The sequence below is a fragment of the Schistocerca nitens genome, chromosome 2, assembly GCF_023898315.1.
Source record: "Schistocerca nitens isolate TAMUIC-IGC-003100 chromosome 2, iqSchNite1.1, whole genome shotgun sequence".
In the NCBI taxonomy this organism is placed as follows: Eukaryota; Metazoa; Arthropoda; class Insecta; order Orthoptera; family Acrididae; genus Schistocerca; species Schistocerca nitens.
The window spans coordinates 253,494,036-254,647,468 of record NC_064615.1 but is presented as its reverse complement, the minus strand read 5'-3'; the positions used below and the strand labels follow the sequence as shown (position 1 = coordinate 254,647,468).

The window sequence follows — 1,153,433 nt, the reverse complement described above, 5'->3', positions numbered from 1 at the left end:
AGATGTGCGCATGTTTAGCAAGACATCAGGCGACGAAAAGTTCTGTGCTGAATGGTATTCAAACTCCGCAAACGTGGTCATGAAGACACTTTAACTATAAAATTCTTTTTCAATAATAGCTAGGAGTGGCATGTTTGTACTTTCAATGATGTGATGAAAAATACTCTGCTGGGGATCACAACGAACACAACGATAAACCCAAATCCGTTTTCGACAGTAGGATGCAGAGGAATGTTTGAAGTTGATCTTGTAATGTTGTGATAAAAAGGTCATCATGTGGCTGTGAGTTGAAACGAACACGTTACAGCTGACAGCGCAAGATGAGACGTTGAAAATGCAACTGTTTTTCACTAGTCGTTCGGAGTGCACGTGCTAGGACTTGAAATGAAATAATGAATATTTTGTGCTGATCAGGATTCGAAACCAGATAGGTGCCTTTCGAGGAGGCCTAGAAGAGTTTGCAATCTTGGGGAACACAGTGAAATCGAATTCGAATCCCAGTCCAGCACCACAATTTTCAACGTCTCAGTTTCAAATAAAGTAAGAGCCTTGTGAACTTGCACGGCCATTGGTTCATTAAATTAAATACTTTTTCTAGTTCACGACGGCTTGCTGGTGACAGAGCCTCTGCCTTCTGGGGTTTCGCCATCTGTCACAGCTCAAACGAATGCCGCTCTGCCCCAGTCGGCAGCGAAGGGATATTATCTTTACTGCGGATATTGAACTACGAAGCTTACTGGCGTTCTGCACTTGGCGTTACTAGGGGCGAAGGGGAGTTACTTGTGTGTGTTAAAAATCTACGCCTGACGTGAGATGTGAACCTACACGTTTTACACATCGATACAAGATTAATCCAGCAGACCACAGAACCCCCTGCCAAGCACATAATTATGAATTGCAGAGTATTCATTTAGATGTAGATGCAGATGTCAAGGGACGGGTAACAGGAAGGAGGGCGGGATCTGGGAATGGATAGAAGTGCAGAAGTGCAAAATATAAGCGTGAAATGCTTGCAAAGTATTGCTTACTTAGATGTGTGCCACAGATCGTTTTATCTTAGGACCGAGAGATAAGGAAGGACTGTTTTCAGAACGAAGAATTGGTTAGGGGAGATCAAAGAATATGGTTTCATAGGCGTTGAGAGGAATGATAGAGAGTAAAGACAGCAGTAATTAAAAGAGAAAATGTAGCGTCAATAGAAACCGCTAGATTTGTTTATAAAATTTTGGGGGACTGGAATAGAAGGACACTTGCTGTGATAGTGCCAGAGAGAGAGAGAGAGAGAGAGAGTGAGAGAGAATAGAGGAGATATAACAACGAGTAAACATAATATGAAATCGTCTGCGTATTGTTTGGAGGACGGAGGGTGTATTCATGGATGGAGGGGAAGAGAGAGATGTATTTGAAGTAACAAAAACTACTGTGACAGAGTCCATCTACGCTGATTAGTTTGTAAGTATCTAGACAGGGTATAAATGAAATCAAAATTGAATATTTAACAAACTGTATATTCAAAATAAACCCACTTGAATAAAAAGGCAGCTCAAAGGAAAACTAACCCATATTGTATCTTTTCGGTTGCCACGCGATCTTCCACAAGCTCCCAACGAGGAAAAATGACGAAAAAGAAAACAAATCATTTTAAGGACTCTAATATTTTATCCAGAATCCTTCATTATTTAGTACTTCTACCATGCGTCTTGGCATAGAATGCATAAGCCGTCGGATGTAACAGCCTGAAGAAGCAACTTCCTCCCAGGCTTCCAGGACGCAGTCCCAAAGAGCGTCCGCAGTAGTTGGTTGGTTTCGTGGCCAGTTTCTGTTAATGTTCTGGCGACGTCAGCCCACATGTTTTCCATGGGGTTCATATCAGCCGCCCGTGGCGGCCAGTCCATGACGTTGACGCCAATCGTGGAGAGCCACTGCTGAAGAAATGCAGACTTGTGAATGGGAGAATGGTTCTATTACAATGTGACGTCCCATTCTGCGTACAGCATTCGCACTGATGGAAGCATCACATTTTCCAATATGTGGGCATACTGCACGCTGTCCGCCGCGCGGGATTAGCCGAGCGGTCTGAGACGCTGCAGTCGCGGACTGTGAGGCTGGTCCCGGTGGAGGTTCGAGTCCTACCTCGGGCATGGGTGTGTGTGTGTTTGTCCTTAGGATGATTTAGGTTAAGTAGTGTGTCAGCTTAGGGACTGATGACCTTAGCAGTTAAGACCTATAAGATTTCACACACATTTGATTTTTTTGCACGCTGTCCAGAGTTCCTTCTATCCTGTGAAGAATTCCCACCCCTCTCGCAGAAATCCAACCCCAGCAGGTAACAGATATCCGGCCACTTCTTCTCGTCGTGGTCACATATTCGCGTCGATGGCGAGTCCCTTGCGGCCTGTAAACGATTCGTGGACCGTCCTCATTGGTGGAAAACACTTCTCATCAGTGAAAATGATGTTGTCCGACGACGCCCTCAGATGGAGCTCCGCAAATGCTAGCCGGTATAAAACGTTGTCTTCGCTGAGCAGTTGTTTCACGGCGGATCGTCGTGTATGCAGTCCAGCGTCCCTCAGCCTTCGGCGAATCGTGTCACTGGAGCCGGGGTAGTTGGTCTCCCGCCGCAACTGCTTCGCGTACAGAAAGGGATTTTCGCTGCTCCTAGACATTAGGTCCCTGTCTTTCTGCTGTGAAAAAAATGGTTCAAGTGGCTCTGAGCACTCTGGGACTCAACTTCTGAGGTCATTAGTCCCCTAGAACGTAGAACTAGTTAAACCTAACTAACCTAAGGACATCACACACATCCATGATCGAGGCAGGATTCGAACCTGCGACCGTAGCGGTGTCGCGGTTCCAGACTGCAGCGCCTAGAACCGCACGGCCACTTCGGCTGGCTCCTGCTGTGAGCTCACTCTCTTCCTGTCTGAGCCAGGAACCCTGTTGGTGGTGCCTCTTTCAACGCAGATCCTCCACCACCTCGTTGCAGTGGTATGTGGTACGCCATACCGTCTGCCAGCTTCTCTTATGGAACATCCTCCTTCTTCAATGACAGCGACGACTCTATCTTGAATAGGCCTCTCCCAGTGAGCCATTACGGCAGATAGCCTGATGTGTTTCTGCTTGCCGCTCTTATACTGATGCCAGGAGAGGAGGTAAACGTATTTACGTCAAACGGAGCGACAGAGGCAGAGGCATGCGGTGCAGCCGTGATGGCTCGTCCCGTGCTGTTGGCACACCAACGCCACCGCCAGCCCGCTCACTTCCGTCTCGCCTCGGCCAGCCTGGCTGGACCGTAGCTCGTGATGCGCGGCTAGTACAGACCCGGGCCGCAAGGCCACGATCACCCCTTGAAGGATCAAAAGTTACACCTAACCTACCCAAGTCTGTAGTATAAACTAACGCAGCTACAGCTATTATGCTATAACATGTGCAGGCACACCTACAGTTGGCGATTCATTCAAATATTTGACGAACAATACGTTCAAAAATACATTCATTTTAAACATAGCTACCACAAAATATTTCACCTAGTTAGCAATAGCATGACGCAGCAAACTATTCTTTCTTGTAAGCGCTCTGCATTATACAGGGTGTTTCAAAAATGACCGGTATATTTGAAACGGCAATAAAAACTAAACGAGCAGCGATAGAAATACACCGTTTGTTGCAATATGCTTGGGACAACAGTACATTTTCAGGCGGACAAACTTTCGAAATTACAGTAGTTACAATTTTCAACAACAGATGGCACTGCAAGGGATGTGAAAGATATAGAAGACAACGCAGTCTGTGGGTGCGCCATTCTGTACGTCGTCTTTCTGCTGTAAGCGTGTGCTGTTCACAACGTGCAAGTGTGCTGTAGACAACATTGTTTATTCCTTAGAACAAAGGATTTTTCTGGTGTTGGAATTCCGCCGCCTAGAACACAGTGTTGTTGCAACAAGACGATGTTTTCAACGGAGGTTTAATGTAACCAAAGGACCGAAAAGCGATACAATAAAGGATCTGTTTGAAAAATTTCAACGGACTGGGAACGTGACGGATGAACGTGCTGGAAAGGTAGGGCGACCGCGTACGGCAACCACAGAGGGCAACGCGCAGCTAGTGCAGCAGGTGATCCAACAGCGGCCTCGGGTTTCCGTTCGCCGTGTTGCAGCTGCGGTCCAAATGACGCCAACGTCCACGTATCGTCTCATGCGCCAGAGTTTACACCTCTATCCATACAAAATTCAAACGCGGCAACCCCTCAGCGCCGCTACCATTGCTGCACGAGAGACATTCGCTAACGATATAGTGCACAGCATTGATACGGCGATATGCATGTGGGCAGCATTTGGTTTACTGACGAAGCTTATTTTTACCTGGACGGCTTCGTCAATAAACAGAACTGGCGCATATGGGGAACCGAAAAGCCCCATGTTGCAGTCCCATCGTCCCTGCATCCTCAAAAAGTACTGGTCTGGGCCGCCATTTCTTCCAAAGGAATCATTGGCCCATTTTTCAGATCCGAAACGATTACTGCATCACGCTATCTGGACATTCTTCGTGAATTTGTGGCGGTACAAACTGCCTTAGACGACACTGCGAACACCTCGTGGTTTATGCAAGATGGTGCCCGGCCACATCGCACGGCCGACGTCTTTAATTTCCTGAATGAATATTTCGATGACCGTGTGATTGCTTTGGGCTATCCGAAACATACAGGAGGCGGCGTAGATTGGCTTCCCTATTCGCCAGACATGAACCCCTGTGACTTCTTTCTGTGGGGACACTTGAAAAACCAGGTGTACCGCCAGAATCCAGTAACAATTGAACAGCTGAAGCAGTACATCTCATCTGCATGTGAAGCCATTCCGCCAGACACGTTGTCAAAGGTTTCGGGTAATTTCATTCAGAGACTACGCCATATTATTGCTACGCATGGTGGATATGTGGAAAATATCGTACTATAGAGTTTCCCAGACCGCAGCGCCATCTGTTGTTGAAAATTGTAACTACTGTAATTTCGAAAGTTTGTCTGCCCGAAAATGTACTGTTGTCCCAAGCATATTGCAACAAACGGTGTATTTCTATCGCTGCTCGTTTAGTTTTTATTGCCGTTTCAAATATACCGGTCATTTTTGAAACACCCTGTATATAGCCTAAAGTAAAAGTGTATTCAGCCACGACAACTAAGCGGAATGTAAAAGTAAACAGGTTTGGCGGCAGCTTCTCCAAATAATAGTATATACATAGTATATAATACGCGTTTTGTGCACTTATAACATGTACTCAGTGTCTCTGAAAGAATAGGTGATGCACGACGGAAATTACTTTCTGCTGAGGCACTACTTACATCGCAATGATACACGACTACTAGAGAACATTGCTCTTTACGACAGTCAATCCACTTGTAAATTAACACCATGATAGCCCGCCGCGGTGGCCGAACGGTTCTAGGCGCTTTAGTCCGGAACCGCGCTATTGCTACGGTCGCAGATTCGAATCCTGCCTCGGGCATGGATGTGTGTGATGTCCTTAGGTTAGTTAGGTTTAAGTAGTTCTAAGTTCTGGGGGACTGTTGACCTCAGATGTTAAGTCCCATAGTGCTCAGAGCCATTTGAACCATTTTAACACCATGATATCGCCGATATTAGGCAACACGTTACTAGGGATGAGAAAGGACTTAAGATTTGCAACTAAACATGCTACTCCTAGATACTACTGCCTAAGAATTTGATTATTAACGTGTCTTCATAACCATGTGTGCGGCGTACGACTCTCAGTCAGCATAGACATTTTCGTCGCCTTGTTTCTAGTTAAACGCGCGCACATCTCGCTGATGGTGGACCAACATTGGACATTTCTCGTCTGTTCCTGGTTAGACAACGACGGCGGTAGGCGCCGTGTTCGAATCCCGGTCAGGCAATACAACTTCAGTCGTCATTTAAGGTTCCAACCTCACTACTGGTGACAAACTGTGATATCTACATTGTGATTTTACGTACTTATTCAACAATCCGATTAGGTGTTGGGTTCGCATCCTTGTCACCAGCATTACATGATCGCATTTCAATTCTAAACATGTGCATCTTTTGTTCCTTGACAATGCAACAATATACAGCGTCTTTCGAGGTTAATTATCAAGAAGGTAGTTGTCATGTTAGGGTTCCTGGTTTCGTACAAACATTGTCATTTACGTTCAAGTTGAGAATTGATAACTGATACTGGTGCAAACGTCAATATTTGACGTCTCTTTCTGTCTAGTGATCCAGTGTCGATAAGACACAAAGCTTTGCTTGGTTAACAGTGGCGTTACGTTCTGGGTTTGCATCCGGATCCAGAACGAAGACGTTAGTCATGTCATTTAAAGTACAACTTTGTGTACAAGTAACTGTTGATGAGTAATTTTAACAATGATATTACTTGTGATTCGCTGTTAATGTTGGGATTTCCGTAGAGTGCTTGCCGCCGTTAATCACGTTTTCTTTTAACTGCTTAATATTACATAAAGTTGATGCGAAACCACTCCCCGTTGAACGTTGAACAAGGTTCAGTATGTGTTGGGTAAACCTTTGAGACAGCAAAGAACTTGTTTCCAGTTGCCATACAACTTTATAAATCCATATGCTGTCTCAAAAATTTAATTGTGCCCAAGGATTACTGAACGATTTATGTGACAAAATTAGTTGTCTCACAACGTTTGAAATGTCACTTATTGAAATTAAGTTTAGTTTACAAACTTTAAGGACTGTCTGATCTCTTCTGTACTATCGTGGTGTTACTTTACATCTGGACGGAATATCACAAAGAACAGTGTTCTCTAGTAGTCTCTAGTGGTACCCATTGTGTATTTTACAACGACTGTACTGTGGAGAGTTGCGACGATGTGCAACACAAAAATGTTATCTTGGTTGCATACATTCAGGTGCAGCCTACACGTAGGAATTCAGGCGTCACCCACTTTTTTTGCTGTCGAGTGTACATTCTCATTAATTTCTTCCTCAAGTTAAGGCCGATATTTGATATTAGTAGACTTCTTTCGGCCAGAAATCCGCTTTTCGCCATTGCTAGTCTGCTTTTGATGTCCTCCTTGCTCCGTCCGCCATTTTATTTTATTGGCTCAAATGGCTCTGAGCACTATGGGACTCAACTTCTGAGGTCATTAGTCCCCTAGAACTTAGAACTAGTTAAACCTAACTAACCTAAGGACATCACAAACATCCATGCCCGAGGCAGGATTCGAACCTGCGACCGTAGCGGTCCTGCGGTTCCAGACTGCAGCGCCTTTAACCGCACGGCCACTTCGGCCGGCCTTTTTATTTTATTGCCTAGTTAGCAGAATTCCTTAACTTCATCTACTTCATGACCATCAACCCTGATGTAAAGTTTCTCCCTGTTCTCATTTCTGCTACTTCTCATTACGTTCGTCTTCCTCTTCCTTCGATTTACTCTCAGTCCACATTCTGTATTCATTAGACGGTTCGTTCCGTTCAGCAGATCATGTAATTTTTCTTCACTTTCACTCAGGATAGCAAAGTCATCAGCCAATCGTATCATTCATATCCTTTCACCTTCAATTTTAATTCCACTTTTGAACCTCTCTTTTATTTCCATCATTTCTTCTTAGCTGCACAGATTGAAGAGTAGGGGCGAAAGGCTACATCTTTGTCTTACACCCTTTTTAACACGAGCACTTCGTTCTTGGTCGTCCACTCTTATTATTCCCTCTTGGCTGTTGTACATACAGTATATGGCCCGTTTCTCCCTATAGCTTACCCATACTTTTCTCAAAATTTCGAACATCATGCACCATTTTACATTGTCGAACGCTTTTTTCAGGTCGAAAAATCTATGAACGTGTCTTGATTTTCTGTAGTCTAGCTTCAGTTATTAACCGCAGCGTCAGAATTGTCTCCCTAGTGCCTTTACCTTTCCTAAAGCCAAACTGATCGTCATCTAGCGCATCCTCAATTTTCTTTTCCATTGTGTATATTGTTCTTGAAAGCAACTTGCATTCATCTGATTGTGCGGTAATCCTCGAATTTGTCAACTATTGCCGTCTTCGGAATTGTGTGGATGATGCTTTTCCGAAAGTCAGATAGTATGTCGCCAGAACATACATTCTACACAACAACATGAATAGTCGTTTTATTTCCACTTCCCCCAACGATTTTAGAAATTCTAATGGAATGTTATCTATCCCTTCTGCCTTATTTGATCTTACGTCGTCCAAAGCTCTTTTCAATTGTGATTCTAATACTGGATCCCCTAGCTCTTCTAAATCGCCTCCTGTTTCTTCTTGTATCACATCAGATCCACCTATCCGCTCTCTCCTCTCTATTTAACAGTGGAGTTCTCAATACGCTCTTAATGTTACCACCCTTGCTTTTAATTTCACCGAAGGCTCTTTTGACTTTCCTGAATTCTGAGTCTATCCTTCCGACAATCGTTTGTTTTTCAATGTGTTCATATTTTTCCTGCAGCTATGTCGTCTTAGCTTCCCGGCACTTCCTGTTTATTTCATTCCTCAGCGACTTGTGTTTCTCTATTTCTGAGTTTCCTGAAACACTTTTGTACTTCCTCCTTCCATCGATCAATTGAAGTATTGAGGAAATTGAATCGTCATTTGTGGTTGACTTCAGAATGATTCTACTGCCGCTAACGTACTCATTGCATAAGGGCCATGAAGGTAATATTAGAGATATGATGGCTCGTACCTAGGCATACTGACAGTCATTTTTTCTCGGTCGGTTTGCAAGTGTAACAGAATAAGGAACGCTTAGTACTGTTACAGGTTACCCTCCGCCGTGCACCATACGGCGGTTTGCGGAATATATATGTAGATGAAGAGCTAAACCAGAGATGGAATGGGCGTGTGGGGTAATGACTAGCAAATGGAGATTGCAGCAAAGAGCTACTGAAATTGATAAGACTGTTAACGTTGGCATACTCAAATGTATGTGCTGGTTACACAGCATCGTAACTGACAAGGAGGGGTAACAACCGACACCTCCATTCACTTGCCATCTAGCACAGTAGACAAAATATATCCTTCTGTCGGCGATATCCGCGATATCAGAGCATATGAGATAGATTGATGATGTTCTTTTGGTCACGGGAGTCGCACGAGCGAAAGCGGTCTGAATACTTCAGAGAATACCACTACATAGGGTGAACGTACTGTTAAAGTCGCGGTTTTGACTATAAATTTTTGAACATTTTCTAGCAGTTTTTAATCAACTTTGAGTAATGGAGCGCTTGAAATCGGTCTCTGAAGTACAAAAAGAGCAGAGAATTCAATGGAAAGATATCACAACATTTGTTTTTCCAAAGATCTATTATGTTTCTGTCACCACACCGCACAATGATGACACGACACGCTAGGCAAGACGGGTTGTGGAGTGCTTTAGATTCTTCTTAGTTTGGTTTTTAAATTCGGCTTACAGAAGTTTTATAAACAGTGTTAATGAATGAACACTGTACGTGACGTATCACATATTTCATAAATCTGATCTTACAGTATTATGTATTTTGCTATGTTACGATTAGCGTTTCCACTTTGTTTCCACATTCATGTCCTCTGCAGCTTTCAACCATAGTTTTCTCTGTGAGTCGCAGTGTTTTCTTCATCTTTTGCAAGTGCAGCTGTTGTCTCTCCTTCTGTGTTTGCAGTTAAATTATAGGATATCGGTTCTGCCTTTTTGCAAGCACTGTTTTTTCTTTCTACCCAAACGTGTTTCAGCACCTCTGTACCATCATCAGTGGGTTTTGTTTATTGAAGACTGTAAAAAACATATTTTAGGGTATAACTGTTCTAACAAAGTGAAGCCTAAAGGAAGTTTTTGTTAGTTTTGCTTATTGGCTCTGAGCACCATGGGACATAACTGCTGTGGTCATCAGTCCCCTAGAACTTAGAACTGTTTAAACCCAACTAACCTAAGGACATCACACACATCCATGCCCGAGGCAGGATTCGAACCTGCGACCGTAGCGGTCACGCCATTCCAGACTTTAGTGTTTTGCTTATTATCGTGATTTTACGTTATAAGGTTTTGCACTGTACACACGCATTAAATAACGAAATTACACAAAGTACGTTAATTTGTGTGTACAGAATGCAGAAAAAGAAGGATCAGTCACAGAAAAACGTGAGTAACAACAAATATATATGCAAAACATTTTGACACGCCGAAATCATGTTACTTAAAAATCTAGGGATGTGTTAAGTTGCTGGTGAAATTCACATTTACATCGTTTGGTTAGCAGATGGCAAGTTGTGAGTGCAAGACACCATACCGTTGGTCCTGCAAAACCATATAATGTAATATCTCGGTAAGAAGCAAAACGAACAAAAACATTCTTTAGGCTTCACTTTGTTAGATCAGCTACAACCTAAAATATATTTACTTTTTTAGAGCCTTCAATAAACAAAACCCACTGATGCTGGCACAGAGGTGCTGAAACATCTTTGGGTAAGAAGAAAAAACAGTATGTTTCCAAAAGGCGGAACCTGTATCCTATAAGGACCTGTTCTTATTCGTAGGGCTTGCAAACTTCTCTATGTCCGTAGATGGTAATTAAGTGCGCAACACACCCAGACACAAGAAGCAGAAGGCGATCGATTGCACCTGCTACGTCCAATTCCACTTCGCTGGGATTCGTCCTTCAGCCAGCTGTGTACGGCCGAATTGGTTGTGTGCAGAGGGCGAGTGCCAACGTCACTACGTGTCTTGGGATTAGCCGGCCGGGTGCGGTCGTATGAGGTCGTCCAACTAGTCTGACGAATACGCTTGCTTTGAACGCTCAGCCTAACCCCTTGCCTATATGTCGGTGTTTATGTACCCGTATCGGAGCCGCGCTGGGTTGCATATAAGCTGCAACATTACCCTCAGACTGAAGCTTTCTGATCTCTTATAAGTAGATGAATATCCAAATTCGTCCCACAGCTGAATGCCCCTGCGTGTAGCTGTTCGATTGTAAAAGTACCGTAAAGAAAAGTAAATGAGCAGTAAGGTACTACTATTCTCCGACAATCATGTGAAAAACACATGTTTGTTGCTGTCATCTCAGAGTGCACATGATCTCAGAGTGCAATGGAGGTATACGCAGCCGATGGAAGGGACTTGAAGCCAGTGTGATTCGGACGCTAGCAGGTCTAGGAAGATGGACAGAATTTCGTACGATATCCCTGTAGAGCATAGCCAACAAGTCTATCAGTCGATCCAAGCCGAATAACTGCTTACATAATGGTCAGAGGTGAACCGACACGTTACTGACTTGCGCAATTTGCGAATCTCTTTCTCCTGAGTAAGCCATCAAAATTTCTGAAATTGTAATCATTTCTTTGTCTGCACAGGTACACCACATTTACCGATTTTCGTTCGATTCGCATAATTCCTTCTGGCTGTGTTTCCTTCTTCTTACTACTATTTGCGTGTGTGTGTGTGTGTGTGTGTGTGTGTGTGTGTGTGTGTGTGTGTGTGTGTATTTCCTTTCGCACATTCGCGAGTTCATAGAAAAGTAAATTCCTTGTAAAATTTAGAACTAAAGAGAAAGTAGGCATTTCTTGGGCATAAAAATTAATAGATAGGTCTTATAATACAGAGTAAACATTCAGCAGTGATGCAGTTAAATACATTTATTTCAGACTGAAAGTGCAGGTAGAGGTAGGCAACCATGACAAATATAACAAAAATAGCTCCAAAAATGCTTGCTGGCTGCCGAAAAAATTGATCACTTGTACACGAATTGCAGTAACAGTTTCACGTCACAGAACTGCACTCATAGTATGACCTTGATTGTTGAAGTTTGTCCATTGTGGCTGTTCAGGAAACGACTCATCCCTGAAAATCATCTCTTCGACGTTATGGAAATTCTTCACACGCAATGGAGTAAGAGCTAAGACGAAGTGTCAACTCAGGAGAATACATGGAGGGAGGCAAAATTCTGATAGCTCAAAGAAGAAGCGTATGTGACTGTGTCGTGTGTGGAATGGACTATGACGCTGTTGTGGAGTAAAAACACCGTGTGGACTGCTTCCCGTGATGCTTCGTCTTGATAGCCTCTGATTACCCAGTCAGGAGAAATTTGCTCCTGCGACTGTTTCTCGCTTACTAGCATAACCAGTTAGCACCAGATTGTAGGAGTCAACTACTTCCTTGATGGAAAACCCTATTATATTTTCAGCGTATGTGGCCTGAGGACCATCTGGGCATAGTTTGATGCTGATAAAACGAGCTTAATTATTATTCAATTTATTGTTCAATACACGCCTCTTATCTGTGGGCTCAACGATGGCTAGTTGCAGCGTAGGTTGTAGTGGAATCTTCTGTCCTGTGTGGCAGGCTCAAGGCCGCCGAAGAGTGCTGTATTAGCCAAAGCGTATGCCGGCGACTCTGTACGGCTGGCTGCCCGCACGTCGATCCGTAGGCGCTTACCGTGCGGTAGATGCGCTGAGAAGGAGGCGAGACCATGGTGCGTATGTGATTGATTTACGTGCCTGAGAGTGTTTTTGTGATATGCTGATGCAGGAATGCATACTTTTGGAAATGCCTTTTCAAAGTTCAATTTAAAAAATGTGGAGAATTTAGGGAATTTCATATTCACATTGTTTTCCTTATACACATCATTCCATCTTTATTTTTCTAGTTCTTTTGAAAAATCTTTTGTTTTGATTTCTGATAGATGCCGTTTGTAGGTTTGTAGTTTAGGGAATGATTCGATGCCCGATTTTACTGTTGTTACTTGACAGAGATGGTCTGATAGGCCGAGATCTTTTACAGGTACATCACATTATTCCCTGTCCATATTTGTGGCCACATGGTCAATTACTGATGCAGTCATTCTAGTAAGCCTTGTTGCACTATTGACCAATAGGGACATGCCAAAACTTTGAGGGATGCTTATGAAGGTGCTGCTGGATTCATTTATGAAATTGGTGTTGATGTTATTGTCAAAAATGGTTCAAATGGCTCTGAGCACTATGGGACTTAACATCTGAGGTCATCAGTCCCCTAGAACTTAGAACTACTTAAACCTAACTATTCTAAGGACATCACACACATCCATGCCCGAGGCAGGATTCGAACATGGCTGAAGCGCCTAGAACCGCTCGGCCACTCCGGCCGGCGATGTTAATGTCGCCACACAGAATTATGTTGACCTCTGTACTTGAGACTTTATCTAGAACTTCTGTTAATTTATTGAAAAAGTGTCCACACTACCGCTGGGAGTTCTATACACACACAAAATGATAAATTTCTTGGTGATATCAAGCCTGTTAATTCAATAGCTTTTATTTGAAAGTGTTTGTCTTCACTTACTGTATAGAGGTGATACCTTGATTTGAACTGTTCCTTTTCTGATACAAGTACATGATCCTCGACCACTTGAAGTAGTTCTGCATGAAGAGTTTGCCCTTTCATACAAAGATAATACTACATGTTGGATTTCTATGTCTCTACACAAGTGTTCAGTAATACAAACTACTGTGCAGTTCAAAGACTGGAGCTCAACTTTTAATAGTTTTATTTTATTTTTATTGATTGCATGTCTTGATGGAGATTTGTTAAGTCTGTGAAATGCCCCATGTTACTCTTTCCAATGGTTTGTTTTTCTTTGTGACATCTGGTATGCGTGATATTTGAAGTGTTAAAAACTGTCTTGTGAGTGAAAGTTTCAGTATTTTTTAAACTGCTGAAGATACTCTTTAGGGAGGGGAACCTATTGTCTGGATTTATCCTAAAAAGACCTACTTTTCCTACCTATGACAACAGTTATTTGACCATGTATGGCCCGACATCCACCCCCTATGCTTTAATGATTCAGCTGTACCAATCTTCCTTTCCCAGTCCTGTTTAGGTGTAGGTCCTGCCTAGTGAAACCCCATCTGTTGATAGTCCCGACGGGCACCAGAGAAACATGAGCAAAGTTGGCTGTCCTCAGAGCCATCCCTAACACCACGTTGATTCGCCTTTCAGCTCCATCCAGGTGTGGTCAATCATGACGCCGAAACAGCTCAACAAAGTGTACGTTGGTTCCATGAGTCAGGGAAGCTATTTTGTCTAGGTCACCACCTATGTCATATGCCCCATCCCTGTCCGAACTGTTTCCCGCCGCACCCTCTATCACTACATGGTCCTCTTTTGTAAAGTCCTTACACAAAGAACCTAGGTCCTCTATCACATGACTTAGCCCTGCATTTGGCTTGAAGATACTGGTGGCCTGGTACGCTGCCCCTAAACTTTCCTGTAACTGAAAGCCTACACCTCGCCCATGGCAACTACCTAGCAGAAGCACTTTGTACATTCCTAGGCTTCTTGGCCTCGGTTAAACTGTGCTGCACATTTCCTGCTCCTCGTCCTACCTGAGGCTCTTCTCCACTTAACTCTGGCAGTGGTAGGTATGTGTTTTTGGTGCTGATGATAAAAGTGTCAAATCGCGTTCTCTTTCTTCCTATCCTCCTACCAGCTGCCAGTTCCCAACCACCCTACTCCCCCTATCTCAATTGATCCTTATGAGCTCCTTCCTTCCTTCCTACTACTGTGCCTAAAGGGCATAGATTTTCCTTTCCTGTTCCCCAATCAAAATGTTCCTACTGCATACTGTGCGGTTCTAGGAGAGAGCCTCTTCTGTTCTCCCAACATTCTCCTCACTGCATCCCCCCCAGTGAAAATATTTCATACAAGGTTGGCAACAAATCCTTCTACTCACTACCCTGTAACAGCTCCCACATTTCTCACTCATGGTCAGTTTCGAAAGAATAATTAAGTTTAAAGAATGTTTTAAATTTGTCAAGGACGCGAGATTGGCTCTGTGTGAAAAAAAAAACGACACAAAGGTCTTATGTGCGGCGGTTGTTGTTTTTGTACTGATTTAGAGATACAATGACAGAAGAATGAATATGTAATTACTTTGCTTTTAGAGTATTTACATTATCAGGCGTGTTTGCTCAGCTTATTAAACATTTATAACTCGGACTAGTAAACAATACGAAATGTGTTAGTTAAACACGATTTAGATACGTTTAATTATACTTTTCTTGCGACAGTAGACACTGATGAAACTAGTAGCTGTCTCTTTTAAACGAATTTTGCACTATCAAGAAAACTTGAATAGAATTTTTTGTGTTTATGTCACGTAAAATGTCGTGTTATGTCGCGATTATCGGGCGGGATTCCAGCTAAAGAACAAGATTTTTCAAGAACAAGCTCTGCCAGATCGCTAATATCCAATTGCGTGACAAGAACGGACACTGCAGTAGGTATACAAAGCAAAGAAAATTAAAATTTGACACTATTTCCTCTTAAATAAGTTCTTTTAGCGGACGAAGAAAATACCTACAACTTCTATATTTCCAGAAAGGTTTTGACTCTGTACCACACAAGCGCCTTCTAGTGAAATTGTGTGCTTATGGAATATCGTCTAAGTTGCGTGACTGGATTCGTGCTTTCCTGTCAGGGAGGTCTCAACTCGTAGTAACTGACGGATAGTCATCGAGCAAAACAGAAGTGATTTTTGGTGTTCCACAATGTAGTGTTATAGCCCCCTCCCCCCTCAATGCCGTGCCGTATACATATAAACGATTTAGGAGACAATTTGTGCAACCGTCTTAGGTTGTTTACAAATGATGCTGTCCTGAAAACGTCAAAAGAAATTGCAAAGCGATTTAGAAAAGATATATCTGTTGTTGTTGTTATTGTTGTTGTTGTTGTCTTCAGTCCTGAGACTGGTTTGATGCAGCTCTCCATGCTACTCTATCCTGTGCAAGCTTCTTCATCTCCCAGTACTTATTGCAACCTACATCCTTCTGAATCTGCTTAGTGTATTCATCTCTTGGTCTCCCTCTACGATTTTTACCCTCCACGCTGCCCTCCAATGCTAATTTGTGATCCCTTGATGCCTCAGAGCATGTCCTACCAACCGGTCCCTTCTTCTAGTCAAGTTGTGCCACAAACTCCTCTTCTCCCCAATTCTATTCAATTCTTCCTCATTAGTTATGTGATCTGCCCATCTAATCTTCAGCATTCTTCTGTAGCACCACCTTTCGAAAGCTTCTATTCTCTTCTTGTCCAAACTATTTATTGTCCATGTTTCACTTCCATACATGGTTACACTCCATATAAATACTTTCAGAAACGACTTCCTGAAACTAAAACGTATACTCGATGTTAACAAACTTCTCTTCTTCAGAAATGCTTTCATTGCCATTGCCAGTCTAAATTTTATATCCTCTCTCCTTCGACCATCATCAGTTATTTTGCTCCCCAAATAGCAAAACTCCTTTATTACTTTAAGTGTCTCATTTCCTAATCTAATTCCCTCAGCATCACCCGACTTAATTCGACTACATTCCATTATCATCGTTTTGCTTTTGTTGATGTTCATCTTAATCCTCGTTTCAAGACACTGTCCATTCCGTACAACTGCTCTTTCAAGTCCTTTGCTGTCTCTGACAGAATTACAATGTCATCGGCGAACCTCAACTTTTTTATTTCTTTTCCATGGACTTTAATACCTACTCCGAATTTTTCTTTTGATTCCGTTGCTGCTTGCTCAATATACAAATTGAATAACATCTGGGATAGGCTACAACCCTGTCTCACTCCCTTCCCAGGCGCTGCTTCCCTTTCATTCCCCTCGACTCTTATAACTACCATCTGGTTTCTGTACAAATTGTAAATAGCCTTTCGCTCCCTGTATTTTACCCCTGACACCTTTAGAATTTGAAAGAGAGTATTCCAGTCTACATTGTCAAAAGCTTTCTCTAAGTCTACAAATGCTAGAAACGTAGGTTTGTTTTTCCTTAATCTTTCTTCTAAGATAAGTCGTAGGGTCAGTATTGCCTCACGTGTTCCAACATTTCTGCGGAATCCAAACTGATCTTCATCGAGGTCGGCTTCTACCAGTTTTCCATCCGTCGGTAAAGAATTCGCGTTAGTATTTTGCAACTGTGACTTATTAAACTGATTGTTCGGTAACTTTCACATCTGTTAACACCTCCTTTCTTTGGAATTGGAATTATTATATTCTTCTTGAAGTCTGAGGGTATTTCGCCTGTCTCATATATCTTGCTCACCAGATGGTAGAGTTTTGTCAGGACTGGCTCTCCCAAGGCCGTCAGTAGTTGCAATGGAATGTTGTCTACTCCCGGGGCCTTGTTTCGACTCAGGTCTTTCAGTGCTCTGTCAAACTCTTCACGCAGTATCGTATCTCCCATTTCATCTTCATCTACATCCTCTTCCATTTCCATAATATTGTCCTCAAGTACATCGCCGTTGTATATACCCTCTATACAGGGTGTTACAAAAAGGTACGGCCAAACTTTCAGTAAACATTCGTCACACACAAAGAAAGAAAATATGTTATGTGGACATGTGTCCGTAAACGCTTACTTTCCATGTTAGAGCTCATTTTATTACTTCTCTTCAAATCATATTAATCATCGAATAGAAACACACAGCAACATAACGTACCAGCGTGACTTCAAACACTTTGCTACAGGAAATGTTCAAAATGTCCTCCGTTAGCGAGGATACATGCATCCACCCTCCGTCGCATGCAATCCCTGATGCGCTGATGCAGCCCTTGAGAATGGCGTATTGTATCACAGCCGTCCACAATACGAGCACGAAGAGTCTCTACATTTGGTACCGGGGTTGCGTAGACAAGAGCATTCAAATGCCCCCATAAATTAAAGTCAAGAGGGTTGAGGTCAGGAGAGCGTGGAGGCCATGGAATTGGTCCGCCTCTACCAATCCATCGGTCACCGAATCTGTTGTTGAGAAGCGTACGAACACTTCGACTGAAATGTGCAGGAGCTCCATCGTGCATGAACCACATGTTGTGTCGCACTTGTAAAGGCACATGTTCTAGCAGCACAGGTAGAGTATCCCGTACGAAATCATGATAACGTGCTCCATTGAGCGTAGGTGGAAGAACATGGGGCCCAATCAAGACATCACCAACAATGCCAGCCCAAACGTTCACAGAAAATCTGTGTTGGTGACGTGATTGCACAATTGCGTGCGGATTCTCGTCAGCCCACACATGTTGATTGTGAAAAGTCACAATTTGATCACGTTGGAATGAAGCCTCATCCGTAGAGAGAACATTTGCACTGAAATGAGGATTGACACATTGTTGGATGAACCATTCGCAGAAGTGTACCCGTGGAGGCCAATCAGCTGCTGATAGTGCCTGCACACGCTGTACATGGTACGGAAACAACTGGTTCTCCCGTAGCACTCTCCATACAGTGACGTGGTCAGCGGTACCTTGTACAGCAGCAAGCTCTCTAGCGTTGACATTAGGTTCATCGTCAACTGCACGAACAATTGCCTCGTCCATTGCAGTTGTCCTCGTCGTTCTAGATCTTCCCCAGTCGCGAGTCATAGACTGGAATGTTCCGTGCTCCCTTAGACGCTTCGAACGTCTTCCTGTTGGGACACCTTCGTTCTGGAAGTCTGTCTCGATATAAACGTACCGCGCCACGGCTATTGCCCCGTGCTAATCCATACATCAAATGGGCATCTGCCTTCGTTCTGGAAGTCTGTCTCGATATAAACGTACCGCGCCACGGCTATTGCCCCGTGCTAATCCGTACATCAAATGGGCATCTGCCAACTCCGCATTTGTAAACATTGCACTGACTTGCAAAACCACGTTCGTGATGAACACTAACCTGTTGATGCTACGTACTGATGTGCTTGACGCTAGTACTGTAGAGCAAAGAGTCGCATGTCAACACAAGCACCGAAGTCAACATTACCTTCCTTCAATTGGGCCACCTGGCGGTGAAACGAGGAAGTACAGTACATACTAACGAAACTAAAATGAGCTCTAACTTGGAAATTAAGCATTTCCGGACACATGTCCACATAACATCTTTTCTTTATTTGTGTGTGAGGAATGTTTCCTGAAAGTTTGGCCGTAACTTTTTGTAACACCCTGTATGCTCCTTCCACCTTTCTGCTTTCCCTTCTTTGCTTAGAACTGGGTTTCCACCTGAACTCTTGATATTCATACAAGTGGCTCTCTTTTCTCTAAGGGTCTCTTTAATTTTCCTGTAGTCAGTATCTATCTTACCCCTAGTGAGATAAGCCTCTACATCCTTACATTTGTCCTCTAGCCATCCCTGCCTAGCCATTTTGCACTCCCTGTCGATCTCATTTTTGAGACGTTTGTATTCCCTTTTGCCTTCTTCATTTACTGCGTTTTTATATTTTCTCCTTTCATCAATTCAATTCAATATTTATTCTGTTACCCAAGGATTTCTACTAGCCCTCGTCTTTTTATCTACTTGATCCTCTGCTACCTTCACTACTTCGTCCCTCAGAGCTACCCATTCTTCTTCTACTTCATTTCTTTCCCCCATTCCTGTCAATTGTTCCCTTATGCTCTCCCTGAACCTCTGTACAACCTCTGGTTTAGTCAGTCTATCCAGGTCCCATCTCCTTAAATTCCCACCTTTTTGCAGTTTCTTCAGTTTTAATCTACAGTTCATAACCAATAGATTGTGGTCAGAGTCCACATCTGCCCCTGGAAATGTCTTACAATTTAAAACCTGGTTCCTAAATCTCCGTCTTACCATTACATAATCTGTCTGATACCTTCTAGTATCTCCAGGATTCTTCCATGTGTACAACGTTCTTTTATGATTTTTGAACCAAGTGTTAGCTATGATTAAGTTATGCTCTGTGCAAAATTCTACCAGACTGCTTCCTCTTTCATTTCACTCCCCCAATCCATATTCACCCACGATTTTTCCTTCTCTCCCTTTTCCTACTGTCGAATTCCAGTCACCCATGACTATTAAATTTTCGTCTCCCTTCACTACCTGAATAATTTCTTTTATCTCATCATACATTTCATCAATTTCTTCATCATCTGCAGAGCTAGTTGGCATATAAACCTGTACTACTGTAGTAGGCATGGGCTTCTTGTCTATTTTGGCCACAATAATGCGTTCACCATCCTGTTGGTAGTAGCTTACCCGCACTCCAATTTTTTTATTCATTATTAAACCTACTCCTGCATTACCCCTATTTGATTTTGTATTTATAACCCTGTATTCACCTGACCAAAAGTCTTGTTCCTCCTGCCACCGAACTTCACTAATTCCCACTATATCTAACTTCAACCTATCCATTTCCCTTTTTAAATTTTCTAACCTATCTGCCCGATTAAGGGATCTGACATTCCCTCTCCGATCCATAGAACGCCAGTTTTCTTTCTCCTGATAACGAATTTGGGACTATTTTACCTCCGGAATATTTTACCCAAGAGGATGCCATCATCATTTAACCATACAGTAAAGTTGCATGCCCTCGGGAAAAATTACGGCTGTAATTTCCCCTTGCTTTCAGCCGTTTGCAGTACCAGCACAGCACGGCCGTTTTGGTTAGTGTTGCAAGGCTAGATCAGTCAATCATCCAGACTGTTGCCCCTGCAACTACTGAAAAGACTGCAGCCCCTCTTCAGGAACCACACGTTTGTCTGGCCTCTCAACAGATACCCCTCCGTTGTAGTTGCACCTACGGTACGGTCATCTGTATCAAAAAATGGTTCAAATGGCTCTGAGCACTATGGGACTCAACTGCTGTGGTCATTAGTCCCCTAGAACTTAGAACTACTTAAACCTAACTAACCTAAGGACATCACACACATCCATGCCCGAGGCAGGATTCGAACCTGCGACCGTAGCAGTCGCACGGTTCCGGACTGCGCGCCTAGAACCGCGAGACCACCGCGGCCGGCTCATCTGTATCGCTGAGGCACGCAAGCCTCCCCACCAACGGCAAGGTCCATGGTTCATGGGGGTATCTGTATGATGCGAAAATTGGCAATTGACCCAAATTAACGAAAAGTGTGAGATTATCCACACGAGTGCTAAAAGGAATCCGTTAAACTTCGGTTACAGGATAAATCAGTCAAATCCAACGGCCGTAAATTCAACTAAATACCTAGGAATTACAGTTATTAATAATTTCAATTGGAAAGAACACATAGAAAATGTCGTGTGGAAGGCAAACAGAAGACTGCGTTTTATTGGCAGGACATTTAGAAAATGTAACAGATCTACTAAAGAGACTGCCTATACTGCGCTTGTCCGTCCTCTTTTAGAGTACTGTTGCGCAATGTGGGATCCTTATCAGATAGGGTTGACGGAGTATATCGAGAAAGTTGAAAGAAGAGCAGCACGTTTTGTATTATCGTGAAATAGGAGAGAGAGTGTCACAGACATGTTACAGGACTTGGGGTGGACGTCATTAAAACAACGGCGTTTCTCGTTGCGGCGGAATCTTCTCACGAAATTTCGAAAACTTTCTTCTCCGAATGCGAAATTATTTTGTTGACGCCAGCTATATAGGGAGGAACTATTATTAAAATAAAGATATAGGTGTTCGTTTTTTTTCCGCGCGTTGTTCAAGAGTGGAATAACAAAGAATTATTGTGAAGGTGGTTCGATGAACCCTCTCTCACGCACTTAAATGTGATTTGCAGAGTATCATTGTAGTATCATTCGTAATTTGACCACTTTATGAGATGTGGTCAGCAGTCTCTAGTCCCACTACATTTCGTTAAATAGTTTGTTTCCGTACCTTAACTGCTACGCCAGGTCCTCGACAGGCGTTGTTGAATTCTATCTAGTTCATCTTACTTAATGTCACAAGGGCAATTCGGCGTGTGCTTTTCTTACTCTTCTCTGCTGAGCTCGCTCGCACTCTCACACGGAAGTATCATTATCACACTCTTGGTGACTAACTTTGTCAAAATGTTTACACCTTTCAGTTGGCTTGTGTTGACCCATTCGTGCATTGAAGCAATCCTAGGCTGTGGGAAGCTATAAAATTTTTTACTCCCCCGTTCCTGTACTGTCTCCCTGTGCAACATGACTCTGAAAGTCACAAGAAACACCCATCATCACTGTGATCAATGATGGATGGCTCTTCGCATTCTTGGGCAGTAGTGAACACACTTTCCACTGATCGCTTTGCACCACTGTCTCTGGGTCATAGTGATGCTCGCAACACTCTTCCATGGTGATAAGGTGGCTATGGATGTGAACTGGCGTGACATAGTTATAACATTACCGTTGCTGCCACGGTTGGAATGACGTTTTGAACGGGTGTGAACAATCGTGTGCGAGATGTTGAAACTGACGGATGACAGGTTTTTCACTATCTGCCGGTCCCTCACTTCTTTCCACGCTGTTGGAACTTTTTCGACCACACTGCGTCATGTGATGCTGCGTTGTCGGCGTACGCTTCTGTCTACTCAGCATCGACTGTTGTAGCGTTGAAATGCAGATAACTAATTACTGCAAGACACTCCTCCACCATTTTGTTTGGGCTCCTCGGTTGGCATGCCACTGTACTCTGTCATGGAAGACTGCAGATGTGTACCTAGAAACAAACAAGTAATTAGTAATGTAACGCCGCGAGGGATTAGCCGAGCGGTCTAAGGCGCTGCAGTCATGGACTGTGCGGCTGGTCCCTGCGGAGGTTCGAGTCCTCCCTCGGGCATGGGTGAGTGTGTTTTAGGTTAAGTAGTGTGTAAGCTTAGGGACTGATGACCTTAGCAGTTAAGAACCATAAGATTTCACACACATTTGAACATTTTTGAAGTAATGTGACTTCGTTCTTTCGAGGTAATAACTGAAGCTTTCCGACTGCCCGTCGTGCAAGTATGGGTACCGTCATGTGACTTTTTCGAGACGCCTGTATGACAGGTGTTTGTGCCCGTGTTGTTGCAGATCGGACGGCGGCCTGGTGTTCCTGCCACTCGAGGTGGCCGCCTGCAACCACAGCCTGGTGCTGCTCCCTGCGGGCAGGACGTGCACTCGCCACCACGCACAGGTCAGACAGACTCTCGTTCTGTAGCTCTACAACCACACATGCATAGAGGATTTGACTGACGTTTCTCGTAATGAGAAATTGGAAGGAGCGATCTGTATGTGTTTGATCTGCATTTGTTTCAAATTTTTTTTTTTGTATAGTCACTATCACGTTCAAAACTTTTTTCATTGACCGGTTTCGACAGGTAAGGCTGTAACCTACAGATCATTAAAAACTTATTTGGATGAACGCCATGTTCGATTGTGCATTCTTTACTCATGCCATGTTTATTTTTGACAAACTTGTGTGGAACGTGCAATATACTCTCATTTAAGTGTAGAGTATATTGTACATTCCAAACAAGTTTGTCAAAAAAAATTACAAACAGGTTCGTCGCAAGTAAAAACACACACTGCTAAAATGCGCATTATGTAACTTGGCATGTTTATATACGCAGCATTTTTCTGATGCTTGCCGGCCAGTGTGGCCGTGCGGTTCTAGGCGCTTCAGTCTGGAACCGCGTGACCGCTACGGTCGCAGGTTCGAATCCTGCCTCGGGCATGGATGTGTGTGATGTCCTTAGGTTAGTTAGGTTTAAGCAGTTCTAAGTTCTAGGGGACTGATGACCACAGACGTTAAGTCCCATAGTGCTCAGAGCCATTTTTGAACCTCTGATGCTTGTCAGTTGTTAAAATCCACAACATAGAGTAAAAGTGCACATTTACGCCAATGCTTACGTTTTCAAGACGAGTGTAGCACAGCTTGGAACCTTCTCACTCGAAATACATAGTGCAGTCTTTAAAATTTTAGTTTTAGTTTTTAAAGATCTGAAGATGACAGAGTTACCGGTCGAAAACGGTCAATAAAAATTACTTTTGAACACGATCTTGGGTACAAAAATTTTCTTTAATGTTTAAACAACGGTCGCCCTCAGTCATACGAAGGAAGGGTGATTAGGCATAGCGAAATTGTAGCGAAATGCAGGAAGATCTGCAGCGGATAGGCACTTGGTGCAGGGAGTGGCAACTGTCCCTTAACATAGACAAATGTAATGTATTGCGAATACATAGAAAGAAGGATCCTTTATTGTATGATTATATGATAGCGGAACAAACACTGGTAGCAGTTACTTCTGTAAAATATCTGGGAGTATGCGTGCGGAACGATTTGAAGTGGAATGATCATATAAAATTAATTGTTGGTAAGGCGGGTACCAGGTTGAGATTCATTGGGAGAGTGCTTAGAAAATGTAGTCCAGCAACAAAGGAGGTGGCTTACAAAACACTCGTTCGACCTATACTCGAGTATTGCTCATCAGTGTGGGATCCGTACCAGATCGGGTTGACGGAGGAGATAGAGAAGATCCAAAGAAGTGCGGCGCGTTTCGTCACAGGGTTATTTGGTAAGCGTGATAGCGTTATGGAGATGTTTAATAAACTCAAGTGGCAGACTCTGCAAGAGAGGCGCTCTGCATCGCGGTGTAGCTTGCTCGCCAGGTTTCGAGAGGGTGCGTTTCTGGATGAGGTATCGAGTATATTGCTTCCCCCTACTTATACCTCCCGAGGAGATCACGAATGTAAAATTAGAGAGATTAGAGCGCGCACGGAGGCTTTCAGACAGTCGTTCTTCCCGCGAACCATACGCGACTGGAACAGGAAAGGGAGGTAATGACAGTGGCACGTAAGGTGCCCTCCGCCACACACCGTTGGGTGGCTTGCGGAGTATGAATGTAGATGTAGATGTAGATGTAGGCGTTAATGTCCCGTCGACATCGAGGTCAGTGGAGCGCAAGTTCGAAATGTTTCCAAGGATCTGGAAGCAAACAGACAGTGCCCTGTCGAAGGAACCATCCTGCTACCTACCGGGAGGGATTTAGCGAAATCACGGGAAGCCTAAATCCGGATGGTCAGATGTGGATAAGAACCGACCTCCTCTTGAGTGTGAGCACAGTGTGCTAACCACTGTCCCACATCGCTAGGTCTCAATCATAAGCTAAAGGGAGTCAGTTACCATCTGTCTCTTCAGTTTCTGTTTACATTTTACTTCTTTTTATAACTGCCATTTTGACATAGAGTGACTCATACCGACAATGCCTTAACGGCAACGTCGTACGCATTTTCGGTCAACCAAAATTTGAGCAGGCCCTCGAAATACAGGAAAATCCTGCGCTTTGCCCCACTTTCCGTATCCGTCTACGATCGTCCTCTGGGATCCTGAATGAGATTACTACTTTCTAATTTCTACTTTCCTTTCCCGGATGTTACGCCTTCAAATTTCCAACATTTTATACGAAACTGACTCGAATCTGTCATCCCTGATTATCAACCCTCACAATCTGCTGCCCTCCCCATTTCAGTCTTCCAATACGTAATACGCACATTTTGTCCTAAAGAAACATGGTAAGCTAGCCGTAGTTAATGACTATAGTTAATTCTTCGAGGTTTAATCCCATTTGATACTCATATAAATTCACTTTATGTGAAACGAATACCAGTCTGGCTTGAGCTATCAGAGACAGTGGTTACGTATGTGTGAGATCCGTCTGCGTTTGTGTGTGTGTGTGTGTGTGTGTGTGTGTGTGTGTATGTGTGTGTCTGTGTGTGTTGCCTCTTTTCGACGAAGGCCTTTTTGGCCGAAAGCTCATTTTGTGACAGTCTTTTTGTTATGCCTATCTGCGACTCTGAATCTACGCTATATCGTAGCAACTATCCTTTTCATAATATTGCATATTGACAGCTCTTCTTTAAATGTGTAAAAAATACGGCACGCGCCCGCTCTTCTTCTGTTAATCAACATGCCCGCTCTGGAGTGTTAAATGAAACCGACAACTTACCTAAATTTCATTCACTGCAACGTATGAGCTAAGCTGAACCATGCGCAAAGTATACACAATGTGTTTTTAACTCTGCGAACTATTTAAAAATTTCGCACAATGTTTTACTTAATATGATGAAGCGTGGAAAGTGCTACGGATAACAAAAAGAAATTAAGATCTGTGTGGAGTGAAGATACAGTATCAAACAGTAAGACGTGTGAAAATCCATTTTTTTCAATTAATAATTTTCGGAAAATCGGATAAGTAATCGGATGATAAATAATCAGCTTAACAGCTTGTGGATCCAAGTTGCTGACAAGAATAATATAGAGAAATATGGAAAAGAAATTTGGGGATGTATTAGATGTCGATCAGTTTGGCTTTAGGAAAGGAAAAGGCACCAGAGAGGCAGTACTCACCTTTCGGTTGCTAATAGAAGTAAGATTAACGAAAAATCAAGACACGTTCATAGGATTTGTCGGACTGGAAAAAGCGTTCGACTATGTAAAATGGTGCATGATTTTCGTAATTCCGAGAAAAGCAGGGGTAAGAAACAGGGAGAGACGGATAATATACAATGTGTACAAGAACCAAGAGGGAATAATAAGAGTGGACGACCAAAAACGAAATGCTCAAATTAAAAAGAGTGAAAACAGTGATGTACCCTTTCGCCCCTACCTCTCAAACTGTGCGTCGAGGAAGCAATGATGGAAATAAAAAAAAAGGTTCAGGAGTGGAACTAAAATTCCAGGTGAAAGATACGATTCGTTGGTGACATTGCCATCCTGAGTGAAAGTGAGGAAGAATTACATAGTCTACTGAATGGAATAAACAGTCTGATGACTACAGAATATGGACTGAGAGTAAATTGAATGAAGACGTAAGTAATGTGCAGTAACAGAAATGAAAACAGCGATGAACTTAATAGCAGGATTGATGGTCACGAAGTTAAGGAATTCTGCTACCTAGGTGGCAAAATAACCAATAACGGACGTAGCAAGGAGGACATCAAAAGCATACTAGCACTGGAAAAAGGGCATTCCTGACCAAGGGAAGTCTACTAGCGTCAAACATACGCCTTAATTTTGGGAAGAAATTTGTGAGAATGTATGTCTGGAGCACAGGATTGTATGGTTTTGAAACATGGACTGTGCCGGGAAACCCCGAACAGAAGAGAATCTAAGCATTTGAGATGTCGTGCTGCTACAGACGAATGCTGAAAATTAGGTGGACTGAGAAGATAAGAAATGAGGAGGTTCTGCGCAGAATCGGAGAGGATAGGAATATGTGGAAAATACTGACAAGGAGAAGGGGCAGGATGATAGTACATCTGTTAAGACATCAGGGAATAATTTCCATTGTCCTAGAGGGAACTGTGGCAGATGACAGAGATTGGAGTACACCGAGCAAATAATTGAGGAATGGGTTGTAAGTGCTACTCTGAAATGAAGAGATTGGCACAGGAGAAGAATTCGTGGCGGGTAGCATTAAACCGATCAGAAGACTGATGACTCAAAAAAAAAAGCAAGTATTTTATGTTGTCTCTCAACAACATTTGGCGAGAAGTGCAGCCATAACAAAAGACGCCTCAGTCCGGAATGCAGAGCCCATCTGAAGTTGCGAAAGGGTTAATAAGATTCTAGAAGGAGAACCACGAAGAGTTTGCAAACTAAGTTCTCTGCCGGTGGCGACAGGTTCTGGCCGGCCAGTTGGTGACCCTTCCAGGCCTCATAGTTTCTGGAGGGCGAAGCGCCCGCTTGGCGGGTCGCAGAAGCGGCAAGAAGTCGGACCTGGCCCCTCGGCTTAGCAGGGACAGCGTTCTCAGCAGGGACAGGAGCGGACAGCGCAGCCATTCCTCTGCCGGTGGCTGTAGCGCCTCCCTCTGGCGCTCTGGGTTCTTGCAGAGCGCGGGACCCCCGCGCCTACAAATCCGCTTACCGCCCGCTGCCACGGGAAAGGCGGGCGCAGCGGACGCCCGTTTTTATTGACCTCTCAGCGGCGCCGTCAGCTCCTCCTCAGTGTAAGCTCTGCTTCCAGACGCTGATAATATTTCTGAAGCCTTAATGACTGCTACTCGTCCATGACTGTTTCAAAAATGTGAAAAAGTTTTTTTAGAGACCGCTACCAAATTATCGCTCATTCACTTGCGTCCATGGCACATGTTATAAAAATGTATGTATGTGCGAAGAGTGTTCAGTAAGTAATGCAACACATTTTTCTTTTTGAAAGCAGGTTTGTTTTATTCACGATGACAGTACACCACACTATGTTCCACACTCTTGGCTACAAACCCTATTTTTCAGCATAATCTCTGTTATAATTCGAAATAATCATCAACCAGTTGCATAAAAGAAATTCTATTTCTTTACCGGTTATTCAGAAGCCTGTACAGGAAAATTCACCACAAATAAGTATAGGTTAGATAAAAATATTAAAATTAAGGACGAAACGTTCCAAAAAAGTTTAAAAATTTAAAGATAGAAAATGGTACATACTTACACTGAAGAGCCAAAGAAGCTGGTACGCCTGACTAACATCGTGTAGGGCCGCGCGTGCACGCAGAAGTACAACAATACGCCGTCGCATGGACTCGACTCATGTCTGAAGTAGTGCTGGAGGGAACTGACACCTTGAATTCTGCAGGGCTGTCCCTAAATCCGTAAGAGTACGAGGGGATGGAGATCTCTTCTGAACAACACGTTGCAAAGCTTCCCAGATATGCTCAATAATGTTCATGTCTAGACAGTTTGGTGGCCAGCGGAAGTGTTTAAATTCAGAAGTGTGTTCCTGGAGCAACTCTGCAGCAACTCTGGACGTGTCGGATGTCGCACTGTCCTGCTGGAATTTCCCAAATCCGTCGGAATGCACAATGGAGGTGAACCCATACAAGTGACCAGGCAGCACGCTTACGTACTTGTCGCCTGTCAGAATCGTATCTAGACGTATCAGGAGTCCCATATCGCTCCAGTTGCACACGCCCCACACTATTACACAGCCTCCATCACCTTGAACAGTCCCCTGCTGACATGCAGGGTCCATGGATTCATGAGGTTGTTCCATACCCGTACACGTCCATCCGCTCCTTACGATTTGAAACGAGCCTAGTCCGACCAGGCAACATGTTTCCAGTTATCAACAGTCCGATGTCGGAGTTGAAGGGCCCAGGCGAAGCGTAAAGCCTTGTGTCGTGCAGTCATCAAGGGTACACGAGTGGGCCTTCGGCCTCAAAGCCCATGTCGATGATGTTTCATTGAATGGTTCGCATGCTGACACTTGTTGATGGCCCAGCATAGAAATCTGCAGCAATTTGCGGAAGTGTTTCATTTCTGCCACGTTGAATGATCCTCTACAGCCGTCGTTGGTCACTTTCTTCCATTATCCGGCCGCAGCGATGTCAGCCATTCGATGATCTACCGGATTCCTGAAATTCACGGTACACTCTTTGAACTGTCTTACGGGAAAATCCCCACTTCATCGATGCCTCGGAGATACTGTGTCCCGTCGCTCGTGCGCTGACTATAACACCACGTCCAAACCCACTTATCTCTTGATAAACTGCATTTGTAGCAGCAGTAACCGATCTAACAAGTGCACCTGGCACTTGTCGTCTTATATAGACGTTACCGACCGCAGCTCTGTATTCTGCCTGTTTACATATCTCTGTATCTGGATACGCGTGCCTACACCAGTTGGTTTTTTTTTTTTTTTTTTTTTTTTTTTTTGCGCTTCAGTGTATATCTACCGCTTTCTTTGCAGGTACAAAGAGAAAGATACATACAGCTTACTACCGTTGTCCTGAAAAAATACAAGAACAGTTAATAATACAATAATGAAGCCATTAATACAAGAACAGATCACAAATTCTTACATGTGGTTCGAATTGCCTATACAAAAATAGTGTAAAGCAAACATCATGCCAGAACTGGAGCTAGTCAACTAATGACATGCATATCTTGACCTCGAGTAGGCGGCAAGAAGTTGTAAATCCATATCTCATCGCAGAGCATAGGGATCGGAGGCGCCAGCCTGTGTGGCCGAGCGGTTCTAGGCGCTACAGTCTGGAACCGCGCGGCCGCTACGGTCGCAGGTTCGAATCCTGCCTCGGGCATGGATGTGTGTGATATCATTAGGTTAGTTAGGTTTAAGTAGTTCTAAGTTCTAGGGGACTGATGACCTCAGATATTAAGTCCCATAGTGTTCAGAGCCATGCATATCTTGAAACAGGTCATATGGTATGGGTTAAAGTACGATAAAATAGTAAAACAAAACCGAATACAACGTACTTGTCACAACGCACAATCAAAAATTTTGCTGCATATAAGCAGCGTACTAAGTAATATTTAAAAACCTAATGATAAGTAAGTTAATTTAATATCAACGACAAGTGGCTCTGTGGAGGGGAAATTTGCGAACTAATCTCCAAACAGCTGTGGTGATGTCACTAGCATGCTAATAGGGAACCTGTCAGCAAAAACGAAGCGCAAAACGCATCGTGTGGCTGGCAGCTGTAACTGGAGTAAGTGCAGAGGCAGTTCTCAATTAATGGCTAGTATTAAGTATCTGAAAGTGCGTATAGAGGAAAAGAAGCGTGGGCACAATTATATTATAGTGAAACAACTCTTACAGGAATGTATGTAGGTCGCAAATATTTTTCGTGAAAGAATTGTATCTAGCGACTATTATACCAGTTGCATGGTACTGTAAGTTATAGAACATGTCACTGAACTAGTGTAGAGATATCAATATCGCGGAAGCAGGAAATGCTGCCGTGAAACAGCGCGCGAGATGCACCAAGGGGCGAGAAGCAGTAACTGGAGTCAACGGAGAAACATTTCCTTGTCAGTAGCTAAAAGGAAGAGTCAAAATTAACTATAGGGGAAGGGATATGTGGGCATCGTTTTATACTTTCGAGAAAGTGGCATAACCAGTTCAGAAAATATGTAAAGTCATCAATATGCTTCGTTGAGTAAACGTAATTATCAACATTCACATAAGTTACATGAAGTAAGTTCAATAGATTTCATACCTGACCGTGAATGACTAAAGCGCTTGTCAGGTAAACATTACTTGTAACTATAGAACAAAACATGTGTAACTTTAAGACTCGAATATTTATAGGTCTACATCTACATCTACAACTACATTGATACTTTGCAAATCATATTTAGGTGCCTGGCAGAGGGTTCATCGAACCACTTTCAAAATTCTCTATTATTCCAATGTCGTCTAGCAAGCGGAAAGAACGAACACCTACAGGGTGTTTCAAAAATGACCGGTATATTTGAAACGGCAATAAAAAGTAAACGAGCAGCGATAGAAATACACCGTTTGTTGCAATATGCTTGGGACAACAGTACATTTTCAGGCGGACAAACTTTCGAAATTACAGTAGTTACAATTTTCAACAACAGATGGCGCTGCAAGTGATGTGAAAGATATAGAAGACAACGCAGTCTGTGGGTGCGCCATTCTGTACGTCGTCTTTCTGCTGTAAGCGTGTGCTGTTCACAACGTGCAAGTGTGCTGTGGACAAGATGGTTTATTCCTTAGAACAGAGGATTTTTCTGGTGTTGGAATTCCACCGCCTAGAACACAGTGTTGTTGCAACAAGACGAAGTTTTCAACGGAGGTTTAATGTAACCAAAGGACCGAAAAGCGATACAATAAAGGATCTGTTTGCAAAATTTCAACGGACTGGGAACGTGACGGATGAACGTGCTGGAAAGGTAGGGCGACCGCGTACGGCAACCACAGAGGGCAACGCGCAGCTAGTGCAGCAAGTGATCCAACAGCGGCCTCTGGTTTCCGTTCGCCGTGTTGCAGCTGCGGTCCAAATGACGCCAACGTCCACGTATCGTCTCATGCGCCAGAGTTTACACCTCTATCCATACAAAATTCAAACGCGGCAACCCCTCAGCGCCGCTACCATTGCTGCACGAGAGACATTCGCTAACGATATAGTGCACAGGATTGATGACGGCGATATGCATGTGGGCAGCATTTGGTTTACTGACGAAGCTTATTTTTACCTGGACGGCTTCGTCAATAAACAGAACTGGCGCATATGGGGAACCGAAAAGCCCCATGTTGCAGTCCCATCGTCCCTGCATCCTCAAAAAGTACTGGTCTGGGCCGCCATTTCTTCCAAAGGAATCATTGGGACATTTTTCAGATCCGAAATGATTACTGCATCACGCTATCTGGACATTCTTCGTGAATTTGTGACGGTGCAAACTGCCTTAGACGACACTGCGAACACCTCGTGGTTTATGCAAGACGGTGCCCGGCCACATCGCACGGCCGACGTCTTTAATTTCCTGAATGAATATTTCGATGATCGTGTGATTGCTTTGGGCTATCCGAAACATACAGGAGGCGGCGTGGATTGGCCTCCCTATTCGCCAGACATGAACCCCTGTGACTTCTTTCTGTGGGGACACTTGAAAGACCAGGTGTACCGCCAGAATCCAGAAACAATTGAACAGCTGAAGCAGTACATCTCATCTGCATGTGAAGCCATTCCGCCAGACACGTTGTCAAAGGTTTCGGGTAATTTCATTCAGAGACTACGCCATATTATTGCTACGCATGGTGGATATGTGGAAAATATCGTACTATAGAGTTTCCCAGACCGCAGCGCCATCTGTTGTTGAAAATTGTAACTACTGTAATTTCGAAAGTTTGTCCGCCTGAAAATGTACTGTTGTCCCAAGCATATTGCAACAAACGGTGTATTTCTATCGCTGCTCGTTTGGTTTTTATTGCCGTTTCAAATATACCGGTCATTTTTGAAACACCCTGTATATCTTTCCGTACGAGCTCTGATTTTCCTTATTTTATCTTGGTGATCGATTCTCCCTATGTAAGTCGGTGTCAACAAAATATTTTCGAATTCGGAGGAGAAAGTTGGTCATTGGAATTTCGTGAGAAGATTCCATCCCAACGAAAAACGATTTTGTTTTAATGATGTCCAGCCCAAATACTGTATCATTTCAGTGACACTGTCTCCCACATTTCGCGATAATACAAAACGTGCTGCTCTTCTTTCATCTTTTTCGATGCGCTCCGTCAATCTTGACTGGTAAGGATCCCACTCTGCGCAGCAGTATTCTAAAAGACGACGGACAAAAGTAGTGTAGGCAGTCTCCTTAGTAGAATTGTTACATTTTGCAAGTGTCCCGCCAATAAAACGCAGTCTTTGGTTAGCCTTCCCCACAACATTTGCTATGTTTTCCTTCCAATTTAAGTTGTTCATAATTGTAATTCCTAGGTATTTAGTTGAATTTACAGCCATAACATTTGACTGATTTATCTTGTAACCGAAGTTTAAAGGATTCCTTTTAGCACTCACGTAGACAGCCTCACACATTTCGTTATTTAGGGTCAACTGCCAATTTTTGCACTATTCTGATATCTTTTCTACATCCTTTTGCAACTTGTTTTGGTCGTCTCATTGCTTTATTAGTCGATAAACGACAGCGTCATCTGCAAACAACCTGGGAGGGCTGCTCAGATTGTCTCCCAAATCGTTTACATAGATAAGGAACAGCAAAGAGCCTGTAACACTACCTTGGGCACTTCCGTTTTACTCTGTGACTTCCGTCAATTACTACAAAGTGTGACCTCTATGACAGGAAATCACAAATCCAGTCACATAGCCGGCCGGAATGGCCGAGCGGTTCTAGGCGCCACAATCTGGAACCGCGCGACCGCTACGGTTGCAGGTTCGAAACCTGCCTCAGGCATGGATGTGTGTGATGTCCTTAGGTTAGTTAGGTTTAAGTAGTTCTCAGTTCTAGGGGACTGATGACCTCAGAAGTTACGTGCCATAGTGCTCAGATCCATTTGAACCAGTCACATAACTGAGACGATATTCCATAAGCACGCAATTTCGCTACAAACCGCTTGTGTGGTACAGTGTCAAAAGTCTTTCAGACATCCAGAAATACGGAATCAATCTGAAATCCCTTGTCAATAGCACTCAACACTTCATGCGAATAAAGAGGTAGTAGTGTTTCACAAGAACGATGTTTTCTAAATCCATGTTGACTGTGTATCAATAGCTAGTTTTCTTCGAGGTAATTCATAATGGTCGAACACAATATATGTTCCATAAACCTGCTGCATATCGACGTTAATGATTTTTTTTTTGTTTTGTTTTTGGTCATCAGTCTTCTGACTGGTTTGATGCGGCCCGCCACGAATTCCTCTCCTGTGCCAACCTCGTCATCTCAGAGTAGCACTTGCAACCTACGTCCTCAATTATTTGCCGGAAGTATTCCAATCTCTTTTTCCTCTACAGTTTCTGCCCTCTACACCTCCCTCTAGTACCATGAAAGTCATTCCCTCCTGTCTTACTTTTCTCAGAATTTCGAACATCATGCACCATTTTACACTGGCGAACGCTATTTCCAGGTCGACAAATTCTGTGAACGTGTCTTGGTTTTTCTTTAGTCTTGCTTCCATTATTAAAAGCAACGTCAGAATTGCTTCTCTCGTGCCTTTACCTTTCCTAAAGCCAAACTGATAGTCATCTAGTGCATCCTCAATTTTCTTTTCCATTCTTGTAAACAACTTGGATGCATCGGCTGTTAAGCTGATTGTGCGAAAATTCTCGCACTTGTCAGCTCTTGCCGTCCTCAGAATTGTGTGGATGATATCTTTCCGAAAGTCAGAAGGTATGTCAACACCGTGAATATTCGTTTTGTTGTCATTTACCCAATCATTTTAGAAATTCTGATGGAATGTTATCTATCCCTTCTGCCTTATTTGATCGTAAGTCCTTCAAACCTCTTTTAAATTCAATTATAATCCCCTATGTCTTCTAAATCGACTACTTTTTCTTCTTCTATCACATCAGACAAATCTTCCCCCTCATAGAGGCTTTCAACCTATCCGCTCTCCCCTCTGCATTTAACAGTGTAATTCCCACTGCATTCTTAATGTTAACACCCTTGCTTTTAATGTCACCGTAGATTTTTTTGGCTCTGCTGTATGCTGAATCTGTCCTTCCAACAATAATTTCTTTTTTGATCTCTTCACATTTTTCCTGCAGCATTTCGTCTTAGCTTCCCTGCATTTTCTATTTATTTCATTCCTCAGCGACTTGTATTTCTGTATTCCTGAGTTTCCCGGAACAATTTTGTACTTCCTCCTTTCATCAATAAACTGAAGTATTTCTTCTGTTATCCGTTGTTTCTTCGCAATTACCTTCTTTGTACCTATGTTGTCCTTCCGAACTTCTGCGATGGCCCTTTTTAGAGATGTCCATTCCTCTTCAACTGTACTGCCTTCTGAGCTATTCCTTATTGCTGTCTCTGTAGTCTTAGAGAACTTCAACCGTATCTCGTCATTCCTTAGTACCTCCGTATCCCACGTCCTAGCGTATTGATTCTTCCTGACTAATGACTTAAATTTCAGCCTATTCTTCATCACTACTACGTTGTCATCTGAGTCTATATCTGCTGCTGCAATCCAGTATCTGATATCGGAATCTCTGTCTGACCATGATGTAATCTAAGTGAAATCTTCCCGTTTCACCCGGCCTTTCCCAAGTATACCTCTTCCTCTTGTGATTCTTGAACAGGGTATTCGTTGTTACCAGGTCAAACTTGTTACAGAACTGAATTAGTTTTTCTCCTCTCTTATTCTCCTGTAACCTTTTCTTCTACTCCTACCCCTACAACTGCATTCCAGTCCCCCATGACTATTAGATTTTCATACCCCTTTCCATACTGTATTACCCTTTCAGTATCCTCATACACTTTATCTCTTTACCTTCAGCTTGCGACGTCGGCATGTATACATGAACTACCGTTGTCGGTGTTGGTTTGCTGTTGGTTCTGCTAAGAATAGCCCTGTCACTGAACTGTTCACAGTAACACACTCTCTGCTCTACCTTCCTACTCATAACGCATACTGCTCCCGTTACACCTTTTTCTGCTGCTGTTGACATTACCCTATACTCATCTGGCCAGTATACTCATCTGACCAGAAATCATTGTCTTCTTTCCACTTCACTGACCCCTACTATATCTAGATTGAGTCATTGCATTTCCATTTTCAGATTTTTCTAGTTTCCCTACCACCTCCAAGCTTCTGTCATTCTACGCTCTGACTAGTAGAACGTAATCCTTTCGTTGGTTATTCAGTCTTTTTCTCATGGTAACCTCCCACTTGGCAGTCCCTTCCCAGAGACCCGAATGGGGGACTATTCCCGAATCTTTTGCCAATGGAGAGATCATCATGACACTTCTTCAATTACAGGCCCCATGTCCTCTGGATTCACGTTACGTGTCTTTAACGCAATGGTTTCCATTGCCTTCTGCATACTCATGCCGTTGATCATTGCTGATTCTTCCGCCTGAACCTCTGTCCACTCCTCCGCCCTCTTTCAAAGGCCGTTTGCAGAATGAGGGTGACTTCTTATGACGGAAGTCTTCAGCCGCCAATGCCTGTAATTTAATGGATTACTCCTACTACCTTTCTTGAATATTGGTGAGACCTGTGCAACATTCCAGTCTTCGTCGAGCGAACGATTGTATATGATAAGTATGGAGCTAAAGCATTAGCATACTATGAAAGGAACCCTATTGGTATACAGTGTGGATCAGAAGACTTGCTTTTATTAAGTTATTCAAGTTGCTTCGCTACTCTGTGGATATTTACTTCTACGTTACTCATGTTAGCAGCTGTTCTTGATTGGAATTCTGGAATATTTACTTCGCCTTCTTTGTGATGGCATTTCGTAAGGCTGTGTTTAGTAACTCTGCTTTGGCAGCACTGCCTTCGATAGTATCTCCATTGCTATCACTATTTTCTTAGTGACCTTCTTCAGAAGAAGAAAGAAATTAAATTTCTTTTATGCAACAGGTTACTAATTATTTCGATAAATACAACCGAAGTAGCTGAAGGTGGATAAAATACTAAAATAATCTCCATTCAGTGTGACGGCCGTACGCCACCGTACTGGGAGGGCTTGTTTGCCCGCGTGGTGCCTCTCTACTGGTTGACATTGAAGCCAACGTCTTGCTGCATCAATAAGCTCCCCATTATCCACCTACCGCTTCCCGCTGATCCGTCACTGGGCCAAACAGATGGAAGTCGGAAGATGCGACATCCTAGCGCTAGGGTCAATGAAGAAGAACAGTCCAGTGAAGTTTTGTGATCTGTAGGGTACGCAGACTTGTGTGAAGCCTTGCGTTGTCATGTTTTCATTTTTGTGGCGAAGAACACGCTGAAATTATTTCTTAAATTTTCTAAGGGTATCGCAGTACACTTCAGAGGACATCAAAACAGATTAACACCTTCAGAGTCCCTGAACACCGTTGCCATTGCTTTATCGTCCAAGATGCTACTCCAGGAGGGAGTAAAATGAATGTGCGCAACGGAGAATAATAAACGCTAAAATGAAGATTTGGCCCCCTGAAACAGATCTTAGGATCTCTTAATTCTGTAAATTACAATCTAAAGATAAATGATTGATGAAGGCAACTAATCGTACTAAATGACAAACGTTGTCCCTGCTTATATTTTTATTGTAGATTTGAAAATCCCATATATTACAAAGTTTACATTTCCTAAGGAAAATTACTAATCAAGTGCCCAACTCTGCCCCTTATTATGACTGCCCGATCTAATATCAATAACGTGAAATGACTGTCATCATCTGCGTACCAAACACTAGAGACACTACTTTCGAAGATGACCTACGGTAGTGTGGAACCTCAGTGGAAATAAACTAACGTGGTCACAGCTGTTTAGCTTCATAGCCCTAATAAACCGAAGCAATTTGCGATATCACCATACGCACTGCGTCTGGTGCGTCGGCGTGCTGGTTCTCGTACACGTCTGCGTCGATTGAAGAACTCCAGCCACAAAAATAGAAACTCTTTCAAACACTAGGAAGGCAGAGGATGGTTCTCTAACTAATATACTCTAATATTGTCTTTTCCTCTCTGTGTTCTACAGACGAGAAACGCGAACTCCCAGCCACAACGACGGTGTTCAGATAACGTCTCAACGTAAGTATAGGCAGTAGAAGTGCTCTCAATTACTGAACGCTGAGTACTCAGCGACGACTTCCAGCCCGGAGGTGAAGTCCAGAATCGTGTAGGTTCGCAACAGTACAGTGCCTAACTGTTCTAACTATAAACTCTCCCTGAGAGCAAAGACACCAAGTCCGTCTGTCCCAATAAAGCTTATATCTAGTCACCGTCACACAGGGGCGCTCACAACGGAAGACCACGTCTCTCCAGCGCTGGCTTCCCAGCAAGGCTTGGCTCCCCACCTTCGTAAATCCGAAAACGAATCATATTCCAGAAACCACGGAATATTCTCCCTCCCTACAGATTCTTCCGAACGCCGACCAACCATACTTTAGTCTTTTGTCGTCTAGCGCGGAAAGTTTTCTAGGAGAAACCTATATTCGTACAATGGTACGCTTCTGAGTAAAAATCCTTGGAAATAAACTTGGCTGCGTGGTTTCCGAGGTGCCGCTTCTTCGTTCCTCAAACCTGCGTCCAAGATTTTAGCGTTTCCGAAGTATAATCCTTCCGGTTCGGCTACAACACCGGCCAGTTGCGACTCTATTGTGCTCCAGCCCTTAGGTACTACGACATCCGTCTTGCTATTTCCTGTCTTTAAGCAGGACCAACACACCTGTGTGAGCCTTCCACCCAGGGCTTCAGTTCCGCCAGCTGTTTCATTTCCACTCGCGTTCCAACCTCTACTAGTATAGAAAATCATTCATTATGCCGTTTTTATAATAAAGACACTCCCTCACCTTTCATGCAATAAGCGTTAACAATTATTTTCAAGACGCACGTGACAATGTCAGTCTCCTTTATATATTCATATATACGATGTACAGCCTATCACATGATACCTAATCGTGTTTGTCGATCACGGCAAAGTATGTGGATTAGTGCTTGTAAGGTGCGAAATTATAGCCACCTTACAACCGTATGAGGGTGCGGTTTTGAACTTCTCCTTCGAAGGAGAGTTGGTGCAGCGCCACTCCATAGACTGCCGTTTAGTTTCCGCTTCGAAGTAATGAATCTATCTTTCGTCGCCTGTGATGGTGTCGACAAACAGTTGTCACGATCAGTTCCGTTACGCGGAAGTAATTCCGCACAGATGGTCCTTCGTTGCTCTTTATGGTCTACTGTCAGGTGGCAAGGAACCCAGCAGACACACACGTTCGAGTACCCTAGCTAGCGGATGAGTGTGTCGTCACTACCAACAGAGACGTCCAGCTGAGTAGCAAGGTGTTTGACTGTGAACCATCCATCACTTCGAATAAGATATCCAACACTGCGCAAGTCATAGCCGTGTGCGGCTGGTCGGCACGTGCGTGATCAGACAGGCTTGCGCAACCTTATGGCAATGATTACGTACGCCTCGCCCAACGACTCGTCGTGCTTTTGTTCACTGCCAGTTCTCCGTAGACATTCTGCTAGCGCCTATGAATATCAGCAACGCTCTAGTTTTTCGACGAAAGAAAATGATATCTCTCTGCTTGGATGATGATTATATTTGGTTTCTGGGGCGCTCAATTGCGCGGTATCAGCGCCCGTAGAAATTCCGAATCTGTACACAGTCCAGTCTCGCCACTTTCAAGAAGGTTGATGAAATGATGAGGACAACACGAACACCCAGCCACCGGGCGGAGAAAATCCCTCTCGGCTTGGAACGCATCTCCGCAACAGACGCCATTTTGAAGGCTAGATATAGTGTCACCACCTATCGGAACTTCATGAAACCATAGAGGCTGAAGAGGAAATATTTCACGACTGTCCCGAATTGGAACAGAAAAAATGTTTGCCCATCGCTTATTGAACGCCCTCGTATATTCCACATCTGCTACTAAACTAGTCAACACTTTTCAACAAAACTTGGTATGCATATCAGTCTGGAAATAATCCCATTGGGGCCAAGAACCATTAACCTACCAAAGAGGGTGAAAAAGAAGTGTGCCCCACGACGTACGAATACCCAGACTACTCATCCATTATCGGAGAATGAGAGCGGTTATAAGTTGCAACAACCTTTAAACATAATTTCCGGTTCTAGGCGCTACAGTCTGGAAATGCGCGACCGCTACGGTCGCAGGTTCGAATCCTGCCTCGGGCATGGATGTGCGTGATGTCCTTAAGTTAGTTAGGTTTAAGTAATTCTAAGTACTAGGGGACTGATGACCACAGCAGTTAAGTCCCATAGTGCTCAGAGCCATTTAAACATAATTTCAACCCTTTACGAAACTTTTTCACATTGACAACTCGCACAAAACAATAAGAGGGAAAATGTTTATTGTTTTCTACATTTTCGCTGTCGATGCAGTTAAACTCCCGCATTTGTAACGACATTTTACTCGTAATTTATTACTCCTTTACTGCTAACTCTATTTGCGACAAATTTCGCTGACAGTATATACATACAGTATGCTCGGAATTTCACGTTACAAACTTCTACGACTTGTAGAGGTTGTTGTTGTTGTTGTTGAGGCCTTCAGTCCAGAGACTGGTTTGATGCGGCTCTCGATGCTACTCTACCCTGTGCAAGCTTCTTCATCTCCCAGTTCCTACTGCAACCTACACCCTTCTGAATCTGTTTAGTGTATTCATCTCTTGGTCTCCCTCTACGATTTTTACCCTCCGTGCTGCCCTCCAATACTAAATTGTTGATCCCTTTATGCCTCAGGATATGTCCTACCAACCGATCACTTCTTCTAGTCAAGTAGTGTCACAAAATTCTCTTCTCCCCAATTCTGTTCAATACCTCCTCATTAGTTATGTGATCTACTCATCTAATCCTCAGCATCCTTCTGTAGCACCACATATCGAAAGCTTATATTCTCTTTTTGCCTAAAATATTTATCGTCCACGTTTCACTTTCATATATGGCTACACTCCATACAAATACTTTCCGTAAAGAATTCCTGACACTTAAATCTATTCTCGATGTTAACAAATTTCTCTTGGGGTATCGAGTAGATAATGGTCAACTGGAAGCCATGTCCGTAAACGTGCCGTTTCCGTGCTACAACCATTTCAAAAACATGTTGGTAACACAACCAATGTTACAAGTAATTGGTTATGCATGACCCAGTACATAACTTGTTTTGAAGTTCCACTCATCAATAACCAAAGAAATTACTCACGTACTCGCTGACGGGTTCTCTTCACCGTGATGCAATCTTCCGATTCGGATGTGCGGTGTCTCCTTGGTGAACCAAAATCACGCCTCCTGACGATGACGGTATCCTTTCCCGAAGCTGTTGAATAAATGTGGCGAAAAGGGTATTCGATGGAGCCGGACGCTGTGGAGAATGACCCTGATAAAGGCGACGAGTAGCTCTTCCACCCTGTGAGCTTCGCCATTCAGAAGGATCACGTCGATGTATTATCCTCAACCTCTAACACTCACAACACGTGAATGAGGCTCTAACCAGGTCAGAGAAGTAGAACAGACGTCAAATGACGTCAGTCAATCCGACGTAATCAGCCCTCGCAATGACTACCATGTTGTATAACGTACCTAGCAAGCATGTTTTCAAACGGCTGTAGCATGGAAACGATACGTTTCCGTGTATGGGTTCCTATTAAAATTATTATGCACTCACTCCCCTGTACAAGTGCTGCTAGTTTGTAACCGGAGTTTCCGAACAAACTGTATTCCACTGAATGTACCTGTAAAATTATATCACTGTACGCGATATAGTTCAAGTGATATAACGCCATAAACACTGAAATGCGTAAATAACTGCCGCATCATGCATGAAAATTAAATTCATTAATTCTTTTCTACTAACTCTATTCGCAACATATTTAGAAGACAGTTTTCAGATATACCAAAGGATGCCTTTAAAAAATTACTTCACTGTACGACACGAAGAAATTGAAGAAATGTATGATGAGATAAAAGAAATTATTCAGGTAGTGAAGGGGGACGAAAATTTAATAGTCATGGGTGACTGGAATTCGACAGTAGGAAAAGGGAGAGAAGGAAACATAGTAGGTGAATATGGATTGGGGGAGAGAAATGAAAGAGGAAGCCGCCATGTAGAATTTTGCACAGAGCATAACTTAATCATAGCTAACACTTGGTTCAAGAACCGTAAAAGAAGGTTGTATACCTGGAAGAATCCTGGAGATACTAAAAGGTATCAGATAGATTATATAATGGTAAGACAGAGATTTAGGAACCAGGTTTTAAATTGTAAGACATTTCCAGGAGCAGATGTGGCCTCTGATCACAATCTATTGGTTATGAACTGTAGATTAAAACTGAAGAAACTGCAAAAAGGTGGGAACTTAAGGAGATGGGACCTGGATATACTGAAAGAACCAGAGGTTGTACAGAGTTTCAGGGACAGCGAAAGGGAACAGTTGACAGGAATGGGGGAAAGAAATACAGTAGAAGACGAATGGGTAGCTCTGAGGGATGAAGTAGTGAAGGCAGCAGAGGATCAAGTAGGTAAAAAGACGAGGGCTAGTAGAAATCCTTGGGTAACAGAAGAAATATTGAATTTAATTGATGAAAGGAGAAAATATAAAAATGCAAGAAAATGAAGCAGGCAAAAAGGAATACAAACGTCTCGAAAATGAGATAGACAGGAAGTGCAAAATGGCTAAGCAGGCATGGCTAGAGGACAGATGTAAGGATGTAGAGGCTTATCTCACTAGGGGTAAGATAGATACAGCCTACAGGAAAATTAAAGAGACCTTTGGAGAAAAGAGAGCCACATGTATGAATATCAAGAGCTCAGATGGAAACCCAGTTCTAAGTAAAGAGGGAAAAGCAGAAAGGTGGGAGTATATAGAGGGTCTATACAAGGGCGATGTACTTGAGGACAATATTATGGAAATGGAAGAGGATGTAGATGAAGAGATACGATACTGCGTGAAGAGTTTGACAGAGCACTGAAAGACCTGAGTCGAAACAAGCCCCCGGGAGTAGACAACATTCCATTAGAACTACTGACGGCCTTGGGAGAGCCAGTCCTGACAAAACTCTACCATCTGGTGAGCAAGATGTATGAGACTGGCGAAATACCCTCAGACGTCAAGAAGAATATAATAATTCCAATCCCAAAAAAAGCAGGTGTTGGCAGATGTGAAAATTACCGAACTATCAGTTTAATAAGTCACAGCTGCAAAATACTAACACGGATTCTTTACAGACGAATGGAAAAACTGGTAGAAGCCGACCTCGGGGAAGATCAATTTCGATTCCGTAGAAATGTTGGAACACGTGAGGCAATGCTGACCTTAGGCCTTAGAAGAAAGATTAAGGAAAGGCAAACCTACGTTTCTAGCATTTGTAGACTTAGAGAAAGCTTTTGACAATGTTGACTGGAATACTCTCTTTCAAATTCTAAAGGTGGCAGGGGTAAAATACAGGGAGCGAAAGGCTATTTACAATTTGTGCAGAAACCAGATGGCAGTTATAATAGTCGAGGGACATGAAAGGGAAGCAGCGGTTGGGAAGGGAGTGAGACAGGGTTGTAGCCTCTCCCCGATGTTATTCAATCTGTATATTGAGCAAGCAGTAAAGGAAACAAAAGAAAAATTCGGAGTAGGTATTAAAATCCATGGAGAAGAAATTAACACTTTGAGGTTCGCCGATGACATTGTAATTCTGCCAGAGACAGCAAAGGACTTGGAAGAGCAGTTGAACGGAATGGACAGTGTTTTGAAAGGAGGATATAAGATGAACATCAACAAAAGAAAAACGATGATAATGGTATGTAGTAGAATTAAGTCGGGTGATGCTGAGGGAATTAGATTAGGAAATGAGACACTTAAAGTAGTAAAGGGGTTTTGCTATTTGGGGAGCAAAATAACTGATGATGGTCGAAGGAAAGAGGATATAAAATGTAGACTGGCAATGGCAAGGAAAGCGTTTCTGAAGAAGAGAAATTTGTTAACATCGAGTATAGATTTAAGTGTCAGGAAGTCGTTTCAGAAACTATTTGTATGGATTGTAGCCATGTACGGAAGTGAAACAAGGACATGAATTAATTTGGACAAGAAGAGAATAGAAGCTTTCGAAATGTGTTGCTACAGAAGAATGTAGAAGATTAGGTGGGTAGATCATGTAACTAATGAGGAAGAATTGAATAGGATTGGGGAGAAGAGGAGTTTGTGGCGCAACTTGACTAGAAGAAGGGATCGGTTGGTAGGACATGTCCTGAGGCATCAAGGGATCACAAATTTAGCATTGGAGGGCAGCGTGAAGGGTAAAAATCGTAGAGGGAGACCAAGAGATGAATACACTAAGCAGATTCAGAAGGATGTAGGTTGCAGTAGGTACTGGGAGATGAAGAAGCTTGCACAGGATAGAGTAGCATGGAGAGCTGCATCAAACCAGTCTTAGGACTGAAGACCACAACAACAACGACACATGGTTCAGTAGATATGCCGTCATATACATAACGTATTACTTATTATCTGAATAAAATTACTCTGGGGGCGAGATCCAGCATCCTTCTATGGGATGACGCTGACGTAGAGCAGGTGGAAGTAGGAGATGGACAAAGGTAGGTGAATGAGGACATGGAAAGGGAAACAGAGGTGGAAAAGCACAGAGAAAGGGACGAGAGGGAGATGGACAGAGGGAGGGCAAATGAGGAGATGAAACTAGAGGGGATGAGGACGAGATAGGAGGAGGAGACAGAGGTGGAAGGAGATGGACAGTGGAGAAATGGGGCAGACTGACAGAGGCAGGAGCAGCACATTGAGAGAGGGGCAGGAGGAGATGGACAGAGGGGAGGGGGCAAAGGAGGAGATTGACAGAGAGAGGGGAAAGTAAGAAATGGACTCATGCAGGAGTAGAATAAATACTTGCCCCAGAAATGCAAGGTACTCAGCTAGTGATTTAATAATGGTACATGTTTGCAACCACAAACCACATCTGCAGGCTACAATGTCAGTACGAAAACAAGCAACAAAACTACATATAGATATCTCAATTATTACTTACAGTTCTGGTATGTGCTGCGAAAAAAGGGAAGGATAACCTAATTGGGGGCAATATTTACTTCGTTTCTTAGTCGCTTTTCACCATTTTGTAAATAATCACTCAGTCTGTCCATGCGAAATGGTTGTCGCCTTATATTCAGTTACATCTGTTCCTACAGCGTTTGAATATTTATAACTTATCATCAACTGTACTGTGAATCAGAAAAAAGAGTTTTTACAGAGAGTGCTGATACATTCACATGCTTAAATTTTTGAGACATTTTTTAAAGGTGCCGAGAAAGCTAGACTAACACAACTCATACTCTGTTCTTCAACCAGAAGCTTTTTTTTTAACAGAATATTATTCGCCTTTCCCCACTTGATCAGTTTCTATAGTGGAAAAGACGCTGACTTGCTAGCCGTCGCCCAAGGAATCCAGCAGACTATGGCTGTTGACTGGGGTAGTATGAGGGCTCATCCAGTAGCAGAAACAACCATAAACAAGTTAAAAATTACATATATCTACGTATAAATATAAACTGTCAGAAGAATCTACATTGCTTGGTGCAAGTGAGCAGGAAAGTGTGGACTACAAGAAGTAACAGTGATATGTGAAACTGCTTGCTACAGTGCATAAACTGCTGACATGCTAGCCGTCGCCCAAGAGATCCACCAGACTATGGCTGTGGACCGAGTTAGTATGAGGGCGGATCTAGTAGCAGAAACAACCACGTACAAGTTAAAAAGTACACAAATGTGAGTACATATACATATATCTATACTGTCCCAAAGATCTACATTGCTTAATGCAATTCAACACGGAACTGTAGAATTTAAGTAGTAACAGTGATGGGTGGAACTGCTTGCTATAGTGGAAGAGCCGCTGATGTTCTTGCAATCGACAAATGAATCGAACAGACTCTGGCTGTTGACTGTTATTGTATGAGGGCTGATCCAGTAGCAGAAACAACCATGTACAAGTTAAAAAGTACATCTATATATGTATAAATATATACTTTCCGAAGAATCTACATTGCTTGGTGCAAGTGAGCAGCAAAGTGTGGACTTTAGGAAGCAACAGTGTTCGCTGCAACTGCTTGCTATAGTGGAAAAGCTGCTCACGTGCTACCCGTCGCCCAAGAAATCCACCAGACTGTGGCTGTTGAACGGATATATATATATATATATATATATATATATATATATATATATATATATATATATATATATATATTTTACTTGGTGCAGGTGAGCAGGAAAGTGTGGACTTCAAGAAGTAACAGCGATGGTTGGAACTACTTCCTAGAGTGTAAAAGCTGCTGACATGCTAGCTATCGCCCAAGGAATCCAACAGAATATGGCTGTTGTCAGGGGTGGTATGAGGGAGGATCCAGTAGCATAAACAACCATGTTGGTGCGCTGGCCGCAACTCCCAGACTGCACCTTCCACCTCCTGCCATAGGCGTTCACAAGCGGACGCACACCACTGCCGTTGCCCACTCCACTCCCACGCTATCTGGGCAGGTACCAGCAATCTTGTACTAGACGTAGAGCTAGGACTAACATCTGGACAATGGGGCGCTGTCAGTATGTTTATGCTAACAAATTACTGAAACTGGATCTATTTATAGTACATGTAACCCAGCTTTTTTATCATTCTGTTATTTAATCCATTGTGGTCGTCTCAGACAACACATGAGACCCTGGACCTGAGGCACTCGACAAAGTGACGGGAATAATTTAAGTATAGTAGCTGACAAACCCGGCATTGCCTGGGTATTCATTTTGCAAACTTTCTATTAGAAAGGAAAACAAAAAGAACTGTATTTGCAGTGCAACATCGAAATAATTTCATATCCACGTCTTCGTGATAAGACCTTTGCAATTATGAAACAGTCATACAAATAAATACGATAATGTTCAAATGATTAAGTACAGTATCCAAATTAGGAAACATAGTATGTAATATACAAATTTTCTTTAATGTATATTTAACTCAGAACTTCATTGTCAACTATATCTCTATTTATATGTCGAGGCAACTGAGCGTAGCTCCTCTGCATGTCTACAAAGGGATTTTGTAAACGTTAAAAAATCATCTGTATGGCAACGCCTCTTCATAGCTGTATAGACAGCTATCGTTTTCACCTATAGCCATTTACACTTCGTAGTCTACAGTTGTCAGAAGCGTTGTCAGGTGGTGCGAGTGTGTGGGTGTTACGTTGACGAGTTACGCAACGGACTGATCTGACAAGTACCCTTTGGTTCCTGTAAAAAGCAGTTTCCACCCCACACTACTACAGAAGTCAGACAGACGCTCCTAATGTACCAAAAAGAAATGCCTGAAAAACGTTCAGTAATAAATATCTTCTGGAGTCGGCCGCTGTAAGGAGAAGACACAAAATTATTCTATTTTCTTACGTAGTTAGTGGAATGCTTTGGTATTGGAGTATTGCTGGTTAGTGTAAGAAAAACATTAAACAAACGGAAAATATTATTTATTGCAAAATTTTAAAAAAAATCAAATGAAACTTTTATTTATAAACTGATACACAATTTTCTGGGTACTTTTCGGAATAGGAGGTTACCTCTTGTGGTGGAATCCTGTTAATGACATTTAAAATCAAAGTGTGGGACTTTTTAATCTCGGTGTGCACTTGAGATTTATATAATAGATTTGCATATCGATTGAATGGAAATATGTAAAACTGGCCCTACACTGTCACTTTGGGCTCGAATGAAACGCCTTGATACGCAGAATACGATGGTGAGGTCGGAAGACGTAAGAAATGAAGGTCAGGAGGCCACGCCCCCTTACATATCCCCACCCCCTTGTGACACAACTTTTGTCTGGGGTTTGTCAACGCCGAGAAAAACATTGACAAAGTCAGGCAAAAACTGTTCTTTCGGATTTTCCAGTTAACTTTCTCAGCCATTCTTAACAATTTTTGTAATTATTTCCTTATAGCTATAGTTTCTAGTTTCTAATTATACAATTCGTGTTTTGTTGCTAGGCAGAAATGGACTTAACAAAAATTAGTTTCCTTTGTGTTGCCAATAAGTGTCTCTGTTTTTCTTTTTCATTTTCAAAAGTTGTTTTACAATCCTATCTTTATCTAAACTTGTTAGTGTACAGTCTTGGTATGGTTATCTCTTTTCTTTGTTTAGGCTTTGCGTAAATGTTCGCAAAAGCTCTGTTGTGTTACTTTGTTTTATTTATTTAGGTACTATTTGTCACTGTTCATTTTTTTGTCTAATAATGAAGAAGCGTTTCCTCTTAATTCTATCCTCGGCATTAATATTATTACCCCAAAAAGGTGTTCTTGAATGTTACTATAAGAAGAAAAATTCTGCATAATTCCTTTTCTAATTTTACATATAAAAGAAATAAATAGACTTTCCATGAGTTTGTGAGATTATATAACTCTACTAACTAAGTTTCTTTACAAAAGATTTTAAGGTATCTATAATTTATGGACTTTACATATATAATAAAAATAATTACTTTTAAAAGAAAGAGAAGAAAAATATCATGTTACAAATGTCTATAATTTTCATAAATCTATGCTTGTTTTAGTATAGAGAGAATTTATTTATGTATTTATTTTTCGAAATAGTCTTTTCGTTTTGTGCTGCTCTGTCAATTTCTGTGCTCGACGATCCCCATTGAAGTACTGGAAGGCGTCGACTCATTTATATGGGTGTCACAAATCATGTGAGAATCACTGTAGCATGCAATGCCGGGTCTTATTTGTTGACGTTGTCATCATGAAGTGTACTTCTAACCGATGGTTGTTGATGACTGTGGTTTACTGAATATACAGTGATGTCCTTGTACTCCTTTATTGTCACACCTGGTCTGGTATGGCAATCCGATGATTGTAGTAAGTTGATGATTGCCGACGACTGTCACCCATTATATGTGCAGTGAAGTCTTGGTACTCCGCACCTGGTTCAGTATGGCTGTTCGGTGATGTGGTATGGAGAATGATATTCATTGAGCTTAATCCGTTTCTTTATAATGTTTGTTGGTACAAGATTAATATGCTCTTTGACATTCGTTCGCACTCTTTTGACTATGCAAGATTTATATTTTGAGAGATGGCTGTAGTGGTTACCATGCCTCAAAGTTCATGGAAAGACGTTAGTAATAATTTTTAGGATAGGAGAGAAAGGTATCTTGCTCTCTTCTGCCCTTCTTCGTCTTACGTCTTCTGGTCTTCTCTTCTTTGTTGCATTCTTCTGTTCTTCTTGGGCTAGGAATATGTGAATTTTAATGTAGGAGAGATATAGGATTTGTAGAATCTGACTGCCTTTCCCAAATATTATTTGATGAGTTTGTAGATCTTAGTATTTCTTGTACCTTCATTGTAGTCTCGTCGTATCATGATTCTCCCCACGCTCGTCCGTTGAGTAGCAGTGTCGTGACATATGAAATGTCCGGGCTGCGCATTGTCCTCCTCAAGTTCAATCTGGTTGCCCTGTATTTCCAGTATCGTGTTGGTCTTCACGTTGTTATCATTGCCCTAAGTGCTTTCTCAACATGTCTGTACCCTCTCCGTCGCTATCTCGAAGCATCTGGTGTTGAGAGAACTGGTAATTGATGTTGGTGGCGATGTCCCTCTGCTCTACATAATGCAAAAATTTTTTGACAGTTGCAAAAAGTATATATATATATATATATATATATATATATATATATATATATATATATATATATATATATATCCTTTTTATAGCCTACCTCTCCTTCGTTCTTTTATTAATTGCGTATCATTTATTGTTTGTGTGCACTTTGCAATGTACTCAATGATACAAGAAAATTGTTAGTCTGTTTTGTATCTCTGTTTCTTTGTTTTAGTTAATGTATTAATTTGTTGATTATTTAATTATCTTTTGTTTAGTGATTAGTATAAGGCATGAGATTTCTTTTGCCTTTTGTGTCTTTTCTTTTCTTTTCTTTTCTTTTACTGGTCTTTTTATTCGCATGCATTTAAATGACTCACGTGGTAGATGCCAATACACTTACCAGTTGTTGTGTTCGTTAGCTCTACGGCATCTTCGTGAGCGATTCAGGAAATTATCATCGGCACTTTATAGACTGCAAAAAATTTACGGCATTTATTTTGGCTTTTGTGTGGTAATGAATCCTTACGAATACTTTCTGGCCTAAGGTGAAGCGTTTCTTTGTGGCAGACTTGTCCTGGGTGATCTTACGTCTCATTGCTGCTGAGCGAATGTTCCGTAAGGCAGAAGCGACAATTCGTCTGTGTGGCTTTCTGGGAATCATTGGAAATTTAATGATCTCTTTTATTTTTTTCTGGTGGGAGTGGGTCAGGGTTTTCCTCAACTTATATTTAGGGTGTCTCTCTTCCTCTACTTCATCCCCTTCTTGACTTAAATGCAATCGTGTTATTTTTCCTTGTTCCTTTTCGTCACTCAAAGTTTGAATAAAATATAGTACTACATCATCTAGTGTTACAAAGCCTTGGTATATGCAAATGTGAACCTTACGCTCATTAGTGAAATATACACCGATTATCATATCAGCTGTAATTTTTGGGACGATTACAAAATTGTTTTCGAGCTCGTAACCTTGGCAATTGAATGAAAGACGTGTTTCGTACTTCACCTGAGTTACATTTTTTCCAAGGCTCCAAAAACTCTTATCTTTTTTGTCCTTATAATCGGTAACTATTTCTCTTTATTGCACCTCTCAAATAGGCTTTCTGAAATGGCAGTCACTTGACTACCACTATCTATAATTGCTTGTGTCGTAATTTCGCCAATATGTACCTTTAATATGGGTTGTATAATCGTGAACGTTACGATCTCCTTTTCTTGCATCAAGTCGTCTCCTATAGATTCATAGCTTAACCTGTGAATACTTGTACCTTCGTTCTGTGTTTGTGTTTGATTTTGTGTTAACTCATGAGCAAAACCATTTGTGACCTATGTACCTCCTTACGTCTGTTTTTGAGCTCCTGTCTCTCTTTTTCCTTCATTTCCAAACATTCCCGGATGTATTCTCTCTGTCTCCTCATAGTCACCCGTGTTGTAGACATTACGCGTCTTTTGTGTTCGTGGTGTCTGTGTTTTGTTTTCATTTGGGATACTCTGCTCTGTTTCATCACGTTCTTGTACTTGATTCTCGTCAAATATATCGCTAAGTCCCGTCTACAATTCTTCATCGCGTAATTCTTTAGCACACGGAAGTGGTGGCAGTTCATCCTCACTTTCAGAATTCTCCCATTCTATGCTGTTTTAACAGGCTATGTAGCGTAATTCAAGTGTATCTGGTGCTGACTCTTTATCGGAAATTTTCGTAAGTCCCTGTTTATCTGAATTGTGACTGTTGTCAGTTTTTTCTAATTTTGATTACCTCCTTCGAAGAAACGAATGTTCTGGTTTGATTGTGTTAATGGGTGGACGTTAGTTTGCCTAACCTCTTCCGTATTTTCCAGTCAATCTTTACGTTTTTCAGGATTCGGTGGCCTAACTTCTACTTCTGGTTTCCCTTTGCTGTGTTGTTCTTGTCTCTGTGGACCATGATTTCCTCTGTAATTATTCGCGTCCTGGTCTCGCCAGTTGCTGTTTCTGTCATCGTGACCTCTTTCAAAGTAACCTTGACCGTTGGCATATTGATTCCTAAACCCATATCCACCACTGTATGAGTGTCTATTACCATTCATATTTCGGTACCAATTATTCTGGTTCCCGTTTCTATGCCAATTACCTCCATTATGCCACTGTCCTGAGCTGTTACATTGCCTGAAATTATTATTATTATGATTACGATTATTATTATTAGAATATTCGTTCCTAGTCCTCTCCTTTTGCTGTTCCCTTTCCTTTCTTTTTTCTTTCGCCTCGTTTTCTTTAAACGTGAATTCGAGCTCCCTTAAGACCTCTTTGAATTCCTAGGTTTTTTCATTTTTTCCTACGGTCGCCTGTTGATAATTTACCGGAAACTTCATTTTACATAGACGTTTCAGCTCTCCATTACTGTATGGTTTATCTAAGCATTGATTCTTTTTGTCCATTGTCTCGAAGAATTTTACAACGCTTTTCTCCCCTGAGTTTTCATATGGTGTCATCTGAAGTAACTCGTATTTAATTCTGTTTGGCGCCTCCTTAGCAGCATTTCTCTTTCGAGAAATGCTGTTATGAACTGTAGGTAAGACGTACAGGTAGTAGCGATCTTTTGCATCACCTCCGCTACTGTCCCTGACAAGTGTACACAAATAAAGTTTGTGAGACAAGCTCCAATGATTTGGCAAGCCTACGTGGAACTGATCGATGAATATGCGTGCACGCAAGCTACCGCCTTCTTTCTTGAAATGTTGGAATTTTGTAACTGTCAAAAAGTGACCTGTATCGTTTCTACCCATAAATTCGGGTTGTGGCTGATTCATAGACTCAAATAATCTGCCACTGCTTGTGTTGCCTTGTCTATTCTCTGGCAATCCACTGCCTGTCCGCATATTCTCAATTTTATGACCCATATTCGCATCATATCGTAACATTGGTGAACAAAAGTGTTGTTCGTTTGTCTATACTCTCGTCGTTCGCGGTACTGTACATGTGCTACTGTTATATTGTGTCATCGGGTTTACTGGTTCAGTCGTCTGTCTTTCCATTGGTATCGGCTGATTGTATGTGTCCCGTTTTTCTAGAAACTGTGCCTGGTTCTGTGGCGTGTCATGTGTCACTTTAGTCGGGGCCTTCTGTTTCGACTTCTGCGCGAGTGTTACTTCTGGTCTTTGTTCTACTTGACCTTTCTTAGACGGCGCGTGTTCATATACTGAATTAATGCTTGACGTATCAGTTGTTTCGCTACAGGTGTAATCGGTTTCGATCTTTTCTTCGATAGTGCGTATCAATTCCGTTGGAAGCTTTTCAAACTGATCTTTGTTTTTAAGTTCTATTTTATTTATCCGCTGATCATATTTTTTCAGTGCAACTTTTACGATGTTGCTTTGAATCGCTTGTTCTTCCGAAATTTGTATTTCTGTTCGAGTGGCATTTTTCGTAAAACGTTCCACTTTTTTGTCAACGTTAACGATATCCAATTGGACCTTGTCCACGTCAGTGCGTAATTGCAGCTGATCTTGTGTTAGTACCTGAATTTCTTCCCTAGGTTCTTTCGCGTCTTTATTTATCTGAGTGATCTGACAATCAATTCTGGCAATCCCTTCTTAAATCTGGATTTTAACTTGTTGAATCTGTGTCTTAATCTCTTGTCTCAATTCCTGATTATCCTGTTTCAATTCCTGATGCTGTTTCGTCATCTGTGTATTAATATCTTGATTCTGTTTCGCTATTTGTGGCGTTATGCTATCGTCCTTTTTTGTAACATCTCCATGATCGAGTCTGTCCTGTAACACTACCTTCTATTGAACTGTATGTTTTCGATCTATTGATTTCTACTTGGTCACTTACGTCGTTTACTGTACTGTGCTGTGACGTTTCTAAGTTCGATAACTGCAACAATCCGTGCCGTCTTCCGTTCTCCCTGTGTTGCTCTTTATGTTGAGGACTAGTTGCATTTGTCATTGAACCATTACGTGGCGCAAACAACTCCGCACACTGCCCTCTCTGTTGTGTATGTCTTATGACTGCAGGTACTGTTGCGTCTGTTAAAGTACCTTTTCGTGGCGCTCGTAACTCCACAGAATTCTGTGCCTGTTGCTGAGGCATATTGAGAATGTGTACAAGAGGTTCGTCAAATTCCAAATGTTCCCCCTCTTCCTCACTGTCCACTTCTCTTTGAACGTTAACGAACTGCCGGTTCATTGACTATACTGACGAGTATTCTGTCTCTGAATGTGCGACAAACAAACGAGTTTCCTGAGCTCGTTGCGCTGCTAATTTTCGCCGTTTCCTGCGTGGGCTGCCTATTTCTGGCTCAAAATGTGCCCTACACGGAATTTCGCATTCTGAAAGTTCGGCGTTCTCGTCCCTTCGATTCCCATGTGTCTGATCTGTCTCAATTCTATTTCACTGTAAAAATACAGCAACCAGCCACTTTTTAATGCGTTTTATTTATGCCAATATGCATTTCGGGTTTGCACCCATCTTCAGCTGGCAAATTACATGGATCTTCAGTTACTACAGTAGTACAATCTCGACAGCAGTTTGGATGCTGCAGCAGGCATTCTCCTCTCCTTGTTTTTTCTTGGCTTTTCTTCTTTTTTGCAACAACACAAACACTTTTTATCACGCATTTTACACAGGCGCACTGCGTTATCCGCCATGTTGTTGCAAAAAAGAAGAAAAGCCAAGAAAAAACAAGGAGAGGAGAATGCCTGCTGCAGCATCCAAACTGCTGTCGAGATTGTACTACTGTAGTAACTGAAGATCCATGTAATTTGCCAGCTGAAGATGGGTGCAAACCCGAAATGCATATTGGCATAAATAAAACGCATTAAAAAGTGGCTGGTTGCTGTATTTTTACAGTGAAATATCATTATCCACGGCCACGGAGCTCAACAGTCCAAATAAAATGGACAAATTGTTATTGTCTCAATTCTATCCAAATCTACCTGAGCCTGCTGAATCTGCAACTCACCGACTGTCTTATCCTCTGGTTCACCGTCTGTCCATTTCCAACGAGCTCGTTTACTTGCTGTTTATCTAGTTGATTCCCCCCATCTTGTCTACTTGCTGCATATCACGTAACCTTTTGGCTTGCGCTCTCGTTAACATGGAAGTTCTTTCAACACACCACAACCCTATCTACAAAACAGTACGACCACTTACCAGTTGGTTGAACCAACAACAACAACGTCGTGAACTCTCCGCTACTGTTTTGTCTACCCTGCTACAGTCTCCAATCTCCACCTGTGCACTTGCAAAAGTATTAAAAAATGTTACTGCTTAATTCTAACTTATTTGATACTGCATCACTCTGCGTCTGTGCCTATCACCTGAAAATCCTATGTCCTAACAGCTTCTCAAAAATCGTAAAAATCCAAAAATTTTCCAACACAGTAACACAAGACCTTTATACTACAGTTCTGTTATCCTCTCTATTCTGATCCTAAATCTTTGCGAATAACTCTTTAACACACAAAAAAAATTTTCAAAATGATGATGCACACTAACATAAACTTTTTTCCCCCATCAATTTTTTTTTTTTTTTTTTTTTTGACGAGTTACACAACGGATTGATCTGACAAGTACCCTTTGGTTCCTGCAAGAAGCAATTTCCACCCCACACTACTACAGAAGTCAGACAGACGCTCCTAACGTACCAAAAAGAAATGCCTGAAATACTTTCAGCAATAAATACACTCCTGGAAATGGAAAAAAGAACACATTGACACCGGTGTGTCAGACCCACCATACTTGCTCCGGACACTGCGAGAGGGCTGTACAAGCAATGATCACACGCACGGCACAGCGGACACACCAGGAACCGCGGTGTTGGCCGTCGAATGGCGCTAGCTGCGCAGCATTTGTGCACCGCCGCCGTCAGTGTCAGCCAGTTTGCCGTGGCATACGGAGCTTCATCGCAGTCTTTAACACTGGTAGCATGCCGCGACAGCGTGGACGTGAACCGTATGTGCAGTTGACGGACTTTGAGCGAGGGCGTATAGTGGGCATGCGGGAGGCCGGGTGGACGTACCGCCGAATTGCTCAACACGTGGGGCGTGAGGTCTCCACAGTACATCGATGTTGTCGCCAGTGGTCGGCGGAAGGTGCACGTGCCCGTCGACCTGGGACCGGACCGCAGCGACGCACGGATGCACGCCAAGACCGTAGGATCCTACGCAGTGCCGTAGGGGACCGCACCGCCACTTCCCAGCAAATTCGGGACACTGTTGCTCCTGGGGTATCGGCGAGGACCATTCGCAACCGTCTCCATGAAGCTGGGCTACGGCCGTCTTCCGCTCACGCCCCAACATCGTGCAGCCCGCCTCCAGTGGTGTCGCGACAGGCGTGAATGGAGGGACGAATGGAGACGTGTCGTCTTCAGCGATGAGAGTCGCTTCTGCCTTGGTGCCAATGATGGTCGTATGCGTGTTTGGCGCCGTGCAGGTGAGCGCCACAATCAGGACTGCATACGACCGAGGCACACAGGGCCAACACCCGGCATCATGGTGTGGGGAGCGATCTCCTACACTGGCCGTACACCACTGGTGATCGTCGAGGGGACACTGAATAGTGCACGGTACATCCAAACCGTCATCGAACCCATCGTTGTACCATTCCTAGACCGGCAAGGGAACTTGCTGTTCCAACAGGACAATGCACGTCCGCATGTATCCCGTGCCACCCAACGTGCTCTAGAAGGTGTAAGTCAACTACCCTGGCCAGCAAGATCTCCGGATCTGTCCCCCATTGAGCATGTTTGGGACTGGATGAAGCGTCGTCTCACGCGGTCTGCACGTCCAGCACGAACGCTGGTCCAACTGAGGCGCCAGGTGGAAATGGCATGGCAAGCCGTTCCACAGGACTACATCCAGCATCTCTACGATCGTCTCCATGGGAGAATAGCAGCCTGCATTGCTGCGAAAGGTGGATATACACTGTACTAGTGCCGACATTGTGCATGCTCTGTTGCCTGTGTCTATGTGCCTGTGGTTCTGTCAGTGTGATCATGTGATGTATCTGACCCCAGGAATGTGTCAATAAAGTTTCCCCTTCCTGGGACAATGAATTCACGGTGTTCTTATTTCAATTTCCAGGAGTGTATCTTCTGGAGTCGTCCGCTTTAAGGAAAAGACACACAATTATTCTATTTTCTTACGAAACTACTGGGGTACTTTGGTATTGGAGTATTGCTGGTTAGTGTAAGAAAAACATTAAACGAACGGAAAACATTATTTATTGCAAAATTTAAGAAAAATGAAATGAAACTTTTATTTATAAACTGATACACAAATTTCCACTTTCTTTTCGGAATAGCAGGTTGTCTCTTATGGGTAGGAATCCTGTTAATGACATTTATGTACAAAGTGTGGGTAAGCTCTTTTATCCCTTTTCTTTAAGAATGTTATTTATTCGGCAGAATGGCTGAGACCCGCACCTACTCAACTCATATAATTATATGATTGAATTTTTCTAAGTACAGTCGAGGCTGTCGCGTGAGAAATGTAATAGAGTGACGTGAATGAAGTATGTTATTTCTAATAGAGGCAAGATGGGGCTCGCCTATGCTGTAGCGCACAATGAAGTGAGCTGCAACGACTGCTGCCTGCGTCCTCCGCTGAAAAATAATAAAACTATCTCTTTCTATTTGGATTGACCTTCGTCAATCGAACTCTTACTACGCCTTGATGAAGTCAAGAACTCCTTTCTGCCCCTAGTCTAACTATTGCGTGGAACACTGGTCAGATAACCAGTCCACCGCGATGCCACTCAATGTTCACTCGCAGGTGCTAAATAATACTCTGTCTGTGTTCACACCGCACATTAAGTGTCGCGGCCAACACAGTGAACAAACGCTTAATCGCGAGCGACTCAATACAGAGTATCACTCCGATTGGTTAGCGAGAGAGTTGCTCTCTCAGTGCAGTACTGAGTAGAGACTTTTTTCCTCACTCTCTGCGTACACGCACGAGCGCACTCGCTCCTGCTACGTGTTCCTACTACAAGAGCTTCACCGAAACGACTTCCCTCCACGCAAAAAGTGAAAAGGGTATATCATCCGCTGTCTTTCCCTCACTCCTCTGGCTCATTGCGTCTGAAATAGTCCACCAATCAGCGTTACTCTTACAAACGGGAGAATGGCTAAGCCGACCAGTCCAGAAATATATAGCATCTGCATTAGGAGTTCACTGTCCACTTGTGAGAACTCTGAAACTGCGCACTAGGTCCATCAAAAAAATGCGTATGCTGGGGCTGTTCCAAACAATACAGCGGGTTTGCTTTTACAGTGAACACGCAGGCTGTTATCCCTTTTCTCTGGCAAAAACTGTTTTGGTCCCTGGGCGGTCGGCCGGCCGGTGCAGCTGTGTGCTAACCCACCCTCCTACGGACTTTCCAGCAGGCTGGTTACCACCGCTGAACAAAAACTCCTGTGGCCGTCGTGTCTTGAATGTTTGTGTACACCAGCCTCGACTTATTAATCTTAGTGCGCATTTGCGATTTATTTATTAGATTTGCTTATCAACTGAATGGAAATATGTAAAATTGACTCTACCCTATCGAGTTTGGGCTCAAATGAAACGTCTTGATACGCACAATACGATGGTGAGGTCGGAATGTGTAAGAAATGATGGTCAGGAGACGACGCCCCCTTACAGCGTGAGCATGATTCGGAATTTCTTCATGCATAACATCGTTTATGATGTCCTATCTTCTGAGGTGGATGGTTCTTATCCTCACAACAATTTTTGGACGACAGTAGGGGACTGTTGTGTGACAAGTTTGGTTGAAATTATTGCAGTGGCCTAGGAGGAGACGTGGTGCACACACACACACACACACAGACACACACACACCACATATATGTGCATGCATGCATGCATACATACAACCACTTTTACGCTGAAGAGCCAAGGAAACTGGTACAGGCATGTGTATACAAATACAGAGATATGTAAACAGCCAGAATACGGTGCTGGGGTTGGCTTCGCCCATATAAGACAAGTGTCTGGCGCAGTTGTTAGATCGGTTACTGCTGCTACAATAGGAGCTTATCAAGATTTAAATGAGTCTAAATGTGGTGTTATAGTTGTTTTTTCCCGTACGACCATTTCACGTGTTTTCCGTGAATATCAGGAATCTGGTAAAACGTGAAATCTCCAACATCGCTGCAGCCTGAAAAAGATCCTGCAAGAATGGGACCAATGACGACTGAAGATAATCATTCAACGTGACATAAGTGCAATCCTTTGGCAAACTGCTGCAGCTTTCAATGCTGGGCCATCAAGAAGTGTCAGCGTGCGAGCCATTCAACGAAACATCATCCATATGGGCTTTCAGGGCCGAAGACCCACTCTTCTAATCTTCACGACTCCACGACACAAAGCTTAACACCTTTCGTGGGCCCGTCAACACCGACATTGGACTGTTGATGACTGGAAACATGTTGCCTGGTCGGACGAGTCACCTTTCAAACTGTATCGAGCAGATGGACATGTACAGTTACGGAGACAATCTTATGAATCAATGGACCCTGCATTTCAGCAAGGGACTGTTCAAGTTGGTGGAGACTCTCTAATGTTGGGGGGCGTGTGCCGTTGGAGTGATATGGGACCCCTCATAAGTCTAGATACGTGACAACTGACACATACGTAAGCATCCTGTTTGATCACCTGCATCAATTCATGTCCATTGTGTGTTCCGACGGACTTGGGCAATTCGAGCAGCACAATTCGACACCCCACACGTCCAGAACTGCTACACAGGAACACTCTTCTGAGTTTAAACACTTCCGTTGGCCACCAAACTCCCTTGACATGAACTTTAATGATCATATGTGGGATGCCTTGCAACGTGCTATTCAGGAGATATCTCCACCCACTCGTGCTCTTACGGATTTATGGACAGCCCTGCAGGATTCATGGTGTCTATATCCTCTAGCACTACTTCAGGGATTAGTCAGGCCGCGTCGTGTTGCGGCACTTCTGTGTGCCCGGGGTGGCTGTATACGATATTAGGCAGGTGTACCAGTTTCTTTGGCCCTTCAGTGATGACTAAGCATGCACGACCACGCTTCTATCTATTATCTCGTCATAAAACCAAATTGTATTACTCCTGAGGTACACAGAGCATCGCCTGTAAAAGTAATGAAACACGGAAACACTAAATGGGATGAGAATGACCATCTGTTGCAAATTTATGTAAACACGAGTAAAAGGCAATTTCTTTTGTTGTTTGTCAGCTTACTTCCAGATCACATCGTACATTACTGACCAACAGTGTCACGTTTTCTTATGGTGACAGAATTTTTCGACTCTGCGATACGATTCGAAGGAGTGGTTTAGAAAAGTGACGTACGATTACACTCACAACTGATAGAAAAAATGTTTTGGTGATCCAGATCTTAAGAGGTTGTATCAATACTAGTATTACTACTTGCAAATACGTGTGTTTTGCCGTGGAGATTAATAAACACCTGCGCTGAAATGGTTTTCTAGTGGTGTAAGCACTGTAGACTTGATGCTTTTCTGTGCAATATGAATGCAATATAAAGTGAATGATAAACGATAATACCCACTAGATATAATTAACGTGCAGCTACTTACCGATGTCCAATGTGGGCTGTAATTTTCGTATGGCTGCGAAACCTGATAGATATGCTAATGCATTAATGCGGAATCGACTTACGCTAGAAAAAAATTTAGTTCCAGTTGTGGCCACGAAGAGCAAATTTGGCGCTGTACACTGTTTGTACGACGGTATGACATTCACGCAGACGTCTGACAAGCGAGAACTGCTACAGAGTGGCTCCAGGAACACTCTTCTGAGTATAAACACTTCAGTTGGCCACCAAACTCCCCGGACATGAACTTTAATGAGCGTATGGTATCGAGAAAAGAGAGTGTGTGCTGTTAGTGAAACTGCTTTATGTGAAAGGCAGCAATTTCACTGCTACATTGAGAGAGTATCGCCGACTGAAAAATTTGAGGTGAGGCCCAATGTCATTAAATCGTTGGTAATAATGAAATTCGAAATTACGGGTGAATATTGTGTGGCACGTGGAAGAGGAAGGCGTCCTATCCGATGGAAGTTACTGAAGAGGTTGCTGTTGCTGTAACCGACTAGGCAGCAAGTGGCCCGTTTAGTGCTAGTGCTCATGCTGTGTCAAATGGTTCAAATGGCTCTGAGCACTATGGGACTTAATTGCTGAGGTCATCAGTCCCCTAGAACTTAGAACTACTTAAACCTAACTAACCTAAGGACATCACGCACATTCATACCCGAGACAGGATTCGAACCTGTGACCGTAGCGGTCGCGCGGTTCCAGACTGTAGCGCCTAGAACCGCTCGGCCACCCCGGCCGGCTCATGCTGTGTCATAGGAACTGCCCGTTCCATAGTCAAGAGTACGTTAAGTTTTGCGGTCTACACTGGTGCCCGTACAAGATTCAGACGGTGCGTCAACTGAAACCTCATCATTCGCAACAACGTTCTGAATTTTCTCTTGCGTTTCTGACACGGATAGAAGTTGATGGCATATGGCCAAGTAGTATTCTGTGAGTGACGAGGTACATTTTACACAACAGGGTGCAGTGAATACACAAAACTGCCGATTTTGAGATACTGTTAAACCGCATAGTGTGCACGAAGAGCCATAACACTCGGCGTATGTGACTGTGTGACTTCACAAGCACCTTTATTCTCGATCATCTGTTCTTTGAAGAGAATACACCCAGAGGATCCGTCAGATGTACGGTAATGTCTGCACGGTATCGAGACCTCCTTGTACAGCATGTGATTCCTGATTTAGACGAGCGGAACTGTTTGGAAACCAGTGTTTTCATGCAAGATGGCGCCACAGCTGCAATCGCTTACGCATCTAGTTACTGCAACCTTCCATGAACTTGTTCCCTCCAAAGGTTTTCCAGATGCATAGTCTGCAAGATCACCCGATTTGAGTCCGTGTGACCACTGGCTCTGGGGATATCTGAAAGAAAGCGTAAACCAGGGACACGTTCGGTCTCTACCTGAACTGAAGTCCAGCATACAGGAACACGTTGCTCAGAGACCACGGGAACTGCTGCGAGCAACTGTTGATCACGTCGTTGTACAGATGCGGCATCTCGTCGACTTCTCCGGTGCTCATATCGAACAAATTGTGAAATCGGCGTTTAATAATAAAATCAACATTATGCCACTCTCACTGTTTTGATCTTTTCCGTCCACGTCCTGTTTCGAATCTATTACATATGGTAATATTCCTATATGTCTTTCTTGCGTTTATAGTGCCACACTTGGTGGTCAAAATTGGAACTACAATGAGATGGAGTTTGCAAGGCAGGAGACGAGGTACTGGCAGAACTGAAGCTCTGAGGGCGGGCCGTGAGTCGTGCTTGGGTATCTCAGATGGTAGAGCACTTGCCCGCGAAAGGCAAAGGTCCCGAGTTCGAGTCTCGGTCCGGCACACAGTTTTAATCTGTCAGAAGGTTTCAAAACTGGAACTAATCTTTTTACCAGAGAAAAGGGGTTGTGCATTAACTCATTACAATGTCTACCAAGTTTCGCTGCTTTATGATACACTACTGGCCATTAAAATTGCTACACCAATAAGAAAGGCCGATGATAAACGGGTATTCATTGGACAAATATACTAGAACTGACATGTGATTCCACTTTCACGAAATTTGGGTGCATATATCCCGAGAAATCAGTACCCAGAACAACCACCTCTGGCCGTAATAACAGGCTAGATACGCCTGGGCATTGAGTCAGAGCACGGATGACGCGTACAGGTACAGCTGCCTATGCAGCTTCAACACGATACCACAGTTCATCAAGTGTAGTGACTGGAGTATTGTGACGAGCCAGTTGCTCGGCCACCATGACCAGACGTTTTCAATTGGTGTGAGATCTGGAGAATGTGCTGGCCAGGGCAGCAGTCGAACATTTTCTGTATCCAGAAAAGTCCGTACAGGAACTGCAAAATGCGGTCGTGCATTATCCTGCTGAAATGTAGGGTATCGCAGGGATCGAATGAAGGATAGAGCCGCCGGCCGCGGTGGTCTTGCGGTTCTAGGCACGCAGTCCGGAACCGTGCGACTGCTACGGTCGCAGGTTCGAATCCTGCCTCGGGCATGGCTGTGTGTGATGTCCTTAGGTTAGTTAGGTTTAAGTAGTTCTAAGTTCTAGGGGACTGATAACCACAGCAGTTGAGTCCCATAGCGCTCAGAGCCATTTGAACCATTTGAAGGATAGAGCCACTGGTCGTAACACGTCTGAAATGTAACGTCCACTGTTCAAAGTGCCGTCAATGCGAACAAGAGGTGACCGAGACGTGTAACCAGTGGCACCCCGTACCATCACGCTGGGTGATACGTCAGTATGGCGATGACGAATACACGCTTCCATTGTGCGTTCACCGCGATGTCGCCAAACACGGAAGCGACCATCATGATACTGTGAACAGAACCTGGATTCCTCCATAAAAACGACGTTTTGCCATTCGTGCACCCAGGTTCGTCGTTGAGTATACCATCGCAGGCGCTCCTGTCTGTGATGCAGCGTCAAGGGTAACCGCAGCCATGGTCTCCGAGCTGATAGTCCATGCTGCTGCAAACGGCGTCGAACTGTTCGTGCAGATGGTTTTTGTCTTGCAAACGTCCCCATTTGTTGACTCAGGGATCGAGACGTGGTTGCACGATCCGTTACAGCCATGTGGATAAGAGGCCTGTCATCTCGACTACTAGTGATATGAGGCCGTTGGGATCCAGCACGGCGTTCCGTATTGCCCTCCTGAACCCACCGACTCCATATTCTGCTAAAAGTCATTGGATCTCGACCAACGCCAGCAGCAATGTCGCGATACGATAAACCGCAATCGCGATAGGCTACAATCCGACCTTTATCAAAGTCGGAAACGCGATGGTACGCATTTCTCCTCCTTACACGAGGCATCACAACAACGTGTCACCAGGCAACGCCGGTCAACTGATGTTTGTGTGTGAGAAATCGGTTGGAAACTTTCTTCATGTCAGCACGTTGTAGGTGTCGCCACCGGCGCCAACCTTGCAGAATGCTCTGAAAAGCTAATCATTTGCATATCGCAGCATCTTCTTCGTGTCGGTTAAATTTCGCGTTTGTAGCTCATCCTCTTCATGGTGTAGCAATTTTGATGGCTAGTAGTGTAATTAGAGTCCACACTGGATCTCTGTAAATAACTGCACTTTAATTACGAGGGCTATTCGGAAAGTAAGAGACGGTAGGTGGCCAAATGGAAACGTCAGTGAAAATTCGATGAAATTTCGAACAGATTTGTTGGGCAGAGTCTCCAGTATTCCTGTCGATCGCGTTACATCGCTCTTTTCTGTTCTAAGCACAAGTGATCAGTTAAAGATGAGTATAACAATAGTGGATCCTGCAAGGATATGTGCCGCTGAGAGGATTCGTCTGATTTCATGCAATCCCACGTAACGTACGCGAAGAAAGTGATCGTTCGACACGATAATTAGTCTACTTTGCTTATTTTCATTCGCTTATGTCTTATGGTATTCTCTGGGTAACTTTTCCCATTCTAAAAGGATATTTTTGTCTCAGAAACGGGCAGTTCGGGCAATAAGAGGTGTAAGTTTGCGTACCTCTTTTGGACCCCTGTTCACTAGTCTGGGTATTTTGACATTGCCCTCTCAATATATATATTCTTTACTTTGGTTTGGTTTTAACAGTATCACCTTATTCCCAAGAATTAGCATCTTTCACTTAGTTAACACTCGGCAAAAATCCAATATGCATTTGGATCGCACTTCCCTATCTCTTGAGCAGAAACTGGGTCACTCCTTCTATTCTGTTAAGGAGTTCCTTGTAAAATTAAGATGTTTCTCATGTTATATTTTGATTACGTTTACTTAAATTTATGGCTTGCCTTTTTTTGGGTTCATAAACATTTTATTTGGTCCTACGGAACTAGACGTGTAAATAAATAAATAAAAGTATCTGTCATGCATTTCATTCTTCATGACACTTCTCGGCCGCAAACTGCAGGGACAATGAGAACACCCCTGCAGCATTTCGAATGGGAAGTGTTTGATCATCCACCATACAGACTGGACTTGGCTCCCTCTGTCGCTCATTTCTGCTCACATTAACCGCTGGCACAGACCAGCTAGAGAAACGGCGGAAAGCACAGACGACTGCATTGTATGACTAGGGTATTGGAAAATTGGTACAATGCGACGACATACGACTAAGTCGGAGAGGCGACTATGAAGAGAAGCAGCTGGAAAGTGTGGCAAACTGTTGCAAATAAAACATTTCTGATTTTCTGTGTGGTGTCATTTCGCGACCGATCGGACCTTTTTTCCTCGTATAACCTTCCGGCATTTTTCGAGCGGCTGAATATTCGCTTCTTTATCGTGGCGTGGAGACTACGTTCGACGATTTCGCACGCCATAACCATACGAACAGTGTTACGTAAATATCGTGAACTGTGCCTACCAGGGCGAAATAACCGTATATGTTGCGAAACTGCGTATGCCAAGCAACATGAACAACGGATTCTCCTTAGAGAACGGCTAGAAGTAAAGTTAGCACATGAATCAGTGTAAACAGTGGACAATGCTTCCTACATTTGCCCATGTTGTCTCTGGTGTCAGCACACGAATAGTGTTACCACAGATTCATGATTCATAACAGTGAGTTTTCGTACTACAGGCAGACAGTAATTAATTATGGAGGAGTGCATGAAGTCGGTGAAACAGGAGCACGTAAATGAACGCGTAACGGAAAATCGGATACGTGTGAAATGCAGGCGTCAGGCAACAACATTTATCATAGTGTGAGCGTGCGTATAGCAATGTAAACCGTGTTTTCAGGAGGAATAATAAATGTTGTAGGAAGTAATAGTGAATTCGAATAAATCATTTCATACAACATCGGTCCAGTTTTTATCGGTCACGGTGATGCAGATATAAGTTTTCATTTCGCGTCTTCGGACTCCAGTTACTGTGGGTGTTTTCACCGTCATTTTCGGTTTTTAGTTCAAGCTGAGAAGTAGTGCTAGGGTTTACATAATTGAATTTTTGAATGGTGATTCAGAACATATTAAGGATTAAAACTCTCGAAATCAATTTTATGGTGAATACTAGTTTCAGCTCCATACCACCCATCTTTGGATACAAAATATAAAATTGCACATAAGAATACAACAGTTTCCAACCCCATATAGGAATCAAAAGAACAGATCTAGGAAACAAATCTGCATATGAAATAGTTTATAGGATTTGGTGACCAAGAGAAAGTGATGGACAATGTAAAATGATGCAAAATGTTCGAAATTCTGAGAAAAATAGTTGTAAGCTACAAGGAAAGACAAGTAATGCACAAAATGTAGAAGAAGCAAGAGGGAAGAGAAACAGTGGAAGACCAAGAACGACTTAGTCGGATTAAAAGGCTGAGAGGCCCCTACTGTTCAATTTGTACATCGTAGAAGCAAAAACGCAAAAAAGAAAGGTTCAAGAATGGGATGAAAATCCAAGATGAAAGGATATCAGTGATAAGTTTCGCTGATGACGTTGCTATCCTCAGTGAAAGTGAAGGATTACTGGGTGTGTCGAATGAAATGAACAGTCTAATAACTATAGAATATGAATTGAGAGCAAACGGAAGAAAGACGAAGGTGGGAGAAATAAGAACAACTAGAAACTTAACACCAAAATTAGTGATCACGAAGTAGACGAAGTTAAGGAATTCTGCATCCAAGGCAGGAAAATAATCCATGACGGATGGAGCAAGGACGACATAAAAAGCAGACTGTCTCAGGCACAAAGAACATTCCTGGCCAAGAGAAGTCTACTAGTATTAAATATAAGTCTTAATTTATGGAAGAAATCTCTGAGAATGGACGTTTGGAGCACAGCATTGTACGGTGTTGAGACATAGACTCTAGGAAAGACAGAAGAGAATCCAAGCGTCAGATATACACTCCTGGAAATGGAAAAAACAACACATTGACACCGGTGTGTCAGACCCACCATACTTGCTCCGGACACTGCGAGAGGGCTGTACAAGCAATGATCACACGCACGGCACAGCGGACACACCAGGAACCGCGGTGTTGGCCGTCGAATGGCGCTAGCTGCGCAGCATTTGTGCACCGCCGCCGTCAGTGTCAGCCAGTTTGCCGTGGCATACGGAGCTCCATCGCAGTCTTTAACACTGGTAGCATGCCGCGACAGCGTGGACGTGAACCGTATGTGCAGTTGACGGACTTTGAGCGAGGGCGTATAGTGGGCATGCGGGAGGCCGGGTGGACGTACCGCCGAATTGCTCAACACGTGGGGCGTGAGGTCTCCACAGTACATCGATGTTGTCGCCAGTGGTCGGCGGAAGGTGCACGTGCCCGTCGACCTGGGACCGGACCGCAGCGACGCACGGATGCACGCCAAGACCGTAGGATCCTACGCAGTGCCGCAGGGGACCGCACCGCCAATTCCCAGCAAATTTGGGACACTGTTGCTCCTGGGGTATCGGCGAGGACCATTCGCAACCGTCTCCATGAAGCTGGGCTACGGCCGTCTTCCGCTCACGCCCCAACATCGTGCAGCCCGCCTCCAGTGGTGTCGCGACAGGCGTGAATGGAGGGACGAATGGAGACGTGTCGTCTTCAGCGATGAGAGTCGCTTCTGCCTTGGTGCCAATGATGGTCGTATGCGTGTTTGGCGCCGTGCAGGTGAGCGCCACAATCAGGACTGCATACGACCGAGGCACACAGGGCCAACACCCGGCATCATGGTGTGGGTAGCGATCTCCTACACTGGCCGTACACCACTGGTGATCGTCGAGGGGACACTGAATAGTGCACGGTACATCCAAACCGTCATCGAACCCATCGTTCTACCATTCCTAGACCGGCAAGGGAACTTGCTGTTCCAACAGGACAATGCACGTCCGCATGTATCCCGTGCCACCCAACGTGCTCTAGAAGGTGTAAGTCAACTACCCTGGCCAGCAACATCTCCGGATCTGTCCCCCATTGAGCATGTTTGGGACTGGATGAAGCGTCGTCTCACGCGGTCTGCACGTCCAGCACGAACGCTGGTCCAACTGAGGCGCCAGGTGGAAATGGCATGGCAAGCCGTTCCACAGGACTACATCCAGCATCTCTACGATCGTCTCCATGGGAGAATAGCAGCCTGCATTGCTGCGAAAGGTGGATATACACTGTACTAGTGCCGACATTGTGCATGCTCTGTTGCCTGTGTCTATGTGCCTGTGGTTCTGTCAGTGTGATCATGTGATGTATCTGACCCCAGGAATGTGTCAATAAAGTTTCCCCTTCCTGGGACAATGAATTTACGGTGTTCTTATTTCAATTTCCAGGAGTGTATAATGCTACAGAAGAATGTCGAAAACTGGGTGGGCTGATAAGATAAGGATTGATCAGTTTCCCCGCAGAATCGGCGAGTAGAGGAAGATATGGAAAATACTGACAAGAAGAAGGTACGGGACGAGAGGTAACCTGTTAAAACATCGGGGAATAACGTCCATTGTGCTAGAGGAATCTGTAGATGGTAAAAACTGTAGAGGAAGTCAGAGACTGAAATACACGTCTCCATTCGTCCCTCCATTCACGCCTGTCGCGACACCACTGGAGGCGGGCTGCACGATGTTGGGGCGTGAGCGGAAGACGGCCTAACGGTGTGCGGGACCGTAGCCCAGCTTCATGGAGACGGTTGCGAATGGTCCTCGCCGATACCCCAGGAGCAACAGTGTCCCAAATTTGCTGGGAATTGGCGGTGCGGTCCCCTGCGGCACTGCGTAGGATCCTACGGTCTTGGCGTGCATCCGTGCGTCGCTGCGGTCCGGTCCCAGGTCGACGGGCACGTGCACCTTCCGCCGACAACTGGCGACAACATCGATGTACTGTGGAGACCTCACGCCCCACGTGTTGAGCAATTCGGCGGTACGTCCACCCGGCCTCCCGCATGCCCACTATACGCCCTCGCTCAAAGTCCGTCAACTGCACATACGGTTCACGTCCACGCTGTAGCGGCATGCTACCAGTGTTAAAGACTGCTATGGAGCTCCGTATGCCACGGCAAACTGGCTGACACTGACGGCGGCGGTGCACAAATGCTGCGCAGCTAGCGCCATTCGACGGCCAACACCGCGGTTCCTGGTGTGTCCGCTGAGCCGTGCGTGTGATCATTGCTTGTACAGCCTTCTCGCAGTGTCCAGAGCAAGTATGGTGGGTCTGACACACCGGTGTCAATGTGTTGTTTTTTCCATTTCCAGGAGTGTAGATCTAGCAAATAACTGAGGACGTTGGTTGCAAGTACTAATGTGAGATGAAAGAAAAGAAAAAAGGGAAGAAATACCCAGTCACATACGCTAGCTTTGCAGAAAGTGGGATGTCGTATTTACGTAACATTTTCAGTTTTCCTTTCTAAGTCTCGTAACTCACATTGTTTGACGGGACTGTTATTTCACTGTCTCATTGCTTGTACAGCCCTCTCGCAGTGTCCGGAGCAAGTATGGGGGGTCTGACACACCGGTGTTAATGTGTTGTTTTTTTCCATTTCCAGGAGTGTAGATCTAGCAAATAACTGAGGACGTTGGTTGCAAGTACTAATGTGAGATGAAAGAAAAGAAAAAAGGGAAGAAATACCCAGTCACATACGCTAGCTTTGCAGAAAGTGGGATGTCGTATTTACGTAACATTTTCAGTTTTCCTTTCTAAGTCTCGTAACTCACATTGTTTGACGGGACTGTTATTTCACTGTCTCATAATTTCATGAGCTCTGGAAAGGAATACATCATTTTTTACCCGTTTCCACCTCTAACTAACGAATGGATTTTGTTGAAACATTTAATTTTATGAATTTTACAGTTTTGCCCAAAGTATTAATTTGAATTTAAGTATTAATTTGATGTCCTCATTATACTTACAATGGTCAGTAATACTGTTTTGTGCACACCCTTTTAATTTCAATGATCAAAACAGAAATCTGAAAAGCAGTCAGTTTTTCAAATTACTCAATATTAATCGTCCACATCCTACTTACTGTCCAAAGGTTTTGAAAGAAAAGTATTTCCTCACGTATTGCAGTACGCGAATCCGACCGTTAACTGTATGTTTAGCTGGCGCAGGACTTTTCATAACACATGGCAAGATTAATTAAACAGTAGCAAGTTAGAGTGATTAATTTCAAGCACGCAGTCACAAGGTAAAGCGGTTTATCTGACTGCACGCAGGTAAGCCAAAGTCATTATTAGAGCCACAAGTGATGGTTTTTAATTCAGTGGCTGTTAAATGTTTCTCATTAGAGATCAAAATATTAAGATTATTCACATGTAATAATTCAGATGCGCTGTTTCATAAGCGTTGCATACGGTGTACGTAATAACGCGCATATTTACTCACAACACAGAAAATTCATATGCAGTACAGGCAACGGTTATATACTGCCACTACCGTGCATGAAGTTACATTACGGACACAGTCAGATTTAAGTCCAAAGGTTTCACCGCGATGCAAAAGTAAAAACTCTCCTTCGTCTACATCATACTCTAAAAGCTATCTAACGGTGTGTGGCGGAGTATGCTTCTGGTAACCACTGATTCCCCATTCTCTTTTCCGTTCTCGTCTTAAACATTTTGCGAGGTGTGCATGGGAGGTAGTAACATGTTGTCCTATTCTTCCCGGAGAGTGCTCACTCGAAATTTCAATAGCAAACCCCTATATGATGCACAACCCCTCTTTTGCAACGTCTGCCATTGGAATTTGTTGAGCATCTCTGAATACTCTCGCACCAACTGAACGATCCCGTGACGAAATTCGCGGAAACGGTTGGATGTTCTCTATCTCTTCTATCAGTCCAACCTGGTAAGACCCCAGAATGGTGAGCAATACTCAAGAATCGGTCGAACAAGCGCCTTGTAACCTACTTTCTTAGTTGATGAGTTAAAGTCCCCTAAGATTCTTTCTATGAATCTCAGTCGGGCATCTGCTTTTGCCACTATTTACTTTATGTGTTTATTCCACATAAGGTAGCGCTGGATAGCTACTCGTAGATATTTTCCTGTAGCTACTGTTTCCAGTTATTTATCATCAATAGTGTAGTAGTGCAGTAGAGGATTTCATTTCCTACGTATACGCAATATGTTACACTTATTTGCGTTCAGTATCAACTGCCGGAGCCTGCACCACTCATCAATCCTCTGCAGGTCATTCTGCATATCGATAATGTATTTTCACTTTATTACTTTCTTATAGACAACCGCATCATCTTCGAGGTCTTAAATAGCTTCCGAGTCTTGGTACCATATCATTTATGTACATAGTAAACAGTACGGTAATATCACACATCCATGGGGTACTCTAGAATTACCTTTACATTTGTCGACTTCGTTGCGTTAAGAGTGACGTGTTGAATTCATTCTGCAAGTGTCTTGCGTCCAGTAGCAAATCTGGTCCGATTCTCTGTAAGCTCTTATTTTTGTCAGTAAACAGCAGTGCGGAACGCTGTCAAATACCTTCTTGAAGTCCAGGAACACGATAACAACCTGAGAGCCGTTGTCTACAGCGCTTTGGATCTCGTATAGGGACAAATTGAGCTGAGATTCGCAAGATCTCTGTATGCAAGATCCATATTGATTTCTGTAGAGGAGAATGTCGTTCTCCAAAGAAAGTCACTCTTCTTTTCTAATTGTTGTTGTTGTGGTCTTCAGTCCTGAGACTGGTTTGATGCAGCTCTCCATGCTACTCTATCCTGTGCAAGCTTCTTCATCTCCCAGTACCTACTGCAACCTACATCCTTCTGAATGTGCTTAGTGTATTCATCTCTTGGTCTCCCTCTACGATTTTTACCCTCCACGCTGCCCTCCAATGCTAAATTTGTGATCCCTTGATGCCTCAAAACATGTCCTACCAACCGATCCCTTCTTCTAGTCAAGTTGTGCCACAAACTTCTCTTCTCCCCAATCCTATTCAATACCTCCTCATTAGTTACGTGATCTACCCACCTTATCTTCAGCATTCTTCTGTAGCACCACATTTCGAAAGCTTCTATTCTCTTCTTGTCCATACTAGTTATCGTCCATGTTTCACTTCCATACATGGCTACACTCCATATAAATACTTTCAGAAACGACTTCCTGACACTTAAATCTATACTCGATGTTAACAAATTTCTCTTCTTCAGAAATGATTTCCTTGCCATTGCCAGTCTACATTTTATATCCTCTCTACTTCGACCATCATTAGTTATTTTACTCCCTAAATAGCAAAACTCCTTTACTACTTTAAGTGTCTCATTTCCTAATCTAATTCCCTCAGCATCACCCGATTTAATGTGACTACATTCCATTATCCTCGTTTTCCTTTTGTTGATGTTCATCTTATATCCTCCTTTCAAGACACTGTCCATTCCGTTCAACTGTTCTTCCAAGTCCTTTGCTGTCTCTGACAGAATTACAATGTCATCGGCGAACCTCAAAGTTTTTACTTCTTCTCCGTGAATTTTAATACCTACTCCGAATTCTTCTTTTGTTTCCTTTACTGCTTGCTCAATATACAGATTGAATAACATCGGGGAGAGGCTACAGCCCTGTCTCACTCCTTTCCCAACCACTGCTTCCCTTTCATGCCCCTCGACTCTTATAACTGCCATCTGGTTTCTGTACAAATTGTAAATAGCCTTTCGCTCCCTGTATTTTACCCCTGCCACCTTTAGAATGTGAAAGAGAGTATTCCAGTCAACATTGTCAAAAGCTTTCTCTAAGTCTACAAATGCTAGAAACGTAGCACTATTCTAATGTCACACAGAAATGAACTCAGAAAGTACATGGTGACTATATTTTCATAACTACTGAACGCTTCCGTTAGTGTGTTCAAACTGCACAGTTGGCCGCGGGGCATGATGAGAATTAGTATGCGCATGCATGATTTGGTTCATGACGAAGCCCACTTTCATTTGGACGGGTACCTCAATAATCAAAATTGGCACATTTGGAGAAATGAGAATCCGCATTTCGCGGTCGAGAAGTCTCTTCACCCTCAACGTGTGACTGTGTGGTGCGCAGTGGCCAGTCACGGAATAATCGGTGCGATATTCCTTGATGGCACGGTGATCACCGAACAGTACGCGAAGGTTTTGAAATATTGTTTTATCCCCATTACCCAAAGTGACCCTGATTTCGACAGGATATGGTTCATGCAGGACGGAGCTCGATCCCATTAAGGACAAGGTGTACAGCAATAACCCCAAACCCACTACTAAGCTGAAAACAAATATTCACGAGAGGTCATCGACAGCATCGGTGTTCCGACGCTTCCACACCTTCGCCAATGATGACAGGCGTATCGAACCTGATTCCGAATTTCTGTAGTGACGTTTACATGTTGAATAAAGTGTCTGCGCGCCGTGGTTTGTAACTAATTTATGTTTTTTTTTATATAGTTCAATAATTGTCACCCTGTAAAAAACTCGCACTAAATATTATTCTCAGCGCGAAGCTTTATAAGGCTAAAATATTAAATCTGAGTAAAAGAAAAAAAACTTACGCAAGATAGAAACTGATCATTCAAATTGTGCATAGTCTCTTCTTTACAAAAGAATGCCTAGTCCACTTCTGAAGAGCTATATGTGGTATTGTCAAAAGAATTCGAAAGTGGGACGTCGAATTTATGAAAATCAGCTTTGAACATTACCGTTGCTTAACACTGTGTGTGGGTATTTCTGTGGGGATACATTCTAACAGCTGTACCTCTGTAACCGATAAAAACTGGACACTAGATACATGGAACGTTTTATTCGAATTAGCCTACACTACCACTGACTAAAAGATACGTACTACTAGCGAACCCGGCATGCTTCACATCTTCTAAATATGTATCGGAGTTAATCTGCTTCTCCCTCCTCTTTTTTCCTCTCTTTGTACATCTTCTCTCCCTCCCCTCTCTCTGTCCATCACCTCCCCTCTCTCTGACCATTTCCCCCGCCCCCTTATCTCCACCTCATCCCTCAGCCTCTCTCTCTCTCTCTCTCCATCTCGTCCTTCCCCTTCTCTAAGTACATTCCCTAAGTCCATTGTTTATTGAATATTGCCAATGACTCTTTGATTGTGAATTCAAGCCACTGGGTAAATCTGTTTGGAGCGCTTGTATACGGGGTATGAGAGACCTCTCTCACTGATAGATGTGGGAAGATAGTAGCTTCATTGACAAAATTACGCATAGTTTTACAATGCAAACTGGTAGGATTACAAATTTCGGATGAATCAGAGTTTGAAGTAGTATGTTAACCACAAGCCGAAAAGACTGTCAAAACTGACTGCGAGGGAGAATATATATATATATATATATCCTCCTTATATATCATTTTCAACTAAAACTATGTTTCAAACAAAAACTATACAGGGTGAGTCATCAATTATTGCCAGCTAGAATAATTCCGAAAGTATGATAGGGGCTGAAAAGTTTGTGGGACAAATGTTGCATGGGACAACGGGGGCCATAATATAACGTTGGTTTTTGTTGCTAGGTAGAATCGCGTCAGAGATATGAGGGTCAACTTCTTCTTTTTATTTTTTTTTAAGGGTGCTATACTTTGGTTCTTACTTTCTGATAGCGGCTATCGAGATGAATCGAGATGAATCCAATGATGTGTAACAGTAAGGTCGTTGAAGGTCAACGAAGGTCACAAATGTGGCATGAACGTCTATTTACAGAAGGTGTTCGAAGTGATTACTGTTGGAGTAATGCTGTGCTGCAATCTCCTTATCACGGATTGAGTGGTATTCCTAATAACTTCGGCAGTTATCGAAGCTCGTGCTCTGGCAATTCTCTGTCTAACGTGCCATTGACGTAAACACCATACGACGGTTTCGGAATACAACACTAATAGGAACGGTAAGACTAGTACCGCCGAATCAAGAGAATGTGAATGATCTATTCCTTCTAAGAACAAATCGATATGCTTCTCACTTACGGAGAATGCTAACGAAATTCATTGAGAGCTAGAGTCTTATAATTTAAATACGGGTTTGATAAATTGAGAACAACTGGATCTTTAGCGCATCGGAAACATATCCGGCAAAGGAAAGTTACTAACGAGGAAAAGGGAATTGGTAGTCTTGCCTCCGTCGTTCGAGATCCTCTTCTTAGTTCGCGTCAAATAGCAAGGGAATCTGGCATGAGCCGTAGCGTTGTTCGTGTTGGGCATCGCCATAAATATCATCCTTACTATATCAGTCTCCACCAAGAATTAACAGGTACGGATTGTATACGTCGCATTGAATTCTACCAATGGGCTCAACTTTAGATTCAGAGGGATGACCCATTTATTAATTTGATTTTATTTACTGACGAGGCTAAATTCACGAACCAAGGAAATGTGAATTTGCATACCACACATTATTGGGCAGCTGAAAATCCCTGTTGCCGCAAGTTGCACACCAAAAACAGTGGTCGGTGAATGTATGGTGTGGGATTCTGGAAGACAGAATTATAGGCCACTAGTTCATTGAAGCAAATCTTAATGGTAGGAAGTACATCACATTCCTGCAAGAAACATTAGGTCTGTAATTGGAAGAAATACTTTTAGGAACAAGGAACAGAATGTGGTATCAACAGGATGGGTGTCCGGCACATTTTTCGCTGATGGCTAGAAATGAGTTGCAGAGACAATTGGTAAATCGTTGGATGTGACGCGGAGGAGATGTGTCGTGGCCGGCTCGTTCGCCAGACGTGACGCCTCTGGATTTTTTCTTGTGGGGATTCGTAATTGAAATTGTTTATAAAGCACCTGTTCATCTTCTGTACTTCGGAACACAACTCTTCTAATGAAAAAGCGCTTGTTGATCTTCTCTACTTTAAAACACAATTCATCCTCTCTCCTTTGAAACACAACTCTCCTAATGAACAAGTGCTCATAACTTTTGAGGTATGCATTTTAGAGCATATGTTTACTGGACATTTTTTTCTTTTTTTGGTGCATACCACCACTCCCAAAAATATGGAAAGCAAAGAGCTTGCAGTAGAAGAGATTTGTTACACAGTATCTAAGATCAAGAATTGCTCATAGCTGTTACAGTACGCGTTTTGGAACCCATGTTTACTTGACATTTTTGTTCCGAATCATCATTCCCGTCCTATACCTGATTATTGACCATCATTTCTGAAACAATATGGATACCATTTACGTCCAACCGTTTATTAGATTATCATGTGCAAACTGGATACAAACTCACGAAGAACTTTTTTGGGGTTTTTTGGTAACAACTTTCAACAACAACTTATAAGTATATAGTAGTTGACATATTTCCTGGAACACGGTGTATTTTCTGCTGTGCCGCTTACAAAGTTACCGCTGACAGACAATAGCTGCAGCTGGCGTTCAAGAGTGACAGTGAACAAGGCAAGTTCTCACACTGAAATTATACTTGGGTTGCTCTAAATTAACAAAACCTTTTATTTGTCCGTTCATGTAGGTGACAAAGAACTGTCCTCCAGTGAATCTCAACTACACTTCTGCGATCGCGCGCACATGTGCCACCTAACTAAGCCTATTTCGGCCGAGCAGACAGCATTTCGGAGCCCCTACCACCCACTGGACACTGCGCATGCGCGCCGGCGGCCAGCTGCCGGCTGGTGCAGTTAGCGCCGCTATTGACGCTCCCAAATGGCTCTCCATTTCAGTGCTCCGGTCTCCCGCTGCATCGGAAATTCACACACGGACGCACAGAATTAAGCTGGCACAGTAGTTCGAAAATCCTCTAGAGAGAAACGGGCGCAAATAGATACAGGCCAACGAAAATGTTCTGGCGTTCTGAAGCGACAATGGATGACACCGTGTAGAGCGCAGTCGAAAAGGCATGAATCCCAGGTGTGTAACGACCGGTGGTACACATTATTTGACCTGTTATCAGAAGTTTCTCGTCGGTTTTTATCAATCAAAAAGTATTTTATTACACGAGCTGAAAAAGCACTGCTTCAACAGTTGTTCAGTTCTTATTAATTACATTTTAGTTAATTACATGTTCTGTAGATCATTAGAAATATTTTTCTTTTATCGGAAAGGGGTGGAACGAGTCTGTTTCACGGAATGTATACACTAGCTCACCAAAACTATTGTGACATCTATTAGTGGACATTTATATACACTTCTGGAAATTGAAATAAGAACACCGTGAATTCATTGTCCCAGGAAGGGGAAACTTTATTGACACATTCCTGGGGTCAGATACATCACATGATCACACTGACAGAACCACAGGCACATAGACACAGGCAACAGAGCATGCACAATGTCGGCACTAGTACAGTGTATATCCACCTTTCGCAGCAATGCAGGCTGCTATTCTCCCATGGAGACGATCGTAGAGATGCTGGATGTAGTCCTGTGGAACGGCTTGCCATGCCATTTCCACCTGGCGCCTCAGTTGGACCAGCGTTCGTGCTGGACGTGCAGACCGCGTGAGACGACGCTTCATCCAGTCCCAAACATGCTCAATGGGGGACAGATCCGGAGATCTTGCTGGCCAGGGTAGTTGACTTACACCTTCTAGAGCACGTTGGGTGGCACGGGATACATGCGGACGTGCATTGTGCTGTTGGAACAGCAAGTTCCCTTGCCGGTCTAGGAATGGTAGAACGATGGGTTCGATGACGGTTTGGATGTACCGTGCACTATTCAGTCTCCCCTCGACGATCACCAGTGGTGTACGGCCAGTGTAGGAGATCGCTCCCCACACCATGATGCCGGGTGTTGGCCCTGTGTGCCTCGGTCGTATGCAGTCCTGATTGTGGCGCTCACCTGCACGGCGCCAAACACGCATACGACCATCATTGGCACCAAGGCAGAAGCGACTCTCATCGCTGAAGACGGCACGTCTCCATTCGTCCCTCCATTCACGCCTGTCGCGACACCACTGGAGGCGGGCTGCATGATGTTGGGGCGTGAGCGGAAGACGGCCTAACGGTGTGCGGGACCGTAGCCCAGCTTCATGGAGACGGTTGCGAATGGTCCTCGCCGATACCCCAGGAGCAACAGTGTCCCTAATTTGCTGGGAAGTGGCGGTGCGGTCCCCTACGGCACTGCGTAGGATCCTACGGTCTTGGCGTGCATCCGTGCGTTGCTGCGGTCCGGTCCCAGGTCGACGGGCACGTGCACCTTCCGCCGACCACTGGCGACAACATCGATGTACTGTGGAGACCTCACGCCCCACGTGTTGAGCAATTCGGCGGTACGTCCACCCGGCCTCCCGCATGCCCACTATACGCCCTCGCTCAAAGTCCGTCAACTGCACATACGGTTCACGTCCACGCTGTCGCGGCATGCTACCAGTGTTAAAGACTGCGATGGAGCTTCGTATGCCACGGCAAACTGGCTGACACTGACGGCGGAGGTGCACAAATGCTGCGCAGCTAGCGCCATTCGACGGCCAACACCGCGGTTCCTGGTGTGTCCGCTGTGCCGTGCGTGTGATCATTGCTTGTACAGCCCTCTCGCAGTGTCCGGAGCAAGTATGGTGGGTCTGACACACCGGTGTCAATGTGTTCTTTTTTCCATTTCCAGGAGTGTAGATTGTCTCCCCCTTTCGCCATTATGTCGTCTTGAACTTTGCTGGAGACACTTTCAAAAAAGGTGTTACAATGGCTGTGGAGGAATGGCAACCCAGTCTTCTTGAAGAGCCGAAACGAGAGAAAGTAATGATGTGGGGTCCTAGCGTCTGGCGTGAAGTCGACGTTCTAACTCATCCTGTCCAAAACAAACTGCCGTACAGTCACCACAAAAATTGTGGCTGCTGTATGGCAGTTTGTTTTGGACAATAGCGCTGCTGACATGACGACTCTTGCATATGCTATTATTTATATATATTTGTCGATGCTGGTGCTGATTTTGTGTTTAACATTTGACGATGCCACTATGGCTCCAGTACATTAGGGCATGTTTTCAAAAGTTCAAATGTGTGTGCTAAGGTCATCAGTCCCTAACCTTGCACACTACTTGACCTAAATTATCCTAAGGACAAACACACGCACACATGCCCGAGGGAGGACTCGAACCTCCGGAGGGGCGAGCCGCACAGTCCATGACTGCAGCGCTTTGGACCGCTCGGGGACATGTCTTTATAAGACAGGTATGCCCCGTCGTACTTAAAGCGCATGTATGTCAGTAGTACTTTTCACTATGGACTATTTTATTGTTTTAAGCTGTCGACAATCTGCTAGTGTATTTATGTTCTTGTTATATTCTGGTGTAGATCTAAAGAATGTCATTATAGACCGAAACGGGCGTCATATTGCAAATATTGTGTGACCATAGACGTAAAGTGAAGTCAATTTAATTACAGAGTAAACACGCGAATTGTGCAATGGTGTACATGTGCTGTTTCCTGTGTATTTTTCTACTGTAACAACTGTTGTAAACGAAATAAAAGAGTTATTAACTGATAATGATTGAAAGTTTACAGCCGGGGTGGCCAAGATTTTGGCTCTTGAGCAGTGCCCTGACTCGCCTGCCACTGCGCCCAACCCAGCTGTACACTTTCCCCCCACCACAACGCCACACTGAGTGGGAGGAGGAAGGGGTGGAGGGGAACCCGCAAACACGTCATATTTAGATGGCATTGCAGTTACACTGCATACAACTTGGTTTCACATCATTTCTCAACAACAAAGACCACAAACGAAACAAATTTTCCGTATTATTTATTTTTGGAGCACTTAAGGCATAATGTAATTTTATCTGGTAAAATTTTTCGGCGTATGGACATACACAGACAGTTTCACAGATTTTCGCAATGAGGATGCCACACAATTGTGACTTATTTAGTTTCATAATCAAAAACCCTCTTTCACACTCTTTTGTTGATCAGAAAACTGTAGCACTTTTACATCCTCATTAGGGAGACGTCCAACGTCTATCTGAGAAATACAGTACAGACATCCTCGACGGGTTTAACGTAAAAGTATTTGTCTTTAAAACAGGAATAACACTGCAGATCAGTTAGTTACATCTGCATATGCACAGGGGATTTCAACTGAAATGGCAAACGTTCTCGAAAACAGCTCCAAAATAGATATAAGATTCGCAGTGTCCTCAAAACATTTAGAAACTATTATTGCAATTCTGTCAAGGCAACAGTGAATTCTTCAAATCTCGCGTTTTCTTCAACACCGGTGCACTCAGAGAAATGGGCTGTATTTGGTCATAATTGTTACTTCTACAGTGCAGTTTTCTGTATAAATACATCCCCATCAAATCAGAAATAAGCTGTTTGTCAGATTGCATTATCTTACTATGGGCAGTCTGCAGTCAAATTCAGTTAAAATGCAAGTCTCCAGTCTATTCTGGGTGATCTAATTTTCGTTACTGCAGTCCTCCATAAATTTAACAATAACTGAATTTTTATTTAAAGGTCTTTCCAGGCATGCCCCATGACTTAACCAACGTACTTTGCAGTAATACAGAAAGTCTCCATATTCTCACGCAGTTCCATCAAAAACTATTGCAACTGACAGCGAAATAATGTGTGCGACTTCAGACATTTTGCTATTCGTAGCACCAATTTCTTCACGTGCTCAAGCCCGAAAATTTAGCACAAAGTGCTTCTTGATGTATAGAATAATGAATCCCATTTGTCGATCATTGTCATTTTTCTCTTAAATTGTAAACTAAATCTTTAAATTCCTTCTTTATGGTGCTGTAATGTCATTTCATAGCTAATCTGCATTACTCATTGATTATGCGACTGCAAAACAGAAGTTGAGAATTCTCATCCCTCTCTTTTGCTATTCCCAATTATTTCTAAAAGCATGTGATGACAGATCTCTTGACTGCCTCCCTTTTGTGAGAACAGCCACTGGACCTGTGAATGGCCTTCATACAACAAACAAATAGTGAAGGTTAAACAGCGCTGATATCATGCTTCTGCTAAACTGAAGAGAGCTGTACCGATCGCTAAATGCCACACCGCAGAACTACATGTAACGTGACGCACTACCGAGTACTTCCGAGAATGGGCGAAAAATGGCGAAATAGGCCGAGACTTGAACGGCATACCGCCCGTGCATCTGGCTCCCATGCTGTTTGGCATGCTGTGGCCGGCACTGGCTTACATAAGCCTCTGTACATGGTAGGACAACTATACCAAGAAAACAAAACTGTGCTCACGTAACAGCTGACCTGATCTTATGCTTCAAGTAAAATAAACATTTCTGCTTACTGTCATGACACCATGATTTCCATTCACCTCTGGTGTTCTGGACAATGAGTGTTTGGTAATCAGTCAGTAATTTCGTTTTTTAAAGTGTCACAAACGTAAATATATACCCGGAAGTACACTCTCTGATCGTTACTCACTCACTTTTTAAGTTCCTTGCGGAAATTCGTTTGGATCGAATCGAATTTCTGTCGGTCTCGCAAGGAACTGCCCGTTTATTACAGAGTTCTATCCTTGACAGTACAATAAAGAAGGTGAGTCACTAAATATTGCCACATAGAATAACTCCGAAAGTATGATAGGAGCTGAAAAGCTTGTGGGACAGAAGTTGCATGGGACAACGGGGAGCATAATATGACGTTGGTTTTTGTTGCGAGGTGGGGTCGCTTCAAAGATAAGAAGGTCAACTTTGTTCTTTTTTAAATGGGATGTTATAGTTTGGTACTCATTTTCTGATAACGGCTATCGAGACGAATCCAGTGATGTGTAACAGTAAGGTCTTTGAAGGTCAACGAAGGTCAAAAAGGTAGCATGAACGTCCATTTACAGAAGGTGTTCGAAGTGATAACCATTGGTATCACTGCAGTGCGGCAATCTTCTTATCATGAATTGAGTGGTACTCCTTATCACATCGGCATTTATCGAAGCACATGCTCTGACAATTCTCTCTCATATATCTTGCAAATAGTAAATATTCGCTGAATACGGCATATCTATCTAACGTGCCATTGACATGTAAACACCATTCGACGGTTTAGCAATACAATACCAATAGTAACGGTAAGACTAGTATCGTCGAATCAAGAGAATGTGAATGATGTATTCCTTCGAAGAATAAGTCGATATGCTTCTCATTTATGGAGAATGCCAACGGAATTCAGCGAGAGCTAGAGACTTACATGCTGAAAGATATCCTTAATGTACTCACCCTACACGTCGTACATTTAAATATGTGTATCATAAATTGAAAACAACTAGATCTTTGGCGCACGGGAAACATATCCGGCAAAGGAAAGTTACTAACGAGGAAACGGAAATTGGTACTCTTGCCACTGTGGTTCGAGATCCTTGGGTTAGTTCGCGTCTAATCGCAAAGGAATCTGGCATGAGCCAGAGTAGTGTTGTTCGTGTTCTGCATCGCCATAAATATCATCCTTACCATATCAGTCTCCACCAAGAATTAACTGGTACGGATTGTATGAATCGTATTGAATGCCGATGGGCTCAAATTCAGATTCAGAGGGATGACACGTTTATTAATTTGATTTTATCTACTGATGAGGCTACATTCACGAACCATGGTAATGTTAATTTCCGTAACATACATTATTGGGCAACTGAAAATCCCTGTTGGTTGCGGCAAGTTGCGCACCAAAAACCGTGGTCGGGGAATGTATGGTATGGGATTCTGGAGGACAGAATTATAGGCCCCCATTTCGTCTAAGGAAATCATAATAGTAGAAAGTACACGCGGCTGGATTTTTTCTTATGGGGATTCGTAAATGACATTGTTTATAAAGATGTTCCAACTACACCTGAAAATATACGAGAGAGAATTGTGAGAGCACGTGCTTCGATAAGTTTCGATGTGATAAGGAATACCATTCAATCCATGATAAGAAGATTGAAGCATTGCATTGATACCCGTAGTCATCACTTCGAACACCTTCTGTAAATGGACGTTCATGCCACCTTTTTGACTTTCGTTGCCGTTCAAAGACCTTACTGTTACACATCATTGGATTCGTCTTGATAGCCGCTATCGGAAAATAAGTACCAAATCATAGCATCCCTTACGCGCGACTGCTACGGTCGCAGGTTCGAATCCTGCCTCGGGCATGGATGTGTGTGATGTCCTTAGGTTAGTTAGGTTTACGTAGTTCTAAGTTCTAGGGGACTGATGACCACAGCTGTTAAGTCCCATAGTGCTCAGAGAGCCATTTGAACCATTTGAGCCATAGCATCCCTTTAAAAAAAAAAAAAAAAGTTGACCTTCATATCTCTGAAGCTTCCCATACGTCACAGCGCTTACGTCCCTTAGTGCACGCATTCATTATGTGTATTCCCACACAGGGAGAGAGTATGTCACCATCATCGTTTTCGCTTCTTTTGGCAAGTAATACAAGTTTGTAATGTGGTACTTTTCGGCGTCTGTATAGCACTATGCGGAGTCCTTCTGAAGGAACAGTTACTGCTGATTATCTAAGCCGTTTGAGGTGGAATAAATGCATTCATAAACTGCCAATCCTGTGATTATGATTAGACATCTGCTGTATAGTTTATTAGTGACTCATGAAATCTCTACTGGATCGGGACTTGAACCCAGATTTAGTGCTTAATGCCAACAGTCGCCTTAACCTCTCTAGCTATCCCTGTACACCTCCCCAGGCAATCGAAATCTCCACTTCTCATAGCGTATACGTCCATTAGTGCTCGCACTCGTTGTGTGTATTCCCGCACAGGGAGAGAATATGTTACTGTCATGGTTTTGACCTGTCTTGGCATGCAATACAAATTTGCTGTTTCTTTTTCAGGATCTATATAGTGCTACACACGCATGTCTGAAAGACATTGCATAGTACTATACAAACACTGGAAAATACAGACATTGTAGACTTGTTGTCGTATTTGTAACTGTTGTGCAGATAACACATTCCCACTCATTTACTTAATCTTGAATTAAGATATCACGAACGATATGACTAGAGACGGAGAGCAAGGTGGGTTTCGCTTCCAAATACACCCCCACAGATGCAGCACATGATAGTGATGTATGTTGTTGCAGTGCGAACGCGCGTCGGCGGACAACTACACGTGCTGGTGTGTGGGTGCGGGCGACGCTGTGGCGGCTGGCGCGGGGGCGGCGGTCGCCTCCTGGAACTTCCGGCGCGCGGAGCTGGAGGAGGCGCTGCTGCATGCCGCCAACAACCTCACACTGCTCAGGTCAGTCCCGAGCCGGGCTCAAACATTATCTCGGCTCAAGGAGCGGGCGTCACACGGCTACTCGGATCTGCTCTAGCCAGGGTATCAAAAGCAGTATTACTCAGTACTTTCATGAACATCTGAACTAGACAGGCATATCTGCCTTGTAGCGTGCAATCCCTCCCTTCACCCTGAAGACAATGGCGACACGTCATAGCACTACATGACACGAAAAATAATGTGGGGGTGGAGCATCATGATCCATTAGGACTTAGGAGGCTTGGTGTGAGTTAAACGAAAATTCCACCTAACTTCCACCGTTACCGAGTGAATGCTAGTACTTAAGAAATATGGTACCTGAAGATATTTGTAGAATAAAAATCCGCTTCAACTGCCAGTAATTTACTTAATTTTTTCAACGACCAGTTTTGAAGCTTAATACTTCTTCAGGTTCAACCAACTGAGAAAAAGAGGAGGGACTACTAACATACAAGTACGAGGAGGTTGATATACTAAAATGAAAGCTACAGTTGGGAAAGTGGCGTACTTACATAATTATGCAACGTTAATGTTTGCCACTCAGTCACGGGCCGCGAGCCCAAGAGAGTTCGATACCTGGTCCGTGATCGGTGGTATTTAGTAACGTGTTCTGTAATTAGGATTTTGGGCTATTTTGGCTTTCATGGCGGTGCACACAAACGCGAGAGACCCCAACTGTAGCTGCTATGTCGCTCTTCATTCCATTCCCTTGTGATTACAGTTATTGCTTTATGGGGAGCAAGGTAGGGGTGGGGGGATGGAGGGGGTGGGAGGGGGAGGAGTGCAGTCATGATGTCTACATAAATGGGGAAACCCCATCCCCCGCAGAGTGATTAAATAAGGAGTTGGTATCAATATATTATTGACTTTCATTTGAATTTCGTGTCATGAGATCCTTCAGCTCCAGCACAGAGTGAGCGAGGGGGCGAGGATAGGGAGGGTGGAACGTCCTCTGGTGGTAGCACTATGCGCTAGCTCAGTCGATCCCGCATGTCAAGGTGAGTGCACAAAGGAAAATTTTCCAATAAGACGACACCTCGAATCTGCCGCCATGTAATTACATGATTAGGACACGTAGTTGCCGGATGTGAGGTTTTCCCAACAAGTAAAAGTGAGATCCAGCCCCTTCAAATTGAATTTTATAAGTAAACTACACTCCTGGAAATGGAAAAAAGAACACATTGACACCGGTGTGTCAGACCCACCATACTTGCTCCGGACACTGAGAGAGGGCTGTACAAGCAATGATCACACGCACGGCACAGCGGACACACCAGGACCCGCGGTGTTGGCCGTCGAATGGCGCTAGCTGCGCAGCATTTGTACACCGCCGCCGTCAGTGTCAGCCAGTTTGCCGTGGCATACGGAGCTCCATCGCAGTCTTTAACACTGGTAGCATGCCGCGACAGCGTGGACGTGAACCGTATGTGCAGTTGACGGACTTTGAGCGAGGGCGTATAGTGGGCATGCGGGAGGCCGGGTGGACGTACCGCCGAATTGCTCAACACGTGGGGCGTGAGGTCTCCACAGTACATCGATGTTGTCGCCAGTGGCCGGCGGAAGGTGCACGTGCCCGTCGACCTGGGACCAGACCGCAGCGACGCACGGATGCACGCCAAGACCGTAGGATCCTACGCAGTGCCGTAGGGGACCGCACCGCCACTTCCCAGCAAATTAGGGACACTGTTGCTCCTGGGGTATCGGCGAGGACCATTCGCAACCGTCTCCATGAAGCTGGGCTACGGTCCCGCACACCGTTAGGCCGTCTTCCGCTCACGCCCCAACATCGTGCAGCCCGCCTCCAGTGGTGTCGCGACAGGCGTGAATGGAGGGACGAATGGAGACGTGTCGTCTTCAGCGATGAGAGTCGCTTCTGCCTTGGTGCCAATGATGGTCGTATGCGTGTTTGGCGCCGTGCAGGTGAGCGCCACAATCAGGACTGCATACGACCGAGGCACACAGGGCCAACACCCGGCATCATGGTGTGGGGAGCGATCTCCTACACTGGCCGTACACCACTGGTGATCGTCGAGGGGACACTGAATAGTGCACGGTACATCCAAACCGTCATCGAACCCATCGTTCTACCATTCCTGCCCGCATCTCGTGGTCGTGCGGTAGCGTTCTCGCTTCCCACGCACGGCTTCCCGGGTTCGATTCCCGGCGGGGTCAGGGATTTTCTCTGCCTCGTGATGGCTGGGTGTTGTGTGCTGTCCTTAGGTTAGTTAAGTTTAAGTAGTTCTAAGTTCTAGGGGACTTATGACCACAGCAGTTGAGTCCCATAGTGCTCAGAGCCATTTGAACCATCTACCATTCCTAGACCGGCAAGGGAACTTGCTGTTCCAAAAGGACAATGCACGTCCGCATGTATCCCGTGCCACCCAACGTGCTCTAGAAGGTGTAAGTCAACTACCCTGGCCAGCAACATCTCCGGATCTGTCCCCCATTGAGCATGTTTGGGACTGGATGAAGCGTCGTCTCACGCGGTCTGCACGTCCAGCACGAACGCTGGTCCAACTGAGGCGCCAGGTGGAAATGGCATGGCAAGCCGTTCCACAGGACTACATCCAGCATCTCTACAATCGTCTCCATGGGAGAATAGCAGCCTGCATTGCTGCGAAAGGTGGATATACACTGTACTAGTGCCGACATTGTGCATGCTCTGTTGCCAGTGTCTATGTGCCTGTGGTTCTGTCAGTGTGATCATGTGATGTATCTGACCCCAGGAATGTGTCAATAAAGTTTCCCCTTCCTGGGACAATGAATTCACGGTGTTCTTATTTCCATTTCCAGGAGTGTATATCCTATGCTATATAACTGAATTTATTGTCGTGAGATCCTTTCTCTCCAGAATAGATGGCAGCTTAGAGCCCATGGCGGAATCCATTCTCAGTCAGGAATTTGGCTTGAAAGGAAGGTGTCTCGCGTCCGTCGGAATTCCAAAGGGGTTTACCGGGTAAATGCTGCTTTGTTTGCGGTTCGATCCGATCACGACCGACGGAGCGTCCAGGCCCAGCAATGGCACGTATTTCGACGGGAATTTCTCGGATACTTCGTTTGGGTTTTAGCATGACATACGGTCTGTCAGTCACGGACCCCTAGCGGACAGTTGTGCATGTCGTAGCCGCCTCTCAGGCTTTCGCCCGTGCACCCCGACTCCGGCCAGCCTGCACAGGTGGCAACTTGTGTGGTCCAGTGGACGGCGCATGCTTTTCGATGGAACGATTTTTAACAGCGTAATTACACACGATGGGTGTTGCATGACAGTATTCCTTGCGCGATCGGAATAGGCCGCAGCTCGTGGTCGTGCGGTAGCGTTCTCGCTTCCCACGCCCGGGTTCCCGGGTTCGATTCCCGGCGGGGTCAGGGATTTTCTCTGCCTCGTGATGCCTGGCTGTTGTGTGATGTCCTTAGGTTAGTTAGGTTTAAGTAGTTCTAAGTTCTAGGGGACTGATGACCATAGCTGTTAAGTCCCATAGTGCTCAGAGCCATTTGAACCATTTGATCGGAATAAAAAAAAGCTATCAATTTAGTTACTTCTTTACAAGACCTGCATCTTCCCAAACAACAGAGAGTGATGACGAAGAGAAATCCAACCCCTGAAAACTTAATTTTTTATAAGTAAAGAATATACCCTCTGCATTGTGATTGAATTTTCTGTCTTGAGAGCCTTCTTCTTCACCACAGAGCCTCCAATTTCCAGGCAGGGGAGGGGTAAAGGGGAGGGCAGGGTTGAGGGGCTTACCAGAGGGTGAGGCGTTAATTAATTGATCAGCTTAATTAAGCAGTCAATCAAATTGATAGAGTGAGAGGATTCTACTTGAATAACTCAGGTCTGAAAGTGTAGTTGTTTCAGCGAGGGGGAGGGGGGGGGGGAGTTGGAGGTTTCCTGAGGGGTTGGAAGGGAGGAAGGGGGGGGGGGGGGAAGGGATGAGGGAACAATAGGTTAAGGACCTGTCAATTAAAACGAAGGATTATACCAAGGGGTTCATAACATGTCAATGAAAATAGAACAATAGATTGGCCTCTGAGAACATGCTTGCCCCTGATGTAGGCAACCCACACTACAAATTGTCCTCATGCCGCCCTTGCCCTACTATTATCACGCTACTCATTTGCCCCAGGATAGGTGTTGTGCCAATAGAATTGCCTGCAATCACTGTAAGTAGGTAGCCCTCTATAGACACATAAGAAATAAGTTTTCTTCTTTCATGTTAAATACAAAGTAATGTTAAATCTGATGATATAGATTCATTCCTTACACTTTGGTACCGTATTTAAGATATCATGTAAGCGTCAACATTGGATGCTCCCTGTAACTGCTGCACCAGGTGGAAGCATGCCGTGTAGCTGTAACTCCCAAGTCCTTCAATTGGACCTGTAACATAACAAATTATTATGTTTCATTTTCTATATATTTTCTGTCATATTACTTAAAAAAACTAATCTCCGCCCGAAAAGGCCATGTAGGCCCAATGGTACAAACTGACCGCCGTGTCATCCTCAGCTCATAGGCGTCACTGGATGCAGATATGGAGGGGCATGTGGTGAGCACATCGCTCTCAGTCACTGAAATTGTTCCAGCGACACTTGAGCGGTTTCAGCCACTGAGGTCTACTGACTGTTCTAGACATCATCAACATCAGCTAATGGTGCTTTTCTGCAGATAGCCCAAGACTAGACCGAAACTCGTCATTTTAATAAAATAACCATCGCGATCTAGACTGTTTTTCACTGATTTTACAATGGATCGGCAGTTAAAACTTTGTCACACATCCAGTAGACCTTCAGGTTGACCGAAAACAAAGCAGCTACTCGACTAGAGGACATGAAACTAACGTCGTTCATATGCAAATATAATACTTTTCTCACACAAAAAATGTCACTGCCCGATCAACACGCAACTTACTTGTATCTGCGGAAAAGTAAAACATGCTAATATTCAAGAGTTATATAACAATTTCCACTGTCTCCGAAATGCATTAGAGCCCATGAGAGTGTTAGCTCCGAGGGTAATACTTTCATGTGCATTCGTGGAGCGTCCTTCCGTTATAGTGATGTTGCTGTGAGCGTGACCACGAGTTCAAATGGTTCAAATGGCTCTGAGCACTATGGGACTTAACTTCTGAGGTCATCAGTCCCCTAGAATTTAGAACTACTTAAACCTAACTAACCTAAAGACATCACACACATCCATGCCCGAGGCAGGATTCGAACCTGCGACCGTAGCGGTCGCGCGGTTCCAGACTGTAGCGCCTAGAACCGCTCGGCCACTCCGGCCGGCGACCACGAGTTCAGTATCCTTCTTGCTCTCGGACAATAGAGCGAACGGTAGCATACCCTCTGCAGAAGGCGCAGGATCGCTGTAGCACCTGAGCACGGGCATCATCGCAGAGGGTACATCGTGCAGAAACCTGGGAGAGGGGAGGGGGTTATTTCTGGAGGGCCGCTGCGGCCGCGAGTTCCAGCGGAGGGGAAGGCGGGAGCTGTGACGTGGCACCACGCCGCGCGGCATTGTGGGTCCGGGTCGCGCGCCGCGGTTGTAATCCGGGAGAGTGGCGGCCATTGTCCGCAGAAGCCGTCTGCGGTGTCCACGGCACAGTGGATACATCTCGGCCGGCCGCTGTTCGCTGTTCAGCACTTTTCTGCCTTTGTACCGCGACCCGCATTCTGCTGGGACCCGGCTCCATTTGAAAGGTGCCCGGTGGCGTTCTCAGCGAAAATGGGCCACGCGGTATCGCATCATACTCTGCATTAACGCAGCGTGTAACTGTAAGGTGCAGTTCTCGCTCTGGTACGATTCGTTGTGCACCGACGGCAAAAGAATCACAACAACAAGAAGGAGTTTTACGACGTAAGCGAAAGTTTGTGTATGGGTTTCTACATCTGAAAGGTGCTGTCTACTCATGTATTATACTAGAACTACATTTTCAGACAATTTGGGTGAATAGATCCTGAGAAATCAGAACCCAGAACAACCATCTCGGGCCGTAATAACGGCCTTGATACGCCTGGGTATTGAGTCAAACAGAGCTCGGATGGCGTGTACAGGTGCAGCTGCCCACGCAGCTTCAACACGATTCCACAATTCATCAAGAGTAGTGGCTAGCGTATTGTGACGAGCCAGTTGCTCGGCCACCATTGATCAGACGTTTGGAATTGGTGAGAGACCTGGAGAATGTGCTGGCCAGGGAAGCAGTCGAACATTTTCTGTATCCAGAAAGGCCCTTACAGGACTTGTAACATGCAGTCGTGCATTATCCTACTGAAATGTAGGGTTTCGCAGAGATCGAATGAAGGGTAGAGCCATTGGTCGAAACTCATCTGAAATGTAACGTCCACTGTTCAAAGTGCCGTCAATGCGAACAAGAGGTGACCGAGACGTGTAACCAATGGCACCCCATACCATCACGTCAGGTGATACGCCACTATGGCGATGACGAATACACGCTTCCAATGTGCGTTCACCGCGATGTCGCCAAACACGGATGCGACCTTCATGATGCTGTAAACAGAACCTGGATTCATCCGAAAAAATTACGTTTTGCCATTCGTGCACGCAGGTTCGTTGTTGAGTGCACCACCGCAGGCGCTCCTGTCTGTGATGCAGCGTCAAGGGTAACCACAGCCATGGTCTCCGAGCTGATAGTCCATACTGCTGCAAACGTCGTCGAACTGTTCGTGCAGATGGTTGTTTTCTTGCAAACGTCCACATCTGTTGACTCAGGGATCGAGACGTGGCTGCACGATCCGTTACAGCTATGCGGATAACATGACTGCCATCTCGACTACTAGTGATATGAGGCCGTTGGGATCCAGCACGGCGTTCCGTATTACCCTCCTGAACCCACCGATTCCATATTCTGCTAACAGTCATTGGATCTCGACGAACGCGAACATAATGTCGCGACACGATAAACCGCAATCGCGATACCCTACAATCCGACATTTATCATAGTCGGAAACGTGATGATACGCATTTCTCGTCCTTACATGAGGCATCACAACAACGTTTCACCAGGCAACTCCGGTCAACTGCTGTTTGTGTATGAGAAATAGGTTGGAAACTTTCCTCATGTCAGCACGTTGTAGGTGTCGCCACCAGAGCTAACCTTGTGTGAATGCTCGGAAAAGCTAATTATTTGCATATCACAGAATCTTCTTCCTGACGGTTAAATTTCGCGTCTGTAGCACATCTTCGTGGTGTAGAAATTTTAATGGCCAGTAGTGTATTTCACCCCAGCAGCGTGTGGGTGATGTTGGTATATTTGTTTTAAATACACGCTATAACGATCCTTAGTGTTAGTTACCGCCGGCCGGGGTGGCCGAGCGGTTCTAGGCGCTACAGTCTGGAACCGCGCGACCGCTACTGTCGCAGGTTAGAATCCTGCCTCGGGCATGGATGTGTGTGATGTCCTTAGGTTAGTTAGGTTTAATTAGTTCTAAGTTCTAGGGGACTGATGACCTTAGAAGTTAAGTCCCATAGCGCTCAGAGCCATTAGAACCATTTGTTAGTTACCTTTGAGAATGGACGTGATGAACTGACGTCAGTCAAGATGCCTATAAGGCGACAAAGTCATCATTATCAACACCTCACTGAGTTCGAACGAGGTCGCGTAACAGGGTTACGAGAAGCTGGGTGCTCCGTCTGTGAAACTGTGCAGAAACACTTGACGGGAATGTAGCCACTGTACATGATTGCTGGCAGCGGTGGGCACGGGACTGTACGTTCACAAGAAGACTCGGCTTTGGATGGCCACAAGGTACTGCGAAGAGGGAAGACCATCTTGCTTGGTGTATGGCTATGGCTCACAGCACTGCATCTGCAGCAGCAATCCGAGCAGCATTTGGCATCACAGGGACACAACGAACAGTTAAAAATCTGTTACGTCAAGGACAGCTCCGAGCCAGACGCACTGTGACGTAGTAGATTCCACTGAGACGTGGTACTTAGGGAAAGGCAGTATTCGGTGTGCACAGGGCCGTAATCAGTTACCGTTTGTTGCTCAGTTTTTTCTTTAAATCACGTGCACGTTATTTGGAAGTAATTGCAAATAAAGTTGACAATAAGGAACAATTATGAAATTTGAATGTTAAGACACCATCTCTTATTAAAAAAATACTTAAGCAAGTTGCATTCACTGCTGAAAGCGTTATTGACCAGTAATTCAAATTATTTGCTGGCTGAAGGCCCCAATAGTAATAACAAAAAACAATTTGACGGCTGAAGGCTTGGATAGCAAATTCTTAAGAACCATTTGAACTTCTCCAAGAGATACTAAAATATTTAAAAAAGGACAATCATCAAAATTTCACTATTTAGAGACAATACGTAATTAAAAATTCTGAAGACCAATTGCATTCATGGCTGAAGGCCTCATTGACAAGTAATTCAAGTTATTTGTCGACTGATGGCCCCAACAGTAATAACTCAGAAAACATTTGGATGGCTGAAGACCTAGATAGCAAATTTTTGAGAAGCAATTAAACTTCTTTGAGAGATATTTAAAGAACAATCATCATCATTTCAGTGTTAAGATATTTTGTCTAATTAAAATTTCGTAAGACAGGTTACACTCGCAGCAGAAGGCCTTATTAACAAGAAATTCAAACTCTTTGTCGGCTGAAGGCCCAAACAGTAATAATACAAAATTAAAATATTAAAAAAAAAACAATCATCACAATCTGACCAAATCAAGAGAGAAGAGGGCCTCAGACAGTGCTCCAAGGATCGATCTGGGAAAGTCGCCAGGAGTTGTATTCACTTAACCGGATGGCAACTCAAACTAGTGACAGTTTAAAAGCAGACCAACACTCTTGCAAAATCTACCTAACGTCTGGTAACCAACACAACGATGGAATAACTCAGGCAAGGCGGAACCGGCGGACAGCACTGCGTCTTCTGAATCTGGTGCTTAGAACATCCAGAAGCAGATGGAACCACTACGACCAGAGTAGTCCAAAAGAAACAAATATCCGAATCACATTCAAGGAGGTTGTCGAACTACATGCCTTACCGGACAGCAACGGCAAGGCGACGAAAGGTACACTGCCACGAAAATACGCTAACCTACCCGTTCAGGTAACTGGGGCGTTAGCGGCCACTAGGCAGAAAAATACCGCTGGTTGAACTTCACCAATAATAACACAAGGAATTCAATGATTAATAATAAGAAGCGGAGGCTAATTAATTTCGCCGACTCCAAACACTCCACTCGTTGCTCTTTATCTCAGTGACCCTGCGAGCAGCAACGCGCAAACAAACGGCGTGATCCAGAATGAGATTTTCACTCTGCAGCGGAGTGTGCGCTGATATGAAACTTCCTGGCAGATTAAAACTGTGTGCCCGACCGAGACTCGAACTCGGGACCTTTGCCTTTCGCGGGCAAGTGCTCTACCATCTGAGCTACCGAAGCACGACTCACACCCGGCCCTCACAGCTTTACTTCTGCCAGTATCTCGTCTCCTACCTTCCAAACTTTACAGAAGTTCTCCTGCGAAACTTGCAGAACTAGCACTCCTGAAAGAAAGGATACTGCGGAGACATGGCTTAGCCACAGCTTGGGGGATGTTTCCAGAATGAGATTTTCACTCTGCAGCGGAGTGTGCGCTGATATGAAACTTCCTGGCAGATTAAAACTGTGTGCCCGACCGAGACTCGAACTCGGGACCTTTGCCTTTCGCGGGCAAGTGCTCTACTTGTATCTAGAGTATCCTCTCTTTCAGGAGTGCTAGTTCTGCAAGTTTCGCAGGAGAACTTCTGTAAAGTTTGGAAGGTAGGAGACGAGATACTGGCAGAAGTAAAGCTGTGAGTACCGGGCGTGAGTCGTGCTTCGGTAGCTCAGATGGTAGAGCACTTGCCCACCAAAGGCAAAGAACCCGAGTTCGAGTCTCGGTCGGGCACACAGTTTTAATCTTCCAGGAAGTTTCAAACGGCGTGATCTCAATATAGATGAGGTTTCACTACTGGGTTAATGTTCACTCAACTCAAACGTCCTGGGCCCAGTGGACAAAGAGGTTGTGGCCCTCACAAGTACAGCCCCTCGATCCGGCAATGCCTGCTTGTCGCCAGCGGACCCGCATGTCCTAGCGCTGCTGGACCTCACTCCTGCTCCGTCCCAACTCCTCGACAGACACCGATCCGGAAAACACTTGACGTCCCTCCATAGATAGTACCACCATACTGGATAACCGCTGTTGCTGCCACTCGTGAACAGACCACGCTAGCAAATGTAGTGGAGCCAGTAAACACGAGAAGAAAATTAGACGCCACTATCCCTATTACACAATGCCAACCTACCAACAGCACCAACGCGAGCCGCAACACGGCTTACACTGACCCAAAATCGCCACAATTTGCGACTGCAGTGGTCTCAAGCTAGAGTTCATTGGAGGCCGGGCTGGTGATCTGTTGTGTTTTCTGATGGAAATTCTGGTTCTACCTCGGTGCCAGTGCTGGCCGTGTACCGTTTAGAAGGAGACCAGCTGAAGGCCTGCATCTGACCTGTCTGCGTACTGGACACATTGACGTACACCTGGAGTTATGGTCTGGGGTGCGATTTCGTATGACAGCAGCAACACTCTCGCGGTTATCCTATGCACCCTGACTGTCAATTCGTAAATAAAGCTGGTAATTCGACCTCTTGTGCTCCCATTCATGAACAACACTCCAGAGGGTGTTTTACTACAGGACTACAGGATAAAGCTCGCCCAAATACCGCTGTTGGAACCCAATACGCTCCACAGTGTGTCGACATGTTGCCTTGGCCTGATCAGTCTCCAGATGTGTTCCCGATCGAGCATATGTGGGCATTAGACAAATGTATTCCCTATATTCCATTACTCTACAGTAATTATTTTTTGGCGTTGCGATTTTTTTACGTCAGTCTAAGTTCGCACGACGCGACGCTTATCGGTGCGACACTCTCGTTCCCACTGGGGCGATAGGATACGCGACGCGACCTGTGTTACTACAAACTAGACAGCACAAATCCAGTTTCTGGCTAAGTTGCAATTACGAGCTCTTTTGAAGAGGAAGTTATTGTGACTTTTTTTTTTGTCGTCAGTCTACTGACTGGTTTGATGCGGCCCGCCACGAATTCCTTTCCTGTGCTAACCTCTTCATCTCAGAGTAGCACTTGCAACTTACGTCCTCAATTATTTGCCGGAAGTATTCCAATCTCTTCTTCCTCTACAGTTTTTGCCCTCTTGGTTGTTGTGCATATTGTATATGACCCTTCTTTCCCTATAGCTTACCCCTACTTTTTTCAGAATTTCGAACAGCTTGCACCATTTTATATTGTCGAACGCTTTTTCCCGGTCGACAAATCCTATGAAAGTGTCTTGATTTTTCTATAGCCTTGCTTCCATTATTAGCCGTAACGTCAGAATTGCCTCTCTCGTCCCTTTACTTTTCCTAAAGCCAAACTAATCGTCACCTAGCGCATTCTCAATTTTCTTTTCCATTCTTCTGTATATTATTCTTGTAAGCTGCTTCGATGCATGAGCTGTTAAGCTGATTGTGCCATAATTCTCGCACTTGTCAGCTCTTGCCGTCTTCGGAATTGTGTGGATGATGCTTTTCCGAAAGTCAGATGGATTCAGGATTTCCTAGAAGAAAGAACACAACATGTCATTCTTAACGGTTCAAAATCTGCAGATGTAGAGGTAATTTCGGGAGTACCGCAAGGAAGCGTGATAGGACCTTTATTGTTTACAATATACATAAATGACTTAGTTGACAACATCGGTAGCTCCGTGAGGCTATTTGCAGATGACACGGTTGTCTACAAGAAAGTAGCAACATCAGAAGACTCGTACGTACTCCAGGAAGACCTGCAGAGGATTAATGAATGGTGCGACAGCTGACAGCTTTCCCTAAACGTAGATAAATGTAATATAATGCGCATACATAGGGGCAGAAATCCATTCCAGTACGATTATGCCATAGGTGGTAAATCATTGGAAGCGGTAACGACCGTAAAATACTTAGGAGTTACTATCCGGAGCGATCTGAAGTGGAATGATCACATAAAACAAACAGTGGGAAAAGCAGGCGCCAGGTTGAGATTCATAGGAAGAATTCTAAGAAAATGTGACTCATCGACGAAAGAAGTAGCTTACAAAACGCTTGTTCGTCCGATTCTTGAGTATTGCTCATCAGTATGGGACCCTTACCAGGTTGGATTAATAGAAGAGATAGACATGATCCAGCGAAAAGCAGCGCGATTCGTCATGGGGACATTTAGTCAGCGCGAGAGCGTTACGGAGATGCTGAACAAGCTCCAGTGGCGGACACTTCAAGAAAGGCGTTACGCAATACGGAGAGGTTTATTATCGAAATTACGAGAGAGCACATTCCGGGAAGAGATGGGCAACATATTACTACCGCCCACATATATCTCGCGTAATGATCACAACGAAAAGATCCGAGAAATTAGAGCAAATACGGAGACTTACAAGCAGTCGTTCTTCCCACGCACAATTCGTGAATGGAACAGGGAAGGGGGGATCAGATAGTGGTACAATAAGTACCCTCCGCCACACACCGTAAGGTGGCTCGCGGAGTATAGATGTAGATGTAGATGGTATGTCGCCAGACTCATATATTCTACACAGCAACGTGAACAGTCGTTTTGTTGCCACTTTCCCCAATGATTTTAGAAATTCTGATAGAATGTTATCTATCCCTTTTGCCTTATTTGACCGAAAGTCCTCCAAAGCTCTTTTAAATTCCGATTCTAATACTGGGTCCCCTATCTCTTCTAAATCGACTCCTGTTTCTTCTTCTATCACATCAGACAAATCTTCACCCTCATAGAGGCTTTCAATGTATTCTTTCCGCCTATCTGCTCTCTCCTCTGCATTTAACAGTGGAATTCCCGTTGCACTCTTAATGTTACCACCGTTGCTTTTTTTAATGTCACCAAAGGTTGTTTTGACTTTTCTGTATGTTGAGTCTGTCCTTCCGACAATCATGTCTTTTTCGATGTCTTCACATTATCAGTATTTAAAGCTCAAACAACCGAAAAAGAGAAGGAACTACTAGGTGCACCCATACAATGCTATTAACATCAAACATACACTGACGAGCCAAAGCATACCGTGTTTGTCCGTCTTTAGAACGAAATACATCACTGATTCTGTTGGTAGGTTTGTGGAGGTACGTGGAATTATACGTCTACTCACAGCTCATGTAATTCGCTTAAATAACGGCCGCTGATTTGCGTACGCAGTGATGGCGCCCAATAGCGAGCCAGATGAGCCAATTATGTCGCCGAGACATCACAATCAGTTCCCTATAAGGCTCCTCAAAAGTACTGTAGCACGGTTCTGGCTCCAAGACACGGCATATTATTACGATAATTAAGAAACAGCCTTGATCGCATGTTTCTTTTAATCGGAGTGACCGGTTTCAATCCTTAAGGATCATCTTCAGTCTCCAGAACGGCAGGTGGACTTCCATGGAGCAGGCTGCGCCGATCCACGACGCTGAACTGACTGCGAATGTATTCAAAAATTTTATATTATACTGCTGAAAGATGTCATCTTCGTCGGAGAAGACGTTAAGCATGAAGCGATGGTGGTAGTTCGCATCTGTCAGCCTCTCTTCGATTGCTACATTAGCACGCACAGGAGAATATCTCCCGTAGCGTAATATTGTTTCCACCGGCCTGCGTCCGTGGCGTGCTGCAAGTTTCCAGCCGCTGTTAACCTCGATGACGGCATTTGTGGAGACGACCATCCACCTAGTGTACGAAAAATGTGATTCAGACGAAGAGCCGGCACGCTTCCATTGATCGATGCTTGAATCCCCATGGTCCCGTGTCCACTGCAGTCGTAATTGGCGATGTCGTTGGGTCAACATGTGAACACGTAGGGGTGCTTTGCTGTGGAGCTCAGTGTTCAACAATGACTGGTGAATTGTGTGCTCGAAACACTTGTGCGTGCACCAGCATTGTGCTCTTTCGCCAGAGATGACACAGATCACCATCTATCCTATTTTGCAGAGTAGACAAGCCTCCGTACCCCACATTCTGTGAAGAGTAGTGGACATCCGATCATTTAACGCCTAGTGCTAGTTTCACTGTCCTATCTCTTTCTGTATATGTTCACGACAGAAGCACATGGACATTCGACCAGCTTCGCCATTTTCGAGACACTTGTTATCTCTGAATAATAATAACAGTAATAATATGTCCTTTGTCGAAGCCGCTTATCTCAATGGATTTTCATATCTTCTATAGGATGATTCCTCATCCATGTCTGCTCCCATTACATGCTTTTGTTACCACGTTATGTGCCCACAATGCCTCCAGGCTGCATCCCACGTCGCGGTGGATAGTGTCATGTTTTGGCTCATCAGCGTAATTCGGTTCAGTCTCTCGTGAGCTCTCTCAAACACCGAGTCAAATTCCACGAATATTACAGAAACAGTCCAGACAGTTTCCACTTTTCAGAGCAAGCAGTATCATCTACTTTCATAAACCAAGACAAATTTTCGTCTTGCAATGTCTCCCGCTGATAACCTACTCATTACAACACGGTAAGTTGTTGAATGTGTTTAAATTACATTAAAATAGCTACCATGGAGAGTTTATTTTAATAAGAGCACAGGCCGGCCGCGGTGGTCTCGCTGTTCTAGGCGCGCAGTCCGGAACCGTGCGACTGCTACGGTCGCAGGTTCGAATCCTGCCTCGGGCATGGATGTGTGTGTTGTCCTTAGGTTAGTTAGGTTTAAGTAGTTCTAAGTTCTAGGGGACTGATGACCACAGCAGTTGAGTCCCATAGTGCTCAGAGCCATTTGAACCAATAAGAGCACATAGTGTGGTACTTTATTTAGTGTAGTATATGTATAACGAAGATAGTGAGGTAAAAACGATGGCACAAAGTCCGCAGCACTTTCTTACCTGTTTCTTTGATTTCCGAAGCTTTGTGCCAAGCTCGTCACATCTGCCAAACTTAGTATCCGCGGCGCTGTACTTTATCACAGTAACTAAACGAAAAGAAAATCAGTTCATTTGCGGCTATAAGATGCGGAAAAATAATTTCTTTCTTTTTTACCAAATAGTTTCCTCAAAATCGAATGAGAACAATTGCGTAGTGGAGAACACGAGTGAATCTCAAGAGAGTGTTTTTTAATTGTTTAACGCGAAAGCTAAAAGTTTTTCTCAGGAAATAACTACAGAGACGGATGTAGCTTTTCTCCATCTACATAAAACAAATTTTTTTGAGGCAAATCGCATGACTTGAAATTTAGCTCCCCGCGTATCGTACCACACGAGTTTCTACGAGCGATGGGCACTACCTGTTGCGTCGGGCGATACGACAGAGATTATGTATGGGTGTCCCATCGCTGTCGTCACTGTGTGATGAACCAGTTAAGTCGCTTCCATTATATTTCTAGACGCTCCGCCGATGAGGCTTGCTTCTGCATCATAACGCCAAAGTGTTAACCGCAGCTAAGACAATACATACAGATTGTGGTGTCACCGCAAGGCACCACACTTGCGAGGTTGACGGCCTCCGTCCGTCAGTACACATCGACGCTAGCAGACCGAGCACCGCCACTCGGCTGGTTTTACGAGACAAGCTGCGCAGTTCTACAGCCGACTTTAATAGGAATGGTTCACTTGTTATAGCTTCTGAGAGCTCATTTGCAGAGACGCTAGTTAGCATAGCCTACAGCTAAGTCAGTAGCTACGACCTAGCCAGGCACCACATACAGTTCAGGCAATGACAATTGATGTGTGTGAAGCAATCAGAATTGTAAAGAAGTATTCGCAGTTTAGTCTCTAGCTGCACTTGTAAATATTATTGTACACAGTCAAGATCGACGTTCACCGCTGATGCTGAATTAAAGCTAAGTCATTTATTGTATTATTGTCTACTAACTTTCTAATCACCTAAGATGTTCCAGATACATCCCGTCAACTATAGTTCATTGATCCTCGCGTCAGTCTACGTGATAAACACTTGCAATTAATGGCCACACCTCGCGATCAGACTAAGAGTCAAATTGCGTGACTCAGCCGGGTCACCCTTTTTCCATGAGGCCCGTAGTTCCGCCTCATACATAACACCGATCAAGTTTATCAAATATCACAAATCTTTAACCAACTGTTTAATGTGAGGTTTCTTTTATATAATGATCTCAAACATAACGATGAGTCAAAACTTTATGGCCACTGCCCACAGCGAGACTGAATGCGATGAGAAACAGAGACTAGGGGGACCACCAAAATTTGCTCGTTTGGTCTCTACAGCGCGATTTCTTGCAAAGGCTACTAACTGTTCGTCCAGTGAACATTCTCAACAGAAAACGGGTCGTCAGATAAGACCAGATAGGCAACACTGTTATCACATTTACAACAAACAACTCATTCAAAGCTGTTTTGGTGTACAGTTCAATTAGTACAGTGGGTGGAGTTGTGCATTAGACTACTCGATTTTCACAATTCGATTTCAGGTCTAGATGTAACTTTTACTTTATTTAATAGACTGAGCGATTCGTAACTGTTATGCAGCAGTTACAGCAGGACTTATGCAAAAAAAGTGAAATTATTTAACACTAACACAGAAATAACAGCACAGTCGTTTATTTTATTACTCCGATTTTAAAGACGTATTTTGACTTTAACTACTTACTCCGATATCTTCCAGCAGCACTCTCTCCTATATTTTCCGAGACATTGTTTTATTTTGCTTCCCTTCCGGAAATAATCCGATTGCTCCCCTATTCTTGCTTGTTATAGCCTACGTAGTTCCCATCAGTCATCAAAATCAGGCCTCCATGCCTCCTACGTGTAATGCTGCGCACTATTTCGTCCACGACATTCGAACCCAGGTTCAACTATACCTTCATGTCGTTACTTGAGTCGATTAATACGAATTATCATGCTTACGACTTTACTGTCTGTAACGCCGTCGCCAAGGTAGCCCCTTCGGGCCGGCAACACACTTAACACGACACAGGACCGAGGATCCCATCCTCGTCGCCACTTGTGTTGTAACTGACAATTCGAACGTTTTTACGACACAACTTTTATAGACGTGAGTCTACATTGAAATGACTGAATAATAACGAAAAGTCACAGTCACAAAGCCAGTAATAATTTCCTACTAGAGGCAACAAAAGATAACTTCTAAGTTTCCCTCCTGAGTCCGTTGTAACACACATACACTTAACTCCAAGTCCTATTCCGATGTCGAAGACGTAGTCTTCCGTGGAGACGTCCTTGAGGTCGGTGTTCGGAGTGAACTGACGTCCGGTATTGGCCAGCCAGTCAGATGTTGGTGCAGTAATACTTCCTGCAGGCCATCTCGAACTCCCTCTGCAGGAAGTAGTACACGGAATGTCTGTTTCCAAAACAGCCGATGTTTACATAGCTTACGCCTTAGGGCATAGGCAACCTCGGTCCTATGTCATGTTAGATGTGTTGCCGGCCCGCAGGGGCTACCTTGGCTACTGCATAACACTGTCTATTTCATTTCTTTAGGACATGATATCGCAAAGAGGTCTACCAATCCGCTTCACGGGCAATTACGTAATTCTGTCATCGTGTAACGACTGGTTATGCCTATGTCTTTCAGCTTTTAGGCTAGTGGCCACTCTTACTGAATAAGGTTTGTATCTTCACGTTCATAAGTTTTGTAATTATATCTGCTCTTTGACAAGTAATTAATTTTAACCGGTTATTACTCTTCATGAGTATTTCTGACATACCTGACGAATAATTGTTATACCGCCAGCTAAAAATCTGTGTCTTTAGGATATGCATCGTTTAAGATACAGTGTATTGTAAAGCTTTATTGTGCAGATTACAATCAGAAAATAAGCAAATGAAACCTAGTCCCAGAATATATCTCTCAAACTCGAGTACTGTAACGCAAAACTTTACCCACTGCAGTAAATAGGCACCACCGGTACACCGTACACACAACTCTTTTTAAATATGATTGCATTGTTGCCAGATTGCCTTTTGTGCCATCCATTTTCTACTGAAAACATGCACGGGACGAAAGTTTGTAAGGGACATTTTTGTACTGTTAGTATACAAGGAATCACACTGTGGAGTATGAGAGCGCGAATTTTTGTTCACCCTGTACAAGCGCAGAACTAACGAATGGGGAACCATTATAGCTACTACACGGGCCACAAATGGGAAGAGCCGCTGACCCAATTGACTCTGACAAAGGGAAGATTGTTATGGCCCACTGGCTGGGAACGACCATTTAGGAAACGGCGAACCTGAACGCTACTTTCGTAAGCATCTGTGGAAAGTGACTGAGGGACTGTGAAAAGACGAGATGTTGGATATTTTAGACGAACGTGTCATTTCAAATGAAAGTTTTTGTGCATCTGCTTGTATCTTGATTGGCTCTCGCTCGCAACGGCCAATACGCAGCGAGAGGAAGTTAGTCGAAAATGTGACACATTAAAAATTGCATTATTACAGTGTCGCCAGGAGTGTGAGCACTCCAGTAAAGCATGTGATAGCTTACGTTAAAGTTTACTGCATTCGTGTTACTAATGTCATCATAAATCCATCGGCTTAGCACTATAAATGTTAGCATGTCTAATACGCTTTTGCTTTTAATATGCAGGGTCTACATTCGAAGTTGACAAACCAGAATAACTCGAAAAATAAGCTTCACACGAAAAGATGTGTAGAATCAAAAGTAGATTGTTTTCGAGGGGACAGCCCGCTGGGGGGTGCGACGGGAGACCACTTTCAAATTTCAAATGGGAACCCCCATTTTTTATTGCATAATCAGATTCTACATAAAAGACTACGTACACTTTGTCTTAAACGTTTGTTTTGATTCTTGGTAGTTGCCGCTGTAATTCAAGAAAATTCATTTTCTCATTTTTGCGTGGAAAATGGTTACATATAAATGAAAAATACTTATTTACTTCGTAAATTTTGATTCGCTAAAACTAAAACTCACCCTTTCTCCCCACAGGGTGGGGTTTGAGAGAGAGGAATTACAAGTGATTTTTTCTTAATCGGTTTGATTGATCTTTCAAGCATACGTTGTTCAATAAATACTTTTGTCAAGAATGATGTTAACCCTTTCTTGAATGCGCCTAGTCCTCCGTCTGCTACAGAATCCCACACAGTAATTGTGTATAAGAAATAGCTAGGAAACACTGTGAATGCCAAATAGTACGCCAGAAAATCACAGAACACAGATAATTACAGAAACAAAAGATGACTATAATTAATGTGTAGCTACTCACAGAAATCCAGTGTGGAATGCAATTACCATATGGCAGCGAGACTTGGTAGATATCTGAATGCATTAATGCGGAACCGATTTATGCTGTAAAAAAAATTGTTCCAATTTTGGCCAATAGGTGCAAATCTGATGCTGTACGCATCTGGTCGACGTCTCCGGTGCTCATGTTGAACAAATTACCGAAGTGGCGGTTAAAAACAAAATCAACATTCTGCCTTTCGTACTTTGTTAGACCTTTCCCGTCTACGTCCTGTTCTTAATCCATTAAATATGGAAACATATCCGTCTTTCTTACGTTCACAGCGCCAGATTGGCACCTTGTACCCAAAACTGGAACTAATTTCTTCCCAGCGTAAATCGTGTCTGCATTAACGCATTGTCCTTTCTAACACGTTTCTCTGCCAGGCATTGGAAACAACCCACACAGGACGTCTACGAGCGGCTGCACTTTGATTATAATCACCTTGTACGACAATAATTAAAGCGAACCTGCAGATGAGAAAAATAGTATCTCACGATAAAGTGTGAAGGGGACAAAAACACAAATGTCTAATATTTGCTAATAGTTCCAATTTGTTCAAATGGCTCAAAGCACTATGGGACTTAACATCCGAGGTCATCAGTCCCCTATACTTAGAACTACTTAAACCTAACTAACCTAAGGTCATCACACACATCCATGCCCGAGGCAAGATTCGAACCTGTGACCGTAGCAGCAGTGCGGTTCCGGTGCGGTTCCGGAGTGAAGGGCCTAGAACCGCTCGACTTGCTCATAGCAAAACGTAGTAGCACGAGTACACAGAGGAGATGGGCGGGGGGGGGGGGGGGGGGGGGAGGGGGTCAGGAGGGCCGCACTGTGATTATCTCGAGCTTCTTAAGCAGTGCTCACGTAGCATTCAAAGTTCAACTTGTCGCGCTCACTCGGTGGATTTGATTTCTCATGTAGGCTTCGTGAAGAAAAAAACGGAGAGGTATCGTGTTTTAGTAGTTGGTAGCGGTTTTGTAACTTGTTTCTGCTTGCAAAATTTAAGACATTTATGTTTCTGCTGCAGCTGTGAGAATTTTCTGAATAGAGTGAGTATGAGACATACAGGGTGTAAATTTTAAGTTGACAAACCAGAATAACTCGAAAAATAAGCTTCACACGAAAAAATGTGTAGAATCGAAAGTTGATTATTTTCGAGGGGGACATCTGCTGGTGCTAAAATTAGCCCGCCACCCCAACCCCCTGGGAGTGGGCGGGAGGCAACTTTAAAATTTCAAATGGGAACCCCTGTTCTTTATTGCAGAATCAGATTCTACATAGGAAACTACGTACATTTTGTCTTAAACATTTGTTTTGATTCTCGGTAGTTGGCGCTGTAATTCAAGAAAATCTATATTCTCATTTTTGCGTGGAAAATGGTTAAGGATAAATAAAAAATACTTATTTACTTCGTAAATTTTGATTCGCTAAAACTAAAAGTCCCCCTCTCTCCGCATAGGGTTCTGAGAAAGAGGAATTAGAGTTTTACAAATGTTGACCCAAATACTAATTTTTTCCACAGATTCGGATAAGTTTTGTTTCGTGGTAATGAGGCCACACAACTTTTAATTATCAAAAATATCATCTGACTGGCTAACTAAGTAACCAAACATCCCACTTACTTAATTAAAAATACATTAACAGCAATAATGACATTAAGTGTCAAAGGTGATCAACTTTCATTGATGTGCACATTCCCGAACATGTGCTGTAGTGTTTACCTTGCATTCAAATAAGACTTTAATTCGCTGTCACACTGAACCACGTTAAATTGTTAAAAACATAGGAAACCCAAACTGTTGCATGTGGTTATGAAAATATCTATGTTCAAAGACAACAAATGGGCTTTGCACTTAACTTATGGAAGCAAATACTTTCAAAAACTCACATCGCAGAGGCAAAGAAATTTGCTGCAGTTGCTTGAGAATTAATCGCCTATTACTAAGTTTCAATTCCTATAATAAGGTACGATGTAATTATTAGGGCACAGAAAGTTTTTTAGTACAAGCTTGTGTGACAGGAGAACGATTCAAAAATTTAATACAGTATCTAAAGTTCAAAACGATAGCTACAACAAGAAGAATTTTTGTCACAAACAAGTTGGCAATTCACCTTGTGTTTTCTGATAGTCTGTTTACCGATCTACAAATGCTTGATATCACGGAATGTTCCAGAACACTGCTGCCCTAAGAAATGACACTTGGTGAAACAATGAAAATTTACATTCAACCCCCAAAAGAACACATTTCTAAAAAACGCAATTTTAAAATGAAACAAGACAGGTACAACGTTGCGTCAAGCAGTTTTTTGGCAGCGTGACTATTGTTGATCAAGAGACAGCGCAATCTGTGACCTCAGAATCCAGCCAGCTTTACCCAAGTAATTACTCAGCGTAAATCAGACACCCCCCGATAATCGCGTTAATTCTGCGCATGGTGCTAGTAACTGCAAGCATTATCTGCCAAGAAAAATGATCTTTAAATTCAGTAAACAGTCAAATCATGAATGATCTTTAACCCATCAATCATGGAAATGAATACAATATGACTACGAGCGTAATTACACTCCCACGTACCAATAAAGGGGCAGAAACCAACCCCTTTAGTATTAATAGCAAAAAAATAAAAAAATATGAAAACACCGCTCAGTGGCATAACGGAGCAACCGGCCGCCACGCTGTGTGGAAAATCAACAAGATTTTGATGGATGCATACAGTTGGCAAAGAGCTTCATTTACATTAGCCGTCAGTACCTTGAACATCAAGTAATTGTCATTAATCGTTTCCTCCCAAAATTGACAAGTTAACTAACAATCATTATAACCACTCACGCCAACAAATGAAGTAACTTAAACCAAAGTCCACAAATCTATCATATACAAGAACGTAAAATCACAGTATGTCTTCATTACAGAAAATCACAAACTTACGCTAGTATAATAAGCAGTTGGTACAAACACGTGTAGGGCTGTTGCACTCGCACTCCACGTGCACATGACGGGGCTTGAGCAAGCAGGAAGAGTACTAATAGCCGTGAAGGCAGTTAAGTCGCCAAATTCACGTAAGGTACCTCGCTATAGTTTTAAAGACAGTATGCTTCCACCTTGAGCGAAGCGCCGCAGTAGGAATAGCTCCTGCTGCCTCACATCCTCCGGAGTCGCCATTATGAAAACTTATTCTCGGACACGGAGTCCCGAGAGAAATACCGAAGTCCCGTCGTTCGACAGAGAAACTGCGCTGCACAAACCAGAACGCGCAGTGCTTGAAGAGCCCTTCCTGCTACGCTACCTGCCACTGTCCGACTCACTTTCTTGCTACGCCATAGTCCCGCAGCGACCGCAGGGTCGGCGTTGTTACAACGGATTTGGCAATGTTAGTGTTAGGGATGGCTGGATAACCTTCCTGCCACCACCCCATACCCCCCCCCCCCCCCAGGACGGAATCGGTGTACCCCAATTGTCTGCGTCAAGTGTAAATCGTGAAATAGTGCGGTCGTATTTCAGATGTCTACGACGCGTGTAACTGTGGCGGAACGTGGGGACCAGCCCGGTATTCACCAAGCGGGATGTGGAAAACTGCCTAAAAACCACATCCAGGCTGGCCGGCACACCGTTAATCGGCCGGGTGGATTCGATCCGGGGCCGGCGCGCCTACACGAGTCCAGGAAGCTCGGCTACCCTGGCGGGTGCTATCTGACTCACTCTGCCACGTTAAAAGCGCCACACCCTCCGCTAGAGGCAAAGAAAGATTGCCTATGGAAGACATAACGCGACCTACCGACATTGTACGGCTCAGTCCCTTCGGCGAACTGTCAGGCGTCCTTGCTGCTCTCAGAAAGCCATCTGCGCCAATGTCTTGATCCCGATGGTGGCCATTTTCGAGGATCTGTGGTGTCTTTGTTCTGGCAAAAGCAGCGCCTGCCGATCACGGTACCCGCTCTGTCCAGCACAGAAAACCGGACACATGAAGTCACATGCCTAGATTTTACAATTTATATTGATGTCTGTACGGGAATAGTGTGTACTTACAACAGGGGCGGCTAAGGTTCGTCTCGCAGTCCGTGTCCTAGCCGCCGCACCACGCTATTTGAGCGTGAACGCACGGCATTTAAACAGCAGTGCAGTCTTACTGCATACGACTTCCTTTTATATTTCTTCATAAGACCAGAAATAAGTTGTTCCTCACCTTTCAGCGTCTTTCTGTGGGCAATGTGCTATCAAGCCCAGTTAAAATGCGCGGTCTGCAGTCCAGTCCGGATGTTATAGTTTTCGTTTCTGCCCTCCTTTTTTCCTTCTTAAATTCAGCAGTAGTGAGTTCTAAATCGAAAAAAAGCGTTCCAGATTTTCTCCTTGACTTAACCAACTCCATACTCGTTGTTCATTTCCATCGAAAAGAGTTGCAACTCATAGTGGGATAATGCATGCGACTTCCCAAATTTTACAGTTCATGCCACCAATACAGGGCTATTACAAATGATTGAAGCGATTTCATAAATTCACTGTAGCTCCATTCATTGACATATGGTCACGACACACTACAGATACGTAGAAAAACTCAAAGTTTTGTTCGGCTGAAGCCGCACTTCAGGTTTCTGCCGCCAGAGCGCTCGAGAGCGCAGTGACACAAAATGGCGACAGGAGCCGAGAAAGCGTATGTCGTGCTTGAAATGCACTCACATCAGTCAGCCATTACAGTGCAACGACACTTCAGGACGAAGTTCAACAAAGATCCACCAACTGCTAACTCCATTCGGCGATGGTATGCGCAGTTTAAAGCTTCTGGAAGTCTCTGTAAGGGGAAATCAACGGGTCGGCCTGCAGTGAGCGAAGAAACGGTTGAACGCGTGCGGGCAAGTTTCACGCGTAGCCCGCGGAAGTCGACGAATAAAGCAAGCAGGGAGATAACGTACCACAGCCCTGACACCCGATGACAAAGTCAAACGCTTTGAATTTTCGGCGCGGTTGCAACAGCTCATGGAAGAGGATGCGTTCAGTGCGAAACTTGTTTTCAGTGCTGAAGCAACATTTTTTCTTAACGGTGAAGTGAACAGACACAGTGTGCGAATCTGGGCGGTAGAGAATCCTCACGCATTCGTGCAGCAAATTCGCAATTCACCAAAAGTTAACGTGTTTTGTACAATCTCACGGTTTAAAGTTTACGGCCCCTTTTTCTTCTGCGAAAAAAACGTTACAGGACACGTGTATCTGGACATGCTGGAAAATTGGCTCATGCCACAACTGGAGACCGACAGCGCCGACTTCATCTTTCAACAGGATGGTGCTCCACCGCACTTCCGTCATGATGTTCGGCATTTCTTAAACAGGAGATTGGAAAACCGATGGATCGGTCGTGGTGGAGATCATGATCAGCAATTCATGTCATGGCCTCCACGCTCTCCCGACTTAACCCCATGCGATTTCTTTCTGTGGGGTTATGTGAAAGATTCAGTGTTTAAACCTCCTCTACCAAGAAACGTGCCAGAACTGCGAGCTCGCATCAACGATGCTTTCGAACTAATTGATGGGGACATGCTGCGCCGAGTGTGGGAGGAACTTGACTATCGGCTTGATGTCTGCCGAATCACTAAAGGGGCACATATCGAACATTTGTGAATGCCTAAAAAAACTTTTTGAGTTTTTGTATGTGTGTGCAAAGCATTGTGAAAATATCTCAAATAATAAAGTTATTGTAGAGCTGTGAAATCGCTTCAGTCATTTGTAATAACCCTGTATCTTCACATGCTGTACGGCTGTAAATTTAGCGTTAAGTGCTTCTTGACATACTAAACAATGGGTCCCACGATCTTTAAATTCTTTCTGCATGGTACGGTAATATCGTTTAATAGCAAATTTGCAGCACCATTCGGTTTAGCGACTGCATAATATGTACTGAGAATTCTCATCCCTCTCTTCTGCCATTCCCAGTCATTTTTAAAGGCGTGCAACGATAGATCGCCTCTTTTTGCGCAAACATCCACTTGACCTGCGGACGTTTAAAAAGGTTTCGAGATTGGATTAATGAAAAGTAGAGTAAAGATAGGATGCTCGTTTTAAAGCTTCGATTGTTCTAAATCGTCTCCCCCCTCCTCTCACTCACTTCAGTACATTTAGAACAACGTGCAAAACGTTCGTACAACCGCATGAAACCATTATAAAAGTTCTTCTTTGGGATGTTGTTGGACTCGCGCGTAACGTGGGCTTGAATTTAAGTCGTCAAAGTTCTGGCCCCTCACATGAATGTCTGAACTCTGTCGTTTTGCGGTACCTTCGTATCGATAACACCAATTCTCGTCACCTGTGATGATGTTTTCCAGAAAATAATTGCCCACGTTTCTCATTTCAATCATTTTCAACTGTTTCTACAGCCCACAAGCCACCGTCCGGGGTGTGATTCCTCACAGAACGCTATGACATTCAAAACTGGTGAAATTCCAGACGAAACATGTCAAGGCTAGTACACAAAACTAGTATTGAACGATAATACGATTTTATTTACCCACAAATCCATTACCTGACGAGAAAACAGTGACCATGTAAATATCAACAAATCTGCGTACATATGTTAACAAAACAGTAAAATACGGAAATAGCAGCTGTCAACTTTGAACAGGTCGCTTGCTGCAGCTCTCAGCCAACGAGATGAGTTCATAGATTGTTTGGCCTGCGCACGCACTGTGTAATGGCGGACAGCATGCTCACTCACTTCTGGTACACAAATATTTATTGCGTATAACATTATAACCAGACGATTTAGCAGTCTGCAGTGAATGTTGCTCAGTTTGAGTGTGTGTGTGTGTGTACATTTGTAAAATTTAACAGGAAAAATGTAGAGAAATAACTGAGAGAAAATATTCAGTCCGTGTTAGGTTTTGTTGGTGCATTGCATAAAAAAACAACGTACATTCTCAGAAAATTCTTCCTCTTATTAAGGCCTATGTCTGATACTAGTAGATTTCTCTTAGTCAAGAATGATCGTTTTACCAGTGCTAGACTGCTTTTTAAGGCCTCCTTGCTCCGTCCGTCATGGGATACTTTGCTGCGTAGGTAGCAGAATTCTTTAACTTTATCCATTTCGTGATCACCAGTTATGATCTCATTTCTCCTACTTCTCATTACTTTCATGTTTCTTCGATTTATTCTCAAGCCATATTCTGTACTCTTAAGACTGTTAGTTCCACTCAACAGGTCTTGTAATTCTTCTTCACCTTCACTCAGGACAGCTACGTCATCAGCTTATCTTATCCCTGATATCCTTTCACCCTGAATTTTAATCCCGCTCTTTAATGTCCCTTTTATTCCCATCACTGCTTCTTCGACGTATAGATCGAGCAACAAACTACATCTCTGTCTGATATTCTTTTTAATCCTAGCATTTCGTTATTGATCTTCCACTCTTATTGTTCCCGCTTGGTTCTTGTAATTGTTGTATGTTACCCCTTTTTCCCTAGAGCTTACACTCACATTTTTCAGAATTTCTAACATCTCGCGCCATTTTACGTTGTCGAACGCTTTTTCCAGGTCGACATAGTCTATGAACATGTCTTGATTTTTCTTCAGTCTTGCTTCCAGTATCAACCGCAACGTCAGAACTGCTCCTCTGATGTCTTGACCGTCCCTAAAGCCAAACTTATCGTCATCTAACAAATCCTCAAATTTCTTTTCCATTATTTTGTATATTATTCTTGTCAATAACTTGGATACATGAAATATGGAGCTGATTGTGTGATAATTCTCGCACTTGTCAGTTCTGGAAATCTAGGGAATTGCATTGACGCTGTTTTTCTGAAAGTATGGTGGTATTTTGTCACTCTCATACATTCTACACACCACCGTCAGTAATCTTTTTGCTGTCCCATTGATGAAGTGTTACCTATCCCTCCCGCCTTATTTGCTTTTAAGTCTGCCAAAGCTCTTCTAAATGCTGGTTCTAACATGGATCCCCTGTCTCCTCCCTATTGACTCCTGTTTCTTCTGCGATCGCGTCATAAGTCCTCTCCTTCATAGAGGCCGTCAATGTGCTCTTTACACCTATCCGCTCCCTCCTCTCCATTTAACAGTGGAATTCCCACTGCGCTCTGAATGTTACTGCCCTTGCTTTTAATTTCACCGAAGGTAGTTTTGATTTTCCTATGCGCCGGGACAGTTCTCCCGACAGTCATTTGTTTTTCGACATTTTGACATTCTTGATGCAATCATTTTGCTTTAGATTCCATGCACTTCCAATCCATCTCATTCCTAAGACACCACAGAAGGCAGGTGCTTACAGGAGTGAATATTACTGAATCACATCATTATGCCATGACTGTGAAATACTGACGTGAATTACTTTAAATAAAGAGTGAAAAGACAGGTAGAAGCTGACCTCGGAGGAGATCAGGTTGGGTTCTGGAGATGAAGAAATGGAGAAAGTATATGAGGATATTGAACGAATAACTCAGCACGTAAAGAGAGATGAAAATGGAGTAGTCACTGGGACTGGAATGCTGTTGTAGGGGAAGAAGAAAGGATAACGGCAGGATATGGCCTTGATACAAGGAATGAGAGAGGAGAGGACTAACTGAGTTCTGCAATAAGTTTCAAACGTTAGTAGCGAATATTCTGTTCAAGAATTACAATATTTGAAAAAGATTGGGACATACAGGGAGATTTCAGTCAGATTACGCCATGGTGAAACAGAGACTCCGATAGCAGATAATGGATTGTAAGTTTCAGAGAATAGTCCGAAAGAACAATGGTTATGAAAAGTTTTCAGTTAATGTCACGCGGCTAAGCCTAAGGTTTATGTTATGCGCCTCAGTTCATGTACACTACTGACCGTTAATATTGCTCCTCAACGAAGGTTTCAGGCAACAACTGTTAAACTGACATGAACTGCACATATGCAGCCTCCATCTGAAACGACGTTTGTGGGTTTTATCCATCATGTCAGCTGTGTGCATGGCGTGCGACTCCCTTGCCGTTGGTGATGGCACTGACTCTGTTGTACCGGCGCTTCATCTTTGGAACAGCATTCCTCCTCCTCCTTGACTCTCTATCGCATTCTCTATTGTGAATGTGTAAGTAAGATCTTTGGTGTACCTAGATACATTTCTATGTCGAAAAAAATGTATTGCTGTATTCTTGTGATGAAATAATCTCTTACTGTATAGTATAGAGCATATTGACAAATTACAGCGTATTCTAAACACATTCAAGATGAAAATTACTAAAAACAAACATATACCTGTATTTGACAAAGTTAAACCAACAATGGCCATCGACTCTTGCTGCTTCAGGTCGCCTCCCATTGTCCTGTTTCCCTTAAGAAACATTATTCAGCCAACGGCCTTGTCAAAGAGGATGATGGGGCCCATAGAGGTTCAGGGCACTCTCTTCTCCTTGGGGTAGGAATCAGCAATGATCAACGGCATGAGGATACAGAACGGCCGGCGGGTGTGGCCGAGCGGTTCTAGGCGCTTCAGTCTGGAACCGCGCGACCACTTCGGTCGCAGGTTTGAATCCTGCCTAGAGCGTTGATGTGTGTGATGTCGTTAGGTTTAAGTAGTTATAAGTTCTAGGGGACTGATGACCTCAGATGTTAAGTCCAATAGTGCTCAGAGCCATTTTAACCATTTTTTGATACAGAAGGCAACGTAAGCAACTGCGTTAAAGACACATGTAATTGAAAATGTATCCTGATGATCTCTCCGTTGGCAAAAGATTCCGGAAATCCCCCATACGGATCTCCGGAAGGAGACTGCTAAGAGGGAGGTGACGATGAGAAAAAAATTGCATAACCAAGCAAAGGATAACGTTCTATGAGTCGGGTTCTGGAATGTCAGAAGTTACAACGTGTTGGGGAAGCCAGAAAATCTGGAAAGGGAAATGCTAAGACTCAGTCTAGATATAGTGCGGGTCGGTGAAATGAAATGAGGAGAAGACAAGGCTTAATGATCAGGCCAGTATAGGGTAATATCAATAGCGTCAGAAAATGGTATAGCGAGAGTAGAATTCGTTATGAATAGGAAGGCAGGATAGAGAGTGAGTTACTATGAACAGTTCGGCGATAGAGTTGTTCTCATCAGAATCTGCAGAAAACCAACATCTACAAGGATAGTCCAGATACATATGCCGACGTCTAAAGAGAAGATGAAATAGAAAAAGGATAAGAGGATACTGAACGGGTAATTCATTAACTACAGGGAAATGAAAATCTAACAGTCGCGATGGACTGGAACGCTGTTCTAGGAGAAGAATTAGAAGAAAGTTTTACGTCAGAATATAGGCTTGGTACTAGGGATGAGGGAGGATAAAAATTATTTGAATTCTGCAATAAGTTTCAGCTCGTAATAACGAATACTCTGTTCAAGAATCACAAGGGGAGAATGTATACTTGGAAAGGGCTGGTATATACGGGAAGATTTTTGTCAGATTACATCATGGTCAGGCAGATATTTTGCAACCATATATTAGAGTGTAAGGCATACCCATCAGCATATATAGACTCAGATCACAATTTAGTAGTGATGGAGAGTAGGCTGAAATTTAAAAGAGTGGGGATACGGAAGTAGTAATCAAGTAAGTGGTACACTTGAAGTTCTGTGACGCTTTAGATACTACCATAAGGAATAGCTCTGTAGCCAGTTCAGTTGAAGACGAATGGGCATACCTAAAAAGGGCAATCACAGAAGTTGGAAACAAAACCGTCGGCAGAAAGAAGGTAACTGTGAAGAAATCATGGGGAACAGAAGAAGAAAGCACAAAAATCTTCACGGAAATTCAGGAATACAGAAATACTAGTCGCTGAGGAATGAAATAAATAGGAAGTTAAGGGAAGCTAAGACGAAATGGCTGCAGGAAAAATGTGAAGAAATCAAAATAGAAATTATCGTCGGAAGAACTGACTCAGTATATAGGGAAGTCAAAACAACCTTGGTGAAATTAAAAGCAAGGGTGATAAAGTTAAGAGTGCAAGCAGAATTCCGCCGTTAAATGCAGAGGACAGCGCGAATAGGTGGAAAGAGTACACTGAAGGCTTCTATTAGGGGGAAGATTTGGGTGATATGATAGAAGAAGAAATAACATTTAATCAGAATTTCTAAAATCATTGCGGGAAGTGGCAACATAACGATGGTGTGTAAAATACATGAGTCTGGCGATATACCATCTGAGTTTCAGGAATGTTCAGAAGTGGAATTAAATTGAAGGTGAAGGATATCGAAGGTAAGATTCGCTGATGACACAGCTGCCGTCAGTGAAAAGGAAGAATTAAAGAATCTGATGAAGGGAATGAACAGTCTAATGAGTACAGAATGTGAACTGAGAGTGCTTCGAAGAAAGACGGAAGTAATGTGAAGTAGCAGAAAAGAGGAAAGCGAGAAACTTAACATCAGCATTGCTGGCCACAAAGTAGATGAAGTTAAAGGATTCTGCTACCTAGGCAGCAAAATAGCCCTTGACGAATGGAGCAAATGGAACATAAAAAGAAGACTAGCACTGGCAAAAAGGGCGTTCTCGCCAGGAAAGATCTACTAATATCAATCATAGACCTTAATCTGAGGAATAAATTTCTGAGAATGTGCATTCTGAGCACAGTATTTCGTGATAGTGAAACACGGTCAGTGGTAAAACCGGAAAGGAAGAAAAAAATGGTTCAAATGGCTCTGAGCACTATGGGACTTAACTTCTAAGGTCATCAGTCCCCTAGAACTTAGAACTACTTAAACCTAACTAACCTAAGGACATCACACACATCCATGCCTGAGGCAGAATTAGAACCTGCTACCGTAGCGGTCGCGCGGTTCCCGGCTGTAGCGCCTTTAACCGCTTGGCCACCCCGGCCGGCCCGGAAAGGAAGAGACTCGAAGGATTTGAGAGGTGGTACTACAAAAGAATGTTGAAAATTAGGTGAATGACAACGTAAGGAATGAACAAGTTCTCCACGGAATAGGAGAGCAATGGAAAACACTGACAAGGAAAAGAGGAAAGGATGGTAGATCAGTTAAGACATCAGGGAAATCTATTAAGGGATCAGGGATTAACTGTCATGGTACTAGAGAGAGCTATAGAGGTTAAAAGCTGTAGAGGAAGACACAGATTGGAATACATCCTGCAGATAATTGAGGACGTAGCTTCCAAGTGCTAGTCCGAGATGAATAAGTTGGCATAGTAGATGAATTCGTGACGGGCCGCATCAAACCAGTCAAAAGACTGATGAGTCAAAAAACAGAAAGCCCGCATTCATTCAGTGCTGTTGTCATTTTCCACAAATTTTGATTTGTCACGTGATCAACAATTGAAGTTATATGGGTCCACGGAAATCTGTCATAAATATGCTATCTTCTGATTAGTGGAAAACAGCAGCAGGTGCCGTATTTAAAGCTGACAGCTGATGTAGCCATGTTTGAGGCTGGTTTGTTTGCACTACTACACGTCGCCCGCATTGTGGCGTCAGCGTGTTTCAAGTGACTGAGTGCAATTTTGGGTGCATGCACTCTTAACAGTCAACAACATTGGCCCCTAAGGGAGGGTGTCATATCTGGGTACACTTTTAAAACTTTCTCCCTAGCCAGCTGTGTAAAAAACTTAATTCCTTCCGAACCGGCCATGAAGGCCCAACGGCACCGACCGGCCGCCGCCTCATCCTCAGCCCATGGGCGTCACTGGATTCGTATATGGAGGAGCATGTGGTCAGCACACCGCTCTCCCGGCTGTATGTCAGTTTCCGAGACCGGAGCCGCAACTTCTCAATCAAGTATCTCCTCAGTCGGCCTCACAAGGGCTGAGTGCAACCTGCTTGCCCACAGTGCTCGGCAGACCGGATGGTCAACCATCCAAGTGCTAGCCCAGCCTTTCAGCGCTTGGCTTCGGTGATCTGGCGGGAAGCGGTGTTACCACTGCGGCAAGGCCGTTGGCAGCCAGCTGTGTAGCTGAAGGTTAATATATTATGTAATACAATTTTTACATTATGACATACACTTCGGGTTCTGCAGCCTTTTTCTCAAATTACGAGAATTACTCCGAAATACAAGGTTCCTCCAAATGTGGAAACATCATCACTGTTATCTATCTAGGAACAAATGTCCTCTTGAAATTTAAAGGCGCTGCAGACGAGAAAATTTTGTCAATATTATGTTTAATCGCCTGTCCCTCACATTATTACCCTACTACACATCAATGATCAGTAAGTGAAGTCGGATGAAGCAGTAGTGTTTTAAGCAACCAGTTGCAACTTAAACATATTGTGAGACAGAAGGTATTGGAAACTGAAACAAATTTCCTGTTTAAGACAGTTAAAGTTATTAAGCAGTAAAGAAACTCAATCCGTTAGCAAGTATAACGTGTTCCAAGGTAAAAGACTTTCTTCTGTTTCAAGGCACACGACGACGCTGTACCAATGAAGTACGATTTAACTGTCTACATGTTACATACAGTCCGCAGCTCGTGGTCGTGCGGTAGCGTTCTCGCTTCCCGCGCCCGGGCTCCCGGGTTCGATTCCCGGCGGGTTCAGGGATTTTCTCTGCCTCGTGATGACTGTGTGTCGTGTGACGTGCTTAGGTTAGTTAGGTTTAAGTAGATCCGAGTTCTAGGGGACTGATGACCATAGATGTTAAGTCCCATAGTGCTCAGAGCCATTTGAACCATTTTGTTATATACACTTAAGAGCCAAAGAAACTGGTACACCTGCCTAATACCGTGTAGGACACGCGAGCACTCAGAAGTGCCGAGGGACTCGACACCATGAATCCAGCAGGGCTTTCCATAAAACCGTAAGAGACGAGGGGGTAGAGATCGCTTTTAAAAAGCACGTTGCTAGACATCCCGGATATGCTCAATTATGTTCATGTCTGCTGTGTTTGGTGGCCAGTGGAAGTATTTAAACTCAGAAGAGTGTTCCTGGAGCAACTCTGTAGCAATTATGAACGTGTGGGGTGTCGCATTTTCCTGCTGGAATTGCCCAAGTCCGTCGGAATGCACAATGGACATGAAAGGATGCAGGTGATCATACAGGATGCTTATGTAAGTATCACCTGTCAGAGTCGTATCTAGACATATCAGGGCTCCAATATCACTCCAACTGCACACGCCCCACAACATTACAAGCTTGAACATACCCCTGCTGACATGCAGGGACCATAGATTCATGAGGTAGTCTCAGTACACCCTTATCCGCTCGATACAATCCAAAAGGAGAGCTGGCCGGAGTGGCCGAGCGGTTCGAGGCGCTACAGTCTGGAACCGCGCGACCGCTACGGTCGCAGGTTCGAATCCTGCCTCGGGCATGGATGTGTGTGATGCCCTTAGGTTAGTTAGGTTTAAGGAGTTTAAGTTCTAGGGCACTGATGTCCTCAGATTCATAATCAAAACGTCTTCGATCCCGGGTTCGATCCCCGCCACTGCCTAAATTTTGATAAATAATCAGCATTGGCGGCCGAAGACTTCCGGCATAAGAAGTCAGCCTCATTCTGCCAACGGCCTTGTCAAAGAGGGCACTCTCTTGTCCTAGGGGTGGGAAATTGCCCCTAAAGGCGGAAGAATCAGCAATGATCAACGACATGAGGATGCAGAAGGCAATGGAAACCACTGCATTAAAGACACGTAACGTGTATCCACAGGACATGTGACCTGTAATTGAAGAAGTGTCATGATGATCTCTCCATTGGCAAAAGATTCCGGAATAGTCACCCATTCGGATCTCCGGCAGGGGACTTCCAAGGGGGAGGTTACCATGAGAAAAAGATTGAATAATCAACGAAATGATAACGTTCTACGAGTCGGGGCGTGGAATGTCAGAAGCTTGAACGTGTTAGGGAAACTAGAAAATCTCAAAAGGGAAATGCAAAGGCTCAATCAAGATATAGTAGGGGTCAGTGAAGTGAAGTGGAAGGAAGACAAGGATTTCTGGTCAGATGACTATCGGGTAATATCAACAGCAGCAGAAAATGGTATAACAGGTGTAAGATTCGTTATGAATAGGAAGGTAGGGCAGAGGGTGTGTTACTGTGAACAGTTCAGTGACTGGGTTGTTCTAATCAGAATCGACAGCAGACCAACACCGACAACGATTGTTCAGGTATACATGCCGACGTCGCAAGCTGAAGATGAACAGATAGAGAAAGTGTATGAGGATATGGAAAGGGTAATGCAGTATGTAAAGTGGGACGAAAATCTAATTGTCATGGGTGACTGGAATGCAGTTGTAGGGGAAGGAGTAGAAGAAAAGGTTACAGGAGAATATGGGCTTGGGACAAGGAATGAAAGAGGAGAAAGACTAATTGAGTTCTGTAACAAGTTTCAGCTAGTAATAGCGAATACCCTGTTCTGGAATCACAAGAAACCATGGGTAACAGAAGAAATACTTCAGTTGATTGATGAAAGGAGGAAGTACAAACATGTTCCGGGAAAATCAGGAATACGGAAATACAAGTCGCTGAGGAATGAAATAAATAGGAAGTGCAGGGAAGCTAAGACGAAATGGCTGCAGGAAAAATGTGAAGACGTCGAAAAAGATATGATTGTCGGAAGGACAGACTCAGCATACAGGAAAGTCAAAACAGCCTTTGGTGACATTAAAAGCAACGGTGGTAACATTAAGAGTGCAACGGGAATTCCACTGTTAAATGCAGAGGAGAGAGCAGATAGGTGGAAAGAATACATTGAAAGACTCTATGAGGGTGAAGATTTGTCTGATGTGATAGAAGAAGAAACAGGAGTCGATTTAGAAGAGAGAGGGGATCCAGTATTAGAATCGGAATTTAAAAGAGCTTTGGAGGACTTACGGTCAAATAAGGCAAAAGGGATAGATAACATTCCATCAGAATTTCTAAAATCATTGGGGAAAGTGGCAACAAAACGACTATTCACGTTGCTGTGTAGAATATATGAGACTGGCGACATACCATCTGACTTTCGGAAAAGCATCATCCACACAATTCCGAATACGGCAAGAGCTGACAAGTGCGAGAATTATGGCACAATCAGCTTAACAGCACATGCATCGAAGCTGCTTACAAGAATAATATACAGAAGAATGGAAAAGAAAATTGAGAATGCGCTAGGTGACGATCAGTTTGGCTTTAGGAAAAGTAAAGGGACGAGAGAGGCAATTCTGACGTTACGGCTAATAATGGAAGCAAGGCTATAGAAAAATCAAGACACTTTCATAGGACTTGTCGACCTGGAAAAAGCGTTCGACAAAATAAAATGGTGCAAGCTGTTCGAGATTCTGAAAAAAAGTAGGGGTAAGCTATAGGGAAAGACGAAGTGCTCGTATTAAGAAGGGTGTAAGACAAGGCTGTTGCCTTTCGCCCCTACTCTTCAATCTGTACATCGAGGAAGCAATGATGGAAATAAAAGAAAGGTTCAGGAGTGGAATTAAAATACAAGGTGAAAGGATATCAATGATGACATTGCTATCCTGAGTGAAAGTGAAGAAGAATTAAATGATCTGCTGAACGGAATGAACAGTCTAATGAGTACACAGTATGGTTTGAGAGTAAATCGGAGAAAGACGAAGGTAATGAGAAGTAGTAGAAATGAGAACAGCGAGAAACTTAACATCAGGATTGATGGTCACGAAGTCAATGAAGTTAAGGAATTCTGCTACCTAGGCAGTAAAATAACCAATGACGGACGGAGCAAGGAGGACATCAAAAGCAGACTCGCTATGGCAAAAAAGGCATTTCTGGCCAAGAGAAGTCTACTAATATCAAATACCGGCCATAATTTGAGGAAGAAATTTCTGAGGATGTATGTCTGGAGTACAGCATTGTATGGTAGTGAAACATGGACTGTGGGAAAACCGGAACAGAAGAGAATCGAAGCATTTGAGATGTGGTGCTTTAGACGAATGTTGAAAATTAGGTGGACTGATAAGGTAAGGAATGAGGTGGTTCTACGCAGAATCGGAGAGGAAAGGAATATGTGGAAACACTGATAAGGAGAAGGGACAGGATGATAGGACATCTGCTAAGACATGAGGGAATTACTTCCATGGTACTAGAGGGAGCTGTAGAGGGCTAAAACTGTAGAGGAAGACAGAGATTGGAATACGTCAAGCAAATAATTGAGGACGTAAGTTGCAAGTGCTACATCAAACCAGTCAGTAGACTGATGACCAAAAGAAAAAAAAAAGAAGTCCAGGGGACTGATGATCTCAGAATTTAAGTCCCATAGTGCTCAGAGCCATTTGAACCAAAAGGAGACTCGTTCGATCAGGAAACATGTTTCCAGTTATCAACAGTCCAGTGTTAACAGACCTAGCCGAGGGGTAAAGCTTTGTGTCGTGGAGTCATCAAGGATACACGAGCCCGTACCGATGATGTTTCGTTGAATGGTTCGCACGCTGACACTCGTTGATGGTCCAGCATTCAAATCTGAAACAATTTACGGAAGGGTTGCAGTTCTCTGACGGTGAACGTTTCTCTTCAGTCGTCATTGTTCCTGTCCTTGCAGGATATTTTTCCGGCCGCAACGATGTCGGACATTTGATATGTTCTCGGATTCCTGTTAGTCACAGTACACCCGTGAAAGGGTCATACAGGAAAATTCCCACGTCAGTGCTCTCTCGGAGATGCTGTGTCCCATCGTTCATGCACCGACTATAACACCAGGTTGAAACTCACTTAATAACCTGTCGTTGTAGCAGCTGTAACCGATCTAACAACTGCGCGAGATACTTGTTGTCTTCTACAGGGTGAGTCACTAACTATTGCCACCTAGAATAACTCCGAAAATATGATAGTAGCTGAAACGTTTGTGGGACAAATGTTGCATGGGACCACGGGGGCCATAATATGCCTTTTTTTTTTTTTTGTTGCTAGGTGGGGTCGCATCAGAGATATGTTAGTCAACCTTATTTTCTGATAGCAGCTACTGAGACGAATCCAGTGATGTGTAACATTAAGGTCTTTGAAGGCCAACGAAGGTCACAATGGTGGCACGAATTTCTATTTAGAGAAGGTTTTCTAAGTGACGACCATTGGTATCAATGCAGTGCTGAGTGGTATTCCTTAATACTTCGGCACTTATCTAAGCACATGCTCTGACAATTCTCTCTCGTATATCGTGCAAATAGTAAATATTCGTCGAATATGGCGTATCCATCTAACTTGCCATTGAAATGTAAAAATCATTCGACAGTTTCTCAGTATAACACCAATATGAACGGTAAGACTAGCATTGTCGAATCAATCGAATGTGAATGATGTATTCCTTTGAAGAACAAGTCAATATGTTTCTCACTTAGGGAAAATGTCAACGAAATTCGGTGAGAACTAGAGACTTATACGAAAGATATCCTCAACGTACTCACCCTACACGTCATACATTTAAATATGTATATAATAAATTGAGAAAAACTGAATCTTTAGCGCATCGGAAACATATCCGGCTAAGGAAAGTTACTAACGAGGAAAAGGAAGTTGGTACTCTTGTCACTGTGGTTCGAGATGCTTGTGTTAGTTCGCGCAAATCACAATGGAATCTGACATGAGCCAGAGTAGGGTTGTTCGTGTTGTGCATCGCCATAAGTATCATCCCTACCATATCAGTCTACACAAAGAATTAAATGGTACGGATTGTATGCGGAGCACTGAATTCTGCCGATGGGCTCAGCGTCAGATTCAAAGGGATGACACGTTTATTGGTTTGATTTTATTTACTGGCGAGGGTACATTCACGAACCATGGAAATGTTAATTTGCATAACATGCATTATTGGGCAATTGAAACTCCCTGCTGGCTGCGGCATGTTGCACACCAAAAACCGTAGTCGGTGAATGTATGGTGTGGGATTCTGGAGAACAGAATTATAGGCCCCTTTTTTATCGAAGGAAATCTTAATCGTGGGAAGTACACCACATTCCTGCAAGAAACATTAGGTCTGTTATTGGAAGGAATACCTTTGCGAACAAGGAACAGACCATGGTATCTAAACGATGGGTGTCTGGCACATTTTTCGCTGATGGTTAGAAATGTGCTGCAGAGAGAGTTCCCAAATCGTTGGATTGGATGCGGAGGAGATGCGTCATGGCCGGCTCGTTCGCCAGACTCGACGCTTCTGGTTTTTTTCTTTTGGGATTCGTAAAAGACATTGTTTATAAAGACGTTACAGCTACACCTGAAGATATGCGAGAGAGAATTGTCAGAGCATGTGCTCCGTTAAGTGCCGATGTGATAAGGAGTACCACTCAATCCGTGACAAGAAGATTGCAGCACTGCATTGATACCAAAGGTCATCACTTCGAACACCTTCTGTAAATGGACGTTCATGTCACGTTTGTGACCTTCTTTGGCCTTCTTACTGTTACACATCATTTGATTCGTCTCGATAGCTGTTATCAGAAAATGAGTACCAAACTGTAGCATCCCATTAAAAAAAAAAAAAAAGTTTGCCTTCATATCCCTGAAGCGACCCCATCTAGCAGCAAACAGACAACGTCATATTGTGGCCCCCGTTCTCCCACGCAACTTTTGTCCGACAAACTTTTCAGCTACTATCATACTTTCGGAGTTATTCTTGGTGGCAATAGTTAGTGACTCACTCTGTATAGGCATTGCCGACCGCACCGCCGTATACTGCCTGTTTACATATCTATGTATGTGAATAAACAAGCCTATGGCAGTTTCTTTGGCGCTTCAGTGCAAACTGCTCTAAAATATGTAGGCAACAACTAAAACAGTGGAAGATGGCGGAATCTGCTTATGGCGGTCTCTAGTGAGTATCCCTTCATGTACTTCTCAAACCAGTGATTAGACTGAATACCGACGAAAACTCATCATGTGTTCCTAGGTAATTCTCTAGGTACATCACTTTTCCATACTACACGGTTGTGAGAATTGTATTTAATGTCAGAGAGTGATGTTTATTTAGTTTTCTTCATCCTGCATTTACCACGATTGAGTAAAGGTACAAGGCGAATATATGAGTACAGTTTTATTGAATTTCAGTTGCGGAATAAATGAAATTCCCTCGATACAATCGGTTTGAGGAGGGGCGGCGAGCCAGAAATCTGGTGAGCTGACCAGCATAGATGTGTATTTTAGGCGGTTTCCCAATAGCAAGTAAGAAAATACCTGACTGGTACCCGTGCCCCGCTTCAGATACACACTACACAAACAATTAGAAAACGTTCTTATAATTGACAGTGAGATCAGACAGAAGAGGTACACCGATTCTTCTCAAGGGAGAATGGTAGCTTGAGGAATGGCACCCAGGCGCCAAATGCGAACGAGAAAAGGTAAAGGGAAAGAAGACAAAGAGCATCACACGTCGAATTAATCATACTGACTGACACACTTAAGTTGATTCAGTGTTGTAGCATAACGAGATTAGATCTCCACTTGATTACACGGTTCATTTACACTATTTAAATTTTGATCGACGTTCCCGTTGTGGTATCTACCTAAACTACCAGTACTACATTATTTTATCTCTATCACTGACGGCAAGAAGGTGCAAACGAATGTACGATCAGAAGTCAACACGTCGACCCACGACTACGAGCCGGTCGCAGTAAACGCCGCCCTTTTGCGCGCCTGACTTCACACCAGACGCGACCCTACGCTCCCCTCCAGCCCTCCGTCCCTTCTCACCGCTAATTGGGGCGCCCTCCGCCTCCCACTCGTATTAATTAATCGACGCCGGCGCCGGGGTTAACGGGCCGCAAACGCTGCTGACGAGGTGTCGGAAAAAGGGGCGAAATTAACAATCTCCGCGCCGCAATTATGACGAGGCGTTCTTCCCCCCTGTCTCGTGCGCAGCCCACAAACACTCAGGGGAGTCTCTTGTATTTCGATACCGACTCACGGCCTAACAAACGTCTCGCGTTAATGACAATGAAAGGAGATTGTGTGATTCGCACGGGGAAAGAAATGAAATCCTTGTTTGTGTTATTGAGGGTGTATGTTTATATGTTCGTAGGTGGGGATATTCACCTGCCAAATGACAATTAAAATTCATGGTGAACCTTCAACTGTTCTTTAGTTTGCGCAATGAGTTTCGGTACTCGTTTCAGTTAAATGACCATTATCAACAATAAACTGGCATGAGCAGCTGCGTTCATGTTGAGACGTGACAGGGGCAGTAGGTACGTAGGGTACTGGCGCGCCTCAGCCGGCGCTAGAGTCCGCAGCTCGTGGTCGTGCGGTAGCGTTCTCGCTTCCCACGCCCGGGTTCCCGGGTTCGATTCCCGGCGGGGTCAGGGATTTTCTCTGCCTCGAGATGACTGGGTGTTGTGTGATGTCCTTAGGTTAGTTAGGTTTAAGTAGTTTTAAGTTCTAGGGGACTGATGACCATAGATGTTCAGTCCCATAGTCCTCAGAGCCATTTGAACCATCTTGAACCGGCGCTAGAAGGCAGGAAGACTACGCCGCGTCACAACTGAAAACCTGGTTTTCCATTCGCCGATTTCCAAGAATCAGAATTTCGTGTTTCCACCAATAAAAATAAATAATAAAAATATCAATATCCCTGCCCTTCTTCCTTAATAGACTATCAGGATTAGATAACAGCCACGTCTGCAGGTATGTAAGAAACAAAGTTTTCTCATTCAGCAGTATACAAAAACACCCTGAAGAAGGTCACTTGCATCAGTGACCGAAACGTTTTATGTATTGACAATGCGGTCACAAATCCATAAAAAAATTGTTGACTGTGACAATGGCCGCGAAGCCTACGTTTATATGTGATTTTATATGTGCAAAACACTTTATCAGACAGAAGGCTGGCCTTGAGCAATGAGGAAATATGCTGGGAACTGGCACGATATTCAGGAAACCCCTCAACTGCTCTGAACCCACCTAAAGATACTTATTCCTTTTCTTGTGCCTTTGTCCCCAATCTGCGCAGGGTCGGTTTGGTTACTAAACAGATTTAGCACGATTAATTTAAGGGGTGGCCGGAAGTCCATCCTATCGCCACACTGTTAGTCACTGGGAAGGGATGTATCTCCCAACTGTCTGTATATAGCCTTATTCATATGCAAATGCACGGAAGTTTTCTGAATGTTTGTGAGTCGTGTAACTAAGATGAGATTTGGATACCAGCCCCAGTCGAAAGTGGGAAACCGCCTAAAAACCATATCCAGGATGGCCGACCGACCCTCGTCGTTAATCCGCCAGGCGAATACGATCCAGGACCGGTGCACCTCCCCAACCCGGAAGCACCGCTTTAAGACGCGCAACTACGCGGGCGGGTGAGCCCGTCAAGATTCCCTAAGGGAAATTTCACTTACACCCACCCTCACAAGAAGAGGTTAACAGGCATATCCTCAAACTCAGCAATAATAGAGCTTCGAAAGACGGTGGCATCACTGCCGAAGTGCTGAAAAATATTGGGTATAATTCCCTCAAAGGACTCACACAAAACTTGATAGAGATTTAGAAGACAGGTAGTACGCGCTACCTGGCTCATTGTACAAAAAGCCGTCAAAGGGGATTTAAATATCGAAGAATCTCTCTTATGAAGGGAAAAAGTTAAAATACAAAGTGCTCATAGAAATAGTAATAGACAATATTAAAGAAGTTTGAGAAAAAATAGAGTGAATATCAGAAACGATGAGGAAGAGAAGAATTTCATTCTATGGGCACCTGAAAAGGCTTGGATAACAAAAAGAATTTTTAACTTTGTTGACAGAAACCCCAAAACATTAGAGACATGGATAAAAGAAGTTAAAACTGATCTGAGGGAAATGAAAATAATGCAGGAAGAAATAGGAGTAAAAGAAAGATTCAGAACAAAAGGTTTCAAGGGCCTCCAGGAGAAAACAAAGAAAAAGACAGGTACAATACGGATAGAAGTAAATTAGTGTAAAGAAAGAAAGGAGAAAGGAAAGAATACGTAAGTTATTTCATGTGGTCGTGAGTACGCAAACCAAATTCTTCTTTTTTTTAAAAAAGAAAAGAAAGCATTCAGGAACAGCCCGAGTATCATATGTCCTTTGCGGGGAATGATCCAGTCGGTCAGCAATCCCTTTTCATCAGGACATGACCCAAAAGCCTTAAACCTCATCGTTTATTCAATAGAAAGTACTTCACAGACTGAGCAAGTGGATAAAGCGTTGGTGCACCTCTGGCCATTATGGAAGCAGTTATTCTGTAGGCATTGTTAAACAGAGTTGTTGGCTGTCCCCCTGAGGGATATCGCGCAAACCTCTGCCCAATTGGCGCGTTAGATAGTCAAATTCCGAGCTGGTTGGAGGGCGCTGACCATAATGCTCCAAATGTCAACTGGGGAGAGATCCGGCCAACTTACTGCTCATGGTTCGGTTTGGCAAGCACGAAGACAATCAGTAGAAATTCTCGGAGTGTGTGGGCAGGTATGTTGCTGAAATGTAAGCCTAGGATGGACTGCCATGATCGACAATAAAACAGGGAGTAGAATATTGTCGACGTATCGCTGAGCTGCAAGGATGCCGCGGATGTCAACCAAAGGGGTCCTGCTATGACAACAAATGGCACTCCAGACTATCTTTCCCGGTTGTCGGAGCGTATGGCCGGCGATAATCAGATTGGTATCCCACCTCTGCTCGGAGTATCTACAGATAAGTCTTCACTGGTCACTGGGGCTCATTACGAAAATACACTCATCACTGAAGGCAATTCGATTCCACTCAATGAGATACCATTGCAATGTTCACATAACTCACTCTCTGCCACATCTTGCTATTCGTAACGAGTCCTACTCCCGTTAAACAATTTTCTGCTAGCCGGCCGCGGTGGTCTCGCGGTTCTAGGCGCTCAGTCCGGAACCGCGCGAATGCTACGGTCGCAGGTTCGAGTCCTGCCTCGGGCATGGATGTGTGTGATGTCCTCAGGTTAGTTAGGTTTAATTAGCTCTAAGTTCTAGGCGACTGATGACCTAAGATGTTAAGTTCCATAGTGCTCAGAGCCATTTGAATTTTCTGCTGCTGTTGATACTACCCTATATTCATCTGACCAGAAATCCTTTCCGTTACACTTCATTAATCCACTCAGCCTTTGCATTTATCTTTCCAGATTTTCTAGCTTCCCGACCACGTTCAAACCTCTGACATACCGCGCCTCAATTCGTAGAACGTTATCCTTTCATTGGCTGTTCAATCTTTCTGTCAGGTCGCCTCCACCTTGGCAGTATACTCCGACAGATCCGGGATCTTTTGCCAATGGAGAGATCATCATTACACTTTTTCAATTGCAGGCCACATGTCTTGTGATATACATTATGTGTCTTAATGCAGTGATCTCCATTGCCTTCTGCATCCTCATGCTGTTGGTCATAGCTCATTATTCCTCTTATCAGAGACAGTTCCCACCCCAAGGGCAAGAGAGTGCCCTGAACCCCTGTCCTCTCCTCTGCCCTCTTTGATAAGGCCGTTGGCAAAATGAGGGTGACTTCTAATGTCATAAGTCTTCGGCCACTATTGATGACGATTTATTGAAAATTTAAGCAGCGGTGAGGTTCGGACACGGGACCGAGGACGTCGTCGTCACTAGTCTAAAGCGCTACGAACCCCATTTTTCCCCCTCTCTTATATTTATTCCTTAATATTCTCGTCATTTGGTCTGGGTGGACATCACATGACGCCCCTTCAAGTTCATCGTTGAATGCTTCACTCTTCAATCAGTTTTATTTATTACAGACGACACCCAGCCATCTGACCGAACACGGTGAGCTACCGTGACTGCACCCCTAGACCACGGGTTCGTACACAATAAGCGTTCTAGACACACTGGACGGTCATCGTTGTCCAACCATTGGGCACCTTCATTCATGTTGGTCACGACCAAGTACGATAGCTCTTTCTGACAGTGAGTCGCGTATCCACCGAGACTTGTCTTATTTCGGTGATTCAGCCGAATGGTAAATACACGTGGATCAACTAAAGCGTTCTATGTCGCTTCGCCAGCACACCAATTCACGATAACGTTGGAAGCTGAAGAAGTGAACTAAAATTTGTGCTGTGGCCGGGACTCGAACCCGGGTTTTCTTGCTTGTTAGGCAGACATGCTGACCTTTATATCACCATAGTACGAGGGCGGTTCAGAAAGTAACCTCCAATTGGTCACAGTGCGGGTTGTGGGGGGAGTAGCGACGCCATCTGTGCGTTCACGCACTCAACAGGTCAGTCGGCATCAAGCCGTGGTCGAGTGAACGTCGTACGTGCGCTAGTTTAGTTTTTGTGGCAGTTTGAAATGTGTGCTGCAATAGAAAACCCCACCAAATGTGAAGTGCGTGCTGTCATAAGGTTTTTTACAGCCAAAGGATATTCTGCAGCAGCTATTCATCGTGAGCTTTGTGCCGTGTACGGACCAAGAGTTATGAGTGAAGGAGTTGTCCGTGAATGGGTACGTTTATTTAAAAGTGGACGAGAAAACGTTCATGATGAAGAGAGGAGTGGTAGACCATCATTGGTGACTGACGAACTCGTTCAGACAGTTGATGCAAAAGTTCGTGAAAATCGACGTTTCTCAATGTCGGAGTTGTCTACTGGTTTTCCACAGATTTCTAAGACTCTCTTGTACGAGATAGTGACAGCAAGATTGGGTTACCGTAAGTTCTGTGCACGATGGGTGCCCAAAATTCTTACCGACCACCACAAAACTCAAAGAATGGCCTCTGCATTAGACTTTCTGTCACGTTATGAGGACGAAGGAGAACCATTGTTAAACAGAATCGTGACCGGTGACGAAACCTGGATTAAGTACGTGAACCCTGAGACAAAAGAACAATCAAAGATGTGGGCACATTCAAATTCGCCTACCAAACCAAGAAAAGCCTCGCAAGATTTTTCTGCCAGAAAACTGATGGCAACGGTGTTTTGGGATGCCAAAGGGGTGTTGTTGGTTGAATTCATGGAACGTGGTACGACCATTAATCAAGACGTGTACTGTGAAACAATAAAAAAGTTACGACGGGCTATACAGAACAAACGCCGTGGTATGCTGACTTCCGGTATCGTTTTTTTGCACGATAACGCCCGTCCTCACTCTGCTCGCAGAACAACGGCCCTTCTTGAGTCCTTCAAGTGGGACGTTATCAACCATCCACCTTACAGCCCAGACCTGGCGCCAAGTGATTATCACCTCTTCATGCATTTGAAGAAATGGCTCGGGTCACAGCGGTTTGATGACGACGAAGAGCTCAAAGATGCGGTCACAGGCTGGCTCCAGGCACAAGCGGGTGATTTTTATGCAGAAGGAATTTCAAAGCTTGTGAAGAGATACGATAAGTGCCTCAATCGCTATGAAGACTATGTAGAAAAATAGTGCAAAGATGTAATTGTAAGATGTATATATTAAAATATTTTTATTTAACTTGGTGTATTTTTTTAAATCAACCGGAGGTTACTTTCTGAACGGCCCTCGTATTATGGTCAACATAGCTGCACGAACTACCCAAGTCAAATACCCTCCCCAACAGAAACTCCAATTCAAATCTCCCCTTATATTGTCACTATTACCAGGGCTCTCCGACATTGGAAAAGCAGCCCAGCATTGGACGAAATGGGAAGTGCTGTACTACATGTGTTCGTATAGATCTTGTCGGAGAGCCCTGGTAATAGTGACAATATAAGGGGAGATGTGAATTGGAGTTTGTATTGGGGAGGGTATTTGACTTGAGTAGTTCGTTCAGCTCTGTTGACCATAATGCAGTGGTGGTGGTGTAATGGTCAGCATATGAGACCCGGGTTCGAGTCCTGTCTGCAGCACAAATTTTAACTCACTTCGTCAGCTTCCAACGTTATTGTAGACAGATTAGAGACATAAATTTCTCAGCGTAAATTTAATTTGAGATCTATACGAGCACAAATTCACGTTTCGATCTAATCTAAGCCTTGGGCTATGCTTCAGATCGGAATGTCATCACACATTGGATCTTTGGCATCACCACCTCACAATCCAGCTCACAATCCATCTCTCATGTCACTGTAAAACAGTCTATCACCACAACCTGCATTCCAAAACCTAACACAGACGCAGAAGAAAAAGTGTCAGCGTTCTGTTGTCTATCTGTTTGCGAACTTATTATATCAGCAATGGTGGTTCACGTGAATACCTGATACCAACCAAACTCCACCTACAGTACTCGAAAGCTACCAGTCTTTTCTTTTAACGGGACGATTAGCACTTTGTAGGACTATGTTTCTCTTTTGGTATTTGGTTTTTGTTTACATTGATGAAGCGACAGGTTGGGGTGACGGCGGCAGGCGCTGTGCTGTGCCGGCAGGTGTCCTGGGTGCGCCGAGCCGTGGTGCGGCGCTGCTGGCGAGGACGTGGACGCGCCCTGGGGCGCGGTGCGGCACGCCGTGCTCGCCGTCCAGCTGCTCTGCATGTTCGCCGCCGTCTCGCTCGCCTGGGTCGTCTTCCGGCAGCGCAAGTGCAAGGTGGGTCCGCCAGCAGGCAGCAGCCGCAGCCGCTCTTACACTGTATGGTGGTACACAGCTGTGGGATCATCCTTCTACAATAAATGCAACCGGATGAAGATAAGTTTAATGTCGAGTTCTGTGAGATAGAGGAGGAGGAAAAGTGTGAAGCTGTGTTGGATGCCATTCGTAATTTTTCAGATTGGGAGGTCGTCATATGACACTTCAAAGAGATAGAGAATTAAGCGAGACAAACAATGGTATCTTTCGTTTATGCAAAACTCTAGAGTTACGTCGTTTTTCATTCACAAAGTCATGAATGCCAGTAACGCCACATAAAGCCTCTACGATGCACTCGACGACTTGTCCATCACGTAATAAAGTTGTTGTTTTTCTCTTCACCTATTCCTCACGTACTTTATCCAACACATGTACGAGAATTCGACCATAAATGTAATCATTCCGCTTCCTCAGGTGTGTATGGACTCCCATCTTCAACAGATACAAAATTACGGTCACATGTCTCCAAATAAAGAAATCTAATGGATTTTATTTAAGTCACGGCTGCAAAATATTAACGGGAATTCTTTACAGACGAATGGAAAAACTAGTAGAAGCTGACCTCGGGGGAGATCAGTTTGGATTCCGTAGAATTATTGTAACATGTGAGGCAATACTGACCCTACGACTTATTTTGGAAGCTAGATTAAGAAAGGGCAAACCTACGTTTCTAGAATTTGTAGACTTAGAGAAAGCTTTCGACAATGTTGACTGGAATACTCTCTTTCAAATTCTGAAGGTGGCAGGGGTAAAATACAGGGAGTGAAAGGCTATATACAATTTGTACAGAAACCAGATGGCAGTTGTAAGAGTCGAGGGACATGAAAGGGAAGCAGTGGTTAGAAGGGAGTGAGACAGGGTTGCAGCCTCTCCCCGATGTTATTAAATCTGTATATTGAGCAAGCAGTAAAGCAAACAAAAGAAAAATTCGGAGTAGGTAAAGAAATCCATGGAGAAGAAATAAAAACCTTAAGGTTCGCCGATGACATTGTAATTCTGTCAGAGACAGCAAAGGACTTGGAAGAACAGTTGAACGGAATGGACAGTGTCTTGAAAGGAGGATATAAGATGAACATCAACAAAAACAAAACGAGGATAATGGAATGTAGTCGAATTAAGTCTGGTGATGCTGAGGGAATTAGATTAGGAAATGAGACACTTAAAGTAGTAAAGGAGTTTTGCTATTTGGGGAGCAAAATAACTGATGATGGTCGAAGCAGAGAGGATATAAAATGTAGACTGGCAATGGCAAGGAAAGCGTTTCTGAAGAAGAAAAATTTGTTAACATCGAGTATAGATTTAAATGTCAGGAAGTCGTTTCTGAAAGTATTTGTATGGAGCGTAGCCATTTATGGAAGTGAAACATGGACGATAAATAGTTTGGAAAAGAAGAGAATAGAAGCTTTCGAAATGTGGCGCTACAGAAAAATGCTGAAGGTTAGATGGGTAGATCACATAACTAATGAGGAGGTATTGAACAGAATTGGGGAGAAGAGAGATTTGTGGCACAACTTGACTAGAAGAAGGGATCGTTTGGTATTACATGTTCTATGGCATCAAGGGATTACCAATTTAGTATTGGAGGGGAGTGTGGAGGGTAAAAATCGTAGAGAGAGAACAAGAGATGAATACACTAAGCAGATTCAGGAGGATGTAGGCTGCAGTACGTACTGGGAGACGAAGCAGCTTGCTCAGGATAGAGTAACATGGAGAGCTGCATCAAACCGGTCTCAGGACTGGACCACAACAAAAACAACATTTAATTCCGTAGTACGGGGCAGCCATTCCAATGGACCTCTACGATCCATCCATCTCTGGAGATCCTGGAAGTCCAGATATGATCCACCGGCTTGCCAGTAACGAGGTGGGGCACCATCGTGCTGAAAGAAATTGGAAATGTCCCGTCTCGAGACAACAGCGACGGCGGTACATCTTTGTCCGACAACTGCAGATAACGGGATGAAGTAGCGCCCAACAATACGATAACTCCATATTCCATATGAGACCACCACTTTCGATGCGCCATCTACCTTCGATAGATCCAGCCAGAGAGGGTTGACATCTGATAAATTTCTATGATTGTGTAAGCGTAGGCTTCCGCGGCCATTGTCACAGTCAATAAAATTTTTATGGATTTGTGACCGCATTGTCAATATGTAAAACTACCGACGTTTCGACCACTGTTGCGAGTGACCTTCTTCAGGGTGTTTTCGTTTAATGCAAAAGTGACCGAAACGTCAAGTCGATAGTTTTACATATTGACAGTGCGGTCAAAAGCCCATAAAAAATTTATTCTTCTGTGATTCTGTTAACGTACCACTTCGTCCGACCACAAATCAGCCTCATCTGTAAAAAGTAAATCGTAAGGGCATCAATGGCGTTCGTACAGCTTGCGGGTCAGTCATTCTACAGATTCAAACCGATGATTTAGATCGTCCTCTTTCTTGATGCCCGGACGATCTCAGTGCGTTGTTCTTACGATAACAGCTTTTACATCCTGCAAGGAAGAAACCTGTCATAACTTGGCAATGAGTAAAGTTATGGTAGAATGAAAGCCAGCACTGTCTTTCTCGTATAGTTATAATAAGAATGAATTTTTCGTTCTGCAGAGGAGTGTGCGCTGATATGAAACTTCCTGACAGACCAAAACTTGATATTGATCATGTTATGCACAACAGCTGACACTAACATTAATGCGGCACACACGTTTAACTTTAAATGCGAACATTTTAGGTTTGCTCTACCACGGCTGTTATTGATATCGAATGAAACAGCAAGTCTACTGTTACCAGTCACTGATTTATTTATATCTACAACGCGTTTCGAAGGTTTAAACCTCCATCATCAGGTGGATTTACATGTGTTACTATGACATATGTGTGTGTTGTGTTACGACTTGCGGGTAACATTTGGCACTGTCTCCAGTGGTCACAGGCTTCTTTCTCTATCGTAACACGTCACATGTGAACTATCAAATTTTTCAAACATATATGGTGTCAGGAAACTACAGACTAGTACTTGAGAAAATCTATCACCTGATGTGTTGCATTATCCATTTTCTTCGTGTGTTTGTAAACAGTGATTAATAATCAAAGTTTATAATAAACTACAACATAAAACTCCTGGTGCTTTCTGTAGTTTTAATTGTAGTGGAACGGAACATCACCAACATGTTTCATATTTTATGAAGAAAGAACCACAGCTGCAAAATATCACTCCCACCATTCGATCCTACGCGAAAATTAGGGCCACAGTGCTGATAGTACACAGTTATCACATTCTGAAAGTACAGTTTTTAAACTTTCACATGCACCGTTTGTTTACAACTCGTTCCGCACCTCTGCAACCGCCTAATGCCCGAGCGCGAAGTACAGGGCGGCTATAATAAACAACCGCTGCTTGAGTCAGTATTTTTTATATATGAAAAACTATTTACCGTATGGGTACTTATTTATTTACTTATTTATTTATTGCAAACTTAATATATTTTCGAGTATAAATAAGTCTCTTCCAAGTGTTGAAACTGATGACATGCGGATTTGGAACATTTTATGAAGTGATGAAACACACTTTAGGCTCACTGAGGCAGTCAACAGTCACAGTTGTCGCATTTGGGATCGTCAACGCTAGCGAACGTTCATGAGGTTAGCTTGGCTTCACGGCGCAGTTCATGATTGGTCCACCTCTCTTTGGGGAACTGGGCAGCAAGGACCAAGGACATCCAAAGTGAACTGCATATGTTGCTGTGATCTGTTTTGTCAATTGTGATAGCCACTCTGCGGTAGTGAGATGCTTTGGACTCAACCGTTTTGATGCACGTTTGAGCTCCACCTCAAATTCTCGTGAGGTCACTTGGTTACTCCGTAACATATTTAGAGGAAACCGAATCATCCGCCGATCGTTCAAAACTGCGTGACCACCGAGATCACTAGATCTGAAACCGTGTGATTTCTTTTTGTGGAGTTCCCTGAAGGACGTGGCTTATGATCGGGATACCAACATACGTTGAAGGTTGAAGATGGCATAGCGAAGAAGGTAGCCAGCATCCCACCTGAACCTCAGGTGTTTCAGACAGCGGTAGGACAATATCTAGTGCCGTTGAAGGCGCATGAAGATGCAGATGGTCATCACAGTGAAGATTCGTTTGTAACCTAGATTGTAGACATGGTACACAATTAACCTCTTATGTGCCCTTACAAATGTGTCCACAAAGTTTCATTGTCCTACGATCACTCATTTCTCATGGGGACATTCTCAAGTAGCGAAAGTTTAATTATAACCGCCCTGTATTTTACAGTGGTATGACAACTAGAGCCCTCTAATTCGCGGGATGTTGAAGACGAAGGAAGGGAAAGTGGATGCATCTGTCTAACGTGTTTCGGAATTTTTTTCGAGAATACATGGTATTCCATGCGAAGAATAATAAGTAACATCAGCGCATAGTATGTCGACCTCACAGACATTTACGTTCAATATTATTTTAATCATATGCTGGAACTGATATTCTGCAAACACACCTCAAAATCAAAATGAATAATCAAAAACAACTGCAGAATTATTATAAAATTAATTCAATAAATTTCGATGTACAATTCAACCACGTGAATCTCGTTGAAGAATGGCGCATCTCCTTCACATGTGCTTCGCTTTAGCAGTACAATCTTTAAAATCCGAATAAAATAACTCACAACAGCGATGTTAATAACTAAACAGCGCCACACGCTTAATGATGACACACTCATTCGTATCATTCATTTACGCTCCATTTGTGAATCTCAACATTAAAATATTCAAATCAAAGAAAACTGTGGCGACAGCTACAGCTTATAAACTCCCCAATTTGACAGAATGGAAAAGCTTATTGAAAAAATCGAAATAGTATTTCACAAACGTCTTACTCACACCACTGTAAAGCACTGGTGCTCGAGCATTAAGCAGCTGCAGTGGAGCGAGTGACAACTGGTGTGCGTTCAGGGAGTCATAACAGCCTTCTATCAGAATTGTACCCCCCATTTCCGCTAGAGGTCGATTACTGGGGCTGATACGTTACAAGTCTTCCTTAATATGTGAGGTCAAGTATTCGACGTAAGAGTTTATTTATTGCATAGCAATTGTTTAGGTTCTGTCTCCTCTGTAACTCATATTTTTAGAACTTCAACTGCTCCCAATAGTTTTATGGCAATCTTTCTTCATAACACCAAGGGGAATTAGCAAGATGGCGGTTTGGTTTTATGTAACTGGGAAACACAGCATTCTTCATATGTCAGCGTAGCTCCCCCGTATCACTGGCTACTGTATGTGGTCGAATGGACTTTCTTTGGAGTCCCATTGCTTCGTCCCCATCTATACAGGACTCCCTGAAAATATTTCGCACAGAAGGAAATATTGAGTTTATACAGAATATCTGTTGGACTACGGCATAATAGCTGAGAAAATTTTACTCATAGTAATGACCATGTTTGTAGTTAGCGTTTCCTACATTACAGTACATTATTCGTAACATATTTACATTTGCTGGCGTTGTTTATTTTGTTAAACAATATTTTCAAATGTGACACAGAAACTGCAGGCGTCACAAGTATCAGCACTGTTGGATACATAGCTGCCTAGCTCTCATAGAAGCTGAGATACAGATAAAAAACAGGCATGTTGTCTACAAACAGTATCGGCCTGTCAAATCAACCTAGTTTGCAGTGCAGCCTACATGTCACGGACAAGAAACGGTTTTCTGGGCCCCAACTTGTACACTGCCCTGTTTGACAGGTATGTTGTGTTGTAGTAGCATCGGCCTGCTTTATCGATCCACTTTGCGCAAAAGCCAGCACTTCAGGGGCAAATAAATGATTTTCAAGCCCCTGATACGTAACCTGTCCTTGTGTGACAGGCGTGTTGTGGGAGTAGTATCGGCCTGCTTCATTAAACAGTATTGCAGGGGTTACACATCCCATTGAGCATGGCTTTGAACAGGCAGAGAGAAAACGAGGGGTGGATATACAAACAAGGTGGAGGAGGAAATGGAGAGAGAGAAAGAGAAGGTGGGGAAGATGAATGAGGTAGGTGAAAGTTGCAGACAGGTAGTGGGCAGGTGGAAACAAAAGAGGGGAAGGTGGAGATGGAAAGAGAGAGTATGATGAGGATATGAACAGAGGTAGGAGGAGGAAGACATGGTCAGAGAGAGGAGGTGGAGGAAATGGACAAAGAGAGGGGGAGGAGGAGATAGGGTGGGGAGGAGGAAAGAGAGAGATGTGGAAGAATGAGGTGGACAGAAAGAGGGAGGAAGAGGCGGACAATGAGAAGTAGGGAAGGAGGAGTGTTCAACACATATGTCAAACGCGCACGCAGGTGAAGGTGTGGAGAAAAGGCTAGTAAATTAATAAATGCGCGAATAGAAAAATTGAGAAGCTCTTGACTTGAGTTTGCCAACAGAAACTTCGCCTGTCCTCAGAGGATGAAATACTGTGATAATTAAATGACACAATCTTAATAAAGTCCAAAGTTACACAACAGTATAGTGGTGACTGAAGTTTCTTAGTAATCAAGGTCATCATCAGTCGTGATTCTTTACTGTAATGGAAGTAGATAAAAATTAACGAGCTTTTCAACAGTGTTACTGTCTGATAGTCTGTTTCTTAAGCGTTCCTGCAATGTGAATGCAAGGAATATAAAGTGATTCCGTGATGATGTTACAAACTTTCAGACACGATGAAGAAAGGTAAATGTTTCACTGTGACGCAACGATCATGGTCCAGAAACCACCGAGTCGAAAGATACACCACCAGGGTCTCCTACCTCAAATTGACACATTTACTCTTCTCCAGCATCCCTGAAAAATTGTAGTATAATCACGGAATCACCCTGTAGAAGTGAGTTTTGTAGATCTCGTTGACATCTGCTTTATTGGAGAAACGTACCAGTATTCGTCTGATTTGACTTACCAAAACCACACGACATCTCCTGAATCCTAGGCCAGCATCGTGTTCCTACATCGCCTCAATATACTGCGCAACTGAATTGAACGATCACTTCTTCGAAATCCCGTAATTGCCTCCCGTTTTGACGCATAAGTTTGAAGTTTGGCCTATAGCTGTATACAAACTTCCTCTGTAATGGTACACAACCATGGCGCTCTGCTACGTCACCCTTGGCCTTGGTGACGCTTCAAACAGCAAATTGTCGATAAATGCGAAAAAACGCAAAGCTCGGAGGCACATGTGAGTTGTAAGGTGAGCTGATGATGTTGCATGGGGCAGAGCGTGCACCATTCATCAATCCTCTGCAGATCGTTCTGCAAATTGATACTGTCTTTTGTGTAGCCTTCTATATTGAAGTGGCACACTCTCGCCATCTTCGTGGAGTAATTCCGCTTCTGAATCGTTTGCCTTCTTGTGGGCCGGGAGGCATTTGAGCGTCCGGTCGCCGGAATTGTGTAGACTCAGGACACGAAAAACATGGTATGGCGACGCTTGAGAAAAATGAGCTTCTAGGAAACCTCGAGAACAATGTGGAATCGGTTCCACACGCAATAGGCTTTAAACTGGGAGAGATGACAATTTACAATGTCTACAAACCACCTACGCAGCAATGGCCTATAGGAATCTTACCGCAGGCTAATCATCCAGCAATCTATGCCGGCGACTTTAATTCCCAGCACACCAGATGGGGATATCAGAGATCCACTCCGGAAGGCGTTGGACTAAGTGACTGGGCTGACAACCGGGACCTACACCTCCTGTTTGATCCCAAGGACAGAGCGTCCTTCAATTCAAAAGTATGGGGCACAAAGACGACACCTGACCTGACCTTTGTCACACGCGGCGCAATGGGCGTACCAATGCAAGCTACAAGAAGAGTCCTCGAAGCTTTCCCACGGAACCAACACCTCCCGATTATTATGGAGATCGGCCTTTCCATCCCGATCATAAAGAGCCCCCCGATTCCACGGTGGAATCTGAGAAAAGCAGACTGGGGGAAATATAAATCTTTTATCGACAAGACAATAAATCGAATACCACCAAGTCCAGAGAACTACCAAAGGTTTGTAAACCTGATATATAAAGGGGCCCGGAGGGAATACTTTCCTTGCTGGTCAGAGGAGTGCGAGTCATTGTTAGAGCAGTATGAGAGGAGTGGGGAGGACGAGACTGCAGAACGACTGATCAACAGTATGAACGAGGAACGTAGGAACAGGTGGAAGATGGCAATGGAGAACCTGGACTTTACCCATTCTAGCAGGAAGAACTGGGGTCTACTACGGAAACTGGGTGGTGCCACAACACCACGAAGATCGGCCGCGGGTGTGGGCCCATCCGAAATAGCGACTGCCATGAAACAGACATCCAAAATACGCCTGAAGACTGAGGAGAGGAAAAGGATCTCCAGGAACCTAACCAAGGAATTAGCCAATAATCCAACTAATCTAGATATTGTCAAAGCAGTAGACGTCGAGGAGATTACCCAGGCCCTAACACTAATGTAAACAGGGAAAGCAGCCGGACCCTACGAAATCCTCCCAGAATTTCTGAGGGAGCTGGGACCCATTGGGAGGAAATGGATGGCCAAGCTCTTCACGGAATGCATTAAATCAGGTGCACTCCCGAAGTTATGGAAAGAAGCTAAGGCAATAGCGGTACTGAAACCAGGGAAGGATGGAGATAATCCAAAGAACTATAGACCGATCTCACTGCTTTGTAACTCTTACAAACTATTTGAGAGAATATTACTGGCCAGACCAGCACCATCCATTGAAGCGAACCTCCCGGACTATCAAGCAGGGTCCCGTGTGGGAAGGAACTGCTGTGAACAAGTTTTGTCCCTTACAACATATACAGAGAAAGGCTATCAGAACAAGCTGAAAACGGGCCTGGTATTAATAGATCTTACATCAGCCTATGACACTGTCTGGACCGAAGGACTACTGCTCAAGCTTACTCGAATTATCAAATGCAATCAGACGTACACATTACTAAAAAATATGCTCACAGGCAGGAAGATCAAGGTCTATCTCCATGGAAAGAGCAGCAAAAGCATGGTCATAAAAAATGGCCTGCCGCAGGGGTCAGCCCTGGCGCCGACCCTTTTTAATTTATACATATCTGATATGCCGAGCACCAGGTCGCGTAAATTTGCGTATGCGGATGATCTGGCCATCGCATACCAAAGCAAAAATTTCGAAGATCTGAAAAAACATTGAATGCGGACCTTGAAGCGCTGAACACCTACTACCTTAAGTGGCATTTGCATCCCAACCCCAATAAAACGACCAGTACCATAATGCACCTTAATAACAGAGCTTCAAGCAGGAAACTACAGCTTTCCCTGAATGACCGGCATATCAGACATGAAGATAAGCCCAAATATCTAGGAGTAAAATTAGACCGACACCAAATAGAAATTAAAATCTCGAAATGCCATTATGTCTAAACTGGCCGGAACATCATGGGGGTGCGGAGCTAATACACTAAGGACGTCAGCATTAGCCCTCGTGTACAGCGTGGCTGAATATTGTTCACCAGCCTGGGCGAAAAGTGCGCATGTAAATAAAGTAGACACCCAATTGAAAGAGACGATGAGAATTATCTCAGGCACACTTAGGGCTACCCCATGTGACTGGCTCCCAGTCCTTGCCAACATAGAACCCCCTGATATAAGGCGCTCCATGGCGACCTCAAGAATATACAGGAAGATCGTACACAATCCAGAACTCCCTATACACCAAGACTTATCACGCATCAACAGGCTAAAATCTAGGTCCCCCTTTTGGAAGATTGGCAGGGAATTACAGGACTTCGACCCAAAGCTAGCCTGGGAGGAATCATGGCGCAAAGTGACACTCAAGAACCAAAAGCTTATCGATGACCCCAGCAAGGTGATAAATGGTTTTGATGTCCCTCGGAAGCTCTGGGTTGCCTTAAATCGCCTTAGAACAAGCGTGGGAAGATGCAAACATCTAATGAATAAGTGGGGACTTGCGGAGAATCCCGTGTGTGAATGTGGTGAAATGCAGACAATGGACCACCTACTGGTGTGTGAAGTGGTAGGATATAGTGGCGAACTGAAGGACATACATTACTTGCCTGACGTAGCCATAGATTGGCTCAAAACTAAAAGTAGCATTGTGTAGTGTTGTAATTTCCTGGTGGATTGTAATGACACTGTAATATTTGCCTTGTACATGCCGAACGAATAAATAAAAATAAATAAATACTGTCTTTTGGCGTTGCTGCTTTCTTGTGGACAACTGTATCATCTGTGAACAGTGTTAAGGCATTACCAAGGCTTTCTAGTAGGAATTAAGAGTTTTACTGAGTTAAGCATTTTGACTATAGCTGCAATTCATACTTTCGTTTCATAAACGAAATTTGTTGTAAATACCCCAGTACAGTTCAGAAGGAACAATGATGTACATAATGAGAATCAAAAACAACGTTCATTATTCCACATAACGGTTGTCATTAGCACAAAAAGGGGTGTACGATGCAGGCACCAAAATTTATGATCACTTGCCCAGTGACAGAAAACGTCTGATTGACAACAAAGTTTATTTTGAAAAAAACGTGAAAAAGGTTTCTCTCTATCAATTTCTTCCATCCTTTAGAAGGATTTCCATATGGAAGGTGGAGGGTAGAAATCACTAATTCATACCCCTATTTAAAAAAGGAAATCATATAAGTACATTAAATGTTTAAATGTATTCACAACTACGAATATGGACACCTACCAGCTGTAGAAGGGCATGACGACAATGAAAATTTGTGCGGACCAGGACTCGAACGCGGATCTCTCCCTTATCAGAACTGTCGCTTTATCTTATGGCTATCCGTACACGGTTTGCGGCCAGACCCAAGCTTCCATATGTCGTCAAACATGTGTCGACAACCTGTACTTGTAAATCCATTATGTATATTGTATATTACCGTACAGGCGAGACATTTTACTTGCACGTTGCTTGCCCGGTTTCGGCGCATGAATTCGGTATCACAGTGCCTGCGTCATTCCGAATACGATGCATGCATACCCAAAGAAGCTTTGTCAGGCACGTACTATCGTATATATTGTAACTATACACAGGGTATGTGAAAAAAAACGTAAATTAGTTACAACCTTTATTCAACATGTAAACGTCACTACAGATATTCGAATTTGGATTCTGACATGTTCGATATGCCTGCTACCATTGGCGATGACGTGGCGCAGACGAATGGCGAAATTCTGCATGACCCGCTGAAGTGTCGAACATCGACGCTGTCAGTGACCTCCTGAATAGCTGTTTTCAGCTCAGCAATGGTTTTGGGGTTATTTCTGTACACCTTGTCTTTAATACTGCCCAACAAATATGCTCAGATCCGGACCAATCCAGGCCCATGCCAGTGGCCTCTGGATACCCCAGAGCCAGAATGAGGTCCCCAAAGTGCTCCTCCGTTACATCAAACACTATCCTGTTTCGATGGGTTCTAGCTCCGTATTGCATAAACCACATCTTGTCGAAGTCAGGATCACTTTGGACAATGGGGATGATATCGTCTTCCAAAACCTTCACGTACCGTTCGGTAGTCACTGAGCCATCAACGAATATCGTACCAGTTATTCAGTGACTAGACACTGCACACCACACAATCACCCATTGGGGGCGAAGAGACATCTCGATCGCGAAATGCGGATTCTTAGTACCCAAATGCGCCAATTTTGCTTACTGACGAACCCATCCAAATGAAAGTGGGCTTCATCGCTAAGCGCCCGCATCTCGTGGTCGTGCGGTAGCGTTCTCGCTTCCCACGCCCGGGTTCCCGGGTTCGATTCCCGGCGGGGTCAGGGATTTTCTCTGCCTCGTGATGGCTGGGTGTTGTGTGCTGTCCTTAGGTTAGTTAGGTTTAAGTAGTTCTAAGTTCTAGGGGACTGATGACCATAGATGTTAAGTCCCATAGTGCTCAGAGCCATTTTTCATCGCTAAGCCAAACAACACGTGACCATACTAATTTCTATCATGCCGCGCGGCCAACCGTGTAGTTTGAACGGCCTAGCACAAACCGTTCAGAATCTATAACGATTTTGTTTCATATAGTTCAATAACTGCCACACTCTAACACTCTAAGTGGTCAGTTCGTAGCCATACTTATACAGGTTAGTGGGAAATAGTCTGTAAAGCTTGTAAGGATGTTGGAGGGGAGGTCGTGCTGAGAAATAACTGTTTAGATAAAAAAATAGATATATTGCGATGTCTGCCAGTTATTTAGTACTGGAGTTAGCCTGTCAAGTCGTCGCGCGCGCAAATTCCGGCAGCCTCCCAGAGCCCGTAATGTCAGACAAATTTTTTGTTCCGTTTCCTCAGACGGAACAAAAACAGATTTTACTCACATAGCTTAAATTTATAAATTCCCAAAAGGGCACATTTTACCTGGTAATGAGCATTTGAATAAATGATACTTCTCGGACCCACAGAAGTGTGCGCACTTCCGCATTTTAGCGAGCGCAATTTCTTGACTGATTACTTCAATACTAAATAATTCATAATAAGGCGCAGTGTATCAGTTCTTTTTCTTAACAGTTATTTCCCAGCTCAACGTGCCCTGCAATACTTCTATGAGCTTTTCAGAGTGTTTCTGACTATCCTGTCCGTAGGATTGCTATAACGTTGTCACACAATCGTAGAAAACTCTTCCGATCCCCAACTCGAGTACGACCTTACTGCAAACTTGAAATTAGTGTCAAACGAAAAAACTACAAAGAACGAAACTTGTCGAGCGTGAAGGGGGAAACCATATGGCGCTATGGTTCACCCTCTAGATGGCGCTGTCATAGGTCAAATGGATATCAACTGCGTTTTTTTAAAAATAGGAACCCCCATTTTTATTACATATTCGTGTAGTACGTAAAGAAATATGAATGTTTTAGTTGGACCACTTTTTTCGCTTTGTGATAGATGGCGCTGTAATATTCACAAACATATGGCTCACAATTTTAGACGAACACTTGGTAACAGGTAGGTTTTTTAAATTAAAATACAGAACGTAGGTACATTTGAACATTTCATTTCGGTTGTTCCAATGTGATACATGTACCTTTGTGAACTTCTCATTTTTGAGTACACATGCTGTTAGAGCGTGATTACCTGTAAATACCACATTAATGCAATAAATGCTCAAAATGATGTCCGTCAACTTCAGTGCATTTGGCAATACCTGTAACAACATTCCTCTCAACACCGATTCCCGATTCTCGCGCAATTTGTCTGCTACTGATGTGAGGATTAGCCGCGACAGCAGCTAAAACACCTACTTAGGCATCATCATTTGTTGTAGGTGGTGGTTGACGTTTCGCATGTGTCTGAACACCTCCTGTTTCCATAAATAACGTAACTATCCGGCGAATGGTCCGGACACTTTGATGATGTCGTCCAGGATACCGAGCAGCTTACATAGAACCGGCCCGTTGGGCATTTTGATCACAATAGCCATACATCAACACGATATGGACCTTTTCCGCAATTGGTAAATGGTCCATTTAACACGGGTAATGTATCACGAAGAAAATATCGTGTGCACTGGCGGAATGTTCCGTGATACCACGTACTTATACGTTTGTGACTATTACAGCGCCATCTATCACGAAGCGAAAAAAGTGGTCCAACTAAAACATCCATATTTCTTTACGTACTACACGAATATGTAATAAAAATGGGGATTCCTATTTTAAAAAACGCAGTTGATACCAGTTTGACCTATGGCAGCGCCACCTAGCGGGCCAATCATAGCGCCTTCTGGTTTCCCCCTTCAAGCTAAACGAGTTTCGTTCTTTGTAGTTTTCTCGTTTGACGCTTATTTCGTGAGATATTTAGCCCGGTCACTATCAATGGACCACCCTGTGTGTAAAGCCAGATATTCCATGAGAAAATTATGGTTCACTATAGAGAACTGGGAGTAATTAAGAAAGTAAACATTTAGAGAGAGAAAGAGAGAGAGAGAGAGAGAGGGAGAGGAGAGATATAACAATGTTTTATGTAAACTTGAGGCGTATTGTGTTAATTGGTAGTTTACCTCCCAGTGAAAGAACGTAGAGTTCCATGTAGTGTGTCCACGACAGCTAGGTAATGTGTCCCCCGTCCTCCACCCCAAGCCTAACGTCCATCAGTCCCCAAAGTTCGTGGAAATCTAATTTAAAGTCTCAGCAGACTTATTTCCCCTCGACAATTAATATAAAGCACCCTCCCTAAGAGGCCATTAATTTCTGCTCCGTACTGACTAGAACTTTCAGTAACTTCTTGCCATACACTGACTTAGGTGATTATCCGAATAATTATTCCATGCAGGCGTTCAGCTGTAACGCTACGTTTATGGAACCCTCAGAAATACGTGCTATGTATTCACTTGGTGCTCGTATAAATGGTTCATTACAAACTCCAACGAGACGACTCTTAATACGAAAAGGAGAGAAGCGTAATTGTTACAGTGAGCACTGAATACAAAGTTAGCGTCACCTAGTATTCAAAACATAAGTCTTACAAAGGATATAATTGGTATTTGTGCAGATATTTCTGTTAATGACTGAGGACACTGTACTGAACAACATTACATCAGGCTATCTACGTCATTTTCAGATAATTGTAGCCATTACAAATGGTATGTTTTTATACTGAATATCAAGCCGAAGTACATATGGCAAGAGCACGCCATTAATGTTTATGTTCCCCTGGGCTGCAGGTCAGAAGTGTTGACCTGTGGACGTAAAACTGTCAATCCATATTGATAGGCGTCGTGTAAGGATAGCGGATTTGATTAGTAATCAAAGCATCCTCGGACCCGAGTTCGAATCCCGTCACGGCTTACATTTTAATAAGAATCATCAACAATGGCGGGCGAAGACTTCCGGCGTAAGAAGATATCCTAATACCAACGGCCTTGTCAAAGAGGGCGGAGGAGCGGACTGAGTTTCAGGGCATTCCCTTGCCCTTGCAGTGGGCCTAAAGGCAATTATCAACGATCAACGCCGCGAGAATACAGAAGGAAACGGAAATCACTGCACTGAAGACACATAATGAGTATCCACAGGACATTTTCCCGTAAGTGAAAAAATGTGTTGATGATCTCTCCATTAGCAAAAGATTCCTGACTAGTTCCCATTCGAATCTCCGGGACGAGACTGCCAAGTGGAAGTAAACTATGAAAAAGAGAGTGGATAACAAACGAAAAGTTAACGTTCGACGGTTCGGGGCGTCGAATGTAAGAATCTTGAACGTGGTAGGGAAGATAGAAAATATGTAAATGGAAATGCTGAGGCTCAATCTAAATATAGAGGGGGTTGGTGAAATTAAACGGAGGAAAGACAAGGATTTCTGGTCAGACAAGAATAGGATAATATCAGCTGCAGCAGCAAAAGGTATAACGGTAGAAGAATTCATTATGAATAGGAAAGTAGGGCAGAGAGTGATTTACTGTAAACAGTCCAGTGGCAGGGTTGCTCACATCAGAATCGAGAGCAAACCGACAACGAGAGTTCAGCTATACGTGCCGAAATTGCTACCAGAAGAGGAAGAGACAGAGAAAGTATACGAGTATACTGAACGGATAATTCAGTACGTAAAGGGAGATGGGGGATTGGAATGCGGATGTATGGGAAGGAGTAGAAGAAAGGGTTACGGCAGAATATTGGCTTGGTACTAGGAATGAGCGAGGAGAAACATTAATTGAGTTCTACAATAAATTTCAGCTATCAATAGCGAATACTCTGTTCAAGAATCGCAAAAGGAGGAGGTAAACTTGGAAACTACCGGGAGATACGGAAAGATTTCAGTTAGATTACATCATGATCAGGCAGCTATTCCGTAATCAGACACTTGATCGTAAGGTGTACCCAGGTGTAGATGATCACAATGTAGTAGTGATGAAGAGTAGGCTGTAGTTTAAGAGACTAGTTAGGAAGAATCAATGCGTAAAGAAGTGGGATACAGAAGTAATAAGGAATGTAGAGATACTCTCGGAGTTCTAAGGCTACAAATTCTGCAGTAAGGAACAGCACAGTAGGCAATTCGGCTGAAGTGAAATGGACGTCTCTAAAAAGAACAATCACAAAAGTTGGAAAGAAAACCGTCGTTACAAACAAGGTAACCGCGAAGAAACCATGGTAACAGAAGAAATACTTCAGTTGATCGATGAAAGGAAGAAGTAAAAAAATGTTCAGGAAAATTCAGGAATGCAGAAATACAAGTCTCTTAGGAACCAAACAAATAGGAAGTGCCTGGAAGCTAAGCCAAAATGGCTGCTTGAAAAATACGATGAAAACTAGAAAGAAGTTATTGTCGGAAGGACTGAATCAGCAAATAGAAAAGTCAAGACAACCTTAGGTGTAATTAAAAGCAAGGGCGGTAACATTTAAAGTGCAACGGGAATTCCATTGTTAAATGTAGAGGAGAGAGGGGATACGTGGAGAGTACATTGAAGGCCTCTATGAGGGTAAGATTTGTCTGATGACCTGATAAAAAAAAATTAAAAAAAAAGACTGTTCACGTTGGTGTGTAGAGTGTATGAGACTGGCGATGTACCAACAGACATTCGGAGAAACATCATCCGCACAGTTCCAAAGACTGCAAGAGCTGACACGTGTGAGCACTATCGCATAGTTAGCTTAAGAGTTCATGCATCCAAGTTACTGACAAGAATAATATACAGAAGAATGCAAAACAAAACTGACGATGTAATAGATGACGATAAGTTTGGACTTAGGAAAGGTAATGTCATCAGACAGAGTTCTGATGTTGCGGCTGATAATGGAAGAAAGACTAAAGAAAAATCAAGACGCGTTCATAGGATTTGTCAAACTGAAAAATCCATCTACAATATTAAATGGTGCAAGATTACGAAATTCTGAGAAAAATAGGGGTAAGGTATAGCGAAAGATGGGTAATGCACAATATGTACAAGAGCCGTGAGCGAACAGTAGGAGCGGAAGTCCAAGAAGGAAATGCTCGGATTAAAAAGGGTGTAAGACAGGGATGTAGTCTTTCGACCCTATTGTACTGCACATCGAAGAAGCAATGGCGGATAAAAAAGAAAAGTGCAAGAGTGGAATTAAAATTCAAGGTGAGAGGATATCAATAATAAGATTTGCTGATGACATTGCTGTCCTCAGCGACAAAGAAGAAGAATAACAGGATGTGGTGAATGGCATGAACAGTGTAATGGGTACAGAATATGGATTGAAAGCAAATAGAAGAAAGACGAAAGTAATGAGAAGTATCAGAAATGAAAACAGCCAGAAACCTAACATCATAACTGGGGACCACGAAGTAGATGAAGTTAAGTAATTCTGCTATGTAGGCAGCAAAATAACGCATGACAGATGGAGCAGTGAGGATATAAAAAAGCAGACTAACACTGGCAAAAAGGGCATTCCTGCCGTAGAGAAATCTACTAATATCAAACATATGAGGGTCACTCCAAAAGAAATGCACACTATATTTGTAAAAATACGGTTTTCATTCTGCATGTGTGTAAGTTTTACAGTGCGTAGATACATCCTTCTCGCTTGTTTTCAAACTTAGTTCAACCTGTTCCAGTGAGTGGCGCCGTCACAGCATGTCTTCAAGATGGCCGCAGCACTTGACATTCGTCAGAAGCAACGTGCTGTCATAGAATTTCTGTGTTGTGAAAACGAGACAGTGGAAAACATCCACAAGAGGTTTAAAAAGGTGTATGAAGATGTTGCTGTCGATCGCAGTACAGTTAGTCGGTGGGCAAGCAGGTTACGTGATGAAAGCGGGCACTGCAATATTGAGGATTGTCCTCGCAGCGGCAGGCCTCGTACTGCACACATTCCAGACAATGTGCAGAGAGTTGACGAATGGGTGACTGCTGACAGACGCATCACCGTGAACGAATTGTCACGGCACGTTGGGATAGGGGAAGGAAGTGTGAGCAGAATACTAAAAGTGTTGGAGTTGAAAAAGGTTTGTGCCAGGTGGGTTCCCAGGATGTTGACAGTGGCTCACAAAGAAACAAGAAAAACGGTATGCAGCCAACTCTTGGAACAGTACGAGAATTTCTTGGAAGAATTGTACAGGTGATGAAACATGGCTCCATCACCAGAGACGAAGAGGCAATCAATGGAGTGGCATCATGCAAATTCACCCAAGAAAAAAAATTTAAAACCACACCTTCTGCTGGAAAAGTTATGGCTACGGTGTTTTCCGATTCCGAAGGACTCTTGCTTGTGGACATCATGCCAAGTGGAACCACCATAAATTCTGACGCATATGTGACGACACTGAAGAAACTTCAAGCTGGACTGAGTCGTGTTTGACCACATCAGCAAAAGCAGGATGTTTTACTGTTGCACGACAATGCACGACCACATGTCAGTCAAAAAACCATGGAAGCGATCACAAAACTCGGATGGACAACACTGAAACAACCGCCTTACAGTCCTGACCTGGCTCTATGTGACTATCATCTCTTTGGAAAACTGAAAGACTCTCTTCGTGGAACAAGGTTTGAAGATGACGACTCAATTGTGCACGCTGCCAAACAGTGGCTCCAACAGGTTGGTCCAGAATTTTACCGTGCGGGTATACTGGATCTGGTTCCAAGATGGCGTAAGGCAGTTGAGAAGGATGGAAATTATGTGGAGAAATGAAAAAATTGTTCCTAAAGGATGTATCTGCACCCTGTAAAACTTTCAAACATGTAGAATAAAAGATGGATTTAAAAAAAATAGTGTGCATTTCTTTTGGAGTGACCCTCTTAGGTCCTACTTTGAGGAAGAAATTTCTGAGAATATAGGTTTGGAGAACAGAATTGTGTGCTAATGAAATATCGACTGTGGGAAAACCGGAATAGAAGAGAATTTAAGTCTGTGAGATGTGGTGCTACTGTATAATGTTAAAAATTAAGTTTACTGGTAAGGTAAGCAATGAGGAGGTTCTCCGCAGAATTTACGAGGAAATGAATTTATGGAAAACACTGACGAGAAGAAGGGAGAAGACAATACGATATCTGTTAAGACATCAGGGAAAAACTTCTTGGTACTAGAGAGACCTGTAGAGGATAAACCTGTAGAGAAAGATGAAGAGGTAGGCACAGGAGCGGAATGCGTAGCGGGCCGCATCAAACATGTCAGAATACTGACTGATGACTAAAAAAAAAGAAAAGAATGAAAAAGAGACTTACCGACAATCATTCGCGTGTAGAACAAGGAGAAGGGGGTGTCAGTTAGCAGCATAAGAAGTACCCTCCGCCACGCACACACAGTTACGTGACTTGCGGAGTGTGATGTAGATTTACATAAAAACTGGTGTTTACAAGGTTTTAATGGGTGAGCACCACACGTTATTCTTACAGCACGTATTCCATGAATATGAATATTCTGTCTTGAAGATGAGTTACTGCAGAATACTATTGATTAAGACATTATTGAATGAAAACATGCGAAATATGAAACTTTCTGGCAGATTAAAACTGCGTGCCGGACCGAGACTCGAACTCGGAACCTTTGCCTTTCGCGGACAAGTGCTCTACCGTCTGAGCTACCCAAGCACGACTCACGACCACTCCTCACAGCTTCAATTCTGCCAGTACGTCGTCTCCTACCTTCCAAACTTCACAGAAGCTCTCCTGAGAAATGTGTTACCTTACTGATTTGACTCTCCCCAAAATTCGCAGTGATTCGAAGTGAAAATGAGACTGTACTGAACCATCTAAGGAACTCAAAAAGGTGATTTTCCTACTCAGATTGTTATTAATCTGAACTCCTAAAAATATGGAAGTTTCCAAACTATTTATTATTTGGTCTCCATGCGTTAGATTAATTGTACGTTGGTGTAGTACCTCTAAATATTCCGAACCGAATGTGGAGTGTCTTTTTTTAAACATAGAACCAGACCAGAAAGTCACTCAATAAAACTTTTAGGAACCCTATTTACCATTTCCTCTGTTCCTATGAGTACTAAAATGTTATTAAAAGTACTGAATTAATAAATTAAATTATTAAAAGTATTAAGAGACTAATGTGACCTGCAAAAAGACCTAATTCTGCTTCTATATTAATCGAAAGGCTGTTTACACATGTGAGAAGGAACAGTGGGATTCAGTCTTGTGGAACACCATAAGCAATTTCTATTCAGTCAGAAAAATCTGCCCTGGTTATACTGGTTCAGTTATTAAGTTCAAGTTTCTTATTATTTTTTAGACATGTCAATGTTCATTCTTTAGCAATAAAGACTATTATAATACAGTCAGATCGCAATCCTAAACCAGCGTAGCAGATCGCAATTGAACTAGATCACCACTAGAATGAAGTAAGTTCGCGAAAGCGCCTGCTTTTGTCATAATGTGGGTACAGGTTTCAAAGTGTCGCACTTTAACATACACTCCATTACCAAGGAAATCATATGAAAATCCGTGAACGTCAGCATCTTGTAAACCTATCTTTTCGAACAACCAATCATCGATTTCATAAATTTTCGGCCTGTCATATCCGAACGGGAACGAAAATTTCAACGTAATCTTCCTAATCAGAGCTTCCGTGGCTGGATGGCTGTGTTGTACTCACAAGCTACAGCGACACACGGCGACGACGTGTCCCACTCGTGGCGAGGAGCTCGGCACGCGGTGGTGGCCAGGCCAGCGCTCTCCACCGAGGACACAGAGGACAGTGCGACTGCAGGGACTTATGCCTGGCACGCTCCCCGTGGGACCCACATTCCCAGCTTACTGTCCACACACTACGTTTGTAGTACCCCTGCCACTATACTCATTACTCGCAGCGTGGTGGACCGTTTTGGTAATATGATCCACCCGTGCCTCAACATTCGCACAGTGTTCGAACTGGGCCAACTGGCTATAAAGTGTCCAGTCGGCCCCACTGAGCACCCATCTTGGTGGTCTCCTTTCGGGGCCCACGCCATCTGGAAGGTGAATCCAGATTGGGAAGTGATCACTGCCGTGCAAATCAGCATCCATTCCACAATCCACAGGCCACCGGAAAAGGCAACCCCTGTCCCTTGGTGGAGTGCCGAATGCCGCTCTGCAATCAGGACCAGGCGTGCGGCTCTGCGTCGGTTCCAGTGTCGGCCGACTCCTGAGAATCTTGCAGCCTTTCGGGTGGCGAGGGCAAAATGTGGCCTGTTATTCGAGAGAGCAAGAGGAGGTCGTCGCAACAGTTCCTGAACACCATTAATCGTTCCACCAAAAGTTCCATTGTGTGGGAGACCATCAGGAGAATTTCTGGGAGAGGAGGGAGGTGCCTCAAGACTTCTGTAATGGCTAACGGCACTCTACCCACGGATCCGCGAGACATTGCCCAGACTATGGCAGCTATTTTGCCATGGTTACTGCAACAACCAGTCAGGATCCGGGTTTCCAGCGCCATAGAGCGGTTGTTGAGAGGTGCAGTCTGGACTTCCAATCCCTCGCTAATGAAGTTTACAACTGCCCATATGTGGAAGCTGGATTCTGCATTGTCTGCAGCTCGTGACACGTCCCCTGGTCACGACAGGATCCATTACGGTATGCTACGGCACCTCACAGAGCGCAACAAAGAAATCCTGCTCGCACTTTTTAATGCCTCCTCCGGAGATTTGACTAATTTTAAGAAAGACAGTACACCAGATTTTAATTCCAATCTCAGTTTTTTAACATTTTAGATGCGCATCACGGTTTTACCGTCGTTTACACTGATGGCTCCAAACGGGAGAATTTCCTTGGCTGTTCTGTAGTGTTCCCTGATCATGTTACCCGGATTCGCCTCCCTGAAAAATATACCGTTTTCGCAGCGGAGCTCCAAGCGATCCTGAAGGCACTGGAGCAGATGAATCGTGTTCGGGGCAATCGATTTCTCCTCTGCTCCGATTCTCTTAGCGCCTTACAATCATTGCAGAATCTGTACCCAACTGAGGAGATCGTCCACCTGATATATGACCAACTGTACTTCCTCTAACGGCGGGGTAAGGAGGTGTCCTTCTGCTGGGTGCCTGCTCATGTAGGAATATGGGGCAATGAACAGGCCTAATGGGCTGCCAAGGAGGCCTGCAGAGAGCAGGATGTGGGCCAGTGTACTATTCCCTTGCAGTCTGTCATTTCTGCACTCCACAAGAGGTGCATGGAGTTTTGGGAGGAAGAATGGCTGGCGGTGACGGCCAATAAACTGCGGTTGGTGAAGTCAACAACTCGGCCGTGGCGTACCTCCTGCCGGGTGCTCAGGCGGGAATAAGTGACGCTCACGCGTCTTCGGATTGGGCACTGTTCTCTCACACATAGCTTTCTATTACGGCGGGAGGATTCCCCGTTTTGTGATGCTTGTGGTGTGCACATCTCTGTCCGGCACATTTTAACAGACTGCATTTTATACCGTGATGCAAGGGCAGAAGCACATGTTGATGGGGATCTGCCCTGTGTTTCAGCTAATGACGACACGTGTGTGTCTAAGGTTTTAAAGTTTTGTGATGTGTCTGGACTCTGGCCTAAACTTTTAGGCTGGAGGTTTTAGTGTATTGCAGAGCGGCTGGCTCCTCCCTTTTTCCTTGCGGTCAGACGCCCACTTCCATCTGCTATATTGTTTTACCTCCCTCTACAACTTTCTTCTTGGGTTGTCCATGTTTTACTGCTGGCGGCATGCTTCGTCCCACGCTTCGGTGTGGGTAGGCACAAATTTTTCCAAGCTTGTTTCCTGTGTTTTACGTTCTGTTTTATCTTATTGTTCTGAGTCTTTTCTTGACACCCGTCTCAATCTGTTACTGAGCTGGCGCTGAAGCCCTTGCCGTCGTGCGCCCTTGAAACCCTCTCCATCCATCCTTCCATCCATAATTACTCGCGGCAGTCAATCTACCTATACCCGAAGAGTTTGGGCAATGTGAGTGCTTCGCACTGAAGAAGATCATTGGCCGGAAAGCCTTGTCTATATGAAGTTGGTAACTGTTCTCACAGGCCAATGATCTTCAGTGCGGATGCAATCACATTGCTCGAACTCTTACGGGAATTGGTAGATTGACTGCCGCGAGTAGTTAGTGGGCAGAGACACTACAACTGTATTGTGTGGACAGTCAGTTGGGAATGTGGGTCTCACGGGGAGGTTGCCAGAGACAGGTCCCTGCAGTCGCACTATCCTCTGTGTCCTTGATGACTTAGATGGATAGACCGTCTGCCATGAAAGCAGGAGCCCCCGGATTCGAGACCCGTCGGGGGACATATTTTCAACCGTCCCCTTTGATATTTATCAATACCTGTAAGCAGCTAAAGGTCTGGATTTCATTGTAATTTCATTCTTCGAGAGCTGCAGGATCACCAATGGTATCTATTCTTTCGGACATGTCTGAAAGAACAGATATCATCTTCATATACTTGCATAAGAATTGTCATGAACCTGTGAGATCACCGTTGCTGCATCTCAATCGAGGATGACCTCTGGGATGTGTGATAACACGCTATTAACAGTTAAGGATCTCTTGTCTTAACAATGAGTTTCACGTTGGCCTGTTTAAAAAAAATGGTTAAAATGGCTCTGAGCACTATGAAACTTAACATCTGAGGTCATCAGTCCCCTAGACTTAGAACTACTTAAACCTAACTAACCTAAGGACATCACACACATCCAAGCCCGGGGCAGGATTCGAAACTGCGACAGATTTCACAGTTGTTATCACATCTGAGGATGCGTCCAGCATTGGAAGACGAAACGCTAGGCGGATGATTATGCCCTGGAACCAGGCCCACTGTCAATGAAACAAATTCACCGAAAACCTTTTTTGAATCCTACGATCATATCAATATTAACTTTCCAGCAGGAGTGAGTCAAAACAATAGAACTTTGATGATAACGTTTTTATTCATGAAGCTCAAATCAAGAAAACAACTGCATACCGAATAACTAACATTTTCTTTGTTCAGGATGCACAGTTAGTCAGGATAAGTCAGGATAAATTAAATAGTGCCTCACAGTATAGATTTCCCTCAGAGGAAATCAATAAAAATAATTAACGACTCCAAGACAACTGTTTTAAGAATTGTTTACGAGATATCATCTGACAAAAAATTTAATCTATTAAATGATTCATATCGTTATTTGAAAATAGCATTCCTCGTAAACTCATCACAAAGGACAATACACAGAAATGACTGTATTCCTAAACTAACAAAAAAAATGGTTAAAATGGCGCTGAGCACTATGGGACTACACATTGAGGTCATCAGTCCCCTTGAACTTAGAACTACTTAAGCCTAACTAACCTAAGGACATCACACACATCCATGCCCGAGGCAGGATTCGAACCTGCGACCGTAGCGGTCGCGCGGTTCCAGACTGAAGCGACTAGAACCGCTCGGCCACAGCGGCCGGCCCTAAACTAACAGAAACGACAGTAAACAGCTATGTAAAATACCGTGGATCAATGGAGCGACTAAAATATTTATGACAGGACAAGTGACAAGTAGATGTTGGCAGGAACAAGTACAGATGTAGCAGTTGTTGCACACTTCAAAAACCGCTCAAAATTACTAAGAAAAGTTGTTAAAATTGAGGAACATGCATATAATTTCAGAAATCAATAATTTCGACAACAGACATAAGTCTATATGGAATACAGCGAAATCAGAGACAGAATAAAATGTCACTATTGATTTAAATGGGCTATAAATGATCAGCCACATTTAACAGGTACGTTTAATAATCATTTCTTCAGTGTAATAGGAAATATAGGGACAACCATTTCAACAGAAACATCAGACCAGTGTCCCGAAAAATAACCCAACATAAAATGCAGTCATACGGATGTTCCATCCACTTATAAATTCTCTCAAAAGCAAAAGCTGACCTTGTTTTGACGGTGTATCCAACATGTTGCTGCATATTAACTACTGTCTTTACTGAAATATCTGAAATATGTAATGCGTCTCTAACTCATGGCATTTCTCCATAGTAATTGAAATACCCCGAACCGCGCGACTGCTACGGTCGCAGGTTCGAATCCTGCCTCGGGCATGGATGTGTGTGATGTCCTTAGGTTAGTTAGGTTTAAGTAGTTCTAAGTTCTAGGGGACTGATGACCACAGAAGTTAAGTCCCATAGTGCTCAGAGCCATTTGAACCATTTTCGTACCAAAAGAACCATGGTAAACATCGGCTATTTACATACAAGATAATGGAAACAGACATTCCGCTAACTACTTCGTGCTGTTAAAAACCTCAGCGCGATTGGTGACTACCAAATCATTTCACTATGGACATTTTTCAAAGTCTTTCAGATGCGAATATACTCTGGATTAATATCCCACCTCAGCAACAGTAATAACTTTAGTAAAACATAGTCTGGATTTCAGAACAGTTTACGGTGAAGAGCGATGCGGCAGTGGATTGTGGTCAGCAATAATCAGCAATATGCACCTTCTGAAAGATCGATCTTTATTTCAAGTCACGAGACGCAAATGTTATGGTAACGTCAAAATTGGTTAATATCACGAATACTGAAAGATTAATAAAAATACAATCCTGGAAATTGAAATAAGAACACCGTGAATTCATTGTCCCAGGAAGGGGAAACTTTATTGACACATTCCTGGGGTCAGATACATCACATGATCACACTGACAGAACCACAGGCACATAGACACAGGCAACAGAGCATGCACAATGTCGGCACTAGTACAGTGTATATCCACCTTTCGCAGCAATGCAGGCTGCTATTCTCCCATGGAGACGATCGTAGAGATGCTGGATGTAGTCCTGTGGAACGGCTTGCCATGCTATTTCCACCTGGCGCCTCAGTTGGACCAGCGTTCGTGCTGGACGTGCAGACCGCGTGAGACGACGCTTCATCCAGTCCCAAACATGCTCAATGGGGGACAGATCCGGAGATCTTGCTGGCCAGGGTAGTTGACTTACACCTTCTAGAGCACGTTGGGTGGCACGGGATACATGCGGACGTGCATTGTCCTGTTGGAACAGCAAGTTCCCTTGCCGGTCTAGGAATGGTAGAACGATGGGTTCGATGACGGTTTGGATGTACAGTGCACTATTCAGTGTCCCCTCGACGATCACCAGTGGTGTACGGCCAGTGTAGGAGATCGCTCCCCACACCATGATGCCGGTTGTTGGCCCTGTGTGCCTCGGTCGTATGCAGTCCTGATTGTGGCGCTCACCTGCACGGCGCCAAACACGCATACGACCATCATTGGCACCAAGGCAGAAGCGACTCTCATCGCTGAAGACGACACGTCTCCATTCGTCCCTCCATTCACGCTTGTCGCGACACCACTGGAGGCGGGCTGCACGATGTTGGGGCGTGAGCGGAAGACGGCCTAACGGTGTGCGGGACCGTAGCCCAGCTTCATGGAGACGGTTGCGAATGGTCCTCGCCGATACCCCAGGAGCAACAGTGTCCCTAATTTGCTGGGAAGTGGCGGTGCGGTCCCCTACGGCACTGCGTAGGATCCTACGGTCTTGGCGTGCATCCGTGCGTCGCTGCGGTCCGGTCCCAGGTCGACGGGCACGTGCACCTTCCGCCGACAACATCGATGTACTGTGGAGACCTCACGCCCCACGTGTTGAGCAATTTGGCGGTACGTCCACCAGGCCTCCCGCATGCCCACTATACGCCCTCGCTCAAAGTCCGTCAACTGCACATACGGTTCACGTCCACGCTGTCGCGGCATGCTACCAGTGTTAAAGACTGCGATGGAGCTCCGTATGCCACGGCAAACTGGCTGACACTGACGGCGGCGGTGCACAAATGCTGCGCAGCTAGCGCCATTCGACGGCCAACACCGCGGTTCCTGGTGTGTCCGCTGTGCCGTGCGTGTGATCATTGCTTGTACAGCCCTCTCGCAGTGTCCGGAGCAAGTATGGTGGGTCTGACACACCGGTGTCAATGTGTTCTTTTTTCCATTTCCAGGAGTGTAGTAAATAACATCTTACAGGGATGAGCGAGCACTCATTAAAAACGTTTCGTCATAGCGGATCGAGTGCTGCAATCATATTTTAAGATTCATAAATAATTAAGTCCGTAAAGAGCAATAAACAAACTTTGAGGGATAATTGTTTACAAAATTCAATAGAAAATTCATGACGAAAAGAACGGCACTATATAATATTTGGGTGGCATCACACCTATTTTAAACTAGTTAAGTTATACTATACACTTAACTTGCAATAGTTTTCATTGTTTGCAAATTATTATTAACCTTTATCGCCCATAATTAATTAATTATTATAGATATGAAAACTTTGAGCAGCGCAATGGTAGATCGCTATAGATTACGTGTAAAAACGGTGCTACATGCAGTTCTATATTAAAACTTTGCAGCACAGATGTCAACAAACTTGGTAAATAAGATGTACTTTTTAGCGCCGTTCCGATGGCGTACTTATTTCTGTCGAGGGATGTATGTATCAAAATTTGTAACCTTAACTGGTGAGATTGGTACTTAAATAACCACGGGGTTGGACATCCGAGCCTATATAAGCGAGCGGCCATCTTGGCCAGGGATCAGTCGTTTCGGAGGGTGGGCGGCGAGCGAGCCCCACTTGAGGGTGGCCCATGTGGTCGTTTGAGATTTTCTTCTCGTACCGATGTACTTCGACAAAGAGTATTGTTTAATAGTGCAAGTGTGCAAGCGTATATTTGGTGAACTGAAAGTGCTACGATTATTTGTGTGAGTGCGAATTACGAGGTGTACATTGGCGTAAGTGAACATGTGGCGATCTGTGATTTCGCGCCAAAACTGCCAGAACAAAGAGGACAGTAGGACTTGTGGCTCTGTTCGAATTATTTGAATAAGTTTCGTTTATAGCAGCCTACATTACTGCTATCGAGGGCTCCGAATCAAATTATTATTAAAGTAAAACTGTAAACAGTCTCACCAGTGCTAATTTGATTGTGTGAAAGAAAAGAACAACGCCAATAAATAGTGAATGAACTGTGTCGTGAAAAACTGATTTTAGTATAATAATCGCCTAATTTTTATTCCCCGGCATAAACTGTACTTACGTCTGAGTGAATAATTAATTCAAAAACTATAACAAATGCGCGTGTTTGGAAGTGTACTAATGGACCTAGTGTGGAAATCATCCCCTGAGACTTAGGTGAGAGCCAAAATTTGCAATAACATTTTTTAACCAACATTTGTATATGCACATTCGTGTGAACTCTGCAACCGCACTTCTTCACTTTACCGCCCCGTCGCAAGCTCAAGCGATTTTAGAGACTGGTCGGGGTATAACTTTTCAGCTTCATGACTTCATTTTAACTAACGTATACGCGCCATTTGGGACTAATGAAAGACGACACAGAAGTAACTTTTATCGGAATGGGGTAGTTGAACTGTTAAAGGACGTTGGGACCGCCGCCATGCTTGCGGGAGATTTTAATTGTGTGTTGCGCCGTGATGATAAGACGCCCAATATTTACAGTTGTCAAGAGCAACATACATTGGTGACTGAATTAGAACTGCAAGACACCTGGACTTACTTGAATCCCCAACATACCGGATATACTTACGTCAGTAGCACGTCAGCAAGCAGGTTAGATAGAATCTATGTTACTAAAGAATTCATGTGAAATATTGATGATCGTGAGACATGGCCTATAAACTTCTCAGACCATTGTGCATACCTTATTTCATTCAGGTATATCCGACAAAAAACCTCCGTATGGCACCTTAACCTCTCACTATTGCAGGATGATTAACTTAAGCAACAGATTAAACAGACTTGGCAAAAATGCTTACGCTCCCAAACGAGGTATCGGGAGCGGAACATTTGGTTGGCCGAATACACAAAACCCGTACTTCGGAATTGCATTATTCAATATGCAAAAGGCCAAGCATATTGGTGCAAACAAACGGGGGAATATTACTTCTCCTATTTGCGAGACCCATATGAACAACCAGAGGGCCTTTCGGCTAACATCATCAAATGCTTTAAGTCGAAAATAATGGCCCTAGACCGGCAGCGTCTGGACGGGAGGCGTACACGAGCTCGAGGCAAGGACCATCTTATGCAGGAACGTACGTCGTTATACCACGTAATAAGGGAGACACGTAGAGGAAAACAGATAATAATATCCGCGCTGGCGGACGATGACGGAGGAGAGTATACTACTCAGACCGCCATAAAACAATACGTGGCGAGGTATTATAGGGATCTCTACGCTGGAACGGAAATAGATAGACAGGACGGTGAAGAACTTTTAGCAAATGTTACTACGGGAATACGTGAGGAGGATAATGCCAGTCTAATCGAACATGTAACTCAGGACGAAATAAAAACCAAAATTAACGATGCTCCGAGGAACAAGTCAGCTGGTCCCGATGGGCTCCCGGTCGAATTTTATGTACGCATGTGGGACATAATCGGGAATGAGCTAAGACATATGTACATTTAGTTGTTAACTAACCAGGCGTTCACTCCTATATTTACGAAGGGAATGATTGTACTCATTCCTTAAAAACCAGACAGCAAGATGTTCACGATTTGAGACCATTCACCTCACTCAAAGCTGACTCGTATCCAAGTCACTCCTGCAAAATGTCCTAGGTGCTTACCAAACGACTGCAGTAAAGGGAAGATCAATGCTAGACACCTGATGTGAGTACAGAGACGTCATAAACCTCACTTGGATAAGTGACAATAGTCTTTCCTTATTACTTTTAGATTTTCATAAAGCCTTTCATAGGATCAATCATGGCTTCTTTTTCAGCAACATGCAGAAAATGGGTTTCAATGACCACTTTATAACTGTCATACGTAAATGTATCAGTGGTGTTTTTTCAGGGATTAAAATCAATGAACAGCTGACTGAAACGCATTTCCAGTGCAACAATCAGTACGTCAAGGATGTCCATTGTCTGTGACATTATACGCGATCGGGTTGGAACCTTTGCTTTTGACAGTACACCAGAAATTGAGCGGACTACAGATCTTCAGTATTAAGACAGTTTGGCATGGTTATGCTGACGACATAATCGTTATTGTAAATTGGGACAGTGAGGTCGATCAAGTCCGACGATTGCTACACCAGTACTCACGATCCTCTGGCGCAAAACTTAACCTTCAAAAATCCAAAATAATGCATCTCGGTTCTTACAAAAGCGCAATAGGTGCGTACTGGTTAGATGTAACTGAAGAGCGACTGCAAGTCAGATTGTGGTTAAGGGCGAAACCCCAAGCTCGTGGCTACGAACAACTGGGGTCGGAAACTTAATGTCATCAGAGCCTTGTTGAAGGACCATAACATGCGATCGTTAGACTACTGCAGAAAGTTCAGTTTATAAATACATACATACTTAGCAAAATATATCATGTCGCAGCAGTCTTACCGATACCACAGGTCACCGCACATAAAATACTAGCTGCAGTGTGTTGGTATGTGTGGAAACAAAATAACTTCAATGTATCCTTCCACACGGTGAATTTGCAGAGGCAAAACGGATGACTTGGAATTAAAGACCTTAAATCTAGATGTGACGCACTGTTTCTAACTCACGCCTTTAAACTAATACATGACGCTAAGACAGTCATCACGAAACTTCTGTTCCTCTCGTTAGATCCTGGGGATAGGAACGCTCCTGTTAATGTAGCACATATAGATGCTAGACTGGATCACGTCCGAAAGTACTGTGTCGATTGGAGTTATATAAGACTTCCACGAGCGCAAACCGACACTAGCACCGTCTATGGTTTATATTACCAGACATCGTCTTCACAACCCAATTCAGACAAAATATCTTACTAAAAACTGGATGAACGTTTAAAACAATATCAACAATAAAATAATTCCAACTAGCGTCAGTGCCGTATGGTACGACGTTGTAAACGAAACCATACCCACAACGGAACAACTATGGAGAAATCAAATTGAGACCATTTCCATACTGCAACAAATGTCAGCTTGTAGAAACTGTAGCGCACATGTTCTTATGTGAAAATAGAATCAGAATTTGGAACTGGACTAGGAAGAAACTAGCAATTATCAACAGAACCGCAGAGAGTCGTACAACGATAACTGAAGCTTTGCAAACCCGACTGGAAATGTTACCCGTCCGCACAGTTCGTGTTTTACGTGTTAACAAACAAAACTTCGAACTTAGGAGAGTACATGTTCTATATTGCAGAAGAACATTTTCAGTTGAAGAAGAATAACAAATATAAGGAGTGGTTTCAAAATTTTTTATCCATCGCTTTATGTGAGCTACAAAGAGGAGGACAGTTTTATTGATTAGAAGCAGAATACTTATTCTTTCTCTTTTTTTATTCCTGAAATCTAATTTTATGTTGATTTTAAAATGAGAACTGTTCTAATTTGGCAAAACCCTCCGGCTCCAAAATTTTTCATTTGTTGAAAAATATATGGCTTCCGTACAGACCTCATTTGTATCCAGTACATAATAACTTAAATTATGAATACGTTTCTGAATGAATGTTTGTTCTGTATTTTTCCGTCATTCGTTTGCCTGTTATGAGTTATGTTCTACAAGGAACACACGTCACTGGAAGCGGCAATATGTAATTTATTTTACCTCAAATTACTACTTCCGATTTGTTCTACAATTTAAGGCATGTACGGAAACATTCATGGAATACATGGGAATAATGCAGCAACTCAATGACAGGTGTGGTGAAGGCATTGTGGTCAGGCCTCGGATCTTCGATCCCTGCCCACTTTACGTCGGCCTGGTGTTGAAAGTCTTCTCAAAAATTACAATAAATGTGAGCAGGTATGGGGGTGGCATCGTGGCAAGGCCTCAGAATTCTTCACTCCTGCTCTCTTTGCAGCCACCTGCCTGGCGCTCACACGGAAAAAAAGAAAAATAAACAAAAGTGGCTGAAACGGACACAGCGTCTGCCATATAAGCAGGAGATCCCGGGTTCGAGACCCGTTCGGGGCACACATTTTCCACTGTTTCCGTTGATTATCAACGCCTGTAAGCAGCAGAAGGTCTGGATTTCATTGTAATTTCATTCTTATGCAACTGGTGGTTTTGACCCACCCGTTGTTCCTAAATTCCACCTAGTCATGATGGTGAAAGATCAGAAAAATTGTTAAATAAACGCATGGTAAAGATGTTGAGACGTAAGCCAACTTCCAGTTTGTCAGTGATGTTGTCTGTACATCACATACGCTTTAATCATCGTACCAAACAGGTACAAGGAATATTTAACTTTGCGCGTTAATATTAGAAAAGAAAATTTCTCAGTAGAGTGTTCTGCAGTATCTTCAATAAAAGATTCTCCAGTGGGTTGGCGCTGCTGAAACTGCTGTCTGTTGTATGTAAAAAGAAGGGTCCGAACGTGTGAGTGTAGACCCTCCCGGGGTGTGCTGTTGGTGAAAAGCTCTAGAGTTTACAGCTGAATGGTAGCGTGTTAAAGTAAAGCAACGTTTAGAAGGGTCTCATACTCAACATCTTTTCGTGAAGTGTGACATGATATTTCTCTCGAAGATAATGGCTATGATACTTTTGGAAACATCGAAGTACTTAACCGTTCTCACCCACCTGAAAACTCGAGAACTTTACCGAGCTTATTTAAGCGAGAAGACAACCGAATCACGCCGTTGGCAAACTGAAAATTAAATGTTTTAGTACGGAATTACTTCGGAAGTGTAATTCTATTCCGAAGGGTCACCGTGGAGGCTTCTAATAGTGGTGTTTAATAGAAGAGGGAGGACCACAAATGTAATCGCGAACGTCGGCGTGTTGTCGTGTGTGTGTGTGTGTGTGTGTGAAGGGGCGGTCGCCCTTTGAGTGCTGATTGCTGGCAGACCGAGGTGCGATAATTACGCCTAGGCCGGCGCACCTCACTCCACCCAACCGCATATCCGATTCTCTGTTGAGGTGCGTGAGTGCGTGCGTGCATGCATGCGCGCGTGTGTTTCTACGTTGCGGGAACAGATTCAGCTTATTATTTTCTGCTTTCATGCTGTGTTCGCCCGAAGCCACCTCGGTTAGGTGTGAAAAACTTTAATCACTTTGACCCTACAGCTGGCAGAGACTGGGACCTTGTATCTCCATATATCTAACCACCTACCATGGGCGTTCAACAAGCAATGCAACACACCTTTTTCTGAAAAGAATTTGGTTTTATTCGTGATTCCAACGCACCATATTGTTCCCCTCTCTGTTGGCTATAGAAATGTAATTTTCAACATACTCACCGTTCGCCGGCCGCAGTGGTCTACCGGTTCTAGGCGCTCAGTCAGGAACCGCGCGACCGCTACGGTCGCAGGTTCGAATCCTGCCTCGGGCATGGATGTGTGTGATGTCCTTAGGTTAGTTAGGTTTAAGTAGTTCTAAGTTCTAGGGGACTGATGACCACAGCAGTTGAGTCCCATAGTGCTCGGAGCCATTTGAACCATTTTGAACCATAGTCACCGTCCAAAGGGACAAAAATACGCCACCGTACAGGCCTGGATGTCCACATGGTACCACTGTACTGGACGACGTCGGAACCAACGTCTTGTTGCATCAGTAGCCTCTCCATCATCCGAGTACTGCGTCTCATTGAACTCATCCGTCATTGGGCCAGAGAGATGTAAGTCGGGAGGTGCGAGGTCCGGGATGTAGAGTGGATGAGGAAGAACTGTCCAATTAAGGTTACTGAGCTCCTCTCGGCTGCACAGACTTGTTGAGGCCTTGTGTTGTCGTTCAGAAGGAAATTTTCGTTTGCATTTTTATGGTGACGAACACACTGAAATCTTCTCTCCAATTTCCTGAGGGAAGCACAGTTCACTTCAGAGTTGATCGCTCCACCAGGATGGAGGACATCAAGTAGAGTAATCTCTTAAGAGTCCCAGAAGTCGGTAGCCATGACTTTACCGGATGAGGGCGCGACATCGAACATTTTTTCGGGGGAGAGCTGGTGTGGCGCCGCTCCATGGATTGGCGTTGTGTCTCTTTTTCTACATCTACATCTACATACATGCTCTATACGTGAGCCTATGGTGAATGGTGTAGGGTACCTTGTATCGCTACAAGTAATTTCCTTTTCTGTTCCACTGGCACACCGAGCGACGGAAAATGACTGTCTGTATGGCTCTGTTTTTTCTTTCTTTCTTTTGCTTGTGCCTTTTGTCCTCAACGACGCAGGGTCGGCATGGTTAATCGGATTTGGCAAGGTTAATTGAAGGGGTGGCCGGACGCCCTTCCTGCCGCCACCCCGTACCCCCCGGGAGGGAATTAGTGTACCCCAACTGTCTGCGACTAGTACAATCCATGGAATAGTGCGAAAGTGTTCAGATGTCTGCGAGCCGTGTAACTGAGGCGGGACATGGGGACCAGCCCGGTACACACATAGTGGGATATGGAAAACCGCCTAAAAACCACATCCAGGCTGGCCGGCACACCGGCCTCCGTCGTTAAGCCGCCGGGCGGATTCGATCCGGGGCCGGCGCGCCTACCCGAATCCAGTAAGCAGCGCATTACCGCTCTCAGCTAACCTGGCAGGTCGTCTGTATGGCCCTGTACGAGCCCAAATCTCTCTAATCTTATTTATCTTCATGGTCCTTACGCGAAATGTACGTTGACGGCAGTAGAATTGTTCTGCAGTTAGCCTCAAATGAATGAAATTCAAGTAAACGTGTAAATGTGAGAGTCACATTTAGAAGCGAGGAAGCGATGCATCACATATACATTCCTATTACCATCATATTTGGCATATCCCCAGCGCCGGCCGAAGTGGCCGAGCGGTTCTAGGCGCTACAGTCTGGAACCGCGCGTCGCTACGGTCGCAAGTTCGAATCCTGCCTCGGGCAAGGATGTGTGTGATGGCCTTGGTTAGTTAGGTTTAAGTAGTTCTAAGTTCTAGAGGACTGATGACCACAGCAGTTAAGTCCCATAGTTAAAAAAAAATCCCCAGCCTCGTTCTTTCCTGATAGAGCAGTGTTCAATATTACCCTTCATGCCTTCCTTTCTCTCAGTCCAACAACTAAACGCTAAGCCGGCCGGTGTGGCCGAGCGGTTCTTGGCGCCTCAGTTTGGAACTGCGCGGCCGCTACGGTCGCAGGTCCGAATCCTGCCACGGGCATGGATGTGTGTGATGTCCTTAGGTTAGTTAGTTTTAAGTAGTTCTGATTTCTAGCGGACTGATGACCTCAAATGTTAAGTCCCATAGTCCTCAGAGACAACTAAACGCTAATTTGTCCAAAGTTTACGACATGGATCACCTCATCTAGCCTCCTCAAATAATTAATAAATCATTTATCCCTTTCCCTCTCCATGGCATAACGATTCACTCTTCATAACTTGCACAATAAATAAATTAATAACACTATTTCTCCTTTGAATGTCAGTTATTTTTTTTATTTTTTTACATTTACAAACAATAATCACACTCTACTACAAAAACATGCCTCCTTGAACACATAGTGTTTAAATCTTACCCACCCAAAAAAAAAGGTACTCATTCGATTACTATCTAACGTTGTCACCTATCAACAACAATCTGTAGCCTCCCCATTTCCATGCACATCATTACATCTGATAGCTTTCAAAAACCTAAATCTTACTTAAAATTCCCCTTTTTCATGTTTTCTGGTTTCCTCATTTAAATAAATTTCTTTAGTACTGCATTAATTTCTTTATTTATTCACAATACTTCATTTACAGTGTGCCTTGGCATATACAATTCGCTCTTTGTAAATGTTCAGAATAAATCATTTATTCCTTTCCAACACACAAAAATAATCTACATCTACATAAATCACAAGCCATCACACATTGCGTGGCGGAGGATACCCTGTACCACTCGTAAGTAGAGCGAGGGAAAACCGACTGTTTATATGCCTCCACATAAGCCCTAATTTCTCGTATTTTATCTTCGTAGTCATTATGCGCAATGCATTTTGGCAGCAGTAGAATCGTTCGGCAGTCAGCTTCAAATAGCGGTTCTCTGAATTTAAATAATGAACAAACCAGAACTAAAATTAAGTAAGAATCAAGCCAGTACCAAAACTAAACAATGCATTGTATGATAATAATGTTGACGCAATCTGCATACATATTCTACATTTAAGTTCCTTTTCCACTTTATAGTGGGATGGACTTTATTTTGGCCGAACACCACTCTTTCCTCTTCTTGCTACTTTCTTACCCTTTATTTAGAAATGTATAAGTCTCGTCCATTTCTTTACTAACCAGTCCATTCCTAATATAATTTTCACATGCATGTTACCAACAACTAACACTGATTTCATAAACCATGCATTTTTAATAGTAAATTCCACTAATTTTTCTTTACTTACCTTAACTTTGTTCTGTCCAGTAATAGCCTTAATGCAGATTGCAGCAACTGATAAAATTGACTCTTCTGAATCCGCAGTTCTTTCTCATAGCTCTTCGTAATACGACTAACAATACTTCCTGAATCCAAAATCAAGACAACTTTCACCCAGTAACTTCTCCCATAACAGCTGGTTGATTGGTCTCACCTGTCCATAATTTTCCCTCAGATTTTAACATTTCCCCTTTTATAAATGCTCTCTGTTGCAAAAATTTTTTTCCTTCTTCAGCTGTTCACCGTAAAATATTAATTCTTGTTGCCAGTATAACTTTCCACAAATCTGTATGTTGTGCTCGACTATAATATTTTACACAAGGACACTTGAGTGCTCAGTTCCATGACTAAATAACGCCCATCATACAAATAAGAAACTTATGTAATCATTTGCCAGGTTTGTCACTTTTTCTATGTGATCAAACACAAACTCCAGCCACTACTTTAAAACTCAGTGTATCTGCCACGACAATTTCGCCTAAACTGATAAGATTCTGCTCTGTATTTTCGGTTGTTGTCAACTCTAAAAACAAATTCCTTCAAATACCATGACACAATATATGTCTCTTATGACAGCAGATTCAAAATAACCTTACAAGATCTTGAATATTCGCCCAGATGGATTTCTCTGAGGATGGAATTTTCAAATCAACACCTGCCTCTTTCTCTGTTTTAAGAATTCCTGAAATATTTGAGCTGTAAACTGTGGAGCACTGTCTGACAATAAGTGGTTCCCCCACTTTAGCAAAATATTTGTATCTCAAGATGTGCATTGCTGTTTTCCCAGTATCTCTCTGAAATGGATATGGTTTTGTAGGACTGGACTACTAACTCTAAAAACGCAAACTGTACTCTTCCTTGCCTTCATGGTAACAGTACAGACAATCAGTGTCTACGAAGAGTCGCAACTTCTTTTGTACATTTGAATAATGTGGATAATCAATTTTTTGAGTCTTCCACTTTGGCTTGTGGAGTATCAGGTATGTAGATCCAGGTGGATGATAGTCCTAAAACAATAGAAGCAATTAAGAACAATAGTACGTTCATTCATGCATGCGATGTAACGAAACTTGCCTTATTTCGGTTAGCACGCAGGCTGATCTTAGACAGTGCAGAATGCGTCCTCCGGAGTAGGCCAGTGCACCAACTGGCTATGCCAGGCAGAAGGCAGTGGCAGTGGTTGTGGCAGGCTCAAGCAGGAGGCTGGCATGCAGTGTCAGCAATCTCCATGGCTAGCTGATCATACCACACGGTGCAGATGCATGTCCCAGTGGAAGTAGCACCCAGGTTCGCATAAATGAACTGAGGACGCCAGTGTAACATACAGTGAGAGTGGCCCACAGATCCAAGCCTGTACTTGCAGAGTGTGCATGCACAGGGCATGCAGGAGCTTATCATTGCGTTCAGCTGAGGTACAAACCATGGACCCGTGGGTAGGCATAGTGAAGTCAGTAGAAGTCAATCAGCAGGTGCCCTCAACCCCCTCCACCCTCCTGCACCCCGCAACTGGGGTCATCCGTTCAGATCCCGGAGTCTTCACACCTAGGTACAGCCTGTACAGCCACGCTAGTGGGCGGTGTGTATGGTAGCAGCGTGTTGTGTGACCCACATTAGGACGACGATTGGCGATGAGTGCCTTCAGGAGCTGGATGAAGGCGGTGACACAGGATGATGAGTAGCTCAGTAGGCAGATCGGTTGAAGAGGAATGAAAATCACTAAAATGGGCAATCACAGACGTTGGAAAGAAAAATATAGGCACTAGAAAGGTAAATGTAAGAAACCACGAGTAAGATAAGAAATACTTAAGCTGATTGACGAAACGAGAGAGTACAAAAATGTTCAGGGAAATTCAGTAATTCAAAAATACAAGTCACTTACGAATGAAATAAATAGGAAGTGCAGGGAAGGTAAGGCGAAATAGCTGTATGAAACTCTGAAGAAATCGAAAAGGAAATGAATGTCGGAAGGACTGACTCAGAATACAGGAAGTCAAAAAACCTTCTGTCAAATTAAAAGCAAAGGTGGCAACATTAAGAGTGCAACGGGAATTCCACTGTTAAATGTAGAAGAGAGAGAGAGAATAAGTGGAAGGAGAACATTGAAGGCCTCTATGAGGAATAAAACTTATCTGATTCGTGGTAGAAAAAGAAACAGAAGTCGCCATGGAAGACATAGGGGGTCCAGAATTAGAATCAGAATCTTTAACAGCATTAATTAAAGAGGCAGAAGGTGTAGACCACATTCCATGGGAATTTCTAAAATACTTGGGGGAAGTGGCAGCGAATCAACTATTCATGTTGGTGTTCAGAATGAATGAAACTGGCGATATACCATCAGACTTTTGGGAAAACATCATCGACGCAGTTTCGAAAACTGCAAGTGCAATAATTTTCGCTCTATCACGTTAAAAACTCATGCAACCAAATTGCTAACAAGAAGAATGTAAAGGAAAATTGAGGATCTGTTAGATAAAGATCAGTTTGGCTTGAGGAAAGCCAAAGTCACCTGAGAAGCAATCTGACGTTGCGGTCGATAATGGAAGCAAGACTAAAGAAAAATCAACGCACGTTCATACGATTTGTCGACCTGGAAAAAGCATTCCACAATGTAAATTGCTGCAAGATTTCAAAATACTGAAAACAGGGAAAACGGGTGATATACAATATGTATAACAGCCATGAGGGAACAATAAGAGTGGACGACCAAGAAAGAAGTGCTCGTATTAAAAAGGGTGTGAGACAAGGATGTAGCCTTTCGCCCCTACTGTTCAGTCTGTACATCAAGGAAGCAATGATGGGAATAAAAGGAAGGTTCAGGAGCGGAATTAAAATACAAGGTGAAAGGATATCAGTGATACGATTCGCGGACGACATTGCTACCCTGAGTGAAAGTGAAGAGGAATTACATTATCTGCTCAACAGAATGAACAGTCTAATGACACGAAGATAATGAGAACTAGCAGAAAGAAAACAGCGGGAAACCTAAAATCAGGATTGATAGTGACGAAGTAGATGAAGTAAGGAATTCTTCTACCTAGGCAGGAAAATAACTAATGACAGAGTAAGAAGGACATCAAAAGCAGACTAGCAATGGCAAAAAGGGCATTCCTGGCCAAGGGAAGTCTACTAACGTCACATAGCGGCCTTAATTTGAGGAAAAAATTTCTGAGGACATACGTCTGGAGCACAGCATTGTATGGTAGTGAAACATGGACTGTGGGAAAACCGGAACAGAGGAGAATCGAAGCATTTGGGATGTGGTGCTACAGACGAATGTTGAAAATTAGGTGTACTGGTAAGGTAAGGAATGAGGAGGTTCTGCGCAGAATTGGGAGGAAAAGAACATGTGGAAAACACTGATAGGAAGAAGGGACAAGATGATAGATCTGTTAAGACATGAGGGAATGCCTTCCATGGTACTGGAAGGAGCTGTAAAGGGCAAAACCAAAAACTGTAGAGGAAGACAGAGATTGTAATACATCGAGCAAATAACTATGGACGTAGGTTGAAAGCGCTACTCTGAGATGAACAGATTAGCACAGGAGAGGAATTCGTGGCAGGCCGCATCAAACCAGTCAGAAGACTGATGACCAAAAAAAAATACAATATGTACAATAACCAACAGGGGAAAATAATAGTGGAAGACCGAGAACGAAGTGCTCGGATTCAAATGGTTCAAATGGCTCTGAGCACTATGGGACTCAACTGCTGTGGTCATAAGTCCCCTAGAACTTAGAACTACTTAAACCTAACTAACCTAAGGACATCACACACATCCATGCCCGAGGCAGGATTCGAACCTGCGACCGTAGCAGTCGCACGATTCCGGACTGCGCGCCTAGAACCGCGAGACCACCGCGGCCGGCGAAGTGCTCGGATTAAAAAGGGTGTAAGGCAGGGATATAGTCTTGAGTCCCCACTCTTTCAGTTTATACATCGAAGAAGCAATGGCGGAAATAAAAGGAAGGATCAAGAGTAGGACTAAAATTCAAGGTGAAAGAATGTCAATGATAAATTTCGCTGACGACATTGCTATCCTCAGTAGAAGTGAAGAAGAATTACATGATATGCTGAATGGAATGAACAGTCTATTGAGTGCAGAATATGCATTGAGAGAAAATTGAAGAAAGACATGGCAGTGAGAGGCAGCAGAAATGAAACAGCAAGAAACTTCAAAATTGGTGATCACGAAGTAGATGAAGTTAAGGAATTCTGCTACCTAGAAAGCAAATTAACCCTTGATGGACATAGCAAGGCGGGTATAGAAAGCAGACTAGTACGGGCAAAAAGTACATTCCTGGCCAAGAGAAGTCTGCTAGTGTCAAACATAGGTCTTGCGGAAGAAATTTATGAGAATTTACGTTTGGAGCACAGCATTATATGGTAGTGGAACATGCACTGTGGGAAAATCGGAACAAAAGAGAATCTACGCATTTGAGATCTGGTACTACAGAAGAATGTTGAAAATCAGTTGGACTGATAAAGCAAGGATTGAGAAGGTTCTCCGGAGAACCGGCGAGGAAAGGAATGTATAGAAAACACTGACAATAAGAAGGGACTGGATGATAGGACATCTGTAAAGGCATCAGGGAATAAGTTCCATGATACTAGGGGGAGCTGTAAAAACTGTAGAAGGCAGAGATTGGAATATATCCAGCAAATAATTGAGGACGTGGGTTGCAAATGCTACTCCGAGGTGAAGAGGTTGGCACAGAAAATAAATTGTTGGCGGGCCGTATCAAACAAGTTGGAAGACTGATTACTGAAAAAAACGAACTCTTACGTCTCTGATAGATGTAGTGTAATTATCTAGCTCTATACCGTATTAATTTTAAAAAATAGACAGTTTTGAAACGCTCGATTATAATTACAAAACAAATTTATTCAGAAACTTGTATGTAAGTCAACAACGACGTATCTCTGATGCGAGAAATTTAAATAAGAGAAGCCTGCAAAATTTTTGTTACAAATACGATCACTCCGATTCCGAAAACTTATTCGCGTCAAATATATGAAGGTCAAATGGTTCTAAGTACTATGGGACTTAACATCTGAGGTCATCTTATAACTACTTAAACCTAACTAACCTAAGGACATCACACACATGCATGCCCGAGGCAGGATTCGAACCTGCGACCGTAGCAGCAGCGCGGTTCCGGACTGAAGCGCCTAGAACCGCTCGGCCACACTCGTATATGGTCAACACTTTTTTTTTAATGGGTTATTTTAATTAGATATTTATTTTCTGATAGCGGCTATGAAAGGTTGGCACATTCGTCTGCAGATGCTTCGGTCCTCTTCTGTTCCGGTTTTCCTACAGTCCACGTTTCATTGCCACGCGATGTAAAGTTGCTGAAGTCTTTTTGTAACTGAGACAAAACCCACAAATAAAGTATGTTGTGGCTAAAAGTGCCTCTGACTCTTTTCTGAATGAAAAAGAAGGGGCAGTAAATCTTGTCCATCGACACTGCGTGCAACTCATTCGCCGTTGGCGAATCTTGTTCGTGTTCGATGGAGAAATGGTGTTTTTCTGTTCCCCAAACAAGAGCATAGTGCCAACTTTACGATTAGTGTGAAACGTTCTTCATCACTAAATATTAAACTCTTTACGAGTTATTGTCGTTGTCCTATCTTGCCAACATCTCGGCATAATTACCTGAATCAAGTGCTGCGCCAATTGCAGTCTGTACCATTTCATGTGCAAGCGTTTAAGCGTGATATGGAATCTGCAGCTCAGGACTTGCTCGACGTGTTGATTTCTGTGGGCTTAGCCGTAATGCAGCTCGGACGCGATCAGCATTTTGCACCGACAAAGGAGGCCGAGCAGGTTCAAATGGTTCAGATGGCTCTGAGCACAATGGGACTCAACTGCTGTGGTCATAAGTCCCCTAGAACTTAGAACTACTTAAACCTAGCTAACCTAAGGACAGCACACAACACCCAGCCATCACGAGGCAGAGAAAATAACCCGGGCGTGGGAAGCGAGAACGCTACCGCACGACCACGAGAGGCCGAGCAGGACTTTTTATCATTGCAAACGCAGGCGTTCTCTTCAAACGGAAATTCTGGTGGGTGGCTCGTGGTGAAAGTTACTAACACCTCTTTTAGTAACTGAGGGTCACACTCACTCTCAATTGTGATGTATTTGCCATTTTCTACGCTAGTGCTAACTTTTGATGAGAGCCTGTAACAAACAAATTGCGACCTCACCTAAGAAAATCAACGTCAGATACATCATTAACAGGTTAAGGTTTGAATCAAGTTAGTTGTTTCTATGAATTTTTGAATGTGTAAAATTCTTTTGTGCTCACTCCGTGTACTCCAGCCCTGGCAGTAGTGCTAAAATTGGGCATGTGGTACGTAGCCCTGGTCTGGTGCCAGGATGGAACCTTCCATTACGTCAGCACGGCCCCTCTATAGCCTCTCTCATCAGACCGCAGTAACAGCTTTCCTCCCACGTGGTCGCAAGTTGGAGCTAGTTAAAAGGCTGTGGCGCAACAGCGTCTCCTCGAAGCTCTCGTGGTAGCTAAACAAACCAATGATGAAACACGCTGCTCTTCTTTAATAACCTTCAACGAATTCATCAGTCCTACCTAGTAAGAGTCCCATGCTGTCGAGTAATAGTTATGACATACCTCATGATATCGCGTCGGCCGTTCTTTTGTCCTGCGTAGTGAAGCTACTCGACGTGGCCTGGACTCAACAAGTCGATGGAAGTACCCTGCAGAAATACTGAGCCGCGCTGCCTCTACAGCCGGCCACAGTGTGGAAGCGTTGCCGGTGCAGCGTTTTGTGTGCGGACTTACCTCTCGATTATGTTCCATTAACGTTCGATAGGATTCATGTCTGGCGATTCTGGGTAGCCAAATCATTCGCTCGAATTGTACAGAATGTTCATCAAAGGCATGGCGCATTTATATCGGTCCTGCCTGGAGCCTGTGCATCGGGAGAATGACTCATGCGTGCACAGTGACAGATAATCCGAAGCGAGTTCAGTCGAGTATGCGGTTTTTTCATCCACCATAGTACAGTAGCGGACAGAGACGTTCAACAGTTCAAGAGAATATTTTTGTGAGTTGTTCTGTTTACTTCTTGAAGGTTTTTTTGTTTATTACGTTTGTACAGTTTTGTATATGTTTTTAGTAGTGTAAATGATGTGTCAGTGTGGTCAAAAGTAAATATGTAAATTATTGTTGTATTGACAAACGCTGTACGAAGTAGCGTGAGAAATTTTTATGACAGTGTTAATGTAGACGACGGCGAATTTTGTACCATAATATGTTAAGTAAGTTTATGCTAAAAGGAAGGCTAATTCGAGTGCAAATTAAAATAGTTAATAACGTAAAGTATAAATAAAATATCAGAATGTTAAATATTTATGTCGGGAAAAAGCACAGTTCGAAAGTATGTTGGTTGTTGATTGATTAGTCATGGAAAGCGAGGACTAGCGCGGGAGAATAATGTTTTTCTATTGGCCTTAAAGAAAACTGACCAATCAGAACGGAGTATTCTTGGCGCGTCTTTTGTCTTGGAGATATAGAATGCTTACAGCAGTCTAAAGTAGTCGGAATCCAGCCTTTCAATGGTACGGTCGTGTGTAGTATGAGTTACGAAGGAAGTTATATTTTGCCGGTTTTAGTTGTGCTACACGCCTCAAAAGTGCTTTAAAGTAAAGGCGAATTTATTCCCGGATGTTTTTTTTTAGAAAGTAGGGATTTTTAAGCAATTTTGTGTATGAGAAAAGACAGTAATTTCACGTGGCATATTGAGCAGATCGATGACCAAAAACTTTGGAGCATTAGGCATCGACAAACTTAATAGTGTTGCGAGCATTTTCATTTAAGAACAATCCGTGTTTAGTAGCTGCTCAGATTTCGAGAAATACGTTACCATAAGCTTGCTAACGTGAATGAAACGGTTTGTGCATGACTGTGTTAGGATTAGCACTGGCTTGACAGTGAATTTGTAACTCAAACTTCAGAATATACGGAAGTTTTGCCAGTATTTCCACCTTTCATTCAAAACTAAGACCTTTTCCCGATTCTTGGAATAGTTAATTTGTTTGCAGCCTGGTGATAGTTACAGTACGGTAGGTTTCTGCTCGTCTTCTCTACCGGCGATGTGCTGCGACGAGTTCACAGGTAGGTGCTGGTTTAATCCCACAAAGGAAACGCGCCGCCGCAATCTATAAAAATTCCATCGTTGTTTCGTAATATGAAGTCCATAAATGGCTGCAGATGGTATCCAACTACACGAACATAACCATTTCCAGTCAATGATCGGTTCAGTTGGACCAGAGAACCCAGCCCATTCAATGTAAACACAGCCACCACCATTATGTAGCCAGAACCAGCCTGCACGGTACCTTGTTGACAACTTGGATCCATGGCTTCGTGCAGTCTGCGCCACACTCGAACCTTACCATCAGCTCTTGCTAGTTGAAATCGGGACTCAGCTGACCAGGCCACAGTTTCCCAGGCGTCTAGGATCCAGTAGATATGGTTGGGTTGTTTGGGGGGAGAAGACTAGACAGCGAGGTCAATCTGTCTCATCGAATTAGGGAAGGACGGGGAAGGAAGTCGGCCGTGCCCTTTCAAAGGAATCCCGGCATTTGCCTGAAGTGATTTAGGGAAATCACGGAAAACCTAAATCAGGATGGCTGGGCGCGGGATTGAACCGTCGTCCTCCCGAATGCGAGTCCAGTGTGCTAACACTGGGCCACCTCGCTCTGCTGTTATTTCGCGCAGTGTCTGATAGCGCTGACAGCTTTACGCAGACTTCACTGCTCTCATTCGTTAACTAAAGACGACGGCCACTGCGTTGTCCATGGTGAGAGGTAACGCCGTAACTTTTGTATTCTCGGCACCCTCTTGACACTATGACTGTCATAATATTGAATTCCCTAGCGATTTCCGAAATAAAATGTCCATTGTGTGTTGCTCCAACTTTCATTCCACTTTCAAAGTCTGTTAATTGTCGTCGTGCGTCCACAAACACATTGGAAACTTTTTCACAAGAACCGGCAGAGTACTACTGACAGCTCCGCCAATGCACTGCCCTTTTATACTTTGTACACGGGTTACTACTGCAATCTGTTTATCTTGTCCTGCGACTTTTGTCACCTCTTTATAATGGGTCTAACGAGAATTTGTAAGCTACCTCCTTCAAGGATGAATTACTCGTACAATTCCTTACGATTCTTTCAACTTATCTCCGCCATTCATCTGTATTTCCTACAATTTTATGTAGTCGTTCTACTTTAAATCATTCTAGCCACATGCTCCTTGATATATGTGGTGTAGTAGGAGGAATAGTCAATATTCAGGTGTAGAACAGAAAAACTGATTTGAAGAAAATAACTTCTTGTGGACATATGCCCTATTCCGAATAGTTTCTTAGAAAGAATACGTTTCTTGTACATTAGTTTTCGGGTTAGCGGCGGGCACGTAGACCATCCTATCTCGTTGCGTAAGTCATCGGATTTTTGTTTATGGGGTTAGATGAAGTTCACTTACACTACCGTCTGCATCAAGAAATCCAAACGCCGAAGCTCTGATAGCTTCTGATATTTGTTCTGTTTCGTTATCGTCTCTTCCGTGTACATAGACCAGAGACCACCAAGTGCCATGCAGATTCAGCCAAAAATGCTGTAATCGACGCTTAAAATGAGACATGTGCAGAAGCGAACATTTTTAGAACATCTACAATTCTAAGAGGAAGTACACCTTTGAAATGTTAATTTTTTGTTAATATTTGAACTGATGTAATTTTCAAAGTCCATTCTAAACCTAAATATTAAGTAGGGAAAAAGGCCGTTGTTGCTGATTTCCAAGTACTTTTTAGGCTTCCGATTATCAACAGAAGAAAACGAAACCATTGTGGGGTCACTTTGTTTCAGTCTGTCTGTCCTTCTGTTAAGACCCCGCTTTCTTAGGAACGGATGAGGTATCAGTCAGAAATTTATGTCCAACACTGAGGTGTACGATCACTTCGCCATTTAAAACATTTAAGTTTCTAAGTGGATGCAGTCAAAAGATATGCCATTTGTGTCACATACTTTGATATTCACAAACTCAGTCCTTAAAACTTATATGTGAACTACATACAGAATTAACTTTGAACAGAACACTCAGAGTGGAAGTCCTACTCGCAGTTGTCCAATTCTATTCATTTTAGATGAATTCTGACATTGTGGTTGATAATGGAGGCAAGACTAAAGAAAAATCAAGATATCATCATAGGATTTATCGACCTGAAAAAACTGTTCTGAAGTATAAAATGGTGCAAGATGTTAGAAGTTCTGAGAAAATATGGGTAAGCTATAGGGAGAGACGGGTAATAAACAATATGTAAAAGAACCAAGAGTGAATAATAAGAGTGGACGACCAAGAACGAAGTACGCGGATTAAAAAGAGTGTAAGACAGGGAGGTAGTCTTTCGCTCCTACTGTTTAATCTATATATCTGAGAAGCAATGATGGAAATGAAAGAAAGATTCAGGCAGGAGTGGGATTAAAATTCAAGGTGAAAGGATATTAATGATAAGATTTCCTTATGACAAGGCTATCCTTGTTGATGTGAAGAAGAATTATAGGGTATGTATACAGTTTCATCTAACATTATTACCATCATTTTTCCAGAATTAAATTCTCTACAACTTTTACTGAAAACTTTGTGCAATTGTCTGGAATTTAAGAAACAAATTGGATCAAGTTGTTAACAAATTAAAAAAAATGGCTCAAATGGCTCTAAGCACTATGGGACTTAACATCTGAGGTCATCAGTCCCCTAGACTTGGAACTACTTAAACCCAAGGACATCACACACATCCATGCCCGAGGCAGGATTCGAACCTGCGACCGTAGTAGCAGCGCGGTTCCGGACTGAAGCGCCTAGAACCGCTCTGCCACATCGGCCTGCAACAAATTAAAAATATAACGAAATTACGTCTTTGCTTCTCTGGTTGTTCTGGAGAACTACTGCAGATACATGTCTTCGACATGTTTTATTAGATTCACCAGGTCAATAACAACAAAACAAATGGAAATCGTGCTTTACATTAACCTCATACAGATTTGCATTGGCTTCATATTAGCGAAGTTGCAAAAGTTCAGGCAAAAATCTTTTATTAGCCGTAACTCTGTAACCAAAAGTTTGCGGACCTATGTTTATATGAACTTCTTTCTTTAGTTTTACTTGTAGAATAACATATTAAAATATTTGCATACCTTCGTGAATTAGCCTGTATATACCAGGTGGCCCAGTGAAGGACGTCCCCTGTGGTTTTATATCTCCCGCATACGTTATTGCAAGGACGATTGCCTCCTCACTGCTGTCCAAAGGGGAAGTGCAGATACAAGCTAAACTCCAGCGAGCTTTGTCGCCATCTTCGTGCATTATTCTCCTGGTTTCGCTCTGATAAGGTCGCTTGGCCGTCTGTTTGTAGTTCGAGTCGGGCCTTACAGCCAAACAGGTAACAACAGCGAAATACTCCCGTCAAGACTACACCGATATGATTCTCGTCTATGAGGAGACGCACAGCAATGCAGTTGAGGTCTGAAGGATGTTTTCACTACGTTTCCCAACGCGACATCTGCCTAATGAGTATGTTTTTAGACGTACTGAGATGCGTTTAAGAACCGAGGGAGCTCTCCAGGTACAACGTGTCGTGGAAAGACCCGATGTTGCCCGGAATCTTATCGAATATTTTTAGCATTTTCCACGCACGGCAAGCATGGCTAAGAGGAATATAACACGTATGTACCACTTAGTTACCGTGCTATTGCATTTAGGAAGCAGTATTATTTGTACCTATAATAATAATATTGTTATTATTATTATTATTATTATTATGAAAGTCAATAGATCTCGCCCAGTAATATGTCATCGTAACTGGGACAAAGGAGAGCTCTAGCGGACCTGAGGATATCGAGGTCTTCCGTAGAAAGGATTCTGCAGGAACGAAAATACGAGGGGTATCAACAAAGTACATTACGTTTTGGAATTAAAAATAAATAAAGTATTGGAAATTTTTTTGTTATATACAGATGAAAGCCACACTTAAATACTACTTTTCTACATAGTTGCCATTTAAATTAAGGCACTTATCGTAGCGATGGACGAGCTTGGAAATTCCTTCGTCGTAAAATTCGGCCGCCTGCGCCTTCAACCACGTGGTTACCTCTTCTTGAAGCTTTGCGTCGTCATCAAAACGCTGAATAGCCAACCACTTCTTCATTAACTATATATGACGGTAGTTGTTCCCGAAAGAACAGTTACCGTCGATGACCATGCAGCTTGCTATAAATGAAATGATAATTAAATAGACACCCTAGCTGCAAGCAGGCGTTGATGCACTTCATTGGGGACATGCTGAAAATGTGTGCCCCGACCGGGACTCGAACCCGGGATCTCCTGCTTACATGGCAGACGCTCTATCCATCTGAGCCACCGCGGGCACAGAGGATAGAGCGTCTGCAGGGACTTATCCCTTGCACGCTCCCCGTGAGATCCACATTCCCAACATGTCCACAACACTACATTCGTAGTGCGCCTAATAGATGTTTGCCCATCATACTCATTACTCGTGGCAGATTAATCTACCAAGTCCCGTACGAGTTCGGGCATAGCGTGTGCGTTCGCACAAGAAGGTCAAAGGCCGGGAACCCATATTATTAACTATATATGACGGTAGTTGTTCCCGAAAGAACAGTTACCGTCGATGACCATGCAGCTTGCTATAAATGAAATGATAATTAAATAGACACCCTAGCTGCAAGCAGGCGTTGATGCACTTCATTGGGGACATGCTGAAAATGTGTGCCCCGACCGGGACTCGAACCCGGGATCTCCTGCTTACATGGCAGACGCTCTATCCATCTGAGCCACCGCGGGCACAGAGGATAGAGCGTCTGCAGGGACTTATCCCTTGCACGCTCCCCGTGAGATCCACATTCCCAACATGTCCACAACACTACATTCGTAGTGCGCCTAATAGATGTTTGCCCATCATACTCGTACGGGACTTGGTAGATTAATCTGCCACGAGTAATGAGTATGATGGGCAAACATCTATTAGGCGCACTACGAATGTAGTGTTGTGGACATGTTGGGAATGTGGATCTCACGGGGAGCGTGCAAGGGATAAGTCCCTGCAGATGCTCTATCCTCTGTGCCCGCGGTGGCTCAGATGGATAGAGCGTCTGCCATGTAAGCAGGAGATCCCGGGTTCGAGTCCCGGTCGGGGCACACATTTTCAGCATGTCCCCAATGAAGTGCATCAACGCCTGCTTGCAGCTAGGGTGTCTATTTAATTATCATTTCATTTATAGCAAGCTGCATGGTCATCGACGGTAACTGTTCTTTCGGGAACAACTACCGTCATATATAGTTAATAATATGGGTTCCCGGCCTTTGACCTTCTTGTGCGAACGCACACGCTATGCCCGAACTCGTACGGGACTTGGTAGATTAATCTGCCACGAGTAATGAGTATGATGGGCAAACATCTATTAGGCGCACTACGAATGTAGTGTTGTGGACATGTTGGGAATGTGGATCTCACGGGGAGCGTGCAAGGGATAAGTCCCTGCAGACGCTCTATCCTCTGTGCCCGCGGTGGCTCAGATGGATAGAGCGTCTGCCATGTAAGCAGGAGATCCCGGGTTCGAGTCCCGGTCGGGGCACACATTTTCAGCATGTCCCCAATGAAGTGCATCAACGCCTGCTTGCAGCTAGGGTGTCTATTTAATTATCATTTCATTTATAGCAAGCTGCATGGTCATCGACGGTAACTGTTCTTTCGGGAACAACTACCGTCATATATAGTTAATAATATGGGTTCCCGGCCTTTGACCTTCTTGTGCGAACGCACACGCTATGCCCGAACTCGTACGGGACTTGGTAGATTAATCTGCCACGAGTAATGAGTATGATGGGCAAACATCTATTAGGCGCACTACGAATGTAGTGTTGTGGACATGTTGGGAATGTGGATCTCACGGGGAGCGTGCAAGGGATAAGTCCCTGCAGACGCTCTATCCTCTGTGCCCGCGGTGGCTCAGATGGATAGAGCGTCTGCCATGTAAGCAGGAGATCCCGGGTTCGAGTCCCGGTCGGGGCACACATTTTCAGCATGTCCCCAATGAAGTGCATCAACGCCTGCTTGCAGCTAGGGTGTCTATTTAATTATCATTTCACTTCTTCATTGCTGGAAACAAGTGGAAGTCGCTCGGTGCCAGGTCGGGACTTAAAAGATTCGAGAACTTCACGAGTTGCATTTGCCATGTGGGCCCGGGCGTTGTCGTGAATCAGCAAGATCTTTGAGCCCAACTTTCCCCTGTGCTTGTTTTGTATTGCTCTTCTGAGGTTGTGCAGAGTTTGGCAATACCTTTGAGAGTTTATTGGAGTGCCTCTTTCCAGGAAATCCACAAAAATCGCACCTTTTCTGTCCCAAAAGACAGTCGCCATCACCTTCCTTGCCGACATTGTCTGCATGCATTTCTTGGGTTTTGGGGGGGAATTTGTGTGCCCCCACTGCATTGACTGCAATTTTGTCTCGCAGTTCACATGCTTAACCCATGTTTCGTCACCAGTAACGATGCGATCGAGTAATGAGTCGCCATCTTTCTCGTAAGCGTCCAAAAACGTTATCGCTGCAGCCATTCGCTGATTTTTGTGAATCTCTGTCAAGATTTTTGGTATCCATCTTGCACAAAACTTATGGTAACCAAGCTTTTCGGTAGTGATTTCGTGCAATAAACTTTGTGAAATTTGTGGAAAACTCATAGATTCAAATGGTTCAAATGGCTCTGAGCACTATGGGACTCAACATCTGTGGTCATAAGTCCCCTAGAACTTAGAACTACTTAAACCTAACTAACCTAAGGACATCACACACATCCATGCCCGAGGCAGGATTCGAACCTGCGACCGTAGCAGTCGCGCGGTTCCTGACTGAGCGCCCAGAACCGCTAGACCACCGCGGCCGGCTAACTCATAGAGAGTTCCGTTATTGTGAAATTACGGTTTTCACGGACCGCGGCATCGACTTTTTCGACAAGTTCTTATGGGATTTACGAAACGGAACCGTACGATCCAGATATGTTAAAAGAATGAATAAGTCATTCTTGCGCAGCAGTATCTGCAGAAATGTTAAGAGGTGTCCTTGATAATACCGAGAGGCGCTTACATCAATGACGGACATGCATTTGAATATTTGTATTATGAATAATGAAATTGTAAAGATCTGTCAGTCTATAACATGGGTTTAAAGGAACATCATTTATGATATTCGTTATATTCATTGTTATTTATTGCTGTCAAAGATACAAGAACATTTATGTAATACTGCTAATTGTGAAGCACGAATTGGTGCATCATGTGTTGTTAATAAAATAGTTGTCACATGTTGCTGCGCCTTGAAACAAGTAATTAATATGCTTTGGTCCTTGCGCGTATTATTTTGCGTAGGGACAGACACCTTTCTCGAGTTCAGGAATCGAACCCGGCACCCCTCCTACAACAAGCAAGTTTCCTAGCGATGAGCTATAGGACCAGTTACAGCTGTAAAGTGTTTGTTTTCAAGCGCAGGTCATACGTTTAGCAGGATCTCCTCTCTGTTGGATATATATATATATATATATATATATATAGCTTAGGCCACCCGGCCACACACACACATATATATATATATATAAAATAAGTTCATAAATGTCTAAATATGTATATTGAAGGATTCTTCTGTGGTATGAAGGGACTTGCCATCGGAAAACTTTTTTAATCTATTTTTAGAAAACTTCTGCTCTTTATCACACATTTTATTTCACTCGACAGATTCTCAAAGAGTTTTATATTGCATATTTCGTCCCTTCTTGTGGCAAAGGCAGCTTTATTAAAAGCGTAATGTAATCATTTTTCCTTTCTTGTTTTATACTATTGAATATCTCTGTTGCTGAAATGACTCTGTCTCTGAAATGGATTGTTGATAATCCATCTCTTAAGTTAATAAACGTACAGTGAAACTGTGGTTAATATTTCCAGCTACTTATATCTACTCTGTAATACTCCCTTGGGGCACACCAGAAAACTACTTTCACATTTAAATCTCACTGATTAGTTGGAAGCGTAGAAATCTATTGACTAGGAAGTGTTTAATCTATTCCCGAGAGTGGGAGACATTCCATAAATTGGTATACTTTGCACTCGTAGACCGTAATGCCTCTTCTGCACTTCTCGTATACCCATTGTGACTCCACGCTCTAAGCCACCATGTTTGGCCATGTCTAGCTTTAGGAAGCCAGAAGGCCAGTTATGCAGCAGTAACAGAAATAATCTCGAAATGGAGTCATACGTCGGAATGTGCCGCTAACGGAGACACGTCCAGCGCTGCTAACAGGTGCTCTCATTAGAGATGGGCCACGGCTGGAAGGCAGCGACGTCCCTCGTTTGTAGCCCGAATTACTGTGTCTCGCCGCCGCGCCGGACTGGAGAGTGGGAGGTTAGGAGGGAGTATTCCAGGCAGTGAGGGCTCCCGTGGGACGTCGGCAGACCCGGGACCCGAGCGTCGGCAGCAATTAGCGCTGCCTCCGACGCCCCCAGCCTCTGCACTAGAGGCTGCGCGGGGACTGCAGCAGGTGCTGGCTGCTAATGAAGAGAGTGCAGATCAGTCCTGAAGTTGCGAAAGGTTTACTTGCCACGGTTACAGTTAGGTTCACCATTCCTTCAAGAGTGAATACCTATAGCGAAATACACTGAGGAACCAAAACATTACGACCGCATTTAGAACACAATACAGCAGGGCTTCTTCATGTGCACGGATTCGACGAATCCTTGGTAGCGTTCTGGAAGTATATGGTACCAGATGTCTGCGCTCAGTTCATGCAATTCTCGTAAGTCAAGGGCCGATGGTTCGCTGGAACTCAGAGGGCGTCTGGTAGCGTAGATGACGTGCTCCATCGGGGTTCAGTTCAGGAAATTTGTTGGTCAACGCCATCAGCCTGAGCTCACTATCCTGCTCCTCAAAGCATTGTAGCGCGCTTCTGGCTTTATGAAATGGAATGTTATCCTGGTGGAAGATGCCATCGCCGTCGGGGAAGACATCAAAAATGAATGTATGTGGTGGTCCCCAATAAAGCTCACTTATTCCACAGCATCTACATCTTCATCAACATTTATACTCCGCAAGCCACCCGACGGTGAGTGGCGGAGGGCACTTTACGTGCCACTGGCACTTTACGTGCCACTGTCATGACCTCCTTTTCCTGTTCGAGTCGTGTATGGTTCGCGGGAAGAACGATTGCCGGAAAGCCTCCGTGCGCGCTCAAATCTCTCTAATTTTACATTCGTGATCTCCTCGGGAGCTATAAGTAGTGGGAAGCAATATATTCGATACCACATCCAGAAACGCACCCTCTCGAAACCTGGACAGCAAGCTACACCGCGATGCAGAACGCCTCTTTTACAGAGTCTGCTACTTGAGTTTGCTAAACATCTCCGTAACGCTATCACGCTTACCAAATAACCCTGTGACGAAACGCGCTGCTCTTCTTTGGAACTTCTCTATGTCCTCTGTCAACCCGAACTGGTACGGATCCCACACTGACGAGCAATACTCAAGTATAGGTCGAACGAGTGTTTTGTAAGCCACCTCCTTCGTTAATGGACTACATTTTCTAAGGACTCTCCCAATGAATCTCAACCTGGCACCCGCCTTACCAACAATTAATTTTACATGATCATTCCACTTCAAATAGTTCCGCAGGCATACTCCCAGATATTTTACAGAAGTAACTGCTACCAGTGTTTGTTCCGCTATCATATAATCATACAATAAAGAATCCTTCTTTCTATGTATTTTCAATACATTACATTTGTCTATGTTAAAGGTCAGTTGCCACTCCCTCCAGCAAGTGCCTATCCGCTGCAGATCTTCCTCCATTTCGCTGCAATTTTCTAATGCTGCAACTTCTCTGTATACTACAGCATCATCCGCGAAAAGTCTCATGGAACTTCCGACACTATCTGCTAGGTCATTTATATATATTGTGAAAAGCAATGGTCCCATAACACTCCCCTGTGGCACGCCAGAGGTTACTTTAACGTCTGTAGACGTCTCTCCATTGAGAACAACATGCTGTGTTCTGTTTGCTAAAAACTCTTCAATCCAGTCACACAGCTGGTCTGATATTCAGTAGGCTCTTACTTTGTTTATCGGGCGACAGTGCGGAACTGTATCGAACGCCTTCCGGAAGTCAAGGAAAATGGCATCTACCTGGAAGCCTGTATCTAATATTTTCTGGGTCTCATGAACAAATAAAGCGAGTTGGGTCTCACACGATCGCTGTTTCCGGAATCCATGTTGATTCCTACAGAGAGGCAGAACTGGCGTTGCGGTTGATAACGGAAGCAAGACTAAAGAAAAATCAAGACACCTTCACAGGATTTTTCAACCTTGTAAAACGGTTCGACAACGTCAAAAGGCGCAAGATGTTCGAAATTCTGTGAAAAATAGGAGTAAGCTCTATAAAACGACGAATAATATATGTACAAAAGACAAGAGGGAACAATAAGAGTGAATGACCAAGAACGATTAAAAATGGTTGCAAGACAGGGATGTAAACTTTCGCCTCTATTGTTCAATCTACACGTCGAAGAATCAATGACGGAAATAAAAGAAAGGTTCAATAGCGGGATTAAAATTCAAGGTGAAAAGTTATCAATGGAATAACAGGATCTGATGATTGGAAGAACAGTCTAACGAGTACAGAATATGAACTGAGAGTAAATCGAAGAAATATGAAAGTAATGAGAAGTAGCAGAAATGAGATCAGCGAGAAGTTTAACATCAGGATTGGTGAACACGAAGTAGATTAAATTAAGGAATTTTACCACCTGACATTTTTCAACAACAATCCGCCATGTCATAAGGTCAGGAGTGTGATGGAGTCGTTTGAGGAACACAGCAACGAGTTCCAGTTGATGTGTTCGACCCCAACTTGCCAGATCTGAGCCCGTTCGAACACATCTGGGATGCGTCTGAACATAACGTCAGAGCTCATCGCCTCCGTCACCGGAATTATCGGGAATAAGGTGACTGATGCCGAGCCACGACGCGTCGCCGCTGTTACCTGTGCCACAGGTGCACATACCAGTTATTAGGTAGATGGCCATAATGTTCTCGCCGATCAGTGCAAGTCGTTTCTCTGTAAGCAGAGTAACGATTGAAACTTCCTGGCAGATTAAAACTGTGTACCGGACCGATACTAGAACTCGGGAACATTGCCTTTCGCGGGCAAGTGCTCTACCATCTGAGCTACCCAAGCACGACTCACGACTCGTCCTCACAGCTCTAATTCCGCCAGTACCTCGTCTCCTACCGTCCAAACTTCACAGAAGCTCTCCCACGAAGCTTGCAGGAGTAGCACTCTTGGAAGAAAGGATATTGCGGAGACATGGCTTTGCAGTGGAGTGTGCGCTGATATGAAACTTCCTGGCAGATTACTGGTGGAATTAGAGCTGTGAGGACGGGTCGTTAGTCGTGCTTGGATAGCTCAGATGGTAGAGCACTTGCCCGCGAAGGGCAAGGATCCCGAGTTCGACTCTCGGTTCGCACACAGTTTAATCTGCCAGGAAGTTTCATATCAGCGCACACTCCGATGCAGAGTGAAAATTTCATTCTAGAATAACGATTGTTTGCTTCTCTATGGAGTCTGAGGCATCATGGCTTTTTCACGAATGAATACCTGAGTTGAGTTTCTATTCCTGGCTTACGAGTAAATGAAATCGCTAGTCGCGCTCTGTATCGTACTGAAGTACTGTCAGCTCTAGGATTTTGCGGACGGTCTATTAGGTCCACTGTGTAGACAGAATTTATGGGTACCCAACGTAAATTCTCTGCACGGCGACCAAAGAGCAGGTCGAACTGCAGTACCACGTCTCCCAACACTGTAAGCTGTGATACACGCATCACAGCTCGGCAGATAGGAAAACACTGATAGTATATGTTTTGAGTTCCATTTGCTTGTTTTATGAGCTCTCTACTGTCGGTTCCAGTCAGGGCGCAGCTCTTCTGCATCTTGGGGCTGCTCAGTATCAATCAGCCTAGCGTGTCTAATAAAATGGGGCGCGGTTTTGAGGAAAGTCACACATCTTCTCCGAATCTCAAAAATAGATTTCAAATTGAATCCGTATTTTTAGATTTCCAGAACGCTTTTGACACTGTACCACACAAGCGGCTTGTATTAAAATTGCGTGCTTATGGAATATCGTCTCACTTATGTGACTGGATTCGTGATTTCCTGTCAGAGAGGTCACAGTTCGTAGTAACTGACGGAAAGTCATCGAGTAAAACAGAAGAGATTTCTGGCGTTCCACGGGGTAGTGTTAGAGGCCCTCTGCTGTTCCTTACCTATAGAACCGATTTAGCAGACAATCTGAGCAGCCGTCTTACGTTGTTTGTAGATGATGCTGTTTTTTTATTGTCTAGCAAAGTCATCAGAACACCCACATAAATTGCAAAACGATTTAGAAAAGAAATCTGTATGGTGCGAAAATTGGCAACTGACCCGAAATAACGAAAATTGTGAGGTCATCCAGATGAGTGCTAAAAGGAATCCGTTAAACTTCGGTTGCCCGATAAATCATTTGAGCCGTGGGGGAGTCGCTGGTGCCAGTGATTCTCTTATCTAGCAGGGTCAGTAACCCCTTTCGTTCTGGCATGCGCGTTTTCTCTTTGGCTTTCCTCTTCTGGCCGCTATTTAAGAGCGGCGCTTCCGGGTATGGTTCGCTTTGTTTTCGGCTACGCGGCCCTAGCGGTCGTGCTTGCCCGTGTGCGAGTATGTTGTGTTGGCGAGTCTTGGAGAATTGGGCCGTCAGATATAACAAAGATCGGCGTCCCTTTCAGGGTAGATTAGGGGATTGGTCTTTATTCAAATTTTGCGATTTAATCCGGCCAAGAATGTAGGGGTAAACTGCATCACGCTTTCGAGGCCCCTGTCATATTACAAAAATTCTTAGCGCCGTGAACATTGAGGTTAAATAGTTAGCGTCAGACAAACGTTTTCGGATCCACATGAATCAGGTGAAGGGCAGGGGGCAGGAGCAGCTAGCGGGCTCTTCAGGGAGCTAGCCCACTTCTCAGTTGCGACGTGAAATTTACAATCCTCAAACCAGTCACAAAGGGCGATCACAAGAAAACGCAAACACAGGCTTGTAGTTCACAAAGATTTATTACACGTCTCCCCAAAAACAGCTTTACAAAATCTTTTACAAAACCGGCCTTCCAATAGACACCAATAACAAATATACTTAAAGACCTTATACAGTCTTTACAAGAAACAAGTTAAGTAAAGATCATTCCTTTTAACAAAATAACAAACAGCCCCAGATAAATATAGACGATAAGCACAACTGCCCAAAAATTTAGTAGGAATTTACCGGGACTAAATCCACGTTGGTAAAACAAGCAACAGTACAGAATATTAAGCAACAAATTTTAAATTGTTGTATCCGGATACCGCTCCAGCTACTTTGGCTCCGTCTTCCGACCACTTTCCTTCCTCCACTTGCTGCCAGGTCACACCTTTCCTTTCCACAGATATTCTCACTCCAGTTTTTCACCGCGTTCTTGGCCGCCCTCTAGGTATTTTTCTCTCCATATTTAGTTCTTCCATAGTTTTGGAAAGTCTACCCAAGCTTCCTCTTAATATGCCCGTAACATCTCAATCTCTTTTTTTCGATTTTATCTCTCATACTTTCTTGTTTAAGATCCTTTCTAATATCTACATTCCTTACTCTGCTCATTCTTGTTTTTCCCTTAACTGCTCTGAGAAATTTCATTTCCCCTGTTTGGAGTCTGCTCCAGTCCCTTTCTGTCATTGTCTACGTTTCTCCTTCATAGGAGGCAATAGGAAAGTAATAACTCTTACACAAAAGGAATTTTGCTTCTTCTGAAACTTCCTGATTCCAAATCTGGTGTTTTATTGTTTAGTACAAATTGCTCCCTTCTGTAACATCATATTAATTTCGTTGGTTATTCTTCTATCACTAGATATTTCACTCCCTAAATAAGTGAAACTCTCTACCACTCTGAGGGGTTTCTCCATTCAAAGTACTATTCCCGTTGATTCCTTTGTCTCTTCCAAATACCATTACTTCACTCTTGTATATATTTATTTTTAATCCATACCTTTTCATTATTTTTCTTCCACACAAGCTGTAACTGTACATCTACCTCTTTATCACCCCATATTTCCAAATTTTAAGTAAAAGAGCAAATTCCCTACTGGAACCTTAGACCAATCAACATATCATAGAACAACGGGTTTCCGCCAATTATATAGTGATTTATTCCAAGGAATTCACTCGTGAAATCTCTTTCAAGTATAACAACAATATTTAGGCAGCAAAGACAGTTTCTTAATAGGCAGTTTAAGTTCCGCGCAACAGCGGACACACCCCAACCAATGACCCACCCTAATACAAGAGTGACCAAACTACTAGGAACAGACGACGCACCTTGGTGCACCCCGAACACATTAACGAGAACAATCTCCAAATAATTACAAGAGAGAATACTCAACTTTTGTCAACTACTGGGGCGAGTAGCGACTGACATGATACAGCCAAGTAACGCCGATCGTCACCAGGACGTAGTTGGCCGAACTAACGCCGTCCGAACATATTTCAATCAAGGCGCCGCCCCTTGTATTGGTCAGTCCGGAACTGATTGTGCCCGCCGCTCTTAGTACACTGTGACATTAGAAAAAGGACAGACAACCAAACCAAAGGACATAACACAAACCATCTCATTTCAGAGTGAGGCCCCCTTTAAATGTAATACCCTTAACATATGCAAGACCTCAAACAAACAGCATGGAAAATTATTCACTTCTTACAGGTCATAATTCTTTACTCTTGCAGGCAGACCCCAATAAAAAAGCATAAAATCTGGAGACGTTAACGGACTGCCGAACCAAGAGCATAAAAACCCATAATACAAGACACGAAAGTCACGGCCCCTTCTAACGGAGACCACAGAATAAATCATAAGATACTCAAGTAACATTACAAGCACTCTGTCTTAACATTAAACATGGCCTGCGCACTATCCTCGAATGACTCATGCAGCCTTCACACTACTCACGCTTAGTGCTTCCGCCACTGAGCAGTGTTTTACACTCTTAACATCACTACCCAACATTTACCGGAACCAAGAGTGAATTCCCTATTCCCGCCAAGGCGGGGATAATCACATATGGATCACTGTTTTCGACTGTGAACACAAACTACGATCGGATTGGTCACAAAACACAACTTCAAAGAAATAGCAGATGCCCACCCTTAGTAGCAGCAAAGGACGAGAATCCACATAGCATACATAGGCATCCAGCATCAGGTAGTACAATATTCACCCCATCCCGCCGCCGACACATTCCTCAAATCATAACACAGCGTCGCGAGCAACCAACGATCCTCCGTAACGGTCACTCCAAAACTCGCCAGCACAACATATAGTGAATCAGTTTAATATTCGGACACTTTGATATGTTAACCTTGTAGCATCATGACTTTATTCGCAAGAAAACCAACAAAACATGTAACCAAGTATTATATTCCGTGATGTGTCTTGTAAATAATATCTCAAACTTTATTAAGATAACGTACATATGTTCTTTCATAATACTATTTAAATACAACTCGGTCCTATATTCGCGTTACTTTGATATTCGGACACTTTGCAGAACTAATAATTTCAAGACAAGGTTTTGTGGAACATTAAATGTTTCAGTATCTTGTCGGGTACCCATTCTGTTTTATCACTTCTTTCAAACGCTGCGCCATACTGCAAATGATCTTTTTTAAACAGTCCGCATGTAGAGTGTCCCATTCTTCTTTTGATCAACACTTCAGAGTTTCCTTGGACGATACTGGTGTTTTTCTAATACGTCGCTCCACACATTCTCAATGGGACTGAGATCTGGTGATTGAGATGGTGGTGGTAAGACTTTGGGGCAATTATACAACAAATATTCCTGCACAATGCGAGCCTTATGTTTCGGGTCATTGTCCTGGTAAAACTTGAACGTGTTTGGTTTCAGCACTTTTCCATAAATTGTTCTTTATTGCGTTTAGATAGACATTTTTGTCCATAAATGTCGATGAATATCAATTCGCCCCTACCAAATATCGATATACAGCCCCAGACGAGAATGCTGCCACCTCCATGCTTTACATTCGGTTTAATATTTGTGACGTAAATTCTTCTTCCGCTACACCATGCTTCATCCATCGGACCCAAAAACGTTAAATTTACTTTCGTCGGCAAAAATGATGTCGTTCCTCCATATTTCACCTTTCGTAATAAACTCCCTGACAAAGTACAACCACTTCTTCCGATTCTGTTCATTCACATACGGTTTCTTCCTGGCCACGCTTCCATTATAGCCACTTTCATTCAATGCTCTGCAAATCGTTTGAGGATGTGCCTTCTTGCCAGTCTGTTTTAGCAGCTCACGTGCTAATCTGGGTGCACTGACTGTAGGATCCTTCTTTATTTTCCGTATCAGCTGCCTCTTGTCACGCTCCTCCAGCTTCGGTGGTTAGCCCTTTTGCGGTGTAGAGTCGATACAGTCCTCATTTTTTAATCGTCTGACGATATCTCTCTCAATACTCTTACTTATGTTGAGCGTGGCAGCAATTTTCTTATATGATTTATCTTTCACGTTGTGAAAAATCACAAGCTGTCGTATCTCAAAACTGCTATTAGCTTTCTCGTGGCATCGTACTGTCTGGACAGTCGACCTCGCTTGTAAACACACACTTGCCTTCTGATTCGAAGTATTTACCCCGGTGTGAACGGTGAAGACAAGTGCGGCACTGCCATCTGTCCAGATATTAAAGTAACGCAAACATCGAAGAGTGCTTTATTTCAATCGTAGTATTTAACAAGTGGTAAACATCATTCATACTATTATTTACTAGACATCTAACTTCATATATCACGTGGATATATTATATTTTTCTTTTATTCAGAACACAGCTATGACGCAGCAAAGTAAAAATCTCTTAGTGTCCGAATATTAAAGTTATTCAGTATATTGCCAAGCAATGGGCAAGCGCTACCACTAGGGTCCCAGAGAGGAAAGCCAAGCAAGCCATAGCAGGAAGCGCTGCGCTTAAATAGCGCCCAGAAGAGGAAAACCAAAGAGAAAACGCGCATGCCAGAACGAACCGGATTACTGCCCCTACTAGATTAGAGAATCACTGGCGCCAGCGACTCTCGCCCCCTCCCCCCCCCCCCCCTCGTCAGTCAAACATAAAGGCCGTAGATTAAACTAAATACCTAGGAATTACAATTACGAACAACTTAAATTGTAAATAAAACATGTTGTGGAGAAGGCAAACCATAGATTAAGTTTTATTGGCAGAACATTTGTAAAATGTAACAGATCTACTAAAGAGACTGCCTACATTACGCTTGTCCGTCCTCTTTTGGAAGATTGCTGTGCGGTCTGGGATTCTTACCAGGTAGGATTAACGGAGTTAGAGCAGCACTTTTTGTATTATCGCGAAACAGGGGAGAGGGTGTCACTGACATGATACAGGATTTGGGGTTGACAACATTAAAACAAAGCCGTTTTTTGTTGCGGCGGAATCTTCTCATGAAATTTCAATCACCAACTTTCTCCTCCGAATGCGAAAATATTTTGTTGACATCAACCTTCATGGGGCGAAACGATCATCGTGACAAAATAAGGGAAATCAGAGCTCTCACGGGAAGATATATGTGTTTGTTTTTTCCCGCAAGCTGTCCGAGATTGGAATAGTAGAGAATTATTGTGAAGGTGGATCGATGCACACTCTATCAGGCACTTAAGTGTGGATGCAGAGTATCCATGTAGATTTAAATGTAGGTGTAGATTAAGAGTAGGCTTTAACATTCCATACTGATTTTATAGATTTATTTTTTTTCTTTTTTGTTTGAAAATAAAAATTTTACGGCATGTAGTGGTATTCATTCTTGAAGAACATTATTTATCGATTTTCTGATTAAGCTAGATCAGAATATCATTATGACTAGATATCTTATCTAACATATTCCTTTAGATGTAGGTTGTCAGTAGCAGCGCTGTTTCTAATTCAATTGTAAGCGTGACGTTTATGTTGTGGACACATCATTGGCAACCACTAACGCACACACCGTATATACACCATAATAACGAGGGTTTAAAGCGTACCTGAGAAGAGAATCGCGGATAGAAGCAGGAGTATAGTGCAAAAATGGAAAAGAAGAAAAAAATCCTATACTCTCTCAAGTACTCTGGAACTTCAACACACAGAATATTGATTCCTGGACGACTCTTAATATATTTACATGACAACACTACCTTTACATAATTATTCAAACACTCACTTACACTTCTGTCTACTGCTTACACTCACACTTTTCCAACATTCATCCGCCTTCATACCTGGCATATTACCTACGGTGTATTTCTACAGAGAAAAATAAAAAAAGACAGATTATTAATCAAGAACAAATGACATATGGCCACCACAAGCGTTATAGAGTTCGCACAAGTTTTTAGTTTCTCACGATGACGTTGATGAAGTCGTTAGTACCTCTGCAAAGCTCACCTTTGCCACAAAATAGAATGACGACAACAGCGCTTGGAAGTGTCGATCCCGTGTTACGAGTAGACTCCGTCACGACAGCCAGTACGACACCCTCATCTCATGCATGTCAGTTCTCTAGTAGGAGCAGGCGAAAAATCCAGCCACACTCAGTTTGGAACTAGACTCAGAGGCTATTCGTTGTCATCAGTACCACTGTAACCACCACACCTCAGTGCCCCCGAGAGCACGGGGGCCTTCCGTGGTACACCTTCCCAGCCGTTTGCGGAACTGCGTCAGTTGCTGGTTTTGCAGACCAGAAGTCAGCATGGCGGCGACTGCCGTATCTTGTGCCAGTCAACGCCACTACAGTGGAATTTGAAGGCCGAAATCTTCACAGCGGGAAGAAATATAGTGGCAACGTCCGGAAGAAGACCAGCATCTCTCCAGCACATACAGATTTAGTGCATGGGTACAGCACCTGATCAGCAACCAGTAGTGTTATCGAAATCCAGGCCGCTCCTGTAGCATTGTGACAGAGGAACTACGTGACACCTGGGGCATATGCATGTTTACATGGTTGGCCCTCGCGTGTATAATTATTGGCCACACTGCCATCAAAAGCCGTCCACCAGTGCAGTCATCGTTTAGCATCTGCGCCCAGGAGGACATAGCGCAGTAGGGACAGGCCGCACCATAGCCGTGTCGATATTTAACTGATTCATAGCCATCGTCAGAAAGGAATGTTTACTTCATAAGGTTGCTCTGCTCTAGTGGCTGCTCATACGACTACGCATCACCACCAAGGACCGTGGGCTCACAATTACGTTACGTTTGTTACAGGTGGGTTTTGGCTCTTCACTGAACACTGAAACTGAGAAACACATCAACTTGTTCCAATCCTTGTGTGACTGCATCTGCTGCTGCTCCCGCTAGAGAACCAACATGGTAGGAATGTGGAGGTCGTCCAGGTCGCCCTGACTCTTGACATCGATATTCTCTAATGGAGTTGACGCCGTTGCACTACCAAGGGCTACTCTTTGGCAGCACTGAATTTTGGCTCCACTTGTAGCGCAGTATGTCAGAGGCGAGCTGCAGTGTTGGCGTTATGCTGCGGCTGAAGATCGTTGTATCATCACATGGATCAGCGGTGTCGGGCGCATACAGGGTCGGTCCAAGGACTGAGCCCTGCAGCTTGCCAACACAGATACGACGAACAGTGGATATTCCAGCTTCAGCTTGCATATGGAAGGTCCTGTCGTCGAGATAAAAGCGGAAGATGTGTACATGTAAAACTGGTACCCATTGCTCAAGTAATTTCAGCAAGGGGCCGTCATGGATTGTCGAGGAGCACAGCCCGAAGCGCTCGCAGCACTCCTAGCGTCGAAGACATCCTTCACTAACCGCAGAAGATGATACGGGGTTAATTGATCGACTGCCAACGCTCACACCATAAAAACTATGCACCAGCATTGCTGACCAATTGCTGTCCAGGAAGCCCCACGTTCCATCGGACACACCATCCACTATAACCGCCCAGTGGCGACTGCCAACCTGCCTTTTTACATATCTCACTACCTCTCTTCCACCAGAAAAGAGCGAATCTTACCATTTATATCCTTTTACCCTGAATTTTAGTGCTAGAACCTTTCTTTTAGATTACTCATTGATTCTTCGATGTATACATTGAAAAGTAGGGGCGAAAGACTATTTCCCTGTTTTACACCCTTTTTAATCCGAGCACTTCGGTCTTTAAGTTCCAGTCTTATTGTTACCTCTTGGTTATAGCATACATTATATATTACCCGTCTTCCTGTATACCTTACCCCTACTTTTCTCAGAATTTCGAACATCTTGCACCATTTTACAGTGTATAACGATTTTTCCAGGTCGCCAGATTCTATGAACGCGTGTCGATTTTTCTTCAGCCTTTCTTCTGTTTTCAACCGCGACATCAGAAATGCCTCTCTGGTGCCTTTACCTTTTCTAAAGCCAAACTAATCGTCATCTGACAACTCCTCCGTATGACATAAATTTCAGCTTGATACGTCTACTTATTCCCGGGAAAAATGGTTTTTAACAATTGGACAGACAGACAGAAGGACGGACAAGCTGTACGGCTTCCGCTTTTACAGACTAAGGTCCAGAACCCTAAGTGTTAACTATTTTACAAAAATTACACATTATCACGTTACAATGCAGTTGATCATAAAAACAAGAGGTCTGCCGCTCTTTAATGAAGCTGAATAAAAAACCCTTTTTTAAGCACGCACACGGCTCTCACGTAGTCTACCCGTAATCCACGCACCTTGCTTATGTGTTCTTAAGCTCGTATTAAGCATAGATCATTCTTCTCTCGCTAGCGAAGCTATGTGCTCTGATAACCAAGGTTCTGACAACACCCATCATCTGGGAAAGGTAGTGGCAGCTATTTACTTGTAGATACGCCAGTGTGAATCGACTTCCAATGAAGTTCCGGTCCCAAGGTACCTGTTATACCGGCCGCTACCCGGTCGGCCGCAACTTCAAATGCGCGCGCCGCCAGTTACGCCGCCGCACTTCGTACGAGGGCGCTGTGCACTAATACTCGAATTGTATGATGTTATTGTCAATGTTCCTGTAGCACAAGAAATAATTAAGATGACTTATTCTCAGTATCAATGGTAAGTGCAGTTGTAAATGCAGAATACCCAATTCTACTAACACGTAATGATGTTCTTTGACATGAAAGGTTGCAGATTAGAAAGTGCAACACCATTAAAGCCACCTTAATGGAGATTTGCTATTTTCAATAAAGAGAAATGTACTTTTCTTGGGCGCCTGTTTTCTGAGGGCCTGTCGTTATTAGAATATTATGTTTCACGCAGCTTTCGTCGTTTGCAGACGCGAAGTGCCGCTCTGCAACACGAAGCTGAAACGCTGTGTTAAAGTGCACCAAAATCTTGACGGTTACGTGAAAGGCTTTGATTGTTGTGCGAGTAATGTCAATTTCTTTTCGACTGCGAGTTTATGCAGACTAGCATGTTCGTGTTTCACGTATTAGACATGAAATCTAGCAAAGCTAAATGTCGCGCACATTAAAATCCGACCAGCTGCATTGTTATGTTAATGAGAAGAGACTCTGGGCTTTCTGTGAGGTTCGCACCGAAATCTTGTTATAGAACTGATTAAAGTTCTTTGAAAGCTATTTTCTATTTACATGTGAATTACAATTATTTTTTATGTAGTGAATCGTGTGAGACCTGTTCCGTGCTGACTGGTCAAGGCTAACTCAAAAACAGTTTCTGCAATGAAATATTAATTCGCTTTCAAGTGAAACACTTAAGCAGATAATTCTCAGCGAGTGAGTTCCTATATTTAAACCGTGTGGCGTAATATGAACTTAAAATCATGTTCTCGCCCGTAAAGGCGGCTTTGAAACAAAATCAGCTCAGTATATGAAAACTGCAAATTATTCAGTAATAATTATGGGATGCCTTTCCCTACACTATTTAAAGGAAAACACAAGTTTAGACGTTCATAGAGTTATTATTATCATAAGAACGCTTTTTCTTACAGTACTGGTAACAAACACATACCATTCTCATCACGAATCGTCGATGACGTTCTGTTACAATTAAGAACAAACGAAGATTCGTTAGTATTTTCTCTTTCTTCCCCGTTAGAGGACTGTCTATTCATTTTTATCTTTGTTCACAGATTATCCTTGAAATAAATAGTTTTCGTATTAATAGTAATTTTCATTGCTCTTTTTATATATCATTTTACAATATTTCACTGCAATAATCACAACACATCGGCAAGCCGGCTCATGTGACGTCACGAGTTCGTTGAAGGGTCCGTATATCTCGCCGACCCCGTTGAATTTTGTCATCAACTTTTGGGGTATTTCCCGGCATTTGCTGTCGCTTGTGTCTCATATTAACACACTTGTTACAACGTCATCTACATCTCATCGGGTCTTTTTAACCATTAGCAACAATCACCCTCTATATATATGTGTGAGAATCAATATCTGGGTTAAAACTGGTTAATTTTAGCCTCAAATCACTATCTAAATTCAATCTCCAGCAGTACTCCAGAATGAGATTTTCACTCTGCAGCGGAGTGTGCGCTGATATGAAACTTACTGGCAGATTAAAACTGTGTGCCCGACCGAGACTCGAACTCGGGACCTTTGCCTTTCGCGGGCAAGTGCTCTACCATCTGAGCTACCCAAGCACGACTCACGCCCGGTACTCACAGCTTTACTTCTGCCAGTATCTCGTCTCCTACCTTCCAAACTTTACAGAAGCTCTCCTGCGAACCTAGCAGAACTAGCACTCCTGAAAGAAAGGATACTGCGGAGACATGGCTTAGCCACAGCCTGGGGGATGTTTCCAGAATGAGATTTTCACTCTGCAGCGGAGTGTGCGGTGATATGAAACTTCCTGGCAGATTAAAACTGTGTGCCCGACACTTGAACTCGGGACCTTTGCCTTTCGCGGGCAAGTGCTCTAATTGTATCTTCAGTATCCTCTCTTTCAGGAGTGCTAGTTCTGCAAGTTTCTCAGGAGAACTTCTGTAAAGTTTGGAAGGTAGGAGACGAGATACTGGCAGAAGTAAAGCTGTGAGGGCCGGGCGTGAGTCGTGCTTCGGTAGCTCAGATGGTAGAGCACTTGCCCGCCAAAGGCAAAGCTCCCGAGTTCGAGTCTCGGTCGGGCACACAGTTTTAATCTGCCAGGAAGTTTCATATCAGCGCACACTCCGCTGCAGAGTGAAAATCTCATTCTGGAAACATCCCCCAGGCTGTGGCTAAGCCATGTCTTCGCAGTATCCTTTCTTTCAGGAGTGCTAGTTCTGCTAGGTTCGCAGGAGAGCTTCTGTAAAGTTTGGAAGGTAGGAGACGAGATACTGGCAGAAGTAAAGCTGTGAGTACCGGGCGTGAGTCGTGCTTGGGTAGCTCAGATGGTAGAGCACTTGCCCGCGAAAGGCAAAGGTCCCGAGTTCGAGTTTCGGTCGGGCACACAGTTTTAATCTGCCAGGAAGTTTCATTCCAACAGTACTCATTTTACAAAAAAAAAGAGAGTAAGTACATTTTTCATCGAACAAAGTATTACTTATTACATTTGCTGAGGGTGTAATAAGTTCTTCTAGCACGATGTGAGCTGAACCCTTCTTTGCAATTCACAAAGACAGCACATAAGAAACTCTGGTACATAGTATGTTGTGTTTTGAAGACTTTTCCATGGTGGGTTTACTCATAGGAAAATTTATTTTCTTGATTTGAAAGAAATCGTGAAAATTTCCTGTACATTCCGTTTGTTTGGTTGATAGGTGTCTTTGAAGTTTTGATAGTTGGATAACGGTTCGAAACAAGTGGCGCACGCCCGCGCCCGCACACACACACACACATACACACACACTGAAACATCGGCTCTCTATCAGCACCGGAGTACGTAAACGGGAGCTCGAAAAAATCGGGATTAAATTTACGAATATATGTTTCAATCTTCTTTGCTATTTTGCTATTACTTAGACTCGACATTGATTACTAACGATCTGACGTGGATCACTTGGATGCTTCGCCTTAAGACAGGACCCTGTCCGAAACCAAGCATCCATATTAACGTGAACTAGCAACACCAGCGGACACAAAGCTAAAATATAACAAGCAATTGCGACTGGCTCAAGATTCCACCGACTTGGAAGTATTGTTGTAGGACTTTAAGTGACAGTGTTCTCACTCGCCCGTGCGGTGACCTTGACAGTGCAACCCGTCTCATTCGTCTCGCAGTACCTGCATGTTCCTCATTCTCCTAAGTTCCATACCAACATATCCATTCTTTACCTAGTTTCCTTACATTGTCACTAAACTCTATGTCGTTATTAGAAGTATTTTGACACATTGGGGAACTATAACGTTAAATTCCAATCGATCGACAAGTGTGCCTGAGTTGTTAGAGACTATTTTTCTACTTCCACTGTTAGAGATTTATCCGTCGGAGCTAGGCATTTACAAATCACTACGACCTCAGCAATTGCAGTCATCCTAAAAATTCCATTCAATATATCTCTGTGATTTTCAAATCCCATTAAATCCGTACCGGCGTAAAGAACTTAATACTTTCTCTGTTGGAGTTCTGTGTAAAACTGTTGAAGACGGTGAACGATACACAGAGGTGTCGGATGTAAGCTATAACAGCGCATGACTAATATGCAGACTGACTTTTCGACGTATTCTCAAATTTTATCTGTCAAAGTTACACGCATATTCGATAACAATTTTCTCTCCCCTCTCTCTCTCTCTCTGCCTTTATAGTCCAACGACCGAGTTATAACAATTATTGTACACACCGAAATGCCAGTGTCTCAATATAAAAAAAATGGTTCAAATGGCCCTGAGCACTATGGGACTCAACTGCTGAGGTCATTAGTCCCCTAGAACTTAGAACTAGTTAAACCTAACTAACCTAAGATCACAAACATCCATGCCCGAGGCAGGATTCGAACCTGCGACCGTAGCGGTCTTGCGGTTCCAGACTGCAGCGCCTTTAACCGCACGGCCACTAGGCCGGCTGTCTCAATATCAGTTGTACAAATTAGTAACACTATAAATTCTATTACTAGCCAGTTAGGAAGAAATCTGTGTGAATACTGATGCAGAGTTATTTCCACGAAGACTGAGCGAGATCGAGTAGTGTCTAACGCCGTAAACTCACGTTCTGAGAGATCCAGGTTCAATTCTTGGGTCAACGATACCGCTAAAGAAATCCGAGCAAAGCTCCATCTCAGACTATCTTATCTGTGGACGGGACGTAAGACACCAATCTTCCTTCCTTCCTTGTTGTATCTGGATATTGAACGAGCATATTCAAGCGAGTGGTTCTTGTGAACGATTGTGTCCTAGAAACTGCCTGCTCGGCAAGCTGGAGGTCGCATTATGGCGTGTTACGTGTTTACCCCATGAGCAGCCATCCAAGACCACACACCAGCGCTGTAGTTAAGCCTGCAGGACGTAAATATCCAACAGCCTGGTGGCACACGCTTTCGGTAATTTTCAGTATTTAAAAAATGTACTGGTGGTCCGCCTTAGCAGTTTCTTCTGACATCTTCTATCTGTGTAAAAAAAGAAACAGGGCAGGTTTCGACATAACGGAATGGGCGTGTTACAAGACAGCGGCAAGGCAGTTCAGTTCTTGCTTCATTTAGTACTCACTAAACTCGACGACTGAAACCCCTGAATTTCGTGCTAAGTTTTATCTTGTCCTCGACTCTCGACCAGCGTTCACGGCCCCTCACGTGGGTTATAGTCCATGGGTTGACAACCGCGGCTATAGAGCATCAATGGGATGCTCTGGGCAGACGGGTTTCTTGCAAACACACTCTGCCTGAACCGCGCAAAAAGTGAAAACCGCCTTGAGACAGGATCAGCATGATATCCCGCTAGGACTCCTGAATGGGTGCACAATCATTAGTGCCCGACGAGGGATATTCCTTAGTGATGGTTCGATAATCGATCTTCATAAAAAGGTTTTCAGAAATTACCACAACCAGTCGCCTTTTTAAATAGATGTACACTCCTGGAAATTGAAATAAGAACACCGTGAATTCATTGTCCCAGGAAGGGGAAACTTTATTGACACATTCTTGGGGTCAGATACATCACATGATCACACTGACAGAACCACAGGCACATCGACACAGGCAACAGAGCATGCACAATGTCGGCACTATTACAGTGTATATCCACCTTTCGCAGCAATGCAGGCTGCTATTCTCCCATGGAGACGATCGTAGAGATGCTGGATGTAGTCCTGTGGAACGGCTTGCCATGCCATTTCCACCTGGCGCCTCAGTTGGACCAGCGTTCGTGCTGGACGTGCAGACCGCATGAGACGACGCTTCATCCAGTCCCAAACATGCTCAATGGGGGACAGATCCGGAGATCTTGCTGGCCAGGGTAGTTGACTTACACCTTCTAGAGCACGTTGGGTGGCACGGGATACATGCGGACGTGCATTGTCCTGTTGGAACAGCAAGTTCCCTTGCCGGTCTAGGAATGGTAGAACGATGGGTTCGATGACGGTTTGGATGTACCGTGCACTATTCAGTGTCCCCTCGACGATCACCAGTGGTGTACGGCCAGTGTAGGAGATCGCTCCCCACACCATGATGCCGGGTGTTGGCCCTGTGTGCCTCGGTCGTATGCAGTCCTGATTGTGGCGCTCACCTGCACGGCGCCAAACACGCATACGACCATCATTGGCACCAAGGCAGAAGCGACTCTCATCGCTGAAGACGACACGTCTCCATTCGTCCCTCCATTCACGCCTGTCGCGACACCACTGGAGGCGGGCTGCACGATGTTGGGGCGTGAGCGGAAGACGGCCTAACGGTGTGCGGGACCGTAGCCCAGCTTCATGGAGACGGTTGCGAATGGTCCTCGCCGATACCCCAGGAGCAACAGTGTCCCTAATTTGCTGGGAAGTGGCGGTGCGGTCCCCTACGGCACTGCGTAGGATCCTACGGTCTTGGCGTGCATCCGTGCGTCGCTGCGGTCCGGTCCCAGGTCGACGGGCACGTGCACATTCCGCCGACCACTGGCGACAACAGCGATGTACTGTGGAGACCTCACGCCCCACGTGTTGAGCAATTCGGCGGTACGTCCACCCGGCCTCCCGCATGCCCACTATACGCCCTCGCTCAAAGTCCGTCAACTGCACATACGGTTCACGTCCACGCTGTCGCGGCATGCTACCAGTGTTAAAGACTGCGATGGAGCTCCGTATGCCACGGCAAACTGGCTGCCATTGACGGCGGCGGTGCACAAATGGTGCGCAGCTAGCGCCATTCGACGGCCAACACCGCGGTTCCTGGTGTGTCCGCTGTGCCGTGTGTGTGATCATTGCTTGTACAGCCCTCTCGCAGTGTCCGGAGCAAGTATGGTGGGTCTGACACACCGGTGTCAATGTGTTCTTTTTTCCATTTCCAGGAGTGTATTTCAGGTGAACGGTTGTGGTAATTTCTGAAAACCTTTTTATGAAGATCGATTATCGAACCATCACTAAGGAATATCCCTCGTCCGGCACTAATGATTGTGCACCCATTCAGGAGTCCTTGCGGGACAATGTTCTACACCCACAATGGATAAAAAAGTTTTATCGATCTTTATGATGGAAATCTGACAAGTGCCACACACAAATTTTATTTATATCCGTTATCCTGTTTTCTCATGTGAAATCTGTACCCTTTTTCGTTTTAAATATCTCCATCTGTGTTACGTGTATACTTTGTTTCACGTCGTCCATCATTCTCTGTAATTATTCCGTCCAACAATATCTCTGTCTCGTAGCAATTGTCGAGCAGTGTATTCTCTGATTCTCTAAATCGTACAGATTTAACAATGTGGTAACTAAGGTGTACAGTTAGCTGATATTTACCTCGGCAACTGCGTTATCTTCAACAGATTGGTTTGGCTGTATGTGTCTTATGACGCTTATGATTGGCTTTTGTTCTGTTCCAGACGATAGCTGCCGGCATGTGGACCATCCTGGAAACCATACTACTCGGAGAGTTCCTGTTGTACGCCACGGTGAGTCAAATTTGTTCACCTGGTTATTTTCCGGTCATGTATCCTTCTGTGTACCTGCTGAGTTGAGTAACCTTCCTCGCAAGCAGCCTTCAGAAGCAAGGACGGATGGAAGGGAGAAAGGATGGATTGCACCTACTCAATAACATACAGGCAGAGCACGAATTCAGTTGGAGACACCTGCGGCAGGAAACGTGCCCTGTAATGAACAATGCCTGGACTGAGGTCGGATGGTTTAGGGGAAACTACGAAAAACATAAATGAGAACCTTCGTACATCCATATTTAAACTGGATGATGGGACATCAGCTGGTATAATTTTTATTAAAAATGAAACCCCTCCAGCTGTACTTAAGATTTCATATTTATTTGGCTATTAGTTTCCACGTTGTGCCAACGTCATCTTCAGGCCCGTACACTTTGATGATATCAGTTGTGTGTGGCTGAGTACTAGAAGTCCGCGGTGAGCACGTATTGGTCTCACCGCGGACTTCTAGTACTCAGCGACGCACAACTAATATCATCGAAATGTACGGGCCTGAAGATGACGTTGATGCAACGTGGAAACTAGTAGCCAAATAAATATGAAAGCTTCAGTACAGCTGGAGGAGTTTCATTTTTAATAAAAGTATAAATGAGAAGGTCCGAACGGAGATCTGACTGTCATACCAATTGTGCACGACTCTTTTGACAACACCACTGACAGATCTCCCGGCAAGTAGTAAGAAAAGTTGAAGAACAACGTCCGATAGAAACGGAGTCTGTCACACATTCAGAAAACATGTGGGAAACAGCATTGTTGAGAGGTCGTTCTATGTAGAGTAATTTAATGAAATACGACCGAAGGGCTCTATTCCAAACAACAGTCATTTTCATAACTACCTTCTTCTGTCACATCAGTTGCTTTTCCACTGGAAATTACGTTAGCATTTTTGTGTAACCTAAGCATAAAATTTCTTGAAAATTTTCAGATTGAAAACTATCCTGTCTAGTGGCTTTTTTCATGCATTACAACTGTGTCGGTATTCCTTTCACTTCCTTACTAACGTTCTCACAATACTTCGGTGACAAAAGTGCATTACAACGCACAAACAAAATTTCTTGTAAATACACAACAATGGACATCCGTGAACTTTACGAAGTATGATAGTTCCTGCTAATTAAAATTATGATATTGTATAATAGTAATTAATTTATTACTGGTTGTGAAATATTCTAACTTTTAACCATCCGCTAATTGCCAGAGCTGTAGCAAATCGTATGTACTCGGTGCTTGATGACGAATAATTTGGCTGACTCGAAGTGCCGAATCGTTCCTCATAAATATATTTCGTTATTCGCATCTATCGATACGATCTCTGTAATGCAAACTAGAATGGAACATGCGTATAATGGAATGCGGTACGAATTGTACAGATACGAAATGTATGGCGTTGCAACTCGATTCGGCATCCAGGATGAAACTCAGTAGCGTGCTTTGCGTTCGAAGAACAACATCCCATTTCCTCGCTCGGTTCTACTCGGCCGTGTACGGAACATTAAAGGATGCTCTCACATCGGCGCAGTAGTTGTTATTAGAGAACATGGTTTGTGTTGCACAAGCTTTATGTTAGTGCAAATTTAGTTTTATTTAAAATATTGCTTTTGGAACTGGACTATTCTGCTTTAATATTTACTTTTAGGTGAGCCATTTATATAGACCTTCTTGACCAAACCGAAGCGCGTAGATCTATGATTTAGGTCGTTATTATTTGTTATAAGATATTTCAGGTCTTACTTCTTGGTCCGTGTTTGCAAATTAATCTTCAATGATCGTCAGGCCCGCCTTTAATTCAAATACACGTTATTTTAAAATATTTTTTACCTGCAAATATTAATGGTTATTATTTATTTTTCATCTCGTCTAGTACAAAAAAGTTGTACAGAAAGTATGAAATAGGGCTATGTTCAGATGCGATACTATTTCACTCATGTCGATATTAATTTAATTGTTAATGTAGAAAAACACAGCACAACAAATTCCGCTGCTCGTAAATGTAGTGCTGAAACTAAGGGAGGTCACAGTGGCGTCAATAGGAAACAAGCGACAGTAATCACGAAATATTCCGACTGGTTTTGACATTCCATGAACGACCATCGGGCCAATCACCCAAGATAGACTGCGTGAACAGTACTTAGCATTCTTAACCCTTTCTCCGACCTATGATCCTTCTGTAAATCACGATGGCTTAACAGTTCTGTATTGTTTATTTTCAGCGCAATTTATAATAGACAAATAAAGGAGTAAACTGTGGAACCTTTTTACTGAAGGTACCGATGACATGGCAAGGTGTGGTCTTTTCCATACCTTATATTACATGAAAAGTGGTTTTACATCAAATTTCTAAAAAATCGGTAATCATACAAGATCATAGTTACAATTTCACCAGTTCCGTCTACACCTAGATCTGAAGTTCCTTCATTAAAACGTCAGCCTCAACAACAACAACAAAAAACCATTACCACATTTATCAAAAGACCTCTAAGTGTTGCACGATAAAAAAAATTACTTAGTTTTTGGTAATTTGCAACCGTCTTCTGTGACTGAAGATGTAGGCTTCAAAGCTTTGATTGAGTGTTTGGAACACAACTATAAATTACCATCAAGGTGCATGCTGAGCATAACATTACTGGATGCTCAGAATGTAAGAGTGCAAAATAAATTAAAAGACGAAATGGGAAGTGCATTTCTCTTTTCCATCACTACTGACTGGTGGACGCCTCGGGAAACGACGCTCGGTCAGGCAGTTACAGTACACTTCATCGCAAACTGTGAACTGAAGTCAGCATTATTAAGACGTTACGAGCGGCGTACAGCTGACTACATTGAAATGGAGTAATGTGATTTATTATGTAAGTGGGAAGTACAAGATAAAATATTTGTCTGTGTTACAGATAATGCCCCTAACATGAAAGCAGTAATTCAGTTGGCGGGCTATGACCATCTGTGTCGTGGATACACTTAATATTATACAGAAAACAAAAACAATAGTGCAACACTTCCATAGAAGTCCACTGTCTACAAAAAAATAACTTCAACGCAAGAGCAACTCATGACTGGACAAAAACTTTTAAAACTGAAAATGGACGTTGCCACTAGGTGGAAAAGCACATTGGACTTGCTGGGAAAGGATTTCTATTTTAAAATAACCTCTTGAAGTGCCGTTGGGAGTTCTTTACAATCCTGTGGAAAGACTCCTTAAAACTGAATGGCAATCCGTATCACAAGTTGCTTAAAATTTTAAAGTCTTTTAAACAGCTTACAGAAGAAATGTCCTCACAAATGCAAGGGTCTATTTCAGTGGTGATAGCAGCCACGGATAGTGTAGCGGGGATATGTGACAATTTATATATTAACTTAAGAATGGAAATAGCAAAGAACTTTCTGCTCAAGTTAATCACGGAATTTAATAATCAATTTAAAAACTGTGCTAAACATGCAGTCCTTTCGAAAGCGGCCCTATTCGACCCAAGATTTAAGAGGCTTTCTTTTAAAGACGAATTGCTTCCGAGCGCGGCAGAAGTTCATTAAAAACTGAAACAGAAAAAAAACATTCATTCAAAGACACCACTTGAAATAGAGTTTACTGAGTCCGTATCGCCCATTCCTTTTAGAGAAGAGGAGACAGTTTGGAAAGAATTTGATGCGAAAACGGAATCAAGCTCTACGGCATCACCTGTTAACAGCTTAATTTCAATGAGGCAATGCTTGGAAGAAAAGTTATTACGTAGGCACGAGTGTCCTTTAAAACGGTGGCAAGCCCGAACACTCCTCTATCTTGAGCTGCCATGCTTCGCAAAAATATGCTTGTTTGTCACGGTTACTTCAGCGCCATCAGAAAGGACATTCTCAAAACCAGCAGCTCAAATATCGTCTGGTAGACGAAGTTCCCTGAAACTGAAACGCATAGGAAAAGTTTTATTTTTAAACTTGAACCAAAAATTTCTGTAAGAAACAACTGTGATACAATATACATTCTCTTATTGACTGTTGTTATATAACCTACATATGTCGATTAATGCAAAAAGGCTTGCCAACAGTAGTAAAATCCTAGACACGCAGTTGCCATACTGGGAACAACACGTATCGCTTTCATAGCCTTCTTTAAAGTTAACGAAGTCTCATTCAAAGTATGTTCATATATAAAATTAAAATACATTTATGTAAATCCATAACAGACATCCTACATTGAAGTGAAATACGAATGTTTTATTCAGTTTATTTGGTTGATAAAACAACTGAGAACATTATATTTCGCTTATCAGTTATTTAAAATATACAGTGTGAGTCACTAACTATTGCCACCTAGAATAACTCCGAAAGTATGATAGTAGCGGAAACGTTTGGGGGACTATGTTGCATGGGACCACGGGGCTGTATTATGACATCTACATCTACATTTATACTCCGCAAGCCACCCAACGGTGTGTGGCGGAGGGCACTTTACATGCCACTGTCATTACCTCCCTTTCCTGTTCCAGTCGCATATGGTTCGCGGGAAGAACGACTGTCTGAAAGCCTCCGTGCGCGCTCTAATCTCTCTAATTTTACATTCGTGATCTCCTCGGGAGGTATAAGTAGGGGGAAGCAATATATTCGATACCTCATCCAGAAACGCACCCTCTCGAAACCTGGCGAGCAAGCTACACCGCGATGCAGAGCGCCTCTCTTGCAGAGTCTGCCACTTGAGTTAATTAAACATCTCCGTAACGCTATCACGGTTACCAAATAACCCTGTGACGAAACGCGCCGCTCTTCTTTGGATCTTCTCTATCTCCTCCGTCAACCCGATCTGGTACGGATCCCACACTGATGAGCAATACTCAAGTACAGGTAGAACGAGTGTTTTGTATGCCACCTCCTTTGTTGATGGACTACATTTTCTAAGCACTCACCCAATAAATCGCAACCTGGTACCCGCCTTACCAACAATTAATTTTATATGATCATTCCACTTCAAATCGTTCCGCACGCATACTCCCAGATATTTTACAGAAGTAACTGCTACCAGTGTTTGTTCCGCTCTCATATAATCATACAATAAAGGATCCTTCTTTCTATGTATTCGCAATACATTACATTTGTCTATGTTAAGGGACAGTTGCCACTCCCTGCACCAAGTGCCTATCCGCTGCAGATCTTCCTCCATCTCGCTACAATTTTCTAATGCTGCAACTTCTCTGTATACTACAGCATCATCCGCGAAAAGCCGCATGGAACTTCCGACACTATCTACTAGGTCATTTATATATATTGTGAAAGCAATGGTCCCATAACACTCCCCTGTGGCACGCCAGAGGTTACTTTAACGTCTGTAGACGTCTCTCCATTGAGAACAACATGCTGTGTTCTGTTTGCTAAAAACTCTTCAATCCAGCCACACAGGTGGTCTGATATTCCGTAGGCTCTTACTTTGTTTATCGGGCGACAGTGCGGAACTGTATCGAACGCCTTCCGGAAGTCAAGAAAAGTAGCATCTACCTGGGAGCCTGTATCTAATATTTTCTGGGTCTCATGAACAAATAAAGCGAGTTGGGTCTCACACGATCGCTGTTTCCGGAATCCATGTTGATTCCTACATAGTAGATTCTGGGTTTCCAAAAACGACATGATACTCGAGCAAAAAACATGTTCTAAAATTCTACAACAGATCGACGTCAGAGATATAGGTCTATAGTTTTGCGCATCTGCTCGACGACCCTTCGTGAAGGCTGGGACTACCTGTGCTCTTTTCCAATCATTTGGAACCCTCCGTTCCTGTAGAGACTTGCGGTACACGGCTGTTAGAAGGGGGGCGAGTTCTTTCGCGTACTCTGTGTAGAATCGAATTGGTATCCCGTCAGGTCCAGTGGTCTTTCCTCTGTTGAGTGATTCCAGTTGTTTTTCTATTCCTTCGACACTTATTTCGATGTCAGCCATTTTTTCGTTTGTGCGAGGATTTAGAGAAGGAACTGCAGTGCGGTCTTCCTCTGTGAAACAGCTTTGGAAAAAGGTGTTTAGTATTTCAGCTTTACGTGTGTCATCCTCTGTTTCAATGCCATCGCCATCCCGGAGTGTCTGGATATGCTGTTTCGAGCCACTTACTGATTTAACGTAAGACCAGAACTTCCTAGGATTTTCTGTCAAGTCGGTGCATAGAATTTTACTTTCGAATTCACTGAACGCTTCACGCATAGCCCTCCTTACGCTAACTTTGACATCGTTTAGCTTCTGTTTGAGAGGTTTTGGCTGCGTTTAAACTTGGAGTGAAGCTCTCTTTGTTTTCGCAGTAGTTTCCTAACTTTGTTGTTGTACCACGGTTGGTTTTTCCCGTCCCTCACAGTTTTACTCGGCACGTGCCTGTCTAAAACGCATTTTACGATTGCCTTGAACTTTTTCCATAAACACTCAACATTGTCAGTGTCGGAACAGAAATTTTCGTTTTGATCTGTTAGGTAGTCTGAAATCTGCCTTCTATTACTCTTGCTAAACAGATAAACCTTCCTCCCTTTTTTTATATTCCTATTAACTTCCATATTCAGGGATGCTGCAACGGCCTTATGATCACTGATTCCCTGTTCTGCACATACAGAGTCGAAAAGTTCGGGTCTGTTTGTTATCAGTAGGTCCAAGATGTTATCTCCACGAGTCGATTCTCTGTTTAATTGCTCGAGGTAATTTTCGGATAGTGCACTCAGTATAATGTCACTCGATGCTCTGTCCCTACCACCCGTCCTAAACATCTGAGTGTCCCAGTCTATATCTGGTAAATTGAAATCTCCACCTAAGACTATAACATGCTGAGAAAATTTATGCGAAATGGATTCCAAATTTTCTCTCCGTTGTTCTGCCACTAATGCTGCTGAGTCGGGAGGTCGGTAAAAGGAGCCAATTATTAACCTAGCTCGATTGTTGAGTGTAACCTCCACCCATAATAATTCACAGGAACTATCCACTTCTACTTCACTACAGGATAAACTACTACTAACAGCGACGAACACTCCACCACCGGTTGCATGCAATCTATCCTTCCTAATCACCGTCTGTACCTTTGTAAAAATTTCGGCAGAATTTATCTCTGGCTTCAGCCAGCTTTCTGTACCTATAACGATTTCAGCTTCGGTGCTTTCTATCAGCGCTTGAAGTTCCGGTACTTTACCAACGCAGCTTCGACAGTTGACAATCACAATACCAATTGCTGCTTGGTCCCCGCATGTCCTGACTTTGCCCCGCACCCGTTGAGGCTGTTGCCCTTTCTGTACTTGCCCAAGGCCATCTAACCTAAAAAACCGCCCAGCCCACGCCACACAACCCCAGCTACCCGTGTAGCCGCTTGTTGCGTGTAGTGGACATTGGTTTTTTGCTGATAGGTGGGGTCGCGTCAGACATATGAAGGTCAACTTCGTTTTCTGATAGGTGGGGTCTCGTCAGACATATGAAGGTCAACTTCGTTTTTTTAAATGGGATGCTATAGTTTGGTACTTATTTTCTGATAGCGGCTATCGAGACGAAACCCAATAATGTGTAAAAAAAATGGTTCAAATGGCTCTGAGCACTATGGGACTTAACTTCTGAGGTCATCCGTCCCCTAGAACTTAGAACTACTTAAACCTAACGAACCTATGGACATCACACACATCCATGCCCGAGGCAGGATTCGAACCTGCGACCGTAGCGGTCACGCGGTTCCAGACTGAAGTGCCTAGAACCGCACGGCCACACCGGCCGGCAATAATGTGCAACAGTAAGGTCATTGAAGATCAACGAAGGTCACAAAGGTGGCATGAACGTCCATTTACAGAAGGTTTCCGAAGTGATGACCATTGGTATCACTACAGTGTTGCAATCTGCTTATCATTGATTGAGAGGTATTCCCTATCACTTTGGCAGTTATCGAAGCACATGCTCTGGCAATGCTCTCTGGTATATCGTGAAAATAGTAAATATTCGCCGAATACGGCGTATCCATCTAATGTGCCATCGACATGTAAAGACCATTCGACGGTTTCGCAATACAAAACTAATAGCAACGGTAAGACTAGAGAGTCGAATCAATTGTGAATGATGTATTCCTTCGAAGAACAAGTCGATAAGCTTCTCATTTTCGGAGAATGCCAACGAAATTCGGTATGAGCTAGAGACTTATACTCTGAAAGATATCCTCAACGTACTCACCCTACACGTCATACATTTAAATATGTGTATGATAAATTGACAACAAGTGGATAATTAATGCATCGTAAACATATCCGGGAAAGGAAAGTTACTAACGTGGAAACGGAAATTGGTACTCTTACCAATGTGGTTCGAGATCCTTGTGCTAGTTGGCGTCAAATCGCAAGGGAATCTGACATGAGCCAGAGTAGTGTTGTTCGTGTTCTGCATTGCCATAAATATCAACCTTACCATATCAGTCTCCACCAATAATTAACTGGTACGAATTGTATGTGTCGCGTTGAATTCTGCCGATAGGACCCAACTTCAGATTCAGAGGGTTGACAGATTTATTAATATGATTTTATTTACTGACGAGGCTAACTTCACGAACCATGGAAATGTTAATTTGCATAACATGCATTACTGGGCAACTGAAAATCCATGTCAACCACCATAGATGAACGTCGGAACCTAGTAAATTCAGCAGTAATGCTATACGCCATTCGTGCTTTTTACGCATCGATGCCATCGCACATAGAACAAGCTACCAGGGCCCATGGCGGACCCTGTGCCCACTACATAACAGGACACATGCTGAGCCGAGGTGACTGAAAGGCTAATTATTTCTGCGGAACATACTAATGTATGAGTCCCGTGAATATGAGCGTCCAGTCTCTAATCATTCAAGGCATTCCGTTTTTTCTGAGCATGTGCGAACGTGGACCTACAAACACGTAATCGCTCTTTAATAACGATTACATACAGACGTACTTTGTTACGTCACTTACACTTTCTCCGCTACCGATCATCTTAAAACAACACTAATGTACCTGCAATCCAAATCAACATATCAACTGTCCAGAAAATTTCACCTTCGAGTTTGCTTCTAAATAAATAAAGTGGTGTTTTGCTATACAAGAGACAGTCTTTATCCGTGACACTGATTATTTTTGGTTCGCTTCTATTGGTTATGTTTTTGTGTGATCAAAGATGGATGCAAGTAAGTCGTAGGTATAGTGTCACGAGTCACGTACTAAATGGGCGAATGATGGTGCAATCTTGATGGCAGCGGTGGTCACGAGAGTGTACAGTCGCAAGAAACCGGGCTCCAAACAGCCACGAGGCACTACCGAGAGGTAAGACCATCGTGGTAGGCAAATGGCTCTGGCGCATCCTACTGCATCTACAGCACCAATTTCAGCAGCATTTGGGCCACAGTATCACAAAATACTATTACAAATCGGTTACTTCAAGGACAGCTGCGAAACAGATCATTTACGCCTTCAGTAGAGTCTGGGTGGAAATCTGTTGTGGTTCTGTCATGGTGCCAGTGATGGCCATATATTGGTTATAAGGAGGCCAGTTAATGGCCTGCAGCCTACCTGTCTGCGTGCTGGAGCTACGGTCTGAGGTGGGATTATATACGGCAGCTGGAGCACAATCGTGGTTGTCCCACGCACCCTGACTGCAAATTTGTACGTCAGTTTGGAAGAGTTCCGAAAAATTGTATTGCTTCTGTAAAGGAAATCGCATACAAGACAATAATGAGAGAGTGAGTATGGTATAAGAAATTATCAAGATTTGGAGATGTACTGCTCGGATCGTAACACGTTGTAAGTAGCCTGTTTATACTGTGTGTTTACATGTTGGCAACACGATAGACTGCATTAATAACTCTGACAGCGCTGTGCGCCCTCTGTAAGAGACTCTGTGGCTGGTCGGACTCGTAGTTGGAGGTGAGCAGCCAGCAGTGATGGCAGTTGAGAGTGAATAGCCAATAGTGATGGAGGTTGGAAGTTTATATTTAGCACTGACGGAGGTTAGAGGTCTCAAGTGTTAGCGCGAGCGGACGGTCTGGACGTGTCCCTCATAGAGATTTAAAATTATTGACGATTATATAATATTTTGGAACTGGGATGTCACGGACGATTATATAATTTTTGAACTGGTTGTATGCTCTGCAACAAAATCTTTGCTTTGCTAACCACATGCTTATTAGCAGTTAGAATCTTGTATTTAGCTGGCTATATTGGTGCTTGCTGTATCGCTGTAGTTCGTGTAATGAAGATTTTCTGTGAGATAAGTGTTTTATGAAATGTATAGGTAATTGTTAGGATTTCTTCTAATTCAGGGCCATTCTTTTGTGTTAATTATTTGAGCAGTCAGATTGTGTTTGAGTTGTATTTGTCAGGAATAATTCTGTAGGTCAGATATAAAATGATAAGACAAGCTAAGTGACAGTACATTCAGTTTCACTCAGCAGTTTAAGCAGGTTCACATGCATTCAGTTTCACTCAGAAGTTTCAGCAGATGCAAAAGAAGTGCAAAAGCGATGCTAATTGAACTAAAATAATCTTTTGGAGAAAGGCTTCATTATTCTCTCGAAACACTGGTAGTTAAATTTTCGGAGTCTGTATTTGAGTACGATTCCACCAGAATTTTGCTGTGTCATCACATATCTAGCGTAAAGAGAATAAGATAATAGTGATGCTCGATAAACGAACTGAAGAGGACATAAAATCACCTTTGTTAACACGAAGTACTCTACACCATGGGCTCTATAATGGCTTACAGGGCGTGTTTGTAAATGTAGGTGCAGAGTATAGGGAAATTAAAGAGATCTTCGTAGAAATCAGAAACTTATGTTCGAATGTTAAAGAGTTCAGATGGCAAGTACATACGTACTAAGCTGGCTGAATTGAAGGCGGAAAGATGAAAGGTATACTTAGAGGGTCTATATAAGAGAACTAAACATGAAGACAGTATTGTAGAAAGGCGAGAGGAATGAAATAAGTATATGTAATACTACGAGAAGAGTCTAACACAGCTCTGCAAGATCGAAGTCCCCAACATTGCACTTGAAAGTGACACAGCTACATGGCACTATTTTTCAACATTGGCACCAAATCTGTACAAATGACTTTCGGAAAGTTCCAGGAATCTTTCAATTAACCGACAATAGAAATTCGTTCCTTGATCCTCGAGCCATTCGAAAACCGCCGTGTGATTGCCTGGACGTCTGTGTAGCGTTTTTCAAAATGTTGGAACCATTTCATTCCGGCTGAACACGACGTCTCCGTTAGGACAGTGCGGCGAAATTTGGCGTTAATGGGCTATGGCAGCACAAAATCGCCTGCAGCGCCTCTCCTGGGCTCGTGATCATATCGGTTGGACCCTATACGACCGGAAAACCGTGCTCTGGTGACATGAGTACCGATTTCAGTTAGTAAGAGCCGTTGGTAATGTCCGAGTATGGCGGAGACGCTACGAAGCCATGGGGCCCAGGTTGTCAACAAGGCACTGAGCAAGCTGGTAGTGGGTCCATAACGGTATGGGCTGTGTTTACATGGAACGGCCTGGATCTTCTGGTACTACTGAAACGATCATTGACTGTAAATGGCTATATTCGGCTGCCTGGAGACCATTTATAACGATGTTTGGACTTCACGTTTCCAAACAACGATTAAATTTTTATGGATGACAATGTACTATGTCACCGGGCCACAGCTGTTTGCGATTGGTTTGAAGAATATTATGTATAATTCGAGCGAATGATTTGGCCACCCAGATCGCCCGACATGAATCTCATAGAACATTCATGGGACGTAATGGAGAGTTGAGTTCGTGCACAAAATCCACCACAGGCACCACTTTCGGGATGATAGGCGGCTATACAGGCAGCGTTGCTCAGAATTTTTGCAGAGGACTTCCAACGACTTGTTGAGTCCAATACCACGTCGAGTTGCTACACTTCACCGGGCAAAGGGAGTTCCGACACGATATTAGGAGGTATCCCATGACTTCTCCCAGCTACGTATATGTGGAATTTAACTTTTCGGGTAGTTCATATTTGGAGTATGTTTTCAGTTGCCGTGCCATGGCGTGATGCGCCAGTTACCCGCACCGCAGCAGACTGTGTCTGTATGTAATGCACTTACTCTCTTCTGATGGATCCCTTTCTTGTTGCGTAATAGTCTTAGCGTGGACGACATGTGTAAATTACTTTTCCAAGTCCCCTTGTAGCTTTCGTTTTGTTAGATAAAAGTTTCCGTAAGGATTAAACACGCGACTGAAAAGGTGTGTTACTTTCTTTTTGACAACTCGCACAAATATTTTTTATTGCGTCCACATCCGGGAATCTATCAAACCTTTCTCTGCCGTTAGTGTTTACGCTTTAGTAAAAGAAATTTAATTCCCATTGCGGACCCAGTCTGCCACGTTTTTCTCTAAAGCGAAGGTAGTCACCGTGTAGCCACAATCGAATTTTTCGTCGTAAACAGAAAGGGGAAACTGGAGTTGACGCACAGTGGTACAAGGAATAGTTTTGTAATCATATTTCGCTCTCCATCACAGAGAAGTATTTGGAACTCGTGGAAAGTAAACTTTAGTTAATAACACCTTTTGGCATCGCGGAGCGGACAAGCTTTCCCGTATTGAGGTTTGATAAATCTGTAGACCGTGTCGACGCTTTTACATGACGCTACCGTCATATTTCTCTGTAGCGCTGCCCGATCACCGTAGAAAGATCACAGGGGTAAAACGTTGCTTCGGTTGCAGTTACGCGTCGACAAAAATACGTATACGGTGAGAGTCGTTTACCTAGTCATAAAGAGTAAGAGGTTATCCTTTGTGTCTCGACATTTTGATTTTACCTTGTTATACCATTAGCTTCAAATATCTCCTTCTGTAGTACAACACGCCAAAGCGCCGCTTTAATCGTGAGGTATATTTTTCAGTTGTTGTTACTCTATTTGTCGCGAAATAAATGGCGGGTAAGTTTCTCAAGCGTCATCTTTTTCATAATGAAGAGAAATTAACCATTAGAAAGCGAATGACGCAAGGGGCAATCTAAAAGTTTCCGTTTGAGGGCGTTGCTGCAGCGTATATACAACCCAGTTCCAAGATGCTACTTGAGGTGGGTGTGAAATGAATGTGCGCAACGGAAAATAACAAACGCTAAATGAAGATTTGGCCCTTTCTGACTACCCCCTGAAGCAGACCTTAGCATCTCTTAATTCTATAAATTACAGTCTAAATATAAATGAATAATAAAGGCAACTAATCGTACTAAATGATAAACGTTGTTCCTGCTTATATATTTATTGTAGTAACATTACTAATCAATTGCCCAACTCTGCCCCTTATTATGACTGCGCGGTCCAATATCAGTGACGTGAAATGACTGACATCATCTACGTACCAAACACTAGAAGACACTACTTTCAAAGATGATCTACGGTGGTGTGGAACCTCAGTGGAAATAGGCTAACGTCATCACAACTGTTTAGCTTTTATAGCCCTAATAAGCCGAAGCAATTTGCGATATCACCGTATGTACTGCGTCCGGTGCGTCGAAGTGATGATTCCCGTACTCGTCTGCGACGATGAAAGAACTCTAGCCACAAATAAAAAATCTGTCAAACACTAGGATGGCGGAAGGAGGTCCTCTGACTAATATATTATAATACAGTCTTCTCCTCTCTGTGCTCTACAGACGAGAAACGCGAACTCCCAACCACAAGGACGGAGTCCTGATAATGTCTCAATGTAAGTACAAGCAGAAGAAGTGCTCTCAATCACTGGACGCTGAGAACTCAACGACGACTTCCAACTCAGAGGCGAAGTCCAGAATCGTATACGTTCACAACAGTACAGTGCCTAACCGTTCTAACTATAAAATCTGGTGAGAGCAAAGACAGAAATTCCGTCCATACCAACAAGAAGCTGATACTAAGTGACCGTCACACACGGGAGCTCAAAACGGAAGACCTCTGCCGGCCGCGGTGGTCTCGCGGTTCTAGGCGCGCAGTCCGGAACCGTGGGACTGCTACGGTCGCAGGTTCGAATCCTGCCTCGGGCATGGATGTGTGTGATGTCCTAAGGTTAGTTAGGTTTAAGTAGTTCTAAGTTCTAGGGGACTGATAACCACGGCAGTTGAGTCCCATAGTGCTCAGAGCCATTTGAACCATTTTTGGAAGACCTCTTCTCTCTACCGCTGGCCTCCCAGCAAGGCTCGGCTCCCCACCATCATAATTCCGGAAACGAATCATATTCCCGAAACGACGGAATATCCTCCCTCTCTACAGATTATTCTGAACGCCAACCAACAATATTTTAGTCTTTTGTCGTCCAGCGCGGAAAGTTTGCGAGGAAAAACCTATACTCGTACACTGGTGCGCTTCTGAGTAAAAATCCTTGGAAATAACCCAGCCTGAATGGTTTCCAGGGTGCTGCTTCTTCGTTTCTCTCATCTGCGTCCAAGATTTCCGTAGTTTGCGAAGTATAATCCTTCCAATTCAGCAGAATAACCAGCCGGTCGCGACTCTATTGTGCTCCAGCACTTAGGTGCTACGACGTCTGTCTCCTACTTCCTTTGTTTAAGCAGGACCAACACACCTGTGTGGGCACTCCAGCCAGGACTTGATTTCGGTCTGCCGTTTCATGTATAAGCGTTAACAATTATTTACAAGACGTATGTGACAATGTCAGTATTATATATTCGTATATACGATGTACAACCTATCACATGATACATAATTGTTTGTAGATCATGGCAAAGTGTATCGATGAGTGCTTGTAACGTGTGAAATTATAGCCACCTTACACAGTGTGACACCGATGCAGATATACAGGGTGAGTCACCTAACGTTACCGCTGGATGTATTTCGTAAACCACATCAAATACTGACGAATCGATTCCACAGACCGAACGTGAAGAGAGGGGCTAGTGTAATTGGTTAATACAAACCATAAAAAAATGCACGGAAGTATGTTTTTTAACACAAACCTACGTTTTTTTTAAATGGAACCCCGTTAGTTTTGTTAGCACATCTGAACATATAAACAAATACGTATTCAGTGCCGTTTGTGGCATTGCAAAATGTTAATTACATCCGGAGATATTGGAACCTAAAGTTGACGCTTGAGTACCACTCCTCCACTGTTCGATCGTGTGTGTCGAAGAGCACCGAATTACGTAGGGATCCAAAGGGAACGGTGATGGACCTTAGGTACAGAAGAGACTGGAACAGCACATTACGTCCACATGCTAACACCTTTTTATTGGTCTTTTTCACTGACGCACATGTACATTACCATGAGGGGTGAAGTACACGTACACACGTGGTTTCCGTTTTCAATTACGGAGTGGAATAGAGTGTGTCCCGACATGTCAGGCCAATAGATGTTCAATGTGGTGGCCATCATTTGCTGCACACAATTGCAATCTCTGGCCTAATGATTGTCGTACACGCCGCAGTACATCTGGTGTAATGTCGCCGCAGGCTGCCAAAATACGTTGGTTCATATCCTCTGGGGTTGTAGGCACATCACGGTACACATTCTCCTTTAACGTACCCCACAGAAAGAAATCCAGAGGTGTAAGATCAGGAGAGCGGGCTGGCCAATTTATGCGTCCTCCACGTCCTATGAAACGACCGTCGAACGTGTACCCCTCATGGTAATGTACATGTGCGTCAGTGAAAAAGACCAATAAAAAGGCGTTAGCATGTGGGCGTAATGTGCTGTTCCAGTCTCTTCTGTACCTAAGGTCCATCACCGTTCCCTTTGGATACCTACGTAATTCGGTGCTCTCCGATACACACGATCGAACAGCGGAGGAGTGGTACTCAAGCGTCAACTTTAGGTTACAATATCTACGGATGTAATTAACATTTTACAATGTAACAAACGGCACTGATTACGTATTTGTTTATATGTTCAGATGTGCTAACAAAACTAACGGGGTTCCATTTAAAAAACGTAGGTTTGTGTTAAAAAACATACGTCCGTGCATTTTTTTATGGTTTGTATTAACCAATTAGACTAGCCCCTCTCCTCACGTTCGGTCTGTGGAATCGATTCGTCAGTATTTGGTCTGGTTTACGAAATACATCCAGCGGTAATGTTAGGTGACTCACCCTGTATAAGCAAAGAAATGCAGGCTAGGAGTTTGTCTGGTTTTAGAACGGAAATTTTTTAATCGTCCCTTATATTTGTTAAACAAACGTAGGAATTTACCAGTTTTCCGTTGCAGGTGGAAAACGTACAAGGGGTGCAATGTATTTGGGCTAAGTTGTTCATAGGTACCTGGATACCACTACGTAATGCAGAATTGACCACTAAATGTCACAAGACGTGGACCCGCCAGTATAACAGGAGGTAGGGGTGTTGTGCTGTCGTGGACAAGCAGTAACACCAGAGTGATATAGTCGGGAGAGATCAGTGTCCTCGACCTCGGACTAGTCGTTGAAAGCCGCATTAGGAAATCCATGGGAGACATTTCAACCCTTCCAAAGTTGCCAAAGTTGACTGTTGGTGATGTGATTGAGAAGTGGAGACGCGAAAGGACTACCACAGCTAAAGCAAGACTATGAAGACCTCATGTACTGACGGACAAGAGCGTCGAGCATTGCTGAGAGTGGTTATTAAAAACCACATGAAATCAGAGGAAGTCCAGCTAGCACAGTGTTTGAAAAGAATGTGGTACAGTAGTCTGACAGCTCCTCATTGACCACACATTTGTGTAGTAAATGCTGAGCGACACTTGAGATCGTGTGCAGAGTGACACCAAAGGACAGGGGATGACTGCAATCGAGTGGTTTGGAGTGATGAGTCAGGCTGTAACATGTAGGTCTGGCGGTCTGGAGAACGTTACCTGCCATCATGTGTAGCTCCAGCAATGAAGTATAGAGGAGACAGTACTACGCTATGAGGGTGTTATGCTGGGACCAAGGTAGCCCCTGCAAGACGGCAACCCATATTACACATAGAGGACGGAGTTGTCTACGTCCAAGGCGTACCAAAAGCACCATGGTAAACACCGCCTATTTACATACAAGATAATGGAGTCAGACATTCCAAGCACTACTTCGTGTAGGGGGAGTTCGAGCCACGGCCTGCAGGAAGTATCACTACGCCAAAACCTGATTGGCTGGAGACGGCTATTTAGGGGCTAGAACCAGCCCCGGAGTTCAGTTCTCTCTGGATGCCGACCTCGTGGTCTTCGACCACTGAAGATTACGTCTTCGTCTCTGAATGGGGCTTTTACTAGTGTGTGAGCGTTAGCCTAAACCTTTGTGGAAAACTAGAAATGAACTTTCGTTTGCCTCAATTAGGAGACTTTTACTGGCATCGTTATTGTTACCTTGTAAACTTACAAAAATAGAAGTTGTGTTCTGTGAAAAATTGCGTATTGTCGATCACAACAGAGGGTATATTTCTTGGTTAGGGTGCAGTCCCCTTATTGCGCTTAACAGGAGACGAAGTGTGGAAGGATATGAACACATTTTACAGTACAGTGTACTGCGTATAGTAGAGAAATAGTTTGGAGACATCGATGGTTTGTATCAGCTGACTGTGCATCCTGTCATAAACCAGCTTTGTGATACTACGTTGCTGAAACACGCTGGCCAGCCCAGAGCCCCGACTCGAACCATGTGGAACACTTTTTGGATGAGCTAGAACGTCGGTTTCGCTCCTTACACCAACGTCCAACATTAGTACCTTTTCTGGTGTGGGGACTTGAGGAAGAATGGGCTGCCATTACTCCACTGACATCTCATAGAACATGTCGCCAGCTGTGTTCAAGTCATCGTAAAGACGGTGGTGGACACACCCCGTATTAATGACCATTGACAGCTGTCAAAATGCTTTTGATCAAAGACTGTTTTGTTGAAGCAAATTTTCCTTCTTAACTGAGCAAAACCACTTGCTGAATTTAGTCCTAGACTTACTTTCAGGTGGTCTTGTACTGAATTACCAGTCTAGACGTTCATATTTTGAAATTTTAGAAAGCATTCTGTAATTGGAGAAAAGCAGCGATCTACATCCACGCGATTACTCTGCTATTCACAATAAAGTGCCTGGCAGAGGGTTCAATGAACCACCTTCAAGATGTCTCTCTACCGTTACACTCTCGAACGGGGCGCGGGAAAAGCGAGCACTTAATTTTTTCTGTGCGAGCCCTGATTTCTCTTATTTTATCAGTATTAAAAGCCAAAAACCAAATAAAAACAGTCTCGATCGCGTTTTCATACTTTTATTTGTTAACAACCGGTTTCGGCCCTTTACTCAGAGCACGCCTTTCCCTGCCACTGCGGCTGCTGGTGGCGGCAGGCGGAGCGAGATCCGTAGAAGGAAGGAGCGGTGACGTCCTTACATCTACGGATCTCGCTCCGCCTGCCGCCACCAGCAGCCGCAATGGCAGGGAAAGGCGTGCTCTGAGTAAAGGGCCGAAACCGGTTGTTAACAAATAAAAGTATGAAAACGCGATCGAGACTGTTTTTATTTAATTTTTAGTTCAGATTTTGGTTATCCTTAGACACCAACCAAGCCGGGCTACCATGTGCTGGGACGCGTGTATGAACTCTTGCGCGTGTTAAAATGAAGAAGAAGGATGCCCCAAATACTTGAATTCAGATTTCTATTCCTACACAAGACTGATTGCCTAGTTGCAAATAACACTCTAGCGTATTTTATTTGTAATATTAATTTTATTTCGATGTCTATAATTTTGTTCACAGATTTTCCTCCAAAGAAGTATCGGTGTGTAATGACACAATCACAGCCGGTTTCCTTACACACTGCAGAGCAGTACCACAGATTTTTATCAGCAGTTTCTCCGAAATAGGGACAAACGTTACAGTTCGCTGAAAATTTGGAAGGGCTTCTTCTTCGTCAAAAATGAGCACCTTGATACAGAAAACGTCCTCCTTCACGTTGGATGGCACCGAGGCAGGATGGAAAACCTCTGAGGAACGAAGGATTTATCTCTTTTAAATGTTTTCTATGTGCTAGCAGGTAAAGCTTGACTGCTTTTCTCAGCAGTTTGTGAGGAGATGTTTACTAATTACCGTTCGCTCTGAGATCATAAAACTCGGGGACGCAGGCTGCCTAGAGTCTCATTACAGTTTCTATTGTTCATTTGGGAATTTGGAAATTTGTGGTAAGTACCTATGAGACAAAACTGCTAAGGTAATTGGTCCCTAGGCTTACACACTACTTAATCTAACTTAAACTAACTTACGCTACGGACAACACACACACCCATGCCCGAGGGAGGACTCAAACCTCCGACGAGGGGAGCCGCGCGAACCGTGGTAAAGCCCCTACTAGACCGAGCGGCTATTGTTCATTTCCTTGGACAGGGAAGTGTAATTACACCAGCGGCAAGCCACTTTTGACCTCATCATGTGGTAAGAAGACATCGCAACCGTCGTCTTTGTCACCTTGACCCAACTCTCACATGTGCAGTGATCTCTCTGATACCTCTGTTTATCTAGAAAAGTTTCACCCACCAGTATATGCAATGTAGAGGTTAAATTTCTCTTATGGGATAGCAACACGTTGTCTTCCACTCAGCTGTCAATATCTGTTTGATGATTTATTAACAACTGCTCTTTTACTTTAAGTGTCGATGTGCTACTTATGGTTTTCTGCAATGAATTCTTGGTTGCAACCGTGCTTTTATGAGGGCTGTACCCAGAAATGTGAAATTTTTTAGTTCTTTAAAAGATAATGGAACGTAATCGAGTTAAATCAGGTAACGCTAAGGGAATCAGATTAGGAAAAAAGGCTCTTGAAGTAGTAGATGAGTTTTGGTATTTGGGCAACAAAATAACTGATGATGGAGGAAGTAGAGAGAATACAAAATGTAGACGCAGTCAGAAGAAAACCGTTCCTGAAGAATAGAAATTTGTTGGCATCGAATATAGATTTAAGTGTTAGAAAGTCTTTTCTGAAGGTATTCGTCTGGAGTGTAGCCGTGAATGGGAGTGAAACATGGACGATGAACAGTTTAGACAGAGAATAGAAGCTTTGAAAATGTAATGCTACAGAAGAATGTTGAAGATTCGGTCGTTCATCTAACTAATGTGGAAGTACTGAATAGAATTGGGAAGACAAGAAATTTGTGGTACAACTTGACAAGAAGGGATGGGTTAATAGGACACATTCTGAGAAATCAAGAAATCACCAATTTACTATTGAGGGGAAGTGTGGAGGGGTAAAAGTCGTAGAGACCAAGGGATGAATACAGTAAGCAGATTCAGAAGGATATGAATTGCAATAGTTATTTGGAGGTGAAGAGTCTCGCACAGGATAGAGTAGCATGGAGAGCTGCTTCAAACCAGTCTTCGAACTGAAGATCACAACAAAGAATCGAATTTCCACGCGCGTGAAACACCCATGTTGTTAAAAATTATCCCATTCCATCTTGACGTGGTAGTACAGCAACCTTCTATTACTACTATTTAAAGAACACTTGTAGGTAGCAGAACGTTCTTTATTAGCATAAGAACGACGCGTTTCACCCGGATAGGGCTTCATCATGTTATGTTAAGAAATCAGAAATTCTCTGCCCTTGGGGCCGTCTTACTGTACGGCTGATTGCTGTTTGCACGCCAGATCCTTTTCTGCGTTGCTACGCCTGTCGTCACCTCCAAGAGATTGCTTTTTAATACGTTTCATGCGGTAACATGCCTTCTTCACGAATGCTTTTTGGTGGAAAATTTCTGATTTTTTTTTTGACATAACCTGACGATGCTCTATCCGGAAGAAATGCACCGTTGTTATGTTAACGAACAACATTCTGCAACCCACTTGTTTATTAAATAGTAGACTCACGTTGTTCTAACTCGGTAATCGTAAGCCATATGTGGCGCAGTCATATGAGAATTACCTTTGAATAGTTCTTATAATGCTATAAACATTTGTACAACCAATATAGAGAACTATTTACATTCTCTCGAAAAACCTAGTTTTTCTCCTAAGCAATGATAGAGTTTTTTGAGTATCTTCAGTGGTGAATTTAGATACTATTCGTAAAATAGGTAGCGAATAAATTTAGTAGTAAAGAAATAATTAATTAAACTGTCACGTCTGATGCTGAAGTTTTACTAATGGAACAGCGAAAATGTGGTAAGCGAGCAACCTTTTTCCTTTCATTATTTTATGCTGAGCGTCAGTAAAAAATGGTTTCGGAAAGGTTTGAAATTATGTGCAACGTTTCTTTGGAGTCGCTAAATACTCTCGTTCTGAAACACTGTACAGATTCTGGGTAGTTTGCGCAGCGTGACTTAAGGTTCCTCAAGACACATGCACAGTTTCTAACTTTAACAGTGACTTTTTGTGTTAAACTTTTAACATAAATTATACATTTTAATGAGTAAATTATGACGGCATTTTACATTTTTAAATTCAGACAATGATTATATGACGCCGAAAATCAAATACTTGTTGCCACTGGATGGATGTGATCGGCTGCCCATATAACATATGACATAGGATAGTTAACGTTTGAATGACGTCTACTAGTACAATTCCTGTATTATTGATTTCTCCGTGTTTGGAGAGCGCTGTTATCCCGCAATTGTATATTCAGTAAATGAAGTGCCGCTCCAATTGCCGATATGTACTTTAAGTCAACGATCAGTTTCGGACTTCATATCCACGCCACTTTCAAGTGGATGTGAGACTGTAACTGCGTAATGTGGCAGATATATAGATATTTTATGTATTAAGAGTTGCAAAACGAAGCTTATACATATATAGAATAAGTGCAGAAAGAATACATGCTGGTTACAAACAGTCTGAAAAGCTTGTAATGGTGTTTCAGAGTAAGTTATACTAAGAAATAATTGTTAAAAAAACTAAACGTTGCACTGTTTCTGACTTAATTAGCATTTAATTTAGCCAATCAGGCCCTTTCGCGCTCAAATTCAAGCGGCATGCCAGTGACAACTAGTGTCAGTTGCTGTCATAGTGTAGCCTTAGATGACAGCGTACGCGACTGGTCAGTCTTTGGCTCTGGTCGGATCATTGTCACCGTCCCATTTCCAAATTCTGTATCGCTCTCTCGTTCGATTTTAGGAAACCAAATTAAGAACAAGTTTGGCGAGACCGTCTCTGGCTACGTTTCCCACAGATAATTCATTCCCTAAAATCAGTCCTATGTCGTTGCTCGCTTTTGTAATCACTGAAAAAGACCACGTACGTTCTCACTCTGTGAAGTTTCATTTCGTTTCCTCCACCCTTCTAGGTGTTTCCATTTTTTGTCAGGCAGTGTGAAACCATCTTCAGACAGAAGGATGTGCCACCTGTTAAACTGTGAGAATCTGACTCAAAGCCTTTTACCAAAGAGGAGTGAAATTACATTCAGCTTATGACAATATTTTTAATATTTTTGTGCCACAGTCATGTAATAGTGTTTGAATGAAATTTCCGCCATATGACTATAAGAATTTCCTTATTTTATATTACTGTCATAATTTTGGGCTTAACCCATTATCAAGAACAACAACGTTTGGGCGTAATTATATTGTGTAAAGTAAAGCCATTATCAAAATCTTTTGAACTGCGCCTCCCACTGTGTGGATAAATACAAAATCACCGAACTGCATGGCAGACAGTTAGAAAACCTGTTTTCTAGCCATAGAGCAGCTGTGTCACAGTACCTGATGGTGTCCAACATGAAAACACAGAGTTAGAAAATGTGTTACTTTACTGTAACTTGACTTAACAATGAACTAAAAAACATATTAGTTCAGTGTAAGGTACAATTTTTTCCACCATGTACAAACGCTATGGATCCATCGATGAGTGGATACGGAACAAAGAAGGTCTAATGAACTTATGGTTTCCATGCTAGAGACCATTTATTCAATCATACTTTGTTACAGAGACTGCTGTCTAATACGAGCTGTACCATGCAGTTACAGTATGCATGGTTCCCTCCTAGAGGGTGGTACTATTGCTCATAGACCATACCCTAGTGCCCTATCCTGCCATAGAATTGGTAACGTTGTGTTCGATTCACTTCTCTTGCTGACTCACCTTTTTAGTGGATGTGATGCAGCGTTGTACACAATTGTTCCGCATTCGAATCACGAGCTTCCCGACATGGTGTTTACTTATGGAAAGGCAAACGGCATCGGGCGGCAAGCAGCAAGGTTGTGTATAACTGCCGTCAACAACCGCAGCATTCTACATCTACATCTACATCCATACTCCGCAAGCCACCTGACGGTGTGTGGCGGAGGGTTCCCTCAGTACCTCTATCGGTTCTCCCTTCTATTCCAGTCTCGTATTGTTCGTGGAAAGAAGGATTGTCGGTATGCTTCTGTGTGGGCTCTAATGTCTCTGATTTTATCCTCATGGTCTCTTCGCGAGATATACGTAGGAGGGAGCAATATACTGCTTGACTCTTCTGTGAAGGTATGTTCTCGAAACTTTAACAAAAGCCTGTACCGAGAGCTACTGAGCGTCTCTCCTGCAGAGTCTTCCACTGGAGTTTTGCAACAGTGTTTCGCCGCTTATCTGAGACAGGGCCGTAAATCATGAAGGACGTACCTGAAATGTTTGGCCACCAGACTTGGAGGAAAATGTGATTACCACCGTGTAAGGGGCGACCGCCATGTCAGTACCACGTAGTTGGCGCGCCAGTACAATGTAAGCCAGACGACCGTGTGGAACATTCTCCACGACGGTTGTTGCTACCCTTATCACTTATAGCGTGTGCAGGGCGGAACTGTTGGCGTTTCTTGCGGGTGACTTTGCCTCCCCTGCTGGAAGAAGTGTCACTGATGATGATTCGAAGAGTTTTGTGGCTGCTACATGATGCTTCTACAGCCCACTTCCCTGTTAACGTCCGGACTCGCCTCAATCATGTCTTCACTGGACGATGGACCGAACGAGGGGATCCAGTTGCATGGCCTGCTCGTCCACCGTATGTTAACCCGTGCGACTTCTGGTTATGGGGCCACTCAAAAGTATCCAGATGTGGAGACACTGGAGCAGCGTATTCATGCTGCCTTTGACGCGGTTCGGGTGCAGCCTGGCCGAGACAGAACATGCCACGGCGCGTACACGCTCGCGTTGAGGCACATGGAAACAATATTGAACACATACTGTAGCTGCATGGTACAGCGCGTATTAGACCGCACTCTCTGTAACAATGTATGGTTGAATAAATGTTCTCTAGCATTGAAACCATGCATTTCCGGACGTAAGTTCATTAGACGTTTTTCTTCCGTATCCCCTCATCGATCAATCCGGTAATAAGAAATGTTGGACTTCGCCGTCTTTTTACGAACGCCTGAAAACTATTTTTGTGGTCACCCAGAAAGCGATGGAGAACATATTGACCATAGCTTCCAGTCTGCAAGTCCTTATTCTCCTCGTACTCACTGAAAGAAATGTTTCTACTCTCTACTTACGCAACGGGATCAGGAACTATGATTATAAAGAACAGTTTTGAGTTCTAAGTGATCAATATATCCAATAAATTTTTAACACGCACAAAATGGTAATATTCCTGATATTAATAATAATAATGACGTCTCTATCTTAAACGGCACTATGATCAGTCCAGAGGTGACCTTTACAGTAAGTTCCAACTAAACGGTCTTTTGCCCTGACTTCTAATAATCAAAGTTCATTGCTCGGCAAAAAAGTGGGGAATAATCTCATCACTTGCTACGCAATTTTGTTAACATTACGGGCGGCACCAGAAGAAGTTACTTCCGTGAAATCTAAACGATCTTGGACGGTGGACAGACCTAGCGAGTCCACTTACAATTTGTACCGAAAAAATGAGTTTAGCAACAGACTGGCTGTGGCGTCATCCGAGGCAGCGCGTAAGCTGGCGTTTGACTGTCGCGGACCGACTGATAGCTGGGTGCGAAGTGAAGTTTTCACTGCCTCTCAGGCCGTATTTATATATGGGAGCAACGGGCGGCCGAAGGGAACATCTGCCGTAATCTGCTGTATGCCCAGGTAGTAGCACCTAAATCGCCGCTTTCTCGGACACTTATTGTGAATCAATTTACAAACTTCGTAATTTTTATATGAAGGGAGTAAAGCTGGCTTTAATTACAGAAAAAGTTTCATCTCGACTGCATTTAAACTTTGCCGGCTAGAATTTTTAGAACGGAACCGTCAGTAGAACATGACCTTGAAATATGTCTTTAAGGCTGCGCTGGATTAGCCGAGCGGTCTACGGCGCTGCAGTCATGGACTGTGCGGCTGGTCCCGGCGGATGTTCGAGTCATCCCTCAGGCATGGGTGTGTGTGTTTGTCCTTAGGATAATTTAGGTTTAAGTAGTGTGTAAGCTTAGGGACTGATAACCTTAACAGTTAAGTCCCATAAGATTTCACACACATTTGAACATATGTCTTTAAGAGACCTTGTACTGATTATTATTTACATCAATGTCTTGAAACTTGTTATAGTTTCGTTATTTAATGGGTTTCATCGGGTGTTGGGTTTCATATAAATAATACTTAATCAATCACAAATAAGGAAAATTTTGTTCCAGATTTTGTTTTTAGTTAGTTGCTTGAAAACTGTTGGAGGTAGCTTAATGGGGCCACACAGTTAATGTTTTTTTATCAAACTGACGCATCATACCAATGTGGCGTCGAATGCAATAAGTACTTGCCCTCGGCGGCCCATCTTCCCCCGAATGGGGGACTCCCGGCCCGCAATGCAGTACGCTCATTTCAATTTTTCAGCGCCTTCAACTTTTAAGTAAAACACCGATTTTGACCAAATTATTAATCCAATCAAGTTGAGACTTTTAACAGTTCATTCTGACACACATTTGCACATCCTGAACAATTTTTGGCTTTCTAACTTGTTTCTTTAGCGCCACATATTTTTTTTCTTTAAACGATGTATTTAGGGAAACATATTCATCTGATCACTCCAGATTTAACAATTTAAACATTAATATACTGAAGCATATGTTGACAAAGTTTAGAAAAGCTACTTTAATTTTTAATCTTATTCGCAGAGTATGTCGCAATACTTGTATGCTACGCACAGGCGCGTTGTGATGAAACGACTCTAGGCTACGTGCAAATTGAGACGCGTATAGCACGTGTGACATGACACGACACTATAACGGGCACGTTCCGCACGTGTCGCGCGTTTCAGCGCATATTTAGACGCGTACACATACTTTGCACGCGGCGGTTGGCGACGCTCTGCGCTGACAGAAACAAAACGCGCGCGCACTTAATCTTTCTCAAACGATTTTACAAGAACTATTCAGAAAAAATATTTCATTTTTATCTTGCTTGTAGTGTTATATGTCAAATTAGTGGCGAAGTTGGTAGAGCACTTGCTCGCGAAAGGCAAAAGTCCCGAGTTCGAGTCTCGGTCCTGCACACAGTTTTATTCTGCCAGGGAGTTTCATACCAGCGCACACTCCGCTGCAGGGTGAAAATTTCATACTGGATTACTTGTGACTGCTTTTCGACTGTTTCTAGCTTGTAGTGGAAATGTCCACATGCACATAGTGTAATGTCTCTTATTACAACCATATCCAAGTAACGATAGTGAAACTTGTGTACTTCATTTCTTGGACGCTTTTTACCAGATGCTCAAAGGGGTCATATCGGTGGAAATTACGGCTTTTCGACTTTTTGCAACAGATCGTAGAGATACGTCAGCATAACAGGCAGCAAGTAGATAACCTTGTTTTACTTTCCTGCCTTGTTTCAAAATCACGCGATTTTATAATATCTCTTAGTTCCTTATTCACTATCTTCACGATGAATCGTCTGTCCCTTCTTAGTATCTGAATACATTGTGGAGGGAGAAGATATAATCCCAGTGGCTAATGGCTCACCAGTTATTGAACTGTGCATTGTTCTTGACAAAAGAATAAACAAAAGAAAATAACTGTAAGATATATGTAACTGAAAACTATTATGTACTTACGAAAAGAGATGGGGTGCTTAAACGGCGAAAAACGAAACACTACTCAGTGATGATAAAATTCCGTATACAGCAAGGCCATATTTTTCGGATGGGCAATACTTCCACTGCCCATATGTGCCATGCAGGACTGCCTTCCCGCTCTCCGCCTCATCCTACCCGCGTGGCGCGAGAAACTGTGCCACAACCTGGCGCAGGCGTGCGTCGCGTCCCAGTCGCGTCGCGTCACAATTTGCGCGTCCCATTTGAATCTGTGAAATTACAAAAATGCGCGCTGCGCTGCGTCGCGCCACACGCGATATACGCTCCTCAATTGCGCGTAGCCCGTAGCAGTGAACTGGGATAAGACCCAGCACACTCGCTCGCCTCTGTCTCAAATGATACTGCGTTTTTTCGCCACAGGTGGAAAAAATGGTTACAGTAAAGCTGGCTTTTTTATCTTTTTCTTCTTCGAGCAGCAGTCGTCTGACGATGAAACTGCCGGTTCGAAACCGGTAACGGCTCTATTTTTTATCTACAAATAGCATTATTGGCTGTTCTTTTTTTTTATTACTTCTTTGGTAGAGTTTAACCCGTGATTTCTACTTGTAGTAACACCCTGGGAAACTGCACCTCTGTTTCTTGCTACGATGAGTCTGCAGTCCTGCAAAACAGACAGAAATGCCGTGTGTGCAGTGGTGCGGCTGAACAGGGGCGTGTTGTGTGTTCGGTGTGCAGGTGCCGGTGCAGCTGCTGGCGCCGTCCGTGGTTCGCTGTCTGCTGGAGGCCTGGCTGCGCGAGATCGGCTTCGTCGTCTGCTACGGCGCCATCATCCTCAAGCTCTACAGGTGAGACCCGCAACGAAACCGCCTCCTCATTCACGTTCTGTGCTGCTGACTTTTCTTGACAAGTGTTTGGTGCAGGTGGCTGTGATGCGTACTTTTAAGCCAGTTTTACACGATCTACTTCCTAATGACTACTCGAGACAGGTGAGAGTCTACACCAGCGCCCCTGGCGTTTTATTCCTGTTCTGAATCTCGTCTGTCGTCAGCGACTGTTCGTCAGGATTGGCCCAGGGAAGTGTGACAGGATCGCTGTTCTCTATACGGTGCGTTTCAGAAGTGATGGTCAATAATTCACATAGAAAGTACAGGCCAAAAGTAACTAAAAAGCTCCAATAAACATGGATCATCAAATCAACCGTTGTCTAGATACCTTTTCTGCTGCGGTTAATCAGTATCTAGGAACACTCAGCATCACTAAAAGTTAAAGTTGGTGTTCGAAATTTTGTCCATGCGTCTGAATGCAACATTGAACTCGTCTCTGATATGAGTTGCGAATCCTCTCAGAGAGATCTGGCGAATTCTGTAAAAGCTAGAATCCTGCTTCAATCCGCAAGCTTAGTTCCTCAAGACAGTTGACCAGGCTTTTGACATGATGCCACCCAAAGAAATCTTCAGTCTGGAACCGCGCTGCTGCTACGGTCGTAGGTTTGAATCCTGCTTCGGGCTTGGATGTGTATGGTATCCTTAGATTAGTTAGGTTTAAGTAGTCCTAAGTCTATGAGACTAATGACCTCAGATGTTAAGTCCAATAGTGCTTGGAGCCATTTGAACCATTTGAAAGAAATCCATGGATTGGAAGCCATGTCACAGGCCCTCCTCTAACCATCCAATGTTGACCATACGTCCGAGTTAGAAGCCGATACATTCGTAAATTAAAATGTACTGGAGCACAGTTATGCACGATACATATGTTCAGGTGTTGGTTCTGTGGGAGATCGGCATTTACACCTGGAACTAAGGTCCGCAGAAACCGCATGAACTGCTGTCCGGTTAGTTTCTATGGTACGAATTGTGATCCTGCCCAGACGTTCGAAAAATGACGCTTCTGATGTCGTGATACGTGTATTGCATTAAGACAGATATTGGTCCAAATATGACAGGTTTGACAGTTTAAAATACTGCCACGGGTAAATCCAGCCTCATCCCTGAACACAATACTGCTTACAAACTAGGAATTAAGTGTACAGTGTTATTGCACCCATTGGCAGAAATTCTCTCTAGGACGGATGTCTGGATTGTTGAGGGCTTGCACGCGCTGGAGATGATATGGATATACTTGTCGATGTAAAATCTGCTATGACTCAGGACTCGCCCTTGGGTAGCAAACCTCCTTGTTGAAGTAGTCGGGCGTTCGTGTGAAATGCTTAACACCCTTGCCTCAACATCGGGTTTTATGGGTCTGGGTCGACCTTCTCGTACATGGTGTGCGAAACTCTCGGTTTCTCAAGGCGCTGATGTAACCTGCTAAATGTACGCCTGTAGGGCTGCCTGCAGAGAGGAAAAGCTTTTTCATACAATAGTGAAGCCTCAAGGACACTGCCATTCGCTTTTCCACACGTGAAGTGCATGTCAGCGTAGAGTTTATTGGTGGAACCTCTGTCCATGGAGCCTTCACGTTCGTAAATGGTTGTTAGGCCGGTGCGGCACAGCGCACGGCGGGGGAAACAGGTAGTCGACACCAAGCCTTGAGATATCAACGTAAATACCGAGGTATCCAGGGACGTCTACAGTTGGTTTCCAACTCAAATTAATGCGATACCTCGGCAACGGGTGATTTGCAAATCCATGTTTTTTGGAGCTTTTTAGTTGCTTTTGGCCTGTCCTTTCCATGTGTGAATTATTGACTATCACTACTGGGAAAGCCTGCATACTTAAATGATTTGGCGGACAGCTTGGTCATCAACGTGCGGTTGTCTGCAGATGATGCTGCGGTGAGTGACTGTAGGAAGATACAAGACGACTTAGACAAAATGTCTAGTTGGTTTGATGAAAGGCAAGTAGCTCTAAACGTGGAAACACGTATGTTAATAAGGATGAGTACGACGAACAAACCTATAATGTTCGGATACAGTATTACTATTGTCCTGCTTGACAGTCAAGTCGTTTAAATATCTGGGCGTAATGCTGCAAGGTGAGATGAAATAGAACTAGCATGTGAGAGCTGTGGTAGGGAAGGCGAATGGCCGATTTCGATTTATTGGGACAATTTTAGGAATGAGTGGTTCACCTGTAAGGGAAGCCACACGAAGGACGCTGGTGCGACCTATTCTTGAGTACTGCTGTAGTGCTTGGAATCAGTACCCGGTCGGATTGAAGGAAGACATCGAAAAGAAATTCCGAGGCGGGCTGCTACATTTGTTACCTGTAGGTTCGAACAACAAGTAAGTGTTACCGAGACACTTCGGGAACTCAAATGGGAGTCCCTGGACGGATTTCTCTTCGGGAAACACTATTGAGAAAAAATAGAGAGCCGACTTTTGAAGCTGACTGCCGAAAGATTGTACTGCCGCTAACATACATTGGGCTTAACCATAAGATTCGAGGAACTAAGGATCAAACGGAGGCTTATAGACAGTCGTGTATCGCTCGCTCTGTTTACGACTGGAACAGGAAATGAAACGAATAGCCACACCGCATGGTGGCTTGTGGAGTATCTATGAGGATGTAGATGTAGATATACACTCCTGGAAATTGAAATAAGAACACCGTGAATTCATTGTCCCAGGAAGGGGAAACTTTATTGACACATTCCTGGGGTCAGATACATCACATGATCACACTGACAGAACCACAGGCACATAGACACAGGCAACAGAGCATGCACAATGTCGGCACTAGTACAGTGTATATCCACCTTTCGCAGCAATGCAGGCTGCTATTCTCCCATGGAGACGATCGTAGAGATGCTGGATGTAGTCCTGTGGAACGGCTTGCCATGCCATTTCCACCTGGCGCCTCAGTTGGACCAGAGTTCGTGCTGGACGTGCAGACCGCGTGAGACGACGCTTCATCCAGTCCCAAACATGCTCAATGGGGGACAGATCCGGAGATCTTGCTGGCCAGGGTAGTTGACTTACACCTTCTAGAGCACGTTGGGTGGCACGGGATACATGCGGACGTGCATTGTCCTGTTGGAACAGCAAGTTCCCTTGCCGGTCTAGGAATGGTAGAACGATGGGTTCGATGACGGTTTGGATGTACCGTGCACTATTCAGTGTCCCCTCGACGATCACCAGTGGTGTACGGCCAGTGTAGGAGATCGCTCCCCACACCATGATGCCGGGTGTTGGCCCTGTGTGCCTCGGTCGTATGCAGTCCTGATTGTGGCGCTCACCTGCACGGCGCCAAACACGCATACGACCATCATTGGCACCAAGGCAGAAGCGACTCTCATCGCTGAAGACGACACGTCTCCATTCGTCCCTCCATTCACGCCTGTCGCGACACCACTGGAGGCGGGCTGCACGATGTTGGGGCGTGAGCGGAAGACGGCCTAACGGTATGCTGGACCGTAGCCCAGCTTCATGGAGACGGTTGCGAATGGTCCTCGCCGATACCCCAGGAGCAACAGTGTCCCTAATTTGCTGGGGAGTGGCGGTGCGGTCCCCTACGGCACTGCGTAGGATCCTACGGTCTTGGCGTGCATCCGTGCGTCGCTGCGGTCCGGTCCCAGGTCGACGGGCACGTGCACCTTCCGCCGACCACTGGCGACAACATCGATGTACTGTGGAGACCTCACGCCCCACGTGTTGAGCAATTCGGCGGTACGTCCACCCGGCCTCCCGCATGCCCACTATACGCCCTCGCTCAAAGTCCGTCAACTGCACATATGGTTCACGTCCACGCTGTCGCGGCATGCTACCAGTGTTAAAGACTGCGATGGAGCTCCGTATACCACGGCAAACTGGCTGACACTGACGGCGGCGGTGCACAAATGCTGCGCAGCTAGCGCCATTCGACGGCCAACACCGCGGTTCCTGGTGTGTCCGCTGTGCCGTGCGTGTGATCATTGCTTGTACAGCCCTCTCGCAGTGTCCGGAGCAAGTATGGTGGGTCTGACACACCGGTGTCAATGTGTTCTTTTTTCCATTTCCAGGAGTGTAGATGTCTCGAGTTGTCGTTGTATGTGCGGCAGCACTAAAACTGCCTATGTTGTTAGAGCTGTCTGCTGTGCAGTTTGGCACCTGAACAGAGAAAGTGAGGTTATGAGTGGATACCTTTTTTTAAGATAGAATCGAAATATAGTAACAAAATGTAGAAAGAAGCAAACATACTAGACTTTATTAATGGCTAAAGCAAAATTCATGGTAGATGTTAAAGGTCTTGTGATGAATTCCTTACACTCCTGAGAACTGATAAAATAGGGGAAGCGTCGTTGAAACCTTTTAAAATACATAAATTTATTTTCGTTCGAAAATATATACCCACAAACACATTGAGCAATATCTAAAATGCAGTAAATAGCATCTTTTTCACTTTATCCTCTATACATTGTTTTCTTGCTAAATGCCAAACGTAATCGAAAATTATTTTCCTCATCAAATAATTCTGGTTTTTCCACTGTTGAAATAATTTTCATTAAAACATGGTGATCTACTTACGTTCTTATTTATGCATAGTATAGACTTATTCTTTGTAAAATGTAAATACCTTGTTCATTTTCAGGTATTTCGTCTTTCTTGTAGAAGAACAATAGTAGCAAAAAGACTTGCAACCTTGTCAATGAGCCACTGAAACAAAGCAAACAACACAGTAAAGACTGAAAAGACATGAAAGCAGAAAATTCCTTCCTGTAATAGGCGTGAACTGACAAGTTCTGTTGATTACCCCATAAATACTGAAACCCAGGTAACAGGTTCAGAAAAGGAAAGGATCAAACATCAACACGTGTCAGGGAGACCCAACAGATAGTTCGTCGCTTTCACCAAATTAACATTTATTTTAAAAAAATTCATACTGACAAATTAAATTCGAGATTAATAATATGAAAACCACTACAATTATAGTGACATATATGTGAACTTCTGAGCTCTGGTATTTTTCTATTTGACAGAGTGTGACGTCGCAGGGCGCCATGCTTTCGTAGAACCTCAAAGGAAGGTTGTAGGCACCTTTGAGTCAAATTTCAATCTTATGCGTCGCAACGGCAGTCAGTCAGTGTGTTTCAGAAAAGTGATCCTTTAACTGTGTTGCACAGTGTAAAATAGTCAGATTGTCTGCTAAATGTGAGCAGTACTAATACTTGTTCTTGCTTATTTAATTGGTACCTCAGTTTTACTGTTCTAAAAGTCCCATGTATCTAGGAAACATTAAAAGTAGATGTGACAGCAAGTTATTTCCTGTGGCGGAGGAACGAGCCAGTAACATAAAGTAACAACCACTCTTGCAGAAATTCACCCTGGGTCGAGACTGAAGGTTACCGGAATTTCTCAGGTGGAGATCGGAGTACGCCATCCCCAGAGAACACGCACGTTTAGGTGTTCACAATCTTCCGGACTATGAAAGAGTTCGAGGGACATGGTGGCATCCAGCCGACAGATTTCACAGACAGTCGCCTGTAGTGCGGTGACTGCAGAACGAGCGATGACGAGACGGACTCGGGATAACAGTGTGGCAAAGAAAAAGAACTTGCATGGCCACCCAGAAGGACTACGTGAGAGGACGCGTAGGGCAGGTTCTGATGAGCGGGGGTAGTGTGTCACCAGGAACCGTTTGGTAGAGATCACTGGAAACCAGTTGAGATCTCGAGCTGCCATTACTCGTTTACTGCTGACACCGCACGACACACAATGAGGTCTTACATCGTGTAGAGCAATAGTGAATTTGAATCATTAGTTGGCATTCTGTGGTGTTCAGCGATCAGAATCGTCTGTGTTTGTGGCTCTCTGGTCGACGCCAAAGTGTCCATAGACGATCTGGTGAAAGGTCACACGAAGCAGCAGTTCTCGAGACCCATACTCCTACAACTTCTGAAATTATGGTATGGTGAGGTAGTGGATATGAAGATAGAACTGATTTGGTAATTTCTGAACGGAAGTTGACTGCTGCTAATGTATGACAAGACGCGTTATCATCATATACTCAGGTGAGGAAAGTCGTGGGACACCTCGTGACATCGTGTCGGACCTCTTTCTGCCCAGCGTACTGAAGCAACTCGAAGTGGCATCGGTTCAACAATTCTTTGAAATTTCCCTGCAAAAATATTGAGGCATGATGCCATAATTGGTTGGTTGGTTGGTTTTTGAGGAAGGAGACCAGACAGCGTGGTCATCGGTCTCATCGGATTAGGGAAGGATTGGGAAGGAAGTCGGCCGTGCCCTTTCAGAGGAACCATCCCGGCATTTGCCTGGAGTGATTTAGGGAAATCACATGCCATAATTGCGAAAGTGTTGCCGGCGCAGGTTTTGTGCCCGAACTGACCTCTCGATTATGTCCCATGAATGTTCGATGGGATTCATGTCAGGTGACACGGATGGCCAAGTAAGACGCTCGAAATGTCCAGAATATTCTTCAAACCAGTCGAGAACAACTGTGATCTGGTAACATGGCGCATGATCATCCACGAGAATTCCAACGTTGTTTGGAAACATGACATCCATGAACGGCTGCAAATTTCTCCAAATAGCTCAACTTAATCATTTCCTCCAGTCCATCCTATATAAACACAGATCACAGCTTCATGGAGACAGTACCAGCGTGCACAGTGCTTGCTGACAACTTAGGCCCTTGGCTTCGTGGGGTCTCCGACATACTCGAACACTTAGATGAGGTTTTAGCAACTTAAACCGGGACTCATCGACCAAGGGACAGTTTTCCGTCGTCTTGGATCCACCTGGTGTTGTCACGAGTCCAGAAGAGGCGTGGGTCCGACGTCGTGCTGTTAGCAAAGACTTTCGCGTCAGTCGTTTGCTGCCACAGTCCATTTACGCCAAATTTCGTCATGCTGTCCTAACGGACATGTTCGTCGTACGTCCGACACTGATTTCTGCAGTGATTTCACGCAATGCTACTTGTATGTTAGCATTGACAACTCTACGCAAACGCCCCTTCTCTCGATCTTTAAGTGAAAGCTGTCGGCCCTTGCGTTCTATGTGGTGAGAGGTAATGCTTGAAATCTGGTATCCTCGGCACACTCTTGAGACTGTGGATCTCGGAATACTGAATTGCCTAACGATTTCAGAAATGGAATATCCGATGCGTTTAGCTGAAACAATCATTCTACGTTCAAAGTCTGTCAATTCCTGTCGTTGGGCCGTAATCACTTCGGAAACCTTTTCACATGAAACACGTGAGTGCTAATGGAGTTCCACCAACGCACTGCCCTTTTATACTTTACGTACGCGATACTGTCGCCATCTGTACATGTGCATATCGGTGTCCCATTACTTTTGTCACCTCAGTGTATGACTCGTTGTCAGGGTACAAAATAACAGGATAATGCGAGACCACACACTGCAGTTTACATCGCAGGCAAATCCTTAACTGTGCTGCCCAGTTCCTTGATTTGTCACCCATCAGCATGTCTGCAATGCAGTGAGAAGACATACACTTCCTCAGGAGCCTTCAGCCAGCAGTCACTATGAACTGACGCAATACATGTTTCAGGCGTAGCAAGAAATTTCCTAGTATCTCATTCAGAGGCTGTTTACTCAAGTGCCACAACAAACGAGTGCTCGTACCTATGGCATCGCACCTCAAATTGATAATGGACATGACATGATACGTTCGAGTATAATGACTTTTCTGGAGACTAGAAATCTACTCTGTAGGAATCAGCATGGGTTTCGAAAAAAACGATCGTGTGAAACCCAGCTCGCGCTGTTCGTCCACGAGACTCAGAGGCCCATAGACACGGATTCTCAGGTAGATGCCGTGTTTTTTGACTTCCGCAAGGCATTTGATACAGTGCCCCACAGTCGTTTAATGAATAAAGTAAGAGAGTATGGACTATCAGACCAATTGTGTGATTGGATTGAAGAGTTCCTAGATAACAGAACGCAGCATGTCATTCTCAATGGAGAGAAGTCTTCCGAAGTAAGAGTGATTTCAGGTGTGCCCCAGGGAAGTGTCGTAGGACCGTTGCTATTCACAATATACATAAATGACATTGTGGATAACATCGGAAGTGTACTGAGGCTTTTTGCGGATGATGCTGTAGTATATCGAGAGGTTGTAACAATGGAATATTGTACTGAAATGCAGGAGGATCTGCAACGAATTGACGCACGGTTCAGGGAATGGCAATTGAATCTCAATGTAGACAAGTATAATGTGCTGCGAATACACAGAAAGAAAGATCCTTTATCATTTAGCTACAATATAGCAGATGAGCAACTGGAAGTAGTTAATTCCATAAATTATAGGGGAGTAGGCATTAGGAGTGATTTAAAATGGAATGACCATATAAAATTAATCGTCAGTAAAACAGATGCCAGACTGAGGTTCATTGGAAGAATCCTAAGGAAATGCAATCCGAAAACAAAGGAAGTACGTTACAGTACGCTTGTTCGCCCACTGCTTGAATACTGCTCAGCAGTGTGGGATCCGTACCAGATAGGGTTGATAGAAGAGATAGGGAAGATCCAACGGAGAGCAGCGCGCTTCGTTACAGGATCATTTAGTAATTGCGAAAGCGTTATGGAGATGATAGATAAACTCCAGTGGAAGACTCTGCAAGACAGATGCTCAGTAGCTCGGTACGGGCTTTTGTTGAAGTTTCGAGAACATACCTTCACCGAGGAGTCAAGCAGTATATCGCTCCCTCCTACGTATATCTCGCGAAGAGACCATGAGGATAAAATCAGAGAGATTAGAGCCCACACAGAGGCATACCGACAGTCTTTCTTTCCTCGAACAATACGAGACTGGAATAGAAGGGAGAACCGATAGAGGTACTCAAGGTACCCTGCGTCACACACCGTCAGGTGGCTTGCGGAGTATGGATGTAGATGTAGATTTAATAGGAATACACTTCAGCTCTTCTACATCTGTAGATGAGGCTCTATCGAAGATAAGACACTGCCTCGTTCCTACAAAAGAAATCGTTAACACGGTCACAAATTTCTTTTGGTACCCCATAAAATCGTTGGTGTGGAGTTGAGTGAAATACTATTTGCAAGCCAAGACATACTACATCGAAGTCACTGCTCTGATGCATCGCTTTCAGCATAGCCTGCAGTGTCATTAAGAAATTTGGAGCAAAGTATTCTGAGAAGTCCAAATGAGTATTTTGGCTGTTGTAAGCCGGTTACAGGAGGGAGAGAACACCGGCGCTCTGCTGTGCAGGATCCTGATCGAGTTCCGGACGCGCAAGGCCCACCGCTGGGTGGTGCGCGACAAGGACCTGCTGAAGTACCTGTCCGGCATGGTGGTGGTGGCGCACGGCTACATGGCCGCCTGGACCGCCTCGACGCTCAACTTCCTGGCCGACGGGCACGAGCTGGTGGCCCGGGGACGCACGCCCGACGGCCGACCCTTCCTCACCTGCCGGGCCCTCTGGTGGGACTACGTCACCGAGGCCGGTAAGCCGCGCCGCTCCTGCGAAACACGTCTGTACCCCACTGACCATCTACTAGTGTGCAATTGGTACTTGGGTCTTGGTACTATACTAATTAAACATTCTCTCATCAAATAATATAAGGCTTACATAGTAAAATATCGCTATTTTTACTTGTTTTGATCTTTGCAAGACGTTTAACTGTGTGGATGAAGTTACACTTTTACACTAAGTTTAGTATTATGGAACTGATGGTTACAAAAACAACTACACTACTGGCCATTAAAATTGCTACACCACGAGGATGACGTGCTACAGACGCGAAATTTAACCGACAGGAAGAAGATGTTGTGATATGCAAACGATTAGCTTTTCAGAGCATTAACACAAGGCTGACCCCGGTGGCGACACCTACAACGTGCTGACATGAGGAAAGTTTCCAACCGATTTCTCATATACAAACAGCAGTTGACCGGCGTTGCCTGGTGAAACGGTCTTGTGATGCCTCGTGTAAGGAGGAGAAATGCGTACCATCACGTTTCCCACGTTGATAAAGGTCGGATTGTAGCCTAACTCGATTCCGGTTTATCGTATCGCGACATTTCTGCTCGCGTTGGTCGAGATCCAATGACTGTTAGCAGAATATGGAATCGGTCGGTTCAGGAGGGTAATACGAAACGCTTTGCTGTATCCCAACGGCCTCGTACCACTAGCAGTCGAGATGACAGGCATCTTATCCTAATGGCTGTAACGGATCGTGCAGCCACGACTCGATCCCTGAGTAAACAGATGGGGACGTTTGCAAGACAACGACCATCTGCACGAACAGTTCGACGACGTTTGCAGCAGCATGGACTATAAACTCGGAGACCATGGCTGCTGTCACCCTTGACGCTGCATCACAGACAACAGCACCTGCGATGGTTTACTCAACGACGAACCTGGGTGCACGAATGGCAAAACGTCATTTTTTCGGATGAATCCAGGTTCTGTTTACAGCATCATGATGGTCGCATCCGTGTTTGGCCACATCGCGGTGAACGCACATTGGAAGCGTGTAATCATCATCGCCATAGTGGCATATCACCCGGCGTGATGGTATGGGGTGCCATTGGTTACACGTCTCGGTCACCTCTTGTTCGCATTGACGGCCCTTTGAACAGTGGACGTTACATTTCAGATGTGTTACGACCCGGGGTTCTACCCTTCATTCGATGCCTGCGAAACCCTACATTTCAGCAGGATAATGCACGACCACATGTTGCAGGTCCTGTACGGGCCTTTCTGGATACAGAAAACGTTCGACTGCTGCCCTGGCCAGCACATTCTCCAGATATCTCACCAATTGAAAGCGTTTGGTCAATGGTGGCCGAGCAACTGGCTCGTCACGATATGCCAGTCACTTTCTTGATGAACTGTGGTATCGTGCAGAAGCTGCATGGGCAGCTGTACTTGTACATGCCATCCAAGCTCTGTTTGATTCAATGCCCAGGCGTATCAAGGCCGTTATTACGGCCAGAGGTGGTTGTTCTGGGTATTGATTTCTCAGGATCTCTGCACCTAAATTGTGTAAATGTAATCACATGTCAGTTCTAGTATATTTGTCCAATGAATACCCGTTTATCATCTGCAATTTTAATGGCCAGTAGTGTAGTTTGAATCACATGTAGCAAACAGATTGCAAAACGTTATGCTGATTAATTGAAACACATCTCAAAGGAGAGACAATTTTAATGACTATTGCGAGAACCCCCCACTCCTACTAAACCTCCAGAAATGTCTCACTTTATCCGGTGAGTCCGTAGATGGTGGTATAACTGGTGTACAGTACAATCGGCCACAGTTTCCCACCCGAGTTTCGTGGAAATTAAGCCAGTCCGTCCTTCAACTGACTTAGTGAGCCCCTGCGTAGGAATTCTTCCTACCTGTTACTTGGAGATGCTCTAGTAGTTTTATGTCCCCTTGCCGTAGTAGCGCCGTCGGATTCTGAAAGTGCTGTAGTATCTAACGAGGCCCGAAGAAGCTTTTTTGTGCAAATAATTTTTTGCACGGGATGACATCATGTTGCATTTATTTAAGAAACACCGTAAAATGAACTTGTTCCCAGTGATTATAATCTGACTGTGAACGGTACGAGAGAACAGTTTACCGCATGATCAGATAGGAAGGTATCCTGTCGACGACTGCCGACTATGCCACCCAGTCTGTAACTTCAGCTTACAATCGGTATGGTTCGTAAAAGATCGTACATATTCGGCTACGCCAAAGTTATTCATTTATTTATCAATATCAGCGTTGCCTGGCATTGTCAACTCACTGAGAGGTTGTATTTATGACCTGTAGACTCCTCGTAATGTCTGAGTAGCAAAAGGCAACATTTGTTTCTAAATATTTATTAATAACTGTGACTTGTTTCTAGCCGGAATAAATGTACTTTACCTGCGTATCTCTTTTCTGAGTTCACTAGCGATTTCTGCATCGGTACCTCATCTTACTGGCTCTGAAAACGCCAGATGGCCAACCGCCTCTGCTAGCCAGCGTGGGAAACTACCACTCGCCCCTGACTGTACGTAATGCAATGCTGATTAATTCACTTCACGTATGTGAAATAGCAAAATTGGAAATGAATGAAAATGCGCTCTCATCTGCAAATAATGAGTACCTTACACTGCGGACAAATCACAATTGGATTGCCACAAGGTTCAATTTTGGGTCACTGCTGTACCATATACATGTGTAAAATCTTCCACTTAATATCCAAGCAGAATTGTTACTGATTGCAGACAATACTAGTGTTATAACAAACTTACTTAAAGAAGAAATTGTTAATGATGTTTTCATAGACTTACTAACTTATTCTTTGAAAATGAACTCCACTTTAATTGTCAGAAAACGCGCTGTATTCGGCTTTGTACAACAGACAGATTCATAAAAACAATTGATGTAATACTTTAACTAGAGTCAGTAACAGGGTTGAATGTGTCAAATTTTATGTACACAATAAAAACTTCAGTTGGAAGAAACCTATTACTCAAACAGTTAAGTTCAGATACATCTACATCTACATCTATACTCCGCGAGCCACCTTACGGTGTGTGGCGGAGGGTACTTATTATACCACTATCTGATCCCCCCTTCCCTGTTCCATTCACGAATTGTGCGTGGGAAGAACGACTGCTTGTAAGTCTCCGTATTTGCTCTAATTTCTCGGATCTTTTCGTTGTGATCATTACGCGAGATATATGTGGGCGGTAGTAATATGTTGCCCATCTCTTCCCGGAATGTGCTCTCTCGTAATTTCGATAATAAACCTCTCCGTATTGCGTAACGCCTTTCTTGAAGTGTCCGCCACTGGAGCTTGTTCAGCATCTCCGTAACGCTCTCGCGCTGACTAAATGTCCCCATGACGAATCGCGCTGCTTTTCGCTGGATCATGTCTATCTCTTCTATTAATCCAACCTGGTAAGGGTCCCATACTGATGAGCAATACTCAAGAATCGGACGAACAAGCGTTTTGTAAGCTACTTCTTTCGTCGATGAGTCACATTTTCTTAGAATTCTTCCTATGAATCTCAACCTGGCGCCTGCTTTTCCCACTATTTGTTTTATGTGATCATTCCACTTCAGATCGCTCCGGATAGTAACTCCTAAGTATTTTACGGTCGTTACCGCTTCCAATGATTTACCACCTATGGCATAATCGTACTGGAATGGATTTCTGCCCCTATGTATGCGCATTATATTACATTTATCTACGTTTAGGGAAAGCTGCCAGCTGTCGCACCATTCATTAATCCTCTGCAGGTCTTCCTGGAGTACGTACGAGTCTTCTGATGTTGCTACTTTCTTGTAGACAACCGTGTCATCTGCAAATAGCCTCACGGAGCTACCGATGTTGTCAACTAAGTCATTTATGTATATTGTAAACAATAAAGGTCCTATCACGCTTCCTTGCGGTACTCCCGAAATTACCTCTACATCTGCAGATTTTGAACCGTTAAGAATGACATGTTGTGTTCTTTCTTCTAGGAAATCCTGAATCCAATCACAAACCTGGTCCGATATTCCGTAAGCACGTATTTTTTTCACTAAACGTAAGTGCGGAACCGTATCAAATGCCTTCCTGAAGTCCAGGAATACGGCATCAATCTGCTCGCCAGTGTCTACGGCACTGTGAATTTCTTGGGCAAATAGGGCGAGCTGGGTTTCACATGATCTCTGTTTGCGGAATCCATGTTGGTTATGATGAAGGAGATTTGTATTATCTAAGAACGTCATAATACGAGAACACAAAACATGTTCCATTATTCTACAACAGATTGACGTAAGTGAAATAGGCCTATAATTATTCGCATCTGATTTATGACCCTTCTTGAAAATGGGAACGACCTGTGCTTTCTTCCAGTTGCTAGGTACTTTACGTTCTTCCAGAGATCTACGATAAATTGCTGATAGAAAGGGGGCAAGTTCTTTAGCATAATCACTGTAGAATCTTAAGGGTATCTCGTCTGGTCCGGATGCTTTTCCGCTACTAAGTGATAGCAGTTGTTTTTCAATTCCGATATCGTTTATTTCAATATTTTCCATTTTGGCGTCCGTGCGACGGCTGAAGTCAGGGACCGTGTTACGATTTTCCGCAGTGAAACAGTTTCGGAACACTGAATTCAGTATTTCTGCCTTTCTTCGGTCGTCCTCTGTTTCGGTGCCATCGTGGTCAACGAGTGACTGAATAGGGGATTTAGATCCGCTTACCGATTTTACATATGACCAAAACTTTTTAGGGTTCTTGTTTAGATTGTTTGCCAATGTTTTATGTTCGAATTCGTTGAATGCTTCTCTCATTGCTCTCTTTACGCTCTTTTTCGCTTCGTTCAGCTTTTCCTTATCAGCTATGATTCGACTACTCTTAAACCTATGGTGAAGCTTTCTTTGTTTCCGTAGTACCTTTCGTACATGATTGTTATACCACGGTGGATCTTTCCCCTCGCTTTGGACCTTAGTCGGTACGAACTTATCTAAGGCGTACTGGACGATGTTTCTGAATTTTTTCCATTTTTGTTCCACATCCTCTTCCTCAGAAATGAACGTTTGATGGTGGTCACTCAGATATTCTGCGATTTGTGCCCTATCACTCTTGTTAAGCAAATAGATTTTCCTTCCTTTCTTGGCATTTCTTATTACACTTGTAGTCATTGATGCAACCACTGACTTATGATCACTGATACCCTCTTCTACATTCACGGAGTCGAAAAGTTCCGGTCTATTTGTTGCTATGAGGTCTAAAACGTTAGCTTCACGAGTTGGTTCTCTAACTATCTGCTCGAAGTAATTCTCGGACAAGGCAGTCAGGATAATGTCACAAGAGTCTCTGTCCCTGGCTCCAGTTCTGATTGTGTGACTATCCCATTCTATACCTGGTAGATTGAAGTCTCCCCCTATTACAATAGTATGATCACGAAACTTCTTCACGACGTTCTGCAGGTTCTCTCTGAGGCGCTCAACTACTACGGTTGCTGATGCAGGTGGCCTATAGAAGCATCCGACTATCATATCTGACCCACCTTTGATACTTAACTTAACCCAGATTATTTCACATTCGCATTCGCTAATAACTTCACTGGATATTATTGAATTCTTTACTGCTGTAAATACTCCTCCACCATTGGCGTTTATCCTATCCTTGCGGTATATATTCCATTCTGTGTCTAGGATTTCGTTACTGTTCACTTCCGGTTTTAACCAACTTTCCGTTCCTAATACTATATGCGCACTATTTCCTTCAATAAGAGATACTAATTCAGGAACCTTGCCCTGGATACTCCTGCAGTTTACCAATATTACGTTAACTTTTCCTGTTTTTGGTCTCTGAGGACGGACGTTCTTTATCAACGATGATAATGTTCTCTCTGGTAAGCCGTCAGGTATTTTATCGTTTCGCCCAAGGGGGGTCCCTCTAACCTAAAAAACCCCCGTGTGCACGCCACACGTACTCTGCTACCCTAGTAGCTGCTTCCGGTGTGTAGTGCACGCCTGACCTGTCTAGGGGGGCCCTACAGTTCTCCACCCAATAACGGAGGTCGATGAATTTGCAACCATTATAGTCGCAGAGTCGTCTGAGCCTCTGGTTTAGACCCTCCACACGGCTCCAAACCAGAGGACCGCGATCGACTCTGGGCACTATGCTGCAGATATTAAGCTCAGCTTGCACTCCGCGTGCGATGCTGGTTGTCTTCACCAAATCAGCCAGCCGCCGGAAGGAACCAAGGATGGCCTCAGAACCCAAGCGGCAGGCGTCATTCGTTCCGACATGTGCTACTATCTGCAGCCGGTCACACCCAGTGCGTTCAATAGCTGCCGGAAGGGCCTCCTCCACATTACGGACGAGACCCCCCGGCAAGCACACCGAGTGCACACTGGCATTCTTCCCCGACCTACCCGCTATTTTCCTGAGGGGCTCCATAACCCGCCTAACGTTGGAGCTCCCTATAACTAATAGGCCCGCCCTCTGTGACTGTCGGGACCTTGCTATTCGTATAGTTGCTCGTGCTGACAACAAAGGGATCAGACTCATCACATATTTCGCAATTTCCACTCAATAATGTCTTATGGAACACAGAATTGTTAAGGCTTTCTTGGCCACTTTTTGACAAATTGCCTGATGGCTTCTGTCTCGGGTTCTTCGGCCGACGTACGTCTGATGATTTTTCAGACGTTTCGCCAGCACGAATGGCTGGCAGTGTCAAAGTTTCACCCTCCATTGCTGGCGGTGAACTGGAGCCGAGTTCGCGGCCGCATACTACGAGTATATGTACCTGGCGCGCCAACGTCCGAGGGCTTCAATGCGGTTATTTCCGGTGCCGTTCTCCTCTTGCTACCTGCGACGGTCGTTCTCTGCAGCACGGGAAGCCAGGATCCGTTTACCTTGAGGCTTTTCTCTTTCTTGCTGAAGCTGTTCTCGTGTTTGTGTATTTCTACCGCTTCTCTAAACAAGCAGGTGCAATAGTTCTTCTCTACGGCTAGAACTTCCGTGTCAGCGAATTGTACTTCGTGGTCGGTGACACACAGTGATTCTAAATGGTTCAAATGGCTCTGAGAACTATGGGACTCAACTGCTGTGGCCATAAGTCCCCTAGAACTTAGAACTACTTAAACCTAACTAACCTAAGGACAGCACACAACACCCAGCCATCACGCACAGTGATTCTCTCCGTCACGGCCTTTCTGCCATACATTCCCAGAGTGACGAACAGAATCGGCCGTATATTGCGCAAACACGGCGTAAAAACTATTTACAAACTGACAAAGAAAATCAAAGAGTGTCTCAGATCAGCAAAGGAGAAAAGGGACGCACTTGTAATGCCATGAATATACCGCAACCATGCACATGTGGAAAAGTTTATGTTGGAATGACTGGACGGTCGATCAACACCAGAATTACAGAACATGAATGTCATTGCAGGTTGGGGCAGGTGGAGAAATCGGCTGTGGCATAGCATTCGCTGAGACCGACCACGTAGTAAAGTTCCGCCATACGGAAGTTCTGGCTGTAGAAAAAAACTACCACAACTGCTTGTTCGAGAAGCTGTAGAAATACACAAACACGACAACAGCTTCAACAAGAAAGAGGAAAGCCTCAAGTAAACGGATCCTGACTTTCCGTACTGCAGCGAACGACCGTCGCATATAGCAAGAGGAGAAAAGCACCGGAAATGACCGCGGAGAAGCCCTCGGACGTCGGCGCGCCAGGTACATATAGTCTGCGGCCGCAAGCTCGACTCCGGTTCACCACCAGCAATGGAGGGTGAAACTTTGACAATGCCAGCCACTCGTGCTGGCGAAACGTCAGAAAAATCATCAGACGAACGTCGGCCGAAGAACCCGAGACAGAAGCTAACAGGCAGTTTGTGTTATGGAATAATTTTATGGAGTAATTCATCACTTACAAATAAAGTATGATTTGCACAAAAGCAAACACCCGTAATCATTTTGTAGCTTTCTCTTCAAGGAGTCATGACTTCTAACTGCATTTTCACAATATTTATATATACCCATCTGCTAATGAAATTCGTCATAACCGTGTCACCCTTAACTGGAAAGAAGGCTACAATGAATATTAACCCAAGATGTCACACTTAATTAGAACCGAATTAAGAAGGTTTCAGAGTTTCATATTCCATGTCACAAATGGTCGAGAAATAACCCCATCCAAATGGGACCAAGAATATGTTACAACTTATAGAAGTGAGCTTATTGTGAAAGTACTGTACGTGACAGTGGTGCAGAGAAACAAGCAATAGGACTCATTCTGGACAACTGCCCATGCCATGCTTCTTCTAAAGATGATCTGACAGATGTACCTGAAGTGACACCTAGTGCTGAGATATATCAAATTTATGCAGTTTCCTGTAAACAAGATCACTAAAATGACACTCATTAGAACTCATACCTGGCTATCATGTCACACATTACTCCTGAAGTAAGTCACGGAAGTGAGGTGTTGTGTATGTGCTAGTCATTTATATGAAGTCAGCGCAGTAAGGATAACATAAAGGCTTAGACGTGCCCATGACCACAAGTCAATGATGCTGCCCAAATTATTACTCCATCAGTATAGACTGTCGAGCGTGTCATCACTTGAAGTGATGTAATGTGGTAGAAGAGCAGTGGTCATACAAGTGTCCTAACCTGCAGGGACTGGAGGTAGGTGCCACCAGTTGTCAGTGACACGTTTGCTGCTGTCACTGAGGGGGTTGGGTTGTTTGGGGGAGGAGACCAGACAGCGAGGTCATCGGTCTCATCGGATTAGTGAAGGACGGGGAAGGAAGTCTGCCGTGCCCTTTCGAAGGAACCATCCCGGCTTTTGCCTGGAGCGATTTAGGGCAATCACGGGAAACCTAAATCAGGATTGCCGGACGCAGGATTGAACCGTTGTCCTCCCGAGTCCAGTGTGGTAGCCACTGCGCCACGTCGCTCGGTCAGCTGTCACTGAATACAGGTCCATCTCAACCAGTTTGAGAACTAAAATTACGAAGGGAATTGCAAGCAGTTGACCTTTTTAGTCGAGTGCCGCGGAAAATGTCTTGCGAACAGTGTTTTGTCAAAATGCACGTCGTCGGTGTGCCAGACAACATAGAAACTCGATGTTACCCGACTAGAGGAGCAGAGTGTTGTGAACGAAACGCAGTTTTGCCGTTTTCAGAATAATGCAAGACGCTGAGTTGACCGACGAGTTGGTGGCGCCTCTAAGCCGCTGTATGTGGAGAATGTACACTCCTGGAAATTGAAATAAGAACACCGTGAATTCATTGACCCAGGAAGGGGAAACTTTATTCACACATTCCTGGGGTCAGATACATCACATGATCACACTGACAGAACCACAGGCACATAGACACAGGCAACAGAGCATGCACAATGTCGGCACTAGTACAGTGTATATCCACCTTTCGCAGCAATGCAGGCTGCTATTCTCCCATGGAGACGATCGTAGAGATGCTGGATGTAGTCCTGTGGAACGGCTTGCCATGCCATTTCCACCTGGCGCCTCAGTTGGACCAGCGTTCGTGCTGGACGTGCAGACCGCGTGAGACGACGCTTCATCCAGTCCCAAACATGCTCAATGGGGGACAGATCCGGAGATCTTGCTGGCCAGGGTAGTTGACTTACACCTTCTAGAGCACGTTGGGTGGCACGGGATACATGCGGACGTGCATTGTCCTGTTGGAACAGCAAGTTCCCTTGCCGGTCTAGGAATGGTAGAACGATGGGTTCGATGACGGTTTGGATGTACCGTGCACTATTCAGTGTCCCCTCGACGATCACCAGTGGTGTACGGCCAGTGTAGGAGATCGCTCCCCACACCATGATGCCGGGTGTTGGCCCTGTGTGCCTCGGTCGTATGCAGTCCTGATTGTGGCGCTCACCTGCACGGCGCCAAACACGCATACGACCATCATTGGCACCAAGGCAGAAGCGACTCTCATCGCTGAAGACGACACGTCTCCATTCGTCCCTCCATTCACGCCTGTCGCGACACCACTGGAGGCGGGCTGCACGATGTTGGGGCGTGAGCGGAAGACGGCCTAACGGTGTGCGGGACCGTAGCCCAGCTTCGTGGAGACGGTTGCGAATGGTCCTCGCCGATACCCCAGGAGCAACAGTGTCCCTAATTTGCTGGGAAGTGGCGGTGCGGTCCCCTACGGCACTGCGTAGGATCCTACGGTCTTGGCGTGTATCCGTGCGTCGCTGCGGTCCGGTCCCAGGTCGACGGGCACGTGCACCTTCCGCCGACCACTGGCGACAACATCGATGTACTGTGGAGATCTCACGCCCCACGTGTTGAGCAATTCGGCGGTACGTCCACCCGGCCTCCCGCATGCCCACTATACGCCCTCGCTCAAAGTCCGTCAACTGCACATACGGTTCACGTCCACGCTGTCGCGGCTTGCTACCAGTGTTAAAGACTGCGATGGAGCTCCGTATGCCACGGCAAACTGGCTGACACTGGCGGCGGCGGTGCACAAATGCTGCGCAGCTAGCGCCATTCGACGGCCAACACCTCGGTTCCTGGTGTGTCCGCTGTGCCGTGCGTGTGATCATTGCTTGTACAGCCCTCTCGCAGTGTCAGGAGCAAGTATGGTGGGTCTGACACACCGGTGTCAATGTGTTCTTTTTTCCATTTCCAGGAGTGTATTTCAGGGCAGAGGTGGTTCTGCAATGTTTTGCGAGTGATTGTTGTACCATGACTTGGACCCAGTAGTTAAGGATAAACTGAATGTGAATCAGAACGCTTCTTTACCAATGACTAATTGTTACCCTGTCTTTTACATACCAGTGATGAGTTTCTGTGAAAACTCCGCCACTCAAGATGAGCACAATGCGCAGTGGGATGACGATCACTCAGGCATCATATTGTACCTCGGCTGGCCTAGTAAATCTGCGATACTAATCCTATAGAAAATCTGTGCAAGTGGAACAGCAATCAGTATCCGCACAACTTTGTTGAAATCTGGTTTCGCAGGACAGAGCGGATCAGGTTATGGTTGTGGTAAGTGGCCAAGATCAGTTACTGTTAGTTACACAAAACACAAACTTTATTTTCCTAAAAACACTTAATCATTCAAAACAATACGGCTGAAGGCCCAAATGCAAGTTATTAAAATTCCCTTAAGGAATACACACGGCTGAAGGCCTCAGTTACCAAAAATTTTACATAAAAGCTCGGCTGAAGGCCAAATACTGAACATTGAAGAGCTGAAGGCTTAAAGCCGGAATAAGAAAGATTTGAAATAGAGCAAAATCTCCTTTTTTTAAAACAAGTTTTAAGCAATTCAATTTTGAAACCTTAATTTAGTCGGCTGAAGACCTTATTTTAAAATTAAAACAAACTAAATTTATAGACGGCTGAAGGTCTCGCAAAGTACTTAAGACATAAGAAAATCGGAATCTAAAACAACGGAACAGTGGTGCTCAGAAGTGTTCCAAGGGTCAGCGTGATGAGGTAATCTAACGTAAGTTTAGGTGAAACAAGCAGCCAAAAGTAAGATTAAATAATCGGGTGGCAACCCGACCCAGGGACGCCTGAAGGACCAACCAACAACCTAATCAATTCCCTTCCGGCCGACCAACGGCACGACAACGGAAAATGTCAGCGAGGACGAAGATACCAGCAGCGCTACGTCTTCAAATATTGGCGTCTAAAAACAGCCAAGGTACAATAACCACTCAAAATTATGAACAACACCAAAGGCTGTCGAACTACACGCGGTGCGGACAGCATCAACACGGCGAGCAAAAGCACACTGCGGAACACTACGCTAATGACCTCGCCGCGGGGACTCCCTCGCTGCTCTGTCCCAACAGACCGACTGCCTACTCCAGGACGCAGACAGCGTTATCATAACTGCTCAGTCGAAATTACACAAGCTAGACACAGTTCCACAAAAACACTTCCACAAGAACTCGAACAATCGTAAAAGCAATCACTGTGGAACAACCAGGACGAATGACAAGTTGACACACACAGAGAACACGAACGGTCGGCGACCAAATATACGTCGTCCGATGAGACGACCGACAGAACGACCAATCAACGGTTGTTCCCGCTCCAGTCTCCTTCCGTCGGACAGTGCATGTGTGTCTGGTCCGACTGAACTACTGACACGCAACGATCCGGAAATACTAGCGGTCGCTTCAAAGATAATACGACAGTCCTCTTACCGATACACGCTCCTGCTGCCACTCAGGGCAGGCAAGCCAGCAACTTAGTGACGCCAGCAAATCGAACAAGAAACGAGGCGACAGTTCCGTAAAGACAAGCTGTCAAGCAAGAAACGGCATGAACACGAGCCGCGCACGGCTCATATGTTGTTCTACTGCAGCTTCTTCCTAGGCTGCCTTCTAGGCAGGCGTATTGTACGCACTCAGGGCGTGCTCGAGCCAGTTGCCTGTCTGTGACTGCTGGTGTTCTGCCAGGGCAGTACCATCGCCTATGTTACGCTCCAGTTGCCTGACTGCCTGAAGTTCAGACGTTTGCCAACCTTTGCCCACGACTTCTCTCAACCAAGGTAGAACAGCTATGGTATCTAATCATCAACATAGACCTAATCGCCAATATTCCATACGCGAAGGTACTTGTGGGCACTCCTTCTAGTGGTTTAGAGGCCATTAATAAAATTAGAGGCGGTGTTACACGCTTCAGTGTGATGTCTCATGGGCGCCATTATCTTATTTTTTAATGTGCTTACGTTGTTATGTACAGTGGGTAGACAGAAATATGGAAATGCCAACAACACAGTACATAACCATACGCTGTACGAAACTGGTGGCAATCAAACCACCTTCAAGTTTGAGCGGATACGTACTAGTTCCTGTATGGTTTTCAAGGCAGTTGTATGCCATTCTGTCAGCAAAATACTGGAAAGTTTCGGTAACGAATATGGAGGTCGACAGGGATCACGCACATTTCTCTCCAAAGTAGACCACAAGGCTCAATAATATTGTAATCTTCTTCCTGTGGTGGCCAGGAAAGATGCGACAATTCATGCTTGTGCACAAGAAACAAGACCTGGGCGATGCGAGCTGGGTGCAAAGGGACCCAGTCGTCTTGGAACACTGCATCATCATACGGAAAAAAACATTCTACCATGGGATGGACCTGATCAGCCAGAATAGTTGCATAATGATTGGCTGTAATGCGACCTTGCAGAGTGAAAAAATTGGTTCAAATGGCTCTGAGCACTATGGGACTTAACTGCTAAGGTAATCAGTCCCCTAGACTTGGAACTACTTAAATTTAACTAACCTAAGGACATCACACACATCCATGCCCGAGGCAGGATTCGAACCTGCGACCGTAACAGTCGTACGGTTCCGGACTGAAGCGCCTAGAACCGCTCGGCCACCGCGGCCGGCGCAGAGTGACAATGAGGCCCCTGGAAAACCACGATATGGCAGCCCGATCGTCACCGAACCCCCACCATGTTTCACTATTGCAACGTAATCGACCAGAAGTTCAAAGCAGTGAGCAACATGACTCATCCGACCAAATTACTTTCTTCCATCTCTCAATAGCACAGGTATTATGGATTCGGCACCACTTTTTCCTGTTATGGTCATTTGCTTCATTGATGGGTGGTTTTGGAATTCCAGCTCGCCCTGCAATTCCTTACATGTGGAACTCCCTCCGTGTTGTTTTTGTGCTGACAAGACTTCCGAGTGGAACATTCAGTGGTCTTTGCAGCCGTCGTTTCCTTATTTTTCATCAAAATCCTCTTCAGCTACCTCTGTCACGATCACTCAACACACACACACACACACACACACACACACACACACTTTGGTCCGCGTTGTGACTTAGCGGATAATGTTTTCCCGCTTTCCTGTGCGCGGTGTAGATCTTCCATACGGAGACTCTAGAAACACCGATGACTTCGGCTACCTTGGTTACGGAAGCACCCATCAAAAGACCACCAACAATGTCCACGTTAGAACTGACTTAGCTCCGACAATGCACTCACAACTACACAGAACCCAGTTCTAAGCACGACTGACATTTGCTGCGTATTGAAGACATTGCAGAACCGCCGTTCATGACCAAATACAATAAACCGACGTGCAGGTTTGGCTAGCTTCTGCATTTATGTTCACGCAGATATTTCTCGCGGTGTTTCCTCATTTTCGCCCAACCTCTGCATACATATTTGTCTATATGCTGTAATGCAGCACGAGAATAGCGCAGAGTAGGTCATTTTGATTTGTCTGTTCTTACGTTTAGCACATATTTATACTAATATAACTTGTAGTTAACTAGGCACATTTCTGTAAGTGAAACGCCAAACACAAATTTATTTCTTCAAAAGAGCGTCATACGAATGGCTTTCATCATTGGCGGTGCAATGCTGAAGACGTTCATGGAAACTCCTCATTGTGTTGTAAATCATTTCTTAAGAAACGGCCCCCATCTCTTAGAATGCAGCTTTCATCTCATCAGTACTGTGGAGCTGCTGTGAAAAAACTTTGTCCTTGAGATGATCCCACAGGAAATAGTGAAGCCTGTAAGATGAGGTGATCTCGAAGATCATGAGATATCATAGACTCGTCAGAGTAATCGATGTGGAAAGTGGCGCCTCAGTTTCGTCGTTGAACCTAACCGACGGACTCCGGATGAGTTGTAGCCCCATCTTGCTGAAACCATGTAACGTTTAGATGCAGCTGTAGAATGAAGAAACTAGTAATCTTGAGCTCATATCTCTAGGAACCGGCTTTCACTGGTCGGCCAGTGGTATAGTTTTCTTTTTTTCTTTTTTTTAAAAAAAAGGTCACTCTTCCAATGAGCTGTCCAATATTGCGGTTTCTTGAATCAGACGCGGGCTTTTGTCTGAGTAATACTGGAAGTTTTCTTTATCCTCATATCCATTCTGATGGAAGTTAACCTCACTATACATCACAACATTTGTCATAAATGCGTCATTCTGCTCACTTCCGTCTATTCTGGTCGGTTGTTGTTGTTGTGGTCTTCAGTCCTGAGACTGGTTTGATGCAGCTCTCCATGCTACTCTATCTTGTGCAAGTTTCATCATCTCCCAGTACCTAATGCAACCCACATCCTTCTGAATCTGCTTAGTGTATTCATCTCTTGGTCTCCCTCTACGATTTTTACCCTCCACACTGCCCTCCAATACTAAATTTGTGATCCCTTGATGCCTCAGAATATGCCCCACCAACCAATTCCTTCTCCTAATCAAGTTGTGCCACAAATTTCTCTTCTTTCCAATTGTATTCATTACCTCCTCATTAGTAATGTGATCTACCCATCTAATCTTCAGAATTCTTCTGTAGCACCACATTTCGAAAGCTTCTATTCTCCTCTTGTCTAAACTATTTATCGTCCACGTTTCACTTCCATACATGGCTACACTCCATACAAATACTTTCAGAAACGACTTCCTGACACTTAAATCTATACTCGATGTTAACAAATTTCTCTTTTTCAGAAACGCTTTCCTTTCCAGTGCCAGTCTACATTTTATATCCTCTCTACTTCGACCGTCATCAGTTATTTTGCTCCCCAGATAGCAAAACTCATTTACTACTTTAAGCCTCTCACTTCCTAATCTAATTCCCACAGCATCACCCGATTTAATTCGACTACATTCCATTATCCTCGTTTTGCTTCTGTTGATGTTCATCTTATACCCTCCTTTCAAGACACTGCCCACTCTATTCAGCTGTTCCTACAAGTCCTTTGCTGTCTCTGACAGAATTACAAAGTCATCGTCAAACCTCGAAGTTCTATTTCTTCTCCGTGGACTTCAGTTCCTACTCCAAATTTTTCTTTTGTATCGTTTGCTGCTTGTGGAATGTACATACTGAAAAAGAGCGGGGATACGCTACAAACCCTGTAATATTCCCTTTTTCAAGCACTGCTTCCCTTTTGTGCCCCTCGACTCTTTTACCTGCTGTCCGGTTTCTGTACAAATTGTAAATAACCTTTTGCTCCGTGCATTTTATCCCTGCTACCTTTATAATTTGATAGAGAATATTCCAGTCGGCCGACCGTTGTGGCCGAGCGGTTCTATGCGCTTCAGTCCGGAACCGCGAGACTGCTATGGTCGCAGGTTCGAATCCTGCCTCGGGCATGGATTTGAGTGATATCCTTAGGTTAGTTTGGTTTAAGTAGTTCTAAGTTCTATGGGACTGATGCCCCTCAGATGTTAAGTCCCCTAGTGCTCAGAGCTATTTGAACTATTCCAGTCAACATTGTCAAAAGCTTTCTCTAAGTCTACAAATTGTATAAAAGTAGGTTTGCCTTTCCTTAACCTGTCTTCTGTGGGAAGTCGTAGGGTCAGTATTGCCTCGCGTGTTCCTACATTTCTCCAGAATCCAAACTTGATCTTCCCTGATGTCGACTTCTACCAGCTTTTCCATTCTTCTGTAAAGAATTCGTGTTAGTATTTTGCAATCGTGTCTTATTAATCTGGTAGTTCGGTTATTTTCACATTGTCAGCACGTGACTTCTTTGGAATTGGAATTGTTATATTGTTCTTGAAATCAAATGGCATTTCGTCTGTATCGTGGATGGATTTGTCATGGCTGGCTCTCCCAAGACTATCAATAGTTCTTACTTAATGTTGTCTACTCCCAGGGCCTTGTTTCGACTTACATCTTTAAGAGATTTATCAGATTCTTCTCGCAGTACCATATCTCCCATCTCATCTTGATCTAAGTCCTCTTCCATTTCCATAATATTGCTCTCAAGTACGTCTCCCTTGTATAGACCTCTAAATAATTCTTTCACTTTTCTGCTTTCCCTTATTTGCTTAAAACTGGTTTTCCATCTGAGATCTTGATATTCATTCAGCTAGTTAGATTTTCTCCAAAGGTCTCTTTAATTTTCCTGTAGGTGGCATATGTCTTTACCCTGGTGATATATGCTTCTAAATCCTTGTACTTGTCCTCTAACCATTCCTGCTTGCCATTTTGCACATCCTGTCCATCTAATTTCTTATGTGATTGTATTCCTTTAAGCCTGCTTCATTTACTAAATACTTGAATTTTCTCTTCTCATGGATTAAATTCAATTTCTCTTCTGTTACACAAGGATTTCCACTAGTCCTCGTCTTTTTACCTACTTGGTCCTCTACTGCCTTCATCTCTACTGCACTCCTTTCCCCTCATCTTGCCAATCGTTCCCTAATGCTTCCTCTGAAACTCTCTATAACCTCTTGTTCTTTCGGTTTATCCAGGTCTTATCTCTTTAAATTTCTACCTTTCTGCAGTGTCTTCCGTTTTAATCTGTAGTTTATAACCAATAAATTGAGGTCACAGTCTACATCGGCCACTGGAAATGTGTTACAATTTAAAATCTGGTTCCTAGGTCCCTGTGTTTTCATTATATAATCAGTCTGAAACCTTCCGGTGTCTCCAGGTCTCTTCCACGGATACAACCTTCTTTAATTCACCTACTATTTTTCCTTCACCTCCTTTTCCTACTATCAAATTTCAGTCCTCCATCACAATTAAATTTTCGTCTCCCTTAACCATCTGAAGAGTTTCTTTCATCTCATGATACATTTCTTCAATTCTTCATCACTGCGGATATAACTGGTATATAAACTTGAACTACTGTTGTGGTACGGGCTTCGCTCCTACCTTGGTTACAATAATGTGTTCACTATGCTATTCATAAAGGCTTATCCGCGTTTTTATTCATTATTAAATTACTCCTGCTTTACTTCTGTTTGACTTTGTTTTTATAACCCTGTACTCATCTGACCAGACGCCCTGTTACCCCTGCCAATGAACTTCACTATCTCCTACTACGTATAGCGTTAACATATCCGTTTACCTTCTTAAATTTTATAACTTACCTGCCCGATTAAGGGACCTGACATCCCACCCTCCTATCCGTAGAACGCCAGTTTTGTTTCTCCTGATAACGAAATCATCTTAGATAAATCCCCACCCGGAGATCCGAATGGGGAACTACTTTGCCTCCGGAATATTTTAACCAAGAGGATGCCATCGGAAAAAATTACGGCGATTGTTTCCGGTTGTTTTGAGCCGTTCGCACGACCCCACAACAAGGCCGTTTTGGTTGACGTTACGAGGCCCGATCAGCCAGTCATCCCGACTACTGCACGTACGAGTACCGAAAAGGCTGCTGCCTCTCTTCAGGAGCCACACGTTTGTCTGGCCTCTCAACAGATACTCGTCCGTTGTGGTTGCACCTACGGTATGGCTATCTGTATCGATGGGGCACGCAAGCTGTCCTCACCAACAACAAAGTCCATGGTTCATGAAGGATGGGCGGGTGGGGCGGATTACAGTTTATGAATATGAAACTAAATCTTGTTTCACAGTCTTCTACAAAGACGTGAGAGAGATCTGCAATGCTCTGGAATGGCGACGGACAGATAGCTGTGGGCTTCGTTTCAGAAGTAGTTGGATATTTTGCTGCTTTCTGTCATTTCAGGTCCCACACTGGTTACAGAACCCGTCTCATGCCACAGTTTCATTCTCCCGGATATTGTGCGTCGCTCTGAAAGACGGAAATGGCGGTCTCTTCCACGGCGCTCTGCCCGCTGGACAGCGGCAACGCAGTGCACGCGACAAAACTCCTCAGCTGCGACCGCTACGGTCGCAGGTTCGAATCCTGCCTCGGGCATGGATGTGTGTAATGTCCTTAGGTTAGTTAGGTTTAAGTAGTTCTAAGTTCTAGGGGACTGATGACCTCAGATGTTAAGTCCCATAGTGCTCAGAGCCATTTGAACCATTTTTTCCTCAGCTGCCTCAGTACGCATCTGCACTGGCCAATGTCCCATCAGAACTGATTCGTATACTGTGTGGGACCAATTAGATACAGTGAGCTTGTTTGCATCTTAGCGTGGTGGCCCTGTGATAATAATATTCCATACTACATCTTGCGGTTTAATAACTAAATCTCACGACCGATTTCTATGTAATATAAGAACGAACCCTGAGGAAGAACGAGTTACTTTTGAAAATATCTCGTATATTTAAAATATTTATTGATTTGAATAATACTGCAGGAACTAGTGAACAATAATTACTCTTTCAAAAAGCGATTTACTTTTTGGGGGTTGGGTTGTTTGGGGAAGGAGACCAGACAGCGAGGTCATCGGTCTCATAGGATTAGGGAATGAGGGCGAAGGAAGTCGGCCGTGCCCTTTCAAAGGAACCATCCCGGCATTTGCCTGGAGTGATTTAGGGAAATCACGGAAAACCTAAATCAGGACGGCCGGACGCGGGATTGAACCGTCGTCCTCCCGAATGCGAGTCCAGTGTCTAACCACTACGCCACCTCGCCCGGTGATTTACTTTTCGACTTTTGAACTTATCATATGTGTGAAAGTGCTTTCATTGGTTAATATGTTCTACATGATAAGATCAAACGTAATGAATACATGCTAGCACAGTCCTCAACATGTGTAATCTATAATTCCATGAGAACGCTATAAATGTCAAAATTACGTGAGCGAAGCAGACACGGACGGGGGATCAGCCTAGCAAAGATATGGGTCGCAATTGGGGAAATGCATTGAGATAAGCGACTTTGACGAAGGACAGATTATTATTACGCAAAGGCGTCAACGAGTATCTCGAAAACGGCGAACCTGGTCGAATGTTCACGTGCTGCTGTCGTGAGCATCTAAAGAAAACAGTAGGACAGTGAAACTACGACTAGACGCTAAATGGTTGGACGTCCGCGACATTTCACAGACCGTGGGGTTCTGAGGCTTGTCTGCTCTGTGAAGTAGGACAGATGGTGATTTATATCATCTCTGCCGAAAGAGTACAATTCTGGTGCTCGCACAAGTGTTTCAGACTACACCTTCAATGGAAACGCGTCGGCTCTTCGGGGAAATCACATTTTTGCTACACTAGGTCGATCGTCGTCTCCACAAACGCCTTCATCGAGATGAAAGGCGGCTCTAAACGTTCAGCTCGCCACTGACGCAGGCTGATGGGAGCGTTATTATGCTATGGGAAACATTCTGCTGCGTTTACTTGGAACCTGTGGCACTAATCGAAGACATGTTGACAGCTGCGAACCACCTGCTTCTCTTCATGCTTGACGTCTTCCCCGACGGCGATGTAATCTTTCAGGAATGTAATTAGTCGTGTCTCGGAGGCAGAACCGTGTTACATTGGTTTGAAAAGCATTGTAGTGAACTCACGCTGATATCTCAGAGAGCAATTTCACCTGATGTAAATCCTGCAGAACGCGCACGGGTCGCTAACGGGGTCCATCACCGTGTACGCAAATCAGCGACCCATTATTTACGCGAATTCGATGACCTGTGTGTAGACATCTAATACCACATGCCTGCACAACCTTACCAACAAACGTTTGGGTCCATGATACGCAGAATCAGTGGCGTATTTCGTTCCAAAGCCGGACTAACAGTCTACTAAGCAGGTGGTCATAATGTTTTGGGCACCAGTGTACACGGCGATGCTGCGAGCACCAGTGAACGACAAGTGGCGGCTAGTGTGGCGGCTAGTGCATATAAGGCCGTACCAGCAGCCCACTGGTAGTCATACCATCTGAAAATGGCCAAGGAATGTTTGCCTTAGAACTCGTACAGTTTGAATCATTTGATGCTGCTGGAAACCCGAGAACTCTTATTTTAATTTCGATGAAATCTGGTACGGAAACAGCTTCAACCCTGAGGAAGTGCATAGGCTACTTTAGAAAGTAAAAAGTAACATTGTCCCCCAACAGGGTGGAGTAGAGAACAGAACACCTTTTGTTCACATCAGGTAACATAAATCGTGTTAAGGTACACGTTGTACTATAATATACAACTGCTTCAGTAGCATGAGGTGTACATATGCGAGCTTCTAGTGACGCACCTCCGATGACGCACTGCTCGGTAGCGAAGCTGTGCGTGCTGCACCGTCGTGCGCTGGGGTAGTTGAGAAGACGGAGAGACTGGGGGATGAGGCAGGCACGTATCATGAGCTATGCTTACCCGAACAGGCAGACACCTGAGAGTATCTGACGTTATGGCACGCACAGTAGCTCAGTTAGTGACCATTATTCAGCACAGCAAAGCTACTGATGTGCAAGTGCAGCTACCATACTATAATACACTTCTGACCATTAAAATTGCTACACCAAGAAGAAATGCAGATGATAAACGGGTATTCATTAGACAAATATACTAGAACTGACATGTAATTACATTTTCACGCAATTTGGGTGCATAGATCGTGAGAAATCAGTACCCGGAACAACCACCTCAGGCCGTAATAACGGACTTGATACGCCTGGGCATTGAGTCAGAGCCTGGATGGCGTGTAGAGGTACAGCTGCCCATGCAGCTTCAATACGATACCACAGTTCATCAAGAGTAGTAACTGGCGTATTGTGACAAGCCAGCTGCTCGGCCACCATTGACCAGACGTTATAATTGGTGAGAGATCTGGAGAATGTGTTGGCCAGGGCAGCAGTCGAACATTTTCTGTATCCAGAAAGGCCCGTACAGGAACTGCAACATGCGGTCGTGCATTATCCTGCTGAAATGTGGGGTTTCACAGGAATCGAATGAAGGGTAGAGCCACGGGTTGGAACACATCTGAAATGTAACGTCCATTGTTCAAAGTGCCGTCAATGCGAACAAGAGGTGACCAAGATGTGTAACCAATGGCACCCCATACGACCACGCCGGGTGATACGCCACTATGGCGATGACGAATAAACGCTTCCAATATACGTTCACCGCGATGTGGCCAAACACGGATGCGACCATGATGATGCTGTAAACATCCGAAAAAATGACGTTTTGCCATTCGTGCACCCAGGTTCGTCGTTGAGTACACCATCGCAGGCGCTCGTGTCTGTGATGCAGCGTCAAGGGTAAACGCGGCCATGGTCTCCGAGCTTATAGTTCATGCTGCTGCAAACGTCGTCGAACTGTTCGTGCAGTTGGTTGTTGTCTTTCAAACGTCCCCATCTGTTGACTCAGGGATCGAGACGCGGCTGCACAATCCGTTACAGCTATGCGGATAATATGCGCATCATCTCGACTGCTAGTGATACGTGGCCGTTGGGATCCAGCACGGCGTTCCATATTACCCTCCTGAACCTACCGATTCCATATTCTGCTAACAGTCATTGGATCTCGACCAACGCGAGCAGCAATGTCGCGATACGATAAACCAAAATCGCGATAGGATACAATTCGACCTTTATCAGAGTCGGAAACGTGATGGTACGCATTTCTCCTCCTTACACGAGGCATCACAACAACGTTTCACCAGGCAACGCCGGTCAACTGCTGCTTCTGTATGAGAAATCGGTTGGAAACTTTCCTCATGTCAGCACGTTGTAGGTGTCGCCACTGGCGCCAGCCTTGTGTGAATGCTCTGAAAAGCTAATCTTTTTCATATCACAGCATCTTCTTCCTGTCGGTTAAATTTCGCGTCTGTAGCACGTTATCTTCGAAGTGTAGCAATTTTAATGACCAGTAGTGTAATAACGATAACAATCTGATTGTGGAGCAGAGGTGGCTGTACTGTGCGGTATGGCCGCGGCGCGGCGTGTGTGGACAGGTGAGCTACTGATGGTGGCGTTCGGGCTGCACCTGGGCTTCGCGTCTCGCAACGCGGCGTCGCCGTACGAGGAGCGGCGCTGGCTGTGCGCGGCGCTTTGCATCGAGCTGGTGGGCTCGGCCGCCTACTACGCGGCGCGCGCCGCCCTCTGGAGCCAGCTGGAGCCGCGCGCCTTCCTGCTGCTCAGCCTTGCGCGCTCCCAGCTCACCGGCACCGGCTGTCTGCTCTGCGTCTTCCTGCCCAAGGTCAGCCACCACCTGCTGTCACTGGCCCAGTTGTTACAGCCAAGCACGATGTCGACGGTCACCTGTTCTCTATTTCTCCCTCTGCAGCTGCTTCCAACACGCTTCGTATTCTCCCTATATCTATGGGAGGGGCTGGAGAATATACTTCCAGGGTACAAGGACACACAGTAGAGAAAAGGAAAACAGTACTTACCCGCCAACAGCTGGTGTTGAAAGTGACCACCATTCATCTCTTGGCACTTTTGGGCCCTGGACAGCAAGATGACAAAGGCGGATCGAAGCTGGACTGCTGGAATTGCTGCAGTGTAATACGAAATGCTCTGCTGCAGTTCTTGAGGACTTTGAGGGCTGTTGCGATACACCTTAGGCTTTTGGGCTCCCCAGGAGCGAAGATTGTGTAAATGTGCTCCAAGGTTCGGCCAGCTGTATGGACAGATGCTCTATCCTGTTGGACGTAACTGTAGGTCTTTCTCTCCTTCATTAATGCTGCCACAAATGGTTTCAAAATATTGCCAATATAACACGCCGAAGTCAGCGTCTGATGAAAGATGATGGGACCAATAAAGTGGCCTGCAGACACTGCACACCAAACCCCAGCCTTCTGGTCATGCGATGGTGTTTCGTGGACATTATGCGGATCCTCCACTGCCCAAAACCTGTGATTCTATGAACTGACATAACCACTCGGGTAAAACCTGACTTCATGAGATATAAATAACAGATCCCAGTCAATAGCCACTCATAAAACTGGAAGAGCTTAGGAGTATTTGCTGGTTTTAATGCATGAACAACAGACACTCTGTAAGCATGCATGTGCATGTCCAGATGGAGTACTCGTCCGCATGATCGACGTGATACGCTGGTCTCTTGTGACAGTAGTCTGATTATATGGTAGCACTCCGAACTACTCTGGTGTTGCGGCCAGTTTTTCTAGTGTGTGGCCACGTAAAAATGGCCCTCTTTGCTGGCACTTTGACTTCATTTAACTTCTCAGCAAACAACAGAACACACCGTTTCCATTACTCTGTTGTCACGTAACTGTCCACAACCAACACCCGTTGCTCCACTGTGAGTACCATCGTCACCTTTGCACTGCCCCACTCACACTGACATACCCCGAACTATCCTCTGAACTCGTGTGGATCACGTTGCGGGCGTACACGTGAGCTGCTCGTCACGGGCTCGTGGTTATATGCATACATTCTCATCCAGTCGTATCCACTCGTCCGGACCAATTTTATTGCCCCACCCTGTATAAGGTGTCCCGATAGGAATGGTCAGTGTTCAGCAAGAAGACGGGAATGATCATTTGAAGCAAAAACCGTCATATGGATATTTTCCCTACTCCGAATAGCTTCCAAAGCAGAATGCATTTAACATACATTGTTGTTTAGTTTCTGTATTATACAATAAATTGTTAGGTGTACACACGTACACACGCAGAACAATTACTAAATACTGAAACATGCGTTTCACAAAGTATCAGTTGAAAATTACGTATTTTTGACTCGTTCCCCTCTAAGCATTATCGTATACGTGACATTATAGCTGTTCAGCGGGAACTTCAACGAGAGATGCTTTTAATAGTTTCCACGACGAAACTCTGTCTCGAAATCTGGCAGAAAATCGAAAGAGGTTCTGGTAGTACGTAAAGCATACCAGCGCAAAGACACAGTCATATCTTCACACCAAGCACAATTTTCCGTATTCGAATCTATAGCAGCTGCCAAATGATTAACTTAACAGTAGATATCATCTGTGTAGCGAAGCAGTTTAAACCACTTAATAAAGACAAGACCACCTATCCAGATTGTATGCCAGATTCCTTTCAGAGCGTGTTGATTCTATAGCCCCATGCTTAGCAATCATATATAACCGCTCGCTCGACGAAATATCTGTACCAAAGACGAAAAGTTGCTCAGGTCACACCAATAATCAGGAAAGGCAATAGGAGTAATCCACTAAATTACAGACCCATATCCCTGAAGCCGATTTGCTGTAGGATGTTGGGACATATATAGTGTTCGAACATTATGAACCATCTCGATGAAAACGATTTCTTCGCAAACAGCCAGCTTGGGTTCAGAAAATATCGTTCTTGTGAAACACAACTAGCTCTTTATTCTCACGAAGTAATTAGTGCTTTCGACAGGGGACGTCGGATTGATTTCACATTTTTAGATTCCAGAAGGCTTTTGACATCGTTCCTCACAAGCAATTACTAATCAAATTACGTGCCTATGAACTGTCGTCTCAGTTGTGTAACTGGATTCGTGATTTCCGGTCAGAAAGTGCAGAGTATGTACTAATCGACCGAAAGTCATGGAGTAAGAAAAAAGTGATGTCTGGCGTTCCCCAAGAAAGTGTTAAAGACCTTCTACTACACCAAATCAATATAAATGATTTAGGAGACAATCTGAGCAACCCTTTTACACTGTTTGCAGATTGTGAAGTTATTTGCCGTCTTGTAAAGTCATCGGGGTACCAAAACCAATTGCAAAATAATTTAGACAAGATATTTCTATTGTTCAAAAAGTGCCAATTAACTCTAAATAATGAAGAGTATGAAGTCATCCACATAAGTACTAAATGGAGTCGCTAAATTTCGGTTACGCGATAAATGACAAAAATCTAAAGTCTGTAAACTCAACTAAATTCTTAGGGTTTACAATTACTAATAACTTAAATTGGAACGATCGCATGGATAATGTTGTGTGGGAAGCAAACCAAAGCACTACGTCTCCAGGCCACAAGTGGCCCATCGGGACCATCCGACCGTCGTGTCATCCTCATTTGAGGATGCGGATAGGAGGGGCGTGTGGTCAGCACACCGCTCTCCCGGTCGTTATGATGGTTTTCTTTGACCGGAGCCGCTACTATTCAGTCGAGTAGCTCCCCAATTGGCATCACGAGACTGAGTGCACCCCGAAAAATGGCAACAGCGTATGGCGGCTGGATGGTCACCCGTCCTAGTGCCGGCCACGCCCCACGGCGCTTAACTTCGGTGATCTCACGGAAACCGGTGTATCCACTGTGGCAAGACCGTTGCCCAAGCAAACCAAAGACTGCGATTTATTGGCAGAACACTTAGAAGGTGCAACAGGTCTACTAAAGAGACTGCTTACACCACGCTTGTTCGCTTCTGTAGTATTGCTGTGCACTGTAGGATCCGAATGAGATAGAAGTGAAGGAGGACATCGAATAAATTCAAAAATGGCTGCTCATTTTACATTATCACAAAGTAGGGGAGAGAATGCCACGGACATGAAACGTGAATTGAGGTTGCAATCATTAAAAGAAAGGCGGCAGGATCTTCTCATAAAATTTCAATCACCAGCCTTCTCCTCTGAGCAACAGCGTCCGTGATGTGACCAAGCAGTTTGTCTCGCGTATTCAGATTTCGTTTGTGCAACTTAGACTTCATCTAACCACACAAAAAAAATCTCATGGCTTCATATCTGGCGATCTTGGTGGCCAGTTAACTGTTCTACCACAACCAACCCTGCTGTTAGGTAAGTGCGCCTGAGATGTTCCTTCACACGTCTGCTAAAATGTGGAGAGGGGCTAGGTGATACTGAGAGTACATTGCAGTCGGTCTGGCCAAAGTAACCTTCTCTAGGCGCTCAACAAAATAATTTTCCAAAAAATACAAGTAATTCCGCCCCGTCACTCGCTGTGCTAAGGAGTCTGCAACTATCAATGTGTTACCGATCTTGCCGCACCAAACATTGATCGAAATGCAAGCTAGGACATTAAATTCCGCTTAGCGTATGAATTTTCCTGCAACCATCTATGATTATTTCGTGATCATAAATTCCATCAGTGAATGGTATTAATGGAAGAAAATGACGATTGACAAAATTCAGGTTGTGTGTGAAGACTGAGGGCATGCTGTACGTGAAATGGATACAAGTTTTCCGCATGTAATGTTCGCCAAATACTTGTTTGTGGGACATTGATCTGTGCAGAAAGTCACCGTATGCTGTTGGTAGGACTACGCTGCACTATTTCAGCAATGTGTTGCTGTTCCTGCATTAATCCTTGCACTACACGTTAAGAAGGAAAATGGGGACTTGGAAGAAAAACGCCGGCCGGAGTGGCTGAGCGGTTCTAGGCGCTACAGTCCGGAGCCGCGCAACCGCTACGGTCGCAGGTTCGAATCCTGCCTCGGGCATGGATGTGTGTGATGTCCTTAGGTTAGTTAGGTTTAAGTAGTTCTAAGTTCTAAGGGACTGATGACCTCAGAAGTTAATCCCATAGTGCTCAGAGCCATTTGAACCATTTTTTTGGAAGAAAACCTGTTTAACGTAGTGTTCTGAAAACTCTGGTAAACACTCCACAATCGGGAATTCGACGTGTCGAAAATCGCCGACGGTATCCTTCGACAGCAATAGGAGCACTATCATCCTAGAAACCACAAACATACACCATGTCTGCATATTCTTCATAAATGTGATTGCTTAGTGTTTCAGCCAACGTCTGTACAAGCACAGTTAACTGTTGTTTCTCTCTGGTATACTCTCAGTCCCTCGCAGCAGTTAACTCGCAACAAACCATGGACAACTGCACGTTCAACAGGCAAGTTTAATGGCAAAAAGACATCCCGAGCAAAGAGATTGAAAGCAATTGGTAGACTGGGCTACAATAAAACGTGAAATGGGGTGGTTGCGTATGGCACATATGAGCGCGCCACTAGCCCAAAACAAATGTCCATATACGTATTATATCTCGGGAACCATTCGGATTAGGGCATATGACCGTACGAAGTTTTTGTTTCAAATGAGCGTTCCTGTCATATTCCTGTATAAGTTACTGGTCGTTCCTCTTGAGGCAATTTGAAGGTACAGTCCGTTTGAATACCATGGCTGGTAAATGCGCAGTCGGCAGGGGATGCATGGGGAAAGCGGTAGTGGTGGGGGTTGCGGGGACGCACTGTAGGGTTGCTGCCAAGCGCCGGACTGGGGTGCCGTTCCAAACTGGAGCCTACATTCGCATTTTTTGTGAGTATTGAGGGAGACCCCTCCGAGCCCACACTTACATGGTTACCATTAAAAAAGATCTGTCACCTCTGCTTTGCCTAGTATACAGGGTGTGTCACCTAACGTTACCGCTGGATATATTTCGTAAACCACATCAAATACTGACGAACCGGTTACACAGACCGAACGTGAGGAGAGGGGCTAGTGTAATTCTTTAATACAGACCATACAAAACTGCACGGAAGTGTGTTTTTTAACACAAATCTACGTTTTTTTTAAACGGAACCACGTCAGTTTTGTTAGCACATCTGAACATATAAACAAATACGTAATCAGTGCCGTTTGTTGCATTGTAAAATGTTAATTACATCCGGAGTTATTGTAACCCAAAGTTGACGCTTGAAACCTCCGACGTTCAGTTGCGCGTTGTAACAAACACGGGCCACGGTAGGCGAGCAGCATCTGCAGGGACATGTTTACGATGACGACCGTGTTTACGAGTGCGGCTGTAGTGCACTGTTGTGGTTTGGTCTAGCTGTCGCAGTGTCCGCATGTAGCGCTTGCTGCTATTGTTATTCTGCATTCGTCTCCGCACGCAGACCAACTGTAGTACACCGTGATACCAGACGTCTGTGATAGTGTAGTATTGTAGGAACTGTGACTATGGTGTATTCGAACTCTGAAAAGGCGGAGATGATACTCATCTATGGCGAGTGTCGACGAAATTCAGCTGAAGCCTGCAGGGTGTATGCAGAACGGTACCCGGACAGAGAGCATCCAACGTGCCGCACATTGCAAAACATCTACCGCCAACTGTATGCAACAGGTATGGTCGTAGCACGCAAACGGGTCCGTAACAGGCCCGTCACAGGAGAAGCGGGTGCAGTTGGTGTGTTAGCTGCTGTTGCCATGAACCCACACATGAGTACACGGAACATTGCGAGAGCCGGTGGACTGAGTCAAAGTAGTGTCATGCGCATACTGCATCGTCACCGCTTTCACCCGTTTCATGTGTCGCTACATCAGCAATTACATGGTGATGACTTTAATCATCGAGTGCAATTCTGTCAATGGGCATTAACAGAGAATGCGTTGCAGTTCTACCCGTTTACCGATGAAGCGGGTTTCACAAACCACGGGGCAGTGAATCTACGGGACATGCATTACAGGTCCGTGGACAATCCTCGCTGGCTCAGACAGGTAGAGCGACAGCGACCGTGGACTGTAAATGTATGGTGCGGAATCATTGGTGACCACCTCATTGGTCCTCACTTCATTGCAGGAGCCCAAACAGCTGCAACATACATCGAGTTTCTACAGAATGATCTGCCAACGTTGCTCGAAAATGTCCCACTGGAAACGCGTCGACGTATGTGGTATCAGCATGATGGTGCACCTGCACATTCCGCAATTAACATTAGGCTGACCCTTGACAGGATGTTCGACGGGCGTGGAGGACGTATAAATTGGCCAGCCCGTTCTCCTGATCTTACACCTCTGGACTTCTTTCTGTGGGGAACGTTAAAGGAGAATGTGTACCGTGATGTGCCTACAACCCAGAGGATATGAAACAACGTATTGTGGCAGCCTGCGGCGACATTACACCAGATGTACTGCGGCGTGTACGACATTCATTAGGCCAGAGATTGCAATTGTGTGCAGCAAATGATGGCCACCACATTGAACATCTATTGGCCTGACATGTCGGGACACACTCTATTCCACTCCGTAATTGAAAACGGAAACCACGTGTGTACGTGTACCTCACCCCTCATGGTAATGTACATGTGCGTCAGTGAAAAAGACCAATAAAAAGGTGTTAGCATGTGGACGTAATGTGCTGTTCCAGTCTCTTCTGTACCTAAGGTCCATCACCGTTCCCTTTGGATCCGTACGTAATTCGGTGCTCTCCGACACACACGGTCGAACAGCGGAGGAGTGGTACTCAAGCGTCAACTTTAGGTTACAATATCTCCGGATGTAATTAACATTTTACAATGCCACAAACGGCACTGAATACGTATTTGTTTATATGTTCAGATGTGCTAACGAAACTAACGGGGTTCCATTTAAAAAAACGTAGGTTTGTGTTAAAAAACATACTTCCGAGCATTTCTTTATGGTTTGTATTAACCAATTACACTAGCCCCTCTCCTCACGTTCGGTCTGTGGAATCGATTCGTCAGTATTTGATGTGGTTTACGAAATATATCCAGCGGTAATATTAGGTGACTCACCCTGTACAAAAAGAATTCCGCCGTAAATGCAGCGATTTATTTTCGCCTGGCCTGTTAACCACTTGTACCTTCAGAGAAGCGTCATGAGTGGTGGATTCCAAGTAGAATCTACGCATTTCTCTTGTCGCCATGTTAAAATTTGCCTCTTTTGCTAAAACACTGATCTCACTAACACGTGCAGACGCAACTGCGAGAGAAATCTAAAACTACGGTTTACTAAGCGTTTTAAGTGAGGAACTGAGGGAAAGTGAGATCAGTATCTTATGAAAAAGCACATTCTCGATACAAAATAAACGAGTAATGTATTCACATATGTTGCCCCAGAACCCATAGCGTTTCTCGCTTCACCAGCTATCGATGACCCTTAAAAATTACATTATTTCATCGAAAAAGTAGGTAGGTAGAGTAATAACACGGTAGGTGCCCTATGGTAAAATACTCTCGTCTTTGTGTGCTATCATTTCTCAAATTCCGTTTCGATATTTCAAGTCATTTATGAAATGTGAGTAACATGAATATTTCTCTCTGGCTTTATCGCTGGCGCGCCACGATTGCAAACGAGTGTTAGATCCGTTTTCTTGAGACAGATAGAGACCTCCACCAAAGTCTAAATTTCATACGCAGTGACCTATTTTTCACTGAAAACTTTTTCGAATTTCGCGCAGTGTCTTACTCCCACGTAAATAACACTATAACTATGACCATTAACGAAATGATGGGTGCATCAGTATCACCCTAACACGTAAAACTACAAGCAAAGAAAAAACGAAATTTTTCTACCTGTTAGTTTCTATAAAATCCTTTGAGAAAGATTGCAGCGCGTGCGTCACGATTCCGTCATCTCCGACCGGCCGAGAGTTGGCAGGTAATGTCGGCCTCCAGTTCCAAACAAACGAATGAACTCGCCCAGCACTTTGGACGAAAATTGGTCACTGTGCCACCTTATACTGCATGGACCCTCCGATGGGAACAGTAGAGCACTTGGGATTTTTTCTTCGTGGTAATGTTCGTGACGAGACTGTTGTTATGATCTACTGTACGGGAGAGTGTTGTACCTAGAGGATAGTGCATCTAGGAACACCATGGTATTGTTTTTGTGGCTACTTCGGTCTAGTGACCGACTTAGAATCACACAAAGAACTGCGCACTAGAGACCGCAATAAGCAGTTTCCACCATTTTCTACAGTTTATGTTGTTTGGCGCAAGGTTGTGATTTCCGCAGCATTAGTAAATTTTTTGTGCTCTACAAATTTAAATGCTGTGTAGTATATTATAGCTATTTGGAATATATTGTTAATTCTTCAGGTACAGACGTTGTGGCGAGTAAAATGTAATGTACCTATGGAGCTAGTTATATGACATGCATATAGTTAACCCATACATTGCCGGTCATGCACCAGCTTTTATCTTGAAACAGAAGAAGGTCTTATAAAATGTAACATGTAATACTTGCAAATGAACTGAGTTTTTTTAATGTCTTAAATATTTTACTCATCCTGAAAATGAAAATTTAGTTTCCAGTATCTTCTGTGTTTAATTTGTAACTGGTTTTGATAATACTTCTGCTTAATTTGATTTCACTTACTGATTACTGGCTTGTAGTAGAGTAATAATGTAACAGATATACGATTAAACACAATATTAACAAGATATTTTCAGTTGCTACACTTTTAAATTTCAATAGAATATTTCTTTCTGGGTACATATCATTTTGTACCTTGGGACACGTTTTCACATTTGGAAAAGCTTTAATGTTCCGAAGTAAGTTGTCCATTTTCGGAAAGAGATTGTAGCACATTAAAAAGTCAATACTATCGTTTAAAATCTGAGTAAGAAAATACGTTAAACTTTTATTACAAGTCTGGCTACAAGCGAAGGTCTGCAAAGTGTACCACGGTAAAACACTGACGCCTACTGTGAAATTGTAATGTGAGTGTTTAATGCTGTGCTGTAGGTCTAAACAGGGGCTAAACGAGGACTGCTCTGTTGTTTTCCTTGGCCGTGTCCTCTAGATCGGGTTAACTCAAGAATTCACGGTATTCGATGTAGAAAACGGAACAGACGAGATGTGTTACGACTGCTAAACTCCTCGAGTCCCTGAGAGACGTTTACTGTTCACAACACTTATATCCAGCTGACAGCGTAGTGCAACATCCTGGACACCTTTCCCCACTTACAAAGGCTGAGGAAGGAGATGTCGTCGTGTAGGGCATCGGAGCACATGGATATTAAGGGAAGCTAAGTGGCATATATGCAGCCCAGGAGGCGTGTAGCAACAATCTGATGGTTAAGCTGCACCTGTAATAATCTGATGGTTAAGTTTCACTTGTGATCTAGGGAGCCGACACGGTAGCTCAGCGTGTTCGGTCAAACGGTTAGCTGCCCTCTGTAAAAAAAAAACCTGTGTTAATCGATCAATGACGAACTTAAAAAAACGGGTGTCTTACGACGTTCTGCCTACGACCCTGTCGAAGAATGCGGGGGAGCGGAGAGAGGTAAAGGGATTTCTCTTGTCCTAGGTGTGGGAAACTGCCCCTAAAGGCGGAAGAATCAGCAATGATCAACTGCATGAGAATGCAGAAGGTAATGGAAACCACTGCATTAAATACACGTAACGTGTATCCACAGGACATGTGGCCTGTAATTGAAGAAGTGTCGTAATGCTCTCTCCTTTGGCAAAATAATCTGGAATAGTCCCCCACTCGGATATCCGAGAGGGGACTGCCAAGAGCAGGTTACCATGAGAAAAAGATTGAATAATCAACCAAGGATAGCGTTCTACGAGTCTGAGCGTGGAATGTCAGCATCTTGAACGTGGTAGGGAGACTAGAAAATCTGAAAAAGGAAATGCAAAATATCAATCTAGGTATAGTAGAGGTCAGTGAAGTAATATGGAAAGAATACAAGGATTTCTGGTCAGATGAGTACAGGTAATATTAACAGCAGCAGAAAATGGTGTAACGGGAGATACGGTATGAATAGGAAAGTAGGGAAGAGAGTGTGTTACTGTGAACGGTTCAGTGACAGAGTCGTTCTTATCGGAAACGACAGCAAACGAAAACCGACAACGATAGTTCAGGTACATAAGACGACATCGCAAGTTGGAGATGAAGAGATAGAGAAAGTGTATGAGGATACTGAAACGGTAATACAGTACGTAAAGAGGGATGAAAATCTTATAGTCATGGGAGACTGGAACGCAGGTGTAGGGGAAGGAGTAGAAGAAAAGGTTACAGGAGAATATGGACTTGGGACAAGGAATGAGAGAGGAGAAAGACTAACTGAGTTCTGTAACAAGTTTCAGATAGTAATAGCGAATACTCTATTCAATAATCACAAGAGGAGGATGTATACTTGAAAAAGGCCGGGTCATACGGGAAGATTTCAGCTAGATTACATCAGATACTGGATTTTAAGGCGTACCCAGGAGCAGATATAGACTCAGATCACAATTCAGTAAAGATGAAGAGCAGACTGAAGTTGAATACATTAGTCAGGAAGAATCAGTACGCAAAGAAGTGGGATACGGAAGTACTAAGGAATGACGAGATGTGCTTGAAGTTCTCTAACGCTATAGATACAGCAATAAGGAATAGCTCATTAGGCAGTACAGTTGAAGAGGAATGGAGATCTCTAGAAAGGGCCATTACAGAAGTTGGGAAGGAAAGCATAGGTACAAAGAAGGTAACTGCGAAGAAACCATAATAGAAGATATACTTCAGTTGATTGATGAAGGAAGAAAGCACAAAATGTTCCGGGAAACTCAGTAGTACAGAAATACTAGTCGCTGAGGAATGAAATAAATAGGAAGTGCAGGGAAACTAAGAAGAAATTACTGCAGAAAAGTGTGAAGACATCGTAAAAGGAATGATTGTCGGAAGGATAGGCTCAGCATACAGGAAAGTCAAAACAGCCTTGGGTGACAATACAAGCAAGGGTGATAACATTAAGAGTGCAACGATAATTCTACTCTTAAATGCAGAAGAGAAGCGGATAGTTGGAAAGAATACATCGAAAGCCTCTATGAGGGGGAAGACTTGTCTGGTGAGATAGAAGAAGACACAGGCGTCGTTTTAAAAGAGATAGGGGATACAGTATTAGAAAGAGAATTTAAAAGAGCCTTGGAGGACTTAAGATAAAATAAGGCAGAAGGGGTAGATAACATTCCATCACAATTTCTAAAATCATTGGGGGAAGTGGCAACAAAACGACTATTCACGTTGCTGTGTACAGCGTATGAGTCCGGCGACATACCATCTGACTTTCGGAAAAGCATCATACACACAATTCCGAAGACGGCAAGACCTGACAAGTGCGAGAATCATCGCACAATTAGCTTAATACCTCATGCACCCATGTTGCTTACCAGAAAAATATACAGAAGAATGGAAAAGAAAATTGAGGATGCTCTAGATAACGATCAGTTTGGCTTTAGGAAAGGTAAAGGGACGAGAGAGGCAATTCGGACGTTGCGGTTAATAATGGAAGCAAGACTAAAGAAAAATCAAGACACGTTCATTGGATTTGTCGACCAAGAAAAAGCGTTCGACAATGTAAAATGCTGCAATATCATCGAAATTTTGAAAAAAGTAGGGGTAACCTATAGGGAGAGACGGGTCATATACAATATGTACAACAACCAAGAGGGAATAATAAGAGTGGACGACCTAGAACGAGGTGCTCGTATTGAAAAGGGCATAAGATAGGGATGTAGCCTTTCGCCCCTGCTGTTCAATCTGCACATCGAGGAAGCAATGACGGAAATAAAATAAAGGGTCAGGAGTGGAATTTAAATTTAAGATGAAATGATATCAATGATACGATTCGCTGATCACATTGCTATCTTGAGTGAAAGTGAAGAAGAATTACATGATCTTCTGGACGGAATGAATAGCCTAATGAGTACACAATATGGATAGAGAGTAAATCGAAGAAAGACGAAGGTAATAAGAAGTAGTAGAAATGAGAACAGCAAGAAACTTAACATCAGGACTGATGGTCACGAAGTAGATGAAGTTAAGGAATTCTGCTGCCTAGGTAGTAAAATAACCAATGACGGACGGAGCAAGAAGGACATCTAAAGCAGACTAGCAATGGCAAAAAGGGCATTCGTGGCCAAGAGAAGTCTGCTAATATGAAATATCGGCCTTAATTTGAGGAAAAATTTCTGAGAATGTACGTCCGGAGTACAGCATTGTACGGTAGTCAAACATGGACTGTGGGAAAACCAGAACAGAAGATAATATAAGTATTTGAGATGTGGTGCTACAGACGAATATCGAAAATTAGGTGGACTGATAAGGTAAGGAATGAGGAGATTCTGCGCAGAATCAAGGGGAAACGTACATGTGGAAAACACTGATAAGGGACAGGATGATAGGACATCTGTTAAGACATGATGGAATGACTTCAGTGGTACTAGAAGAGCTGTGGGGGCAAAAACTGTAGAGGAAGACAGACATTGGAACACATGCAGCAAATAATTGAGGACGTAGGTTGCAAGTGCTACTGTGAAATGAAGAGGTTAGCACAGGAGAGGAATTCGTGGCTTGTCGCATGAAACCAGTCAGAGGGGTGATGACAAAAAAAAAAAGAAAAGTGTGCCACATACACACCATCGCCTCACTGTTGAGGAACAGAGTCATGTGTAGATCGGAAGAAGAGTGGCAGGAAGTAACAGACAACAATATGCGTCTAGTGAAGTCAAAAGATCTGCCACACGTCCACACGTGTGTGTGTGTGTGTGGGGGGGGGGGGGGGGGGGGGTTGTATCATCCTTCTCAAATGTCTTAGCTTAGGAAACAGACCTACCACGCATGGCTTCATGCTGCAGCGAGACAACCATCGAACTTGTGGTGCTTGTAGCGAACAGATTACAGAACGCCACATTTTAGTTGACTGTGTTTTATATTCAGACAAGAGGGCGGCAGTTAATTTACTACGAATTTTCCCTCTGCTTTAAACGTCAATGACACGAATATGGTGTTGCTTTTAAGGTTCTGTGAAATGTGATATGCCGTTCGTTAAACTTTTAAGGATCCCTTAAGACATGGAAAGTGTCCAGATGCGGGAGAGGAAGATTAGGTTAGTGTACTTTATTTATTTTGGTCGGCAAAACTGAAGCAAAGATCGACCCTAATTACATAATTAATCACAAAGGTCGGGCCTAATTTCACAACTAAATACATAGCGCTACACAAGGATGGTATAAAAGTGCAATACAATTCAAAAATTGCCGACGCCATACAACTGGTGTGATCCGGTTGGGAAAAAATTTCGCAATACCACTCCAAACCAGTGACAGACACACTCAAACTCTACCCTTCAGCTAAAAGCTGACGGGAATAAGGCAGGGGTGTAAGGAACTACAACTACTCTTTCTGGCGTGAATAATTTTCCAAGTGAGGAGATGCTGGTGTTGGACAGAGAGGAGTTTAAAAAGTGTGTTACCTGTAAGCATACTTTATCTATCACTGTTTGACACCAGAGTTCGCTACAGGTGCCTGCTCAAAAACCATCTACAGCCCAGGAAATCGGAGCCAATACACACTACGACAACTGATGAAAAAATGTGGCACAGTTCTAATTACACCTCGAAATTGTCATGAAAAAACCAGCACTCGTAATGAATGGGTCATAATGCAGCACATGTACTGGGGAAAATCACCACCCTAAAAGACTGCAGATGTGCGTTCTGCCACGACATCTTGGTAGATGATTGTTGCAGTGTCTGTGTGTTTATGGGTTGAATTTTTTCATATGACTTGTCAAGCCAATGACAGCACGGCATCTCTTGCCGAAATTGTCACAAGTGTATCTGGCTGCTGAGGCAGGAGCAGTGTTAGCATTGCGAAGCTTTTTCTGCCTTAATCTGTCTAACAAGCCTTCATCATGCTTCAACATTCCAGATGATATATCATCACGCCACTCTGGTCTCATGCTATCCCGTGCCTCCCATCTGTTTGTGGCGATTCCAAAGCTCTCCATATCTCGTTTACAGGAGTCCTTGAGCCTCAATACAGGACGTCCTACAGGTCTTTTGGCTATAGAGATCTCTCCAAGCATCACCTCACGTGGTAATCTGTCAGGATCCATACGGTGGACGTGTCCCAGCCAGCGGAGTCGTCTCTGCTTCAAGATAGCTGAAATACTGTTGCAGTTAGTTTTAGATAGCACTGCTTCGTTGTTAACTCAGTCCTTCCACGTTACTCCGAGGATGGATCTCAGGCACCGTATGTGGAAAGCATTAAGGCGACGTTCTTGTTTGGGATGTTGTTGTTGTTGTGGTCTTCAGTCCTGAGACTGGTTTCATGCAGCTCTCCATGCTACTCTATCCTGTGCAAGCTTCTTCATCTCCCAGTACCTACTGCAGCCTACATCCTTCTGAATCTGCTTAGTGTATTGGTCTCTTGGTCTCCCTCTACGATTTTTACCCTCCACGCTGTCCTCCAATGCTAAATTTGTGATCCGTTGATGCCTCAGAACATGTCCTACCAACTGGTCCCTTCTTCTTGTCACGTTGTGCCACAAACTCCTCTTTTCCCCAATTCTATTCAATACCCCCTCATTAGTTATGTGATCTACCCATCTAATCTTCAGCATTCTTCTGTAGCACCACATTTCGAAAGCTTCTATTCTCTTCTTGTCCAAACTGGTTATCGTCCATGTTTCACTTCCATACATGGCTACACTCCATACGACTTCCTGACACTTAAATCTATACTCGATGTTAACAAATTTATCTTCTTCAGAAACGATTTCCTTGCCATTGCCAGTCTACATTTTATATCCTCTCTACTTCGACCACCATCAGTTATTTTACTCCCCAAATAGCAAAACTCCTTTACTACTTTCAGTGTCTCATTTCCTAATCTAATCCCCTCAGCATCACCCGATTTAATTTGACTACATTCCATTATCCTCGTTTTGCTTTTGTTGATGTTCATCTTATATCCTCCTTTCAAGACACTGTCCATTCCGTTCAACTGCTCTTCCAAGTCCTTTGCTGTCTCTGACAGAATTACAATGTCATCGGAACCTCAAAGTTTTTACTTCTTCTCCATGAATTTTAATACCTACTCCGAATTTTTCTTTTGTTTCCTTTACTGCTTGCTCAATATACAGATTGAATAACATCGGGGAGAGGCTACAACCTTGTCTCACTCCTTTCCCAACCACTGCGTCCCTTTCATGCCCCTCGACTCTTATAACTGCCATCTGGTTTCTGTACAAATTGTAAATAGCCTTTCGCTCTCTGTATTTTACCCCTGCCACCTTCAGAATTTGAAAGAGAGTATCCCAGTTAACGTTGTCAAAAGCTTTCTCTAAGTATACAAATGCTAGAAACGTAGGTTTGCCTTTTCTTAATCTTTCTTCTAAGATAAGTCGTAAGGTTAGTATTGCCTCACGTGTTCCAACATTTCTACGGAATCCAAACTGATCTTCCCCGAGGTCCGCTTCTACCAGTTTTTCCATTCGTCTGTAAAGAATTCGCGTTAGTATTTTGCAGCTGTGACTTATTAAACTGATAGTTCGATAATTTTCACATCTGTCAACACCTGCTTTCTTTGGGACTGGAATTACTATATTCTTCTTGAAGTCTGTGGGTATTTCGCCTGTCTCATACATCTTGCTCACCAGATGGTAGAGTTTTGTCATGACTGGCTCTCCCAAGGCCATCAGTAGTTCTAATGGAATGTTGTCTACTCCCGGGGCCTTGTTTCGACTCAGGTCTTTCAGTGCTCTGTCAAACTCTTCACGCAGTATCTTATCTTCCATTTCGTCTTCATCTACATCCTCTTCCATGTCCATAATATTGTCCTCAAGCACATCGCCCTTGTATAAACCCTCTATATACTCCTTCCACCTTTCTGCCTTCCCTTCTTTGCTTAGAACTGGGTTGCCATCTGAGCTCTTGATATTCATAGTGGTTCTCTTCTCTCCAAAGGTCTCTTTAATTTTCCTGTAGGCAGTATCTATCTTACCCCTAGTGAGACAAGCCTCTACATCCTTACATTTGTCCTCTAGCCATCCCTGCTTAGCCATTTTGCACTTCCTGTCGATCTCATTTTTGAGACGTTTGTATTCCTTTTTGCCTGCTTCATTTACTGCATTTTTATATTTTCTCCTTTCATCAATTAAATTCAATATTTCTTCTGTTACCCAAGGATTTCTATTAGCCCTCGTCTTTTTACCTGCTTGATCCTCTGCTGCCTCCACTACTTCATCCCTCAAAGCTACCCATTCTTCTTCTACTGTATTTCTTTCCCCCATTCCTGTCAATTGTTCCCTTATGCTCTCCCTGAAACTCTCAACAACCTATGGTTCTTTCAGTTTATCCAGGTCCCATCTCCTTAAATTCCCACCTTTTTGCAGTTTCTTCAGTTTCAATCTGCAGTTCATAACCAATAGATTGTGGTCAGAATCCACATCTCCCCCTGGAAATGTCTTACAATTTAAAACCTGGTTCCTAAATCTCTGTCTTACCATTATATAATCTATCTGATACCTTTTAGTATCTCCAGGATTCTTCCAGGTATACAACCTTCTATTATGATTCTTGAACCAAGTGTTAGCTATGATTAAGTTATGCTCTGTGCAAAATTCTACAAGGCGGCTTCCTCTTTCATTTCTTTCCCCCAATCCATATTCACCTATAAAGCCGCATGTCCTAGGGATAAATTACGGCTGTAGTTTCCCCTTGCTTTCAGCCGTTCGCAGTACCAGCACAGCAAGGCCGTTTTGGTTAATGTTACAAGGCCAGATCAGTCAATCATCCAGACTGTTGCCCCTGCAACTACTGAAAAGGCTGCTGCCCCTCTTCAGGAACCACACGTTTGTCTGGCCTCTCAACAGATACCCCTCCGTTGCGGTTGCACCTACGGTACGGCCATCTGTATCGCTGAGGCACGCAAGCCTCCCCACCAACGGCAAGGTCCATGGTTCATGGGGGAAGTGTTTGGGATAGGTAGTCCATGTTTCCGATGCATACAAAAGGATGCTGAGGACGCAAGTTTGATATACAAGAATTTTGGTGGTCAAAGAGAGTTTGTTGTTTTTCCAAACACGTGTTGAGAGTTTGCCAAAAGTTGTCGCAGCTCTTCCAGTGGGAGCATCAATTTCCTTGTCAACGGACATATTTGATTCTATAGTAGATCCAAGATAGTTCTCCTCGATAGGCGTCCAAAAACTTGAGCCCTCCTTCCTCCCTCCCTCCCTCCCTATATCCGCCTACACGGGGGCACAGGCTTCTTGAAGTGGCCAGCTGCTCCGCTCAGCGTCTCGTACTTTCTCTGTGCCCTCGCTGCCCACCCTTTGCTGCCATCCTATGCGGTCGCTGGCCGCACTCGGCTTTCAACCATGGACTGATGACCATAGATGATAAGTCCCATAGTGCTCAGAGCCATTTGAACCTTTCAACCATCTAGCCACCACCTTATGGCGTCGCTCCTATGGCAACACAATAATGTGCAACTTGTTCACCCAAAATAAAGCGACAGAGCCCTCAGCCACCGCCCCCTAGGCAGAGAGCGGCTGTGCCCAGCGACCGCTCACAGCAGACAAGACCCCGCTGCCGCCCCCTTTGCGACACTCGCGATATGCGACATGCCTACAGGCAGTGGTCCTAGACTACACAAAAGGGAAATGAATTAGCATAACCCTGCCCGTGCGGAGAACGCACCAGATGGTCATTTCAAAAGTCGGCTGCGTGCAAAACAGGAAGCGCCTGCCGCCTAAAGCGAGCGCATCCTCACTCTGGCAGCCCTCAGAAACGTAGTAAATCACTGCTACCTTGACCGAGAGAGAGTCACGGAGAGAGTTCGCCCACAGCAGCCCGTCATTCTGCAATGGCGTACTTAACATCAGCTCGACTCCTATAATAAAGCAACTATTAAAAAAGAAAATCACATTTACGACCGTAATAAATGTTCCCTTTCCACGAAAATAGGCAAAGTCAATTTTCTTTTAGTTTTATGAGCAAAATCGGTATAGCTTTTACGTTTGACTGCAGTCGCATCTCATTATTTTGTGACGCTCAACCAAGTTCACCAACACCAATCACAAATGGTCACTCTGCATAAAATCAGGATTTAAAAAAACTTCGACTATTTGTTGCGAAAACCATAGTCTACTAGTATAGCGGTTGCACGTGAGAAGGAGGGGTGGTGGGGCGTTGTACAATGGAAAGGAGCAGTGTAGCATTTGATGCTCCAACCAGTGACGTCCTTCTGTCGCCTCTGTCTCTAGAGAACACTTGGGCGTGCACGTAGATTATTTAGCGTTGATTTTCATGATAGTTCAGATGCGGTGAAGGTATTTAGCCACTGTACAGCTCATAGTGGGTGACACGGAACTAACAGGACATGTAGTACATTAAGAAAAGACGGAGAGTCTTCTATATCTACAGCTACATACATACACCACAAACCACCGTAAGGTACAGGGCAGAGAGTGCCTTGCGTCACAAAATGTAATTTCCTTTCCTGTTCTACTCGCAGGTAGAGAGAGTGGAAAACGACTGTCTATATCCCTCCGTACGAGCCCTAATTTCTCTTAACTTTGTGGCCAATACCCAAAATGTATGTTGGCGGCAGCGGAGGTACAGGGCAGAGAGTGCCTTGCGTCACAAAATGTAATTTCCTTTCCTGTTCTACTCGCAGGTAGAGAGAGTGGAAAACGACTGTCTATATCCCTCCGTACGAGCCCTAATTTCTCTTAACTTTGTGGCCAATACCCAAAATGTATGTTGGCGGCAGCGGAATCGTTCTGCAGTAAACTTCAAATGTCAATTTTCTCAATAGTATTTCGCGCAAAGAACGTCGTCTTTCATCCCAAGTCTCCCATTCGAGGTCACGAAGCATCTCTGTAACACTCGCGTGTTAATCGAACTTATCGCTAACAGATCTAGCAGCACGCCTCTGAACTGCGTTAGTGTCGTCTTTAATCCGACTTTCTGGTCATCCCAAACTTTCGAGCAGTACTCAAGAATGGACCGTACTGATGTTCTATATACGGCCTCTTTTATAGATTAGCTACACTATCCGTAAATGCTCCAAACAAATCGATAATCAGCCTCCCCTACTACCTCTCTTACATGCTCATTCCCTTATATGTCGCTATGCATCGTTACTCCTAGATATTTAACCGACGTGACGGTGAATGCAGCACAATACTAATGCTGTATTTGTACATTACAGGTTTATTTTTCCAACTCATCTGCACTGACTTGTATTTTCTGCATTTAGAGCATGGTACCATTCATCAAACCAACAAGGATTTTTTTTCTAACTTATCTTCTACCCTACTACTGTCACTTAACTATGATACCTTCACGTACACCAAAGTATCATCAACAAACAGCCGCTAATTGCTGCTCACTCCATCCATCAGATCACCTGTATGTACAGAGAATAAGAATGGTCCTAATACGCTTCCCTGGAGCACACCTGACGGTGCCCTTGTCTCTGATGAACACTCGCCCTCTAAAGAAGGAGGGAAGAATGGGTTAATTTCCCATCGACATTGGGGTCAATGGAGACGGAACACAAGCTCGAATTGTTTCAAGGATGGGGAACGATACCGGCCGTGCCCTTTCAAGGGAACGGTCGCAGCATTTGCCTGGAGTAATTTAGAGTAGTAATGGAAAATCTAAATCTGAATGGCTGGACCCAGGTCTGAACCGTTGTCCTCCCGAATGCGAGCGCAGTGTGCTAAGGACTGCATCATCTCGCTCGGTCTCTCACTCAACGACCACTTCTTTTTTCGTCAGTCTTCTGACTGGTTTGACGCGACACGCCAAGAAATCCTCTCCTCTGCTAAACTCCTCATCTCAGAGTCGCACTTGCAACCTACGTCCTCAATTATTTGCTGGATGTATTCCGATCTCTGTCTTCCTCTACAGGTTTTGCCCCCTCTAGTGCCACGAAAGTCATTCCCTCATGTCTTGCAAGATGTCCTGTCCCTTCTCCTTATCAGTGTTTTCCACATATTCATTTCCTCTCCAATTCTGCGCAGAACCTTCTCATTCCTTACCTTATCAGTCCACCTAATTTTCAACATTCGTCCGTAGCACGACATCTCAAACTCTTATATTATCTTCTGTTCGGGTTTTCCCACAGTCCATGTTTCATTACCATGCAATGCTGTACTTGATGTACTTTCTCAGAAATTTCTTCCTCAAATTAAGGGCGATGTTTGATATTAGTAGACTTCTCTTGGCCAGTAATGCCGAATTGCCATTGCTAGTCTGCCTTTGATGTCCTTGCTCCGTTCGCCATTTTTTATTTTACTGCCTAGGTAGCAGAATTGCTTAACTTCATCTATTTCGTGATCATCAATGCTGATGTTAAGTTTCACGCTGTTCTCACTTCTACTACTTCTCATTACCTTCGACTTTCATCGATTTACACTCAATCCATACTGAGTACTCATTAGACTGTTCAGTCCGTTCACCAGATCATGTAATTCTTCTTCACTTTCACTCAGTATAGCAATGTCATCAGCGAATCGTATCATTGATATCCTTTCACCTTGAATTTAAATTCCACTCATGAACCTTTCTTTTATTTCCATTACTGCTTCCTCGATGTACAGATTGAACAGAAGAGGCGAAAGGCTACATCCCTGTCCTCCACCCTTTCCATACGAGCACTTCGTTCTTGGTTGTCCACTCTTATTATTCTCTCTTGGCTGTTGTACACATTGTATATGACCCATCTCTCCCTACAGCTACCCCTACTTTTTTCAGAATTTCGAACATCTTGCAGCATTTTACATTGTCGAACGCTTATTCCAGGTCGATAAATCCTATGAACGTGTCTTGATATTTCTTTAGTCTTTCTTCCACTATTAACCGCATCGTCAGAATTGCCTCTCTAGTGCCTTTACTTTTCGTGAAGCCAAACTGATCGTCATCTAGAGCATCCTCGGTTTTCTTTTACATTCTTCTTTATATCATTCTTGCAAGGCACTTGAATGCATGAGCTGTTAAGCTGACTGTGCGACAGTTCTCGCATTTGCCAGGTCTTGCCGTCTTCGGAATTATGTGGATGATGCTTTTCCGAATGTAAGATGGTATGACGCCATACTCATGCATTCTATACACCAACGTGAATAGTCATTTTGTTGCCACTTCCCCCAATGTTTTTAGAAATTCTGTTGGAATGTTATCTATCCCTTCTGCATTATTTGCTCTTAATCCTCCAAAGCTCTTTTAAATTCTGATTCTAACACTGGATCCCCTATCACTTCTAAATCGACACCTATTTCTTCTTCCATCACATCAGACAAATCTTCCCCCTCATAGAGGCTTTCAATGTATTCTTTCAACTATCCGCTGTCTGTTCTGCATTTAACAGCAGAATTCGCATTGCACTCTTAATTTTACCACCCTTGCTTTTAACGTCACAGGTTGTTTTGGCTTTCCTGTACGCTGATCCTGTCTTTCCGACAATCATTCCTTTTACGATGTCTTCACATTTTTCTACAGCCATTTCGTCTTAGTTTCCCTGCACTTCCTATTTATTTCATTCCTCAGCAACTAATATCCCTGCATTCCTGAGTTTCCCGGAACATTTTTGTATTTTCTCCGTTCATCAATCAACTGCAGTATTTATTCTTTTACCCATGGTTTCTTCGCAGTTACCTTCTTTCTACCTACGTTTTCCTTCCCAATTTCTGTGATGGCTTTTCTAGAGATGCCCATTCCTCTTCAACTGTACTGCCTACTGAGCTATTCCTTATTGCTGTATCTATAGCCTTAGAGAACTTCAAGCACATCTCGTCATTCTTTCGTACTTCCGTATCCCACTTCTTTGCGTACTGATTCTTCCTGACTAATGTCTTAAACTTCAGCCTACTCTTCATCACTATTACACTCCTGGAAATGGAAAAACGAACACATTGACACCGGTGTGTCAGACCCACCATACTTGCTCCGGACACTGCGAGAGGGCTGTACAAGCAATGATCACACGCACGGCACAGCGGACACACCAGGAACCGCGGTGTTGGCCGTCGAATGGCGCTAGCTGCGCAGCATTTGTGCACCGCCGCCGTCAGTGTCAGCCAGTTTGCCGTGGCATACGGAGCTCCATCGCAGTCTTTAACACTGGTAGCATGCCGCGACAGCGTGGACGTGAACCGTATGTGCAGTTGACGGACTTTGAGCGAGGGCGTATAGTGGGCATGCGGGAGGCCGGGTGGACGTACCGCCGAATTGCTCAACACGTGGCGCGTGAGGTCTCCACAGTACATCGATGTTGTCGCCAGTGGTCGGCGGAAGGTGCACGTGTCCGTCGACCTGGGACCGGACCGCAGCGACGCACGGATGCACGCCAAGACCGTAGGATCCTACGCAGTGCCGTAGGGGACCGCACCGCCACTTCCCAGCAAATTAGGGACACTGTTGCTCCTGGGGTATCGGCGAGGACCATTCGCAACCGTCTCCATGAAGCTGGGCTACGGTCCCGCACACCGTTAGGCCGTCTTCCGCTCACGCCCCAACATCGTGCAGCCCGCCTCCAGTGGTGTCGCGACAGGCGTGAATGGAGGGACGAATGGAGACGTGTCGTCTTCAGCGATGAGAGTCGCTTCTGCCTTGGTGCCAATGATGGTCGTATGCGTGTTTGGCGCCGTGCAGGTGAGCGCCACAATCAGGACTGCATACGACCGAGGCACACAGGGCCAACACCCGGCATCATGGTGTGGGGAGCGATCTCCTACACTGGCCGTACACCACTGGTGATCGTCGAGGGGACACTGAATAGTGCACGGTACATCCAAACCGTCATCGAACCCATCGTTCTACCATTGTGATCTGCGTCTATATCTGCTCCTGGGTGCGCCTTACAACCCAGTATCTGATTTCGGAGTCTCTGTCTGACCATGATGTAATCTAACTGAAATCTTCCCGTATGACCTGCCTTTTCGAAGTATACCTCCTCCTCTTGTGATTCTTAAATAGAGTATTCGCTATTACTAGCTGAAACTTGTTGCAGAACTCAATTAGTCTTTCTCCTCTTTCATTCCTTGTCCCAAGCCCATATTCTCCTGTAACCTTTTCTTCTACTCCTTCCCCTACAGCTGCATTCTAGTCCCCCATGACCATTAGATTTTCATCCCCCTTTACATACTATATTACCCTTTCAATATCCCCATACACGTTCTCTATCTCTTCATCTTCAGCTTGCGACATCTTCATGTATACCTGAACTATCGTTGTCGGTGTTGGTTAGCTGTCGATTCTTATAAGAACGATCCTGTCACTGAACTGCCTTCCTATTCGTAACGAATCCTACTCCTGTTATACCATTTTCTGCTGTTGTTCATATTATCCATACTCATCTGACCATTAATCCTTGTCTTCTTTCCACTTAACTCCGCTGACACCTACTGTATCTAGATTGAGCCTTAGCATTTCCCTTTTCAGGTTTTCTAGTTTCCCTGCCACGTTCAAGCTTCTGACATTCCATGCCTCAACTTATAGAACGTTATCCTTCCGTCGATTATTCAATCTTTTTCTCATCGTAATCTCCCTCTTGGCAGTCCCCTCTCGGATATCCGAGTGGGGGACTATTCCAGATTGTTTTGCCAATGGAGAGATCATTACGACACTTCTTCAATTACAGGCCACATGTCCTGTGGATACATGTTACGTATCTTTAACTCAATGGTTTCCATTGCCTTCTGCATCCTCATGCAGTTGGTCATTGCTGATTCTTCCGCCTTTAGGGGCAGTCTCTCACCCCTAGGACAAGAGAGTGCCCTGAACCTCTGTCCACTCTTCCACCCTCTTTGACAAGGCCGTTGGCAGAATGAAGGTGACTTCTTCGAGGACCATTTACTTCGTCCTATTACTTAAGAAGTCTTCGAGCCACTAAACTATCTGGGAACCATTTCCATAATCCCGTTCCTTCATTAATAGTCAGCAGTGGGGCACTGTATCAATTAGTTTCTAGGAAGTATCTAGGAATAAGGAATCTGCCTGTTGATTGATGAAATGTATGATGAGATAAAAGAAATTATTCAGATAGTGAAGGGAGACGAAAATTTAATAGTCATCGGTGATTGGAATTCGAGAGTAGGAAAGTGAGAGAATGAAACATAGTAGGTGAATATGGATTGGGGGGAAGAAATGAAAGAGGAAGCCGTCTGGTAGAATTTTGCGCAGAGGATAACTTAATTATAGCTAACACTTGGTTCAAGAATCATAGAAGAAGGTTGTATATATGGAAGAATCATGGAGATACTAAAAGGTATCAGATAGATTATATAATAGTAAGACAGAGATTTAGGAACCAGGTTTTAAATTGTAAGACGTTTCCAGGGGCAGATGTGGAATCTGCCCACAATCTATTGGTTATGAACTGTAGATTAAAACTGAAGAAACTGCAAGTAGGTGGGAATTTAAGGAGATGGGACCTGGATAAACTGAAAGAACTAGAGGTTGTAGAGAGTTTCAGGGAGAGCATAAGGGAACAATTGACAGGAATGGGGGAAAGAAATACAGTAGAAGAAGAATGGGTAGCTCTGAGGGATGAAGTACTGAAGGCAGCAGAGGATCAAGTAGGTAAAAAGACGAGAGCTACTAGAAATCCTTGGGTAATAGAAGATATATTGAATTTAATTGTTGAAAGGATAAAATATAAAAATGCAGTAAATGAAGCAGACAAAAAGGAGTACAAACGTCTCAAAAATGAGATCGACAGGAAGTGCAAAATGGATAGAGGACAAATGTAAGGATGTAGAGGCTTATCTCACTAGGGGTAAGACAGATACAGCCTACAGGAAAATTAAAAAGACCTTTGGAGAAAAGAGAGCCACTTTTATGAATATCAAGAGCTCAGATGGAAACCCAGTTCTAAGCATAGAGAGGAAAGCAGAAAGGTGGAAGGAGTATATAGAGGGTCTATACAAGGGCGATGTACTTGAGGACACTATTATGGAAATGGAAGAGAATGTAGATGAAGATGAAATGGGAGATACGATACTGCGTGAAGAGTTTGACACAGCACTGAAAGACCTGAGTCGAAAAAAGGCCCTGGGAGTAGACAACATTCCATTAGAACTACTAACGGCCTTGGGAGAGCCAGTCCTGCCAAAACTCTCCCATTTGGTGAGCAAGATGTATGAGACAGGCGAAATACCCTCAGGCTTCAAGAAGAATATAATAATTCCAATCCCAAGGAAAGCAGGTGTTGACAGATGTGAAAATTACCGAACTATCAGTTTAATAAGTCACGGCTGCAAAATACTAACGCGAATTCTTTACAGACGAATGGAAAAACTGGTAGAAGCGGACCTCGGGGAAGATCAGTTTGGATTCCGTAGAAATTTTGGAACACGTGAGGCAATACTAACCTTACGACTTATCTTAGAAGAAAGATTAAGAAAAGGCAAACCTACGTTTCTAGCATTTGTAGACTTAGAGAAAGCTTTTGACAACGTTAACTGGAATACTCTCTTTCAAATTCAGAAGGTGGCAGGGTAAAATACAAGGAGCGGAAGGCTATTTACAATTTGTACAGAAACCAGATGGCAGTTATAAGAGTCGAGGGGCATGAAAGGGAAGCAGTGGTTGGGAAAGGAGTGAGACTGGGTTGTAGCCTCTCCCCGATGTTATTCAATCTGTATATTGAGCAAGCATTAAAGGAAACAAAAGAAAAATTCGGAGTAGGTATTAAAATTCATGGAGAAGAAGTAAAAACTTTGAGATTCGCCGATGGCATTGTAATTCTGTCGGATACAGCAAAGGACTTGGAAGAGCAGTTGAACGATATGGACAGTGTCTTGAAAGGAGGAGATAAGATGAACATCAATAAAAGCAAAAAGAGGATAATGGAATGTAGTCGAATTAAGTGGGGTGATGCTGAGGCAATGAGATTAGGAAATGAGACAAAATAGTAAAGGAGTTTTACTATTTGGGGAGCAAAATAATTGATGATGGTCGAAGTAGAGAAGATATAAAATGTATACTGTCAATGGCAAGGGAAGCGTTTCTGAAGAAGATAAATTTGTTAACATCGAGTATAGATTTAAGTGTCAGGAAGTCGTTTCTGAAAGTATTTGTATGGAGTGTAGCCATGTATGGAAGTGAAACATGGACGATAACCAGTTTGGACAAGAAGAGAATAGAAGCTTTCGAAATGTGGTGCTACAGAAGAATGCTGAAGATAAGGTGGGTAGATCACGTAACTAATGAGGACGTATTGAATAGAATTGGGGAAAAGAGGAGTTTGTGGCACAACGTGACAAGAAGAAGAGACTAGTTGGTAGGACATGTTCTGAGGCATCAACGGATCACAAATTTAGCATTGGAGGGCAGCGTGGAGGGTGAAAATCGTAGAGGAAGACCAAGAGATGAATACACTAAGCAGATTCAGAAGGATGTAAGTTGCAGTAGGTACTGGGAGATGAAGAAGCTTGCACAGGATAGAGTAGCATGGAGAGCTGCATCAAACCAGTCTCAGGACTGAAGACCACAACAACAACAACAACAGAGTCTACACAAAGTCACACCACTAACATGTTGTGCAGACGCAAATCCGACAAAATTCTGAAACATTAGTTTACGAATTGAGGAAATCGAAACAAGTAAGGTCAATAGCTTATGAAAAACCACGTCCTCGGTACAAAAATAAACGTGTAATTCTACATTCGTGTTCCAAAACACAAAGCATTTCTTTTTTCTCCAGCTGTCGGTGGCCCTTAAAAATTACATTTTTTGTTCGTAAAAATCTGTAGTTTGTGATTAACACAGTTAAAAATGAAGTTTCGCATAGTAACCATACGGAAGAGTACTCTCCCCTTCTCGCGTTACCATTTAGCAAAATCTCGTTTCGATATTTCGAACAGTTTATAGGATGTTGGGTATGTTACAGATGATTCATTCTGGCTTTATCACTGGTGCGCACGACCACAAATGAGTATGCTACGTAAAATCAAATTTCTCGAGATTGGTGAGTGATAGAGACCTTCATCTAAACAAAAATTCAATATGCAACATATGATCCAATATGCACGAAACGCGAAATCATAGTGAATACTATTTTCCATTTCAAACTATTTCGAAATTCTCGCCATGCCTTACTTAAATGATAACATCACACTAACTATGGCCGTTAACGATGTGATGGTCACGTGAAGCTGAAATGTGAAACTGTAAGTAGAGGAAAAGTGAACTTTTGTTGAATAGTTCCTGCAAAACGTTTAAGAAAGATTGCAGGACGTGTGCTTCGATTGTGTCAGCACAGCACGTCACCAACAAGCCTATAGTGGGCAAACAATGTCAGCATCCCTTTCCGAACAAATGAATGAAACAACCCAGTGCTTAAGACGAAAACTGGTCACTGTGCAGCGGCTACCGTATCATGCACAGTCTCTATCTACCAGGATGAAGACGCTGCTTGTGACAAAACGTATTTCCATTTATTTATGGTAATCAACTTTGAGACTGATTTTATGCAGCCAACCATGAATCCCTCTCCTGTGCCGACCTCTTCATCTCACAGTAGCCCTCCCACACAAAGCCTCTCTATTAGAATGCTAGAGCTCATTTTTATTATGAAAATGTGGACAACATTCACTTGCATCTGAAGATTACTTTGTTACTCATGTGCGGCATCTGTCCGATAATCATGTAAAGTTTGTGCTGTATGGTAACATATTTAAACGATTTATATATCGTATTTTCTGAGATTGGGAGTCAGCCCAGTATTTACCTAAATGACAGTGGAAAACCACCTAAAACTACATTTAAGCTGACCAGTTCACCAGAGAAAAAGTTTTTAACCCAAAACGCGAGTCTTTGGAATTACTATGCTTTTTAATATATCATGAATGTGATTCTTGTTTACTCCCACAGGCGAAATACCACAACGACAAAAAAGAAGCGAGAATGCTCGCATCTAAACTTGCTTGCAAGTGAGAAGGTGGCTGAATTATACTTCTTGCGGAGAAGATGGAGCATACTTTCCGGCATCACCATTCCTGGTACCACACTACAGGTTCCAGCTGTCTGGCAACGCTGGAGTGAGCGCTGCATAGCGACACTGTTACTGTTCCTGACTCTCTGCAGAAAATATATGGAACTGCTAAACATGGATCAAGGGCAACAGTTGTTGTTGTAGTCTTCAGTCCTGAGACTGGTTTGATGCAGCTCTCCATGCTACTCTATCCTGTGCAAGCTTCTTCATCTCCCAGTACTTACTGCAACCTACATCCTTCTGAATCTGCTTAGTGTATTCATCTCTCGGTCTTCCTCTACGATTTTTACCCTCCACACTGTCCTCCAATGCTAAATTTGTGATCCGTTGATGCCTCAGAACATGTCCTACCAACTAGTCTCTTCTTCTTGTCACGTTGTGCCACAAACTCCTCTTTTCCCCAATTCTATTCAATACGTCATCATTAGTTACGTGATCTACCCACCTTATCTTCAGCATTCTTCTGTAGCACCACATTTCGAAAGCTTCTAATCTCTTCTTGTCCAAACTGGTTATCGTCCATGTTTCACTTCCATACATGGCTACACTCCATACAAATACTTTCAGAAACGACTTCCTGACACTTAAATCTATACTCGATGTTAACAAATTCCTCTTCTTCAGAAACGCTTCCCTTGCCATTGACAGTATACATTTTATATCTTCTCTACTTCGACCATCATCAATTATTTTGCTCCCCAAATAGTAAAACTCCTTTACTATTTTGTCTCATTTCCTAATCTCATTGCCTCAGCATCACCCCACTTAATTCGACTACATTCCATTATCCTCGTTTTGCTTTTATTGATGTTCATCTTATATCCTCCTTTCAAGACACTGTCCATATCGTTCAACTGCTCTTCCAAGTCCTTTGCTGTATCCGACAGAATTACAATGCCATCGGCGAATCTCAAAGTTTTTATTTCTTCTCCATGGATTGTAATACCTACTCCGAATTTTGCTTTTGCTTCGTTTACTGCTTGCTCAGTATACAGATTGAATAACATCGCGTAGAGGCTACAACCTTGTCTCACTCCCTTCCCAACCACTGCTTCCCTTTCATGCCCCTCGACTCTTATAACTGCCATCTGGTTTCTGTACAAATTGTAAATAGCCTTTCGCTCCCTGTATTTTACCCCTGCCACCTTTAGAATTTGAAAGAGAGTATTCCAGTTAACGTTGTCAAAAGCTTTCTCTAAGTCTACAAATGCTTCCCTTGCCATTGACAGTAGTTCCAATGGAATGGTGTCTACTCCGGGGGCATTGCTTCGACTCAGGTCTTTCAGTGCTCTATCAAACTCTTCACGCAGTATCGTATCTCCCATTTCATCTTCATCTACATCCTCTTCCATTTCCATAATATTGTCCTCAAGTACATCGCCATTGTATAGACCCTCTATATACTCCTCCCACCTTTCTGCTTTCCCTTCTTTGCTTAGAACTGGGTTTCCATCTGAGCTCTTGATATTCATACAAGTGGTTCTCTTATCTCCAAAGGTCTCTTCAATTTTCCTGTAGGCAGTATCTATCTTACCCCTAGTGAGACAAGCCTCTACATCCTTACATTTGTCCTCTAGCCATCACTGCTTAGCCATTTTGCACTTCCTGTCGATCTCATTTTTAAGACGTTTGTATTCCTTTTTGCCTGCTTCATTTACTGCATTTTTATATTTTCTCCTTTCATCAATTAAATTCAATATTTCTTCTGTTACCCAAGGATTTCTATTAGCCCTCGTCTTTTTACCTACTTGATCCTCTGCTGCCTTCAGTACTTCATCCCTCAGAGCTACCCATTCTTCTTCTACTGTATTTCTTTCCCCCATTCCTGTCAATTGTTCCCTTATGCTCTCCCTGAAACTCTCTACAACCTCTGGTTTTTTCAGTTTATTCAGGTCCCATCTCCTTAAATTCCCACCTTTTTGCAGTTTCTTCAGTTTCAATCTGCAGTTCATAACCAATAGATTGTGGTCAGAATCTACATCTGCCCCTGGAAATGTCTTACAATTTAAAACCTGGTTCCTAAATCTCTGTCTTACCATTATATAATCTATCTGATACCTTTTAGTATCTCCAGGATTCTTCCAGGTATACAACTTTCTTTTATGATTCTTGAACCAAGTGTTAGCTATGATTAAGTTATGCTCTGTGCAAAATTCTACAAGGCGGCTTCCTCTTTCACTTCTTCCCCCCAATCCATATTCACCTACTATGTTTCCTTCTCTCCCTTTTCCTACTGACGAATTCCAGTCACCCATGACTATTAAATTTTCGTCTCCCTTCACTACCTGAATAATTTCTTTTATCTCGTCATACATTTCATCAATTTCTTCATCATCTGCAGAGCTAGTTGGCATATAAACTTGTACTACTGTAGTAGGCATGGGCTTTGTGTCTATCTTGGCCACAATAATGCGTTCACTATGCTGTTTGTAGTAGCTAACCCGCACTCCTATTATTTTATTCATTATTAAACCTACTCCTGCATTACCCCTATTTGATTTTGTATTTATAAACCTGTAATCACCTGACCATAAGTCTTGTTCCTCCTGCCACCGAACTTCACTAATTCCCACTATATCTAACTTTAACCTATCCATTTCCCTTTTTAAATTTTCTAACCTACCTGCCCGATTAAGGGATCTGACGTTCCACGCTCCGATCCGTAGAATGCCAGTTTTCTTTCTCCTGATAACGACGTCCTCTTGAGTAGTCCCTGCCCGGAGATCCGAATGGGGGACTATTTTACCTCCGGAATATTTTACCCAAGAGGACACCATCATCATTTAATCATACAGTAAAGCTGCATGTTCTCGGGAAAAATTACGACTGTAGTTTCCCCTTGCTTTCAGCCGTTCGCAGTACCAGCACAGCAAGGCCGTTTTGGTTAATGTTACAAGGCCAGATCAGTCAATCATCCAGACTGTTGCCCCTGCAACTACTGAAAAGGCTGCTGCCCCTCTTCAGGAACCACATGTTTGTCTGGCCTCTCAACAGATACCCCTCGGTTGTGGTTGCACCTACGGTACGGCCATCTGTATCACTGAGGCACGCAAGGCTCCCCACCAACGGCAAGGTCCATGGTTCATGGGTGAAGGTGACTTTGTGTAGACTCTGTTGTGTTTTGGTAGAAGAAGCAGATTTTAATACAGGAACAAGAGAAATGTAGGTTTTACTCAAAATCAGAATTCCCAACTCCTAATGCTTCTCTGGAAGTTACAGAAGGTTAACAAACCTGGCGAAAATAAGTAACTGCTTTTGTTGCATTTTCAGCGTCATTCGTTTTAGATGTTGACCAAAGCAAAACTGAAGCGAATCCTTTTGGATAATCACCGCACAAGCGTCGTTGCGGAGAGGCTCCACTTAATATTTTAAAAAAATGTGATCGTAGACTTCAGTTCAGGACAGCATTTCCCCTCCAGTGTTCAGCATTTTCCCGACAGCTCCTGCCTGCAACCCCCACCACTACCAATCCCCCCATGCTTCCCCAGCCGATTGCGCATCTACCAGCCACATTATTCTGTGCACACTCTAGTTCCTATCTACAAAGCCCTAAACAATCTACCCAGTTAGTTATCGCATGGTACCGTAATGCGCAGCCGAATATGGTGTGATCAGTGTCTTCCTCCGTGCCATTGTCATACAGGGTTATGACAATCCGTCGCCGACAATGGAGGTGCTGTCTGAATATTCCGTGACTAGACCGGACATGAACAACCGTGGAATTTGCCGTGATACATCCCAAAGGAGTATCGCGATCGTACAAGGATGGTCCGCGTTGTATCTTAATGATATCGTCCTTTGTCTTAGTGTGCTGTGTCTTTCTTTGAGAAGAAGATGATAATACAGCATTGTCACATTGTGTGTTCTTACAGAAATAGACGACATTTTCATTTCCTATCTTTTCCTGACTCACCAGTCTTCTGACTGGTTAGATGCGGCCCATCACGAATTCCTCTTTTGTGTCAACCTCTGCATTTCAAAGTGACACTTGCAAGATAAGTCCTCAGCTATTTGTTGGATGTATTCCATTCATTGTTTTCAAATGGTTCAAATGGCTCTGAGCACTATAGGACTTAACATCTGAAGTCATCAGTCCCCTAGAACTTAGAACTACTTAAACCTAACTAACCTAAGGACATCACACACATCCATGCTCGAGGCAGGATTCGAACCTGCAACCGAAGCAGTCCCGCGGTTCCGGACTGAGCGTCTAGAACCGCACGGCCACCGCGGCCGGCCATTGTTTTCCCGTAGAGTTTTGAACCTCTAAGTCCCCTCTACTACCATGGAAGCCATTCCCTAATGTCTTAACATATATCCCACCATCCTGTCCTTGTTAATGTTTCCCATGTGAATCTTTCCTCATTCTGCGAAGAGTCTCCTCTTTTCTTGTCAGTCCACCTATTTTTCGATATACTTCTGTAGCACCACATCTTAAACACTTCGATTCTTTTCTTTTCCACTTTTCCCACAGTACTACCATACAATGCTGTGATCCAAACGTACATTATCGGAAATTTCTTCCTCTAGCGAAGGCATATGTTTGATATTAGTGGACCTATTTTGTGGCCATAAATGCCATCTTTGACAGCGATAGTCTACTTTTTATGTCCTCCCTGCTTCGTGCGCTCTCAGTTCCTTTTTTTTCTTCCAAAGTATCAAAATTACTTATCTTCTTTTACGTCTTGATCCCCAATTTTGAAGTTAAGCTTATAGCTAATCCCATTTTTGCTACTAGTTTCGTCTCTCTTCGGTTTACTTTCAATCCATAGTGTGTGCTCCTTGCAATCTTCATTCATTTCAACAGTTTTTGTAATTTTTCTTCACTTTCACTGAGGACTATTACGTCCTGTGTGAATACTTTCACATTGTATTTCATAATACTCTAGAAGCTTTCTTTTATTTCCGTCAGTGCTTCTTCGATCCACAGATTGGTCACTAGAACGAAAGACTGCATCCCTGTCTTATTCCCTTCCTAATTTGAGCATTTAATTGTTGGTCTTCCATTCTTATTGTTCCCTCTTGGTTCTTGCATACAGTGTAGATTAATCGTCTTTCTCTATAGCTTAATCGTATTTCTCTCAGCATTTCGGACCTCCTGCATCATTTTACGTTGACCACCGCTTTTTTCTAGGTAGACGGTTGTAAAAAGGTTCTTGATTTTTCTTTGTCTTGCTTCCATTACCAATCACAACGTCAGAACTGCTTCTGTGGTGCCCTTACCGTTCAGAAAGCCAAACTGATCCTCATCTAACACATCCTCAATTTTCTTTTCCATTCTCCTGTATACCATTCTTGTCAACAACTTGGATGTATGAGCCATTAAGGTGATTATGCGATTCTACACGCACTTCTCTGCCCTTGCTGTATTCGGGATTGTATGGATGATATTTTTCCGAAAGTCTGCTGGTATGTTTTGAATCTCATAGATTCCATCTTGAACAATCGTTTGCTGCATCTTCTCTCAATGGTTTTATAAATTCCGAAGGAATGTTATTTATCCCTTCTATTTTATTTCCTCGTGAATCTTCCAAACTTTTTTAATTCTGATTTCGTATTTCTTCCATATCGACTCCCATTTCTTCTTGTAGCACGTCGTCAAACAAGTCACCTACCTGGAAGAACCCTTCAGTGTACTCTTTCCACCAATCTTCTCTGCGTTTAATAATGTTATTTCCATTGCATTCTCAATGTTAAAGCCCTTTCTTCTAGTTTTACCAATGTTAGACTTTTCTATACGGTGAATCAGTGCCGTCAGTTTTTACACTTACTTCTTCTCTGTAGTCTGTTCCTCTTTTCCTGCCCTGCACTTTGCATTTATTTCTTTCCTAATTTACTTCTATTGCTGTATTTCTATCTTTTTCTAATTATTTTTGTACTCCCTTCTGTCGTCGATCCATTGAAGTATTTCTTCTGTCACCGAACGTATCTTCACATTTACCTCTCTTATACCTATATTCGTCCAACTTCTGTGAGTGTCCCTTTTAGAACTGTCCAGTCGCTTTCAATTAAAGTGCGCACCGCGGTACTCATTATCACAGTATCTACAGCCATGTAGAATCTCAAATGCATTTCATAATTTCTCAGTACTTCGGTATGCCACTTCTTACCACTTTGATTTTTCCGAACGCTTGTTTGAAACTTCAGTCTACTCTTCATCACTACTAAATTTTATATATATATATATATATATATATATATATATATATATATATATATATATATATATATATACATATATATATATATATCACCGCCAGACACCACACTTGCTAGGTGGAAGCCTTTAAATCGGCCGCAGTCCGTTAGTATACGTCGGACCCGCGTGTCGCCACTATCAGTGATTGCAGACCGAGCGCCGCCACACGGCAGGTCTAGTCTAGAGAGACTCACTAGCACTCGCCCCAGTTGTACAGCCGACTACATACGCTCTCATTTGCAGAGACGACCGTTTAGCATAGCCTTCAGTTACGTCATTTGCTACGACCTAGCAAGGCGCCATATTCAGTTATTATTCTGAAAAGATAATATTGTGAATCATGTACCGTCAAGAGCGACGTTCATCATTAATTGATTAAAGTTAAGTATGAAACTAATTACGTCCGCTTTCTGAATTCTAATTCCTTGCCATGTTCCAGCCCTCACGTCAGTATAGTTCTTCGCTTCTCACACCAGCCTGCGTAAGCTAAAACGCGTGCATTTCGGCCTCCTCTAGTAACACGGTGTTGGCTCTTCAGCCAACATATATACTCCGCAAGCCACCGTACGTTGCTTGGTGGAGGGTGCTCGGTACCACTACATTTCCTTTCCTGTTCTACTCGCAAAAAGAGCGAGCGAAAAACGACAAACCTTATGTCCTCGTACGAGTCCTAAACTCTCTAACCTTATCATGCACGTTGCCGTTGTGCAGTCAGCCTCAAACGCCGGTTCTCTAAATTTCGTCAGTAGTGCTCCTCGAAAAGAACGTCGCTTTGCCCCAAGTGTATCCCATTTGAGTTCCCGGAGCATCAGCGTAACAGTTGCACGTTGTTCGAACCTACAGGTAACCCACCTCTAAATTGGTTCGATGTCTTTCTTTAAGCCGACTTGGTGCGGATGCCAAACACTCGAACAACACTCAACAGTGGGTCACAGTAGTGTCCTATACGCGGTGCGGTTTCCCTTACAGATGAACCACACTTTCATGAAATTCCCCCCCCCCCTTCCAATCAACCAAACTCGATCATTCGCCTTCCCTACTACAGTCCTTACTTGCTCATTCCATTTCATATTGCTTTGTAGCGTTATACCAAGATGTATCAAGCAGCACCCTATCAATGCTGTAATCCAACATTATGGGTTTGTTTTTCCCAATCATCTGCATTAACTTACATTTTTGTACATTTAAATCTAGCTGCCATTCATCAGGCCAACTAGAAATTTTGTCTAAGGCATCTTGTATCCTCCTTTAGTCACTCAGCTTCGAGACCTTATCTACACCACAGCATCACCAGCGAACAGCCGCACACTGCTGCCCACCCTGTCCGCCAAATCCTGTCACACTTCCCTGGGGCACCCCTGTTGTTTCATTCACCTCTGATGAACACTCGTCGTCGAGTAAAACATGTTGGGTTCTTTTACTTAAGAAGTCTTCGAGTCACTTACGTATCTGGGAACTTATTCTGTACCCTTGTATCTTCGTTGACAGTCTGCGACGTGGCACAATGTCAAATGCTTTACGGAAATATAGAAATATGAAATCGGCCTATTTTCCTTGTACTACGGTTCCCAGGATATTATGTGAGAAAAAGGCAAGTTGATTTTGGCACGAACGATGCTTTTTAAAGATAGTGCTCATTCGTAGACAGAAGCTTTCCTCTCTCAAGGAAATGTTCAAGTATTCTGCAGGACATCGAAGTTTAAAATATTGTCTGTAATTTTTCAGGTCCTTTCTTTTACCCTTCTTATATACAGGAGTCACCTGCGCTTTTTTCCCGTTCACTTGGGAGTTTATACTGGGTGATAGATTAGCGATAAATGCAAGCTAAGTAGGGATTCAATGTCTCAAAATACTCTTTGTAAAACCGAACTGGGATTCCATCTGCACCTGCTGACTTATATCCTTTCTACTCCTTCAGTTGTTTCTCTACACCAGGGTGCTTATTACTACGTCATCGATACGGGAGTCTGTGCGATGATTAAACGACGGTATGTTTGTAAGTTTCTCCTGCGTGAACTATTCTTAATTGCGAAATTATGGTCATAGTCTACATCTGCTCCTGGGTACGCCTTACAATATGCTATTTGACTACGGAATTTCTCTGATCTCTGATATCGGCAGGCAAAGAAACTGGTTCTTGACTTTGGGGAGCTCGCAGTCCATCACCTAACACAAACACCTCTTGCTTGACCGATTAACCTTGGAAATTAGAAACGTTCCGTTGCGACGCGTTGCTTTAACAGGCACTTAACTGATTGGATCGCAGAGCGGACCACGCCTTACTCTTATCGATCAGCGTTATGTTAATGGAAGTCGCCTTCATTTCTTGGCTACGCTTGACGCACTCCCTTTACTATCTGAAAGTGGAATTTTTTAGGTCTGCTCTATATCAATCACTTGGAGCGCTTCGGTCAGGGTATCTTTTTCTATCACATTTCTCTCGCGCCATCCGTGAAAGGACAGAAGAATGGATTTAGGAGTAGGCCCCTTTTCAAACTGATATTAATGTTATCTCCATGCCACTTAAGGAAGATAGATGTACGTGTTGAAAGAGTTATTGCATCTGACGTCGAGTGACCTCTGTTCCAGTGATTGAACGACGGCAGAACCACAAGTAGGTGCTATGTGTAGGACCTCCACGGCTCATCACAAAACATAATCACAGCCTTTCCCATTCCCTAAAGCAGAGTAGGCGGAGATATGTGGCAGATATGGCGATAGAGTACTATCCAAGCCCAGGCGCAAGTGTTTCGGAGCAGACAGTACAGAGCACATTTTTGAAAATCAGCCACCCCTAAGTGTTCCCAAGTCGATCTAATCCATCGTCCATTACCACTGCAGTGGGCACTGAATCATCGAGAATGGACCCTGAATCTATGGAATCGTGTCACCTAGTCGAATGAATCATGTTTATTGTTACACCAGTCGAATACCCTGTCGTCCGGGAGAACGAGCACTCAAAACATGCATCGCAGCGCAGGCGTGGGAACGTGAGGGCATGATTATGCTGTCGAGGCATTTCACCTGTGCGTCGATGGGAACTGACGTAGAATTCGAAGGCACCATGTCAGCCTGGCAGCTCTGGACTACGTGAATATTCTTGCTGACTACCTGCAGCCTGTCATCCCACACAGCGATGACACTGAAATACTATATAGCAAGCGAGTGGGAGTGATAATGTGCTAGTTCACAAATATGTAACATCTGAGCCAGAAAAGACAATTTCTTTTTTAAAAGAGTACTCCAAATAGACACATCAAAAAACGTTTTGCATAACCCCGGTTCCCAGAACTCCTGAAGTTAGACGCTGACTGTGGTTATTGAGTCACGGACACAGTCCCTTTGACTGTTCAGAGATGCCACTAAACCCGCCCAGAGATGTAAACAACCATGCATGAGCAGCGCCTATTAGACGGAGGGGGTCCGACATCCGATCATTTCCAGTCATTCCACCAAGTAGAAGGTACACGGCTCGTGCTGTCTGTAGTTCAACCATGCCTAGACGGTCAGTACCGTGGGTCGATCGCGTGCACATTGTTACTTTGTGCCAGGAAGGGTTCTCAACAGGAGATACAGAGAGACAGGAACTGTCGATGAGATGCCTCGCTCAGGCCACCCAAGGACTACTACTGCAGTGGATGACAACTACCTATGGATTATGGCTCGGAGGAACCCTGACAGCAATGCCACCATGTTGAATAATGCTTTTCGTGCAGCCACAGAACGTCGTGTTACGACTCAAACTGTGCGCAATAGTCTGCATGATGCGCAACTTCACTCCCAACGTCTATGGAGTGGTCCATCTTTCCAACCACGACACCATGCAGCGCGGTGCAGATGGGCCCAACAACATGCCAAATGGACCGGTCAGGATTGGCATCACGTTCTCTTCGCCGACGAATGTCGCAAATGTCTTCAACCAGACAATCGTCGGAGACGTGTTTGGAGCCAACCTGGTCAGGCCGAACGCCTGAGATACACAGTCCAGTGAGTGCAGCAAGGTGGAGGTTCACTGCTGTTTTGGGGTGGCATTATGTGGGGCCGTTGGTGGTCATGGGAGGTACCGTAACGGCTGTACGATATGTGAATGCCATCCTCCGACCGATAGTGCCACCATATCGGCAGCATATCGTCGAGGCATTCTTCTTCATGGACGACAATTCGTGTCTTCATCGTGCACATCTTGTGAATGACTTCCTTTAGGATAACGCCATCGCTCGACTAGAGGGGCCAGTATGTTCTCCAGACATGAGCACTATCGAACATGCTTGGGATAGATTGAAAAGGGCTGTTTATGGACAACGTGACCCACCAACCACTCTAAGGGACCTACGCCGAATCGCCTTTGAGGAGTGGGACAATCTGCACCAACAGTGCCTTGATGAATTTGTGGATAGCATTCCACGATGAATACAGGTATGCATCAAAGCAAGAGGACGTGCTACTGGGTATTGGAGGTACCGGTGTGTACTGCATTCTGGACCACCACCTCTGAAGGTTCGCTGTATAGTGGTACAACATGTAATGTGTGGTTTTCATGAGCAATAAAAAGGGCGGAAATGATGTTTATGTTGATCTCTATTCCAATTTTCCGAACAGGTTCCGAAACTCTCGGAACCGAGGTGATGCAAAACTTTCTTTGATGTGTGTGGTTACGTATTTCTTTAACACTTAAAGTCTGAGAAATTCAGCTGTATGCAACCAACTGACAGTGCTATTTTGGTATCAGAAACTGAACAGTTTAATTTGAATATAAAACCGTTGAGTTTCACCGCTCTTCAGAGGCTCTGTTTAAACACAGATTTGAACATAGATTAAATAAAGCACAGTAAGACCTAAAACATGGAGAAAAACAATACAGTTAACAAGTATTCCATAATAATAAACCCTACATGAGTATAAATTTAGTTATCAGATCTTAATAGGTAATGAGCCACTATAAAAAACACTGTGAAACAAGTGGGCAACGAAAAGGATGTAGAAATCAAATTTAAAGAATGACGCCCAGCTGGCGCAACAACAACTGAGCACCAAAGGCAGCACAGATACGCTGATAAATTACAAAGTTGGCTGGAAACCGATAGGCAGGTTTGTCACGTACAGACAGAAACCTTTAGCAATGTACATAGGTTGATTTTAAAGTGACATAACTGAGAAAAATTCCATAAAAGAGAGTACAAATAAAATTTGAGTGAGAAGACCCAAATGACTTCAGCTAAGACAGGAAAATTTAACTTGCATTTATTACAGAAAGTCATGTAATGTCCACAAATTATCATCAGGCTAATAGGCAGAAATAATATTGACATAAAATCCAATGTAAGTTAGCGCGACCAGTGAACGTATTTCAGATAACGTCGGGGTTAACTCAAGTCTAGAGTTTTGAAACTACCGGAGGCTACTGTACGCTGTCGTAAGTAACTGTAGACTGCAGTAGGTTTCCTAGTAGCCTTAGTCACTAACGATGGCAACGCATTACCTGCACGCCAGGTGTGTTACATACCTATTGGGCGTTACTTCACAACAGTCACTTACTTCATGCATGCGATCAATGTGTTAGAAAATTCCCCTAGAAACCAGAGGTAATGAACCATTTAGAAACTGAGTGAGGATATACAAAGCCCCACGTAGTCTAGGGAGCAGTATCCTCAGAAATAGAATTAAAAAAAAAACACAGGAAAAAATAAATCAAATATCGCTTCAATACTTCGTTGGACTTACATAAAACATATTTCTGTTATTTAGAAACAAATTTCGCATTTTATCATGACAGAAAACTCTTGCCTTTCAATATGATGAAGAACATTCTATTGAGTACAAAATAACAAAAATAACTTTATAGATTTTTTGTGTTTGTCCATGTAAACTGTGCTTGCATCAGAAGCAATTCCTTTGGTTACATGGCAGCGCAGAAGTTACGTGATAAAGCAATTTTTCGTCTTGAGTTTTTGTGTCCCTGTATGCTTGCAACTAAATTTGTTTTTGAAGAGGGTCTGCCTTGAGCAAAACACAATTTCTTATTTTTCTTTTTATTCCCCAGACGGGATTAGCTGAAGTTACAGCATCATCAGTGGGTATTACGTTATCTTCAATGACACAGGAAAACTGTGGAAGAAAACAACTGCATTGAATTTCATGTAATTCAGCAAACCCACAGCATGTGGTAACAAGGTATATATACAAAATCGCGTCCGTTTTTCAGTTATGTTAATATTGACTTTATAAACTCAAATTTATATATATATATATATTAGTAGTAAAAAGTAGTTTTCCTGTTTAATAGAAGATAACATAAAACCCATTGATGATGCTGTAACTTCAACGAAGCGCGTCTGGCGAATAAAAAGAAAAATAAGTACTCGTATTTTGCTCCAAAAACAAAGCAATTTTTGTTAGTTGTAAAAAGGAATTTTTATTTTTAAGGGTGTAAAATTGACAGTGGATTAGCACTGAATTCTGTGAGGTTCCAATTATACGCAAAACAAACAACGAAACAAACAAAGAGAAATCGTTCGTTCCCAGGTTCTCTCTTACACACTCCTGTATGTTTCTTGCCCTGCCAATGCTACCAGTGCCATCGGTAATCCTACCCCTTACTTTCTCATGTATGTGATGACAATGTCCATACTCCGAAAAGCGTAGGGGACGATGTGAGAGACCCGCACAGCCGACTAGGCAAGGTACTAGCGGAGGTGGTTTGCCATTACCTTCCTCCAGCCGTAATGGGGATGAATGATGATGATGAAGACAACACTACACCCAGTCATCTCGAAGCTGGAAAAATCCCTGACCTCGTCGGGAATCGAACCCGGGACCCCGTGCACGGCAAGAGAGAACGCTACCGCAAGACCACGAGCTCCACTAAAACTACTGAACCGTAGTTTTGACAGAGTGCAACTATACTTGAGCCTAAAACGTACACTGTAGCTCCATAAAACAGCTCGCACAGTCTTCACATTATGATGCTGATGAAACATGTCCATTCTGTTCAGCTGTTCCATTTTGCCGGTGATTTTGTAGATAAAAAAAGGCAGATGTAAAGCCAACGCTGTCTTTAAACAAACTTGAACGACGTGTTTCTCACGTACGTAATTGGCCAGATAGCAATATACTCTCTCGCTCAAAGTGGCATTCAATCCATCAGTTGTTTATAGTGTCCATGTCCCACATAAGTGCCAACACTTGTCGTTGAAAGACCATCCTCCAGTTATTCGTGATCGATGACTAATAGCGCCCTCATCCGCGCCGTCGCTAAGTCGGCGCGACTGAGAGCTCGCATGACCCTTCGCTACAGGCAACGAGGTTATGCTAGGTTACCTTCTGCTCGTCATTATGCCCGTTAATTTTTTTGAATACGTCTGAGATACAGAAACTTATATTGTGCCTTTAATTGAAATTCTACAGTAGCTTTATTTGGCACTGTTTCAACTTATGACCTTCATATTGCTACACGCTGAGGTTGAGTGTGCAAAACCAGACCACGCAAATCGCTAGCGTACTGCGTTCCAAAGCTGGAGCAAAACACAGTTTCAGCTAGGGGTTCTGTCGTTTTGACTCGTCAGTGTACATTTAGTTTTCTAGAGGCTGAAAAAATTAGCAACGTAGAGGTAAAGACCAGTAATTTTCAGTTTTTCTTGTATTGTGTTAAATGAGAGGTAAATTCTCCCGCTATTTCAAACTGAAGTCAAAGGATGGGTTTTCCCCACATTCCATCCAAAGTCCAGCTCTTCCTGGTTATTAATCAAATAAATAAATTATTAATTACATTTATGAGTTAGCTAAAACAAAAATTGTGAAGTCTTACCGCACAAATGGGGTAAAGTTCCGCAATATGTAACAGCTGCATTTCAGATAAACACGGATAAAAGTAGGTGATTTCATAATAAAAACAATTGTTATGTTGTAGCCAACTTACCCTCCATAATATTGAACAGAAATACCTCGTAAATTTGAACATAAATACTTCTACAAAAATCACACTATCTTCTCCACGAAAGGAGGATTACCGAGGCTAAGCTGTCTAGGCACTCAGTAAATAGTGTACTTTGTTAGGTCCTGTCGTTCTTCCTTGAAGTCCCAAGCTGTTTTATTCTTCTTCGGATGCTTATTCGCCAAACAGTAAGTCCACATCTGTATCTGAGCTGCTGTCTCAATTTGAGAAGTCGGAATCTGACTGTAATAACAACTGGCTGATTCATTTGTTTTCTCTCTTTTTTAGCATGGATGTAATGAAATCCAGCTCACGTCCTTTCGTTTCTATACCACACTCTTTTCTTGGCACGTCTTTCTTCCTCAGTATCAAGATTTTCTTTTCCCATGCATTTTTTCCCATTCGTTCTTCACTTGGTGTCGACGTTAAAAAGCACAATTTTCTATGCTTTGCCAGAACGTTTCCCTCATATCTTTATTTTAGACAGCGAAATTATATCTCCAGGTGAGATAATCTCATGCAGTGTGTGTTGAATGTCGTCTTTTGCGAAGATTATCATTGAAGACTTGTCCTTACGTTGTTGGAGCTGCGGGTATTTATTCCAAAACACCTGCGGGGATTTGCCCCATTTCGTCATTTTTTGACAAATGTAACATTGCTAATTTTGGGGAACAACTGAAATAATTATTTCCAAGCGAAAGTGAAATTTCAATGCAGTAGTGTCAACAAGTAATTCGTTAACACTTATTTTCAGACCGTGCACTATATAAATGTCAAGTATAGCTTCATTCAAGTTATATGTAAATGTTAATCAACAGAAGTACCTTATTTTCTCATCCACAGAGCGACCTGCTTGGACAAAATTTGATGGAACAATAATTTACAATAAGACAAACCTGCCACTTGGCAACCGACTCCCGAATCGAGAGCAGTAAATACAAAAACGTGGTGCAGGTTTTTACCCTACACGGGGATTCATCTCCACCTACCCATCAAATTAATTTCAGTGTACAAGGTGTCTGTCCTAAGAGTCGTCAGGCGCATTTGCTCTGGTGATCCAGTAGATATTTGCAGGTTCGTTTTTACATTCTCTACATGAAGCCAGCCCAAAAACAACACAGCTCTTCAAGTCTTTCATGCTACATCCAGTGTCGACGAAAACTGTTCCGTTTGTTCCCCGCTATGAACAAAATGATTTTTCAAGCGGAATTTTACGTGGCCATTCGACAGCGACAGTAAAACTCGAAGAATAACCAGGCCTACAGCATCGACAGCGCTGCGCTGGCTATTGCTGGCTACTACCGCCAAGCATGCAGCACTGCTTAGTCTCTCCTCGATTGCTGTTTATTCTTCATGTTTTACTCTCCCTGTTAATCATATCGATAAAGTGAATATCGAACTAGACTAATGTGCGAGCACTCTATCAAATAGGCACTTCAAATTACGCTTGAAAAATCATTCTGCTTGTAGCGGGAAACAAACGGATTCTTTTCGACGACAATGGGCGTCGCATAAAAATTGGAAATTTGTGGTAAGGACTACGGGACCAAACTGCTGACGTCATCGGTCCCTGGGCTTACGCACTACTTAATCTAATTCAAACTAAAATAGACTAAGGACAACACGAACACGCCCATGCCCAAAGGAGGCCTCGAACCTCCGACGGGGAGAGCAGCGCAAACCGTGACAAGACGCCCTAGACCGCACGGGTACCCCGCGCGGCGGCGTCACATACAAAAGGTGATGAGCAGTAATTGCTTGAGTCTACTCCTGCTACATAATGCAAAACCGAAATTACAAATGTCTGCCGGAACACCGGAGAAAATGCCTCTTAGCAGAGACATCCGGTATACTAATCTAAGAACTGAATAATACAGGGTGGACCAAATAAAAGTGGCCCTGAGAGCAGAGTTCAAGGGGAAAAAGAACACAGCAGAGGAAAGGAAATACAGTACTAATCTGCCTGTAGCAGATGTTGAAAGTGGTGACCATTTATCTCTTGGCACTTTTGGGCCCTGGTCAGCAAGTTGATGAAGGCGGATCGAAGTTGGACTGCTGCAATCACTGCAGTCTCATCCGAAATGTTCTGCTGCAGCTCTTGAAGACTATGAGGGTTGTTGCGATACACCTTAGATTTGAGGGATTCCTACACAAATTATTCGCGCAGTGACACATCAGGTGACCTGGGTGGCCGGATAGGGCCGTTACCAGACTGGCCTCTGCTAACACTCTGTCACGTATGGTGATTGTGCAAATGTGCTGCAAGGTTAGACCGCCTGTATGGCCAGCTGCTCCATCCTGTAGGAAGTAATTATAGGGCTTTTCCTCCTATGTTAGTTCTGCCTTAAATGGTTACAAAATGTTTGGAATCTAAAGCGCCGAAGTCAGCGCCTGATGAAAGATAATGGGACCAATAGTGCGGTGCGTAGACACTGAACAACAAAACCCTTCCTTCTGATCTTGTGTTGGTGTTTCGTGGAAGTTATGCGGATTCTGCGCTGCCCAGAACCTGTGATCCTGTGAGTTGACATTGAAACATCCCCTTAGAAAAATTAAGAATGACAGTGCTGGTAAACCTCTTACGTTATTTGATTTTCAAACAGCTGAGCAAAATTGAACGTACTCAGACATTTCTCTCTTTACTTATTCTGATCAACACTGAACTGACACACAATATTTCTAGCGCAACGCAATCTGACTTTCAATAATCCCTATAAAAGAATGGCCCTGACTAGCAATAACCTATACCTTTCATGAATCACTTACCTCACAAAAGTTGTCGTTACTCGAACTACTGCAATACAGCGAGCGCCAATATTGCCAGCTAAATAAAAGATTCTAACTACTGAAGGCACTAACTACTGATAGGCATAGTTAGCAAATAATATATTTTGATGGGGAACAAACAATGTATTTATCTTAATAGTGTTCAAAAGTCATATATCAGTTCATGACATGCAGTCTTACAAATTTCCTTTTTCTGACGGACACACGTCCAGATCGTCCGCTCTCAAAACTCTGCCATCTCTCTCCCCACGTCCACCACTGCTGGCGGCTCACCTCCAACTGCGCAACGCTACGTGCTGTTCACATCCAACTGCACAACACTACAATAGCGAATATTCCAACAATGCAAACCATACACAGACTGCACACAGCACAGTCAGTGATTTTCATACAGAGCGCTACGTGGCGTTACCAACATAAAAACCTAAACAGCCCCACTTGCAACATAACGACTCAGACAAAACCAGGCGTCAACAGACATAATGAACAGGTTGCATACCGAAGTCATTCACTGTTATCTCGCTGAAGAGCAACTCATAAAACTGGAAGCGCTGAGGAGCATCTGCTGGTTTTAATGCACTCGATAGGTCTAGATGGCGCAGTCTTCCGCGTGATCGACGCGATATGCCGGTCTCTTGCGACAGACGTCGCGTTGATTTGGTAGGATTCTGAAGCATTTTCTGGTGAACTGCAGCTACATTTTCTGGTGTGTCGGGCACGTTTCACGGTGTGTTTTGACTCGTTCAAAAAAGACCCTGTCTGACGGTATTTTCGGACTAAGCGTTGTATAGAACGTCTTTTCTGCCATTTTGACACCACTAACCGACTCAGAAAACAACTGGCAACAAAGGTTCCACGACTTTTTTGCACGTAACTTTCCACCACGAACAACCGCTGCTCCACTGTGAGTACCATCGTCCCTTGGCGCAGCTGCTCTTACACTGACACAGCCCTCACTACGCTCTGAACCGGTGTGGGTCATGTGGCAGGTGTACACGTGGTGTGCGCGTCAACGAGTGTGGTTATAGGCATACATTCACGTCTAATCTTGTCTGTCATCTGGGGCACTTTCCTTTGTCCCACTCTGTATTATTGGAACGTGTGTGTGTGTGTGTGTGTGTGTGTTTGTGTGTGTTTGTGTGTGTGTGGGTCATTATATATGTCTTTTTTTTTACTAACGTAAGTGAGGGGCATTATAATTTGTAGAATATGATGTGTCAGAGGCAGGATGAATAGACAATGTTCGGAGATCATGATTTTTTTTTTTTTTTCGTCGTCAGTCTACTGACTGGTTTGATGCGGTCCGCCACGAATTCCTTTCCTGTGCTAACCTCTTCATCTCAGAGTAGCACTTGCAACCTACGTTCTTAATTATTTGCTTGACGTATTCCAATCTCTGTCTTCCTCTACAGTTTTTGCCCTTTACAGCGCCCTCTAGTACCATGGAAGTCATTCCCTCATGTCTTAGCAGATGTCCTATCATCCTGTCCCTTCTCCTTATCAGTGTTTTCCACATATTCCTTTCCTCTCCGATTCTGCGTAGAACCTCCTCATTCCTTACCTTATCAGTCCACCTAATTTTCAACATTCGTCTATAGCACCACATCTCAAATGCTTCGATTCTCTTCTGTTCCGGTTTTCCCACAGTCCATGTTTCACTACCATACAATGCTGTACTCCAGACATACATCCTCAGAAATTTCTTCCTCAAATTAAGACCGGTATTTGATATTAGTAGACTTCTCTTGGCCAGAAATGCCTTTATTGCCATAGCGAGTCTGCTTTTGATGTCCTCCTTGCTCCGTCCCTCACTGGTTATTTTACTGCCTAGGTAGCAGAATTCCTTAACATCATTGACATCGTGGCCATCAATCCTGATGTTAAGTTTCTCGCTGTTCTCATTTCTACTACTTCTCATTACCTTCGTCTTTCTCCGATTTACTCTCAAACCATACTCTGTACTCATTAGACTGTTCATTCCGTTCAGCAGATCATTTAATTCTTCTTCACTTTCACTCAGGATAGCAATGTCATCAGCGAATCGTATCATTGATATCCTTTCACCTTGTATTTAAATTCCACTCCTGAACCTTTCTTTTATTTCCATCATTGCTTCCTCGATGTACAGACTGAAGAGTAGGGGCGAAAGGCTACAGCCTTGTCTTACACCCTTCTTAATACGAGCACTTCGTTCTTGATCGTCCACTCTTATTATTCCCTCTTGGTTGTTGTACATATTGTATATGACCCGTCTCTCCCTATAGCTTACCCCTACTTTTTTCAGAATCTCGAACAGCTTGCACCATTTTATATTGTCGAACGCTTTTTCCAGGTCGACAAATCCTATGAAGGTGTCCTGATTTTTCTTTAGTCTTGCTTCCATTATTAGCCGTAACGTCAGAATTGCCTCTCTCGTCCCTTTACTTTTCCTAAAGCCAAACTGATCGTCACCTAGCGCATTCTCAATTTTCTTTTCCATTCTTCTGTATATTATTCTTGTAAGCAGCTTCGATGCATGAGCTGTTAAGCTGATTGTGCAATAATTCTCGCACTTGTCAGCTCTTGCCGTCTTCGGAATTGTGTGGTTGATGCTTTTCCGAAAATCAGATGGTATGTCGCCAGACTCATATATTTTACACACCAACGTGAATAGTCGTTTTGTTGCCACTTCCCCCAATGATTTTAGAAATTCTGATGGAATGTTATCTATCCCTTCTGCCTTATTTGACCGTAAGTCCTCCAAAGCTCTTTTAAATTCCGATTCTAATACTGGATCCCCTATCTCTTCTAAATCGGCTCCTGTTTCTTCTTCTATCACATCAGACCCTCATAGAGGCTTTCAATGTATTATTTCCACCTATCTGCTCTCTCCTCTGCATTTAACAGTGGAATTCCCGTTGCACTCTTAATGTTAGCACCGTTGCTTTTTTTAATGTCACCAAAGGTTGTTTTGACTTTCCTGTATGCTGAGTCTGTCCTTCCGACAATCATATATTTTTCGATGTCTTCACATTTTTCCTGCAGCCATTTCTTCTTAGCTTCCCTGCACTTCCTATTTATTTCATTCCTCAGCGACTTGTATTTCTGTATTCCTGATTTTCCCGGGACATGTTTGTACTCCGTCCTTTCATCAATCAACTGAAGTATTTCTTCTGTTACCCATGGTTTCTTCGCAGCTACCTTCTTTGTACCTATGTTTTCCTTCCCAACTTCTGTGATGGCCATTTTTAGAGACGTCCATTCCTCTTCAACTGTACTGCCTACTGCGCTATTCCTTATTGCTGTATCTTAAAAGAATCTTGTTTGCTTTAGTCTACAGTGGAACTCACGTTCTGTGGAGTGAGTACCTCTTTCGCTGTTGAGTGTGTGAGTATATGCCAATCATACTTGAGTAAGCGAATGGGTGTCCTGATGCTGGTAAATGGTACCGAAACCAGTAGTCATTTAATGCAATATATGTGGACTACCGACTAAAGTCTTTTTTTTATTATATAAGAAACTATCAGCCTCGATTGCGGTAATGAAACCAACCTTTACCTAGGTTTCAGCCTAAATAATTGAGCTCCCGAGGCCCACCGCACGGCGTCCATGCAGACGAGGCGCATGCCAGAGCTTAAGTGTTGGTGTTGACTTAGTAATTATGCACCGCATTTTTAAAATGTGACTATGCGTATTCAGGTTGTTTTAGTTTCATTTCTAGACCATGCCCTGATAGAAAAATTATTGATTCAGATATATCTTCTGAAAAAGGCTCAATTATTTGGCCAAACCGGTTGTTAATTACTGTTTGGTAGATTGACATATATTTCGACACCTACTAAAGGTGTCTTCATGAGAACGAAATTTTGATAAATCGGATAATTACGTTGTGAAAAAGCAATGGACGGATTGTAGAGCAGCTACGCTCAAGTCAGAAACATTTTATTTTATGTTTGACTTGAGAATAGTTGGTCTAAAATCGGACCATAGCTTTTCGCAATGGCAATTTTACGATTTATCAAAATTTCATTCCGATGGAGGCACCTTTAGTAGGTGTCGAAACCTAGGCCAATATACCGAACAGTAATCTGCAACCGGTTGGCTGTGTAATCCCATGTTGAACGAGAGTGAGTCTGCTCTGGGGTCTGTTGGAGCGTCGCGACAAGTGCGGTGTCCTGGTGCTGCAGCTGTGGTACGAGCAGCGGCGGTCGGCGAGCCGCGGGCAGTGCCTGGCTCAGGAGCTGTCGGCGCGCCTGCCGCTCGACGCCTTCCGGCCGGTGGACGGCGTCCCCACCGACGCCGACCTGGCCGAGATCAACCTGGCCGACATGAACCCCGACGACATACGGGTGAGTCTCCGCCACTGTGCACTGTGCAGCTCCGGTCCACTGCCGCGGTCCACTCGGCGCCCATGCGCCAAACAGTGCAATTCCTGAAGTCTGCAGGCTTTCGTGGCCGTTGTCACTGACGTTAAAATGTTCTGGGTTATTAGGCCGCGTCATGTTTCTTCTAAAATGATCGACTTTTCGACCCCTCTCCTGGGATCTTTCTCAGGATCTTCTGGTGTCCACTACTGCTAGAACACCAGCAGAGGGGTCGAAACGTCGATCATTTTAGAAGAAACATGACGCGGCCTAATAACCCAGAAGATTTTAACTTCAGTGCAATTCCTGCCTGACTGATGCTCGCGTCTTATCGCGACGTTTCTGGAGACCGAAAATATCCTATGTAGAAATCGACATGGATTCCAAAAACAAGCGTCGTGTAAAATCCAGGCTGCTCTTCTCCTGCGCGATACCCAGCTGGCAGCGGGCACCCAGGCTGATGCTGGGTTCCTTGTCTTCCGGAGCATCTTCGATATAGTTAAGTGCTAAAGTACTAGAGTAAACAACGTTCCCGCCATCTTGCAGCGACCTTCCTCGCTACATAGTTTTTGCCCTGAGGAAGGCAACTGCTACCCGGCCGAAATCTCGGTTACTCTAGTCTTTTAGCATTTCAAGCCTAAGAAGACACGGCAGTGCAGCTACACGGCTTTTAATGATTTACGGTAATTCTTGTTTATTATTCAGTCTCAGTACCACATTTTTAATTAAATTACATGTTTCGATCACTCAGGATCATCTTCAGATCTAAGAAATTGCGTCAACAACCCATCTTGTCTACCCAGGACCATACGTCAGAGTATTTGTCTTGTCTACTCGGAGTCGGCCGGAGTGGGCGAGCGGTTCTAGGCGCTACAGTCAGGAACCGCGCGACCGCTATGGTCGCAGCTTCGAATCCTGCCTCGGGCATGGATGTGTTTGATGTCTTTAGGTTAGTTAGGTTTAAGTAGTTCTAAGTCCTAGGGGACTGATGACCTCAGCAGTTAAGTCCCATAGTGCTCGGAGCCATTTGAATCATTTGTCTACTTGAAACCACACAACAAAGTACTCTGATATGTGGTTCTGAGTAGAGAAGGCGGCTTGCTGACGCAACTACCACGATCTGAAACTGGTGTTGAGTGATGGACAAACGTAATATAATTAAAAGCGCGCAACTGACACTGAACAATAAATAAGAATTATCTTAAATATCAATACATTTACCGATTCTCACGGCACGAATACGTCACGTTTATGAATTTTAATTAAAGTGACGCCAGCCACGGAAGCGTACGTGCTCTTATTTCTAATCGTAGTTTACTACTTCCTTCAGTCTCCAGCTGGGACATGTGATTGCGGCTTACAGCCCAGCCTCCACCCGAAGATGTCACTTTCTTACTACAAAAAAATAGTGCTTCATCACCTTACGCGTTAGCTTCACATCTAACCAGATTACCAGCCTACATTATACTTTTATGGTGCCAGGAACTAGCTAATGAAACAATGAAAGTGCTCTTCATGTTTTGGCACTACATTTGCTAAAATCGTTCCTCAGTAAACGGCCAACTTCCTTTCGATGTAGGGGATACGCTGATCAGCCAGAATATTATGACCACCGACCTACTATCGATGGAAGCCCGTCCAGGCGACATCAGTGTCACCTGACGAGGGATGACAGCTAGTCTGTCACACGCACGCTGAATGTAGTATAAGTGAGCGTGCTTTCCGTGTGCAGAATGGCGAAGGCGCACGATCTATCTGAGTTTCATCGAGGGCACATTGTGATGGCCCGAAGGCTCGGAACGAGCGTTTCGGAAACTGCACGACTCGTCGAGTGTTCGAGGAGTGCTGTGGTGACTGTCTTCAGCACCAAGGTGAAACCATGTCCAGACGTCGTGGGGTTGGATGGCTTCCCCTCATTGTACATGTCGGACGTCGTAGGCTGGACAGGCTGGACAGGCGGCGAACTGTGGTGGAACTAACATCAAACTAATGCTGGGCAGAGTACAAGTGTGTCTGAATACATGGTGCGCCGAACTCTCCTTACGGGGGACCTCCGCAGCCGACGACCCAGGCATGTGCCAATGTTAACACCACATCAGTAACTACGGCTGAAATGGGCACACGACCACCGGCACTGGACGTTGGCGCAGTGACAGAGCGTTGCATGGTCTGATGAATCCCAATAGCTTCTCCATCATGCCGATGGGAGGGCGCGAATCCGTAGTCTTTAAGGGGAACACCTTTACTGCGGGACGGAGACAAGCTGCCGGGGACTCTGGGAAACATTCACGTGGGCATAGATGGGTCCAGTCGATCACGTGCAAGGGACCATGCTGCCAAGGAGAATCGTACACTGGTTGCAGACCACGTACACTTCTTCATGACGATCATGCTTCCCGACGGCAGTGGCATTTTTCAACAAAATAATGCGTCACGTCACAAAGTAAGGAGTGTGATGCAGGGGTGCGAGTTCCAATTGATGTTGTGACCCCCCAATTCGCCATATCTGAATCCGATTGAATGCATCTTGGATGTGACTGAATGTGAGATCTGAGCTCATCACCACCTCAACGTAATTTACGGGAATTAGGTGACCTATGTGTTGACATGTGGTACCAGCTCCCTCCAGGCCTCTTTGGTTCCACGCCACGACGGGTCGCCGCTGTTACCCGTGCGAAAGGTGGTCATACCGGCTATTAGGTAGATGGTGATGACGTTGTGGCTGATCAGCGTATTATCACCTCAGTATTAATCATTCATAATATCCATTCGCTAATGGCCGCCCGTAGTGGCCGCGCGGTTCTGGCGCTGCAGTCTGGAACCGCGAGACCGCTACGGTCACAGGTTCGAATCCTGCCTCGGGCATGGATGTGTGTGATGTCCTTAGGTTAGTTAGGTGTAACTAGTTCTAAGTTCTAGGGGACTAATGACCTCAGCAGTTGAGTCCCATAGCGCTCAGAGCCATTTGAGCCATTCGCTAATGACGACATTCATTACAACCTGAATCAAAATAGCTACTAAACCTTCCCTCCAGTTCAGAGTTGTACTAAAACCCTACAAGTAACAAAGAGAATCGTTGGATACTTATCTTCTCAATCGGAAGTCACAAATTCTCAAATCCGCTTCCGGCCATCCAGGTTTAAGTCTTCGTGACTTCCCTAAATCGCTCTTGGCAAATGTCGGGATGGTACCTTGGAAAGGGCACGCCGATTTCCTTTCCATACTTGAAACATTCCTTCTCTAATGATCTCGGTGTCAACGGGACGTTAATCCTTAATCTTCCTTCCTTCCTACCTTCAAATTCTCAACACTAAACACGAACTCTCCAGAAAACTCTCAACCCCTCGCAACGGGTCCTGCCCATCCACTCATTGAAGCCAGTGTCACACAAAATGAATAGTGGCTTCATTGTCTCGTTACATTACTGCGCAATAATAATAATTCTCACAGCCGGTAAACGGCTGCAAGTTGTGTAACCTTTGGCCGCAAGCTTAGCTATAAGATTTCACTTCTGCAAAGTGTTGGATTCATCAGAATATTACCGGAGGTTCCATATTTTGTCTCAAACGTCATCAACCTAAAAGCATTATAGCTACAAACCCACTACAAACTATGCATAAAAAATAATGGTAATTCTCAAGTTCTCCTTATCTACGTAAGACAGTCAGAGACAGTCGTGACGTGCCCGTATGTTTTGACGGTAACGTTACTATGCATCACCGAACGAATGTATCATCATCACTTGTCACTAAGTGCACTGAATTTTCACCAGCTGTTAGGAAGGTTGGTTCGCTGTTATACTTAGACATGAGCAGCAGTAGAAATTACTTCTTTCTTTTCTAGGTAGTAAAGGCTAGTGGCAATTCTCTTATAGCTTAATTCTTTGATGCCACATTCCAGAGTTACCAACTGATTTAATCTGTGGGGCAGTGTGCAAAAGAAATTGAAATACTAAGCTAGTAAAAGAGCTACTATTTGTAACTTATTACCCTTTTTCATACACATCTGCCCCATTAAATCTCGTAGAATGTTTGCCTTAAACTCTTTCCAGTGTTTATTGATTATGATTAAGTGTTACTAAAAGATGTACAAAACACTGTAGAATTAAGTTTTCATTTCTCTTCACATTTATTAACACATAGTTTTGTTCGATGATCAGCTTTACAAACTAACTGAGCATCGATATCTTAGCATAGATCAGCAAGCTGAGAATTTTCAAACAGTGCACTAGTGGCAATAATCAACAAATTAGTAGTAATGTTGGAGACTCGTTACGAAATTTACGTGGCAGTTACACTTAGTGCCCAACCACGATTCACTACCGACTACAAGATATTTACTAATGACTGATAACTTGTGACTGACATAGATTTATACATTCTGACTACCAGAAACTCACATAGCGACCTTAGCAACTGAATACCAACTGCGGACTAGTTATTACTTTGTACATTGTGCCTATTAACAGAAGCTCGCATTACAGAACTTACAAACTGATAAAACACTAAGCTATTCCATTTCAGATATGAATAGGACAGGAAAAATAAAGGCAAGAAAGGTATGCATTAAAGTATGTTTGTTTAATCAAAAACTGTGAAATTAGGGAATGACAAATTAAAAGGTACTACCTAATGAGAGTGAAATTTTAAAGAGTATGGGGGTCAACAAAGTTCGCTATGAATTTTCTGGAGAGAGTAATTTTTTAATTTCAATGATTAAGTAAATAGCATCTTATTCTAGTGAAAGTACACGTTTTCAGACACAGAAAACTCAGTGCTATAAAACTACGGCACTGAATTTGGGGAAGTATTACGCCTTAAGACAGGAACATTCTGGAACACGAAAATTTTGAATACGAATAACTTGCGAAATATTAAGCTCTCGCAAAAAGTAAAACGTTTATTGTAACATGGGGAACTGGTGCTTTTAAGTAAGCTATTTCCATCTTGAAATAAACAATTTGTAGTAAAATTATGGTCCGAAGCACTTGCACTAAGTTATGAATATTTCTTTAAATAAAGTTTTTCAATAAAAACAGAATATAGTATGATCACCAGCAATCGGTAAACTACAATGTGAATAGTGAAGTTTAATGAAATTCCGCCCTAATAAGAATTTAGTGTGTTAGAGGCATAGGTCGAGATTTGTGATCATCTGCACGTTAATGTGTGCCAACTTCTGTGTGTACACTGTTTTTTCTCTGCAACTAAAAGACTTCGCGCATAAACATCACTTAATTTACAACCTAATGTTTTCTGCACGGTCATAACTGCACCGTAAAGTGGACTACGCCTTTCAGTATAGACTGTCCGTTTGTCTCCACGCATCGACACTTCAATACCTGATCTGCTGCCCAGGGGAAAACCAACTTTAATGGCTTGCTTGTGCCACCTGTACTAACCAATCCAAGAGCAAACTACTCGTAATAATTTATGTAGTAAATATTGATGTAATGTTGTTCAGTACACTTCCTGAGTCACCAACATAAATATCTGTACTTACACTCCTAACGCCCTATATGGATTAGTAATGTAAAGAGCTCGGAAAAGGAAAAAAAGAAAATTGGCAAATGGAGTGGTATAAAAACAAGCGGGATAATCCCACCTTGCTCTGTTACGTACACAGCCATCCTCCACTTTGACGTAACCTGAGTGTGCGCTGTGTCGGTGACACGTTTACTACTGTGTTTTCCCCAGTTGCAGCTCTGAACGTGCTTCGGCGGCCGCGTGTTGCAGGCGGAGCTGAAGCGGCTGTACACGCAGCTGGAGATCCTGAAGAACAAGACGATCCGCGCCGACAACCCACACATCTCCAAGCGGCGCGGCGGCCGCAAGGTGGCTCACAGGCGCTTCTCCCTGCAGGCGAGTCCGGCACGCCGAGCACGCTACACACTACACACTACACAACTACACAACCACACTACAAGCACCAGCACCATGCATTCATCTCGTCTACTCACACTCCGAACACAACAGCGGTAACAGGAACACTAAATACACACGGCAGTAAAGTTCTGACTACAGCGTCATACAACAGGTGCCACGAACGGCACAAACATCTTCACCGAAGACATAATCACAAACACGCTTCCAGCTTGCCGCTACACCCGCTTATTTGGTGGATTCTACTCAGGTCTTTCACACTGCACTAGCTTTCTTGTATACTACTCGACGAGGTCGGTCTTACTCTTTCACTTCACGAGTACGTTCGTCCTCGTAACAATGCCTTACTAGAATACGTCTTTAAATAACTCGCAGGTATGACTCATTTTGAAGTGAAACATCAAGCTTCAGCGGTCCACAGCCTTACCATTTGTTTCACTACCATCAGCTCTTTAATATGTTGGCTTCTCATTAGACCAACAGTGACATTATATGTGCTTATTTACAACTCTCAGCTCTCTATTTAAAGCCCTCAGATATGTCTTAGTTTTTTCTTCTCGCACTTGAAGAAAATCTGGAGACAATATGAAACCAGACTTCATCAAGGAGAGGTCGAAATCAGCGCAACTGTTTAGAATTATGACTGTACTAGAAGAATATCGAGTTTTTTATATTTACTGTTCTACCTAGAAGTTAAGTTCAATGATGACTCAACTCTGCAAGGGAATAATGATGATTCCAGTTATACTGCTGCGTAAAGCTCGAGACGTACAGGTGACAAGTTCCAAGCACAAAGGTAGCTCTCTTATGTCGTTTACTGTTCACAGTAGGCTCAGTATTGAGTTGTTCCATCCTCATCCATAAAGGTGTGGAAAAAAAGGGAATAACATTGTCACGAGCGGAGCTTGTTTAGTACCCATTTCTACCGCTAGGCGTGTACAGCGTATCTCATTGCCAGTTCAGAGCCTCGTGTGTTGTCGACCTGGCTAGTTCTGTTCATTTGCAGTCGTTGTTTTTGCTACCACTGTTTTGTTACTGTTTCGTTTTTTATAGTGGTAAATTTAACTAAAAATCTTTCAGCTGTAAAATTTTGTTTCCTACTCGGTAAAAATGCTGCTGTAACTTTTTTAATGTTGAAAACAACTTACCAAGATGAATTTATGGGAAAAACTCAAGTGTGCGAGTGGTTTGCTCGATTTAAAAATGGTGACATGTCGATTGATGACGAACCTCGTTCTGGACGTCCATCAGCTGCCAGAATCGACGAAACTATTGAAAAATGGAGAGCTTGTGCTCACAGACCGTTGACAGACAATTGATCGACTGCTAGAGATTAGTGAGTTATCTTGGAGCTCGGTTCAACGAATTTTAACGGAAGATTTGGGAATGAAAAGGGTTGCTACTAACGCACCTGCACACGCACCCATCTCTGTTACACAGTTTTTGGAGAAAGTGGCATGGTTCAGCTGCCCCACGCAACCTATTCGCCTGACCTGGCTCTGTGCGATTTTTTCTTATTTCCACGCATGAAAAGGGGCATGAAACGACACGGATTTGACAATAATGAAGAAGTCAAGGGAAAAAAACGAGGAAGGAGCTGTCAGCCATTTCTAAAGTGACTACAAAAATGTTTCGAATAGTGGACACACCGGTGAGACAAACGTATTTACTGTAATGGCGAGTATTTGGAAAGGGATATGATTGTTTTGTAAACGATTTGAAAATACATAGCTTTTAAAAAATAATTCAGGTTTTTTGTAGCACCCCTTCTATGTAGATGATATCGGTTTTCGCGTCTAAATTCTGACATTTATTAGACCTATCTCGAGATCCAATGTTCTCTATTGTTTGTATATACCTTTCAATATCTCTCTCCAAATACAGTTTATGCTCTCTAGCACCATGGCAGTTATATCGTAAGGCATGTTATACCTTGTCCTTTCGGATGAATATCATCTACCCACACCTGAATAAATCAAAGAAGAAGTATCACACAAGCAGTTTAGCAGACCATGCGGTAAAAGTTGTTGACTAGAATATCATACAGAAGAATGTGAAAGAGAATTGACTTCCAGTTAGATGACGATCACTTTGGATTTAGGAAAGTAAAGACACCTCACGGACACTTCTGACACTGCGCTTGATAAAAATGGCAAGACTTATGAAGCCTTTAACTATTCTGAAAAAGCATTCGACGATGGAAAATGGAGCAAGATGTTTAAAATATTCAGAAAATATATATAAGCTATAGTGAAAGATGGGTAATATAAGACATGTATAAGAGCCAAGAGGGAACAATAAGAATGGAATACCACGACAAAACTCCTCTACTGTTCAACTTACACACTGTAGAAGCAATAACAGAAGTAAAACAACGTTTCAGCAGTGGGATTGAAACTCAGGGCGGAAAGACATAATGGCAAGGTTCGCTGATGACATTGCTATCCTCCGTCAAAGCGAGGAAGTGATGAAGGACAGGCTGAATAGAAAAAATGTCTACCGGACTCACGATGGGAGTATACCGAAGAAGGGCGAATGTACTGGGCACCACGGAAATCAGAATGGTGATAAACTTGACATCGAAATTGGGATCCATACATTAAATGATGTGAAAGAATTCTGCCATACCGGATCCGGAACATTGCAGGACAAGCGAAACCAATAGTATATAAGAAGCGGAATAGCACAGGCAAAGAGAGAATACCTTGCTAAGGCATGCAGACTACTAACAACGCAGGATCTAATTTGGAGAGGAAATTTCTGAGGCTGAGCTTCTGTAACGCAGCTCTGTACGGAAGCGAATCATGTTCATTGGGAAAATGGGAAAACAAGGGACTCGAAGCATTTGAAATCTGATGTTGCAGAAATATTTAAAACACTATGTGGACTCTTATGATAATAACTGAGGAAATTCTCCGCGCAATCGACCAAGAAATATGTGAAAAAAAATGACTAGAGCACATCGACACTTTGAAATCACTGGAAAAGGAAGACTGAGCGGCAGCGAAGACTGAAGAGTAGGTAATACGTGTGACACGAGATTTGATACCCAGCCGCCAGAAATCTTCTGGCTGCTAATTAGCTGTTCCAGTTATGCACGTGTAATCGTAAGGAAATGCTTGCAGTTGGATCCGAATTGTGAAGACTAGTATAAAGCGTAAATACCATGGCTTGCGTATGTTTGTGAATTAAAAAGACTTTCCAAATGTTTTCATCGTCAGTAATGAATCATTTTCATGTATGTGGAGTGTTACTACGCGTATGTGAGAACCACAAAAGACTCTAGGATAGTTCATTAGGATCGAAATTCCCAAGAGTGAAAATTATGCTCATTGTAAACTACGACAGATTGTGGGCCGTCCTTTACTCGAGCAAGACTACTTGTGGAATCTGGCGACCATAGCCCGTTCATAATGATCATTGATAAGGGCCAAAGAAGCCAAAATCAGCTTCTTTCTATGTGTGCCGTGTTGTGTGGTAATTGTATTCAAATAAGGGAAAAATGGCCGTAAGATTGTTTTCTAGATACGTTTCAAAAATTGTTCTTTCCTGGAGTATAAAGTAAACCACAGAACTTCATTTGGTATGTCAATGGTTTTCCTAAATCCTTAAGGCAGATGCCAGGATGATTCAGCAAGGAATGACACGAGAAAATTATTTTTTTACCACTGCTGAATGGTGAAGTTCTCAGTCCTTAATGAACTTGTCATAGACAAAACGTCTAATTAACAGTTCATCTTGTTAATGCTTGAGTTTATCTTCATGCCAGTTTTATAAAACGTTTTCCGTAAGTGTTGAAAAGACAGTTTGTTAATTCAGTATTCCAGGAAAATCTTGATTTCTCTGCGGGTAAAAGTTTTAACATTGCATTGAGGGTAATTTTCATTTTCGGGTATTACTGAAACATATCTTGGCGTAATAAGAGATAGGTGACAGCAGGAATTCATTAGTAGAAGAGTCAATCGTCAAATTGATTAAATTGTACCATGTTGCAGACGTTTCTTTCCGTGTAAATCTGACATTTTTATTAGCTGGCAACAGCAAATTCGTGAAGCAAGCTTCACATGTACAGTAGGCACTATCATTCCAGATGCGGATACCTCCAAACACTTCCAGCCCAGTTCATCGGGAAATTTCCTTTAATTGTAAGGCAAACGCTAGAACTGGAAATTCACCCCGAAATATCCACAACTGGGAATCTCTCTACCCTACATCCGGATCTCTGTGATTCGGCCGAAGGAATTGTTTTATAGTCGACAGGGTTCCGAAGTGCCCACTTTGTAGATTTTCTCTAGCACTGGAAAGTGTGAGAAAAGACAGGTTGCAATAAACGACGGAATGCTAGTTGGGACACGAAGTCACAGTGACAGGAAGTCACAAATGTTACATGCAGTAAAAATTGTACTGGAGTAAATTTTTCTTCAAATCTTAATTCAAAGGATAACAAAAAGGAAATGGTGAATAGGAATGGAAACGAAAGGGATTGGACTGGGACTGTGAATGTCACTGCGAGTGTGAGTGCGAGAGTGCAAGACTGTAAGTGTGTGCACGAGTGTGGATGTGTGTGTGCGCGCGCGCGCGAGTGTGCATGTGTTCATGTGTGCAAGTGATATACGAGGGTATGTGAGTATGTGCAGGAGTGTTCGTGGCCGTGTTGGAGTGGGTGGAAGTGTGTGGCATTGTGTTGGAGTTTGTGGGATTGTATGGAAGTGTGTGGAAATGTGCTGAAGTTTGTGGGAGTGTGAGGAAGTATGTGTGAGTGTGCTGAGTGTCTGAGATATCATGGCAATGTGTGAGAGTGTGAAGAAAAGAGTTAATGGAATTGGTAGCTATTCAGATAGAGTAACTCATGAAATACGCAGAAATACTGAGAGTAAGTAGACAGAAATAAAATATCGGCAGAAGTACAAATATGAAAAAGAAAGTGTGGGCAGAAAATGTGCTCTGGGCGAAGAAAAACTGGCACATCTTGAACGTATCGTTGAATTAAACACAATTTACTATAAATGCAAACAATAGTGGGACATGAAAATGATGGTGATACATAAGTGGGCGTGACTGTAAGGCCATTCTCGTATCATTAGCCTCCCAGACCTCACCAACAGCAATATATGGACTTCTTTATAGCTTTTACAGTAAGAAAAGTAAGAACTTAAAATTACGGCGAAGAATAGAAGAGGCAGTAACCTCTTACACTGTATGATACTCAAACAGCTGATGGAATTCATGAATAGACATGAAACAGCCTTTACTGGATGTTCTTGAAATGATTGACAACCATGTGCACTCAAAATGTCTGAATCGGAAGTCTACCATTAAATAAAATTTGCTTCTCTATCTGCATTACAGATATTATACCTGAAACCTAATGTAGTATTTGATATATTTGTCTGTTAATTCTTTCATTGTGCCGTGATTTTCGCAGGCATGAGATCAAAAGTGAAGGTCTCGTTAGAAAATCAAGCTGAAACTAATTTGAATAGGAAAGAGAGGATGGTAAAGAATTCCATATTCATCCAAACTGTATTTAAAGCAATATGCCAAAAGTTCGAAATGCTACACCAACTTCACATAATTCTCTTAGCACTGCTCAGAGACTGTGCTGCTACTTACATGCCCCATGGTATTTCGTGTCAGATTTTATGGACACTACTTTGTGGTTGAGTTCCTAACTTTACTTACATACACACACCCTTAAATTCATTTTTATCTTAGGGAAAATAAAGTAATAGCACGCAGCTCATTCTGCTGAACGTGTTAAGCGTAGAATAGCTCTTACGACACTTATTCCCGAAACACTTTAGGCAATGTATTCCATTTCAAGAAGCTTGCAGTTGTTCTAATGCTGCCGATAAAGAATTTTCAAAAGCAGGATTTATTTTTGTGAATTCCCACGTGTATCAGAGGAGCAGGACACAGATATTTATTTACACTACTGGCCATTAAAATTGCTACACCAAGAAGAAATGCAGATGATAGACGGGTATTCATTGGACAAATATATAATAATAGAACTGACATGTGATTACATTTTCACGCAATTTGGGTGCATAGATCCTGAGAAATCAGTATCCAGAACAACCACCTCTGGTCGTAATAACGGCCTTGATACGCCTGGGCATTGAGTCAAACAGAGATTGGATGGCGCGTACAGGTACAGCTCCCCATGCAGCTTCAACACGATACCACAGTACATCAAGACTAGTGACTGGCGTATTGTGACGAGCCAGTTGCTCGGCCACCATTGACCAGTCGTTTTCAATTGGTGAGCGATCTGGAGAGTGTGCTGGCCAGGGCAGCAGTCGAACGTTTTCTGTATCCAGAAAGGCCCGTACACGACCTGCAACATGAGGTCGTGCATTATCCTGCTGAAATGTAGGGTTTCGCAGGGATCGAATGATGGGTAGAACCACGGATCGTAACACTTCTGAAATGTAACTTCCACTGTTGAAAGTGCCGTCAATGCGAACAAGAGGTGACAGAGACGTGTAACCAATGGCACCCCATACCATCACCCCGGGTGATACGCCAGTATGGCGATGACGAATACACGCTTCCAATGTGCGTTCACCGCCATCTCACCAAACACGGATGCGACCATCGTGATGCTGTAAACAGAACCTGAATTCATCCGAAAAAATGACGTTTTGCCTTTCGTACACCCAGGTTCGTCCTTGAGTACACCATCGCAGGCGCTCCTGTTGCGATGCAGCGTCAATGGTAACTGCAGCCATGGTCTCTGAGCTGATAGTCCATGCTGCTGCAAACGTCGTCGAACTGTTCGTGCAGAGAGGTTGTTGTCTTGCAAACGTCCCCTTCTGTTGACTCGGGGATCGAGACGTGGCTACACGATCCGTTGCAGCCATGGGGATAAGATGCCTGTCATCTCAACTGCTAGTGATACGAAGCCGTTGGGATCCAGCATGGCGTTCCGTATTACCCTCCTGAACCCACCGATTCCATATTCTGTTAACAGTCATTGGATCTCGACCAACGCGAGCCGCAATGTCGCGATACGATAAACCGCAATCGCGATATTCTACAATCCGACCTTTATCAAAGTCGGAAACGTGATGGTACACATTTCTGCTCCGTACACGAGGCATCACAACAACGTTTACCAGGCAACGCCGGTCAACTGCTGTTTATGTATTTTGCCACCGGCGCCAACCTTGTGTGAATGCTCTGAAAAGCTAATCATTTGCGTATCACAGCATCTTCTTCCTGTCGGTTAAATTTCGCGCCTGTAGCACGTCATCTTCGTGGTGTAGCAATTTTAATGGTTTGTAGTGTATTTAGGGTGTGGTGTAGCAACAGATGTCTACAATAAGGGAAAAAGAAGACATGTGAAACCACCATTTGCACGCTTCGAGCGCAGTCATCTAGTGCCAAAGGGGTGGCGTCTCGTGTGTCTGGATTCATTATAGCATATTCCCGATGAGAGCATTTCTTGACAGCGTATTTCACATTTTGTTCACTAATGCCATTCACAAGCAGGAGAGTTGTAGATTCCCCGTTATTTTGCACATTACAGCACTGCCTCTGCCATGGCCTATACGTAGTCAGTTGATTCTAGTACGCGCAGTGCGTATCGCATTGAACTTCCATAGTTTAACTGCGGGGTTAATGACACTTGATTGATTTATTGTTGTTGAGATCTGGTATAATTTTCTCCTGGCCTTAAAATTATTTTTCATGCCGTGCCTCGCTTAGTTTCTTACCTTAAACGTGTTTTGAAGAATGTCATTTAGGACGCAATACGAGTAGATAATAAGATCCTTTGGACGTGTCGGGTCCACCGTTTTCACTTCCTGTACAGATGCTTCGTGCCATCTAAATTATGGTAGTGCGTCGTTAAGATGTGCAGCCACGGCGTAGAAGCCCACTTCTCAGTTATTCTAATAATAAGAAGTTATGCCGGCGGGCATCTATCTTATTAGTAAGATGCGTTGCCATAATGGGCACGGTATTCGGCATCCTGGAGCACTAAGACTAGAGATACGTTAGGGGATGTTACATCTTCTATGAGCTTGTAGCTAATATTGTTGCTGTATCTTCCGGATCGTACGACCGTGATCTATGAAACCCTTTCGCGCCAGACGTTTCGTCCAGATCTGCGTTGGTCATCTTCAGAGCTATTCCTGGTCCCGCTGAGTCTTGCAGACCGACGGATCGGGCGTCGGAGAACGACATAAACACCGGGAAAAGGGCAGTGGAGTGGTACAGATTTACACTTGAACAGGACATACAATCCTTGTTAAAGATAGAATTTAACTACACTCCTGGAAATTGAAATAAGAACACCATGAATTCATTGTCCCAGGAAGGGGAAACTTTATTGACACATTCCTGGGGTCAGATACATCACATGATCACACTGAAAGAACCACAGGCACATAGACACAGGCAACAGAGCATGCACAATGTCGGCACTAGTACAGTGTATATCCACCTTTCGCAGCAATGCAGGCTGCTATTCTCCCATGGAGACGATCGTAGAGATGCTGGATGTAGTCCTGTGGAACGGCTTGCCATTCCATTTCCACCTGGCGCCTCAGTTGGACCAGCGTTCGTGCTGGACGTGCAGACCGCGTGAGACGACGCTTCATCCAGTCCCAAACATGCTCAGTGGGGGACAGATCCGGAGATCTTGCTGGCCAGGGTAGTTGACTTACACCTTCTAGAGCACGTTGGGTGGCACGGGATACATGCGGACGTGCATTGTCCTGTTGGAACAGCAAGTTCCCTTGCCGGTCTAGGAATGGTAGAACGATGGGTTCGATGACGGTTTGGATGTACCGTGCACTATTCAGTGTCCCCTCGACGATCACCAGTGGTGTACGGCCAGTGTAGGAGATCGCTCCCCACACCATGATGCCGGGTGTTGGCCCTGTGTGCCTCGGTCGTATGCAGTCCTGATTGTGGCGCTCACCTGCACGGCGCCAAACACGCATACGACCATCATTGGCACCAAGGCAGAAGCGACTCTCATCGCTGAAGACGACACGTCTCCATTCGTCCCTCCATTCACGCCTGTCGCGACACCACTGGAGGCGGGCTGCACGATGTTGGGGCGTGAGCGGAAGACGGCCTAACGGTGTGCGGGACCGTAGCCCAGCTTCATGGAGACGGTTGCGAATGGTCCTCGCCGATACCCCAGGAGCAACAGTGTCTCTAATTTGCTGGGAAGTGGCGGTGCGGTCCCCTACGGCACTGCGTAGGATCCTACGGTCTTGGCGTGCATCCGTGCGTCGCTGCGGTCCGGTCCCAGGTCGACGGGCACGTGCACCTTCCGCCGACCACTGGCGACAACATCGATGTACTGTGGAGACCTCACGCCCCACGTGTTGAGCAATTCGGCGGTACGTCCACCCGGCCTCCCGCATGCCCACTATACGCCCTCGCTCAAAGTCCGTCAACTGCACATACGGTTCACGTCCACGCTGTCGCGGCATGCTACCAGTGTTAAAGACTGCGATGGAGCTCCGTATGCCACGGCAAACTGGCTGACACTGACGGCGGCGGTGCACAAATGCTGCGCAGCTAGCGCCATTCGACGGCCAACACCGCGGTTCCTGGTGTGTCCGCTGTGCCGTGCGTGTGATCATTGCTTGTACAGCCCTCTCGCAGTGTCCGGAGCAAGTATGGTGGGTCTGACACACCGGCGTCAATGTGTTCTTTTTTCCATTTCCAGGAGTGTATATCTAGCTGTCGTCTGTGAAAGATAAAACTTATCTGTCGATTCTGTAGATCCACTGTTGCTGTTGGTGTTCCGGTTTGATGCAGCTCTCCATGCTACTCTATCCTGTGCAATCTTCTTCATCTCGCAGTACCTACTACAACCTACATCCTTCTGAATCTGCTTAGTATATTCATCTCTTGGTCTCCCTCTATGATTTTTACCCTCCACGCTGCCCTCCAGTACTAAATTGGCGATCCCTTGATGCCTCAGAACATGTCCTATCAACCGATCCCTTCTTTTACTCAAGTTGGGCCACAAATTTCTCTTCTCTCCTATTCTATTTAGTACCTCCTCATTAGTTATGTGGTCTATCCATCTAATCTTCTGCATTCTTCTGTAGCACCACATTTCGAAAACTTCTCTTCTTGTCTAAACTATTTGTCGTCCATGTTTCACTTCCATACATGGCTACACTCCACACAAATACTTTCAGAAATGACCTCCTGACATTGAAAATGGCTCTGAGCACCATGGGACTTAACATCTATGGTCATCAGTCCCCTAGAACTTAGAATTACTTAAACCTAACTAACCTAAGGACATCACACAACACCCAGCCATCACGAGGCAGAGAAAATCCCTGACCCCGCCGGGAATCGAACATGGAACCCGGGCGTGGGAAGCGAGAACGCTACCGCACGACCACGAGATGCGGGCTCCTGACATTTAAATCTATACTCGATGTCAACAAATTTCTCTTCTTCAGAAACGCTTTTCTCGCCATTGCCAGTCTATATTTTATATCCTCTTTACTTCGACCATCATCAGCTATTTTACTCCCCAAATAGCAAAACTCATTTACTACTTTGTATCCTTTCCTAATGTAATTCCCTCAGCATCACCCGACTTAATTCGACTACATTCCATTATCCTCGTTTTGCTTTTGTTGATGTTCATCTTATATCCTCCTTTCAAGACACTGTCCATTCCGTTCAACTGCTCTTCCAGGACCTTAGCTGTCACTGGCAGAATTACAATGTCACCGGCAAACCTCAAAGATTTTATTTCTTCTCCGTGGGTTTTAATTACTACTGCGAATTTTTCTTTTGTTTCCTTTACTGCTTGCTCAATATACAGGTCCACTGTATGTGTCAATAAGTCTGATGCCTTCTTTTCTATGGAATCAGTGCCCATGTTTATAAACGATGCAGACACATTGCGACCACCACCTATGTTCAGCGTCACCGTGCAGTGACCACTCAGAGACGGCAGGCGGCAGTACCAGCAGTGGAGGGTACATAAAGCGTGTTACGGGGAGTGGGGTAGGGGGCTGACGGGTGCAGAAAAAAACTGTTGTCGTTGTCGTAAAGTGGAAACGGAGCGATTTATCTCACGTCCAAAAGGCTGTGATCATTGGCTTTCGGACCACGGGTGGAAGCATTTCCGAAACGGATAAGTTTGTTAGCTGTTTGCGTGTCTCTGTGGTCAAAGCATATCGTGCACGGCATAATGGCACTGTATAATACCGGTGCCTAGGCAAGTGTGGTACAACACGGGCGTTAGATGACAGAGGTGAACGACGCCTGGCGAGATGTGTCCAGGCGAATGGAAGTGCAACTCTTGAGCAGCTGTCCGCCAGATGAACCATTGAGCTACCAGTAGTTTCTCGTCAACGACAGTTTAGCTAACATTGCTGCTTTTGGGCCTAGATGGCAGGCGCCTAGTTCATGCACACATACTGATATTCATCGGTTACAAAGACTGGAAGTTGCCCGCTAATACTGCAGCTGGATGAGGACTAAGTGACGACAGATGGCCTTCTCAGATGAATCACATTTTACAGTCCTGGAAATTGAAATAAGAACACCGTGAATTCATTGTCCCAGGAAGGGGAAACTTTATTGACACATTCCTGGCGTCAGATACATCACATGATCACACTGACAGAACCGCAGGCACATAGACACAGGCAACAGAGCATGCACAATCTCGGCACTAGTACAGTGTATATCCACCTTCCGCAGCAATGCAGGCTGCTATTCTCCCATGGAGACGATCGTAGAGATGCTGGATGTAGTCCTGTGGAACGGCTTGCCATGCCATTTCCACCTGGCGCCTCAGTTGGACCAGGGTTCGTGCTGGACGTGCAGACCGCGTGAGACGACGCTTCATCCAGTCCCAAACATGCTCAATGGGGGACAGATCCGGAGATCTTGCTGGCCAGGGTAGTTGACTTACACCTTCTAGAGCACGTTGGGTGGCACGGGATACATGCGGACGTGCATTGTCCTGTTGGAACAGCAAGTTCCCTTGCCGGTCTAGGAATGGTAGAACGATGGGTTCGATGACGGTTTGGATATACCGTGCACTATTCAGTGTCCCCTCGACGATCACCAGTGGTGTACGGCCAGTGTAGGAGATCGCTCCCCACACCATGATGCCGGGTGTTGGCCCTGTGTGCCTCGGTCGTATGCAGTCCTGATTGTGGCGCTCACCTGCACGGCGCCAAACACGCATACGACCATCATTGGCACCAAGGCAGAAGCGACTCTCATCGCTGAAGACGACACGTCTCCATTCGTCCCTCCATTCACGCCTGTCGCGACACCACTGGAGGCGGGCTGCACGATGTTGGGGCGTGAGCGGAAGACGGCCTAACGGTGTGCGGGACCGTAGCCCAGCTTCATGGAGACGGTTGCGAATGGTCCTCGCCGATACCCCAGGAGCAACAGTGTCCCTAATTTGCTGGGAAGTGGCGGTGCGGTCCCCTACGGCACTGCTTAGGATCCTACAGTCTTGGCGTGCATCCGTGCGTCGCTGCGGTCCGGTCCCAGGTCGACGGGCACGTGCACCTTCCGCCGACCACTGGCGACAACATCGATGTACTGTGGAGACCTCACGCCCCACGTGTTGAGCAATTCGGCGGTACGTCCACCCGGCCTCCCGCATGCCCACTATACGCCCTCGCTCAGTCCGTCAACTGCACATACGGTTCACGTCCACGCTGTCTCGGCATGCTACCAGTGTTAAAGAATGCGATGGAGCTCCGTATGCCACGGCAAACTGGCTGACACTGACGGCGGCGGTGCACAAATGCTGCGCAGCTAGCGCCATTCGACGGCCAACACCGCGGTTCCTGGTGTGTCCGCTGTGCCGTGCGTGTGATCATTGCTTGTACAGCCCTCTCGCAGTGTCCGGAGCAAGTATGGTGGGTCTGACACACCGGTGTCAATGTGTTCTTTTTTCCATTTCCAGGAGTGTATGATCCGTAGGACAGATGGCCGTTAACGTGTACGGTGTGAAAACGTTTGAATGCAAAAGACCTGGAACAATGGTCGGAGCGTTATGGTCCGGGGAATGTTTTCGTGGCATTCCTTGAGTGATCTCGTCAATCTGGATCAACAGAAGTATGCATCCTTCTTCGAGGACTGTGTCCACCCCTACATGCAGTTTGTTTTTCCTTGGCACAATGACATCTACCAGATAAGTCTACCGTACTCCCCCGACCTCCAAACGAGAATCTGTAGGATCAGCTCGATCCGGCTGTTAGAGCTATGCCTCCTCAAGCGAGAATTCTGGCACAGCTGGCGACGGCGCTGTAGTCGGCATGGCACCACATCCCTGTCAGTACCTTCCAGAACATCACAAACTCTCTTAGTGCACATCTCGCAGAGATCTGCGGTGCGAAAGGTGATTATTCAGGCTGTGCTCACAATCCCGGACTTGCACTAATTGTCAACTTTTTCCACTGACTAAAATCAGTGCCTTCCGGCAGCTAATGTCGTTAATTCCTTTGTGAGTGGCTAGTGTGTATTTCTGTGGCTTCTCTATACAACCGTTCGTACTACAGTAGATAAAATTTTGTTTCTGAAGACTTCATGGTTACCTGATTCAACAACATTCTTTGGTACAATAGATATTCTGGTCTACGAAGGCTTTTGTGATTTTCCGGTGTGTACTTCAATTACTCTTTGTAGCTCTAATGTGAACCTGAGCATATGTACAAACAACCAGCATTTCGAAATAGGAGGGCGTTTGTCCTTTGTAGATCGGAGGACACGTCCGAAAGAGCAGACGCCCGATATATACACTATTGGAGATTAAAATTTCTGCATCACGAAGATGACGTGCTACAGATGCGAAACTTAACAGACAGGAAGAAGATGCTGTGATACGCACGGTTGGCGCCGGTGGCGACACCTACAACGTGCTGACATAAGGAAAGTTTCCAACCGATTTCTTATACAAAAACAGCAGTTGACCGGCGTTGCCTGGTGAAACGTTGTTGTGATGCCTCGTCTAAGCAGGAAAAATGCGTATCATCACGTTTCCGACATTGATAAATTTGCATAGCTTCAGGCGAAATTCCTCACCAGGCCCTCCTTCTTGGCGGGAGATCCTAATGTTTTAGGTATCTTTATGTGCTCCCTGTGTGCTCAGAACTAAAAAGAACGACGTAACGTGATCGACCGGAATACTAGAGACACTGACCAACACACCTGTGCAGAACTTCATCGCATTTTCACTGTGATTTCCATTTCGTGACCGATCGTTCCTTTCTTTTCGAATAACCCTCGTATGAATGATTTGCTTCTGCTGTGGTCAATGTTGTCCCTGAAAAAGCGTTCTGCAAGAATCCATCGAGCGACACGGTGTCATATACAACAGATAGGTCAGCAAAAGGTTAATGATTACTTTAGGCCATTCTGGAATCCTGCCATTGTATCAGAAACCTATCTGGAATGTTTGTGTAGCTTTGTTTCTTCTTCTTATTTCGTATAGTCCAACTAAGGACCACGACATTTAACTATTGCGTTTGGAGTGGGCTTTGACGTTTGCCCAGTAGTTACACATCCTCTGACTGTGTTGTTCCTTCCTCTCCTGTGTCCAGAGGGCACCAGTCTTCTTTCTTGGTAGTCTGTCCTGGAACCTCCTTTGTCTAAGCTTATTCCTGAGTATTCTCCGATCCTTCAGGTTTCCTTCTGTTATTCCCAGTTATTGGAGATCTTTCTCCACTTCCATTAACCATGGTGACTTGGTCTCCCTCTATTGCTAGAAACAGAGACGCTGGTTGGTCAATCTGTCACGATGCATCCTGTAAACGTGTCCATAAAATTCTAGATATCTTTTCCTAGCTACATCCGTGACTCTTTCAAAGTACTCGTAGAGCTCTCGGTTGGGACGCCTTTCGTAATTGTCGCCTTCGTTGACTGGCCCCAGTATCTTCCTCATTATCTCTCTCCTGGATTTCGAGCTTTTCAGTCAGTCCCTTCCTACTGAGTATTTAACATTCTGATGCATATAAGGCTTCACGATGGATGACTGTCTTGTAGTGCTTCAGTTTAGTATTACGGGAGAGTTTGTTTATTAATCATTAAACTCTGTTGCGTATTAAGCATCCCGTGAGTTAGAAACATATGTCGAACAATGATGTGAATACTAGGATCACATCTGCCATAACTTCAACATGATGAACAAATTATGCTGATACCTCATATGTAAATGATTCATTTCGTGCCTGCACCATTACTCTAAACTTAGTGTACGCTTTAGCCGAATATTGTGCAGTGTAGCTTGATACACCAACTATTGGGTTTCCAGTTTCAACGATCGCTGTCGTATGAGCAATACACTTGGAATTCATGGATTTAATCGCGTTCTTCTCACGTTGAGCACTTTTTGGCAGGGCTAAAGCAGCGCCTACCAACTGCGACCGCATAGTTTCAGAGTCACAATCATAAACTCAACTTTTGTCACAAATGAAAAGTTTCGAATGAAAGAGTTTATTAGTAATCTGTTTTGCATTTCCCTGCGGACTGCTTTGGTTATGCTCCAGTCGCCGTAATATCGCCTTAGATGTAATTATCTGCATGTCACTTCATCTGCTAGAATCGTTCATTTCTACTGCATCTCATTGTCCGTGTGTCACGTGAACCTTGGGTAGCACATCCAGCATTTTACTCAGTGCCTTCCCTCACATTCGCAGCATGATCAAGTTCGATGTTATTTAACTGTCGTGCCCAATTTAGATCATTTTATATGTTCTGCCATTTCTAGACCACCGGTCTGTTACTGTTTTCAAAAAAGGGACTGCCACTATAAATTAGCCTTAACCAGCTTAAAATATGATACTATACAATCTTTCCAAAACCAAGAACACATAAAGTCATATTAGTGGAAATAGGTTCGCTAATAAAGGGTTCAACTGGTCATATTAGAGATGACTGCTACAGTGACTGAGCAATAACCTGCCGCTATACCGACGTCCTTATAAGAAAATTTCGAATTCGATAATAGCTGGGGAAAATTTCAAAGAAATTGTCAAAATTTTTTCTGCAGGTTGTACGATCGCTACGTAAGTAAATATTTCCAATATTGTAGATCTGATATAATTAACAGTGACGATCTAAGAAGCGAAAAATAAGCTGAAGTGGATTGAATTTTGTGTTAACGAGGGCATTGGCACAAATGCCTCGTAAACAAGGAGACATGGGTCCAAGCCCCAACCGTGGCAAATATTTTAATTCATTTCTTCAGATTCTACATTGTCGTAGATAAAGGTCAGACTCAAATGTCTCAAGGAAAATTTAATTATATCAGATCTATACATCATCTGCACCTGAGATAGAGGCAGGATTCCCCCATTACGTCCAATGATGGGGTGCTATTACAATACCTCGGCAATGGTGACGATCTGAGAAGTGGAAAGTAAGCTGTAGATGTGAACTGAAGTTTTTATTAGGGAGGGCATTGAACTAGCGTAGTTCATGCAGTTGTGTTATCTCTACTGCTGCGATGATGTAATGGCTACCACACCTGCTTGTTAAGCAAGAAGATCAGAGTTCTAGTCTTGGCCAGGACAGAAGTTTTAATTCACTTCTTCAGATTCTAACATTATCGTAGATCACAAATCTACCATGCCTGTGTCTAGAACTGTCGTTGCAACTTCTCCATTTCATAAGAAGTGCAAATGCCCTAAGTATAATTTTCAATGTAAATACAAGCGATGTGCTGTTTCAGCTGTCAAATTCAATCGGCTTTTTAAGAGATCACTATCGTGTATCATCTTACATGAAAAATCGGATCACAGGTCGCTTAACTGTAACTGTAACAGTACAGCTACGTTACCCACCATGGTGTTCTGAATTAAGTTAGTAATGACCTCAATAAAACAAAACTGGAGGAATAGAGAGCTAGTCGCGACAGTTAAGCTACAATCATTGCATTTCCACATCTTCGACACCATCATGTTACTCCTTGACACTGAAGTAGTGCTAAACCTAACAAAGAAAGCATTTGATGTTACTACATTTATACAGAAATTATCTTTGTATCGCATGTAGTGCAGTTTTATCGATACGTATATGAGGAATACTTTTCACCGCGGCCACCCTTCCGTCTCAAGTTGATAAGTTTTTTATGATGTTTAAGAGAAACAGTAGTTCACCAAAACAATGTACAAATATACAGAACCATTCGCAACGTCTTTTCGATCACATCATTCACATAATACGCAATCTCTGCGCCATATACTCTCATACAAATACAGAAAAATAATTTTCTATTTTTTACAAACATTTTTTTCTCATTTATGTCTCTTGCTATACGTAGATTGAATAAAGGTAGTTTTCATTTCTGCTTGCTGATTTTTGTGTATTCGTGTGCGTGTGTGTGGTTGTTCGACGGGAGTGTGGAACGGTTTCATTAACAGAGAGCAAGGATGAGAGAAACGGGGAAAGAGAGAATCAAGAGGCACGAGAGAGTTAAAACAAAATTAGACGGAAAGAAATGAGAACTGAGTTGATTAGTTGATTTTCCACAGCACAGCGTTTCATCGCAAGTTTGCGACTTCATCAGGGCTCCAAGCGCAACGTACCGGAGTTAAGTGGGGATGCCGGCCCTTCTTACGGCCGCTCTATGACTCCACCTGTTGCTCCTTTCTCGTTTCAATGGCGTAGCTGATTGCGACTGTCAAAGCTTGGTTGTCTTCCATTGCTTCGTGTCCACATAAAAACGACCATGTGGCCTGAACGTAAAAAAGAAGATGCCCTGTCCGTCGCCGTCCTTTATAAAATTCTCACAGAGTCTCTGTGGTTCAGATACGCAAACGTGGTGGAATCTATTTATGTAAGCTATGTAAGAAAGTCTGCGGCTATAGCTTTGACAGCTTGCTCTGGAAGTTTGTTTACATTTAGTAAGATTGTCGACTTTAGCCCGTACGTCTTACGTTTGGTGCTCCATAGTATTTGAGACATCTGCCAGTTCGGCTGTCTCCCCTCTTATGCTTCGACCTGCACAATTCTAAGTTCACGTTACGCTCACAAAGACGATGAATATATCATACGAACAATCCTTCCCTATGGGTGGAGTCATCCACCTTCAATATGTGACAGCACAGCTTGCCGTTGTTGTGCTCCAATACCTAAATATATGCGTATAAATAAATAGCAACACCAAAAATAACTAAGATACAATAATGAAATTTCAGGAATACAAGTAACATACACTACTGGCCATTAAAATTGCTACACCACGAAGATGACGTGCTACAGACGTGAAATATAACCGACAGGAAGAAGATGCTGTGATATGCAAATGATTAGCTTTTCAGAGCATTCACAAAAGGTTGGCGCCGGTGGTGACACCTACAACGTGCTGACATGAGGAAAGTTTCCAACCGATTTCTCATACACAAACAGCAATTGACCGGCGTTGCCTGGTGAAACGTTGTTGTGATGCCTCGTGTAAGGAGGAGAAATGCGTACCATCACGTTTCCGACTTTGATAAAGGTCGGATTGTAGAATATCGCGATTGCGGTTTATCGTATCGCGACATTGCTGCTCGCGTTGGTTGAGATCCAATGACTGTTAGCAGAACATGGAATCGGTGGGTTCAGGAGGGTAACATGGAACGCCGTGCTGGATCCCAACGGCTTCGTATCACTAGCAGTCGAGATGACAGGTATCTTATTCGCATGGCTGTAACGGATCATGCAGCCATGTCTCGATCCCTGAGTCAAAAGCTGGGGGCGTTTGCAAGACAACAACCATATGCACGAACAGTTCGACGACGTTTGCAGCAGCAGGGACTATAAGCTCGGAGACCATGGCTGCGGTTGTCCTTGACGCTGCATCACAGACAGGAGCGCCTGCGATGGTGTACTCAACGACGAACCTGGTTGCACGAATGGCAAAACGTCATTTTTTCGGATGAATTCAGGTTCTGTTTACAGCATCATGATGGTCGCATCCGTGTTTGGTGCCATGGCGGTGAACGCACATTGGAAGCGTGTATTCGTCGTCGCCATACTGGCGTATCACCCGGGGTGATGGTATGGGGTGCCATTGGTTACACGTCTCGGTCACCTCTTGTTCGCATTGACAGCACTTTCAACAGTGGACGTTACATTTCAGAGGTGTTACGACCCGTGGCTCTACCCATCATTCGATCCCTGCGAAACCCTACATTTCAGCAGGATAATGCACGACCGCATGTTGCAGGTCCTGTACGGGCCTTTCTGGATACAGAAAATGTTCGACTGCTGCCCTGGCCAGCACATTCTCCAGATCTCTCACCAACTGCAAACGTCTGGTCAATGGTGCCCGAGCAACTGGCTCGTCACAATACGCCAGTCACTACTCTTGATGAACTGTGGTATCGTGTTGAAGCTGCATGGGTAGCTGTACCTGTACACGCCATCCAAGTTCTGTTTGACTCAATGCCCAGGCGTATCAAGGACGTTATTACGACCAGAGGTGGTTGTTCTGGGTACTAATTTCTCAAGATGTATGCACCCAAATTGCGTGAAAATGTAATCACACGTCGGTTCTAGTACAATTATTTCTCCAATGAATACCCGTTTATCATCTGCATTTCTTCTTGGTGTAGCAATTTTAATGGCCAGTAGTGTATTTACCGCAAGATCATTGGTTTATGTAAGCTCGAGATAAGCCTGCGAGAAACATCCCATAGATGTTCGGACTCACATGCGGTTCCTCTTCGTCGAAATGTCTTGGCTCAAACTCGTCTAGGGGTTGAACTGCACGTGTCGCATTACACGCACTATATTAGACACTTGTGACCCTTTGGTCAAATTGTCTGGCTGATGGCGAGTGTGCGAAATACAACGTTAACATAACATATAATAACAGTAATAATAATATCGGGAACTAAATTAACGATCCATAAATGATGTAGGCCACACTGTTGCTATTTGGTTAGAACAATGTTTATTCAGAAATCAAACTAATAGCGAAAGTGGCCGTATTTAGAATTAACATTACACTGGAGCGCGTATCCATTCGACGCAGTCCGATCATTCACAATCTCACTGCGAAACACAATACTCCACCTCGATATTTACACGAAATTTTAGAATTCAGGCTCGCGGCTGCTCACCGCTCAGAGACTAAGTCCCGCGATCCCACACAACGCGAAATTTTCTAAGTCGTTTCACTTCCTAGCTGCCTAAAGACCGACTGTTCGCTTTCGCGCCTCGATCCGAACTGTACTCTGTGGTGTCTAGAACAGAACTGCCCTCTGCCCGCCCCGACGGCGTTTTCTCGCTCGCCAAATATCCTCACTCAATTCACTAGGGCAGTTCCCTTTCCTGAAGCCGTCCATCTGATTGGCTACAGCTCATTCTAAATTATTTTACATTCTAACACATTTAAATAATCAAAACTCGACCTCTTTCAAGCTCTAAATAAAGTAACAATAATGTCCATTACGTAATAAACGTTAAATTCTTTTGCATAAAACCAATACAGTTTCCTTCTTAACTTTGAATGTCACGGCCAGTAGCCTTGCACCAAAGTGCTTTCTGATAAATGAATAAAGAACAAAAGTAACTATTATGCACTAAACTTTACAACCAATATTCTATCACCTAATGATTCAATAAGGCGTCATGCTGTCATCGTTCAGTGTGTTTTGTGTGAAGGAAATGATGATCTGATGCTTAACTGTAAATACTGATAATTTAAATTTACCATATGTTTTAAACAAATAAAGTTACAGAGCTGATATTTACTACGTTTGTCATTTTAATGAAGCGTTTCTATATGAAATGTCGATCGTTAAGATCGACTAAAGCGTTCAGATTTTAGCATTCAGGTCTTTCAGAATGAGATTTTCACTCTGCAGCGGAGTGTGCGCTGGTATGAAACTTCCTGGCAGATTAAAACTGTGTGCCCGACCGAGACTCGAACTAGGGACCTTTGCCTTTCGCGGGCAAGTGCTCTACCATCTGAGCTACCGAAGCACGACTCACGCCCCGTACTCACAGCTTTACTTCTGCCAGTATCTCGTCTCCTACCTTCCAAACTTTACAGAAGCTCTCCTGCGAACCTCACAGAACAGGTCCCGAGTTCGAGTCTCAGTCGGGCACACAGTTTTAATCTGCCAGGAAGTTTCATTCAGGTCTTTGTTACAAAACTTGTTAATTTCACTTTAACAGTAAATCCTAAACTGTTATAGATATGATCAATATTCAAGTTTTATGGAGAATGCCATGAATTTATGGAGTATGGCAAATTAAAATTACTGTGACTTCATTCCTTGCTCTACTACAGAGTTAAATAGCTTTCATGAATGTTTCCCTTTATATCCTATCTTAGGTCCGCCATATTTAACACTGCTACGCCTCCTCGGCCAGAAACGGCTTCTACTGGGTTTGCCTATGACGTAGGTTCTCATCTGTCTCACTCGTGCACTACAGCGCTTAGGCCTGAATAGACGCCTGTGAGTTTCCCCATCTTGTGGTGAATCTGCGCCCTTTGTGGCACGTAGTCCTGGACGACAGGTTCGCTTCACAATTGCTCGTTAACTCACAAGCCATTGTAAAAGTAAAATTCTGATACACTTAAAAACAGTGTAACCGCCAGAATGTTGAATGCAAGTAGGCAAACGTGCATGCATTGTGTTATACAGGTCAGTACCTACATCGTATAAACTGTTTCTCTTGCTGGTGAGTTTTCCGGTTGCATGGTCGTGGTCCATGAAACATTTTTGTTCCTGACGTTTCATCCAGAGAGGTGCTGAACATCTTCAGAGGTGCTCTTTCTACTGCTCAGTCTTGGATCGGCAAAACTCTATGACGCCAGGAGCATCTCTGAAGATGTCCAGCACAGGTCTAGACGGAACTCCCAGAAGATTCACCAGCAGCTAAGACATCCCGTCGTGAAAGACTTCATTCTACGAGGGTCATTTCAAAAGTACTGCACACTGCGCATGTGCGACCGTTACACTGCGCATGTGCCGCATATCGGTTTGTAGGATGGAGTTCCCTGCGTGTTGCCGCGCGGGATTAGCCGAGCGGTCTTGGGCGCTGCAGTCATGCACTGTGCGGCTGGTCCCGGCGGAGGTTCGAGTCCTCCCTCTGGCATGGGTGTATGTGTTTGTCCTTAGGATACTTTAGGTTAAGTAGTGTGTAAGATTAGGGACTGATGAGCTTAGCAGTTAAGTCCCATAAGATTTCACACACATTTTTTCCCCCTGCGTGTTGAACTTGGTCGGTCAGAATAGAGATGGTTAATGCTGACTGTGGAAGATACTGGAGTTTTCGTCTCCCCATATGTACTCCGTTTGAGACGGAACTGGTTATCGAGCAGGCCGAGGTAATATGTAGACACTCGGTAAAGCACATTGTATTACAACAACAGTATGTGGACAAGCGTCATTCTCTTGGAAAAAAATGGCTCTGAACACTATGGGACTTAACATCTGAGGTCATCAGTCCCCTAGAACTTAGAACTACTTAAGCCTAACTAACCTAAGGACATCACACACATCCATGCCCGAGGCAGGATTCGAACCTGCGACCGTAGCGGACGTCGCGGTTCCAGACTGTAGCGCCTAGAACCGCTCGGCCACCCGGCCGGCTACTGGTGCCAACTGCTGCTCAAATGACTGCAGCAGATGTAGTGACCACCACTGCCAGCAGTCTTGTACAATGACTACATTCCTACCAAGGGCTTCTCAGATATCGTAGAAGGAACCTCCAGCTTCTCGTAGCCATATTACACGACCTCGTTCAAACTAAGTGAAGTGTTGGTAACGATCTGCTTGTCACCTTAAAGGCATTCTTGACTAACATAAATTCTTCCGAGTCCAATCTCAAAGGTAATCTCACGACCGTTGTAGCGTGTATTTAAAGAAAAACGTGATATGCATGCTCATATTGACGCTACTAGCGCCATTTTTACGAAAGTGGTGCAAAATTTTAACAGACATTATTGCTTCCAGGTGTAGAAACATGCCTACCAGCTTTTGTTTATGTCGCAGAGCTCCTTCCGTCAGTGCAAAAATGGCGAGGTGTTAATTTTTTGGCTCGTCAGCGCACCTTTTTTCATTGTGTCCCCCTTCTAATCAATTTTTTATACACTGCTGTTACCGTTCGTTGGAGAAAAATTTTAGTAACTTGGTGTTCAGCAGCTTAACTTCAGTGACGAGTTTTGAGTAAACTCATTTTCAGAATATCGAAGGACGGAGGGGGCTTCATACAAACGTTATGGTGTCCTGTTTTGAACAAGGAACCAACATCAAGGTGCAACTACGGAGCTAAAAGAGGCCAAAACACCCACATTTTTATGTTGTAATAAGTGTAAACAATAAATACCACTTCCTGTTCCTTACAAATACTACATGCACAAAAACCTAATACTACAAGAAAGAAAGATAATGAGTAAAAGTATTACTTCCTACCAATGCAAAAGTGCTATTGAACCCTTAAACTAATACCTCACCAATAGTACATCTATCTGTACTACTGCTTCTATGATTTAAAATCGACTCACATCTGCTTTTGTCCATTCATTGTGTCGTCGTTTCCTTGTGAAAGTAACACATCTAAACTGCTGAAAGTTGTATCCGCTACTGAACAGGCCCTCAAACTATTACAGTTAAAAGCCACTGTCTACTCAACTGGATTTCTTAAGCGTAGTGTAGCAGGTCCGCAGCGTTTCCACTGTAGCGATTTCACTAATAGCTGAAACTTCTTAGAAGCCACTCTTCTATAAGAGCTCTCACTAAAGTCGTCGGCACACGGGACGAGTTAGCTAATGATGACGTCGCATACTACGAGTTTTGTGACGTCACCTCCTGCTGTTTCACCTTGAGGGGCCACTTCGTCGCATGAAATACAGAATAATTTCTGCGATATGTCGGCAGCATGCCACGTAAAGTAGAACCAATAGGAAGCCGGAACACTCCCTACGCCACAAATAGAAAGCAATACACCAATACTATTTTATTTTTATTTTTATTTTTTTTTTAAGAGCCCATATTCGGTGGACTTCATGTTGTATATGATGACTCTAAGCACGAGCACATGGAAGAACGAATCGTTATTGGTACGATTTCTTGTAATAAAATGACGGGAAACATCATATTGGTGGTTAAACAGTGTCCGTATGTAGGATGTCAAATCAAACACCTTTCAGCCATCTAATTTCCTAATTTACATCTTCAGTCCCCCTCACCAATGTGTATGAAAATTCCAACTTCGGTTCCCGTCAAAACAGCGGCCAGCATTCAACTACTGGCATCTGTAGCATGCAGAAATCTACAGATACCAGTATTTAAATGCTGGCCGCTGTTTTGACGGAACCGAAGTTGGAATTTTCCCATACATTGGTAAGGTGGCCTGAAGATGGCATAGTAAATCGCCGAAACTGGTAGCCAAATAAAATGATATTTTGGAAAATGGACGGCTGTATCGAACAGCCGAGTCCCGCAATCATCTATGAAAAGGTGGACATACAGATATTGTATTTAATTCTTCTTGCGTTATAACTCCCGTTTTTTGAGGATAAGCCATTGTAAGGCAACAACCCATTGAAGATTAATGGAAACATGTCGTTTTTATTAGGATTTGTTATAATTATGTCAGTTAATAACATTCTGGCGATTAAGCCTTTAGGAAACTATAAGATAAAATGCGAGGTCGAGGACGACTGTAGCTCAGTTCCGGAGTTCCAATATAATGTAGATGGTAGAAGTGGAACCGACGGTAGATCAGTAGGGGGTTTGCATCCTGCTGAATAAAGGTTTCCTTTTCACCTTCGCCTATTCTAACAGGTTGTGGGACTTCCGTATGAAATTAATAGAATTAATTTATGTAATATTTGATGTTTCGTAAATGTAAGTGCACTATATGCCAGGAGTGAGTTTGTTCGATTTGGTGAACTTCTATAAGCCGGCGTCCTTACTGACTGGACGTTTAGCTTTCATCTTTGTCTTATTATACGACCACGGATATTGAAGTTTTCATTTACATATACCACAGTCAGACAATGACTAACATACGGTCAAAAGAGGAAATGTGCGTTCGAATAGAGTTAACGTATGAATTCAACATGTATCCAGTCTCGTGAACAAAATCTATGGTTTGCGAACCAGATAAAGGCGACAACTGCCGCTGGAGAGTGCAGAGAGTACAAAATCACGTTAGCCACCTCGAGCAGTGTGTTGACGGCGCCGTGTTTTGTGACGTCAAGTTCCCGTGAGCATGCACGGGTCTTCCTCAGCCACCCACTTGCCAACTGCAATCACCCGGGTTATGTACCAATATTCCAATTGATCCAAAACAACGAAAGACTATCCGAGAAACCATCCTAGAGAGGTGTTCCGGCTTAACGCAATGGACTGTCTTGAAGTCTGGTTCCTTTAGTGGTCAGTTAGCTTCTCTCTATCTGTACAGACTGTTGACTTACAGGTATGGCAGCATGCTGACAGCAGTCAAATGGCCCGTGAAGTCCTCTCTGGTATTCGTTGATGGTGAGACTGCAGATTTGTCTAAGATGCGCTTTGTCTACTTGTGCCTCAGTGATGCTTTTGGATCCAGCATCCTTAATGCATTTCCCGCTGCGTCCTTTTGAATCCTAGATATAACTGTATTCAGCCTTGTCACCGAATGTTTCATTTTCTTCAAAATTGTGCTCAGACCACAATTTAAAAAACATAATTCGGAAATTTTACACAATTATTAAAATGATTGACATACTGTGCACGGACTAACAAAGAGACCGGCCGGTCTGGCCGAGCGGTTCTTGGCGCTTCAATCTGCAACCGCGCGACCGCTACGGTCGCAGGCTCGAATCCTGCCTCGGGCATGGATGTGTGTGATGTCCTTAGGTTAGTTAGATTTAATTAGTTCTAAGTTCTAGGGGACTGATGACCTCAGATGTTAAGTCCCATACTGCTCAGAGCCATTTGAACTTAGTGAAATAGGCATGGCCCGCACTTCACTAGGCATGGCCTCCACCTCAATAGGTATGGGAAGGGGAGCCTGGCAAAGCTTATAGGTGACAGTGTAGTGGCTGGTGGGGGGATCATTCGTGGAAATATTCCTGCAGTAGATGGTATTAGAGCCAACCCGCCAGGGTAGCCGACAGCACTAACGCGCTGCTTCCTGGACTCGGGTACGCGCCCCCCCCCCCCCCCCCCCGGATCGAATCCGCCCGGCAGATTAACGACGAAAACCGGTGTGCTGGCCAACCTGGATGTGGTTTTTAGGCGGTTTTCCACATCCCGCTAGGTGAATACCGGGCTGGTCCCCACGTTCCGCCTCAGTTACCCGACTCGCAGGCATCTGAACACGCTCGCACTATTCCATTCATTACACTCGACGCAGACAGTAGGGGTACACTAATCCCATCCCTAGAGGTATGAGGTGGTGGCAGGAAAGGCATCCAGCCACCCCTTTCCACTAACCCTGCCAAATCCGTTCCTAACAATGCCGACCCTGCGTCAGCGCGGGACATGGCACCAGTTAAAGAAAGAAAGAAAGGTGGTGTTAGAGCCTCACTTTTTTTAGATTGAAGTTAGCTAATAGGTATACCCGCTTAAAGAAAGTCCCTGTAACAAAGCAGTCACCTTCAGAGGAGGTCAGGTATTCAGGTAGAGAAGGAATTAACATATGTCATTATAATTTAAGAGGTATTAGAGATAAAATTAGTGAACTGCTTACAGATGTTGACTTTAAAATTATTGGTATATCGGAGCAACACTTACATAATTTGACAGTTCAGAGGCTTCCTTTACCAGGATACAGTTCAGCTGGCTGTTTTTCAAGGAGTTCCTTGCGGGGTGGGAAGTGGCTATGTACATAAATAACAGTATTTCATTTGAGTCCATAGACGTATCACGACACTGCACTGAACAGATATTTGCATGCTATGCAGGGGCGTTTGAATTTAGCGAAACTGAACTTCTAATCGTTGTAGTTTATAAGTCCCTTAACTCTGACTTCAGAGCATTTATGCTCAAGCCAGAGAGCGTTCTTGATTCACTTTGTAGGAAGTACAAGAAATTAGTTATACGTATGTGGCGACTTCAATATAAATTTTGTATATGAGGGTACAAAAAAAAGGATGTTGGCGGATTCATATGATCCGATGCAGACTGTGTTTTTTTCCACCTAGGGTGCAGGGGAACATTAGCACAGCCATAGACAATATCTTTATTCGTTCTTCATTACTAGATGGGCATTCTGTTAGTAAAAGGGTGAATGGCGTTTCAGACCATGATGCACAAATTTTAACACTAAAAGGCTTTTGTACTCAAACAAATGTCACATTTAATTACAAACTATGTACGAAAGTTAATCCAAAAGCAATAGAGTTTTTTAAACCTTGTCACGGTACAGGAGTGGCGGGACGTTTATAGTGCCGATATCATAGATGATAAATATAATGCTTTCCTCAACAAGTTTCTCATGCCCTCTGAGGGTTTCTTTCCATTATAATGTTCTAAATGGGGTATTAGCAGTAATATGCAGCCTTGGTGGCTGACTAGTGCGTAAGGATATGATGTAGAACAAAGCGGGAATTATATCAAAATGCTAGCAGTAGTCACAATCAAACTACGGTAGCCCATTACAAACAGTACTGCAAAGTGTTCAAAAATGTTATTAGGAAGGCAAAGAGTATGTGGTACGCAAATAGAATAGCTAATTCACAGGCTAAAATGAAAACCATATGGACAGTTGTGAAGGAAGTGTGTGGTCAGCAGCACAAGTTTAACGATATGAAGTCAGGTCGTAGTAAAAATACTTCTGTTACCGATAAATCAGAAATATGTACAGTATTTAATAATCATTTTCTGAGCATTGCTGGTGAATTAAATAAAAATTTTGTTTCTACAGGGAATCATATAACTGTCTTGGGAAATGCCTTTCGAGATTGATGTCTGAAATACTCCTCTGTGATGCAGATAAGGGGCAGACTGGGTCAATAATTAAATCACTGAAGACTGAGCACTCTTATGGATATGGTGGAGTGCCTAGCAGTATATTAAAGCACTGTGCTGCACATGTTAGCCCTGTATTTAGCCTTATTTCTAATGTTTCTTTTAGGAATCATCAGTCTGCTGAATGTTTAAAGCACTCAATAGCAAAGCCGCTTTATAAAAAGGGAGAAAGGGATAATGTACACAATTTTAGACCTATTTCTAGGCTATCAGTGTTTGCTAGAGCTATTGAAAAGGCTGTGTATGTAAGGATAATTGATCATTTTATATCACACGATTTGCTATTAAATGTATAGTTCGGCTTTAGAAGTCGTTTAACAACTGAAATGTTATATTCTCTTTTCTCTGTGAGATACTGGATGGGTTAAACAAGAGGTTTCGAACGCTAGGCATATTTTTTATTTAACTAAGGCGTTTGATTGTGTTGATCACAAAATATTGCTCCAGAAGTTGGACCATTACGGAATACGGGGAGTAGCGCACATTTGGCTCACCTCTTACTTTACTAAATCTACTTTAATAAAGGATGGGGATCAAAGTTCAAATGGTTCAAATGGCTCTGAGCACTATGGGACTCAACTGCTGTGGTCATAAGTCCCCTAGAACTTAGAACTACTTAAACCTAACTAACCTAAGGACAGCACACAACACCCAGCCATCACGAGGCAGAGAAAATCCCTGACCACGCCGGGAATCGAACCCGGGAACCCGGGCGTGGGAAGCGAGAACGCTACCGCACGACCACGAGATGCGGGCAGGGGATCAAAGTTCTTCATAAAAAATAGACCATAACTGCATATATTTGTGCAGAAAATTTCAACCCCTTGTTCCTTTCACTTCCTTAGGAAAGTGTACCCAAGTACTGAAAAGAAGAAGGTGACAAAATGACACTTGAAAGTTTTCCTTGTAATTTAGTCACGTTTCCTCACCACTGGTCATTTACAAATATTTCCAGTTGAACGACATGCACGAAATTTTCATATAATACAGTGAAAATCCAGGATATATCTAACCATATTTTTCCGAAAAATCCCCGAATGGGTTACATCCCCTCCCTCTTTCAATTTGCCCTGCTCGAGGTAGCATTTAGGTTTAAATGTACTTCTTACCATGAAACTGAGAGTCGGAAACGACAGGCAACGTATGCCAAAATGTGTGGCTACTCCTGTGAAACATGCTTCATCCCCACACATATTCACATATTCCGTTGCCTATAGCTGACTTCTGTCAGACAAACATATATAAAAGATTTCTACACTGAATTTTCCCTCTGCAGCAGGGAGGGCGCTGATATGGAACTCCCTGCATCGAATCATGGTCCGCAAACTGTTTTAATCTGTGGGGAAGTTCATATACAAAAGGACTGCTCTTGAACCAAAATACAGGCAGCGTGAAGAAAAAATAACTGCCACACTGAAGACTGGCAGAGTTGCATTGTACTGAAAGAAGCAGGAACACGTCCTGCTAGGTGGTTTCTAAGATAGTCATTTACTGCTTTGGATCAGCCATAATATTAGCACATCGATCCGGGTGATTGCAGTTCGTAAGTGGCAGACTGAGGAAGATCAGGCCCTTCATCCGAAACGCAGGAGCAACCAGCTACTTCCTCACCCCTACATTGCTTCACAAAGTTTCGCTAAAGTGAAACATTATGGGCCATAAAGACACAACACCTCCTAACATACTCCATCTAGGGCCCATAAACTGTAAAATGTTAAGTACCAGTAGTTAGAGCTAGAAGCTGAACGAAATGAGTTTGAGTGGATCATCACCGTAATTTGTGAGGCCCGGAGAAAAACACCGAGCGAGGTAGCGCAGTGGTTAGCACACTGGACTCGCATTCGGGAGGACGACGGTTCAAACCCGCGTCCGGCCATCCTGATCTAGGTTCTCCGTGGTTTCCCTAAATCACTTCAGGCAAATGCCGGGATGATTCCTGTGAAAGGGTACGGCGGATTTCCTTCCCCATCCTTCCCTAATCCGAGCTTGTGCTCCGTCTCTAATGACCTCGTCGTCGACGGGACGTTAAACACTAATCTCCTCCTCATCCGGGGGAAATGGAAACCCTTACAGATCTCCTTTTAGGACACTTGTGTTTTAGAGACGTAGATAACTTGAAGAATATTGAAGTAATAGAGGACACAAACTACCAAAAGGCTGTGTCATTTACAACATCCACACCTTAAACAACTTCTTCAAACTGAAACCAAACAGAAAACTAAAAAATATGCAAGGCAATAAAAGAAGTTTAATTATGGTAGTTCATATTTAAATAATCTCAAACAAATTCAGACTTTGTTGTCGTGACAGTGTAGTAACACGTGGAGTAAAATGGCATACGAAACTGAAAACATTTCGTACATGAAGTAATCCAGCTATTAGTACAGGGACAATAGAAAAAGAAGGAAGTGTCAAGGAATTTGAAATATTTTCTTACACTCCGTCTGCATAATGGGTGACGTTCTAGACAATACTGAGATCATACGAAAGATGTTTTAGAATTTTGTGTATTTCATGTAATAAAGCTAAATTTTTGCTATGAGATAGATTCCTGGAAACATGCCAAAATGCATAGTTAGAACGGCACGACTACCTCCTGTATTTGTGTTGGTCTCGTTTCGTTACATAAACTCTTGTGTTGTTCATTATTATTTCGTTTGGTATCGCAGAATCTTTTATTCACAGTTTATACACTTTAGTTCCAACATTTTGGTTCTAGAACTTGGATTCTCTACAAATAATTAATTCGTTTCAATTTTTGATATCATTGTACATAATTTTTCACCTTTTCCATCATTTATCATCTCTCTTTCACTTGGACACCCCTTCACTCTTCCTGTCACAAAATCATTGAAGTTGCACTCATTTCCTTTGATATGAGTTCCCCTTTAAATTTGGGGTAGCAAACAGTGTACCTTTTCATCAAATGCAACTTTAAGGATTTTATAGCTGATTTACAAACATATTTAATGATTGTATCACAGAGAAATGCAGCATTTTAAGTTGCTCAAAATTCCGTTGGCTACAACGTAAATTCCACCGATAAATGCAGAGGAGCGGAGAGGTGGAAAGAGTACAATGAAGGCCTCTATGAGGGGGAAGATTTGTCTGATGATGTGATAGAAGAAGAAACAGGAGTCGACAGGGAAGAGATAGGTTCAAATGGTTCAAATGGCTCTGAGCACTATGGGACTTAACTTCTGAGGTCATCAGTCCCCTAGAACTTAGAACTACTCAAACCTAACTAACCTAAGGACACCACACACATCCATGCCCGAGGCAGGATTCGAACCTGCGACCGTAGCGGTCGCGCGGTTCCAGACTGTAGCGCCTAGAACCGCTCGGCCATTCCGGCCGGCGCGAAGAGATAGGGGATCCAATATTAGAATCAGAATTTAAAGCAGCTTTGCTCCATCGGAATATCTAAAATCATTGGAGGAAGTGGCAACAAAACGACTATTCACTTTGGTACGTACGAGGTGCATTCAAGTTCTAAGGCCTCCGATTTTTTTTCTAATTAACTACTCAACCGAAATCGATGAAACTGGCGTTACTTCTCGACGTAATTGCCCTGCAGACGTACACATTTTTCACAACGCTGACGCCATGACTCCATGGCAGCGGCGAAGTCTTCTTTAGGAGTCTGTTTTGACCACTGGAAAATCGCTGAGGCAATAACAGCACGGCTGGTGAATGTGCGGCCACGGAGAGTTTCTTTCATTGTTGGAAAAAGCCAAAAGTCACTAGGAGCCAGGTCAGGTGAGTAGGGAGCATGAGGAATCACTTCAAAGTTGTTATCACGAAGAAACTGTTGCGTAATGTTAGCTCGATGTGCGGGTGCGTTGTCTTGGTGAAACAGCACACGCGCAGCCCTTCCCGGACGTTTTTGTTGCAGTGCAGGAAGGAATTTGTTCTTCAAAACATTTTCGTAGGATGCACCTGTTACCGTAGTGCCCTTTGAAACGCAATGGGTAAGGATTACGCCCTCGCTGTCCCAGAATATGGACACCATCATTTTTTCAGCACTGGCGGTTACCCGAAATTTTTTTGATGGCGGTGAATCTGTGTGCTTCCATTGACCTGACTGGCGCTTTGTTTCTGGATTGAAAAATGGCATCCACGTCTCATCCATTGTCACAACCGACGAAAAGAAAGTCCCATTCATGCTGTCGTGGCGCGTCAACATTGCTTGGCAACATGCCACACGGGCAGCCGTGTGGTCGTCCGTCAGCATTCGTGGCACCCACCTGGATGACACTTTTCGCATTTTCAGGTCGTCATGCAGGATTGTGTGCACAGAACCCACAGAAATGCCAACTCTGGAGGCGATCTGTTCAACAGTCATTCGGCAATCCCCCAAAACAATTCTCTCCACTTTCTCGATCATGTCGTCAGACCGGCTTGTGCGACCCCAAGGTTGTTTCGGTTTGTTGTCACACGATGTTCTGCCTTCATTAAACTGTTGTAGCCATGAACGCACTTTCGACACATCCATAACTCCATCACCACATGTCTCCTTCAACTGTCGATGAATTTCAATTGGTTTCACACCACGCAAATTCAGAAAACGAATGACTGCACGCTATTCAAGTAAGGAAAACGTCACCATTTTAATATTTAAAACAGTTCTCATTCTCGCCGCTGGCGGTAAAATTCCATCTGCCGTACGGTGCTGCCATCTCTGGGACGTATTGAAAATGAACGCGGCCACATTTTAAAACAATGCGCATGTTTCTATCTCTTTCCAGTCCGAAGAAAAAAAATCGGAGGCCTTAGAACTTGAATGCACCTCGTACAATGTACGACAATGACGATATAGCATCAGGAGTTCTAAAAACGTCATCCACACTACCCTGAAGACAGCAATAACCAACAAGTGTGAGAATTATCGCACATTGAGCTTACATGCATCCAAGTTGCTGACAAGAATAATATACAGAAGAATGGAAAACAAACCAGAGAATCTTTTAGATGAAGATCAATTTGGCTTAGGAAAAATAAAGGTACCAGAGAGGCAGTCCTGACGTTCCACTTGATAATGGAAGCAAGACTGAGTAACAATCAAGACACTTTCGTAGGAATTGTCGACCCGGAAAAAGCGTTCGGTATCGTATGAGTAAAATGGTGCAAGATGTTCGAAATTCTGCAGGTGTAATCTATATAGAGAGACAGCTAATAAACAATATGCACAAGACCCAAGAGGGAACAATAAGAATGGAAGACCGAGAACGAAGCACTCTGTTTAAGAAGGGTGTAAGACAGGGATGTAGCCTTTCTCCCCTATTGTTAAGTATGTACACTGAAGAAGCAACGACGGAAACAAAAGGAAGTTTCCAGAGCAGGAATAAAATTCAAAATGAAAGGATATCAAAGATAAAATTTGCTGATGACATTGCCATCCTCAGTAAAAATGAAGAAGAATTACAGGATGTGTTGAATGCACAGAAAATTTATTGAGAATACGTAACGAGAAGCAGCAGAAACGGGAACAGCTAGAAACTTAACATCAGAATTGGTGATCACGAAGTAGATGAAGTTAAGGAATTCTGATACCTATGCAGCAAAATAACCCTGACGGCCGGAGCAAGAACATAAAAACCAAATACCCCTTGGTACACAAAATGGGTCAGAACGCAGTTGCAGGAACAACGAAAAAAACATGAAAAAATTAAATAGACCCAAAATCTCCAAGATTGGCGATCTTTTACAGATGCCCGAAATTTAGCTCGGACTTCAATGCGAGTTGCTTTTAATAGTTCCCACGACGAAGCTTTGTCTCGAAACCTGGCAGGAAATCCAAAGAGATTCTGGTCGTATGTGAAGTGTGCTAACGGCAAGATACATTCAGTGCCTTCTCTGCGCGATAGCAATGGAGATACTACCGAAGACACTGCTGCTAAAGCAGAGTTACTAGACACAGTCTTCCGAAATGCCTTCACAAAAGAAGACGAAGTAAATATTCCAGAATGTGAATCAACAATAGCTGGCAACATGAGTAACGTAGAAGTAGATATCGTCGGAGTAGTGGAGCAACTTCAATCGCTTAATAAAAGCAAGCCTTCTGGTCCAGACCGTATACCAATTAGGTTCCTTCCAGAGTATTCTGATGCAATAGAGACTCAAATCGGCTCAAATTCAAAGATACAGTATCGATAGCAATAGATAGATTCATATCGCATAAGTTTATAAGAGACGGGACTGATCCACCATGGTACACAAAACACGTCAGAACACTGTTGCAGAAGCAATGAAAAAAGCATGCCAAATTCATAAGAACGCAAAATCCCCAAGACTGGCTAAGTTTCATGGAAGCTCGAAATTTAGTGCGGACTCAATGCGAGATGCTTTCAATAGTTTCCTCAGTGTAACATTGTCTCAAAATATGGTAGAAAACCCAAAGAGATTCTGGTCGTATGTAAAGTACACCAGTGGCAAAAAACAGTCAATACCGTCACTGCGAGATAGCGATGGAAATGTTATCGATGATGCTGCCACTAAGGCGGAGTTACTAAATACAGTTTTCCGTAATTCCTTCAAGAAAGAAGATAAAGTAAATATTCCAGAATTCGAAACCAGAACAGCTGTTAGCATGAGTGACATAAAAGTAGATATCTTAGGTTTGCGAAACAACTCAAATCACTTAAGAAAGGCAAGTCTTCCGGTCCATATGGTATACCAGTAAGTTTCCTTTCAGAGTACGCAGACACAATAGCGCCTTTCTTAGTAATCACATACAACCGCTCACTTGGCGAAAGGTCTGTTGCTAAAGACTGGAAAGTAGCACAGGTCACACCAATATTCAAGAAAGGAAATTGGAGTAACCCATTGAATTACAGACCCATACCACTGACATCAATTTGCAGTAGGATTTCGGAGCATATACTGCACTCGAACATTATGAATTACCTTGAAGAAAATGACTTATTGATACATAACCAACACGGATTCAGAATGTGTCGTTCTTGTGCAACACAGCTAGCTCTTTATTCCGATGAAGTAATGAGTGCCGTCGACAAGGGATCTCAGATCGATTCCATATTCCTAGATTTCAAGAAGGCTATTGATACCGTTCCTCACAAGCGACTATTAATCATATTGCGTGCATATGGAGTATCGTCTCAGTTGTGTGGCTGCATTCGTGATTTCCTCTCAGAGAGGTCACATTTCGTAGTGATAGACGGTAAATCATCGAGTAGAACAGAAGTGATATCTGGCGTTCCGCAAGGTAGTCTCATAGGCCCTCTGCTGTTCCTGATTTACATAAATGATCTAGGTGATAATCTGAACAGCCCCCTTAGATTGTTTGCAGATGATGCTGTAATTTACCGTCTAGCAAAATCATCAGACGATCAATTCCAACTACAAAATGATCTAGAGAGAATTTCTGTATGGTTCGCTCGACGAAAGATCCGTACCCAAAGACTGGAAAGTTGCACAGGGCACACCAATATTCAGTAAAGGTATTGGGATTGATCCACTAACTTACAGGCCCATATCATTAACGTCGATATGCAGCAGAATTTAGGAACGTATATGGTGTTCGAACATTATGAATTATTTCGAAGAACACGGTCTATTGACACACAGTCAACCCAGATTTAGAAAACATTGTGAAACACAACTAGGTCTTTACTCGCATGAAGGTTTGAATGGTATTGACAAGGGATTTGTAATTGATTAAGAAATTTCTGAATTTCGAGAGGGCTTTTGACATTGTACCACACAAGAGGCTTGTAGTGAAATTGCGTACCTATGAAATATCGTCTCAGTTATATGACTGCATTCGTGATTTCCTGTCAGAGAGTTGACAGTCCGTGGTAACTGACGGAAAGTCATCGAGTAAAACAGAAGTGATTTCTGGCATTACCCAAGCTAGTGTTAAAGACCCTTTGCTGTTCCTTATCTATATAAACGATTTTGGAGACAATCTGAGCAGCCGTCTTAGGTTGTTTGCAAATGACGCTGTCGTTAGTCGATTAGTGGTCATCAGAAGATAAAAACAAATTGCAAAACGATTTAGAAAGGCCATCTTTATGGTGCTAAAATTGGCAATTTACACTAAATAACGAAAAGTGTGAGTGCTAAAAGGAATGCGTTAAACGTTGGTTACACGGTAAATCAGTCACATATAAAGGCTCTAAATTCAACAAAATACCTAGGAATTACAATTACGAACAACTTAAATTGGAAAGAACAAGCTGTGGGGAATGGCAACCAAATCCTGCGTTTTACTGGCAGGACACTTAGGAAATGTAACAGATCTACTATGGAGACTGCCTACACTACGCTTGTCCGTCCTCTTTTAGAATACTGCTGCGCGGTTTGGGATTCTTACCAGATAGTACTGCCGGAGTAGATCGAAAAAGTTCAGAGAAGGGCAGCACGTTTTGTATTATCATGAAATATTGGAGAGAGTGTCACTGAAATGTAACAGGATTTGGGCTGGACATCATTTTTCGTTGCGACGGAATCTTCTCACGAAATTCCAATCACCAACTTTCTCCTCCGAATGCGAAAATATTTTGTTGACACCGACCTACATAGGAAGAAACGATCACCACGATAACATAAGGAAAATTACAGCTCGTACGGAAAGATATAAGCGTTTGTTCTTTCCGCGCGCAATACGAGATTGGAATAAGAGAGAATTGGGAAGGTGGAGTATCAATGTATATGTATATGTAGATGTAGCAAAAAGGCATTCCCGACCGACAGAAGTCTTTTAGTATCAAATATAGGCCTTAATTTGAGGAATACATTGCTGAGAAAGAACGTTTGGAGCACAACATTGAGTGGTAATGAGACATGAACTGTGGGAACACCGGAAAAGAAGAGAATCGAAGCATTTGAGATGTAGTGCTACAGAAGAATGTTGTAAATTAGATTATTCGCAGAATCAGCGATAAAGGAACACACGAAAAACACTGAAAAGAAGAATGGACGGAACGACTAGCCATGTGTTCAGGCATCAGCGATTAACCTCCATGCTACTACAGGGAACTGTAGAGGGCAAAAACTGGAGAGGCAAACAGAGATTGGAATACATCCATCATATAATTAATGACGTATTTTGCAAGTGCTCCTCTGAGATGAAGAGGTTGCAGCAGGAGAGCAATTCGCGGCGTGCCGCATCAAACCGACCACAAGACTGATGACTCAAAAAGTATCACACTCGCACAGCTGTTTTCACTAATTAGACGTGTCTCTCCATAGTGGCTGTAGGGCTGTAAACAAACTGTGTGAAGAGAAGGCAGCTATGCTGTATCACAGCTACCTGACTTTGGTTGAAGGCGCTCTATCAAACAACTGAAAGGTCTCCACATGAATTTGGTGATTTACACTCTCTGTATTATATTTCTGAAACTTCCTTAATTATATAAGGAAAATAAAAGTAAACGAAATACTATGACAGTTAAGAATTGAGAAATTATGCGGAAATTAGTACCACTAACGTAATATCACTCGTTTTAGATAAATCTTTATGCATATCTTTACACCCTTTAATGTTAACTTAAAACGCACATAGCTTATCGTCAAATTTATTGCCTTTATGAAAATGTGTTTGCCTGATTTTTCTTTCCTCCTGGAATATTAGAATAACCTAAAACATTACGTAGGATTGTTTGTTTCCCTTCGAAACATGTGGATTTATGATTCTTCTTCTGTTAGATTGCTCCTTAAATACTTCTGATATTTAAAATACAGTGACGTTGTTGAGCCGCTGCCCTTTATTGCATTCAATAAAATGTAATACGACTTGCCCTTATAATTCCCAAGCAAATTTCACTACACAACCGATAATTTGGCTCATTGTCAATTTTCAGCCGTTGTGCCCCACCAATGTCTTCACTAAATAGACTGTTGTTACCCGTGGTGCTAAAAAAAATATGGTTGGAAATCATGCGCTGGTAACCAACTACACTGAACACGAATACTTGTACTTTTGTTCAGTTTTATGAATCTGCACGTCATCTCATGGAACTGTAGTCATTTTTTAATCTTTTACACATCGTTCCCTGAATCACGTAGTTACTGTATGAGATGAAATGCAATGGATTTCAGCACATGACATCAGTCTCCTGTTGTCTCGTAATCTTTAAGAAAGTTCCTAGCACTATGAATTTCTGGGTGGAGAAACTAAATAAACCTTCCCTGCACATATCCAGATTTATCCATTCAAGCACTGGATATAAGACCTTGAGAGCCTTCTATTACCGTCATCTATTCATCTATCCCCTCCATGAACCATGGACCTTGCCGTTGGTGGGGAGGCTTGCGTGCCTCAGCGATACAGATAGCCGTACCGTAGGTGCAACCACAACGGAGGGGTATCTGTTGAGAGGCCAGACAAACGTGTGGTTCCAGAAGAGGGGCAGCAGCCTTTTCAGTAGTTGCAAGGGCAACAGTCTGGATGATTGATTGATCTGGATTTGTAACAATAACCAAAACGGCCTTGCTGTGCTGGTACTGCGAACGGCTGAAAGCAAGGGGAAACTACAGCCGTAATTTTTCCCGAGGACATGCAGCTTTACTGTATGATTAAATGATGATGGGGTCCTCTTGGGTAAAATATTCCGGAGGTAAAATAGTCCCCCATTCGGATCTCCGGGCGGGGACTACTCAAGAGGATGTCGTAATCAGGAGAAAGAAAACTGGCGTTCTACGGATCGGAGCGTGGAATGTCAGATCCCTTAATCGGGCAGGTAGGTTAGAAAATTTAAAAAGGGAAATGGATAGAATAAAGTTAGATATAGTGGGAATTAGTGAAGTTCGGTGGCAGGAGGAACAAGACTTCTGGTCAGGTGACTACAGGGCTATAAACACAAAATCAAATAGGGGGAAAACCGGAGTAGGTTTAATAATGAGTAGGAAAATAGGAAGGCGGGTAAGCTACTACAAACAGCATAGTGAACGCATTATTGTGGCCAAGATAGATACGAAGCCCACACCTACTACAGTAGTACAAGTTTATATGCCAACTAGCTCTGCAGATGACGAAGAAATTGAAGAAATGTATGATGAAATAAAAGAAATTATTCAGATAGTGAAGGGAGACGAAAGTTTAATAGTCATGGGTGACTGGAATTCGAGTGTAGGAAAAGGGAGAAAAGGAAACGTAGTAGGTGAATATGGATTGCGGCTAAGAAATGAAAGAGGAAGCCGCCTGGTAGAATTTTGCACAGAGCACAACATAATCATAGCTAACACTTGGTGTAAGAATCATGAAAGAAGGTTGTATACATGGAAGAACTCTGGAGATACTAAAAGGTATCAGACAGATTATATAATGGTAAGACAGAGATTTAGGAACCAGGTTTTAAATTGTAAGACATTTCCAGGGGCAGATGTGGACTCTGACCACAATCTATTGGTTATGAACTGTAGATTAAAACTGAAGAAACTGCAAGAAGGTGGGAATTTGAGGAGATGGGACCTGGATAAACTGAAAGAACCAGAGGTTGTAGAGAGTTTCAGGGAGAGCATAAGGGAACAATTGACAGGAATGGGGGAAAGAAATACAGTAGAAGAAGAATGGGTAGCTTTGAGGGATGAAGTAGTGAAGGCAGCAGAGGATCAAGTAGGTAAAAAGACGAGGGCTAGTAGAAATCCTTGGGTAACAGAAGAAATAATGAATTTAATTGATGAAAGGAGAAAATATAAAATTGCAGTAAATGAAGCAGGCAAAAAGGAATACAAACGTCTCAAAAATGAGATCGACAGGAAGTGCAAAATGGCTAAGCAGGGATGGCTAGAGGACAAATGTAAGGATGTAGAGGCTTATCTCACTAGGGCTAAGATAGATACTGCCTACAGGAAAATTAAAGAGACCTTTGGAGAAAAGAGAACCACTTGTATGAATATCAAGAGCTCAGATGGAAACCCAGTTTTAAGCAAAGAAGGGAAAGCAGAAAGGTGGAAGGAGTATATAGAGGGTCTATACAAGGGCGATGTACTTGAGGACAATATTATGGAAATGGAAGAGGATGTAGATGAAGATGAAATGGGACATACGATACTGCGTGAAGAGTTTGACAGAGCACTGAAATACCTGAGTCGAAACAAGGCCCCGGGAGTAGACAACATTCCATTAGAACTACTGATGGCCTTGGGAGAGCCAGTCCTGACAAAACTCTACCATCTGGTGAGCAAAATGTACAAGACAGGCGAAATACCCTCGGACTTCAAGAAGAATATAATAATTCCAATCCCAAAGAAAGCAGGTGTTGACAAATGTGAAAATTACCGAACTATCAGTTTAATAAGTCACGGCTGCAAAATACTAACGCGGATTGTTTACAGACGAATGGAAAAACTAGTAGATGCCGACCTCGGGGAAGATCAGTTTGGATTCCATAGAAATGCTGAAGCACGTGAGGCAATACTGACCCTACGACTTATATTAGAAAATAGATTAAGGAAAGGCAAACCTACGTTTCTAGCATTTGTAGACCTGGAGAAAGCTTTTGACAATGTTGACTGGAATCCTCTCTTTCAAATTCTAAAGGTGGCAGGAGTAAAATACAGGGAGCGAAAGGCTATTTACAATTTGTACAGAAACCAGATGACAGTTATAAGAGTCGAGGGAAATGAAAGGGAAGCAGTGGTTGGGAAGGGAGTAAGACAGGGTTGTAGCCTCTCCCCGACGTTGTTCAATCTGTATATTGAGAAAGCAGTAAAGGAAACAGAAGAAAAATTCGGAGTAGGCATTAAAATCCATGGAGAAGAAATAAAAACTTTGAGGTTCGCCGATGACATTGTAATTCTGTCAGAGACAGCAAACGACTTGGAAGAGCAGTTGAATGGATTGGACAGTGTCTTGAAAGGAGGATATAAGATGAACATCAACAAAAGCAAAACGAGGATAATGGAATGTAGTCGAATTAAGTCGGGTGATGCTGAGGGAATTAAGATTAGGAAACGAGACACTTAAAGTAGTAAAGGAGTTTTGCTATTTGGGGAGCAAAATAACTGATGATGGTCAAAGTAGAGAGGATATAAAATGTAGACTGGCAATGGCAAGGAAAGCGTTTCTGAAGAAGAGAAATTTGTTAACATCGAGTATAGATTTAAGTGTCAGGAAGTCATTTCTGAAAGTATTTGTATGGAGTGTAGCCATGTATGGAAGTGAAACATGGACGATAAATAGTTTGGACAAGAAGAGAATAGAAGCTTTCGAAAGGTGGTGCTACAGAAGAATGCTGAAGATTAGATGGGTAGATCACATAACTAATGAGTAGGTATTGAACAGAATTGGGGAGAAGAAAAGTTTGTGGCACAACTTGACCAGAAGAAGGGATCTGTTGGTAGGACATGTTCTGAGGCATCAAGGGATCACCAATTTAGTATTGGAGGGCAGCGTGGAGGGTAAAAATCGTAGAGGGAGACCAAGAGATGAATACACTAAGCAGATTCAGAAGGATGTAGGTTACAGTAGGTACTGGGAGATGAAGAAGCTTGCACAGGATAGAGTAGCATGGAGAGCTGCATCAAACCAGTCTCAGGACTCTAGACAACAACAACAAACATTCATATATTTAAATAAAAATAATGTAATTCGAACATAAAAAGAGTGATAACCATTTTTCACCTTGAAAACCAACCTTGTATCGATGATTTAAAAGACTTGTACCGGTTTTAGAAAATTGACCACAAGTCGTTCCGTAGTATGATGGTTCACACAGCTTCAGAAAATAAATAATATGCCAGGTACTACTCTCGTCTAGTATCGACTTTCTTCGCTTAAGATAATGTAGCCGATGTGAGGAAACTCCATTGACGGGAAAAAAATCACAAAACCAAAAAAATAATTAATACAGAGTAATGAAACCTGAAGAATACATTTGCCTAAGGGAACGTGTTTTAAGAGATTAACATATCAAGTTTACGGGTTAATGTTAGCAACAAGATAAGCCATTGGAAATGTAAATTTCTGGTACATTAATAACCGGTATAGCTGCCAAAATGTTGAATGCAAGTATGCAAACGTTTATGCATTGGGTTTTACTGGTACTGGATGTCAGTTTGTGGGATGGAGTTCCATGCCTCTCGCATTTGATCGGAGAATACAAGCACGGTTAATGCTGTTTGTTGATGACGCTGGAGTTGTCGTCCGATGATGACCCATATGTGCTCGACGGGAGACAGATCTGGTGATTAAGCAGGTCCAGGCAACATTATATAGAATGTTGGATTATAACAGCGGTATGTGTGCGAGCGTTATACTGTTGTGAACCACCCCCTTTAATGCTGTCCGTGCTTAGTAGCACAACAGGTCGAATCACCAGACTGACGAACAAATTTGCAATCAGGGTGTGTGGGTTAACAACGAGAGCGCTCCTGTCGTCACACGATATCACACTCCAGACCATAACTCTAGGTGCATGCTCAGTGTGCCTCTCTGGCAGAGAGGTTGCTTGCATGCCCTCAACTGGTCTGCTTCTATCCAAGACACGGCCATCACTGGTACCGAGGCAAGACCAGCTGTCATCAGAAAACACAACAGATCTCCACCCTGCCCTCCAGTGAGCTCTTGCTTGATACCACTGAGGTCGCAAACGGCGGTGGTTTGGTGTCAGTGGAATGCACGCAACAGGACGTCTGGCTCGGAGCTGTCCTTGAAGTAAACGATGTGTAACAGTTCGCTCACAGTCATACGCCGAACACAATGGTCTTCCTTCTCGATAGTGCCACGCGGCAGTCCAGAACCCAGTCTTCTTGCGACCATACTTTCTCGTGACCACCGCTGACAGCAGTCACGTAAAGTGACTATACTCCTGTCAAGTGTTTTTGAATTATCGCAGAAGGAACATCCTGCTTGTCGTAGCCCTATTACACGACCTCGTAGAGGTGTTGATAATGCCATCCCATCTTTGTCGCCTTAAATGGGTTCTTGACTAACATCGACTCACCACGTCCAATCTCAAAGGTAACTAACACTCACGAACGTTGCAGAAGGTATTTAAAGCAAACCTGATTTACATCCTCATAGTGGCGCTGCTAGCGCCACTCTTACGCGATTGGTGCGAAATTTGAGTAGACATCATCTTTCAGATGTAGAAACACGCCTTCCAACTTTCGTTTACGTCGCACGATTTCTTCTTGGGGTTGTGATTTTTTTTTCCGTCATGTATTTTAGAAGACTAGTATGTGTCATTTTTGAAAATTAGTGAAAGATAGTTGTGGCTCCCTACACCTACTTTTCTCTTCGTCATTCAAAGCCACCATGCACTGAGGTATTTTACAGAGAAGCAAATGACTCACTCTATCTTGTTATGCAAAAAGCAGGGGGCAATAATTTTGGTCAATAATTTTACAAATCACACATCAATAGCATCTTAGAGGCGGATGGAAAGTGGGTAAATAACTACCTATTCGTGGAATAAAATCTAATTTTTGTAGACGATGGTACAATAATAGTGAGCTTTCACGTGTTCAGCCAAGTTGTTGTTTCCATTTTCTGCATTCGTTACATTTCGAGAAACCTAAATTGTCAAGAGTAACTAAAAGTTCATATTATTACTCAAAAATTTTACTGTCTTAAGATGCAGTGATTTCTAGAAATATCTTTCGCAAATCACCGTGATAGTACTTAAACAAACGAGATCAATAGTTTGATGCTGACTGTTTGCATGCAGAAAAGTTGAGAATGTTCGAGCACTTTGGCTTCAGCTTTGATTTTGCCTCATGTAATTTTAGTTGGTTTCCACTTGGCAAGGGTCCTAGTTATGAATAGTTCATTGACGTCGTGGAACCAGGACATTACTTAGCTGCCAGAGGTTTAAAGTAGTTTAGTGGCAACGGAGGATGAAGAGGTGCAGTCAAAACTAACTTTAGTAATAGATGAGATGACTCTGTGACGAAAATGGTCGTAGGACAATTGTGATGTGTTTCTTATGTCAAATTCTTCGTTTCCAAGAGTGTAGCTAACAACCTTTCTCTTCACTGTATTCATCTTTTGTGCAACTAAACAAACTAACATAATGCTGCATCAAATGCCAAAACGAAAACGCTATACTACTTCTAGCATGTTTTGTTCTTCCGGAAAAGCAAAACTGAATTACATCGAGATTCAAATTCCACTTTAAACCATATCATTTTCATGTATGACCTGGTTCTGTGAGTCACGAAAACCACCCATATCAAGTCTTGTGACGTAGTAGTGTCTTCAAATAATACCTGGGAGTTGGCTGAAAATGTTTTGATCATTAGAGCTAAGTTAATAGTACATGAATCACCGGTACTCATATCCAGATACCTTCCATCTGCAGGTTGCACTCTTTTAAATGAGGTAACCGAACCTGCCACGGAACAAAGTTTCAGCTTTGCCATTGGTATCTCACCGTATTAATAATCCTCCCGAAAGTCTATTCTCTGAGAGTGCCTGTGGAATTTTCAATGAATCTGCAGCAAACAGTGGTATCTTCAAATCTGTGGGAAGAAACAGGCTTGGAGTTAGGGCTCAGTTTTAGGGAAAGTGGGAGGGGGGGGGGGGGGTGGGAGAGGCGTAGTTTTCTACTACCCCGCTCCAAAAGTAACTTCCCTAAAACCTTAATTTCAACAAGACAAAGATGCCTAAGATTTTAAAAACAATAAAACTATGTTATTGTTAACATTTTATTAATGTTTTTATATTAGTTGATTACTATAGTGCTTAATACATCACATGGGCGGAACTTCCATGAAGTTTATATCGGGCTGACTATCTGCAGGTGCAAAGTAATTTGATGCGACAATAGCGGACTGGATGATCTGTCTTCATGTTCTGATGCGTCTGCCTACTAGTGGTATACTCTGCAACTACACCATGGTCTTAGACTCCGTCCGAACCGGCCTTGAAAGGCCGCAAGGTACCGACCAGGCGCCGTGTCATCCTCAGGCAACAGGCTCATTGGATGCGGAGATGGAGGGGCATATGGTCAGCACACCACTCTCCCGGCTCTATGTCAGTTTAAGAAACCGGAGCCGCTACTTCTGTCAAGTAGCTTCTCAGTTTGCCTCACAAGGGCCCCAGGGGGAACCCTGTATAAAGGGGGGATGCTGTATCTTTGTGTTGTTTCCACCTGCATTCAGGAAAGATAGTCTTTACTTCATTTTTCATTACTCGAGCAAATTTCTCCTTTTATCTTGCCTTCCCTCAAGTTACTGTGGCTTGTCGGTTCCTCCTGTGGATTTATAAATCGTCTCAGATTTGTTGTCAGTAGCAAGTGTGGTCTGTGAATAGTCGTCTCTTCTGGTTGGAATGTTTTCTATAGCCAGTCAGGCTCAAAATTCAGAATAATGCAACTGAGAAGTATCCTCTGTTAAACTAAAGTTTTAATTTTTTTCAGAATTTCTTTCCATTTTCGAAACTCCTAGTTCTAACGATACTGTATACTCCAAAAGACAGTTGAACAATTTAGAAATTAATATATGTGAAAATTTAAAGGCGATAAATAAATTACTGTTTGCGAGTGAGATGGGTGCTTATAACCCTCATACCCCCCCCCCCCCTCAATGTTTTACATAATAACAGAAGACCGTTGTCGTGCTTGTTATGTAAAGTGCAAAGCTGTTCACTGTAAGGTAAAGGCTGGATCGAGGAAGGAGGCATACCAGGGTAATCCGTGCAGTGCACGGTGGCAAAAAAAAGGTGGCTGACGCACCTGCCTAATAAGCAGGAGACTCCGGTTCGATTCCTGGCCTTGATACAAATTTTCACTCAGCGTCTCTGAAACAGTGTTATTTTAACTACATATCAGATTAAAACTGCTTGCTGGACCACGATGGGAACACCAAACCTAGACTTTCGCGGGCACTGCTCTTATCAGTTCTTTCCTCAAAACAATTATAATTAATTCCTTCATCTGTCAGTTATGGATCAGAAGTCTGTCACAACGCACATCGACTCATCGTTCAATTATGGCAGCATCAAGCACTCATTTTGATCTATACACAAACTTATATTAAGTTCAAAGACTATCAAAATCATCTGTATAGCTGTTATACAAATGTGTAAAACATATCAGACTTAGAAGTTGTAATGGACGCCTAAGAGTACGTACAAAGGCTATTTGTCATGTGAAGTGCTGAAAGCGTAATGTAAAATTTGATGCGATGTGAACAAAATTTTACCAGACCCATGTCTTACAATTTTTCAGACACCATGTTATATCAGCCTATTTATCGGTGAATTTAGCTAATTAATGACTGGACATGTTTCATACATTTGGAGCTGAATTAAAGTGTACAGAGCATCGTTACCACATTTCTCAGCATTTCAGGGTTTTTACACTATACATTAATCAACAGTCAGAACCCAAGGTTAAGTGCAGCGACATGGAACCATTCACACTGGAACCTCTAAAGAGAGATCACCACAAATCACGCCACATTACCCTAAACCAGGGCACAACTTCTGTCCAAAGAGTCACCGCCGACCAGTGCACAAGTGACAGCGACTCTGTCTTTTAGCGAAAGAACAGTCGTACTTCCTATGTGCTATTCCACCCCTGCGGCTGTCAGATTCTCAGTCGGCCAGCAAAATCAGCTTCACCATCGCATAACAATGAAACGAAGGAGTACAAATTAAACTTACAATCATTGGTATTTGTTTCGGTTACTTGCGTAGACCTATCCGTCACTAATAATTTGAATTGATTTGGTAGTGTAATTTGAATAGTGGGCTATTAATCAGGTTACGGAGCAGCTTTGGAACAACTGTCCCGTAACGCAAGCTTCTGCGTTTGCGTCCTGGTCGAACACACAGTTTCAATCTGCCGCGAAGTCCAGAATCGCACACACTCTGCTGCAGACTGAAAGATTCATTCCGGAAGCAAACCTCTAGGCTGTGGCTATGCCAGTTCTCGGCAATATCCTCTTTCCCAGCCGTGCTGATGCCTCAGTCTATGGCAGAGGAACTCCTGTGGAAGTGGGACGGTATGTGATATTTACCGGCGGAAATAGGAGGCTGTGAAGGCGCGCTTCGGTAGCTCAATCCGTAAGAGACAAGATTCCTGGATCGACTGCCGGTACAGCTCTATATTAATTACATTTGGTGCAGTTTTTCATGGCTTGCGTAGCTGGAGAGCCGGCCGAGTGGTGTAGTAGGTAATCTCAGGAAGCACGTGGTGGAATTCGCTTGTGGAGAGAGAGTTTTGGTGTCGTGTCGTTGCGCACCCTGTGTCGTCTACTCGTTGCACCTGCATGCGACACGCGTACGTAGCACCGCACCCACGCTGGGTAGGGTAGCCACTCGCGCCGCGTCGCCAGCCGCCGCTGACTAACGATGCGTCTTCTTGCTGTCTGTTTCTGCTGCCGCCGCTGCCCCCGCCGCCGCCGCTGGACGCCGCAGAAGAAGGGAAGTCGCGAGAAGGTAAGGATGCCCGCACCACTCAGAAAACTCTCTGTCTCTCTGTCTCTCTCTCTCCTTGTGTCTCTTTGTGTCTCTCTATCTCTCTCTCAGCATCTCTCTTTACACGTAATGGGTGTTTGCACTACACGATATACGTTCTATCACTTTCTTGTATGTGGATCTTTTCTTTCGCTATCAAATGGGTTGCAGAAGGTAAAATGCTACCTTTGACAAATGATGTTGTAGAATTTCGAACAAACTTAAGTACACGAAAACTATTACAGATTTTTTCCCCCAACGTAATTACAAAACAGAAAAGAGACGCCACAAGCTTCTGAAACGTGTTGTTACTAATAACAAGCTATTGCCCTTAATATCAGGGCTGTTCGAAAAGTAAGGTCCGATAGGTCGCGAACTGGAAACGATAGTGAAAATCCGATTACGCTTTACACAGATGTGCTGGGCATTTCTATAGCATGTCAATCGACTGCGGCACGTCGCTCGTTTCAGTTCTGAGCGCCCAGTGAGCACGTAAAAATACCGCCAAGTAAGGGAACCCATTGACAGGTTTCGCCTGATTTGATGCAGCCCACATAACGTACCTGTCATGCATTTCCTTCTACATGACAATTCTCGACCGCACACTGTATGGGCAATGAGAACGTCCCTGCAGCGTTTTTGATGGGAAGTATTTGATCACCCACCTTACAGACCGGACGTGGCTCCCTCCAATGTTCATCTCCGCTCAGATGAATCGCTGGCCACGACGACAACATTTTGGCACAGATAACGAACGAACTGCAGACCAGCGTAGATAAGTGGCGGAAAGCGCTGGCGACTGCCTTCCGAGACGAGGATATTGGAAAGTTGGTACCACGCCACGACAAATGTCTAAAGTCGGAGCGGCGACCATGTAGAGAAGTAGCTGGAAGATGTAGCAAACTGCCGCAAATAAATCATTTTTGATTTTCACGGTGGTTTCTATTTCACGCGCAATCGGATCTTACTTTCCGAACGGCCCTCGTATAAGCTAAACCTTTCCCTTCCAACTAAATTTATCTCCCATGCTTGCAACTCAGTGTGGGTTAAAATACGTTTCTAGCCCTTAAAATTTCGTCTTGACGAGGGAGGCTTGCAACAAACACCTAATCGCATAAGGTGTACAACATGCGGATATGCAAATAAGTTTCATTTGAGCATAAGCACACGAAGCAGATTGGAATAACTCCATGTACATTCTCGGCGGACGGAATGACACCGAACGACACTCTACTCCCACCTATCATGACAGGTGAAATATCGAAAGGCAGTAAAGATGTCGCTTTCTATAGGCCAGCCCGGAACTACGGCTTTAGCCGAACTTCGTCTCATCACCTAACGCCTCCAAAGCTGGGAACCCAAAGGACACTGTTGTACCTCGTGGAATCTCTTTTCCCCGTGGGATACGGTAGGTTTTATGTGCAGCAGCGTACCTCTTCATGAAATCTATGAATCCTCACTTTTCTTCACCAACCTGTATTGTTCTTTTTGGAAAAGAACATGCTCATTTATGTCAAGCGATGATCCGCAGATTTTTGGACAACATGGTTATGGAGAGAAGCAGTGATTAGTATGATTAGTCAGTAATTCAAAAACAGTCTTAATCGCATTTATTATTATTATACCGCCAACCGGTTTTAACCCGACGTAGGGGACATCTTCTGGACGTTTACACCATTGGTCGACTGCTGGTGGTATCACTCCTGTCTACATAACGGCAGGAAACCACCAGCAATCGACCAATGGTGTAAACGCCCAGAAGATGACCCCTACGTCGGGTTGAAACCGGTTGGGGGTATAATAATAATAAATGCGATTAAGACTGTTTTTGAATTGGATGATCCGCAGCCCTAAAAGTGTTGGCCACTGCTAGGTTCATAGTTAGGTAACGTTCAACGTATCACATACTAACACCCACGGCAGTGCATCCCGTTGCTCTGTAGGCAATGTGAATGTCAGCTGGCTTGTTGCTCTTGATGGATCAGGTGCAGTGAAGCATACACGGCTGCTACTCCAGTGCAGCGCACCAACCGAAGCGTAACACAGTGGCAGCTTACTGAGCCAGAACTGCACTTCTAGTCACATAAAAATGTACTCCCTTACCGAACAAACTGCCGCGTTTCTGGCTTATCTTTGGATGTCTGCTCCATCTATGTTTATTCTCCACAAGCCACCTTACGCGATGCGGCGAAAGGTAAGGTAAGGGCCCATAATATCGTCCCTGCTGCTAATTTCGTCCCCTAGAAATTTTCAGTTTCCACAGTCGGTAACAAATGTTTAGCTGAGCGTTCATGAGAGACCTCAGTCCATTGTTTTGCTGAGAGAATGTTTTGTATGCAGCACGTGTAGCTTTCGTGTACGAGAGAATTCAATTTTTAATGCTGAAGTGAGGTAGTGTGAGTAAATTAACAGCCCGCAATTCCTAGCGTGAGCTCTTATTTGTGTTCCGTCATCCGTGCAGTTCCTATTTTGGTTCCAGGGTCGAAATTTCGAACTTTCGTTAAGAAACTAATTTCATTTTCTATTTCTAGATTACGTTACTTTTATCGTTTGGGAAAACATATGTGGAGAGAAATGGATTCGTTGCACGAAATGCTTCGGTTTTCATCGTGAAAAATACTCTTCGTCTACACAGACATACAAATTCGTATGTGACACAGCTTTACAGCGATGAAAATAACTTGAAAATTCTTCGTTTATGGCGTTTGAAGTGATTTACAGTTGTGGAAGTGTCTGGCAATGTTACAATGGAAATAAATTGTACTTTTGAGAATTTTTATCGTGGAAGGATTGACGAACATATTTTTTTTTGTGTTAATGTTTATGTCACATAGTGACACCAGTATGCAATATGTTATAGCAATTTAATTGTAACTTGAATACAAGTGAGGATAAATTCAGGAATACATAAACAATCTGTATCGTTTACTATAATCTTTAAGGACTTACACGGGTTCTGACGTTCTAAGGTCCGCCTACCTTGCCATTATATTTTGCCCTCCTCTCTGTTCCTTCGGCGAATGGCGCCATCGTGGTGCAGTCTTCAGACCAAATTCTGATTTGATGCAGCTACCTTAGGCTGTAGAAACCTGTTAATCTCCGAATAACTACTGCAGCCTACATCCATTTGAACCTTCATACTGCACTCTTGTTCACCTCTTGGTCTCCCTCTATTCGCATCGCATGTTGTTTCTCTAATTTTCTCGTTGTGGTCATTCCGCGAGACGTATGTCGGAGGGAGTAATATGTTGTCTGACACTTCCCAGAAAGTTCACTCTCGGAATTTCAACGTTAAACAACACAAAGGCTCTGTTACAGCGTCTACCACTTTAGTTTGTTGAGCATCTCCGTAGTAACACTTTCGCTCCGACTTAACGATCCCGCGACGAAGTGCGCCGCTTTCGTTTGTGTCTTCTACGTCTTTTCTACACTCCTGGAAATGGAAAAAAGAACACATTGACACCGGTGTGTCAGACCCACCATACTTGCTCCGGACACTGCGAGAGGGCTGTGCAAGCAATGATCACACGCACGGCACAGCGGACACACCAGGAACCGCGGTGTTGGCCGTCGAATGGCGCTAGCTGCGCAGCATTTGTGCACCGCCGCCGTCAGTGTCAGCCAGTTTGCCGTGGCATACGGAGCTCCATCGCAGTCTTTAGCACTGGTAGCATGCCGCGACAGCGTGGACGTGAACCGTATGTGCAGTTGACGGACTTTGAGCGAGGGCGTATAGTGGGCATGCGGGAGGCCGGGTGGACGTACCGCCGAATTGCTCAACACGTGGGGCGTGAGGTCTACACAGTACATCGATGTTGTCGCCAGTGGTCGGCGGAAGGTGCACGTGCCCGTCGACCTGGGACCGGACCGCAGCGACGCACGGATGCACGCCAAGACCGTAGGATCCTACGCAGTGCCGTAGGGGACCGCACCGCCACTTCCCAGCAAATTAGGGACACTGTTGCTCCTGGGGTATCGGCGAGGACCATTCGCAACCGTCTCCATGAAGCTGGGCTACGGTCCCGCACACTGTTAGGCCGTCTTCCGCTCACGCCCCAACATCGTGCAGCCCGCCTCCAGTGGTGTCGCGGCAGGCGTGAATGGAGGGACGAATGGAGACGTGTCGTCTTCAGCGATGAGAGTCGCTTCTGCCTTGGTGCCAATGATGGTCGTATGCGTGTTTGGCGCCGTGCAGGTGAGCGCCACAATCAGGACTGCATACGACCGAGGCACACAGGGCCAACACCCGGCATCATGGTGTGGGGAGCGATCTCCTACACTGGCCGTACACCACTGGTGATCGTCGAGGGGACACTGAATAGTGCACGGTACATCCAAACCGTCATCGAACCCATCGTTCTACCATTCCTAGACCGGCAAGGGAACTTGCTGTTCCAACAGGACAATGCACGTCCGCATGTATCCCGTGCCACCCAACGTGCTCTAGAAGGTGTAAGTCAACTACCCTGGCCAGCAAGATCTCCGGATCTGTCCCCCATTGAGCATGTTTGGGACTGGATGAAGCGTCGTCTCACGCGGTCTGCACGTCCAGCACGAACGCTGGTCCAACTGAGGCGCCAGGTGGAAATGTCATGGCAAGCCGTTCCACAGGACTACATCCAGCATCTCTACGCTCGTCTCCATGGGAGAATAGCAGCCTGCATTGCTGCGAAAGGTGGATATACACTGTACTAGTGCCGACATTGTGCATGCTCTGTTGCCTGTGTCTATGTGCCTGTGGTTCTGTCAGTGTGATCATGTGATGTATCTGACCCCAGGTATGTGTCAATAAAGTTTCCGCTTCCTGGGACAATGAATTCACGGTGTTCTTATTTCAATTTCCCGGAGTGTATTAATCCATGCCGGTAAGTGTCACTTACTGACAATCAGTAGGCCTACTCAAGAATGGATCCAACAAATGTTTTTGTGCCACTTCTTTCGTGAATGAACGAGACCATCTAAATATTCTGACAATGAGTCTCAGCCAGGCATGTACTTTTCGAAAAATTTGTTTTATGAGGACGCTCTACGTTGCTACTCCTGGATAATTTACGATAGTTACTGTTTCCAGTGATTGGACATCCCCTACCCTGTTCTGACGCTATTGTCAGGATGTGTTTCTTCCACCTGTATAGTCACTCCCTCTGATGGAATGCGGAGCATATTGGCCATTAAGTGCAAATTCTATCTGTACTCACTAATACATGAAGCACAGTGCACAGGAAACTAGGAGAATGTCTCTCAGACAGCCTGTCCAGCACGCTCCCCAGGAGTATGCTACATAGGGCAACTTTAATTACAATTGTGGTAGTTGATTTCTATAGATGATTATAAGCCTACTTGCAACTCCTTCCTGCAAGTTTACAAACAAATGATGGTCTACCGGCAAAACTTGCCTGTCTCCTTGACCATTCAGAGTAGGAGCTCGCAACCTACAGTCGGTACTTCAGTAGTCGCTAGTTTTTGGGGACAGGAGGAAGGGCTACAGAAGAATAACAGAGGTGCTGTAATTGAATTCAAAATCCGTATGTTGACCGCAGACTCATGGGAAATTCTGAGGAATCATTCACAATATGAATCCACAAATCTGGAGTATTACTGCCACAAACATGCTATCTCCTAGGGAAAAAAATATAACACACACAAGGAAGACAAATTGCTAGTTCATTCCAGTTCTTAGGGAAAATCAGATGCATCGAGGGAGTGAACTAATTAGAAGGAAATAAATAAGGAGATACCGAGAGGTGAGAGTGCTAGAGACGAGAAAAAATATGTGGGTGAATGAACGCGTTGCTTACCACAAAAACATCAGTAAGCCGGCAGTCGGCTGCTTGCAGAATCTGATGCGAGCGCGTGCTGTTACAGCCGTCGCCGCAATAGCAGCCGTTTCCGAGATGTGCTGCGTCACAGTGAGCGGGGCATAGCGTGTCTTGGTTTTATTGCCTCCGTAAGGATCCTGTGGAGTGATTATACAACTAAAAAATAAGTTCCTTGCAGCCAACGTGACTAGAGAGACAGTGCTGACCCTCCTACAGCGTTTCAGGTATAGTGGGTGGAGAGGCTCCTTGGCTTCAAAGTTGGTCATTCTTCGTTGGTTCCAGTGCAAGGCTCCACGGAAAAAGGCTTCATGCAGTAGCGTACTGGTGAAGTAAGTTTGAATTCAAAGGCCACTGATTTCCTTTTCAAAGTAGACGCCATCTTGAGACTATTTTACTGGACTGAAATCCAGAAATATCAAATTGCGCAGAGTTTCTCATCCTGCAGTCGTTCTCTTTAGCAGTGCATTGGTCGGTTCAGAACCGCAAGGCAATTACATTTGTAAGGGAAATTTGCCTATCAAATTTACCAGCTCATTAACTATATAGCTCAACAAAAGTTTGGAGTATCATAGCGTTTACTACAATGACTTCTTGTAGTACACCAATTGAGGTTTGTGTAATACCTTATTAAGAAAATAAACATGATTCCTTATGAAACCAAAAATGATTCTGATTAGCTGCAAAAAATCATTACAAAACAAAGCAGGCTCTCTTCTGAGTGTACATATTTAGCTCATGGTAGTGATTGTCAGTCTTTAGAAGTGAGTATGTCCTCCTCGCACACGGATGAGTTCTTTCACTTTGGGAGGCACATTCTGTAGGAGACCATCATGTTTATCTTGAGGTATGAAGTCCTACAGTCCCACTCCTCAATTGCAGCTCAGTGAGGTCCTGAAGATTGTCAGGTGGATTGGGTCACTGTGCAAAGGCCACATTTAACAGGTCTCATGCACGCTTATTTGCATTAATGTCTGGGGACTGTACTGGCCAATGCATTCTGTTGACGTTGCGTCTTTGAAAATACTGTGACACAGACAGAGTACGGTGCGGTCTTGCATTGTCATTGACTAGGATGAGGCCTTACAATCGTTTGTAGGACCCGTTGGAGGTATCTTGGACTACTCAATTTGCCGTAGATGGGAACTAGAGAGGCCCGCCGTCCCATCAATATTGTCTCCCACAACAGTACACTTCCACCTGCGAACGGATGGACTTCCTGAACGTATCGGCTTCCCTCGTGTCATCTAGCGCTTCTCCAAACCGTAACACGCCTTGTGTCTGGTCGAAAACCAACCCTGGTCTCGTCAGCAAACATGCCATTAATCCATTCTGCAATGGTCTAATGTCGATTGCAAGAGCCCAGGTCCTTCGACTGCATCGGTTCCGTTGTTTCAGTGCAATACTTCTCATTGGTATTCTGGAATAAAAACCACCCTGAAACAATTTTCTACGCACTGTTTGGTCTGAGATAGGAATCCCTGTTTGCGATATTTCTGGAAGTTCATGTTAGGCGCCTGCGAACCGACAGTTGAAGGAAACGATATTGCATTGGTGTTGTCATACGAGGACGACCCACTGCGAGGTCTATCGTTCATATTTCCCATCTCTCTCTGTACTTTCTCCTCACACATCACTTTGGGTGACATGTAACCGATCGCCAACATCTTGCTGTGTATCACCTGCTGAAAGTAAAACCACTATCATGACTATGTCAAAGTGCTGTGTGCCTCTGGGTGGCATTTACCGCAGTGATGAAGACAAAATGAATGAAGCTGTCGTTGATACTGGGCTGCCTGTGGCGTGCCGCTGCGGCAGCAGTATGTTTACGTGACTGGGAAAGGGCAAAACGAATGCCAGTAGTAAACGCCGTCCAGTATATGGACTCTAACTGGATGAATGCATGAAGGCCTAGGTGAATGAGACCTCTAGTATCGTAAACTAAATTTTACGATACTATTCCAAACTTTTGTTTAGCAGTGTATGTATGAAATCAAACCGTGTTTGCGTTCGTGTTTGCGGTCGTTTGGTTCGTGATCTTTTCTACAGTTCGAATCTGCGCTTGGATTCCACACACATCAAGTTTTGCATCACTCTTTTATTTCGAAATTCGTGGCAGATAAAATAAAAACGGAGTCTGAGACGTCTGTATATATTCACTGGTCACCAAACCAAAATAGCAAATATTTGTTTAACGACAAAATCGTCTGTTTCCCCATGGGGCTTTTTCTCAGTACGTGGCAGAACGTTCCTTCACTCGGATGCAAGCTCGAATTCGTCGTAGCGTACCATCCATCAGATAATAGTGTACCAGCCATGAGATCATCAAGCCGTCCTTGCCCCAAACTGCTCACACTTCAATAGCAGTTCTGCCTAAGTCACACAGATTATGCGGTTGTTGTCCACGTCCAAAAGAAAGTTTGCTTCAATCGATTCCACATATGTTAGACTGGGTTCATGTCCGGGTAACCGCAGTCCAGTAAAGTTTGGTAATCCTAGCGTACTGAAGGCACATGTTCGCGAGAACAGCTCCATAAGCACGCAGGTTATCATCCATGAAGGTCAAATTGTCACCAATATTTTGATGATATTGTTCCACTATTGGTTGACTAGTTGCAGTATCTCATCCCTGTGCCATATGACATTGAGATCGCTGTCAACAGCCACGAGAGGTGTTCAATAGCCCTATGTAATGCAATTCGAGAGCATCATTCAAAATCACCTTGTTGCACATGTGGGATCAGTGTCGGAGGCGTTCGATTTTACTTGATGGTCTCCAAACACATCGCCTGCGATAATCAGGGTTCAAACAGATCCGAATTTCTTTCGTAAACAACGCGCCACGACGGTCCTGGAGCGTTCATTTTCCATGATTTCTCATCCATCTGTAACGGAGTCCATGGTGCTGTGATGTACGATGAGGTGCTCACAGAGGTCGTCGGGAATGGAGATTCACGTGGTGCAATCGTCTAACAATTTGATGGGACACGTACCGTCCTGCAGGTTCTTCGAACGACAAATTCACTTCCGGAACATTCAGTCCTGTGTTCCTTTGGAAAATCGTAGATATCGGTCATTCTGTGCACTTGTCGAAAGTGGACGATCAATGATGTGTAAGTCCTCAACACTACCAGTCAACTGCAGCCGATTGTCTGTCACCACCACGTCACTTTGACTTCGGTACTAACATGGAGCAACTTCCTTGGCTGACAAACCTTCTGTGCGCAACGCGATAGACGGACACGATCATTGGTCGCAAATTTCCTTTGCGGCATGGTGGATGTTCGTCTACTGACATTTTAAATGCGTCCCTACTGGTGCTATGCTTTCAACGAAAATGCTGCAATCCATTCGAGTGCGGCGCTCTGTTCGTAGGTGGCGGTTGTAGTAATTGTATATATGTTTACAAACGTCACGGATGACCTTGCGATTGGAACAGCAAGTCACAATACCAAAACGCCTACACGACGTATCGGCGTGAAGCAAAGTTTCTGTCAATGCGTGTGCTTTGCAAAGTAAGCAGAAACACTGAAATCGAAGAAATTCCGAAACAAAAAGTTAGTAATTTAAGTTGTTGTGGTCTTCAGTCCTGAGACTGGTTTGATGCAGCTCTCCATGCTACTCTATCCTGTGCAAGCTTCTTCATCTCCCAGTACCTACTGCAACCGACATCCTTCTGAATTTGCTTAGTGTATTCATCTCTTGGTCTCCCTCTACGATTTTTACCCCCCACACTGCCCTCCAATACTAAATTGGTGATCCCTTGATGCCTCAGAACATGTCCTACCAACCGATCCCTTCTTCTAGTCAAGTTGTGCCACAAACTTCTCTTCTCCCCAATCCTATTCAATACTTCCTCATTAGTTATGTGATCTACCCATCTAATCTTCAGCATTCTTCTGTAGCACCACATTTCAAAAGCTTCTATTCTCTTCTTGTCCAAACTATTTATCGTCCATGTTTCACTTCCATACATGGCTACACTCCATACAAATACTTCCAGAAATGACTTCTTCACACTTAAATCTATACTCGATGTTAACAAATTTCTCTTCTTCAGAAACGCTTTCCTTTCCAGTGCCAGTCTACATTTTATATCCTCTCTACTTCGACCATCATCAGTTGTTTTGCTCCCCAAATAGCAAAATTTCTTTACTACTTTAAGTATCTCATTTCCTAATCTAATTCCCTCAGCATCACCCGACTTAATTCGACTACATTCCATTATCCTCGTTTTGCTTTTGTTGATGTTCATCTTATACCCTCCTTTCAAGACACTATCCATTCCATTCAACTGCTCTTCCAAGTCGTTTGCTGTCTCTGACAGAATTACAATGTCATCGGCGAACCTCAAAGTTTTTATTTCTTCTCCATGGATTTTAATACCTACTCCTAATTTTTCCTTTGTTTCCTTCACTGCTTGCTCAATATACATATTGAATAACATCGGGGAGAGACTACAACCCTGTCTCACTCCCTTCCCAACCACTGCTTCCCTTTCATGTCCCTCGACCTTTATAACTGCCATCTGGTTCCTGTATAAATTGTAAATAGCCTTTCGCTCCCTGTATTTTACCCCTGCCACCTTCAGAATTTGAAAGAGCGTGTTCCAGTCAACATTGTCAAAAGCTTTCTCCAAGTCTGCAAATGCTAGAAACGTAGGTTTGCCTTTCCTTAATCTATTTTTTAATATAAGTCGTAGGGTCAGTATTGCCTCACGTGCTTCAGCATTTCTACGGAATCCAAACTGATCTTCCCCGAGGTCGGCTTCTACTAGTTTTTCCATTCGCCTGTAAAGAATTCGTGTTAGTATTTTGCAGCTGTGACTTATTAAACTGATAGTTCGGTAATTTTCACATCTGTCAACACCTGCTTTCTTTGGGATTGGAATTATTATATTTTCTTGAAGTCTGAGGGTATTTCGCCTGTTTCATACATCTTGCTCACCAGATGGTAGAGTTTTGTCAGGACTAGCTCTCCCAGGGCCGTCAGTAGTTCCAATGGAATTTTGTCTACTCCGGCGGCCTTGCTTCGACTCAGGTCTTTCAGTGCTCTGTCAAACTCTTCACGCAGTATCGTATCTCCCATTTCATCTTCATCTACATCCTCTTCCATTTCCATAATATTGTCCTCAAGTACATCACCCTTGTATAGACCCTTTATTTACTCCTTCCACCTTTCTGCTTTCCCTTCTTTGCTTAGAACTGGGTTTCCATCTGAGCTTTTGATATTCATACAAGTGGTTCTCTTTCCTCCAAAGGTCTCTTTAATTTTCCTGTAGGCTGTATCTATCTTACCCCTAGTGAGATAAGCTTCTACGTCCTTACATTTGTCCTGTAGTAATTTAAGTAAGTCTGTAATTTAAGTAAGTCTGATGACGAGAAGCTGTACATTGCCACTTCACCTAGATAAGAGTGACAAGATAACTTTAAGATTGAGTTTCCTGATGTTTGAAACAGTAAAAATATTCAAAAATTGTTGGTGAGAGATCTGGACAAGACAGTAAAAATATCAGCTGGAAGAATATGAGCGTTCTCTGCTTGAGGAAAGGATATATATCTGTTGTGACCGCTCGGTGTCGATAGAGCACAGAGTGTACGTGCATAGAATAATGGCCGTGGCATTGGCAAAACCAATTTCAGGAACCTGGCTCTGTAGCGTACTAAAAGAGAGCAGAAAGTGTCTGATGTCACGTGTCGTATGTGAGACATTTACCTGTAACGTATCGAAGTCACTTCGTCGTGCTAGTTCGAAACCGTTCATTCGCCGGTAGACAAGATTTGAGACACCAATCCTGATGATAAGCTATAATCTGTAGAATTTGCAGAAATCGTTCTAGTTGGTGCGCTCCAGGGAAGTGTGATGGGACCGCTGTTATTTTCTATATACATAAATGATCTCGTGGCCAAGTTGGCAGCAATCTGCGGTTGTTTGCTGATGATGCTGTGGCCTACAGCAATGTGTTGAAAATTGGTAACTGTAGGATGATACAAGATGACTTAGACAAACTTTCTAGTTGGTGTGATCAATGACAGCTGGCTTTAAACGTAGTTTAACGTAAGTTAATACGGATGAGTAGGAAAAAGAAAACCATGTTGTTCCGATACAGCATTACTAGTGTCCTGCTTGGCATAGTGACGTCGTTTAAATATCTGGGTGTAACGTTGCAAAGTGATATGAAATGGAGCAAGCATTTGAGGATTATGGTAGGAAAGGCGAATGGTCGACTTCGGTTTATTGGGAGAATTCTAGGAAAGTTCCATGTTACGGAGACGGCATATAAGACGCTAGTGCGACCTACTCTTGCTAATGCTCGAGTTTTTGGGATCTGCACCATGTCGGATAGAAGGAAGACATCGAAGCAATTCGGAGGCGAGCTGCTAGATTTGTTATCGGTACTGAGACGCTTCGTGAGCTGAAATGGGAATCCCTGGAGGGAAGGCGACATTCTTTTGAAGGAACACTACTGCAAAAATTTAAAGAACCGGCATTTGCAACTGAATGCAGAACGGGCCTACTGCCGCCAACCTATTAGGTCTACAACTTCGCATCTGCCGTTTTTTCTCGCAGTTCGAGACTTCATTGTGAAAAATTTTCGATTCAAAGTATTGGCCGTCGCTGACCACTGCTTTCTCCTAGTTATAGGGCACCATACGAATCCCGCAGTGCATAAACTGGGTATCTTTTGAGGGGAGCCATGAATCGATCCAATTTTGCACTTGTTCATATGACCGCAAGTGCTAGCCAGCTAGGTCGTGTGCCATAGATCGAGAAAGGTGGCAGTCAGATGGAGGAATACCCGGAGAATACAGAAGGTGGGGTACAACTTCTCATATCAACGTTTCCAAGTATGTTTTGACGGGATTTTCGACTTGGGGTCGTGCACTGTCTTGCTGCAAAATTATCTTTTCATGTCTACCACTGTATTGTGGCCGTTTGTTTTTCAGTGATCGGGCAAAACACATCAATTACTTTCGATAACGATCTCCTGTGATTGGTCCCGGCGGTTGCAGTAGCATCGAAAGCTTTCTCTCTTTCACAACCATGCCGGTCTTCAACGTCAAAATCAGCGTTCTTGAAGCATGTAAACCATTTTCTGCAAAGTTCAGTCATTAACAGGCGTCTTATCATAGGTCTTATCCAGCTTTTTATGAGCCTCAGCCGCAGATTTCTTCGTATCGAAACAGAATATTAAAACCTGCCGCAGATGACGAGAACTGGGCTCGTAAGTTGACATATTCATCCGAGAATAACTTTAAGATGCAATAAAAAATCGACTAATATTTTGATATCCTCATGTTCTCAAAAGCCTAAGCTTACTGTATGATATTTACGACCTACCACTTGCGCCACTGCTTTCCACTAATGGCGTCTACTGCAAAACGGAGGAAGCAAAGTTGTAGACCTAGTACATGTCGCGTAAGGACCATGGAGATAAGGTATGAGAAATTATGGGTCTTATGGAGGCTTATAGACAGCCGTTTTCCCTCGTTCCATCTGCAAGTGGAACAACGGCCCGGTTGGCCGTGCGGTCTAACGCACAGCTTTCCGGGCGTGAAGGAGCGCCTGGTCCCCGGCACGAATCCGCCCAGCGGATTTGTGTCGAGGTCCGGTGAACCGGCCCGTCTGTGGATGGTTTTATGGGGTTTTCCATCTGCCTCGGCGAATGCGGGCTGGTTCCCCTTATTCCGCCTCAGTTACACTATGTCGGCGATTGCTGCGCAAACAAGTTCTCCGCGTACTCGTACACTACCATTCCACCATTACTCTACCACGCAAACATAGGGGTTACACTCGTCTGGTGTGAGACGTTCCCTGGGGGGGGGGGGGGGTCCACCGGGGGCCGAACCGCACAATAACCCTGAGTTCGATGTGGGGCGGCGGACGGGGGAAGAGGACTGCGGTGGTCGTGTGGGGCTGTGGACCACTGCGGATGCGGCTGGGTTCCCGGTTAACATACAATACAATACAGTACCCTCTGCCACATACCGTATGGTGCCTTGCGGGGTATGTACAGTCATACTCAAAAGTATCCGAACGGTCTGAATTGCATTTCGCCTGATTCGCATGCAACCGGCATAACGCAGCTGTCTAGCAGGTACTCTAATCGCTCCTTCGTACAGTCGTTTGACTATTGAAAATGGTTCCAACAAGTCACCACTAGAAAACACTGCTATGTATCGCAGTAACATGATGTAAAGTAATATCACGATGCTACAAATATCAGGGAACACCTTATCACAGATAAGACTGTCCTTAAGGGTTGTAAGCTCACATTTATTACAATAAATGACATACCTGAAATGTTACCACTCTCATTATTAGGTCAGATAGGTAATGCACGTAGTAAGTTCGTCGTATTCACGATTTCCGCTTCAAAGTAACATACAGTACTTATTATTTAACACAAAATGATATTAAAAGTTTAAGTTATCCAGGAGCAGCTAGTTGAGAATATGTATGAACTTCAAATGACACGACGAACCGTCTCGTTCTGCATATGGATTCAAACCTAGGTCATGCAAACTAAGCAAAGATTTCGTGACTAACGCAAACTAACAGTCATTCCTGATTAGGCATACAGAGAGTGATATACCTCGATTTTAGACAGTATCAGTTAGCAAATATCAACTTTAAATTACATAACACAAACATTTTAACGGACGCGAATTCCTCCCCAGCATCTCTTGTCCCTGTTAACGAACTACGAGAGATGTAAAATATTGCTTCTTCACAAGTAACTTACTTGAAATGCCGTGAGGTAAAGCTTTGTGTTGGACAGGGATGCCCAGAACCTAATAGGATTGATATCGAAACACAACCAACTGTGACATACCGGATTTCCTTGCCAGTAGCTAGATGTTTTAACTGAAATGACGAGAAGAAACATAAATTTTTTCCTTCCCAGGACTCCAACCCGCCACCTATCGCTGTTATATTCTACAGAAAACGAACGTTAAATATGGGTTTGTTGCACCAGCTGTGACATGTGAGCATGTTTGAACTAGAAATAATATGACGAAGAGTTCAGTGCTCACTGGGAATAGAGCCCCACACACATCGTTGTTGGCTACACACAAAGAGACGTCAGCTACCGAATTTTTCTCCACTAGCAGCTCGGAATAACATCTTGAACTTACAGTGATCTCGCAAATAGTTCTGTGTCCCACTGGGAGTCAAAAACGTCAGATATCGTTAGTGTTGACAACGAATGAAAAAACATTAAAAATCAAAATTATTATCCACCAGCAGATTGGTGTTCGCATGCTAGAGCTTGATAATATATAATGAAATCTTTGGTGCTGGGCCAGGATTCGAACCCATTCACACGTAATATGTGGAGATGTTGAGGAACCTGCAGTTTTGAGCAAACAACGAAGTGTAGCCGATCTGTATTGCCACGAAGGGATCAAATTCCGCGTTAAGGGCGGTCTGAGTTGCATTCCCAGTTCTGAACCAATTTTATCGACATACAGAAGCTCAGATAAAAGATGGAATAAGTGTCCAGTGACACTACATAGCGTTTGTTTCGTCACTAGAAATAAATAGCTAGTATAAGAAAGGTTACTGGTGATAGAGTTTCTACATGTCGCCACTCCAGACTTTATTGTGGTTCAGCCTAACGTCTACTTGGCAGAGAAGGAAAAACATCTTTAATGTGAATTTCAGACCACACTGCCATTGCATCTTCTTCACTTGGTGTAGTCAGAAGAGAATGGAATCTTTCTCTCCCTATCTAAAATCATTGATAGAAGTGGGAATCGAACCTACCATCAGTCCAACACACCACCAAACCCTCTTCTCTGTGACTCATTTTTCTATTGTAACGCCGTTGCACCACACTGGATGAGAATTCTGACACACAGGCTCCCTGTAGTAAATTGCAGCATGTTCAGTAAATTCATTTACTTGGTTGACCGAATCACCATGAAGTAGCTGCCTCGGCTACCCAGTGCATACATTCGACTCTATTTTGTAATCACCGAAATAAAATCACCATAACTGCCACCTACACAGAACTGCCAACAGTGTAGGATGCAGAAATTTAAATAGGAAGTGCTCCTTTCCACTTGAACTATTCTAATGCGCTATCTGTTTGTGAAAAACGTCGTGCAGCACAAAAGAAAAGCTGTAACTGTTTCTCTCATTGTCAGAAGTCTAGACCCGGCCATTTGCATTATCTCGCAGCGCTGTGGTGTACAGAAGTTCTGGAGGAATTGTTGTTCAGCTCTGGAGCTGTTGGAGCTATGTATATGCTAGTAGCGTAATGGTAAGTGTCGTGCACCGTAGATAAGATGTCGCGAGTTAGAATACATTTACTACTAAATTTTTTTAAAACGCAATTCTGCTGTCTGCTGAAGTTACCAATCTAATGGAACTTTGAACATAATTCCCTTCACTTCTCAACCCAAAATAGTCGCATGTGGAAAAAGTGCTAACTTCTGTGACATTTTGTTCGTTTCAGGTTTAGTAGACAGCCAGGCAGCAGATGCATCTCGAAGCTTTTGTATTATGTATGGGGAGAGCGCATCGTGCCAAAATACATCAGAAAAGTATTTTCTACATTAGCTGTCGTGTGGTAGTGGCATTTTATTCTTCTTCAAACATTGTTTGACAGCTTTAACTCAGAATAAGTTATTTACATGCATGTAATCAATAAACTGCATGTGTATCGTCAGACTGTTATAGATAACATCAGAGAATTCGCATATATCGTTGATGATTAATTTCGCTCTCATGTTTACTATTGTTTCAACAACACTAAAGCAAACCTTACGAAAACTGTGCACTGTACTATAAGAAATGAAATAAAACTACCCACGATAACCTTACGACGAAAGTCTGTAAAGTGAGTATATGTACACAAGCATGCCTCTATCGACACGAATTAGTAAAATACTACTCACTTAGATTTTGATTGGGTCGGAGTTTAATTGGTATGCTGTGTCATACTCAAGAGGTATGCAAATGTGGCATTTCATAAATATAGTTATGTATTTCTAGAAACCCAAAATTTGCTTGTCAGCAGCGGAAAGAGGCTTTACCTGTTTTGCAGCATTGCAAGTTTTTCGCCATTGCACTATGAGCCGAAAGTATTTTCTGGCCATATGCTTATTGATGTTTGGCCTGCTTGTAGCTCTTTCACAGAAGGAGGAAAAATGTTGAAGTCAGTGAGACTGGAACTGCGGACCATGACAGACGCTTTTTCACAGGTTAGCACGTTACCACAGAGCTGGCGAACAGGTATGTGTGTGAGCTTCCTCTTACGAGGCCAATAGTGGCTAGAACTCATAAACCGCTGTTTAAAGGTTTACAATCTTTTGTTACACCTCAAGTGATAATAACTGAGATTATTCAATGGAAATGACAGGTAAAATCAAGCGAACTTTGAGGTTTAATTCCGTGCACACAAGGAAGTAACTCGTCGATCACAGAGTTGCCAAACATACGTTGCCTTTTTGCAGGAAGGTCAATGAGTCGGATACGAGTTTTGCAACTGTGAAATACTTTCCTGCATTATAGAAGCGTATATTAAATTTGAACTAATACTGCGAAAATTTTGTACTTGGATAGCTTAGAATGAAAATCTTTCTGTTTATTTCAAAGGAAAACAATTGATTTTCTAATACATTGTCTGTCATACACAACTTGAAACAGGTCATGTCGACCAAATCATATGGAAGAATTGACAGCGCCGTATATCGGTAGGCAGTAAGATCTCTTGCCTTTTTGTTTGGCAGTACTCCACAGCCATTTCTAGGCGCAAGTAAATGAAGAAATGCAGCGCGTTTTTGTTATCAAGTAACGTCTTAGTTACTTTAGTTTTAATGTAATCTACGAGTAATTGCTGATGTTTGATATTAACATGAAAAGGATTCCGTAGACAGGGAAAGAACCTGTTCGTGGGAAAGTACTTCTATATTGACCAAAAGGCATTAAATGATCTTCAAGCACGTTTGTTCCAGCAGCGGTATGAATAAAATGATAGTAATAATGACGGTAGTAAACGAATTATCCTGTAACTTCACACTTGACGGTGGATTTTCTCGAACTAAGAAATTTGCTCAATTTGTGAAAATTCAAAATGGCTTTTCTTGTAGCCTATGAAGCCTAGAGGAGTCTTTACATCCTGCTGACATGAGAATAGCATAATCTCCATGTCAGAAGCTTACTTCTACTTAACCATTTAATAGACTCGCATTTTTTTCCACCGTGACTAATTATGTAAGCTAAGCACATCATTCGTTTCAGCACACTCTTGAGGCTGGGAAATGTGGCCACAATGGTCTGGTGGAACGAATTATCATAGGTGCACTGCGTGGGTTCAGGATTTTACTTTTAAGAGGCAGAAACTGATTTATTTTACCTCTGGTAACCTCAAGAGAAAGACGTTATAATCCATAATCCGCATTAAACATCACGTTCCTTCATTACTAACTGGGCAGAGCCGGTTTACGTTGGGAAATGACATAGCGGAAGTCATAGCAAACAGAAATACAGTCGCCATTAAACTCACTTACATTAGAAAATTTTATTTTATTTGATGAATCGATAGCCATTTGCTTGATTGAACTAGAGACGTTGAAAAATTTGGTGCTGGAGTTCGTATCTCCTCTTTCGAGGATCTGAATCTCTCGGAACAGTACAGTTCAATCATTTCGTTCCTTTTTTCAAGACTGCAATCTTCTCTAGGTCTCCTCCAAAGGATCCAGTACAAAAATATTCATAATTTCGTTTCAAGCCCTATCAAGTGCACACCCACCTGCTAGTGAAAATTAACGTGCATTTTTAATGTTTGTTCATGTGTTGCCAACAATAGCAATAGGTGTCGTTATTTCTGGTCAAACACGCACACATCTTACTGATGGTGAGTAAGCAACTGATACGTAAGCTATATTCGTGGATGCACCGTAGGTGTGCAGTTCGATTGTCGCTTAGGCACAAAACTTTGTATCCTTATTTTAGATTGAAACACCTAGCAACTCGTAAGAAAAGCCGATACGTAACATTTGATTTTTCTTAGTTAACAATCCGATTACGTATTGGGTTCGTATCTCCGTCACAGAACTTCACATCTTGCACTTCATCTTTAAATGCATGCACACTTTGTTACTTCAGAATGGAGGTACATCAGACATCTTTCGTGGTTAGCTAACAGGGGCGAAAGGGTCTTGATAGGGGTCACCGTTTATTGCAAAAATTGTCGTCTTTTATTTTCGAGTTTAGATTTGGTTACTGGTATTGGCAAAAATTTCGGTAATTCATGACTCTTCATGGCTAGTCATCAATATGATGTGATTAGATTAGATTAGAATAATTCGTTCCATAGATCATGAATACGACATTTCGTAATGATGTGGAACGTGTCATTTTAAATGAAAGATTTCTTTACATATCACGATTCAATTTCTTTACAATAATTTTTTACACTCTCTCTCTCCCTCTCTCCCTCTCTCCCTCTCTCTCTCTCTCTCTCTCTCTCTCTCTCTCTCTCTGTCATACACACACACACACACACACACACACACACACACACACACACACACACATTTTTTTTTATTTGTTTGTTGTACTCGACTATCGGCGAGGTACGAAAACGCCTGTGAATGAGTTTCTTAGTTTTGAGTACACTTGCGAAAGATAAAAACAACTATGAGAGTTACTGATTTATGATGCTTGGTTTGCAGTCAGTTCTGAGTATTATTAGTAACTCCACTCCAGTCCCTAAACCTAGTTACACAAATGCGAATCAGTCGCATTACGTCCCGCTGTAGGATCGCATCGGTTCCTCTTCTTCCTGCTGGTACTGTAACTGACATTTGGCAACAAGGCAACGTATGTTGGCCAACTCTGTGATCGACGAGTTACTTCCTTGTGTGCACGGAATTAAACCTCAAAGTTCACTTGATTTTACCTGTCATTTCCATTGAATAATCTCAGTTACTATCGGTAGAGGTGTAACAAAAGATTGTAAAATTACGGTTTTCAGCAAAGGAAAGTCATTGCAGGTGGAAATCGCAACTAATCTCGTCCTTTAAACAGCGGTTTATGAGTTCTAGCCACTACTGGCCTCGTAAGAGGAAGCTCATCCACATACCTGTTCGCCAGCTCTGTGGTAACGTGCTACCCTGTGAAAAAGCGTCTGTTATGGTCCGCAGTTCCAGTCTCACTGACTTCAACGTTTTTACCCCTTCTGTGAAAGAGCTACAAACAGATCAGACACATATAAGGAAATCGCAAGAAAATACTTTCGGCTCATAGTGCAATGGTGAAAAACTTGCAATGCTGCAAAACAGGTAAAGCCTCTTTCGCCGCTGACAAGCAAATTTTCGGTTTCTAGAAATACATAACTATATTTGTGAGATGCCACGTTTGCATACCTCTTGAGTATGACACAGCATACCAATTAAACTCCGACCCAATCAAAATCTAAGTGAGTTGTATTTTACTAATTCGTGTCGATAGAGGCATGCTTGTGTACAGATACTCAGTTTACAGACTTTCGTCGTAAGGCTATCGTGGGTAGTTTTATTTCATTGCTTATAGTACAGTGCACAGTTTTCGTAAGGTTTGCTTTAGTGTTGTTGAAACAATAGTAAACATGAGAGCGAAATTAATCATCAACGATATATGCGAATTCTCTGATGTTATCTATAACAGTCTGACGATACACATGCAGTTTATTGATTACATGCATGTAAATAACTTATTCTGAGTTAAAGCTGTCAAACAATGTTTGAAGAAGAATAAAATGCCTCTACCACACGACAGCTAATGTAGAAAATACTTTTCTGATGTATTTGGGCACGATGCGCTCTCCCCATACATAATACAAAAGCTTCGAGATGCATCTGCTGCCTGGCTGTCTACTAAGCCTGAAACGAACAAAATGTCACAGAAGTTAGCCCTTTTTCCAAATGCGACTATTTTGGGTTGAGAAGTGAACGGAATTAAGATCAAAGATCCATTAGATTGGTAACTTCAGCAGACAGCAGAATTGCGTTTTAAAAAAATTTAATAGTAAATGTATTCTAACTCGCGACATCTTATCTACGGTGCACGACACTTACCATTACGCTACTAGCATATACATAGCTCCAACAGCTCCAGAGCTGAACAACAATTCCTCCAGAACTTCTGCACACCACAGCGCTGCGAGATAATGCAAATGGCCGGGTCTAGACTTCTGACAATGAGAGAAACAGTTACAGCTTTTCTTTTGCGCTGCACGACGTTTTTCACAAACAGATAGCGCAATAGAATAGCTCAAGTGGAAAGGAGCACTTCCTATTTAAATTTCTGCATCCTACACTGTTGGCAGTTCTGTGTAGGTGGCAGTTATGGTGATTTTATTTCGGTGATTACAAAATAGAGTCGAATGTATGCACTGGGTAGCCGAGGCAGCTACTTCATGGTGATTCGGTCAACCAAGTAAATGAATTTACTGAACATGCTGTAATTTACTACAGGGAGCCTGTGTGTCAGAATTCTCATCCAGCGTGGTGCAACGGCGTTACAATAGAAAAATGAGTCACAGAGAAGAGGGTTTGGTGGTGTGTTGGACTGATGGTAGGTTCGATTCCCACTTCTATCAATGATTTTAGATAGGGAGAGAAAGATTCCATTCTCTTCTGACTACACCAAGTGAAGAAGATGCAATGGCAGTGTGGTCTGAAATTCACATTAAAGATGTTTTTCCTTCTCTGCCAAGTAGACGTTAGGCTGAACCACAATAAAGTCTGGAGTGGCGACATGTAGAAACTCTATCACCAGTAACCTTTCTTATACTAGCTATTTATTTCTAGTGACGAAACAAACGCTATGTAGTGTCACTGGACACTTATTCCATCTTTTATCTGAGCTTCTGTATGTCGATAAAATTGGTTCAGAACTGGGAATGCAACTCAGACCGCCCTTAACGCGGAATTTGATCCCTTCGTGGCAATACAGATCGGCTACACTTCGTTGTTTGCTCAAAACTGCAGGTTCCTCAACATCTCCACATATTACGTGTGAATGGGTTCGAATCCTGGCCCAGCACCAAAGATTTCATTATATATTATCAAGCTCTAGCATGCGAACACCAATCTGCTGGTGGATAATAATTTTGATTTTTAATGTTTTTTCATTCGTTGTCAACACTAACGATATCTGACGTTTTTGACTCCCAGTGGGACACAGAACTATTTGCGAGATCACTGTAAGTTCAAGATGTTATTCCGAGCTGCTAGTGGAGAAAAATTCGGTAGCTGACGTCTCTTTGTGTGTAGCCAACAACGATGTGTGTGGGGCTCTATTCCCAGTGAGCACTGAACTCTTCGTCATATTATTTCTAGTTCAAACATGCTCACATGTCACAGCTGGTGCAACAAACCCATATTTAACGTTCGTTTTCTGTAGAATATAACAGCGATAGGTGGCGGGTTGGAGTCCTGGGAAGGAAAAAATTTATGTTTCTTCTCGTCATTTCAGTTAAAACATCTAGCTACTGGCAAGGAAATCCGGTATGTCACAGTTGGTTGTGTTTCGATATCAATCCTATTAGGTTCTGGGCATCCCTGTCCAACACAAAGCTTTACCTCACGGCATTTCAAGTATGTTACTTGTGAAGAAGCAATATTTTACATCTCTCTTAGTTCGTTAACAGGGACAAGAGATGCTGGGGAGGAATTCGCGTCCGTAACAATGTTTGAGTTATGCAATCTAAAGTTGATATTTGCTAACTGATACTGTCTAAAATCGAGGTATATCACTCTCTGTATGCCTAATCAGGAATGACTGTTAGTTTGCGTCAGTCACGAAATCTTTGCTTAGTTTGCATGACCTAGGTTTGAATCCATATGCAGAACGAGACGGTTCGTCGTGTCATTTGAAGTTCATAGATATCCTCAACTAGCTGCTCGTGGATAACTTAAACTTTTAATATCATTTTGTGTTAAATAATAAGTACTGTATGTTACTTTGAAGCGGAAATCGTGAATACGACGAACTTACTACGTGCGTTACCTACCTGACCTAATAATGAGAGTGGTAACATTTCAGGTATGTCATTTATTGTAATAAATGTGAGATTACAAGCCTTAAGGACAGTCTTATCTGTGATAAGGTGTTCCCTGATATTTGCAGTATCGTGATATTACTTTACATTATGAGTTATTACGAAACAGAGCTGTGTTTTCTAGTGGTGACTTGTTGAAACCATTTTCAATAGTCAAACGACTGTACGAAAGAGCGATTAGAAGACCTGCTAGACAGCCTCGTTATGCCGGTTGCATGCGAATCAGGCGAAATGCAGTTCAGGTCGTTCGGATACTTTTGAGCATGACTGTACGTAGATGTAGAATGAGGATGGGACAACTTTATTTCTGTTCGTTACAGTAAAATGTTCAGTAACCAACTTTGAAAAGGCATAGTAGCGAGTTCAGGGTGTCGAGGACCTTAGTGTGTTTGAGAAAGTGTCAGTAGCTACACAAAACAGTATGTGTTGTAGATGGACCTATTTTATTTCGTAATTGTTCTGAAACCATTGGCCCACACTCCTTCCCCCGCGCTTGCACCCCACCAACCACGACAGCTGGACTTCTTTATAACTTTTACAGTAGGTAATGAAATTAAGACGTTGTTAGAATTACAGCGTAGAAGTGAGGGGGAAACAGTCTCAGTCAGAGCCTGTAAGTTCCCCACTTGACTGTGACACATCATGTCAGAGTTGCATTCGTCCTTAAGTTTTGCATGCCAGTGTACATTAATTAAATGATTGTTAATTCTATATTATTACGGGCTGGATGCAAGGAACTTCTCCTGTTCAATTTCTGGTACTTTTGCATAACCCTGTTTTATAACTGCATTATTAATTTTCACTGTGTGGCCGAGCGGTTCTAGGCGCATCAATCTGAAAACGCGCGACCGCTACGGTCGCAGATGCAACGTAACCTTCCCGTACTGGAAGTGGTAAAAGTCTACCTAAGTAGGAATATTACCGTCGCTTTGACCTATCCTACCGCTCCTGCGAGCTACCGTCTGTAGTAAATGGTTTCTTAAATTCGTGTGGTCCACGAAATTACTGGCCCCTGCGAGTTATTGCTGGGTATTAATAATTTCTAGCGGAAGGTTTTAACAAACCGGTAAAAATTTGAATGCAACGGATAACGCATTTTTTTTTTTTTGAACCACTACAGAAGGCACCTATACAGGGCTTAATAGACAGTATATAACTTTTATTTGCTTTCATGATCCACAATTCGACTGTGGTACTGACTGCCACCTATTCTTTATGATGGACGGAGTAAATAATCAGTCGAGGGTAGAGATTAATTTATATTTATTCAGTACCGATGGTACTTTAACAATTAGTCGTGTTTCTCTTACAATGTACATCATCAAAACCGGTCTCTAGTTAACATGGTTCAGTTTCGCCACGTAAGTATGGAATGGGACAGAGGAGCGCAGACCTGGCTTCAATGTAATTTTATACGACCGCACAATTATACCTAAACCCTCGGTTATTACATTCAGTTGCTATAGATTACTCAGAACAAGTTCCGCAAAGACAATACAAGCACAACTAGGTCAGGGTGAAAGAGTATTTAGCAAATCTTTATCAAATCAGTGGGCATTAAAATCCTATACTTTTCCTAGTGGCACGAGTATTTTACTTAACGCACAACATCGCCAACAAATCAAATCGTTATGGGGGTGCACAAGAAACGTCACTTCAATGCTGTTCAATCCACATGGCCAAGTTTCAGTAGCCGACAGAAACCCAGAAAAATATGGACACACACGATTATTCCTTCCCTATTTTACACTCGCTCACTATCGTATGATTATTCATCGTGTACAATATATTTTCAGACCGAAACTACAATTTATCAATGCGGTGGTTGCTCCAACCGACCACGTGGCGAGAAAGCAAGTTGACAAAGAAAACGTATGGAAAATATATAAAAATCTCCAAAATATTACTGTAAATGGAAGAGCAGATTAAAATACCTTGAATGAGTGAATTTCCGTTGAGCACAGAGCAATAACGTGACCGTGAGCTTAAGGCACATGGTGCGTTGCCTGAACAAGGCACTAACGCAAGGTCTACTGAAATTCAAGTAAATTAAGAAATTATGGGGTTCAGTGGTAATTTCGCACCTGCTTTCAACATATGGACTTCATTACAGAGCAGATTTCAGACAATCTAATACCTAGGTTAACATTACCAAAACGAGAGCTGCGTCTCCACGTCTGGCCAGCACCACGACTCAGGAACAAGTGCTCCTCCAACCGAATTCGACTAACCGTTCCGCTTACAAACGTGGTGGGGGTGGCGCGCCAACCTGACAGAGCCAATTCGCGCGCCTACGTGTCATCTTTGCCCTGACCTGCAAACTTGGTCTCTGCTAATCATGTTCACACTTGGGGGATTGGTACTACCCTACCCCAGAACGACCATTCATGCAGTGTTACAATCTGTGCCTAAAGCTTTCTGCTAGTTCACACACTCACTCATTTATACCGTTCAGGCCGCACAAGGGAAGGGAAAATGGGAAACGTGGTACACAACAACAAAAAATATTCAATAAATAACACTGTTTAGTCCATTCTCTCCTTTTGGACACCAGCTGAGGTATTACCTGCAAGAGAAGAAACTCTTGCTAATAATTTCTGCGTGCTATCAATTTAATAAAACATTGGAACTGTACAACAATTTCCGTTTCACAGGTTCGAATCCTGCCTCGGGCATGGTTGTGTGTGATGTCCTTAGGTTAGTTAGGTTTAAGTAGTTCTAAGTTCTAGGGGACTGATGACCTCAGATGTTAAGTCCCATAGTGCTCAGAGCCATTTTTTGTGTCGCTCCTTGCTTGGGGCCTGGCGCGGCCACACACATACGCGTCCCGACTCACGGCTACCCTGGGCAGAGTCACTGCGTTGCAGACGTGTGACCTTTTCTGACTTGTCACTGGGAGAGCGAACCGGCCTCCGTGTGCGCAGGCCCTGCACCACCGCCAGCAGAGCCAGCAGCAGCAGGCGGCCGCGGCGGGCGACGCCTCCTCGGGGGCGGCGGGCGGCCAGGCGGCGTCGTCTTCGCGGCAGCCGCGCTGGATGCCGGCGCGCCAGGACGCCACCGAGACGGAGGTGTCGCGCACGCCCGAGGACTCGGTCTGCAGCAACGAGGGACCCAGCGCCGTCTACGCAGAGCTCGACCGCGACCTCCGGCCCTGAGGTTTCAGCCCCTCGCCCCGGAGGCCACCGCGCCGCGAGTGGTTCTGACGAGGCGGGGGGAGCACCGGCCCCGCGAGGGGACCCACCTGCGAAGAAGGCCTGCGCGCTGCCGCGAGGCAGAGCTGATCCGACGTCGCCCTCTACCACTGTTCCTGGAGTGCTCCCGGGTGTACTCGGCTGTCACCAGTTTCTCCGTTACGATCTCCCGTGTCGTTTCCAGATTCTTCGTGCCTGTTTGACATAAATACGATTCCAGTCAGCGATCTTCAACAGCGTACCTGTTTATCAGCCCCACCTACAGGTGGCAGCCCTGCTTTGGAACGGGATCACTGCTCAAACCACTTCGGAATATGAACAAGCGAATGACTCCGTGTCACATACGACGACAACTAGGAGCCCTCCAACACTTACATGGTGATTCGCCTTCAGACGTCAAATGGTGGAGAACACGATGTACAACTTCCACTTAGGATGTGCGTAACAGACTCAAACACGTGAACAGCAAATCCTATGAAAGTCTCCAGCACTGTCTCCAGGCAAAGACTAAGTCTGAAACTCCGAGCCCTATTCTACTTGTGAATCACACCATACCTTTCATCGTGTTGATTTTCTAACTTTGGATTGTCAGCAGCATTGTTTCGCTCCAAAGGTATAACGCCGGGTATTTATTACCTGACCACACGTATGCTCTAGTCAACTCGTGGTGTTAAAGTAACGAAGGGCCTACAGAAATAAAATTGTTGCCTGTTGTCCTCGAAGCACCGTTGCCCAACTGGATGAATGCTCGACGTTACCATTCTCAGCAGGTCTACAACAACGCCTTCACTTATTCGACTGTTACTTTCTCTTCAAGAATACTTACGGTGAAGTCTCAGCTGCCATTCATATTTACTTATATCTTTATAAGGGACTATCCTATCATCCACAGAACGACAGCCAGGAAGCATCACTGCAGCACCTGGAACGTTGTTCGCCGCTAGACTCGTCAACCTACAAGCTGAGTCAGCGTTCTCCAGTCTATGTGTTGGTGCTATAGTACCTCCATCGACGTAGCACGCTCTTTCCTGTAGCAGATCAACGTTCCCAGTCTCCCCTACGAATCCTGACAGTAAAAATCTGTTATGAAAAGGATGTATAACTCATCGCAGCAGCATCAAGAATCACACAAATGTCGGATGAAAGAGTCGTGAAATTCTACATTACAACTTTTTTCTTCTGTTCTGTATACGACATCGGTATCTGGAAATGATACGCAGACATGTTTAATCTTACAAGCTATTTTCAGAACATTGGACACCTGTAAAAGCGTACGCTCGGACAGTGACATCTATTACATAGGCAAACATTGCCTGAAACCAGGACTAAATTTGTGGCAGTGTCCTAAACTCTTAGCGAGCATATAAGAATCATGGAATTCCAACACGTCAGCTCACGCTAAAGTCGACTAGAGATTTTATCTCATTTGACGAGTCATAGAGACTAACCGTGTAAAGAAGACAAGGAGAACTGTTTGGCGGACACATTTATAGAATTCACTAGCGCACCGTGACACTGTGAATCACCGTGTTCTAATAGCATTGCAAATAAAGCGATTTTCCAACAGCCTCTAATATCCAAATGTCTAACCTGGCCCCACATTTGTTTGCGAAGGAGTTGTTGGCCCAGAGATCGGCTACAAGCCGATTGGACTTTTGATCAAAAACTACCAGCATCACAAAAGGATATGAGAATTACTGTTACGAAAGGGGTGGTAACGTATCCTCTCAGTCATCGCACCTGCGTTTTGGAAGCCAGTGACATCTGTGACATCATTCGCATCAGCTCTGGAAATGTTGTTCTTTGCAAGAACGGTGCACAAAGTTTTATCCGCCTGCATTCCGGTATCCTGGACGGAAGAGTTTGGAACCCATGCTTCATTCGGAGCTCTTGTTACGACTGCACTGTTCCTGCAAATGCTCCAGGATCTCATCTACTGAGCGGATAGACCATCCACCAGAGAGTTTTGTTCCTGCGGGCACACTCGGGCAAGCCTGCAGCTCTGGGTGTGCTTCCAGTACAAAATTAAAAAAAAAAATGAAACTGACCAATACACCCACTTTTTCCTCCACTGCTACACCTCTGATACCATATCATTAAATTTACCTCACCTGGCACAGTGAGCTTTGGAAATGCTCACACAAGAATACGGACCAGCCAGCCACGTCAATTGTGAAGTTCCGAACTCTGCGTACTAATACTGTTTCCTCGAGAACTTCTTGGTCAATGAACAATTAACAAAAAGAAATTGAAAGTGGTTACAAAGTACGCAAAGTGTTTCTGTACTCCTCACGTGTCTCGAACACTTATTATCGATGTCTTAGATAAGTGTGCGTTTAGAAGTAGACGCTTAGCAAGGGAAGCAAAGAAGAATCAGGTGCTCTACTAGAATCCTGTGCATTTTACGATGACGTAGTTAGTATTACGCTGTGCAGCTTTTATAGTGTAGCCACTCCCTATGAACCAGTACGTCTAAGACGCCTCTTTGTCAGCACTCGCTATACGATTTTGGAACTGTGAAATACAAACACAGAGGGACCACTGTTTTAGACGCAGAGTGAAAGCAGTGTGAGCGAAACTGCCAAGTAAAAGCGCAGCACATTTTGCTCCTCCTTACTGCGTAGGGAACACCGGCATAAACGGATTAGGAAACCTCTGCGATTCACTCTGTCACCACTGCTCATGATATACGTATTTCAGAAACATTTGTCAAGCTATTTCAAAAATACCATATGTGGAACGAGACAAGAGAAGCTTTTGTAGAGTAAAAAGTATATGTATATTAGCTGGCTACTAGATGAAAAATTGTGCCAGATTCGCTTCGAGCTGTTTCTGTTTTGTTACTGAATCTATTTTTGAAACGGGTGTTTATCGGCAACCATTGTTTTGGCCAGCAGTGGGCGGCTTGCATCAGAGCTTCTATAGTGGCATTTTTACGTCAACGATAAGCGGTGCCCCCTCCACAGGAGACACTTTTAGAGAGAGAGAGAGAGAGAGAGAGAGAGAGAGAGGGGGGGGGGGGGTGGCTCCTCCGAGAGCTTGTTGGCTGCCAGCAGTTTGTGATTGTGTAGACGCCAAAGATTACGCTTGAGCGAGAGTTAATCAGCAGACCCTAATTAACGCCATATACTACTCATTACGTATCTCATCCCCAATGTGATAACGCCGAGCTTATACATGTGTAAATGTTTCATGGAAGGCATCAGCTCATACGCATGTACATATCGGACAGGACAGCTTCACTCACTCCCATTCTTCCAAACTACGCCCCCCGTCCAGTACGATACCGCTACTTGTCAGGACAAGCTCAGACACGTCTCACTATTGCTTTACGTCTGTAGAAAAGGTTCTTCTCCTTGAGCTATGTGAAATATCAGATATTCAGACTTCTGTGGTCGACAATAACGGTTATAAGATAAGGACGAAAAATCAGACGCATGAAGATGCCCGAGAAGGTCCATCACGAAATCGCTTGACATATTTGGCTATCGTCAGATTTCTAGCACTGTGCAGTAGAGGTGGAGTGACCAGGGGGAATCAATAAAAGACTTGATTTCTTTCCACGATAGTCAGAAATGCCTGTAGAGCAGTTTCAGTAACCTGTGTCAAGGGGACCTTACTGTCAACCCGGACATCACTTTTCTAAGGCCTCTCAGTTCTGAGATGGACTCGAAACAATCGCGTTTGAATATTTGAAGAGTATGGAACTGTGGAAAATACAAGACGTCGAGCTGACACTGCGAAGTTATGCAGCAAGAAACTCAAGAAGATTCTATGGTATTGATGTACCACAACAACTTTCCTAGACACATGAAGCATTTCATCAGGTTTTCCCATTTTTCCGTTTTTTACTACTAGCTGAAAAGGACCTGCTTCACTTGATTTTTATGGTCATTTGTTTCTCACCTGTTTCATTTCTTCACTGCTCTTTCTGTTTTACTCTTTTCAAATCACCACTTGCAAGATCTCTTCTTTTACGTTTAACACATTGTTCATTATCTAAAACAACTTACTTTCACTTCAGTTTATTTCGCTCTCTACCATTCTCTCTTCTCCTTGGTCGCTAGACACATTTGGTTATGGGCAGAATTTTAGCACTGTACAGCATACTGGTGCATGCGCCTCGCTATCATCTATATAAACTCTTCTGAGACGAAACGTATCCTCACCGTAACAGCATATGGAATACTCAAGGACATTCTCGAACGTCCTCGACTACTCTGAAAGCACTAGACCGTTCTGGAACATTGTAGAACATACTAGAAAATTCTAGAACATTCTAGAGCATTCTAAAAAGTGCTCTAGCGTTCTCCAAGGAACGTTTTGGCCTGTGTTGGTCACTTCAGCACTCGAGTCCTACCTGCTTCACCAGTTTCTGATGATAAATTCATTGTTGCAATGTTGTCTTTTGACACCCGTATCCTCCTACCCAGCCCCTGCAGTTATAAAACGAAACCTTCTTCATGGACTGGGGATGAAGGGCTACCACACCATATAAACCTCTACGGGTGACGGGGTAGCGGCTTGCGTAGATAAACCACACTTGTACTTATTACATATATTGATGACCGACTCAAAAACTAAATCCATAATATCTTCACATTCACTAGAAAAAGAACGCCTGGCGATCCTTTGAATGTATGTGTATCAGTGTGTTTGAGTACATCCAGTAACCTGGTGGCACAGTCATGACACTAAACTTAGGTATTAGGACCATTAGCCACTGTTGGCGTTTTTGCTTGGGAGCAAGGTTGTTTTTTAGGAATAGTTATGGTTCCCACTGTTCTACTTCACCAAGTGCTACAGAACTCGCTAAACCTCTAACGGTAGGACTTGGCTCGGCTGCAATTCACGCATTCAGTCTCTATAGTGACTCTTGATTCCTACAGCCACTTGTAGGACTGGGTTATCACCACCACGTGGACTTGGCAGATGCTGTCCGTGATACTACCCAACATTTGGAACCATCTGTTCGTAGGTAATTGTCACCATATCCTGGAAATCCAATTCTCCAAGATGTTTCATTGGGTCCTCGAGATTGTTTTGACTACCAATCACGAATCTCCGTTCTGCTAGTTAAAGCCCCATCCTCAACCCCCCTCCACTCCAACCACTACCCCCTCCCTCTAACCTCGGCCCGCTCACTTACTGTGAGGAGAGTAGCCTTGACGAACCGTGGTTTAACCTGCACCTTGCTCCTCTTAGCTGGTATTTAGAAAGAAAATCATTATTTGACTCTAGGGACACTGTCCTTGCCTTGCAGACCGCATAACATTATTTCGAGCGCCCGCCATTGGTCTCTTGACATTTTAGGACACAATCACCATCAGCCCTTCGAAGAAAAGTTTCATTGGACGCACAGTGCAGATAACCCTTAGAACTCCCATTAGTACGCAGTAGTACACCATCGTTAACTGTAGAAAATTTGTGACAAAGGTCGAAGACAGCTGAACTCTTATAACTTCGGGTAAGATGTAGAACACGATTGTCGGAGAAATTTATGCCACGTTTTCACAATTGCAATGTAGGATCACAGTCAGTGAGACGAGCGAGTTCATTCTAAGTCTAATTAGCAGCCAAAGGGGCCGACACAGGCAACGAAGAAGGATATTCTCAATTAAAAATAGCGGAGCACTTAAACTGCCTCAACGACGGTCTTGTTCAGGGTAGCTTGTCCCGGCAGTGTGGTATCGCCGTAACCACACAGCACGATCAAACCACAAGTAAAGCCTACCTTGCACCCACACATAAATTTCACAACTCGGTCCCAAAATCTAAACTTCCTTTCTGTGGCCTCCCTCCACTCATCTTCCACCTTTTATCTTTCTCTGTCTATCAGCGCCCACCTACAATTTGAAATACACTCATAGCCTTTTGTATATACTCCTTTCTCATTAAACTTGTCCATTAAAAGATGTTTTGTATGTCAAAGAGAAATTTTAAATAAAATGTTTTATGTTGAAGATATATAAATGTATGTACAAGAAAAAATATATATATATATATACATATATATATTCACAGAAAATATGTATATCACTATTAAATATCGGTAAATTACAATTGAGTTTTTTTCATCCTGCCCAATGAGCTCTCTGTCAATACGTTTCTTAACTTTCTTCCTAGCAACATAACAATATCGTTAAGTAAAAAAAGCCTGAAAAACCAAGAACATCGTAAACACTCATTAAGGAACATGCAATCACGAAGCACACTACGCACTTTGCAACAAGATGTAAGTTGCTTGATGCTCAGCCTGCTGGGGCTGCTACCCATAAAACATGCTGCTTGTAGCAGCCAAAGACAAACGAGTTCCTTACTGAAACCATACGAGCATCTATAACATATCTTGTCAGGTCTACAATATACAACGTACAATATGGACGGAATGCACATGCACTTCAGAAATATTGCTTTACGGATCGAAGAAATGAAATTATCAAATCAGTGAAAAAGAAAGGAAGATTGATGGAGAAAACATCAGCTAATATAGCAGCTGCAGAAGCATTTAAATGAAGTATTAACACAGAGGTAGGTAACAACTAAAACTAGAGGTTCATTAGAAAAAAAAATAATATTTCATGTGCTCCTACTACACTGTCAATAACAATCGTAGATCAGTTGATGTATAACAAAATGTCACCTTTTATTATTTTCTTTGACCTATCTGAGGCACGTGAATGTGTGAATGTGTGAGTGTGTGAATCATAATATCCTGCTAGGTAAACTGAGGTTTTGTGGAGTGAATAGTACAGCCAACCAATGGATAATGTCACATCTAACGAAAAAAAGTAGGAGATTGTACTCAATAACACAGCCAATGTAAGCAGAAGACATTGTTCTGACTGAGGAGATCGCTTAGGGTATTTCACGAACCTCAGTCTTGGATCAACTACAGTTTCTCGAGTTATGTAAATGGCGTTCCGGCTAATAGCAACAGGCAGCATTAGTTCTTTTTCTAGATGACACTAGTGTTATAATCCATACAAACAGTAACTGAACAAATTGTAAACAATGTTCTCAAAAGTATTATTCAACGGTATTCCGCAAATCGCCTCACTCTCAATTTAAAAAAGACGTATTCAGTTCTTCACATCTGCAGGTATAACAGCAACGATAAATGTAATACACGGTGTGGAAACAGTAGAAATGGTAAGTAGAATGAAAACCTGTCTTTACTGATGTGAATTTAAGCAGGAAAAAGTTTTTGAATTATTTACAAATTCAATTCAGCGACTTTTGCATTTCAAATCATTGAAAACCTGTAAGTTAACATATTTTTCGTATTTTCATTCACTAAATTGTATGGAATAATGTTTGGTGTAACTCATCTCCAACAAAGAGAGTTTTCATTCATCACACTGGCTGTAAGAATAATGTGTGGTCCTCACACACGATCATCTTGTAGACATTTGTTTAAGAAGTTAGGTATTTTCACTAACCCATTACATTTCGAATGGAACAGTGTTGTTCGTCATTACAATTGCAGAAGAAAAATTGGAATTCATTATTCCACATTAAGGCTGTATTTAGCAAAAAGAGAGGTGGAAAATGCTGCCACCAAAAATTTTTCTATCTTTTACCCAGTTACGTAAAATATCTGACAGACATAAAAGTTAAATTCGAAAACAAATTGAAAAATTCCCCTTAAGAGGAATCGCGAACTGACATGTGTATTCAATATATATATATATATATATATATATATATATATATATATATATATATATATATATATATATATATATTGCCATCGTGTAGCCATATTCACGTATGAATGTATAATGTGTATGTAAAATCGCTTGTACCATATCATTACAATTAATTGTACAAATAATTCAGGGCACATAAAACTAACTATCCAAATTGAAACATTTAAGTATGTAACATCCCCTCATGGTGATCGGTTAAATAACACTGACCACACTCCGCAGCTCGTGGTCGTGCGGTAGCGATCTCGCTTCCCGCGCCCGGGTTCCCGGGTTCGATTCCCGGCGGGGTCAGGGATTTTCTCTGCCCCGTGATGGCTGGGTGTTGTGTGATGTCCTTAGGTTAGTTAGGTTTAAGTAGTTCTAAGTTCTAGCGGACTGATGACCATAGATGTTAAGTCCCATAGCGCTCAGAGCCATTTGAACCATTTTTGAACACTGACCACATGATGGTAAATTCAAAACTTCGAAAGTAAGACAATGGGTTCCGAAACACAGACGAAACGATATTGGGAAATATACACCTACTGTAAAATGACATCCTCCCCTACTCAACTCTAAGCAAAATAAAATGTGCTGCTTTTGATAAAATGTAATGCAAATCACTATCTGACTAAAACGGCAGAAGTGCTCACTGTTCGTCAAAACTGAAAAATAAATATAATTGGACTACCATAAAAAAAGAAGATCGCCAGTCTAGTATGAAAAATTTCACCACATTGTCTCTAAGTGCTTCTCGTAATTCACAATTATGTGAAGGTGTTTAAAGAACACAGGGAAATTTTCCTGTTCGATTCACAAATTAGTGATTTTGCCTTAAATCACATACTTCCTGCTGTATTTTGAAACAGGCCAGTCCTGTAATTTCTACTGTAATTATTGTGATTCAAATATGATGTACACGACAATGCAAAAGCGTTGCTACACAGTAACCATTACCAGTAAAGATTGGCAATTCGTAATATGACCAAAGCTATTGAAATAACTTTTCTGAATAACACATGAGAATATTTCACTCAGAATTGTCATTCAGCGCCAGAATAGTGTGTGCCAAGCAACATGAAGATCGAGTCATTAAACTCCCAAGGTACATTCAAAAAGGTAAGAACTATGAAGAAATTGATATCAGAATAACTACCAGAAAATAAATCAACTGTACAGTAAGCCTGAAATATGCTTAAATGTAGCCATCAAAAGTAATAACAATAACAGCCAAGCAACCTGCCCAGACAAGCAAGGATTACAGTTATGCCACATCCGTTTTTCTCCGAACGTTTTTTCTGATTTTATTTTTGACTGCGACCGTACCACGGACTTTTATTAACGCTGTGGTGGATGACGAATAAATATTTTGTAAAACTTGCCAAAATTATAATCACTCAGTTCACCTTTCCTCTATAAATCACCTTGGAGCACCCATGTGCTAACGTACGAAAACATCACCCACATACAAAAAAAATGGCTCTGAGCACTATGGGACTCAACTGCTGAGGTCATTAGTCCCCTAGAACTTAGAACTAGTTAAACCTAACTAACCTAAGGACATCACAAACATCCATGCCCGAGGCAGGATTCGAACCTGCGACCGTAGCGGTCTCGCGGTTCAGACTGCAGCGCCTTTAACCGCACGGCCACTTCGGCCGGCACCCACATACAACCCAGCGCTACACAGATCATGGGCCTCTGTAGGAAGTGGTTGGACATAACACTGTAGCCTCGTTTAATGTCTACGGGCGCCAACTCACACCTGTCGCAATTTTCCCAACATACGTTTTTAAATAAATGCAGGCAGTTATTGCTCCATTATAAATCAGGTACGCACTCACAGCTGGTTGAAGTTTTTTGTAGCTGAAGTTTATTGCTTTCCCACAAATAAGAAAAATAAAAAAATAAAATAATAAATATAATTCACAGCTTATCCTTGAAAACGCACAGTCCAATCGAGGGTTTATGTATCAGTGGAGGCTTTTACCTAAGTTACCATAAATCCCATAAATATTCCACAATAATACCATTCCACGGCACGAATTCAAACTGCAAGTCATACACTGGTTTCCCACTAAAATTAATCAAAATCCAAAGGTCGAATAAAAAGTTGCGTTGTGAAGAAAAATACTATCATATAATCTACAGGTTTCCAGAATGAGATTTTCACTCTGCAGCGGAGTGTGCGCTGATATGAAACTTCCTGGCAGATTAAAACTGTGTGCCCGACCGAGACTCGAACTCGGGACCTTTGCCTTTCGCGGGCAAGTGCTCTACCATCTGAGCTACCGAAGCACGACTCACGGCCGATCCTCACAGCTTTACTTCTGCCAGTATCTCGTCTCCTACCTTCCAAACTTTACAGAAGCTCTCCTGCGAACCATGCAGAACTAGCACTCCTGAAAGAAAGTTTTAATCTGCCAGGAAGTTTCATATCAGCGCACACTCCGCTGCAGAGTGAAAATCTCATTCTGGAAACATCCCCCAGGCTGTGGCTAAGCCATGTCTTCGCAGTATCCTTTCTTCTCTGTTAAAGTTTACAAGCAACAGCCAATCACGCAGATCCAGTGTAGCCATCTACGCCGTTTTGTGACCTGTGGTCTGATTGGCTGCAGAATCAGTCGGACTCTGGATTCGCAACCTACAATCAACAGTTCAGTTCTACAGTCGACAGACAGATTTGTGAAGTTAGCTGCAAGTGTGATGGCCTATTGACAGTCACCATACTGGTATACCGCCACATTAGTAAACACACTATTAGTGGAACCGCTACAGCCTTGCCGAGACGTACTCCTTGACGACATTAAAAATAGAAGTGTCATAGAATAAGGTTCCGTCTGTACGGAATACTTGTTTACAAAAGTTATAATAAATAAGATTTATTTTGCTTGAACTAATTAACTTGTAACAGCGATGCAACTCAACGGTAGTGGAGAACACGTCACAACAGCGGTGCTGTCAGTACTGTGACTTGACACCTACACTTCAGTCAATATCGGGGCAAGGAACTTTCGCATTTCTCTAGATATTTGGCACATGTATGGACAGCCATTGAAGCAGTTATACTCCAGTGGATAACTGGATCTTGCCGAGAAGCTATTTTGTGTACCAACTGTGCCACTTAGGCAGCTGGATGACGAAGATTATCGCCACGTAGACGTTCGGCGAAGATCATTGGCTTTCCATCTATTTGACGCAGCACAAGAGCCGGGGGCCAGTGGCGTGTACAGACTACAACAATATTTTACAGAACACGGAACTTTAGACAAGAAGTGCCATTTTTCATGTCTAATACTGGAGCTTACGTACACTAAGGTGACAAAAGTTATGGCATAGGCGGCAGTATCGCGTACACAATATACACTACTGGCCATTAAAATTGGTACACCTAGAAGAAATGCAGATGATAAACGGGTATTCATTACACAAATATATTATACTAGAACTGACATGTGATTACATTTTCACTCAATTTGGTTGCATAGATCCTGAGAAAGCAGTACCCAGAACAACCACCTCTGGCCGTAATAACGGCCTTGATACGCCCGGGCATTGAGTCAAACAGCGCTTGGATGGTGTGTACAGGTACAGCTGCCCACAGAGCTTCAACACGATACCACAGTTCATCAAGAGTAGTGACTGGTGTATTGTCACGAGCCAGTTGCTCGGACACCATTGACCAGACGTTTTCAATTGGTGAGAGATCTGGAGAATCTGCTGACCAGGGCAGCAGTCGAATGTTTTCTGTATCCAGAAAGGCCCGTACAGGACCTGCAACAACCGGTCGTGCATTATCCTGCTTAAATGTAGGGTTTCACAGGGATCGAATGAATGGTGGAGCCAGGAGTCGTAACACATCTGAAATGTAACGTCCACTGTTCAAAGTGCCGTCAGTGCGAACAAGAGGTGACCGAGACCTGTAACCAATGGTACCACATACCATCACGCCGGGTGATACGCCAGTATGGCGATGACGAATACACGCTTCCAATGTGTGTTCACCGCGATGACGCCAAACACGATTGCGACCAACGTGATGCTGTAAACAGAACCTGGATTCATCCGAAAAAATGACGTTTTGCCATTCGTGCCCCCAGGTTCGCCGTTGAGTACACCAACGTAGGCGATCCTGTCTGTGATGCAGCGTCAAGGGTAACCGCAGACATGGTCTCCGAGCTGATAGTCCATGCTGCTGCAAACGTCGTCGAACTGTTCATGTGGATGGTTGTCGTCTTGCAAACGTCCCCATCTGTTGACTCAGGGATCGAGACGTGGCTGCACGATCCGTTACAGCCATGCGAATAAGATGCCTGTCATTTTGACTGTTAGTGATACGAGGCCGTTGGGTATGTTCTGGTCTTACGTTAAATCAGTAAGTGGCTCGAAACAGCATATCCAGACACTCTGGGATGATGATGGCATTGAAACAGAGGATCACACGCGTAAAGCTGAAATACTAAACACCTTTTTCCAAAGCTGTTTCACAGAGGAAGACCGCACTGCAGTTCCTTCTCTAAAACCTCGCACAAACGAAAAAATGGCTGACATCGAAATAAGTGTCCAAGGAATAGAAACGCAACTGAAATCACTCAACAGAGGAAAGTCCACTGGACCTGACGGGATACCAATTCGATTCTACACAGAGTACACGAAAGAACTTGCCCCCTTCTAAGTGCCGTGTACCGCAAGTATCTAGAGGAAGGGAAGGTTCCAAATGATTGGAAAAGAGCACAGGTAGTCATAGTCCTCAAGAAGGGTCGTCGAGCAGATGCGCAAAACTATAGACCTATATCTCTGACATCGATCCGTTGTATAATTTTAGAACATGTTTTTTGCTCGCGTATCATGTCATTTCTGGAAACCCAGAATCTGCTCTGTAGGAATCAACATGGATTCCGGAAACAGCGATCGTGTGAGACCCAACTCGCTTTATTTGTTCATGAGACCCAGAAAATATTAGATACAGGTTCCCAGGTAGATGCTATTTTCCTTGACTTCCGGAAGGCGTTCGATACAGTTCCGTACTGTCGCCTGATAAACAAAGTAAGAGCCTACGGAATATCAGACCAGCTGTGTGGCTGGATTGAAGAGTTTTTAGCAAACAGAACACAGTATGTTGTTCTAAATGGAGAGACGTCTACAGACGTTAAAGTAATCTCTGGCGTGCCACAGGGGAGTGTTATGGGACCATTGCTTTTCACGATATACACAAATGATAGTGTCGGAAGTTCCATGCGGCTTTTCGCGGATGATGCTGTAGTACACAGAGAAGTTGCAGCATTAGAAAATTGCAGCGAAATGCAGGAAGATCTGCAGCGGATAGGCACTTGGTGCAGGGAGTGGCAACTGACCCTGAACATAGACAAATGTAACGTATTGCGAATACATAGAAAGAAGGATCCTTTATTGTATGATTATATGATAGCGGAACAAACACTGGTAGCAGTTACTTCTGTAAAATATCTGGGAGTATGCGTGCGGAACGATTTGAAGTGGAATTATCATATAACATTAATTGTTGGTAAGGCGGGTGCCAGGTTGAGATTCATTGGGAGAGTCCTTAGAAATTGTAGTCCATCAACAAAGGAGGTGGCTTACAAAACATTCGTTTGAACTATACCTGAGTATTGCTCATCAGTGTGGGATCTGTACCAGGTCGGGTTGACAGAGGAGATAGAGAAGATCCAAAGAAGAGCGGCGCGTTTCGTCACAGGGTTATTTGGTAAGCGTGATAGCGTCACGGAGATGTTTAGCAAACTCAAGTGGCAGACTGTGCAAGAGAGGCGCTCTGCATCACGGTGTAGGTTGCTGTCCAGGTTTGGAGAGGGTGCGTTTCTGGATGAGGTATCAAATATATTGCTTCCTCCTACTTATATTTCCCGAGGAGATCACGAATGTAAAATTAGAGAGATTCGAGCGCGCACGGAAGTTTTCCGGCAGTCGTTCCTCCCACGAACCATACGCGACTGGAACAGGAAAGGAAGGTAATGACAGTGGCACGTAAAGTGCCCTCCGCCACACACCATTGGGTGGCTTGCGGAGTATAAGTGTAGATGTAGATTTAGATTACCCTGAAACGTCCCCTTAGAAAAATTAATGAATTACTGTGCTGATAAACTTCTTACATTATTTGATTTTCAAACAGCTGAGCAGAAATGAACATACTCAGACATTTCTCTCTTAATTTACTCTGATCAACACTAAACTAACACACAATATTTTTAGCGCAACGCCATCTGACTTTCAATAACACCTACAAAAGAATGGCCCTGACTGACAATATACCTTTCATTAATCACTTACCTCACAAAAATCTTCGTTACTCGCACTACTGGAATACAGCGGGCGCCACTACTGCCAGCTAAATAAAAGATTCAAACTACTGAAGGCACTAACTTCTGATAGGCATAGTTAGCAAATGAAAGATTTTGATAGAGAACAAACAATGTATTTACCTTAATAGTGTTCAAAAGTCATAATATATATAGCAGTTCATGACATCCTGTGTTTCAAATTTACTGTCTCTGAGGGACACACGTCCAGATCATCCGCTCTCAAAACTCCGCCATCTCTCTCCCCACATCCACCACTGCTGGCGGCTCACCTCCAACTGCGCAACGCTACGCGCTGTTAACAGCCAACTGCCCAACACTACAATAGCAAAATTCCAAAATTGCAAACCAGCCACAGGCTGCACACAGCACAGTCAGTGATTTTCATAGAGAGCGCTACATGGCGTTACCAGCATAAAAACCTAAACAGCTTACTTACAACCCTCCTGAACCCACCGATTCTATATTCTGCTAACAGTCATTGGATCTCGACCAACGCGAACAGCAATGTCGCGATACGATAATCCGCAATCGCGATAGGCTAAAATCCGACCTTTATCAAAGTCTGAAAAGCGATGGTACGCATTTCTCCTCCTTACACGAGGCATCACAACAACGTTTCACCAGGCAACGCTGGTAAACTGCTGTTTGTGTGTGAGAAATCGGTTGGAAACTTTCCTCATGTCAGCACGTTGTAGCTGTCGCCACCAGAGCCAGCCTTGTGCGAATGCTCTGAAAAGCTAATCATTTGCATATCACAGCATCTTCTTCCTGTCGGTTAAATTTTGCGTCTGTTGCACGTCATCTTCGTGGTGTAGCAATTTTAATGGCCAGTAGTGTATAAAAGGGCAGCGCAGTGGCGAAGCTGTCATTTGTAGGCCGTTGACTGATATGAAAACGTTTCCAACGCAATCATGGCACACGATGTGAATTAACAGACTTTGAAAGCAGAATGGTACTTGGAGCTAGGCGCATGGGACATTCCACTTCGGAAATCGTTAGCGAATCCTGTATTCCGAGACCGACAGTGTCAAGAGTGTACCAATAATATCAAATTTCAGGCATTACCTTTCAGCACGGACAACGGCAGTGGTTCAAAATGGCTCTGACAAGGGAAGCTCCCCATCGCACCCGCTTCAGATTTAGTTATAAGTTGGCGCAGTGTATAGGCCTTAAAAAACTGATCACAGATCAATCGAGAAAACAGGAAGAAGTTGTGTGAACTATGAAAAAAACAAGCAAAATATACAAACTGAGTAGTCCATGGGCAAGATAAGTAACAACAAGGAGACGATGAACTCAAGAACGCCGTGGTCCCGTGATTAGCGGAAGCAGCTGCGGAACGAGAGGTCTTGGTTCAAGTCTTCCCTCGGGTGAAAAGTTTAACTTTTTATATCAAACAATTATCAAAGTTCAGGCACTTACGCATAATAAACTTCGCTCTCCAAAATTACAGGACATGTTCAGATTTGCTTGGACATAAGCAGGATTTGACGGTCTACACACGGAAACATTTGAAAACGTTAAAAACATATGTTTTGACAGAGCACAGGGAAAACTGTGCGACTGTGAAACTGTTGCATTCATTTGTTGCAGTTTATGTCACAACCTCTTATGTTTTCATCCCTTTGTGATTATCACATCCACAAGGAAACCTAAATCGGGCAAGGTAGAAGAATCTTTTTACCCATTCGCCAAGTGCACAAGTTAGATGGGACGACAATATATTCCTGTCATGTGACGCACATGCCATCACCAGTGTCGTATAGAATACATCAGATGTGATTTCCTGTGGAGGAATCGGTTGACCCATGACCTTGCGATCAAATGTTTTCGGTTCCCATTGGAGAGGCACGTCCTTTCGTCTACTAATCGCACGGTTATGCGGTGCGGTCGCAAAACACAGACACTAAACTTATTACAGTGAACAGAGACGTCAATGAACGAAAGGACAGATCATAACTTTGCGAAAATAAAAAAAGTAAACTTTTCACTCGAGGGAAGATTTGAACCAAGGACCTCTCGTGCCGCAGCTGCTCACGCTAACCACGGGACCACAGCGCTCCTGAGTTTATGCTATTCTTGATATTGCGTATCTTGCGCATGGACTACTCAGTTTGTATATTTTGCTAATTTTTTTCATAGTTCCACACAACTTCTTCTTGTTTTCTCGATTGATCTGTGTTCAGTTTTTCACGGCCTATCCACTGTGCCAACTTATAACAAAATCTGAGGGGGGTGCGATGGGGAGGTTCCCTTGTGAGCACTATGGGACTTAACATCTGAGGTCATCAGTCGCCTAGAAATTAGAACTACTTAAACCTAACTAAGCTAAGGACATCACACACATCCATTCCCGAGGCAGGACTCCAACCTGCGACCGTAGCGGTCGCGTGGTTCCAGACTGAAGCGCCTAGAACCGCTCGGCCACATCAGCCGGCCAACGGCAGTGGCCGACGATCTTCACTTAACGACCGAAAGCAGTGGCGTCTGAGCAGTGTTGTCAGCTGCGCGAAACAGCCGCATAAATCGATATGCGACTGCGACCAACATATCCGTTAGGGCAGTGCGGCAAAATCTGGCGTTAATGGGCTATTGCAGCAGGCGATCGACTCGAGTGCCTTTGATAACAGCACGACATCGTCTGCAGCGCCTCTCGTCGGCTCCTGAGCATATCGGTTGGGCCCTAACCGGCTGCAAATCCATGGCCTGGTTAACTGAGTCCCGATTTCAGTTGGTAAAAGCTGATGGTAAGGTTCGACTGTCGTGCAGGCCACACGAAGCCATTGACCCAAGTTGTCAACAAGGCACTTTGTACACTGGTGGTCGCTCCATAAGAGTTTGGGCTGTGTTTACACAGAATGGACAGGGTCCTTTAGTAAGAGTGAACCGATCACTGATTGGAAATGGTTATGTTGGGCAACTTGGAGACAATTTGCAGCCATTCACGGACACCATGTTCCCATACAACGATGGAATATTTACAGATGCGAATGCGCCATGTCACCGTTCGTTCGAAGTACTTTCTAGACAATTCGAGCGAATGATTTGCTCACACGTATCTCCCGACATGAGTCCTGTCGAACATTTACGGGACATGATCAAGAGGTTAGTTCGTACACAAAATCCTGCGCTGGTAACACTTTAGCAATTATGGACGACTAGACAGCCAGCACAGCTCATTATTTCTGCAGGAGACTTTCAACGATTTGTTGAGTCATTGCCATGTCCAGTTGCTGCTGTACAGCAGGCAAAAGGAGATCCGATACGATACTAGTGATTTTAGGCTGTATCGTTTGTTACCTGAATGTGTATGGACTGGTTCGGAAGAATTACCCGCATACAGACCGGGTTGACCTGAGCCATACAGATGTCAAAGATACACTCCTGGAAATTGAAATAAGAACACCGTGAATTCATTGTCCCAGGAAGGGGAAACTTTATTGACACATTCCTGGGGTCAGATACATCACATGATCACACTGACAGAACCACAGGCACATAGACACAGGCAACAGAGCATGCACAATGTCGGCTCTAGTACAGTGTATATCCACCTTTCGCAGCAATGCAGGCTGCTATTCTCCCATGGAGACGATCGTAGAGATGCTGGATGTAGTCCTGTGGAACGGCTTGCCATGCCATTTCCACCTGGCGCCTCAGTTGGACCAGCGTTCGTGCTGGACGTGCAGACCGCGTGAGACGACGCTTCATCCAGTCCCAAACATGCTCAATGGGGGACAGATCCGGAGATCTTGCTGGCCAGGGTAGCTGACTTACACCTTCTAGAGCACGTTGGGTGGCACGGGATACATGCGGACGTGCATTGTCCTGTTGGAACAGCAAGTTCCCTTGCCGGTCTAGGAATGGTAGAACGATGGGTTCGATGACGGTTTGGATGTACGGTGCACTATTCAGTGTCCCCTCGACGATCACCAGTGGTGTACGGCCAGTGTAGGAGATCGCTCCCCACACCATGATGCCGGGTGTTGGCCCTGTGTGCCTCGGTCGTATGCAGTCCTGATTGTGGCGCTCACCTGCACGGCGCCAAACACGCATACGACCATCATTGGCACCAAGGCAGAAGCGACTCTCATCGCTGAAGACGACACGTCTCCATTCGTCCCTCCATTCACGCCTGTCGCGACACCACTGGAGGCGGGCTGCACGATGTTGGGGCGTGAGCGGAAGACGGCCTAACGGTGTGCGGGACCGTAGCCCAGCTTCATGGAGACGGTTGCTAATGGTCCTCGCCGATACCCCAGGAGCAACAGTGTCCCTAATTTGCTGGGAAGTGGCGGTGCGGTCCCCTACGGCACTGCGTAGGATCCTACGGTCTTGGCGTGCATCCGTGCGTCGCTGCGGTCCGGTCCCAGGTCGACGGGCACGTGCACCTTCCGCCGACCACTGGCGACAACATCGATGTACTGTGGAGACCTCACGCCCCACGTGTTGAGCAATTCGGCGGTACGTCCACCCGGCCTCCCGCATGCCCACTATACGCCCTCGCTCAAAGTCCGTCAACTGCACATACGGTTCACGTCCGCGCTGTCGCGGCATGCTACCAGTGTTAAAGACTGCGATGGAGCTCCGTATGCCACGGCAAACTGGCTGACACTGACGGCGGCGGTGCACAAATGCTGCGCAGCTAGCGCCATTCGACGGCCAACACCGCGGTTCCTGGTGTGTCCGCTGTGCCGTGCGTGTGATCATTGCTTGTACAGCCCTCTCGCAGTGTCCGGAGCAAGTATGGTGGGTCTGACACACCGGTGTCAATGTGTTCTTTTTTCCATTTCCAGGAGTGTAGTTTAGGTGACTGTTTTCAGAGTAATCTTGTCGTTCCGGCAGTATGCCCTAAATTCTGTCGTACATGTAGGAATTCTCACCAGTCCTTTCAAGAACGGGTTGCTACTTTACGAGGCCTTACTCACGAATGGACTGGAAGGAGTCCAAGGTCATCCGGCCGGAGTGGCCGAGCGGTTCTAGGTGCTACAGTCTGGAACCGCGCGGCCGCTACGATCGCAGGTTCGAATCCTGCCTCGGGCATGGATGTGTGTGATGTCCTTAGGTTAGTTAGGTTTAAGTAGTTCTAAGTTCTAGGGGACTGATGATCTCATAAGGTAAATCCCTTAGTGCTCAGAGCCATTTGAACCATCTGAAGGCCCAGCTCATAGCAGTCTATAAAAAGGGTAGAAAATCGGATGCCCATAATTACGGGTCAATTTCGCTGACATCGATTTGTTGTAGAATCATGGAACATATTTTCTGTTCAGCCATAATTACCTTTCTAGACTCTGAGAATCTCATCTGCAGAAAACAGCACGATTTTAGGAAACAGCGGTCATGCGAGACACAACTGGCCCTCTTTGTGCATGATATACAACAGGCTCTAGATACGGGCTCCCAGGTTGACGCCATATTTCTCGACTTTCGAAAGGCGTTAGACTCAGTTCCGCACTGTCGCTTGCTCCAAAAAGTGCGCGCTTACGGTCTATCCGATGACGTATGTGGTTGGATAGAAAGTTTCCTAACAGGCAGGGAACAGTATATCGTCGTGAACGGGGTGACTTCAACAGAAACAAGCGTGACTTCAGGTGTGCCCCAGGGCAGCGTAATAGGTCCGCCGCTTTTTACGATTTACATAAACGATCTGGTTGATTGTATCGACAGCGGCATTAGACTGTTTGCCGATGATGCTGTAGTCAACAGGAAAGTAGTAGCACACGAAAGTTGTGAACAAATCAATGAGGATTTGCAGAAAATAAATGCGTGGTGTAATGACTGCCTGTTATCTCTCAATATTAGTAAATGTAACCTACTGCGTATAACAAGGTGAAAATCCCCATTAATGTACGAGTACAAAATAAATGCCCAGTCTTTGGAAGCGGTAACATCTGTCAAGTATCTAGGTGTGACTATTCGAAATGATCTCAAATGGAATGATCAGATTACCGAAGTAACGTGCAACTCCAACTCTAGATTGAGGTTTATTGGTAGAATCCTGAAGCGATGCAGTCCTTCAACAAAGGAAGTAGCTTACAATACGTTACTTCGTCCGGTATTGTTCGTCTGTATGGGACCCTTACTAGTTGTGTCTGATTGAGGAGATTTAGAAGGTCCAAAGAAGAGTGCCAAGATTCTTGACTGGTACATTTACCCATCGCGAGAGCGTTACAAATCTCGTAGAAACTTTGAAGTGGGACACAGTTGCAGATAGACGGCGCGCTAAACGGAAGGGGCTGCTCACTAAATTCAGAAATCCGATCTTCACCGACGATGTAGAGCATATATTATTACCTCCAACTTTCAGATCAGGCAATGATCACCATTCAAAGATAAGGGAAATTAGAGCTCGTTCTGACGCGTTCAGACAGTCGTTTCTCCCTTGTGCGATCCGTGAGTGGAACAGAGCGGGGGAAATATGACTGGCGCGAATTGTGCCCTCCGCCACACACCGCTTGGTGGCTAGCGGAGTATATATGTAGATGCAGATGTAGATGTAGACTGTCGTTCCCAGTGTGAAAACTGAGGTTGTGTTCTTGCTTATGGTGATAATGCTGTGAAGTGTGAATTGATGGCCCGGGCTCCAGGCGCAGGGCTACATATTTACCTTATACATTTGAATAATCCAACATTAGATGAGTGCTTCTTCATTTTATCAAGCTTTCGAACTAGTTCAGACGAACTTTAAGTATGTGGATTGCCATCAGCGGAAACAGAACGGCAAGCATCGCTAGGCAGCGAGACTTCCGGCTATGCCCCAGAACACGGATGTGTCATCTTCTGCTCGTACTTCTTCTCAAGTCAAACGTTGCTTCAGTGATTCGTAACCACGATAGTGTTACTGTCACAAACGCATCATTGCTTATTTTGTCAGAATCTGGGTCACAAGGCTCAATTTTGTTTTAAAATATTACATTGCATTCTGAGGTGCTCGCTTGTACTGGTGACACAGACCGTTTAGCACATTCATTTGACTCTAATAGCGACGATTTTAAGAATGTTCTATCACATGATACTTTTGCTAACCAAAATGCCGGCCGGAGTGGCCGAGCGGTTCTAGGCGCTACAGTCTGGAACCGCGCGACCGCTACGGTCGCAGGTTCGAATCCTGCTTCGGTCATGGATGTTTGTGATGTCCTTAGGTTAGTTAGGTTTAAGTAGTTCTAGGGGACTAATGACCTCAGAAGCTAAGTCCCACAGTGCTCAGAGCCATTTGCCATTTTGCTAACCATAATTATTCAGGAAATAATGTATTCATTATCGCCTTGCCTTAATCATGATGAATTTGAAAGAAATGGTGAAAGTCCTTTCACATAAAATTGTGGACTGTATGATCAACAAATATGACGGAATACACTGAAGAATCATATTCTAACGTCATGTTTGTAGGTCTCACAATTTACGGCCAAAGGTTAAATTTCACACAGACACTGGTTTATCTAAATATGTTATCAATAGTGACACTTCTGCTATAGTTGGTTCTACTTCATTGCTCATATTCCACGGAACTTCGCAGTGTTACAGTAAGCACAGAGTTCAGATCAAAGGACGTTGTCAACTGCACGGCAAGTACGAAGCAAGCTCCTCTTTTACTGACGCAATCGTGTGTAGCATTCAACATCATAGGAATAGATCTCTTTCACGGTCTGCGCGTCTCCAGATTCATGATTCGCACAACCACATTCAGGCCACAGATGTAAACCGGGTCAGTGCTCTACTGTCTTCTTCCAGTGGGCTTCACTTCCGATCCGTTGGACCTTTTCTGCAACTTCACTGGCTCATCCAACTCGACATACATGAGGACTACCCCTTTGTGGTACAGAAGGACAACAAAGGTATGTCCCACACAACTGAGGCACTACCGCGGAACTTCACTGTGGAAGGACTTTGGCAAATTATGGCGCCCCCTTTGTGACCTAAAATCTTTTCCTCCTGCACGACCCAAGGCATGCAGCACTTCCATAGTGTTACCCACAGGATAACTGTCTGCTTCATCTGAACGTTGAAGAAACAGAAACTGAAAAGGGCGGCTGATCACTCTTGAAAGGACGCTCCCCTCGCGTTTCTCCCTGCTTACAGAAGCGCCACCCGTAAAGAAGCGTCACTGCTGGAAAGTTTAGATGCGCGGCATTTGCAGAATGTTCTGTCCACCACAGGTATAGCACGGGCGTTACCAGTTTCTGTCATGTAACATTATAACACTTACCTGCCGTGGCTCAAGCTAATGTTAACCTCTGAGAGGATTTGGGGAATTTTGACCGCGTGTTTGCCTATTGAATGAAGGTATCGGACTGTAGTTTTGAATATAGTGCAATTAACCCTTTCTGGGGAAGTGGTTCCGTTTGAAACCACCTACAATTTTCTCATTTTGTGGCAAAAGGGCAGTGGCTACATTTGGGATACCATTCAGCAGCCTAGTTGCTGCTACCCTCTAGCGGCTGTCACTGGAACTGCTTCCAAATCTGAAAATATTAGCAAGTAGTGAGGCGAGTTGGATAGCCATTTTTGTACGCTGTGAGCGAACGTCTTTGTTCTCAAATTGTGACTGTATCTTCAGTATTAGGTAACATTTATGCATGTATTAAATGCAGAATACTGTTCTGTTTACATCAATACTATATGCACTGTAATAATAACGAAAATAATGCATTTATTTCCGTGAATGTTGTGGTGGTTCCATTTGAAACCACCCTGTATGTGTTCAGTTTATGTATATTTCATTTAATTTTTACATTTTTCTGTCTCACTGTATGAAAATTAATACAATAAAAACAAGAAAAAATTAATTTTTTTTTTATTTTGCCCCCGAAAGGGTTAATAGAAAAACTAAACAGACTTTAACTCTGGGGTTTATGAAAGTAGTAAAATTCATATACGAGTGAAAAATCGAACGTTCGCCAGCCCAATTAGGCACATTAATTTGAAAATATATCTTTAAGAAAATTGAATATTAGTTGTTGAAGTGACTTTCATTAAGATTCTCTTTGAATAGCACGAAGGATACAAACGGACACAGGGCAGTCTAAGCTGTGGGTAACAGTAGTTACCGATAATGCACAAACCAGTAATGATAGAAAGCAAAATTGTACCCAACTCATAATAATAACAGCTACAATCACGATCATTACGTGACTCAGTACTGAGATGTTACTGCAGGAAGCACCGAACTAAAGTTGGACATGGAGGGCTTCTAACTTAACTGACATGTAACAACCAGTAAAAAAAAAAAAAAAAAAAAAAAAAAAAAAAAAAAAAAAAAAAAAAAATAATATCACAATTACACTGTTTATACTCCCATTTAAAGAAATATATCAGGTTTCCTTAGTAGCAATAATATTCCAATTATCTTTATAAAATGAGAACAATATAGTCGGGGTCAATAAACTGGAATAGTATCACTATTCAAGCTCTATGATTATTTCAGTAGCAAAATTTAATTCAAGCAAAGTTAATTCTTCGGTTCACTGGGACTAGTTGATGTTTTTACTTTTCGAGGCAAATTGTTCAACACTGAGCACAATTAACTTCAAATAAAATGGTTCAAATGGCTCTGAGCACTATGGGACTTAACTTCTGAGGTCATCAGTCCCCTAGAACTTAGAACTACTTAAACCTAACTAACCTAAGGACATCACAGATCCATGTCCGAGGCAGGATTCGAACCTGCAACCGTAGCGGTCGCGCGGTTCCAGACTGTAGCGCCTAGAACCGCTCTGTCACGCCGGCCGGCAAATTCAAATAAATCGTTCATGAAAGTAATTAAGGCTGTATTATGTTTCAAATAAGTTTCACTTATGTGCCTTTTTCATAACATTTAGACAGTCAGGCACTGCATTCTCGCAAAACGATACTTTGCAATAAATTGATAGTACTTTAGCAAAATTCTAACTAACTTAAACTTTTGCTGATCCTTGCACATTTGACAAACATGAATAAATCACTAGTTCATTTGAAACATGATGGTTTTATAAACACTTAGGAGAGGACCCAGCATAGATTCATGATCAGTATGGAAGAAATAGTTTTAAACACAGGTTTATAGCACTTGAATTATTATTAAAATCACTCACAGAAATGAACTGGTCCATGCTCTGATACATATCTGCATGCATGAAGTTGGTGGCAAGCGACGTAGCGGCTAACTGTACTCACGGCTCTTGATGTTTGAATGCTCTATAAAATTTCTTCTTGTCGACGGATTTTTAACGTGTTAAGGCCATTCCTTGTTGCCGAGAGTACCATGCAACAGCCAAATCCACATCCAAGCCAAAATACCTTGCAAAGCGGCTTCCAATTGCCTCCCTTGGCACCGTCGGTGTGTACGGTGCAACGCCTAGTCACTGACTTTATCGTTCCCACCAAGTAGCCACCCACTACGACCGCCAATACACCTTTTACATCGCGCGAAGCCACTTCCGTTGTGGAGGGGCTTCCCTACATCTTTACATTTTATAATACAAGTACCCTAAGCATGAACCAGTTTCCAATAACATTGTTTTTCTTTTAAATACACACATATTATAAAATATTGTTTTAAATATCATTTAGCTTTTTCCTTATATACATCACAGAACTCTAAATTTCCTGTCACAAATCAGTGACCTTAAGTAATAAAGAACACACACTTCATAATAACAGTTACACAGTTACATAATACGTATTATGTAACTGTGTAACTGTTATTATGAAGTGTGTGTTCTTTGTTACTTAAGGTCATTGATTTGTGACAGGAAATTTAGAGTTCTGTGATGTATATAAGGAAAAAGCTAAATGATATTTAAAACAATATTTTATAATATGTGTGTATTTAAAAGAAAAACAATGTTATTGGAAACTGGTTCATGCTTAGGGTACTTGTATTATAAAATGTAAAGATGTAGGGAAGCCCCTCCACAACGGTAGGTTTATACGAGGCCTGTTCAGAAAGTAAGCCCCGATTGATTGCCAAATTGAAACCACAGTGAACATCAGAAATGTTTTACTTGTAACAATTAGCTACACCTTTCAGCTACTTCTCTACATAGTCGCCGTTCTGACGTAGACGTTTGTCATAGCGTTGTATCAACGTTTCAATAGCCTCATCATAGAAGGCAGCCGCCAGTGCTTTCCGCCAATTCTCCACGCTGGCCTACACCTCGTTGTCTGTGTCAAAATGTTGTCTTCAAAGACAGCGGTTCATGTGACCAGAGATGAAACTCAGGGGGAGACAATTGCGGACTGTATTGTGGGTAATCTAACATTTCCATTTGAAAACGATGCAGGAGCATCTTCATTGCCCCTGCAGAATGCGGCTGAGAATTGTCTTGAAGAAGAAACAGCACGACAGTTATATAATGTTAGCTGCATAGCTTCAGGCGAAATTTCTCACCAGGCCCTCGTACTTGGCGGCAGACACTATTTTTTAGACATCTTTACGCACTCACTGCGAGCTCAGAAATGAGAAGAGCGACGTGATGCTAACTGGGGTTATACTAGAGACACTACCCAACACATCTGTGCAAAGCTTTATCGGATTTTCATAGTCGTTTCCATTTCGCGACCGATCGGAGCTTACTTTCTGAACGCCCCTCGTATTATCTGTTTTATTCCAAATTTGGTACATAACCTTTTGTTATTCAGACGAACTTTGTGTCCAAATTTGATACCGCTACCTTGGTTCAAATGGCTCTGAGCACTATGGGACTTAACTTCTAAGGTCATCAGTCCCCTAGAACTTAGAACTACTTAAACCTAACTAACCTAAGGACATCACACACATCCATGCCCGAGGCAGGATTCGAACCTGCGACCGTAGCTGTCGCGCGGTTCCAGACTGTAGCGCCTAGAACCGCTCGGCCACTCCGGCCGGCGATACCGCTACCTATGATAGTTTCGGAGATATAAAAAAAATCTTTAAAAAATACTTAATCGACACTTTAAGTAAATTCAGTTAAGAACAATAACAGTTTATATTTATTTTGTTATTTGAAAACAGTAATAGCACTCTCAGTGTGCCGATTTATTTTATAAAGATTTTCAATTCTAAACTTTCGATAATTTTTCTTTTTTAATGAAAATAACGGTTTAAAAGTTAATATTTATATTTCGTGTTAGGGTGAGAGTAAATGAGCGTAAAAGTGAGGGTGTATGTGGGACATATATCAGATTTCAATTCTATACTCTATTACACCTTACGCAACTAGCAGGTGTTATGCCACCAGAGTGTCGTGAAACTGTAAATCCCCCTAACTGGCGGATGACGTTTGTCTACAAGTATTTGATTTTGTAATAAAGCAGCCAGAAAGTTAATAAGAGGTTAATCAGTTCTAAAGTATATTTCAAGTTTTCGTTTCTTTTGGTTTGGTGGAACATTTTGTTAATATTTTCAGCATGAAACGACGTAAATGCATCTGTAAATGTTGATTGGAGTAAAACAGTTTGAACGCGAAGATGATCTTGAAAGATTGATCTGATTGGCTGTTCGTTTGGATCAACCAATCAGAGTAAAGTCTTTCCAGCGCATTGGAATGAGTTATATGCCCTGAGAGCAACGGCATTCAGTCAGTCGTGGACTAGCTGCCGGACGAGAAGCTGATGACAGACGTGTCCGAAAAAGTTATTTGTAAAATGAAGAAGTTATTTCCCGTTCGGTTTACATCGCCGAGCAATCAGATGCATTTACGGACAGTTCTGTGAAGTTTGGGAGATTTTGGAGTGTTTTTTTGTAGAGAAAACCGCGTTTGAAAGTATCGGCCTTTGTGAAGAGTTCTGCGTGGCGTGTTCAGTGTGCATTTACAGAACATTATTTGGCGAGCATCTTCCTTTGAAGAATCCACTGTAAAGGCCCGAGTGTGAAACTCATTTTGTAACAGAGTATTGACTCTATTAATCTCGTAATATTTCGAGTTGGACTTAGTACATTTCTGGCTGTCTTGCAAGTGATATAAGCTGCATGAACTAGTAGCAGATGTGCTATAGACGTAAATGTGGGCTTGTTGACACCGTAACTAAAAGACAATAAAAAAACATTAGTACCGGGAAGCGGACATTTTCAATGAAGGAAGGAAGCATCCACTATTGCCCGTTATTACTAGAGATTTACAAGTTTATTTTGTTACCTGAGTTACGCGGACTATGCAGTGGTAAGTAAGGACGATGCTTTTCTTCAACGCTGCTTTTAACATCGTCTACATAGTACCTACGAATGCAGAGCAACGGATGGTGAACGAACGCTGTAATGAGGTAGGTGTACATTAATTTGCAGCTTGCTTCACTCAGTGCTGGCGAAGTTTTTAACACCGCTCCGCCGCAACACCTGTGGTAGTTTCGCCTCTCCTTCACTCGGGAAGGAAGGGGCGTTGGATCCTCTTGCTGCTCCTGCCGGATACATCCCTTCCCACATCGCTGTGTTCCGGGTTGCCTGTTCTGCAGGCAAGCCAGTGACCAACGCAAGTCTCGGCGACCGTCTAACAGAAATCGCGTCCTGTGAAGGAATTACTTTGCTACACTTGCTCCGGAAACTAATCAGGGGCGACGATGACATCACGCATCCGGAAGAACCAGTGCACCATGGTCTCGTTATCTCCGACAGCAGCAGCCAGTTACGGAGGTCCAGTGTAGCCATCCACGTGGTGTTATAACCCGTGGCCAGAGTGAGTCGTACTGTGGTGTCGCCTACTACAATCAACAGTTGTGTTCTCCAGTCGGCAGTCACAGTTATGAAGTTACGTGCAGGTGTGGTGGACTGCAGACAGTCGCCAAAATGGAATACGCCACAATAGTAAATAGACATATTAGTGGCAGCACCACAGCCCTAGTGCTGCCATGCCGATACGGACACTACCACTGGAAGTGATAAGTTGTCACAGACAACGTTTCAGTCTGTACCGAATATTTGTTTAGCACAGATGACTTAAGTGATTTTGTGACTTATAACAAATAAGAATCATTTTCTTTGGACTCATTTATTTGTTCAGTAGTTTCGGAACTCTGTGCTGACACAGACGTTAACACTGACGCGGCTCAACAGTAGTAAAGAGTTCATCACAACCAAAAATAAAGGATAAAACCATTTGTAATACCGAAAGGAACAATAAGCTACAAAATCAGTCATGTTAGGAAACATTTACAGTCCGAACCGGAAGAACTCGGAATATAAATTTTTGTGAACCAACGAATGCTGTTGGTTTAAGAAACTTAAAGAAGTCCTATTCTGTATTACTTACTGCTGAAGATGAACATCATGTGACGGACATTGTATAAGACCTAGAAGAAAAACACCTGGCCAACAAAGGTAAGAGAATGAATCTTCTAGAAGAAAGACAAATTTCCATAAATTAATCGTACAACCCACACAATAGTGTACTACTGGCAAAAAAATAATAATAGTATATAGGGTGTACATTTTAAGTTGACAAACCAGAATTGCTCCAAATTAAGGTTAACACGAAAAAATGTGTAGAATCCAAAGTCGATTATTTTCGAGGGAGACATCTGCTGGTGCTACAATTAACCGGCCACCCCAGCCCCCTGGCGGTGGAGCGGTAGGCAACTTTAAAATTTCAAATGGAAACTCCCAATTTCATTGCAGAATCAGATTCTACATGAAAAAACTACGTACATTGTGTCTGAAAAACTTGTTTTGATCCTTGGTAGTTGGCCCTGTATTTCAAAAAAATCCATGTTCTCGTTTTTGCGTGGAAAATGTTTACGGATAAATAAAAATACTTATTTACTTCGTAAATTTTGATTCGCTAAAACTAAAACTCTCCCTCTCTCCCCATAGGGTGGGGCTTGAGAGAGAAGACTTAGAGTCTTACAAATGTTGACCCAAATATTAATTATTTCCGCAGATTCGGATAAGTTTTGTTTGTTTCATGGTCATGAGGCCACACAACATTTAATAATTAGACAAATCGGTAGGATGTTTGGTTAGTGAGTTAGCTCAAATGGCTCTGAGCACTATGGGACTCAACTGCTGAGGTCATTAGTCCCCTAGAACTTAGAACTAGTTAAACCTAACTAACCTAAGGACAGCACAAACATCCATGCCCGTGGCAGGGTTCGAACCTGCGACCGTAGCGGTCTTGCGGTTCCAGACTGCAGCGCCTTTAACCGCACGGCCACTTCGGCCGGCTAGTGAGTTAGCTAGTCAAATGATTTGTTTTATAATTAAAAGTTGTGTGGCCTCATGACCACGAAACAAACAAAACTTATCCGAATATGCGGAAAAAATTAATATTTGGGTCAACATTTGTAAAACTCTAATTCCTCTCTCCCAACCCCACCCTATGGGGAGAGAGGGAGAGTTTTAGTTTTAGCGAATCAAAGTTTACGAAGTAAATAAGTATTTTTTATTTATCCGTAACCATTTCCCACTCAAAAATGAGAACATGGATTTTCTTGAATTACAGCTCCAACTACCAAGAATCAAAACAAATGTTTAAGACAAAATGTATGTCGTTTTTTTATGAAGAATATGATTCTGCAATAACAAGTGGGGGTTCCCATTTGAAATTTTAAAGTTGCCTCCCACCCCAACCCCAGGCGGCTGGGGTGGTGGGCTAATTTAAGCACCATCAGCTCTCCCCCTCGAAAATAAGCAACTTTGGATTCTACACATTTTTTTCGTGTGAATCTTATTTTTCGAGTTATTCTGGTTCGTCATCTTAAAATTTACACCCTGTATAACAGACCACAACTTTCTTTTCTCCTTCAAAATGTGACGGTTTCGTAACTATATAGAGTATGTCATTTTACTACGAACTGTTTTCAGTCTAAAATGTTATTCCATTATGTCGATTTGTCAACTGTACGTAAAGCATGCGATACTACTTTTTATAAAAATACGAAAACGGTGTCGGAAGTAAGTGATAACCCACAGCAGTGTATTACTGCATGCTATACGTTGACGTACCGCTGTTCTGTAAAGGTGACGTGGGAGACAATCGAAGGGATCGTGCTATGAAAATAAATGACACCCCACACCATCACCGCTTGTTGTCGGAACGTATGCTAGGCGATAGTAGGGCTGGTATTCCACCGCTTTCGGTCCTAGATTCTCATTGAAAGGAGTAGAATTGTCCTCAGTGATGATTCCTGCTTTGAACTGAGCTCCTATGAGCAACGATGACGTGTCTGCAGACATCCCGACTTTCGCCCACTGTGCGACCCGACGACAAAGACTGATTGTCTGCGGTGACATTCCTTTTCATAGCAGGGCCCCTTTGATTGTCATCCGCGGAGCCCTTACAGCACAGGGGCACGTCGACGATATTCTATGCCCCATTTTGTTGTCCTTCGTGGCAAGCAATCCTGGGTATACATTTCAGCAAGATAATGCCCGCCCGCAGACAGCGAGAGCTTCTACCGCTTGTCTTCGAGCTTGCCAGACTCGAAGTTCGCCAGCAAAGTCGCCGCATCTCCCCCCACTAAGACGTTTAGATCATAATGGGCAGGGCCCTCAACCATCTCGGGATTTTGCCGATCTAATGGGCCAACTGAACTAAAATTGGCATGATAAACTTCAGGATAACATCCAATGACTTTTTCAGTCAATGCCAAGTCGAATAACTGCTTGTATAAGAACCAGAGATGGACCAAATCGTTATTGACTTGCTCAGTTTGTGTAGCTGTTTCTCTTGAATAAATCATCCAATTTTTTCAGAAATCGTAATTTTTTTAGTGTATACAGCTTTATCTAAAGGCAAATACATAACTACTTGTTATCAGCACGTTGTACATTCGAAAACACAACGAACAATCTAATTAGAGTAATCCTTACTAAACTGATGGGTAGCAGTCTCTTCCGTCGACCCCTACATACTACCCTACTAGTTAGATGGTCATTACGTTAATTGCAGATATATAATCCTTTTCTGTCGTTAACATTCAAAAATACAGAAATAAAGTAACTTTGCATTAGTCACTACAGTTGTAGTAGTAGTCACGTATCGATAAACGCAATCGGGTTCGTGCGGTCCCACCACCGGCGCAAATCACCGTGAAGGCGCTGCGAGCTAGGTTAGAAACACACTGCCAGGTGCTACGTGGCATCACGTGGCGCCAGTCAGTTTTTTTCCGACTCGGAATAAAGGGACCAAGGCCCTTAGCAGTAGACAACTTGCTTGTTATCCTTACTCGGTACTCAAAGTCTGTGATGCGGTTCTTATAGTTACTACTGCGACGACCTTGGACTTCGCGAGTTTACTGTGCCAACCAGATTCTCACCTACATCTAATACTCGACCACTCAAGGAGATGGTTTCGAGTAATTAAAAATTATTAAATTACTTTTGGAAGTGTTAAATAGTGACGAGGCTTCCAATGATGCCTCATGCAGAGATAGTTACAGAACTGTTATCGTATTTTTATTCGATCGTTTATTCAAATTGGAGCCACTTCTGCCCTGAGCAGTTACTTCATATATGAAAGATTTCTGTGCATTAGCTAATTATTTTCAGGATACTGAAGCTAATTTTGATTCGAGAGTTCAAAAGCAACAGCTGTTTCTTTGGCTCGTTATTATGATTTGTGATGCATTACTAGGTCTCCATAATCAATGGTAGATTTCCGACGGGTTACATATGAATGTCTGTGATAAATTATTCCTGAGGATAGTCATGGTAGCGACAGTAAGAGAATACAAAAGACTTAGACAGAATTTCTAGTTGGTGTGTTGAATGGTAGCTTCCTCTGATTGCAGAAAAATGTAAGTTAATGCACACGAGTAGGAAAAACAATTCTCTAACGTTCGAATACTGCATTAGTGGTGTGCTACTTGACACAGTCACACTGATTAAATATCTAGGTGTAACGTTGGAATGAGCATGGAGGTTGGTAGCAGAGAAGGCGAAAGCTCTACTCCGTTTTATTGACAGAATTTTGGGAAAGCGTAACTCACCTATTAAAAGAGATGGCGTATATGACGCTAGTGCGACCCATTCTTGTGTACTGGTCGAGTCTTTGTGATCTCCAATATATACACTACTGGCCATTAAAACTGCTTCACCAAGAAGAAATGCAGATGATAAACGGTATTCATTGGACAAATATATTACACTAGAACTGACATGTGATTACATTTTCACGCAATTTGGGGGCACAGATGCTGAGAAATCAGTACCCAGAACAACCACCTCTGGCCGTAATAACGGCCTTGATACGCCTGGGCATTGAGTCAGACAGAGCTTGGATGGCGTGTACAGGTACAGCTGCCCATGCAGCTTCAACATGATACCACAGTTCATCAAGAGTAGTGACTGGCCTATTGTGACGAGCCAGTTGCTCGGCCACCATTGGCCAGACGTTTTTAATTGGTGAGAGATCTGGAGAATGTGCTGGCCAGGCAGCAGTCGAACATTTTCTGTATCCAGAAAGGCCCGTACAGGACCTGCAACATGCGTCGGGCATTATCCTGCTAAAATGTAGGGTTTCGCAGGGATCTACTGAAGGTTAGAGCCACGGGTCGTAACACATCTGAAATGTAACGTCCACTGTTCAAAGTGCCGTCAGTGCGAACAAGAGGTGACCGAGACGTGTAACCAATGGCACCCCATACCATCACGCCGGGTGATACGCCAGTATGGCGATGACGAATACACGCTTCCAGTCTGCCTTCACAGCGATGTCGCCAAACACGGATGCGACTATCATGATGCTGTAAACAGAACCTGGATTCATCCGAAAAAATGACGTTTTGCCATTCGTGCACCCAGGTTCGTCGTTGAGTACACCATCGTAGGCGATCCTGTCTGTGATGCAGCGTCAAGGGTAACCGCAGCCATGGTCTCCGACCTGATAGTCCATGCTGCTGCAAACGTCGTCGAACTGATCGTGCAGATGGTTGTTGTCCTGCGAACGTCCCCATCTGTTGACTCAGGGATCGAGACGTGGCTGCACGATCCGTTACAGCCATGGGGATAAGATGCATGTCATCTCGACTGCTAGTGACACGAGGCCATTGGGATCCACACGGCGTTCCGTATTACCCTCCTGAACCCACAGATTCCATATTCTGCTAACAGTCATTGGATCACGACCAACGCGGGCAGCAGTGACGCGATACGATAAACCGCAATCGTGATAGGCTACAATCCGACCTTTAACAAAGTCGGAAACGTGATCGTACGCATTTCCCCTCCTTACACGAGGCATCACAACAACGTTTCACCATGCAACGCCGCTCAACTGCTGTTTGTGTATGAGAAATCGGTTGGAAACTTTCCTCAAGTCAGCAAATTGTAGGTGTCGCCACCGGCGCCAACCTTGTGTGAATGCTCTGAAAAGCTAATCATTTGCATATCACAGGATCTTCTTCCTGTCGGTTAAATTTCGCGTCTGTAGCACGTCATCTTCGTGGTGCAGCAATTTTAATGGCCAGTAGTGTAGGATTAAAGGAAGACGAAGCAATTCAGAGGTGTGCTGCTAGATCTGTTAGCGGTAGGTTCGATCATCAAGCAGCTATTACGGAGATGCTTCGTGATCTCAAATGGAGATCACTGGATGGTAGATGACGTTCTTTCCACGAGGCACTATTGAGGAAATTTAGAGAATCGGCATTTGAGGCCGGTTGCTAAATGATTCTATTGCTGTCAATTTACATTCACTGATCGAGACTGATTGCCACGATCGTCAGATTAGATGAGAGAAACTAGGGTTCACACGGAAGCTTATAGACAATCGTTGTTTTTCCCTCGCTCTGTTCGGGAATGGAACAGGCAAGGAAGTGATTAGTAGGAACGTGGTTCGCGCCCAAAATGCATCGTACAGTGACTTGGAGAGTATGTATGTGGATACAGAATGCGTAATATAATATTAATTTTTGTCTTTTATTTATCTGTAAAGAGGGAATCTTTAACCACGGCGATTTCAAGTCGAGGTTTAACGTCCAATTGGACACCATACATCATAGTCCTCAAAATGATATGCTTAAATGAACGAAATCGTTACATGTAAAATAAACTCAGTGAGAAAGGAGTGTTATGGGCCGTTAGTGTTTGCCATACAGGATCTGCCAGAAAAATTGTGACAAACTTCGAGGGGTTGCAGAAGGTGTCTTGAGGAAACGTTATCCAACGACGCCGCAGAGCGTCAAAGTTATAGGCACCGACGCCTGCAACTAGGCCACCCCTTCGACAGCGACAGTGACTTTGTATGCTGACGGTCGTACATAGAACGTCTCGGAATGTTACTTGTTGTTCAGTGACAGCGACTGATTGCCATGGTCTCCGTGGAGAAGATGGAGCTAGCTACTGGGTAGAAAGGCCTTGTCTCCTGTGAATGCAATTCTTTGCTGCCTCGGTGTGCGACGAAATTGTCTCTTAGTCCACTGTCACTGAAGCAAGCTGCAAATTGATATTCACTTACCTCAGATCGACGTCTGCTCAGTGCCCCTTCACTCTGCGACCTAGATATGGTTCAAATGGCTCTGAGCACTATGGGACTCAACATCTTAGGTCATAAGTCCCCTAGAACTTAGAACTACTTAAACCTAACTAACCTAAGGACATCACACACACCCATGCCCGAGGCAGGATTCGAACCTGCGACCGTAGCAGTCCCGCGGTTCCGGACTGCAGCGCCAAAACCGCTAGACCACCGCGGCCGGACCGACCTAGATACTTACAAGGTGATGAAAAAGCAGCGTTGATGAAAACAGCGCCTAAAAACTACAATTGCTGAGGTCGCGTAAATCTCGTTATGATTGTTCCTGTAAATATTCATAATAAATTTTCGGGTGGAAAAACGGAGTCCTGATGTTCACTGAAAGTTCAGAAATCTGGTAAAAGAAGGTATTATTTTCTTTGCTTAAACGTGTATCATCAGCCCACATTTAATATGCAAAACTGCTATTATAAGTTCCCAGTGTATGTCACATGTAAAGCAGCCAAAATTCTGCTAAGTCCATTCCGAAAATAATCACGCGAATATACAGTCACTTGCTGCACATAACGTTGACTTCTTACATAAGTCATTCAGTGGATTTCTTTTACAAAGGTTGGTCGCCAAATATATTCTGTAGTAGAGCACAGAACATCGCTACGCGGAATTTTCCAAGTCCAACAAGTCACATGCGTATATCTCCCGAACAAAATATCCCACGACTCTCAAACTTTTACAAAATGTTCGTAGCAACAAAAGCTACCACTTCAAATCCATCTGAATCCGAAGGACCGAACATTTCTTCATCTTACACGTTTTACGGACAGACACATTTAACATGACCTTCGCGTCTCAAAAGCTAGTCCACGACTGTCTCCCTCCAGCTAGTGTGCGGGAACCATACTGACTTCCGACTGGCTGTTTGAAAAGGCCAGCCAATCCGATCACACCTTCTAAATCTTATTCGCGCCAAATCTGTTCTGAGCCAATCACTACATCAGATTGATTGGCGTCACTTCGACAAGCAAATTATTACCATAATGTTCATTATATGAACTAAACGAAAATTAATCTTGAGGTAACGAAAATTAATCTTGAGGTAAATTTAGAAAACTGATTATATCGTTAACAACTTTCTGGCTGCTTTATTACATAAGCAAACACTGACAGACATACATCACCCGCCAGTTATGGGAATTCACAATTCTCATGACACCCTGGTGGCGTAACACTTGCTAGTTACGTAAGGTGTATTACCATATCAATTTGAAATTTGACGTAAGTCTCCCATACGCACTCACATTCACTATCATTTACTCTCACCCTAACACAAAATATAAATATTAACTTTTAAACTGCTATTTTCATCACGAAAGAAAAATTATCGAAAGTTTAGAATTGAAAATCTTTATAAAATAAATTGGCACTCTGTGAGTGCTGTTACTGTTTTCAAATAACAAAAGAAATATAAACTGTTATGGTTCCTATCTGCATTTACTTTCTGAAGTTTCGGTCAAGTAGTTTTTTAATGGGTTTTTCATATCTCTGAAACTATTATAGGTAGCAATATCAAATTTTGACTCACTGTCGTCTGAATAACAGAAGGTCCTGTACCACTTTTGGAATAAAACAGATAATATTTAACAAAGTTATTTAGTTTCTTAGGTGAGGTGAATAAATGTACTCTGAACACGGCACACAAAAGCATTCCCACGCTCGGCCAGAAGGGCAGGTGGCTGATGACGCAATCGGCAGGCCACAAGTCGGCCGCCACTGGATGCTACTATACTACAGGCTTCCAATACAGTTTGTCATAACGCAACAAAACTTACTGCAGAAACGGCGATCGTGGATTAACCCGCGACGCTACAGGTGAATTACAGTTTCGGTCAGAGTTTTCCATCCTCAGCGTATTTTTCTCATGGAACGCTCTAAAATCTCCGTTATTTCTCGGTGTACAGGAGAAAAATAAACTGCAAATGGCAAACTGTCTCCAAAACCGTCATCCATCAAGGCAACAAAGCATCAGATACATAGGAGACAAGGCTTGTCAACGCAGCAGCTAGCTTCATCTTCTCCGCTGACGATCGTGGCAATCCGTCGCGATCAATGAGTAACAAACGACATTGCGAGACATTCAGTTTATGCTCCATCAGCGTACGAAATCACGTTTGCTGCCGAAGGGGTGGTCTAGTGGCTAGCACCGGCGCTTGTAACTTCGACGCTCTGGAGGGTCTTTGATTCACATTGCTGGACTATTTCTATCCTCGATTACTTTCTCAAGTCACCCTCTACAACCCCTCGAAACTTGTCGCAATATTTCTGGGACACCCTGTATATGTAAATAATCTAGTGGATATACTCGTGGCCGTGCGGTTAAGGGCGCTGCAGTCTGAAACCGCAAGACCGCTACGGTCGCAGGTTGGAATCCTGCCTCGGGCATGGTTGTTTGTGATGTCCTTAGGTTAGTTAGGTTTAACTAGTTCTAAGTTCTAGGGGACTAATGACCTCAGCAGTTGAGTCCCATAGTGCTCAGAGCCATTTTTTGGATATACTCGGAAGCTCCATGAGGCATTTCACTAACGATGGGGTAGTACGAGCACTAATTCCAGTTTCCATGAAGCGTCGTAAGCAGTGGGGGGAACTGAACTATGGCTACAGTGAATAGTAACATTGGTCATAGATCTTCGATACCGTGGAAGCCACACTGCTTATCATTTACCTGCCGCAGCCGTTCAAAGCGAGCGTAGCCACTGAAACTCGCCAAAGTGAAATCCGTTCTCCTCATCGGTCTTATGTAGCATATATTTTACATCCAACTTTATTTCTTCTCGCTCAGGGGATTAACTAAACTTACTGTATTGTATTATATCCTTTACTTTACACCAAGTATTTTCATTACATCACCTGTTTTCTTTTCTGCAAGCTCCTGGTAGGTGTTATGTGACTATTTTTGTCAAAATAGCCATTTATCGTAATCGAACTCCATTAAACAACTAAACACATAAAATTTCAATTAATTCGCAGCAGGAATTGAGAGTACGAGTGTGGTCAAGGTTAACTTCAGTGACTGGCACATCCAAGCACTAAAATTCTTGTTCTGGAGGATTGTTCAAATAAGTAGTTAGGAATACTACTGAATACCTGTTGAACAGAGACAAGAAAAATGGGGGAGAGCGAGCCAATGTCAGGCCACTAGGGCGGCCGCATGCTCATCAATAGAAAAGCGCCGCCACTTTGAGGGAGGGCGGGGGGGAGGGACGGGGAAGAAGCAGGCAGAAGCTGAACCCAGTATTCTGGGTGAGGCCAAGCTCCGCCGGAGAGACTCTGCATGTAGATTGAGTCCTAAAAGACAGAAAGCTACTGCGTCCACCAGCGTCAACAAGGTGCATGCCAACATTGTCAGCAGCACCTCTGCGCTTAGCTAAAAATTGATCTCTGAAACCAACACACAAAAATGCACCAGTTTTACATAACGCCTTCAACTTGCGTGGGCATTGTATGTTAACAATATTTGTAAAATAAACCGAATGTTAACTAAACGTGTGTCAGCTATGTCTAGTAATCAACTTAGTAATTGCGTTTCTCACTGTGGAAAGTGCTCTGGTTAAGTTAAGAAAGAGTTACATCACTGAAAAACTTTCTCGAAAGTTACGAACTATGGACAGTGACCGAAATATTTTTGTTTCATTGCATTACTTCAAATATGATCTTGATGGTAAATTAAGTTCGCCATATCTCTAAGGGAACATTATTACCCTTCCATTAAAATCTGTGCGACTTAGTGATCAACATTTTAACTAAAGAGGAGTTTGATAGGCAAATTAACACAGGCACATAGACGAATAACAATTATTACAGCTTTTTGTCAGTTAGTGAGCAGTATTTAAGAAGACGTTACGCAGCAGAAATGTTAAAGAATGTCTGTGGTCAAGCAAATTTTATCAAGAAGATGTGTTATTGGTTTAGAGAAGTGAAAGGATATTCTCACACGACGAAGACAGTCTATTTAAAATTGAAAATATGATCCTGATATACACTCCTGGAAATGGAAAAAAGAACACATTGACACCGGTGTGTCAGACCCACCATACTTGCTCCGGACACTGCGAGAGGGCTGTACAAGCAATGATCACACGCACGGCACAGCGGACACACCAGGAACCGCGGTGTTGGCCGTCGAATGGCGCTAGCTGCGCAGCATTTGTGCACCACCGCCGTCAGTGTCAGCCAGTTTGCCGTGGCATACGGAGCTCCATCGCAGTCTTTAACACTGGTAGCATGCCGCGACAGCGTGGACGTGAACCGTATGTGCAGTTGACGGACTTTGAGCGAGGGCGTATAGTGGGCATGCGGGAGGCCGGGTGGACGTACCGCCGAATTGCTCAACACGTGGGGCGTGAGGTCTCCACAGTACATCGATGTTGTCGCCAGTGGTCGGCGGAAGGTGCACGTGCCCGTCGACCTGGGACCGGACCGCAGCGACGCACGGATGCACGCCAAGACCGTAGGATCCTACGCAGTGCCGTAGGGGACCGCACCGCCACTTCCCAGCAAATTAGGGACACTGTTGCTCCTGGGGTATCGGCGAGGACCATTCGCAACCGTCTCCATGAAGCTGGGCTACGGTCCCGCACACCGTTAGGCCGTCTTCCGCTCACGCCCCAACATCGTGCAGCCCGCCTCCAGTGGTGTCGCGACAGGCGTGAATGGAGGGACGAATGGAGACGTGTCGTCTTCAGCGATGAGAGTCGCTTCTGCCTTGGTGCCAATGATGGTCGTATGCGTGTTTGGCGCCGTGCAGGTGAGCGCCACAATCAGGACTGCATACGACCGAGGCACACAGGGCCAACACCCGGCATCATGGTGTGGGGAGCGATCTCCTACACTGGCCGTACACCACTGGTGATCGTCGAGGGGACACTGAATAGTGCACGGTACATCCAAACCGTCATCGAACCCATCGTTCTACCATTCCTAGACCGGCAAGGGAACTTGCTGTTCCAACAGGACAATGCACGTCCGCATGTATCCCGTGCCACCCAACGTGCTCTAGAAGGTGTAAGTCAACTACCCTGGCCAGCAAGATCTCCGGATCTGTCCCCCATTGAGCATGTTTGGGACTGGATGAAGCGTCGTCTCACGCGGTCTGCACGTCCAGCACGAACGCTGGTCCAACTGAGGCGCCAGGTGGAAATGGCATGGCAAGCCGTTCCACAGGACTACATCCAGCATCTCTACGATCGTCTCCATGGGAGAATAGCAGCCTGCATTGCTGCGAAAGGTGGATATACACTGTACTAGTGCCGACATTGTGCATGCTCTGTTGCCTGTGTCTATGTGCCTGTGGTTCTGTCAGTGTGATCATGTGATGTGTCTGACCCCAGGAATGTGTCAATAAAGTTTCCCCTTCCTGGGACAATGAATTCACGGTGTTCTTATTTCAATTTCCAGGAGTGTACATGTATTTAACAGAAAGTGGAATTATGGCAAAGGAAAATTTCTCTTCTTCTCAATTCTGTTCACTACCTCCTCATTAGTTACGCGGTATACCCATGTAATCTTCTGCATTCTTCTGAACCACCGTGTTTCAAGTGCTTCTGTTCTCTTCTTATGTGAACTGCTTTATCATTCACGTTTCACATCCGTAGTAGGCTACATTCCCGATAAATATTTTCAGACTTTCAACACTTAAATTTACGTTCGAAGTTAATAATTTTCGTTTCTACAGAAACACATTTATTGCCATTGCTAGTCTACTTTTTAAGACCTCTGTATTCGGTCACCGTCAATTACCGTACTGCCAAAATAGCTAAAATCATCTACTACTTATACCCTCTCATTTCCTAATCTAATTTCATCAGCATCGCCTGAATTAATTCGACTAAATTTCACTGCCCTTGTTTGCTTTTCTTGATATTCATCTTATATTCTGCTTTCAAGACCCTGCTCATTCCTTCAACTGCTCTTCCAACTTGTTTGCTATCTCTGTCAGAATTACAATGTCATCGTCGCACTTAAAACTCATCTCTTGTCCCTGAACTTATTTCCTTCACCAATTTTTTTTCTTTGGTATCCTTTATTATTTGCGAAATGTACAGCTCGAATAACATCAGGGATGGGCTACAACACTCTCTTACTCTCTTCTCAACCATTGCTTCCCTTTCATGTACTTCGACTCTTATAATTGTGATCTGATTTCTGTGCAAGTTGTAAATGATTTTTAGAGTCCTGTATTCTGCTCCTGCTAACTTCAGAATTTCAAAGAGTGAATCCCATTTAACACAACAACTTTCTCTAAGTCTACGAATGCTATAAACATAGGTTTGGCTTTCCTTAACCCTTAACCCACATTCTAAGCCGCGCGGAGAGGCCGCGCGATTAGAGGCCACTCCCGTCGGTTCGAGTCCCCGCTAAGGCATGCATGTGTGTGTGTCGTTCTTAGCGTTAAGTTAGTTAAAGTAGTGTGTAAATCTAGGGACCGATGACCTCAGCAGTTTGGTCCCTTAGGAATTCACACATATTTGAACATATTATAAGAAAAGCCGTAGGATCAGTATAACCATGTGTATTTCCACATTTCTCCGCAACCCGAACTAACCTTTCCCGAGGCCCATTTAAACAGCCTTTTCTATTCTGCTGTAAATAATTCGTGTCAGGTTTTTGCAACCATGATTTACTAAACTGGTAGTTTGGTAATATTGTGCCCTGTGCGAAATTTTACCGCGCGACTTTTTCTTCCATTTCTTCCCGATATTCTGTTTTTCCTTCTCTTTCTTTTTTTACCACCGAACCGCAGTTCCCCATCACATTTAAATTTTTCTCTCCCTTAATTATCTGGGTAATTTTTTTTAATTTCATCACACGTTCTTTCAATCTCTTAATCATCTGCAGCACTAGTTGGAATATAAACTCATGCTACTGTGGTCGGTGTTTGTGTCTATTTCGACTACGATAATGTGTTCACTATGCTGTTTGTAGTAGTTTACATGCATTCCTATTTTCTTATAATGAGTGAATCGCATAAAAGTCATTTCACATTTAGGTTACTGCATATAAGACTTTCTCATTTGTGTAGTGCATTAAATGTAAAATAAGTATCGTTTTACAGAAAAAATAAAACTCTTATGCAATTCCACAAAGAAATAGCATATCTATGAAAAATTCTCGTGTTGTATTCCCATATTTAATAACAAAAAATAACAAAAACCTATGTATGTATATGTACATACATATTCAGTCCAACTAAAACATTCATATTTCTTTACGTACTACACGAATATATAATAAAAAATGGGGGTTCCTATTTTTAAAAAACGCAGTTGATATCCTTTTGACATACGGCAGCGCCATCTAGCGGGCCAACCATAGCGCCATCTGGTTTCCCCCTTCAAGCTAGACGAGTTTCGTTCTTTGTACTTTTTTCGTTTGACGTTTATTTCGGGAGATACTCGCTCGGTCACGATCAATGGACCACCCTGTATATGGGTGTGTTTGGGTGTGTGGGTGTTTGTTCAGATGTTAGCTTATACATAAAATACAGCAGAGCAATCACTGAAAACATTTTATTACTAGAATGAACAAAAAAAACACGTATTTGAGTACAGATGTAACATATATGCTACTTATCCTAATATTTTTCTGAAGTACAGCATTTTTTTTTTAAATTTAGCATTTTAATCTTATTTTGTCGCTTAACTACGCACTGACCATCAATATAAACTCTTATTTTATGAAATCTTAGCTCAAAACTGTGGAGGCACGGTTTTTACTGCCAAGAAAGTCTCGAAACTGTTAAAAGTCATCGCGGAAATTGTACTACATCCGTATCGACCTTACTAGGTGCAGGTACTGCTCATGAATAGTATCGGTTGTTTACTAGTGAAAGTATTAATGTATCAGCAACTAACTGGTACAGAAAACTGTCGGAAACATTTGTGAAAGCCAGCGTTACACGTTATCTCAACTATCTGACCACTTTTTGCAGATTTCTCTGAGTGTTTTGTATGGAATCGTAGTGAACATTCAGGTTACCATGGGTTCTGTGCTTGTTTGGTCCCAAAACTCCTTAGTGAGAACTACGAAACTTAACGGTTGACTGTTTACGTATACTTTCTTTTCCGTTGCGGTGCACAAGGAGAAGGCCAACTGAATAGGCTCGCGACGTGTGGCGAGACATGAGTTTTAGGTGTTGGATAGGATATTCGTATATCGTCCTACTCATCTGGCTGCAAAAATTTTTGGGTATTGAAGTCAGTATTTGTATTTCCACTTCAGATGCCTCCATTTTATCTGCTGCCTTCTCGGTTTCTGTCAACAAGACATCAGTGGTACAAGTGTAAAGTAACTCGTACTCCGTCTGAGATCCGCTCTTAACAGTTAAAATGGATGGGAGAAGTTACTACCATTCAAATCAGCTTGTGTGTTCTTTTTTTATTATTATATAAGGTGAAGCGCCAATACTCAGTTTGGTCTACACGCTACAATTTTTTGTCAGTCGTTTTTATTATTATTATTATTATATAGCATGTTATTTTGTATAACAGCGAAGCAGGAATTTTGATTTTATAATGCTCTTGTGTGCATACGTGTGCGTGTGCGCGCGCGCGCGCGTGTTTGTGTGTGTGTGTGTGTGTGTGTGTGTGTGGCTGGGGCATGGAGAGTGGAGGGGTAAGGGGTAGAGAGGATTTGTCTTTGCTTTATAGGGTGACAGGAAGATTATTGTGTAACAAGAACCTTGTGGACTGCGGAAAGTTTGGACACTGTGGCTTACACACGCACCCACAGAAAGATTATTAGTAACTGTGCCACCATTTACATACACATCAACAACGTTCTAAGCTTTTACATCACCTTCCTGTTTGTAGTGGTAGTAGTTTGGGCTGCACAAAATATGTTCAGCACGTTCTTCCAATTCACTTAACACTAGTGTCTCATGATTAAAAGAAAACAGCTCTAAATTTTGCAAATCGCACATACATTTACGTTATTCTCTTGGCAGCTTTATAACTACTCCATACGTTTCCATTTTCATTAGTGGTGGCATAATTTAGCATACGATCATCTAGAATAATGGACGAGAAAGGTATTGGCTCTGCTCTAACGAAAGTAATTGATGCGAGAGAAAACTTGGAGATTTATATGCAAATTACTCGATTGTTAGCAATTACGAAGGAAATGTCGCAGATCGTTGAGTTCTGCAGAACTTTCGTGCAACAAATAATTCTTTAATGTGCCTGATTAAAGCAATTTTCGAATTACGAATATCTCTCCGAAAATTCTCCCTGCGGGCGTTTCCGTTTGTGAAGGCAAGCTCCTAAATTTGTCTGAAAATCCTGTTAGGGGCTCTCTTGCCGTCTTCATCAACGTATTCTGGACTTACTGCGATATTCACACAGGCATCAGATGTTCGGAACTTGTAGACTAGAACAGGTGCTGTTGTAGCAACGTGTTATGCCGACTGTCAACGTTGCTTTCACCTCAGAACCAAAACCTTCACAGTGCACATTTCTTAAACTTGTAAGACGTACTGACAAAGACGCGCACAGCTTTCACACCTGCCATTTATATCGTGCATTTTTTCTTTCCTTCATTATAATTATCATACTTAATTACAAACCCAAAGGAGACATCTTACAGGCAGACAATGCGACTTAATTAAAGAAGCTGAACTGGACGGCTTGTTAGTGGCATGAACCTGGCCACTGCCGTGTACGCTGCTCTGCATCTCAAAGCGAGCTTGGTGTCGCAAGGTTCTTGTTGGCGGAACTCCTCAAAAAACGGTCGAGCGCAAAATGTGTTTCTTAAATCCATGGAGAAGAAATAAAAACTTTGAGGTTCGCCGATGACATTATAATTTTGTCAGAGACAACAAAGGACGTGGAAGAGCAGTTGAACGGAATGGACAGTGTCTTGAAAGGAGGATATAAGATGAACATCAACAAAAGCAAAACGAGGATAATGGACTGTAGACGAGTTAACTCAGGTGATGCTGAGGGAATTAGATTAGGAAATGAGACACTTAAAGTAGTAAAGGAGTTTTGCTATTTGGGGATCAGAATAACTGATGATGGTCGAAGTAGACAGGATATAAAATGTAGACTGGCAATGGTAAGGAAAGCGTTTCTGAAGAAGATAAATTAGTTAACATCGAGTATAGATTTAAGTGTCAGGAAGTCATTTCTGAAAGTATTTGTATGGAGTGAAGCCAGGTATGGAAGTGAAACATGGACGACAAAAAGTTAGGACGAGAACCTAATAGATGCTTTCGAAATGTGGTGCTACAGAAGAATACTGAAGATTAGATGGGTAGATCACATAACTAATGAGGAGGTATTGAATAGAATTGGGGAGAAGAGGAGTTTGTGGCACAACTTGACAAGAAGAAGGCATCGGTTGGTAGGACATGTTCTGAGGCATCAATGGATCACCAATTTAGTATTGGAGGGCAGCATGGAGCGTAAAAATCGTAGAGGGAGACCAAGAGATGAATACACTAAGCAGATTCAGAAGGATGTAGGCTGCAGTACGTACTGGGAGATGAAGCAGATTGCACAGGATAGAGTAGCATGGAGAGCTGCATCAAACCAGTCTCAGGACTGAAGACCACAACAACAACAACAATGCTACTAAAGGTGAAAAATCAAAGGCCACAGGGTAGGTGGTTCGATCAGGCGACGGCAATGCCCATCTGTATTCAAACAATGTAGCGGTGCCCGTTCTTGGCACAATTATCGCAACACGTGTTCACACTGGGTAATACAAACATGAAAACACCTCGAGAAATGCATGTTTGATCACAAATGCAGATGCTAGCCAAGTCTTCAGGTTGTGCTGTTGTATTTGACCACGAATGGCCCGTGTGCAGTGCCCTCAAAACGTTGCATGTGTCAGCAGTGGTCTGAATTGTGTCCTGTGTAGTCACGAGTGCATTATGTCGGAGGTAAGTGGGTTAGAATTTGTGGAAATTATACTCGTATGGGTGGTACTTCAGTAAACAAGGTAATCGAAATGTCTGGAGTCTCAAGAGGCACCGTATCAAAGATTTACACCGCATGCAGGGAAGTTGCAAAACACCATGCGCTAAGTCCGAAGGCGGACGAAAGTATGGGTTCAGGGATCGTGACGGACGGTGAATCAAGAGGAATTTGACGAAAAATAAGAGGGCGACAGCTGTAAAAGTCGCTGCAGAATTGGATGTCGCACTCGCGAACACTGTCACCAACAAAACAACATTAAGGGAACTCCGAAAGCTAGGAATTGGAGGGCAAGCTGGAATTCCAAAACCACTCATCAGTGATGCAAACGTGGTGCCGCAGCCACAAAACGTGGACTACGGAAAAATGTCCTTATTCAGTTTCACACTGTTGCCAACTTTCGGCTGACTTTACGTCCCATGAGTAAAACGTGGCGGCGGCAGCCATATCGTGGTATTCCTTGGGTCCCTTGCTCACTCTGCAAGGCTGTGCGACTGCTGAGGATTATGTGACCATTTAGAGTAATCTCTTCCATTCCGTGGTACAATGTCTGTTCCCCAACGATGATGCTACATCTACATGTACTTGAATACTCTGTTATTCACAATAAAGTGCCTGGCAGAGAGTTCAATGAACTATCTTCAAGTGTCTCTCTACCGTTCCACTCTCGAACAGCGCGTGGGAGAAACGAGCACTTAAATTCCTCTTATATTATCGTGATGATCGTTTCTCCCTATGTAGGTTGGTGCTAACAGAATGTATTCGCAATCAGGGGAGAAAACTGGTGATTGAAATTTATGAGAAGATCCCGTCGCAACGAAAAACGCCTTTGTTTTAATGATTGCCACTCCAATTCATGTATCGTGTCTGTGACGCTATCTCCCCTATTTCGCGATAATACAAAACGAGCTGCCCTTTTTTGTACTTTTTCGATGTCATCCGTCAGTCCCACCTGATGCGGATCCCGCACCGCACAGCAATACTCCAGAATAGGGCGGACAAGCGTGGCGTAAGCAGACTCTTTAGTAGACTTGTTGCACCTTCTAAGTGTTCTGCCAATGAACCGCAGTCTTTGGTTTGCTCTACCCACAATATTATCTATGGGATCGTTCCAATTTAGGTTATTTGTAATTGTAATCCCTAAATATTTAGTTGAATTTACAGCCTTCAAATTTCTGTGACTTATCGCGTAACAGAAATTTAGCTGATTTCTTTTAGTACTCATGTGAATAACTTCACACTTTTCCTTATTCAGAATCAATTGTCACTTTTCTCACCATACAGATATCTTACCTAAATCATTTTGCAAGTCGTTTTGGTCATGTGATAACTTTGCAAGACGGTAAATGACAGCATCATCTGCAAACAATCTAAGACGGCTACTCAGATTGTCTCCTATGTCGTTAATATAGATCAGGAACAATACAGGGTCTATAACATTTCCTTGGGGAACGCCGGATATTACTTCTGTTTTACTCGATGACTTTCTGTGTATTACTACGAGCTGTGATCTTTCCGACAGGAAATCACGAATCCAGTCGCACAACTAAGGCGATACTCCATAGGCACGCAGTTTGGTTAGAAGCCGCTTGTGAGGAACAGTGTCGAAAGTCTTCTGGAAATCTAAAAATATCGAATCAATTTGACATCCCCTATCTATATCACTTATTACTTCATGAGTATAAAGAGCTGTTTGTGTTTCACAATAACGATATTTTTTGAAACCGTGCTACGCGTCAATAAATCTTTTTCTTCGAGGTACTTCATAATGTTCGAATACAGTATATGTTCCAAAACCCTACTGCAAATCGACGTTAGTGATATAGGCCTGTAGCTCAGCGGATTACTCCTACTTTCCTTTTTGGGTATTGCTGTGACTAGAGCAATTTTTCAGTCTTTAGGTACGGATCTTTCTGTGAGCGAGCGGTTGTATGTAATTGCTAAATATGGAGCTATTGTATCATCATACTCTGAGAGGAACCTGACTGGTATACAGTCTGGACCGGAGGCCTTGCCTTTATTAAGTGTGTGTGCCAAGACGACAGGACCGGTGTTCACAGAGCTCGCGTCGTGAGGGCTGGTTTTATCAGCACGAGGATGAGTTGTATCTCCACGTCTCCAGATCTCAGTATTACTGAGCCTTTTGTGGTTTGATTTGGAGAGATGAGTGTGTGATCGTTATCCTCTTTGTAATAGGACATGCTGTGGGGACCCTTATATGAAGTATTGGGTACCACGCTGTTACGTATCATACGATACACATTTCGCAGTGTAGCAAACGTTAAGATACAGCTTTTGGTGCTCTGTATTGTATCAAGTAGCACTGTATACGAGATATATAAAATGTAACCTTCCTATTTAGTCAACTATAGCTCATTTAAATAGAGTTACCATGAATCTTTAACTAGTGGAAACGTACCTTATTGTAATCATCAACTTTATGAAATTTACAGAAAAACTAATTATTTCATTTGTGTAACTATCAGACACCAATCATGTAGGAATGTTAGTGTTAAAATCAGTTAAGTCATTAAATTGGAAATGAATTCTCAAAATTCAATTGCTTCATAAAATGTGAAATTTTGTGTTGGCTATCTGATGCACTGAAAGTTACTTTCACTCTCAATAGATTATTTGAAGAAGGTATCTGTTCTTACAGTTAAGGCTAACCGGCCATTGACCTTCTTCTTCTGTGCGAATGCACACGTCTTGCCCGAACTCTTACGGGGCTCGGTAAGATTGTCTGCCGCGTGTAATGAGTGTAATGGGCAGGGGCACTACGAATATAGTGTGTGGACATTAAGTTGGGAATGTGGGTCTCTCTGGGAGAGTGTAAGGGATAAGTCCCTGCAGTCGCACTATCCTCGGTGGCTCAGATGGATAGAGCGTCTGCCACGTAAGCAGGCGATCCCAAGTTCGAGTTTTTAACTGCCCCGTTGGTGTATATCAACGCCTGTCGACAGCGTACAGTCTTGATATCATTATCACTTCACTCAAGAGATTATATTCCTGAGAAACTACAATAAGATTTCTTATAATTAACTCTGTAATTGGAGTTCTAGAACTTTCCGTCATAAACAAACCATTATTTCGATCCAACCAGATTATAACATAAAATTTCAGAGTCAAAATCTATTTCCGAATTATGTAAGGTACCCCAAAATATGTTAGCATCAAAATTCCTGTTGTAACTAACAACACATCAATTACTTTGTATCAAGTATAGCTAGTAGCATTTCCTGAAGCAGAATTTTGATACTACATTTGAAACACAGCTTTAAAAATCACTTTTTTTTACTATCAATCATTTGTTATCTACAAAACTATAGCTGTAATTTCTTATGAAACAACCGATTTTAATTGCAAAATCAATTAATGTGACTTTGTTCAGCAATACTTTCAAAGAACTTGCGTATTGAGAAACTGTACAAGAGCTCGACAGTGGCATTAGAGTGGCAGTAGTGTTGCAGGAGAGAGGCAGGTGTTTCCAGTTAGTTCTATTACATTATCTGTAAAGTAAGTTTCTTTGTACTGTGCATTGTACGAATGCTCTGGAACAATATAAGTCTTAACACAAAATGCAAACTATATGAGGGTATAAATTAGTTAACATCATCGGCTTTTCACATTGACTGTTGGGATTTCTACAGTGAAGCAGTTAATAAAATGGCTCTGAGCACTATGCGACTTAACTTCTGAGGTCATCAGTTGCCTAGAACTTAGAACTAATTAAACCTAACTAACCTAAGGACATCACACACATCCATGCCCGAGGCAGGATTCGAACCTGCGACCGTAGCGGTCACGCGGTTCCAGACTGAAGCGCCTTTAACCGCACGGCCACACCGGCCGGCGAAGCAATTAATATTATGCACCACAATTAACATTTAATTTGTGAAGAAAAAAGTTCCCGAAACCAACATGATAAGTACGCACTCCATGCAGTTCACTGAACTTAACGCAGACTCATAATCTACGAGGATATTAATCGAATATTTTTCGCTAGAACCTGGGAAGAAGAGTGTGTTGCAACTTCCACAGTCGTAACCTGACCTTGCCACTTGCAGGAACACCGAAGCACGATTCCCTTGAAAACAGCGCAGGATCTGTATTTATCCATTCCGAGAGGAGCGGAAACTGTTTTGAATGCCAATGGGTTTTCTACACCGTATTAGGCTTGGTAATCTATTGTGTCTGTCATGTTTCCATATTTTCGCCCAGCCCCTGTGCGTATAATTTCAGATTCTATTGCAGTACCGATAGCAGGGCTTACACTTGAGGGGAACGAAAATGGAGCACCTCTAATACTTAACTCATTACTGAAAACGAAAACAGAACACGTCTAATATCTAACTCACTATTGGGTTGGGACCTTAATACACTGCCGTAGAGGCAAATAAATCTCAATTATAAGAAAAAATAGTGTTGCTTTACTTTATTCCATTTATGACATTTAATTACGAACCAGAAGGAGAGATCTCATGTGCAGATAATGGGACTGAATTAAACAAGTCGAAAAGGGCGGCACGTTGGATGCATCAACGCGGGCGCCGCCGTATAGCTGCTGAGTGTCCCATGAACGAACAGAGCGCTGATGGTGGAGCTCGTTTTCCAAAAATGCCATAATGTGTGAGCACTAAACGGATTTCATAACGCTACAGCGTAGTGACGTCCGCGATGTAGATCTACAATAATGTATTGCGCAGGAGCCGAATGAGTCTGGTCAGGATAGACAAGGTGTGGGCGAATTCAGAGAGTGATAATTACAAGATTACGTTTCTCAAGGACCGTGACTGGTTTATTACTTGTACGTGTTACGGTTGAGCGCCATCAGGATGGTCTGTTAGAAACGAGCCAGTTTTGGCGATGCCGAGATGTGATCACTTTATAAATGTAACTTTGTTATTTAGGACCTGGTCCACGATGAAGTCAGGAATTAAACACGTCCTAGCTATCTGATTGCCGGTGCTGAATTGAACTGGAGACTTGGAGTCGACATTTTTTGGATACATACCTCTGTACAACTGAAAAAAAATGAATAGCCTCATATTACCTGCTTCACATACAATGTACGTACCGAAATGACTAACGTTAGGTTATTTTGCTGGTATATATTTTAGTTAAGTTGTGTAAAAATGATTGTAATAGAAATTAAAATAAATTGTTATCTGTTGTGACGAAACAGTCGCTGTGTGATTGTATGAGGCACAGAGGTGAGCGAGTGTGCCAGGAGCTTACCCCAGTCCACAGCTACCAGCAGCACTTCATCACAACGTACCTGTTCTTAACACTAAGTATTGCACCATAATCGAAGAGTGAAATTAAAAATTAAAATATTTGAATAAATGCTTGACAAACACTGTGCTGTTTTACAATATATTTATTCACAGCCGATCATTGACCATCTTCACAGTGGAAAAGTGTTGTGTCAGCTTCACGTGTCATACATGCATGTGAAGTTGTTACCAAATTTTTGTACTGTGAAGATGGTCAATGATCGGCTGTGAATAAATACATTGTAAAAATGATAGAAACCAGTTGTGAATAAATATACTGTAAGACATCACCGTGTTTACCACGCATTTCTGCGAGTATAACAATGCTGTTGACAGCCGCCTGAAAAAAATTTTGTAAAATTAAAATAACTTTTCCAAACTTCATCAATGTTTGCTTCAGTATATTAAGGTTAACATTGCAAGTTTACAGAATGATCAAATGAATATGTTATTGAAAATATCGACCTTAAGGAAAAAATATGTGGCGCTGAACAATAAAACAGGAAAGTTAAAAATTGGTCAGCATATGCAAATGATTGTCACAATCAAAAGTTACAAGTCTCAACTTGATCAGATCAATATTTTGGTCAAATCGACGTTTTCACGAAAAATTGAAGGCTCTAAATATCAGACTAAGAAAGATGGAATACTTTTATACAAAAAACTAATGTATGTAACACCAGTATACTACCGCTATTAGTTTTCAAGTTATTCACTACAAACCAAATTTGAAACGAAAACGTACTTATTCATAATAGATTAACCATCATTTCTATTTGTAATAGAAAGTTCTACTTACACCGCTCGATTACATTCATACAATAATACAGCTGTACCAAATTTCAAGACTGTATTTTAAATACTACCTTTAATAACAATCACAATGCATCTTAAAGAGGCAGTTCAGAGCTCATGTTCTACTGTCAGTTCCTTTCTAAAAATTCTGCCCCTCAAAGTTTAAATGCAGTCGAGCTAAAAGTTTTTCAATAACTAAAACAAATTTAACTCGGTTTTTGTATAAAAATTAAGAAGATAGTAAATTGTTAAACGACAGAGATATTAAGTAATACGTGTCTGAGAAAGGGGCCGTTTAGATACTTCTACCTGTGCCTACGGTGGTTGATAGCTGATGTTCCGTTTGGCGGTCCGCTGCTCCAATATATAAATACGGATACAGCGGTAGTAAAGAAGGCATTTCGCACCGTGATCTCAAACTGTCCGCGTCAATCAAACGCCCGCCTTCATTGGCTTTCGGATGACGTCAGAGCTGGGCAGACTTGAATGTGTTTCCCATAAAAGTAGGAAATGAACTTGCGAGGACGGTACACCATCACCATCCTGGATTGCTTAGATTTCATGGAAGTAACTGGTTGTGCGCCGCCCGTGGCAACCGCGTGGCAAGTGGCGAGATTATTTTCCACTTTTAAGGCAAGAAATTAACTTTCGGTGACTAGAAGTCGGGACGATAGACCATTTTACTTGGAACATACCGTACAGGTCGCCTCTGAACCGTAAATAGTACTGTTCCGGATAGGTACATTACATACGATACTAAGACATATTTTGTGCATGTGAACTTATACTGAATAGATCGATCAGTTAAATCTCAAAACTTTTATTTAGAGTCATAGTTGCTGATCCCGCTTAGTAAATAGTAAGTAGGAACATTTTCTTTCAGGGAGTATAAAGATGTGGACCCGCATTCTGGAAATTATGGTCAGTATGTTCTCCAACGCTTTCTTGCTGACCGCAAAAATGGCTTTCAGGCTCTTGTAAACGGCGGAGGTAAGCGAAAAGCACGCACAGACAATGTAAGTGCATATTATAGCAAAAGTAACCACAATCTTGATTATTTACTCGCCGCCCCACATTAGGTAGTGAGATATTGAGTAACTAGTATTGACAGATATCACAAAAGTAAACTGCATATTTACAAAGAAAAAAATAAATTAGTGTCCTTTATGCTGTATACAGTTTATAGGTTGACATGCTGGAATAATTTGAAGAAAACAGACACCAACGGCCCTTACTTTATTTGGCCACCAGTTTCGGAGCCTCATTGGCACCACTTTCAGGACCTTACATACGTAGCTTAGGTAAATCATCTAAATGTCTGTGCTGTTATAGGATAACTACATCCAACTACTTTACGTAGACTTCTTCTCGGTAGACGAGGACCCTTCACAACTATAACAAAAAGATCACCATTGTCGTTAGAGGTGTGAAGAATCCTCGTCTACCGCGAAGTACGCGATAAACAATTGGATTTAGTGATCTTACAACAACACAGATCTTAAGATGATTTATCTAGCTACATGTACAGGTGCCAATGAGATGTTGCCAATGAGGCCTCGAAACTGGTGACTAAATAGAATTTGGCTGTTCGTACCAATTTTGTTCAAGTCTTCGTCCAACCGCAGTCCCATTCAGTTTACACAAGATGGAATTACCGGAATATTGAAATAACATTTTAGGATGAAGACAGCAAGAAATAAAATTACCTACTCTATATACTTAATACATTTTCACATTGGAAATGAGAACGGAAAAGTATTCTCTACGTTTTGTTATTGTTGTGTTTCTGCCACGACTGTACATGATGTATAGGTTGTAGCAGTGATTCCTTTCCCCTAATATCAGGAACAGTATGGGATAGTACGAACAGGTGCAAAGCTGCTAGAGTTCTCTAAAAATGGCTCTGAGCACTATGGGACTTAACATCTGTGGTCATCAGTCCCCTAGAACTTAGAACTACTTAAACCTAACTAACCTAAGGACATCACACACATCCATGCCCGAGGCAGGATTCGAACCTGCTACCGTAGCGGTCACACGGTTCCAGACTGAAGCGCCTAGAACCGCACGGCCACATCGGCCGGCTTGCTAAAGTTCTCTGACTCCTCATCCTACAGCGGTTGACGTCGAAAGACGTCGATTCATGTTTGTACTTGGCAGTGGATCATTGTGCGTTTAAACGATCTTCAACAAACCGTGGAGGTCTTCTTGAACAAGGAGAGTCACTAACGTCAAAATGATACTCCTGAAAACTACAAAACCATTTTCTTGCCGTTCTCTGTCCAATGGCACTATCCAGATACACATACATATTACCTCATGCAGAACGCAAATGTTTCCCATTGCCTCCGATGCTGTCACCACACTACTGAACTCAAACAGAAGAATATGTCGAAAGTGTTCCGATTTCTCCACTTAGCAAAATGACAATACGTAAACTGAAACAAGAACAGTGAACTACAAATAAAAAAATGGCAATCGATGAATAAACCCATAGCAACCAGAATAGCAACGTGGAAAACATAAACGCTACCAACTTATGAACCAACCTAATACTACATAACCAAGGACCGGCGTAGAAAGAGAAAAGTGAGTACCTTTTGTTACTTGTGACTAAAGTACTAGCTCTCCTGTTCTTTGAGGAGACTTTGTTATAGAAATTTGAGTTCTCGCGTATGATGCTGTCTAGCTTTGATTAGTAGCCGTCGTATTTGTCTTAGTCCTCAGTGTGGAACAGCATTCAAAGTTTCCAGTGTATCTCCTACTTACTCCTGAGCCCATTTGTAAGAAGCCAAACTAAACTCTTTTACTGTTGCAACTTGATTTTAACTTCTAAGAAAAGTCTTACGGTGAAAGGGTGGCAACATTATATACTAAAATGATCGTTTAAATAAAATCCCATAAAATGCAATCTTATATAAAATTCTACAAGGTAGGCCAAACAAGTTAGGATGCTCTACAGTACACAGATACCGCCTCTCAAGATGATCGGCAAGATAAAAACATATTTCAAGAATTACGCCGTTACACTCCAAGCAAAAAAATTCGTTAACACACCAAATCCGACAAACATGACAGAGGCAGCTCCGAACGACAGACAGACACTAACCCCCGGACGGACGAGCAAGCTGGGGACGAGAGACTGACCAAGAAAACAAGTAGAATTTACCAAGAGTAAATCACACAACATATAAACAATCAGTTAACTTCTAATAAACTGTGATTTCTCGAGACGACCTGGCGCAGCACCTCCAAATCGCTCTCCCGAACCGTCCGCTGCCAGCCGCTTCAACGGACGCAGGAAGGCGCGCCGATCTCCCGTCTTTCTTGGTCCGCATCAACCTACCGACTGCCCGCTGCTCCGTCCGCGACTGCTGCTCCGTCGCGACGGCACTGTGGCGACTGCACTGCTTGTGCGTCTCCCACTCACTTCCAGACACACAACGGCGGAAATACTGGCTCGGACCCAACCGTGCAGAGGAAACACGCCCACTGGCAAAACGACACCCCTGCACCAGGGAAGGACCGAGCCAAGCTCCACAAGATGGTAACTGAAGGGGCCCAGAAGCGCTCGGACAACCAGTTACACCACGGCGTCGCAGCTCGCACCGACCAGACTCATGTCGTCGGTTAACTCCTGTTGCTCTCGTGTCGACCGCGAAGCCACTACCCCTCGCTACACGGCGCGGCCCACTGGACTCAAGTGGTGACCTTACACGCGCCGACGCTCAAGACGGTCAAGTCATCCTGTGTCTCAGTGCGCGACCACCAACCGATCGATCCAACCGCCAATGACCAATGCCTGAGTAAACTCGAGCAGATTGGCGGCCTAACGCGCAGACTCATATGCAGGAACTAAGCCCCGACCGGGCGACCACTCACGGAGTTCTCTTATTGGCGGAGTGGAAAGACTCTCATTTTGCCGGCTTTAAAGGTTGATTCAAACGACCGGCATAATAGCACTCCGGACGACAGACAGACACTAACTGCCGCACAAATGCGGACGAGAGACAGACTAGCAAGCTGGGGACGAGAGACTGGCCGACACTGACTCCAGACTCACCCCAGACTGACCCCTGGCGAGCTCATAGCGCCCCTTAAATGCACGTGAACAGGCAACCTTTCCCCTTTCCCACCAGAGGGAGATTGCCATCTTATTAGAATGAACACAACTTGACACTATCAAATTATTTATTTTAAAACGACATAAAATTCAAAAGTATAGAATCAATACAGAAAGTTAAATCTTACTCTTAATCTAGTTTCGAGAATGGGAGAACATCTGTGACTTTCCTCATCGATATTGTTGTCCAGCAAAAATTTTGACAGGTAGTCACACTTTGCCCTGTTAATGCTTTCGATATTCAGTTGAAGGAGTCTGATAGTTGGTCCAATGTTTCTTGTTAATGAGCTCTGAAAAGAACTGTTTCTGCTATTTAGTTGATATGTCATTGCCAGGAGATCCTATGGATAGTCTGGCTGCCTGTAATCACTGTTGCTCAATTAGCACCACCCAGGAGGCACGTGTAGGGTATTTTAAGGTTAAACCTACGGACGTGAGCAACGCTACCTAAGAAATGGCTGGCAGAATTCTTCACTGGCATCCTGCTGACTGGTCAACTTCCATCTGAGTTTAAAAAGGTGAAGATAATATCTGTTCTGAAACCTGGCAAACCCAGCAACAGGGTAGAAAACTATCGTCCCATTTCCCTACTCAGCTGCTGCTACAAACTTTTTGAAAGGCTAATATATAACAGAATAAGTAGCGCTATCGTAGAGAACGTTCCAGTTGATCAGGCAGGCTTCAGACCAGGGCGTAGCTGCTGCGACCAAATATTGTCTCTCACATCATTCATAGAGTCAGGATACCAAATGAAGCAGAAAACATCTGTGGCATTTGTTGATCTAACTGCCGCCTTCGACACTGTGTGGAGGGAAGGCCTTATCTACAAATTTCTCCGCACCATACCCTGCAGAACAATGGCTCGACTGATTAACAGCATGCTAAGTGATCGGAAGTTCCAGGTAATCACTGGAAGCAACATAAGTAAGGAGAGGAAGCTGAACAACGGATTGCCTCAAGGATCAGTTCTCTCACCCTTACTGTTCAACCTATATCTATCTGATCTACCTGACACTTCGTCCAGAAAATACTGCTATGCCGATGACCTGGCTCTAGCCGTCAAACACCAGGAAATGAAGACAACAGAAGAGATTTTAGCCAATGACCTGTCTGCATTAGACAATTACTTCAAAATCTGGAGTGTGAGTAAAACAGAAGTGTGTTGCTTCCATCTAAATAACCAGTTGGCGAACGTAAAACTGGAGGTAAGTTCCAGAGGCAGAATTCTTCGTCACAAATGGAACCCAAAATACCTTGGTGTCATCCTGGATCGTACACTATGCTTCAAACAACACCTTCTTAACTTAGCTCAAAAGCTGAGGACTCGAAACAACATCCTCCATAAGCTATGCGGAACTACCTGGGGATCTTCAGCAACCACCCTGCGAACTTCAGCTCTGGACTTGGTATACTCAAGTGCTGAGTACTGTGCACCTGTTTGGATGAATAGTCATCATACAAGGCTTGTTGATACCCAGCTGAATACGACAATGCGTATAATATCTGGCGCAATCAGATCTACTCCAGTTTATTGGCTTCCACTGTTAACCGGTATAATGCCTCCTGATCTACGCAGATGTACTGCCCTTATGAGAGAATTCCACAAGATCTCCAGGAATTCTAACCTACCCGTGCATAGCGACCTGCCACTTTTAAATCGCAAGAGACTGAAATCACGTCATCCAACTCTGTGCGATGCTGCTGACATGGTTGCTAAGAATTTCAAACCTCTTGAAGAATGGAAAGGTCGGTGGGAAGCAGTGACAGATGTGCACCTGCATAACACCTTCTCAGGTGCTAAACTTCCAAGTGGATTCGACTTACCACGCAAGACGTGGTCTACTCTCAACAGAATCCGTACCAGCCATGGGCGGTGCAGAGATGCTCTCTTTAAGTGGAAGAAGCTGCCTGATCCAGCTTGTGACTGCGGGGCTCCATACCAGACTGTTCACCACATTGTCAGTGAATGCAGGATTCGAGCCTATCACGGCGCCAAAGAGGACTTCCTGCTAGGAACTCCAGATGCAGTGCGCTGGATTGAAGGACTGGATATTCAGTTGTAAAGACAAACTTAAGTTTCTTGTGTGTCAATATGTACATATGTATATGTAATTTCATGATATGTGTGTATTAGCAATACGCTAAATAATAAATAAAATGCGACTTTCCTCAAAATAGCGCCCCCTTTTATCAGACAGACACACTAGATTGGCTGACACTGAGTAGCCACGAGAAACATAAGACTTCATCCCGACTGTCATTGCCGGTAAAGGGCCCAGAGAACAAGCAATTTACTGTGGTTGCTTCCTTATCTGCCTAGCTGTGGTGCGTATCTCACCGATTACAGTTCTGGGAGACGTTCTATAGCAGCGTTGATCTGCTTTGTGTTGTTGGTTGCCGTGCAGACGATATACGTTGCATACCTATAAATTCTGTCTACACGGTAGATGTAATATACTGTCTGCAAACTCCCAGAGCTGAAACTACTTCAGTGCGACACAGAACATGAATGGAGATTTCTGTCTGCTCATAAGCTAGTGATACGTCGCGGAGCTGGCGCCAGCACCTCTTCCTTGTAGTGTCATCTTTGCCATAGAAATCGCTTTGGCCGGCCGCGAGTCAGTTGCATCGCGGGTTCGGCTATTTAAGTCTGCAGCGTCGAGGCAGCCGGCCTGACGGTGTGGTGTGTTGGTTGCGGTTACAACCAGATCGTGAGGTTGGCCCCTTACTTGGTGCACATGCTCATTGCGCGTGGTATTATTGGAATGCTGCGCCCGGAGACGGCGGAAAGTTTTGGATTCAGGTACGAGGCGTGGTGTTTGGCTTTTCTCGCCTCGCAGTGCATGTTGAGAAGGAAAGCTTGCTGGAACGTCACCTGGCATTAACCGTTCGCCTGGGGGTATGGTTCAAATGGTTCAAATGGCTCTGAGCACTATGGGACTTAACAGCTATGGTCATCAGTCCCCTAGAACTTAGAACTACTTAAACCTAACTAACCTAAGGACAGCACACAACACCCAGCCATCACGAGGTAGAGAAAATCCCTGACCCCGCCGGGAATCGTACCCGGGAACCCGGGCGTGGGAAGCGAGAACGCTACCGCACGACCACGAGATGCGGGCGGGCATATGGTGTGTGTTTGATTTAAACAGGTGCATTTGTGTGCTTATCTATATTTGTTGATGCTTAACTAATGTTTCTTCAGTGTGAATTTGGTGACGAGTCTGATATGTCAATGATATATTACACGTGACATGATAACGGGCCTTGGCCTTTCCGTCTTAGTTTCCTACCACTTGATGAATGATCTGCAGCTACATGTAAGGAAGCCCGGTGAGCTGCTCATTATTGACTTTTTGTATATCTAAGTTATTGTAACCTTGATGATTAAGTACTAAAATTTGCACTTTAGTTTACGAGTAACGAAATACTATGCTGTCTCGTAAAATTACATCAGATTCCACGAAAGGGTAGTTCTGGTGGGCTCTTGCCCGTTTAAATTAGTACTCAGCTGTTACTCCACGCCCGGGTTCCCGGGTTCGATTCCCGGCGGGGTCAGGGATTTTCTCTGCCTCGTGATGGCTGGGTGTTGTGTGCTGTCCTTAGGTTAGTTAGGTTTAAGTAGTTCTAAGTTCTAGGGGACTTATGACCACAGCAGTTGAGTCCCATAGTGCTCAGAGCCATTCAGCTGTTACTATCACGTTTCAAGGAACAATCTTATGTATGCGTCTATCGTAGTGTTTAAAAAAAAAATCTAGCGAGCCTTCCTGTTTTAATGTTCTGTTTTATTCTTTTATATAATACGAATGTGCAATCGCAAGTGTGCTGTTGCTGTTGATTTATGTTGCAGTTGTGCGGAGCCTTCTGTCTCGATCTCGTCCTTATGTTGAGTATTGCTGTTCTCTTTCTTCCTCGTTGTGTCAGGTCGTTAAGCTTTGTAGCTCGTTCTTCCGCCGCTTCGGCAGATGCACCTTTCGCTTTAGATATGAATGTAAACCTTAAAACAGGGTTTTACTGTGTAATTAGTGTCGGATCAGATTGCTGGAGGCTCCGCCTTATTAATTCTGTATTCCCTTATCAGTCATTTGTTTATTACACTGGTGCCTTAGGTGCTGGTTGTAAAGTTTAATTTTTATATAGGAGGGTTTCATGTGCGTATGTTCTCAGGGAATGTTTAGAAGCTGAGGCGCTGTTTTTTTTATTAATTGTTTTTTATTTAATTAGTGCCTCCCTGTACTGCCATCAACTGTATTATTTCTTACTCAGAAGTTAATGTGCCCAGTGTCTTCATTGCCGAGCGTTGAAGGTTTAGAAGTTGCTTTTATTATTACTCGTGTGCCTTATGTTATGCCTTAATGTTATACCTTGGTATGAATTTATATATCAAAAGAGAAATCATTGTACTGGATACACCTGGGGGTTCGGAGTTTACCAAGTTTTGATTTTATTAAGTATCTGCACCAACAGAAATTTTGTTAATGTTTGATGCATTTGTTATGCAGATTTCAACAGGGATTTAAGAAAATATTTTATTGTGCTCCTTAAATTGATCAATTTTATTGTATTTAAATTGTGCAACCTAAGAAACATTGTTTAACACAAGCTGTGTATGTTTGGTAATTATGACCCTGCAGCTTTCTGTCGTATTATTGGACACAAATAGCACGTTCCAGCTAGGAACAGAAACTTAACTCAAGTATTCGTTCGTTCAGTATTTCAACATGCAAAAAGATTTCTTGAAATTACTGCAGCCAGTGGCCTTTTGTATTGTTCTTCAATTTTTATTACCCCACTACCCGTTCAGAACCGGTAACGGGACAGTAAAAAATTGAAGAACAAAACAAAAGGCCACTGGGTGCAGTAATTTCGAGAAACCTTTATTCATCACAGTCGCAGCGATCCTCGTCCATTAAGGATAAAGGTTTCACTTCAACATGCCTCAGACTCCATAGAGAGGCAAAGATTCGTCACTCTGTTTACCGAGATACGACTTAATTCGCTCCTTGTGGCGCAGTCGACACTACGCAAATTTCAGCAGTGAGACTCTCCACTGGTGCTCTTGTCAGCGACGTCTCTAAGCCGCTCCCCGCGTGGTATGCCCACTACTGACACCCGCAAGAGAATCCCCTTCACACGTCATATGCCGGTTTACCGCAAGGCTTTTGGTGTCTGCGTTCGCACTCCGTACAGTGAATCCCTGCGCCCGTTACAAGCGTCATGAAGCAGCCAACATATCCCCCACAGTTCATACTTTGTGTAGAACAATGTCCTAGAAAATACTAAAAACTCATCCTACGATTAAGGACTGCGCCAATCAAATTCATTTCTCTGCTTTTTGGTGGGACACATGGCTCGTTAACTGCTGTGACAAGATCTCCGAAGGGTCAACTCGCGTCCGTCTTTTGTGACCCCTATACTAAAAGAATTCCTGCTTCTGTTGTAAGATGCTGTTGCTCTCCGTCCTTGGTTTCCCACACGTGGCTGTTTTCGCCGATTTTTGTAGCGGCAGGAGCGCGTCTCGTATCCACACTTCCACACTCACCGGTCTCGCCAAGGGGAGCCGAAATCAGGGCTGCCTTCAGTCTGTTCTCTTTAGAGCAGTAGAACATCCCTCCTGATCTAACACGACGCAGAGTCTAAACCTCCGTTTGCTGACCGCCGCCTCCTCAGAAACTCGCAACCGTTAGCGTTCCCTGCTGTCAGCGTCCAGCTCAAATTAATTCCCAGGAATGCGTCACTATAGAAAAATTTATTAAATAAAAATATTTTTAAGATAAAAAATTTTAATGCCTAGACCGCAATTTTCCTGTCATCATTAAAGTTCGATAACTAGTTTTGGTTGCTATCTGCAACCATGTTTCTAAATATGAAAAGCATTTGAAAGTATCGTTAACTCTAGTCGTGCAAACTCATGCATTCGTCGGTACCGAAACAACAACAGTACGTAGCTGAAAACGTCACCATGAGCAAGCCAGGTTGAAGACCATAATTTCGCAGGTTGGCGATCATATAGGAAATAGCCCAGTTGGATGAGGAGAAGTTCCTAAATAGCCGTCAACCTACGAAATTACCGTCCGGAACCTAGCTTGCTCATGGTGACATTTTCATCTACGTGCTCTTATTATTTTGGTACTTATGAATGCAGTTTGTTGCATGAATAGACCTAACGATGTTTTCCAATGCTTATTCACCACCTTTTCATATTTTGAACGATCTGAATATAGCAAACATAACTAGTTATCGAACTTCAGTTGTGATAGGAAAACTGTGATCTAAGCGTTAAAAGTTTTTACTTTTAAAACTTTTGTATTCAATAAACCACATTAAGACTCCCATCTGTCCCACGTAGACCTCCTCAGGCTTCACTGCTACAGAAAAATGTTAGTGTGTGGCGCTAACCAGAATCAAACAAATAAATTATCGTGTGAATTTTAAAACTTTCCCTGCGAATTGACTGTTCAAACAAATTTCGGGCTTGCAGCCGGTCGTCGTTCAATACCTCGCACGTTATTTCAACTAGGCACCTGCCAGTCATCTTCAGGTGAGCTCTTTCCTCAACTTATTTTATGTTTAATCAAGAATATTTTGAACAGACTGACGGTGTCGATATGCATAGCCCCTGTCTCCCTTGGTGGCCAACCATTTTATGGAGGATTTTGAGGAGAGAGCGCTTGAATCAGCTGCCCTGAAACCAACAGTTTTTTCGAAGTATATGGATGATACTTTCATAGTGTGGCCTCATGGAGAAGACAAATTAATGGAGGTTCTAGATCACCTCCACTGCCTTCCTTGGATGTCCTGGTTCGAAGGAACAGTGATGGTTCTCTAGGGCATTCAGTTTATCGGAAGCCCACTCATACTGATTTGTACCTGCACGCATCGATTTGCCATCACCCGTCGCAAACCATGAGTGTGCTTAAAACACTTGTTCATACAGCTCATACTGTCTCAGATCTAGATAGCGTACTTCAAGAACTCGCCCATCTAAAGACATTATTCAGCGAAAATGGGTATTCTATCCTGCAGATTAACAGGGCACTAACAGTTAAAACTAAGAAGCAGGTAGTGAATAAAGAGGAGAACATGCCGGAACAATCTTTAGCTTTTCTCCCTTTCGTTGGCAACATTTCGTTTAAAATAGCAAGAATCCTCCGAAAATTTCAGGTCAAAGTGGTTTTCCGCCAACCATCGAAGATTGCGGACCTTGTGGGATCAAAAAATGGTTCAAATGGCTCTGAGCACTATGGGACTTAACATATGAGGTCATCAGTCCCCTAGAACTTAGAACTATTTAAACCTAACTAACCTAAGGACATCACACATATCCATGCCCGAGGTAGGATTCGAACCTGCGACCGTAGCGGTCGCACGGTTCCAGTCTGTACCTTGTGGGATCAGTAAAGGACAATCTGTTACTACGAAAGGCCGGAATTTACAAGATATCGTGCCAATGTGGTATGGCTTACATAGGTCAAACCACACGCACCGTGAAAGAACGCTGCACTGTGAACATCAACGTTACACCCGCCTTCTGCAGCCAAGCAAGTCCGCTATTGCTGAACATTGTATTTCCACTGGACATTCAATGGAGCATGAGAGAACAATGACTCTGTCCACAGCAACATCTTTCTGGGACTCCATTATTGAAGAATCCGTAGAAATACTCCAGGCGGAAAATCTGTTGAACCGTTACAGCGGCTACCAGCAGGACAGCGCATGGAATCCCATCATCTCCACGATTTACTCAAATCGAAGACGACGGCCGCGGCAAACAGTAACTCAGAGGGCGACTGAGTTCCGCTATTCCACCAGCGAGGGCGCTGCCGGCGGGCAGTGTGGTCCATCTATCAAGTTTTCGACGCACGCGCAGAATAGTTACAGCGCGTTATATACTGCGGAACGGAGGACGTTTTCGGCAGTCTGCGACGGCTCACCTGAAGATGGCTGGCAGGTGCCCAGTTGAAATATCGTGCGAGGTATTGAACGACTCCCGGCTGGAAGCCCGAAATTTGTTTGGACAAATAAATTATCACTTGCCGAATCATCCACCGTAAACCTCGATCTCATATCGAACAAAATATGCAAGTTCACTTCTACAACATTACATTTATAGAGGCGAAATACTGACATGTTACTTTTTTTTTAATTCGAGATTTTTTGTTATCAGTCTACTGACTGGTTTGATGCGGCCCGCCACGAATTCCTTTCCTGTGCTAACCTCTTCATCTCAGAGTAGCACTTGCAACCTATGTCCTCAATTATTTGCTTGACGTATTCCAATCTCTGTCTTCCTCTACAAATTCGAGATTACTGGGCCAAAATATAAAAACTTGGTCGTAACTAAAGCCTGAAAGGGCCTTATGAGAACTTTCGGCGTGCGATCTTATAATTCATTTCTGTTGTAGTCACCATGTGGCTATGTTGTTTTAATTTTCCTACTATGTTTGTGTGCTGCAGGCTGCCTAATCAGTGCTGAGTCAGGGGACCGAGCGATGTCGCGGCTGAGCTCACGCTGGTCACCTTATGCCAACGGGTGAGTGTTAACCAAATGTATTTCTTTTAACGTCTTTGAATTGTGATTTAATACTGTTAATGTTTTTATGGTTTACATATCAATTGGGAATTTCATTAGGTCCTCTAGTCAGTAACGGAAAACCGTTGTGAAAATTGTAAAGTCTGTTAATACAGATTCTCTCACTGATCATGGTATTTAAATCTAATATGACGAAACTTTTAAAATTTTCCTTAAATGTGTAAAAGAATGATTTAAAGTTATTGCCAGTATTGTTCGAATGCTGCTGAGATGAACAAATGTTGCAAAAATTCTTCCTTCTTGCAGTGTATTTTGTGTTCAGTGCCAAGCCTCTCCACTCCCAGCCCAGTGCTACCTGCCATTCCACTAACTTTATGTAGAGGCGCTTTATGTTATGTTCCATTTCACAAGCTTCGCTAACACTCGTTGAACCTAGGAAACAGATTCACCACAAAAATCATTTTTACTGCACCCTTACCCTATTTGGGGCAACGGCCTTGCCGCAGTGCATACACCGGTTCCCGTCAGATCACCGAAGTTAAGCGCTGTCGGGCGTGGCCGGCACGTGGATGGGTGGCCATCCGGGCCGCCATCTGCTGTTGCCATTTTTCGGGCTGCACTCAGCCTCGTGATGCCAACTGAGGAGCTACTCGACCGAATAGTAGCGGCTCCGGTCAAAGAAAACCATCGTAACGACCGGGAGAGCGATGTGCTGACCACACGCCCCTCCTATCCGCATCCTCAGCTGAGGATGACACGGCGGTCGGATGGTCCCGATGGGCCACATGTGGCCTGATGACGGAGTGCTGCTGCTTCTTATCCTATTTGAAGACACGGAACTTTGTCATGTAGGATCTGTCGACAGGGAGGAAAATAGCTGATCACAAACGAAGCCGTCAGCTGAGAATCTATTTGTAACGAAGTTTTGGATGAGATCGACGATTTGATCAGGACTTCCTTGCAGGCAGAACTCAGCACATTGATCTCAATTGAATAAGCTCGTTAGATGTGATGGTAAAAAGCGAACGCGGTGGTGTCTTTGCGGTTGCCTTCGGTACGAATGATGTGCTCTGTTTTGTTGTAGGGCGTGCCGCGAAGAAGACGAATCACATGGACTCATATCGGGTCCATATGGTGGATGTTCCAGTATTTCCCACCCCGGCGTACGCAGATGCTCCTGCACGTGGTTCGGCCTGCGGCATCTTGCATTGTCGCGAAGGAAGATGGCACGCAATGCCAGAAGGAAACATTCTGCCCTCTGACCACGTGCCACGTTTCCTAAACATACTGTTAGAGTGTCTGAAATGGCCTCCCGCACCTTCAAACAGTACTGAGCAACTGACTCAAATAGAGCCATCACCGATCATTGCGTTACTTCACCTCACCTGCCATCTACTACAAAGAACGGGCATACCACATGACGCACATCTTTCATGTTACAGCGGTGTTGCTACTACTTTTCATCCAACCCATGTGTTATTGATGCCAACGGCCGTGCCGCGGTTTCCGTCATGTCATCGAAGTTAAGCGCCGTCGCGCTTAGCTAGGACTTAGATGGGCGACCGGCCGGTCTCCCGAGCTCTGTTGACAAGCGAGTTCTACTTAGCCCTTGTGAGCCAAATTGGGGACCTACTTGGTTGACAAGTTCACGAAAACTGACAGCGACCGGGAGATCGGTGTGCTGTGAACGCACGCCCCTCCATATTCGCATCCGGCGACGTCTATAGCCTGAGGATGACAAGGCGGTCGGTCAGTGCCGTTATGGTCTTCCGCGACCTGTTCGGACGGGGTCTAGTTTATGTACTAATGATATACCGGATAATGTTTGAGGATAACTGAGGTTATTAGTTACTATTTTGTCTATAGGAACATTGCAACGCTTGTAGCGATGTGCTAGGAGACCTGAAGAAAATCGAGGATTGGTACAAGGACTGCAAGTTGGCTTTGAAAGTAAGTAAATGTAGTATTTTGAACATAAATAGGCTTAGAGATTCGCAACAAATCGCTGGAAACAGGACCGTAAAATACCCACGAGGAACCATCCGGAGGTATGTAAGATGGAATGCCCACATAAAACAAATTGTAGGAAAGTCGGATGCCAGTCTGAGATTTATTGTGAGAATCATAATGAAAGGTAGTTCATCCTCGAGAACATTTCCCTTACAGGGCACTTGCAAGTTCTGTTCTCGAGTAAAGTTGGTCAATCTGGGATCCTCAGCAGGTTGTATTAAATAGGAGAGACCGGGAATTTCGCGTGCCATAATTTGCGTGACATTGATCACAGTAAAAAACTTTCTCCCAACCTTATTTACCTACTAGCGTTAAGTGGAAAATGAATGTGTGTGAATTAATGAGGTATATGACTGTATTTTTATTTTTCTCTGTGTGAAAATTGGTGTAAAATATGTTGTGGATAAAAGGAAGGAGAGAAAGATGACTCCAGCTGTAAGCGCCAAGGCCAGGGAGACCATGCTGAAACTCCATAGCAGCACACTACACCGATGACCACTGAATGATGCAATGAAAGCATTGTTTAAAAGTAATGGCAGCGGTATTCATTTGTCGAATTTTAGTGGTTCGTGAGCTACAGTGTGGTTCTTGTGGCAGCGTAGTATTGATCTTGGCATAGTTAAGTGGCCAGGCGGAGGTTGGGTAAGTGAGCTTGACGTCTTCAGATCGGTATGGAAAGATCGTCGGGTCTAGTTAAAACTATCCCTCAATAGCAGGCCTGGCCAAACAGCGCTTCAGCGGCGATCCTGCCTGGTGCTCCTAGCGCAGCGGCCATTGGGGCTGAGGTAGCAGTCGGACACTGCTAGAGCCAAGCAGCAGCCATATCAAACGCCAAGCAGATTACATTAAATGAGATTCACGTGCTGTGTTAGAAATACTCATCTGTCCAAAAATGAAAAAGTGGAGAAGCCACATCGCCCAGTGCCAAATGGGCACTGCTATACTTTTCCTATCGTCTGAAGGCCCTGTGAAGTGATTAATATGCTAGCTCACTGTTATGACCTGGAAAAACACAGCCACAAAGACAGCCTGATGCACTTGTCTTCTCACGACGACAGTGAATGGTGGCTGCACTGAAGGGGCCATTGGGGGAAAAACTGACTTAATGGCAGTGACAAAATCTGTTATGATGGTGATTACCAATTATTTTAATTCATTAATATGTGTCTTAATGGAAGGGAACAATCATTTCGTAACAGATATGACAGACAAGATTGATACTATCAAAGAGAAATTAATCCTATGGAAAAATCTGCTTCATGATCATGATGTGGAACATTTCCTGGGACTCGAAGGCGGTCATTTGTGGACCAGGAATGACTACGATTCAGAAACTGAAACATTTCATGCTGAGTTCTCAAAGAGACCCTGAGACTTTGCGCAGTGAAAACTAATTGCGATTTATTTGTCAGACTATTCTCGCTTTTGGCGGCTGTAGTACCTCGTTACATCCAAACTGAGTCGATAAACATATAGTGTAGCACCCTGCTCAAAGACCTGTTTGCTCAATACAGAAATTTACAGTACTTTAATAAAATGTTATCCCAAGAAAAATATCCTCGGCTGTAAGGACAAGCCGCTACAGTTACTTCAATATTTGGTTTAACACACGTGTGTGAACTTTTACTTTCTGTTCTGAAATTGTCGAAGTCCCACCAACGTTACGGTTTAACAGATTTAAACCTGCGTAAGTCAGTGTGTTTGACTGTATCACGAGCCATCTACATCTTCATCTACATTCACACGAATGCTTTGCTATCACACTGACACCACATCGAACCACCTTCGCAATAATTCTGTATTATTCCACACCCCAACAGCGCGAGCTCTGATTTCCTTTATTTTAGTGTGATGACCGTTTCTCCCTTCTTCAACTAAATATTTTCGCATTCGGAGGAGAAAGTTGGTGATTCGAATTATGGGGGTAAGATTCCGCCGCAACGAAAAAAACCTTTGTTTTAATGGTGTCCATCCCAAATCCAGTATCATGCCGGTGACACTCTCTCCCCTATATCGCGATGGTTCCAGATACATTACGTATTGTAAAATCGAAATGTGTATAAATTTATAAATATCATAACTTAATGTTAATTACCAGTATCTAAAGCTTTTTGTAGCTCTACTCACCGTACTACCACTATCTAATCCACGTGCTTAATTAAGTAATAAAAGTTATTGCTTTCCCATAAAAATAAAAAGTTAAAAATAAACACACGTGATGAAATTCTTCTAATTAAAGTATGCTTAAAATTCCTCTTAGTAGACACACTTTGTTGCAAACTCGTCTACCTAATTTTCTTGCTTTTGCAGCCTTCGGCATGTAGCCGTCTCACTCATATACCTGCTCGGAACAGTGCGTTCCGCCGGTCGCGGTGGTCGAGTGGTCCAACTGTACAACCTGCCCATTCCCCTCTCATCTTTCCCTCACTTTCATTCTCCAACCTGTTTTTCAGAGCGCTTCTAGGCGCTACAGTCCGGAACCGCGCGACTGCTACGGTCGCAGGTTCGAATCCTGCCTCGGGCATGGATGTGTGTGATGTCCTTAGGTTAGTTAGGTTTAAGTAGTTCTACGTTCCAGGGGACTGATGACCTCAGATGTTAAGTCCCATAGTGCTCAGAGCCATTTGAACCATTTTTTGAACAGTGCGTTCCGCAAGGTAGTGTCATAGGCCCTATGATGTTCCTCATTTATATAAATGATCTAGGTGATAATCTGAGCAGCCCCCTTAGATTGTTTGCAGATGACGCTGTTATTTACCGTCTATTAAAATCATCAGACAATCAATTCCAACAACAAAATGATCTAGAGAGAATTTCTGTTTGGTGTGAAAAGTCGCAATTGGCACTAAAAATGGTTCAAATGGATCTGAGCACTATGGGACTCAACTGCTGAGGTCATTAGTCCCCTAGAACTTAGAACTAGTTAATCCTAACTAACCTAAGGACATCACAAACATCCATGCCCGAGGCAAGATTCGAACCTGCGACCGTAGCGGTCTTGCGGTTCCAGACTGCAGCGCCTTTAACTGCACGGCCACTTCGGCCGGCGCAATTAGCACTAAACAAAGAAAACTGCGAGGTCATCCACATGGGTACTAAAAGAAATCCGATAAATTTTGCGTATACGATAAATCGCACAAATCTAAGGGCTGTCAATTCGACTAAATACCTAGTAACTACGATTACGAGCAACTTAAATTGGAAAGACCACATAGACAATTTTGTGGGGAAGGTGAAACAAAGACTGTGCTTTGTTGGTGAACACTTAGAAGATGCGACAAACCCACTGAAGAGACAGCCTACATAACACTTGTCGGTGCCGGCCGCGGTGGCCGAGCGGTTCTAGGCGCTGCAGTCCGGAACCGCGGGACTGCTACGGTCGCAGGTTTGAATCCTACCTCGGGCATGGATATGTGCGATGTCCTTAGGTTAGTTAGGTTTCAGTAGTTCTAAGTTCTAGGGGACTGATGACCGCAGATGTTAAGTCCCATAGTGCTCAGAGCCATTTGAACCATTTGAACACTTGTCCGTCCTCTGCGCGGTATGGGATCCTTACCAGGTAGGACTGACGGGGAAAATCGAAAAAGTGCAAAGAAGGGAAGCTCGTTTCGTGTTATTGCGCAATAGGGGTGAGAGTGTCACTGATATGACACGCGAGTTGGGGTGGCAGTCATTGAAACAAATGCGGTTTTCTTTGTGGCGAGATCTATTTACGAAATTGCAATCATCATCTTCCGAATGCGAAAATATTTTGTTGACACACACCTACGTAGGGAGAAATGATCATCATAATAAAATAAGAGAAATCAGAGCTCTAACGGTAAGATTTAAGTGTTCCTTTTTCCCACGCGCCATTCGAGAGTGGAAGGGTAGAGAAGTAGTATGAAAATGGTTCGATGAACCCTCCGCCAGGCACTTAAGTATGAATTGCAGAGTAACCCTGTAGATGTAGATGTAGAAGCCGGAGCGCTTAGCATACTAGATTAAACTTGGCCAGACCTGATCTACAGTGAGCTCACGTGGTTCCAAACGGTAATAGGTACTTACTGTTCCTTTACCAGTTGGTAAATAAACAACATTCGAACCATTTGGCAATTTGAAGTTACTGTACTATAAAAGATATTAGGTTGGCAAAACCTCAGGGAGTCGCAGAAAAAGACTATTTACCGACAGCAACTCGAATGCAGTTATTTTTGGCGTGTGGTGTACAGTACTGTGATCGGAGCAAGTTCAGGCTCGTTCCGGTGCGAAGCAGGTATCTCGTCCATAACCACTTCTAATGAGATTGACTGTTGTCTTGTTGTATGTGATGTTTGTGGATTTATCTTGAGTGCATGTAATATGCTCCAGAGCATTTCTCGTTGATGTAGTGGGTCCAACATTGGCATAACCGGAGAGCTCACATTGTTAGCGAGCTGCTTGCCCGTTAGCCGAACAAGTTTTGGTTAAACGATTTCTTGTTTCCACTCATGGTGTTCTAAGGAACCATTAAACGGGACAGTGTACGCCGCTGTTGGTCATCTACTCTTCAGCTGAGTCGAGAATCCAATAAATTCTGTATTAAACATGGGAAGTTAGCGTTAGTTAGCAACGACCGCCTAAAGTGGTGGAGATCTGCTTGACCGTTAAATTCTTAGGGATCAAGTGGCGAGGGCTCTAATTAATTTTTATGTCGGTAAGACTACATTAGGACATCACTATATTGGACATCGATTTGAGCACATGTAATTGACCAGTGAATGATAACAAAGTGAAGTTGCCTGGGAGCATTAAAAAGAAATAAAGTCTGACGTAGTTATGAAGTAGCCGTCTGATATTAGTAAACCTGGCGAATGTATTTTAAAGAAAGGTAAAGTTTTAAGTTTAAAGGAAAATAACAACTTTTTTTATTCTTTCAAGATTGAAGCTCAGAAAAGAGAGCAAAGAAAAACACGAAAGAAAAGAGAGTGATGAAAAGTAGTGCCTCCGAATTTTTTATGTGAAAACTCTTAATGCTTTTTAAATGAAAGAAACGTTTTAAACATCTACATATCCATTATTCATGTCCACGTATTTGCAGCCTTCTACCGCTAGAGGGCTACGAAATGTAGCTTGCAACATGGCCGTGTGTAGTGTAACTATGTCAGTGTCTGAGAAACAGCGTGTTGTAACAAAATTTCGAATTCGAAGAGTTCGTCCACGCATGGAACACCCTCTCCTTTACATAACAATGCCAGACCACACACGAACGCTACACTTGTAACAATCCGACGTCTTGGGTTCACTGTCATAGATCATCCTATATACACTCCCAACGTGACCCCGACGGATTTTCATATGTTCCCAAAACTTAAAGAACACCTTCGAAGTCTTCGCTTCGATAGTGATGAAGCGATGCACGGAGAGGTGAGATTGTAGCCCCGTCAACACTGTCAAGCATTCTTCGATTGTAACTACTGTGAGAAATAAATCTGTAGACAGGAAGCAGTTTTACGGAGCAATAAAAAGTAAATCTGGATGTATAGAGAAAAAATGTTTTTATTTTCTACATTAGTACAATATACCATTTTACATTCATTTAGTATTGAAAATAATGTCCTCAATATGGCGGCCGTTAGCATCAATACATTATTGTAGAGGAACCCTGAAGTTTCGACCAGCTCTTGCACACATATTGCTGGGTGTGGCATTCGTTTCGTCAATAATCCGCCATTTTAACTCTGGTGGGGTGTGAGGGCGGCTTTTGAAAACCTTTTCCTTCAGATAGCCCCAAAGAAAGTTGTCACAGATGCTGAAATCTAGTGACCGCACAGGCCACCCGGCATCACCCCTCTAAGAGACGAGGCGTGCTGGAAACATTTCTCTCAAAACATCAAATGAAATTCGAGCTGTGTGAGCAGCAGCTCCATCGTGTTGGAACCACAATTCCCCCGGTCCATGTTCTTCAACAATCTCGTCCATTCTGGGTTGCATAAAATTTTACAACAATGAAACATAACGTGTGGAACTCACTGTCACGGTCAGTCCTTCCTCCTCAAAAAAGTAAGGGCCTACCACGCCAAATTGTGATATGGCACACTACACCGTCACTTTAGGGGAATGTTTCCTCCAACTGCCGAACCCAGGAACGAATTATGTTTGCATTAAGAACGGCATTGTTGCGTACAATATTGAACTGTCGCCGAAAAGCTCGTTGTGTAGCGATCACAGATCTGTTGTTTTCATAATAAGCGCGAACGGCAAAACCGCGATTTGCACCGGTCCAGACCATGTTGGCTACTGAAATGGGGTCAACGGCTGAACGAAGGGAGCCCACGTGCAACTGCCTACCCCCACTAAAGCCCCAGCAGTAATCGATAGAAACTGTTTATTTGAAAAGCTTCAAGAGGTTTCACGTAAAAAATTCGGATGCTTACTTTTCAGTACTCCCTCTTATTTCACATACTTGGTACAAAAGATTCAAAATGAGATGTCTTTTATAACATAATTTTTATACGCAGACATGGCGTGTGTAAATGTTATCCTAAAAAAGATAGAATTTATTTTATTGAGAGAGAAAGACATAATTACAAAGAAAGGTAAATAAGAAAACAAAAACAAATAAATAAGAAACAAATAGCAATTTCACGATATATGAACGATACAACTCTGAAGTTGAACGTTCTCTTGTCCACAGTATCACTGAGAAGCGATACTACATCTATGTACATACCGCGCAAGCCCCCACATGGTGCCCAACTGCGGGTACCTTCCAATACGACTAGTCATTTCTTTTACAGTTCCAGTCGCACACAGAGCGAAGGAAAAAAAGACTGACTATATGGCTCCGTACGAGACCTAATTTTCTTATCTTCGAGGTCCTCACGCGAACAGTACATTGGCCGCTGTACAGTCGTTCTGCAGCGAACTTCGGTTACCGGTTACCTAAATTTTCTCTGTATAGTATCTCAAAAAGAACGTAACCTTCCCTCCAGGAACTCTCAGTCGAGTTCATGGGGCATCTCCGTAATAGTAGCATGTTGCTGGAACCTTCTGGTAACAAATCTAGCAGTCCGTCTTTGAATTGCTTCGATGTCTTCCTTCAATCTGACGTGGTGGGGACCCCAAGCACTCGAGGAGTACCGGTACTAAGGAATGGGTCGCATTAGTGCCCTATATGCAGCCTCCTTTACAGGTGAACCATACCCTCCGAAAATTCTCCTAGTAGACAGAAGTCCATTGTTCGCCTTCCCATCTAGCGTCCTTACGTGCTCCTTTTCATTTCATATCGCTTTGCAGCTTTACGCCTCGATACGTAATCGACGTCTCTGTGAGAAGCAATACACTAGTAATGGTGCATTCGAATATTATGGGATTGCTTATCTTACTCTTCTACGTTAACTCATATTTTTCTACATTTAGTGCAAGGTGCCATTCTTCACACGAGCTAGATACAAGTGATCTTGTATCCTCCTACAATCACTCAACGACAACAACTTCCGTACACCGCTCCTTCATCAGCAAACAGGCGCAGTTTGCTGCTCACCTTGTCTGTCATATCTTTGCTATCTTAATTTTCAGTAACAAGGTATACATGATCAGAATTCACTAACTTTAAACTTTGAGAGGAAGTTAACGCCACAGTATCATCTGGAATAGTATTTTATCGTAAATGGGTAAGATTAGTTTACAATCAGAATATTTGCATTTCTGAATGACTACCGCTGAGATAGTAGTTGTGCAAGTTGCATTAAAAATACGATACGCGATCTTTAAGTGGTACCAGTAAGCTACTTTTGCTTTAGGTAAGTAAATGAATAAAGGACATAGTTGCGTCTAAAGGAGATAGGTCAGTTTCAATTCTTAGCCTTGTACGCATTCTAACATAGCAGCACGAATAATTCACCGCTTAGAATAGACCTATTGTTGCTAAATCTACATTGCTTAAATAGCCAGTTGCAATAATGACTGTGTGGACGATGCGCCCTGTTCTACACATTACTAGATAAGCCTTCTGCTGCAATAAGATGGCTTACCCACTATTGGTTGGGATGTGGATGTCTTTAGTGCGCACGTCATCAAAGTAGATCTGATTCATTTACAACACAAAGCGTTGGCTCTTTAATCACGAGTCCCCGTTGCTGAATTAAATATTCGATAGTATAAAGAAGGTCCTTACAAAAAAGGTACCTCAAGAAACTACCGATCTGAAGGCTGCCACAGTCTCTTTAGGCCTATTTTTACACTGGGGGCTTTGATCCCTTCCCTTTCAAGTTCGCTAAATTTCCTTCTCGAATAATAATTTCCTCCTTACGAAAGCAGGCTGTTGACACGAGAAGACGGGAGTTAAGGCGTGAAGCAGCACTAACGAGGCGTTCGTGGGTGTTAGCAGTCCGGCAGGGGTAGCGTGGGCGGGGCCGGGGGTTGGAGGGTGTCCCAGGCGCCGGACTATAAATAGCTGCGCGGGAGCCAGCCGTCGGGACCTCGTGACGTCACGGGCGTCGCCTGGCAACCAGTGCTGCAGCCGGGAAAAAGTTCCGTGCAATCCCTCACCATTGCTCGCCCATTACGTCACGGTTTGTGCAATGCCTCACCGTTGCTCGCCCATTACGTCACGTTACGGAGTGTAACATACAGTAGCTGACTGCCCATTAAGCGATCACTTCTAACAGCGTTTCTGTAACAGCCGTTCTTGAAGAGTACCAACACTTACCTTAATGCTCCTCAGTTCGTGAGTTCATGAAAGACTTCGTACTCGAGTAAAGACGCCGATGGCAAGAATCTTCAGCATTTATTCTTCAGTTACAACGTGTTAAGTAGTACTGTTTCTGACATCGTAATTAAACTCATGCTTTGTATGTATCTGTTTTCATTCCATGATAACCTCTACAGAAAGTGTTGTTTAAGAAACATCGGGAACTTCGTAGATAAACATGTAAATTAGATAATATAGTTTAGGTTATACTGATTTACAAATTTTCCTGTTGTATGATTCACAAGTGCAACCACTGTGATGATACAGCCATCGTTTACATACTAAAATATGCTCACTGTATCTCTCCCTCGAACACACACACACACACACACACACTCACACACACGTCGTAGCATTCCAGCATCAGAAATTCTTGTATGGAATAGAGGGCTTTCTCAAGTAGATTTTTCCTTGGCGTTAATTTTATGGTCTTAAATCCCCTACGTCAGTGTTTAGATGGTCTAGAATTTTTATAGCTAAATACCTCTTCCAATTCTGTGCCACATTAATGCTTACCATAGAATGGTGTAAATCATTTGTCCTTCTAATAATACATTAATGAATGTTGTCATTGTTTCGAACTGAGACTGTTTATTGACAACAAGCTTCCTAGAGTGGACACCAGATATTTTCTTTATTACAGACATCTTTGTTACAAACTCTTTCATACTCATGACGACTTATGCCAAAAGGCGGTGTCATAAAACTGAAGTGAGTCAGAGTAGGAAAAGCCAGTCACTTATTTTACATTGCCAACTTCAACTCCGTTGTCCACAGCGCTAGGGATCTCACGGAGGTACAGAGAGAGCTGAGTTTCGCAGGATCTCTGTCTGCGAAATCCTTGTTGATTTTCATGCAGAAGATTTTTGTTTTCCAGAAACGACATAATTCATTAACACAAAACATGTTCCATAACTCTACAACAAATTGTAAGGGAAATGTTGCGGAGCTTAGTCATTTGAGAAGATTTGTAGGATGTGACTTCCAGTCCAGGTCCGTATCAACATAAATACATAACAAATAGGGAATATTCGTTTCGTATGTTGATTTACCCCCATTCTTTCTTCTTTCGTTTCACCCTCTTTGGGGAACGCTGGATCGATCATTTCTTTGCTCGTTGTTCTTTTCTTAGGGCCCAGTATTTTTTCATTCTTTCTGATCTTCTTTTCCTCTCTTCTTCCGCGATGAAGGGTTAGGACTTTTGTGTAGATTTGTCTTTGAGCCTTACGTTTTCATCTTTAGTAATTAGCTGTTCGACCAATAAGTGAATTTTCTGAGATCTTTAATTCTACTAGCTCTTTCTCAGTTTCTTTAAACCAGTTGGGTTTCGTTTTGCGGTTAAGGAAAATGTCAAAGATTTGTTTAGTTAACCTGTTGGAATTCATTCTGAGAAGATGACCATAAAAATTGATTCTCCTTTTTCGCATAGTATCTGAAAGTTTTTTTTTAATTTTCTTGTAGAGTGTTTCATTTTTTATGTATATGATATTATTGTCTTGAAATTTTGGCCCTATGATTTTTCTTAAAATTTTTCTTTCCTTTAGCTCAAGTTTCTCCATTTGGCCTTTGAAATTTGTAATTATATTTTCATGGCTCCTGACGTACAGCGTTGCATTTATTTTACCTATGTTCAGTGAGTGTGCATATGCAGTGAACTAGTTGATCTTCAAGGAAACGTTATTTACACTTTCAAATATTCAATGTTTTCTATTAAGCTTGATCATTATACTTGCATTGTCAGTAAACAGAACAATTTTTAGATTTCCAGAAGGCTTTTGACACTTTTTCTCGCAAGCGGCTTCTGATCAAATTGTGTGCCAAGGGACTATCTTTTCAGTTGTGCGACTGGATTCACGATTTCCTGTCAGAAAGATTATAGTTCGAAGTAACTGACGGGAAGCCGTCGCGTAGACCAGAAGTAATGTCTGGCGTCCCGTAAGGAAGTGTTACAGGCCCTGTGTTGTTCCTAATTACATAAACTATTAACAATCTTAGATTATTTGCAGATTATGATGTAATTTACAGTCTACGAAAGTAATCACAAGATCAAAATCGATTAGAAAATTATTTAGACAAAATAGCTGTATAGTTGGAAAAGTGGCAATTGACTCAATATTGAAATAATGTGGGGTCATCCATATGAGTATTAAAAAGAATCCGTTAAATTTCATGTGCACGATAAATCACACAAATCTAAAGGCTGTAGATTTAGCTAAATATCAATCACGACCAAATAAAACTGAAACTATCACATAGAAGCCTCCATATTACTGGCAGAATACTTAGAACACACAATAAGTGAACTAAAGACACTGCCTATTCTAGGCTTGCCGTCCTCTACTAGGGTATTGCTGTGGAAGGACATTCCGTACCAGCTACAGATGACAGACATCGCAAAAGCTCAAAGAATTTGAATTTTGTACTATCGTGAACTAAGAAAGAGTATGATATTATACACGAGCTGATGTGGCAGTCATGAAAACAAAGACGTTTTTTGTTGCGGCGAGAATTTTTCAAGGAATTTCAATCGCCCACTTTCTCCTCCTGTAAAGTGGTGATACAAAGAACACTTAGTGCTCTGACTTAAACGTCTCAATGATGGGTTGTTAAATCACAAACGCCAACGCCAGGAAATATCTTTCACTCGTGTTTTTATTTGCACATAACAGTTACAATATCTTATTCGGACAAGCAGTTAACTCAGATAGCACAACTAGAAAGTGGTAATCAATATCGTAATCATATTAACAAACAGAGCTGCAAAGAACAATGAGCAATGAGCAATAAACTTTTTCAGCTTCTGCAATGTGTTTTATCAATTCATGAAACTATCGAATGGCTAACAATTACAGAAAAACGCTCTGAACCTCTCTGAATATAGCTCGTTTGGAGCTCACCATTGGGTAGTACTCATTTCACAACACTTCCTGCGAACTTGACGACATTTTCACGTCACATTTTCACAATATGTACGACCGCATAATTTGCTATCGACATTTTGACAAACAATAATATGAATGCTACTATTCCTCGATTCTCTCACAGCAATTTAAGTTGTCTTCTTAGGTTCCTGCCTAAGCATACACTCGGAAATCGCTAAATATTTATTTCATCCTTCGCTCTCTAATCAGACGGAAATGTAAATAACATCGAATATTGGAGAACGCACTTTAATTACATTCATAAGAAAGCCCCAGACTGTGTTAATGATGCTAACATAAAAAAACCTGAGTTAATGATGCTAATATAAAAAAACCTGACGTGTCGAGATGTCAACCTGCATCTTTCGACTTCAAAAACCACGACGTAATACATTTCCTCTAGTCATACTTGCCTCCTCTCTTGGTTATCATATTATCTCTTGAAGGCTTATATCGTGACATGTTATTAACTGATATCATTATAATGGTGATGTGTATGGAAGAAATTTTCAATGCTCCCTTACCTTGAAACGGGATACTATAAATTATAATGAGAGCCTGTTTCACGCTTTATTCGTGAGTTATTGACGATAAGAACTCACTCCTGAAACAGCACTCTCATACGAAGGCATTAACAGTCGATAAATCGTTATGTGACATTTAATGATAAAAATAATTATAATAAAACATTCCAAGAGTGACATGTTTTTATAAATCTCCAATACGCTTGCATGAAGCCTTGTGAGAGACCCGTATCGAACGCTGACGAAAGTCGATAGCAGTTCCTGTTGTCGATACTGCGCGTGAGTGAAAATGACGTCACGTTTGCGTGAAGTGTTGCACAATGAATGTTAGCCCAAACGATTACAAAGCAAAATCGTAAAAGATATATTATACTCCGTATGTGTAAATATTTTGTTGACACCATCAGACAAAGGAAGAAACGATCAACGTAATAAAATAAGAGAAATCGAAGCTCGCACGGAAAGATTTAAGTGGTTGTTTCTCTGCGCGCTGTTAAAGAGTAGTGGTTCGATGAACCGTCTTCCAGACACTTAAGTGTGGATATTGCGAAGTCGTCAAGTGGATGCAGATGTAGATGAAGTCTTCACATTTAAGTAAAATGATGTGATGTTGCACTACTGAAGTTGCTACAAAATCAGTTCAGTAAAACATAGTGCGTAGTGGGCGATCACACTGTTGTAGAACTAATTCAAAAGCCAAGATCGCTTAAATGCTGCTTACTGCATATCCGGTTTCAACACACTAAAGGTGCCGTCATCGGATTTGAATGTTAAGCTACATTCAGATCTGATGATGGCACCTTTAGTGTGTTGAAACCGGTTATCCAATAAACAGTATTTAAGCGATCTTGGCTTTTGAAGTAGTTCCGTTCAGAAACGTCCACCTTTACCCATCTTCTCTAAGTGATGATAGTTATTTATTCTTCAGACTTAATAATAATCCTTCAAAGGAAAATTTTTCCAAACTCTGTTTGTCAGTCGTGCTATACACCAAACACGTTTAATAACAATTTACAGGATGCAAATTATCAAACAGTACGTAAGGGAAAAAAACAATATTAAAACATCCAAGTTTAATTACCATAAACACGAAGTTCGCAAGGAGAAACAAACGTCAGGTTGAAAACTGACCTACCTACTTATACCTTAACCTACTTATACCTTAACCTCGGAGTTCTATGACACCGGCTTTTTGCTCTGAAATGTCGCCCTTTTAAATTAAATCCGACCCATACGTGAATAACCGCTATCTCACAGAATTTATCTAGGAGTTTTAGTGGCAAGGATTTTCGCAAAGTGCTACGGAATAATAATAAACACCGTAGTTAACCACGACAAAACTGAAATTAGAGTCATCACTGTAGGTCTCACGCGGTTACGAGTGTAAAGGAATTGGATATAATAGATAAAATGCGTGCCCTACGTCACCTAATAATTTGAAAACTGTGAACTAGTGGGGTAGCAGCAATTTCTCGTTCTCATCGTCTCTGCTGGCTCATGTCTCAAGTTTAACAGCATCACAAAGCACAGCTGAAAATTGTATTTAGTAAAACTGCAATCACTGTGTAAGACAAGCTGTTTCCTAGCAGCTTCAAATACAACTAAAATTAATCTAGAACATGGTCCTTGCGTGAAGTCTTGTAACGGTACGGAACACGTGCAATGTTAACTTGCACAAAGACCAGAGGGAGTGATAATAAAAGTCCCAGTTTTGCTCAATGTAATATAATCTGAGTACAAGATAATGTATTTCATGTGGAAATATAGATCAGCTGACCATGATTCTCTACATTACCACCGGATACAACGCACAAAAGAAAATCACCACACACACTGAGCAGTCAGAACACTACGACCATCTACGTAATGGCCGGTATGTCCACCTTTGGCGCGAATAACATCGGCGACGCTTCGTGACATGGAAGCAATGAGGGCTTGGTAAGTCGCTGGTGGAAGCTGGAATCACATCTGCACACACAGGTTAGCTAATTCCCGCAAATTCCGGGGAACGGATAATGAGTTGTGACACCAAATTCAATCACATCCCAGATGTGTTCGATCGGGTTCGGATCTGGCGTCCTGGGGTATAGTGCATAAATTGGAACTCGCCAATGTGTTCCTCGAACCACTCCATCACGCTCCTGGCCTTGTGACATGGCGCATTATCTTGATGAAAAATGCCACTGCCGTTGAAAAACATGATAGTCATTGAGCCGTGCTCTCTTCCAACTGTGCGTTTTCGTGAACTTCGCTTTATATCTGTGTTTGATTTCCCGCTCTTGTCGCGGTTACGTCGTGGTTCTTCTTCTTTCTACGTGTGACAACAGTGATGTGTATCGATATTTGCGCCGTGTACCATCTCTGGTTTGGTGCATATAATTTCCGGCAAGGGGGTCTGGAGTTAGTCGGTCGGTTGTCGCGGACGAGGGAAGTTATCTCCGCGCGGTGCAGTCGGCTGGGGCCGCTGGCAGCCCCTGCGCAGTGTCCGGAGCGTGAGTGGAGCGGTCAGATCGCCACGAGCTTCGTGGTTCACCGACCCAGAACGTCAAAGTTGAGTAGTGGTTTCAACTACCCAAGCCAAGTCTATTCATGTTGTGGTGGTTCACTTCGGTGGTTTGCTGTCGAGTGGTTTTCCGGTGAGCAACACCGAGTGGTTGTACTGCTGAGATTTAGCCGCCATGCGGTTCAATTACGACTACGTCGACTACGATTCGAGTGCACCAGTGGAGTTCCCTGTCTTGTGGCCGTTAGTGTTCTAGTTATCTGCCCTGGGCACTGACGTAAATTCAGGCAGTGTTCTTTGAGCGAAGTTAACTATTACCGTGTTTCAACTTCAAGAGTACCAGCGGAATTTTCTGCCTAGTGGCCGTTAGTGTTCCAGTTACCTACCCTGGCCACTAACGTAATTTCAGGCAGCGTCCTTTACTCACCTGTTGTCGCTGTCCAACGTGGTGTGTAATTTCGACAGCTAGTACATATTCCATTGTGGATTATCAAGTATGTAACATTGCCGGTTTGAGTTCTCATGCACTGACTGACGGGAAGCAAGTCGTTGTGTCGGTCGGTCCGTGGCTGTCCCCTGGTTGGGTTCCGACGGATCAAGTATAGCTCGGCTCACCACCCGCCTCACCTAAGTGAAAGAGGGCAGGCCGACCTCCCTAGAGGCCTTCTGAGTACCACCGGTGTTTTATTATCTGTTGTCAGCTATTTTAAATTTTAGCCTTATGGTTGTTTCTTAAAATTTTGCTAAACTAATTTTTAAATTTATTTTTCAAGCTTAAACACTGCGGCCTCCTGTCTTTGAAGATTATGGTAATATATTTTTAAATTTTGAAGTTTAATTGTGTCCCTCAGTCATCAATATTGCACCTTGCATATATTGCTTCTTTAAATTATTTTGTTGCTAACTTAATTGGATTTTTATCTTGTTGATTTTTCAGATTTCTTGTTGTCAAACATGCTGCCCTTCTGCCTTCAAAGGTTTATGATATGTTGTTGTTGTGGTCTTAAGTCCTGAGACAGGTTTGCTGCAGCTAAATTTGTGATCCCTTGATGCCTCAGAACATGTCCTACCAACCGGCCCCTTCTTCCTGTCAAGTTGTGCCACAAACCCTTTTCTCCCCCATTCTATTCAATACCTCCTTATTAGTTATGTGGTCTACCCAACTAATCTTCAGCATTCTTCTGTAGCATCACATTTCGAAAGCTTCTATTCTCTTCTTGTCCAAACTATTTATCGTCCATGTTTCACTCCCATACATGGCTACACGCCAAACAAATACTTTCAGAAACGACTTCCTGACACTTAAATCTATACTCGATGTTAACAAATTTCTCTTTTTCAGAAACGCTTTCCTTGCCATTGCCAGTCTCCATTTTATATCCTCTACTTCGACCATCATCAGTTATTTTGCTCCCCAAATAGCAAAACTCCTTTACTACTTTAAGTGTCTCATTTCCTAATCTAATTCCCTCAGCATCGCCCGATTTAATTCGACTACATTCCATTATCCTCGTTCTACTTTTTTTGATGTTCATCTTATATCCTCCTTTCAAGACACTGTCCATTCCGTTCAACTGCTCTTCCAAGTCCTTTGACGTCTCTGACAGAATTACAATGTCATCGGCGAACCTCAAAGTTTTTATTTCTTCTCCATGGATTTTAATACCTACTCCGAATTTTTCTTTTGTTTCCTTTACTGCTTCCTCAATGTACAGATCGAATAACATCGGGTAGAGGCCACAACCATGTTTCACTCCCTTTCCGAACACTGCTTCCCTTTCATGCCCCTCGACTCTTATCACTGCCTTCTGGGTTCTGTAAAAATTGTAAATAGCCTTTCGCTCCCTGTATTTTACCCCTGCCACCTTCAGAATTTGAAAGAGAGTATTCCAGTCAACATTGTCAAAAGCTTTCTGTAAGTCTACAAACGCTAGAAACGTAGGTTTGCCTTTCCTTAATCTATCTTCTAAGATAAGTCGTAAGGTCAGTATTGTCTCACGTGTTCCAATATTTGTACGGAAACCAAACTGATCTTCCCCGAGGTTGGCTTCTACCAGTTTTTCCATTCGTCTGTAAAGAATTCGCGTTAGTATTTTGCAGCTGTGACATATTACACTGATAGTTCGGTAATTTTCACATCTGTCAACACCTTTCTTTGGGATTGGAATTATTATTTTCTTCTTGAAGTCTGAGGGTATTTCGCCTGTCTCATACATCTTGCTCACCAGATGGTAGAGTTTTGTCAGGACTGGCTCTCCCAAGGCCGTCAGTAGTTCTAATGGAATGTTGTATACTCCCGGGGCCTTATTCCGACACAGGTCTTTCAGTGCTCTGTCAAACTCTTCACGCAGTATCGTATCTCTTCATCTACATCCTCTTCCATTTCCATAATATTGTCCTCAAGTACATCGCCCTTGTATAGACCCTCTATATACTCCTTCCACCTTTCTGCTTTCCCCTCTTTACTTAGAACTGGGTTTCCATCTGAGCTCTTGATATTCATACAAGTGGCTCTCTTTTCTCCAAAGGTCTCTTTAATTTTCCTGTAGGCTGTATCTATCTTACCCCTAGTGAGATAAGCCTCTACATCCTTACATCTCTTCTCCAGCCATGCCTGCTTAGCCATTTTGCACTTCCTGTCTATCTCATTTTTGAGACGTTTGTATTCCTTTTTGCCTGCTTCATTTACTGCATTTTTATATTTTCTCCTTTCATCAATTAAATTCAATATTTCTTCTGTTACCCAAGGATTTGTACTTGCCCTCGTCTTTTTACCTACTTGATCCTCAGCTGCCTTCGCTACTTCATCCCTCAGAGCTACCCATTCTTCCTCTACTGTACTTCTTTCACCCAGTCCTCTCAATTGTTCCCTTATGCTCTCCCTGAAACTCTGTACAACCTCTGGTTTAGTCAGTTTATCCAGCTCCCATCTCCTTAAATTCCCACCTTTTTGCAGTTTCTTCAGCTTTAATCTACAGTGCATAACCAATGTATTGTGGGCAGAGTCCCCATCTGCCCCTGGAAATGTCTTACAATTTAAAACCTGGTTCCTAAATCTCTGTCTTACCATTATATAATCTATCTGATACCTTTTAGTATCTCCAGGATTCTTCCAGGTATACAACCTTCGTTTATGATTCTTGAACCAAGTGTTAGTTATGATTAAGTTATGCTCTGTGCAAAATTCTACAAGGCGGCTTCCTCTTTCATTTCTTCCCCCCAATCCATATTCACCTACTATGTTTCTCTCCCTTTTCCTACTACCGAATTCCAGTCACCCATGACTATTAAATTTTTTCGTCTCCCTTCACTAACTGGATAATTTCTTTTATCTCATCATACATTGCATCAATTTCATCATCATCTGCAGAGCTAGTTGGCATATAAACTTGTACTACTGTAGTAGGCGTGGGCTTTGTGTGTATCTTGGCCACAATAATGCGTTCGCTATGCTGTTTGTAGTAGCTTACCCGCACTCCTATCTTTTTATTCGTTATTAAACCTACTCCTTCATTACTCCTATTTGATTTTGTATTTATAATCCTGTACTCACTTGACCAAAAGTCTTGTTCCTCCTGCCACCGAACTTCACTAATTCCCACTATATCTAACTTTAACCTATCCAATTCCCTTTTTAAATTTTCTAACCTACCTGCTATATTACGGGATCTGACATTACACGCTCCGATTCGTAGAACGCCAGTTGCCTTTCTCCTGATAACGACGTCCTCCTGAGTAGTCCCCGCCCAGAGATCCGAATGGGGGACTATTTTGCCTCCGGAATATTTTACCCAAGAGGACGCCATCATCATTCAATCATACAGTAAAGCTGCATGTCCTCGGGAAAAATTACAGCTGTAGTTTCCCCTTGCTTTCAGCCGTTCGCAGTACCAGCACAGCAAGGCCGTTTTGGTTAGTGTTACAAGGCCAGATCAATCAATCATCCAGACTGTTGCCCCTGCAACTACTGAAAAGGCTGCTGCCATTCTTCAGGAACCACACGTTTGTCTGGCCTCTCAACAGATACCTCTCGGTAGTGGTTGCACCTACGGTACGGCCATCTGTATCGCTGAGGCACGCAAGCCTCCCTACCAACCACAAGGTCCATGGTTCATGGGGGGGGGGGGGGGAGGTTTATGGTAATATATTCTAAAATTTTGGAATTTAATTCTGGCCCTCAGCCATTTGTATTGCATTTCGTGTATGTTGTTGTTTGAATTATTTTATTGCTATCTTAATTGGATTTTTTTCTTGTTAAGATTTCTTGTTGCAGGCCTTCAGCTGTGAAAGAGTTGCATTCGGTAAAGTTTCGGCCGCTTTGGTTGTAAAGGTTATGAAATTACAATAAATGACAATTAGAGGCAGAAACTGACCTCAACCCTTGGCCCTTTCCACAATCCTATTAGCTGCTCTGCCCAGCGGGTTTAGCGGTCGTCTCAGTCATGAAGGGGTGTACACAGTCTGCAGCCAATGTACAATACAGCTTGGCCTTCACGCTGTCTTTCACGGGCTCCACTGGACCCAGTGGATTCCGATCCCGAGCACCTGGGCGTCTGTGTCTGCGGTCGTCAGACGGGAAATGTAGGGCAGCAGGTCTTGAGCAGGTCGGTGGTCAGTGGTGCGGGAACCGGAAGACTCCGACCTCCGGAACAGCCTGGAGCGAGAGGCGAGCCGTTCACGGGTCGATAGCGTAGGCGTGGCTGCAGGCGGACGCCGCTGGCTTTCTGGTGGCGGGGTACGGCTAGGCGAGCCGTGTCAGGTCGCCCCCACCCTCCCCTCCCGGCATGCCCATCCCCCTCTCCCAGACAGCACACAACAAAAGTTACAGCCGCTACTTGGCCGACAGCGGCCGCGGTTACGTCCGGCGCGAAGTTACTGCTTCACCGCAGGTTAGCGCTACATCCTGTGTACGCAGGAGGGCGACGATGGCCAAGGCGTATCACACGGGCCGTGGCATTCGACGTACAACGTGCTGGGTTGATCTCCACCGTGCCGTTAAAGGCTAGGAAACTATCCGGCTTTTGCAAACGGTACGTGTAGCTCAACCTGGTGTATACTAAAGGCTCTGTCTCATGGGGAAATTTCTATCGCTGCTACTTGAAGAGCAGCGCGTAATCCATTCATGTGACAAGGTACTTGCTGCTACTGACTCGAATGGCAGCTATTAAATCTAGCGGCGAATGAAATTGAGCATGTTCAGTTGAAGTAGTAGCGTGTGACGGTCACGTGACCCAGTCGCCGCGCCTCAGCGCTGTTGTCGCTTTGTCTGGCAGCTTGAGGCGGCAACGCCATCTTTTACAAGAGCCTGAAAACTACTTTCGTGGTCTTCCAGAAAGCGATGGAGAACCTATTGACCATAATATCCAGTCCGCAAGTCCACATTCTTCTCCAGCCCACTGAAAGAAATATATCTACTCTCTATTTACTCAGCGGAACCATGATCTACAATTGTAAATGAAAATTTTGTATAACTTTCACACACACAACACAGTAATATTCCTTATTATCTGAGGTTATCAGTCCTCTAGAATTTAATACTACGTAAACCTAACTAACCTAGGGACATCACGCACATCCATGCCCGAGGCATGATTCGAAACTGCGACCGTAGCGGCCGCGCGGTCCCAGACTGAAGCGCCTAGAACCGCCCGGCCACTCCCGCCGGCCAACATAGTAATATTCCTGATGATACACCACTGGCCATTAAAATTGCTAAACCAAGAAGAAATGTAGATGATAAACGGGTATTCATTGGACAAATATATTATACTAGAACTCACGCAATTTGCGTGCATAGATCCTGAGAAATCAGTACCCAGAATAACCACCTCTGGCCGTAATAACGGCCTTCATACGCCTGGGCATTGAGTCAAACAGAGCTTGGATGGCGTGTACAGGTACAGCTGCCCATGCAGCTTCAACACAATACCACAGTTCATCAAGAGTAGTGACTGGCGTATTGTGACGAGACAGTTGCTGGGCCACCATTGACCAGACCTTTTCAATTGGTGAGAGGTCTGGAGAATGTGCTGGCCAGGGCAGCAGGCGAACATTTTCTGTATCCAGAAAGGCCTGTACAGGACCTGCAACATGCGGTCGTGCATTATCCTGCTGAAATGTACGGTTTTGCAGGGATCGTACGAAGGGTAGAGCCACGGATCCTAACACATCTGAAACGTAACGTCCACTGTTCAAAGTGCCATCAATGCGAACAAGAGGCGACCGAGACGTGTAACCAATGGCACCCCATACCATCACGCCGGGTGATATGCCAGTATGGCGATGACGAATGCAGGCTTCCAATGTGCTTTACCGCGATGTCGCCAAACACGAACGCGACCATCATGATGCTTTGCCACTCGTGCACCCAGGTTCGTCGTTGAGTACACCATCGAAGGTGCTCTTGTCTGTGATGCAGCGTCAAGGGTAACCGCAGCCATGGTCTCAGAGGTTATTGCCCATGCTGCTGCAAACGTCGTCGAACTGTTCGTGCAGATGGTTGCTGTCTTGCAAACGTCTCCATCTGTTGACTCACGGATCGACATGTGGCTGCACTATCCGTTACAGCCATGCGGATAAGATGCCTGTCATCTCGACTGCTAGTGATGCGACGCCATTGGGATCCAGCACGGCGTTCCGTATTACCCTGCTGAACCCACCGATTCCATATTCTGTCATTGGATCTCGACCAACGCGAGCAGCAATGTCGCGATACTATAAACCGCAATCGCGATAGGCTACAATCCAACCTTTATCAAAGTCGGAAACGTGATTGTACGCATTTCTCCTCCTTACACGAGGCATCACAACAACGTTTCACCAGACAACGCCGGTCAACTGCTGTTTGTGTATGAGAAATCGGTTGGAAACTTTCCTCATGTCAGAACGTTGTAGGTGTCGCCACCGGCGCCAACCATGTGTGAATGCTCTGAAAAGCTAATCATTTGCATATGACAGCATCTTCTTCCTGTCGGTTAAATTTCGCGTCTGCTATTTTATTGGCCAGTAGTGTAATTAGAATAATTCTGCCTCTATCATAAGTAAAACTATGAGCAGTTCTGGGGCGACCTCTAAGGTAAGTTTCCAATACATAGTCTTTCGCCCTGACTTCTAATAATCTAAGTTAATTGTTCGCCACAAAAGTGGAAAATAGTCAGCACTTGCCGCGCGGTTTCGTAAACATTGCTGGCGGCACACAAACAGTAACTTCCGCGAAATCTAAGCGATCCAGTCCTCGGTAGCTCCCTTCCTGTTTGTCCCGAAAACATGAGTTAAGTCGCAGTCTGGGTCTGACGTCACTTGATGCAGAGCGTAACCCGGCCTCTGACAGACGCGGACAGTATGGTGGCATGGTAGCTGGTGCGAAGCGAAGTCTCTTCAAAAATCTAGCCAATCCAGGCCGGTGTACTGTCCTCGAAAGTTCACTTTCTATTATCACTCAAAACAGCATTTAGTAGTGGCCAGGTTGTGACGTCACCCGAGGCAGCGCGTAAGCCGGCATTCGACTAATGCAGACCTAATGGTAGCTGGCTGCGAAGTGAAGTCTCTCGTTGCCTCTCAGGTCGTATTTATACACGGGTGCAGCGGACAGCCAATGAAACACCTACTGTCATCCGCTCTATACTCAGGGATTAGTATAAATAGCAGCTTTCGTGGGCACATTGTATTTTATAATAATGTTCTGTATTGATTTAGGAGCTTCCTAATTTTTATATGAATGGAATTAAGTTGGCTATAACCACAGAAAAAGAATTAGCTCGCCTGCATTTGAACTTCGCAGTCTAAAATTTTTAGAATGGAACTGACCGTAGAACGGCCTCTGAACTACAACTTTAAGAGATCTTGTATTGGTTATTATTTACGAGTATATCAAGGCCTTGAAACTATTTATAGCTCTATTGTTTAATGGGTCTCATCATTTGCTTTAATCAGAACCTTCTAACATTAATGTAACAGATATTTAATCTACTACAAAAAAGGACATTTTTGTTACAAATTTAGTTTTCAGTACATTACTCGAAAACTATTGGAGGTGGCTGAATGGGGTCACGTAGTTACTGTTTCTATGTCGAACTGAAGCTTCATACAAATTTTTGACTTTCCAGCTTTATTATTTAGCGCCACTTATTTTTCGTAAAAACATGGATTCTGACTAAAATTTTGTTCCGATCGAACTTGTAACAGTCGATTTTTATTATACAATTGCAAGTTCTGATCAATTTTTGGCTTTGTAATTTTGTTATTATTATCCAATCACTCTGAGATTCGACAATTTAAACATTAAAATACTGAAGGTAGTGTTTTGCATTTTCATATTGCAAATATGGTCAGTATATTTTATGTGAGCCAGATTACACACGCTCACAGTTTAAAAATTCCATCAATACACAAATTATTTCTATGCTGTTTGTGTTTCTCACAAAAACTCGCCATTTTTTACAAAAGAGGTAATTCACAAGTACACATACCAGATAATCTGACAGGAAGCACTTCATGCAACATTCCCTTAGCTGTTTAATTAATCTAAAAAAACCAAAATACCTGGGAGTAGAGTTGGAAGTCTCATATTCAAAGATCATTGCCACGAAAAAATGCTGAAAGTATTTGCTTCTAACAACATCATACGTAAACTTATTGGCACCACCTGGACATCACAGTCTAACGTGTTCCGTACATTCGCGCTGGTCCTATGCTTCTCTGCAGCAGAATATGCAACACCAGTATGGCGCAACTCGACACATGCTAAAATTAACGAGGCACTGAATGAGACGGGATGCATTGTAACTGGCTGCTTACGACCAATTTCTGTCACCAAAATCTATCAAGTAATGGGTATAGCGTCGCCTGATATCTACGGAACAATAGCTCCAGAAACTGAGAGAAAAAAGCAGAAAATTGGAAAACTGACCCCAGGCATCCCCTGTTTAGACATGAAGTACACATGCGTAAGCTGAGATGAAGAAGGAGCTTCACGCATATAACATCAGCAATTCCGTCAGCACCTGGAACACGCCGAACAGAACTATGGCAAGATTCATTAACTGAAAGGGATAGGAAGAACTTCAAAGAGGGCTCTGCCATTGGTTTTCATCTGCCATATGCGGCATGGGAGGCTCTAAACCGACTGAGAACAGGAGTGTCCACATGCAAGGCGAACCTCAGGAAGTGAAGCTACACCACTGAGGAGGAATTATGTGATGTGGCTACCCACAGGACACACACAACATCTGCTGGTCTGCAGAAACCTGCCAGATCCGTGTACCACAAAAGATCTTTATGCAGCAAGCAACAAGGCCATCAAAACCGCAGAATTCTTGAACTTGCCGTCCATTTAATAGAAAACCATAGTTGTCTTGATGTATTACGTTATTACTTTCATTATCTTGTATTGATGTACTGTACTTTTCTTTATCATATTGTATTTAATTAGTTTGTATGTCCATGTTATGGACACTTAAAATAAATAAATAAATCTGAAACCGCGAGTAGATGTAAGAAAAATTTCTTGCATGTTATATTAACATACGATGTTTAAATGTATTTAACAAATCTATGAGTCATAGCATTCAAACTCTCTGCATCTTACGGTGTCAACTGTAATTCAGCCACAGATGATGGTGACAATATTTAGAAATTTTTGATTTTTTATGTTCTCAGATCATTCTAGAAAACACACTTTTGAATACCAAACATCTATTAGGTATAGGGTATGAATGGACCTTCCAGACACAATATTCATCATGTAATAAATGGGTTGGCGAGTAGTCATGTATGCAGTGTCAGACAGGGTCAGATTTTTTCATCATGTATAATGTAATGTTAACTAGGACCTGTGAGATAAGATTTGTTTCTCATTTGTTGTACTACAACATAAGTCCTTATTTATTCTTAAGATTTCATGATTCCGAAGGACCTGACTACAGTAGCCGTTCAAATGGCTCTGAGCACTATGGGACTTAACATCTGTGGTCATCAGTCCCCTAGAACTTAGAACTACTTAAACCTAACTAACCTAAGGACATCACACACATCCATGCCCGAGGCAGGATTCGAACCTGCGACCGTAGCAGTCGCGCGGTTCCGGACTGAGCGCCTAGAACCGCGAGACCACCGCGGCTGGCCTACAGTAGCCGTCCAGCGATAAATTAAGGCCAGGATTTTCTCCCTGGTTGTGGATCTGATTGCTTTTATGTGTTACCTAATCGTCAAGTTACTCACTAAGGCTGCCAGTGTTACTTGTATCATCGATTATAATCTGAACTCTCACTGAGACGGGCCACACATCGATGTAGAGTATCAGCTGGGTTGCTGATTGCAAAATTATGCTTGTTGTTGCCCCTCTACGTGGCTTAAGAGGATCATCACGGTGCAAATTGCACATAGATAGGTGGCGGGGTGTTATGAAACACAGCATGGTTTTTTCGTTTAATTTGAGATTGGTTGCCTAATGAAAGAACGATAACGGCAGGGATTACACTGAGTTTTTTTTTTTTTTTTTTTGACTGGTAGTACGGTGCTCTACGGAGTTTTACTTCCCTTCCTCAATATGGTGAAGGGCTCACTGGTTTCTGAATCTTTGTTGCGTGTGGGACTTCGCTGGGAGCAGAGACCGAAGCCTCATGAGGACTTCGTTGAACTGTGGCTGCCGGTGCGTCCCAACGGCTGGCAAACCATTGTCCGTTCTACAAACTAGCCCAGTCTAGTGTCTGCCTGCGGGTGGGGAGATGCCACAAGCAGTATGCGGGGGCCGTTTCCTCATGTTTTGCAGACCAAGTTTGTATATAACCAGTGAACACTCTAGAAAACATGGCAGCAGAAAACAATGTGTTAGCCTCGTGACGTCTTCTTCCAAATTTCAGATACTCTCTGATGTGAGGCTTGTGCCATAGGTACGAAAACGCGCGGTTGGTATATTAGAGTGTGACGTCAAGAACACAAAGCCGAAGCAGACTTTCTTTAGTAGTAGGGGAGAGTTTCGCTGTATGATTTGCAGCTGATAGCGATACACGATTTTGGCGGGATTCTGTACCCTGGAGGGCTGCACTGTTTTGGATTTTCGCTATTGTCACTGATAGTGTTTGTCTGAAAAACGAGTGCAGAGCTTAAGAGAGCGTCAAAAATACGGCATTCCGGGCAGAACCGCAATGGAGACAGCATCAACTCCGCTTCGAGACGTTGTGGGAGTGGCAACGAAGTCTGTTGAGACATGGTGGTGACCTCAGTGACTTCCAAGTTAGGAGATGGTGTTGCAGTTGCAGCTACGTTCCCTCTTCTTCTCAAGAGAGCCTGCACGACAGCGGCATTCAACACGCTCACAGCAAATTAGATTACTGTGAGCGTTCGTAGCAGCATTGGCGAGATAGTGTATTCTTATTCCGCCCTTGTGAAATTATGTATGACCGCCTGCCTCAGGTCCAGCGCACATATGTTAAACGTATGAACCTTTCAATCAGTCACCAAGCTTTCAATCACCGTTTTTTGAAATTCAGTTTCTGGCCGTCATTTTTAACAGGGTATAATTTCTCATGCAATTGAGTAAAACTGCTAACCTTATAATTAATAATCAGAATTTCCATACAGACAACAACAGTAAACTGTTTATTTCCTTTACATCAGTTGTGATCCTCTGTATTTTTTATGAATAGATTAGTCTGTTTAAATGCGACATTATTTTTGTCAGACGCCTTCTTGTCAAAGTAAATTATTCTGTGAATCCCCAACTTTACGATCTACGCTTACGACCTATAAAATCGCTTTGACCATTAGAAGCTGTGCACATTAAATGAATAGGGTAAATCTTGGAGGAGTGGCGTGCATAAATTCGTAGCATTTTTCCATAAGTTTAGTAAATCCAACAGATGCACTTAACAGAGACTTTAATCATGGATATTCTCCTTGGCTATTTACGACGGTATGCCAACACTCGGGTCCTTTTCGATTCTGAGACTGTAGAAATCACCTGCTATTGAAGCGAAGAACTCGTCGAGCCAGGGTTGGAGCGCATTTTCTCCAGGAAAGAAAATTCCTTGCAGGTTGTTCGATCAAGAGCGGAAATGGTGAAAATCTGAAGGCTCGAGTTCAGGTGAATAAAGTGGCTTCAGAATGACTTCCCAGCCCAATTCTTGTCTAGTGTTTTTTGTCGGTCTTGCAGAATGCAGGAGTGAGTTATCGTGGAGTAGCATCACTTCACGCAGTCTTCCTGGTCGTTGTTCTTACATTTCGTCTGCAAGACGTCTCAGTTGCTGACAGAAAATGTCAGCAGTGAAGGTTACACCTCGGGGAAGCAATTAATACTACACCACACCGTCGCTGCTCCACCAAATGGATAACATTATCTTTTGTGGACACACTCAAGTCTTTCTACAGGGAGTAGCTACTTCGTTTGGACTCAACCATTCCTTCCTTTTCCTTGTGTTAGCATAAAGACACCATTTCTAGTCACCAGTTACGATAAAGGATGGAAATGGTCGGTGTTGTTCGAAAGCTAGTTGACGACGGGCAAGCAGAGGTGCGCATATGGCCACCTGCTCATTTTTGTGATTTTGGCGTAGAGGACGCGGTACCCATACCCCGGATTTTCGAATTTATCCTCATTGCACGCAAATGTCACACGATGTTGGAATGATCACAGTTCATCACATCTGACAGTACTCGAATACACTGATTTGGATCATTGTAGATTAATGCCGGCCAGTGTGGCCAAGCGGTTAAAGGCGCTACAGTCTGGAACCGCGTGGCCGCTACGGTCGCAGGTTCGAATCCTGCCTCGGGCATGGATGTGTGTGATGTCCTTAGGGTAGTTAGGTTTAAGTAGTTCTAAGTTCTAGGGGACTGATGACCTTAGAAGTTAAGTCCCATAGTGCTCAGAGCCATTTTTTTGATCATTGTAGATTAATGCGTTGAAACGATCTTCATCAAACCCCAAAGGGCTTCCTGAACGTGGAGAGTCAATAATGTCAAAATGATTCTCCTTAAATCGAGGAAACCATTTTCTTGCCATGCTCTGTGCAGTTCCATTACCTCCACACGCGGTGGAAATGCTTCTGTCTCCCTCCGCTGGTGTCACCCTTCTATTCAACTCAAACAGAAGAATATGTCAGAAATGTACCCATCTCTCCACTTAGCAATCGATTTTCTAGCGTCCATAGCTTCACTCACTGTCTCCAAATAATAAAATGAGGGTTAAATTCAAATAGCAACAGTGAACTACAAATAAAAAATAACAATCGATAAATAAACCCGTGACAATCGGAAAACCAACATGCAAAACAAGAATGCTACGAACTTACGCATCAATGTAAACGTTTTCTGGGGTAGGGGAATTTTCCTCTAAGAGTGCATTTCTCTAGTGTTGCAATCATAAGCTCAGAGTGTGTACTCAATGAGGACTAATACATATTAAGACCACATTTGTCCCTGTTACATAGAAATTGTAACGAAACAGGGTTACAATTGCTTTTTCTGAAATGTGTTGTTTGTAATTACGAGTCTTTATAGATCCTACAGATACACCTGTACTGTGTGTGAGAGCAATAACGTTAGGTACTGTGTAATTAAGAGCCTATTGCATTATAACTTTGCTTTATACACACACACACACACACACACACAACACATATACATGCGCCTATACATAACAGCTAGCGACGTATGCATCAGGGCATAGTCGTCGATCACCCGGTGCATGGTATATGCCACAGGAGCTGATCGTGCCATGAGTGGTAACGTGGGATATATTTATGTTTCGAGTTTTCTTTGTGAATGCACCATATAAAAAATACGCTACATTTGAACCGTTGTTATACATGTCCGTCACTTGCCGCGCGGGATTAGCAGAGCAGTCTAAGGGGCTACAGCCATTAACTGTGCGGCTGGTCCCGGTGGAGGTTCGAGTCCTCCCTCGGGCATGGGTGTGTGTGTTTGTCCTTAGGATAATTTAGGTTAAGTAGTGTGTCAGCTTAGGGACTGATGACCTTAGCAGTTAAGTCCCATAAGATTTCACACACATTTGAACATTTTTTGTCCGTCACTTTCTCGCTACTTGCAAGAAAAGGAACAAACGCGTAGGGTCAGTTCGCACGAACATGAAAGGTCCGCCAATAAGTGAACGCAAATTGCAAAAAGGGGCAGATGGAATTTAAGTCAACAGACACTATGATGGCTCTGAAGTGGCATTACGAAGGGAAAGTATGTGTTATTCACACTTGCCATGCAGCTGTGAAAATGGACCACCAAACCAATACCGAAAAATTCAAACCAAAATATGTGTTGTATTAGAACGGGTTTATGGGTGCAGTGGAGAAAAACGTCACGGCCTTAACTCAAATTTATCTTTTGTTTCCTTTTTTGTTCAGTATACAGATTGAATAACATGAGGGTTGGTTCAAATGGCTCTGAGCACTATGGGACTTGACTGCGGAGGTCATCAGTCCCCTAGAACTTAGAACTACTTAAACCTAACTAACCTAAGGACACCACACACATCCATGCCCGAGGCAGGATTCGAACCTGCGACCGTAGCGGTCGCGCGGTTCCAGACTGTAGCGCCTAGAACCGCTCGGCCACCCTGGCCGGCTAACATCAGGGATATGGTACAACCCTGTCTCACGTCCTTCTCAACCACTGCTTCCCTTTCATGCTCCCCGGCTCTTATAACTCCTATGTGGTTTCTGGAAATCTGGAAATTTGTGCTGAGGTCTTATGGGACCAAACTACTGAGTTCATCGGCCCTAAGCTTGTACACTACTTAATCGAACTTAAACTAACTTACTCTAAGGACGACACACACACACACACACACACATGCCAGAAGGAGGATTCGTACCTCCGAAGAGGGGAGCCGTCTGGATTCTGTACAAACTGTAAATAGCCTTTCGCTCCCCGTATTTTACACCTGCCACCTTCAGAATTTGAAACAGAGTATCCCATTCAACATTGTCTACAAATGCTACAAACGAAGGTTTGCCTTTCCTTAACCTATCGTCTAGGGCAAGTCGTAGGGTCAGTATTGCCTCACGTGTTCTCACGTTTCTACGGAATCCAGACTGATCCACCCCGAGGTCAGCTTCTACCAGGTTTTCCATTCGTATTAGAATTTTGCAGCCGTGACTTATTAAACTGATAGTTCTTTAATTTTCACACCTGTCAAGAGCTGCTTTCTTTGGGACTGGAATTATTATAGTCTTCTTGAAGTCTGAGGGTATTTCGCCTGTTTAATACATCTTGCTCACCAGATGGTAGAGTTATGTCATGGCTGGCTCTTCCAAGGCTATCAGTAGTTCTAGTGGGGTGTTATCTACTCCCGGGACCTTGTTTCGACTCAGGTCTTTCAGTGCTCTGTCAGACTCTTCACGCAGTATCATATCTCCCATTTCATCTTCATCTACGTCCTCTTCCGCTTCCATATTTTTGTCCTCAAGTACAACACCCTTGTATAGACCCTCTATATACTCATTCCACCTTTCTGCTTTCCTTTCTTTGCTTAAAACTGGTTTTCCATCTGACCTCTTTATGGCTGTGAGATTAGCACTGTGGGACTTAACTTCTGAGGTCATCAGTCCCCTAGAACTTAGAACTACTTAAACCTAAATAACCTAAGGACACCACACACATCCATGCCCGAGGCAGGATTCGAACCTGGGACGGTAGCGGTCGCGCGGTTCCAGACTGTAGCGCCTAGAACCGCTCGGTCACTCCGGCCGGCTGACCTTTTTATATTCATACAAGCGACGAGTAGTTCCATTTTCTCCAAAAGTGTCGTTAATTTTCCTGTAGGCAGTATCTCTCTTACCCCTAGAGGTAAGTGCCTCTGCATACTTACATTTGTCCTCTAGCCATCCCTATCAGCCATTTTGCTCTTCCTGTCAATCTCACTTTTCAGACGTTTGTATTCCTTTTTGACTGCTTGATTTACTAAATTTTTATATTTTCTCCTTTTATCAATTAAATACAGACAGTAGTTTTTCCCTCGCTCCTTTCCTCTCAGAAAAGGAAATGACTAGCGATCGTACAGGGTACCCTCCGCCACGCACCGTACGGTAGCTTGCGGAGTATCTATGAAGATGTAGATGTATGAAGATACTCTGAAAGCTAATCTGTACTATACTCACAACAACTCTGTTGCTTAAAGCCAAGATTTTGACTTCTGAATTCGTTCTGGAGGGACAGGCATGTTAGTGAGACTGTGGTGATCCGTATTTGGAAAAAAATGCGGCAGTAGTTACAGTAAGTTGTATTACCATTTTCTACAAGTACAATAATCCCCTTTCCCTAAGTACATTTCGGATACAGTCAACTACAAAACATTTGTTAATAGGAATTTTTGTGTGGTAATTTTAATAAGAAAGTCGTTACGGCAACCGTGGGATGTCGCATGCAATATTTATTGGTGAATTTGATAATTCGACTTACCCAGTTTCTCAACTTAAAGCAAATTAGTAATCCAAAATGAGCAATTTCATTTCTATTTAAAAGTTTCATTCAACCTACTGCAAAAGTAATTGAGGCTAAATATTTTGCTATTTTCATTCTCATCCTAACTCTAAAGTTGCATTCTTACAGAGAATGTTTCAAGAAATATTTAAAGTACAATCAAAAGAACTTTTCTCAAAATTTGTCCCTTCAGGACCGGTGGCCGACTTTAATAGGCATTATTATTCATTTGCAGAAGAAAAATACTAAAGATAATTTTTTACTATCTCCTGAACCAGTTTTAAATACTGGCCGTGTTTTTGGAGAAAAAAAATGAGTTATTTAATCAATGGTTGGGTAAGTAACAAAGAGAGGGAAAAAGCAGGAGAATCCACCTCAATTTGCTGTAATTCCAGCTGTTGCCTGTCCCATAATTATCCGTGGCTCTGAAGATGGCTGAGGGTTCTTCTCATCGAGCAGCAGCAGCAGCAGCAGCAACAACAACGGCAACTCAGCACTGTCGTAGCCTACATCCTTCGTCGTCCGCACAGCAACATCATTGTAAGACCGTTTACTGACAAACAGTAATGTAGAGGCATTGCCCAGCAACATTTCTTTCACAAAGTGTGAATAAGTTGAATAATAACTTCCAATAGTCAAAACTTGTAGCGCATCTGTGTTGTCATTGTCCTCAAACATTATCAATCAGCGTCCCTTTCCTTTCCATGCAGCCATCGAGTGTCGTAAGAATATGAAAAGTGATTAACTATTTACTGCCAGTTAATGTGTTTAAAATCCAGTTTCAGTCTAAACTTTCTGCCACAGTAACTGTTCATTCTCGTATTGCATAACAGAGGATACTTAAAGCAAAGTAAAATTTCACTGGCAAAACTAATAACTAAACATACAGCACTAATTAAAAGTGCGCAATTTCGTTTATTCTGTGTTTAGTTTAGCGAGTGACTTCTGCTGACTTGGTGTGTATCTTATTGTTATTATAGTAACAGTAAAATCAGTTGCTCATTTGCTTAAAGTAAACTTAATTCAATATCTCAATAACCAAGGTAAATTACTTGCCTTTCTCTAATTTTTGCATTACGTTACGCTGAGGTGACTGAAAATCTTTTTTCATAACGAAGTTTAAGCTAAGCCAGTCATTTATTTAACCAGTAATTTCATTAGGCGTTACTTTCAAAATTTAGTATTTCCGAATAAGTAAGTGCAAACTCAGTGCCCTTTGATTCATTTATTTTCTCGTGAATTGTTGTGCTGTGCAAATCGTGACAACCATCTGTTGCCACGTCAGTGATTATTTACTTAAATTTCTTTGCCATTACCTTTCTCGAGATTCTGGAGATCCGTTAACACAGCAAGCTGGCGACCGTTCAATTGGCCCTTTTTTAACTAATTAGTGTTTTCTTCGCGTTAGCAGTAATTTTTGTAGAAAACATTACGTGGTACCCTTTTCCCACCAGTGCGGTTCGTGAGTGATTGCACTATATTCCACCCATTTCAAAATCATCATCTATATTTAGCTTAAATTTATAACAGATACTTCCTTCAGGATAGTCTGTTGTACACTTTGCTCCAACTAATCGGTGTTGTTTTCCTTCGGTAACGATAGATTTATTCACTGTAAAATTTCATTAGGTATTTGCGATCATATTCAGGTATATCGCAAACCAGTAGGCCGATTAGGAAGGGGGAGGTTACAAACTGTCAAACATTGTAGTCCTGTGGGAAGTACAACCCATCTACAACAGCGCTATGACAAGGCTTGCATACCTGTCTACCAATGAGTCATGCGCTGCGGTGCTGTCGACGAAGAAATCAATGAAAGAAAACGAAGACTGGTATTCGTAGAGTGTGCCATCTGCAGTTATTCTCATTCGGCCACCCGATGATGACACCACAAGGCAATGAGCGACACTTCCAGCCTACATCGGCACTGTCAAGAGGCATGGATGGCTACCATTGAATTGTACACTGCGGTGCTGTCAAGGATGGAGTCGCTTGAAGAAGACGATGAACGGTGCACCCAGGGGGCGCGGCTGGGCATCCAAGACGATGAAAATCCAGACGAGCCATGTCGAGGTTCTTCAGAGAAACGTCGAAATCAGGGAGGCCACTGGCGTCGCAGATGAACAGTCTTCAGTCATAGGCAACTGCACCATCGAGTCGTCCCATTACCCTCCACGAAGGTCCAACGAAACGTCTCACTACTTGTTTGTGTGACAAGTGAAGTGCAACGGGCAGTGAATGCGAAAGAAAGACTGTATGTGGTTCTCTTACGAAAGGACTGAAAATTCATTACCGTTTTTGTCTATAAGTGAAATTTGCTCCGTCCGATCAACTGAGTTTGTTTCGCTGTATTTACTTTTCACCAATTCTACTGTTTCTCCTGGGTGGACTGGGGTTAAAAAAATGTAAACTGAATATTAAGATAGATTTTATAAATATCGACAATTAGGCCAAAGAAGAGATAGAACTACAATGGACATGTTATTCCATGGACTCTTGCGCTTCTATGCATGAGCTATCTTTCCTTTATCATTCGCTTATCTGCTTGGATTCGGACCTAAGAGGACGTTCTTGTCTAAAGCTCATCTTGCTGTACCAGCTGATAATGTAAGTTGTACTTAAAACCCGAAAAATATAATGGTTATTTTGTCAAAAGAATTTGTGTATGTGGTCAATGTATTGTGAATCTGATACATTTATTGTCTTAAGTAGATATGGGCCTTAACAAAGAATTTCATTGTTAGGCGCCATCTTAGAAAAATCTTTAACATTTTTCTTTTAGCTCATCTACGAGACGTGCCGTCGGTTAGGACAATTAACTTTATTTCAGATCCCACGAGACCGGAGGCAGCTACTAATAATTTAACAATTTTACTTACAGATTTTCTTTATATAACGAGATAACATCCCAGGCAGAAAAGGTCTGGTCACAGGATTCCAGTTCCATTATAGGATTTCATTTGTACGTGCTACTCTTGTTATCTTATATTGGGGAATCGAGACGAAACCATGATGTATCGACGATTACGTAACTACCCTGAGAACTGAGCTAGTTTACTGAGTGCTTACACACGTTGGGCTAAATTAAGCAACATATTACACTGTTAATAGCATTCCTACATTAGTTATTTCCCTTTTATGCTGAGACATTGCATTAATGTGTGTTTCTTTTTTTTATAAGTCACGGCTCATATTTTATTACATTACACTAATAGTCACAAAACAATAAAAAAGTTTATTTTATTACATTACACAATGCTAAATTGCTTTGAGTTCAACTGAGTGCTTCTGGCCGAAGCATTACTTTAAATACCTTTACTAAATAATTTAATGCTGTGAAGTGATGCAAAAGAAAAATACTTTTATTTTGAGAATGAAAACGTGGTCCAAGTAGGTGTATTCTTTCTGGTCAGTTTCAACATTGGGTCGTTTTCAGGCACATATCTAAAGCTTCCAATTTCATTTCACATTTTAATACATATGATGTAAAGAGTGCCCATAATCAATGCTCCTGTTTCAAAACGCTGTAGAAAGATGGTGCTGTAAGCATTTTAAGTATGGGATCGACTGAAAATGACAGATGAATCGGAATTGCACGGATATGGTTTGAGGTGCACATTACACCATCTGTACTGCTCACTGAGCATGACTGCGCAAGTTCGGCAGTCAACAGTTGTGGCACAGTTACGTAAGCCCATCCGTCACGACAAAGTCTGCCACATCGGATGGCAAAAATTGGTTTTTAATAGGCTTAAGGGCAAAAAGTGCGTAATGCAAAATGTCATAGGTTTTTAATTCGACTGGAGCCAAAAAAACGCATAAAAAACAAAATGACATCGGCTTGTAATCACCGTGAGATTGTCGCAAGATGCGTGCAATATGCTGTCCACCGTTTTCTGGCAAGTTGAAATCGAGAAACAGCATGTTCTAAAACAGACTGAAGTGTCTCAGGGTCACACACAGAATGCATTGCGCATTGCTTGCCTTCAACGTTCGTAATTGCAGCACTGAACGTAACATCTTTCAGATAACGCCACATCCACAAGTCACACGGACTGGGATCAGGCGATCTGGACGTTCAGGCTGTAGGGAAATAATTCTAGCATTTACGAAATGCCTCTGCAGCTGCCACTTCATCGGCTTTGCAATATGCGGAGGAGCGCTATCTGGCATACAAATGATCCTATCCACACATTCATACTGCTGAAGTCTTGGATAAACGATAGGGAGCAGAAGATTCTCATAGTGTTTACCAGAGACGGTACCTGCAAGACTCATCTCCTCGAAATAATACGGCCCCACGATGCCGCCAGTCTGCACCACACAGTTAGCTTTGTCGGATGAAGTGGTACCGGTAGATGTGCGTGCGGATTTCCTGTTGCCCATTTCTGCAGTTTTGAGTATTGACATGTCCGTGGCGATAAAATGGGCTTCGTCAATCCAAACACCGTTCCATGGCAACTCATTGTCCACTTCCATACGAGCAAGAAATTCTAGAGCAGGTCAGCAGGAATCAACTCCTGAATGATAATTTTGTATGGTTGGTTATGCAGGAATTCCAATCCCAAAGAAAGCAGGTGTTGACAGATGTGAAAATTACTGAACTATCAGTTTAATAAGTCACGGCTTCAAAATACTAACACGAATTCTTTACAGACGAATGGAAAATCTGGTAGAAGCCGACCTTGGTGAAGATCAGTTTGGATTCCGTAGAAATGTTAGAACACGCGAGGCAATACTGACCCTACGACTTATCTTAGAAGGTAGATTAAGGAAAGGCAAACCTACGTTTTGCGTATTGACATGTCCTTGGAGATGAAATGGGCTTCGTCTATCCAAAGACTGTTCCATAGCAACTCACTGTGCACTTCCATACGAGCAAGAACTTCTAGAGCAGGTCAGCATGGATAGACGATAGTGTGCAGAAGATTCTAATAGCGTTTACCAGAGACGGTACAGGTAAGGACCTGTATACTGCAATACTCTTTCAAATTCTGAAGGTGGCAGGGGTAAAATACAGGAGCGAAAGGCTATTTACAATTTGTACAGAAACCAGATAGCAGTTATAAGAGTCGAGGGACATGAAAGGGAATCAGTGGTTGAGAATGGAGTGAGACAGGGTTGTAGCCTATCCCCGATGTTATTCAATCTGTATATTGAGCAAGCAGTAAAGGAAACAAAAGAAAAATTCGGAGCAGGACATAAAATCCATGGAGAAGAAATAAAAACTTTGAGTTTCGCCGATGAAATTGTAATTCTGTCAGAGACAGCAAAGGATCTGGAAGAGCAGTTGAACGGAGTGGACAGTGTCTTGAAAGGAGGATATAAGAGGACCATCAACAAAAGCCAAACGAGGATAATGAAATGTATTCGAATTAAATCGGGTGATGCTGAGGGAATTAGATTAAGAAATGAGACACTTAAAGTAGTAAAGGAGTTTTGCTATTTGGGGAGCAAAATAACTGATGATGGTCGAAGTAGAGAGGATATAAAATGGAGACTGGCAATGGCAAGGAAAGCGTTTCTGAAGAAGAGAAATTTGTTAACATAGCGTATAGATTTAAATGTCAGGATGTCGTTTCTGAAAGTATTTGTGTTGAGTATAGCCATGTATGGAAGTGAAACATGGACGATAAATAGTTTGGACAAGAAGAGAATAGAAGCTTTCGAAATGTGGTGCTACAGAAAAATGCTGAAGATTAGTTGGGTAGACCACATAACTAATAAGGAGGTATTGAACACAATTGGGGAGAAGAGGAATTTGTGGCACAACTTGACTACAAGAAGAGATAGGTTGGTAGGAAATGTTCTCAGGCATCAAGGGATCACCAGTTTAGTATTGGAGGGCAGCGCGGAGGGTAAAAATCGTAGAGAGAGACCAAGAGATGAATACACTAAGCAGATTCAGAAGGATGTAGGCTGCAGTAGGTACTGGGAGATGAAGAAGCTTGCACAGGATAGAGCAGCATGGAGAGTTGCATCAAACCAGTCCCTCGACTGAAGATCGCAGCAACAACAGTAATGGAGGATATTTCGTAGGATTTTATGCACCGTGCTCGGAGGCATGTCCAACGAGCATACAATATTCTGTGCACAGCACGTTTCCATACTGCCGCTTGACCACTCCTGCAATGCTGTGGCCACATCTTCGACAGACGTCAGATCAACTGTTTCCCTCCTCTGCCACATTTCACTTCAGAAGAACCACTCTTTCTAATTTTGTAATCCTTTTCTTCAGACTCTTTGCAAACGTAGGACCAATGTCTTTTTCATTACCTCTGAATGTCCGGAACTTCTGCAGGGCCGCTGGCGCACCATCACCTTTCTTGTAAACGAGCTTTACCAGCAGCGCGCTATTCTCTGTGGAGACAGCCATGTGGGGCGTCTCGGACGAAAACTGAGGAATAGCCGCGTGCCGTGCGTCTGTATGTGCGAATTCTGACTCTCAGAGCTGTCTATTCGGCCGGTTTCCATTAGATTGATTTTTTTCGTGTCGCTTCCGCCTGCACCAATAATATGGTGTTCAAATTTGACACCATTCTGAGCAGTAGCTCTCTTTTTACAGCGTTTTAAATCTGGAACTTTGATTATGGACTCCCTATATTAGAAGGTGAAATGAGCTGGAAGCTTCAGATACTTGCTTGAAAATGATCCACGGTTGAAACTGGCCAATTGCACGGATAGTAAAAAGAATACAGCCTACTTGGAGCTTGTATCCATTCTCGAAACACTTTGAGGCTGTGGACCGCCGCAAAAATAAAATTCTAAAAAGGTGTTTATGATGCACTTTTCGTGTAATTTATGATCTGGATAATGATTTTTTTGTGAAGTGTCTCGTTTTATTATTAACTGATTGTATATGCTGTGGTATTTTTATCACTATTTTCATATGGTAATTTTTTTTAAATAATTCAGTTGTCTGCGTTTCTCCTTTAACTTTCTAGCGCAGTTTGCTTATTCTGGACCCCATCTTGGTAGCATCCACCAAATTATGGTGTAATTTACTTGTGGTCACTAGTGCGTTTGAAATTACAATATAATTTGTTGGACGTTATCTTGACTGGGCTCATCATACACACCAAAAGTAAACTTCGCTGGTCTTTAAGAGAACTATATTTATCTCATCCAAGACCACAGTTAAACATAGAATATAGATACAACATGTGACTATGGAATGCATAGTACAAGTCTTTACATACTGTTTACATGTTTTTTAAATATTTCTTTGATATTTCCTGGTATATATTAGCCCGCATCTCATGGTCGTGCGGTAGCGTTCTCGCTTCCCACGCCCGGGTTCCCGGGTTCGATTCCCGGCGGGGTCAGGGATTTTCTCTGCCTCGTGATGGCTGGGTGTTGTGTGATGTCCTTAGGTTAGTTAAGTTTAAGTAGTTGTAAGTTCTAGGGGACTGATGACCTAAGATGTTAAGTCCCATAGTGCTCAGAGCCATTTGAACCATTTTGAACTGGTATATATTAGCAAAAAATGATTGGATAACCCTTCCACTGCAAGATCACTTCCTGCTCATCTTTTGTCTGGAGGTGTAAGGTGATAAAACGTCTCAGTCTCAGCCATTCGATTGGCTCTATTGAACTGAGTTTAGTCTTTATATACTTTTCAGCACCTCTATTCGTCGGTTCGTCGATTCATGTGAGCTTTTGAATCTGGGATGAACAGAACATTACTGATACTTCACAACAGGTGTTGGTATAATGTTGAGGAAAAACGCATGGGAGGTGGACCCACATATTTTGTCATTTCATGGAATACAATTTATTGCTTAACAGCAGTTATTATCAACACAAATTAAATCCTTTTCAAAAACGGGTAACAACACTCACAATAATTAAGAGAACTTGAACAAGATCACTTCATTAATAAAAAACTTTAAAAATTTATACCATGAAGAATAGGGCTTAAAGCCAGGAATATACATGCGGCACCAAATACAAATAAGAAGTAACACCAACTAGGTATGACTGCAAGCTGTTTCAATAAACAGTTTTACCAGTAAAATGAATTACAAATGACTGCCGTTAAAAATCCTAACAATTCTGAAGCATGGATAGAACTTCAAACAAATAGACAACACCCACTCAAAATCAGCAGATAACAAGTCACGCCACCGGCAGCGGCTGCTGCAAATGCCTTAACAATTTATAACCTTAATAAAATTCCTTAAGTAATAAAATACACGATTTCCCAAAATACAAGAAAGACTGGGAAGGCATACAATGTAAACCTGACTCCCAGCTGGTACAAACCAACAGAAACATTAATAATGACCCTTAAATACGAGTAAATATACAATCCCTCAAAATCAAGAAACGTGACAACTTACAGCAATAACTGGCAGCAACTGCGCAAGTTTGACAATAAATGGAGTTAGCTAATGATGTGGATAAAAATCACAACAGTTCATAATCATAAGTGTTACGGCGCAAAGTCAAGCACCGGTACACGAGTCTGGAACGATAGAGAAGAGATGGCCGTGAGAAGACGTCAGCCAATCGCAATCTGACTGATCCCTCTCCAGAACGACAACGCCACAGCAGTGGCCCCTATGTGAAGAGGACATAAGCTCCGCACACGACTGGCCGCGGCCCAGTTCAGTAGTATCTTCAATACTAGTGACTAGGATAGAAGAGTCGACGTTCATTACTTCGCTTGTCCACTCGATGTATCACAGACTTGAGCTTTTTTACACTCAAGAGATCGCTTATTTTGTATGCCGCCCTTTGCTTGCGACATATTGCAACGGTTCTTTCGCGTTCTCGTCAATACGGTACCAGAACGTTTAAGTTCTACCTGTAAAGACGGAAGATCCGCGATTCGGGAAGTCAGAACTGTGCAGTAAGTAGCGGCAGGAACACCACCACAAAATCACGCAGCACTAACACTCCAAACCATCGACTCTCGGATAGAGATTTTAACCGTGTTCAACCCAGTGGTAAAGTATCGAACTATTTTTCTCCGAATCATACAGTTTGGGGGAAAAGAAGTGAGAATAATTACTTTTGGAAACCTTTTATCAGACAAAGCCTGTTATAACAATAAACTGTTTCGCTTAATAAAACGGCCGCCAGCCCAAATCGGGCACAGTGTTTACACAAAAGGATGAAGTCAATTTTCGACACTGAATAAATAACTACTTTTACTTACTACGGTCACTTGGCAGTAAGTACTATTAATTCCACTTCCTGTTACTTGTGGAATTTATCACTATACTTCAGTAATTATTTAAAGAAGGCACACACATGTTTCAACAAGGCTACAAAAGAAATATTAAACTTATAGCGATCATTCATATGACCAAAACTATTACAGGGCTATTACAAATGATTGAAGCGATTTCATAAATTCACTGTAGCTCCATTCATTGACATATGGTCACGACACATTACAGATACGTAGAAAAACTCATAAAGTTTTGTTCGGCTGTTGCCGCACTTCAGGTTTCTGCCGCCAGAGCGCTCGAGAGCGCAGTGAGACAAAATAGCGACAGGAGCCGAGAAAACGTATGTCGTGCTTGAAATGCACTCACACCAGTCAGCCATAACAGTGCAACGACACTTCAGGACGAAGTTCAACAAAGATCCACCAACTGCTATCTCCATTCGGCGATGGTATGCGCAGTTTAAAGCTTCTGGATGCCTCTGTAAGGGGAAATCAACGGGTCGGCCTGCAGTGAGCGAAGAAACGGTTGAACGCGTGCGGGCAAGTTTCACGCGTAGCCCACTAAAGTCGACGAATAAAGCAAGCAGGGAGCTAAACGTACCACAGCCGACGGTTTGGAAAATCTTACGGAAAAGGCTAAAGCAGAAGCCTTACGTTTACAATTGCTACAAGCCCTGACACCCGATGACAAAGTCAAACGCTTTGAATTTTCGGCGCGGTTGCAACAGCTCATGGAAGAGGATGCGTTCAGTGCGAAACTTGTTTTCAGTGATGAAGCAACATTTTTTCTTAATGGTGAAGTGAACAGACACAATGTGCGAATCTGGGCGGTAGAGAATCCTCACGCATTCGTGCAGCAAATTCGCAATTCACCAAAAGTTAACGTGTTTTGTGCAATCTCACGGTTTAAAGTTTACGGCCCCTTTTTCTTCTGCGAAAAAAACATTATAGGACACGTGTATCTGGACATGCTGGAAAATTGGCTCATGCCACAACTGGAGACCGACAGCGCCGACTTCATCTTTCAAAAGGATGGTGCTCCACCGCACTTCCATCATGATGTTCGGCATTTCTTAAACAGGAGATTGGAAAACCGATGAATCGGTCGTGGTGGAGATCATGATCAGCAATTCATGTCATGGCCTCCACGCTCTCCCGACTTAACCCCATGCGATTTCTTTCTGTGGGGTTATGTGAAAGATTCAGTGTTTAAACCTCCTCTACTAAGAAACGTGCCAGAACTGCGAGCTTGCATCATTGATGCTTTCGAACTCATTGATGGGGACATGCTGCGCCGAGTGTGGGAGGAACTTGATTATCAGCTTGATGTCTGCCGAATCACTAAAGGGGCACATATCGAACATTTGTGAATGCCTAAAAAAACTTTTTGAGTTTTTGTATGTGTGTGCAAAGCATTGTGAAAATATCTCAAATAATAAAGTTATTGTAGAGCTGTGAAATCGCTTCAATCATTTGTAATAACACTGTATTTAACACGACTAAATTTAATTTCTTTAGAACTGTTGGTTGTTAAAATTTTACTAACATCCATATTTGTCTGGCTTTCTTTGACATGGAGAAGCAACACGAACCGTTACTGTTAAGATTGTTGCAGTTAAACAATTATGCTACTTTACTTTCAGAAGTACTATTGAAAACTTATCCTCATGGTCACGCAAAGCGATGGCCCTCAAATGAACGTGTAAACTTTAGTATTTAATAATGATTTTCAGAATTTACTACCAAAACAGTACTATTGCCAGTAATTTACTATTATTCAGGCTTCAATAAACATCAGGATACTCGGAATAAATTCGTTTAGGTAAGGACCCTACTGAGGTAAATGACATAGGAAAATCGTGGTTAAACACAAAGGTACATGTAACACTTACATTCCACTGATTGAAGATGGACGGTTCATACAGTGATACACTTCTAAATAAAGTACTTTCCCTGTTACTGATGTCGAAGGTGGCGTGAGGCGGTGCTGCGTAGTAACATTGCGCAGGTGTGGCTCTTGATGTACATAGCTCTGTCTTCCTCTTGGTGGCGACGATAAAATTGCAAATTTCTGAGCTATTAATTAATTGCCGTACAGCGCCAATCATGTAAAACAAGTCCGAGGCCAAAACCTAGTCTTGCAGTTAAATTCGGGGCCTCTATCGCTTGACCAACGTAATGCGTGTTCACCACTTGCAGGGCAGCTACCGACTGTCTGAGCCACTTGGGCGCCAATTCTCACTCGCGCGCCCCACCACCTTTTCCATTCCACCACAGAACGGAGTTCCGTTCTACCTATGATCCCTACACCTTTTCAATTTACACTTCTGCTTACAAAAACCCTAAGTATGAACCATCTACAATTGCATGACAGCATATACATACAAAATTGACATAATTACAGTTGTACTTGAAATATTACATAATTATTTACAAAATACGTTTTAATACATTTATTCCACCTACGTCAAAGAGGCTATTTTAAACAGATAAACTACAAATAACAAAAGCTTCGCTCGTTAGAGTATTTGCTTAAATTTTCAAAATTATTACGGAACAAAAACTTTTAAAATATACAGATTAATGGCAGTATTATATTTACAATACCATTACAATATCTGTGTAACTGATAAAGTTAAGTATTGGATCTTTTCTTTTTTGTAATAAAACTCATTAATACGATTTTTTTGAATTGTCTGTCTAGCGAACCGAGTTGCGCAGGTTTCCTAGACGCCACATATTTGACGACGAGCGTGGGTAATTAATTTTGGTGACCAGGCTGGATTTAACATTTGACGACTAGGCTGGAACCAACAATAAGTGAAATCCTTTAAAACTTAATACGATCCAGGACTAGCAAAATAGGGCCTCCAATATTTAAAGAAGTTGTTGAAAGGCAAATATAGTCACAAGAAACTTCGGACTTGCAGAACACAACTTAGGCTTGTGTGCTCGCTCAACTCTCAACATTTGAGTAGATCAAGGTCCCGGAATTAATTGGGCAACCCTCCGCCGTGGCACGTTCCACGATCAAATTTACTTAACTCGAGCTAATACCAGGCAACTGATAGATGCGCCTGACGATGGAAGTGTCGCTACTGCAGGAAGAAAACACGTATCTGCTCGGGACCCAGGAATCAGGAATGCGTCGTCCGCTGCCAGAACTACCCTGCCAATATGCATCAGAAAGGAACCAGTAATCTGCCCAAACAAGGCTACAAACGACAATATCTGACACATAGGAAATATTGACTTATTATGCAAGTGTGTACACATACAAGTCATGAACTTGACGCTCCTTACTATTACATTTCGTGAACTACAGCCACCTGCAAATCCAATATCAGGGAACAGCCGCTTTTAACAGTTCGTTGCTTTCGACACAAACTATATTGCAGTCCCAATTACATCAACTCAGTTCACCACAAAGATATTCATACGCTTGCAGTGAATATGATCTGGAACAAACAGACTAAAATCAGTTATCCTGACTGGTGACCGTCTACACAATCAGTCGGAGGCTTAATCAACGTGACGAGTCTAACATTAATGTATTCAAAATGGTTCAAATGGCTCTGAGCACTATGGGACTTAACATCTATGGTCATCAGTCCCCTACAACTTAGAACTACTTAAACCTAACTAACCTAAGGACATCACACAACACCCAGCCATCACGAGGCAGAGAAAATCCCTGACCCCGCCGGGAATCGAACCCGGGAACCCGGGCGTGGGAAGCGAGAACGCTACCGCACGACCACGAGATGCGGGCTAACATTAATGTAACAGAACTAGTAAGTGGAAAGGCGAGGAGGAAGTGGGTGTTACATTCTATTGAACAGCCTGTATTTATTGCATTTGTAAATAAGGCAAACATTTTAAAATCCGAAGATTATCAGTAAGAAAAATCGTTAATATAATCCTGGACACAATAAATGATACTAACTATGACGCAGAATTTCAAACAGTTGATTCCAATGACTTAGGTCAGTTGAACGTGTAATTGAATGAGTTGAACGCCACAAATAGTACACAGATAAATGATTTAGAGAGTGCGCCACCGTAAATTACGAAAAATTTAACACTCCATTCATGAACAAGACTGCCGCAAAAGTTCTGTACTCAAGGCAGCCCACACTACGTGTCTGTTTACCTAAAAAACAAATTTTCTTGCATTAAATAGCACCGGTACGAGACTCAGACCCAGTTCCCGCTGAAGTAGATCCGCCAAGTCTTTCGGCAGCGCCCAACAGGTTCCACTATCAGCGGGAAGTGTTTCTTAACCACTCGTGTAAACATAAAGTTCAATGGCGGCGGCACTGACGCCAATAGTGACAAAAGGGTTAACGCGGCGTGCTGCAGGAAGGCCACACGACCCATCGACCCTCGCATACCTGACGAAGTTTGCAAAAGTTATTTCAATTTTTAATTTCACTCTTAGATTATGGTGCAATCCTTTGTATGTTAAGCGCAGTCGCGCTATGATGACGTGGCGCTGGTAATAGTGATCTGAGGTGAGCCACAGCACACTCGCACATCTCTGCACCTCTTTCAATGACAGAGCGCTTGTTTCGCCTCACTGTGCATGTAGTTTGAGAATCCTTCCTTTCTTACTTCTCCTATATTGTCCTCACTGTAATGAGTATCAAGTAATCCTTTGCGATTACGATTTCAGTTAGTGCTGTTTTCGTAATTTAAATCTGTTAGTTCATGATAGTTCCTCCGTTGTGATATTAACATTATTTAGTGTCAACGCGTCCAACCTTTCACTCTGGCTTCTTCAAAACCACAATAAAAATGTGACTTTTTAATATCTTATATTTTATGTGTTAGTGTGAGAGTGTTTAATTTGAACTTAATGAAAGCAGGGAGATAAATTCCGAGTGATTCTGTGCAATAGTAATTGATTTAATTACCCATCGACTCATAAGTTTAACTGACTGAGACTTACTCTGTACAAACGGGCACTAAGCTGAATTTTAATGTCACTGTCGTGTAGGACGCAAAAGTTGAAATACGAGGGAATCATTCATAAAGGTGATCCTCTTGCCTGGGATTTCGGCTTCCCTAGGGACTTTCTGTGGAAACAGTAAAATTATTAGAATGTTATAAATTTTATTTCTTACAGATCTCTCACAGTTTATGTTTTGTGCTTGAGCGGAAGCGTTATTTGTGTTGCTAACCTGCGTCGTATTTTTTTTATATTTTTTTATGTGAGGTATATCTATATCTTTAGGGGAATTTTTAGACGGTGTGGTAATCTTTTTAACTATTCCGTGTTAATAAATATTGAGAGTTGGAAAATATGATTATTGTCATTGCCTTAGTTTTGCTTTTGACGAGTACTTCGTTTTAGCATTGCTAAATTAAATAAAGAATTAGTTTATTATTTTGGGGATTCCGCTCTAATTGCAAGTTTATGAGCATACCAAGAGAGAGAATTTCAGACGTAAGACTCGACGTTACAGAAAAAAATCCCGTCGCCTTCAATGACAAAAATGTTGTGGGTGAGGCAACATGTAGAGGAGTATGTGAAGTATGTTAGAAGCAAGAAACAATCAATGCCTTCTCTGCGCGATAGCAATGGAGATACTATCGAAGACAGTGCTGCCAAAGTAGAGTTACTAAACACAGCCTTCCGAAATGCCGTCACAAAAGAAGACGAAGTAAATATTCTAGAATTCGAATCAAGAACAGCTGCCAACATGAGTAACGTAGAAGTGAATCTCCTCGGAGTAGTGAAGCAACTTAAATCACTTAATAAAAGCAAGTCTTCTGGTCCAGACTGTAAACGAATTAGGTTCCTTTCGGAGTGTGCTGATGCATTAGCTCCATACTTAACAATCACATACAACCGTTCGCTCGACGAAAGATCCGTACCCAAAGACTGAAATGTTGCACAGGTCACACCAATATTCAAGAAAGGTAGTAGAAGTAATCCACTAAATTACAGGACCACATCGTTAACGTCGATATGCAGCAGCATTTTGGAACACATATTGTGTTCGAACATTATGAATTACCTCGAAGAATACGGTCTATTGATACACAGTCAAAATGGGTTTAGAAAACATCGTTCCTGTGAAACACAACTAGCTCTTTATTCACGTGAAGTGTTCGGTGCTATTGACAAGGGATTTCAGATGGATTCCGTATTTCTGGATTTCCGGAAGGCTTTTGGCATTGTGCCGCACAAGCGGCTCGTAGTGAAATTGCGTGCTTGTGGAATATCGTCACAGTTATGTGACTGGATTTGTGATTTCCTGTCAGAGAGGTCACAGTTCGTAGTAACTGACGGAAAGTCATCGAGTAAAACAGAAGTGATTTCTGCCTCTCCACAAGGTAGTGTTATAGGCCCTTTGCTGTTCCTTATCTTTATACACGATTTTTTGGGAGACAATCTGAGCAGCCGTCTTCGGTTGTTTGCAAATGACGCTGTCGCTTGTTGTTGATGTTGATGTTGTTGTTGCGGTCTTCAGTCCTGAGACTGGTTTGATGCAGCTCTCCATGCTACTCTATCCTGTGCAAGCTTCTTCATCTCCCAGTACCTACTGCAACCGACATCCTTCTGAATCTGCTTAGTGTATTAATCTCTTGGTCTCCCTCTACGATTTTTACCCTCCACGCTGCCCTCCAATACTAAATTGGTGATCCCGTGATGCCTCAGAACATGTCCTATCAACCGATCCCTTCTTCTAGTCAAGTTGTGCCACAAACTTCTCTTCTCCCCAATCCTATTCAATACTTCCTCATTAGTTATGTGATCTACCAATCTAATCTTCAGCATTCTTCTGTAACACCACATTTCGAAAGCTTCTATTCTCTTCTTGTCCAAACTATTTATCGTCCATGTTTCACTTCCATACATGGCTACACTCCATACAAATACTTTCAGAAATGACTTCCTGACCCTTAATTCTATACTCGATGTTAACAAATTTCTCTTCTTCAGAAACGCTTTCCTTGCCATTGCCAGTCTACATTTTATATTCTACTTCGACCATCATCAGTAATTTTGCTCCCCAAATAGCAAAACTTCTATACTAATTTAAGTGTCTCATTTCCTAATCTAATTCCCTCAGCATCACTCGACTTAATTCGACTGCATTCCATTATCCTCGTTTTGCTTTTGTTGATGTTCATCTTATATCCTCCTTTCAAGACACTATCCATTCCGTTCAACTGCTCTTCCAAGACCTTTTCTGTCTCCGACAGAATTACGATGTCATCGGCGAACCTCAAAGTTTTTATTTCTTCTCCATGGATTTTAATACCTACTCCGAATTTTTCTTTTGTTTCCTTTACTGCTTGCTCAATATACAGATTGAATAACATCGGGGAGAGACTGCAACCCTGTCTCACTCCCTTCCCAACCACTGCTTCCCTTTCATGTCCCTCGACTCTTATAACTGCTATCTGGTTTCTGTACAGATTGTAAATAGCCTTTCTCTCCCTGCATTTTACCCCTGCCACCTTCAGAATTTGAAAGAGAGTATTCCAGTCAACGTTGTCAAAAGCTTTCTGTAAGTCTACAAATGCTAGAAACGTAGGTTTGCCCTTCCTTAATCTAGCTTCTAAGATAAGTCGTAGGGTCAGTACTGCCTCACGTGTTCCAACATTTCTACGGAATCAAAACTGATCATCCCCCAGGTCGGCTTCTACTAGTTTTTCCATTCGTCTTTAAAGAATTCGCGTTAGTATTTTGCAACTGTGACTTATTAAACTGATAGTTCGGTAATTTTCACATCTGTCAACACTTGCTTTCTTTGGGATTGGAATTATTATATTCATCTTGAAGTGTGAGGGTATTTCGCCTGTTTAATACATCTTGCTCACCAGATGGTAGAGTTTTGTCAGGACTGGCTCTCCCAAGGCCGTCAGTAGTTCCAATGGAATGTTGTCTACTCCGGGGGCCTTGTTTCGACTCAGGTCTTTCAGTGCTCTGTCAAACTCTTCACGCAGTATCGTATCTCCCATTTCATCTTCATCTACATCCTCTTCCATTTCCATAATTTTGTCCTCAAGTACATCGCCCTTGTATAAACCCTCTATATACTCCTTCCACCTTTCTGCTTTCCCTTCTTTGCTTAGAACTGGGTTTCCATCAGAGTTTATATTCATACAAGTGGTTCTCTTTTCTCCAAAGGTCTCTTTAATTTTCCTGTAGGCAGTATCTATCTTACCCCTAGTGAGATATGCCTCTGCATCCTTACATTTATCCTCTAGCCATCCCTGCTTAGCCATCTTTCACTTCCTGACGATCTCATTTTTGAGACGTTTGTATTCCTTTTTGCCTGCTTCATTTACTGCATTTTTATATTTTCTGCTTTCATCAATTAAATTCAATATTTCTTCTGTTACCCAAAGGTTTCTACTAGCCCTCGTCTTTTTACCTAATTGATCCTCTGCTGCGTTCACTACTTCATCCCTCAAAGCTACCCATTCTTCTTCTACTGTATTTCTTTCCCCCATTCCTGTCAATTGTTCCCTTATGCTCTCCCTGAAACTCTGTACAACCTCTGGTTCTTTCAGTTTATCCAGGTCCCATCTCCCTAAATTCCCACTTTTTTGCAGTTTCTTCAGTATTCAGCTACAGGTCATAACCAATAGATTGTGGTCAGAGTCCACATCTGCCCCTGGAAATGTCTTACAATTTAAAACCTGGTTCCTAAATCTCTGTCTTACCATTATATAATCTATCTGAAACCTCTCAATATCTCCAGGCTTCTTCCATGTATAGAGCCTTCTTTTATGATTCTTGAACCAAGTGTTAGCTATGATTAAGTTATGCTCTGTGCAAAATTCTTCCAGACGGCTTCCTCTTTCATTCCTTAGCCCCAATCCATATTCACCTACTACGTTTCCTTCTCTCCCTTTTCCTACTACCGAATTCCAGTCACCCATGACTATTAAATTTTCGTCACCCTTCACTATCTGAATAATTTCTTTTATTTCATCATACATTTCACCAATTTCTTCGTCATCTGCAGAGCTAGTTCGCATGTAGACTTGTACTACTGTAGTAGGTGTGGGCTTCGTATCTATCTTGGCCACAATAATGCGTTCACTATGCTGTTTGTAGTAGCTTACCCGCAATCCTATTTTCCTATTCATTATTACACCTACTCCTGCAATACCCCTATTTGATTTTGTGTTTATAACCCTGTACTCACCTGACCAGAAGTCTTGTTCCTCCTGCCACCGAACTTCACTAATTCCCACTATATCTAACTTTAGCCTATCCATTTCCGTTTTTAAATTTTCTAATCTACCTGCCAGATTACGGGATCTGACATTACACGCTCCGATCCGTAGAACGCCAGTTTCCTTCCTCCTGATAACGACATCCTCTTGAGTAGTCCCCGCCCGGAGATCCAAATGGGGGACTATTTTACCTCCGGAATATTTTACCGAAGAGGACGCCATCATCATTTAATCATACATTAAAGCTGCATGCCCTCGGGAAAAATTACGGCCGTAGTTTCCCCTTGCTTTCAGCCGTTCACAGTACCAGCACAGCAAGGCCGTTTTGGTTATTGTTACAAGGCCAGATCAGTCAATCATCCAGACTGTTGCCCTTGCAACTACTGAAAAGGCTGCTTATGCTCTGCTTATCGACTAATAAGGTCATCAGAATATCAAAACAAACTGCAAAACGATTTAGAAAAGATATCTCAATGGTGCGAAAAGTGGCAGTTGACCCTAAATAACGAAAAGTGTGAGGTCATCCACATGAGTGTTAAAAGGAACTCAAACTTCGGTTACACGATAAGTCAGTCTAATCTAAAAGCCATAAATTCAACTAAATACCTAGGTATTACAATTACGAACAACTTAAATTGGAAGTAACACATAGAAAATGTTGTGGGGAAGGGTAACCAAAGACTGCGTTTTATTTGCAGGACACTTAGAAAATGTAACAGATCTATTATGGAGACTGCCTACACTACGATTGTCCCTCCTCTTTTAGAATACCGCTGCGTGGTGTGGTATCCTTAGCAGATAGGACTAACGGCGTACATCGAAAAAGTTCAAAGAAGGACAGCACGTTTTGTATTATCGCGAAATATGGGAGAGAGTGTCACAGAAATGATACGGGATTTGGGCTGGACATCATTAAGAGAAAGGCGTTTTTCGTTGCGACGGAATCTTCTCACGAAATTCCAATCACCAACTTTTTCTTCCGTATGCGAAAATATTTTGTTGACACCGACCTACACAGGGAGGACGATCACCACGATAAAATAAAGGAAATAAGAGCTCGTACGGAAAGATATCGGTGTTCGTTCTTTCCGCGCGCTGTACGAGATTGGAATAATAGAGAATTGTGAAGGTGGTTCGATGAACCCTCTGCCAGGCACTTAAATGCGATTTGCTGAGTATCCATGTTGATGTAGACGTAGATGTAGGAGTGAGTGACTGAGACGGATTTTAGTGGCGATGCCTAAATGTTAAATTTAGCGTGTACAGTGCACACTGCACTCACGTTTGCTGTTAGTTCAGGCAGAGTTCGAGCAGTACTTCACGAAGAGATGTAGATGCTTGCTCAAGACAGACCAGCTTGGAGAGCTGCATCAAACTAGTCTTGAAACTGAAGACCACAACAACTAGGATTCCTTCTACCAGAATTGTGCAGAAATGTTTTCCGGACATGCCTGTTGATCTCTGAGGTCCCTAGGCGGAGTGCAGCGGCAGCGTCGCGTGCCGGAAGGCTCCAGCGGCGGAACTGGAACGGTACTGGAGGCGGCCGGGCGAAAGACGGCAGCGCACGCAGCCGTGGCTTCCCTCCCCTCCAGCTCACCGCCGGCGCTGCCCTGTGTTATGCTGTGGCATCCTCGCCGGCGGCAATCCCAGCTTCCGACACGGCTCGCCACTAAAATCCTTGTTAGCTAGCGGCACCGCGTGGGAGTTCTCCAGCTGCGCTTGTATATCTCTGCTGCTGTATAGAGCCACGTTATTACAGCCAACATAGCAACCGTTGTTTGCAGTACATAGTTGTACCCGGCAAACGAAGTGCAACTGACTGAACAGGAGGCGAGGAGTCTTCTCTGGTATCTATTTACACTACTGGACATTAAAACTGCTACACCAAGAAGAAATGCATATGATAAACGGGTATCCACTGGACAAATATATTATACTAGAACTGACATGTGATTACATTTTCATGCAATTTTCGTGCATAGATCATGAGAAATCAGTACCCAGAACAACCACCTCTCGCCATAATAACGGCCTTGATACGTCGGGGCATTGAGTCAAACAGAGCTTGGGTGGCGTGTACAGGTACAGTTGCCCATGCAACTTCAGCACGATACCACAGTTCATCAAGAGTAGCGACTGGCGTATTGTGACGAGCCAGTTGCTCGGCCACCATTAACCAGACGTTTTCTATTGGCGAGAGATCTGGTGCATGTGCTGGCCAGAGCAGCAGTCGAGCATTATCTGTATCCAGAAAGGTCTGTACAGGACCTGCAACATGCGGTCGTGCATTATCCTGCTGAAATGTAGGGTTTCGCAGGGATCGAATGAAGGGTAGAGCCACGGGTCTTAACACATCTGAAATGTAACGTCCACTGTTCAAAGTGCCGTCAATGCGAACAAGAGGTGACCGAGACGTGTAACCAATCGCAGCCGATACCATCACGCCGCGTGATACGCCAGTAAGGCGAAGACGAATACACGCTTCCAATGTGCGTTCACCGCGATGTCGCCAAACACGGATGCGGCCATCATGATGCTGTAAACATAACCTGGATTCATCCGAAAAAATGACGTTTTGCCATTCCTGCGCCCAGGTTCGTTGTTGAGTACACCATCGCAGGCGCTCCTGTCTGTGATGCAGCGTCAAGGGTAACCGCAGCCGTGGTCTCCGAGCTGGTAGTCCATGCTGCTGCAAACGTCGTCGAACTGATCGCACAGATGGTTGTTGTCTTGCAAACGTCCCCATCTGTTGACTCAGGGGTCGAGACGTGGCTGCACGACCCGTTAAAGCCATGCGGATAAGATGCCTGTCATCTTGACTGCTAGTGATACGAGGCCGTTGGGATCCAGCACGGCGTTCCGTATTACCCCCCTGAACCCACCGATTCCATATTCTGATAACAGTCATTGGATTTCGATCAAAGCGAGCTGCAATGTCGCGATACGATAAATCGCAATCGCGATAGGCTACAATCCGACCTTTATCAAAGTCAGAAACATGATGGTACGCATTTCTCCTCCCTACACGAGGCATCACAACAACGTTTCACCAGGCAACGCCGGTCAACTTCTGTTTGTGTGTGAGGAATCGGTTGGAAACTTTCCTCGTGTCAGCACGTTGTAGGTGTCGCCACCGGCACCAACCTTGTTTGAATGCTCTGGGAAGCTAATCATTTGCATATCACACCATCTTCTTCATGTCTGTATCACGTCATCTTCGTGGTGTAGCAATTTTAATGGCCAGTAGTGTATCTACACTGTCAGACAGAAAGAGTAATGCACCAAAGAGGAGAAGAGAGAACGGAATGGAACTTCATATGTTTAGAGGGTATGTAATGTTATTTCAATAATAACAAAATCGAAGTAAATTGGGAATAGGAGCGAACTTATCAGTGTGACGCTGCACACACACTCTGGCATTGATGCAAGAACTGATTGAGTTGGGTACGGCAATATAAAGCTGTAGCATGTAAGGTACCCCTTGTTTGCAGATAGGAGGACATTTTACTCCATTTCCAGTTTTGGTACTTCACATACGTGTTGTGGATGTAACCGCGTTGCAGTATGTACGGAGTAAGGAGCGAGCGACAGGTTCCCGCATTGGCTAGCAGAGGCGGCTAACCATCTGGAGCTTTCAGAGCCAGTGGGATGAGGTGCCGATGCAGAAATCGCTCATGACAAACAGATATGCAGGGAAAGTACGTCTATTCGGGCGAGAATCATGTATTGTTATTAATAAATATTTGCTAAACGAAGTTGCCTTTTGCCACTCAGACGTTAGAATGAGTCTACGGCTCTATTACGGCTCTGCAAGGGTATCTCCACATAACAGGTAGGAAGAATTCCTACGCGGCGACTCACTAAGTTCAAGGACGGACTGGCATAATTATCGAAAACCTCGGTAAACGTTGATACCAAAAAATTAATGAATAACTTTGGCATAACAGAAGATGTACGACATAATACGAACTATACCGACTGTACGCGCAAGTTACAGATGTGCGCCGCGGTTGGCAGTCGTCGATAGGATGCTTTTCAATCTAGTCATACAGTAGACCATGGTCTCGTACCGTTAACAGTTATAATCAGTGAGAACTAGTTCATTTTAGGATGTTTCTCAAATAGACGCACCATAACGACACCCCCGTGTAAAAATTATTTGCGCAGAAGCGTCTTCCCACTTCGTTACGTAAAACATAGACAGTAATATTGTACTTTCAGAATCCAACGGCGCTGCTACGGCTCTGCAAGGGGACAAAACTACGAGAGCATCTCCACATAACAGGTAGGAAGAATTCCTACGCTCCGGCGCACTACGTCAGTTCATGGACGGACTGCGTTAATTATGGCAGAACTTGGGTGGGAAAGCTCTTATACCACCATCTACGAACCCACCGACTAAAGTCAGACATTTCTGGAGGTTTAGTGCCAGTGGTGGCGGGGGGGAGGGGGGGGAGGTTCTTGCGAACATCCTCTTTTGGCCCTGAGACGGAGTTGGCATCCGAGCTACTCGCACGCAGGGCACATCTGAGTATCTTGCTAGCCACGGGATTACCTGAACATCAACCAGACTCTTCATAGAGACGCGTGCCATGTGTGGACGAGCGTTGTCCGATTGGAAAACGGCACCACCACACTGTCGCATTAAAGGTAGCGCATGAGGACGCAGAATGTCCGTGGATAGCGTTGTGCCGTCACAGTTCCCTCAATCACTAACAGCTGTGACCTGAAGTCATACCCGACGCATAACGCTGTCTCACACGAGCAAGTAGCGTTTTCATGTCCTTCACAGTAATTACTCGAAACCTGACGCTGTTCACGTCTTTTATATAATACAGCAGGCTCGGCAACAAGCCTAAACACGAAAAAACTAATGCACTCTGGTGGCCGCTCTAACAGTCACACAGAATTGCAATTCTAATCATTTATATACTTAGTCAATTTTGAGCACATTTCTCGTCGAGAACAGCGGTTTTCTTGGTTCTTTGAAATGCACATAAACACTCTCGACCGCAAGAAAATCCTTCTGATTGCCAGCTTCTGTCAGTGTTAGATCATCTTCAAACATCATAGCCAACGCCCTTGCCGCAATGGTAACACCGGTTCCAGTCAGATCACCGACGTTAAGTGCTGTCGGCCTTTATTATCACTTGGATGGGTTACTGCCCGGGTCTGCCGAATGCTGTTGGCAAGCTGGGTGCGCTCAGCCCTTCCGAGGCCAAATGAGGGGCTACTTGGTAGTGAACGACACGGGTTACGAAAACTGACGACTGGGAGAGCGGTATGCTGACCACATGCCCATTTATATCAGCATCCTGTGACGCCTAAGGGCTGAGGATGACACGGCGGCCGATCGGTACCGTTGGCCTTCAAGGCCTGTTCTGACGGTGTTTTTTTTTTTTGTTTTTTTTGTTTTTTTTTTCGACATCGTACCAGGATGGTAGGCGGTGGCTCTGAATGGAGCAGGCGTTACGACTCCACGAACGTCAACTGCTCAACATCTACGTACCTGTCGATAGTGTGTACGTGTTCGAAGTTACATCGACATCCGACAACGTCTTCTGAGTGCTTTACTTTTCTCGTCAGTAGTGTATTAGCTGGTAACTCACCTATTATTTCACAGCATCGAAGTACACACTTCTAACATTAACTTCAGAACAGAACACACAGCTGCACTTACACGTAATACGAGGCGACGTTGCCTCCCATCCCCATACTGCCCCACTGACAACTCGCGACTGACAGTCCGTGACGTCTGCCGGGGCTCAACAACCACAAGAAGAAGAGCTCAGCCCAACTTGTTCAAAGACAACTCGTAATTCGTTCTCAATAAGTGCCAGCGCGGTTTCCTCTGGTGACATCACCCTCAATCTGAACAAATCTATAGTCCATTACATTTTATTTAATTATATTTCACAGAGAAAATAAAAGTAATTGAAGGCAGAATTCCTTAGATAATTTGTCCTTTAGGTCCAGATGATTATTTCTTGTCACTGTGAGCCTAAGTCTCACTTCCGTCCGGACCATTTGGTACTTCTGCATGATTTGGAGAGTTATTGGATTACGGAAAAAGCTCAACAGTGGCTCACTTAATGTCAGGAAAGTATGATGCAGATGACGGCTGGCCTCGAGTGTCAACAAACAGGGAAGCGGTATGAATCTAACTGGGGTCAAGTAAACTGGGGGTTGCCATGGACTTCGTTCCGGATCCATAGTTTTTCTTGATATACAATGATATCCCACTAAATAAGACACGATGCAGTTGATAGTGCAGACAGGAACATCAGCCTGTGCCTTTCAGACAACAGATCACCATTTAATTGCACGGAACTTCCGTAAAAGCAGAATTTTACTGTTCCAAGGTGGTCAAACAGTTAAGTCGATCAATTTACTCAGGATAGACCAAGGGCTTTCTGGGAAGTATCACGTTCAAGATATTGCTCAGAAGTTGAATGTTGCTACGTTCACAACAGGCATTACCTCCACTGTCTCTGACACAGAAAGCAGAGGACTGGTTGGGATTTCTGAAATTTTCTCGGCGTATTTCTTCTTCCAGCAATTTTCGGGACTGCAGCTGGATCCCATCAACATTCTGCCACGATATTTCGCAGTACTTCGTCTATTCACCTGAGGATGGCCAGACGTCTCTGGGCCGAAATATCGTGGCAGAATGTTGATGGGATCCGGCTGAAAACCCGAAAATTACTGGAAGAAGAAGACTGGTTTACTATGCATACTTTCTATTATTTCTTACAGTGTTATAGGCAGTGCATCTCTGTGCACTCACCGAAAAAACTTTTATCTTAGTAAAGGACGGCGCCTCTGATCAGCGGTGTCTACCTGTGAAATCCTTTCAGGCCATTATCAGGAATTCTGTCTGTGCCATCTTCCACCATGGCATTCCTCGTTCACACTACTGAACCATTCAGAAGAAACTGTAGCTATCATTCAGTGTATTCCAGGCGAAGAAACGACGTACATCTGGACAACACACCCTTAGGCATTGTACAGGAACGTGTGCACTATTCAGCGGGTTAAAAGTTTTCCTAGTGGCACACTCATTCAATTCTGTGCAGCAGTTCCTCCCGGTAATGGAGAATTTTCTCCGAATTCAGTTATTTTGTCTTACAGTCTTTTATAGTTTTTATAGCGTTTTGTTAATTCTCTCGATTATAAATTTTCTAATCAGCAGTCTGTAAAACTGTGTACTGGCTCGTCCCGTAACCAAGTAGCTTTTGTATGATTATCTTGTGGCGTTGCAGTTCTTCTTAAGGCTTTTGTATGCATGGTCCTACGGAACCTGTACAGTGAGGTGACAGAATACACGAGACAGCGATATGCGCATATACAGACGACGGTATTATCCGTCCACAAGGTATAAAAGGGCTGTGGACTAGCGGAGCTGTCATTTGTAGTTAGACTAGTCGATTCACATGAAAAGACTTTCGACTTTATTATGGCCACACGACGGGAATTAAGAGACTCTGAATGCTGAGTGGTAGTTGGAGCTAGACGACTGGGACATTCCCTTCAGGAAATTACGTCTCACCACGAAGTGGCCGAAGGCCTTAATTTAACGGCCGAGAGCAGAAGCGCTTGTGTAGAGTTGTCATCGCCAACAGACAAGCAACACTGCGCGAAATATCCGCAGAAATAAATGTGGGACGTATCACGAACGTATCCGATTGGACAGTGCGGCGAAATTTGGCGTTAATGGACTATGACAGCAGACGAGCCACGCTAACAGCACAACATCGCCTGCAGAGCCTCTCCTGGACTCGTGACCATATCGGTTGGAGCCCACACGACTAGAAAACTGTGACCTGGTCAGATGACTGCCGATTTCAGTTGGTAAGAGCTGACGGTCCGAGTATGGCGCAGACCCCACGGTGCCATGGCCCAAGTTGTCAACAAGGCACTGTGAAAGCCTTGATCAGCGGTGTGGGCAGTGTTTACACGGGCTACTGACGGGAAATGGTTATGTTCGGCTACTTGGACTTCATGTTCCCAAACAATGATGGAATTTTTATGGATGACAATGTGCCATGCCACCGGGCCACAACTGTTCGCCATTGGTATCAGGGACATTCTGGACAACTGGGGGGTATGAGCTGGCCACCCAGCTGACTCGACACGAATCCCATCTAACATTTATGGTACGTAATCGAGAGTTCACTTTGTGCACAAAATCCTGCATTGGGAGCACTTCCGCAATAATGGACGGCTCAGTGTTTCTGCAGCGGTCTTCCAGCGACTTGTTGAGTCCATGCTACATCGAGCTGTCGCACTATGCCGGGCAAAAGGAGGTCCGACCTGACTTTAGGAGGTACTCCCTTGACTTTTGTCACCCCAATGTGTACGTAATGTGCAGTACTGTGACATCACTCTGCTTTCTGTACAGTGAAGGCCGATACTGAATGGATTTATTAATATAAAAATTTGATTTTTATTTTTTCTCTTTATGTTCGTCAGTGCCTTCTGCCTGGCGGTAAGCTGCAGCGTCTCTGTCACGTTGCCCAGAACCGGATAGAACCACTCTGAAACTCACGTGTTGAACCATCAGCATCTAAACTCACGTGTTGCTGACGAGGTAACGCTACCGAACTACGCGTCTTACGATCTGACCGACCAATAGGGAGGCTTGGAGGTGGTCGAGTGGGGGTGGAACCGCGGCCGGCTGCCGGGAGCGGACACGCCGTTCGCTCCCTTTTGCTGGCAGCTTCCAAACCGATCAGACGCTCTCCTCACCTGCTCTCTTGGGCGGCTGCCCATTCAGTCTCGGCGGCTTCTCCAGGCCTGCCTTTCTTTACGGCATTAAAAATTCACACAGGTTAAACTATGTCTTATTCTCCACCTCAACAGGTGCCTACCGCTTTCCCCTCCTGGCCGATCCTGACGCGTTAACATTTCCTTTTGGTGTTTGCTATGACAGTAGTGCACTCCGAATGGAGGATGTCGACTGTTACATTTTGAATATGGTTAGCTGCCTCAGTTTGACTTGCCACTTACGATTTGAACTTATTTCATCGCCCCTTCGGAATGCACAGTGGGTCGCTACAGTGATTTAGACACCTTGCTTACACTGTGTTATATCTTCGAAGTGATCTGCTAGTATCCCCTCTCAGCTTACTTAACGCTTGCCTCTCTTGATTGTATTGTAACATGAAGGTGTTACTGGTCGGCACTGAATGGATTTGGGTGAGGGATTATTTGGCAAAGAAGACAGTCGATAGGGTACTTTCATCTGAACTACTATACCTTTCATTTAGTAAATTATTAATTTAAATGAATTTTCTTGATAAGTTATTAATGTGTCGCAACAGTGGTGGGCTTCTTGTGATGATTAATGTCATGACTGTCTGATGTTAACACGAGTTATGTTGCTGATTGCATCTAAGGTTAGTTTGGCTTGTTTCGGGCTAAAACCTGCTTTGTCTTGCGAAGGTTTCGAATCTGTTTAAATGGGTTAATGCCTCCTTAAAGTTGTACTGTCGATGCAGGCGAGAGGGTTTGCGTGTTTCAATGGAGCAGAGGGCTATACCGGCGGTAGCGTAGCCGCTGCCAGGGTCTCTCGTGAAGGACAGACCTTTTACAGAGTAGACAGACAAAGAGCGTCTCACGAAGTCCCATCTTTTCCTTCACCCAGCCCTGAGTTTTCCTTTCTTGAAATGGCCCATACGATAGGAGGGGGGGGGGGGGGAGGGGGGTACTCTTAGACATGGAGAGGGCAGCTTTCCCACGGGAGTAAACCCTGAGGTAAAATCCCACTCCCCTTGGTTGAAAGTTTGCGGGTGTCGGCATCCTGACCCGCTAATAATAGGTTTTGTTACATTTCCCAAACAAAATAAAAAAGCCGGGCGGATCAAAAGGCACGACTATGGGTAAGAACAAGGTTCAAAAATGGTTCAAATGGCTCTGAGCACTATGGGACTCAACTGCTGTGGTCATAAGTCCCCTAGAACTTAGAACTACTTAAACCTAACTAACCTAAGGACATCACACACACCCATGCCCGAGGCAGGATTCGAACCTGCGACCGTAGCAGTCCCGCGGTTCCAGACTGTAGCGCCTTTAACCGCTCGGCCACTCTGGCCGGCTAAGAACAAGGACTCTGATTTGTGGAACATAGAATCTACAGGGAAAGCAGGAAAAATTGAGAAGATAATTTTAAAAATGGCGATACTGGAAATAGATATCCTGGTAATAACAGAAACGAAAAAGAAAAGATCTGGATAAGAAGTAATCGGAGAAAAATAGATATTGTGGTAATGACAGAAACGAAAACGAAAGGATCTGGATAAGAAGTAATTGGAGACTATTTTCTATTTTCGTGTGGAATGGAAAAAACAGAAAGATAAAAATCAGGATAGCTTCTTATAAGTGAGTAAGAACTGAATGGATGACCGCAGAGTTGTTGGAGGTGGAAACTATATGAGACGTGATTAAGCTCTGGGAGTGAAGAGGACTGCTATAAGTACAAGGTATATAGAAAGATTACTAAGAAAGTAACCAACAAAGTGTAAGGAGGAGGAATCATAAAGAGTGCATGGGGAAGTAGAGCACTCGTTTGGATATAGGAGATTAGCAAAGGCATGGAAGATGGTAAGGAAAATGAAAATGGCTAACAATTCAGCAGACACAGTGCAGCCGATATCTATTGGACAGTGTAAAAACTCTTTGAAGAACTTCTGGAGGAAAAAACAAGAGACTACGTGAGATAAACCTACAACAAAAGCAGTAAATTAGGCAATATGGAACCCATACTAGAGATAGAGTTAAAATAGATGCTAAGAAGGGCAAGTGGACTGGGAGGAGATGTGATGGAATTGTGGAAATATGGGCGCCTCAGGTGGTGAGACTTAGTATGTAAATTGTTCAGGCACAATGTAGAGAGAGAAGAAACGCCAAGAGAGTGGTGTGTGTTTTACATATCTATTACCAATAAAGGGAAACAAGAAGCACCCAAGTAATTAAAGGGGAATTAGTGTTAAGGCTTCTATCAGCAAACTTCTTAGCAGTTTACTGAAAAACAGGTTCAAAAATGGTTCAAATGGCTCTGAGCACTATGGGACTCAACATCTGAGGTCATCAGTCCCCTAGAACTTAGAACTAATTAAACCTAACTAACCTAAGGACATCACACACATCCATGCCCGAGGCAGGATTCGAACCTGCGACCGTAGCGGTCACGCGGTTCCAGACTGTAGCGCCTTCTGTGGTCTTCAGTCGCCTAGAACTTAGAACTAATTAAACCTAACCAACCTAAGAACATCACACACATCCATGCCCGAGGCAGGATTCGAACCTGCGACCGTAGCGGTTACGCGGTTCCAGCCTGAAGCGCCTAGAACCGCACGGCCACACCGGCCGGCTCTGAAAAACAGGTTGTGAGGGAAAGATGAGAGGGGAATGGGCAGGTTGTACAGTTGGACGATCGTATCTTATAGCCTTAGACAAATATGTGAGAAGGTGTGTAATAAAGGGTCAGGAAGTACATCAGATATTTGTGGATTTAGAAAAAGCCTATGATTTTGTACCTATTAGCACAGTATGGGAAGCGATGGAATATGTAGGTGTAGAAGAATAACAGATATCCCTGATTCATGGAATATGCCCTCAATCATACTCAGCAATTATAGTAGGGAGAATGTTGAGTGAAACATCCCAAATATGGAAAGGACATAGACGGGGCTACAGTATGTCACTGACCCTGTTTAAAATATATATGACGTATATAATGGAACGATGGAATCAGTCATGCGGGGGTATGGAATTTGGTTTCCAGTATGGTACTATCTATCCTTTGTTATTTGCCGTTGATCAGATACTGATAGCACAAAGTAGAGAGGATGTCATGTTAGAAAAAACTTAATGGAAGCTTTTGAACGAGGCAATCTTAGAATAAAGAAGAGAAAAACAGAATATCTAGTAGTGGGAGGGGATGGGAGGGATATAGTAATGCCGTAAGGAACTATTAAAGCTATAAAGCAGTTTAAATACTTACGATAGATATCCACTCTTCGGGAGGCTGTGAAAGATGTGCAGCGTAGGATCCAGCAGACAAAAGGAGCGATTAAAATGCTAAATGGAATTCTGTAGAGCCAGGCAATTTAAAAAGAAACAAAGAAAAGGATTCAGCAAACGGTAGCGGTAAGTATACTAACATAAGGTGCAGGAAAATGGACCCTGGTAGACCGGCAGAGAAGTAGAGTGCACGCAGTAGAGATTGATGGAATAGAGAGGGCAGCCAAGACATCCAGAATAGAATGGAGAAGAAATGAGGAAATTAGGGAGCTAATGGATATGGAACAACAAATCCAGGAAAGAACTGAGAATAGAGTTCTCCAGTGTTGTGGCTATGTATGGCAAATGAAGCAAGGACGATGGCCAAAAGCAATTTTGGAATGTTCGCCGCCAGGAATCAGGAAGCTTGGAGGCCGAGATTAACATAGAGAGGGGGAGTAACTGGAGTGATAAGAAAGAGAAATCTGAAAGAGGAAGACTACGATGATGGTAACAGCTGGTGAATGGCAATACACGGCAATTTCTAAAGAGTGGAGATGTCCTTAGCAGTGAAGTAAAATTTTTCATTGTTCTTTTACAAAAGTATTTTTTGGTAAAATTACTTTGTTACTCGTTTGGTCAAAATATTCTGTTTGTAAGAATATCGTCTTCTCAAGAAATTTTGGCTTTACAAGGTTTTACCCCACAGTAAAGGTGAACATAAATCACTGCACTGTGATGTTCCTTCGTATGTGTAATGTTTGTGCAACCTCCGTGTGAACTAGACCAGTCCATTAAGTGATTTAATACTAAGATGACAATATTCCTCGCAGTTTGTGCATCCTGATCGCCGTTGATTAAAATGGTAACATCGACAGCTCAGGACTTAACGACCGATCTAAGTCACTAAATAGCAAAATCTGAGAGAGTAAGAGGGAGTAAAAGTTGCAAATGCGTATGAAGTCATCGAAAGAATGCACCCTGCTTGAGAGCTCAGCTAACCGAAATAGGGTTCATGAGCATTTCATTGATTTTCATTCCGGTCGTGGTTCCACGAATGCACGGTGTTCGTAAAAGTTGGGTTAAAACTAAAGACTGACAAAGTGTGTGGAAGAATCGTCTTAGGTACTGTCGTCAGCGTTCCTGAAATCTAAAAAAGGTCGTGGCCATTGAAATTTTAGTTGGCTTTGTCATATTTACAAAGTATCTGTGGTGAGCGATAATGTCTGAGATTGAGTGTCTCACAATAGCAATTGTCTGATAGGTGTCAAGAACATGTCCGAAAATGATTTCGATCTGTTATTTACAGCACATGTCAGAATTTTAAAAACTTTCGTTCGATAAAGAAATCGTTCGTAAGTGCTTAGTAAATAAAATTATACTGGCCTAGGGAGTTAATACAGTGTTCCCTTTGGAAATTACTTTGGAAAATGGCACCTACAAGAAGTGTATAAGCGTCAATTGCTACCATAAGGTATGCTAGCATTGGGTGTGAAACTTCGCTGGAAGACCGTCCGTGAGAGGCGCAGCTTGAAGAGTGAGCTTCAGTTCCTCGGCAACAATTAGTCCATTATTTGGAGCTGGAGCTACTACGGCTGCGATGTGTAACGCCGAGTAACACTCGGTGACGTGGTTTCGTATATCTGTATGTTAGGTTTACAGTTCTTCCTGATCATCTCGTATCTGATGAAGACGTTTCGGCGCAGCTCTCTGATCATGTGATGTGCAGATGATGACAAAGGCGGTGTCATTACGTAATCTCAGGCATGAGTTCGGTGTCCAGCAGAAGAATTTGTGTGATATTTGTGATCGCTGCGATGAGATATTTTATTGTCACGATATCCTCTGTTAGGTACGTGAAGCCGTTGTACCCTTATTGTAATGCCATAAAGCAAAATTCCTTAGTACACCTTTCCCACGTAAATCGCTAGTCCTTTTCATTAAGCTAACTCACGGATTTCAAGCTGTCTGAATTTTAATAGCCAGTCCGACTTGATGGTTAAGACAGCATGGTGGGCGAACTTACAGCCAAGGTACACGTGCCAGTTCGAGAAAGTTCGAGACGGTTTGTCTGATGACAAGTGCCCTACCTACAACTCAGATGACTCTGATCATAGTTCACACGAAAGTACCTAGAATAACTTGAAGAGGTTAAATGCAGTCTACAGCTACATCTACGTAGATAATCCGCAAACCACAGTACGGCGCGTAGTGGAGGCTACTTGCAGCACTACAAGTCATTCCATTGCTGTTCCACTCGCAAATAGAGTGAGGGAAGAAAGACGACTGTCTACATGAATCAGTATCAGCCGTAATTTCTCGAATCTTATCTTCGTGGTCCTTACACACCGTGTTTGTTGGCGGCAGTACAATCGTTCAGCAGTCAGCTTCAAGTGCCGGTTCTCTAAGTTTTCTCCATAGTTTTCTCCGTAAAGAACGCCGCCTCCCCTCCAGGGATTCCCATTTGAGTTTCCGAAGCATCTCCGTAACACTTGTGTGTTGTTCGAATCGACCGGCAACAAATCTAGCAGTCAGTCTCTGAATTGCTTCGACATCTTCCTTCAATCCGACCTGGTACGGATTCCAAACACTAGAACAATAATCAAGAATATGCGGTCACCTTTACAGGTGAACCACTCTTTCCTGAAATTCTCTCAATGAACCGTAGTCGACCATTCCCCTTCCCTACCACAGTTATCACATGCTCGTCCATCTTATGTAGCTTTGCAGCGTTACACCCAATTTAAACTACGAGGGCTATCCACAAAGTACATTACGTTTTGGAATTAAAAATAAAGTATTGGAAATTTTTTTATTATATACAGATGAAAGCCACACTTAAATACTACTTTTCTACATAATTGCCATTTAAATTAAGGCACTTATCGTAGCGATGGACGAGCGTGGAAATTGCTTCGTCGTAAAATTCGGCCGCCTGCGCCTTCAACCACGTGGTTACCTCTTCTTGAAGCTGTGCGTCGTCATCAAAACGCTGCATAGCCAACCACTTCTTCATTGCTGGGAACAAGTGGAAGTCGCTCGGTGACAGGTGGGGACTGTACGGCGGATGAGGAAACAACTCCCACTTAAAAGATTCGAGAACTTCACGAGTGGCATTTGCCGTGTGGGCCCGGGCGTTGTCGTGAATCAGCAAGATCTTTGAGCTCAACTTTCCCCTGCACTTGTTTTGTATTGCTCTTCTGAGGTTGTGCAGAGTTTGGCAATACCTTTGAGAGTTTATTGTAGTGCCTCTTTCCAGGAAATCCACAAAAATCACACTTTTCCTGTCCAAAAAGAAGAGGTAACCACGTGGTTGAAGGCGCAGGCGGCCGAATTTTACGACGAAGGAATTTCCAAGCTCGTCCATCGCTACGATAAGTGCCTTAATTTAAATGGCAACTATGTAGAAAAGTAGTATTTAAGTGTGGCTTTCATCTGTATATAATAAAAAAAATTCCAATACTTTATTTATTTTTAATTCCAAAACGTAATGTACTTTGTGGATAGCCCTCGTATTTGACTGTGTTCAGGCAGGACACTAGTACTACTGTAATAGAACATTAAAGGTTTGTTCTTCCTACTCATCCGCATTAACTTACATTTTTCCACATTTAGGGTTAGCTGCCATTCATCACACCAGCTAGAAATTTGTCGTCTTTTATCCTCCTACTGTAACTCAACTTCGACACCTTACCGTACACCGCAGCATCATCAGCAAAGAACTGTAGATTGCTGCTCACCCTGTCCGTCAAATCATTTATGTATATAGAGAACAATAGCGGTCCTATCACAGTTCCCTGGGGCACTCCTGACAATTCCCTTGTCTGTGATGAACACTCGCCGTCGAGGACAACATACTGGGTTCTATTACTTAACAAGTCTTCGAGCCACTCACATATTTGTGAACTTATTCCACGTGCTCGTACCTTCGTTAACAGCCTGCATTGGGGCACCGTGTCAAATGCTTTCCGGAAATCTACAAATATGGAATCTGCCTATTGCCCTTCATCCATAGTTCACAGTACATCATGTGAGAAAAGGGCCAGCTGAAGTATGCACCAGCGATGCTTTCTAAAACCAAGTTTATTCGTGGAGATAAGCTTCTCAGTCTCAAGAAAGTTTATTATATTCGAACTGAGAATGTGTTGATACTGATTTGACAGCACTCGGGTTATTATAATTTAAACAAAAGCAAGATTATCCCTACAAGTCTAAACACACTTGCCCTGCTCCCACATTCATTCACTTAACATTTCAATCAACTTTTTCGTTGCTAGTAAGCTCTTTACGGTCGGGATTCAGAACGATTGCTTGATTTTCTAAGTAACCTCAGTTCTATAAATTAATAACTTTCACACACGACCGCCAACGCAAACGCTCACTGTCCTCCCTTTATGAGGGCTGAGACGAAGCTCCTCTTTATTCCGACATGTCTCAGTTAACACAGATATGGTACCAGGGTAATCCCAAAAGTAAGGTCTCCTATTTTTTATAAGTACACAGACGTGTTTATTTCTACAATGGTCTACAACAGTTTACAGCTGGAACATTTAGCTATTTTCCGACATAATCACCATTTACGTCGATGTATTTTTGTAGACGCTGTGGCAGTTTTTGTATGCCCATGTCATACCAGCTCGCCGCCATGGTGTTCAGAAAGTTATGAACCTCTTCTTCCACCTCGTCGTCGGAGCTGAATCGCAGGAACCACAATTAACGCTGACAGGTACTGTGAGACTGTGAAAAAACTCAAACGGGTAATTCAGAATGGGAGAAGAGGAATGTTGAGCAAGGGCGTACACATTCTCCATGACAACGCTCGCCCACACATCGCTCGGCAAACCGTTGCTCTCCTGCAACAGTTTCAGTCCTGACGGCGCCCAGTGACTATCACCTGTTCCCTAAGTTAAAAGAACATTTGGCTGGAGAGCGATTCAGCTCCAACCACGAGTTGAAAGAAGACGTTCATAACTTTCTGAACAGCATGGCGGCGAGCTGGTATGACACGGGCATACAAAAACTGTCACAGCGTCTACAAAAATGCATCGACATAAATGTCGATTATGTCGAAAAATAGCTAAATGTTCAAGCTGTAAACTGATGTACACCAATGCAGAAATAAACAGGTCTATGTACTTATAAAAAATAGGAGACCTTACTTTTGGGATTACATCACCAATATTAATCTTAAATACAACTATTTCACCCTGTTTTCGTGTGATCGCGCAGAACATGGTCACCCATGACGTGCCTTACAGCTTCCTCAGGCTCCACTGACTGCCTCAATGCGCCAACCCGGACGGCGAGCGCCTAGTCGCACACTTTTTTTGACTTTTTAATATTTATTTTAGTTCCGTAATAGATCACAAATTTTGCATCGATGGTGACAGAAAGTGCAATTATCGTTCCAAAGAAAAAGTTCTTTAGCAATTTCACAAGTCATTGGCTTTTGTATAAAAATGTCTGAAGTATTGTGTTCTGCATAGAGGTACGTAGCAAACAGGACAATATCAGCTTATTTCCTTCTTGCTTTGCCAGCAGATTGTTTCGTCTTCTCTGAATCAATCTTGAAAACCCGTACTGAGTGCTGCTTTTTCATGCAAATACAGACGAGACGATTACAAATAAAACAGAAGTGGTTGTAATTACAGCAGAAGTATTTGTAGCGACAGTATTATCACGACACTTAGCCGAATGTAAATCTTCAAACTGTTCCCATTCAGATGTTCTCACTCTCTGATCCCTCCGGAGCTTGCAAACGTTCTTGCTCACTCAGCAAAAGTGACATTTCTAGGAGATTTACAGAAAATGGCAAAACGAACGACTTGAGCAAGTACACAGTGATTCAGTCAGTCGAGGAAGTAGCTCTTTCATTTGGTTCTTTAGAAGTAATACGAGAAATCGACAATAGAAGGCTACACCTGTCAACGAACAGGTAGCAAGACATCCCTACATAATATGAAACCAGTGTAAGTATCTCATTAATACCGCACGTACTTTCCGCACTTGTATTGTCTCTGCTATGGAAACTAGACATCCAAAGATGATATACTTCATATAAGCACTCGCCGACTTCGCAAGATGATAAAACGAATTAACGAGTAACGAAAAAGTGCAGTCGTGATTGTAGCCTTCTTATTCGAGCATCCGATCACTTGAGGTACACATTTTATTGTTAAGAAACAATAAAATAAAAAAATTCTCGTGCGTCCGAGTACATGTAATACAAATAACCTGATTCCAATATCATTCCGATTAACAAGTATATATTGAGTGTTGCCTTGCTGAAGAACTAAATAGCAGAAGTTAGCCGTGAAGTGTGTTGCGCATTGTCATTCTATCTTGTGATCTTTAACTTTGATGACCAATAATTGTCGTGTTCATCAAGCGACATACTGCACTTTTAATAGGAGTCCGATTTTAGAGATTAGCTTTAAATTTACTTATTATTAAAATCAGACTTCTGAACGAATATTTAGGCCAGGAGGGAAGAACAGCCTACAATACTACATATTCTCTTCAGTTAATGCATACACGTAATATAAAGTCCGGTTTTCGAGCGATAGGTAGCTCTCGCGTTATAAACATCGCTGCTCGAGATATGTTCGGAGGCGAACCTGCGAACACAGTGTTGTGGCATGAGTTGCTCTCCGACTTGTCCGCGTTTGGGTCTTTTAGACTCTGAGATGACTACCTCACCTGGCTGTCGCTAACGTTCCATGAAAAATATTTTCGGATAAGATATGTTTTGTCGGGGTGCTTACTTTGTGGTTGTTTTGCGCAACACTTTGATTCGTTACAAGCGGAACTTTGTCTCGTCTAAGGTGGTGAAGAATTTGGTGTTGCCAAATCAAGCTCTAGTCATTCTGCAAACTGTCCCGTGTGGTTGTCTGAGGGGTGAAGACTACATCAGTGCAACATGATTCAGTTTGTGCGCCCTTACTAGCAGTTTCTGATCCGGACTCCTCTGATACACTCTAACGATCGGAAACTGGACGCGTTCGCTCTTCCTTTTGCAGACCTACGAAGGAGGAAAGTGCATAGGTACAGTCAGGCGACGCACCTTCCGTCGTGCATCTGCCCTCCAACTTCCTCCTCTTTGTTACACCTCCAGGACACTCCTTAATACCGCTTGCTGCACTTAGACGTGATCCACACATTTAATATATTTTTCTTAACCCGTTTCATTTAACAACAAACATTCGTTTTATACCATTAAAACACTATTTTTAATAATTTGCTATTATTCCATCCACTGCAACGCGGAAATTACTAGTCCTAGAGAAAAAATGAATTCAGCCTTTTTTATAGGAAATTTAATGTAGTCTTCATTTTTACCGGGAAACGTTTTTTCCAGAAGTTGTTTTTATACTTATTCAAGAAAAACACGAAAAAGTGACCTTTAAATCTCCCCTCCCACCACGTTCACACCCCTCCGGTCGGGAGTTTTAGTATGTTGCTCATGGAACTCCCTCTTACCATCGTTCAGACATTTGCGACTACAGGAATTGTTATCCCCTGTTCGACCTTTTTCGGTCTTCGTCGACTGGAAAATTTTGGAAATTTGTGGTAAGGATTATGGGACCAAACTACTGAGGTCATCGGTCCATAGGCTTACGCACTACTTAAACTAACTTACGCTAAGGAAAACACACACACACACACACACACACCACACACACACACACACACACACACACACACACACACACACACACACACACACACATGCCCAAGGGAGGACTCGAACCTCCGACGGGGGAGCCGCACGAACCGTGACATGACGCCCTAGACCGAACGGCTACCCCCCGCGGCCTACCAGTATCAGACGCTACAAAAGAGGTGTTGTCCATCGCCAAGATGTTTGCTGTTCACATTTCAATAGCCTACTTTCTCAGAAGAGTCGAGCGAAATATTAATCCCTTCAGGCGTACCTTGCGCGAAATAATCACGAAGAGAAAATCAGAGAAATTAACTGTCATGTGGAGCTTTATCGACAATCATTCTTCACATACGACATCCTTGAATTGAATAATATGGGGAGGTGAAGATAGTGATACCAGAATTATCCTCAGCCACACATAGTAAAGTGGCTTTCGGAGTATAGATACGTTGTGTAGAGGGTAACCCAGAAACACGTTTACAAACTGACGTGGCACATTGAGCATACAACAAGGATCAGTAACCACATAGGAACATGGGGTCGCAACCGCCATCCGGGGCTACAAATTAGCGTTGCAATTGTTTAGTCAGGTGCTGCAAATGGACTCCCACTGATAGAGCTCAGTGTTTGGTCCAGATGCATCGAGACACGCCTGACATTGACGCTGCATTGAACGGCGCACGGCCTGGGTGGCCGAGCGGTTCTAGGTGCTACAGTCTGGAACCGCGCGACCGCTACGGTCGCAGGTTCGAATCCTGCCTCGGGCATGGGTGTGTGATGTCCTTAGGTTTAAGAAGTTTTAAGTTCTAGCGGACTGATGACCTCAGAAGTTAAGTCCCATAGTGCTGAGAGCCATTTGAACCATTTGAACGCCGCACCGTCTTAAAGATACCTGGTGTATCTCGAAGACATCCTGCTGCCGCCACATCCTGCCCAGTAGGCCATTCGACGATGTAACAAGTGTCAAGTGTTTCATACATAACGTCCTTCAGATGCCCCACAGGAAAAAATCAATTAGGGACAGGTCGGGTGATTGTGGTGGTCATACGACTGCCCACTGCGACCAATCCAACGAGCAGGAAACGATGCCTGCAGATGTGACCCCACATGTCTGCTGAAATGCGCGGGGACTCCATCGTGTTCAAATCGAATGCAGCGACGAATAGGTAGGGGAACATCATTCAGCACGTCCGGTGGAACATCTCGCAGGAATAAGACATAGGTTTCACGCCAAGTCTGTCCGGAAGAATGTACGGCCCAATTAAACAGTCTTCGACGATGCCAACATAAAGGTGGCCATAGCGACATCGCGTGGCGTTTGCGACCCCCCCCCCCCCCCCCCCCGATTTGTGTGTGACTGCTGTTCCTTGTTTTATGCCCAATTTGCCATGCCAATTTGTAAACGTGTTTTTTGAATTACCCTTACCCTTTACATGTAGATGATGAACACGCAAGGTGCCTTTTTCAAACAGAGAGTACTGCTGTATGATAACCGAGAAAGGCGGCGCACATAACGGTGACATTCATATGATTTTCACTGGCTTCAGTAAAGGTTATGACAGCATACATATGGACTCAATCACGATTACTTTGAAATAGTTTCAATTCTCACAAAACCTAATACGACAAGTAGAGACCTGTTTACGGAAGACTTACTGCAGAGCAAAGGTCAGTCAGAGAATTTTGAAGTCAGAACAGGTCTTAGACAAGGAGACGCATTATCTTCGATATTTTTTACTTAATTTTAGAAGAGGCAGACAGAGAACACAAAAATTAGGCCGAAATGGACTAATAACACAATAAATGGGCTTACAATGCGGATGATGCTGTTCTAATAAGTGATAAAAAAGATGACTTGCAGTTCATGAGAAAATATTCGAGGACTATTGTGAGGTCCGCAGCTCGTGGTCGTGCGGTAGCGCTCTTGCTCCCCGCGCCCGGGTTCCCGGGTTCGATTCACGGCGGGGTCAGGGATTTTCTCTGCCTCGTGATGACTGGGTGTTGTATGATGTCCTCAGGTTAGTTAGGTTTAAGTAGTTCTAAGTTCTAGGGGACTGATGACCATAGATGTTAAGTCTCATAGTCCTCAGAGCCATTTGAACTATTGTGAGGAACGGAGGCTTACAAATTAACGAGGAGAAATTAGAGAACGTGATAGTGAGCAAGGCATCTACCAGTGGACCAATGGTACATAATTGACAGTTGATGAAATAACTTTTAAAAGAATAGACTATTTAAATATTTTACAATCATCTTTATCAAACAGAAAAGAATGGAAATTGACATTACGGCAAGGATTGTTGAGGCAAATGGAATGCGGGACAGTTTGTACAGCAGAGCTGTTTCGAGAATTAAAATTAGGATATGTAAAAATGTACAGTCTGTTAAGTAAGACCGTGGTTCTGTTAAAAAAATGGTTCAAATGGTTCTGAGCACTATGGGACTCAACTGCTGAGGTCATAAGTCCCCTAGAACTTAGAACTACTTAAACCTAACTAACTTAAGGACATCACACACATCCGTGCCCAAGGCAGGATTCGAATGTGCGTCTGTAGCGGTGGCGCCGTTCAAGATTGAAGCGCCTAGATCCTCTCGGTCACACCGGCCGTCAAACTTGTAACATTTTCTGTGCTTATGAAGTTGCAATAAATACGTGCAAGTCTCAGTCAACAATTCAGATTAAACTAATGCTTTATGGACATTGCATGAAAGCCAAAGTTTCCTTCTAGTGGGTTGTGAAAGAACGGTTACCTGTCTGTAATGCCGGCCACACTATTACTTAACAGACCGCAAATCTCCAGTAGCTTTCTGTGGACATGTTACGTTTTACATCGAGCAGAGCAAATGAACAAAACTGATAGTCTTCGACAGACAGATATTAAGGAAAATATTTGAAACACGAACTGACAAAGGTATACTCACAAGATGATACTGGCCGAAGAATGAAGAAAAGAAGACTGATGAGGCAGGACAGAAAATTAGGGTGGAAGATTGCCGTAAGTAACATTCTCAGGTTCCTTGCTTGGCAGAAGGGGATGTGAAGGCTGCGGACAATATAGATGATATCAACGAGGATACGGAGGTGATGACCCTCGGAAACGGAGAATGGCTACGAAAGCCAGCAACAGAAGTGATTGGTGGAGGATAGAAGAGAGTGGATATGGTCTCCCAGGCCAAAGCGACTGTTAAGAAGAAGAAGATTATGAGAAATTGGAAGCTGTTTCTCCTATGTATCGGCTCGCGCAGGATTGTGGAGGGATTCCATCTTGTCTTTGAGGTGACCTGTTTGCCACTAGACGCAAGACAGCGAGAGGTGTGAGAGGTCTGAAGCCCAGAGCATGGAAGAACTAAACCGCATTCGCCACTAATTCGACCGCAAGCGCCTCATCGTGAATACTTTTTTTTTTCCACAGACGTCCTGCTGCGTTAGGATGCACGGAGCATCAGCATGCCGCTGCGCGCCGCGGCCGCGTGGCGGCGCTGGCGTCGGCCGCCTGTTGCTGGCGCCGCAGCAGCCACTGCCTCACGTGACAGTAGTTTGTCTGCAGCCCGGCCGCTACCGTAGCAACAGTGAGTGCGCGCGCGCTACGGCACCGTCTTCTGTCACCTGTCAGCGGTCAGCTGGACCCGCGCTCGTGCCGAACAGGTGAGCGGCGCACAGCGTAGACGTGATGCTGTGCGGCCAACACGTCAGTCTGTTCCAAGGTGTAATAATGCTCGACTGTTTACAGGAAGCATTCACTTCAATTAATTTTTTAAAATTCATTTAATTTTCAATTGTTTTCCATTTTTTGGTTTGGCGCGGTGCATTACAGAGCCGAACGATAATTAGATGCAACTGAATAAATATAAAAGGCTGTTGTTGCTGTAACAGTTTACCGTTTTGAAGTGTGCAAAAACTCTTGTAAACTGGAAATCCTTAGACAAAGAAAAGGCTTCCCATGGCTCTTGGACACACTAAGCAAACACACGACGATGCAAACACGTGGCATATGATCGGCAACACAGCTTTTAACATGCGTAACATACACGATTTGAAATCGAACTCGACCGACAACATTTCGGTGGTTGTTCAGGGATATTTTCTGAGAATTTTAGTGTTATGTACCCTGGTCGCCGTTGGTTTGTTGCAGAATAGTCGCATTTCATTTTATTTCTTACCGCCATTTATCCAACTATCTGTTTCGTAGCAAAAAGAATCCTGGAAAACAGTACAAAAGTCAGTGGTTCTCGCTGTGTGTCTTGTACGGAAGCTAACTTGTTCCATTCGCTCACGACACTTGTTACTGGAAACGTCAACGTCAACTGTACTTTTGTCCTCACGCTTGCATTCAGCACTACTCAGTTTCGTGTCGGATTTGTTGTCCCGACTGCGTTTGCTGAACGCTGACAGAGGTGTACGGCCTTAGTTTAGACATTAGATGATGTAGACAGCGGATGATATCGTCACAATCAAAGCAACACCTCGATCAGCTCGCTAATGGTGGTATCCATTTGGAGACGACTTCTGGAATATTGTTCAGTTTATTTCATCTTAAATGCAATATTTTCAATGAAGGTTTCTTTATTAAAAATGTGAAATCTCGTGTAGCATTTGGACATACCAAAAGATATTTCATTCTATATGTAAAACTGTTTTAAGAATACAAAAAAAAATGCATACACATCTTTTGAAAAATAAGATGTGTGTCGGCCTTTCGCTTTAAAGTACGATGAATGACAAAGATTTGCCCGCATCTCGTGGTCGTGCGGAAGCGTTCTCGCTTCCCACGCCCGGGTTCCCGGGTTCGATTCCCGGCAGGGTCAGGGATTTTCTCTGCCTCGTGATGGCTGGGTGTTGTGTGCTGTCCTTAGGTTAGTTACGTTTAAGTAGTTCTAAGTTCTAGGGGACTTATGACCACAGCAGTTGAGTCCCATAGTGCTCAGAGCCATTTGAACCATTTTTTGAATGACAAAGATACTGAAATGACAGAATACTAATAAAGAGGTACCAACAACACTTATTTAGTGCAAAAACCAGATATTATGTATAGAAATGTAAGTAAGTTCATACAAAAAAAAACAAAAAATTCCACACGTTTTCAGAAAACTAAATGCTTCATACCGAACTGATATTTTGTCTTCTGCTCCTGTATTCCGCTGTTTTTGAGAGGAAAGCGCTGGTAATACAGCGTTTCAAACTACTTGTAACCATTTCACCTGGTCAAATGTAAAAACCGATTTCGTCCAAATCGAAGCCTCTCTTATACGGTCGTAAGCCTTGATTTTAAACAATATCGTTAATATTTTTTGTAACTTTGGATTGTTCTTTTGAAATGGTTATCATTCGATAAGTAATGAACTGAGATCTTCTAGGCGTAAGAAGTTATAGTTACATCAACTTTTGCATACGTCTGTAAATAGCCGAGACAATAGTGTGTCTCCTCAATTTGTCTCACCTCATCTTGTCTCACGTTGCCTGCATTGTGTTAGCTCGTGTGAGCGGTTATGACTTCATTGTGAAAATATATATGGCGAGAAAGTATTCAAAATTTTAATTTCAGAAGAAACTTCCATCTTTTCTGAAGGTAATCAACTTTGTGAGAGGGAAAAGTTTTATTATTGTAAAGCAATGATAGTTAAAAATTTTAAGTGAATTCAGGGAAGTGAATAGGGAGTTTCAGTGGACAACAGTTAATTCAAAACTTGAACTGTCAGAACTTTAATTATATTTGATCACTGCACTGGGCAGCGCAGCGCAACGATCGTTATTTTTTCGTCAAATCGAACGAAAATTAATACAGGTATAAGATCTTTGACTGCCATAATTAATGAACATTGACTTTACAGTAACTCGCAAAAATAACTTGTGACCTGAATTTAACTTACTTTCAAGAGTATACAATTAATTTGGACAGGACTTTCTTCAAGATTATCGTCATTATTCACTGATTAATCTATCGAAGCTAAAGAGAGAAAGATACTACAAAATATTCAGTTCCACTATGAACCCTGTTTTACGACGAATTTTAAAGACAGTAGATTGTGGTGTCTTCTCACAACGAAAATAACAATTACAGCGTCCTGAGATCAGAAAGAAACGAATGTTAACGACAACTAACCGCTACCAACTAGCCAAGAAGTATCAAGATTACGAAGGCCGCCACAAAATTTATGGTGTATGCACGGCCTGGTCAGAATTGACACTGACAGAAGCGGAAGGTCCAGATAGCCAAGCGCTTAGAAGAAATAACATTTTTGACGCGGGTCGGGAGAGGCATTAGTCATTCACGATAGCGTAGATTCCAGGCAGAGCTTGGCGCAGTGGAAAGAGTACGGAAAGGGATAATGCGAGTGTCGTAGTATCGAAGCAGTGCTCTATGTGGTAATGAATCTGTACATTGACGATGTAATGTGTATTACGATATGATAACAGTTTCTAATTCATGGTTTTATCAGCAGGACGTTAATGATTTTATATTTCGCCTAATATGATGCTGTGAATACTTTTATGGATCTGTCGATGGTCAGCCGACCAAGACTGGCTGTCTAAATAAATAATTTTGTCAGCAACTCAAGGAGCTAACAAGACGTTTCTCAAATTTTTCAAAATTTTGTTATTGTAGTTGTTCATATTTTCATAAATTACATGAAAAGGAAAGGCAGAGCAAAATTTTTAACTGCAAATAAGTTTCGAGGAGTGGATTATAAAGCATACAAGAGAATTTCGTGTACTAAATTAGATAGCCTTATAATTTTACAGTTGATTTACAAATGCTGCGGCGATATTCACCGTAAAAACGTGGGAAGCAGTAACTTTCTCGGCATTTTGACTCATTTTTACAAATACGTGTTGTTTTTTTATATTTCGGTAGGAAAAAAAATATTCTCACTGCATTCTCACAATATTCTAGAAAAATTCACGGCACTTGTAGAGAGGTAAAGTTTGATTAAATTCAGTCGATTGTTGACACTTCACGCTGGCTTCCTCCAATCACAGTGCTCAACGTCACGACCGAGCAGTTTTCCGTTGCCAAACTGCCACAACAATTATTTCACTTCCATTGCCTTGTCCGGCATTCTTTCTTGATGTGTTTCGATCCCGAATCCTAGGTCTGGCCTTTCTACTTCGTAGTTCATCTCACGTGATAGCCACACCAAAAACAAATCACACACACTCAAAACGAAGCCATGCTAACGAAGTAGGCGCGCGCGCGCGCACACACACACACTCACACACACACACACACTCACACACACACACACACACACACACAGAAGCCGACGCGATGCTAACAAAATGTACAGTTTTCATACACAAAATTAACTAAATACTATTGATTCCTTCCGCACAAGACGATATTTAGCTTCCTTTATATGATCGACTTACATCAGATAAGCTTCGCCAGATATTGCGTGAAGCCGAATTTTTTAAGACTGGCAATTAATCGTGGCGCGTGAGCCATCAGAGCTATAATTACAAGAGGTGTTTACAGTGTAATGGTATAGAGTGTTGTGGTTATCGTATAAACATGCTATGTAGAAGTTCGACAGTTCGAATTTTGTCAATTGCAGCGAAATTTTTCAGTTTTCTAAATCGAAACAAAAGATATCGGTTATCATTTTTATTCGATTACCTAGTTTAAATCCATTTAATTTTTATTTTTAATACTTTGCCACCTAATTTTCATCATCGTATTTACTTTTTTATTTGTTCTTATTTTTCATCCTATCTTTTTTTCATTTGTAATCTGCTTGTGTGGCCCATAATCTTCAACCAAGTGTCAACCAGGACTGCTCATCGGTTGATAAGGCGGCATCCCTTGTAGCCAATGTGATGTAGTTTCAGGTAACAAATGAAAGCGAGGGATTAAACTTTGCTTTTATCGTTAAAACTGACATTTTGTTGGGGGCGATGGCAATGCAGACAAATATATTATGAACTTTTCCGTCTTATTTTCTCGTAGGGGTTGGCTTTAAACGCCCTGAACAAAGCGATCGTGATTTTAATTCTGGCGCAGATTGTTGATCCTAGTTTTCTAGGATACGTTGCACATCACGGGGTTGTTGTTAGGTTAGTTAGGACATGAGTTTAAATTGAGAGCTACAGAACCCGTCGTCTACCGCAGTTCAGTCATTGTTCACTTACAGTCAGCTGTCGACAGAGTATCTTGCATTTCCGTCATACCTCGCGGCGACCGCCACCAACATCGCTCCGCGTTAGTCATTAACAGCATTTGTGAAGTGACCCGCCATTTTTCTGTGTGTCGCCTATAACCGAGCAGTAGCCGGCAGCGGATGTTGCAACACTGTAGCAGCAAGTGACAGATGTCAACTGTCAAGAAATATTACTCAGACTATACCAAACGAATGAGTACCGTAGTCATAGATTCCCGACGGCCGATGTGCCGATTTTACCTGCACCGCGAACCTATTGTTCGCGTGCAGCCGTCGACGGCTGGTTGGAGGTCAAAATTAAACTAACGGAATACATATTCCTGTACGATTTAATTTCAATCTCTTCTTGGAAATTTATTTGCAGAGTCCTCGTGAACGCTGTAAGTACAATGTTTTTTGGAGACTTATTTACAATCTCAGAAGTTCTTTTGCCTTTGATTTTCGTGCCTTTTATGATAATGTTAATAAATGCAGTACACAGAGCAATATTTCGGTTTATTTGTAGTGCAGCTAACGTAAAAATTGAAAATGAAAGATTTGGCGCATAATGATTCGTCCCGACGACCCTCGAATTACGGTTCTATACTGTTCCCACTGCGCCAACCCGCTGCCTAGAAACTATGCTACTATAAATGGCTGGTGACTCGACCGCCCTGCTCCAAAAATGCTATTTTTTCTAAACATTTTGCCATCTGCAGCCCCCACTACTGTCACTTCAATCTTTGGCCACACCCTGAAAATAAGTGATAAATCTGCACGAAAGCGGTGATGATGTCCGTGAGAACAGACACCACACAGATATCAAATATACAGGGTGGTCCATTGATAGTGACCGGGACAAATATCTCACGAAATAAGGGTCAAACGAAAAACTACAAAAAACTAAACTTGTCTAGCTTGAAGGGGGAAACCAGATGGCGCTGTGGTATGGTTGGCCCTCTAGATGACGCTGCCATAGGTCAAACGGATATCAGCTGCGATTTTTTAAATAGGAACCCCCATTTTTATTACATATTCGTGTAGTACGTAAAGAAATATGAATGTTTTAGTTGGAACACTTGTTTCGCTTTGTGACAGATGGCGCTGTAATAGTAACAAACATATGGCTCACAATTTTAGACGAACAGTTGGTAACAGGGAGGTTTCTTAAACTAAAATACAGAACGTAGTTACGTTTGAACATTTTATTTCGGTTGTTCCAATGTGATACGTGTACGTTTGTGAGCTTATCATTTCTCAGAACGCATGCTATTACAGCGTGATTACCTCTAAATACCACATTAATGCAATAAATGCTCAAAATGATGTCCGTCAACCTCAGTGCATTTGGCAATACGTGTAACGACATTCCTCTCAACAGCGAGTAGTTCGCCTTCGGTAATGTTCGCACATGCATTGACAATGCTCTGACGCATGTTGCGAGGCGTTGTCGGTGGATCACAATAGCAAATATCCTTCAACTTTCCCCACAGAAAGAAATCCGAGGACGTCAGACCCGGTGAACGTGCGGGCCATGATATGGTGCTTCGACGACCAATCCACCTGTCATGAAATATGACATTCAATACGCTTCAACCGCACGCGAGCTATGTGCCGGACATACACCATGTTGGAAGTACATCGCCATTCTGTCTTGCAGTGAAAATCTTGTAGTAACATCGGTAGAACATTACGTAGGAAATCAGCATACATTGCACCATTTAGATTGCCATCGATAAAATGGGGGCCAATTATCCTTCCCCCCCATAATGCCGTACCATACTTTAACCCGCCAAGGTCACTGATGTTCCACTTGTCGCAGCCATCGTAGATTTTCCGTTGCCTGATAGTGCATATTATGCCGGTTTACGTTACCGCTGTTGGTGAATCACGCTTCGTCGCTAAATAGAACGCGTGCAAGAAATCCGTCATCGTCGCGTAATTTCTCTTCTGCCCATTGGCAGAACTGTACACGACGTTCAAAGTCGTCGCCATGCAATTCCTGGTGCATAGAAATATGGTACGGGTGGAATCGATGTTGATGTAGCATTCTCAACACCGTCGTTTTTGAGATTCCCGATTCTCGCGCAATTTGTTTGCTACTGATGTGTGAATTAGCCGCGACAGCTGCTAAAACACCTGCTTGGGCAGCATCATTTGTTGCAGGTCGTGCTTGACGTTTCACATGTGGCTGAACATTTCCTGTTTTCTTAAATAACGTAACTATCCGGCGAACGGGCCGGACACTTTGATGATGTCGTCCAGGATACCGAGCAGCATACATAGCACACGCCCGTTGGGCATTTTGATCACAGTAGCCATCATCAACACGAAATCGACCATTTCCGCAATTGGTAAACGGTCCATATTAACACGGGTAGTGTGTCACGAAGCAAATACCGTCCGCACTGGCGGAATGTTACATGATACCACGTACTTAGACGTTTATGACTATTACAGCGCCATCTATCACAAACCGAAAAAAGTGGTCCAACTAAAACATTCATATTTCTTTACGTACTACACGGATATGTAATAAAATATGGGGGTTCCTATTTATTAAAAATGCTGTTGATATCCGTTTGACCTATGGCAGCGCCATCTAGCGGGCCAATCATAGCGCCATCTGGTGTCCCCCTTCAAGCTAGACGAGTTTCATTCTTTGTGGTTTTTTCGTTTGATGCTTATTTCGTGAGATATTTGGCCCGTTCACTATCAATGGACCACCCCGTATACGGCCGTTAAGATCATTACAATGCAGATGCACTCTCTTTCTCTCTCTCTCTCGATCTCTTGTGGGAATCCAGCGTGATGAAGCGAGTAGTGAGTACGGTGGACAGAGGGCGCTACATAAGTAGTGTGCGAAAAGATGGGAACTAGGGTCGGACGAAGGTTTGCTCAGTTATCCGAAGCAGTTAATGAGATCGATCGCATAAAGCGGCAATCCGGATTCGAGTCCCGGGTCGGCACAAGTTTTCCCTTTTCGGTGTAGGATACATTTCAGTGTCCAATTGCGACAGATCTCAGAATTTATTTCATTTCATCGTGTATGTGTGATCAATTGTACTAGAGCGTTTTTGGTTGTGTATAGTGTGTTAGAAGAACATATGGTGGACTGACTTCATATCGTTTAGTTCTGATTATTTATTGTTGGTAATTTGCGAAGATTTCCTTGAACTTTTATTCCAAATCAGTCTCTCTCTCTCGAGAGTAGGAAGATCGTTGCAATTTAATTTGATGTAACATGTAAGAGCTAGCCTTTTTTTTTTTCTTTCAAATCTCACCCGCCTTATGTTCATACGGTTCACAGGATGTCTGTCAATTTTGCTGTTTGTTGTGCAGTTTTCCAAAATATTAGCACTGGGAAATTCATAAAGCAGCTTTGCCTTTGAGTTTTAGGAATATAAAAATCTACAGTTCTTATTTTCAGAACATGGGCCTCACAAATTTAGACCCACTTTAGTGCCCGGTTCCACCTATTTCAAGACTCTAAAGGTAGAACTACACACTCCAGGCTTCACTCATTTACTCTTAAATGCTTGCTCGTGTAAGAAATCATTGTTAAACCTCAAAAACAAGAACTTACTTTTATTTGCATACTAAAAATACACTATGAATCTTCAAGTTCCGTAATAACATCAATACTGGGCCCATGGTACATCATAACTCCAAAAACAATCAAATATTTCTTAAGGAAATATATCTAAAGAGGTATTCTCTTATCAAAGAAGTAAAATTTTCAGTGCAAGTAGAAACGTTAATTAATGACTAAAATATCAGTTTTCGTTTTTTGAACATTGCATCAATTTTACTTCGTTTTGTACGCACTCGTATCGAACTGAAAGTCGTTTGAATCTAATATGAGTCAATAATATCACTAAAAGCAATGGTAATTACTCTTCTGGAAACCAATGTTATTGAGAAATAACAGTGGCCCCAGAAGAGACCTCTTTTCTAAATGTCGCAGCTGCATACGCAGTGCTTCACAAAATAGAATCTCTTAATTTTTATAGGCATTTTAAGGAGCTCGGGTCTTTTTTGTATAAAAACTACTCTGAGTAGTTCTGACTATTTATTGTTGGTAATTTGCAAAGATTTCCTTGACCTTTTATTCCAAATCAGTCTCTCTCTCGAGAGTACAAAGGTCGTTGCAATTGAATTTGATGTAAAATTAAGAGCTACCCATTTTTTCGTTTCAAATCGCAGCCGCCGTATGTTCAATACTGTAATGCCAAACAAGACAAGTGGCCCCTTTCGACACGACTGATATAAATGCCTACAGATGTTGCCAATTTGCAGTTGGCAGCCAGAAAACATCAGCTGATAGCTCACGTTACTGTAGCAACAAAAATCTACAGCTACAACACTCTTTAACTCTGCTGTTGCTGCTAGAAATAAGAAAGATGAAGTTGTTGTGAAAACGTATAACTGGCTAATGTCTCTAACAATAGCTACGCTAACAAAGTACTTCACATAACTAAATACATCACTTTGAGTTCATTATTAGCTACAAAGCTGGTGCACAGTGCAAAATGGGTACTGGTGGAAATGAATTTGTGCACCGCATCTTTCTCAAAGGAAATGGTCTTGTTTGAGCTTCCTGCTTCACTAATTCCAGCACTGGTGACAAATCAACGAAATGATAATTCATAAAGGTATGTTCCGTCTTTGCAAATACACTCCTGGAAATGGAAAAAAGAACACATTGACACCGGTGTGTCAGACCCACCATACTTGCTCCGGACACTGCGAGAGGGCTGTACAAGCAATGATCACACGCACGGCACAGCGGACACACCAGGAACCGCGGTGTTGGCCGTCGAATGGCGCTAGCTGCGCAGCATTTGTGCACCGCCGCCGTCAGTGTCAGCCAGTTTGCCGTGGCATACGGAGCTCCATCGCAGTCTTTAACACTGGTAGCATGCCGCGACAGCGTGGACGTGAACCGTATGTGCAGTTGACGGACTTTGAGCGAGGGCGTATAGTGGGCATGCGGGAGGCCGGGTGGACGTACCGCCGAATTGCTCAACACGTGGGGCGTGAGGTCTCCACAGTACATCGATGTTGTCGCCAGTGGTCGGCGGAAGGTGCACGTGCCCGTCGACCTGGGACCGGACCGCAGCGACGCACGGATGCACGCCAAGACCGTAGGATCCTACGCAGTGCCGTAGGGGACCGCACCGCCACTTCCCAGCAAATTAGGGACACTGTTGCTCCTGGGGTATCGGCGAGGACCATTCGCAACCGTCTCCATGAATCCGGGCTACGGTCCCGCACACCGTTAGGCCGTCTTCCGCTCACGCCCCAACATCGTGCAGCCCGCCTCCAGTGGTGTCGCGACAGGCGTGAATGGAGGCACGAATGGAGACGTGTCGTCTTCAGCGATGAGAGTCGCTTCTGCGTTGGTGCCAATGATGGTCGTATGCGTGTTTGGCGCCGTGCAGGTGAGCGCCACAATCAGGACTGCATACGACCGAGGCACACAGGGCCAACACCCGGCATCATGGTGTGGGGAGCGATCTCCTACACTGGCCGTACACCACTGGTGATCGTCGAGGGGACACTGAATAGTGCACGGTACATCCAAACCGTCATCGAACCCATCGTTCTACCATTCCTAGACCGGCAAGGGAACTTGCTGTTCCAACAGGACAATGCACGTCCGCATGTATCCCGTGCCACCCAACGTGCTCTAGAAGGTGTAAGTCAACTACCCTGGCCAGCAAGATCTCCGGATCTGTCCCCCCATTGAGCATGTTTGGGACTGGATGAAGCGTCGTCTCACGCGGTCTGCACGTCCAGCACGAAAGCTGGTCCAACTGAGGCGCCAGGTGGAAATGGCATGGCAAGCCGTTCCACAGGACTACATCCAGCATCTCTACGATCGTCTTAATGGGAGAATAGCAGCCTGCATTGCTGCGAAAGGTGGATATACACTGTACTAGTGCCGACATTGTGCATGCTCTGTTGCCTGTGTCTATGTGCCTGTGGTTCTGTCAGTGTGATCATGTGATGTATCTGACCCCAGGAATGTGTCAATAAAGTTTCCCCTTCCTGGGACAATGAATTCACGGTGTTCTTATTTCAATTTCCAGGAGTGTATATGAAAGGCAGCTTGTTTTTTTTTCCCCACACGCGTTTAGCTTCTTTTATTTATGAAGCATCTTCAGTGGCCTGTAATACATGTAGAACCAAAAAGGAAGAGGCGAAAACGCTGTTTGTCAACGATCTTGAACTCATTCTGACACAAGTATTATAGAAGTAGAAAATCGAATCCTTTGGCCATGAAAAATATCCGATCTCATTAATCTGTTTTTAGGGTTTTATGAATTAAAAATTTTAGGTGATTTTGAGCCCATTAATAACTTCAAATCAAAATTTCGTCCAAAAGATGCCACAAGAATGAATAGAAACACTAATATTTTGTCAAAGAAAGCTATCCAGGGTACGCTATTTTTTCAATTTGTGCTCGGTCTATTTGATGATAAATTTTTGTACATTGTGATGTGCTTTAGGTCTGAAGGGGTTAACCATTTAGTGTGTAATGTTAACTTAAAAATCCTGTACCATTTGACAAAGGACATTTTAAGGATAATGCACAGACATAATTTGTTTCTTAAATATGTCAAATTAAACAATGGTAATAAAGTGAAACCTTAACATGCTTTATCTCCAAATACCTATTTTCTATCACCAATGTTCAGTCTACTATAAATCAGTCAAATGTATAGATATAAATCTGGTTTTTTTTTTCAGAATTTAGTGCTGAACATAAAGAAGCAATATTACAATAGCTAAAAATCTAAAGTTATCGACAAAAGGTTCCTTTTCGCTTTCCGCCTCATACATAGTAGTAGATGATAACTATAATCTCATGATATACGTTTATAGAAGATCGAAACATTTGAAAAAGTCCACAGCTGAGAAACTAGAGCTATTTTCTTCAGTGAGTGCCCCTTTTGTTTCTTCGCAAAATTTCCTTCAAATAGAACTCCATTTTTCTACAACTGATCGACGTCCAATAAAGAGTTCGACTAACCTAGGTTGTGAATATCAATTTGCAAACGTTTCCTTTTGTCTTACGAGAGACTGTAAACAACGCGCTTCTTGTGCATTTGATTTTGAAGCTTATGTTAGGTTGACGCTCGCAAGGACAGATTTTCAGAAATGGAATATTTAGCTGATACTAACACGTCATTTCGAAAAACTTATTTTGAAGGATTATATGCTCTAGGCCAAACACGTTACCTGACGTGCACATCGTACACATTAATTTCGAAAAGGTCAGATTGCGAGGTGCTGGGGTTAGCAGTGTATTCAACACTAAATTCTTCTAGAATCTACATATGTAAATGATGCTCTAAGCCCCCCCCCCCCTATTCTAACTCCGACTTTTGCTGTTGCACATGGATTAAAAACAAACGCGAACTGACTGTAATCGACCCTGCAAGTGCAGTAGAAATGAGTTTGGCACCTGCAATAATTTAATTTGATAAATATGTTAAATAAAGGGAAGTTTCATTAACGTAGTGAGAAATGATAGGGTTGCTCTACCGATTAACAGAATGAAAGTTCTGTCCAAAATAACAATATGATTTATTATGACTAAACTCAAAATAATAAACAAAAACACATAAAACATTTACAATACATCAAACTGGATACTCAAACAAATGCTGTGAAGGTGAAGTTGTCCCTAAACTAGATTGTGACATTTATGACGAAGTGGTATGTGGAGCCAATTCCTTGCAACTCAAATATTAAGAGAGACACACAGCTAACCCAACATTAATTGCTGCTACATTAGTGAGAACTCGGACAATGAACACCCAAGACAGAACAAAGTTAGAAGAGACAAACAGGCGCGCTCTGCTGAGCTCTGATTATCACTTAGCAAAATTGCCTGCTTTGCCGGTGCTGCGGACGTACATTACCAAGCTGTCTTCTTAACTGCACGGACACGATCTCGGGTACCGGAGGTGATGGCTGGTTGCTTCGATGTCCCGTCGTGGTGATGATAATGTCGCAAGTATAGCCCGAAACAAATTATTCTGGTCTGGTTGTTCCAGACTAAAGGCTTCCTAGCAATACAAATGCGCCTCTGAGGGAGACGAAGAAGGTTCGCCACACAATCACTGACGGTACAGTGATTGATTTTAACAAGCGAAGTCACACAGTAACTCCGATACAGTCAACTTTAGCCAAAACTGGTCAAGACAGACAACATAGGCCGCTTGTACACAGAACGCTCAATTGCCAACTGTACTCTGAAAGTTACGTTGAAGTCGAAACTTCAGCAACTTCGTCAAACAGTTACAATTAAATAAAAGTATATTGGACAGCCAACGGAAGGCAGGCTGTCCAGAGCAGCGAGAGCTCAGTCTTGTAACCTACTTCGACCGAATGGCGAGAGCCGACCACCACAAGAGCACCCGTACAAACCGAACACAGAACATTCCCGCCCCCACAACAGTGGCCGTGGTTAAACGTTCCAATCAGCAACTCGAAAACCGGCGGAAAATTCCACTCTATTGCCGAAGCACTACCATTCCATCAATGGAGATTCTTGGCGCAATTTCTGCGCCGATTTTGCTACGTCACGGAGCTATGCCCTGAGTAAGCCAATCACAGTTACGATTTTGCAGAAAACGCGGGAATTTGCCCGCCAAGACTGCCTGGGAACAGAAGTCATTCCCACGCCTCACTGGTAGCCCGCCAGAAAGAGTTTTCGCTAAGTTTCTGCAAAGTAACGGAATCTCTAGCCCAGCCGCTCCTTCAGGCCCCTGCAGACGTGTCTCCGCCGCTATTATGACAATGTTGGCGTCTGAAAAGCATTCACTCGACTCCCTCACACCCGTCGGCTTAACTCTTTCAAGATCAGCAGAGCCCGCCTGTTACCGTACCACCCGGGTGATGAGAGACGCTGCATGGGAAGTCCGCGTGTGAAGGAATAGCAACTTTTCACCGCATGCAATTAGAGAGGAAAATCGAATTACTCAGAGTAACATAGAAATATGAGAGGGGCTTCTGCCAGCTCTCAAGATGTTTTCTTCAGGCAACTGTCAGCAGCGGATGTATATCTCCGGAAATTCGTGACACTTGGCTGCATTAGAACAATTTATTAATTTTTTATTGAGTTCCCTGTTGTGTGTGCATGAGGAAGGTTTTTGATGTATTGTTTTACATTATTATGAAACTGACAGTTAGTACTAGTGTATGGTTCAGTATGACTGATATGTGACTTGCAGTAGCCAATTTCTCGTGCCAGATGATGGTCAGTGACCGAAACCAGTAGCAAATTAACAAATTGTTCTAATGCAGCAAAATGTCATGAATTTCCTGTTAGCCTTTAACAGTTTCGAAGGAGCAGATTATACCGCGGCTAACAAATAATTCTGAAACAAAGAAAACGGATGAGAGTCTCGTGACTACATGTCAGCTTCGACGCTAGTTTAACAATTTTTTTGTCATTTCCCCTGCACGAGTGGCTGTCCTTGCCACCCCTCATTCCTGTTAACGGTTTGGAGTCAAGCCGGCGGCCGGAAGGTACGCACTTGCAGCGCTAACATCTGAAAGCTTTTCCTCTGACCATTACCTTTTGTTTCCTTTAATGGTCGTTAGCTGCAGCACGGGAATCACGGATTATGTCGAAGCCTTCTTTGTTGTTAAAAAGTCAGTTAACTCCCGTCGCACGGCCATAATCACGTCGGAAACCTTTTCACATGGCTCACCTGTCTACAAATGACTGCTCCGCCAAAATATTGCCCTTTTATTCCTTGTGGACGAGATAGTACTGCAGTCTGTATATGTTCGTATCCCTATCCCACGGCCTTTGTCACATCATTGTAGATAAAATTTTGGTTTCGGAAAACCTCACACCTCATGATTTCTCTGAATGAAGAGTGTCGCCTTCTACAGCTGATCTCTCTAATTTCTCCAGTCGGTAAAGACTTCTTATGTTTCTCTAGCCGTGTCCTAGTCCTTCGGGCCTACTGTTATTTGGTCGTAGAACTAATTCTTTTCTGTAATAACAATTTTTCTTTAAAGATAGCTTTACATGTTTCTAACAAGGGAACCTCCCCATCACACCCCTCTCAGATTTAGTTATAAGTTGGCACAGTGGATAGGCCTTGAGAAACTGAACACAGATCAATCGAGAAAACAGGAAGAAGTTGTGTGGAACTATGAAAAAAAATAAGCAAAATATACAAACTGAGTAGTTCATGCTCAAGATGGGCAACATTAAGTACAGTAGCAGCTCCGTAGCACTGTGGTCCTGTGGTTAGCGTGAGCAGCTGTGGAACGAAGGGTCCTTGGTTCAAGTCTTCCGTCGAGCGAAAATTTTAATTTTTTATTTTCAGACAATTATCAAAGTTCAGGCACAGACACACAATCAACTTCGCTCTCCAAAGTTCCAGGATATGTTCAGATTTGCTTAGACGTATGCAGGATTTCATGGTGTACACACGGAAAAATTTGAAAACGTTGAAAACATATGTTTTGACAGAGCACAGGGAAAACTGTGCGACTGTGAAACTGTTGCATTCATTTGTTGCAGTTTATGAGACAAACTCTTGTGATTTCATCACTTTTTTGGGAGTGATTATCACATCCACAAGAAAGCCTAAATCGGGCAAGGTAGAAGAATCTTTTTACCCATTCGCCAAGTGCACAAGTTAGGTGGGTCGACAACATATTCCTGTCATGTGTCGTATAGAATATATCAGACGTGTTTACCTGTGGAGGAATCGGTTGACCTATGACCTTGCGATCAAATGTTTTCGGTTCCCATTGGAGAGGCACGTCCTTTGGTCTACTAATCGCACGGTTTTGCGTTGCGTTCGGAAAACATAGACTCTAAACTTATTACAGTGAACAGAGACGTCAATGAACGAACGGACGGATCATAACTTGGCGAAAATAAAGAAAGTAAAATTTTCACTCGAGAGAAGACATGAACCAAGAACCTCTCATTCCACAGCTGCTCACGCTAACCACGAGACCACGGCGCACCTGAGCTCACACTCTCCTTGATGTTGAATATCTTGGACATGAACTACTCAGTTTGCATATTTTACTTATTTTTTTCATAGTTCCACACAACTTCTTCCTGTTTTCTCGATTGATCTGTGTTCAGTTTTTCAAGGCCTATCCATTGTGCCAACTTATAACTAAATCTGAGGGGAGTGTGATGGGGAGGTTCCCTTGTAAGTCTTCCAGCGTGCAAATTATTTTGGCTCTAATGACAAACTTTTGCCGCCGACGCCCCTTTTTTCACTTTCTGGCGCCCAGTGGCTGGCTGCAGTCAGTGATTCCGCGCCGAAGCGCAAATGGACCGAGCGCAGAGCGACGAGGGAGCGGAACCGCGGATCGCGCCGTGCGTCCTTGCTTCTGGCACGGCGCTTCCGCTGCGTCACTCGCGAACAGCCGCGCAGCAGAGTTGCGATGCGTCAGCACCCTACCTGCTGCAGGAATGCATCTACACAGTCGCCTGTCTCATTACCTACTGAAGTGTAGTTCGGTGGCTCAGTGATAAATGCTATGAAAGTTTCGGATTCGATCCTTTGTGAGTCCTAGGATTTTTTGCTGGTCACATACCACTTGTTTCCCCTCTGCCAGTCTTCGTTAATGTGAAAAATGCCGAGTTGGGTGGGCAAGGCATACCGGATTCAGTAGTGCCTTCCCTGGCGAAGGCTTGTGTGGTGTTGATATAGACAGGGTGGTCCATTGATCGTGACCGGGCCAAATATCTCACGAAATAAGCGTCAAACGAATAAACTATAAAGAACGAAACGTGTCTAGCTTGAAGGAGGAAACCAGATGGCGCTATGGTTGGCCCGCTAGATGGCGCTGCCATAGGTCAAACGGATATCAACTGCGTGGTTTTTTTTTTTTTTTTTTTTTAATTTCGTGACATATTTGGCCCGGCCACTATCAACGGACCACCCTGTATATCAAGCCTTCACCAGGGAAGGCAGATACATATGAACACCACTAGTCTGTACTAGGAAAAGCTCTACTGAAAGTGGTATGCCTTTGCCTAAGCAACTCTGCATTTGTCGCATTAACGAAGACTTGAAATAAAATCCCATGCTACTTGACAGCCATGTACTGCCTCCAAACATAGCAGAAACATCACAAGTGAACTGCATTCGTAATCCACGAAAAACATTCGGACCACCCATAAGCTGTTGCTTATTGAATTGTCCAACCAAGTCGGTATCAATGGCTCTCAATGTCTTATACCCATGGTGCAGGGATTGGCAATTGAATCTCAATGTAGACAAGTGCAGTGTGCTGCGAATACATCGAAAAAGATCCTTTATCATTTAGCTACAATATAGCGGATCAGCAACTGGAAGCAGTTAATTCCATAAATTAACTGGTAGTAGACATTAGGAGTGATTTAAAGTGGAATGACCATATAAAATTAATCGTCGGTAAAGCATATACCAAGATTCATTGGAAGAATCCTAAGGAAATGCAGTCCGAAAACAAAGGAAGTACGTTACAGTCACTTGAATACTGCTCACCGGTGTGGGATAGAGTTGATAAAAGAGAAGATCCAACGAAGAGCAGCGCGCTTCGTTGCAGGATCATTTAGTAATCGAGAAAGCGTTACGGAGATGATAGATAAACTCCAGTAGAAGACTCTGCAAGAGAGACGCTCAGTAGCTCGGTACGGGTTTTTGTTGAAGTTTCGAGAACATACCTTCACCGAGGAGTCAAGCAGTATATTGCTCCCTCCTACGTATATCTCGCGAAGAGACCATGAGGATAAAATCAGACACATTAGAGCCCACACAGAGGCATACCGACAATCTTTCTTTCCACGAACGAGACTCGAACAGAAGGGAGAACCGATAGAGGTACTCAAGGTACCCTCCGCCACACACCGTCAGGTGGATTGCGGAGTATGGATGTAGATGTAGAGAACACTGCGACGCCAAGGGTGACGATATCCACATCGCAAAGGCTTTGCAGAGGCACGATAACACACAGTGAACGTAGCACCGCCGTACTAGGCAAGGTCCTAATGCAGGTGGTTTGCCGTTGCCTTCCTCCGACCGTAATGGAGATGAATGATGATGATGACAGAACAACACCCAGTCTCTCGGTGCAGGTGATAATCCCTGACCCCGCCGGGAAGCGAAACCACGACTCCGTGCTCGGGAAGCGAGAAAGCTACCGCGAGACCACGAGCTGCGGACTAACTAAGACCGCCAGAGGCGAAACAAGTGGTAGGTGACCAGTAGCAAACGCGAAATTATACAAAAAATTTAACTCAAAACTTAGAGAATTGGAATTATATTAGGGTTCCGTACCTCAGTCGGTAAAAACGGAACACTTACATGATCAAAAAAATGGTTCAAATGGCTCTGAGCACTATGGGACTCAACTGCTGAGGTCATTAGTCCCCTAGAACTTAGAACTAGTTAAACCTAACTAACCTAAGGACATCACAAACATCCATGCCCGAGGCAGGATTCGAACCTGCGACCGTAGCGGTCTTGCGGTTCCAGACTGCAGCGCCTTTAACCGCACGGCCACTTCGGCCGGCACTTACATGATCGCTGTGTTTTGCGTCGGTTTATCTGCCTCTTAAGACCCCTTTTTCTCAGAAACCGATGGACTACCTGATCCGTGGTGCTACTCAATTCTTTAGAAAATCATAATTACAATCTCACCACAGTTATTTAAAGGAAGTAGGAAGCCCTGGATCACTGGTGATGGACAAGCTTGTGATTGTTCTACAATTTCAATTTGACTCAAAACAGACTTTATTATAAACTTCAATTCGAACATTTGCCCTCTTACTGATGCAATATACAAAACTTCAGTTTGATTGAATTACATAACCACGAATAAGAACCATTATTTTGCGTCCGCAAGCCAAATCAGTGATAGTAGGCACGGAGCACAATGAATCACAAACAATCGTTCATTAAAGATACACAAATGATTAATATAAGTGTTAAATAAGAATGGGTAGTAATAACCAGTAGAATTACTTACAGAAACGCTAATATTAACAAAGTCGCCTCACTTAACTAACGGACGTAATGACTCAGAATGATTCCCAAATTGCACTTCACTTTAGAGAACAGCGTGAAGGCCCATAGCAGTGTTTGGAAGTAATAACGGTACGGCCGGCAGGCAATACGAGCGTTTACTCCCCATGGCTTGTGCACAGGCTCACTAGCTGGCGGTATATATTTATATATAATCCGACCGGCCCCACAATGAGTGGTCCTGACAAGAATCCATAACCGCGCCAACGCCAGGGAACGGGCAGTCTTAAATGGCCTGCAGCACAAATAGATTGTAATGAAGACAAGGTCAAATCACAGCCACACTATAATAAGGACGCCCCAAATTATTATATAGCAATACTCTGACATTATCCGTCTCCCAGTAAATTAGCAGGAAACTTAGAGATCACTTCCAGTTATCTTAAGACACTTTCAACATTAAATAAAAATACCAAATGTGGCCGTGACAGATGATTAAACCATTAAATCTACGGCTGCCGGGCAGGTACACAACCGCAGCCAGTCCCCAAGCGGACAATATGTCCTAAAACAAGTTAAAATTTTCATGAAAACCACTTAAAGCACACACTCCACGGACAATCAGAAACGGAATAAGGAACATCAGCCTCCTTATAATAGCCACTGTGGAACCAAGTTCAGAACCATCTCCGGCAACTACCCATGCCACAATATGTTTCAAATATCTTCGTAGTTAAACGCAGAATAAAAGTCATACGTAACTTGGAGCTTGCAAATTATGAGCTGGGAAGCTGTTCAGCGTGAGACAACGAACCCACCACAAGTTTGCACGTCAAGGCGCCCAATGATCGGTACCATACATCCGGCGCGCGCCAAAAGACAAGGGCGGCGAGCACGGCGAGGCCCGTGCACCACGGTTAGAGGTGTGGGCTTGTTTTCAACACAAGCTGGCTCGTTGAACGCCGACCGGAGACACACGTCACACGCTCGCCCGGAAAACCGCCGGGGGAGCAGTCAAAGATAGCAGGACAGCCGAATATCGATATCAGCGATGCAAGTGGAGCACCCTGGCGCCAGCTGCCACGGCTGACTATCAAGTGGAAATTTATGTCAAATGCTAAGGTCTGTGGTCCCTTGGCGGTGTAAAAAAAAAAAAGGAATAAAATAAGCTTCTAAGTCAGTCCAGTAAAAAGTTACGGCCATATATGTCACATATTCTGATACTCGCAAACTCATTCATCAAATCCTATAGTGCACTTCCCCACTGCCTTGAGTCATGAAATTTAGCAAGAAGCAAGGTTTCACAGTACAAGTAACGCAAAAAAATCAGAAACTTGTTAATTTATAATAATACTACACAATACTATTTTTGTCATTTGTTATCCGTCTATCTGCCTGTCCGTCTATTAAGATCTCCTTTTCTCAGATATCTCAGTAGCAAACGCGAAATTACACAAAAATTTTAAACTTAAAACTTAGAGAACTGAAACTTATCAAATACTCAGAAGACCCGGGACCGAAACCATGCCAGTATCAATATCGATAATAGGCACAAATCGTGGAAATTCTCGATTCCAAGGACGGATCGCACTTAGCCTGTTTTTTCCCAATAATCTTGAAAAACTATCTTGCACTGTCACAGTTTTTCTTATGTGCATTACTTAACTGTGCTCTTCAGACAGGGAAAAAGGGAAAGGTAGGCCACCCAAAATACGCTGCCCGAGAAAGAAAGGTGAGCACCCAGAAGAAATGGTCGGATCTCAATGTAACTTCGTACACTTACCCACCAGAGTGTACACCAATGACTCAAAAATACATTTTCGTTAAATATGACCCAACCGCATTTAGAAGATACATAACTATCATAACAGCATGTCTGGGCACAGTCCATGTAACCGTGCTATACCTTGTCACAATTACAGTTAATGTTAAGTGTGCAGTTATCACCAAGTGCACATGACTTTAATTGTCCCAAGGTACAGCACGTTTATATGGACGATGTTCAGAAGGAGCAAGGGAGGAAGATTGGGTCTGACGTCTCTTCGACATCGATGTCATTACAGATGGAGCACAAGCTCGAATTTTGTCAAGGATGTAGCAGGAAATCCGCCGTACCTTTTCAAATGAACCATCCCGACTTTTGCTTGAAGTTATTTACGGAAATTACGGAAAACCAAAATCTGGATGGCCTGACGCGGGTTTGAACCGTCATTCTTCCGAAAGCGAGTCCAGTGTGTTAACCCTACGCCATCTCGCTCGGCGCTGCGTTCAGACAGGCTTTTATGACAGTTATGTGTGTTCAGCATGTCCTAGGTCATATTCGACGAAAATGAATTTTTGATCCTTGAGTATGCTGCCATCCGACCGATAGTGCAACCATATCGGCAGCATATTGGCAAGGCATTTGTCTTCAGGGACGACAATTCGCGTCTCCATCGTGCACATCTTGTGAATGACTTCCTTCAGGATAACGACATCGCTCGACTAGAGTAGCCAGAATGTTCTCCAGACATGAACCCTATCGAACATGCCTGTGATAGACTGAAAAGGGCTGTTTATGGACGACGTGACCTACCAACCGCTCTGAGGGATCTATGCCGAATCGCCGTTGAGGAGTGGGACAATCTGGACCAACAGCGCTTTGATGCATGCATCAATGCAAGAGGACATGTTACTGGGTACTAGAGGTAACGATGTGTACAGTCATCTGGACTACCATCTCTGAAGATCTTGCTGTATGGTGATACAACATGTAATGCATTGTTTTCATGAGCAATCAAAAGGGCGGAAATGATGTTTATGTTGATCTCTGTTCCAATTCTCTGTACAGATTCCTGAACTCTCGGAACCGAGATGATGCAAAAAAATTTTTATGTGTGTATATTTCACCTGTATGTCTATCGAATTTTGACTTACAGTTTTATTTCCATGCAGGTCAGTGTTTACGACGACGTATCTTCTGAACTATGCGCTGCTCAATGACATGCTTTCGCAGGTTCATTCAATGATATATGTGCCTACTGTCTGCGAAATGTGTTATGAACAGAATTACTAACAAAAAAGTAGTAAATTAATAGGTCATGCATAATGTAACAGTTTCTCGCGCATCTCAGTGTTTCTGGCGTCATATTTCCTAAACTATGTGTGGAACGATGATATATTTTTGTAGGTACATTCAGACATTCTGTCTGCGAAAAGCGTTGCGAATAGAGATAATAGTAAACAAGTAATAAATTAAAACGTCATGTATGATGCGATAATTTCTCACGCATGTCAGTGTTTATATTTTTCTTGGTACCGTACATTCAGTGGTATATGTGGGTACTGCCTGCGAAATGTGGCGCGAATAGAGTTAGTAGGAAAGAAGTAATAAATGGTTCAAATGGCTCTGAGCACTATGGGACTTAACTTCTGAGATCATCAGGCCCCTAGAACTTAGAACTACTTAAACCTAACTAACCTAAGGACATCACACACATCCATGCCCGAGGTAGGATTCGAACCTGCGACTGTAGCGGTCTCGCGGTTCCAGACTGTAGCGCCTAGAACCGCTCGGCCACATCGGCCGGCCAAGTAATAAATCCAAACGTCTTGTATGATGCAGTAGTTTCTCGTGCATCTTAGTGTTTATGACGTTACATCTTCTATACTAAGTGTCGTAGAATGGTGTAATTGTTCTGGTGCAGTCCTATATGTCAATACTGTCTATGCGTCACGAAGACAGTTAGTAGTAAAGAAGTAATAAATTAAAACATCACGTTTCACGTGGCAGTTTTTCTGCATGAACAGTGATAATGTAGTAAGTGATAACCTTTTCACTTTTCATAATTTTTTGGGATCACCGTCGAGCAAAGGTGCCATAAAGGTTTGAAATTATGTGTAAAGTTTGTTGCAAGTCTCTGAGTGCTCTCATTCTCAAATACTGGATGACTAAAATATAGGATTGTTGCGTCATGAGCTACAGTTCTCTGTCATTCCCATAGCTGTAATAGATGGGTGGATGATTTTTTCCTGACAGTAAATTATATGTTACCACGTTTGGTTGAGATAGGTCCAGTGGTTTAGGATGATATATTTGTATCTGGGGTTGCAGTAGCGTCCTCGCCTCCTGCGGACGGGGTCCTGGGTTCGATTCCCGGTGGAGTCAGGGATTTCCCTGCATCGAGATGACTGGGTGTTGTTATGTCGTCTTCATCATCATATTCATCCCCATTACTCTCTGAGGAAGGCAATAGCAAACCACCTCCGCTAGGACCTTGGCTAGTCGGCGGTTCGGGTCTCCCGCATCATCCCCTGCGTTCCTCGGAGTATGGGACCTCATTATATATATATATATATATATATATATATATATATATATATATATATATATATATATATATATATGATGAGTCACCTAACATTACCGCTGGATGTATTTCGTAAACCACATCAAAAACTGACGAATCGATTCCACAGACCGAACGTGAGGTGAGGGGCTAGTGTAATTGTTTAATACAAACCACAAAAAATGCACGGAAGTATGTTTTTTAACACAAACCTACGTTTTTAAAATGGAACCCCGTTAGTTTTGTTAGCACATCTGAACATATAAATAAATACGTAATCAGTGCCGTTTGTTGCATTGTAAAACGTTAATTACATCCGGAGATATTGTAACCTAAAGTTGACTCTTGAGTACCACTCCTCCGCTGTTCGATCGTATGTATCGGAGAGCACAGAATTACGTATGGATCCAAAGGGAACGGTGATGGACCTTAGGTACAGAAGAGACTGGAACAGCACATTACGTCCACATGCTAACACCTTTTTATTGCTCTTTTTCACTGACGCACATGTACATTACCATGAGGGGTGAGGTACACGTACACACGTGGTTTCCGTTTTCAATTACGGAGTGGAATAGAGTGTGTCCCGACATGTCAGGCCAATAGATGTTCAATGTGGTGGCCATCATTTGCTGCACACAACTGCTATCTCTGGCGTAATGAATGTCGTACACGCCGCAATACATCTGGTGTAATGTCGCCGCAGGCTGCCACAATACGTTGTTTCATATCATCTGGGGTTGTAGGCACATCACGGTACACATTCTCCTTTAACGTATCCCACAGAAAGAAGTCCAGACGTGTAAGATCAGGAGAACGGGCTTTCCAATTTATGCATCCTCCACGTCCTATGAAACGCCCGTCGAACATCCTGTCAAGGGTCAGCCTAGTGTTAATTGCGGAATGTGCAGGTGCACCATCTTGCTGATACCACATACGTCGACGAGTTTCCAGTGGGACATTTTCGAGCAACGTTGGCAGATCATTCTGTAGAAACGCGATGTATGTTGCAGCTGTTTGGGCCCCTGCAATGAAGTGAGGACCAATGAGGTGGTCGCCAATGATCCCGCACCATACATTTACAGTCCACGGTCGCTGTCGCTCTACCTGTCTGAGCCAGCGAGGATTGTCCACGGACCAGTAATGCATGTTTCGTAGATTCACTGCCCCGTGGTTTGTGAAACCCGCTTCATCGGTAAACAGGTAGAACTGCAACGCATTCTCTGTTAAAGCCCATTGACAGAATTGCACTCGATGATTAAAGTCATCACCATGTAATTGCTGATGTAGCGACACATGAAACGGGTGAAAGCGGTGACGATGCAGTTTGCGCATGACACTACTTTGACTCAGTCCACCGGCTCTCGCAATGTCCCGTGTACTCATGTGTGGGTTCATGGCAACAGCATCTAACACACCAACTGCACCCGCTTCTCCTGTGACGGGCCTGTTACGGACCCGTTTGCGTGTTACGACCAAACCTGTTGCATACAGTGGGCGGTAGATGTTTTGCAATGTGCGGCACGTTGGATGCTCTCTGTCCGGGTACCGCTCTGCGTACACCCTGCAGGCTTCAGCTGCATTTCGTCGACACTCGCCATAGATGAGTATCATCTCCGCCTTTTCAGAGTTCGAATACACTATGGTCACAGTTCTACAACACTACACTATCACAGACGTCTGGTACCACGGTGTACTACAGTTGGCCTGCGTGCGGAGACGAATGCAGAATAACAATAGCAGCAAGCGCTACATGCGGACACTGCGACAGCTAGACCAAACCACAACAGTGCAGTACAGCCACACTCGTAAACACGGTCGTCATCGTAAACATGTCCCTGCAGATGCTGCTCGCCGACCGTGGCCCGTGTTTGTTACAACACGCAACTGAACGTCGGAGGTTTCAAGCGTCAACTTTGGGTTACAATAACTCCGGATGTAATTAACATTTTACAATGCAACAAACGGCACTGATTACGTATTTGTTTATGTGTTCAGATGTGCTAACAAAACTAACGTGGTTCCATTTAAAAAAAACGTAGGTATGTGTTAGAAAACATACTTCCGTGCATTTTTGTATGGTTTATATTGCCCGCATCTCGTGGTCGTGCGGTAGCGTTCTCGCTTCCCACGCCCGGGTTCCCGGGTTCGATTCCCGGCGGGGTCAGGGATTTTCTCTGCCTCGTGATGGCTGGGTGTTGTGTGATGTCCTTAGGTTAGTTAGGTCTCAGTAGTTCTAAGTTTTGGGGTCTGATGACCATAGATGTTAAGTCCCATAGTGCCCAGAGCCATTTTTTGGTTTGTATTAAACAATTACCCTAGCCCCTCTCCTCACGTTCGGTCTGTGGAATCGGTTCGTCAGTATTTGATGTGGTTTACGAAATATATCCAGCGGTAACGTTAGGTGACTCACACACACACACACACACACACATATATATATGTGTGTGTGTGTGTGTGTGTGAACATTAATAAAGTAGACCAACTGAGGGAACCGGAATGGCCCGGTATTCATTTTGGGAACATGGTGAGATGGTGTGTCTGTGCTGCCAAACACATGGAAATGGTCAAGAGGCAGAACCTGGTCCTCCAGATGTGGTGTACGCACAGTCCGCCGCTTCCATGCACGTTTGTCTGCATGAAATGACCCACGATCACACAAACGCCCATAAAGGGATGTGAGGGTACTTGTTTTGGTACAGCCATGCTTCCTTTCGACCGTACACAAACACCATCTCGGCTTCTTTCAAACATGAATACCAGACCATTCTGCTGGTTACAGTACACTGCGTCAACCATACAGCCTGCGACACACAAGGAACGTAGGGCACGTGGTCAGATGAACTTTCATTCGTCAGTGCCATCTACCCTGGCAACGATGTATTTCCGGACACATGTTCATAGTGTAATAGGACGACCGGAGCGGGTGATGTGGTCGGAGTTGAAGGGCGTGGCTGGGTAGAAGAAGATGGCTGTTTTTAGCAATCTTCCTCTTTATTGTTGGTTCTTCCAATACATTTTCCAGTAGCACAGCCCCACCGCTCGTGTTGTGATGGAGACGTGCTGATGCAAGCAGACCGGGAAACGCGACGCCGTGCTCGGTCAGCGGCTGCGCAGGCGGTAGGAGGTTAGCAGCACGAGGCCCGGCCCAGCTCGCCCTCTGCAGACGCGGCGGCTCGTGACGACGCCGGGAGTCGCCGGCGCAGCAGCGGGCAACGCCCTCTGCCGGTCAGTCTTCAGGGACAGCATCACTGATGACGACGACGTGACAGTGACCGAACGCCCAATCGGTCGAACCGAATGCCGACGCCCACCTCTGATGCCCTTAAATAGCGTAGACCGCTGCTGAATCCGCCGGTTACGCGGCGCCTGTGTTTATTAGAACGTTCTCGATGAGTTGGCTAACGCAACCGCGCCACACGCGGCCCGCGCCTGCGTAATTCTGCTAATGCTGTGTTCTGGCTTTTGATGGCTGCCGCGCACGTACACACATACCGACGCTCGTTGCAAAACTGTGCCACCTGCATAACGTGCTGGCCAGCCTTCATCCACCGTCTGCCGTGAAGCTGGCGCATCGCACACTGAAACACACTAAATCACAATTTCGCACCATATTTCCTAAACATAACCCCTGCTCCTCTACAAAAGGACCTTTTTTCCTCCATTTCCAGTCATGAACCCGACCCTGCAGTTCTGCTCACACTGTATGTACATACGTTCATTTACCAATTCATGGCGGGATGATACAGCAACCAGTGATAAATGTTTTGAAGAGATAAACAGTCTTGGCTGCAAAACAGGCTTTGTTATATTTTCCTGATAACGCGTTTCGCCTTGTTTGAGGCATCTTGAGATTTGCTGGCCCAACAGGTGTTAATCATATAGGCTGTCATCCATGCAAAATGCAGATGTCTTAGCGGGATGACATCATTTTCAATATTTCCAGAACATTATGTGGTGCCATGATATAAAATGATGTTGAGTACATAGGAAGTCACGCGCTATATATTCTACAAGGGCACTACGTGAAGTCTCTTAAAACCAGACAGGTTAGCTCTTTTATACATTTTAAACTTGACTTCCATTGTTCGTGATGATGGTATTTGCCTGTTAAGACATTTACATGGACGACAGCCTATGTGTTTAACACCTTTTATGCCAGCCAATCTGAAGATGCCTTAAACAAGGCGAAACTCCTTACTGGCAAAATATAAAATAATAAAGCCTATTTCTGCGGCCAAGACTGCTTATCTCTTTAAAAAAATTACACACCTACACAAATTTTTATGATTTGTATGGATTAGAGATTCAGTTGTCTATGACAAGTAGAACAGCCGTCAGAATCTATTAGTGTTGGTCGTGTTTATTATTGTTAGTACAACTGGTAGCCTACGTAAGGGGCGTGAACGGCGCGAGATGTTGAGTGATCACTGTGAAGAACGCAGAGACGCCGCGGATTCTCGAATAGTAGCGTTGTCAGCATCTGACAAAGAGGTTGAAAGGGGCCTCATTGTGGTTATCCATTTAGCCGGCTGGTCCAATCTTTCTACATACAGATTTGCTAGGTATGCGATTGTGACAGTGACCCGATGTCGCTTTACAGCTATACAAACAGGCTCTCCACCTAACCATAAAAGTCCAAAAGCATTACATCTGGCGAGCATGCCAGCCATTTCGTATTTGTCGCAACGCCAAATCTCTATTTATCTTTCGAAGTAATCTTCGGACAACCCTTTCAGAATAATGTCACACGGATAACTGTCTGTGGCATCAGTTTTGATGGAAATCTCTCAATCTATATCAGGTACGACTGTACCTAACCGTTACTGCAGAATGCAGTTGCTCTTCCAAACAGCATCCCATATGAGCAAACTATTGCACCTTTACCTGTAGTTACTCGTACTTTAGGTACTTTGGCTTTGCACGGCTCTGTTTAAAAAGAATAGCTCGATGTAGTCATAGGGTCGAGACACGTACGTCTGCTTTCATGCCCAGCAGCTAATTCCCTGCAGACTCTGCAGTCAAATAGTCTGTGCATTGGTAAGAATTTCGAATTAATAAAACACACAAATATACACAATAAAAGTTAAATGAATAATTTAATAACAAGGGTTCTATTGTAACGTCTGTAATTGATGTAGACGACAGAGAACTATGATGAATAATGTTTGTTCAGGAAACGACATCTCAAATGTATGAGAAGTCGTCCTACGATATTTAATTAAAATGCAGACAGAAAATACCCTTACCAAAAGCTGTAAAGTTAACGTTGAGACCGTTGTGAGACCGGCAGCAAAATCCCCAAACTGAATAGTCGTTCAGGACGAACTAAGTCGATTTCGTAATCACAAGACACGAAATATTCACCAGCTCAAAACAGTTCAGAGCTCAACATGGTGATTTACAAATTATCACACACGATACAAAGTATGGTAATTCATAATATCGCTATCCTCAGTTCCTTAATATAAATGGAAGATAAATTCCTACACTGGAGCACATTCACATCTGTTCTTCAAAAAAATGTTCACATGTGTGTGAATTCCTAAGGGACCAAACTGCTGAGGTCATCGGTCACTAGGCTTACGCACTACTTAAACTAACTTACGCTAAGAACTACACGCACACACTCCGAGGGAGGAGTCCGTTCATGGCGCCTCAAACCGCGTGGCCACTCCGCGCGGCGATTTCTTCTTCAATAGTTATAATACTGTAGCGGCCATTCACCACCCAGAATGAATCACCTATATGACTGAATCACCCACGTTACTATAGGCAGGTCTGCCTTCTCTAAAAAGTGCCCTTCAAGATCCAATCTCAAAGTGTCCTCTCACAGCCACTGTTCACCGCCTAGAATCTATCGCCTATATGTCCAAACCACTTAAGTCACCACAGGCAGGTCTGTCTCCTTCTAGCACAAAATTAAAAGTGCGTGAATCGCTCCCTTTATCTCTTTACTCGAGAAGTCCCAGTCTCCACTTGAGTCCCGAAGTGTTCCGCTACTGACTGCTTTTCCGTCGGCTGAAAGCTGTCCGCACCAAAAATAAGTCATTCTTAAGCTCTGCAAAAATGGTTTCATTCAACTTGACCACTTCTTGGACTACACTAACATATTACAACAATATTTAAATAAAGAAATGTTGTAAATATTCCGTTATACTCGGATCATTTACAATAAATATAAGTAATAGTTAGTTCATAAATAAATAATCCAGCATTCTTGAGCACTTGTGCTCACCATAAATGACAACAGACTGTCGTTAAATGTTCTTTAAAAAATTATTTACGCCTAGTTAACAGAAGCGTCTTTTGCTTCTGTTTTCAGTTGTGGTGTCTGCTAACATATGCGATTGAGCACTTTTAAACTGGCACAGTTTTTAATGGTACTTTCAATCAACATTTAAATTAAGTTACTGGCAGATAGTAAACAGTTCATTAAATAACTACGAAAATGTGACAGTATGTGAGATATTCATGCTGGATTCATTTGGATTGTGTTATTGTGGAGAATACGGTGTTCTGACAAACGATTGCGTAATGAAAAGCTATAATAAATGTCGTAAATCAATAAATAAGATAGATGCTGATACACAGCTTTCAGGGATGATATAGTACAATGCTATCTTCTGAAATATGGTTTGTTGAAATTGCATGAAGCGATTAAAAGTTATTAATTCAGAGGTTCATTGTGTAAATGTTTATTCACTGTGAAATATTAAATTCTGTAGTTTTCAAGAAATTGGCTGCACTTCATTTTTCTGAGATCGCCGATGTATTCAGAATTGCATTAATACTTGACTGTAGACTGTTATAGACTCACAAAGAATTACTCGTAAAAGAAGCTATCATTAAGCTTGTCCGAAACTCCATTTCTTGGAGTGTTGTCTGTCGTCTTCAGCATCAAAATTCCCGGTACCGGCATTTTCCCATTTTCAGCCCAGTGCTCCTTGTTTCTGCACCTGCGCTCGCCTGGATTGGTCACCTAACCGTACCTGCCGCGGTGTTCCCTGAGACCTTGGGTCCGCTGCGTTCAGCCGTACAACAAACTCATCTTTCTTCATACTCATAATGTGCGACCGATTAGCTCGCCTTAATAGGCTACCATTACACTGGCTAGTTGAAGTCCCGACATGATCAGGAAAATTATTAACAATGTTCTGCAAGACACAAAGGAATTCGTACACGTCCGAAAGTACAGACACCACACGTACGAGGTCTGTTCAGAAAATTCCTGACCTTTATCTCCAACATTTTACTACACTTACCTTTTATTTATTGTGCATGGTCTTCTCCACAGTTGATACACCGCTCCCAACGCCATTTCTGCTTCCGGAAGCAGTCTTGGTACGCCTCATGCTGCGCTTTCTGCGAATTTTCTTATATCTCCTCTATCGTTGCAAATCTTCGTCCTTTAAACGGGGTTTTCATCTTTGGAAATGAGGAGTCCCCTGGGGCCAGATCTCGAGAGTACGGAGGATGAGGCGGCTCAGTGAATTCTTCGGGCCATCAAGGAGGCTACCGGTGCGTGGTGGGTCTCTCGCTAGGATTCTGTTGTCCTCTGCCGGCTGCGCATTGGCCACATCTCGATGGCGCACAGCTATTTATTACGCCGCGAAGACCCATCTTTGTGTCGCTGCGGGTCAGCTTTGACGGTGGTCCACATCTTGTTGGACTGCCCGCTTTTAACTCCGCTCAGGCAGACGTTTGCGCTGCCTGATACGCTTCCTGCACGTTTATCAGATGACGCTGCGATAGCAGATTTAGTTTTGAGTTTTATTCGTGCAGGGGTGTTTCATCGCTTGATCTAAGTGTTTGTCCTTTTTTTTGTGTTGAGTCTGGCCTTTGGCCTACGATTTTAGACTGGGGTTTTTACTGCGTTTCTTGGTGATTGGCTTTTCCGGTTTTGTTCCTATGGTCGGCCAACCACTGTCAAACTCGGTGTGATTTTAATTCCTTTTGTCTGGCCTCTGTCTGTGTCTTTCTTGTCCTGTGTCGTTTCTTGTCATCTCCATTGTTTTTATTCCTTTTGGGTGTTTCAAGTTCATGGAAAAAGGAACCGATGGCCCTAGTAGTCTGGTCCCTTGAATCCCACAAACCAACCAACCACAGTGAGTTCGTTTTTTGTGCAATAGTCACGCACTCACAGGGATGAATGTGCGGTTGCGTTACCGTGACGCCATGAATTCTCACACCACATTTCAGGCCGTTTCCTTCTCACATCTTCTCGCAGGCGTCGCAACATGTCCTAGTAGTATAATCGACTATCACTTTGTCCGTGTGCCACAAATTCATAATGAAGTCAAAGAAAATTTTCAGCATGGCTTTGACATTGGACCTAACAAGCTTTTTTTGGTCTTGGAGAACCTTCCCGATTCATTGTGAAGATTGAACCTTGGTCTCAACATCATAACTGTAGACCTACGTCTCATGACCAGTACTGATGCTCTTAAAAACATCTCGTTCTCATTTGCACGATCCAAAAGCTCTGCACAGTTTGCCAGGCGAAGGTCTCTAGGTCGTTCTGGCCTTGACTCACGAGCCATCGGACGAACTTGGTGGCAAAATAATGCCTTCCAAAATGCTGTGTCAGGATTTCATGACATGATCCAACTGAAATGTTACATTCTTCTGCAGTCTCTCGGACAGTCAGCCTTCGTTTGGTACCCACAGTTTCGTTGACTTTCCTGACATGAGCGTCGTCGGTAGACGTCGAAGGGCGTCCAGAACGAGGGTCATCTTTAACTTCAGTCCGGCCAATTTTAAACCGTATGACCCATTCGTTACACCGAGTACGACTTAAGCACTCTTCACCGTAAGCTTCCTGCATCGTCTGGTGTATCTCTGTAAAGATTTTCTTGAATTTCACGCAACATTTAATGCAGACGCGTTGCTCCTCTAACTCGGCCATCCCGAAATTCGCAGACTGTGCGACATTACTTAATACAGCACTGAACAATAACTGAGAGGCATAGAACAATGAAACTTACAGCAGTTATACATTAAACACAGGCGTGTGCAGGGATGTTGTTCTTGTTGTGGTCTAAAGTCCTGAGACTGGTTTGATGCAACTCTCCATGCTACTCTATCCTGTGCAAGCTTCTTGATCTCCCAGTACTTACTGCAACCTACATCCTTCTGAATCTGCTTGGTGTATTCACCTCTTGGTCTCCTCTACGATTTTTACCCTCCACGCTGTCCTCCAATGCTAAATTTGTGATCCCTTGATGCCTCAGAACATGTCCTACCAACCGGTCCCTTCTTCTTGTCAAGTTGTGCCACAAACTCTTCTCCCCAATTCTATTCAATACTTCCCCATTAGTTACGTGACCTACCCATCTGACCTTCAGCATTCTTCTGTAGCACCACATTTCGAAAGCTTCTATTCTCTTCTTGTCCAAACTATTTATCGTCCATGTTTCACTTCCATACATGGCTAGCCGGCCGGGTTGGCCGGGCGGTTCTAGGCGCTACAGTCTGGAACAACGCAACCACTACGGTCGCAGGTTCGAATCCTGCCTCGGGCATGGATGTGTGTGATGTCCTTAGGTTAGTTAGGTTTAAGTAGTTCTAAGTTCTAGGGGACTGATGACCTCAGCAGTTAAGTCCCATAGTGCTCAGAGCCATTTTGCACCATACATGGCTACGCTCCATACAAATACTTTCAGAAACGACTTCCTGACACTTGAATCTATACTCGATGTTAACAAATTTCTCTTCTTCAGAAACGCTTTCCTTGCCATTGCCAGTCTACATTTTATATCCTCTCTACTTCGACCATCATCAGTTATTTTGCTCCCCAAATAGCAAAACATCTTTACTACTTTAGGTGTCTCATTTCCTAATCTAATTCCCTCAGCATCACCCGACTTAATTTGAATACATTCCATTATCCTCGTTTTGCTTTTGTTGATGTTCATCTTATATCCTCCTTTCAAGACACTGTCCATTCCGTTCAGTTGCTCTTCCAAGTCCTTTGCTGTCTCTGACAGAATTACAATGTCATCGGCGAACCTCAAAGTTTTATTTCTTCTCCATGGATTTTAATATCTACTCCGAATTTTTATTTTGTTTCCTTTACTGCTCGCTCAGTATACAGATTGAATAACATCGGGCCGCGAGGGATTAGCCGAGCGGTCTGAGGCGCTGCAGTCATGGACTGTGCGGCTGATCCCGGCGGAGGTTCGAGTCCTCCCTCGGGCATGGGTGTGTGTGTTCGTCCTTAGGATAATTTAGGTTAAGTAGTGTGTATGCTTGGGAACTGATGACCTTAGCAGTTAAGTCCCATAAGATTTCACACACATTTGAACATTTTTTGAATAACATCGGGGAGAGGCTACAACCCTGCCTCGCTCCCTTGCCAACCACTGCTTCCCTTTCATGCCCCTCGACTCTTATAAATGCCATCTGGTTTATGTACAAATTGTAAATAGCCTTTCGTTCCCTGTATTTTACCACTGCCACCTTTAGAATTTGAAAGAGATTATTCCAGTCAACATTGCCAAAAGTTTCTCTAAGTCTAACGCATTTGGCTCCAACAAACCATTGGCGCGAAATTACTAATGTTGCGGAATATTTTCAACATACCTCGTACACGATATTCTGCACGTTTTCTCTGAAGTATCGGGGTGGGATCCCTGAGGTACAATAGTGACAGGTGGCGGGCCGCGCCGCCTCGCCCCACAGAGACGGCGAGTCGCACCGCGGCGGGCTGCCCGGGAGTCCCATTGGCCCACAACGCTGCTGCCTGCTCCTGGGACACGCTCCATTTGTCCGCTGCAAACACTGTCACGGCCCTCTGCGGTCGACCGGCAGGCGTCGCCGCTGACAGCTGACACGGCGGCCCAGTCACCAACAACACCACCCAGCGCTGGTGCCGCTTCACCGTGACGAGGGGTTTGGTCCGTTTCCAGTACAGCTTTCTTTAAGCCGAAGCGAACACGAGCGAACGTGCACCAGCGAAGGACAATTCTCTCCGGTGTAAGCGCAAGGCAAGCGTGAGGAAACGGAATTCTGTCGTGTTCCGTTCGCACTGGACTGTCTTGTACAGATTGTCGGTCTTTTAGCGAACCGCAAAAATACGTTCGCGACCATTCCGCTTCGGCGGTAGCAGTACAGAAGGTTGTCGCCTGATGTCTTATCTACTTTTGACAACAGTTGCGTGAGCGATAGAAGGGTACGAAGAAAATGTTATGTTGCTGTTAAAAGAATGTAGATATTATGCCTACTTTTCGGAGCCAAGAGATGAATATTAAAAATACCGAAGGAAAAGAAATGTTCGTTAAAATTCATGCTGAAATCTTCAGCTGTCATTTATTTTGAACAATTCGCTTCTAGTTTCGGTCAGTGATCATTATCAAGCTTAACCTGAAACGAGTAAATCATCATTAGAGATTACACAGTTTACAGGGAAATATGAGTTAAATAGTATTTTACTTGGCATAAACTGCAGGAAATTTAAAACATAACTTGAACGAAAGTGATTTACTCTTTTAAGGCCATCATAGGACGTAAGAAATTTCTCACGATAACTTCCGTCAAGGCCGGCCGAAGTGGCCGTGCGGTTAAAGGCGCTGCAGTCTGGAACCGCAAGACCGCTACGGTCGCAGGTTCGAATCCTGCCTCGGGCATGGATGTTTGTGATGTCCTTAGGTTAGTTAGGTTTAACTAGTTCTAAGTTCTAGGGGACTAATGACCTCAGCAGTTGAGTCCCATAGTGCTCAGAGCCATTTGAACCATTTGAACTTCCGTCAAGAAGCAAGTCCCCATAGACAGCTAGTAACAGTCTGATAGATGTAACTAGGCCAAACAGTGAAGGACACAGTCAAATACAATGATATATATACCCTCCTGGAAATGGAAAAAAGAACACATTGACACCGGTGTGTCAGACCCACCATACTTGCTCCGGACACTGCGAGAGGGCTGTACAAGCAATGATCACACGCACGGCACAGCGGACACACCAGGAACCGCGGTGTTGGCCGTCGAATGGCGCTAGCTGCGCAGCATTTGTGCACCACCGCCGTCAGTGTCAGCCAGTTTGCCGTGGCATACGGAGCTCCATCGCAGTCTTTAACACTGGTAGCATGCTGCGACAGCGTGGACGTGAACCGTATGTGCAGTTGACGGACTTTGAGCGAGGGCGTATAGTGGGCATGCGGGAGGCCGGGTGGACGTACCGCCGAATTGCTCAACACGTGGGGCGTGAGGTCTCCACAGTACATCGATGTTGTCGCCAGTGGTCGGCGGAAGGTGCACGTGCCCGTCGACCTGGGACCGGACCGCAGCGACGCACAGATGCACGCCAAGACCGTAGGATCCTACGCAGTGCCGTAGGGGACCGCACCGCCACTTCCCAGCAAATTAGGGACACTGTTGCTCCTGGGGTATCGGCGAGGACCATTCGCAACCGTCTCCATGAAGCTGGGCTACGGTCCCGCACACCGTTAGGCCGTCTTCCGCACACACCCCAACATCGTGCAGCCCGCCTCCAGTGGTGTCGCGACAGGCGTGAATGGAGGGACGAATGGAGACGTGTCGTCTTCAGCGATGAGAGTCGCTTCTGCCTTGGTGCCAATGATGGTCGTATGCGTGTTTGGCGCCGTGCAGGTGAGCGCCACAATCAGGACTGCATACGACCGAGGCACACAGGGCATTATGGTGTGGGGAGCGATCTCCTACACTGGCCGTACACCACTGGTGATCGTCGAGGGGACACTGAATAGTGCACGGTACATCCAAACCGTCATCGAACCCATCGTTCTACCATTCCTAGACCGGCAAGGGAACTTGCTGTTCCAACAGGACAATGCACGTCCGCATGTATCCCGTGCCACCCAACGTGCTCTAGAAGGTGTAAGTCAACTACCCTGGCCAGCAAGATCTCCGGATCTGTCCCCCATTGAGCATGTTTGGGACTGGATGAAGCGTCGTCTCACGCGGTCTGCACGTCCAGCACGAACGCTGGTCCAACTGAGGCGCCAGGTGGAAATGGCATGGCAAGCCGTTCCACAGGACTACATCCAGCATCTCTACGATCGTCTCCATGGGAGAACAGCAGCCTGCATTGCTGCGAAAGGTGGATATACACTGTACTAGTGCCGACATTGTGCATGCTCTGTTGCCTGTGTCTATGTGCCTGTGGTTCTGTCAGTGTGATCATGTGATGTATCTGACCCCAGGAATGTGTCAATAAAGTTTCCCCTTCCTGGGACAATGAATTCATGGTGTTCTTATTTCAATTTCCAGGAGTGTATATAGGTTTTCGAATAAATTATAATTGTGCATGATTGTGTTGTTAAAATGTGCTGTGCTTTTTGGTATTCTTTTGCGCATCGGACTTCCTTGCATTTTTGTTGAAGCTGCAGGCGGTGAAGGACTCCGGGGACACCGGCTTTTTGTCGTGATCACGAAAATCCTCTTCAGTTCAATAAATAAAGTGCTTGATATCGTTCTTTAACATTATCTTATTCACTTACAGATATAATACATCGAGATCGCAATACTTCATCTCTATAATCGCACATCCTTCAACATACGAGAGAGTTAGACCGTGTCTGCCTAAAACAGAAAACTCTACAACAAATGGAATGAGAAAATATTTCAGTTTGTCTGCGCCTTAGCACGCATTCATTGTTAACGTCTTTGCCAACCCTCTGGTTACTCGGTGTTTCAGTTTTATATCATATGTACTTATACACCTGTCAGACTTGGAACCAAAGATTATAATGTACTTCTTCGTAAATTGATACTCCAATTTCTAGCACGTACTATATTTTATCTCTGACATGGCGTTGTCCTTGACTGCATCCTTGACTGCTTGGCCTAGTTACATCTGTCAGTGTGTTACTAGCTGTCTATGTGGACTTGCTTCTTCACGAAAATTATCGCACAAAGTTGTCAGAAATTTTTTACATCCTGTGGTAGGCTTAAAAGAGCAAATTACTTTTGTTCTAATTATGGTTTAACTTTCATTCTGTTTATGCCAGTTTAAGTGATATAGTATTTAACCTCATATTTCCCTTTAGACTATGTAGTCTCTAGTTATGTTGATTAAAACTGAAAACATGCGAAAGACCCTGTCAATCTCGTTATTACGATCGTGTTATCTGTCATTAAGTAGCTCATCTATAATACTAACTGGCTAACCCGGTTCACGGTTCACAGTTCAAAGTCCTGATTGCAGGTTACCGATGGAACACCTTCCAGGGCAACAAAAATTTGATTTCAACTATTTCATATAATTAATTGATCGAATTTAGAAAAGTAAAATGCTGTCATATCTACCCACTAACTGGTAAATGTTACGAACTGCGCACATGACTTGATGAGCCGTAGCTCGTAATGCGTAAATTACTCAGACTTTATTCATCCAGTATTTGACAGTGAGAGCATTACGACACCGTTTTTGTCGAAACTGCCACGTTCCATAATCGTCCTCTATGAAGCTGATAAGTTCATCCAATCTAAATGAACTCCCAGTTAGAAATGAAGCAAGACTATGATTAAGTTAGTGCCAGTGGTTGCCGTCTCTAGCTACTAAAATTCCATATCAATTTCTTATTCTGAGCGATTGTTTGAATGTGTATTTCGGAATCCTGCTGAATACACTGATCAGCCAAAACATTATGACCACTGCCCACCGCGATGTTGGATGCTGCATGGTGGCTTTGCTGTCACGTGACGCGGTAACAGAAGTATGTAAGCGCAGCAGACACGGACGGGGGATCACCCTAGCGAAGATACCGGCTGCAAATCGGGAAATCCATTGAGATGAGCGACTTCGACAAAGGATAGTTCATTATTATGTAGGAGCCTGTGAACAAGTTTCTCGAAAACGGCGAAGCTGTTCGGATATTTATATGCTACTGTCGTGGGCATCTACAGAAAGAGGAAGAAGAACAGTGAAGCTACCACTAGGTGCGAAATGGTTTGACGTCCACAACTCTTCACAGAACGTGAGGTTCGGAGGCTTGCCTCCTCTGTAAAGTAGGACAGATGGTGACCTGTAGCAACTCTGCCGAAAGAGCACAATGCAGGTGCACGCACAAGTATTTTGGAGCACACATTCATCGTACGTTGTCGAACATGGAGCTCCGCAGCAGACCACCTCTACGTTTTCATATCAATAGCCAACGACATCATCAATTACGATTGCAGTGGGCACGGGAACATCGGGATTCGACTGTCGATAAAATGAAATGTGTTGGCTCTTCGGGTGAATCAAATTTTTACTACGGTAAGTCGATGTGCGTCTCCACAAACGCCGCCATCGAGATGAACGGCTGTTCCAAACGTGCAGCTCGCCACGGACGCAGGCTGCTGAGCAGTATTAGGGTGCTGTGGTAGACATTCTCCTGCACTTTAATGGGACCTGTGGTAGTAGTGGTGGGCAGGAAATCGCGTATCTGTTAGAAATCACAGTGACTGAGAAGTCACAGATATCACAGTAGCAACTTTACAGAATCTAACTGCGATTTAGTCACAGTTAGCAGTCGCAAGTAGTGTTTCACATTCAAAGGCGTGAGCCATCTATTGGTCGAATTTAGCACTGCTTTCTGCGATTTCAGTGACAAGTCGCAACTAAGAGTCGCAAGTAGCAACTAAAAAGCGCAGTTAGCACTGCCATCTGTTGAGCAAAGTTCATACTACGCTATTCGCTACCGAGTCAAACTGCGATTTCTGTGACAAATCGCAACTAAGAGTCACAAGCAGCAACTAAAAAGCGCAGTTAACATACTTTTCCTAGTGTCATCTGTTGACCGACGTACGTACTTCGTTATGAGAGCCTTGTGCCTCACGAGATCGATGTGCTGCGTGTGCATATGAAGGGCTTATTTCAATAGTGGTAAAAGTCCATTTTTGTTCATTTTGAGATACAGAGTCGTAAAGTTAAATGAGCGCTGAAAAATCTGCAGTTGAGATACCAGAAATATTCAAGCATATGGCCTCTTGCTAGAGATGAACCTTTATTTATGTTTGTTTGGATCACTAATTTCAGAAGCATTATAGACAGAAAAGTGGAGGTAATGGACTTGTACCACTATTGAAATAAGCCCTTCATATTATATGACGACATGCACATTCAGCATCAGTTATGGTTGGTCAAATACTGCTGTGACTCAGAATGTATTATATTAATAAGAAGCAACATTGCCTTTTTCTCCTGAAAATATCAAGTAACGTAACAAATGTGTTTGATTCTGCTTCCAATATGACAGTTTTGGTTAATACTCCACATGCCTACAGGACTTTGCAATGTTAACACAGCAGAACTCAGACATCTGTATAAGTGTAGAGAAATGAAAACAGTCATATGAATGCCTCACTTTTGTTCCGACACAGTTCAAGACTCGGGAGAAACGTTTTACACCTGGTGTTCTACATGGCAACTTCACACACAAGAACTTTTTGCCGACACTACTACCACCTACATAAGTAAGCTTTTCCTGTGTTACTTTCAAGTAATGCACTTAAGCTATTCCTGATTTAACTGGAAGATCTGTACTTCCCACTTTCATATCAACAGCCTCAAAATGCATATTGTAGACTTCGGGATATGTTACAGGTCAGTGTCACACCAAGATTGTGGAGAAAGGGTGGGGGGGGGGGGCGGCATGTCACTCTCCAACAAGTGTTTACCAATAAGTAAGTGGCGGAAAATTATGGGTATAGGACGGCTTAAAAATGTGGAAAATGAGATTTTTATTATTCACTCACTGTATTTGACATTTATTATTCCTTTAAAATCGCACAACAACTTCAATAAAACACAGTTTAATCATTCACACACTTATTTCACAATTATTTCACTTTTAAACTGCAAATCCTCTAAGAGCTGTCTTGAATCTTCACGAGTCTCCCTCAACAGCCTTGATGTGGATAGATACGTACAGCAACCAGTAATCAGAGTCAGAACTGTGTCTGCAAAAACACAAGGATTATTAAACAAATTTTGCTGTCACTAATTACTAGCAATATAATTGACAGAGTAGATTGCTAATATTTGCTATAAGGAATATCACATTTGCAAGAACGATCTCACTGAAGTAATTAAGTCCATCGAAACGCTTAGAAACTAACCTCTCGTCCGACGAAAACGGTCTAAAGACGCAGTGGCAATTTCTTCAGATCTGTTGACAATGATATTTTGAGTTATCACTTTACTGAGTGACTGGAATGTAGTTCAGGTACCTGTGAACATAACAATATGTTAGAATTCATTTTCTAAACACGAACTATTACGGTACTGTACGGCTACTTACATATTAATTACACTATTAATATTTTCACAGTTGTTTCTTTAATACAAAATTAAAGCCAACGGAAGAAAAAACGTAAAACATACTTACCAATGACAGGTTTGTTGAGATGCAATTTTCTGTGTGGACAGATGTAACTTTTTCATACGGTGGTAAGTCGCAGAAATCGCAGGAGTCACAGAAATCGCAGAAATCGCAGGAGTCACAGAAATCGCAGAATAGCAGAAGTCACAGAAATCGTAGAATAGCAGAAGTCACAGAAATCGCAGAAGTAGCAGAAGTCACAGAAATCGCAGAAGTAGCAGAAGTCACAGAAATCGCAGAAGTAGCAGAAGTCACAGAAATCGCAGAAGTAGCAGAAGTCACAGAAATGGCAGAAGTAGCAGAAGTCACAGAAGTCACAGAAATCGCAGAAGTAGCAGAAGTCGCGGAAGTAGCAGAAGTAGCAGAAATCGCGGAAGTAGCAGAAATCGCAGAAATAGCAGTGGCGGAGGGATACACGACCTATGTTCCTTAACTGCGACTCTTAACTGCGACAAATCACAGTTAAGAATAACAGATACTGAAAAGTAGCATTCACAGAAATCACTGATATCGGAAAATAGCAGTTTAGCCCATCACTATGTGGTAGTAACCGAAGACACGCTGACAGCTGCGAATCCTCGGCGTTGCGTCATGCTGGATATCTTTCCCGACGGCGATGCCCTCTTTCGGCAGTATATAACTGTCGGTGCCACGGAGCCAGAACTGTGCCACAGTTGTTTGACGAACATTACAGTGAGCTCACTTTGACGTCGAAGCGACCAAATTCGCCTGCTGTAAATCCTATGGAACCCGTCTGGGTCGCTATCGGGCGCCAACACCCGATTGGCCTGAATGTGACTTACTGCACGATTACTAAACATGATTCACACACTCATTTGTCAATAATCATTAATAAACCTCAATATTTGTACTTCACGTACATGCTGAGTTCACCCACTCTGCAGTGTAGTAAATCAAAATAATAATTTCAAACGACTGAAAACAATTATTACTCTTCTGAGCCACATATATTACTTAGTATATATTTTTATGAACAAATGGCTGTTTACTTAACTCCTCGTACGTAATCATAAAAACACATTAACGTCTCAGAAGGTTGCTTCTAAAGGGAAGTTATAAAACCTAGGTTTCAGGTAAGTTTGAATATTTTCAAGTATGGAACTGAACCTTGTACGGGTTATAAGAAATTTTATGGCGCTTGGTGTACAGGAAATGAATTTACTAACTTACAGACTGGTGTGTGAAATGTATTCACAGTTACGAATATGGACAATCATCAGCTATATAGGCGTAATGCAAAGACGACAATGAAAATTTATGCCGGACCGGAACTCAACCCATATTTCTCGCTTATCAGGAGCGGTCGCCTTTACCATTACGCTATCTAAGGACGACTCGCGGCCAGACACAAACTTACATATGTCATCAACCATGTGTCAACTTGCTGTACTCATACATTCATTGTGTATATTCCCAACAACTTGTACTGATACACTCATTATGTCCACGGTGAAAAGTATTTAAACCGACAAATCTGGAAGGTTGTAGGGGACATCAAAACAAATATTTTCCCCTAATGTCATTTTTTCTTATGAGGAGTATTTAAATCGGTAGAGGAAGATTTCTCTGGCGTCAAATTAATTAAACCAACAAATGCTTTTCCACTTTTTATGACCAAGAGACAACACATTAACACAACCCAATTTCAATTACAGTAGATTTTCAAAAATGCCTCCATTGACACGTAAACAAAAGTTACACCGTAAGATCATGTTCTGTCTGACACGAGCAAGCCCCCAGGAGTATCCTGAATTGTTCCAGCTTCTGCTACTATCCGGGCAACCAGATCCCCTTCTGATGCAACAGGAGTTGCGTAAACAACGTTGCACATCTCTCCCCACACTAAACACACTAAAACGCCCAGAGGGGACATATCTGGGGATCGAACAGGCCATGGTACAGGACCACCTCTGCCAATCCACGTTTCTGGGAACCGTCGGTCCAGGAATCGACGCACAATGTGCCGGCACCCCGTCATCTTGGAACCACATGCGTTGTCTCGTAGGGAGCGGGACGTCTTCCAGCAATTCTGGCAATGCTCTGGCGAGAAAATTGTAATAGTGCCTGCCATTTAATGGCCTAGGCAGCAGATACGGCCCAATTAAACATGCCCCAATAACACCGACCCACACATTAACGAAGAAGCACACTTGATGAGCGCTAGTAACTGTGGAATGTGGGTTATCCTCACTTCAAACATGCGAATTGTGCATGTTGAAGACTCCATCACGCCCGAACGTTGCTTCATCGGTAAGCAACACGGAGGATGGAAATGTAGGATGCATTTCACACTGTTCCAGGTACCACTGCGAAAACTGTGCTCTGGGTGGATAATCAACTGGTTCCAGGTTGTGGACACGCTGTAAGTGAAATGGACGTAACAATTACTCTCGAAGTACTGTTCTTACATTCGTCTGATTCGTCCCCATGTACGTGCAATTGCACGAGTGCTGATTGAAGGAACCCGCTCCACATGATGCAAGACAGCTTCCTCACATTGCAGCGTTCTTACCGTGCGATGGCGTCCCTGTCCAGATAATCTGCTAAGTGACCCGGTCTTACGCAGACGTTGGTACACAGCAGCAAAGGTCGTATGATGCGGTATACGGCGATTAGGATATTGTTGTTGATAAACCCGCTGTGCAGCTCGTCCGTTGTGGTGCGCTACGTAGTACGCACCAACCATATCATTGTACTCACTCCAGGTGTATCGCTCCATTAGTAAACAGAGACAAAGCACTACTACACTGGTGGACAGCAGTTGTCTACAACTGAAGATCGTAATACGGCCTACAACAACTGAAGAGCGTAATACGGCCTCCACCGGTTTAAATAATCCTCATAGGAAAAAATGATATTAGGGAAAAATATTTGTTTTGATGTTCCCTACAACCTCCCAGAGTTTGTCGGTTTAAATACTTTTCACCCTGTATATTTCCACACAGAGGAGACATTTTTATTAGAAGTCACTTGCTTGGTGTCCTACAAGCATGTCCGAAGCAACTTTGCATCGTATTTCTGAACACAGGCACTGCAATATCGTATTTATCCGCTGACACAGGGCAAGCGATTTTCAATTATGTCTCTCCTGCACGGGAATATACATAATGGATGTTGACATTTATGTATTTTATTTATTTATTAACATTACGGAGTGATCCACCGCCTTTGTAACTTTGGTGGGTCGTTTGCTACTAAAAATTAGTAACAAGCTGCAGGAACAGACACTACTTCTTTTTCTGCAGCTTCTCTCAGCGATGTTATTTTTCTTCTTCTACACAATTACATTGTCAGTTAAAAACATGTGATACATAAAGTACATTTTGGGAAAGGAAATATTTTTACTATATTCTTAAAAGAAATAGTACAAGAAAGGAAAGATTGAGATAGTAAAAGAGGTTCCATTACCGGCTTATTTCAAGCAAAATTAAAGAATTACTTCGGTGAACACTTCAAACCTGTCTCACCCGAATTAGCATATTCTCTTCTGCTATGGTTACTACTGTATGTTTGCATGTCGTAATATTAACTCACGTGGTTTGTATGTGAGGTTTAACAGTACTTATTCTTACTACAATTACTTCCTCCATTTGCGCGACGCATAAGTGGGAAAGGAGCCTCTGAGGCGTAGTGCCATATATCGATCCTGCCTTGGAGGCGGTTAAGCGGGAGATGTTTCTCACAAGGGAACCTCCCGATCGCACCCCCCTCAGATTTAGTTATAAGTTGGTACAGTGGATAGGCCTTGAAAAACTGAATACAGATCAATCGAGAAAACAGGAAGAAGTTGTGTGGAACTATGAAAAAATAACCAAAATATACAAAATGAGTAGTCCATAGGCAATATAGGCCACATCAAGGACCATGTACGCTCAGGAGCGCCCTGGTCCCGTGGTTGCGTGCGCAGCTGCGGAACGAGAGGTCCTTGGATCAAGTCTTCCCTCGAGTGAAAAGTTTAAATTTTTATTTTCAGACAATTATCAGAGTTCAGCCACTCACACATAATCAACTTCGCTCTCCAAAATTCCAGGACATGTTCAGATTTGCTTGGACATATGCAGTATTTGACGGTCTACACAAGGAAAAATTTTAAAAACAGAGAAAACTGTGCGACTGTGAAACTGTTGCATTCATTTGTTGCAGTTTATGTGACACACACTTATTTTTTTCATCACTTTTTTGGGAGTGATTATAACATCCACAAGAAAACCTAAGTCGTGCAAGGTAGAAGAATCTTTTTACCCATTCGCCAAGTGTGCAAGTTAGGTGGGTCGACAACATGTTCCTGTCATGTGACGCACATGCCATCACCAGTGTCGTATAGAATATATCACACGTGTTTTCGTGGATCAAATGTTTTCGGTTCCCATTGGAGAGGCACGTCCTTTCGTCTACTAATCGCACGGTTTTGCGGTGCGGTCGCAAAACACAGACACTAAACTTATTACAGTGAACAGAGACGTCAATGAACGAACGGACAGATCATAACTTTGCAAAAATAAAGTAAGTAAACTTTTCGCTCGAGGGAAGATTTGAAGCAAGGACCTCTCGCTCTGCAACTGCTCACTCTAACCACGGGACCACGGCGCTCCTCTGCTCACAGCATCCTTGATGTTGCTTATGTTGCCCATGGACTGCTCAGTTTGTATATTTTGCTTATTTTTTCATAGTTGCACACAACTTCTTCCTGTTTTCTCGACTGATCTGTGTTCAGTTTTCCAAGGGCTATCCACTGTGCCAAATTATAACTAAATCTGAGGGGGGGGGGGGTTGAGGAGGTTCCCTTGTCAGAGCTGGATAGTGGCAAGTGGTGACGCGAGACTGGACGCGCACGTAGTTTATGTATCAGCCGATAGAGGACAGTATTGGATAGGGGACTGTGATTTAGTTTCGATTGTGCCCACTAGAGTGTACTAAAGTAATAGAATGTTTTTCATAAACTGTTCTAGTATTTTCATAAAGTGTTATTATGTCTTTTTGTGTATGTAAAATGTTATAAATGTGTTTTAGCAGTATAAATGATGCGTGAGTGTGGTTTAAGGTTAATATGAATATAATTGTTTAACGAGTTATGTAGTGGGATTTAGTGTGAGAACATTTCGAAGAAGTATGGATGTGGACAAAGGGGATTTTTGTAGAACAGATTTGTAAAGTAAGTTTATGGTAAAGGGAAAGTTAATTCAGGTATAAATAACAATAGTAAATAACTTTATGCATAAACAAAATTTCAACATATTAGACAATTACGTCGGTAAAAAGTGCAGTCGTTAGGTTTACTATTTTGCGATTGGTTATTGATGAAAAGCGCGGACTGACGCGAGAGAATGTTGTTTTGCTATTGGCTGTTGAGTAAATTGACGAATGGTAAAGCAATATTCTTCGCGCGCCTTCCTCTGCTGGTAGAGAAGACTTAAGAGTATTCTAGAGAGGAGTCGGAGCCTAGCCATGAAACAGTTCGGAGGTGTGTACTAGTAGTTCCGATGGAAACGATAAGTTGCCGGACCTAGCAGTGTTTCATATATCAAAAGTGTTGTAAAGCGACGGCATAATTATTCCGATGGGTGTGTAGAAATTTCGGAATTTTTAAGTGAATTTTGTGATGAGAAAAGACATAAATTCCGCGTGGTGTATTGAGCAGGTCGGTGGCTAAAAACTGTGACTGCATTAGGTACCGACAGACTTAATATTTTTCGAGCATTCTCAATCAAAAACAATCCGTATTTTTGTAGCTATTACGTTTTCGGGAAATGCAACACCATAAACTTGCTAACGTGAGTGAAAGGGATTGTGAGTGACTGTTAAGACTAGCACGGGCTTCGCAGTGATACTTGTTCACTTAAGTTTCATAATATATTAAGGACCTTTCACTTCGTGTGAAAACTTTCTCCCGAAACGTAGATTAGTGACTTACAGGTAGGTGCAGGTACGTTGGCCGGCCGAAGTGGCCGTGCGGTTAAAGGCGCTGCAGTCTGGAACCGCGAGACCGCTACGGTCGCAGGTTCGAATCCTGCCTCGGGCATGGATGTTTGTGATGTCCTTAGGTTAGTTAGGTTTAACTAGTTCTAAGTTCTAGGGGACTAATGACCTCAGCAGTTGAGTCCCATAGTGCTCAGAGCCATTTGAACCATTTGCAGGTACGTTACAAAGGGACGGAAGGAACCGCTCCGCCGCACCTCGGAAGGGTGAAGCCTCCCATAAAGGCACTTCTTACATACTTTGTGAGTTCGTGTTTGTGTAGTTAAGTCTTATGATACTGCGTATGTACGTTTATTTACAATATTATACAATTCATTTGTTTTACAGTTTGCATCTTATACAGTTTACACATTATACACAGTCAAATGTTTGAAAATAATGATCTAGAAAAATAAAGAATTACTTGTTTCACTTTGTACAAACAGGAAAATTCGTCGCTTCATTTCGTATTACTAACTTATTGCTGAGTTCCTTGTATACAGGGTGCGTCACTAACTATCCGAAAGTATGGTAGGAGCTGAAAAGTTTGTGGAACAAATATTGCATGGGACTACGGGGGCCATAATATGACGTTGGGTTTTTGTTGCTAGGTGGCGTCGCTTCAGAAATATGAAGATCAACTTCGCTTTTTTAAGTGGGATACTACAGATTGGTACTTATTTTCTGATAACGGTTATCGAGACGAATCCAATGATGCGTGACAGTAAGATCTTTGAAGGTCAGCGAATGTCAGAAAGGTGGCATGAACGTCCATTTACAGGAGGTGTTCAAAGTGATGACCATTGCTGTCAATGCAGTGCTGCAATCTTCTTATCATGGAATGAGTGGTCTCTCGTATATTATGCAAATAGTAAATTTTCGCCGAGTATGGCGTAACCATTTAACGTGCCATTGGCATGTAAACACCATTCCACGGTTTCGCGATACAACAGTAATAGGAATGGTAAGACTCGTATCGTCGAATCAAGCGAATGTGAATGACGTACTCCTTCGAAGAACAAGTCGATATGCTTCTCATGTATCGAGAATGCCAACGACATTCAGTGACTGATAGAGACTTATACGCTGAAAGATATCCTCAACGTACTCACCCTACACGTCGTACATTTCCATATGTGTATGATAAACTGAGAACAAACTGATCTGTAACGCATCGGAGACATATCCGACAAAGGAAAGTTACTAACGAGGAAACTGAAATTGGTACTCTTGCCACTGTGATTCGAGAACCTTGTGTAAGTTCGCGTCAGATCGCATTGGAATCTGGCATGAGCCAGAGTAGTGTTGTTCGTGTTCTGCATCGCCATAAGTATCATCTTTACCATATCAGTCTCCACCAAGAGTTAAGTGGTACGGATTGTAAGCGTCGCATTGAATTCTGCCGATAGGCAGAACTTCAGATTCAGAGGGATGATACATTTATAAATTTGATTTTATTTACTGACGAGTCTACATTCACGAACCACGGAAATGTTAATTTGTATTACATGCATTATTGGGCAACTGAAAATCCATGATGGCTGCGGCAAGTTGGACACCAAAAACCGTGTTCGGTGAATGTATGGTGTGGGATTCTGGAGGACAGAATTATAGGCCCCTATTTCATCGAATGAAATCTTTATGGTAGGAAGTACAGCACATTCCTGCAAGAAACATTAGGTCTGTTATTGGAGGAAATACCTTTAGGAACAAGGAACAGAATGTGGTATCAGCACGATAGGTGTGCGGCAAATTTTTTTCTGATGGCTAGAAATGAGTTGTAGAGACAATTCCAAACCGTTGGATTGGATGCGGAGGAGTTGTGTCGTGGCCTGCTCGTTCGCCAGGCTTGACGCCTCTGGTTTTTTATTGTGGGGATTCGTAAAAGATATTGTTTACAAATACGTTCCAAATTTAAGATATGCAAGGAAGAATTGTCAGAACATGTGCTTCTATAAGTGCCGATGTGATAAGAAATACCACTGAATACATGATAAGAGTGCAGCACTGCATTGATACCAATGGTCATCACTTCGAACACCTTCTGTAAATGGACTTTCATGCCACCTTTCTGACCTTTGTTGACCTTCGAATACCTTACTGTCACACATCACTGCTATGCCGTGTATATGTATGTATCTGGTGATCTTGACGTGGTCATGTCATCACCTGTTTCTACATCAGTGTTCGAAACTCGATTGTCCCATACATCATGCTGTGTTGTAGGATTTGTGTCTAGTCATGATCTTGAATATGGTCGTTGTTACTTATAAGTCTTGTGCAGCGCTCTTTATTTTATAAGTCATCGGCGGTACGGTTAAGTATGCTCCATTTATCTGGCTCTCTTACCCCACATTTACATGTTTCATTCTGGGTAAGGCGAAAGCGGTGCAGGTGTGTAGGGTAAGGGCCATGGCCCGTCAGGAAGTGTACTGTAACGCAACTTGGGTCACCATGTCTGAGCCTCAAAAGTTCACCGACGTTCGGGAATAAGGAGAAAGGCCGACGATTCCTCACAAATATTGTTTAGGCTATGTCTCAGCCTTCGAAAGATGTAATTGGCGTTTTTCTGCAATATGCTCTTTTGCTATCTCATGTACATTTTCCAGTCTTCCCCGTTTGAGCCAGTATGCTGCTGTTCTGTGTATAGCGGTTATGTCAGTGGGGCATGTTGCAAGTACGACACATAGAGCTTCAGCGGACGTGGTGCCAAATGCCTCTGAGCAATACACGTTTTTGTCCACGCCTCAGTGAGGTTATGTGGGTCGTGAGTGACAGTCAAAGTGCGCAGGTACTTGCTGCGAAGCACATAATAGATCAAACACGGCTGTATGATACATACTCGTATGTTGTGTCTGCGATGGTAGTATGTAGTGATTTGAGTGAGCTTGTTACGGCTGCGCCAGTTATTTGTTTTTACAAATCGTTGTGTAGTCTTTCTTTGGAGTTGCGCTCTCGAAGTTTGTGGTTATTACTACTAGCAAGTCGTCAGCTTATGGTAATATACCCTTAACCCAATCATTTGCATCCAGATTGTGAAGCAGTGGTTCTACGGCAATATCTCACAAAATCGGACCGCATATTGAGCGTTGTGGGTATCCTTCAGTTATTTTCTTAAGCTATTGCGTGGAGCTGTCGGTATATGTATCTCTCGTAGCCTTCGTAGCAATGAAGGCCACCAAAGATTGTCGAAGGTGCCGGCTATGTATGCTACTTTTGCTACTGCCTATTTTTCTTGTGTGCCCCGTATTATTTCCAGCCTGGAGTAAACTGCACCGTCTCTTGAGCTTTTGGACCTAAAGCCGTACTGATATGGACTGATATGAGTCTTCTATGTGACTGTAGTCGATAACAGAGGAGCCTCTCTGTACCTTAGCCAAAGTGTTCAGCAGGCAGATCGGTCTGTAAGGCTTTGGGCCTGTTGAGTCCCAATCCTTTGACTTTTTGATGGTGGTTCGGTACGCAGCTTTCCACATGGCGGGGATCCTACCTTGCAGCAATGCTTCGTTCAGATGTTCACACATGGTTGACGACATATGGATGTTTGGTTCTGTCCCCGAGTCGTGCACTGATACTCTAATGGTAAGGCAACCCCCCGTCATAAGCGGGAAATCCGGGTTCGAGTCCCGCTGCGGCAAAAACGTTTGTTCTCGTCGTTCCGTTATACAGCTGACAGTTTCCATATTCGCAACGGCGAACGCATTTCCTGTATTTCATAATGGCTGTAGTTGCCGAAGGAACATCCTATTTCTGAACCACACAGGCACTGCAATAATGTATTCCACCTCCACAAATTGAGATACCCAAACTCTTTTTCGTTCGCCGTTTTGCTTACGTCATCACGAACAGTGCCCTCGCCATGAAAATAATCATCTCTCAATATCAGAGTTTTGCTTCATGGCTCTAACTACACTGGGAAAGAAGCGAGGAGGCTCAGTAGTTAGCACACTGGACTCGCATTCTGGAGGACGACGGGTTCAAACCTGCGTGTGGGCATCCTGATGTAGGTTTTGCATGATTTCTCTAAATCACGTCACGTAAATGCCGGGATGGTTCCTGTGAAAGGGCACGGCCTACATCATTCCCCATCCTTCCCTAATCCGATGTGACCGATGACCTCGCTGTTCGGTCCCTTCCATCCCCTCCCCCTAACCCCCCGCCCCCCCCCCCCCCCCCCCCCCGAATCAACCAACCAACCAAGCTACACCGGTGTAGTGTAGAAGGTAACTGAAAGAAATGCCCAGTCAGTCCAACACAACTGATACTTTTAGTCACAGACAGTACATTGAAATCAACGCAATATATGACGGTCCCCTGGATATTACAACAGGCAATACATGGTTCGTAATAGGATGTGTGATCACTATGGGCGGCAGTTCATGCCCTGCAATGTACTGCCAAGAGGTTAGTGAAAGGAATTCTTGTGGTAGGGCCTTCCATTCCTCCACCAGCGCGGTTGACAATTGCCGCATGGTCGTCAGACGTGCTGAAATACGTCTGTCTAACGCATCCCACACTTGCTCGATGGGATGTGAACCGAGGGGAACGAGCAGGCTAGTCCATTCGCCTAATGTCTTCTCATTCCAAGAGCTCCTTCACCCGTGCTGTTCGATGCGAACGCGCATTGTCATCCATAAAAATTGGCCAAGCGTGAGCAGCACTCGTGCTTAATTATGTATATAGACAGTTCATCCATCCCGAGAAACGAGAATCTCGGCGAGTTTTGCCTGCTGTCGATATCAGTTCCGGGAATTCCGGTTTAAATCAAAATTTCAAGTTTAAATGTTTTGTACAATTTCGCATTTGCTATTGCGATTCCTGAGAAAAAGAGGTCTCAACTGAAGAAGGGACAGACAGACGGGTAACAAATGACAGCAATATTTTTTTCGTGTGATACAATTAGAAATTAACAATTTTCGGATTTTTTCCGTTGCTTGTATTGTAAAACCTTGCTTTTTGCCAAATTTCATGACTAGATCAATGGAAAGCACCCTATATGTTTTGATGAGAGAGTTTGCAAATATCAAAATGTGTGACATAAATGGCCGTATCTTTCGATTGCAATGAGTTAGACGCTTAATTTTTTCTACATCCCTAAGGGACCATAAAACCCAGTATGTGACATGAATTTCAGTATGATACGTCTATCCGTTCCTGTGAAAAAAATGATCATAACAGTTGGACAGGCAGACGGACACCAGAGCGATCTTATAAGGCTTCCGTTTGTACCGACTGCGGCACGGAACGCTAAAAAGAAAAGTCAGAGCCGAATGCAGCCCTCAAAAGATGCACATGGAGAAAGAGTACAGCGTCACAATAAAGTTGACCAGTGAGTGTACCCTGTTCAAAGATTTGGAGGGCTCACTACGCCCATGCAACATGATGTCTCCCCACACAAAAACAAATGGACCAGCAAGAGAACCGTGTTCAACAATGTTCGTAAGTACATCATGTGTTCGCATATCTCGCAGTACGAGAGTACGTAATGCACAAAGGAACACCGTCTAACATAGTCATTTTGGTAGTCCAGATGTTATGGTGTGCGGAGGCATAAAGTCCAGGGGACTATCGTAAATCGCGGTGTCATTAATGTACGAGGTTGAGTCAAATGAAAACCTTAAATTTGTAATAACAAATCGAAATTTTCCGTCGTTATCCTGTAAGTTGGTAAGTGTTTACAAACAGCGTGCAGAATGGCCTGTAGGTGGCAGCATAGTGCAGATGCACACATACGGTCGCAGTATCCGTATAAAGATGGCCGCCCCACTTGCGACTTGCACCAGGGAAGAACGGCGTTCTGTTGTTTGGTTTTTGCGTAGTGAAGGTGTGAAACCTATTGAAATTCATCGACGAATGAAGGTTCAGTACGGTGATGCATGTTTGTCACAGCAGCAAGTCTACGAATGGAGTAGGAAGTTCGCAAATTGTGTGACTTCAGTGGAAGATGCTCCTCGTCCAGGTCAGGCACAACGAGTTGTGACTCCACAGAACATTACAGCAGTTGAAGCCGTAGTGAAGGAAAACCGCCGAGTGACACTGAATGACATTCCAGTATGTTTACAGATTAGTCATGGGTCAGCACACCACATTGCGCATGATGTGCTCCAGTTTCACAAAGTGTCTGCAAGATGGGTGCCACGGCAGCTGACTCCTGGAATGAGAGAACGACGTGTTGATGCTTGTGAAGAACTTCTTCGGTGCTTTGAACGAGGAGGTGATGGCTTCCTGGCAAGAATCGTTACTGGGGACGAAACCTGAATTCACTTCCACCAACCGGAAATGAAGACAGCGAGCAAGGAATGGCACCATTCCTCATCACCAAAACGAAAGAAGTTTCGAACAGAACCATCAGCAGGGAAGGTTATGCTGACTCTCTTTTGGGACGAAAAAGGCGTCATTTTGGAGCATTACATGCCTAGAGGGACCGCTGTCACCAGTGCACCATACACAGATCTCCTAAAAAGTCATCTTCGGCCTGCAATCAAATCAAAGCGACGTGGATTCCTGTCAGCAGGTGTCCTTTTGCAACATGCAAAGCCCCACACTGCCCGTACAACAGTTGCAAGAATCACAGACCTGCATTTTGAGTGTCTTCCTCATCCACCATACTCACCAGACCTTGCCCCAAGTGATTTCCATATGTTAGTACCACTCAAAGACGCAATGGGAGGAAAGAAGTTCCGTTCTGATGAAGAGGTACGCCACGCGGTGTATGAGTGGTTGCGCGAACTACCAAAAGAATTTTTTTTCTAAAGGAATTTATGCACTTTGTAAGCGCTAGAGGACTTGCATTGAGCATGGGGGAGATTATGTTGAAAAGTGATAGTTTTGTACGACTTCTGCACAAAAAAATATTTAAGGTTTTCATTTGACTCACCCTCGTAATTATTGTCTTTGAATAAAAGAGTAATTTCTCTTCATCTCATAGAGTATTTCTTTCAGTTACCTTCTGTACTATGCTTAGCAGATCTTTCTAGCTCTGATACAAGTTTCAACAACCTGTGTTACTCGGCTGTGACACAGCAAGAGTAAGCTACTTTCGTTCTTTAGTTTTTCACACCAGTGTTGCAGCCTGTGTGCCAGTTATTAGCACCAAAGAAAAAAAAAAAAAAAACGCAGCCTCCATAGGCTGCGGTCGTTGTCGCGCGGCCTCTTCCCTTCCCTCTTCTCTAGACGCTTGTTCAAAGGAACAAGTGAATGGTAGTGAACTCTGGTGAACTGTCTGGGAATGGGCTGTCATTTCCTCTAAGGTGTAAAGGGCGTTTAGGAGAAAAGCTTAAATATTGTCAGACGCACAAGAAACGCTCCATAGTTATGGTAAATGGAACGTTTGTAGGCAACGGATTATGGTGTTGCGTGGTCGATCATTCTCCTAGAACCTATTCATTTACCCCAGTAAATTCGTCAGCAGCGTTTCTTAACCTGAAGACACATGTTCAAATGGTTCAAATGGCTCTGAGCACTATGGGACTCAACTGCTAAGGTCATTAGTCCCCTAGAACTTAGAACTAGTTAAACCTAACTAACCTAAGGACATCACAAACATCCACGCCCGAGGCAGGATTCGAACCTGCGACCGTAGTGGAAGACACATGTAACGCAGTTCAACCTGGAAAAGCCGTTTAATAGACAGATTGCGCTATACAGGGTGTTTCCGTAATAGCGTGAAAAAATGTAACAAAGAAAATGGTTCAAATGGCTCTGAGCACTATGGGACTTAACATCTATGGTCATCAGTCCCCTAGAACTTAGAACTACTTAAACCTAACTAACCTAAGGACATCACACAACACCCAGTCATCACGAGGCAGAGAAAATCCCTGACCCCGCCGGGAATCGAACCCGGGCGCGGGAAGCGAGAACGCTACCGCACGACCACGAGCTGCGGAAAAAAATGTAACAGGTCATGGAGAATGCTCCCCTGAAAAATTTGAGGTAGGGAACCTGGGATTGACGAAGCCAGGTTAAGGAGATACGGAAGTAAACTTGTCCACCGCCTTGTCTAGCATTTCTGTTTTCTAGCTTATTTACAACTAACATGCATATAAATTACACGGACTGTATAGTTTATTTACATATACATTCTGTATTTCCTGAAAGGAAACAAGGAGGACTAGCCTGATGACTAGGAAGTTTTCGTGGCTGTCTGAATGGCCACCTGTACTTGATGTTCGTGCAAAGGTTTCTACTTGAGTTGTTGGAGAGCGTACACTCGGCTGTTCGTGAGAGGATGTGGATACAACATGACGGTGCACCGTCTCACTTCAGTGTGGATGTCCGCAACCATCTCAGTGTTGTATGTCCTGGTCGCTGGATTGGAATGGGAGGTCCTACTCCATTGCCTGCGAGGGCGCCTGGCCTGAATCCCCTTGATTATTTCCTATGGGGATATCTAAAGTCACTTGTCTATGAGACCCCAGTGGATACGGAGATGGAGCAAGTTGTCAGAATTGTAGCTGCCTGTGATGTGATTCAAAACACATCATTGATATTTGTCAGGGTGCGTCAAAATCTTGTTCGCCGATGTCAAGCTTGCATTTAGGTTGATGGCCGTGAGGCTCAGCACATTTTGTGAGACATTATACAAATCGTACATTCGTTGTGTCAGTCATGGTATTTGCAGTTAACTCTAACTAATGTAAATAAAAAAGTACACAGTAATTTATTCCTTTTATCTCCTTAGCTGCCTTCTCCGACCCGAGATTCCCTACCTTAAATTTACTTCAAAATTTTTGCACGATCTTACGGAAACACCCTGCATGTGTCAGCAGAGTCCACAAAATTTACTGGTTCTTAACTGAAAATAGGCTTTATTCTATGAGTTACAACTAAAGCTCTTAATTAAAAGAAGTTCTTAGTTACAATGTCTGTGCTGTATTATCACTTTAGCAACACGTACCTTCTTCCCAGACGTAGAAGTACAGGATGTCTATAATTAAATTTACGCTACTTGAGCCAATGTAAACGACAAAGCATTTACCGTATGAGTGCTCAGCTTTATAAGGATGACGTTCAGACTGTGCTCTGCAGGATATGCTTTGTTAATAGTGTCATTCTCATGACTTGCCAATAGCACCGATACTGTTACGGCGACAGAGGGTTGAAACACAAGCACCAGTGTGCGTTACATTTGCAGACAGCCAACATGCGCCTGGACAAGGCGAGCAGGAGTTTACTCGTAAAGCTGTTTTATGAAAACAACAATAGTAATGCAGCTGCTCTTTGCGAGTATCGACGCATGAAAGGAATACGGAGAGCTCCTCTTTCCGCAACGAGGTAGTACAACATGATACGGAAGTTCGAATTAACTCGCGATTTGGGAATCGCTCTTGAGACAGGTCGTCGGACAATTGCGCTACAAATGGCTGAAGTAATTACTGTTGCCAAGGCTGAGAATGCTGGACGCAGTTTGTGATCTCCATGTAGTGCACGAACTGTGTCACGGTAGCTGAATATTCCATGGTGCACCGTTGTTTCGGGCAGCAGTAGGACAATTTCTGTACTATTCTAAGCTCTCGTGGATGAAGATGGACGTCATACTGACGAACATTTGTAACTCGGAACGTAAACACTGTACGCAATTAATAAATGTTACACTCTCGTGTGGAAAATAATGTGTTTCTATCCGCGGTTTATTCGTCATTGCTCTTCCGCATGTCCTTCCAAATGTTTGCGCAAAGTTTCATTGTCCCGTGATCACTCGTTTTTCATGGGAGAACCTTTCAAGTAGCGAAAGTTTAATTATAACCAACGTGTCTGTAGTTCCTCATACAAACAACGTCTGGACAGGCCTCAGAAGGCCCAACGGTACCGACTGGCCGCCGTGTGATCCTCAAGCCTTTAGGCGACACCGGATGCGGGTACGGAGCGGCATGTGGTCCTAAAGACTGGAAAGCAGCACAGGTCACACCAATATTCAAGAAAGGAAATAGGAGTGACCCATTGAATTACAGACCCATATCACTGACCTCAATTTGCAGTAGGATTTTGGGCCATATACTGTACTCGAACATTATGAATCACCTTGAAGAAAATGACTTATTGATACATAACCAACACGGATCCAGAAAATGTCGTTCTTGTGCAACACGGATAGCTCTTTATTCCCATGAAGCAATGAGTGCTGTCGACAAGGGATCTCAGATCGATTTCATATTTCTAGATTTCCAGAAGGCTTTTGATACCGTTCCTCTCAAGCGACCATTAATAAAATTGCATGCATATGGAGTGTCTTCTCAGTTGTGTGACTGGATTCGTGATTTCCTCTCAGAGAGGTCACAGTTCGTAGTGATAGAACAGAAGTGATATCTGGCGTTCAGCAAGGTAGTGTCATAGGCCCTCTGCTGTTCATGATTTACATAAATTATCTAGGTGATAATCTGAGCAGCCCCCTTAGATTGTTTGCAGATGACGCTGTAATTTACCGTCTAGTAAAACCATGAGACGATCAATTCAAATTACAAAATGATCTAGAGAGAATATCTGTATGCTGCGAAAAGTGGCAATTGGCACTAAACAAAGAAAAGTGCGAGGTCATCCACTTAGGTACTAAAAGAAATCCGAAAAATTTTGGGTATACGATAAATCGCACAAATCTAATGGCTGTCAATTCGACTAAATACCTAGAATTACAGTTACGAGCAACTTAAATTGGAAAGACCACATAGATAATATTGTGGGGAAGGCGAAACAAAGACTGCGCTGTGTTGGCAGAACACTTAGAAGATTCGACAAACCCACTAAAGAGACAGCCTACATTACACTTGTCTGTCCTGTGCTGGAATATTTCTGCGCAGTGTGGGGTCCTTACCAGGGAGGTTTGACGGAGGACATCACAAAAGTGCAAAGAAGGGCAGTTCGTTTCATGTTATCGCGCAACAGGTCTGAGAGTGTCACTGATACGACACGTGAGCTGGGGTGGCAGTCACTAAAACAAAGGCGGTTTTCTTTGCGGCGAGATCTATTTACGATATTTCAGTCACCAACTTTCTCTTCCGAATGCGAAAATATTCTGTATACACCCACCTACGTAGAGAGAGAAATGATCATCATAACTGAAATCAGAGCTCAAACGGAAAGATTTAGGTGTTCCTTTTTCCCACGCGCCATTCGAGAGTGGAATGGTAGAGAAGTAGTATGAAATTGGTTCGATGAATCCTCTGCCAGGCACTTAAGTGTGAATTGCAGAGTAACCGTGTAGATATAGAACACACCGCTCTCCTGGCCGTCGTCAGCTTTCGTGACCTGTGCCGCTATATCTCAGCCAAGTAGCTCCTCAATTGGCCTCGCCAGGGTTGAGTGCAATCAGCTTGCCAACAGCACTCGGAAGACCTATCCAAGTGCTAGCCAAGCCCGAGAGCACTTCGGTGATATGATGGGAACTGGTGTTACCACTGCGGCAAGGCCATTGGTATAGTTCCAGACATTTTTAATTTATTTTTTATTGGCTTTCGGGCCTTGCCCTTTCAGCCATCTCAACAGTAATATCAGTTTTTACCATAGGAACGTAAGGAAACACTAGGCCAGTCCCCGATCGGAGAAAATCCTCGACGCGATCGGGAATCGAACCCGTGAACCCCCGCTTAGCAATCCGCCGCACTGAACGCGCAGCTACCGAGACGGACGTTCCACATATTTCGTAATATTCCGTTCATTCATACAGCATATTCTCTCACTAGCAGTGTACGTATAGTACTAGGTGAGCTGTTATTCAAACAACCGGAACTTTAACCAGTCAATGAAGAGCTAGAAAATTCACACAATATTTATTATTTGTGTATACTCGCACCATACTAAACCGTCCGCCATTTTTCAGTTATGTGAAGTTTGTGAAACCGACTGCGTCGTGTGCCACATGGAATTTCTTAACCTTCCTGAAGACGGTCACCGTTTCTTCTAATATTCCGGAACTTCCAGAAGTGTTTTTTACGCGGGATATCATCAGTTTCTGAAACTCTCAGCTTCTCAGCAGAAGGAAATTAGACTAAAACCCCGAAAAATATGTCCTCAGACAAATAAAGCTGAATAACAGCTCCTCAAGACGAGCGAGCGTAAATCAGATGCACTTCCAGAATATGCGATGGCTCTTCTTTCTAATTGACTGGAACGTACTGTAGCCGAGCGTCTTAATAGCTTTTTGCTGACAGCACGGTAATTCCGAATTTATTTTAATCATATTCCAAACTTTTTCAATAAGTTAATTAACGAAAAACTGCTTTTGTTATAGAATGCGTGAAATTTCATATATGTTTGACATTGCGTCAGTTGTTGGAGGCGATCTGATGGGTATGTTATTCTTGAAGAATCAAGTTCGCGAAGATGGCTAGCAGTTCTTTCCATTACTACGACAGGTTTCGGTAGATTTACCCTGTCATCATCGGATCTGAAACTTACAAACACAAACATCTGCAGTGAAGGTAACTCAAACGTATACGATTTCATACAACCACTGATCGCATTACTTCAGTGTTAGAACGCGCCTTGTAACATTATCAAATGTGCAAACTTGTTGTAGTAAGAACGTCACTTACTTGTGTTGCTTCAAATAAAACGTATCAGGGAACATCAGCACGTCACAAATAAAATAAAACACCGTTAAAATTTTTAACATGTTGTGCTGATGTCTCAGGACACAATAATCGCTTGACACCACAATGGCGACATGACTATCAATTGCTGTACAAGGACACTCAGTTCGGAAATGGTGTGATGGCTTCTTCAAAAAGTTTCTCCTTGTAATCTGTCTTCCTGACACCACAAGCATTTTTACAAATCTAATATACAGATAATATTTCCACAGATAAGAAAATGCACAGTTGTTTACATAATGGTGTTTAATAATCGATAAATTTCGAAAACATTTGAAATCGCATCTTTAAAATAACATTGTGTTTGAAATAATAGAGTGCCATTTTTCAAAAAGTAAAATTTACAGTGAAATATACATTGTCATCTATTACATGTAAACTTAATAATAAACTGACATTTTCTAAAAATAAATTTTAATAAACATAGTTCAGATTATTCATCAAAACAAAGTCACATCAAGAGTCCTGACAGAAAAGGTCATCAAGGTAGCTATATGGAAGACAAATATAGGCCTTAGCCATGGATCATACATAATCACTCTATGAAATATTATCACGTTCACATAATTGCGTTCTCCACGCCATATAAATGAACTACATTAATTTTTATGCACCAGTGATGCGGTGCTCGTGGTCTAAGTACAACGCTTTCATCAAAGAATTATGAGTTAACCTATCAGTGTAATCGCATAGCGGATTATTGGAAAATACTGTGGAGCTCGTGGTATATTTCCCTGCACTCCATGAGAGCATATGCACCCACTTACGAAAGAATCTGACATGTACTGTGGAATTCAAACCTTACATATGCTAAAGTGCTCATGGTTTATACCTTCTAGTTTTTGTTTAAGCATGCGAAAAGTTCATCCATAAGTCAGATTTGAAAATGGTACCAAATGTCAACGTCTTTTATAGAAAGACTCGTTAATATATGAATGAAATTTCTATACGTAAGTGATGCAGTGCTCGATGTTTATTTTTATTACAGTACTCTAGATTTTGTTCAAGTAGAGACAACAATAAATACATTATGATAGGCATAAATGTGACCCTGAGAACACAAAATCACATGAAAATTACATAGTACCAATAACAATATTTCACGCGTAAGGTGGTCTTAATCCGTGAATCTACATGTAATTGAAGCAGCGATCGATGTTTATGCTTATTCAAGAACTTGACATATACTTCATGCACACACACCAGAAAGTACATCGTAACAGACTGACGAATTACAGTAGATCATTAATTTTTCTAAATTAATCTCGTTCATGATATGTAGAATGAAACTCATTTCATATATAAAAATAATGTGGTACCTGAGGTATGTGAAAGCTTGTCTATCCAAGAGTAACTTGACAGTCACAGTACATGCTTTCATTCTCTGAAAAGTAAAATGGGTTTCGTAAGGCTCCAGCTTATAACATGAGTCAGTGCTCGAGATTTATACCTTTTCCAATACTCTAGTTTTTAGTTTAAGTAGGCTCAATGTACATCTGGGAATCAGATGTGATATGCCACCAAACGCTGATATCTTTTATATATTTTTCTAATACATGAATGATAAGCCTGTATGTAAATGATGTGATGCTCGATGTTTATGTTTATTAACGTACTAAAGATTTAGTTCAAGCAGACGCAACTGTAATAACAGCGCGGTAGGGAAAAGTGTGACAACAATGAAGTAAAATCGTACGAACCTGAATTGACATAGACATATGTATCGGACGTCACTAAGTGAACAACTGTGTACTTCCTTATCTCTGAAAATATTATAGTAGCTAAGCCGCCATTGTGGTGTCAAGCGATTAGTGTATCCTGGGACAACAGCACAACATGTAGTATTTTAAATTGTGTGTTATTTTATTTGTGACATTCTGAGGTTCCCTGCCACGTGTTATTTGACGCAATATTATTATATAACTTTCATTATTGTAGTAAACATATACATTTAACAATGTTACAAGGTAGGTTCTAACATTGAAGTAGTGTCCACAGTGGATTTATGAAATTGTACATGTTTAAGCCTTACTTGGAATGTTTGCTTTTGTAGCTTTCAGATTCGATTATGACAGCGTAGATCCGTCGAAACCGGCCATAGTAATAAAAAGAATTGCTAGCGATCTTGGCAATCTTGATTCTTCAAGAATAATAATACCTACAACGCTTACGTTACAATAATCATTTCATGCCCTGAATGTGACTTACTGCACAATTACTAAACATGATTCACACGCTCATTTGTCATTAATTATTAACAAATCTCAACATTTATACTTCACGTACATGCTGAATTCACCCACTCTAACAGTATGAAAATAATAACTTCAAACGACTGAAAACAATTATCACTCTTCTAAGCCAAATATATTACGTAGCATATATTTTTATGAACAAATGACTGTTTACTTAACTCCTCGTACGTAATCATAAAAACACATTAACGTCTCAGAAGTTTGCTTGTAATGGGAAATAAAATCTAGGTTTCAGGTAAGTTTGAATATTTCCAAGTATAGAACTGAACCTTTTATTGGTTATAAGGGATTTCATGGCGCTTGGTGTACGGGAAATGACTTTACTAACTTACAGAATGAAATTAGAATTACATTAATACGTCCAGCCGCTAACGGGCGTTGATATATACCAACGAGGACAGGTGAAAATGTGTGCCCCGACCGGGACTCGAACCCGGGATCTCCTGCTCACATGGCAGACGCTCTATGCATCTGTTCGTTTCGTTGGGTCTGGCCGGACGTCACATGACATCTGTTCAAATAGATCGTTTATTCCTTCACTCAGTTCTTTTATTATAGAGAACAATCTGAGCCACCGGGGGCACAGAGGATAGTGCTGACTGTAGGGACTATCTCGCGCACACCTCCCGCAAGACCCACATTCTCACCTTGTATGCCCACACACTACATTTGTAGTGTCCCACCCCAACACACTGTCATTTCGGACATTACATGCCCGAAAGAACTGACACCATATCCATATAGTATATAATTCTGGCAATACCGGCCATGACTTTCTTCTTCTGTGCGGATGCACACATATTCCCCGAACTCTTACGGGACTTGGTAAGAATGTCTTCCACGAGTAATGAGTGTGTTGGGGTGGGACACTACGAATGTAGTGTGTGGACATAGAAGGTGAGAATGTGGGTCTCGCGGGAGGCGTGCGCGAGATAGTCCCTGCAGTCGCACTATCCTCTGTGCCCTCGGTGGCTCAGATGGATAGAGCGTCTGTCATGTAAACAGGAGATCCCGCGTTCGAGTCCCGGTCGGGGCACACATTTTGACCTGTCCCCGTTGGTATATATCAACGCCCGTCAGCGGCTGAAGGTATTAATATAATTCTAATTTCGTTCTAGACGGCTGCGGGTCATGTCCGAAAGAACAGACACCATATCCATTTAGTATAACTTACAGACTGGCGTGTGATTTTTTTTTTTTTTTTTTTCGATCTGGAGAATACGAATGCACGTGACCACTGAGACCCACAAGAAGACTTACGGCTTCCTAGTCACCAATATACATCGCTACACTCTGTGTGGCTCTGGATTCCCTTTGTAACTGTTGCTGTATAGACTGATTAATTAATTGCCACGTAGAGCTAACACTCGCGACGTTGCCGCGAGCTGCACTTACATTTATCATTTCTAAAAGGACTTCGAAATTCCTTATCATTGTAATCCTTAGATATGCTGTAATATTCGGTGTTTGTATAACTAGCAGCATACTCCGCCTACAAGGTAGTTGTGTTCTTTCTACTTATTAGTTTCCGTAGTAAATGTGCTTTTAGATCGAAATGGTGCATTTTATTGACTCTACTTTCAGATTTGGACTTGGTTCTGCTTACGACGTGATAGTATTCTGTGTAGCAATCCTATACAGCACGAAAGCGCTACTTGTGACAAAAACAGCACTTTCCTTCAGGTGACAACAGTTTTTTGGCTATTGGACTTCATGGCCATAGCAAAAGGTGCTGACGATAGAGATGCGCCTTCTACGTAGTCGGCTGGCATTTTCTGTTGACCCTACGTTGGGATCATTAACACTGAACAAAAAATCCGCCACCCCTAGCAACACAACCACTAACGCTTTCGTTCTCTTCATCACTGCCGCTCTCCCTCACAGCTGGTCGTAGCAGATGACATTGGCCCAATCACAAAGCAACACTTGTTTCATCCATACCTAGACTCCACTTTAACGTAAGCTTTGAATACAATGTTTTGGGCAACAATGCCAAAACACAACTATTGACTTCGTGGTAGAAGCGAGTCTACGTACACAGTAATGGCACGAAAAATAAATATTTCTTATTAATTTTACTTCGTCTTACTGTTAATCGCGTCTAGTTGGGGGGACAGGTTGTGCTCAAGATTTGGCAAATTCATTTTACGAGGCCTGTTCAGAAAGTAAGCTCCGATTGATTGCCAAATTGAAACCACAGTGAACATCAGAAATGTTTTACTTGTAACAATTAGCTACACCTTTCAGCTACTTCTCTATGTAGTCGCCGTTCTGACTTAGACTTTTTTCATAGCGTTGTACCAACTTTTCAATAGCCTCATCATAGAAGGCAGCCGCCAGTGCTTTCCGCCAATTCTCCACGCTGGCCTACACCTCGTTGTCTGTGTCAAAATGTTGTCTTCAAAGACAGCGGTTCATGTGACCAGAGATGAAACTCAGGGGGAGACAATTGCGGACTGTATTGTGGGTAATCTCACATTTCCATTTGAAAACGATGCAGGAGCATCTTCATTGCCCCTGCAGAATGCGGCTGAGAATTGTCTTGAAGAAGAAACAGCACGACAGTTATGTAATGTTAGCTGCATAGCTTCAGGCGAAATTTCTCACCAGGCTCTCGTACTTGGCGGCAGACACTATTTTCTAGACATCTTTACGCACTCACTGCGCGCTCAGAAATGAGAAGAGCGACGTGATGCTAACTGGGGTTATACTAGAGACACTACCCAACACATCTGTGCAAAGCTTTATCGGATTTTCATAGTCGTTTCCATTTCGCGACCGATCGGAGCTTACTTTCTGAACGCCCCTCGTATTTAACCCTGTGGGCATACGCCCTTCCTGTCGCTGTAGTCGTCAACTGAAAAGCGGCTAGCCATTTGGTATGTCCCTTTACATTCACCATGAGTATTACACTGTACTAAAAGGCTAATGAGGACGTAGGGTATTAAAATAACGGCTTTTAAAAGTGGACTGGACCGCAATGATTGTACATACTGATCTATAACCATATATACGATGACAATTATTGAACTATATCAAATAAAATCGTCATAATTTCTCGACGGTTTGTGTTACGACGGTCAAACTGCAAACCGGTGGGTAGCGTGATGGTAATTAGTATGCGTATTTGGATGGGTTCTTCAATAAGCAAAATTGGCGCATTTGTGTGACTGAGTATCCATATTTCGCGACCGAGAAGTCTCTTCAACCTCAACAGGTGACTCTGTGGTGCACAATGTCCAGTCACAGAATAATAGGCGCGATATTCGTTAACGGCACGTTGACTACCGAACGGCACGTGAAGGTTTTGGAAGATGATTTCATCCCAATTATTCAAAGTGACGCTGATTTGGAGGAGATGTGGTTCATGCAAGACGGAGCTCGACCCCACCGAAGCAGGAGAGTGTTTGATGTCCTGGAGGAGCGCTTTGTGGACCGCTTTCTGGCTCTGTGTTACCCAGAGGCCACCAGCATCGACCTCGATTGGCCGCCGTATACTCCGGATCTGAACATATGCGACTCCTTTTTCTGGGGCCATAATAAATACAAGGTGTACAGCAATAACCCCAAAACAGTTTTTGAGCTGAAAATAGCCTCCGGCCACTGTGGCCGAGCGGTTCTAGGCGCTTCAGTCTGGAACCACGCGGCTGCTACGGTCACAGGTTCGAATCCTGCCTTAGGCATGGATGTGTGCGATGTCCTTAGGTTAGTTAGGTTTACGTAGTTTTAAGTCCAGGGGACTTATGACCTCAGACGTTAAGTCCCATAGTGCTTAGAGCCATTTGAACCATTTTTGAAAATAGCCATTCAGGAGGTCATCGACTGCATCGATGTTCCGACACTTCGGCGGGTAATGCAGAATTTCGCTATTCGTGTGCGTCACATCATCGCCAAGGATGGCAGGCGTATCGAAGATGTAACCTAAATGCGAATATCTGTAGTGGCGTTTACATGTTGAAAAAAGTGTGTGCACTCCGTTGTTTGTAACTAATTAATTTTTTTTATATAGCTCAATAATTGTCACGGGGTATTTTAGTTACATTTAAGAAGGTGCAGGTCTTTTTTTTTCTTTGATTCCTGGGATTGCGTGGGAACAGGAGGCATGCTCGATTTGGGACAGGGAAGACAATCTTCGGTGTAATGGAAACGTGGGCCTGAGCAACAACCAGGGACTCAGGCATTCGCACAAGGCATGTAGTGCAATGGGTTGTCTCCATGAGAAGTGCATATCGGGCGAGTCCCGGGGAACCAGTGCTATTGTGCTATAGCCAAGAGGCCGAGCAGTACTGACGGAGGAAAATTTTTCAGTGATAGATTGGTGCTCTGCCATATTCTGAAGAGTGGCTAGCACTTTCCCAAAGAAACAATGCTTGCCGAAAAATAAAGAGTCTAGCCTCGAGCGCAGTTTTTTTTTTTTTTTTTTTTACTTTCTGAGAACTTCTGACGCGGGGCTAGCTCCCGGGTATTAAAGCCCGTGATTGGTAAAAAATGCTTATGATGTCGGGGCGACGGATTATAAGGAGAAGTTTTTTTGGAAAAGAGGAGTGGATCTAAAAATAATTGGAGTTTTGATGTGATGCATTCTTCTTGACGAGACTTTTGCAGAAGAAGCCATCAGACCACTGCCGAGCTGAGTGTTCTTATACAGCAATTGCTGGTCATGTCTTGCATGGTGAGAAGGAGAGAGTAGGCTGTACGATTCAGGCGATTTTCGGGGACAGAGACGACAGTGGTTCGCTGTGAGGTGCCATCTCCACTTGCGCGGTAGATTGGAGTCCCGGTGTCTGTACTGGCAGAAGCAAAAGCCTCATCCTGTACTTCAGAGAGACAGTCGTGATGGCAACGCTCTGCATGCCTCATACTGATAATTAACGGTGAGCAGCACCGGCTTCTAACAACAACTCCTGGTCAGAATTCAGATCATTGCCTTTATCTATCTCATGTCCAGCAACGCTCTGGTAAACGCAAGTGTTTCTCAGTCTAACGGTCAGGCCAACAGTCACTCCGTTCGTTTACTTAGAGGCTCGTAAGTCATTTTGAGGACTCCAGTTGCATTTCAAGGACACATTCTCAAGACTTCCAAGTAACACTGAAAACGAGCAGGTTCACTTGTTGTAATCCAAGCAGTACAACTTTCTGATATTAACTCAGGTTGTTACGTGGTCAGATGAGTTTCATGTTTATGTTTTTAACTTAATAAATTAACGTATTCATTTGAAACTTGTTTATTCTAAGACCTTAAGTTAATCTCATTTTAGTATTATGCAATTCTCCACTTTAGGTTCCACAGCTAGAGCCATATATTCTTCGTGTTGGTTAAACCGTTTGTCACAGTAATTCAGCTTGTATCCTGAAGGTGTGTTCGGTTCTTAATTAATTTTCTGGCTCAGGCTAACCATTTGAAATACCTGCGTGGTTTTGAAGAATCACCGGCGAGAGGGAAGTGGTGTGCACCAGCTGTCTGCGACTATTGTAAATGTTGTTCCTTGTATTTTAGGTGCTTATGTATCGTATATTCTGAGGCTAAGGTTGGGAACTAGCCAAGCATTTGCCTAAACGAGCGTGAGAATCCACCTAAAAACCATGCCAAGGCTAGACAATTTATCGCCTGGCTCACCTTCGTGTCTCGCAAGCTAGCACATGAGGCGTTCGCTGTGTTATTCAGTGGTCTGGTATTTAACTAATTTGTAAATGAAAACGATAATCTTATTGAATTACAGTGAGTAATTAGAATAATTTTTCTCCCGGCTAAAGATTTGGTCAAGTTGCTAAAGAATTCCAAGTTAACTTTCTGTTAAAGTGTTGTCTGTATGTTGTGTAAGTGTCACTAAATCACAGTTCATACAACAGATTCTATACAACTATTGGTTATGATGGAAACAGTTATTTTCAGCAAAATTATCATTAAAACCACCGAGTATCAGCCGCACACAAAACTGGCGTATGTTACCTGAAACATTATTCTTCGCAACTCGTGCGTAATTAATTTCGGCTCCACACATCAGCAAGAAAAGTTTGTTATATGGATCGTGCTATGAGCACTGTTTTTAAAGAATCAATCTGATTCGAATTATTTTCATTAAAATGAGTTCGGGACCACCGGTGCACATTTATTTTTACACATTTTTATTACCTTCGGCATTTATGTCTGCAGAGTTGCGTAATTTGAATTTGCCGCTGAGATAATTGCTAAGATGGTGGCAAACAATTGATAGAGACTTTCTATTGTTTGAGCAAATTTCCTTTTAACTGGATAAGTATTTGAAATGCTTATTAAACTTTGCTTTCATATTGTGCACTGTTTAGACTGATTTTCATCAAGCAAACCTTTGATACTTTCGTAAGAAACAAAGATAAAAACGCGATACAAATCGCCATCATCAATGGCTGCGCTCCTTGCAGCGGAAAGAAATAACTAACACAGATAATGCTTATTGAGAGAGGAATTAAAGTTACAAATAATTATTCACTCATATTTATAATAATAATCAACTGTATTCTCAAGTAATAATTAACAAATAATTACGATTTCTTAACAGACCTTAGTTTGATATATGTTTTGCGTCCGCAACTTAGAAAAGTCAACCAACAAAAGGTAAAAACAAAGGAAGACAAACGCAGATCATAAAAGGAATTTGCAATTATCATTGTCTTTGTACGATACACATCGATATGTCCGATTACATCATAAAATATTATATAAATAATTAATATTTATCATCGTTTTATTTCAATGTTTTTTCATATGTTGGATAGATTATGTTAATAACTGTTAGAGGCATAGTTTCCTCTCGTCGCACTGTAGCTAAAATTTATCTCGTGGATGTTACACACACTGCGCTTTATGCTATACGAACAGGTCCATACCAATTTCATTACTGAGATATCAGCGAAAGATAATAACAATTAGCATTCCAGCAACAAGCTACAAGAGTGACAGGGTTAATCAATCAAGTGTAAGGTAACTAGGGAAGTTGTTAGCAATTACACTGGTCGCAGTTCTATGTAGTAGAAAATTCACTTATTAGTTTTGTCTATAGACATTGATACCGTGGGATGACGCCAGACAGCTCCCTACCTGCTCTGATTCTGTTCCGCACTAAATTTTCCCGAAATAGGTTTGCAACGGGGACAATCAGTAATTTACAATGAGGGAGTTAATGAATCACTGGTCCAAATATCTTTTATGAATGATGAATTATCAGGAAAAATGGTAATTTATGTAAATGTAATTCTGAACCATTGCACAGTGGCGAGCTTCCGCTTCTAACGACCTGCTTTTGTCACACTCTCATCTCTCTTCCATTGCTCGGACGGCCCTACCAACAAACGCTCCCTGTGTTCGTCCTTCGCCCTACGTTTAGTCCTTGCGTGTAAAATAAATCAATCTTATCTGGTAATAAACGTAACAGCATAAAAGTTTATTTAATAACAGAAGAGGTTTGTGCTTGGATTTGGCTTCCTGTCTGACCATAGTGATGTTTCTGCTGCGAAAAACACATGAACCCGTCCATATTTGTATCGTTCAACAGCATTGCACCATGTTTGAGACTTCTTTGAGGAAAACATACTATGGCAAAATATAGCAGAACCTTTACAAAAAATGGTTCAAATGGCTCTGAGCACTATGGGACTCAACTGCTGTGGTTATCAGTCCCCTAGAACTTAGAACTACTTAAACCTAACTAACCTAAGGACATCACACACATCCATGCCCGAGGCAGGATTCGAACCTGCGACCGTAGCAGTCCCACGGTTCCGGACTGCGCGCCTAGAACCGCGAGACCACCGCGGCCGGCAGAACCTTTACATATCGACAGTCTACACTGCTTGATAAAGTGCCCGCCGTATTACTGCTTCCTGTCCTTCATTTGTACTAATAATTGTTGTTTTCAGAGTATGCTTTATATTTATCTTAAAAAAATTTAACGTCATATTTTTGCTGTTGTTGTTGTTATTGTTGTTGTGGTGGTGGTGGTGGTGGTGGTGATAGTTGGGGTGGTCTTCAGTCCATAAATTGGTTGATGCAGCTTTCCACGTAGTCTATCCTGAACAAGCCTGTTCATCTCTACACAAGTACTGCTACCTACTTTCAGTTTACATACGTCGTGTAGTCCAGCCTTGATTGCTCTAAAAAGTATTTAGCCCCCAATTTAACACCACTACCAAACTGGTAATTTATTGATGTCTCGTGATACGTCCTACTAACCAGTCCCTTGTTTTAGTCACGACGTGCCATAGTTTTTCCTTAATTTGGTGTAGTACCTCATCATCAGTCAATCGATCCATTAAAATTATTTCGCACCATATCAAACTATCCTGTTCTTTTGTTGACTATATGAATTATCGGCCATATTTCATATCCTTATAATGCTACGCTACAGAGCAATACTTCCAGAAAAAACTTCCCAACGGTTAACATTACGTTGCATGGCCACAAATTCCATTTCTTCAGTAATACTTTTTTATTGTTTTCAATCTGCATTTTGTATAGCCTCCTCTTCGACTGTCGACAGACAAAGAACAAAACACAACTAAAAACTTCAGTGTCTCAGTTCCCAATCGAAATCCATGAGGATCACGTGACTAAATTTTAGAACATTCCGTTAACCACGTTTTACTTTGGTTGATGTTCACCGTAATACTTCTTTTCAAGACACTATCCATTCACACATGTTCTTCCAAGTCCCTTCTCATCGCTGACAATTTGCAGTCTGTATATCAACTGCAGAAGCTTTTATTTCTTCTCATTGGAATTTAATTCATTTCGATATTTCTCACTGCTTTCCTTTACTGCTTGCTCGATATACAGATTGGTTAATATTGCTGTCAGCCTTTTCACCCTGTCTCATTTCTTTCTCAACCACTGATTGCCTGTGATGTCCTTAGATTTTACAACAGCAGCCCGGTTTCTGTCCAGGTTTTCGCACCCTGTATGTTACCTCTGCTATCTTCAGAGAGCGTATTCTCTAAATCTACAAATATTATAAATCCTTCTCCCTTTCTTCATCCTATCTTCTAAGATAAGTCGTAGGGTCAATATTGCCTCACGCGTTCCTGTATTCCTCTGGAACCCAAACTGATATTCCCAGAGATGGATTTCTACCAGCTTCCCCATTCTACTGTACATTATTCATATTTATATTTTGGAGAATGAGATACATAATCTAATTAAAACAGTATTCTGCTCCACAGGAACGACCTTTCACTTAATCGTTTATTTATTTATGCATTTATTTCACTTAGCATGATTACGGCCCTCAGTTCCTCCCTTGCATTCAATCACACATCCGTAGTGCGTCCACAGTGCAATATGGATAATACCTGAGCAGTACGTAAAGATAACAACAACAGTAATAATAACAGTAACAAAAATAACCGTTATGAAGACGGTGATGATACTGATAGTAAATATACTGCTGAATATGTGGCATTTCAGACATGCGGTTTCATTTTCGTTCCCTAACGCAACTATTTTATTTGGTTCTTATATAATGTGCGTACTGATATGAGGCAGAAATGTTTGGAAGTAGTACAGAATAAATTAAGTTTGTAGAAGTTGCCTAGTGAGACGAGATACGGGAAAAAATAAACTATATATTTATCATATGAGAAGCAAATAAGAAAACAGAAATAGACAAGGATTGTAAAAGTTGTGATACCGTTTACAATGTGATAGATATATTGGTTGACTGTTGGACGGGGGGAAACAGGTGGAATATGCCGAGAGGCCATCTACGCCGAAGATTAGGCCTACAGATGAAGTTTTAATCTCCTCTTGAATGCGTAGGGGTTTTGCATAACGCACGGGTTACCGAGTAATGTATTTTAGGGTCCTATTTAAGAAATGGAGATGGAGAAAGAGTTTGCGTTATGCATAGCTATGGCCAAGATGCTGCACATATTCGATTTGGTATTGAAGTTAGGGAATGATGATAGGTGTTTAATACATTGAAACCGGTATACGCATGCGTATATGAATACAGAGATATGTAAACAGGAAAAATACGGCCCTGAGGTCGGCAACGCCTATATAAGACAACAAGTGTCTCGTGCAGTTGTTAGATCGATTACTGCTGCTACAACGGTAGGTTATCCAGATTTAAATCAGTTTGAACGTGGTGTTATAGTCGGCGCACGTGTGATGAACGCAGTATCTCGGAGGTAGCGATGAAGTGCGGATTTTCCCATACGACCATTTAACGAGTGTACCGTGTATTTCAGGAATCCGATAAAACATCAAATCTCCGACATCGCTGCGTCCGGAAAAAGAACCTCCAAGGTCGGGACCAACGACGACTGAAGAGAATCGTTCAACGTGACAGATTGCTGCAGATTTCAGTGCTGGGCCATCAATAAATGTCAGGCTGCTAACCAAACATCATCGATATGGGCTTTCGGAGCCGAAGGCCCACTCGTGTACCCTTGATGACTGGACGATACAAAGCTTTACGCCTCGCCTGGGCTCGTTAATACCAACATTGGACTGCTGACTGCTGATGACTGGAAACAAGTTGCCTGTTCGGACGAGTCTCGTTTCATATTGTATCGAGCGGATGGACATCTACGGGTATTCAGACAACCTCATGAATCCATGGACCCTGCATGTCAGCAGGGGACTGTTCAAGCTGGTGGAGGCTCTGTAATGGTGTTGGGCGTGTGCGATTGGAGTGATATGGGACCACTGATATGTCTAGATATGACTCTGACAGGTGACACGTTCGTAAGCATCCTGCCTGATCACCTGCATGCACTCATGTCCTGCGTGTATTCCGACGGACTTGGGCAACTCCAGCAGGACAATGCGACACCCCAAACGTCCAGAATTGCTTCAGAGTTGCTCCAGGAACACTCTGCTGACTTTGAACACTTCTGCTGGCCACCAAACTCCCTAGACATGAGCGTATTCAGTGTACCTGGGATGCCTTGCAACGTGCTGTTCAGAAGAGATATCCACGCCTCGTACTCCTACGGATTTATGGACAGCTCAGCAGGATTCATGGTGTACATTCCCTCCAGCGCTACTTCAGACATCAGTCGAGTCCATGCCACATCGTGTTGCGGCAGTTCTGCTTGCTCGCGGGTGCTCCCGCGAGCAGGGGCCCTACACGATTTTAGGTAGGTGTAATAGTTTCTTTGGCTCTTCAGTGTATATGAGGAAGGGTATTAACGACATCAGTGACTAAGAAACTGTTGTAAAAAGCAGAGTGTGTGAGCATCATTTCACCTATCCAGTCTCACTCACCTTAACTTTGCATAGGAAGGACTCACTCCATCAAATAACCGAATGTTGCACACCAACCCTATCGCAAAAATACCCATTACCTTACCTTACCCTGCATCAACATCCGTAATGATTTCGTACTGCGCGTGCTTCGTGGACAGAATAAAAAGCACAGGGTTCAGCTAACAGTATGTGGGATAAACACATGCATGGTGTTGCAAAAAGAGCTTCTACAGTAATCAAGATTGTCGGCGCTTACGCAGAGTGAACAACTAATTACGCGCCTGACAACGGAGCGCACTTGAGGTATGGTTTCATCACAGGTAGCACTTACTCCTCGATTGTGTAAGTGCGAAGCGTTACCACGCTGGTCCCTGTTGTTTTGTAACAAGTATCTAATTAGCAGCTAGACCAACATTGAAAAATAAGTGAATACCCACAGGGGCACCTCCAAAGACATGAAACTAAATCCTAACATTGTCTCTCTGCAACGTAGCAATTTCTTTTCTAAACACGTCCTTCCTTGCACAGGGAAGTTTATTCTTTTTTATCGCTACCAATTTGTTTCTTAAAAGTTATGAGGTTCTCGTTAACAACGCATATTTTAAATGACCACAGACTTTACAAGGAATAAACACTAATTTGAAAGGAAAGTAAGACGGGTCTCCTGTACACTGTGAGGTATGGTTTTTGATAGCCAGACAGAAGATGATCGCGAGCTGTTGACCACTAGTAATTTTTTACTTTCAAAATATTGTTTATTCTGGCTGACAGTTTATTGATGTATGGCAGAATACTTCTTTCTGTTGGCTGAAATTTGGAAAGATATTTTATAGCACATTAGTGCCCTTGCTTGCTTCCTTTCCTTCCTCAGAAGTAAGCTATCGGCCAGGGTGGGCTGGTAACTGCTGCTTACAGCTATTGTTTTCGTAGATCTTGGGCGAAGTTAATTGTGGTCAAAGGAACTAATAGCAAACTATGAACCACAAAGTTGAATGCGGCATCTTTATGGAGAACTGGGTGCTCTGAGACAAGTGAATTAAATTTCTTTGTTAATAGGTGCTGCCTGTAAAATTAGACATGATGGCTTACCGTCTGGATTTGTACAGTGATGTCGATGACGTTCATGGTCAAGCCACCCGTTTCCGTATGGAATTGTACGTTTTTATGCTGTTTGTGTAATGTATCTGAGAGACAGTTCATGATCGATTCAGATTTCGGGGATTCCGTCTCAAACGTGTCCATAAAGATCTCTGATAACATTGCAGTATCACTTCTGTTAGTATTACCGTAATGGCTGCTGATCTGTCTCGTCAACGTTTGTCCCCCAAATAACTCTTCAAAGGAACCATCTCGATATCCACCTTATTCGTGGAAATGAAGGAAACCCTAAATCTTCTTGACAAGATTTACTAATCCTATCTTTTACTGTTCTGCGAGCCCATTGTCCTAGTGATTGCTTCATCTATGCTGGAGATGATGCTCCAGCTACGTTTCACGTTGCGACTGGTTCTACTTGGCGTCTTCAGGGTACTGTTACGAGTATGCTTAGTCTGTGGATCAAGTTGATATTATATGCCTTGTATCTTCTGTTATATTCGTAATGGTGTCAGTAGGAAGGTGTGGGAGGGTGGCTTAATGCTGGAAGTGTAGAATATTTAGGGAGACAACTACTTGCTAAAACCCGTTATTAATATTCAATCATAAACAAATGAGGGGTAGTATGTCTGCAGCAGGCAGACAGAAGGCAGCAGGTCATGACACTTAGACCAGGCTGTGCTGGCACTGATACACTGACACAGTCATTCATGTGGAACGTAGTGTACAGCTTTGTTACTAGTGTATCGAAGTGGGTGGTATGTCTGAGTCAGAATGGTAGGACAGACATGCGATGCTGGTAGCCAGAGATAGAGAGGTTCACCCAGAGGGATTGCCCATGGTGTTGAACATGGACCCACAGGCTGGATAGCGGCGGCTGGATCTCACTACATGTCTCGTAACAATGGCAGTGACAAAGTCTGGCTCTCAGGAATCCAGACAGTCAGTCAGTCAGCATTTGGTGGTTCTTAACCTGGAGACAGCGGTAACGGCTGCGTCGTAAGTATGACGTCGACTGGCACAGAGTGAGAGTCATAGTATGGCCCAGCTGTACCGATGATGATGGGATGCACCTGAGGGTTTAAATACTGCAATCCAGCGCTGACAATGCGCTGTTGCCATACGGGCGATGCGCTGTTTCCATGTGGTAGACCGCAGAAACTTCCTGTAGGTTGGTCAGTGCCCCAGGTCGTTGACACTCGGAGGTTGGGCAGCACAGAAACGGGCATATGACGTAGGGCTGCTGCGCCAGCAGGTTGTCGATCGTAGCTGCTGCTGGTGGCTGCAGCCTGGTTATGCAACTGATCTGTGGCTGGTTTCTTTGCTGTTATAAATTTCTTGATGGGTTAGGTGAGCACTCGCACAATTTATTTAGCATATGACATACACAGATGAAGTGAAACATTATGATCACTGCCGACTGTGGGACTGGATGCTGCCTGGTGGTAGCGACAAGCCAAGGAAAGTATAAAAATACAGCAGAGACGAATGAGAAATATTTATAGTGGTGATAAAAGGCCCGAAACGGGGAAATTCCCTGACAAGAACGACTTTAACAAACAGCATGTCTTAAGGCCTAGTACCTGGAAACGAGAATCTCGAATACGGCAAATCTCATCGGCTGTTGGCAGACGGCTGTAGTGACAATCTGTGGAAAGTCGTTGGAGGACGATAAAACCACGAGTAAGCGACAAAACGCCGGACGTCCAGAAGTCATCACAGACTGTCGATATCTTTGGCATTCCCGCTCTGTAAAGCAGGCTAGACACCCATCTGTGCAAATTTGACAACAGAGTACACCGCTGGTGTAGTCACAAGTGTTTTGAAGCACAATACCCCTACGTGTTCCCAAGTTGAACCGTCAGTGGGGCCGCGCTGGATTAGCCGAGCGGTCTGAGGCGCTGCAGTCATGGACTGTGAGCCTGATCCCGGCGGAGATTCGAGTCCTCCCTCGGGCATGGGTGTGTGTGTTTGTCCTTAGGATAATTTAGGTTAAGTAGTGTGTAAGCTTAGGGAATTATGACCTTAGCAGTTAAGTCCCATAAGATTTCACACACATATTGCAGTGGGCACTAGATAATGGAAAGTGGCCCGCGGATCAATGTAAATGTTTCGCCTGGATGGAATGAATCACGTTTCTCCTTACACCACGCTGACGGTCGTGTGCGTATAGGTAGTGCTTTTTTTGTGGCTCATCAGTGTTCGGAATGGTTTGATGCACTCCACCACGAATTCTTCTCCTGTGTCCACCTCTTCATTTCGGAAGAGCACTTGCTACTTACATCCTCAATTACTTGCTGGATATATACCAATCTTTGTCTTCCCATACAGTTTTTACCCTCTACAGTTCCCTCTAGACCCAGGGAAGTTATTCCCTGATGTCTTAATAGACGTCCTATCGGCCTGTCCGTTCTTCTTGTCAGTGTTTTCCATATATTCCTTACCTCACCGATTCTGCAGAGAACCTCCTCATTTTTAACCTTATCAGTCCACCTAATTTTCAGTTTGTTCTGTACCACTACATCTCAAGTGCTTCGGTTCTCTTCTGTCCCGGTTTTTCCACAGTCCATGTTCCACTACTATACAATGCTGTGCTCCAAACGTACAGTCTCAGAAATTTATTCTTCACAGTAAGTCCTATATTTGATACTATTGGATTTCATATTGCCAGGATTGCACTTTCTGCAGTGCTGGTCTGCCTTTTATGTCCTCCTTGCTCAGTCCGGCTTGGCTTATTTTGCTGCCTTGGTAGCAGAATTCCTGAACTTGGCCCACTCCGTGATCACCAATAATGAAGTTAAACTTTTCGCTGTTCGCATTTCTGGTGCTTCTTATTACTTTCCTCTTTCTTCGATTTACACTCAGTGCACCTCCTGTACTAATTAGAGTATTCGTTCCATTCAACTCATCTTGTAATTCGTCTTCACTTTCAGTGAGGATAGCAATGTCATCAGCGAATTTTATCATTGACATCCATTCAACTTGTATTTTAATGCCACTCTTAAACATTTCTTTTATTTCGGTCATTGTTCCTTCGATGTATAGATTGAGCAGTAGGGGGGGAGGGGGGAGGGGGGGGGGGAAGACTACATGCCTATCATACACTCCTCTTAACCCGAGAACTTTCTTCTTGGTCTTCTACTGTTATTGCTTCCTCTTGCCTTTTGTACATATTGTGTATTACCCGTGTTTCCCTGTAGCTTACCCCTATTTTTCTCAGAATTTCCAACATCTTGCAACATATTACATTGTCGAACGCTTTTTCCAGGTCGAAAATGCTACGAATGTGTCTTGATTTTTCTTTAGTCCTGCTTCCATTATTCAGCCGAAATGTCAGAACTGCCTCTCTGCTGCCGTTGCCTTTCCTAAAGCCAAAGTGATCGTCATCTAACAAATCCTCATTTTTTTTTCAATTCTTCTTTACATTATTCTTGCAAGTAACTTGGATGCATGAGCTGTTAAGCTGGTTGTACGATAATTCTCACTCTTGTCGGCTCTTGCAATCTTCGGAATTTGACCTTCATAGACTCCTTCAGTGTAATCTTTCCACCTATCTGCTCTCTCCTTCGCACTTAACAGTGCAATTCCCATTACACTCTTAATGTTATCACCGAAGGTTATTTTGACGTTTCTGTATGCTGTGTCAGTTCTTCTGGTAATCATTTCTTTTACGATTTGTACGCATTTTTCGCTCAACCATTTATCCTCAGCTTCCCTGCACTTCCGATTTATTTCATTGGTAAGTGACCTGTATTTCTGTGTTACTGAATTTCCCTGAACATTATTGTACTTCCTTCTTTCATCGATCAACTGAAGTATATCTCCTGTTACCCATGGTTTCTTCGCAGCCACCTTCAGTGTGTCTATCTTTTTCTTTCCAACTTTTGTGATTGTCGTTTTTAAAATTGTTTACTCCTCTTCAACTGAACTGCCCACTGAGCTATCATTATCGCAGTTATCTATAGCCTTAGAGAACTTCAAGGGCATCTCTTCAGTCCTTAGTACTTTCGTATTCCACTTCTTTGCTCACTGATTCTACCTGACTAGTAACTTAAACTTCAGCCTATTCTTCATCGCTACCAAATTGTGATCTCAGTCCATATTTGCTCCTGGGTACGCTTTACATTCCAGCATCTGCTTTCGGAATCTCTGCCTGTCCATGATGTGATCTAATTGAAATCTTCCCGTGTCTCCGGCCTTTTGCAAGTATACATCATACTCTTGTGATTCTTGAGCAGAGCATTCGCTATTACTAGCTAAAATTTATTGCAGAACTCAATTAGTCTTTCTCCTCCCTCATTTCTACTACGAAGCCCATATTATCTCGAAACCTTTCCTTTTATTCTTTCCGCTACAAGTGCATCCAAAACCCCCAAGACTACTAGATTTTTAACCACATTTTACGTACTGAATTACCCATTCCGTATCCTCATATACTAATCTCTTCATCTTCGCCTTGCGATATCGGCACGTATAGCTGAACTGTCTTTGTCGGCGTTAGTTTGCTATCATTTCGTATGAGAACAACCTTATTACTGAACTGCTCACGGTAACTCACTCCCTGTCCTACATTCCTGTTCATAACGAATCCTACTCCAGTTGTACCATTTTCTGCTGCTGTTGATATTACCCTATACTCATCTGACCTGAAATCCTTGTCGTCTTCACTTAATTGACCCACACTACATCTTGGCTGAGCCTTAGTATTTCGCTTTTTAGCTTTTCTAGCTTCCCTACCACGTTCAAACTTCTGACATTGCACGGCCGGACTCGAAGAATGTTATGCTTTTTCAATCTTTTTCTCATGTTCAGCTGACTGCTGGCAGTCCCCTCCCGGAATAGTGGACTACTCAGGAATCATTTGCCAATGCAGATATCATCATGACACTTTTTCAATTAAAGGCCACCTGTCCCATGGATACACGTTATGTGTCTTTAATGCAGTGGTTTCCATTGCCTTCTGTATCCTCATACCGTTGATCATTGCTGATTGTTCCGCCTTTAAGTGCAGATTCCTACGCCAAGGAAAAGAGAGTGCCTAGAACCTCTGTCCGCTTCTCCGCGCGCTTTGAAAAGGCCGTTGGCTGAATGAGGGTGACTTCTCACGCGGTAAGTCTTGGGCTGCCATTGCTTATGATTATTATTCAAAACTTAAGCGGTGGCAGGGGTTCTAACGTGGGGCCGAGCACGTTTCGATTACTAATCAAAGACGCTACCTCTAGACCACGGATCCATATAGGTCTTGACTATTCGAACAATTATTGCCGGCCATCTGCTTCACTTCATGCTTGATGGCTTCCGCACATGCGATGACATCTTCTGGCAGAATGAGTGTCCTTGTTACATGGCCGGAATCGTGCTGCAGTGGCTTGCTTACATATACTAAACTCACGTCTTGTGCACCGAATTAGGCTAATCTAAACCCGATGGATGACGTCTGTGACGCCATCGGGCGCCGGCTTCGTGCCAAAGCCCACCAACCAGAATTTACGGGTGGCGGGAGGGTAGGGGGGGAAGGCGGTGACTGTGCTTAGACATCTAATGTCACACAGTCTGGACCCATGACTTTTCTGACGTTTGCCACGCAGAATCAGTGATGCGTTGAGCTTGGACCAACAGGGTAATAGGCCGCTGATCACAATGTTTTGGCAGATGGTAGTTGTGTTGGCTAGGATCCCAGAACAGTGGTTATTGTTTACACACGCAGGAGTAACACATTGCTATTCACATGCGTAACATGATGCGCGACCAAGTACATTTAATTGGTTCAAATGGTTCAAATGGCTCTGAGCACTATGGGACTCAACTGCTGAGGTCATTAGTCCCCCAGAACTTAGAACTAGTTAAACCTAACTAACCTAAGGACATCACACACATCCATGCCCGAGGCAGGATTCGAACCTGCGACCGTAGCGGTCTCGCGGTTCCAAACTGCAGCGCCCAGAACCGCACGGCCACTTCGGCCGGCTTACATTTAATTGATCAATACTTGTCTCTACTCCGAAGTTGTGATTTACTGTAGTAACTAAGTACGATTTTTCAGACAGGCGACTCAGGTTGCTAATGAAAAGATGTGGCCGGTGTTTCTGTTGTGACGGAGGTGTATACATCCACGCGTATTACAAAAGTGAATGTCTATGTGTGTGTGTGTGTGTGTGTGTGTGTGTGTGGTGTGTGTGTGTGTGTGTGTGTGTGTGTGTTTTCCATATCTTCTGCTACACCAATGGGCCTATTTCAACACCGAGGGAGGTGGCGCAGTGGTTAGCACACTGGACTCGCATTCGGGAGGACGACGGTTCAATCACGCGTCCGGCCATCCTGATTTAGGTTTTCCGTGATTTCCCTAGATCACTCCAGGAAAATGCCGGGATGGTTCCTTTGAAAGGGCACGGCCGCCTTCCTTTCCCATCCTTCCCTAATCCGAGCTTGTGCTCCGTCTCTAATGACCTCGTTGTCGACGGGACGTTAAACACCAATATCCTCCTCCTCCTCCTATTTCAACAAATGTGATACACATATCCCTTACTGTCAGGCGACAATCGCTGTCGGGATAAGAACCACCTATCATAGTTCAGGATACATGACTTCATAAACAGTGAGATGCGTGAGAAAATGTCGCATCTTGCTTGACGTTTAAATTTGTTACTGCTCTGCTACTAAATATATTGGCAATAAGTTTCGCAGACAGTATCAAAATTACCTCTAAAAGCACGTACTAAATTATAACACGGTACCACACATAGTTCAGGAGAGGTAACGTCGTAAGCACTGAGATGTTTGATAAACTGCCGTATCATGCTTGAAGTTTTAATACATTTATTTTACAGTGCTAAGACACTCCTACAGTCTAGTCAACTGAAGTAAATCTCTTAAACGTAGCAGCGCTTGTGACAGCTTCGAACTGCTAAGCGCAAACGGCTGTAGGCGAAAACGATAGCAGTCTATAGAGCTACGAGGAAGCGTTGCCCTAGAGAAGCGAAGTAGCAATAGGACTGTTTCATAATTTCAAAGGTGTTTTCACAAATACATGGAAATGAAATTTTTTCGATATTACAGTACAAACACAGTTAATTTTTTTCTCCGTTTCTAATAGAAAACTTGTTAAATGTATACCCCGGAGTATTTTGTGTTTGTCAGTTAGTAGGAAATAAAACGCACACACATTCACAGATGACAACATGGGAGGTAAATTTGTGGCTCTAAAACTGAGAACTCTCTCTTGTCCTAAATTAATGGTGTGTGATCAGTAGGGCCAGATTTGATTCCTCATTTTTAGGGTGAATTTTACAGTAGTTTATGCACAAATCCACATATTGCAGAGTAGAAAAATGTATATTATTATGCAAATAAAGTCATATTACACCTGTTTTTAGAAACAGGTCAGATTGCTTTAATAGGTCGTATTTCTGACAACTTTTACCAAAAGTCCATATGATTGTTGTATTTTTAAGGACATAAGCATAAAAATATGAAATGTTTCCCAGATTACAATGTTTCATATGGTACTGTCACAGATATACACAACAATTACTGCAAAGCTTTATTTATCATGACTTAAGTAGACAAGCGGTCTAACCCATTAGTCGGTTCGGTGTCGTAAGACATTTTTGCAAGGGGTCAACAAAACGCTGTTGAAGCCAACCAAAGCGACTTCCGGCGTAATAAACAACGCATACGTCGTCACGCTGCTCGGTTTGAATACGAACACAGTCTGGTTCAACATGCCGAAACTGCAGTGCTAATAGCTTGAAGTTGCGAGGTTTGGTTCATGATTGTGGAAAGATCTTCAGCACTGACGGCGAAATGGTATTTTGTAAGCAATGCGAAGTTACAGTTATCTCAGATAAGTCCTTTAATGTGCAACAACACTGTAATATCGCCAAACGCAGCTGCTGTATGAAGAGAAGTGCTGAAAATGACAGTTGACGAAAGCTGTTATTTGAGCAGATGGGTCAGTCTTCAACCGTACAATCATTCTTCAAGGACTTGTGTAAGATAATGGTGTCTTGCAACGTCCCATTGAAGAAGCTGAAGAATTCTTGGAGAAGTAAGCAAGAAATCAGGTTTCAGATGAATCTACATTGAGCAAGAACTATATATCAGTCTGCTACGGGGAGGTGCTCAACAAAACACGAACTACTGTTGCTGACCAAAAGGTCGAGTATCCGTAGATGAAACCATTCATGTGGGTAGACATTATGTTGAAAATGTTGTTGATGTTCTAAAAGTTAATGGGCGTGGAGAAATGTTCCTCCTAACCTGTGAAGCTTTTGGGAGAGTAAACTCGAGAATTGCCATTTTATTTGGCAACTGTATGAAGCTGTTGCGGCCGGATGATGTGAAAAGAGACAATTTTTTGCCGCTAGCAACAGATAGTGTTTCACACAGGGCTAAAGCATCCAAAGGGGTTCAGATTCTCTACTCCAGTAAAGTGTGCATCCCTGGCCTTGCACACGCCTTACACAGAGTTGCACAAGAGGTGCGATCAGGTTACCCTGATGTGAACAAATTAATTTCCTGTGGCAAGAAAATCCATGTGAAAGCTCCGCTACCTGTGCAGAAGGAACAAGCACGTTCAGTGCTGTTTGTTTCTAACACTGTTCTTATACCATGACTGCTGAGTGCTGAGTATTACTGCACCAACCACACCAAAATAAAGACCATCTTTAGTGAGCTTGATAACGGTGCATCAAGTGCTGTCAACTGTGAAAGAGATCTTTACAGATATCTTCTCTGGAAGCGTGGCATGCATCAGCTGCAACTTTTCAGTGGTATCAAAAGCCATCACACGACTGGTGGCTACTCGTACTCAACTGTGTGACGTCATGGATGTTGTGCAACATGTGCAGAATGAGGTGGGCCGAGATAGTGGTCATGTGGCTGGCAAAGTGTGCAACCAATTGCAAAGTGGGTGTCAAATTAAACACCTTTCAGCTGTCAATTTCCAAACTTATTTTATTTGGCAACCAGTTTCAGCGTTTTAGTAAGCAATTTTCAGGCCCTTGACCGACGTGTAGGAATAATCTACCTCACTTGTGATCAAAACAGGGGCCAGCAATACTGGTAATTAGTAGATATTTGCTACAGTGATCACTTCAACTATCACTTGAATGCCAGTATTTCTGGCCCGTGTTTTTATAACAAACGAGGTAGATTGTTCCTACACGTCGGTCAGGGGCCTGAAAATGGCTTACTAAAACGCTGAAACTGGTTGCTAAATAAAATTAGATTGAAAATTGACAGCTTAAAGGTGTTTACTTTGACATCCTCAATCGAAGAGCCAAGTACCGGCAGCCATCGCTAAAAAGATGGACATACAGAAATTGCAAAGTGTTCTCCAGGATAATCCTAAATATACTACACACATCAAGAAAAGTTTTGCATCACCCCGGTTCCCAGAACTCCTGAAGACAAACGTTGACTATTCAGAGACTTCTAAACCCGTCCAAAAATGTAAACAACCATGCAAGAGCAGTGCCTACTAGACGGAGGGGGTTCGACAGCCGATCACTTTGTTATTCCACCAGGAACGAGGTACACTTCTCGTGTTGTCTGTAGCTGAACCATGCCTAGACGGTCAACACCGCGTTTCGATCGCGTCCGCATTGTAACTTGGTGCCAGGAAGGGCTGTCAACAAGCGAAGTGTCCAGGCGTCTCGGAGTGAACCAAAGAGATGTTATTCGGGCATGGAGGAGATACTGAGATACACGAACTGTTGATGACATGCCTTACTCAGGCCGCCCAAGGGCTACTACTGCAGTGGATGACCCCTACCTACGGATTATGGCTCGGAGGAACCCTGACAGCAACGCCAATGTGTTGAATAATATTTTTCGTGCAGCCACAGGACGTCGTGTTATGACTCAAACTGTGCACAAAAGGCTGCATGATACGCAACTTCACTCCCGACATCCATGGCGAGGTCCATCTTTGCAACCACGACACCATGGAGCGTGGTAGAGATGGGCCCAACAACATGCCGCATGGACCGCTCAGGATTGGTATCAAGTTCTCTTAATCGATGAGTATCGCATATGCCTTCAACCAGACAATCGTCGGAGACGTGTTTGGAGGCAACCTAGTCAGGCTGAATGCCTTAGACACACTGCTCAGCGAGTGCAGCAAGGTGGAGGTTCCCTGCTGTTTTGGGGTGGCATTATGTGGGGCTGACGTACACCGCTGGTGGTCATGGAAGGCGCCGTAACGGCTGTACGATACGTGAATGCCATCCTCCGAACGATAGTGCAATCATATCGGCAGCGGCGAGGCATTCTTCTTCATGGACGAAAATTCGCGCCCCCATCGTGCACATCTTGTGAATGACTTCTTTCAGGATAACGACATCGCTCGACTAGAGTTGCCAGCATGTTCTCCAGACATGAACCCTATCGAACATGCCTGGGATAGATTGAATAGGTCTGTTTATGGACGACGTGACTCACCAACCACTCTGAGGGATCTGTGCTCGATCGCCGTTGAGGAGCGGGACAATCTGGACCAACAGTCCCTTGATGAACTTGTGGATAGTATGCCACTACGAATACAGGCATGCATCAATGCAAGAGGACGTGCTACTGGGTATTATGGGTACCGGTGCGTACAGCAATCTGGACCACCACGTTTGAATGTCTCGCTGTGTGGTGGTACAACATGCAATGTATGGTTTTGACGAGCAATAGAAAAGGCGGAAATGATGTTTATGGTGATGTCTATTCCAATCTTCGGTTCATGTTCCGGAACTCTCGGAAACGAGGTGATGCAAAACTTTTTTTGATGTGTGTATAATGTGCAAAATTAGGAACAGTCTCTCTGGAAATTGACGTTCTGTGATGTGGAGAGGAGCTTTTACAGGCAAGAAACTATCCTCAGCGACAACCGTAGACCTTTGAAAATGGAAAACCCGAAAAAGCACAGTGTGATCCAGTGTACTCAGCAGAAACCGAAGAGTGACAAGACGTGTTAACTAATTTCTAATACCTTAAAGCAGTGATGCGCAGCAGTAAAAACATGATTTCATTGTTTGTATAGGTGTTATTGTTTTCATTGTACTTCGTGTTTTCTTCAGACACATGCAGGCATTTTTAATAGTGAGATAGACCTATGGACGGGCACCGAATGAGTTGCGGAACACTGATCAACTAAAATGTTTTTGAATAAACTTAAAGTTATTTCATTTTTAAGGAAATATTTATAGAAGTCTTAGAATATATATGTTTTTATATTTCGCTCTTTATTTATGTCATTAACATCCAGTCTCAAGTGATCAGCAGCAGCACCATCTCAGCAGTCATCCTTGTATTAATTATTTTCTTGATGACAATGTATTTTCAGAATAGACACATGTTTAATATTTGCGAAGAGAGACTAAAGAGTTCCACATCTAATTCACATCTACACTTCGGAAATCACCTGTGTGTGGGGGAGGGTACTTCTGGTAACGCTAACTAACTCAAGAATGGTATGTGAAAGGGTGGCTGTCGATAAAGCTCCGTATGTGCTCTAATTTCTGTGACTTTCTCACGAGACATACGTGGGAGGGCGTAACGTATTGATCGACTTTTCTTGGAACGTACACACTGAAATTTCACAGTAGCCTTGAAACTTCCCGGCAAATAAAAACTGTTTGCCGGATCGAGACTCGAATTCGGGACCTTAGCCTTCCGCGGACAAGTGCTCTACCATCTGAGCTACCCAAGAACGACTCACGACCAGTCCTCACCGCCTTAATTCCGCCAGCGCCTCGTCTCCTACCTTCCAAACCTCTCAGAAGCTCTCCTGCAGACGTTGCAGAACTAGCATCCGTGGAAAAAAGGGTACTGCGGAGACATGGCTTAGCTACAGCCCGAGGGATGATTCCAGCGCACACTCCGTTGCCGAGTGAAAGTTTATTCACAGTAGCCTTCTCCGTGATGCACAACTCCTCTCTTGTAGCGTATTCCACTGGGGTGAATATTTGACTCGTTTCTGTGTCAAAATTAGTTTTTATTAAAGGGTAGAGCAGATCATTTGTCCTTTAATATCGTCATTGCGGATATCTCTGTTGCTTTGAAACTGAGATGGACTGTTCATAAGTTTCACAATTGAATAAATGTACTGTGAGGCTGTGTTTAATATTCCCAGCTGCTTAGAGAGCTGCCTTGAAGATGTACTTTTGTGACCCCCACACACATAATTCTAATTATTACTCTCCATTATGCAACGAAAGCTTTTTGCCATAGTCATAATATGTCCACTAGGATCTTAGAGCTTTCTATATTTTTTATTATTTTTTGTTACTATACTAGATTACTAGGCGGCGGGATATTTTCGATTGTAGAAGTTTGGGTGCGCTGAGTTTTTTCAAAGTTTGAAGCTAACCTATTTGTGCAAACCCAGTCTCTGTCTTTCGCAAAAATCTTCATTTACTATTTTTTCTGTCGTTGATTTTTGCTCTGCTTTGCAACAATACTTATACTTCTGCAAAGAGGAAGATACAAATGAAAATCGTAATTACAAAAGAAACTGTTAACAACCAGAACGCAGCAACAATGACTCGGTAAAGAATCTAATGTTTGGAACAGCAACACATGATAATTCGTTAATTTATTCCGAAAAATGCTGTATAAAATAATTAAATGCCACTAGTTTTATGACTCCGTTATTATGTTGTACAATTTTCAGTGCGACGTGTTCATTGTTCATTAGCTCAGTATTAATGTAACTGATTTCGTGCGCCTACTTTCAGAATCACAGTAATACGTCTTGTACTCACGTCTTCAGAGCAAACTGTCGTCGACCGTGCAGGTTGTGAAAAGACAAAATTCTGGTCTCCAGCGAGCACTGAACCAAGCCGTAAAAAACTACGGACTCGCCACATACATTACGCGATTGGAAAGCCTGAGTGTGGGAGTTGGCCCTAATGCGTTACTTTATCTCAATTTGTACCACGGCCTAATGGCGTGGGAGGGGAGGCAGTGCTCATGGAGAGAGCCTACACATTCCCAGCTCCGTCTGCCATCAGCTTTCAACGAAGCAGCCATTACGCCATCGTGTTTTGCGTTTGCCTCTCCGTACACAGCTGTGCATAGATATAACAAACGCTAAAGCAATCTCATCACTTACCAAATACAATATATGCATGATGAATAAGGCCCTGCAGCAGTAAGACGCACATTCAGCCATAGAAAAATATTTTTATGTAAAGTCAGAAAATACTAGACGGGAATGACATGCACGAAGCAGAGAAAGAGACGACAGCAAATAGAAATGAAGGAATTAGAAGATGCAGTGTGTTAAATGAAACATAGAAAAAGACCAGGCATGAACATTAAATATGCTTCTCCCACAGTGAAAACCATATGCCTCAACTATTAACAGATGCTGTAAAATTAAGAAAATTCCAGAGGGCATTAAATTAAATACAAAAATAGCTTTTTGCAGGAAACGACACGGAAGTATTTGGGAATACTGAAGGGGTGTCTCCCTGCTAAATAGAAGGTATAAAATGTGTTCTAAATCAGTAGCGCAGAGTGTAGCAGCATTTTTTGAAAATGTCCTGCGAGAGAGAGAGAGAGAGAGAGAGAGAGAGAGAGAGAGAGAGAGAGAGTGAACGGGCTTTAGGAAAGGTAGTTCGTGCACAGACAATGTGTTCCGCCGTTAGACAAATCGTCTAGAAAAACAGAGTTCAACAGAGGGACGCATCAGTAAATAGTATTCTGGGACTATGTGAAAGCTTTCGATAAGGTAAACTGAGAAAAGGTATTGGAGATAATGAACAAAAGAACAGTATCTCTGCAGATAATAACATTAGCAGAGAAAATGTTCCAAGGATCAGTTACTACCATTGTAGGAAAAGAAAAATCTTCAACCAGGACAAATTATTGAGTTATTCAAGGATGCAGTTTATCTCCGACTTTTTTTAAATATTTATGCTGGCACCATTCAGAAGCAGTGAATAAGGAAATAAATTTTTATACTTCTAAGTTCAACGAAAGGAATCTTCTATGACATTACTCTTTCCTGATGACTAAATTGTGATTCCTGACAGCGATATGACACTGCAGATGCTGCTCGCATTTTAGCCGCAACAGCTGATCTTCGAAGAAAATAAAAGTTATCGCATTCAAGGGCTAGGGACCAATTCCCAGTAAAACGATATTAAACGATCAGAAAACGGAAAGAGCAAACTTGGTCAAGTTCTTAGGAAATATCGTCTTGTTCATGACAGAAATGTAGATACAAAAGAAAGTAGATATATTTAATTACATTAACCAAACCAAAATAAGAAAGGAAAATCAAATGATGTTCTATAAAACGGTCTCAGTAGCACCCATGACATACGGAAGTGAGTCGTAGCCAGTAACAAAAAGAAATGAAGAATGAATGCAACCATCGGAGATGCGATTCCTAAGAGGAGTAGCTGGGTACACACTGTACGACATCAGGAGTAATGCTGACATCCGAGAATAACTGGGAGTGAAAAGCTTGAAAGAGCAGAGTACGGAATACAGTAACAACTGGACGGACCATGTCACAAGCATGAAAAAGACAACAGACTGCCAAAATTAATGATGGCGTATCCTGTGAGTACAAAATCGAGAAAAAGGTGGAAGTAATAACTTCAACCAAGAGTGAGTAATAGGCAAAGGGCTAGTACATGAACATGGAAGGAGTAGAAGAAGAAGAAGAAGAAGAAGAAGAAGAAGAAGAAGAAGAAAAATTATTTTGAAAATGACTAACTTGTGAACATCGACGCTTTTTTGTGCTCTTGAAATCACATTCAATCTGAATTTACATGGAACTGCAACATCGGCTCATTCCGTGCTCTAACCTATGTTTCCCTTCATTTGGTCTAACGTTTTAGGATTACCTTGTATGCGTTTCATTTTAAGTATCATTGGTAAAAGTCACAAGTCCGGCGAATTTGTCTGCCACAAACATTTTCTAGCCGTGTGATGTTCTGAGAATGCTTCGTGCATACGGGACAGCGATGGACGAGACGTGAGCCACGAACTTTGATCTTACTGGATAAAGCAGGACTGCCTTTTACGTTTCTTTATCTGGGAGTAGAATTTCTCGAAAATTTGAATATATACGCCTGTATTGGCGATAATTTCAAAGAACATCGGACCGATAATTCGGCTAACTTAATCGTCCACCATTCATTATTTATTTCGTTATTGTGAAGTGAGGAGGAATTTTATGCACAGTATAAGAGTTCTCGGTGAATCAGTAGCGATTCATCGGCTACTGACGTGGCTAAAATGTGAAAGTGAGCTACATAACTCTAAAATGTAGTTTCAGGTTGTAGTACAACAACACAGTGCCCAGACACAAATTTTTTCCTGCTTTATTCACTATGTACATTTAAATGAAGTGTATAAATTTGTCGTGTATGTTATTGTGATGTATATATGTTTTAATAATTTCCTGTGTGCAAAATAACCAATGAAAGAGAATGTAAAGAACTGTAGTAGACACATTGGCCAAGTTACGGAAATCGTTAAGTAAACCAAAGAGGTTATTGTTATTGTCGCAGTGTCGCTGAGCGCGGTGCAGCCAGAGATTGTCAGATGGTAACGAGATACGGTTAGAAGCGAGCGAGCGGGTCGGACGCAAAGTAGGAATTCTGCTGCGAGAGGACGCAATACTTGTTTCAGTGCAAGATCCCACATACGGTATGGCCAGGCATAATGTAGAGAAGTAATTGGGCACAGCGCAAAGTATCTAGGTTAACCAGCGTTTAAGAAGAGCATTGGGAGCACGAAGTTAATTGTGGTGAAGAGCCTGTGGCCGTACATTGTCGTGCTATGATGGACCTCGACTCACCGACCACACCGCTATGAAGTAAGACCCGACCTGTTCATCATTTAGAACTGTAAAACGCTTGCCAGTATTAGTTGCGAATCGTTCAGTGACAAATACTTTAGCAACATTTGTGTGCTGAGGTGTGTAATCCTCAGTAACAACTACCTGACAAGATCCTCTCCGTATCCGTAGTTAACAGAGTGTGTCATTAGTGAACTGATAAGGAGAGTGAAGTTTATCGAATTGATTAATAGTTTAAATGGAAGTGAACAAAAGAGTTAGTTTTTCTAGTCTTGCTAATTAAGTGCTGATTATTGACAAATAATTTGACAAAGCAGTATACTTAACAATATTTAATGTTCAGACAATTTTGTGTGAGAACTAGTTTATGTAACAAAAGTTAGTTTTTGGACTTGCTAATTAAGTGCTGATTATTGACAAGTAGCCGGCCGGAGTGGCCGTGCGTTTCTAGGCGCTACAGTCTGGAACCGAGCGACCGCTACGGTCGCAGGTTCGAATCCTGCCTCGGGCATGGATGTGTGTGATGTCCTTAGGTTGGTTAGGTTTAATTAGTTCTAAGTTCTAGGCGACTGATGACCTCAGAAGTTAAGTCGCATAGTGCTCAGAGCCATTTATTGACAAGTAATTTGATAAAGCAGTATAGTTAACAATACTTCACCTTCAGACAATTTTGTGTGAGAAGTAATTTACGTAATAATAAGTCAAAGTAGGGAATTACGTAATCATTTTAAAAAACAGTTATTACTATAGAACAGCCAATTTAAATACTTAAATTATTCTTTTCCAAAAGCTTACCTATTGCAGAACAGTTTAATAGCAGCTTCCTGGCAGATTAAAACTGTGTGCCAGACTGAGACTCGAACTCAGGTCCTTTGCCTTTCGCGGGCAAGTGCTCTACCATCTTTTCTTTTTTCATTTTGTTCAATATAGTTCGTTGCGTTTGGTGTGGGTGGACATCACAAGACATCCGTTCAAGTTGACCGTTGATTCCTTGACTCAGTTTGTTTTGTTACAGAGAGCACGCCGCTTTTTTTTATTATTTTGTTTGGTATTCTTCGTTGCTTTTGGTCTGGGTGGACGTCACAAGACATCTGTTCAAGTTGATCGCGGATTCCTTTACTCAGTTTTTTTTATTACAGAAGGCGAGCAGCCCTCTGACCGAACACGCTGAGCTACCGTGCCGGCAAGTCATCTGAGCTACCCAAGCATGACACACGACCTCTCGCCACACCTTAAATTCTGCCAGTACCTCGTCTCCTACCTTCCAAACTTCACAGAACCTCTTCTGCGAATCTTGCAGAACTAGAACTACTGGAATAAAGGATACTGCGGAGACATGGCTTAGCCACAGCCTGGGGGATGTTTCCAGAATGATATTTTCACTCTGTAGCGGAGTGTGCGCTGATATGAAACTTCCTGCAGATAAAAACCGTGTTTAATCTTCCAAGAAGTTTCATATCAACGCACACTCCGCTGCAGAGTGAAAATCTCATTGCCGGCCGGAGTGGCCAAGCGGTTCTAGGCGCTTCAGTCTGGAACCGCGCGACCGCTACGGTCGCAGGTTCAAATCCTGCCTCGGGCATGGATGTGTGTGATGTCCTCAGGTTAGTTAGGTTTAAGTAGTTCTAAGTTCTAGGGGACTGATGACCTCAGAAGTTAAGTCCCATAGTGCTCAGAACCATTTGAACCATTTTTTTGAAAATCTCATTCCAGTTTGTAGCAGTTGGCATTACAGTGAGAAACGCAGTTCAGTTGCTACGTAACTGGTTGTGTAAAGAAGTAGTAATTAATTTCATGAAGTAGTTGGAAGTTTGTTTTTGTCCATGACTGAAATTTTTCTGGGTGATCATTGTGTTTTGATAACGAGCGCAAGTCACTAAGTGAGTTGGCGACCGTTCATTTACAGTAATTTCCAAACAGAGTCAAAATTAACTCATAATTTCGGACCAAAACTTGACCAGCTCGTTTTCGTATTATTTTGTACAGTTTTTTATTCCTGCCGATCGTTATTACCCAAAGTAAAACGCACAATAACGGCAAGTTATGACAACACCTGACTTATTCAGGGTAATACTTTCACTTCGGATTCGATGCCTTGTCCCGAAGTAATATCAAACCAATAGCAACACGATAATTCTTTAATTAATCTACCACCCGCAAAGGAAAGGGGGTGTTGTAAGGCCAAGTCCACCACCCGTAATCTTTTTTTAAGCAACCACTAGCAATACTTAACCGTTGTTTCTTTGGAAGCATTGTCTAAACACGTAAAATGTGGTAATAATTCACGAGTCAAGGCTTGAGTACAGAATGACGTATGCTTGAGACGTATCTGGAGTGCCATCACCTACCAGTTGCTCAGACGTTTCCTGGTACTATAGATGAACCATGCTGGATCTACCCTGAGGAGAGGGTGGAAAATCCGGAAAGCTGATTGGATTAAGGAGGTAGACAGTTTAAAACCGAGCCTCCTACAGTTAGAGGTATCCAGAGATCTAGTCTCGGATGTTCCAGATTAACGCAGGTTGCTACTGAAGCGGCTGTTGAGGCAGTTTCTCAACAAAAGCCATTTCGCATTACAAACAGAGCCAGTCCTGTTTGGTGGGATAGCAAATGCCACAGAACCATCAACGAAAGTAAGGAAGCGAGCAGGAAATGTAAGAGACATATTACCCAGCTAATCTACATCACCCTACAAAAAATACGAGCGGAAACCAAGAGGGTTTTGAAAAGAAGCAGAGGTCGAGTTCAGAATCTGATGCAACTCCATAACCGAGTACACTACAACGTCAACTGTGTGGAAGAGGGTGGAAACGTGAAGAAACCCTCAACATCTCGCCACTACAGTTCGCCACCTACGAGTTATGTAACAGATGTTACAAAAGTAGAAACATCCCTTCGTCTAACAGCCGCTACAGAGGATCCAAATCCCCGATGATAGTCACCCTCTTCTGCATCAATTCTCGTAAGTCGAGTTAAGAGAGATTTCTCCTCTGGTAAAAATACTGCCCTCTGCAACACGCCATCATTTCTGCAATATGAAGGACAACAATTCCTATTCCGTATTCAGCATAAAATGTGGACTGAATATTAGATTGCTGCGCCGACAAAGACAGAAGGAAACTCAATGTGCTCATGCAAGGGAAGAGTCCTGATTCGATGCTATCGTACCGATCAAATAAAGTTACAACATTGCCCCTGCATGGAGTTGGAAAGAATGAATAAATTACGATTAGAGTGGTAGCTTAAACACCATGACCTCCTAGCAAATTTTCTCAATGAGAAAGGTATCGAAGATGTTCACATGCACCTTGTCACTGACATGCAGATCTGTTTCAGCAGAAACCATATCTACTATCTTTTTTTTTGTGGACCGAAGCAGCATCCACGAAAACTTAGAACTCCCATTGATACCCACAAAACTAAGGTAACGACGCATAACCTCAAAAATTTGTAGACCTGTTATCATTTCTCTCTGATTGGTTGTTACTTGCCGTAAGTGAAGGACTGCAATCAGTTTACAAGAACTTGTCAAGCTTGGTAATCCATTGCCAAGCTGAGTAACGCCTTTAACAGCACAGACTCTCAGACTTTTTCCAACGCCGTGTAGATATTCAAAGTTACCGCATGCATCTGCACCTGCTGTTGTTGTGGTCTTCAGTCTGACGCAGCTCTCCATGCTGCTCCATGCTGTGGAAACCTCGTCGTCTCAAAAATAATAACTACTGCGACCTACATCCATTTGAACCGTGTCACTGTATTCACCTCTTCGTCTCCCTCTAAAATTCCAATTCCTTCCAGTACTGAACTGATGTTTCCTTGATGTCTCAGAATGTGTTATATCTATCGATACCTTGTTTTAGCCAATTTACACTACAAATTTCTTGTATAACGAATTCTGTTCAGTTACACGATCTACCCATTTAATCTTTAGCATTCTCCTGTAGCATGTCATTTGGAAAAAACTTCTATTCTCTTCTTATCTGAACTGCTTATCGTCGACGTTTCACTCCCGTACAAGAACACTTTAATATGCATTCGATGTTAACAAATTTCAGAAATGCTTTTCTTCCCGTTGTCAGTCTACATTTTCTATCCATTCTACTTCGATCATCATCAGTCTACTACCCAAATAGCAAAGTCCATATGCTACTTTTAATGGCTCGTTTTCTAATCTAACTTCCTCTATTTCACCTTATTAAATTCGAATAGTTCTATTATCCTTGTTTTGCCTTTGTTGATGCTCATCTTACATCCTCCTCTCAAGACACTGTCCAATCCGTTCAACTGCTCTTCCACGTCTTTTACTGACACTGATGGACTTACAATGTCATCGGCAAACCTCAGTTTTTATATCTTCTTACTGAACTTTAATATCTACTCCAAATTTTTCTTCGGCTTCCTTTACTACCTGCTCAAAAAAATGGTTCAAATGGCTCTGAGACCACCGCGGCCGGCTAATAAATATGTGTGGAAACTTCAGAATTCTTAGGTATTCAAAGTTATGAGAACTTAAACTGGAAAAAGCACTCGTAAAACAACTTAGTTCAGGCACATTTGCACTTAGAATCACTGGAAATCTTAGGAAGAGGGAAATCAGTAAGTTGACAAATGGTTCAAATGGCTCTAAGCACTATGGGACTTAACTTCTGAGGTCATCAGTCCCCTAGAAGGTAGTACTACCTAAACCTAACCTACGGACGTCACACACATCCATGCCCGAGGCAGGATTTGAACCTGCGACCGTAGCGGTCGCGCGGTTCCAGACTGAAGCTGCTAGAACCGCTCAGCCACTTCGGCCGGCACTACCTGCTCAAAGCACAGACTGAATAACATCGGGGATATCCTACAATCCTGTCTTACGCTCTTCTCAAACAGTGTTCCTCTCTCCTGCCCTTCGACTGTTTATAACTGCCATCCACTTTCAGTACAAATTGTAAATAGACTTTCGCTCCCTTTATTTTACCCCTGCTACCTTCAGAATTTCAAAGCGAGTATTCTGGTCAATATTGACAAAAGACTTCTCTATATCTAAAAATTTCATAAACGTCAGTTTGCCTTTCTTTATACCTATCTTCTAACATAAGTCGTATGGTCTTTATTGCCTCGAGTGTTAATACGTTTCTCCTGAACCAAAACTGATCTTCTTCAAAGTCGGCTTCTACAAGTTTTTCCATTCTTCTGTAAATAATTCGTATTACTGTTCTGCAACCATGCCTTATTTAAATGAAATTTCGATACTGTTTACAGATTTTAGCACTTTCTTTCTTTGGTATTGGAATTCTTACACTCTTCTTGAAGTCTGAGGGTACTTCGCCTGTCTGACATCTTCTTGCATCACAAAGTGGAACAGTTCTGTCATTAGTTCTGAGGGATTGTCATCTACTCTAGGGCCTTCATTTCGATTTAGATCTTTCAGCATTCTTTAAAATTCTTCTCGTAGCATCTTATCTCCCATCTCACCCACTTCTCCTTCCTCTGCTCTTCCCCTAATACTTACTTCAAGTACATTTTCTTGCACAGTCCCCCTGTATATTCCTCCCACCTTTCCCTTCTTTCGCAATTACTGGTTTTCCATCTGAACTCTTGGTAGTCATGCAGCTACTTCTATATGCTCCAAACGTCTTTTTAATTTTCCTGTAGGGGGTACCAGCGATACATCTTTCTATTAACCTAATTTTTTTTTATGTGTCTGTATTCCATTTCGCCAGCTTCATTTGCTTCATTTTTATATTTTCTCCTGTTATCGATTAAATTCAGTCTCTCCTGTGATACACAAGGATTTCGACTAGGCCGTGTCTAGGTACCTATTTGATCCTCTGCTATCATCACTATTTCATCTCTAAAAGCTACCAATTCATCTTCTGCTGCGTTTCTTTCCCCTGTTTCAGACAACCGTAGCCCAATGCTCTCTCTGAAACTCGTAATAATCTCCGGTTGGCTCAACTTACCAAGGTTCCATCTCCGTAATTTTCTTTCTTAAGTTGTAATCTACGGTTAATAATCAATAAATTGCGCTCAGAGTCCACCTCTTCCGCCACAAATCTATTGCAGTATCAAACCCGGTCTCTGTCTTATCATTATATACAAGGGTTGGAACTTTAATAGTGGCAACTATTTATTTACAGCTCGTACAAAATAGATACGTGTTTCAAAGTTTTATTGTCCTTCAAAGTAGTCACCAGCATTGTGTAAAACCCGTTGCCAGCGATGTGGAAGTCGTAGGATACTCTTAGCAGTACCAGTTGTGTTGACAGCTCGAGCGGCCCTGTCTATTGCCCGACGAACTTGTAGCAGTTCTGAAGCGAAGACCGTGAAGTGTTTCCTTCAGTTTAGAAATCGATTTGAACTCACGAGGGCTTAAGTCAGAGGAGTACAGTAGGTAGTATAGCACCTAGAAGCCCCGTCAAACAAATCAGTAACACTGTACATGCTTGAGCATTGTCCTGCAAAATGATGCTCAGGTCCTGCAGAAAGTGTCATCACTTCTGTCTCTAAGCTGGTCGTAGGTTGTGTTCCAAAAATGAACAGCATAGGGACAGAAGTGATGACACTATCTCCTGGACCTGACCATCATTTTGCAGGACAATGCTCAAGAACATAAAGTGCCAGCTGTTACTGATTTGTTTGACTGATGGGGCTGCTAAGTGCTATACCACCTACTGTACTCCCGTGACATCAGCCCCCGCAAGTCCAACTCGATTTCTAAACTGAAGGAAACTTCACGGCATTCGCTTCAGAACTGCTACAAATTCGTCGGGCAATAGACCGCGCCGCTCGAACTGTCAACACAACTGCCACTGCTAAGAGTACCCTACGACTTCCACATCTCTGGCAACGGGTTATACACAACGCAGGTGACTACTTTGAAGGTCAATAAAACTTTGATACACGTACCTATTTTGTACGAGCTGTAAATAAATAGTTGCCACTATTAAAGTTCCAACCCTCGTAATAAAACTGTCTCGGGTTCTTCGGCCGGCGTTCTTTCGATGATTTTTCTGACGTTTCGCCAGCACGAGTGGCTGGCATTGTTAAATCTTCGTTCCCCATTGCTCGTGCTGGACTGGAGCCGAGCTCACGGCCGCAGATTATATGTATCTGGCGCGCCAACGCCCAAGAGCTTTCCCGCTGTCATTTCCGGTGCGGTTCTCCTCTTGCTACTTGCAATGTTCGTTCGCTGCAGGTCTGGAATCCAGGATTCGTTTACCTTGAGGCTTTCTTCCTTCTTGTTGACGCTATTTGTGTATTTCTATAGCTTCCCTGAACCAGCCTTGTTTGAAATTTACTTATCTCACGTCTTCAATATCTGTAGCACTGTCTGAATTTAAGCAACCATCCATGGCTTCCCATAGAATCACTGTAATCTATGCCGTGCAGTTTGATGTACATAACGTAGTAGGCCACTATCGTGCACATCCTGTAAATTGTATCGAACATCCTTGAAACGCCAGTTTTTGTTCAAAATGGTTGAAATGACTCTGAACACTATGGGACTTAACATCTTAGGTCATCAGTCCCATAGATGTAGAACTACTTAAACCTAACTAACCTAAGGACATCACACACATCCATATCCGAGGCAGGATTCGAACTTGCGACGTAGCAAAAGCGCGGTTCCAGACTGAAGCGCTTAGAACCGCTCGGCCACAGCGGCCGGCGCCAGTTTTTGTAACAAGTGCATTTTGCCCTCCTTTCAATATCCGTAGTTTTTCTTGCGCACTACGTGGTCATATTGTGCGGACTTACTCGAAATGTGTTCAGAGAAGTTTTTTTACTGTGCTGCGAATGATCTTCCATGTACGTAATTATGTTTAACACCCTCACCTTGAACAACGATTGTCCTTTAATATATTTCACTGGAGACGCGATTTATGGTTGCCAGTCCAACAAGGGTGATAGACTACATGGCTCGACACTTGTTTCAGTATCGCTTTCACTTGTTACGCACGCATCGTCATCACTGTACCCCTCATGTACATTGTCGGCACAGTCGATCGTACACGACACCACAAGTACCACTGACACATCTTGCAGAAACGGTAATATTTGATCTGCCGCTTCTTTCGCATTCTGCGAAATTCCTTGGGTTCCTTCCTGAGGAAATGCCAACTTCGGCAACTTTTGTTGTAAATATAACGCAATGTTTGATTTGTTTATCGTTGCCATTGCCCAGCTTTGCATCAACACCACTAACATTGTAGCACTGTTGTAAGTTGCTCTTCGCCCAAGCATTTCCCCAGCCTCATACTGTGTTCACCGTTGGATACCTCCAGTTCCGCCCCCTGTTGCCATTAGCAGCCAATATTGTCGTTTGTCGTTGGATAGTAGATAATATGTGGGGCGTCGAATGCCATGAAAATCATTGGCCTTTTGCGACCCCGCACTCAAGTGGTTTCTTGTTAGTGTTTTGGTTGTTGTCACAGTTCTTGTCTTACTGACATCCAGTCGGCATAATATGATACGCATGCCCTATTGCAAAACATACGCGATGCTGAAGTTTGAAATTTGGCTGAAACATGCCTACACAATGATCTGTAACGGTGCAAAAGCGTGGCACCCTGTGACGTCACCTGAGACTCGGCGACGCCTCAGATTGGGAGGTGTTGACAAATGAGAAAAAAGGGAAGACCTCAGAAGTTCATGTGAGGTTAATGTGGGTTAATGGTGTCATATTGGCACTAAATTTCACCATAATTCTGCCCAACCCCAACGTGGACGTGTCACACAATGGAAGGTCGCCACACTGCCTCTTACCAACATTTCAACCCTTCCTGTGGCACCTCTTTGATGAAATCACTCTTTCCTATGCGGCGTTGATTCTCATACATTTCGAAAACGCCAGTTCGCAGTGGAGTCAACAACAGAGCTGAGACCCCCCACCCCCACCCTCGGCTGATCATTCACCCCTTAACCCTTCTCTATGGACAGTAAGAACCTGCAACCTTACGTGCTCGCACCCTTTTGGAGTGTACCGCCATCGGAATCTTTGCTCTGGTGGACAGGATGGAACAACTACGGACCTTTCAAAAAAATTCGACTAAATTTGAAATTGATGTAAGTGATACAAAGCAGCGTAGGGTATTTATGCTTCTTCAGCGCTCCTGTGGCGTGACCGCAGGGGAGTGCGACATTGACACCCGTTTCCGATTCTGCATGCCCGCTAATAAGCTCTAGCTGAAGGCTTCAATGGGTCGCCTGCAGGCGTTTAGGAATCTGTCATGGCTTGTCTCCGCATTTTTAAAGTGCTCAGCAAAGGTGCGTGGTTGGCACGGAGTGTGTTGCTAAACTGGGAGGGAGGGGTGGAAGTCCTTTGAGGGACCCTGAGAAATTTCATTATTCACGCAGGTGTCAATAGCTCCCCCCCCCCCCTCTATGGCTCTATGGTCACGCCACAAGAGTGTGAGAAACAGACAGGAGGGCTAGTGGTTTCCACCCTTTACGTCAGAGCAAAAGAACTACTAGGGAGCTAAACTCCAAAGGGGTGCGATCACGTTCAATGTGGTTGCGAGCCGACGATGTCCTTAGAGGAGGGTTTAATCGTCTTGGGGAATGGGGGTTGGGGAGGGGGTGTCAGCAGTGTTGAACATTGTCCTGTCGCTCATCGCACTGTGAACTGTCGATTTCGCCCGCGAAATGTGTGCGGAACAGCGCCCCAAAGAGTGGTTTCGTTGACGTCCATTACGCCAGCCCCTGAGGCCTTTTCGTGTAGACACTGAAAGGCGATGTGTCTGAAATGGTTCTCTCGGAAACGCACAAGAAAGCCACGGTATTTCAGCGCAGGGTGTCGCAGTTCTGACTTACCTCGCAGAGGTACGAACAGAAGGGGTGAAATGGGGTCGGTAAGAGGGGTACGACGACCTTCGCATTGTGTGCGACACATCTAGGATGGCGTTGGGCAGGAATTATGGTGAAATTTGGTGCTAACACACATTACACTTCACATAAACTTCTCCGCTCTGGCCGTTTTCCCGCGTGTGTCGACGCTTTGCAGTTTGAAGCGACGTCGAGCTTTTGCATTATTGAAGAGGAAGGATGTAGACAGCTTTGAGCCAAATTTCAAATTTCTGCGTGCCAGATAATTGAGGGATTTCGAAAAGGCGATCCTTTAACTGCCCTGGTTAGTGTAGTATAAAACATAATCTCCGCCAATAGTTAATAACATTTCCTTATGGAATGCAATTAATGAAGAAGTTGTGCTTCTTCAGTCTTGTAAGATAACTCATAGGGTCACTATTGCCTCGCGCGTTTTTACATTTCTCTGGAACCTGGACTAACCTTTCCCAGAGTCGGCTTCTGCCAGTTTTTCCGTTGTTCTGTAAATAATTCGTAGTAATATTTGACAAACATGACATATTAAACAGATGCTTCAGTAATATTCACACCTGCCAGCACCTGCCTTCTTTGGAACAGGAACTGTTACACCTCTGCCGGCCACGGTGGCCGAGCGGTTCTAGGCGCTTCAGTCCGGAACCGTGCGACTGCTAATGTCGCAGGTTCGAATCCTGCCGCGGGCACGGATGTGTGTGATGTCCTTAGGTTAGTTAGGTTTAAGTAGTTGTAAGTTCTAGGGGACTGATGACCTCAGATGTTAAGTCCCATAGTGCTCAGAGCCATTTGAACCATTTTTTTTTTGTTACACCCCTATTGAAGTCTGAGGGTATTTCGCCTTTCTCATTTCAGGTTGAGTAATTTTATCATGATTGCTTCTTCCAAAGAACTCAATAACTCTCAGGGAATGCCTACTCCAGGTGCCTTCTTTCGACTTAGGTCTTTCAGTGTGAAAGTTGCCTCTTCATTTGTAAATTTCATTTTATCCACTATATTTTTTCTTTTCACAAATCGCGACGTCACCTTTGCTATATTTTGCATGTCTCTGCTATACTCAGGTTCGATTGATGGAAGTAAACTCTTTGAGCAACCTCTTTGTATGTCCACTAAGGCATTTTAGCATCTCTGGGAAGTCGGTTTGGTTCTCAATCAGTAGGAAGCTTTCGTCGTTTAGAAGCCACTAGGTGTTTCTTGTTTGAACGTGCATCCGCCATTCTGTGTTCTGTTTAAGCCAGGGTTTTTCTTTATTTCGGAAGGTTGGTTCAAATGGCTCTACGCACTATGGGACTTAACATCTATGGTTATCAGTCCCCTAGAACTTAGAATTACTTAAACCTAACTAACCTTAGGACATCACACAACACCCATTCATCACGAGGCAGAGACAAACCCTGACCCCGCCGGGAATCGAACCCGGCGCGGGAAGCGAGAACGCTACCGCACGACCACGAGCTGCGGACTATTTCGGAAGGGGACTGGCTTTGTCTGGTTGCCGCGAGCTCCACTGGAGGTTGTTCTACAGCGGTTAAGAAATCGGGTGAGAGATAATTCTGATTACTTGCCGTGACAAATATTAAGCAACTGGTTTAGGTTACTGCGGGAGCGCATTATAAATTTTGGGACAGTTTGTTGGCGATTATTCAGCGCTCAGGTTATGGTGGTGTATCCATTCGCAGGGCGAAATAGATGAATGCATTTAGTTAAATGGAATCTGATTATAGGAGGGAATACTATCTTTTTAGTCTGTCGTGCTGCAGATTACGTTTTGTGAGAGTCACTTTTATGCTTACTGATCTGAGGACTAACGTAGGCTTCTAATTTAACTGCATTCTTTCGCTAATAATGTACTGTATCTGTGTATTATCAAGAATCTTTGCCGAATTGTTTGTATTCAAGCCAAGTCATTTCTTTGCTAATTGTACGTGTTGCAACGGTATGCTGCCAAGCCGCCATATTGCTATTACTTATTGATGCCAACTGCAGCAACCGAATATTCCGAGGCATCAGATGTAAATCACTGAATTAAGTCTACAATTTCAAAACATTACCAATCAGTATTTTCTCTTTGAATGAAATTAGGCTGCAGATGCAGGGATGTTAGTCGACGGCTGCCGTTATGGACGGGCTCTACTTTCTCATTATACTACGGAGCTGATTTGTCACTTTCCTGAGATATTAGGTGGAAATGGTAGTCATAACTTTTGTGTTGATCTTAATGACGCTATTAGTCTATGCACCACGATTTTTTATGTTTGCGTTTATTTCGCTGCTCCTGAAGTACTTTGTGCGCTGATTTCAGATGTGCTATTAGTTTTTTTTTCTACAAAGTACATACAGTTTTTCCACAAATGAGATAATTCAGTTTTCATTTAAACGTTAAGTCCCATATAGAGAAATTTTATTTGCAAGTAAGGGAAATTTTGTTTTAGTAAGATGGATTAGTTGACACTTGACACTCCCGTTTGGCTGTTAGGCGGGAAACTGTAGTTCATTTTTGTATGCTATAGTGCTCTGACGTTATAAAGTGTGTTCGGAAATTCCCGTTACAAACTTATAGGGCTTGTAGAGGGAGGTGAGTACATACCATTTTGAATAGGAACCCATGTCCGGAAACGTACCACTTCCGATCTACGACCGTTTCAATTCAGACATTTAACTCATCCAGTTCTGCTCGAGAAACTGAATTAGGCGTCACGCATTACAATTATTAGGTAACAATTCGAAAGAAAACGTAACGAAACATCCATTTATCATGTATGCACATTTGTTTGTATTAACGCTTGACCATTACGTGATTACATTATTCCAAAACAAAAGGGAACCCAGCATACTGTACGTACAGAACATCACTGATGCATTATAACAGTGGCTCGATATGGCGACCACCAACGTTGTTACAGACATTGTACCTATGAAGCACGTTCTGGTACAGTCTCTCCATCCCACCCGGTGTCTCTTCAGTTTCTAATGCAGCGGCCAGAATTCGTACCCGCAGATCTTCCTCTGTCTGCAGACGTTAAAATACATCAGGTAACCGTCTAACGTACCAGGACAAGCAGACCTCGACGCCTTAACCATCTGAACTGAAACCGTCGAAGACATGGGTTGCTGTTCAATATATTAGGTTTCCATTTGTGCTGTTAAATGCAGTTATGCATTTTCTTAGAAACGTATTAACACACGTGTTTGAATCTTATGAGAAACTTAAAAGAAAGAATCCTTGTGAGGCCGCAGATCAGAAATTTACTAGAAGACAATTTGTTTGAAAATACAATAAAACCAGTAGAAAAAAGGCCTTGGGTTTCGTTTAAAGAAGTAGTGTTCGACATTTTGGACAACAACAAACATCCATATTGTAAAATGATAGCTGAAACATTGCTGCAGAGTTTCATGAAATTTGGATGTCAGATGAGTGTGATGCTTCATTTTCCACATTCAGATACTGATTTTTAACCTGAGGATCTTGGCAACATTAGTGAAGAATAAGGAGAACGGTTGTACCAGGATATAAAGGATATGGAAAAGAATGGAAGGGGAGATGGAATGCAAACGTAGTGACTGACTACTGTTTTATGCTAAAAAAGGGGGTACTAGTGAAGGGAGATAACCATGGAAGGGAAGTTTCGCCTAATGTTACAAATAACTTGATGCAGTGACGTAAGTGAAGGTAAATCAAACTGTAATACATGTGATGTGATTTTGTAATAATTATTAGCATTTTTAAATGAATATTGCCCATTGTCTAATGTAATGCAGTGGGTACTGATTCTATACAATGTTACAAAATAATTAATTTATTTTTAATCGTGTTTAAAAATTGCCTGTTAGAAAGAAAATATGATTTGAGCTGCAACTTTAAACATAATTTGTACAAAAATCTGACCTCGCACAGCAAAACCAAAATCAGATTTGAAATCGGAATGAAAGATACTTCAAATTCATCTTACAGCCATAAAATATCGTTCCAAAAGTTGGCAAATGCAGCATAGTGTCACTCCACCAACGATTTCATGTCAGAGAGGACCTCTTCCATCTGCACTGTTGGAAGCTATAAGTCGAAAGCAAACACTTTATACTGTTCTCACTCCAGTAATAAGCTGGTGATGGCTTGATGTCTCAGAATGAGTCTTACGAACCGATTCCATCTCTTGATCAAGTTGTGCCACAAATTTCTTGTCTCCCCAATTCAATTCAGTACCTTCTAATTAGTTACTTGATCTAATCTTCAACATTCTTCTGTAGCACCACATTTCGAAAACTTCTATTCTCTTCTTGTCCAAACCGTGTATCGTTCATGTTTCACTTCCATACATGGCTACACTCCAGGCAAATACTTTCAGGAAAGACCTCCTAACACTTAAATCTATATTCGATGTTAACAAATATCTGTTCTTCAGAAATAGTTCTCTTTCTATTACCAATCTACATTTTATATCCACTCTCTTTCGGTCATCAACAATTACTTTACTACTTTAATTGCCTCGTTTCTTAATCTAATTCTCTTAGCATTGCCGGATTTACTTACATTCCGTTATCCTTGGTTTGCTTTTGTTAGTGTTCAACTTATATCCTCCTTTACAGACACTGTCCATTCCGATAAAATCCTCTTTCAAGCTCTTTGTTGTCTCTGACAGAATTAAAATGTCATCGGCAAATTTCAAGTTTTTTTTTTTTTTCTCTTCGCTGAACCTTAATTCCTATTCCAAATTTTTCTTTGGTTTCCTTTACTATTTGTTCAATGTACAGATTGAATAATATCGGGGACAGGCTACAACCCTGCCCCACTCCCTTCTCAACCACTGCTTCCCTTTCATGCCCCTCGACCTGTATAATCGCCGTCTGGTTTCTGTACAAGTTGTAAATACTTTTTGGCTCCCTGCATTTCACTCCAGCTACCTTCATAACTTCGAAGAGAGTATTCCAGTCACCATTATCAAAACCCTTCTCTATGTCTATAAAAGCTATAAACGTAGGTTTGCCTGTCCTTAACGTATCTTCTAAGATGATTCGTAGGGTCAGCACTGCCTCATGTGCTCCTACATTTCTCTGGAATCCAAACTGATCTTCCCCGAGGTCAGCTTCTACCAGTTCTTCCAGTCTTCTATAGAGAATTCGTAATAGTATTTTGCTACTAAAATTTGTGAAACTAATACTTCCGTAATTTCCAATCCTGTCAGCAACTTTCTGGAACTCGAATAAAAAATGGATAAGCAGGAATGGCTAGAGGACAGATGTAATGGTTTAGAAATGTTCAAATTTGTGTGAATTCCTAAGGGACCAAATTGCTGAGGTCATCGGTCCCTAGACTTACACACTACTTAAACTAACTTATGCTAAGAACAACGAAGACCCTCATGCCCGAGGGAGGACTCGAAACTCCGGCGGGAGGGGCCGCGCAATCCGTGACATGGCGCCTCTAACCACGCGGCCACTCCGCGCGGCAATGGTTTAGAAGCATATTTCACTAGGGGAATGATAGACACCGCCTACAGGAAAATTAAAGAGGCCTTTGGGGAAAATAGAAGCATCTGTATGGATATCAAGAGCTTAGATGGAAACAAATTCCTAAGCAAAGAAGGGAAAGCTGAAAGGTGGGCGGAATATTTGGTCTGTATAAGGAGATTAACTTGAAGGCAATATTACTGGAAGGGAAGTGGACATGGTTGAAGATGCGATGGGAGGTATGATACTGCGGGAAGAATTTCACAAAGTTCTCAAAGATGTAAGTAGAAACAAGGCCCCGGGAGTAGGCGACATTCCGGCAGAACTGCTGATAGCCTCAGGAGAGCCAAACATCACAAAACTCTTCCATCAAGTGTGCAAGATGTGTGAGAGAGAAATACCCTCAGACCTCAAGAACAATGTAATAATTCTAATTCGAAAGATTCATACTTCGTGCAAATTTAAAAGTGCAGGGCTTTACTTTCACCGCTCATGGGAGTACTTCAGTTTTTAGAGCAAACAAACAAACACACACACACACACACACACACACACACACACACACACACACACACCTTACAAGTGCTGTGACAAATTTCTCTCGCATTATCATGTCTCCCATCTATATTCATCTGCTTCCTATACCCTTTCCATATTTCCTAATTATTAATTTTAGGAATTACTGTTTAGTGCACAAAGGGCTGATTTTTCTGAAGCTACAGACTGCAGTCTGCTTACCTACACCTATATTATCGACCATGTACTCACAACGCGAGATGTAGATTACTGTGCGAGAAGCTATCCCCAGACATAGTCTTCATCGGCATCGCCCGCCGTTTGTAGTGCACATAAGAGGTGGATATAATAAATCTGTCCCTCAAATTACTTCAGGTACTTTAAGACAGACACCTGGAATGGGTGATGTAAGTTGTGTTGCTCATCTTTAGTTGCGTGAAATATTACCCGCACCAGCCGTATTCTGCCTCCCTGTATTTATGGTCCATATCGCCGTCGTCCTGAATGCACCAGCACCAATGCAGTATGTGAGCACCTGTTCACCAATTACGCTAAGCGATTGCTTGGCAGCAGCCTCCCTCCATGGTCGTTCGTGTCGGCCTTAATGATACAATATGGGCTGTAGTTCAGCGCCTAACCGACGTAATTCACCACGTGCAGTCACGTTTGTAGGTCTCTGTAAACAGCATAATGCCACCTTTTGGAGCAGACAACAGGTGAGTAACACAGGCCATGGAGACCAAAGAGCGGGAGGTGTGAGCCTACATATCCACTGTTTAGAGCAGATTCTTAATTAAATGAGAAACCGTCGATTGATACGCAGCTTCAGAAACATAACCTGGTACAAAGGTTTACGTTCACCGACAGTGGCTCTTAGCGCACAATATTCGCGGGGCAACCGGAGAATGGGATACAACCCGACGGCTTTGACCAATGACGTCATAATTTATTCACAGATATTAATGTCTTTACTTTTGAGCCACAGATAATAAATCGGTTATCTTCTGTGGCGAGGCGTCATCACTGTAAATTGAAAAAAATGAACGTGTTTTTAAAAGACAGGGCTCCACATTGTGTACGATCTCTGTCGCTCGTATTAATTTAAATCATTTGTTCGTTCCAATTAATTTCGTACTTATTTTCATTCTTAGTGAGTTCGAGATAGTTTGGAAAAATTGGTTTCATTCTAGACAATTTTTACCTTTTGATCTTCGTTTGTAGGTATGGATTTATCTTCTTATGAATATGAAGGACTTCAAGCAGGGTTCGTCAACTGCAGTATGGATTACAAATTTGGCAGTTGTCGCTTTTTTTTGCCTTCACTAGCACTAGTATTACTACGGTATTTTTCACTAGATACTAGAGCTATCGAAGGCGAAAAGACCGACATAAGAAAAATTTTGTATCCCGTACCTACTTAGGTCAACTTGAGAATAGGATACTAGTGCTATCGAAGGCGAAAACGTAGACATACGTTAAATTTGTATTCCGTACTGCAGTTAACCTATAAAGATCAACCGAAGTTCGGAATACCACTCTTATAATTATGTCAACTGAGGTATTCCATGCTAACGTTACTTCTGTCCCTTTCTTCCTTTCTTTTTTCCACTATTATCCCATTCTTCAGTTGAGCTATATAGGTCAACTGAAAAATAGGATACTAGAACCCGAAGAAGCGATGTACTTAACGTTATGTTCGAAAAATGAATTTACGTGGTATGTCTACCATCTGTTTTCCCTGTCCTGCATTCCTTTGTTTCTAAACATTCGTCTTTGCTGTTAAATCAGTGCGACACATCATCTCTGGTAACTTCTGACGTCATTTGTCAAAGCCGACAGATTGTGTCCCATTGTTCAGTGATCCCACTTTCACAAATGGGGCAGGGAGGGGAGGGTGGAAGGGAGTAAATGTGATACAAGAAGTGCCCTCCGCCACACACCGCAAAGTGTAACAGTAAATGTAGATTTGAGACAATTCAGGGTGTAACAAAATGTCCAGAGTTTCAGGAAACATTCCTCACACGTAGCGGAATGAAATGTGTTTTATTGATGTGGGACCGAAAACGTTTATTTCTACTCTAGAACTCATTGTTAACTTTCCTCACAATCACTTTAATCATGGGAAACACACAAAAACAAAACGTGTCAGCATTAGATGGGTAGTTTTCGTACATTAAATGCTCGAAATACCCGCTTGATTAGAATGTACAGTAGGTTGTAATTTTTAGGTTCACCGCCAGTGTTTGTACATCCAACTGAACGAAGGTCATGCTGACATACTCGTATGACTCACTCATTGTCTGTGTTAACATGAGAATAACATCATTGCTCTACCAGCATCAAGTACTTAGCATCAATTGTTTAGTGTTCATCATGGACCCGGTTTCCGGTACACTGCAATGGAAGTGTACTCAGGTGGGGAACTGGGTATATGGATTAGCGTGTGGTAAAATGGCCGCAGCGCTCAACGTTTATATCGTGAGGGATTTCCAAACGACGGTCCCCCTACAGGAGGACGTTTGAGGCAGCAGATGATCGTCGCGAGAGATCTGACAGCGGGCAACGCCGTTGCCAGTATTCGACATGGTATACTCTGCTCATCATAAGAATAAACCTCATGTAAACACTACACTAAAAGTTTGCGATAACCTCATTGGATTTCGTTTCACGTGAAGCATAAGCCAAGCTGTTTCGACTACAGTCAAGTACAATAATGAGGATACGTTTTATCCTGCGCGTTACGCGTACATCGACTAAGCGATGATACGGGGCAACAGCCTAACCGGCGTGCTTAGCTTGGACAGCACTCGCCAGGCAAGTGGTCCACCTAACCTGCAGTGATGTGAGCAACAGCAGTAAGGACATGAAAAGAGACGAACAAAGAACAATATACCTTTTAAAGCCATTTAATTTTTAAATAAAAGGAAATTGTGTATGGCAAAACCCAGGCGATCCGCTTCCTGACCTGTCGGAAAACATTAAAAACTAGAGTGATGAAAATTGCCTACTTTAACAAGGGAAAATTTTCTGTATGAGCTACGCGTGGCATAACAGCGCACTGTTGATTTCCCTTGTAGTTAAATGTTGAAGCCACTATAGGTAACCGAGCGAGGTGGCGCAGTGGTTAGACACTGGACTCGCATTCGGGAGGACGACGGTTCAATCCCGCGTCCGGCCATCCTGATTTAGGTTTTCCGTGATTTCCCTAAATCGCTCCAGGCAAATGCCGGGATGGTTCCTTTCAAAGGGCACGGCAGACTTCCTTCCCCGTTCTTCCCTAATCCGATGAGACCGATGACCTCGCTGTTTGGTCTCCTTCCCCAAAACAACCCAACCCACTATAGGTATTAGAGTCAGTCGTCTGGTAATCTCTGAACTCTACATCGTCTGGTAATCTCTGAACTCTACATCTACGTATATACTCCGCTAGCCAACAAGCGGTGTGTGGCGGAGGACACAATTTGCACCAAAGTCATATCCCCCCCCCCCCCCTGTTCCACGCGCGGGTCACACGAGCGAAAAACGATTGTCTGAATGTCTCAGTACGAGTTCTAACCTCTAATTTGCCTTATCTTTGAATGGTGATCATTGCGCGATATGAAGGTTGGTGGTAATAATAAATGCTCTATATCCTCGGCGAAGATCGGGTTTCGGAATTTAGCGAGCTGCCCCTTTCGTTTAGCGCGTCGTCTATCTGCTAGTGTTTCCCACTTCAAACTATCTATAAGATTTGTAACGCTCTCGTGATGGCTAAATGTGCCAATCACGAATCCTGCCGCTCTTCTTTGGACCTTCTCAATCTCTTGAATCAGACCCAACTGGTAAGGGTCCCATACAGACGAACAATACTGTAATACTGGACGAACTAACGTATTGTAAGCAATTTCCTTTGTTGAAGGACTGCATCGCTTCAGGTTTCTGCCAATAAACTGCAATCTAGAATTCGCGTTGCCCGTTACTTGTGTAATCTGATCATTCTATTTGAGATCATTTCGAAAAGTCACACTCAGATACTTGACGGATGTTACCGCTTCCAAAGACTGGGCATTTATTTTCTACTCGTGCAGTAAGGGGGATTTTCGCTTTGTTATACGCAGTAGGTTACACTTATTAATATTGAGAGCTAACTGCCAGTCATTACAACACGCATTTATTTCATTGATTTGTTCACAACTTTCGTGTGATGCTACTTTCCTGTAGACTATAGCATCATCGGCAAACAGTATAATGCCGCTGTCAATACCATCAACCAGATCGTTTAGGTAAATCGTAAAAAGCAGCGGATCTATTACGCTGCCCTGTGGCACACCTGAAGTTTCGCTTGTTTCTGTTGAAGTCACCCCATTCAGGACGACATACTGCTCTCTGTCAGTTAGAAAACTTTCTATCCAACCGCATATGTCATCGGACAGACCGTAAGCGAGCACTTTTTGGAGCAAGCGACAGTGCGGAACTGAGTCGAACGCCTTCCGAAAGTCGAAAAATATGGCATCAACCTGGGAGCCGGTGTCTAGAGCCTGTGGTATATCATGCACAAAGAGGGCCAGCTGTGTCTCGCATGACCGCTGTTTCCTAAAAATGTGCTGGTTTCTGCAGATGAGCTTCTCAGAGTTTAGAAAGGTCATTATATCTGAACAAAAAATAAATTCCATGATTCTACAACAAATCGGAAATTGGCCGGTAATTATGTGCATCCGATTTTCTACCCGTTTTATAGATTGCTACGATCTGGGCCTTCTTCCATTCCCGTGGAACTTTCCGCTGTTCCAATGATCTCTGATAGATGATGGATAAGAATGGTGCTATATTTGTAGCATAGTCAACATATAATCTTACGGGGATACCGTCTGGGCCAGATGCCTTCCTGGCGTCTAAGGATCTTAACTGTTTTACAGTCCCAGATACACTAAACACTATGTCAGCCATCCTTGCGTTTGTTCGATAATTGAAAGGGGGAATGGTGCTGGAGTCTTCTACCGTAAACTAGTTTTTGAAAGCTAGGTTTAGAATTTCAGCCTTATGTTTATCATCATCCGTTACATTACCCGTACTGTTAGCAAGAGAAAGTACTGAATTATTTGTTGCGTTCATAGATTTTACGTACGACAAAAATTTTTTGGGTTTATTTTTAGAATCTGCAGATAAAATATTGCTTTCAAATTCGTTAAAAGAATCTCTCATTGAACTTCTGACAGCTGCTTTCATGTCGCATGATTTCTGTTTGTCAGTGGGACAGTGACTACGTTTAAAACGACTGTGCAAAATTCTCTGCTTTCTCAGCAACTTCCTAATATGTTTGTTGTACGAAGGTGGATCCTTTCCCTCCCCATATATCTTTGCTAGGCACATACTTCTCTAGCACGTGGTGTACAATACCTTTAAATTCCGACCAAAGATGCTCAATATCTTTGTGTCCCGCGGCGAATGCTTGGAGCTGACTATGAAGATATTCATTAATGACACTTTTATTTGCTTTCCCAAACAAGAAAACTCTAAGCTGTTTCTTTGGTTTTTCAGCAGCGTCCACTGACATAGAAGCCACAATGACGTTATGGTCGCTAATACGTTCTTCTTGATTAAATTCCTCAACAAGATCAGGTCTGTTTGTCGCCAAGATATCTAAAATGTTCCCATCTCGAGTTGGTTTTCTAACCAGTTTCTCAAGTTTGTATGTTGAGAGCGCTCCTAGAATAACTTCAAACGAGTCTTTGCTTCTGCCCTTCTTCCATATCGGACTCCGAGGAATACATTTCAGTTGATAACGAGGCGATTAGCAACAGAATCCCAAGCCACCAAAAAGTCCACATTTCCTCCTCTTGCATTTCGCCATCGTTCGGCAGTGATGTGTCACAAAATTTCGTGCATTTCTTCGAAGTCCTATCATTAGATAAATGTGTTGTTATTTCTCGCGACAAATCGTTTAACTAGGCTGTAGATCGCCCTATTGGGTTCAGACACCAGTGAAACGATGACAACTGTGAAAATGCAGCATTTTTACAGAGTGCTCGACGCCGTGAAAATTACTGTTTTCCATCATTCTACGATGCTTATCACTCTGGCTTGTGTGAGACCATATGTCTTACAAAGCAGTGGGCATATTCAAATATAGTGTGTTTGGTTTTTCATTTTCTCCAAAAAAAATTTATTGTGTAATGTTTTCTTAACTTCACCAATCTTTAACAATCTTTTATAAAATATCGATACTAAAAAAATTACATTTGCAATGAAAACTAGAATTTTGCTTCCGATATGTAATTAGAAACTAGAAGACATCCATTTCTCTTGAAAACTGATGTTTAAGTATGAGTTACTTAACATACACTTGACGCATTTTAGATTTAAATGCTCTAGGTATTCAAATCGAAAAAAAATTGTAGATCATAACAAATTTCAAACTGTCGCTCCAAAACGTACGTTATTATTCTACAGCGCTACCAATTACTCTACGAACATATTTTGTATGTGATCTTCTGTTTACTATATAGTGTTTCTCAGAGCTGATTTGTCTCTGTAAGTTTGTGAAAAACATTAAGAACAACATGTTTTTCGCGCCCATTTTCACCACGAAGCGGGAAGCAGTGACATACATTTTCACAGTACGTACAAAAAGAGAGACAATCAGAGCACAAGTAACGCTTACGGAGTCTGAGACTGTACAACGATTCTTGAAATAAAAGTTACGTAACTAATGTATGGTTAAGAAAAACTTAGATGGGTGTAAATACATCAGATTGTCTTAAAATTTCATTTACAATGACATAAGATATCTAATACATAACCGAGGGAGGTGGCGCAGTGGTTAGCACACTGGACTCGCATTCGGGAGGACGACGGTTCAATCCCTCGTCCGGCCATCCTGATTTAGGTTTCCGTGATTTCCCTAAATCGCTTCAGGCAAATGCCGGGATGGTTCCTTTGAAAGGGTACAGCCGAATTCCTTCCCTATCCTTCCCTAATCCGCTGGGACCGATGATCTCGCTGTTTGGTCCCTTCCCCCCAAATCAACTAACCATCTAATACATAAGTTGTGCCTACATCCAAGAGCGGAACAGCACCAAGTACGAGAGTTAAGGCTGCTGCCTAATTATCGCGCTTGCGTTTGTTTACATCAGGTTTATTCTTATGCTGAACGAACAATAGTTCAGTGGGGCAGCGACTGGCGGGGCGGAAGCGAGGTGACAGAGCTTCCCCTCCCACCCTTCCGCCCCACAGCAGCCAAGGCTACAGACCCAAACAATGCCGCACCATTCATTGCAGACTTCTTGTTGGCAGCTTTATACTCAGCGATGTGTTACTTGATCAAAAAATTCCCGCATACACTAGCAGAGTTTGCCTCCTTACAGAAACATACACAAATGATTTTCAGCCGGTCGCCGTGGCCAAGCGGTTGTAGGCGCTTCAGTCCGGAACCACGCGGCTGCTACGGTCCCAGGTTGGAATCCTGCATCGGGCATGGATGTGTGTGATGTTCTTAGGTTAGTTAGGTTTACGTAGTTCTAAGTGTAGGGGACTGATGACCTCAGATGTTAAGTCCCATAGTGCTTAGAGCCATTTGAACCATTTGAATGATTCTCAATATTAACAAGGTACAGAGAAATGCAAAAATGTTACATGTAAACTATCGAATGGAGATGTTACCTTTCTTTTACGTGTTGGAGAACAGAAACCCCAAGATCAGGCAAAGAAATCACAGTATTTCGTATGGATTCTTCTCTCACAAAATGGTTCAAATGGCTCTGAGCACTATGGGACTTAACATCTTAGGTCATCAGTCCCCTAGAACTTAGAACTACTTAACCCTAACTAACCTAAGGACATCACACACATCCATGCCCGAGGCAGGATTCGAACCTGCGACCGTAGCGGTCGCGCGGTTCCAGACTGTAGCGCCTAGAACCGCTCGGCCACTCCGGCCGGCTCTTCTCTCACACGTTCTCCTATGTTCGACCTTATAAACTCGTTCCATAAATGTTTCATGATGTTCTTACAATTTTCAGGCTTTATTCGTGCGACTGCCTCGTTTACCACTCTCTCGTGTCTCGCAACATAAACGTTTCATTTCGCTCCGCGACATCTGCTTGTACTTGAGTCCAGACCAGTTCGATGGCGGCCTAATGGCAGTAGTACGCTGGAAGACATGTAATCTTGTTGTCGCGGTTCTCTGCTAACGTATCACTTACGTACTAAGTCTGCTCTATCTCTTCCTTGACTTTCCAGCCGCCACAATAAGTTATCAAAGCCCCCCCCCCCCCCCCCATTATCCCTTACCCTTCCAAAGTAAACACACGTTCAGTACACAAATTCGTGCACTTGAGATTTCAGGTAGCTCTTTTTCCGAAAGTCCTGTTCTCTGCACCGTATGAAGCCATTTTCCACACACGTGGTCAGGACCTCACAGAATCAGTGGAATACACTTGTACATATACAAACCTGAACGAAGCACGCAGCGCCATTGACTGAAAGCAGGGGTTGCTTAGCACAACAGTATCACTGGGACGTTGCAACGGTAGCGCAAACAAAATCTCCCCATCTGATTGGCCATTGTGGACGCGCGAACCACATGCGCCAAGGCCACTTAAAGTGTCAGAGCTCTTCTACCGTCATATGGAGTACAGTGCCACCGTAAAACAATCAGTTGCAACGAGTGATGTTGACCTCATGAGCGTGAAATGAGAACTTGCTGTATCCTTACCAGGTAGAGTGTGTTCAGGCACTATCAACAGCTGATTTTCCTGCACGGGTACATTTCTCCAAATACTTCATTTAACAAAGTGCCAAACCTCAGTGTAGTGCAAATGTGCTTTACACGGGTGAGGTTTCATCCCAGAGTAATCCGACTGCACATTTTCATAATCAGTACGTACAGGATGTCGAGAATACTAACGAAATTCTGCAATCAAGTCTTCATCAAAGGTTGTCTTTCAGCGTTTGGGTTGGCATTGTTGGTGACTGTTTGTTACAGTCTCATTTTTTCCAACCAGGCTCCACGTTGAAACTAACCGTGTTGCAGAACCTGAGCTCTAACATTCGAATATATTTTTACCAGGTCCATGTCCATACAATATATTTTCTTCCTCTATGTGTGAAGAAATCAACAGTACATACAAAGACCAAAGTGATGATTGTAGATCGCCCTAGTGAAAATAGATTTGACGTCACAAATACCGCTCGTTACGAGGTCTTCAGTAGTTTCGATTATTCAGGATCTGTTGTCGTTGATAGTGGAGATTGCGAACCCGAGAGGCTTAGGCGCATCTGGACTACGAGAAATGCTACAGCAAAACCTGCATCTGGAAGGACACTTCCATTACTGCCACGACAAATCTCACCCTCGTCCGAACTCTAATCTTCCTATCACGATCTATGCAGCGGAAATTTGGCCGGTGAAGACAGTCGATAGTCGCAGTATTGATGCTCTAGAAATATGGTGCTATAGAAGATTATTTCGAGAACCATGGACAGCACATCGAACTGATGAAACACTGTCGTCCCATGTCGACCAAAGTCCGTTAAAAATACATTTTGGTCACAATACGAGAAGGAAAGATGAAATGGAAAAAACAGTGATTGAAGAAGAGGCGACGGCCGAAGACCTAGAGGACGAGCACCGTTTAGATGGACAGAGCAGATAAAGATCTTGACAACATTGGGCTTGCAGTAAGCAAGTCACTAGGCCCAAGGCAGAACTTTGTGGAGACAGTTCGTCAGGGGACGTACCACGTGATGCCCCTATACCCTAGCGTAGGGTCAGAAGAAAGGGTCTGTGAAGAATGTTTCCTTAGTTTTGGCGATACCTTTTTCTTACATTCTGTACTTCATTTGCAAAAGTAGTATTAGGGCTTCAGTCATGATACGTAATGATTTTGGAAGCGTTGCAGCTAGTTAATTCGTGCTAAAGATGTTAAGTCCCATAGTGCTCAGAGCCATTTGAACCATTTTTTTTTTTTTTTTTAAGTTTGTGAATTAGTTCGAATGGCATATTATTCCGAGTCCAGTAACAGACGTTTGAAGGAAGCAGATGCAATCTCTTTTCGTCAGCTGGGGTGTTCTGGAGTGCTTAGGTCCAGTATCAACTACAGGCAGACATTTCTTGATTAATAACTTTGGCGTAATGTAGTAACAGAGCTTGAGTTCAGATTATTACGAGGAGCGTTCAGTAAGTAATGCAACACTGATTTCTGAAAGAAGGTTGGTTTTATTCAGCATTCGAATACACAATATAATGCCCCACTCTTTGGCTACAGAACTCTATTTTTCAACATAATCACCCTTCAATGTAACGTCCTTCTGCCAACTTTAACTTTCTTGGAGGGCTTTTAACCCCTCATGGTACCACTCTGCTGATTACGTCAGAGCTAACGTCTTGTTGCATCAATAACCTCCACATCATCCACGTACTGCTTCCCGCGGAGTGCATCCTCCACTGGGTCAAGCAGACGGAAGGTGCGAGGTTCTGTCTGTACGGTGGATGAAGAAGAACAGTCCTGTGCAGTTTTTTGAGCGTCTCTCGGGTACGCACACTTGTGTGACGCCTTGCGTTGCCATGGAGAAGGAGAAGTACGTCTGTATCCGTCGATCATCGGCATTTTGGGGCAATGCAGGAGTCACAGCAGTGTGCGGCCGGCCGGCAAGCAGGAGATCGGACAGGTTTGCGAGAACTTGCTGGGATGATGACAGACACATCGCCCAACGACTCTCCGTGCTTTTGTTCACTGACAGGTTGTCATGATATTCTGCAAGCTTCTATCTATATCTGCGATGCTCTGGTTTTCTGGCAAAAGAAATTCAATGGCAGCTCTCTGTTTGGAAAGCACCTCCGTCACTGACGCCATTTTGAAGGTTATATATGTCGCCACCACCGGTCGGTACTTCGTGAAACTGTAGGGGATGAAACGGGAATATTCCACAATGTCTCACTACAAATTCAGCATTTCTTTAACCGAAACTGGCTGAGAAAAAAACATGTTGCATTAGTTATTAAACAGCCCTGGTAGATAATCAAGAAGTTCTGCTGGTGAAGTAGGTTATGGTATTCTACACTGATAAACCGAGGCATTATGGCGACTGCCCATTGCGACCCTGAATGCTGCCTGGTGGCGTTGCGGGCGTGTGACGCAGTTAGAAAAGCATAACGGGCGTTCGAAAGGAAACGAGCCACGGGTCGTAAAATGAAAACCGCTGAAGGGGAAGGTGTGGTTGCTGTCAGAGGGCTGAGGCCCCAAACTCGCCACTAGAGGGACGTGGGCGCACACCCTCGTGACGACAGAGCGAGCACATGCTCTCGCCAACCGTCCACTGCACGCACTCGTGCTGAAAACAGGGAAATGGAGGCTTCAAAAGAAGAGAAAACCAGCGCAATGCGTTTCCTTACAGCGGAAGGAGTGCGAAGAACGGAAATTCACCGAAAAGTGGCACAGGTGTATGGGCAAGGCAAGGGTGGCGTCCATAAATAGAATATGAAACTTCCTGGCAGATTAAAACTGTATGCCGGACCGAGACTCGAACTCGGGACCTTTGCCTTTGGCGGGAAAGTGCTCTACAATCTGTGCTACCCAAGCACTACTCACGACCCATCCTCACAGCTTCAATTCTGCCAGTACCTCGTCTCCTATCTTCCAAAAATCACAGAAGCTCTTCTGCGGTGGAGAACTTACCCGCGAAAGACAAAGGTTCCGAGTTCGAGTCTCGGTCCGACACACAGTTTTAATCTGCCAGGAAGTTTCATATCGGTGCACACTCCGCTGCAGAGTGAAAATCTCATTCTGGAGCCAGCACTAAATTTGCTGAAATTGCCATCTGGTGGTATATACCTCTGGAAAACTATGGAGGACTCGTCGAAACCATGCAAGGCTGAAACTCCACTATGTTGCTATTAAGCAGATGACTGTAAGGTTTTTGGTCCATCATCAGGGTTGTTACTCCCCACACGAAAATACACTGACGAGCCAAAATATGATGACTACCGGCAAGTAACACAATGCTTCTTTGCTCTCAGCGAATTTCGATTGAAAAACTGCGGAAATTGTTGTGGGACATCATGGAATATTCCCGCTTCAGCCTTTATAGTTTCACGACGTTCCGATAGATGGTGGCTCTGTACGAGCCCTCAAAATGGCGTCTGTAACGGAGGTGTGTTACAATCAGAAGGCTGTCATTGAGTTTCTTTTGGCCGAAAACCAGAGTGTTGCAGCTATTCAGAGGCGCTTGCAGAATATCTACGGAGACCTAGCAATGAACAAAAGCACTGCGAGTCGTTGGGCGAGATGTGCGTCATCATCGCAACAAAGTGGCACAAACCTGTCCGATCTCCCGCGCACCGGCCGGCAGCACACAGCTATGACTCCTGCAATGTTCGAAGGTGCGCACACTCTTTGTAAATGACTGATCACAGTCAAATATCTCGCTGCACAATTGGACATCCCAGTTGGTAGTGCCGACGCACTCGTCAAACAGTTTGGGAACTCAAAAGTGTGTGCCTGCTGGGTTCCTCGCCGCCTAACAAAGACTCTAAAAGAGCAACAGAAGAGCATCTGTGCGGAATTGCTTGGGCGTTAGGAGGCTGATCGTGACAATTTTTTGTCGACCATCGTCACAGGCGATGAAACATGGGTTCATCACTTCGAGCCTTTATCGAAACGGCAATCCATGGAGTGGCACCACACTAACTCTGCCCAAGACAAAGTTCAAAGCCGCACCCTCAGCCTGTAAAGCCAGGGCTACGAGAATCTGGGACGCTGAGATGGTCATCTTGTTTGATGTCCTCTCTCATGGTCCTACGATTGTTGTAACTGCGACCAGGACGGTCGCGGGGTAGCAATGACGGAAAGCGCGGCGGAGAGGCCCGCGAACAACAACACAACGGGAGAGAACGGACACGACCAACGAAGGTCAGAACGAATACAACAAGATCGAACAACGGAGTCACAAGGAAACAAACACGTCCACTCGTACACAGAACAAGAAAGGAAGCAGTCTAGTGCGAAGCGAGGTGTAAACCGACGTACGCGAGATTAGACTGACTGGCTGAGCTTTTTTTTTTTTACTTTATTGTTATTTTAACACCTGAACAATCAGGTAGGCTGGCAGCGGCATGCGACGCCGCTCTTCAGCCATAGAGTTGACAATAACAGTACAATAATGGAGAATTAAAAATGAACATAGTGACGGGCAAAAAATAGTGGTCACAGACACACAAAAAAACACGGAGCCGTTCACACTCGACGAGAAAGACACTGAAAACACGTTGACACGGCGCACATAACACTGATGAATCCGATGGCACAAGTGAACGTAGAAGCGTGACGGCGGACACTAAAAACACAAAACGACGTCACACACACGAGACACAGATGGCGATGATCTCCAGCGCGCGAAAGTCCACGTAGCGTGTGCGAGTCCGGGGACCTGCCAAGAGGGGAAGAAGGGTGAGGGCGGGTGGAGAGGGTGGAGAGGGGAGAACAGAGATGCCAATGGCTGAGGAGATGGGAAGAGGAGGAGAAGGACAGGGGAGGGGAGGCCCGGGGGAGGAGTGGGGAGAAGGGGAGGATGGATGGAGGGTGCCCAAAGGAACATATACAGGAAGAGGGAGGGAGGATCAAAGTTGGTAGGAGGGGTAGATGGAGGGGAGGAGGACATCATCAGGGAGGGGGAGCTGGCGGAAGCCACCTTGGGAGAGGGTAAGGAGGGTGGAGAGATGGATACCGGGTGGGACGTGGGAATACAGGAGCGGCAGCGGGCGGGGGTGGGAGAGGATCAGGGAGACGAGCGGGTGAGGAGGATCGAGTTTACGGGAGGTGTACAGGATCCGTATCCTTTCAAAGAAAAGGAGGAGGTGGGGGAAGGGGTTGAGATCGTACAGGATCCGCGTAGGGGAGGGGAGATGGATGCAATAGGCGAGGCGGAGAGCATGACGTTCAAGGATTTGGAGGGATTTATAAAAGGTAGGGGGGGGGGGGCAGAGATCCAAGCCGGATGGGCATAACAAAGGATAGGGCGGATGAGGGATTTATAGGTGTGGTGGATGGTGGAGGGGTCCAGACCCCACGTACGGCCGGAGAGGAGCTTGAGGAGACTGAGTTGGGAGCGTTCCCTGGCTTGGATTGTCCGGAGGTGGGGAGTCCAGGAGAGGCGACGGTCGAGGGTGACGCCAAGGTACTTAAGGGTGGGAGTGAGGGCGATAGGACGGCCATAGATGGTGAGATAGAAATCAAGGAGGCGGAAGGAAGGGGTGGTTTTGCCTACAATGATCGCCTGGTTTTTGGAGGGATTGACCTTGAGCAACCACTGGTTGCACCAAGTGGTGAACCGGTCAAGATGGGATTGGAGAAGGTGTTGGGACCGCTGTAGGGTGGGGGCAAGGGCAAGGAAGGCGGTGTCATCGGCAAACTGGAGAAGGTGGACGGGGGCTGACGGCGGCGGCATGTCCGCCGTGTACAAAAGGTACAGAAAGGGGGAGAGGACGGAGCCTTGGGGCACACCGGCAGAGGGGAAAAAGGTGTAGGAATCTGTGTTATGGATGGTGACATAGGAAGGACGGCGGGAGAGAAAGGAGCCGATCAGACGGACGTAGTTAATGGGAAGGGCGAAGGTTCGGAGCTTGAAGAGGAGACCAGAATGCCATACGCGGTCATAAGCACGTTCGAGGTCCAGGGAGAGGAAGATTGCGGAGCGACGGGAATTAAGCTGTTCGGAAAGGAGATGAGTGAGGTGAAGGAGAAGGTCGTCGGAAGAGAAGGACGGCCGAAAGCCACACTGGGTAACGGGAAGGAGGCGGTGCTGGCGGAGATGCTGGTGGATGCGTCGGGTGAGGATAGATTCCAGGACCTTGCTGAAGACCGAGGTAAGGCTGATGGGACGGTAGGAGGAGACGGCGGACGGCGGTTTGCCAGGTTTAAGGAACATGAGGATACGGCAGATTTTCCACAGGTTGGGGTAGTAACCGGTGGACAGGACTACATTGTAGAGCCTGGCCAGGGTGGAGAGGAAAGAGACAGGAGCTTCATGAAGGTGACGGTAGGTGACACGATCGTGACCAGGAGCAGTGTTGCGTTTTGTGCGGAGTGTATCAATGAGATCCTGTGTAGTGATAGGGGCATTGAGTTCCGTGTGTGCAATGTTGTCCAAGCTGGCTGAGCGCGAGGCAGGCGCTTAAGTACGCTATCGAAAGCTGGCCAGGAGGCGCGCGGCGCCACAGCTTACGGCGCGATGGTGCAGAGACCTCTATGGCTCTTCAACGTCCATGACGTCTGGCGCGGATTCGAATTCCGCGGCGCGCAGCACCAGAACGATCAACCCTGAAATGTATTGTGCTACCGCCAGAAATTGAACGAAAGTTTTCAGCGTGTTCGTCGCCACAAAAATACAAACTAGCTTCTTCTCCATGACAATGCAAGGCGTCACACAAGTCTGCGCGCCGGAAAGGAACTCACGAAACTTCACTGAACTGGTATTCCTGATTGGACAATACGGATCTCGCAACTTTTTTCCTCCATCTGTTTGGCCCAGTGAAGGATGCACTCGGTGGAAAGCAGTACGTGGATGGTGGCTAGGTCACTGGTGCAGCGAGACGTTGGCTGCGACGTCGACCAGTATAACGGGAATAATATATTGTATTTAAATCCTGAATAACACCAAACTACTTTTAGAGAAATTTGTTGCATTACTTACTGAACGCTCCTAAATTATATGATGATGTTTGATTTGTGGGGCGCTCAACTGCGCGGTTATCAGCACCCATACAAATTCCCACCGTTTTCTCAGTCCTATCTCACCACTTTCATGAATGTTGATGAAATGCTGACGGCAACACAAACACCCAGTCATCTTGAGGCAGGTGAAAATCCCTGACCCCGCCGGTAATCGAACCTGGGACCACGTGCTCGGGAAGCGAGAACGCGACGACGAGACCACGAGCTGTGTTGTGCCTTTTCGAAGGTAACATGATTCGTTTTAGTGATATAAGTATTTGGTGGCATATTACAGAAAAAGACACAAAATTACGAGACTCGTGTGCAGTACGGCCAAAGTTGTAGTCTGACGTCTAGCCAGTTGTGGTAACAACGCTACCTAGTCACCATCCTCGTAAAAATTTTTTGCCTCCATTTCTAGAAAACGCCAAAGAAGCTCATTGTATTAGAGCAGCATTTGTTAGGCCTACATGTAAATAAGTATTACAACCGTGCGAAATATTAGCAAAATCGGTGGCTCTTTGGGTGTTGCTACACTTGGTAGAGGTCCTAGTCTACTTGTTTCACCCCATCATTGGAAAACTCAGAATTATAAGGGATGAGAGGGCGAAGCAACTGGGAAAGTTGCCTGGATATCTTATCGTTCATGGCTTGTCAAGACCTTGTCAAAGCTTATCAGAAAAATGACCTTACCATGTACATTCCGTTATACAGTTCAAGTCGTAAGCTCCTCAGAGCGGTAGCAAACTACAAATGGTACTATAAAAATGTTCCAGTTGTAGATGGCATACAGTCCAAGTCATCAACAGGTCAGAAGTATAACTGTGATGGCAAATGCTACCTCGAAAACGTTCTAGATGCAGAAGCTTGTCGCCCCCATGAAACTACACCACCAGCTCATAGGTATCCGAACAACCCTAAGTAATGCGGAATTGATAAGTAGATGTCACGAAAGGTAGACCCGGCACTATAAAAAGTGGGTGAGGGGGGGGGGGGGAATTCAAATGGCTCTAATCACTATGGGGCTTAACATCTGAGGTCATTAGTCCCCTAGACTTAGAACCACTTAAACCTAACTAACCTAAGAACATCACACATATCCATGCCCGAGGCAGGATTCGAACCTGCGACCGTAGCAGCCACGTAGTTTTGGACTGAAGCGCCTAGAACCACTCGGCCATCGCTGCCGGCTGCGGGAGGAAAGGGGTGGGGGGGTGGGTGTATTGTTTTGTCAGCAGAGAAGCAGAACAGCGGACTGAATCGGTCGGAGAACTCAGTGACTTGTAATGCTGACTACTCATTGACTCATTGAAGGTCTCATGAGTAACAAATCCGTTACGGACACTTCAATCCTTCTAAAGTTGGCCACGTTGGCTGTTGATAATGTGACGGTGAAGTCCTTTCTTTGTCTTCGTGTTCTACGGTTCTGATATGGGCGCGTATGACCCTAGTTGTTTTTGCGCCCTAAAAGAAAACCGAACAAACAAACAAATGCGAAGGAACCATACAGCTAAATGAAGGCTAGCCACATCTCATGTACTGAAAGCATTGGGAGGATGGTTGTAAAAGGTCGCATACAATGAGTGGAATCAACCACTCGTGAGTTGCGAAGTTCTACCAGTAGCTTAGATAGCACATTGACTCTGGAAATGGAGTTGAAAAGAATGTGGTATAGTGGCTGAGCAGCTCCTCATAAACCATTCATTTCTGTGGTGGCGTAAAGAGCTACTCCACTGGACAGTGGATGAATGGAAACGAGTGATTTGTATCGACGAATGAAGCTACACCCTGCGGCAATGCAGTGGGATGGTCCTGGTTTGGTAAATGTCTGCAGAGGTTTACCTGCAATTATGGAGGAGGAGGAGGAGATCAGTGTTTAACGTCCCGTCGACAACGAGGTCATTAGTGACGGAGCACAAGCTCGGATTAGGGAAGGACTGGGAAGGAAATCGACCGTGTACTTTCAAAGGAACGATCCTGGCATTTGCCTGAAACGATTCAGGGAAATCACGGAAAACCTAAATGAGGATGGCTGGAGACGGATCTGAATCGTCGTCCTCGCGAATGCTAGTTCTATGTGCTAACCACTGCGCCATCCCGCTCGGTCCTGCAATTATCTGTGGTCCAAGTACGGAAGAGCTAATGTTAGGGTCTGGGGACACGTTTCGTGGGTAGGGTGTGATTCCTTCAATGCGCTTTACAAATCGGCAGATGCGGAAGTATACAAGAACATTTTACAGCATTGTGGACTGCATGCAGTAGAGTAATATTTCGGAGATGATGACTGTTCATATCCACATGACAATACACCGTGTCACAAAGCAAGGCAGTGGGTTGTGAACAATTACATTCCTGAAATGGACTTGCCTGCTTGGAGACATGACCTGAGTCCAATGGAACACCTCTAGGATGAGACAGAATGTCGACTTCTCTCAACACCCCACCCCCGACACCACTACCCTGTCTGGTTTCGGCTCTTGAGCGAGAACGGGTTCCCGTTCGTCCACAGACATTCACAGACCTCACTGGATGTGTACCCAGGATAGTTCAAGCCGTCTTTATGAACACGTAATTAATGCGACTAATGGGTGTCCGGAAACTTTTGATCATATAGTGTGTGAATGAATTGATTAGATAGCGGGTAGACTGCGGCGACGTCCTAAATTATGAGATAAATGTAGTTGGTAATTAAATGGACCTTTCGTAGACGATCGATAGTTTGCATATTTTGTGAGCTTGGTTTGCTCGTATGACTTGGCAGACAATATAACGAGTGATAGCAACCTCAGGCTCTTTCCAGGTAATGCCGTTATCTGTGTTGCAAAGACTGGCAGCTTTCTTCAGACATTTAGACATATGAAATTTTGTACTTGACAAAACACAAAACCGTAGCATCCTACGGCTACCAGTATCACTGAGTCACGACTTGGATCAGTCAACTTACACAAACACCTGTGCTTAACAGTTTGTAAGGATGTGAAATCTAATGATCACATACGTTCCATGTAGATATACCAGGTGGCAGACTTTGATTAATTGGTAGGACACTAGGGAGATGCACTCATTCTACAAAGGACATTGCTTACAAAAGACTTGTTGACCCATCCCAGAATAATGCTCAAGTGTGTAGGACTGATACTAAACAGGACAAACACGAGATGTCAAAAGTACAAACAAGGACAGCACCGATGATCGCAGGTTTGTCTGACCCTTTGGATAACGTCACTGACCTGTTGAGGAACCTGAGTTGGCTTGCGGATGACGATTACCCCACGAAAACGTTCTAACATAGTTTCAAGTATCATAATGAAGTGGGGAATCTAGTAATAGATGACAACCCTCTACAAATCACTCCAACTGTGACCGCGAAAGAAGAATAAACTAGTTGACACAAAAGTTTGCTGAAGATCGGACCTTGTCATATTGTAAAATAATCTACTGGAGCAACCAACGATTCGGCCACGATTACAGTGGTTTTCTTCTGGGCCTAAGTGACTATAAGATTACGCTAATTACAGCGCACACGAGGACATTTAAGCAGACATTTCTCTCGCGTTCCATAAGCGACTGGACGGAAAGGAAGCCTAATACATGTACTTTTAAATACATCATGGGAGCAGACAGTGATCCATGTTATTACTAATAGTTACTATTAAAATCAGTCTTGATCACAAATGTATTTATTCTGATAACCAGTTTCGACCACGCCTGTTGTCATCTTCAGACCTACAAGACAACACAAAGTGTGATTAGAGGGCTGCATTGAAAGGGTCGACAAAATACAATGTAACGACTGTGAGAAGCAGTATATTGGCTAAACTGGCCGTAACTTTCTAACACGTTTTAAGGAACATACTACTGGTACTTCACTACGAAATCAATATTTGGTCAGCATCTTGATGAATACAGTCACTCTGAGGGTTACATTTCAAACAATTTGAAAATATTACATAATGTACCAAAAGGGTTTTTGCTAAATACTTTAGAAGAAATTGAAATCTATTCACTTTATAAAAGTAAACCGTTACCTGTGTTAAATGAGCAGCTTGAATTCAAAGATAAACATTTCTTTGAACTGTTTGACGATTTGCTTTAGAATGCTCACTCTTCTGTCTCTCATTTGTTAAAAATTATTCAGACCTTTATAAAACATTTTATACTTTGTAACCTTTATTATTTTGCAAATGATTATTTTATGACTGACAATCTGTTTTTTAGAATGTTTACTTCTGTCTTACTAATTCAAATCCTTTTAATACTCTGACACTACGACTTGTAGCATGGTATTTTAAATTCCCTCTACTTTCTGACTAATGGTATATACATGATTTATGTTTCTATATTTGTTTCATAAGCATTTTTATATACTTATTTACAAGTGATCTTATTCTATGATAACATAGTCTGTCTCATACGTTTTAGCCACTCTTCAGTTTTTCCTTTTCCTGTACATTTTACAAAGAAACAAAAGTTAATATAAACTGTTATTATATATATAATTTTGTGCACTTATTTTATTATCCAATAAGGCATGTCACCTGCTTCAGTGTTTGTCACAGGTACCTGTTAATTCCGTACCTTACACTGTCAAGGTTTTATTCTTAGTCTTTTAGTACTATATTTTTGTTTATAAGACTGGCATGTAAACTAAAACATAGCAATGCCGTTTAATAGTGTCACATGTAAAATTTGCAATATATATAGGAGCGTCATAAGCGGTAATTTAATAATATCACATGTACTGTGTCCTCTCGATTACTTTCTTTCTCAGTTTTCATCAGCAAGAACTAATTATTATCCATCGAAAATCTATACAAATGTATGTCTCTTGTTACACCTTGAAATTGTATCTGTGCAGCGTTTTACTACAACACGTCAGTCAACGATTTTTGTAGCCTCCTTAATGGAAAGCGCCCTGCTAGAGCGTCTGTCGTTTCCATAACAACATGCTGCTGTTCATGGTACGTCGTCTGACGTGACAGTGTTTGCCTATCGATATTACAACAACCTCGTTACTAGGACAACCAAAAATAACGTTCAAGCTCTTACTGATTAGAAGTGTCTTTTGTTGATTTCCGTTCAAGTAGTTTAAATAGTAGATATAATAACGTATTCACGACACTTCCATTTAGAAAGCCTTTCACAAACCGAATAGAAACTAACGCAGCACTAGCTAAGATTATTAGTACCCCCACCCCTCTCACCACAAGCAAAACTAACCTCGTTGGAGAGTAGCCTGCTGCCACATATTTGGAATGGCGTCTATACTTACCATGGCAACCAGTAGCTTCTAAGTGGTTCTCCAACAGGCCCAGAGAGGGCAACCCATGTACTGTAGAAACGATTTTTATTATCTCATATGTTTAATATTTTTTCATATTTTATCTAACAATAGCTGTTGAACTAGCTAAGTTCCATGTATTTTTATTTTTCATTCTTGTCATTGTTCTTTTAATTACGACATTTTACGTTATAATTTGACTTTTAACCAATTGGGTAGCGATGACATCATTCAGTCAAAAGTGGGCGGAGTCTCCAGTATATAAGTAAGACGCGCACTGCTCTATCTAGCAGTGATTTACCACCAGAAGGAGGCTTCTGCCCGTACAGCGTTTTGGTAATTCATCGTTCTATAACTTTGTAGTGTTACATAATTTTCTTCAGTGTAGCCCTCTAATCAGACTTTGTATTTGACTTGTAGGTCTGAAGGTGAACACAGGCGTGGTCGAAACCGGTTACCAGAATAAACAAATTTGTGATCGAGACTGATTTTAATAGTAACTATTAATACATTTACACGGGAGGCTCCCTCTGCTATGCAGCTTACAGCGATTTGCAGAGTACGTACAGGGCGTGGGAAAAAAATACGGAAACACCGCGAGAAATGCATGCTTGAAGGTAAGAGCAGGTGCCAGCCAAGCTTGCAGGTTGCGCTGTTGTATTTGACAACGAACGGCACCTGTGAGATGCCCTCATTACGTTGCAAGTGTCAATCGAGGTCAGAACAGTGTTCCGTGTAGTCGTGAGTGCATTATGTGGAAGCTAAGTGGATTCGAACGTGGGCAAACTGCTGGTGCTCATATGGTGGGCGTTTCCGTAACCAGGGTAACCGAAGTGTTTAGTGTTTCAAGAGGCACCGTATCGAAGATTTATGAGGCACACTGGGAAAGCGGAAAACCCTCATTCGCTAAGACGCAACGCAGACTGGAGTGCTTACTGACTGATCGTGACAGATGTCATTGAAGAGGATTGCGGCGAATAAAAAATTACGACAGGTGCAAAAGTCACTGCAGAACTGAATATCGCATTTGCGAACCCTGTCAGTATCAGAACAACACGAAGGGAGCTCCATAAGTAGGGAATTGTAGGGCGAGCTAAAATTCCGAAACGACATATCAGTGACGCAAATGCCTGTAGCATGAAAACGTGATGCCGAAGCCATAAAACTTGGACTAAGGACCAGTAGAAAAAAGCCATTTGATTAGACGAGTCTTGTTTCACACCAGTTCCAAATCCTGGACGAGTGTATGTTCCAAGAGTGAAACGTGGCGGACGTTCGCTGAAGGTTTAGGCAGCTGTATAGTGTGGTGTCCCAAGGGCCCCATGGTTACTCATCCAGGTATCATCACTGCCAAGGATTATGAGACCATTTTGGCTGATCAAGTCCATCCTGTGGAAAGATGTTTGTTCTGCAGTGGTCGTGCTGTGTTCCAAGACGACAGGGCCCCTGTTGCCACAGCTCAAATAGTACAGAACTGCTTCTGTGAGAACGAAGATAATTTCCCGTGTCTCCTCTTGCCACCACAGTCACCAGACGTAAATATTGTCTTTGTGGTCCACTTTGTAGAGAAGGCTCCGTGAGAGCTATCCACCTCCATCATCTTTACTTGAAGTTCCCACTATTTTGCAGGACTAAAAGATTCGCTTGAAAACCATAAAGGACCTGTGTCCATGCATTTCAAGACTACTGAAAGCTGTTTTGAATGACAATGATTTTTTTGTCCACACCCTGTAGATGTACACTCCTGGAAATGGAAAAAAGAACACATTGACACCGGTGTGTCAGACCCACCATACTTGCTCCGGACACTGCGAGAGGGCTGTACAAGCAATGATCACACGCACGGCACAGCGGACACACCAGGAACCGCGGTGTTGGCCGTCGAATGGCGCTAGCTGCGCAGCATTTGTGCACCGCCGCCGTCAGTGTCAGCCAGTTTGCCGTGGCATACGGAGCTCCATCGCAGTCTTTAACACTGGTAGCATGCCGCGACAGCGTGGACGTGAACCGTATGTGCAGTTGACGGACTTTGAGCGAGGGCGTATAGTGGGCATGCGGGAGGCCGGGTGGACGTACCGCCGAATTGCTCAAAACGTGGGGCGTGAGGTCTCCACAGTACATCGATGTTGTCGCCAGTGGTCGGCGGAAGGTGCACGTGCCCGTCGACCTGGGACCGGATCGCAGCGACGCACGGATGCACGCCAAGACCGTAGGATCCTACGCAGTGCCGTAGGGGACCGCACCGCCACTTCCCAGCAAATTAGGGACACTGTTGCTCCTGGGGTATCGGCGAGGACCATTCGCAACCGTCTCCATGAAGCTGGGCTACGGTCCCGCACACCGTTAGGCCGTCTTCCGCTCACGCCCCAACATCGTGCAGCCCTCCTCCAGTGGTGTCGCGACAGGCGTGAATGGAGGGACGGATGGAGACGCGTCGTCTTCAGCGATGAGAGTCGCTTCTGCCTTGGTGCCAATGATGGTCGTATGCGTGTTTGGCGCCGTGCAGGTGAGCGCCACAATCAGGACTGCATACGACCGAGGCACACAGGGCCAACACCCGGCATCATGGTGTGGGGAGCGATCTCCTACATTGGCCGTACACCACTGGTGATCGTCGAGGGGACACTGAATAGTGCACGGTACATCCAAACCGTCATCGAACCCATCGTTCGACCATTCCTAGACCGGCAAGGGAACTTGCTGTTCCAACAGGACAATGCACGTCCGCATGTATCCCGTGCCACCCAACGTGCTCTAGAAGGTGTAAGTCAACTACCCTGGCCAGCAAGATCTCCGGATCTGTCCCCCATTGAGCATGTTTGGGACTGGATGAAGCGTCGTCTCACGCGGTCTGCACGTCCGGCACGAACGCTGGTCCAACAGAGGCGCCAGGTGGAAATGGCATGGCAAGCCGTTCCACAGGACTACATCCAGCATCTCTACGATCGTCTCCATGGGAGAATAGCAGCCTGCATTGCTGCGAAAGGTGGATATACACTGTACTAGTGCCGACATTGTGCATGCTCTGTTGCCTGTGTCTATGTGCCTGTGGTTCTGTCAGTGTGATCATGTGATGTATCTGACCCCAGGAATGTGTCAATAAAGTTTCCCCTTCCTGGGACAATGAATTCACGGTGTTCTTATTTCAATTTCCAGGAGTGTACGTAGATGAATCTGTCTTGCTCTTCATTCCACCGAGGCGCCGCCCTTACGCAAGGGTAGATACCAAGTTTTAAGATTATATCCGCCTTTCCTATGATCGATAAACTTTTAATACTACTAACTGCACAGATATTATTCACTCGTTACTTTTTCGCCTGTGGTTGTTGCCACTCTGTCTTCTGAGTGAACTTCGTTTTAGAAACCAAGTCATCAGTATCGGCCTGTGAGCAATAGAAAACTTCCTACAGCTAGTTGGTCAGTCTCACCCACCGACTATATATATCGTGAAGGAGCAGTTAAGATGTCGAACGCTTTGAAGACATATGCATACAAGACGACTACCGGGTGATCATCACATAATATTCTCACTATTGACGTTTGTGCAATCAATACTTTCTTTCTGAGTTATTAGCCGAGACAATTATTCCGGACGACTTTACTGAGTGGAAAAATTCGAAACAAGTTAGGACTTCGATCAATTTCAGAAGTAGCTGAACTTGATTGTTTCAGGAGCTCATACGTTTCATCAATATTTATACCGCAAAATCTGGAACGTTGTACTCAGTTTAGTGACTCGAGTTGACGTGCTACATCAACTCTTGGTATGAATCTATTCGCTGCACAGAACTGAATATAGTATGTTTTCTCAGAACTGACGACGAGTCCATTTTCGAAAAAACACTTAGAAACTCTTAGAAAAAGATTAACAATTTCGTCTTTCTATTTTGTCTCTAATGGGGTATAGCGGTTTGCACTAGTATCGTGTGCAAAGAGTTCCAATCCTGATTGATGGTTCAAATGGTTCAAATGGCTCTGAGCACTATGGGACTCAACATCTTAGGTCATAAGTCCCCTAGAACTTAGAACTACTTAAACCTAACTAACCTAAAGACATCACACACACCCATGCCCGAGGCAGGATTCGAACCTGCGACCGTAGCAGTCCCGCGGTTCCGGACTGCAGCGCCAGAACTCCTGATTGATGGGTATTAAATGGAAGGTCATTCACTTATACCGGTTCCCCTCCGAAGAGTCGTGAGGCGAATATTCTGTGACGTTTCGGAAGATGTTTGCGGTTTCGTTTTTTCAGTGTGTAGTCGATGTCATGTCAAACAAATGCCGCTCCTCTCGTCTCTCATGCAATGCCCAGCGCCGACGAAATGCGTCAGTCTGTGTCCAGTTACAAACAAAACTATTTTAAAAGCGATATTTTACATACGTATTGGACAAGTCGGTCTCACATGGATCCAGTACGATATCTGATTTGTATTAACAGGGACAGTAAAACACGAAGGATACTCAGTAGCCCAGCAGCGACAGCAATGCCTTGGCGCCCGCTGTATGCTACCCATGCAGCACTGCTGCTCATTCGCTTTTGGAGTACTGATCATTCTTCGTGTTTTACTGTCTCTGCTAATACATATCGATCATAGTGGATTAATATTGGAAAGGTTCTACTGAATAGGCACGTAAAATTCGGCTTTGATAATCATTTTGTTTGTAACTGGAAACAAACCGACGCTTTCTGTCGACAGTGGGCACCACATGAGGGACTTGATGAACAGCATCTGCTTGGACTGACTCCAGCTGCACATTGCAAAACTAACTTTCAAATATCCACCGAAACATCAGAGAAAATGTGTCTGACGTTATTTATGAGGGTCACCTTGTATAAGGAATAGGAGTGGACCCAAAATTGAACCCTGCAGTACTCCCTTATAATTTCCGACATTCTCTAAATTTTCTCTCTTTTCAGCATTGTTTGAATTATTCAGCACAACTTTTTTCATTCTATTTGTTAAGAATGATTCAAACTAGTTGCTTGTAAAGCCATGAATTTAGTTTTCTTAAGACAGTAACATGGCCCACACAGTCAAACATCTTGGACGACCACAAAAAATACCAGCTGGCGGCGTCCTGCCACTTCAGAAGTTGTAAACAGGCGAAAGCGAAGCGTGGGCACGCTGGGGCCACCTCCGTGTGATCCGCCTCCGCCCCCACCCGCCCCCGCACTGAGAGCCGGGTCCGTTACGACAGGCGAGGCGAGCCGTGCGGGCAGAGCGGAAGCGGCGTGTTCGCGTTCCGTGACCGCCCGCGGATTGCCGCAGAGTCTGCGTGGGCTGCGCAACGGTGCAGCCGAGGCTGAAAGGCGAGGCACCTTGCACTTCCAAGCTCTTAACGGCGACGCGGCGGAGTCTTTACGCCGCGCGTCAGCAACCTCCAGTCTCTAGATACGAAAGGCAGTGTCCCGACTGACTCACTCACTGACTCATCATCGCCCGCCCCTAACGGCTAAGGACAGAAACTTGAAATTTGTAAGTGTTTGTCAAATACTGTAGGAGTCGTTTAAGAACGGATTTTTTGAAATTCCACCCCTAAGGGAGTGAAATAAGGGATAAAATATTTTTTGAAAATACGTCACCATTAAGACAATTTTTAAGCTAGACTTAGGAAAAATTGGTAATTGGTTTCTCGGTCAGATGTAATGAAATACATCTCCTGTAGGGATGAAATAGTTGGGGAAAGTTTCTTTGAAAATACAGAATTATTAAAGGTACTACTAAAGTATTTTTGAAAGGCACCTGTGAAAGCTGGTGTTTCACTTCTCGCTTAGAAATGTAAAAAAAAAAAAAACCATGTGTTTCAATGATTTTGGAAACTGAACCCCTAATTGGGAGAAACAAAGGAAGAAATGTTTTATGAAAATATTTCATTATGGTAGCATTTTAAAAGCTAAATCTATTAAAATTTGAGTTTGGTTTCTCAATTGGAAATAAAAAAATACTTGTTTCACCGTTTTTGGAAATGCAACCCCTTATGAAATTAAATAAGGGATAAAAGTTCTTATGGAAGTATTTCATAATGCAACTATTTTCGAAGCTAAATATATGAAAATTTGTATTTGGCTTCTCTGAGAGAACTAAAAGATACACATGTGACTGTTTATGGAAATTCAACCCCTAAGAAGGTGAAGTAGGGGGTTAAATGTGTTATGAAGCTTTTTTATTGTAGAACAGTTTTGAAGTTAGATATTTAAAAATTGGTGCTTGGCTTCTCAGTTAGAAATGAAAAAATAAATGCTGCACTCTTTCTGGAAATTCAACCATTAATGGGGTGAAATAAGGGATAAAAGGTTTTTTGAAATTACGTGGCCATTAAGACAATTTAGAAGCTAGACCTACGAAAATTGGTATTTGGTTTCTTAGGCAGTAGTAGAGAAATACATATTTCAGTATTTTTGGAATTTTAACCTGTATGGGGATGAAATAGTGGGTGACAGTTTTCTTTGAAAATAAATAATTATTACAAAACTACTAAACTATTCTTGAACTTAAACCTATGAAAACAGGTATTTCTCCTTGGGTACATATAAAAGAAATGTCTTTCGGTGTTTTTGGAAATTCAGCCCCTAAGAAAGTGAAACACGGGATGAAAATTCTTTTGAAATTATCCATTCCGCATGCCTTTTCAAAGCTAAATCTACGTATTTTTGTGTTTGACATCTCTGTTAGAAATAAAAGTAAAACATTTATTCCACTGTTTTTGGAAATTCAGCACCAAGGGGCTGAAAGATGACATAAAAATATTTTAGAAATTACTTCGTGTCTCTATTAAAAAAGTTAAGTCTATGAAAACTGATATTTCGCTTCTCTGTTGGATATAAGGAAATACGTCTTTAGGATATGAAAGTTTGTTTGGAAATATCACCACAAGAACGCAAAAGGCATGAGTAATAAAAACCTTGGACTCAGATACCAGACTGGACTCCAGTGTCTCCAGTCCAGCCTCCACGAGAGAGCTCGACTCCAACTGTGCTTTTTCAAGAACATTCGGAAAAGACCATTCTTTAGAAGCCTTAATTAGCGTGAAAAGTTAAGAAGGTGTTGCAACTTGTGAACCAAATTAAATGAAGCTATTTAACAGTCACCACAAAAAAATTGACTCGGTCAGAATACCATAGAACAAGATACAGTTCATTACAACATTAATTGTTGATTAGATCTAAAATATGGTTATAAAATTATTTTTAATGTAATTACTAAGTAATCCCGAGCAAAGCAGAGGGCGCTAAACTAGTCTCAGTAATAACAACACTGGCTCAACTTGAGCATTCGATGCCCAAGTGGTGAGAGGGGTGGGGGGTACTAATAGTCTTAGCTAATGCTGCGTTATTTTCTATTGGGTTTGTGAAAGGCTTTCTAAACGGAGGTGTTGTGAATACGTTATTATATCTACGAGGTAAACTACTTGAACGGAAATTAACGAAATGACACTTCTAATCAGTAAGAGCTTGAACCTTATTTTTGGTTGTCCTAGACACAAACTTAAAACTTAAATACTAAATACGATTTATGTGAATATCTTATAAATACACCTTCCTTTTCAGTTTTTTTTTCTCGAATGGAAGCGGGCTTGCAGTACGATGAAATTAATACTATTCACTAAATAACAATACGAGGGGCGCTCAATAAGTAATGCAACGCATTTTTTTCCTGAAATAAGGCTGGTTTTATTCAAGATTCCGGTACATCGTATTATTCCCCATTCCTTTGGCTACAAAACCCAATTTTTCAACATAATCTCTGTTCAATGTAATGGCCTGGCAGGGTCCACATGGTATCACTCTACTGGTCGGCGTGGGAGCTAATCAGTGTCTTGCATCAATAACCTCCCCATTTTCCACGCATTGCTTGTGCGGAGTGGATCCTTCATTAGGCCAAATGGATGGAAGTCGGAAGATGCGAGATCTGGTCTGTAGGTTTGATAAGGAAGGACAGTCCAATGAAGTTTTATGAGCTTTGAGCTTCTCTCGTTTTCACAGACTTGTGTAAGGCCTTGCGTTGTGGTGGAGAAGGAGAAATTCGGTGCCATCTGTCGATCACCCCGAATGAGTGTATCCACACGTTCCAATTCTGTAGGATTCACAGCTGTGTGAGGCTGGCTAGCACACTGGAGACCCTCCGCAAACGCAGACAGTGTTGCATCGTACTGGGGGGAGTGTGCAGCCAGACGAGAGAATTACACACTCGCCAAATTCTTGGCACTCTACATAGCGTGGGCTATTCCACTTATGGTCCATTATAAAGTGAGTGTCTTTTCTGCCAAATATCAAACTAGCTGGTAGTGGAGAATAACGAGTGGGAATATGTGGGAGGCGAATACTTGTTCCAGCTGTTCCATCATGTCTAAAGCAAATGTCTTGACACCACTGACGACCAGTACCGAGTCATGAGAACTATTTTTTAAATGCATTCTGGGACTAAATGGCCACAGACAACCTAATATATATATATATATATATATATATATATATATATATATATATATATATATATATATATATTGTATTCCACCCACGTCTCACTGTATTTCGATGACGTTATCGGTCGAAAATGAAAAGGCAGTGGGATAATACACACGTCAAAAAAATGTTTTGCATCACCTCGCTTCCGGCCGGCCGAGGTGGCCGAGCGGTTCTAGGCGCTACAGTCTGGAACCGCGCGACCCTACGGTCGCAGGTTCGAATCTTGCCTCGGGCATGGATGTGTGTGATGTCCTTAGGTTAGTTAGGTTTAAGTAGTTCTAAGTTCTAGGGGACTGATGACCTCAGATGTTAAGTCCCATAGTGTTTGGTTGGTTGGTTGGTTTGGGGAAGGAGACCAGACAGCGAGGTCATCGGTCTCATCGGATTAGGGAAGGACGGGGAAGGAAGTCGGCCGTGCCCTTTGAAAGGAACCATCCCGGCATTTGCCTGGAGCGATTTAGGGAAATCACGGAAAACCTAAATCAGGATGGCCGGACGCGGGATTGAACCGTCGTCCTCCCGAATGCGAGTCCAGTGTCTAACCACTGCGCCACCTCGCTCGGTGTGTCCCATAGTGCTCAGAGCCATTTGAACCATTTGAACCTCCCTTCCGAGAGTTCCGGAACCGGTAACTGGAATAGAGATCAACATAAACATCATTTCCGCCACTTTTATTGCTCATGAAAACCACACATTGCATGTTGTATCACCATACAGCGAGACCTTCAGAGGTGGTTGTCCAGATTGCTGTACACACCGGTACCTCTAATACCCAATAGCACGTCCTCTTGCATTGATGCGTGCCTGTATTCGTCGTTGCATACTATCCACAAGTTCATCAAGGCAGTGTTGGTCCAGATTGTCCCACTCCTCAATGGCGATGGGGCGTAGATCTCTCAGAGTGGTTGGTGGGACACGTCGTCCATAAACAAACATTTTCAATCTATCCCAGGCGTGTGCGATACGGTTCATGTCTGGAGAACATGCTGGCCACTCTAGTCGAGCGATGTCGTTATCCTGAAGGAAGTCATTCACAAGATGCGCACGATGGGGCGCGAATTATCGTCCATGAAGGTGAATGCGTCGCCAACACGCTGCCGATATGGTTGCACTGTCGGTCGGAGGATGGCATTCACGTATCGTACAGCCGTTTCGGCGCCTTCCATGACCACCAGCAGCGTACCTCGGCCCCACATAATGCCACCCCAAAACAGCAGGGAACCTCCACCTTGCTGCACTCGCTGGACAGCGTGTCTACGGCGTTCAGCCTGACCGGGTTGCCTCCAAACACGTCTCCGACGATAGTCTGGTTGAAGGCGTATGCGACACTCATCGGTGAAGAGAACGTGGTGCCAATCCTGAGTGGTCCATTCGGCATGTTGTTGGGACGATCTGTACCGCGCTGCATGGTGTCGTGGTTTGCAAAGATGGACCTCGCCATGGACGTCGGGAGTGAAGTTGAGCATCATTCAGCCTATTGCGCACAGTTTGAGACCTGTGGCTACACGAAAAGCCTTATGCGAAATTGTGGCGTTTCTGCAGGGTTGCTGTCAGGGCTCCTCAGAGCCATAATGCGTAGACAGCGGTCATCTACTGCAGTAGCCCGTGGGCGGCCTGAGCGAGGCATGTAATCGGCAGTTCCTGTCTTTCTGTATCTCCTCCATGTCCGAAAAACATTCTTTGGTTCACTCCGAGACGCTTGGACACTTCCCTTGTCGATAGTCCTTCCTGGCACAAAGTAACAATGCGGACGCGATCGAATCGCGGTATTAACCGTCTAGGCATGATTGAACTACAGACAAAACGAGCCGTGTACCTCCTTCCTGGTGGAATGACTTGAACTGATAGGCTGTAGGACCCCTCCGTGTAATAGGTGCTGCTGACGCATGGTTGTTCACATTTCTTGGCGGGTTTAGTGACATCTCTGAACACTCAAAGGGACTGTCTGTGATACACTATCCGCAGTCAACGTCTTTCTTCAGGAGTTCTCTTAACCGGGCTGATGCAAAACTTTTTTTGATGTTATAACCGTGCTACCTCTCTGGCTAATTAGACTTCGCTATATGACCGTGTACATAAAGTCCCTATTCCGTGGGGAAAAGACATCTACTCCGAAGAATAATGCAATACCGAGATAAGTAGATGAAGTTATAACCGAATCGCCACTGCTCAGTATTTTAGCAATGACGATTAGAAACACAGTTCGGTTACCTTTATATACACTCCTGGAAATTGAAATAAGAACACCGTGAATTCGTTGTCCCAGGAAGGGGAAACTTTATTGACACATTCCTGGTGTCAGATACATCACATAATCACACTGACAGAACCACAGGCACATAGACACAGACAACAGAGCATGCACAATGTCGGCACTAGTACAGTGTATATCCACCTTTCGCAGCAATGCAGGCTGCTATTCTCCCATGGAGACGATCGTAGAGATGCTGGATGTAGTCCTGTGGAACGGCTTGCCATGCCATTTCCACCTGGCGCCTCAGTTGGACCAGCGTTCGTGCTGGACGTGCAGACCGCGTGAGACGACACTTCATCCAGTCCCAAACATGCTCAATGGGGGACAGATCCGGAGATCTTGCTGGCCAGGGTAGTTGACTTACACCTTCTAGAGCACGTTGGGTGGCACGGGATACATGCGGACGTGCATTGTCCTGTTGGAACAGCAAGTTCCCTTGCCGGTCTAGGAATGGTAGAACGATGGGTTCGATGACGGTTTGGATGTACCGTGCACTATTCAGTGTCCCCTCGACGATCACCAGTGGTGTACGGCCAGTGTAGGAGATCGCTCCCCACACCGTGATGCCGGGTGTTGGCCCTGTGTGCCTCGGTCGTATGCAGTCCTGATTGTGGCGCTCACCTGCACGGCGCCAAACACGCATACGACCATCATTGGCACCAAGGCAGAAGCGACTCTCATCGCTGAAGACGACACGTCTCCATTCGTCCCTCCATTCACGCCTGTCGCGACACCATTGGAGGCGGGCTGCACGATGTTGGGGCGTGAGCGGAAGACGGCCTAACGGTGTGCGGGACCGTAGCCCAGCTTCATGGAGACGGTTGCGAATGGTCCTCGCCGATACCCCAGGAGCAACAGTGTCCCTAATTTGCTGGGAAGTGGCGGTGCGGTCCCCTACGGCACTGCGTAGGATCCTACGGTCTTGGCGTGCATCCGTGCGTCGCTGCGGTCCGGTCCCAGGTCGACGGGCACGTGCACCTTCCGCCGACCACTGGCGACAACATCGATGTACTGTGGAGACCTCATGCCCCACGTGTTGAGCAATTCGGCGGTACGTCCACCCGGCCTCCCGCATGCCCACTATACGCCCTCGCTCAAAGTCCGTCAACTGCACATACGGTTCACGTCCACGCTGTCGCGGCATGCTACCAGTGTTAAAGACTGCGATGGAGCTCCGTATGCCACGGCAAACTGGCTGACACTGACGGCGGCGGTGCACAAATGCTGCGCAGCTAGCGCCATTCGACGGCCAACACCGCGGTTCCTGGTGTGTCCGCTGTGCCGTGCGTGTGATCATTGCTTGTACAGCCCTCTCGCAGTGTCCGGAGCAAGTATGGTGGGTCTGACACACCGGTGTCAATGTGTTCTTTTTTCCATTTCCAGGAGTGTATTTTTAATCACGTAAACTAGTTTTTAATTAATTGTAGTTAGTGGAAAATTTGGAAGAAAAGTTTTCAAAGTATGTCATTAATGAAATAACCAATGGTCGCCAGTTCCTTACCGGAAGAAGAATAATTAAGTTGGAACTCAACTTTGTACTTGTATGCAATCTTACGTGGGAATAGTTTGTTATTGATGTCATGATGTAGGAAGTACTTCACAGCACACATGTCACAGTAGTCAGATAACAATCAGATAGCATACACATACAACGTATCATATTAATTTTCAAAGATCAATTAAAGTAAACTTGTTTACTGGCTGTGAACATAAACTTTTTGTTACGTTACTCACCGTAATACTGACTGTTGTAATTCTAGCAAGCTGAAATATTGTTTGAATTTAGCAGTTACTTTGATATTTATTTGTAATATAAGTTATAAATTATGCCACAAGCTATAAATTAGAAACTGTGCTTTGACAGTGAAATTCAGTGTCCAAGTTACTTAAAGTTTAGCTACCAATTTTTTATTATGAAAGTTACTCTATTTTTAGGAAATGAATTAATACTGGGTTTTGCATCATACTATTTCTGACATCATTCATACTACAACCAAAGATTTCATTACTACCTAATGTACAAAAGATGGAAAATTTATGTCTTGATAATCTAATAAATTGATGTTCACTTCATTTTCAGCTCATTTTCTGATTATCTCGATTTATAGAAAGGGATAGGATGGATACTACTTGGATAATGACTTAGGAAAATTATTTACGTGACAATATGCACGAAAACAATGTTATTTAAGCAGTAAAATTCCAACTACGCTGGTCAGTCTATTACACTTCTAGTTATAAATAGTCTAGATCTTACTTCACTTCATGGTGCCGTTGGTTTGTCGATTGGCTTCATTTAGCGGTAAATAGTGCATAGGTTGATCTTCTTGCCATACCATAGCCAATAACAAGGGCCCACAATACTCTCGATGTTATGTAAATTACTATTGCTGCATATGTACTGTGCCCAATAAATGCCATAGCTTGCCCATATTAAACATCCGCCAACGCAACCAATTCAATTTTCACTGCTCCGCAATTTTGCATAGCCACACCGACGAACACAGACAACCAACGACATCTATCGTCTCCTCGCGACTCCCAGCTGCTAATACTTTTGGCGCGCTCGCACGCCCAACGATAATGCATTTACAATTCATTACAGTCTTTGACAATAGCATTTCCCTGACTAGGCCAGCATGTCTACTTACAAAATGTAACATTCTATGAGTATTCTCTTTCTTAAATAACAAATAGCATTTATAACTTGACAACATATTTGCAGGAATAATGTTCAGCACAACTAATAAAGGAAACTTTGCAAAACACGTAAAAAATGTATCATCATCCACAGAGTTGTTGTGTTGCAATGTGTTCAAAATGGTTCAAATGGCTCTGAGCAGTATGGGACTTAACTTCTGAGGTCATCAGACTCCTAGAACTTAGAACTACTTAAAAATAACTAACCTAAGGATGTCACACAGATCCATGCCCGAGGCAGGATTCGAACCTGCTGCCGTAGCGGTCGCGCGGTTCTAGACTGTAGCGCCTAGAACCGCTCGGCCACTCCGGCCGGCCTACAGTGTGTGTATTTGATTGGAAAGCTGCTGTGGCTACGTGCATAGTGCCCATCACACGCGCCTGTTTCGATTTTAAATGCGGCTTGTTTATATTGTAAGTTTGTAAGTTTTACACCCAGCTAAATCTTATATTCAACTACCAGGTGGTTCTAAGTATCTATGGCCCAAAGACTTGTGCGGCGGAGCAGTAATAATCTATGTACACAACCATCCTCGTGAAGCAGTGTGTCTACTGCCGAAAACTGTATCACAAACACTCCAGTAATTCCTAAGATGAACCTTTCTGTAAAAAATAAATGTCGTGTGACTAGGGTCTCCCGTCGGGTAGACCGTTCGCCAGGTGCAAATCTTTCGAGTTGGCGCCACTTCGGCGACTTGCGCGTCGATGGGGATGAAATTAGGATGATTAGGACAACACAACACCCAGTCCCTGATCGGAGAAAATCTCCGACCCCTCCGGGAATCGAACCCGGTCCCTTAGGATTGACATTCTGTCGCACTGACCACTTTTTTTTTTACTCATTTTGTTCGATATAGTTCTTTGCGTTTGGTCGGGGCGGACGTCACAAGAAATCCGTTCAAATTAATCTTTGGTTCCTTGACTCAGTTTTTTTATTACAGAGAGCACGCAGCCCTCTGACCGAACACGCTGAGCTACCGTGCCGGCTATCCACTCAGCTACCGGGGGGCGGACAACCTTCCTGTATGGAAAGAGAAACGGAGTGAAGGACTTCAAATTACACATTTGTATAGCTAGATTATTCCGATGAACAATATCTGTAGACTTAAGTACGTCGTAGTCACGTTTGACTATAAAAATTATTTATTTTAACTATCGCTATTTCGGCTTTATGGCCATTATCAAGTGTTATAATACCTTACACAGCGCTTTAGCGCATGTCAGATTCAAACAACATTCTGTCGTGTATATATTTTACCTGACTGCTAACCCCAGCCGCGAAGAATTAATCAGTTGAAGTTAAAGTCACAGTTTATCAGACGACAGTTTCCTTCTAACAATATTTCAGTCCGCACTCGCTCTAGCCTTTACGTTAAGAAAACTATATCACTCAACATAGCACCATTTTGAAAACTTGCTCACGGAAATTAGTAATGTTTTTTAAAAGAAAGCTCGTAAAGGAGCATTACTGTTTCCTTTGGAGCACATGGCAATTGTAAATCTTAAGCAACGGACCTACTGAAATCCGAACACAACCCCTCTTGACAACTTCTAATTACTAACTTATTTAATTTATATTCTTCCTGCAATCGTACGTACACGTCTTACCTTCCGTCGAGATTTATCTCATTTTTGACGTTCACTAGTCTGTAAGACATGTATGAGGTCTTCTAAGCCTGTAGAAATTTTTATAATGAATGTCATAATAGGTAGTTCAGTTGAAAAAATGTGTGTCTCTGAAACGGAAAATCACAAAAGTTGGACTGACAAATATAAACACAACTGAGAAAACAACCTTGGATATCAGAAGAATTTCCTCAATTGATCGATGAGTGAAAGACAAACAGAAATGTTCAAAGACAAAAACACAGTAATAAACGTTACTTAGGAATTATATAATTAGGAGGTCCTGGGAAACCAATGCGTAACCGGGTCAGGAAACCTGGGAAGAAATATAAAAGATGGTCATCGGTAGGACTGATTCAGCATACAGAAATATCAAAAACATTCGGTGAAATTAAAAGCAGAGGCGTCAACGTTAAGAGTGTAAGAGAAAGTGGCAACAGACAATCAAGGCCACAACGAATGGGAGGAATTGCGTGGAGACGTTGTAGAAGAAGACGTAGAGAACCTAGAAGTAGTCAGAGTTCAACATATCTTTGAAACACTTGCGATCAAATAAGGGGGAAAACGTAGATAACATAGTGGGAAGTAGGCAAGCAAACGACTACTAAAGTTTGCTTGTAAAATCTGTGTGTCCGGAGATATATCATCAGACTTTCGCAAAAGAAAGTCATCCACACAGTACTGAAGATAGAAGTGGCAGATAAGTACGATAAATATTGAACAAATTGGTGTAATGCCTCATACACTGAAGATTTTGACGAAAGTAATATAGTGTCGAATAGAAAAGAAAGTTTGGCTTTCGCAAAAGGGAAGGTGCCAGAGAGACAACACAGAGGTTGCACTTTATAATGGAAGCAATATCTATGAAATAAAAGACACCTATATGGAGTTTGTCGAGCTATTTGCCATAGAAAGTGTAAAATGGTGCAAGGTGTTAGCAATTATCAGGAAAATAGGTATAAGATGTAGAGAAAGGCGGGCAATACGGAGTGGCCGTGCGGTTCTGGGCGCTACAGTCTGGAACCGGGCGACCGCTACGGTCGCAGGTTCGAATCCTGCCTCGGGCATGGATGTGTGTGATGTCCCTAGGTTAGTTAGGTTTAATTCGTTCTAAATCGAAGTGCTCCGATTGGAAACGATGTAAGCCAAGGATGTAGTCTTTCGCCGAGAAAAGAAAAACTGTTGCATTGTTTGTTGTATGCCGCTCGTTTTAAAAATCACTAGATAAGAAAAGCTGATACTTAGGCTATTCCGAAATACGATAGGTCCGCAGACGTTTATAAGCAATTCAAGACTAGGTTCTTTAAGGCAAAGTGTAAGGATAGTAATATTAATAGTTATCTTCATATAACGAGATGTGCCAGAGGGGGTCGAGAACGGACCAGAGAGAATGAAGTAAATCATCATCGCCAAGTTTGTCTTAGCGTGTACCACCTCACATGTGACGGGTATCCCACACAGTGTAATTATTTTCCGCGATTTTGGTTTTCTACACTCCTGGAAATTAAAATAAGAACACCGTGAATTCATTGTCCCAGGAAGGGGAAACTTTATTGACACATTCCTGGGGTCAGATACATCACATGATCACACTGACAGAACCACAGGCACATAGACACAGGCAACACAGCATGCACAATGTCGGCACTAGTACAGTGTATATCCACCTTTCGCAGCAATGCAGGCTGCTATTCTCCCATGGAGACGATCGTAGAGATGCTGCATGTAGTCCTGTGGAACGGCTTGCCATGCCATTTCCACCTGGCGCCTCAGTTGGACCAGCGTTCGTGCCAGACGTGCAGACCGCGTGAGACGACGCTTCATCCAGTCCCAAACATGCTCAATGGGGGACAGATCCGGAGATCTTGCTGGCCAGGGTAGTTGACTTACACCTTCTAGAGCACGTTGGGTGGCACGGGATACATGCGGACGTGCATTGTCCTGTTGGAACAGCAAGTTCCCTTGCCGGTCTAGGAATGGTAGAACGATGGGTTCGATGACGGTTTGGATGTACCGTGCACTATTCAGTGTCCCCTCGACGATCACCAGTGGTGTACGGCCAGTGTAGGAGATCGCTCCCCACACCATGATGCCGGGTGTTGGCCCTGTGTGCCTCGGTCGTATGCAGTCCTGATTGTGGCGCTCACCTGCACGGCGCCAAACACGCATACGACCATCATTGGCACCAAGGCAGAAGCGACTCTCATCGCTGAAGACGACACGTCTCCATTCGTCCCTCCATTCACGCCTGTCGCGACACCACTGGAGGCGGGCTGCACGATGTTGGGGCGTGAGCGGAAGACGGCCTAACGGTGTGCGGGACCGTAGCCCAGCTTCATGGAGACGGTTGCGAATGGTCCTCGCCGATACCCCAGGAGCAACAGTGTCCCTAATTTGCTGGGAAGTGGCGGTGCGGTCCCCTACGGCACTGCTTAGGATCCTACGGTCTTGGCGTGCATCCGTGCGTCGCTGCGGTCCGGTCCCAGGTCGACGGGCACGTGCACCTTCCGCCGACCACTGGCGACAACATCGATGTACTGTGGAGACCTCACGCCCCACGTGTTGAGCGATTCGGCGGTACGTCCACCCGGACTCCCGCATGCCCACTATACGCCCTCGCTCAAAGTCCGTCAACTGCACATACGGTTCACGTCCACGCTGTCGCGGCATGCTACCAGTGTTAAAGACTGCGATGGAGCTTCGTATGCCACGCAAACTGGCTGACACTGACGGCGGCGGTGCACAAATGCTGCGCAGCTAGCGCCATCCGACGGCCAACACCGCGGTTCCTGGTGTGTCAGCTGTGCCGTGCGTGTGATCATTGCTTGTACAGCCCTCTCGCAGTGTCCGGAGCAAGTATGGTGGGTCTGACACACCGGTGTCAATGTGTTCTTTTTTCCATTTCCAGGAGTGTATATTGGTACTGAAAAGTACATTGGTTAAGTCAAGAGGCATGCCTGTAACGATTTCTCGATTTAAAACCAGCTATTGTTGAATTTATGAAGGAAAAAGAGGAGCAAGAATGAAAAATTTAAGTAATCTTGAGTGCACGCTGCCCGCAATAAGACATTTCAAAGTGAGAAACAACTTATTTCTGATTTGATGGTGATGCATTTAAAAAGAAAATCTCACTGTAGAAGGAACAAATTCTGACAAAAAACTCCGGGGTCTGTTCAGCGTTTCATTTCTTAAAAAGTTCTTCCGAAATCGCCGGCATTTCGCTTCCTGTATCAAGAATGCCGTCTACAAGTGTGCCACCTACCTCTGTCTGAACGATCGGTTGCAACTCATGAGGAGCTTCGGTTTCATTCTCGGGCATCAACGCCTCCTCGATCGAATCATAGGTTAACCTGTCAATCTGTCCGGTTTGGTTTTCCCACCGGTTTGTTACCATTACTTTATTCTCCTCAATCTTTTACCACCCGTCTTCTTCATGTTTTGGTATGACGTTATTTGCCCATAATCTTTGTTAAACGCCTCTATTACTTCTTCATATGTTCGTGTCCTATATGTTTCATCTGCCATAGGTATCACTATTGGTGTTCCCAATGGTACATTATCCTCTTGGTATACTACTTCCCTCTTCGTTTCGTATAAATACGCCACATCTTTTACAAGTTGGTCCTCATCAGTTTTGTATTACTGTCTATGTTCACCGTTAATAACTCCTGTTCCTCATCATCGTCGGTCGATTCCCAGTCAATTGAATCCCAGCATGCTGGTGTATGTATTCAATCTCCCGCTAAACCTACTTCAAAATCTCGCTTATCAAAACGAAGTCCATTTACATGTTTCATTATACAATTAACGTCATTATTCGATCGAATCACTTGTGACTGGTCTTCGTACCGTTCATCTCGTCAATTCTGTCTTATACCTACGTTTGGTGGTCTCATCTCGACTTCACAGTTCTGTGACTGACGCCCGAACAACAGGGAACTGACATGTATCGAGACTAGAAAATAGTGCATTGATAATGGCTAGGCACTAGTCGAAATTTGGATTTGCAAATAAAACCTTACTGCGCTCTATAATTAATAAATAATACCACAATCGCTGAGTGCACCAACTTTCCTAATGGAAGGTAAACTGATGAAGAACAATGTTGCATCATTGGCATTTTTAAGAGCTCACTTCCAAGATCTAACTGTCGCAAATCAACACATAACGTTCGCATCTCTACCACTTAAAGCTGTTGTAGATGTGATCTCCAAGGTGCAGATGTATCTGGAGGAAGTGCCTGGCTCAGTGGGTACAGTACACGTCGTAAATTAATCTCTTCTACAGAATCGCGGACATCAAGATGCGAAGAAAATGTCCGCCACTATTCATGGGGAGATGTTCGAAGGTGGACTATACTGGGGACAAGGAGCAACTGCGCCGATGAAACATGAACCATTGACTTCATTCTATGAAAGTATACAGAAAGGAAGTACAAAAAATTTGACTTCCCAAAACTTGCAAGTGTGGTTAGTTGTGCACTGCAATATCAAAGCGTAATATAACATTTCTTGTTCTTTCTAGCGTTAAGCTACTGATTGTGGTACTGCACTGGTACACATCTAAATGCTTTTTTTAAGTGAGTGATACATGAAAAGAATTTTTTAATAAAAGACTTTGTAAGGTGGCTATAATTTCGCACCTTACAAAAACTCATCCACATACTTTGCAGTGATCTACAAACACAACAACGTATCATGTGATAGGTTGTACATCGTATATATGAATATTTAAAGGAAACTGACATTGTCACGTTTGCCTTGTAAATGACTTTTAACGCTTGTTGCATGAAAGGTGACGGAGTGTCTTGATTATCAGAATGGCGTAATGAATGATTGCCTATACTAGTAGAGGTTGGAACGCCAGTGGAGATGAAACGGCACGCAGAACTCAAGTTCTGGGTGGAAGGCCCGCACAGGTGTTGGTCCTGCTTAAACACAGAAAGTAGCTAGACAGACGTCGTGTCACCTGAGCTCTGGAGCACAATAGGGTGACTACCAGCCGCTATTGTAGTAGGGCCGGAAGGTAACCGGATAATACTTCCAAACTCTGCAAATCTTCAACGCAGGTGAGAGGAACGAAGAAGCAGCACCTCGGAAACCAGGCAGGATGGGTTATTTCCAAGGATTTTTAATCAGAAGCGTATCATTGTACCAATATAGGTTTTTCCTCGCAAACTTTCCGCGCTGGACGAAAAAAGACTAAAATATGGTTGGTCGGCGTTCCGAAGAATCTGTAGAGAGGGAGAATATTCCCTGGTTTCCGGAATATGATTCGTTTTCGGAATTAAGATGGTGGGGAGCTGAGCCTTGCTGGGAAGCCAGCGGTGGAGAGACGAAGTCCTCCGTTGTGAGCGCCCGTGTGTGACGGTCGCTCGATATCAGCTTTGCTGGTACAGACGCACTTGCTGTCTTTGCTCTCAGTAGAGCTTATAGTTCGAACAGTCAGGCACTGTACTGTTACGAACCTATACGATTCTGGACTTCATCTTAGGGTTGGTAGTCGTCGTTGATTACGCAGCGTTCAGTAATTGAGAGCACTTCCTCTGCCTATACTTACGTTGAGACGTTATCTCAACTCCGTACTTGTGGCTGGGAGTTCGCGTTTCTCGTCTCTTGAACACAGAGAGGAGAAAACAGTATTATAGTATATTAGTCAGAGGACCGCTTTGTGAAAGAGCTTTTTATGGCTGGAGTTCTTCCATCGACGCAGACGTGTACGAGAACCAGCACGCCGACACACCAGACGCAGTACATACGGTGATATCGCAAATTGCTTCGACTTATTAGGGCTATAAAGCTAAACAGCTGTGATCACGTTAGTTTATTTCCACTGAGGTTCCACACCACTGTAGATAATCTTTGAAAGTAGTGTCTTCCACTGTTTGGTACGTAGATGATGTCAGCCATTTCGCGTTATTGATATTAGGTCGCGCAGTCATAATAAGGGGCAGAGTTGGGCAATTGATTAATAATTTTAGTTAGGAAATATAGATAATTGTACTTAACGGGTTGCTTTTAATCGATAAGCATATTAAACAACAACATTTATCATTTAGTAGGATTAGTTGCCTTCATCATTCATTCATGTTAAATTGTAATATATAGAATTAAAAGATCCTAAGATCTGCTTCAGCAGGTAGTCAGATAGGGCCAAATCAATATTTTAGAGTTTATTATTTTCCGTTGCGCACATTCATTTTACACCCGCCTGGACTAGCATCTTGGAACCTTTCATTAAATTATTTTAAAAAGAGAAAATAATTGTAGCATATGTAAATGTCTCAATTGTTTATGCATTTTTGCAAGCACTGATAACAGTGAAGAGATAACTGCCTATTTTCTACAAAGAAATAGAATATTTTTGTTTCAAAGTGATAGTAAATTTTTCTGTGTTAACATTATATTTTTCATTAAGACTCCAAAACTGCTAAAATAATATATTCAAACCTAAAACGGGCTATTCCAAGCAAATAAAGAGCTAAAATCCATCATCAGTCATCTGAGTGGTTTGATGCTGTTAACCACAAATTCCTCTCCTGCGCCAACCTCTTCATCCCAGACTCGTACTTGCATCAACGTCCTGAGTTATTTGCTTGAAATATTCTAGTCTCTGTCTTCCCGTACACTTTTTACCATCTATAGCTCCCTCAAGGAGCATGGGAGATACCTCTTGATGTCTTAATACATGGCCTGTAATCACGTCCCTTCCTCTTCTCAATGATTTACACATGTCCCTCTTCTCGCCGATTCTGCAGACACTTCTTTATTTCTAATCAGTCCACCTAAATTTCAACGTCCTCCTCTTGCACCAGAAGTCCAACGCGCCGATCTTCTTCTTTTCCGGTCTTTCTAAAGCTCATGATTCACTTCCAGGCGCACATTCTCAGAAATTTCTTACCGAAATTAAGGCCTGTGTTTGTTACGAGTAGATGTCTCTTGGCCAAGAACGCGCTCTTTGCTTTTGCTAGTCTGCCTTTTACGTCTCCTTACTCGCACCTCGTTCGTCACGTACAATTTGATTCCAAGATAGTAAAACTACACTCCTGGAAATGGAAAAAAGAACACATTGACACCGGTGTGTCAGACCCACCATACTTGCTCCGGACACTGCGAGAGGGCTGTACAAGCAATGATCACACGCACGGCACAGCGGACACACCAGGAACCGCGGTGTTGGCCGTCGAATGGCGCTAGCTGCGCAGCATTTGTGCACCGCCGCCGTCAGTGTCAGCCAGTTTGCCGTGGCATACGGAGCTCCATCGCAGTCTTTAAAACTGGTAGCATGCCGCGACAGCGTGGACGTGAACCGTATGTGCAGTTGACGGACTTTGAGCGAGGGCGTATAGTGGGCATGCGGGAGGCCGGGTGGACGTACCGCCGAATTGCTCAACACGTGGGGCGTGAGGTCTCCACAGTACATCGATGTTGTCGCCAGTGGTCGGCGGAAGGTGCACGTGCCCGTCGACCTGGGACCGGACCGCAGCGACGCACGGATGCACGCCAAGACCGTAGGATCCTACGCAGTGCCGTAGGGGACCGCACCGCCATTTCCCACCAAATTAGGGACACTGTTGCTCCTGGGGTATCGGCGAGGACCATTCGCAACCGTCTCCATGAAGCTGGGCTACGGTCCCGCACACCGTTAGGCCGTCTTCCGCTCACGCCCCAACATCGTGCAGCCCGCCTCCAGTAGTGTCGCGACAGGCGTGAATGGAGGGACGAATGGAGACGTGTCGTCTTCAGCGATGAGAGTCGCTTCTGCCTTGGTGCCAATGATGGTCGTATGCGTGTTTGTCGCCGTGCAGGTGAGCGCCACAATCAGGACTGCATACGACCGAGGCACACAGGACCAACACCCGGCATCATGGTGTGGGGAGCGATCTCCTACACTGGCCGTACACCACTGGTGATCGTCGAGGGGACACTGAATAGTGCACGGTACATCCAAACCGTCATCGAACCCATCGTTCTACCATTCCTAGACCGGCAAGGGAACTTGCTGTTCCAACAGGACAATGCACGTCCGCATGTATCCCGTGCCACCCAACGTGCTCTAGAAGGTGTAAGTCAACTACCCTGGCCAGCAAGATCTCCGAATCTGTCCCCCATTGAGCATGTTTGGGACTGGATGAAGCGTCGTCTCACGCGGTCTGCACGTCCAGCACGAACGCTGGTCCAACTGAGGCGCCAGGTGGAAATGGCATGGCAAGCCGTTCCACAGGACTACATCCAGCATCTCTACGATCGTCTCCATGGGAGAATAGCAGCCTGCATTGCTGCGAAAGGTGGATATACACTGTACTAGTGCCGACATTGTGCATGCTGTGTTGCCTGTGTCTATGTGCCTGTGGTTCTGTCAGTGTGATCATGTGATGTATCTGACCCCAGGAATGTGTCAATAAAGTTTCCCCTTCCTGGGACAATGAATTCACGGTGTTCTTATTTCAATTTCCAGGAGTGTATTTCAAGTCGTCTCCTTCAAATCGTCGAACCACACATTCACTGAGGCTAGCAATGGCATCACCGAATCTTATCGTTAATATCCTTTCACCCTAAATTTTTATCCCATCACGTAAGAATTCTTTTATTTCCGTCACTGCTTCTTCGACGTATCGGCTGAACAGCACGATCGAAAGACTGCATCCATGTCTTGTACTCTCTCTCTTCGTTCCTAGTCGTCGATTCTTATTTTTCCCTTTGGGTTGCCGCATATATTGTATATGACCTGCCTTCTCCTACAGTTTATACCTATTTTCCTGAGAACTGTGCACACCTTGCGCCTTTTCACATTGTCTAACAATCCTCTAGGTCGACAAGTCCTATGAATGGGTCTTGGTTTTTCTTGAGATAAGTTTTCACGATCGTGCGCAACATCAAGATTGCCTCCCCTATGTCTTTAGCTTTCCTAAAGGCAAACTGATCATCATGTACACTACTGGCCATTAAAATTGCTACACCAAGAAGAAATGCAGATGATAAACGGATATTCATTGGACAAATATATTATACTAGGACTGAAATGTGATTACATTTTCACGCAATTTGGGTGCATAGATACTGAGAAATCAGTACCCAGAACAACCACCTCTGGCCGTAATAACGGCCTTGTTACGCCTGGGCATTGAGTCAAACAGATCTTGGATGGCATGTACAGGTACAACTGCCCATGCAGCTTCAACACGATAGCACAGTTCATCAAGAGTAGTGACTGACGTATTGTGACGAGCCAGTTGCTCGGCCACCATTGACCAGACGTTTTCAATTGGTGAGAGATCTGCAGAATGTGCTGGCCAGGGCAGCAGTCGAACATTTTCTGTATCCAGAAAGGCCCGTATAGGACCTGCAACATGCGGTCGTCCATTATCCTGCTAAAATGTAGGGTTTCGCAGGTATCGAATGAAGGGCAGAGCCACGGGTCGTAACACATCTGAGGTGGAACCCCACTGTTCGAAGTGCCGTCAGTGTGAACAAGAAGTGACAGAGACGTGTAACCAATGGCATCCCATACCATCAACCCGGGTGATACACCAGTATGGCGTTGACGAATACACGCTTCCAATGTGCGTTCACTGCGATGTCGCCAAACACGGATGCGATCATCATGATGCTGTAAACAGAACCTGGATTCATCCGAAAAAAAGACGTTTTACCATTCGTGCACTCAGGTTCGTCGTTGAGTACACCACCGTAGGCGCTCCTGTCTGTGATGCAACGTCAGGGGAAACTGCAGCCATGGTCTCCGAGCTGATAGTCCATGCTGCTGCAAACGTCGTCGAACTGTTCGTGCAGATGGTTGTTGTCTTGCAGACGTCCCCATCTGTTGACTCAGGAATCGAGACGTGGCTGCACGATCCGTTACAGCCATGCGGATAAGATGCCTGTCATTTCGACTGCGAGGCCGTTGGGATCCAGCACGGCGTTCCGTATTACTCTCCTGAACACACCGATTCCACATTCTGCTAACAGTCATTGGATCTCGACCAACGCCAGCAGCACTGTCGCGATACGATAAATCGCAATCGCGATAGGCTACAATCCGACCTTTATCAAAGTCGGAAACGTGATGGTACTCATTTCTCCTCCTTACACGAGGCATCACTACAACGTTTCACTAGTACAACGCCGGTCAACTGATGTTTGTGTATGAGAAATCGGTGGGAAACTTTCCTCATGTCAGCACGTTGTAAGTGTCGCCACCGGCGCCAACCTTGTGTGAATGCTCTGAAAAGCTAATCATTTGCATATCACAGCATCTTCTTGCTGTCGGTTAAATTTCTCTTCTGTAGCACGGCATCTTCGTGGTGTAACAATTTTAATGGCCAGTAGTGTAATATATCGTCAGCTGTTTTTCCATTCTTCTGTAAATTATTCTTGTCAACAACTTGGATGAATGACGTGTTAAGTTGACTGTGCAATATTCCTCTCACTCTAATCTGCCCGAGCTTTGCCGGGATTGTGTGAATGACATTTTTCCGAAAGTCTGCTGATAAATGAAATGACACAGTTTCAGAGATTTTACTGGTTTCACAAAGATACGATTTAATGCATATAGACTGAAGCGGCGACTGAACATTTTTACCAAGGCAGGGAATCGAACCCAGGTCTCCTAATTACTAGCCATATGCGTTAGCCACTAAGCCACCTTGGCACAGCGGTTCACACAACTGTGCGCATTACCCGGCACGCCTCACTCCTCAATGCAAATTGCCTCTGCCGCTCCACTGTACTTTCAGTTCCCTCTTACACACGAAAGCAACTTCCGTCGCTCTCCATGTTCTGGAATAGGACCTCACCATCGAACGTAAATGGGGGATCCACCATGAAACCCACTTCCGGGTACTTACGCAAATGAAATGACACAGTTTTAGAGACTTTACTAGTCTCCTGCATGATTTTATGTATGGAGACTGGAGCGGCGACTGAATATTTGCATCAAGGCCGAGAATCGAACCCAGGTCTCGTACTTACTGGCCAGATCACGGGGATAGTTTCAGCATAGGAGAATAAATAAAGTTTTTCGAAAATCAAATAGTCTCGTTTTTTATTGAGATTCATTCTTCTGCCATCTACTGACTTCCAAAAGCGGTTCAGATGCACTTCAACTTCCTTAAGTGTCTGATATTGCGCGGTGTAATTTATAATCTGCTTATTATACACTGAAGCGCCAAAGAAACTGGTATAGGCATGAGTATTCAAGTATAGAGATATGTAAACAGGCAGAATACGGCGCTGCGGTCGACAACGCCTATATAAGACTACAAGTGTCTGGCGCAGTTGCTAGATTGGTTACTGCTGCTACGATGGCAGTTTATCAAGATTTTAGTGAGCCTGAACGTGGTGTTTTAGTCGGCACACGAGCGATGGGACACAGCATCTCCGAGGCAGCGATGAAGTGGGGATTTTCCCGTACGACCATTTCACGAGTCTACCGCGAATCTCCCAGCCGGAAAAAGATCCTGCAAGAACGGGCCAACGACGACTGAAGAGAATCGTTCAACGTGACAGAAGTGCAACCCTTCCACAAATTGCTGCAGATTTCAGTGTTGGGCCATCAACAGGTGTCAGCGTGCGAACCATTCAACAAAACATCATCGATATGAGCTTTCGGAGCCGAAGGCCCACATCTGCACCCTTGAATGACTGCACGACACAAAGGGTTACCCCTCGCCTGAGCCCGTCAACCTCGACATTGCAATGTTGTTGACTGGAAACATGTTGCCTGATCGGACGATTCACGTTTCAAACTATATCGAGCTGATGGACGTGTACGGGTATGGAAGGAACCTCATGAATCCGTAGACCCTGCATGTCAGCAGGGGATTGTTCACGGTGGCGGAGGCTCTGTAATGGTGTGGGGCGTGGTGCAGTTGGAGTGATCTGGGACCCCTGATTCATCTAGATACGACTCTGACAGGTGACACGTACGTAAGCATCGCGTCTGATCAACTGCATCCATTCATGTCCATTGTACATTCCGACGGGCAATTCCAGCAGGACAATGCGACACCCCTCACGTCCAAAATTGCTACTGAGTGGTTACCGGAACATTCTTCTGAGTTTAAATACTTCCGCTGGCCACCAAACTCCCCTTGCAACGTAGTGCTCAGAAGAGACATCTATCCCCTCGTACTCTTACGGATTTATGAACAGCCCTGCAGGATTCAAGGTGTGAGTTCCCTCCAGCACCACTTTAGACATTAGTCGAGTCTATGCCACGTCGTGTTGCGGCACTTCTGCGTTCTGGCGGGGACCGTACACCATATTAGGCAGGTGTACCAGTTTCTTTGGCTCTTCAGTGTATAAGAATACAATAGCAGAAAATGAAAATTAATAATTTCTATAATGGCAGTTACGTAACGAACATAGAAAGAAACACGGAATGTGAGCAATTTCCCTTCTTTTTTGATGTAAAAAAAGGAAGAAACAGAGGTTTATCGGGCTGCAGAAGTATCACCACAGGCTACAAGAGTCAGAAATGGGATAACGTCTTTGCAGACGTTCCGTGTTTGGACCATTCGTTTGGCGAAGTACACAACCCACGGATGTAGTATGAAGGCCATCAACGGCGAGGCACTTGTGGCAGGAAACTGGCATTAGGGGGGAGCTGTCACCGAACGGCTCCCTAAACGGCAGGTTCTACTCAGCCGGGCCCGAAGCGACCGACGGAAGCGGCCATTACAGCCTTTCCAGGTCGCCAGCGAGCGCGGAAGCGAACCGCTCGTGCGCCCGCGACCTTCCACAACACGGACCTCGCTGCTACAACTAGAGACTCAAGAGAGGCAACAGTGGGGCGCCTCGTTTGCCTTTACTCGCTCAGTAGCCTCTGTCTGCTAGCGGTTTCACGTCGCAGTGCCAGCTGTCTTCTCGACTCTCCGATACACTGGCTACGTTTCGAGGCGGATTTGCACTCTACAAGGTTTGTTAACATTATCATATACTCTGTTCATGAACACGAGATCCATTTGAAATAATGTGTCGACATTTATTTTTATTTTGAGTCATCAGTCCTCTGACAGGTTTGATGCAGCCTATCACGAATTCTTCTCCTGTGCCAAATTTTTCATCTCAGAATAGCAATTGCAGCCTACGTCCTCAATTATTTCGCTGATATATTCCAATCTCTGTCTTCCTCTACACTTTTTACCATCTGCAGCTCCCTCTAGCACCACGGAAGTTATTCCCCGATGTCTTAACGGATGTCCTATCACCCTATCCCTTCTTGTCCGTGTTTTCCATGTGCTATTTCCTCTCCGATTCTCCAGAGAACTTCTTCATTCCTTACCTTATCAATCCACATGACGTTCAGCATCCTTCCGTAGCACATCTCAAATGCTTCGACCTCTTCTGTTGCGGTTTTCCCACTGTCTGTGTTTCACTACTATACAACACTGTGTTCCAAACGTACATTCTCGGAAATTTCATCCTCAAATTAAGGACCATGTTTGATACTAGTAGACATCTCTTGACCGGAAATGCCATTTTTGACAGTTCTAGTCCAATTTTTAAGTTTTGATGTCATCCTTGCTCTGTCCGTCATGAGATATTTTGCTGCCTAGCTAGTAGAATTCCTTAACTTCATCTACTTCGTGACCATCAATCCTGATGTTAGGTTTCTCGTTGTTCTCATTCCTGCTGCTTCTCATTACTTTCGTCTTTCTTCGTTTTAATCTCAGTCCATATTCTGTACTCATTAGATTGTTGATACCATTCAGCAGATTGTGTAATTCTTCTTCACTTTCACTCATGATACCTATGTCATGAGCGAATCGTATCATTGATATTCTTTCACCTTAAATTTTAATTCCGCTCTTCAAACTGTCTTTTATTTTCATCATTGCTTCTTCTTCGATGTACAGATTGAACAGTAGGGGCTAAAGACTACATCCCTGTCTCACAACGTTTTTAACCCGAGCACTGCATTCTTTGTCGTCCACTCTTATTATTCCCTCTTGGCTCTTGCACACATTGTATATTACCCATGTCACCCTATAGCTTACCCCTATTTTTCTCAGAATTTCGAAAATTTTGCACCATTTTACATTGTCGAATGTTTTTTCCAGGTCAACAAATCCTACGAACGTGTCTTTATTTTTCTTTAATCTTACTTCTATTACCAACCGCAACCTCAGAATTGCCTCTCTGGGGCCTTTACCTTTCCCAAAGCCAAACTGATCGTCATTTAACACAGCCTCAACTTTCTTTTTAATTCTCCTGTATATTATTCCTTTCAGAAACTTGGATGTATCAGCTGTTAAACTGATTGTGCGATAATTCTCGCACTTGTCGGCTCTTGCAATCTTCGTAACTGTATGGATGATGTTAAGTCAGATGGTGTATCGCCAGACTCATACCGTCTATTCACCAACGTTGAATAATCGCTTTTGTGTCACTTGTCTCAACGATTTTAGAAATTTCGATGAAATGTTATCTATCCCTTCTGCCTTATAGCAGAGGTTGCAAATACCGCTTGAGTTGTATTTTCACACGATCGGTTTCGGACTGTTATAAGCCCATCCTCAGGTGTCGTAGCTATGCTGTGGTCCCCGAGCGCCACGTGTACCAGGCGCGGTGTGTTTTATTTGATCTTAAGTTCTCCAAATCTCTTTTAAATTCTGATTCTAATACTGGATCCCCATCTCTTCTAAATCGACTTCTATTTCCTCTTCTACCACACCATACAAATCTTCCCCCTCATAGAGGCTTTCAGTGTATTCTTTCCACCTATCCGCTCTATCCTTCTGCATTTAACAGTGGAATTCCCGTTGCACTGTTAATGTTACCACCCTTGCTTTTAATGTCACCGAAGGTTGTTTTGACTTTCCTGCATGCTGAGTCTGTCCTCCCGACAATCATTTCTTTTTCTATTTCTTAACATTTTTTTATGTAGCCATTTCGTCTGAGTTTCCCTGCACTTCCTATTTATTTCATTCCTCAGCGACTTTTATTTCTGTATTCATGAGTTTCCCGGAACATTTTTGTACTTCCTTCTCTCATCGATCAAACGAAGTATTTCTTCTGTTACCCATGGTTGCTTTACAGTTACCTTCTTTGTATATGTGTTTTTCTTTCCAACTTCTGTGATGACCCTTTTTGTATATGTCCATTCCTCTTCAACTGTACCTCCTACTGAGCTATTCCTTTTTGCTCTATCTATACCCTCAGAGAACTTCAAGCCTATCTCATCATTCCGTAGTGCTTCTGTATCCCATTTCTTTGCGTATTGATTCATCCTAATTAATGTCAAACTTCAGCTTACTCTTTATCACTACTACATTGTGATCAGAGTCCATATCTGCTCCTGGGTACGCCTTACAGTCCAGTATCCGATTTCGGAATCTCTGTCTGACCATGATGTTATCTAACTGAAATCTTCCCGTATCACCCGGCCTTTTCCAAGTATACCTCGACCTCTTGTGAAGCTTCAAACAGCGTATACGCTATTACTAGCTGAAACTTGTTACAGAACTCAGTCTTTCTCCCCTCTCATTCCTTGTCCCAAGCCCATATTCTCCTGCAACCTTTTCTTCTACTCCTTCCCCTACAACTGCATTTCAGTCTCCCATGAGTATTAAATGTTCGTCTCCCTTTACGTACTATATTACCCTTTCAGTATCTTCATATACTTTCTCTATCTCTTCATGTTCAGCTTGCGACGTCGGCTTGTATACCTGAATTATCGTTGTCAGTTTGCTATCGATTATTATGAGAACAACCCCATCACTGAACTGTTCACAGTAACACACAATCTGCCTTTCCTTCCTATTGATAACGAATCCTATTCCCATTATACCATTTTCTGCTGTCGTTGCATATACTCATCTGACCAGAAATCCTTGCCACCTTTCCATTTCACTTCAATTATCCCTACTATATCTAGATTGAGCATTTGCATTTCCCTTTTCAGATTTACTAGTTTCCCTACCACGTTCAATCTTCTGACATTCCACACCCCGATTCGAAGAACGTAATCCTTGCGTTGATTATTGAATCTTTTTCTCGTGGTCACCTCCCTATTGGCAGTCCTCTCCCGGAGATCCGGAATCTTCTGCGAATGTAGAGATCATCATGAGACTTTTGAATTGCAGGACACATGTCCTGTGGATACACGTTACTTGTCTTTAATGCAGTGGTTTCCATTGCGTTCTGCATCCTCATGCCGTTGATCACTGCTGATTCTTCCGCCTTTAGGGGCAGTTTCCCACCACTAGGTTCAAAATGGCTCAAATGGCTCTGAGCACTATGCGACTTAACATCTGAGGTCATCAGTCGACTAGAACTTCGAACTAATTAAATCTAACTAACCTTAGGACATCACACACATCCATGCCCGAGGCAGGATTCGAACCTGCGACCGTAAAGGTCGCTCGGCTCCAGACTGTAGCGCCTAGAACCGCACGGCCACTCCGGCCGGCCCACCACTAGGATAAGAGATTGCCCTGAACCTTTGTCCGCTCCTCCGCTCTTTTTGACAAGGCCGTTGGCAAAATGAGGGTGACTTCTTATTCCGGAAGTCTTCGGCCGCCAAAGATGATTATTAATCAAAATTTAACCATTGGCGGGATTCGAATCCGAGACCGAGGACGTTTTGATTACTAATCAAAGACGCTACCCCCTTTTTTTAATCTCATTTCGTTCGTTATTGTTCGGTCTATTTGCTCGGGGTGGACGTACCATGACGCTTGTTCAAGTTCATCAGTGATCCATTAACTCAGTGTTTCTCAATTACAGAGGGCAGCTACCTCTCTGACCTAACACGTTGAGCTGCCGTGCCGGCCCTCTAGACCACGGGTGCAGTACGTTACTGATTTGCATCCTTAATTCAAGAGATTATTCCTATTTCCTTTCCTGAGTACTGGTGTGACCTGTGCCACTTCAGACTTTTGGTACGGATCTTTCTAAGAGCGAGCGGTTTTATACGGCTGCTAACTGTGGAGCGGATGTATCAGCAAACTGTGAAAGGAACCTGACTGGTATGCTGCATGGATCGAAAGACTTGTCTTTGTTAAGTGTTTTAAGCTGATCCACTACACCGATGGTATATACTTATGCGTTTCTCATGTGGGCAGCTGTTCTGGAATATTTACTTCGTCTTCTTTGGTGAAGGAGTTTCAGGAAACGGTGTTTAATAGCTTCGATTTAGTGGCGCTGTCACTGGTAATATTACCATTGGTATCGCACAGTGAAGGTATCGATTGTATCTGGGTACTGATGTACTTTACATACGACCAGGATCTCTTTGGATTTTCTGACAGATTTTGAGACAGAGTTTCACCGTGTAACCCATTAAAATCACCTCGCATTAAAGTACGCGATAAGTATCGGTTTTAGTCGACGAGTTAGAAGCTTCTTGTGACGAAGTCTGAGAAAATCGTTGTGGCATTTAGGACTTCCGACTGATGTCAGTAGCATTTAGACTGAAACTTTACGAAGGGATGATAGCGGATCGACGGACGAATTCGGAATCTATTGCTGGACGTCAGCACTGCAGCTGGCTGTTGCTGGCTGTTCATCATGGAGAGGTTGATCCTGAAATGTGCTTTCTTTCCACCAAATAAGACGGATTCAATGGTCAAAAACTTCTGCTGACACCGTCACAAACTCATTGGCAATGTGTTCTTTGCCATTGTCCCGAATAAAACAATGGCAGATCTCTAAACTACGTATTAGCTATCTAGAAGGAAGTTGCAGTACGTTATTCAAATACCCAGTAAAAGGTATGGTTTTGTGGAAAAAGATCGGCGTAGTTATTCATATTTCATTAACTGCGCATCGCACTACTATTTTCAAGTCATACACAGGATGCTGAAGTAACTCCAACTTCGATTATTATTATTATTGGTTTTATTAACATGCTCCGCTATACAGACTACTACTGTTATGCTGGGTTATGCAATTCAAATGGTTCAAATGGCTCTGAGCAATATGGGACTTAACTTCTGAGGTCATCAGTCCCCTAGAACTTAGAAATACTTAAACCTAGCTTACCTAAGGACCTCACACACATCCATGCCCGAGGCAGGATTCGAACCCGCGACCGTAGCGGTCGCGCGGTTCCAGACTGTAGCGCCTAGAACCGCTTGGCCACTCCGGCCGGCGGTTATGTAATTATGACTTTTGCTGTAGAAAGGGTGTTTTAAATATTGCATAATTTCTCATACAATGGTTAATTCCATAAAAGTAGCACAAATTTTAATACTGAATTACGGAATTTGGAGAAGACTAGACCCGGTGCCATTTCGTAGTCTGTTGCCACTCTCTCCCCCATTCTTCCACAGCTGCTTTTCGTGATGTTTTGCCGGCTGCGGTGGCCGAGCGGTTCTAGGCGCTTCAGTCCGGAACCGCGCGACTGCTACGGTCGCAGGTTCGAATACTGCCTCGGGCATGGATGTGTGTGATGTCCTTAGGTTTAAGTAGTTCTAAGTCTAGGGGACTGATGACCTCAGATGTTAAGTCCCATAGTGCTCAGAACCATTTGATCCATTTTTTTTTCGTGATGTTTTTTTCTCGATGTTTTGCGATGTTCGATATAAGTGACTTCCTCTTCCAACCTGGATGGCTCATTTGACAGCTAGTCTCCAAGTTAGTTTCCCTGTATGCTTGTGTGAGCTTTAAACTACGGGGGGGGGTATTCAGCTGCCACTACCAATGGGTTTTATGCAGCCTGCAACACCTTCAAGCTCGCTACATGCAAACTGTTAGCCCTACAGAAAAAAATTAACACAGCTTTTTTGTAGTGAAATTTAATGTGGTTAAAATTTTGGCTGGGATGCGTTTTCGCTGGAGGCCACACTTCTCGAGTTAAGACAAGTAAAACGCGTTCGAAAGTCACTTTTATACGTTTTTCTTGAATAATTCGATAACTATGGCCTCCAGCGGAAACGTATCCCAGTCCAAAATTTTAACCACATTAAATTTCACTACAAAAAAGCTACTACTTTAAATTTCCTAACAGATCCTTTACATTATTGCTGTAGGACTAATTTTTTGTATGTAGCGAGCAAGAGAATGTGAAAATCTGTCGTGTGGTATTTGAAGGCGTTGCAGGTTGCATAAAACCCATGGGTAGGAGCTGCTGAATCACACTGTATGTATAGTTCTTGTTTTGTAACTTGTTTAGGTTTTTTCTTGTTTCTTGAATTACGGTGTTGTGATAATTTGGATTCCGCAAAGAATGTAATGTTATTTTGTTGTCGGCGTGTATCAACTGGTATTATTTGTAAGCGAACTAATGTATTTAGTTTTTTGGCGAAACACTCTACCTGATTGAACATTCGTTTTTAAAGCTTATATTTCACCACGTATGTTGGCTTACTGCTGACGAAAATTTCTTTGTCTAATCCTATCCCTTGTGCAGTTTTACTCCTGTTAGGAAATATATCTATTTCTTTCTCTAAGAACGACAATATCAGTCAGGTGAGACCAGTTTTTACGAGAAACAGCAGTTTCTAAGATTTGTTTACTATGTCCAGCTTCAGTTTCACTGTATTGATTCACCATTTCCTTTATTTAAATAGTTGTTGGTCTTAGGCCCGAGATATCTTAGGTGTTGCGAAACAACTCAAATCACTTAAGAAAGGCAAGTCTTCCGGTCCAGATGGTATACCAATCAGGTTCCTTTCAGAGTATGCAGACACAATAGTGCCTTTCTTAGCAATCATATACAACCGCTCACTTGACGAAAGGTCTGTTCCTAAAGAATGGAAAGTAGCACAGGTCACACCAATATTCAAGAAAGGAAACAGGAGTAACCCACTGAATTACAGACCCATATCACTGACGTGAATTTGCAGTAGGATTCTGGAGCATATACTGTACTCGACCATTATGAATCACCTTGAAGAAAATGACGTATTGATACATAACCAACACGGATCCAGAAAATATCGTTCTTGTGCAACGCAGATTGGTCTTTATTCCCATGAAGTAATCAGTGCTGTCGACAAGGGATCTCAGATCGATTCCATACTCCTAGATTGCCAGAAGGCGTTTGATACCGTTCCTCACAAGCGACTATTAATCAAATTGCATGCATATGGAGTATCGTCTCAGTTGTGTGACTGGATTCGTAATTTCCTCTCAGAGAGGTCACAGTTCGTAGTGATAGAAGGTAAATCATCGAGTAGAACAGAAGCGATATCTGGCGTTCCACAAGGTAGTGTCATAGGCCCTCTGCTGTTCCTGATTTACATAAATGGTCTAGGTGATAATCTGAGCCGCCCCCTTAGATTGTATGCAGATGACGCTGTAATTTACCATCTAATAAAATCATCAGACGATCAATTTCAGTTACAAAATGATCTAGAGAGAATTTCTGTATGGTGCGAAAAGTGGCAATTGGCACTAAACAAAGAAAAGTGCGAGGTTATCCACATGGGTACTAAAAGAAATCCGATAAATTTTGGGTATACGATAAATCGCACAAATCTAAGGGCTGTCAATTAGACTAAATACCTAGAATTACAATTACGAGCAATTTAAATTGGAAAGATCACATAGGTAATATTGTGGAGAAGGCGAAACAAAGATTGCGCTTTGTTGGCAGGACACTTAGAAAATGCGACAAACCCACTAAAGAGACAGCCTACATTACACTTGTCCGTCCTCTGCTGGAATATTGCTGCGCGGTATGGGGTCCTTACCAGGTAGGATTGACGGAGGACATCGAAAAAGTGCAAAGAAGGGCAGCTCGTTTCGTGTTATCGCGGAATAGGGGCGAGAGTGCCACTGATATGATACGCGAGTTGGGGTGGCAGTCACTGAAACAAAGGCGGTTTTCTTTGCGGCGAGATCTACTTACGAAATTTCAATCATCGACTTTCTCTTCCGAATGCGAAAATATTTTGTTGACACCCACCTACGTAGGGAGAAACGATCATCATCATAAAATAAGAGAAATCAGAGCTCGAACGGAAAGTTGTTCCTATTTCCCACGCGCCATTCGAGAGTGGAATGGTAGAGAAGTAGTATGGTTCAAATGGCTCTGAGCACTATGGGATTAACTTCTGAGTTCATCAGTCCCCTAGAACTTAGAACTACTTAAACCCAACTAACCTAATGACATCACACACATCCATGCCCGAGGCAGGATTCGAACCTGCGACCGTAGCGGTCCTGCGGCTCCAGACTGTGACGCCTAGAACCGTTCGGCCACCCCGGCCGGCTGAAGTAGTATGAAGGTGGTTCGATGAACCCTCTGCCAGGCACTTAAGTGTGAATTGCAGAGTAACCATGTAGATGTAGATGCAGATGCATACATCTCACAAAAGGTTGATCTCTGGACCTCCTGCTTTCTGTCGCCTTCCTGATGCACGTGGTGAGTCATTAGCGGCAAATATTTTTCCTGTCATAACTGTAAACACAACACTTTCAAATGAGCCTTACTAAAGATTGAACTTGTGGCCTCACACTCGATGGGTCCCTTGTTACATGCTGAGAGCTTACCTGCAAGTGTGTGTGTGTGTGTGTGTGTGTGTGTGTGTGTGTGTGTGTGTGTGTGTGTGTGTGAAAGCCTGCTTTCTCATCAGCTTCTCCCGACCGGTTGCTTCGTACGAGCTTCACGGAGAGGCGGAACCGACGCCCCCGCCGCCTTTACCAGTGCCGCAAGATGCTCCGCGAGGCGGTGCACAAGTGCGACGCCCTTACGCACCCTGGCGTCAGCCTCGCTAATTACGGCGTGTTGTCGTAACGGCGTGGCAGGCGGTGGGCGCCCAAGAACAGGATCGAGGCTGCAGGGGCATCGGCCGCGCCGGGTGACGTCAGCGCACAGTGCGAGAAAATGCTGCGGCTGCTTTGTCACGGTGGTTACCTCGGCGGCAGACCGTAAGGAGGCGAAACCGCGGGCCCAGTCACTAACAGGCAGAAAAGGTGTCAGAGGCGCAAACGGCAATAAGGTCGCAGAGGTTGAAAATACCGCTTCAGTTGCAAATTACTTTCACACGAGCGTTTTCGGACTGTTATAAGCCCATCCTCAGGTGTCGTAGCTGTACCGTGGTCCCCGAGCGCCGCGTGTACCAGGCGCGTTGTGCTGCCTATGAGCGCAACTCCCTGTTCTGCGCTCGGGGACCACAGCACAGCTACGACATCTGATGATGTGAAAATAAAGTAATTTACGACTGAAGCGGTATTTTCAACCTCTGCTATAATGCTCAGTTGCGGGTGTTCTGCCAACAGGATTGTTGGCAACAAGGTTACTACAGTCGTCGTCGCAAAACGCTGACACAAGTGGAAAACATAGTGGAAGCCGACCTCGGTTTTGTGCCGTCGTTGACACTGTAGAGTCTTGCGCCGTGGGAAGCAAGGAGAGGATAATGTTTGGCGGCCGGTATCCTCTTCCTATAACTGCACACATGTATTAACAGGGTTCTTTATTCATAAGAACGAGAAGCTACTTATCTTAAGCTAGTTGTTGCGGTACAAGTTCTTCCGTAATAATCCTCGTTAGCCTCACTGCTGGTGAAGCACAAGTCCCGCTGTAAAACACTAGGCTGGTCGCAGTGTACCGACAAATGCCAACTAGTGACTGAGACTGATTCTCTGGTTGCGACTGCGACTATCTGCGACTGCAAGTGACTGGGCTGCGACTGGTGGCTCGAATGCTGGCTGAATGGGTCCTCTGGCCCGCGGCGGCGATTAAATACGCTTGCTCCAGCTCCTATTATCGATCTTCTCGCAACCTCTTTGCCGACCGGTGTGCTGGCGACAGCTTACGCCAGCACACTCGGGGAAAATCAGTTTGGTTTCCGGAGATACGTAGCAACACGTGAAGCAATATTGACTCTACAACTTACCTTGTTATATGTTAAAGAAGACGGACCAACAGTTACAGCATACTGGCTGACAAAACCGGCTTTGCCCGAGTGTTTATTCATTCCAATTTTCTATAAGTCCATTACCTATTCCCCCTTCTCCACCTCCTCCCCTTTCCTTTATGTGTCCATATCATCTTTCCTCTCTCTGTACATTTCCTCCTCCCCCCCCCCCCCCCCACCACTCTGTCTGTTCACCCGTCTCCTTGTCTCTTGTCGAGCGGGGTAGCCGCGCGGTCTAGAGGCGTCTTGTCACGGTCCGTGCGGCTCCCCCCGTCGGAGGTTCGAGTCCTCCCTCGGGCATGGGTGGGTGTGTTGTGCATAGCGTAAGTTAGTTTAAGTTAGATTAAGTAGTGTGGAAGCTTAGGGACCGATGACCTCAGCAGTTTGGTCCCATAAGACCTTACCATACATTTCCAGTTTTCCTGTCTCATCCTCGTCTGCTCTGCCCATCTTCTGCTCTTTACGTTCTCTGTCCATCACCTCCTCTCGCCTCTCTTTGTCAATTTGCCCCTCCCGTATCTCTGTCCATCTCCTCCTCCTATTTGTGCCTATCTCCTGTTTCCCCATCTCTGTCTCTCCATCTCCTAGCCCTGCCTTCTGACTCCTTAATATCACATTCATCTCATTAAGAGGCTGGTCGTTCTTACCCCTACAGTATTTCTTTCCAGATTGTGACTAAATTTGTTCGAAATCGTTCCAGGGTATTGAGATGTGCTTTTTACCCGTGATGATGATGATGATGATGATGATGATGATGTTTGGTTTGTGTGGCGCTCAACTGCGTGGTCACCTGCGCCCGTACAAAATCCAAATTTTTACACAGTCCGATCGAACCACTACCACGAATGATGATGATGAAATTATGAGGACAACACAAACACCCAGTCCCCGGCCAGAGAACCAGAGAAAATCCCCAACCGGGCCGGGAATCAAACCCGGGACCCCCTGATCCAGAGGCAGCAACGCTAGCCAGTAGACCACGAGCTGCGGACTTTTTACCCGTCGTTTTGCTCGCATACGTAAATGTAAAATATATTCCACACGTGTTTGACATATTTCACACGTATTTGTACACCTGGTTCAACTGTATTTCTATCGAATCTCGGTTTCGTTTTCACGCAGCTTAATGTTTATGACGCTGTATCTCTTCAACTAAGCGCTGTACAGTGATATAATTTTGCAAGCACGTTCAGTGACATAGGTGCCCACTATTTGTGAAATGTTCTACGAATAAACTAACTACTAAAGAAATAATAAATTAAAATATCATGTATTATGCGACAATTTCTCACACATCTCAGAGTTTGTGATGCCATACCTCCTGAAGTATGTGCCGTACAATGATATACTTTTGTAGGTACATTCAGCGGCATATGTAGATACTGTCTGCGAAACGTTTTGCGAATGCAGTTAGTAGCGACGAAGTAATAAATCTAAACGTCCTGAATGATGATTTAGTTTTTGGCGCATTCAGTGTTCGTGACGTCGTATTTCCTGATCTAAGTGTTGTACAATTTTTCTGATATACTCAGTGATATATGTCAATACTGTCTGCACAATATGATACGAATACAGTTATCATTAAGGAATTAATGAATTAAAACGACACGCTTCATGTGGCAGTTTTACTGTATGAACAGCGAAAATGTATGCGACAAACGTTTTTCCTTTCATCCGTTTGTGGGGGTCATTAGCGACTGTTATAGGTCTGCTCTGCTCTGCTGAACTATGAGTATTCTCGCGCCGAGGGCGACGTTGCTTTTTCACTTCCATCCCCACAACTTTAATAAGCGAGTGGTTCTTACACATACAGTAATTCTTTCCAGACAGTAAATGATGTGTAAGAAGTTTGGTTGAATTCGGTCCAGTGGTTGAGGAGATGTGGAACATACATACATACCCTTGCCCGCCCAGCTAGCCACGCGGTCTAACGCGCTGCTTCCTGGGCGGGAGACCAGCCAGCATGTCGATGGTTTTTAAGGCGATTTTCCAACTACCTCGGCGAATGCGGGCTGGTTCCCCTTATTCCGCCTCAGTTACACTGTGTCGGCAATTGCTACGCTAACACAGTTTCCACGTACGTGTACACCACAATTAGTCTACCATGCAAACATTTGGGGTTACACTCGTCTGGTATTAGACGTTCCCGTGGGTGGGTGGGTGAGGGGTGGGGGGTGGCCCACTGGGGGCCTAACCGCACAATAACCCTGGGTTAGGTGTGGGGCGGCGGTGGGGTGGGTGGACTGCTGTGGCCTGTTGTGGGCTTGTGAACCACTGAGAACTACGGCGGGGACAAAGCCTCTCCGTCGTTTCTAGGTCCCAGGTTTATTACGTACATACTACATACATTCGTACACCCACTTTTGTAATTTGTAAGGATGCAGGTTTAGAGAAATTTTTTTCACAGCATTAACTGGAATCCATTCATTAAATTTCTTGAGGTGCCAGGGCTAAAATACAGAGACCTGAAGGTTATTTACAACTTTTACAGAGACGAGACTGCAGTTATAAAAGTTCAAGCTCTTGAAAGAGAATCAGTGGTTCAGAAGAATGTGAGACATGGTTGCAGCCTTTCCCCAGTGTTATTAAAACTGTACGCCGAGCAAGCTGTGAAGGAAAGGAGAAATATGGAAAAGGAATTGAAGTCTAGGGACGAGACGTAAAGGCTACTCTCGATAAACGACTTGGAAAATCAGTTGTACGGTATGGACATTGCCTCGAAAACAGATTTTCTTTCTTACAAGGGAACCTCCCCATTGCAACCCCCCTCAGATTTAGTTATAAGTTGGCACAGTGGATAGGCCTTGAAAAACTGAACACAGATCAATCGAGAAAACAGGAAGAAGTTGTGTGGAACTATGAAAAAAATAAGCAGAATATACAAACTGAGCAGTCCATGCGAAGATAGGCAACATCAAGGATGATCTGGGCTCAGGAGCGCCGTGGTCCCGTGCTTAGCATTAGCAACTGCGGAACGAGAGTTCCTTGGTTCAAGTCTCCCCTCAGGTGAAAAGTTTTTCTTCATTTTCGCAAAGTTATGATCTGTCCATTCGTTCATTGACGTCTCTGTTCACTCTAATAAGCTTAGTGTCTGTGTTTTGCGACCGCACCGCAAAACCGTGCGATTAGCATACGAAAGGACGTGCCTCTCCAATGGGAACCGAAAACATTTGATCGCAAGGTCATAGGTCAACCGATTCCTCCACAGGAAAACACGTCTGATATATTCTATACGTCACTGGTGAGGGCATGTGCGTCATATGATAGCAATATGTTGTTGACCCACCTAACTTGTACACTTGGCGAATGGGTAAAAAGATTCTTCTACATTGCCCGATTTAGGTTTTCTTGTGGATGTGAGAATTACTCCCAAAAAAGTGATGAAAATATAAGAGTTTGTCACATAAACTGCAAGAAATGTATCCAACAGTTTCACAGTCACACACTTTTCCCTGTGCTCTGTCAAAACATATGTTTTTAACGTTTTCAAATTTTTCCGTGTGTAGACCGTTAAATCCTGCATATGTCCAAGCAAATCTGAACAAGTCCTGGAATTTTGGAGATCGAAGTTGATTATGTGTGAGTGCCTGAACTTTGATAATTGTCTGAAAATAAAAAATAAAATTTGACGCTGTAAGAAAGACTTGAACCAAGGACCTCCCGTTCCACAGCTGCTAACGCTAACCACGGGACCACAGTGCTCCTCAGCTCAGATCATCCTTTATGTCGCTTATCTTCGCTTGGACTACTCAGTTTGTATATTTTGCTTATTTTTTTCATAGTTTCACACAACGTTTTCCTGTTTCCTCGATTGATCTGTGTTCAGTTTTTCAAGGCCTATCCACTGTGCCAACTTATAACTAAATCTGACGGGGTGCGATGGGGAGGTTCCCTTGTTAGTAGACAGAGTATTTCGAGACGGCTATTGTTAATTCTATAAATAGTTCTACTGGTGCAAATGAACTTAGGTAACTTAGACGTAGTTTTTTCAGTTACTGTAAAACATTACCATGACTGGGCTCTGTCGTAGGTTTGTGAGTAGTGGGCTACGGTGTGGAATTTGTGCAAAGTATTTTCAGTGGGGGGAATGCAGTGGAGAAGCCAGTGAGCATTCTAGCGAGATCCTCTCCTGGGAACACAAAATCTGTAGTAGAAATAAGTTGATAGAGGAGCAGGAGCGTAAGATCTGTGCCCTTCAGGTGCAATTACGACGCGCAGAGGAGGAACTAGATAGGCTGAGGGGGCTGAAGGGTGGTGGGGAATGGGAACTGGCAGTTTGCAAGAAGAAGGAGGAGGTATTCAGACAGTTATACTTTGCTTATATGAAACAGATTTGACCAACTGTCAGATTTGAGTGGAGAGGCGCCTCTTACAGCTGTAGATGTAGGGAACATGCAGCAGTCCTCAGCGGTTGGGAGGCCTAGGTCAGTTGTAAAGTCTAACAGAAAGAAGAAGGTTCTGCTGCTAGCTAGTTCGCACGATAGATGTATGGGCCAGCAGTTGCAGGAAGTGTTGGGGACTGAGTACCAGGTCACCAGCATTGTGAAGCCTAGTGCAGGATTGGCTCAGGTGATGGACAGCATAGGGGAGTTATGTAAGAATTTTACGAAGAAGGATCAGGTAGTGATAGTTGGTGGGGCAGGGAACAGTCTTGATAGGGACGTGGAATATGATGTAGGTAGCTACTCAAACTGGTGGTACCAATGTGCATTTCGTGCAACTGTTTGAGCGTCATGATCGGCCTCATCTTAATGCGGCTGTTAGGTGTGTTAACATGGGCTGAAGAAGGCGCTGATGGCAGAGGGCGTGGGTCACATTTCAGTGGTGCCAGTTGGGTCTATCAGTAGATCGGGTTTCACTAGGAATGGCATGCACCTCGATAGGTATGGGAAGGGGAGGCTGGCAAAACTTATAGGTGACAATGTAGTGGGTGGTGGTTGGATCACTCATGGAAAAATTCCTGTGGTATTTACTGTCAGAGCTGCACCTTTTTTAGATTGAAGTCAGCTGATAGGTATACCTGTTCAAAGGAAGTCCCTCTAACTAAGGGCTCACCTTCAGAGGACATCATGTTTACTAGTAGAAAAGGAATTAGCCTATTTCATCAAAATATAAGAGGTATTATAGATGAAGTTAGTGAACTGCTTATAGGTGTTGACTTTGAAATTATTGGGATGTCTGAGCACCACTTAATTAACTTAGCGATTCAGAGGCTTCCTTTACCGGGATACGGATTAGCTGGCAGGTTTTCAAAGAGTTCCTTGTGGGGATGGGGAGTGGCTATGTACGTAAAAAACAGTATTCCATTTGAGTCCATAGACGTATCACGGTACTGCATTGAACAAATATTTGATTGTTGTGCAGGGGCAGTTGGACTTAGTGAAACTAAACTTCTAATTGTTGTTGTTTATAGGTCCCCTAACTCTAACTTCAGAACATTTCTGCTCAAGCTAGAGAAGGTTCTTGATTCACTTTGTAGGAAGTATCAAAAATTATTTATATGTGGTGACTTCAATATAAATTTTGTATACGATGGTCAAGAAAAAGGATGTTGGTAGACCTCCTAAATTCATATGATTTGATGCAGACTGTGTTTCTTTCCAACTGGGGTGCAGGGGAACAGTAGCACAGCCATAGAGAATATCTTTATTCATTCTTCATTACTAGATGGGCATTCTGTTAGTAAAAGAGTGAATAGCCTTTCAGACCATGATGAACACATTTTAACATTAAAGGAGGAGGAGGATATTAGTGTTTAACGTCCCGTCGACAACGAGGTCATTAGAGACGGAGCGCAAGCTCGGGTGAGGCAATGATGGGTAAGGAAATCGGCCGTGCCCTTTCAAAGGAACCATCCCGGCATTTGCCTGAAGCGATTTAGGGAAATCACGGAAAACCTAAATCAGGATGGCCGGAGACGGGATTGAACCGTCGTCCTCCCGAATGCGAGTCCAGTGTGCTAACCACTGCGCCACCTCGCTCGGTAACATTAAAGGCTTTTGTACTGAAACAAATGTCATATATAATTACAAAATATGTAGGAAAGTTAATCCAACAGCAATGGAGTGCTTTTTAAACTTTATCAAGGAACAAGAGTGGCAGGATGTTTATAGTGCAGATAACACAGATGATAAATATACTGCTTTCTTTACCACATTTCTCATGCCCTTTAAGAGTTGCTTTTCATTAGAACGCTCTAAACGGGGGGCTAGCAGTAATAGCGAGCCCGGGTGGCTGACTAGTGGGATAAGAATATCATGTAGAATAAAGCAAGAATTATATCCAAATGTTAGAAGTAGTCACAATCAAGCTGCAGTATCCCATTACAAACAGTATTGCAAAGTACTTAAAAATATTATTAGGAAGGCAAAGAGTATGTGGTATGCATACAGAATAGCTAATTCACAGGATAAAATTGAAACCATATGGTCAGTTGTGAAGGAACTGTCTGATCAGCAGCACAAGGTCGACAATATAAAGTCAGTTCGTAGTAAAAATATTTCTGTTACTTCTAAATCAGATATATGTACAGTACTTAACAATCTTTTTCTGAACATTGCTGATTAATTAAATAAAAATTTAGTTTCTGCAGGGAATCATATAACTTTCTCGGCAAATGCCTTTCCGAGATTGATGTCTGAAATACTCCTCTGTGATACAGACAGGGGAGAGATTAAGTCAATAATTAAATCACTGAAGACTAAGGACTCTCATGTTTATGATGGAGTGCATAACAGAATATTAAAGTACTGTGCTGCACATTTTAGCCCTGTATTTAGCCAAATTTGTAATTTTTCCTTTAGGATTGGTCAGTTTCCTGAACGATTAAAGTATTCAGTAGCAAAGCCGCTTTATAAAAATGGAGAAAGGGATAATGTAGACAATTTTAGACCTATTTCTATGTCATCAGTATTTGCTAAAGTTATTGAAAAGGCTGTGTTTGTACGGATATTTTATCATTTTATACTACACAATTTTCTATGAACTGTACAGTTCGGCTTTAGAAGTCGTTTAACAACTGAAAATGCTATATTCCCTTTTATCTGTGAGGTACTGCATGGGCTAAACAAAAGGTTTCGAACGCAAGGCATATTTTTTGATTTAACTCGGGCATTTGATTGTGTTAATCACAAAATATTGCTTCATAAGTTGGACCACAATGGAATACGGGAAGTAATTAACAATTGGTTTACCTCTCACTTTAGCAGCAGACAGCAAAAGGTCATTATTCACAATGTGATGTGGGGTCTGAGTGGGGTACAGTCAAGTGGGGGGTACCCCCGGGATCAGTGTTGGGACCACTCCTGTTCCTTATTTATTTAAATGATATGCCCTCTAGTATTACGTGTAACTCTAAAATATTTCTGTTTGCTGATGATACTAGCTTGGTAGGAAAGGTAGTAAAAGATTGGCTCGGTTTCAAATAGTGCAGTTCATGTCCTAAGTTCATGGTTTGTAGAAAATAAACTAACGCTAAATCACAGTGAGACTCAGTTTCTACAGTTTCTAACACACAATTCAACAAAACCTGACACTTTAATTTCACAGAATGAGCGTATGATTGGTGAAACTGAACACTTCAACTTTCTAGGTGATCAGATAGATAGTAAACTGTCGTGGAAAGCCCACGTTCAGGATCTTGTTGAAAGACTTAATGCTGCCACTTATACTATTCGAACGGTATCTAAAGTGAGTCATCGTTCGATACGAATATTAGTCTACTTCGCTTATTTTCATTCGCTTATGACATATGGTATTATATTTTGGGTAACTCTTCCCATTCTAAAAGGATTTTGTTGGCTCGGAAACGGGCAGTTCAGGCAATAAGTGGTCTAAGTTCACGAACGTCTTGTCGACCCCCGTTCACGAGTCTGGGTATTTTGACATTGGCCTCTAAATACATATTCCTTATTGTCATTTCTTGTTAACAATATTAGCTTATTCCCAAGAGTAAGCAAGTTTCACTCAGTTAATACTCGGCGGTAATCAAACCCGCATTTTTCTTTAAATAGTGTGTAGAAAGGTGTGCAGTATACTGCTACATCTATTTCCAATAAGCTACCACTCGAATTCAAAAACCTTAGCAGTAATGCACGCGCTTTTAAGTCGAAACTGAAGAGTTTCTATTCTGTCGAGGAGTTCCTTGAAAAATTAAGCTGATTGTTGTTGCATTGTTGATTGCGTTTACTTAAACTTATGAACTGACTTTTTTCGGGTTCATACACATTTTATTTTTATCTGTTATTACTTTTATGTTGTAATTTCATGTACTGACACGTTCCATGACCTTAGAGATTTGCTCCTCAATTTGGTCCTACGGAACTTGACGTGTAAATAAATAAATAAATAAATATAATTGTCTGCACTGAGCCCCGATGACCAGCAAAGACGTGTCCGCAGACGCCCGAACAGTGGTGGGTTATCAATGCGATCTCGTCCACCGTACGGCTCGATAGCCAGGAATGATGGCCTGGGGTGTAATTTTATTTCATAGCAAGATCCCTTTTGTTCTCATCCGGGTCGTTTACAACACAGCGTTGGGTCGACGGTTTTCTGCGCCACGTTTCGTTACTCTTCATGGCAAGCCACTCTGGTCTTGCATTTCAGCAAGCTAATGCCCGCGCGCACACGGCTTGTCTTCGTTCCTGCCAAACCCTACCCTGGCCAACAAATTCGTCAGAGCTCTCCCCAACAGAGAACGTTTGGATCATTATGGGCAGCGTCCTCCAATCAGCTCGGGATTTTGACGATCTAACGTGCCGTTTGGTCAAAATTTGGCTCGATTCCTCTCAGGAGAACATCCAACAACTCATCAACCAGTGCCGCGACATATTACTGCTTACATAAGGGCCCGACGTGGACCAGCGCGTTTTCACTTGCTCAGTTTGTGAAACTCTTTCTCTTGAATAAATCATCTATTTTTGTCGCACAGTGTATTTGGAGAAAAGCAAGAAAATCGGAACGTGACTGGACTTTGTTACGAGACACGATAACGAGAGGACGTGTAGGAAATGTGTACAGTGAAACTGTAGCCGCCATATTATATAACCCGTGTCTTTGAGATTCACAAGCAGTATGTAACGTTAATGTGGAGTTTAGTAACGGCCAGAATACGGTCTGTTGCATTTTAAAGGTAATTGCGCGTATTTAATTTTTATCAAAGGATTCTGTGAGGGACTATCATGCACTACAAGCTTGTATAGGACTTCGAACATTTGGTGGTCGAAGTTTGCGGTAGAACCTACTTCTATCACACGGTCAAAGCATTGATAAAGTTTTCTCTGATAAAAATAACTCATTTCACTCGCAGACAATCATCGAATGACCAAATGCGAATGGCAGCTTTCCAGTTCGAGAAGATCCTACAGAAGATTTCTTTCTCTTACATTTCAAAAATTTTACAGGCGAACGTCGGAGACGGCAGCTGCTTCTCCACCACAAGAGTAACTTCTCTACGTGTACGAAATTACGTACGCTGGCGGGATCGTCGATGCCTACAGAGATGGTGTTCTTCACAGACATACAAACAGAGACACTACACACACTAGTTCAGTAACAACGAGTTCAATATCACCAGCTGGAAAAAAGTTAATTCTTCTTTTGTGCAGTAAAATATACTAAAAGACGTAGTCAGATGAAAATCACTGTGTATTGCATGGCAGGGGGTAGCAGCATTAGACAACTAATTAGTGCTTCTTCCCGGTCCAAACGGCTATGGGGTGCGGGAGCAATGACAGCCTAAATACTCCTGCGAGTCAAATGAAGCTGTGACCAATCGTGGTGCCCTTTTTGTTGCAATATGTCCAATATCCCCTGGTGGTCCCACGCACTTGTTTCGTAAGTAGTCTCCTTCCTATCCTGACTGCATATTCCCGGTATCCTTGCAATGAAGCGATGTCTTCCGCCTTCTTTACCTACGATTGAGGCTATGTGATCATACCATTTCATATCCACATAAATTGCTGTGCCCTGGTATTTTTGGTAGTTTTCTGATTGCAGTTGTGACTCATTTATATTGACATGTGATATAACTTTTCTGAATTCTGTGTGCACAGATTTACACTTCCGAATATTTAAAGAGAGTAGCTAATCTTTGGAAGAAACTGAAATCCTACCAATATCTGAATGGGCATTTTCGAAGTTTTTTCAGACAGTAATTTGTTATACAACTTGAAAAAGAGCTACAAGCTACGATGTTTAGTGGAGATAACCAGAAATATTTTTCTTCTTTGACAAAAAGTGGCATAGGTGCGCCGTTTCCCCACTTGGGGTCTATGAAGATTTTGACGCTGGTGATCCTCAGAAACGGAATTCGGAGTGGTGTGTCATGAAGTTGCTGAGAACGTCGTCCGTTTACCGTTTACATTAACGTGCAACTGCCTTCTGTATGCTACTGACTGTCTAACACCCTCAAAACAAGAAGGTGTTACACGAATACAGGCTACAGCTGCAGCCAAATGGACAGCCAGCTCTTCTGGAGTCTCTCTCGATGTCCCACAAACGAAGCGCTTCGTCTTCCACCCACAAAAATAAGTCCATAGGAGTGAGGGTGCGAGAAGATAGTGGCCACGGTGCTGGACCTCCCTTCCCAACCCAGTAATGGGGAAAAAGTCTACAAGTTCTCTGACATCCGCAACTGTGTTTTCCGGTGTCTCGTCATGCTGGAAGCATAATTGTTGCCTGACTGCTAGCGATACGTTCAATATTTCCGGTTGTAGGGGAGCTTAACCCGTGGTATAGGGGAGCCGACACGGTAGCTCAGCGTGTTCGGTCAGAGAGCTGGTTGGCCTCTGTAATAAAAAACTGAGAGAGAGGATCAACCACGAACTTCAATGGATGTCATGTGACGTCCGCAACGACCAAACACAACGAACAAAATGCAAAAAAAAAGGGGGGGGGGGCAGCATCTTTCATTAGTAGTCAAAAAGTCCTCGGTTCCGGGTTCGAACCCCGCTACTGCTTAAATTTTGAATAAAGATCATCAGCAATGGCGGCCAACGGCTTCCGGCATAAGAAGTCACCCTCAGTCAGCCAACGGCCTCGTCAAAGAGGGCGAAGGAGCAGACAGAGGTGCAGGGCACTCTCTTGCCCTTGGGGTGCGAAACTACCTTTAAAAGCGGAAGAATCAACAACAGCATCAGGATGCAGAAGGCAATGGAAACCACTGCATTAAAGACACATAACGTGCATCCAATTGTAACTGAAAAAGTGTGATAAAGATCTCTCCATTGGCAAAACACTGCGGACTAGTTACCCATTCGAATCTCGGGGATGGAACTGCCTAGGGGGAGGTGACAGAATGTTCAAATGTGTGTGAATTCCTAAGGGACCAAACTGCTAAGGTAATCGGTCCCTATACTTACACACTAATGAAACTATCTTATTCTAACAACAACACGCACACACCCATGCCCGAGGGAGGACTCGAACCTCCGGCGGGAGGGGCCGCGCAGTCCGTGACATGGCGCCTCAAACCGCGCGGCCACTCCGCGTGGCTTCAGTTAGAAGAAGATTGAATAACCGACGGCAGGATAATGTTCTACGAGTCGAGGGTTGGAATGTCAGAAGTTCGAGCATGGTGGGGAAGACAGAAAATTTGAAACAGGAAATGCAAAGCCTCAATCTAGATACTGTTGGGGGTCAGTGAAGTGAAACGGACAGAAGACAAGGATTTCTGGTTATACGAGTATAGGGTAATATCAAAGTAGCAGAAAATTCTGTGAAGAGAATAGGATTCGTTATGCGTAGGAAGTTAGGGCAGAGAGCGACTTACTGTGAACAGTTCAGTGGTTCTCATAAGAATCGATAGCAAACCGACAACGATAGTTCGTGTATACGTGACGACATTGCAAGCGGAATATGAAGTGACAGAGAAAGTATATGAGCATATTGAACGGATAAATTAGTACCTAAAGGGAGATGAAGATCATATAGTCATAGAGGTTGGAATACCATTGTAGGGGCAGGATTAGAAGAAAGGATTACAGCAGAATATGGGCATGGTATTACCAAAGAGAGAGGTGAAAGACTAATTGAGCTCTTTAATTTCAGCTAATAATAGCGAATACTCTGTTCAAGAATCGCAAGACGATGAGGTATACTTGGAAAAGGCCGTGAGATACAGGAAGCTTTCAGTTAGACAGAGAATCCGAAATCAGATACTGGATTATAAGACGTATTCAAGATCAGATAAGACTCAGATCACACTGTAGGCTGAAGTTTAAAAGACTAATCAGAAAGAATCATGCGCAAATAAGTGGGACACGGAAGTACTAAGGAATGAAAAGAGACACGCTTGAAGCTCTTTAAGGTTATAGATATTGTGATAATCAATAGACCTGTAGCCATTAAGTTGAAGAGGAACGGACAGCTTTAAAGTCGACACTCACAGAAATTGGGAAGAAAAACGTATGTACAAAGAAGGTAACTACGAAGAAACCAATTATGAAGATTGCAAGAACTAACACGTACGATGACTATCGGACAATCAGCTTAACAGCTGATACATCCAAGTTGCGAACAGGAACAATATATAGAAATACTTCAGTTGATCGATGAAAGAAGGAACCACAAATATTTTCAGGGAAGTTCAGGAATACATAAGTAAAGTCACTTAGAAATAGTATAAATAGGAAGTGCTGGGAAGCTAAGGCGAAATGGCCAATTGAAAAATGTGAAGAAATCGAAAAAGAAGTGGTTGTCGGAAGGACGGACTCAGCATACAGAAAAGTCAAAACGACCTTCAGTAAAATTAAAAGACAGAGTGGAAACGTTAAGGGTCCTATGGGAATTCCACTGTTAAATAGAGAGGAGAAAGAGGATAGGTGGAAAGAGTATATTGAAGGCTTCGGTATACTCTTTCCACCTGTTCTGATAATGTCATAGAAGAAGAAACAGGAGTCGACAGGGAAGAGATAGAGAATCCAGTATTACAATCAGAATTTAAAAGAGTTGTGGAAGACTGAAGGCCAAATAATGCAGGAGGGGTAGAGAAAATTTCATCAGAGTTTCTAAAATCCTTGGGGGAAGTGGCAACAAAACGATTATTCACGTTCGCGAATAGTATGAGTCTGGCAATACATCAACCACACAATTATGAAGATTGCAAGAACTAACACGTACGATGACTATCGCACAATCAGCTTAACAGCTGATACATCCAAGTTGCGAACATGAACAATATATAGAAAAATGGAAAAGAAAATTGAGGATGTGCTAAATGACGATCCGTTTGGCTTTAGGAATGGTAAAGGCCCCAGGGAGGTAGTTCTGACGTTGCAGGTGATAATGGAAGCAAGACTAAAGAAAAATTATGACACCTTCACAGGATTTCTCCACCTGGAAAAAGCGTTCGACATTGTGAAATATTGCAAGAGAGTTCGAAATTCTTAGAAAAATAGGGGTAAGCTATAGGGAAAGGCGGGTAATATACAATACGTACAAGAGCCAAAACGGAGTAATTACGGTGGAAGACCAAGAACGAGGTGCTTTGATTAAAAAGAGTGTAAGCTAGAGATATAGACTTTCGCCCCTACTCTTCAGTATGTACATCGAAGAAGCAATTACGGAAATAAAAGGAAGATTCAAGAGCGGAATTTAAATTCTAGATGAAAAGATGCCACTGAGAAGATTCACTGATGACACTGCTATCCCCAGTGAAAGTGAAGAAGAATTACAGAGTGTACTGAATGGAATGAACAATCTAACGAGTATAGAATATAGACTGAAAGTTAATCGAACAGAGACAAAAGTAATATAAAGTAGCAGAAATGAGAATGGCGAGAAACTTAACATCAGGATCGGAGATTACCAGTACACGAAGTCAAGGAATTCTGCTATCTAGGCAGCAAAATAACCCATGACAGACGGAGCAAGGAGGACATTAAATGCAGACTAGCACTAGCTAAAGGACATTCCTGGCCAAGAGAAGTCCACTAGTGGCAAACGTAGGTCTTAATCTGAGGAACAAATTCCTGAGAATCTGGAGCACAGCAGTGTATAGTAGTGAAACACGGACTTTGGGGCAACAGGAAAAGAAGAGAATCGAAATATTTGAAATGTTATGCTACAGAAGAATGTTGAAAATTAGATGGACTGATAAGGTAAGGCATGAGGAGGTTCTTCGGAGAATGGGAAGGGAACGGAATATATGGAGAACACTGACAAGAAGAAGGGACAGAAAGGTAGGACATCTGTTACGACATCGCGGAATAACTGCCATGGTAGGAAGGCAAAGATAGGAATACATAAAAAAAATAATTGAGCACGTAGGTCGCAATTGGTACATCGAGATGAAGTTGACACAGGATAGGGATTCGTGGCGGACCGCATCAAACAAGTCAGAGGAGAAAAAATGAGGGGAGGGGAGGGGACCCCAAGCCCTGGGCGCATTTACGCAGATTTCTTTTCGAAACTTTTTAAACTTTTTTAGTTAGATTTATCGTGTCTAAAAAACGGCAAAATACAAAAATTTTACTGGCAGTCAGCAAATTTTTTGTTTATCTTCTTTATGTCAGGATAATATGGCCGACATAGAAGTTTGAATGTTAATTTCATGCCTATCCATTATCACTGTCCGAGTTGCAATTTATGCACACAAAAAATAATGTGTTTTCTGTCGCACGCTCACGTAATTCCACCTATTACACCTAAGGCATTAGATCCATTCTTACTTTTTTATGACTGATTGTAACGTTTCAAGCAGTAAATACAAAAGCAATTTTCATTCTCATCAGACTGCTGGAGCTCATAAAACAAAGGAAGAAGAACCGAATAGGACGTTAGTTGAGAGGGGAGTGCTTGCTAACTGAAGGAAGCACTAGTTGGCAAGAGAAGGATTGAGAGGAAGGAGGAGATACAAGATGACAGACGACATAAAGGGAAGCGGAAATCAGGTGGACCTTAAGAGTACGGCAGAATACATTAGAGCATGGAGAGTTAGCATATGAAACCTGTCTGTGGGCAGAACACTATTAATGAAGTTAGAAGTAGGCCTATCAACATTTTTCCTTATTCTTGCTTTTAGCTATTTCGTGCCTGTATCAATCCTTGCTCTCGTAGAATTAATTCTTACCGCTTGAGATTCATTAGATTTACATAGCCTTCTTAGCAATTTGTGCCTTTTATTCTCCTGTGCCTTCATTTTTTTATTGCGTTTCCAACTGCTGTTTCATAAGGTTTCCTTCACTGGCGTATCGGTTAAGTGGTAATGCAAAATAGTGCATAAAGTGCCCCAATAGAACAGCATGAACGTGCCCCACCGCCATGTTTGAATTAGTTTTTAAACTACAGTAGCAACTTTCAGGCTTTCAGATTATATAAATGTATCTTGTAAAGTAGAATATTCTCCTGTGAACGAACATACTTGTATATTTATCTCTTCTCAGTTCTAAAAAGTTATGCTCCACCTTGCACCAAAAAGCAAATATATTATTCACTTTCCACTATCGGCAGCGCTCTAACAAGAATGGTTCCCGAGAAAAGTGCACTGCGTAAACGTACCCCATGCGTAAACGTGCGACAGTCTGCCCTGCTTCGTGGAGAAAGACGATTTCTTCTAAAGAGCGTGTTAGGCAGCGATACGGCCCAATCAGATGATCGCGATCAATACCAACCCACACGTTTACGGTACATTCTGCAACCATGAGTTGTTACACTGATGTTTCGGTTATAATCAGACGTGTCACGACCTGCCTCCTTTTTTTGCATAGACCCTGCGTGTATTCCTTTCACTTTCTCAGCCGCCGACTGTAAATTATATTCGTTGCATGCTGTTAGTTCTTAACCAGCTAAACGAGGCATTATGGCGCACATAAAAAGTTGAGAGGAGGTGTAACGAAGCAAGTAATAAACTTCGATGGTGCACTGCCCACTTAAATTCTTCAGCGCTCGGATGACGTGAGATTAACAGCAGCTGCGACTACGACACAGCAACAGGTACGTAATACTAATGTTTTATTTGTAAGTTTGGTGCCTCTGAATTAACATTTAGTGAAGACTACGACTAGTTGAACTTCCACAAGAGATATTACCCATAAGATACCGTGTCTAACTGTTGTAGCTAATCTGTATTGTTAAATGGCTGAAACGGTTACACGCATCCTATTGCAGGTAGTCTTTGTAACGGTTTACAGTGGCAATAAAAATTGCATTTTCAGTATTTAATATATAGGGTGTCCCTTTCATTCCTCCCACATTTCATAGACCCAAGGAAAGACTTGCAGTACATATGATAAGGAAACTGCACCATATGCTACAGCATCTCGAAGAATTTATTTAACTTCCAATGTCATCCACAAGGTCATTTATGTATATTGTGAAGAGCAACGGTCTTATGACACTCCCCTGCGGCACACCTGAAATCACTCTTACTTCGGAAGACTTCTCTCCATTGAGAATGACATGCTGCGTTCTGTTATCTAGGAACTCGTCAATCCAATCACACAATTGGTCTGATAGTCCATACTCTCTTACTTTATTCATTAAACGACTGTGGGGCACTGTATCAAATGCCTTGCGGAAGTCAAGAAACACGGCATCTACCTGGAAACCCGTGTCTATGGTCCTCTGAGTCTCGTGGAGGAATAGCTCGAGCTGGGTTTCACACGATCGTCTTTTTCGAAACCCATGATGAATCCTACAGAGTAGATTTCTAGTCTCCAGAAAAGTCATTATACTCGAACATAATAAATGTTCCAAAATTCTACAACTGATCGACGTTAGAGATAAAGGTCTATAGTTCTGCACATCTGTTCGACGTCCCTTCTTGAAAACGGGAATGACCTGTGCCCTTTTCCAATCTTTTGGACCGCTACGCTCTTCTAGAGACCTACGGTTCACCGCTGCAAGAAGGGAGGCACGTTCTTTTGCGTACTCTGTGTAAAATCGAACTGGTATCCCATCAGGTCCAGCGGCCTTTCCTCTTTCGAGCGATTTTAATTGTTTCTCTATCCCTCTGTCGTCTATTTCGATATCTACCATTTTGTCATCTGTGCGACAATCTAGAGAAGGAACTACAGCGCAGCCTTCCTCTGTGAAACAGCTTTGGAAAAAGACATTTAGTATTTCGGCCTCTGTGTCAGTACCATTTTGGTCACAGAGTGTCTGGACATTTTGTTTTGACCCACCTACCGCTTTGACATAAGACCAAAATTTCTTAGGATTTTCTGCCAAGTTAGTACATAGAACTTTATTTCGAATTCATTGAACGCCTCTCGCATAGCCCTCCTCACACTACATTTCGTTTCACGTAATTTTTGTTTGTCTGCAAGGCTTTGGCTATGTTTAAATTTGCTGTGAAGTTCCCTTTGCTTCCGCAGCAGTTTCCTAACTCGGTTGTTGTACCACGGCGGCTCTTTTCCATCTCTTGTGATCTTGCTTGGCACATACTCATCTAACGCATATTGTACGATGGTTCTGAACTTAGTCCACTGATCCTCAACACTATCTGTACTTGAGACAAAACTTTTGTGTTGAGCCGTCTGGTACTCTGTAATCTGCTTTTTGTCACTTTTGCTAAACAGAAAAATCTTCCTACCTTTTTTAATATTTCTATTTACGGCTGAAGTCATCGATGCAGTAACCGCTTTATAATCTCTGATTCCCTGTTCTGCGTTAACTGATGATTCCAGGACTCTGAGTGCCTCTAGGTGGACCGCTTCCTTCTTGTCTCTGTGTTCGGTCATGGTGCACCCATACCTGCCAACATCGTCCTATAGTGGCGTCGTTCCTGCTCATATTTCGAGCGATTCGGCGATTACACCAACCAGTTTATTTGAACCCAACTACACACCCTCTGTGACACGGCGACCTCTTCCTATATTGTTCACGTATTCTTGTGCCAGGTTTACTTACTGTCTACCTAAGTGCACGGAATGAATATCCCAAAGATTTTATGCCCTGGTATAGAGATATCCCTTGTTTACTGTACTTGCCAGCTGCATTGTGAAATTGTGTTTCAGAGTGATACATTCATGGATCGGCCGCTGAAGTTTACAATTTTGCATTTTCCTTCGAGACATGTACGAATATTACACTCCTGGAAATGGAAAAAAGAACACATTGACACCGGTGTCAGACCCACCATACTTGCTCCGGACACTGCGAGAGGGCTGTACAAGCAATGATCACACGCACGGCACAGCGGACACACCAGGAACCGCGGTGTTGGCCGTCGAATGGCGCTAGCTGCGCAGCATTTGTGCACCGCCACCGTCAGTGTCAGCCAGTTTGCCGTGGCATACGGAGCTCCATCGCAGTCTTTAACACTGGTAGCATGCCGCGACAGCGTGGACGTGAACCGTATGTGCAGTTGACGGACTTTGAGCGAGGGCGTATAGTGGGCATGAGGGAGGCCGGGTGGACGTACCGCCGAATTGCTCAACACGTGGGGCGTGAGGTCTCCACAGTACATCGATGTTGTCGCCAGTGGTCGGCGGAAGGTGCACGTGCCCGTCGACCTGGGACCGGACCGCAGCGACGCACGGATGCACGCCAAGACCGCAGGATCCTACGCAGTGCCGTAGGGGACCGCACCGCCACTTCCCAGCAAATTAGGGACACTGTTGCTCCTGGGGTATCGGCGAGGACCATTCGCAACCGTCTCCATGAAGCTGGGCTACGGTCCCGCACACCGATAGGCCGTCTTCCGCTCACGCCCCAACATCGTGCAGCCCGCCTCCAGTGGTGTCGCGACAGGCGTGAATGGAGGGACGAATGGAGACGTGTCGTCTTCAGCGATGAGAGTCGCTTCTGCCTTGGTGCCAATGATGGTCGTATGCGTGTTTGGCGCCGTGCAGGTGAGCGCCACAATCAGGACTGCATACGACCGAGGCACACAGGGCCAACACCCGGCATCATGGTGTGGGGAGCGATCTCCTACACTGGCCGTACACCACTGGTGATCGTCGAGGGGACACTGAATAGTGCACGGTACATCCAAACCGTCATCGAACCCATCGTTCTACCATTCCTAGACCGGCAAGGGAACTTGCTGTTCCAACAGGACAATGCACGTCCGCATGTATCCCGTGCCACCCAACGTGCTCTAGAAGGTGTAAGTCAACTACCCTGGCCAGCAAGATCTCCGGATCTGTCCCTCATTGAGCATGTTAGGGACTGGATGAAGCGTCGTCTCACGCGGTCTGCACGTCCAGCACGAACGCTGGTCCAACTGAGGCGCCAGGTGGAAATGGCATGGCAAGCCGTTCCACAGGACTACATCCAGCATCTCTACGATCGTGTCCATGGGAGAATAGCAGCCTGCATTGCTGCGAAAGGTGGATATACACTGTACTAGTGCCGACATTGTGCATGCTCTGTTGCCTGTGTCTATGTGCCTGTGGTTCTGTCAGTGTGATCATCTGATGCATCTGACCCCAGGAATATGTCAATAAAGTTTCCCCTTCCTGGGACAATGAATTCAGGTGTTCTTATTTCAATTTCCAGGAGTGTATTTTGTGGCCAATTTGCATAACTCTTCCTTTACATAACTTTTTTTTCTGACAGTGTATTAGTATCACTACAATCGATCTTTTGTAGTAAATAAAGTATTAAAAAGCACTTAAGACCAATAGTATACGGACTTACCAGCGTCACTTGAAGGATTAATTGCCATTTAAGGATCGCAAGGGCCGTCGATTATATGCCAAAAAGTTTCGGTGAGGATATTATAAAGGTATGTGTCAGTGTACCACGACTGTCCCGCTTAAAGCAATTGATGCACAACTTGACGTCAACGGCTCCTTTGATGACGGAACCCCAGTACTTAGATACTGTAAACATAATAAAATAATAAGCAGATAAGGCAACAGCGGCAAACCACATTTGATCTGATGATCTTGTAGTGACTAAATGTCTGTGTGTTTTTGTTTCATAGAGTCGGCTCCCTAAACGTCTCGTTCAATGAAGCCATTATTTCTGAACAAATTTTCAGATAGCTATTCTCTGAATCCAAGAAGTGCTCATCGGAAACGGTATTAGCTTTACTTAGCAGCCTGTTCAAAACTGCTTTCTTTTGGGCTTTACGATGAAAAATTTTCGCGTCGAGATACAAATCGGTATGTGTTGGCTTGCGGTAAACAGGGAGTCGGAGACACTAATCTGACATTCGATCAGCCAAAACATCTAAAGTGGTAGCTTTCCCCCATCTATGCGGCGAACCTGATACTAGTGTCCACACTGTTCATATGATCAGTGAACAACTGATGAGTTTCGATCCCATGTGACTAGATTATGAAGCTGTCGTCAGTTTAAGCACGGCAGCAAGATGGTAGAACAGGAGGTGAATTTCAAGCGTGTTCTCCGAAATGCTTCATATAGAAATTAGACGCCTCTGGGGACAAAGAAGAAGGCATAGCTGCTCCATCAGTAATTACATAAAATTTATGTCCATCCAAACTGCAGATGGCGAAGAAAGTAGATAGGCTGGTGAGTGGCCGGGGGGAGGGGGGGGGGCAGTGTTTCGTAACTGAAGACATAATGTCCACAGGTCACCGTGAGTACTTCCAATGTATGGAAAGACAAACACCGTCCATGTCACTTTTTTATTTTATTGGGTAACCGGTTTCGACCCTTTTTAAGTCAATCCCAGATCCCGTAAATCAAAAAAAGGATACGATAGCACAAAGATAATCGCAAAGCGAGATAAAAATACATATAGTGGCAGTGTGCAGAATAAACATGAAGCAAATAATACCGAATCACGGTTAAGCGGCCTTTTAGAATGAAAGCCACCTTCATAACAATCTAACATTTCAGGGTAAAACATTAAGGAATATAAAGATTAAAGTTACATACATTGTAACTTTAAAACGAATGCATATTGATTAATGCATAAAAAGTTAATAAGTTTAAAAAGTTAAGCATAAAGACTTTCAGAAGCCAGGTAGTCACAAGAGGCATCTCACCTGCAGAATGAGTATCGAGGGTGGCAGTGATGGGTTGCAGCTGAAATCCGAACGCACAAACCATGCTGCATACTCACGTTTACGTTATCAGGGACACGTCAAGCATTCTAAGCTTGGCACATAACATTACCGTACATATTGAAATAGGCATGCCGTGAAAACACATTTTTCTCGTTTGTCTGGATCTTTTATTTTCGTGCAATATACACTACTGGCAGTTGAAGTTGCTACACCAAGAAGAAATGCAGATGATAAATGGGTATTCATTGCACAAATATATTATACTAGAACTGACATGTGATAACATTTTCACGCAATTTTGGTGCATAGATCCTGAGAAATCAGTACCCAGAACAACCACCTCTGGCCGTAATAACGGCCTTGATACGCCTGGGCATTGAGTCAAACAGAGCTTGGATGGCGTGTACAGGTACAGCAGCCCAAGCTGCTTCAACACGATACCACAGTTCATCAAGATTAGTGACTGGCTATTGTGACGAGCCAGTTGCTCGGCCACCATTGACCAGACGTTTTCAATTGGTGAATGATTTGGAGAATGTGCTGGCCAGGGCAGCAGTCGAACATTTTCTGTATCTAGAAAGGCCCGTACAGGACCTGCAACATGCGCTCGTGCATTAGCCTGCTGAAATGTAGGGTTTCGCATGTATCGAATGAAGGGTAGAGTCACGGGTCGTAACCCATCTGAAATGTAACGTCCACTGTTCAAAGTGCCGTCAATGCGAACAAGAGGTGTCCGAGACGTGTAACCAATGGCACCCCATACCATCACGCTGGGTGATACGCCAGTATGGGGATGTCGAATACATGCCTCCAATGTTCGTTCACCGCGATGTCGCCAAACACGGATGCGACCATCATGATGCTGTAAACAGGACCTGGATTCGTCCGAGAAAATGACGTTTTGCCATTCGTACGCTCAGGTTCGTCGTTGAGTACACCATCGTAGTCGCTCCTGTCTGTGATGCAGCGTCAAGGGTAACCGCAGCCATGGTCTCCGAGCTGATAGGCCATGCTGCTGCAAACGTAGAACGGTTCGTGCAGATGGTTGTTGTCTTGCAAACGTCCCCATCTGTTGACTCACGGATCTAGACGTGGCTGCACGATCCGTTACAGCCATGCGGATAAGATGCCTGTCATCTCGACTGCTAGTGATACGAGGCATCACAACAACGTTTTACCAGGCAACACCGTTCAACTGCTGTTTGTGTGTGAGAAATCGGTTGGAAACTTTCCTCATGTCAGCACGTTGTAGGTGTCACCACCGGCGCCATCCTTGTGTGAATGCGCTGAAAAGCTGATCATTTGCATATCACAATATCTTCTTCCTGTCGGTTAAATTTCACGTCTGTAGCACGCCATCTTTGTGGTGTAGCAATTTTAATGGCCAGTAGTGTATGTCAAACCTCTCCACAAGATCTAGATACCACTCCTTGTTGGCTTTATGAAGTGTCTCCATGTTTACATCCATGTCCCATGCTGTAAGCTGATGGGAAAAAATTGCAACACGAAGAAGGATTGTGCTATAGAAACGGAACTTGATGGGCGTGTTTCTACATTTGAAAGATAATGTTTATTACAAGTTCGCGCCAGTCGCATAAAAATGGTGATAGTAGCAACACTGTGGGAATGACAGTCAGGTTTGCTTTAAACACGCGTTGTAACGGTCGCGAGCGTGTCAGGACGTGGCGAGCAAAAATGCCTGTAATGCGACAAAGACGCCATTATGAACGCCTAACTGAGTTAGAAACGAGGTCTTGTGATAGGGATACGAGAAGTTGGATGTTCCTACTGCGATAACGCAGAAAAACCCGGTGGGAACGTAGCCATTGGACATTATTGGTGGTAGCGGTGGTCACAAGAACGTAAGAGGTGCGAGAAGACTGGTCTCCGGACCGCCACGTAGCATTACCGAGAGGGGAGACCATCGTGTTCGGCGTATGGCTTGGCGTATCGTACTGGACGTGCAGCAGCAATCTGAGCAGCATTGGCATCACACCGACACAACGAACTGCTTCTAATCGATCACTTCAAGGCCGTTCCGAACCAGACACACTGTAGCGTACATTTCGACAATCGCAAACCACCGTCATATGCGACTTCAGTGGTGTCAAATGAGAGCTCACTGGATGGCAGATTGGAGGTCACTTGTGTTTTGTGATGAAAACTGGTTCTGCCTCAGTGCTAGTGATGGTCATGTGGTGGTTACGAGGAGGTCGGTCTGCGATACTGCAGAAACACTGGGCAGGGATGTAGCCACTGTAAATGATTGATCGCAGCACTGGTCACGAGAATGTGTGGTTGCAAGACGACTAGGCTGCGGACGCTCAAGTACAACCACTGACCACTGAGTGGGAAGACCATCATGTACGGCTCTGGCGCGATGTACTGCATCTGCAGCAGCAATATGACTAGCAGTGGGCACCACAGTGATACAGCGAACCGCTGCAAATTGGTTACTTTAAGCACAGCTCAAAGCCAGACCCCCTGTAGCGTACATTCCATTGACCCCAAACCACCGTCATATGCAACTTCAGTGGTGTCAACCGAGAGCTCATTCGAGGGCAAAGTGAAGATCTGTTGTGTGTGCCGATAAAAGCTAGTTCCACCTCGGTGCCAGTGATGGCAGTGTGTTGGTTAGAAGGTGGTCAGTTGAGGGCCTGCAACCAATCTGTCTGCGTGCTAGGCACACTGGACCTGCATCTGGAGTTACACTCTGGAGTGCGATTTCGTATGACAGCAGGAGCACTCTTGTGGTTATCCCACGCACCCTGACTGCAACACTGTGCGTCAATCTGGTGAATCGAACTGTTGTGCTGGCATTTTCCAACAGGATAACGCTCGCCAACATACCGCTGTTGTAACCCACCATGCTTTACAGATTGTCGGCATGTTACCTTAGCCTGCTCGAACACTGGATCTGTCTTCAACTGAGCACGTATGGAACATCATCGGACGACAACTCCAGCGTGTTCCACAAACAGAATTAACCTTCTCTGTGTTGACGACCAGTTGCAACAGTCGTAGATCTCCATCCCACAAACTGACATCTGGCACCTTTACAACACGAAGCACGCACGTTTTCATGCTTGCATTCAACATTCTAGCGGTTGCACCAGTTATTAATGTACCAGCATTTCACATTTGCAACGGGTTCCCTCGCGCATATTTTAACCTGTGATCTTTCAATATTGCCGGTGGGGGTGGCCGTGCGGTTCTAGGCGCTACAGTCTCGAACCGAGCGACCGCTACGGTCGCAGGTTCGAATCCTGCCTCGGGCATTGATGTGTGTGATGTCCTTAGGTTAGTTAGGTTTAATTAGTTCTAAGTTCTAGGCGACTGATGACCTCAGAAGTTAAGTCGCATAGTGCTCAGAGTCATTTGAACCATTTTGATTTTGATCTTGCAATATTAATCACTTCCATATATTACCTAGAAAGATTTATTTCCGAAATTTCATTACTCTACATTAATTATCCGTCGATGTTGGCATTTTTTCCGTGAGTGTATAACTGTGTGCTCTCATACATGTGCCAGGTGCGTTCTTACTTTGTGCACAAGTGTGCGCTTTGAAATGCGTCTTAAATGTTCTATCTGTTGGCCCAATACATTGCTTTGTCGGTCCCACACGTGCTCTTAAGCATAGCTGAACGTAGGTACTTACTTTTTTCACGGAAAGACTATCTCTTACTCTTTGCACGAAGATGGTTTCTATTTTGAATGCCAGTTTTTATTCAGTCGTAGTTTTATGTAAAAATCTTGCAATTTTGTCCAATACTGAGCTGTGGTATGTCATGCTGACATATTTACAGAAGGTTCGAGAAAAATGTGGAAAGACGGAGAACACATTACGAAGACTAATACGGTGTAGGAAAACCACTGGCATTCAAAACAGTTTCCAGTCGCCTTGGAACGGCTAAGTACGTGTCATATATGGTTCTTAAGGGAATGATATGCCATTGTAAGAATGCAGAGACTCGCGGCTACTACGCTGAATAAATAGTGTAATTCTGAACACTTGAAGAGACTGGAAACTACTTTTTTATTAGGATCAAATATCATTTCTCCTGCGGAGCAGTGACTAGTTCTGGTAACGATGATGAAGGTCGACAGCGATCACGCAGCTTTCTCTCCAAAGTAGACCACAAAAGGCGCAATAACATTGAGATCTGGAGACGGGGAGATGCGACAACTTATCCTCGTGCTCACAATACCAGTCTTTGGCGATGCGAGATGTGTGAACAGGGGCCCAATCCTCTTCTAACACGGAGGAACTATTGGGGGAGCAAGCACTGTACCATGGGGTGGATCTGATCCGCCAAAATGATGGCATAATCCTTGGTAGTAATTCGACCTTGCAGAGTACCTATGGGGCACGTGGAATACCACGATATTGCTACCCATGACATCACTGAATCCGCGCCATGTTTCACGCTTGGGACGTAAATCAGTCAGAAGCTGGAATCAGCGTGAAACAAGAAATTGGAAATTTATGGAAAGTTCCTATGGGACCAAACCGCTGAGGTCATCGGTCCCTAGGCTTTCATACTATTTAATCACTTTTGCCAGCATTCTCAAAAATTTTAGAAAAAGTAATGTACAGGCAGCTTCTCAACCATCCGACCACAAATAACATATTATCAAGAACACGGTTTGGATTTCTGAAGGGTTCTGATATCGAGAAGGCTATTTACACCTACAGTGAAAATGTACTTAATTCATTAAATAACAAATTACAAGCAGCAGGTATTTTCTGTGATTTGTCAAGGGCATTTAATTGTGTGAACCACAACATCCTTTTAAATAAATTAGAAGTCTATGGTGTCACAGGCAGTGCTGAAAAATGGCTCAAGTCATACCTCGCTAACAGGAAACAAAGGGTGTCAGTGCAAGGGACTAGTGAAATAAGTCATCATCAGAATGGGAAGAAATTACATGTGGTGTCCCACAAGGATCCATCTTAGGGCCATTGCTTTTTCTTGTGTATATTAATGATCTCTCATCAGTTACACTGCCAGAAGCAGAGTTCGTTTTGTTTGCAGATGACACAAGTACTGCAATAAATGGTATGTCGAGTGTAGCTCTAGAAAGATCTGCTAATTATATTTTCATTGATATTAATAAATGGTTTAAAGCCAACTCACTGACATTAAACTTCGAAAAGATTCACTATATGCAATTCAGAACCTGTAAGAGGTATGGAGAAGAGCTGATAGAAGAGGTTGACAGTCTTAAATTCCTGGGATTACAACTTGATAATAAATTCAGGTGGGAGGAGCACACCACAGAACTGCAGAAACGCCTTAACAAATCTGTATTTGCAATTCGAGTGTTAGCAAACATAGGCGACATAAAAATGAAAAAGCTTGCATACTTTGCCTACTTTCATTCCATAATGTCATATGGTACAATATTTTGGGGTAACTCTTCAAGCCAAACAAAAGTTTTCAGAGTCCAAAAGCGTGTAATACGTATTACTTGTGGAGTAAATTCACAGACGTCCTATAGAAACCTCTTCAAAGAACTGGGTATACTAACTACTGCCTCTAAGTATATTTACTCCTTAATGAAATTTGTCCTAAATAATATATCTCTTTTTCCAACAAACAGCTCAGTTCATACATACAAGGAACAAAAATGATCTGCACAAGCTTAAAAGCACTTACTTTAGTTCAAAAAGGGGTCCACTACTCAGGAACACTCATCTTCAATAATTTGCCAGCAAACAAAAAATTTAGTTACAAATAAAGATCAGTTTAAAAGGAGCCTGAAAGACTTAATAGTGGCCAGCTCCTTCTACTCCATTGACGAACTTTTTAATAGAAACACATGATGTTTTGTATACGTCTACTCATACTAATAGTATTGTTATTTCAGCTTAAAAAAATAACATGTTCCACATCCACGAGGACCTCCTCAGCACGGATCTATGGAACGAAAAACTTATCTAATCTAATTTAAATTAACACAAAGGACAACACACACACACCCATGCCCAAGGGAGGACTCGAACCTCCGACAGAGGGAGCCGCGCGAACCGCGGCAAGGTGCCTGAGACCGCACGGCGTGAAACAAGACTAAATGATTTCTTCTATTTCTCTATAGTCCAGGTTTTATGGCTTTGGCATAACGTTCTATATTACTATCATCTGCAATGCTGATATGTCGTTTTCGAATTTTAGCTTGTCCTGCAATTTCCTGCTGATGGACACCTTTGGTGTTGTTTTGGTGCTGACGGGGTTCGCGAGTGCGACATTCAGTTCTGCAGTGACTTTCGCAGCTGTCGATCTCTTGTTTTCCTTCACAGTACTCTTCAATGGCCAGAAACCTTATAAGGTTTACAGTTGTCAAATATTTGAAGAAATGCATCTCTCAGCCATAAGATGCACAAATACACCTTCATTCTCTGCCGGTTTCGGCTCAATAATCATCTTCACAGGAGGAAAAGCTGTATAGTGATAAACCACGAACACGTTGTCTTCAAGTCAGTATTATACAGTGTTGTATTTGTATCAGACAAAATAATTTTAGTTCATGTGAGTTCATGGAGCAGTTGTGTGAACATATGATCGGAGTTGATTTGAAGATAATGTATTCGTGACTCCTCATTGTATAGCTTTCCCTGCTGTGAAGATCGTTATTTAAACGAAAGCGGTAGAGAATAAAGGTGTATTTGTACAGCTAATGGCTTCGAGATGCAGTTCTTCAATGAATGTCTGTCACGATCGCCCAACATCCATTAGACAGAAAATAACACAAGAGTTATTAAATGATGTTTTCCAAACAATTATTAAGTGGTTCTGTGGAAAATGACTGGTGGTAAATTTTGATAAATCACAGTACATTCAGTTTTGTGTAACAAATTGATTCATACCAACAACTGATGTAGCACATGAGCAGAAATCGGTAAGTATGGCAGAATCCTCCAAATTTTTGGATCTACGTATTGCTGGAAACTTGAACTGGAAGAAACACATTACTAAGCTGTCTTCTACTTTTGCTCTTTGCACAATTGCTAGTCTTGCAAGCAAATGTATCAACTCCTGACACATTTTGCATATTTCTACTCAATAATAATTTTCTGGGGTAACTCGTCACTTAGAAAGAAAGTATTGATTGCACAAAAGCGAGCATTAAGAATAATATGTCATGTTCACCCGCGGATGTCATGTAGGTACCTCTTCAAGGAACTGGGCATTTTAACTGCGCTGTCACAGTGCATATTTTCGTTCGTGAAATTCGCCATACATAATCCATTACAATTTGAGAAGAATAGTGATGTACGAACCTACAACATTAGAGGAAAAAGAAGACCTTTGTTACCCATTGTTAAAGATGTCAGTGGCTCAGAGAGGGGTTCAATATGCAGAACAAAAATTTTTGATAATTTGCCCAATAACATAAAATGTTTGATAGGTATCGAAGCAAGTTTTAAATCTAATTTAAAACCTATCTCCGGATGGCTCCGTCAACAAACATTCTACAGTGATCGTAACAACAAACTGGTCTTCCGTTGGGAGAAATGTGTTCGTCGCTCGGAAGAAAGTATTGAGGAATAAATATGTAGATATGAAGAATGAAGTTATAGAACGTTAATAGGTATGTTTTATTAAAAAATCATAAAGACTTATCAACAAAAAAGTACAGAGACATTAATTTTCAGCATACCCTTATAATTTAGGTCCTTTCTGCCTTCATCTTAATTTTTTATCTACAAGTGTGACTATGGAGCTGCCGTATCCATTTGCCCTGGCTGTCTGCTTCCAAGTCTTAAGTTCTTTCTCAACCTCTTCATGATAATGGCATCCATATGTAACGTTACGAGTTAAATTATTGATTTATCTTTTATTTTATATTTCTGTGGCTTTTATTAACTCGCAGTTCTAGCCAAAGCATAGGTTATTTGACTGCAGGACCATAGCTACAGGTTATTATTAGCTGCGGGGCATGAAGGCAGATGTGTGCGGCTCGACCTTACGACTACACCGAGCTATTCCCCTTAAACAGAGCCAGGTACGTGAAGTACGAATAACTACTTTGCTTGTATGGGATACAGTTTAGGAGTTCAACTACACCAAGCACTAACCATCAGATATAGTCGCACGGAACATCGACTGGAAGCGTTCAACGAACGTAGGGTTCTTGTATCTTAGAGAATAACAGGATTTCGCGTGGATTATACAAATAGTTCAAATTGCTCTGAGCACTATGGGACTTAACATCTGAGGTCATCAGTCCCCTAGCACTGAGAACTACTTAAACCTACCTAACCTAAGGACATCACACACATCCATGCCCGTGGCAGGATTCGAACCTGCGACCGTAGCGGTCGCGCGGTTCAAGAGCGAAGCGCCTAGAACCGCTCGGCCACAGCGGCCGGCGTGGATCATATACTGAGGTGGGAAAAGTCATGGGATGCATCCCAATATCGTGTCGGATCGCCTATTGCCCGGCGTAGTGCAGAGACTCTCTCGTACTGTCCAGAATGTTCTTCAAACCTATCGCGAACAATTGTGGCCTGGCGCATTGTCATACACAAAAATTCTATTGTTGTTTGGGAACATGAGGGCAATGAATGGCTGAATACGGTCTACAACTAACCGGAAATACCCATTTCCAATCAATAATCGGTCGCGCGGTTCAAGAGCGAAGCGCCTAGAACCGCTCGGCCACAGCGGCCGGCGTGGATCATATACTGAGGTGGGAAAAGTCATGGGATGCATCCCAATATCGTGTCGGATCGCCTATTGCCCGGCGTAGTGCAGAGACTCTCTCGTACTGTCCAGAATGTTCTTCAAACCAATCGCGAACAATTGTGGCCTGGCGCATTGTCATACACAAAAATTCCATTGTTGTTTGGGAACAAGAGGTCAATGAATGGCTGAATACGGTCTACAACTAACCGGAAATACCCATTTCCAATCAATAATCGGTTCAATTAGACTAAGGGACCCAGTCCACTCGATGTAAATACAGCCCACACTATTACGCAGCCAACACCAACTTGCACAACACCTTATTCACAACTTGAGTTTGTGGTTTCGTGGGGTCTGCGCCACACTATAACCCTATCACAGCTGTTACTAACTGATATCTGGACTCATCTGGAAGGTTTTACAGTCGTCTGGGGACCAACCGATGTGGTCACGAGCTCAGGAGAGACGCTGCAGGCGATGTCGTGCTGTTAGCAGAGGCACTCATATCGGTCGTCTGCTGGTCAAAGCCCATTAACACCAATTTTCGCTGCACTGTCCTAAAGCATACGTTCATCGACGTCTCACATTGATTTCTGTGGTTATTTCTTGCGGTGCTGCTTGTCTGTTGGCACTGATAAATCTAAGCAAACGCCGCTGCTCTCGGTCGTTAAGTGAAGTCCGCCGGCAACTACGTTGTCCGTCGTGAGAACTAATACCTGAAATTTGGTATTTCCGGCACACTCTTGACACTGTGGATCTCGAGATATGAATTCCCTAACGATTTCCAAAATGGAATATCCCATACGTCTAGCTCCAACTACCATTCCGCGTTCAAAGTCTTTAATTCCCATTGTGCGGCCATAATCTTGTCACAAACATTTTCCCGCGAATCACTTGAGTACAAATAACAGCTCCGCCACTGCACTGCCCTTTTATAGTTTGTGTGTGGTACGTGATACTACCCCCAGCTGTATCCGTGCCTATCACTGTCCCATGACAAGTGTCATCCCAGTCTAACATCAGTACACACCTGTTAATAACTTTAGCCGGCCGCAGTGGCCGAGCGGTTCTAGGCGCTTCAGTCCGGAACCGCGCGACTGCTACTGCCGCAGGTTCGAATCATGCCTCGGCCATGGATGTGTGTGATGTCCTTAGAACTACTTAAACCTAAATAACCTAAGTTCTAGGGGACTGAGGACCTCAGATGTTAAGTCCCATAGTGCTCAGAGCCATTTGAACCATTTGTTAATAACTTTAATGCGTGCTCTATTCCTGATGGTGATGACAGACAAAATCGTTGAAACCGTGAGTATGCAAACAAATCCTATCCGGCATGTAAACCGAGAAACATTTCCAAGAATGTTGCCACGACAAACAGCATTCTCATACTCTGACCATTATCTTTCAAGGACTTTACGCTTACTTTCTGATCTAGCCAGGCGGCTTCACTGCTTCAGTGTCGCAGTACGCTACCCATCCCATACGTGCTAAGTACTGGAGGAGAGTGGTATTGTCAGACTGAAACTGCGGATCTCAATCGAGTCATTGCCGTTTCCACTTCTGCATGTATCCAGCATGGTCAAGGAGCACAATCTGCTGATTTCTTGCAACGTTATTTGACTACTTCGTTCCGAAAGTGTGTATACGCTTAGTACTCTTCGCTTCGCATTTCCAAAGCAGTTCGGTATACGTAGAGAATCGACACAACAACCTTTAAATTTCACTTCAACCAACAGCCACATGTGGATCATGACACAAGATTAGCTAACATGTTAACATCAGTTGTAGAGTTCTAGATTATCCCGTTTGTTGCAAGTATAAAATGACGCGAAAGGCCGGCCGGGTTGGCCGAGCGGTTCTAGGCGCTACAGTCTGGAACCGCGCGACCGCTACGGTCGCAGGGTCGAATCCTGCCTCGGGCATGGATATGTGTGATGTCATTCGGTTAGTTAGGTTTAAGTAGTTCTAAGTTCTAGGGGACTGATGACCTCAGCAGTTTAATCCCATAGTGCTCAGAGCCATTTGAACCATTTGACGTGAAAGAGAAAGTTGTGGTGGTAGTGTCTTTGGACAGGTAGATAGAGGCACTGCATAGGGTCGACAAAAGATAGTTGTTGAAAATAAAAAAGTTGCTGAATTTGGAGTGGAACTTCAGTGGTGCCAGACTGGAAGAATATTCGGAAGAAACCGAAGACTTTTGATTTAAAAATGTTGATTCCTGATGACGAAATTATCGCAGTTTGTTCATCTGTACGAATATATTATCTGACGAATTACGCTCCCTTATGAAGACATTAGGACACGTAAAGAGTTAAAAAAAAACATAGGCAAAAACGCAGATGGACGAAATAAAGGGGTTTATGCAACGTCGGGTAGAAACAGCTTCGATGTAATTATGTAGCGCTGGTGAAACGGTTGCTTAATCGTTCTGCACGTAAAAGACACAAAAGACACAAAAGAAACTTAATTGATCATTTAAGGTGCTGCTTGTCCAGGCGAAAGTTCGAGTCCTCCCTCGGGCATGGGTGTGTGTGTGTTTGACCTTAGAATAATTTAGGTTACGTAGTGTGTAAGCTTAGGGACTGATGACCATAGCAGTTAAGTCCCTTGAGATTTCACACAAATTTGAACATTTGTTTTGATCATTTGAGTGCCTAAAACTTATTTTTTCTACTTTGCAATATCTTGTCAAAATTTATGTGAAAATCATGTGCAGTTTGTGTGTTTACACGAAAATCAATTTAACACATTTTTAACCGATATCATTCTTTATTAATTTCTGCATTATGGGTATTTTCGGTAACTCAGACGACCTACGATCCCATCTAGTCCAGATAAATAAGCTTCCACTGTACTGTGCTCTAATAAACACTATCTGATCAAAGTATCCGGACATCTATTAAAAGCCATTAATATGGGGTATGTTCACCCTTCGCCTTTTCTACTGCTTGAACTCTGCTGGAGACACTTTGAATCAGGCGTCTGAACGTCTATGCACGGATTGCAGACCAGTTTTCCTCAAAATCCGAAACCGGAGCGGGTAATGATGTTGAACGCTCTTGGCTGGAGCGAAGTCGATGTTCTGACTCATCCGAAAGACGATTCTTCCATTTCACTCATATTGTACTGCTGGTACATAATGTCCAGAAAAATGTTGTTTATAAGGAACTGCTCGCCCTCTGCACCGCATTCTTTTTATCTTGTTACTCATTGTCACTGCGTTAGCTGGACTGGTGGTAGCACTCTGAAACACATGAGTGATTCCTTCTGCTTATTTCACGGTGTTTTTTACACTACTGGCCATTAAAATTGCTACACCACGAAGATGACGTGCTACAGACGCGAAATTTAACCGACAGGAAGAAGATGCTGTGATGTGCAAATGATTAGCTTTTCAGAGCATTCACACAAGGATGGCGCCGCTGGCGACACCTACAACGTGCTGACATGAGGAAAGTTTCCAACCGATTTCTCATACACAACAGCAGTTGACCGGCGTTGCCTGGTAAAACGTTGTTGTGATGCCTCGTGTAAGGAGGAGAAATGCGTACCATCACGTTTCCGACTTTGATAAAGGTCGGATTGTAGCCTATCGCGATTGCGGTTTATCGTATCGCGACACTGCTGCTCGCGTTGGCCGAGATCCAATGACTGTTAGCAGAATATGGAATAGGTGGGTTCAAAAATGGTTCAAATGGCTCTGAGCACTATGGGACTCAACTGCTGAGGTCATTAGTCCCCTAGAACTTAGAACTAGTTAAACCTAACTAACCTAAGGACATCACAAACATCCATGCCCGAGGCAGGATTCGAACCTGCGACCGTAGCGGTCCTGCGGTTCCAGACTGCAGCGCCTTTAACCGCACGGCCACTTCGGCCGGCGAATAGGTGGGTTCAGGAGGGTAATACGGAACGCCGTGCTGGATCCCAACGGCCTAGTATCACTAGCAGTCGAGATGACAGGCATCTTATCCGCATGGCTGTAACGGATCGTGCAGCCACGTCTCGATCCCCGAGTCAACAGATGAGGACGTTTGCAAGAGACAACAACCATCTGCACGAACAGTTCGACGACGTTTGAAGCAGCATGGACTATCAGCTCGGAGACCATGTCTGCGGTTACCCTTGACGTCGCATCACAGACAGGAGCGCCTGCGATGGTGTACTCAACGACGAACCTGGGTGCACGAATGGTAAAACGTCATTTTTTTCGGATAAATCCAGGTTCTGTTTACAGCATCATGATGGTCGCATCCGTGTTTGGCGACATCGCGGTGAACGCACATTGGAAACGTCTATTCGTCATCGCCATACTGGCGTATCACGCGGCGTGATGGTATGGGCTGCCATTGTTTGCACGTCTCGGTCACCTCTTGTTCGCATTGACGGCACTTTGAACAGTGGACGTTACATTTCAGATGTGTTACGACCCGTAACTCTACCCTTCATTCGATCCCTGCGAAGTCCTACATTTCAGCAGGATAATGCACGACCGCATGTTGCCGGTCCTGTACGGGCCTTTCTGGATACAGAAAATATTCGACTGCTGCCCTGGCCAGCACATTCTCCAAATCATTCACCAATTGAAAACGTCTGGTCAATGGTGGCCGAGCAACTGGCTCGTCACAAAAGCCAGTCACTAATCTTGATGAACTGTGGTATCGTGTTGAAGCAGCTTGAGCTGCTGTACCTGTACACGCCATCCAAGCTCTGTTTAACTCAATGCCCAGGCGTATCAAGGCCGTTATTACGGCCAGAGGTGGTTGTTCTGGGTACTGATTTCTCAGGATCTATGCACGAAAATTGCGTGAAAATGTAATCACGTGTCAGTTCTTGTATAGTATATTTGTCCAATGAATACCCTATTATCATCTGCATTTCTTCTTGGTGTAGCAATTTTAATGGCCACTAGTGTACACTGTCAGGCCCGCGTCTTGTGACATCTAGCGGTCAGTTTCCCATCACGTAGAGGTGTTCGGATACTTTTGTTCAGAGAATGTAATGGCACGTGATTTTCAAGAAAATTTTCCGGAAAATTGAAGCCAAGAGAAATGAATGTCTTACAGATTGTGCGTTTTTTAAACATTATTTTGTTTCAGTAGCGACTGGCTGTGCTTGAATATCGTTCTAATGCAGTTATTTGTTATAGGATTTTCGACTGAGAGCATTCCATTTGGCTACCGGAATTGGTAAGTTGTGTCTATATTTCTACACTTCACGAATTCTTTGTACAAAAAATAAAAAAAAACTATGAGAAGTATCTTGGGGAATTTCAGGATTACGAAATGAAGAATATTGCTGTTACTGTTCATATTACAATATTTTATGTTCTTATAATAATTTCAGTTGGTGAAATCATTGCCATTTCTACATCAAAAGTTAAGAAAATTACGATGGTTAAGAAAAATCAAAGGGACAAAGTTATTCATGGTGCTTTTATTTTACCAAATCCACGTTCAAAAGGAGGTCTTTATTCTTCGGGGAGTTTATTGGTTACACCAGCTTCACAATCAATCGTGTGTTTGTAATACCCCGTGACGCCATGGACGTTCATGGTACTGTGGGGCGGCGGGTAGGAAATATTATTTTCTATTATTTGTTGCCGTTCTCAACACAGGCTCTCTAACTACAATGTTGGCAACCAGAAAGTGATTAGCAAATAGGTGATGCCTGTAATTAAAGTTCAATGTGCCCACTCTGATGGAGAAATAAAGTCATTGATCATTGAAGTTCATTACTCTGAGGATTTAGGATGTCTGGGATTCATAGAAAATGCAGTTTACTATAACAATTTTCACTATATCCTGAAAACAATAAAGCGTAAAATTTCAAATAAATGTTTAACCAATACTACCATCAGCTATTGTACTATCAGAGCTGTTCAGAGTCCATTGCATGGATCCTATTATCCCTAGGTAACGAAACTGTTAAATACCGTTATCGATGTAAATGTTCAAAGTGAATGCTCGCCCAAATTTGATGTTAACACTCATCAAACGCCACGCTAGTAATGATAGAAGGTCTGTCCTGCGGCGACACGTGAAAATACGACATACGCAAACGGAGAATAAATCGCTGGAGTCATTCCGCAATTAACACTTTACCCCAATGCGAACTCATTGTTACGTGCATACCGAGTTACGTAACACGGCATCGAAGGTTGTTCCTTGCAGCTGAACAAATGCGACGCGGCTTCCTACACGGAGTGCGCGCTGAGACGAATCTAGAAGAGAACTGGGGCCTGGCTCTAGCTCGCAGCGCTCTGATTGATACAGCCGCGGTTCGGACCGCCGAAGGCGCAGCCGACAAAATTTACCTTCCTAACTAGCCACTCGGCTAATAAAGCACCACTTCAAGTTGCTGAATAATTAATTGCTTCATTCGCTGAAGGCCAATGAAGCTCTCAATTTAATTGTGCTATCAGCACACAGGTAAATAACTGTAATAAAATTCTGATATAGTTAGGCTAGATACTTTTGTCGAGAGAATTATTTTGGTTGCACTGCATGCAATAGATGAGCTCTGAACTTGCCCTTTGGCGAGACGCTACAGTTATTGTTTTGTAGCTACCTTTTGTAAACTTCTCACATCTTTGTTATTACAGCATATCTCCATTGTACCTAAATCTAAACATCCTAGCTTTATCTAATCACCTACTTAATCTATCTTGCTTCCTTACTCTTAGAACACAATAACAGATAATCATTAATTTCAACCAAAATTTTATTTCGTGAGATCCAGAATGCTGTTTCCATTAAGTTACAATGAAAAAGGAATCAGAACGTAAATTTTGAAGTTTCTGGCTCCTTCCTGTTGCTCCGATAATTTTTACGTAAAACGTCCAAATTTCAAAAACTGTTAAAGTTACTAAACTGAAACTTAACACATTATCATTTTAGCATCACCCCTGACATGCTATTAACTTTTCAAGTTATTTACTTTACTTTTAAGGTATTGCGTAACATTCGTGACGTCATGCTAGTTACAGCGGACTAGGCTGGCACACAATGGAAAGCATATGACTTCTATATGGCGTGAGTAGGCTGCTTCACTACATTACTCCGCAAATTCCTTATAAATTATAAGCAAATTTATTAAAACAGCATCTTTAAGTTGGGTAAAGATTATTTATTATTCGACAGGTGTTCGGCAGAAGCCAGTCTTCAGATATCTGAAAGAGGATATGATGAACATAATCCGACACTTATAATGACAGTCGTCACGAGAAGTAATACAAAGAGAATAATAGGAGAATAAAGTAAATTTTGTTATTTTCTGGCAAAATGATGCGTTGCGTTTCAGACGCTTTAAGTGTGTTTAGCGTGTGAAGCAGTGATGAATGTTATGAAATGGAGTGATTTTGTTCCTTTTGTTGCTGATGAGAGAGATGTGAAAGCTTGTACCTAAACCTAATCGTACTGTGAATAACTGTAAAGTGACTGCTGAGCTTAGCAGCCCATTTGACTGATGGATCAGTAACATAGTCATATTTCGTCACTGCCGGACCCACAGTGGAAAGTTTTGGAATGTTGGCACCATCACGTCTCTTATCCGACAAAATACCGACGATAAAAATATTTTCCTCCATTAGGATTCAATCCTGCTATGTCGGAGTAGAGTAGTAATGGGCAACAAATGTTACTGGGATCGTTTGAAAAAATAAAAGTAGACTTAAAGCGTGCAAGTGGCGTCACAGGTTCTACAGCAGTGCAAAAGCGTTTAATAAGCGATGTTTGTCGTACTTTGAAACACCTCTGTTACTTTCAGCCTAGTTGCAGATTGTCTGTCAGGAGTACCAACTGGAAACTATGAAACAGACTAATTATCCGATAACCAAGTCCTGCCTTCCTTAAGTCGGGTTCGTCGGTTGGAAACAAATATATGATAATTTTTATGCCTGTCCATTATGGATGTTTTAAAAGCCTTGACTGTTCAATGTAAAAACATAAAACTGCAGGCAGTCACTTTTTTGAAATAGTTATTTATTCATTCCATGAAAAGGTATTCGAAACTTTCGACGCTTGTCTTCAGATGTTGTACAGAAATTTACATAGCTATTCAAGATAATGTTGGGTGCTGCCTCTGTGATAAGAAGATGGAACATGTTTTAATGCATCACCATGAGTATTGTTTATTTGGATCCAAAATTTAGTTTGTACTTACTGCGACAATATGGGCAGCTTTTGTTGTTAGTATCCATCTGTCTGCTTCCATAATGATGGCTAGTTAACTTTGCCAGCATCCAGCATGTGCCCCAGGCCCCCACAACCGCACGAGTGGTCGACTGTGAAGAGCGGACAAATTAAATAGCTGGGCGGCGGCCATTAGAGTGGTATACTGAGGCGCGGAGTTCGAATGTTTATACATCGCTTTTGGTTATAAAATGCCTTCCCTTGAGTTAGGTCGCAAACATAATGCCTCATTTAAATACGTTACTACAATATACTTTTTAATTTATGAACAAACGGCAACCAGTCACTGTTTATGAATTTATATTACGTACTACATGGAATCTGCCGCAGCTAAAAGTTATGTACTGGACCCCTAGCATTTTTCGTAGTTCATTTACGATAGATGTACGCAAAATGCGTCAAAATACTCGAAGATTTGCCCACTTTATTAATAGATATTTTCTGACTCTACCTTGCTTTAGATTTTATGACGAGAAGTGCGTTATATATGGCATAGTGCTTTGGCAACTCACGACCAAATTATCGAGTTTCGACCTAACCTAGACCATGAAAACACTACCGATCAGCCAACTTTCTTCAAAATGATCAGAACATATAAAATGGTATTCTGTCGGTCGGAAATGTTGCCTCCTGACAGCGTGTAACCATTTTTGTAACAGCTGTGGTTTTGAGAAATGAAACCTGCAAATAGATGCACAGACACTATGCTAATACCGTGTTACAAAAACATTTATTAAGCAAGTCCACTGACATACAAAACAACTTCAAATATTCACATACCTGTGAAATGTAATATTCGTTCCTTTCTCGAATCTATTTGTACTATTAATCGCTGCACAACTCTTCATCATTCTACTTCTTTTGATTGGAACGTACAGACAGTAGAATTACGAGTAACAAATACTGTATGTACGCCCCAACAAATTTACAACGTTGAATCAGGGTCTTCATAAACAACAATACTACACAACACGTCAGACTACAACCACTATAATGGCGTCCAGCCGAAGGTTCAAATTATCCCGCGACTGCAGCGCTATCAGTGAGTCTAGTTATTCTTTACAAGGTCTTTGATGTGTCCCACAACTGTTACTTGTTGCAAAGAACTAGACACAAAGATAAAACATAAACCTAATTTGTTCAGAGACATTATTTGTTTATGTTTGCATGAATTAAAGTCGATGTATGGACAAATACTGTAATCAAAATTGGAGTTAATATGGAAGCCCAGAATAGAATAAAAAAATAAATTACTACAATAACGAACTTCAAATGATCTAGTGAAGCCTTTTCTCTTATTGCCCCCTCTGAAATTTGTACTCATGGTGGTACCGATATGCAGGACACATAGAAAGTTGAACCTGAAATGATGTGAATCTGTCGGCTATTCTGTTCCCCAGTTGCGGTTCTATTATGCTGCAATGTACTTACAAATGGTTCAAATGGCTCTGAGCACTATGGGACTCAACTGCTGAGGTCATAAGTCCCCTAGAACTTAGAACTACTTAAACCTAACTAACCTAAGGACAACACACACATCCATGCCCGAGGCAGGATTCGAACCTGCGACCGTAGCGGTCTTGCGGTTCCAGACTGTAGCGCCAGAACCGCACGGCCACCAGCGGCCGGCAGTACTTACCTGATAGCCAAAATACATGAGAGTATTTTACATTGACGACTCAAAAATGACCACATCTTAATAACGCTTTGGTCCACCTTTGGGACGTAATAAAGTATCGATTCTGTTTGAAATGAATTCTATAGGTCCTTGGCAGGTTTCCATAATTTAGTGGCACCAGTTGTCTAAGCAGTTCACGCAGTTCGGACGCGGGGCAGGCGCCCGAAAGCGTCCCAGATGTATTCTGTCGTATTCAAATAAGCATATATCGGCGACCAAGACATCAACGTGAGCTCCCAAACCACTGTAGCATTTTTCTCGCCTTGGACTGTTACTGTGCTGGAGGATGCCATCGCCGTCGTGGAAGACGTCAATCATGAAATGATACACGTGGTCCGCAATAATGTTTACGTAATCCACATCAGTGATGCTACTTTCGGTTACCATCACAGGTCACATGAAAACTCTGGCGAACGTTCCTCATCACGTAATGACTCCATGGTACGATGCATAGCTCCAGCAGGTGTTAACCTGGATGACCGCGTATCCGCACACGACCGTCGAGCTCTCGTAACAAGGAATGTGATTCGTCCGAGCACGTGGCAAGCTTCCTTTGAACCATGGCCAGTTCTCCCTGATTGTGGACCAATGCAATCGTAGTCCATGTCGTTAGAACAACATGGAAAGACATTAGGAGTCGTTTGCTGCGGGACAGCACGTTCAAAGGTAAACGCTGAACGGTGAGCTGCGAAACACTTCCACGATCAACTTTCCCGTTTCCGAGATGATCGCTCCCAGACAGCAGGACATAATACGAGGGGCGTTCAGTAAGTGATGCAACACACTTTATTCTGAAAGCAGGTTGGTACTATTCAGGATTCCAGTACACCACATTATTGTCCACTAGTTTGGCTACAAAAACTTATTTTTCAACGTAATCTCCGTTCAGCACGACTGACTCACGCCTCCTTACTGGGAGGGCTGTATAACAGCATGATAGCACTATACAGGTCGGCGTCGCAGTCGACATCTTTCTGCATCTGGATGAGGAAACACAGTCAAAAAAATGGTTCAAATGGCTCTGAGCACTATGGGACTCAACATCTTAGGTCATCAGTCCCCTAGAACTTAGAACTACTTAAACCTAACTAACCTAAGGACATCACACACACCCATGCCCGAGGCAGGATTCGAACCTGCGACCGTAGCAGTCCCACGGTTCCGGACTGCAGCGCCAGAACCGCACGGCCACCGCGGCCGGCGAAACACAGTCCAATGAAGTTTTGTGAGCTCCTCTTGGGTGCGCAGCGTTGTGTGAGGTCTTGCGTTATGTGGAGAAGGAGAAATTCGCTTGCGTTTTTGTGGCAATGAAGACACTGAAGTCCAACGTTGCACGAGTCACAATTGCGTGCGGCCGTCCGGCACGTGATCGATCGGATAGGTTTTCGCGACGTTATTCCAAAAAAATGGTTCAAATGGCTCTGAGCACTATGGGACTTAACTTCTGAGGTCATCAGTCCCCTAGAACATGGAACTACTGAAACCTAACTAACCTAAGGACATCACACACATCCATGCCCGAGGCAGGATTCGAACCTGCGACCTTAGCGGTCGCGCGGTTCCAGACTGTAGCGCCTAGAAAGGCTCGGCCACCGCGGGCGGCCTATTCCAACAATAGACGCCTCGCCCAACGATTCACCGTGCTTTTGTTCACTGCCAGGTCTCTGCTGACATTTTAGAAGCGCCTATGAATATCTGTGGTGCTCCGGTTTTCCGTCAAAAGAAAATCAGTGACAACTGTCTGTTTGGAACGCACTTCCGTTTCAGACACCAGTTTGGAAGCTACGGACAGCCCCGCCACCTTCAGGAGCTGAAGCGGCTATATTCTATATGTCCTACAACAAATTTCGCATTTTTCAGCCGAAATTGTCCGAGAAAAGAATCTGTCACTTTATATAACGAACAACCTTCGTAATACGCCCTTCGTCAAAGTCGATTGTGTCATTAGGTTTCCCCATTTGCGGTCCTTACTGTCGCTAGAATGATACCACATACGTTTCTGCTCCTCTTATATTCTTTCCTTACTAGATCACGTGCTCACAACGCGATCAGGTGGCATTTAACCTGCCGATGGGGAATGACCATAATGTTTTGCTTCATCAGCAAGTATCTGTGACGCTAGTGATAACAAGCGAAGCTTTTTACGTTGTGAATGCTTGCCCTCTATGTGGATCTTCAAAAACAATGGAACAAAAACGGCAGGGAACGTTATTTTTAATAAATCACGAGAACATTGCTCCGAAGATGCTTACAAAGAAGTTTTCGTTTCTGAGGTGAGCACGAAGTTTTCCCGTCAATCTTGGTCCAGCATTTGCGAAGACTGTTCAAATGGTTCAAATGGCTCTGAGCACTATGGGACTCAACTGTTGTGGTCATCAGTCCCCTAGAACTTAGAACTACTTAAACCTAACTAACCTAAGGACATCACACACACCCATGCCCGAGGCAGGATTCGAACCTGCGACCGTAGCAGCAGCGCGGCTCCGAACTGGAGCGCCTAGAACCGCGCGGCCACCGCGGCCGGCAAGCGAAGACTGTAGCACACAACATTTGTAGTATGTCTCCGAGCAAGTGATATATTTGACAGGTTTATGAGGACGTTCTACGGGGAGCACAGAAGACAAAAAGGCTGAAATATTGCTGGCAAACGTCGGCGTCCTTGGGCTGCAAATAGCAGTCTCACCTTCTCAAAAATATTCCTGCACAGCCCCAGTCCTACCACCGTTCTGATTATAATCAGCCTATGAAAGTAAGTCTCGTCATCTTTACAGTTTAATGTTACGAAATTTGTGCTGTTATCTTCTTGTTCCTCCTTTTCGTGCTATGGCTGGGGATTCTTCTCTCAAGGTAAACAGTTCCAATTGGCTAAGTCGCCCATACGCTCTAAGATTTTTTACCTCTTTCTTCTGTCTTTGAAATTCTGGCCTTACGAGTTCCCCAGCTATGTCTTTTGCAGAGGTAAGATTTTCAGGGAAGTCTCCAACTGAGAAAGAACGAAACTGTAAGTTTGTGTAGAGTTTTGTAACGAAACTGTAAGTGGCCGGCTCTGAGCACTATGGGACTTAACATCTATGGTCATCAGTCCCCTAGAACTTAGAACTACTTAAACCTAACTAACCTAAGGACATCACACAACACCCAGTCATCACGAGGCAGAGAAAATCCCAGACCCCGCTGGGAATCGAACCCGGGAACCGGGCGCGGGAAGCGAGAACGCTACCGCACGACCACGAGCTGCGGACGAAATTGCAAGTCTCTGTAGAGTTTTCCATTGGATTAATTTTCTTGTTATGCGTCACATTCTCATCCCTAAAGTCTTCATTTACGCATTTCTGTTCATTTCTTTGATGCAATTGTGTACCACGTCAGAACTGTATAAAGCACGTTTTATAGTAGTTTTCTGTTGTGTTCCAGGTGGCCTTTTTGTATAGCGTAAGACGCAGAGTGCTAATATCAAGGCCGAATTTATGAAGCATCTATAGGCTGAACTTGTGGTGCAGTCACTGGGAGGGCAAAAGTAGTGGTACCTAAAATGTAACAGTAGCGTTTTAGAGCAGTTTTCGAATTAAAGCATAAAAAAATATATTTAAGTTTTAGTACTTAATTGTAAAAATTTTGCTACACAAATTATGATACACTGATGAAAATTAAAAATTAAAACAATTGAGTTGTAAATTGTAGAAACCAGGAAGTCCGGGGTCATGCCAGAATTCTCAAAACTAGCATACAAAATGTCATCAAAAATTCTCCTGAAGAGCTGAAGAAACTTTAGATGAACACCCGAGTGGTGAACACCCGAGTGGTTTTCTAAAGGGAGGACTGTACAAAGAATAGATTTTTTACTTAAAGTCAATAATTCGCTATAGAATGTTAACTAGAAAAACTATAATAGTATCATTTATTGATTTCAAGGAAGCATTTGATTCTGTAGACGAAGAAACAATACATAAAGTCGGTGGAGAATCAAAATTAGCGAACATAATTTGTGAAGCTGTTACCAATAATGTTAAATTTGTGGGAGAAGTATCTCCACCATTTGAAGTAGAGCGTTTAAGGGCATGTTAGAAGAAATTGTAGGATCTAGAATTTGGAGCTAAAAAATCATAGAAATGAAGAAATAATTTTCGCAAGAAAATAAAATGGAATTATGGTAAACTGACTGGGTTTTTAAAACGGTTTTATAACACCTTCAGATAATTTGACAGAAGCAGTAACTCAAATAAATCATCTAGAAAAAATATCGAATAGTAGTACTCTCGAAATTTCAACTGAGAAAACGAAAGCCAAGACAAATATTTTAAAAAAAAACGGAAACAGAAATAGGTAAAATAGAGCTACTTAGTGAGTTTAAATATATTGGAGCAATCATCCAGCATTATGGACGAGAAAAAAGTTCAATAGATACAAGACTTAACAAAATAAAACCTCACATGTCTGACAAAAAATCTGCAACAAAGATAGACATCTAGAAAAACAAAAGTAAAACACTGTACCACAGTGGTAAAACCAGATTGTTTATATGAATGTGACGGCTTAATGAAGAAATATAAGCAGGAGAGAATAGAGATGCTTGAAAGACGTGTCATTAGAAAAATAACGGATCCAATACTAATTACAGTTGGTTCGAAAATGAGAAATAACGAGGTGATATATAAAAATATAGAGAAAATATCAGAACTATTGGCAGAGTAGAGATTAATCGTCTTGGGGCACATCTAACAAACGAATGAAATAAGGTTAGCAAAATAAATATCCCCGTACTTCTGGACGAAGAAATAGACTAGAGCATGGATTACAGAAATAAGAAAAGAACTAGAAAGAAACAACATCAAAGAATCGTAAATAATAGAAAAAACCTTTTTCTATAATATTAAATTTAGAAGCCGGCCGATGTGGCCGAGCTGTTCTAGGCGCTTCAGTCTGGAACCGCACGACCGCTACGGTCGCAGGTTAGAATCCTGCCTCGGGCATGGATGTGTGTGATATCCTTAGGTTAGTTAGGTTTAAACAGTTCAAAGTTCTAGAGGACTGATTGTTGTGTCGATTCCCTAAGGTCTCGACACAATGAGTGGCTAGGTGCACGCGAAACTAACGCAGACGGGCGTAAATTCTGAAACAGGAGACTGGATGAAAAACTATAAAGAAAAGAAGAGTGATTTTAATATACTTAACTTTAATGTAGTCTTGTTCTTGTTGAAATACATCTCTTGCATAGTAGTAAGCAATTAGCAATGATACACATGGCGCCTTGCTAGGTAGTAGCGATGGACTAGCTGAAGGCTATTTAATCTGTCTCTCGGCAAATGAGAGGAATACTTGGTAGGTCTAGTCGCAAGCTATGTCGTCCGTACAACTGGGGCGAGGTCAAGTCCGTGTCTTGTGACCTGCCATGTGGTGGCGCTAGGATTGCGAGTACACAGTGGCGACACGCGGGTCCGACATGTACTACAGGACCGCGGCCGATTTAAGTTACTACCTAGCAAGTGTGGTGTCTAGCGGTGACACCACATTCCTCCCCCGCAAATCGGCGAACGGTCGTGAGATAAGGCTTCCGCCCGCCGTGGGGAGGACCCCATGTTGACGTATGCGATGAGGTGGGGAGCCTAACAACAGGCGAGGCTGTGCCACCCGCACCCGGCCATTCGGTCCGAGGGGAGCTAGGAAACGCCTGCAAACCTAGTCCAGGGTGCACGTCAACATGAGGTGTTTGCGCACGTAATGATATAAGAGGAGCCGCGGGGTCGACCTCCATGTGGTCGGAGCACCCGACGGGCGAAGACGACATATGGTCCGGAGCGGGCAAGAGGTCCATGGCGGAGGACGGCTGGTCACGGGAAGCAAGCGGCGGCGCGTGACCCAGGGAGGCGCGAGGCGGCTGCAGCGAAGCGTCCACCGCGGGCGGCGCCGGCGGCGGCTGCTGCAGCGCGACGCCATGAGGCAAAATGGAAGGCATCGTCGGTAACACCTGGGGATGAGGCGAGCCAGTAGATGGGTCCCCAGGGCGCTGACCGGACGGCGCCGTCGCTGAAAGCAGACGGGGAGCGGCAGAACCCAGGCGACGACAGAGGCGCAGCTGATTGAGATGCCGACGCACCTCACCAGAGGCCCCCAAAACCAAATACATCGCGCGGCCGAGGCAGCGAAGAATGCGCCCTGCGAGCCAACGCTGTGAACCGCGATAGTTGCGATAATAGACAACGTCGCCAGGAGCAAAAGCAGGAGTCTGCCGCTGCACAGGAACCGGATGTGGCGGATGCAGCAAAGACATCAGAGTTCGATGAGGACGACCATGGAGCAATTCAGCCGGCGAGCGACCATCGCGAGGCTGAGAGCGATATGAGGACAAAAAGAGCAACAAAGCGTCCTCCCGTGAATGCGACTCTTTCAACTTCAACATCTGTGACTTGAAAGTCCGGACCAATCGTTCCGCGGCACCGTTTGACTGAGGCGAAAACGGCGCGGATGTCAGATGTTGAATACCATTGGCCTTGCAGAACGACTGAAATTCTGCGGACATGAATTGTGGGCCATTGTCGGAAACAATAGTCTGCGGAAGACCTTCAAGGCAAAAGATAGCAGACAAGGCTTGGATGGTGGCAGAAGACGTCGTGGAAGACATCCGGACAACAAAAGGAAAATTACTGAAAGCATCGACCACAACCAACCATCGAGCATTCCAGAATGGACCAGCAAAATCGATGTGCAAGCGTTGCCAAGGGGAAGTGGCTTTCGGCCATGCAAAGAATTTCCGCGGCGGTGCGGATTGTTGTTCGGCACACGCCACACAAGAGGAGCACATATTCGTAATCGCAGCATCGATTCCGAACCAAGTACAGTGCTGTCGAGCAAGTTGTTTCGTTCGCACTATACCCCAATGTCCTTGGTGAAGAAGCTTTAAGACAGAGGACTGTAACGAACGTGGGACCACGACTCGGGAATGATCATTATCGGAACGCAGCAACAAAACACCACGTCGGACAAAAAGTCTCTCCTTGTGAGCAAAAAAAACGGCGAACCAAAGGATCCTCGATCCGTGACTTTGACAAGGGCCATTGCGTAGCAACAAAACGCAAAACGGAAGCAAGGACAGGGTCAGCAGCTGTGGCAGTAGCTACACGACGAACATCAATCGGAAACGATGCGACCACGTCATCGGCTTCCGAATCAATGAACATGCAAGCAAGTTCGGAAGAATCGAATGCTTTATCCTCAGCAACAGGCAAACGGGACAACGCATCAGCGTTTCCGTGCTTAGCAGTGGACCGATACAAGATATCGTAGCGGTACTGCGAGAGAAAAAGAGACCAGCGAATGAATTTCTGCGCTGTACGTGGAGGTACAGGTTTGTTCGGATGAAAAAGTGATGTCAAAGGTTTGTGGTCCGTGATGATTGTAAAGTGACGACCATACAAGAAATCGTGAAACTTTGTTACACCAAACACTAGAGCTAAAGCTTCTTTCTCTATTTGTGAATAATTTCTTTGCGCAGATGAGAGCAATTTTGACGCAAAGGCAATAGGGCGATCATGCGAGCCATCCTTGTGCGCAAGCACTGCACCGATCCCGAAATCCGATGCATCAACCATCAACAAAAGGGGTTTTCTGGGATCGAATGGCGTAAGGCAAGTATTTGAAAGTAACGCCGATTTCAACTGGCGAAAGGCGCGTTCGCATTCCGTCGTCCAGACGAACGGAACACCTTTACGGCGTAAGCGATGAAGCGGAGCTGAAATGGAAGAAGCATTGCGCACAAATCGATGATAATAATTTACCTTACCCAGCACACTCTGTAGCTGTTTTAAGTTCTGCGGTGACGGCAAGTCCTGAATGGCACGAAGGTGCTCTGGACTCGGATGTATACCTTGGGCGTTAAGGACATGGCCCAGGTACGGTAAGTCACGAGCAAAAAACACACATTTGTCCTTCCTCAAGCGAAGACCATTCTGACGCAAGACCTGAAATAAGGTCCGGAGATTCTGCAAATGTTCGGCTTCTGTCTTTCCTGAGAGCACAATATCGTCCAGATAGTTCGCAGCCGTAGGGACCGACGCACAAATAGTTTGTAAATATTGCTGAAATAAAGCAGGGGCGGATGCACACCCGAATGGCAGTCTTTTGAAGCGATACAAGCCAAGATGCGTGTTAACCACTAAGACGCGCTGGGATTCTTCGTCCACAGGTATTTGCAAGTACGCATCTGCTAGGTCCAATTTTGAAAAATATTTTCCCGGGCACAGATTGTCAAAAAGATCTTCCGGGCGGGGCAAAGGAAAAGGAGCAGTCACAAGTTGTGGATTCACAGTTGCCTTGAAGTCCACGCAAAGTCTCAGTTTTCCGGAAGGTTTTGGCAAAATGACTAAGGGTGAGGCCCAGAGAGAAGCCTGCACACGTTCAATGACACCTTGAGATTCTAATTCGGCTAATGTTCTTGCGACCTCATCACGCAATGCGTGGGGAACATTGCGCGCTCTGAAAAATTTCGGTTGCGCGTTGTCTTTCAGTTCCAAATGCGCTTCATAGTTCTTAGCGCAACCAAGGCCCGGTGCAAAAATGTCTGCAAATTCTTCACAAAGACTAGAAACACTGGCGGAAGGCACAGTCTGATTCACTGAGAGGACCTGATTTACAATAGACATATTAAACAATTGAAACAAATCTAAACCAAACAAGTTCACGGCACTAGAGGAACGAAGAACATAAAATGACACAAGTTTTGTCTGTCCCTTGTATGTTGCAATAAGGCTGCACTGTCCTAACACAGGTATGTGCTGTCCTGAGTAACTAGTTAACGTAACATTTGCGGCACGCAATGGCGGGGCGCCCAGTTGTTTGTACGTGTCGTGATTGAGCAAGGAAACTGCAGCTCCGGTATCGAGCTGGAATGGGATCACTTTTCCTGCAAAGTCTAAGTCCACAAAAAGTTTATTGTCTTGTTGACGACAAGAGCGACTGTCTCGTGCAATTTGAACTGATACAGGTACAGAAGCACTTGCAACTTTACGGGATTTCCGGCGACGTCGACGCACACTTTGGGTGGGACGAACACAGTCACTGTTAGCTAAAGTGTCACTGGACGGGTGGGAATGAACTACATTAATGTCCAGGGGCGAAGGTCCACGAGCCTGATTGTCCTGGATTCGATTCCGGCGCGAATCAAAAGGCCTGGAATTATTGCGATTGTCTGATCTAAGCTTTTTCTGGCAAACACTTTGTACATGTCCTTTCTTTTGACAGTAAAAGCAAATAGCTTGGCGTGACGGGCAATTTTCACGCGAATGTCTAGTTGCACACCGCGGGCAAGATTTCACTGCATTTGCTTGCTTACGCGGCGCACGTGGTTGCAAGCTAGGCGGCCGCAGCGAAGTCGGGCGCGAGGGCCGCTTAGCGTCCCGTGCAGCGGGCCGGGCGGGCCGATGAATGTGACACACGGCTGGCGAAGTTTCAAATGATGCCTGAGCAAAGTCAAGTGTGTCTTGCCTGTCCAATATGTCTATCACTTGTTGCAGGGAGGGATTAACTAGCTTCAAAATCTGTTCCCTTATGCGAACATCAGAAACGTTCTGTGCAATTGCATCACGCACCATAGTATCTGAATATGGGAGGCCACATTCACAGGCAAACGCGCAGTCTCTAGTAAGGCCTTGCAAAGTTGCTACCCACTCCCTGTTAGTCTGACCGGCCGTACGTTTTGTACGAAAAAACGTATACCGTTTGGCAACTACATTAACTGTTTCCTTGAAATATGCATCTAAAGCCGACAAAATTTCTTCGTAGGACAGAGTTGCTACGTCGCGTCGGGGAAACAATTTCACTATCACCCGGTAGGTAGACACACCGACACAAGAAAGCAAAAACGGCTGCCGCTCTTTACCTTGAATTCCATAAGCAGTGAGGTGGAAGTTGAACTGATCGGCCCACTCCGTCCAGCTTTCGGTTGTGGCCTCGAAGGGCCTAAATGGCGGTGCGACAGCGTTGTGTGGCTGCGGTAGCGATGAAGCGGCGGGTGCCGCATCGGTTTGCAGCGCACGTTGACCCTGGACGAGCTGTCCAAGGGCTTCCAATAACGCCTGCGTCTGCTGATTCTGCAAGCGAAAAAATTCGGACAGTACATCTGGAGAATGCGGCGAAGCCATGACACAAGCAAATTAGAGCAAATAGAACACAAAGACTGCAACGTGGGCGCGGCACCACTCCTCGGCGCCAAAATATTGTTGTGTCGATTCCCTAAGGTCTCGACACAATGAGTGGCTAGGTGCACGCGAAACTAACGCAGACGGGCGTAAATTCTGAAACAGGAGACTGGATGAAAAACTATAAAGAAAAGAAGAGTGATTTTAATATACTTAACTTTAATGTAGTCTTGTTCTTGTTGAAATACATCTCTTGCATAGTAGTAAGCAATTAGCAATGATACACATGGCGCCTTGCTAGGTAGTAGCGATGGACTAGCTGAAGGCTATTTAATCTGTCTCTCGGCAAATGAGAGGAATACTTGGTAGGTCTAGTCGCAAGCTATGTCGTCCGTACAACTGGGGCGAGGTCAAGTCCGTGTCTTGTGACCTGCCATGTGGTGGCGCTAGGATTGCGAGTACACAGTGGCGACACGCGGGTCCGACATGTACTACAGGACCGCGGCCGATTTAAGTTACTACCTAGCAAGTGTGGTGTCTAGCGGTGACACCACACTGATGACCTCAGATGTTAAGTCCCATCGTGTTCAGAACCATCTGAACCATTTAAATTTAGAAGGCTTTCAAGTCCTAAGGGATAAGAAATCTGGAACGCAGAAATAAAAGCACAACAGGAAAAAAATGAAGGAGTTCTGAAAAAAATAGGAAACAATAATAAAGAAATAAGAGTAACTGAAACTAGTGCTTCATCATAGTTGGTCAATATGAAGATAAGAAAAAAGAATTCAAATGAATAAGTCATTCAATACGACTTATTAACATCGCTAGGAATAAGTATTTTAAAAAAAGAGAGAGAGCAACAAATTGAGATGCAAAAATGAGTATTTCAGTATTAAATAAACACTTTGTAACTATTACCAAACATGTATTTAGCAAACTAAACCTAACAAATGGAATGAACCAACCAAGCAAATTTTACCAATATTTCATTCAAATACAGTACTTTCCTAAATAATAAGTCTTAAAAATGAAAGTTTTAAGTAACCCGATTGGCTATTTGGTTTGATCACACACTTCATTAGTTAGGAAGCTACTTACAATGTCTTCATAGCTTACAATTTCATCTATAATGGTAAGGCAAATGTCAGGTCTGTCTTCTATCACAGTTATAAGACTGCTTTTGGTCAACCTCAGTTTTTCCATTGCTGTGTTTTTCGGATTCTGGTTTCGACGTTCTAAGACGCGAAACAAATCGAATTTTTCCTCGAAAACCAGCTCATTTCATACTGCCAAAATTCCGTTGATAACTCTTTTAAAAGCCTTAACGGTTCTGCCAGCTGAAGCGCCATATGTTCTACCGGGTGTCGCGGGCAAGTCCACCCCGGGGAGCGCAGGAACAGGTTTGAGAGGTGAATGCTGATTTAATTCATACCGGCTGCCTACTGAAAAATTCAGCCGAATAAGCTCATTCAGAGTACTTAAGTGTTTTACGATTATGAGGGTCCCACGCCGCAGTGTTATAATAAACTCTTTTTTTAGTTTACATTTTTGTGGTGCGGGACGGTAGAATATGGCCCTTGGTAGTATCGTATCGCACGGGACGCAGCCATGTGAGCCAGAACTGGGTCCAGTACACTCAGCGGATTAACGCCCGTCGTGCTGATATTCCGCCCAGCGCGAGTGCGCTTTTTACGCGATTTTCCACGCCTTTTTGAGCTCCAGTTCCCTCCTCTGAAAACTGATGTACAAAATTTAAGGAAGAAAACTTCCGAGCGATATACCACTGCAAAGCAACATAGCTCGATCAAAATTGGACCATACATGGAATGTATGAGTTTTCTATTGCACAACCATAACTTAATATATGCATAGTTAAATTTTCTTAGCTATTTTCCTTATTTAATTCGCAGCATAGTTAATAATCTAATTGAACCTAGCTGCCCTGGGACAAAAAGCCAATTTTTATAGCTCATATTTTAATAAGTTTTAATTTTTAATTTGTGGGTTTGTACAAAAACTTAAAAAGTAAGCACACTACTCAGAATTTTTCTACAGTTTTAAAGGTGTTAGTAACGTTACCAACTACAAGCAACACCTATTGTTGTATAATTTATCCTCAGTTGTCAATTTCATTTGTAAAACGACTCCCAACCTTCGAAAAATAAGGCACAACGGTCTTGTACAACGCTCATGCCCTCTACCGACATCTACTGACAATCGAGTGGTAGCTATGGCCTATTGCCCATGTCAGTTTCAGCGGCTGAATCTGGGCACGATATTATTTCTGCATTGCAGCCGATATAGCTGTTTTTGTAAATACTATCAGGAGTTTAACACTGGTAAATTACTATCATACTGTATATACGTTCTTACGGTGCCACAATTTCGTGTTTTCCACTTATCCGCTCAATGTTTCAGGCTCCAAAGAGAATATCCCTCAGTGATGACCCATAATAATCTAAGTCTATTGGTGGATCAAAGAAAATGGTTCAAATGGCTCTGAGCACTATGGGACTTAACTGCTGAGGTCATCAGTCCCCTAGAACTTCGAACTACTTAAACCTAACTAACCTAAGGACATCACACACATCCATGCCCGAGGCAGGATTCGAACCTGCGACCTTAGCGGTCGCGCGGTTCCAGACTGAAGCGCCTAGAACCACTCGGGCACCCCGGCCGGCATTGGTGGATCTTTCAACATTCATTTGCATCTGATGTCGCCAGGATATGTACCTTATACAACGATGGAAGGTCGTATTGGTTTACTGGCTTAATGTAATACAACCAAGCGAGTACTTCTCTATCTCCTCCATAGTAGGCATCATTAGTTTTTTCACTTGATTCCTATGTATGTTGTTGTAGACCTAACTTGAAGATCCGATTAGTTCTCATGAAACCAGTTGTACGAGGGCAGTTCAATAAGTAATGCAACACATTTTTTTTCTGAAACAGGGGTTGTTTTATTCAGCATTGAAATACACCAGATTATTCCCCAATCTTTTAGCTACACAACACTATTTTTCAACGTAATCTCCATTCAATGCTACGGCCTTACACCACCTTGAAATGAGGGCCTGTATGCCTGCACGGTACCATTCCACTGGTCGATGTCGGAGCCAACGTCGTACTGCATCAATAACTTCTTCATCATCCGCGTAGTGCGTCCCACGGATTGCGTCCTTCATTGGGCCAAACATATGGAAATCCGACGGTGCGAGATCGGGGCTGTAGGGTGCATGAGGAAGAACAGGCCACTGAAGTTTTGTGAGCTCCTCTCGGGTGCGAAGACTTGTGTGAGGTCTTGCGTTGTCATGAAGAAGGAGAAGTTCGTTCTGATTTTTGTGCCTACGAACACGCTGAAGTCGTTTCTTCAATTTCTGAAGAGTAGCACAATACACTTCAGAGTTGATCGTTTGACCATAGGGAAGGAAATCGAACAGAATAACCCCTTCAGCGTCCCAGAAGACTGTAACCATGACTTTACCGGCTGAGGGTATGGCTTTAAACTTTTTCTTGGTAGGGGAGTGGGTGTCGCGCCACTCCATTGATTGCCGTTTTGTTTCAGGTTCGAAGTGATGAACCCATGTTTCACCGCCTGTAACAATCTTTGACAAGAAATTGTCACCCTCAGCCACATGACGAGCAAGCAATTCCGCACAGATGGTTCTCCTTTGCTCTTTATGGTGTTCGGTTAGACAACGAGGGACCCAGCGGGAACAAACCTTTGAATATCCCAACTGGTGAACAATTGTGACAGCACTACCAACAGAGGTGTCAAGTTGAGCACTGAGTTGTTTGATGGTGATCCGTCGATCATCTCGAACGAGTGTGTTCGCACGCTCCGCCATTGCAGGAGTCACAGCTGTGCACGGCCGGCCCGCACGCGGGAGATCAGACAGTCTTACTTGACCTTGCGGCGATGATGACACACGCTTTGCCCAACGACTCACCGTGCTTTTGTCCACTGCCAGATCACCGTAGACATTCTGCAAGCGCCTATGAATATCTGAGATGCCCTGGTTTTCCGCCAAAAGAAACTCGATCACTGCCCGTTGTTTGCAACGCACATCCGTTACAGACGCCATTTTAACAGCTCCGTACAGCGCTGCCACCTGTCGGAAGTCAATGAAACTATACGAGACGAAGCGGGAATGTTTGAAAATATTCCACAAGAAATTTCCGGTTTTTTCAACCAAAATTGGTCGAGAAAAAAAATGTGTTGCATTACTTATTGAACTGCCCTCGTACCTTGAGTCAACAATAAACGAGGATTAGCAGCAGCTAGCGGATTCCACAGTTTTTGAAAAGATTTTGCTACGAAATTAAAAAAAAGTGTTTTAACTGTACATAGAAAGAACTGTCTCAGTATCGTACAGAAGATAGCTGAAATAAATACACCTTAAGACGAGCAGAAGTGACGTTTTTCTTCAAAGACAATAACTACATTATTCCCAAGGGTGTTTTTTTTTTATTTGCATGGCTTACATGCTCATTTTACAATCTGATTTAAGGACTTCATATATAAAATGTTAAATATACACAACATATACGTAATACAAAGAAACAAACAGATACTTTAGAGAAAATATTATAACTGAATGTCAAGGTCTATTAACCAATCTACAGTTCCTTTGTGTCACCAAACGCTGCTAGCTGAGTCCACCAGAAAGTTTTCCTAGTCACGTACTGCCTAGTTTGCACAGTCACACGCCGGGACGTCTTTGAACTCCCATCCATACGAACAGGTACTACTGAATCGATTCAGGGGTGTCCACAGTTTTATGGGAAGACTAAATCCATTCACATCTTTGTTAGGGTCATTTATAAGATGAGAATTAGTCGGAGGAAACTTCTGCCAAACCTCTATCTATTCTATCTCCGTTGGTCCATCATGGACGAGGAACATCAGCTGGTTAAGTAATCGTCAATGTCAATAAAATTCTGCAACAGCGTCTAACTTAAGATGTTATTTCATTTTATTTTGAAGGTTACCATTTTTAGCATTTCACTGTGCCCTCTTCAGAGCCCATATGAGTCACTCCAAATAAACTAAAATGTCATATAGTGCCATAAATCTCCTGATGTCGTGAATTCAGTCGTTTTGCTAGTGCTTCATTCGAAGACTTGATAGCAACTTCTTGACAAACATCACATATGAAGGGCTTATTTCAATAATTGTACAAGTCCATTTTTGTTCCTTCTGGCATACAGAGTCCTAAAGTTAAATGAACGCTGAAAAATCTGCAGTTGAGATACCAGAAATATTCAAGTATATGTACTTGAACATTTCTGGTATCTCAACAGCAGATTTTTCAGCGCTCATTTAACTTCAGGACTCTGTATCTCAGAATGAACCACTATTGAAATAAGCCCTTTGTATATGAGGGGGACATCTTGTGTAGGCCAGGGTGATTTCCTAAATTCGAGTGTGCTGTCAGGTGCATTCTGTAGCTGGTTGTACAGAAATGATTTCTGGCGAGTGAAACACATTTGAAACTCTCTTATTGCTGCTGCTTTTCGTCTAATTGAAGGAGGAGCGATATTACATAATGCAGGCTGTTATGGAACTGGTGTATATTTAGTAGTGCCACTGATTACTCTCATTTCTTGATGCAATTTGACGTGAAGTGTGCTACATGTGCACTACTTTTTACATTCTGGAGCACAGTATCCTGCCGTGGAGTAAACTAACGCCAATGTAGCAGTAGGAAGAGTTCTCCATCCACACCCTGCCAGTTTTTTGACAATATCAGTTCTGGTGTTCACTTTTTTTGGTGCTTTTTCTGAATGATTCTTAAAGGTAAGAGCCCGTTTTAAAATGACCCCCACCCCCACACCGTATTTTGGATATGTATGTTCCAGGGGAACATGTTAGAAGACCACGTTTACTTTGCGATTTGCCTCACGGTTATTAAAACGGTATGCATTTACCTCGGTTTTAGATGGATGTGGCTTCAATCCCCATTTCTTGAAATAGACGCCCATTATATGTAAATCGCCCATTGTGTGTAAATGTGTGTGCTTTCTGACCGCGACAACGAGTGTGACTTCGCGTGACGCCACGAAAGTTGCTGGACGCAGACGAAAGGAACGTTTCAACTTACGTACTCGCGGTGTATTTGCATTCTTAATGTGCATTTGCTATGGTTCTGAGTCCTGGATTAAATACAAAATACAGCGCGAAAGTTCCTCTGCACCGGTACTGCATCTCCAGCGGCGCCGAAAACGGGTCGGGCCACCGCCAGCCTGCACCAGCGCGGCCTTGACTCGCACAGGTTATTATGTGACGTCATTGACGCTTCTGAGAGCTTGCGGCGGGTGAATGACCGGAGAATGTGGTCCGGCAACATGTGCAGGGGGGCGGGGGGCCGGGGGTTGAGGGGCTGACCACAAAAAGGGGGACGAGGGGGCAGTGCGCGGGCTCTGCGGCTTTCGTTTGTCCTGCGTCTGGTCTTGTGTGGCATCCGGAAGGGACAAATTGAACGTTGCCTAGATGCTGGACATTAATTCCAGCTCCAGGAAGTACATTATGCAGTATTCTAGGAAGAAATAAGTGATTTGTGGAAATAAAGGGCTCTAAGCACTTATGGGACTTAACATCTGAGGTCATCAATCCACTAGAACTTAGAACTACTTAAACCTAACTAACCTAAGGACATCACACACATCCATGCCCGAGGCAGGATTCGAACATGCGACCGTAGAAGCAGCGCGGTTCCGGACTGAAGCGCCTAGAACCGCTCGGCCATAACGGCCCGTTTTGTGGAAATATATGACGTTAAATTTAGTATAAGACAAAATCGATATGTCCTCGAATGACAACTTTTCGCAAAAGCTAATCAGAAAATAACATTAAACGCCATGTAAAAAGCCGTGGATCACTAGAGGGATTAAAGTATCTTGTGACAGGAAAAGAGAAATGTATCTGTTCCCAGTAAAAAGTAAGAGATCCTACAGTAGATGCACACTACAAAATCTACTCAAAATTACTAAGAAAGATTCTTAAAAAAATCAAGGACCATGAACGTAATGTCAGCAGTCAATAATTCTAACAACATACTTAAGACTATATGGAATGTAGTGAAACGACAGACAGGACAACCAGTCACAGAACAAGATAACATCGACGGCCGGTGTGGCCGAGCGGTTCTAGGCGCTACAGTCTGGAACCGCGCGACCGCTACGGTCGCAGGTTCGAATCCTGCCTCGGGCATGGATGTGTGTGATGTCCTTAGGTTAGTTAGGTTTAAGTAGTTCTAAGTTCTAGGGGACTGATGACCTCAGATGTTAAGTCCCATAGTGCTCAGAGCTATTTGAACCAAGATTAACATCACTACTGAACTGAACGCAAGGGCTGTAAATCGATGAATTACAGTTAGTAAATATATTTAATAACCAGTAGAAAGTGTCGGGACAAACAGTTCAAGAGAAAAATCACAGCAGTATTTTGAAAAATAACTCTCATAAAATTCAGTCATATGGATCTGTCACCAACTTCTCCTTCTGAAATTAAGAAAATTATATATTGTCTCGAAAATGAAAGTTAATCTAGTTTTGACGGTGTTTACAGCATACTAGTGAATACTTGTTCCCTGGTCTTAGCTGATATTGTAATGCATCACCAACGCAGGGAATTTTTCCACAGAGAGCGAAATACGAGGTTTGTCCGGAAAATACGTATAAAAGTTGAATAATAACTTTATTTTACAATTATTCAGGTATTACAATATGGTCTCCTTCAAAGTACTCGCCCTGAGACGCGATACACTTCTGCCAACGCCGTTTCCACTGTTGATAACATTGCTGAAAGTCTTCAGTTGTGATGTTGTTCAGTGTCGTTTCCGCCTTGATGGCTTCCACATCTCCCAAGTGCCGCCCCCAAAGCACCATTTTGCATTGCGGGAACATGAAGAAGTCACAAGGGGCTACATCGGGTGAATAAGGCGGGTGGTCTGTCACGGTGATTGAGCTTCGGGCCTAAAACTCGCGCACAACGAGCGACGTGTGAGCTGTCGCATTGTCGTGATGAAGGATCCACCTGCCCCCTTTTACAAACTCCGGTCGAACTCGAGCCACACGGGCTCTGAGACGTGTCAGAACTTCAACGTAAAAATTTCCGTTCACTCTCTGGCCGGGAGGGACAAGTTCCTTGTGAACAATGCCCCTAGAATCAAAGAAAACACTCAACATTGTCTTCACATTGGACCTTGATTTTCGCGACCTTTTTTTTTCTCGGTTCTCCTGCTAGTTTCCATTCCTTGCTTTGAGATTTGACCTCCACATCGAATTCGTAAAACCAGGACTTGTCTCCAGTGATGACTCGGTTGAGAAAGTCCCCTCGTTCCTCTGCTTCCAACCAATCCTCACAGCACTCAACCCTCTTTGCTTTCTGTTCTGGCGTCAAGAGCTTCGGTACCATATTAGCACACAATTTCTTCATTTCAAGTTTTTGTGTCAGGATTTCGTGAACGATTGTTTTGGGGATTGACAGCTCGTCAGCAATCATTCTGACTGTCAATCTACGGTCTTTAAGAACACAAGCCCGAATTTGTTCAACATTTGCATCAGAACTCGATGTCGACGGGCGTCCTGGGCGAGGGTCATCGTTCACTTCTTCTCTGCCATCCCGGAACCTTTTTAACCACTCGTTCACGGTTGGTTCCTTCACAGAATTGTCTCCGTAAACCTGTTTCAAACACTCAAAAATCTCACGGCTATTCTTGCCTAGCTTTGCAAGTTACTTGACGTTGATGCGCTATTCCTCAATCAGAGAGAGCTCCATGCCGACGACAAGTGAAAAAGGGTAACTGTCAACAAGCTGCCGCACACTCCCACCTTCACGCAGAGTGCTCTGACTCGAACTGAGCGTTGATGGGATTGATTACAGCAGTAGTCCCACCTGGCGGTGACTGCAACCTGTAACATAAAGACATTATTCAACTTTTATACGTATTTTCCGGACAAACCTCGTTATGCCGTTGTTAAACCCCTCTTTAAAAAAGGTCATAAGAGAGATATCAGTAACAACTAACCCATTTCAGTGTTAACATCATTTTCCAAAATGTTTGAGAAGGGAAGTATTCTTAATAGTACCTTACTTTAGCGCCAGTAACATCCTCGGCATATCAGCTTGGGTTTCAGAAGAGTTACTCTACTCAGAATTCCATTTAGATATTCATTCACCAAATCTTACAAGCGTTAAATAAAAAAATAGCACCTGTTGGTATTTACTGCGCTCTATCTAAGGCATTCACTGTGTTAAGCACAGCATTCTTCTAGATAAAGAGAAGGTTTATGGGATTGATGTCGTAGCTGTCCAACATATTATGTCACACTAACCAAAAGAATACAGAAAGTTGTACATAGCAATTCAGCCAGTATGGTCTGGGGAGGAAACTATGACTGGGGAGAAATCACGTATGCGGTTCGCCAAGATTCAGTCTTATGTCCACTATTGTTCCTAGTATATGTAAATGATCTTCCGTCTTATACACAGCAAGCTCATTAGATCTTTTTTGTGGATGCCATTAGTACTGTAATCAGTCCATGCATACATACAGCAACAGAGGAAATGGTAAACAATGTTCTTAAAAGTATCACTGCGTGGTTTTCTGCGAATGGTGTCACCTTCAGTTTCAAAAAGACACAAGATATTCATTTCTGCACATAAGAGGAACTAATAAATATGTTCAAAATGGTTCAAATGGCTCTGAGCACTATGGGACTCAACTGCTGCGGTCATAAGTCCCCTAGAACTTAGAACTACTTAAACCTAACTAACCTAAGGACATCACACACATCCATGTCCGAGGCAGGATTCGAACCTGCGACCATAGCAGTCGCACGGTTCCGGACTGCGCGCCTAGAACCGCGAGACCACCGCGGCCGGCTAATAAATATGTGTGGAAACTTCAGAATTCTTAGGTATTCAAAGTTATGAGAACTTAAACTGGAATAAGCACTCGTAAATCAACTTAGTTGAGTCACATTTGCACTTTGAATCACTGGAAATCTTAGGAAGAGAGAAATCAGTAAGCTGACAAATGGTTCAAATGGCTCTAAGCACTATGGGACTTAACATCTGAGATCATCAGTCCCCTATACTTAGAACTACTTAACTAACCTAAGGACATCACACACATCCATGTCCGAGGCAGGATTCGAACCTGTGACCATAGCAGCAGCGTGGTTCCGGACTGAAGCGCCTAGAACCGCTCGACCATAGTGGCCGGCAGTAAGTTGACATATTTTGCATGTTTTCATTCAATACTGTCATATGGAGTGATGTTCTCGAGTAATCTTTAAGAAAGAAACTCTTCATTGCTCAAAAACGTGCTGTAAGACTAGTAAGTGATGCTCACCCACCACCATCTTGTAGACATCTGTTTAAAGAGCCGGGCATTCTGACTATTACCTTACAGTGTATTCATTCCCTCATGAAGTGTGTTGCAAACAATCCACTACGGTTCAAAAGGAACAATGGTATAAATAATTACAACACGAGAAGAAAAAATTACATTCATTACTCCATGTTAACATTGTCTTCAGCACAAAAAGGGGTGCACAATGCTGCAACAAAAATTTTTCGCCAGTGATATAAATTTTGACAGACAGCAAAGTAAGATTTCAAAACTAAGACCGTTTCTCATTGACAATTCCGTCTAATCTGTAGAAGAATTTCTCTTGTAATGTGCAAAAGCTAGTGGGTGCTTATTAACAACTCACACCGTATACTTAAAAAAACACTTTATTATTGTTTAAATGTTAAGCATGTAGCCATGTATACAAATTAATTTGCGCTGCGATTTTAATGTTCCGCATCATTACTATTTATCGTATAAAATGACCATGTAACACGAGACCAACTAACTAACTAACGAGCACGTCATTCCACATTGCTTTAATCTGGACCAGTCTTAATCACTAGCAGTGGCTGGTGAGTGCTGGCGGTCCAATCTCTCGGGAGAACCTACCCGCCAGGGCAACGAACTCCCTCTGTTTCTGGGTACGTCAGGACAGCGTGGGCAAGTCGTCTTGCGGTAACGTGTGGAAGATAACCTCAAAGGTCGGGCACAAAAATTTTTTGGGAATTTGGGGTAAGTTCCTATGGGACCAAACTGCTGAGGTCATCGTGTAACACTCTTACTGCTTCTTGTTTATGAACTGAAACTATTTAGATAACCAGTTATGGTATATAGAAGCAGTACAATGTTACCCTCTGTAAGGATTTTGTAGTTTTGACCGTGAAATGCCTAAAAGGACGTTGCCTATCGGACATTAATTTAAAGTTACGTAAATACACACAACAAATAACAGATACTATTTAGAAGCTGTTTTAAACTAATCAGATTTGCTCAAAGGAAAAAAAGGAATACGGTCGCCAGCCTAATTAAGCACATAAAAGTATAACATTTCTTTTAAAGACAAAGTAAACAGCTTTTAGTAGAAAGACACAGCCTATACTTTTCTCCTTCGAAAGTGCAATGAACCCAGTCACAAGCATATGAAAATGGTAAAGTGGGTGCTAACAGTCATAGTGAAGCAAATCTGTCCTCGCAAACACAACAGACACCGTTACTCCCTTCAATATTAAATACTTTATCAATGTGAGTAACTTCATTAACACTACTAATGAAAATAAATACTAAATTGGAAATTGGGCATGGACTTAGTCTCAAGTTAGCAAATACCATGTACACAGCATAAATTTAAATAAAGTTCACTTGTATACATATTCTCACTGTTCCTTAAAAGCAATAAGTAACTGATTTCATAGATAATGAGACTTCTATTAGCTTTACCTTCGGCATAAACAAAATAATAAATTGGTACTCATAAACCGATCTAATACCTCTTAACACACACCAAGAGCATAAAATTGAACATCTATTTCAAAACTAGTTAGCATTTTCTTTTATATATTAACTTTATGTATTTTGAGCAACTTTCAGTACTGGGGCCTTTAAACTTTACCACAGTTATAAAGCAAATTGACACACTTTCTGAAACACTGGCTCACCTTTTGTGCTATTTCAATAGACTGCACAACGATTATTTACCAAGAAGAACATTTCAAGGCAACCTTTAATAACATTTACTTTTGAAACTAACCTCAAACTGCTTTATTGCCTGTTCGTTATCACCATAGTCTTTTACTTTAATGTCAATAATTAAAGAAATAATTTTAAAAGTCCACAAAACTTTAAACTACCTCCATCAATGTTGCCAAATCCACAATACTTTTAACTACTCTTTTCCATTTAATATCAAACAACATTAATTAAATAGCGGTTATGTTTTGAGACTTTCATTTTTCCACAACAAGGACACTCGGTAATCATAATTCAAGTAGAGAGGACCCTGAGACGTTTTTTTGACGGGAAACAAATCAAGGTAAGTTTACAAATTTTGTTCTGAGTTACCTTGTATTTTAAAAACATTAAAAGTGCTGAACCTTTACTTTACACTTTTATAATTCCTCCACTTCATCATAATGATTGCGCAAAGTTGTGCGAGTACATTATGGTAGATGGATTTACTGTTGGAAGTGGTATTCTCTGTCATATTCTTGGTAGCGACCTTTCTCCGATTTTTAAGACAATTTCCAGTAACAGAGCATAATAATTAATCCATACATCCACCCGAGGCTTTGGCGTAGTGGAAGCTTGCACAAAAAGCCTCTCTCGGCACCTGCACCATGCACTATTTTATAATTAGCTGAAAGCGGTCCGGTAGCTAGTCTCCGACTGACTACCTTATCCACCTTTTCACCTGCACCAACAACATTTTGCGCGCGCTACTTAATTTACGTTCCAGAGGGGAACCACAACACCTTTCCATACACAAAGAACTAAGAACCCTGAGTGAGGATCAGCAATTACAGAGTAGCAAACAAACATTTTAAAGAAAACATATCATTTGCTCACATTGACAGTTCAACATAAAATTATTTAAACAAAACTATTCATTTCTAAATACAACCAAAGAGTTTGCGTAAGAAAGACAAAACGTATTACAGCGCAACACAGAGCACGTATTACAGAGATTACATTCCCTGTCAAATGTAATCAATAAGAAGAAAATTATTTGTCGTCTTACCGTAGTGTTACAGTCGACTCCTAGACTTACACACTACTTAAACTAATTTACGCTAAGGACAACACACACACACAATCACACACCCATGCCTGAGGGAGGACTCGAACCTCCGGTGGGGGGCAGCCGCGCGAACCGTGACAAGGCGGCTACCCCGCGCGACGACGGGGTACAGACACCGGCCTAAACGCATCAGAAATGTGACACCTGCTGTCCAAAGTAGGTGCTATGTGAATCGGACGTGATCTTATAGTGTACCCAAGGTCACCCCAAACGACGACCCAAGGTGCTGAGCCTGTATGATAGTGACGAATAAAATCCAGCACCGCTCGTTCTCCTCTGAGTCTCCCCCTGCTGCCGCCTCAAGGGAAGCCGCAACAATGGTCGCCGTGCCGCCAACCCGTGGAGACTCAGCACGTCGTCGGACTGACTGTATGAATAATTGTCTTCCAGCAAAAATGAATGTTTACTGACTCAGTGTGCGTAACGCGCACGTACACTGAGGTGACAAAAGTCGTGAGACCTCCTAATATGGTGTCAGACCACTTTCTGCCCGGCGTAGTGCATCAGCTCGACGTGGCCTGGACTCATGAAGTCGTTTGAAGTCCCCTGCAGAAATATTGACCCATGTTGCCTCTATAGCCTTCCATATTCGCGAATCCGTTGTGGGTGCAGCATTTTGTGCACGAACTGACCTCCCGTTTAAGTCCCCCAAATATTCGATGGTATTCATGACTGGCGATCTGAGTAGCCAGATCATTCGTTCGAACTGTCCAGAATGTTCTTCAAACGAATTGCAAACAACTGTGGCCCGGTGAGATGACATTGTTGTTTGGGGACATGAAGTCCATGAATGGCTGTGGATGGGCTACTGGTAGCCGAACAAAACCATTTCCGGTCAATGATCGGTTCAGTTGGACCCGAGGACCCAGAAAATTCCATTCGAACACAACCCACACCATTATGGAGGCACCGCCAGCTTGCACAGTGTGTTGTTGACAACTTGGCGCCATGGCTTCGTGTACTCTGCGCACACTCGAACGCTACCATCAGCTCTTATCAACTGAAATCGGTATTCATCGGAGCAGGCCACTGTTTCCCACTTGTCTAAGGTCCAACTGACGTGGCCACGAACCCAGGAGAGGCGCTGCATGCGATGTCATGCTGTTAGCAAAGGCGCTTTCGTCGGTCGTCTGCTACCATAACCCATTAAAGCGGAATTTCGCTGCACTTTCCTAAGTATTCGTTCGTCGAAAGTCTCGCAATGATTTATTTGATTATTTCACGCAGTGTTGCTTTTCTGTTAGCACTGACAATCCTACGTAAACGCCGCTGCAGTCGGTCATTAAGTGAAAGCTGTCAATCGTTAAGCGAAGGCCGTCGCCACTGCGTTGTGTGTGGTGAGAGGGAATGCTTTAAATTTGGGATTCCCAGCACGCTCTTGAAACTCTGGATCTCGGTGTACTGAATTCCCTAACATTGGAAATCTTTTCACATGAGTCTCCTGAGTATAAATGACAGTTACACCAATCCACTGCCATTTCATACCTCGTGTACTCAATACTACCGCCATCTGTGTATGTCATACCGCTACAGCTGAGTGAGCAATACGTATGTCCTCCAACGCGCTGCTCGTGTGGATCTCCTGACTTTATGCTTGGCGCAGAGTATGGTCCTCTTGATCCTAGCGATTTCATATCTGCTGGGATCAATACGAGCAGAAATATAGAGGAGCAAAAAACTACAATCTCGATAGGTCCCCATCTTGTCCCTGTGGTATTCTGACAAGTATCAGTAGACGGTTCTCCTTCTTGCATGACGTGTTGTTTTCTCACAAACATCCGACAATAAAAATCAGTTTCGTAATAATAAACACTCTGCATACTCTGTCCATGTATACAAACTGTAGATAGCGTCACTCTTACCTCGGGGGAGATCAGTTTAAAGGCAAACTTTCGTTTAGAGATTTTGTAGATTTGGAGAAAGTTTTTCACAATGTTGACTGGAATACACTTTTTAAATTTCGAAAGATAGAAAGATTAAAATACAGAGAACGAAAGGTTATTTACAACTATTGCAGAAACAAGATGACAGTTATAAGTGTCGAGGGACATGAAAGGAAAGCTGTGGTCGAGAAGGAACTAAGACAGGGTTGTAGCCTATCACCTGTGTTGTTCAAGCTTTACACGGAGCAAGCTGAGAAGTAAAGTAAGGAGAAATTTGGAAAGGGAATTAAACTTCAAGAAGAAGAATTATAAATTTTCCTGTTTGCCGATGCCATCGTAGTTCCGCAGAGACAGCAAAGGACTTGGAAGTGCAGTTGGACGGAATGAATGGAGGATATAAGACGAACACAAACAAAGGCAAAACAAGGATAATGGAATGCAGTCAAATTAAATCGTGTGATGTTGAGGGAATTAGATTAGGAAATGAGACACTAATAGTAGTACATGCGTTTTGCTATTTCGGCAGTAAAGTAACTGATGATGGCTAAAATAGAGAGGATACAAAACGTAGACCAGCAATAGCAAGAAAAGCGTGTTTGTAGAAAAGAAATTTGTGAATATATAATATAAATATATGTGTTACAAAGTCTTTTCAGGAAGAATTTGTCTCGAGTGTCTGGGCTGAAGACTACAATAACAACGACAACTCTTACATTCCACCTGTGGTTGCCTGAAAAGGTAATCATTTGCATCTCCAAGCTTGTTGTGCACTTCACGCCAGTTTTATACACACATCACAAAAAGTTTTGCATCACCTCGGTTCCGAGAGTTCCGGAACCTGTACAGAAAATTGGAATAGAGGTACACATAAACATCATTTCTGCACTTTTTATTGCTCATGAAAACCACACGTTGCGTATTGTACCACGATACAGCGAGACCTTCAGAGGTAGTGGTCCAGATTGCTGTACACACCGGTACCGCTAATACCCAGTAGCACGTCCTCTTGCATTGATGCATGCCTGGATTCGTCATGGCATACTATCCACAAGTTCATCAAGGCACTGTTGCTCGATTGTCCCACTCCGCGACGACGGTTCGGCGTAGATCCCTCAGAGTAGTTGGTGGATCACGTCGTCCATAAACAGCCCTTTTCAATCTATCCCAGGCATGTTCGATTGGGTTCATGTCTGTAGAACATGCTTGCCACACTAGTCGAGCGATGTCGTTATCCTGAAGGAAGTCATTCACAAGATGTGCACGATGCGGGCGCGAATTGTCGTATATGAAGACGAATGCCTCGCCAATGTGCTGCCGATATGGTTGCACTGTCGGTCGGAGGATGACATTCATCTATCGTACAGCCGTTACGGCGCCTTCCATGACCAACAGCGGCGTATGTCAGCTCCACATAATGCCATCCCAAAATATCGGGGAACACCACCGTGCTGCATTCGCTGGACAATGTGTCTAAGGCGTTCAGCCTGACCGGGTTGCGTCCAAACGCGTCTCCGATCATTGTCTAGTTGAAGGCATATGCGACACTCATCGTTCAAGAGAACGTGATGCCAGTTCTGAGTGGTCCATTCGGCATGTTTTTGGGTCTATCTGTACCGCGCTGCGTGGTGTCGTGGTTGAAAGATGGACCTCGCATTGGACGTAGGGAGTGAAGCTGAGCATCATGCAGTCTATTGCGCGCAGTAACACGACGTTCTGTGGCTGCACGAAAAACATTATTCAACATGGTGGCGTCGTTGCCAGGGTGCCTCCGTCGGTAGCGGTCATCCACTGCAGTAGTAGCCCTTGGGTAGCCTGAGTGAGGCATGTCATCGACGGTTCCTGTCTCTCTGGATCTCCTCCATGTCCGAACAACATCGCTTTGGTTCACTGCGGGACCCCTGGACACTTCCCTTGTTGAGAGCCCTTCCTGGCACAAAGTAACAATGTGGACGCTATCGAACCGCGGTATTGACCGTCTACGCATGGTTCAAGTACAGACAAAACGAGCCGTGTACCTCCTTCCTGACGGAATGACTGGAACTGATCGGCTGTCGGATACCCTCTGTCTAATAGACGCTGCTCATGCATGGTTGTTTACATCTTTGTGTGGGTGTAGTGACATCTCTCAGCAGTCAAAGGGACTGTGTCTGCGATACAGTATCCGCAAGCAACGTCTTTCTTCAGTAGTTCTGGGAACCGGGGTGATGCAAAACGTTCGTTCTTATTGGCTGTCAACACTTTTAATCCACTAGACAATCAGCGGCAATCTTTTGTAACTAAATAACTTGCCACATTCCTTGTCAGAAGCCAGTAATTCATAAATCGTGGAGATAACTATTGTTTCTCATTTTATATTTAGGAATGTTACTGTTCTTTTCATATCCGAAATGGTTATTGATGACAAACTTCATAAAGGAGGACTCTATTATATGCCTAGTTTCTTTAAGAGTTGTCTGTAGGACGCCTGAGGATGAAAGCACTTACACAGTTCTCGTTGCACAATTTGTAAACTAGAAACTGTTGACATTAAATAAATTAATAAATTTCACTAAATATTTAATTTGCCTTTCCTGTTCCTGTGCTTATGGCGCTTACGTCGTCAGCAAAGGCAGTGCAATTCCGTGTGCAACGGTCAGTGCCAACGTGGTCAAGTGATGCCGGGGCTGGACTTCAGTTAAGTAGTTTTAATTCGACATGGTAACACGGTACTATAGATTTTAATTTTTAATGTTGACTGTGCCTTACTCTGGCATGTTATAGTAATTTCACGATTCTGAAGAAGGCTACATTATTTTTGCCGAAACCTAGGTAAAGACCAGAAAATTTTCGCAACTGATGCGGATTTTTCAATATGTTAATAGCAGATAACAGATACTGAACCCTGAGGTACGGCGGTAATGATTTTTCCCCATTCAGTATTTAGTTCTTATTCAAACTCAGCTACGTAAGGTTGCTGATAGTTGAGTATGACGTCAACCAGGTGTTGTTTATACCTTCAGAGCCATATAGCTCCAATTTTTTTAGAAAGAAACTATAATTTCTTCAATCAAATGCCTTACACGAATCACAGAAAGTTGCAGTTCATGATATTTGTTACTCAAATAATTTTGTATGCTGGCAGATTGAGAAGATGATTTCGGATCTGTACATCTGGATCGCAATGCTATACGAATAATTCTTACGAGGTTGGTGGTCGTATTTGGAACTGGTACTTTATTAACCACTGCTATTTTCGAGGCTTTTTTCGAGTGTTGTCATTCTCAAGCGTATCTACATCATCATCATCATCACATAAGAATACGTCGAATGTAAGAATCACGTTGTGATATTTCTGGCTTTCCAGCCATCATATTTCGGTACAAGAAGCTCTTTTTAGAGCAGTTTAAAAGGCACCAGTGACAAGATGCCGTAATGTGGTGTGGGTATCGCGAGAAAGACCGCCTAAATTGTGGTCCTTCTCCGCCATTGGCTGCTGCGTTCGCAAGTTGCGCGCGTAAATAATAATTTTCAGTTATTAATATTAGACAAACTACGCAGCGTATTTACCTGCACTTCATATTTAAAGTATCTCTCAATAGCGTGTTATCATTTCATTGTTTCATAAGTATTAATAACCATCAGAATAGTAAACAACTGCTAAACGAAAAGGCAGACGAAAGACTTCGGTGATCTTCGGATCGCGCCTAATTTGGTTCGCGAGCGAAGTGGTTCGGCTGTAAAATCAGAGTTGTTTCGGCGGTGCCGGAGGACAGACATGTTGTCAGTCAAGACTGTATTAGCAGTGTATGATTATATGGACGTGTAGTTGAGAACATTGTGATTGTAATTGCAGAAATACGAGGTTCATTAATTTGTTGAAGAATAGAAATTATTTGTGACGCTAAAGTGGAATGCAATTGTGCAGTTTCTCATATTCCACCAATAAAATGTGATTGGTATACCGTATAAGCAAACAGAAAAAAATTAATTATTTCTTACAGCCTCGAGTTTACGGATTAAGTACCTACGTGCAGTTTTCTGCGCAGGAGACAACTACTATAGAAGACTGCAGGTTGGTGAACATTTATTAGAACTTACGCATTCCACTCAGGACTTGGAAGCAAATAGGCACCTCGCGTGTATTGCAATTTTAGTACAAATGAGATCAGTGACACATCATCTGTGGTAACACACAGGAGATATGAAAGGGAGAAATACTTTTGAGGGAAGGGGTTTATCATACGCACGTATACAGGGTGAGTCACCTAACATCACCGCTGGATATATTTCGTAAACCACATCAAATACTGACGAATCGATTCCACAGACCGAACGTGAGGAGAGGGGCTAGTGTAATTGGTTAATACAAACCATAAAAAAATGCACGGAAGTATATTTTTTAACACAAACCTACGTTTTTAAAATGGAACCCCGTTAGTTTTGTTAGCACATCTGAACATATAAACAAATACGTAATCAGTGCCGTTTGTTGCATTGTAAAACGTTAATTACATCCGGAGATATTGTAACCTAAAGTTGACGCTTGAGTACCACTCCTCCGCTGTTCGATTTACGTAGGGATCCAAAGGGAACGGTGATGGACCTTAGGTACAGAAGAGACTGGAACAGCACATTACCTCCACATGCTAACACCTTTTTATTTGTCTTTTTCACTGACGCACATGTACATTACCATGAGGGGTGAGGTACACGTACACACGTGGTTTCCGTTTTCAATTACGGAGTGGAATAGATTGTGTCCCGACATGTCAGGCCAATAGATGTTCAATATGGTGGCCATCATTTGCTCTACACAACTGCAATCTCTGGCGTAATGAATGTCGTACACGCCGCAGTACATCTGGTGTAATGTCGCCGCAGGCTGCCAGAATACGTTATTTCATATCCTCTGGGGTTGTAGGCACATCTCGGTACACATTCTCCTTTAAAGTACCCCACAGAAAGAAGTGCAGAGGTGTAAGATCAGGAGAACGGGCTGGCCAATTTATGCGTCCTCCACGTCCTTTGAAACGCCCGTCGAACATCCTGTCAAGGGTCAGCCTAGTGTTAATTGCGGAATGTGCAGGTGCACCATCATGCTGATACCACATACGTCGACGCGTTTCCAGTGGGACATTTTCGAGTATCATCTCCGCCTTTTCAGAGTTCGAATACACCATGGTCACAGTTCCTACAACACTACACTATCACAGACGTCTGGTAACACGGTGTACTACAGTTGGTCTGCGTGCGGAGACGAATGCAGAATAACAATAGCAGCAAGCGCTACATGCGGACACTGCGACAGCAAGACCAAACCACAACAGTGCTCTACAGACACACTCGTAAACACGGTCGTCATCGTAAACATGTCCCTGCAGGTGCTGCTCGCCGACCATGGCCCTTGTTTGTTACAACACGCAACTGAACGTCGGAGGTTTCAAGCGTCAACTTTAGGTTACAATATCTCCGGATGTAATTAACATTTTACAATGCAACAAACGGCACTGATTACGTATTTGTTTATATGTTCAGATGTGTTAAAAAACGTAGGTTTGTGTTAAAAAAATACTTCCGTGCATTTTTTTATGGTTTGTATTAACCAATTACACTAGCCTCTCTCCTCACGTTCGGTCTGTGGAATCGGTTCGTCAGTATTTGATGTGGTTTACGAAATATATCCAGCGGTAACGTTAGGTGACTCACCCTGTATACCTCTCTCTCTCTCTCTCCCTCCCGGGCCGGCCACGGTGGTCTAGCGGTTCTGGCGCTGCAGTCCGGAACCGCGGGACTGCTACGGTCGCAGGTTCGAATCCTGCCTCGGGCATGGGTGTGTGTGATGTCCTTAGGTTAGTTAGATTTAAGTAGTTCTAAGTTCTAGGGGACTTATGAGCTAAGATGTTGAGTCACATAGTGCTCAGAGCCATTTGAACCATTTCTCTCTCACCCTACCTCCCTTTCTTAACTTGCCGTAACGTATCAAGCGTAGCTCTGCATTGTGTTCCACAGATCCCATCAAGAAAGGTAAACTTTAGCGGTATGCAGCAAGTCGAGGTATACATTACCAAAAGAGGAAAAAAAAATTACTAGAAACTTAATTTACGTGCTGTATTAACGAGCTGTCACTATGCTGCTTGTTATCGTATGTTCTTAAAAGGTACAACTTTGATCAACACGAAGTTTAGTTTGAAAACCACAGTGGTTTACCAGGCGCGGAAATACCAGAGGTGGCATGTCATTGGCCTCCTCCAATCTTTGAGCTGACTTCCCCGTAGAGTTATCAGCGAACATACAGCATAATGTGGACACCGAATCGTGATTCGACTTGGCATTTTCCACATTAACAAACATTGCCAGAGGTAAAAAAAAGAAGGTAATAAGTGAAGAAAAAAGTCACTGAACCGATCGCATATGGAACCTCTGATCTTTGAGCATGTAATTACACTTTTTATTTTCCCCGTCTTAAAGCATTGCCTTTCGATCACCATTAATGCGTTCCCTAACTTGGCTTCACCACCATTAACATCCGATAACAGTGGAGTGACCTGGTATTGTAGAGCAAACGTCTTCCGTTTGTTAAAGTGTAACAGGTAAGAAAATAAGTTATTTTCGTTTTAAAGGCATTAGGCCGTGATCCAAGGCATATTTCTCAGCCTTACGTTATCGTCTTCCAGCAGTGGAGACATCTCAGACAAACTCAGGAAGACGAACTTATCCACTCAGCAGTCACTTCAGTGACATGCTGAGATAGCTTCCTAAAATCGCGTAGTCGTGACCACGTGTGATATGAAGCTCGAAGTGGGGAAGACCTGGAGCTTCATTCTTGAGAAAACGGAAATCCTGTTGTTTAAAAAATTGAAACAATGAACAAAAATTTGTAGTTAAGCGAACCTTACTCTTAGAAAACCTACTCTGTTGCAGGAATTAAAACATCGGAAGAAAAATGCGTAAAGGAAAATAAAAGCTCTCACTTTTCCAAAAACCTTTACGTCTAACCCACATGTTACTTGCAGCACTTGAGGTCAGGTCAGCTGATGATATATTGTGAGCAAATGAACCACACGGATATCGAAAATATACCGTCCAGGTCTACGAGTCATAACAGCTACAGGGTGACAGCTAATGAACTACATGATGAAAAAACGTAAAGTAGTTACAAACTACGGTGTGCGCACGCCTCATTCAAAATAAAACGTCTCTACAGATATTCGCATTTAGGTTACGACATGTTCGATGTGCCTGCCATCATTGACGATGATGTAGCGCAGACGAACAGCGACATTTTGCATGACCCGCTGAAGTGTCGGAACATCGATATTGTCGATGACCTTCTTAAGGGCTGTTTTCAGCTGAGAATTGGTTTTGGGGTTATTGCTGTACACCTTGTCTTTAAATACCCCCACAAAAAGGAGTCGCAAGTGTTCAGATACGGAGAATGTGGCAGCCAATCGAGGACCATGCCACTGACCTCTGGGTACCCCAGAGCCAGAATGCGGCCCGCAAAGTGCTCCTCCAGAACACCAAACACTCTACTGCTTCATGGAGTCGAGCTACGTCTTGCATGAACCACATCTTGTCGAAATCAGGGTCACTTTGGATAATGGAGATGAAATCATCTTTCAAAACCGTCACGTACCGTTCGGTTGTCATCGTACCGTCAAGGATATCGCACCGATTTTCCGTGACTGGACATAGCACACCACACAGTCACCTGGTGAGGGTGGAGAGACTTCTCCATCGCGAAACGTGGATTCTCAGTCCCCCAAATCCGCCAATTTTTCTCATTGACGCACCCATCCAAATGAATTCAAATGGCCAACAACAAGACGCGTGCGCATTCGCGTACTAATTCCCATCATGCCCCGCGACCAATCGTGCAGTTTGAACGTCTTAACGCAAACATTTCAGAAGTTATGACGATTTTATTTCATTTAGTGCACTAATTGTCACTCTGCATGTTTCTGATGTTCTATCCGCCGTACAAGGTGGTACAGACGTGAGGATGTTACTAAAGATAGACGAACATTGTCGCAGTTGCCTTGAGCGCCGTACTGTCTGCAAGTAAACACAGACTCGTGCTGCCGCAAGCTGTTCCCTTCCTTGCACACACGGTTAATGGGAGGGACGGAGCGTGACGTAATCACCTGTCACTGCTTCGCAGCAAGTGGCTAGCGACACCCCCTCGAGCGCGCACTCCACGTCTCGCGTCAGCGCCCTCTCTCAACACCTCACACACACTGCCGCTCACCAACATCGCCAACGAACCGCAGGCAGGTGCCGGCACGGTTGCGGCAGTTTAACCCCTCCTCGGGAGATAATTAGTCCTTCAGTGTGACTGACCTGAACAAGGTAACCAATCCTAAGCATCTATATCTACATTCGGTGATCTTTTTCTATTTGGAAGAGAAAACTGGGGATGTGTTAGAAGACGATCAGTATGGCTTTAGGAAAGGTAAAGGCATCAGAGAGGCGAGACTGACGTTGCGGATGATAACGGAAAAAAAAAAGGAAAGAAAAATCAAGACACGTTCACAGGATTTGTCGACCTGGAAAAAGCCTTCGACAATGTAAAATGGTGCAAGATCTTCGAAATTCTGAGAAAAACAGGGGTAAGCTATAGGGAGAGACGGGTAATACACAATATGTAGAGGAGCCAGGAGGGAATAATAAAGCTCGGTTTAAAAAGGGTGTGCGACGGACTTGTGCTGTTCAGTCTATACATCGAAGAAGCAATGACGCAAATAAAAGAAAGGTTCAAGAGTGGAATTAAAATTCAAGGTGGAAGGATATCAATGATAGATTCGCTGATGACATTGCTATCCTGACTAGAAGTGAAGAATCGTATGAACAGTCTAATGAGTACAGAATATGGATTGAGAGTAAATCGAAGATAGGTGAAATAATTTGAAGTAGCCGAGATGAGAACAACGAGAAGCTTAACATCAGAATTTATGGTCACAAAGAAGATAATTCATGGAATTCTGCTTCCTAGGAAGCAAAAAACCCATCACGGGCAGAGCAAGGAGAACTTCAGAAGCAAACTAGCACTAGCAAAAAAAGGTATCCCTTGCCATCAGAAGTCTACTAGTATCAATCATAGGCCTTATTTTTAGGGAGAAATTTCTGGGAACGTATGTTTGGAGCACAGAATTATATGGTAATGAAGCATGGACTGTGGGAAAACCAGAGCAGAAGAGAATCGAAGCATTTGAGATGTGGTGTTACAGACGAATGTTGAAAATTAGGTGGACTGATAAGGTAAGGAATGAGGAGGTTCTGCATTGAACTGGAAAGGAAAGGAATACGTGGAAAACACGTGAGAAGGAGGAGGACAGAATGATATAACTGATACGCCCTGCTAAACCCGCAGGACAGGACAGGTAGTTTAAATTGTGGAAAGGGGCCAAAAAAGGGGCTGCTAGTTACACTCGAACATACAGCTTTATTTCATCTAACATTACAAGAACGCAAAAAAAATTATTTTAAACACACAGCTTTAATCTTAGGGACTTAATTATGGCTGGAAGCCACTTTAATTTAAAAACGGCTGAAGGCCAATAACTTAAAACGCGAGCATAATCAGAAACTTAAAAGGCAAGCCTTATCTTACAATAGTTCTTCATTTAGGCGGAAGGCCTAAAGAGTCTGAGATTTTCAGAGCAAACAATTTGAATTCAAAATCGGCTGAAAGCCCAACACTTAAATTGTTTTTTTAAAAACAAGGCCTTACGTAAAACAGTTCTTTAATTTAGGCTGAAGGCCTTAAGAGCAAAACAACTGCCTGAAATTTACGTCAACGGCCAGGGCAAGTAACCGGAACGTTAACGGCAACAAGGCAGAAGATTCCGCTGGTGCACTTCAATTCAAATAACCAAATACAGTGAATCTCCACCGGAGGTTGGCTAGAATTTTCTAACTTGAAAACCATGTTGTTGCTCGCGGGAATATCCCAACAGCCGACAACTAACTCCAACCGACACAATGTGAACAGTCTTGACTTGCTGGTAGATTAAATCAAAACTCAACTTTCGTGTCCAGGGTCGGTGAGCCACGGACCTCATAGCAATGGGAACAGCGCCATACACTCGGACACCGCATAGAGACTGCAAGGGGCCCCGGCGAAACTACGTCCCGCGGAGAATTCCTCGCTGCTCCAAGCCAACAGACCGACTGCCCACACGGAAACGGTGAAAGGACCAAATATACATCGTCCGATGAGACCACCAACCGAACAACCAATCAACGGTCGTTCCGCTCCAATCTCCCTCCGTCGGATAGTTCGTGTGTGTCGCCAGCGGTCGGGAGCACTGGCTGTCGGCGCCTCACCAGAGCTCCGTCCCCTACTTTACTGCTGCTGCGTCGCCACTGCGCTGCTGGTCCGTCGCGAACTGGTTGCCAGACTCACGACGACCCGGAAATACTACCGGTCGCTCCAGAGATGGTACAACAGTTCACTTATCGATACGCGCTGCTGCTGCCGCTCACGGGCAAGTAAGGCAGGAAGTTAGTGACGCCAGTAAATGGAATAAGGAAACGAGGAGGCAGTACCGTAATAGAAGATGACAAACAATAAATGGAATAAACATCTGTTAAGGCATCACGGAATGACTTCCATGGTACTAGAGGGATCTGTAGTAGGCCAAAACTGTAGAGAAAGACAGAGATTGGAATACATCCAGCAAATAATTGGGGATGTAGGTTGCAAGTGCTACTCTGATATGAAGAGGTTGGCACAGGAGAGGTAATTGTGGCAGGCCACACCAAACCAATCGAAAGACTGATGACTCAAAAAAAAAAGTTCTATTCGCTGAAAGAACACTGGAAGAATAATTACCAGTGACACCTATACTTTCTTTAACTTCACCATCACTCTTATTATGAAATGCATATGTTAGTTAACATAGTTCCACATTCCACAGATTATATTCATAATGAGCGTTATGATGTGGAATATGCCAGTTGAACAAAAGATTACGGATACTTTAGACAGGGTGTAAACGATAACTGGCTTACTAGAGATAAGAAACAGAGCGAATACGAGTGTCATATTGAGGGTGTATAAAGCAGAAATCAAGGCGCTACTGTCGCATCAATGCTGTATCGGCTGTGGTCGATATTGGCTCGACTGTTGTTTCGCGAGTGTGACGAATTTGTAAACCGTAGCACTACGGTCGCTTTCCACTCGTCGATTCGTTCTCCCTTCCTGGAGCGTGCTGGAATTAGTCTAGCCGTGATTAAGTACGGAAGCTGGGTGCACGATCTTGTTACAGTGCAGTAGCACTGCGAAACGTCTCTGTGAAGTTGTTTCATAAGACGCTTGTCGAATTCGGTACAACCTATTCACTTTACTACCTCATTTTAGCTCAATTCATGAACTCTTCCAGAAAGAGTGAGCACTCAAAAAAGGCCAATTGAATATTATGTGTGTGTTTTAATGTGGGGTTTCGGTTTTGTTTTGTGGGAAACGCTGAGTTGGTCATTGTCTGCTGGGAGCAGGTTTCCAATACCTGAACAGAGAGGTTTACCCATCTTAGTCGAAGGCGGTGTTGAAGGCTGTTTTTGTGTGTGAGGTTGGTGATGGAGGGCTACCCCTCTGGTAGCTTCCGCTCCACGCGGAGCTAGGTAATCTCGAAAGAGAAAGCGGGACTCTTCGGTGAACGCTCGGTGAGCACGGATCATAGCTCTTAAGGGGGGTTTCAGGTGATAGGAAGCAGGTTGAGTTAGGACTTCGTTATGTTTAACTGTTGAAATACTTAAGAACTTCAGCTTAACTGAAGCGTGTGAAGCGAGTTATTTTTCCGAATGTGCCATAATTATATTGCTTTAAATAGGCGATTTTTGGGTGTTTGAGCTAGAAGTGTGGAAGTTACTTTGTTAATTTTGAACAACGATGAAGTAAAATTTCAAATGGTAAATCTGTATAGGAAAAGCTGGTTAGGATAACACCACCGGACGTGAGTGTAATATTGTGTCGACACGACAATGATTTTTGATGATTTTAATCTTATATTTTGTGGAAGTGGCTTTTGTCTTTGTGTGTCAATTTTGCGCCACGTGTTTGGTAATCAGTGACCCTTCTGGTTCACCACGGCACCGCGATTGGCTTTATTTTTACAGTTTGCTTGTTTAATGAGCTATAATTTCTGCAAGAATATCTGTTCTTTCGTGCACTTTCTACAAAGCAGCACAACTGTTTGATTCGGAATGCACCACGTGCTCTACTTCGGCCGTTTGCAAGCAGCAGACGCAGTTAGTATGTTGAATAATTATCGCACAACCTCGTGCATTGGTTAAACCTCTGTCCAGAATAGTGCATGCGTAGAATCGTTATGCGAATCTCACTGACATATTTTTATGGTATGAAGGCAAAGGAGTTGATAGTATCACTGTCTTCCACCCCCGTTTACTGTGTTTCTTCTTGCCGTAGTTAAATTGTGCTCTATTACATTCTCATATAATTCTTACTTAAATATTTCTTGTCAGGCACCAGTTATGTGTAGTTAGGATGTGCAACCAAATACTTAGATACAATAAATAATCTACGTGAAAGATAAATTCTGTGGTGTTGATCTTACCCACTTACTCCGATTTCAAATCCTGAATTAATCAAGTTGCTTCACGCACGACATGGAGTGCTATTTATCTGGCTACTTAAAGAAATTTGCATACTTGTAATTAAATTATATTGGCCGGCCTTGGTGGCCGAGCGGTTCTAGGCGCTCAGTCCGGAACCACGCGACTGCTACGGTCGCAGGTTCGAATCCTGCCTCGGGCATGGATGTGTGTGATGTCCTTAGGTTGGTTAGGTTTAAGTAGTTCTAAGTTCTAGGGGACTGATGAGCTCAGATGTTAAGTCCCATAGTGCTCAGAGCCATTTGAACCATTTTTTGATGAAATTATTAAAGTAATTAAACCAATAATATTCCAGCTCCGTTTTTTCTAAATGATTAGGAAGGGCTTGGGCTGGCGGCGACCTTGAATTTCTGAATTTTTATCATTATTTGTGTGAGAGAAGCAGCTATAAATGCGAGATAACGTATATGGCTCGAGGAGAAACGTCGTAAAGATAGTAATGCGTTACAACTGGCAGGGCGAGATGAGCGATTGTCAGGATCTGATATCCTCTAACGAAGCTGTGTTTTGTCAGACTGTGGAAGGTGCAAGGCGAAAATTAACTGATGCAGTCTATGTGCGCCCCATTAGAGGAAGAGTGACGTGTGGTAACAAAAAAAAAAAAAAAAAATTGATGCTACAGTTCATGTTTCAGGCGGAAACCACACAAAGTTCGTCCAGTGGAAGCAAAATGCAATATTACAGTTCCTGCGTTGTTAACAAGAACGATGCGATGTGCCTTCGAACGTGCAAGCATGTGGAGAAGAACAGGCCTTCCGGCGACTGCAGTCGTTGCGAAATACATAAAATGTATTCGCAGTTACGAATGCGAACAACCATCAGCTGCATAAGAGAATGGCGGCAGTAAAAATTTGTGCCGGGACCAGGACTCGAACCCGAATTTCCGCGGTTTTCCCGAGGGGTCACCTTAACTGCCTTTTTTGTTGTGTTCATATGCTAGCGCCTTGAGTAGCGGGTACTGTGTCGGCCAGCACGGTCCAAGCGTGTCTTCTCGTAGAGGGGGCGTATATTCAGTTATCGGTCCTGTTCGGTTCAGATCAGCTTTCAGCTACTTATGGCTTGTACGTTCCAACTGCGAGGTGGATCATTAAAGGTGCTCCCTAAGAAACTGGGAAAGTATTGCTGATAGTGTGGGTTGCGTGTTAGAACGCAGTGTCAATCGTTGAGATAATTCCAATATTCTAGCACCGACTTATGGCCAGAATTAAAAAGATAACCGTCAGTGTGACCTCAGACCCATTTCACAGAATGAGTTTTGGTGGAGGGGTAAATTGTTCCCTCCTGGAATAAAAGTGTGTGGATGTCGATCTGAGCGGTTGCTTGGCGTGTAAGAAACGTCAAATTACGCCGCGCAAGTGTCCAGACACCGGACGCTGGACCATATTGGAACTAGCGGTAGTCTGTGTCGTCCACTCCTACAGTGTGTGCAGAGGGGCGAGTAGGGTAGATGGATGTCGGTCAACTTGTTTGCAATTCACTGTGATATACCAAACTGGTTGTCTTGGCTACCTATGCACGACTCACAGGCAAACCCGAACTTCCGTATGTCGTCGTTTCTGCGTCATAAACCGTCGTATTTATCTACCAATACCGGGCAAACTCTTTCAATTAAAATTCGTGAAATGTATTTCTAGTTGCGAATATGGACAACTATCAGCTGTATAATGGAAATACTATAATGAAAATTTGTGCCGGACCGTGACTCGAACCAGGGTGTTTGGTTTATCGCGAGCGGTCGCCTTACCACTCATCTACCCTAGCACGACTTACTGCCAGACCCAAACTTCCGTATGTCGTCCACCATCTGTCTACGACCTATATTCGTACATCTATTACGTATGAGCCGTGCGCAGCTCGCGGTCATACCGTTTATTGCTCGTCATCTTATTTTTATGGTTCTGTCATCTTTTTATTATTCAACTTTTTGGCGTCACTAAGTTGCTGGTTTGCTTGCCCGTGAGTGGCAGCAGCAGCGCTTATCGAGAAGTGCACTGTCGTACTATCTCTGGAGCGACCGCTAATATTTCCGGGTCGTCGTCTGTCGGGAGGTCAGTCAGGGACGGAGCGCCATTGAGGCGCGGACAGCCAGTACTTGCCGACCGCTGGCCACACACATGAACTGTCCGATAGAAGGAGACTGGAGCGGGAACGACCGTCGGTTGGTCGTTCGGTCGTTCGTCTCATTGAGTGACGTGTATTTGGTCTTTTGACCGTTTCTGGGCCTCGTCAGTTGGTCATCTTTTCGGAAATGGGTCGGTTCCTTCCTCGTGCAGAGATGTCGTCGCCAATGGACAAGATTTACCTCTGCACGGATGGGTCCGAGCCAGTGTGCCGGGTCGCCGTGTCTCCGAGTTCCGAACGGACATCAAGTTGAATCGGGTTGGAGCTGCAGTGAGCTCCGGACAGCCAAGACTCGCCCGACCGTTGCCGACACTCGTAACTTGAGTGGGGACGACCTTGGTCGGTCGTTCGGTCGGTCCTCTCATCGGACGACGTGTGTTTGGTCGCCGACTGCTGATGGAAACTCTCTGTCTTCCGATAGTGCGTTTTCCTCGCCGTGTTGATGCTGTCTGGCACGGCGTGTAGTTCGACACCTTCATGTTGTTATTCCTTGTGGTTTCTCTTTGAGTGGTTATTGTGCCTTGACTGTGTTTAGATGCCAATTATCAAGACGTAGTGTTGCTTGGATCTTCGTCTTCGCTGATATTTTCGGTTGTCGTGCCGTTGGTTGGGTGGAAGGGAATTGATTAGGTTGTAGTGCTGCCACCCGCTTAGTTAGTGTTACGCTTGGCTGCCTGCCTCACCTAACGTGTTGTTAGGGTTTCCTCCCCAGGCCGACCCTTGGAATATTTCTGAGCACCATTGTTCTGTTGTTTGGGATTGTAATTTTATTTAAGTACGGTGTGAGGCCTTCAGCAGTGTATTAATTTAGTTTCTTTTAGTGTTCAGTATATGGCCTTCAGCCGAACCTACATTTTAAGATACGCCCTTCAAGATTTGAAAATTTTCTGTCTTAGTTTTCTTACCCAGGCCTTAAGCCTTGAGTTGTTCTATGTTCAATATGTGGCCTTCAGCCCAATTTATGTGAAATATTTTAAGATAAGGCCTTCAGCCTATCTAAGTAAAAATTTGGAATATCTTTATTTTACAACCTTTTTAAAATTTTCTTACTGGAGTTCTTATTATCCAGGCCTTAAGCCATCAGTTCTTATACAGGGTGATTCAAAAAGAATACCACAACTTTAAAAATGTGTATTTAATGAAAGAAACATAATATAACCTTCTGTTATACATCATTACAAAGAGTATTTAAAAAGGTTTTTTTTCACTCAAAAACAAGTTCAGAGATGTTCCATATGCCCCCCTCCAGACACACGAGCAATATCAACCCGATACTCCAACTCGTTCCACGCTCTCTGTAGCATATCAGGCGTAACAGTTTGGATACCTGCTGTTATTTCTCGTTTCAAATCATCAATGGTGGCTGGGAGAGGTGGCCGAAACACCATATCCTTAACATACCCCCATAAGAAAAAATCGCAGGGGGTAAGATCAGGGCTTCTTGGAGGCCAGTGATGAAGTGCTCTGTCACGGGCTGCCTGGCGGCCGCTCCATCGCCTCGGGTAGTTGACGTTCAGGTAGTTACGGACAGATAAGTGCCAATGTGGTGGCGCTCCATCCTGCTGAAATATGAATTGTTGTGCTTCTTGTTCGAGCTGAGGGAACAGCCAATTCTCTAACATCTCCAGATACTGTAGTCCAGTTACAGTAGCACCTTCGAAGAAAAAGGGACCAAAAACTTCATTGGCTGAAATGGCACAGAAAACGTTCACCTTAGGCGAGTCACGTTCATACTGAGTTGTTTCCCGCGGATTCTCAGTGCCCCATATACAGACATTGTGACGGTTGACTCTCCCGTTAGTGTGGAAAGTTGCTTCATCACTAAACACAATCTTTGAAACGAAAGATTCATATGACGCCTAGTCAACAGCGCCTCAACTGAACAAATGTACAACTAAATGAAACTTTATAGCTCCCTTAATTCCCCGACAGATAGTGCTTAGCTCTGCCTTTTGTCGTTGCAGAGTTTTAAATTCCTAAAGTTGTGGTATTCTTTTTGAATCACCCTGTATTTTGTAACTAAGGCCTCCAGCCGTGGGTATTCCTTAACGCAATTTGTGTTCTGGCCTTCAGCCATATTATTTCTGAATTCTTTTAAGGGCACGTGCGATTAAGTGCTTTTAGTAAATAAAGTTTGTATGTTTGGGCAACTAGCAACAACTGATTTGGGCCCCTTTGCGCAACCTGATCCGCTCCGTCCTCCGATACCAGATTTCAATGTATATTCTATACAGGGAAGCCTTTTTACTTGAAAGTCGCTTTCCCTGTATCGGCAGTTAAATATGATACTCCAAAGCCTGTGTTAATCCGAATTACGACAAGCTCCTTCGGACTTCCCTTAAACGGCTGATGATTATTCGTATTCACAGCTGCCAATGCATTTCATGCAGACAAAATGTCTGTATTCTTGTCTATTATACGTTCACCTTGAGAAAACGTATGTGTTGCGTCAAACGAAAACTGGACACAGAGCAACTACACTGTGACATCCCTGGAGCCGAAACGCGCACTTCTTGTGTATTTTTTTTTTTTGAGCATGGCAACTTGCGTTTGTGGACTAAAAACGATTTGCGTAGCTTATCATTCATTTATGTAACTTTTCCAAAGACTGCTGTAAATTTATTTAAGTAATTAATCACCCTTTAGAGAATACACTTCATTCTCGTGTTTTCTTGTATTGCCGTCACAGAATAGGTAACGTGTCCAAAGTGAGTGTGTCAACTTAATTGTTAGACATCCTCTGAATAGACATCAAGTATTAAAATATATTAATAGCAGTTTTCGAAAAGTTTTATATGTATTCATACATAAAAACACATATACATACATTGGTGTGCAGAACTTAACGACGAAAGTAACAACTGGAGTTTAGGGACTATAAGACGCTGAGGCCTGTAAGAGGCATCTTAATTTTTAAGCAATATTTTTTTTAAACAAATAACACTTTAACTATTTTTGTTATTAGATTGCAAAGCCAGACTAAAAAAATTCTTAGTTTATAAAACCGAACTGACCTTCAAAGTCCCTGAAAATTGCGATCTTCTAGTTTCGGCCATTCTGTATTCAGTCCTCTATTTGAAAATTTAGTTTCCCTTATTTTCTTCAGTTCTTCTTTACTAGTCCGCCAAACGCGAATGGTTTTTTTCTGTTGGTGGAGGGCCGAAATTCCGCTCTGTTGCCATGTTCTTCTGCATATGCTATTACGTTCAATTTATATCCCGTATCATATGAATATCTTTTACTTTTTTCCCATTACGAAACGTGGTACTAACATCGTGGGTTAGACTGTGTTCCGGGTTTGTGATAGCGAGGCGGGAGGGAGACAGTGTGAGCAAGCTTGTGAATCGTCGCAACTCATGTTCGTCGCTTCGGTGCACTGCTGCTGCCAGTTGAATCCAGTTTTGACAGATACAGATAGGTTCCCGCGGCGTCGAATATGTGGCCGTTTTAAGATTGGTGGGAATTTTGAATCAAACATTGGTCTTGGTTTACATTAATTTCGAGTATCTACATTTACATCTACATCCATACTCCGCAAGCCACCTGACGGTGTGTGGCGGATGGGTACTTTGAGTACCTCTATCGGTTCTCCCTTCTATTCCAGTCTCGTATTGTTTGCGGAAAGAAAGATTGTCGGTATGCCTCTGTGTGGGCTCTAATCTCTCTGATTTTATACTCACGGTCTCTTCGCGAGATATACGTAGGAGGGAGCAATATACTGCTTGATTCCTCGGTGAAGGTTTGTTGTCGAAATTTCAACAAAATCCCGTACCGAGCTACTGAGCGTCTATCTTGCAGAGTCTTCCACTGGAGTTTATCTATCATCTCCGTAACGCTTTCGCGATTACTATATGATCCTGTAACGAAGCGCGCTGCTCTCCGTTGGATCTTTCCTATCTCTTCTATCAATCTATCTGGTACGGATCCCACACCGGTGAGCAGTATTCAAGTAGTGGGCGAACAAGTGTACTGTAACCTACTTCCTTTGTTTTCGGATTGCATTTCCTTAGGATTCTTCCAATGAATTTTTCTGGCATCTCCTTAACCGACGATTAATTTTATACGGTCATTCCATTTTAAATCACTCCTAATGCCTACTCCCAGATAATTTATGGAATTAACTGCTTCCAGTTCCTGACCTGCTATATTGTAGCTAAATGATAAAGGATCTTTCTTTCTGTGTATTCGCAGCACATTACACTTGTCTACATTGAGATTCAATTGCCATTCCCTGCACCATTCGTCAATTCGTTGTAGTTCCTCCTGCATTTCAGTACAATTTTCCATTGTTATAACCTCTCGATATACTACAGCATCATCCGCAAAAAGCCTCGGTGAACTTCCGATGTTATCCACAAGATAATTTATGTATATTGTGAATAGGAACGGCCCTACGACACTCCCCTGCGGCACACCTGAAATCACTCTCACTTCGGAAGACTTCTCTTCATTGAGAATGACATGCTGGGTTCTGTTATCTAGGAACTCTTTAATCCAATCACACAATTGGTCTGATGGTCCATATGCTCTTACTTTGTTCATTAACCGACTATGGGGAACTGTATCAAACGCTTTGCGGAACTCAAGAAACACGGCATCTACCTGGGAACCTGTGTCTATGGCCCTCTGAGTCTCGTGGACGAATAGCGCGAGCTGGGTTTGACACGATCGTCTTTCTCGAAACCCATGCTGATTCCTACAGAGTAGATTTGTAGTCTCCAGAAAAGTCATTATACTCGAACGTAATACGTGCTCCAAAATTCTATAACTGAATTTTGGAGGCAGTTTTTTGAAGAGAAGAGTGAGTCTTATAGTCCGTAAAATATGGTATCACACGATGTGGCACTAAGTAAAATAGCTGGATGAAACTTGAACCATACGTAAACAGAACTGCTACAGTATAGCGCAGAAGCTAACTGAAGGAAGTACGCAATTAGATGACCAGAAACGACACTTAATTTTATAGATTTCTGTCAGTGTTTCTTTCGTGACTGCCTTGTGTTCGTAAAATAAACAACAGCTGCCTTCTGTTATAATCATAATTTTATTTCAATGTACAATGCATTTCGAGGACTGCGGACTCGTCTTCAGTTGCTTTGACAGTCTACATCGATCATTGTTCCAGATCTAGGTTAATTCTGGTCCTGGTAAGATTACAATGGTGTATTACAATGAGGACACGTGCTGAATATAAGCTTACAAAACTAATACAAATGGCCGGCCGCGGTGGCCGAGCGGTTCTAAGCACTTTAGTCCGGAACCGCGTGACCGCTACGGTCGCAGGTTCGAATCCTGCCTCGGGCATGGATGTATGTGATGTCCTTAGCTTAGTTAGGTTTAAGTAGTTCTAAGTTCTAGGGGACTGATGACCTCAGATGTTAAGTACCATAGTGCTTAGAGCCATTTTGAAGTAATACAAATGGAAAAATAACTTATTTTTCCAGTGGTGGATACATGGTTTTTGAACTACAGTATGAGTAAACATGTTTATGTACACATGTTATCACCATGCTGGAGAGTAGTACTGGGGAAGTAAAACTGTGAGGACGACTCGTGGGTCGTGCTTGAGTAATTCAGTCCGTAGAGCAGTTGGCCGTGAGGCAGAGGTCTCAGGTTCGAGTCTCAATCAGGCTCACAGTTTTAATCTGCCATGATCTTCCATATTACCGTACTCTCCGCTGCAGAATGAAAAATTCAGTCTGCTGCACATACGTTAACGCATGTGGACATGCTGCAGTACGTCTTCCCAACGCAACCCACACGTGCTCGATGGGAATAAGTCGAAGGAAAGGGCAAACCAGTGCGTTCGCCCAGTATCCTCTCATTCCAAGAGTTTCTCTATCTGCGCTGTACGATGTGGTCGCCCATCGTCATCCATAAAAATGGTCAGGGGCGAATGCACGAAAATGCATAAATCACTAACATGGGAAAGGAATAATGTCACAATAACGTTGACTACTGCGTGCACCGTGCTCGAACATTCTGAGATCAGTACGGCCATGAATCATTATGCGTCTCTATACTGTTACACCTGGACCGCTTAAGCAATCATGTTCCATTATGTCCCGTCATATTGTGAGAGGTGGGAACATACAAGGTGTAACGGGTATAAGTACAAGTATATCTGTTGGTGACTGAGGACACAAATATACATCACTGTTTACGTCATTTGCACACTAATAATTGTAACTATTACAAGTCACATGTTTTTAGGTTGGGTAGTACCACGCGTTACATGAGCAAAAGCAAGCCATTAATGCTTACTTCCCCCTGTTCAGCAGGTCAGGTGTTGCTGTGTGGACATGTGGACCCAAAACGGGTAGTCTGAACTGCCAGGTGTCGAACACTTCGCAGCCCAGGTACGACTATGCAGAAAACATATGGTTGTGAAGTTTGTGACTTATTTATGGGAAGACTGTTACACATCAAAATATGTACTCTTATACCCATATCACCCTTCAGTGTGTGTATAGAATGATTCAAATACTTTGCATCAAATCACTAGGGGTGAAACAGCACGTCATGGAGAAGAATGTTTGCTGATGCGCCCTTCTGTATTTGTTATGCCTCTGGAAATGGCAGAGCGTAGGCACTCCGATGCATCTACATCTACATCTACATGGTTATTCTGCAGTTCACACTTAAGTGCCTGACACAGGGTTCATCGAACCATTTTCATACTACTTCTCTACCATTCTACTCTCGAATGACGCGTGGGAAAAAGGAACACCTAAATCTTTCCGTTCGAGCTCTAATTTCTCTTATTTTATTATGATGATCATATCTCCCTACGTAGGTGTCAACAAAATATTTTCTCATTCGGAAGAGAAAGTTGGTGATTGAAATTTCGTAAATAGATCTCGCCGCAAAGAAAACCGCCTATGTTTCAGTGACTGCCACCCCAACCCACGTAACATATCAATGACACTCTCACCCCTATTGCGCGATAACACAAAACGAGCTGAACTTCTTTGCACTTTTTCGATGTCCTCCGTCAATCTTACGTGGGAAGGATCCCACACCGCGCAGCAATATTCCAGCAGAGGACGGACAAGTGGAATGTAGGCTGTCTCTTAGGGGGCTTGTCGCATCTTCTAAGTGTTCTGCCTACAAAGCGCAGTCTTTGTTTCGCCTTCCCCACAATATTATCTATGTGGTCTTTCTAATTTAAGTTGCTCGTAATTGTAATCCCTAGGTAAATTAGTCGTATTGACAGCCCTTAGATTTCTGCGATTTATCGTATACCCAAAATTTATAGGATTTCTTTTAGTACCCATGTGGATGACCTCGCACTTTTCTTTGTTTAGTGCCAATTGCCACTTTTCGCACCATACAGAAATTCTCTCTAGATCATTTTGTAACTGAAATTGATCGTCTGATGATTTTACTAGACGGTAAATTACAGCGTCATCTGCAAACAATCTAAGGGGGCAGCCCAGATTATCACCTAGATCTACTACATCTACATCTATACTCCGCGAGCCACCTTACGGTGTGTGGCGGAGGGTACTTATTGTACCACTATCTGATCCCCCCTTCCCTGTTCCATTCACGAATTGTGCGTGGGAAGAACGACTGCTTGTAAGTCTCCGTATTTGCTCTAATTTCTCGGATCTTTTCGTTGTGATCATTACGCGAGATATATGTGGGCGGTAGTAATATGTTGCCCATCTCTTCCCGGAATGTGCTCTCTCGTAATTTCGATAATAAACCTCTCCGTATTGCGTAACGCCTTTCTTGAAGTGTCCGCCACTGGAGCTTGTTCAGCATCTCCGTAACGCTCTCGCGCTGACTAAATGTCCCCATGACGAATCGCGCTGCTTTTCGCTGGATCATGTCTATCTCTTCTATTAATCCAACCTGGTAAGGGTCCCATACTGATGAGCAATACTCAAGAATCGGACGAACAAGCGTTTTGTAAGCTACTATTTATGTAAACCAGGAACAGCAGAGGGCCTATGACACTACCTTGCGGAACGCCAGTTATCACTTCTGTTCTACTCGATGATTTACCGTCTATCACTACGAACTGTGATGCATGCGTATGCAAGATGCGTTGCCTATAATCCAATCATCTGCTCTGAGTGAAATGGTATGAGCCGAGAAAAATTGAAGTTCCTAATTGACTTGTAATAAAACGTTTTCCGGTTAAAGATATTTGTTCTTACGGTCCTCTTGTAAAAATCACACAGTGAGTTTAGTGATGTAGGTAATATATACCACACCTTGTAAGTAGACCCTGCTGGTTCGGTGAAATCTCATCGTCTCAGGGCCGACGAATTTTGCTTTGCCCAGAAGTTTCAGCGAATATTTTCTCTGATAAAAGTTGTTCCCCATGATCTCATGAGGGCCCCAGACATTTTATGCAAAGACTTAGAAACACCCTATATATACAAGACATTTGTTTTAACTTGAGATAATTAAATATCTCGAAAACGACGCATCGTACGAAAAGAAAAAACGTTGTAGATGAAAAGTAAATATTAGTAAAGTGTACATCTGACTGTGCTACAACTGGCCACTTCCCAAAAACCCCCCCTCCCCCACCCAATTGTTACTGCTTATTCGGATTCTACGCCGAAAATGACGTACGTTTACTGAAACCATTGTTTCCCATTTGTGGCGGGACCGATGACGGTAGCAGTCTGGTCCCTTTAATCCCACAAACCAACCAACCCATTTGTGGCACAAGACACCGTAATCGACAAATACCAAGTGTGCCTGTTTCTGCAATTAAGAACCGAAGCATTTGCTTCTGCATTTCATATGCGGTGTAAATGTAAGCCGTTGTGTCGTAACGGCGAATATTTACCTTTGAAATTTACTTTAGTGTTGCAAATTTCATTGTACAGTACAATATGGTTAGCCGTTTCAGTATCCGGTTAGAAACTATATTCATCGTGATCCAGAAACAACGACGTGGAAGTAATAATTTTCTGTTCCCATCGGGGGGTCGGGGGGGGGGGGGGGGGTTGATATCAGTGCGTCCCTTTGCCACCCACCATTGGGATGCTTGAGTACGGTGAGTGTCCATGGCATGTACGCCTGTTACTATCACTTCATGGAAATTTTATTGTATTATAGTGGTTATGGTTTGTATTCCACCTGTAGCCGCGTAGCGGCCAGCGCAAGAGTTACGGCGGTCAGATGGAAACACATACTGAAATCGGTCACTCTTATTATATATATATATATATATATATATATATATATATATATATATATATATATATACTGGTGTGCGGAACTTAACGAAAAAAGTAGCTATCACACGATGTGTCATTACCAAGAAACATAGCTCGATGAGAGTTACGGCGGTCAGATGGAAACACATACTGAAATCGGTCACTCTTATTATATATATATATATATATATATATATATATATATATATATATATATATATATATATATATATATACTGGTGTGCGGAACTTAACGAAAAAAGTAGCTATCACACGATGTGTCATTACCAAGAAACATAGCTCGATGAAAGTTGAACCATACGTAAAGAGAACTGCGAATATTTACATTTAAATCGTAAATGCAATGAAGAATCAAATGCGTCGGTTCTTGATAACAAAAACAGGAAAACTTGATTTTATCGATAACAGCCCCACCTGCTATGACTGGGAAGCAATGGTTTGAGTAAACCTTATGTATTTTTTTGCATAGAGCCCAATACACAATAAAATTGGGGGGGGGGGGGTGTTCCCGTTTGAAAATACTAACAAGGGAACCTCCCCATCGCACCCCCCTCAGATTTAGTTATAAGTTGGCACAGTGGATAGGCCTTGAAAAACTGAACACAGATCAATCGATGAAACAGGAAGAAGTTGTGTGGAACTATGAAACAATAAGCAAAATATACAAACTGAGTAGCTGATGTGCAAGGTAGGCAACATCAAGGACTCTCTGAGGTCAGGAGCGCCGTGGTCCCGTGGTTAGCGTGAGCAACTGCTGAGCGAGAGGTCCTTGGTTGAAGTCTTCCCTCGTGTAAAAAGCTTAATTTTTTATTTTCAGTTTATGTGTCAAACTCTTATGTTTTCATCACTTTTTTGGGAGTGATTATCACATCCACAAGAGAACCTAAATCGGGCAAGGTAGGAGAATCCTTTTACCCATTCGCCAAGTGTACAAGTTAGGTGGGTCGACAACATATTCCTATCATGTGACGCACAAGCTGTCACCAGTGTCGTATAGAATATATCAGACGTGTTTTCCTGGGGAGAAATCGATTGACCTATGACCTTGCGATCAAATGTTTTCGGTTCCCATTGGAGAGGCGCGTCCTTTCGTCTACTAATCGCACGGTTTTGCGGTGCTGTCGCAAAACACAGACACAAAACTTATTACAGTGAACAGAGACGTCAATGTACGAACGTACAGATCATAACTTTGCGAAAATAAAGAAAGTAAAATTTTCACGCGAGGGAAGACTAGAACTAATGACCTCTCGTTCCGCAGCTGCTCACGCTAACCACGGGACCACGGCGTTCTTGATCTCAAACTACCCTTTATGTTGCATATCTTGCCCATGGACTACTCAGTTTGTATATTTTGCGTATTATTCCATAGTTCCACACAACTTCTTCCTGTTTTCTCGATCGATCTGTGTTCAGTTTTGCAAGGCCTATCCACTGTGCCAGCTTATAACTAAATCTGAGGGGGGTGCGATGGGGAGGTTCCCTTGTAAGTGAACCCGCCCACCCAGGAAGAGCCAGTTATACCACAAACGGATGCTCTCTTTACTAATATTAACTCTTCACCTAAAACTTTTTTTTTGTACTATGCGCCGTTTTCGACATGTGTAGTTCTCTCAAGTTAAAACAGACACCCCGTTTATACTTCCAAAAACTAGTTTAGGTCAGCCTATACTCTGCACGTCTCTTCATCTCTCCGTAATTATTGGAATCTACTTTAATTTCAACCCGCTTGCTATAATCTACCTGTGGTATCGATAGCTACGATGCCGCAACGTAGGTCCGCTCTGTTCGGTTGGCACTACGAGAGACACAGACGACAGTGCGCTCTAGCCGGTGCTGTCGAGGTCTACGAGGTCCGCGACTGCTTCAGCCCATTTCATCAGGTGCAGACGGCCAAGACACTTTACTTAAACTTCGCACCACCTTGCAAGTTATGTAATATGTTCGCATATGTTTATCCACTAGTAAAGGTGCTTTAACTGTATTTGCAGTACCGAGAGATTAGTACCTTTTCCTGCTCCTACCCACGCGCCGCCTTCCAGGCGGGATGCAAAACTACCCTCGGTCTGCCTCTATACTTTTAGTCTCTTCATTATCTTTTGACCCATTCTTTTAGTCAAGTTATACCATAAATTTCATTTTCCCCAATAAAATTCTGTACCTCTTGGTTGGTTATTCGAACCACCCATCTATTCTTCAGAATTTTCTGTAGTCAACATTTCCAAAGCTTCTATCCTTTTCTCGTTTCAACCGATTTTTTGTCGTCGATTCAGGTACGCACAAGGCTACACTCCAGACAAATAGCTTCAGAAAAGACTTTCAAATACTTAAAACTTACGTTATATTTTAAAAATCCCTCTTTTATAGAAATACTTTTCTTACTACAGCCAGCATGCATTTCATATCCTCTCTACTGTCACCATTATCAGTTCCTTTGCTTTCCAAATAACGAAACACATATATTAATCTTAGTGTCGTGAGCAAAGCTTTCATTTCTTCTTCCTGGAGTTAAATTCTCTTTCCAAGTTTATCCCTGGTTTCCTTAATAAGTTTCTGATTGTACAGATTGCATAACATCTGGGATAACCTATAACCTAGCCTCACTCCCTTCTCAACTACTGCTTTCCTTTATGCCCGCACCGAGCGAGGTGGCGCAGTGGCTAGCACACTGGACTCGCATTCGGGAGGACGACGGTTCAATCCCGTCTCCGGCCATCCTGATTTAGGTTTTCCGTGATTTCCCTAAATCGTTTCAGGCAAATGCCGGAATGGTTCCTTTGAAATGGCACGGCCGATTTCCTTCCCAGTCCTTCCCTAACCCGAGCTTGCGCTCCGTCTCTAATGACCTCGTTGTCGACGGGACGTTAAACACTAACCACCACCTTTATGCCCTTCGGCACTTATACTTCAATCTGGTTACTGTTCAGTTGTAAACGACCTTGCGCTTCCCATATTTTATCACTGCTGCTTACAAAATTTCTAATAGACTGTCTAGTCAACATTATCAAAAGCTTTCTCTAAATCTCGAAATGCTATAAATGTAGTTTTGCCTTTCCCCAACTTATCTCCAGTGATAAGACGTAGGGAGCGTGCAATTGTCTCACGTGTTCATATATTTCTGTATAAACTAAACTGATCTTCCCGAAGGTCGGCTACTACCAGTCTTACCATTTTCTGTACATAATTCGTACCAATATTTCTCATCCAAGAGTTATCAAACAGGTGCCTCAGTAGCATTCACATCTGTGAGCACTTGCTGGAATTGGAATTACAACATTCTTCCTGAAGTTTGAGTGTAATTCCAGCGTAACTCACCTGTCCTGGACACCAGGTGGAATAATTTTGTCATGGATCGCTATTCTAAGGATTTCGGTAATCCTGAGAGAATGTCGTTACTCCAGCAGCCGTACTTCGACTTAACGTCTTTCAGTGCCCTGTGAAATGCTCGTCGCAGCACCGTATCTCCCGTCCCATACTCTCCTACTTCCTCTTCTTTTCTCTTTCTGTAATATTTCCCTCACATAGACCCTCTATATATAGTCTGTTATGGTGGAGAATATTCACCGCGGTAGCAACTGCATGGAACAAGGGAGCGTCAGGGCTGAGCTCCAGTAGCGTAAAGTTTTAATACAATAATTGCTTTTATTTTCAAGAGGTCTTCACAAAGGTACTTTGCCACAGTCTTTTAAAAAAATATTCCAATTAATTTAATATATTTTAAACAAAGTGCTCTGAACCGAAAATCAACTAAAATTAAATTTTATAAAATATTTTAAAGATATTGACAATAACGGTTACCAACTGAACTAATCAATTACAGTTGTCATAGGAGTTTTAAAAGCAATAAAAGGGTAAACGATCACACTTCAAACACAGCTTTAAATACTTTGTCACTAGCAAAATTCATATGCAGACAGGTTTCAAAATAAATAACAATACGTAATAAGCTCCTATGCAGCGAGGGCACAATCAGCATATCAAATAAGCTCGCCTTCTTACAGGTGGAGTGTGTGCCTTCTTCTTGTTACATGTCACCTTGGTCAGGGAAGCCACATACGTTTTCTAAATTCTTCCATGAGTCTTTCTGTTGGGTCTTTCTTGGTCCATTCTCCTTTTCTCAAGCCCATTGCCTCCGTATCCTTATTGATATCCTATTTCCGCCTTGTTCGTGGCCTGCGTCGCCCCCTTCCGCCTTCCACAGATCCTGAGAATGCTACTCCCGAGAGTCTTTCCTCTCCCATCCTAATTAGGTGTCCAGCCCACATCAATCTTCTTCACTTCACCCTTTGGCCAATATTAGTTTGCGAGTGTAGGTCTGCCAATTCCTAGCTTTATTAATATCCTCCATTTCTGTCACTGAGTGTCCCTCTTGGAGCCAAATATTTTCCTTAATACCTTCCTCTCGAAGACTAGCAGTTTTTGTTCATCTCTTTTCCTTAACGTAAATGTATCACAGCTATATAAAGCTCCTGGGAGAATTGTACTCTGGTATTGTCTGATTTTAAAATTTCTCAAAACTGCACAGAACGTTACCCAAGCCAAAACGTGATCTACTTGCCGCTGCGATCCTTGCCTTAATGTCAACTTCCATTCTGTTCTGCTAGCTAAAAACGCTTCTCAAATATTTAAATACACTATGTGATCAAAAGTATCCGGACACCATCAAAAACACACGTTTTTCATATTAGGTGCATTGTGCTTCCACCCACTGCCAAGTACTACATATCAGCAACCTCAGTAGTCATTAGACATCGTGATAAAGCAGAATGGGGCGCTCCGCGGAACTCACACAGAGATCGAACCTGGTCAGGTCATTGGGTGTCACTTGTGTCATACATCTGCACGCGAGATTCCACCCACTTCAATACCCCTAGGTCCATTGTTTCCGATGTGACAGTGAAGCGCAAACGTGAAGGGACACGTACAGCACAAAAGCATACAGGCCGACCTCGTCTGTTGACTGACAGAGACCGCCGACCACATTACGACCATATTCAATATGGTCGTAATGTGAAATAGGCAGACTTCTATCCAGAGCATCACACAGGAATCGCAAACTGCATGAGGATCCACTGGAAATACTAAGACAGGTAGGCGTGGGAAAACTTGGATTTCATGGTCGAGCAGCTGTTCATAAGCTACACATCACGCTTGTAAATGCCCAACGACGCCTCGCTTGGTGTAAGGAGCGTAAACATTGGACGATTGAACAGTGGAAAAACGTTGTGTGGAGTGATGAATCACGGTACACAATGTGGCGATCCGATGTCAGGGTGTGGGAATGGCGAATTCCCCGGTGAACGTCATCTGCCAGCTTGTGTAGTGCCAACAGTAAAATTCGGAGGCGTTGGTGTTATGTTGTGGTCGTCTTTTTAATGGAGGGGGCTTCCACCCCTTGTTTTGCGTGGCACTATCACAGCACAAGCCTACATTAATGTTCTAAAGACCTTCTTCCTTCCCACAGTTGAAGAGCAATTCGGGGCTGGCGATTGCATCTTTCAACTCGATCCAGCACCTGTTCGTAATGCACGGCCTGTGGCGGAGTGGTTACATGACAATAACATCGTTGTAATGGACTGACCTGCACAGAGTCTTGACCTGAATCCTATAGAACACCTTTGGGATGTTTTGGAACGCCAACGTCGTACCAGGCCTCACCGACCGACATCTATATCTCTCCTCAGTGCAGCACTGCGTGAAGAATGAGCCGCCATTCCCCAAGAAACCTACCAGCACCTGATTGAACGTATGCCTACGAGAGTGGAAGCTGTCATCAAGGCTACAGGTGGGCCAAACATATTGAATTTCAACGTTACCGATGGAGGACGCCACGAACTAGTTAGGCATTTTAAGCCAGGTGTCCGGGTACTTCTGATCACATAGTGTATGTCTCCCCCCCCCCCATGAACCATGGACCTTTCCGTTGGTGGGGAGGCTTGCGTGCCTCAACGATACAGATAGCCGTACCGTAGGTGCAACCACAATGGAGGGGTATCTGTTGAGAGGCCAGACAAACGTGTGGTTCCGAAGAGGGGCAGCAGCCTTTTCAGTAGTTGCAGGGGCAACAGTCTTGATGACTGACTGATCTGGCCTTCTAACACTAACCAAAATGGCCTTGCTGTGCCGGTACTGCGAACGGCTGAAAGCAAGAGGAAACTACAGCCGTAATTTTTCCCGAGGGCATGCAGATTTACTGTATGATTAAATGATGATGGCGTTCTCTCGGGTAAAATATTCCGGAGGTAAAATAGTCCCCCATTAGGATCTCCGGGAGGGGACTACTCAGGAGGACGTTGAAATCAGGAGAAAGAAAACTGGCGTTCTACGGATCGGAGCGTGGAATGTCAGATCCCTTAATCGGGCAGGTAGGTTAGAAAATTTAAAAAGGGAAATAGATAGGTTAAAGATACACTCCTGGAAATGGAAAAAAGAACACATTGACACCGGTGTGTCAGACCCACCATACTTGCTCCGGACACTGCGAGAGGGCTGTACAAGCAATGATCACACGCACGGCACAGCGGACACACCAGGAACCGCGGTGTTGGCCGTCGAATGGCGCTAGCTGCGCAGCATTTGTGCACCGCCGCCGTCAGTGTCAGCCAGTTTGCCGTGGCATACGGAGCTCCATCGCAGTCTTTAACACTGGTAGCATGCCGCGACAGTGTGGACGTGAACCGTATGTGCAGTTGACGGACTTTGAGCGAGGGCATATAGTGGGCATGCGGGAGGCCGGGTGGACGTACCGCCGAATTGCTCAACACGTGGGGCGTGAGGTCTCCACAGTACATCGATGTTGTCGCCAGTGGTCGGCGGAAGGTGTACGTGCCCGTCGACCTGGGACCGGACCGCAGCGACGCACGGATGCACGCCAAGACCGTAGGATCCTACGCAGTGCCGTAGGGGACCGCACCGCCACTTCCCAGCAAATTAGGGACACTGTTGCTCCTGGGGTATCGGCGAGGACCATTCGCAACCGTCTCCATGAAGCTGGGATACGGTCCCGCACACCGTTAGGCCGTCTTCCGCTCACGCCCCAACATCGTGCAGCCCGCCTCCAGTGGTGTCGCGACAGGCGTGAATGGAGGGACGAATGGAGACGTGTCGTCTTCAGCGATGAGAGTCGCTTCTGCCTTGGTGCCAATGATGGTCGTATGCGTGTTTGGCGCCGTGCAGGTGAGCGCCACAATCAGGACTGCATACGACCGAGGCACACAGGGACAACACCCGGCATCATGGTGTGGGGAGCGATCTCCTACAATGGCCGTACACCACTGGTGATCGTCGAGGGGACACTGAATAGTGCACGGTACATCCAAACCGTCATCGAACCCATCGTACTACCATTCCTAGACCGGCAATGGAACTTGCTGTTCCAACAGGACAATGCACGTCCGCATCTATCCCGTGCCACCCAACGTGCTCTAGAAGGTGTAAGTCAACTACCCTGGCCAGCAAGATCTCCGGATCTGTCCCCCATTGAGCATGTTTGAGACTGGATGAAGCGTCGTCTCACGCGGTCTGCACGTCCAGCACGAACGCTGGTCCAACTGAGGCGCCAGGTGGAAATGGCATGGCAAGCCGTTCCACAGGACTACATCCAGCATCTCTACGATCGTCTCCATGGGAGAATAGCAGCCTGCATTGCTGCGAAAGGTGGATATACACTGTACTAGTGCCGACATTGTGCATGCTCTGTTGCCTGTGTCTATGTGCCTGTGGTTCTGTCAGTGTGATCATGTGATGTATCTGACCCCAGGAATGTGTCAATAAAGTTTCCCCTTCCTGGGACAATGAATTCACGGTGTTCTTATTTCAATTTCCAGGAGTGTAGATATAGTTGGAATTAGTGAAGTTCGGTGGCAGGTCAAGTGAATACTGGGTTATAAATACAAAATCAAAAAGGGGTAATGCAGGAGTAGGTTTAATAATGAATAAAAAAAATAGGAGTACGGGTAAGCTACTACAAAGAGCATAGTGAACGCATTATTGTGGCCAAGATAGACACGAAGACCACGCCTACTACAGTAGTACAAGTTTATGTGCCAACTAGCTCCGCAGATATCTAAGAAATTGATGAAATGTATGATGAGATAAAAGAAATTATTCAGGTAGTGAAGGGAGATGAAAATTTAATAGTCATGGGTGGCTGGAATTCAAGAGTAGGAAAAGGGAGAGAAGGAAACATAGTAGGTGAATATGGATTGGGGCTAAGAAATGAAAGAGGGAGCCGCCTGGTAGAATTTTGCGCAGAGCATGACTTAATCATAGCTAACACTTGGTTCAAGAATCATAAAAGAAGGTTGTATACCTGGAAGAACCCTGGAGATACCAAAAGGTATCAGACTTTTGGTCAAGTGAATACTGGGTTATAAATACAAAATCAAAAAGGGGTAATGCAGGAGTAGGTTTAATAATGAATAAAAAAAATAGGAGTACGGGTAAGCTACTACAAAGAGCATAGTGAACGCATTATTGTGGCCAAGATAGACACGAAGACCACGCCTACTACAGTAGTACAAGTTTATGTGCCAACTAGCTCCGCAGATATCTAAGAAATTGATGAAATGTATGATGAGATAAAAGAAATTATTCAGGTAGTGAAGGGAGATGAAAATTTAATAGTCATGGGTGGCTGGAATTCAAGAGTAGGAAAAGGGAGAGAAGGAAACATAGTAGGTGAATATGGATTGGGGCTAAGAAATGAAAGAGGGAGCCGCCTGGTAGAATTTTGCGCAGAGCATGACTTAATCATAGCTAACACTTGGTTCAAGAATCATAAAAGAAGGTTGTATACCTGGAAGAACCCTGGAGATACCAAAAGGTATCAGATAGATTATATACTGGTAAGACAGAGATTCAGGAACCAGGTTTTAAATTGTAAGACATTTTCAGGGGCAGATGTGGACTCTGGCCACAAAATATTGGTTATGAACTGTAGATTACAACTGAAGAAACTGCAAAAAGGTGGGAATTTGAGGAGATGGGACCTGGATAAACTGACTAAACCAGAGGTTGTACAGAGTGTCAGGGAGAGGATAAGAGAACAATTGACAGGAAGAAGAATGGGTAGCTTTGAGGGATGAAATAGTGAAGGCAGCAGAGGATCAAATAGGTAAAAAGACGAGGGCTAGTAGAAACCCTTGGGTAACAAAAGAAATATTGAATTTAATTCATGAAAGGAGAAAATATAAAAATGCAGTAAATGAAGCAGGCAAAAAGGAATACAAACGTCTCAAAAATGAGATTGACAGGAAGTGCAAAATGGCTAAGCAGGGATGGCTAGAGGACAAATGTAAGGATGTAGAGGCTTGTCTCACTAGGGGTAAGACAGACACTGCCTACAGGAAAATTAAAGAGACCTTTGGAGAGAAGAGAACCACTTGTATGAATATCAAGAGCTCAGATGGCAACCCAGTTCTAAGCAAAGAAGGGGAGGCAGAAAGGTGGAAGGAGTATATAGAGGGTTTATACAAGGGCGATGTACTTGAGGACAATATTATGGAAATGGAAGAGGATGTAGATGAAGACGAAATGGGAGATAAGATACTGCGTGAAGAGTTTGACAGAGCACTGAAAGACCTGAGTCGAAACAAGGCCCCCGGAGTAGACAATATTCCATTAGAAATATTGACAGTCTTGGGAGAGCCAGTCCTGACAAAACTCTACCATCTAGTGAGCAAGATGTATGAGACAAACTTCAAGAAGAGTATAATAATTCCAATCCCAAAGAAAGCAGGTGTTGACAGATGTGAAAATTACCGAACTATCAGTTTAATAAGTCAAAGCTACAAAATACTAACGCTAATTCTGTACAGACGAATGGAAAAACTGATAGAAGCCGACCTCAGGGAAGATCAGTTTGGATTCCGTAGAAATGTTGGAACACGTGAGGCAATACTGACCCTACGACTTATCTTAGAAGAAAGAATAAGGAAAGGCAAACCTACGTTTCTAGCATTTGTAGGCTTAGAGAAAGCTTTTCACAATGTTGATTGGAATACTGTCTTTCAAATTCTGAAGGTGGCAGGGGTAAAATACAGGGAGCGAAAGGCTATTTACAATTTGTACAGAAACCATATGGCAGTTATAAGAGTCGAGGGGTATGAAAGGGAAGCAGTGGTTGGGAAGGGAGTGAGACAGGGTTGTAGCCTATCCCCGATGTTATTCAATCTGTATATTGAGCAAGCAATAAAGGAAACAAAAGAAAAGTTCGGAGTAGAAATTAAAATCCATGGAGAAGAAATAAAAACTTTGAGGTTCATCGATGACAGCAAAGGACTTGGAAGGGCAGTTGAACGGAATGGACAGTGTCTTGAAAGGAGGGTATAAGATGAACATCAACAAAAGCAAAACGAGGATAATGGAATGTAGTCGAATTAAGTCGGGTGATGCGAGGGAATTAGATTAGGAAAGGAGCCACTTAAAGTAGTAAAGAAGTTTTGCTATTTGGGGAGCAAAATAACTGATGATGGTCGAAGTAGAGAGGATATAAAATGTAGACTGGCAATGGCAAGGAAAGCGTTTCTGAAGAAGAGAAATTTGTTAACATCAAGTATAGATTTAAATGTCAGGAAGTCGTTTCTGAAAGTATTTGCATGGAGTGTAGCCATGTATGGAAGTGAAACGTGGACGATAAATAGTTTAGACAAGAAGAGAATAGAAGCTTTCGAGCCGGCCGCGGTGGTCTAGCGGTTCTGGCGCTGCAGTCCGGAACCGCGGGACTGCTACGGTCGCAGGTTCGAATCCTGCCTCGGGCATGGGTGTGTGTGATGTCCTTAGGTTAGTTAGGTTTAAGTAGTTCTAAGTTCTAGGGGACTTATGACCTAAGATGTTGAGTCCCATAGTGCTCAGAGCCATTTGAACCATTTATTTAGAAGCTTTCGAAATGTGGTGCTACAGAAGAATGCTGAAGATTAGATGGGTAGATCACATAACTAATGAGGAGGTATTGAATAGAATTGGGGAGAACAGGAGCTTGTGGCACAACTTGACTAGAAGAAGGGATCGGTTGGTAGGACATGTTCTGAGACATCGAGGGATCACCAATTATTATTTGAGGGCAGCAAGGGGGATAAAAATCGTAGAGGGAGGCCAAGAGATGAATACACTAAGCAGATTCAGAAGGATGTAGGCTGCGTAGGTACTGGTAGATGAAGAAGCTTGTACAGGATAGAGTAGCATGGAGAGCTGTATCAAACCAGTCTCAGGACTGAAGACCACAACAACAACAACAGCGTATGTCTACTTTTGTGGAAACTGAAACTCTTTCAAGACACTGATGATTGTGCCCCTGTTTAGGCCGTCATAAGCTTTTTCGTAATATACAACAACCACTTGAAAATCGTAGTTATTTCCCCAACCTTCCTCGGTTACCTGCCTCAGCGTAAAAAGATGGTTGGAGTTGATCTGTTCCTTCTGAAACCACGTTGATAGTCCCCTATAATTCCTTCTGCAATTAGGATCATTCTCGTTAGTAGAAACTATGATAGAACATCGTAGCTTACATTAAGGGATGCAAACCCTCTATAATTATCAAATACTAGGGAATCAATCTTTTTTAGTATAGGTTATATCATTTTCCAGTCCTCAGACAATTTCTCTAAATCCCCATCACTCTTTAATAGTTTTGTAATTTATTAAATGACCTACAATTTGATCTTCGCCGAAAGGCTTATTTTTTATGTTCTTGATTATTTGTCGTATTTCTTCTTCAGTGTGGGTTTCTACTTTGCTGTCTACGGTATCTGGAACCTCACGTGGGAAAGACTCAGCGGGGTCATCCAAGTTAAGAAATTCTGCGAAGTGCCCTGCCCATCTCCTTTCTACCTCAGTGTCACTCGTGAGAATTTTCCTCTTTGTGTCTGTAACAAAAGTTTCTTTTATTATATTTCTGTATTACTTTCTTTACTGTTTGCTACCTTTGTCTTCTCCTATGATGGATACAGTCCTCTTCGGCTTCTTCCGTACGTTTCTTGTAATATTTCCATTTCTCCTGCCTCAGTATAGTTGTAGTTTCCTTCCATATTCTGATATTTCTCGCTTTTAACTCCTGACTCTTTATATTTTCTAACCACTTCTTCTAGCCAACCTTCTCTCATCAGGTTTTGTTGGCACACTTGATTGATCCACACCTTATCTGACCTCTTTTGTTTAGACCTGTCTTGTCTACAATTTCGGATGCTATTCTGTTTACTGTTTCCTTAATTTGAGACCAGTCTTGGTTGATATCACAGCCTCCTATCTTTTTCTTGCATTTACTTAAGTTTTCTGCTGGTGTTGACTCGTATTTTGTTTTAATTTCTGTCTCTTTTTAATATGTTAATATCATACTATGAAGCATAATTAGCTTCTCTACACACCTTCTTAAATTTAATGTTCATCTTACTTATATCCAAGAAGTCATCAGTGTTACAGTCTGCTCCTCTATAGGTATCTCTCTCTCTCTCTCTCTCTCTCTCTCTCTCTCTCTCTCTCTCTCTCACACACACACACACACACACACACACACACTTGCACGCCCACGCACACACGCATCACAAAATCCGACATAACGCTAAACAGATTAACATGGCGGATCGGATTAGTGCGTGTGCAATTTATGTCGTGGGATGAAACTGTTTTAGTGCTGCTGCACAGTAAAAATTTCAGCGTCAGAACTATAAGAACACAATTAGAGCAGTATCAGCACATATAGTACGGTAAGCAATAAAACTTATATTGAACAAATGGTACCTAGGAGAGAACTGTATGTAATTTATATGTACAATAGCGGAAAATATAAGTTGAATTTGATGCATACAAATGAAAATGTACATGCATTTCATCCTACTGATGATGCCTCAATAAATATAGGCAATACCTGCCAAGCAAAAGAAATATTGTATTTATTCCTTTCTATAGAGGCGGTCCTAACCTAAACACCATTCACATAATATTACTCGGAAACATTTAGTAGCGGGCGCGTAACACTGTTGTACACTGTTACCCTGTTAAATCATTCTAAATAAACGGCAATGATTCAGCTGCGTCAGGCCTATCCAGCTGAATTAGCACACGATACTCCACTCCATCAAGGGGCTGTGACATTTTGTTTTCAGTTAGTTACATGCTCCATAGATCAAATCCACAATAAACGTTACTTTGTGGGATGAGTCAACAGAACTAACATAGGACACTTACATAGAACAATAACAAATAATTTTGAGATGGCTACATGCTTGTCATTTGCAGTACTTGTTTGCAAGTAAGTAATTATTTCTACTCAGTAATTTTTCTATGGTACAGAAGGAGTCGTTAAGGAGAAACCTCTTTAATATACATTTGAAAACAAAAACTGCTACTTTTCAAACTTTTTTTTTCTTGGTTAGAGCTTTATAGCTGCATGTATCACCCCCTTTATACACCAAAGTTAGATTCATTAAATGGTAATACGGATCAGTTTTTCCTTCTAATTTTGTACTTGTGAATATTTCTGTTACTCTCAAACTTGGAAGGATTGTTGATAACAAATTCCACAAGCGAATAAATGTATTGTGATGCTGTGGTTAATATTCCCAGCTGCCTAAAGAGATACCTACAACATGCATGTATGTGAACTCCACATAAAATTCTAATTACTGTCTTTTGTGAAACGAACAATTTTTGTCTAGACGAGTAGTTACCCCAGAATATTATCTCATACGACAAATGGTGCAAATGGCTCTGAGCACTATGGGACTTAACATCTATGGTCATCAGTCCCCTAGAACTTGGAACTATTTAAACCGAACTAACCTAAGGACATCACACAACACCCAGTCATCACGAGGCAGAGAAAATCCCTGACCCCGCCGGGAATCGAACCCGGGAACCCGGGCGTGGGAAGCGAGAACGCTACCGCACGACCACGAGCTGCGGACTCTCATACGACATCAACGAATGAAATATGCAATCTTTGTTAACTTACTGTCTTCTGTATCCCCAAGTTGCCAATTATTCTTATGGCAAAGCAGCCGAAACTAAATGTTTCAGTAACTCTACTATACGGTTTTTCCAATGTGAGTTTTCATGAATATGCATACCTAAGAACTTGCAATTTTCTACACTGTTCATTACTTCTTGATAGTATACTAGGTTAATATGAGGTGGGATTGTTTGACTGTATAAAACTGGGTGAACTGCAGTTTTTGTTTTCGAAGTTAGAAACAAGCACATTTGTGAAAAAACATACAGTAACTTTCACAAAAACATAATTTTCTGTTTCCCCTGTCGATGCTTCTTTGCTCAGCTTCACAACAATGCTTATATCATCTGCAAACATTACTAATTCTGTCTCGTGATTCAAATAAAATGCCAGATCACTAACATCAAGCAAGAACAGTAGTGGTCCAATGATTGAATTTTGTGAGACTCTCACTGTAATTTCTTCTCATGCTAATCATGTGACGTTTTCGCGTTTCGATTCCTACAGTGGTGTGCTAACGTACTGTGGCGTACCAGGGCTGCAAAAATGCCTGCAAACAAACAAAAAATCGGTTTTACAACCACCCGTCATACTCAGACCTTATTTTCAAAAGAACCATTTGATTTTACTAGTGTGTGTGTGTGTGTGTGTGTGTGTGTGTGTACGTGAGTGCGCACTGCGCACATACATGTTGGAGTACTTCTTATGGTTACGTTTAAGAACTAAATTTCCATTTACATTACACAAATGTTGATTGTGCCCTCCACTGTACTCACAACCAACATCGAGACGTTTGTCCAACTCGTCCGACACTTTTGCGAGAATGTCTAGCGTTACCACATTCAGTCTTCTTCGCAAGCGGCGTCGCATTCCACTCGAAGTCTTTAGGTGAGATGCATGGACGGAGTCTTTCACAACCCTCCCCCTAGCACAAGTTTACATGTCGTACACGAGACGAGATTGCGGAATAATGGTTCCCGCTGATCAGTCTTTGACGCTGATCATTGTTGGGAAAGGCCAGTGCAGTGGTGCTCCGTGATGTTGAAAAATTGAACTTTTGGCGTGTTCTCGCAAGATCCCAGAATATCGAGGTACGTGATGCCTGTAACCGGGTTTCCCCTCCCCCACCCCACTGACCACCACCTACAGAAAAAGGAATTTTCCGTAAATGCTTCTTCGGGATACGGTTTTGGAGAGTCCCTCTTGTACACGACGACGGTGTGTGGCTGATATGTCGGTTCGCTTTTCCACTTAAATATAACGTATCCACATCACTGAATGCTTAAATTTAAGGAAATTTTTATCTTTCGCGTCCACGCCCAGAAAGAGTTCACAAAAATCTACATGTTGTTGATTATCGAAGTCATGAAGTCTTTATAACACCTGAATTCTATATGACATGGAAGTTTCTCGTGGCGGCATCCTTGTATCATCTCTGTTTTCGGATCTGAGTTCATATCGGAGTATAAACTCCAGCTTTCGAACACTGACACCGTCTATTTCGCCAGGAGATGAAATGTGTTCTTGGAGCAAAGTCTGTGTCCTTTGTAGCTCCATTTCAGCTTCTTACTGGTCGGTAGAATTTCGCATGTGCAATAAAAAATTTAACAGAGGCGGAAATTATAATCTGAGCGACATCAGGAAACGAGGACTTGAGACGGAGCTTCTTCAAAGATATGCAACCAAAACTCACATCTCTTAAAGGGACATGTCCGTTGCCCTTCCGCCCCTCAACTGCGGCGTAGTTGGGGTGGGGATGGCGGTGGGAAGGGTGGGGGTTTCCAATTTTCTGCATTTGCGCAAGTGAATTACACCCTGCAGGTGATGTCACCGCCAGCCGAATTCCAAGCGACGTCACTCGTCCAATGACAAGCTGGAACGCAACTACGAAGGGAGTAGACTTAGTAATATTGTATAACTTACACATGTTGGTGGGGCGATTGCCCCTTGTATATAATAATTTTTATGTGAAAGCCCAGATCACTTGATTTCAAAACCTTTCTTCGAATTACTAGTTTCAAAGGAATGGTGCTGTCATCTTCGTATATGTTCACATATATGTGTCGTCGACATTTTGAGAACAAAGTGCAAATACATTAGAAAACTCCACATGGTTTGTCATTATAAAACAGAATGCTCCCAGATGGTGGAATGTATGTTGTCCTTTTACCTTTTACTGATTTGAAATTTTATAAATGACAATCCAAGCGACGTTTTTAGTGTATTTACACTTTGTTCTCAAAATGTTGACTACGCATGTATAGGAACATACACACACCAAAAAAAGTTTTGTATCACCCCGGTTCTCAGAACTCCTGAAGATCGACGTTGACTGTGGATATTGTATCACAGACACAATCCCTTTGACTGTTCGGAGATGTCACTAAACCCGCCCAAAGATGTAAACCACTATGCATGAGCAGCGCCTATTAGACGGAGGAGGTCCGACCAGATCAGTTCCAGTCACTCCAGCAGCAAAGAGGTACACGGCTCGTATTGTCTGTAGTTTAAACAAGCCTAGACAGTCAATACCCCGGTTCGATCGCGTCCGCATTGCTACTTTGTGCCAGGAAAGGCTCTCAACAAGGGAAGTGTCCAGGAGTCTCGGAGTGAACCAAAGCGATGTTGTTCGGACAATGAGGAGATACAGAGAGACAGAAACTGTCGATGACGCCTCACTCAGGCCGCCAAAAGGCTACCGCTGCCGTGGATGGCCGCTACCTGCGGATCATGGCTCGGAGGAACCCTGACAGCAACACCACAGGAGGTCGTATTACGACTCAAACTGTGCGCAATGGGCTGCATTATGCGCAACTTCACTCCAGACGTCCATGGTGAGGTCCATCTTTACAACCGCGACACCACGCAGCGCGGTACAGATGGGCCCAACAACGTGCCGAATGGATCGCTCAGGATTGGCATCACGATCTCGTCAGCGATAAGTGTCGCATATGCCTTCAACCAGACAATCGTCGGAGACGTGACAGGAGGCAACCCGGTCAGGCTGAACGCCTTAGACAGTGCAGCAAGGTGGAGGTTCCCTGCTGTTTTTGGGGTGGCATTATGTGGGGCCGACGTACGCCGCTGGTGGTCATCGAAGGCGCCGTAACGGCTGTACGATACGTGAATGCCATCCTCCGACCGATAATGCAACGATATCGGCGGCATACTGGCGAGGCATTCGTCTGCATGGACGAAAATTTGCGCCCTCATCGTGCACATCTTGTGAATGACTTCCTTCAGAATAACGACATCGCTCGAATAGAGTGGCCAGCATGTTCTACAGACATGAATCCTATCGAACATGCCTGGGATGGGTTGAAAAGGGCTGTTCATGGACGACGTGACCCACCAACCACTCTGAGGGATCTACGCCGAATCGTCGTTGAGGAGTGGAACAATCTGGACCAACAGTGCCTTGATGAACTTTTGGATAGTATGCCACGACGAATACAGGCATGCATCACTGCTAGAAGACGTGCTACTGGGTATTAGAGGTATCGGTGTGTACAGCAATCTGGACCACCACGTCTGAAGGTCTCGCTGTATGGTGGTACAACATGCAATGTGTGGTTTTCATGAGCAATAAAAAGGGCGGAAATGATGTTTATGTTTATCTCTATTCCAATTTTCTGTACAGGTTTCGGAACTCGCAGAAGCGAGGTGAAGCAGAACTTTTTTTTGATGTGTGTATATGCAAAGTGTAACGCTAATCTGAAGATTACAGCACGACTCTGACGAAACTAATAATTGGAAAAAAAGGTCATAAAATCAAGCGATCTTGTCTTTCATAAAAAACGTATGTATATATAGAAGCAGACTTCGCTCCCAGCAGAAGTAGATGGTGTTAATCTTTGAAAGCTCGAATTCTAACTCCGATTTGTCACTGTCTGAACCCAGAATAGATTACATACATGAATTCTGTATAGTTTGAAACACAAACATCGCCCCAAAACACGCCAGTCGGGAAGATGAGGTACAGCTAACTCCCGGTTGACACGATGAGTAGCCTCCGTGAACAATGAGTAAAACTCCGCTAAATGCACTGTGCTTTTAGAAAGCGCACTGGAGAGCGACTTCCAGATTCCCGCTCACATAATTAACCAGTGTGTTGAAACTACTGCTGTCATCGTCGAAAGCTTTGAGCTGTAGAATATGTCGAGCCGTACTCGCAACGAAAATGACGCCGCATAGTTGTAACTGAAATCCACCTGTTGAAACCGAGATTGCGTGCCGCGTTTTGTTTTGCTGTGACATCTCCATCTTGTCGCGCATTGGGTAGAGAACGACCGAGCGAAAAGGCGAGTTAGCTACAGAATGGACACCGCTACAGGCAATCACATGAACCGCCAACTGGCAGAAATGAAAAATTTTAGTTACGGACCGTAAATTAAAATTCGTCCCAAGTTTCTATCCTCATTCAGACAGAAAATATGGTCCTGAGTAATGCAAATGAAAAAAAATATTAAAAGTGATTCAAAACACTTGGCGCGAGTTGTTCATTTGTTTTGTGTTCCAACGATTGTGTATAAAAATGGAAACCTACGTTTGTGTCTAAAAATACGGACAACAAAATGAATATGATTCGTTCGTGGAAAACTAGAGAAGTAAATGTTCAAGCTTTCCTGCACTCGTGTGGATGGCCTTGGCTGTTTTGGTGGTGGTAACCCTGGATGATTCCACTGGAGTCTTTGTCGTTTTGATTTTGGTTCGAAGTGATGACACCATGACTCATCCCCAGCCATCACACGTGCCAGGAATGCATTCCATTCCCGAGCAAAGCGCCGCAGATGAACAAGACAGTGGGCCATTCGACATGCTTCCTGGTGTGGTTGAAGCCTGTGGGGCACCAATTGGACGCACACTTTGCGTATGTGCAGTCGTTCCTTCACGATGGTGTGAACACTTCCGACGCTCAATCCGACCACGGCGGCTATGGCTTTCACTGTCACTCGGCGGTCCTTGGTAATGAGTGCATCCACCAGCTGGACGATGTCATGGGTAATGCAGTGTGGTGCTCCAGGCCGCGCATCATCTCCTAACGACACCCGTCCTTCCCTGCAGCACCTGTGCCACGCCTTGACCCTTGCAAGGGACATGCAGTGTTCGCCGTACATTTGTGACATTCGTCGATGAATGTCCGTTCCTCCTACTCCTTTCGCTGTCAGAAAACGAACAACACCTCTTTTCTCTTCTATTGACGCCTCCATGTCACTGTTAGCAATGCGACTGGCAGCGTTGGACGATTGATACATGCTGCTGCTACCTCTGTATAGCCACGTGACGTGCACGCGTGCTCTCTAGCGACGGGCAGTGGACTTTCACCCTCTGGTCGGAACCACACCTCGTTACACACGCCACGATATTACCCTCCTGTCACCGGTTTGCGCATTCCAGACTCCGGCTCGTTTCTTTTCGAATGCCCCTTATACGAGGCCTGTTCAGAAAGTAAGCTCCGATTGATTGCCAAATTGAAACCACAGTGAACATCAGAAATGTTTTACTTGTAACAATTAGCTACACCTTTCAGCTACTTCTCTACGTAGTCGCCGTTCTGACTTAGACTTTTGTCATAGCGTTGTACCAACTTTTCAATAGCCTCATCATAGAAGGCAGCCGCCAGTGCTTTCCGCCAATTCTCCACGCTGGCCTATACCTCGTTGTCTGTGTCAAAATGTTGTCTTCAAAGACAGCGGTTCATGTGACCAGAGATGAAACTCAGGGGGAGACAATTGCGGACTGTATTGTGGGTAATCTCACATTTCCATTTGAAAACGATGCAGGAGCATCTTCATTGCCCCTGCAGAATGCGGCTGAGAATTGTCTTGAAGAAGAAACAGCACGACAGTTATGTAATGTTAGCTGCATAGCTTCAGGCGAAATTTGTCACCAGGCCCTCGTACTTGGCGGCAGACACTATTTTCTAGACATCTTTACGCACTCACTGCGAGCTCAGAAATGAGAAGAGCGACGTGATGCTAACTGGGGTTATACTAGAGACACTACCCAACACATCTGTGCAAAGCTTTATCGGATTTTCATAGTCGTTTCCATTTCGCGACCGATCGGAGCTTACTTTCTGAACACCCCTCGTATAATGTGATTACGTGATAAGACTTTCTAGGATGACGCAGAAGGATAAAAGCAGCAATTTGACGTAACGTCCCAATACCCGATACGAACGAGTCGGAGGTTATGAGCGAAAACCGTTCTGATAGCTAAGACAGTGGAATACATGTACTGGTATTGTTGTTGGTAACATTGTAGAGTAGGCAACTTTCAGAGGGGATTGTATGGACCAAAACAAGAAAAAATGTCTAGTAAACACAGGCACTAAAATGCATACATTAAGAGCTATGAGCACTTGTTCAACACTGGAGCTGCGTTTCACAGCAGCGAAGGTAACAACCGCTGATAGCTTCTCAGGTGTGCATTTTAGAGCCCCTGTTTGCTGGTCATTTTCTTCGTTGACTTGTGAAACACCATTTGAAATAACTGACAAGGCCGAACTAAATGGTTCAAATGGCTCTGAGCACTATGGGACTCAACTTCTGAGGTCATCAGTCCCCTATAACTTAGAACTACTTAAACCTAACTAACCTAATGACATCACACACATCCATGCCCGAGGCAGGATTCGAACCTGCGACCGTAGCGGTCCCGCGGCTCCAGACTGCAGCGCCTAGAACCGCACGGCCACTCTGGCCGGCACAAGGCCGAACTATTAACCACCCAAGATATTTCTTAAAATAAAATACACAAAAATTTTGCATTACTCTCCATGGCCACCATTGTGATCCAGAATATTAAATCAGTTCAACTCGCACCAGAATAAAACTTATGTCAAGATACCACTTCTTACAATTGCTCCGCACAACATTAACGCCTGACTCTCACAGTGGTAAGAAGTTCATAAACACAAGACCCAGTGCGAAGGTAGTTGCGTCAGCAACGGCAACCACCGTTCCGGAGGCGCCGCCTGCGAGCTCTGAGCAAATTTTCTTATTGAAACCTCAAAACACCCAGTATGAAAACCAGTTTAAACATAGTTTAGTTTAAACAAGCCACTTTATGTAACAGAAGAGACTCACTGCTTGTACTTCATATTTCTTGGAATACCGTGTCACCATTCACAAAACATTTACTCTCATGGCAACTCAACTGCACTCATATAGCGCCCGAAGGTACCGTAGATAATTACGAATCACACAGTGCTGAGGCTAATCCGGATAACAGTACAAATAACATCCAAGAACGTGCTCGATAAAACGTGTCAGACAACTATCATGGCACTCTTCCCGTAGTTCCGCCAGCTAATCGCAGCCAGCATCGTCTCGGTCAAAGACTCACAACGAATATTTTTTTTTTTTTTTTTTTTTTTACCTTTTCCTGCGCGGCCCCTCCTTGTACTCCTCCCAGCAATCGCTTACAGATGGCGCCACCGCACGAAGCGGATAATCCTCACGACAGCAAGAATGTGTCTCCGAGTGGCACAACTCTAATCACGGTTCATTACTTATGAACTGCAGCATAAAACTAAATAAACCGCAGAAATTTAGGACATAAAGAGATGGGATCTCGATGAGTTCAAAGATTATTGAGAGTTTCAGAGAGAGCATTAGACAACATTTGAATGAAACGGTGAAATGGAATACAATAAAAGATCAATGGGTAGCTTTGAAAAATGATGTAATAAAGACAGCAAATGATCAAATAGATAAAAAGAAAAGGGCCTAGTAGAATTCCTTGGATTACTGCGGTGTGGGATCCTTACTATGTAGGATTGACGGAATACATCGAAAAAGTTCAAAGATGGGCAGCACGTTTTGTATTATCGCGAATATGGGAGAGAGTGTCACTGAGATGATACAGGATTTGGGCTGGATATCATTAAAACGATGGCGTTTTTAGTTGTGACGGAATCTTCTCACGAAATTCCAATCACCAAATTTCTCCACCGAATGCGAAAATATTTTGTTCACACCGACCTGCATAGGGAGAAACGATCACCACGATAAAATAAGGGAAATCAGAGCTCGTACGGAAAGTTATAGGTGTTCGTTCTTTCCGCGCGCTATACGAAATTGGAATAATAGAGAATTGTGAAGGTGCTTCGATGAACCCTCTGCTAAGCAATTAAATGTGATTTGCAGAGTATTCATGTAGATGTAGATACACACAGCAGATATACACTGAAGAACCAAAGGAATTGGTACACCTGACTAATATCGCGTAGTGGCTCCCGCGAGCACGTAGAGGTAAGCGACGCGACGTGGCATGGACGCGACTACTGTCTGAAGTAGTGCTAGAGGGAACTGATACCATGAATCCTGCAGGGCTGGCCATAAATCTGTAAGAGTACGAGAGGGTGGAGATCTCTTCTGAACAGCACGTTGCAAGGCATCCCATATATGCTGAATAACGCTCATGTCTGGGGAGTTCAGTGACCAGCGGAAGCGTTTAAACTCAGAAGAGTGTTCCTGGAGCCACTCTGTAGCAATTCTGGACGTGTCGGTTGTCGCATTGTCCTGCTGGAATTATCCAAGTCTGTAGGAATGCTCAATGGACATGAATTGATGCAGGCGATCAGACAGGACGCTTACGTACGTGTCACTTGTCAGAGTCGTATCTAGACGTATGAGGGGTCCCATATCACTCCAACTGCATACTCCCCATACCATTACAGAGCCTCCACCAGCTTGAACAGTTCCTTGCTGACAAAAGTAAGTTGTGGTAAGGACTATGGGACCAAACCGCTAAGGACACCGTTCCTTAGGCTTCCACACTAGTTAATCTAACTTAAGCTAACTTACACTAAGGACAACACACACACCCATGCCCGAGGGAGGACTCGAACCTCCGACGGGAGGAGTCGCGCGAAACGTGACAAGACGCCATAGACCGCACGGCTACCCCGCGCGGCTCCCTGCTGACATGCAGGGTCCATGGTTCATGAGGTTGTCTGCATACCCGTACATGTCCATCCTCTCGATACAATTTGAAACGAGACTCGTCCGACCGGGCAACATGTTTCCAGTCTTCAACAGCTCAATGACGGTGTTGACAGGCCCAGGCGAGGCGAAAAGCTTTGTGTCGTGCAGTCATCAAGGATACACGAGTGGGTCTTCGGCTCCAGAAGCCCATATCGATGATGTTTCGTTGAATACTTCGCACGCTGACACGTGCTGATGGCCCAGCATCGGAATCTGCAACAATTTGCGGAAGGGCTGCACTTCTGTCATGCTGAACGATTCTCTTCAGTCGTCGTTGGTCCCGTTCTAGCAGGATCTGTTACCGGCCGCAGCGATTTCGGAGATTTGATGTTTTACCGCATTCCTGATATTCACGTACACTCGTGAAATGCTCCTACAGGGAAATCCCCACTTCATCCCTACCTCGGAGATGCTGTGTCCCAACGCTCGTGCGCCGACTGTAGCAACACGTTCAAACTCAAATAAAATCTTGATAACCTGCCGCTGTAGCAGCAGTAACCGATCCAAAAATTGCACCAGACACGTGTTGTCTTATATAGGCGTTGCCAGCCGCAGCGACGTCTTCTGCCTGTTTACATATCTCTGTGTTTGAATACGCATGATTATACCAGTTTCTTTGTCGCTTCAGTGTACATTTTAAATGACGAAAGGAGAAATTAGATTGGCAGAAAGTGGAAAATGGCTAAATAGAAATGGATAGAGGATAAATGCAAAGCTGTAGAAGCATGTATAACTAGGGGAAAGATAGATCCCACCTACACGAAGCTTAGGAGACCTTTAGAGAAAAGAGAAGCAACTCTGTGCTTACCAAGAGCTCAGATGGCAAGCCAGTATTAAACACAGAAGGGAAGGCTGACAGGTAGGAGGAATGTGTCTGAATAGGTATAACAAACGTGATGGCAATGCAATACTAAGAGAAAAGGAAGGAATTGAAGATAAGTTGGTGATATGATAATGCGAGAAGAATTTGGCACAGCACTGAAAGATTAGGAGGAGACAAGTCACTAAGAGAAGTCACTGAGATCCTTGGGAGAGGCAGCTGTGACAAAACTGTTCCAACTGGTGTGGAAGATGTATGAGATAGATGATATATCCTCGGACTTCAGGAAGTATGTTGTACTCCCCATTACAAAGAAAGGAGATCCTGTGAGATGTGAATATCACTGAACAATCACTTAATAAGTCATGGTTGCAAAATACTGACACGAATTATATAGGCTACAGAAGAATGGTGCAAGCCGAGGTTGCGGATGTTCGGTTTGGATTACTGAGAAATGCAGGAACAAGCGAGATGATACTGACGCTACTACTTGTCATAGAATATATAGTGAACAATGTAAGACTACGTTTATGGCATTTGTACATTTTAAGTAGCCTTTTGACAATGTTGACTCTGAACAACAGTCCAACTCAATGAAATTATTAAGATAGCAGGGGTGAAACACAGGAAGCCAAAGGCTAATTTACAAAATGGTTCAAATGGCTCTGAGCACTATGGGACTTGACTTCTGAGGTCATCAGTCCCCTAGAACTTAGAACTACTTAAACCTAAATAACCTCGGGACACCACACACATCCACGCCCGAGACAGGATTCGAACCTGCGACCGTAGCGGTCGCGCGGTTCCAGACCGTAGCGCCTAGAATCGCTCGGCCATCCAGGCCGGCGCTAATTTACAACTTGTACGCAAACCAGGCGGCACTTATGAGAGTCAGTGGGCATGAAAGGGAAGCAGTGGCTGAGAAGCGAATGAGACAGTGTTGTAGGCTATCCTCGATGTTATTCAATCTGTAGACTGAGCCAGCAGTAAAGGAAACCAAAGAAAAAAATGGTGATTGAATTGAAATTGACGGAGAAGAAATATAAACATTGAGGTTTGTCAATCACATCGACAGAGACAGGAAATGACTCGGAAGAGCAGTTGAATAGCATGGACAATATCGTGAAAAAGATTGTAAGATATGGAAATGAGACACTAAAAGTAGTAGATGAGTTATGCTATTTTGGCAGCAAAATAAATGATGATGGTTGGCTATAGCGAGCAAACAACATGAAAAAGAGGAACTTGTTAACATACATACAAACGTCAGTGTTAGGAAGCCTTTTCTGAAGGTATTTTTCTGGACTGTACCCTCGTACGGGAGCGAAACATGCACGACAAGCATTTCGGAGAAGAGAAGAAATGTGGTTGTATAGAATAATGCGGATTAGACGGATAGATCGTGTAACTAATGAGGAAGTATTGGATGGAACTGGGGAGAAAATAAATTTTTTGCAGAAGATGACTAAAAGAAGCGTGATAGGACACACTTGGAGGCATCAAAGAGTTGTCAGTTTGGTACTGGAGGGAAGTGTGTTTCGAATGGGGGAGAGGGGGGGGGGGGTGAGAAGGGGTAAAAGTTGTAGAGGAAGACCATTGTATGAAAACAATATAAAGGTTCAGATGGATGTAGGTTGCAGTAGTTATTCAGAGATGAAGAGGTTCGAGCAGGACAGAGTAGTGTGGAGAGCTGCATCACACCAGTCTTCGAACAGAAGACGACGACGACGACGACGACGACGACAACTACTACTACTACTAAAACTACAGCCCCCAGACTTTGCCACTAAGGTTAGTTTACCAATAGCTAGCCTCGTGTAATTTAGACAACCCATAACAGCGCCGGAAACATTTGTGCTGCTGCAGGGCACTCAGCGTAAGTACGCGCCATCCGCGCCAACAAGTGGGTATCAAGCGCCGGTGGTGACGGCCTCTGGTTCCACGGCGCCGTACGAGGAGTCAGCGCCCGCCACTCCCATTGTTCTAGCGCCTCGTTTCGACTCGGCTGGCCTCCTCTCAAGAGGACTTCCTTCCTTCCCCGCTGCAGCCGGCCCCTGAGCCGCGCCATTGTCGCTACTCTGCCCCCTAATTACTCCGGCCAGGAGGCGGAAAGAGAGTCATCTCTAGGCAGCTCACTCTGCCCTCCCAGCAGCTCTGATATGTATTAGTCGAAACAGCACAGAGATGAGACACATTACTACTTGAATGAGATTTTCACTCTGCAGCGGAGTGTGCGCTGATATGAAACTTCCTGGCAGTCAAAACAGCACAGAGATGAGACACGTTACTACTTGAATGAGATTTTCACTCTGCAACGGAGTGTGCGCTGATATGAAACTTCCTGGCAGATTAAAACTGTGTGCCGGACCGAGATGCGAACTCGGGACCTTTGCCTTTCGAAGGCAAGTGCTCTACCATCTGAGCTAGCCAAGCACGACTCACGACCCGTCCTCACAGCTTCACGGAAGCTCTTCTGCCAACCTTCTTCTTCGCAGAAGATCTTCTGTGAAGTTTGGAAGGTAGGAGACGAGGTACTGCCAGAACTGAAGCTGTGAGGGCGGGTTGTGAGTCGTGCTTGGGTAGCTCAGATGGTAGTGCACTTGCCCGCGAAAGGCAAAGGTCCCGAGTTCGAGTCTCGGTGCGGCACATAGTTTTAATCTGCCAGGAAGCTACATTACTACTTCCTCTCCCTTCACCCATTAGGTGACTCCACCTATTCCAGTTAACAAGGTCCAGCCATCTCTTCCGTGCTCTTCGTCTCTGTCTTGGCCTTGTAGGTTTGCAGCCAACAACTTGTTTTGGCTGTTTACCAGTATACTCAAGCATTGTGTCTACGTCTTCCCGCCTTCTAGCTCTTATTCATTTTCTTTTCCGTTGAATAAACTTGTAATTCTGAGCCACGCATGCTTTAGATTTCTGCCGCTCATTAAACCTCTCTGCTAGTCGTATCATAGCGACGGATTGGTCGGCGACTCGTGAGATGGAGTGTGGCCGCTAATAGAGCAAATTTAGCTGCATGCGCGCTCCCTCCTGACCTCAATGGTCACCTGGTGTTCGGCACATTAACTGAGGTCCTGTTATGCATAGCTGTGGAAAGTGTGTATACCATATCGGTATGCGTGAGAAAGCTTGCGAACACAACATACTCCAGAATGCCGCGCATAAAACCAGGACCTTCCGTTGCTCATAGATTTGGTTCAGTTGCTGAAAAAAAAAGGGAGGGTCAATCGGCTTGGATAGCCCTTGGGCTAGGGATCCTTTGTACACCCAACAGAAGGATCGTCGTGATGTCACTACCCTAGAGTACAGGGTCAAAGTAAAAATATTGCAAACTTCCTCTTTCTTAGATAAATGGTCCAGATCGGTTGGTTATTTCTGCATTTGATAGAGTCTAGTTCATGGGCGGTTCCTAGGAAAACCACAAGAAAAGAGTTTTTTACTACATTTTCGCAGCCACAAGTGGTCCAAAACCCAACTGAGGATTCTACGATATATATCTAAGGCACCTACCTCGAACAATCTTGAAAATTTTCTTGATAGCTTTGTTCATTTCCAGGCAACGGCCTTCCCGCGGTGGTAACAGCCGTTCCCGTCAGATCACCGAAGCTAAGCGGTGTCGGGCTGGGTTAGCACTTGAATGGGTCACCGTTCGGGTCTGGTGAGTGCTGTCGGCAAGCGGCATGCACTCTGCCCTTGTCAGGCCAATTGAGGAGATACTTGATTGAGAGGTAGCGGCACTGGTCACGAAAACTAACAACGGCAGGGAGAGCGGTGTGCTGGCCACATGCTCCTCCATATCCACGTCCCGTAACGCCTAAGAGCTGAGGATGACAGCTGAGGATGACACGGCGAGTGGTCGGCAGTTTTGGTCCTTCAAGGCTGTTCGGGCGGTGTTTTTTTTTTTTTTTTCTTTTTTATCAGTTTTGAAGATGCAGAGTTTATAAGTTATTCTTCTTCCACATGCAAAATCCGCTGCGAAGTGAAATCTAAATGATAAATATCAGCACCAAATTGCTCAATTTGAACGGTATTTTCTCCAAGCATTTATCTAGAAGAAACATCTCCCCGTTTTGAAAACTCTTTATCCGTTTTCGCGAAACACAGCAAAAACATGTTTTTTGGGTACCAAAACCAAGCCCCGGCTTCCGAGATCGCTATGCACAGAAAATGGCTGAACAAATTTAGAACAGCCGCGTAAATTCTCTGGATATCTTTATCTATTTCCGAGAGACGGAAGTTCAAAGTTAGCCTGCTTCTACAGTTAAGATACGCACGTAAAATCCGGTGTGAAGGGGAAACGTAGTTTATAAAGTGACGTAGCACGGAGAAATCTGATGCCAAGTGTCGCCGTTACCATCTGGGAACCCCTTGTGCTAATGAGGCAGATGCAAAATTTTTTGCACGTTAACTGTGGTCTGAGATGTAAAATTGGTTTTGCGTTTTTCAGTTTCACATAAGTTAACTATCTAAATTTTTCTGACCAACGCATTTCTTTTCAAATGAGTTACATGCCCTGCTGCAGCAAGAAAAAGAAGGGAATCAGCGGAAAAATACCGCCATCGGAGCACCAAAAATGCGAATATGTTCGCGTTTATTTAAACACTCTGACTTGAAAAGTGGGGTACGAGCTCTCGCATTCTAACTTCCTCAGAAACTTCCAAAATTTTCCGAAAAATTTTGACGTGCGGACATAATTGCTGTTATTCATATTGAGAGAGTAGAAGGCAGTGGCAGTGGCAGAGAGACGGAAAAGTAATAAATACTGGAAGACAATGGTTGTTGTCATAGAGAGAAAGAGGAGGGGATAATGGCAGTGTGAGAGAAAGAGAGGGACACAGTGGCAGTGGAACACAGTTGACAGTGACAGAACAGTGCTAGGAAAAGAGTGAAGGAGACAATGCCAGAGGAGAGGTTGAAGGGAAGGAGGGGGAGTGAAGAGCAGGATAAAGTGGAAGTGGTTGAGAGACAATTATAATGGGTGACAGAGTATGTGACAGTGACTGAGGAAGAGGGAGATAGTGACAGCATTTCTGGGCTGGTTTCGAGAATGACTCTTCCGTCTGCCTTTATCGTGGTGCGTTGACACCTTCTGAGTCGGCATGTTTCTTATTTCTGATGTCTTGATTGTGGATGCTGTGCTGTAAGTACTTACTTACAGCCAAAGAGAACCGTACCAAGAAAACGGTGGGCACATTTTGTTACGTTTAACAAAAGGGCTGATTGTCATTCGCAAAATCGCTTGTCCGTTGAGCGAAATTCCGTTTGGTTCCTCATGTATAACTCTCTCTAGCTTTGATCGGTGACAGTTATATTTGTCTTAGCCGTCTTTGTGGATAAGCATTCTGTGTTACCAGGAGACGCCAGGGTGGTTTTGACGCCTTTTGTAAAAGGCTCTTATAATCCAAGTTGAAACTCTTTCACAGTTTGGTATAATAACGTTTAAGTTTTATGTTTTCTATTAAAATGCTACAGTAACTTTTTTTAAATTCAAGATTAATCTGCCGAAGTAAGCAAATTTGTATTGTTTACTCAGAGTTTGAAAGAGCCTTGCAGACTAATATCTTCTAGCGTACGATTTGTGGTTATGTGGTTTCAATGTTAACGCTGTGTGTGTTGTAGATCTGAAGGGACCGAGCGATGTATGAGGTAAGCTAAAGCTGGTACCTCTATGCCAACGCCCAATTCGAAATCAGATCTATTTATTCAGCTCTTTTGTGTCTATTTTTTTGAAACTTGCGAACGTTATTAACACACATTTCCTTCCTGTTTATAGAATTTTTAAAAAAATCACTTGTACAAAATCTAAAACTATCCTTAAGCCCTTAATCTAGCAACTGCCTTGCCGCAGTGGATACACCGGTTCCCGTGAGATCACCGAAGTGCTGTCGGACGTGGTCGGCACTTGGATGGGTGACCATCCAGGCCGCCATGCGCTGTTGCCATTTTTCGGGGTGCATTCAGCCTCGTGATGCCAATTGAGGAGCTACTCGACCGAATAGTAGCGGCTTCGGTCAAGAATACCATCTTACGACCGGGAGAGCGGTGTGCTGACCCCACGCCCCTCCTATCCGCCTCCTCCACCGAGGATGACACGTCGGTCGGATGGTCCCGGTAGACCACTCTTGGCCTGAAGATTTAGTGTTTTTTTTTTTTTTCTGGCCCTTAATCTTAGATTCAAGTTCCAACGGCCTGTGCCCAAACATTGAACGTGATCACCTGCCTTCGAACCATTCCACGGTCGGAACCGTGCTCTTTTTGGTGGATTGAATTATTTGTCAGATATGCGTTCCTTATTTTTCATGAGCGATCCATCATAGTAATTTCCTTTTTCATTGTATACACTTCTCTAAATTTCCTACATTTTGTGCAAAAAACAGAGGTACGCTAAGTATAGGATTGAAATAGCTGAATCAGTACTGAAGAATATATCAAAAAACAAAGGTACACTGAGTATAGGATTGAAATAGCTGATCCATTACTGAAGAATTATGAATGCATTCAGGAATTGGAGATAAATGGTATTGATTTATATTACACTGACTGAAAATAAATCTTTTGTGATATTTCTGCCACAATTCTTATGAGTCGGTAGTTACTTACAAAACATTTCACAAAATTAAAGCACTTCGATCTTACGCATGTGCTTACTTTGTTGTCGATACTTTATATTCTGTTTGGATTAGTTCGTACTTATTAGTCTCACTTACAATATTCTCCCACAACATGTTCTCAAATACTCTGTGAAACATATCTATTTCTCTTTTATTTACTCCTGCCTGATGTAAGGTTGCCTCTTTTATGCATGGAGTCATTGTAGAGTTCCAGATTTGTGGACTGTGCTGATCTTCGTCGGCGATATCATATTCACTAATTAATCGCCTGCATTTTTGGCGTACAGTACGTACGATGTCATTATTGCCACTGACGGTAGTATAATTACCAGCACAACGCTCACTGTTCTCGTCACAGCATTTACGTTTTGAAAACATTTTGTGGATCTTGTCCCCAATATTTCAGAACAGATATGTTGACGTGCGAACCCGACTAAGAACAACATGTAATTGAGTGTGATACAAAGAGATGATAAGAATCTATCACGAGCTTGGCCTGTGCTGTGTGTGGCGGGGCACATCACAAGTCGCAACCGTCGTACCACGGACCAGGCCCGACTGACGCTCCAAGAGCCAGACTCGTGATAATCACATGTGTCCAGGATACCGGACCACGGGCGTCACAAGTGGTTGTGGGTTAAAGGTTTAAATGTCTTGAAGCGCCATTCTAATTGTCTGAATCATTAAACGTCACGTGGCGGCTTTCATAGCACCTGTGTTGCAATCAGGCAAAATAATGTTAATAGTTGTCTGAGTTGACAGTCTTGGAAGAGCCAGTCCTGACAAATCTCTACCATCTGGTGAGCAAAATGTATGAGACAGGCGAAATACCCTCAGACTTCAAGAAGAATCCCAAAGATAGCAGGTGTTGACAGATGTGAAAATTACCGAACTATCAGTTTAATAAGTCACGGCTGCAAAATAATAACGCGAATTCTTTACAGACGAATGGAAAAACTGGTAGAAACCGACCTCGGGGAAGATCAGTTTGGATTCCGTAGAAATGTTGGAACACGTGAGGCAATACTGACCCTTCTGCTTATCTTAGAAGCTAGATTACGAAAAGGCAAACCTACGTTTCTAGCATTTGTAGACTTAGAGAAAGCTTTTGACAATGTTGACTGTAATACTCTCTTTCAAATTCTGAAGGTGGCAGGGGTAAAATACAGGGAGCGAAAGGCTATTTACAATCTGTACAGAAACCAGATGGCAGTTATAAGAGTTGAGGGGCATGAAAGGGAAGCAGTGGTTGGGAAGGGAGTGAGACAGGGTTGTAGCCTCTCCTGATGTTAATCAATCTGTATAGTGAGCAAGCAATAAAGGAAACAAAAGAAAAATTCGGAGTAGGAATTAAAATCCATGGAGAAGAAATAATAACTTTGAGGTTTGCCGACGACATTGTAATTCTGACAACAAAGGACCTGGAAGAGCAGTTGAACGGAATGGACAGTGTCTTGAAAGGAGGATATAAGATGAACATCAACAAAAGTAATACGAGGATAATGGAATGTAGCCAAATTAAATCAGGTGATACTGAGGGAATTAGATTAGGAAATGAGACACTTAAAGTAGTAGTTTTGCTATTTGGGAAACAAAATAACTGATTATGGTCGAAGTCGAGAGGATATAAAATGTAGACTGGCAATGGCAAGGAAAGCGTTTATGAAGAAGAGAAATTTGTTAACATCGAGTATAGATTTAAGTGTCAGGAAGTCGTCTCTGAAAGTATTTGTGTGGAGTGTAGCCATGTATGGATGTGAAACATGGACGATAAATAGTTTGGACAAGAAGAGAATAGAAGCTTTTGAAATGTGTAGCTACAGAAGAATGCTGAACATTAGATGGGTAGATCACATAACTAATGAGGAGGTATTGAATAGAATTGGGGAGAAGAGCAGTTTGTGGCACAAGTGACTACAAGAAGGGATCGGTTGGTAGGACATGTTCTGAGGCATCAAGGGATCACCAATTTAGTATTGGAGGGCAGCGTGGAGGGTAAAAATCGACGAGGGAGACCAAGAGATGAATACACTAAGCAGATTCAGAAGGATGTAGGCTGCAGTACATACTGGGAGATGAAGCAGCTTGCACAGAATAGAGTAGCATGCAGAGCTGCATCAAACCAGTCTCAGGACTGAAGTTGTCTTAGTGCAGCTGAGGCAATTAAAGATTGTTAAAGCTGTTTTTCAACATTGGCTCAGCACCTTCCCTCTCCCAGTTACATTCTCCCTGCCATAAAAATTCATATCTGAAGCGATCTTCTCTGGTCCACACTTAAACACTCTGGAGAAATCTCACTTTCGCATCCTGCAACCTGCTCATATGCTTTTACGTGGGAACTTGTGTTCCAAATCTACTGATTATATACTGCCATGACTTTCTAAAACTTCGTCTTTGTTTCGTGGCTGTTTTGTAGCGTATTTCTAACTGTGCCACAGACTGCGTTAAATTTTATGATCTTATTGCCAATTTCATTGTCAAAATTTCGTCCTACGCCATAGCTAGGATGCTGAAAGTGGGCTGCTGTTCTAGTATTACATTATCTATGTAAGGATGGAAGCTGAAAAAGTGGATCAAAATTTGTGCCACAGCCAGGCCCTGAATCTGGGTCTCTTGCTTACTAGGCAGATGTGCTAACCACTACACTGCCGTAAAACTGTCGCTGTCGCAAGTGCACAGACTACCCTAGCCCAACACCCTCCCCAACACAAGCTTGAATTCACACCTTCAAACCATTTTCCTCTTCTTAAATGGTCAGTATTGCTGAGGTTCTCACACATTGGAATACCACCCCAGATTTGTACATAACGGGGAAAGCCATCCTATACTTCGGATGTAGGTCTTCTACTGGTCTGAAGGTATTGCAATTTCCTGTAGACATGTAAGTCTCAACTTTATTTTCGATAAGAATAGAATGAAACTGTAATTACATCTGATCAGTAGCTCACCCACGCCTGAGGTACAGGCTGGTTTTCCCCAATAACGTACAAAGCTGTGGTGCTCTCCTAATATCTGAACCTCAGCGGTACTGACGTTTTAAGAAGAGGAAAATAGTCTGAAGGTGAGAACTGAAGTTTGTGTTGGAGAGGACATTGGACTGGCGTAGTCCTACTTACAACCATAACACAAAGAGTTGCCCCAAGAGATGTACTTGAAACAATAAAACCAGAATGAGGTGAGCCCCAAGGCTTGATCCTTGGAATGCTGACCTTGGAATTCATTAACAGCCCACCAGCATCATTAAACAAAGAGAAAATAGTAGTTGTGCTGATGAGGCTAGTATCTTGATCAACGAGAAATACTCACTCAATGCAAATTACAACTGAAACAATACTGCACGGGGTATGCAAAAGGTTAACGGCAAATAGTATATAATTTAATCTTTCAAAAGCAAATCTAATGCAGTTTCCGACAGAAAATAACAAGCTAAAAGCTCTTGAAATAAATATCACCGGACAGAAAATTAATGAAACTCCATGTACAAAAGTTTCTGGGCATATGAATAGATAATTAAATAAGATGGAATGAACGCATTGATCACCTGCTCAAGAAACCAAGCAAAGCATGCTTTGCACTGAGAGATGTTTCACCATATGCTAACAGGGAAATAATAATGGTGTCATATTTCCCATATTTCCATTTTCTCATCTCCTATGGTATAATATTATGAGGAAATGCTTCGAGAGTGGAAACATTTTTTAAACTAAAAAAAGGAGCTGTGAGGATCTGTGGAGTTACAAATCGGATGTCTGGTAGGCTCCTGTTCAGTTCCCTTGCGATACATCATTCACAAGTCAGTATATCTACTCATTTTTTATATTTGAAATCAACAACAAAAAGCTTCTCCGAACTAGCTGTGAAATTCACATACATGATATAAGACAGGAGCATAGCATTCGTAGAGACTCAATAACTCTCAATCAATAATATAGTCTTCTTCGCTTCCAAGCATTAAGCTTCTTCTCTTTCTCCATTACAGTACCCATCGCTTCCTGCGTCTTCCTCGACTTCTAACAATCGTATCTAGAGAGGAAGTCTTTCTCTATTCATTCTTTCGAGATATTCGTGCCAGTTCCTCATATTCTTCTGCATTTTACTGTGGATACTAAAACACTGACATCTTTCCTAATTTCCGAATTCTGAAATCTGTCAGTTCTTGTGCATCCCTCTTTTGCTTTTAGAAATCTCATTCCTGTTGCTTCTGTGCAACAGGTCTGGGAAACAGCGGGTTGTCGCTTTCATTCTGGACACCAATGAACCGCGGACCGTGCTGAGGTGGGGAAGTTTTTGTGCATATCTTAGGTGCAATAACAATGGAGGAGTATATATGGAGAAGCCATACTAATTCATGGTTCCTGAAGGCGGGCAGCAGTCTGTATGATTGACTCATCTGGTCATGTGACATCAGTCAATGTGGCCTTGCTGTGCTGGTACTGTCAACGGCTGAAAACAAGGGGAAACTACAGCCGTGATATTTTGTTCTGAGGGCATACAGCTATGCTGCATAGGTTACTAATGATGGGATCCTCTTGAGTAAAGTATTCCGGAGGTAAAATAGTCCACCTATTCGGATCTCTGAGTGGTAAATACTCAGGAGAATTTCGTAATCAGGAAATAAAAAACTGGCATTCTACAGGCTGGAGTGTGGAATTTTAGATCCCCTAATTGGTTAATAGGTTACGAAATTTAAAAAGGGAAACTGACGCATAGAAGTTAGATTTAGTGTGAATTAGTGCAGTTCGGTGGCAGGATGAATGGGACTTCTAGCCAGGTGGTTAAATGGTTATAAATAAAAAATCAAACAGGGATAATGTAGGAGTAGGCGTAATACTGAATAAGAAAACAAATGCGGATGAGCTACTATGAACAGCATAGTGAACGCATAAACCTTAGCTAAGGTAGACACGAAGCAGTACAGGTTTATATGCCAACAAGCTTCGCTTCGCGAATGATGAATAGATTGAAAAAAAGGATGATGAGATAAAGGAGATTATTTAGATGGTTAACTGTATTTGGTGAGTGGAATTCAATAATACAAAATGGAAGAAAAGGAAAAATAGTAGGAGAATGTGAAGAAAGGAATGAAAAGGGAAGCCGCCTGGCAGAGTTTTACATAGAACATAATTTAACCGTCGCTAACACTTGGCTAAGGATCGTGAAAGAAGGTTGCGTAGATGGACGAGACTTGGAGGAACTGGAAGGTTCCAGATTGATTACGTAATAATCAGACAGAGATTTAGAAACCAGATTTTAAACTGTAAGACTTTTCCAGGCGAATATGTGAACTCTAATTTGTATGTTACGAACTAGAGATTAAAACTGAAGAAACTGCACAATGGCAAGAATTTAAATATATGTGACCTGGATGAGCTGAAATAAACAGTGTTACTGTGAGTTTCAGAGGAGCTTTAGGTAAAGTTGAAGTTAAACGTATAGGCGTAGCATTTGAGTATTAATTGTCATTATTTACAGTGTAGTCATTACTTACAGTGCAGTTGTTTGAACTGAGCGTTTACCTTACTTCTGGGCACGTACAACACTAAACCATATAAATAAAAGGTACACACTACTACATACATACTTAGCAAACAGTATCGTTCATAATACGATATATCTTCTACATAACGTGTAAGTCTCGAAACCATTTAAATTATAAATAATATGGCTTATGAGGATTTGTTTCAGTTTCCTCATCAATGTATAAGGGTTGTCAGTGTCCTTTTTTTTATTTTCACTATATGCTTGTTGTAAACTCTTGTTCCAGATTGGGTAACTCCTTTCCGCACTATACTGAGACCAGAATTTTATAAAGATACAAAGAAAAACAAGGCACTTATCTCAATTATGTCAATGAATGAACAGACGAAAATCATCAAATTTACAAACAAGAAAGAAATGCAAAAAAGGGATGAAATGAAAATAGGACGTGTAGCTGACTCATGTATGGATGAACTAAAGACGCCCTCAAATCCACAAAGAATAGAAAAAATACTAGTATTGATGGCATAAACACCGAACTGCTAGAAGATGGAGCGACTGTACGACAAAAGAAACTACTAGATTTACTTAAAATGCTGGAAAAATGGAGCTAGTCCAGAAACGTGGTTATAAGCATTCACAATTTCAAAAAGCATATCGCAATAATAGCAAGAGCTGCAGAGGAACCGTTTACTGAAAGCTGCATTCTGAGTTTATGCAAAAAATGTAAACAGGAAGTTAAAGGTTATAGCTCGTCAACAACAAATACAATATTTATAATGAAACAAATAAGTGAAAAATAGCGAGACCGAAATAGTAGAAAATTTAGCAAATATTGATTTCATGAGTGCACTGGATAACTTTGACAGAGAGAAAGTATGGAGAATTATGAGGAAAAAATGATATCCACAACACCTAATAAACATTTGAAGATGTCTGTATAAACACGCGACTGTAATTTTAGATGTAAATAGTACCTTACCACAGTCTACATATACAAAGAAAGGAGTTAGACAATAGTGTAGCCGGCCGGTGTGGCCGAGCGGTTCTAGGCGCTACAGTCTGGAACCGTGCGACCGCTACGGTCGCAGGTTCGAATCCTGCTTCGGGCATGGATGTGTGTGATGTCCTTAGGTTAGTTAGGTTTAAATAGTTCTAAGTTCTAGGGGACTGATGACCTCAGCAGTTAAGTTCTATAGTGCTAAGAGCCATTTTTTTAGGTAATAGTGTAGTATTTCATGCGCAATTTTTGGGCGATGTAAACCGGAAGAGGAAGGGGATTTTTAACAGGGGAATTAAGATAAACCGAATGTTCTGCAAGAACTGCCTTTCATATGCAGACAACGCCACATTGCTGGCAGAGAGTGAAGATGCTCTGCAGCGGGGAATACATCTGCTAGAGAAGATGTCTGGAAGAATAGTAGTTGTCGATTTGAGGCAAGAAGACAAAACCAATGACTTTTAAAGGAACACACTCTGTATGGACAAAAATTGTGATTAATAATAGAACAAGTCAAATTTTTTTTCTGTTTTGGTTGTGCCGTCACATAAGCGCATGACAAAAACATATAGAAGAAATTAACAAAGTCTGGGAATATATGTGGAACAATAAACAAACGTTGAAAAATTAAACTAGGAAGGAGATAAGATTCAAGTTTTATATGACAATGGCAGTTCGTATTCTCATTTGGAGGCGTGAACCAATGGTTATAATGAATCAGTATGGCTTCTCTATATATACCCGTCCATTGTTATTGCACCTAAGATACGCAAAAGCTTGCCCTCTTCAGCAAGGTCCGCGGCTCACTGGCGTCCAGAATGAAAGCGACAAACCACTATTACCCAGACCTGTGCCTAAATCACGATATAATCAAACAACCTGTCAACAAATGTCTGTACAATCGTATTCTGCCCATAAGATGGGATTCCAGTGAACGGACAACCACGCCAACGATGACGTCATGGCACGTATCAAATGGATTAGTGTTCACCGGCTAGTCCCATATCCACAATGGCTGTGTACACAGTCGCAGTATGACACAGAGAACGTGCTTAAGAGCCGGACAGTCACGAACTAGTGTGGCCAGATGACTTTATGTGAATCGTTTTGCTGTTTCTCGGATGTGACGACAATTTATATAGACTGAAACTCTACCCCGAAGACCAGGGCACGGCCGACCACGTGTGACATCGGAAGGAGAGGACCGTTATTTGGCTGTAAGTGCACGATGATACCGCCTTAGTACTGCATTGCAACTGCCATATGACATCACAGCATCCACTGGACGTGTTGTATTGAGGCAAAAGGCCTACAGAAGGCTTCGGCAGATTGGCCTTACTGTCGGAAACCTGCTGTATGTATTCCTCTGACGCGTTGTCACAGAAGGGAGCGTCTGGAGTGGAGCCGTCAACATGCCGTCTGGACGGTTGAACAGTGGGCCAATGTTCTTTTCACAGATGAGTCTCAATTTGATCTGGAGAGTGATTCTCAATGAATTCGAATCTGGAGTGATCGTGGAACACAATTTCTTGACCCAAATATTGTGGAAAGAGACCGATATCGAGGAGGATCCGTAATGGTGTTGGCAGGAATTATGTTGACTACTCCAACACCTCTTCATGAAATTGTGCGAGTGAATCGCCAAGGTTTAAAGGCCGTCAGGTATCGTGACGAGGTCCTGGGACCTCATGTGTGGTTGTTGTGAGGTGCTGTGGACCCAGACTTCGTACTGATAGACGATAATGCTCGACGTCATAGCGCTCGGATGGCTGGTGTTTTGTTGGAAACAGAAGATATTAAACACTTGCCGTGCTCTGCACTCTCTCCCGATTCGAATCCCCTAGAGCGTGTGTGCAATGCACTAGGGAGACGGGTAGCATCACTTCAGCATCCACCAATCACTCTCAAGGACTTGCGTGAAGCTCTGTAGGAAGAACGGGCGTGTTTGGCTCAACATGAGATTGGTGAATCATTCATAGCATGGCCCATCGTTGGCAGACTTGTATTGCTACCAGAGATGGTCGCACCTCATAGCACATTAACTAGTTGTCGGTATGTGCGTGCAAATCCGTTAAGTTGGAAAAAATGAAGAACATTTTCGTCTGCCAGTTACCTGTTGCAGTTGTTTACGTTCTGTATTCTTTACATTGTTTCTGCGATACTGTCACCTGTTTATACTGTTTTGTGGCAAAATAAACACAGCCTTGCAAAATTTCCGTTTGTTGCATTAATTCTGGACACCAGTGTATTATACTCTAAGAATGTGGACGTTCTCAATAATCAAGGTCATTCTAAGTTCAGACTATGCAAAGTAATATATTCTCGTCAAACACAAACGATTTAGCGACGGTCAGTCCACGGCTACGGTGTCACACTTTGCCGATATGATATTTGTAATCTACCTTACGCTACGCCATCACAACAAAAATTCAGCTAGTGCCTGACATCACTCATTCGGCTCTTGGAAATCTATTATTTACCACGTGTGTGAGTGAAATACTATTGTCTCTGAACAATGTAAGATGCATCCACTAGAGTGGGGGGGGGGGGGGGGGTGGAGGGCGGGGATGAAAACAATAAAGATCGCTAAACAAGATGGCGGTCGCCAAGACAGAAAATATCTACTCTGATACGTGCTGCGAAAAACGCATTTTCTGTGTATTGTGAGTTTTGGCAGGGCTCGGCGTAATTGTTAACGAAATGGAGCAGTATTGGAGATTCGGGTAATATGGATTACGTTCTATATTTGTGAGCGTAATTTGCTGCAGGATGATTAAAATGCCAAAAACCAGAATGAATAGATACCATTAATTATTGTGATAGATTACATCTTCTTAAAAAGTAATTTGCAAAAATTCTTTTTCTTCTCCTCATGACGTTACAACCCTGCATGAGTCTTAGCCTATTCAACAAGTTTCCTCCATTCTGCCGTCTCCAGCGCAGTTCTCCTCCACACTCGAACTCAGAGATTTTATATCTTCCTCCGCATGGTCTATCCATCGCGTTTGTTGCCTTCTACTAGTTGGCTTCCATTCACAAACCCTTTTAGTTGCTCGGCCGGTATCCATCCTGAGGACATGTCCAAATCAGGCTACTCTCCTACTTTTTATTGTTTTGACAATGTCAGCTCCTCGTATGAGACGATCCAGCTCAGTGTTCGTTCTGGATCTCCAGAAACCATTTTTATCCTGAACTTCTCCATAGATCTTGCGCAGAACCCTGAGTACAGATATCCTGAACTGCTGATCATCACTCGTTAGTGTCCACGTTTCAGATCCGTAGGCTACAACTGGTCTGACAATGACCTTATAAATTTCTAGTTTCAGTTGTTTATTTAATAATCTAGAGGCCAACAATTTATTAGAAGTGTGGAAGCATCTATTACCACACAGGATGCGCTGACAAGGAATTTATCATGTTAATCTTAGATCCCAGATAATCAAAGTTTTGCACATGTTCAAAACTGAAGACAGGCCTATTCATAGTGTGGCTTCTTTCAGCTGACCTTTTGTGCCCAGCGAAACTCTTCTTCCAGTAATAATTACTGCATCGTTAACATATGCACATATCTTGGTAACCAGATATTTGAAGCTTATGAATGGCTGCATCCAGTCAGATTAAAAAGCATTGCAGAAAGGGCATTCCCTTGTCTGACGCCTTTACCAATGCTAAACCATTTACTGAGCTCTCCAACCAACAGCACTGTAGCCTTGCAACCAACCAATGTTTCTTGGATAAGTGAAACATACTTAGAAGGTTTACCAAGCAGTAGCAACTCATTTAGCATTTATTCCCTGTCAAGACTATCAAAGGCCTCTTGAAGTCTACATAGAGGTGATGAAGCTCAACGTATTTATATGCCTTTTTATGTATTTGCCATAGTAAAAATATCTGATTTGTTGTTGACCTGAAATCCACACTGATATTCTTCCAGAGACTCTTCTGCAAATGCAACTAGCCTCTTGTAAATAATACTAGAGAGAATCTTACAGATTACATTCAGCAGGATAATTCCTCTCTAATTCGAATAACAAGTTTTGTATGTTTTCTTGTGAAGTGGTAGGTTTACCCCTAAGGTCCACTTCTCCAGAATTCTTTCCTGATTCCATATTAACTTGATAAGTTTGTGGACTCGCTCATGGAGACAAATTTCTTCATTTTGCAACAGTTATGCTGCTGTTCCATCACTTCCTGGTGATTTGTAGTTTTTAGACACTGCATACCTTCTGTACTTCCTCTAATGTAGGTTCTTCCACCTCTGGCTTTGCATTGTAATAGAATGGCTGCGTACTCTAGGTAGGATTACCCTGCAGAATTCCCTTGCAGTATTCTCTCCATTTCCCCATAAGATCTTCTTTGTCTATCAGCAAATTTCCCTCTTTGCCCCAACATGCTTTATTTTGGGTCTACGTTCTTGAGTTCTTTCTGTAATTTTCTTGTAAACTTTGTGCTCTCATTCCTTTGATAGTGCTCTTCCATCTATCTTTCCCCTCATGGATTCCCTTTTCTTCTCCTAGGCACGCTTGCTGCTTCTATTCTTTCCCCTCATGGATTCCCTTTTCTTCTCCTACGGACCCTTGCTGCTTCTATTCTTTTATCATTATATAATTCTCTATTTAACCTTGTATTTCGCTTTGAGCATTTCAGTCTTGCTTCCTTTTCATGTTCCACTGCCTGCCTGCATTCATCAGCCTACCAGTCTTCATTTCTAAGTCTCCTTGTTCCCCGCAGTATTTCATGTGCCCTTGTCAGAATGACATTTTTTTATAAAGTTCCGTTCTTTGTCTATATGGTCTTCACCATTTTTCGTTTGTAACTGTTGTCTCAATCTGTTCTGATACTCTTGAACAGTAGACCTATGTTAAGTCCCGTAGTGCTCAGAGCCATTTGAAGTAGACCTATCTTTCAGTTGTTCTACATTCCATTTCTTTTCTCTGTCACTGTTTTCATTGGTGATCACGGCAAGTTTCTGTCTCATTTTGCCTCCTTCTAGATAACGGCCAGAATCTGAATGAGAAACAACAAAAAATTAACGGGAACTAGAACGTTAATTATGAGTAATACAATTCACTGTATAGGATTGCAGTTTAGTAAGGCAAATTGGATTGTTTTTATGGTTTGGAATCACAAACATTATCTTCCTGTACTGTGCCAGCACTATCGAGACGGACCCACAGTGAGTAAACAAAACACTGCATCCAGTTCTCTGCTTGTTTTTCCTTCGGAAAATTCTCCATCGTGGTATAGAAGTTAAGCATCGCTGTTTATTCTGGCACAGTGTATGGTACGGTCTATTGCAGGCAGTACATTGAACTGAAAAGATTCGTCGTCACCACTTGACTCGTCATCCAAGTAAATTATAAGTTTCTGTTTCTCCTTTTGTTGGGATCTTTCTCGTTTCTTGCGTGTTAGGCTTCCGACCTTAGAATCTTCGTTGCTTATCTTTGAATTCGACTTAATTTACTTTTTAGTATAGATAATATCTCATCCTCTCTACCTCTGTTGGACGTCTTTTTTGGTGGTCGCTACATAAATAAGGATAGAACCAAAATTTTAGATTATCAAGGAGCCGATGCGTAAGGACACATACAAGCACAAGGAACAGAAGCTTATCCTATATGTCCCACATAACGCGACACAGCACCTTGGAACTGTCGATAAACAAAAAAGTCGCCAACTAAAAAACAACGCATCACATGAAGTTAATTCTCTTTGAATGTGCATTACACATAATATCAACTTCTAAGACACGCATTTAATAGGTTAACAAATTTTCGAAAGTCAATGAAGGGTAGCTCCAGTTACTGTGTGTAAGCCCACGACGTGTTTCGGCCTTCACATCCAGGCCCGGTTGCATCTTGATCTGAAACTGCCACTGTATGACACATATACAAATATTTAGCGTAATAAGAGATCAAAGACAAAACTTATAAATCTACAGTATAAGTATAGAAAAAACCTGTTACATTAAGCTGTTATGAAACAACGATTTAAATGTCGCGAGAAAAATGGAGGTTTCATAATTATAAAAACTATACAATTCGACTCCTTAAGAGTGTTGGCCTGCTTTAACTTTTAAAAGTTATATTCTGACAAGGAAATTTCCGTCTGCATGCTTACCAAGGAAAAGCTAAAAGTGAAGGCCTATCCCCAATTCTTTTTCATTGTGTTCTAAAAGAACATTGAGAATCTGGAATAAAAAACTTAATTAACTTAAAATTTCAACAATTATGTGAAACAAAAACATTGGTAGAAACTCTCTCGCACTTGCAGATGACCTTGCTGTACTTTCTGAAAATGTGACATCTGTTGTAACACAAATTAATCGTTTAGAAGAAGCAGCCCGTAGGATCGGCTTAAGAATTTCCACATAAAATAAATTATAAACATTAAAAATTCACAGAAACTTCCGAAAACAGCTAGTGACCAAATTTAAAAGCTTAACTATTTAAATATCTCGAGGGGGGAGTGGGGGGAATCTAACAGAATAGTTTCTAAAAGCTGCTACCCAGGGAAGAATACGTAAAACAGGAAACGCATATGGTATAACTAAATACTTTCACAACAAAAAATAAGGCATTTCATTACGCTGGCGGTGAGAGAATGTACATATCAAGCGTATGTCTAGCATTAAACTATATTTTAGATTAAATTTAGGACTACTAAAAAGGCGAAAAAATCGGAAATTAGCTCCACGAAAAACTATGTAAGGTTCGAAAATACGTAGTAATGATGAAATTTATGGCAATTAGAAAACATATCAAACGTGATGGAAAAAAGACTGCAATTTTTGACATTTATATCTAATGCAAGACAGTATGTTAACCAGAAATATCTTGTAGGATAAGAAGTCAACAAGTTGGATCAATGTAGTAAAAAAGTATTCAGAAAGAAATAAAAGATGAAGAAAGAGCTGACAAAGAAGTGTTAGGAGAAAAAGTGGCGAATATGCTAGAATTCCAACGTAGTAAAGCGAAAACAAACCGTTGTGTTCAGAAGACAGGAAGGAAAAAACATAGTGAAGAGATGAAAGAGTAATTTAATGATTATAAAGAATCCGCCTCGATTTGTAATCATTAAATTATTCACTATTGCTGACGCGCTGCAATATTAAAAGTTCTGAAAGAGTAATGCATGAAAATAATAACGAATAAGAAATTAAAATTAGCACATGGCCTATAGTTCGCCCATCCGAGAAAAGAAAGTGTGCTTACTTGCAGTGGATAATGCGTTGAGGTCGAGCGTAAAGATGTAAGATATATATTCTTTCTGTACATGTATAAGCTTTGATTTTGATCTTATATTATGTAAAACATTTATATATACATCATGCAATGTCAGTTTGAGACCCAGATGCAAAAGGCCTGAATATGAAGATGGAAACCTTTTGTGGGCTTACATAAAGTACGTCCCAGCAGCTGGAAGGGCCTTTCATTAACTGATTATACACTCTTCAAACATTGAAAAACTTATAATTTTTGTGGAAGTCTTGAATGCTTGGTGCTCCGCAACTTTCAGATACCTATTAAAAGACATCTTCAACACACCATGAGCTGCACTAGTATTGTCTTATTTGCCGATACCGGTTTTCGGGTTTTAACCCACCATCCGTGTCATATTATACATTTTTATAGCAATAACATGCTTGTCAGTTAATACGACAGGATCTGAAGTACGTCGTACAACATTGTACACAGTGTATCATGTACGATATTGCCGTCAAATTTTAGGCAGTGATAATTCTTGATAACGTTTGACATAACTGTCATATGGAGTAAACATGTTTACTGTATATGCCAGTTGTGTCAAACATGATCAAGAATTGTCACTGCCTAAAATTGGACACAAATAACGTACACGAAAAACTGTGTACAGTGCTATACGACATATTTCAGATCCTGTCGTAGTAATTGACAAGCATGTCACTGGTATAGAAGTGCATTAATATGCCATCGATGGTGGGTTATAAATCCGAAAATAAAACAATTCTAGTTCATCTCATGGTGTGTTGAAGATGTCTTTTAATAATAATTTTTGAAGTGCTTAAGAAATTTTACAAAAATGAAACACGAACTTTTCTGAACAGCCAAGGAAGCAGTTCACTACAGGGCATCATGGGAGCCCTCAGAAGTAGTGTACGATATTCCTCAAGAGGGTTGGGTTGTTTGGGGAAGGAGACCAGACAGCGAGGTCATCGGTCTCATCGTATTAGGGAAGGACGGGGAAGGAAGTCGGCCGTGCCCTTTCAAAGGAACCAGCCCGGCATTTGCCTGGAGCGATTTAAGGAAATCACGGAAATGCTAAATTAGGATGGCCGGACGCGGGATTGAACCGTCGTCCTCCCGAAAGCGAGTCCAGTGTGCTAGCCACTGCGCAAACTCGCTCGGTCCTCACGAGGCAGCAGCGCCTAATAGAGGAGAAATGTCGGTATTCCCGACTATTCCATAACACCCGAATCTTCTCCACCTATGTGAACATCTGTGTTTAAGGTTTCCCCAGCAACTGTAACGTGGATCCATCTCAGTTTAACTGAAATCCAAGATGAGCGAACATCCACCACCCGTAAAGACCCTGGGAGTAACAAGAGCTGAGCTGTAGGTTTGAAGCCTGTAGCTGGCTGTCCTAGACTAGGAGACGAGTAGCGGCGCCACTGCCTTTGCAGCAGACGGCGGCTGACTTCTGCCGAGTCTGCGCGACGTGCCGTTCAGTTCTCACGTCGGGGTTACGCGGCCGTTGCGGATGCTCTCACGACAATGCGGGAAACCGCACGGTGGAACTGTACTGCGGAATCTCGCGAGGCGGGAGCGGCAAAAACGTCCCGCCGAGGGGTCGTAAAAGCCAGCACACTCGCCACTAACTGTTCTCAACGCAGTAAAAGTCTTCCTCCGAGTTGCGTCCGTGTATATACGTGCCGGTACAGGCACAGCGGATTTTTTTTTTTTTTTCGAAGTAGTTATGTAGACGTGGCAGCGCTGTTTCATATCCCTCCTCATGCTCATTCCTGATTGTAAATGTTCATAACTGCTAAATCTGACAACCCTATGTACCTTAGTGTTCATACAAGATGATGAACTCGGTTTATCTCCGTAATTGTACTCCGAGACACTGTATGTGACCCATTAATAACACGATCTGACTTCGAAACTTAAGATCAGAATTGACGAAGTTTACACGAAGTGCATCGAAAGGAGGTTATTCGGAAATAGCTAATAACGCAACTGAAAACTGAACTAAAACATTAACTGTAAACATGTTAGACGACCTCAAGTGTGCTGAAAGGGTGCTTTATGGACACTATTTATGCAGAACAATTTTTTTTTTGAAATCTGCTCTTTATGCTACATAATAACCTGAAAACAGTGAGTTGGTTTGCTGAAAACAATAATTTACCGTCTCTACCTCTGTATAATCCGAAGGACTGCATCAACGTAGCTTCAGTTAGACTGCTGAAATTTCTTACGAAAAATAAATGCAAACACGTCAAGAATGGGTAACTGAGACCGTGAAAGATAAATGCAATGTAAGCAAATGGAGCACGTTTTGTATTAAACAAAGAATAAATGCTCAGACATAGAGGTAAGATAAGCCTGGTAGAATTTCTGAGCAAAGAAACCGAGTAAAGAATTTCTGAAGTTGCAAAGTATGGCAAACCCAGTATAATACATGATCGGATCTGATATACAAGCTAGCCGTTATGACTAAGACCAGACGTCGGGTCAGGATATTTAACATCCCTTTCCGATCATCATAACATAAAATTACGTAAAAATAGCTCTACAAACTGTTGAGAAATATATTTGCGAGTGAGACTAGTTGTTTCTAAATCACTTGACTTTACTGATGGTTAACCCAAGCACGGATACCGATCACCACGGGTTCTGAAACAAGTGTAAACAAGAAGTCCACATGCAAAAGACAGTCCGAAAATGACACTATTTTAGCTAACCTCAGTCTGTTTCCAACTATGTTAATCCAACCCTGAAATTCGTTGGTTGTTATGATCTCACCACTATGTTGAAAGTTGCTGGTCGATGAATGGTCTCCATATAAGACCCTTCGTAACGTTTCAATAAAATTTATCGTCTTTCAGCACCTTATATTTTCGCTGCATTCAGCAAACATACCATGAGAAAGAATCAGAAGTTGAGTATGCTACAATCAGCCACAACTGCATACATTCGCTGAATACATATTTATCCTGTGCCTATTTTATTTCCATGTATTATTATATACCTGGGCTTCCTATACCTTCCCCACGCTCAATTATAATTATTTATATTTTAACGCTGTCCTTCTTTCCCATTCCTATTATCTTGAGTGAATGCGTATGTCTATAGTGTTTTCATAGTGTCTGGTGGTCGGTAATCTTCTTTCCTCTGCTGTGGCAGATTGCCGGCCGAAGTGGCCGTGCGGTTAAAGGCGCTGCAGTCTGGAGCCGCAAGACCGCTACGGTCGCAGGTTCGAATCCTGCCTCGGGCATGGATGTTTGTGATGTCCTTAGGTTAGTTAGGTTTAACTAGTTCTAAGTTCTAGGGGACTAATGACCTCAGCAGTTGAGTCCCATAGTGCTCAGAGCCATTTGAACCATTTTGTGGCAGATTAGCCAGTTTTGGTGTAAGCCTAGGTAGTGACAAAAAGGTTCCGTTCCCATCTGGTCGAAACGCTACTGAGCTTAAGTTGGCAAGTTGCCACAGGACATGTGGCAACTTTCGCTACCTGTGTGTGGACCACGATTTTGTCACTCGGTCCCGCGAATTTGGTGAGTGAGGTTGTTATTAGGAATGGTTTGTAGTATTTGAACATGGCAGCTCAATAATTGTAAGTTTCACTCGTAGTCGTGACGTATTTCTCTCACAGCCTTAGGCATTAATAATCATACTGAGTATTTTATACGGTTTAGGGAACGACAGCTTTTGTAATACAGGGTGATTCAAAAAGAATACCACAAATTTAGGAATTTAAAACTCTGCAACGACAAAAGGCAGAGCTAAGCACTATCTGTCGGCGAATTAAGGGAGCTATAAAGTTTCATTTAGTTGTACATTTGTTCGCTTGAGGCGCTGTTGACTAGGCGTCAGCGTCAGTTGATGCTAAGATGGCGACCGCTCAACAGAAAGCTTTTTGTGTTATTGAATACGGCAGAAGTGAATCGACGACAGTTGTTCAGCGTGCATTTCGAACGAAGTATGGTGTTAAACCTACTGATAGGTGGTGTATTAAACGTTGGTATAAACAGTTTACAGAGAATGGGTGTTTGTGCAAAGGGAAAAGTTCTGGACGGCCGAGAACGAGTGATGAAAATGTAGCACGCATCCAGCAAGCATTTGTTCGCAGCCCAGGAAAATCGACTCGCAGAGCTAGCAGAGAGCTGCAAATTCCACAATCAACTGTATGGAGAGTCCTACGAAAAAGGTTAGTTATGAAACCTTATCGTCTGAAATTGGTTCAAGCACTGTCTGCAGCTGATAAGATTAAAAGAATCGATTTCTGTGATTTTATCCTTGCTCAAATGGAAACAGATGAATCTTTCGTTTCAAAGATTGTGTTTAGTGATGAAGCAACGTTCCACACTAACGGGAAAGTCAACCGTCACAATGTCTGTATATGGGGCACTGAGAATCCGCGGGAAACAACTCAGTATGAACGTGACTCGCCTAAGGTGAACGTTTTCTGTGCCATTTCAGCCAATAAAGTTTTTGGTCCCTTTTTCTTCGAAGGTGCTACTGTAACTGGACTACAGTATCTGGAGATGTTAGAGAATTGGCTGTTCCCTCAGCTCGAACAAGAAGCACAACAATTCATATTTCAGCAGGATGGAGCGCCACCACATTGGCACTTATCTGTCCGTAACTACCTGAACGTCAACTACCCGAGGCGACGGATCGGCCGCCAGGCAGCCCGTGACAGAGCACTTCATCACTGGCCTCCAAGAAGCCCTGATCTTACCCCCTGCGATTTTTTCTTATGGGGGTATGTTAAGGATATGGTGTTTCAGCCACCTCTCCCAGCCACCATTGATGATTTGAAACGAGAAATAACAGCAGCTATCCAAACTGTTACGCCTGATATGCTACAGAGAGTGTGGAACGAGTTGGAGTATCGGGTTGATATTGCTCGAGTGTCTGGAGGGGGCCATATTGAACATCTCTGAACTTGGTTTCGAGTGAAAAAAAACCTTTTTAAATACTCTTTGTAATGATGTGTAACAGAAGGTTATATTATGTTTCTTTCATTAAATACACATTTTTAAAGTTGTGGTATTCTTTTTGAATCACCCTGTAGTTTAGTTTCGTGAATACTGGTTTGTTCATTCAGAACTTAGAAGTGTGGGAGCATGGAGTCAGGACATGCACTGTTAGAGTTAGGTTACGTGTTTATCGGTGTGAATTTGTGTTTATTTCCATTTCTTGTACTGTTTTATTCTTGTGTTCGTTAATTCCCACGTGTGTTCAGCGCTTTCCATGGTGTAGTGTGTGTGTGCGTTTGTTCATCTGCTTCCATGTGTTCAGCAAAGGTTCGGCATCATCTTGAGCAAGCAATGGTCTAACAATGATTCACATGTGAGTGTAGATCCTTTCGCGAACCAATCAACTTTCCGGAATTTTGTATTCTTCTTGCTGTGACTTTGTGTGGCTAGTGCCACGTCGTTCTGTTCTGTTCATTGTTTCATCGGCATTTCTTTAAGTGCTTGTATCTATGTTGTCGACCCGAATTACATTTCGGATCGTAACTTCCATTTAATTCTTCTTCAATACACTATTCCTGTTCTTCATACATATTCAATGATTTCCAAGCCCGTCAGGCGTGAAATGTAACTAAATTCTGTAGTTACTTAACCGTCCAAGCCAGGCACAAGCAGCCTTTATGTCTCATGCACAGGTGTTATGTTTTCTTTTAATCTGATTATGTAAATTAATGTTGAAACCAGTTTCAGTTAAATTTCACTTTTGACGTTTCATCTCAAATATCCCAATCTCTGTTTCACGGGCTACATGCTACACCATTTGTCCTTTGTGCAATTGATGCAAGCCTATTTATTTAATTGCTTGTTAAATAAAGTTTCAGTTTTATAAAGTACATTCACTACTAACAGATGGGATTGTGTGACAGAGAGCAGAATGCACACTCCGGTTCGATGAGAGAGGCTTATCCCCCTTGTGCGAAATTAAACTCACATATTGTTCCCATATTTTTTACGAATACTGTTGATCATAATTTCTGCAGATACCCTTCATCGAGTGCGCCCGTATAAGATACACAAGATAAGTGAAGACTTCACCTCTGGAGTGCTGCCCTGTCGGCAAGAGAGACGAGAGTGCCTGTATGTTCCGAACTGCATAATGGAACCAATCGAGCAAAGTGCACCTAGCAGTCTGTTTGCCGCCGCAAGTCAACGCCAACCTTGCAGTAAGACATCGCTACTCGTTCCTCTTCTTACAAAACCGGGAGCCGGGCGGAGGTCCTGTCAGCGACAGTCTGGCGCATGCGCGGCGATGCTATCAGCGCGCTGTAGAAGGCGGAGCGGAGAACGTCTTCGTCAGTCTTCGATGGCTCACCTGAGGATGACTGGCAGGTGTCCAGTAGAAATATCGTGAAGTTTACGACGACCGGCTGCAGTCCCGAAATCTCTTCGAACATTCCATGTGTACGCTGCCGTTAACGTCACAACTCAAACGGATACCTCTAGACTGTTGCCGTGAATGGGGAGCATGGACTGCTGATGAATCGCAACGAATTGTCTTCAACGATGAATCGCAGTTCTGTATCACTACTGTTGACCACCGTTGGCGTGTATGGCGGCGACCTGAAGAGAGTACCAATTCTTCAAACGTTTTGGAGTCACACAGCAGTGTTGTTGCTCCTGACATCATGGTGTGGGCAGCCATCGATAATGACCTGAGGCCGCGGCTGATAGTGATTGTGAGGAAACATCCTGCGTCATCATCTGTTACCTCTCATATGGCAGTATTTTAGTCTCGTTTCACTATAGGACAATGCTTTCCACCACATTCTACATATCTGTGTGAAACACTTCTGTGATGTTGAGGTATTTCCATGGACAGCAAGATTCCCAGATTTGTCCCCGACAGGATTTTTAGGTCTGACATCAACAGCATCCCAGCGGCAGAGTCTAGGATATCAAGGACCAGTTAAAACAGCTACGGATCAGGTTGCCTCAAGAGAGGATGCAACGACTTTATGACGCCCAACCGAATCAGTGCATGCATCCGGGGAGCGACATCATAGTTATAAGTGGGCTCACACTGCCAAATTGTTTGTAAATTTGACTCGTGTTTGTAATCACTGAAACAACTTCACATACCCCCTCAACCAGTCAAGTTCCATTTCATTTGTCACCCTGCTTCTGGATGTTTCACATCTTCTGTCAGGCAGTGTGCGTCAGATCGCGTACGAAGAGACTTCTGACATGAAAAAACGTTTGACTTTTATGGTGACAGTACTTTCAAGCTTAGATGTGATTAAACAATCACTACTACCTTCTACGCCACGCTCCCCTGTTCTTTTCCCCACTATATGGCTCTGAGCACTATGGGACTTAACATCTGTGGTCATCAGTCTCCTAGAACTTAGAACTACTTAAACCTAACTAACCTAAGGACATCACACACATCCATGCCCGAGACAGGATTCGAACCTGCGACCGTAGCGGTCACGCGGTTCCAGACTGGAGCGCCTAGAACCGCACGGCCACACCGGCCGGCCTTTTTCCCACTATAATGGTGAGTTGACCTATGCCAGCTAGTTTTCTGAGCTCACTTACATTGAAGGCTGACTTACATAACAGAAGTGGAGAAATCTGTGCTGATATGGTACCAAAACCGCGATTCAATATCCTGGCATTTTATGAGCAAAGTCCCGCATGCCAACGATAAGAGTATTTTAATAGGTATCTGTAGAAGCGAGTATTTAACTTTCGCCTGTGTGTTTAATTTTCCGTTGTTTTCGCAAGTTCTCTGAAAGTACGCTACGAAAACAATTGCTCTGAATTAGTGGGGCTCCCTTGAAGATTGCTTGGATTCTCGTGTGGAGCGCAAGTTGCATTGATCAATATATGAAACTTTTGTATAGTAATGTAATTGGAGCACACAGGCCTCGTCAATATATGGCCTGTTTTTACCAGTCTGATTGGTACGTATTTAGGGACTACAGCAACCTCTTCCGTGGTTTATCGTTTATTCTGAAATAAACAGACTTTCCATCTGAAGGAGTGCGGCGCCGCATGAACTCGTGCAGCACTGAATGGGCAGATGAGCCACTTCCACCAACACATGTGTCTGTGAACCAGAGTGTTCTCTGAAACAATGCCAGCCAATCCCAACGAGAGTCCTCTTTCATAAAGACGTTAAAAGTACCTTTGCACAGCTTCTAGAGACTGGAAGCTAATATCAAATGCTATTACAACCTCTTTAAAAAAAAGTGGAAGAAGTTTAAACTGTGGCAGCCCTGATGAGTTGGTGAGGAGGTGGCATTAACTTCGCCAGTCTTAAGTTTCGTACGTTTGGCTTCTTCCCCCCCCCCCCCCTCCCTCCCCACCATTTGTTATTTTACCGTGTTTATGTAACCTTAACTCCTTAAGCGTGCTACTTTGCTGCAGAGTGAAAAACTTTTCAGGTTATATCATCATTATTTATCTTACAGTTAGCGAAGTAGCGTTTCGGCATAACATATTAACACTTTTCGTTTTCAATAACTAAAAAAAGTTAGCCTTTTAGATTCTAAATGTATTTCATTTCATTATCATAAAAACTTATAACGCCATACAATTCCCTAATAGTTTGTATCTAATTGAATATTTGTACATTTTTCATTTAAGTGTGCAGGAGCAAACCCAACGAGTTTACGTAACAGGCATACGGGAGGTTATAATTAAATTTTTGCTACTTGAGAGGTCCCCCTTGAAAAACGAGTGATCTTAGAACAATGAAACTTTGTGGAAACATTTCTTAGGACCTCTGGAAGATAAACAATGAATAAATCACTGACAGAAATGCATTTTAATTTCCGCATGAGGAGGTAACAGTGGTTAAGGGGAGGTTTACTATCTTTGGCCCGAAAAAAGCATTTTCTTCGAGAGTTTTTTTCTCGGTATGTGTTATAGATATCAATGTCAAATTTGGTGAAAATGTTTATTGATATTTCCTCTACAAACTGGAATTTTTTTGACTGGAAATGTCTAAAAGGCTAACTTTTTTTAGTTATTGAAAACGAAAAGTGATAATATGTTACGCCGAAACGCTACTTCGCTAACTGTAACATAAATAATAATGATATAACCTGAAAAGTTTTTCACTCTGCAGCAAAGTAGCAAGCTTAAGGAGTTAAAGTTACATAAACAAGGTAAAATAACAAATGGGGGAGGGGGGGGGGGGAAGAAGCCAAACGCACGAAACTTAAGACTGGCGAAGTTAATGCCACCTCCTCACCAACGTCAGCGAAGTATATAAGATTCTTTAGGAGTTGTACCCCGCTTAAATTATTTGAACCATAAGAAACAAAATGGCAGCCATTTCAAGAAACAGGAATTTTTTGAACGATTTTTCCACTTCGTCGGCCATGTAAAAATATTTATAGTTGATGGATCGGAATAAAAGTGGTACAGCTCCAAGACAATTTAGTTAGATTCGTCGGAAACAAAGAATCGTGCCAATCGGTTCAGTAGATTTGATACCAAGCCGCGTGCGATTAAAAAAAAAATTCATTTCGAGAAAAACGCGTTTGAAGTTTTGAGTACATATAATGTAATGTTATGCAACGTACGTTCAATCTGCTATTCCGGGTCCATAAACTCCCTCACAGAGGGCGTTCTGCCCGATCTGAGCCATCCTGCGCTGCTCCAAAAATAGTTCAAATGGCTCTGAGCACTATGAGAGCATCTCAAGTCATCAGTCCCCTAGAATTTACAACCAACTAAACCTAACCAACCTATCACACACATCCATGCCCGAGGCAGGATTCGAACCTGCGACCGTAGCAGTCGCGCAGTTCTGGACTGACGCGCCTAGAACCGATCGGCCACCGCAGCCGGCTTGCGCTGCTCCAGAGCCACTCATTCGGCCGGTGACAATCGGTTTTCGGCCGCTTGAATCCGGTGGTCTTCCGAATGCTTGGCGAACTGCGTCGAATAGAGTCCCAGGGTGACGTCCATCGTTGTCATGGTCTTCAGAGTTGCTGAATACCCTTCGTTGAAGCTGCTCACTGCCAGGAAAGTCGCAATCTCCACAGTCTTCGCACCAGAATGCAAATGCTTGGGGGCTAACTTCCAAACACACGCGTTCAAACTTTCATTTGAATTGTGTGTGTTTCCTCCCAAGCACCGGTACAATAACTCGTCCTCCGAAAGAAAAAACTGGTGCGTGAAAAAGGCCGATTTCAGGCAGGTGCATGTTTTGTTCAACCGCGAATAACAAACAATTCCGTTCCGTATTCAGAAAAACCGTTTCAGCGGTGGATTCTAAACACTTTTATGGATACAAAACGCAATTTAAAAGAATTCGAGTTTTTGAACCAAAAGATAGTAAACTTACCCTTAATGGCATACCGTGTCTACGTTCCAAGTTTTAAAAGTTGCTCATTGTGACGAGCACCTGCATCCACCTTGTAAGTTGCAGCACTTTTCGAACAGTGTACCATGAAATATTCAGCAGCTGTCACGCAGCTCGTGACTATTTGAAAATCGAGCATTGCGTCCAGCATTCTCAGCCGTGGCAACAGTACCTTCTTCAGCCTTTTGTGGCGCAATTGGCCGTCGGTCTCTCCCAGGTGCGATTCCGAAATCGCCAGATAATTCTAAATTCCGCGTCACGTTCTTCAACCCCGGTGTGGAAAGAGGACTTCTCCACATTCACGTAATGAGGCGATATTCTCGAAGAGTAGCAGCATTATTGCTCTTGTTTTGCGCACCTCGTCCTGGCCCTTGTTGACTGTCCCCAACTGTAATGCACACAGAAGCCTGCGATTAAACCCTACGTCGCCGTAACAGTACCGGCGCTTCATGGCAAGTTATGGCTCTAACACTATTAACAAGACAAATCCTGCAGCACGCAGTGTTAACATGTTTCCTACAGAGTTTCGAACCCATACGGCAAATAGTTTTCCGTCTACACTGGCACAAACAGCGAAATTTAATTATAACCACGCTATGCGTTTTGCCTCAACTGCAATTCTGCTAGCTGCCAACAGCAACAGCGTCGTTCACGTTATCACTCTACCGACACTGTGGCCTAGCTAGTACCATATTCTTAGATCAATTCGACGATGCATAGCTAATTTTGTTTGTAATCCATTAAATTTCAGGTATGCAGACGCGTAAATACTACTTCTTCAAGTGAAATGATAATTAAATGGACACCCTAACTGCAAACAGGCGTTGATGTACTTCATTGGGGACATGTTGAAAATGTGTGCCCCGACCGGGACTCGAACCCGGGAACTCCTGCTTACATGGCAGACGCTCTATCCATCTGAGCCACCGCGGGCACAGAGGATAGTGCGTCTGCAGGGACTTATCTCTTGCACGCTCCCCGTGAGATCCACATTCCCAACATGTCCACACCACTACATTCGTAGTGCGCCTAATAGATGTTTGCCCATCATGCAAGGGATAAGTCCCTGCAGACGCACTACCCTCTGTGCCCGCGGTGGCTCAGATGGATAGAGCGTCTGCCATGTAAGCAGGAGAGCCCGGGTTCGAGTCCCGGTCGGGGCACACATTTTCAACTTGTCCCCAATGAAGTACATCAACGCCTGTTTGCAGCTAGGGTGTCCATTTAATTATCATTTTATTTCTAGCAAAGCTCCATGGTCATCCACGGTAACTGTTCTTTCGGGAACAGATACTACCGTCATATATAACTTCTTCAAGTGACAACTGAAGAGCCAAAGAAACTGGCACACCTACCTAATATCGTGTAGAGCGCCCGCAAGCACGCAGAAGCTCCACAACATGACGTGGCATGAACCCAACTAATGCCGGCCAGGGTGGCCGAGCGGCTCTAGGCGGTACAGTCTGGAACCGCGCGACCGCTACGGTCGCAGGTTCGAATCCTGCCTCGGGCATGGATGTGTGTGATGTCCTTAGGTTAGTTAGGTTTAAGTAGTTTTAAGTTCTAGGGGACTGGTGACCTCAGAAGTTAAGTCCCATAGTGCTCAGAGCCATTTGAACCATTTTAACCCAACTAATGTCTCAAGTAGTGCTGGAGGGAATTGACACCATGAATCCTGTAGGGCTGCCCATGAATCCGTAAGGGTACGAGGGGGTGGAGATCTCTTCTGAACAGCACGTTGCAAGGCATCCCAGATATGCTCCATAACGTTCATTTCTGAGGAGTTCGGTGGCTAGTGGTAGGAATTCTGGACGTGTGGGGTGTCGCATTGTCCTGCCTAAATTACCCAAGTCTGTAGGAATGCACAATGGACATGAATTGATGCAGGTGATCAGACAGGATTCTTATGTACGTGTCACCTGTTATAGACGTATCGAGGCGTACAGGGGGTCCCATACCACTCCAAATGCACACGCCTCACACCATTACAGAGCCTCCACCATCTTGAACAGTCCCCAGCTGACATGCAGGGTCCACAGCTTCATGAGGCTGTCTCCATACTAGTACACGTTCATCCGCTAGATACAATTTGAAACGAGACTCGTCTGACCACGCTACATGTTTACTGTCTTCAACAGTCCAATGTCGCTGCTGATGGGCCCAGGCGACGACTAAAGCTTTGTGTCGTGTAGTCATCAAGGGTACACGAATGAGTCTCCGGCTCCGAAAGCCCGCTTCGATGGTGTTTCGTTGAATGGTTCGCATGCTGACACTTGTTGTTGGCCCAGCATTGAAATCTGCAGTAAATTGCGGAAGGGTTGGTCTTCTGTAATGCTGAACGATTCTCTTCCGTCATCGTTGGTCCCGTTCTTGCAGGATGTTTTTCCGGTCGCAGCGACGTCGGAGATTTTATATTTTACCGAATTCCTGATATTCACTGTACACTCGTGAAATGATCGTACGGCAAAATCACCAGTTCATCGCCTCCTCAGAGATACCGTGTCGCATCGCTCGTGCGCCGACTCTAACGCCACTTTCAAACACCCTTAAATCTTGATAACGTGCCATTGTAGCAGCATTAACCGATCTAACAACTGCGCCAGTTCCTTGTTGTCTTACATAGGCGTTGCCGACCGCAGCGCCTTATCCTATCTGTTTACGTATCTCTGTATTTGAATACGCATGTGTATACCACTTTCTTTGGCGCTACGGTTTATTTCTGCCTCTAATCGTCCGGGCATCCTCATAGTGAGTGGCAAGACTGCCGACGAGGTCTCAAGCTCGGCCTTATATGTGGCTGCAAAGAGGCACGCTTACACACGCGACACAGTGGTGAAAGCTTTCACACATTAGATTCGATTATCGATGTATGTTCGGCGGCGGTAGCACCTTGACGACTTCTCTGCAATTTAATTATACCAAGAACCGAATTCCACGCCCTATCCAAATTATTTAATAAGTTATCAGTTACTGTAATTTCTATGGCTTCCTAGGGAATAGAATCCCATAAGGATGAGGTCGATCGTAAAATCTTCACTTTACCGCACTTCATCGAATGACCTGTATCCATACGATGTTCTGCCACAGCAGACTTGTCTGGCTGTAGTAAGCGTCTGTACCTCTCATGAACGGTGCGTGTCTACCCTGTGTATTTCCGTACTTGTCTTCTAGGATTCACAATAAACGCTCTTCGACTTTGTTCCTGGGAATATCCATTCGCTTTAAAAATGGCCTTGAGGTGTGTGAGCTCTTCATGCAAACTATCATTATCGGATTTACAGTGTGTACCTCTGTGTAGTAAGGTCGTAAGGACACCTATGGTTTGTGAAGGGTGATGACAGCTACAGGCATGTAAATATAGCTCCGCATGAGTTGGTTTACGATATACAGCATGTCTTGATGTGCCATCGACTTTACGAACAATGAAAACATTCAAAAGATGGCACGCAGCCATCTTATTCTATTTCCGCAGTAAATTTAATACTAAAATATAGCGAGGATAGAACTCATACGTTCGAGAAATCTATGTAATTCATCCTTATTTTGAAGACATACTGCAAATGTGTCGTCCACGAGCCTCCAGAAGACCGTTGGTTTAAAATCTGCCGAACCAGGGCAATGTCCTAAAAGTCTTCTGTAAATAAATTAGCTATTAGAGGGGAGAGAGGTCTTCCCATAGGAACCTCCTTAATCTGCTCATGAAATTCGCCATCCGCCATTCACCATCGTAAGTCTTGCGATTCATTCTGAGGATGACCGGACGATAGGCGGCCGAAATGTCGGTTGAAGAAGTAGTATTTCCGCGGCTGCGTGCCCGAAATTTAATGGATTATTCATTACGCCGCGAAAATTTTAAAATGCACAATTTTGTTTGTTTCTCTTGACGAAGTCACCCTCGTTTTATTGGACGTTTCAGCACATTTTTAAGCTTTACAGGTGTGAAAGTTGTACCTTTTGCTTATGTTACTATTTATTGTTTAAAAATGTAGACTGTCAATTACTTGTATTAGGTTCGCCTTTTCCTGCAGATCTGAAGATGGTCACCACTGATCGAAACAGATATCCCGACGACTATTTTCGTGGTCATAGACTGGAATAAAAGGAACAAATTCTATTCATCTTGTTCTCCTAATGTTGACCCTTTCACTTTTAATTCCGTCGAAGGTTGTTTTGACTTTTCCGTGCTCCGAATCAGACATACAGTACTTCAGTATGAAAGTTCAAGTCGATGTCGGTTGCAAAAGGTAGGAAGAGATTAGGAGACTTGCCTAGTATAGCATGGAGAGCTTAAATAACCTAGTTTTCGGACTGCAGGCGTCAACAACACATATGCAGCTACACTAAACTTAAAGTAGTTACGTTGAGCTAAAATTAAACTCGACCAAATGTGGCGTGGCGCTACCTTTTGCGAGGTGCATTTTTTTACGCGTGGTAGGAGTTACTTCTTTCAGAGTATGCTCATGCAATAGCTCCTTTCTTGAAAATCTCGACGAAATACCCGTACCCAAAGACTGGTAAGTTGCACATATCGCACCAATATTCAAGAAAGGCAATAGCAGTAAGCCACTACATTATAGATCCATGTTATTAAAGTCAATACGTAGCAGGATTTTGGAAAATGTGTTGGAAACCTGTGACTTACTGAAATAGAACGGTCTGTTGACACACAGTCAACACTGTTTTAGGAAACATCATTTTTGTGAAACACAACTAGCTTTTTTCTCACTCTGTGTTGAGTGCTATCGACAAAGGATTTGAAATTGATTCCGAATTTTTAGATTTCCTGAAGGTTTCTGACACCTTAGCTCATAAGCGGCTTGTTACCAAATTGCGTGCTTTTGGAATATCGTCTTAGTTATGTGACTAGATTCGTGTCAGATTCCTGTCAGAGAATTCAACACTATGTAGTAATTGGCGAAAAGTCATTGACTAAAACAGATGCGATTTCAGGCGTTCCGAAGGTAGTGTTATAGGTCCTCTGCTGTTCCTTATCTATATAAAAGATTTAGGAGACAATCTGAGCAGCCGCCTTAAGTTGTTTGCAGATGATACTGTCGTTTATCGTATAGTAAAGTCGCCAGAAGATCAAAACCAAGTACAAAACGATTTAGACAAGATATGTGTATGGTGTGAAAATTGGCAATTGACCCTAACTAATGAAGAGTGTGAGGTCATTCCCATGAGTGGTAAAAGGAATCCGTTAACCTTCGGTTACACCATAAGTCAGTCAAGTCTAAAGACCGTAAATTCAACTAAATACCTTGGATTACAATTGCGAACAAATTAAATTAGAAAGATCACACAGAAAATGTTGTGGGGAAGGCGAACCTAAGACTGCGCTTTGTTGGAAAAACACTTAGAAGATGTAACACTTATACTAAAGAGATTGCTTATCCTACGCTTGTCAAATAGTTCAAATGGCTCTGAGCACTATGGGACTTAACTGCTGAGGTCATCAGTCCCCGGGAACTTAGAACTACTTAAACCTAACTAACCTAAGGACATCACACACATCCATGCCCGAGGCAGAATTCGAACCTGCGACCGTAGCGGTCGCGCGGTTCCAGACTGTGGCGCTTAAAACCGCTCGGCCACTCCGGCCGGCCTACCCTTGTCCATCCTCTTTTGGCGTACGGGTGCGCTGCGTGGGATCCTTACCGGATAGGATTAACGGAGGGCGATGAGAAAGTTCAAAGAAGGGTAGCACGTTCTGTATTATCAATAAATAGAGGAGAGAGTGTCACGGACATGATAGAGGATTTGGGGTGGACATCATTAGAAAAAGGCTTTTCTCGTTGCTGTGGGATCTAATGGTTCAAATGGCTCTAAAGACTATGGGACTTAACATCTGATGTCATCAGTCCCCTAGACATAGAACTACGTAATCCTAACTAACGTAAGGACATCACACACATCCATACCCATGGCAGGATTCGAACCTGCGACCGTAGCAGCCGCGTGGTTCCGGAATGAAGCGCCTAGAACCGCTCGGCCACAGCGGCCGGCGCTGTGGGATGTGCTCACGAAACGTTCTCCTCCGAATGCGAAAATATTTTGCTAACGCAAACATATATAGGGAGAAACGATCATCATAATAAAATAAGAGAAATCAGAGCTCGCACGGAAAGTCACAGTCGTTTGTTTTTTCCTCATGCTGTTCGAGAATGGAATAACAGAATTATTGCAAAGGTGGTTCGATGTACCTTTTGCCAGGTAGTTAAGTGTGATTTGTAGAGTAGCCTTGTAGATGGAGATTTATGCAATGTGTCCACCCCTCTTACAACAATTAAGGTCTGTAGGCTTTCGATAATGTAGCTGGAGTTTACCGGTTACCGGAACGTCGATGTCGGCTTGAGGGCGCCCTGAGGTGGAGAGCCCGGTGTTTTAGCGAGGCGCCGTGCAGTGGCAACTGCAGGCTAGTGTGCCAGTGCTGCGCTCTGCAGGGGAACAGGAGAGGTAGCAAGCAGACAGCCTCCGCGCATCTGCACGCACGGGGCGCCCAGCCCAGCAGCAGCTGCCGGCGATGCCACAGCGCCGCAAGAAAGCCGTGATTTATTGCGCTCCGCTTTATGCAAAGAAACTTGCGCCAGAAATGCTGTCGCCACAAGCTGTGGCCCCGTTCTCGCTCCGCAACTACTGCTCTCCGCGTCCCTGTCGGCTGGCACATTTACAGCTACCGACACCTCTACGTGCTTACCGTCTCCCCAGCAACGTAAATATCATGATTCTGACACAGGCATGCGTATTTTTTTTAATTCTGTCAGCGGCAGTGGATCATACATTTACCACAATTATGTTAGAAACAGTTCAACTTCCCCGGTTCGAACTAAGTTCTTTGGGAGGTAGCTAGGCAAATTCCAGCTACACAAACACGAAACTTAGACGCTCTGCAATATAATCAGGAATAATCAATCCAAAACAGCAGCAGTGTTTTCATTAATAAACATCCAGTATTAGGCAGTATTCGGACAAACCACATGGAAAGAACAAACAAAATACCTTGCTATCTGTGTACCCCACTGATGTCAGTGTTCTTCACAAGGGAACCTCCCCATCGCACCCCCTTCAGATTTAGTTATAAGTTGGGACAGTGCATAGGCCCTGAAAAATGAACACAGACCAATCGAGAAAACAGCAAGAAGTTGTGTGGAACTATGAAAAAAATAAGCAAAATATACAAACTGAGTAGTCCATGGCAAGATAGGCAACATCAAGGATAATGTGAGCTCAGGAGCGCCGTGGTCCCGTGTTTAGTACGGCAGCTGCGGAACGAGAGGTCCTTGGTTCAAGTCTTCCCTCGAGTGAAAAGTTTAATCTTTGATTTTCAGACAATTATTATCTGACAAACTCTTATGTTTTCATCACTTTTTGGGAGTGATTATCACATCCACAAGAAAACCTAAATAGGGCAAGGTAGAAGAATCTTTTTTCCCATTCGCCAAGTTTACAAGTTAGATGGGTCGACAACATATTCGTGTCATGTGACGCACATGCCGTCACCAGTGTCGTATAGAATATATCAGACGTGTTTTCCTGTAGAGGAATCGGTTGACCTATGACCTTGCGATCAAATGTTTTCGGTTCCCATTGGAGAGGCACGTCCTTTCGTCTACTAATGGCACGGTTTTGGGGTGCGGTCGTAAAATACAGGTACTAAACTTATTACAGTGAAAAGAGACGTCAATGAACAAAAGGACAGATCATAACTTTGCGAAAATAAAAATAGTAAACTTTTCACTCGAGGGATACTTGAACCAAGGACCTCTCGTTCCGCAGCTGCTCACTCTAACTACGGGACCACGGCGCTCCTGAGCTCACACTATGCTTGATGTTGCCTATCTTGCCATGAACTACTCAGTTTGTATATTTTGCTTATTTTCTTCATAGTTCCACACAACTTCTTCCTGTTTTCTCGATTGATCTGTGTTCATTTTTCAGGGCCTATCCACTGTGCCAAATTATAACTAAATCTGATGGGTGTGCGATGGGGAGGTTCCCTTGTCAGTAAAGAACTTTATTCTACAACGAATCTTTAACTGTTCAAAGACACTATTCAACCGACAGTACCATACTCGCTGATCATACGTATCTGCATATACCTATGTAATGCTGAGCAGGCCACTGGATGTCGCGATAGGCGGACCCGTCAGAATAAAAAAGGAGGGAATATTGTGTTGTCAGTAGAGAAATTGTAACAGAACGGGTCGGTTGGAAGAACTCACTGACTTCGAAGGTGTAAATGAAGTGACGAGTCGTGCGCTAGTGATATGCTCTAGCACCGCTTACACAAGGTACAGAAGGGCAGTGTATTGGCGAATCTGCCATTTGTACTCAGGTAATTCGTATGAAAAGCTATCCGATGTGAATATGGCTACATGAGGGGAATTAAGAGACTTTGAACGCGGAATGGTAGTTGGAGCTAGACTCACGGGATATTCAGTTTCGGAAATCTTTATGGAATTCAACATTCTTAGAGTCACAGTGTCAAGAATGTGCCAAGAATACCAAGCTTCAGGCATTAACTGTGTGTGTGTGAAATCTTATGGGACTTAACTGCTAAGATCATCAAAAAAATGGTTCAAATGGCTCTGAGCACTATGGGACTCAACATCTTAGGTCATAAGTCCCCTAGAACTTAGAACTACTTAAACCTAACTAACCTAAGGACATCACACACACCCATGCCCGAGGCAGGATTCGAACCTGCGACCGTAGCAGTCTCGCGGTTCCGGACTGCAGCGCCAGAACCGCTAGTAAGATCATCAGTCCGTAAGCTTACACACTACTTAACCTAAATTATCCTATCCGTAAGCTTACACACTACTTAACCTAAATTATCCTAAGGACAAACACACACACACCCATGCCCGAGGGAGGACTCGAACCTCCGCCGGGACCAGCCGCACAGTCCATGACTGCAGCGCCCCAGACCGCTCGGCTAATCCCGTGCGGCAGGCGTAAACTCTCACCACAGATAATGCAGTAGCCGACAGCCTTCACTTAATGATCGAGAGCAGCGGCGTTTGCGTAGAGTTGTCATTGCTAATAGACAAGCAACACTGCGCGATATCAGTGTAGGACAGAGCGGCGAAATTTGGCGTTAATGGGCTACGGCAGCAGACGACCGACGCGAGTTCTTTTGCTAATAGCACGGCATCGAGTGCAGAACCTCTTCTGGTCTCGTGACCACACCGGTAGGGTCCCAGACGAATAGAAGACCGTAGCCTGGTCAGATGAGTCCTGATTTTAGTTGGTAAGAGCTGATGGTAGGGTTCGAGTGTGGCGCAGATCTCACGAAGCCATAGACCCAAGTCGTCAGTAGGGCACTATGCGAGGTGGTGGTGGTTCCACAATGTCTGCGCTGTGTTCATGTGGACTGGGTCCTCTGGTCCAACTGAAACCATCATTGACTGGAAATTGTTACGTTCGGCTACTAGGAGACCATTTGCACCATTCATGGACTTCGTGTTCCCAGACAACGATGCGCCATGTCACCGGGCCACAGCTGTTCACGACTGGTTTCAAGAATATTCTGGAAAGTTCCATCAAATGGTTTGGCCACCCATATCGCCCGACATGAATCCCATCGAACATTCGTGGGACACAATCGAGAGGTCAGTTCGTTCACAAAATCCAGCACCGGCAACACTTTCACAGTTATGGACGGCTATAGAGGCAGTGTGGCTCAATATTTCTGAAGGGGACTTGCAACGACTTGTTGAGTTCATGACACGCCGAGCTGTTGAACTACGCCAGGCAAAAGGAGGTCCGAGGCGATGTTGGCAGGTATTCAGTGACTTTTGTCATCTCACTGCACTTTATGCCCTCTACCGGTAGCTGAGTGGTCAGCGTGACAGAATGTCAATCCTAAGGGCCCGGGTTCAATTCCCGGCTGGGTCGGAGATTTTCTCCGCTAAGGAATTGGGTGTTGATGTTGTCCTAATGATCACCATTTCATCCCCATCGACGCGCAAGTCGCCGAAGCGGCGTCCAATCGTAAGACTTGCACCCGGCGAACTGTCTACCAGACGGGAGACTCTAGTCATACGACATTTACGATTCAAGCGTTCCCCAACTTGGCTTCACCACCATTAACATCCAGTAACAGTGGACTGACCTGGTATTGTAGAGAAAACGGTCTACCCGACCGGAGGCCCTTGGCACAAGACATTTACATTTTACTGTACTTTATCAAATGACTTTGATTTGATAAAGAAAACTACACTTACAGTTAAGTATAAAGTAAAACGATAATAGCTACTGCAAACAAAAAAGCAAAGCCTACATTAGAGCTTGAAAACGACTAAAATTCCAATCAGGGGTATATAATTTGAGGACACTGTAGTAATGGAGTGAGAGAATGGATGGGTATAGGACAGAAAGGTGTAAGTGACGTAATACACGCAGTGAAGACAGGAGAAAAAGAAATTGGTGTTACTGACTGAGTAAAAGAGAAAGAAGCATAACTGGGACAAGACGGAAGCACTTTCTTTACTGTTTCACAAACAGAAAACTGACCATATCAGTTACATTTTTAGTGAAAAGTTATGAGGTTGACAAAAATAAATCCTTCAGATTTTTTTTCTTAAATGCAACGGCCCACTGAATTATGCGCAGGCTGCAGGCTAGTTCGTTCCAGAGGCGAGCAGCAGTAACAGAGGAGTTTGTTAGTGTTTTCGCTTTACGGGTGGACACAGCTAGGGTACCCGATAAGTGAGACCAAGTGCTGCGACTGTAACGAGATGACAGTGATTTGATCTCCGATGTGAGGTACAGGGCCGCATCCACACGAAGAGCAGATGAAGTAGGCACAGAGCCATATCGCGTGTTGGTCACGTAATACCTTTGGACGATATTTCAGTGCCGTAACTCAACATAGTATTGGAATGCTATTCTCATTAGAAGTCGTTATCCATTTGCTGTAGCTTAATACTAGTTGTATACTGTGTCTGTAATCTTCCCTTTTCAGATAAAGTGGTAATTCATATTCATTGCTCCGTTCTATAATTTAGTCAATGCTAGATAACCGAGGAATTACCTCCATGTAAACAGTGATGACAGAAGTAAAAGGCACGAAGTTCATATATTAGGAAGGTGCGTAAGTTCGCAGCGTTTTTCCATAAGATCAATAAACACCACAGACACACATAACAGAGACGTTATTCACCAATAATACTGGGTGTTTCAAAAATGACCGGTATATTTGAAACGGCAATAAAAACTAAACGAGCAGCGATAGAAATACACCGTTTGTTGCAATATGCTTGGGACAACAGTACATTTTCAGGCAGACAAACTTTCGAAATTACAGTAGTTACAATTTTCAACAACAGATGGCGCTGCGGTCTGGGAAACTCTATAGTACGATATTTTCCACATATCCACCATGCGTAGCAATAATATGGCGTAGTCTCTGAATGAAACTACCCGAAACCTTTGACAACGTGTCTGGCGGAATGGCTTCACATGCAGATGAGATGTACTGCTTCAGCTGTTCAATTGTTTCTGGATTCTGGCGGTACACCTGGTCTTTCAAGTGTCCCCACAGAAAGAAGTCACAGGGGTTCATGTCTGGCGAATAGGGAGGCCAATCCACGCCGCCTCCTGTATGTTTCGGATAGCCCAAAGCAATCACACGATCATCGAAATATTCATTCAGGAAATTAATGACGTCGGCCGTGCGATGTGGCCGGGCACCATCTTGCATAAACCACGAGGTGTTCGCAGTGTCGTCTAAGGCGGTTTGTACCGCCACAAATTCACGAAGAATGTCCAGATAGCGTGATGCAGTAATCGTTTCGGATCTGAAAAATGGGCCAATGATTCCTTTGGAAGACATGGCGGCCCAGACCAGTACTTTTTGAGGATGTAGGGACGATGGGACTGCAACATGGGGCTTTTCGGTTCCCCATATGCGCCAGTTCTGTTTATTGACGAAGCCGTCCAGGTAAAAATAAGCTTCGTCAGTAAACCAAATGCTGCCCACATGCATATCGCCGTCATCAATCCTGTGCACTATATCGTTAGCGAATGTCTCTCGTGCAGCAATGGTAGCGGCGCTGAGGGGTTGCCGCGTTTGAATTTTGTATGGATAGAGGTGTAAACTCTGGCGCATGAGACGATACGTGGACGTTGGCGTCATTTGGACCGCAGCTGCAACACGGCGAACGGAAACCCGAGGCCGCTGTTGGATCACCTGCTGCACTAGCTGCGTGTTGCCCTCTGTGGTTGCCGTACGCGGTCGCCCTACCTTTCCAGTACGTTCATCCGTCACGTTCCCAGTCCGTTGAAATTTTTCAAACAGATCCTTTATTGTATCGCTTTTCGGTCCTTTGGTTACATTAAACCTCCGTTGAAAACTTCGTCTTGTTGCAACAACACTGTGTTCTAGGTGGTGGAATTCCAACACCAGAAAAATCCTCTGTTCTAAGGAATAAACCATGTTGTCTACAGCACACTTGCACGTTGTGAACAGCACACGCTTACAGCAGAAAGACGACGTACAGAATGGCGCACCCACAGACTGCGTTGTCTTCTATATCTTTCACATCACTTGCAGCGCCATCTGTTGTTGAAAATTGTAACTACTGTAATTTCGAAAGTTTGTCCGCCTGAAAACGTACTGTTGTCCCAAGCATATTGCAACAAACAGTGTATTTCTATCGCTGCTCGTTTAGTTTTTATTGCCGTTTCAAATATACCGGTCATTTTTGAAACACCCTGTATATTCCCTGCAGTATTTACAACAGTCTGCCAACGCTGCGGTAATTTTTCAATTCCACAGCTGTAGAGACCACGTGGTTTTGAAGCGAAAACTCGTCGATCCATGTTCGGAGCGCATTTTCATCCGGAAAGGAAGTTCGTCGAAGGTTGTTCGACAGAGATCGGAAAAGGTGAAAATCTCAGGGCGCAAAATCAGGTGAATAAGACGGGTGCGGAATGACTTCCCAACCCAATTCCTGTGTAGTGACTTCATGGTCATTGCACTTGGATGTAAAGATACCATTTCTCGTTACCAGCAACGATACAGGATAGGCATAGCCGGTATTGTTCACGAGCCAATTGATGACGAGCGAGCAGAGATGTACACACGGCCACCCGCAAATTTTGGTGATGTTGGCTTAGAGCATGGAGTACACAGACATCCGATTTTTGTACCTCCTCCATTGCCTGCAAATCACGCACGATGATGGAATGATCACAGTCCATCACATTTGCCAATTCTCGTGTACACTGACGCGGATCATTGTGGATTAATGCGTTTAAACGATCTTCATCAAAGCCCTTGTGAAGTGACAGGCGAGTTGTGGCGCCCTGAAAATAGTCTAAGTTCAGAGTTGGTAACTACTGCTGGGGCCGCTCGGCAAGCCGCGGCTCGTTAGCAACCGCACGATGCCACAACGACCGGACCACGTGGTGACGCTGTGTCGATGAAGGAGGCATGTAGGGAGTGCCAAAGATGGCGGACTTCGTGAAACCTTAATGGCAGGCATTTCACAGTTCATATAGAAACTAATAGCAGCCACATGAATCACGATACCTCAAAAAGAAACATGTACATTACCATTATTTGCATGACAATTCTGATGGTGTAGTCAGATTTTCAATATCTTTATTAGTTTAAAGTTCAGTATCTGGCGATAAATTATACAAGTAACACCCAGCAACGAATTTCCAAAACCTGAACGTTTCATCCGATTTTATCGATCGGCGTGTCTTTAGACAGCTATTAGTGTAAACCTAAACTGGTATAAATTACAGGCATGTAACTTGAATAGTACTTGAGTTATTGGAGGTCAAAGTGGCTGATTATTATCGATCGCGTCAGGCCATAAATACTCCACACTTGCACGAAAAAACGGTAGCACCATGCGTATAAATACACTCCTGGAAATTGAAATAAGAACACCGTGAATTCATTGTCCCAGGAAGGGGAAACTTTATTGACACATTCCTGGGGTCAGATACATCACATGATCACACTGACAGAACCACAGGCACATAGACACAGGCAACAGAGCATGCACAGTGTCGGCACTAGTACAGTGTATATCCACCTTTCGCAGCAATGCAGGCTGCTATTCTCCCATGGAGACGATCGTAGAGATGCTGGATGTAGTCCTGTGGAACGGCTTGCCATGCCATTTCCACCTGGCGCCTCAGTTGGACCAGCGTTCGTGCTGGACGTGCAGACCGCGTGAGACGACGCTTCATCCAGTCCCAAACATGCTCAATGGGGGACAGATCCGGAGACCTTTCTGGCCAGGGTAGTTGACTTACACCTTCTAGAGCACGTTGGGTGGCATGGGATAGATGCGGACGTGCATTGTCCTGTTGGAACAGCAAGTTCCCTTGCCGGTCTAGGAATGGTAGAACGATGGGTTCGATGACGGTTTGGATGTACCGTGCACTATTCAGTGTCCCCTCGACGATCACCAGTGGTGTACGGCCAGTGTAGGAGATCGCTCCCCACACCATGATGCCGTGTGTTGGCCCTGTGTGCCTCGGTCGTATGCAGTCCTGATTGTGGCGCTCACCTGCACGGCGCCAAACACGCATACGACCATCATTGGCACCAAGGCAGAAGCGACTCTCATCGCTGAAGACGACACGTCTCCATTCGTCCCTCCATTCACGCCTGTCGCGACACCACTGGAGGCGGGCTGCACGATGTTGGGGCGTGAGCGGAATACGGCCTAACGGTGTGCGGGACCGTAGCCCAGCTTCATGGAGACGGTTGCGAATGGTCCTCGCCGATACCCCAGGAGCAACAGTGTCCCTAATTTGCTGGGAAGTGGCGGTGCGGTCCCCTACGGCACTGCGTAGGATCCTACGGTCTTGGCGTGCATCCGTGCGTCGCTGCGGTCCGGTCCCAGGTCGACGGGCACGTGCACCTTCCGCCGACCACTGGCGACAACATCGATGTACTGTGGAGACCTCACGCCCCACGTGTTGAGCAATTCGGCGGTACGTCCACCCGGCCTCCCGCATGCCCACTATACGCCCTCGCTCAAAGTCCGTCAGCTGCACATACGGTTCACGTCCACGCTGTCGCGGCATGCTACCAGTGTTAAAGACTGCGATGGAGCTCCGTATGCCACGGCAAACTGGTTGACACTGACTGCGGCGGTGCACAAATGCTGCGCAGCTAGCGCCGTTCGACGGCCAACACCGCGGTTCCTGGTGTGTCCGCTGTGCCGTGCGTGTGATCATTGCTTGTACAGCCCTCTCGCAGTGTCCGGAGCAAGTATGGTGGGTCTGACACACCGGTGTCAATGTGTTCTTTTTTCCATTTCCAGGAGTGTATATTTATTCGTCTGTGTCTTTGTTTGTATCCAATATACACTATTCATGAAGAAATTGGTTAAATATTTACTGTGTTTAGAAAGCACAGAGACATTAGGTGCCGGCCGCGGTGGTCTCGCGGTTCTAGGCGCTCAGTCCGGAACAGCGCGACCGCTACGGTCGCAGGTTCGAATCCTGCCTCCGGCATTGATGTCTGTGATGTCCTTTGGTTAGTTAGGTTTAAGTAGTTCTAAGTTCTAGGGGACTGATGACCACAGATGTTGAGTACCATAGTGCTCAGAGCCATTTGAACCATTTGAGACATTAGGCTACTGCTATTCCTTTGATATATGTTTACTAAATTTGTTCATGTATTTAATAATGTGTGTTAGAGCGTGTTTATGGTCCAGCCGTAGGAATATTTATTTAATTTTGAGCTATTTAAATGTAAATCCAGTATATCGAATGTGTTTCAAAATGTTTGTGAGTGTGCCTTGGTTTGGAGACATGGAGGGAACGCTCTAGCCAATCACAGCGCTCGTTACTAAGGTAGGCACTAGTGGAGTGAATGGAGGGGCAGTTCTGAACAGTGCGGCGCGAGGGACAGTTGCAGAGGACACGGGAGGGTTCTGGACAGTATGGGAGAGGACACGAGAGAGTCCTGGACAGGAGGACGGCACGACGGACGCACGGTCGCGGGAACGGCTGGACGTGGAGTAGCGACTGATAGTCGCGGGGAAAGGCTTAGGGAGAGGAGCAGTTTGCACGTGGCTGCGGGAGATAGAAATATTTCATAGTGCCGACTTGTGCATTTGTGAGATTTCCTTGGCTTCTGCAGTGAAGACGAAGTACGCATTTAGAAGTGAATGTCTCGCGAGCTATGTTGTTCATAACTAATTACGTGAAGTAGGAATCTATTATTTACCTGTTATTCAACTTATATTTTATTTAATTGCTGGACCATCGACACCAATAAGTGTTTTACAGTAATAAAGGGAATTCTTAAAGGTACTTCTGCCATCATACCCATCATTTAACGTGGTTAAAATAGTACCTGCAGAATTTGTTTAATTGCACTCTTTCATTTATAAATTTCTATATAACATTCAAAATTCGCAATTGCCGAGTGATAGGAACCTTCGATCATTTGATTCATGTGTATATTTATATTGTATGCTGTAGACTCAGCAGTGTTTGGCTTGCAACGCGGCAACTACGTATCCCAGCCCCTAGACAACGAAACCAGCTAAAATTTTCAACATTTCAGCTCTGAGTCGCAGGGTACGTAGTTGAAGGCCACACACAACCACATCATTATTTTTTGAAAGCCCGCACCCTATGGTCTTCCTGTACATAGAGAGTCACGAATGTCATAACGATCCTCCTTAAAACGAGAAAATCTTGTCTTGCAACAGTGAGCAACAAATAAAATACGACATAAATTAATCCATAGCGACCGGAATCCCTAAGTGTGAAACATAAACGCTACCAACTTACTCACCAACCTAATACTTTCTGCTGTATCCGTGGACTGCAGCTACTCAGCAACGCAGCTGTGGCTGCCAGGTTGCTAGACCACAGCCATCCGCTGGTGACCTCAGTACTACACCAATTGGACACCGCTTGTAGATAAAAACATTGGCTTGCATACACACGTCACCATCACAACTTGTTTTCAAGCTAGCCTGTGGCCATGTGCACAGATAACCGTGCCCCTGCCACTGACAGCACCGGCACTCACACCTCAGGTGGCCCTGATACAGTCACCGAACCATTTGCCTACACTGATCATATGTCCAGTGGAGTGCACAATAAGTATCTACCCACTCAGTAGGTATTTAAGTGAGTGCATGGCACCAAGAAGGCAGCTCCAGCTGAGATTGTAGTCCTGGATGATCAGCACAGCAGTATAGCAATGAACAGCCAAGCAGTCGTCATGGGAAGCCATCGCTAGCCAGTGACGGTGGCCTGTTTATTCAGGGACAGTGTACAGCGAAGATCGAGTTAGTATCTATGTGATCTTCTAGGTCAGTTACAAACCATGTTATACGTTCTGTAGGAGTTATACTATCAGTGTTACTCAACCACTCAGTTGATACTGAACCGGTGAGTGAACTTTGCTAACCCATTGTGGAACTTTGTTCGACAATTTCATTTATCTGTGAATCATTCCTGTTGGTGTGGCCATGTGACCCCTTAGAAAAAAAAAATGTTCAAATGTGTGTGAAATCTTATGGAACTTAACTGCTAAGGTCATCAGTCTCTAAGCTTACACACTACTTAACCTAAATTATCCTAAGGACAAACACACACACACACCTATGCCCGAGGGAGGACACGAACCTCCGCCTGGACCAGCCACACAGTCCATGACTGCAGCGCCTTAGAAACCCCTTAGATGTTACTAATATTTTGTTGTATGTTCTGTTGTATAATAATAGTGTCGGTTATATTCTGCCGTCTGGGAATATTATTTAGTGAGTGTTACCAATTCAATTACAACACTTTTATACACAGATAATGTGGTTTGCGGAAATGGGCTATGCTGGTAACTAGTCAGCCGCCGGCCGCGGTGGTCTCGCGGTTCTAGGCGCGCAGTCCGGAACCGCGCGACTGCTACGGTCGCAGGTTCGAATCCTGCCTCGGGCATGGATGTGTGTGATGTCCTTAGGTTAGTTAGGTTTAAGTAGTTCTAAGTTCTAGGGGACTGATGACCACGGCTGTTAAGTCCCATAGTGCTCAGAGCCATTTGAACCATTTTTGAACTAGTCAGCCAACGTAAAAAGTAGTAGCTTTGATTTGTATTACAAATTTTTGTCTGTGTAAAAGTATGCTAATACTCAGTATAGTCAGTGACAACATTCACTTCTGCCGTTATTTCACATTTGCATGTTCATACACTCACATAGAAATTTTTGAATGATAATTTTGTTTACATCCTACTGGATGGCTTGACCCCACTGTGCCTCTGATACTTTCAGATATGGACAGCTTGTATCGCAGGCAGACCCATCTCGCCAGAGGTGGGCAGATGCCAAGGAAACTTGTAGAACTGATGCTGCTGCTGCTGCTGGCAATGGTGCCGCAAGCCGCGGGATCGACACCTGAAGTGGGCACTGGCCTTTACGGTAAGTTCTGAGTCACTACTGACAGATCTCACTGGAATCCTGTCATGCAGTCAGTGTCAATCATTATCATTTACTGCCAAGTAAGGAACAAGATTAAGTTGTAGTCATAAACTCACCATAAACAGAGAGAAAAGTGACTTGCTAAGTTAATAATAACTGTGCAAAGAACATCGGCGTCTGCAGGTACTAGGGCTATGGCTATTTTTCATTCCATCCTCCAATCGATTGCGAGAATTCTGGGAAGTTTTGTGTAGATGTGTTGCACAGTGTCTCTAACAAGCCTGTCTATTGCGTCACATCACACTCCTCAGAACTGATCATACAGTCTGCAAATAAAGCTGCCTAGAGAGTAGCGTCTGCCGCCAACAGTGAGGTGCATGAAGAGAGGTTTCGCCTGATTTCATGCAGCCCACATAACGTAACTGTCATGCATTTCCTTCTGCATGACAGTTCTCGCCCGCGCACTACAGGGGCAACGAAGATGATCCTGCAGCATTTTCGATGGCAATTGTTCGGTCATCCACCATATGGTCCAAACTTGGCTCCCTCTGATTTTGATCTCTTTGCTCACATGAAGGGCAGTGTTTTGGCATGGACAGCGAGCTGAAAACCAGTGTAGGGAATTGGAGGAAATCACCTTCTATGACAAGGGTACTGGAAAGCTGTTACCATGCTATGACAAACATCGAAGTCAGAGCGGCTATAAGGAGTACCTAAAATGTTGCAAACAAAACATTTTTGATTTTCACTGCAGTTTCAGTTTCGCAATAGAACAGAGGTTGAGAAAAGAATAGCCCTCGTATGCTCTCCAAGACAGAGAAAGATTCAAAAATTATGCAGTGAAACTGTCTATGAAACCAATAACATCGCTTGGTAACTCAGTTGGTTAAGCGACTTATTACTTTTAGTACATTTGTGCTTTACTATACTGGTGTAATTAATTTTAGTGCCTTTGTATTTCTGACTGTGTTACTGTAAAAACTATCGTGGCTTTGGTCTTCTAAACATTGGCTACAAACTGTACTCAGTGATAGTCAATAACCACATGAAGAATATCACAGATGCTGTAATTTCTGAAGAATAGAACGTATTGAGATCAGGACGTCCATTGTAATAAAAAGCATTATAGGAAAACATTGAGAATTTAATACGGAAACTCATATAGTACTAGGGACAGAAAGTTGGCTGAAACCAGACGTAAACAGTAATGAAATCCTAAACTCAGATTGGAATGTATACCGCAGAGACAGGCTGGACAGTGAAGGGGGAGGCGTGTTTATAGCGGTAAGGAGTGCAATAGTATCGAAGGAAATTGACGGAGATCCGAAATGTGAAATAATTTGGGTGAAGGTCACGGTTAACGCAGGCTCAGACATGGTAATTGGATGTCTCTGTAGCCCCCCCCCCCCCCCCCCCCCTGGCACAGCAGCTGTTGTGGCTGAGCACCTGAAGGATAATTTGGATAATATTTCGAGTAGATTTCCCCACCCTGTTATAGTTCTGGGTGGAGATTTTAATTTGCCGGATATAGACCGGGAGACTCAAACTTTCATAACGGATGGCAGGGAGAAATAATCCAGTGAAATTTTTTTAAGTGCTTTATCTGAAAACTACCTTGAGCAGTTAAACAGAGAACCGACTCGTGGCGATAACATATTAGACCTTCTGGTGACAAACAGTCCCGAACTATTTGAAACAGTTAACGCAGAACAGGGAATCTGCGATCATAAAGCGGTTACGGCATCGATGACTTCAGCCGTAAATAGAAATATTAAAAAAGGTAGGAAGATATTTCTGTTTAGCAAAAGTGACAAAAAGCAGATTACAGAGTACCTGACGGCTCAACACAAAAGTTTTGTCTCAAGCACAGATAGTGTTGAGGATCAGTGGACAAAGTTCAAAACCATCGTACAATATGCGTTAGATGAGTATGTGCCAAGCAAGATCGTAAGAGATGGAAAAGAGCCACCGTGGTACAACAACCGAGTTAGGAAACTGCTGCGGAAACAAAGGGAACTTCACAGCAAACATAAACATAGCCAAAGCCTTGCAGACAAACAAAAATTACGCGAAGCGAAATGTAGTGTGAGGAGGGCTATGCGAGAGGCGTTCAATGAATTCGAAAGTAAAGTTCTATGTACTGACTTGGCAGAAAATCCTAAGAAATTTTGGTCGTATGTCAAAGCGGTAGGTGGATCAAAACAAAATGTCCAGACACTCTGTGACGAAAATGGTACTGAAACAGAGGATGAAGACTAAAGGCCGAAATACTAAATGTCTTTTTCCAAAGCTGTTTCACAGAGGAAGATTGCACTGTAGTTCCTTCTCTAGATTGTCGCACAGATGACAAAATGGTAGATATCGAAATAGACGACACAGGGATAGAGAAACAATTCAAATCGCTGAAAAGAGGAAAGGCCGCTGGACCTGATGGGATACCAGTTCGATTTTACACAGAGTAGGCGAAGGAACTTGCCCCCCTTCTTGCAGCGGTGTACCGTAGGTCTCTAGAAGAGCGTAGCGTTCCAAAGGATTAGAAAAGGGCACAGGTCATCCCCGTTTTCAAGAAGGGACGTCGAACAGATGTGCAGAACTATAGACCTATATCTCTAACGTCGATCAGTTGTAGAATTTTGGAACACGTATTATGTTCGAGTATAATGAGTTTTCTGGAGATTAGAAATATACTCTGTAGGAATCACCATGGGTTTCGGAAAAGACGGTCGAGTGAAACCCAGCTCGCGCTATTCGTCCACGAGACTCAGAGAGCTATAGACACGGGTTCCCAGGTAGATGCTGTGTTTCTTGACTTCCACAGTCGTTTAATGAACAAAGTAAGAGCATATGGACCATCAGACCAATTGTGTGATTGGATTGAAGAGTTCCTAGATAACAGAACGCAGCATGTCATTCTCAATGGAGAGAAGTCTTCCGAAGTAAGAGTGATTTCAGGTGTGCCGCAGGGGAGTGTCATAGGACCGTTGCTATTCACAATATAGATAAATGATGTGGTGGATGACATCGGAAGTTCACTGAGGCTTTTTGCAGATGATGCTGTGGTGTATCGAGAGGTTGTAACAATGGAAAATTGTACTGAAACGCAGGAGGGTCTGCAGCGAATTGACGCATGGTGCAGGGAATGGCAATTGAATCTCAATGTAGACAAGTGTAATGTGCTGCAAATACATAGAAAGAAAGATCCCTTATCATTTAGCTACAATATAGCAGGTCAGCAACTGGAAGCAGTTAATTCCATAAATTATCTGGGAGTAAGCATTAGGAGTGATTTAAAACGGATTGATCATATAAAGTTGATCGTCGGTAAAGCAGATGCCAGACTGAGATTCATTGGAAGAATCCTAAGGAAATGCAGTCCGAAAACAAAGGAAGTAGGTTACAGTACGCTTGTTCGCCCACTGCTTGAATACTGCTCAGCAGTGTGGGATCCGTACCAGATAGGGTTGATAGAAGAGATAGAGAAGATCCAACGGAGAGCAGTGCGCTTCGTTACAGGATCATTTAGTAATCGCGAAAGCGTTACGGAGATGATAGATAAACTCCAGTGGAATACTCTGCAAGAGAGACGCTCAGTAGCTCGGTACGGGCTTTTGTTAAAGTTTCGAGAACATGCCTTCACTGAAGAGTCAAGCAGTATATTGCTCCCTCCTACGTATATCTCGCGAAGAGACCATGAGGATAAAATCAGAGAGATTAGAACGCACACAGAAGCATACCGACAATCCTTCTTTCCACGAACAATACGAGACTGGAATAGAAGGGAGAACCGATAGAGGTACTCAGGGTACCCCCCACCACACACCGTCAGGTGGCTTGCCGAGTATGGATGTCGTTATAACCAGGAATAACACAATAACCTCTTCAGTCTGGTTTATTAAATCACAAATCACTTTTTAACAATTATGTTAGCCAAGCGTCTACCCAGGCTCACACTCAGAAGTAATGCAGAATTAAAGTTTGGTTATACCAATGTCCGAATGTGCATGGTGGGGTGCACGTCCCGTAATTATTCCCAAGTCCAGTGAAGTTCAGTCTCTCCAAGTGAAGTCGCAAGATTTTCCGCCGAGCAGCCAGGTAACCTCGAGTGGTGCGGCGAGTCATCCACAAGCAGCTGGAACACGGCGTACCTCACTTCCCGATGAGAACTGTCGTTTGCGGCGGCGGCCCGGTTTATATAAGGCTTGCTAGTTAATGGAGCCGTCGGCTGGGGTCGCTATTTTCCAGGGAAAACCAATCGCAATGTTTCCTGGCGTAGCCAATTGCTGTGTGCTGACAAACGCGCGCGCTCGAAGGCGGCCAGCGATGGTAGCCGCGAGCCGCCCGGAGAAGTGCGGCCAGCGATGTATTTCTCGGCCACGTAAGGGAGCGTGCGTGTGAAGACGGCCAGCGATGGAAGCAGCGGGCCGCTCAGAGAAGTGCGGCCAGCGATGTATTTGGCGGCCGCGTACTGGAGCGCGTTGTTCGGTGTTCGTTAGAAGTGGTTTATACCACAGATGTAGATGTAGATGTAGATACGGCCTTTATCGACCCTGAGAAGGGGTTTCATCGTGTGAGTTGCGATAGCCTATGGAAGATTATGTCAGAGTGTAGTCCTTATCACGTAGCAGAGGTAGTGAAAAGGCTTTACAAAATATACACATTTTTATAAACAGAGGTAGGAATCGATTAGAAGAAGTAATTATTAACGAAGGTGTAAGACAAGGATGTGCACTATCAAGTACCCCTTTTAATATTTACACTGACTTCATTCTTTGCAAATGGAAATGTAAAGTAAACGAAGGAAATTAGATAACGAACGAGGTATCCCTGACTGTACTTTTGTTTGTTGATGACATCGTTATTATTCAAAAGAATGAAGATCAGCTACAACGATCAGTATACCAGCTGATCGAAATACGAAAGAAATACAAGTTTAAAATTTCTGATAATGAAACGAAAATAATGGCATTTCGAGGAAAACATCCAGTCAGATCAAAAATTGTTTTGGATAATTCAGTTTTAGAACAAGTCTTTCGAATATCTAATTTTGGCTGCGCTATAAGTTTGGATTCTGATTCTGACACTGAAACCAAAATACACAAATTCCAAGTTGGCTGTGGTACTATTAGCAGAACATTGCCCAATAAGGTACAAAAAGAGACCATCATGGAATTCGATAAAGTGGCGGTGACTCCTGTGTTACTATGAAAGCGAAAGCTGAGTTGCCACAAAGAGAAACTAAATAAATAAATAAAATGCAAACAGGAGAGAAGAGGTTCCTAAGAAAGACGGCTGCGCGATAAGAGTCATGATCGGAAATAAAGATATTAGAACAGAATTAAATATTTTCCACATGAATAAAAACGGTCAAAAATATCGCGAAGATTGGAAACAACGCTTCATGAGAACGTCAAGTCACAGAGTTCCCCATAAGGTCCTGAACCACGAGCCGAATGGAAAAAGAAATACTGGAAGACCTGGAAAAGAATGGGAACGATTTTGTTTTTAAGTTCCGAACAGGCAACGGCCTAATCTTTGAAGGGAAGATGATGATCATGATGATGACGACGACTGTATTTCATTTTACATCAGTACTAAAATTAATATGTCAGCTGATCAACTAAGCTACTATACATTACTGCTGTAATAGGCAATTCCATTGCATTATTTTAGAATCTTAGGTTTATTTTAGAATCTTAGGTGACTGCTAATAACTGGTGCGGAAATTCTAAACTGCCACACACGTGCCAACATTCAGTGGAAGAAGTGGGGCTTCGTACTGATGATTCCAGGTGAACTGTGTTAGCTGTCTTGGGCTGTAACAGGTAACTCGCGCCCGCGAGCGGTGATAGACTATGCGTGGCGCGTCTCCCTCCGGTGATAAGCGCATTAGGCGGCAGGCGTGAGCGAACTCCAACGTCGGGGATAAAAAGCCAGGGCTCGCTGGCGGGGGCGTGTAGAGTGCCGCGCCGGCGCCCCCTGCTGGGATTATTAACCACTTCCACCGCCCGGTGTCGCTAATTACCCCAAGTTGGCCGCGGCGCAGGTGCGCCAGCTGAAGGCAAGTTCTGCGCAGAGCTGCTAGCTAGACTCACCTCGATTTTCCTCCTTCACAAACCTCTACCCCTTTCGTGTTTAAACACCAAGGAACAATCGCACCCACTCGGTACCTGTATCAGTTTACAGATCGGAGGCAAACTTTAGATCGCATAATCATAATGAAACAGCGCTGCGATGGAAACTGAAAGGCGCAGAGCGTTATTCTCTAAGGAACCGATGGCTCGCCGATGTTCGTGGCTTGTTGGAGGCATAACACGACAGATTTCACGTATCCCGGTGGTAATTAACTCAGTTTCTTGATTCCCTATGGTCAACATGAAGAACACTCGATGAATAAAAACCACAACCCCACTCATATCGAAACACATCCTGTAACACAGCAACAGATTATACCGAAAACTAAAAATAGAAGAAACTTATTACTTGTAAATGCCTATAGTGGAAGCGAAAAACGTAGTAAACCAGAACACAACACTCTGTAACAACACACTGTTTATCGTTCTAAGAGAACTAGCGCAGGGCACGGAACAGGAAAGCCGGCCGAAGTGGCCGTGCGGTTAAAGGCGCTGCAGTCTGGAACCGCAAGACCGCTACGGTCGCAGGTTCGAATCCTGCCTCGGGCATGGGTGTTTGTGATGTCCTTAGGTTAGTTAGGTTTAACTAGTTCTAAGTTCTAGGGGACTAATGACCTCAGCAGTTGAGTGCTCAGAGCCATTTGAACCATTTGAACGGAACAGGAAAACACACACACACACACACATACACACACAAAACCATTCCCCCATCACACATAGAGACATAAATAAGGAACATAAGTCGTCAGAACTCCCACTACAATTTTCAAAACCTTCTCGCAATGTGCGTTACATTTCTCGTGACACGCGCGAACAGCAAGATGGCGTAATATTTTGGATTGCAAACAAGGTGCGAAAATTATGTTTTTCTGTGTTCAAAAGCAGCTGCAAGTCATCTAACGACCGTGAGTACATGACAAACCACGTAACAGCCTAGGACACACAAAAACTGACAACACTACCGCAATCCCAAATGTATAACGCTGACTTACGTTAAGTTCAAGTTTTCGTGTTTTTTTGCCAGCAGCCTCTCACACAGTTGCAGATGACATAATGTAAGTCGAGTAAAACGGCAAAAAAATCACAGAAAATATGCCGGAAACAGCGGCAACAATCGTAAAAACCATGCCAAGACGTAAAGTAAAAAAGTTGGTATGAAATTATTCACAGAAAACAATATTTGAAACCAAACAGTACACATGTAATATTTTTTCACAGTGCTTATAGGTATACTATTTTTGCATATTTAAGAATTAAATGGTTAAAATGGCTCTGAGCACTATGGGACTTAACATCTATGGTCATCGGTCCCCTAGAACTTAGAACTACTTAAACCTAACAAACCTAAGGACATCACACAACACCCAGTCATCACGAGGCAGAGAAAATCCCTGACCCCGCCGGGAATCGAACCTGGGAACCCGGGCGCGGGATCGAGAACGCTACCGTACGACCACGAGCTGCGGACATTTAAGAATTAAAGAAGCCACTGATGATGACGATATTGTTGCTGAAACTAGTTTGGGATTAAATAAATAGGAAACAAAAGTTTTTTCTCCATCAAGATGGACCCACAATCCCATACCACCCACGTTTTCTGTGCTGCATAGCGTCTTCTGAACAGTATAGATGAGTCACATTGGATGCTATGACAACGTACCAGCTCGAGTGGCGTGAAAATACGACTAACAACACGAGCGATTTGTTTATTTCTTGCAGTGAGAGATTTATTTGCTACCTGCTAAAGACCTGCTTCGATTGGTCTTCAGTTTTTAGAACATTCCAGATCACTCGAGAACTTTCGACAGCACGGTAAAAATGTACATTTAAAAAAATAGAAAAATGTTAGTGTTTGCTGTACTCTTTGGAGCACAATCCTTTATCGGAATGCTTTGCCTGCCAAACTCTAGTCTCTGCTTCATATGTTTTGTATTTGTCGTACACCAACGTTTTGTTCACGTGCTTCCAATCGTTGTCTTGCATGAACTTCACTCATTGTTTGCTTACAAAGGAACTGTCCAATCCGACATGTCGAAACTCTTCTCTATGAATTTGTACACAACAGTAAAGGGAGGTGACCGCTATGGTCGCAGGTTCGAATCCTGCCTCGGGCATGGATGTGTGTGATGTCCTTAGGTTAGTTAGGTTTAAGTAGTTCTAAGTTCTAGGGGACTGATGACCTCAGAAGTTAAGTCCCATAGTGCTCAGAGCCATTTGAACCATTTTTTAGGAGGTGGGCAACAGACTGGTGCGGCAACTGTCGTAGTAGGCAAGGTGGCCGGAGCGGAAACGATTAGGGAACAGATTAAAACAGTAAACAAAAGATTTGCGTAACTTATATTTATTTAAGAGAACGAGGTTCATTAAAAATAAGCAGCAGTGGTAATGTTGGAGCCGCAACGATGCGAAATCACTGTGGGGTCCTGTAGAGAAGTCACTCCAAGCGTCAGTGAGCTGTGTAGCTACGGCGCTTGAATTCCAGACATGCTGGAAGTGTGGCTCAGCGGGCGGACACCATTGGGTCCGCCAGATGCCAAGCAACCAGTGTTGGCGGCTTATGGAAATTTGAATTCTGTTACTATGACGCCCCTGGAATGGTATCAATACGTGATACCACGGAAACCTGCCATTAAATTTTTAATGCAGGAAGAATACACCAAAAGAAACGCATTATCAAAATTTTAGCTGCTGACACTGGAAGTATTTCTAAAAAAAAAAAAAAAAAAAAGTTTAAATTTTCCAAATTTGTAGCTTGCCGGTCATCTACAGAAACGTACAACCCTGCCATAGCTGTAGCGGACAGCATATGCGTAACATGTTGGTCACGTATCCTTGGTTGTCGGCTCATCAGTAAACAGATAATATGACACAGCGCAGCCGTCCTTTGGAAGGCGAATTTCACTTTCTGTTGATGGTTTCTCTCACTGTTACTGTTCGCTCTAATTTAAAACTCATTTAATGTTCATAATAATTGGCAACTGCATTTGTGGCGTTGCAACGGCCTTGCCGCATTGATTACACCGGTTCACGTCAGATCACGGAAGTTAAGCGCTGTCGGGCGAGGCCGGCACTTGGATGGGTGACCATCCGGGCCGCCCTGCGCTGTTGCCATTTTTCGGGGTGCACACAGACTCGTGATGCCAATTGAGGAGCTACTCGACCGAATAGTAGAGGCTCCGATCAGAGAAAACCATCATAACGACTGGGAGAGCGGTGTGCTGACCAGACGCCCCTCATTTCTGCATCATTAGCTGAGGATGACACGGCAGTCGGATGGTCCCGATGGGCCACTTGTGGCCTGAAGACGGAGTGCTTTTCTTTGTGGTGTTGCTAAGTGTTAATAATGGAGATTAAACTCAATTACATCTGCTTTTCTTGGCATTTGCTTTGTAATAGGATCTGTCTGTGCAGATACCAGAGTTTCACAGTATGTTTTCAACCTTGTAAACATAAAATATGAAGAAAATGGTATGCAATCGAAATCAACTACTTCTCCTGAAGACCGGCATATATGTTCTTTATTAGATAATTTCTTGGGCATTCATTCCAATCATTTCGACATTTCGTTACAAATTGTGGTAACATTAGAAAAACCAGGAAATAACAATTCCGTGAGTTGTGATACAAACGACGATTTTTGTGCTAATTAAAGTACAATACTTTCCACACCCAAAGAAAATATGTACGGTAATAGGTTTCAGTGAGGAAGAAAAGGCTGTAAACTTTTTCGCTAAACGAAGGAGAGAGAAAACGCTTAAGCTTGAGCAGTGCGCAGAGCCGGTTTCTTTTCGTAAAATCTGAGCTTGAAGTTTATAAATGGAAGAACGATTTATAGGAAATACGAAATATGCGCCAAAATGAAACTCGTGAAGACTAGCTTTTCGAAAGATTTAGAACTGCTCTTGAGCGTCAGTGCACCGTTACCAAGAGAGATCTACGGGACTAGGCGCACTGAATTGCAAGTGAGATTAACATTACTGATTTCCAGGCTTCTTCGACTTCGTTAAACAGATGCAGTAAATTATATGGATAAGGAAGTGGGAAAATTGCGATGTTTACCCGAGGTAAACGTGTAGAGAAGATGCCAATGATCGGTAATGCTACAGAGAAATTCGTAGCTGACGTGAAGACAAAACTTCTTGTTATCTGCATATAAAGCAAATCAGTCAGTTTTCGTGCAAACCGTACCTCATCATTTCGAGCGAAAAAGAGACACATTAACTTGTCGATGAATGCTGTCATACATTGGTATACAACAATGCCTGTGATAAATAGCAGTAGATTACTGTTTGCGCAACTTTATCTCTGCTCTCAGAAACATCAAAGCAAATCAGGACCAAAATTTTAAAAAATTGGTTGTTTACTTGCAAGTCTTATAACTGGCGAGAGAATAGTTCATTGCTTTTATTGGACTCTTGGCGTCGACATACGGACAAATCTGTCTTTGGGAGGACGACCCAAATTAAAGTACATTACGCATAAGGGCTATGAAGATAGGATATCACAAATTAGGACTCGTATGGAGGCATATAGATATTTGCGAGTGCAACAGGAAAAGAAATTAGTAGTGTTACAGCGTACCCTCCACCACGAGCCGTACAGCAACTTGCGTAGTAAATGCAGATCTACTCCTTCCTGGGTTTCGTGGAGAGCGAACTGGGTTTCACAAGATCATTATTTTCGGAATCTGTGTTGATTCCTTCATAGGAGATTTCTGGTCTCCTGAAATGTCATTATACGTAAGCATAAAACACGTTTCAGAATACTACAACAGACCGACGTCAGAGACACAGACCTACAGTTATGTGCGACTGTTCGATGACCCTTCTTGAAAACAGGAATGACCTGTCCTTTTTTTAAATCATTCGGAACGCTTCGCCCCTCTAAGAGTCCCATGGTACACAGTTGCTAGAAGAGGATCAAGTTCTTTCGCCTACTCTATGTAGAATCGAACGGGTATCCCGTCAGTTCCAGTGGCCTTTCCTCTGTTGAGTGATTTCAATTGCTTTTCAATGCCTTGGTCACTTATCTCGATATGTGATCGTTTGTCGATCGTGTAACGATTTAAAGAAGGGACTACCGTGCGTTCTTCCTCTGGAAATAGTTCTGGAAAAAGACCTTTAGCATTTCCGCCTTTTCTGTCCCTTCTGTTTCAGTGCCATCGTGGTGACAGAGTGTATGCACAGGTGGCTTCCATCCGGTTACTGATTTAACGAAAGACCAAAACTTCTTAGAACATCCTCTCAAGTAGGTAGGTATAATTTTACTTTCGAATTCGTTTAACGCTTCACGCGTAGCTCCCCCCCCCCCTCCCCCTACCCACTTCTTACGCAAATTTTGGATTCGTTTAGTGTCTGTCTGTCTGTGAGGCTTTGGCTACGTTCAAATTTGCACTAAAGCTTCATTTGCTTTCGTAGCACCTTTCTAGGGCGGTTGCCGAACGACGGTGAGTCTTTTCCATACCTTACAATTTTTCTCGGCACATGCCTGTCTAAAACGTATCGTACGATGTTCTTGAACTTTGTCCATTGATGGTCAACACTGCTATTGCTAGAGATGAAATTTTCGTGTGCGACACCTATAATAAATACACACATCCTGCACGGTCCTGATGGTCTGACAAATACAGGGTGACAGTTATTGAACTATATGAAAAAAATCTAAATTATTTACAAACTACGGCGTACGCACATTTTATTCAACATGTAAACGTCACTACATATATTCGGATTTAGGTTATAACAAGTTCGATATGCCTGCCATCACTGGCGACGATGTGGCTCAGATGGCTAGCGGAATTCTGCATGACCCGCTGAAGTGTCGGAACATCGATGCTGCCCATGTCCTCGAATGCCTGTTTTCAGCTCAGTAATGCTTTCGAGGCTGTTGCTGTACACCTTGTAACCTCCCCACAAAAATTTTAAAAGACAATATTTATTAGAAATGGAGCCAAGTGTAGCCTTCCCGTAAAAATATTAAAGACAAAGACAATTAAATGAAAATAGCAATCTGACCCAACTATAAGTTCCCATTAAATAATGAAAGATAATCCCATGACAATGAAACTACAGTGATAATCAAAACTCAATTTAACCGAAATGTCGGTCTTTGGCCCTGTGCAAAAATCAGAATTAATCTCTTACCTCATTATGTCTGCACGAGAAATATCTGCTCTTATTCTGCGCCACAGCTTGGACGAAATGCATCGCAATAATTATTTTTTTTTTAAGTTATCTGAAAATTTTCTTTAAGGAAATGCAAGGGAATCAAATGATTTTTTTTTTCTTTGTTAAAAAATTGTTTTGAAATCAAAATTATTATTGGGGCGATTCTTTAAAGTCAATTACAATGAATATACACTAGATTATCTGATGAGCGCAAAGCTGCATAAATACTTATTTAATAAAAATATACCTCATCCTGAATCTCGACCATTGCGGTGCCGACGCCCGCCGACTGCTCTGGGCTACCACTACTGAACTCTCTCGCAACTAGACCGCAACTCTACTCGGCTACAACTGCCGACAGACTACTGCTCGCTACTACTGCCTCTGGTCAGAGATTCTGTGCCTCACCATCGCTGCCAACGAGTACATACGCCTTTCATAACCCTCCACTGGGGGGGCAAAAATTTGGCAGCGATGGTGAGTCATTTGGACTTGCCATCGTAACAAATTTTTCTTTTAATTAATTAACATTTACAAAATATTTGGATGTAATACATTAATTAAATGTTATGCGCATGCACCGATTACAAAACATTACAGACAAGACAAAATATAAGTACAATGAGTAGAGAGCGTATCAGAAAATCAGAAAAATGTATATACAAATTATTTGACAAATAACAAAGTGCACACGCACTGTAAGATTCTGTAGCATTTTCAGAACAAAATCATGTTGACAAAGGACATGAGTGCACATGCACTGCAGTGGAGAATATATCAGCAAAAGACGAAATGTATATACAATGAATAACAAATGACATAAAACATATCACAAAATCATAAAAGGTATACAGAATAAGCACAAATCATATTGAAAAATGAGAAAAGTGTACAGGCACTGAAATTCAGTAGAAAATATATAAGTGCACATGTACTGAAAACTTTTGAACATTTTCATAACAAATAAACGCAAGGGTAGAAAAATCATCAAATCACAAAAAGTATATACAATATAGATGACAAGAGTGCACACATACTGCACTTCAGAACAAATCGAAAATGTCTTTAGTATTTTCACAACAAATAAACAATGGCAGAAAATCATGTCGACAAGTGACACAAATGTACTCGCACTGGAGTTCAACAAATCGAAAAAAAATGTATAGGCCATGAACATAAATGATGTTAGCTAAAAATGATTTTCACTATTAGGATAGGAAAGGAAAGGATTGCATCATGGTTGTAGCACTTTAGTTTGCACACAGCTGCACTGAAAGTCCATATCTTTCCACAGAATCACAACACTAAGTGATACAATCTGCAGTTCCGTTCCCAGAAGTATTTATCAGCGTATCAAGACACTGAAACGTCGTAGTAATATTCCATGCTATCATTTGGCAGTATGCCAGGTACACCAAACAGTGGGACCATAATAACGTCTTCGTCGCTTACGGTGGTGGACAGCATGTCGTGTCAACACCACGCTCGTAAGAGGCACACCAACGTAGAATTAGTGCAAAAACCAAATATAGTGCTCCATGATAATGAGGATGGACAAGACACTGGATGTTACAATAATTCCGGGTAGTTAGGTCAGAAGGTGAAGGACATTATATCACAGACTAGTTTTGATTACATTAGTAGTTTGCCGTATCCATAGCCTAGTTATTGAACATTTCTGTACCATTTATGTAGTATTACAGAAAAATGTTCATTAATTGTTTTACAGACAACATTGTCATTGCTCATTTCAATACCGTAATCAGTAGCATTCATTTCCTAATTACAAAGCATTATTAATTAATCATTGGTCATTTCAATACAGTAATCGGTAGCATTCTTTTCCAAATTACAAAGCATATTCAATAGCATTCAATTCCTTGTTACGAAGCGTAATTAGTATCATTAATTTCCTAGTTACAAAGCATTAGTAATTAATCATTGGTCGTTTAAATACAGTAATCATCTCAATACAGTAATCACTAGCATTCTTTTCCCAGTTACAAAGCATAATTAGTAGCATTCGTTTCCTAGTTATAAAGCGTAATTAGTAGCATTACAAAACATAATCAGTATCATTCATTTCCTATTTACAAAACAATGAATAGCATTCATTTTCTAAATACAAAGCATTATTAATCATTGGTCATTTAAATACAGTAATCGGTAGCATTCTTTTCCCAGTTACAAAGCATAATTAGTAGCATTCGTTTCCTTATTACAAAGCATAATCAGTAGGATTCATTTCCTAGTTACAAAGCATAATTAATTAATGTTCATTTCAATACAGTAATCAGTAGCAATCATTTTTCAGGTGACATTATTCATAGCTGATCAGCATTACACAGAATTCTCTTAAACTGCTATCATTATTTGGGACTGGTAATACATTTTTGTTAGCAATGCATTGCGTTGGGATCGATAATTAATTGCTCAGGCATAACAATATTTGCTTTTGACCTATTGCTGCAAATGAGGATAGGTAACGTCATTCGTCATGAGTCAGCTGTAGCAAGGTTATGAAACAAGGCAGTATATGTGATCACATTTATAAATTATAGACACAAATGGGTAAAAAATAAAAATGCAAGTATTAGAACGGTATAATAAGTAACAGGTTTAGTAAGTATCATGAAAAGCTTCTGCTGGAAAATACAAAATGGATTATTAAGCTGAAAGAAGAAACGTAGACTATGCTGAAAAGTAGTGAACTTCGAATTAACAAGTAGTGAAATGTGTATAAAAAATGTGTTCCATAGCTGTCCTTTCCAAAATCTTCAGTCATCCTACTATGCAATATAACACCTGCTGTCAAAGCAAACTGCAACAAATACTTAAATAACTACATAGCATAAATACATAAACTTCAACATTATCCTCATCTGTAAAGAAAAAACTTCATTATCCATATCATCATAACTCCATCATTATCATCATCACCTGTAAAGAAAAAACTTCATTATTCATAGTAGCATATTCTTCATCATTATTCTTCATCATTATTCATCATCAGCATTCATTATCATCTGCAAAAATCACTTCATTATTCATCACACAACTATTCTTTATCTCTAGCATATTATATCACTTAAAACTAAGATGTGTAGTTCTGTCTGACAGCTTGCATCAATCGCCTTGTATTCTGAAAGAAAAAAATTAGTTAAGACTGCTATTCTGCGATGTGTATAGTATATTCTTGTTAATGCTTGTTAATCCTAATCCATTTACTCTTCCTCATAAAGTTATTGCATCTTCTTTCGTTTATTCCGTAGGTGAAATTCCCATTTCTGTTTAAATTTATTTCCTTTACGCATCATGTCTTTCTGAAATTGATGAACAAAGATTAATGTCTTGTATTTAAATCATATACCCATTAGATAATGATTGGTTAATGGTGACACAATTAAGCATACAGCATAACATGACAGCAAACGTAATATGTCAAAAGCATAGACGTTCAAAGGCAAAAAAAATGTACAGAGAATATCACAATGCAGCAGCAAAAAAGAAGAAAATGTAAAACAGTCACGATGTTGAGATATCATAGGGCAAAAATGTCAAAGTCAACTGGTGTGTGTTATACCTTAACTAGTTCACAGTGCATGCAAACAAAACTTGAAAACAATCGTACTTACATAAGAAAGACAAAATGTGACATTCGTTGTGTTCAGCTTGTATGTAGTGTAGTTAATAGAGGCGATAATTAAAGACTTCAATGGAGAGAGAATTTGATAAAATTAATGCGTCACTACAGAGAATTGCATAATTATTCATAAAATGCGTAAGTTCATCAGGAAAAATATGCACGGTCTAGTGTGTAACGACAAGAAGAGCGACCTGCTAACCTTACCTTGCCGGGCACTTGCCAAGAAAAAATACGATAATCATCAATAATTGTTCACATAAATATCTGGAAAATGTATTACAGTGTGATAAATCATAAAGTATGTTCATTCAATAAACGGTTTAACATTGGAGATATGGTGATTGCCTTTCGATTTTCTGGTTCTCAAAGTTTCGACGTGTACAACATTGGGGTGAGGAATGCTGCGAATCCGATATGGACCTGCGTATAGAAGTTCAAATTTACTGCACTTACCTTTTAATTTGCTGGATAAATAGTGTGTACGTACTAATATCTTCTGTCCAACGTGAAAGTCTCGGCGTCTACAAACCTGTTTTTGCTGTCTTCTCCGGCGCTCTGCGGCACGTTTGATGTTGTTCAGCGCAATGTCAATTATTTCGTGGTGTCTTAGTCGAAGTGATCTAGGAAAATTTACTAACTCTTTGATTTTGTTTGGTGGTTCAACGTTTTTCAGTATAACAGACGGAGATAGCATAGTAGATTCATTTGGAATGGAATTAATTACATCTTGGAATGAGTGTATGTGTGTGTCCCAATTAACATGTCTTTTGTGGCAGTATATTCTACACAGTTTACCAATTTCTTTCATTAATCGTTCACAAGGGTTCGAAGAAGCGTGGTACTTGGATATATAAATCGGAGAAATGTTTCTAGCTCGTAACATGCGTGTCCATATAGCAGAACGAAATTGTGATCCATTGTCAGAAATTACTTTCTTCACATGCCCTACATGAAATAGAAAATGCTTTACAAATGCTTTCGAAACAGTTTTAGCAGTAGCTTTGCGTAACGGAGTGAAAGTAACAAATTTTGAAGTGAGTTCAACAGCGACAAAGATGTAGCAAAAACCTCTATTAGTTCTCGGAATTGGACCAAAAATGTCTACTGCGGCCATATGTCTTAATTTAACAGGTACAATGGGATATAATGGAGGAATGTGTGAAGTGGTGTCAGACTTAGCTTTCTGGCAAATTTTACATGACGCTAAAACTCGTCGTATACGTTTTTCCATGTTCGAAAAATAACAGTTCTGTCTCAGTATAAGAAAACATTTTCTTGTTCCGTAATGTGCGTAACTTAAATGCGTGTACCATATTAATTTGTTAACCAGTTCGTCAGGAATGCATAATAACCAGTTGTTGCTGTCTGGATGAGAGCGGCGAAACAGAATGTCATTGCGTACAGTGTAGTGGTTCCTAATCGTAACATTATTCTTATCTTGCCAAAGGTGTTTAATTTCTTTCCACACATTGTCTTTACTTTGCTCTCGTGCTATATCCTGTAATGACGATGAAATAAAATTTTCAAATGCAACTTGTTGAATGTACATGACGCTGAAATTTGCTTTGCAGAAGTTGGTTGCTATGTCTTGCTGATTGTTGCTGAGAGAACGTGAAAGTGCGTCTGCTACAACATTTTGTGTGCCGGGAATGTGAACTATTGTAAAATTAAATTCCTGTAAATAAAGTTTCCATCTACTTAACCTGTCGTGAGTAAATTTAGCCGAAAGTAAGAATTGTATCGCTCTGTGGTCTGTATAAACGATGGTATGTCTGCCATAAAGAAAGTGCCGAAATCTCGTAAAAGCCCATACAACACATAATGTTTCTAGTTCAGTAACGGAATAATTTCGTTCAGCAGGTGACAAAATGCGGCTTGCAAATGCGATGTTTTTAATTACTGTAGAGCCATCTTCTTCAATTTCCTGAAAAATATGTACGCCTAAAGCTGTGTTGGAACTGTCGGTGGCAATGGAAAAATTTTTAGTAAGATCTGGGTGCGATAAAAGTGGAGCATTCAACAAAGCATGTTTCAGATTCACGAATTCAGAGTGTGCTTGCTTATCCCATGACCAAATAGTGTTTTTACCTGTTAATTGGCATAATCTAGGTGTATCTAAAGCAGAGTGATGAATAAATTTACGAAAAAAGTTAATTAAGCCCAAAAAGCTGCGTAATTGTTTCTTCGTCGTAGGAACAGTAATGTCACGTAGAGCTTGAAGTTTTTCCGGATCAGGCGCAATGCCTTCTGCTGAAATTACGTGTCCAAGAAATTTTATAGAAGTTTTACCAAAATGTGATTTACTGAGGTTAACTGTGAGTCCTTGTGCATGGAAAGTTTGCAATAGTCGTTCTAAAATCAGATTATGTTCAGACCAGTTAACTTCTGCAATAAGAATGTCGTCTACGTACGTCGTAATTCTGTCTTTAAGTTCTGTCGGAAGTATTGTGTTCAAACCGCGAATAAAAGCTGCAGAGGAAATAGTTAAGCCGAATGGTAATTTGCAAAATTGATAACAGTCACCAAAACAGAGAAAAGCTGTGTACTTTCTGCAATTCGGATGAAGTTGTATTTGCCAAAATCCCGATTTCAAATCTAATGTGGAATAAATAGCTGTACCGTGAAATTTCTGTAGAAGTTCCTCTTATGTCTGTGGTCGATCTGTTTCATTAATAATAATGTCATTAATGTGACGTGAATCAAGTACGAGGCGAAGTGAGCCATCTTTTTTCTTAACAATATGCAGCGGGTTTATGTACGGACTAACTGCTGGTTCTATAATTCCTTGGTCGAGCATATCCTGCACCTCTTTTTTAACTTGTTCTCTATGAATATACGGAATGGGATAATGCTTTGCTTTAAATGTATCATGCTGTTTGACTTGAAATTCATACATAAAGCCGGACATAGTACCAGGAACATTGTCAAAAACTGGAGCTTGCTGTAAAAGAATTTTGTGTAATTGCGTTCGTTCGTCGTCTGTATTTGCACTGCTTTGTTCAACTTTATCGGAAATCATCTGCATTACGTCGTAGTCAGTTTCGTCTGGAGTATTATAGTTGTGTACGTACGTATCCGTGAACAATGTGGGATTACAGTCTATGTTACGCAATACTGAAATGACCTGAGTACAATTAATTGTTTGTTCTTCCGCAGATAGTGAATGCTGAAATTCTAAAGCCAGTTGGACTTTTTCATCTTTTAACATTAAATAGGAATTCTGAAAATCAACCACTGCGTCGTGTTGTACCAGAAAGTTCGTGCCTAAAATTACGTCTGTTGTCAATAAGGGAACAATCCAAAAATTTGAGTGAAAAGTATGACCTCCAATACAAAATGATAAATGCGTCTGTAATTTAACGTCTACTCCTTTACTCGATACTGCTCCTTTCACTTTTGTTTTGCCTAATGGTAATGTGGGATAAGTATTCTCTTTGTTGCACTCGTTAAAAGTCTCCTCATTTATAACTGACATAGGTGATCCGGAATCGATTACTGCCGAAAATTTCGATGAACCAATTTTAATTTCGATGACAGGATGCGAAATAATTTTCTGAACAACTGGTTTTTCCTGCAAAAGAGTGTCTCTGATGTCGTCAAACGTAATTACATTTTCGTGAACAACATTTTGCGTGTCAAAAGTAGTACTTGTGTTATTGGAAGAGGCGTCCTGTACAGTATCTAGTCAGATTCTATCTGACGTGTTATTATTATCAGGAGGATGTTGTGGCATTTCTACTATTTGAACAGTTCTATTACTTCTTCCAGACGTATTACGCTCTGGATGATACCTACTGTCAGGTTCATTCACGAGAATATGTTCTTGCGGATAATTCTGCTGTTGGTATGACCGACTGTTGTTAGATGTTCGCTGAAAATTGTGCTCATCGTTTTTACGTCTGTCGTAATAGTCGTTCCTATACGGTGCATTGCGATACGAATTGAAGTATTGTGTTTTCTGTACGTAGTTGTTTCTTTGCTGCCGTGCGTTACTATTTGTTGTATCAGGGACTATACGTCCACGCGGTGAAACATTAAAGTTAGGCTGACCTTGTGCATTACATTGTTGGTTATGTATTCGAACCGGCTGACTTTCATGCTGTTGTGGTGGAAAGCGTCTATTGTTACCAAAATGTGCTTCCTGTTGCTCATAATTTTGACGATGCCGATAATTAGAATTTTGTCTGTCATTTAACTTCTGGTAGTTGTCGTTTCTAAAGCGTCCCCTCCTATTGAAATTACGTGTCTGATCATAATTGCTGTACGTTTGTTGGCCTTGGTTGTTATACGAAAAATTTTTGTTTACAAAGGAATAATCAGATTGCTGCACTTCTAAAAGCTGCAACAGATCCCTGAATGCTGAAATATTTTCTTTCTGTTGACCCGTGAGAAGTGACACTCTTAATGATCGTGGTAATTTAGAGATACATAATTGAATAAGTGCAGATTCACTATAGGGTTCACTTAGGTACTGGTTCTGCTGGACCATGTGCTCGAAGAATTGCGTCACACTCGGAAAATTGGAATTCTCATAATTTGGTAAGCTAATTAATTGATCTTTTATTCCGCGCTGTGTCGTTTTCGACCAATACGCTGACAGAAAAGCATTCTGAAATTCCTCTACCGAGTAACACTGTCTCGCGATCGGTCTCATACGAGTTGCCGGTTCGCCTTCCAAAAAACTGCAAATAAATTCAAGTTTATGCGTAACGGGCCAAGTCGGTGGAAAAGCAAAGCTAAACTGTTGTATCCAATCTAGCGGGTGAATCTGTGTTCTGTCGTTTTTAAATATTTTAAACTTTCTCACTGACAGAAAATGTTTGTAATCGAAATTATCGTCTCTGTGTGATGGAACAGGTTCATGGTTGTAAGAGAATCTGTTGAACTGTGATTGTTCGGAATCAAAGTCGGGTGCTCTTTGTAGATTACCCAAATTGCACGCGTTGCGCGAATCTGACAAATGTTCGCAAAGTGGCGTCTGCTGTGATGCGTTATTAACCGAAATATTTTTCATCTCTGTTACTTCCTGCTGTAAACTTGACAGTTTTCTACGCAACGTGTTATTAGACGAATCGATTTCATTAATTGTTTGCTGTAAATTTTGAAATTCAGTTGTTTGACTAAATGAAACCGGTGAAATGTCGTCTGATTTGCTGTCATTAGTACTTTCAATAGCATCAATACGACTGGCCAATTCATCATATTTTTCAGTCAGTATTTTTGCCTGATCATCGTTTTTAGAATCGGACGCATTAATCTGTTTTTGCAACTTACGTGTAATTTCGTTCAGTTTTTTAACGTCAGCTTTGACGACATCGGAATCCTGTGTTATTTCTAATTCTTCAAATCTGTCTGTCACTGTCTGAATATCTGCTGTATGCGTATGTGTTTTTGATTTAAGATCAGAAATTTCATCGCGTAATTCCGCGTTCAACTGTTCGATGGTATTAATTTTATCGGACATTGTAGCAATATTGTTGTCTACGTATGTTTTTGCTTTCGCAAACATCTTACGTTTGTCTTCTTGTCTCTGTGCAGTGATTGTTTCCATGACTTGACGTTTGACTTTATTTTGATCATCAATAAATTTGCGGAAACGCGTATCACTGTTCTGTATGTGAAGACTAAGACGTTCGTTAATCTGTGTGTTCTGTTGTTCGAATTTCGCATCAATCTTTTCATCCATTGTGCGCGAAAGTTCTGTTGTCATTGCTTTAAATTCGTCGCGTAATTGTGTAGCCTTTTCCGAGCATTGTTTAGCGACTGTACTGATTTCCGCTCTAAGTGTTTCTGTTGTGGCTGTTTGCATTTCCCTTAATTCTTGCGCAACAGATCTAATTTCTTCGCTACTTTTTCTTGAGCACGCCTCAATTTCTTCGCGCAACTGTTCCTTAGTATCATGACATTGTGCAGCAACAGCTCTAATCTGTTCACTAAGCTGTCTGGAATTGTTGTCTAATTTTTCATTTAACTGTTCGTTCTGTTGTTTGGACTCTACCTTATTTTGTAGCAACATTGCCATAATTTGACCCAATGTAACATTATCTACTCCATTCACTGTGCTGTTTAATGATGGATCTGGAATTGTCGCATTTTGTGTGACCATTTGGTCATTCTGCAATTTACAAAAAGGATTATCAGTCGGATGTACACTGTCAGACACTATTTCGGAATTAAATAAATCCGGCGTACTTTGTGTATCCTGCTCATTTTCATTAGAGAAATTTGTTTGTACGTTATTTGAATTTTCCAAACCGGGTGTGTTAAGCTGGGCAGCGCTCATTCCAACAGAACGCCCCGCGTCATCAATTGTCGTCAAATTAACAGAGGAGACAATTGAGTTCTCTTGTTCATCATTAAGGTAAAAGTCGTCATTCGCGATTGGAACGCACTGACTGTTAGTGAACACAGCATTGTCATCATTACACTGCGTGTCACTAGTACTATTGGTGAAGTTATTTAATTCGGTCATTTCGTTCATGATACCTCGCGATACACTATTCACAGTCTTTCGCGGCATTTTCACAATAGTCACAATTAATCACAAAACAAATAAGCACAATGCAAAATCAACACACAAATACAACAGAGCAACGAATTGCCGATGATCTGAGGAAAGAAAGTCACAAATTAGTAAAAGCGTTGCGCCAAATCCTAATTATATCTAAGAAATAAGAGCAGATATCTGACTGTTTTTCAAAAGATTCTCTACGAAATACGATCCTGGACCGGGTGTCGCCAAGTGTAACCTCCCCACAAAAATTTTAAAAGACAATATTTATTAGAAATGGAGCCAAGTGTAGCCTTCCCGTAAAAATATTAAAGACAAAGACAATTAAATGAAAATAGCAATCTGACCCAACTATAAGTTCCCATTAAATAATGAAAGATAATCCCATGACAATGAAACTACAGTGATAATCAAAACTCAATTTAACCGAAATGTCGGTCTTTGGCCCTGTGCAAAAATCAGAATTAATCTCTTACCTCATTATGTCTGCACGAGAAATATCTGCTCTTATTCTGCGCCACAGCTTGGACGAAATGCATCGCAATAATTATTTTTTTTTTTAAGTTATCTGAAAATTTTCTTTAAGGAAATGCAAGGGAATCAAATGATTTTTTTTTCTTTGTTAAAAAATTGTTTTGAAATCAAAATTATTATTGGGGCGATTCTTTAAAGTCAATTACAATGAATATACACTAGATTATCTGATGAGCGCAAAGCTGCATAAATACTTATTTAATAAAAATATACCTCATCCTGAATCTCGACCATTGCGGTGCCGACGCCCGCCGACTGCTCTGGGCTACCACTACTGAACTCTCTCGCAACTAGACCGCAACTCTACTCGGCTACAACTGCCGACAGACTACTGCTCGCTACTACTGCCTCTGGTCAGAGATTCTGTGCCTCACCATCGCTGCCAACGAGTACATACGCCTTTCAACCTTGCCTTTAATATAGCCCCATAAAAAGGAGTCGCTCGTGTTCAGATACGGAGAATATGACGGCCAATCGAGGCCCATGCTAGTGGCCTCTGTGTACCCCAGAGTGCTCCTCCAGGACAGCAAACACTCTCCTCTTCGATGGGGTCAAGCTCCATCTTACATCAACCACATCTTATCGAAATCAGGGTCACCTTGGATAATGAGGATGAAATCATCTTCCAAAACCTTCACGTACCGTTCGGTAGTCACAGTGCCATCAAAGAATATCGCACCTATTATCCTGCGAGTGGACATAGGACACCTCGCAGTCATCGGTTGAGAGTGAAGAGACTTCTCGATCGCGAAAATCGGATTCTCAGTCCTGCAAATGAACCCATTTTGCTTATTGACGAACCCATCCAAATGAAAATGGACTTCGTCGCTAAGCCAAACCAGATTCACATATTAATTCCTATTATGCCCCACTGCCAACCGTGCAGTTTGCGCCTTCTAACGCAAACCATTCAGACGTTATGACGATTTTATTTCATGTAGTTCAATAATTTTCACCCTGTATATGAAATGCCACAAGTACAAGGAATCCGTAAGAACACCCTCCTTAGGTGAACCAGACCCTTTGGTCGAAAATCTTGTTGGTGTAGAATACGACTCACCGTAGTGAGTGATGAAAATAACAAGGCAGCACCGAATGGCCATTGTTCGGTCTTCACAGCTGAGCTCTTTGCCCTCTACCAGGCTGTTCTTTACATCTGCCGCCACCGACATTCTGCTTATGTCATCTTCTCCGATTCCCTGAGCGCCATCCAGAGCCTCAGTGATCCGTATCCGGTTCACCCTTTCGTGCACCGGATCCAACGCTCTCTTCAGCAGCTGGTGGACGTCGGTTCTCCGGTTAGCTTTATGTGGGTTCCTGGCCATGTCGGTATCCCTGGGAACGAAGCTGCAGATGCCGCGGCCAAGGCTGCGGTCCTCCTCCCTCGGACAGCTTCTTGTTGTGTCCTTTCGTCAGATTGTAGCAGGGTCATTTGTCGGCGCATTTTATCGCTGTGGCATGCCGATTGGGCTGCACTTACAGACAACAAGCTTCGGGCCTTGAAACCAATTCCCGCGGCTTGGACGCCCTCCTCCCGCCCTTCTCGGCGGGAGGAGGTCGTTTTGGCCCGGTTACGAATTGGACACTGCCGGTTCAGCCATCGCCATCTGCTGACGGCTGCGCCGGCGCCGTTCTGCCCATGTGGGCAATTGCTGACGGTCCGCCACATTTTAACGTCCTGTCCGTATTTTAACACACTGCGTCTTGATCTTGGCCTGCCATGTACTCTAGATGTCATTTTAGCGGATGACCCACGAGCAGCTGCTCGCGTTCTTCGTTTTATCAACTTGACAAACCTCTCTAAGGACATTTGATTATGCTGTTTTTTTAATCCTATGCCTGTCAGTCTGTCTTTTATCGTGTTTTCCCTTTTAGTTGATGTTTTAAACTTGTGCCTCGCTGTGCATTCCTAACGTAGTCTGGGCGCTAATGACCATTGAAGTTGTGCGCCCTAAAACCACAAAAAAAAGCACCGAAATCTACGGCCTTTCTGCCTTAACAGCGTAGCATTTTCAACAGGTTTGATCGTATTCCGCGGTTCGTGACAATTTCATGACAGGTTTGATCCTGACAATTTGAGGCTGCACGCCGTCTTCATGTTATTGTTATTTCAATGGCCAGTATTATAATTTTATAACTAGCAGGGGCGCTGTGGCCGCACGATTTAAATATGTAATTTTCGGGAAATCGGATAAAATGTAGGTGAGCACAACCGGACAGGGATTCGAACCCCTGTCCTCTCGAAACCGCGCCCATTGGTCCGATTGCTGAAGTGCTTACGGCATACGGCCGCTGCTGGTGTTAGCGGCTGTCACAGCACGGGCGAGCGGCTCAGCTGGTCTCGTGGCGCGGGCGGAAGCATCGGCAGCTTCCGGACCACATATGCGCCGCTTTGTAGCCGAGCACAATGCGCCGGCTCTGACGCGTGCGGCCTCTCCGGCTGCAGGCGCGCCGACCTCTGTGCGCCACTTGCTGTCCAGCCGCGTATCACGGTATAAGTGTGTATACGTGTGTGTGTGTGTGTGTGTGTGTGTGTGGGTGGGTGTAGATATTTTATTACGGGATAATTATATACTTTTTTTATAATTATATATTTTATGATTTTGGTTGGGGTGGCTTCAAATATTGTGGGCTAGCATGAGACTTTTCATTAACTTATATCGCGATAATACTCGTACGGACATTGGCTGCCCCGAAGTACGTTCGATATACGTAATATGTTTTAAACACAACGCGCGACTCACCGCTTCTAATAAATAGTCTGCATGAGCGCTGATATTTAGAAAATGAAATATGCGTATTCTTACGCAAACTGTAATTATTAATATGGGTCTCAGGGGCTACTGGTTATTTATGTACCAAACTACAGAAAGATTAACTGAGATACTGCTGAATTTATTGAATGAAAATATTTTCAATCTTTCTTGTTCATTATTTGCAAGGCAATACTGGAGAGAATCTCATCTGCCATTAGGTGGCCAAACTCGAAACATACTGAACTCATTCAGTATTCTACATATTAGTAAACGAAATCTATTTTTACTCTGTTAACTCTGAGACTATTGTAAGATCAAGGTAGAGAAACCTCTCACATTTACATTTAATGTTATGTACGTCAGCGTAATGGCCGACTAAATCCTGCTAGGGGAGACGAGCTCCCTGCACTACGAAGTCCTGTAAGAACTTTGTTAATTATAATTAATGGTTGCGATCATTAGAGGCAACAACTAAGACAATAATTCACACTTTCTAATAACAATTTATATTATATTTTTCAAAAGTACAGATAAAAGTTACGGTAATTATCAGACATCACTACAATGGCGGCCTACCGCGAGACGAAACAAAAGCAGGAGAGCTCGTTCAGTCAAAGCATTGTCTCTGATCTTCATGGCCTATGTTACACAGAGATTATACAAAAAACTGTTTAGTTAAGTACATCGATATTTGTGTTTTGACAATAATAACTTACATTCTTTACTATTTTTTATACTTCGCGCAGACGTACTTAGTCTTTAGATAATTTATGTTTCACGCGCCTCATAGCAAAAGCTTCTTTTCCCTTTCTCCAAACGTCCATTTATGTGATGTACCGTCACACGCGCCGCGCACTGCAGGAAGCGTGCGGTTTGCCGACAGTGCAAGTCCCTCGTAACTCTTTCGGTTTTCGCCGTCAAACATAGGAATATCCTACAACTGGAGCCAAGACAGATTGGGCACAAAACTGCTGCCCGTAAAATACTGTAGGATTAGGCCTACGAATTATGAACTTCGATAAAGACTGTGAAGCGAAGTGCGTGATCTCGGATCGTGGATGGCTGTTATCGCTGAAACAACCATATTTTTTTCTTTTTCGTCTTCACTTTAACCACATGTTAAACCCACTCAAAATAACCAGTTACTGAAAAACCGATTTTTGGTTTTTTATTGGCATTGCTTACAGTACGTCAGTGAAATTATATAAAAGCTAACAGCTTCGAGGGCAGGTCGTGGACGTTTTCTCTTTATATGATGCCGCAAGTGTGTTGTACCTCCTCTCGTTTTTATATCTATTAAAGCAAATGGAGCAATGTACTTCATAGCTACCAAACTTCGTAAAATACTTCCATACTAGGGATAGTGGCATTCTGCGGTATAACCGACGACAGTGAGAAATTACAATGAAGAGACCAGCTGGGGGCAAGTCCTGCAGACTGCACGTACACCCGTACCGTCCGGTAGGCCACGCCACACGGCTACAAGTACAGTATTGCTTCAGAAATGCTGTACCAATTCTTATGTGTTCGTTGCTAGTTTCTGACATCGTTGTTTATTACAATAGCACTTATCGTTTTTCCCATTTTCTGTAATAACTCAATATTTCAAAGCAATGGAAATTTTGCAAATAAACACAAATCGGTTGTAAAAATAAGTTTTATTTAAAAACCAAACATTTTAGCACCGATTCTATAGCACATTGGTATACCGCCTTTTCACCATGATGTAATAAAAATAAAAAACTATTATAAAGGAGACTGAACAAATATCGAAAAATATCGGTTATTCATAACTAGAATATCGGTAGCGGTATCGGTTTAGACCGATCGGTTTTTCTCATAGCTACCTCGAACGCACAGAACCGCACGAAAGTCTATTTAAAAAGTCTGTCTACAATATAAATTTCCGTGACGATACAGTGACATGAGCCATTCGCATGCCGGTATTACCACGAGAGGCACTTGAGTGATCACCTATACAGGGTCTAGGAGACTAACTTTGGTAAAGACCGCCCTGCTAGCTGCGCGGTCTAACGCGCTGCTTCCCGAGCGGGAAGGCGTGCCGGTTCCCGTTACGAATCCACCCGGCCAGCCTGTGGATGGTTCTTAGGGCGGTTTTCCATCTACCTCTGCGAATGCGGGCTGGTTCCCCTTATTCCTCCACAGTTACACTATGTCAGCGATTGCAGCGCAAACACTGTCTACACGTACGCATACACCATTGGGGGGGGGGGGGGGGGTGGAGGGTAAGGGGAGTCCACTGGGGGCCGAATCACATAATAGGCCTAAGTTCGGTGTGGGGCGGCGGTGGACTGCTGTGGCCTGTTGTGGGGTTGTGAACCACTGAGGACTACGGCGGGACGAAGACTCTCCGTCGTTTTTAGGTCCCCACTTCCATACACAATACACACAAAACTTTGGTCACGTAAAGAGAAAATCTATCGACATAAGAGGACCAAAATCACTCATATTTCAATGTAGCGACTTATTCACATATTTCCCTCTGCTTACGTTAATTACGCTAACAAATAGTTTTTCTGCATACCTGCTAGTGTAGCATAGCTCGTCACCCTTCATTCTGCAGGTCTGGGATTTCAGTCAACTGGTCAAAGCAAAGAGGGACACAAAGAATACGCACATCTAAGGTCACTTTTGCAGTCAACATCATTTCTGCCTCAAGCAGTCCAGTATTAACGCTACACTAAATACAGGGTTATTACAAATGATTGAAGCGATTTCACAGCTCTACAATAACTTTATTATTTGAGATATTTTCACAATGCTTTGCACACACATACAAAAACTCAAAAAGTTTTTTAGGCATTCACAAATTTTCGATATGTGCCCCTTTAGTGATTCGGCAGACATCAAGCCGATAATCAAGTTCCTCCCACACTCGGCGCAGCATGTCCCCATCAATGAGTTCGAAAGCATCGTTGATGCGAGCTCGCAGTTTGGCACGTTTCTTGGTAGAGGAGGTTTAAACACTGAATCTTTCACATAACCCCACAGAAAGAAATCGCATGGGGTTAAGTCGGGAGAGCGTGGAGGCCATGACATGAATTGCTGATCATGATCTCCAACACGACCGATCCATCGGTTCTCTAATCTCCTGTTTAAGAAATGCCGAACATCATAATGGAAGTGCGGTGGAGCACCATCCTGTTGAAAGATGAAGTCGGCGCTGTCAGTCTCCAGTTGTGGCATGAACCAATTTTCCAGCATGTCCAGATACACGTGTCCTGTAACGTTTTTTCACAGAAGAAAAAGGGGCCGTAAACTTTAAACCGTGAGATTGCACAAAACACGTTAGCTTTTGATGAATTGCGAATTTTCTGCACGAATGCGTGAGGATTCTCTACCGCCCAGATTCGCACATTGTGTCTGTTCACTTCACCATTAAGAAAAAATGTTGCTTCATCACTGAAAACAAGTTTCGCACTGAACGCATCCTCTTCCATGAGCTGTTGCAACCGCGCCGAAAATTCAAAGCGTTTGACTTTGTCATCGGGTGTCAGTGCTTGTAGCAATTGTAAACGGTAAGGCTTCTGCTTTAGCCTTTTCCGTAAGATTTTCCAAACCGTCGGCTGTGGTACGTTTAGCTCCCTGCTTGCTTTATTCGTCGACTTCCGCGGGCTACGCGTGAAACTTGCCCGCACGCGTTCAACCGTTTCTTCGCTCACTGCAGGCCGACCCGTTGATTTCCCCTTACAGAGGCATCCAGAAGCTTTAAACTGCGCATACCATCGCCGAATGGAGTTAGCAGTTGGTGGAGCTTTGTTGAACTTCGTCCTCAAGTGTCGTTGCACTGTTATGACTGACTGATGTGAGTGCATTTCAAGCACGACATACGCTTTCTCGGCTCCTGTCGCCATTTTGTCTCACTGCGTTCTCGAGCGCTCTGGCGGCAGAAACCTGAAGTGCGGCTTCAGCCGAACAAAACTTGATGAGTTTTTCTACGTATCTGTAGTGTGTCGTGACCATATGTCAATGAATGGAGCTACAGTGAATTTATGAAATCGCTTCATTCATTTGTAATAGCCCTGTACTTTTACAAGCAATGATATTCATAAATCAATGTTATAACCGCCTTCTATATCACAGTGATGAATGAGAAAGGGTGGTTTTAGACAAACGTGCACGCTGTTCTAATTCTATTTGCTTTGACCGTTTCATTTAAATCCCACACCTGGACTTTAAAGACTGGACGGCTGTTTATTGACAAGTGACATGACAGTTGGTCCATCATTGTTGAAGCATATTATAACAAGTGCAGACAAAATAAAACACACGAGTGACATTAAAAGGGGCCAAAATAGTCGCAACAGTATACAGTGTAATCATCTCTGGCGGCAATGCAGGCGTGTATTCTCGCATCAAAACTATCATAAAGGCGCCGAATGGCATCCTACGACAGACTGTCCTAAGCAGTAGTGCAATTCCATAAATGTTCTTGCACCCCTGGAAAATGAGTAAGTTCTAGCTGCATATTGTCCCATACGTGTTCAAATGGTGAGAGACCTAGTGATGATCCTGGCCAAGGCGTTTGTTGCACACCACGAGGAGCACGTTGTGCGGTAGCAGCCGCATGAGAGCGTGCATTGTCCTGCTGAAAAACCACATGAAATGGCAGTAGTGCAAGTATAACAACTGTGGCATGTAGCGGGTGGTGTTTATCTTATCCAGCAGTAACACCAGATCTGACCGCAAGTTGCAACTGATGGTCCTCACACTATGAATCCTGGTATATGACCTGTTGGTTGTTTGGTTGGAGAGGACGAAATAGAGTGGTCATCGGGCCCATCGGATTAAGGAAGGATCGGGAGGGAAGCGGACCGTGCCTTTTCAAAGGAACCATCCCAGCATTTGTCTGAGGCAATTTAGGGAAATCACGGAAAACCTGAATCAGGATGGCCGGACGCGGTTTTGAACAGTCGTCCTCCTGAATGAGAGTCCAGTGTGCTAAGCACTGCCCCACCTCACTTCGTAACGGGACCTGCGCGTAATGAGCGAATGCACTCTGAAATAGGCAACTCACCAGGTGTACACCATACACGTGAAGTTCCATAACTCGCACTTACATAGAACCTAATTTCATCACTGAAGACAAAAGAGTGCCATTCCACTCTCCAGTAAACTCTTCCACAGCACCAGAGTAGTGGTGATGTCAGTCGTAGCCTAGCCAGAGGCACACATCATCATTTTAATTCTGCTGCAAGAAGATGGTTGCCAAACAAGTGCAACATGTGCTCGAATTTTGTTTCTGGATGGTAGTTGGTCGGCCACCACTGCGCGCACAGTGCATTGATCTTCATGTGAATCTGCACTACGCAGACGTCCAGAACCTGGTCTACTAGTGTGGCAACGTTCCACGAGCCACTGTTGGAAGCAGCGACATTGTGCCGAAAACGTGCAGATGTCCGCCCATCCAGCTTCTCGTGGGCCCACAGTGCTATCCCATTCAATTGACTGAAGCTGTTCAGCGGGAGTACATAGTCGTCGGTACGGCAGGGTTGTACCACAGAAAGATTGTTGAAAACAGCGTTCACCTCCAAACTCGGCACACTTACTGCCTGCAGGGTCAAAACAGAGGGTGTACAGACAATCCTCTTGAGCGCCATCTAACAGCAGATGACTGTGACAAATGAATCACAAACACTAAAACTCCCTCAGTAAGCACATATTATGCACTGATGCCATTCAACACAGTCCTCGAAAAGCACTAAACCATCAGTTTAGTAAGCCTTATTTGCAAAAAAATGAAACGAATAATTTACAGAGGAATGCAAAAACTGAAATACCCCGCCAGACTGCAGTTATAACTGTCCAAGGAAAGCAGTGACCGCCCTCATTACTTAATTCGCACATTAGCAAGCTGTGATGGAAACAGAGGAAAGCCGGTCGGTGTCGCCGAGAGGTTCTAGGCGCTTCAGTCTGGAACCGCGCGACCGATACGGTCGCAGGTTCGAATCCTGCCTCAGGCAGGGATGTGTGTGATGTCTTTAGGTTAGTTAGGTTTAAGTAGTTCTAAGTTCTAGGGGACTGATGACCTCAGATGTTAACTCCCATAGTGCTCAGAGCCATTTGAGCCAAACCTAGGAAATATGTGCAGAGGGATCTGAAGCTCACGGAGAAGAAATTAAAACTTTGATGTTTGCAGATGACTCTGCAATTCTGTCAAACACGACAAAAAAATAGCAACTCAGCTGAATGAATTTGATACAGTATTGAATAGTTGTTGTAAAAAGAATATAAAAGAATTTAAGTTATGATAGTGCAATATAGCCGAATTAAATAAGGCCATGCTTAATGAATTATATTGGAAAATGAGACATTAAAATAAATAGATGAGGTGTGCTATTTGGGCAGCAAAATTTCTGACAATATCCGAAGCGGAGAAGATATGAAATACAGACAAGCAATATAGAGAAATTTATTTTTGAAAATGAGAAATCTGTTAGCATCGAATTAAAAATTTAGATCTTAGGAATTTTGTGAAGATATTTATCTCGAGTAGCAGCATCAACATTACGGATGCTCTAATATCATGAGAAGACTGATGAAGCCTATTAGTTGAACCTGTCTCCATACAACGGTGACAGTAATGGGTTCCTGGCAACCCACAATCAAATCGCAGCAATATGACTGACTGCAGAATGTCGATTGTTGTGCCCAGGTGACGTGACGTCAGTTCCTGAAATAGTTTCGGTCGTGCCGCGTACCAGTTCACCCGTGGGGAAACACGAACTCTGCGATTTTCAAGTTCCACCCTAGACGCTGCTGAAAGCGTAAGTCAGAATAACTGCGTCTGGCAAGGATTATCATCTGAAAACTAAAACCGCTTAACTCACGGCCTGTTCCCATGTACACTACCCATCTACCTGTATCAGGCTGTGCAGACATTGTCCCTACATTCGCACAATACACAGCATCTAAGTGTAACATGTTTACTCAGTTAGCTATTTAATTACTTGTTCCATACATCAAATTAATATTAGATGTGAAACGTGCCAAGTGAACAAAGTCAATACACACACACACACACACACACAGTACAAAGGGCGACAATTACCGAACTGCATGAAATAAAATCATCATAACTTCTAAACCGTGTTTGCTTAAGGACGTTCAAACTGTACGGTTCACCGCGGTGCATGATGGGAATTAGTATGCGCTGTATGGTTTGCTTTAGCGCCGAAGCCCACTTTCCTTATGATCGGATCGTCAATAAGAAAAGCTGGAGCATTTGGGGGACTCAGAACCCGAATTTCGCGATCGAGAAGTCTCTTCACCCTCAACGACGCGATATTCCTTGATGGCACGCCGACTACGAGCGGTACGCGAAGGTTTTGGAAGATGGTTTCATCCCCATTATCCAAAGTTACTCTCATTTTGACAGGCTGTGGTTCACGCAAGACGGAGCTCGACCCCGTCGAGGCAGGAGAGTGTTTGATGTTCTGGAGGAGCACCTTGAAGACCGCATTCTGGCTCTGGGGAACCCAGAGACCACTAGCATGGGCCTCGATTCGCTGTCGGATTCTCCGGTTCTGAACACTTGTGAGTCCCTTTTATGGAGATATACGAGGGCAGTTCAATAAGTAATGCAACACATTTTTTTTTTTCTGAAACAATATTTTTCAACGTAATCTCCATTCAATGCTACGGCCTTACGCCACCTTGAAATGAGGGCCTGTATGCCTGCACGGTACCATTCCACTGGTCGATGTCGGAGCCAACGTCGTACTGCATCAATAACTTCTTCACCATCCGCGTAGTGCGTCCCACGGATTGCGTCCTTCATTGGGCCAAACATATGGAAATCCGACGGCGCGAGATCGGGGCTGTAGGGTGCATGAGGAAGAACAGTCCACTGAAGTTTTGTGAGCTCCTCTCGGGTGCGAAGACTTGTGTGAGGTCTTGCGTTGTCATGAAGAAGGAGAAGTTCGTTCAGATTTTTGTGCCTACGAACACGCTGAAGTCGTTTCTTCAATTTCTGAAGAGTAGCACAATCCACTTCAGAGTTGATCGTTTGACCATGGGGAAGGACATCGAACAGAATAACCCCTTCAGCGTCCCAGAAGACTGTAACCATGACTTTACCGGCTGAGGGTATGGCTTTAAATTTTTCTTGGTAGGGGAGTGGGTGTGGCGCCACTCCATTGATTGCCGTTTTGTTTCAGGTTCGAAGTGATGAACCCATGTTTCATCGCCTGTAACAATCTTTGACAAGAAATTGTCACCCTCAGCCACATGACGAGCAAGCAATTCCGCACAGATGGTTCTCCTTTGCTCTTTATGGTGCTCGGTTAGACAACGAGGGACCCAGCGGGAACAAACCTTTGAATATCCCAACTGGTGAACAATTGTGACAGCACTACCAACAGAGATGTCAAGTTGAGCACTGAGTTGTTTGATGGTGATCCGTCGATCATCTCCAACGAGTGTGTTCGCACGCTCCGCCATTGCAGGAGTCACAGCTGTGCACGGCCGGCCCGCACGCGGGAGATCAGACAGTCTTGCTTGACCTTGCGGCGATGATGACACACGCTTTGCCCAACGACTCACCGTGCTTTTGTCCACTGCCAGATCACCGTAGACATTCTGCAAGCGCCTATGAATATCTGAGATGCCCTGATTTTCCGCCAAAAGAAACTCGATCACTGCCTGTTGTTTGCAACGCACATCCGTTACAGACGCCATTTTAACAGCTCCGTACAGCGCTGCCACCTGTCGGAAGTCAATGAAACTATACGAGACGAAGCGGGAATGTTTGAAAATATTCCACAAGGAATTTACGGTTTTTTCAACCAAAATTGGCCGAGAAAAAAAATGTGTTGCATTACTTATTGAACTGCCCTCGTAACAAAGACAAGATGTACAGCAACAACCGCGAAACCTTTGCTGAGCTGAAAACAGTCATTCAGGATGTCATCAAGAGCATCGATGTTCCGACACTTCAGTGGGTCGTGCAGAATTTCCCTATTCGTCTGCGCCACACCATCGCAAATGATGCCAGGAATATCAAACATGTCATAACCTAACTCCAAATATCTGTAGTGACGTTTATATATTGAATAAAGTGTGTCCATGACGTACTTTGAAACTAATTTACGTTTTTTTCATGTTGTTCAATAATTGTCACCCTTTATACATACAGCGTGCAACAGAATTAAATGATCACTTCTTCGCAAAAGCGTAATTGTTTGCCATTGGTATGTGGTAGTTTGGATGCCTACAACCATCCTTTGTGATGATGCAAAAGCCTGACAGCCTGCGAAGTTACCCTCCACCTCAGCGATGCTTCAAAGATCAAGACGTCGACGTGAGCATAAAAAAGGCCAGAACTCTGAAGTTCATGTCAGGTGTAAGGTGGGTTAATGATATCACATTAGCACCAAATTTTATCCTAATTCTATACAAAGTTCTATACAAAGCCACCGTGAACGTCAAAGTCCCTCTTAATCACATTCCACCCCTTCTGATGACGCGTTTACGATGGAGTTCAGAACTACGACGCCCTGCACTGAAATCATGCGGTTTTCATACGGGTGGCCGAAGAAATGATTTAAGATACACCTTCGCTCGGAATCGACGCGAAAAGGCCACAAGGGGGGTATAAAGGAAATCAATGGAACCGCCCCTTTTCTTGAGGCGTTGATTCCCATGCATTTCGCTGTCGAAAAGGAAAGTTCGGATTGTGATGAGCAGCAGGCCAACGTTCTCGACGGGCTTTGGCACTGATGACACCTTCCGGAGAGGCCAGTCTTTCTCCTAGGACACAGTGGGTAAGCAGCCTCACCGAACGTGATCGCGGCCCTTTAGAGCGCAGTGCGACCGCAGTTTTTGCTCTTGCGCAGAGGTTGAAAACCATTTGACGAAATTTGAACGCGATTCGAAGCAGCAAAGAATGCTTAAACCTTATACCTTATTAGTGATTCTGCGTCGCACCGCGCTGTGCTGTGATCGTGGACGGGTGCGAAATTGACACATGCGTGATTAAAACGGCAAATGTTGCCCCTAAGGGCTCCCAGTTCAGCAACAGCCTCAGTGACATCCGCCCACCTTTGTTGACGTCTTTGAAAATGTACCTGTTGAGGCGTGACGCCATTGAGTTACTAGACTGTTCAACCCGTGCCACTGTCTCAGGTGTAGTATCGACTGCCCCTCTTGCGGTTCCATTGCCAATATCTACGAGGAAGAGTAGGTATCTGTGAGTTGTGTCAGAAGGTCTTTGCTTGCCGGCATATATAAGGGGTTCGCTGGCCCGAGAGAGAAGCAGTAAGTTTGGGGATTGGCGGTAGCGTCGAGACAAGAGGTGATCACGAGGTCCAAGCGGCCGAAGACACGAGCTGTGCAAGGAGGGCCTGCGCAGAGCGAAGATACCGGAGTACTTCACCGGGGCCAGCGTCGACTACAAGTAGCAGGCCGACATCCCGTCGGTTGGTTGGCAACATTCCTGAAAAACGGTCGCTCGTGGCCTGGCTGCCCTCTTCCACCTGGCTTTCATCGGCACCACTCAGTAGCCGCTGCGACGCACCGTGGATCAATGGAACTGCTTGCTGATAAAGGGGATTTGTTTCATTGTCTACCTGCCCTCCTTATTATTTTATGGTTTGTACCCGACTCTCAGAGTTTTATTCGGTCGGCTCTTTGGTCGTAAATGTAGGCCGTAATATTGTACTAAGACACTGGTTGTCGTTTGAAAATTTGTCCCGCTATTACATTTCCTTTCCTGTCTGGTTTGTATCGGATCACTAATGTTCCGATTAATCGGCTCTTGGTCGGAAATAAAGCCGGAACAATTGTACTAAGGCACAGGCTGCCGTTAAACAAACGAGGGACCTTGTGGTTGGATTTAGCGGTTCAATTCTTTGATCGTAAATGCATTTCTCGGTCATTAGTTATAATCTGAACAACCTGTTGTACTAAGCTGTTCGTTTCTGTGTTTGAAAGACCGGGTCATTATTGGTGTATTTTAGCTGGCTCATGTGGTTCCGCCGAGTTAGTTCTCTTGTGTTCACAAGTAATGTTTTAAGACGTTCGTTCAGACGGTCTTAATAAGTGACAATCAGTTTAACTTTGAAAATACACTCCTGGAAATGGAAAAAAGAACACATTGACACCGGTGTGTCAGACCCACCATACTTGCTCCGGACACTGCGAGAGGGCTGTACAAGCAATGATCACACGTACGGCACAGCGGACACACCAGGAACCGCGGTGTTGGCCGTCGAATGGCGCTAGCTGCGCAGCATTTGTGCACCGCCGCCGTCAGTGTCAGCCAGTTTGCCGTGGCATACGGAGCTCCATCGCAGTCTTTAACACTGGTAGCATGCCGCGACAGCGTGGACGTGAACCGTATGTGCAGTTGACGGACTTTGAGCGAGGGCGTATAGTGGGCATGCGGGAGGCCGGGTGGACGTACCGCCGAATTGCTCAACACGTGGGGCGTGAGGTCTCCACAGTACATCGATGTTGTCGCCAGTGGTCGGCGGAAGGTGCACGTGCCCGTCGACCTGGGACCGGACCGCAGCGACGCACGGATGCACGCCAAGACCGTAGGATCCTACGCAGTGCCGTAGGGGACCGCACCGCCACTTCCCAGCAAATTAGGGACACTGTTGCTCCTGGGGTATCGGCGAGGACCATTCGCAACCGTCTCCATGAAGCTGGGCTACGGTCCCGCACACCGTTAGGCCGTCTTCCGCTCACGCCCCAACATCGTGCAGCCCGCCTCCAGTGGTGTCGCGACAGGCGTGAATGGAGGGACGAATGGAGACGTGTCGTCTTCAGCGATGAGAGTCGCTTCTGCCTTGGTGCCAATGATGGTCGTATGCGTGTTTGGCGCCGTGCAGGTGAGCGCCACAATCAGGACTGCATACGACTGAGGCACACAGGGCCAACACCCGGCATCATGGTGTGGGGAGCGATCTCCTACACTGGCCGTACACCACTGGTGATCGTCGAGGGGACACTGAATAGTGCACGGTACATCCAAACCGTCATCGAACCCATCGTTCTACCATTCCTAGACCGGCAAGGGAACTTGCTGTTCCAACAGGACAATGCACGTCCGCATGTATCCCGTGCCACCCAACGTGCTCTAGAAGGTGTAAGTCAACTACCCTGGCCAGCAAGATCTCCGGATCTGTCCCCCATTGAGCATGTTTGGGACTGGATGAAGCGTCGTCTCACGCGGTCTGCACGTCCAGCACGAACGCTGGTCCAACTGAGGCGCCAGGTGGAAATGGCATGGCAAGCCGTTCCACAGGACTACATCCAGCATCTCTACATCGTCTCCATGGGAGAATAGCAGCCTGCATTGCTGCGAAAGGTGGATATACACTGTACTAGTGCTGACATTGTGCATGCTCTGTTGCCTGTGTCTATGTGCCTGTGGTTCTGTCAGTGTGATCATGTGATGTATCTGACCCCAGGAATGTGTCAATAAAGTTTCCCCTTCCTGGGACAATGAATTCACGGTGTTCTTATTTCAATTTCCAGGAGTGTATTAACAACCAACTGTCATCAGGGCTTTAGTCAAAATGAAATTGTCAGAAGGGACGGGTTGGGATCCAATCGCACATTGGTTGCCGATTGAAATTAAGAGGTTGGTTGCTTTGAAGTAAGCCTTATCATTGTCATGTTGTTTGCAAATCTGTTTAACCTTCAAGCACAGGTGCACATCTTAACCCCAAACCTTTCGACGTACAGCTTTCAAATTAAAAGTTACATCATCTGTTTTGAGTAATTGAATCACTCTTCTCATCAATGGTGTTTATATAGTGTTCATGTGTTGCAGAAGGGCATTTAATAAGACAATGTCCAGCGCGGTAGTGAACACCATTGTTTCACCCGATAGCGGGCGGGTTGCAGGTCCGACCGTCTTGTAATCATTGTCATACTGTTTGCTATTTTGCAATGTAACGCTTCAGGTTTCTTTTGGAAAGATTAAAAGCTTATTCAACTTAAGGTTTAAGGTCAAAAGAATTTTGCAAATTTGTTCAGTTTGTTAAAGAAAATTTTATGGTCGAATGGTTAGAATATCTGTGAAACACGGTTTATTGTTAAATAAACAGGTTGTGTGAAAAAAAAGTTATATTGGTGGGTCCCCCCTGCCACGTTTTTCCTTAATTTCAGAAAGTACCACCTGTACAAGGACAAACTGTGACGACAGTCCTCGGCTCTTGTAGACAGGCAACCCCTTGACAACCCTCTGACTCCACATTCCTACCAGCAGACGCAAGAGCGCAGCGTTGATTGCCTCGGGGTTTCTAGACACAGTTTGTCTGTGTACAAGCACGTTTCTAAAGTGCTCAACAGAAGCAGGTTGGTGACACTCAGGCTGATGCCAAACTACGTGTCTCAGAGCCAGGTGGCGTTGCGGGCACGTAACGTGGTAACAAAAGTATGTGAACGGAGCACACCCTAGCGAAGATACCGGCTGCAAACGTGGAAATCCATTGAGATAAGCGATTCTGACAAAGGGCAGATTATTGTAATGCGTAGCCTGTGAACGACTATCTCGAAAATGGCGAAGCCAGTCGAATGTTCGCGTGCTACTGTCGTGGGCATCAACAGAAAGAAGTAGGACAGTGAAACTACCGCTGTTCGCTAAATAGTTGGACGTCCACGACTCGTCACAGAACGTGGGTCTCTGAGGCTTGTCTGATCTCTAAAGTAGGGTAGTTGGTGATCTGTGACTCTTCTGCCGAGAGAACACAACGCTGGTGCACGCACAAGTGCTTCGGAGCACATCGTTCATCGTACATTGTTGAACCTGGAGCTCAGCAGCAGACCACCCCTACGTGTTCACATGTTCACCCAACGACATCCTGTGCTAAGATTGCAGTGGGCACGGGACCATGGGGATCCCACCGTCAATCAATGTGAACGTGTCGGCTCTTCGGGTGAATGCCTTTTCTACTGCACTAGGTCCGTGGTCGTCGTCTCAAACGTTTACATCGAGGCCAACGGCGACTCGAAACGTGCAGCGCGCCACGGACGAGGCTGGTGGGAGCATGATTATGCTATGGGAGACATTCTCCTGCGCTTGCATGGGACCTGTGGTAGTAATCGAAGACACGCTGACAGCTGCGAACCACTTGCATCCCTTCAGGCTTGATGTCTTTCCCGACGGCGATGTCCGTCTCTCGGAGCCAGAACCGTCTTACAGTCGTTTGAGGAGCAATATAGTGAATGCACGTTGATGTCTCGGCGACCAAATTAGAATGATCTAAATCCTTTGGAACCCATCTGTGCCATCACCGCGTACGTAGATCAACGGCCCTGTTATTTACGCGAACTACGTGACCTGTACGTAGAAATCTAATGCCACATACCTTCACAAACCTACTAATAAAGTATCGGGTCCCTCATACGCAGAATCAGTGAGGTATTTCGTTCCAAAGACGGACAAGCAAGTTATTTAAGCAGATGGTCATAATGTTTTGGCTCATCGACATATCATCTACAAACAAGACTAATACTGTCTTCTGATTCAAATAAAATGCCAATTAACATAAAGCAAGAACAGTAATGGGCCAGTCATCAAATGCTGGGGGCTCCTATTGTTATTCCTCCGGACGCAGTCGATGCGTCCATCTTCGTATTACTCGGTCTACGGTAAGTTTCTGCCCTCTGTTTCCTTAAACAGGCAGGTTTCCTAAACCAGGCATTTGCGGAACTACATATTCCATAATAACTTCTGTAAAAGAATATTGTGACTGACCCAATCGAATGCCTTCGATATTTCCTGTCTGCCTGATCAGGCAAAACGAGCAGTCCTTGCAGTTCAACGGACAAGACTAGAACATTTAACCTGAAGATGATATACGAACGAAACTGGTCACAACGCAGCGCAACACAACAAATGTGTAATAATACAGTCGAGGCGGTTTTCATTAACCACGAACCAGCCAAATGCTTTCGGTAAGTCGTGGAAGATACAGTTGGTGATATTTTAACATTTAAAAGTTTAATTATATGCTCGTTAAATATATAAATAATTGGTTCAGTAGAATGTCCATTTTGAAATCCAATGTGTGATTGCCTAAGTATGTCGTTACTACATGCGTGTGTCACAACGCGGAGTACATTAATTCTCAACAATTTTCCAGAGTGTTCTATGGAGTGACAGTGGGTGGTAGTTATCGAGATGGTCGAGCCGCCCTATTTATAGAGAAACCGAACAATGACATATTTCAACATTTCCGGGGAAAGCACCCTGAGTTACCGATGCATTACACAACTGATTAAGAACATTACATATTGTAGGGCCACAAATGTTTAGTGTTCTACTTAAGATAATATTCATTTCGTATGAACTTTCGCTTTTTTGAGGTCTTCCTTATTTTACAGGGTGATATGAGATTAATCTGCAGTCCACTAAATTTTCGTTGTCTCATTCTTTTCTGTAATGTTTTGCTGTCTCTTCTGAAATATTTACACCAAGTTTCTCATCTACTTTAGAAAGTAATTATTAAAATATCTGCTATTCATGAACTGTCTTTTACTATACATTCATTATCTTTGACAGGAATATTATCATCTCCTGGGGCTTCTTTCCCTGTCTCTTTGTTTAGCAGCACTCCATGTTAGTATGATTTTTTTGTTTGCTCTGTCTGGTGTCATGCACGGCAGATCTCAAATGTGATTACCAATCCTGCGAATTCTGGCCACTCAGTTTATTACTATATGAAAATGCGGAAAAAATGATACTGCCTGTTTCTCATAAATACGCCTAAAACGTCGAAAATGAAGTGTGTCGTGTAAACATGCAGCACGCCCTGCCTAGTCATCGCTCTAGCTTCGAAACACATTTACATTGTCTTGGTGACACGAACACTGCTAGCTGGGTGACAAATAACATCTTAATAGAAGTAAGATACAAACAGTGATAGATGTACTGGGTGATTTTTTTCCAACGTGTACAAACTCTAGGGATTGTTCCATGAGAGGATACGGAACAAGAAAGGTCTAATGAACCTACGTTCGGAAATGCGTGGTTTTCATGCTAGAGATTATTTAATTGGTAAGATAGCATAATACACTTGCGTATAGGGACTGCATTGGTATTCTTATGTTCTGCTTATATGGCAAGTCATTCTACACTCGCGTTCAGAAAACACAGAACACCTTGCACGACTAGAGATAGGACGTTCATATTCACAGGAGATGTACTTTAGCATGTCCTGCAGAAATATTACCATCTGAACCATGTCGGCCCGCAGATTCAAGGTCAACATCGATATCGCGACGCAACACCACCTACCTATAAAACGTGCCTGCGGTTCTATTTCACGCTATAAACCGAAGATAATGGATCGGTGTAACTTGAGCAGAAACGCAGGATGCCTCGCATACGTATGCGCGAACTGTACCGTTAAATCTGTGTGTTTGAAAGGGGGCACGTTATTTGCATGAGAGAATGTGGAGCATCCATCCGGGAAATTGCTGCTCGTGTGGGTCGAAGTGCTTCGGCAGAGCAACGGGTCTGTGCAGAATGGCTCACGGAAGGCCGTAAGCACGGCGAGATGGGTCAGGTCCCACCACTCAGACAAGCCCCCGAGAAGATCGACACCTCATCCGAATGGCACTGCAATATAATCTGCGTCCTCCACGGTTCTGGCGCAACATTGGAACACATCGTAAATTATCAGATGTGACAGTCCGTCGCTGTTTATTACGGCATGGGTTATGTGCGCGTCGTCTACTTCTCCGCTTACCTCTGACGAATGTGTATGGAACGACGTCACGGGGAACAGGAATGGCATCAGGTAGTGTCTTCGGACGAATCCACGTTCTGTTTGTTTGAAAATGATGGCCGCATTTTGATTCGCCACAGACAGGGGAATGGCATCACAGTGACAGCATTCGCACAAACCATAGAGTGCCAACTCAAGTCCTTACGGTGTGGTGTGCTATTGCGTACAACCACAAATCACAGCCAGTGCGTGTCCAAGTCACTGTGACCAGTGTGACCTACGGGAATTACATCCTGCGACCTGTAGCCATACCCTTTCTGCACGATAAAGGATGACAGCCAAAACAGTTGCAGGATAAAAATTTTATTAAAATTCTTGACCAAGGTTTCGGTACATATAAATATACCTTCATCAGAAGTAAAAAATCCTGAACAGGAAGACACTTTCATTAGAAAAGCCTTAGCATCGGAAGCGATTTTTTTTTTCTTTATTGTATTTCAATTCCCCATCGGGGCGGGCTGGCAGCAGCATATGCGCTGCTCTTCAGCCGAAAGACATAGAACAAACAATAGAAGACATTTAAAAATAACAAAGGAGAGAATATGGTGAACATAGATATAAAAAAGGGGAACATCATGGGAGGCAATAGACAAAAAACGGGGTGACTGTAAAATGGAGATAAAAAACTGTTTAAAAGTAGCACACACAAAAAGCCACACACTGCGACAATTTAAAAGAACACAAGGCACAGTATGACTGGAGCATAAAAGGTATCGACGGATGGCGTGGCACATAACAAACACTGATGGCGAACCTCAAGGCAGTACACAATTAAAAACACACCTCTTGACGCACAGGAGAAACAGCACTAAACACAACATTGATGTGGCACACTGATGATGGTCAATACAGAGGATCTGCCAGGCGCAAGGAGATGACGGAGACTGGAAGAAGGGAGGGAGGGGAAGAGATGGGGGAGAAGAGCGGGGGGCGCGCTGAAGAGGGCCAGGTAGGGAGGGATGTGGGAAGGAAAGAGGCAAGTATGGGATGCAGGGTCTCAGGGGTGGGGGGGAAAGGAGGAAAATCCGCTCTGGGAGAAGGAGGGAAGAGGAAAAAGGGGGCCCTGGGGAGGGGGGGAACGAAAAGGAAGTGAGGAACACAAAAGCTTAAGTAACAGTGAAATTACCAGAGTAATACAGGCACAAAATCTTTTAGTTACTTACTAAATTACATCATGCAATGGAGATTAATAAATCAATTGCGGCAAAGGCGTCGTCAATAATTAAGACATCTTCTCCATTTGTACAACATGACTATTGGCACAGGGTCAATGGGAACAGTTTAGCACCAGTACTTCGCCTATGAACTATCGAGACAAAGAGTGTGAAAGCACTAGGGCAGATGGATTCGCCGAGAGAGGGCACGTGTGGTATGTGCCAGACAGAAAGTTTGAATTAAGACAACTTTTAATAATTTTTGATGCACTTATGTAGGTATTCATGGATTTTAATATGCGCGAGTGTCTGGCACATACCACACGTTCCCTCTCTCGGCGAAACCATCTGCCCTAGTGCTTTCACACTCTTGTCTCGATAGTTCATAGGCGAAGTACTGGTGCTAAACTGTTCGCATTGACCCTGTGCCGATAGTCATGTTGTACAAATGGAGAAGATGTCTTAATTATTGACGACGCCTTTGGCACAATTGATTTATTAATCTCCATTGCATGATGTAATTTAGTAAGTAACTAAAAGATTTTGTGCCTGTATTACTCTGGTAATTTCACTGTTACGTAAGCTTTTGTGTTTCTCACTTTCGATGCTAAGGCTTTTCTAATGAAAGTGTCTTCATGTTCAGGATTTTTTACTTCTGATGAGGGTATATTTATATGTACCGAAACCTTGGTCAAGAATTTTAATAAAATTTTTAACCTGCAACTGTTTTGGCTGTCATCCTATATCGTGAAGAATTTCAACAGTTGCTGTTGCAGCCATGTTTAAAATCATGATACCCTTTCTGCACAACACCACAGACGCCATTCGTCAACAAGACAATGAACGATCACATGCTGCTGCACAAACACATGCCTTCTTGATGTCACAGGATGTCAGACTTTTGCCCTGGTCCGCCAGATCACCAGACTTACGCCAGCTGAAAATGTGTGTGATGTGGTGAAACGACGGGTGCAGCACTGTGACCCAATGCCAGCCACCACAGATGAACTTTGGAACCAGGTGAATGTAGCACGGATGGCTATACCACAGGATGCCATTCGCACCTTATACGCGTCGATGCCATCACGCATGGAACGAGTTATCAGGACCCATGGCGGACCCTGTGGCTACTAGGCAACCGGACACATGCTGAACCGAGGTCACTGAAATGCTAATCATTTCTACAGAACATACTTACGTACATGTGTTGTAAATATGAACGTCCTATCTCTAGTGATTCAAAGTGTTCTGTTCTACTGAACGTGAGTGTACGTTTTATGTTACTTCCATGGATGGTAAATTCGCTCATTTTATTGATGGCTCGTGTGAACTCTGTCATATGCAAATGGCTTTGAGCTAAGAAATCTTTCACAATTCGTTCTTGTATAAAACTTACGAAGCCTCTCTGAGCGGGAAGAAAGTCAGTTAATTGTTTTAGTAGTTTTCTATTGAGCTTCATCTTCGAGTGCTGTGGAAACTGTTACAGTACAGTTCTTTCTTTGTAAAGCTGAAGCACACTTGTATGAATTATTTTCTTATCCCTCACTCTAATGTTTCATCAATTACATACGCTATTACCTATTAAACCGAGCGAGGTGGCGCAGTGGTTAGCACACTGGACTCGCATTCGGGAGGACGACGGTTCAATCCCGCGTCCGGCCATCCTGATTTAGGTTTTCCGTGATTTCCCTAAATCGCTCCAGGCAAATGCCGGGATGGTTCCTTTGAAAGGGCACGGCCGACTTCCTTCCCCGTCCTTCCCTAACCCGATGAGACCGATGACCTCGCTGTTTGGTCTCTTCCCCCAATCCATTCCAATTACCTCTTAATATGTCCATTACTAGTGGACTTTCGCAGTATTTGGGTGAATTAACTATATTGTTCTACTGTGAGTCCACTTATATGTCAGTCTTGTTTATAAAAGGCTACGGACTAAATATACGGAAACGAATACATGGGTCGTCAAGGTGTGAGTGATTTTCCGTGAGATTACCGCCTACATCTGTTAGGTTGTTTCATAAGTTCTTAACATTTTTCCGTAAGTTTAATAAAGACAAGATATAAATATAACACTCTTTAGTCATAAATAATATATTCTACTTCACTATTTGCAATAGTCTGCCGAAGCTGGGTTAACTTTACGATTCCGCGACTGTACAAATCAAGTGGTTTTGAGGCGAAGAACCCGTCGATCCACGTTCGGAGCACATTTTCATTCCCTCTGCCAGGCACGTACAAGACCTGCACAGTAGCCACGTTGATGTCGATGAAAGGAAGTTCCTTGAAGGTTGATCGAAAGAGAGTGGTATAGGTGAAAATCTGAGTCTTCCTGAACGTGATGAGTCATTTATGTCAAAACAATCCTCCTCAAAACGAGACAACCATTTTCTTCCCGTGCTCTGTCCAATGGCAAACACGACGCAAATGTTTCCGGCTGCTGTCCCCCCTCTTCTGAACTCACACAGAAGAATATGTAGTAAATGCTCCGATTTCTCCCCTTAACACTCAATTTCTAGCGTCCATAGCTCCATTTCCTCTCTTCAAACGACAAAATGACAATGTTTAAACTCGTATAGGGACAGTGAACTGCAAATAAAAATTGACTATCAATAAATAAACCCATATCAACCAGAATAACAACATGCAGAACACAAACGCTACGAACTTAAAGCCTAGTTTACACGATGACATTGGGTTGGGCCACTCGTTGCGTGGAATGAGTTGCACGCAAATGGTTTCATATTTGACTGTAGACACGGCGAAATCAGTGTATACTTCAGTTTCGTAGTTTTGTGGGTCCCTGAGTCGTGTCTGAAATGAAAGTTTTGGCAGCTGCACGTCGCACGAGATGGGGTGGAGTTAAAGTTTGTTGCGTGGGATCCGTGCATAAGAAAAAAATAAGAAACGTGTTTCGATTCGAGACTGGATGAAGAAAAGACGTCAGCTCGGTTGCTCAGCATCCTTGCTGAAACAATTTGTAACGGAAAATCCCAGAAGTTCTTTTAATTATCTTAGAATGTCACCAGAACTGTTCACGTTTCTTCTAAATAGAGTTAATTATGCGATAAGGAATAAAGGTACTGTAATGCGTGAAGCACTGTCGCCAGAACTGAAATTATGTATCATATTGTGTGCATTACAATCGAGAACACTCGGCATGCTATAAGATACGGTTTTAGTTGGTGATGACGCAATTTCATTAACACTAATAATTATTAACATTAACAGTAATAATTATTAACATTGGCAACAATAATTATTCGAAGCAGGCCGCATTAAGAAGAGAATGGTTTGCAAACTACTCTCTTGAAGACAGATCAGCACAGTGGCAGTATTTCAAAATTCTAACATGTGTGAATGGGGAGCACTGCAGCGACATTTTAAATAGACGAATATTGAATAAAGAATGCAGCTTCTTGAATTTGTATAGCCTTCCCTCCTGTCAACAATATTCCTTAACAAAGAGTTGGCCAATTCGAACGATGGGATTTTAGTCTTGCAGACGAGCGCATTGCCACAGCTAGAAATACACTTGCTTGTTCAAAAAATGGTTCAAATGGCTCTGAGCACTATGGGACTTAACTTCTGAGGTCATCAGTCCCCTAGAACTTAGAACTACTTAAACCTAACTAACCTAAGAACGTCACACACATCCGTGCCCGAGGCAGGATTCGAACCTGCGCCCGTAGCGTCACGCGGTTCCAGACTGTAGCGCCTAGAACCGGTCGGCCACTTCGGCCGGCTACACTTGCTTGTATTTTTCTTAATTCAGTTGCCTATGTGCTCCTAACTCAATAAATTTTGCCCTGCAGCTCAGATATTGTCAAACTATCTATGTTATGATTGTACATGACGGTCTCAGCGGCAGCAATATGTTGCTTATTTTTGTAATCAGCATCACTGAAATACCACAAACACCTAAGCAAAACATAGGTATCCAAAAAGCGAACATTATTCTCCGTTCCCCGAGTCATATTTCAGTTTGTCTGCACTCTACGAACACACATAACCTCAAAACTCATGCAACTAGTGTCGCCAGAGTTGGAACACGCCGTGTTTAGTTTCACCAACGAGTTGCCCAAACGCGCGGGGCGCATGCGCAGTGGCCGTAGAGCAGTTGCCTGCAACCTAGTGTCCTCGTGTAAATTAGGCTTAATGTACATGTATATTTACATACGCACCGCGCAAGCCACCATAAGGTGCATGGCAGTAGATACCTCTGACCATTGCCAGGCAGTCCCTTTACTGAATCACTTGAAAAAGGAGCGAGGGAAAAAAGACTATCTACGTGCGTCCGTACTAGCTCTAATTTCTCTTACCTTGTCTTCCCTTCCTTACACGAGATGTATTTTGGTGGTAGTAGAATCCCTACGCAGTCAGTCGCAAATACCGATTCGCTAAACTTTCTCAAACAAAAAGAGCTCCGCCTTCCCTCCAGGGATTTCCATTTAAGTCACGGAGCATTTACGTAACACTCCCTCGTTGCTGCACCCTACCGGTAACAAATCTAGCACCATGCCTCTGAATTGCTTCGATGTCTTCGTTTAATGCCAGTTCCGAATCTCAAATACTCGATCAGTACTCAAGAACGGATCGGACAAGTGTTATGTATGCAGTCTCCTTAACAGATGAGCTACGCTTGCCTAGATTTCTCCCAATAAACCGAAGTCGACCATTCGCATACCCTAAAACCCACCTCATGTGCTCCTTCCCATTTCGTATCACTTTGAAACATTACGCCTCGATATTTAATCGAAGTGACTATATCAAGCAGCTCACCACTAACAGTGTATTCGAAAATTGCAGGATTGTTTTTCCTGTTCATACGCATTAACTTACATTTTTCTACATTCAGAGGAAACTGCAATTCTTCACGCCAGGCTTCATAAGCCTACAGCAGGCGGTCCTATGAAGACGATATTCTTTAGCTCTACTTTTCTCTCTACGTGCCTTGCATTAGTAGCTGCGTAACAAAGAATTAAAATCACACATAATTTTCAGCTACACAAGATACATCAACGATCAGCAACATGGAGTATGTTACTTTGAGTTAGAATCAAATCACCTTTCTTTACATGCTGAATTAATATGCTTATAATTTGCAATCAGAGGCGCAAACTCTTTTGTTTTGTTCTCTGTATATCCATATAGCCTTGCACGTTATATATACGCCATCCAAATATGTATGCATGAATGATTGGGTTTAGTCTTCAGAAATGTACCATAAACATTAACCACAATTGCCTCACAAGTTTTTCACATCAGTGTTGCTGTTGACAGACCGGAATATCTCTGAGTGCCTTTTAAAATCGAAAAATTCCTCAGGTTTGCTTGTTGTTGTGGTCTTCAGTCCTGAGACTGATTTGATGCAGCTCTCCATGCTACTCTATCCTGTGCAAGCTTCTTCATCTCCCAGTACCTACTGCTACCTACATCCTTCTGAATCAGCTTAGTGTATTGATCTCTTAGTCTCCCTCTACGACTTTTACCCTCCACGCTGCCCTCCAGTGCTAAATTTGTGATCCCTTGATGCCTCAAAACATGTCCTACCAACCGATCCCTTCTTCTAGTCAAGTTGTGCCACAAACTTCTCTTCTCCCCAATCCTATTCAATACCTCCTCATTAGTTACGTGATCTACCCACCTTATCTTCAGCATTCTTCTGTAGCACCACATTTCGAAAGCTTCTATTCTCTTCTTGTCCAAACTGGTTATCGTCCATGTTTCACATCCATACATGGCTACACTCCATACAAATACTTTCAGAAACGACTTCCTGACACTTAAATCTATACTCGATGTTAACAAATTTCTCTTCTTCAGAAACGATTTCCTTGCCATTGCCCGTCTACATTTTACATCATCTCTACTTCGACCATCATCCGCTATTTTGCTCCCTAAATAGCAAAACTCCTTTACTACTTTAAGTGTCTCATTTCCTAATCTAATCCCCTCAGCATCACCCGATTTAATTTGACTACATTCCATTATCCTCGTTTTGCTTCTGTTGATGTTCATCTTATATCCTCCTTTCAAGACACTGTCCATTCCGTTCAACTGCTCTTCCAAGTCTTTTGCTGTCTCTGACAGAATTACAATGTCATCGGCGAACCTCAAAGTTTTTACTTCTTCTCCATGAATTTTAATACCTACTCCGAATTTTTCTTTTGTTTCCTTTACTGCTTCCTCAATATACAGATTGAATAACATCGGGGAGATGCTACAACCCTGTCTCACTCCTTTCCCAACCACTGCTTCCCTTTCATGCCCCTCGACTCTTATAACTGCCATCTGGTTTCTGTACAAATTGTAAATAGCCTTTCGCTCCCTGTATTTTACCCCTGCCAACTTCAGAATTTGAAAGAGAGTATTCCAGTTAACGTTGTCAAAAGCTTTCTCTAAGTCTACAAATGCTAGAAACGTAGGTTTGCCTTTTCTTAATCTTTCTTCTAAGATAAGTCGTAAGGTTAGTATTGCCTCACGTGTTCCAACATTTCTACGGAATCCAAACTGATCTTCCTCGAGGTCCGCTTCTACCAGTTTTTCCATTCGTCTGTAAAGAATTCGCGTTAGTATTTTGCAGCTGTGACTTATTAAACTGATAGTTCGGTAATTTTCACATCTGTCAACACCTGCTTTCTTTGGGATTGGAATTATTATATTCTTCTTGAAGTCCTTGGGTATTTCGCCTGTCTCATACATCTTGCTCACCAGATGGTAGAGTTTTGTCATGAGTGGCTCTCCCAAGGCCATCAGTAGTTCTAATGGAATGTTGTCTACTCCCGGGGCCTTGTTTCGACTCAGGTCTTTCAGTGCTCTGTCAAACTCTTCACGCAGTATCTTATCTCCCATTTCATCTTCATTTACATCCTCTTCCATTTCCATAATATTGTCCTCAAGTACATCGCCCTTGTATAAACCCTCTATATACTCCTTCCACCTTTCTGCCTTCCCTTCTTTGCTTAGAACTGGGTTTCCATCTGAGCTCTTGATATTCATACAAGTGGTTCTCTTCTCTCCAAAAGTCTCTTTAATTTTCCTGTAGGCAGTATCTATCTTACCCCTAGTGAGACAAGCCTCTACATCCTTACATTTGTCCTCTAGCCATCCCTGCTTAGCCATTTTGCACTTTCTGTCGATCTCATTTTTGAGACGTTTGTATTCCTTTTTGCCTGCTTCATTTACTGCATTTTTATATTTTCTCCTTTCATCAATTAAATTCAATATTTCTTCTGTTACCCAAGGGTTTCTATTACCCCTCGTCTTTTTACCTACTTGATCCTCTGCTGCCTTCACTACTTCATCCCTCAGAGCTACCCATTCTTCTTCTACTGTATTTCTTTCCCCCATTCCTGTCAATTGTTCCCCTATGCTCTCCCTGAAACTCTCTACAACCTCTGGTTCTTTCAGTTTATCCAGGTCCCATCTCCTCAAATTCCCACCTTTTTGCAGTTTCTTCAGTTTCAATCTGCAGTTCATAACCAATAGATTGTGGTCAGAATCCACATCTGCACCTGGAAATGTCTTACAATTTGAAACCTGGTTCCTAAATCTCTGTCTTACCATTATATAATCTATCTGATACCTTTTAGTATCTCCAGGATTCTTCCAGGTATACAACCTTCTTTTACAGTTCTTGAACCAAGTGTTAGCTATGATTAAGTTATGCTCTGTGCAAAATTCTACAAGGCGGCTTCCTCTTTCATTTCTTCCCCCCAATCCATATTCACCTACTATGTTCCCTTCTCTCCCTTTTCCTACTGACGAATTCCAGTCACCCATGACTATTAAATTTTCGTCTCCCTTCACTACCTGAATAATTTCTTTTATCTCGTCATACATTTCATCAATTTCTTCATCATCTGCAGAGCTAGTTGGCATATAAACTTGTACTACTGTAGTAGGCATGAGCTTTGTGTCTATCTTGGCCACAATAATGCGTTCACTATGCAGTTTGTAGTAGCTAACCCGCACTCCTATTTGTTTATTCATTATTAAACCTACTCCTGCATTACCCCTATTTGATTTTGTATTTATAACCATGTAATCACCTGACCAAAAGTCTTGTTCCTCCTGCCACCGAACTTCACTAATTCCCACTATATCTAACTTTAACCTATCCATTTCCCTTTTTAAATTTTCTAACCTACCTGCCCGATTAAGGGATCTGACATTCCACGCTCCGATCCGTAGAATGCCAGTTTTCTTTCTCCTGATAACGACGTCCTCTTGATTAGTCCCCGCCCGGAGATCCGAATGGGGGACTATTTTACCTCCGGAATATTTTACCCAAGAGGACGCCATCATCATTTAATCATACAGTAAAGCTGCATGTCCTCGGGTTTGTTTGTTATGTCCCAATTGTTGCCTTGGGAAACGAGCAGGAATAGAACAAAGTTGGAGATGGTGGTGTGTGACAAAACCCAGATACTTTTACTTAAACCTGATACTTTTAGTGAAAATGTTAAAGGTTGTTTGTGTCAGACAACGCCTGCTCGCCGTCCAAGGAAAGGGATATCTCCTTCCTCGCAGCTCCTCCTCTTGCGGTGTGGCTCCTCATTAAGAAGAGCCTTCCTTCTACAGCGTCAGTATCCGCTTTCAGGCTGGTCGTCGAGTTTTGCGTGGGGAACTCTCTATCTCACCTGCGGTACAAAATCTGGCCATAAATTTCGTCAGAAGCCATGCTGCTGATCCCTTCAGTCTACGTACAGATAAAGGCTACGTCTATTTCCGTTTATCGTTGAGCGTTATGCATACATACTATAAAAATGTGTGTGTGTGTGTGTGTGTGTGTGTGTGTGTGTGTGTGTTCCACGTTTCGTCTTAAATCATTGGACTGATTGCAAGCACACTTGGTGGACATATCCCTTACCGTCAGTCAACAATTGCTGTGGAGGTGAAAACCACCTACCCGTCATATTTCAGGATATGGATGGATGAAGTCCCATACTTCTTGACAGCGCGTAGGGGAACGATGTGGGAAACCCACACCGCCGTACTAGGCAAGGTCCTAGTGGAGGTGGTCTGCCATTGCCTTCCTCCGACCGTAATGGGGTGAGTGATGATGATGATGATGAAGACGACACAACAACACCCAGTCATTTCGAGGCAGGTGAAAATCCCTGACCCCGCCGGGAATCGGACCCGAGACCCCGTGCTCGGGAAGCGAGAACGCTACCGTGAGACCACGAGCTGCGGACATTTTAGGAGATATGACGTCACGAAACCTGAGATGCGTGAAGAACTGCCGCGACATGCATGACTTTTAAATTCAGTACTTCTTTGCTACTATAACTATTTACAACACATTTTGCAGACGGTATCCACATGTGCCGCTGAATGTACCTGCACAAATATATCATTGAACGACACATAGTTCAAGAGATGTGGCTTCATAAACACTGAGATATGTTAAAAATGTCGCATCATGTATGAAGTTTTAGTACATTAACTGTTTACTACTAAGTCACTACTACATTCGAGTTAATTTAAGGAAATTTCTGTCTCCTGGCGGAGCATTTGACAGTTTTCAGCTGCAAAGGAAAACGGCTGTAGGCAAAAACGATAGCCGTCTATAGAGCTATGAAGAGTTGTTGCCGTGGGGACGTTGACAAAATCGCATTGTAAACGTCGCGTTGCAGAGAAGCGAAGCAGCCTCGCACAGCCTACTTAAAACTGTATGGATTATGTTTCTTAGTCCGGATACAGTACTTATCCATTTGCACATTATGCATATTTCTTTGTACAACTTTTTCATAATTTCAATGATGTTTCCACGAATACATGGAAACGAAATTTTTTCGATATCTGCACCCACAAACACAGTTCATTTTTTGATGCAGTTTCCGCCAGTAAATTCAAAAAATGAAAACCAGCGAAATTCCGGAGTTTTTCACCTAGTAAGTAACAAACGGTGCGAAATTCTGAGGTTGGTGGTATCTGTATTAAAACTTTTGATGAAAATTATCATATAAAGAACTGAAGTGGACATAACCCTTCCAGGGGACCCTGTTGTACACACAAAAGAAAGGAAAATGAAATTAAAAAACAATTAAGTAGCAGCAATGACATCTCCAACCGTACAACTTTCCTTTTACAAAATAGTGTGAAAAAAGGCAAACTTACATTTACAGCTTTTACAGATTTAGAGAAAGTTCTTAAGACTGTTGACTGAACTACACTCTTTAAAATTCCGGAGACAATAAAGACAAAATACAGGTAGTGAAGTTTTATTTACAACTTGCACAAAACCAGACTGCAGTGAATAACAGTCGAAGGAACGCGAAACGAAGACAGTATTTTGCAAGATGGGGTTGTAGCTTATCTTCATTCTTACTCAGTCTCCACACCGAGCTAGCTGCAAGACTAACGAACAAGAAATTTGGAAAGGGAACTGAAGTTCAGGAACAAGAATTTAAAGCTTTAAGGTTTGGAGATGACTCTATAATTCTGTCAGAGACGGTTACAGACTTGGATGGTCAGTTGAATGAAGTAACTAGTAATGGTGTACTTCTGAGTGTTAATCCAAATTGTTGTTTCCACTGCTTACAGTGAAGACAGCAACCCAGATGAACACACGGAAGTTCTCTATTAATCAGTCACATCGAAAAAGCTGGAGTAAATAGTATGTTTGAAAATCGTAAAGATGTGAACATCAACAAAAGTAAAACAAAGGTAATGGTATGCAGTCAAATTAAAAAGGTGATGCTGAGGGAATTAGATTAGGATATAAATATTGAATGTAGTAGGCGAGTTTTGCTACAAGAGGCGCGAAATAAATGATGATGGTAGAAGCAGAAAGATATAAACTGCAGAGTAGCATTAGCAATCAAATCAATTCAGATATTTATTTAACCATTTAGTTCAATTCAAGTTTTTTCTGAAACTACTTGTCTGGGGTGTAGTCCTTGCAGACGATAAACAGCAGATTTGGAGAGAAAAGCATTTGAAATATGGTGCTACAGAATAATTCTGAAAATTAGAAGGGCATACTGATTGCTAATTTAATCGGAAGGAAGAGAAATTTGTGGCACCATTTAACTATAAAATGGGATCCGTCGATAGGACACATCCTGAAGCATCAAGTAAATGTCACTGTACTAATGGAGGGAAGTGTTGGGGCAAATACTGTAGAGCAAGACCAACATATGCTTATAGTAAAAAGGTTCAAATAGATGTAGGCTGCAACAATTATACAGATTTTAAGAGGTTTTCACTGGATAGGCTAGCATGAGAGCAGCATAAAACCAGCCTTCAGACTGCAAAATGTCATGTTAACGTCTTGAGCTGCTGAAAAAATTATTTGTTTGGTTTAGGTCGACTGAACATAATAAAGTCCATAAATTTATTCACAACATCACGTTACGCGAAATATGAAGTCACTAACGTCAGATGATAAAACCATGAATTAGACTCTGATATCATATCGTAATATAAATTACATCGTCAGTTCATAAAAATTGTGCTAGCAAACTGACGACCACAGCAACAACTATCTCCAACCACATTTGTAGCTATTTATAAGTGTTTAACACGTTCGTTTTAAGGAACTTGTGTAAACACGGGGCAGCTGTAATGAAGTGCTGACAACTGCAGCAGAACCGAAAACCAGAAGTTATGTGATCCCGATGCATCCCGTCATTTTATTTTGTTGAACGTGTACGTTTGTTAGGGCTTGGATGCAATATATGAGAACAGAGTAACTCACGACTTTCAGATGACATGGTTGGATATCAGTATACCCGTACACCCCATTGGTGGGTATTTAAATGATTAGGTATTTAAATGATTACAGTTGCAATTATCTGTTACAGGTAGAACGCCCGTAAGTGTGCATGAGTATTGTTCGAATTTAGTTTTGCTACTAGACCTGCTAGCTTATATAAGGGGCACCAACAGCGTCAGGTGTTGAGTGATCACACTCAAAGGTACGCAGATACCATGCACTCGTACGGGACAACGCTATTAGAATCTGAAAGCGTCCTCATTCTGGGACTCCTAAAGTCAAGGACTTGTCACATTAGTAAAACCAGTCACATAAAATGTTAAGAGCTAAATGCCGACTGAGAAGCTCTTAACATCGTCTGACATTTTGTGTGACTGGTTTTACTGATGTGACTAGTCCTTGATTTCAGTGGCCTTAACTTTTACAAATAGTGGTACAGACCGTTTCTGACAAATTGTAGGTGGAGATGTTAGATCTCTTTGCTAACTATTTGCTAATGTGAAGTTTGTTTTTTGTCCTTCTGAAGAACTTGTGTTAACGTGCCTCAGCAATGCCTCTGTGACGTCTAGGTTACCGTCGTCGCTGGCGGCGCAGTGTACCTGTGTACAGGTCGTTGGAGGCCATTGATATTGACCTGGCTGGGCAGTTTTCCAAACAGCAATTGATTGGAGGACCAAGTGTTTTTCGTGGACTGCGTCTGAACTTCACTTGTGATGTCTCGAAATTTGGTAGAAAATCCGAAGAAATTCTGGTCGTATGTAAAGTACACAAGCGGCAAGACGCAGTCAGTACCTTCGCTGCGCAGTGCCGATGGTACTGTTACCGACGACTGTGCCCGCTAAAGCGGAGTTATTGAACGCAGTTTTCCAAAATTCCTTCACCAGGGAGGACGAATGGAATATTCCAGAATTTGAAACACGAACAGCTGCTAGCACGAGTTTCTTAGAAGTAGATGCCTTAGGGGTTGCGAAGCAACTCAAATCGCTTGATACGGGCAAGTCTTCAGGTCCAGATTGTATACCGATTAGGTTCCTTTCAGATTACGCTGATACAATAGCTCCCTACTTAGCAATCATATACAACCGCTCGCTCACCGATAGATCTGTACCTACAGATTGGAAAATTGCACAGGTCGCACCAGTGTTTAAGAAGGGTAGTAGGAGTAATCCATCTAACTACAGACCTATATCATTGACGTCGGTTTGCAGTAGGGTTTTGGAGCATATACTGTATTCAAACATTATGAATCACTTCGAAGGGAACGATCTATTGATACGTGATCAGCATGGTTTCAGAAAACATCGTTCTTGTGCAACGCAGCTAGCTCTTTATTCGCACGAAGTAATGGCCGCTATCGACAGGGGATCTCAAGTTGATTCCATATTTCTAGATTTCCGGAAAGCTTTTGACACCGTTCCTCACAAGCGACTTCTAATCAAGCTGCGGGCCTAATGGGTGTCGTCTCAGTTGTGCGACTGGATTCGTGATTTCCTGTCAGGAAGGTCGCAGTTCGTAGTAATAGACGGCAAACCATCGAGTAAAACTGAAGTGATATCAGGTGTTCCCCAGGGAAGCGTCCTGAGACCTCTGCTGTTCCTGATCTACATAAATGACCTGGGTGACAATCTGAGCAGTTCTCTTAGGTTGTTCGCAGATGATGCTGTAATTTACCGTCTAGTAAGGTCATCCGAAGACCAGTATCAGTTGCAAAGCGATTTAGAAAAGATTGCTGTATGGTGTGGCAGGTGGCAGTTGACGCTAATAACGAAAAGTGTGAGGTGATCCACATGAGTTCCAAAAGAAATCCGTTGGAATTCGATTACTCGATAAATAGTACAACTCTCAAAGCTGTCAATTCAACTAAGTACCTGGGTGTAAAAATTACGAACAACTTCAGTTGGAAAGACCACATAGATAATATTGTGGGGAAGGCGAGCCAAAGGTTGCGTTTCATTGGCAGGTCACTTAGAAGATGCAACAAGTCCACTAAAGAGACAACTTACACTACACTCGTTCGTCCTCTGTTAGAATAATGCTGCGCGGTATGGGATCCTTACCAGGTGAGATTGACGGAGGACATCGAAAGTGTGCAAAATAGGGCAGCTCGTTTTGTATTATCACGTAATAGGGGAGAGAGTGTGGCACATGTGATACGCGAGTTGGGATGGAAGTCATTAAAGCAAAGACGTTTATCGTCGCGGCGAGATTTATTTACGAAATTTCAGTCACTAACTTTCTCTTCCGAATGCGAAAATATTTTGTTGAGCCCAACCTACATAGAGATGATCATCAAAATAAAATAAAAGAAATCAGAGCTCGAACAGAAAGGTTTAAGTGTTCGTTTTTCCCGCGCGCTGTTCGGGAGTGAAATGGCAGGGAGATAGTATGATTGTGGTTCGATGAACCCTCTGCCAAGCACTTAAATGTGAATTGCAGAGTAATCATGTAGATGAAGATGATGTTCAAGCTGTGTTCGGAGGCTCAACATGGCTTACCTTGGCTGGTGTTTGGGTAATCATGCAGACTATGGTGGCCTTGAAGCATTTCCAGATGCTAATATTCTGGCCTGGAAGACGTGGAGTATAGCTGAGACAACTGGCATATTAGCAAAAGTCCCATATGGTACTCTTGTTCCTAGTATGCCTTTTGTTTTGTCTACCAGAAGAAAGAAGAAGTTGAATGCTGATGAGTACCTGTTTATATGGACCAAAGTCGGAAATGGCAATTGTAAAATAAAGATCAATGGTGACTGTATGTTATTTTACAGACAGTAAAGTTCCTTATCTCCTTTCCTTGTCTCCTTTTTTAAAAAAATTAACAATTATCATATAACTAGTGTGGACTTCGTTTCGAGCTATGCAGCGCGTGACCTTCTGAAGAACCACCGTTTATTGTAACTGATTGGGCGTCTTATTCACCTGCTATTCTGTAACGGTTACTGCAGCTATATTCAAAATATTATGTTTATTGGATTAATCAAAAATGTTCAAATGTGTGTGAAATCTTATGGGACTTAACTACTAAGGTCATCAGTCCCTAAGCTTACACACTACTTAACCTAAATTATCCCAAGGACAAACACACACACCCATGCCCGAAGGAGGACTCGAACCTCCGCCGGGACCAGCCGCACATATTGGATTAATCACGATCGTCACATAACTCATGCGAGAATTCAAGCTGCAGTTGCATTTTATACCTCCGTTCCCAACCGAATCACTGCATGCATTGAGGCCAAACGGGGTTCAACCTCTGACACATAGGTAGGCTTATGGTGCCAAGTTCTCTGTTCATTCGACTCGATTTTATAAAATTCGAAATAGCACCACGTACCATCTCAATACGCGAAGTTTCGTTTAGTTTCGTTTCCTCCTCGCCTGGGTGTTCCACATCCTTTGTCAGGCAGTGTGTCTGAGACGGCGAGCGGTAGAGTCTTCTTTCTCCGCGTTATGCAGTGTGCTACAGTACCGTTGTGAGGTCCCGTTGGAAATTAGGTTCCCTCTCTTAGACTGAAGACAGGAAATCGGACACGAATTCTGATGTCTCGTATGATTAACAACTTCGTTTGAAAATCATGTTTATTATCAAAAAATCAAATGGCTCTGAGCACTATGGGACTCAACTGCTGAGGTCATTAGTCCCCTAGAACTTAGAACTAGTTAAACCTAACTAACCTAAGGACATCACAAACATCCATGCCCGAGGCAGGATTCGAACCTACGACCGTAGCGGTCTTGCGGTTCCAGACTGCAGCGCCCTTAACCGCACGGCCACTTCGGCCGGCTATTATCAAAACGTATGCGAACCAGCATGGCTAGGTAGCACAGGCCCGAAATACACAGAGCAAGCAGAAGAGAAAAACAGTGCGCTGTAAAGTGTGTAGTCATTTAATCGAAGTTCTGTTTGTATTAATACGTGCACCAAATCTCCTACCGTCCATACATTTTCAAAGGAAGCTGCTGCGTGAGAGTAACAATGATTTGTCGGTGGCAACCGGAGAATGCAAATCCAGTGGCGTAATCACTGCTCCATCTCACAAAGGGTCTCCTTTCTCAATGCGCTACCTTGTCCCGGAAGGGCAGACTGCTCGTCTTGCAAACAGTGTGAACAAGACAGAGCAAACAATAGCTTGAATGCGGTTCCTCCGACGCGAGGATATCCCTTCCCTCTCACGTGTCCAGAGACGTGTGGAGTACCGAGAGAGTGTAACTGGAAGCGCATTATCTCTGTCACCTTAATATCCACGAGCTGTAATTATTGAAGAGACATCTGCCAACAGCGGATCAGATGCTACGCTCTCTTAGAGACCTTTGAATATGTCTCCGAACATTGCGGTTGGACAATTTAATAAGCCTCCTGTCTCAGGAGCTTTAGTGGCACAACGTTTCGCAGAAAACTTGGAGAATACGGCGCATAAATTTTGTAATCACGTTATACACTGATCAGTCAGAACGTTGTGACAACCGACCTACTATCGATATAAACCAGTCCAGGCGATAGCAGCGTCACCTGGCGAGAAACGACTGCTAGTCAGATACACACACGATGCATATAGTAGTTCCAGAATGAGATTTTCACTCTGCAGCGGAGTGTGTGCTGATATGAAACTTCCTGGCAGATTAAAACCGTGTGCCCGACCGAGACTCGAACTCGGGACCTTTGCCTTTCGCGGGCAAGTGCTCTACCAACCGAGCTACCGAAGCACGACTCACGCCCGGTGCTCACAGCTTTACTTCTGCCAGTATCTCGTCTCCTACCTTCCAGACTTTACAGAAGCTCTCCTGCGAACCTTGCAGAACTAGCATTCCTGAAAGAAAGTATATTGTGGAGACATGGCTTAGCCACAGCCTGGGGGATGTTTCCAGAATGAGATTTTCACTCTGCAGCGGAGTGTGCGCTGATATGAAACTTCCTGGCAGATTAAAACTGTGTGCCCGACCGTGACTCGAACTCGGGACCTTTGCCTTTCGCGGGCAAGTGCTCTACCATCTGAGCTACCGAAGCACGACTCACGCCCGGTCCTCACACCTTTACTTCTGCCAGTATCTCGTCTCCTACCTTCCAAACTTTACACAAGCTCTCCTGCGAACCTTGCAGAACTAGCACTCCTGAAAGAGAGGATATTGTGGAGACATGGCTTAGCCACAGCCTGGGGGATGTTTCGAGAATGAGATTTTCACTCTGCAGCGGAGTGTGCGCAGCGCCCAGCAAAGGTCCCGATTCGAGTCTCGGTCGGGCACACGGTTTTAATCTGCCAGGAAGTTACATATAGTAGTTGTTAGCATGCTGTCCGTGTGTCGAATGGGGAATGCGCGCAGTCTATCTGAGTATGGCCGCCAGCAAATTGTGACGACCCGGAGGCTTGGTACGAGCTTTTTGGAAACCGCACGACTTATCGGGTGCTCGAGGAGTGCTGTGGTGAGTGTCGTCAACATGTGACGAAACCAAAATGAAACACGTCCAGAAGGCAGGGGGTTGGGTGGAAACCCCTCATTAGACACGTTGATGTAGTAGGCTGGGCGACAGGCGGCGAACTGTGGCGGAACTTGGTTCAAATGGCTCTGAGCACTATGGGACTTAACACCTGAGGTCATCAGTCCCCTAGAACTTAGAACTACTTAAACCTAACTAACGTAAGGACATCACACACATCCACGCCCGAGGCAGGATTCGAACCTGGGACCGTAGAGGTCACGCGGTTCCGAACTGAAGCGCCTAGAACCGCATGGCCACATCGGCCGGCTGGCGGAACTAACATTAGACTTAAATGTCGGGCAGAGCACAAGTTACCTGAACACACAGTGCACCTTACACTCCTAATGATGGGCCTCTGCAGCCAACGGCCCATGCTTGTGCCAATTTTAACACCACAACATCGGCAACTACGACTGAAATGGGCAAGCGACCATCGGCACGGAACGTCAACGCGGTGACAGAGCATTGCAGCGTCTGATGAATCCCGATACCTTCTTCATCATGCCGATGGAGGGCGCAATTCCATAGCACCTGTACTGTGGGACGGAGACATGCTGGCGGTGGCTCCATTATGCTCTGCAGAACATTCACGTTGGCATCCATGCGTACAGTGGAGCTTGTGCAAGGCACCATGACGGCCAAGGCGTATCGTACACTGGTTGCAGACCACGTGCACTCCTTCATGACGATCATGTTTCTCGACCTCGGTGACATTTGTCACCAAAATAATGCGCCATGTCACAAGACCAGGAGTGTGATGGAGTGATTCGAGGAACTGAGTGGCGAGTTCTAATTGATTTGCTGCCCCCCTCCCAATCGAAAGATCTGAACCTGATCGAACACACGTATGATGTGCTTGAACCTGGCGTCAGAGTTCATCGCTCCCCCTCCTCCCCCTCCCGGAATTTACGGGAATTAGGTAACTTGTGTGTGTTGATGTGGTGCCAGCTCCCTCCAGCGGCGTACCAAGGCTTCATTGCTTCCTTGCCATGAGGCATTACCCCTGTTATCTGTGCCAAATGTCGAGTTACCGGCTAGTAGGTATGTGGTCATAATGTTCTGGCTGATCACTGTGGTTGTACGAGGTGTGGCTGGAAAAAAACCGGACTAGTACTGGTGAAACAATAAAACGAATGCAATAAGGCTGAAAGTCGCGTGGCCTGTCACGTGACTCTCGCTCCGCCTACTGCTCGAGTTTCATCTGCCTCCTGCACTCAGTCTGCCCGTGGCGTCTGTTTTAAGTAGTTGACGTTTTGTCTGTGCGTCGGAAAATGTTGAGTGTACAGAAAGAACAGCGTGTTAACATCAAATTTTGTTTCAAACTAGGAAAATCTGCAAGTGAAACGTTTGTAATGTTACAACAAGTGTACGGCGATGATTGTTTATCGCGAACACAAGTGTTTGAGTGGTTTAAACGATTTAAAGATGGCCGCGAAGACACCAGTGATGACACTCGCACTGGCAGACCATTGTCAGCAAAAACTGATGCAAACATTGAAAAAATCGGTAAACTTGTTCGACAAGATCGCCGTTTAACAATCAGAGCAGTGTCTGAGTTAACAGGAGTTGACAAGGAAAGTGTTAGGCAGATTCTTCATGAAAGTTTCAACATGAACAAAGTGTGTTCAAAAATGGTTCCAAAGTGTCTCACAATTGAACAGAAGGAACGCCGAAGAATGATTTGTTCTAACATCCTGGAAAACATTGAAAGTGATCCCACCTTCTTACAAAATGTTATTACTTGCGATGAATCGTGGTTTTTTACTTACGATCCCGAAACTAAACGCCAATCGATGCATTGGAAAACTCCTGGTTCTCCACGACAAAAAAAAGCACGAATGTCAAAATCGAAATTCAAGGCAATGATGATTGTTATTTTTTGACATCAAAGGGATTGTGCACATTGATTGGGTACCAGAGGGACAAACAGTGAATCAGCATTACTACATTAGCGTCCTGGCTACCCTACGTGAGCGAGTACGGAGAAACCGGAACGATTTGTGGAGAAAAAAGTCATGGATCCTTCACCAAGACAATGTCCCAGCTCACAGTGCGTTGTCAGTGAAGACGTTTTTGGCAAAACACAACATTCCCATCTTAGATCATCCACCCTACTCACCTGATTTGGCCCCCTGTGACTTTTTTCTTTTCCCTAAAGTCAAGTCAGCTTTGAAAGGAACTAGATTTGAGACTGTTGAAGCAGTAAAAGAAAAAGCGACGGAAGTAATGTATGGACTTACCGAAAATGGTCTGCAGCATTGCTATGAACAGTGGAAAATTCGTATGGAGCGGTGTAGAGACCGAGGAGGAGAGTACATTGAAGGAGATAACATGAAATTGTAAATAATTGTAAATAAATGTTTTTTCCAGCATCAGTCCGTTTTTTTTTTCTAGCCGCACCTCGCAGTAGGACATTTTAGTTTGCCAGACAGTCATGCGTTTAAAATCGGTGCGATGGACCGGGATGCGTGTGATGTGCCGAATGTCATGATTGAAAATCGCTTCGACCTGAAAGAGAACCAAATCGTGAGAACCCCTTATACTTCCTAGTAACAAACACACCGGAAATTTTCGAGACAGTCACCACAGAGGCAATCAATGACCAAAAGAAAGAAAAATATCGCGTAGTATCTGCACAGTCAGCATCCGCCAACTGTGGGGACGAAGATGTCAAGCACAAATGAATGAAGTTTAAGAGCGTTATACAATGCGACTTAGATCTGTATGTCACGAGCATGGTTGTGAGGGATGGGAAACAGTGATAGAGATTCAAAAACCTCATTAGGAAGTTGCTACGCGAGAAGATATACCTTCTTTACAGATTTAAGCGAAGTGAAGGCGACTTCACAAACAAAAGTAGAACAATGCGAGAAGCGATAGATGTATTCTAAAGTAAAATTTTACCAACCAGTCGGGCTGAAAATTTTAAGAAGTATCGGTCTTACTTAACATCAGTAGGAACTATACAGTCGCTCCGCAATCGTACTGACACGAAACGAATAACGGGCAGGGAGAAGACCGAAATACTGAATTCGGTCTTTCGAATTATTTTTTAATGCAGGAAGATCGTAATACGGTTCCTCCTTTCAGCTATCGCACAACACCGAAATGGCAGTGAGAAAGATAATCGCGGAATATAGAACCAACTAAAGTCTCCCAACAGTGGAATGGCGTCTGGATCGGATGAGGTTCTACACAGATTATGCGACAGAACATGATTCTCTTCTACCAGTTGTTTATCGTTGGTCGCCGAAGAAATGAAGGACGCCGAGCATTTTGAACAGATCGCAGATCATTGCAGTTTTCAAGAATCATCATAAGATAGGTGCACATAATTATGGGCCTTCATCACTGACGTCATTCTCTGTGATCAATTATGGAGAACGTTTCGGGGAACAAAAATATCCTCCATAAAAATCAGCATGGGTTCCATTAACAGAGGTCCTGTCGAAATTTAATTTGACCCTTTCGTCCACGAGATCAAAAACGCCGTACACAATAGTACTAGGTTGACGCCGCATTTATTGATTTTCAAAAGGCAATCGATCCAGTTCCTCACTGTCTTTCAGGATTAAAATAGGTGCTTACCAAGTGTCATATCAAATTTTTGACTGGATTCGAGACCTGCTCGCAAATAGGACTCAACACTTCCCAGATTTTGGCTTTGAGCACTATGGGACTTAACATCGGAAGTCATCAGTCCCCTAGAACTTAGAACTACTTAAACCTAACTAACTTCAACACATCACACACATCCATGCCCGAGACAGGATTCGAACCTGCGACCGTAGCAGTCGTGCGTTTCTGGACTGAAGCGCCTAGAACCGCTCGGCCACCGCGGCCTTCCCAGATTTTCTCGGCGTGAATGAACGATGGTGTGTTTTCGGATGATCAGCCGAGTTCTTTATTACATATTATTCACCATACGTCGACAACCGACTCAGACGTCTTCTTAGTGCGTTCTGATGTGTACTCTTAGCACCCTGTGATGTAATCGTCGCTGAAATGTATTCGGAATTCTTCGATGCCAACGGGTATCGGTAATTGCATTTTATAAATCAAAAAGTTCGCATAAAACTACACCCACTAAAATTCATTACTTCACTCTTAACTATTTAGATCTTATGTGTTTAGAACAAATTTTTAAGTGTTAACATAAAAATCTATAAATTTAAAAGTACCAAACTTAACTAAATATTTATCGGTACCCATGTGACAGCATGCGCTAAATAACACGTTCCAAAACGCCGGCTGGCCGGTGTGGCCGTGCGGTTCTAGGCGCTTCAGTCTGGAACCGCGTGACCGCTACGGTCGCAGGTTCGAATCCTGCCTCGGGCATGGATGTGTGTGATGTCCTTACGTTACTTAGTTTTAAGTAGCTCTAAGTTCTACGGGACTCATGACCACAGATGTTAAATCCCATAGTACTCAAGGCCATTTGAACCAAAACGCCGCGCATAAAAACGGTATTTTTCGGGGCTCATACCTCGGGCTCTGTTGGTGATAGAAAGGTAGGGTCAAGTGTTTCGAATGGCCCTCGGGCGAGAGACAATTTCTATACCCAGCAGAAGGACCGTCTTCTGTAACTATCCTAAACTATACGGTCAAAGTTTGAATATTACACACTTCCTTCAACTTGGACAAATGGAGCAAATTGGTTGGATCTTTCTGCGTTAGGTGCAGTGTACGGTGCCCCTGAATGGACTTATGGAGGCACCATTTAGTTCATGGGCGGTTCCTCAGAAAATCCCAAAAACATGGTTTTTGGGTACCAAACGCGAGCTGTGTGTTCCAAGACGGGTATGCACAGCAAATAACTGTAATTTTTACGATATACTCCTAATGTCCCGATCTCGAACAACCTTAAAAATTTTCTTGATTTCTTTATCCGTATCTGAGATACAAATTTCAAATGTACTCTACTTGTACACCTAAAATATGTATATATAATCCGCTGTGAGGCAAAAACGTAGTTGACAAATTGACATAGCATGGGGAAATACGCTGTAAAGGCTCACTGTTATCAGAAGAGCTCTAGCAACTCCATGTTGTTGTAATACTGAAGCACAGCCGTCCGCTGTGGTCGAGCGGTTCTAGGCGCTTAAGTCCGGAACCACGCAGCTGCTACGGTCGCAGTTTCGAGTCCTACCTCGGGTGTGGATTGTGTGATGTCCTTTGGTTAGTTAGGTTTAAGTAGTTCTAAGTCTAGGGGATTTATGACCTCAGATGTTAAGTCCCATAGTGCTTAGAGCCATTTGAACCATTTGAATACTGAAGCACATCTAAAATTTTTGTGGCACTTAATATCCGGACTGAGGTGTAAAATTACATAGTTTTTCGTTATTTCAGTTCGAGCAATGCTAGGAAAAGAATGAAGAAGAATTGTCAGTGGGAGAGGAATAAAGAGAAGGGGAATGTGCAAGTGGGTGAGAGCCAGTAATAGTGAGAGATAGAACCTACGAAAATGATAAAGGGGAAGAGAGGGACAGTGAAAGTGAGAAGAGAGAGCAGTTGTGGGAAGGAATGAATAAGATGCAGTAAGAGAGAGTAAGAGGTAGACAGTGACAGTCGAAGGAGAGAGTATTAGTAGGACAGAACGAAGGAGACTGTCTGTGAGACAGGGGACAATGACAGAGAGACACGAAGAGATAAGGGAAATCAGTTGGCCTGAATGAGTGAGTGAGAATGGAAAAGTGGGAGTGAATGGGTATGAGTGACTTACAGTGCTGTACTAATGGGTGTGAGCGAGTTAAAGTTAGTGTTACTTGTATTAGTGGGAGGTGAGTTGTATGTTACGAAGAGCACGGATGTCTTTGCATGTCAAAATTTTTGGGGAAATTTTTAAACATGACGACAAAGGTAGAATGAGGGCAGCTGTTACCCCCTTTTCAGTTAGTCTTTTAATAAACAGGAGCATGTCTCAAAGGGCTCTGAGCACTATGGGACTTAACAGCTGAGGTCATCAGTCCCCTAGAAGTTAGAACTACTGAAACCTAACGAACCTAAGGACATCACACACATCCATGCCCGAGGCAGGATTCGAACCTGCGGCCGTAGCAGTCGCGCGGTTCCGCACTGAAGAGCCTAGAACCGCTCGGCCACCGCGGCCGGCTTAAACAGGAGCATGTTCGCCTTTTTTTGTGCTCCGATAGGTGAGTTTTCCGCTGGTCAGCTAATGTGTTAGATAACGATGGAAACCTCTTTGCTTCAAATGCCATACAAAGCAGACATTATAGTTGGAACTGACAGTCCAAGGAAGCAAATGAATGTTACATTTTTCATTCCGATGTTTTGAAGCGCTAACATTCAAATACTCAAAAGTGCAGATATTTATTCGACTTCGTAGACAGTATTAGAGAGTCTTTCAGAATCGTATCATCAGCATATGTTCATCTTACAAACCAGTCATGCGAGCATTATAATACCTCAGTAAGAAGACAACGAAACCAACATTAACACAACCAGCTAAGTAAAAGATTCTCCTTTAATAAAGTGAATGTACGCTACGATGCAGTTCCATTCAGAACAATGACAAACGCCCGTTCCATGGGCAAGTCATTGTACAGGCAGTATTGCATGGGTGTATTACAACCTGAAGAAGGCTCCTGGGTCGGTAGTCGAAATATCGTGCATAAAATGGACTCAAGAAGTTGTCTGCACACCACTAAGAACTCAACATGTTGTTCTCAACAGAACGAAATTTTGGGGGTCCCTCATGGAACTGTTAGAGGACCGCTACTGGTTACAATGCAAATATATTATCTAGCGGATAGGTTCGGAAGCTCCGTAAGGTTGTTCGCGACGCCAAAAGACTGGCGAAATGCGCGAAGACGTGCACAGGATCGACGACTGGCGCAAGGATACTCACCTGAACCTGAACTTAAAAAACGTACTGCATATAATTACGCAGAGAGGTCCACTACAGTTCGATTATACTACTGACAGCAAAATACTGGAAATAGTAAATGCCTCATAACCCCTCACAGTAACCATCAGGAGGCCCACCCGGCTAGTCGTGCGGTCTGACGTGCTGCTTCCCGAGCGGGAAGGCATGCCGGTCCCCGGCACGAATCCGCCTGGCGGATTACTGTCGAGGTCAGGTGTGCCGGCCAGGCTGTGGATGGTTTTTAAGGCGGTTTTCCATCTGCCTCAGCGAATTCGGGCTGGTTCCCCTTTCCCGCCTCAGTTACACTATGTCGGTGATTGCCTTGCAAACACTTTCTGCACGTACACGTACACCATAATTACTCTACCACGCAAGCATTTGGGGGTGAGATTTATCTGGAAGGAGACGTTCCAGGGGGGGGGGGGGTCCACTGGAGGCCAAACTGCACAATAACCCTGGGCTCGATGGGTGCGACGGTGCGATGGGTGGACTGCTGTGGCCTGTTGTGTGGTGGTTGTGAACCACTGAGGACTACAGCAGGACGAAGCCTCTCCATCGTTTCTTGGTCCCTGGTTCATTACAATACAATACAACCACCAGAAGTGACTTTAAGTGGAATGAGAACATAAAACTTATTTTAACTGTTGTGAAACAAATGAGACGAGGTCAAGCGGTACCTTCAAAATGTGCATTAGGAACCTGGGCAAAGGAATTGGTTCACCTTGGGGACGGATGAGCAACGATAGTGGCCTTTTCTAAATAGTATCTCTCTGTGCCAGCGAAGCGAACTCTGAGAATAGATTATTGTTTTTCAAGCGGTTCATACCTCCTGGCAGTGATTTGCACTTGCTTCCCTCGAGCCATGACGATGAGGATGACGATGATACGGTTGTGTATGAGCCCGTCTTAAAATGTAACGAGGTGTGTGTGTGTGTGGATGAAGGCTGTAAAATTGTTAAAATGCAACCTGCAAATAAAAACATAAAGAAAAAACTTACCCAAACACATTCACACAACACAAATGAAGGAAAATCACGTTGTCATATCCAACACACAGTACAAAGAGGAAAAAAGAAGTGGAAATAATTAAAAGAAGATATCAGATGCTCCCGGCTGGCTAGTCACTGCAATAAAAGGTATGAGGCAGCCACTCTACAACAGACTAAAACCCCCAGCCAAGTAACTTAGGCCAGAGTCCAGACAGGTCACAAAATTTTAAAACCTTGACCACACTTATCCCGTTATCACTTAACAAACAGGACTGACCTGCACTTAAATTTGCTTCTGCCCACTTATCACAAAATAAAATCCCCTCAGTTAATACGTAGAGTACAGTGATTCCCACGCCACAGGCGTCACAGACTGGTGGACCCTCTCGCCGTAGTAAAAAACCATGCGTCAGGGGACAATGCTCGGTGCAGAGACGGGTCAGGGCCACCTCATGGCACCGGAGTTTACATCAGATTAGACGTACTTTTCGTTCCAATTGATACATAGTGAGCGGATCTCTGGGATGCGTAACATGTCAGAGAACAAGAATACACATAAAGATTTACAATGCTAATTCTCCTTCCACAGACTACAAATAAAACTGAACCCGCCAGGTTAGCGGAGAGAGCTAATGCGCTGCTTCCTGGACTCGGGTAGGCGCGCCCGCCCTGGATCGAATACGGCCAGCGGATTAACGACGAGGGACAGTGTGCCAACCAACCTAGATGTGGTTTTTAGGCGGTTTTCCACATACAACTAGGTGAAAACCAGGCTGGTCCCCAAGGCCCCCTTCAGTTACACAACTCGCAGAGATTTGAAACACGTTTGCACTATTTCATAATTTACAAATGGCTCTGAGCCCTATGGGACTTAACATCTGAGGTCATCAGTCCCCTAGAACTTAGAACTTCTTAAACCTAACTAACCTAAGGACACCACACACATCCATGCCCGATGCAGGCTTCGAACCTGCGCCCGTAGCAGTCACGCGGCTCCTGACTGTAGCGCCTAGAACCACTCGGCCACACCGGCCGGCTCGTAATTTACACTAGACGCAGACAGTTGGGGTAGACTGATTCAAACCCCAGGGGGGGGGGGGAGGGGGGTACGAGGTGGTGGCAAGAAGGGCATCTGGCCACCCGTTCAAATTAACCTTGCCAAATCCGATTGTAACCACGCTGACCTTGCGAAAACTGCAGGACACAGTCATAAGCAAAAGAAGAAGAACAGTACAAATGAAATTGCCCTTCGCAATGTGGAATCGGCCAAAAAAATATATATATATATATTGAGCATATTTCCATTTAAAAGGATATAAAACTTGTCACAAAATATTAAATGTTCAGTACACTTATGTGCATGTGGTAACTCTTAGACTGTTTGCAACCACATACCATAAAATTAAAAAAATTAAAATTTTACAGCACTTGTTTACAATGATCTCGTTACTGCACACAATTTGTACCAAAATCAGATTGTAGATAAAACATTTTGTGACATTATTAATAACATGCATGTATGAACTGGTTCTTCTAAGAAATTCATCAGTGGAGTAAAAGGAATTGTACATAATGTGTAGAACAATCAACCAATTTGCAATCAAAGATGTTAAAACAATCTACATTAAACTGAGTAAAAGTCCAAATCCGCGATAGCTGTTTACTGTCTTTTTGCCTTATGACGACCGGTTTCATACCCTGGAGGTATGTCTTCAGGTCATATCTGCATTTATAATGAAACTACATAAGTAAAAGCGCTAATAATCACCATAACCTACCAAACAAAGTAGACAGTAAACCGATGTACTCACAAAACCAATACATCTAGTGTCACGACTTCCAAGGTGCAGATATGCATAAGAACATGACAGTTCGCGGTAAAACAAAGGATGAACCGACAGATGGGCATCCGATCCGAATCGTGCATGATCAGTCAATCATCTCTAAAACACTGCCAAAAGACGAGCCCGACAGCACATGTCAATCCACGTCTGACAGGATAAAACCTATGAGCACAAAACATTGCAGAATGAATGTAAAGTACAGGATGATTCAAAAAGAATACCACAACTTTAAAAATGTGTATTTAATGAAAGAAACATAATATAACCTTCTATTATACATCATTACAAAGAGTATTTAAAAAGGTTTTTTTTCACTCAAAAACAAGTTCAGAGATGTTCAATATGGCCCCCTCCAGACACACGAGCAATATCAACCCGATACTCCAACTCGTTCCACACTCTCTGTAGCATATCAGGCTAACAGTTTGAATAGCTGCTGTTATTTCTCGTTTCAAATCATCAATGGTGGCTGGGAGAGGTGGCCGAAACACCATATCCTTAACATACCCCCATAAGAAAAAATCGCAGGGGGTAAGATCAGGGCTTCTTGGAGGCCAGTGATGAAGTGCTCTGTCACGGGCTGCCTGGCGGCCGATCCATCGCCTCGGGTAGTTGACGTTCAGGTTTCATAACTAACCTTTTTCGTAGGACTCTCCATACAGTTGATTGTGGAATTTGCAGCTCTCTGATAGCTCTGCGAGTCGATTTTCCTGAGCTGCGAACAAATGCTTGCTGGATGCGTGCTACATTTTCATCACTCGTTCTCGGCCATCCAGAACTTTGCCCTTTGCACAAACACCCATTCTCTGTAAACTGTTTATACCAACGTTTAATACATCACCTATCAGGAGGTTTAACACCATACTTCGTTCGAAATGCACGCTGAACAACTGTCGTCGATTCACTTCTGCCGTACTCAATAACACAAAAAGCTTTCTGTTGAGCGGTCGCCATCTTAGCATCAACCGACGCTGACGCCTAGTCAACAGCGCCTCAAGCGAACAAATGTACAACTAAATGAAACTTTATAGCTCCCTTAATTCGCCGACAGATAGTGCTTAGCTCTGCCTTTTGTCGTTGCAGAGTTTTAAATTCCTAAAGTTGTGGTATTCTTTTTGAATCACCCTGTATATTAAAACGTATCTCGCGTTGTCGATAGAGTATAAAAGAGGAGAAACCTACCATCGTCAAATTACACGGGGAAATGAATTAAGACACACAATCCTTGGGAGTAGTCAACATACTAAAATAGATTGGCAGGCTTCATATACATTGAAGCGCCAAAGAAACTCGTACAGGCATGCGTATTCAAATACAGAGATATGTAAACGGGCAGAATACGGCGCTGCGGTCGGCAACGCCTATATAAATCAAGAAGTGTCTGACGTACTTGTTAGATCGGTTACTGGTGCGGTAATAGCGGGATATCAAGATTTAAGTGAGTTTGAATGTGATGTTATAGTCGGCGCACGAGCAATGGGACACAGTATCTCTGAGTTAGCGATGAAGTGAGGATTTTCTCGCACGACCATTTCACGAATTTATCGTGAATATCAGGAATCCGGTTGTAAGCTCCTCCTACCTAAATCGGCCTACTGGATTCCGGTATAACCGTGATCGCATGTGGCTAGTGAAATTTTACAGTGAAACAGGCTATCGTTACCGAAGGCAAATAACACCGGTTAGTTCGAGGAAACTGTATAACAGACTCTTCTGAAGGAAGAATCTATTCTAAATTTAAGCTAAATTTAGATGATAATTTTGAAATGGGTGAAATATATTGCCTTCGATCACTAACCGCACTGGGGGAAAAAGGATACCACATAATATTTACTACAAAAATCAGTGATAACACAAAGAAAACACTGATTAACTAAAAAATGACAATTAAACGGTCCCAGCCCGCTAGGGTAATGAAACTCCAGAACCTTGAGAAAGGTAATGGCACAGAAATTAAAGCAAATAATCACAGGCATGACAACAGAATGTTGTCACGCTTTTCCACAGCACTAAACTTGACGAGAAATTAAATGAATGAGAAAGCACTGAGTTTGCGGTTACTTATTCTGAAATAATAAATTTTGAAAGCAACGTTAAATGAAATTACTGGTTAAATAAATGACTGTCTTAAATTAACTTTCTTATAAAAAAATAACTTTCAGTAAATGTAAATATCGAGCGACTAGGGCCTCCCGTCGGGTAGACCCTTCGCGGGTTCAAGTCTTTCGATTTGGCGCCACTTCGGCGACTTGCGCATCGATTGGGATGAAATGATGATGATTAGGACAACACAACACCCAGTCCCTGAGCGGAGAGAATCTCCGACCCAGCCGGGAATCGAACCCGGGCCCTTAGGATTGCCATTCTGTCTGACCACTCAGCTATTGGGGGGTGGACATAACTTTCAGTAACCACAGTGTAAAGAAAATTTAGAAAAAGGCGAGCAATTTACTTTTGATTATTGAAAGACTGAACTGAATTTACTTTAAACAAATGAGCAATTGCTTTAACTTTTAAAATAACAACAATAAAATACATACCAAGCCAGCAGAGGTCACTCGCTAAGCTAAATATAGAATAAATGAAATTGCGCACTCCTAATTTCTGCTGTATCTTTACTTATTAGCATTTCCAGTGAAATTTTACTTTAAGTACCCTGTGTTATGCAATATAAGAACGAATAGTTACTGTTGCAAAAAATTTAGGCTGAAACTGGTCTGTAATTATTTACTGCCAGTTAGTGTGTTCGCTGATCACTTTTCACATTCTTACGACATTCGGTGATTGCATAGAAAGGAAAGGGCCCCTGCTTGGTAATAATTTTTGAGGACAATGACAACATAGGTGCCCTACAAGTTTTAAATGTTGCAAGTTATTATTCACGTTATTCATACTTTGTGAAAGAAAATCAACTGGGCAAAGCCTCTACATTACTATGTTTGTCAGTTAACAGTCTTACGATGTTGTAGCTGTGCGGACGACGAAGAATGTAGCCGAAGACAATACTGAGTTGCCGTTGTTGTTGCTGCTGTTCGAAGGGAACCCCGAGTCGTCTCCAGAGCCACGGGTAATTATGGGACAGGCAATAGTTAGAACTGCAGCTTCCTCCGCCTGTCCACTCCTACCGTGCTTTCAATACTAGGGGGTTAACAACAGGCGCGTCTACATTGGCGCGAGCATAGCTGCACACTGCGATTGCGGGAGCGCCCAACAAACACTTCCGCATTCTTTCATGACTCAAGATGCTCTCTCTCCTTGCAACGCGACAGAGACTCTCGATACGCGAAGGTAAACAACGGCAAAGCTACTACCATTTCGTCGTTGCTATCGAAACATTTCAATAAAGTTCCCTTGGCTATCACAATCAATTATACGGGGTGTTACAGAAAGGTACGGCCAAACTTTCAGGAAACATTCCTCACACACAAAGAAAGAAAATATGTTATGTGGACATGTGTCCGGAAACGCTTACTTTCCATGTTAGAGCTCATTTTATTACTTCTCTTCAAATCACATTAATCATGGAATGGAAACACACAGCAACAGAACGTACCAGCGTTTCTTCAAACACTTTGTTACAGGAAATGTTCAAAATGTCCTCCGTTAGCGAGGATACAAGCATCCACCCTCTGTCGCATGGAATCCCTGATGCGCTGATGCAGCCCTGGAGAATGGCGTATTGTATCACACCCGTCCACAATACGAGCACGAAGAGTCTCTACATTTGGTACCGGGGTTGCGTAGACAAGAGCTTTCAAATGCCCCCATAAATGAAAGTCAAGAGGGTTGACGTCAAGAGAGCGTGGAGGCCACGGAATTGGTCCGCGTCAACCAATCCATTGGTCACCGAATCTGTTGTTGAGAAGCGTACGAACACTTCGACTGAAATGTGCAGGAGCTCCATCGTGCATGAACCACATGTTGTGTCGTACTTGTAAAGTCACATGTTCTAGCAGCACAGGTAGAGTATCCCGTATGAAATCATAATAACGTGCTGCGTTGAGCGTAGGTGGAAGAAACTAAAATGAGCTCTAACATGGAAATTAAGCGTTTCCGGATACATGTCCACATAACATCTTTTCTTTATTTGTGTGTGAGGAATGTTTCCTGAAAGTTTGGCCGTACCTTTTGAAAGGTGGCTACACTGAGCCACAGCGCCAGAGATCGCGCTAGAGAGTATTGTTCCGCCGCCTCCACTGGCAGTGATTATTGAGATGTCGTAGTGGGCAGTGCTTGTCGAGGACTCGTAGTAGTCAGTGTGTGTTGAGATGTGCTAGTGGGCAGTGTTTGTCGAGATGTTGTTCCATGTTTTATGCAGTTGTTTGATGGGCTAGACAGCACATGGTTCGAATGGAAATACTGTAATGATCAGAGTGCTTTTCGTCAATATATATGAAGGTAAAATATTCCGTGTTTTTTTTTTTCATTATTTCCATGTTTTAAATAATGCGTCATTACAGGTTCAGTCAACAAAGCATCTGGCTTGTGTTCTTGTATTAGAGTGTAATTCTGGTTTTCTTGCATAATTATGGTATTTTTATTTTCTTTAATTAATTCAGTATAAATGCACGTCGTGCATGGGGGCTTAATTAAAATAAAATGCAAATAATTTTAATTTTTTGATTTAGTAGCTGTCTGTCCGATTACGAAGTCTCGTAAACGGTTGGCCCTGACTAGTTTTTGTACGCAATCTGACTGCATAGAACAACAACAAAGAATGAAATGGAAATTTTCATTAACACAATTAATTAATTAAGTCCCCAGCAACTATAAAACCTACGAAACCAAAGCACAAGTATAACTGTTCTGTGTGTGGAAGTGTGGCTCAACGTACGCATCTGGCACGGTTCTTCTTCAATAACACAAGAAATTTTAAATATCATTTATACTGAATTAATTAAAGAAAATAAAAATACCATAATTATGCAAGAAAACCAGAATTACACTCTAATACAAGAACACAAGCCAGATGCTTTGTTGACTGAACCTGTAATGACGCATTATTTAAAACATGGAAATAATGAAAAAAAAACACGGAATATTTTACCTTCATATATATTGACGAAAAGCACTCTGATCATTACAGTATTTCCATTCGAACCATGTGCTGTCTAGCCCATCAAACAACTGCATAAAACATGGAACAACATCTCGACAAACACTGCCCACTAGCACATCTCAACACACACTGACTACTACGAGTCCTCGACAAGCACTGCCCACTACGACATCTCAATAATCACTGCCAGTGGAGGCGGCGGAACAATACTCTCTAGCGCGATCTCTGGCGCTGTGGCTCAGTGTAGCCACCTTTCACTTTTTGTAACACCCTGTATACAGTCAAAATTAAATACAGTAGTACATTGATTACATATCAAATATAGTTTCTGTATTACAGCTTACAGCTTCAGAATCAGAAGTATAGTGCAAGTTATCAACGGATATTAAACGGCGAAAATTTTGGTTGGTGCAGAAGGTATTTTATATGCATTTTCGGTGTTGCATGGTAAACCATCAAATCTCCGACATCGTTGCGGCCGGGAAAAGATCTTGCAAGAACGGGACCAACGACAACTGAAGAGAATCGTCGAACTTGAAAGAAATGCAACCCTTCCGCAAATTGCTGCACACTTCAGTGCTGGGCCATCAACAAGTGTCAGCGTGCGAACCATTCAACGAAACATCTCGGTATGGGTTTTCGGACGCGAAGGCCCACTCGTGTACCCTTGATGACTGCACGACACAAAGTTTCACACCTCGCCTGAGCACGCCAACACCTACATTGGACTGCCGATAACTGGAAACATGTTGCCTGGTTGGACGAGTCTCGTTTAAAATTCTATCGAGCGGATGGACATGTACGGGTATGGAGATAACCTCATGAATTCTTGGACCTTGCATGTCAGAGGGGACTGTTCAAGCTGGTGGAGGCTCTGTAACGGTATGGAGCTTGTGCAGCTGGAGTGATGTGGCACCCATGATACGTCTAGATACGACTCTGACAGGAGACACGTACGTAAGCATCCTGTATGATCACCTACATCCATTCATGTCCATTGTGCATTCTGGCGTACTTGGGCAATTCCAGCAGGATAATGCGACACCCCACTTGTCCAGAATTGCTACATAGTGGCTCGAGGAACACTCTCCCGAGATTAAACACAACACTTCCTTTGGCCACTAAACTCCCCAGATAAGAACATTATCGAGCATATCTCGGATACCTAGCACGTTTGTTCAGGACAGATCTTCACTCCCCCGTACTGTTACGGATTTATTGACAGCCCTGCAGGATTCATGGCTTCTCAAACCGAAGTTTATTATTAAACATTTTATGGCTTCTGACGTGTTATTAAAAAATCTATGTGAAAGTTATTCTTATTTTTAGAACTGATTCCATGAACTGAGCTGTTGGTTTGAAAAAAAAAAAGTGTACATTTTTAACGACAAATTTGATTAAGGAATAAATATGATGGGAAGGTGTAGTTAGCATTCACAGTTCCTTAAACAGCCCTCTGTAAGACGTTCTTGGGTTCACAACAGAAATAATTCGTATTTATATTTCACGCTTTTGTGCAGGTGAAACTTCAGCTTGGCTTCATGAGTTACCCTAGAAAGTAATGGTTCAAATGGCTCTGAGCAATATAGGACTTAACATCTGAGGTTATCAGTCCCCTAGAACTTAGAACTACTTACGCCTAACTAACCTAAGGACATCACACACATCCATGCCGGAGGCAGGATTCTAGCCTGCGACCGAAGTGGTCGTGCAGTTCCGGACTGAAGCGCCTAGAACCGCTCGGCCACAACGACCCGCTAGGAAATTAATCCTGTATGACATTATGGAATGAAACTAAACATAGTACGTTAGATTTCTGAATTTTTATATCACCTATGTCTGACAACATTCGCGTAGAAAACAGAGATTTGTTTAGGCCCTTCAGCAATTATGTGGTATGCTACTCCCAGTTAAATTTATTATCACGCTGTAATCCCATGAATTTAACGCTGTCAACTTCTTCTGTCTGCTTGTCGTAAAATTACAGGGATATTCTCCCAAGAAGCTTTTACAAGTTCTGAACTGCATATAGTATGCTTTATCAAGGTGTATTGGCTGAGGATTGGCAAGGAACCATATACGTCTATGAAAATTTCACTAGCCGGTCTTTGTAAGGCTGTAGTAGATTTGCTATTTATTGTAATGTTTGTTTCATCTGAACGGTACAGGGATCGCCACCGCTGGATAGTTAGCGTCACCAATCGTAGCTTATTGCCATTCACTTCCAGCGACGCATCCTCCCATAAGCGTATGGATCTGCGATCCACCAGCGAAATTAAAGCCTGCAAGGGAATGGTGCCTTCTGTAACATCATGTTTCCTGCAGGTCTCCTTGGAGGCTTCGTCTACTTTTTCATTTCCTCAAATTCCCAGCTTCCCTTGTACCCAGAATGGCATATGCCTCTCCGATCCTCCCCCCCCCCTCCACCACCACTGTAGGACATACACTCGTTCATGTACAAACTGGACCAGTTTATTTGCTAAGAATATGTGCTGCAGCCACTATAGGGCACTAGTGGAATCGGAGCAGATGGTTGCCCTGAAAATAGCTTATCTGCTCCAGTGCCTTCATGATCGCATGGAGCTGTTCAAAGATGCATTATAGTTACAGGGAAGGTGAATACTGAAGACACGGTTGGAGAATACGACCGAACAGTCTAGAGAGTCCCTTTGTTGGGAGCCATCATCGTAGACAAATGAAATCCGCCCAAGAGCCATGTGTAGGGACAGGAAAATTTCGCGAGAAATAGAGCGAATTTAGTGGTTCATAGCAAAATAACACGAAATCTGCGATTTGTACGAGATATTGAGAAATTTGTAATTTTGCCACACAAAATATTATAAACCCGACGACGGCACTGTGCCAGTATTCGTAAGTGATACGTATTGAATGTTAAAACTGCAGTTTGACTTCTAATCTCCTCAAGGGTGAGTTCGTGTATAATCTTAAAATGACACAGTACTGTACATTTCCTGCGCAGCGAAAGATGTGTCGACGAACGAGACACCGAAACTGGCAAGAAAAAAGAACACTTAATTTGGCAAGATAAACACCGAATTTACCAAAAACAATATCAAACTTGGAAAAATCAGCACCAAATATGGCTAAAACAACACAGATTTTCTTAAAATATAATATCGAATGGGAAAAAAACACAAAATTTTTAAAAAAATAACACCTAATTTGGCAAAAAATAATGACGAATTTGGAAAATAATAACACAGAATTTAAAAATAATAACTGCGAATTTGGCAAAAAAAATAACGGCAGACTGGGAAAAAGTACACCAAATTCGGCAAAATAATCGCTAAATTTAGCGAAATTTCAATGAATAGCGCAAAAAATGTCACTGAATCCAAAACCGATACAAACTTTTTCAAACAAGACAAAAAATGGCAAAAAAACAAATTTGTAGAAATGTATCAGTGAATTTGACGAAGAAACATCAGTGAATTAGGAAAAGAATGACAACGAATTTTTCAAAAAATAACCATGAATTTGGCAAGACATAAAAACAAATTCGGCAAAACAAACTGAATTTGTCCAAAAAAATCACTAAACATGGGAGAAAGTTTCACTGAATTTGTTAAAAACTACATCGAGCTTGGCAAAAAACACACCGAATTCGGCAAAAAAATTAAACCAATTTGGCAAAAAATTACACCGAATTTGGAAAAAAAAATACCGAATACGGCCACAAAATAAATCGATTTCTTCTTGTCCCTAGCCAAGCTACGTTCAAATTACTCGTGATGTTTGCATACTCTACCTGCTGAGTGACTTTTTTTACTCATGAAGAAGTCCACATTCAGCTGCTTAAAGCCTTACCAGCAAACAAGCTCTTAGATCCGAGATCACGCTTTCGAGAAACCACTACTATGCGTCCGCGCAGCAGCCTGCTATTTATGATTATAGGAACTCCACTTTATCGGAACATTCTGCCGCCCCTGCGGAACCAGCGCTACTGGAACCTGCACATAAAGGAACACATATTGGCAACGGAAACGCTGCGAATGAAACCAGACAGGAAGTTCGCGCGCAATCAGTGTGTGACGACGTTTCTAGGTCGTCGCGCATCACGGACGTCCAATTGTTCGCAACACCGCCACCTGTTTCAGTTCTCACTGGCACTGAACCGCTACATCTGTGTGCATGAGGAGCGCCGCATTCTTGGTTAGAATTTACCGTCAACAATCTGCTGTGCTACCAATTCTGTGCCTTATACTGAGACCGGCCCTCAGTTTAGTCTTACAACTAGATCTGTTTCCCTGATTCCAAACCACACATTCTCGCTTCCCATGCCCGGGTTCCCGGGTTCGATTCCCGGCGGGGTCAGGGATTTTCTCTGCCTCGTGATGACTGGGTGTTGTGTGATGTCCTTAGGTTAGTTAGGTTTAAGTAGTTCTAAGTTCTAGGGGACTGATGACCATAGCTGTTAAGTCCCATAGTGCTCAGAGTCCAAACCACACACATAATTTAGGCTACGTAGATACAAAATAAGAAAACAGAAACGCACATGAAGTACTGTGAGTAACATAGTGAATGCATCATCATAGCTAAAACAGCGTCAAAGCCAACACTCACCACCACACTATTACAAGTACATATGTCTATTAGCTTCGCAGATGATGAAGAGATTGCAAATAATAATCTATGTTGAGATGGGAAAAATTATTCAGTACCTTAAGGGAGGTGTAAATTAATTCTCATGAGGAAACATGAACTGGGCAGTAGCAAAAGGAAAAGAAAGACGAATAGCAGGAGATCATGGAATGGAGGCTTTTGTATAGAGAAGAATTTAATCGTTGCGGACGTGTACGTGGGAAGATCTCCACATGGTATAATCTACATGAAACCTTCGGAGAGCCCAAGATGAAAAGTAAAGCCTCGGAGTTTTTTACTGGAAAGCTCTTGAAGCTTTTTCAATAAAACTAACGTTGTTAACTTTCTACATCTTTTGTCTCCACATCTACATATTTGCAGTCTACCACTAGAGGGCCCGGAATTGTAGCGCGTAACATGGTGGCGCGAAACGTACCTATATCCGTGCGTGCGGAGCAAAGTGTTCTAATCGAGTTTCGAATTCGAAGAGTTCGTCTACAGATCATACACCCTCTCCTTCAGCATGACAATTTCAAGCCACAAACGAGGGCTGCCATATCTGCAAGAAACCGACGCCTTGGGTTCAATGTCATCGATTATATTGGAAATTTGTAGTACTATCTTATGGGACCAAACTGCTGAGGTCATCGGTCCCTAAGCTTACGCACTACTTAATCTAACTTCATGTAAGGACAACACACCCACCCATGCCCGTGTGAGAACTCGAACCTCCGACGGGGGGTGCCGCCCGGGCCGTGACAAGGTGCCCTAGACCATCGATTATACGCCATACAGTTCCAACTTGACCCCATCCAATTTTCATCTGTTTCCAAAACTTAAAGAACACCTTTGAGGACTTCACTTCCATAGTGATCAAGCGGTGCAAGCAGAGGTGAAATTGTGGCTCTGTCAACAATGTCAAACACTCTACAGGGACTGTGTGAAAAAACCAGTGTCTCGTTGGGTGTGTTAGTTACTGGGGTTACTCCACTGAGAAATGTATTTGTAGACATGAAGAATAAAGATGTAGAATGTCAATAACGTTTGTTGTGTCTAAAAAGCTTTAAGACTTCTCACATAAAAAATTCCGAGGCGTTACTTTCCGGCACGCCCCGTATGTTGAAAAGACAGATGTTTAGAAAATAGATTTTGAACTGCATTTTTTTTTTTTTTTTTTTTTTTTTACAGACACGGTCTGTGCCCATAATTGGTAATGAGCTGCACATTAAAACTGAATTAACTGCAGAAACGCAGTAAATTAAGGAGATGAATCGAGTATTATTTGAAAGGTCTAGAGATTATTTACAGTCTCAAACGAAACATTAGGTAATTATTTACTAAAACGGGGCAAATGGGATAGAAGGCGAATGGGTAGCTTTGAGAGACGAAAATTTTAATGCACCATAGTAGCAACTAGGCGAAAAGACAAGGCACCGCAGAAATCAATGGAAAACACAGGAGATACTATAACTGAATGATGAAACGGGGGAATTTGAAAAAGCAGAAACGAAGTAGCCAAAACCTAGAAAAAAAAATCTAAAAAATAAGAGTGACAGTAACTGGAAAGTGATAATACAGGAACAGAGGAGATATTCGAAGCCCTAACCAAACATGATTCGGAGAAAGGTTTGATGCTGCCTTCAGGAGAATTAAAGGGACGTCTGGAGAAAAGAGAAATACCTGTGTGAATATTAAGAGCTCAGACGTCAAGCCCAGCATTTAATAAAGGACGGGAGGATGGTAGGTGGAAAAAATATAAAGAGGCATTTAATGAATATCATGCAAAGGGAAGGGGGAATAAATGAAGGCGAGATGAGAGGTGATTCTGCGAGAAGAATTCGACAAGTACTTAAAGACATTTGTCCAAACAAGGCACCTGAGACGGACGAAATTCCTCAGAACCACTAACACCTTTGGGAGATGCAACACTGAAACAACGATTCCACCTGGTATGCAGGATACATGAGACAGAGGGAATAACCACAGAACTCAAGATGAAATTAAAAATGTAGCAGTATTATGAGAGGGAAGTTGCTGCTCACCATCCAGCGGAGATGCTGAGTCGCTGATAGGCACAACAAAAAGTCTGACAATTATAGCTTTCGCCCATTAAGGCCTTCGTCAACAATAGACACACACACACAAACGCAACTCACACACACGACTGCAGTCTTAGGCAACTGAAAACACACTCTCATAATAATTTTACATTGAGTTCTGGATTTTCCATTGTTTGAAATTATAAATGTTAATTCCAAAGAAGGCAGGATTAGACAGGTGTTCGTGTTATGGAGCCATCAGTTTAATACACAGACGAAGAAAAATGCAACAGCAAGTAGGAGTTGTGCAACATAAACGAAAGTTGGTGAGCGTGTTTCTGCATCTGAAAGATGATGTCTGTTGTAATTAAGATGGGCGCTAGTGCCGCCACTATGAGGATGCAACTCAGATTCGCTTTAAATACACGCTGCAACGATCGTGGGCGTTAGTTACCTTTGAGAATGGACGTGGTGAGTTCATGTTAGAGAAGAATGCCTTTAAGGTGACAAAGACGTCGTTATCAGACCTCACTGAGTTTGAACGAGGTCTTGAAATAGGGCTACGGGAATCAGGATGTTCCTTCTGCGATACTACAGAAAGAATTGGCAGTAATGTAACCACTGTAGCCTACGTGGTTGCTGGCAGCGGTGGTAACGAGAATGCACGGTCGCGAGAAGAGGGGACTCCGGACGGCCACGTCGCTCTACCGAGAGGGAAGACCATCGTTTTCTGCGTATGGCTCTTGAGCATCGTCCTGTGTATGCAGCAGCAATTTGAACGGTAGATGGCATCACAGTGACACAACGAACTGTAATAAATCGGGTACTTTAAGGGCCGCTCCAAACCAGACGCCCTGTACTTTGCATTCCACTGACCCCAAACTAGCGCCACTTATGTCTTCAGTGGTGTCAAGAGAGAGCTCGTTGGAGGGCAGGGTGCAAGTCTGTTGAGTTTTCTGATGAAAGCTGGTTCTGCCTCGGTGCCAGTGTTGGTTAGAAGTAGGCCAGTTGAGAAACTGCACCCAACCTGTCTGCGTGCGAGTAGACACAATGGACTTAACCCTGCAGTTATAGTCTGGGGTGCGATATCGTATGACACCAGGATCACTCTCGTGGTTATCCCACGTACCCTGAATGCAAATTTGTGCAGCCATTCATGAACAGCATTCCAAGGGGTGTTTTCGAACAGGATAACGCTCGCCCACATACCGCTATTGTAACCCAACATGCTGTACAGAGGGTCGGCATGTTGCCTTGAGCTGCTCGACCACCACATCTATTTCCATTCGAGCACATATGGGACATCATCGATCAGCAATTCCAGTCTCATCCACAAACGGCCCCAACCGTCCCTGTGTTGATCGACCAAGTGCAACGGGTATGAAACTGCATCCCACAAACTGAGACAATGCAACACTACGCATTAAATATTCTGGCAGTTGTACCGTTTATTAAAGTACCACATTTGCAGTGGTTTATCTCAAGCTTATATTAACCTGTGGTCTTGCAATCACTCAAATATGTTTCCTAGACAAATGTATTCCAGGAAGTTCATTAATTTACATAAAAATTTTTTGGTGTTGCGGTTTTTTTCCGTCATTGTTTGTCATGATTCCGAAGTAAAAACATGAATTATTTACAGAGGAATGGACACACTGATAAAAGTCGACTTGAGGAAGATCAGTGTAGCAGCATAATGTAAGGCCTCAAACTCTAGTTCATACCGCAAACGCCTTGATAAATGGACGAATCCTTGATTCGCTTGGTTGGTCCCCTAGTCTGTCACCCTAGAGCATGTCTGGGATGCGATGGGAAGAGATTTTCTTTCGTACTGACACAGCATGACTTTCAGGCATAGCAAAAAATTCCTCAGAGACATTCGAAGCTAAAAGAAAACAATGCCGTTATAACGAAGTCTGATATCGGGAATCCTGCTATCATTGCTACTCAGAAGGAATAGCTGTCCAAAACTTTACAATTTTTTGAGGAGAATAATGTTTCGGAGCTAGATTAGCATCAGACCGCCATGGTAAAAAACAAATTAGGCTAGCCGTTAACAGTACTACGCATTTTCTCAAACCATTTCATAAAAAAACAACTTATTAATATGAATCCACAGGCCCAGAAATTACGTTTCCATTTTAAAGTACATAAAAGTCACCATCCGATACGTCCAATTGTAAATAGTACCAACAGTGCATATCATGAGTTAGCTAGGTTTCTTCACGATAAAATAAAAAAGATCCTTTGTTTTTCGAAATAATTATTCTGTCGTCAATAGTCAAAATGCAGTCAGTAAAATCAAAGAACTGCAGTGCGACCGGGATACTAAATTGTTTTCATTAGACATTACAAACCTAGACACTAACGTACAATTGTCATCGTTGAAAAAACTTACTTACTTTTAACAAAGATATTTCTGATGAGTAAATCACTGACGTAATTCGTTTGCTAAGAGTAGTAGTAAAATATTCTGTTTTCAGTGGTAAAATATACCATTAGGCTAACGGCCTGGCAGTGGGTAGTTATTTTCATTAATTCGCTGGAAGAGAAATTCTTGAATAATTTTCAGCTGCTGATCTTGGTATTTTGTCGTGCGCTCGGTACGTAGATGGCATTTTGATCATACACAGTGGTTCTCTGGAAGGAATTCAGAATTTGATTTGTTTGAATTTTTAATAGTCCTTATGCAAAAATTAACTTCACTTGTGAGTTAGAAAGTAACGACCGTCAGCTTAATTACTTGGACCTCAGTATTCCTACTGACAACGACAGACTTTCTTTCAGTATTTTTCGAAAAGCCTTTAATACAGATCAAATTATGCCCGCTAGTTCGTGCATTCTCATTCCCGTAAGAAAGCATTTTTTTATTCAGACAGACATCGTGCAGTCTCCTTACCTTTGTCACCTGAAAAGCCTAATGAAGAGATGAACATAATAAAACTTTTACATTTAATAACGGCTATGATCCCTCGTTAGCTGACAAGACCTTCGAACTTAAAACTGACGCTATAGTGACGACTTTAGGCAGCAGTGCTATTCCTGACAGTACCGAGTATAAAAAAGTTTTCTACATTCCATTTTTAGGCCCTATTTCGTATGAAATTCGTCGTCCTCTGATGAAAAAATATGGATTTAACGTTGCCTTTTACACGAACAATAACTTAAAAATCACGTCCACAATCTCAAGTCACAGTTGCTCCGTTACACAATACAGGAGTGTATAAAATCACTTGTGATACGTGTCCCGTTTATTATAAAGGACAAAGTGGAAGGTCTTTTTGTTCAGGTACAAAAAAAATTTATTAGGAAAAAGAAGCACTACTGGACACAAAATGGTTCAAATGGCTCTGAGCACTATGGGACTTAACTTCTGAGGTCATCAGTCCCCTAGAACTTAGAACTACTTAAACCTAACTAACCTAAGGACATCACACACATTCATGCCCGAGACAGGATTCGAACCTGCGACTGTAGCGGTCGCGCGGTTCCAGACTGTAGCACCAAGAACCGCTCGGCCACCCCGGCCTGCACTAATGTACACAACTGCACTTTTGTTGATCATCTGCGAATTTCAGGACACAAACCGAAACGCATTGAAAACTTTCCATTTTACATAGAGAAAGGAAAAAATCATAGGCTCGATGGACTCGAAGAGCTATATACCTTCAAACATATTTCTAAGAACGATGGCCTCATCCTCAAAGAACACTAACAACTATGTAACAAAAATTTTTTCAATGGTTTCAATCCACTGCTCGCGGAATTTTGATTCCTCTGTTTTTTGTTCTATTTTTCCTGCTTCTGGTTTTGAAACACTATTTTCCTCTAATTTCATAGATATGTGCTGCTAAAGTGACCTTCATGTAAATATTTTCTGGATTGTACAGCTGTTTGTAAAATTTTTTGTGTCATTCAGTTCAAATTCAAATGTTCAAATGTGTGTGAAATCTTATGGGACTCAACTGCTAAGGTCATCAGTCCCTAAGCTTACACACTACTTAACCTAAATTATTCTAAGGACAAACACACACACACACACACACACACACACACACACACACACACACACACACACACACACCCATGCCCGAGGGAGGACGCGAACCTCCGCCGGGGCCAGCAGCACAGTCCATGACTACAGCGCCTGAGACCAACCGGCTAATCCCGCGCGGCTGCCATTCTGTCCTTTACGTAATAGTAACTTAATGTGCTTGACTACTGTGTAATTTCATAAAGACTATAAGCTCTCTTTATGATTTTTTTAAAATTAACTGTCTTTTTTGTCAATGATTTCTGTTATAATGTTTCAAATGGGCAAACGTCACTGTCCGCGTCCGACAGGCGGCGCAGCCCGTATTGTTTTCGTGCAGCAACGTACGCACGTAAGCCACTGGGCCGATCAGTCTGATGTTGTTCCCAGATGGGCACACGTGGCAAAGGCTGGAACGTTTTGTTTTACTTTTGACTTGAGCATAACTGCTCAAAATTCTTACTATTGCTTTTTAGCAATGTAATTTTACCCAAGTAACCTTTGTGCGCCATGAAAAGTGTCATCATGTTTAATGTGTTTCTTGCCATACCTGATTATGTATTAAGGCTGGATGTTTAATATTATATTGAAACTAATATACGGTTCCTGAATAACAGCTATGTTCAAAACTGTAAAAGATGCCAATATATTTTTTCATCTTTATGCTGTTCATCAGGAAGTGTGTGTGTGTGTGGGGGGGGGGGGGGGTCGGTTGTATTTTAGATGTAAAAGTACGGCAAGCGCGATTTTTGGACAAAAATGTGTTCAAATGTGTGTGAAATATTATGGGGCTTAACTGCTAAGGCCATCAGTCCCTAAGCTTACACACTACTTAACCTAAATTATCCTAAGGACAAACACACACACCCATGCCCGAGGGAGGACTCGAACCTCCGCCGGACCCAGCCTAAACGTCCATGACAGCAGCGCCTCAGACCGCTCGGCTAATACCGCGCGGCTTTTGGACAACTAATTCAGATCGGTCGTATACTTCTGTGATTGATGTGAAAAAAATTCAGATTGTTTGGATACTATTGACCACTGTCAGTATTGTGGTTAAGAAGTTACATTGTTTTTGGCTTTTTCATTTTAATGGCTACTCGAGTGCTACATCTACATCTACATCCATACTCCGCAAGCCACCTGACGGTGTGTGGCGGAGGGTATTTCGCTGTTTCATATTAATGGCAGCTAAAGTAGTATGCCCTGATTCGAGGATTAGAGAGGGAAGGGGAGGTATTGCAAACCTCAGCTGGATTAGTTCCATTATTTTGGATTTTTTAATTTCCCACCAGTACAAATGGGTTCAATTTGTCATCCTAAATTTTGATTGGCAGTTTTGTTTTAATGATCACTAAAATACGTTGCCATGATTGGCTGCAGATAGGGGCCAAGGGGCGTGCTGTGGAAAGCACAGCTGAGCTTGTTTCGCCATCTTGGATATTTTAATTTTCCTCTAGCACAACTGGATTAGTTCTGCCATCTTTTATTTTGGTTGTCCGGAGTGAGAGGGAGAGGGGGGGGGGGGTTCGTATGGCTTGATGATATCACTGATAAGAATTATAATGTCAGTAATAAGAACGATAACGTCACTAATAAGAAGGGTGGGGTTTGTGACATCAAAAAAAGTTCAAATGGCTCTGAGCACTATGGGACTCAACTGCTGTGGTCATCAGTCCCCTAGAACTTAGAACTACTTAAACCTAACTAACCTAAGGACATCACACACATCCATGCCCGAGGCAGGATTCGAACCTGCGGCCGTAGCAGTCGCACGGTTCCGGACTGCGCGCCTAGAACCGCGAGACCACCGCGGCCGGCTTGTGACATCAAGCATACTTCACTGACGTCGGTCATGTGACGTCAAAAATGTTAACAACTTTTTCCAAATAGTATATTGATTTACTGTTGTTGTCCGCCCCCGGTAGCTGAGTGGTCAGTGCGACAGAATGTCAATCCTAAAGGCCTGGGTCGGAGATTTTCTCCGCTCAGGAACTGGGTGTTGTGTTGTCCTAATCATCATCATTTCATCCCCATCTACGCGCAAGTAGCCGAAGTGGCGTAAAATCGAAAGACTTGCACCCAGTGAACGGTCTACGCGACGGGAGGCCCTAGTCGCACATTTACTGTTGTTGTCAGTTAAGACTGTTGAAGCCGGAAAAGGATACATCGTTTTAAGGAACAGGATCCAAATGATGGTCAGAAAGGAGAAAGAACATCACTGGTAAAATGTCTGAGAACGAACTGATGACACCATTGGCTACAACAACTCCTATAACGTCACCAGTTCAATGAATACACACAGGGAAGTATATGACAAAGGAGGTGGTTTTAGAATGCAAGAAGGCAGGGGAGGGCAAAAGGAACAAGGTTCCTGGTCCAGGAAATTTTACACTCCAGCTGTTGAAATGTTGAGGTGAAAAGATAGTAGAATATTTGTGTATAATTTTTAGCAAAACAGAATCAGAGGGGAAACACCTAGAGAGTGGACCATGTTTTTTACTACGAACATCTACAAAAAAAGGGAACAAGAAGTTTTGTTCAAATTACAGGGATATTAGTGTAATACCTTCAAAAAAATGGTTCCAATGGTTCTGAGCACTATGGGACTTCACATCTGAGGTCATCAGTCCCCTAGAACTTAGAACTACTTAAACCGAACTTACCTAAGGACATCACACACATCCATGCCCGAGGCAGGATCCGAACCTGCGACCGTAGCAGTCCCGCGGTTCCGGACTGTGGCGCCTAGAACCCCACGGCCACCGCGGCCCGCTGATACCTTCCGTGCCAAAATTTTTCTCTAGTATCTTTAAGGGAAAGACTGAACAGAATATGACAAATTTCTCGTACGAACAAAGTGGCTTTGAGGCGAGTACATCGTGTTTGATAACATCTACTGTCGGATCGGTAATAGGAAAGAACAGAGCTAGTAACAGAGAAATGTGCAGGACTGTTGCGTACACAAAGAATAATATCACAAAAAATATCACAAAAATAATATTACATTTATTTCAAACTACAAATAGTCTACTGTTCCCTCCGTCGTCACCAGGGTCTCTATTGGGAAAAATCCTCAGAGGACATTCTTCAGTTACATGGCAAAGAGTCCGCTTTTCAGCGCCAGAGTCACAATTTGGAGAAGTTGTTTTCTTCCACTTGTACAGAGAGTCGGTACAACTTTTAGTCTTGGTTCTTATTTCATTAAGAACCGACCAGACCTTGCGTGGCAATTCAAAGCAAGGTGGCGTGGTCGATATGCATAGCGTCTTAAGTTGTTCCATCGTAGTATTAATCAGCCATGTGTGTCTCCAGCAGTCATCAGTATTAAAGCCGTTTCGAACTTTCCTGGGGTGGGCAACGAGAGCGAAGCCTACCTTTGCTGATGCTTGGAATGTCCACGTGAGCAGGGAGGTTAGGATTTTTCTGTAGTTTTTTTGTACTCCCGTACCAGTGCACATTCCCGCCGCAGAGACGGAGATGGTATGTGCCTAATCATGGGTAGCCAGGAAGTAGATGTGGGTCTGATGGTGCCGGTATAAGACGCATAATGTGGATGAGCTCTGTATCAACAAGTTTTGTGTGAGCACTACAGACCCAGGCTGTTGAGCAATATTAGCCAACAAAGTAAAGCAATCCCAGAACTGAAATACGGAGTGTTGCTGCAGTTGGTCCCCATGACGTGCTACAGTTTTTTGGAGGATGTTATTCGGAGTTTTGAATTTGGCCACTGTTCTTAATAGATGTTATTTGTAACTGAATTTTCTGTAAAGCATGACCCCTAGGTGTTTTGCGTTTCTGTTGAGCAATCTTCCTTCCAGGTTCGCCGTGAGCTCTTTGTTGGTCATCTTGTTGTTTAGGTGAAACGTTGAGACTCCTTTCTTTTGACTACACCCTCCATTTGCAGAAATAGTCACCAATGGTCGATAGATTATTGGTCAATATGAAATCGGTAGCTTCGGGATCTCTACGCCTCGTTGCGAGTGCGTAGTCGTGGATCTGGAAAAAGTATACGACACTGTCCCAACATTTGAGGTTGCACTTGGCGTGAAGAAGCTACAAGAGCAGGATGAAGGGATTAACACAGTTATGAGAGTGTACATTGTGACAGAAACGAAGGCAAAGGTGGTAAACAGTATAAAAGAAAGCTCTGAAACCATCAAAGACATTAAGCCAGGTTCCGGTCTATCCCTATTACTTTTTAACATGTAGGGTATCTACACCATATGGATTGGGGGTAAGGATTAAAAGAGGAAGCCGCCTGATAGAATTTTGCACAGAACATAACTTAATCATAGCTAACACTTGGTTTAACAATCGTGAAAGAAGGTTGTATACGTGGAAGAGGCCTGGAGCCACTGGAAGGTTTCAGATTATATAACGAGCTTTTCATTCTGCAGCAGAGTGTGCGATGATATGAAACTTCCTGGCAGATTAAAACTGTGTGCCGGACCGAGACTCGAATTCGGGGTTATATAAGGGTAAGACAAAGATTTAGGAACCAGTTTTTCAATTGTAAGACATTTCCAGGGGCAGATGTGGACCCTGGCTACAATTTATTGCTTATGAACTGTAGATTAAAACTGAAGAAACTGCAAAAAGTTAGGAATTTAAGGAGATGGGACCTGGAGTCACTGACAGAAGCAGAGGTTGTAGAGAGTTACAGAGGGAGCATTAGGCAACGACTGAGACGAACAGCGGAAAGGAATAGAGTAGAAGAACAATGTAAGGGTTTAGAAGCATATATCAATAGGAGTAAGACAGATACTGTCTACAGGGAAATTAAAGAGCCCTTTGGAGAAAAGAGACCCACATGTATGAATATCAAGAGCTCCGATGGTAAACCAATCCTAAGCAATGAAGGGAAAGCAGAAAGGTGGAAGAAGTATACAGAGGGGGTATACAAGGGCAATGTACTTGTGGGCAATGTTGTTGTTGTTGTTGTGGTCTTCAGTCCTGAGACTGGTTTGATGCAGCTTTCCATGCTACTCTATCCTGTGCAAGCTTCTTCATCTCCCAGTACCTACTGCAACCTACATCCTTCTGAATCTGCTTAGTGTATTCATCTCTTGGTCTCCCTCTACGATTTTTACCCTCCACACTGCCCTCCAATGCTAAACTGGTGATCCCTTGATGCCTCAAAACATGTCCTACCAACTGATCCCTTCTTCTAGTCAAGTTGTGCCACAAACTTCTCTTCTCCCCAATCCTATTCAATACCTCCTCATTAGTTACGTGATCTACCCACCTTATCTTCAGCATTCTTCTGTAGCACCACATTTCGAAAGCTTCTATTCTCTTCTTGTCCAAACTGGTTATCGTCCATGTTTCACTTCCATACATGGCTACACTCCATACAAATACTTTCAGAAACGACTTCCTGACACTTAAATCTATACTCGATGTTAACAAATTTCTCTTCTTCAGAAACGATTTCCTTGCCATTGCCAGTCTACATTTTATATCCTCTCTACTTCGACCATCATCAGTTATTTTACTCCCTAAATAGCAAAACTCCTTTACTACTTTAAGTGTCTCATTTCCTAATCTAATCCCCTCAGCATCACCCGATTTAATTTGACTACATTCCATTATCCTCGTTTTGCTTTTGTTGATGTTCATCTTATATCCTCTTTTCAAGACACTGTCCATTCCGTTCAACTGCTCTTCCAAGTCCTTTGCTGTCTCTGACAGAATTACAATGTCATCGGCGAACCTCAAAGTTTTTACTTCTTCTCCATGAATTTTAATACCTACTCGGAATTTTTCTTTTGTTTCCTTTACTGCTTGCTCAATATACAGATTGAATAACATCGGGGAGAGGCTACAACCCTGTCTCACTCCTTTCCCAACCACTGCTTCCCTTTCATGCCCCTCGACTCTTATAACTGCCATCTGCTTTCTGGACAAATTGTAAATAGCCTTTCACTCCCTGTATTTTACCCCTGCCACCTTCAGAATTTGAAAGAGAGTATTCCAGTTAACGTTGTCAAAAGCTTTCTCTAAGTCTACAAATGCTAGAAACGTAGGTTTGCCTTTTCTTAATCTTTCTTCTAAGATAAGTCGTAAGGTTAGTATTGCCTCACGTGTTCCAACATTTCTACGGAATCCAAACTGATCTTCCCCGAGGTCCGCTTCTACTAGTTTTTCCATTCGTCTGTAAGGAATTCGCGTTAGTATTTCGCAGCTGTGACTTATTAAACTGATAGTTCGGTAATTTTCACATCTGTCAACACCTGCTTTCTTTGGGATTGGAATTATTATATTCTTCTTGAAGTCTGTGGGTATTTCGCCTGTCTCATACATCTTGCTCCCCAGATGGTAGAGTTTTGTCATGACTGGCTCTCCCAAGGCCATCAGTAGTTCTAATGGAATGTTGTCTACTCCCGGGGCCTTGTTTCGACTCAGGTCTTTCAGTGCTCTGTCAAACTCTTCACGCAGTATCTTATCTCCCATTTCATCATTATCTACCTCCTCTTCCATTTCCATAATATTGTCCTCAAGTACATCGCCCTTGTATAAACCCTCTATATACTCCTTCCACCTTTCTGCCTTCCCTTCTTTACTTAGAACTTGGTTGCCATCTGAGCTCTTGATATTCATACAAGTGGTTCTCTTCTCTCCAAAGGTCTCTTTACTTTTCCTGTAGGCAGTATCTATCTTACCCCTAGTGAGACAAGCCTCTACATCCTTACATTTGTCCTCTAGCCATCCCTGCTTAGCCATTTTGCACTTCCTGTCGATCTCATTTTTGAGACGTTTGTATTCCTTTTTGCCTGCTTCATTTACTGCATTTTTATATTTTCTCCTTTCATCAATTAAATTCAATATTTCTTCTGTTACCCAAGGATTTCTATTAGCCTTCGTCTTTTTACCTACTTGATCGTCTGCTGCCTTCACTACTTCATACCTCAGAGCTACCCATTCTTCTTCTACTGTATTTCTTTCCCCCATTCCTGTAAATTGTTCCCTTATGCACTCCCTGAAACACTCTACAACGTCTGGTTCTTTCAGTTTATCCAGGTCCCATCTCCTTAAATTCCCACCTTTTTGCAGTTTCTTCAGTTTCAATCTGCAGTTCATAACCAATAGATTGTGGTCAGAATCCACATCTGCCCCTGGAAATGTCTTACAGTTTAAGACCTGGTTCCTAAATCTCTGTCTTACCATTATATAATCTATCTGATACCTTTTAGTATCTCCAGGATTCTTCCAGATATACAACCTTCTTTTATGATTCTTGAACCAAGTGTTAGCTATGATTAAGTTATGCTCTGTGCAAAATTCTACACGGCGGCTTCCTCTTTCATTTCTTCCCCCTAATCCATATTCACCTACTATGTTTCCTTCTCTCCCTTTTCCTACTGACGAATTCCAGTCACCCATGACTATTCAATTTTTGTCTCCCTTCACTACCTGAATAATTTCTTTTATCTCGTCATACAAGGTATACAATGGCAATGTACTTGTGGGCAATGTTATGGAAATGGAAGAGCAGGTAGATGAAGATGAAATGGGAGATATGATACTGCATGAAGAATTTGGTTCAAATGGTTCTGAGCACTATGGGACTTAACATCTGTGGTCATAAGTCCCCTAGAACTTAGAACTACTTAAACCTAACTAACCTAAGGACATCACACACATCCATGCCCGAGGCAGGATTCGAACCTGCGACCGTTGCGGTCACGCAGTTCCAGACTGAAGCGACTAGAACCGCACGGCCACACCGGCCGGCATGAAGAATTTGACACAGTACTGAAAGACCCAAGTCGAATCAAGGCCCAGGAGTAGACAACATTCCATTAGAACTAGTGACAGCCCAGGGAGAGCCAGACATGATAAAACTCTTCCATGTGGTGAGCACGATGTATGAGACAGGCGAAATACCCTCCAGTCCCAAAGAAAGCAGGTGTTGGCAGGTGTGAAAATGACCGAACTATCAGTTTAATAAGTCACGGCTGTAAAATACTTGCACAAATTCTTTACAGACGAGTGTAAATAGTGGTAGAAGCCGACCTCGGGGAAGATCAGTTTGGATTCCGTAGAAATGTTGGAATAATACTGACCTTACGACTTAAGGGAAGGCAAACCTATCTTCCTAGCATATGTAGACTTAGAAAAAGCTTTTGATTACGTTGACTGGAATGCTCTCTTTCAAATTCTGAGATTGCAGGGGTAAAATACAGGGAACGAAAGGCTATTTACACTTTGTACAGAAACCAGACGGCAGTTATAAGAGCCGAGGGGCACGATAGGGAAGCAGTGATTGAGAAAGGAGTGAGTCATGGTTGTAATGTATCCTTGATGTTGTTGTATACTGTGCAAAGAGTAAAGGAAACAAAAGAAAAATTTAGAATAGGGACTAAAATCGATACAGAAGAAATAAGAACTTTGAGGTTTGCCGACGACATTGTAATTCTGTCAGAGACAGCAAAGGACTTGGAAGAGCAGTTGAACGGAATGGACAGTGTCTTGAAAAGAGGATATAAGATGAACATCAACAAAAGCAAAACGAGGATAATGGAATGTAGTCAAATTAAATCGGGTGATGCTGAGGGGATTAGATTAGGAAATGAGACACTTAAAGTAGTAAAGGAGTTTTGCTATTTAGGGAGTAAAATAACTGATGATGGTCGAAGTAGAGAGGATATAAAATGTAGACTGGCAATGGCAAGGAAATCGTTTCTGAAGAAGAGAAATTTGTTAACATCGAGTATAGATTTAAGTGTTAGGAAGTCTTTCCTGAAAGCATTTGTATGGAGTGAAGCCGTGAAAGGAAGTGAAACATGGACGATAAATAGTTCTGACAAGAAGAGAACAGAAGATTTTGAAATGTGGTGCTACAGAATAATGCTGAAGGTTATATGGCTAGATCACGTAACTAATGAGGAGGTACTGAATAGAATAGGGAAGAAGAGGAATTTGTGTCACTGCTTGACTAGAAGAAGGGATCGGTTGGTAGGATAGGTTCAGAGACATCAATGGATCACCAATTTTGTATTGGAGAGAAGCGGGGAGGGTAAAAATCGTAGATTTAGACCAAGAGATAAATACGGTAAGCAGATTCAGAATGATGTAGGTTGCAGTAGTTACTTGGATCTGATGAGGCTTGCACAGGATAGAGTAACATGAAGAACTGCATCAAACGAGTCTCTCGACTGAAGACCACAACAACAGAAACATAGACCAAGCGCTTTAGGCATGATAAAAAAAATGCTCTGTGATGTGTGTGTTAGCTGGATATGACCGAATGCATTCATTACTCTTTGAAGATAAAAGGATTTTTGCAAATAGTAGACAAGATGTGGAATACATTCTGGATAAAGTGCAGAAGGAATACACGAGATGAGGTCTAAAAATTAATTTCGAAAGGACAGAGTACATGTGCATCAGTATACATGAAACGGATTGAGTTTTAGAAGATGGAATTTTTTTTTAAAAAAGGAAAAATTTTACGTATCTAGTTTCTAGCACACAGGGTGAATATTAATAAAAGCGATGACTGCAGGGACGTAGTCCTGACTGGAAACGGAGTAAAAAACGTCCTATGAACATGTGTCTGAAAATGTATCGTTGCCACGGCAGATTACGCTGATGAATGGAAGTTCCCCTGGCCACGTGCCATGTGTTCCTTGTGTGTCACAGGCTGTGTGATTGACGCACGTACTGTACGCAGCAGGATAGTCCATTATTCATGTCGAGAAAAAGCCGAGGTAATGTTTCTGTGCGGCCAAGCAGAAGGAGGCGGTAGACAGGCAGCACGGCTGTACCATAACAAGTACCCTCACAGACACTAACCGCATCACACAATATTTCAAGCCCTTTTGGGTGTTTGTGTCATCATGGGTCCTTTGAGACAAACGTGCAGGGAGGCGGCGGACTGTGTGTACACCAGATTTGAAGGAGCGGGTTCTACAGGATACTGAGACGAGCCCTAGTGCAAGCTCCAGGCAAGTGGCCCATTAACACGGTGTAAGCCAAAGTATGGTTATGTGTATCCTGCATGACAAACGCTACTATACATGTCACCTGTAACGAGTGCAAGAATGACTAGCAGCGGGTTTCCCCCTATGGGAATGAGTTTGTCGATGGTTTTTGAACCAGACCATCACAGTTATGGGATTTTCCGTCATCAGTCCTCTTTACCGACGAATCAACCTTCAATAGAACTGGCATCATCAGTATGCATAATCGCCGTCCGATGTGACCGAGTGGTTCTAGGCGCTTCAATCCGGAACCGCGCTGCTGCTACGGTCGTAGGTTCGAATCCTGCCTCGGGCATGGAACCATTGCAGTATGCATAATCGCCATGTGTGAGTTACAGACAATCCTCGGGGAATGGTTGAGGTGTCTTATCAGCACCAGTTCAGCATGAATGTGTGGGCAGGTATTCTTGGCGACCACATACGTGGACTCTTCCACAACGTCTCGACGGAGGAAAGTACTTGGACTTCCTGCGGAATACTCTGCCTGGGCTGCTTGAGAACGTGTCTTTGGCAATATGACAGGTTACGTGGTTTCTGCATGATGGGGCACCATCCCACTTCCGCATTACAGTTCGTCGACAGCTCAACAACATTTTTCCCCAGACGTTGGATAGGACCGGGGGGAGGAGGGTGGCTGGTGGCTGAAGCATAGCCTGCTAGATCACCGGTCTTAAACCCATTGAATTTTAATTCTGAGGACATGTGAAAGACGTTGTGTATCCTGGACCAGTTCCTGATGTGCTCATCCTTCAAAGCGTGCTCACGATGCCTGAGACACTATTCGCAAAGAGGCTGTGCGAAAAAGTGTGGCAATCAATGATGCGACGAGTGAACAAGTACAGTGCGTCCCATGGAGGGACGATTTGTTGTTGCACAGACACCGTCCACTTCCAGGAACATGTTCATAGGATCTTTTTTCGTCCATTTCCAGTCAGTAATCCTTCCCTGCAATTTGTCGGTTTTATTAACGTTCACCATCTATGCAGTGACGGCACACGTGACTATGATACTGTGATCAAAACAGTGATGGGTAATGGAGCAGCTAAGACTCTACATGGACTGATGTGGAACATGAGTACTAGTTAACAGACCAAAAAAGGATATTCCATGGTTGGAAAGAGAATATAGTCACTTCTGGTGCCGAAATGCGGCCACTTACAAACAAAAGAAGAAACAGAATCAGAACAGGGAATTACGAGGTCACTCCAAAAGAAATGCACTGTATTTTTTAAAAAATCCATCTTCTATTCTACATGTTTGGCATGATGTCCAAAAGCAAGAGTCTTTTGGAATCGAAAAACACCGTAGCCATAACTCTTCCAGCAGAAGGTGTGCATTTGAATTTTTTTTCTTGGGTGAATTTGCATGATGCCACTCCATTGATTGCCTCTTCGTCTCTGGCGAAAAATGATGGAGCCATGTTTCATCACCTGTCACTATTCTTCCAAGAAATTCATCTCCACCATTCTCGTACTGTTCCAAAAGTTCGCTGCATACCGTTTTTCTTGTTTCTTTGTGAGCCACTGTCAACATCCTCGGAACCCACCTGGCACAAACCTTTTTTAACGCCAACACTTTCAGTATTCTGAAACACTTCCTTCCCCTATCCCAACGCAGCGTGACAATTCGTTTACTGTGATGCATCTGTCAGCAGTCACCAGTTCGTTAACTCTCTGCATATTGTCTGGATTGTGTGCAGTACGAGGCCTGCCGCTGCGAGGACAATCCTAAATATTGCTGTGCCCGCTTTTATCATGTAACCTACTTGCCCACCGACTAACTGTACTTCCATCGACCGCAGCATCTCCATACATCTTTTTCAACCTCTTGTGGATGTTTCCCACTGTCTCGTTTTCACAGCACAGGAATTCTATGACAGCACGTTGCTTCTGACGAACGTCAAGTGTAGCAGCCATCTTGAAGACATGCTGTGACGGCGCCATTCGCGGGAAAAGGTTGAACTAAGTTTGAAAACAAGCGGGAGGGATATATCTACACACTGTAAAACTTTCACACATGCAGAATGAAAACTGTATTTTTACAAAAATAGTGTGCATTTCTTTTGGAGTGACCCTCGTAGATTTTATGAGAACATGGCAGGAGATCAGCTGTGAAGACAACATGAAAACATCAAAAATGTAGGAAACTACTAAAGTGACACAACCCATAACGAGCAGATTGAAGAGTAAAAGTTTTCACTGATTTGGGCTTGTTAAAAGAATGAGCAAAGCAGGTGGCCCATGAAGGTGTTAATGTAGCGCCGAAAAGAATTAAAAGCGGACGGCCACCTTTGTCATCGGAATTATGCATTGATCTAACAGTGGATCAGAAGGGGTTAATAGGTTTCGATTGTAGGAACCGAGGCTACTGTAAGAAATAAGAGAGAAAGCTCCATGTGAGAAAGGTCGAAGTCTAACAGAAGATTAAGAAGCGAAAGTACCCTCTGCCAGACACTGGTTTACAGTGGTTTGGAAAGTGTAGATGTAGCTGCAGAAGGATGAGCCGAAAATACACTCAAATAGTTCAAATGGCTCTGAGCACTATGGGACTTAACTTCTAAAGTCATCAGTTCCTAGAACTTAGAACTACTTAAACCTAACTAACCTAATGACATAACACACAACCATTCCCGAGGCAGGATTCGAACCTGCGACCGTAGCGGTCGCGCGGTTCCGGACTGAAGCGCCTAGAACAGCTCAGTCACAGCGGCCGGCTGAAAGTATACTCAGTCGTGAACAAACGCTCATGAGCATTTTGCCACCGCGTCTCGTCACTGGGACAGTGCAGCCTATGGCGTCCACCAGTTGCCGGCGCCAGGCGGTGTCGCCCAGGTAGCAGGTAGCAAGTAGCAGGTAGTTGACGCCGCCTCCCGCCAGCCCGTCGCGGCGCGTCGCGTCCGCCCGGCTGCAGCGGTCCACGCTTTATTGATTCGCCTCGGCTCCAGCTGCCTCCAGCTCCAGCTGCCTCCAGCCACCTCCCGGCCCGGTCCTGCAGAGCGGTCCTCCACCCTTCACCAGATGCTACGCCCTTCAAACGCTGCGGCAGGGCCCTCTCTCGACTGGCGCTCGAACAGTACCCAGAATGCCATGGGACGTAGCCATCACAGGAGGTAGCCTAGCCCTACTGCCGTGCCACTGGACGTAATTCACTACCAAGTTCAGGACTGTTCATAATTACGTCTGGAGCTCCAGACGACGAGACGTACAGAAATATGACATGCACACTATTTCCCAAAAAGGAACCAAGCTCCTTTTAGGTAACAATAGTATGGGATGTGTCCACCCTCCGCCTTAATGGCAGCTTGACTTCTGCTGGGGACACAGAGTGCGGTGTCTGAACGTTGTGCAGGAATGGCACCCCATCATTGATCAAGAGCCGAAGCCAGAGAAGGTAGTGATTTTGGACGCCCGTTTCTGAAGCGGAGTCGACTTTCTAACACATCCCAAAGGTCAATGGAAGTAAAATGAACCGCAAGACCACTGTAACCAGTGATTTCTATATTGTCGCAACCAGTTTCGCTACATTAAAACAGTGTCCTCAAATGAACTACATAAGAGGGAAGGGATCCCATGCAATACATACGAGTAGCCGGTCGGAGTGGCCGAGCGGTTCTAGGCGCTTCAGCCTGGAACCGCGCGACCGCTACGGCCTCAGGTTCAAATCCTGCATCGGGCATGGATGTGTGTGATGTCCTTAGGTTAGTTAGGTTTAAGTAGTTCTAAGTTATAGAGTAGACTGGCAATGGCAAGGAAAGCGTTTCTGAAGAAGAGAAATTTGTTAACATCGAATATTGATTTAAGTGCCAGGAAGTCGTTTCTGAAAGTATTAGTATGGAGTGTAGCCATGTATGGAAGTGAAACATGGACGATAAATAGTTTGGACAAGAAGAGAATAGAAGCTTTCGAAATGTGGTGCTACAGAAGAATGCTGAAGATTAGATGGGTAGATCACATGACTAATGAGGAGGTATTGAATAGAATTGGGGAGAAGAGGAGTTTGTGGTACAACTTGACTAGAAAAAGGGATCGGTTGGTAGGAAATGTTCTGAGGCATCAAGGGATCACCAATTTAGTACTGGAGGGCAGCGTGGAGGGTAAAAATCGTAGAGGGAGACCAAAAGATGAATACACTAAGCAGATTCAGAAGGATGTGTAGCTTGCACAGGATAGAGTAGCATGGAGAGCTGCATCAAACCAGTCTCAGGACTGAAGACCACAACAACAAAAAGTTCTAGGGGACTGATGACCTCAGATGTTAAGTCCCATAGTGCTCAGAGCCATTTGAACCATTTTGAATACATACGAGCATGATGAAAATACTACAAGAATCTTTTAAAAGGACATTTAACCGTAACAAAAATTTAAGATAATATAGCGAAGGACTAAGAAAACCCGCCAGGTTAGCCGAGAGCGCTAATGCGCTGCTTCCTGTATTCGGGTAGGCGCGCCGGCCCCACCCGCCGGATTAACGACGAGGGCCGGTGTGCCGGCCAGCCTGGATGTGGTTTTTAGGCGGTTTTCCACATCCCTCTAGGTGAATACCGGCTGGTCCCCACGTCCCGCCTCATTTACACGACTCACAGACATCTGAAACACATCCGGACCTTTCCATGATTTACACTGGACGCAGACAGATGGGATACTCTGATTCCATCCCATGGGGTACAGGGTGGTGGCAGGAAGTGCATCCGGCCACCCCTTCACATTAACGTGCCACATCCGGTTTAACCACGCCAACCCCGTGCAAAAATGCGTGACAAAGGTGCAACCGATAGATAGATAGATAGCAAAGGACTAAAATAACATGTAGTAACATAATACGAGAATCTATACTTACGCTGTGGTGGGTGCACGGGTACAGCACGAAAGGCAGTCAGGTATGTACTAAGACGACAAGTTGCGGTAGTGTGCGACGTTAAGACTGCGACTCAAAGTAAAAGCGGCGGGATTTTTGAAAACGAAAGATTGGGGAGGGTCCTAACAGCAAAAGAATTTTTTGTAATAAAACAATCCCAAACGTATAAGTATGTTTATTTATATATTTACGTATTTACTGGTGACCGGTTTCGACTGCTGTTCTAGTCATCATCAGACAGCTTACTCTATGAAGAAAGTAACATGAACGTACTTAGAGGAATGTAAACTACAAGTACAAAACGAAACTTAGCACATCAACAAATACGTAAATGAAAGAAAACTATACCGATGATGATGAAGTTTGGATTGTGGGGCGCTCAACTGCGCGGTTATCAGCGTCCGTACAAACTCCCAACCTTTGCTCAGTCCAACCTCGTCACTTTCAAGAACCATGACACCTAGTTATCTCGAGGTAAGTGAAAATCCCTAACCCTGCCAGTCCCGGGTTCGATTCCCGGCGGGGACATGTCCGATAGAACAGATACCATCTTCATATAGATAGGGCTTACCGGCCAATGATCTTCTTCAGTGCAGATGCACTCACATTGCCCGAACTCTTACGGCAGTCGGTAGACTGACTGCCGTGAAATGGTTCAAATGGCCCTGAGCACTATGGGACTTAAGATCTGAGGTCATCAGTCCCCTAGAACTCAGAACTACTTAAACCTAACTAACCTTAGGACATCACACACATCCATGCCTGAGGCAGGATTCGAACCTGCGACCGTAGCAGTCGCGCGGTTCTGGACTGAAGCGCCTAGAATCGCTCGGTCATCGCGGTCGGCGACTGCCGCGAGCAATGTGTATTGTGAGCAGGGGCACTACAAGTGTAGTGTGTGGACAGTACGTTGGGAATGTGGGTCTTACGGGGAGGGGTGCCAGAGATAAGTCCCTGCAATCGCACTATCCTCTGTGTCCTCGGTGGCTCAGTCGGGTAGAGCGTCTGCCATGTAAGCAGGAGATCCCCGGTTCGAGTCCCGGTCGGGGTACACATTTTCATCTGTCCCCGTTGATAATTATCAACGTCTGTAAGCAATAAAGGTCTAGATTTCACTGTAATTTCATTCTTCCAGAGCTGCAAGGTCACCAATAGACATGTCCGGAAGAACAGTTACCATCTCCATACATACACCGATGAGTCAAAGCATTGTGACCAGTGCACACCGCGACGTTGGATGCCGTCTGGTGGTGTTGTGGGCACATGACGCGGTAACAGAAGTATGTAAGCGGAGCAGACACGGACGAGGAATCACCCTAGCGAAGATATGGTCTGCAAATGGGGAAATCCATTGAGACAAGGGCAGATTATTGTAATGCAGAGTCTGTGAAAGAATATCTCGAAAACGGCGAAGCTGGTCGAATGTCAGCGTAATACATTCGTGAGCTTCTACGGAAAGAGGCAGAAGGACAGTAAAACTAATCTGGGCGATAAATGGTTGGACGTACACAATTCTTCACAGAACGTGGAGTTCGGAGGATTGTTTGCTCTCTGAAGTAGGATAGATGGTGATCTGTGGCATCTCTGCCGAAAGAGCACAATGCTGGTGCACGCGCAAGTGTTTCGGAGCACACCGTTCATTATACAATGTTGAACATGGAGTTCTGCGGCAGACCACCCCTACGTGTTCACATGTTGACTCAATGACATCGTCAGTTACGATTTCAGTGGGCTCGGGACCATTGGGATTCGACCGTCGTTCGTTGGAAACGTGTCGGCTCTTCGGGTGAATCACAATTTTTGCTACACTAGGTCGATGGTCATCTCCATAAACGCCTTCATCGAGGTGAACGACCATTCGAAACGTACAGCGCGCCAGGGACGCAGGCTGCTGGGAGCAGTATTATACTATGGGAGACATTCTCCTGCGCTCGCATGGGAGCTGTGGTAGTAATCGAAGACACGCTGACAGCTGCGAACCACCTGCATTCCTTCATGCCTGCCGGCCGGTGTGGCCGAGCGGTTCTAGGCGCTACAGTCTGGAACCGTGCGACCGCTACGGTCGCAGGTTCGAATCCTGCCTCGGGCATGGATGTGTGTGATGTCCTTACGTTAGTTAGGTTTAAGTAGTTCTAAGTTCTAGGGGACTGATGACCTCAGAAGTTAAGTCCCATAGTGCTCAGAGCCATTTGAACCTTCATGCCTGATGTCTTCCCCGATAGCGATGTCATCTTTCAGCAGTATAATTGTCCGTGTCTCGGAGCCAGATCCATGTTACAGGGGTCTGAACTCACGTTGATGTCTCGTCGACCAAATTCGCCTGATGTAAATCCTATACAAACTATCTAGATCGCTATACGGCCCCATCACGGCGTAAGCAAATCAGTGGCCCAATATTTATGCGAATTACATGACCTGTGCGTAGACACCTAATGCGCCGTATCTCCACAAACGTACCAACAAACTGTTGGATCCCTGATGTGCACAATCAGTGGCATATTTTGTTACAAAGGCGACAAACAAGCTATTAAGTAGGTGGTAAGAATATCTTGGGTTATAAGTGTATAACCACTGCTGCATGACATCTTTTTTTTCTTTATTGGATTCCGATTCCCCCCAGAGGGGGGGAGGGCGGGCTGGCAGCAGGACAATACCCCGCTCTGCGCCTACAGGAAAGTTAAAAAACAGAATCAGGAGATATGAAAAACAAAGAAAAGAAGGTGATAAAACGGTGGCTGTTAAAAACTGAAACATGGAGAAAATATTAAAAAAACTGTCGGCGATGCTGATTAAAACACGTAGTAAATAGAGAGGCACAATTAAAAAACACGGCGACACTCTGGTTTCTGTTCGCACGAGATAAAAAAAAACACAACTATCGACAGTATGGTGGCTGTTCGCAACACTAACAGGGGACGCACAACACTGAACACTCACTTAACACAGCACTATACAGGCGACACGGCTGCAGAGGGGGGGGGGGGGGGGGGAGGAGAGCAGAGAAGCCGGACCGATGAGGGGGGTAAAGGGGGGGGGGAAGTAGAGGAAAGGAAAAAAGGGGGGAACAGACGGAGGGAGGGAACTCAGAAAAAGGGGCTGCGTGACATGCAGTTTACATCGCTTACATAGCGAAAGTTCCACCCACCGTCTCCAGCATTACTTCATTGTCAACCAATGGCCTTAAAACGTTAAATAAAGCCTAAATACAGTTATTTGTGTACAATATTTACGTCCAGATCATAGGTACATCGAAAATACAAATAAGTTTTATCAAACCGTAATATAAAACTTACAATTGAGTAAAAAGGAAAGAAATAAGCTGTTAACGTATGAGGACATTCCTAGTGCCCTCTACATGGCACTGTGTGAAACAACCAAGAAGCCAAGATGTTTAGCAGGGACGCCACCAGTAACCATGGTAACGTTCTCAAGATCGATGTATTACCACTACACATCAAAAATACATCTGTATTGGCTCACAATGTTTGTGTCGCCAGTAATCAAGGTACCATCATCAAGAGCGATAAGATACTAGTGCCGATCAGAGAACGATATAGTTATTATATATTTAAATTACTTCTGTCACAATTATGTTAAAAAATAATGTGGTCTTTAAATTCCAAAAGGAGTTACAAGCAAGAATATTTTAAAATTTTTTATAACAGCTGTCTTTTTCATAGAAAAGAGGTAAATTTTTTCAAAAATTTTTAAATAATACAAAAGTTAAAGATAAACGCTGGTGATTCAAGGAAGGGTAAAAATGATGATCAGCAACTTTTGTGTTTAACTTTTCTATTAATCTGTCTTTAGACACATTCTTTTATTGTTAGGACGCTCCCCAATGTTCCGTTTTCAAAAACCCCGTCGCGATTATCGGGTTTACTGAAGAATGGGATAGAACCCGTCGGCTTTGACAAATCACGCCAGAAGTTACCAGAGCTGATGTATTGCACAGATTTAACAGTAAAGACGAATGTTGAAAAACAAAACAATGTAGGACAGAGAAAACAGATGGTAGACATACACTCCTGGAAATTGAAATAAGAACACCGTGAATTCATTGTCCCAGGAAGGGGAAACTTTATTGACACATTCCTGGGGTCAGATACATCACATGATCACACTGACAGAACCACAGGCACATAGACACAGGCAACAAAGCATGCACAATGTCGGAACTAGTACACTGTATATCCACCTTTCGCAGCAATGCAGGCTGCTATTCTCCCATGGAGACGATCGTAGAGATGCTGGATGTAGTCCTGTGGAACGGCTTGCCATGCCATTTCCACCTGGCGCCTCAGTTGGACCAGCGTTCGTGCTGGACGTGCAGACCGCGTGAGACGACGCTTCATCCAGTCCCAAACATGCTCAATGGGGGACAGATCCGGAGATCTTGCTGGCCAGGGTAGTTGACTTACACCTTCTAGAGCACGTTGGGTGGCACGGGATACATGCGGACGTGCATTGTCCTGTTGGAACAGCAAGTTCCCTTGCCGGTCTAGGAATGGTAGAACGATGGGTTCGATGACGGTTTGGATGTACCGTGCACTATTCAGTGTCCCCTCGACGATCACCAGTGGTGTACGGCCAGTGTAGGAGATCGCTCCCCACACCATGATGCCGGGTGTTGGCCCTGTGTGCCTCGGTCGTATGCAGTCCTGATTGTGGCGCTCACCTGCACGGCGCCAAACACGCATACGACCATCATTGGCACCAAGGCAGAAGCGACTCTCATCGCTGAAGACGACACGTCTCCATTCGTCCCTCCATTCACGCCTGTCGCGACACCACTGGAGGCGGGCTGCACGATGTAGGGGCGTGAGCGGAAGACGGCCTAACGGTGTGCGGGACCGTAGCCCAGCTTCATGGAGACGGTTGCGAATGGTCCTCGCCGATACCGCAGGAGCAACAGTGTCCCTAATTTGCTGGGAAGTGGCGGTGCGGTCCCCTACGGCACTGCGTAGGATCCTACGGTCTTGGCGTGCATCCGTGCGTCGCTGCAGTCCGGTCCCAGGTCGACGGGCACGTGTACCTTCCGCCGACCACTGGCGACAACATCGATGTACTGTGGAGACCTCACGCCCCACGTGTTGAGCAATTCGGCGGTACGTCCACCCGGCCTCCCGCATGCCCACTATACGCCCTCGCTCATAGTCCGTCAACTGCACATACGGTTCACGTCCACGCTGTCGCGGCATGCTACCAGTGTTAAAGACTGCGATGGAGCTCCGTATGCCACGGCAAACTGGCTGACACTGACGGCGGCGGTGCACAAATGCTGCGCAGCTAGCGCCATTCGACGGCCAACACCGCGGTTCCTGGTGTGTCCGCTGTGCCGTGCGTGTGATCATTGCTTGTACAGCCCTCTCGCAGTGTCCGGAGCAAGTATGGTGGGTCTGACACACCGGTGTCAATGTGTTCTTTTTTCCATTTCCAGGAGTGTACATCACGTACATTCATCTTTCGAACATAATGTTAAGTATATCGCTTCTTTGAATCCTAGTATCCTGTACTCCAGGTCACCTATATAGCTCAACTGAGGAATGGGACATAAGTGCGAAAAAGAAAGAAAAAAAGGGAGAGAAGTAACGTTAGCATGGAATACCTCAGTTGAGATATATGAGTTGTATCCCGAACCTCAGTTGATCTGTATAGGTTAGCTGCAATACGGGATACAAAGTTAACGTATGTGGACTTTTTCCCATTTGCTAATAGTAGTATCATATTTTCAGTTGACCCACGTAGGTCAACTGAAGTAGGGGATACAAATTTTACGGTTGTTGCTTTTTTCGCCTCCGCTTCTTATAGAATCCTATTCTTTAGTTGATACTAGTACTAGCGAAGGCGAAAAGACTGGCGTACATAAAATTATCATCCCATACTTCAGCTGACCTATATAGACCAACTGAAGCGACGGCGAGAAACCCTAAAACACTAAAATTTGTATCACTTACTTCATTTGATCTACGTAGGCCAACTGAGTAATAGGTTACTAGTGTTAGCGAAGGTGAGAAACACGACACATGTAAAATTTGTATCCCGTACTTCAGTTTAACTATATACACTGAAGAGCCAAAGAAACTGGTACACCTGCGTATTATCGTGTAGGGTCCCAGTGAGCACACAGAAGTGCTGTAACACGACGTGGCATGGACTCGACTAATGTCTGATGTAGTGGCGGAGGGAACTGACACCATGAATCCTGCACGGATGTTCATATATCCGTAAGAGTTCGAGAGGGGTGAAGATCTCTTCTGAACAGCACGTTGCAAGGCATCCCACATAAGCTCAATAATGTTCGTGTCTGGGGAGTTTGGTGGCAAACGGAATTGTTTAAACTCAGAAGAGTGTTCCTGTAGCCACTCTGTAGTAGTTCTGGACGTATGGGGTGTCGCATAGTCCTGCTGGAATTGCCCAAGTCCGTCGGGATGCATAATGGACATGAATGGATGCAGGTGATCAGACAGGATGCTTACGTACGTGTTACCTGTCAGAGTCGTATCTAGACGTATCAGGCGTCCCATATCACTCCAACTGCACACGGCCCACACCATTACAGAGCCTCCACCAGCTTGAACAGTCCCTTGTTGACATGCTCGGTTCATGGATTCATGAGGTTGTCTCCATACCTGTACACGTCCATCCGCTCGAAACAATTTGAAACGAGGCGCGTCCAACAGGCAACATGTTTCCAGTCATCAACAGTCCAGTGTCGATGTTGACGGCCCCAGGCGAGACGTAAATCTCTGTGTCGTGCAGTCATCAAGAGTATACGAGTAGGCCTTCGGCTCCGAAATCCAATGTCGATGATGTTTCGTTGAATGGTTCGCACGCTGACACTTGTTGATGGCCCAGCACTGAAATATACAGCAATTTGCGGAAGGGTTCCACTTCTGTCACACTGAAAGATTCTCTTCATTCGTCGTTGGTCCCGTTCTTGCAGGATCTTTTTCCGGCCGCAACGATGTGGGAGATTTAATGTTTTACTGGATTCCTGATATTCGCGGTAGACACGTGAAATTGTCGCACGTAAAAATGCCTATTTCATCGTTACCTCGGAGATGCTGTGTACCATGGCTCATGCGCCGACTATAACACCACGGTCAGACTCACTTAAATTTGATAAAGCAGCAATAACGGATCTTGATGTTTTGTATAGGTGTTGCCTACCGCATCGCCGTATTCCGCCTGTTTACATATCACTGTATTTGAATACGCATCCCTGTCCCAGTTTCTTTGGCGCTTCAGTGTGGATCAACTGAAGAACAGGATACTAGTGTCAGCGTCGCTCCTTGTACCACCTCAAGCGCCGCAGAAACGTGTGGCTCATGAAAAGCGGCTCCACCATTGTCCCCCGTTCTATTTAACTTGCTATGCACAGTCATTGTACTGGCTGGACTGCTGTTAACACTTTGGAACTCACGGGTGGAATCTTCCGCTCCTGTGATTTTTTTACAATAATGTTCATTATGTTGAGATCCACAGCTGACACTAATCACCCTTCGACGGTTCCTGTCCGTCAACACATGAGGCTTACCCGGCCCTCGTTTAGACGAGATTGTTCCTTCACGTTTCCACTTCAGAATTCACAGTTACATCACCAACAGTCGATTTGGACGGCTTTAGAAACGTTGAAATGTCCCTGATGGTTTTGTTACTCGCAAGGGAAACTCCCAACCGCAACCCCCTCAGATTTAATGGTAAGGTGGCCCGGTGGATAGCCCGTCAAAAACTGAACACACGTCAAGCATTAGCCGAGCGGTCTAAGGCGCTGCAGTAATGGACTGTGCAGCTTGTCCCGGCGGAGGTTCGAGTCCTCCCTCGGGCATGGATGTGTGTGTGTTTGTCCTTACGATAATTTAGGTTAAGTAGTGTATAAGCTCAGGGACTGATGACCTTAGCAGTTAAGTCCCACAAGATTTCACACACATTTGAACATTTTGAACATCAAGCATTAAAACAGAGAAGGTGTACTGAAGTATGGAAAAAGAAGCACAATAGAAACAGCTGAAGATGTACAACATCGAGCGGACCTGAACAGTAACAGCGTGGCGGTTACGTGATCACGGTGTCGGACTGCGAAGGGGGAGATCTGTACTCAAATCTCCCTCGTGTCCGATTTTTTTTATGAACTGTCCATCGTGTCATTGACGTGTCTGTCCGTTGTGTCATGACGTAACGTCCGTTTGCAACAGTGTGGTCTAAAGAAGAAATCTCCAGACGTACATGCCTCTTATTTGTTCTACGTAAGTACCACATGTTATGACTCTTGTGTTCAGTTTTGGAATTTTCGACTCTTGAATTCCTTTTGTTGCAACACAGTTCACACCTGTTTATTTGTTGTTCTCATTTCTGTGAGAATTCTGCGCAACATCTCGCCCTCTCTCACTATTCATCATATTTTCTTCCGACAGTAATATATTCTTACCACATGACTCATATTCTGTAACCAGTGTATAGTACGGCAATTGTGAAGACTACAGAAGAAGAAGAGACACGTCAGTGACCTGACGGAAAGTTCACAATTTGGTGAAAAAAAAAATTGAGGCACCAAGGAGATTGCAACACGGATTTCCAGTTTTGCAGTCCAGCACTGCGACCGCACGATGCTATGATGATGATGATGATAATGTTTGGTTTGTAGGGCGGCCATATACAGTCCCAATTTTTACAGAATCCAATTTTTTCTCAGTCCAATGTAGCCACTGTTACGAATGATGATGATGATGAAATGATGAGGACAACAGAAACACCCAGTCCCCGGGCAGAGAACATTCCCAACCCGGCTGGGAATCGAACGCGGGACCCCGTGATCCAGAGGCAGCAACGTTAACCCCTAGACCACGAGCTGCGGACGCCCAATGCTATCAGAAGAACATCAAGTTACATACATTTAAAGCAAAAAATGGTTCAAATGGCTCTGAGCACTATGGGACTTAACTTCTCAGGTCATCAGTCCCCTAGAACATAGAACTACTTAAACGTAGCTAACCTAAGGACATCACACGCATCCATGCGCGAGGCAGGATTCGAACCTGTGACCGTAGCGGTCGCGTGGTTCCAGACTGTAACGCCTAGAACCGCTCGGCCACCCCGGCCGGTTACATTTAAAGCAGACAGCAGTTTTCCCAAGAGCACCCAAATCAATAAAATCACTTGTTATCAACGACAAATAGCACTTTATACTTACAGGAGCACTTTCGTAACGAGCATACTATTCGAAGAAAAGATGAAGTTGACGGAAATTTGTTAAAAACACATCATTAAGCTACATCGGTTAATACTAGATTTATTAAACCCCGTTGAATAGACATAAACACTGCCGGTATAAGAGATAAGACAACTTTAATGTAATTATTAGGCTTCCATACACTACAGAAGCAAACAGACTTAAGATATTTCTGGTTATGCGTGCAGTGACACATGTTCATTTTCTTGTAACTTCCGACAGCTGTGCGAAAAATTGCACCCAACACCGACACATTTATTGACCACTGTGTCGAAGTTCTGAGGGTAACGTACTTATTTCAGTCTATCTCCATTTCTAACGACTGTTTTGTCAGTAAATAAACGGCTGTTTACACGTCCTTTGCGCTCGCCGCCGTATTGAGATTCTTCAGTGACACCAGTTAGGCTGCCATCACAGTGGCTCCGATATCGGTCGATTCCGCCGACGAACGACCTCGGCCGGAGTCGGCCGATCTTTTCAAATCAGTACGCCGCTACATGAGCGATCACACTATAGCCGAACTTATCTTCCGAACGTGCAGACTTCGGACGACAATCGGTGTAATTCAAATCAGTTCGTTTTCCTCGCACAAATCGACTGACGTTGTCGCATACGAAATGTGGAGCGAAAGAAACTGATAAATATAGTCCAAGAAAGAGCGAGTTTGTGGCATCCTGAGGATGAAAATATCATAATCTGGTTATAATTCGGAATCTATGGACTGAAATTGCAAATTTACTCGGAACCTCAAATAGGCAAAATCTTTATCGGAAATTTTAGGCACAGACTCTAACCTCAAAATATAATTTGTTCAAGCTAAAAGGGGCCGTATCTTATAGGCTTATAGCTACTGTACGGGATCTTTTTTGTGGTAGATTGTCATTAGTTGTCTACAAATTATTATTACTAATCACTGGCGCTTTATGCCAGTAGGGTGGTGATTCTGTTAATATGAAGTGGTTCGCAAATGTGGTGTACGGTATGTATTTCCACTTGTAAGTGCTTTAGATTTTCAATGTATTTTATGCTACCCTTTGTGTTTGTTTTTCACTCGTTATAACAATATGTTTGTTTTTGTGCGTTGACATACACCTATAATCGGCGGTGAATATATTTGCAGAGAAAAGCACATAATGATATATATTGTATTTTAGGTCAATAGACATAACTAGTTATTGTAGTGGTTTTGAATACCTTTACTGGTCAGAGCTAAATGACTATTGAAAATATAATTGTTTTTGGATAGCTCAACATGAATTTCCTAAGGGACCGAAGTTTATCATTACCAGTAGAATAAGGTGTGGAGAAACTATTTCGCCGTATGCAACTTTGCCGGACGGTGTGGCCGTGCGGTCTAGGCGCTTTAGTCTGGAACCGCGTGACCGCTCCGGTCGCAGGTTCGAATCCTGCCTCCGGCATGGATGTGTGTGATGTCCTTAGGTTAGTTAGGTTTAAGTAGTTCTAAGTTCTAGGGGACTGATGACCGCAGATGTTAAGTCCCATAGTGCTCAGAGCCATTTTCGTATGCAACTTTCGTCCGATTGTGACGAAACAATTTATAATTGTGAACCATCAAAATTTGCAGAAACATAAAATAAAATTAAATACGTATGGTCATGGGGGTTGGGTTGGGTTGTTTGGGGAAGACCAGACAGCGAGGTCATCGGTCTCATCGGATTAGGGAAGGACGGGGAAGGAAGTCGGCCGTGCCCTTTCAAAGGAACCATCCCGGCATTTGCCTGGAGCGATTTAGGTAAATCACGGAAAACCTAAATCAGGATGGCCGGACCGTATGGTCATGAAGTAGAGAGACATAGGTTCTATGCTAAATAATTAGTCCATACACAAGTTCCATTTAACTTTGAATTTATGGCAGTCGATATATAACGAACTTGCATCTTTTAACATTTCCAGATACACGTCGCACAATATAGCTTCTCACATGAACCCACTGCTATGGAGTATGGCACTTTCACATTACACTAAAATAATATTTTTAAACAACAATAATACGGTGGCAAGACACGCGTGTCCGACACAAATTACGAGAGACAGAAGAATGAGTAACTGTTCATCGAGAATATCTCGTACATCAAAAGAATGTGTAAAAAAATTTCTTCTTTTGTCCGCCTTTGGCGCAGCGGCTTTCAAAGTCAGTAGCTGACTGTATCTCTGGCGGCGCTACCACAATAAACACGTCACGTCAAAGGACGTTATTTGCTAACTGAAGCTGTTGCCGAGCGACTGCTCGGTTAGTGAATGATTTAAAATCGTAGGGCGATCACATAATGTTACATCGTGTACTAATTGACAGTGTCCGCCCCTGGTAGCTGAGTGGTCAGCGCGACGTAATGTCATACCTGACGGTCCGGGTTCGATTCCCTGCTGGGTCGGGGATTTTCTCCACTAAGGGACTGGGTGTTGTGTTGTCATTATCATCATCATTTCATCCCAATCGACACGCGAGTCGCCAAAGTGGCGTCAACTCGAAGGACTTTCACCAGGCGAACGATCTACCCAACGGGAGGCCCTAGCCACAAGGCATTTCCATTTCCACTAAATGGCTCTGAGCACTATGGGACTTAACATCTGAGGTCATCAGTCGCCTACAACTTAGAACTACTTAAACCTAACTAACCTAAGGACATCAAACACATCCATGCCCGAGGCAGGATTCGAACCTGCGACATTGGCGGTAGCGCGGTTCCAGACTGAAGGGCTTAGAACCGCTCGCCCACTCCGGCCGGCGACAGTCATTGCAGCTTAACTGACGTACGTCTGCACAGCTTTAATTAAACACAGCGAAACAGAGTGTTTATAACACGATTTTCAAATGGTTCAAATGGCTCTGAGCACTATGGGACTTAACTTCTGAGGTCATCAGTCCCCTAGAACTTATTAAACCTAACTAACCCAAGGACATCACACACACATCCATGCCCGAGGCAGGATTCGAACCTGCGACCGTAGAGGTCGCGCGGTGTGCTTTTCAGATTCACCACGAATTATGTCGTGTATGTAACTGAATGTTTCTACCGTCAACTTTTCTGGTTATTCCGATAACTGAGGACGGAGTGTACAGCACTGGCCACGTTCCTTACGAGACAGGAAAGCTCATTCACATGCATTCGGCATCTCTTTAATAGCAGAAGCCGCTATGCAGCACTCGTATCCAAGCACAGAGGCGTCGTGGTGTCCACACCACCCTGAAAGGTTAAACTCTAACTTAATTCATACATAGAATAGATTGTAACCTAACATGACCTGGCCTGCTTGACCCTGCCAAAAACTGACGAAGAGTTCGGACACACTATAACCACGCTGTCGGCCGATGTTATCGGGCGATCTCTGGCGACGGTGTCTGACGACCGTTGTCGGTGCCACTCTTCGACCAGAGATACTAGTAGACTGGCCTTGCTGTGCAGAAGCTATGGGTCTGGTATGGCTCCAACATAAACCACGTGACTGTTAGCAAAACGTGGCGGGATTTCAAATCAGCGGTCTGCCATCCTATGTTTGTATCGTATTTTACCCGCATTTCTCAATTGACTGCCAAACGCTTCCAACAAAAATTACTTTTTTATTTGCGAAAAATTATGTCAGAACTACATTTGACCTGGATTTGTTCACTGTACCATTTATAAAATCTAACAAATACATCGAACTCCCCTCTGGTGGGCAGCGGGACGAAATTACTAGAAACTATCAATTAAAGTGAAATATCGTTAAAATTCTTTTAAACAGTGAGAGTGGGCTCGTGTCAAAACTTTAAATATTGGATTCGCCGCGTTTTGAGCTCTAGTCACTTATAAAAGAAAATGGGTTATGGGAATTATGTCAAGTATAGCTGCCAAAATTGTCGACTTTAGGAGCAGGTCCATTTTAGAGTATCAATTTTAGGTGCACTTCAAAGGTTCAGTTCCTACTATTTTTACAAAAGTTTAAACTATCAGTTTTAAAAAAATGATCTTTTAGATGAAAGGTGAGACTTTGAAGTTTCAGAAAATAATTTTGGAGCCTACATTTATTTAATAGTATTAGAGGGTAAAAAACAATTCTCTTCCTGTGTCGACTATAGGTGCTCTTGCCTTATTATAATCTCACTTGTATGTACAAAAAGGCGCGTATGTGCAATTGGCTTAAATTTTTTCCGACTCAGGGCCTGTATCCAACGCAGCCTTCGGTTTTCATCCTTAGTGAACCTATGAGTAGGAACGAGAATCAGTTATACTTAGTTCTGTAACCTAATTATCACAGATACTTTCCAAAACGTAATATGAGTCTGACTTTACAGGCATCACTTTCAACACTTTAATTTATGTGATACTCTATGACAAGTGTAAAAAACATATAAAAGTCACTTCAGCAGATTTTAATAAACGCATCTGCACTATCATAGAAACAAACGTGAAATGTAATACCATTTCCCCCGACAAAACGCTGAGTACAGCCATAAGCGCAACACGAAACAACCATGTTTTTCCAACTTCACGTGACATTAGCCCAGAGCTGTTGGAGCGACGAAAATGACGTCAGGGCCAGTCTATTATACACTCCTGGAAATGGAAAAAAGAACACATTGACACCGGTGTGTCAGACCCACCATACTTGCTCCGGACACTGCGAGAGGGCTGTACAAGCAATGATCACACGCACGGCACAGCGGACACACCAGGAACCGCGGTGTTGGCCGTCGAATGGTGCTAGCTGCGCAGCATTTGTGCACCGCCGCCGTCAGTGTCAGCCAGTTTGCCGTGGCATACGGAGCTCCATCGCAGTCTTTAACACTGGTAGCATGCCGCGACAGCGTGGACGTGAACCGTATGTGCAGTTGACGGACTTTGAGCGAGGGCGTATAGTGGGCATGAGGGAGGCCGGGTGGACGTACCGCCGAATTGCTCAACACGTGGGGCGTGAGGTCTCCACAGTACATCGATGTTGTCGCCAGTGGTCGGCGGAAGGTGCACGTGCCCGTCGACCTGGCACCGGACCGCAGCGACGCACGGATGCACGCCAAGACCGTAGGATCCTACGCAGTGCCGTAGGGGACCGCACCGCCACTTCCCAGCAAATTAGGGACACTGTTGCTCCTGGGGTATCGGCGAGGACCATTCGCAACCGTCTCCATGAAGCTGGGCTACGGTCCCGCACACCGTTAGGCCGTCTTCCGCTCACGACCCAACATCGTGCAGCCCGCCTCCAGTGGTGTCGCGACAGGCGTGAATGGAGGGACTAATGGAGACGTGTCGTCTTCAGCGATGAGAGTCGCTTCTGCCTTGGTGCCAATGATGGTCGTATGCGTGTTTGGCGCCGTGCAGGTGAGCGCCACAATCAGGACTGCATACGACCGAGGCACACAGGGCCAACACCCGGCATCATGGTGTGGGGAGCGATCTCCTACACTGGCCGTACACCACTGGTGATCGTCGAGGGGACACTGAATAGTGCACGGTACATCCAAACCGTCATCGAACCCATCGTTCTACCATTCCTAGACCGGCAAGGGAACTTGCTGTTCCAACAGGACAATGCACGTCCGCATGTATCCCGTGCCACCCAACGTGCTCTAGAAGGTGTAAGTCAACTACCCTGGCCAGCAAGATCTCCGGATCTGTCCCCCATTGAGCATGTTTGGGACTGGATGAAGCGTCGTCTCACGCGGTCTGCACGTCCAGCACGAACGCTGGTCCAACTGAGGCGCCAGGTGGAAATGGCATGGCAAGCCGTTCCACAGGACTACATCCAGCATCTCTACGATCGTCTCCATGGGAGAATAGCAGCCTGCATTGCTGCGAAAGGTGGATATACACTGTACTAGTTCCGACATTGTGCATGCTCTGTTGCCTGTGTCTATGTGCCTGTGGTTCTGTCAGTGTGATCATGTGATGTATCTGACCCCAGGAATGTGTCAATAAAGTTTCCCCTTCCTGGGACAATGAATTCACGGTGTTCTTATTTCAATTTCCAGGAGTGTATTTATGGTCGAAGGTGCCACTATGAACGCGGCCTTATATTGTATACGGTATTGCCAGTCTGACAATGTATGTCTGTCGGTCGTAAGTGGGAGCCATCGCTGGTGGACAGCCGGTGTTCGCGAACACACACAGGGCGAGGCTGGCTGCCGGCGGTACGGCTGTGTGTTTGAAACAGCAGCAGTGGGGCGCGGCGGAGGGTCGCGGTCAAGGAGTGCTCCCGGGCTGAGGTGGAGAATCCGGAGGGGCCAACTGCTGTCGGAACACTTCGCAGGAGGAGCGGGTCGCAAGGAGGAACTGGGTTTCGTCGGGGCACTGTGTACCGTCTCATGTAACTACACTACTGGCCATTAAAATTGCTACACCACGAAGATGACGTGCTACAGACGCGAAATTTAACCGACTGGAAGAAGATGCTGTGATATGCAAATGATTAGCTTTTCAGAGCATTCACACAAGGTTGGCGCCGGTGGCGACACCTACAACGTGCTGAAATGAGGAAAGTTTCCAACCGATTTCTCATACACAAACAGTAGTTGACCGGCGCTGCCTGGTGAAACGTTGTTGTGATGCCTCGTTTAAGGAGGAGAAATGCGTACCATCACGTTTCCGACTTTGATAAAGGTCGGATTGTAGCCTATCGCGATTGCGGTTATCGTATCGCGACATTGCTGCTCGTGTTGGTCGAGATCCAAGGGCTGTTAGCAGAATATGGAATCGGTGGGTTCAGGAGGGTAATACGGAACGCCGTGCTGGATCTCAATGGCCTCGTATCACTAGCAGTCGAGATGACAGGCATCTTATCCGCATGCCTCTAACGGATCGTGCAGCCACGTCTCGATCTCTGAGTCAACAGTTGCGGACGTTTGCAAGACAACAACCATCTGCACGAACAGTTCGACGACGTTTGCAGCAACATGGAGTATCAGCTCGAGACCGTCGCTGCGGTTACATTTGACGCTACATCACAGACAGCAGCGCCTGCGATGGTGTTCTCAGTGGCGAACCTGGGTGTACGAACGCCAAAACGTCATTTTTCGGATGAATCCAGGTTCTGTTTATAGCATCATGATGGTCGCATCCGTGTTTGGCGACATCGCGGTGAACGCACATTGCAAGCGTGTATTCGTCATCGCCATACTGGCGTATCACCCGGCGTGATGGTATGGGGTGCCATTGGTTACACGTCTCGGTCACCTCTTGTTCGCACTGACGGCACTTTGAAAAGTGGACATTACATTTCAGATGTGTTACGACTCCTGGCTCTACCCTTCATTCGATCCCTGCGAAACCCTACATTTCAGCAGGATAATGCACGACTGCATGTTGCAGGTCCTGTACGGGCCTGTCTGGATACAGAAAATGTTCGACTGCCGCCCTGGCCAGCACATTCTCCAGATCTTTCACCAACTGGAAACGTGTGGTCAGTGGTGGCCGAACAACTGGTTCGTCACAATACGGCAGTCACTACTCTTGATGAACTGTTGTATCGTGTTGAAGCTGCATGGGCAGCTGTACCTGTACACGCCATCCAAGCTCTGTTTGATTCAATGCCCAGGCGTGGTATCAAGGCCGTTATTACGGCCAGAGGTGGTTGTTCTGGGTACTGCTTTCTCAGGATCTATGCACCCAAATTGCGTGAAAATGTAATCACATGTCAGTTCTAGTATAATATGTTTGTCGAATGAATACCCGTTTATCATCTGCATTTCTTCTTGGTGTAGCAATTTTAATGGTCAGTAGTGTACTTGCAGCACTGTGTCCGTGTGTACTGCTCTGTGGTCTAGTACCCTCACTGGTGAGCCGCTTTATTTGAACGTTACTGGCTTGGAATTTGGTCTGAGGTTCTCTCCGTTAGTGGTTTCTGTTAAGGCTCCCCTGCCGGCAGTATACTGTGCTTCCCTGTACCACGTCGGCATGCTTGCTATTTGGAGCTGACTTGGATGTGCCTGCGTTCTTCGTCGCCTCCAGCGTGTCACGTTGTACGAAACATGGCTGGTCACGCAAGATTACTAAAATGTGTGGTAACTATTTGGTTTTCAGTAGAAACTGAAATTAATCACCGGAAAGAAAACAGTTAAAATTAACTGGAGCAGACAGCCATCGTTGATGGTGGGTGCATTTTTGTTAGCGACTAAACTGACTTCTAGAAAAATGCTGACAGATTCAGGAAAGATTGTATCTTTTAATACCACCGTCAGTTTTGGGGTGCCGGCATCTGTTGTTTATGAGCGAAACGGAATCATAGGTTGGGGACTGTGTCCATATCGTTTAATGTTCAGCGCTTGCGATCAAGTTTGCAAAACGCTTCGTGATGATAGACTATTAATCTCAGGGACGCTGCGGCAAGCTGCACATGAATAAATGGCAGAATACTAATCCTATTCGGCCATTGTGTCTCCACGATACGATCCGTTAAGCTCGTATTGCTCGGTGACTGTAACAACAAAGCATTAAAACATTTCACGTACCTTATACCTATTAGAATTGTGAAAATGATAACTCATGACACTTAACTAATTTACATTAATTTAATCGCAAATATTTCTGCAGATAATTCTTGACAATTACATCACTTTTGTCTACACAAAAGAAAGATTAATTAATGCTACGCAAGGAATGCAATTATAGTTCGTCCTGTCAGTCTAAAGGCAAACAAACAAGAGAGAGATTCGAGCAGGAACGCTCTTAACTTAGTTTCTAAAAGAACAAAAGTGTTACAATCGATCGCAATCAGCCACAGGCTGATTCCTGTCTTATCTTGAAGTATTATTTATGAAATAATAACTGCATTTCACAAAACTTGTGCTTTCCTTCGCTTTCGTGACGCAAAACGTGCGAGAAATTACGTGGGTCTGTCCATGTAATGCTTCATTCGGAAGTTCTTGCTTGCTAATTAATAGTTTGTAATTGCAGATCTGTAACTTCCGCCCATGAAATGAAGGCGACCTGGAAGTTGTCTCTTCACTGTTTGAGTCTGGCTCAGTGTAACCTTACTATTCTGAACTTTGTTCAATGTTTGAAAGATTAAATTCCCACTTGAAAAGAGGATTCACCGCAACTTTATCATTGTGAATGTTTGTTTAAGCTTTCGAAAATTGTTTTTAAATTCATGGAAAAATTATTCAATTCCGTTGTCGCAGGCTGCTACAGCAACCAGTTTAGAATTATTCCAGAGTAAAGACAGTCTTTGTTGTGGAATTATTTAATATCAGTGATGTGTTTCCCCCTTTTTGGGGCATCATCAGATTGAGTAATGTTTTTGTGCACGCCAAACGGACAGCGTGCTGTATGCGCCTCATGTCGCGTTTATTTTGTAAGCATGGTCTTATTTTGTACTGCTATGGCGCACTTATCTGGTGTGCTCATGGTACACCTTGCATTTTGTGTTTTTTTATGACCTATGAATTCATATTCAGTTAATATTCCTTCCATTTTGCATTTTATATGGCTTTGTGAAAGATAGTTCACATGCCTAGCTAATTTTACGCAATGTGATCATGCCCAAAACACTCAAACGCGTCATTGACATTAAATAATTTCACAACCAAGACTGTTTTTATTCTGTTTTAAATTCATCTCTAAAGGCGCCCGGGATAAACTTCTCCCCATTTTAAACCAGCCTTAAAGGAGGTTTAGCGTAATTCATACCCAGTATGAATATCTGCTTAAACTTTTGAAAAGGCATTTATCCACTCTTTGAAGATGGCTCCGTTGACTTCCCTTTTGTAAGCACTGGATTAAACTGATGATTTACCGTTTTCCTTATGGTCTTGTTAATGTTTGTGATAATGTTAAGCATAAGTCTTGAACACTTTGTTCACACTAGCTTCTTGATTAACTGAAGTAGAGTATGATGTATTAATTACTATCCGGTGTTTTTAAACGAATTCAACCTGCTTCTGTAATATTGCTGAAGTTACTCTATGCACATCTCGGTGGCTAGGCCAATTAAGAAAACCAGCGTGTGATCACCATGTCATGCATTGTTCTTATCATTGTGAGAATATTTCCTTCCATTAATCATTGAGCAAATAGTCGATAGGCATCGAAATCTTGTTCTACGGTAAGTTTAGTCGCCTAAAATTGGTACTATAAATGTGTCCAAACTACCATGTACTGTTGAATCCTAAGTACAATTATAGATCTTTTGCACACTAATATTTTCAGGTATCTGAAAATTTTGTTTTATTACACAGAAAAACTATTAGTATTTTTGGATCTCAAGACAAGTATATTCTGCTTTAATTAAGATCTGTCTAAACATTTGTTGTGCGTCTCTGTTTCATGATTCAAATTGTTGGGTTTGTCTATAAAACCACATTCTGCTTAATTGTTTTAAGCATGCGACCAATGTATACTGTTGGAAGTTTGTTGGCAAATAAAACAAAAAATAATATTATTTCCATGTATCCCCGAGTTGGGTTCACTTCTTCCATTCCAGCCCATGTCTTGCTTACTTACCACAAAAGGCCTGTCTGTCATTACGCTGAAACATGTTTTGGCGTTTATAGACAACAGTTGTTTGCATAATAAACTTGTAATTAAAAAAAATTTAAGCAAGGAGAAACTACAGCCGTAATTTTTCCCGAGGGCATGCAGCTTTACTGTATGGTTAAATGATGATGGCGTCCTCTTGGGTAAAATATTCCGGAGGTAGCAGTTGAACGGAATGGACAGTGTCTTGAAGGGAGGATATCAGACGAACATCAACAAAAGCAAAACGAGGATAATGGAATGTAGTCGAATTAAGTCGGGTGATGCTGAGGGAAATAGATTAGGAAATGAGACACTTAAAGTAGTAAAGGAGTTTTGCTATTTGGGAAGCAAAATAACTGATGATAGTCGAAGTAGAGAGGATATAAAACGTAGACTGGCATGGCAAGGAAAGCGTTTCTGAAGAAGAGAAATTTGTTAACATCGAGTATAGATTTAAGTGTCAGGAAGTCGTTTCTGGAAGTATTTGTATGGAGTGTAGCCATTTATGGAAGTGAAACATGGACGATAAATAATTTAGACACGAAGAGAATAGAAGCTTTCGAAATGTGGTGCTACAGAAGAATGCTGAAGATTAGAATGGGTAGATCACATAACTAATGAGGAGGTATTGAATAGGATTGGGGAGAAGAGAAGTTTGTGGCACAACTTGACTAGAAGAAGGGATCGGTTGGTAGGACATGTTCTGAGGCATCAACGGATCACCGATTTAGTATTGGAGGGCAGCGTGAGGGTAAAAATCGTAGAGGGAGACCAAGAGATGAATACACCAAGCAGATTCAGAAGGATGTAGGTTGCAGTTGGTACTGGGAGATGAAGAAGCTTGCACAGGATGGAGTAGCATGGAGAGCTGTATCAAACCAGTCTCAGGACTGAAGACCACAACAACAACATTTACTGTTCCTCCTGAAATACCCTGCTGTGTACGCAATTCTGAGTAAGCGTGCCGTGGTCATCCTGCACTCTTGACAAAACTTCACCCCGACAGCCACACCCCTCGCTCTCCTTTCCCGGCCACCCCCCTTCCCCTAACCCATATAAGACTACCTTCCTGCAATCTTTTCTACGCGGATGTAGAACATCTTATAATTTTGAAAGTAGCTTTTTTTTTTTGAAGTGAGGCATTTTGTAGGGTATTACTTCAGTGAAGTATACTGAAGAAATTATTTCACACAATAAATTAAAATTTCATCGTAGTAAATAAATTACAAATTGCATAAACTATATCGTAAGTTTAAAGTAAAACAAAATTAATATATTGTTCTTCATGGCAGCTGATTTACATCATTTTAGTAGACATATGATAAAAAGCAGATTTTTTCCTGTTCATAATTTATTAATAGTGTTTAAATTGTTGTATATAAATAAATGAAAAAGGTCTACAATTAATATTGAGAACATATTCTTTTTCAGGACTTGTGTTTCCTTATAGTTTTGCTTTGTGTTTCCTTGCTTTGAGCAAAGCAAACTCATTCATTATGTCAATGAATTCGTTTTTGCAGCTGTGACGCATTATATCGGCAAGATAGACCAATTGGTTTTACCCGTACACGATCTCAATAGTATTTTTCTCATCTCTGATTTGTTAAAATTGGATTCGCAAGATGTTGCAGTCACTGTCATTGCCATAAACAACCACAAAGCTAGTTAGTTGTTTTCACAACCATCTCTAAACACGCGTTCTTTGAAAAATAAATAGCTTATTTTGCATTCAGTCGGCAAACTTTTAAATTCTGCAACACCGTAGCGAAGCAGCAGCAGGATTGCCATGGCTGAATATGAGCGTGGCCTGTGAGCCAAGCACACATAAACCTTGTTAGCAATAGAGGCGTCTAGTCGGTAGTAGCCGTCTTTTTATGGTGCTGCCTGGACGAAATGGCGCTGTAGAAGTGACACTGTGGAAACAGCGCGTGTTTACGTCGCGGGCAGAGATAAAGCCTTGTTCTTGCACACAGAAATTAAGAACACGAGAGGTAGGGAAACTCACTCATCCCTCCCTGTTAAACCGAAAACTGGTTCTCTTTCTTGTTTTTTTTTCAGATGATTTTTTTGCGAAATCTGTGCCTGCACTAAAAGAACATAATGCTTGTACACCATTTTCCGCGATAACTTGTGTATCTTGTAAATCAATCTGGCTTCTCTTAGTGTGTGACTGCGACAATGAACAACCGCGTGCAGCTGACAACAGAAGCCAGTGCATAAAGAAAGCAGCCTAATTAAATATTAAAAATCACACTGATATCCGCTGTGGTATTCAGATCAGTACCTCTTAATACAATCATACTTGATTTTTGTTTTTGGTCGATATTCTTCTGATATTTCTGTCTGCTCCGCCTCGAACTCCTCCGTTGTACCAACCTCTTCTCCAGAGTGGCATTTGCATCGTACGTCTTCAGTTGTTTGTTTGTATTATAGTCTCTGTCTTTCCATACACATTTTAACCACTACAGCTCCCTATAGTTCCTAGCAAACTATTCCCTTACGCCTTCACACACGCCCTAACATACTCTCCCTTTTTCTTTCCTTCAACGCGTCCTTTTCTTCGCCTATTCTACGGTGAACCTCCTCACTCTTTATCTACGGAGTCCATCTCATTTTCAGCCTCCTTCTGTAGCAGTATAAACTCGATTATTTTCTTTTGCGATTTTCCCACAGCCTCTGTCAGACAGTACTGTGCCCCAAATGTACATTTGTAAGTAGGCTGTTTAGGTTTTTTTATTGGTAACGCCACCTCTGTATGAAAATCACTGGCTGTGCTGTGTGCAGTCTGTGGTTGCTTTGCATTGTTGTAATACTCGCCATTGTAGTGTTAGGCAGCTGGCTGTGAGCAGCGCGTAGCGTTGCGCAGTTGGAGGTGAGCCGCCAGCAGTGGTGGATGTGGGGAGAGAGATGGCGGAGTTTTGAAATCTGTCATGAACTGCTATATATATTATGACTATTGAGGTAAATACATTGTTTGTTCTCTATTAAAATCTTTCATTTGCTAACTATGCCTATCAGTAGTTAGTACCTTCAGTAGTTTCAATCTTTTATTTAGCTGGCAGTAGTGGCGCTCGCTGTATTGCAGTAGCTCGAGTAACCAAGATTTTTGTGAGGTAAGTGATTTGTGAAACGTATAGGTTAATGTTAGTCAGGGCCATTCTTTTGTAGGGATTTTTGAAAGTCAGATTGCGTTGCGCTAAAAAATATTGTGTGTCAGTTTAAGCACAGTCATGTATAATTTTTCAAAAGGGGACGTTTCACATTCTTACAAATAACTTCCTCATATTAAGGTCGAAGTTTGACACTAGCAGACTCGCTGGCCCGGAATGCCCTCGTTGCCTGTTCTAACCGGCTTCTTCCGTTCAAATGGTTCAAAATGGCTCTGAGCCCTACGGGACTTAACTTCTGAGGTCATCAGTCCCCTAGAACTTAGAACTACTTAAACCTAACTAACCTAAGAACATCACACACATCCATGCCCGAGGCAGGATTCGAACCTGTGACCGTAGCACTCGCGCGGTTCCAGACTGTAGCGCCTAGAACCGCTCGGCCACTCCGACCGGCGCTTCTTCCGTGATGAGACGCTAGGGTGTTGTGCACTTATCTGCTCACGCTACCTTCTGGATTTTGTAAATGATATTTCTCCGGAAGTGGTAGCATTTCTAACGACTCATAGATTCTACACAACAACTTGTATAGTCGCTTTGTTTCCACTTCCCCTAATGAAATCAGCCTTATTTGATCGCTAGTCTTCCAAAACCCTGTTAAAGTCTGAGTCTAATACTGGATCTCTTGCGTCCTCTATATCGACGCGCACGTTTCCTCAAACACATCATCACTCAAATCCTCGCCGTCGTAGATGCCTCTTGACCTACCCGGTCTCTCCTCTGAGCTTAAAGTGGAATTCCTCCTGCATTCCTAATGTTGACGCCCTTGCTTTTAATTTCATCGAAGGTTGCTTTGACTTTCCTATATGCTGATTCAATCCTTCCGATGATCTTTTCCATTTCGATTTCTTCTCCTTCTTCCTGCAGCCACTTCGTTTTGTCTTCCTTGCATTTTCTGTTTATTTCATTCCTCAGTGACATATTTCTTTATTCCTGAATATCCCTGAACATATTTGTACTTCCTTCTTTCGTCGCTGAATGGATTTCTACTGTTATCCACAGCTTCCTCGCAATTACCTTCGTTGTACCTATGTTTGTTGTTCGTCCAACTTCTGTGACTGCCCACTCTGGATAAATCTATTCCACTTTAACTGAACTGCCCACTGTGGTATTCATTATTACTGTATGTACAGCCGTACACAACTTTGAACGCGTCTCGGCATTCCTCACTGCTTCAGTATCCCATTTCTTTGCACATCTGTTCTTTCTGTCGGTTCCCTTAAATTTGCCTACTCTTCATCATTACTAAATAGTGATACAAATTAATATATCTGCTCCTGGCTACACCTTACAATCTAATATTTGATTTCGGAATCTCGGCCCAAGCATGACGTAATCGAGCTGAAATCTTCCAGCGTCTCCAGGCCTTTTCCAAGTTAACTCCTTTTCTTGTGTTTCTTGAACAATGTATTCGGTATTACTGTCTGATGATTTACGAAAGCAGTGATCTGGCGGCTACTTACATTGATGTCGTACTAGCATAATTCGTAACGTAATGAAGAAAAGAAGAACGCAGTAATCCGAGGACTGAGCAGAGAGCGGCCGGTAAGCACAGTCGGGAGGGAAAGAGAAATGCCGGCTGGGATGCGACGCCTCTGTCAGGGGATCATCTTATCTGTTTAGACGACTCTCCGCCGCGGCACGCGGAGCTCATAAAACTTTTAGACGCAAAGCTGCGCGTCCCCTGGGCTGGGCTGGTCCGAGCCCGGCAGCCGGCTGCGAGCCCTGTGATGTACAATGAAAGCAACTGCCGGGTATTAGGGGACTCCTTTGATATGGAGAGCGCTACCGCCTCTACTCCGTCCCAGACGAGTCTTTCTCTACGAGAGGAAGTCGCTTTAGGGAGGATCCCGAGCACCACCAGAGGTCTGTTTGCTCCCGTTCCCTTCCGTTCTGTCGCACACGATCTCTCCCAGTAACTTTTGTTTAAGCCGCTTCTTCAGAAAGACCACGACAATGTTTCTCCTTTGTTAATCTTATTCTTTGGCCCAACTCTGTACCCTCCGAAAATTCGGTAATCACACATTCGAAGTCTCCAGCTTTCATTCTTCGCTTGGATTCCACCTGCTTAGCTGATTAGTAATGTGCTGGTCTAGCGTGCAGCGGGCCCTGGCTCGAGTCCCGGCCGGGTTCGAGATTTTTCTCCGCTCCAGGATTGGGTGTTGTGTAGTCCGCATCATTTCGTCCTCATCACCGGCATGGAAGTCGCCCAATGTAGCGTCGACTGAAATACACACACACAAGTACACAAGTAACGGGTAAGGCGAACTCTAGATTGCGATTTATAGGTAGAATCCTGAAGCGATGCAGTCCTTCAACAAAGGAAATAGCTTACAATACGTTAGTTGATCCAGTCTTAGAGTACTGTTCGTCTGTATGGGACCCTTACCAGTTGGGTCTGTTTCAAGAGACTGAGAAGATCCAAGGAAGATTGGTAGGTTGGTTTGATTTTTGAAGGGACCAATCCAAAGAAGAGCGGCAAGATTCGTGACTGGTACATTTAGCCATCGCGAGAGCGTTAAAAATCTCATAGAAAGTTTGAAGTGGGACACACTTGCAGACAGATGACGCGCTAAACAGAAGGGGCTCCTCACTAAATTCCGAAATCCAATATTCGCCGAGGATGCGGAGCATACACTCCTGGAAATTGAAATAAGAACACCGTGAATTCATTGTCCCAGGAAGGGGAAACTTTATTGACACATTCCTGGGGTCAGATACATCACATGATCACACTGACAGAACCACAGGCACATAGACACAGGCAACAGAGCATGCACAATGTCGGAACTAGTACAGTGTATATCCACCTTTCGCAGCAATGCAGGCTGCTATTCTCCCATGGAGACGATCGTAGAGATGCTGGATGTAGTCCTGTGGAACGGCTTGCCATGCCATTTCCACCTGGCGCCTCAGTTGGACCAGCGTTCGTGCTGGACGTGCAGACCGCGTGAGACGACGCTTCATCCAGTCCCAAACATGCTCAATGGGGGACAGATCCAGAGATCTTGCTGGCCAGGGTAGTTGACTTACACCTTCTAGAGCACGTTGGGTGGCACGGGATACATGCGGACGTGCATTGTCCTGTTGGAACAGCAAGTTCCCTTGCCGGTCTAGGAATGGTAGAACGATGGGTTCGATGACGGTTTGGATGTACCGTGCACTATTCAGTGTCCCCTCGACGATCACCAGTGGTGTACGGCCAGTGTAGGAGATCGCTCCCCACACCATGATGCCGGGTGTTGGCCCTGTGTGCCTCGGTCGTATGCAGTCCTGATTGTGGCGCTCACCTGCACGGCGCCAAACACGCATTCGACCATCATTGGCACCAAGGCAGAAGCGACTCTCATCGCTGAAGACGACACGTCTCCATTCGTCCCTCCATTCACGCCTGTCGCGACACCACTGGAGGCGGGCTGCACGATGTTGGGGCGTGAGCGGAAGACGGCCTAACGGTGTGCGGGACCGTAGCCCAGCTTCATGGAGACGGTTGCGAATGGTCCTCGCCGATACCCCAGGAGCAACAGTGTCCCTAATTTGCTGGGAAGTGGCGGTGCGGTCCCCTACGGCACTGCGTAGGATCCTACGGTCTTGGCGTGCATCCGTGCGTCGCTGCGGTCCGGTGCCAGGTCGACGGGCACGTGCACCTTCCGCCGACCACTGGCGACAACATCGATGTACTGTGGAGACCTCACGCCCCACGTGTTGAGCAATTCGGCGGTACGTCCACCCGGCCTCCCGCATGCCCACTATACGCCCTCGCTCAAAGTCCGTCAACTGCACATACGGTTCACGTCCACGCTGTCGCGGCATGCTACCAGTGTTAAAGACTGCGATGGAGCTCCGTATGCCACGGCAAACTGGCTGACACTGACGGCGGCGGTGCACAAATGCTGCGCAGCTAGCGCCATTCGACGGCCAACACCGCGGTTCCTGGTGTGTCCGCTGTGCCGTGCGTGTGATCATTGCTTGTACAGCCCTCTCGCAGTATGGTGGGTCTGTCACACCGGTGTCAATGTGTTCTTTTTTCCATTTCCAGGAGTGTATATTACTACCACCAACTTTCAAATCGCGTAATGATCATCATTCAAAGATAAGGGAAATAAGAGCTCCTACTGAGGCGTTCAGACAGTCGTTTTTCCCTCGCACGATCCGCGAGTGGAACAGAGGGGGTGGGGAATATGACTTTCCAAAAAAATAGATCTGAGCACTATGAGACTTAACTTCCAAGGTCATCAGTCCCATAGAACTTAGACTACTTAAACCTAACTAGACTAAGGACATCACACACATCCATACCAGAGGCAGGATTCAAACCTGCGACCGTAGCGGTCGCGCGGTTCCAGACTGTAGCGCCTAGAACCGCTCGGCCACCCCGGCCGGCGAAATATGACTTTGGCGCGAATTGTGCCCTCCGCCACACACCGGTTGGTGGCTAGCGGACTATATATATAGATGTATAAGACTTGCACTCAGCGGCCTAACTTCCCCGGTTGGCGTCTCCTGACCAACAATGCCACAAGATCATTTCATTTCATTCCTACGGTTGGAAATGACGAAGGATTAGATTGTTACTATAAGTAATACGCTTCCATTCCTAACGCTTCCACCCCAGAGACAGTCTCTCTGTGTGGCCTCAAGTGTCAAACCGTCCGTAAACGGACGAAGCAGCTAAAGTTGACGTGGACGCGGATGGGACATCCGCCCACACGAGAGATAGCGCTGTCGGGACGAACTGCTCAACGTGATTCTGCGCTCTCAGCGATCTCCAACGACAGTTTTCCGCTTTACTCGGATCGCGAACCATACAGTTTGTTTACGGTAATGGACGCTCGTAAAATTCCTGCGTTAGCTCTATGAGATCACACATTCCCTCCCTTGTCATATGCTAATCATCTTCTTCTGGATGTAGTATACGTAAATAAAAGCTTCAACGTCCATGAACGTTTTATAAGGCGCTATTTGCCACTGCGCAAAACGTTTCAAGAATTGTAGTGCACATGAGCACTACTAGCAATGAATAATGTAAATATTATCTTATTTTTTTCAATACTACATACATGATATGTCACTATTTTCTATCTTCTAGGTATATTTTTTAAGTAACAAAATGTTTTGTAAATTGTATAGGATATTTTGACAATTGTAGTGAAATTAAGCAACACAGTTACTCTCTGAAACTTTTGGTAATCAATCTTTTTATTACACTACTGGCCATTAAAATTGCTACACCACGAAGATGACGTGCTACAGACGCGAAATTTAACCGACAGGAAGAAGATGTTGTGATATGCAAATGATTAGCTTTTCAGAGCATTCACACAAGGTTGGCGCCGGTGGCGACACCTACAACGTGCTGACATGAGGAAAGTTTCCAACCGATTTCTCATAGACAAACAGCAGTTGACCGGCGTTGCCTGGTGAAACGTTGTTGTGATGCCTCGTGTAAGGAGGAGAAATGCGTACCATCACGTTTCCGACTTTGATAAAGGTCAGATTTTAGCCTATCGCGATTGTGGTTTATCGTATGGCGACATTTCTGCTCGCGTTGGTCGAGATCCAATGACTGTTGGCACAATATGGAATCAGTGGATTCAGGAGGGTAATACGGAACGCCGTGCTGGATCCCAACGGCCTCGTATCACTAGCAGTCGAGATCACAGGCATCTTATCCGCATGGCTGTAACGGATCATGCAGCCACGTCTCGATCCCTGAGTCAACAGATGGGGACGTTTACAAGACAACAACCATCTGCACGACCCGTTCTACGACGTTTGCAGCAGCATGGCCTATCAGCTCGGAGACCATGGCTGCGGTTATCCTTGACGCTGCATCACAGACAGGAGCGCCTGCGATGGTGTACTCAACAACGAACCTGGGTGCACGAATGGCAAAACGTCATTTTTTCGGATGAATCCAGGTTCTGTTTACAGCATCATGTTGGTCGCATCCGTGTTTGGCGACATCGCGGTGAACGCACATTGGAAGCTTGTATTCGTCATCGCCATACTGGCGTATCACCCGGCGTGATGATATGGGGTGCTATTGGGTACACGTCTCGGTCACCTATTGTTCGGATTGACGGCACTTTGAACAGTGGACGTTACATTTCAAATGTTACGACCCATGGCTCTACCCTTCATTCGATCCCTGCGAAACCCTACATTTCAGCAGGATAATGCACGACCGCATGTTGCAGGTCCTGTACGGGCCTTTCTGAATACAGAAAATGTTCGACTGCTGCCCTCGTCAGCACATTCTCCAGATCTCTCACCAATTGAAAACGTCTGGTCAATGGTGGCCGAGCAACTGGCTCGTCACAATACGCCAGTCACTACTCTTGATGAACTGTGGTATCGTGTTGAAGCTGCATAGGCAGCTGTACCTGTAAACGCCATCCTAGCTCTGACTCAATGCCCAGGCGAACCAAGGCCGTTATTACGGCCAGAGGTGGTTGTTCTGGGTACTGATTTCTCAGGATCTATGCGCCCAAATTGCGTGAAAATGTAAACACATATCAGTTCTTAGTATAGTATATTTGCACAATGAATACCCGTTTATCGTCTGCATTTCTTCTAGGTGTAGCAATTTTAATGGCCAGTAGTGCAGAATATCTGTATACGTAGACAAACAATTTTATATACTGTTTTACTTGAATAACACCTTTTCTATTGCATATTAAGAATTTGTAGGTTTGTCTTGGTTACAAGCGATAACTTCCCGCCCAAATTCTTGTCTGGGTGGCCGTAGGGATGTGAAATAGGCACAGATGATGAAAATTGTAAATTTTAAGGTATTGTCCAAGAGCATAAGCGATTACAAAGATGTAATTGTGAAAGAACGCTGCGAGGCACCTATCAATGAGGCGGAGTATGTGCAACAAAGAGCTTATGTTAGGTCGCGCAGTAGTAGGCAGTTGTTGCTCGGTAGTAGCAGGAGTAGCGCACCAGAAACTGGTGGTATCTGTTGGGATGCTCAGAAGTGGGCAGTCGCTCAGTATTAAATATTAAGTGTAATAATTTCAGTGTTGTGTATTAATGATTAGTGTAAGAAATAAGATTTGAGGTTAAATTAATTAAGAAAATGCTACAAATACGAGTATTATCATGAAATTTGGATGAAGAATCTTTCTACATACTGTTACATCGATCGACAATAAGGTAATTTACATTCATGTATTTATGCCATTTTGCTATAAACGAATTTGAATGAGACCAACTTCGTACGTCACCCCAAGCTTTTTTACTATATGCTTTTGTAAATATAATTTGTTTGCGTAAATGTGAATTTTTATGATATGGCTTAACAATTGCAACTCTGTTTCACAATATAGTAAGATTTTCAAGTAAGTTATTTCAGTCATACTCCTCAGTCATGTTCCGCCTTCCAATGCAAAAGCGTTTCTATTTTGCATTTTGGCTTTTGCAACAGTAGTTCAGTAGCGCTGAGAGCAGAACAGCGCGTTATCCAAGGCGACGCCAGTGCGAACTAAGAAATGTATTTCATATAGTTTATGGATTTTCGCATAGGGACTGCTTTTCATTCATTCAGATGTAAACGGCCTTAGTACTTACTTCTAATTTGTCATTATAGTGCAGGGGTTTCAATTGGTTTGGGTTTACTAGTATTACTTTCTTGCTAGTAGACATTTTTTAAAACAGGGTCAGGTAAATAAACAGATACACGTCATCAGATACGCAGTCAGCACACCACTTGATATAACTGTTCTTTGTTAGACATAAACATCACACCTTACATAAGACCTAAAGGCTACAAACTTCAGAGATCGGACGAACCTAGATAACAGCGTTCCTTCTCGGATCTCTCTCTCTCTCTCTCTCTCTCTCTCTCTCTCTCTCTTTCTTTCTTGTCTGTTAGCCTTTATACTGATTGGAGCACTATAGCTGCGTTCCTTGCATATCATTAATTAATCTTTCTTTTGTGTAGACAAATGTGATGTCATGTATTAGCTTTAGAACCATTTGCAATTAAATTAAATTAGTCTCATGAGTTCTCATTTTAGCAGTTCTCCTAACACATATATAACGCACGAACTGTTTTATAGATACAGCCAACGACCAATACGAGCTTAACGGATCATAGCGTGGAGACGCAATGGCCCATTACAATTACTATTCTGCCATTTATTCATTTGCAACTTGCTACAGTGTCTCTGAGGTTAATTGCCAATGATCACGAAGCGTTTTGCAAACTTCAATGCAAGCACGGGACCGTAAATAATGTGGTCACAGCCTCCAAGCTATGATTCCGTGTCGCCCGAAAATAACAGATACGCACTCCACAAAAGTGATGTTGGTGTTACTAAATTTTGTAGGACTTTTGTACAGATCAGTTTGGACACTAACAAACATGCGTCCACTATCAACAATGGCCGTCTGCTCCAGTTATTCTTAACAGTTTTCTTTCCAATGATTAATTTCAATTTCTTTTTAAAGTCAAATTATCATTCACTTTAGTAATCTTGCGTGAGCAGATGTCCCGGGAGACAGAGCACTTACACTTACATAACGTCGAGTGTTACAGAAATTCTTGCTATTAACTTAATGAGAAAGTCCCACAGCGATTTATAAAATACGAACCTGAAAAAATAATCTGGATGCAGTGCGTCCAATCAGTATAAAGGCTAACGGACAAGAGAGAGAGAGATCCGAGAAGGAACGCTGTTATCTAGGTTCGTCCGATCTCTGAAGTTTGTAACGTTTATGTCTTACGCAAGGTGTGATGTTTATGTCTAACAAAGAACAGTTGTATCAAGTGGTGTGCTGACTGCGTATCTGATTACGTGTATCTGTTTATTTTCCTGACCCTGCTCCATGTCTCGCCGCCTCTACCAGGTGCGGTGTGGCGGGTGGTGTTTGGTTTGTGGGGCTCTCAACTGCGCCATCATCAACGTCCGTACAAAGTCCCTATCTTTACACAGTCCAATCTAGCCACTTTCACGAATGATGATGCCGACACAAATACCCACTCCTCGGGCAGAGAAAAATCCCCCATCCCGGCCGGGAATCGAACCCAGAACTCCGTGATCCAGAGGCAGCAACGCTCTACCAAGTACGCTACGCCGAAGTTCTGCAGTTATGACCTACTTTATGTTAAAATTTTCTGAAGGTTTTAATCGCCGTTGTATTATTGGCATTTAATTATAACAAATCCTATCAAGAACGACGTATATTTTATTAACATTCAGTGCCCTGTTGCTTTAAAACGGGGTACTTTCGTAACACGCGGTTTATAACACGAAAATACACACCTGGAAATGGAAAAAAGAACACATTGACACCGGTGTGTCAGACCCACCATACTTGCTCCGGACACTGCGAGAGGGCTGTACAAGCAATGATCACACGCACGGCACAGCGGACACACCAGGAACCGCGGTGTTGGCCGTCGAATGGCGCTAGCTGCGCAGCATTTGTGCACCGCCGCCGTCAGTGTCAGCCAGTTTGCCGTGGCATACGGAGCTCCATCGCAGTCTTTAACACTGGTAGCATGCCGCGACAGCGTGCAGTTGACGGACTTTGAGCGAGGGCGTATAGTGGGCATGCGGGAGGCCGGGTGGACGTACCGCCGAATTGCTCAACACGTGGGGCGTGAGGTCTCCACAGTACATCGATGTTGTCGCCAGTGGTCGGCGGAAGGTGCACGTGCCCGTCGACCTGGCACCGGACCGCAGCGACGCACGGATGCACGCCAAGACCGTAGGATCCTACGCAGTGCCGTAGGGGACCGCACCGCCACTTCCCAGCAAATTAGGGACACTGTTGCTCCTGGGGTATCGGCGAGGACCATTCGCAACCGTCTCCATGAAGCTGGGCTACGGTCCCGCACACCGTTACGCCGTCTTCCGCTCACGCCCCAACATCGTGCAGCCCGCCTCCAGTGGTGTCGCGACAGGCGTGAATGGAGGGACGAATGGAGACGTGTCGTCTTCAGCGATGAGAGTCGCTTCTGCCTTGGTGCCAATGATGGTCGTATGCGTGTTTGGCGCCGTGCAGGTGAGCGCCACAATCAGGACTGCATACGACCGAGGCACACAGGGCCAACACCCGGCATCATGGTGTGGGGAGCGATCTCCTACGCTGGCCGTACACCACTGGTGATCGTCGAGGGGACACTGAATAGTGCACGGTACATCCAAACCGTCATCGAACCCATCGTTCTACCATTCCTAGACCGGCAAGGGAACTTGCTGTTCCAACAGGACAATGCACGTCCGCATGTATCCCGTGCCACCCAACGTGCTCTAGAAGGTGTAAGTCAACTACCCTGGCCAGCAAGATCTCCGGATCTGTCCCCCATTGAGCATGTTTGGGACTGGATGAAGCGTCGTCTCACGCGGTCTGCACGTCCAGCACGAACGCTGGTCCAACTGAGGCGCCAGGTGGAAATGGCATGGCAAGCCGTTCCACAGGACTACATCCAGCATCTCTATGATCGTCTCCATGGGAGAATAGCAGCCTGCATTGCTGCGAAAGGTGGATATACACTGTACTAGTTCCGACATTGTGCATGCTCTGTTGCCTGTGTCTATGTGCCTGTGGTTCTGTCAGTGTGATCATGTGATGTATCTGACCCCAGGAATGTGTCAATAAAGTTTCCCCTTCCTGGGACAATGAATTCACGGTGTTCTTATATCAATTTCCAGGAGTGTAAATAATTACGGAAATTCTTTAACCACCACACTTGTGCCAATGCAGACGCTAGTCAGTTGTTTCCCGAAGATGGCCCAATGGGCCGAAAGCGAATTTGAAATAAACAATCAGCAGAAGAAAAGCAATGCAGTTGTTATTCAACCTTAAATAAAAAATCGCAGAACTTATTCTATGTTTCATCTAGCGAAATAGTTCCTCGACGTGAAATAGCAGTAAGTGACGTCACGAAAGTGGTAAACCTCCATGTCAACGTTAGCTAACCCGTCCCGTGCGAGGACGGGTGTACGGGATGGTCAGCGCGAAATTACGTGTCAGCGAGCAGAGAGTATAGGCGGCAACATAAAATACCTACATTTCCAGCCAAAATGGTATGACCACTGTCCACCGCGAAACTAAATGCCATATTCATTAGATGCATTCGCAGTTGCGAATATGGACAACCATATGGACAATGACGACAGTGAAAATTCGTGGCGGACAGGGACTTGAACCCGCATTTCCCGCCTATTGCGAGCGGTGGGCTTACCAATTTGGTATCCGTGCACGACTCACGGCCACACCCAAACGTCCAAATGTCGTCAACTATGGGTCTACGACCTGTACTCGCACATCCACAGGTGATACATTCTAGTTGAAAACCGCTTGTCCGGTGTCGGCGGATAAATGCGATATTGCAGTGCCTGTGTTATTCTGAATTACGATGCAAAAAAAACTTCCTAAGCAGGCACGCAAGGACAGTCACACCGTAACACTAACCAAGAACGGCACACGTAGAGTTTGGAGGCATAACTGTACTGTCTGAGCACCACAGACAGCCGGCGATTCCGTTACCCCTGTCATCTGCAGTGAATATTTGGGGTGTTATTCTAGGAACGATATGGGCCGCAAATGCGGATGTCCTCTGACATGATCGACTTTCACAAAGGAGATATTGTTACTGACCGGTGCCTAGGAAAGACCATCTCAGAAACGATGAACCTGGTGGACGTTTTGCAAGCTACTGCCGAGAGAATCTACGGAATGTGATTTGAAGAACGGTGAAAACAGGAGTAGCCTGAGAGTCCCTTTTAGAATACATACAAACGGCAGCGCCGATTTATCGTCGTAAAACTTGTCTTTCCTTCTACTGGTTGAATACTGTTTCAATAACACTCCGAGACCACAGTCTGTATTTCCATATTTCTCTACTAACTCCAAACTCATACGAGTATCAGTCGAGTAAAATAAATTCACTTTCAGCGTCATTTAGTCGAAATGAGAGCTTCTGTGAAGTTTGGAAGGTAGGTGACGAGGTACTGGACGTAACTCTGTGAGGACGGGTCGTGAATCGTGCTTGAGTGGCTGAGCCGGTAGAGCACTTGCCCTGAACTCGAGTCTTCGTCCGGCACACAGTTTTAATCCACCATGAAGTTTCATATCAGCGCACACTCCGTTTCAGAGTGAAAATTTCATTCTGGAGCCCCTACATATTCCCACGTCGGCCCAACGACTTCGTCAATTATGATTGTAGTCGACACGAGATCATTTCGATTGGACTATGGATCAATGGAAACGTGTCGTCTAGTCAGATGAACCAAATTTTTGTTACACCAGGCCGATGGCCGTGTTAGCACAAAGTGTCATCTCCAGGTGGAAAAACAGCTCGAAACATGCACCACACCACGGACGAAGGCCAGTGGGCACAGTACTATGCCGTGAAGGAAATTGTCAACTCCTTCGTAAACAGCAACACGTTGGATTGGTCAGATTCCTGAATGATTAAAGTACCCAGTAGTAAAGCCGCATTACAAAAAGGGAGAAAGGGATACTGTAGACAATTTTAGACCTATTTATTTATCATCAGTGTTTGTAAGAAATATTTAAATATTGAAAGGGCTGTGAATGTAAGGATAATTGATCATTTCATTTCACATAATTTGCAGGCAGATGTACGGTTTGATTTTAGAAGTGGTTTAACTACTCAAAATGCTACGTTCTCTTTTTTTTTGAGGTACTGGATGTATTAAATAAAATGTTTCGAACGCTAGGTATCTTTTTTAATTTAACTTAGGCATTTGATTGTGCTGACACAGAATATTACTCCAGAAGTTGGACCATTATGGAATACGGGGAGCAACTCACAATTTGTTCACCTTTTGATACAGCAAATGGCCAATCTCGACAGTACTGAGAATGGTTATGGTGTGGGGTCCGAGTGGGTCACGGTTAAATGGGGGTGCCACAGGGATCAGTGCTGGGGCCACCCCTGTTATTTATTTATATAAATGATACGCCTTCTACTATTACAAACGATTCTAAAATCTTTCTGTCTGCTAATAACACTAGCGTGGTAGTAAAGGGAGTTGTGTGCCACGTTGGCACTGTTTCAAATAGTGCAGTTTAAGACTTAAGTTTATGCCTTGTACAAAACAAAATAACGCTAAATCACAGTAAAATTCAGTTTTTACAGTTTCTAACACACAATTCAACAAAACCTGACGTTCTAATTACACATAATGGGCACATGATTAGTGAGACTGAACAGTTCAAATTTCTAGGTGTTCAGGTAAATCGTAAATTGTCGTTGGAAGCCCATGTTCAGGATCTTGTTCGTAGACTTAATGCTGCCATTTTTACTATCAGAACAGTATCTGAAGTAAGAGATAGTTCGACACGAAAAGTTGTCTACTTTGCATATTTCATTCGATTATGATGTTTGGTATTATATTTTGGGCCAACTCTTCGCATTCTCAAAGGGTAGTGGCGTAAGTTCGCGAACCTCTTGTCGTGCCCTGTTCACTAGTCCGGGTATTCTGACATTGGCCTCTCAATATGTGTATTTTTTACTGTCCTTTCTTGTTAACAATATCAGCTTATTCCCAAGAATTAGCAGCCTTTACTCAGGTAATATTAGGCAGACAGCCAATCTGCATTTGGATCACACTTCCTTGACTTCTGTGGAGAAAGGCGTGCAGTATTCTGCTGCACTCATTTTCAATGAGGTACCACAAAATTCAAAAATCTTAGCAGTAATCCACGCGCTTTCAAATCTAAACTTAAGAGTTTCCTCACGGATCACTCCTTCCATTCCGCCGAGGAGTTCCTTGAATAATTAACCAGATTCTTGTTGTATCGTTGATTGCGTTTACTTAAACTTATGGCTTGACTTGTTTTGGGGTCATAAACATTTTATTTCTATCTGTTATTACTTTTACGTTGAAATTTCATGTTCTGACACGTTCCATGACTTTGAAGATTTGCTCCTTGATTTGGTCCTACAGAACCTGATGTGTAAATAAAAAAAGAAGATTAACAACGTCTACTCCTACGAAGTCGCGTCTCGTGAGTAGTTCAGTGCAGTTGCCTGTGCAGCAGCCTGATCCATCCTATGATAGTAATCGAAGGCACCGTGACAGCTACGGACTAGGTGAACATTATTGCGGAGCACCTGCATCCCTTCATCCTGGACCTCTTCTCCGATTGCAATGGCCTCTTCCAGCCGGATAACTGTTTATGTCACAAGACCGGAATCGAACCAAAGTGCTTTAAGGAGCGTGATACCGAATTCATGTTGATGCCTTAACCACGAGATCCACCTCACGTGAAGCCGATGGAAAGTATCTCGGTTGCTACCGGACGGCAGTTCTGCAACCGCAAATCACCCGTCTGTATTTTACGAGAATTGCGTGAGCTCTTCGTAGACACCTGGTGCCATATACCAGGTGTAAATGTATGAAACCGGAATTTGGTTGCAATAATTACACGTCTGTTGTTTGAAACTGATAAACAACATTTTATTCAAAATAATCTCCATTGCTATTTATACATTTCTCCCAGCTCTCCGTCAGGCTACGAATGCCACGCCAAAAAAACAGTTCTTCCTTTGAAGCGAACCAGTCAGCTGGCCATTTTCGATCATTTTCATACGAACTGAAGCGTTGTTCAGCGAGAGCGTGTCCCCGTGATGCAAATAGATGATAATCGGACGCAGACAAGGCTGGAGAATAAGCCGCATGCCCTAGTACTTCCCAATTGAACCCCTCGATTGTTTCCCTGACCCGTTTTGCTGTGTGTGATGGGGCGTTGTCATGGAGCAATATGACTTTGTGTTGCCTTTTTTCCATATTAAATCGGATCAGTGTTAACGCGTTCACCAGGTTTTAGCAGCTCATAATAGATGACACCCTTCTGATCCCACCAAACACTGAGCATTGTCTTCTTTCCAAAGCGACTTGGTCTTGCAGTGGATGTCGGTGGTTTACCTGGATTCACGCCTGATTTACGACTCTTAGGGTTATCAGAATATATCCATTTTTCATCACCTGTCACTATTCGATGGAGAAACGACTTTCTTTTATATCTGGCGAGCAGCATTTCACAACTGGTCTTTCGATTTGCTTGCTGTCTTTCATTCAGTTCTTGCGGAACCCATTTTCCCACTTTCTGCACCTTTCCCATAGCTTTGAACCGAAGAGAAACGGTTTTGTGCGTCTTATTCAATTGTTCCGCGAGTTCCTGTTTAGTTTTAGTATCATCTTCATCCAATAAGGTCTGAAATGAATTGTCTTCCAGCTTCTTGGGTGGTTTCCCGCGCTCGTCATTTCTGGCGGCAAAATCTTCTCTCTTGAATTTTTTGAACTTTTTGAACCACTCAAAACGTTGTGTTTTCCCCAAGAGTGTATTCGCCGAAAGCTTCTACAAGCATTTGATGCGATTCTGCAGCAGTTTTCTTCAAATGATAACAGAAAACCAATGCTGTCCGCAAATCGTAGTTCGTAGGCACAAACCTCGATATGTTGACGGGTTTGAAACTGATACTGATGTATGGAACTTGGGTTACTGTGTGTTGACATTCGTCGTTGGTCGTTATAGGAAGCAAGTGGCGCTGCGGACGGGTCTCACGGGCTCTACACTGACGGCTAGCTAGGAAAACTCCAGTTTCAGACTTCTACACCTGGTACTCCGGAAACCCACCAAAGATTTGTTGAAACCATGGCTACTCTTGCCGAGTCGCTGCTGTATTGCTTTCGAAAGGTGGACTAATACGCTATTAAGCATGTGGTTATTATGTTTTGGCTCGTCGATGCACCTTGTCCTCTAAGATCGCCTGGCTTCAGTGCTTTGAATTTTTCTGTCTGGTGTCATCTCAGAACTGAAGTGTACAGTACTCCCATTGATATTGTTGATGAGCTGGAGAATCGAATTCTACTACCTCTGCAAAATTTGCACACATGAGTACAGTATTACATTCAAATACAGCGACGACAAATGATTACATTCTTCAATAGGTAGAAGTGTGCAGTAACTTGTAATATGTAAGGTCCTTCGACACTACTGCACTTCTTGTTAAAGTACGCCACAGGCGGAATCCGGGCCCAGTTAGTCGGAGACGATTCACTACCTTTCCACTGCGTATGACCAAGCGAGGTGGCGCAGTGTTTAGCACACTGCACTCACATTTAGCAGGACGACGGTTTATAACACTACTACAACGTTTGTTATATCATTATGCAGTTTACCTAGTGACGATAAGATCTTAGTCCTGTCACAAGGAAGACAAATATAACACTATATGCTCAATAGATAGTACTGTAACGGGAAAAGCCAAATACAACATTATACTGCGCCGTTTGTTATAACCGGTCGGTGTGGCCGAGCGGTTCTAGGCGCTTCAGTCTGGAACCGCGCGACCGCTACGGTCGGAGGTTCGAATCCTGCCTCGGGCATGGATTTATGTGATGTCCTTAGGTTAGTTAGGTTTAAGTAGTTCTAAGTTCAAGGTGACTGATGACCTCAGATGTTAAGTCCCATAGCGTTCAGAGCCATTTGAACCATTTCGTTTGTTATACTGGCACAACGTGTATTACCAAATATGGTATTACGTTGCAGTAAATGTTACCCTCTGGGAGGATTTAAGTAAATTGACCGTGAGTTACCTAATGGATTTGGATTATCGAACCTGAATTTAATATAACAGTAGAAACCAGAAAGCTAAAGATTGAAATTTGGAAAATTTTCTAAGTAAACAAGTTCGCTTAAATGAAATAAAAACGGTCGCCAGCCTAATTAGGCATAGTAATGTGAAACATTACTTTTATATAATCTGTATAGAGTTATGATAAAGGAAAGCTACTATTACTTCTTTCCCAAAGAAGTGCAATCAACTCTACTATAATCGGATAAGAGGTACAGTGATGCTAGCTGTTATAAATAGTATATGCAAGTTCTCATAGCAACAGTTAGCAGCCTATTTCTTCTCAATAGTAATTACTTTGTTGTATATGAATTACGTGATCACCAAAAGTTATGAAAGTCAATATTAAACCAGAAATGGAGATGGACTTAGTGCTATTTCAACAGTAACTTTCCAAATAGTACAAATATAATTAAAACTCACTTGCAATAGGATTTTTACACTCATTAAGAAGTTGTATTGTTTCTGTTTTTATGGATAAGGACAATTACGGTAACTTTATGTTCAATAAACAAGATTGTTGGTGGGGGCTCTCAAACTGGCTTTCCAATTTTCATCATACAAAGTACACAAAATTTAAAATGTACTTCAACTGCAATTAATGTATTCATTATTCAAACAGGTTTATTCATTTTAAGTAACTCAAAATTGGGGACCCTTAAACTGTCCAATACCATAAATCAAACTAAACACACTTTTCTGAGACAATTTGTGAGATGCAAATTTTGGTATTATTCTTCCACTAATTTCACTCACCTTACATGGCTTTTAAAACAGTTAATGCTGTCAATTTTCTCTATATAATTTTAAGTATGACTTCAAGTGCATTTACACTAACTTGACAACAACGTGCTGTCTTACTGCCATTAACACAACCAGTAATTTTCATTAGCAGAATTTAATGAAGTTAATCTTTAAAGCACAGACACTTTGAAATAAAGCAAATCAATCACTATGGAAGTTCTCAAAAATGCAACGCTAACTTCCTCCCTTAATTTCAATTGAAACCACAGTATCTCCAGATATCTTCTTGCATTCAGAATAGTTCAAATAATCAACCATTTATTTTCATTAGATTTTAACACGCAGGATGCTCGGATGTCAGTATTTATGTGGAGTGGACACTAAGAGGTATCATGAGAGGAGCTAAATCAAGGATCGGACACAAGTTTCACATAATTTGCCTGATTATTGCAAATTAAATAACACTTAAATGTACTGGTTCATACTTTGACAAAATTCTGACCTCTTATAACTGCCGAAGTGATGTAATTGACTATATTATCTTCTTCTTTGCGACGACATTTCCAACATTAGAGCCTTTTCCATTAATATAGCACCATTTTATAGCCGTACAAACGTCCGAGGCCTTTCTATATTACATCCACGCTCGGCACTTGCGCAGTTCACTCTACTGCTGCTCAAACCAGACTTGTCCAGTATTTAGCTGCCGACTGGTAGTGTTCTCTCACTTGGCGCCCAGACTGAGCCCCAAATCCACCTTTTCCTACCGCGCCAACGCACTTCCGTTGAAGATGGGCAGTAGGTACTGTTGCTTTTCATTTTATTCAGTGCAAGTCCCTAGGTATGAACCAGCTCATACATAGTTGCAAGCAAACATATTTAATAAAATCCCAACATTTAAACACATTAATAAGTCAAAATAAGATAACCATAATTAAATACTACTTTTCTCCAATTAATACAAAGAATTTAAATGGTAAAGAGAGAACATTTTACACAACTTTCCACTTCATTACAATAGTTCAAAGAAATTACATAGTAAATAAATACATACTTGACATTAAACAGAATTAATCAGTACAAAATATTTACAGTATTAATTATGGTGTTACAGGTTGAAACCCGCGTCCGGCCATCCTGATTTAGGTTTTCTTTGATTTCCCTAAATCGCTTCAGGCAAATGCAAGGATGGTTCCTTTGAAATGTCACGGCCGATTTCCTTCATCACCCTTCCTCATCCGATGGGACCGATGACCTAATTGTTTGGTCCCCTCCCCCAAATCAGCAAACTAACCAATGCGTATGCGATCTACCCATCTAACGTGCAGTATCTTGAATTTAAATAACCTGTGGTCTGACACTACTGTTGGATCTACTACGAAAATAAATCAGCACGTTCTGTACGTGCTGCGTTCAATATGAGTTCAAGAGTTCTGGAACAGTTTTACATTTTTTTGCGAGAAGGTGTGCCCAATCTAGGCACAGAGACTTTTTTACTCGAAAATAATTTTGTGGACGCTCGCTAATGTTACCGTGCCAGCCTGTATCGAAGACATTAATCAAACGCAGAAGCGATATTAAAATTTGATGTAAATCTCTTCGGGCGACGAATAATTAAAAGTGTCGACCTCTGAATAAATGAACTGCCAGTGCGGAAGGTTATCAGTGTCGAGCGAAAGAGAAAAGTATAGCACGTGGGATAAAAACAAGAGGAATGCTTAACAAACCAGCCTTGTCCAGCTGATACGTTTCTGTGCAATACACGAATTTTTTCCTTTTATTTCATTTTTTTTTAAAAAAAGGGAAGTGATTCGCAATAATCCCTAGCAATGACGGATACAGGGATTAGCGACTGCAAGGTCGCTGTAGCGAGACTGCATATCGTGTCATCCAAATCCATCAAAATTAAACGCAAAATATATTTATTTAAAAAAATGAGACCTAAATTCGCTTGACGCACTCCTAAGAGACAGTTTCCATTCCCTCCAAACTAGCTACGCAAGTATGGACAAGATGTGGCTTATATTCAAAGTACGAGTTGTAGAATCGACGACATTTGATAGATTTATATCAAATAAATTAGTAACACACGGAACTGATCTCCGTTGTTACACAAAACAGGTCAGAATACTGCTGCAGAACCAAAGAAAAAAGTATGCCAAGTTTAAACGAACACAAAATCCCCAAACTTGGTGAAGTGTTACCGAAGCTCGAAATTCAACGCGGCCTTCAAAGAGAGATGCTTTTGATAACTTCTCCAACGACACTCTATCTCGTAATATGACAGGAAGTCCAAATTGATTCTTGTCGTATGTGAAGTACACCAACAGCAAGGCACAATCAATATCTTCACTGCTCGATAACAATGGAAATGTTACTGATGGCAGAGTCACTAAAGCGGAGCCACTAAACACGGTTTTCAGAAAATCTTCCACCAAAGAAGATAATCAGATATTCCAGAATTCAAATCGAGAACACAAGACAGTACATTAACTTATGACTGGATATTATCATTGTAATGCTGCAGCTTAAATTAATTACTAAAAGCAAGTAACTGGTCCTAATTGTGTACCAACTGGTCCCTTTCAGAGTATGTTGATGTAGTAGTTCCATACGTATCAGTTATATACAACGTCTCGCTCAATGAATGATCCTTACCTAAACGTTGGAAAGTTAAACAGGTCACACCAATATCCGAGAAAGGAAATACGAGTATTCCGCTGGATTATAGATCCATATCAATGACGTCGACTTGTAGTAGTATGTAGGAACATAAACTGTGTTCCAACGTTATGAGTTACCTCTGAAAAAACGATATATTGTCAAACAGTGAGCACGGATTCAGAAAATATCGTTCTTGTGAAACGTAATATTCATCCGAAGCAAATGTCGACAGATTCCATATTTTTATATTTTCAAAAGGCTTTTGACAACATTGCTCACAAGCGGCTTTTAAGAAAATTGCAAACCTACGATGTATCGTCGCAGTTGTGCGACTGAAGTCATAATTTCCTGTCGGAAACGTCATGATTCGTAGTAATTGACCGAAAGTCAAAGAGTAAAACAGAAGTGACATCTTGCATTCCCCCAGGAAGTATTATAGGCGATCTACTTATCCTAATCCGTACAGGGCGATTTTTTCCACAGTGTAGAAGATACAGAGGAAAATAGGTCCAATGAACTTATGTTCGAAATCGCATAGTTTACGTGCTCGAGACCACTTATGCGATCATACATTGTTACAGAGAATGCGTTCTAATACGCTCCTTACCATGCAGCCACTGTTACAGTGTCCATGGTTTCCTCCTAGAGGGTGGTACTGTTCCTCATACTTCATGCCCAAGGGTCCTCTACTGCCATAGTAATTGGTAATGTTATGTCCGATTCATTCTCTTGCTGACTCATCTTGTAGTGGATGTGATACAGCGTTGTACATAATGGCTCCGGGAAGTCAAATGGCAATGGACGGCGGGCAGCAAGGTTGTATCAGGAGACCTATCCCCCCGTCCCCGACAACAACCACAGCATTCAGTGTTTGCAACAGTGTTTCGCCGTTTGTCTGAGACAGGGTCGCTTCGGGAAGCAGGAAATCTTGAAGGACGTACCCGAAAAGTTTGGACTCCAGACTTAGGAAAAAAATGTGACTAACACTGTGGAAGGCGACCGCCGTGACAGTACCAGGCAGTTAGTTTGTCAGTACAGGGTAAGGCAGACGACGGTGTGGAACATTCTCCATGACAATTGTTACTATCCTTATGACTTACAGCGTGCGCTGGGCTTACTAACGACAAACTTATCACACCGGGAGCAGCTTTGACATTGGTTTCTCCATCTGGCACCACGATTCCGCGATTTGATCCTCCATCCCATTCACAGCTGAGGCCACCGTTACGGGGAGTGGTATCTTCATCTTTCATAACAGTCATCTGTGCGATAGTATGCAGAACACCCGTGGTATGGTGACAGCGAATTATTAGCATCGGCCCAATGGGGATGTGTGGGTTGGATAATTGGCGACCGTATTTTGGGATCAGTCTTCCATCCACGTCGCCTAACAGGCCGGAACAACCGGCATTGCTTGCGGGCGACTGTGCCTCCCTTGCTGGAAGAAGTATCGTTGATGCTTCGAAGTGTTATCTAGCTCCTACATGATGGTGTTTCAGCCCATTTTCCCGTTAACGTGCGGACGCATCTCATTCGTGTCTTCCCTCGTCGATGAATCGGACGAGGGGATCCAGCTGCATGGCCTGCTAGTTCACCGGATCTTAACCCATCCGATTTCTGGTTATAGGGTCCTCCTCCGTAGCGTAGCGGTAGCGTTACCGCCTACCACGCAGGGGGCCCGGGTTCGATTCCCGGCAGGGGACTGGGTGTTGTGTGTCCTTCATCATTATATTCATCATCATTGACTAAAGAGGACTTGCAATACGGCGGCCGAACTCCTCCGAATGGGGACTCCCAGCCAACAGTGCCATACGATCTTTCCCATTCTGGTTATAGGGCAGTCTCAAAAGTATCGGGTATGCAGAACCCATTCCAGATGGGAGACAATGGAGCAGCGTATTCATTTCATCTGTCTTTGACGCTGTTCGAATGCAGCCTCGCCAATGAGCATATACGCATGCGTTGAGGCAAATGGAAACCATTTTCAACCCATACTGTAACTGTGGCTGTATGGTACAGCGCTTATCAGACCGTTGTCTCTGTAAAAGTATGTGATTGAATAAATGGTCTCTAGCATAGAAACCATGGCCCGCATCTCGTGGTCGTGCGGTAGCGTTCTCGCTTCCCACGCCCGGGTTCCCGGGTTCGATTCCCGGCGGGGTCAGGGATTTTCTCTGCCTCGTGATGGCTGGGTGTTGTGTGCTGTCCTTAGGTTAGTTAGGTTTAAGTAGTTCTAAGTTCTAGGGGACTGATGACCATAGCTGTTACGTCCCATAGTGCTCAGAGCCATTTTTGAACCATAGAAACCATGCATTTTCGGACAAAAATTCATTAGGCCTTTTTTGTTCCGTATCCTTTTATCGATCAGTCGCTAGAGTTTGTATACGATGGAAGAAAATTACCCTGTATAAACATTAAGGATACAATCTGAGCAGACTAGACTGCTTGCCGTTGATGCTGCCATTTTCCGACTAGTACAGTCACCAGAGGATCAAAATAAATTGCAAAAAGATGTAATAACATAACAACCAAAAAGGGAAGTGCTGTGTAAATAAGTGGGAGCTCGGACTATCACTCCTGCTTGTCTGTCCATACTGCAGGCGACTGTCAGATTGCCGGCCGTTGCGACCGTGCGGTTCTAGGCGCTTCAGTTCGGAACCGCGCGACTGCTACGGTCGCATGTTCGAATCCTGCGCTGGGCATGGATGTGTGTGATGTCCTTAGGTTAGTTAGGTTTAAGTAGTTCCAAGTTCTAGGGGACTGTTGACCTCAGAAGTTAAGTCCCATAGTGCTCAGAGCCATTTGAACTATTTTTTTTTTATTTTTTATTTTTTTACTGTCTGATTGGCGTCCCACCGCTGTCTGTGCTGCCTCCAGAGACAACTTCGCTGGTCATCGAGCCTTACTTTGAATCGACGCTCGTTTTCGTTAACAGTTCTACTCCAGTCAATGAGATTTCAACCTCAGTGTCAGCTCCCATATAGCCCAACAACCAGGAGTGATGGTCTGGGTTGCATTTCATTTCATATCATAAGCAGTTTAGTTGTCATCAACAGAACAGCGCTACGTCGACGATATTCTGCACACCGTGTTGTTATCCTTCGTGGTAAGCCATCGTGAGTTTGTGTTTCAGCAAGATATGTCTCCATTGACTTCTTCGGCTTGCCAAACCCTGACTTGACCAGCAAAATCTCCAAATCTGTCCCCAATGGGAACGTTTGGGTCATTATGGGCAGGACTCTCCAACCATCTCCGGATTTTGACAATCTAACGTGCCACTCGGAGACAATTTGTCACGATATCCCTCAGGGGGACAGCCAATCGGTGCAAAGCCAAATAACTGCATGCATAAGGGCCAGAGATGGATCAATGCGTTATTGAGTAGCTCAATTTGTGAAAGTCTTTCTCTTCAGTAAAACATCCAAATTTTCTAAAATTGTGTTCATTTGTTTCTCTGTACATGTAGATCATCTCCACAAATTTCCATCCCATTCGGATAATTCCTTCGTCATGCGTCGCTCGTTTTTTTTTTTTTTTTTTTTGCTTTTTTTTATCTTAGCGTGTATTTAATATTCAGCACTATCTTCCATTCTCAATGTTCTGTTTCAAAACTGTTAACTATCTCACTGTGTCCTCACATAATTTCTCCCCATCGGTACATCTCCTCAGCAGACACCAGTAGGCGGCGTCCTTACATCAAATGCTATGATTCCCACTTCTTCTTTTATCATAGTCTATGCCATAGGGCTGTTCCGCCTTTTAAGTATACACCCATCTTTTCTAAGAATTTTTGGCATATTGCAGCCCCGTCAGCAATTGTGTCAGACTAATATTTTGAAGAATCAGACTCAGTTTGTGCAACTGAGGCTAATTCTTCAAAATAATACCCATCCTTTCCTTGGTCTTTTACCTAAAGGTCTGAAATTTAAGGCTTGTTTTGGTAGTCTGGTATTGACACTTTTTTATTTAAATGTCTGTGTCTGTACTTAAATTGCTGTACGACTGAGAAGATGAAACTTCTACGTTATTTGATTCTCGAACAGCTGAGTAAAACTGATCGTACTGAGCCTATTTTCTCTTTACGTTTTCTTATCATGTCCACACTCACCCACAATATTCTAGCGCAACGCTATCTGACTGCTCAAAAAAAAAAAAAAAAAAAAAAAAAAGAGAGAGAGAGAACCTGACTTCAAATAATTAATACAAAAGAATGGCCCTGAATAAGAATAAACCCTGACAATAACATATACGTTTCATTAAGCACTTACATCACAAATATCTTCATTACGCGAACTACTGCAATACAGCGACTGTCAATAATGCCAGTTAAATAAAACATTCTAACTACTATAGCCACTAACTACTAATAGGCATGTGGTTATCAAAGGAAAGGTTTTGTTGGAAACCAAATATTGCATTATTTTACCTTAATAATGTGACATCCAGTTCAAACACGAATATACGCTACTGACCATTAAAATTGCTACACCACGAAGATGACGTGCTTCAGACGCGAAATTTAACCGACAGGAAGAAGATGCTGTGATATGCAAAAGATTAGCTTTTCAGAGCATTCATAAAAAGTTGGCGCCGGCGGCCACACCTACAACGTGCTGACATGAGGAAAGTTTCCAACCGACTTCTCATACACAACACAAACAGCAGTTGACCGGCGTTGCCTGGTGAAACGTTGTTGTGATGCCTCGTGTAAGGAGGAGAAAAGCATACCATCACGTTTCCGACTTTGATAAAGGTTGGATTGCAGCCTGTCGCGATTGCGGTTTATCGTATCGCGACAATGCTGCTCGCGTTGGTCGAGATCCAATGACTGTTAGCACAATATGGAATCGGTGGGTTCAGGAGGGTAATAAGGAACGCCGTGCTGGATCCCAACGGCCTCGTATCACTAGCAGTCGAGATGACAGGCATCTTATCCGCATGGCTGTAACGGATCGTGCAGCCACTTCTCGATCCCTGAGTCAACAGATGGGGACGTTTGCAAGAAAACAACCATCCTCACGAACAGTTCGACGACGTTTGCAGCAGCATGGACTATCAGCTCGGAGACCATGGCTGCGGTTACCCTTGACGCTGCATCACAGACAGGAGCGCCTACGATGGTGTACTCAACGACGAACCTGGGTGCACAAATGGCAAAACGTCATTTTTTCAGATGAATCCAGGTTCTGTTTACAGCATCATGATGGACGCATCCTTGTTTGGCGACACTGCGGTGAACGCACATTGGAAGCGTGTATTCGTCATCGCCATACTGGTGTATCACCCGGCATGATGGTATGGGGTGCCACTGATTACACGTCTCGGTCACCTCTTTTTCGCACTGACGGCACTTTGAACAGTGGACGTTACATTTAAGATGTGTTACAACCCGTGGCTCTAACCTTCATTCGATCCCTGCGAAACCCTTCATTTCAGCAGGATAATGCACGCTCGCATTTTGCAGGTCCTGTACGGGCCTTTCTGGATACAGAAAATGTTCGACTGCCGCCCTGGCCAGCACATTCTCTAGATCTCTCACCAACTGGAAACGTCTGGTCAATGGTGGCCGTGCAACTGGCTCGTCAGAATACGCCAGTCACTACTCTTGATGAACTGTGGTATCGTGTTGAAGCTGCATGGGCAGCTGTACCTGTACACGCCATCCAAACTCTGTTTGACTCAATTCGCAGGCGTATCAAGGCCGTTATTACGGCCAGAGGTGGTTGTTCTGGGTACTGATTTCTCAGGATCTATGCTCCAAATTGCGTGAAAATGTAATCACATGTCAGTTCTAGTATAATATACTTGTCCAATGAATACCTGTTTATCATCTGCATTTATTCTTCGTGCAGCAATTTTAATGGCCAGTAGTGTAAATCGTCATTGACATCCAGTACAAAGATCATGAATAGTTTCCAATTCCCAAGTCGGATACTTTCAGATCGTTAGCCTACACTAACCCTTGAGACCTCTACCCTCCAGCAATGCTAACTTCTCACATTTAACATCCATCACTGCTGGCTGTTCACCTGCAACTGCCCAACAGTACTTCCATCACTGCTGGCGACTAACTTACAACTGCCCAACACTACTGGCGATTATCTTCCAACAACGAGTCCAACCAGCCACAGAGTCTCTTACAAAGAAAGCGCACTCAGAGATCTCATGCAAAGCGCTACACAGCGCTGCCAACACAGAAGCAGCTCACTTACAGTACCTGCCATTGTTTGTTGATATTCTAGTCAGTTTCGTCGATTAGACTGCTCGCTACCGAACGGCTTACAGAATTGCACGGAGGCTCGGTTGCGGTAAGCTTGCCACTCGATGCACTCGGCTACCGAACCAATCGGCAGAGTGACCGAACGATACAGTATAGGGCTATTGACTGGTGTCCAGGTCGTTGTGGAACGGCAACGGAAGAACCTTGGTGTCTGCTCCGTAGGATGGGCTGCTGACGGTGGCCGGCATGAGCTCTGGAACATAAACTAATGCAGCTCGTTAGTCGTTAAACACGCAGGAGGAAGTATTTCCACACGGAGCACATCACTTGACTGCAGCGTCATGATCGGTGAAGCGCTCTCTGCTGGTGGCGAGACTGGCGCCTCATGTGGCTGTTGCAGGAGATACCGTGCACAACAGGCCGGCGAGTTTTGGTCGTCGTCTGGTCAGTTTACACACACACACTGTGCGTGTGCCGGTCGCTACTGGCTTGGTGGATCGTAGGTTGGGTCCGGTGGAAGACTGAAGCATAGCTACCCGCCAGCCGCGAGTGTATGTCTGGTTGCAGAAGTAGTCAGCGAACAGCCTTAGACTCGGTATGCTTTTCTCATCAAGCCGTAGGCACCGTGCTTTCGAACATCAGCGTCGAGCATACCGAGTATCAAGTGCTGCTAAACTCTCAGAAACGATGCGACTTATGCATACTGCACTTGTACCTCAATGTCGTATAGCCTACGCGATCTCAGCACGCTACAGAGGCAGTTGCCTCTATCTTGCTCGCAAATCAGGCTGCTTACGAAATCGACGTGCGTAAAATTCTTATGTTAGCCCTATTAAAACGCTCATTTACTCACTTGTCCATACGTTAATCATACTGTTGTGTCTGTAGTTCACAGAAATAAATCAATATCCATGAATAAAAGGAAATTACCAGTCAATAAGGACATCGGCTTATAAAAATTCCATTACAAATACTGCGATAAAAATTTACAGTAGTTATCCACATAAGATAAAAATTATTTCATTCTCTAATTTTTTTTTAGTAAAACCCGAAATTCATTCATACTTGATTACTGTTCTTATCCAGTGCCAGAATCTTTATATGTAAAATACAAACTTGCAACAACAAAGAGCAATATATCTTACTGCAAGCAGTGCAAGCTTTCTTGTGTATAAAGCCAGTCGAAGAAGCTCACTTTTCAGAAATAGCGCACTTATATTTACACTGAATGTTATAGAACATACTTTTATTAAACTAATAAGAAAGTATCAGAATCTAATAGAAAACGCGAAAGTTAGTAAAAAACATCGGTGGATCCAGTGAGACGCAAAACAGCAATACATCTCCTGTTAGCTTACAGTTCTGTGTCGCTACCAATTACGTTACACCTACTGTGAATGATTTGCGACTATCCTTTCCATCTTACCATTACCTGCTTTGATCGTTGATTTGTTATCAAATGACATTTAGTTATAACAAAGTGTGCGTTCTTGATGGATCTTCAAACATTGCCTTGAAATGGCATACTTTCGTAAAAAGCAAGGTATAATAATTGATTAACCACCAGTGTGACATTTCCCGTCATTGCCGGCCTGTGTGGCCGAGCGGTTCTAGGCACTTCAGTTTGGAACCGCGCGACCGCTACGGTCGCAGGTTCGAATCCTGCTTCGGGCATGGATGTGTGTGATGTCTTTGGGTTGGTTAGGTTTAAGTAATTCTAAGTTCTAGGGGACTGATGACCTCAGATGTTAAGTCCCATAGTGCTCAGAGCCATTTGAACCATTTTTTTCCCGTCATTTCAGTAACTACGGTTTGTGGAGAAATCGTCAATTTTCTGGTACTTATAAATGGTATATATTTATATGCATAGGGGCATATATTTATATGCATGTGGCATCTCGCGACTCTGTACTGAAGAGAGATGGCGTCATCTCACGTAGGTGAGGTTCTTCCATCTCATTGGTCTACTTTCATACGCACTTTCAGAATATATGATGTGCTACATATTTCTCAGCACGTTAGGAAAGAATCCTAAACGTGCTTTTTCCACGCTATGACATCAGAAACTGAGGAGGCTCAACGCTGAACGTTCGAATCAACGATCTGTTTCCCGGCGGGTTTAGTAACGAGGTGGCGAAGCCATCTCGGTAATGGCTGAAGATCCTGCAGACATGATGGGTCGCTCACGCAACTACATAGATCTGAAGACGATCCACGGAGATCTAAACTAGTCTTACTGTAAAAAACAATGTGCAACTAGGACTGAAAAATAAACGAAGTATTGGAACTGTCTGAGATGTCAGTACAGTTGCTGTTCTCTTGCAAAGAATATGCTGGCTACAGTAATAGCACATGCTGAAAGGAGAACTTAGAACGCCCTTTCATGTGTTATCGCCAATCCGACTCTACACATTTTAGGTAATATACGAGCGAGCGAGCTAGCTGCACCTAGTAGATCACTGCCGGTAACTACATGAACCGACTGCTTACAGTTGACGTCGAGGTAAGTTTTTAGTATGTTAAAATTCACCCCAAGTTTCTGTGTCCCTTCACACGAACCAGATGTAGTCTTCTGAAATCGGATCAATCTTTTTGACACACCCTGTACTCTAAAGGATACGTCTTGACACCACAGCCACTTCGTTCAGCCTCACTTGATAACTTTTTGCATCCCAGTTTCTTCGACAAGTATTTGCAACACGTTTCCTAGTTCCATCTCTGATCTTGTTATTCAGTAATTAACAAACTGCTGGAAATCCATCTTTTGTACTATCAAAATAGATGGCCTATAAGCCAAGTTTTTCTCTTTTTTCTAGGTCTTTAAAGAGATGCTTTCATTTATTTCTTTTGCTGACGACATAGTGTGAAAAAACACGTTGGGGAGTCTTTCCGAACGTGTAGGGCAGTATCTAGCATATCAGGTATTCTGAATGTAAGTTTGAACGTAGACCAATGAGATGGAAGAGCGCCACCTACGTCAGATGACTCCATCCCTCTTCAGTATAGAGTCACGAAATGCCACATTAGCTTTCAGCTGAAGCCATATGTATACACATATATGCTGTTTATAAGCACCAGCAAATTGAGGATCTCTCATTAACCTGTCGTTAATTCTATGATTTGTTGAACTGAAATTTTATCATGACTCATCCATAACCACATTTTCGTCGCTTGTTGGGGCTGTCTGTAATTTTCCACTCCTTGCTCATTTCTCACTTCAATAGAGCGACACAATATAGACAAAATTTTTGGGAAAGGACTTTCCTACCGCGATGGTTCCTTAACAACAAACCTGTTTACATCTTCGGTTATGGATGTTAGGTATTACATGTGTTATCTACAGCTATTACTGTGCAACTACTACCACTTCCACATCTTTGTTCCTGTCCTTTCCTGAGTATATAATCAAATCAATCATCATCTTATTGTTCTTCTTCTTTTCATCAATATCTCAAGGTCTTACAGGTGTTATCTACAGCTAATACTGTGCAGCTACTACCACTTCCACAATTCTGTTCCTGTCCTTTCCTGAGTATATAATCAAAGCAATCATCATTTTCTTGTTCTTCTTCTTCTTTTCTTCAATATCATATATAATATATCTACTTCAATCCTAGTATTCCAATTTTATGCATGTTATTCCCTTGAAACATCTCTAATTTTCCTGAGAAATCTTATTTCTACTGCTTGTACTGTACTATCATCACGGTTTTTACGGATCCATGATCCTCTTCCATGTAACAAAACGAGTGTAGACACAGTTTTACAAAATTTTAATCTTGTTTCCCTCTGTATTTTGTTTTGGAATGTCTTATCATTCCACATATTGACTGATATTTGTCAGTCTTATTTTCTATATCCTTTTCGTTGACATAGCTTATATCATATCCTCAGCAACAACTACACACTACGAAGGTATCGTATGAATGCGACGAAAATCGGTAGATGTGGTGTACATGTACAGACAAACAAATAATTACAAGTTCAGAAAAACTGGATGAGTTATTCAAAAGAAAGAGTTTCACAAACTGAGCAAGTCAATAACGCATTGGTCCACCTCTGGACCTTACACAAGCAGGTATTCGACTTATAACTGGGTAATAGAGTTGTTGGATGTCTTCTTGAGGGATAGCGTGCCAAATTCTGTCCATTTGGCTCACTAGATCGTCAAAGTCCCGAGCTGGTTGCACTGCCCTACCCATAACTGTCCTACCCATAATGCTCAAAACATTCTCGATGGGAGAGAGGTCCAGCAACTTTGCTGGAAAAGGTAGACTTGGAAAGCACGAAGACAAGCAGTAGAAACGTGTGGCATTATCTTGATGAAATTTAAGCCCAGGATAGCTTGCCATTATGGGCAACAAAACAGGATGTAGAATATCGTCAACGTGCCACTGCGCCGCAAGGGTGCCGCAGATTATAACTGAAGGAACCCTGCTATGAAATGAAATGACACCCCAGTCATCACTTCTGGCTGTCGGGCCGTACGGTGGGACGTCTCCAGACACGTCTTCATCTACATCTACATCTACGTGATTACTCTGCTATTCACGATTAAGTGCCTGGCAGAGGGTTCAATGAATCACCTTCAAGCTGTCTCTCTACCTTTCCACTCTCGAACGGCGCGCAGGAAAAACGAGCACTTAAATTTTTCTGTTCGAGCCCTGATTTCTCTTATTTTATCGCGATGATCATTTCTCCTATGTAGGTTGGTGCCAACAGATTGTTTTCGCAATCGGGGGAGAAAACTGGTGATTGAAATTTCATGAGAAGATCCCGTTGCAACGAAAAACGCCTTTGTTTTAATGATTGCCACTCCAATTCACGTATCATGTTTGTGGCACTATCTCCCCTACTTCGCGATAATACAAAACGAGTCGCCCTCCTTTGAACTTTTTCAATATCATCCGTCAGTCCCACCTGATACGGATACCACAACGCACAGCAATACTCCAGAATAGGGCGGACAAGTGTAGTGTAAGCAGTCTCTTTAGTAGATCTGTTGCACCTTCTAAGTGTTCTGCCAGTGAATCGGAGTCTTCGGTTTGCTCTACCCACAACATTATCTATGTGAACGTTCCAACTTAGGTTATTTGTCATTGTAATCCGTAAGTATTTAGTTGAATTTACAGCCTTCAAATTTGTGTGACTTATCACGTAATCGAAATTTAGCGGATTTCTTTTAGTACTCATGTGAATAACTTCACATTTTTCTTTATTCAGAGTCAATTGCCGCTTTTCGTAAAATACAGATATCTTATCTAAATCATTTTTCAATTCGTTTTGGTCATCTTATGACTTTAAAAGACGGTAAATTACAGCATCATCTGCAAATAACCTAAGAGCGCTACTCAGATTGTCTCCCATGTCGTTAATATACATCAGGAACAATAGTCGGCCTGAACGCCGGATATTACTTCTGTTTTACTCGATCACTTTCTGTCTATAACTTCTAACTGTGACCTTTCTGTCAGGAAATCACGAAACCAGTCGCACAACTGAGGCGATATTCCATAGGCACACAGTTTGGTTAGAAGACACTTGTGAGGAACGCCTTCTGAAAATCTAAAAATATGGAGTCCTATCGATAGCACTCATTACTTCACGAGTATAAAGAGCTAGTTGTGTTCCGCAAGAACGATATTTGCTGACTATGTGTCAATAAATCGTTGTTTTCTTCGAGGTTCTTCATAAAGTTCTTAAAAACTTGGATTCTGATGACCAATGTCTGGCTTTCTAGCCTTATTATTTAGCGCCACCTACTATTTTCTTAGAACGATGTATTTATGAAAACTATTGATCTAATTATTCTAAGATTTGAAGTTTAAAACAAAAAAAATGGCTCTGAGCACTATGCGACTTAACATCTGTGGCCATCAGTCCCCTACTTAAACCTAACTAACCTAAGGACACCACACACATCCATGCCCGAGGCAGAATTCGAACCTGCGACCGTAGCGGTCACGCGGTTACAGACTGAAGCGCCAAGAACCGCACGGCCACACCGGCCGGCAAGTTTAAAACATTATTACATTAAAGTATATGTTGACAAAGTTTGAAAAAGAAATTTCAACTTTTAATTTTACTCTTAATTATGGTGCAATACTTGTGTGATACGCACAGATGCGTTGTGGTGACGTGGCGCTACTAGCAGTGAACTGGGGTAAGTCCTGGCACACTCGCTCGCCTCTGTATCTCTCACATGATACAGCGCTTGTTTCGCTACACTCTCTCGGCGTACTGCTGTGGAGTGGTGGCGTTGTCTTGTCGCAAAGTTTCAAGAAGATTCGTGCTTATCATCTTCTGGCGAATTTGGAACTGCTGCGTTTTGCGTATCTACGTAGGCGCTGGATCCCTGACCTCTTCTGTGGGCGGGCCAATCACTGTAAAGCTGTATCATGCGACTTTCCTGTCGCAATCTGACGTTTTTCACTGCTTCACCTTTTTTTTTTGGACTTATACTGACGTTTTTCACTGCTTCACAATTTTTTAGGGCTTATGTATAGAGTGTGATTCGATGTGACCGAAAATCGTTTTGCTGGAGATTCGAATTATGTTTTCCTGAAGGAAGGATTTAAAAAGTACTGATGCAACGAGAGGGTCTGCTACGGTGAGAGACATATTTATGATACTGAAGTGATGGTGGAAGTACATCATTGTGTGTCGCACAACCATATGGAACGTACGTGTTTACAATTGGTTTTTCGAAGTTTGTTGGAAATGTGACCCGTTTTCTTTTATTCCGTCACAGTTACGGGAAGTTATTGTGTGTTTCCTGTAAAAACAGAACGCCCGTACACATTCCTGAAATCAGAATATTAATAGGAGTTTTTTCCTCGTGGTGGGCAATGCTGGAATCGCAACCCATTGGAACTTCAATCGCCGTTGTACAGTTTTGTGGTGAAAATTATTCCTCTATTTAGCTAACACATGGTACCTTCTAAACTCCAACTCTTAAAACATACTCGCCCGACTTTGTTCCTCCATTTATTACTCTACTTCCGTATCTGCTTCACTTATTATTTTTTCTTCTGTCTTAATCTTGCATTTCAGTATTATTCTGTTTTGCAGGTGGCAGTATTATTCCAATTATTCCAAACAACGTATAGCTATAGAAGAAATGGTAAATAATGCCCTCATCAGCGTTATTGAGTATTTTTCTTGAAATAATATCACACTCATATTCAAAAAAAGACACGTATTCAGTTCTGCACATCTTGGGGTACTACACCTACATTAAACGTAATACATCTTGAAATATTAACTAAGATAGAATCTCAAGTTTTTAGGTGTCCATATTGAAGAGAATTTAAACTGGTACAAACAAGTTTTTGTACTCCGAAAAGAATCTCAGTTCAGCCACATTGCTCTTCGAATAATTTCGAATCTTTTGAGAGTAAAAATCAGTATACTGACATATTTTGCGTCTGTTCGTTCACTAATGTCGTTTGCAATAATGTTCTGGGATAACACACTTCGAAGAGAGGACGTTTTCAGTGCTCAAAAACGTGCTGTGAGAATAATATGTGGTGCTTACACACGATCATCTACTGTTGTATGCTCCGGACCATATTTATTCCCGCAAGATGAATAAATAACCCACAACAGAAAGAACAAAGTTGAACATAACTGTAATACCAGAAGAAAGGAATGACAAAAAGGGGTGCACAAAGCTGCCACCAAACTTTTTGCTAACATACCCAATGATATAAAATGTGTCACAGACAGCAGAGTTAAATTTGAAAACAAACTGAAAAAGTTCCTCCTTAACAACCTCTTCTGTTCCGTAGAGGAATTCCTGTTTATGTAATATATGAAAGGGGATGGATAGGCATTACTAATTCAAATTTTACCTAATTTTTTTAAAATAAAAAGGTATTTAAATGTTAGGCGCACATATGAATGTGTAATGAGAGTGTAAAATGACTCATTCCGCATCATTAGGGATTAATCGTACAAATGATCCGTGGAACATATCACTAGCTACCCAACCAACCAGACACAGCTCACTGATTTCGTATACAGATGTATTGGCCACCTTAATTATGGATAACAGTGGTTCATTCATTTCACTGATGACATCCGGTCGTACGCGATCAACCTTATGAGGTGAAAGAATAACTAAATTCACCGCTGCAATGTCGGAACTCGACCCAGTTGCTATGTCGGAACTCACACATCAACGAAAATCTGTCGGCCTATAGGTATACTGCTATACAGGTGAATTTCAAAGGCAGAGAGAAGATATTTCTGAGTACTTTGCTTTTCCAATTCTTCTTGTTCACCTCTTTTATTCAGTGTTAGGTATTCAGATGCGTGAAGTGCTTCAGGTTTAATTATTGTAGTGTTTAATTAATGCCTGGAATTATACGGATCTTTTATTATATCGGTTTTGGGTGAGTTTGTATATCAATTCCAGTTTGCTCGATCTCCCTTCGGTTGTGGTGTTATCTAATCCACTTGATTCTATCCATTCTCTAAAATACTTAAAGTTATTAACTCTTTTTATGTTTCCGTGTTGTGTCTGTGTATTTTTTCTCTGTTCTGTTTGTGTGCAATGTATTCTGTTTCCTCAAACGATATTTGTAACTCAGTTTTAGCTTCAATTTGGTGCAATGTTTCTACCATTATCCTTCCATCTGTTTTGTCCTCAGAAATTATTGTAATACTGTCAGCAAAAGCTAGACATTTCACCTCAGATCTTCGTCTTCCTTGTACTAGACGGTTCCGTCGATATTTTTCTGTTGTAGTTCTTCATCCCACACTCTCTGTTCCTAAGACAAATTATAGTCGCAAATAAGAAGCAAAAATAGCCCTAAAATTTAATAAATTTATATCAAAAGTACATACTGTTCTAGTGGTTTCATTTCGAAAACACTCATGGCAGCAGAAGTACGAACTCAAATTTCCGTTACAGTATCTTTAGATATACTTAATTTCATTGTCGATGATTTCCTCAATATGATCAGTGTAAAAAAAAACACATCACGGTTTTCTAGAATCACGTACTAGCCGACTGTTGCTCTGGCCACTGTAAGAGACAGTTACAATGCACCGCATTCATATAAATACCTCAGCGTACCACAAGACGTCTCTGACTTGCAATATACACGGTGGTTATATGCGAAAGGCACTGATACTCCAAAAGAAAATTAATAAAGTGTTGGTTCCAGGTAGAGACCACTTGTACTCAGAGGGTTAAGCAATACCCACCAGGTCGGATTTAAAGAAGATATCGGAGCAAGTCAGATGGGGGCTGCTAGATTTGTTATGGTAGTTTCGATCAACACGCAGGTATTACGGAGATGCTTCAGCAACTCAAGTGGGAATTCCTGGAGGGAAGACGACGTTCCTTTCGAGAAAAATTAGAGAACTGGCATTTGAAGCTACTGCCTCCAACGTACATTCCGCGTAAGGACGACGAAGGTAAGAGAAACTAGGGCTTGTACGGAGGCAAATAGATAGCCATTTTCCCACTTTCTGTTTGCGAGTAGAAGAGGAAAGGAAATGACTAGTATTGCTATGAGATACCCTCCACCTCGCACCATACTGTTGCCTGAGGAGTATTTATGTAGATGTAGATTCTCCCCGCGCTCCATATGTGTTTGCAATGGGAAGAGGCCCTAATAACTGATGCATTGGGATGTACCCTCTGCTATGCACTTCACACTGTTTTGTAGAGTATAGATGTAGATCGGAGAAGAACGGCAAAGAAAATCGGCAGTGCCGTTTCCCATTTAACTATTCCGGTATTTGTCTGAAACGTTGTAGGGAAACCATGGGGAAACCTGAAGCTGGATGGTTTGTGGAAGAGTAAGCAGCTGAGCGCTACTCCCGAAGCATTCTGGGACATTCCAGACACGGTGGACGTGCAGTCTCGACCCATATTATCTTCGGAGTAGGATCGTTCACACAGAACGGTACAGTACCGAGATATTGACCTGCCGTGTTCTACTTTTCAGTCTTAGAGTGGATTGGTATCTGAATTTCATGAATAAGAACGCTTATCTCCGCGGAAGCACCAGCATTTCTCAGGCGCCGGAGAAAACATTGCGCGAATGGAGTGGTCTGCATTTTCTCCTCACCGGAATCCCATCATAATCTAACACGTACAGCCACGACATTCCCGCTCGGCCTTTCCTTATACACTGAGACAGCAACGCTCCTGTCGGGCCGTAAATGGTATTTCAGAATACGACATCGGATGAGTGCGAATAGTGTTGCTAATGAAATTCGTCATAAATAATTCATCACAATTTGAGAAGAACAGTAAAGTTCCGTCATAAATAATCCATTCACATTTTGAGAAGAAAAGTGATGTCCATGCCTACAACAGCGTAGGGGAAAAATTTCCTTTATTACCCATTATTAAAGCTGTAAGTGGCACAAACAGGAGTGCAATAAGCAGCAATAAATTTTTTTATCGTTTGCCCAGTAACATAAAATGTCTGAAAATCACTGAAACAAGTTTAAAATTTAACTTAAAATAATTTTTCCTGTAAAACTGCTTCCGTTCCACTACCGAATTTCTACTTAAAAACTGGTAACCAGTAAAAAAGTCTACTTGCGTGAGTGGGACTAAAATAACTTATCCGTTAGTGGTAACACAAATCACGTATACATATCCTGCAAAACTTCTGACGGAGAATTATTAATCCAATTCCCTCAAATACCATCACTCATATGATTCTTCCTATTTATTATATTTTGAGCTATTCTAATTCAACTTAATAAAATAAACTTTTTCTCATTGAAACCAAACCTTACTAAAAGAGCCGAAAAAGGAACGACTGCAATGAAGAACTTAATCTGGAAATGATAACAAACTTAACCTCAACAGTTGATCGATCAACTAACATCTTTAATTTACCACTAAACTGAACTAGAGTCACTATTTTGGTTCTACATGATTTCGATAAAAGAATCGTTCAAATCATCTATGGAACCTACAAGTAACTAACAAACTAACTTTGTATTCATTTGTAATATAGTTTGTACAATAGGGAGCGTATGAAAGCCATAAAAATTTGCAAGAACTACAAAATGACTACACATTTGTCTTTATTTAGTTTACCAACGACCCTGGTAAGTATTAGACTGTTTTTTACAGGACAGTTTATTTACGATTCTCCTGTAAATTACAGATATTTACTCACGAATCGTTTTCTTTTAAGAACAAATATTGCAAGTAAAGAGCAGAAGGTCGTTTGCACAAAGACGTCGTACATATACTCAAAATCGTCAAGTGTTTTCAATACACTTACAGACAAACCAGCGTCTGTGCAACGCAGGAAACTTCAATGGCGTGCAGTACCTACAATTTTAATGTAGCCAATAACCTATAATTACTGTATCTGAACAGAAAAACACATAGACATAATGATAAAACGTCAAAAGCGACAAAACTGTTGAAACCTCGTGGCAGATTAAAACTGTGTGGGGCCGGACCTCGAACCCGAGACCTTTGCCTTCTGCGAGCAAATGATCTACCGACATTTTCTAAATATTTATATAAATTTACTCATTAGCAGGTATCACAAAACTTTTATTTCACTGAGCTACCCAAACACAACTTCCGACCGCTCCTGATAGCTTTAATTCGTCGGGGGGGGGGGGGGGGGGGGGGGGGCGTCGTCGTAATCAGATTGCTCAGTGGGTGGAGCACAGTTTTAATCCGCCAGGAAGTTTCAAGTCAGGGCACAGTCCTCTTCTAGAGGCTGAAGAAAAGTCGTTCTGGGAGTAAAACTGTTTCCAAACACAGAGGAAACCCATTCCCCGAGTGCTACTACATCTGAGATACAAACGGCAAGAATCTTCAATACATTCGGTTTTGAAGCAAAAGTAATTACATTTATAAAAATTTTCGTGTATGAGAAAGCCGAGTGAAGTGCACTAATACAAAATTTTTATGTGTCAACTGAAGTACCTACCATAAAGAGAACAGACATTACATACATATGCTTCTCGTGCATGAAATATAACTATGTTTGTACTCGCTTGCTTTCGGAGGAAGAAGCTGCTGTTACAAACATATTCTAAGATATTTCTACATGAATAAGTTGTCCTTATGTCACTGATCACGATCACTCATGTCTCTTGATAATTTCTAGTGCTTGGAACGCGAAAATATAACAACTAATTTGTTAATTGAGTAGCAAAATAGGTAAAAACTAACATAAATCTTACGGCTGGCTTTCTCGTCGTAAAGGATGTTAGTGTAGTGCTAACAGACGTTAAGAGCTTTCGAAACAGTGGCTGTTACTACTGCATATGCTAGCCTGTGATTCCGCCGAGCATATCGGGAGAGATCTTGCGACGAGGACGTCGTCACTTGAATCCCTTGAAGATACGCAATCTACATCAGGAACTGGATCATACACTTCTGAATAATCTACTGCAGAGTGTTCCAAAACAATGCACATCGTTTGCAGTTGACGGTGGAAGTCAAATTCCCGAAAGATCTATTGGTAGAGCAAACCAAAGACTGCGATTCATTAGCAGAACACTTAGAAGGTGCAACAGGTTTACTCTAGAAACTGCTTACACCGCGCCTGTCCGCCCTATCCTGGAGTACTACTATGCGGTGTAGGATCCGTATCAGGTGGGACTGACGGATGACATCGAAAAAGTATAAAGGAGGGCGGTTTGTTTTGTATTATCGCGAAATATGGGAGATAGTGCCACAGACACGTGATATTACCGTGCAGAGCTCTTCTCATCTTGTTGGTAAATCAGAGTACAGTTTTCTGTCTGTTTCACCATGGTAAATGCGTAATTCCCTCCTCGAAGTACTACAGTTCGTTTAATTTGACGGCAACAGGATCTTTCTAAGGTAGACGGCGTACAAACAGATCACGCTAGAATGAAACCGTTACCTACTACCCGCGACAAGCGAGCTATTAACTCCTACACAAAAGTAACAACTAGTGATGTCTTGTCTGGGTGAGTTCCTGTTCCATCTTTTCTCCGTTTATTTTTGTACGTTTTCTAGCTGCAGTCGCGAAATTGGCGTACTACTGTCTTTCACTTCAACCGTTTCGCCCACTGAGTACGTCACTCGTTCGGTTTATACTTATTCTTCAATGCACTCATGTTTATTCACAGCTGGAACAAGCTAACTTGAGAACTTGTAAAGTAATCATATGATGTTCATTTAATCTCTCAACTAGTAACTCCCCCATGCCCGATTTCTTAACTCCCGTGTACAAAACAGTTTGACCAGCCCCGTTCCAAGAACAGCTGGTTCTTCAAGCATCTCAGTCTTTATGGCATCATATCTCCTAAACTATGTGTCATACTATGACATAATTTTGTAGGTACATTCAGTGGTATATGTAAGTACTTCTGCAAAATGTTTTCCGAATAAAGTTAGTAGAAAAAAAAACAATAAATTAAAGTGTTACGCCTGGTACTGAAGTTTTACTGCATGAACAGCGAAAATGTAGAAAGCTACAAGTTTTTTCCTTTCATTATTTTGATAAGGGTATCAGTGAGCTAAAGTTTCATAGAGGTTTTAAATCATTTGTAAAGTTTGATGGTAGTCGCTAAGTGCTCTTACCCTCAAATATTGGATGAATATACTCGTAGTCTGCGTAATTTGTGCGACGTGAGTTGCATGTGGCGTGAGTTACACTGCCTCAAGATATAATTGTAAAACTGCCGTGGGCTACGGTAGACTATCGGAATTAAGCGTACACTATGGTAGCTTTCCTAGTAGCCTTGGTCAGTTAATATGGCACCCGCATTACTTATATGTTTGGTGTGTTGCATACCTATCAGGCTTCTCATTTCGATCGCTTTGTTTGCGTATGTGACCAGTGTCTTACAGCATTCCCATAGAAACTGGAAGCGATGAGCCATCTGGAAACTGAGTGAGGATATCCAAAGGACCGCGCAACCTAGGGAACATTTTTTTCTACATAGTTATCCTCCTGTGTGTCACTTGAAAGTAAACAGTGTTCACACCAAAATTGTAATTCTCAATGTTTAACTTTGATTTTATTCTAAAATTGTTAATTTGTAACGTGAAACAGAGGGACGTTGAAATAAAAATAAAAAAAATAAATAAATAAACAGATTTATCACACAGCGGTAGAAAACGCAAATTTCTCAAGAAAAGGTTAATTAAAAAAAAGACATATCAAACATCGCTTCAGTATTTGGCTAACTCATGTTTGTGTTATTCATAAACAACTTCCGCAGTTATCAACTTTAACACGAAACTATTGTCTTTGATCATTGTGAAGAACTTCTATTGATTACAAAAACAACAACAATTACGTAGATTTTTTATGTTTCTGCATGTAACCTGTACTTGCGTCAAAAGTAATTACTTTGGTTAAATGAAAACACAGAAGTTACATGATCATCTAATTTTAATTACTTATAAAATGCAATTTATATTTTGTAAGGGTATAATATACACAATGGTCTAACGATGGACGGTTTTAATTATGTACAAGACAAACAAACAAACAATAAAAAAACAAAGATAAGTCGTCGGCTCCTAGTTTTTCTGTCACTCATTCATTTATGTTCCTTTCCCTACCAGTTCTACCAATACTACGGCAGCCCTACCACTTACTAGGTCATTTGTATACCGTACCAAAACAACCAAACCGGAGTTTTGGTGGAACGCAACTCTACTCTATACATATACACTGGTTCTAACTTTTACAGTTGTACTGTGATACTTCTTCATACGTCTGGCCGTACAATAAAGATGTAAATAGAGAGTAGTAGTGCTTTGTGTTGTGTTAATATCAGAATACATAGTTCTGCAAAGCAGAGTGGTATTAAGCCGGAATCAACAGTGCCAAACAAATGTGCCAAAAAAATAAACAACCAAAAAACGTTCAAGCAGACGCAGTTTCCTTATGTAAGCGAAAAACCAGGATTGAAATATCATCACTGGTGTTTTATTTAAATAAAACGAAACGCATTTGGTGACAACAACAGGCGTTTTCTTGTAGTTGCAAAGACTGTAACAAAATACCCACAAGATCACGATAAACCTATAACATAAAATTATACTTCTTAATGAATAGATTGTGACAACATTTTAAATTTTCAGATTCGGTCAATAATTATATGGAATACTGAAAATGAGGCAGGTGAAATGGAATACAAACATCTCAAAAATGGGAGCGACGGGAAGCGCAGAATGGCAAAGCAGGAATGGCTAGAGAAAAAATGTAAGGATGTAGAAGCGTTTGTCACTAGGGGTAAGACAGATACCGCCTACAGGAAAATTAGAGACCTTAGGAGAAATGAGAACCACCTGTGCGAATATCAAGATCTCAGATGGAAAACCATTCCTAAGCAAAGAATGGAAAGCAGAAAGGTGGAAGGAGTATACATAACGTCTATACAAGGGTATTGCACTTGAGGGAGTATTATGGAAATGGAAAAGGACATGCATGAAGATGAGATGGAATATATGATACTGCGTGAAGAATTTGATAAAGCACTGAAAGACCTAAGTCGAAACAAGGCCCCAGGAGTAGACAACATTCCGCTAGAAGTACTGATAGCCTTGGGGGAACGAGCCATGACAAAAAAAGATATATGAGAAGGCGAAATACCTTCGGACTTCAAGAAGAATATAATAATTCCAATCCCAAATGAAGCGTGTGTTGAAAGGTGTGAGAATTACAGAACTATCAGTTCAATAAGTCACGGCTGCAAAATACTAACGCGAATTCTTTACACACGAATGGAAAAACTGATGGAAGCCAACCTCGGGGAAGACAGTTTGAATTCGACAGAAATGTTGCAACACGTGCGACAATACTGACCCTACGACTTGTCTTACAAGAAAGGTTGAGGAAAGACGAACTTACAGCATTTGTAAGCTTAGAGAAAGCTTTTGAGAATGCTGACTGGAATACTCTCGTTCAGATTCTGAAGTGGTAGGGGTAAAATACAGAGAGCGAAGGGCTGCCGGCCGCTGTGGCCGAGCGGTTCTAGGAGCTTCAGTCTGGAACCGCGCTGCTGCTACGGTCGCAGGTTCGAATCCGGCCTCGGGCATGGATGTGTGTGATGTCAAATGGTTCAAATGGCTCTGAGCACTATGGGACTTAATATCTGAGGTCATCAGTCACCTAGAACTTATAACTACTTAAACCTAACTAACCTAAGGACATAACACACATCTATGCCCGAGGCAGGATTCGAACCTGAGACCGAAGCAGTCGCACGGTTCCGGACTGAAGCGCCTAGAACCACTCGGCCACATCGGCCGGCCTGTGTGATGTCCTTAGGTTTGTTACGTCCCATAGTTAGATGTTAAGTCCCATATGTGCTTAGACCCACTTGCAAATACAGCCGCTGGTTTTTCATGTCAATATTCATGTACTTTCTTTTTGATAGCTGACAGATAACGTGTCCATGTTAGTTGCTGATCAACGGTTTCTCCAAGTGTATGTTAGTGTATTACCTAACTGGATAGAAGGTCGTAGATGGTAAGGTAAAAGCCATGGGGACGGAAGGTGCTCGTGGTTCGTCCTTTGATTATTGCGTAGGTTTTGGAAGGGTTGATGTTGAGGATCCATTGATTGTACCATGAGGTAAACGGATTGAGATGAATAACAAGGATTTTTGGATTTCTTGAGAGTAGCATAGAGGATCAGGAAGGTGGTGTGATAAACTGAAGGAGCTGGACTCGTTGAGATGGTTTGGGCGTACCGGGAGCTGAGAGGAGGTAAAGGAGAAGAGATAAAGAAGACGAGAGAGGACGGAGTCTTGTGGCACGCCTGCAGTGGAATGGAAATATCAGCTGCAATAGCGGCGGTTTTTCATCCTGTGTCATTTTTTTGTATATGTCCATACATGTGATTCGAGGTCATGTGTCATATTGATTCAGTTTCGCTTTAAATAACATAATCTTTGCCAAGCATTGTAAATTCGCATTGTACACCTCGACCCGTGTTATCTTAAACAGAATGTTTAAAAGAATATTTTATTCCAGTGTGTCTGCAAGCGCGCCTACCTTCAGGTAGAGACTGTCGGGCTGGTTGTTCTGCTTTCGCCATCTGTCGAGCATTCAGGGAACTCGCAGTTCCCGCTAACGCTGCTTCCTTTTTTGGCCACAGAGGTGCGCCACCTGGTGGCGCAACCCGACTTCCGCGAAGTGCGCCTGCGCTGGGAGACTGACGGCGGAGCTCCTGAATCGCTCGGCTTCCTCGTGCACTACTGCGAGCTGCAGCCGTGGGGCGCGCACCGGTGTAAGGTCAAGGTGAGCTGCACACACCCAGTGTGTTGTTGTTGTTGTTGTTGTTGTTGTCTTCGCTGCCAAGCCCAGTTTGATACAACTCTTCACAGTAGGCTATCCTGTACAAATGTGTTCATTTGTACATAAACACTGCATCCTACACCAACGTTAACCTTCTCGCCATAGTCAAGTAATGGTCTTCATCTACATTTTTATCCTCGCACACTTCCCTCTGAACCGTGATTTATTTTCAAAGCATATACTTAAGAATTTATTTTATTTACTAACGATTCATCAAGAACATTAACACATTTAATCACACTATGTAAGCATGGAAGTAGTTGCCAGGGAGTAACTGATGAAGACATAAGCAAATTCCTTTTTAACAAATGGGAATTTTATTCACTTTAATAGCGCCTAAAAGCACTTTTTTTAAAGAAACAGATATAAAATTATAATCAGAAAGCGCCCTCTAAATATCAAAGTTACAATTTATTCAGAGGCAGAAAGAAACAAGCTTTAACTGTATGAGCTTTCGGGTAGCGAACTTTGCCGCACCCTTTTGACACGGCCGTAGTTACGACCGCTCACAACAGCCTCTGAAAGACTACACTGGTGCAAATCTGCAACACACCGGATTACTTTAAACTAAAGGTTTTAACCATTTTCACAAGCACACAAACTATGCACCCCTGTAGGACGAATGGAAATAATAAAAAACACTAACAATTAAAATATTAACCTTGCCGCCGAAGGTGGAACTTGATTTTAACTTCTAAGAAAAGTCTTACAGTGAAAGGGTGCAACTTTATATACTAAAATGATCATTTAAATAAAAGCCCATGAAATGCAATCTTATATAAAATTCTACAAGGTTGGCCAAACAATAGTTACGATGCTCTACAGTACACAGATACTGCCTCTCAAGATCATAGGCAATAATATAAAAGTCTCCAAAGATCAAAACATATTTCAGGTATTAGGCCGTTACACTGCAAGCAATAACTTCGTTAACACACCAAATCCCACAAACATGACAGAGGCAGCTACTAACGTACGGTAGATTGATAGGGAGATTACCGAACAACCCGCACCGCAGGTTGCTCTAACCCGCCCCTACTCCACAAGGGAAAAACGGACCACCCAATTTATAAACAACCACCTTCCCGCGGGTGGGGAAACGGAGAAGAATGGTGGGACGACCCCAAAGCGAAACGTCTGGTGACCTCACCATGAAAACAAGTAGAATTTAACAACAGTAAATCAAACAATTTATCACCAATCACTTAACTTCTAATAAACTGCGATTTCTCGAGAAGAGCTGGCGCAGCAACCCTAAATCGCTCTCCCGAACCGTCCGCTGCCAGCCGCTTCAACGGACGCAGGAAGGCGCGCCGATCTCCCGTCTCACGGCGTCGCAGCTCGCACCAGCCAGACCGGTGTCGTGGGTCGACTGCTGTTGCTCTCGTGTCGACCGCGAAGCCACTACCCCTTTCTATACGGCGCTTCCCACTGGACTCACGTGGCGACCTCACATGCGCCGACGCTCAAGACGGACAAGTCATCTTGTGTCTCAGTGCGCGACCGACCAACCGATCGATCCAACCACCAATGTCTGTTGCCTGAGCAAACTCGAGCAGACTGGCGGCCTAACGCACAGACTCAGATGCAGGAAGTAAGCCCCGACCGGGCGACCACTCGCTGAGTTCTCTTACTGGCGGAGTGGAATGACTCTCATTTTGCCGGCTTTAAAGGTTGACGCGAACGAAAAACGTACAAGCACTCCGGACGACAGACAGACACTAACTGCCTCACAAATGCGGACGAGAGACTGACCCAGACTGACTGCTGGCGGTTTTTTTTTCTTTATTGATTTTCAATTCCCCCCGAAGGGGGCGGGCTGCCAGCAGCTTACTACGCTGCTCTACAGCGTACAGACTTTTGTTTAAAAAAGGAAGAAGAAAGAAACAAGGAAAAACAGGCGATAAAATGGTGATTTAAAGTGTAAAATGGCGTAAAAATGCGGAAAGTTAAAACAGAAAGCAAAATGGTTTGGCAATTTTGATAAAATACACAGGAATCAGACAAGTAACATAGTAGACACACAATTAAAAAACATGGCGACAGTCTGGTTTCTGTTCGCAAGTGATAAAAAAAAAAAGCACAATGAGCGACAGTATGAGGGCTGTTCGCTACACTTCCCAAAAGACACAACACGGAGCACGCACTGGAAAAACACACTGTAAAACACTGCACGAAAAAGGCGGCACAAAGACGGCACTCCCGATCCAAGGCAGATGGGGTGAGGAGGGGGTGGGGACCTGGAGTAGGGGGAAAAACAAGGAGGGAGGAGAGGAAAAAACGAAAAGGGGGGGGGAAACCAAGGAGGGAGAGGACTAATAAAGGGGGAGAAGGGCAGTTGCAAGACGGAATGAGAGGAGGCAGAGGAGGGAAATGTAAAAGGACTTGGGGGAGAGAAGGGGGCAAAGAGAGGGGAGGTGTGGAAGAAAGAGGAGGGAAGGGGGGAGAGGGAGCCCAGGAAAAGGACAGAGGAAAGGAGGGGGAGTGAGGATCAGAGTTGATAGGAGGGATAAACGAAGGGAGAGAGGGCATCATCAGGGAGGGGGAGTTGATGGAGGCCACCTTGGGAAAGGAGATGTAGGGTGTAGAGATGGAGGGTAGGGGGGACACAACAGTGAAGACGTGGCAGGGGGCAGGGATCGGAGAGGAGAGGAGCAACCAGGGGGTGAGGGGGTTCAAGACGGCGGGAGGTGTAGAGGATGCGGATATGTTCGAGGAATAGGAGCAGATGGGGGAAAGGAATGAGATCATAGAGGATCCGCGTGGGGGACGGGAGGCATATATGGAAGGCGAGGTGGAGTGCATGACGCTCAAGGATCTGGAGGGACTACTGGCGGGCTCATAGCGCCCCTTAAATGCACGTGAACAGACAGTCTTTCCCCTTTTCCACCAGAGGGAGACACCAAAGCTGCGATTGCCACAGCGGCGCCACCGCCAGAAACGGAGGGTGGCTGCTTCACACTACGCGCTGCGGCGCGCTCTTCGAAACAGCAATTTTTACCACGGCTCACCCTCTTTTACCAGATTCACTGTACCTTGATTCCTCGCGTTGTTTACTACCTGTCCAGACCTCTTTTTAGTCAAATTGGTCCATAAAGCTCTTGTCTCCCCAATTCAATTCAGAACTTTTTCCTTAGTTACTCATCGACCCACTTCATCTTCAGGATTCTTCGGTAAACCCACATCCCAAAAGCTTCTATTTCCTTCCTGTCTGCACTGTTTATCGTTCATGTTTCAATTCCTTATAAGGTTACAACCCAAAGAAAAACATGTAGAAAAGACTTCCAGGCGCTTAAATTTATACACTATCCAATCACATCATTGTGACCACCTGCCAGAAGCCCTGATAACCATATTTTGGAGCGCCAACCGCTGCGAGACGTGCAGGAAGAGAGTAAACGAGGTTCTGGAGGGGGCCGACTGGGATGTGGAGCCATGCTGACTTCAATGCCGTGGCCGGCTGCGTTAGGTTTTTCGGTTGAGGAGCCACAGGGCGAACAGTGCGATCGAGATGGCTCTACAGATTCTCGACTGGATTTAAATCTGGGCAGTATGGTGGACAAGGGAGTAAGGTATTCTCATCCTGGTGCTATCTGAACCACGCACGTACACTGCGAGCTGTGTAACACATTACATTGTCCTGTTGGCAGTGCCATCGCGCTGAGGAAAGAAAAAAAAGGCATGTAGAGATGGGTATGGCGCCAAAGGATAGACGCATTGTAAAATTTTTGGAAACATTATCAGCGATCTTTAACATTAAAATTTGAATATTAAAAACAGTCTTGATCGCAACTTTTTATTTTTATTGGAGTAACCGGTTTCGATTCTATTTAAGAACCATCTTCAGACTCTGGAAAACCATATTACCAGATAGAGGGATCTCCTTTATAGATGAGCTGCATTTCCCCAATGAGCTACATTCTCCCAATAAAGCGCATTTGACCATTCGCTGACCTTACATGCTTGTGCTATAGCATACTGCTTTGCAAAGTTACGTGTAAATTTTTATAAAGATTGTCTTCGAGCGTCTCCTTAAGCATCTGACTGCAAATAATATATTGTCCAAGTCATAGTCTGGGCTTCTTAAGGGTTCTGATATGGAAGAGGCTATTTATGCTTACAGTGAGAATGTACTTAATTCATTGGATAATAAATTGGAGGCTACTGGCATTTTCTGTGACCTGTCCAAGGCCTTCGACTGTGTGAACCACAGCATTCTCTTAAGTAAATTAGAATATCATGGTATCGCTGGAAATGCTCCGAAATTGTTTGAGCCTTATCTGTCTAACAGGAAACAAGGGGTGTCGTTGCAAAATAACTGTGTTAGTCTTCATCTGATTGGGAATTAATTATATGTGGTGTTCCTCAAGGTTCCATCTTGGGTCCATTGCTTTTCATTGTGTACGTTAATGACCTCTGGTCTGTTACGTTGGCCGATACTAAGTTTCTTTTGTTTGCAGATGATACAAACATTGCAATAAGTAGGAAGTCAGGTACAGATTTAGAAACAGCTACTAATCAAATATTCACTGGTATTAATAAATGGTTTAAAGATAATTAACTGGCATTAAACTTTGAAAAGACCCACTATATGCAGTTCAGACCCTGTAATAGATTTCCTTCCAGCATGTCTATAACATATGAAGATATGCAGATCGAAGAGGTTGACAGTGTTAAAATGGTTCAAATGGCTCTGAGCACTATGGGACTCAACTGCTGAGGTCATTAGTCCCCTAGAACTTAGAACTAGTTAAACCTAACTAACCTAAGGACATCACAAACATCCATGCCCGAGGCAGGATTCGAACCTGTGACCGTAGCGGTCTTGCGGTTCCAGACTGCAGCGCCTTTAACCGCACGGCCACTTCGGCCGGCTGACAGTGTTAAATTTTTGGGATTACAACTGGATAATAAATTCAGCTGGGGAGGGATTACCAGCCGGCGGGAGTGGCCGTGCGGTTCTAGGCGCTACAGTCTGGAGCCGAGCGACCGCTACGGTCGCAGGTTCGAAACCTACCTCGGGCATGGATGTGTGTGACGTCCTTAGGTTAGTTAGGTTTAATTAGTTCTAAGTTCTATGAGACGGATGACCTCAGAAGTTAAGTCGCATAGTGCTCAGAGCCATTTGAGGGCATACCACAGAATTGCTTAAGCGTCTACACAAGTCTTTATCTGCAGTGAGATTGATGTCAGATGTAGGAGATATAAATAAAAAAACTTACATACTTTGCTTACTTTCATTCTGTTATGTCATATGGGATCATGTTCTGGGGAAACTCATCAAACCGATAAAAAGGTTTTAGGGTGCAAAAGCGTGTGATAAGAATCATTTGTGGTGTAAATTCAAGAACATCATGTAGAAACCTGTTCAAGGAACTTTGTATTCTAACCACTGATTCTCAGTATATTTATTCCTTAATGAAATTTATTGCAAGTAATACCTCTCTATTTCTAACCAATAGCTTAATACATAGTATCAATACTAGGAATAAGAACAATCTATGTAAAGACCTAAAATCACTTACCTTGGTCCAAAACGGGGCCAATATTCAGGAACACATATTTCCAACAAATCAATAAATTGCCAGCAACCATTAAAAACTTGGTTTCAGATAAAGCACGGTTTAAACAGAGTTTGAAAGACTTTTTGATAGTCAACTCCTACTCTTTAGATGAATATCTTAACGGAGACTTAAGCCAGCTTAAATAGAAATTTCAGTTTTGACAGCACTTGGTCACAACAGTCAACATTAGGTATTTTGATAAATTTATTAGATGGGCATAACAATGTTTCATTCTGACAGCGTGATAATTCTGTAAATATTAGCTGTTCCAGTTTACCCAATTTACAGCATTGTATTCGCCTATTTCTACAGTCTCCTGACAAATGATCAGGGTAGTAAGTGTTATATTCAAATGTTTTATTTTTTTAAGTTATCCTTCCTGACATGTTCCACACCCCACGAGAATCATCTCATTTTTTGGGTCTATGGAACTAAAACTGAATCTAATCTCTAATCTAGATATTTAATAGTCGTAACTGTGTCAAGAGGTATACCAATAATAATGTATTCCAAAATTACTGGAGTGTTTTTCCTACTCATCAACATTTAACTTAATTTTTCTACCTTTAGAGCAAGCTGCCATTCGTCACGCCAACTAGAAACTCTTTGTCGTCTTGTATCCTCCTGCAGTCTCCCTCCTACAGTCACTCAACGACGACACCTTCCCGTACAACACTGCAACCTCAGCAAACAGCTGTAAAGTGCTTCTCACCCTGCCGTATCATGGATATAGAGTGTAAGAGTTGTCCTTTAACACTTCCATGGGGCACTCCCTTGTCTCTGATGAACACTCGCCATTGAGGACAACGTACTGGGTTCCATTACTCAAAGAGTCTTCGAGCCACTAACATATCTGGGAGCCCAGTTCGTATGCTCGAACCTCGGTTAACAGTATACAGTGGGGCGCAGTGTCGAACACATTCCGGAAATTTAAGAATATAGACTCTACCTTTTGTACCTCATCCATGGTTTGCAGGACATCTTGCGAGGAAAGGGCATCTGCAGAGGTTGGACAAAATTATGGAATCACCGTGAGCAATGCATGCTTGAACATAAATACAGATACTAGCCAACCCGGGACATAGTGCTGTTATATTTGACCACGAATGGCACCTGTGCAAAATGGTGGCGGCTTCCGTAACCATGGGAGCCGAAGTGTTTGGTGTTTCAAGAGGCAACGTATCGGAGATTTACTCCGCATACACGGAAAGTGGAGATCATCATCCTCTACGTCACAACGCGGACGAATATGTGTGTTGAGTGGTAGTGACAGACGGTCGTTAAAGAGAATTGTGACGAAAAATAAAGAAGACGGCAGCTGCAAAAGTCACTGCGGAACTGAATGTCGCACTCACACACCCTCTCAGTACCAAAGCAATACGATGGGAACTCCATTAGCAGATAATTACGGGACAAGTTGGAATTCCAGAATCACCCTTTAGTCATGCAAATGCCCTTAACAGGAAAACATGGTGCCAAGACAAAAAACTTGGACTATGGGGCAATGGAAGAATGTCACTTGATTGGATGAGGCTTGCTGGACACTGCCTCCGACTTCTGACAGAATTAACTCCCTAGACTGAAATATGGTGGCGTGTCGGTGATGACTTGGCCAATCATACTGTGGTATTTCATTGGCCCCTTGGCTACTCTGCAAGGATTATGTGACCATTCTGGCTGATCAGGTCCATTCCTCCCAGGATACTATGTTTGATCCCCAACGGCGATGCTGTGTTACAAGGCGAGGGAGTCCCTGTTCACAAAGCTCGCCTCGTCCAGGACTGGTTTTGTGAGGATAGAGATGAATTGTCGCATCTCCTGTGGTCACCAGTCACCAAATATTAATATTACTGAGTCTTTGTGGTCTACTTTGGAGAGAAGGATACCTGATCACTATCCACCTTCATCATTGTTACCCGAACTTGTCACTATTTTTCCGGGAAAATGGTGTCAGATTTTCTTGAAAACCACAGCGCGCTTGTATTTACCCATTCCGAGACGACAGGAAGCTGTTTTGAATGCCAACGGGTTTCCTATACAGTGTTACGCAGTGTTGTGCTTTTGGTGTTTCCGTATTTTTGTCCAATCCTTGTATTAGCGAGAACAGTATCAAAATCCCTGCAGTATTTCCTGAGATTAGCCTTCACATACACGCAGAAAAACGCGGTGGGGGACTTTTTATTAATAAGTAGAGATGTTCATATATTTCTCTTTTTTGAGAAGCTTTTCGTGCTACTGCCTTTATATCTGTTAGAGATTTTTCTGTTCCAATAGCAAAAATTGTGTACTTCTTTTAGCATCTCTTCCCGTCTTGTAAAAATTTAGTTCGCGATATTCTTTCGTTGTTGTGTTGGTAAACATGTCTGAAAACCATCATTGCAATATTAGCCATGTTGGATATTTAGCCTGTTGTCAGCTGTCAAGAAGGTTACATTTGTTACAGTAGCATCAGTGATCATTTTTATAATTTTTTATGAGAATGCTAAAAAAGTGAATCAAAGTTTTAGAAATGTTAAATATTGCTTTTGGTATGAGTATAACGAGTTTTCACCGGTGGTATAAGAGTTCTGAAGATGGCCGTGGAGTCACCCTGAACGCGTCAGTACATCACATGAAATCGTGGAAAAAGAGAAATAAATGATTTATAACCATTGCCGATCCACAATCAGAGAATCGCCAATGATGGTGGCGTACCAACTGGCTCATGTTATCAAACTTTTTCTGATGTATTTGGTATGAAACATATGACAGTTAAAATGTGTCCCAAAATTGTTGTTTCAAACAAAAACCGCGGTGAATACAAGTTGCTCAAGAGTCGCTGGATGAAGTCAGCAACGATGCGGAATTACTGAAACGTGTCATAACAGCTGAAGAAACGTGGATGTACTAATATGAAGTCCAAATTAAGGTTCAGCCGTTCTAGAGGAAGCATTCTGGATCGCCAAGACCCGAAAAACGTCAACTGCGGCGAAATGAGAAGTTTACGTTCATTGTGTTCTACGATCTTAACGACATATTGCACCATGAGTTCTTGCCAAGTTCGAACGTTCAGGAACGAGAAGTATTTACAAGTTCAACGCCATTTATGTGAAACAATCCGATGGAAACGTTCGGATTCGTGGCGAAACAATTCATGGCTTGTGCACCACAATAATGCACTTTTTCATACATTTTTGCTTCTTCGTGAACTGTTGTTCAGAAACAATTCGGTAATGATGCCCCAATCTCCATGTTCGCCAGGCGCACCCCTGTGCTCCCAAAAAAAAAAAAAAAAAAACTGAAAGGTACTTGCTAACCAAAACACGAAATTGTCAGATGTCAGATACTGAATGGTCGCCGTCATATGAAAGAGCTGTAATCTTGACAAAAGTGACTACTTAATTTTCCAGTCTTGTGATAAATCAAGGTGGCACTTTAATTTATTCACTCTCTTTAATTTTTTAACTGATTTACTCATCTATTCCTGAATCTGACAATGGATCTAGAAAAATGCAACGGATAACTTTACCTCCTTCAGTTCCTTCAGCCAAATAATCAGAATATCTTAGCTAACTACCCTAATAAACATCATATCGTATTCCTTCACAAATGCATTAAGGATGGAGATAGGAGTGTAGGACACAAACCGTAATCCTATAAGCATTCCGTCTAAATGGTTTGTTAATCAAACAAGCTGTGCATGGACAAATGGTTCAAATGGCACTGAGCACTATGGGACTTAACTTCCAAGGTCATCAGTCCCCTAGAAGTTAGAACTACTTAAACCTAACTAACCTAAGGACATCACACACATCCATGCCCGAGGCAGGATTCGAACTTGCGACCATAGCGGCCGCGCGGTTGCAGACTGTAGCGCCTAGAACCGCTCGGCAACCCGGGCCGGCCGTGGTCAAAGGGTAGACAGTAAAAGTGCACTTATAAAAATGAACACTATTCATACAAGATTTAAATTAAATTTACCAGTGCACCAAACTGAGTAGCGATAGAGTCTTGCCAGGATAACGAAATGACACGCGAATAGAAATAGAAATAACTTAGACATTGTTTTTCACCAGCGATATTGATATGAAGCCCACTGCTTAATCAGCAGAGAGAATCTCAACTCAACCGTGAGCAAGTCGCAAACCACGAAAAATCCATTAAATTCTATATAGTGAACGAAAATAAAAATAATTCACATACGTAGGTACTCGCTGCGCGTCACAAATTTAAGTCTGTCCAACTAACAACAGAGAACTGAATTTCAAAGTACTCTGAACAACACGTGTTAGAGCATGCCACTACACATGCGAAGAAACCCCATCTCTTCCTCGATAAAATTCAGCTTTAATGTAATACTTTGCACAAATATAACCACGAAAGCTGAAGTTATGTTTACTGGAAAACTATGAAAGAAAGAATTTAATTTGGCCAAACCCACAAAGTGCAAAAATCTGTTAATTACACCATTCCAGATCAATGAAAAATATGATACCATGTAAGCATACATTCTCCTGTTCAATTCGAGGTCAATCCGATGATTAATAAAGAAATACAATACACTGTACTCTGAGCAACACGTGATTGAACAAACCATGATTCACTGAAAGAAAACTGAAAGAAAAATCACTTAAAATTTTGAATCATCAGTGCTTTAGTGGGCATCGCTCAAGAATCCAAGGCGCAAGCTTTTACTGAAAGTTAAGTAATGAATAGACTTATATCCTACCATCGCCCGCCTTTCATCCTAGCTTAACAAAGGCATCTACTTTCTAGTCCTCAAACTTATGCAAAATACAGAATTCAGCCCTGTTTTTCTCGCTGTTACGTTCCGCGGATTTGCTTTACACATTTCACCTTAGTAACTGCATGGGAGAATGAAGGTTCTTTGTACTACAGAACATCAGACACGGTGGGCAATTCACGCACACACAAAATACTCCGTACCAAAAGTATAAGAAGTAGTAAATCCATCTCTAATACACCTCCTACCATAACTAACGTAGCTTTCCCAAAAGTCAAAAAAGGCTGAAGTAGAGATGGTTAAATGTTACACACTAATTACATTCCAGTAACTCGAAAAAGACTGGAGTGAAGACAGAGGACACCTACTCTTACCTACTCCCAGTGGCCGAGTCAGGTATCTGGCAAACAGTGTGTGCCTTCCGCTTTTCAGTGGCCAGGGGGTAGCCAAATGGTTCAAATGGCTCTGAGCACTATGGGACGTATCTTCTGAGGTCATCAGTCCCCAAGAACTTTGAACTACTTAAACCTAACTAACCTAAGGACATCACACACATCCATACCCGAGGCAGGATTCGAACCTGCGACCGTAGCGGTCGCGCGGTTCCAGACTGTAGCGCCTAGAACCGCTCGGCCACCACGGGGGGCAGCCTGCAGATTAACGGTATACCTGCTCGGGTACCTAACCTGCTGCTGTTCTAAACCTCTCTGTCTTTCGACTGAAACTACCACTATTAGTACGACTGCCCTAGCGTACAAGGACCACGGCGTTCAGCTTGTGTTTAGCTGAAATCGGGAATCGTTGACGTGATGTCCCTGGTTCGCTACTTTGAGACGACATATTGAATTCATCGTTCCTCTTTGTTTCCGTATTATAACTTGCGAATAATGACAGTATGCCATCTCAAGGCAACGGCGCATTGGAAATTTATCAAAGGCACGTCATTCTAGGTACTATTCGTTATAATTAAATGTCAGTTAGTGACACATCGGCTGTAAAAGTCCCCAGGAGGCTCTAGGATGAACGAGAATAATGCTAAAAATAGTATGTGATTGCTGCCATCATGTGGTTAGAAAATGAAATGAAATGATCGTGTGGCATTGCTGGCCGGGAGGTCCCTTCCGGAAGAGTTCGGCCGCCGGGTTGCAAGTCTTATTTCAGGTGACACCACAATGGGCGACTTGCGTGTCGATGATGATAATGAAAGGATGATGAGGAGAATACGACACCCAGTCCACGAGCGAAGAAAATCTCAAACCCGACCGAGAAGCGAACCTGGGCCCGCTGCATGACAGGCATACACATTACCACTCAGCAAAGCAGGTAGACATGTGATTAGAGACGTGCTGTTGCAGTGTAGAAGAAGGTTTGCGTTTTGGTAGATGCTAATATTTTTCGTCATTTTCTCGTAAGTAACAGATTCTGGGACTTTCTTGTTCATGTAACAGAAAAGCATTTTCTGCAGTAATTAGCGTTCCTTCGATTTCGTGACTTCAGTTTCACTAAAAAACGAAAGGTGAAAAGAGCAGCAATCGTATTTACAGTCTTGCTTGTCATAAATAATTAGCCGTGATCAAATGCATAGAAATGTTTTCGTGAATGTGGCGTGAAAGTCAAAGATCGCACCACACAGCAAGCGAGGGTTTCAGATGAATGGAGGGACGTTGTGTGAGCTGTTACACATTTCAGCCGAACGTCAGCCACATGCCGTGGCACTTCCACACAGATACTGGTTTCCCATACGAAAACTAACACTCATTCATTTCAGTCAAACACAGCAGATTAATAATAGGAAAGGGATATATGAAGCACACAGATGTAAAAGTCTGAAAGTGAATATTGAGGATAAAACTCGTTAGGTTAGTGTTTTTTAACGTCCCGTCGACAACGAGGTCATTAGAGACGGAGCGCAAGCTCGGGTTAGGGAAGGATGGGGAAGGAAATCGGCCGTGCCCTGTCAAAGGAACCATCCCGGCATTTGCCTGAAACGATTTAGAGAAATCACGGAAAACCTAAATCAGGATGGCTGGAGACGGGATTGAACCGTCGTCCTCCCGAATGCGAGTCCAGTGTGTTACCACTGCGCCACCTCGCTCGGTGATAAAACTAGTCATTTCGTTCCGAGACGCTTAGTACTTTCGCAGACAGGTAGCGGGTGTCGATGTAAATGAGAATGACTTACAAAAGCAGGTAAATATATCAGACGAATTCCGGACCCCCCCCCCCTCCCTCCTCTTTTGTCTGCCTCCTCTTGCCTCTCAAAAATGGTTCAAATGGCTCTGAGCACTATGGGACTTAACATCTGTGGTCATCAGTCCCCTAGAACTTAGAACTACTTAAACCTAACTAACCTAAGAACATCACAAACATCCATGCCCGAGCCAGGATTCGAACCTGCGACCGTAGCGGTCACACGCTCCAGACTGAAGCGCCTAGAACCGCACGGCCACATAGGCTGGCTCCTGCTTCTCATACTGTCCAGCTCTTCCTCTTTCCTTTCTCTGTCCATCTCCTCTTTCCCGTCTCTCTGTCCATCGCTTCCTTCCCCTCTCTCTGTCCAGTTCCTCCTTTCTCTCTCTATCCATCTTCTCCATCCCTCCTCTCTGTCCACCTCTTCCTTCCCCTCTCTCTGTCCATCTCCTCCTTTCCTTATATATCTTTAACCATATGTTGTACAGTGATACAACTTCGCAGGTACATTGAGCGACGTATGTGGGTGCTCTCTGCTAAACATCTTGCGAATAGAGTGGGTAGCAAGGAATTATTACATTTAAACATGACGCCATACCTGATGCGACACTTTTACTGCATGAACATCGAAAATGTAGTGAGGGATGAACTTTTTTCCTTTCATCATTATGTGGGTGGAGGGGTTAGAGAAACAAAGTTCGTGAAGGTTTTAAATTATGCATAAAATTTTTTGCAAGTCAGTAAGTGCTCTCGTTCTGAAATATCGCATGAATAAAATCTTGGTAGGCGGGCGTTGTGGCCTACGCTTCTTTTTCACCCCAACCCCCACCCCTTTGATAGGTAGGTGGTCCTTACGCCACAGACACTAAGTAATATGCGTATCAAGTCTGGTTGAAATCGTGTCAGTGGTTCTAGACTGCTTCGCGAGAACAACGTCGCCTTTATATTGAAAATAACAGTCACGGTTGCGAAGTTATTTTTATTTAAAAACTTAATTTTTATTTCAAATTTAATTTTTAAATAAAAATAACTCTGCAACCGTGACTGTTTTGTTTTCAATATAACCACGAAAATCGGTTGTTATATCAATCAGGCAACGATGGAGTAGAGTGCATACAACAGCATTTTCTTCCATGATTCCCATTTAAATTCCCTGAGTAGTGGTTCAAATGGCTCTGAGCACTATGGGACTTCACTTCTGAGGTCATCAGTCCCCTAGAACTTAGAACTACTTAAACCTAACCAACCTAAGGACATCACACACATCCATGTCCGAGGCAGGATTCGAACCTGCGACAGTAGCGGTCGCGCGGTTCCAGACTGTAGCGCCTAGAACCCGTCGGCCACACCGGCCGGCTCCCCGAGTACTCCTGTTACATTTTTGTGTGGGCTATACTGGCCTATAGGATGCTAGGAGCGGATTTCTGAACTCGGTGGAAGTCTACTGCCGTGCCTATGTGATAAGGACTGCAGCTGGTGGCACAAGTGCTGTGCATGACACGAATGCGTTGCTCCGCAGGCGGTGGACGGCGGCGGCGGCCGGGAGGCGGTGCAGGGCGGCCCCGGGGGCGGCCGCGTGCGGCTCTTCTCCTCGGTGGTCACCGGCCTCCGCATGGACACCAACTACACGTTCGAGGTGCGGCCCGCCGCTCCGCAGGGGGCCGCCGCCAAGGCGCGCGGACAGACCATCGCCGTCGCCACCAGGGGCTGTGAGTAGGCGCCGTTCCAGCTGGTATCGTCAAGTGCATTAAGCGAGCACCGGACAGCTGAAAGCACGCTAGTCGCTTTGGGGCGCACCAGGTGGCGTAGAGCTGGTACCAGGCTGTCACGTGACCTTCCACCACTGACCTAAGTCGCGCAAGTGAAATTTTGGAAATGTGTGGTAAGGTCCTATGGGACTAAACTGCTGAGGTCATCGGTCCCTAACCCTTTCACTGCGCATTTACTCTCAGCGGCTCCCGCCCTGTGCGCGCTATTTTCACCCGGTGCGTATATACAGGGTGATTCAAAAATGCATGTAAATATTTTAAGGGTGTATTTGTGAGGTAAATATAAGACAAAAATGTTCTATAAATGTTTTTCCATAAACGTTTAATTCCAGAGTTATCGTTAAATACGAAAGTCATGTCCGTATCAAAACGACGGCAGTGCAAGCAGCAGGATGCCATATTCTGGTACGTAATTCACATACGTATCTCCCAACAGTTGATTCGAAACTGCATGAATAGTGTTTGTTTTTGTTTGCACGTGATGTTTACTCCTACTGTACGGAAGATGGCGCTGATGTTGTTGGTAACGGAAAAGTACGTCCTGTCGTACATTCATCGTCGGAAGGCTAAAGGTTTCGTGCACATGATGTACTCAAACAGTGAGTATGCTGATATGCACCTTGTGTATGGTGCAGCAGATGGAAATGCACTTGCAGCAAGACGAAGGTACAGTGAGCTGTTTCCAGGAAGACGGTTACCAAGTCATCAGACGTTTGTATCTGTGGACAGACGTATGCGGGAGTATGGCATTCGTCCTGGGCCACATTCAGGTCGACCACTTGAGCATGCAGTGAACGTCGAGGAACATGTTTTGGACCTGGTAGACCAAGATCCATCTATCAGTACGAGACAAATTAGTGCAGCTGTACGACTTCCACAATCTACTGTATGGCGGCTGCTTCGGAGACAACAGTTGCATCCATTTCACCTGCAAAAAGTGCACGAATTGACACCTGAAGACTATCCTCGCCGTCAGCAATTCTGCCAGTGGTTACAAGAGCGTCATTTGAATGATCCAATGTTCATTCGGCGGATATTATTCACAGATGAGGCCATGTTTACTCGTGCGGGTGTAATCAATTCGCATAATATGCACCAGTGGGCTGTCGAGAATCCTGGCGCGAGAATTGTGCGTGGATATCAACATCAATTCTCCATAAACATTTGGTGTGGTATTGTGGGGAATTACTTACTCGGACCTCATGTTCTGCCTCCAAGGCTGAATGGGCACACGTACTGCGAATTTTTGGAGGGAGAATTGCCTGGATTGTTACAGGATGTCCCTCTTGCAACACGAGCCACCATGTGGTTTATGCACGATGGTGCTCTCGCCCATTACAGCCGCAACGTAAGGGCGTACCTCAATTCTGCGTATCCACATCGATGGATAGGTCGCGGAGGACCAATTGCTTGGCCAGCCAGATCAGCTGACCTGAACCCTTTAGACTTTTATTTATGGGGCCGACTAAAGACATTGGTGTATTCTTCTGCAGTACCGAACAGAGAAGTGCTACAACAAAGAATTGAAGGTGGTTGTGAAATTATTCGTGGAGAGTTGAACGGACTGTGTAATGTGCAGAGATCATTGATGCGACGAGCACGGGTCTGTCTGCAAGTTCAGGGACAGCATTTTGAACATGTATTGCATTAAGATTTGTGCAAATACAGTACAGTACAGTACAGTCTGTAAAATGCTTCAATTTTCCTTAGTTATTGTGCATTGCTGTAGTTCAATCAACAGGACCTAAATTAATACAGTGTTCGCGAGGAATTGTTTCAGTTTGTTACGTCACGTTTATTTATCAGTTTGCGTTGTTAGTCCAAATGCACTGTAATTAAACTGTGAACTCTGGGAATTAAATACCTTACGTTGTATTGAATGTATTATCCTGTTTTGTTCATAACTCTGTAATAAGCCAAGTATGGAAAAAATTGTATAGAACATTTTTGTCTTATATTTACCTCACAAATACACCCTTGAAATATTTACATGCATTTTTGAATCACCCTGTATACGACTGTAGCAGTCTACCGTTATTATTGAGATAAAAATGAGACGCAAAATCTAGTATTGTCGGTGTAAATCGTTTCCTTTTTTAAAATCTTTGTTCAGAAAGTCTTATTTTGTTCAAAAAATGTACTTTATTAGGAGAAAAAAATACAAACCATATTACATTAGTAATACTTCAAAGTGTTATATCGCTCGAAACAAAAATTCAAACATAAAGGCACATTACATTTTACACAAGTGTATCTTGTGTCACTTCGTTTGTCTTGTTTTGTACATACAATACACCTTCTCTGGGCGGTCTTCTTCTTTGAAGTTCCTGGGATTAGCGAGATAAAGTGGCGCTCGGTTAGGCGTAAGGGATTGTCACCATCAGCCGATCTCCTTCCACGACGTCCCTGTCTGCGGTTAGTGGTGAATCTCTAGGACCTCCTTGACAAGTTTCTGTTGAAAACCAGATACTGAAATATTTCGTCCCGTTTGAGTTTTATATAATGCATGCGCATTGAGCAGAGACAGATCCACCAAATGAAAAAATACTTTTTTATACCATTTTACAGTTTTTCGTGCACATTTTACTGAACTTAGCATCATGTCGCGCCTGTCGACGGCCCCCATATTTTCAGTGTAGCTTACGATGCAAGCTGGTTTTGTTTTTCGTTCATTCGTGGTTCTGTCAATTTTGTTAGTCGCTGTAATTTCGCTTTATGAAGAGTTGAAAACATCCTCACTTCCTGCTTGTTCTGCCACTTCAGAGCAAGAAGTTTATCTGTTGACATAAACTCGATCTCGCCTTTTCTAAGTTTTTTTTGATAAAGCAGGCATGCCTTTGCGGTTTGTTCTCACAGTTCCACAGGCATTAGTCACTCTGTCATGCAAATAAGAAAATAACGTTGGGCTAGTTTACCAATTGTCAACATACAATGTGTGACCTTTACCAAGGTAACGTTCAAGTAAAGTGAGAGCAATGCTTCCAGGTATTCCAACATTTACACCAAAGTCAGTTTCTTTTTTTACGTCTGTTGCTGCACCCACATAAATAATAAAGTCAAGAATATAACCAGTTTCACAATCACATAACACAAAAATTTTTACACCAAATCTGTGGCGTTTGGAAGGAATGTACTGCTTGAAGAAGACACAACCTTTGAAGAGAGCTAAACTTTCGTCAATGCACCAATTTTAAAAGGATAGAAAGCACCTGGAAATACTTTTCTTAAGTGAGCCACAATTCCACGTAATTTCCAGATGTCATCTCCAGAATCCTCACTGTTATCAGCAAAATGTAACATTCTAAGTAACAGAAGATATCTATCTCTGATAGAATGATTTACGCCAACATTGGAGTAGACAGTAACTGATCATTGGTCCAATAACTGTTTATTTCATTTTTTCTCACTTGAGCCATCAGAAAATTTACAGCAAGGAAACAGTAAACTTCGTCACTGTTTGTGTTTTTCCAATGCCGCAGTCTTGATTTTTCAATGGCATCACTGCAAATGTGTTCATAACATAAATTACATTGCTCAGCTATGTAGCTCACAATTTCTTGGCTAAAAAAATCTTGGAAGCAGTCGTATAGAGTACATAAATCATCTAAACTGACGATTTTGCAACCGGAACCCCTGTTATCGAAATTATACACTTTAGGGTCCAAAACAGAGTCTTTCCATCTAAAATCAACTGTATTGTGTCTATTAGGAGATTTATCAGGCATACGCTCAGGTTCTTCTTCGGAATCGGAGAAAGAATCGACGATAACATCAAAACTTGGATCTGCTGTTTCATCGTTTGTTGGTTCACAAATATTTATTATATTTGTGGTGACAGATTTATCTGCCAGCTCGTCGGCGTCATTATCTGTCCTCCCATAATCAGCTGGATTGGGCATGATGATGTCCTCGTCGTCACTTTGGTTTAGAATACTCAGCAGCTCATCGTCTGTAAACGGACGGTAACGTCGCGTCACTTTATTCGGTAACGCGGAAACGGCCGCACACAAACTAGGTAACATAGCGATACGAATGAACTCAGCAGAAAGAGAATTCAGCATTCAATAGTCGTTCAGGTATTTCCTAGTATTCCAACAATTAAATTGCATACTTGCGCAACAATTACCTCCGACTCGCTGCCCCGATTGTCGGCGTTACAGGTAACTACACGACTGTAGCAGGGAACAGCTGTAAGTATTTTTTTATAGCAAATAGTATATATACGTCTGGAACAATGAAACGATTAGCGTATATTTACGTCTGGAGCAGTGAAAGGGCTAAGCTTACACACTACTTAATCTAACTTAAACTAACTTATGCTACGAGTTGCCTGTACTTACGTGTGTTACATACCTATGGACGTTACCTCATTTCGTTCGCTTTGTTTGGGTATGCGATCAGTGTCTTAGTAGACTGCCCTAGAAACCGGAAGCAGTGAACGGTCTAGAATCTGAGGAAGGCTATGTAAAGGGTCTCGTAACCTACAGAACACTTTTGTGCAACATTGATATCCTCGTGTCCGTTACTGAAAAATAAACGCTATTTGTAGGAAAATTGAAATTGTAAATGTCAATTCGGGTCTCGTTCGAAAGTTGTTGATCTATAATGTAAAACAAAGGGATGCTGTAGTAAAACTTTAAAAAAAAATCTATACATATTTATCATACAGCGCTATAAAAAACAATTTCCTCAAGATGAAGGTAAAATTAAAGAAAAAAATTTCAGATTAAACAAAAACATACCAAACATCGCTTCAATACTTCGACGAGTATATATTCAACTTGCTTCTGTTGTTCATAAGCAGCTTTTGCACTTATCAGTAATATGGCCCTGAGCACTACGGGACTCAACATCTATGGTCATCAGTCCCCTAGAACTTAGAACTACTTAAACCTAACTAACCTAAGGACATCACACAACACCCAGCCATCACGAGGCAGAGAAAATCCCTGACCCCGCCGGGAATCGAACCCGGGAACCCGGGCGTGGGAAGCGAGAACGCTACCGCACGACCACGAGCTGCGGGCTATCAGTAGTAACCTGAATCCATTGCCTCTGATCATCACGAAGAACGTTCTATTAATTACAAAATAATAATAATAATTACATAGATTTCTTATGTTTTGTATGTAACTATACTTGCATTAAAATTAATTGCTTTGGTTACATAAAAGCGCAGAAATTACGCGATCGTCTAATTTTTATTACTTTAAAATTTTTTTATATTTTTTAAGGATATAAAATACACAATAGTCTAACGCTGAACGATGTGCGGTTCCAATTATGTCAAAACAAACAAACAAAAAACAAACAGAAGTGGTCAGTTCCCAGTTTGTCTCCCACACATTCATGCATGTTTCTTTCCCTACCAATGTCATCCAGTACTACTGGTAATCGTATCATTTACTACGCCATTTATGTACCATACCAAAACCACCGAACCGTGTTTGAGACATGGAATCACCCCAGTCAGGTGGGTCATTACTGAAGACAATTCTACTGCTCAGTTATATTCTAGGCCTAAAAAGTGTCTGGAGACGCCCCGGACAGCGGCGGGATACTAACCTGACTGGCGCTCAGCCATTATTGATACTTAGAATGTCATGCATTTCGCCAGTATTAATGCTTGTCGAACTACACTCCTGGAAATGGAAAAAAGAACACATTGACACCGGTGTGTCGGTAGCATGCTGCGACAGCGTGGACGTGAACCGTATGTGCAGTTGACGGACTTTGAGCGAGGGCATATAGTGGGCATGCGGGAGGCCGGGTGGACGTACCGCCGAATTGCTCAACACGTGGGGCGTGAGGTCTCCACAGTACATCGATGTTGTCGCCAGTGGTCGGCGGAAGGTGCACGTGCCCGTCGACCTGGGACCGGACCGCAGCGACGCACGGATGCACGCCAAGACCGTAGGATCCTACGCAGTGCCGTAGGGGACCGCACCGCCACTTCCCAGCAAATTAGGGACACTGTTGCTCCTGGGGTATCGGCGAGGACCATTCGCAACCGTCTCCATGAAGCTGGGCTACGGTCCCGCACACCGTTAGGCCGTCTTCCGCTCACGCCCCAACATCGTGCAGCCCGCCTCCAGTGGTGTCGCGACAGGCGTGAATGGAGGGACGAATGGAGACGTGTCGTCTTCAGCGATGAGAGTCGCTTCTGCCCTGGTGCCAATGATGGTCGTATGCGTGTTTGGCGCCGTGCAGGTGAGCGCCACAATCAGGACTGCATACGACCGAGGCACACAGGGCCAACACCCGGCATCATGGTGTGGGGAGCGATCTCCTACACTGGCCGTACACCACTGGTGATCGTCGAGGGGACACTGAATAGTGCACGGTACATCCAAACCGTCATCGAACCCATCGTTCTACCATTCCTAGACCGGCAAGGGAACTTGCTGTTCCAACAGGACAATGCACGTCCGCATGTATCCCGTGCCACCCAACGTGCTCTAGAAGGTGTAAGTCAACTACCCTGGCCAGCAAGATCTCCGGATCTGTCCCCCATTGAGCATGTTTGGGACTGGATGAAGCGTCGTCTCAGGCGGTCTGCACGTCCAGCACGAACGCTGGTCCAACTGAGGCGCCAGGTGGAAATGGCATGGCAAGCCGTTCCACAGGACTACATCCAGCATCTCTACGATCGTCTCCATGGGAGAATAGCAGCCTACATTGCTGCGAAAGGTGGATATACACTGTACTAGTGCCGACATTGTGCATGCTCTGTTGCCTGTGTCTATGTGCCTGTGGTTCAGTCAGTGTGATCATGTGATGTATCTGACCCCAGGAATGTGTCAATAAAGTTTCCCCTTCCTGGGACAATGAATTCACGGTGTTCTTATTTCAATTTCCAGGAGTGTATTACTGGTCATAATGATTTCTGAAGTTTTTAAGTAGACTTAATTTATGAAATTACTTCTTACGAGTTATTTAGTAGTTAACAGCACCCAAGAAAACTCCTTTTCATTAAATTCATTCTTAGTAACAATAAGCTGTAGCCGCTGCTGCTGCATTCTGTTGCGAATTGCTGTAAACCACGTGGAAAAAGACAGTCATCAAAAGAGGTGAGTACAAAACTTAAGGCCAAAACAGTGACACTGACACACCGCAACATATCATATACGCAAATCCACTAAATTCCGTTGCACAAGCCAGATTCTGTATAACTTGTAAATTCTTATTCAAATACGCAGTCAGACAGCTTACGTATTCATTGTTACAGGCTCATTTGTTCCTGCAGTTTTTCATATTCAAATACGCAGTCAGATAGCTTATCCGAAGGTTTGTTTTAATTTTTCCATGTAACGATCTGTTGAGGGCTTAAACGACAGTGAAAATGACAGTCATACAACACGCATATAGCGTTATGCAGGTTAGATTCAGATTACTGATACCTCAGGTTGATTATCTAGTCCATTTTTAAGAGATGAACCTAGGCTTGATTATTGCAAACTCGGGCTACCAATTACGAGCGTAACCCTGCAGTGCTTGCGAATTTTACCTTGAATTCGGTTTTCAGTCGTAGTTAAGCCATCTAAATCTCTCCTGGCCACATAAATGAAATCAGGTCTTGAGTGCGGTAACATCCGCCATCACCGACCTGAGGGCAGCATGACACGTTTATGTCTCGGATCTCTCGACCAACGCTACTGAAATTTTACTCTCGCGGTCATACCTCGTGTCACAACAATGCTTAGAGTCGTCCTCCCATGTCTCGCCCTCAGATAGTTATTATCAATATCTAAGTTGTTATTTATTTCCATAGAGAATCGCAGAATCTTACGCAATGCGAAGAATAGCCTTAAGTTCGCTATGTAATATTTAATCAACGTAATGGAGAGTTCTGACACACTCCTTACAGTGTGTAAATTAAATGTCGTGGTACATATTTGTATAACGTTATGTTACTAAAAGTGCACAAAGTTGCCCAGTTTTACTGCATTTGAAAAGTGACGTTTAAGATCTTACAGCGTTCCGGTTCAGGAAGAGCCATGGCTCGTAACGGACAGCGGTAAACAAAGTATAAAAAGCGTCTCTGATTTATAATTATTTTATTAGGTTGTATGCAATACAATTATTGTAATTATTCTTAGTGAGAGACCTCCTTTTTTATATCAACCCGCGAGAATCGGTATAAATTAAATACTATAAATGTCGACAGGGTGTTCGGAAATACCCGTTACAAACTTCTAGGGCTTGAGGAGGGAAATGAGTACATAATATCTAGAATCAGAACCCATATACGGAAACGTACCATTTCCGTTCTACGACGGTTTCAGTTCAGGTGTGTAACGCGTTCACGTGTGCTGAGTAAAAGACAGAAGTCTCATAACTGCTTCTCCTGTTGTGCAATAGGGTAGAGAGGATGACGTGTACTACGTCAGATGGTCACCTGATGTTACTTAACGTATGCAAAGTTCGATTTACGAGACTCCTGTAGAGACAGAAGAAGATCTGCTGGCACAAGTTCTGGCTGCTGTTCTAAAAATTGAAGAGACACCAGGTGGGATGAAGAGTGAGTACCGGAAAATGCTTCGTAACTACAATGTCTGTAACAATGTGGTCTCCATATCGAGCCGCTGTTGTAGTGCATCAGTATTGTTGTGAACGTACAGTATGTACAATAAGCTGTTTTTTTTTTGTTTGTTTGGAATAATGTAGACAAGTAATATTTATGTGTTAATACAAATAAATGTGCTTAAGTGATAAATGGATGTTACGTTATGTTTCCTTTCGAATATTTACCTAACAGTTGTACTGCGTCACGACTAATTCTGTTCCTCAAGCAGAAGCGAAACCGACGTAGAACGGAAACGGCACTTTTCCGGACATGGGATCCTATTCAAAATATTCTGTACTCTCTCCTTTCTACAAGTCCTAGAAGTTTGTAAGGGGTATTTCCGAACACCCTGTATAAACACTGTCTTTAGATATTTCAATGGTTGCTAACATGGTTCATTTGAGTATTTCCTGTGTATGCTGGTCTGCAGCCTCAACAAATTTTACGAAAGGCATGCTAATAAAGTAATGATCCACCAAAGCTGTTTTTTTACATTTTATGTACTGCTACCTATTTCGAGCGATGGCTTATCCTCGAGCGGTATATTATAAAATCTTAAACGTTGTGTTTGAAATGTAATCTACTTTTGCTTTGTCATATTTGAACATGGTTGTTATATTATCGGTGACAGATAATTCAGAACCAATTATCTGCAGCGTACCGCTAGAGAATGAGCCATCGCTATAAACTGGTAGCAGTAAATAACATATAAAAGGGGAACTATGGTGGGTCGGTATTACATTAGTATAAGTTTCATACAACGGTTGCATTTAGGGTTTGTCATTGACCTTTCTTCCCTTTAGCGATCCACAAGAATATAAATTAAACATCATAAAATTCCTGAAGTATAGTAGTCCGATGTGTACGATGGGTATTAATCGTTTACATGTGACCGAGCAGAACAGTATTGTAGTATCCGATGCACGGTCTGGCACAGTACTGTAATATCCGATACACGGCCTAATTCGTCACGACTTCCGTGATGGACGTCAATGGTTGAGCGTCACTCAAGAATATAAATTAAACATCATAAATTTCCTGAAGTAATCCGATGTGTATTATGGGTATTATACGTCTAGATGTGACCGTGCAAAACAGTATTGTACGAGGGTCACTCCAAAAGAAATGCACACTATTTTTGTAAAAATACATTTTTCATTCTGCATGTGTGAAAGTTTTACAGTGTGTAGATACAGCCTTCCTGCTTGTTGTCAAACTTAGTTCAACCTGTTCCCGTCAGTGGCGCCGTCACAGAATGTCTTCAAGATGGCTGCTACACTTGACTTTCGTTGCTGTTGTTGTTTTTTTGGGGAAAGAGACCAGACAGCGAGGTCATCGGTCTCATCGGATTAGGGGAGGACGTGGACGGAAGTCGGCCGTGCCCTTTGAAAGGAACCATCCCGGCATTTGCCTGGAGCGATTTAGGGAAATCACGGAAAACCTAAATCAGGATGGCCGGACGCGGGATTGAACCGTCGTCCTCCCGAATGCGAGTCCAGTGTCTAACCACTGCGCCAGATCGCTCGGTTGGCGTTCGTCAGAAGCAACGTGCTGTCATAGAATTACTGTGCTGTGAAAACGAGACAGTGGGAAACATCCACAAGAGGTTGAAAAAGGTGTATGGAGATGCTGCTGTCGATCGCAGTACAGTTAGCCGGTGGGAAAGCAGGTTAGGTGATGAAAGCGGGCACGGCAATATTGAGGATTGTCCTCGCAGCGGCAGGCCTCATACTGAACACACTCGAGACAATGTGCAGAGAGTTAACGAATTGGTGACTGATGACAGACGCATCACAGTGAACGAATTGTCACGCTACGTTGGGATAGGGGATGGAAGTGTTTGCAGAATACTTAAAGTGTTGGCGTTAAAAAAGGTTTGTGCCAGGTGGATCTACATCTACATCTACATCTACATGATTACTCTGCAATTCACATTTTAAGTGCTTGGCAGAGGGTTCATCGAACCACAATCATACTATCTCTCTACCATTCCACTCCCGAACAGCTCGCGGGAAAAACGAACATCCGAGGATGTTGACATTGGCTCACAAAGAAACAAGAAAACGGGATGCAGCGAACTTTTGGAACAGAACGAGAATTTCTTTGAAGAATTGTGACAGGTGATGAAACATGGCTCCATCATTTTTCACCAGGGACGAAGAGGCAATCAATGGAGTGGCATCATGCAAATTCACCCAAGAAAAAAAAATTCCAAACTACACCTTCTGCTGGAAAAATTATGGCTACTGTGTTTTTCGATTCCGAAGGACTCTTGCTTGTGGACATCATGCCAAGTGGAACCACCATAAATTCTGATGTATATGTGACGACACTGAAGAAACTTCAAGCTAGACTGAGTCTTGTTCAACCACATCGGCAAAAGCAGGATGTTTTGCTGTTGCGTGACAATGCACGGCCACATGTCAGTCAAAAAACCATGGAAGCGATCACAAAACTCGTATGGGCAACACTGAAACACCCGCCTTACAGTTCAAATGGCTCTGAGCACTATGGGAATTAACTTCTGAGGTCATCAGTCCCCTAGAACTTAGAACTACTTAAACCTAACTAACCCAAGGAAATCACACACATCCATTCCCGAGGCAGGATTCGAACCTGCAACCGTAGCGGCCTCGCGGTTCCAAACTGTAGCGCCTAGAACCGCACGGCCACTCCGGCCGGCCGCCTTACAGTCCTGACCTGGCTTCGTGTGACTATCATCTCTTTGGGAAACTGAAAGACTCTCTTCGTGGAACAAGGTTTGAAGATGATGACTCCCTTGTGCACGCTGCCAAACAGTGGCTCCAACAGGTTGGTCCAGAATTTTACTGTGCGGGTATACAGGCGCTGGTTCCAAGATGGCGTAAGGCAGTTGAGAGGGATGGAAATTATGTGGAGAAATGAAAATATTGTTCCTAAAGGATGTATCCACACACTGTAAAACTTTAAAACATGTAGGATAAAAGATGGATTTAAAAAAAATAGTGTGCATTTATTTTGGAGTGACCCTCGTAGTATCCAATACACGGTCCAGCACAGTATTGTAATTTCCGATACACGGTCTAAATCAGTGATTCCCAAGGGGTCGATATCGGTTTCCTAGGGCTCGACATAAACGAAAACTGATTTTAGGGGGTCGACGAGGTTTAAAAATCGACCCCTATTAAATTAACACAAGTTCTTATTTAAAACTTTCAAGATAGGTAGGTACTGTATTGTTTATGTTGTGTTACGTGTACTAAGAATAATTAATATTTTTGTAGGAAATAGCATTTTTGTAGTAATGTAAAGTGTCAAGTTCGTACAAGATGAAAAACTCGGCAAGTCTGTGTGGACAAGTTTGTGCAAGATAATGAGTTCGAGCGTACGCCTTTCAGGCGCGTTTTGACTTGCTCTCTATGTGACGCTTACGCGATTTAACACGAACGAATTCATGATCAGGTCCAAACATGTTCCTGATATTTTACTATTTAACGAGCTTGCACTTAGGTTGAAAATTCATTTGCGTTTTGAAATTCATTGGAGCCTGAACGATAATAACTCATATAAGTACTCATTTATTTCAAGAGATTACAAAGTTATTACATAACTAAATTAAGTGAAGTAAAGTGACTGAAAAAGTGGTAAACAACATACAACATATTTTAAATAGGTAGGTATAAAAGTATTTGTAAAAATTACTTACACTTAAGTTGTTAAGTAGGTGGGTACCTAAACTTTGAAGTGTTCAGTTTGCTTTGGTTTTCGTTCTTATGCTGATAGGTACCTACTTACCTAATACGAATTTTCTACACCTAATTTCCTACTATAGTTACTTACCTAATATAGGTATCCAAGTTTATCAATGAGTAAGTCAGTAATACCTAACAAGAATCCATTACCTGGGTGTGATAAAAATAAGATAGTGTGCAAATGTAACAGTTTATTATTGTTTTTTATTTAGGAAGATTATTTGCAGTGTTACTGAGAGTTTTAGGATGGCGGACACGAAAAAAAAATGCAGACAATACAGTTTGGACAACTTGAAGTTCGGATTTATTGACCTAAGTCAGAATGAAAAATAACACTCTGTAGCAGCTGTTTTAAGTTAGCGGACCATTATGAATAAGGGGGTTGATCTTAAAAGTAGGTAATTTGGCCATGGGGGTCTCAGGTAACAGTTCATTTTGGAAAAGGAGTCACTGATCCAAAATAATTTGGGGATCCCTGGTCTAAATCGTTACGAATTCCATGATGTACGTCAGTGATTGAGAGTCTATCACCAGTTCTACATCATTTACATCGCTCCAAAGTGACCTGTGTCCTTTTCTTTCTCTTTTTTTAGAAGTGGTTAGCTAATATTTTGTAAACAAAACGTGGGGCGTTTGCGGCACAGTCTCGGCGCGCGCGACGCTGTGCCTGCCCGAGGCGAGCGAGGTGGAGGTGGTGACGGGCCCGCACTTCGGCGGCCGCGTCGCGGCGGAGGGCGCCGCCGGGTCGCGGTGCTCGCTGGACGGCGACGCCCGCAGCGCGCGCGCCGTCTACGTGCTGCGCGTGGACCACGCGGCTTGCGGCGGCGCGCGCAACGCCACCGCCGTCACCACCTACGTCACCGTGCAGGAGAGCGCCGCCATACTGACGCACTCGACGCGCCGCTTCCTCGTCATCTGCTCCTTCCAGCCGGACACGCTCACCGTTAGGGCCGGGTGCGTCCTCCACTCCTTACCACTGGCCACTTCCTGGGGCCTTGCATCACCTCGACATCTATCTGTGTTCATTTGAAATGGCATTAATACGAGCCCCGAATAATAACGCACAATCCGAAAGCCGCAACTTATACTATTTTTACTTATACGTTTTTTTACTTATACTTATTATGGAAATGGAAGAGGATGTAGATGAAGATGAAATGGGAGATACGATACTGCGTGAAGAGTTTGACAGAGCACTGAAAGACCTGAGTCGAAACAAGGCCCCGGGAGTAAACAACATTCCATTAGAACTACTGACGGCCTCAGAAGAGCCAATCCTCACAAACCTCTACCATCTGGTAAGCAAGATGTATGATACAGGTGAAATACCCTCAGACTTCAAGAAGAATATAATAATTCCGATCCCAAAGAAAGCAGGTGCTGACAGATGTGAAAATTACCGAAAAATCAGTTTAATAAGTCACGGATGCAAAATACTAACCCGTATTCTCTACAGACGAATGGAAAAACTGGTAGAAGCTGACCTTGGGGAAGATCAGTTTGGATTCCGTAGAAATATTGGAACACGTGAGGCAATACTGACCGTACGACTTATCTTAGAAGCTAGATTAAGGAAAGGCAAACCTACGTTTCTAGCATTTGTAGCCTTACAGAAAGCTTTTGACAATGTTGACCGGAATACTCTCTTTCAAATTCTAAAGGTGGCAGGGGTAAAATACAGGGAGCGAAAGGCTATTTACAATTTGTACAGAAACCAGATGGCAGTTATAAGAGTCGAGGGGCATGAAAGGGAAGCAGTGGTTGGGAAGGGAGTAAGACAGGGTTGTAGCCTATCCCCGATGTTGTTCAATCGAAACAAAAGAAAAATTCGGAGTAGGTACTAAAATCCATGGAGAAGAAATAAAAACTTTGAGATTCGCCGATGACATTGTAATTCTGTCAGCGACAGCAAACGACTTGGAAGAGCAGTTGAACGGAATGGACAGTGTCATGAAAGGAGAGTATAAGATGAACATTAACAAAAGCAAAACGAGGATAATGGAATGAAGCCGAATTAAGTCAGGTGATGCTCAGGGAATAAGATTAGGAAACGAGACACTTAAAGTAGTAAAGGAGTTTTGCTATTTGGGGAGCAAAATAACGGATGATAGTCGAAGTAGAGAGGATATAAATTGTAGACTGGCAATGGCAAGGAAAGCGTTTCTGAAGAAGAGAAATATGTTAACAACGAGTATTGATTTAAGTATCAGGAACTCGTTTCTGAAAGTATTTGTATGGAGTGTAGCCATGTATGGAAGTGAAACATGGACGATAACTAGTTTGGACAAGAAGAGAATAGAAGCTTTCGAAATGTGGTGCTACAGAAGAATGCTGAAGATTAGATGGGTAGATCATATAACTAATGAGGACGTATTGAATAGGATTGGGGACAAGAGAAGTTTGTGGCACAACTTAACTAGAAGAAGGGATCGGTTGGTAGGACATGTTCAAAAATGGTTCAAATGGCTCTGAGCACTATGGGACTCAACTGCTGTGGTCATTAGTCCCCTAGAACTTAGAACTACTTAAACCTAACTAACCTAAGGACATCACAAACATCCATGCCCGAGGCAGGATTCGAACCTGCGACCGTAGCAGCCGCACGGTTCCGGACTGCGCGCCTAGAACCGCGAGACCACCGCGGCCGGCTAGGACATGTTCTGAGGCATCAAAGGATCACCAGTTTAGTATTGGAGGGCAGCGTGGAGTGTAAAAATCGTAGAGGGAGACCAAGAGATGAATACACTAAACAGATTCAGGATGTAGGTTGCAGTAGGTACTGGTAGATGAAGAAGCTTGCACAGGATGGAGTAGCATGGAGAGCTGCATCAAACCAGTCTCAGGACAGAAGACCACAACAACAACAACATACTTATGGGACTTAACTGCTAATGTCATCAGTTCCTAAGCTTACACAGTACTTAACCTAAATTATCCTAAGGACAAACACACACACCCATGCCCGAGGGAGGACTCGAACCTCCGCCGGGACCAGCCGCACAGGCCATGACTGCAGCGCCTCTAACCGCTCGGCTAATCCCGCGCGGCAACATCAGTCCCCTAGACTTAGAACTACTTAAACCTAACTAACCCACTGGACCTGACGGGATACCAATTCGATTCTACACAGAGTACGCGAAAGAACTTGCCCCCCTTCTAACAGCCGTGTACCGCAAGTCTCTAGAGGAACGGAAGATTCCAAATGATTGGAAAAGAGCGCAGGTAGTCCCAGTCTTCAAGAAGGGTCGTCGAGCAGATGCCGCAAAACTATAGACCTATATCTCTGACGTCGATCTGTTGTAGAATTTTAGAACATGTTTTTTGCTCGCGTATCATGTCATTTCTGGAAACCCAGAATCTACTCTGTAGGAATCAACATGGATTCCGGAAACAGCGATCATGTGAGACCCAACTCACTTTATTTGTTCATGAGACCCAGAAAATATTAGATACAGGCTCCCAGGTAGATGCTATTTTCCTTGACTTCCGGAAGGCGTTCGATACAGTTCCGCACTGTCGCCTGACAAACAAAGTAAGGGCCTACGGAATATCAGACCAGCTGTGTGGCTGGATTGAAGAGTTTTTAGCAAACAGAACACAGCATGTTGCTATCAATGGAGAGACGTCTACAGACGTTAAAGTAACCTCTGGCGTGCCACAGGGGAGTGTTATGGGACCATTGCTTTTCACAATATATATAAATGACCTAGTAGATAGTGTCGGAAGTTACATGCGGCTTTTCGCTGATGATGCTGTAGTATACAGAGAAGTTGCAGCGATAGAAAATTGCAACGAAATGAAGGAAGATCTGCAGCGGATAGGCATTTGGTGCAGGGAGTGGCAACTGACCCTTAACATAGACAAATGTAATGTATTGCGAATACATAGAAAGAAGGATCCTTTATTGTATGATTATATGATAGCGGAACAAACACTGGTAGCAGTTACGTCTGTAATATATCTGGGAGTATGCGTGCGGAACTATTTGAAATGGAATGATCATATAAAATTAATTGTTGGTAAGGCGGGTACCAGGTTGAGATTCATTGGGAGAGTCCTTAGAAAATGTAGTCCATCAACAAAGGAGGTGGCTTACAAAACACCCGTTCGACCTATACTTGAGTATTGCTCATCAGTGTGGGATCCGTACCAGATCGGGTTGACGGAGGAGATAGAGAAGATCCAAAGAAGAGCGGCGCGTTTCGTCACAGGGTTGTTTGATAAGCGTGATAGCGTTACGAAGATGTTTAGCAAACTCAAGTGGCAGACTCTGCAAGACAGGCGCTCTGCATCGCGGTGTAGCTTGCTGTCCAGGTTTCGAGAGGGTGCGTTTCTGGATGAGGTATCGAATATATTTCTTCCCCGTACTTATACCTCCAGAGGAGATCACGAATGTAAAATTAGAGAGATTCGAGCGCGCACGGAGGCTTTCCGGCAGTCGTTCTTCCCGCGAACCATACGCGACTGGAACAGAAAAGGGAGGTAATGACAGTGGCAGGTAAAGTGCCCTTCGCCACACACCGTTGGGTGGCTTGCTGAGTACAAATGTAGATGTAGATGTAAATGTAACCAAGGACATCACTCACACCCATTCCCGAGGCAGGATTCGAACCTGCGACCGTAGCAGCAGCGCGGTTCTGGACTGAAGCGCCTAGAACCGCTCGGCCATAGCGGCCGGCCCGCCATAATCAGTGGGTTATTTATTCTGAAACATGCAAAAAATAGCTTTGTTACAATACAATACTAAAAACCGTTATTACATGTGTACTAACTACCTTGAATTTGAAGTTCTTCTTACCGGGTTTGCTTATAAATAGATTTATTTTTGGATAGGCTCCGTCTTGAGCAAACCACTAGTTTCCTTTTTTCCTATTCCCCAGACATGTTTCGCTGAAGTTTCAGAGTCATCAGTCGGTTTTTTTGTTATCTTCTATAAAACAGGGAAAATGTTTTTTACTATTTTTACACATAATAATTTGAGTTTTTAAAATAGTGTTTGACAGAGACAAATTACGTAAAATCCAGGAGATCCATAGCATGTGGTAGCAAGGTATAGATACACAATTTTATCTGATTGGCTTTTAGTTACTCAGGTAACGTAGAAGAAGCATAGCTTTTCAGCTTTGGCAGTATTCCATGACAGTGAAACATCGTACAGTGATTAGCAAAAGCGTCGAATTAGAATAAAACTGAAGACTTTCTGGTTTCTGTGTCACGGTGCGTTAATTTTCAGATCATTGTTGACTAGAGGGTCAGTGACGTGGACAGTGAAAACGGAGCACAAAAAGGTGCGAGTGTCTTCATCTTCATTGAAATACTGGCACTATCTCATAGAATTTATGCAGAAGGGAGAGTACAGCATAAACTGTTTTTATGCAACTAGATGTGATACACGATCAACTCCATGTTGCTATGAGCGAAATTTTATGAATCGCAGTTTTTAAAATGAACCACCAAATATGCTTTTTTTCATATCTTCTGACTTGTTTGTTGTCCGGTACTGCAGACTATCTCGTAATTATAGATGGAACCTCACAGAATGCCAAAAAAAGACTAGAACTACTGATGCATCTACATCTACATCTACATGGATACTCTGCAAATCACATTTAAGTGCCTGGCAGAGGGTTCATCGAACCACCTTCACAATTCTCTATTATTCCAACCTCCTATAGCGCGCGGGAAGAATGAACACGTATATCTTTCCGTACGAGCTCTGATTTCCCTTATTTTATCTTGGTGATCGTTCCTCCCTATGTAAGTCGGTGTCAACAAAATATTTTCACATTCGGGGGAGAAAGTTGGTGATTGGAATTTCGTGAGAAGATTTCGAAGCAACGAAAAACCCCTTCTTTTACTGATGTCCATCCCAAATCCTGTATCATTTCTGTGACACTCTCTCTCACATTTCGCGATAGCACAAAACGTGCTGCCTTTCTTTGAATTTTTTCTATGTACTCCGTCAGTCCTATCTGGTAAGGATCCCACACCGCGCAGCATCATTCTAAAAGAGGACGGACAAGCGTAGTTTAGGCAGTCTCCTTAGTAGGTCTGTTACATTTTCTAAGTGCCCTGCCAATAAAACGCTGTCTTTGGTTAGCCTTCCCCACAACATGTTCTATGTGTTCCTTCCAATTTAAATTGTTCGTAATTGTAATACCTAGGTATTTAGTTGAATTTACGGCTTTTAGAGTAGACTGATTTATCGTGTAACCGAAGTTTAACGGGTTCCTTTTAGGACTCATGTGGATGACCTCACACTTTTCGTTATTTAAGGTCAACTGCCACTTTTCGCACCATTCCGATAGTTCTTCATAATCGTTTTCTAGTTTGTTTTGATCTTCTTATGACTTTATTAGTCGATAAACGACAGCGCCATCTGCAAACAACCGAAGACGGCTGCTCAGATTGTCTCCCAAATTGTTTATATAGATAAGGAACAGCAGAGGGCCTATAACACTACCTTGGGCAAAGCCAGAAATCACTTCTGTTTTACTCGATGACTTTCCATCAATTACAACGAACTGTGACCTCTCTGACAGGAAATCACAGATCCAGTCACACAACTGAGACGATATTCCATAACCACGCAATTTCACTGTGAGCCGCTTGTGTGGTACAGTGTCAAAAGCCTTCCAGAAATCTAGAAATACGGAATCGATCTCAAATCCCTTGTCAATAGCACTCAGCTCTTCATGTGAATGAATAGCTAGTTGTGTTTCACAGGAACGATGTTTTATAAACCCATGTTGACAGTGTGTCAATAGACCGTTTTCTTCGAGGTAATTAATTATGTTCGAACACAATATATGTTCTAAAATCCTGCTGCATATCGACTTTAACGATATGGGCCTCTAATTTAGTGGATTACTCCTATTACTACTACTGTAATCGACGATTTTGTTCCTGCAAACCACACTACTGCTTGCGCGCACTGCTGTGGAGTCGCCATTTTCACTTCATGCGACCATGCTGCACTCAGACGACAATACTTGGGACTTCTGACGCGGGAATATTAATTCTTTGAGATGCTCTACAATGTGGTGCATTTTTCGTTGTCGTATCTACTGTGGTTTTTCTTTCCTGGGTCCTTGAAATCAGGGAGGTTTAAGTGGGACACCCTGTACCTCTGAGTAAACAAGTAGCTGTCAAACTTGAATTTCAACGATTGTCAAAAATAATAAAAAACGTATTATAGTAGAAGTGCAACATCAAATAACAGAACAGCTTTAAAACGTTACTGAAAAAATATTACATCCAGCAATTACGTACTACAGCAATAGTTTTCTTGAAATTGACATATGTACGTTTACAACGTCAGGCCATCTTCTGATGAACGCAATGAAGCCGTGTCATGTTACATCAGACCCAGATTTTAATAGATAAGAGTTTCGGTTACACTTAACAAATGAGGAATCGAAGTAATCTGTTAGATACAGGACAAGAGCTTACAATCGCTCTCGGATTAATGAAAAGAACAGCAAGTTCAGTGGAATTATATAGCAAATCAATGAGTAGGGATAACTAGGGAGTGAGCGTTCAGATACGTAGAACAGAGGTTTTTTTTTACCAACATACACTGACTCCGAAAGCCAATGGCTATGGGGCAGTGTCAGCTTTCTCATAAATCTGTGGAGTTTATAGCTAAACATGGAAAACATTGACAGAAGTAATGAGTGCGTGTGGATACCTCTTCGGTAACACCAGGTCTCGCAAAGCAACCCTGCTTGAATAGGCAAAACTTGCTTTTCTTTTACTCAGTTCAAAGCTGAATAGACGTAAGAAGTGAGCCATCTCCGAAGAAATCCATTCGTAAGGGAGCAGCTGAACTTCAAGTACCACGGTCAACAATGTATGACCAGATTAAAAATGATATGAAAATGAAACGATTTAGAACAATGTTTTCGAATTAATACTTACGTGACAACGACGTGAAGCGTGAGTTGGCTATCGTGATTTGGTGGTGCACTTTTCAGATCATGTGTTTCCCTAAAGAGCGATATGTCGCAGTTTACACTCCTCGAGTGTAAACTGCAATTTGTATATGTTGTAAACGTGTTTAAAGCCTGGCCCCGAAGACAAAATAATTGTGGATCATGCAAGAAGGAGGTTCAGCACACGTGGCTCGGCAATATTTGTAGCTCCATTGAAATGGCCAACATGAAACCTGGATATTACCACGTTAGACAAGTCATTATGTAGTATAACGAAATACCATGCGGCTCGACGTTGGTACATAACTAGCAAAGAACTGCATAAAAACGTTGATGGAGTCTGACTTCTGAGACACTCCCAAAATGTTAAAGAGAACATTCTGGGTAACACACAGTAGAGCACATGTACAGCCGCTGAATACACAATTTTTAAATTAAGTTCTCCAGTACACAACATTCATTATCTAATCAAAAGTATATGAACACCTGTTAGTGGACATTAATATGGCATGCGTCCACCCTTCGCCTTCATGACGGCTTGAACTCTGGTTGGGACATTTTCAGTGAGGTGTCTGAATGTCTGTGGACCAATCACAGCCCATTCTTCCTCAAGTGCGGAAACCAGAAAGGTTCAAATGGCTCTGAGCACTATGGGACTTAACTGCTGAGGTCATCAGTCCCCTAGAACTTAGAACTACTTAAACCTAACTAACCTAAGGACATCACACACATCCATGCCCGAGGCAGGATTCGAACCTGCGACCGTAGCGGTCTCGCGGTTCCAGACTGGAGCGCCCAGAACCGCACGGCCACTCCGTCCGGCGAAACCAGAAAGGTACTGGTGTTGCACACTAGTGTCTGGAACAAATGAAAGTTTCTAACTCATTCCAGACGTGTCCCACTGGGCTGAGATCGCGAACCTGGGCGTGACCGGGTTGCCGTGAAGTCCGGGCGTCAGTCCCCGGCGGCGCCTGTGACCAAGACCGAGCTGCGGCCGGTCCTGCTGGAAGTTCTCGCTCTAATTAGTCAGCCATGGTGCCGATAGAACTTGGGCCGACCCCCAGAGCTGAAGTTGACATCTGGCGACGAACGGATGACTCCTGCGAGCTGGAACAGACTTCCGGAAACGTCACCTACGAAGATTGAACATTCGGAGGCGTACCACGTCCGTCCTCAGATCCGAACTGCTTCCTAATGGCTACTGTCCGTTGCCGCCTGCGCTCCACTATTTATATCCGGCAGGAGGACGTTTTTTACCATCGGTGACAGCTTCTTGTTATTACTCCCGCAGTATATTGCAGCATAGCTTAGCGTGCAGGCCTCGCTTCTCCTTACTCAGCACTCTCCAGACTTCCTCAGCGCTCGGTCTGTGTGCATCCTTGCATCAGCTTGTTGGTAGACTGTAACTGTCAGCAAGGCTATCAGTGCCGCGCTTACTTCGCAATGCCGCGATCGCCGGCTGCCTCTGTTTTGCCATTCTCCACTGCGAGAAGCAACGCTTTCTACTTGTGGCCGCAACAGATGCTATTGCCCACAAACTGTTGCCTTGTTGATGCTGCTTGACGACATGGTGCATTGTCATGCTGAAACATACAATGATACTCTCTGAACTCTTTTGCTGTATGCAGTACACAATGGTGAAAAACGTATTCATACTATTTCGCAGTTACCGTTTTCTTCGGTGCAACAAAGAGACCACATCGTAACCACAAAAAACTCTCATACCGTAAGACCACTTCCTATGTACTACGCTGTTGGCGTTACGCATGATGCCAGGTAACTTCCTCCTGGCATCCACCAATCCCAAACCCTTCCATCGGATTTCCGCAATGTGTAGCGTGATTCACCACAACAAAACACTCGTTTCCAGACATCCACTCTCCAGTGATGTCGGTCTTTCTCTCTCTCTCTCTATTCGTTTAGTCGGTTCCGACTCTTCGTGACCCCATGAACCAAATCACGCCACTTTTTCCTGTCTTGCACTTTCTCCCGTAGACCTTCCAGGTTGGAACACATTGCTTCTGTGATGCCATCGATCCATCTCATCCTCTGACGTCCTCTTCTTCTAGTTCCTTCAATCTTCCCCAGCATTAATGTTTTTTCCAGCGAGGCATGCCTTCGCATTGTGTGTCCAAAGTAGGTCAGCTTTTGTTTTAAGATTAGACCTTCCAGGGAGAAATCTGGTTTAATTTGCTCCAGTATTGATCTGTTGGTTCTCTTTGCAGTCCATGGAACTCTAAGAAGTTTCCTCCAACACTACAATTCGAAGGAGTCAATTCTTCGCCGTTCAGCCTTTCTAATGGTCCAGGTCTCACATCCATACATCACAACTGGAAATACCATAGCCCTCACAATACGTATCTTTGTTGCTAGTGTTATATCTCTGGACCTTATAACCTTGTCAAGGTTTGACATCGCCTGTCTACCGAGCAACAGGCGTCTCCGGATTTCATGGCTGCAGTCACCGACAGCAGAGATCTGGGAACCGAGATAACTGAATGTGGTCACCACCTCCATGGTTTCTCCTGCTATATCCCACGAATTGGTAGGTGTAGTTGCCATAATTTTCGTTTTCTTCACATTCAGCATAAGACCAGCCTTTTCACTTTCGTCTTTCACCTTCAGTAAGAGTGTTCTCAATTCTTCTTCACTTTCTGCCAACAGGATCGTATCATCCGCGTACCTGAGGTTATTTACATTTATTCCAGCTATTTTAATTCCTGTTTCTCCTTCATCTAGCCTCGCATTCCTCATGACATGTTCTGCATACAGACTGAATAAGTACGGTGACAGTATGCAGCCTTGCCGGACCCCTTTCTGAATCTTTATCCATTTCGTTGTTCCATACGTAGTTCTCACCGTGGCTTCTTGGTCAAGGTATAAACTCCGTATCAGATGAATGAGGTGATCTGGTACACCCATGTTTTTCAGTACGTTCCATAATTTGTTGTGATCGACGCAGTCAAAGGCTTTGGCGTAGTCAATAAAGCAGAGGTACACATCTTTCTGGAATTCTCTCGCTTTTTCCATAATCCACCGAATGTTAGCAATTTGATCTCTAGTTCCTCTTCCTTTCCTAAATCCAGCTTGTTCTTCTGGCAGCTCTCGATCTAGATATTGGCGAAGTCTATTTTGTAAGATTTTCAACATAACTTTGCTAGCATGTGAAATAAGTGCGATTGTTCGGTAATCTGAGCATTCTTTAGAACTTTTCTTCTTTGGAATGGGGATGAATACTGATCTTTTCCAGTCTTCTGGCCACTGCTGCGTGATCCATATTTTTTGACATATTGAGTGCAGCACTTTCACTGCATCCTTTCCAGTGACTTTAAACAATTCTGCTGGTATTTCATCATGTCCACTAGTTTTGTTATCAGCCATATTTTCAAGGGCCCACTGGATTTCGCTCTCCAAAATATCTGGCTCTAGTTCTAAATTAACATTAACATCAGCAGTAGGAGCCCTGTCATGATGCAGTTCTTTCTTGTATAGGTCTTCTACATATTCTGCCCATCTTTCCTTAACATCCTCTGCTTCACTCAGATCTTTCCCGTTTCTATCTTTTATGATTCCAATTTTTGCCTGGAATTTTCCTTTAATTTCTCTAATTTTCTTATAAAGGTCTCTTGTCTTCCCCATTACGTTACTATCTTCAACTTCCTTGCACTGTTCATTAAAGAATATATTTTTATCTCTTCTAGCTAATTTCTGAAAATCTTTATTTAATTCAAACATAGCTGAACTATCTCCCTTGATTTTTGCTTTCCTTCGTTCTTCTGCAACTTGCAGTGCCTCAACTGATAGCCATCTAGCCTTCTTACTGTTCCTTTTCTTGGGAATGTGTTTTTCTGCGGCCTCCTTGACAGTATTAGCTACTTCTGTCCACATCTCTTGCGAGCTTTTGTCCTCCAGCTGTAATACATTAAATCTGTTTTGTACCTCTGTAGCATAGTCGGAGGGTATAGAGTTAAGCTCGTATCTGCAAGTTGGGATACTTTTTGCTACATTCTGAAGTTTCAGCCGAAATTTTGCAATCAGGAGCTCATGATCTGATCCGCAGTCAGCCCCAGGTCTTGTTGTAGCTGACTGAACCGCGCTCTTCCACCTCTGATTACAAAGTATGTAATCAATTTGGTTCCGGTGTTGGCCATCTGGCGAAGTCCAGGTATATAGGCCTCGTTTTGGTAGTTGAAACAGTGTATTAGTAATTATCAATGAATTTTCTTGGCAGAATTCTAGGAGTCTCTGTCCAGCTTCATTTGTTGTACCAAGACCATATTTCCCTGTTATACCTTCTACAGCTTCATTTCCCACTTTTGCATTCCAATCTCCAACTATGAAGACGATATCCTTTTTTGGTGTTGACAGTAGTAATTCTTGTAAATCTCCATAGAACTGGTCAATAATTTCCTTTTCAGCATCGGTTGTTGGTGCATAAACTTGAATTACTGTGATGTTGAGGGGCTGACCTTGAAGTCTGATCATTTTTATATTTGCATCCCATCACAGCTTTTCTCACTTTATCACTAACTATGAAGGCTACTCCATTACTTCTGTTGTTATCGTGCCCAGAATAATACACCATATGGCCATCCGAAGCAAATTCTCCCATGCCAGTCCACCTCATTTCACTTATTCCCAATATGTCGATGTTAATTTTCTCCATTTCTCTTTTCACTATGTCTAGTTTTCCTTGATACATGGATCTTACATTCCATGTTCCTATGCAGTGCTTCTCTTTGCACCATCTTACTCTTCGTGAAGCTCCTCTCAACCTGGTTCCCCCCGCAGATCCGATCGGGGAACTTGAAACTCCGGAACATTTTGAGCTGAGCGAAGCCATGGGGTTTTCTTGGGATAGTTCAGTGGTGGTTTCCCGTTGCCTTCCACTGTCCTCCAACTCCTATCTGCTCACCGACTCAGTTTCCCGCTGGGGTTGGTTACCCAACCTTCCGCTGAGTTGCTCGGCTTAACAGGGGCACCACGTGTAGGTAGGAAGTTGGAGAATTGAGGTGACAGAGGCTGTGAGAACTCTCTTGCTGAGTTCTTGTAATCGCGTATCACCCCCATTTTATGCCAGAGTCTCATGATGTCTGCAGAGACCCCCCCAGGTCATTTCCTGGGCCCATGTCGGTCTTTACACCACCTCAAGCGTCGCTCACCGTTGACTACAGACTTATGAAGAGCTTGTACGAAGTCTTCACGGTTTGTCAGCCGAGTAGCGTCGTCGTCTCGTAGCAACGTTCCGATGGAATGCGTCTCCATCATCTTCAGGCGAAATATCGAGATATCATCGGTCGCGGGCTGATATCTCTGCTGGACCGCTCTCCGCTTCCCGCCGCCGGCCAATCACGCGCCCGCGACCGATGATATCTCGACACTTCGCCTGAAGATGATGGAGACGCATTCCATCGAAACGTTGCTACGAGACGACGACGCTACTCGGCTGACAACCCGTGAAGACTTCGTATATGAAATTCGCCGAGAATGCCTGCACTCACTTATGAAGAGCTGCTCGACCGTTGTAGCCCATTCTTCTTAAGTCCCTACGCACAATCATTGTGTTAGCTGGACTACTAATACCACTTTGGAAGACACGAGCGATTGTGTCCAATGATTACACGCGATCTTTGACAACCACTCTCGGCAATATTCGACGGTCCTCGACTGTCAGTACATGAGGTCTTACTTTAACTGTGGTGGTTCCTTCGCGTTTCCACTTCACAATCACATCACCAACAGTGGACACTGGAAGCTTTAGAATGGTTGACATGTCCCTGATGGATTTGTTCCACAGGCGACAGTCAATGACTAGTCCACGTTCGAAGCCATTAAGCTCTCCTAACCGATCTATCCTGCTATACTAATTCTCTACTAAGAACACAATACAGTAGTAGAAATCAATATGAAGGTATAGAAAATTGTAGGAAAATTAATATATTCGGTTGGAATAGTTGTGAATAGTTTACATGCGATAGTATGAGAATCAGTATATCGACAAACGCAGTCAAGTGGTATCGCATTTGATGTCAGTAGTACAGTGTATAACGAGACTTCAACGATTCATGTAGTAGAGGGTCGAATTCAGTATAAAGCCAGTCAGTTCTATACGGTGTTACTGTTTATTTACGAGGTTTTACAGCAGATAGAGAACATACATTACTATGACAGTGCGTGTTACGTACATAAACCACGAATGCGACAAGGCCACGGGGAAAACAGTTATAATGCGCTGAAAAAAACACGAATCGGTGCGTAGAAGAATGTGGGACACTCTAATAGTGAAATCACCAAGAAGTTGAAACGTTCATTTACAGTGATTGATAATTTCGTTAGTTTTGGCGCATGATATGGACAGAACGGAAAAGATGTGCAAAGTAGAAAATTATCTGAGGCACCGAAAAGTTAATTTTGCGCAAAGAAATGGCTGCAAACCGTTATTCTTCTCAGCTTGTTGCTGGTTTAGAGTTGCAACTGCCAGACGTGTACGACAGATTCTGTCAGATGCGTTCGAGAAACGACTGCAGAAACCTGCTCTATCACTCAAACATAAACAAGCTAGATTGGAGTTTGCTGAAAAACGTATGTCATTGACTTCACAGTGAGATAAATAGCTCTTCAGTGATGAGGAGAAGTTTAAGTTAAGTGGGCTGGATGGATTTCAGTATTATTGGCGTGATATGACAACAGAGCAGCAGGCATGAATGAACAGAAATTTGGGGGGGGGGGGGGGTCGAAGATTTGATATATGGACAGACTTCAGCGATAAAGGCAAACTAAGCATTGCTTGGCAGGCGACTAGAATGCATTATAAAATGTACACAAAGATGCTAGATACAGAACAGAGAATCGTGTATGAGGACCTAGGGGACGAAAGTCCCATATCTCAAGAAGATAACGCATCTGCGCATGTTTTTGCTACAACCAAAACGTGGTTTGAAGATAGAGATATCGCTGTCTTGTCCTGGCCTGCACGTAGCCCGGATTTGAACCCCACAGAAAATCTTCTGGGAGTCCCTGCAAGGCGTGTTTATCGCAGTGGAAGGCGATTTCATGCCGTATGTGAGCTGAAAAGAGCGATACGAGAAGAGTGGGAGACAATTTCATTGCAAGAACCACAAACCCTAACAAAATCAACGGCGAAGGGAACTTTTGAGGTAGTTAGGAAGAACGGAGTTCTTACAAATTACTGACAGTGCAGTAACACAACAGGACAGTGAGTGCCTTTATACCAGTATCCAACCAGGAAATGCCAACACCTTACTTTGTTACTCGTGTTATGAACGAACCACGTATTTCCGCACCGAGCGAGGTGGCGCAGTGGCTAGCACACTGGACTCGCATTCGGGAGGACGGCGGTTCAATCCCGTGTCCTACCATCCTGATTTAGGTTTTCCGTGATTTCCCTAAATCGCTCCAGGCAAATGCCGGGATGGTTCCTTTGAAAAGGCACGGCGGATTTCCTTCTCCGTCCTGCCGTAATCCTATGAGACCGATGACCTCGCTGTACGGTCTCCTTCTAAACAACCCCCCCCCCCTCTCACAGGATATGAGATATATATGTAATTCCGTCACCATTATTTGTCTTACATGTATCTACTACACTACTGGCCATTGCTACACCACCAAGATGACGTGCTACAGACGCGTAATTTAACCGACAGGAAGAAGATGCTGTGATATGCAAATGATTAGCTTTTCAGAGCATTCACACAAGGTTGGCGCCGGTGGCGACACCTACAACGTGCTGACATGAGGAAAGTTTCCAACCGATTTCTCATACACAAACAGCAGTTGACCGGCGGTGATTGGTGAAACGTTGTTGTGATGCCTCGTGTAAGGAGGAGAAATGCGTACCATCACGTTTGCGACTCTGATTAAGGTCGGATTGTAGCCTATCGCGATTGCGGTTTATCGTATCGCGACATTGCTGCTCGCTTTGGTCGAGATACAATGACTGTTAGCAGAATATGGAATCGGGTTGTTTCAGGAGGGTAATACGGAACGCCGTGCTGGATCCCAACGGCCTCGTATCACTAGCAGTCGAGATAGGCATCTTATCCACATGGCTGTAACGGATCGTGCAGCCACTTCTCGATCCCTGAGTCAACTGATGGGGACGTTTGCAAGACAATAACCATCTGCACGAACAGTTCGACGACGTTTGCAGCAGCAGGGGCTATCAGCTCGGAGACAATGGCTGCGGTTATCCTTGACGCTGCATCACAGACAGGAGCGCCTGTGATGGTGTACTCAACGACGAACCTGGATGCACGAATGGCAAAACGTCATTTTTTCGGATGAATCCAGGTTCTGTTTACAGAATCATGATGGCCGCATCCGTGTTTGGCGACATCGCGGTGTACGCACATTGGACGCGTGTATTCGTCATCGCCATACTGCCGTATCACCCGGCGTATGGTATGGGGTGCCATTGGTTACACGTCTCGGTCACCTCTTTTTCGCATTTACGGCACTTTGAACAGTGGACGTTACATTTCAGATGTGTTACGACCCGTGGCTCTACCCTTTAACCGATCCCTGCGAAACCCTACATTTCACCAGGATAATGCACTACCGCATGTTACAAGTCCTGTATGGGCCTTTCTGGATACAGAAAATATTCGACTGCTGCCATGACCAGCACATTCTCCAGACCTCTCACCAACTGAAAACGTCTGGTCAATGGTGGTCGAGCAAGTGGCTCGTCACAATACGCCAGTCAGTACTCTTGATGAACTGTGGTATCGTGCTGAAGCTGCATGTGCAGCTGTACCTGTATACGCCATCCAAGCTCTGTTTGACTCAATGCCCAGGCGTATCAAGGCCGTTATTACGGCCAGAGGTGGTTGTTCTGGGTACTGATTTCTCAGTATCTATGCACCCAAATTGCGTGAAAATGTAATCACAAGTCAGTTCTATTATAATATATTTGTCCAATGAATACCCTTTTATCATCTGCATTTCTTCTTGGTGTAGCAATTTTAATGGCCAGTAGTGTATTTTCATAATAAATTCAATGCATGTAAGCTTCAGATATTTTAATTTTTACTTTCGTAGGGACCCTGCCCTTATACTGATTTCGACTACTGTATCCTTGCCTCGTTTTATTGTGTCGGTTCCGCCTCTCGTAACATTTAGTGGTCGTTTCCACCTTTTACTTAGGGGTGTCCGGATACTTGTGATCACATGATGTACTGTTTTGATCGGTGGACACGGAAACTTCTCGGACACACCGTGCACCAAAGGCCAAACAAAAATTACGTAAAGCCTTCTGCCCAGGATACGGCTGCCAGTGCGAGATAACGAGGTGGACAACGAGGTGGAGGCGTCTGGAGCCGCTGGAGACGGCGGGGCCGACGAGGGCGCCGAGGTGGCCCGCGTGCGCTCCGCCATCTTGCCGTACGCGGACGCAGACGTCGACGCCGCGCTGCAGGCGGCAGACGTCGCGCTGGACGCGGGCAGCGGCGTGCGCGCCGCGAGGCTGCTGCACCACCGGCACGTCGTTGACGACCTGGACATCGACGCCAGGGCTTCTGGTAATCTACCACTGTGCATTTGAGAATATCGGCGGAAATCCAGTTCTAACAGTTCGCGCCCATTTGTTCCATAGGGATTTCTCTTTTTGGTAATTACACTATGTTTGATGGTCACTTTGATTCCAGATACTGATATACTTGTTTTATTTATTTATTAGCTTCCATGGGACTATGTGAGCCCATGCTGCTTCTTCATGGAATGAAAGAGTACTTAGCTTACAGACTGCTGATAAGAATAATGATAAAAAAATTAAAGAATTAATAACATGAGTCAAAATTGTGAGAAATTATACGAATAAATACCATTACAGAGAAACGTTCTGTGCTACTGCAAAGAATTCCTGTCCAGTACAGCAAGAGTATGCCACAAATACACTTGGATTTGAATACTTGGAGATTATCAGCCAGTTCTGTTAGTTCTGCTGGAAGCCTATAGAAATGAGACCTGTTGAGTAGCGTATTCCTTTCCGTACAGTGCTTGTGAAGGTGTTATCCAAGTGCGTACCGTTTCTGCGTCTAGCGTTGATTGATCGAATGAATGTTGCAGTCGATATTGTCAACAACAAATTCAATAAAGCAGTATACGTACATGAACAGCAGAGTTAGAATTCCGATACGGCTGAACAACGGCTTACGCGAAGTTCGCGAACTGACACCGCAGATCAGCCTGACAGTACTTTTGTGGGCGAAGAATATTCTCCGTGAATGCTCAGAGTTGCCGCAACATTCACCGACAGACCAAAGCGATATGACCACTGCCTACTGCGTCGTTGTATGCTGCCTCGAGACCTTGCGGGTACGTGATGCGCTAACAAAATGTAAACGGATCAGACACGGACGGGGAATCACCCTAGCCAAGACATGGGCTGCAAATGGGGAAATCCTTTGAGTTAAGTGGCTTTAACAAATAGCGGATTATTATTACGCGGAGACCGTGAATGAATATCTTGAAAACGGCGAAACTGGCCGAATGTTCACGTGCTACTGTCGTGAGCATCTACGCAAAGAGGTAGGACAGTGAAACTACCACTAGGAGCTAAATGATTGGAAGTCCACAACTCTTCACAGAATATGGGGTTCGGAGGCTTGTCTGCTCAGTAAAGTATGATAGATAGTGATCTGTGGCAGCTCTGCCGAAAGAGCACAGTGCTGGTGCACGCACAAGTGTTTCGGAACACACCGTTCATCGTGCGTTGTTGAACATGGAGCTCCACAGTAGACCATCCCTACGTGTTCAAATGTTGACCCAACGACATCGACCATTACGGTTTCAGTGCGGACGGGACCACGGAGATTCGACCGTCGATCAGCGGAAACTTGTCAGCTGTTCGGGTAAATCAAATTTTTGCTACACTATGTGGATGGTCGTCTCCACAAACGCCGTCATCGAGATGACCGGCGGCTCGAAACTTGCAGCGTGCCACGGACTTAGGCTGGTGGGAGCAGTATCATGCTATGGAAGACATTCTCCAGCGCTTCATGGGGCCTGTGGTAGTAATCGAAGACACAACGACAACTGCGAGCCACCTGCATCCCTTCACGTTTGATGTCTTCCGCGAGGGTGACTTCATCTTTCAGTAGTATAATTGTCCGTGTCTCGGAACCAGAACCGTCGTACAGTGATTTGAGGAGCATTATAGTGAATTCACGTTGAGGTCTCGGCGACCAAATTTGCCTTATGTAAATCCCATCTGGGTCGCTATTGGGCGCCATCACTGCGTACGCAGATGAGCGGCACGTAATTTAAGTGAATTACAAGGCCAGTGAATAGACGTCTAATGCCACACACCTCCAAAAACCTACCACAAACTTTCTAATCCGTGGTAGACAGAATCAGTTATGTATTTCGTTCCAAACAAGCTATTAAGCAGGTCGTCATAATGTTTTGGTTCATTAGCGTATAACACCATACGAGACAATAGACTGAATGTAAACAAAATAAAGAAGCCTTCGCCTTTTTGTGTGACAGACAGTGGTGATCACCAGCCTGACAAAGGTCTGGTATCTTCACCAGTGAAGATATCAGCATTCAGTTCGTGCACAATGGGTACCTCAAAAGTAACTGCACACATTTCGTGAGTGTAATGCATGCATCAAAATAAGACTAAAACGTTAAACAACATTTTGTCTGAAATTGCTTTATTTCCGAGTTATGATGCATAACATCATTTGTGGTAGGCATTACATCATTGTTGTTGAGAACATCCTGGAAATAGCAGATGTAGATCCGACCATAAGTACCCGCCTTATAAGTGTCGCTGTAGGGGTTCCTCAGTCAACTGTAAGGCGCCTGCTACGGAGACAGCAGTTCCGCCATTTTCACCACCAGACAGGAGCTCACACCTGACGTCAGAATTTCTGTCAGTGCTCACTCGAGCGCCATGCTGCTGATCCACTGTCCGGTCGTCGGGTATCGTCTACAGATGAGAGCCTCTTTACCCGTGCGGGTAGCGTTAACACTCATAACACGCACGTGTGGACGTATGAGATTTCTAGTAAGAGGATATAAACGCAATTTGGCGATGAACATTTGGTGCGGTGTAGTGGAAAATCAGTTACTTGGACCACGTATTATTCCTCAGCCTGCGGCGCAGCCGGTTGGTCTCTCATTACCCTTTAAACAACCAGTCCAACTACCTGGATAGGTTTCAGGTTGTCTGACCCTTGACTCTGCGATGGTAGATATTGCAAAAGCAGCTTTGACGAAACTTCGACTAAATACTTACCACACGAAGGCCACATAACTCCAGTCCATGGGCAGTGACTGAAAGTTAAACTATGGAGCGTTTGGGATATTTACATGACTAATTTGAAAAAAAGTCTAAAATTTCCTTTAAGTTGGTTTATTGTCTTTAAAACTCGGAAAATGGCTATCAAATCCGTATTTTTATATCTCAACGTCATTGACTGTCTATGTTACAAGTTCACACGCGAAAGCAGCCAGAAGATATTTAGTCCGACTGGATATTTTGAACTTCCTAAACAGTCACTGATCCATGACCACTTGCGAGCTAACACATTCAGTCGTTCAGCAGATTCGTGTAAAGAAGTGCTTGCCATAATGTCTCGTAATCTGCTCGTAATACGCCACATGTGCGATATGAAATGTTCAGACGCGAATGTCTCCTATAATAACCCACTCACAGAGCTCAAATTTTCACAAAATACTCAGTACTGTAGTCCCTTTCGTCACCGTCCCGAGAGCCAATCAAACGCGTGAATTTCTTCATTTTGGCACAAATTTGATCAGCGCGATTTAAGATAGGTATTTACCAGAAGAAGGCTGCCGGGCGAGTATCTCGACTCACAGATCTGAGGCAACAAGGCCTACTCAAACGCGCGAGAAATGCTGAATTCCTACTGGCTAGTATGTTAAGCAGCCAGTCACATCAACTCGAGCACTTCTATACTCGTGGTATTCTAACGTTAGCCAACCAGATTACCACAAGTAATGTAAACTAGGAATCTCGTAATTCCGAAACTAAGTAAAATTCAATGAAAACAGAATGCGATTCCTTTCCACAAAATAAATTACTGGTAAATTTAATACTCAACGTCTCTTCTGGCTGCCTTTTGCAAAATCAAGCTCCCTCGAACGTAATTCACAAGTTCCTCTATTACACAACTACTTCCTGATGCAAACATTCATATAGTTTTAATAAAATATCACATCCTGACTTTATGAATATCCTCCATTCTCTCTCTCAGTCCCTCCAAAACACCCACACAACCAAACCACGATGAAATAATAATAATTTTTCACTTTTAATTATGTCAGAAATCTGTGGTAATGAAACTAAAGAAAATTCCAGAAAAGTAGATTATTATATGCACCTGTCCTCTTGGTTGTGATTTCAATTGATACTATAGATGAACACATTATTGTCCCTCACTCAGTTTCACAACGCCAGCACAATTATTAAAGTGTTTTAGGTAAAAATTTATATCTCCAAAAGTACTGAAGTTATTGATTTGAAATTTTAACAGTATGGTTTTGTTATCCATAGAATTTGGTATACTAAGTACGAAAAAGATCGATTAATATTTAATAGTACTTCTTCAGATTAATAGAGAGTATGTGTAACGTCTTGTACTCAGTGGCCCAGTAGCCGGCGTCAGCTGTGACAGCATGAGAACCAAAATCCGTTCTGCTCCCAGCTCCACGACACATCTCAGTCGGGAGGCAAAATCTCAATATTGCTTATCCAGATTAGTGGACAGGCGTTACGGGAGCAGTTGCTTCGCCCGCCAGCTCTCCGAATCTTAACCGCCTTGGCTTCTACCTTTGGGACCATCTCAAAGAGCTCGTGTGTGATGTTGCAACTGAGAATGTGGCACAACGGCAGCAGCGAACTGTAAATGATTGTGCAACTGTACAGAAAGAGATGAACAGACGTTGCAACATTTCGAGAGAGGTAAGACGTCGACCACGTCACTGTCTTCATCTACATTGGCACCATTTTGAACCTGTACGGTACGTAGCCGTACTGAATTTGTGGCTTTCTGAGAAGAATTAATTTTGTGTTGCTTTTTATGGGGCATTTGTGATCCCTGTTCTGTTGCATATCTTGGAAAAAAATCAGTTTCGGACAAAATTTTGTTTAATACTTTACTCTTATTTTGGTTCATACATTACACTCGCGAAATGTATACAATTATTTTTTAAACATCCTGTACATTGACTGTGATATGAGGTCGGTTCAGAAGTACGTATCGTTTTAAAAATACCATGATTTTATTTTATTAGAACAAAATGCACTACATTACGTTACAAAACAACACACAGTAACTGGACGCACTACTCAGTGATTTAATTACCAGCTTTGTAAACGACCAGCTGCCAGTGTTCAAGTAGGACTATGTGCTTCTCCTGAAGTTGTTGCTTTGAGTTGAGGGAATCTGTAAGCCTGTTCTTAACAGAAACTTCAAAATGGAACGCTAGTCCCTAATTGGTGTTATTCACGTATTTTTATGGGTGTCACTGAACACGTGTTGTACTTGTGTAACCAATAAATACAAATGGTGGACAATGGTCGTGTAATTGCATTGCATAATTTGTGCCAATTCCTAAGATGTTTCGCGAGGATTATTGCGAAGCAACTGATTTAGGCTGTTTTCATCACAAAGAGAAGGTGTCCGAGAAAGTGGTTCATCATACGAATCGAATTTTCATTTCTGGAAACGAGAAAACTAAATCCGTGACGTTTTCTCAGCAAATATTTCTCTTCCGTAGATATCACAAATTCTTCTCGTGGCCTCTGTAGTACTAGATCCACGATTAAACTCGAAGAGTGAAATGCGTCGGGATTGTTTATTTTCCTCTACTTGACGCTCTATATTGATGAGCCTTGAAAATGGCCAATAACATGCAAACCACTGTTTCCAATAATCAAACGCCAAATTGAAGAAATACAAATGACTAACGAAAAATGAAGCCTTCGTAATACAATGGTGTCAGTGCAATGAAGAATGACACGGACTTACGCAATGAGCCAATACTTCAAAACAAAAAGTTCCATCTACCGTCAGTCCTAAGACTGACTATTTGATTGGCTTTGGACAGTAAAATTTCGCTTCTGCAAGAGGTCCGCGTCGCACACAGTATGCACTGCACTTTGTTACAGTTAAGCATTAATCATTCTCTTGTCAGTAGCACTTGTGTCATCTGCAAAGATATAAATGTTTGAGTCATATGTTGTGTTTAGTGGCAGATCAGTGCACCAACGTACCCAGAACAGGACCCTGTGACACCCTCACTTTACACGGCCGCAGTCAAGATCAAACATGTTCTCTGTTGACACTGGAGGAAAGACTTCGCACTTCACTCCACTAACACTCTGTCCCTATTGTCCATCCCCTATACCAGATAACGTAACTGAAAGACATAGTCTATGCTCCACCTCAAAGTCTTACTTACGACCACGTTAAGGTGTAATACATCAAAACATTATAGAAGTAGTGATACTGCTTTACAGTGAGGTGACAGAAACAGTGGGACGCCTCTTAACATAGTGTCGGATCTCCTATTGCCCGGCGTAGGGCAGAAATTCGACGTGGCACGGACTCAACAAGTCGTTGGAAGTCGTCTGCAGAAATATTGAGCCATGCTTCTCTATAGCTGTCTGTAATTGCGAAAGTGGTGATTGCGAAGGATGTTGTGCACGAACTGCCCTTTCGATTATGTCCTATAAACGTCCGATTGAATTCATGTAGGGCGATCTGTATGGTCAGATCAAATGGTTCAAATGGCTCTGAGCACTATGCGACTTACCTTCTGAGGTCATCAGTCGTCTAGAACTTAGAACTAATTAAACGTAACTAACCTAAGGACATCACACACATCCATGCCCGAGGCGGGATTCGAACCTGTGACCGTAGCGGTCGCTCAGTTCCAGACTGTAGCGCGTAGAACCGCACGGCCACTCCGGCCGGCTATGGTCAGATCATTTGCTAGAATTGTCCGGATTGTTCTTCAAACCATCCGTAAACAATATTGTGGTCCTGTGGCCATGAATGGCTGCAAATGGTCTCCAAGTTGCCGAACATAACTATTTCCAGTCAACGATCGATTTGTCCAACCGATATGGTCACGACCCCAAGAGACGCGCTGTATGTCACGCGCTGTTACCAAAGTCTCTCGCATCGGTCGTCCTCTTCGAAAGCCCATTCACACTAAATGTCGCATTCCTGTCCTAGCGGATGGATTCCTCGTAGTTCCACAATGATTTCTGATGTTATTACATGCATTGTTGCTTGGTTCAAATGGCTCTGAGCACTATGCGACTCAACTTCTGAGGTCATCAGTCGTCTAGAACTTAGAACTAATTAAACGTAAGTAACCTAAGGACATCACACACATCCATGCCCGAGGCAGGATTCGAACCTGTGACCGTAGCGGTCGCTCGGTTCCAGACTGCAGCGCCTAGAACCGCACGGCCACTACGGCCGGCCATTGTTGCTTGTCTGTTAGCACTTTCAATTCTACGCAAGCGCCGCTGCTCACGATCGTTAAGCGGAGGCCGTCGGCCACTGCTTTGTGCGTGGGTAGAGGTGATGCCTGAAATTTGGTATTCTCGACACACTCATGACACTGTGGCTCTCGAAATATTGATTCTCTTACGATTTCCGAAATGGAATGTCTGATGCATCTAGCTCCAAGTACCATTTCGTGTTCAAAGTCTGTTGATTCCATGCGTGCAGACATAACCACGTCGGAAACCTTTTCACATGGATCAGCTGAGTGCTAATGGCAGCTCCGCCAACGCACTGCCCTTTTATGCCTTGTGTACGCGATACCATCGCAATCTATAGGTCTGCATATCGTTTTCCCATGACTTTTAGTCGTCTCAGAACGTAGCTCTCATGACTAAGGTATTCATTGTATTTATCAACTCTGCAACCTTTATACGCCCCCTCTGCTTACAAATAAATTGTCAAATCATTTTACTGGGCGGAGAACTTGAGAATAGAGAAATTCTGACCTAATGTGCTCAGTGCCAGATCATCAAAATAGAGGAAATTTTTCAAGTCATGTAGTTTCGGAAGTCATTAACATAAACACTAAAGGGGAAGTGCTCAAAAACAGGACTCTCTATGGCATTCCTCTCCATATTTTTATTGAACCACCGAGGTCAGTATTATAATTATCGTTACTGCTAAGGTGCAGGAAAGTGAATGTGGATTCCTCAGTTTCCTTTTTCTCCACAGGACACTCCAACTGGCAGTTGACTCTGATGCTGGTGCTCACCTCGGCTGGGCTGGTGGGCTGCGCTCTGTCAGCCTGGTGGTTCTCCCCGTCCAACTGCCACCGTCCACCTGGTAAGAGAGGCGTCTGCCCAAGACGATGGCGTAGTGTAAGGAACGACATTTGCACATGCCGCTGTGTACCAAAAACGACGAATCGGCTCTTTGAGTCTGGTTGAAACTGCAGGTCCTTCCTTTCGATTACCTGTCTGATACGCTGTGCATTCTCAAGACTCATGATGAAGCTTCACGAACAGAGTCAAATACTATGAACGTAGAACGACCATCACTACTACGATGATTTTTCACCATACAAAATAAGAACTGAGACTATTAATGTGCGTAGTATCACTCCATTTTTGTCATCACACTCGTTGTTTATAGTGCTAATCTTATAAACAATGTGATAAAATATACTATGTAAACTGAATGTGGAGGGGGTTGAAAGGAAAAGGAAGAAATTATTGATGTCAGGTGCAATAGGACTTTATGTGGAACCAGCAGCAACGAGCGAAAATGTGTGGCAGACCAGGAGTCTAATTATCATGTGCATATTAGGCAGTTGCGTTAACCACTGCCCCATCAGGACACAGTGTTTACTCAATTACATTGATTACTTCGGGACGCCTCCCAGCCGACCCGCACTCCCATCATGTTCCTCCTATCCGCAGCCCCCTTCATGCTCGCTACTTTGAGATTCCCATAGGAGGTCGAACGTAGTTGTGGATCCGCACTGATGGTGGTGAATTCATTGCCCATCGAGGTAAATCAATTAAGTGAGTCATGTCTGTTCTTTTGGACATGTCCAAAATTGATTCATGTTGGTGGGCCATGAATCTTCAACCTTGCAGTGCAGATACACAATTACGTTCGACATCCTGCAGAAATCTCAAAGTAGTGAACATGGAGGACATGGACAGGGGCTGCATATAGGTGGCACACGATGGGAGTGTGGATCAGCCAGGAGGCATGCCAAGATAGTTCGTGCAACTGCAACACACATTGTGTCTGAATGACACAGTGGTTAACGCAGATGTCTATTAAACAGGAGATCCCACGTTTGAGTCCTGGACCTGGACACATTTTCACTCGTTGCCACTGATTCTGCTGTGTACTAAGTCAGTTGGAGTCCAGACTATGTGGTGAACACACTGGATGGCTGTACTGCATGGAATTGTTTAAATAAAGACTTATGCCCAATCCTTTTCCCACAAATCCTTAGGCGTAGGTGGCGGTCAGCTGACTGAGGTTAGTCCAAGAGTCCTTTCTATCGCGCCATTTTCTTAGCTTAGTAGAGATATGCGAATTGACCTTTGCTTACCACCAAAATTCAAACTTTGTGGCGGTTCATAGGAAGCAGTGGCAGACAGGTGACTTAGGTTAGTCCAAGTGGTCTATCTTCCCATGGGGTTTTCTTAGGTTAGTAGATATAACTCTGGTGTGATGCATTATCCTGTTGGAATTTGAACTACCCGCCATTTTTTCTAGGGGAGGGGGGCATGGCACTCTCCTGCCAAAATTCAAACTTCCCACAAAAATCCGCCATCTTGAATGACGTCATGGCCGCCATCTTGGATGACATCATGTGCTGCTGTCAACTCTATATGCCGCCATCTTGGATTATGTCATCACCACCATCTTGAATGCATCTGGCAACAATGCAGACTGTGCTCGTACTGCCTTTGCCCCAATACTGGTGGTTCCTACGCCAACAGCTATTGTTTGGCCTGATAGTAAGTGATGTGTGTACTAAGTTCAGTTGAAATCGCTCCAGTGGCTTAGGAGGAGATGTGGGAAACACACATACACATACAAACACACACACGATCACAAACACATATATACACTTGGATTATCAAAAATGTAGGTTTGTAACTAATAGATTTCAGCTGTCAGTCATCCTTTGTAATTTTTATTGGCAGATCTAGATTTCGGCTAGCAACTAGCCATTCTCAATGCACTAACTTTTTTGGTCAATGCCTGTAATGCCTGTTGGTCTGGCTTTGTACACAGTTCATGGAATGACGTGCATTGACCAAAAAAAGGATAGTGCATTGAGAATGGCTAGTTGCTAGCCGAAATCTAGATCTGCCAATAAAAATTCCAAAGGATGACTGACAGCTGAAATCTATTATTTACAAATCAAAATAACGGTCGCTGCGTGCAACAGCCTCGGAACGGAGGGGAACCTGAAGAAAAACGTAGGTATCTGTAGCATGTTTAAGGTTGTAGTTGAGAGGGGGAAGTTAGAGAGGGCAGAGATACAGTAATCTCCTCTGTAGGAATCAAAATCGGCTCTGAAAACAACTACAGTGTGAAACGTAGCTTGCTCTGTTAGCCCACGAGACCCAGAACGCAGTAGATAACTGCACTTAGGTAGATTCTGTATTCCTTGAATTCCAGAAGACCAGCTGTGTGATTGGAGTGAAGAGTTTCTTGCAAACAGAAAACGGTATGTGACTCTGAACAGAGAGAAGTCTTCAGACGTGAAAACAACTTCGTGAGTGTACGAATGGAGTGTTTCAGGACCATTAATTTTCACAATGTACACTGTGATTCAACTCCGTCCACTCCGCCTTCAATTTACTTTATATGTGTCACAACCGCGGATTCCACAAGGCGTCTGCGCTTTCAGACATGTCCGAAAGAACACAAACTATGCATTCACATTATAAAATATACGGCTGAAAGAAGCTGTTGCTACAAAACAATGCCTCCACATAAAATTAAAAGTCCATAGCATGGGTATTTACTAGCGATGCAAATATACAATTAACATTCGAGCTTAGTCCAACTACATCGCAATTAAAAGGCTACCACTCTGTGACGTCACCAACAACTGCAGAAAAAAAAGTGTTAGCCCCAAGACATCAGTTACGAAAGGAGAGTGTAGCATTTGTGATGTGTGATCCGCCTGACTGTTTAGATCTAAGTTTACGTTTCGTGGCTAATAACATTAAGAAGCCACAATTGGTTCAGACACCTAACCACATTTTCAGTAGGCGATGTGCTAAGACCAAAAACAACCCAAAAATGGAAAGATATATCTGCTGGGAGAAGAGATCGTCAAAATTTTGGACAATTAGTGTCCGTGCATTGTCATGTTGAAATAAAGGCCCAGTATTGTACTGAAGAATAAGTGTGATTGAAGGACGTAACAACTGATAAAAACCACTACTGGCAGTATCCCGCGTTCACGAAGATCTCCAACATACAGGAAAATCTCCTTGAGATCTCATATTCTCGTAGCTATCAAGCTTGATTTTTCGATAAAAATAAATAAATTTCCATGTTTTCGTTCAGTGCATTAGGTATGTACTGCCACAATATACTTTTCTTTGGTAAATAAAAAGTAAAATTTTCAGGTATGATGCACTTGGTTTTATATGTAAACATTCGCATTCTAACTGAATTTATTAACTTCCAATATATACGGCGCCCATAAAAAAATCTGTATGTCTTTTCTCAAGTAAGGCTGACAAGGAGCTGAACAATCTTGATATGACTTCTTCTTCTTGGGATCTTTAGTCGGAAAATTGGTCTGATGCAGCTAACTACGCTACTCTTTCCTATGCAAGTCTCTCCAACAAGGAATAACAGCTGCAATGTACATCCACTTGCATCAGCTTACCGTTCTCATAACTTGATCTCCCTCCGCAATTTTATAAACCCCCCCGCCCAACCTCTCCTCCCCTCCCACATGCACTTTCCTTCAGTAGCAAATTCACAATTCCGTCATGTCTCAGGATTTGTCCCTTCTTTATTTCAAGTTGTGCCATCCCCCCCCCCCCCCCCCAATTACAATCAGTATCTCCTCGTTGGTTAATCATCTATGCTTCTAATATTCAGCATTCTTCTGTAGCATCGTATTTCAGAAGCTTCTATTCTCATCTTGACTGTACTGCTTGTCGCCTGCATTCACTTCCACACAAGGCTACACTACACTAGAGAGATTTAAATACCAAATTTTAACCGCGATTGTTCGTAAATATTTAACTCGGAAACTTAATGAAGTCAATTTTAATATCCTAGACTCAGAAGAACTCGTTTCACTGTCAAAGGTACTGTAAATACCACGATTGAATTTAGTAAACAAACCCCCAGAAGGACATAAAGTACAAATACCCATAAATACTATTGAAGAAAGGCACAAAACTGTTATCCGCTGAACCTGGTTTGAGAATGCTGCAATAGAACGAGTTCCACAACGTAAACACAAGCTCTTTATACCGGACAGCTGTCAAATTTAAAATTCGCGCTGTATTTATTTCTTGCACTAATGAGGAATGATGTGCTTTATTCTGTCTGCGCGGAGTCCGAAAACTAATTGCAGAGGCCACGGATCACACATTTTACGAAATACAGTAAAAGTACCAAACAAAATCACTTCATACATATATATCTAAGCACATGCCTGGCTTACGTAAGATACAGACAGTGGCAATAAAATAATAAAGACAGAGACGAAATTAGAAAACAATAGCGGTAGATGAATAATAATGTGGCACACAATTACAACCTGCAGTTTTGAATCCACGCACTGTAAGACTCCGTTTATTCAAAGTAACATAGACTGAACAGATTTCAAAGAGAAAAAAACTGCGACACATGTTTATACCTAACTTCATTGCAACAGTTACGCTTATCTTTCTTGTCAGTTGTCGACATATTTAGGAATCGGTAACAGTCTTATGACGATGCAGCAGCTGTAAAGCCCCTAGTGATAATGTATCTTCATGATGCGAATTTGAAAGGAAAATATAGGTACATCTACATTTATCCTCCGCAAGTAACCCAACGGTGTGTGGCGGAGGGCACTTTACGTGCCACTCTCATTACCTCCCTTTCCTGTTCCCGTCGCGTATGGTTCGCGGGAAGAACGACTGCCGGAAAGTCTCCATGCGCGCTCGAATCTCTCTAATTTTACATTCGTGATCTCCTCGGGAGTTATAAGTAGCGGGAAGCAATATATTCGTTACCTTATCCAGAAACGCACCCTCTCTAAACCTGGACAGCAAGCTACACCGCGATGCAGAGCGCCTCTCTAGCAGAGTCTGCCACTTGAGTTTGCTAAACATCTCCGTAACGCTATCACTCTTACCAAATAACCCTGTGACAAAACGCGACGCTCTTCTTTGGATCTTCTCTATCTCCTCTGTCAACCCGACCTGATACAGATCCCACACTGATGAGCAATACTACAGTATAGATCGAACGAGTGTTTTGTAAGCCACCTCCTTTGCTGATGGACTACATTTTCTAAGGACTCTCCCAATGAATCTCAACCTGGCACCCACCTTACCAACAATTAATTTTATATCATCATTCCACTTCAAATCGTTTCGTACGCATACTCCCACACATTTTACAGAAGTAACTGCTACCAGTGTTTGTTCCGCTATCATATAATCATACAATAAAGGATCCTTCTTTCTATGTATTCGCAATACATTACATTTGTCTATGTTAAGGGTCAGTTGCCACTCCATGCACCAAGTGCCTATCCGCTGCAAATCTTCCTGCATTTCGTTGCAATTTTCTATCGCTGCAACTTCTCTGTATACTACAGCATCATCAGCGAAAAGCCGCATGTAACTTCCGACACTATCTACTAGGTCATTTATATATATTGTGAAAAGCAATGGTCCCATAACACTCCCCTGTGGCACGCCAGAGGTTACTTTAACGTCTGTAGACGTCTCTCCATTGAGAACAACATGCCGTGTTCTGTTTGCTAAAAACTCTTCAATCTAGCCACACAGCTGGTCTGATATTCCGTAGGCTCTTACTTTGTTTATCAGGCGACAGTGTGGAACTCTATCGAACGCCTTCCGGAAGTCAAGGAAAATAGCATCTACCTGGGAGCATGTATCTAATATTTTCTGGGTCTCATGAACAAATAAAGTGAGTTGGGTCTCACATGATCGCTGTTTCCGGAATCCATGTTGATTCCTACAGAGTAGATTCTGGGTTTCCAGAAATGACATGATACGCGAGCAAAAAACATGTTCTAAAATTCTACAACAGACGATGTCAGAGATATAGGTCTATAGTTTTGCGCATCTGCTCGACGACCTTTCTTGAAAACTGGAACTACCTGTGCTGTTTTCCAATCATTTGGAACCTTCCGTTCCTCTAGACACTTGCGGAACACGGCTGTTAGAAGGGGGGCAAGTTCTTTCGCGTATTCTGTGTAGAATCGAATTGGTATCCCGTCAGGTTCAGTGGACTTTCCTCTTTTGAGTGATTTCAGTTGCTTTTCTATTCCTTAGAATAGAAAAAATGTAGGTACATTACTCATAAATAAAATTCTTTTCTTCAGAAATATAAAAGACTGCTACATACTTTTTATTGTAATAGCTTGGATACATTTACTGCAATGTTTAGTTATTTGCTAGGTATTTAGGTGCAGTTTGCCAAGCCTGAAAATGATGTAATATTGCTAATTAGTAATCAGATACAAATTACACATTTCGTACCAAACTTTAAGATTTCTTTTGACTGCAGACTGTTAAGGCAAGAGTGCTCACATGCCAAACTATATTCAATTGTAATACTGAAACAGGCCGCATTGCTCACTTTTTTCACATAATTAAACTCCGTACGGATTCAGTCCCGTTAGGAGACATAGTTTTAAGTGATGCCTCTTTACACCTCCTTTGATTTTCGTTTTACTTGTCTTGAGGGCTACAAAGTGAAAGATCGGCAAGTTAGAGACAGGTGTAAGTAATGCCTGCTTTTCTTTTCAACATCTCTCTTACTCTTTTATTCGACATCAGACAATTTAAACCAAATGCAGTAGGTCTTTGTATTGTGGAAATACATATTTCTATAACGTTCTACTTCTAGGAAGCTTGTATCATAAATATTTGATTAAATGAGAAATATTATTGCATGCATTTTGTTTCTCGTCCCGAATGATTTTCTCGAAACACCAGGAGACTCATGTGAAAACCAGGACTGTTCCAGCAAAACCTGGACGTCTGGTCAGCCTAAGGAAACACACAAATGAAATCATGTTAAAATGAGTAGAGCTGCTTTCCAAGTCTTCATTCTACGTCAGTGCTTATATGAGTGTGAGAGGAGACAATGAGTGATTTCATCGGCAGGCAGGTGGTGGCGGCGACAAACTCGTAGTAGATCTGTCGGTGGCAAATGTTAATATTCTCTTCTCAGGTGCATCGTCAGCTTGGCGGTAATGTCATTCTTCCGTCGACTTCATTCAAGTTCAGGCTGGTCGGAAGCAAGTGGTCTTATATCGACCGAAGTTCGTGTGAATACGATGATAACATTTCAGATGCAACAATCAGTTATTGATTTCACGTACACAGTTTTGAAACAATGCAAAATTCACTAAAAAGTGAAGTTATAGTTCGTCCGTTTTGCCAAACGCGTCAGATTTGTGAATTCACAGTCTTGCGAATAACTTTTAAATCTATAAAATTGCTTAACTTTTTTCGTAATTTGTAGGCTTACACACTACTTAATTTAACGTAAACTAACTTACGCTAATGACAACACACACACCCATGCCCGAGGGAGGACTCGAACCTCCGAAGGGGGAGCCGCGCGAACCGTGTCAAGGCGCCTAGACCGCGCGGCTACCCCGCGCGGCTACCCCGCGCGGCTACCCCGCGCGGCAACAGTTTTTACGACTGTTAGTGTATTAATGCACGTGAAACATCGTTAAATTACAAATGGAAGATCTTAGAAGTTGACCGTAAATTTTCCTGAAGTCCGTCGCTCGAGCATAAAAAATGGTTCAAATGACTCTGAGCACTATGGGACTTAACTGCTGTGGTCATTAGTCCCCAAGAACTTAGAACTACTTAAACCTAACTAACCTAAGGACATCACACACGTCCATGCCCGAGGCAGGATTCGAACCTGCGACCGTAGCGGTCGCGCGGTTCCAGACTGTAGCGCCTAGAACCGCTCGGCCACTACGGCCGGCCGCTCGAGTATCAGAGTATGATACAGGGTGACAGTTATTGAACTATACGAAAAAAAACGTAAATTAGTTACAAACTACGGCGTGCACTCACTTTATTCAACATGTAAACGTCACTACAGATATGTGGATTTAGGTTATGAAATGTTCGATGTGCCTGCCATCCTTGGCGATGATGTGACGCAGGCAAATAGCGAAATTCTGCATGACCCGCTGGAACATCGGTCCTGTCGATGACCTCCTGAATGGCTGTTTTAAGCTCAGCAATGATTTTGGTGTTATTGCTGTACATCTTGTCTTTAATATAGCCCAACAAAAAGGAGTCGCATGTGTTCAGATCCGTAGAATACGGCGGCCAATCGAGGCCTATGCCACTGGCCTCTGGGTACCCCAGAGCCAGATTGCGATCCCCGAAGTGCTCCTCCAGGACATCAAACACTCTCCTGCTTCGATGGGGTCGAGTTCCGGCTTGCATGATCCACATCTTGTCGAAATCAGGGTCACTTTGGATAATGGGCATGAAATCATCTTCCAAAACCTTCACGTATCGTACGGTAGTCACCGTGCTATCAAGGAATATCGCACCGATTATTTCGTGATTGGCCATTGCACACCACACATTCACCCACTGAGAGTGAAGAGACTTTTCGATCGCGAAATGCATATTCTCAGTTCCTGAAACGCGCCAGTTTTGGTTATTGACGAACCCAACCAACTTCGTCGCTAAATCAAACCTACTAATTCCCAACATGCCCCGCGGCCAACCATGCAGTTTCAACGTCATAACGCAAGCCGTTCAGAAGTTATGACGATTTTATTTCATATAGTTCAATAACTGTCACTCTCTATTAAGGGCTGACGGAGCTTCGGCTTCGATAAATCTGTCCACCAACCGAACAGCGAAGAGTAACGCACAACGGAGCGGAGGCGAGTTTCCCACACGGCACCAATCACACATCCAGCACGCCATCCGTGAGGTGAGACACTGTCAGAGACATTAAGCAACCATTGTGTCCGAAACAGTTTTGCAGGTCGCTGTTCAATGTTTACAGTGGCCACCACAGCACAGTGGCCAGAAAAGGAAATAGGGATAACGTCGATCGCAAGAATTCTACCACATAAACAATCAGATAAATAAAACTTGTCGATGTGGCTGCAAGCGGTGGAGTTAAGAAATGTGTATCTAACCAAGGTGGGATATTTCTGCTCCCACCCATCACGCAAACACATCAAAGGAACCGGTTCACATAATTCGTGACAAAAATTATAATGTCAGGACTGATCTGCTAGGAGTTAAGACACAATTACTATCGCCACCTAATGTCAGACACCGGCGACTCTTGCACAAAAGACAGACAACCTCCTCTTTGTAAAACAGCGAACGCACTACTGTAGACCCAAACCAGACAGTGCATGTAAAACAACCAAGAGCAGGTAAAAGGACACACCCTATCCCTCCACCAGAATCAAGTACATCAGTATCGACGGTGAGTATACCCTCACACCCGTCGCATGTTCAGGAGCCACATTAAAAACAGTCTGAAATCCAGCGAGAGCAAAACTGGCGAATAAAACTTCTTGTAAAAGTACAATATCACCACACGAATTGTAAACTGACGTAACGAAACTAAACCTAAACCTGGTTCAATTGTATTAACATTTAGGGTAATGAAAGTGTAAGTTCAAATCTATTGATCAGAATAAGAAACACGTGAAAACGGCAACAAAAAAAGACAACTTATTCGACCTCTCGACCGTCAAAATCCGTCGCTCCATCCATCAACGGGTCTGAGGGAGTTAGGCCACTGCCACGTGCTGCCTTTATGTTTCTATTTTCTCCTTGCAACAGCGTGATCCGGCTCGAACCGTTGTTTGTGTCGGCCTGTGGCAAGCTACCCTCCGCCGCTGGTGAGGTGGGAGGATCGTTCACTGTGTCCAATTCAGTCACTGTCAACCCTGAATCGGAAGCCGCGTGGACAGGAGAAGGCCCCAGCGAAAGTGACCAACCCTTGTTATTAAGTCAATCAGATGGGAGGCCGGCCGTCACCGCATACAAACCATGTGAAAAAACCCCGGAGTCCGACTTCTCTAAGAGCAAGTAAATAGAGTCACCATCGGAAGTGCAAAACAATGGAGTAACGGGGTGCTGAGGGTCAACTGGTGAAACGAACGGAACAGGCGACAATTGCATCGACATCAAGTGTTCCGACCTCTGGAGTGGTTCAGAGGGAACATCCGTGGAAATCAAAGGAGCACTACAATCTGCCATCTCAAATCTCGGCTCAGTAGTCCTGACTCCATCCGTACCATCCAGAGAATCGGCAGGTTACGAGGTTAAAGGGACGGGAGGGGGGGGGGGGGTGACAAGACAGGGGGAACTGAGCTGTAAATGCATTATCCTGCAGCTGACGACATTTAGACGCCTCTTCCCACTCTTGACTCCACATACCAAAATGAAGTGCCTTTACTAAGTCTGCAGTGCTACGAATGACACGGTGCAGTTTTCTTTGTGTTTTTAGATTGCGCGTCCTTATGCTTAAGAGTCAAAAAGGTGTTAATCTTACTACCACACTCACAGTTATATGTTTTCTTTACTTTTTTGAGCAGATCTGCACAACCCGTAATGCAATTGCCTTCGCTGTAACATTGTCCGTAATTCAAATTTCAGCCACAGACATTTTTTGTGCTGTCAAGTGTGCATCCATTGATCATTCTTTCTTGCAAATTCAACAATGTAACACTAGTTACGCAAATGCATTCACAAGTTGTTAACAGCCGCTAAAAACAATACATTTTAGTAGAAAACAACGAACTAGAATCATCATCTCACTCCAATGAAAATTTCAAAGCAAATAGTACACCCCCCCATACTTGCATCGTTTAATATAGTGGAAGTAAATTCTCAGTATACTATTCAAAACAATATATAAATACGCACTTCTGTGTAGAAAATTTTTTCTGTGTAATAGTACCTATCACAACTATGTATTCTATTACTGAGAATACAAAGCCTACTCAGTGGCAAGAAGCAACAACATTCAAAGTAGAATTACATACTCATTCCTTGAGAAGATGTAAGAAAGTTGAATACCGGTTCTGTCAAAAGCTGTAACATGCAGTTCTCCATTAAATGCGAGTAAGAACAAAAAATTGATTCAAACAAAAATAAAGTAGCATACGTGCGATATACTTACAGTGCAACGAAATCCAGCAGTTAATTCACAGACTTGTAAATGGGAAAAAAATATACGTGTATCCACGGAAAACCGTGCAATGAAATTATCTTTTGTTTTAAACTAAACAAAAACAAGTATGGGATCATTTACTCCACAAGTATTGCAGATGCCAGCAAACATGAAGCAGAATATGAGTAACATACTTACAATACAGTTCAGTAAGTGCAATACACACATGAAGTCATAATCAGGAACACAGTGCAATGAAACCAGCCTCTTTCCGGTATGAAACGAAAACAGTTATGGTGACTTTAATTTACTCAATAAGAAAACGAGTTGATGACGGATTGATAATCTTACAGCGCTCCAAGGTCTCCTGTCAGCTTATCGAGGTTGTGTTACTGGACATTCCTATTCAAATTCCCCCTTCCCACAGATGCTCACTCCATAGATGTCCCTGCTCTAAACTAAATGGCTCTGAGCACTATGGGACTTAACATCTGAGGTCATCAGTCCCCTAGACTTAGAACTACTTAAACCTAGCTAACCTAAGGACATCACACACATCCATACCCGAGTCAGGATTCGAACCTGCGACCGTAGCAGCAGCGCGGCTCCGGACTGAAGCGCCTAGAGCCCCTCGGCCACAGAGGCCGGCAGTGTATGTGGCTGCCGCAACAAAGAGTCTGCTGTCAGGCAGAAATGTTACTCGTGTTCTCAACATGAAATACAAAGAAAAACAAACATTTGTTAAGTGTATGTTATATATAATAACATAACACATGCTGTGGTTGTTGTTGTTGTGGTCTTCAGTCCTGAGACTAGTTTGATGGGCCGGCCGAAGTGGCCGTGCGGTTAAAGGCGCTGCAGTCTGGAACCGCAAGACCGCTACGGTCGCAGGTTCGAATCCTGCCTCGGGCATGGATGTTTGTGATGTCCTTAGGTTAGTTAGGTTTAACTAGTTCTAAGTTCTAGGGGACTAATGACCTCAGCAGTTGAGTCCCATAGTGCTCAGAGCCATTTGAACCATTTGAACTAGTTTGATGCAGCTCTCCATGCTAATCTATCCTGTGCAAGCTCCTTCATCTCCCAGTACCTACTGCAACCTACATCCTTCTGAATCTGCTTAGTGTATTCATCTCTTGGTCTCCCTCTACGATAATTACCCTCCACGCTGCCCTCCAATACTAAATTTGTGATCCCTTGATGCCTCAGGACATGTCCTACCAACCGATCCCTTCTTCTAGTCAAGTTGTGCCACAAACTTCTCTTCTCCCCAATCCTATTCAATACCTCCTCATTAGTTACGTGATCTACCCACCTAATCTTCAGCATTCTTCTGTAGTACCACATTTCAAAAGCTTCTATTCTCTTCTTGTCCAAACTATTTATCGTCCATGTTTCACTTCCATACATGGTTACACTCCATACAAATACTTTCAGAAACAACTTCCTGACACTTAAATCTATACTCGATGTTAACAAATTTCTCTTCTTCAGAAACGCTTTCCTTGCCATTGCCAGTGTACATTTTATATCCTCTCTACTTCGACCATCATCAGTTATTTTTCTCCCGAAATAGCAAAATTCCTTTACTACTTTAAGCGTCTCATTTCCTAATCTAATTCCCTCGGCATCACCCGACTTAATTCGACTACATTCCATTATCCTCGTTTTGCTTTTGTTGATGTTCATCTTATATCCTCCTTTCAAGACACATAAACGACAAATATTTAGTGCATACTGAACTCCAGTGAACACTGACGAACCAGAATATTATGACCACTGCCCACTGCAAGTGTAAATGCTACTTGCTGGCGTTGTCGGGAAGTTACTGGATAAGCAAAGTATATAATCAGAGCAGATATGAATAGGGAACCATTCTAGCAATGATGCAAGCAGAAAATGGTGATGACTGCCATAGGCGCATTTGACAAAGGGTAGATTTTATCGTCTGGTGCCTAGAAACAACCATCTCAGAAATGGCGATGCTGATCAGTTGTTCGTGTGATCTTCTCTTGAGTGTCTACGGAAAGTGGTTGAAGGATGGTGAAATGACGTGTAGGTGACAAGATGTTGGAAAAGGAAACAAGATTTGGTTTAAAGTCCCATCGATACCAAGGTCATTAGAGATGGAGCACAAGCTTGGATTGTATCAAGGATGGGAAGGGAAATTGGCCATGACCTTTCACAGAAACCATCCCGGCACTTACCTGGGCCAGTTTAGGGAAATCAGAGAAAAGCTAAATCTTCATGACTTGTCGCGGATTTGAACCGTCATCCCCCTAAATGCTAGTCCACTATGCTAACCACTGCACCATCTCGCTCGGTACAAGGTGTTGGAGATCCAAGTGTTATCACAGAACGTAGGGTTGTTGGCTCAACTTTGGTGGACGGCAGGATAGGTGCACAACTGACAACAGAATACAATGTCGGTACAATTGTTTTGGAGCACACCGTACAATGAATTTGGGGTTCCGCAGCAGATGATCGATGTGTATTGCCATGCTGATCCAACTACATCATCCATTATTGTTGCCGTTATCATCGAGGATGGACCGTATCTATTGAGAAACACGTCACCTGATCGGGTAAATCATGTTTCTTGTTACGCTGTATGAATGGCCATGTGTGGATACGCCGTGATTGAGGCCAAAGGCTGCTTGAAACATGCACCACGCCACAAAAGCAAGCTTATGGGGACAGTATAATGCTGTGAGGGACGTTCACCTGGTTTTACCTGAGATTTGTGGTAATAAGTGAAGGCACCGTAGCAACCGTGGAGTACATCAGCGTTATTGTGGACCACCTTCATCCCTTCATGCTTGATATTTCCCCCAATGGTAATGGCATTTTGCAGCACGATATCTGTGTGAGTCACGAGGCAAGAATCGTGCTGTGGTGGTTTGAAGAGTGTGGTAGTGAACTTAAGTTGATGTGTTGGCTACCACCTTCTCTTGATCTGAACCTGACTGAACAGATCTGGGATGAGCACTAATGACCCTGCCGCTTAGCGCCCTAAAGCACTAATCGTCATCAACATCTGGGATGCTAATAGACGCCAGATCCGCAACCGCAAACTACCAGCCGACAATTTACAAGAATTGCATGACTGCACGGAAATGTGATGCCACATCCTACCAGAAATCTACCAAGTACTTTTCAAATCCTTACTACACTACTGGCCATTTAAAGTGCTACACCAACACGAAATGCAGATAGTAACCGGGTATTCATTGGACAAATATATTATACTAGAACTGACATGTCATTACATTTTCACGCAATTAGGCTGCATAGATCCTGAGAAATCAGTACCCAGAACAACCACCTCTGGCCGTAATAACGGCCTTGATACGCCTGGTCATTGAGTCAAACAGAGCTTGGATGGCGTGTACAGGTACAGCTGCACATGCAGCTTCAACAAGATACCACAGTTCATCAAGAGTACTGACTGGCGTATTGTGACGAGCCAGTTGCTCGGCCACCATTGACCAGACGTTTTCAATTGGTGAGAGATCTGGAGAATGTGCTGGCCAGGGCAGCAGTCGAACATTTTCTGTATCCAGAAAGGCCCGTACAGGACCTGCAACATGCGGTCGTGCATTGTTGTTGTTGTTTTGGGGGAAGAGACCAGACAGCGAGGTCATCGGTCTCATCGGATTAGGGAAGGAAGTCGGCCGTGCCCTTTGAAAGGAACCATCCCAGCATTTGCCTGGAGCGATTTAGGGAAATCACGGATAACCTAAATCAGGATGGCCGGACGCGGGATTGAACCGTCGTCCTTCCGAATGCGAGTCCAGTGTGTTACCACTGCGCCACCTCGCTCGGTGGTCGTGCATTATCCTGCTGAAATGTAGGGTTTCGCAGGGATCGAATGAAGGGTAGAGCCACGGGTCGTAACATATCTGAAATGTAACGTCCACTGTTCAAAGTGCCGTCAATGCGAACAAGAGGTGACCGAGACGTGTAACCAATGGCACCCCATACCATCACGCCGTTGATACGCCAGTGTGGCGATGACGAATACACGCCTCCAATGTGCGTTCACCGCGATGTCGCCAAACACGGATGCGACCATCATGATGCTGTAAACAGAACCTGGATTCATCCGAAAAAATGAAATTTTGCCATTCGTGCACCCAGGTTCGTCGTTGAGTACACCATCGCAGGCGCTCCTGTCTGTGATGCAGCGTCAAGGGTAATCGCAGCCATGGTCTCCGTGCTGGTAGTCCAAGTTGCTGCAAACGTCGTCGAACTGTTCATGCAGATGGTTATTGTCTTGCAAACGTACCCATCTGTTGACTCAGGGATCGAGACGTGGCTTTTATCAAAGTCTGAAACGTGATGATACACATTTCTCCTCCTTACACGAGGCATCACAACAACGTTTCACCAGGCAACGCCGGTCAACTGCTGTTTGTGTATGAGAAATCGGTTGGAAACGTTCCTCATGTCAGCACGTTGTAGGTGTCGCCAACCTTGTGTGAATGCTCTGGAAAGCTAATCATTTGCATATCACAGCATCTTCTTCCTGTAGCACGACATCTTTGTCGTGTAGCAATTTTAATGGCCAGTAGTTCAAAATGGTTCAAATGGCTCTGTGCACTATGGGACTTAACTTTTGAGGTCATCAGTCGCCTAGAACTTAGAACTACTTAAACCTAACTAACCTAAGGACATCACACACATCCATGCCCGAGGCAGGATTCGAACCTGCGACCGTAGCGGTCGCGCGATTCCAGACTGTAGCGCCTAGAACCGCTCGGCCATGACCAGTAGTGTATGTATAATCGCTGTATATTGCTTTCCAAAGTTTGAGCAGTACGCTAGTAAGCAGGTGGTCATAATGTTTAGGGTCATCAGTGTGTGTTAGTATGACGAAGTCTACTCACTTGTAACCACTTAGGTAAGAAGCATAGCAGCGTGAAAAGTTCTCGCACTTCAACTAAGTGTGTGTGTGTGTGTGTTGGGGGGGGGGGTGGTAGGGAGGGTTGGGGACAGGAGTGCGCGCAGTACTGCTCAGTGTATCTGTTAAGTGGACTGATGCCACACTGTTTTCTGTTGGCAGAACTGGCTGACGACGGTTCATCGCTGTCAGCGTACGAGAACTTGACCAACTCTCTGCGAGACACGGCGTCTGTGAGCAGCGCCTCCACCAGCTCTGGCGGGCGCTGCGCGGCCGCCTCGGTATGCGACGCGGACGGCGTCATCACCATCCGCCTGGGAGCCGACCCAGACGCGCCGCACGCGGACGCCACCTCCATTGCTTCCGCTGGCTGCCACTGTGTCCATAGCGGCGCCACTGCCGCGGCCGCTTCCGCACCGCCTCGCGAGCCGTGTATTACTCTGGAGGACGCCTCCCAGTCCGAAGCATGATGCAATCCGCAGCAGCAGACATGTATTTCCCGCCTTCCGCACCGAGTATTGGAGTAGGGGCAAAATAATTCCGGCTTTCGTAGCGAAAACTCCAAGCGAACCAAATCAAATTAACTGCACCATCACATTTTATCTGTTCGGTGACACTTTACGAGGAGCAAATGCAATGATCTCTACCTAAACAAGACGTCCAGCGCCAGACACCCAAGCCTTCCGGCCAGCGACGATATTTTTTTTTTTTTTTTTTTTTTTCCTGATTCCAACCTAGGGGCCACGAGTGTAACCAGAACGCAAGACACAGTTCTTTACGATTCTGTCTTCACATGCTCTTGCTGCACCAGATATTCCAGATTTCTGGTGAACAATAAAATTAACTGTTTCAAAACCAGTGCAAGAAACGGTCACAAATTTCAGTACGTTACAAATAAAATGCCATTGGTAGACTGCACATCATTTTTTTTATTTTATTTATTCACCCGGACGCATTTCGCCCTCTCTTAACAAGGCATTCCTTACGATGCTGTCTTCACATGCTCTTGCTGCACCAGATATTCCAGATTTCTGGTGAACAATAAAATTAACTGTTTCAAAACCAGTGCAAGAAACGGTCACAAATTTCAGTACGTTACAAATAAAATGCCATTGGTAGACTGCACATCATTTTTTTTTATTTTATTTATTCACCCGGACGCATTTCGCCCTCTCTTAACAAGGCATTCCAGTGTGTGTGTCCTGGAATATTATGTTACCTTTTCGTTGTTACATATAGGTTATATGAAAGGTTTTACGTAGTAAACTGAATAGGTATTGACAGTATAACGTCTGAAAACCATACAGCTTTCCCTCTTGTGAAAAAACGTTTGAAAGCCTCTACGTTTTCGTGCAATCCCTGTGGTTTCCTAATACAACATTTTAACTGTCATTTTTGGTGTCCAGCGTCTCATTTGCTTTTATGCAAGCTGCCAGCTTTCTCTTTTCTGATTGTATGTGTCTTGATCTAAGTTGGAAACATCTAACCCTTACAAGGAAGTCGCATTGTATACATCGAAAATGTCTGTTGAAGTCTCATATTACGAAACCATAGTGACTACACGAAAAAATGGAGGCTTTCAACCGTTTCACACATGAAGGGCAGATGCATGGTTCCCAAAGAAGAAATCAGTCGCTTTACTGTAAGTGTCCTTCCATTTTACCATATAAACCTTCCATTAACCGTTTTTTAAATCTATGACCAAAACGGAACAACACCCACTAAAGACGCCTTGTTAAACACAAAGTGAAACGCGTCTACGTGCATGAATTAAATAAAAAATTCAAAAAATTCGTATGCAGCGTGCAAAAGACTTTTTTCTTGTAAAGTACTGCAATTTACATACAGCTTCTGCGAAGTGCAAGGTTATTCAAAATGATATACACTCTTTCAAATGATTGTAAAAAGCTTTATATTGAGCCAAGATATTACACGATTGTTCAGGAAGTTTTTCATATCATACCCACAAATATACAATCTGTGAACCGTTAGCCATACGGCACACGTTCAGTCTATAGTGCAATTCGACCCATACTCGCCCCAAAGTGTCCGAATCAGTGTCAGTCACAGCTGCCCTGATACATCCTACAGCCACATTGTTCGGCTGTGGAGGTGTGAAAATAGTTTCTCTGTTGTAATCGCACTTGGAAGAATGACACGGTGTCAGATCGCAAGAACGCGGGGGGCCATGCAAGCAGCTGGAAATGCAAGCTCATGCACAACCGAGCCATCGTCGTGGTTGCTCAGTATCCGACAACCCGTGTATATAGTTCTGGGTGTGTGGTGAAGTAACATCATATTGAAAAACTGAAGTATAATTGTCCTCCTGTAATTGCGGCATGAACCACGCAAAATCCTTCTTTAGTCTGGCAGCCATGTTACCGGAGATCGCCGTAACAAAAAAAGTCTCAGGTTCTTCTTACCATACATATAATCATATAATTCCTTACATAAATACAAACATTTTTTACAATCACTTGAAGTGTCTAGATAATTTGATTAACTCTTTATTGCCACCACAAGAAACTTGAAACGATCACTGATAGCCTGATAAAAAAAATCGATTCTCCTTTATTTTCACTTAACTTTCACCCTTTCATTCCGTAGTTGTGGAAAGCAGCGCCATGAGATGCCGTAAAAGTCGACAAATTTGATACTTTATTAACTGAAACTTTAAAAGTATGTATTACTCATAAAGTGAAGTGTCCCAAATAATGCATATGCTCGTTGACCGAACTTGATATCGTTTGCTTAGACACACCGCTGATAATAAAAATTACAAATGAACTACAAAAGTCCTCTTTAGGAGTATACTGATATTAAGATGAGCAAATGCACGTATTTCTCAGTCCAAAACAAAGTACATTTTTTTCTTTTTTAAACAGACCTACTTCATACATGAATGTTGCCATTCAGTATCCAGGAAACAAGCACTGCAAATATGACAACGTATTTCTCTCAATAGGACATAAAATTGTCAGTTTGCTGCAGGTTATACGCAGTAAAGATACGGATCACACCAAGTATTTCACTTACCTTTTGCTGGAATAAGACCACAAGAAAAGTTGAAAATACTTGGTCTATATGAAGAATGAATAATCGTGGTTGTAGAAGAATCGTCCAGTTAAATGTTGCAGTACTGTGTTGATCTGATAGAGCCCTGATTCAAACAGGTTTACAGTCAGTGAAATAACATTTATTGATTTTTTTTCTTTTTTTTATTCGGCTTGGATATTTCTGAATCACACTGCCAAGTGCTTGATAGAACTATACAGAGAAATCATCATATAAATTATTTAAACAATGATTTAAATTATTTTAAAATGTCGTAATAGATTCGACACTTATATCCAAGGAATCTTGATACATTAACTATAGCCAATAAACAATCCAATAAAGAAAACTAACAAGAAATTGAGAAGCATATAATTGGAGATTAGAGTGATATGAAAACACAAACAGCAGCAAATTTAGTAAAAACTCGTCACTATTTCATATAAAATAAAAAAGTGTATTTATATATTTGAGGATCTGCAAGGTACAATAAAACTGCAGCACTAGTTCGAAGTTTCGCAAACTTTTGCAGTGAGCGGTTTTGTTGGGCTTGGGCGGAGGAAAACAACAAATGGTTTACAGATCGTTCTTCTTTCTTCTGGCAGTCGCATAAAGAGTTATACTTTATGCCTGCCGATGCAAGTGGGAACGAGTTGAGGTATCGTTTGTGCGCAGTCATTCCACGGTAGTTAGGTTCCTACTTGCTGAAATTTTTCGAAACTTGGGGAGGTGCTGCTAATTATTGGTTACCTTTAGGATATACTGGAAGGCGTCAGTCCTCTGTTCATTATTCCTTGGCGATTTTCCACATCCATAACTAGAAATAGGATGATGGTGGGATGAAGTTCATTACAGGGTCCGAAACAACGGCCTCCTTCGCCACATGGTCCACCTTCTCTTTGCAAACCAGTCCTATATGAGCTGGGGCGCATAGAAAGGAGATTAACGAGGAATAAATAAATGATACTAAGTAATATACAGATCGAGGGAAACTTTTTGGATAAATGTGGCGGATGACACAGACGACAGAAATGTGCAGGTGTGCTAAATCTTTTTGCCAAAGCCCAGAGTTCTACATCCAAGTATGTAGAGATCACTGAGCTAATGCAACATTTACACATCTTTGACAGAAATTCCTTAGTATACGTCACATTCCCCGCCATTTTATCATCCCAGAATAGCCCCTGAGATAGAGATCTGCGATAATAGTGTGCAGTGTTCTATATCCTTTCTGCTAAAGTACTTGGTTACCCACACTCGAGACTGGAAAAGGCATACGTGCAGTGGAAGCGTTATTTGAGTGTCTAGTCAGCACCAGACAGTAACTTATATTCCAGAAAGATGTTCTGCCCCTACGCTCAGCAATCAGTTAGAGTCAGTGGATGAAACCCAGTCGAATAGTAACAGTTTTCTTTCTTTGGTTAAACATTTCATATGTTGTGTGAGGAGCCGTCTTTTTTTTTTTTTTTTGCCAGAATGGAAATACACCACCATCTTAAAAATAGAGATTCTTGCCGTCTACACTGTTACAAGTCGTGATAATTCAAATGCAAATTGCAGTGAATGAATGCGGAAAGAGGACAAAGCCTCTGTTACAATCATTCACTTACGTCACATGCGCTGTAAGATTTTACCAGTGGAACACGCACTGATATGTCCGTCCTGAACAGTTTTTCATGTAAAGTCTTATAGAAAAGTATATGCTATTTCACATGCTGGATCTGCCGCTCGCTGTTCACTGTTATATGACTAGTCACTGACACTTAAAAGTGCACCTCAGCAACACTAATAAGTTCAATATTCATAGATATGTCGAATTTCATCACTATTTTCGATCGATAACATTGTCTTGAGAGTATAAAATGTAAATTTGTACGAATTATTAATATGCTTTAATTTTGTAACAGACTTTTATATTTTGTATAATATGAAATATTTATTTTATAAGAATTAAAATTTTGTAACAAACTGTATTCTTCAACAAGCAATAAAATGGGAAACTACAGTTCGTCTATGTGGATGCCGTCCTAAAATAAGATGGGAAACCAATTTTCAATTAATTATCACCTAAACACAATAACTTTTTGTGCTCAGGAAGCATCTCGACAGTGTGCTAATAACTGTCAGATATTTTACCAGAAATTGAAATTTCGCTATTTCATAACTGGAAATCTGTTTGAGAATCCTGACATTGATTAAGTAATGCTGTAGTGGTCAACAACAACTGGAGACCACCTTATGACCTTATGTAAACTGCCATCAGCTACATAAATCCAGTAAAGATGGGAAGACAACGAGAATGCTTGTTTCATCTACTCTGATTGTTTCTAAATTTAGATATTAGTAATAGCATATAGGTCTGGTTCTGTTTTTTTGCGGGATGCTGTCATCAAAGTGTAACTTTTAAAAACAATCAGTGCAGTGGTCCACTAGTACTATCTACTCTTCCCCTTGGTTAGGACGTCTCACTATTTTATACACCATAAATTGTTGCTTGTGTACTTCATTCTCTATCTTACCAATAAATCTGTTCCTTGACGCCGCGCGGGATTAGCCGAGCGGTCTTAGACGCTGCAGTCATAGACTGTGCGGCTGGTCCCGGAGGAGGTTCGAGTCCTCCCTCGGTCATGGGTGTGTGTGTTTGTCCTTATGATAATTTAGGTTAAGTAGCGTGTAAGCTTAGGGATTGATGACCTAAGCAGTTAAATCCCATAAGATTTCATACACATTCGAACATTTTTGTGCCTTGACCCCCTATCCACATTTCGGCACAAATTTGTAATAAAGATAGAGAATGAGGTGCTCGGGCACCCAACAAATACAAATAAAATAATGAGCGATCTTAACCATGAGGAAAGGGAAACAGTTATCCTGATTTGATAACAATGGTGCATTTTTCTGAACATAGGAAGGCTATGTTTGATGACATCACAAAAGAAACAGAACCGGAATCGTTAGAGTTTTGATACCATAACACTGGCAAAATTTGAAAACAGGTTAGTACCTTGAAAACTCAAAAACATTTGCTTTGTATGGAATAAATTCAGACTTTCCATAGCGCGTTTGTAAAACTAAGATTGTTCCATCTGTTTACGTGCTGTCAATACGGCGAAATTCTTGAAGATTAGCAAAGAGCTGGGATGATATTTATATTTAAAAACGGTAACAGAAATCTGCTAACTCGTTTTGTAGGTATAATTCCACAGACAGAGTCGTTTAACGTAGTAGAGCATGGCATAATTTTATATCCAAAAAGCTAACATGAGAGAGGGAGATGTTTATGAAACACCTTGTATAAATTATATATGGAAAAATAATTAATGATAGATAAAATTCTATATCAGGCAACCAGCAAAAACTTAAAGAACAGATACTGTTTAGAAAAGGTGACTCATACAAAAGCGATGTTTTTCACAGTAATTACTGCTGCTCCTTGCAGTCACTGATTAAAAAAATCCTTTGGTAGATGTAAGAGACTTATCCTATGGGATATTTTGATTAAACAAGTATAACCTCTCCATTTAGTAGACGTCATAAAAAGCTTATATAATGCGACTAAAAGAAATTAGAAGTATGAAACTTGTTATCTGAAGAATATTGCATCAGCTAAGAAGTATATCAATGCTGTAGCTATCTGCCTTACGTTTCAATATTCATGCTGATGATGTAATTAATGAACGGTAGTCAGTAGCAAGCTTAAAAATTAAAATAAGTGAAAGAATCCACTTAAGAACTATCCTTGTATAGTCCAATGGAAGTTGTGTTCTTCAGGTTCATATTCATCAATACACTAACATAGTTTGAATCAGTTCTTGGTTTCTCCTCGGCTGTTAGTATACATTTCGTTGAAAGTGACCAAAAGCTTTCTCGAAATCTATGAATCTCATTCAAAGCAGTGATTCATACACATTACACCTTTCCACAATTTGCTTCATGGTTTAGAAATTTTCTATTGTTCTGTATACACTTCCTCCGCCACCCCATTAAACTCCAAAGATTCTTCTGTGTCGTTATTGACAATTTTGCTGAATGTCACATATATTTTAGAGAGAAGGAAGATACCTGCAGGTCAACTGTTCTTTTTAATAGAACATTAATAGCATCATCCAAGTTTTGTGGACTTGCCTTTGTCCGCAAACATTCTAAAACAGTTTTTTAAGGTCCTCTGGTACTCTATAACGGAAATTTGAATTTTTAATATTTGACGATTTGTGTGGCGGTCTACGCAGCCTTCTCTGCGCCGACAATCTTTTACATTATTTCGTTCACGAGTCCTTTAATTTCTTAACACTATATCTACCGTCTCCTCTGAAAGTCCTGGAAAGATTGCTTCGTAATAGTTATTAAAACTCAGGTAGTTTATATACTTCAATGAAAAGGCCGAATTTCCTGCTACTGCGTCCATGAACACTGACTCGGTTTCAGTTACGTATAAATTTTTCTCCTAAAACATAACTTTAATCACCGAAACAACAAATCCAAAAGATAACTTTAATCTCGGAGACAGCAAACGCTAAGTGGTGCCATTTTCAGTCGCAACAGGTGGTTATAATGAAAGTGCATCTACTCACAGAGGTCCAATGTACGTTGTAATTATCGTATAGCAGAGAAACTTGGCAGATATTCTAATGCGTTAATGTGGAACCAATTTACTCTGGAAAAAAGTAGCTCCAATTTTCGCCACCAGGTGCGCTGTGAGTGCAAGAAAGACGTATAGAAATGGTATCATACATAATGGATTAGGAACGGGACGTGGGCAGAAAAGGTCAAACGAGTGAAATAAGCACAATGTTGATTTTATTATTAACCATCACTTGCATAGTTTGTTCAGTCTGAGCATCGGAGACGTCGACAAGAAGCTACATCAGTACAACGACATGATCAACAGTTGCTCGCAGCGGTTTCGGTGGAGTCTGAGCAACGTGTTCCTCTACACTGGCTTTTAGATCAGATAGAGACCGGACGTGTCTCTCGTAAACACTTCTTTTAGATATCCCCGGAGTCAAAAGTCTGGAGATAACGTTCTGGCGGAAGGTTGCAAAGCAGAACTTTCGCTGAGCGAGCAACATGGACTGTTGCCCCGTTTTGCATGAAAACAGTGGTTTCCACATAGTTGCACTCTTCCACAGCAAGAATCAAATGCTGTACAAGGAGGTCTCGATAAATGCAAACGTCAAAGTACACCTGACAGGCCCTCTGGGTCTATTCTGTTCAAAGAAGAGCGGACCGAGAATAAAGTTGCTTGTGATACCGCACCACAGTCACGTATGGCTAGTTGAATGACTGTCCGTGCTCAACACACGGTTTAACAGTACCTCAAATGTGGCAGTTTTGTCAGTCACTGCAATCTGTAGTGTAAAATGTGCCTCGTCACTCCTCAGAATATTGCCCGGCTACGTGGTATCAACTTGGATTCGTGCCAGAAACCGAAGAGCAAATTCAGAACGTTGCTGTGATTCATAAGCTCTCACTTGCTTCACCGTCTGGATGTTGTACAGGTTCAAAAAATGGCTCTGAGCACTATGGGACTTAACATCTATGGTCATCAGTCCCCTAGAACTTAGAACTACTTAAACCTAACTAACCTAAGGACATCACACAACACCCAGCCATCACGAGGCAGAGAAAATCCCTGACCCCGCCGGGAATCTAACCCGGGAACCCGGGCGTGGGAAGCGAGAACGCTACCGCACGACCACGAGATGCGGGCTGTTGTACAGGTGCCAGTGTAAAAAGACTGCAAAACTTTCCTTACTGTTGACCAGCGATACACACTTCTCGTGACTAGCACTACCCGGGGCACTTGCTGTATGGTCAGATACAGCAACAGCAACATTGTCAATAACTTCAGCCAGCACAGGACGCCTTTCTCTTCTAGCTGCCACGCTAAGCTCATCCGTGTTTACGAATTTCATTATCATATTTTTTTAAATCATTTAATGACATCAGGCCTCTCCTCAGACCATTCAACTGGCGTTTCTCTCTCAACGCAGCACTGTAGCTGCTGTCGTTTACTTGAAACAGTTTCACTAACAGCGCACGGTCCCTCTTCTCGTTCACTTTAAACAGTTTCACTAACAAAATACGTCTGAGCACTATGGGACTTAAATTCTGAGGTCATCAGTCCCCTAGAACTTAGAACTACTTAAACCTAACTAACCTAAGGACATCACACACGTCCATGCCCGAGGCAGGATTCGCACCTGCGACCGCAGCGGTCGCGCGGTTCCAGACTGTAGCGCCTAGAACCGCTCGGCCACTCCGGCCGGCGTTTCACTAACAGCGCACTGTCTCTCTTCTCGATAGCTATACTGTTCACCCTTTGTAGCTTGTCGAACGACAGCGTGGATGTCATACCGCCATACACACGGTTGCAGCACCCGATTTGCACCTGGTGCATAAAATTGGAACTAATTTGTTTTCCAGTGTAAATCTGTACAGCTTCAACGCATTAGCGCATCTATAAAGTCTGCTTCCCATTCGATAGTTACAGCCCCCACTGGACCTCTGTCAGTAGCTGCACTTTAAATGTAACCACCCAGTACTTTCACGTTTTCTCTGCACAGAAACTTCTACAACAATTCATGTACTGCAAATACAGATTCAAATATTTAATTAATGGCACAACTCTACGTAGAATTTGTGTTACATTGACTTTCACGAATGAAGAAAATACCACAATTAGCGTCCGTAGCTCAAACAAATATATGGTGAATGTGATGCATGTCACCTATCCAAAATAGAGTGTATGACATGCAGTTCCAGACAAAGAGATTTTTTTATGCAGAATAACTTTGACATTTACAAAGTGGATTGCATTTTTTTTCGAAAGCCTAGTCTCTGAGAGTCAGATCAGGGAACGGTAACCGTGGGCAGCAGCGTTCTACTGGAAAGCACCCCAATTATGCTTCATTGTATTTAGACCCGTAGAGCAACTCAACACGCCGGGGCTGAAATGTTTGCTGCAAACGTATTCAACCGTAAGATGAGCCTTGCGTGATCGAGATATTGTCTTCAACGATGAAATCATCAGCTATTGTACTGCCATAACGAGACATGTCATTTCCATAGTACTATGCAGTCACGGTGACGTGAAAAGACACGTAGGTGGCTACGTCCAACTAAAAATGTGCCTTTTCACTTACAGGCACTATTTTCTTCGTTACTATTTGTTTACAAAATGTAATTCTTCCGGATCTACGACTTCAATCGTGAACTTGTTAACTCTTCCAGCCAGACATTCGCCCTGTTGCATTTACAAATAGTATTAAAATTTTCTTACCTTAGGCGACTCTCCATTCCATCCACATAATGATAGCTGTAGGAAACCCAGAGCACTGGCCCCCACAGATGAAAAAATTGAGAGTGTAGTACAAAGTTGTTAAGGCTTTCGTGGCCACTTGTTGACAACAGCCTGTTGGCTTCTGTCTCGGTTTCTTGGGCCGACGTTTGTTTGACGATTTTTCTGACGTTTCCTCAGCACAAATGACTGACGTTGTCAAAGCTTCACCCTTCACCAGAAATGGAGACAGAAGCCAATAGGCAGTTAAAATTCTAGTCTTAAACTATCTAAGCATATGCAGCAAAGACCCAGAATTAGAAATAGTCCAAAAATGTATATGCTAGCTAAAACCCGAAACTGACAGAAGAGATTCTTGGGGCAAATTTCAGTTTAGATCGAAAGGAAAGGCTAATGAAAAATGGAGGTCGCGTATCTTTCTCAGTAGAAGAGAAACTCAAATACAAGAAAACAGAGCTTGTTTGAGGAAGACTGACAAGAAGTATCTGTAGGGCATAAACTTGCAATTGAAAACTTGTTTCGACCACCTGACTGCCCCCCTCCCCCCACCCCCCACACACACACACATAAATGAAAACTTCAGAGAAAATCTCAGTTTGCCATTACGTACGCTCTCCAATCGTACTGTCATCACTAGAAGAGACTTAAATTACACAACAAACAATTGGATAAATTTAAGTTTTGTAACTGGTGGGCGTCACAAAACATCCTGCGAAACAATACTAAATTCCTTCTCTGAAAACTACCTAGAACAGATAGTTCAGAAGGCCTCTCATGATGCAAATATACTAAACACAATGGCAACAAATAGTCCTCATCTCCTTGAGGAAGTCCATAACTATAACTGGTATCAGGTACCATGAGGTAAAATGGATTACTAAACTACAAAGGGCAGCTAAAGCATGTAGGAAGATTAATACGTCCAGCAACTAGATAAAGAGACAGTTGTGTCACATTTCAAATAGAAACTCAAAACGTTTACCTCTGAGCATGTAGAAGAACTGTGGATCAAATTGAGAATAGGTTATCATACTTTGCGAAGATACGTACCTAGTCGAACGGTTCGTGGCGGGATGTAAACATTCACCGTAACGGAACTTCTAAAGAAAGCTTGACTTCACCGTAACATGTGTAAAACAAATCAGAGGGCTATAGGTGAAGAGATACTAAAAGAAACATGTTTGGCTGTCAAAGGGTGCAATACATCAAGCCTTCAGTATCCACCAAACCCCAAACAAATTCTAGTCGTATGTAAGGGCCGCAGTTGCACCTAAGTTAAGTGCCCAGACATTCTACATCTACATCATATTCCGCAAGCCACTTAATGGTGTGTGGCGGAGGGTACTTTCGGTACCACTACCTGATGCCTCCAACCCTGTTCCACTCGCGAATAGTGCGTGGGAAGAATGATTGTCGGTAAGCCTCTACATTGGCTCTAATTTCTAGAATTTTCTCCTTGTGGTTAATACGTGAAATGTATGTGGTAAGGGGAGGGGTGGGGGGGGGGGTGGGGAGTAATATGTTGCCCAACTCCTCCTGAAAAGTGCTGTCCCAAAATTTCAATAGTAAATCTCTCCGTGATGCACAACGCCTCTCTTGTAACGTCTGCCAGTGGAGTTTGTTTAGCATCTCCATAACGCTCTCTCGCCAGCTAAACGATCCCGAGACAAAACGCGCCGCTCTTCGTTGGATCTTCTGTGTCTCCTCTATCAGTCCTACCTGATAGGGATCCCAGATACGTGAACAATACTCAAGACTGGGGCGAACAAGCGCCTTGTAAGCTACTTCTTTCGTGGATGAGTTACATTTCCTTACGATTCTTCCGATGAATCTGAGTCTTGTGTCTGCTTTTCCCATTATCTGTTTTATATGGTCATTCCAATTAAGGTCGCTCTGGATAGTTACGCCTAGATATTTTACGGCAGACGCTGCCTCCAGATGTTTGTCATCAATAGTGTAGCTGCACAGTAGTGGATTTCTTTTCCTATGTGTGCGCAATATGTTAATTTAATTCCGTTCAGGGTCAACTGCAAGAGCCTGCTCTATTCATCAATTCTCTGCAGGTCGTTCTGCAAATTCTCACGATCTTCTGCCGTTGCTACTTTAGCACAGGCAACTGCTCATCTTCTAATAGCCTTTATATATACTGTAAACATCAACGGTCCTGTCACACTTCCCTGTGGTACTCCGGATATTACCTTTACATCTGTCGATTTAGTTCCGTTAAGAGCGACGTGTTGAGTTCTATCTGCAAGAAAGTCTTGAATCTAATCGCAGGTCTGCTCCGATACTCCGTAAGCTCGTATTTTTTTCATTAAACGGCAATGTGGGACGGTGTCAGATGCCTTACTGAAATCAAGGAACACGGCATCAACCTGAGCGCCGTTGTCCACTGCACTGTGGATCTCATGGAGGAACAGAGCGAGCTGAGTTTAGCAGGATCTCTGTTTGCGGAATCCATGTTGATTTTTATATAGGAGCTGTTCATTTTCCGAAAACGTCATAATTCTTGAGCATAAAACATGTTCCATAATTCTACAACAGATTGACGTCAACGATATAGGTCTATAATTGTGTGGATCTGTATTACGGCCTTTCTTAAAAACGGGAAAGACCTGCGCTTGTTCCAGTCGTTAGGTACCTTTCGTTGCTCAAGCCATCTACGATAAATTACTGCTAGAAGGGGAGCAGGTTCTTTCGCATAATCTTTATAGAATCTTATAGGTATCTCATCTGGTCCTGAAGCCTTTCCGCTACTAAGCGACTGTAGCTGCTTTTCAATTCCGCGATCGGTTATCTCAATATCTGCCATTTCGTTGTTCGTACGACGATTGAAAGGAGGGACAGTGTTATGCTCTTTCGTGGTGAAATAACTTCAGAAGACCGAATTCAGTATTTCGGCCTTCTCTCTGTTATCTTCCGTTTCGGCACCGGAGTGGTCGCTGAGAGAATGAATGAATGATTTTCACCCACTTACTGATTTCACATACGACCAAAATCTCTTAGGGTTTTTACTCAGGTCGGTTGACAACATCTTACTTTCTAAATCATTGAACGCTTCTCTCATTGCTCTCCTTACGCTCATTTTCGCTTCGTTCAGCTTTTGTTTGTCAGCTAGGTTTTTACTTATCTTGAATCTGAGATGAAGTGCTCTTTGTTTACGTAGCGCTTTCCTAACACGGCTATTAAACCATGTTGAATCTTTCCCACCCTTAAAACCTTACTCGGAACATACTTATCTAGGGCATATTGAACGATGCCTTTGAATTTTTCCATTTTTTCTCCACATCTTCGTCCTGTTCCGAGTAATCTGATGCTGACTGCTGAGATATTCTGACGCAGAAAATGAAATCGAGGGTAGCAAAGCAACTACGAAAATTCTTAATTCCATTTTCATGTGTTCCTTTACTAAGGGGGATATATAAATATTGCCTGAGTTTAGTTCAGGCAACACTGCAAAGATGGGTGGTAGATTAGTGTCTTTCGCATTGAGAGACAACTGCAATCTCTGAAACTAAACAAGGCTCCCGAATCTGACGGAGCACCTACCGCATTCTTCCACAGAATTCGCAGCTGAGTCCGCTCTCATTTTAGCAATTACATGCCGTAAATACCTTGAGGCAAGAAAAGAGTCTCCTACTTATTGAAAGCAACCGCAGGTCGCACTCGTCTGCAAGTACGATGACAGAAGTGATCCACAAAACTATCGTCGACATTTGTTGCAGTATCCTAGACAATATTCTATACTCAAAAATAATGAGAACTCTGTAACAGAAGCCGGCCGAAGTGGCCGTGCGGGTAAAGGCGCTGCAGTCTGGAACCGCAAGACCGCTACGGTCGCAGGTTCGAATCCTGCCTCGGGCATGGATGTTTGTGATGTCCTTAGGTTAGTTAGGTTTAACTAGTTCTAAGTTCTAGGGGACTAATGACCTCAGCAGTTGAGACCCATAGTGCTCAGAGCCATTTTTTTTCTCTAACAGAATGAGCCCCTTCGCTACAACCAGCATGAAATCCGAAAACATCGATCATGTGCAACCCAACTCGCTTTTCTCACATAACATCCTAAGAGTCAAGGTGCATTTAGGTGGACGCCAGTATTTTTAACTTCAGAAAATCATTTGATTCGGTAACACACCAACCATTTGTTAAAAGAAGTTCGACTACATTGGATATGAAACAAGACTTGTAATTGAACTGAATACTCATAATAGGGATGACGTAGTAGTTTATCATGGACGGAGGGTCATTGACAACAGTTAAAGTATCCTCAGATGTGCCACAGAGAATTACGTTGGGACCCTTCGATGGATTGTATGTCAATTAACCTGACGGATAATGTCGACTTGCTGCAGGTAATGCTGTTTTCTACAATGAAGTCGTATCTGCAAAAAGCTGCTCAAACATCAGGTCTAGATAAGATTTAAAAGTGGAACAAAGATCTTAAACTTGGTTCAGATGTTCAGAATGTAAAATTCTACTGTTCTCCAAACTCATGAAAGTAGTATCCCATGACTCTAACATCAATGAGTCACAACTGGAATCAATCAACTCATACAAGCACCTGTGTGGAACAATTATTTATTAATTTAGTGTATGGCTGGTACAGTCATATCGGTGATTATATATACATACACACATATACATACACTCCTGGAAATTGAAATAAGAACACCGTGAATTCATTGTCCCAGGAAGGGGAAACTTTATTGCCACATTCCTGGGGTCAGATACATCACATGATCACAGTGACAGAACCACAGGCACATAGACACAGGCAACAGAGCATGCACAATGTCGGCACTAGTACAGTGTATATCCACCTTTCGCAGCAATGCAGGCTGCTATTCTCCCATGGAGACGATCGTAGAGATGCTGGATGTAGTCCTGTGGAACGGCTTGCCATGCCATTTCCACCTGGCGCCTCAGTTGGACCAGCGTTCGTGCTGGACGTGCAGACCGCGTGAGACGACGCTTCATCCAGTCCCAAACATGCTCAATGGGGGACAGATCCGGAGATCTTGCTGGCCAGAGTAGTTGACTTACACCTTCTAGAGCACGTTGGGTGGCACGGGATACATGCGGACGTGCATTGTCCTGTTGGAACAGCAAGTTCCCTTGCCGGTCTAGGAATGGTAGAACGATGGGTTCGATGACGGTTTGGATGTACCGTGCACTATTCAGTGTCCCCTCGACGATCACCAGTGGTGTACGGCCAGTGTAGGAGATCGCTCCCCACACCATGAGGCCGGGTGTTGGCCCTGTGTGCCTCGGTCGTATGCAGTCCTGATTGTGGCGCTCACCTGCACGGCGCCAAACACGCATACGACCATCATTGGCACCAAGGCAGAAGCGACTCTCATCGCTGAAGACGACACGTCTCCATTCGTCCCTCCATTCACGCCTGTCGCGACACCACTGGAGGCGGGCTGCACGATGTTGGGGCGTGAGCGGAAGACGGCCTAACGGTGTGCGGGACCGTAGCCCAGCTTCATGGAGACGGTTGCGAATGGTCCTCGCCGATACCCCAGGAGCAACAGTGTCCCTAATTTGCTGGGAAGTGGCGGTGCGGTCCCCTACGGCACTGCGTAGGATCCTACGGTCTTGGCGTGCATCCGTGCGTCGCTGCGGTCCGGTCCCAGGTCGACGGGCACGTGCACCTTCCGCCGACCACTGGCGACAACATCGATGTACTGTGGAGACCTCACGCCCCACGTGTTGAGCAATTCGGCGGTACGTCCACCCGGCCTCCCGCATGCACACTATACGCCCTCGCTCAAAGTCCGTCAACTGCACATACGGTTCACGTCCACGCTGTCGCGGCATGCTACCAGTGTTAAAGACTGCGATGGAGCTCCGTATGCCACGGCAAACTGGCTGACACTGACGGCGGCGGTGCACAAATGCTGCGCAGCTAGCGCCATTCGACGGCCAACACCGCGGTTCCTGGTGTGTCCGCTGTGCCGTGCGTGTGATCATTGCTTGTACAGCCCTCTCGCAGTGTCCGGAGCAAGTATGGTGGGTCTGACACACCGATGTCAATGTGTTCTTTTTTCCATTTCCAGGAGTGTATTTACAGATGACAAACTTAATAAAGTTTGTGCTTTACAACTGGATATCCAGTCCTTCAATCCAGCATATAGCATCTGGAGTTGCCAACAGGAAGCCCTCTTCATCACCGTGATAGGCTCGACTCCTGCAGTCACTGACAGTGCGATGAATAGTCTGGCGGGGAACTCAGATTTTTCCATTTGTGGAGAGCATCTACGCACCGGTCAAGACCCGTTCTGATCCCCATCAGGGCAGTCCAGATCATGCACGGCAGGTGGGATCCATTTCGAACTCTTGTATCTGTAAACATGTTATACACAGGCACAGGTGGAAATATTATAGTATCAGTCGCTGATAAGGCAGATGGTTTATGTGCATCATTGGTAGGACACTAGGTTAGTGCAGTCCGTCTACACTCGTGTGACAGAACCAAGAGCATTAGTCAAATGTGTGGGACCCACACAAAATAGAACTAAACTAACAGGGTATATTGAATGTATACAAGAAAGGGCAGCGCGAACAGTGACAGTGTTGTTTGACTCACAAGAGTGCTGGAAAACTTAGAAGATGCGGCGTGTTAATCAATAATGTCACCGAATTTTATGTGAAAACTCTTAAAGCTTTTTAAATAAAACAAACATTATTACCATTCTACATCTTTATTCTTCATGTCTAATTTCTCAACATAGTCTACATCTACATCTACATCCATACTCCGCAAGCCACCTGACGGTGTGTGACGCAGGGTACCTTGAGTACCTCTATCGGTTCTCTCTTCTATTCCAGTCTCGTATTGTTCGTGGAAAGAAGGATTGTCGGTTTGCCTCTGTGTGGGCTCTAATCTCTCTGATTTTATCCTCATGGTCTCTTCGCGAGATATACGTAGGAGGGAGCAATATACTGCTTGACTCCTCGGTGAAGGTATGTTCTCGAAACTTCACCAAAAGCCCGTACCGAGCTACTGAGCGTCTCTCCTGCAGAGTCTTCCACTGGAGTTTATCTATCATCTCCGTAACGCTTTCGCGATTACTAAATGATCCTGTAACGAAGCGCGCTGCTCTCCGTTGGATCCTCTCTATCTCTTCTATCAACCCTATCTGGTACGGATCCCACACTGCTGAGCAGTATTCAAGCAGTGGGCGAACAAGCGTACTGAAGTCTACTTCCTTTGTTTTCGGATTGCATTTCCTTGGGATTCTTCCAATGAATCTCAGTCTGGCATCTACTTTACCGACGATCAACTTTATATGATCATTCCATTTTAAATCACTCCTAATGCGTACTCCCAGATAATTAATGGAATTAACTGCTTCCAGTTGCTGACCTGCTATATTGTAGCTAAATGATAAGGGATCTTTCTTTCTATGTATTCACAACACATTACACTTGTCTACATTGAGATTCAATTGCCATTCCCTGCACCATGCGTCAATTCGCTGCAGATCCTCCTGCATTTCAGTACAATTTTCCATTGTTACAACCTCTCGATATACCACAGAACCATCCGCAAAAAGCCTCAATGAACTTCCGATGTCATCCACAAGGTCATTTATGTATATTGTGAATAGCAACGGTCGTACGACACTCCCTCGCGGCACACCTGAAATCACTCTTACTTCGGAAGACTTCTCTCCATTGAGAATGACATGTTGCGTTCTGTTATCTAGGAACTCTTCAATCCAATCACACAATTGGTCTGATAGTCCATGTGCTCTTACTTTGTTCATTAAACGACTGTGGGGAACTGTATCGAACGCCTTGCGGAGGTCAAGAAACCTGGTGACGAACGCTTTTCTCCCAGTTTGTTGATACCGTCACTGGAGAACGTTTGACTTTGTTCACGGAGCCACAACCTCACCTCTTCTTGCACCGCTTCAGTTCTATCAAAGTGAACTCCTCGAAGGTGTTCTGTAAGTTTTGTAAACAGATGAAAATCGGATTGGACCAAGTCGGGACTGTATGAGGAGTGATCGCTGACACTGTAGCCAAGGCATCGAATTGTTGCAGACCCAGCAGCGATCGTGTGTGGTCTGGCGTTGTCATGATGAAGGAGAGGGTGCAGTATTTGTGGGTGAAGTTTCCCGCGTTTAGAAACTCTACTACAGCACGCTGTTCCTCACGCAACGACATAGTTGCGTCGCACACCGCCATGTTGCACGCTGCAATGCGGAACCCTTTAACGGCAGAGGGCTGCAAATATCTAGACATCAAGAATAAAGATGTAGAATGTTAATAACTTTTTTAAAAAAAGCTTTAAGAATTTTGACATAAAAAATTCGGCGGCATTGTTTTTCAGCATGTCCTCGTGTATTGCTAGTAATTGCAAATCGAAAGATTCTTCCTTCCTAGATTTCTGGAAGGCGTTCGGCATTGAAAGAGGTGTTTCGGAAAGAATGAGCTGATTCCTGAACTCCGTTTTTATTGATAAAAACATTCTGCAAACATGCGATTCTCACAAAATCTTAAAGTTTTGGCTATACTACTACAAATGCTCTGTGTCCAGCAGCAGCAGACGATATCTAAATTCGTCATAAACTTCCCATAAGGTATCTGCCTTTACGAAAGTTATGGCGGCTGTTATTCTGTTCTTCACTTCTTCTATGTTGCAAGGAAGACAGAAGATGAAGACACTTTCCTTCACGTATCCTCGTAATAAAAAATCGTGCGGGGTTATGTCTGGCGATCTTGGAGGCCAACAATGCCGGGCCTTGCCTCGTGGTCTTGTGTGCCCTATCCACCCACCCTTGCGCCAGAGTGGCAATGAGAAACTGTCGTACGCTGTTGTGGCAATGCGGTGGAGCCATGCTGCTGGAAAATGAAGTCATCAGAGTCCTCCTGAAGTTGTGGATGAAGCCTGTTCTGCAACATTTGAACATAGCTCATTCCATCCACTGTGTTTTTCTCAAAAAAGAAGGGACCGTAAACTTTTTCATGAGAAATGGCACAAAAAACCTTGACGTATCGTTCTCAATGATGTCATGCGAGTTCTGGGGTCATCATATGCGCACGTTATGTCGGTTTATTTTACCACTAACATGAAATGCTGCTTCATCACTGACGAATTAGCTATCGTCTAAACGGTGTTCACCGAGCGAGGTGGCGCAGTGGTTAGCACACTGGACTCGCATTCGGGAGGACGACGGTTCAATCCCGTCTCCGGCCATCCTGATTTAGGTTTTCCGTGATTTCCCTAAATCGCTTCAGGCAAATGCCGGGCTGGTTCCTTTGAAAGGGCACGGCCGATTTCCTTCCCCATCCTTCCCTCACGCGAGCTTGCGCTCCGTCTCTAATGACCTCGTTGTCGACGGGACGTTAAACACTAAGCTCCTCCTCCTCCTCCTCCTAAACGGTGTTCGTACTGCTGATGTTGGACACTTAAAGCATTTGTAATAGGATAGCTAAAACTTCAAGGTATTGTGAGCATTTTACAGCTCATCCCATGTTTGTAATATGTTTGTATCAACAAATACGAAGTTCTGATATCAGTTCACTCTTTTTGAAACAACCTTTATAGTACCATCGAATAATAAGAAAGACATGATATTTGTATTATCTTCACAAATATGAAAATGGCTGTTAACGAGTCCAAATTAATTAACCGCCAATACGTCAACAAAATACGTTCAATTTTTTGTTTTTATTTTTATAATTTTTTTCTTAAACTATATCATGTAATTTTTATGTTATATGCGAGCGTGGAATTGTACACCGTTGTATTTGTGGCAACAGAATTATGTAGAGATAAGTCCAGGAGAATGATAGTGTAAAACTTGATCCATTACTTCACCCTAACCAGTATCGGTAGTTATCAGGGCCGCTCCAGGGATTTTGCCGCCCCATGCGAAAATTTCAGGCGCCACCGATGTCGGTCAGTGAGGCCTGACACGTTCCAAAACATCCCAAACGTGTTCTATAGGATTCAGCTCAGGACTCTGCAGGGCAGTAATTTACAGGGATGTTTTTGTCGTGTAACCACTCCGCCACAGGCCGTGCATTATGAACAGGTGCTCGATCGTGTTGAAAGATGCAATCGTCATCCCCGAATTGCTCTTCAACAGTGGGAAGCAAGACGGTGCTTAAAACATCAATGTAGGCCTGTGCTGTGATAGTGCCAAGCAAAACAACAAGGGGTGCAAGCCCAATCCATGAAAATTATGACCACACCATCACACCACCGCCTCCGAATTTTACTGTTGGCACTACACACGCTGGCAGATGACGTTCACTGGGCACTCGCCATACCCACACCCTGACATCGGATCGCCACATTGTGTACCGTGATTCGTCACTCCACACAACGATTTTCCACTGTTCAATGGTCCAATGTTTACGCTCCTTACACCAAGCGAGGCGTCGTTATGCATTTACCGGCGTGATGTGTGGCTTACGAGGAGCCGCTCGATCATGAAATCCAAGTTTTCTCACCTCCCGCGTAACTGTCATAGTACTTGCAGTGGATCTTGATGCACTTTAGAATGCCTGTTTGGTGGTCTGGATAGATATCTACCCTCTTCAACTGTAGGCGGCCTCTGTCAGTCAACAGACGAGGTCGGCCCGTATGCTTTTGTGCTGTACGTGTCCCTTCACGTTTCACTTCACTATCATATCGGAAACAGTGGGACCTGGGGATGTTTAGGAGTGTGGAAATCTGCCGTACAGACGTATGACACAAGTGACACCCAACAACCTGACCTCGTTCGAAGTCCGTGAGTTCCGCGTAAATCCCCATTCTGCTCTCTCACGAGGTCTAATGACTACTGAGGTCGCTGATATGGAGGACCTGGGAGTACGTGGCAGCACAATGCACCTAATATGAAAAACGTATGTTTTGGGGGGTGTCTGGATACTTTTGATCACATAGTATCACTTCTACTTTGAATGTAAGATATATTTCGCTAGACTGAACTGAAAATGTTCCGTATTCATAAGAGAGCTCAAACACGAAGTCCAGTTTTCAATGTGGTGCTGAAGGTGCATCTTCACCTACCGACGGCTTACCGTGATTTATGTCTGTATCTGCATCCGTCTTGATCAAAACCTTCTTTAGGTTGAAAAAATGTATCTAACTAAAATTTCAATTTTTTTTCGGCATATTTTCTTTCAGCTTGCCTTTCCCCATACCGACTTCCGGAGAGGCGCTTCCTGTCGTCAAATGTAAGAGTTTATAACATTCGCAATGCAGCCTAATGAAAGCAGGTCACGTCACTGAGAAAAAAAAATTTCACATTATAGGCTACTACTTATCCCCAGATACTGTCAGCCGAATGCACAAATATTAACTTGTGAGACGATCGCTGTCGTCTATTGAACAGCCGACAGCAAGAATGATCAGACCGGTAGCAGAACCTTTTTCACCTAAATGATTCTTATTGAAGAGACAAAAATAAATTGTGTGTGGCAAATGAAATATGTTTCTAACAAGCACAGCACGCACAGACCTATCAGCGACTCAAACGACAGTCCAACCACTATATCACACTTCACTCGTTACACAACTGTAAGTTATGTTCCATCAACAAAGCAAACGAACGCTGTTTCCTGCAAGACATAGCAAACCGTCGGCTGCTGGCTACCAGGAGAGGAGAGTTGGCAACGCCGCCCTGGAGACTGAGTGGCAGGTCCGTGACAACAATCGGGGCACGAAACCTGGAGCAACCAGCACAGCTAAGTACTGTATTGCTTCTGCTGTACAAAGAGGAAGGTCATAGGATAGAGAGTGACTTTCATGTAAGTCCCTTATCTTTTGGGAAAAAGGTATATAAGTCACTAGTACCAATTTAGTGCGTTTGTAGTGCACAAGAAGAAACAGGCATGATCGGATATCGAGAAAGCGTTCTTTCCGACATGCCACGACCACGATTTATGGCTCAAACCAAGCAGTTCTGAAAGCACTTTCGTTTATTGTAGGGAAAAGTAACAGTTCAGTACTAAGTAATGTTGCTGGAACGCAAACAGTATGAAATACGACGAAATTGGATAAACAATTCGTGCAGACAGATTAGTTGCTTCAGATCCAAAATAAGGTTTGATATGTTTTTCCAGTGTCATCTTAATAATTAACGGAGGAAGTAAAGGAAATGAGGGAAAACTTAAATAAGTTTTAGACGAAGCAGAACAAAATAAGTTTAGAGGCGCGTGTCAGGAAGACGAGAAATGAAATGGTATTAATGGCAGCACCAAAGGAGGGGGAGTACTGCGGGAAGTATTTCGTATTTTTTTTTCACGTGTAAATGCAGCTTAATCACAACGTCTAAGTTCAAAAGACTTTGACATGTGACGGGCAGTTCATATTTTATTTGTCCTTTATTTATTTGGTACAAAATATTTTTCTTTTTGATACTAAGGTTGTGTTTAGGAAATGCTACGCTATCATATACCGACATTTATCTTAATTTCGTATTATACAGTTTTCAGCTTTTGTAGGTGCTTTCAAGCTGCAGTAGGTACATTTGAGGTGTTGTGTAGGCGAATTGTAGAAATGGAGCTGGCAACACTACCACCAGGAAGCTTTGCTACGAGGGTTGAAACTTAAATAGTGGTAACTATTTATTCACAACCGATACAAAAGAGTTACATGTTTGCACCTGTTACTGTCCTTCAAAGTAGTCACCAGCGTTGTGTAGAACCCGTTGCCAGCGATGTGGAAGGCGTAGTATACCCATAGCAGAGCCTGTTCTGTTGATGGTGCGAATGGAGCCGTCTACTGCCTGTCGAATCTCTGGAACAGATCTGAAGCGAATGCCGCGAAGTGTTTCCTTCATCTTCGGAATTAAATCAAAATCACAGGGACGTAAGTCGTATTACTGTTCGCTGTTGAAGCATCACCTGCGACCAGCTCTGCGAAAGAGGCGGCTACACTTTCTGCGCAGCCCACCAATCGTTTTGTACGACAATGCGCGGGCGCATACAGCGCAAGCTGCGGCTGCTCTGTTCCGTCGATGGGGCTGGGAACTACTATAGCATCCACCATACTCCCCGGAGTTAAGTCCTTGTGCCTTTGATTTGATTCCGAAGATGAAAGAACCACTTCGTGGAATTCGCTTCAGAACGGTTCCAGAGATTCGACAGGCAGTAGACCGATCCATTCGCGCCATGAACAGTTTTTTTTTTTTGGGGGGGGGGGCGGGGGGGAAGGAGACCAGACTGCCAGGTCATCGGTCTCATCGGGTTAGAGAAGGACGGGGAAGGAAGGCGGCCGTGCCCTTTGAAAGGAACCATCCCGGCATTTGCCTGGAGCGATTTAGGTAAATCACGGAAAACCTAAATCAGGATGGCCGGACGCGGGATTGAACCGTCGTCCTCCCGAATGCGAGTCCAGTGTCTAACCACTGCGCCACCTCGCTCGGTCGCGCCATGAACACAACAGACTCTGCTAACGGTATACTACGCCCTCCACATCGCTGCCACCGGGTTCTACACAACGCCAGTGACTGCTTTGAAGGACAGTAACAGGTGCAAACATGTAACTCTTTCGTATCGGTTGTGAATAAATAGTTGCCACTACTTAAATTGGTTGGTTCAAATGGCTCTGAGCACTATGGGACTTAACATCTGTGGTCATCAGTCCCTAGAACTTAGAACTACTTAAACCTAACTAACCTAAGGACATCAAACACATCCATGGCCGAGGCAGGATTCGAACCTGCGTCCGTAGCAGTCGCGCGGTTCCGGACTGAGCGCCTAGAACCGCTAGACCACCGCGGCCGGCCTACTTAAATTCCAACCCTCGTATTTTGGAAGGCGTATTTCGGAAGACGCACGCAAGGGACCAACTCCACAGCTTCATTTGTCATCTGTTTCACAATACCGTAGATAATTTCCTGTAAGAGACTGGATTTTATGATTAATTTGTACGTTCCACTTATTCTCACACGTCTCCATTTATGCAAAACTCTCATTTTGTTTAATTCATCCTTTTAGAGCCATAGAGTAATTTAGGATTTTTCCGTCCCAGAAACCTGCCGCCCTGGTCGATGGCATGGCTCGCCCCCACGACAGCACACACACACACACACACACACACACACACACACACACTCTAGAGCCGGCCCTGGTAGTTGTATCTCTGAAGCGGGGAAGTACAGATGACGTGAAGGGTGCTAAAAGGTAGTGCGCTCACCAGATCGTTCAGACGGATCGAGACACAGTCTTAGTAGGCAGTCAATACAGTAAGATGTAGTAAGGGTGGACACACTGAGATGTCAGGACTTTGAGTATAATTATAATAGGCTCATCCAAGTAAATTTGATGTGAAGTGGGTCGTATTTACTCAGTAAAAGCCTGAACAATGTTCTGTGATAATAGTTTTGTGTATGAAGTCAATTTGTAATAACTGCAGTGTGAGTGCAGTTGCTGCAAGTACAGTGGCGTGTGCTCTTGCGGGATGTGGGTAACATATAATGCGAGGCAACAATAATACTGCAAACGGAGTATATATGCATGCAGTGCATACAAGTACGTGCTATGCGCTTGTATTATGTGGAACCATATCTAAGAGCAGCTACAAACTGATCACATAATTCGTCGACGATGACCAACAAAAGGCGAGATCGAAAAATTGTATGTATTAATTCTGTAAGAGGATTCGAATTAATATTTTTGCTAGTTTTCAAAAATATATATGATATATATTATCTCTTTATGATATTAATCTCTTTATGATAAAGAGATTAACCATATGTTAAGTACGTCTCAGTCCTTTCACTTTACGATGCTTTGTGTGTGTGGCTAGAAATATCTTCAAAGTATTTGCTTAATTAATGAAGCGATCTTAGGACTGCTTCACAATAACTGAGGTAGTGAGGAGTTTCGAAGTGATTACTTTTACACGTTTTGTATAAGCGGGTTTGGTACCAAAGTCCTTTAGCTATAAAGAATGTCACTATTTTTTCATGGGACCAGTAAAACGAGATGTAATTATTTTCATACAGTTACTACATACTCGGACAACAAATACAGTAAATAATTCACTCCTGGCCATTAAAATTGCTACACCTAGGAGAAATGCAGATGATAAACAGGTATTCATTGGACAAATATATTATACTAGAAATGACATGTGATTACATTTTCACGCAATTTAGGTGCATAGATCCTGAGAAATCAGTACCCAGAACAACCACCTCTGGACGTAATAACGGCCTTTACACGCCTGGGCATTGAGACAAACAGAGCTTGGATGGCGTGTACAGGTACACCTGCCCATGCAGCTTCAACACGATACCACAGTACATCAAGAGTAGTGACTGGCGTATTGTGACGAGCCAGTTGCTCGGCCACCATTGACCAGACGTTTTCAATTGGTGACAGATCTGGAGAATGTGCTGGCCAGGGCAGCAGTCGAACATTTTCTGTATCCAGAAAGGCCCGTACAGGACCTGCAACATGCGGTCGTGCATTATCCTGGTGAAATGTAGGGTTTCGCAGGGATCGAATGAAGGGTAGAGCCACGGGTCGTAACATATCTGAAATGTAACGTCCACTGTTCAAAGTGCCGTCAATGCGAACAAGAGGTGACCGAGACGTGTAATCAATGGCACCCCATACCATCACGCCGGGTGATACGCCAGTATGGCGATGACGAATACACGCTTCCAATGTGCGTTCACCGCGATGTCGCCAAACACGGATGCGACCATCATGATGCTGTAAACAGAACCTGGATTCATCCGAAAAAATAACGTTTTGCCATTCGTGCATCCAGGTTCGTCGTTGAGTACACCATCGCAGGCGCTCCTGTCTGTGATGCAGCGTCAAGGTTAACGGCAGCCATGGTCTCCGAGCTGATAGTCCATGCTGCTGCAAACGTCGTCGAACTGTTCGCGCAGATGGTTGTTGTCTTGCAAACGTCCCCATCTGTTGACTCAGGGATCGAGACGTGGCTGCACGATCCGTTATAGCCATGCGGATAAGATGCCTGTCATCTCGACTGCTAGTAATACGAGGTCGTTGGGATCCAGCACGGCGTTCCGTATTACCCTCCTAAACCCACCGATTCCAAATTCTGCTAACAGTCATTGGATCTCGACCAAGGCGAGCAGCAATGTCGCGATACGATAAACCGCAATCGCGATAGGCTACAATCCGACCTTTATCAAAGTCTGAAACGTGATGGTACGCATTTCTTCTCCTTACACGAGGCATCACAACAACGTTTCACCAGGCAACGCCGGTCAACTGCTGTTTGTGTATGAGAAATCGGTTGGAAACTTTCCTCGTGTTAGCACGTTGTAGGTGTCGCCACCAGCGCCAACCTTGTGTGAATGCTCTGAAAAGCTAATTATTTGCATATCACAGCATCTTCTTCCTGACGGTTAATTTTCGCGTGTGTAGCACGTCATCTTCGTGGTGTAGCAATTTTAATGGCCAGTAGTGTACTACTGTTTGCAAAACATAAGGACGAAAGTAACTTTCACGGGTTGTGTCACTGCCCAACTAACATAGATCGGTGACTACTGGACCTTGTATAGAAAGAACTTTTACACTGAAAGAAATACGCAATGAGACGAACAGAAATGACACTTTTATTCAAAGACAATAATTACGCTTACGTCACCGCGATTTATGATGGTCCCCTGGAGACTACAAAATGAAGGAAATGGTTCTTAACAGGGTATGTGGTTACGCATGCTCTGTAACGTGTTCCCATAGCGGTCACGGGCTTGGTAGAGAGTTCTTGTGGTAAGGCGTTCCATACCTCTACCAGTTCGGATGACAACTGCTGGGTGATGATTGCTGCATGCGGACGTGCTGCAATATTTCTCCCGACCACATCCCACGTGTGCTCGAGGGGACTGAAGTTGGGGAAACGGTCAGACCAGTCCATTCGCCGAATGTACTCTCGTTCCACGAACTCCTGCGTCTATTCTGTTCGACGCGGTTGCGCACTGTCAGCCATAACAATGAAGTCACGGCCGAGCGCACATCTGAAAAACGCTCGTTTGGTAGGAGTACAGTGTCATTATAACGTTGACTGAAGAATGTACTGTGTTTCAAGACTTGGTAGTCAGTATGCCCGTGCAATATTATGCCACCATAACACTTGCACCACCAAAACATGAGGGTACGTCCAGAATTACTACTCAGACTGGATCTGCTCTCATCCGACCTCACTCGCAAACGGGGCCACCAATGTGCGGTTATCGACGGAACACAACCTGCCACTGTGGAGTGTCAGATTGCGTGAGTTGCATTTCTGTTAAATGTGATTGCAGTTGATGGATACAGGGAAAAAAAAAACAATGTACGTACTAGTTATGAAAAGTCACCGAAAAAATGTAAAACATACGGTCGCCTCAGTTATATCGGAAAAAAGCTGTGGTGTCACCGCCACTTGCTAGGTGGTAGCCTTTAAATCGGCCGCGGTCCGCTAGTATACGTCGGACCCGCGTGTCGCCACTATCAGTGATTGCAGACCGAGCGCCGCCACACGGCAGGTCTAGAGAGACTTCCTAGCACTCGTCCCAGTTGTACAGCCGACTTTGCTAGCGATGGTTCACTGACAAATTACGCTCTCATTAGCCGAGACGATAGTTAGCATAGCCTTCGGCTACGTCATTTGCTACGACCTAGCAAGGCGGCATTATCAATTGCTATTTATCTTGTGATGCATGTACCGTCAGACCGATGTTCACAAATTATGGATTAAAGTTAAGTATTCCAGAAGCTACGTACTTTATTTGCTAGTATCCATTACTTGACCTGTTCCAGACCTCACGCCAGCCTGCGTGAGCTTAAACCCGTGCCTTTCGGTCTCCCTTCCATTGTGGATTGGCTATCTTGCCAGTCCACAACAAAAGCTACAAGCCTTCTCATTTGAAACTGGAGCTGACTGCCTTTGTGAGCGATATGAATCAGTGGTCGCCTAAGACCAAATAAAATATTCGTGCGGCCCGGTGTTCTCAGCTTATTTTATAACAATACGCATCTGCCAGCTAACAGCCCAATCCGGAACGTGACCTAACGTTAAGAGCTTCTTAAAGATTGTTAAGAATCCTCACACCTTAGCGGCAGAGTGGTAAGTACCGCAGCTACTGCGGAGTTAATGTGATAAGGGGAATGCTTGATCGTTTCTCTACCATAACTGACAATGGACGGGCGTACGCGAGGCGTTCCGATCAACTGCTATCTGCAACATCTAAAGTATGATTTACTATTTTTCTTCAGTATTAATGCATTTTATTCGGTAATTAATCACTGAAGGACCAAAGCTTCTAGAACTTTCAATATTACATCGTTGATTGAAAATGCTTCAAAATGGTTCAAATGGCTCTGAGCACTATGGGACTTAACATCTGAGGTCATCAGTCCCCTAGACTTAGAACTACTTAAACCTAACTAACCTAAGAACATCACACACATCCATGCCCAAGGCAGGATTCTAACCTGCGACTGTAGCAGCAGCGCGGTCCCGGACTAAAGCGCCTAGAACCGCTCGGCCACACCGGCCGTCGCTGACTGAATTTGGTGTATTATTTGTCTCTCGCTCAGTCTGAGGTTTTAGTCTTCTATCGTCACTCTTTCCGATATCGACAGTGATACAAGGAGGGTGAAGTTCTGAGGGGCAAGAGGAATGTTCGATACGAATCGTTCACTTGGGCCGGTGACGTAACGTTGATAACTACTGTCACGTCACCTTTTGACACTTATATTCATTGTTTTGTTATTAGTTGGCGAAGCCAACGAATTTTAAAAAAAGAAAAAGAAAAACCTGGTTGAAGTTACACACCGATTTGTAGCTTTGTCCGAGGTATAGGTTAGCTTGGAAGGTCACAGACTGCTGTGAGTTGGCGAAGCCAACGAATGTGATAGTAAAAACCCTAGTTGTGATGACAGATTGATATTAACTTAGACCGTCTGAAAAAAAATCGTCAGTAACGCACGTTTTAGTCGCCATATCCTTTACGGTACTTGCTGTTTACTGTAAGGTTAAATGATGATGGTGTCCACTTGGGTAAAATATTCCGGAGGTAAAATAGTCCCTCATTCGGATCTCCGGGCAGGAACTACTCAGGAGGACGTCGTTATCGGGAAAAACAAAACTAGCGTTCTACGGATCAGAGCGTGGAATTTCAGATCCCTTGATCGGGCAGTTAGGTTAGAAAATTTAATAAGGAAAATGGATCGGTTAACGTTAGATATTGTGGGAATTAGTGAAGTTCGGTATCAGGAAGAACAAGACTTCTGGTCAGATTAATACAGGGTTATAAATATAAAATCAAATAGGGGTAATGCAGGAGTAGGTTTAATAATAAATAAAAAATAGGTACGCCGATAAGCTACCATAAACACCATAGTGATCGCACTATTGTAGCCAAGAGAGACACGAAGCCCATGCATACCACAGCAGTACAAGTTCATATGCTGACTAGCTCTGCAGATAATGAAGAGATTGAAAAATGTATGATGTGATAAAAGGAATTATTTAAATAGTTGAGGGAGACGAAAATTTAATAGTAATGGGGGACTGGAATTCGATTGTAGGGAAAGGAAGAGAAGGAAAAGTAGTACGTGAATAGGCACTGGGGGTAAGGAATGAGAGAAGAAGCCGTCTGGGAGAATGTTGCACAGAGCATAAGCTTGGTTTAAAAATCAATAAGGAGGTTGTATACGTGGAAGAGGCCTGGAGACACTGATAGTTTTCAGATAAATTATATAATGGTACGACAGAGATTTAGGAACCAGTTTTTAAACTGTAAGACATTTCCGGGGCAGATGTAGACTCTGACCATAATTTATTGGTTATAAACTGTAGATTAAAACTGAAGAAACTGCAAAGAGGTAGGAATTTAAAGAAGATGGAACCTGAATAAACCGAAAGAACCAGAGGTTGTCGAGAGTTTCAGAGAGAGCATTAGGGAATGGTTGACAAGAACAGGGAAAAGAAATGCAGTAGAAGAAGAATAGATAGCTTTGAGAGATGAAATAGTGAAGGCAGCAGAAAACCAAGTAGGTAAAAAGGCGAGGGCTAGTAGAAATCCTTGGGTAACAGAAGAGGTATTGAACTTAACTGATGAAAGGAGAAAATATAAAAACGCAGTAAATGAAGCAGGCGAAAATGAATACAAACGTCTCAAAAATGAGATAGACGGGAAGTGTAAAACGGATAAGCAGGGATGACTAGAGGACAAATGTAAGAATGTAGAAGCATGTTCCACTAGGGGTAAGATAGATACTGCCTACAGGAAAATTAAAGACACCTTTGGAGAAAAGAGAACCACCTGTATGTATATCAAGTGCTCAGAGGAAAACCAGTACTAAGCGGAAGCGGAAAGATGGAAGGAGCATTTACGAGGTCTATACAAGGGCGATGTACTTGAGGGCAATACAGGGTGATTCAAAAAGAATACCACAACTTTAGGAATTTAAAACTCTGCAACGACAAAAGGCAGAGCTAAGAACTATCTGTCGGCGAATTAAGGGAGCTATAAAGTTTCATTTAGTTGTACATTTGTTCGCTTGAGGCGCTGTTGACTAGGCGTCAGCGTCAGTTGATGCTAAGATGGCGACCGCTCAACAGAAAGCTTTTTGTGTTATTGAGTACGGCAGAAGTGAATCGACGACAGTTGTTCAGCGTGCATTTCGAACGAAGTATGGTGTTAAACCTCCTGATAGGTGGTGTGTTAAACGTTGGTATAAACAGTTTACAGAGAATGGGTGTTTGTGCAAAGGGAAAACTTCTGGACGGCCGAGAACGAGCATTTGTTCGCAGCCCAGGAAAATCGACCCGCAGAGCTAGCAGAGAGCTGCAAATTCCACAATCAACTGTATGGAGAGTCCTACGAAAAAGGTTAGTTATGAAACCTTATCGTCTGAAATTGGTTCAAGCACTGTCTGCAGCTGATAAGATTAAAAGAATCGATTTCTGTGATTTTATCCTTGCTCAAATGGAAACAGATGAATCTTTCGTTTCAAAGATTGTGTTTAGTGATGAAGCAACATTCCACACTAACGGGAAAGTCAACCGTCACAATGTCTGTATATGGGGCACTGAGAATCCGCGGGAAACAACTCAGTATGAACGTGACTCGCCTAAGGTGAACGTTTTCTGTGCCATTTCAGCCAATAAAGTTTTCGGTCCCTTTTTCTTCGAAGGTGCTACTGTAACTGGACTACAGTATCTGGAGATGTTAGAGAATTGGCTGTTCCCTCAGCTCGAACAAGAAGCACAACAATTCATATTTCAGCAGGATGGAGCGCCACCACATTGGCACTTATATGTCCATAACTACCTGAACGTCAACTACCCGAAGCGATGGATCGGCCGCCAGGCAGCCCGTGACAGAGCACTTCATCACTGGCCTCCAAGAAGCCCTGATCTTACCCCCTGCGATTTTTTCTTGTGGGGGTATGTTAAGGATATGGTGTTTCGGCCACCTCTCCCAGCCACCATTGATGATTTGAAACGAGAAATAACAGCAGCTATCCAAACTGTTACGCCTGATATGCTACAGAGAGTGTGGAACGAGTTGGAGTATCGGGCTGATATTGCTCGAGTGTCTGGAGGGGGCCATATTGAACATCTCTGAACTTGTTTTTGAGTGAAATCAAACCTTTTTAAATACTCTTTGTAATGATGTATAACAGAAGGTTATATTATGTTTCTTTCATTAAATACACATTTTTAAAGTTGTGGTATTCTTTTTGAATCACCCTGTATTATGACAGTGGAAGAGGACGTGGATGAAGATGAAACGGGAGATATGATACAGCGTGAAGAATTTGACAGAGTACTGAAAGACCTAGGTCGAAACAGTGCCCCGGGGATAGACAACATACCATTAGAACTACTGATAGCCTTGGGAGAGACAGCTGTGACAAAACTCTTCCATCTGGTGAGACAGACTTCAAGAGGAATATAATAATTCCAAGCCCAAGGAAAAAAGGTAATGACAGGTGTGAAAATTACCGAACTATCAGTTTAATAAACAATGGTTTCAAAATTCTGACACGAATTCTTTACAAACGAATGGAAGAACTAGTAGCAGCCGATCTCGGGAAAGATCAGTTTGGATTCCATAGAAATTTTGGAACACGCGAAGCAATACTGACCCTACGACCTATCTTAGAAGATAGGTTAAAGTGCTGCGAGAATTAGATTAGGAAATGAGACATTAAGGATACAGGGTACTTATAAATGGTGGAACATTTTTTTAAGACTTTATTAAATTCTATAGTCTTTCCTGATTACATTGATATATACATTATAGGGTTTCCAAAGAAAAATGACCTATATATACCAAATTTTAAAGTTATGGTCATGTATGCCACCACACCCCCTTTATTTCTGTTACAGAAACCAGTATTATTTCGAAAAGAACTGTGAACTTTCTCTTTCCATCGATTATACGTATGATACATTGTATATGATGGTAACAGTGCAGGTTTCTAGTGTCTGTAAATCATCATCTTTGCTAGTATTTACTTTTGTTTCGCTGAAGCAGTTTGTTCACGAGTTACTGAAGTTTGTTGCCCAAGTGCTACATATGTTTGTGGAAGTACATATACTTTAGTCTGCAATAAATACGAACTATACCACGCATCAAGAAATTCAATAAAAGGAAATTCCGTGGTAACCAGTTCAAAAACAAAGCAAGCCACACTGTTGAAAGTAGCCTATGTATCAGTTCTTCAGGGAAGAAACTCCCACATGGCACGCCTCCTGGTGATTCAAATTTTTGTGTTAAAAATGACGCTGTTTGTAGTGGATTGTTGTTGTTGATGTGGGCATCTTATCTTAATTGATAAAGGAAGTGGCGAAATGTAAACAGTGTGATGGTGTATGCTGTCTGGAAATAACTGAATAACAAAATAACAGGAAGGATCTAGCGTCAAAATTAGTTGTTCTGTGCAGATCCTGCAATAAATCTACCTTAAAAATGATTTCGAACATTCATATGATGTAAATTTGAAGTTAGTGTATGCAATGCGTGCAATAGGAAAAGGAAAAAGGCTGCTCAAACGTTTTGTGGTTTGATGGATCTTCCGCCTCTCCCAGTAGCTTCAGCAAATACATAAAAATACCTTTAGGTGCCTTGACGGTGGTGTCTAAAGCATCTATGAAACGTGCAGTAGACGAAACTGTAAATATTAGTGGAACCAGGGACATTGCTGTTGATGGGACACAACAACGTCGAAGACATCGTTCCGTGAATGGTGTTGTAAGTGCTACACTCCTGGAAATTGAAATAAGAACACCGTGAATTCATTGTCCCAGGAAGGGGAAACTTTATTGACACATTCCTGGGGTCAGATACATCACATGATCACACTGACAAAGCCACAGGCACATAGACACAGGCAACAGAGCATGCACAATGTCGGCACTAGTACAGTGTATATCCACCTTTCGCAGCAATGCAGGCTGCTATTCTCCCATGGAGACGATCGTAGAGATGCTGGATGTAGTCCTGTGGAACGGCTTGCCATGCCATTTCCACCTGGCGCCTCAGTTGGACCAGCGTTCGTGCTGGACGTGCAAACCGCGTGAGACGACGCTTCATCCAGTCCCAAACATGCTCAATGGGGGACAGATCCGGAGATCTTGCTGGCCAGGGTAGTTGACTTACACCTTCTAGAGCACGTTGGGTGGCACGGGATACATGCGGACGTGCATTGTCCTGTTGGAACAGCAAGTTCCCTTGCCGGTCTAGGAATGGTAGAACGATGGGTTCGATGACGGTTTGGATGTACCGTGCACTATTCAGTGTCCCCTCGACGATCACCAGTGGTGTACGGCCAGTGTAGGAGATCGCTCCCCACACCATGATGCCGGGTGTTGGCCCTGTGTGCCTCGGTCGTATGCAGTCCTGATTGTGGCGCTCACCTGCACGGCGCCAAACACGCATACGACCATCATTGGCACCAAGGCAGAAGCGACTCTCATCGCTGAAGACGACACGTCTCCATTCGTCCCTCCATTCACGCCTGTCGCGACACCACTGGAGGCGGGCTGCACGATGTTGGGGCGTGAGCGGAAGACGGCCTAACGGTGTGCGGGACCGTAGCCCAGCTTCATGGAGACGGTTGCGAATGGTCCTCGCCGATACCCCAGGAGCAACAGTGTCCCTAATTTGCTGGGAAGTGGCGGTGCGGTCCCCTACGGCACTGCGTAGGATCCTACGGTCTTGGCGTGCATCCGTGCGTCGCTGCGGTCCGGTCCCAGGTCGACGGGCACGTGCACCTTCCGCCGACCACTGGCGACAACATCGATGTACTGTGGAGACCTCACGCCCCACGTGTTGAGCAATTCGGCGGTACGTCCACCCGGCCTCCCGCATGCCCACTATACGCCCTCGCTCAAAGTCCGCCAACTGCACATACGATTCACGTCCACGCTGTCGCGGCATGCTACCAGTGTTAAAGACTGCGATGGAGCTCCGTATGCCACGGCAAACTGGCTGACACTGACGGCGGCGGTGCACAAATGCTGCGCAGCTAGCGCCATTCGACGGCCAACACCGCGGTTCCTGGTGTGTCCGCTGTGCCGTGCGTGTGATCATTGCTTGTACAGCCCTCTCGCAGTGTCCGGAGCAAGTATGGTGGGTCTGACACACCGGTGTCAATGTGTTCTTTTTTCCATTTCCAGGAGTGTATTTCTCTGGAGAAAGGAAAAGTTGTTGACGTTACCTAAGTACCGTCACACATGCTATGGTAACACTGAAGGACATATTGAACATCAGTTTTCTAAGAATTATGATGGATTATATGGAGGGTGATAGAGCTCTAAAAATATTTCAGAGGTCGGTGCCCGTTTATAACGTTAGATATACGAAGTACCTAGGCGATGGGGACTCTAAGGCTTTCAATAAAATTAATGAGTTGAATTTTTATGGTGATACCTTGGTAACAAAACTGGAGTGTTGTGGACATGTGCAAAAGAGGATGGGTGCTTCATTGAGGAAGCTATGAACAGAAATTAAAGGAAAGTTGCTATCTGATGGAAAATCTCTGTCTGGCCGAGGCAGATTGACAGAAACTGAAATAGACCTTCTTCAGAGTTATTATGGACTGGCCATTAGACGAAATGCATCTATCAATGATGTTACAGCAATGAGAAAAGCTGTATGGGCCACCTACTTTCCTAAGTTGTCCACAGATGACCACCCTGTTCACGGACTTTGCCCTAAAGGAGCAGATTGTTGGTGTGGTTGTCAAAAAGCAAAAGAAAGTGGTCAAATATACCATCATAGACATTCTCTTTCTGAGCCTGTTATGAATGAAATAAAACCAGTTTTTAGAGACCTAAGTGATCCTGTTTTGCTTAGTAAATGTCTTCGTGGGGGCACTCAGAATACAAATGAAAGTTTCAACCATTGCATATGGGAAAGATTACCCAAGAATGTTTTTGTAGGACTAAATACATAAAAAGTTGGTGTACTAGATGCAGTGATATGTTTCAATGATGGAGTAATAGGAAAGTTGGAAGTCCTCAGAAATTTACGCATAAAATGTGGCTCTAATATGGAAGATCAATTGCTTGTGTGTGACAAACAATGGGTGAATGAAGCTGAAAGATTCGCTCTTCAAGTTATCAAAGAAGCAAGAAGTGCGAAAAGGAATGCCAAGAGGAAGCTTGAAGATGAAGAAATGCTGCAGGATGAAGACTATGTTTCAGGAATGTTCTGAGGCACAGTTTAATTGGACTCATATTTTAATTCACAAATTCCAACAAGTTGTATTTTTCAGAATTCAGGTACAAATATTTTCAAAAAGTTTATAAAGCATTGCTCTAATTTTTTTCTGTAACTTGCAATAGTCCATACTTATGTAGTAGACCTAAGCTTTATTGCAGAATCAACTACATTATAGAAAAACAATAACATTTTTATTAGGAAAAAAATTATAAAAATTAAAATGTAAGATGTGGTATTTTTTATCCTTGTAATATACAGAATAGGTGGAATTAAATATGTCTAGTACCTCAGCCATCATTTCATGCATATCTGGTAAAAATTTGGTCTCCTTCAAATGTATAACACTGGATTAAATGGCACCTCAATTTGAGGAAGCATTTTCGAAAAAAATTGCGTCAATTTCTTTGTACTTTTTAATAACTCTAAGCAGGTTCAAAAATATTCAAAATACTTCTAATTTGTTTATAAAGTGGGCTGCATTACCTGATAGCATCAAAAAATCTGTAAAACGTATACATTATAAACAGTGCCTGAAAGAACTAGGTGTTGATTTGTATATAATATTGAGCCAGTAAAGTACCCTGTATCCTTACAGTAGTTTTGCTATTTCGGCAGCAAAATAACTTATGATGGTCGAAGTAGATGGGATATAAAACGTTGATTGGCTATGGCAAGGAAAGCTTTCCTGAAGAAGATAAATTTGTTAACACCAAGTGTAGATTTAAGGGTAGGGAAGCATTTTCTGAAAGTATTTGTATGGAGTGTAGCTATGTATGGAACTGAAACATGGACGATAAATAATTTTGACAAGAAGAGAATAGAAGCTTTCGAAATGTGGTGCTACAGAAGAATGCTGAAGATTAGATGTGTAGACCACGTAACTAATGAGGAAGTACTAAATAGAATTGGGGAGAAGACAAATTTGTGGCACAACTTGACTAGAAGGAGGGATCGTTTGGTAGATCACGTTCTGGGGCATCAAGGGATCACGAATTTAGTACTGGAGGTAAGCATGGAGGGTAAAGATCGTAGAGGGAGACCAAGAGATGAATGCACTAAGCAGATTCAGAAGGATGTTGGTTGCAGTAGTTATTCGGAGATGAAGAGGTTTGCACAGGATAGAGTAGCATGGAGAGCTGCATCAAACCAATCTCTGGACTGAAGACCACAACAACAACAACAACATTCTTTACAGCGTTTGTCGGATGTTTCCAGGTCACTGGCCAAGGCCAACGACTCGTATCGAACATTCTTCTAAATCCGGTTCTAAATGCTCACATTAAGTACGTACTATAAGTGGTGTAAGGCACTCAAGGACATAGCGATTCATTTAATACATCTACATTTACATGGATACTCTCCAAATCACTTTTAAGTACCTGGCAGATAGTTCACAATAATTCTTTGTTGTTCCAATCTCGTACAGAGCACGGAAAAAACGACCACCAGTATTTTCCGTGAGGACTCTGATTTCCTTCTTTTATTACGATGATCGTTTCTTCATGTGTAGGCTGGCGTTAACACAGTATTTTAGCATTCGGAAAAGAAAGTTGGTGATTAAAATTTTATGAGAAGATTCCGCCGCAACGAAAAACGCCTTTGTTTTAATGATTTCCACCCCAAATCCTGTATCATTTCAGTGACACTCTCTCTTCTACTGCGTGATAATACAAAACGTGCACCCAATTTCCGATTTTCTCGATGTACTTACCATCTGGTAAGGATCCCTTCACCACGCAGCAGTATTCTAAAAGAGAACGGACACGCCTACTGTAGGCAGTCTCTTTAATGTATCACATTTTCTAACTGTCCTGCAAATAAAAGGCAGTCTTTGGTTAGCCTTCCCCACAAAATTTTCTATGTGTTCTTTCCAATTTAAGTTGTTTGTAATTGTAATTCCTAGGTATGTAGTCGAATTTACGGCCGTCAGATCCGAATTATTGATCGTGTACCGAAGTTAACGGATTCCTTTTAGCACTCGTGTGGATGACCTCACACTTTTAGTTATTTATGGGCAATTGTCAATTTTCGCATCACGCAGATATCTTTTCCAAATCGTTTTGCAATTTGTTTTGATCTTCTGATGACTTTACTAGTCGATAAACGACAGTATCATCTGCAAACAACCTAAGATGGCTGCTCAGATTGTCTCCTAAATCGTTTATGTTGTTGTTGTTGTGGTCTTCAGTCCTGAGACTGGTTTGATGCAGCTCTCCATGCTACTCTGTCCTGTGCAAGCTTCTTCATCTGCCAATACCTACTTCAACCTACATCCTTTTGAATCTGCTTAGTGTATTCATCTCTTGGTCTCCCTCTACGATTTTTACCCTCCACGCTGCCCTCCAATACTAAATTGGTGATCCCTTGATGCCTCAGAACATGTCCTACCAACCGATCCCTTCTTCTAGTCAAGTTGTGCCACAAACTTCGCTTCTCCCCAATACTATTCAATACCTCCTCATTAGTTATGTGATTTACCCATCTAATCTTCAGCATTCTTCTGTAGCACCACATTTCGAAAGCTTCTATTCTCTTCTTGTCCAAACTATTTATCGTCCATGTTTCACTTTCGTACATGGCTACACTCCATACAAATACTTTCATAAATGACTTCCTGACACTTAAATCTATATTCGATGTTAACAAATTGCCAGTCTACATTTTATATCCTCTCTACTTCGACCATCATCAGTTATTTTGCTCCCCGAATAGCAAAACTCCTTTACTACTTTAAGTGTCTCATTTCCTAACCTAATTCCCTCAGCATCACCCGACTTAATTCGACTACATTCCATTATCCTCGTTTTGCCTTTGTTGATGTTCATCTTATATCCTCCTCTCAAGACACTATTCATTCCGTTCAACTGCTCTTCCATGCCCTTAGATGTCTCTGACAGAATTACAATGTCATCGGCAAACCTCGAAGTATTTATTACTTCTTCATGGATTTTAATACCTACTCCGAATTTTTCTTTTGTTTCCTTCACTGCTTGCTCAATATAAAGATTGAATAACATTGGGGAAAGGCTACAATCCTGTCTCACTCCCTTCCCAACCACTGCTTCCCTTTCATGTCCCTCGACTCTTATAACTGCCATCTGGTTTCTGTACAAATTGTTAATAGCCTTTCGCTCCCTGTATTTTACCCCTGCCACCTTCAGAATTTGAAAGAGAATATACCAGTCAACATTGTCAAACTCTTTCTCTATGTCTACAAATGCTAGAAACGTAGGTTTGCCTTTCCTTAATCTAGCTTCTAAGATAAGTCGTAGGGTAAGTATTGCCTCACGTGTTCCAATATTTCTACGGAATCCAAACTGATCTTCCCCGAGGTCGGCTTCTACTAGTTTTTCCATTCGTCTGTAAAGAATTTGCGTCAGTATTTTGTAGCTGTGGCTTATGAAACTGATATGGATAAGGAACAGTAAAGGGCCTAAAAAACACTACCTGGTGAAACGCCAGAAAACACTTGTGTTTTACTCGATGACTTTCTGTGAGGTACCACGAACTGTGACCTCTCTGAAAAAAATCACATAACTGACACGATATACCATAAGCACGCATTTTCACTACAAACCGCTTGTGTGGTATAGTGTTGAAAGCCTTCTGGAAATCTAGAAATATGGAATCAATTTCAAATCCCTTGTCAATAGCACTCAACACTTGGTGTAAGTAAAGTGCTAGTTGTGTTTCACAAGACCGATGTTTTCTAAATCCGTGTTGACTGTGTCAATAGCCCGTTCACTTGGAGGTTATGCATAAAGTTCGAATACAATATATGTTCCAGAATCCTGCTGCAAATCGTCGTTAATGCTGTGGGCCTGTAATTTAGTGGATTAGTCCTACTACCTTTCTTGAATGTTTGTGTGACCTTATCAGCTTTCCAGCCGGCCGCGGTGGTCTAGCGGTTCTAGGCGCTCTGTCAGGAACCGCGCGACTGCTACGGTCGCAGGTTCAAATCCTGCCTCGGGCATGGGTGTGTGTGATGTCCTTAGGTTAGTTAGGTTTAAGTAGTTCTAAGTTCTAGGGGACTTATGACCACAGATGTTGAGTCCCATAGTGCTCAGAGCCATTTGAACCATTTATGCAGCTTTCCAGTCTTTGAGTATAATCTCTCGTTGTGCGAACGGTTGTATATGATTGTTAAGTATAGAGCTATTTTTTGATTGGATTTTTTGAATCATTAAATTTAAGGTAAATGAACGTATACGCAATTCTCATCTCGTGACCTGAATGTAATCATTGTTCAAAGATATCTCTTTTGTTGAAGTTAGTATTGTTAGTATTGTGGCGTTGCGCAAACTTGTGGTCTAAGAGACTGCAGGAAGAAAAATCACATGGTAACTACTGATGCAACATTTTATCCGCACAGGGTGCATTGGTTGTTCCTATGATAAAAGTGCCTGCATATCGGTGTTGTTGTGATTTATATTTCCAGCTCATCATTATTTTCATTCAAAATTATTCGTATGCTATTAATTATTCATATTTAAATGAAGTATTTTGTAAGTATAATATAGGAAATTATTTTAAATTTGGTGGACGCTAAATATGGTACAAATTTTGTCATAGAACATGTATTCGTGAGTGCACGTTCCAAAGACGGTTATTTTCAAATGCGGTACTTATTTGTAGCAAATAATATAAAATTAAATTAAGGCTGTTTTAATACATAGTAAACATTTGTGATCGTGTCTCGTGTTGCACAATGCATTTACATAGAAGTGCAGTTACTGATATTAATAATTAATCATCTGCTTAAACTGGCAACACAGCAATACTTCGTCAGGCAACTGCAGTGTCACACCACGCCCTTGCTATAGCTAGTGTACGGCGGGCTCATAACATATCAGTTTATGTAGGTTACCAATGAATTATAGGATCGGTACATATGCGGCCCGAGATGGCACCCACAAAGTCAGTATTGGCTCTTGAAGGAAGAAGTTTGACGACTACTGATATGAATGTTTCTCGAATATTTCTAGCAATGAACAGCATTATCTAATAACACAATTCATCGATACTGGTCGTGATGGTTTCAGGCCTTATCTCAGTACATCCTGTAGAACGGCTCAGACCAAGGCGGAATGAAGAAAATTCTAGGTTAAATGACAATTCCTATAGCTACAAAGCTAGGGTGATAAGGAATAGTGAAGCAGCGGACGTACCAGTATTTTTGAAAACATTTCACTCAGTTTCTTGGATTAAACTTTTCCTTTTACACGCAAACAAAACATCTTTAAGAAAAACTGGCAAGTGACCAGTTTATCCACGAGGAACGCACACTAACCCAGAATCTACTCTGTAGGAATCAACATGGATTCCGGAAACAGCGATCGTGTGAGTCCCAACTCGCTGTATTTGTTCATGAGACCCAGAAAATATTAGATACAGGCTCCCAGGTAGATGCAATTTTTCTTGACTTCCGGAAGGCGTTCGATACAGTTCCTCACTGTCGCCTTTGTTTAAAGTAAGAGCCTACGTAATATCAGACCAGCTGTGTGGCTGGATTGAAGAGTTTTTAGCAAACAGAACACAGCATGTTGTTCTCAATGGAAAGACGTCTACAGACGTTAAAGTAACCTCTGACGTGCCACAGGGGAGTGTTACGGGACCATTGCTTTTCACAATATATATAAATGACCTAGTAGATAGTGTCGGAAGTTAAATGCGGCTTTTCGCGGATGAAGCTGTAGTATACAGAGAAGTTACAGCGATAGAAAATTGCAACGAAATGCAGGAAGATTTGCAGCGGATAGGCACTTGGTGCAGGGAGTGGCAACTGACCCTTAACATAGACAAATGTAATGTATTGCGAATACATAGAAAGAAGGATCCTTTATTGTATGATTATATGATAGCGGAACAAACACTGGTAGCAGTTACTTCCGTAATATATCTGGGAGTATGCGTACGGAACGATTTGAAGTGGAATGATGATATAAAATTAATTGTTGGTAAGTCGGGTGCCAGGTTGAGATTCTTTGGGAGAGTCCTTAGAAAATGTAGTCCATCAACAAAGGAGGTGGCTTACAAAACACTCGTTCGACCTATACTTGAGTATTGCTCATCAGTGTGGGATCCGTACCAGATAGGGTTGACGGAAGAGATAGAGAAGATCCAAAGAAGAGCGGCGCGTTTCCTCACAGGGTTATTTGATAAGCGTGATAGCGTTACGGAGATGTTTAGCAAAGTCAAGTGGCAGACTCTGCAAGAGAGGCGCTCTGCATCGCGGTGTAGCTTGCTGTCCAGGTTTCGAGAGGGTGCGTTTCTGGATGAGGTATCGAATATATTTCTTCCCCCTACTTATACCTCCCGAGGAGATCACGAATGTAAAATTAGAGAGATTCGAGCCGGAGGCTTTCCGGCAGTCATTCTTCCCGCGAACCATACGCGACTGGAACAGGAAAGGGAGTTAATGACAGTGGCACGTAAAGTGCCCTCGGCCACACACTGTTGGGTGGCTTGCGGAGTGTAAATGTAGATGTAGGTGTAGATGTAGAACCTCATAAACTCCCTGAACAGACTCGTGCAGCACGGATGTGGTTTTCTGTGTCTTAAAAGGAAGAAAAGTACATTATAGTTTCAAAAACTCTAAAAAAGTTTGTCTTCCAGAATATTTAAATGTCGAGGAACTTCTTTCAGTTTTCTTACTAAATATCTAGACATGTGGACATCTTATGAAACATTCAGACATTGTTTTGTCCCAAAGTTCAACATCGCTTTCGAACTCTCGAACGGAAATATGCTGTTGGTATGATGAACACAAAACTAAAATAACTGATTTCAACAGGAAAATATATAATGAAACAAGAGAAGGAAATAGGAAAATGCTGCAGGGGGATCACAGGAACATGGAAAATGAAAATATACTGCACCGCAAGAAGGCTGAATGGTTCTACATGACGAAAAGAAATGCCAAAAAGGAGGCAAAACAATCACCAACTACTGAGGTCATTGCAGTAGATTTCGGTAAACATCGCCCTGCACGAAATTAACCTCAAATGAGGCCTACTTCAGAAGACAGCTTTCTGTCTACATTTTCGTTATCCATACTGTATCAACTGGCTTATCAGTTATGTATGTATGCCGTGACAAAGAAGGCGTCAGATGATGTTGCGTCAATGCTTCATCATTTTTGTCTAGTCTTACCTGTAGAAAGAGCTTAAAACGCTTCATGTTTTCGCGTACTCATGCGGGGGACAAAACAAAAACCACAACATCATTCAATTCTTGACTGCGTCACTGTTGAATTAATGCGATCTGAGAAGTTGATCTCTACACATGCAGTGCGTGGCCATTCTTCCGTGGAGCCAGGTGACGATATGGCACTGAACTCCAAGTGTGCAAAGGCTGAAACTCCTGAGAGCTGGAAAGAAGTGATCGCAGGGGCCGGAGTAGAGCCAAGTCTGTTTATTGTTCTCTCGCGTGAACAGAGCATGTTTAAAAGCTGCGCGACCGCTACGGTCGCAGGTTCGAATCCTGCCTCGGGCATGGATGTGAGTGATGTCCTTAGGTTAGTTAGGTTTAAGTAGTTCTAAGTTCTAGGGGACTGATGACCTCAGAAGCTAAGTCCCATAGTGCTCAGAGCCATTTTTTAAAAGCCGGAGTAAATTTATTTCTTCCAGGTCATACAAGAAAATGATTTATTTTGCTGTTAGACTAGTGAAACAGTTAAGATTCCTTCGAATAAAATCAAAAACCCATATCAGATAAAAAATGAAATGATCGTATAGCATTGTTGGCCGGGAGTTCGGCCGCCGTATTGCAAGTCCTTTTTAGGTGACGCCACATCGGCGACTTGCGAGTCAATGCTGATGAACATGATGAAGGACAAACAACACCCAGTCCCCTGCCAGGAATCGAACCTGGGCCCCAATCACACAGAGACGCTTGTAACGGACTATTCTTCATAGCGTACATAAAGGATCAACGGAAGATGCAGGCGAAACAACGATATCTCCTAGATCTTCAGGAACCTGAACATCCCTACCAGGCGCCTATTCTTGTGCCCAAAGACAGGTGCAAAGACTTGTAGGTTATGGTCTGTGAGGATGAGAGGTCCAGGGAGAATTACAGCCAACTTCTCGCTGTCCACCAGCTCAGACTGTCATCTGAACAATAAGATATCTCCGATGATGAATCCGATTTTAAAGGGAATGCCATTTTACTACACGCGGTTCCTGAACTTGGTTTATTTTCTGAACTTTGATTATAATAGGTCAAAGTCTTTATAGACTGAAATAATATTCACTGTCAACACAAAACCATGTGCTCTCAAATAGTGTTGTAAGAAGTTCCGATTTGTTTATTGGAAACTGCAGGGGGAAAACCAACACAGTCCATTCATTATTTCATTTATTGAGGCAGTAAAATAAAAACTTAACGCTTTTATCATTCCTGGGATAAGCAAGCAAGAATTCACATAAAATTTAAAAATACTGTTGAACAAAAGAGTAAAAATGTAACTGAGTTTAAGCGCTTGGAATTTTATTGTACTTCTTCTGAAAAAATTCATTTTTTGGACTTTTTTGTTTTTTTCCCTTTATCGTTCACTTGCACCTACTGTGTCACATGAGTCCCTTCTCACCGTTTTCACAACAGAGCCCCATCTGTTGCTCTAGTGACCGTGATTGACCATCTCTTCTCCTTTGTTTGTTTCTTTCTTTCTTTCTCGGGGTCTTTGTCCCGCTCCAACGCGGGGTCGGCCGTGTTATGACGGATTTGGCAGTGTTAATTGCAGAGGGTGGCCGGATGCCTTTCCTGACGCCACCCCGAACCCCTGGGACGGAAGTATTGTACCCCAGCTGTCTGCATCCAGTGTAAGTCATGAAATAGTGCGAACGTTTTCAAATCTCTGTGAGTCGTGTAACTGAGGCGGAACTTGGGGACCAGCCCAGTATTCACCTAGCGGGATGTGGAAAACCGCCTAAAAACCACATCCAGGCTGGCCGGCAAACTGGCCCTCGTCGTTAATCCGCCAAGCGGATTCGATCCGGGGCCGGCGCACCTATCCGAGTCCAGGAAGCAGCGCATTAGTGCTGACCACCTCCTCTCCTATTTAGGTTAAAACCAAAAGTCGAGATCGCAATAATATTTGTTTATCTACCGGTTTCTGCTTATGTTGAAGCCATCTTCAGAATTTTTGGCCTCCTATGGCTGCTGCTGGCGGCTCCTCGGTTTTTCGTGATACCACGATCGTACACCTCCTCCTCTTTGGGCAGCTGTGCCTGTGTTTTGGATCGCTCCTCATGCACGTGACACAATGCTGCGCGCAATACCGAACTCCTGGACTACAGTCGCCACACTTCGTTCTTCTTCCAGTTACCCGACAGTTCTTTCCCATGTGAAATCGTCCAAATGTTGTCTCCAGACCACCTTGTAATGATGAGCACCAACACGGTTCACTGTAACCGCTCGTTCCATCAACTGCCTCGTGTTTTAGGGGCCAGCCCATTTGGCGTTATAGACACGCTGACATACCGGTATCATGTGACATATGTGTTTGAGTGGGGTCCGCCTTTAGCAAAACACAATTTTGTTTTTTATCACAGACGTGTTTCACTGCAGTTGCAGCATCAGTGTTTTTTTTTATTATTATGGCTGTTAAACATAATGAATGTTCTTTACTGTTTAAATACATACAAATATTAGTTGCTAAATCGTAATTACAGGTTTTTGAGGAGCACGTAAAATTGTGTATTCATACCTTCTTACCACATGGTGTGGTTTTCCTGCTGTATTACGTTTTTATAGTGTCTGTTTTTCTTTGCAGTTTGTCGTATTACGTTTTTATAGTGCTGTTTTTCTTTACAGTTTGTCACCTGCAACTATATACAACTTGATGTAGGCAAAACGTTTACGCAAAAATTACAATATCTAAACAGTTGTGGCTATGCCTGGGATTATTAGTTTATGTGAAAGGTTTTGTGTATGTGTATCTACATCATGTTTCACTTACAGTTTCTTTTTCCGTTATCTTCTTCATTGTCAAGTTCAGTGTTTTGAGTTGTCACTGTCATTGTGTCACAGCTGTGATAACAAGAGCCGGCCGGAGTGGCCGTGCGGTTCTAGGCGCTACAGTCTGGAACCGAGCGACCGCTACGGTCGCAGGTTCGAATCCTGCCTCGGGCATGGATGTGTGTGATGTCCTTAGGTTAGTTGGGTTTAATTAGTTCTAAGTTCCAGGCGACTGATGACCTCAGAAGCTAAGTCGCATAGTGCTCAGAGCCATTTGATAACAAGATAGCGGACAGTGGAACAGTACAAGGTGTGAAAACAAGATGGCAGACAGTGGAAAAGTTGAAGAAGTCATTGACGGTAGTTTTGAATCTCTGATGAGAGAGAGAGAGAGAGAGAGAGTATGTATGTGTGTGTTTGGGGGGGGGGGTTCTATAGATTGGTATTATCTACTAATTCTTTGAGGGCAGAGAACAGAGTTCCATTGCAGAGAGCCGTATATTCATTTATTACTTCCTTTTCTTCAACTATGGCTTTTTGTATTTGATAATTTTCTTTAATTATTATTTTTTGTGGGGGGCTGTTGCATCATTTGAGAATTTTCAAATCAGTGTTTATGTCTGTTGGGATATGGTTATTGTCCACAAAAAAAAAGCACTCCGTCTTCAGGCCACAAGTGGCCCATCGGGACCATCCAACCGCCGTGTCATTCTCAGTTGAGGAACTGGATAGGAGGGGCGTGTGGTCAGCACACCGCTCTCCCGGTCGTTATGATGGTTTTCTTTGACCGGAGCTGCCACTATTCGGTCGAGTAGCTCCTCAATTGGCATCGCGTGCCTGAGTGCACCCGAAAAACGGCAACAGCACATAACGGCCCGGATGGTCACCCATCCAAGTGCCAGCCACGCCCGACAGCGCATAACTTCGATGATCTCACGGGAACCGGTGTATCCACTGCGGCAAGGCCGTTGCCTATTGTCCATAAGGTGTTCAGCAAATGTGGAGTGACAGCTGTTACTTTTTAATGCTCTCCTGTGTTCTGTGTATCTGATATTAAAGTTTCTGCTTGTCTGTCCTATATAAACTGATTTGCAGTCTTGACACGTTAGTTGGTAAATAACAGATGTGTTGTGTTTGTCTGTGCTTTTGTTGGTTGTCCTTAGTATCCTCTGTGTTGAGTTGTTTGTCCTGTAGGCTGTTTTTAGCCCTTGTTTTTTGAGTATGTTGCCTATTCTGTGGGCTGCTTTGTTGTTTTAGATAAGAGTGAACCACTCGTTTGTTGCTGTGGGTGTTTCTTATTCATGTGTGCTCGTTTGTGTGTTCTGTGTGTTTGCAAGTTGGTGAGAAGGCTTTTGTGTGTTGGGTGTCTTTTATAATTTTGTGGTTCGACTGGAAGATTTCTGGCAACGTCCTCCCGCACTTTCATTCTTTCTCATTGAGTTGTTAGTATGTTATCTTCCTTTATCTATCTTGTCATTAAGTTCTGCATGGCAGTGGTCTACTTTGTTGAGACTACTTGAAAGAAACAGTGTTTTTGTGCTGTATTTCTTCAGTACTAGTGAAAGTGGTTATATCAATGCTTACTGAATCTTATGAAAGCAATAACAGATACACTCATTATCGGCTAACAGAGAATATAACTGCGGCTGATTTTTATGTCTTAAAGTATACAGCACTGAGAAGTAATGAAGTGATTACAGTATTAGGCTACAGCGGACGTAAATGAAATATAGTTTGCTATTGCAATGCGGTTAATGTACGTACGGAACTTGAAAAACTCGAAATTGCTGTATGACTTGCTTTTGATTATACGGAACAAGTGGTAGTAATTCTCAGTGTCTGTGAAGTTAACTGCTTTTGTAGCCTCACATTCTTAACTTTCCAAGCAACTACATTGCGTTAGTGGTTAGTTAAATTCATGCCGAGAAATAACTTCTAAGTCTACACAGTATTTTAATCGATACAGTACTGAATTTAACACAGGAAACAGTAATTCTGTTTTCTCATGTTTTAAGACATCATAAGAGCTTTCCAAGTCAGCCAGAGCTAATGTTAGTTTACATAATATTTATGCTACTTTTCGAAGTTAATTTTCGCGACTATAATCAGATTATCGTACAATAAACTTCTCAAGTGTAAGTCTTTGACAATATTTTTTTTACGATCATTTCACTTTCAGGTTGATCGTTCAATGTAAGTAGTGGCTTCTGTCTCAGCTATGTCTACTGCACTCCCACAAACTGTACTGAAGACGAAGAAGGACAAGCAGGTAGGAAGTAATGGTGTTTATTAACGACTAGCGTGCAGTGACCTCGGATGTTGATTGCCTATTTGTTTGGTATGTAACAGTCTAGGCACACTGTACCCATTTCTAGTGTTCACTGGTTAACTGTTGTGTACAACAAGCAGCACTCATGCACTTATTTTCTTAACTTGAAGTAATTAATTACGCTAATTTTCTTGCATTAAACTAAGCAGTTTCTTCAAAATTACTATGTAGCGGCGACCATTTGTCTACATTATTGAGAGTGATTAAGTACCTTAGTGAAGTGCACAGTACTAATTAATCAACTGAGATTTAGAGAAAAAAAGGAAAGCAACGTGCGTCTTTAGGTTTGGCTGTCGATTTATAGGAGAGTTGGGATAGGGCCGTTAGAACATGACGAATATTTGACCAATAAAACCAAACACGTTATACTTAAAAACGAATGTTGAACTGCAACGAAAGTAACAATGAATGTGCGCCGACGAATGCTTTTACTGCACAGAACCGATTTTTCAGATGTATTCAAAAGCACTATCAAATTTCAAACATTTTACATGGCGGTTACCAGCACCCACTAAATATGTTGTGAATTTATGGTATACGGGCTGGGTGTGATGAACTTTATACGCTAACAGCCTGTTGGCTACGCATGCCGCTACCTACAGGAAACACCATCGAAGATGATAGTACGAAAATGAAGAGCGACTTAAGACAGTGGTTGTATTTGGTGTACTCAGCTCTTTATATAAGATTAAATACATGACACTGCTCGTAACAAAGGAAAGCCCCACAACAGTACTTTATTTTAAGATCAGTGGTAAAATAAAGAAAATACCTAACAGAATCAGAGATGCGGTGTCAGAATCGTAAAGGGTCAGTACAGGTTAAGGAACTGAAATGATCTGTTTGTGCTGAAGGCTGTGTAACCCGTCGACTACATCCATCACATTTTCCATATAGGGGACATGAAAATAGTCTAAGATAGAGACTGTGTCACGTATAGGGGCAAAGACACAGCCCTTTTCCTTCGCATTGTACGTGTATGAAATACATAGACAAAGTCGCTAATACCTCCATCATGCATTACATAGTGTATGAAAAACGTATGTTTATACGAATATCACCTAACTGCACGAAGTGAATTTATCGGCGTGAAGTTAAACAATGCGACATACTGAATGATCATTTGCATATTACAGGTTAATTACTAGGAACTTTGTATTGACAAATATTTTCTTTTCCTGCCCTAGTGAACACAGTACTTTTCATCTGGATTAAAATTAGAATTGACAGTATTCCGAACTGGCCTACAGTCGATGAAATTTTAAACATATTTTCTGAAAATTAGTGGAAGTAGCATATTTTTATGTCATTGAATACATGATACGTTCACCACCAATTTCTGTGGGACTGTATTTACATTTATCCCATGAAAATATAAAAACAATAGTGAAAGATTTGGCAAACCCAATTTATTCACTTTTTTGTCTTTTAAAACTGTATCCGTTCCATTAGCGGGTACCGACATAAACAAAGTTAGGCTCAACTCGTATTTAGAAAAACTGTGCTATAGACTGCAGCCATATTTCCTTTAATTTGTACCAATCTGCTCTTTTTACGAAGTGGGATTCGTGCACTAATTGAAACAGAGTTATTAGTTGAGAACTGGTTTTATTAGACGACATGTCATCATGTTCTTGCGTTTGTTAGCGAATAAGACGACTTGTCACTGTTTAGTAGACTCTTTCTATTCGTCACTCAACACAGGGAAATATACTTCAACTAAAAGCGGGGTTTAAGGAATTTCTACATTGCGTCATTCCATGTAGGGTAATAAATGGACTAACGTCTACATTTCGAAACATTAAAAATTCATTTAGCAGACTGAAACCTATTTGTCTGTTCAATATGCTCTAACAAAAACGCAGACTACTACGATCTGATGTAAACACAGGTAGATGTTCGCTTGGTTCCTGTTGGAATCTTTCCTTACCACTGCACCACTTTTTATAGCCAGTGTTTAAGAAACACAGTGAGCGTTAAATTTCGCCTTCTTTCCATATGCAATTCTTCTTCTTTTTTTTTTTTTCAGGAATAGCGTCAGCCAGAGATGGCTTAATCCAGAGATAACACTCGTAACCGCATGTTTCATAAGCATGCTTGCGCAAATGTGCTTGTCAAGCATATAATTACACGTGTCGCCGTTTTTAACAGTTGAACAACTGGGAATGTATTCGCTGGAGGAATCTTTTAAAAGAAGAGGGAACAAACTAAGAAGTAATAAGCACATAAGGTCCAGCTGATTGGACAACAACATACGAGAAAGAAACGCTGTAATAGTTTTTGTCTTTTTCATCTTTTTTGTTCTCGTATATGCATCTCATTCCTAAATGGATTCATTCTTTTTTCCGTAAGCTACTCTCTCCATAGCTGCTTCTCACCCTTAAGCTTACATCCTCTGATCACTGTCTTAAAGAGTCACATTAACGGCAAATTTTTTAAAAATCCAGAACAGTGCTACTTAACAACTTAGTATTACATCAGAAGAAAGACTCATTCTACCAAGGCGAGATTATATCAAGGATGATTTTATAATTCTTTACTCAATATGTTACTAAATTAAACACACGAATATGCAGATGTAGCATTTATTTCGAAATTTGCCTTTTACATTTTTATTGGCTACAGCAATTGGAGGGGATATGCAGTTCCGGCATTCGCCTTACAACCAAGGGAAACCTCCAAAAAACCTCAGTCGGAACTGAGAGTTCGTTCTTGAGTTATAAACTGCTTGATGTACAGAGCTGCCGACATCCTCGCCATGATGATCGATACAGTATGAACTTCTCTTCCAGCAGATTCCATCTTTAGACTTGGAGATGTGTAGACTCACACGTGTGTAGACTGAGAAGGCATGTGTGAACGAAGCAGGCATATATGGACTAAGCAGGCGTATGTGGACAAAGCCAGCATGTGTGAACTAAGCAGGTATGTGTGAACTAAGCAGGCATATATCAACTAAGCAGGCAAGTGTGATCTTCCCAGGCTTGTGTGTACTAAGCAGGCATGTGTGTACTAAGCAGGCATGTGTAGACAAAGCAGGCATGTGTGGACTAAGCAGACATGTGTAGACTAAGCAGACATGTATGGACTAAGCAGGCATGTGTGGACTAAGCAGAGGCATGTGTGAACAAACCTGGCATATGTGGACTAAGCAGGCATGTGTGTACTAAGCAGACATATGTGGACTAAGCATTCATGTGTGAACTTACCAGGCATGTGTGGACTAAGCAGGCATGTGTAGACTAAGCAGGCATGAGTGGACTAAGCAGAGGCATGTGTGAACATACCAGGCATGTGTGAACATTCCAGGCATGTGTGTACTAAGCAGGCATGTGTGTACTAAGCAGGTATGTGTGGACTAAGCAGGCATGTGTGGACTAAGCAGGCATGTGTGGACTAAGCAGGCATGTGTGGACTAAACAGGCATGTGTGGACTAAGCAGGCATGTGTGGACTAAGCAGAGGCATGTGTGAACATACCAGGCATGTGTGTACTACGCAGGCATGTGTGTTCTAATCAGGCATGTGTGGACTAAGCAGGCATGTGTGTACTAAGCAGGCATGTGAGGACTAAGCAGGCGTGTGTGAACTTACCAGGTATGTGTGTACTAAGCAGGCATATGTGTACTAAGCAGGCATGTGTGGACCAAGCAGGCATGTGTGTACTAAGCAGGCATGTGTAGACTAAGCAGGCATGTGTGGACTAAGCAGGCATGTGTAGGCTAAGCAGACATGTATGGACTAAACAGGCATGTGTGGACTAAGCAGGGGCATGTGTGAACATACCAGGCATGTGTGACCTTACCAGGCAAGTATGGAATGGACTAAGCAGGCATGTGTAGAGAAAGCCGGCATGTGTGGACTAAGCAGAGGCATGTGTGAACATACCAGGCATGTGTGTACTAAGCAGGCATGTGTGTAGGCATGTGTCGACTAAGCAGGCATGTGTGTACTAAGCAGGCATGTGTGAACTTACCAGGCATGTGTGTACTAAACAGGCATGTGTGTACTAAGCAGGAATGTGTAGACTAAGCAGGCGTGTGTGGCCTAAGCAGACATATGTGGACTAAGCAGGCATGTGTGAACTCAACAGGCATATGTGGAGTAACCAGGAATGTGTGGACTAAGCAGGCATGTGTAAACTAAGGAGATATGTATGGACTAGGCAGGCATGTGTGGACTAAGCAGAGGCATGTGTGAACATACCATGCATGTGTGAACATACTGAGCATGTGTGTACTAAGCAGGCATGTGTGTACTAAGCAGACATATGTGGACTAAGCAGGCATGTATGGACTAAGCCATCATATTTGGACTAAGCAGGCATGTGTGGAATATGCAGGCAAATGTGGACTAAGCAGGCATGTGTGTACTAAGCAGGCATGTGTGTACTAAGGAGACATGTGTGTACTAAGCAGGCATGTGTGGACTAAGCAGGCATGTGTGTACTAAGCAGGCATGTGTGGACTAAACAGGCATGTTTGGACTAAGCAGGCAGTGTGGACCTAGCAGGCACGTGTAGACTAAGCAGGCATGTGTAGACTAAGCAGGCATTTGTGGACTAAGCAGACATATGTGGACTAAGCAGGCATGTGTGGACTAAGCAGGCAGATGTGAACTATGCAGGCATGTGTGGTCTAAGCAGGCATGTGTGGACTAAGCAGGCATGTGTAGACTAAGCAGGCATGTGTGGACTAAGCAGGCATGTGTAATCTAAGCAGGCATGTGTGGACTAAGCAGAGGCATGTGTGAACATACCAGGCATGTGTGGACTAAACAGGCATGTTTGGACTAAGCAGGCATGTGTGGACTAAGCAGGCACATGTAGATTAAGCAGGAATGTGTAGACTAAGCAGGCATGTGTGGACTAAGCAGGCATAAATGTACTAAGCAGGCATGTTTGAACTTAACCAGGCATGTGTGGACTAAGCAGGCATTTGTAGACTAAGCAGGCATGTGTGGACTAAGCAGAGGCATGTGTGAAAATACCAGGCATATGTGTACTATGCAGGCATGTGTTTACTAAGCAGGCATGTATGGATTAAGCAGGCATGTGTGTACTAAGCTGGCATGTGTGGACTAAGCAGGCATGTGTGAACTTACCAGTCATGTGTGTACTAAGCAGGCATGTGTGTACTGAGCAGGCATGTGTGGACTAAGCAGGCATATATGTACTAAGCAGGCATGTGTAGACTAAGTAGACATGTGTGGACTAAGCAGACATGTGTAAAATAAGCAGACATGTATGGACTAAGCAGGCATGTGTGGACTAAGCAGAGGCATGTGTGAACATACCAGGCATGTGTGTACTAAGCAGGCATGTGTGGACTAAGCAGGCATATGTGTACTAAGCAGGCATGTCTGGACTAAGCAGGCATGTGTGGACTTACCAGGCATGTGTGTACTAAGCAGGAATGTGTGTATTAAGCAGTCATGTATGGACTAAGCAGTCATGTGTGGTCGAAGGAGGCATGTGTGTACTAAGCAGGCATGTGTGGACTAAACAGGCATGTTTGGACTAAGCAGGCATGTGTGGACTAAGCAGGCACATGTAGACTAAGCAGGAATGTGTAGACTAAGCAGGCATGTGTGGACTAGGCAGACATATGTGGACTAAGCAGGCATGTATGAACTTACCAGGCATGTGTGGACTAAGCAGGCATGTGTAGACTAAGCAGGCATGTGTGGACTAAGCAGAGGCATGTGTGAAAATACCAGGCATGTGTGTACTAAGCAGGCATGTGTGTACTAAGCAGGCATGTGGACTAAGCAGGCATGTGTGTACTAAGCAGGCATGTGTGTACTAAGCAGGCATGTGTGGACTAAGCAGGCATGTGTGAACTTACCAGTCATGTGTGTACTAAGCAGGCATGTGTGTACTGAGCAGGCATGTGTGGACTAAGCAGGCATATATGTACTAAGCAGGCATGTGTAGACTAAGTAGGCATGTGTGGACTAAGCAGACATGTGTAAAATAAGCAGACATGTATGGACTAAGCAGGCATGTGTGGACTAAGCAGAGGCATGTGTGAAAATACCAGGCATGTTTGTACTAAGCAGGCATGTGTGGATTAAGCAGGCATGTGTGTACTAAGCAGGCATGTGTGAACTTACCAGGCATGTGTGTACTAAGCAGGCATGTGTGTACTGAGCAGGCATGTGTGGACTAAGCAGGCGTATATGTACTAAGCAGGCATGTGTAGACTAAGTAGGCATGTGTAGACTAAGCAGACATGTGTAAAATAAGCAGACATGTATGGACTAAGCAGGCATGTGTGGACTAAGCAGGCATGTGTGTACTAAACAGGCATGTTTGGACTAAGCAGGCATGTGTAGACTAAGCAGGCACATGTAGACTAAGCAGGAATGTGTAGACTAAGCAGGCATATGTGGACTAAGCAGGCATATGTGAACTAAGCAGGCATGTGTGGTCTAAGCAGGCATGTGTGGACTAAGCATGCATGTGTGGACTAAGCATGCATGTGTGGACTAAGCAGGCATGTGTGGACTAAGCAGGCATGTGTGAATTAGGCAGGCACTTGTGAACTAATGAAGCATGTGTGAACTGAGAAGGTAATTGTGGGCTGAGCAGGTGTGTGTAGACTAAGCAGGCATGTGTAGACCAAGCAGGCATGTGTAGACTAAGCTGGCATGTGTGGACTAAGCAGGCATATGTGGACTAAGCAGGCATGTGTGTACTAAGCAGGCACATATAATAGGGTGGAGTGGAGTTAGCAGGCATGTGTGATCTAAGCTGACATATATGGGCTGAGTCAGCATGTGTAGACTAAAGATGTAACTGTAGTCTAAGCAAGCATGTGGGAACTAAGCTGGCATGTTTTCACTAAGCTTGTACATGTGTACTAAGCAGGCATATGAAGACTAAACATGACTGTGCGTACTAATGAGGTATGTGTGAACTAAGAACACATGTGTGAACTACCAGGTATGTGTAGGCCAAGCAAACATATGTGGAATAAACAGGTACATGCGAACTAAGTAGGAATATGTGGACTAAGCAGGCATATTTGGACTAAGCAAGCATATGCGAACTAGGGTCAACAGAAAGGTCCGATCTTACTCGTCGGCTTTGACCCGTGACGTAAGCGGGTTGTGGTGTGTGACGTCATTACGGCGCGGAAAACCTAATACATGGTTTGATGTACTCTTGTTTAAAGAACATGTATACGTAATATGAAGCAATTTGATGAACATATTGATCTGTAGCGTAGCCCACTTGAGGTTAGGTTGGGAGTTTTTTTTTTTTTTGGAATGCGGCCGCGGCAGCGGCCGCCTATGATTCGAAAATATAAATTTGACACTAATGAAGCCTGTGGGGGGATGGGGGGGCACTGCAGACTCCCCCCACCGCATAACGACATATTTAGTTTCTCCCCACCCAAAAACCCCCAATTTCCCACGCTTGTCCCGTTACACTCATTAGGCTTTTTGTGAAACTTGTGTATTTCAGTGTTTACAATATGTATTCGATGTTTTTATATCCGCCATATTGGAATTGTTGTTTATGGTCGTTTCCGCGGTATTTGTGACGTCATGGGTCAAAGCCGACGGGTAAGATCGGACGCTTCTGTATTTCCGCGAACTACACAGACGTATCTGAACTAAGCAGGCATGTGTGGACTAAGTAGGCATGAGTGGACTAAGCTGGCATGTGTAAACGCGCTGATGTATAGACTCACCAACATCAGACAGGTACTTCTCTCGTCGCTAGACTGGCCTGAATTTCGCGCCCGCTGCTGTTCTTATATAACCTCTGTGCTCTGTTGAGATGTCATTTCCTAGGAAACTGAACAGCTTATTGTTGTTCCGCCAACCTTAAAATAATAATGGGCAGTACGTTCTGTATGTGTTCATGCTACAATTCCTATTTGGTTACACTCTATGTTATCAGTTCTGTGAACGGCGCTGTGAACTTCAGTCATGTTTTCAAGTAGTGAATGGCAAATGCAGAGTGACGACATACACATGTTATCAAATGTTGGTATCGACCCATGTTAACATTACGAGAGCCGCGAAGTTGTCGACGATGAAGACATCTACATCCGAGTCTACAAGCATAATCCGCAATCCACCATACGGTAAATGGCGGAGGGTACCTTGTATCACTGCAAGTCATTACCTTTCCGCCTCCACTCGCGAGTGAAGCGAGGAAATATCAACTGTCTATATGATTCCTTACGATCCCTCATTTCTCTCATATTGTCTTCGCGGTCCTTGCATGAAATCCATGTTGGCGACGTTAGAAGTGTTCTGCAGCCTCGTGCAGATGCCCCTACTCTAAACTTTCTAAATAATGTTTCGTGAGAATCTCCCAATAAATCAAAGTCGACCATCGCTTTCCCTAAAACCGACCTTATGTGATCGTTACATTTCATATCGCTGTGCACGGATACACCCAAATATTTTTATCGAAGTGGCAGTGTCATGCAGAACACAGCTCATACTGTGTTCAAAAATTACATGATTGTCTTCCCTACTCATCGAAGTTATCTTACATTTTTCACGTTTCCGTCTAACTGCCATTCGTCGCACGAAATAGAAATTCTGTGCAAGTTATCCTATACCCTCTTACAGTCACCCAACGACAATGATTTCCTGCACGCTACAGCCTATGAGCAACTGTCCCATATTTCTGCTCACCCTATCCTGCAGATCGTTGATTTAAATACAGAACAAGGTTGGTTTTATCACATTTCTGTGGACTCTAACGATACCTTTACTTCTGATGAACATTCGTCGTCCAGTACAACATACTGGGTCCCATGGCTTAAAAGGTCTTCGAGCCACATATCTGGGAACATTTTACGTATGCTCGGAATTTCGTTAACGGACTGTCGCGTGGCATTGTGTCAAACGGTACCCGGAAATTTGGGAATATGGAATCTACCTATTGCTTTTAATCCATCGCAGGATATCGTGCTAGAAAAGGGGAAGCTAGGTTTCTAACTCTGTTTTCATTAACGGACAGAAGCTTCTTTCTCTCAAGGAAATTTATTATATTTGAATATAGTATACACCCAATAATTCTACAGCACACAGCCGCTAAGGATATTGATCCGTAGTTTTCTGGGTCCGTTCTTTCATCCTTCTTATGTACTGGAGTCACCTGACGTTTTTTCCAGTCGCTTTGATACGTGCCTCATCTAAAACTCTTCGCCTTTTTGTGTTTTAAGTGAAAACTGAAGTTACATGAATAGATCAGTAATTTTCGTGATGAAATGCCTCAGTATTACTAAAACTGCTCACGTCTGCTTCAACGTTGTTACACTTGGAACTTGATACTACTTTTATGGTCACATGCATGTTGATATTTCGTTAAACAGCAATCTAACATACAGTATGCAGACAGTTTCCTGCCGGCCGTGGCGGTCTAGCGGTTCTAGGCGCGCAGTCCGGAACCGCGCGACTGTTACGGTCGCAGGTTCGAATCCTCGGGCATGGATGTGTGTGATGTCCTTAGGTTAGTTAGGTTTAAGTAGTTCTAAGTTCTAGGGGACTGATGACCTCAGAAGTTAAGTCCCATAGTGCTCAGAGCCATTTGAACCATTTTTTTGACAGTTTCCTATTACAGGATTTCAGTGCCTGATTTGACGATCGAGTATTCAAAAATCTACACTCTTATTATAAAATATTAAGGGCTTGGCCCTACAATCGAAATCATCTCGTCCGAATCACGTGGAGGATAAGTAACATGGCATGGTATGAAGGGGAATGGAGGGATAGAAGGTTCATATTACTTGACGAAGGACAGAAGGTAATGGCTTCTTGGCAGCACAGTAGTGTTATAGAACGATGAGAATTGTCAGACAATCACTGACGTCTTCTGTATCTTTCGAAAAATGAGCGAAAGGCCCTAAAACCGGTAATTAACAATGTGGCGTTCGATGTCAGCACCTCACCAAAGAACATGGGTGACGTAATCTTGATCGTCCTAAAAGCAGAACAAGCGGGACTATTCAGTCGTATGGACCGCGGTTTAGAAGTAAAAGAAAGTCAAAACTATTTAGGATTTATCTGAGCAGATGAATCTGTTACGTCGCATTGATGGCAGCGTGAGAACACGCTCTCATCCCTGAGAGAGGCAGTCGTACTTTTTGTATTCCTCAGAGTCGAAGTAGATATCTCGTAAAGGCATTTTATAAATATTATTCTATCAGGACGATATTTTTTAAGCTTTATTTAACAGTCTTAAATTTAGGCGATAGCTGATTTCGGCTGCGTTGCTATTTTCAAGCGATCTGCAATTATATAGCGCTATTAGTATATACAGTTTTTACGTTATGTATCTCATTGGTTTGTAACAATTCGTCGAGTACAAAAACAAGTTAGTCTGTGCTAAAAATACAATACACGAAAGTATTTGACAGCTACAACGTCAACGATGAGATATGGAAGTAAGTACTCGACACACTGTTAACAATCAGATCTAAAATGTAAAAATTGTACATACTAATAGTGCTATATAACGGAAGATCGCTTGAAAATGGCAGTGCAGTAGAAACAAGCTTATCGCCTAGATGTACAATTGTTAAATAAAGCTTCAAAGAATAGCAGTCCTGTTAATGCAATATATATGCATTTACAAGTTACTCGAACGTACCGAGCAAGATGGCGCATTCGTAAGACGCTGAACTCGCATTCATGTGAATGGCGGGTCAAAGCGCCGTATAGACATCCAGATACAGTCAAAATGAATTTTCGCTCTGTGACGGAATGTGCTGGATTGAAACTTCCTGGCAGATTAGATTTGTGTGGACGGATGGGACCTACAACCTAGCAGCTTTGCCTTTCGTGGACAAGTGCTCTTAACCGAGTGAGCAATCCAAGCACGACACACGACCCGCTCTCGAAGTTTCACTTCCAGCAGTAGCTGTTTTCCTATCTTCTAAACTTCACAGAAGTTCTCTTGTATTCCTGGAAGAAAGACGATTATCATCTGCAGAGAGAAATCATCTCCTCGGTTGTGGTTAAGCCACTTCTCCGCAGTATCCTTTCTTGTAGGAATGCTAGTTCGGCATGGTATATAGAAGAACATACGTGAAGTTTGGAGGCAGGATAAGAGGTACTGGTGGAAGTAAAGCCAAGAGGGCGGATAGTGAGTCAAGTTTTTGGTTATCTCAACAGGAAGGCTAGGGTCCCAGGTTCGAATTCCAGACCGACATACGGTTTTCATCTGCCAGGGAGTTTCAGGATTTTATTTAGCATGTCGGAGGTGAAAGCGGTAGAAGCGGATCATCATCTGGCTACAAGAAGCAGATTAAAATGAATGTGGGTGACAATATTTATGCAGAGATAATGAGACTTCAGTCGGACAGAAGACAGCTGCATCAAAGCAGTATTCTGACTGACTACCACAACAGCAATTACGGAAAAAAATTTATGAGTTAAGAAGGGTTTGTTCCCCGGTATTTCCAAATACAGGTACAGTGCGTTTACCACAGCGCCAGAGTATCTGTTCTGTCCTGCATTGTAGCATGTAAAAAAAAAGGAAGAATACTCTTTTTATGCGATTCCACAGCTGCATCTAATTTCCTGAAAGCAATCATTTTGCTCCTTGAAGATGTTTTCTATTTGAAAAGAAAACTATGTTTAATTGGAAATTAGCTAAGTTCGATGTCTTGGGTATTAACAAGCAACATCAAGCACAGAAGTTTTGGATGTTAGCTAGACTCCTACCAAAATTATTAGATACAACAGAATATTTTAAGGTGTCACTGGTTGCTACATGCACCTTGATGATGAGCCCACCGTGGCTCTTAAAATTTTGTTTTACTCTTTTGTTTGTTTTGTGAGCATGCAATGGCCCACACAGAAGTGGGGAAAGATCAACATGTAATTATGTCACTTATTCCCTTTGAATGGCTATACATAGTAAAATTTCAGATGTGACGTTCTTACGAAATAAACGCAGCCTATATTCCCATTAATCCACTGTAGCAATACATAAAGTACAATAAAACAGATCAGCGTAAGTCTTCAAATAACAACACGCATTACCCGTTTAGTAGCTTACAGATTTATAAAAAAAATGACATGCAGACAAACTGATAATACAAGTGTAATTTTGTATAACGCTGCTTGATAATCTAATTTAAGAACAGCTAATCGCTAAAAAAATAAAGTGTTTGTTTCGTGTAAGACACTGCACATTGCAGAAAATGATTTCTTTCAAAAAATAATAATACATTTTTGAAAAATTCGTTTATCTAATATTTTCTTCCGATTTTCCTAATTTTATACTGTTCTATCTGTTGTAATGAAAACAGATCAATTTACTGCTGTTCAACTTTGCAAATTACCTGCTCGTTTCTTAAATTGTGATGTTTGTGTGATGTAGTTACAAATTAACAGTTTTTTTGTTTTTTCCTCAACTGATACCTTGAAACCTTGCTTCTTCCTAAATTTCATCATCCTAAATTAGCTGGAAGTACACTATAGGGTTCAGTTAGTGAGTTCGAGAGTATCAAAATATGTGACATGAATGGTCATATCTTTTGACTGCACTGACTTATAATCTAATGTTTATTACACTACCAAGGGAACATAAACCTTAGTCTGTGACATCAATTTCAACTTGATACCATCTGTTCATTCCTCAAAAAAAGGGTTTGAACACCCTGACAGACAGACACACAGATGGGTAACAAAGTGACCCTATAACAGTTCCGTTTTTACCAACTGAGGTGCAGAACCGTAAAAAGGGACAAAACCTCATATTTCAACATAGACACCTGTGTAAATGGAAGTGTCTACCATACACTGTTTACTACAGATTGTGCGTCTTATTTTCAAAGGCAACAATTGGATCAAGTTTCAACCCCTCGGTTCCCTGTGTAAAAATAAATACTGTACAGCAATTGTAAGAAAGCAATAGAATATTTCGACAAGCACACAACAAATCAGTAGCTAAAAAATTACGTTCTTGATGCAGATCTATTTTTATCTACAAAGAAAAGGAACCTGAGACGTCTGTCAGCAACTTACTTATAGGGAAAAACTAAGATGTGTAGAAAATAGAATTTAATGCCTATAATTGAAGCTGTTATGTTTTATGCTGGGTAAGAACTTGCTTTAAGGGGAAGGAAGGATTATGGAATAATGCATTCTAAGGAACTACCGATCTATAATGAAGGAAACTTTTGGGCTGTAGTAAGATTTTGTGCGAATTCAGGCAATGAGTTAAAATCAGCTTTACAAGTTTTTCGAAGAAGGAATAAGTATACAAGTTATACCATAAAAAATTGACTCATGTGATGTTATAATTCCTTAACTACTTTTTGAAAATTAAATAAATCCCAGATCATTTCAGTATTTTTGACGAGACTGCTGATTTCAGTGGGATAGAAAGGTTTCTTTGCATGATGACAAGGAATTATAATTGCTAAGGAAAGATTCATACAATTCATTCTTTCAGCAAATTTGTCAGAAAAAGTTCTGTGGAGTTTGGAAGGTAGGAGACGAGCCACTGGCAGGACTGAAGCTGTGAGAATGGGTCGTGAGTCGTGCTTGGGTAGCTCAGATGGTAGAGCATTTGCCTGCGAAAGGCAAAGGTCCCAAGGTCGAGTCTCGATCTGGCACACAGTTTTAATCTGCCAGGAAGTTTCGGCATCTTCTCTGTTAGAAGAGCTGAAAGAAATTGGTATAGATACTCCATATCTAAGAAGACAAGATTATGGTGGAAATCCACCTACATCAGGGAATCTGCAAGGAGTGTAAGCTGTAGTTAGAGCAACACATCCTACAGCACTCTACATCCACTTTTCAAACCACTGTCTTAATTAAGTAAGAAGCTGAAATTCAGGCTATTAGGAACTCTTTAGAGAGTAATGAGACAGCTCATTACTTTTTGGGTACTTGGATCGCATAGTGCAGAAACTCTGAATAGTTTTGCGCAGCTCAGACGACTGAAATATCTGATGCTGTCACTGATTTCTTGTTGCTTCTGGAGCTCTTGATTGAAGCAGTGACTGTCATATCAGCCGGCCAAATGAGTCTTTACACACAGCTACAAAGGCAAACTCTTTAATGTGTTCTATTCTGCAGTGTCAATTTGCCTTCCTTCTCTTAGTGATAGCTGATGTATTTGCATTTGGTTGTATATTAAGCAAAATTCTTCAGAAACTAATACCATTTTTGAGAGAAACCATGAAATCTGCTGAAGACACTAGAGAAGAATTGGAAGTTGTGTGGCATGATGCTACAAAAACTTTCGTGACTGTTTCTGAGAGAGGAGATGAAATCCGTCAAAAGCTTGACGTATCAGTCGTGGTTCCCCAAAGGATTAAGATCCAAAAGACCAAACTATTTGATGCATGGTTCTGAAGAGTACTACTGACTGGCACTCTTTATCCCATTTTAGATTGTTTTATAATAGAGTTAAGGCTTACAGAATATAAGGAAGCGCTGTCTGGATTTTCTTCACAGATCATGGTTTCAACCAGTGAATTTCCCTTAAGTAGTGAAGAATGAGAAGACTTCAAGGTCTTAACTGAATTCCACA

General features: G+C 43.4%; 2 protein-coding genes and 7 non-coding genes across 9 annotated transcripts; 6 read left to right on the top strand and 3 right to left on the bottom strand.

The window, feature by feature from the left end:
- Positions 1 to 22,129: 22,129 nt before the first annotated feature.
- Positions 22,130 to 397,198, top strand: LOC126234961 (probable G-protein coupled receptor 158). Its single transcript, XM_049943700.1, has 13 exons — positions 22,130 to 22,152; positions 22,736 to 22,838; positions 83,196 to 83,353; positions 129,823 to 129,979; positions 202,375 to 202,443; positions 230,054 to 230,163; positions 239,446 to 239,681; positions 262,238 to 262,482; positions 311,765 to 311,926; positions 317,677 to 317,802; positions 365,086 to 365,106; positions 390,924 to 390,959; positions 391,050 to 397,198. The coding sequence occupies exons 1-13, from the start codon at positions 22,130 to 22,132 to the stop codon at positions 391,152 to 391,154; spliced, it is 1,551 nt and encodes a 516-aa protein (XP_049799657.1). The 3' UTR covers positions 391,155 to 397,198.
- On the bottom strand, positions 178,640 to 178,714 carry Trnat-ugu (transfer RNA threonine (anticodon UGU)). Its single transcript has one exon. It is a non-coding gene; the product is annotated as a tRNA-Thr (tRNA).
- Positions 179,077 to 179,151, bottom strand: Trnat-ugu (transfer RNA threonine (anticodon UGU)). Its single transcript has one exon. It is a non-coding gene; the product is annotated as a tRNA-Thr (tRNA).
- On the top strand, positions 179,430 to 179,504 carry Trnat-ugu (transfer RNA threonine (anticodon UGU)). The gene has a single exon. It is a non-coding gene; the product is annotated as a tRNA-Thr (tRNA).
- Positions 179,867 to 179,941, top strand: Trnat-ugu (transfer RNA threonine (anticodon UGU)). Its single transcript has one exon. It is a non-coding gene; the product is annotated as a tRNA-Thr (tRNA).
- Positions 180,304 to 180,378, top strand: Trnat-ugu (transfer RNA threonine (anticodon UGU)). The gene has a single exon. It is a non-coding gene; the product is annotated as a tRNA-Thr (tRNA).
- A 132,788-nt stretch (positions 397,199 to 529,986) lies between the features above and the next one.
- LOC126234960 (uncharacterized) lies at positions 529,987 to 1,091,277 on the top strand. The gene is made up of 9 exons (XM_049943699.1): positions 529,987 to 530,078; positions 728,581 to 728,620; positions 855,089 to 855,235; positions 1,022,594 to 1,022,736; positions 1,036,790 to 1,036,979; positions 1,049,981 to 1,050,290; positions 1,066,553 to 1,066,809; positions 1,074,517 to 1,074,627; positions 1,090,751 to 1,091,277. Exons 3-9 carry the CDS (start codon positions 855,091 to 855,093, stop codon positions 1,091,056 to 1,091,058), a joined length of 1,464 nt encoding a protein of 487 aa, XP_049799656.1. The 5' UTR covers positions 529,987 to 530,078; positions 728,581 to 728,620; positions 855,089 to 855,090; the 3' UTR covers positions 1,091,059 to 1,091,277.
- On the bottom strand, positions 837,682 to 837,756 carry Trnat-ugu (transfer RNA threonine (anticodon UGU)). The gene has a single exon. It is a non-coding gene; the product is annotated as a tRNA-Thr (tRNA).
- On the top strand, positions 837,911 to 837,985 carry Trnat-ugu (transfer RNA threonine (anticodon UGU)). The gene has a single exon. It is a non-coding gene; the product is annotated as a tRNA-Thr (tRNA).
- Positions 1,091,278 to 1,153,433: the final 62,156 nt, after the last annotated feature.

Bases quoted from the DNA above. Each gene is read 5' to 3' on its own strand.
- LOC126234961 (XM_049943700.1), top strand. From the start codon at position 22,130: ATGTTGAAACTGACGGATGACAG. The intron at 83,354-129,822 runs GTCAGTCCCGAG...CTGTGCCGGCAG, and splicing joins AACAACCTCACACTGCTCAG to GTGTCCTGGGTGCGCCGAGC. The intron at 129,980-202,374 runs GTGGGTCCGCCA...GTTCTGTTCCAG, and splicing joins TCCGGCAGCGCAAGTGCAAG to ACGATAGCTGCCGGCATGTG.
- LOC126234960 (XM_049943699.1), top strand. From the start codon at position 855,091: ATGGACAGCTTGTATCGCAGGCAGACCCATCTCGCCAGAGGTGGGCAG. The intron at 855,236-1,022,593 runs GTAAGTTCTGAG...TTTTGGCCACAG, and splicing joins AGTGGGCACTGGCCTTTACG to AGGTGCGCCACCTGGTGGCG. The intron at 1,074,628-1,090,750 runs GTAAGAGAGGCG...TTCTGTTGGCAG, and splicing joins CAACTGCCACCGTCCACCTG to AACTGGCTGACGACGGTTCA.